General features: G+C 34.9%; 30 protein-coding genes, 6 long non-coding RNA genes and 1 other non-coding gene across 47 annotated transcripts; 26 read left to right on the plus strand and 11 right to left on the minus strand.

Annotated features, from left to right (window-relative positions):
* Positions 1 to 72,516: 72,516 nt before the first annotated feature.
* TRNAE-UUC (transfer RNA glutamic acid (anticodon UUC)) lies at positions 72,517 to 72,588 on the minus strand. The gene has a single exon. It is a non-coding gene; the product is annotated as a tRNA-Glu (tRNA).
* A 726-nt stretch (positions 72,589 to 73,314) lies between these two features.
* Positions 73,315 to 178,966, minus strand: GEFmeso (Guanine nucleotide exchange factor in mesoderm). Of its 2 annotated transcripts, none has more exons than XM_065370711.1 (13): positions 178,677 to 178,966; positions 111,826 to 112,128; positions 110,923 to 111,138; positions 110,552 to 110,718; positions 84,415 to 84,515; positions 83,985 to 84,101; positions 79,647 to 79,797; positions 79,234 to 79,551; positions 79,029 to 79,124; positions 78,809 to 78,938; positions 78,566 to 78,717; positions 78,175 to 78,246; positions 73,315 to 75,437 (listed from the first exon to the last, which is right to left on the minus strand). In XM_065370711.1, exons 1-13 carry the CDS (start codon positions 178,732 to 178,734, stop codon positions 73,734 to 73,736), a joined length of 3,585 nt encoding a protein of 1,194 aa, XP_065226783.1. In that variant the 5' UTR covers positions 178,735 to 178,966; the 3' UTR covers positions 73,315 to 73,733. The 2 variants fall into 2 exon arrangements, with proteins under 2 accessions (XP_065226783.1, XP_065226790.1); XM_065370718.1 differs by lacking the exon at positions 178,677 to 178,966 and adding an exon at positions 141,939 to 142,146.
* A 518-nt stretch (positions 178,967 to 179,484) lies between these two features.
* LOC135850034 (uncharacterized) lies at positions 179,485 to 182,113 on the minus strand. Of its 2 annotated transcripts, none has more exons than XM_065370740.1 (9): positions 181,958 to 182,113; positions 181,570 to 181,687; positions 181,364 to 181,447; positions 181,136 to 181,224; positions 180,852 to 181,034; positions 180,517 to 180,710; positions 180,283 to 180,416; positions 180,043 to 180,170; positions 179,485 to 179,868 (listed from the first exon to the last, which is right to left on the minus strand). In XM_065370740.1, exons 2-9 carry the CDS (start codon positions 181,649 to 181,651, stop codon positions 179,719 to 179,721), a joined length of 1,044 nt encoding a protein of 347 aa, XP_065226812.1. In that variant the 5' UTR covers positions 181,652 to 181,687; positions 181,958 to 182,113; the 3' UTR covers positions 179,485 to 179,718. The 2 variants fall into 2 exon arrangements, with proteins under 2 accessions (XP_065226812.1, XP_065226803.1); XM_065370731.1 differs by lacking the exon at positions 181,958 to 182,113 and adding an exon at positions 181,773 to 181,916.
* Positions 182,114 to 183,491: 1,378 nt separating this feature from the next.
* On the plus strand, positions 183,492 to 186,068 carry LOC135850046 (carboxypeptidase N subunit 2-like). The gene is made up of 2 exons (XM_065370753.1): positions 183,492 to 183,725; positions 184,222 to 186,068. The coding sequence occupies exon 2, from the start codon at positions 184,237 to 184,239 to the stop codon at positions 185,368 to 185,370; it is 1,134 nt and encodes a 377-aa protein (XP_065226825.1). The 5' UTR covers positions 183,492 to 183,725; positions 184,222 to 184,236; the 3' UTR covers positions 185,371 to 186,068.
* A 7,305-nt stretch (positions 186,069 to 193,373) lies between these two features.
* Positions 193,374 to 195,729, minus strand: LOC135850055 (retinaldehyde-binding protein 1-like). The gene is made up of 7 exons (XM_065370764.1): positions 195,471 to 195,729; positions 195,055 to 195,214; positions 194,590 to 194,839; positions 194,160 to 194,270; positions 193,869 to 193,977; positions 193,565 to 193,705; positions 193,374 to 193,491 (listed from the first exon to the last, which is right to left on the minus strand). The coding sequence occupies exons 1-7, from the start codon at positions 195,616 to 195,618 to the stop codon at positions 193,433 to 193,435; spliced, it is 978 nt and encodes a 325-aa protein (XP_065226836.1). The 5' UTR covers positions 195,619 to 195,729; the 3' UTR covers positions 193,374 to 193,432.
* A 5,377-nt stretch (positions 195,730 to 201,106) lies between these two features.
* Positions 201,107 to 207,286, minus strand: LOC135836189 (uncharacterized). The gene is made up of 12 exons (XM_065350854.1): positions 206,936 to 207,286; positions 206,695 to 206,854; positions 206,371 to 206,620; positions 206,164 to 206,274; positions 205,119 to 205,227; positions 204,230 to 204,388; positions 203,235 to 203,414; positions 202,980 to 203,139; positions 202,332 to 202,590; positions 202,123 to 202,233; positions 201,747 to 201,855; positions 201,107 to 201,440 (listed from the first exon to the last, which is right to left on the minus strand). The coding sequence occupies exons 1-12, from the start codon at positions 207,081 to 207,083 to the stop codon at positions 201,277 to 201,279; spliced, it is 1,920 nt and encodes a 639-aa protein (XP_065206926.1). The 5' UTR covers positions 207,084 to 207,286; the 3' UTR covers positions 201,107 to 201,276.
* Positions 207,287 to 209,316: 2,030 nt separating this feature from the next.
* LOC135850063 (alpha-tocopherol transfer protein-like) lies at positions 209,317 to 216,555 on the minus strand. Its single transcript, XM_065370777.1, has 6 exons — positions 216,261 to 216,555; positions 215,050 to 215,209; positions 214,630 to 214,879; positions 214,420 to 214,530; positions 213,364 to 213,472; positions 209,317 to 209,566 (listed from the first exon to the last, which is right to left on the minus strand). The coding sequence occupies exons 1-6, from the start codon at positions 216,406 to 216,408 to the stop codon at positions 209,403 to 209,405; spliced, it is 942 nt and encodes a 313-aa protein (XP_065226849.1). The 5' UTR covers positions 216,409 to 216,555; the 3' UTR covers positions 209,317 to 209,402.
* A 3,585-nt stretch (positions 216,556 to 220,140) lies between these two features.
* LOC135850153 (alpha-tocopherol transfer protein-like) lies at positions 220,141 to 222,408 on the minus strand. Its single transcript, XM_065370913.1, has 6 exons — positions 222,213 to 222,408; positions 221,863 to 222,022; positions 221,361 to 221,604; positions 220,880 to 220,990; positions 220,638 to 220,743; positions 220,141 to 220,441 (listed from the first exon to the last, which is right to left on the minus strand). The coding sequence occupies exons 1-6, from the start codon at positions 222,361 to 222,363 to the stop codon at positions 220,320 to 220,322; spliced, it is 894 nt and encodes a 297-aa protein (XP_065226985.1). The 5' UTR covers positions 222,364 to 222,408; the 3' UTR covers positions 220,141 to 220,319.
* Positions 222,409 to 223,660: 1,252 nt separating this feature from the next.
* Positions 223,661 to 229,490, minus strand: LOC135850141 (uncharacterized). The gene is made up of 6 exons (XM_065370902.1): positions 229,002 to 229,490; positions 225,133 to 225,292; positions 224,783 to 225,032; positions 224,550 to 224,660; positions 224,226 to 224,331; positions 223,661 to 224,049 (listed from the first exon to the last, which is right to left on the minus strand). The coding sequence occupies exons 1-6, from the start codon at positions 229,147 to 229,149 to the stop codon at positions 223,883 to 223,885; spliced, it is 942 nt and encodes a 313-aa protein (XP_065226974.1). The 5' UTR covers positions 229,150 to 229,490; the 3' UTR covers positions 223,661 to 223,882.
* Positions 229,491 to 229,574: 84 nt separating this feature from the next.
* nrm (neuromusculin) lies at positions 229,575 to 823,386 on the minus strand. 6 transcript variants are annotated; one of them, XM_065370847.1, is made up of 24 exons: positions 822,728 to 823,386; positions 417,506 to 417,683; positions 381,886 to 382,040; positions 349,476 to 349,640; positions 342,235 to 342,396; positions 305,112 to 305,290; positions 304,517 to 304,543; positions 290,381 to 290,531; positions 284,427 to 284,538; positions 255,844 to 256,010; positions 252,563 to 252,835; positions 252,158 to 252,454; positions 248,551 to 248,698; positions 248,266 to 248,468; positions 247,920 to 248,180; positions 247,573 to 247,824; positions 247,425 to 247,442; positions 245,508 to 245,654; positions 244,900 to 244,933; positions 244,335 to 244,576; positions 238,081 to 238,211; positions 237,383 to 237,952; positions 236,853 to 237,233; positions 231,143 to 231,283 (listed from the first exon to the last, which is right to left on the minus strand). In XM_065370847.1, exons 1-23 carry the CDS (start codon positions 822,786 to 822,788, stop codon positions 236,856 to 236,858), a joined length of 4,311 nt encoding a protein of 1,436 aa, XP_065226919.1. In that variant the 5' UTR covers positions 822,789 to 823,386; the 3' UTR covers positions 231,143 to 231,283; positions 236,853 to 236,855. The 6 variants fall into 6 exon arrangements, with proteins under 6 accessions (XP_065226963.1, XP_065226919.1, XP_065226939.1 ...); XM_065370867.1 differs by lacking the exon at positions 304,517 to 304,543 and having other exon boundaries at positions 822,728 to 823,385; XM_065370857.1 differs by lacking the exon at positions 247,425 to 247,442 and having other exon boundaries at positions 822,728 to 823,385.
* On the plus strand, positions 313,449 to 689,195 carry LOC135831120 (uncharacterized). 2 transcript variants are annotated; one of them, XR_010556154.1, is made up of 2 exons: positions 313,449 to 313,464; positions 689,156 to 689,195. It is a non-coding gene; the product is annotated as an uncharacterized LOC135831120 (long non-coding RNA). The 2 variants fall into 2 exon arrangements; XR_010556152.1 differs by lacking the exon at positions 313,449 to 313,464 and adding an exon at positions 598,529 to 598,546.
* LOC135850074 (uncharacterized) lies at positions 358,696 to 359,854 on the plus strand. Its single transcript, XR_010559645.1, has 2 exons — positions 358,696 to 359,025; positions 359,651 to 359,854. It is a non-coding gene; the product is annotated as an uncharacterized LOC135850074 (long non-coding RNA).
* Positions 452,821 to 455,636, minus strand: LOC135850078 (uncharacterized). Of its 2 annotated transcripts, XR_010559648.1 has the most exons (4): positions 454,306 to 455,634; positions 454,118 to 454,242; positions 453,813 to 453,887; positions 452,821 to 453,742 (listed from the first exon to the last, which is right to left on the minus strand). It is a non-coding gene; the product is annotated as an uncharacterized LOC135850078 (long non-coding RNA). The 2 variants fall into 2 exon arrangements; XR_010559646.1 differs by having other exon boundaries at positions 453,813 to 454,242; positions 454,306 to 455,636.
* Positions 474,526 to 478,042, plus strand: LOC135850086 (uncharacterized). The gene is made up of 3 exons (XR_010559653.1): positions 474,526 to 474,774; positions 476,752 to 477,021; positions 477,122 to 478,042. It is a non-coding gene; the product is annotated as an uncharacterized LOC135850086 (long non-coding RNA).
* LOC135850089 (uncharacterized) lies at positions 575,077 to 579,528 on the plus strand. Its single transcript, XR_010559654.1, has 5 exons — positions 575,077 to 575,382; positions 575,545 to 575,691; positions 575,798 to 578,453; positions 578,614 to 578,766; positions 578,879 to 579,528. It is a non-coding gene; the product is annotated as an uncharacterized LOC135850089 (long non-coding RNA).
* On the plus strand, positions 665,062 to 682,037 carry LOC135850094 (uncharacterized). The gene is made up of 3 exons (XM_065370822.1): positions 665,062 to 665,672; positions 665,773 to 665,914; positions 672,971 to 682,037. Exons 2-3 carry the CDS (start codon positions 665,847 to 665,849, stop codon positions 675,780 to 675,782), a joined length of 2,880 nt encoding a protein of 959 aa, XP_065226894.1. The 5' UTR covers positions 665,062 to 665,672; positions 665,773 to 665,846; the 3' UTR covers positions 675,783 to 682,037.
* LOC135850103 (uncharacterized) lies at positions 717,897 to 721,067 on the plus strand. The gene is made up of 2 exons (XM_065370835.1): positions 717,897 to 718,047; positions 718,137 to 721,067. Exons 1-2 carry the CDS (start codon positions 717,961 to 717,963, stop codon positions 720,831 to 720,833), a joined length of 2,784 nt encoding a protein of 927 aa, XP_065226907.1. The 5' UTR covers positions 717,897 to 717,960; the 3' UTR covers positions 720,834 to 721,067.
* Positions 823,387 to 833,583: 10,197 nt separating the features above from the next.
* LOC135831127 (uncharacterized) lies at positions 833,584 to 837,417 on the plus strand. The gene is made up of 3 exons (XR_010556156.1): positions 833,584 to 833,989; positions 834,093 to 836,214; positions 836,289 to 837,417. It is a non-coding gene; the product is annotated as an uncharacterized LOC135831127 (long non-coding RNA).
* Positions 837,418 to 841,021: 3,604 nt separating this feature from the next.
* On the minus strand, positions 841,022 to 841,357 carry LOC135836198 (uncharacterized). Its single transcript, XM_065350867.1, has one exon. The coding sequence runs from the start codon at positions 841,355 to 841,357 to the stop codon at positions 841,022 to 841,024; it is 336 nt and encodes a 111-aa protein (XP_065206939.1).
* Positions 841,358 to 871,032: 29,675 nt separating this feature from the next.
* LOC135831313 (uncharacterized) lies at positions 871,033 to 1,066,051 on the plus strand. The gene is made up of 6 exons (XM_065343702.1): positions 871,033 to 871,467; positions 910,854 to 911,216; positions 1,057,826 to 1,057,949; positions 1,063,707 to 1,063,885; positions 1,064,499 to 1,064,576; positions 1,064,731 to 1,066,051. Exons 1-6 carry the CDS (start codon positions 871,368 to 871,370, stop codon positions 1,064,814 to 1,064,816), a joined length of 930 nt encoding a protein of 309 aa, XP_065199774.1. The 5' UTR covers positions 871,033 to 871,367; the 3' UTR covers positions 1,064,817 to 1,066,051.
* On the plus strand, positions 912,195 to 920,858 carry LOC135831197 (transient receptor potential cation channel subfamily A member 1 homolog). The gene is made up of 2 exons (XM_065343505.1): positions 912,195 to 912,948; positions 917,029 to 920,858. Exon 2 carries the CDS (start codon positions 917,053 to 917,055, stop codon positions 920,089 to 920,091), a length of 3,039 nt encoding a protein of 1,012 aa, XP_065199577.1. The 5' UTR covers positions 912,195 to 912,948; positions 917,029 to 917,052; the 3' UTR covers positions 920,092 to 920,858.
* LOC135831163 (transient receptor potential cation channel subfamily A member 1-like) lies at positions 924,611 to 928,838 on the plus strand. The gene has a single exon (XM_065343458.1). It carries the CDS (start codon positions 925,003 to 925,005, stop codon positions 928,330 to 928,332), a length of 3,330 nt encoding a protein of 1,109 aa, XP_065199530.1. The 5' UTR covers positions 924,611 to 925,002; the 3' UTR covers positions 928,333 to 928,838.
* Positions 929,012 to 934,253, plus strand: LOC135831212 (transient receptor potential cation channel protein painless-like). Its single transcript, XM_065343531.1, has 2 exons — positions 929,012 to 929,228; positions 930,926 to 934,253. The coding sequence occupies exon 2, from the start codon at positions 930,999 to 931,001 to the stop codon at positions 933,951 to 933,953; it is 2,955 nt and encodes a 984-aa protein (XP_065199603.1). The 5' UTR covers positions 929,012 to 929,228; positions 930,926 to 930,998; the 3' UTR covers positions 933,954 to 934,253.
* LOC135831178 (transient receptor potential cation channel protein painless-like) lies at positions 937,826 to 941,195 on the plus strand. Its single transcript, XM_065343481.1, has one exon. The coding sequence runs from the start codon at positions 938,099 to 938,101 to the stop codon at positions 941,168 to 941,170; it is 3,072 nt and encodes a 1,023-aa protein (XP_065199553.1). The 5' UTR covers positions 937,826 to 938,098; the 3' UTR covers positions 941,171 to 941,195.
* Positions 943,944 to 946,826, plus strand: LOC135843089 (transient receptor potential cation channel protein painless-like). Its single transcript, XM_065360839.1, has one exon. The coding sequence runs from the start codon at positions 943,944 to 943,946 to the stop codon at positions 946,824 to 946,826; it is 2,883 nt and encodes a 960-aa protein (XP_065216911.1).
* Positions 949,708 to 953,618, plus strand: LOC135831158 (transient receptor potential cation channel subfamily A member 1-like). Its single transcript, XM_065343444.1, has one exon. It carries the CDS (start codon positions 949,711 to 949,713, stop codon positions 953,494 to 953,496), a length of 3,786 nt encoding a protein of 1,261 aa, XP_065199516.1. The 5' UTR covers positions 949,708 to 949,710; the 3' UTR covers positions 953,497 to 953,618.
* Positions 954,780 to 979,513, plus strand: LOC135831218 (transient receptor potential cation channel protein painless-like). Of its 2 annotated transcripts, none has more exons than XM_065343554.1 (2): positions 954,780 to 954,968; positions 976,537 to 979,513. In XM_065343554.1, exon 2 carries the CDS (start codon positions 976,579 to 976,581, stop codon positions 979,402 to 979,404), a length of 2,826 nt encoding a protein of 941 aa, XP_065199626.1. In that variant the 5' UTR covers positions 954,780 to 954,968; positions 976,537 to 976,578; the 3' UTR covers positions 979,405 to 979,513. The 2 variants fall into 2 exon arrangements, with proteins under 2 accessions (XP_065199626.1, XP_065199617.1); XM_065343545.1 differs by lacking the exon at positions 954,780 to 954,968 and adding an exon at positions 974,446 to 974,572.
* On the plus strand, positions 957,213 to 972,033 carry LOC135831133 (serine/threonine-protein phosphatase 6 regulatory ankyrin repeat subunit B-like). Its single transcript, XM_065343405.1, has 2 exons — positions 957,213 to 957,346; positions 966,228 to 972,033. Exon 2 carries the CDS (start codon positions 966,244 to 966,246, stop codon positions 971,689 to 971,691), a length of 5,448 nt encoding a protein of 1,815 aa, XP_065199477.1. The 5' UTR covers positions 957,213 to 957,346; positions 966,228 to 966,243; the 3' UTR covers positions 971,692 to 972,033.
* Positions 990,805 to 995,563, plus strand: LOC135831188 (transient receptor potential cation channel protein painless-like). The gene is made up of 2 exons (XM_065343493.1): positions 990,805 to 991,096; positions 992,069 to 995,563. Exons 1-2 carry the CDS (start codon positions 991,049 to 991,051, stop codon positions 995,060 to 995,062), a joined length of 3,042 nt encoding a protein of 1,013 aa, XP_065199565.1. The 5' UTR covers positions 990,805 to 991,048; the 3' UTR covers positions 995,063 to 995,563.
* On the plus strand, positions 999,684 to 1,002,253 carry LOC135831289 (alpha-latrocrustotoxin-Lt1a-like). The gene has a single exon (XM_065343666.1). The coding sequence runs from the start codon at positions 999,704 to 999,706 to the stop codon at positions 1,001,519 to 1,001,521; it is 1,818 nt and encodes a 605-aa protein (XP_065199738.1). The 5' UTR covers positions 999,684 to 999,703; the 3' UTR covers positions 1,001,522 to 1,002,253.
* On the plus strand, positions 1,004,049 to 1,010,604 carry LOC135831245 (transient receptor potential cation channel protein painless-like). Its single transcript, XM_065343590.1, has 2 exons — positions 1,004,049 to 1,004,360; positions 1,006,898 to 1,010,604. Exon 2 carries the CDS (start codon positions 1,006,941 to 1,006,943, stop codon positions 1,009,251 to 1,009,253), a length of 2,313 nt encoding a protein of 770 aa, XP_065199662.1. The 5' UTR covers positions 1,004,049 to 1,004,360; positions 1,006,898 to 1,006,940; the 3' UTR covers positions 1,009,254 to 1,010,604.
* Positions 1,018,527 to 1,022,210, plus strand: LOC135831227 (uncharacterized). The gene is made up of 2 exons (XM_065343568.1): positions 1,018,527 to 1,018,876; positions 1,019,437 to 1,022,210. Exon 2 carries the CDS (start codon positions 1,019,474 to 1,019,476, stop codon positions 1,021,958 to 1,021,960), a length of 2,487 nt encoding a protein of 828 aa, XP_065199640.1. The 5' UTR covers positions 1,018,527 to 1,018,876; positions 1,019,437 to 1,019,473; the 3' UTR covers positions 1,021,961 to 1,022,210.
* On the plus strand, positions 1,023,001 to 1,027,345 carry LOC135831304 (uncharacterized). Its single transcript, XM_065343691.1, has 2 exons — positions 1,023,001 to 1,023,203; positions 1,026,296 to 1,027,345. Exons 1-2 carry the CDS (start codon positions 1,023,016 to 1,023,018, stop codon positions 1,027,134 to 1,027,136), a joined length of 1,029 nt encoding a protein of 342 aa, XP_065199763.1. The 5' UTR covers positions 1,023,001 to 1,023,015; the 3' UTR covers positions 1,027,137 to 1,027,345.
* Positions 1,039,875 to 1,045,005, plus strand: LOC135831279 (uncharacterized). The gene is made up of 2 exons (XM_065343654.1): positions 1,039,875 to 1,040,201; positions 1,041,957 to 1,045,005. Exon 2 carries the CDS (start codon positions 1,042,004 to 1,042,006, stop codon positions 1,043,963 to 1,043,965), a length of 1,962 nt encoding a protein of 653 aa, XP_065199726.1. The 5' UTR covers positions 1,039,875 to 1,040,201; positions 1,041,957 to 1,042,003; the 3' UTR covers positions 1,043,966 to 1,045,005.
* LOC135831236 (transient receptor potential cation channel protein painless-like) lies at positions 1,048,258 to 1,052,987 on the plus strand. Its single transcript, XM_065343579.1, has one exon. The coding sequence runs from the start codon at positions 1,049,149 to 1,049,151 to the stop codon at positions 1,051,546 to 1,051,548; it is 2,400 nt and encodes a 799-aa protein (XP_065199651.1). The 5' UTR covers positions 1,048,258 to 1,049,148; the 3' UTR covers positions 1,051,549 to 1,052,987.
* Positions 1,066,052 to 1,068,994: 2,943 nt separating the features above from the next.
* LOC135831252 (transient receptor potential cation channel protein painless-like) lies at positions 1,068,995 to 1,072,790 on the plus strand. Its single transcript, XM_065343603.1, has 2 exons — positions 1,068,995 to 1,069,131; positions 1,070,117 to 1,072,790. Exon 2 carries the CDS (start codon positions 1,070,141 to 1,070,143, stop codon positions 1,072,412 to 1,072,414), a length of 2,274 nt encoding a protein of 757 aa, XP_065199675.1. The 5' UTR covers positions 1,068,995 to 1,069,131; positions 1,070,117 to 1,070,140; the 3' UTR covers positions 1,072,415 to 1,072,790.
* Positions 1,072,791 to 1,073,965: 1,175 nt separating this feature from the next.
* Positions 1,073,966 to 1,079,616, plus strand: LOC135831257 (transient receptor potential cation channel protein painless-like). Its single transcript, XM_065343615.1, has 2 exons — positions 1,073,966 to 1,074,142; positions 1,077,079 to 1,079,616. Exon 2 carries the CDS (start codon positions 1,077,103 to 1,077,105, stop codon positions 1,079,353 to 1,079,355), a length of 2,253 nt encoding a protein of 750 aa, XP_065199687.1. The 5' UTR covers positions 1,073,966 to 1,074,142; positions 1,077,079 to 1,077,102; the 3' UTR covers positions 1,079,356 to 1,079,616.
* Positions 1,079,617 to 1,091,587: the final 11,971 nt, after the last annotated feature.

Genomic DNA, 1,091,587 nt, shown 5'->3' on the forward strand with positions numbered 1-1,091,587 from the left:
GAGCATACATGGTCGGAACATATTTAGTGACTAAATTTTTCACGTTCTTGTACTTTGCAGACTTCACTGGCAGGTAATTGGATTATAGAATTTTGTCATCAGTAGGAAACGTAACGGATACTTGTTTTTGGTTTACCATAACTTCAAAGCAATGTTACTAAAGACAGGATTCTCAATGCTGGAACTAACCGAAAACATTCCCACTTCAATGTACCAGAAATAACGCAGTTTTTGTATTTTGAACGACGTTGTAGGGAAATGTTTGAAAGTATTTCCAAAATGCGAACGATAATCCAGAATAATTTTTCAATCAATGTGAACGACATGAAACGAATTTGATGCGTAGCTAATTTTTTCTGCGTACTGCTCTTGAGTATAGATCTCGCATTATTGTAAACATACTAGTTCAACAGTACTGAAAGATGCGTCGCAAGGAAGGAAACTTTGTCCAGGCAAAGGGAAAATGTGAAAAACAGCATTCAATTGTTTAGTTTCCACCATTGTGTCTTCTCTAAAGAAATAGGGCATGTGTGTTCAACAAAAACAGTACAAAGAGTGTTCAATATGTCTTTTTGTAATTCTGGAATGGATCCTTTGTTTTTTCTGAGATGAAAATGAAATAAAAATTTGTACCTAGCATAAATTTTACTTTCATTAAACATTGAAAAAATAAAGAAAACAAAATTTTTAATGTAAGTAGGTAATTAAAAGTTAAGAAAAAAGTAATATTTGAATTTGGCTTTAATAAAAATCAAAAAAAGAACAAAAAATGAAATTCTAAAAATTGAAAAAAAAATAGCAAGAAAACAATTTAAATTAAGCTTTAAGTAACTGTTTTCTAGTTTTAGCTTTGCAAAATTTTGTAATAACATCATCGAATTCAATATTTTTCAATATTGAAGATTCAATGTGTAGGATGGAGAGATGTTGTAGTCTAAGTATCCTTTGAAACAGAGGCTTGAAGATAATTTTTAATTCTGTTCAGGGCAGAGAAACTCCTTCCTACAGAGCAATTCGTTAAGGGTGTGCATAATGCCAGTTGAAATATCACGTCCACATACAGGTACACAATTTACATTTATACCTTCAGCTTCAGGAAGTGTAATATCACCATTGTTTTAGGGAAATATACATATGACATGATTTTTACAAAATAATAATGAAAATGAAATAAGACACACTGTGTACTAATAAATTCTGAATAGTGTTTTCAGGTAATTTCAAATAATAATTAAAATGATATAAAATTTCCAAAAAGATTTTAACACAACTGGAAAATGATTCAAAATCAAACTATTTTGCAAAATGAATTATGCTAGAGGAACAAATCAATATTTTAGGTGAATAAAATTGTTGAAAGGAATTCAACAGAAATGTGAATTTAGAAATTAACTGGTCACTGAAATGACATAAAAATTTACCATGCATTAAATTTTCACATCATTTCATGCAAACCAGTCCTACCAACTGTGCCAAAACTTATTCCTATCAAGTTCCCTTTTAGTCAGGGAGCCCAACCTGAAAAAATGTACGATGGGGGTTGAAATTGGGGACCCGGCCCAAAAGTTACTATATGTAGTACTCTTTCCAGAAATGCCACTCTGGCAATTCGCAGGTGGGGCTTTTAAGCACAGCGAAAGCTCAAAGTTCACAATTTTTATGAACTTTCAACTTGGAAAGTTTTATGGCTGAAACCGGGGGATTCTTATAGGATTTTTCACGCTGAATTCAAATATGCCGGTCTGCCGACCCCTAAGTGTCCCCAAAGGGGTGCCAGACTGCGTTAAAGGGGTAAAAATCGCAAAAAATGCTGTAGTTTTTCAATGATTTTTCGTAAAAATCAAATAGATGACAAAACGTGGCGAATTCTTGAAGAATTTTTCGCGCTGAATCCGAATATGCCAGTCTGCTAACCCCTAAGTGCCTCCAAAGGGGTGCCAGACTACTTTAAAGGGGCGAAAAAGGCAAAATATTGAGGTTTTTCATGTCTTAGGCGCATAAACATAGCATTATTTGGTACCTAATTATTTTATTCGAATGTGGTTTGCGAGCACATTTTTGAAAACAGCATAAAATTCTTGTAGGCATCCATACGCGAGGTGTCCCCCAAAAAAATTTTCAACCCCCTCTCCTCATATTTACCCCTCGAAATGGCGTTTTTCAACTTATTTTATGGGTTTTAACAATGTAGATTTTGCGAGGTACAATTTTAGAAGCACGTTTTTTGGATGTATTTTTGACTCTTGAACATGATATTATACCTATATTTTTTCTTATTCAGTGGGTTCAAATAATGGAGCTCCACTTCAAAACTATATAATAGAAATCGAGGATTACGTTGAGGTTCAGACAGGACTTTTTGATGAGTATAACACAAAATTCAACGTCATTTCGTGTTCAGGAGATTTGGTTTGGATCACAACGATACCGTATGTTGTAAAAGTATGTAGCTTAACTTCAAAAATAGTCGAAATTTAGAAAGGAGCCAAGGCTCCGATTGCGCTGGGTGAAACTAAAACGAATTATGACGTCATCTTTGCGTTCAAGGAGTTCGGTTCATATGAAAACGACGCCAATATTGTAAAAGTAGCTCCATGTTGAAAATAATGGAAATTGAGGAGGGAGATGAAGCTCTGGAGGAGCTGTGTGAATGTAAAACAAAATCTCAAAGTAGGTAACTATTTCAAAAATAGTAAAAATTGAAGCGGGGGGGGGGATGGAATTGAAGGCTCTGGAGGAGATTAGATGCGTGTAAACTAGCCGAAAATCTGAGGTCATATTCGTGCTTCAACAGTATTGAATAATGCGGAAGCGACACCCTATTTACTCAATTATTTTCCCGGAAATTCCTATTTTACGCCTCTACGACTTATTATATCAATTTTTCATCGCGGCCCATCAAAACAAAAATTTTGAAAAAAATATATTCTAGAGTTGAAAATATGTACCTACATCCAAAAAACGTGCTTCTAAAATTGTACCTCGCAAAATCTACATTGTTAAAACCCATAAAATAAGTTGAAAAACGCCATTTCGAGGGGTAAATATGAGGGGAGGGGGTTGAAAATTTTTTTGGGGGACACCTCGCGTATGGATGCCTACAAGAATTTTATGCTGTTTTCAAAAATGTGCTCGCAAACCACATTCGAATAAAATAATTAGGTACCAAATAATGCTATGTTTATGCGCCTAAGACATGAAAAACCTCAATATTTTGCCTTTTTCGCCCCTTTAAAGTAGTCTGGCACCCCTTTGGAGGCACTTAGGGGTTAGCAGACTGGCATATTCGGATTCAGCGCGAAAAATTCTTCAAGAATTCGCCACGTTTTGTCATCTATTTGATTTTTACGAAAAATCATTGAAAAACTACAGCATTTTTTGCGATTTTTACCCCTTTAACGCAGTCTGGCACCCCTTTGGGGACACTTAGGGGTCGGCAGACCGGCATATTTGAATTCAGCGTGAAAAATCCTATAAGAATCCCCCGGTTTCAGCCATAAAACTTTCCAAGTTGAAAGTTCATAAAAATTGTGAACTTTGAGCTTTCGCTGTGCTTAAAAGCCCCACCTGCGAATTGCCAGAGTGGCATTTCTGGAAAGAGTACTACATATAGTAACTTTTGGGCCGGGTCCCCAATTTCAACCCCCATCGTACATTTTTTCAGGTTGGGCTTCCGGACTATTTTGAAATATTGTTGTATTCTCATTTTGTCTCATGTTTATTGTTGGTTCATCATATGAACTTGAAACATATGAAATCACTTTTGTCATTTTTCTCACCATAGAGTGTTTGGAAGCATTCTGGGAATATTTTTTGCATGATTTTATTCTCCTTTTGTCTCATGTTTATTGTTAGTTCATCACTTCATCATTAGTTTTTTGAAACAATGATTTAAATCCTACATGAAAATACAATTCATAGAAATATGTAGTTTCCGGCACACATGGTTATTCATAAAAACGCAGCTATAGGTGTACCTCACGTACTTCATATTCCCCATGTTGGCCTTTTTTTGAAGGCAAGTTCACAGTTATTATGATTCTGAAAAAAAAAATTATTATTAGAATTACCTATTCAAGTTTATATATCTAGGTAGAAAGTATAAAGAATGATATTTTGTAACATACCACCTCCAAAATCCACATGCTTCATCCTTTCAAACGATCAGCCACCTCCAAAACAAAACTACCCATGTCCATGCCGAATCCATCACAATCGCATTGACATTTAAATCATAATGGTAATACGGTTTTAGGACTGGCTTTTTCGATGATTTGTTTGGCAGTGATGGGTTATATTCGTCGATAAATCCGGAGTTTGTTCCCTGGTGCGTTGGTTCATATCCGTTATAAATTGAAGGGTTATTGAACTGCTGTGAAATTAAACCATCGTCAGAAACTTGACTGTTTACTGGCAAAGCATTGTTGGTAGCAGTCACCGTACAACACCAAATGGCTAGGAATTTGGGTTTTCCTCAACCAACCTAACTTCAGTCTTATTAGATGATGATAATTTAAAAAAAAATTAAAATACTATATACTTGTCTTTTAAGTTATACATGTTCAAGAATATACATAAAAATAAAATTGAAAAATAATAATTTTCTGCATGCTCGATTGTTATTAAAAACTCTCCTATTAGAGTTACAATTATATTGGTTTTCTGTCCACATGTAGGATGTGCATGTAGGTACCCAGATTCAATTTTCTGTGAGATTATCCCTGAACAATAGTAAAGTTCTGAAAGTAGAATTGGTGACTGTAATAAGTTGCTACATCAGGTATTTTGGGTAGGGCCAAGTTTTTTGACAATTGTAACAAATCATAAGAGTGTCTTCATCCTGAACTTTCAAAATATTATAAAAAACATTGGCTCGTTTTTTATGTACAAGATATTCAGCACATAACTGTACATCTGTACATAATCATTAAAGCCAAAATAATATCGACATTTTTCATGGCAAAATTTCAACTTCGCATTACCTTCAAGATTTTTACTCTTTCACATTATTCCAATTATTTACAGTTCTTTCGCATGTCACCTCTTGACATGCCTCGTGAACTTTGATTGCAGCTCTCCGCAATATGGGCAGGCAAGCTATTTTGCTGCCATCGAATAAATTGATCAAATTACACAGTCTATCAAATTAAGCAGTAGAGATTTTTAGTCTTTTGCATTATTCCAATTATTCGAGGTTCCTTCGCATGTCGACTCTCAACATGCCTTGTCAACTTTGATTGCAGCTCTCTGCGATACAGGCAGGTGAGCTGTTTTGCTGCCATTGAAGAAATCAATCAAATTACACAGTCTATCAAATTAAGCAGTAGAGATTTAAACTCTTTCACATTACTCCAATTATTTGTGGTTCTTTCGCATGTCGTCTCTCAACATGGCTTGCAAACTTTGATTGCAACTCTCCGCAATACAGGCAGGCAAGCTGTTTCACTGCCATTGAATAAATCAATCAAATTACACAGTCTATCAAATTAAGCAGTAGAGATTTTTAGTCTTTTGCATTATTCCAATTATTCGAGGTTCCTTCGCATGTCGACTCTCAACATGCCTTGTCAACTTTGATTGCAGCTCTCTGCGATACAGGCAGGTGAGCTGTTTTGCTGCCATTGAAGAAATCAATCAAATTACACAGTCTATCAAATTAAGCAGTAGAGATTTAAACTCTTTCACATTACTCCAATTATTTGTGGTTCTTTCGCATGTCGTCTCTCAACATGGCTTGCAAACTTTGATTGCAACTCTCCGCAATACAGGCAGGCAAGCTGTTTCACTGCCATTGAATAAATCAATCAAATTACACAGTCTATCAAATTAAGCAGTAGAGATTTAAACTCTTTCGCATCATTCCAATTATTTGCAGTTCTTTCGCATGTCGTCTCTCAACATGCCTTGCAAACTTTGATTGCAGCTCTCCGCAATACAGGCATGTGAGCTGTTTCACTGCCATCAAATAAATTGATCAAATTAAGCAGTAGAGATTTAAACTCTTTCACATTATTCCAATTATTTGCGGTTCTTTCGCATGTCTTCTCTCAACATGCCTTGTGAACTTTGATTGCAGCTCTCCACAATACAGGCATGCGAGCTGTTTCACTGACATTGAGTAAACTGATCAAATTATGCAGCCTATCAAATTAAGCAGTAGAGATTTAATTTTAGCTAGGTACCGCACTGGTTGCATAATATCATCAACATTAATTTCAAAAAATACACATAAACTGCGTACCATGTTCAATTGATTAGAATATTTTGTAATTTATTCAGTGTCATAATTTAAAAAAATAGATACCAGCTAGAAGTATGGTTCAGACAAAAAAATGGGTACCTCCAAAACAAAGCAATGTGTCTTGTAAAAGTGATAATTTTTGGTGAAATAACTACTAAGTATAAATGAACCCTTGAAATGTAAAACATGCTAAGCGCCCTGGAGTGAATTTTACAGGAGAGCAAAAAGTAGTTTTGCAACGATTTCCTCGCAGCTGCAAATGGTGTACGAGTGTCGGTGATGGTATAATAAGGTACTGTGTTCAATTCTGCATCTTTTGGTATAAAAATTTTTCCAAAAAAACCATTTTGAAGCCCCAATTTTTCGATTCAAAAATAGCCTATTTTTGAGGTAATTTTTTTTTTCAAGTTTGTTTTGGTAAAAAAAATAACAGAGCATCTTTGCAAGTATCCATATGCAATGGTCTAAAAGATAAATTCGGAAAATCTGTTCTCCAGACACTCCAATAAAAACGAAAAGCGATGTCTGATTCGGGATTATCTTGCTTAAAAGCTAAGTATGTACATTCTACTGACATTCAAGTCGTGACTCAGAAATTCCCTCAAAGCATTCTGCGCATGAGATCGAGTGTAATGACTGATATCTCTCGGAAACGAATTTATGTGGCTCTGTACCAAAGCGCGTTTATCTTGATCGTATTTCGAATTAATATTTCCACCGCGTTGTTCAATACAAACAGATTGTCCATTTTTTCTAAGCTTAACGAGCGTACTGGTCTTTTGATGAGTAATACGAAAAGTTTCGAGGAACATTTTCTTACAAACTCGCAAAAATGTACCAGTTGTATCAGGAAGCAGTATAAAATTGTTATTATAGTAGATTATTTGTGAAGGGGTTCCAATTCGTATATTTTAACCAAGAAACGTTGGATGAATTATTTTTCTTCGTAAGTTTTTTCACGTACGTTTGAAATAATTATTTTGTCAAGGTACGAGCTGCTTAATGCATAAATATTGCATATGGCTCCTTCCCCTTTTAGAATTTTCTCTGGGAGAGGAAACCAAATAAAAAATAAAAAATTAAGATAAAGATAATTTAAAGCAAAAATATATCTACTCCTAGTTGATATCCCATTCGCTGTTGGGTTATTTTGTCTCAGCAATTCAGGCATTTCTAGGTTAACCTGGTTGTCTGATGTTGATGCCACAGGCGCATCAATGGGGTGATGATGATGTTCAGAATGTCTCTAATTGAGGGCATACCAGATCAAGGTTGTGGTGTAGTGTCTGTTCATGTTGTTCTTTCTAGGTCTGAACATCAGATGATTGTTATCTTCAATCATGTAGCGGATAGTGCCATTGTAATTTAGCTTGTAAATCCTAGGGGCTCTGGATGGCCTAGGATCTTGCTGTTCAGTCAATGGAGTAGATGTTTTAAAAGGGATATTGGTTTTTGATGATTGTACTCTTCCGAGTTAAGTAGTTGAGGGTGTAAAAATGGGTGGTTGTAGATTTTGTTCAAATAGACCAAATGAGTTGTCAACAGGTTAAGAGTTTTGAACTGGGCCTATTTGCATCTGCTCAGTCAGAAGCTCACCCATTAATTTGTGCCATAACAATTGAGGTTTCTTTATTTTTGTAATCTGGTAAAATTTTATTGTAAAGATGTGGGTAAGCTAAGCTTTAATTGAATCTACATATAATAATTTCGTCACCAGGTGCATCTACTTCTATGTCTTCAAAAAATATAATTGCATCTTCTTCATCCTGTTCTTGATGGAGAGGACTGCTATACTCGGAGTGATCCATAATATTAATATCTACACAATAATTTAAAACGTATGAACAATTATTATTGTTTATTAAATTGAACTAAATCAGTCCTGTACAGCTTATCAACTATCAAGTCACATGTATCAAATTATCAATATTATCAAAACTCATTCTCATTGGCTTATTCTTATGTCTTGACTTGAAAGATGGGAACTTTCACATCAGATGTAAAAGGGATACCTGAAGGTGTTAATGAATAGAGAAAGTCTATCAAGTAACAGTCAATTTCTTCAGAATCATCACTTATTACAGTATCAGCACTGTGATACATCATTTCATTGCTATCTAGAAATTTTAAAATTTCATTGTTCAACTGTAGTGCAGTGCTATTTTTTACACACACGATAATTTCTGATTTAATACATAGCTTTTTTTAGGAAATCATTTTTATTGATATCTGCTACTTTGTTACATACAAAAATTGGTACTCAACTCGAAAACTACATTTTGGTTTCAATTTATAACGGAAAAACATAAGGTACAAAAACAAGTAATTTCAGTCTGCAAGGTACTTAAAAAGTCTTACATTCAATAAGAACCAAAAAAAAAAACAATTAAAAAAATAGTAATTTCTAAATTTTTGTTTTGTATCTTATAGGTAAATAAAAACCATAAGGTACAAAAATAAGTAAAGTAACTTCAGTCGCAAGGTACTTAAAAACCCTTACATTCAGTAACAACTAAGAAAATAGCAATTTCCAAACATTCGTTTTGTATTAGTTTTCTAAAATACTGATGATCTTCCTATAATGAAGATGATAAAGAATTACATTGATCTGTCAGAATTAATCTGAAACTACTGAATAATCGCTCCACAGATACCAACTCGGGATATGTGTATCTTTTCTCCTTCTAATATTTAGTAATATCAGCATCTTCATCCAACTGTTCTTCTTTTGAGAGAAAGTCCAAAAGAGTTGTAGTATAAGACTGGGGCTGACGAATACTGTATCTCCTCATTCAGTCCCATTGCAATCCGCCAGGCAAAGTAGGTCAGAACATAGTTGTTTTTGTTCTGTGCAACACATTTGTCCACGTGAAATTAAACAATTTTTTCATCGAATATGAAATTTGTGAGATAATGATGCAGGAAACTGATGACACCATTAGCGCCTTTCGAAATATCCACTGATTCTGGAATAACATACGTTGCTTGATTTCACAATGTATCGCTGAACCCTCAAATTTGCCTACACCTACCCTACACATCCAGATTAAATTGGTAATCAAGAAGGCAAACTGTTAAATAGATGCCATATGTGCATCTACTGATGCTGGACAGCGCAAAAATAAAAGACAAACAAAAAACAAATTGACGTGTAACTTGATCAGTTTTCATTTATATTTAATGTATTGAATTTCATCTATAACGTTTCTGTTTTCCCCATTCCTGTAAATATGCCCTTCAATTTTTCTTCTCTACATCAATTTTTCAAGTTCTCAGTATAGATTCCTGATTGGTTTTTTCAATTCATCTTTCAGGTAGAAATAATTGTGTGATCTTTTCTTTACTCGAATTACTGGTGAATAATTGAGGGGCTGAGGAAATCCTCCACGTAATTCTTCAATATCACCATATCGATCAAAGTTCTTCTTCGCTAAAGCAAACAATCGATTTTTACCAATTCCTGTGATACGCATAAAAGCTTTTAAACACACCGGAACTCTTTCTTTATAGACTCCAAATACATAATACTTTGTGCGAAAAGGTGACTGATCGTAAATTCCTTTATTTCGGCGACGTTTTACACTATTACTCGTCATATGCTTGATGAGGAATGTATTCTGATAAAGTAACTCGTTTTTTTTTGTACAAAGTTTTATGGAACTTTTCCACATCCTTGAACGTTAGCTCTTCACAATGAAACGCAGTCTTGTTCTTGAAATGCTTACTTACATACAGGTACATTTGGCGGTACAGGCTTATACCTACGAATGATAAGAAAGAAGTAACATTGATAATGATTGTATTGAATAAACTGGATGTATATTGCAGTCACCACTTTTCTGGGTAGGGCTTCTTCAGGCATAACCTACATTCTAGGAACTTTGGCAAACATTGGATAGCACCTAGACATCTTACTGCTTACACCTGCACAGAATAAAATTATTCCTGACATTTTCAAGAAATTCAAAAAACCTACCTTACAATCAACTAACACTCACACTAAATATAATTTTACATTAGATATCTCCATCTCTCCTCATTCTGAGCGCTTTATTTCTAATTGCATCCGCTGTGATCTTGAAATTATGAACTTTGAACATTTCTCTCCTCATTCTGAGCGCTTTATTTCTAATTGCATCCGCTGTGATCTTGAAATTATGCACTTTGAACATTGTTTCTATCTTCTCCACTTTTTCCCTGGTAATGGGGAGCCCCTCTGTGAATTCTTTCTCATAGCCAATTTTCAACAAGTCTACTGTCAAGTTCCTTCACTCCAAAAAAAATTGAGAAAGTAAACTTGACATAAATTTAATCATGCAAAATTAAAATTATAAAATTGTCATCAATAAATAGAAATTCACAACATGCATAAAATTAAATAATCAGTAAAATTAACTTACTACAATTGAGAATTCATTTTTCTTATGGTAAAATATTTTATAACAGGGACAAGGAATTGAATAATAACTGGATCCACACATATTATTAAAATTGAGTACGTAAAAATTGACAACAAAAATATCAATGATTGAGATGAAAATTCCAGTAAAAATTCGGCTTAAAATTGATAAAATATTAAAATGATCGTTATAAAATTCGCGTCAACTTCGGAATTATTGTTCAAGATATTTGATACTTGAATAAAATCTTTAAAATTTCGAATTTTACATTAGATATCTCAAACTCTCTTCATTCTGAGCGCTTTATTTCTAATTGCATCCGCTGTGATCTTAAAATTATGCACTTTGAACATATGTATAAAATTTACAACATGCATAAAATTAAATAATCATTAAAATTAACTTACAACAATTGAGAATTCATTTTTCTTATGGTAAAATATTTTGTAACAGGAAAACACGGAATTGAATAATAACTGGATCCACACAAATTAATGAAATTGAGTAGGTATGTAAAAATTGACAACAAAAATATCAACAATTGAGATGAAAATTCCAGTAAAAATTTGGTTTAAAATTCCGCCCGCATGCCACCTCACACCGTGACACGCGTCGTTCCCGTTCGTGTCCACGTGGAGGAAGGTTACCATTCACAAACACATCGGGAAATGCCCTCAACAACTGGAATTTGTACGCGGCGTTTCTAAAGTCCGCATCCATACATTGAAGGACACTAGGCCATTGGGGGATTGACTGATCTGATCTGATCAAGAGGAATGTGATGCTTGTAAAATAATTTAAGAAGAAGTAAAAAAAGACAAAAATCATCGTTATGGGAACCAGTTTCCTCGCTAAAATTCGCGTCAACTTCGGAATTATTGTTCAAGATATTTGATACTTGAATAAAATCTTAAAAATTTTGAATCGGAATTTATATGGCAAAATCAACAATATTAAAATTTGCGAATCATGTTCAACAAGGCGGATTTGACACTGTGACTGACTGGCAAACTACTGGGTGTTTTCTCTGAGATTTTAAAAGTATTTATAATAAGAATGGTCGAAAAGTGGCAAAAAAAATGTGGTGTCAGTCAGTCGAGGGGTGAAATTGACAAGTTTTGCAATTGATTTTAGATAAATAATAAAGTACTTATTTTTACACGATTCTTACATTTGGTGGCCAGCTGTATTCTAATGGAATAAGATGATAAATTTGAATAACAGCGGGTCACCAAAGGTGTAATAAATTAGAAAAAATATTTAAAAGCTTGAAAAGGCAGTGTATGAGAGGGGACAGAGGTGAGTTATCTCGGCAAATCGCGAATAAAATCCTTATAACAGAAACCCTTATATCTACTAACCTATCTACCACCACTTGGGTGGTCAAAAAGCGTATGTATGTACCCATCATAATATTTAATATAGATGTAGACCCGCGTAAATGGTACATACATAACACCTCCCCCTTAGAATTTTCTCTCTCAGAGAAAAATTTAAAATTGAAATTAGGATAAAAATAAAATTAGTGAAACAAATATAATTATAAGACTACTCCCAATTAATATCCCAATCGTCTGTGGCTGGGACATCCAGTCTGGGTAATTCTGGTGATGTGTCCGAGTTAGTTTGGTCAGAGGTTGATGGCCCTCATTAGCAGTCAATTTTTATGACTTACTCATTAATCTTCTCAATGGAATTTTTAGACTCCAACTCAGGTTCTTCAACAGAATCATTAGATTTCTGATTTTCTTCACCCAACAGAATTCTATAAAATCTAATATATTATATAATATAAATTCAGTTTTTGAAAAGTATTAAAATTTTATGACTTACTAGTAACTATTTGATGGTTCATTTCAGTTTTTCAATTATTATACTTACTTATCATCATTGAAGGGTTCTTGTTCTTGTATATCTAACCTTCTAGCACCCTTGCCAATTTTCCATTGTTGTGATGGATCGCCATACGCATAATACCTATTGGGGGTATCTATGTATATCCTAAGGAGAAAAAAATTAATTAAAATTGAAATTTAGAAGAATTATAATAATAAAACTTACAAAGGATCTGGGACCACTTCAGGAGTAGGATATCTGTGGTTTTTTTCAATTTTCTCATTTGGTGAATTATACTCATCAAATTCCATAGATTTATCGGAAACAGTTTCACTATACAAAAAAGTAAATTCAAATTTGAAAATTTATAAAAATTAAAAAATATCACTTGAGAGGTACTCTAAATAGGTCCCTCAGCCTCTCTGTGACATGCACATGCTGTTCCATTGCAGTCACTACTTTTCTGGGTAGGGCTTCTTCAGGCATAAAATCTTACTGCTTACACCTGCGTCCTGCGCAGATTAAAATTATTCCTGACATTTTCAAGAAATTCAAAAAACCTAGCTGACAATCAACTAATACTCACACTAAATATAAGTTTACATTAGATATCTCAAACTCTCCTCATTCTGAGCGCTTTATTTCTAATTGCATCCGCTGTGATCTTAAAATTATGCACGTTGAAAATTGTTTCTATCTTCTCCACTTTTTCAAACCTGGTAATGGGGAGCCCCTCTGTGAATTCTTTCTCATAGCCAATTTTCAACAAGTCTACTGTTGAGTTCCTTCACTCCAAAAAAATTAAAATAAATTTAATCATGCAAAATTACAATTATAAAATTGTCACCTGTTAATAAAATTTACAACATGCTGTTATATTCCTCAAGTTTGAAATCAATAAAATTGAGAATTAAGGTTTTAAAATTTTAATTTGATAAATTCGAGATATTAATTTACAAAATTTTGGATAAGAAAATTATTTTAAAATCTAATTAAAATGAAAAATCTAAATTTACTGTTTAAAATCGGAAATATTTAAATCTTTATTTACACACACAAAAAAATAGAAATTTAAGTTTAGGCGAAGTAAAAATGCTGAAATAAAATAAATAAATAAAACTCCAAAAGGAGACTTACCAAGAAAGATGAGTAAATTGTAAAATAAAATATACAGTAGACTCCCGATTATCCGACCTAATCGGGGGGGAGGGGGTAAGGTGGGTCGGATACCAAAAAAGTCGGATAATCCGAAATGGATGTTTTTAGCGTAGAAATTAAGTGCATAAGCAGAAAATGAAGTTTTGGCTCAAAGCAGGAACGAAAAATCGAGAAAATGATGAATAAACAAAAATAATGTACTTTTGTACATAAAAGACAATGAAATACTGACTCAAATTATAATTTTTTGAGATAAGTTGGATCAATTTCAAGGAAAATAACACCGTTAGAATACAAAATGCTGCATACTGCATAAAACATTCGTCATACATTGATTAAAGTTGATGATTTTGTAATCTTACCATTATTTTGTTTTAATCAGTCATAAGTTACAACAAATAAAACACTCTAAAATTAAATCTGAGCAAAAAAAAACGAATGAAAATGTTATTCATAAAATATATTTAAACTAAATCACAATAATATTCAAAGGAAAAAAATCATCTTAAATATCCCATAAAAAAAAATCGGAATTGTAGAAAATGTACATTTTGAAAGAAAATAATCAAACATTATTTTTAAAATTAAATGCACACAATTAAAATCGATATTTAAGCAAAAATCAAACAAGAGAAAATTCTAAGAAAATCGCTACAAGTAGTAACAGGACAACACATATTATATTTCAGATGATGGAACAATTGATGAACCATGTATGGATATTTACTTCATTTCTTGCTAAGTTTGGACACATTTCATTGACCAATTCTAGTAGGGTGCGTGGATGTCCGCCTTCTATCATGATTTCCATTACTCTTCCCAACTGACTTACTCCCATTCTGAGAAGTGTTGTGCCGTTCGGAATTCTTTCCATGTTACCTGTGATGGGGTAATGTCAACTTCGGAATTATTGTTCAAGATATTTGATACTTGAATAAAATCTTAAAAATTTCGAATCGGAATTTATATGGCAAAATCAACAATATTAAAATTTGCGAATCATGTTCAACAAGGCGGATTTGACACTGAGACTGACTGGCAAAATACTGGGTGTTTTCTCTGAGATTTTAAAAGTATTTATAATAAAAATGGTCGAAAAGTGGACAAAAAAAATGTGGTGTCAGTCAGTAGAGGGGTGAAATTGACAAGTTTTGCAATTGATTTTAGATAAATAATAAAGTACTTATTTTTACACGATTCTTACATTTGGTGGCCAGCTGTATTCTAATGGAATAAGATGATAAATTTGAATAACAGCGGGTCACCAAAGGTGTAATAAATTAGAAAAAATATTTAAAAGCTTGAAAAGGCAGTGAATGAGAGGGGACAGAGGTGAGTTATCTCTGCAAATCGCGAATAAAATCCTTATAACAGAAACCCTTATATCTACCAACCTATCTACCACCACTTGGGTGGTCAAAAAGCGTATGTATGTACCCATCATAATATTTAATATAGATGTAGACCCGCGTAAATGGTACATACATAACACCTCCCCCCTTAGAATTTTCTCTCTCAGAGAAAAATTTAAAATAATTAGGATAAAAATAAAATTAGTGAAACAAATATAATTATAAGACTACTCCCAATTAATATCCCAATCGTCTGTGGCTGGGACATCCTGTCTGGGTAATTCTGGTGATGTGTCCGAGTTAGTTTGGTCAGAGGTTGATGGCCCTCATTAGCAGCTTCGTGCCATAAACAAACTATAACCTTGGCGCCTTTTCAGGTTGAAAAGAGTGTAATTATGAACATTCAGCTTCGATTTATAAAACATTGCGGATGCGTTATTTTTCAGTGACATCAACACAGCTTGTTTATCCAGTGTAAACACTTGATTCGGACCTGCTTTATCATTCATTTTTTCGTCTCTTGCTCTTTGTTTATCTGCCACATGACGTAAATATTCAGTTTCAGTAATTATCTTCTTCTTATACCTTTCACACACATGGTGCAAGTTTGAAACTTTAATTGGTTTCTTTTCCACATTGTACTAACATACCAAAGCATTCAATGCACATACAAAAATAATACACATGAAATTAGAAAATTTTTGAATGTGTTGAACTAATTTACATTGATAAAATGATAATTTACCTTGTTATGTTCTCGAAAATAATTTTATGCCAATTAGAAATTATTTTACTCAATATACAAACATTCAATTAGATTTTACCTTAATTCCTTAATTGAATTAACTAGTAACTACCTACTACACTTTGATACACTTGGCACTCACGAAAAGCAAAAATTTAATTGATTAAATTATTAACGAAATAAACACAGAAAATATTAACATTGTCTTAAGTTCCTCAGATCCAAATAAATAAATTCGATAAAATTTAGATGGGTTCGTTTTCAGTAATCAAGTAATTTCTTTTAAAGTTCATAAAGAATTTAAACACCGCCCATGTGTAAATTATATTCAAAATATAGTCTTACAGACTTTGACTTTTAGATCTTCAATGTATAAGTGATACACGAATGTAAATGATCTCCTCGATTCCTCTTCAACTATTCTGTCCTACTTGTCTTTTTTTTATCGATTAAATTGCAAACGAACATCTTCTTTTCTGGCCAAGATTGCAGGTCCCAAAATAAAGAATGCAATTTAAACCGGTTCGTTTCAGTAAACATTTTGCAGCCTTCGTTTCTACATGATTTGGGACATCCAGGTTTCAATGTCCGGCTTTCTTTAGGCACATCGTAGGACCATTTCCCTGTTGGAAAATTTATTTTAAAGATGAGCGAATGATTCGTTAGCAATTTCATTTTGAATAAATAAAATAACATACCAGTATCTTTATCTTTTTTAGCACCTTTGTACGAATTGCTGAGCTGCCTGTCATCTGCATTTTTGTTCTTTTTCCATAAATTAGGGTCAACATCACGCCGCTTCCGACGTTTTCTATTTTCCTTATCAAAAATTGGTTCATCATCAATTAAATTGTCTTCTTTTTCTGACTCACTTTGCACTAATGCTTCCAGCACATCGTCTACAACCACTTCTACAACTTGTATATTATTATTTTCACCTTCCATAATTAGAAATCCGAAATGAAAAAAAATTGCAAATTTTTTTTGGTTCAAATTGTCATTGAAATGAAGAAATTCGCGTATTTTTTCGAATTCTTTGATTGTCAAAGTATCTGTGATAATAGGATTGCCTACAGGGTGCCCAGAAATATCGACTACCCCTAAGAAAGTTTTTCATTAAAAATATTGGTTGGCAACGTGAAATAGATGCATATGATTGGTGGAATGTTATCTCTCCAGTCCAACAACCAATCATGTGCTATCATTATTATCATTCACTGTGACCAACCAAAGTATTTTAGTAGAAAACTTTTTTAGGGGTACTCGATATTTCTGGGCACCCTGTATGTTTGCATTCCAGTGCATTCCAAAATTACGACATGGCATCACTGTGTGAAATACTAAAATGCCAAAATATTTCAGTAATTATTGAGCCTTGGTCAATAAGTACATTCAGATCTTTGTCAATTCAATTTCTCTCGCGTTGACTCAGTTGAGATTCCATGTGATTACAGACGAAACCCTTTTTTTCAGGCTAGTTCAATCTTCAAAATTCGTCATTAATTTTCTTTCTGTCCGATTCGGATCGTTTACTGCATTCCAATACAGTTTCTTGAATTGAAAGCTTACAGTTACATCACCCTTTCATTTCCCTTTTGTTTTTAACTACTTTGTAATCCCATTTCCATTTATTTTTTCCTATGAAGTGTATTGTAAAATTTTGAACCTCCAACATTAATAAATTTTCATAGAATTTTTTTCCATTACCTTCCGTATTCAGCTCAATTTTTTTTGTACCCTGATATTCCATTCCTGCAGCTCGTTTTGCTGTATTTTGGAATTTAGCTCTGTTTGTATTGTCATTATTTTTAAAGAAGAAAAATGAATAAGGCAAAAGATAGTGCTTGGGATTGAATATGTACTCCTACATTGGTCATACTTAATTTAAAAAAATATAAAATAAGTAAATAGGTAGTTAGGTACCTAATTGAAAAAGTACCTAAGTAAGTAGTTCTGAAAAGAAATACAGAAATGGAGAAAATTGAAATGAAAATTGAGACAAAAGTAACGCCTTCCCAACAAAAATTATTAAAGTGAGCCCAACTGCTCCACATTTCATGCATTTGGGTACTTATTGTTGGAGCACTCAGTGTTTACGAACATGCCCAATTGCTCCACATTTCATCTACTTTAGATTATACCATCTTCTTTGCATTTCTTCATTAAATTCTTAATAGTGCTCGGGATTGAATATGTACTCGTACATTGGTCATACTTAATTTAAAAAAATATAAACTAAGTAAATAGGTAGTTAGGTACCTAATTGAAAAAGTACCTAAGTAAGTAGTTCTGAAAAGAAATAGAGAAATGGAGAAAATTGAAATGAAAATTGAGAAAAAAAGTAATGCCTTCCCAACAAAAATTATTAAAGTGAAATAAAACAATTAGATTAAAAAGGAAAATAAGTTAACTTTATTGAAAATAGAAAAGAATTTTATACTTAAGTAAGTCAAGAAAAGACAAAAAATATGAGTAGAAAACCTAAGAAAAGTTAGAACAATTGTCGATCGTATGATGGAGATTCTAGGAAAAGTGAACACAATTGTTGATCCTATGGCGGAGATTCTCTTTATCCTCAGCGGTGGTGTTGCCACATGGCATGGATGAAGATTACTATTGTCAGTATTCGTGGCATAGTTATTGGGTTTTCTCCTAAACAAGCAAAAGAACAAAATTTCGTGAGCTAAACTTTAGTTTCCGAAGAAAAAAGGAAGTATTGAATTGAAAAAATTTCTTTTAGTGAATTTGAAATACTTCAAATGCTATCTTACCTTCTACGTCAAAGTTTACACTGGATCCGAAAATCGTGACATTTCCGATTATCCTTAACCGCTGACGTCGGATAATAATCATAAACATCACGTCATCGTTGATATTAGCAATTTCTCTGTCCATTTTGGCACTTTTCAACTTTCGAATTTACTAATAGGAAAATTTCTACTTGAAGCAATACTTTTAAACCACTTTACTCTACGACACAAGGTATTATGGTCAGACTTGGGGAAGGATTTCATCAGAATCGATGCTAAAACCTTATCTAATTTCTCGGAATTTTTGTCTGGAGTCGCCGTCACATTTTATTATCTTTTTGGCGGGTCGAGACATACAAAATAGTGAGATATCGGGTCGAAATATTGCTTACAGAAGCAAGAAAAAGATCTGAAATACGATGCCAACATAACCTAGCATCGACCTGACTAATTATTAGGCACGTTTTTGGTTATTTTATCTTTAATTTTATTACTGTGACTAATTTCGCATAGACTAACGGTTGAAAATCGTAATTTAGAAGTAGTGTCAAATGGGTTGAGTTTTAATTTTTGTAGGCAGAATAAGCACGTGGCTTTGAAACGCGCTATAACGGGGGATTGGAGTGTATATTTTTCTTGTTGTTGGAATACCCAGTTTTTACGAACATGCCCAACTGCTCCACATTTGATGCATTTGGGTACTTACTGTTGGAGCACACAGTGTTTACGAACATGCCCAATTGCTCCACATTTCATCTACTTTAGATTATCCCATCTTCTTTGCATTTCTTCATTAAATTCTTAATCAAACCAATATTTTTCTACACTAAACCAATGAATTACGGAAATTCTAGACTCGAGGTAATCCAATCAATACCCTAGTTTCTTAAAAAGTTTCTTATTTCTGACAAATTAAACGGTGGACCATTATCAGAAATCGTTTTTGGAATTCCTTGTCTACTAAAAATTGCTTACAACATTTTGATGACTGTGTGTATTGTAGGATTTTACATACTCGACTTCGACAAAATTTGAATAATAATTGATAACTACGAGTACATAAGATGAAATTCTTCTACTTAATCAAAATTAAAAGTATCAATTCCAATTTTTACCCTTGGATATGAGCATATTTCAAGAGTTTTCAAAGATAAAAAATTGAAAGAGATCAAAACAAAATTAAAACAAAAATTGAATCAAAAACCATATCTATGTGAGAAATAATACAAAAGTAAAACTGAAAACAAAAAATAAAGAGAAACAAGAAATTAAAAATGTGATAAGTAAGGGAGAATAATAATTATAAAAGTGAAAAAAAAAACAAAGAAAAATAATTGAAAGACACTAAAACAAAATAAAAACAAAAATTGAATCGAAAACCATACCTACACATACGTATGTATGAGAATAAATACAAAAATAAAACTGGAAACAAAAAATGAAAACGTAGATACCCAAGTATATTAAACTGAATCATAATAGAAAACTAAACTTAAATAAAATAATCGAGAATCAAAAGCTTGAAACAAATGTAATGAAAACAAAGTAGAAAAAGAAATATAATAATGTAGGTATTTCATTTTGTACATAAATTACATATCACTCGCTCAACGAATTCTACTGTAACTACATGTTACATTACTTGATGCGAAGTCTCATGTTGTTTTAATCCACAAGGTTTGTGTAATTTATTGCAAAATTTGCAAGGAATTAACAAAGTTTCGGATTTTTCTTGATTTAGCACACAATTCGTTTCGTGGCACTGAAGTTCCTTGGTGGTAAATTTTTTATTGCAAAATTTACAAAAAAATCCTGCCACCACAGCAAGTTTTCCTATAGTGTGCTATATTTTCCAATGTAAAATCCGTTTTACATTGTTCACATCTTATGTATGTTCTTTCATTTTTCAAATGGAAACGCTGGAAATGGCGTAAAAATGAAACTTGTGATGCGATTGCACAGTGCACACACAAAAATAATGCACATGAAATTAGAAAATTATTGAATGTGTTGAACTAATTTACATTGATAAAATGATAATTTACCTTGTTATGTTCTCGAAAATAATTTTATGCCAATTAGAAATTATTTTACTCAATATACATTTTTGGTAATTATGGTCGATTTTAGTCATCAAAAGTGAATTTAAAAAAAAACTTACCTAAGCCTCGATAGCACCATTGACTTTCCTTTTTTTTATATAATTCATTTCCGTCTTTTCGTAGTTTTGCGATTTCTTCTAACGTTCTGTTTTGCTTATTTTCGGTGACATTGATCAATTCTATTTCTAGTAAGATGGTCGCATCTGCAATGAAATAAATCACTTACGATTGTTTTTTTTTAAATATATCATACACTTAACTTTACTGTAACACATGAAGCATAGAAGAAATGCCATTATAACGACAGTTCATGTTCATAATACACTCAGCCATAGCAAAAATCGAATAATGAATTCGTTATTCCTTCGCTATTATAACAACAGTTCATAATAGGGGTCCGTTCTCCTTTTAAAAATAAGGATACTGAATATTCCCATCAGGGTCGATCTTTGTCTCTATGGAAATAGAATTGTATCGTTGCTGAGGAGGGGGACTGACCGGATTTACAGTGTTAATAGGTCGTTGACCTCTCTCAAAACCTCCTAGAGGTCGATTCACCTCAATGGAGTTGTCCAAGTTTAGATTTAAGCCTGGTGCATCCGGAGCCTTAGGTTGTATTGCATGGGCTGCCATCAGGGTTGACCTTTGTCTCTATGGGAGTAAAATTGTATCGTTGCTGAGGAGGGGGAATGACCGGATTTACAGTGTTAATAGGTCGTTGACCTCTCTCAAAACCTTGTAGAGGTTGACTCTCCTCAATGGAGTTGTCCAAGTTTAGATTTAAGCTCGGTGCATCCGGAGCCTTAGGTTGTATTGCATGGGCTACACTGCGACCAAAGTTGCGCCAACTGATTCTGATGCTTGTCTAACAGGGTTGGTCTCAGGCTTCGGCTTTGTTGACTCGATCACGTCGGTCTTTTCCAAGGCTTTGATTTCGAATGAAAGGTAAGCGATGATCTCTTCCACAAGAGGATCGTCTCCTTTTTGAAAAATCTCCGTATTGACTTTGTGGATAATTTCCCTCGGAAATTTACAGAGGATTTTAGTTCTTGATTGGTATCAATTCCTAAGGATGCCAGGTTATTGAAGACCATTTGAATCGTTTCTAAATTCGTAGGTGGTCTTCACAGGTGTCCATTTCCCTAACGGAGTCCAGTTTTGCATAGTAAGCTTCGACGAGAGCACCTTTATTAATTTTAAAATATTTTAATATACATATTAAACGAACAATAATATTAATTGTTCTGCGCAAGAAGTTTTTACTCTAGCGGATTTCTTGTTGTAGTTCTTAACTGTTTACTACAAATATCTGAAGTCAAATGAGGAGATTTCATCATAATTTCAGTGATTAGGACCTTACCTAATTTCTAGGCATTTTTCTGGAGTCCCCCACCGCATTTTATTATCTTTTGACAGTTCGAGGCATAAGAAATATGCAAAAACATCGGCTAAGATATTGCTTACAAAGGCAAGAAAGATCTGGAATACGATGCTAGTATCCTCTCAGAGAAAACTTCTTGACAATTTGATAATCTTATTAATTTGTACCAAAATTGGAATTTTTTAAAATTTTAGCAGAAGATTGTTGTTTTTTAACATGAGTTTTTACAGACGAAGCAGATATATTTTTGGCTCCATCGGTGCTTTTTTTTCAATAGGCATCCTGTAACAAATTTTCCTAAATTAGTTGAGTAGAATAAGACTAAAAAATATGTAATTTGATTTACTTACTTTTGAATTTTTTCAGCAGACCTCCGCCTGTCGTAAAACGGCTTCTTTAAATTCTAAAAAGTCTTGATCATCAGCCGAAGCCCAATCGGTTTCGGCTTCCCGTATATCTTTTTCTGCGTCTTCATATGCAAAAAAAAAACATTAATTTCTTTATCAACATCCAGAAAATTACAGAACAAATGAACAATATTTTTATTTTTGACAAACTTCTCTGCGATTTTACTTCTAAATTTTTTTCATAACCAAAGTCAATTTTTTTTTTCAAAAAAGCAAGACTTGATCAATTTAAAAAAAAAGTGTTTGGAATTTTCTAGCCTACTAAAAAACGACAAATTTGAGTCAATTTTTTAAAGAGCAAAAATTTTTGTCAACTTTTGAAGAAGCGAGAATTTTTACAATTTTTGGCATGAAGCAAAAATGTAGAACTTGGTAATTATTGGTAAAAAAATGATTCCTACTTTTTCTTAATTTTTGCCAAAAAAAAAAAAAAAAAAAACAGAACTATGTATTTTTGCAACTTTTGTTTCACAAAAATAAACGAGACGTTTGGAGGATTTTTGGGGGAAAAGTACGCTTCCTCGGCAATTTTTCTAAAAAGTATGAGATCCATGTCAATTTTTCAAAAAAAAAAAAAAGCGAAACTTGTGGTCAATATAAAAACGACAAATTTTAGCCATTTTTCAGAAAATCAAAAATTTCTGCCAAGTTTTGAAAAACTGAGAATTTTTAACGATTTTAGGCAAAAAGCACGATTTTGACAGTTTTAGCAATAAGTACCTACATACATATTTTTGGAATTAATTGCATAAAAGCAGCGCTTTAGACAAATTCTTGACAAAAAGGTGAGAACTTTTGCAATAACACAGTTGAACAATAAGAAATTACTTATGGGATACACTATACTTACCTCTCTAATTCCAATTTATAGAGGCTGATATTTTTTCGTTGCATCTGCAAGTTTCTTCTTTCTTCCGTAAATTCTTGTAGATTAGAATCAAATTTTCTAATTTGCTCATTAAACTTACACAATATAGAATTAAACTCAATTTTGGGTGAATTCATTGCGAATGTGCAAAACTTGCCAAAGTACTAGGTATCACAAATGGGTTTGTTTGTAGGTAACTGAATAGATAGAGAAGAGAGCGAAGGATTTGGAAGTACAGAAGCGAGTAGAAAGCATAGAGATGAAGGGAGGGACAAGATATGCAGAAAACCAGATCTGAAAGGATGGATAAGAAGGGCGGAGTTACTCATGTTTCCATGAAAATTAGTTCATGGAAAAGAGGTAAGAAGCCGTAATTTAAAATTTTTTATAAAAAATTGAGAGAAGTAGGTAACCTATCGAAATTATCTCATACTTAACTTCTTGAAGACAAAGAAACATTTTCAAAAATCATATGTTTCCATAGAGGGCTAAAACGAAATCAATACTGACAAAATTGTAAAAAAAGTTGAAAAAATCCATCAAAATTGGAAAAACAATGTAAAAAATGAAAAGAATGTTGAAAATAGCTGACAGGCGATCATCTTTAATCAATGATAGTATATGCTAGCCATTTTTAATATTCTTTTCATTTTAACTTTTTTTTTGTTTTTCAATTTTTTTTTTCATTTTTTCTATTTTTTTATTTTTTAAGTGAATTAAACATTTTTTTTCAAATATACAACAAAGATATTTTTAAAAATACATAGGTTAACGATGCATAGTTACTTTTTAGTTTTTGTCCCTCGAGCGGAAATTTTGCGAAAAAATGAACTACTTGAATGTCAGTTTTGCTTTTACTCATTTCAGTTTCAGTTTTCCATCTTTCGCAGCCCAAGGGGGAGGGGGCTTAAAATTAAAAACCCGTACCCAATTTTCAAAATGCTTGGAGCTCAGGCAATTGCGCTGGGATGGCTGCAACTTTTCTGGTCCTGTATGCTGTTATTTTTTCTAGAAAAATTTTCAAAATAGAGAGACATTGGAAATTTTTTTTAAATTCACAATCCGACTATAAAAAGTATACACAAGTTATTTAAAAAGATGAATAATTTAAACTCTAAAGAAGTGATTATACCTGATTCATATATTTGGCCTCCATTTTATTCAGCTCATTTGTTATATACCTAAAAGAAGCCTTGTCCGCATCTGGTAGTTCTTTACAAACGGCTTCCAATTCCAAAACTTGCTCGGATTTCTGAAAAAAAATCTAAAATAAGATTTTTCAAGTTCCTATTTTCATAGGTACGTAATACATATTAAGGTACCTATAATACCTATGTCAAATATGCTGTTGTAAGCGTATAATTTTCAATCCTATAGTTACCTACTTTCAATGATTTTTTCCCCTCAGACTTGAGTTGACGGTTTGGATTTTGGAATTAATGATGAATTGTGGAATTAAATAAATTGTTTTCGAAGTTATTTCTTAACCACTTTTTTTGTTGTATTGCTTGAGCAACATCTTATTATACACAGTACAATGTAACATTTTGTTTACAATTAGGTAACTATACAATATTTCTACTATACTACTTAAACATTGATACTTTGGCGCTCTTGAAAAAATGCTGCTGTCATGAATCATCAAAATTCAGAGCAATGTATGTATATTTCTTAGTTGGTGGGAGTGAGGGTGGTCTAGTGCAGATTTCAAGTCCATAACAATGACAAAAGTAATGTACTTATCCTGCAATTGCGCCAAGCTGCCAAAATGGTGTATTGTTTTCAAAGTTGTTTCTTAACCACTTATTTTATTGTATTGCTTGAACCAAGTCTTATTATACACAGTACAATGTAACATTTTTTTTTACAAGTAGGTAACTATACAATATTTCTACTATACTTAAACATTGATACTTTGGCGCAGAGAGTGACTGAAAATTTGCCAATCAGTAGGAGAAAAAAAATTATGTATAATACTCATCACATTGAAGCTTGAGTGAAAAATCGTTATTTTTTTCTTTTGAATTTATAGAATTTTACAATTCCAGGAATGGATTTTTTTAATTTTAAATTTTGTAAAATAACAGCGAACAAGCCTATGCCTTCCCCAACATTTTAATTAATAAAGTGAAATGAAACGAATTAGATTAAAAAGGAAATGAATGCATAATGATAAATGAAAAAAATTATCAAAAACATAATAATAGAATAAAAAATACCTGTTGCAAATATTTTACTACTTTATTCACTAAATAACACGATTAAAAATTTTGAAAGAGTATATCTGGTACCTTCCATGATCACTTTCTAGTTTTTCTTGTCAGACAACTTCTTTGCATTTCTTCATTAAATTCTTAATTGAACCAATATTTTTCTCGACTAAACCGTTGAATTGCGGAAATTCTGGACTTGCAGTAATCCAATCAATACCCCAGTCTCTTGAAAATTTTCTCATTTCTGACAAATTTAATGGTGGACCATTATCAGAAATGATGGTTTTTGGGATTCCTTGTCTACTAAAAATTGCTTACAACATTTTGATGACTTCGTGTGCATTGTAGGATTTTACATACTCGACTTCGACAAAATTTGAATAATAATCGACAACTAAGACGAAATTCTTGTAATCAAAATTTAAAATATCAATTCCAATTTTTTTCCCATGGATACGAGCATATTTCATGAGTTTTCAACGATAGACAATTGAAAGACATTAAAACAAAATGAAAACAAAAATTGAATCAAAAACCATATCTATGTGAGAAATAATACAAAAATAAAACTGACAACAAAAAATGAAGAGAAACAAGAAATTAAAAATGTGATAAAAAAGTAAGGGAAAATAATAATTATAAAAGTGAAAAAAAAACACAAATAAATTGAAAGACATTGAAACAAAATAAAAACGAAAATCGAATCGAAAACTAATACGCATTTCGTCAAATGACATGAAATACGATGACAAATAACGTGGATCAACTTTAAAATAAGAATAAATTGAATTTTTATTTAAATAAAAAATTCAAAAAAATCATCGAAGTGCTATTTCAAATAGCAAATACGTAAATAATAACAAACGAACGATGTTAACGATTAGAGAACATTCGGAGTAATGAACTCGAAGAATAACAACCGGAAATACAAAATTTTAACTCTTAAATTTATTGCTGGCCGGAGATTTTTCCGTTTACGCAAAACTACGTAATTTTAACTAACTCCTCCTGGCGCAGCCAACAGTATCTAAACATACAAATAGAAAAACGCGACGAATCGAAATTTAAATAAAATTACCCTAGACTAAAATTCTACGAGCGATTTACGTACGACCAACGTACGGTGGTACGATATGTACGTAACATACAAAAACGAAAATCTTAACAAAAACCATACCTATACATATGTATGAGAAAAGATACAAAAATAAAACTGGAAACAAAAAATGAAAACCTTGATACCCAAGTATATTAAACTGAATCATAATAGAAAACTTGAATCGAGTAATTGAGAATCAAAAGCTTGAAACAAATGTGATGAAAACAAAATGGAAAAATAAAAACATATGTAGGTACGGTCCTAAAATTTGAAAAAATATACACGATACAGCACACTCGAATTTGTAGAATTCTTTCAAAAATTCTTAAAAGAGATTAAGTAATCAAATAGATTACGAGTCAAGTAACAAATTGAAACAAAAATAAAGTCCTTACAACATTGTGATGACTTTGTGTGCATTGTAGGATTTTACATACTCGACTTCGACAAAATTATTGCCATGGCGGTAAGGGGTATGACTGTTTTCGTAGGCAATTTTGCTTTTATTGTTGATGGATTTTTCTTTGTTGAGGGGTGTTGAAGGAAAAATTCCCACCACTCTGAATTCGTCTTCTGGTCTCCGTCTGACATCTATTTGATTGAAAAACACAAGAAAATTGGAGGAACAGAGGGAACTAGAATATGTGGTCATCGTATGACGTTTTTTAAATTAAGTGGTTTTATGGTCCCAATACAATTTCTTTTGGTCAAAAATTAATTCGAATTTGGGATGGGTAGTATTATCACGTCTGAGGGGTCACCATAATGAATATTAAATAAACGCAATTCTCATTTTTTACATTTATTCAATATAATTTCGCAAAAATATCACGATTACTTCGTTAATCTACTACAACTTAGCAAAATCTGATGAAATATCTAACTAAACGGTTGACGTCGTATTCGGTGCGTCGCTATTCTCCAGTGTGTTTATCCTACCCCTCCGTTGGTCAGCATCCCCATCTAGATTGGCTGACTCAACCTCAGAACCTACTTGATAATTTTGATGCGAAGTTTGAGGCAGCGCCGTCATTGGTATCGGTACAGGGTGGCTACTCAGAGGTCCGTCACCTTGCTTGGCCCCTGCCTGTATGGGGACCTCCGAGGTGTACCCCTCCCTGATAAGTTCGGATTTTGGTTCTGGCATCTGAGTACAAATCCTGTACGATTTTTTGAATTTTGGGGGGGGGAGTTGGTGGGCTTTAAGACTATCTATAAGATAATCATGGGGGATAGAGCCTTGGAGGAAAGGTGTGAAATACTCGTTTACAGGTAGGTAGGGTACCTATCTGTAGAATTTTTGTTTCAAATGGAAAATACATTTCAGTAGGTAACTTTCGTTTTGTTTTTAGTAATACCTACGAATATTTATTTTGAGTTTTTATGTCAAATTTTGGACTATTACATTTTTTGACGTTTTTTACATAAATTACATATCATTCGCTCAACGAATTCTACTGTAACTACATCTTGCATTACTCAATGTGAAGTCTCGTGTTGTTTTAATCCACGAGGTTTGTATAATTTATTGCAAAATATGCAAGGAATTAACTAAGTTTTGGATTTTTCTTGATTTAGTGCAAAATTTGTTTCTTGTCAATTAAGTCCCTTGGTGGTAAATTTTTTATTGCAAAATTTACAACAAATCCTGCCACCACAGCAAGTTTTCCTATAGCGTGCTATATTTTCTGATGTAAAATCCGAGGTCTTTTGGTAGCCATTTTTATAAAAAGAGGAAATAAGCAAAATACATACAACAATATTTTTTTTGTCCTTGCTGTTGGAAATTTTAATGGCAGTAATTTATGTGGTGTTGGATGTCATTCTGCAACCTTACAGCATTCAGCGCCGCTTTACAGTGGCTGCAATTTGGTCAAGTTTTCTATTTATTTCGCCATTTCTTATCCGATCCCAGTGTGCTTTTGTTCTCTGGTAATTAGTAACATTTTCCCAGCATGAAAAGTCACAATTACATTTGTCTAGCTTTACTTTTTTTGCAGGTATTTCTGAAGTTACTTTTTTAGATTTCGTTGCATTGTCAGACGAACGTTTCAAATACGTAACTTTATGAGCTTCACCAGCTAAAACTTGAGCAGTGAATGTATTTCGAGCCCACATTATTTTTTCATTTCTTTTCCGTAATTCTGGTGGATGGCGGCCATTTAACGGATCAAATTCATAATCCAAATCATCAGACTCAGTTGGAACACCTAAACAGTAAAAACACGAATGTTTGAATAGATTATTTTCAAAAGTTAGAATTATAGGACATTTTGATTGGACTGTAAAAATACCTTCAAGAATAATTTCATGTAATTCTGCTTTGATTACATGTGAATCTTCGTCGTTGTCGAATGAAAGAACATCCGAATTATGCACTTAAAGTTACAAGCACAAGGGTCTTTAATTAACTGGTTGCAATGGCCTGGTGTAGAAAAAAACATGTTCAAAAAAAATTTAAAAAAATATTATTAAATAAATAAAAATTTCCTTTAATTAAAATAAAATTACGATTAAAATATAAAACATATAAAATTCCAATAAAAAAAATATCATTATTGAATGTAAACTATGAAAAATTTTGAAATTGTCGTTTAAAGTATCAATGGGAACATCTGAACAAAAGAAATACAAAATGTTTGAATAATTCATGTTTGAATGATGATAATAAAAGCAATTTATTTTGATCTTCGAATCACTACCTTCAGTTGTAGTTACAACTCATGCGGCTCTTCATCAATTGCTTCTGGTAAGAGAAATTTGCCGACATCAATTACATACTTCAACTAAGTACATCACCATACATTAAATTTTCATTCACACATATGTCTGTAATCGGCTCAACATTTTGCGTCTCTAAATCCATGCCAATGTATCCAGTTTTGGTGAAACCTACAATTGCTAACTGTCTCCAGCGTTTCACGATTTTTCTCTGACGCTTTTCCGGAGGTATAAATGTGTTGTTGTCGAGGCATTATGGGACTTGAGAACGATTCGCAATGGCATAATTTACTGCTCAGTGCATATGATCATCGAGTATCCTCAAAATGTGCGAGTTATTATCGCTGCTAGCCGACATTGGACCAAAGACGTCAGTATGGACCAATAATTGTATAAACAAGTAAATCACTCGTAAATTGGTTGAAGAATATTTTCTGATTCTAACCTCCACTCCAGGAACTTCAGCAAACATCAGATAGCACCTAGAAATCTTACTGCTTACACCTGCACAGAATAAAATAATTATTCCTGACATTTTCAAGGAATTCAAAAAACTTACCTTACAATCAACTAACACTCACACTAAATATAATTTTACATTAGATATATCTCCATCTCTCCTCATTCTGAGAGCTTTGTTTCAAATTGCATCCGCTGTGCTCTTAAAATATGCACTTTGAACATTGTTTCTCTCTGCTCCGCTTTTTCCCTGGTAATGGGAAGCCCCTCTGTGAATTCTTTCTCATAGCCAATTTTCAACAAGTCTACCATTTACAGAAAAACTGTTGTCCTGTATATATGTTGAAACGAAATCTTATTTGTCATTTTAAATATTCAAATACATATTTAAATAAACTATCATTTTAATCTTTGATTTTAATTTTAACACCTTTCGTCATAAATCAAGTTTTACAAACGTCTATATTACAAACTTAAAGCTTAAATTTAATTTCCCCTTTTTTAGGTTTTTTTTATCGAGAGCACACTCTCCGGACATACGTATATTACTTTCATCGATTTTTTCTCCTTTACATTGATAAAATGATAATTTACCTTGTTATGTTCTCGAAAATAATTTTATGCCAATTAGAAATTATTTTACTCAATATACATTTTTGGTAATTATGGTCGATTTTAGTCATCAAAAGTGAATTAAAAAAAAAAACTTACCCCTTGACTTTCCTTTTTTTTATATAATTCATCTTTTTTGCTTATTTTCGGTGACATCAATCAATTCGATTTCTAGTAAGATGGTCGCATCTGCAATGAAATAAATCACTTACGATTGTTTTTTTAAAAATATATCATACACTTAACTTTACTGTAACACATGAAGCATAGAAGAAATGCCATTATAACGATTATTGGTAAAAAAATAATTCCTACTTTTTCTTAATTTTTGCCAAAAAAAAAAAAAAAAAAAACAGAACTATGTATTTTTGCAACTTTTGTTTCACAAAAATAAACGAGACGTTTGGAGGATTTTTGGGGGAAAAGTACGCTTCCTTGGCAATTTTTCTAAAAAGTATGAGATCCATGTCAATTTTTCAAAAAAAAAAAGCGAAACTTGTGGTCAATATAAAAACGACAAATTTTAGCCATTTTTCTGAAAATCAAAAATTTCTGCCAAGTTTTGAAGAACTGAGAATTTTTGACAATTTTTGGCAAAAAGCACGATTTTGACAGTTTTAGCAATAAGTACCTACATACATATTTTTGGAATTAATTGCACAAAAGCAACGCTTTAGGCAAATTCTTGACAAAAAGGTGAGAACTTTTGCAATAACACAGTTGAACAATAAGAAATTACTTACGGGGTACACGATACTTACCTCTCTAATTCCACTTTATAGAGGCTGATATTTTTTCGTTGCATCTGCAAGTTTCTTCTTTCTTCCGTAAATTCTTGTAGATTGGAATCAAATTTTCTGATTTGCTCATTAAACTTACACAATATAGAATTAAACTCAATTTTGCGTGAATTCATTGCGAATGTGCAAAACTTGCCAAGTGATTTGGTAACTTCTGCTCTGCTTAAATACTTACCAAGTTCTATCACATTGTTGTATTGGGCCTTGCTTACTACAGCAAAGGAGTCACTTTGCCCTAAATTGTAGATGGTGACGGCTACAATGGTGTGCTTGCACAGGACTCCGTACATATTGTATATGAATTTCTTGAGAGGTACTTTAAATAGGTCCCTTTGCCTCTCTATGATATGCACTTGCTGTTCCGTTGCAGTCACCACTTCTTTGAGTAGGGCTTCTTCAGGCATAACCTCCACTCCAGGAACTTCAGCAAACATCTGATATAATTTTACATTAGATATCTCCATCTCTCCTCATTCTGAGAGCTTTATTTCAAATTGCATCCGCTGTGCTCTTAAAATTGTGAACTTTGAACATTGTTTCTATCTGCTCTGCTTTTTCCCTGGTAATGGGGAGCCCCTCCATGAATTCTTTCTCATAGCCAATTTTCAACAAGTCTACCATTTCACAAGTCCAATAACCTGAACAGAACAATTATTAACAAAAAAACTATTTACAGAAAAACTCTTGTCTTGTATATATGTATATTACTTTTATTGATTTTTTTCTCTTATCTTGGAAGTTGGTGTTTTTCTTTTCTTCTTTCCAATCCCGAGGTATGTGGTGTTTGTTCTTATCTCCTTCTCATCACCATCATTGTGGTAATTGGCATCACTGTCATCCTCATCACTGAATTCATTGCCTTCTGCTTGAGGAGGTAGCTCTGACAAGGTATTGAAAATGTCTATATTTGCAGCATTTCCCTTTCTTACCATCTCCAATAAGTCAGGCATGTGAAAAACTTTACCTCTTTTGTAATAATATGCTCTTTGTATGCTAGTGTTCAAATCATGCCCTTGTATGCTTGCTATCCTATAAATTGCATTACATTTAGAAAACCTCATTAAATGCAAGAACAAGCAAGATTGAAAATGTGCTTACAATTTTTTGATGTGTGGGACTTTTTCAAAAATGGAGGCTGTTACCATTGTATTACTTACTCAGTGAGCTGATACTCCTGGGTGAATTTCAAGTTCCTCAGACACAAATTGAAACGCTTTGCTAACATTGATAAATGCTCTGTCCAGATAGTCACAGTTGAGTGCAAAAAGGTAATTCGGAAGATGTTCATTTGTCTGATTCCCCATAGGTACTGGTTGTGTCATGAGACAGTTTATTAGTGCCACAATTCGCTTTGGCCATTACCATCAAAGGGGTGAGAACAGCTGTTGCTGATCAGTTTTACCCACCAGTGTCACTACTCGGATTTTTGATGCAAACTTGGAGAGCGCATCTGATGCTCTCCTAGGAGCTGGAATGGCACTCACAAAAGTATTTCATGTATTACTTTGGTTCTACGTTCATTTTTTTCAGTTTATCTTAGATTTACTTACCTACCAAGGCTCTGTTTTTGAATTGCTCAATGCTAACAGATGCAAACGCACCACTTCGCAACATGTTGTAAATGGTTACTACCACAATGGTGTAGTAACAGAGTTGCTTGTATGTATCATATGTAAAATCAAGAGAACAAACATTTCAAAAATAAAAATTGAAAAAATTTATGTAACAAAATTCTATTAAAAACATCTTATTAATAAAAGGGGAATCATCACAATAATGAAACAATAAAATTTTTGCTTCGAGATAACTTCAAATAAAAGAATTTGTAAACATAAAAATATAAAAAGGTTTGAGGTAAAAATGTACACTTAAAAATAAGAAAGAATTGTAAGATGAAATGAATTTCAATAAAATTTATGAAATATGAATTTCAATACCTGTTACTATTTTACATTTTACTCGCGCGTATAATCGCGTATCCGTGTACATTTCCGCTTTTAGGCGTGTTTTGTACACCAAATGACCCCACACGCGAAAAAAAAGACCTACGAAAGCGTTTACCTGAGTTGCTTTAGAAAAAAAGTGCAAAGAGTGTTTACTTACTTGGTATGTATTCGTCTGAGCTATCATCTGAGTTATCATATTCATCAGTATCACTGTTCTCGTCATTGGCAGGCATAAACCTTAATCGCTTTCTTGGTGGCGATGGAGTTAATTCTTTACCTAAAAATTAAGCCTTATTATTATTTTATGAAATATGAATTTCAATAAAACTTGTGAGTATAGTAAAATAATAGGTAAACAAAATACACAATTTTTAATAAAAATTTAAAACTGATCATTAAATGGGAAATAATAAATTGATGATGATAAAAATTACTTATTCCAAAAAAAATTTCAAAGGATGAACATATATATACCTACGTAATTTAAAAATTTATTAAGATTCCATAAAAAGAAAAAGTTCATTCGAACTAATTAAAATTGAAATATTTTTGTCAATACGATCCAATAACGTTGACGTGTTGAAAAATAAGAAAAATTCATTTGTACCTACTAACTGTGATTCAAATTGATTATGTAAATATGTAGTATAGTATTGAACATAAAATAATTATGCTTAATAAAATTAAGATTATATTCACAAAATTAAAGCGTGGATCCTTTCTGTTGGGACAGTATAACCTTAAAATCTCCTCCCATGTCCTTTGGTTTCCTTCCACTGCAATTTCCATCACTCTGCTTCTTTCTGTAACTCCAATTCTGGTGAACCAAGTGCCTTGTAGTATTCGACGCATCGATCCATTAATGGGTCTGAACTCCACTCCTTGAACAATATTTATAAAACTGAGATATTCCCCTAGTTTCTGACTCAGTGGAATTCAGCCATGTGTGGATTTGGGTTTGCTTGGATAAAATATCTCGACAACTTGTACACTGAAAATACCATGCACCTAAACAGAGTGAGCAAATTATCAAAATTATAGGTACTCTTGAATTTAATTCTTATGAAAAATACTTACTCCTCATATTCGCAAATTACGTGATTATTTCCTGTTTGATTATTCAAGGACCTGGATTCCTTAAATTTGTTCAAAACTTTTTCATACCGGTTCTTCACTTTCTGGGTGTCAACGTTATAGCCTTCTTTGACCATTAATTGGGCTAAGATGCCATACATCTGGACCTGGTTTCTAAACTTCTTCCCAATCAGGTTTTCATGTTCCTCATAAAGGTTAAGCAGAAATTTTGTATTTTCAACTGTCCACTTGAATCGATCAGAACTGTTTAGTATGAATTTAGGTAAATTTGAAAATTTTTTGTTGGAGAATATTTACCTTTAGACAATGGTGTCACCCAAAGATATTCCTTGGTCCATTGCAATTTAAATTTTTTGTTCTTTCTTTTGTTTTTTACTCCTACAATCAACATTTGTAGGCTAAGGCTCAGTATCATCACTTTCAAAACTTTCTTCTTCAAAACGTTCTTCATCACTTTTGAGATCACAATACTCATCAGAGACATCAGAGTCAGCTAAACTTTCAGATTCATGATCTGAACTGGAACTATGCCCATTTCTTGACTCAGAGTCAGATGATGATCTGAAAAATTTCATCATTGTACCATCAAAATGAGTGAATAAGAATGAGATGAATTGGTCAAGAGCAAATCAGTGACATCTAAATGGGTAGCTGGATAGTTTTACTCTATTAAATCATTCAAATTTTATTTTTTTATTTTAATTTTATTCATATGAAGAGCTCAATTCAGCTCCTCCGGCTGATACGCTACGCAAGGGAGATTCTTTTTCCAACTGAGAGCTGCTCGATTCAGCTGCTGGAGTGACTAGATTAATTGTAGTTTCTGTGGTAAGATTTTGGTCAGATGCCTGTCTTGTCATCACTCCTATAGTAGCGAGGTTCTCTGTCTGTGCCATTGAAGACCACAATCCTCTTACAGCAGCAACCTCTTGAACAAATCTCCCAATTAGGCGGAGCTAGTTCTGATGGAGGTTCAGTGAGCCAAAAATGCCTTAAATAATCATCTGCATCTTGATTTGCATTGAATTATTTTTGCTGTATATATAAATAAATATTGCACAATGAGTACTCTAGGACAAGAATTAAGTTTTAATGATTATAAATAACTAATAAGTTGGGTACTTACTACTTACACTTCTTCCCATCGTAAAGTGCTCCAATATTTGTATTCAAATCAAGGGCTTGAATTAACTAAAATGAAAATAACAAAATTTATGTGTATAAAGCATGGCCTTTATTGAGATGGTTTTTCATCAAACTCAGCACAGAACTTCCTGTAACCCCAAGCCATTTACAAAATGACGGCCACTTCGTTCCAGAACCCAAATAGATTACAAAATTATGGACATAATCTGTTTCTGACTCCGCAAGTGTAAATATTTTCACGCCAAATTTATGTCTTTTGCCTTCGACATATTGTTTGAACGATAATCCGCCTTTGAATGGTACAATACTGGTAGTAAGCGGCTCACTTTGGGGGTCCTGGATCGGATCTGGCCAAAGTGTCCCGCTTCGTCTATCAATATTTTTATTTTTAAAAAAAGAAAAAAAAATTGAAAAAAAAGTATGTCTGTTTACTTGAACATGATAAAATACTTACATAAAAATAGACAAAAAATAATAAAAAGTAATAAAACTACATATTTTTTTTGAAAATAAATTTTTTTACACAGCCTGCTGTGTAGAAATACATATTATTTGGATACATTTTTTATTTCTTTTTCATTGTTTTTAAAATGAAGAAAATAAGTCAATTAATTCTTCATTTTAAAAATGATGAAAAAGAAATGAAAAATTGGCACTCAAGAAAAGCAAAGAAATGGCAGGTAATACCAAGGAAGGACACATTTGCCCTACTTGTCCATGAATCAATAGTTAAACTCACATTTTACACGATCAGAATAAATTTGCGGAATGACGGTGTTGGATAATCTCCAACGCGATATCATTTTATACCTCGGATCTAGTTCTTGAATTACCATGTTAAAGCCAGTATTTTCAACAATCGAATACGGCTGAAAGTCGATAGCCACCGGTGGGCCATTATCAGAAATTATCGTTTTTGGAATTCCTTGTTTACTAAAAATTGCTTACAACATTTTGATGACTTTGTGTGCATTGTAGGATTTAACATACTCTACTTCGACAAAATTTGACAATTACGTAAGATGAAATTCTTCTGATCAAAATTAAAAATATCAATTCCAATTTTTTCCCATGGATATGAGAAATACAAGTCATACATTTCCTTCACGGCTTTGTAAGCTTCATGGAGCTCTTTGTTACGAGGAAACTGCGACTTGATAATCTTAAAATTATAAAGAATACGATTAAATCGAGTAAATTATAAATCTACACAGATTGTATAAAAGATACGTACTGTTTTAAAATCTTTCCAGGATACGTTAGTATGGCTATTCATTTGTTCTTGGCTGGAATTCGAGGAGTTCAAATCATCTACACAAATGTTAATACCAGAAAATATGGTTTTAAGAGTGTTTTAATAAATTCACACTTTTTAACTTAATTAATTTTTAAAAATTTTACACTTGATTAAAATTTTCATAAATTAGTTCAAAGTACTAATTACTTTTATTGATTTGTCAAAGAGGTGGTTTCTAGTAGAAAAAAAATAGCGAGAAGTAGTAATTTTTAAATTTAAATTTCATTTTCTCAAATAATTTGAAAATTTTATTGAGAAGAAAATTTCCATTTTTGTCCTATTGAATTTTTCAATTGGCAGTTTTTTGCAGATGGAAGTATTATCTCAAACTTAGCATTCTTTGTTCACCAGTTGAACAGTTCTGCAATTCGTTTTACAAAAAAAATTTGTTGTATATATTTTGGTGTTTGTTTTCACTAATGAACATTTTCTTTGGGTGGATTTCTACTTACTTAGGAGTACCCCAATTTGTGAACTTGTGTAAAAAAATAATAATTTTTAACCTTGGTAGTTATAATACCATTTTCATTATGATAAATGTACTTATAAATTGACAATAAACATTTCAATAAAGCAACTTTTTAAAGGTTGACACAAGATTTTAAAATCTTACAGAAGACACAATTTTCAGTAAAAATAAAATCTTATGAATAAAATTGACACTGAATAATAAAAAAAAAACTTCTTGAAATAAATTTTTCAATAAAAGGAAAAAATACATAATTTTCCAAAAATTTAACATCTTAACTAAACAAATGTGAGAAATTTCTTCAAAATGAACGAATATTTCAATAAAACATAATAAAAAACTATTCAATATAGGTATTTGTCACAATTTACCAATAAAAGGTAAAAGAAACGAATTTGTTGTTATGTTCCTCCGAGTCAAAATAAATAAAAATTGGTAAAATTTTAAATAAAATTTAATCATGCAATTTTAGACATAAAAGATGAATAAAAATTTATAATAATACATGCATAAATAATTAAATTAACTTACGACAACATCTGGTTCATTTTAATAAAATAAATAGTAGCTGAATGAAAAAATTAGAATTGAAAAATCGGCAGTTGGAGTGATGGCGTAATTGGAGATGTTATGTTCTTTCCGAAATAACCAAAAGAATCAAAATTTGAATAAGTTTAATCATGCTAACAAAAAATTGAAGAATTTACAACATGCATGATATAAAAAAAAATAGAAATTATTAAAATAAACTTACACGAGTCAAGATTTTGTGAATCACAAGTTTAACAAGCAGATTTACGCGGAGGCTGACTGGCAAGATACTGGACAAGAATTTAGGGATTTCGGGGGTTTATATGTAAAAAGGGTGGAAAAATGGTGGAAAAATGGTGGAAAAATGGCGGAAAAATTGTGGTTCCAGTCAGTCGGCGGGTGATTTTCATCTTTTTAGTATTGATTTGTAATTTAGATATTTTTTACTTAAAATTACAAGGATTTTACATTTGGTGGTCCGCTGTATTCTAATGGAATATGATAATAAATAAGGAATCACAGTGAGTCACCAAAGGTGTAATAAATTAAGAAAGTATAAAAGGTTTTTTAAAGGCGGCAGTGGCTGAGAGGGGAGGAGAGGTAAACATCGGCGATTGTTGAAGTAGGGGACCCGGCCCTAAGATGGCGCAATTTTTTTTCTGAAGCCTGGTGCTCCTAAAGTATCCAACCAAAATGGACAAAAATTTGATGGAAGGTCCCTCAGACTATCTACTACTTACCACCAGAAACGTAAAACTTTTGATTTCAATCTCTTGTCTCAATCAAATGAACTGTGAATCAGTTCAAATGTGCCAACGGCGCAAAACCATTCCTAAGACGGCGCAAATTCAATTAAAATGTAAAACTGTAACTATATCGTTTGAATTCGATTGAAATTATTATTTTAAATGTATTAGGATCCCTAATTTACCCCCAATTTTTTTGTTTGAGGCTGTTAGAAGTTTTTTTAGTGATTTGGCTGACAATCCCACTTTTTTCAATATTTTCGCAAAAATACCTTTTTATGAAATATTTTGAACAGAAACATGTAAGATTAGGCACACTATATACACTACTACAGGATTCACCTAAATCTACCCGTTCTTGTTGCTGAAAAGCGCCTGCTTTTGCGGCTGCGCCATCATAGGACTGGTTATACAAATTGAAATTTCAGTCAATTTATGAATGAACATGAACTCCAATGAAAAAACTGAGTAGCGCATTAGAAAGTAGATGAAATTTCGCACATTATAAGATACTTTCAGTCACTTTTGGAAATGAAACCAATTTGAAAGAGCTTCCACCAAAAATTCGAAATGATCGAATTTTTAAGCAAGAAAAGGAAAATACGTTTTCAAGAACGCGTGGTAATTGTTCAAGCGGATATGACTACAGTAAAAAGTCAAGAATGTGAAGCACAAAGACAGGGTGCAGTTGGTTTTTACATCAGCGCTGCCAGATGCTAGAAATTTGAATTGCGCCGTCTTAGGAACTGCGCCATCATAGGGCAGGGTCCCCTACCCCTTACTGACTAACCTACTGCTAAAATCGATACATAGGTACTTATATTCAAGAGGCTCAGTGTGATAAAAATATACTCAAATAATAATAGAGAAATACTCGAGTACTCGATTAAAATAATTTAATTATTAAAATAAGCTCGAATCAATATAATTAAATAAATAAATAAATAAGCTCGAAGATAAGTAAGTTCAGTGATGCGAGGTGATGTGAGTGAGGTGAGTGAGGCGAGCATAACACCTCCCCCCTAAGAGTATTTGCTCGTAGAGGAAATTACAAAGGCAAAAAGACGTCCGAACCATCCGAATTGGGATCTCCATAGTCTGGAGTAGGTTCTGGGACTTCCGGCGTATGTGTCGGTGTCTCCAGCTGCGGGGGTGCTTGGGATGGCGCTTGTATTGGCACTTGTGGAGCCGCATCGGCATGATGGTGAATTGTCACCGATGGATCTGGCTCCGAATTAAGTAATTGGCGGATTGATGGAAACTTTAACCGAGGAGCTGGATATCAAAACGCCGTAAGTCCATTTTGCAAAATTTTCAGAAATGAGGAAAAACTGTGGGGGAGTCGAAGGGGGTCAAATGTGGTATCAGAGGAAAGGGGAAGTCACCATGACCTCAAAACATGAAAGTGCCCAAATTTTTGAGAACCGGGGGGAACGTGGGAAGGGGGAGAAAAAAAGTTACTGCGTTTTGATCTGAAAAAAGACAGTTACTGCGTTTTGATCTGAAACTTGCTACAAAAATCACGCACATTTTATATCAAAACGCAGTAAATACACCGGCACTCTCTTACTGAAATAAAAACACATGGGTAGAGAACCATTTTAATGATTATTATCTATTAAATAGTAAAAAAAATATTCAAAATTAAAGCGCCGTTTGCCATAGTGACTGAGTCATGACACAAGATTTTGTTTTTTATGTTGAGGCCAAGTGTGATTATGATTGAACAATATGTTGGAAATTTTTTAAAAGTCTGTAGTTTCATTACCAATAGTAACCACCTTCTGAAATCAATGTCTACCAACCTTAAAACACAAAAAACGCTAAAAATAGTGTAGTTACTGCGTTTTGAAGTAAAATTGCTGGTTTTTACTGCGTTTTGAAGTAAATCTCAACTTTGAGTGGGATTTTCGAGGTGAAGCATGGCAGATGGATTTACGAGGATAGCTGCAATCGATTCCCCGTTGAATTTTACATAGGAAAACACTCTTATCTCAATTTTCATAAAAATGGACTTACGGCGTTTTGATATCCAGCTCCTCAACTGCTGTGCCTGTGTCTGTGCTTTGAAATAGTCGAGCGTATTTTGCACTGAGGCAGGGTTTGTATTGATTTTGCGGCGTTGGAACATTGGGTGGTTCGTCTCCGATATCATGTATCAAACTACCCCGTTGTCATTAATTTTATGGCAATAATGTGAAGGCATCTTCGGAATTTTTGCAATAAATTTTGCAACTTTTCTTATTACACGAGGTGAGGTTGTCTTCTGGGGTTCTCTGCCAGTATTTCCATGCTTGCTATCATAATGGTTTGATGTTGGACTCGTTTTTTTGAAAACCCAAATGTGTTGCAAAAAAATTTCTGACACACACGAACTTTTACTCCTTCCGCATTGATCAAGAAGTACTGTACGCTAACTTTTCGGATCTTCTTCGGAGAAGCAACTCGACGTCGTTGAACAGCACCAATATTCATCAAAGAATGAATAAATTCTCTTTGAGAGGAGCGAGTTTCAATTTGATGATACTCATTGAAAAGTTGAGTCTGATGCTCAGGAGAAACATTTTCCCAGCACAAAAATTCACAATCACATTTCTCTACCTTCACTTTTTTGGCGGGTACTCCGGAAGTGACTTTAAATTTCGTTTCATTGTCTGCCGAACGTTTCATATAATATGTAATTTTGTGAGCTTCGCCAGCTAGCACTTGAGCACTCAGTTTATTTCGTGCCCACATTTTCTTATTTATTTTCCGGAATTCTGGTCGATGGCGGCCATTTAATGGATCAAATTCAAGATCCACATGATCCACATCATCAGACTCAGATGGAACAATATCTAAACAGTAATAAAAAAACGCGTGTACCACTTGTTTTTTGTGATGTCAGCATTCATTTGATACACAGATTGTGCAGGTTTTGCGTAGCACAGGGTTACCACTTTGGTCCAACTGGGTATTCACGTATCATGAAAACGCGTTTGGCTGAGTCCAGCGTTGCGTAAGCAAGAATTAAATACGGCGTGTAGGGAATTCGACTTCCCTCGGCACCAAACGACACGAACGATTGAAAAATGCGTTTTCGGATATTTTATTTCTAAATTTTAATTCACATTTCACAGTTTTTATTAATTAAAACGGATCGATTAAAAAATTACTCTCTTCATTCATTCACGACTATATTTGATCCTCTCTAACGGTTCTCCTCTTTCAAAACTCTAAACCTAAACGTACCTGCGAAAACGCAATACCTTAACCTAACTAGAAAATAATGTGTACTACCTAATGATTTATGGAAACTTTAAATAAGTTTTTTATTATAAGATGATAAGTTATCTCTTCGAATAACAACAAACGAATGAATAATAATAATAAAAGAAAAATGAAGTTTAGCATTACATAAACATCAAAATGAAGTAACCAACAGTATTTGAATTTAGAACAGAAACGTTAAAATAACGTAACAATTGAGTTTCTATAAATCAACACCTCCCCTGAAACTCAAGAAATTTAAAAATAAACATCCAAAATAAATGAAATTATGATAACGCGAAAAACGAATGCGATAACAAAATTTGTAATTTCAAATTTTCAATTTCTTTAAAATAATTAATAATTAAATAATAAATATTACACGATAAATAAACGATTCAACCGAATACAGGATTCAAACGAGATTTAGCTTCGACACGAAAAAACGGAATAAGTTTTTACCCAAAGGTTTAGTAAAAATATCCGCAATTTGATTAGTAGTGTCTACATAAGATAATTTCACTACGTTTTGTTCAAGAAGATCTTTAACGAAAAAATATTTTACGTCAATATGTTTACTCCTGTTCTTCCCTCCACCATTTTTAATCAACCTAATACAGCTGAGATTATCTTCGAAAATTTCAATTATATTATTACTTTCCCTCCTACCGAAAAAATTTACCATACGATTTAACCACAATGCAATTTTTATCGACTCAGCTAACGCTATAAACTCTGCTTCAGTTGAAGACAGAGAAACAAGGGATTGTTTCTTACTTCCCCAGCTTATTAGACAACCTTCGAAAAAAATACAATGTCCTGAGACTGATTTACGAGTTGTAGTGCAATTTGCCCAATCCGCATCTACATACATTTTTAGTTCAGTACCGTCGCAAAAAAATTTCAACTTTTTCTCTTTCGTACACAATAAAAATTTCAAAACAGTCATCAAATAACAGAAGTGATTATTAGTCGGATTTGCTTGAAATTGGCTAAAATAGCTTACGCAGAAAGCAATATCAGGTCTCGAACCGAGCATGATGTACATTATACAACCTAATAATTCTTTGTACGGTTTGGTTGTATTATTTTTCGGATCTCCATTAGGACACAGAACCAATTTATTTTCCATTGGAATATTCACACCTCGAACAGAACCGGATTCCAAATTAAACCGCTTAGCAACCTTTTCAATTAACTCTACCTGACTAATAAACAATACACCTTCATTTTCGACAATATTTACATTTCGATTTCTACTTCTATTATCATTCCTAGAATTTGAATTTCCACCTCCACCACCTTGATTTCTAGAGGAACCTCCGGAAAAATTTCCAGAATTCGATGAATTACCACCAGAATTAAACGAATTTCCGTGATTATTAAAATTACCGCGATAATTACCGCGATTAAAATTACCTCGATTATTAAAACCACCACGATTATTATTAAAATTCCCACGACTATTATAATTTCCACGATTCGAATTGTAATTATCATTTTTATTGAAATTTTGAAAATTTCCATCACTATTATTAGAATTATCATTATTAAAATTACCGTTTTGATCATCGAAATTACGATTACTGAAATTATTGGAATAACTTCGACTACCGGTACCTCTGCACTGATTTACACGATGACCATATTTGCCACAATTATAACAATTTCCGTTGAATCTCGAATTTCCAGAATTTGTCATCATAACATGACCATGACCATGTTCTTCTTCATTATTTTTTCGAGAATTGCTTTCAGTTTCAGACTTTTTCAATTTTATTTTATCGAAGAAATTCATTAATTTCTTCTTTGCTTGGCGAATTGTGATCCCCTCAACCGACTGTATTATTTCTGACTGCATATCATAATTTTCAGGTAACGAAAGAAGTAAATAGGAAATTTCATCAATTTCCTCGAAATTTCCTCCTGCTGCACGCAAACATCGAACCAACTCGTCAAATTCGGCAATGTGAGCAGTTAAATTACCATTTGGTGCCATTTTTAAGGCTATAATTTTCCGTCTATAATACATTTGATTATTGATACTCTCACCTCGATAAATTTCGTCGAATCGATTAATTATATCTTGAGAAAATGCAGTATTTCGTGCATAGACCAGTTGACTATCTGCTAAACTTTGATAAATTATCGCTTTACAACGAGCGTTGGCCTGTCGCCAAGACTGATCAGGATTTTCAGGAATATCTTCGAAAACTACGTAATCTAAACCAATAGCCTCTAAAGCTATGAGCAAACGTTCGCGCCATATATCGTATTGAGTTCCATCAAATACCGGGATTCTGGGATGAAACTCGTCGCGTTGATTATTGTTATCTTGTCGACCATTACCATTTCGATTTCCTATATTTCGGCCATTATTATTTCCACCATTGCCACCATTGGCACCATTGGCACCATTACGACAATTTCCATTCTCACCATTCGAATTATCGCCATCACCACGGCCGCCGTCCGTATTACTCCCATTACCAGTTCTGGTCTCAACCATAATTAAACCAATTAAAAAACATACACGCAAAAACATCAGTTGCGGTCCGGAACAGCTGGGCCCATAACCTAATGATTTATGGAAACTTTAAATAAGTTTTTTATTATAAGAATCGAACATTATAACATGATAAGTTATCTCTTCGAATAACAACAAACGAATGAATAATAATAATAAAAGAAAAATGAAGTTTAGCATTACATAAACATCAAAATGAAGTAACCAACAGTATTTGAATTTAGAACAGAAACGTTAAAATAACGTAACAATTGAGTTTCTATAAATCAACACTACCTAGTACATCTTAACCTACTAACTATGGACGCACTACAGTGCATCCGCGAATTTTTCCCACAGGCGTTTCAATTTTAGGCGCATTTTGCGTGATTTTGAAATGTCTTGTGATAAGATTTTATGGGGTAAAAATAAAAAATTTTAAATGATTTATTTTAAAGATGAATATTTGCCAAAAATCAGAAGATTTTGAGGAGAATTGATTCTATAATAAAAACGATCAATTTTAAAGCATTTTTAATGCAGTTTAATTTATTGTACCAATGTACATCGGATGTTCCTCCTTACTCGAGATTTTTTGGATGGCGGAGCTATATTTCTGGAATATTGTTTTCTGCATTAATAATTTGTCCAAAAACCTGTTGTCAATTTTTTGAATAGCAGGAATGTTCACCTGTTGAAAGTTTTTTTTCCGAATGATCGGCACTTTGGCAGTGATTCTAACCCAAGGTAGATTCCACTGTTTAATGTAGAACAGATCAATTTCTATGTTTTCTATGCGCCAGTAACAATTTTCCATCACATTCACTGGCAGTAATCTCGCATAATTACTTAAGGCAATAGGCCTCCACATTATTTAATTTAATTATTCAAAATTTCAAACTAAATTCACATTCACTTCTTTATTATGAGAGAACTTTCAAACTTGGAGGAAAGTTGAAAAATACAGCTACCATGTTAATTGTTCTAGCTCTTGTGTGCCTGGCTCGTTGCTATATAGCCAGCTGAAACCGTTTGCCTCGCCCAACTTAAGATTTACTCTCATATCTAGTTCAACTTGATCAAGCAAGGCGTCATTGAGTGGTTGGTATGCAGGAGCAGGACTTGGCCATACCTCACCAACAGTTTGAGCATCTTTTCCTTCCACTGTGACTGGCACAGTGGAAGGAAACTGCAGTCGACTTCATGCTGTACATAGTACCTTCACTTTTGCTCACAAATGTTTTCCTTTAAAAGCCTTCGGATATAACACTGACCATGATTTGTTCTCTTCTAAAGATTTTTTTCACATTCTATTTATTTTATTTTATTAAATATTTGCATCCATGTACAACTATGTACATGCAGATACAGCAAATAAAATAGACATGAAATAGAATAACTATTAACTACTCAAGTCAAGTACTTAGGTATTACTGATAGATACATGGGTACACTCTTCCCTCTTCCCGTTACACGGGTTCCCGCTAGTATGTAAAAAAAAAAACATGATTACTTACTTTACCTATATTAGCTCTGCATAATGGGCAGGATGTTTGTCTTCTTGTCATAATTAGGATGGCAATACACCTCTGACAAAAGGAGTTATGACCACAGGGCTCCAGTTATATCTGCTCCCCTGTGGCCTCCAGACATATTGAGCAGTCTTCCCTCTCATAGTCTGGCCTATAGCCAGGTACGAATAGATTTTCAGGCTCTTCTTCTGGATACTCCGCAACATTTATCTGTTCATCCTGCCACACTAGAGGTTCTAGAGCTGGCAGTGGCTCTGCCAGCCCATCCTCTCTATGTTGGTGGATTAATCTTTCCAACTCAGCTCGCAGCCTTGGTTGATCCTCCCATGGCACCCTGTCCGGATGGGCAAGGGCCATTAGGATTCTTGAGATCAAAGGTCCGCGAATCCATGGCGGAACAATTTGGCCATTTTCAAAATAACCAAATTGATCGCCATAAATGAAAAAAAGATGTGATTGAAGGAAATTAGTTAGCCAAAAATAATGTAATATTCAACTTCAACAAATGAAACAACAAATAAAGCATAATATGTTCTACATAATTCATATAAATGAAAAAAACAATCAGATCAATGGAAATTATCTATCCAAAAATAATGTATCGTTCTCGCGTTCTTTAAAAAATGTTTCTTCTTCTTGTGTGTTTTCTTAATTCGGCCTTCCCTAGGCCTAACAATTAAAGCTTGAGGTTGATGAGACTGAGGTTTCACATCTGCGAGTAGCAGAACATTTCGGTTACTAATTTTTCACTCATCAGGGTGTGAGACCCAAGAAACGACAATTTATTCTCATACACCAAAATCTGGAATTTAACTCGAAAAATGAACAGATAACAATGGATCACCGATTACGATTATCTTCATTTATAATTTCGGCTGTTTCACACGCAGCTGTGAATGAATAGATCTTTAAATCCCCTATAAGCTGGTACTCTACCAGGTAAAACTAGACTTTAAAGCATTTTTAGTGCAGTTTAATCTAGCAATGTACATTGGATGTACCTCATTACTCGATATTTTTTGGATGGCGGAGCTATATTCCTGGAATATACGTACATAGTTTTCTGCGTTGATAATATTTTGTCTTCGCCAAAAACCTGTTGTCAATTTTTTGAATGGGAGGAATGTTAACCTGCTGTAAGTTTTTTTCCAAATGATCAGCACTGATTCTAACGCAAGGTAGATTCCACTGTTCAATATAGAACGGATCGATTTCTATGTTTTCTATGCGCCAATAATAATTTTCCAAAAATAAGTGCAAAATAATAATGATACGTTGTAATCGTCGAAATAAAATATAAACGGTGCGTCAAGTGATGTCAAATCATATCATACGAGCTCCCACGAATTTAGCGGCGACCTGAAATTTAAAATTGGGTCAGAAACGGCGTTCTGAGTAAGCCTTTTAAAACTACCTATCTAACTATTTTCTATTTCTACCTATTTCCAAATTCCTATCTAAGAGGCACGAATCATAACTTAACAGACAATAAGAAAAGACAAAGTCGAGACGAATATTCAAAAATGCAAAATAAATCCAAACGAACAAGACAACCAAATCGAACGTACGGAATCGAAATCAAAACGAAAAGCAAAAACCAAAATTCAAAATAGGCAAGAAATTTACGAAGCTAAAAAATTGAAATATGCAAGTATACTATTATGAAAGTTGAAAGTTCAAAAGACTTACAGGATCATTCAACAGGTGATCTTCTCCATCATCTCCAACGCTTTCACCTCCTTCTGATTGGTGTGGTGATAAAGGATTCTGTAGATCATCCATCGCGAAATCGGAAGTTCGAACTTTGAATTTTCAATGTAAAAATCTCGGTTCGAAAGAAAGGTACGAACTTAGCGACGATGTACAATATTTAAACTTAACAAGATCGGCTATATCGAAACGAATAAGATGTGTATTTATTTTCCAGAAGATCGAAGATCCAGCTCTCAAAGCTGAGAAAAGGTAGTAGGTATATTTCCCCTCCAATGGACGACTCATAGGGTTCCCCTTTCGATAGCTCAATGGTCATTGGATGATTTGTAATTAAAATGCTCATTTATTTTTTGTCGAATTCGCATTTGTCAACATCCAGCGGACCATGGGCGCGGGGGGAAGGAGGAGGCGTAGTCGCGAAGCGTTCGCGTTCGAATCACCTCATTGATTCAGTCATTCACTCTGTGAGAATCGCAGAGTTGAAAATCGACTATTCAGATTTCTAGATTTTCAACACTGCCAACCACGGGCCAGAGTGAAAACGAGAAATAGAAAGTCAAAAAATGTCGTTTGTTACATTCAAGATGTGTACGGATTCATCTTTAAACTAAAATTTCTCACAATTTTCAGTGAACACATGCATGTTTCAAAGTACCAATGTATTCGGAATTTCATCTCCTTTAAAGTTGTTTTTTACCGAAAGCTCTAGATTCAACCGTTCAAAAGTTCTCGAAGTTAAAAGTTGCGAAAACAAGCTGCAAGCGATTAATATTGAACTTTGAGCTACAATATTAGGTATTCAAAATTTTCAGTGAGCACATAGGTACATATTTTAATCAAGCAAAATGTTTGTAATGTTATCCTCTTTAAATGAAAATATTGCATTTTTTTTCCTTGAAAAATTGTATGCATACACTTACGTTCTGATAACGCTTACTTTTTAAAACTGGATAAAAAATTGCGTATGTCATCACTGCGCAGAAGCATTTATAAAAAAACATCATTCGGAAGGTTGGCTTCAAAAATTAAAATGTTTTAATGGAATAGCTGCCCAGAGGAGAGAAGTAAATTCAGTGCACATTACTCGGCCCGAAGTGCAATTCAAAACCTAAAAATTAAAGTGGCCAAAATTTTTTTTTTCTTCATTCAAAGTTCCTCATTTTTCTTGAAAATACGTTTGCAAAATGCAAAATAATTTTTTTCAATTACTCGAATTCGAATCTTTAGTTGAAAATTTCAATTTGAGTTGGAAAATATTTACAATTAAAAATTCCACGTGAATTTGCGAATAGCCACGTATTTCTTATACTACATACATAATATGAAAGGTTACTCACCAAATTCGTTTTATATCTGACTAGTTGAATCAGATAGTTGTCAGCTTTGACTTCACTTCTAGCTAATCTTTTAATGATTGATTCAGCTGGAATTTTTTCTAACTCGGGCCATAACTGTTGGTACCGTTTATCGACCTTCTGAAATTCAATTCAAATGCAAATGATTATAAGCAAGCAATATACTACATAGTTGAATGATTAACTATAGTGAGGTGAAATCTAAGCAAAATTATGAGATATACTACTTGTAGCATGTGATATAGAACTACTCACATGTAAATGCATGGTAATCATGTTCTCAAAAAAGAAATGAAAATTAGTCTTTGGAATGGAAAAATGTTGATCTTAGAATTACGTATATAATATAAACAGAAGATAAAATATCATCTTACTTTCTCATCATTACTTTTGACTTTTCTAAATGTTAACCTGCAGTTTGATTTCCATACCAATGGACGACATATGCTAAAATTCAAAATACTAGACCACAATCCATACACGAAAAAGTGCTCTAGAAGTTGATTTTGTAATTTTTTTTCGGGAACCAAAAAAAACGCGCTGCCAAAATGAAGGTACCATGTGCCCCATTCAGAAAAGTGCAATTTTGAAATTTTTCGCTTGCACAAATAGGGGGTAGACCCTCAAAAAGGTGATTTTGGGGACATAGTCGGAACCACAAAAACGCGACGGGGTTGTGTTGGGGGACTTCTCCCGATACCAAATATGTGATTTTTTTTTCCGTGACACCCTGCACAACTGCATATTATGGCACTTTGAATGCGATTTTTTTGCATTTTTGGCCAATTTCGACGATAAAACGGCTCTTATGACCAGAGTATGGCCTGGAACCAACGGATTCTTGGGCGTGTGTTAAATGGGGACATTTGAAGCCCAACTGCGCAAAAACGGTGAAAAAATACTTGCACAACGCGATTTTATGGGCACTAATGGGTTTGTCAGCTACCCCCCCCCCCCCCACCACCGGAATTCAACAATGCATTATCTATCCGATAATATCGATGCGACCTATCAAAATGGTATAAAATTTCGCGCTGAACTCTAAAATCGCAGACATTTTTCATTTCCGCCCCCGCATGATGGCGTTTTGCCCCCAAACTGAATCCAACTGTGATATTGAACACATTTTGCACATTTCGCGTTGATGGTGAGGATTCATGTGTACGCAATCAGAATGAATCTCATATTCGTTATTTGGGAATATTTTTGCTTCCAAATTTTTCATTCAATCTGCACCCCCCCCCCCTCCCTTTTCAAGACTATGTTTGAACATGGATTTGAAAACTTGAACATGACCTATCAAAATGGTATAAAATTTCGCGCTGAGCTCGAAAATTGCAATCATTTTTTATTTGCACCCCTCAGTGGATTTTTGCCTCCTCCCTAGTCTAAAACGGAAAAATTTTACAATATAATCGTAATTGTAAAATAACAGAACTAATCATTAAACAAATTTAAATAGAAGTTACAATTATTTATATCTAAAAAACGTAGGAGATTTCTCACATCTGCCTTCTTAGGTTCTGAAATTTCGGCGCGAGGGCCACGTCGAAAAGCGATTCTTTGAATTCTTGCTCTTGGTTTCATAAATGTGTATTCAGTATAAGGTGCCGCTCTAAAATACAAAGATTTCACGCGAATAGATCATGTTCGTTGAATACTGAATTTGAACGTAGTTTTGTATTTTAAATGGAGCCTTCTTTTTTTTAGCCACATCCATCGGCACTTTCTGGAAAACTGGGCTTAATGCAGCATTAAAATCAAAGATGATATCGGAGTCCATGAGTACTTGAAAAGGGTTATCTTTACGACACAAAGCCATTGATTCGATATATTTTTTGGGATGGTATATTGTTATGTTCTCAAATGATTTAACTCGATTTTATAAAGCTCTTTTATTATAATTAAAATTACCTTGGATAAAAATATTACAATTAAATAAATTCACTCGCGATTATTATAATTTAAGTAAATAAAATTTGATTAATTCACAGTTGAAATATTAAATTCGCGAAATAGCACCAATTGAAAGTTGAAGAAAATTACATAAAATGAAGTTCACGAAATATTGTAAAATTATATTAATTATCAAGAAAAATGCAAGAAAAGAATTCGCACAACACACAAAAAATATGATTAGAATAAATAGAAAAGAAATTTATAAAGATTAGTAAGATTTAGAAAAAGATTCGGAAGAGATGTTAAGTTTCACCAGTTTACTATACAAAAATTATAAAAGAGAATAAGCTCGGAGAGCTTTTCTTAAGACAACTGTATGTACAAGAGTTATATGAGAACTGATCAACTGTCATCAGACAAAAATCTCTGGTTATCTTGAGTGAAGTCTCCCTTCACTCTTCAATCATAGACGGCGACAATACTTTCCTCTTTCCCCGGATTAATAATTTAAGGGGAAAAAATGCATGTGAAGGGTAAAGAGAGAAGTAAAATTACAGGGGTGAAAGGAGAGAAAAAGTGGACAGAAGAGATAGGAAAAGGTTAAATCAAAAGTATTGTACCATTTTATAGCCTATAAAATGTACCCGATTTAACTTACTTAAAGAGAAAAAATGTAAACGTATGTGAAAACAGAAAAACTGTGGTTATTAAGGAGATTGACAAGAGAGATATAGATATGCTCGCCATATCTATATTTATATGACAAAGGGGATGATACGTTGGTACGTTTGTATCAATCAATAGTAATGCACTAAAATGCATACGCAACTTAATAGTACGTAGTTGCTATTACGTAGTATTGGCAACTTAACAATATATTAGGTTTTCTTTTAATTGATTTTCAAAACACACCAAAGTTTCTGTCACATTGTGAGAAACTATGACCACGAACTGGAAATATATAAGTGACATCCCTGTTGAAATATTGCGTTAAAAATGACGCAAACATACACATTGTAGTGTTCTTGTTCTGTCCTCCTGCCGCATCACTGAATAAAGAAAACTTTTTTATATCATCCTGCATGGATTTCTTCAAAGCATCAAAAACGAACGAAGCAACAGTATTAGCATTTTTTGGGGAATCTCCTTCCATTAAAAAATACATGAACGATTGTCGGTGATGAACAACAATATAACCATAGGAGTATTTTGTAAAATTGAACACACACGTTCAGTTTTGGCCGAGGCAAATTTTGCGCTTAATTGAATTCAACTACCAACAAACTGGAATCAGTTTCAGCAGCGTCAATGATTCGTTCTTTCAACGTAGTATATTTCTCAAGTGCCAATTTATGCTGGAGATATTCATTAAGACAGGCATCATTCGGATCAATTGCGAGGGCGGCTTCACATTCGGCGCAATAATCACATTGGTCTGATTTTGGTTGATGAAAACCATAGTTTAAATATGATATCTGAAATATTTGTAGTACGTTTCATGGAACATTTCCCATCAAAACTTTCTTCATACCACTCCAAAAAAGATCTGTATAACTTGGTGACGGTCAGATCCGGAAAGAAATTGAGAAGAAAATAATTTTCTTCTCAATTTCTTTTTTCCTGAGATTGATTGTTTCAAAAGTAACAGGCTTCCCAGAATAATTGTAATTCCAAAACTATATTGATAATAGTCAACATTAAATTAAAAATAATTGAAGTCACACTTGATCCACCTCCTGCTCCTCTAGTACCTGCTCTGTAATCCACACTGCGTAATCTTTAACGTAGAATGCTGCATACTCAAAGGGGATGATATTTTTTCATATCAAATCCACCAAATCCCGCTTCTTTGAGGTTGAAATTGGGAGCCGATCAAGGTAAGCATCTTTCGTAAGTGCAGATGGCATTTCTCAAAAAGTTATCGTTGGTTGTCTCTTGCCATGGATGTCCTCTCAGTCGAACAGTTTTCTTGGTCATATTCATTTCATAAAATTTAAAATGAGTAATCGTTGTGTGACGTTTTTTTTCTGTCACACTGACAATATGAATGACCTGAGCCTGGGAAAATCTGTTCGAATGCCAGTATTTATGGGTAGATTGTGTAATGTAGATACCCAGTTATGCTTGTAGCCTACATAATTAATAACTTTAATTCCTCTAAGTGTCTTTCTACATAGGAGGCAACGAGCAACGAGCAACTAGCAACAAGCAACTTGACAAAATTGAAGCAACTTTGTTGTTTTTTTCAAAAAACCTTCCCTACACAATAAAGCAATATGAGACCAGCTCAAAACGCGAATGTTGTGTGCAATGCCAAAAAAAAGTTGAAAATTTGTAAATAAAAACATGAAAAATAGATAACTAAATGAAAATCAAATAGCATTTTTCTGATTTTTCTGTCTTTTAGGTGTTTTTTTCCACTTTAAAATGAATAATTTCATCGATATTAATGACCGCAGTGTTGTCTTTATCTTTCAAACAGTATTGTTCGCAGGTCATATCCCATAGGGTTCGTTCGGCTTGCACAAGAGAGATAAATGAATTTTTGACGTCTTTGTCAACAACTACTTCACTTTCTGTTTGATCCATTTCAGAATCCATTACTCAATTTTTAACAAACAAAATATAACTACAAAAAACTCGATGAAATATCACAATTACCACGAGACAAACAGATAAGGTGGTCTGGTACACAACAGTTGATAAGATGGATTTCATTTCAGGCAACACAGGCAACATAATCAAACTATTTTGATTATGTTGCCTGGTTGCTCAAGTTGCTTGTTGCTGTTGCTTATTGCCTCCTATGTAGATCGCGACTAATAATTTGAGTTGAACAATTTTGAAATTGAAATATTGGTCACCTGATTGTAATAAAATATGATCACATACCTATACATCATATTATATGTTAGACTTCAGGGAAGACTTTATTCTTCCATAAACATATCCACTGTACAGCTAAGTAATCGGCCGGAGTTATATCCATTTTCCGCTCACGGCTCGGATTAATCAACTGGGCATCGTGTCGTTCTCGATTGAACTTAAAAATCATTGGTTAACGCGATATCCACTCTAATTCTGTTTCTGTTCATACTCATAGCAACATTTCTAAAAAAAAAAAAAACGCTCAAAAATATAAAATAAGACCACGTCTTCATGAAAAGAAAATCTTTGTTGCGAAGTTGATCTCTTTTAGCTTTTAGGTAAAAGAGTACACCTAGTAATTGTAAAAACACAATAAGGAAATGAAAAATATTTCAGATTGTATTGAACGTGTAGGGTATGTCAGAAATTGTACCAAAAAACAACATTACCCATTCAGTAACTTACTACTCAGTATATCATCTTTTTCTTTTAAATTTCCTATGCTCACAACATGGATAATTGGATACCTAAATGAAAACAAACACTTTGCTAGCCAAAAATAATGTATTCGACTTGAACAAATAAAACAACGAATAAAGCATATGTTTTTACATAATTCATATAAATGAAAAAAAATATATCAGATCAAAGGAAATTATCTAGCCAAAAATAATGTTTGTATTGTATTCGACTACAACAAATAAAACAACGAATAAAGCATAATACTTGTATGTTCTACATAATTCATATAAATAAAATAATGTATCATATTCGAGTACAACAAAATATAAAACGAGGAATAACCTAGCTGATGTTATTTTTCGGTATCATACAGGGTGTTCCAGAATAACCTTTCACATTTGTTTTTCTTATTACTCTGAGAGAAAAATGTTTACAAAAATTCTTTTACAACCAAAATGAAGTAGAAACATGCCGTTTTTAGACCGTATATTTGAGTTTCCATTAAAAATCAAGTTTTAAAAATTTTTTCATCGAGATATTTTCCATCATTTTTGACACATTCAACCGAACATTTTTTCAAATTATTGAACACTTCTCTTCCTATCAGTCTCGACTCACGATTAAGATTACCTAGAAGATGTTTCAGAGTCCTAGATTCATCCTGATACACTTTTGACTTGAGGTAACTCCATAAAAAAAAATCATAGGCTGAAAAATCAGGGGATCGAGGTGGCCTTTAAATTTCTGTGTTCAACGAAATTATTCAATGTCCAAAGTGCTCACGCGCTAAACATATTGTGTTGGTCTCTGAATGATAGGTAGCTCCAACATGTTGGAACCAAGTAAGTAACTCTATTTTATCTGCCTTTCAGTTCAGGAACAAGAAACTTGTTCAACATTTTGCCTTACCCCTCACCATCACTGTTTCATTAAACACACATGGTCCCACTACACCAACTTTAGCCACGCCCAACCAAACAGTCAACTTGACGGCGTGTAGAGGTTTCTCGAGTATTATCAAAAGATTCTCTGTACACTTGAAGCGCACATTCTGTATATTCACTTCACTCTTTAGATAAAAATGAGCTTCGTTACCGATGAGTAAAGAGTGAAGGGGTCCAGGAGTCTTTATTTTTAAAAAAAGACCTTCACAGTAAACGTACACTGTACAGCCATCTACTTCTCCAGGACAAAAAATAACTATTGAAACATAATTCGGCATGCTTTGGCTACCTAGAACCGCCTTTACCATTCCCCTAGCTCCACTTGAACACAGATCAGTGGTTACCAAAATGTGAAAGGTTATTCTGGAACACCCTGTACTTTGAATAAATCGGCGGTATTGGCGTATCCGCATCACACGGCGAGAAGAGAAATGCTTCGGACTCGTAATTGCATTCAATTCTATCGGATCAGCGGCATTCTCGGTTTCTTCGATGGACTTCGACGCATAAATTATCAATTGAACATTGATAATTCGGTTGATTCTTTCGACTTGCCCATTGGCACATGGGTGTCGAACGGCGACGCGGTGCGGCGTTAACTTTAAAATGAGAACAGGAAGAAAATATGACGTATTTATGCACTATATATTCATATTCCATTGCTCTCAAACTCACCAAACACGACGAAGCTGGTAAATTACTCAACAGCGCATCATTTACAGCTTGAACACTGTACAAAACTTCCTGCGGTTGCAAACATGACAAAGAATTGTCCAAATCGCTCTAAGCAACAACAAAATATCATTATAATGAAAACAGAAAGAAAATATGACGTTCTGCGAGTATTAGCAGAACATGTTGGTACTAATTTTTCACTTATCAGGGTAAAACCAAACACTCTTTTAAAAAAATTGAAAGTACTTCCGGCGCATGTAATAACATAATTAATACAGATAATAACATTAAATACCTAGATAATTTAAAAAAAAATTATTTATATAAAAAGCACTATAAGAAAAACGGCAGGGTTTTCAAAAAAAGTATTTTGCAACATTTCTTCAAAAAGTTTTATTTTCTTCGACAAAATCACTCGAAATAAGTCTAAGTAAACAATTTGTAAACAATAAACAGTATCATGAACAAACTTAAAGTAATTTCAAGTACAAAAAAGTACAACAAGTAGGAATAAACAGAATCACTGCCAAACTTAAAAAATAATATCAAGTACAAAAAAGTACAAAAAGTAGGAATAAACAGTAGCATTACCAAACTTGAAATAATTAGACAAACAGAATCATTACCGAATTCAAAAAAATTAGACAAACAATCATTACCGAAATTTTTTTTTACCTTCGAAAATTTTCATTTTTTTCACAACAAAATGACTTTGGAAACTAAATTAATCAAAAAAAGTAAACAATAAACAACACATTAGGGAGTTCCTCCACACAGACTTAAAAAAATCTGCATGTTGCTCATTCTCTACATACTTAACAAGTTCAAGTTTATTGAAAAGGATTGTCTCTAGCTTCCAGCATTATACATATCAAGATGCTTTTTAAAATTAGTACATAATCGTTGAGTGACGTTTTTTCTGTCACACTGACAATATGAATGACCTGAGCCTGGGAAAATCTGTTCAAATGCCAGTATTCATGGCTAGACTGTGTAATGTAGATACCCAGTTATGCTTGTAGCCTACATAATAACTTTAATCCTTCAAAATAGTGTGCATGAATGCAAATTAAATTGAAAATCAATAAATTTTGAGAAATCTCAAGACTAAACACTCGAATAAAATTAAGTATTAATCAACTTCTGACGATGAAGTTGAAAAGTTGAAAAAATGAGAATTACTTACTGAGTAGAACAATTTTGAAATTAAAATGTTACATAGGAACCCTTGTGTGTTTTCTTTTTAATAATTCGGCCTTCCTTAGGCCTATTGTACAGTGCTTGAGGTTGAGACTGGTTTTGATATTTCACATCTTTTGAGTTATTCCCTCTTAAGTTTGCTTCTGTCAAACGTTTCAGAATCTGTCCTATTGTAGTGAATCTTATTAGGTTAGGTAAACAGGAAACATCATTCCTCTGAAGAATACTTACTCTGCCTATATAGAATTTTTTTCTCCATTTCTTTTTTTCTGAGATAGATTGTTTCGAAAGTAATAGGCCTCCCAGAATTATGCGGGGTTGTCGCATGGATCATAGTTGTTTAAATTGGGTAGTGATCCGTAGTCGTCGTTTATCGTTGGGTGCACTATTGCCATTGGCACTGGAGTATTGAGCCTCAGGCACCCCGGAGCTGACCAAATAACTATGTCGTTAAAGAAATCATCGATTTTTGAGATTTCACATCTTTAGTAGAGTTATTCCCTCTTAAGTTTGCTTCCATCAAACGTTTCAGAATCTGTCCTATTGTAGTGAATCTTATTAGGTTAGGTAAACAGGAAACATCATTCCTCTGAAGAATACTTACTTTGCCTATATAGAATTTTTTTCTCAATTTCTTTTTTTCTGAGATAGATTGTTTCGAAAGTAATAGGCCTCCCAGAATTGTAATTCTAAAACTATAATTTGATAATAATTATGATAATTAAGATTTCTACTTGGCCTATTTTCAATGTTGCCTTCCATCACATCTCAGCAATCAAGCATAGTAATGTAGGTATTGATGATGTTTCTACCATAACTGATTAGAACAATAAAAAAAAAAACAAAGATTTAAAAAAATATAATTTAAATAAATATTTTATTAAAATAATATTTATAAATAATATAATAAATTAAATTCAATTGAAATAATTTAAATCTTTATAATTTATATAATAAACTAATGTATTATCAGTTAATAATAAGTTTAAAAAAATTGTTTCCAATGATGTTATAATGTAGTGGTAGATGTATATAAAGCCTACCTAATCAATATTTTGTTGTTGTTGTTTTTTTGTAATGCTGTAATTCATTGTTTCATGTGTTTATTTGTTTTATTTCTTGGGATGTGAAATGATTAAATATATGTACTTACTGCATTTTCTCGATTTTACTTACTTTATTCATCTGCAACTGTCGGCATGATCACAAAACCAGGTAAGTTGGTGCGAAATAAATTACATACAATTGATGAATGATCAACGGAAGATTCCTTTGAGTATAGCTTGGTAGGTCTACCTACAAATATCAAAGTGAGACAAACGCCACAGGGTTGATTCTGAGCGATTTTTATGGGAATTCTAGGTTTTTGGCCGGAATTTTAATACTTTTTTCGATGGATTTCATGCCACATTTTTAAAAAATCTTGTAATTACAACTACTCGTAATGTGCTATTGTGATACGATGAGATTATTCAAGGTTAATTTATTTTATTTTCGTTTTAGGCAGAATACCAGACAAAAATACATAGGTATATGCAGAACACAGATGGATTACAAATAAACATGTCACCTGGCTGAAAATAATCACAAACGCCATCGAAATATCAAATTTACAACAGCTAATTTGAAAATCGAAAACAAACTCCATAATGCGAGATAAATATTCGCAATGTCGGAAACCCCTTCAAAAATACTCCATATGCAATTTAAATGACCGATCGAGATCAAAACACGACGATTTCATCATTATTAGTAAATTCCCCTGCAAACAACACAGTAGACAACCAAAATCACTCCTATATTGGCCATTTCACTCGAAAATCCAGTTCAGATTTTTCAACAGACATGTAGCGCTATCTATCGGAATAAAATTAAAACTTCATTCTGTTTTTTAAAAATCGAGATCAAAAAAGTGACGAAATGAGAGCTAGATATGCGCGTGGCGCTATCTTTCCAAATATTTCGGAACTACACCAAACAGAACATCGAAAAACCGTTTCTATTGCACTTTCTCAACGTAGTTCCGAGATATTCCGAGAGATAGCGCCACGCGCATATCTAGCTCTCATTTCCTGATTTTATTTACAGAATTTTTAACAACACAGAACAAAGTTTCCGTTTTATTTCGATAGATGGCGCTGCGCAGCAATTTTTTCTTCAAAATTGATGTTCTCACCTCTCAGTAATTTGAGAGGTCGCTAATCACGATTTCGATGTTATTATCATATTTTAATGAGTTTTTATGCTAATTAGAGAGTTCTGATTTCGATTTTGAGGCCATTATGCTGTTTTATTGAGAAGCAAATTATTTAAGGAATGGGCTTTGACGTCGTGTGAGATGTCGAAATACATGTTTTTGAACCGCCGCAGCACGAATTTGACATAATTTTGACCGTAAAATCAAAAGGGGCTTAACAGGGGAGGGTCCTAATTTGAAAAAAGTTCAATTTGCTCACCTTGTATTTTTATTATTTTATTGAAAAGTAGTGCAGATAAGATAATCAATCAATATTTTATTCAAAATCATATTCGTTGAAAAACTCCATGTTTCGAATAATTTTTGCGCCTTGAGAGTCGAGAGTAGGCAACTTTTTCGACGCGATCATTTTCTTCTTCAAATGGCCGAAAAACCCTTTTTGAGCGTTTTTGGCGCCTTGTAAATAGGCAGCCCCTTCGACATTTTCAAATATTCCACGTTATTCTCAATTTCACAGCATTGGGGCTGCAGAGTTCAATTTACTTTGATCAGAGATACCATCAACTTATCAGTTCCAACACTTTTCAGACAATTGCTTAGAATAAAGCCCTTTCTTGATAATATCACTTCTCGAATGCGGTCAAAAGGGTTCAACTTATGCTGCTCCAAAAAGAATACGTTTATGTAAATTAATTTTCCAAATTAATCATAAATCACAGGCTCACAGCTCATGAGTGAATTCACTCTCAGTTATTATTTTCAGCGGATACATATAGTGTATCATTTCAATGAACTATTCAATATTCGATCGTTGATAGGTTGCTGTAAAAACGTAATCAATAAAATCAAACACCACACAATCGATATTCATTAAATTAGCGGCAAAGAACGAAGGAAAAATGTTTGATCGATCTCGGCTAAAAAAAAAAAACACAGTTGGCCGCTCGACGTGAAAAACCGTGATCGATCATTACAAAAACAAGTTGTACGATTAAATTACAGCTTACAATATTTAACACAAAGTACATCACAACAATAATTACACAAAAATGATCGATCATTACAAAAAAGTTGAATGATAAATATAATAATTATAGCTTAAAATATTTGAACACAAAAATACATCAACAATAATAATTACACAACAAAAGTCAAAAAATACGAACTATTTTCTAAAAACAAACATAATAATTCCAACAATTTGTAAAATAAATTCGGTAGGGGGGGGGAGCTGAACGTGGAAGATGATTTATATACTTACAGATTTCTCGAATATTTTCGTTTCAGATTTAGTAATATTACATAACCCAATTCTCTCCAAAGATAGATAAATTTTGAACCTCCATCTTGAAAATCAACTCATCTTGCATCTGTATCATCGCGAATTTATTCAAATTACCGAATTACGTTATTTTCAACGATGTTTTTTCATTTCGAACACGATCAAATACGTCTCCACAGGTCCACAACTTTAACAATTTTCAAATTATTCAGTTCAGCTCGAAAATTTCGACTACATAATTACCCTTTCGTTAACATACGATTTCATCCCAATTTTATACATATTATATTTTTCATTCTAATTTTACAAAACACAAATTCAATTACAACCAGACATCGTACACAGTCCAGATCACCATAGGGTTAAAAAGTACTTTTTTTTTCTTGGCTATATAGTCTAAAGTGGTAACACTACATTCCAGTTGAAGACCGCCGCACCTTTACATTTTCAAAACAGGACTTTCTTATTCGATGCTATATTTCCACTAATTTCACATTAAATAGAACGAAATTTACGTGTGGTGAGTTGTTTTGCATTCTTGCTATCATGTAAATGAAATATTGTTAAAACTTAGTTAAAACTATGAAATAATCGCCGAAGTTCCTGAGTGATAAGAAAAGTCCTGTTTTGAGATGTAAACACCTAAGAGCACAGAAGTGTTACCACTTTTGGAATGTAGTGTTACCATTTTAGACCATATAGCCAAGAAAAAAAAAGTACTTTTTAACCCTATACACACTTACACGCTCCTTCACCTGCCTGGCAAGGTTGACCGAAGCAACATAACCAGGTCAGCCTTTGAAATTTCTCTCATCAAAAAAACAGAACTCACTCTCATATCACGCAAGCAAGTGTTGCAAAACCTAGAGTGCACCACTTACTGCGTGTGGTTGGATGGGAGAGACGAATCTCAGGGGATCCACAAAGGCAGGAATTACAAATACACTCTCCACCTGCGCTACACGTCAACATAACACCCTCGAGAAAAAAACTTGTTGATCCGCAACTGGTATGATATCAGGTTGTAATTAAACTCGCACCTAACTAGCCAAAAATACAACCCCATGACAGACATGTTCTGTCGTAGCGTCTCGTTCAGCGTGCCTTTCTCGCCTGAAAACAGAGACTGCAGAACTCCTGTGTCGCGATGACCTCCGAATTGCCAGGCAGAAGGGACCTAATCGGTAATCGAGCCATCATCACCACCTTTGATTCGTATAAAAACATGATACTTGACAACATCGAAGTCTAAATGTGAAGGTTATTTGCCTGAACGATCACCTGAACTAATTGACAGCACAATACGAGATTAATGTCGGTAATTGGTTCAAATGACCGTCAAGCACCTTCCCTAACAACCAACCAACCAAAATTTTGCGATCATAGGTAATTCAAAACCATAATGTACTCAATTAATTTTAAAAAAACAAAAAAAAAACATCTAAAACCAACTCGATCAAAGTCTAGAAAATTAAACCAAAAAAATCATAATTACAATTTTCGACTTGTCGACGAATATCAAAAAATAAAATACGAAAGGGGAACCGAATTTCATCGAGCACGTATTAATAGCATAGCATAATAATTCCTAAACATTACTTAAAATCTAATGGTAGTATTGTGGGGGATTCGGCGTACTTTCCACTCATCGGATCAATCTGGTAATGTTCGGTTCGAAATTCTACTCCGCTAGCTCTGGGTTCAAAGTCAATCTACAGATGTTGCAATCGAATGTCGGCGACACGTAACAAAATCTGTGAACAAAAAAAAAAGAAAAAAAATGAGTAACAAATAGTTACAAAATACATTACAATTCGCAAAATAAACTTGAAAAATTATTCGAATAGCAAGCATGAAAAAACAGGTAAGAAGTTCGGGTAAGTACTTCTACACAAATTGTTTCATTAAAATAAGAAAACAAAAAAAAACAGATTACTTCAATAAGTAAACATTTAAAAAATCAATTCAAAATCGCTCCCCCCACAACTCGAAAAAAGTCATCAGAAACCAACGAAACATTCGACTTCAACATGTAAAAAATAAATCCGATATCACGACAGAAAAATTGTACACAACATTCAAAGTTGAATTCCCATAACTCCCGCCCTCCTCCTCCTCCTCCTCAACCTCACCGAAATCATTTCAAATAAACATCAAAGATTGCAATTATCTTCCCCCTCACCCAAAAAAATTTTATTCGAAATCATCTTACAAAAAAACAAAAATATTCACTATCACTGCTGAAACATTAATTTGACATCAACGTGAAAAATTCTACACCAAATCAAAAATTGAATTCTAATAATCACCGCCCCCCCCCCTCTCCATACCCAAAAAAAGAGATTCGAAATCAGCACTGTTCATTCATTCGACATCAACGCGAAAAATTCTACACCAAATCAAAAATTGGATTCTTAAAATCTCCTCCCCTCCCCCTCAAAAAAATTGATTCGAAATCATCTTACAAAAAATAAAAACCAACCGAAATCATTATTGAAACATTCACATTCGACATTAACGCAAAAAATTGTACACCAAATCAAAAAAATAAAATTCAAATTTATGACGGTACGAGTAGTGCCCATTCCATTATTCCAAAAATTTGTGGCTACTCATCAGTTAATGTCTACCGATAAGTGTGATAGTAAACGAAAATGCTGAATGTTATTTGTGGAACTTAACTCCTGTAACTGGCTTATCACGCTTACCGAAATAATCATCAAGACAATTCCCAAGCCGAATTTTAAAAAACGAAATTCCAAATCACTAGGCAAAAATTTATTTTAAAAATCGCCAGAAAAATTTATTAAAACGTTGACAAATTCATTCCAAATTGCCACATATAATTCACTTGAAATCAACAGTTTTAAACAGTGTCTGTCCCTACCTGTGGTTTTAAGCAGTGTCTGTCACAAACACAGGTTTTGAACAGAGTCTGTCACTACCACTGGTTTTGAACAGTGTCTGTCACTACCACTGATTTTAAACAATGTCCGTCACTACCACTGGTTTTAAACAGTTTCTGTCACTACCACTGGTTTCAAACAGTGTCTGTCACTACCACTGGTTTTAATAAGTGTCTGTCACTACCACTGGTTCTAATAAGTTAGTGTCTGTCACTACCACTGATTTTAAACAATGTCTGTCACTACCACCAGTTTTAATAAGTGTCTGTCACTACCACTTGATGTCACTATCACCAGTTTTAAACAGTGTCTGTCACTACCACTGGTTTCAAAGGGTGTCTGTCACTACCACTGGTTTTAAACAGTGTCTGTCACTACCACTGGTTTTGAACAGTGTCTGTCACTACCACTGGTTTCAAACAGAGTCTGTCACAAACACTGGTTTGGAACACTGTCTCTCCCTATCATTTGTTTTAAACAGCGTATGTCACTACCACTGGTTTAAAACAGTGTCTGTCACAAACACAGGTTTTGAACAGTGGCTGTGACTACCACTGGTTTTAATAAGTGTCTGTGACTACCACTGGTTTTAAACAATGTCCATGACTACCACTGGTTTTAAACAGTTTCTGTCACTATCACTGATTTCAAACAGTGTCTGTCACTACCACTAGTTTCAAAAAGTGTCTGTCACTACTACTGGTTTTTATAAGTGTCTGTCACTACCACTGGTTTTAATAAGTGTCTGTCACTACCACTGATTTTAAACAATGTCCGTGACTACCACTGGTTTTAAACGGTGTTTGTCGCTACCACTGGTTTTAAACGGTGTTCGTCGCTACCACAGGTTTTAAACAGTGTCTGTCACTGCCACTGGTTTCAAACAGTGTCTGTCACTACCACTGGTTTCAAACAGTGTCCGTCCCAACCACTGGTTTTGAACAGTGTCTGTCACTACCACTGGTTTCAAACAGAGTCTGTCACAAACACTGGTTTGGAACACTGTCTCTCCCTATCATTTGTTTTAAACAGCGTATGTCACTACCACTGGTTTAAAACAGTGTCTGTCACAAACACAGGTTTTGAACAGTGGCTGTCACTACCACTGGTTTTAATAAGTGTCTGTGACTACCACTGGTTTTAATAAGTATCTGTCACTACCACTGATTTTAAACAATGTCCGTGACTACCACTGGTTTTGAACAGTTTCTGTCACTATCACTGGTTTCAAACAGTGTCTGTCACTACTACTGGTTTTTATAAGTGTCTGTCACTACCACTGGTTTTAATAAGTGTCTGTCACTACCACTGATTTTAAACAATGTACGTCACTACCACTGATGTCACTATCACCAGTTTTAAACAGTGTCTGTCACTACCACTGGTTTTAATAAGTGTCTGTCACTGCCACTGGTTTCAAACAGTGTCTGTCACTACCACTGGTTTCAAACAGTGTCTGTCACTACCACTGGTTTTAAACAGTGTCCGTCACAACCACTAGTTTTAAACAATGTCTGTCACTACCACTGGTTTTAAACGGTGTTTGTCGCTACCACTGGTTTTAAACGGTGTTCGTCGCTACCACAGGTTTTAAACAGTGTCTGTCACTGCCACTGGTTTCAAACAGTGTCTGTCACTACCACTGGTTTCAAACAGAGTCCGTCCCAACCACTAGTTTTAAACAATGTCTGTCACTACCACTGGTTTTAAACGGTGTTCGTTGCTACCACAGGTTTTAAACAGTGTCTGTCACTACCACTGGTTTTGAACAGTGTCTGTCACTACCACTGGTTTTAATAAGTGTCTGTCACTACCACCAGTTTTAGTAAGTGTCTGTCACTACCACCAGTTTTAATAAGTGTCTGTCACTACCACTTGATGTCACTATCACCAGTTTTAAACAGTGTCTGTCACTACCACTGGTTTTAATAAGTGTCTGTCACTGCCGTGTCTGTCACTACCACTAGATTTAAACAGTGTCTGTCACTACCACTGGTTTCAAACAGAGTCTGTCTGCCGGCTCTGTCACAAACACTGGTTTGGAACACTGTCTCTCCCTATCATTTGTTTTAAACAGTGTATGTCACTACCACTGGTTTATAACTGTGTCTGTCACTACCACTGGTTTCAAACAGTGTCTGTCACAAACACAGGTTTTGAACAGTGGCTGTCACTACCACTGGTTTTAATAAGTGTCTGTGACTACCACTGGTTTTAATAAGTGTCTGTCACTACCACTGACTTTAAACAATGTCCGTGACTACCACTGGTTTTAAACAGTTTCTGTCAATATCACTGGTTTCAAACAGTGTCTGTCACTACCACCTGTTTTAATAAGTGTCTGTCACTACTACTTGATGTCACTATCACCAGTTTTAAACAGTGTCTGTCACTACCACTGGTTTTAATAAGTGTCTGTCACTGCCACTGGTTTCAAAGGGTGTCTGTCACTACCACTGGTTTTAAACAGTGTCTGTCACTACCACTGGTTTTGAACAGTGTCTGTCACTACCCCTAGTTTCAAAAAGTGTCTGTCACTACCACTGGTTTTAAGCAGTGTCTGTAACAAACACTGGTTTCAAACAGAGTCTGTCACAAACACTGGTTTTGAACACTGTCTCTCCCTATCATTTGTTTTAAACAGTGTATGTCACTACCACTGGTTTATAACTGTGTCTGTCACAAACACTAGTTTTGAAAAGTGTCTATCACTACCACTAGTTTTGAACAGTGTCTGTCACAAACACGGGTTTTAAACACTGTCTGTCCCTACCACTTGTTTTAAACAGTGTCTGTCACCATCACTGGCAGGGCTTGAAAACCAGATAGACATCACTCTCAGTTTTGGTTTTAAACGACTGCTGTTTAACCTCTTGAAAGTTGAAACTAGTTTTGTAAAACTTTTGCCCTTGCTTAAAATCTCAAGAAACCATTGATAAAATTCAGAAAAAATTGAGGTCAGAAAAACCGAATTCTTACATTAAAATTGACGTGGTTCTACTTTTCAAATCACAAATTTTCCAAAACTTTTGCCCTCGCTTCGCTCGTGCCATTCAAGGTACTGCTTTTCAAAATGTTAAGAATATGAAAATTAAACAGAAAAAATCCTCTAAGCAGAAAAATTCCAGAAATACTTACTCATAAGACTCAAAGCGTACGAGAAATGCCAATTTTTCATTTTTTCTGAACAGAACCACTAGATTTTCAACATTTTTTGATACCACAGTGATCTCAGCAAGTTGAAATTATGATTATTGCAGAAAAATTACAATTTTTCGTCATCCCCCCCCTCCTAGAGAAACCCTTAAACCCTTCGCGACGTCACTGAGAGTGGGGGGGGTGAGATATTCTAAACTGGGCCCTTTTGAAGTGTTTTGCGTACTGGGCCCACCCCCCTTAGATCCCCCACTGGGCAAAATAACAATTTTTGCCTGGAAAAGGACGATGCAATCCTCCTCCCAAGTAGCAAACTTGTCTTTTCTCCCCCCCCCGGCCCGGAATTTCTTTGTGCAGCCCTGCATATTTCTTCACAACTTTTGAGTTTGAAATTTAAAGTTTTTGTTGGCAAGTCAAGTAGGAATAGCAAATTAGTTATGAAAATTCATGAAATAAAAGGGGAAAAAATTCATTTCTTTTTGAAGTTTTTGAACCTCAAGAAAAAAATGATGAAAACTGAAACTGAAAATATGGAAAACTGAAAACTTGAACTGAAAAAATCAAAACTGAAAACTGAAACTAAAAACTTGAACTGAAAAAAATAAAACTGAAACTTAAAACTGGAAACTTGAACTGAAAAAAATAAAACTGAAACTAAAAACTAAAAACTTGAACTGAAATATGTAAAAGTTTTGCCATCACTGTTAAGTATGTAGTAGGTAGGTACATACGTTCTCAAATAAAATGATCAACTCATTGCACGCAAGTACTTACATGGGAAAAGTTGAGGAAAAGTAGGAACCAAAATATATCTAATCAACTGATAAATTACTTCACACTTCCCCAGATCCCTACAGAGATTCAAGCTAATCTAATCAGAATCAGATATATCAATACCCAATGAACTAAATGAAGTACCTATTGACTAAATTGTATAAAAACAAACTAAATTAGTACATCTACTTACATACTTACTACTCAGACGTACCATACTTATTGCTCTTCCAAAAACTTCAGTGTTGATTTTTTCTTTGTGAAAGCAGACAAAAAAGCAAAGCAAACCCACTTGACGTAAGCTATACCAATCTGATCATTGTTGACATAGGTAGATACTAAGAACTAGCCCACATGCACATCTTTTCAAAACAGATCAATACCGAACTGAATGAAACCAATGGTAGGTAATAATGAACTTCTAAATCATTACCACTCAATCATCAAAATCTACTATCGAACGACATCCTACTCGGTTACCGAACCAATTCTCCTTCATGCTACTCTATCACCTCGTATCACCCACAATAATATATTTACTACTCAACGTACAAGAATCATCATCAGCATTCCGCCATCTAGCCAACAGTCCGGTATTCGTAGATAAAACACCTCTACTAGGTATATTCTTCGACGACGTCGCCAGCAGCGTACGTCAATACGTAACATGTCCTTCAGGATTCGGTAAAACTACAATATTAGACATGATCGAGTTCTTCAGCAGCGCACAATTCAATTACGACTACACCGTCAAAACACCAAACACCACGAACTCTTTCGACACATTCAACCGGACTAGAATCGCCGCATTTCAGAAATTCATCAACGCTAACTTAGCTCGTTACATTGTGCTAAGATTAGACGCAGATGATCATCCAGAATATTCAACATATAGTCGGGAATTAGCCTACGATTTCGTATACGATATCTTAATCAAATCACTGGAAAAATACTCCGAAATACTAAACAAAGATCGATTAAACAGAAGCGAAAAGATGTTCTTGGAGCAGTTACACGAGAAAACATTCGATGAAAAAGAGATCGCTTACTTGTTAGGATACTTGGTCAAAATGCTCCACGATCATTTCCAATTACCGGTAATATTACTCGTCGATAATTACGACTTACCTATGAAGAGATCCATTCTCGAAGCTGATTCCAATCCACGCGTTGATACATTGTACGATATCTTCAACGAGATGATCTTCTACGCATCCAAGTATCCCAGAGATTACCTATGTAGGGTAGTCGTAATGAGCACGACGAGCATACCTTTCAATTGGTTCACCAACGAAACGAAAAGTTTCCATTTACACGAGTTCGCCGTCAAGAACGCCTACGACGAGTTCCTCGGATTCACCGAAACCGATATGAAAGAAATCATCGCCAAATGGAAACTGACACCGGTTGAGAAGAAAGAACTACGCGAATTCTACATGTTTTCACATATACACCCCAAGTACGATATTTATAATCCGCGTACTATCGTGAATTACCTAAAACACAAAAATCAAATAAAAACTAATCGAACACTTCGTCGTGAAATTTACCGAAACCCTCTAGATGATTTTAAATTCATTATTAAATCTTTTCAAAACACCGAATTCGAACAGAAGTTATTCCTGCTCAGTTCTAATCAATCTATCAAGTTACCTGGCATATGGATCGGCGATAAGCTCACATTATCTGTACTGAAAAACACAACGAACTACAAGGATTTCGTCGATCGAGGATTCGTATGGATTTACATGCTCGAATCAGCCTATGTAACGTATTCCACCGATGGTATCGGATTCCAAGCTGCGAATCAAGAAATCACATATATTTTACGAGAAAGCTTATACGATAATTTCAACAAAACGAGAATACCTTTCGATCGAATAGGTTCGTCTGTAATGGAATTCGTTGACAATGACATCGTACTAAACAACCAATCGATGCAAAACTCCGTTCATAAGTTCCAACAGCATTTAAGCAAAGCTTTTAAAAATGTAAACAGTACACCGGAAGTTCATCCTTGCGAAGCTGTCTTCGCATCGGTCATCTTTGTAGCCACACACGTATCAACTAACGTAGAATCTTCGATGATCGTATCCCAGATAGAAATTCAACCTAATTTGACAGTAGCTTCGGGTCGATACGATGTTTACTGCCAAGATACCGACGGTAAGAAGAAAACAGCGGTGGTTATGCGATTGAAAAGTGATGATTTAATGATGCAGGATACAATGGATCAAGTTTTGACATTCCTGCCTCTGCAACATAGATTTGTCAAGTATTTAACGTACATGGTCATCGATGTGGATCGAGAGAAGAACGTTCGAATTGAATATATTACTCACGATGCTGATTATATTAAAAATTTATCGTCTCAGAAAAAGCAGGTCGATGGTGAATGTTCGGCGAAAGCTGAAGGAGTAGCGACAGTTGGATTTTCATAGGTTACTCCAGGAAAGGTTTCTACGAAGACTGAAGAACGAGTAGCAATAGTTGGATTGTAATGGATTCTTCTGCGAGTTACTCGCCTTGGACATTTACTGTATCCTGTGGAAAGAAAAAGCAAAGAGATTAGGTTGAATTATGAATATTCCAGAGTCATTTTATGGGAACGAAGAGCGAACTGGAGGTTATCAGATGGAACTTTACAGATACGTTTTGTTCTGTATTAGAAATAAAATGCGATAAATAACGATCGTAGATACTTGAAAGTTAATGAAATGACAAAATAAAAATTATCTAATTTAAAGCTTACCAAAATTTGAAGCACTGGTGTCTTGATATTTGAACCTGGGATCATTTTCTAAAATGTGGTGAAGACCTCTTATTTAGTTTGAAAATCCATCAAGTAAAACAAATGGATATTTAATAACGTACCTTCGTTGCATATTTCAGTTGCGAGTAGGAAGAATTTGCTCAATTCTTAGTTTGTGATCGTACGAAACCTGTGAATGAAAATTGATTAGTAATATTTTAGTGTTTGTTCTTGTATTACGAAAATTTTCGACATTTCAGACTCTCACTTTGAAATTTGAATTTTGAATTATTTTCCTATGTTGGCTAAGTTTGATAACAAAACATCAAAATGTAAACAACGTCGTATTTGGTGGAGGGGAGAAGGAGAAGGAGGAGAAGCGAATGATGACACAGGATGTCATTGTCAGATGTCAGATCACTAATCAGGTCAGATCTGAGATCATGCCCTGCCGAGAATTTCAGACTTCAGATCAGAGATCAGACATTCCTTTGATCCAATTTTACTTGGCCAAATGCAAAATCTCATCTTGAAGAATTATGATCGTACCTATTTGATCAGGTCTGAACAGGACCGGATTCAACATATTCGTGCTCCTTGTTTTGGTAAAAAAACATAGATTTTTGGGTAATTTTTTGAAAAAAGTACATTTTTTCCCGTAATGTTCCCAGGCAAAAAACGAGAATTTTTTTGAATTTTCTGGCAAAAAGCAAGAATTTGATAATTCAACCTAGAAGCAGAAGCAGAACTTCCTGGTATCCTGGTAAATTATACAGGGAAAAAATTATACTTCTTTTAAATTTTTGTCAAACAAGCGAGACTTTTGGAAAACTTCGAGTAAAAATTGGGCCTTATTGAAATTTTCTGGAAAAAGGGCAATCTTCCGCCATTCTTCTAAAAAGCGAGACTTTGAGACAATTTTTGGAAGAAAGCAAATTTTTTTGAAGCTTTTTGCAAACGAAAAATTTTAACCATATATTTTCCGAAAAGCGAAAATTTTTGTCAATTTTTGGACTTGCGAGAATTTTCTGACGATTTTTGGCATTTTGGCACAAGGCCATACTCGACAATTCTACAAAATGCGGGACTTTTTGGGCACAATCGGCAAAATAGTGATACTTTTCACAATTTCTGTCAAAGTCAAAGAAGAAGAAGAGAAACGTACTCTGAGTAGCGAACGAATTGGTTCGTTCAAGTGAATCGTTCGCGAACGAATCGATTCATTTACCTGATTTTTGGCGGATCACACACGAACGAATTACATAATTTTTGGTGAATCATTCGCGAACGAATTGATTCGTTCAAGTGAATCGTTTGCGAACGAATCGATTCATTTACCTAATTTTTGGTGAATCACTCACGAACGAATTAATAATTAATCTGTTCAAGTGAATCGTTCGCGAACAAATCGATTCATTTATCGGAGTTTTGGCGAATCATTCACGAACGATTTGAATAATTTTATAATTTTTTGGTGGATCATTCGCGAACGAATCGATTTGTTCAAGTGAATTATTCGCGAACGAATCAATTCATTTACTTAATTTTTGGTGAATCACTCACGAACGAATTAATTTGTTTTGTTCCAGTAAATCGTTCGCGAACGAATCGATTCAATTCATTTCATTTATCGAATTTTTATTTTTTGGCGAATCATTCACGAACGAATTGAATTATTTTTTAATTTTTGGTGGATTATTCGCGAACGAATTGATTCGTTCAAGTGAATCGTTCGCGAACGAATTAATTTGTTCAAGTGAATCGTTCGCGAACGAATTAATTTGTTCAAGTGAATCGTTCGTGAACGAATCGATTCATTTACCTAATTTTTGGTGGATCATTCACGAAGGAATTACGTAATTTTTGGTGAATCATTCGCGAACGAATTGATTCGTTCAAGTAAATCGTTCGTGAACAAATCGATTCATTTATCGAATTTTTGGCGAATCGTTCGCGCACGAATTAAATAATTTTTGGTGGATCATTCGCGAACGAATTGATTCGTTCAAGTGAATCGTTCGCAAACGAATTGATTCGTACAAGTGAATCGTTTGCGAACGAATTAATTTGTTCAAGTGAATCGTTCGTGAACGAATCGATTCATTTACCTAATTTTTGGTGGATAATTCACGAAGGAATTACATAATTTTTGGTGAATCATTCGCGAACGAATTGATTCGTTCAAGTAAATCGTTCGTGAACGAATCAATTCATTTATTTAATTTTTGGTGAATCATTTGCAAACGAATTAATTTGTTTTGTTCCAGTAAATCGTTCGCGAACGAATCGATTCATTTATCGAATTTTTATTTTTTGGCGAATCATTCACGAACACATTGAATTATTTTTTAATTTTTGGTGGATCATTCGCGAACGAATTGATTCGTTCAAGTAAATCGTTCGCGAACGAATTAAATAATTTTTGGTGGATCATTCGCGAATGCGAATTCATTTGTTCAAGTCAATCTTTCGTGAACGAATCGATTCATTTACTCAATTTTTGGCAAATCATTTACGAACGAATTGAATAATAAATGTAATTAATTTTAAAAAATTATATTTTGTCGTGATTTATTTTGGAAAAGCGAGAATTTTTGCAATTTTCTGTGTTAATAAAAAAAATTGAGATTTTCGGGTAAGTTATTGATGTTATGTCGAATGAAAAAAATTTGTTCCCGTGCCGGGAATCGAACCCGGGCCTTCTGGGTGAAAGCCAGATATCCTAGCCACTAGACCACACGGGAGATTAAAAAGTTTCCACTCCGGATCGCAACAAAGCAATTTTCTTATGTTGGGTAATTTTTGACAAAAAAACAGGCAATTTTTAGCAAGAAACGAGGATTTTAGCAAATTTTACAAAAAGCGAGATTTTTTACTATTTTTGAACGAAATCGAGATTTTGACAACTTCTGCAGTGCAGACCATTGGGAAAAAATAAAACATCGTATACCTGCGCAAATTGCTCGCTAGTCACTTTCCAATTCTTGAGGTCAGGTGGTTAAGTGAAAACTTGTGCCTAAACTGGGCAAACCTTTGCACGTCGCTATTTTGAGGGAGGGGAGGGGCAAAATTTGATGCCCTCTAAAATTTGCCAAAATTCTCCGCCCTAGGCACGTGCCTAAGTTGCCCAAATCTGGCTTATAACTTTGATGCGATCAGGTCTGATCAGAGCCAATTATATTCCCTTCTGAGTTCTGATCATCTCACAGTTAAGATCAAAATTAACTGTTCAGAATCCAACATGTGAAAGATGATACCTGTTTAAATGGTTCAGGTCGATTAATCAAATTAGATCCTGTCAATCCTTCGATTCAATTCAATCAGACCTCATATAATATAATCAAATTAGAATATTGATCAGATTGGATCTGTTGAAATCTAATCAAATCCAATCTTTTCCCATGGCGTAAAAGCCAACGACCATAAATCTAAAAATTAATTACTACACATCTTCAAAGAAGAATCAAAAATACTTATAAAATTTGTATTTCAAATCTTACACATCGAATTCACATATTTACACTCAACAATATCAACAAAAAATGATTTCCACGACGAAAAAAAAAATGGAAAAAGTAAACTAATACATAAAAATACACAAAAAAATTGAAAAGAAAAAAAAAAGAAAACGAAAACATCATGGCAAAAATGGCAGTCTTGGGAACATTTTTTGAAAGTATCTAAATCAAAAAGAAAATAATAAAAATAAAAACAAAATTTCGCCAGGAAAAAAACAGAAAAAAAACAATTTACACGCAATACAAACTAGAGAAAAAAAATTCAAAAAAATGGGTAAAATGCAAACAATAAAAGTACAAAAATTTATGTAATTCAACGTCAATTCGTAAGAAGAAGAAAAAAACACTGGAATGTTATCGAAAATACTCTTCTAATCAGCATTCTGGAACCGTTCCACGACATGCTTGACCCATCCGCGAGTCGGTATCGTACATTCTGGCGATGGGATCCCGATTCTGGACTCTTTCGATGGTCCTTCGGCTTTGGCCATTCTATTTCTCAAAGCAGTCGGTTTCAGAGGTACAGGAGGCGGAATTCTGATCGCTTTGTGACGTGAGATATTCACATTTATTTGCGAATATTTCTTGAACGAGTCGCTAATCTCTTGAGCTCTTTCAGCGTTGACTGCGTCGGCTAAAATAGACGTTTCTCTTATGGCGTTCTCAAATTCACTTTCTACCTGTTCGAATTTCCTTTCGTAGAAGCTTTCAGCCGAATCATCGCTGTCTGCTTCTTTATCGTCGATCTTTTTGGAAAATACTTTCTGCGCAGCTTTCGAGTCTCCGTCTCCGCCTTTACCGATGGGTTTCTCATCTAGTTTAGTGGATTCATTCGGGTAAGCTCGAATACCCAATAATGAAGCAGCTTTCTTCGACGGTGTTATCGTAGGAAATAATACTTTCGGATCTGCGTAATCTGGAATCTCTTTACCATGAGCTATTCTAGCACCTAGATCGGAGCTACCCTGTTTGTACGTTGGAATGAGCTCTTTATCTATAGTACTAGTAAAAGTGCACTTTGGTTTGGGTATCTCGTGTTCGATGGTATACGATCTTCGTTCGTTTTTACCTCGTTTCGACAGCAGCTTTAATCCCATACTCTGGACCATACTACGGAACGTCATTCGAGCCACACTAGTTCGATAAAATTTACACTCCGGATGCACATTAGCGGTATTAAGGCTCATCAACGAAGTAGCGATCTCCGTACGTCTATTACGACCCGCCAAGAAACACGTATTGGTCATATCTTCGGTATCGAAAGCCTTAGCCTCTTTCATACGAGTAGGTTTATCACTGGCGATCGTCTTAGGTCGATTTATTCTCCATTCGTCAGCCTCCGAAGGCGTACCTTGAAACCAGGTCCTTGGCAAAGAGTCAGCTTTTTTCTGCGGTGTAGCCAAATGCTCGCTTTGCTGCTTAAGCCAGATATTCGGAGACGTAGGAATTAGCTGACGAAGACTGGCCGATAGACTTTCAGAAGACGTATTCAAAACCTCGGCTGACGTACGACGCCTACGGTTCGATTCTTTGGTATATTTCAGTCTATAATCCCGATCTTCGTCGTCATCTTCGGTTAAATCTGCATCGTCATCTTCTTCTTCAGTCTCTTCACAGGAAACAGACTCCGCCAATTTCTTGGTTTTCTTCACACTCTGTTGATGATCTTTGATAGCCCTTTGGAATTTCTGACTGGCGATCAACAGCTGCCCGATGATCTCCTCGATGAGTTTCTCTTTCTGCTGATAGCTACTCGACGCCGAGTCGTCCAATTCACTCTCGGTACCGACGCAGCTGCTGCTACAACTCCGGTCGAGGTCGTCTCGAGATGAGAAATTTGTCGGCGTCGTGTTGCTACCGCTGCTGATGCTGCTGTTACGACCGGTACCGTCGACGCTGTTGTTGCTGCTGCTGCACGATAATTTTGAGATGTTTTCCAACGTTTGTCGAGTCAGACGGTCCAAACGATGTGAGGCTGAGTCTTTGGTAGGAGTTGAGGTGGGTGTGGTGGTGGTGGTAGGGGTGGTGGTTTTTGATAAGTTCAATAGACTGGAATCGTTGCCATATGATTCGTCCTGCAAAAAAAGAAAACAAAAAATATGGTGAGATAAAATAAGAGCAAAAAAAATGATCAAAAAAGTGCGCCACTTTTACACAAAAATATAAATATCTAAGAAAATGAACTCTCCGATCAATATCAGGGTGTCTACAGGAATTTGTTGACCGAAAATCACTACTTTTTCACCAGTCCTTCACCAAAAAATCACTACCTTCCAAAATATTTTTAATTCCCCTCCATCGATTTTTTCTTCTTTTTTTTTTAGTTTGGATTTGGACTTTGTAATTTTTTACATTGGAGTACATAAACCTCACAAACCAAATCTAACCCCCCCCCCCCTTTACGGGTGTAATAATCTTGTAATTATAAACACCCCCCTCCCCCCCAAAAAAAAACAAATTTAAAATTAATTCAAAGATTATAAAACCATCGCTGCAGTTATTCGAGTTGTTACAATTTCTCACACGTACGTATTAAAAATACAAAATTAAGAAATTCGAAAAATATGTGAAAGATGGAGGATTTTTTTTCATTTGTCACCTTTTCGGCGAAATTGGCAAAAACCACTACTTTTTCACTACTTTTACGACCGACTCTCAAAATCACCACCTTTTCACTACTTTTACTACCTATACATAGACACCTTGAATATGCAACCATCTTTGAATTGAAAACTAAGGTACACCAATACGCGATCGAGGCCCAGCTCAGTAATACCACGAGAAAAATAAAAAATACATTCATAATGCAAACAAAATTACAGAGATTGGCAGAATCGCAAAAAATCTGATTGAATGATGAATCAGAATCATATCATTTGGTTAAAAAATTAATTCAAGAATTTGATTCACTCATGAATCACACTGTAATAATTCGTGTTTTTTTTTTTTTTTTTTTTTTTTAGTTTTCAAGCATTCAAAATCATTAAAATTATTTCAAATGGCAAAAAATTTATGAAATTTTAGTAAAATTTGTCAAAACTTGACAAAAATTGCTTGAAGCATAAATAAAAAACTCATTGAAATTATATCAAAACGCGAAAATCACAATTAAAAATAACGAAAAACTAATAAAATTTTTCCAAAAGTTGGCATTATTCACAAAAAATTAAAGTCATAGAACGTTGCGTCGTTAAAACAAGTCGTAATGGCATGAAAATATTTAAAAATGATTAAAATTAATAAAAAGTAAAAAAAAAAACGAGCAAAATTTCAGGAAAATTTGGCAAAAATCAACGAGAATTCAGAAAGTTGAATAAAACATTGTTAAAACATGCTGAACAGACTATAAAAATACTGAAAACTCTTGAAATTATTAGAAATACTTTTTTTAAAAAATGAATGATTTATTCAAAAATTTATGAATTGGAATCACAATCATATTAAACAGGGTGTCTACAGGAATTTGTTGACCACAAATCACTACTTTTTCACTACTTTTCAAAAAAAAATCATCACTTTCCAAAATATTTCAAACCCCCCCCCCCCCATAAGATCGATTTTTTTTTCATTTTTTTCAGGGTGTCTACAACAAAATCTCAAAATGAAAAAATCAAGACTTCAGCAGGACTTTTAACAAAACAGATGTCAAAAATATAATTTTATTATTTGAATTTTCATTTTATGTTTACCTTTGAGGTTTTTTGCCAAATGTAATGAAATTGAGCGAAAAAAAAACGTTATACAACATAACAAATTTTTAAAAAAATACAAAAAAATTAAATGCAAAATTTGAACAATTTTTAAAAAATAAAACGACGAGTTTTAAAGTAAAATAAGTAAGAGATACGTAAAGTAACAATTTTGTCATTTGAAAGGTATAATTCTGCCTAACATTTATATAACGTATAAAAATTTTGATATCTCCTTTCAAGTCTGGAATTTTTTAATTATGGAAAAGAGAAACAAACTGGCTCTGGCGAAGCGAGAGCAAAAGCTCTGGAAAATCAGTACTTCGAGAGGCATAAAAATTATGTTTTTTTGTGTAATGAGTAATGACTAATGAGTTACTAAGTTCATTATTTTGCTTCAGAATTTTAACATCAAAATAGTGATTTTTTTTGTTGAAAAATTCGAAATTGAAAAAAAAGCAAAGGAGACCGAGTAAAGCGAGGCCAAAAGCTTTCAAAAATTCATGTTTTGATAAATTAAAAAAAAGTTTCTTTATGCAGGGAGGAGTTTACTTTTCTGATTCAAACTTTGAACATTTCTTGAATTTGAACAATAAGTTGTTCATTTCATTGGAAAAAGAAAAGCAAATAGCCAGAGCGAAGCGAGGGCAAAAGCTCTCAAAAATGTGAAATTCAAGTTCTAATTAACAAAGTCGATAAATGAGCCTTTTTTTTACAAAATATTTTTCATGTGTGGAAAATAAGATTTTCCACTTTTTTTCATTTTTCACTACCTTTAAAGCAAAATTGCTGAAAATCACTATTTTCACTTGCTTTCACTACCCTGTGGGCACCCTGTTAAATCGTTGATTCGTAAAAAAAATGTATTCGATTCATGATTGAATCACCATTTAAGTGAATCGTGCCCAACCCTGCCGAAACCAAAACCAAAATATTCTGCAGATAAGTCATTTGGTTTGCATATTGTTTTTTTTGCAGGCAGTATGCACATTTTCTCATATTTCTAGAGCTGTTTGAAAAAAAAAACAAAAAAAAAACTCCCTCAAGATACTTAATGTTCATTACATTGGCAGATTTTTAAAAAAAAATCATCGAAGAATAGATGAGTAGTAAGTATAAGTACCGAATTAGCTGATGTATCTGAAAATATGCTGCCTTCGCTTAGGAACTGGTTTTTCTTCAATTTACTCCGCATCTGAAACAAATAACGAATTCAAAATTTATTTCATTGAATTACGATACAGCAAAAAATTCAAAATTCTTTGACATTTCAATAAAATATATCAAATATTATAAATATATATTTTTAAAAATAATTTCAGCTAAAAAATTTTGTCGTTTGCTCAGTTTTTAAAGAAAATAATATTTCGCATCGAAAATTTCCAAAGAACTTTTAAAAATTTTGCACAAAATCCCCCCTTCCCTTCTCTCCTTAACACATACACAACAACATATTCAATGAAAAAGCTACTTGAATTAAACTACGCACAGCAAACTGTGTAAAAAAAATTCACCTTATTGTTTAGCAGAATATCCGATTTCCTGAACAAAGGCAAAAGTCTCGATTTAATTTTCGTTTTCTTTCCTTTATCTACTTTTCGTCTCTGTAGGTAATCTGGCGTAGAGTGATGTCTTTTCGTGGAAATCTTCTCACCACCTATATCGTCTACGTAATTAAAATACACAAAAAATCGAATTAATTAATTTCACAAAAATCACAGTTTCAAATCAATCAATTCAACGAAGAAAATATTTACCAGTTTGCTGTATTTGTCCAAGTTCCATAACCAATTGTCTGGCGTGGGAGGGAATATCGACATTGTAATTTTCTAAAATGACTCGTTTCAGCTCCAAAGTCCAATGGCGTTTTTCTTCCAAACTTCGAGCCTGTTTAGAAAAAAAAAAAAATCCACACACATTACAGAAAAAATTAACACATGAATAAACCTTTTTTTTCTTCGAATTTTTCCAACTTACATGAACAGTGAACTGCATCCTTGGACTATCGAATGGTATAATTTGAAAACTCAGCAACTCTTTTGGAACACATTCGACCAGCATTAAATTGGAACACTACAAAAACCAAAAAAATACGTACAATTACACATATTTTCCAATCAGGAAACACGAGAGGTCTTCATCCATTTTTGGGGTCATTTGCATTTCCGACACCGAGACTTACCAATATGTGGGTTTTATAGTTCAGTATGCCGCCTTCTTTCTTTTTAGTCACCAGCAGCATGTGCTCGAAGAGGAATACGTGTCTTAAAGCTTTCGCTCCGGATATCCTGAACGATCCTTCGGCATACAGTTCGCCGAATGTGATCAAATCCGGCCCCTGCCATCCGGTCAGCAAGCTTTGTACTTCTTGAACTCGGATCGCGTGCTCGTGGCGACGTTTCATCGTATTTATATGATGAGCTATTCCAGTCATCGTGGACAGAGCGACCGTTATATCGTTATATCCGACCGTATCCGGCGGTGTGTGTTTTACCATATTCTACACGAGCAAACAAAAACAACAACAATGTAGACTTTCCATAAATAGGCAATGCGCTAATTCCATCTCATCATCGATCGTCAATTAAAACTCACCTGCAGTAATAAATGGTATTTTAATATCCTTTGCACCGGTTTCAACAAATACGATCCTAAAGGTAGCGTGTGATGTAACGAGATTTGTCTTTCGCGAAATATATGAGCGGTTTTTTCCTGCCTCATCAATTCGGTCAAAATATTCATCGATCTGTAAAATCAAAAATTAACGAGATGAGTGAATATTTCATTTCAACGATACGCTCAAATAGTTTATTCTTAAAGTAATTCGTTTCCCAAACAATACAACTACACGTTACATCGAAGTAACCTTCGTTAAACAATTATTACGAGTATTAAAGTAAATGAAAAGGTCGCCAGGCCTCCACCGCCTATGCCTGCGTCTGTCTGTTCGATCTTGGCGCCCTTCTTTCTCTGCCTCATTCTCGATGCGACCGTCATCTTATAACATCACGTTCACACTTTGGAACCAATTTTTAATTAGGAATGACAACAATGAAGGCGGTGTTGTCGCCGCGTACCGAGACAATCTTTCAATAAGCCTATGAGTATTGTACACTTCCTGACCCGCGTCAACATCAAAAGTATCTATTAGTACGTGGAATTCAACGAGCTAATAGGTCTATTTGAATATGAACCGTGGATGGTGCGTTAAATTCCATAACCTTTTACTCTCTCACAACGATCTGTTTTCCTTCGTTTCATTATCACCTTCATTGGACTCCATCGAGGACTTCGTCGGTGAGCAGAACAAATTTCAGCAAGGGGATTTTTCGACGGCAAAAATTTCGAAAACATTTTTATTGGTCGATGATTTCTGAATAGTAATTTATTTTCAATCGATTTTTGTTTCAAATTTTCTCGTGATTTTCAGCCCCTCTACACAAAAATTCACACGCATTCAAATTTTTAGTGAAGGTGGAGGGAGAAAAATCCATTTTAAAAGTTGATTCATCGAAAATCAATCAAAAGTTGTATGACGTAATTATTTTGAAATCAACATTCAAATGTGATTTGAAGGGAAGAATCCAAGTGCTTCATTTTCCAACTATTTCAGCCCACATTCCTACTTGAAAAATTGATTTTTGTGCTAGTATCCTATTTTCCTTGATTCTGAACAATTTTTGAAAATTTTTCTTTTAATTTTACATAATAATGTAGTCAACACTTCTTTAATTTTGATGCAATTTACAATGATTTTTTCTTATTTAAACAAATGAGGTGGGAGGGGGGGGGGAGAAAGAGATTTATTCTTTTACCTCTAATAAATCGATCCAGGAAAAGTAAAGCTTGTGTTTTTTCTTTTTCTTTTTTTTTTGTTACTTTAAATCCTGCTTAATTTTCACGAAAATGGAAACTACGCGAAATGAGCAATTAGATTGGAAACGATGTGCTCCAAAATTTAGAAAAAAATCTAAAAATAATTTCTAGCACAAAATTTTTTGGAAATTGCTCGGATAAAATTTCATTGATTTTTTTGTTGTTATCAACATGAATTTTTAATCTACGTGCCAACCTGCATTGACAGGTTGAAGTCTGGTTTTGCAAAAATTTTCAAAATCAGTCCTAAGTACACACACTACTGACGATTTTCATTTCAAAATTTTTTGGAATCGCTCAACAATAAAAAAATTAGTATATTTTTCGTTTTTCCTTGAAAATTTTAACGTAATTTACCTAATCGATTGTGGAAATGATTTTTTCAAAAATTTCAATATCGGTCGAATTTTTTCCTCATAATTATTAGTATGTGCTCAAAAACAAAAAAACAATCGTAATTTTCATTCTTCTTGGGAAATTACTTTTGAAAAAATATTCTTTCGAAAATATCACCGAAAAAATCAATACTTTAGACAGAAGTAAGGGTACGAGGGGGGATGAAAATTTATTGAAAATATAAAATACTCGAAAAATAATATTTTAGAAGCATATTCCTCAAATTTTAAGGATCACAATCACGCTTAAATGAATTTTTCAGCTCGACAAACATTACCTTTTGATTAATCAGAAAAAAGCTTTCAACAGCTCAGTCGAGCAGAATTTTTCATCGTAAAATTGAAAATCTGAGACCCTAGATAGGTATGTACTTCAATTCCAGCATTTGTTGAAATTTTCAGTTGCCTGTATGAATTTCCACGTCATTGATTGAATCTCAAAAACTTCATGGAGACAATGTCAGTCCAGCCGAAGCTTTCAAATCGGCCAAAAATTGTGGAAATTTGGGTTCGATAGATAAAAATTTTACTTGGAAAACGATTTTTAAAATTTTTTTCTCAAAATTAGGCCGACTAAATTTTTAAAACATTAAATTTTGAATGAAAAATACGAGTAGGTACAGTGTGCCCAGAAATATCGAGTACCCATAAGAAAGTTTTTCATTAAAAATATAGGTTGGCAAGTGGCAACGTGAAATAGATGCATATGATTGGTGGAATGTTATCTCTTCAGTCCAACAACCAATCATGTGCTATCATTATTATCAATTATCATTCACTGTGACCAACCGAAGTATTTTAATAGAAAACTTTTTTAGGGGTACTCGATATTTCTGGGCACCCTGTATGTTCCTCAATTTTCAAAATCTTCAAAAATTCGCCAAAAAAAGAATATGAGCAGCTAAAATTTTGGTAACAAAGAATTATGAAATGGGTTTTTCATAAATACATATCACTTTTAAAAATTCCTATTCACTCCCCTCTCTCTCCCTCTGGACCTGGCCTTGACGACACACGACCTCTGCATTCGGTACATAAAATAAAACATTATGGTGGATTTTACATCGATTTTTCATTTTTTTTTACGCTTTCACTACCTAGTAAAGTTGTTGGATTGTATGAGAAAAAGTCCAAAAAAATTGTACTGGAGGCTTCATCCTCTCTCCCACCCTGTTATGAAAAAATATTAAAAAACCCAATTTACTTGAAAGCTTAATTTCATTTCTGCGTCAGAATTTATCGAAATTGTAATTTTTTCCAAAAAAAAACCTCCCCAGGTCCCTCAAATTTTGTTGATCTTCTTGTGTGGAAGCCCTCCTTCCGAGTTGTTCAAAATCAAGAAAAAATAAATAAAACGTATCAAAAGTTGTTGCATACATTTTTTTTTGTTGAAAATTTCCCATCCTGCATCAATATTTTTCTGAATATCCTCCTTTTCAAGGAAAAACCTCTCACGACCCCCGAACTATATATCAATCTTCTTGTATAGAAACCTCTCCCCCTTCTTGTAAAAAATCAAAAAAAAAAAGAATAAATCGAAGGTGATACAAGAAGTTCTGTTTGAAAATTTTCCACTCCTGCGTCAGGATTTTTCGAAATAATCTCCTTTTCGAGAAAAATGTTTCCTGGTTCTTCAAAATGTATGAGATAAAGCCCCCCCCCCCCTCACCAAGGTTGAAAACAATTTTTGAAAAATTGATAAATGAAAATCAGTGAACAAATTTTGAAATTTTTTCAATTCTGGCCAAATCCCTTCTGAAAACTCGACCTTCCATTTCAAAAAAAAAAATCCAATGATGGCATAAATCAAAGTTGTTTTTTTTTTTTGAAAATTCCTCATTGAGCCAGAATTCTTCAGAATCCTCCCCCTTTTTTACAAGTAAGCCCCTTCAAAGGTACTTCTAACAACCATATTTCTCTCATATAGAAACTTCAAAAGTTGAGAAAAATTCAAAGAAGTAAATTTTTTTTCAAAAACCTTCCTGGTCCCCTCAGTCTCCTACCAATGTTAGCCTACTCATATAGGGACCCTCAAAGTTGAAAAAAATCAATAAAATAAAAAGTCAGTAACATTTTTTTTTTATTTTCAATTTCTCATCTGTTGAATTTTTTTTGCACAGCCCAATATATTCAACAGTTTTTGAAATTTAAGGGCCCAAGTTCCACTTCAGATCATCATTCGGAGGGAAAAAGCCAAGGGAGTCCGAACCTTTATATTGAATAATGGTTTTCTGATGAAAAAAAAATGGATCAAATCCCAGAACTGGGGTGTAAAAAAATGAAAAATTTCATTTTTTAGAATTTTGCTCATTTTTTGAGAGAGCTTGAGTTCCATTTTTTTATCTTGAGAATGGGGGGGGGGGGGGTTCAAAACTATTGAATAATGCTTTTCTAGTAAAAATAGGTCAATATCGAGGATTGCAATTCCAAACGCAGTTTTTTCATTTTTGGAAGGCTTTCTGGCAAGACTTGATTTGAAATGGTGGCTAAAATTATCAAGAATCCCCCCCCCCCATGAAATCAATAACTTTGAGGAGGGGGATGGGGAGTTGAAAAACTCCTGAACAACGCGTCTAACGTTTATGAATTAAACCCACCCTAATAAACATACCAACTCCCAAATTACTTAATTACTTCAAAAGCACAAGTTGAATCATCTTACCTAGGATAATGCGTGCAATACGCGGCGTATATGGAAAAATTACAATTATTTTCCACAAAGCTTCCGGCTATTTTCACAGGATCTTGTCCACATTGCTCCAACTCCCACAGGAAGCATCTATACAGCAAGAAACAGGTAAAACACGAGTTAGTTTTTCTTTCCTTGTTCTCTCCCTCGCGAGATCTTATCGTTCAAGATCTCTTCATCGCGCCATTGCAGGAACATTTAAAAGTACGAGTACTTATAAGCATTACAATATTATAGTCTCGCTCGTACGTATGTATTGCAGGCAAATCTACCTCCCTGTCTCATGTCTGAGCGATTCGCGTAATTAAACGCTTAATCTGGTCTACGTGCGAGACATAGGCAGACACACATTACGTACACGAATACCTAGGTATATGAATATCTCCACTCGAGATATACGTACCTGTTAAAATGATATATTTCTTCGATATTACCGAACAGATCGTTGATTTGTTCGCTAGATAAGGCGCAATTACAATCGTTCCTCCATTCATCCAAGTAACCCTGAAACATAGCGAGACGGACATACAGTCACACAACGTGTAATTAAAAAATAACATATTATACCATACATCGTCCCTCTCCAACATCTCCCTCGTCTATCGTTCTTTTAATAATTTTTAATTACATCGGAGAATAGCGAGTGGCTCGCGATTTTTCCGCGTCAACATAAATTCAAGTACTTGCTCGGCGTGCAAGTGCAAAAAAATAGCGTCCTGCGTGCGCCATGCGTCATTCTAACGGGAAAATTTTTTAAAAGTAATTTGAATAATAGCTTTCTCGTATATGGTATGTACTATGGCATACCTTTACCTTTACCTATACTACATTGATTTGAGATGCACAGAGAGAGAGAGAAAGGACGACTTCAGACTCACAAGGGTATGTACACATAATAAAACCTCATCTCACTCGAGCTCTCGAGTACTCATTTCACAGCGTTTACTTTACTTTCCTTCGACACTTCACTCGGTCACCCCCTTTCTCTTATACTATCTTCAAATACACTGAAAATTTAACCAAATACGCTCGCAGGTAACTTACCTACGATGTAGTAATACACTCATAATATAGAAGGTCTGATGCAACAATGTATACGGTAAGTTAAACAACTACGTATAGATGAAGATGATTTTATGACATCTTACCTATACATGTAGGTACTTAGCATTTATGCAGAATATACGTAGATTTAGATTCATACGGTATTTGTACTTTCCCAATCTCACCGATACTCGATTCTCGAGTCATCATCCGCCAGTCGTAAAATATTACTCAATAAATTAATAAACCGTTTTCCTATAGCACCATCGTTCATACTCGTCGTACTTTATGGTCAATATTCCCAACAATACTTAACGGTAAAGAGTAGAAAAATTAATTAGCTCGGGCGATATAATATGTCCATACATGTCATGAACTCTTCTCAGAGGCTATGGCTATCATACGAGTACGTACTGGTACGGTTTTATATGAGGGAAAATAAGAAGTCAGTTGAATCCTACACACGAGCCAGGTTTTTTTTTTTGCCAATGAGGTGAACAGAGGTTATTTTCCTGAAACCGAGAATACCGAGATCAAGACTCCGAGTATTTTTTACGAGCAGTTATAACGAGAGTGATTTACAAATTATGCTGACGAAGGAATAATCGGTTAGAAGTGATGGTTACGAAATAGACCGAAAATTGTACTCAGTCATTGATTTCGTTCATTTTTTAATGGAGCCTTCAACAAAGCTTGCAGTTCACAAACAAATGTCAGTTTCTCAATGGAGTAATAATTGAAGACCTTACAGGGATTTAAATTTTCCAAAATGGTGTAAAAATCACAAAAAATTGGTGAGCATAAAATCAAACCCTGACTTCAACCTAAAGTTGGAATATATAATTCCTATACATTCACTATCTGTAAAATTTCAATCTTTTCTCCAACAAATTGAAGAAAATAACATTAAAGTCACACCAACTCCATCATACTAAAAAGACATTTTCTTCTCCTTCTTGATAAGTATGAAGAATTTAGTCATATATATACTGATGGTTCAAAAACTCAACAATTCACTGGATGTGCAATCATTCATGGCGATGTATCTATCCCCATTGCTCTCCCCTCCCTTTGCACTATCCTTACTGCTGAACTATATGCAATTAAATCTGCAATTTCATATTCCCTTGATTTTTCTTTAAATAATGTCATAATTTTTACTGACTCACTATCTCTTTCATCAATAAACAACTATAGGTCAAAGTATTCCCATCCTATATCACTTGAGATCATTGAACTCCTTCAACTCTTCCAAAATAGTACACCCATACTATGTTGGATACCTTCACACTCCCAGATTCAAGGAAATGAGCTAGCAGATAAAATAGCTGAACAGGCACACCTCCACCTCCCCCTTGCCAACATACCAATCCCTCTATCTGATTTGAAACTCCATTCCAAAACACTAATGCATGAAGTATTTCAATCTTCATGGTCTCAGGTCTCAAGTTCAAATAAACTCAAAAGCATCAAAAACACCACATCTTTATGGAAAACTTCTGAGCAACTTCAACGTAAATCTGAGGTTCTTCTCACCCGACTCAGGACTGGCCACTCCCTTCTCACTCACCAATTCATATTCCTTAAACAGCCTCCACCATTATGCCTAGAATGCAACAACATCCCCCTAAACATTGCTCATTTATTAATTGACTGCCCTTCCTATGAGAATGAACGCTCCAGACACCGAAGTTCTAACCAACTCCAGGTCCTCCTTTCTGACAACCCTTCTCACACAGACGAAGTTATCAAATTTCTAATCTCAACAAAATTAGATAAAAAAATTTAAAATTGTACGTACATACTCAACTTTATTTCCTGTGTAAGTATAACCTAATTTTAAGGTTTTCACTCGTAAATACGAGCCTCTAGCCAATAAGTTGCTATATATGGCTCATTAAATAAAATAAATAAATAAATTCTATTTTCTCATCATTATCTCGAGTGCAAGGTGAAATTTTGATACTAGTCAAAAAAAATATTCTAGGAGTTGAATTCTCAAAAAATTGTATAAAATTTTGAAAAATATGATTGGGCAGCTGGTACTTTGAAAATCTATGATTCGAACCTCTCACTTCCAACACAAGAAGAAAAAAGTACACTTTTTGAAGTTTTCTAAAATTAAATCATACATATCTATTTTTTGTAATTTTACAGGTTTTTTTTGAAAAATTTTAGCCCCCCTGCATCACAAAAAATATCACTTTTTCTTTGGCATAAAAATCCAAACTGAAAACTTGTTTTTTTTTTCATTGAGAATATCGTATTTTTGGGCATTTTGGAAAACTCAAGTCTTCAAGAGATCCTTAATTTTTCTTACGTGTGTCGAGCTATTCAGATCCTGAACCTTTAGTCAAAAATAAGCAAAATTGATGGTCGAGTGACTGTGAGATTCCTATCATCAGTTGGTTGGAGATTTAAAGGGCTACATTTAGACGTATTTTAACTAGAAAATTTCAAAAATAAATTCCTGTCAAGTTTCAGATACGTACAAAAATATTGTTTTTTACCAAAATAATCAATCAGAAAAATTGAAACGAAACAACTAAAAAAAAATCAAGTTTTTAAGAAAACTGTTGGCTGATTTTTTTTTGGATTAGTTCAAAAATAATGGAAATTAGGATAGGATAGGACTGAGGCTGTAGAGGTATTGAATTAGTGTTGCACAAAATCTGACATCATATTCGTGTTCAGGAGGTTCGATTCAGACACTGTTAAAAAACAGTGGTAGTGACAGACACTGTTTGAAACCAGTGGTAGTGACAGACACTGCTTAAAACCAGTGGTAGTGACAGCCACTGTTTAAAACCAGTGGTAGTGAAATACACTATTTGAAACCAGTGTTTGTAACAGATACTGTTTAAAACCAGTGGTAGTGACAGACACTCTTTAAAACCAGTGCTAGTGACAGACATCGTTCGAAACCAGTGGTAGTGACAGACACTGTTTCAAAGCAGTGTTTGAAACAGACACTGTTTAAAAAGCAGTGTTTGAAACAGACACTGTTTAAAAAGCAGTGTTTGAAACGGACACTGTTTAACACGAAGCTGTAACTGTTTATAACCAGTGTTTGCGACAATTGTGACAGACACTGTTTAAAACCAGTGGTAGTGACAGACACTCATTGAAACCAGTGGTAGTGACATACACTCTTTGAAACCAGTGGTAGTGACAGACACTGTTTAAAACCAGTGGTAGTGACAGACACTATTTGAAACCAGTGGTAGTGACAGACACTGTTTAAAAGCAGTGTTTGAAACAGACACGGTTTAAAACGAAGCAGTAACTGTTTATAACTGGTGGTAGTGACAGAAGCTCTTTAAAACCAGTGGTAGTGACAGACACTCATTGAAACCAGTGGTAGTGACATACACTGTTAAAAACAAGTGGTAGTGACAGACACTGTTTAAAAACTGTGGTAGTGACAGACACAGTTTAAAAGCATTGTTTGAAACAGACACTGTTTAAAACGAAGCTGTAACTGTTTATAACCAGTGTTTGTGACAATTGTGACAGACACTGTTTAAAACCAGTGGTAGTGACAGACACTCATTGAAACCAGTGGTAGTGACATACACTCTTTGAAACCAGTGGTAGTGACAGACACTGTTTAAAACCAGTGGTAGTGACAGACACTATTTGAAACCAGTGGTAGTGACAGACACTGTTTAAAAGCAGTGTTTGAAACAGACACGGTTTAAAACGAAGCAGTAACTGTTTATAACTGGTGGTAGTGACAGAAGCTCTTTAAAACCAGTGGTAGTGACAGACACTCATTGAAACCAGTGGTAGTGACATACACTGTTAAAAACAAGTGGTAGTGACAGACACTGTTTAAAAACTGTGGTAGTGACAGACACAGTTTAAAAGCATTGTTTGAAACAGACACTGTTTAAAACGAAGCAGTAACTGTTCACAACCAGTGTTTGTGACAGTTGTGACAGACACTGTTCAAAACCAGTGGTAGTGACAGACACTGTTTAAAACCAGTGGTAGTGACAGACACTCTTTAAAACCAGTGGTAGTGACAGACACTCTTTAAAACCAGTGGTAGTAACATATGCTGTTCAAAACAAGTGGTAGTGACGGACACTGTTCAAAACCAGTGGCAGTGAGAGACACTCTTTAAAACCAGAGGTAGTGACAGACACTGTTTAAAACCAGTGGTAGTGACAGACACTGTTTAAAAGTAGTGTTTGAAACAGACGCAGTTTAAACCGAAGCAGTAACTGTTTATAGCCAGTGCTTGTGACAATTGTGACAGACACTGTTAAAAACCAGTGGTAGTGACAGAAACTGTTTAAACTGTTTAAAACCAGTGGTAGTGACAGACACTGTTAAAAAACAGTGGTAGTGACAGACACTGTTAAAAAACAGTGGTAGTGGCCGACACTGTTTAAAACCAGTGGTAGTGACAGCCACTGTTTAAAAAAATTTTACAAGAAAATACGAGTATATTTTTACCCCCTTCCCCCTCCTCACTACATGTTTCTTTTATTTTTTGAACACGATCTGTCTGAAAAAAATTAATATAATCAATATGTTATTTATAAAGCTCAAAAAAAAATTCAAAAAATACCCTTTTGAGAGGAAAATAGAAAGGGGGAAGGAGAGAGTAAATTTTCATGCTAAGTTGAGAATGCTGATTACAAAAAACACTCTAGAGGGCGTCTTCGGATAAAACGAAAATCGCATTGGAGGCTCCAGAATGACTCATAATTGTACAAGTCGGATTCAGAGAGGGAGGGGGGGTGATTCCAAACGATACAACACAACCATTCTTGCAAATTTCAAGAATTTCCTCTGAACAGAAAAGTTTTGATTTTACAAATCTTTTTTTAAAAAATATTCTGGCCCATCTGAAAATCGGCTAAAAATGTGGATAAACTGAAAACTCTTTTGATAGGTCGAAGATAAGCCAACTCGACTTTTAGCTACTCAATTTTCCTTCTGAAGAAATTTCATAATTCTGGATAAATCAAAAATTGCACCGGAGGCAAAAAACATTACGTAAATCACCAAAAATAGTCAATTTTTGAATTTTTAAAAATTAGCCAAATAAACGAAAATCAATTTGGGTATGCTCAAATGTTGGTTTTAAAAGGTTCAGATCATGCTTTCCAAAAAATAGCTCCTTTAATTTTGAAAGCGACCGTTTCGATGCAAATAATCATTTCCAATATTTTAAAAAATTCATCAAAAATAAAAAAGTCAATTTCGGAAGCTCAAAATTTAGTAAGTAATTTGCTCTTTCAGTATACCAATTTTCAGCTCGATCGAAGTTGACCAATTGACGAAATTTTTCAAAAAATTTGGCTTCACCCAAAGGTCCTCAAAAGTTATTTATTATACAAACACAAAATCACATCACATTTTCATAGAAATATAAAAATCCAAGCCAGACATCATACGAGTATCGAAGTACGTAAATCACACAGAATACGTCTAGTCAACGCAACGTCAACCCCCTTTTCCCCTCCCAGCTTCCTTCCATCAAATCTGAAATAATCTCATCGTAAAATAACGCGCCCTATAAGTGTATTATTTATCTGCCTTTCGAATATACCCATGTCCCATAAACTCCCTTCTCAGTTTCCATCCCATAATCACGTCTTTTATTAGACCACCGCAACAAGTGCAGTCTTCACGAGTCGAATCGAGAAGAAAAGGGTGTAAATATCGGATAATTTTAAAGATAAGGGTATTTTCTCAACCATACCCAGTCATACGAGTAGACGAAATCAAATAGCGCACCCTCTCGTTACACTACGAGATACTCTGCTAGCCTAGTTACGTAGACTCTTTTTACGACATCGTCGTGTAATAAAATTTATACGACTGTGTCTGCCTCTGCAAAGCTTGAGTTTTTTTACGAGAAAGGGTTGATAAAGGGCCACAGGGCGTAAACCGAGCCATTCGCATGTATCTAATCGTCTATCGTATGATAAGTTTATACTTATTGCTTCGAAGCCGAGGCTGCTGCATGCTCACTCATTATCTTTACGATTTTTTTAAACACGTCGTAAATAATTGTGATCTGAAAATTGATTTAAGAAAAAAAACTCGGTCGTACGAGAACTCCGGAAACTTCTCTCGTTAAATAAAAATTCAACCAGGAATGAAAACTGGAATCGATAAAACCCACACATTGAGCGTCGCGAGAATTACAAGTATTCGAATACATAAACGGACAAAAATAATATTTATAATCAACGAATCAACATTCCATTAACGAAATATTCATCCATATGCTTGGAAATACTCGTAATAAATGCTCCGATGGCGATTGTTGGATTAGAACGGATCAAAGGAAAAATGTCTGAAGCTCCAGGGTGAGCGAAAAATTGCACTTGAATCATCGAATACTAATAAGAATAGAAGAGCTGCAATGGAAAAACAAACTCAAGGAATTCGTAGTGTAGTTCACAGTAAAATTTCAGCTCTACTGGTTCAAAATTATTTAAAAGCTCACAAATTCTTCAATCAATAATTTGCTTGCACAGCTGACGACACCTGAAAAAGCTCACTTTCGATGTAAGTTCCTAAAAATATAGTTACATCTGAAGAATAATTTTCTCACCGAAATTCAAAAAATGACTTTGAAAACACAATCCACAGCTCAATTATATTCTTGGAAATTTTTTCAAAAAAATGCCACCAAAATTCAACCTGATTTGAACACATTCTTCATCATTACTTTTTAGTATTTTATTCATTTTTGAGAAAATCAACATGGGAAATTTTCAATTTTCAAGACAATGAATTTTGGCATTCAAAAATAGATCACCAAACCAAATTTTCAATTCTGAACATCATTTTTGAATTTTTGAAAAATTTTATAAAATTCAAATTCGACCCCTTTTTTATGAAAACTTTAAAAATTGATCAAATTGAGGTAGAAAGCAGAAATTTTCTTTACACCTTATTTTCGACCCCCCCCCCCCCCCCCGGGAATCGATCAACAGTAATTCAATGCTTTTTTGGAGCCTCCAGTGGATTTCTGGATCGTCGACTCCTGGATAAATTGCCATTGAAAAGCAGAAAATGAAATCGAGGTCATCTTTGATCTTTGTGATCATATCGATCGATTCAGATATACTTAACTTCTCAAAATTCATTTCTATCGATCCGATTTGTAGCCTCCAGTAAATTTCTGGATTGTCCACTTCTGGCAAAATTTCCATAAAAAAAACACAAAATGAAATCGAGGTCATCTTTGTGATCATATCGACCGACTCAGAGACAAATTCTCAAAAATTCACGTCTACTGATCCAAATCAAAAATTTTCTCCGGCAAATTTCAAAAAAATTTGAAAAAATTAAAAATTAGATTTGCTATTTTATGAACTCATCGGCATAAAAAGCAATAATTTGATCAACATCCCATTTCTGACCTCCAAAATCAATTCATGATTTTTTTCAACCAGTTATTTAAGAGCCTCCAGTGGATTTTTGTATCTTTCAGTTTTGGAAAAATTGCCACAAAAGAAGCCAAAATGAAATCAGGCACCCTAGAACTTGGACTCGCCGTCTTTGAGATTTTTTCGATCGATTCAGGTATATTTTTTCCAGTGATTTTTTAAGATGAAGAATGAAAATTTTGTCGCCCACGAACCCACTAACATATGTAGAAAAGGAAAATTTGATTCAGATTGACAGTTCACTTTTGACCTCCAAGATCTACAATGATTCTTTTAAACTATTCTGGAGCCTCCAGCGGATTTTTGAATCTCCCAGTTCTGAAGAATTGAATCGGTGGGTGCAGAAAGGGAGCAAGTCACATTTTTGGAAATTTTTTTTTTCACCGATATAGGGGTTTCAAAGTACGGCGGATCGACTGGTGATGTCAGATTTCCACAAAACTGTCGGGAAAGTGGTATTTGGGCGCAGAAAAAGGGCGGATCCGCATTTATGACTTTTTTGTAAAATTTTTTAAATTCCTTGAAAAATAACTAACATTTTTGAGAAGACCATTTTTTGAAATTTAAGTTAATCTCTGAACTGAAAAATGATGAAAAAATTAACAACTTCGGCAAAAAGTCTTAGAACAAAAGGGGTTTTGGGTCAATTTAAACGAGATAGCAGTCTAAATGATGTACTTAGATGTAGAATCAAGCCCCATTTGTGCCCGAGCAATTTCAAAAGAAATTTTGTCGATTGGGTGCAGAAAGGGTCTAAGTCCCATTTGTTTAGGCAGCAACAGCGCCGGCGCACGTGAATATTTTTTTTTCTAAACAGTGCTAAAAATTGTGTCTTGGGGGTCCTCTTTCAATGACCTTAAACATGTTTACCAAAAATTTTTGATTTTCAAATAAATCAGTTTTTTGTTATTCCTGAAAAATGCGAAAATGTGACTTAGCCCCTTTCCGTACCCACCGATTCAATTACAGATTACCGTCTTTGTGACCTTTTTGGTCGATTTATAAACAAATTTTCCTGATGCACATCAAACAATTTTTCCAGCAATTATTTGAAAAAAAAATATGAAAAATTCGTCGATCACAAACCCATTAACATAAAAAGTTTAATTTTGGTTCAAATCATATTCTGCCCCCCCCCCCCAAAATTAGGAGTTGGTAGTCGTTTTGAGCTATTCTGGAGTCTTCCAGTGGATTTTTGAATCCTTCACTTCTCAAAATTGGTCTTTGCGAGGCAATTTTTCTAAAACTGAAAAATCCGAAAATTCGTTAGGAGCTCCAAAACGACTTAAAATTACTGTAAATCAATTTGGTAGGTCAAAAATGTGTTTTCAACTCAATTTGATCAAATGATTTTTTTTAAATAGCCAAATTTTAATTTCAATAATTTTTGAAAAATTTAATTCAGTACCAATCATTTGGCTTATTGATTCATTTTTGAATCATCTTTGTATGGAGGTCTCATTTGAGTGCAAAATTTTCATACTTTTCAAGTTATTTTAGAAAAGTTTACATAGAAACCAAAATCACTTGAAACTCAAAATAAGTCCCAGATGGTTCAAACTTCAGAACGAGAAAATTACAGCAAGAAAATATAGAGCAATTACCTTTAGTTTCTTTCTCAAAAAAAAAAGCCTCTACGAAAAATGTCTTCACAATTTTATCAGAATTTTCAAAAACTCGCAAAAAATTGAAAAATGAACTCGAGCACTCAAAAACCTGTACCCAGATATCCGAGTTTACTCTCTCACGTGCTTTTCCTTCGATTCGATCGCCATCGGCCATCGCTCTCTGGAGAAGTCCCCTCATCCAAGTTAGAAAATACTCTCGACTAAATCTCTCTACTCAAAGAGATCTTGACAAGCCACGACCGTCATAAAATTTACACAATGCCGAAAGTACTCATGGTGAGTTTCAACTCGAGATGATTTTTTTTCGGCCTATCGAACTTTCATTTTTATTGACACCGCAACACACTCCGATACGTTGTCGTGACCGGTAAACGGTACCTCTCTGTTAAAAGAGTATATTATAGAGAAAGAGATCTAATTAGATAATGCCGGCTGCTGCGACTGCAGCTTTCGCACACCTTCGACACGAGTTCATCTCTTTATTATTACACTTCACGTATTGTTTACATAATCAATACACGCAGATCAGCAGGGAAGCTCGAATACTAATTAATAAATCCAACATTATACGCCAAAATAAACAATACTCTGTAACCCTATAATACACAACACATTGTATATCTAAGCGAATAACACTATTAGGTATATACATAATTTACAGTGTGTTTGCCTCCCTCGCGATGTACCAGTGTAATCAAGATCGCAGATCGCGATCGGCGTATTTGAAACAATCGTCCAAAAAAGCAAGGACGACCGCATTCCAAACTAGCGCCAATTGTTAACGCGATAATATACAAATAGATAGATAAATAAATAAATGAACTCGATTGTGTGTGTGTGTAACTAAGTGTATCTCTGTATGGAATCTATTCATTGAATTCTTTATTTATATTGTGTATGTGCGGTGCACTGTTCTAATGCGGCCACAGTAGCTGCAGAAAGACCGCAGGATTGTCTCAACTCTTATAAGAAGTGGTATTATACCTGGTGTCCTATCAAAAGTATACTTTATTATAATAGATTTGGGTGTAGCCATAGGAAGAAGAGGCACCTAGCTACCTACCTACTAAACTTTCAAAGGATCTTACCAAAAAATTGTTAAATTTGGACCAAATATCTTCACAGAGATACAGAAATAAGTAATTTAAAAAAAAAGTATTCAGAACCATTCTAAAATTTGAAAAAATTGCAGTGAGGGTATTTTCTTAATTTTTTTGAATCAGTAAACTTAATTTTCAGAATAGGTTATGAACTCTCCAATGGGTATAAGGGCTCTCAATTTTGGCCAAAATTTCGAAAAAATTGATAATCAGCTAGCACATTCCTTCCATACCCCGCCAATGCCCAAAATATAGTCAAACGTTCAGAAAATTAAAAACAACGTGTTCTGAAGTCGTTTAAGGACACCTCGTATACAACACAGACGATGAATTTATCGACTCCATCCTATCTTGACTTTTGGTTGTGCTCTAGCTTACTCATAGTCATATGCATTCATGTGGTGGGTAATCTTTCACTGTATAAGGCATTGTTATTCTAAGATATACGTCGCCATCATACACTTGCACGAATGCTATTGAAGCTTCTAGTTTTACACAAATACACACGCTCATTCGACGAATTGTTTTAGAATACGGAAAACAAGTTCAGCGCCACTTATAAATGCGAAAAAAATACTCGGAAAGTTTTTAATTAGCATCGAGTCGTCGTACTATCCACCGTGTTGTCGAAGAATCTGTGACCAAAATGAGAAGAAAACAGCGTGCACACGAATGCACGTGTATTTACGAGTAACTATACTGGTTGGGCATGCCCTTGAAATTTTCAAGAGTGTTGATCAGATTAAAAATGTCGTTCGAAGCTTTGATGGTAGATTGGAATATATAAGATTTTGAGCTAAAAGATCACAACAATTTCCTCGTTATTTTTATCACGAGAATTATCATCAAAATTGATATTTTTTACCCCTTCCCCTCAACTTTGAAAGCAATGAAAAATGAACAGAAAAATTATTTCATCACTTGGGTATCATCGCCAAAAATGAACGAATTTTTTCGAATAACATTTCGATCGGAAAATTTCACTGATCTTGAGCTGATTTATGACCACTTTCCCTTTCAACCCTTTTCAGAGATACTTAATTTCAATAACCTCGCCTTCACCTCCACCAAGAAAAGGAAATAAAAATTCAAAAATACACCATCAGGCCAGATTTTATTTTCATTTTCAATTTTTGCAAATTCTTAAAAGTTGAAAATTTGATTACTCTTTCAACAAAAAAATCAACATTTTATCAGACTGAAGTAGAATACTGAAAATCAATATATTATCTTGTACTTTATTTTTGATCTCTCGAATCGATTGATGGTGATTTCAAAACATTGTGGAGTCTGCAGAAAATTTTGAGAGTTGAAATTGCTACAAGGAAGGTACCCCAACAGGCAGAAAATTTTTTGAACACAACCAAGTTATACGAAAAAAGCATGCAAGAATACATCACTAACAAAAATTTCAGGAGCCAAAGTGTACTTTGATTTTTGGTGAATTTTTAAGAATGAAAGGGTCAAAAATGGGGAAAAAATCAAAATATTATCACATTTACCTACTTGGAAATTTGAAATGCCGTAGGTACCATATTTTCGAGCCCCCCACCACCTCAAATCAATTGGTACCGGTTTCAAATCGTTTTCAGAAAAATTTTTGTGGTTCAGTTGAATAAGACAGCTTTTTGGAAGTTTTTTTTCGAAAACTGGAATTTTCAAAATATGGCTGGAGGATCTTAAAATTACCTCTCATTAACTCAGCAAAGTGAAATTAAATAAGAAAGTAAAATTTTTTTTGAATTCCATCTCCATGAAGTTAAAGAGGAGGGTGGGGGGAGGGTGGGAAAGCAAAAATAACTTTAGTAACATTTTGATTTAAAAAAAAAAAATTGCCAAAGGCCCAAAAATCTTAAAATCCACTTTAGCATCTCAGTTTTTGGTTGGTAATTTTTTATTTGCTCGATAGATTAATCACAGCTTTTCAACATTTCTTCAACCGATTTAAATTCACATTTTAACACTTTTTTGGAGAGTTGTGGGGGGGGGGGTGACCTGAAGGATTCCAAAATTCCCTAGAGGATCTGAAAAAGCTCTCTCAAAAGCTCCAATAATCGATTTCAGAAATCAAAAATTACATACGTAAAAACCAAAAGGTTTTGTTTACATTTTAAAGGGGTGTGTTTTCAAGACATTTGCCTAAAAATTTTCAGCCCTTTTGATTTAGGGTTAAGAGGGGAAGGGGGAAATAATGCAGAGTGCATAACAAAATTCTATCTCCTCTCCACACCCCTCCCAATAAAGAAAATACTATTTTTACGTATCTGTTGAAAAAGTTGAAAACCCCTTTCCCGCGATCAAATAAACTCCTCACAAAAAAATCAAAATTCGAAAAAATTCAATTTTCAATTCCAAACATCAAAAAAAGTTTAAATTTATTCAGTTGTCTTATTTTGACCTCTTTCTGACGTATTTCATGAAAAAGTTGATAAAAATTACCCTCACAACAAAAAAATAAAAATTCGTTCATTTTTTGAATCTTTTCGAATTTTGATTTTTTTGTGAGGAGTTTATTTCATCGAGTGAAAGGATTTTTTGAACTTTTTCAACAGATACGTAAAAATAGGGGTCAAATGGGTCAACTTCACAAATCAAAACTTTTTTTCATGTTTTAAATCGAAAATTTGCATTTTTTCGCAAACTTTAAATTTTTTTAAATCAACTTTGCGACATGGTACAATCATAATTTTTTAATATGTTGTTCAGCATGAAAAGTTGTCCATAATATATTTTTTTCAGAATTTTTGAGAGTCGGAACGATATAAAAACTACGTTTCGAAACTTTTTGAGAAAATTTTTTGTACGAAAAAAAGTGGCAACACTGATTTTTATGATATCACCATCACCAAAAAGCCTTTCAAAACCCCTAACTATGGGAAAATGTTCCGTTTTAGTAGGTATCGCGGTTATCGAAATGGATGCTATTTTAGGTTCACTGAAAATTTTGACACCCCCTGGCTGCCTTTAAAAATGAGCTAGAGGGCTGCGATTTGCGCCATTGGTCATCCTTTTGGATCGTCTTTCCACAGGAAAAATTTCAAAAAAGTCGCCGAACCCCCCTGCCACTTCTTGTTCCAATTGACGTGGAATGACCCTTGAGATACTTCGTAGTTAGGAAGTTTATTACGTCTATGTACCTACTACCTAACCTACATATTTAAAATCATTTCAGAATAATTCTTTTAAGATTTCCTCAAATTTAAGAAAGTTCACTTTCAGGAGAAGGCTATGTAAAAATGTCGAGACTTCTGGCTGCACAAGGGACTGAGCTAGGGGTCGTCAAAGCATAATCAAATTGATATTTTAAGGAGATTTTGAAAAAAATCCCAACATCGAAATAATCGTTAAAAAGTGTCATAAAATGACTAATAAATCGTAATTTTTCAATTACCTCACATAAAAATTAAGTAGCTGGCAGAGAGCTAAAAGTTGGTGTAAAATTTCGAAGTCAAGTGGTCAGAGATGTTTAGAAACTCCAAGGAACCCAAATCGCACCTGGGTTGGGAGGTTTGACCCACCTGCTCGCAAAATGATTGCGAATGTCTAACCAATCTCCTCTCCCCATTTCATCTTAATTTTTTGGAATCTAAATTGGTTCAAAACTTGACACAAAAGATAGAAAAAATGTCAAAACCAGAATACCTAGGTACAGGTACATACAGTGCAAAAAACAAATCCTCCAACGATCCAATTATAATTTCTCTATTCCCTATCTATGGAGAGCAAGTACACATGACCTGACCATTTGATCTTGAATAAAAACAACTTACACCCATAATTTTTTCAAATTACGAGACGTACGCCATAAAAATATTATATACGAGATTTTCTACTCAGAACTTTGCGGTCGCGGTAAATCGAAATGAGGAAAATCGAGACAATGAGTCAAACGAACGAACAGTAATCTTTAACGATGAGTTAAAAAAAAAGTACATAAAGTTACACTGGCATTTATGTACTTTTCATTGCACATGTCGATAATGAATTTTACGATATTGGTTTTCTTTTTCGCTTTAAAAACACTTCGAGTTTCTTTTTACATACTGGTATAGTCTTGTTTAGCATAAATTTCTTCTTCATTTTTAGATCGTAACTCTTTCGCAGCACTTAGATCTAACAACATACCTGTATCTCTCTAATACAAATCCAACCAATCTTGTCCATTGTCCAGGTACCTACCAAACTTTATGCACCTGGGACTAGAGTACCAACAACGAAACCTCGAAATGCAATCATCCAGAAATCTGCATTCATCGCATCATCTCATTGAAAAGGACGACCCTGTCTTTTTGAAAATCATGCTGACCAATGACCACAGCATCGCAGCTGTTCTCTACACCCACCTTTAATCTTTATACTCAATCGATTGTTTGCCTCGAACTCAATTACATAACACTAGTGAACATTGCCAAAACTGCACACTATTGCCCTGTTACAGTTTTAATTTCGATACGAGCTCCAGCAAGCTCAATGGGAACGTAAGGTACCTCAAATAAAATTAGTTCAACAACGTCTGCTCTTCCTATACAATATGGGCTACATTATCAGTACATTATAAACAATCAAACGTACACGAGAGAAAAGAGCACCTACGGAAGAACAAAAAAAGACGTGTGCATTTCAGTGTACATAGACAAGACATACAAAGTACATAGGCATACAATAAAACGTCAACATTGAATTAGAAAAAAAACATCTACCACGTTCGCTTAATGGCAGAGATTTTCGAAAGGTCAAACGACTCGCCTACGCAAGCTCATCTACACACAGCTCAGTAACTAGTACACGGTGCGTGCATCTGCATGTGTGTATTTCTTTCTCCGGATCTCGATCACGTATAGCACACCATACTCGCGTGGTATTTTGGGCCGCAGCGGCGAACAACCCGACGCCTCTGCTGCTAATGTTGATGCATTCGCGTTAAAAGATTAAATGATGCAATTTCCAATTCATTCATGCGTACGGTACGCGGTCTTTTTTCTCTTCCACCTTCTTGCACTCTTGGTCACTCTTTCTCTCTTTCATATTGTGTTCTACGATTGCTTTGCCACTCTATAAGCCGGAGGAAACTAGTTTGAGAGAACGAGGCGCGATATCGGGCGCCTCTGGTATAATTTCTATACGTAGTCGAATTAGGAGGAAGGAAAAAAAACGTGTGAATTCGTTCACGTAGGTGTTACAACATGCTGCTTTATGGGCGCGTATGCGTAAATTGATGCGACTTCTGCCATTCATGATTTGGAAAATTTTGCTGCGGAAACGAATGTGAGATTTTTAGAAAGAAATGGAGAGCGAGAGAAATGGTAGAGGGTGAGGGTCAGTGAGATGGCTTTTTATGATGTGATGAAGGTAGGGACAATGCAGAATATTATTGAGAGCTATTTAAATGTAACTATATAAGGAATCGAAATGTTGATCAAGAGTATAGCCGCGAGTTGGATTAGAATAGTTAATCAGTTCTCAAGTTATCGTGATTAAACGTGCAAATTTCGGAAAATTTTATAGACTCATTGTTCCAGATTTTCAATAACAAATTGACATTACGCTTTGGAATCTGAAAAAAATTTAAAGAACTCTAATTTTTCTTCAAATGCACAGAAATATTCCCCAACTTGGCCTATTATACTTACAAATTTTAAAAAATTTGACTCAAAATACCTTAAATTCAAAATTACAACAAAAAATACATTTGGCAACGCTGCACGTGCGTGATAGAAGAGGACGAAGGAGCCATAGTTTTCGCCATAAAGTTTTTCAACTCTAAAAGACCAACTTCCAACAGCTGTAGACTGCGAATTCATCATTTCTATACAGCTACGTTCTTTGCAACGTTGCCAATAATGCATTTCACAGCGATAAATCGAAAAGATACACTGCCTTAAAAATGTCATGAAAAATGAGAAAGATGCAAATGTCCAATTTTCAAAGTTTACTGATATACTCGCGAATAAATGGCATCGATCAATCGAAATACTCGGATTGTTAACCAATCTGCTGCGTTGCCAGTAATACATTTTCAGCTGATGAGGGAGCAGTCAAACTCAAAGTAGGTATCACAACCAATTTTTAAAATTCATGTACATACAAAAATTGCAATTAGGTATAGTTAAAGCCATAACTTTCATTACTCCAGTTTCTCAAAATTTCACACCCCACAACTGACAATGGGCTCTCTTCAATTTCAAAATTGGACAAATTTTGGAAAAACTAAAAGAATGAGAGTTTGAAGTCTCCTAGCTTTCGTTCATCCAATCAAAATTGAAACATCAAATTCTCAATTACTTGTAACGTTGCCAATTATACATACTACACTGAAAATTGCATACTGAAAAGAATTAATTTATAAAAAAAATCAACATTTAATCAAGTTGGTAAGATGTATATCTTTTTAAAAATTTTATTGTTTATTAAAAAATTTCAAAATTAAACGTTCAAATCTCAAATTGCAACGTTGCCAATAATACATTTACACTGAAAATGTAGAGTGAACATAATTCATTAATCCAACATTCAACTACGTAAATTGGTACTTGAAGCTTTTGTTCTCACAATAATTCCAAAATTGAAACTTTCAGCTCCCAATTTGCATTGTTGCCAATAATACTCGTACATTCTACATTGAAAATACTTACACCATGAAAAAATTTATTAATCAACATTCAAGCGAATCAGTCGGGGTTTAGTTCACCAAATTACTCACTTAGAATATTCAAATCTCAATTTGCAACGTTGCCAATAATACATTTTACTCTGAAAATTGTACCAAGACAATAATTCGCCTATTAAAATAATCCACCATTCAACTGATTCAGTACAGCTTTTGTCCGTCAAATTATTTCAACACTGAGACATTCAATTTCTAATTTGCAACGTTGCCAATAATACATTCTAGGTCAAAAATTACACCAAGATGACAATTCAATGATCAACATTCCACTAAATCAGCATACCAGTTCTTCTGTTCATCAAATCATTCCAAAATTGCAACGTTGCCAATGATAGGCTACATACTTCATCCATTTTGTGGTTTTCAGTCTAGAATGCATTATTTGCAACGTCGCATTCACATTTAAAATAAATCAAAGACCCTAATGCAATTTTGATTTTTCAAGTCGCTGTTTTAATTTTTTCTAAAATATCAATGCGACGTTGCCAATCATGCATTCTGCACTGAAAACAACACCATGGAAATATGCAAACAATAAAATTAGTTTTTACCAAGTTTTTCCTGTATCCTGTTTTTCAGGCAAATTCCTCCAGATTCATCTGATTTAATTTTGAAAAAAATCTTTCACCTCTGAATGTGAATACTCCTATACCTAATTGAATTTAAAATGTGTGCTTTTTGAGACAAGAAGAAGGTTATCATGGGAGTTCATTAACCTTGAAAAAAAAAGATCCAATTGATGTAATCCACGACTCATGATGATCTACTCTTGAGAGATTGATCCAGTTTCACTCTCTTACCTTTTACATAATTCAACTCAATCCTCCTCCATCTGCCCCCTATGCTTTTTCCAACACTTGAGACCGAGAAATTTTTTGACAATATCTTCTCATATAAGAAACAAATAACGAACGCTAATGTTTACTGCTATAAGAATTCTAATTTTGTACGTAGATATAATAATGTATGTACTAGCAGGCGACAGTGAGATAACGATTCAATGTTCGTCATTCGTATTATTTATTCCCCAAATCAACACGCTGCACATTATTTATTCAAATTGACAATTTTTAGACAAAGTGTGTACAATGTACATAGAACGACGCTATCAATCGACACCTTGGTTCTTTAAATCAATAAGTACATACACTATAAATACTTTGCACGTAATTGTAGGCACGCCACGTCTAGGCAGAGAGTGAGGTGCACTTTTGTACATAATATGTATAAGCTCGTATGCGAAGCAAACGCACATTTATAAAAAAAAACACACAACCCCGTTGAAAAAATTCCGTTCTAGCTTATGTAGCAGTGAATACCAAACCAATCAAGTGCACTGCACAATGTACCGTTGGCATCCTGATGAATCACTCATATTTTTTAATAGCGCGTACCATACGAACGTATACGAGTATTATTAACGTAACTTAATGGATAAATAGAGCGCACTCGATTCCACTTAAAAGTACATACATCCTCTGCAGTACCTATACTTGCCATTTTGAGTTAGAGCGTATATTGGCACGTACATAGGGATAGATTCTTTTACCTCTAGACCCATTTCTTATTTTCTTTATTGTATTTATTTTAACCACAGCGTCCTTCGAAGTATGCGATAAACGGCTACGAAAATAAGTCGAAAATCACGTCATCGATTACACACACTTATAACTACGTCATAGAAGATTATGGCCGATTGTTCAATGAGTAAAAAATCTACCATAATGGTGCTTGAATTTGAGGAAAGACGGAAATAAGTAGAATGAAATCATCCGTGTGGTATTTATAAGTGTATTACATACATGCAGGTTAGGTACACATTAATAAGGACCGTTGTGAGGGTTTTAATGATGGGAAAATATCATAAAACCATAAATGAAATACATACATAGGTAACTAAGTACCTCTCTAATTGTGACATCATATTCGGACTCAATCAACTCGTTTTTTGGTTATGTTGCTATTTATGTGCAGCGGTATCAATTTCTTCAAGGAGTTCTGATATTAATGTATTTGGTGATGCCACCATCTGATCATACATCAGAGTACCGTTTTCCCAGGGAATCGCGATCCATTCGTTTAATTTCCCTCCATATTTATGTTGTATAACATTCACGCCAACAAAGAAAGCTGATTTTGGATGGCAAATTGCATCCAGGAATTTCTCTCGATACTCTTCTAGGTATCTGATAAGTTTCTTGATCGCGTATATCGCCGAAAATTCAATCTTCACTTTCATTACCAGAATTGGTTCCGGGAATATAGTCATTACGTCTATAACACCTCCTTCATTTAAAGTAAAAGAAGGTTCCTCAAATTTCTTCGATTCGTTGCAAGATATACCGGAGCGTCTGATGTGACCAACTAATCGTCTAGTAATATCAAGTTCAATTGTTGGTCCATAAGTATTCAAATCAATCACTCCTTGTTCCAGTGTCTCAGAGTCAATTAAAAACATGCTGCTCAACGTGCCCATTGTACCTTCGATATTACCCATCCATATGTAATAATCAAGCTCAAGCAGGCAAGTGGACTTAGCTAGCTCGTAATCCTGCTTCTTCGGATGGTAGGTTTTCATTTCTTTTTCCAATGCAGTTCTAATTTCCTCATTGGGAAATGCTAAGGTGACGATTTCTTTTTTCTCATAATAAACGTTAATCGTCAAATAACCGTGTAAAAACATCAAAATTTGTATTGGAATTGCTTCGGTGGCTGGATCACGCCTCTGCAGGATATCGTCTCGCGATACATTAAATTGCTCAAATGTTTTCAAAGGTATTTGTGCAAAATACAATCTTCGAGTAATTTCGCTCATAGAGCCAGTAGAGATCCAATAAGGTGCAAGTATTTTCTCGGATAGAAATTTCATGGTAGATACCGGGTTCAAAACGTTTACGGCGGTGCTACTGTTTTGGAATGCAAAATTATAGCCGTCGTACATATCTCTCATCGTTTTAATCAATTCTTCGCGTGATTTTTCATCTTTAAGACCAAACCGACTATCTATTTCCGGATAGAAACTTTGAATGTCAGCCTCGGTGAATCCAAAAGCCCCTGTGAAGCGCTCATCGAAAGTTAGATCAACGTAAACATTCGAGCCGCGGCTGTCCAATTTTTTCATCGACAGTCTCGATATACCTAATACCAAAACTAATCTGAGATACTCACGAGAGGCATTAATACTTCCCAAAACAATATTCATGAATACTCTTATTTCTTTAGCCAATTTAGGATTATTGAAGTGGTACAACGCGTAAGTGTAGGGTGCATCGTATTCGTCGATAAGAACGACCACATTCCACTTAAATTTTAAGTAAAGCTGGAATATTAAACTGTCGATTTCAGGGTCACTGTGTGAGGCGTACTCGAGGTCGTATTTGGCCGCAATATTCGAAAGTTGTTGTTTGTAAAAACTCTTAAACTCTTCTATAGTACTGAAGTGATCACTTTTACTAAAATCCAGAAGAATTACTGGACACTGAATCCATGTCTGATTTTCTGATAGTTTATCTTGTGAGAAAGAACGACTGCTGTAACCCTTGAAAAAGTGTACATTACCTCGGTTGTAAATATGTAAACCTTTGAACGGTTTGTCATAACCATTAAAGAAACATTCCGCCATCCGAAGAAATGTCGATTTTCCGAATCTCCGAGCACGAAGGATGAAGAAAAATATACGATATAACTCGTCGTTTAGCATACGTTCTAGGTAAATGGTTTTGTCAGCGTATATTAAATTCTGCTCTCGTTGTATCCACCAATCTACGCTATCGCCTGGAATATTTCTCAGTTTAGAAACTGCAGAATCTGGGGATATCTTTGCTGAAGTTGACGCTGCGGCCGCGGCAATCGTGGTCCAGCTTAAAAACTCCAAACAAATTACACACACGGTCGTAGAAACCATATTGGCCGAATGAACACAAATCAATCAACTATATGAGCGACATGGCGAAATGAACGAACTGCTTTAAAATGTCGATGGAGTAATTTAACTTCTTCAAAATTTCATTAAAATTTTATCATATAAATTCTGTTTATCTCATAATATATTAATCGTACCATGCGATCGAGAAGATATTTTTCTAATGAAATATTCAATACCTATCCATTATATTTCATTAGCATTAGCTTATCTACTGTTGTATCATAAGGATAAGGCATTGGTATTAAAAATTATTATTAGGTAGCGTAAGTTGAACTTTTGAAAAATTTGCGCAAGAAAAATAATGAGTGGATTAAATCACTGGTTTATTTAAAATTCAGTACCTTCTGAGAAGATTGATGAGAACCTCAGTGAAACTGAATACAGCTTTGTAGCAATAAGCAAAGGAAGGGACCAGAGATGCAATAGCCCTATGAAAAGAGATCATTCAGAGATCACTGAATGCTAACAGGGAAATAATTGCATGTTTTATTGATTATGAAAAGGCATTTGATTGTGTTAACCATGAGTGGATGTTGAAGATCCTAAAAAAGTACAACGTCTACATATGACAAAGACCTGCAAATAATAAGGAATCTGTACTGGGAGCAGCAGAGTGCAAACATCAAAATTGGAAATGTATACTCGGAGAACAGATGTGCTATAAAAAGAGGTGTGAGGCAGGGGTGCACAATATCACCTAGGCTGTCCAACTTTTATTTAGAGTATAGACACTGGACCTGCGTATAAGACAACCAACTGGCAGCCATCTTGGCAAAAAAACCTGAGTAACGCCAATTTATCCCGCTGGGTGATCTTGGCAGCGCTGTACTTCAATTTTGCAGGCAACAGGGAAGAGGGAGGGTTGTGTAGTCCGGAAGGAACTCCTGGCTGCGCGCGCAGTCAGGAGTACCTCGCGGACTACACAACCCTCCCTCTTCCCTGTTGCCTGCAAAATTGAAGTACAGCGCTGCCAAGATCACCCAGCGGGATAAATTGGCGTTACTCAAGATTTCCTTACCGTTTCCGTTCCCCTCGGCCTGCAGTTGGTTGTCTTATACGCAGGTCCAGTGTCTATAATTTAGAGGAAATTATGAGAGAAGCAAGAATTCAGAGAAGGGACTGAAGATCAATGGCAAAAGAATCAATGAGATAAGTTACGCAAATGACAAATTGATTCTTGCTGGAGCTGAAGCTCAAATGCAGTTAATGATCAACCGAATAAACAGCACTGGATTAAAATACAAAATGAAGATAAACGCAGGCAAGACCAAGGTTATGAAATTCACCAAGAAAGAAGATAAGGCGGTGAAAATCAACATTGGAACACAAGAAATTGAAAGCGTAAATCAGTTGAGATACCTTGGAGCGCTGATAAATAATGATGGTAGAGATCAAAAGGAGATCAAATCCAGGATCATAATGGTAAAAAGCGCGTTCAATAATCTCATCAATGGGCTTGGAAATTGAATGATGAAATCTAAGTCTGAGGAAGAGAATTATGTGATGTTACATATGGACCATTCTGAAGTATTCCTGTGAAACATAGACCATGAGCACGGAATATGAAAATGAAATATCCGCTTTCGAGATGTGGTACTAGGACCCTGCCTTAAGACTGCGCACTTTTTTTTTCAAAGCCTGGTACTCCTAAAGTATACTCGGTGGTGTAGTGGGTTGAGCCACGGCTCTCTGAACAAGAGGTCGTGGGTTCAACTTCAAATCCCGCTAGAGACGCAGACGTTAACGTGTAATATATATGTACATTGTAGTGCATTTAACATCTATTACACATTAAGCTCCAAGCACCAGAACAGCAGAGGCAACAGAAATGCATGCAATCTGTTGCTGGTATCAAAAAGCTGTAACTGGTTGAGCAACTATAGGTAGCAGTGATTACAGAACTCAGGGTTGTAAAAACCCGGCTAGTGATGTATGAGCTACTTTATAGATAGTGTAGAAAGTAATGGGAAACTACTACGTGAAAGCTCAAAACAACGTCGATTCCCCAGAATAATCGCAGTGGCATAGGCATTTGCCTCACCCTGTTAGGGTACCACAAAAATGTGATTTCCAATGTCCTGTAAAGGACAAGGAACCACGAGGACACGACGACTCCTAAAGTATCCAACCAAAATGGACAAAAATTTGATGGAAGGTCCCTCAGACTATCTACTACTTACCACCAGAAACGTAAAACTTTTGGTATCAAACTCTTGTCTCAATCAAATGAATTGTAAGTAAAGTCAAATACGCCGATGGGGCAAATTCATTCCCAAGACGGCGCAAATCCAATTTTAAAGTAAAACTGTAACTACTTATATCGTTTGAATTCGATTGAAATTATCATGTTGAATGAATTAGGATCTCTAATTTACCCCATTTTATTCATTCAAAGGCTGTTAGAGTTTTTTTTTAGTGAATTTGGCTGACAATCCCACCTTTCTCAATTTTTTTGCAATAATAAGTATATTTTTATGAAATATTTTGAACAGAAACATGTAACATTAGACACACTGTATACACTACTACACAATTCACCTAAATCTACCCGTTTTTGTGGATGAAAAGCTCCTGCTTTTGCGGCTGCGCCGTCATAGGACTGGTTATACAAATTAAAATTTTAGACAATTTTGAATGAACATAAACACTAATGAAAAAACTGAGTAGCGCATTGAAAAGTAGATGAAATTTCACACATTATAAGATACTTTCACTTTCAGTCACTTTTAGTAATGAAACCAATTTGGAAGAGCTTCCAGCAAAAAATTGCAATGATCGAATTTTTAAGCAAAAAAACAAAAATATGTTCTCAAGAAACCAGGGTAATTGTTCAAACGGGTACAACTACGTTGAAAGGTCGAAGATGTGAAGCACAAAGACAGGGTGCAGTTGGTTTTTACATCAGTGTTGCAAGATGCCAGAAATTTTAATTGTGCCAACTTAGGAACTGTGCTGTCATAGGGCAGGGTCCCCTACTGAAGGCTCCTGAAGATCTCATGGAAGGACTATCACCAATGCAGAAGTGCTAGCAAGAGTAGGGTGAAGAACAGAAAGTACTAGCAGAGGATATCAAAAACAGGAAAATAAAATATACATATATTGCACACAAAATACGAGAATGGTATTTTCATGCTAGCGGTACAGGGAAAAATTCAAGGAAAAACGACAAGAAGGATGAAGACAATCAGAGTTGCTGACAACAAACTCGCCAGCTAACTCTCCCTGCAAACCCCTGAAATGAACTATCAAATATGCTAGAACCAATTGATAATTGATATAAGTACTTAAACAGATAAAATCAAATGTACTCTATCTCCTGTAAATGAGCTGTGACCTATGACCACAACGACGACGAGCTTCTGAGAAGGGATTTTAGACTTGACTGATCACTATTTTAAAAATTTGACCAAAATCATTACAAAGTGAGTGCATTTTAAAACTATTCAATCAGCTGAATATGATTCCCAGTTTTATAACAGTGTTGTGAAAATTGAAAAAAAATTGTTAGAAAGTAAAATTTTAGAAAAACAAAATGAAAACAAAATCTGAAAAGTCCTAAATAAGTAAAAACTATAACCAAAAATGAGCGGGGCTCCCTCAACAAAAAACAAAAACTGAAACCAAAAAATTAAAAAATTTGAAATTAAAACTGAAAATTGTGTTTCAACGACTAGGGTTTTTTTTGGGGGGAGGGAGGGGGCGCAGCATATGACTCCCTCTCCCCTCCCCACACATAATAACGTTTTATTCATCATTTTTATGAAAATGTGAGAATCTGTAGCAGAAAATTAAGCGAAAATTAAATATTTAACCCTTAAAAAATGATATGACAGATAAGACTGGGCAGAATGTCGCAAAAATAAGACTCAAAAAAATCACGAATCACATTCAATCATTGTGAATCATAACATAATATGTAAATCCTCGAGATTTCTTGTGAAATGATTTGAATCACGAATCGACGAGAATAATTTTCATGAATCGATTTGCGAATCACTCATTAGTCATTACGAATCGGTCAAGTAACGGTTTAGAATTTTTTTCACACTTTCACACATGGTATCAAAATTTGTCTCGTCCTTATTTCTCATTCAAAAAAAATCTTTCAATTTTGAAAGTGAGCTCACCCCCTTTTTTGTGCCAGTTTTGCGACACAGAGTTTCAGAAAACTGAAAATTCGAAATAGAAAAAAGTATAAACGCAGGTGTCGAAGGAAGTCGTCACTCCTTCCCTTTCCCCTTCAACAGCACTTCACCCATTAATTTATGAAAAAAAAATGGTGATTTTTCTCACATCTGAGATGAGAATACACAACTAGGGCAACAATTTCAAGTGAAAATGAAAATTTATTAATCAGCAACTATAGTCGAATACACACGGAATGACCTAATTAGATAAATATTTGGCCAGGTATCGACCACCGGGCTAGATCAATGACCGATGACAGCTCAGTTAATGATCAATTAATTATTTACAACTATCAAGATTCAAAGGACACGAGAACGAGAAGTTTGGCTGAATGCAATAGACGGTTTCCATTGATTATAGTAGGACATGCCATTACTATTGACCAATGAAAAATACCAGCAAAAGCTGTAGTTTTAAATTCATAAGGTAGATATTGAGGTAATGTGTTCTCAAAGAAATGCTTTAAATCAAGCCACATCCAGTCTTCAACTCCATACATTCCTACCACTTTTTTAAACTAAGAGCACTTAAACAATGAAAAAAAAATGGTCTAGGATCTACACTCACCGTTATAATCTGATGCAGATCATCAACGTAAGCCAACTCAGTCTCCAGGATCTCGGCGACGACTCGACTGGTATAATTGAAATCTTCGCTATCGTTGCAGAACCACGATCTCTCATGGAGCGACTCGGATCTCATAAAATTACTATATATACCACTATCTTCCGAATCTGTAATCAAATCAACGATGTCGTGAGTCAATTCCGAAGTTGACCAGCAGTACATCACACATATGTATAATTCTACAGACACGTCGCATCGGATAATTCAATCATCTTTACGACCTTATCAATAATATACGCATACCAAGACGTACTCAAACAATACGCCATTAAGTAAGTTATTTACGTAAGCATATACTCGTATCTACTTACATTGAGACGACGTAGCGTAACTAGTTCTAGGTTGAGTATCTGCGATTGCTTTTGTTCGGTTGGCATGTGGTTGAATTTCGACTAGAGAATCTAAAGATTTATCAGTCAGATTGGTGGTTGACGACGAGTTATTTTGGACAGTTCGTTGATCTGGCCGTTCGTTATCCGGATTAACGCTGCTGTTATTCGAACTATTACTACTTCGGCTACTGCTCACTGCGAACGTATAAAAACACGTAGTAGTAGATTGATGAGCGTCGTCATTAAGCTCAAAAAACAACAACAAAAGTCGTTAAAATACCTCCAAGTTGTGAATTTTTATCCCTTTTTGTACTTAACGAGCTAATATTTATGTACGATAGTGAATTTTTTTCCTTCACTTTTACAGTCATAAAGAGTGAAAAGTCAACTACGCGAACCCAACCGAGCCGATCGTGAATTTAAATATCTGTTTAATGCGCTTCACTCTCTCATTCTAATTTTTCTCAGCTGCAGGCTCTGCACCAACAACAACAAGGCGCGCGTTTCATCAAAATGAGAACATGCTGTACCATTCCAAGCCCAGCTCTGGAGCTGGAAACAGCAAACGCGCACCTAAATGCCCCAAAGGTATACGCATGGCTTCGAATACACGCGCCATATATCTCTTTATAAGGTATTCCTCGCAGTGTTTGTGTACTATTCGATATCACCACATCCTCTACTGCCCCCCACACCCCTCTCTCCGTGACAGCTTCTTTTCAAAAACACCAAATACCTCGGGGCTCAACGTACGGTTCTAAATCAGATACACAAACCAACACATAGCGTATTTTGTTTTTATTTTTTTGCCCTCTCAGGAGGTCTCATTTTTCTCTCTTATACACCTTCGCAACGTATCGGAATTGGAAAAAAGATACTTACGAGAAGTACTCGACGACATCGAAGCGACCGAAATAGCTGACTTGGGTCTCAAAGACGATGGACTCGTAAGGCTCTGATAATTATACCAGGATCTCGAAGACGACGTCAATTTTGCACCGTTTGAATCAGCAGCTTCCTTCAGCCTGGCCGAAGGTTCGATTAAGGTATCATTTTCGGTCATTTTTTCCTTCTCGGACGCAATTCGAGTAGATCCGCTGACGCCGCCGGTTAGTTTCCTGGCGGCTGCTATCGAATCGTAGACGTTCAATAAACATGGCAGCAAATCTTCAGAGTTTGACGATCCTGTAAACATGAAATTATACGCGAAATGAAATACGACGCTATACACAGAGTGTGATGTGAATGTATGTTATATGCAATAGTATATTATTGGTACATTGGTGCATTTCCGGTCGTGCTTTATCGTCTTTTTAGCTGCGCTTTCTCGTCTCCTCATTGTCGTCGTCATCATTACCGAGTATTTTTCTCTCTTTCTCTCTCTCTCTTAGACTCTTGAGAACCGTGACCAAGGATGTAGAAAATACTATATACTTTGGATCGTTTAGGATACGTGAACTGCATATCGACATGTACTTATATGCTATACTTTGTAGATATAGCACTTTTACGTATACTCGTATGTTGTATTTTCTCAGAGTAAATCGATAATCCGCGTTTTAATTTAAATATAGGTATCGCTCGTAATAATACCGGTACCTCACAAAGATGCGAGTAAAAATTAAAAGGAATCTACTTATACGTTATGAATTTACTAAACACGAACTCACACACACACGCAACACCTCAAGTCACGATTCATCGCACCGAACTCGCCATGCACCGGCTCATCTTATATTCTAACGCATTTGGTGTGAGATGAATTATTTGTCGATTATCGATATAAAATGGGAAAATTTTTAAGAGTCTGAACTCATGGTACCAAAGTTCAATTCAATGAATAGAAATCAAATTGTTTTGGACGGAGAGACGAGGGAAACAGGAGTCAAAAGGTCATACTTACTCGCAAGGCTCGTACCAATTCAATTCTTTCCAAATTTTCAAAAAAGTAACCAAAAAAGTTACAAAACATGCGCATTTTGAGCAAAACATTATAATTGAGAAAAAAAATATGAAGAAACATAGAACTTTCAATTCGGTTAAATTTAATGTCAATTTTAGTAAGAAGCAGGATTGTCGAAAAGTGAGACTTTTTTTGGCAAAAAAATGAAAATTATGGGCTTTTGAAGAAAAACAAAATTTTTAGCTATTTTTGCCTGAAAGCAAGATTCCGACAATTTCAGCGAAAGGCGGAACTTCGCAGCAATTTTTGGCAAATAAAAGCAAAACTTGTCAACTATTCTCAGAAAAAAAGAACGGAAAACTTTTTGGAAGTTTTTTGTAAGTAAAAAAGAGTGAGCAAATTCGGTAAAAAAAATTAAACGAAGCTTTCTTGACATTTTTTGGACAAGAGTGACAATTTTTAGCAATTTTTGGCGAGAAACGACATTTTTGGCAATTTTGAAAAAAGGCAAGATTTTCTGCTTATTTTTCGCAAAATAGCGAGACCATGACAATTGGGGCGAAAAGCAAGGCTTTGTACCCAAAACGTTCAAAAGGAAGTGTATAGCCAGTGAAAAATAACAAAAAAGTATACCTACTTTTGCAAATTATTTACTTATTGGTACACAATACACATCATCGTCATTATTTTTCCACTTATATTTTTTGGAGGCTCACTGATGTAAGTCAATTATTTTTTTGCAGCCCCCCCCCCGCCCACAACGTCTAAGACGAATTTATTTTCGCCGTATCTGTTTAAAAAGTCCTCTTTTTGTACCAAAATTGCCAAATCAAAAATCTTGTTTTTTTTGCCAAACTTTGCTTATAAGTTTTTTTTGCCAAATTTTCCCAAATCAAAAAGTGTTGATTTTTAGTAAAGCTGTCAGAGTGTCAACTTAAAAAAAAAAAAATCTTCAATTTCTGGCAGAGTAGTCAAGAAGTGTTCATTTTTGACACAATTGTTATAAAATTATTCATTTTTGGCAGGCGATCCTGTTTTGGCTGAAATTGTCGAACAATTTCCGTTTTTTGTAAAATTTTTTGTGAGTTGACGTGAAAAGTTATGTTTTTTCGTCAAAATTTCCAGGAAATAATATTTTGATAAAATGGTAAGATGGTCGTATTTTTTGCTAAAATTGCTAAGAAATTCGAGCTTTTTTTAGCCAAAACGTTCAAAAAATCAAAAAAGTTTTTTTTTTGTTTTAAAGTTGACCTATTACAGGGTGTCTAACAAAATTTCAAAATGAAAAAAAAGGACTTTTAGTAGGACTTTCAGCAGGTCATTTTTCGAGCACTTATGGAATTTTTTGAGGTTGGGGGGGAGGGGGGGGGTCAAAATTTTTTCAATGTGGGAGGTTCAAAATTTTTATTTAAGTTTTTAGCCAAAGGTATTTTAGCAGGACTTTTAACTGGACAGTTTTTGAACACTTGGGATTTTTTTTTGGGGGGGGGGAGTAGGCGAGATTTCTGCTTCAAGTTCGGAATTTATTAATTAATAATTAAGGAAAAGAGAAACAAACTGGCACTGGCAAAGCGAGGGCGAAAGCTCTCAAAAATTAGAAGGTATTTTGGGTAATATGAAAAATTATGTCATCTTGTGTGCTTTTTTTGAGGGGGGGGGGGAGTGTTTATAATGATGAGTTACATACTAAGTAGGTATATCATTTTGCTTCAAAATTTTGCAATTCGAATGATGATGATTTTTTTTTTTGTTGAAAAATTGAAAATGAAAAAAGAAAAGCAAACGAACACGAGGCCACGAGCAATGTGATGGCAAAAGTTTTCGGAAATTAATACTCCGAGAGGCATAAAAACAATGGTATTCGAATGATATTCAAAATTTAAAAAGAAAAATAAATGGGCCCGAGCGAAGCGAGGCAAAAGCTTTCGAAAATCAGCATTTCGAGAGGTACAAAAACAAAGTTTGTTTGTGTGATGAATTACTTATTTATGTTTTGCTTCAAAATTATAAAATTTGAATTATGATTTTTTTGAGAATTTAAAATTGGAGAGAGAAAAGCTAACGGGCCCGAGCGAAGCGAGGGCAAAAGCTTTAGAAATTCAGTATTTTGAGAGGTATGAAAACGATGATTTTTTGTATAAATAAGTTACCTATTATTTTGCTACAAAATCTTGAAATTTAAATGATGATTCAACACCTCAATTCAAAAAAAAAAGAAAAGAAAAAATTCAAACTTGAAAAAGAAAAGCTAACAAACCCGAGTGAAGTAAGGCTAAAAGTTTTCAAAATTCCATGTTTTGCTGAGAAGTAAAGAAAAATGTCTAAGGAAGGAGGACTTTATTTTTCTGATTCAAACTTTGAACATTTTATTGAATTTGAACACTTATTTGGAAAAAGAAAGAGCAAATAGCCCGAGCGAAGCGAGTGCAGAAGCTCACAAAAATGTGTGATTCAAGTTCTAGAAAAGTCGACAAATGAGCCGTTTTCTACAAGTTCAAAATTCCGGGAAAAAAGGGAAAAATTTAAAATTTGAAAAAGTCATTTTGAAAAAAAGGACTTTTGGATAAAATTGTTGAAAAAAAGGACACTAAAAGGACAAAAAGGTGTCATAGGCAAAAAAAAAGGACTTTTGTAGGATAAATAGGATAAATAGGAGTGTTAGACACCCTGTACAAAATTGCTTAAAAGCTTCTTTTTTAAAATCAAATTTCATTTTCCCCAAATTCATTTTTTCCCAGTTTTTTTGGAAATATCGATATTTTTGAAAGTTCCTTTAAAGTCACTCTGGAAGGATGTGCTGAATATTTCAAATCTTTTCTGCTTCGGAATTTAAAGGGGGGAAAAAACAGTTCACTTTCAATTTTTTTCCACTCTCTAGTGCTCAGAAAAGCAAGAAGGGCTGAAAAACTTGAAAAATACTGCATTTTAGTAATTACAAAAATACGTAAGTAAATGATTTACTCAAAACACAGAAATTGGACTTCATTTACTTCAAACTTGAATATTATAATTTTTGAAATGCAAGAAAAAATACCCAAAATGATTTCAAGATAAGATGCCTAACCGAATTTCTCATTTCAACGTTTTGTTTTTCAAATTTTCAAACTTTTGCATAATGGAAGGAAACCTTTGTAATTTTTCATATCATGCTATCAAAATTGGAAATTTTGAGAATTTTACGAATTGATGAGTTTATAATTGAATTTTTTCAAGACTCGACAAAGGGGAAATGCAAACGAATTTCAAAATTTCAAAATTTGTAATTGAAAAAAAAACAGACTGACAATTTCATTTTGGCCTTTTTCATGGAAATTTCTCTAAAACTGGATAATCTAAAAATCCTCTGGGTGCAGCTACGCTCTGGAAGACCTCAAAATCACCACCAATCAATTTGAGAGGTCGAAAATCAGGAATAATACGTACAAATGTGAGCTGTCTACTCCAATGTGATTTTTTTAAAAATTTGACTTCCTAGAAACTCCCCCTGAGGCCCTGAATCCCGAAAAATGGGCTTTTGAAACTTTGCAACGTTCCAGAAATTGCTGTACGCCCGTTGAGAATCCATATTCGTATCGTTATCACGAACTTATGTCAATTTATGACGCTATTTTGACGCTATAGTGCAGTTGGTGCATTACGAAACACTTCGACGCATCTCTTACACCTTGATGCACTTCTGCAGCGGCGCATCAAGTGCTTTATTCAAACGAACCGAGCAGTTATTACGAAATATAGGCTTTCTCGATAAGTAAACACTAAACAGTGTCGGCGACGCGACGATCGTGATCGATTGAAAATCGAAAGTACGTACCTATAAATGCCTCGGATCACGTTTACGAGCACGTTGCTTCGATTCGGTCGTCGGTCGCATACTCTTTGAGCAGATTTTGACTTTCTGCCAAGTACAAATTCGTATAGCTTCGGCGATACGTGTACGTATAGGCAACGAACCATATAATTAGGACTAATTAACGTCATCTTTGGACATTCCGTATATTATTTGTGTATATGTTTACTTATAAATACTAAGAGCTGCGCTGGTGTGGCAATCGTAGTTCGCGGTGTGTGAGATATTTCTTAAATGGTACCGTATTTATGTATCTGCGGTCGTAAAATGGTCGAGAATTATGTACCTACGAGTGGATATAAATATACCAAAAAAAAAAAAAATCACTGTAAAGCTGTTTATATAGATAGAGACGTCCAAATTGCCACTGACCTTGGTTTTTATCTAATTAACCTATCAACTTTGTAGTATAGTAGGAAATGCATAATGTACTCGTATCGTATGTGCCTTTGCCTAAAGTATCTGTATCTCGGTCTGTTAATATTACTCCCCTCTTGTCCCCTCTGGTGGTTGATTTTCCATCGCGAGAAATTACACACCTCGAGCTAAACCCATTATCTTTTTTTTTTTTCGATTGGTATATTATATCCAGTTGTAATGTTATTTTGCATCCATCTCTTTCTACAATATACCTATTGTGCATCTGATATGTGTGTGTGTGAGATGCTACCCTAGCTCTAAATCTCGTTGTGCGTATTTTATCAACAATGTAATCTTCGCGTCATATAGAAAAGAAAAAGAAAGTGTTATCCGATGAATATTTATAAGTATTAATACCACCGTCGTCGCCATCTCGTATCTTCTCTGTTCTTGAACTGCTACACTTCTGTCATTTATCTGCCACAATGAATGAGTAGTTCACGAATATGTAGGTACGTTGTGGAATAATTATCGAGGAAATTCCTACCTTTTTTTTTTCGCTCTTACGTAATGGAAATGCGTGGACTTGAACCGACAAACGAGTAATTTAATCCGAGTCACGGGCTCGTGTTTGTAAATTTTGGCCGAGATTTTTGGATTCTGTTTCCAGCAGTGTCGAAGAATATTAATCGAGATAACTGCGTGTGGTTTTTATCAACTAGTGACGTTTCCGATTCGCCGGAGTTGAATTTAATTACAGGTGTCGGCGCTGTATCTTCGATCTTTACTGTCTGATCTGACAGGTGGGTTTGGGATTCTTTTTTATTGGTGAACTTAATCGGAGGTTATTGCCAACCTGTGCTCGAGGTGGTTTTTTCTGGAGAATTGTTTTTTTTTAAATGTGTTACGATTGTGTATTTTTTTTTCAAGTTTTCGAGTGGAAATAGAGGAAGCTGTGGAAAATGAGTTTTAATTTGAGGTCATTGATTTTTTTTTTATAGGCTTATGATGTTTGTTTAATGTGTAACATCCTGATTGTGATTGGATTTCAGGATGATTTTCGAACAATTATTCGATTTCTGGCAGATTTCTAAGTGATTTTGGTTTCTGAAAAGTTATTCTGAATTTTTTAGAGAGTTGGAAGTCGTGAAGAAATTCATTAAAAATCGTTGAGAACATTCTTACTTATCTGAAAAATTGTTGGAGATATTATTCCTGAATCTGGGAAAACATTTTGAAACACAGTGGTGTCAATTTTTTTGTCATTGACTGCCAATTTCAAAAAATTGAGAAAAATATAGCCAAAAACTTGAAATTTTTTAGAAATTGGCAATAATGGACAAAAAATCGGCACCGCTGCACTCCAAAATATTTTCCCAATGATACCTTTCAATATTTTGGCTTAATTAATACGAAATATTTGCAAAGAAAAAATTTTCAAAACACAAATTTATCCAAAAATGAGCGATTTGAAAATTTTAACCATTTGAATAGTAGGGTTTTGAAAATGGGGGTCTTGAAAATCAGGTTCTCGATGTTTCGAAAAAGATGGCAATCAGTCTCAAAATCAAGGAATTAAAAGGCAGAGTTTTGAGAAGCAGAGGCTTGAACATCGGAAATTCAAAAATTTGGATCTTGAAAATCAGGGTCCCAAAAATCAAGACTTGAAAATCAGGGTCTTGGAAATCAAGATCTTGAAAAAATGAGAATCAATTTCAAAATCAGGTGATCGAAATGCAGAGTTTTGAAGTACATGAAATTTCAAATATCTGAAAATTAGGATCTGGATAATCAAGGTCCCAAAAATCAAGGTTCTTGAAAATCAGGGTCTTGAAAATCGACGTCTTGAAAAAATGAAAATCAGTTTCAAAATCAAGGAATTAAAAGGCAGAGTTTTAAAAACCAGCGGCTTTAAAATCAGAGATTAGAAAATTAGGATTTTGAAAATCAGGGTCCCAAAAATTCAAGACTTGAAAATATCATTCCTGAATCTGGGAAAACATTTTGAAACACAGTGGTGTCAATTTTTTTGTCATTGACTGCCAATTTCAAAAAAATTGAGAAAAGTATAGCCAAAAACTTGAAATTTTTTTGAAATTGGCAATAATGGACAAAAAATCGGCACCGCTGCACTCCAAAATATTTTCCCAATGATACCTTTCAATATTTTGGCTTAATTAATACGAAATATTTGCAAAGAAAAAATTTTCGAAACACAAATTTATCCAAAAATGAGCGATTTGAAAATTTTAACCATTTGAATAGCAGGGTTTTGAAAATTGGGGTCTTGAAAATCAGGTTCTAAATATCGATATTCTTGAAAATCGATGTCTCGAAAAAGATGGCAATCAGTCTCAAAATCAAGGAATTAAAAGGCAGAGTTTTGAAATGCAGAGGCTTGAATATCGGAAATTCAAAAATTTGGATCTTGAAAATCAGGGTCCCAAAAATCAAGACTTAAAAATCAGGGTCTTGGAAATCAAGATCCTGAAAAAATGAGAATCAATCTCAAAATCAGGTGATCGAAATGCAGAGTATTGAAATACATGAAATTTCAAATATTTGAAAATTAGGATCTGGATAATCAAGGTTCTTGAAAATCAGGGTCTTGAAAATCGACGTCTTGAAAAAATGAGAATCAGTCTCAAAATCAGGGGATTAAATTGCAGAGTTTTAAAAACCAGCGGCTTTAAAATCAGAGATTAGAAAATTAGGATCTTTAAAATCAGGGTCCCAAAAATCAAGACTTGAAAATCAGGGTCTTGGAAATCAAGATCTTGAAAAAATGAGAATCAATCTCAAAATCAGGTGATTGAAATGCAGAGTTTTGAAGTACAGAGTTTAAAATTCCAGGGGTTTGAAATTTCAAAGATTTGAAAATTAGGATCTGGATAATCAGGGTCCTAAAAATCAGGACCTTGAAAATCGACGTCTTGAAAAAATGAGAATCAGTCTCAAAATCAAGGAATTAAAATGCAGAGTTTTAAAAACCAACGGCTTTAAAATCAGAGATTAGAAAATTAGGATCTTGAAAATCAGGGTCCCAAAAATCAAGACTTGAAAATCAGGGTCTTGGAAATCAAGATCTTGAAAAAATGAGAATCAATCTCAAAATCAGGTGATTGAAATGCAGAGTTTTGAAGTACAGAGTTTAAAATTCCAGGGGTCTGAAATTTCAAAGATTTGAAAATTAGGATCTGGATAATCAGGGTCCTAAAAATCAGGACCTTGAAAATCGACGTCTCAAAAAAATGAGAATCAGTCTCAAAATCAGGGGATTAAAATGCTGAGTTATAAAAACCAGCGGCTTTAAAATCAGAGATTAGAAAATTAGGATCTTGAAAATCGGGCCACTAAAAATCAGGGTCTTGAATTCTATTGACCTTTGTTCGAACAAACTTTATTGCGGTTTATTTTAATGTTTTAAAAAATTCTTGAAAAATCAAAAAATGAACATGGGGCAGCTGAAATTATACATTCGTCGATTGCAAATCGAAATTTCAGCTGCCCAAATTATTATCCAGTCGGCGTTGCATTGGTCACTCAATACTCGTGTACAAAATTTCTTTTTTCATTTCTCATGTTTGTATCTTTAATTTCTCTGCTCCAATTTCGTACATGCAGAGCCCCAGTTCCAGATGCACAAGTCTCGATTCTCTCTCATTCTCAGAGCCAGCAATTCACGTCACGTGTAAAATAATACGCATCGCAAGCGCAATTCTCGGACATTGTGGCGTCAAAATGCGATGCACAAGTACATACTCTCTCTTACTCTGTGTTTCTTTCTCGGTCTCTCACACACTCGACTCTCGAGCTGCGCGATAATGTAATTACGCCATTTAGATAAACGTAAAAAGCGATATTATTTACGATCGTAGAAAATTACATCACACCGTCGCGGCGTCGTCGCTTTGCCTATACCCGTGCATGGTGTAGTTTTTGGAAGGATTTTTCATTCCTTTTTGGCAACGTGCGTTGATGCTGCGCGGTACTTTCTGTGATCCATGTCAACAACCTAATGCACCAATTTGTTGTTTAGGCCATTTTTATGCTATGGAACGAGTAAGTCTAACGAAGTTGAATGTCGACTTTAGTATACAGTTTACTCTGCTGCATTTTAGTATAAATCACCGGTTCCCTGGGACACACGCTCTGAAGCTCCTATAGCACTTCTCCATCTCATCTACGAGTAGGTAAATTGACATTCGACGATGTCGTTAACTACAAACTTCGAGATTTCGAGACTGTTGCTTTTTGCCGTAGCGGCGTCATATCACGTCACGATACGCAATGCGACGACGACGACGACGTCCCAGCTCACAGACGTGCTTTCGTCGTAAAAAAAATCTTCCTTTTCTGAGTTCACGTATCGTATCGACACATCAGCGGATGGAAACATCGAGTTAATAGATGTAATAAATTCAACCTGTGAAATGGATTAAAACATCGCATGTTACCCTGCCCCCCCCCACCCTAACCATTCGTATTCCTCAAGCTCTTCATTTAGAGTTCGTTTAATCGATTACGAAATCTACGAACATGCAACTGGTTGCAGTGTGTAACTTGAAGGAACGCGTGAAGAACGCCAGAAAAACCATCACGTAAAAGTGTTGCACAGTGATGATGATTTTTTTTGATTTCGGAATAATTTCCAACGAGACAGTTTTCATTAGGGTAAAATTTTTGGATTTTCAAAATGGATTTTTGAATGGTGTCAGATGCAGATTTTTGGTGAATTTGGTATAACTTTGCAATTTTTCTCTAGTTTTGAACCAACTTTCAGGCAATTTTCTGCATTAAAATTTTTCATTTTCTTTGTGTTAGATTCAGATGTAGGTAATTTTTTAATTCAAAATGCATTTTTGGCCTTTTATTACGATTTTTCGATGCAATTTCTCAATAATTTATTTGGATGATTTTCCAAGTTTCCAAAAATTTTTGAACCAAATTAGATATGGGTGTGATTTATCGGCACGACAGAAAAAGGCGTTTTCACGACGAGAAAAGGGCATTTTAACGACAAAAAAGGACATTGCACGGGAAAATAATCATTTCACGACGAAAAAAGTTTTCAAACGACGGTAAATGAATTTGAACGACGATGTAAGATATTGCCCGACAGAATAATTTATTGCACGTCTATATAATATATTCAACGACAAAATGTGCACGACAAAAAAATGTAGAAATGAACGACAAAAAAAATGCAAGTTTATGGGAAAACGAACGACATGAAAAATTATAAACAGCACGTCACAAAAAATTAAAAATAAAAAGTTCGTCTACTAAACCAGCAGTGCTTTTTTCGATTTCGCTGGCCTTCCATGAAGAACGAAGTATGAGCAAGTGTTCAGATCAATCACGTAGAGAACTGTATAGTGTATGTACCTGGGTAATTCTCTAAAAAAAAAGGGTCAATTTTGATATTATGCGGGGTAACATTTCTATGAGAACAGTCAACCAGTGCTGCCACTTACCAGAAAAAAATGTTAGATTGGGAAGCTAGCAAAAATAATTAAAAATTGCTCTAAAATTGGCGCAAAAAGTGTGTGACAGTTTTCAAATGTGAAATGTGAACTTCCTATAGACTTATTGCAATTGCAATTTGCACAATACGAGTAATATACCTTTGTGTTCTATGATAATGAGAATGTGTCAATTTTTTTCCAAAAAAATGAAGTTCATGACACTTAATAACATTTATTTTTAAAAACATGGCGTGTGACAGCCAAGTCCAAGAACATTTGGGGTATAAAATTGAATGTACACCAATGAAAGGAGGAGCTAAAAATCTCAATACCAAATGTGAAATGTGTGGGGAGGATGATCATTCAATGGACCAAAAAAAAGAAAAATTCATGCTAAAATCTCTGAGAAATTTGCCACGTACACGAATTTTACCTTTTTTTGAGAATTACCCACCTATACCTAAATGTACTATCACTTTTACTGATAAGGACGCGACAAGGTGGAAAGTTTCACAAACGTTCTCTACTCTCGTAAATTCATGTTTACAAGTTGTTTTTTTTTTCAAAAAGAGTAAATTTTTCGAATTTTTTTTTTTGGCGGGCAATAATTTATTTTCCCGGGCAATTACTTTTTAGGCGGGCAATAATTTATTTGGATGTGGATTAGATTTCTTTCGCCGTTTGTATGAAATCAAATTGTCGTTCGTATTACCTAACTTGTCGTGCTGAACTGTCGTTAAAAATCGTCGTTGAAATAGCCTATTTTGTCGTTCAAATGGTCTGTCGTTCGAATCACTTTTTCTGTCGTGCCGATATATATTTCCCATTAGATATTAGTCTGAGAGAATCAATTCATCGATCTGAAATCGAATTCCATATAATTTCCAAATAATATGTATCTTATTCCGGATCAGTTTTCCAATGTCGAATGTCGATGGCCCGATGGATTGCTTGACAATGTCCCGATTTTGAGAAGATTTCAAAATGAATCTGTTGAGAGCGCGCGATCGGTGAAGTTTTCTCAGATACACGTTTTTTTTCAAACTTTATTTTTTTGGCCATGTTGCACCCCCCTTTTGGGACCTCGGGAAAATCATATGTTATACCTTAGGGTATGAGCAAGTTTTGAAAAAAAATTCAGCCATGTCACCCCACCCCCCAATTTTTTTCTGCCCCTTCAAAGTTTTCAACCCCCTGAAAAACTAAGAAAATGCTGGGGAAAAATTTCAAAAAATTACTGTGTGTACCCCTACATGATGTACACAATCTGTGAAAATTTCAACATTTTTCGTCAACCCCCTCCGAGAAATAAATCTTTGAATTTTTGATGTTTAGGGGACAGTTTCTCTGAAAGGAGAGGGGGTGGAAGGTCAAAAATTAATATGGAGGGTTTTTACATCAAGGATGACTTTTTGGACCACTTTCGATCCATTATGGATCAAAGGCCATTTCACCCATCTTATAGGGGAGTCCCTTTCATTTTTGAAGGGAAAATTTAAACTTCATAGAACAAAAATCATCAAACTTTTCCTTTAAAAAAATCGTATCTTTTGTGAAAAACTTTCTTGAAAAAAAACTTGTCTACAAAAGAAGAAAACTCTCTCCAAAAATTGTTCGTCGTGAAACAAAATTTATTCTAGACCTCGACTTTCAAAAAAATCTTTGAAGGAAACTTCATTTTTGAGAAATCTTCTCTTCTTTTTGGAAGAATGTTTTCAGAAGAAACTTCCCCAAAAAACATTTTAGTAAAAACGAAAGATTTCTAAAAATGAAGTTTTCTTCAAAGATTTTGAAAACTTCATTTTTGGAAGTTGAGGTCCAGAATAAGTAAATTCAATTTTTGAAAAAAAAAACATTTTTGCTTTAGAGGAGGGATGAAATCTGAAAAATTTTCAGGGGACCCTCATTTTTTGTCCATGGGCCCACATTGGCTCTCGACAGCACTGATAATGAAATTAAAACTCAAAATATTCAAACAATAGAAGTAGGTAGGTAGGTACATACGTTCAGAAAATGTTATTTCGAATTTGTTTACATTTTCCCGCCAAAACTACATTTGACAGATGATCCAATTTTCAGAGTTTAATTTTTATTTTAAAGCCTTTTAAAGTATCCAGGTGCTTGAATTTTGTGATTGAGCTGCTGAAATCCTTACTATGAACTATTCTACGTCTCAACCCGTTGAAAACTCAAGATCAGTGAAAAATGAGACTATCGTTTAAAAGATGTATGGAGAGTCAGAAGATCCCAAAACTTATCAATAGTACATTTTTTAGACCAGTCAAAATATTTAGCCCATGCTTTCTTTTCACAATACATATTACTAAATGGAAAAATAATTCATATTGGGAGGTATAATTTAGAGAAATGATTCCAAAAACGTAAACAATACTATTTTCACATTTCCTAGAACGAATTCCGCTCACTCGTTATCTGCTTCAGGTTTGATTATTTCTGGAAAAAACAAACTCTCTATTCCATTTCCATCTATAGCGACAATTATATACAATAAAATTGTCGTTTAAGGCGAATTCAGGTAGCACCACCAACGAAACCCGACACTAAAGTACCTGATTTTTATAGTAATTGCTAAATAATTGTCAAAACATTTCAAATCCTACTCCTACCTACGAAACAAAGCGAAAAATCCAACGGTAAGATTTCTACTATACCTATAAAAGCGATATTCGTCGTCAGGTTTTAGAAAGGTACCTCTATACTAAGTACACTCACACACAAACGATATTCCACAGAAATGAAAAAAAAATACTCTCTCGACAAAAACCTACTATAAGGTGAAAAAAATATATACAAAAAAAAAAAGAAGGAAACCGCTACAATTATAAATAAAAAAAACGACGACACATTTTCACTAATATACCAAGAATACGTAATAAAGTACACACGAACACGACAACCGTTTCTTTTATGTAACTTATGAGCTGGAAAAAATACTCTTAAGTCTTCTTATGGTGTTTAGCTCGACGAGAAACGAGCCAGCAAAAATATACGAGAAATAGAGGTAAATAAAACGCATGCACGGACACGTTTGTTACCATAACTAACTGAGAGTGAGAAGACCTCCTAGGAGGTGATAATTCGGCAGATTCGACGGTAGGTATTTACTCGCTCTGCGGTTTTTTCTAGCGACGAGATTTAAATTAGAAGTAATTTTTAAAGATTTTCGAATCATGTGTCAAGTTGCAGTGGAATATATCGAGGAATTTATACGTTCGGTGCTGAAATACGACACGGTCATTTAATTTAATTGATTGAAGAGAGGAGGGAGGAGGGTGTAGGGCATTGACAGATATTGCCTTTTTTTTGAAACGAAGAGAATTTCACGAAGGTGTGCGGGCTTCAATGCAAAACAGTTGATGGGCTCGAGGCTCTCAAATGACCCCCCCCCATAGACTGTGGGTACAAATCGAACTGAACTTTCATAATCATTTCTGAGAGGTCCCAAATTGAACAAAATTTCGAACTTTAATGAAAAGTTCACAGAAATTTCGTTCAATATCGTGAATCTCAAAACAGGTTCACTACGAAAGTCCATTCTCGATATTCAACGTCATCATCGAACTTGAGGCACGAACTGTTTGTCGTGGGCGCTTCGAGGAACGAGGATCGTGGATGTTACATTTTCTCATTTCCGACCAACGATTGAAGAGAAAATAGACGATGATTTCAATTAACGGATATAAAAGATAGACGCATGGAAATCGGCATATTAAAAAGGCCCATTCGAAACGACGCCTCGTCGCCTTTCGCCTCATCACCAATGTCCGAGCCTCGAACACGATACGACGATAAAAGAGGTGAAAAAATACGATCGTCATCGTCTCGTAATATAAATTTCATTCGTTTTGAAAGAACCGCGTGCGTGTGCTTATAGGCCTGCTATGCCTGCGTATACGTCAACATCGCAGCAGACGAACCATATCTAGGTCGAAGTCCAAATCTCAACTTGAGAGAAGAAGCTCATAGAAACCCACATCGAATAACAAGAAGTGGCACCGGCGATGGTAATGAGCCGATGACATTGATGCTGTTTGTCTGTTATTGTTACATGATCAACGGTAATATGTACTCGAATCATCTGGATTTCGACTCTGATTATTGTATGACTCTCTGTGAGAGTGATTCTATGAATTGATCGTGGATAAAGAGACAGAAAGATGCTCGCAGACAGAGAAGAAAATAGTAATATCTTTGGTCCTGTTGGGTACATTGATACATAGGTTGGTATGTGTTTATGTAATAATGTTACATGCAATGGTACCCAATGCCAACAGTATTTGTAAAGCTATGTACAACACGAATGATTTTCTTCCAATAATTACTCCTGACGTCCAATTCAATACAACGAATACGAAATTTTGTAACCAAGTTTGCATAAAAATGTCCAATAATGTGGGAAAAATCACTACCGTTCGATTATACGAGTATATACTCGTACCTAGACCTACGAAGCAATAACTCGATACATACATAAATTACTCTCGAGACTTTATCTCATACAGCAACAGTTCATTTTAATTATAGAACGAGAATCGATTACTACACAAATACGTAGGTTGTCTTTTTTCTGCGTTAAACAAACATATCTAACTACACGAGTGAGTACATTGTACATTAGATACCTATATAAACTTATCAATTACCAGCATACAATTTTTTTCATTTATCATAAATTCGAAATATTTACTCCTACATAATTAGTAGCCATAGAGATAGCCAGGCTATTATAAAATATTATACGAGAGATTCGTGGAAATTAGTAAAATATATTCCTAAATAGGTCGTCGTCCTAACGTTGAACTATATACCTAAAACAATCATCATAAAGCACACGATTTGCGCTAACAAATTTACGAAAAAAAAGTAAAATAATGCGAACACAATGTGTAATATTCACGTAGCCAGGTAGGTACCATTATTATACAATGTATATTTGTACACGATTTGGATTCGAGTTTCCATTTAAGGTGAAAATGAGATATGCAAATACTCGCATACAGTAAAATAATTATTACAGTGGGACCGACGCGACGACTTGACAGACGACTGTGCCTATCACAACCATGCAAAATATCGTCGTCGAATTCGTGTCGTCCTCGATACAGACGTAGACCTTATCGCCGAACGTGCGTGTAATCGGTGCAATAATTTCATCAAATATGCAACTATGGTTATCTAATTATAAGAGACTGAAATTTTTGCTCTATACGATTGTGAAAGTGTAACAACGATTGACGTCAATGTTTTTGCGAATTCTTTTCGTAAATTGATCACTAATGCTGTGGATCTCGAACCGAGAGAGAGACACAGGCAGCATCAAAAAAGTATTAGGGTCAAAATAATGAAAATTTGAAATTTTTTGGTCATTTTTTCCTGAAACAAGTTGTGTTGAAAAAATTAAGATTGAAGTGTTTCTTACCAAAGTGTTATTTTTTAGATATATTTTTTTTTTTATCATTCTTAATCTTTTTATTGTACCAGTTGGCCCAATTTTTTGTCAAATCCTCAACTCCAGGCAAATTTTCCAATTTTTGGTTGAAATTTCAAGGAGGAGGAGGGGAGTGCTCTTTTCTTTGTCATGCCATTGAAGCCACCTATCACCTATAATTTCGAGAATATTAAGTACGGATAAGGTTACAAAAAAAAGTTCAGCAAAGTTCAGTTTTCTCATTTTCGCTCAAAATACCTCAAGAATGAACATTTTGAGAAAAAATCTAATCAAACTTTGGGGAGTGAAAGTCTATATTTTATAAACTCATTTCTCGTCTTTTTTGGAAAGAATTTTTAGCACTTGAAATTGATTTTTCGTGATTAAAAAAAAGAAATAAAATCAGAAATCAATTCAAGTAGAATTTTATCATTTTTACTTTTGGTTTCAATTTGAGTATTTCTGGAAGATTTGGGGCTTCGGTTTTGATTTCGAAGCTCAAAGAAAACTGCCCTAAAATGCACTGGCACAACCTGAACCTACTTTTTCAATTTCTCAATAAAAATTTCAGATTTTAGCTGGTAAAAAAATAAATATTTTAAACTGATTTAAATAATGGTAAAGAGTGAAAATTGGAACAGTTAAGACTCGCTGAATCCAATATGACGATGAAAAACAAAATCAAACATCATTTTTTTCAAAAAAAAAGTAACTTTAGTAACCAAAAAATCCTAAAAAAGTTACCAAAAAAGTTAAGGACAAAGCATGGGCAAAATAAAAAGAACAAAACTTCTCGTTTTTGATTAAAATCTAAAAAAAATTGAAATTTTTTGACAATTGAAGCAAAAATTATTCACGCAATTTCTGACAAAAGCAAGATTTTTTGAAAATTTCAGTAAGACACAAAGCTTCTTTTTTTTTTTTTTAGCAATTTTTGACAAAAAAGCGACTCATTAAGCAGACAATTTTGGGAAAATATTGAAATTTTTTGGAGAATCTTTGAAATTTTGACCAAAAAACCACAATTTTTAGAAACTTTTTGGCAATTTAAATCAAAGGTGAGACTTTTTGCTACTTTTAGCAACAACGGAGACTTCGACAGTAATTTTAGTAAAAAGCAAGGCTCGCAACTTTTGGAAAAAAATGGGAAACTTTTCAACAATTTTACTACAAAGTGGGAATTTTTGACAGTACTTAGTTAGGTAAATTAGCAAAATGCAAGATTTTGAAAGTTTTTTGGAAAAGCATGATTTTTCGAGTATTGGAGAAAAAAGCGAAAGTTTGGGTAGTTTTTGGGGGAAAAAAGAAACATGATAGCAATTTTGTTGAAAAGCAAAAATATTTGCTGAAATGTAGACAAAAACTTTGAGAATTTTAGCTATAGCAAGACTGTTTGGCAATTATTGGCAAAAAAGTGATTTTTTCGAAATTTTTCTCGAAGAAATCGCACTACTTAGTAATTTTTTAATAAAAATGGGACACTTCGGTAATTTTTGGACATATAATTTTTGAAAACAAAATCATTTTTTGTCATTTTTCCCCAAAAAGCAGGACATTTTGGCAGTTAGTGACAAATAAGCAATAATTTTGCTAAAAAACGAAAATTTTTATTGAAAAGAAAGACATTGACAATTTTAGCAAAAAGCAGAATTGTTTGGCAATTCTTATGTTAGCAAAGAAGTGATTTTTTTCGCAATTTTTGTCAAAGTTGGACTATTTTGCAACTTTTTGACAAATATAGCACGACATTCTAGTCTTTTTTGGCAAGAAAGAAGCTAAACTTTTGAGGAAAAAGCAATATTTTTCCACTTTTTTAAAAAAAAGTAATACCTACTAACAAAATATTGCAGTTTTTTTCGTTGCGAAAAACCACAATTTTGAGCAAGGAACGAGGCTTTTTGGCAATTTTGGAAAAATGGCGGGATTTGTTATTATTTTTGGAAAAGCAGGGCTGGCAATTTTGGCAAATCATTTTTTTTGCAAATTTTGTCGAAAGACAAATATTTTTTTCATTTTTTCATTTTTGGTCATTTTGATAATTTCTGATAAAAGAAAAAAAAAATTGGAAAAAAATAAGTTTTTGGTTGAGGGGGAGGGGAGGGAAGGAGGAAATCACAATTTTTTTCGCAAAGAAATGTGGCTTTTTGGCAACTTTTTCTTTGAAAATAATCTCCTCTTTAAAGATCTTTCTTGAATGACTTTCAATTATTTAAAATGAGGGTCTTCACCGAATTTGATCAAAATCCTTCCCCTCATGAAAGCTTTTTTTATGGCCACTAATGTTTTTGTAACGTTATCACATCGGTATTGTTATTTTTCTGTTTCTATAGGTTGTTTGCCACATTGTACGACGATCTTGTACGACTCACTGGAATGATTTGACACTAAGAAACCCAGCAATTCGGTCATCTACCTGGAATCTTGGACCTTCTTTGAAGGACTTAGCAAAACATGAGACTGGTCAACAATTCCATCGATCATATAACAAGCCATTCTGGCCACATACGTCGCGTCGCCTACTAAGTACATCAAATATTCATTATCATCCTTCCATCATGAAAATTCGGAAAAGATAACACCGAATTTTATGCAAGATTAAAGTATAAGGCGACGACGAAGGGATCCAAACCATCACTGCCACTCATATCAACATTGACAATTGACAGGTTTTCGATGGTGGCGCCGGATTCGAATTCGAAGTCAATTTCCAACCATGAAGAGTTCTTAGGAACACCATAGGCTCACCATAACGATAACGACTGCAACAGTTAATTGATCGCAGTACGACAGACAGCCCGCAGCCTTGGTTGAAAATTACCAACTAGGTATTGGTTTTTTTTTCTCGCTCGCGTTTTTTTTCTTTTTTTTTGTGGTTAATAAAAATGTCACGCGTTGTCCGCGTAACCCCAGTCGCGGCCCGAACATTCTTAAGCTAATTCTTCTGTTCGGTTGTCCGCTCGAGTGACAATTAAAAGAGAGAATGTGCGTTGAGCTGTACTCGTATGTATTATGGCATGGCGCTCGCTTATTACTAATGCGACCAAGTCGAAGAAGATCTCTCGTGAAATAATTATCATCGCCTGTTTAAACGACTCACACAAGAAAAATACAGTAAGTATACTCGCGCTTACCGAGTATATCTAATTTAAATCTGACCAGCGCGCGACCAGTACTGCGGCGGCGATGATGTCCGAGATATGCGTCGACATATTACACACACAGATAGATAGATAGATAGAGAGAGAGATGGGCTCACAAGACGGCGGGATGCGATGCTAAGTTGCCTGCCGTGTTCTACATCGAAACGTTGACAAGCTGACTTGACGCGCGCGGATTTTTCAATCTTTTCGAAACTCGAAAACTTTCACCGTTCAGCTTGTAGGTATATCGAGCTTATCGCGGACACAACACGAGGATGGGACTTTTTGCAAAGCCAGCACGCATCGCTGAGATTAATTCGATTAGCGGCGCCGCAAAAAGAGAACCGATAATGGGAACGTCTCAATGGCAGCGACGGATGTGAGTAAGAGTATACATACAGGGTGTCCCAGTAATCTTCCGTCAAATGTCAACTGAATAACTGAATACTATGTCCGTTTGAAAAAAATTCTGAATGTTGCAACGAGCGGTCTCATGTCGTAAAATGGCCAAGATTCGAAATCTTCGAATCGAATTTCAACCTCCTCCCTCTCCCCCTCAATCCCAGCTAAAAGCTCAAAACTTCATTTCAAAATTTTAAAATAAGGAAAAAATTGATTAAAGGATAAGCATCACGTGTGAATTTTCTTTTAGATTTATGATCTTCACCAAATCATACAAAATTCTTGGTTATTTTAATCATGACCAAAAAATTGGCACCACTGTAATCCAAAATATTTCCACTGTTTCAAAAATGATATGTATCTTTCGATGTTTTGTCATGATAGATTAATTCAAAATATTTAAAAAGAAAACATTTCAAAACACGAATTTAACCCCCCCCCCTCCACCCACCCAAAAAAGCAATTTGCAAATTTTTCAAACGCTCGGTAGAACCTTAAAAGTGGTCTTGGATTTCGACAACAATGGCTTCTGGATCGACGTGGAATCTCAAATACTATCTTTTGGAACTGATCCATTTTTCCTAAAACAGGTTGGGTCAGGACCATGTCAGGACTAGAGCGAAAAAATGACAATTTTTACAAAAATGTTCTCTCTTTGAGGTTCCATATCTCCCCTCCAAAGGTACCTCCGGAGCTAAAAAATTTTCTAGACGACTTTCAGCTCAAGATGAAGGTTTCAACTGAATTCGGTGGAAATCCTGCGACATTTTTTTTCGCGAACCACCCTTCTTAGTGTACCTAGTCATCTAATACAGTAATATTTTGTACTACAATTCGGAATTCCTGAATTGAAATGAGGTAGAATTCTCTCTGTATGTAAATTATACCTATTGACTCACTTATCATCACTTTTCTTACTCTTTTGACAAAAATTCGAACTCACCTGAAACAAAGAAACACATCAAACTATGGATTAGAGGATTGAAAACAAAATTTGAGAAGAAAAATTTGAAATTTCAAGCATTTTGTCAAAACAATGATAAAATGACCATTTTATTTTAGAATTAATTGGTATAAAAACAAGCCAAACCTTTTCAAAATGTTTATTAATTGAAGAACATTGCGACTTCGAGGAGGAGGGGTGGTGAGGGGAGGGAGGGGGAGTTCAAGAAATGAACTGATACTTCAAGTTAGCATCACCAACCATTCTTTTGTTGAAAAACTTGAGGTTGGAACTTATATCCAAAAAATGAATGGACATTCGAACTCAACACTCTTGAAAACCCAGCAAAGGACGAGCACACGTGATTTTAAATGTTCTGGAATTTGGCCATATTTGGGAAACTGATTGGTGGTGGAGGTAGGGGAAGGAAAAATTGATATTCGACATGGAACTTTTGAATGAGCCCAGTAACAATCGATATGTCACCTCACTAATTTTTTGAAGGGATTTCGATTAAAATTGAGCATCCTTATGGTGTCGAGATCCCATTCTGAATTTTAGTAGATGGGAGAGAGGATAAAACAGTGCCATAATATATGGTGTCATTTTTTCCACCTTTCAAATGGTAGCCTTCAACTTTTGTATTCATCGTAAAAAATTGATCATTCACAGTGAAAGTTCAATTTGAAAAAATTTTCAATTTTAAATTCGTTTATTGATTCAACTGAGATGATTCATGAGTTCATCTCCCAAGATAAAAAACACATCATTTCAGAAATGGTTGAAAATAGTCTGAATTGGCCTTTTGAACTGTCTGCTCGAAAAATACTGGCAACAAAATTGTATCAAAAAACATTTTTAAAAAAATTAAAGGCTATAGGTGGATAAGTATGGCGAATTTGCCCCCGAGAGCTTCAGGGTTGATATTTGCATGGAAGGTGGGTACCCTTGAGCACCTTCCGTCACGAAAGTTTCAGACCCCCAGACCCCCCGTTTTTGAGAAAACCCCCTTTTCTACCTGAAATTACAATAAAAATTAGTATAAATTGAAGTGGGGGCAGAGGCATTGGAGGGGTGTGGATGAGGGTAGAGCTAAATTGGACGTCACATTCGTGTTGGGGGTGTTTGATTCATATGAAAACGACACCAACATTATGAAAATTGCTCAACTTTTAATTTTGTATGTAGTAAAAATTGAGGTGGGGGCAGAGGCACCGGATGGGTGTGAATGAGGGTAGCATAAAATTTGACTTCATATTCGTGTTCGGGGGTTCGATTCATATGGAAACGACACCTCGTTTACCAAAAACAATAATTTACACCAGAATCCATTTTTACCCCTCTGTAAGTTTTTTCAATTTTTGATCACGACCCACCACAAATTTTTTTTTGAAAAAAATATATGTTTTTTAGGGGTCAAAAACACACTTAAAAATGCTATTCCCATTTTTGTGCCGAATCATGGTCATCTCTAAATCAGGCAAACAAAGCTAAAAACCACCATTTTGGGGGGAAAACATGGGGGAGGGGGTGAAAATTTTTGTGAGGATACCTCTTACGGCTCTTTCAACATACCAACAAATTGAAAAAATCTGTTCACATGGGGCTGAGAAAATAATTTTTATTGTATGTAATTTCAGAAAAGGGGGGGGGGGGTTTCACAAAAACGGGGGGGTCTGGGGGTCTGAAACTTTCGTGACGGAAGGTGCTCAAGGGTACCCACCTTCCATACAAATATCAACCCTGAAGCTCTCGGGGGCAAATTCGCCATACTTATCCACCTATAGCCTTTATCCCAAAGAGAGAAGAAATGGGGGGGAGGATACATTTTTTTCGTTAAAATTTCATTACTTTTCAGTAATTTTCAGCGACTTTATTGACTTTCTGAGCGTTTTTACATTATTTTAACACATTTTTATCATTTGGCAAATTAAACCAACCAAGTATTTTTCAGTGACTTAACCCTTAAAGACCCAGGCTAATCCTGAGATGTTGTGTGAAAATGCTTTCAATTTCCTGAATTAGATCATCACAAGCATCACTTTAACCCACAGTTTGCCCCCCCAGCCCCTTAAAGCCGTCTCGTAAAAGCCGTACCGATTTCTTTAATTTTCCTTGAAAACCGAGAAAGCAAAAACCCCAATGAGGTCAATCATGGAACTGAATGATATAGTATCATTAGGTGTACTGAATGAGTGAAAGCATATCCCCAAAGAACACCCCACCCCTTTTTGGGGGGCAAATTTTCAAAAAAGTTGGGATAAAAAAATTGGACCCATGCTCCATTTTTGGATAAACATATTGATGGTAGACCCTTCACAAAATGAAATCATGAAAGGTGTGAAAATGGTGGACCAGAGCGATTTTTTGAAAATTTGATTCGCTTGTCTCGATAAAAACCCGAAAAAACAGAGCATGAATACGCAAAGTACATAATATGGGAAATATTATCAAGTAGGCTTGAAATGACAGAAACAAGAATTGAAAGGAACACAGATGCTTTTAACAGCACATAAGTTCAGATAATCTACAATCCACCCATCAAATCTGTTTATCACTCCGTGGATATTCTTTCTCGATATTTGTCACCAAATAGTTACATCCTACAAAGGTTAGCAGTACGATTGTTTTTCTGCAGAAATATCGAAATAGGTTTATCAACCACTTTGAAAAGCTTTACACAGTCAAATTGCAGCACTCCCTGGCATTTCATAATGTTCAAGCATTCATGAAGAAGTCACTATCCCTTCTCGATCATAGATAATGTAGTTCTACATCATGAAAATTGCAGGAGCAGAAGTCGAGGTTTACAATCATGAGATTGTGTCTAGCTTATGACTACAGGATTCAGGGGATTTGAAATTCAGTAAAAAGCTTTCAACTGTTGTTCAACCACAACTCTGAACTTTTGAATGTTTTGAGAAATTCCTGCTGAAGTTGATATTCTTTCTCGATATTTGTCAACAAATAGTTACATCCCGCAAAAGGTTAGTGGTACGATTGTTTTTCTGCAGAAGTATCGAAATAGGCTTATCTACCACTTTCAAAAGCTTTACAATGTCAAATTGCAGCTGTCTCTGGCATTTCATAATGTTGAAGCATTCATGAAGAAGTCACTATCCCTCCCCAATCATTGATAGTGAAGTTGTACATCTTGAAAATTGCTTGAGCAGAATTCGTTGTTTCCAATCATAATATTTCATGATGTTGAACTACACTATCAATGATCGAGGAGGGATAGTGACTTCTTCATGAATGCTTCAACATTATGAAATGCCAGAGACAGCTGCAATTTGACAGTGTAAAGCTTTTGAAAGTGGTAGATAAGCCTATTTCGATACTTCTGCAGAAAAACAATCGTACCACTAACCTTTTGCGGGATGTAACTATTTGTTGACAAATATCGAGAAAGAATATCAACTTCAGCAGGAATTTCTCAAAACATTCAAAAGTTCAGAGTTGTGGTTGAACAACAGTTGAAAGCTTTTTACTGAATCTCAAATCCCCTGAATCCTGTAGTCATAAGCTAGACACAATCTCATGATTGTAAACCTCGACTTCTGCTCCTGCAATTTTCATGATGTAGAACTACATTATCTATGATCGAGAAGGGATAGTGACTTCTTCATGAATGCTTGAACATTATGAAATGCCAGGGAGTGCTGCAATTTGACTGTGTAAAGCTTTTCAAAGTGGTTGATAAACCTATTTCGATATTTCTGCAGAAAAACAATCGTACTGCTAACCTTTGTAGGATGTAACTATTTGGTGACAAATATCGAGAAAGAATATCCACGGAGTGATAAACAGATTTGATGGGTGGATTGTAGATTATCTGAACTTATGTGCTGTTAAAAGCATCTGTGTTCCTTTCAATTCTTGTTTCTGTCATTTCAAGCCTACTTGATAATATTTCCCATATTATGTACTTTGCGTATTCATGCTCTGTTTTTTCGGGTTTTTATCGAGACAAGCGAATCAAATTTTCAAAAAATCGCTCTGGTCCACCATTTTCACACCTTTCATGATTTCATTTTGTGAAGGGTCTACCATCAATATGTTTATCCAAAAATGGAGCATGGGTCCAATTTTTTTATCCCAACTTTTTTGAAAATTTGCCCCCCAAAAAGGGGTGGGGTGTTCTTTGGGGATATGCTTTCACTCATTCAGTACACCTAATGATACTATATCATTCAGTTCCATGATTGACCTCATTGGGGTTTTTGCTTTCTCTGTTTTCAAGGAAAATTAAAGAAATCGGTACGGCTTTTACGAGACGGCTTTAAGGGGCTGGGGGGCAAACTGTGGGTTAAAGTGATGCTTGTGATGATCTAATTCAGGAAATTGAAAGCACTTTCACACAACATCTCAGGATTAGCCTGGGTCTTTAAGGGTTAAAGGTTTTTTTTCGCAAACTTCATCTATAATTTTTTTTTTTTAGTAATTTACAGCGATTTAAATGCTTTTTCGAGTATTTTCATATGCATCATTTAAACACGTTTTTAATAATTGTCAGAACGAAGATGAATTTTTTAAATGACGATGGAGAATTTAGACAAATTGTTCCTGCGAGACACCCTGTACGTACGAGTATAAACAACTAATCACATTACAGAGCACATTGCTCGGAAAAATATCGTCAAAGAGTTGCAAAACCACCTGCTCAATAATTGCAGCAGTGCGTTTCCAATCAATTAGTTATGATAAGTTGCACAGGTATCGGTAACTCGTCTACGTCTACAGTCTAGTCGTCATGAGCTTTACCTTCTGATTATTGCCTACATCTCTCTTCTACAGGCGCAAAACTTGGCCACGCAGACGACACAGAAGACGCGGTTCAACTGTTTGGAAAAGCACGCGGTTTGTCTGTCGGCCTCTTTTAGATCGTAAAACGAATATTTATTTTATAACTTAACGATAAATACCTATGTACCTCTTTGTATAAGTTTGAAAATGAAAGAAAAAAAAATAACATAACGTTTCCACTTCCACTTTCGGCATTTGTGATGTGCGTGAATTAGATTGAATACAAGCAGCGCCGCCGCGGCCGCGACAATCATACAGAATTTATGTATTATAGTTATAGCGAGAATGAGAAAGGTGCGTGATGCGAAGACCGACGTCGACGCCGCACCAGCACCGCGTTAACTACGCGACAAATAATCGAGAGATGACTATTAAATTAGAGAAAAAATTACTTAAAAACGAGCTCTATACTCGGCAACACAAATATGTCAACGAACGTAAACAATTTAACTTTTACGACTCCAAGTCGAAAGCCCCGACTAATGCTTATTGCTTAAAAGTGCTACGTGTGTTGGTGTTGTAAGCTAAAAGTCGTTTATGTACGAACTAATTTCTTTTGAGTGTTAGAAATAGGTACGCTCGTAAAACGAATCAGTGAACGTTTAATTTTAGAAAACCAAGAAAAATTCTACACATATGTACCAAAGCGAAATTTTTTCCCTGTCGACTACAGAATGTCTCGAAAGTAATGAGATAGACAAACGAGAAGCTGAAAAAATTCGCGAATACGCAAATTAAGGGTGCGAGATTTGCACGTTGTTAGGGGACTCGATAATATCAAAATTATTTCCAAATTTTATGAGCCATCATACCCGTAATCCAACCGTAGATGATGATGACAAGAAACATCCTGCCCTTGCTAAAATGTTATCAAAAGAGCAAAAAAGGCTCGACGATTTCCTCGACTCCGTCACACATCGACTACAGCTGCAGGCTTCTCATTCCTTCAACATGAGTTATTATTTCCTCGTAACTTTTTCCCCGGTAGCAAGTCATAATTTTAAAAGAATTTTCGGCAACTAGTTGATTCGATTACGAAACCGGTTCAAATGTTATCAGGTGCTTTCAATTTTTGTTTAATGACTACATCGAAGTTACTCCAACGATATTAGATTTTTCATGTGGGTGCTCCTATGCGGATGCGCAATGTGGGCGCGAACATCTTTAGCTCATGTACATTGTACAGGTGCCCAAAAAGTCATAAAATGTAAGTACATAATTTTTTTTTCAAAGTTCACAAGATACGGGGAAAATTTACGACTTTCTAACCCTCACTTTCACATCATTTCTGTATCGAAAAAAATAGTAAAATGAAAAAATGTTTGAATTTTGATGATCTTCGATTTATAAGTACATATAATTGGAACTTTTTACTCTCTGGCACAATTTTTTGAGCCCTAGTTTGAATTCAGAAAGCAAAAAGTTCAAAAATAAATTTCAAAAAAATCATTCAATTTTGAATGACAATCCAATATACATTTTTTTTGTTTTCCAACTTTATTTTTTGCAAAATGTGTGATTTTTTTTTTCATTATGAAACACAAAAAAATTGAGAATGATCATCACAATTGTAGAAAAAAAATTTACAGGAGGCTTAAAAGATATAATTATGCACTAATACTGTAATTGCAGGGAAAGGGGAAAGGGAAGCTAAAAATTGAATTTAGCAGTAGATGTTAAATTGATCTTTAAATTTTCTCAAATTCAAAATATGCCAATGGGGAAGTACCTAATTTGATTATGAAACATTGCACAAATTTCCCCCAAAAATGCAAAAACAGCTGTTTTATTAAGCAAAAAATTTCGAAAAAATCGCCAAAGATGGTTAAAAGTCGCCTTTAATAAATCAGAAATAACGAGCATCATTTTTGTTTGAAATCACAGAGTACTTCCCTCTTTCAAATTGTAACTTGTAAGTTTATTTTTAAAAAATCATATTTTTTGCAGTCAACCCAGTTTCAAAAAATTTTGCGAACTTTTTCCAAGTTACGAATTATTGAAAATACCAAAATGGTCAAAAATCTTTAGAAAATATGTAAGTAGATCCCCAACATTTTCTTCTTTCTTTTTTTTTGAAAAATTTCTATAAGTAATTTGAGTATTTACGTATTTTTTTTCCAAAATTCATAAAGATATCAAAATTTTTCGAACCACCCCCTCCCACAGATGCTATAATTTGACTTTTCAGTATAATTACAATTGAAAAGCTACAATATTTCAAAACGTTGGGGGGGGGGGGTAAAGGGGTCCAAATTTTGGTGGGAAAATGTTGACATCAATAGCATTTATAGATTACTTTCGGTTTTGACTACATTTGGGTCAAGGATCATTTTCACCATTTTATGGGATGGGGATATATTTTTTAGCCTTGAAGATTTACTCTCAATAAAACAAAACTTTAAACGATGAGTTTAAATCCAAAAATATTATCAAAAAATAGGCAACGTACCTAATTTGGAAAAAATTCTGACGCAATGGTTTCACTTTTTTCGAAAAACATGTTGAAAAATCATTCATGAAGAAATCCTGCAACGATGAGACCATCAAAAAACGATTTTCCATCTTTTATTCTTTTTTCAGGAGTTGATAATGTAGTTGGAAGTTTTTTGTGGTACATCACATCACAAGACGAAAAATTTTTCGACTAAAATCGACCACTTTAGGCAGGAAAAATTGTGAAAAAATCAGTCGTTCATTTCCGAAGGTTTTCATTTTTCACCCACACAAAAAATTCTAAAAAAAAAAAAAATTATAGCCCATGTTGTACATGTAGGCGAGATTATTTAAAACGTATATTTAATTGCACCTCTGCAAGAACTTGGCAAAAATACCGCTGAAAAATTTTAAATGCGTCAAAATTTTCATAAATGGCCCTTGATAGAGTCAAATATTCTAGCAAGATTGAAAATAAATTCGGTTGGAGGAAACTGCAAAAGAAAAAAAATAATAAAACAAAAATTGCAATTTCACGACTTTTTCAGAGAGAGGTTATGGAAGGAGTGATTTGGTGATCCAAAAATTTCATCATAATGTCGGTTTTTAGATTATGAACAATTGAAAAACAACTAAAATTTAAAATGTAAAAATACTCAAATTCATCAAAAAAAAAAAAAAAAAAAAAAAAAAATGGCATGAAATTTTGAACTTTTACAGACTTTTTATCGTAGTTTGATCAAATCATTTTAAGATTCGCATTCGCTGAAAACGACGCATACCTGCATTAATCGGATCAAAATTTTTGGAACAATCTATCTTACGCAGAATTTTTTTTACATCGTCCTACGCTCCTTACACAACATTTATGTAAACATTCATTAACATTAGGCGTATGAAAAACGTCGCATAAATATTCAAAAGGACAGAGACAAATTTTCATCACCCAGTTTTGTACATGTACTGTAGTCTAGACGTATAATTTTCACCCCTCCCCCTCTTTCTCATCAATTCACTTCGTAACAACTTTCGAAAAAAATGAATAAATAAAATCATATCTCGTAAGCATAATTTTTACAAATTGGATATTTATCAAAAATATCAGCATAATGAATCAAAGGGCACCACAGAACGTTAAATAATCAATGAAAAATCACCGGATACGAGTATGCTTGAAATATCGCAACCAACGAGTTCATTCGTACAAAAAATATTCGCATCCAGTGATCCAGGAGTCTTTTCAATTGGATCACTTCCAACGAAACAGACACAGTTTAGACCACGGTGACACCAGATTGTCTCGTTTGTCCAGTTCCACACCGACTACAACACAATACAACACTCCTAGCATCGCAATCTGAATCATTTATACCAAAGACTACTCGATAAAAGCTCTTTTAATCTCGACTTTTCTCGGTCTATTAATCAGTTTACACGCAGACAGCAAAAATTCCAAAATACTCGAGATAAACCAACCCACATCCAGACTGCAGCATTCATCAGAACAACCACGTGAACCGATTCAATTCGATTGGAAATGGAAAACGACCATCGTCCTCGTCGTATCGTTAATTCAACAAATATGCCGGCGTACTACGTTCAGAGTCCGACTCTCGACAGTTAATTCATAACTCGACAAATAAATACGACACATAAAAACCAACAATATTTAAAAATAATTCGGTCGCGGAGTGACCTTGGTCGATGAAAAAAAAAAATCCAGTTAAGTATAAAGTGGAGTTTTATATTTTTTTCTTAAGTCGGTTCGGTTAGCTCGCGTTTTATAGTATGATATATGAATGTAGTCATCGCTTATGTATGTATTTATACACAGTAACTTCATTATCATACTCATGTGCACTCGGTAGCGCCTCTATAATATAGTATACCTTCACCTATACCCAATTTATAACGTATAAATATCTTATACCATTATATCAGATAACCGTACCCTTATCATTCTTCTCTCAATGGGTCAACAGCTATTCTTTCACATGGTAGATTTTTTGGCTCGAATACAAACCTATCCTATCCTCCAGATAATCATATACGTGTTGATGTTTTTCAAACCACCAACAAATTTTTATATTAGCGAGGTCGTCGAGACCTCCAAAAATCACACAAACCCACTCGAAAATTTTCCTCCTCACACATCTCAAGGTCGAAATGAAGGAACCAAAAATGGTGAAAATTTTCACGTAGGTTTACCTCCTAAAGATAGGTTACACAACAAGACGTACTCACCAGATCCCATCATTTCTTCTCGTACGAATTAATTCGAACGCGCACAAAACCCAAACCCAAAAATCACATCTTACGCGAACAAACCACCAACACTCGAATGAGATGAGATCCAAAGAGCACAGAATCACTGTTCGCGGCCGCACTACACAAAAACTTCTCTTACATGGTCGTATCTTTTGTATGGGCACCGCATTTTCAATACACTGCACCGTGGTGTGTGTGGACTGCGGACGACACCATGACTCACCGATCTATTCTAGCAGACCAACAACAGAACACGATCGGTGGAGGAAAAAAAATACTAAAAGAACACAACGACTAATAAAGAAGAATAGGTAAAAGAAGAAACTGGACACAGGTCAATACAACAGGTACTAGTACAATTACCAACAAAAGATATGCTCTGCTTGCCCTTCAGCCAGCTCCTGCTCCATCTTCCTTTACCTACCCATCTTCCCTGCGAAGCCAATTTCACATCGTGCAGCTTCCCCTCTGGATCTTTTACAGCTTGCAACTCGACCAAGATCACCACTACTGAGCTAAAGGTAGTACCTTATGTATTTCACAGTACTAAATACATATCACACAGTATTATTCTTTTCATCGTGTGTTATATAATTCGACGACACATTATCGTCGCTTCACCACTTGCTTCATTACTTCACACTTCATACTCCATGCGTTTTTTTTTCATTTCTCAATTGACGACTTAATATAGCTTAAACGCATATTTCCTCTATATATTTTTCCATAATATTCCAACGCAGCTAGTTCGAGGAAATTATCATCGTCCAATGAGCAAGCGAGCTGCTCTGCTTCTTAAATCGAAACAATTAACCTGATTTTATATTGTCATCTCGCGAACGATGTAGTTGTCTCGATTCTCCATGTACTCGTATATTTTATATAGCGTGTGTAATAAACTCGAATCGGTGTACGAATGTCGAAGTCGAAGTCGATGACGATAACTCGACCCGACCTGCTAAGACAGATGGTATACTGAACCACGTGCTAATTCAACGACAACGACCCTCACTCACAGATTTTTACGTCTATTCCATGGCCGATTTTATTTTTGTTTAATTTCTGTGTTCTACACATTCAACGACGTCTCGTCCAAGTCGATGCATTTTGAAAGAAAGAAACAAGCAATACATAAATATACGTAGTCTACTCTGTACGACATTTATGCATGTATTTTTGAAATAGTACGCGCTATTTTATTATCGATCGTATACACATTTTTACGTAACATATACAAAACGTTTAAAAAGTTGCAAGAGACATGCATTCATAGTCATACAACCAGGTGAAGGAACTGGTTTTCACAGATTTGTTCGAGCCGCTCAGTTTGGAGTGTTTTATTTTTGGCACCGAGTTCGTATGGTATACAAATAATTATTGTTATATGGTCACACTTCAGACTTCACACCTTTGCTTAGCAGTATATGAACAGGTTTTTTATTTCTTTCTCCATTTCTTAATACGAATTTTAAAATGTAGTGAAAAAAAAACAATTAAGTAACGACTAACGAGCACGAGTTGTTACGATAATGATTATCTCGTTAGCTTAATTTCATTTATGGTTGATTTTCAATTAGTTAATTACCACGAAAATATAATTTTTTTTTCAACACCAAATACAAAATAGTATGGTGAAGCAGAGAAAATTTTGGAACGTGTTGAAATGTGTGCCAAAAATGTTAATTCTAATTAAATCAGAGTAATAATTAAGAGACTAAATTTTCCTAGAATTTTCCAATGAAATTTATCAGTGGTAAAAATATTAATTGAGAGATAATAAAAGGCGAATGTTTCAGGAAGTGGAGATGAATCAAAATCAATTTTTTTGAAAAAATCATTAGTTTTTCACTGCCTTTCTTAAACCAAATTTTTAGAAATCTATCCACTCGACCCCCCTCCCCACACACAAAATTAACAAAATAAATTTTTCATAGCAACATTTTCAAAAAAATTGAAATTTTATGAAAATTTGTAGACAAAGTATTTTTTAATTTCAATCAATTTTTTCAATAATTTGTAGGTTTTTAATGCGCGTTTGAATTTTTTCAGAGCAATTTTTTTAAAATTCTGAAATTTCCAAAATATACCAGAAGGCTCCAAATGGGATAGTAAGTAAATTTCATTTCAACAACTCAATTGGTAAAATTTTGATTTTTTTCAATTTTTGACCCAAGTTTGATTTTTTTTTTAAATTAAATAAAAATCAAAATCGTCTGTGAACTCAAAAATTTGATCTACTGTTTCCAAATTCATAAATTCGAAAAATCAGATCACCTCGATCAATTTAAACCTGATGGACAATTACTTCAGCTGATTTTCAAATTCCATGATTTTAGAATTTTACCTCGATTTGCCATTGAAAATAAAAGGTCACACACAGGTGTAGAGTAGAAGTGATTTACATGACTTTTCTCATAAGAATTATAAAATTACTTACTTATTCTCACAATCAAGTTCATATTCTAGATATCATTTTTGAGAGGAAATTTTGTACTCACCTGAAACAAAGAAAAATTAAGGTGGATTAGTTATAAAATTATTGATTAAATCAACAGATATAAATAAAATAATAATGGTCGAAGGCCAAAGTAAAAATTCTGACCATCTCAACGTTTAATAAAGAGCCAGAAATGAATATTCACAAATGAGGTATCTATCGTAAAAATTGTAAAATTTGTGGAAATCACTCAAAAATATCAAAAATTGATAGACTATCAAAAAACGACCAGAATTTGAGAAAATGTCTCATTTGGGTTAAATTTTGCACAGATAAAATTTGTCAAATTTTTACGACCCCCCCCCCAAATAATTGAAAATTACAACTGTTGAGTATGATATCTATTAGTAACGGATTTTTTTTTGTTGAAAAAATCACAACCTTTTTTCAACCAAAATTTTTAGTAGGCGCTCCACTCGACCCCCCCCCTCGCACACAAATTGTCTAGTAAAATTTTTCATAGGAAATTTTTTAATGCTCAAAAAACATTTTTGTGGAAATATGTGATTTTTTAGCGATATTTTAATCTGTTTTGGTAGGTCTAATTACACTTTCTCGATAATCTCAAAAATCATGACATTCATGGCCCAGTTTTGAGTGAGCTCAAAATTCTTCAAAAATGCTCAAAATATATTTTCGTGAGAATATTTGATTTTTCCGTGAAATTTAAATCTATTTCGATAAGTCGCATTACAATATTTTCAATAATCTCAAAATTATAACTAAATTTTAAACTCAAAATTCTTCAAAAATGATCAAAAATTATTTTTGCATGAATTTGATTTTTCCGTGAAATTTCAATCTATTTTGATAGGTCGCGTTACAATTTTCAATAATCCCAAAAATCATGACTCAATTTTGGGCTCAAAATGCATCAAAAATGCCCAAAAAACATTTTCGTGAAAATATGTATTTGATTTTCTCTCTATATTTTAATCCATTTGGTAGGTGCAATAATTACACTTCAAAAATCTCAAAAATCATGACCCAGTTTTACATAAAATCCACAATTTTCTTAGTACATATTAAACCCATTTTTTTCACTTTTAAAAATAAATTTGAAGAAAAAATAAATGTTCAACAAATTTTTAATGGAAAGTACAGGACTTTCAACTCACTAACAAGAGTTCTAGGATCTCTATGTACACAAAATTTGAAGTTGCTCTCTAAAAGTTGGGGTGTAGAAACAAAATTTCAAAGTCGTTTGTAAAAATGAAGAAAAAAAAAAATATCACGAAAAAATTGGAACCACACATATGATTTATACAAAGAGTTCATTTAAAAATCCCATAAATTGTGAGTACTTGAAATAAGATATTTTTCTTCACGTTTTTACAGATTTGGCGGGAAATCCTCCTACCAAAATACAATACTTCTCTACTGATCACCTGCTCAGATACTACGATTTTATTCAACATTGAAAAATTTCAAGTATTATACCTGCTCAAAATTCAAATCGTCATCATTTGTAATACACTTCACTCCACTCCTCAACCACACATCCACAATTCTTGCTCCAAAAACAAAAACCGTCTAATCGTTCATCTCTCATATCGCGATTGTTTCAAAAAAAAAAAAAACGACCACTTATCGATATATTGTTTCAACACTCCATACAGAACGAAAAAGGTAATCTCGATGACATAAATAGGGCAATAGGGACACGTTAATGAGAACCCATACAGGTGAATTATTATACATTATACTACCATACATCTACTATAGGACTCTAGGTAGTACGAGTAGGTAGGCAGACACCTGAGTCAAATCACATCACTTGCATCGTGTGAACAACAACTTGCCATACAAAGACACAGTACTCGAAATACGAATCGGACCCTTGTTTTAGACAAGTTCTCCACGCTGCTGCCGGTCTTGTCTTAACGCCCTAGACAAATGCGAAGGAGGTTCAAGGTTACCTATTACATTTCGGCGGTAATTTTACGCGATCGTATACATAACTCTCGATCTCTTGCATCTTGCAAATTTAAGGCAAGGCGTACTCCATACTCGTACACTATAAAAACGTACTGTGTAATATACTCATTGTGCGATAACACAAAAATTGGTGCTGGTAATTTAAGAAATGTAGAGTAGGCGTTTGCGGTGGCAGCATCGCATCGACGATGATGAGAGGAAGGTGGACCAAGACGTATAAGACTACGATATTGTCATCGTATACTATATACGATAGATGGATAGATGACGACGACATATGAGTATAATGAAGACGCCTAAAGGGTTCATAGACGTTGTGAAATACGAGTACAGCGAACCGGAAGCGTTTTATTATGTCGTATTATTCAGTTATTGTACAAGGAGAGTATAGACTGTTTGGCAAGATACGCCAAAGATACGTACGAGAAGAGTGATCGCAGATACAGATGGGAGTCCTGATGGCTGATGGCCCTCGCAGAAGCCCTTTATCGCTATAAATACACAATTTTTTCGTATCGGCGAACTCGCAACTCACGATAAATGGATGCGACCTGCAACGTGTGAGGAGGAAATTTTTACAGTGAAATTAATTTTCAAGGCGCCACAAGGCGTACATGTCGGTTAATCGTACCATAATGGTAACAATGGCCAGCCATACGAGAGTACTATTATTTGACCAAAAAGAAGCACATTGTATTTATCGTTGGTCACGGTCTAGGTTATTACGTGTTTATTAAATATAATTTATTAAGAGTGTACTATAGTACAAGTAACGAGATTCTCTTCATAAAATCATATATGTAGTGTGAGAGAGAGAAAGATGAGTCATCGAGGTGATTTCAAGTTCACATTCGATAAATAATTGATATTTTTATTCTCAAAAGCTTTTTAACCGAAGAGTGCGGCAATATAGAAAGAAAACCCATACTCTGATCAATTTTTTAAAAGAAATGACAACCAAGCAGATACAATAAACTTGTGTCAATATTCCATTAAAATAATTGATATTTTAGTCCCAAAATCTCTAATCAAAAGTGGCATGTCGAAAAAACAACCGAAAGCAACAACAGCAGAAATTTCCAAAAGAATTAGTAATAAGGCAAATACCCCAAGGGTAGATATACCAACAAGGGATGTCAAGATGATTTGCCTTTCAATAGGGTACTACTTTCAACACTATAAATTTCGAATCGACCTTCATCCTATTCGATCCATCCTCCTCATCCATATTGAAATCTCTAACATCGATACCGTTTTGTTTGCTCATCGTTGTTAGTTTCTGCAGCTTGTTTGAATGCAGTATTTGGACGATTCGAATACATTATTAGCTTACGCAGGAATACTCTTCATTAGTGATAGAAAAACAACTGCGACGAGGTTATCGAAGCAGCAGGTTTTTTTTAATACCGGGGTTAATCGGAGTGATCTCCTGGGATCTTGGTTGATGTTCGAAGATACATTATTAGACGAAATAACACGACCAGCGACGTCGCATCTTTGACTTTTCTGATATATACGAGAATATACCGGAGAACTAGAGATTGATTAATTTGATATACGTATAGGTTGTTTTCGCCATCGTATCGCAAGAATCGGATGCTTGGAGATGTAATACGGTACCAAAGTCGTGTATATGAATAATGCCGCAGTTATTAATATGGTACAAATAAGCGCCGCATAGGCCGCATATTTGGTCATCGTGTAATATTTTGGATTCGGAATGCGTTCGATTAGCGGTGCGATGCGATCCGAGGAGAAGCAGAGAAGCTATCCTGGTGTGGTTTGCATTCGAATATCGAGACGATAATAAATCGACGAATTTTATTCTACGGGAGATCGATTAGATATTAGGTAAAGATGATTATTGATGGGAAGAAGTAGAGGAGGGGAGAAGCGATCAAACTGTAAACATGCGAGTTGAAAACGTCGAACAGTCGAACTACAAAAAGATCAAAATATGGCTACATTAATAACTCACAAAAACACCGAGTCCGTCATCTAACAATCGGGATATCTGCGCTTTCACCCCTTCCCCCTCCTCTTGGACACATTTTTTCTTCAAGTGAAGATCCTAACAAAACCGAAAATATGTATAAAAATTTGAAAAAATAATCTAAAAAATTGATCAAATATTATAAATTATTGAATTAATTCTGAAACAATTGTACAAATTGCCGTGAAAAGTAGTAAAATTTGCCTAAAAATCACTGAAAACTACTGAAAATTGATGACATTTTAATTACACGGATTAGAATTGAGTGAAAATTGCCTTATAAGTACATAATTGAAATTTGTTAAAATGCAATCGACAAACCATCTCGACTTTCAATTCGAGGTCGAGTTTTGATCGAGTAGAAATCAGCTGGTACCTTTAATCATTTTTTTGACGATTTTGAGAATCAACAAAAAATATCATAAATAATTGACTGTTAGTTTTCCACAATTTTAAACAACATGTAAGATTGATGGAAACTTGCTCCTAAATCTTCCTACATTATAGTAGTTTAATCGGCGACGATTTCATGTTGAAAATTCAAATCGATTTTAGGTCGATTTCTTTGCTCAAGGTCTAAACTTGACTGCAAAATTGTTTGTTGATTTTTCTTTCTCTATAGACATCAATTACACATACAGAAGTTAAAGTCAGTTATAGGTCGATTTTTACCAAGTCATAAAAATTATGTGAAAATTGATTCAAAATTATTCTAAATTTGTGATATCAATATCATCATCATCGTCATCATAGCCGCACTCCTTTACAGGAGATAGCGTATATTTCCATCTATATTAGCCGGTTTCTAGCGTATCTGATAGTTTCTTTCAGGGTCTTACAAGGAGAGTTGGCTGGTGAGTTTGTTGATAACAGCTCCGATCGTTTCCTCCCTCTCATTGATCTTCCTTGGATTTTCCCCTGTTCCGCTAGCATAAAAATACCGTACATTTCAGGTTGCGACATTGATGTTGTTCCACCTTGTTTTGACTTTGCGTATTCTTAGCACCCTATCCGGCTGCCTTAGCGGATGAGAATCAGCCTAACGGAGACTTAGGGCCATTGCTAAATTGATGTCCATACAATTCTAGGGAAATATAATGGTGATGGTTTCCCATTGCCTTCCACCATGATTTTCTGTTGGGGTTTACTCCCTTAGCCGAATTTGCCAGTTTTTAGGCACTAGTATTTACCTTCTCACGCTGAAGCTCTTGTGCTTCCCTGGGGCTGGAGCGAGTGAGTTGTTGGTGTTCTGCAGCTCATATGCATTCTTGTTTGTAATCCGTATTTATGTGGAGGCTTGGCCTTCGACTTGCCACTCCTCCCCGCTGTTCCAATCAACTAGAGAATTCTGCTTTAGCCATGTTTATTGATTCCCAGTCCATCGAACAGCAACATGTTACTACCCCGCACGACGTGGATGCGCAGAATATCCCTGGTGTTGTCTTCGCCTTCTCATCTGTCCTGGGGGACTGGCTCCTCTTGATGATCTGAGCTACTACCTAGAGACTACCTCTAGCGACAACAACCTGTGCCCTCGCGGGGCATCAATATCATAATTGATGCCTTTTTTTCAATTTCAAAGTTTGATCGATTTTTTATCAATTTTTTGCCCAAATGAAAATACATAAATGTCAAAAATCGATTTAAAATTGTAGTAAGGTAAAGTGGGGTAATTCTGATGGCAAAATTCAAAATTTTAGCAATTTCTCATTTTTTGGATTTCCTGTAGATTTTGGGGCAAAAATGATGTAACAACTTTATTCCTGCGTCCTTCAGCTACACAACATTGACTATATTGAAGAGTGATTTGTGTGAAGGCTTCATACATATAATTGAAAAAACATTTTGGAAGGTTGAGTTATCAGAATTACCCTAAAAATGGGGTAATTCCGATAATGAGTTTTATAAGGAAAGGAATTCTCCCAGGGTAATTCCGAGCCAGTAATGTTGAAATATACCATTTATTGCATATTTAGGTTTTTATTTCATGTAAATTGAATCATTAGAACAAAAATTAATTTTTTTTTACAAATATGCATTTTTGAGGCATAATTTTTGAAAACTAGACCAACTAGAGAAAAATGCCCCATTTTGAGGATTTTCTTTGATAATTAATTTCGACCCCCTAAAACTATAATACATCAAAACAGAGAAAAAAACATTGCAGGACAATTTTGCCGGGGCTATCGGAATTACCCCGCAGCATGAAAAATGATTGACATGTTTAATAATTCAATGCCACCAAACAAATAATTATAAAAGCAAAATCAAAAGAGGTACTGACACTTTAACACGTATTCATCAAATATCAGCTTCTAAACAGAATTTTTCAACAAGTTTTGAACGATAAAAACTAGTTTCAAAAGTGCACTGTTTTTTGCGGCAAAGGATTTGGGCATTCAGATTTTGAACACTGCACAGACTTGACAAAACAGAGCAGATGAATCATTTGATCATTAATAGGTGTAGGTTAGCACTAAAACTACCTACTTTCTTCATCATTTGTGCCAAAATATGTTTTGCAACAAAGCTAGGGCTTGCTATCGGAATTACCCCATATCGGAATTACCCCACTTTACCTTAAGTATTATATCTAATTAATGACTTTTTAAATCAGAAACTGAATCTATTTTTCATCAAAATGTTTTGTCAAAATGATAAAACATGAAAACTTGATGTGAAATATTTATCGATTTCACCTTGAAAATAGACATCAATTTACCACATAAAAGTTGAAGTTGATTTTCAGCCGATTATCACTCAGAAATGAAAATGGTGTGGAAATTGATTCAAAATTGATGTATATTATTTGTGCTGTATGTTGTAATCAATAGCTTTTTTGAGTCTAAAAATTTGAATAAATTTTTCATCGATTTTTTGATGAATTGAAAATAGTCAAAACTTGTCACAAAATATTCATCAATTTTTTTCCTAAAAATATAAAATTTTTTCTGCACATTGAAGTTGAAGTTGATTTTGACTAATTTTTGCTGAGAAATGAAAATGGTATGAAAATCGCTTCAAAATTTTATGTTTGATTTATAGCACAGAAGTAGTAAAAGTAGACAAAAATTGTTAGAAAAAAAATAGACATCAATTCTGTACTCCAATGCAAAAAGGATGGAAGTCTATATGACCGGGCATAAGAAAAGGAGGTTAGTGTGTTCAGTGCAGTTTTGAGAAACATGCATTTTAAATTTTGAACTGAAAAGTTTAAAATCCCTGTATCAAACTGCAATAAACACACTAACCTCCTTTTCTTATGCCTGGTCATATGGACTCCTATCCTTTTTGCATTGGAGTACAGAATTATCCATCCATGACATCAATTTACTACTTGCAGATAAAGTGTGCAGCAAAAAGTATGAAAAGAAGTGTTATAACATTTGACTTCATTTCTAAGGGTCATCTAGGCCCAATTTTTGAGTCATGGGAGAGTCGAGGTGCAGGGATTTTCCCATCAAATCATTTTAAATAAATCAATTCACATAAAACATACTTATATTTGCATAAATATGCACTAGAATATGAACTTATGAAGAGTGATTCTCTGAAGATTCAAGATCGTTTTTCATAAGCTGGACACAAGATTGATTAGAAAAAAGTGTAAATAGAAAGTACCCAAAATCATTGACATGGATATTGAGTCGATTTTGCATCAAATCACAAAAAAGTGTTGAAAAATCAACTGATAAACTACACAACTCTTCAAATTATTGACAAAAAATAGGTGACGATGTCTCAACATGAAATATGCTCGACGGTAAATTTGGCTCGATTTTATACGTACCAATAATGTTTGAGAATAGGTAGATTTTATTCTGAAAAAAATGATGAAAACGAAATTTATTGGTTTAAATTCGATTTAAAATTTGAGCCAACTCAACCCTATTTATTTTTCAAGATTGTGTCGAGGTGGTTTGTCGGATTCTCCGTCCAGTAATCGCGCTCAAGATCCCATTCACCCACTGGCCGATCTTTCGATCCATAATTCGATTCGAATCGAATTTCAACGTCACTAATTTAATATTCCCAAGTATAAGTATCCGATGCGAAAAGTAAACAAAAAACACAGATGAAAAAAAACGCAACGAACGGTGCTGTCCATTAAAATGAAAAAAGATAGACCACATATTGTGAAACATAATAAGGCTTCTGTGAAGTGAAGAGATCCCTGCAGGTTGCCAGCAGTTTATTCAATGGGGCAGTAAATAAACGGACAGCTATACCAGAAGTCAGATCGTGATCAAGACCTCGTGTCCAGCTCTCGCAGTCGCAGAAGCCTTCATCATCGTCATCATCATCGCCCAGCCACACGAGGGTACACGATACTACAGGTCCAGGGTACATTACGTGAACTTGCGGGTACTCGTACATACTACAAAAACACGATGTATTTACAACATTGCTCAGCAGACCACTTGTAACAGTACTAAACTATAAACCCTGCAACTTGCGATGCAGTTGGAATTACACATACCGCAGCTTTATAGTAGGTACTCCTATGTTGATGTGTGCTTCTACTTGTACTCGTACTACGAATACCCATCGAGTATGTACTTTGCAAGTGTGTATGTGTGTAATATACTCCATAAATGGTTAAAACCAGATCCACACGAACCTCATTCTCTGATGTGGCAGATGGCTTTGGCGTGGCGATGCGCGAGAAACAATAACACGTCGCCGACGCCGCCCCGCAGTAAAAAGCAGCGACGCGGCTGGCGGTAAAAAAAATCCGCGAACCGAAACATGCTGTACAATAACAACCATTGTTTACATCTCGAATACGAGCACAGAGCACAGCATTCGGAATGGTACATGGTTCGTTGTACATTGAGATATACGTAGACGTAGATGCACGAGTCGAAGTACGAGTATCTCCAGCTCCGTGGTATCGATAAATCTATATGGCCATGTGATGCACGATGGTCATTGCCAACTCGTCTGTGTGATGTTGGCTTGTCCACCCCCGCATAAAGACCTCACATGGCTGATCTGTTTGAGAAGATGTCTGACAAAATCCATCGCAGAGTTCATAAAATTTGCGTCGTCGTCGTGACTTTTGCGCGAGTTTTTTAGTTACATTTGAACCAAAAAATGACTTTTGCACGATTCCTTTCGTTGAACCTTCGAGCTGAAAACATGAACGCATGACCTGGCTCGAACCGTTATAGACACCTTGCTCTTGCGAAAAGGATTGGTGGTCTTTGACGTATGTACCTGCAGTAATGGGGCATTGGAGTTGCCCTTATCTTATACTCCTCCATAGCCTGGAGCGATTTGCAGCACTGCAGATGTGTTCTTTCGACAAATGCAAGAGTATGTGATGATGAGTGAGATGATTGGGAAGAAGCACCGAAGAGAAAAGTTATTCGGTACGAAAATAGACTTAATAATTTATGATTTTTATTACTCTTTGACGAGACTGGTGTTTTTTTGCATTTCCTCTCCTATTCTTTTGGACACACCCTGTCCATTGCCTGTATCCAGACCTGGGTCACATGTTCCGTTATCGTTGTAGGTACAGGTACCTCTTTATACATAGTGCAATTCCTAGATTTACGAATATGTATTATATACGATGCTCATTTTAATCACGCCGCCATCGAACAATTCGGACGAGTTAATTGAAAAAAAAAACGACTTTATGCTGGATGGTTTTTTAATCGATCGTGTTCGATTACGAAATAACGTAACTACGTGTAGAGTACCATTGTTGATATATTGGCGATTTCGAGGTCGATTTAATTATCGTCGGCGAATCGCCAATGCCGTTTTTGTAATCGAGAGTTTTAGATGTAGATTGTGCATAGATACGATATCATCAGCTGCATCCCAGGATAATGATGATGGTACTCGTGTGCATTGCTGACTGTCTGCGAAACTGGTTGTTGCGTATGTACGATCGGATTCTGAAAAATTCGATGGAATGATCGAATCGATAAGTTGAATCTGTGAGCGTTGATTCACGTTCATTAGGTATGTATGTACTTGGTAAACAAAATTAATGATACATCATTTTTAAAAATATATCCGAAGAGTATCCCAAACTTTCAGCAACGAAATGGTGTAGTACGAAAATTTTGAAATTTTTTGTAGTTCAACCATGAAATCCACTATTTAATTTTTTTTAGTGACTTTGGTGACTGAAAAATAGCAAAAAAGTGACCAAAAATTTGAGAAAAAGTCACCAAAATTTTGAGAAATGAGAGCAAAAGTACAATGTGTATATTATAGGTATTATGTTAGTCGGGAAGCCCGCATACGGATCTATTGCACCCCTCCCCCCGGGTCGATCCTCCGGGACAACTTTTTTCTCAAAGGGGGAGTCCTAAGAAACATTTCTAGCCCTTGTCCTAAAAAAAAGTGGCCCTACTTACAAAATGGCGGCCATTTTGATTGACAGGTCTGCCAAAATCGCGTTCCAACATAAGGACTTGCACGACATTTTTTAAATCGTACAAAGGTAGATGGAGAGATCAGGCAAAAATTTCACCTGTCAAAATTTCAAGTGCTAAGTGCCTTTTTCGATTTTTGGTGAATTTTTGAAAATCAAATATGGCCAAAAATGAGGGGAAAAATCAAAATTTTACGAAATTGACCAAGAAAGCTGAAATTTGGTATATACTCTTATTTTCGACACGCCAAATCGATTGGAAACTTTTTCAAGCCGTTTTGAGCAGTTTTGGAGCCTTCAGCAGATTTTTGAAACCCGAAATTTCCCAAAATTTCATCAAATGGAGATGGAAAGCTGAAATTCATTCTGCAAACTAATTTCGATACGCAACGAAGTCGACTGCAGATGGATTTTAAGTCGTTTTGGAGCCTCCAGCGACTTTTTGAAAATTACTGGAGGCTCCAGTAGATTTTTGAAACTTGAAATTTCCCAAAATTATGGAGATGGAAAGCCAAAATTCATTCTGCAAACTAATTTCAATACGCTACGAAATTGACTGCTGCTTCCAGCGACTTTTTGAAAGGTTGTATGGCGTTTTTTGGAAAATTGAAATTTCCAAAAAGTAGCTGGAGGCTTGAAAATCATTTGAAACCACCATGCAGTCGACTTCATATCGTGTTGAAATTAGTTTGCGAAGTAAATTTCAGCTTGCTAACTCCATTTTGATAAAATGTTGTGGAAATTTCAAGTTTCAATAATCTGGTGACTCCAGTAATTTTCAAAAAGTCACTGGAGACTCCAAAACGACTTGAAATCCACCTGCAGTCGACTTCGTAGCGTATTGAAATTAGTTCGTAGAATGAATTTCGGCTTTCCATCTCCATTTGATATGATTTTGGAAAATTTCGAGTTTCAAAAATCTGCTGGAGGCTCCAGAACTGCTCAAAACGGGTTGAAACAGTTTCCAATCGATTTGGTGTGTCGAAAATAGGGTATATCCCAAATTTCAGCTTTCTTGGTCAATTTCGTAAAATTTTTATTTTTCCCTCATTTTTAGCCTACCTATACTATAAATTTGATTTTCAAAAATTCGCCAAAAATCAAAAAAGGCACTTCAGCACTTAAAATTCTGACAGGTGATAAATTTTTGACTGATCTTTCGATCTACTTTTGTACGGTTTAGAAAATATCGGCTCTATCCAATCACATCGTCTTACATTTCTAATGTTGAACAGTTGATTTTTAATTTTTTTTTTAAAATTATGATTCTGAAGGATTTCCATGAAAAATGTTGATAATTTCCTTGGCAATACAAACAGAGCCTCCTTCCACCAAAAAAATGTTCTTTTTTCAAGAACTCTCAGTATTTTTTGTTTGGAATTTTTAAAATCATTATTTAAAATTTTTTGATAAAGAAACTAGTGCAACTTTTAAACTCTAGCAAAAAATTGAAAACTCTCAGAAATACAGAATATCACCGACTCATTTCCCCTTTACCAACTATCAACACATTCCACACGTGATCCATTTTTCAAAACTCTCCATTTCGACTTTCCAGAGATCACACCATCTCAGACAGACAAAAAGTAAACACCACTTCGGTTCCTCGAACAAGAAAATCACCACGTTCAACTTCTTATAACAACGATAAAAGAAATAGTAAACATAGAGCACACGATAATCAGAATAAATCCAGCAACAAGGTAAACTAAAGTAAACCGAACAAAGTCGATGCCTGGATCACGGACCCGTCCACATCTTATAAAAATTTTCAAACCATATCGACCGGTTTGTCTATAAGAACATGAGAATCGCTGCCGTCCATCTTCCCCATAATCATCTGAGAAAAACACACAACCTAAACCAGGTATAGATTCTTGGTATACTCAATACTGGTACTTAGTAAAGGCAGGTATTTCGAAAAATCTACCAAAAGCAAGCTGTATGCTGTATCATTGGCGAACTCTTCGAGTAAAATTTTATTTTTACACAAACCCTCGAGCCTACTATAACACTATAGATAGTATAAAAATACTTTTACATAGAACAGAATAATCCGAGACTGGCTGAGTTGTACCTCTCGCGTATAATTGCGGAATATAATTCTTAGTCACGTTCTTCCCTGTTTTCATCGCGTTCCAGAACACAGAAAAGAAAGAAAAAAACCACCTCGAATATCCAAATATGGAATCCGTTTATACGTAACCGAGTACCATAATTTTTCTGCGCAAAGTCTGGAGTCTGTATATAAGAGGTCGGCGGCGGCAACCTCTTTTTCGAATCATCAAAAATATCGTCTTGGAATTTCTTTTCGAGGTAAAACGAGATTCACAATTCGAATTTCGATGGGAAAATGGAATCCAGCGCATAATTAGAAATCGTAGGTAAGGAATCTGAGACTGACAATGAGAGTGATGTAAATCGATATACGAAATCACTTTCGCCATAGTTTCAAATTGCTTGTAATGAAGTCCGATATGGATTTTACCTACATAACAGAGATTTACCGTCTTCATAATATTAATTTTCATATTATGTAAATAAAAACACACTCCTCTGTACTTCTGTAGACCTTAATCTAGTTCAATTTCGACGACCATCGAGTGGGTAAATGTTATCAATTTTATAATATCCGGTACAACCGGCATCCTCGTCATGCTCCAATCACTTAAGGTTTGAAATAACACTTCGCAATATTCGTTTCTATAACATTCGATAACAGTCTAAGAACAAAATCAATCCGCTGAGTAAACGACTTTTTCTATTCTCTAGGGTTAATTTGATTTGATTGCTCTAATCTGGCCATATGTTGCGCTCGGTTTCGATACAACACTACCAAAGATGCGAAGAATTTTTATCTCGGTCTCACAGTCGGACGACTATTTATATTTACGACATTTCTCTGTTTTCTTTTACCGTCGTTGCGACCTCCTACGTATGTACGTCTACGTACTAAAAATTTGATCGCTTCGATTAGCGATAAGATTAGCCAGTATGGTCACCGCTGAGAGATCTCTACTACCGGATCGAGAAGATCCTGTGGCTAGTACAGTTGGCTATGGCGTGAAATAACATTGTACTGTATTACGTAGGTACGATAGGCTTCTTCTTCGCTCATTTATGTACAAAATAACACCGCCGCCGCATCAGCCACAGTCGTCTGTACTCTTCGGTATACTACATATAAAATATACCAGCAGCGTATCGAATACCTTCGTTTATACGCTTCGAAATCCGTGCGATTGTCGATCATCAAAAAATAGGTACATACGGTGTACAGCCGACCGGGAATTGCGCTTCGGTGGTATTGAAAAATCCATCCGTCAGATGGTTTATCCACCGGTACCGGATATTTTCCGTTTTAATCAATCCGACAAAGTAATCTTCTCCTCTCGATGGAAGATTCGAAATTCGATAAGGGTAAATTATACGATCAAATTTGTATTTATTTTGAACTAAAGGTCGCTATAATCATGGTTGTTTGGATTGCCAACGTTATTACAAAATGTATTAATGAAGAGGGCCACATGAATTACCCTAAATATTGCTGCCAATCGGTGAAATTTCTACAAATCTGAGTTGAAATTTGCTAAATTTGTTGAAATGATATGAAATTGAATTGAAATTATGTAGGCACAAGTAAACTTTATTTTTCTACTTCTTCCAACCACAAAAAATCCTGGAGCATTTCGCAGCAATTTTCAGCATGAAAAATTCTACACATTCAAGTTTTAATAAGCTTCAAGTAAAAATAAAGTCAGATTTTTCAACCCTTTGATTTTTTTAATTTTCTCAATTATTATTAGATATCCTACTTAATAGTGATAAAATGATTCAAAATGACGTAAAAATGATGGAGAAAAAAAAACAAAATTTGTTAAAAATACCAAAAAAAAATTGAAAATATGTACTCGTGCAAATAATATTATCCAAGTAATGTTACAAAAAATCGTTTTTTATGCTTGGATAAATATCTGAAATGCCCTTATGTAAATTAAAATGGTTAAAGTAGAAACAATTTATTTAAAATGTGGTGCAAATCATATGAAATAAACTGACAATTTTTATGACCCATTTGACCCCTATTTTTACGCATCTGTTGAAAAAGTTGAAAAAAACGTGTCACTCGATGAAATAAACTCGTCACAAAAAAATCAAAATTCGAAAAAAATTCAATTTTCAATTTCAAACATCAAAAAAAGTTTAAATTTATTCAGTTGTCTTATTCTGACCTCTTTCTGAGGTATTTCATGAAAAAGTTGACAAAAATTACACTCACAAAAAAAAAAAAAAAATTCGTTCATTTTTTTGAATCTTTTCGAATTTTGATTTTTTTGTGAGGAGTTCATTTCATCGAGTGAAAGGGGTTTTTCAACTTTTTCAACAGATACGTAAAAGTAGGGATCAAATGGGTCAACTTCACCTCTCAAAACTTTTTTCATGTTTTAAATTAAAAAATTGCATTTTTTCGCAAACTTTAACATTTTTAAAATCAACTTTACAACATGGTACCATCCCAATTTATTAATATGTTGTTCAGCATGAAATGTTTTCCATAATAATATTTTTTTCAGAATTTTTGAGAGTCGGAACGATATGAAAACTACGCTTTGAAACTTTTTGAGCTAATTTTTTGTACGAAAAAAAGTGGCAACACTGATTTTTATGATATCACCAAAAAGCCTTTCACAACCCCTAACTATGGGAAAATGTTCCATTTTGGTAGGTACCGCGGTTATCGAGTAATCCACTGCTGAAATGGATGATTTTTTAGGCTCACTGAAAACTTTGACACTCTTTGGCTACCTTTAAAAATGGGCTAGAGGGCTGCGATTTACGCCATTGGACATCCCTTCGAAAGGTCTTTCCATAGGAAAAATTTCACAAAAATCGCCGAACCCCCTACCACTTTTTGGTCAAATTGACGTGGAATGACCCACGACACTTTGTAATTTTAGCAATTTTTTTAACTTTTATGACATTTTGAACAATTTTTGAACCAATTTATAACAAATTTTTGGGACATCAGAACATTACTTGAATAATTTTTCAATAACTTTATACACTATTTCTAACGATTATTTGACCTTTTCGACGGTTTATATGCCATGTAAACCATTGTATATGTTATGAATCTTTTGAACAAATTTTCAAATAATTCAACAACTTCTACCTATTAAGTAGTGTTATCGAGGCAATTTAATAACTTTTTAATCATATTATTTCGAAATTAAACATGCATCTTACCAGCTCATTTCAGTCAACCCCAATAATTTTTTTTTCTTATTCTCACAAATGTGGAATATTTTTTAAACTCACCTGAAACAAAGAAACAAAATCAATTATTAAAAAATTATGCAATAAAATAGAATATCGAGGAAACGAACACGGACATACAGTAAACGATATTGCCTTTACAATTTTTCAAAATAAGATTAAGACTTTTTTAAAAATTCAAACAAAAGGTTTGCAGCAAATATTCAATTCAAGTGAGAGAATGTAAAATGCACAGTCATCTTCATCATAATGAACGATATTTTTCGAACGATTCGCTGAATCAAAAATATGCCATTGAACTGAACATTTTAATAAAGAAAAAAAAATTAAAAACCTTGAAAAAATAATTGAAACAGCCACCGAAATATTCGTAGCATTATTGAAAAAATAGATTCTCCATATGAGGTCGCTATCAGGTGTTGAAATTTACGATTAAATGTTCTTCCAGTCCTCCTCCATCTCATTCATAGAAAAAATGTCAAAAAATAATGAAAATTGTGAAACACGTCGTCAATTTTCATCAATTCGGGGTCGCGCAGTTCGAATCTTAGCTACCCACTTTGAAAAAAAAGAGTGACGATTTACTTGGGTCTCATCTCATTACCCCCGCAGATTCAAATGTGTGACTTGACTCAACTGCAGGTAGGTATTTATAATTTCGATCGTTCGATTTTGGTCAAAAAGTGGAGTAGATTTCTGGTGGGTTTTTGGCGATATTTAGAAAAACTTGATTTAAAACAGGGAAAATGATCTGAGGTAGCTGGGCTACAGATTGAGAACTGTGTCTGACTCAACCGCAGGTACTTACTTGGGTCTGGAAACAACCACTGATAGAAAACGGTGCCTGACTCAACCACAGGTCCTAACTTGGGTCTGAAAACATCCACTGATGGAGACGAAAAGACGAAAAGAAGAAAAAACCGAAGGACCAAAAGATAAAGTTAGGACCTGTGTTTGAAACAGACACCATTTCAATCAGTGGGTGTATTCAACCCAAGATAGGACCACTGTATGAAACAGACACCCCTTTAATCAGTGGGCGTGGTCAAACCTAAGATCAGACCCAAGTTTGGACCAGTGTTTGAAACAGACACCATTCAGTGGGTGTGTTCAGACCCATGTTGGGACCAGTGCTTGAAACAGACACCATCTCAATCAGTGGATGTGTTCAGACCTAAGTTAGGACCAGTGTTTGAAACAGACACTGTTTCAATCAGTGGGTGTGTTCAGACCCATATGTTTGAACTAGTGTTTGTAACAGACCCCGATCAGTGGGTGTGTTCAGACCCATGTTGGGAACAGTGTTTGAAACAGACACTGTTTCAATCAGTAGGTGTATTCAGACCCATGTTTGAACTAGTGTTTGTAACAGACTCCAATCAGTGGGTGTGTTCAGATCCATGTTGGGAACAGTGTTTGAAACAGACACCATTGTCCATTTCAATCAGTGGGTGTGTTCAGACCCAAGATTGGACCAGTGTTTGAAACAGACACCATTCAGTGGATGTGTTCAGACTCAAGTTGGGACCAGTGTTTGAAACAGACACCATTTCAATCAGTGGGTGTGTTACCCATGTTTGAACTAGTGTTTGTAACAGACACCAATCAGTGGGTGTGTTCAGACCCATGTTTGAACTAGTGTTTGTAACAGACCCCAATCATTGGGCGTGTTCAGACCCAAATTGGGACCAGTGTTTGAAACAGACACCATTGTCCATTTCAATCAGTGAGTGTGTTCAGACCCATGTTAGGACCAGTGTTTTAAACAGACACTGTTTCAAACAGTGGGTGTGTTCAGACCCAAGTTTGAACTAGTGTTTGTAACAGACCCCAATCAGTTGGCATGTTCAGACCCAAGTTGGGACCAGTGTTTGAAACAGACACCATTGTCCATTTCAATCAGTGAGTGTGTTCAGAACCATGTTACGTTAGGACCAGTGTTTGAAACAGACACCATTTCAATCAGTGGGTGTGTTCAGACCCAAGTTTGGACCAGTGTTTGAAACAGACACCATTTCAATCAGTGAATGTTTTCAGACCTGAGTTAGGACCCGTGTTTGAAACAGACATCATTCAGTGGGTGTGTTCAGACCCAAGTTAGGACCAGTGTTTGAAAAATTGAAACAGACACCCTTTCAATCAGTGGGTGTGTTCAGACCTAAGTTAGGACCAGTGTTTGAAACAGACAGCACAGGTCCTTACTTTGGGCTGAAAACACCCACTGATGGAAAACTGTGTCTGAATTAACCACAGGTCATTACGTGTGTTGAATTCTGTGTCTTGTCTCAACCACAAGTATCTACTTCAGTCTCATTACACCCACAGATTCAAATGTGTGTCTGATTCAACCACAAGTTTTTATAATTTTGATTGTTTGATTTTTCCCAAAAAGTGGAGTAGATTTCCAGTCAGTTTTTGGCAAAGTATGAAAAAAAAAAATCGGCGAACCTTTGTGCAAAGACTGGTTTGGCATGGAATGACCCCTTGGGCCTTGGTGCAAAAGTCTCATCAAATTTTTTCATAGATCTCCAATCAGAACACACGAAACCGATCCACTAAAATAAATCCTCTCTTCTCTCAGCCCTACTCCCCATTTTCCCTGCAGCCTCCTCCACCTTTCCTTTATATTAACCAGACAATGCGTTTACCATCTTAATACTTATTTCAAAGCACTGTCATTCATCGCAAAAAAACAAAAGTGAATCGAGCAAAGAAGTCAAACCAAAACAATACTACGACTACCGATGATGACAAAGTCATATAGCACCTCGATTCATTTCTGGTCGCGTCGCGACGACAAAAATCACCATAATGCATTTCCTGTTCGCAATAACCTTTTGTCTAAGCTCCGAAAACAATTAAACGCTCGTCTACGATGGTGATTCGTAAGTCGTAATTTATATTCGTATATAGTTCTTTTGTTTCGTTGTTTTCGTTTTCGAAAATGGACGTGTCGAAAGCTATACAGAAGGGTTGGTCGTGTTGTGTTTTTTTCCATCATCATTTTTTTTTTTTGTTTAATGCACATTGCACGTATGCTGCATTTGAATGGCAAACAGATGAGGGGGAATACTTACTCGATAGAAGTAAAATGCATCTTTCGGAATCGTTCTGTTGGTCTTGTTATTTTTTTCGCAACATCGTGCTTCGAGTCGCGTGCCCTTAGCGAAGAATTTATAAATACCTGAGTACATTCGCGTATTTATGTATAGCATCGGCAAAAAAAATACGTACTCGTATGTGGAAATAGTACAGCGGTGTGAGCTATAGCGGCGCGGCGGCGTGAATAATTAATGAAATTTAGTCACGACAGATGCCCGAAGCGCGTGTTCAAAAAATGCACGAGTCGAGAAGTAAGGAGCAAAAGTAACGTTGTTTATAATCTCGATTCAGTGCAAAGAATTATAAAAACTATCCGGTCTCGAGGAATAGTCTGATGCAAAAGAACGCGAACGCCCTCGCCCTTGCCCTCGCTGCAGTCGACTTATTATGATTTTAATATATTTATACGCTCCTCGTATAGTTTTCAAATGAATTGTACATATATATATATGCTATATGCAAGCTAGAATGTATACGACCTGCTCCGCAGCGATAACAATACCGGTAATGAGATAGCTGGATGAGATAATAAAGCCGAAGAGTCGTTATGCCCACGAGACGTACGGGGATCATAGACTCTTATACATTGATCACGTTTTGTTTTTATTTTCGTCGTTGTTATTTTTCATCTGTAGGTATGTAGTAATAGAAATTTTGTACTCTCGAAAAGCTACGGTATACGAGTGAGTATATTTTTAAACCATTAGGAAGTGATAAAGAGACATTGTATCGGGTGCGAATACCACTTATAATCGTATTAGAATTAGATCGATCGAGATAAGAAACGAACGGATTTGGATTTTCACCTATGAGAGTTTCTCTTTATTGAAGATAAGAATCGCCAAGCCAGGCGCGAGCTTTGGACTCCCAAATATAATATTACGATACGCGAACGTGTAGTCTGGCTTTTAGCAACGCTTTGATCTCGATTTCCCTTCTTTTTTTTCCGCGTATCCGTGCCCAGATGAAAGAAAAAGTATTGCCAAGACCCCTATATACGTATTTGCTTTACTTTGTAATACCCAATAAGTCCCAGATGCATAAGTGTAAAAATGACGTCACCGTCAAGACTCCGATAACCCGAGTGCGGATGACTAGACTCGGGAATCACCCTCATATAAAATGAAGCCGACATGACGACTGCAGCATCGACGCTGGCTCTGGCACTGGCAACCCCGATCCGATGCCCGAGTAAATTGAACTTGACCGATAATATGACATAATGCGGATGGTAACAGGCAACAGCTCCTCCCCATTTGGTAATCTATATTGCACCCTGCAGTTCGAATCGCCCGAGTTGGGTCTCTCTTTCGGTATCTTCCTATAGTTTTGTTTTTCCAATGGAGATAACTCGATTTACCCTGAACCAAGGTCAAAGAGATGGAGAATACCGTTGAAATTAATTTTTTATGGGATTTTTTTCACAAATGGATGATTACGTACGAAATGAGGGTGGTCGGGATATGTCGAATGCGCTGTATGTGGGGTGATTTTGTACGTACATATAAAATGTGTTGACAGATGTGTTACAAAGAGAATACAGATAAATATTAGGATGTATTTGTTATCGATAAGATACTGTTATTTTTTTCGATTTGTGTTACGATCGATGAAATTGATTGGGATGTTGTCAATGGAGCCCTTCTTACTGCAAGTTCTGTTTCTGAACTTCGTTCTTGGCCTTTTAGCAGTTGTACTGGAGAAAAATCAAAATTCGCTGGAAATGATGAAATAGCTCTGAAATGGCTTCCAAAGATCTTTTCGGTGGAGCAGGAGACAGAGGGGGTCAGCTAGCTTATTCTATAGAAGCTCGAACGAAAAATAAAAGGTATCCTCTGATTTTATTCGATGTTTCTTCACCTTCTATGCGTGGTTTTGGACCCAAAATGTCGAAAAATGCATTGCATCCTAATTTTAGGACCAACAAGATTTCAGAATTAGTTTCGAAATTTTGAGTCGCAAGCGTCTTTCTGGGTGACTCGATTTTCGATTTGGGGCCAAATTTTGAGCTCCTCACCCCCTTCTCCCAGGTCCCAGATCACTCAACCTTGGTTTTAGGGTCACGTAGGATTCAGAATAAGTTACATTTTAATACTAAAAAACTGTGATAATGTTTTGTGGAATTTTTGAGAAAATAATTTTTAAAGATTGCGAAAAAATACGAAATTGCAATAAAAAATTTTAAAAAATATATTTTTTCTATAATGTTGAAATATGGCATACAACAGATTTGTTTTGTTGAAAAAATCACTACTTTTTCGTTACGTTCTTCAATTAACAAAGTAAAATTTTTCACAGGAAAATTTTAAGAAAATTTAAATTTGAAGAAAATTGACCTGTTTGACGTCACATATTTCAACACTGTTGCCAGTTTCATCGAAAATAGGTCAACTTTTTTTCAATTATTTGAAAGTTTTTGATTGCGCGTTTGAATTTTTTCATTTTTTCACTACCCTTTTGACAAAATTCACTACTTTTTCACTACTTTCACTACCTGTTAGATACTTACTCTGTGAAATAATTTGTCATTTTTTTGATACAGTAGAAAAATAAAAAATTTTTTCTTGCTTGAACAGAAGACAAATTCATCACAAAAAAAATCGCTTTTTGAATATAATTTTTGCATTATTGCACTTGAAAAGTTGGGAAAAAAATCCGATGCCATATCAACTAAAAATGTTGAAAAAATTCATAAAAATTTCATCTTTGCTTGCTTTTTTATGATGGTCGTATAAAATATTAATTTTTGCTCACATTATGAAAAACGTTTGATAAAATTTTGAATTTCTGACGAGTGGTTATTACTCGGATACATTTTGATGAAAGGGTAAGCAAAGATTAATTTTTTACAATTTTAAAACATTTCTTGACGATACGACGTCGGAATTTTTTAAGTGAAAGCCAAAATTATGATCAAAAGCGCATTTTTTTGTTAACAAATTTGCCATATTTTTAGGCAAGAAAGATTTTTTGCGGGGGGGGGGGAGTTCTCCACTCGACCACCGCCCCTTCACACACAAAAAAAAATTAACAGGGTATCCACTATTTTCGGCAAGTCATTTTTCTCGACTTCTAAGTATTCCAGACCTATTTTCCGGATTATTTTTTCCAATTTTCTATGATATAATTTGTACATACATTGAGAGGCATAAAAACCACCCTTTTTTGTAAGAGGATGAGGAGTTTACTTTTTGGCTTTTAAAATTTTAGAACTTAATGATGTTTTATTGAAGAAAGTTGATTTTGAAAAAGAAAACAGAACAGGTCCAAGCGAGGGAGAAAACTCTTGAAAATCTGTATTTCGAGAAATGAAAAAAATTACGAAATTCCCTGACTTTTGTCTGACTTTTCCAGGTTTACTAGGAGAATGGACACCCTGATTAACAAAGTCAAATTTTTCACAGGAAAATTTTCAACAAAATTGAAATGGAAGAAAAATTGTATGCAAAGTATTTTTAATTTCAATCAAAATTATTTTTTAAAAAAACAATACAAATGAATACATTAATGAATTTTTTCATTTTTTCACTACCTTTTTTTGATTAAATTCACTACTTTTACAACTTTCACTGCCCATTTTTAAAATTACTACTTTTTCAGTCTGACCCTCTCCCTGCCTCCCCCTCAAGGAATTCAAGACATAAATCGATTTGTAAACCATATTAATATGTTTGGTGCTTCTTTTGGAACACGATGCCCCTGCAAAGTTTTATTTTGCATTCATTGTTCAGCGACCTGGACATTTATTCGATTCTAAAAATACAATTTTAAACTCACGAAATTGATGTCAATTCTCGTAAATGTTAGTGCAATAATTTCTAAAACTATCACAATCAATTCTACCCATCCAAAAAAAAGATCCAAGTGCACTCTTCTCCTTCATCGTGTCACAAACTTTGATGGACGTTTCATTATCTTTTCCTCACTTACCCCTTGAGTTTGTTTCTAAGACATCAACCCATCCTGTAATATATAATCATTCGGACCACTCGTGTGCTTTTCTCAACCCCATATAATAATTGTAGATGCAAAATGGCCCGAAGGTCGAAGCCCGAAGAATCGAAGAACCCTCCTTTTCATAACAATAGAATATCCACATGTGTCGATCTACAACACGTATAAAAACACCAACACAAATTTCTTGGAAAAAATCGAGCAAAAAAAAAGTAAAGAAAAAACCCTCGGAAGATGGTAGTTGGTAGGCCGTCACGTGTTCGCTTTCACAATCATCGCGGTCATTATCGTTTTGAAAGGTTAATTCCCTTCACGAAATTATATAAAAAAGGTAACTGGAAATCTCAGCAATCGATCACACAATCGTTACAAAAGACTCGAAAGGTCAACCAGCAGGCCATCAGGACGAGCAGGTAAAAGATCGGTGAACGGCTGCAGCGTTTCGTATGCGCCTATTCTTGTATATATTTTTTTTATACCTATTCTACTATATTTTACAACTAGATATACGCGAGAGCGGCGATTTTCTACGCAGAATATCGTAAAATAGCCTACGCTCGGCGTTATGGAGTTTTTTCCCCTTGCCATTTTTCAATGGCCGACAAAGAGTGAAAGCTGTAAAGCTTTTGATGTTTTGATTGAAAGCGCGCTACGCTAATTGAAATAGTCAAGTGTCACATTTCGAACACTAGTGTAATAAATCGTATCAGTATGTAAAACGTGGGTAGGTATATAGGAAGGCATTGCGCGAAACTTCTTTCTTTTTCTGAATACTTACTTACCGTAATAAGGTAATTCTTTCGGTCGTAAATTTACCTATAATACAACTTGCGCACGAATGGTCGTGTGTAATGAAGATGCGGCGGTCTTCGATCTTTGGATCTTCCAGGTTACGCAACACCAAACCATGCCGAGTGTCGACCTTGTCTTCGGACTTGGAATTTGTCTCCGTCGTCTTTGCTGCCAAGATTTTTACATATACGATATTTCAACGTCGACGTCGGTCTTCGATCGTGATGCGTCCGAAAAGGTTCGTTTAAAATCGCAGTTTCGCCCGCTGACTTTGGATCTCCTTTGATAAAACCGCCGCCGAGCCGCAGTCTCACGAGAGCAGCGTAAAGGATTAAAGTATTGATAGAAAAAACGTGACCGTGAACGAAAGTGAAATAAGTACAGCATGTGCTATAGGAGTACGTTTTGACCAGTGACCAATTTTTTTTTACCAGGTGAAGATGCTGTAGTGACACAAATGACGAATTACACGGGTTTGAATTTTTTTTACGAGAAATTGAGAAATGATTCGAGATGCGAAGGGGAAAAGAGGATTCCAATATTTTTATCCATGTGCAATGGTACAAGGTGTTCACAAAACGTGCTCAATCTTGACCAATTCAAATGCATAGGGTTGCTTTTGTTTTTTTTTGTTCATAAAAACACAATGATTATTTCATGAACCATTTTTTGAAACAGGTTCTGAGGTGTACTGCTAATTTATAATCACTTCTTTCAAAACTGAGGCACAGAAAAACTTCGAATTGAAAATTTTTGAACAAATTGCTCTTTCGATTCTATTACTTGGGCAAATTTATAAACAGCGGGGGGCTCAATGTGGTAATATTAATCCCTGCCATATAGAATGAGTAAAGTTTAATTTTAATTGGCACATTCCCTTGTGAGACTTTTGCGATGAATTCATCAGAAATCACTCATGTCATGTCATGTCAATTTCTGAACAGAACATCTCGGTTGAACATTTCCTCCCTAAGTATATACTTACGAGTAATCCAAAGATTAAAGCGATCCGACGCTTATGCGTGTAAATATGCCTCTATAAGCTCTTCCGAACACTTTTATGTCGCGACGATAGACTCGAGAAACCGTAGAAAAACCACTCACAATAATTTTTAAACCCATTTTATACTCGCGAATGTTTCCGGATTCCCTCTCTCTGTGAACGCGATTGTTTTGCTGGGGAAACTTGAGGAACGAGTGGAAATCGACTGTTGATAATATTCCGGTAATCTCTCGACTCAATTAAACGGAATTTTGTGAAAAGTGAGACTTCACGCGGAATATGATCGCAGCTTAGAGAGTGGAACTGGAGGTATCGCATTACACTCGACGATCACGAAGTTTTATGAAAATGTAGAATTGAATTTTTGTTTAGAGAAGACTATAATAAATGTAATGTGTCTTACAAAATTATTCAAAATGAAAAAGCAAGACTGCAGCAGGACATTTTTCAAACACTTCACGATTTCTTCGCGGGGGGGGGGGAGGGACAATAGTTTATCAGTTAATTTTTCGCTTTTCAATGTATTTGGACATTTTAAGATTTCTTGGAGGGAGAAAAGTGTCAAAAATACTTCCAATATTTCAATTTTTCATTGGAGAGGCATTCTGCAAACACTTCACGACTTTTTTTCGAAGAGGAGAATTCCAATATTTTTTCGAAGGGGGGGGGGGAGGGAAGGAGTTGACGATATTTTCTCATCTAAATTTTTCGTTTTTCAAATTTTTCAACTGTTTGAGTGTTTTTAATAAAATTATCATCGTGGGTACTTTTTTTCCCGTAATTGTTAAAAAAAAAATGCAAATAGCTGTAATGAAACAGGGTAACCCTGCCCCTCTATTTTGGGGCCAAATTTGAAAAAAAAATAACTCTCGTATGGTAATGACCAAAGTTTAAAAAAGTAATCAAAAAACTCATAAAACGCGAACAAAACATTTTATTACAAGAAAAAAATCACAAAAAAGCCAGAATATTTTGTTTAAAAAGCTAAAAAAAAGGACTTTTTGACAATTACTGACAAAAAATGACAATTTTTCCACATTTTTTCCATAAAAGTGCATAATTTTGCAACATTTTGGCAATAAAGCAGGATTTTTCGGCAATTTTCAACATGAAATTGAAAAAATGGTTTTCAATTTCTGTCAAGAAAGGAACATTTTTTTGGAAACTTTGGCAAAAAAACGAGACTTTTAAGCAATTTTTGGAAAAAAATTAGGCTTTTTGAGTTTTTTTAGCAAAAAATTGACAATTTTTAATAATTTTTGGCAAAAAATAAAACTTTTCTGTTCAGCATATTTTCACTGAAAAAGTGATTTTTTGACAATTTTTTTGGTGAGAAAAGTATCTGAGATTTTTGAACAATTCCGTAGGGAAAAACTCCAAATTGTTAATTTCTTAAAAAATGAAAAATCCAAACTGAAAGAGCCAAATCCAAAAAAAAAAAAAAAATTTGAGGAAAAAATTGAAAATACCGAAATTTTAATTTTAAAATAATTTTGGTATTGGTTCTGATTGTTTGAGACTTTTACTCACTCTTTTCTATTTTGAAATTGTGGAACAAAAATTTTGAGACTCCCTCTTCTGAAAATGACTTGTTTATTCCAATTAAAAATTAAAAATTTTCCGCATTTATTCTTCTCTAATTTTAAAAATTTGAATTAAAAATTTTCTCTGAAGTAGTGATAAATTTTTAAAAGATCTAAACATCTGAAAACTTTGAATTGAGAAAAAAAATTGAAATGCTTATTGAAGTAGATGAAAAAATTGATAGTAATAATATTGAACCTCTCCCCCTTCCATTCGAATAAAATTTGAGAAATTGCCCTGCTTTTGTCTGTTTTTCTATTTTCTAACTTTGAGACTCTCCCTTCTGAAAAATATTGAGGTATTTTTGCAAAAATGATTTGTTTATTTCATATTTATTTTTAAGTGGTGATAAATTTTCAGGACAAAGATCTGAACACCCGAAAATTTTGAATTGAAAAAAAAACTCGAAATGCTTTCTTGAGTTGTGAAAAAAATTGATAGTAATAATCGAATCTCTTCTCCTTTCCATTCAAATAAAATTTGAGAAGTTGTCTCACTCTTGTCCCGTTTTTTAAAAATGTTTTTCAGTTTGTTGGACAACTTTTCACGCTGAAAATCGCAAATATAAGCAAGTACCTAACGTCCATTTGTGGAATTTGCGCGCAAATGCTCACCTTAAGACATTTTTTCCAGCGATTTAGTTCTTCAACTTCATTGGATAAAATTTTGTGAACATTTTCATTTTCAAGAAATCCTGCTGGAGGCTGCAGAATTGCAGAACAGCTGAATACAGTTCGAAGCTGTTTCCAATTGTTTTGAAGGAAAACACGAAAATAGGGTAAACACCTGCCATATTTCAGCTGTTAGTTCAATTGGCCAAAATTTTGAGTTTTTCTCTAATTTTTACCTCAATCGAGAAAAAAAATCGAAAAATGCACTTTAGCATCTGAAATGGCTTTTGGCTAGATGATGTATTTTTTGCATGTTTTTTCAATTCAGTAAAAGTCTAAAATTAGTACGAAAAAAAAAATGGAAAAAAATAAAATTGTATAGAATAAATTATTGATTTATTTCTGTTCCTGTGAATTTTTTTTTTTTTTTTTGATGTTTCAATTAGCAAGTTCAACTTGAACCATCTGGCCAATGTTATTTCATTTTAATTCTTGCCACAGTTTTCGATACTACGATGTTCCATTCTTCAATCGATTTTACTCTACACAGATTTACCAACTAAATCGCGATAACCCATCGACTCTCGATTCGTGGCTGTTTCATTTCGTAGTTGAACTGAACCCCCATAAGCTCAAACAGTACCTATATACGAGGAGTCATCGACCAAAAAAGAAAAGAATCACTATTTACGGATTGTATAATATATAGAACCAGAAGATCATAAGAGAAAGATAATCACTTAGGAAACGTGCCTTTACACAGTTTACACACAGCACATGTTCTCATGTTGCGATTCAATTACCACGCGAGAAGCGAAGGCGAAAGAAGGAACGATGTCAAAATACCATCGAATATAAGAGAGAAGTATCGTAATAACGGATCTTATGTATATTCACGACTTTTTCCCTATAGCTGCGTATATATGCATATTATGGTTTGGACTTTCGTACTAAATCAAACAACGCCTAACATAGGGCACATAGCACACTCCCTCTCGGCATAGTATACACTATGTACTAAAATGCGCGTGCATTTTTAATGAAAATGCCATCCACGTCCCCCCTCCCCCCCCCCGCTTGAGCCGCCTGCGCCTTCGTTCGACTGCAGCAATCTAACATTCTTCGAATTCGATTATGTATTTTCATATTCCTAATCCGTATTATAGTACGTATACGCACTTTAATTACTTACATCCTGTGTATATGTGTTCGTGTATAGTGTGTACTGTACGTAGCCTATAGTACGATATGTCTACGCGATATTATAAATCTTTTAGACACATACAAATTTACGCCTGGCAATTGAATTAATTGAAAAAAAAAACGCAGAATACCGATGGTTGGCGCGTCCGTGTAATCGCATAATCATCGTTTTTTCCCTCACTCTGCCTCTCTCATCGTACGTGAAAAAAAAATAGGCGCAAAAAACCTATTAATTAATAGCTGTCATGTAGGCAACATGTTGCATTAATTGGCCGTACAGTCGATGCTTGTTTGTGTACTCTGTGGCCTGTCCATATTATACTGTTCCGTATTCTAGGAAACATGTAACGGAATCTAAACGCATCGAAATTCAAACCGCCAATTTATCCATCTCGTGTCCGGCATCCGGCTCCGGAGTCCAGAGTCCGGACGTTTCACTCCAAGTCGAACCCGGTGGCCAGATCAGATCTGCAGTATTCTAGGTAGTCTGCACGTCTGAGGTCTGCAGCGTGTTATCATTCAATTCTACGACTACGATTTCATGGCCACAAAACGAAGGCGCCTGTTTCGTATTACTCGGTCATGCATCGCCCCTTCGCCTCCTCTTCATATACCTGTGTGCAATAATTTGCAATAAACTGTAATGGGCAACCACGTGGAAGTTAGCTGAGCACGTACAAATTCAGGCATCAGCGTCATCTTGTGTGCATAGGTACTCGTACATAATTCCCTTCCACATCGAAGCGTCGCTGGGCAACCTAACTCTAAGACGTGGTCTCTGTTTCTGTTTACGATGGTATGGTTGTAAGTGATTCGCGAAAATCATTTTTTATACGTAAACAAATGGCTTATTTTTATGGTAATGAGTATTGCGCGTGCGAAATGTACGAGTTTGTCGATAACAGGACTGCTCAAATGGACACGAAGAATGGCCCGAGGCATGGCAAAGAGTAGAGGTACTCGAAGCGGTGAATTTAGGTGAACATTTCAAAGTAAAAATGGTACTTATTTTGAGGTATGAATTTGAAATTATGTCGTTTGAGTGACAAATGAAGAAAACTGCTTTGCTAAACTTTTGGAGGTTCTCCAGGTTGCCATGTTGGGGAAACAAATTGCTTTAATGGGTGCAATGGTACTCTGCCCATTGACCAAACACAAAAAAGTTGAACTATTCAAGAAAAATCATTTTTTTGGAAAATGGAAAGTTATGAAAAAGCTCAAATCCGTAGTTTCCAACAAAACAAGTGAATATAAATTGGGAATTTTTTTTCAAAAATAATTCAACAACATGAGTAAAATCATTAGTCAAAAGCACTTTTTGAAAAGATTTTTAAAAAATTAATAAGAAAAAAGAATTGTTATAACGATAGCAAACAAGGTCATCTGGCAATTCTCAAGTTGAGCAAAAATAAAAACTTGGAAAAAAAATGCCTTTGACCAAAAAATGAAAAAAAATCTGGGCAGCAAATAGTGGAATTTTAATCAAGTCATAAAAATCTTGACGGAAATTGGGCCGAAATATGACACAAAATTTGGCGAAATTGCGAGCTTTGTAGGGGGGGGGGGGGGAGACTACGAATAAAAAGCAGTTTTGTTTTGAAGCACGAGAGGTAGCATGGAACTTTCTGTTATTTTGAAAAAAAAGAAGTATTTTATCATATAATTAGATGTTGGAATATGAAGATGAATATTATAGAGACAAATAGCGATAAAAAACACAAATCCATAGAGTAAAAGAAATGACTAACTGAACTCGCAGATGAATTTGTATTTTCTATATATTCATCTTCACACTCCAATACCAATACCTGATTAGGTATGCCGATTTTGTGTTCCTCTAATATGGTCATTAATTTGATTGCTCAGAATATTCAGACAGAAAGCTCATTTTAAAGATGCTAAAGCTAAACGTTTTGATTTCTTTTTCTTTTTTATTACTGTGGCGATATTTCTTTCTGGTGTAATTTCAAAGAGGGGTCATTCCACGTCAATTGGACCAAGAAGTGGTAGGTGGGTTCGCCGATTTTTTTGAAATTTTTCCTGTGGAAAGACCTTCCGAAGGGATGACCAATGGCGCAAATCGCAGCCCTCTAGCCCTTTTTTAACGGCTGCCAGGGGGTGTCAAAGTTTTCAGTGAACCTAAAATATCATCCATTTCAGCAGTGGATTGCTCGATAACCGCGATACCTACAAAAATGGAACTTTTTCCAATAGTTAGGGGTTTTGAAAGGATTTTTGGTAATATCATAAAAATCAGTGTTGCCACTTTTTTTCGTACAAAAAATTAGCTCAAAAAGTTTCAAAACGTAGTTTTCATATCGTTTCGACTCTCAAAAATTCTGAAAAAAAAATATTATGGACAACTGTTCATGCTGAACAACATATTAAAAAATTGGGATGGTAACTTGTAACAAAGTCGATTTTAAAAAATTTAAACTTTGCGAAAAAATGCGATTTTTTGATTTAAAACATGAAAAAAAGTTTTGATTGGTAAAGTTGACCCATTTGACCCCTATTTTTACATATCTTTTGAAAAAGTTGAAAAAACTCCTTTCACTCAATAAAATGAACTCATCACAAAAAAATCAAAATTCGAAAAAATGCAATTTTCAATTTCAAACATCAAAAAAAGTTTAAATTTATTCAGTTGTCTTATTTTGACCACTTTCTGACGTATTTCATGAAAAAGTTGATAAAAATCTCACTCACAGCAAAAAAAATTAAATTTGCTTTTTTTTTGAATTTTGATTTTTTTGTGATGAGTTAATTTCACCGAGTGAAGGGGTTTTTTCAACTTTTTCAACAGATACGTAAAAATAGGGGTCAAATGGGTCAACTTTACCAATCAAAACTTTTTTTCATGTTTTAAATAAAAAAATTGCATTTTTTCGCAAAGTTTAAATTTTTTTAAATCGACTTTGTTACAAGTTACCATCCCAAATTTTTAATATGTTGTTCAGCATGAACAGTTGTCCATAATATATTTTTTTCAGAATTATTGAGAGTCGGAACGATATGAAAACTACGTTTTGAAACTTTTTGAGCTAATTTTTTGTACGAAAAAAAGTGGCAACACTGTTTTTTATGATATCACCAAAAATCCTTTCAAAACCCCTAACTATTGGGAAAAGTTCCATTTTTGTAGGTATCGCGGTTATCGAGCAATCCACTGCTGAAATGGATGATATTTTAGGTTCACTGAAAACTTTGACACCCCCTGGCTGCCGTTAAAAATGGGCTAGAGGGCTGCGATTTGCGGCATAGGTCATCCCTTCGGAAGGTCTTTCCACAAGAAAAATTTCAAAAAAATCGCCGAACCCACCCACCACTTCTTGGTCCAATTGACGTGGAATGACCCAGAGATCTCATTCTGGAAACAAATTGATTCTGATATCATGTTGTAAGAAGGGAGGGGGGGGGGAATCGTGTGTTTGTTATAAGGAAAAAAGCTTACGGTCTCAGAAACAGCTTTCAGCTTCTCACTAAAAAATTTCAACTTGAATTTTTTTTTGCATAGAGGTCAACAAACTGTTGAGAAAATCTCTCAAAATCACTCTACTCACTTACATAATAATATTACTTTGAGAAATATGTAGATTAAAACAAGGAAAAATCGTCGAAGTCTCCAGAAATTTTTTGAAAATGTCCACCTTTTATCGATGAATCGAATTTGATTGGACAATCAAATCTGCCCCTAGAATTGTATTTTATTGATTTTAAAATTCGTTTCAAAACCATTATTTCATGGCCTGAAAAATCATACAAATTCATCTCAAAAACTGATTAAAAATCTAAAAGCACCCTGACATCTTTGAAACTTTAATCAAAATTACTCAGAGGCAAAAATCTTCCCAATATTGTCTATCTGTAAAATGCTCGACATTTTTAGATTTCGAAAAAATGCCATTTTTGAAATTTTGAAGAAAAAAAAATTCCAAAAAACTAAAAATTCTGGAATTTTTGACGGTCAATAAATTTTTTTGTGTTTTTTAGAATTTGAAAAAATTCTATTTCAAGTAAAATAGAGAGTGTAAATTGGAGAAAATAAAAGCGCAAAAGTTTTGAAAATTTGAATTCCATTACCAAATTTACAAAATCAAATTCCAAAAATAAATCGTAAAAGCGGTCAAAAATTTCAATTTATATATTTTCTAAGCAGATTCAGTGGTCTTTTAAAATTATTTTTTTTTTAAATTTTGAAATGCATAGAAAAATCACAAATTTTTGTATTTATGACCAAAATTTCTAAAATTTGTTCACTTTTAACTTTGATACGCAATTTCTATAAATTGGTCCCTATTTTCAGCACACATCAAAGAAATGTCAACATTTCTGGTTCACTTGGCGATGAATATGAATCCAAAGTGGGTTAAGTCATTTTTTAAAAAAGCACGTTTTACGGAGATTTTTACTTCCAAAGTGGGTCAGTCATCGATTTTTCAAAGTGAATTTTTCTACAAGCAATTTGTTCTATGTCCAAAGAAAGGAAAGGTGCACCGACCTTTGGAAACAGAACAAATAGCATAAAAAATTTTAAAGCCATTTTTTGGGAAAAAAATGTCTTAAGCCACTTTGGAATAGAGCTCTTCAATTATTTACATGAAAAACAGCTGGTTAGTATTTGTGGTGTGGTATGAGTATAATTTGGGGAAAATTGCATTCAAAAAATGATTGAAAACCTGTTAGAATTATATTATCAAAACTCAAAAAAAAGTGTTACAATCGATAAAAACTAGAAAAAACTGGTAAAATTTCGATTTCATCAATTTTTTGTTGATTTTTGATGATTTTTATGCCAATCTTATAGTATTGATTTCTCTTAGATTAATTTTTTACGAATTCCAATAAATCTTGCGAATTTGTATTCCAGAGAAAAAAGAGACACATAGATAGCAATTTTTTGGGGCCTTACAAAGATACAAGAATTTATATTTATAAACAATTCCTAGTTTTTTTTTCGCAAATGAAAATTGTTTACCAATCGTTTACCTTGAGAATATTTTCAAAATCTGAACCAAGGGTCAATTCAACCTATTTTTAAAACCACTGCACGAATTTGTTTTCAACTTCCTGGCGATCGAATTTCAAGTGGGATGAATATGAAATACAGCGACCTTTTAATTAACTGACCCTTCTTAGAACAAAATATGGAGATGGGAAGAATTCAATCATTGTAAACAGAGATATATCTTCGCATTAGATTCAGGATTCCGTAAATTAAAGTCTTAAAATCAGGGTTTTTTAATTTTTTTTTTTTTTTTTTTTTTTGAAAAAAAAGGTAAGTATAAAAATGACTAAAATGTGGTAAGATTTTTTTTTCGTTACATTGAAATGTTTCCAGGAGTCTGAAGTTCACTTTCAATACGAATACGTAAAATTAACGTAAAATATGTCAAAATCATCTCATAACATAAGATTGGCATAAAGTTTTTCTACTCTTGGCAACACTGTTTAATGAATTGGAAAAAATGGTTCAACTTCAAAATATCAAAAATGACAATCGTTTTTTCTAATTTCTTCAGTTCTACATCAAAAATGCGTCACTATACAATAGGTCAATTAACGATGAAAAATCAAAATAAAATCGCATAGCACCGTTCGAACGAAATACTTTTAAAAATAACGTCTACTCATCGAAAAACTTGACAATTATTCGTTTACAGTTTACTTAGCACAAGCTACCTAATTCGTAGACAATCGGTATTTATCACTCTCTCTCTCGCTCTTCTGCAACTGCCCTTCAAAACTTTTCCAGAAAACAATAGTGTACTAGAAATTTTCCATTTGCATAATCATAATCAATAAAAATAATAATAAGGATAGATATTGGTAACAGCCAAGAAAATAATCAACCTGGAAGTTACGTTTTACAATTACAAATACATTTCTGGAAAAGCTGACAAGTTCGAACTTGTTCTACGACCGGAAACTTTCGTGCCTTATTTTTCCAAATCTATCCCCAACTTTAGCACCACTGCCTCCAAATCAGACAAATCAAAAACAACAAGACCCATCGAACACAACATCACCGAAGAAAAAAATAGACTCGAATTCGTCTAAGGAAGTGCTTGTCGAGTGTCGAGATGAATTAAATAATTAGAATGATTACTTCCACAGAATCTAATATAATTCTCGAAGAAAAAAAAACTATACCCACGATGATATCTCCAGACACCATATGCGATATTCGTTGTTCACATGACAGCGTAATCGAACACTTGTTAACAAATCAACTACTTACTTCCTCATGAATCATTTCCCCTCAGAACTACCATCATTCATTAAATAAATACATGCTACAAACATCATAAACACTATTACAGGTGACATAATTAATATTCGAGTATTTTGATAATTACTCACCGAAAAATTCTTCCCAATTCAACGAAGATGTATCGGAATTGCAATTTTCGGCAGGCATCGTCGCAGGTGCAGAGTTAACGAATCACGTAGAAGATGACCGATTGCACATGTTCAACGCGAAATGTTTCAACAAACAAAACTCAGAATTTCAATAAAAATGTCGTAAATTTATCACGCATACCGGTGAATCAACAGGCGATTTAATCCTTTAGAATAAAATACGATAACGGAATAACTCAAACCTTCGAACGTCTGCTACGAACCGAACAAACATGTAAACTAACTGCAGTTAGACGCACACGCACCGAACGAACGCAAGACCAAGTTCATGTTGCAAGTTCGTCGCGGCGCCGCAAACAGTGCTACCAACCACCAATGGGATATGGTGCAGCTAAAGTGCAGCTAAAAAGCACTTGAAGGATGACTGAAGTGCAGCTTGCAGGCAAATTTTGCATAATTTCTCTAAATTTATTTCTAGTTGATAACAATTTTGTCGTACTTTTGCATTTGCCTACACCAATTATTTTTATTTTTTATTAGAAACTTTTACGTTCGCCAAGTTCGCTTATTGCCTTATTCCATCTTTGAACCTTTGAACTTTATTTTTGGATTTTCTTTTGATTAGTTAACGCTTATGTGCTATTAAATTACATACTTACGTTAATTGCGATGAAATTGATTTGATTAAAGCTATTTGAGCTTGTTATCAGCTAAGCCTTTCCACCGAATAAAACTAGGCGAGATTCGTGATGAGCTTTGGTATTTTACAACTTAATAACCAAAAATGATTATCTATAGTGAAACAGCACACGATAATAATAATATTTAATTTCAATTTAACTCATTTACAAAAGTAATAACGTTGCATAATTAAGTTGCACAAATATAAAATACGTGACGTAGGTAAGGTACTTAATAAAGTTGCAACCTGCAAGTGTACTTCACAGTTCATTTAATCGAGTTCACACTCAACGAATACAAAATTAATATAATAATACTCTTTCTGAGAATAAACTGCTACTTCGATATGATAATTCTACCTCTACCTAAATTCATCGATGACTTTTTTAATCTTAATAATGGCAGCTTCAACGTCGGATTTTGAATTATTGATGCATAGCACGAGCCTCACCGTTCGATCACCAACTGGCAAAGCTTTTATCATCACTGGATCTTCATCTTGAATTGAAAACTAAAGATCGACATCAACATTAATTTAATTCGCATAATAATTAAGAAAACTAATAAACTAAAATGTAGTTAGTCTCACAAAAGAATTAAAAATTGTCATCTCCTTGAAAAAAGTTTTTTTTTTTTTTTAAATTCTAAAAGCTTTTGCGAAGCAATTGGTAATTTATTCGCTAACCTTATTCAACCGTCCGATAAACTTTTTAGGAGTAAGTTTACTCGTATCGATAGAAATCATGAGAATGTTCGAATGAATATTTTCAGCTTTTGGAACAGTGATGTAAGGATTTCCAGCTTCTCGAATAGCTACAGAAAAATATTACGTTGGTAATTTAAGTAAGTAGGTAATTCAATTTGAAAATGAATAAACATAAACTTATAATTAAACGAGTGAGTACAAAGTATTTCATTCAAATACCTTGAGCGATCATTTGAGTATGTTCATGATCATCTTGCAAATGGTCCAAGTTATCTAACGCATACATCGCTGCAGCAGCCATAAATCCAATCTGACTGCAACCTCCTCCTAAAGCTTTTCTTACTCTTCGAGCTCTACAATAACAACAATTCTTCGTAAATTTACAACATGAAGAAGAGTTTATTAGGATCATTATTCTGCGTTATTGGTACGTCAAGATCAGTGGAATCTTACTTCTTGATAAAATCAGACGAACCTATGACCATTGCACCTATCGGTGCTCCGAGACCTTTACCGAAACTTATCGTTATACTATCGAAATTAGCGGTAATTCTAGAAACACTGACGTTTAATTTTACAGCCGTGTTAAATACTCTGCAACCGTCTAAGTGTGTTTTGAGATTCTTGGATTTGGCGAATTCAATTAACTGTAAAATGCATCGTTAAAATATTAAAAATAGCTGGGTATACCTATAGGTAATTATATGAAGCTACGAGTAGAAGAGAGGTTCGTACACGAATATAAATAGGTATCTTTCTCACAATCAGTATATTCGAGTGCAGCTTACTTTATCAATCCATTCCAGAGGCAAAACTTTACCTCCTAGTACCATATGAGTGTTTTCTACGTTGACTACTTTGGTGGTCGGTTCCATCAGCGGGTCCATTTTTCGTACGAGAGAATTTAACTCGTCTAAATCAAAAGTTCCGTCTTCTTTTTCGCGAATTTCACGTACACTAATGCCTCCAAACTGTAGTAGGTACATACATACTTATTTTATTAATGCCGATTTTTTTTTTTTTTTTTTTTTTAAGAACAATAATTATTGGAATTTATAAAATCATAATTTACTTGAATTGATCCACGTTGTTCAAAACAATTCATATGACTAGATTGACCTGCGATCACTTCGGAAGCTCTCTCATTACAATGAACCATAACTGAAATAAAATTATTTGCTCTGATTAAATTTAGAATTTATTCTAAAGTCATCTGCTTCTTTCTCTCTTTTTTTTTTTGTTAATTTAATTTAATTTAATTTAATTACTGCAGGTTGTCTGTTTCTATATGCACACTTACTACTGATTAGATTAGCCATAGTTCCAGAAGGTACATATAAACCTGCTTCTTTTCCAGTCAGCTTGGCACATCTGGCTTCTAACGCTGTATAATAAAAAGAGTAAGTAGGTAATTATTCGATAATCGTTTGACAAAATGATAAATATGTACACAAATACCCAATTGTTTTATTAGATATAAACATGTACGAAGATAGGAATCATTACCATTTACAGTAGGATCTTCAGCGTAGAGATCATCGCCAACCTGAGCTTCATGAATAGCTTTCCGCATACCTTCTGTTGGCATTGACAAAGTATCACTTCGAAAATCAATTACTCTAACCTAAAAACACAACATAATGCACATGAACGAAACCAAAATATAATATTTCATTAAATAAAATAATGTAATATAAACGTGCACAAACATTTTTCGGAATCATTATAACAGCCGAATTCTTATCAATACTGCTAAGAGCTAGGATGAAAAAGATCACCACACTGTTTCCGATTCGAGTTAGTACTAAAGAATGGATAATTATCCGAAGCATTTTTTTCCCTTTCTAATATGCAGGTACCTATTTAGTTATAAAGATAATTTTAATTGAGTTACCTAAATTATTGCGAAACACCGGAAATTGTTATCGGTTTAGTTGAATGTACGTACATCAGTCATACCTACATTATTGAGAAAAATATGTTTTAAGAACTTCGATAGTTTGAGAAATTTGCAACTCATTATGCAATATGTACCTAACCTAGGTTTATCTATACTACTATTGAGGATGAGAAGTGAACGTGAGACTTGATATGTTATTTGGTAATTAAAATTATACGAACGTGTAAGTGATATAAAAATATTCATCAATCGAAAATCTTCAAAGATGATTGATAAGATACCCAACAGGCCATCAATATAAAAATGTACTTATAACAAAGTAGGTATCTGAATGATATCAAAGTGTGCTTTACTACATATAGGTAATCTAATTCAACGCATAGGATACCTAATTACTTATCGTCTACAATACTATTCACAAAAAATTAACAATCAGAAATGAAAAAGACGAGGAATAATTTTTATACGGATCAATTAAAAAATAATTTCTTTCCATCGGGTTATCAATGTTGAAATTTAAAAAAAAAAAAAAAAAAAAACCGGAAGCTCCCAGGTCGGTATCAATTAATATTGCCTGATATAATGAATATATCAACCCAAACTACGTAATTGTAAGTTAAATCGACGATTCTGAAAATTGAAGGCGAATGCCTAGAGCACTTGGAAAAGTTTAATTATCACATGTGCTTATCTCTTTCAATTTTGACAATAAATAATAATCGTTAATCAACATTGATATCTCGAAAGCTTCACTTCGGAGAAACAGACACGATTTTCAATGACATCTCTCTCCTCTGCCTGCCTGTATCCTTAGCTATGGCATGGCCAGTGCTATTGTAGCTGACTTCAGTCGATATCGGAAATCGGGCTCGGTCTGTACATTTCTTTGGTGGTCTTCCACTCCTCTTTCCGAAGACACTTTGGGAGAGTAAATGAAAAAAAAAAAAAAAAAAGGTAAAATCTCCTCTTCAAGGAGAGTTTTAAATTATGGATGGCTTTTTATGTACCTACGTAAGTTGACTTTATTAATTTAAAATTAAAATAAAAATCTCACAAAATATCAGAAAATCATTTTTGAAGTTTGACATCATTTTTAGCAATTCTATGATTTTTAAAGCTAGTTTTTAAAAATCTGAAATTATGTCAAGAATTTATTTAAAATTTTTTCAAGTTTGTAAAAGCCTAACAAAATGTCACGATGTCTGGATCTCTGTAAGAATTTTACACGTTTTCGAATGAATCAGTTACCATACTTTAAGAAACCATTATCCAGGGCTCCAAAAATGTCACGAACTTGCATGGAATTATTTCAAATATGTACACAACTGAAGTACCTATAAAAAGAAGTATATTTTTAAATCAATTTAAACGTGTAGAGTAACACACACTGCTTCACTATAAACAGCTGAGTTAGGTAGCCTATACCCCAAATTTTTCTAATGCTAACAGCTAATAATCTTTTTAATTCTCTTCCTCTACCCCCACCACACCATAAATAAATATACACCAGATTTCACCTAGTGGCTTACATACTCACACTCCAACACTTCATGCACAGATTATACCTCCTCAACGCGGATAGAAACAAAACACAGACATGTCAAGGGGTGAATCCGGATGCTGCGAGTGCATTATGAAGTTGTGTTTGAGAAACTGTTTCTTCTTTTACGTGAATGTGGCGTCGATTAACTACGTGGTGTAATTATTAGTGCAGTTGGCGAGTGATTTTTTCATCTCTAATGTGATCAATAAGGCATTATTGGTGAGTCAATTTTGAATAATTTAATATTTCTATCAGACATGTGCATTGTTTATTCCTATTTCAATTTTTAATTTATAATTTTTATTAAAGTACCTAAATTTAGGATAGAAATTGACTGTAGGTATGACAATGAGTATAACTCTACTGTAATAATTTAGAATTATTCTGGGTGTAATAATCTTGTAATTATAAACACCAAAAAAAAAAAAAAAAAAAAAAATTAGAATTATGATGCTGTCTGGTATGGAGGCTCCATTTAAAGACATGTTTTCCTAATAGTTTAGTATCCAACTGTCTATTGTATTTTTTAGTTTCAATTATCAACCCTGTGCCCAATTTTACTCAAATTTGTCTAAAGCTTACAGCAAAAAGCACTTCATTTAAACCTTCAGAAATACATTAAAAAAATTATAGTGCTATTTTCAAAAGTGATATGTTTCCACATGTTTTTATCCAAATAATTTTATTAATGTTTTTTTTTTTTTTTTTTTTGCAGAAAATTTTTTCAACTATGATCAGTATTCTTCAAATTTGCCTGTACCAACTTCTAATTTTATCACCATTAACTTCGGCACAACTGAGCGAGCCTTGCTACGGCAATGTATACTGCAACTGCTTCCAATTCAGCGTCAACTATAAGACATATTTTTGCAAAAAACCCAGCACCAGAGGTATGGTAACTTTGGACGTGCGTCATTCAGATGGAATCACACATGCAGAAATCGAGTCATTCGCAACATTCAACCATCCAGATTATCATAAACTATTCATCAAATTAGACGAATGGAGACCATTCCCAGTTAATCTCACAATACTTTACTCGGCTCTTCCAAACGTACCGTTTATCGAAGTATTGGAAAATTTTGATCCCAGAAATACCATCACACACTTGACATTCACCAAAGCTGAACCTCTACCTCACTCAAACGCACCTCCTGCTCTTCAGCCGAACCATTTCACACTATTAAGAGCACTCGTCATATTGAATTTATCAGAAAATAAACTCGAAGATTTACCCGAAGAGCTATTTGCAGACTTAGACAGATTGGAAACACTTTTATTGAATAAAAATAACATACAAAGACTACCTACTAAACTATTCGAGCCTCTGAAAAATCTCAAAATCTTGAATCTTTCTGAAAATCAGCTAACTGTACTGAGTGGAAAAATTTTTCAGAATTTGCTTTCTTTGCAAGTGTTAAATTTAAACGAAAATAAACTAAAAACACTACCTACGCTGATATTTAGCCCGCTGACTCAGCTAAAAGATTTAAAATTGGCTAATAATAATTTGACAGTTTTAAAAACTGGCGTTTTTCGCAAATTAAAGAACTTGATAATGCTGAATTTAAGCGGAAATAAACTCAATAATTTGATGAAATCGGTATTTAGTCCGTTGACTGAGTTGAAATATTTGGAATTGGCGAACAACAATATGACAGTTTTGAAAGACGGTATCTTTGATAATTTGAAAAATCTAAAGACGGTGAATTTGGATGGGAATCAACTAAAACCAAAGTCATGGCTGACCCAGTTAGGATCAAGATTGCAAAAAGCTTTCAAGATGGTTCCTGAGAAGAAGAAAACAGAAGACTTTGTACTTTCTGATCCAGGTGCACTAAGCACATTGCGTCCATGCTTTTAGGCAAAGAAGAATTTCAATTTCATAGAGGTAATAATATTAATTGAAGGATATTTGAACGCTACTCTCACCCATTAGCAAGGAATTGGAAGAATCCTTTCAAAAATTGATTTGGTGCAAAGCTTGCTTTGGTTTAATTAGATAAGGACTAACTGGGTACATATATTTTAAGACATGAAAAATCACAATTTTAACTTGTAAGGTACTTAATGTGGGAAGTTGTTTTGTTTTTTTTTTCTTGCAGCAGCTTGTTTTAATTTCAGCACAGGTGTCCTGCCATGTTTTTATTGAATTTGAATATATTATATGTACCTAATAACTAACATCAATTTTTAATCGGTTCATTTTTCATTAAGAAGGTTTACTCAAGTAATAATATGTACCTACCTATCAATTCAAGATGTATTAATTACCTACTTTTAAATAGGCTATAAAACTTGCAATATTATTGCCTTTGAACAACTTTTTGTATGGATTGGGCATAGATACCTATCTAATACTTACTATCTAGAGTATAAATTTGAAAATTTTTCAATTCTTAATTCTGATTCATTTCATCATTTTGTTACTTTGCAAAATTGCAGAATAAATCAAACAAAGATGTGTTTCTAATTCTACTAATCATCACCAACTTTCAAACTTTCACAGAGTGTATTGTTTACTTACTTTTCACATTTACCTTAATACAAAGTTCATGCATTTATTGTTTTTTCTTTTATACTTGAATGATTGATGCAGTAATTTTTCGATCAAACGTTCTTGGAATAACTTATTACCTTATTATTCAATTTTAGGTTCGAAGTAGCTATTTACAATGAATTAATTTTCTAGGGTAACATATTTAGTAGTCTACAGTCCAAACACCAAAAAGTGCTCTAGAAACCGAAAAGAGTTGGCTTCTTTGAGGGACAAAAAAAAGAGTAGGCTTTTCGTTAGTATATTATTATTTATTAGCATTCAAGAAAATGGACATTTCGGATTTTTTGGCCGGCACAATAGGGAGCTGGAGCCTCAAAACCCCCATTTTTCGAAGTTGGCCGGGGACAAAAAATTTTTTTTTAATTTGGTAGAGGACACTCTCCCGAGTATAGATATATATTTTTTTTGAGTGGGCGCCGGCACAATTGCGTTCCAGAGCTGCACAAAGGCAATTTTTTGCCAATTTTGGCACTTTTTCACATAAAAACGAGTCTGTGGAAACAATACGGCCTTAGGGACAAAAAATACACATCTACATGATTGCATCCACTCCTCCCACGCTGATAGAGACCAACTTTGTGAAAAACGGCCGGCACAATGACCCGCAGTGAATTTTCAAAGTTACGCATCCGGGCCACTTCATTAAAAAAAATGGATGTATGACATTTTGACAACGTGACCGTGCGACCTATCAAAGTGGGTTAAAATTTCGCGAGAAAACCGAAAATCTCAATGAAAATTTTTTTTGAGCATTTTATGAAAATTTTGAGCTAAAAAATTGTATGAATCATTTCTCAAGTAGGTACTTTCAGTCTGTTGTAACATGTGACCTATACAAAAAGGTTAAAATTTTGCGATGAAACCGAAAATTTCAATGAAATTTTTTTTTGAGTGTCTCATGAAAATTTTGAGCTAAAAAAATAGCATGGATCATTTTTCAAGTACATACTATCAGTCTGCTGTAACATGCGACCTATCAAAGACGGTTAAAATTTCGCGAGAAAACCGAAAATCCCAATGAAAATTTTTTTTGAGCATCTCATGAAAATTTTGAGCTAAAAAATTGTATGAATCATTTCTTAAGTGGGTACTTTCAGTCTGTCGTAACGACCTAAGTGTATGAAAGGGTTAAAATTTCGTGTGAAATACAAAAATTTGGATAGTTTTTTTTTTCATTTAAAAAGCACAGCTCAACAATTTTGAACCCCATGAGTCGCATTATGATGATGTCAATGTCATCGACCATTGTGCCGAAGATGATGATGGCATTGAAGAAGAAGGAGAATATGATTAATTTCTATTTATGATTTTCTTTTTTTTGGTAAATTTTTCATTTATTTTTGTAGGTACCTATCATTATTATATAAATAGTGAGAATGATTGTGTCTGTTTTGTGGTGGGTTTACCAAACTGATGCGATCTTGAGGGTATTTCATTGAAAATACTGAACATAATGTATAAGATTCTTGAGACTCAAGAATGTTGTGATAAGCCTTTTATAAAAATCTATCCAAATCTTTACTCATACTTTACCCTAAATTTCAACCCTTTCACATAGGTCGCATGTTACAACAGACTGAAAATACTTGAAAAATGATTCATAGATACAATGTTTTTAGCTCAAAATTTTCATTAACGGTTCAAGAATTTTTTTTACTGAGATTTTTGATTTTCTCGCAAAATTTTAACCCATTTGCATAGCTTGCATGTTACAACAGACTGATAGTATTTATGTACTTGGAAAAATGACCCATGCTAATTTTTTAGCTCAAAATTTTCATGAGATGCTCAAAAAAAATTTTCATTGAAATTTCCGGTTTTCTCGCAAAATTTAAACCATTTTGTATAGGTCACATGTTACGACAGACTGAAAGTACCCACTTAAGAAATGATTCATACAATTTTTTAGCTCAAAATTTTCATGAGACACTCAAAAAAAAATTTCATTGAAATTTTCGGTTTCATCGCAAAATTTTAACCTTTTTGTATAGGTCACATGTTACAACAGACTGAAAGTACCTACTTGAGAAATGATTCATACAATTTTTTAGCTCAAAATTTTCATAAAATGCTCAAAAAAAATTTTCATTGAGATTTTCGGTTTTCTCGCGAAATTTTAACCCACTTTGATAGGTCGCACGGTCACGTTGTCAAAATGTCATACATCCATTTTTTTTAATGAAGTGGCCCGGATGCGTAACTTTGAAAATTCACTGCGGGTCATTGTGCCGGCCGTTTTTCACAAAGTTGGTCTCTATCAGCGTGGGAGGAGTGGATGCAATCATGTAGATGTGTATTTTTTGTCCGTAAGGCCGTATTGTTTCCACAGACTCGTTTTTATGTGAAAAAGTTCCAAAATTGGCAAAAAATTGCCTTTGTGCAGCTCTGGAACGCAATTGTGCCGGCGCCCACTCAAAAAAAATATATATCTATACTCGGGAGAGTGTCCTCTACCAAATTAAAAAAAAATTTTTTTGTCCCCGGCCAACTTCGAAAAATGGGGGTTTTGAGGCTCCAGCTCCCTATTGTGCCGGCCAAAAAATCCGAAATGTCCATTTTCTTGAATGCTAATAATATACTAACGAAAAGCCTACTCTTTTTTTTGTCCCCAAAAACGGCCCACTCAAATGACACTTTTTCGCTCTTGGACTGTAGGCTATAGATAGAGATACATACTCGTACCTGGATACCAATTTTAGTGCAATAATGAATATCTATCTATTCATTGTGAAACTTCACGATTTTAAGGACTACAGGGTGTTCCGAAAATCGTCTGCCGAGATTCAACTGTAGATAGTACTTGAGTAGACGAACAAATTTCCTACCTTTAAAATTGAATGGCAAACTTAATTCAAAATTTCAGATAGGCAAATTGTCATGGCCGTCATGGGGTCATAAATCGGCGGATTTTTGCACGAGGAGGGGGGGGGGTGCTCGTGATTTTTTTCAAAATCAGATTATGTGTAGAGGTCATCAAACGATGGTGAATGACGCACACCGGATATTTTTTCGATTTTTTTTTTTTTGGCGGAGCTGTGAGGCTTTACAGTTTTTCAAAATGGACGAAAATGTAAAATTTCAGTTGCAAACTGCTCCGGTTGTACGTTGTGTGATATATGTAGAATTTTGAACTTTTTTTTTCAAATTGTAGTACTTTGAGAGGGTGATCGACGAATGATGTAAAAATCAGTTTTGCCACTTTCAAAAACCTAAAAAGCTCGATTTAAAAACTTATAATTTAAATGTACTTAACTATGATCTCGACGAGTAAAAATTCTGAACGTCAGTTTTAGTCTTTTTTATGTAGAATAACATATCAGAAAATTGAACTGGAATTTTTTTTTCATATTCAAGAGAAAAAAATTACAAGTTTTATACTTGTTGCAAAAATACCTACCATCAGACAAAAACCTAAAAAATGAAAATTTTTCCATTTTTGAGATATTTTATCAATGTGTGGACAAACGTGTGAAAAAAATCCCCCTCCCCTCCAATTTGTCAACGAATTGACGAGAAAAATCATTTTTTGGGCTATAATTTTAAGAGTGAAACATATTGAAAAAATTTCGCCACCATTTTAAACAAAAGCAGGGACCTAAAAAATTAATATTTTTGCATGTTTGAAATTTTCACCAATGTAGATGGACATGTGAAAAAATCTCCCCTCCTCCCTCCTCCAACCTACCAACATTGAAAATGTTTTTATTTCAAGCAAGCATAAGTTTGCCCCTTCAATCCAAATGATAGGAAGACATAACTAGTTGTGCTCAGCATGTTTTCCATACTTACCCAGTGGAAGCAGGTAGGTCACCTATGAAACACCTTGTATTATAGATGATTGAATTCGTATTCAGTACAGATCTTTTCATTAGTATAGGAAATTTAACGTTGAGGGATTTAGATTTGTTTAGAGTATGTGTGAATCCCATGATACACAATAAATTTTACACAGTTTTAATTGTTTAGTCCAGTCATTTTAGCAAAATTTTTAGTCAAACCTCGGAAAAATTCGGGGAAAGCTGAATTTCGCATTATTTGTTCAGATTACAACCCATCAAAAGTTGCACCCCGCAACTTGACCGCTACCTCCGCAAGAGGTCATTAACCTTTGTCGATACAGGTTTTTCGGGTGTATCGCCGAAATGAAAGGTCCGAGAGGAAAAATGTTCGAACAAAAATTGTTCTACGCAAAATTTCCTATCAGCATGACCAGTTCAGCTTTTCTCAAAATGGCGATTTCACCATTACTAAAGAGGGGGTAAAGTTGTCAATTTTATGAAAATTGTTTTAAAAAATGAAAATCGACAATTTAAAACGTAAATTCGATTCGCAGTAGACTCGAAAATATTTTGACCAAAGTTGCACACCGAACTTGTCTGCAACCCCCGCAAGAGGTCATTAACCTTTGTCAATCTACAATTTTTCGGCTATATCGTCGAAATAAATGGTCGGAGGGGAAAAAGTGCAGATTGAACTAAAATTATTCTACGCCAAATTTCCTATAAGCATGACCAATTCAGTTAAAATATATTTTTCTAAAAATTAAATTCAGGCCAAAAATGAGAAAAAAAATCAAAATTTTACCAAATTGAGCTATAAAGCTGAAATTTGGATATACTCTATTTTCGACCTACCAAATCGATTGGAAACGATTTCAATACGTTTTGAGCAGTTCTGAAGCCTCCAGAACATTTTTGAAACATTTAATTCTCGCCAAATTTCATCAAATGAAGTTTGAAAGCGGAAATACATTCTGTAAACTAATTTTAATACGTTATGAAGTCGATCGACTGTAAGTAGATTTCAAGCCGTTTTGTAGCCTTCAGCGAGTTTTTGGAAATTACTGGAGCCTCCAGTAAATTATTGAAACTTGCAATTTCTACAAAATTTCATCAAATGGAGTTGAAAAGCCAAAAGTTGATTCGGATAGATTTTGTAGCATTTTTTGAAAAAACAGAAATTTCTAAAAATCTGCTGGAGGCTCCAAAACGGATTGAAGCTGCCTGCGATCCACCTCAGAGTAATGTCAAAAATGGTGTGTCTCTGTTTGATGAAATTTTATGAAAATTTCGAGCATTGGAAAATCTGCTGGAGGCTCCAGTAATTTCCAAAAAGTCGCTGGATGCTCCAAAACGACTTGAAATCTACGAGTAGTCGACTTCATAGCATATTGAAATTATATTACAGAGTTTTTAGATTTTCAAATGTTTTGTATGAAATTTTAAAATAATTCTAAAATCTGTTGGAGGCTCTAGGAATTTTCAAAAAGTTGCTGGAGGCTCCAAAATGACTTGAACCAACTTGCAGTGGACTTGATAGCGCATTGAAATTGAAGCACAGAGTGAATTTTGGATTTCCAACTCTGTTTGGTAAATTTTATGGAAAATTCGAGCATTGAAATATCTGCTGGAGGCTCCAGTAATTTCCAAAAAGTTTCTAGAGGCTTCAAAACAACTTGAAATTTACTTGCAGTCGACTCCCTAGCGTATTGAAATTAGTTTACAGAATGAATTTTAGCTTTCCAACTGCTTTTGATAAAATTTTGTGGGAATTTCAAGTTTCAAAAATCTGCTGGAGGCTCCAGAACTGCTTAAAATGGTTTGAAATGGTTTCTAATCGATTTGGCTGGTCGAAAATAGGATATATTCCAAATTTCATCCTTCTAAATCAATTTGGTAACATTTTGATTTTTTTCTCATGTTCGGCCTTTTGATTTTCAAAATGACCAAAAATAGAATAATTCTCTTTTGCACTTGAAATTTCGACTGCTGATGAATTTTTGCATGCTTTTTCGATCTAGCTTCGTCTTTTTCTAAAAATTTCGTCCGAGTTTTACGTTGGAAAGCAAAATCTGCGATTTCGGCGGACATATTAATTAAAATAGCCGCCATTTTGTTAGTAAAGCCACATCAAAGTTTCTGAAATGAATTCTGAGAATGGGAGTGAGGATGATGGTGGTGATACAGATGACATGGAGTCCGTTGCCCAAGTGCTTGAGGTAACTTTTTTTTCGCGCATTTCATTTATATACAATACATATTATACTTTGAATTAAAAATTCACCATCCCCCCCACCCTCCTCTTAAAAGACTGAAATTGCAATTTCGCGAACAACTGAACTGGTCATACTAATAGGAAATTTGGCGTAGAATAATTTTAGTTCAATCTGCACTTTTTTCTCTCCGACCATTCATTTCGAAGATATAGCTGAAAAATTGTAGATTGACAAAGGTTAATCACCTCTTGCGGGGGTTGCAGACAAGTTCGGTGTGCCACTTTGGTCAAAATATTTTCGAGTCTACTGCGAATCGAATTTACGTTTTAAATTGTCAATTTTCATTTTTTAAAACAATTTTCATAACTGAACAAATAATGTGAAATTCAGCTTTCCCCCAATTTTTCCGAGGTTTGACTGAAAATTTTGCAAAAATAACTGTACTATGTTAGGTACCTACCAAAAATTATCTCAAAATGTAAAAAATTAAATTATTTGAAATGTTAATTTGAATCTTTCGTGAAACCCTGTTGTGGATAAATTTGTAAGGTTGGTAGAGGTACCGCGACACGATAATTCATATCTCTATTCACTTAGATAGTTACATTTGATATAAAGATACCTACAGAACTCATAAGCGAGATAGAAGGCACATTTTTAGTGAGATGTAAGTAGTCTTTGGATTGACCGTTTACTAGTTTTTTCAAAATGTTGAGTAAAATGACAAAAATTGCGGCCATGATTTTTGTCAATTTGTTATTTTCGGAATGGACTGGAACCGAAGATATTGATGTCAAAACTGTACCTACTGCACAAGTTATTGGAAGCTGAACGAAGTAATGCGTTAACAGAAAACTAGGTATGTAATTACAATGTACCATTGTACTTACCTATTAATTAGTAGATACGATTATTTTTTTTTTTGGCTAATCACAGATGCACATTTTTATTCTAGAGGGTAGAAAAAGTATTATTTAGTGGATCAGTTTTCTGGAGAACAACCATAGACAAATTTAAAGATAGATTTTTAATTCCCAAGTTACCTACTTAGGAATTGAAAATCCATCTTTGAATTTGTCAATGGTTGTTCTTCACAAAACTGATCCACTATACCTACCATCCTCCCAAGTGATTTATGATGAAGCATCCGAAACAATTCATACGTGCTATGCGGCATTTCGGGCCGCAAAAACTTATGATCAACACCTATAGCGATACAGGATGCTCCTAGTATTGAGCCTCACCCAGAAAAAGTTTTGTCTACCTATGTATAATTGGTAAATTTTTACATGTTGAATCACAAAATCTCAAATTCTTTAAGATGTAATTTATTAAATATAGGTATAGGTATATTTTTTCGACGTCTTCCATTTACTTCAAATTTTTCAATCTGTTGTACGCAAAACTTCTCCAAATCTTTGAGTTCAGACCTAAAAATTATGTAGTAACCTTAATCATACGATTCCTACACAGAATTTTGAGATCAATCTAAGCAGATTTTACGAAATGATCCTGTTGTTCCACAATTGATAGCATCGTTGTTTTCATGTAAATTAGCGACAGGCCTTTTGCTCAAATCTGCTTTATTCTTTTCATCTGAAATGAACCAATCTCGATATTTTTTCACTTCCTCGAACCAAATATCTGAAATAGGCAATGAAAATGACGATCAAGTTAAGAATAGTTACCTATAGGTAGCCACCTAATCGTAATCAGTTTCTAGTGACCAGAAAATCTAATCTTTGATGATATTAAAGTTTAAAATGTTTTATTAATTAATCAACATTTGAAGTAAAATTACCAGTACCTCTCAATTCTTCCATCGTTATTTCCTCGTCTCCTCCGTAAGCTGTGGGCAATACTTCCTTCGGTAGAACAGTGGCTAATTTTTTGGGATCATCTTTCCATATAACAAACTGAGAATAAATTGAATCGTAATTATTTTTCAATAATCATTTCAATTAGGTAGGTACCTCTACCTACCTAATATTAAATTTATAAACAGTACAATAGGTAGGTAAGTATTTTCTCAAAAACGGTTCCAATTATGGTGTTTTTTTAGTTTTTAAATTCAATAATAGTTTTTGACTATACTTACTCTGTCGGTCAGCTTTTTTTTCATAAAAGTTTTAACAAAGCGAATAATAGGTTCCACGCCTGATTTCATATTGAGGATATAAATCTTCTCATAACGACCAGGGTTAGCTTTCTGTAAAATATACCTTATTAGATAAATGAAAAATAATTATTGTATAGTGTGACCAGTTAAGTAGGTAGGTATATATAAGGTTAAACGTTGGAGGAGAGAAATTTTTTTGTTGAACTTTCTACTTATTTTTTATTTGAAAAATATGTTGAGGATTTTGAATAGGTAGAATAATGCGATAGATACTACAACCAAACCTTAACACTTTTAAGCATAAGTTAATAGGTGTGAATCTTTAGGTGGTTTATTTCGAAATAGCTCTTAATAATTAGATAGGTTCCTAGGTAGGTACCTATATAATATATGTAAATAGGTTCTTTACCGCAGTCAAATCATTGTATTTTTTTATGTTAGATAGTATCACACCAACAAAATTCAAAGACAAATTCTGAAAGTCATAAACCAAAATCGTTCCTCGAACTTTGTCCAATTTCAGGCTAATATCAATCGCAATCTGCGAAAGCTTCATGATACCATCTGGATCAACAACACTGTTCTCCAAGATTTCAAATATTTTAAATATTATCACACGGGATCCATCAGGGGTTAATTTCAAAACTGGTAGGTAGCAGCTGAAAAAAATTCAAGTAAATAAAATTTTGGATTTCAACTCTGAAATCATAAATAATTACCTATATGCTGGTAGTTTAATTTAAATCATATAATCAATGCTGAAAAGCTGAAATATTTACCTACCTACTAATCACTCTTTTTACATTTTTTCTACTTTGAATTTAATTAGGTAGGTACGAGTTCTTACAATTTCAAATATAATGAACTCACTTACGCTTGTCGACTCATATTTATCATATATTGAGAGCATGGGTCACGATCTTGAAACATTTCGGGCATCAGGGTTCTTATTGTGTAGTATCCATCAATCTTTTTTTTCGTTATCTCCAGGCTATTTTTATTTCTCAATAAAAGATTGAATAACCATTCATCATCTGCGCAAAAGTTTAAAAAAAAAGTAGAAATAGGTACTAATCGCAGTTAAAGAATTATTTACTTGTCAACAAATACAAATATTTCTTTAGTATTAAAAAAATTACCTCAACATAAATGTTTAGAACTAAAGGCTAAAGGATGACTTTGAAAATGATTTTATTGGTCGCCAGAGAGTGCTAAATATCGAAATATCCTGATTTCAAAGTCACCCCATGTGACGGTAACAATGCAAGGAATCTTTTACAGTTCTCTTACCTTCAATATCCGGCAAATGAGGCTGCTGCTTCATCCATTCTTTCAAATATTGTACACCATCCCTCATGGATTTTTCGGTAGCGTTAAATTCAGCTAGAATTTCTTCTAGTTGAGTTTTCGAGCAATAGTCAAAATGTTTGGAAGACATTACCTATATACTATCAAAAAATTATGAACCCAACTTTAACGGAATTATTATAACTATGGTGTTTGTCGAATTACTAAGTAGGTAGAGGTACACTTTTCAAAGAGAGCAAAAAGCATACATAGTGTATATTTATTCATAAAAGTGGGTATTTACATTCATTACGGTTAATGAAATCCATTCAGCAAGGTTAATGAAAAATGGTAAAATTGAAGATGTTTCCATGAATTAGAGAAGATATACCGATTAAAAATTCAACATTGAAAGTGCTGACGCAAGTAGGTAGTTTATCACAGGAGTGTGGCATGTAGGTAATTAATTTAGATGGCGAAAATTCCCGTCTGAATAATAATTACAAAGTTGTTTGCTATAAAGACATCGTATGTACTTACTTGTACATACTCGTAGGTACATAACAAAACACTCTGATTAAGTCATTGATTTCGCCCATTTTTTGTTACTATTGAATACCACTACGAACCCATAAGGTACCCAACTCCCCAAAAACATTTCACCTGCCCCAACTTAAAATTGAAAGTTCTACGGAGGTTCTGAACTTTCCAAAATGGTTGAAAAATTACATGATCAGATGAAAGAAGTGAATGGTCATGTCATTATAGTGAAAATTCTTGTTTCTAGTCAGGTTTGAACAACAATCACGTTCAAAAGGCAAGATTTTTTGAAAAATTTGTGAAAATTGGATTTTTTAATAGCCCAAATTTCAAAAAAAAAATGCATAAAATATCAAAAAATTCATTTTTTTTTCATTCATGTCAACAGAGCTCTTCAGTACCTACCTACATTTAAACCTAGGAAGAATATTCCTATAGTTCTGCCTGCTCAATCACACATTTTGAGGTTTTGAAGCATTTTTTGGAAAAAATTAGGGCCCAAAAAAAATGAATGAAATTATTTATTTAAGGACGCTTCAGCATCATAGGCTTTTCTGCGTCCACATTACATTTACATTATATGGACCATCAGGCAATAAATTAACAAGGCAAATAAACAAACAAACGAATCAAGCACAAATAACATAACAAGTAAAAAATAAAATAACATTGAAAAAATAAAGTTTTAAATTAAGTCATATAGATTCCAATATGTTTCAAAAAAGTGAAAAATGCCTGACAAATATCTTCATCATCTTTGTAAACATCTTCATAGGTAAGCTCTCCTAGGGTTTGCTCTCTGTCATTCTTATACAGGGGTCGGCATAAGTTAGTATTCGCATTCGAAAACTGATGAGTTTTCTTTAACACCCTGTTGTGTGTAATTAGTAGATAGAGGGTCATGTAAGTAGTGCGTTGTGTTCGTAGAAGTCCCACCAACACCTTGGTAATAATAGTTTCGTTCCCCACTATGTCACTACGGGGAAAAAATTACTTTTTGTGTTAAAAAATTTTTGTTTGTGCAAATCGGAATACTAACTTACGCCGACCCCTGTATAATGTATAGACACTGGAACTACAAGATGAACAACTGGCGGGCACAGACGTTAGGGGATCCGGTAAAAAGTTATTCCATTCCCCTTACCGCGCCAACACCCGCGTCGTCCATTAGGGAAACGACGATCAGCGCCACTAGCGAGTAAACCACTGAAACTATCACTCACAAATACTTCCTCTTGCCACGCCAACACCCGCATTGTCCAGTAGGGAAACGACAATCAGCGCCTCTACAGGGACTGTTTGGAAAAACTTTTCACGAAATTTTACGTGATTCCCCTTGCCGCTGTGACCTGCAGTTGTGCATCTTGTAGTTCCAGTGTCTATACTCCTCATTTGCAACATTGGTTTATTAAGTGCGTGATGGTGATTGGCACTCCACAAGGGTCGCATTGTTCCAGTTGCTGGTTTTTAAAAAGTGGAGAATGAGTGTAAGCTGTATGTCCAATGCGTAATCTGGTTAACACTACTTCTTCTCTCCTACTTTTTCTATATGATGTGATTTTTTTATTAGAACAGAGTTTCATTTGGTGCACTTGATTTTTTATGGAATTTATGTCATTATGATTGATGTGTAGATTAACCAGCAGATCTCTACAATGACAGTCAATGGGGCGATAAGTAGTATAATTTCCTTCCAGTGGAGAATAGAACATTTTGTAGAAGTTAGGATGATTTGGAGAATTTTCAACTTTCAGGTACCACTTTAACATAAGCTGATCTCTTCTCTGTGGTAGAGGGAGTATTCCAGTCTCTTCAAATAGCTTAGTTATTGTATAGGGTAAAGTCGCCAGTAGTTGAACAGATTTTTGATACTTTTTGATAAAAAACAATCTATAGCTCAAGTTGATATTTTTTTGAAAACTTTGGTAAGTACATCTAAAATAACACAGTTTTCCTTACATTTTGATTTGTGTTTCACATTCGTAAGTGAATTTTTGAGATTTTTATGATCATTTCAAAAAGTGTCCAATAAACCCCAGTAATTGACACGGCATTCCAATAATTGACACCCCAGTAGTTGACAAAGTATTTTACAATTTTCATCCAAAAATTTTCAACATTTTGAGGTTGTTATTATACCTACCATTTGAAAGCTAATGCGATACACTTTCTTTCTAACTGCTTTTGATTGAATCAGAATCACATTTTCAAGAATGTGAAAAATTCCAATAATTTACGCCATATAAATAGATGTAATTTCTAATTCACTTTACAGCACTTATAGCTTCTTGAATATTCATCTCGTACTTTAATCAGACTATTTTGAATAAATTGGTAAAATAATGATGAAAAAACATTAGAAAATACATCTTTTTATATGGTGTCAATTATTGGAATTTTTCATTTTTTAGCGCCTGTAATTGACACCCGGCTTATCGAGCATGAAAATGTGATTATGAATCAATCAAAAGTAGTTAGAAAGAAATTGTATCTCATTAGCTTTCAAATGGTATAATAACCATCTCAAAATGTTCAAAATTGTTGGATATAGAAAAATAATTGTAAAACACTTACCATTAAAATTCAGCAAAAAAAATTCGCAAAATTTCCGTGGTGAAAATAAAAGTTGATAAAACGGAAAAAGTATGACTGATAATCATCACCTAACTCACGGCCAATAATAAGCGAGGTATGAATTAATTTTTAGAGCAATCAATGTTTTCAATAATCACACAGGGACACCAAAATGGCGATTTTTGTGACGTAAGTGTCAACTACTGGATCATGTCAACTACTGGTGACTTTACCCTATGTATACACATTTTTTCAATCATTACTGAAAATTGCCCTCAGATATCATGGGTCGTGGAAATATGTAAGATCAGAATAAACATCTCCAAAGTTACAGCTGCCCAATTACAAATTTCAAGATTTTGAGACATTTTTTTTTAAATTGGGGCTCAAAAAAGACACTTTTTCTTATTCATGTCAGAAATGTCCCTCAAAACTCGTCAGTGATTGAAAGCATGGTCTAGAGAGAAAGTTACCACATTTTTGAAAGTTTAATTGCCGCACCTTTCAAGGAGGAATTTTGAAAAAATTTGCATCCAAAAGATATAAATTTCCTTATTTTGTAAAGACATATTTTGCACACCAATGCCTTGAGATTGCATTTGCTCACATACCTTCTTACTTCGAGGTGGTCAGCTGTACCTAGCTTCTAGAGCTTCCTAGGTATCTGGCAACTTACCGCTTCAATACCTATTTTTCGGACACAGAGTTGACACTTATGTAATATGTACATAATAAAAAACATGTAGAATATATTACTTATGAATAAAAACTCATTTTGGTTATTTTCAAGCACTGTTTATTCGTAAATATCACAAGGCTATTAAAAATAACCTACTAATTACGTAAGAATTACTTTGTATAATATGAAAGGGATAACACAGAGTGTTGTAAAGGAGTGTAAGATACACATCACCTTGGGAGGGATCAACAAATGGATGAGGGAAGGTCCATCTGTGATATATACTCAATGAATTGAGACTTTGCAATAAGGACACCATACAGTGTAATGCATATTTACTGATGGGCCTGAGTACATCATTACAAAATCAATCTATACATATAACTGGAACTGTTGTATGTATTACAAAATAGATCACAAGATCACAGGAACATATACATACTTGAACACTGGAACTAGTTCATATTGTCGGAATACTGGAACAGATTTACTCAAACAGATTGATAAATCAATCATGTCTTAGTAAATAATAGAATAGGTACTAGCCAATCTATTCTTGGGAACACAGGTACCTACCTATGCACGGATATGGAGTCATATGATTACTGGTTTCGCATTTGTTTCTCTCTCAACTCGAAGGTTAAAGAGAACTAAAACTGTAGATGTCATAGTTACAGAACTATTTAGTACATTGACTAAAGGCAGAACAAATTTCTTCCACTTAAAGAGGCACTCAATACCTACGCTCCTTTAGTTGAAATTTGACTCAAAATAAAATATTTCCAAAAATGTAGCTCCTTATAATGCACAGTTCAGAATTTTGGGATACATTTTTTAAAAAATTAATGCACATTTTCAAGCTTTTGAGTTGTCCCCCCCATCTCCTCAACGTGAGTTAATTGTTGAAATGGGACCCAGATAATAAGATTCTCAAGTTATAGCTGCCAAATAGGATGTTTTGAAACATTGGTGAATCTTTTTGAGAAAACTTGACCCAAAATGTACACAATTATTTCTTGCATTTGATGAGTCGGCCTGCAAAGTGACCTAATTGCAAAAAATTGATTTCGAGATAAATGAGAAAAACGCGTCCTAGGAAATTGAAGTCACATTTTCGAAATCTGTTTTCGGGAATGGAAAGGGTCAACCTTCACTCACCTAATCACCTTTTCGTTTCTGAAAAATATGTACATGGGTTCGCTGCAGGGTGCAACAAAAATGAAAAATGCTGCAGTTAGGTCACTTTGCAGGCCACACATACGTGTTTTTTTTGTTTTTTAGAGATAGGTATGCAATTTTCTCCGGTTTTTCATGGCGTATGTTATTCTTTATGAAAGCAAAGATTTATTCATTTATTCAAGATTTTTTTATGTACAGGAAGCTGGGTAGCTAAAACTAGAGTTGTGGCTTATTCTCAACTTGCGATTTTACCATTTCGAATCACTCTGGAGCCTCCAGTGCGATTTTCGATGTCTCCAAAATTTTTGAATTTCTTCAAAAGGGGTTAAAATTAATTTTGATTTCAACAAACAGTACCGTATGAAACACGTTTTCGGAAAATCGTAAAAATAAGGTCACTTTGCAGGCCACAGATTTAATTTCATCATTTTCTAGGGGTGGGGAAGAGGTGTTACGAGTGAAACTGGATGAAGGTGATATATTCCTTTTGTAGGGCATGTCCTAGACTATCAGATAGCGTCGCTATCTCAAAAATCATTTTTTTGCAGTTAGGTCACTTAGCAGGCCGACTCCTCATTTTTATGTCAAAAGTAGACAGCCCTCAAAATATTTTGATTGTTGAATATGCCCCAGAAAGAAGATTTCTAGAACTTTCATCGTCCAATCGCTTTCAAATTTTTTTTTTTTTTTTTTTTTTTTTTTTGAAAAAAATTTCAGCTCAAAAAATTGTACTTTGGTATTTTTATACAAAACTCCCTTTATCATTTTGAATTTTTTTGATAGAGACCTTTAAAACCAGTATGTTCTACTATAATAATATTGTACGAAATTTTGGAATCAATCCACACAGATTTTACGAAATGAACCATCTATTCCATAATTACTAATAGCAGCGGTGCTCTCATATAAATCATCTGCAGGTTTTTTGCTCAAATCAGCTTTGTTCTTTTCATCGGAAATGAACCAATCTCGACTTTTTTTCACTTCCTCGAACCAAATATCTGTAATAAAATGAATTGTTGTGTATACAGACATGAAATAGAGCACCAATGGAGCTAAAAATCATAACCAAATTTATAGGGGAACCCCTTAGGTCCGGAATCTAAGCTTGGAATGAGACTTGGATGGGTTAAAAGAGGGTTTAAAAAAAAATTCACTAACTCGAATTGATTTTTCGATTTTTGAGGAATTTTTATGAAATAGGAAAGTATTTGTTTTGCAGGTATAATGCTGCATTATTAAATTATGGTCCTAAATTCAAAAACTCACTTCGGCCAAAATTTGAGTCGTTTTAGAGAGTTACGTACCTCTCAACTCTTCATTAGTAAATTCTTCTTCTCCTCCATACATTGCGGGTAGTACTTCCTTCGGTAGAACAGTGACTAATTTTTTTGGATCATCTTTCCATATTACAATCTATAAATGCAAAATAATAAATCGCTAATAACAACGTAAGGTATTCTTTGATTCTTAGATGAAGTATTTTACTGAAATGAAATACTTCTAAGGCCCTAAGTATATTATTTGTATCAACTTGAGTAGGCAAGTAGGTACCTATTGTTTTAAATTTCAAAAGCAATAAGTAAATCCCAATTCCTTCCTTAATTTGTTCAGGAAGATTAAATAGATTTGGTGTTTTCATTGCTTAACGTCAAAATAATATTTAATTTAGGTCGAACTTACCCTTTCGGTCAACTTTTTTTTCATAATCGTTTTAGCCAAGCTTATAACGGGTTCCAGAGCAGGTTTCACGTTGAGGAAGTAAACCTTTTGAAAACGACCCGGGTTAGCTTTCTGTATATGCAAATAAAAGAATCACCAATGACTATTAATTTTTACTTCAAAATGGTAATTAGATAGTTAATCATGTGTATCAAATAGGTATACTTTACCGTAGTCAAATAAATAAATTTTTTAAAATGAGGCAGCATCGCAGCTACGAAATTCACGGAGGCATTTTGGTAATCATGAATAAAAATCGTTCCACGAATTCTATCTACCTTCAGACTGTGGTCAATCATGATTTGTGCAAGTTTCAAGGAACTATCTGCAATATCTGTATTGTAAAATTTGTCCTTCAAATTTTCGAATATTCGAAATATTACAACACGACATCCATCCGGAGTTAATTTCAAAACTGGTAAGTAGCACCTGAAAAGAAGATCAAAAGGTAACATAGCATCCAGCAGCACCAGGGATTATTTTAATGTGCAACTCTGTACATTTTGTGTAGTTCCCAAAATTTGTTGTGTACTCGTAGTACCAAAAATAGGGGGATAATTTGGAAAAATTTTGATATTGAAAATGATGCTGGTTGTGTAGCTCCAAAAAATCGTTATAATAATCCCTCAGCTGCGGTATAGGGCTTTAGGTAGACACCATCAAACTATGTAAATGGATCTTAATTTTTTATCCTTTACACTTTTTGGTTTCATTGAAAATTTTTATTTGATCAAAATCCTTCCACATTTTTTTCGCAATAGGTAGACCAACATCCTATTTTATACTGTAGGTAACTCTTAACTCGTGTGGGAACTTACCATAGTCGACTTGCAGTCATAATTTCTTCAGAACATGGGTCACGATCTTGGAAAACTTCCGGCATCAACGTTCTCATCGTGTAATATTGCTCGATCTTTTTTTTAGCCATTTCTAAACTGTTTTTGCTTCTTAATAGAAAGTTGAATAACCAGTCATCGTCTACGCAAAGAAAATAATTTGCGAATGAAAAAAAAAAAGGAAAAAAATATACCTAATTGATTTGATAGAATTCAAAATGAGCCTTTGCCCCTTACCTTCGATAACTGGCAAATGAGGTTGTTTTCTCATCCACTCCTTCAGAAATTCTACACCATTCCTGATGGATTCTTCGGTAGCGTCTAATTCAGCCAGAATTTCTGCAAGTTGGCTTTTTGTGCAATACTCATACTGTTTTGAAGACATTTCTGTATAAATGACGATCGAACTTTCGTTAAATTACCAATTATTCGATCACAGATCGAATCACTTTATATAGGTATCTACCTTATAGCAGAAGAACTGTTTAACACAAATGTTTAGGTACCTATTTTAGGTAGGTACCTAGATGCTCAACTCGTAAGGAAATAATTTAAATTATGGGCAACACAGCCCGTGTTTATTCAAACATGTCGAATGTATCGTATTTAATGGCCAATTTAAAGTTGAAGAAGAATGCGAAAAATTCTAAAATAAACCAACCTAGACGGTATAACGATATGTACTCACAATTTAAATTTTGGTAAAATTTCACGCACTTTGCTCAGCGATGCAATTGGCGACTTAAATGAAGGTACATTAAGCAAACGATCACTTTTAGAGTTCATTGCAATGCAAATAAATTTAAAAATCACTGTTACAATGAAAAACAACCATTTTAAAGGAAGTCTTAGGTGTAAGTATAAATTATGACGGCCATTTCGGTAACAACGTGCCATCATCAGACAAGGAACTTACAATTTTTTTTTGACAAATAATTTGCGAAGTGCATAGGTACGTGAAAGGCTTAAAACTAAGTACGTTGAATATTATGGGCATCATCACTGCGTTCTAAAATAAGTATTTTCCCAGCTTCATGAAATGATAAGTAAGTATCTTTCAAAGTTTCGATGTCTTGGAGCAGTTATTAATACGTTACCTATTCGAAGACTAGATGATAGGAAATTCAGAAACATCGAAAATACACACGATTTTTATTGAAATTTGAGCCCAAAAAGACTGTACAACATTTACTTATTTACTAATAATAGGTATTACACAAAATTTTGTAATCAATCCACGCATATTTTACGAAATGAGCCATTTGTTCCGTAATTAATAGCAGCGTCGTTTTCATATAAATCATCAGCAGGTTTTTTGCTCAAATCAGCTCTGTTCTTTTCATCGGAAATGAGCCAATCTCGACATTTTTTCACATCCTCGAACCAAATATCTGTAAAAAAAAAAAAAATGAATTGTGTACTTATTTCGTTTTGTTCCAACCAAAAAGGCAAAAAGTGAGTAAAGTGGACATGTTTTGATTGATTTAAGGATTATAAGGGCTCTCTGCCTTCTCCATTCTCAATAAAATCAAATCAAATTCTATTTCATTTTTTTGACAAAATTCGGTTGAAATTTGCAAAAAACTTGCCATGAAAAGCAAAAAATTGAGAAACAGAAAAACGTTAAAAAATGATTTTAAATTCATTTTGTTTTGTGTTTCGTTTCGGGGGGAAAAATTTTTTCGTTTTGTTTCATATTCACAGCACATGGTAAGGTAAGACATTTCTAATGGTAGGTAATGCACTTCACTTTTCTTGAGATTAGGAATACTGATTGAAAATATGAAAATGTAGTAACCAAACCACAACCTAGCTGACTACAGGCCTGACAATGAGTTTCTCTGAAAAAATTATGAGGTTAAAAAAATCCTGTCTCTGAGAACAGGTGTTGTGAGAACGAACAAAGAATGAGAACAGAAGAACAACAAATTTTGAGAATGATCGAACGAACAAACAAACAAAAAATAAATAAAAATTTAAGAACTGAAAGTGAAAGAATTAATGATAATTTTAAGCTTATTAGATCAGGTTTTAGGTTTGTTTTGTTCTTGTTCTCATTTGGCTTCCACTTCTGGCAGTTCAAGCCAGCCACATCCTTAGCATCTACAGAAATGGAATTACCTCTCAACTCTTCCATGGTTAATTCTAACTCTCCTCCATAAATTGCTGGTAATACTTCTTTTGGTAGAACGGTGGCTAATTTTTTTGGATCATCTTTCCATATGACCAACTATAAACAAAAAAATATTTGTTCACAGAAATGAAATATTTTTGGATCAACTTACAAGGGAGGTATCCCAACTGGCACAGAATTTTTTGAACTGAATAAAGTTTGAACAGAAGAACATGCAAAAATTGTATCACCAGCCTTGAGACCAGAATCAAACTGAAAGCAAAAATCTAAAAGCCATAAAAAGCAGACATTTTCAAGATTTTTGAAAGCATAAAAGAATGCTAAGCTTTATAAATCTGACAGCTTTATAATTTTCATCAGAAGCTAAAAGTGAAAAGCTAAGCTTTATTATTCATGCTTCCAGTGTCTGCATCAGCCAACATTTGAGGTGCTACAGTGCATTTTTCGATTTTTGGAAAATTCTTGAAAATCAATTTGGGTCAAAAATGAGAAAAAATTCAAGTTTCACCAAATCAACCTATAAAGCTTAAATTTAGCACATATATATCCTATTTTTGACCCTTTGAATCAATTGGGAACGGTTTCAAATAGTTTTGAGTGTTCTAAGTATATGTAGAGGCTTCAGCAGATTTTGGAACGTTGAAATTCTCCCAAAATTTTACAAAATAAAATTTGTAAAGGAAAACTACAATTCATTTAATAAGTACCCTGATTTTAACCCGTTGATTAGACTAATGGTGATTTCAAACTGATCTGAAATCTTCAACAACTGTGTAAGAATTCTAGCATACTTTAAGAAATTCACAAAAATCAAAAAATGCTTGTTAGCCCCTAAAATTTTGGCTGGCTCTGTCGAGTTCAAAAATTACTGTGCCAGTTGAGATACCTATCTGAATTGATGATTTCATTTTAATGTCACAATAATTATTCGGTATCATGTTTTTTCAATTTGGGACTTTATTTGATCAGTTTTACAAAACTGATCTGATTAGGTATCTTCATTATTTTTTTAGATGATGAAAATATACTTACTCTTTCGGCCAACTTTTTTTTCATCAACGATTTTGTGAAGCTAAGAAGGGGTTCCAGAGCTGGTTTCATATGAAGCAAGTAAACCTTTTGAAAACGACCCGGGTTAGCTTTCTGTAAATAAATAATGAGATGTACATCAGTAAATATATTTGATAATATTATTATATTTTTTTTAGTGGTAATTTTAGTACTTTTAAGATTGTTTACCGTGGTTAAAGAAACTAGTTTTCTCATTTGAGGCAACACCTTAGCTATGATATTCAAAGAAGCATTTTGTAAATCATGAATCAAAATCGTTCCACGTATTTTATCAACCTTCAGACTATGGTCAGTCGCGATTTGTGCAAGTTTCAGAAGACTTTCTGCATCCGAAAAACTCTTCTCCGAATTGTCATATATTTGAAATATTATAACACGATATCCATCTGGAGTTAATTTCAAAGTTGGAATGTAGCAGCTGAAAAAAAAATGAGAAAGAATAGTCAACTATAATGCAGCATTCAACAGCTGAAGGACTTTAGACTTACTTACCCTTGTCGACTTGCATTCATAATTGCTTCAGAGCACGGGTCACGATCTTGAAAAATTTCCGGCATCAAGGTTCTTATTGTGAAATATTCGTCAATCTTTTTCTTAGCAATTTCTAGACTGTTTTTGCTCCTCAATAAAAAATTAAACAGCCATTCATCATCTATGTAAAGGGAACAGTTCGCGAATATAGAAAACGAAATATCAATTGATTGGATAGAAAATAAGAATACTCAAGTCTCACCTTCTATAACTGGCAAATGAGGTTGTTTTCTCATCCATTCCTTCAGATATTGAATACCATTCTTGATGGATTCTTCGGTAGCGTCTAAATCAGCTAGAATTTCAACTAGTTGTGTTTTTGTGCAGTATTCATATTGTTTTGAAGCCATTTTAAAAACCTAATCAGTGAATGATGATCGAATTTTCATGAATTTTCTTTTTTCAACCGTCGATAGAATGAAGTTAGCACTTAAACGACGTATTTCACATATGTTTATTCTATAGACAGGTACCTACTATGTAAGTAAATATCTACATACGTCACTCGAAAGAAAATAATTCAAATTACAGTACAACACATGTCATATATTTCTTGCCCTTAATGGCCAATTTAATGTTGACAAGAAATGCAAAAAAGTCTAAAATGATATCTATGAATTTAACAGTGTCATTAGATACAATTTAAAATTAAAATTATTCCATTTTGTTGCAGCAATGTATCTAATTGGCGGCTCGAATAAAGCAACATTTAAACCAGTTCAAATCAGAATTATTTACATCAATTAGTGTTTTTCCAAACCATTGCTCTCATATCAAGGAAATATTCTCACTTGAAAACCTTCCGGTTATTCAGTTTTGCAATTTTGCTCATTTTTTTTTTTGTCATAAGTGCTACATAGGATCCATAGGGTATCTCTTAAGCTTGCCCAAAAAATTTCGTTTGTCCATATAAAAAACTGAACGTTCTAAATGGTTCAAAAATTGAGTAAATTGACGAAAAAATCAAATGAGCAGTTATTAATTCGTGAAGACCCGATACGAAAAATCAAGTGGAGTGTTTGAAATTTCCGCAAATGGTCATTCCTCACTCTCACCTAATCATTTCCGAATATTTTGAATCCCTTTGAGTGATTTCCGAGTTTTCCAGAATCTCTCATAGAAGGGTGCAGAACGATCAGCATGGAAAGTATGTTATGTAGTACTCAGATCAATTTGTCTTTTGCTAAGTTTGTTTGTTTGTTTTTTTATACGCTCGATGAGCTAATTTTTTAATACCTACCAATCAAACAATTTTTCAAGGAAATTTCAAGTGAATTTGAATGAAATTTTCATATTTCATCGACTCTAGGATTTAATGACGTAGCCAAGTTCAAGCGATTCTTTGTACTAATGAGTGATTTTGTGGTTAATTAAAACGTAAATTGAGGTACCTACTTGGTATGTTAAAATATTTCACCGATGAATACCTAAGTCACTACCTAAGTCAGAATAACTTATTAAATTAGGCTGGGAGGAATTCAAATTTTACAAATACCTACTATTATACGTAGGGTAAGTGGCTCAGAAAACACATTTCACTGTTCAAAAGTAAGTAGGTACCTATCTACCAATTTACGGGAGAAACAAGAATTTTGTAGAACCGGGTAGAGAGAAAGCAGGAGTTGCGATGAAGCCATTTTTTAGGGCCCAGACAGTTATCGACTCGACAACTCTTAAAAATTTATTTATTTGAAGGAACAAAAGAAGAAAGCGATCTGTTGTAATAAATGTCCCAAACAGGAATTCGTGATTATTCATCCCAAAATAACCATTTTTTGGGCTCCGGAGTCCCCAAAGTTGTGAATAAAAAAATGATTTCAGGTACCACTACCGTGAGTATTATTTTCAAAAACTTGTCTGACGTGAAATATGTGTTTGAGCTTTTTTGGACCAAATTCTGATATTTTACACTTCTAAAAAACGTTAAAATCACGTTATTAAGATTTCAACGAAGTAAAATTTCAGAGTTTGACCCAAAAAAGCTCAATTATGAAAGTTACAACAGAAATAAAATGAAAAATTATCGAGCACTTTCTGGTGTGTTTCAAATGTCAATTCTTCAATTTATTTGAAACAATATGCATAAACACCTTTTTTAGGGTTGCCTAAAGTGGGAGGCTCTAAAAAAAGGGTTAAAAATTACGAATTCACAGGAAGCTTAGTTAAATTTTTTCATCTAAATAATCGAATATATACCTCAAAACGTTACGTTTGACGCAAATCGCAGGTTTCTAGTTTTCCAATGGTGAAATCGAAAAATTGGAAAATTGGATTTTAGAGTACCAGCGTAAAATTTATTGAGCTCAAAATTCGGTAACATGGAGGTCTTTCAGATACTAATAAACTGTAAAAAGCTTTTTAGCGAGGTCTGAAAAGGTAGGTTAAAAATGGTGGTTCCAAAATTTTCCAAAGTTCGCAATTTCGACAGTCTTTCCTGACCACAAAAATAACTCAAGTTGAAAAAACTCACTCTGTTTTTTGTTTTAGGGTCTAAACTATCAATTAAGCCCATTTTCAACCCAAACACACACACAAAAAAAAAATCAAAAAAAGTTGCCTAATAGAATGAAAAATTCAGAAACATTGAAAATACACACGATTTTTATTGAAATTTAGGCCCAAAAAGCCTGTACAAACATTTACCAATAATATTATACCTACTTATGTAATCAATCCACGCAGATTTTACGAAATGAGCCATTTATTCCGTAATTAATAGCAGCTGCGTCGTTTTCATATAAATCATCAGCAGGTTTTTTACTCAAATCAGCTTTGTTCTTTTCATCGGAAATGAACCAATCTCGACATTTTTTCACTTCCTCGAACCAAATATCTGTAAAAAAAATGAATTCATGTACACAGTCATGCAATTCAGCTACAATTAAGCTGAAAATAATATATAACTTGAAGCTAATTTGTTGGCTTAGCAATTACTTAATTTTACAATTTACGAATCTTCAGATTTTATTGGATCAGGATTAGGAACAAAAGAACAAGAACCCCTCTTCCCAGGTTTTTTTTTTTTTAGGTTTGTGCTTGTTTTCACTTGGCTTCCACTTCTGGCAGTTCCAGCCAGCCACATCCGTAATTTTTTTTCAAGGTTTTTAATTTTTTGTACTAAAAAACCCAATAAATTGCACAATTTGGCTCAAAATTGGGAAAAAATTAAGTTGTTTTTTGACTTTGAACGTTGGAAGTGAAGATTGTAATTTGTAACTTTCAAGGTTGTTGACCTTGTTGAGAAAAAATTCTCAGTTTTGAATTTCCAGCGTTTTTTCAATAACTTTTTTTTTTGGAAAACAAGAGACATGGTTTTCAGCAGGCTTCAGCTTTTGTGGTTGCTCCAAAATCAAGGCCATTGTTTGGAACTTTCAAATATGTAGTTCGGTCTGGTCGTTCTGTTCATCCTGACCAGAAATTTTTATCCTGGTCATGGGTCAGCTCAGGACTCCAGGTCCAACAAACAGTCTTCACCCGCATAGCACTGACGAGATCGTCAGTTGCCTCAACAAAAGTATCAACATGATTTTACATGATTGTTGATTGACAAAAGTCGGAACATTATCCACAAAGGGGTTAATCTAACTACGTTTAAGATGATTGATTAAAAATTCCCACTTTTTTCAAAAACTATGATGAAAATGCTGATGCGCGTCATTGCTGTCTAGTGTCTACATTTGTATCTACAGTCAATAGTCATGTGCAAGATTTCGATATATTGTAGATACCTTTGTAGACCCATGATCGATATCGAAATTCAGGTGGTCTTGTCAATCCGAAGTTGATGTCGACTATAAGTTCAACAAAAGCATCTACAAAATTTTGATCTTGTATACTTACCTAGTTACTTTTGTCAATCTAATAATTGCCATCAACTTTGGCATCGGCAAGACGACCTGAATTTTGATGTCGATTATAGGGTCTACAAAAGTATCTACAAAATGTCGTCATTGAGTAGATACTTCTGTAGATCTTGTAATCGACATCAATCATCTGGTCAATATTGATGAGGAAGTTGATGTCGATTACAAGATCTATAAAATATTTTTAGAAATTTTGAAGTGTTGCTGACTCATTTGTGGATGTCTTAAGTCGACAATATAATAAGAAAAATTCCCAAGTCCAGAATAAGATGGACTGAATATTCTTTTAAGGCCTCTTCATTCAACGGGGGCAATGGTCTGGTGGTTATGGTGGTTAGAGAACGTGACAGAAGTGAATGGCAACCTAGGTTCGATCCCTACCCAGGGCAAATTTTTTTCTTTCAAAAAAATTTTTTGGGGTGAAATACTTTTGAGAATAATTTTACTTGAATCAAAAAAAGAGTTTTGGGCACATTTCTCACATTTTTCAATCAAAATTTGCTTCTTTTAGACTCAAAAAAATGACACCAATGTCGAGACCAGATGAGACCTTGTCTAGACAAAAAGTGAAGGGCGACAATAGTCGATTTTGATATCAACTTCTCACTTGTCATTTATCGACAATGGTGTCAACAAGTGTCGTGTCGACAAGTGACTGATTAGAGATCTCGTCTTTTCCATTGACTTTGGCATCGCTTGTGCTACACGGGCATTTATCAGAAAGAAAAAACTTCCAACACATTAGATGAGTTGAAAACTGGGATTTTTGATTTCAGAATATTAAAACTTCAAAAGGAATTGAATCATAATGGAAATTTCATCGAAATACCCACTTGACAATAGATTTGCCACTTTCAGCCAAAACCCCAGACTGGTTTTTGTAAATCTGCTATTTAAAAGGCATGCAAAAATGACAGTAAATTTGCCGCAGAAAAAACGCCGGCTAGAAGCGGCTATCTACTTTTATAAAACCAGGCATTTAAACAGCCACTTTTGACCAGCGAATAGCAACAATTTAAAAGTTTCCGGCTAGAATCGGCTACTTTTATAAAAACCGTAGCTTTTCAGCTGCGTTTTAAGCAGCAGGTTTTTATTTGCTGATTCGCCGATCAAAGTGTCTTCACAACTTTGTTTTTTAAATTAAATGATGGTACAAAGTGCGGTACATGTATACCACTTGAAAACAATGTTCTTTAGGTTGCTGTGATGGCTGAGTGGTTAGAGCTTGGACTTACCATGTGGGAGCTGTGGGTTCGATCCCCACTTGGGTTAGAAATTGTTTTACTCGTAGTTTGGTAGAATTTTCAGTGTTTCAAGCACTTAAACAGCTGGTTTAAACAGCCACTTTTGGCTGGCATTTTTTTTACTGGCAAATTTACTGTCAATTTGGAGCCGGCTTTTTCGCCGGATTTTTCTGTGGCAAATCTACCATATTGACAAAATTATGCTGAAAAGCATGCATAACAGTGTGTGATTTTGGACTGGTGTAAAAGCGTGCATTATCGTGGAAAAATGTACATTTTCACATGCTAAACAGAAGCAATCTAGCAACCAAGTATTTTCTAAAATGCTCCAGTGAGTAAAAATTTTTTTAAGTCCAAAAATTGATAACATTTATGCAAAAATAATCTCTATTCTATTAAGCTGCGAGGTGGCCCAGTGAGTTAAGTGGCCGCACATCGCAGGAACTGGGAATCAATACCCGCACGCGCCAGAAATTTTTAAATTTTTTTTTCAACTTTTTTGAAAAAATTATCTATTAGAATGTCTTAAAATTTACGATTAATCGGTAGATAGTATTTCCAGTGAGTTTGAGCAATTTTTCTGCTAAAATTTCCGCACTTTTTGTACATACTTTTGGTTTACTTTTAAGCATGCTATTCACTGGCTGAATAGCATGCGATTTTTTGAAAAAGTCCAAATTCACGCATGCGTGTGATATGCAAAAAAGCATGCATTTCAGCATGTTGTACGCACAATTTTTGTCAATAGGATATTGCCAAGTGGATAGGCATTTATACTGGCATTAAAGATTTGACAAATTGGATGTAACTGGGGTCCAAACCACAGTCATTGGTCCGATTTTTTAGAAAGGTCTTCAGTCTAGGTCTGTTCCAGGTATTTTTTCTGAAGAGGGTCATCAGTTTGGTTAATATTGATGTAAATTCGTTTCAGAGGGATCAGGTCTGGTTTGGTCCACTCAGTCTTGTGGGCATTTTTGGGTGTGGTTGTGGTTATCAGTCCAGTTTTTTGGTCTGGTCAGACAAGCCTGGTTTTCAGGGAAAGAACGAATCATATAAATCAATGGAAAGAATTAAGGAGAGAAGAACCTTTAGATTCATTTTGGGAACACACAGAAACAGAAAGGAGACCAAAATTTCATCGTTTTCACAACATGTACTTATAGGACAACCTCTGTGTGCTAATTAGGAAAGTACTGTCCTATTAGTACTCATTGGAGTTACTCTCATATTTGCATAATATTTAATAGATAATAATTTTAAAAAAACAACAATGAGAAATTTAAAAGTAAGTAGTAAGTTATGTACCCAAGGCTTCAAAGTTCAGGTGTACATATTTCATCAATTATGATACACAACTCTTGAACTCTATGCTACAGCATCCCAAACATTAACTGCGTAGGTAGCCTACTAATAAGTAGGAAGTCTTATCTAGCTGAAGTAGTTTTTGGGTACATACCTAATTTTCTGTAAGCCTAGTACTAGATACATTGTACTGCATCTAGCATCTATAGAAATGGAATTACCTCTCAACTCTTCCATGGTTAATTCTAACTCTCCTCCATAAATTGCTGGTAATACTTCTTTTGGTAGAACGGTGGCTAATTTTTTTGGATCATCTTTCCATATTACCCACTAGGTATAAACAAAAAAATATTTTTTCACAGAAATATGAAATATTTTTGGATCAACTCTACAAGGGAGGTATCCCAACTAGCACAGATTCACAGAATTTTTTGAACTAGATAAAGTTCGAACAGAAGAGCTTGAAAAAATATATATCACCAGTCCAGAGATCAGAAGTCGAAAATCAAGCTGAATGCAAAAAGCTAAAAGCTGTAAAAAGCCGACATTTTCAATATTTTTGGAGTCTAAAAGAAAGCTAAGCTTTATAAATCCGAAAGCCAAAGCCAGCTGAAAGCTTTATAATTTTCATCACGAAGTTAAAAGTGAAAAGCTAAGCTTTATTTTTCAGCTTCCAGTGTCTGCATCAGCCAACATTTCAGGTGCTATGCATGTTTTAATTTTTAATGAATTTTTGATACCTAATCAAAAGTGATTAACTTGATCAATTATATATGATTTTTCCAAAACCGACGAGTTTTGCAATTTGAAACCATATTTTTGCACGGCGATTTCACAATCAACGATTTGAAAACTTCACTGTTGTCCCCCCCCACTTGACGTGAAAAACTGAAATTTAATTTACATCCTATTTTTCTTATTATTTTGAGGCAATTTAGAGGAAGATTTTTGGTTTCTTACTCTTCATTTCAAACTGGCATCCACTGATTTTGATCAAGTGGGTTACTATATTTTCAAAAATTCACAAAAATCAAAAAAATACTTTTATTTAGCCCCTATAATTTTGGCTGGCTCTGTCCAGTTCAAAAATTGTTGTGCCAGTTGGGATACTTACCTATCTGAATTTAGATGTTTTCATTTTAATGTCACAATAATTATTATCATGTTTTTTAATTTTGGACTTTACTTGATCAGTGTTACAAAGCTGATCTGATTAGTGATTAGGTATCTTCATTATTTTTTTATATGATAAAAATATTTGAACTAGATTTGCTTACTCTTTCGCCTAACTTTTTTTTCATCAACGATTTAGTGAAGCTAATAATGGGTTCCAGAGCTGGTTTCATATGCAGCAAGTAAACCTTTTGAAAACGACCCGGGTTAGCTTTCTGTAAATAAATAATGCGATGTAGGTACTGAACTATATTTGATACTTTTAATATTATACTTTTTTTAGTGGTAATTTTAGTACTTTTAAGATTGTTTACCAAAGTTAAAGAAACTAGATTTCTTATTTGAGGCAGCATCTTAGCTATGACATTTAAAGAAGCATTTTGTAAATCATGAATAAAAATCGTTCCACGAATTTTATCAACCTTCAGACTATGGTCGATCATGATTTGTACAAGTTTCAGAATACTTTCTGCATCCGAAAAACTGTTCTCTGAATTGTCAAATATTTGAAATATTATAACACGATATCCATCCGGAGTTAATTTCAAAGTTGGAATGTAGCACCTGAGAAAAACATGAAAAAGAACAATCAACTATTCTATAATGTAATTATGTGCTTCACATTTTGTACTTTTTTGTAAATCATGAATTGGAAAAAGAAAAAAAATAGAATAAAATTAAGCCAAATTTAATGGTTTTATCTTTACCGAACTCATACGTTTGTACCCCCTTACCCTTGTCGACTTGCATTCATAATTGTTTCAGAGCACGGGTCACGATCTTGAAAAATTTCCGGCATCAAGGTTTTTATTGTGAAATATTCTTCAATCTTTTTCTTAGCAATTTCCAGACTGTTTTTGCTCTTTAATAAAAAATTAAACAGCCATTCATCATCTGTGTAAAGCGAATAATTAACGAATATAAAAAACAAAATATTAATTGATTGGATACGAGAAATTAGAATAAGTACAGGGTGCGGCATCTTTAGGTTATCATTTTGGTAACACTGCTGTGGTTTCTTCCGCGTGTCCGAGAAAAAAAATGAATACATGGTTGGAAAGAGGATAAAATGCCATTTTAAAAAAGTTCATTTGATTTTAAAAATTACATCTGCACAATGTTTACCAGTACCTTTTACAAAAGTTGTCGTTTTTCAATACTTTAAAACATTCTCCAAAATTGGTTTGTCAATTGCGGCATATTCAGCACAGATTCTTTCCTTCAAATCTTCCAAATCATGAACTTTGGTTAAACATACTTTTTTTCTTAAGATGTCACCATAGAAAAAAGCCACAGGCATTGCCAGATCCGGTGATCTCAGTGGCCAAGGAATGGAGCCGTTTTTTGAGATGATTCTGTTCCCAAACATCTTCTCCAAAAGTTGAATTGTCCTTGATCCTTGAACAGGGGTGTGCGGTGGCCACATCTTGTTGAAAATAAGAAGTAGACAATATTCCTTTTCTATGAAGAGCAGATGGGGCCACAGCGCATTCGTTCAAGAATTAAGGACAATTCAACTTTTGGAGAAGATGTTTGGGAACTGAATCATCTCAAAAAACGGCTCCATTCCTTGGCCACTGAGGTCACCGGATCTGGCAATGCCTGTGGCTTTTTTCTATGGTGACATCTTAAGAAAAAAAGTATGTTTAACCAAAGTTCATGATTTGGAAGATTTGAAGGAAAGAATCTGTGCTGAATATGCCGCAATTGACAAACCAATTTTGGAGAATGTTTTAAAGTGTTGAAAAACGACAACTTTTGTAAAAGGTACTGGTAAACATTGTGCAGATGTAATTTTTAAAATCAAATGAACTTTTTTAAAATGGCATTTTATCCTCTTTCCAACCATGTATTCATTTTTTTTCTCGGACACGCGGAAGAGACCACAGCAGTGTTACCAAAATGATAACCTAAAGATGCCGCACCCTGTATAACCAAGTCTCACCTTCTATCACTGGCAAGTGAGGTTGTTTTCTCATCCATTCCTTCAGACATTGAATACCATTCTTGATGGATTCCTCGGTAGCGTCTAAATCAGCCAGAATTTCAACTAGTTGAGTTTTCGTGCAGTATTCATATTGTTTTGAAGCCATTTTAAATAATCAGTAATGTAAATTTTTTTTTCTCAACTCTCGATAGAATGAAATAAGCACTTGAACGACAAATTTCACGTAGGTATGTTTATTGCAGATAGGTATCTACATATGTAAGTAAATATCTACTTACGTCACTCTTAAGAAAATAAATTCAAATTACAGTACAACACATGTCTATATTTCTTGCCCTTAATGACCAATTTAATGCTGACAAGAAATGAGAAAAAGTCTAAAATGTACATACCTAATTGGCAGCTTGAATAATGCAACATTTAAACAGTTCAAATCAAAATTAATTAGGTACATCATGTACTTATTTCACCAAAACACTGCTCTCATACAGTAGAACACACTGCGAGTGAGCTGAAGAATAAACAAGGAAATATTCTCACTTGAGAACTTTTCGGTTACCTACTCAGTTTGCAATTTCGCTCATTTTTTTTTTTTTTTTTTTTTACAAGAACTAAGTAGATATACTCTATAGGGTACCTCTAAAGCTTGTCCAAAAAATTTCGTTCCCCTTCAAATATGAAAAATCAAGGGGAGTGTTTGAAATTTCCGCAAGGCGCAAATGGTCATTCCTCACTCTCACCTGATCATTTCCGGATATTTTGAAGCCTTCGAGTGATTTTCGAGTTTTCCTGCAGAATCTCTAATACTTACCTACATATAGAAGGGTGCAGAACGATCAGCATGGAAATTATGTTATGTGATCAATTTGTCTTTTGCTAAATTTGTTTATTTATTTATTCGTTTGTTTTTTTATACGCTCGATGAACTAATTTTTTAATGACAATCGAATAATTTTCCAAGGAAATTCCAAGTGAATTTGAATGAAATTTTCATATTTCATCGACTCTAGGATTAATGATGTAGGTATAGCCGAGTTCAAGCGATTCTTTGTACTAATGAGTGATTTTGTGGTTAATTAAAACGTGAATTGAGGTACTTGGTATGTTAAAATATCGCACCGATGAATACCTAAGTCACTATACCTACGTCAGAATAACTTATTAAATTATGCTGGGAGAAATACAAATTTTACAAACAAGAATTTTGTAGAGTCGGGCAGAGAGAAATTTAAAAAATTACCAGCGGCAGCTGTTTTTTTGTAATTAGGTAGTAAATACTTATCTCTCTATTTTCCACAAAAAAATACTCAAGAGTTTTTATTTTTGGTTATTTTTGAACATTCAGTTTTCGCCAATTAAAAAAAAAAAAAAGCTGCAAAGCTTCAAGAAACTTCTACGAGTAATCGGAGTATTAGGTATTTTTTCATTTCCATAATTATTTTTTTAGCTGCATTCGAGTAGAAATTTTATTTATACTTGCAGAAAATGATTGGTCGTCGTCGTCGTTTCCTTATAAGCGGTAGGCCTATTGGCCTGTCTGCTGCGGTGTGGAACCTGTTGAGGATGAGCCTGAGGTATCCGTGAGTTTCCTCCTTGGTCTCCCTCTGCTTCTCTTCCCCGTTGGTGTATATTGGAGGACCTGTTTTGGTGATCTTGTTTCCTCCATCCTTTTGACATGATTTCTCCAATCTTTCCTATACTGTTTTATCTTCTTCATGACTGGCTTCACTCCGAGATCTGCTGTTATTTTCTCGGATGGGACTCTGTCTCTGAGAGTCACCCCTGCCGCGTGCCGTTCTCCTCATGAACTTCATCTCTGCTGCCGTTATTCTTCTTTTATCAGATTTCTTCAGTGCCCATACCTCGCTTCCATACGTCATCATTGGTATTGCTAGGGTATTGTACACCTTCAATCTTGTTTCTTTTCGCACCTTACTGCTTCTCAGGGTCCTATTTATCAGTCCTGTGACTCTCAGGAACTTTGCAATCTTTCCACCAACATCTACTTCTCCCTGGTATGATATCGTGTTTCCCAGGTATTTGAAATTGTTGACCTGTTCAATGATTTTTCCATTTATTACAATCTTGCTTCTTACTGGCTCCTTTCCTTTGAAGGCCATTGTTTTTGTTTTCTCTGAAGATATTCTCATATCATACTTTTCTGATGTCTTTGTTAAATTATACATTGATCTCTGTAGGTCATCTTCTGTTTCGGCTAGTACTGCTTGATCATCTGCGAATAATACTGTTGATATTTCTTGCCTTCTGTCTGTCTTGATTCCTTTTGGCTTCATTTTCTGCCATTCTTTTACCATGTGATCCATGTACATGTTGAATAAAACACAAGACAGTGGGCATCCCTGGCGAACTCCTCTGTTTATTTCTGCTTGTTCTGAGAGCTTATTTCCAATTCGTACTCTTATTCTAGTGTTCTTATATATGCTGTTTATCACCTTTCGCATTTTATATGTTATCTCTTCATCTTTTAGGACTTCAAACAGTTTTTTTCTATTAACCCTATCATATGCTTTTTCCAGGTCTATAAAGCACATGTGTGTTTCTAGGTTGTATTCGATCCGTTTTTCCATCAGTAGTTTTACTGTATACTCTCTAAATTTGAAACAGTCAATTTCACTGCTTAGCAGTCACGACATTTTGCCTTTTTAAAGCAGTAGTTTTTTTTACTGCAAAACAGTGAAAAATTACTGAATTGGTCAGTAAAAAATCATTTTGACTGACCAATTCAGTAATTTTTCACTGTTTTGCAGTAAAAAAAAACTACTGCTTTAAAAAGGCAAAATGTCGTGACTGCTAAGCAGTGAAATTGACTGTTTCAAATTTAGAGAGTAACTTGCATCAGTGCATGATCTTCCTTTTCTAAATCCGTTTTGACTTTCTGACAGCTTTACTTCTGCATGCTCTGCCAGTCGTTTTGCCAGTATTTTTGCATATATCTTGTAGCAGGTGTTTAGTAGACTTATTCCTCGGTAGTTTTTCAGGTTTGACATATCGCCTTTCTTGAACAGTGGTATTACAATTGCTGTTTTGAAATCTTCAGGTACCCTTTCTTCTTGGTACATCCTATTTAGGAATTCCAGAAGTCTTCTTTTAAATTCGCCACTTGCATATTTGTACAATTCTGTTGGTATGCCATCTTCTCCTGGAGCTTTTGCATTTTTTGCTGTTCTCAAAGCTTCTTGAAGCTCTTTAATTGAAATTCTGTCTTCTGTTTCTCCAATTCCATCTTCTATCTTTGTATCTTGTGCATTTTCATCACTCCAGAGTTCTTCAAAATATTCCTTTGCATCATTGATTTTAATCTTTGGCAAACCCACTCTATGATTGGATCTGATTAAATTTGATCAGACCTGGATATTCCATCGATCCATTTGGTTTGATCGGATCCGATTTGTTCAGATCTGATTTATCAGAACAGATAATATTCGAACACTCTCCAGATCCAGTCACATTTTATGAGATCTAATTAGATCAGAGTTGTAATTGAATTAGATCGATCGTATCAATTCGCCAGTACCTTATTCTCTGTTTCCAGAATTTTTAGACCAGCTCATAAAATTTGAAATTTCTTTAATTTTTTTTTTTTTTCATGAAGAGAAAGGTTTCCTTATTACCTAAATCAGAATTCTTTATTTTAAAATCTCAGTTTTTAGGAAACATTTTCATCCATCGATTTTTATGATTTATTTTTAGAGGGTGAAATAATGAAATGTTTAGGTACCTAGACTTCCAATTATAGTTTGTTTCTTGATTGAATATTTGTATAGTGGATGACTCTCTAATTGAAATTAAATATTTGCATCTATTTTTTGTAACTTCTTTCCAATGGTCATCAACTTTAAAAAAATTCAAGTACGGATGAGGTACATCATTTATTTATTTGTTTACAATTGTCTTTAAAAATATGCAGGTAGGTAGCTACCTACACGAACCTGTCAATATTTTGAATTAATTAACGAGTTATGGCATGCAAGTAATAGAAAATTGCAATTAAGTAATCTAGACAGATTTATACGAAATGTAACGTCAACTCCAAAATTAGCAGATGATACATTTATTCTTATGTGAGGTATCAACTGGTTTTTTGCTGAAATCAGCTTTATTGGCCTCATCAGAAATGAACCAATCACGATTTTTTTCCATTTCACCGTACCAAATATCTGAAATAAAACAAGATAAAATTAGGTACCTACTTTAGAGGAAATTATGGACATTTTCTCGTCAAGAAATACGGCGACAATTTAAAGTTGAGAATTATACTAGGTAAGTACCTAGGTTTGTTAATGTATTAGAGTATGAGTAGGTAAGTATTTACTGTTCAAATAAAACCGAATGTCCAAAAGAAACAAAATTTACCTCTCATGTCTTCCAGTGATCCTTGATTTCCACCGTAAATTGATGGTAGTACTTCTTTCGGTATCACAGAAATCAAATTTTTAGGATCATCTTTCCACATTTCAATCTGACATAAAGCACACAAGGTACAAATTAAAGCCCTTAAATATCTTTTTTTTTCCAATGTCACGGAACAAGTTTTTTTTTGTAAGATTTTATTCATTTGAAAAATACGCCCGCCCTTGTGTTGAAATTGAACTCACCATATCGCCCATCTTCTTTTTTAAAAAACGTTTGTAGAGTCGAATACCCGGATTCATGGCTGGAATCGAGTTGACGAGGTAAATTTTGTGATGACGAATTGGGATGGTTTTCTGCAAAATAAGAATTAGGTATATGCAGGTAAATATGAAATAATTTTATATTTCTGTAAAGATCATCAGTTTGTTTCAAAATACCCAATGAAAGAATTTCAGCGAATGAGAAAAGGAAAAAAGTTTCTATGAATTATGAACCCCTGAAAAAAGCTATAGGTATACTAGGTCGGTCTACCCAGTGAATTTTCTTCTTTGCTGCCATCTTTTTCGTATCTTTACAAACAGAAAAATTCCCAGATAGGATTTTTCATTTTTTAAAATTAATGTGGACAGATTTTTTTAAAAATTGAGATAATCGAACCTATATTTACTTGAAGGAGATTCACGTTTATGAATAGAATAACAAATACATATATTACATGCCTACCTGCGACAAAACAGCTGATTTTCTCACGATTGAGACCATGTACACGATGATACTCATTGTTACGTTTTGAGCGTCTAAGATATGAATCATCCCTCGAATTCTATCCATTTTTAAACCGAAGTCGAATATCATTAGTGCAAGTTTCATCAAATCATGAAAATCGAAAGTAGTGTTATTGTCAAAAATATGGTACATCATGACACGATATCCATCTGGGGTTAATTTCAAAGAAGGCACGAAAACACTAACAGAAAAAGAAGTGTGGATACGTATAATATCAATAGGTAGATTGTAAAAGTAAGATCAGGCCTCAAGGGAGGTTTTTTTTTGAAGGGGGAGGGGTTCTAGCGACGACACATAATCGAAAGCCATTTAAAAAAAATCAAAATCTGAAAAACAAAAAATTCAGGACATCCTCCAAACGAGCACACTTATCAAATTTTAGCCTCCCAGATCAATTTTGAGGACTAATGAATTTATATTATTTGAGTTAGGTACCTACCATTGTTGCAATAAATGTTCCATTTTATCGAAGCACTGGTCTCGTCCTTGAAAGAATTCCGGCATCACGGTCCTCACTGAGTAATATTCGTCGATCCTTGTTTTTGCCTTTTCTAAACTATTCTTACATCTTAGCAAAAAGTTGGTTAACCATTCATCATCTGAATAAATTCATAAAAATGATGAGATTTCAAATAAATAGAGGGTGTTAATGAAACGTTGGTATCTACAGGCATCGTTGCATCTAAATATAGGTACTTACATGCCTAATTAAATCGCTTACTCGCTAAAAAAATATGTACAAAGTATGTTCTCAGGGTTATATTATTTTGGTAATAGCATTTCTCTTACCTTCTACATTTGGCAAATGTGCTTCTTTTCTTATCCATTCTTTTAGATATTGTACATCATTTTTAACAGATTCTTCTGTTGATGCATTGAATTCTGAAAAAAATTCATAAAGTTGATTTTTCGAACTTACTTCGAAGCACGGTGAACACATGTTGAGGTAATGGTAAAAACAAAAAATTCGTGGGTATGAAATTAATTTTTCAGTTTACTTATGAAGTCATGAATAAAATTACAATATTCAAGACTGAATTTATGGGTAGGTATTTATCTACTAAAGAACAACGAAGCTGCGTTAAAATGCAAATGTACAAATTAATTTTTTTCTCTCATTTTTAAAGCTTTTAGGTATTATTAGGAATTGAACTTCTTGTAGGATAGTTGGTTATTATTTAGCAGGGTCTTAATTGAACATCAACCCAAAAAAACAAAAAAAAAAAAACAACAACAACACTCGCTCGATTAGTGACGGAATCGTTCTTTGTTCATCGCGTAGGTTCGGAAAATTACTCATACTCGACTTTAATTTTTAGGTTAGTGGGGATTTAAATTAGAAAAAAAATTCAAGCCAAGAGAATTTTCTGAAAGCAAAATTTTTTTATTCAACAACCTGCCCCTCTTTCAATTCTAGTAGATGAAAATAGTCAAATGAGCCGAAAAAATCGTTTTTTTCTTTTTTTTTCACAGGATATTTTTATAAATAGGTAAAATCTGATTATAGCACAATATAGCAACATATAAAATCAAAATTAGCGCAATCCAAACAGATTTTACGAAATGAACCTTCAGCTCCTTAATTGATGAAATTATCTCCAATTTCATAACCGGTTTTAAATTATATTTTTTCTGTTTCATTCTCAATTTTAGATTTCACTTTCATTTTCTTGATTTTATTTTTCAGTTTTCGATATAATTATCATAATTATTTTTGATTTTATTTTCGATCGAGTATAACATTTTGTTCTTTAGTTACACGTTTCATTGTTTAGTTCCATTTCGATTTTGAAAGATGGCGTTGGTGGTATGCATTTTGTAGATACTATTCGAAATCGAATTCGAATATTTTTCATTACTACGTAAATCAATTATGTTTTATTGTTTTTTTGAGCCAAATGAGTCGAATATTAAAGGTCGTAATTAGGGGTTTCTGAATCGGCGGGCTCATTTGTGCAATTTTCCCTCAAAGTTCAGGTACTTACTAAATTTTTAAAGTTTTTTTTTTTTTTTTTTTTTTTTTAAGTGCTTTATTGGAACAAAAAGTGTAAGCAATGATTTCTTGAAACTAAAAATTAAACGAAAAACTTATTTTTGCCTCATATTGAATATTTTTTGGAGAAATCATAATTTTAAATCCAAAATAATATTACCTATTCAAAACATTTTCAACGCTGAAAAGAGACCTACAAGCTATAGTTGGAAAGCAGCTTTACGACATTAATAATAAAATCATCAACCACTCGTCTTGGTTTATTAGTAATTACAATAGTTGATTAATTAAATTAGTGACAAACACTAGAAAAATGCACATAAATCTAATAGTTTCTGTTACCTATTTCGTACAAAATTGAAAACATAATATACAGTTAATATTTAATCTCAATCCATGTCAGGATCTTGCATTAATTCTCCGTTTTTCCATGCTTGAACGGGGCATGATTAGGCCAACAAAAAAATTAATCTAAACAAATTTTACGAAATGAACCCTCCATTCCATAATCAGTTGCAGATCCATTTCCAAAGGAACTACTCGTTTCTGCCGATTTCTTGCTGGTACCGGCTTTATTATTTTCATTTAATACGAACCAATCTCGCTTACTTTTCAAATCGTTATGAAAGAGATCTGAAACAAAAAAAATTAAATGTTACCTGCAATTATTTATAAAAAAAACTTTTTACGTAAGTACTATTATTTTTTTCTAACAATAATTTCCAAGTTTACACCTTTCAAAATCCACTTCTCAATTTCAAAGTATGATAAGGTATTAGTGAGTGAGTAATTCATTATAATTAAATTACCTGCTAATTCCTCTATTGGCTTCTCAATGCCTCCGTATATTGCTGGTAATGATTGTTTAGGAAGAACATCGATCAAGTTTTCAGGATTCCCTTTCCATACTACCATCTGAAAGTGAATCGATGACTGAATTAATTAAAATTGAATTTTTAGCAAAATCATTGCTCAATAGTGCAATAACACACCAATAATCATTATCATTACATATTCTTATATTTTAATTTTTATACTTCAATCAAAATCTTTTTCTCTACTCTAAATATGTAGCTTTTTTTCCTCGTAGGTTGCAGTTTTCTGAAATAAAAATAACTAAATTTTGAACTTACTCTATCTGAGATTTCTTTTTTCACCAATGTTTTACCGAACCTTATGATCGGTTCTAATGCTGATATCATGTTTAAAAGGTAAATCTGATGATAACGTAATGGACTACTTTTCTGTAAAATAAATTCAACCATGCAGATACCAAACCCAATCTGATTGATTTATGAACATGATGTACATACATTGTACACATCAATACCTAGTACCTACTTAAGGAGGTACTTATAGTACTTACCACGGTTAAAGTAATGAATTTTTTCACTATTGGGAACATCGTGGTGATCAAATGCAACGTGATGTTTTGAAAATCGTAAATAAAAATCGCTCCTCGGATTTTATCCACTTTCATACTGTAATCGAATAATAATTGCGTTTGTCTAATGAAATCTTCATTACTAGGTTGACCAGTCTTTATGGCGTCCGAAATGCGAAATATGAAAATACGATATCCCTCCGGAGTCAGCTTCGGGAGTGGTATAAAACAGCTGAAATTAATACAAAATTAGATTATATTTTATATTACGTTACGTTACGACTCCTCGGTCTCGATATGATTTCGTTATTAATTTAGGTACCTATACTCACAAATATTGAGAGAACTGTGGGTATTTTTCGATACACGAATCTCTGTCTTGAAAAACTTCAGGCATCGAGGTTCTAGTGGTGTAATATCCGTCGATAATTTTTTTCGTCTTTTCTATACTGTTTTTGCATCTCAATAAAAAGTTGGTTAACCAGTCATCATCTGTGTGGATAAGAAAACATGTTTGAAATTAAAGAGTAAAATATGAGCGATTTACTAATACTAAAATGTTTTCAAAAAAAGATCGAATCTCACCTCTCGGTTTCAGAAAACACATTGACGATTCAAAACCGGTATCAAAGAAGAGATTTTACCTCATTTTTAAACAAAATTCCTGCAAAACTCACCATATGCAACTTGAAATGCAATCCTGCGACTACAGTTGCGGAATTTTTATACCCTAAATCGTCAGATGGTGCTTTAAAATATTGTCTCAGTGTCAGACCAGTTTATCAAAAACAGACCAAAAATGTCGTTTTTCATTTTTTCAAAATTACCACTAAATTAGAATCTATGTATTAAAATCAAAAATGTCAAAACATGACAAAGGAGGAGTTGCGATAAGGCCATTTTTTGACACGAGCTAGTTATCGACTCAAAACCACTTTTAAAATTTTGTAATAAATGTCCCAAATACGAATCCGTGGTTGATCAACCCAAAATGACCATTTTTTGGGCTCCAGGGGTTCCCAAAGTTGCGAATAAAAAAATAATTTTAGGAACCACTGAGTATTATTTTCAAAAACTTTTTTAGCATAAAATATCTGTTTGAGCCAAATAAACGTTATACGAGGTGATTTTCTTACTTTCGACCCTCGGGGGCAAAAATTGGGGGGTTTCAATTTTTTGAAAATTTTGGGACCACCATTTTGGACCTACCCCTTCGAACCCCGCTAAAAAGATTTTTACAGTTTATTAGCATCTGAAAGACCTCCATCCTACCAAATTTTGAGCTCAATAAAAATTTTCACTGGTACTCAAAAATCCAATTTTCCAATTTTTCGTAATTTCGATATTTTGGGAACCCCTGGAAACCTAGAAACCTGCGATTTGCGCCAAACGTAACGTTTTGATGTATATTCGATTACTTAGATGAAAAAGTTGAATTAAGCTCCCTGTACATTCGTAATTTTGAACCCTTTTTTTAGAGCCCCCCCATTTTAAGCACCCCTAAAAAAGACGTTTGTGCATATTTTTTCAAATAAATTGAAGAATTTACATTTGAAACACACTAGCAAGTGCTCGATAATTTTTCATATGATTTTTCCAGTAACTTTCAAAAACGTTTTCATGATTTCAACAAAGTAAAAATGCCATAATTTGACCTAAAATAGCTCAATTATTTTGAAAGTTACAGGAAAAATCAAATGAAAAATTATCGAGCACTTGCTAGTGTGTTTCAAACGTAAATTCTTCAATCATTCATTTGAAAAAATATGCATAAACGCCTTTTTTAGGGGTGCCTAAAGTGGGGGCTCTTTTAAAAAAAGTTCCAAAATTACGAATATCAGGGAGCTTAATTTAACTTTTTCATCCAGATTATAGAATATATACCTCAAAACGTTACGTTTGGCGCAAATCGCAGGTTTATAGTTTTCCAGGGGTTCCCAAAAATTTCGAAATTACGAAAAATTGGAAAATTGGATTTTTGAGTACCAGCGAACATTTTTACTGAGCTCAAAAGTTGGCAGGATGGAGGTCTTTCAGATACTAATAAACTGTAAAAAGCTTTTTAGCGGGGTTCCAATGGGTAGGTCCAAAATGGCGGACTTCCAAAATTTTCAAAAAATTGAAACACCTCATTTCAGCCCCCAAGGGTCGAAAATAGAAAAATCTCCTCGCATAACGTTTATCGGGTTCAAACCGATATTTTACGCTAAAAAAGTTTTTGAAAATAATACTCAGTGGTTCCTAAAATTATTTTTTTATTCGCAACTTTGGGAACCCCTGGAGCCCAAAAAATTGTCATTTTGGGTTAATCAGCCATGGATTCGTATTTGGGACATTTATTACAACTTTTTAAAAGTGGTTGAGTCAATAACTAGCTGGTGCCAAAAAATGGCCTTATCGCAACTCCTCTTTTCAGACTAATTAGCTGCTGATTAAACCAATCAAAAACCTCACGAAATTGCAAAAATTCAAAAATTTGGGGCGTGTTTCGGCTCTTTTGTAATTACCACGTAATTACTGCAATGTCCCTTTCAACAGAAGAAGAAGTTTTATTAGCTGATAATTGATAATTAATTAGAATTACTCAGCATGTCATCAAAATCAAACTCATCAAAAAACCTTCAGAAATTCAATTTGTTTGATCTTTGATCCAAAAATTCAAAGTTTTTCAAATACGTATCGATGTTTTTAAGATGAAGTTTCAATGCTAAAAATGCAATAATTGCAATAAATGCAACCTTAAATCCAAACGACCCACCAAATCCTAATTCTTCAACTTTGAAATTTTTTACAAGCTTTAAGGAAGCTTTTTGGAGCCAAACAAATTATCGTCGAGAAGGTTCCTGACACAGAGAATCAATTTCAGGTGTTAATTTTACCCCAATGTGCAAAGTTTCTCGGATAAAGATATTTCTTATTGGAAAAATTGAACTTTCAAGGATGAAAATGCAATATGGCTTAAAATAATTGGTATACTCGTATTCGTAATCAGCGATGCTCAATTAGTAATAATCGACCCATCGTACACTGTATTAGAGTTTTCTTATTCAACAACTGAACAAGAAAAAATTAAAACAGCTCCAGCGCCATCTATAATACGCGACGTGAAACATCTCGCCAACAGAGAGCACAAAATTTGAAAATTATGAAACAGCGCTTTCGACGGCAAAACGAGGAACTTCTTTTGTACTCGTCATTCGTGCACTGAAAATGGTCATTTTATTCCACTTTTCTGGGGGGCACAAAAGAACTTTCTGCTTTCACCGCCTGAAGCACTGATCCAATATTTTTCCCACGATTCGTTCTCTGTTTAACGGTAGTTTCATATTTCGCATGATAGATCGCGCTGCAAACTGTTCTCAATCTGGATTCTGGATAATTTTTTTCAAACCAATTGAAAATAATTAAATTTCATTAGGTACTTTCAAGTCCAAATTGACCATACAATGAGTTCAAGTGGGTGTTTTATGAATTATGACGTAGGGAATACAATAGTGTAACTATTTTCAACGTAGAGTGTATTCATGGAGCAATAAATATTCTAAATCAGTCATCGATGGTAAGATGGTTTTAGTAAGAGAAATGTTGATTTTTCAATAACACTGATCCTTCAAAATGATCAATATGCAGGTTTCTCGATACCTACTACGGATCTCTTGGTGAAGATATTTTTCACGTAGAATAAATAATTGATCTGGAAAATCGTCATTTTAAATCCTATCTACGATGAAAATACATTTTTTTTTGAGTTAGAAATGCAATTGGAGGCGATTAAATATTATATACTTTTCGTATTTAATTTAATAAATTATGTAGGTGTTTGTTTTCGTTCAGCTGTTTTCTGACTGAATTTTGAATTTTTTAGTGGAGAAAAAAATATCATTTGAATACCTAGTTCAGTTGAAAATTAAAACACATCATTCAATAAAGCACGAATTTTATGATGAGGGTGAAAATAATTTAATCATCATTTTAATCGTGCTCTTATTTTGTAACAAATAAATTAAATATTTTTAATTTTTTTTTTCAATAACTAAGCAAACAAAAAAATTGAAACTAAAAATTCAAGTAGTTCTGAGAAAGAATTCGACAGATAATTTTCTAAACCTCTTCTCGTTTTCTAAAAAAAAAAAATGAATCTACATATACGTAGAGACTAAATATTTACTCAAAATTATCACATCGAATCAACTTCCCTTACCTTCTATATTCGGTAAATGCGACTGTTTCTTCATCCATTCCTTCAACTGGCGAACATCATTTTTCACAGACTCTTCGGTACCATTAAATTCGGCAAAAAATTCATAAAGTTGAGTTTCCGTACAAAGCTGTAAATAATTCGAAGCCATGATGATTCAAATTTTCCAAAAACGATCACCAAACTTTCACGAAACACTAAACTATTATAACCGGCTAACTACGAAAAACTAAACAACATTTTCACGTGTTCAATTCACAATTTACATCGATTCATTTTCCCAAATATAAAACGTAACTGTTTCAATAGGTGATTTAAATTCGGAGTTTTTAATATCTAAAATAAAAATCATCGTATCACCAACCGGCCGACCTTGGTAACAATTCGCATCGCAGCTAATTAACATCTCTTTTACATTCGCGTATCCCAAAATATTGGCGAGTAAAACAAGTCATCTGTATCACTACTACGTATGAGATAACCTACGTTACGTCTGGTCTCGGTCACGTTCAATGTAAACTGAAATTCCTTCCTATTAAATTCTTTCTTACGTTCAAACAAAAACTATACCCCAAATTTAAATAAAAATCTCAACAATTATTTATTAATACAATCAACTTTACAATATTATACAAGAAAACATCACAATGTAAACAGAAATACACACAGTGGTAGATAGAGAGAGAGAGAGGTAAATCATACAAGTAGTTACACGTAATACAAGGTACATAAAAGAAAAAAAAAATTACATAGGATTAGTCGTTGCAATTATTTTTATATTAAAAACACATCGTAGGTAGGTATAATTCTCGAATTTTAACACCGTTCACCATGTCACATCGTGCTCAGGTGTTTCCTAAACATATCCATATGGCATCTAAAAGCTTCGTATTGAGAAACCGTTCGACTATAATACTTTCAATATTGATTTCGATTCGAAATAAATTACGAAAAAAAAATTACAGGGATCTCGTAAAGAAAAAAAAACCACAATATAAAACTAACAAGGCAGTTTCGCGAGTATTTATAAAATTAAGTCTTGTACGAAAGTAAAAGATATGGATAAATGAATCACGAAAAAAAGATATATAAAAATGTAAGTGTTTTCTCACGTATTGAGCTACGAATGTAGACTAGAAAAAAATTCATAAAATGAGAAAAATTTCGATTTTCTTTTTTTTCTTTTTTGTTTTGGTACACAACGGACGATGAAAAATTCTAAAAAAAAAAAAATAAATGAATAAAATAATATTGCATGGCTGATTGTTAATACAAAGGTATTCGAGGAATTAGTAGGGGCATATTTAAATAAATAGACATTATACACAGATAGAAAAAGAAATAGTGGTAAGAGGAGAGGAAGGGGAAGGGGGTACTCGAACTATAACACACTCGTGTATACAAAATATAGAAACGAAATATACATACAGTATAAGTAGCTGTAATTACACATGAGCCAAATTTCAAATTGACTAGAAAAAAATTCGTTTTTCGTAAAAATTAACGCAAATCATTTGGCTTAAATGTAATCGCAGGGGTTTTCCAATACTTTGAAAAAATTACAAATAAATACTAACGTACGAGTACAAAACAATAGAACCTAGTTTTTTAAAAAAAGAAAAAAATTTACCGGTGATTGTCTCATACTACACTAATAAAAAAATTTTCACAATATCGATACCTCCCATTTTTTTTTTTTTTTTTTAAATAAAATTTTCCTTAATTTTGACCGTTTTTTTTTTTTCGTTTAAAAAAAACCACACGTGTACATTCGTCAAATACCACAAAAAATATTGAGTTATACCGTACAAATGATAATACAATAATAAAAATGATAATAATAATAGAAAAAAAAAACATTATTATGACATACACGTAATGAAATAACATTTAAAAAGGTAACAAAATGAAACGATTTTTCGCAAATAAAATGTATATAAAGTGCGCGTTTATAAATTGTACACAGTTATCAAAATTTATGTTATTATAGGTAGGTATAACACTAGACAGTCGATTTATCGATGAACTTTTCAGTTTTCGCACACATTCGCATACATCGGTACAAATACACAATATATCGTAAGTATATAGGCAAACACAGCCGCTCATCTTCTCCGACCTGGATGGATTACATTTCAAAGTAGATAATCTTCTGACTCAGTTTCCGATTCGTTTCGCTGTTTTTGAGCTGCCGCGTAAATCGAAGCCGCTTTGTAATTAATTGGACCGTAAGAGCGATAGTCGACGTCCGCGTAGTTCAAGTCCGAAAATTCTGGCCTGAAAGGCTGTGGAAAATAAACAAGAGCATTAATGAGGTGTTTTTTAAAAATATAATGTGTACATGAGCAAAGTAGAAATGTCGTTTGGTTAAAAAAAAAAAACAAAAATCAAAAACACACGTAAAAACAATTCAGCTTCAGAATGATGTGAAAATAGCTGAAATTACATGTATGAAAGTTGGTTGAAATCCGAATAGATTTCATTGAAATGGAAACAAAGCTATCTTACAGTAGGTACCTAATTCTAGAGTTGAACTTTCGAGAAAAATTACCAAAACAAAAGTTTCCGCATCATCATGCTATGAAGAAAAGAACACCTATGGCAAAAAATTAAAAAATGATGAAAGAAAGCAGCCTCAGAGATGAAAACTCATCTCAATATATTTTCTCCTTCGTACAGAAACTACGTTAGAATTCAGTATTAATGGTAGAATTCAGTCTCAAGGAGACCCAGCAATCAAATGTTTCCACAAAAATGGGTTTCGAGAATTTTTTAAAGAATTTTAAGCCTAAATGAATTGGGTCAGGATTTTTGAAATTTTTAGAAAAATAATAAGTACTGCAACCCATCAAAATATGTTGAAATTTCTTGAGAAAATCAAATATTTCCACGAAAACGTTTTTTGAGCATTTTTGAAGAATTTGAGTTCAAATTTATGTCATGATTTTCGGATTTTCCAAAAAGTATAATATGCGACCAATCAAAATGGGTTAAAATTTCACGAAAAATTCAAATGTTTTTACAAAAACGTTTCTCGTGAAATTTTGAAGAATTTTTAGCCCAAAATTGAACAATGATTTCGGAAATTTCTGAAAAAATTGTCATTCGACCCATCAAAATGGTTCTAAATTTCAGCACAACATCAAAAATTTCTATGAAAATTTTTTTAAGCGCGTTTGAAATTTATTCGATAAGTTATAACAAATTTTAATAAGTCGCAGCAATTTTTTTTAAATTTCAAAACCAATTGTCAAATTAATTTAGGCTTAAAATTCTTCAAGAATGCCCAAAAAACATTTTCGTGCGGAAACAGTTGATTTTTTTCGAGAAATTTTAACCTATCTTGATAAGTTGGAGTGAATTTTTTCAAAATTTCAAAAATTATGCCCCAGTGTTGGACTAAAAATTCTTCAAAAATTCTAAAAAAAAACAATTTTGTGAAAATATTTGATTTTCTCTCGAAATTTTAACCTATTTTGATAGGTCACATTACACTTTTTTAAAAATTTCAAAAATCATGGCCTAATTTTGAGCTCAAAATATTTCAAAAATATTTGAAAAACATTTTCGAAGGAATTTTCGAGTTTCCGGCAAAATTGTAATCCATTTTGATAGGTCACAACATCACTTTCTGGAAAAATTCAAAAATTCTTCAAAATAAAAAAACACGCTGGAGGTTTCAGAAGTTCCCAAAATGATGAAATTCCTAATCGGGCTACATAGATTGATTTTAAATATTAAAAAAACACTCACACTTGTGCACGTATTTAATACTGCTCCACAAACAGAACAATTTTGTTAATTTTTCTTTTTTTTTTGGGCAAAATTTGATTAAATTTCAAAAATTATGTTCCAGTTTTAAGCTAAAAATTCTTCAAAAATTCTCAAAAAACAATTTCACAAAAATATTTGATTTTCTCTCGAAATTTGAACCGTTTTTGATACGTTGCATTACACTTTTTCAAAAATCTCAAAAACCATAACCCAATTTTGGGCTCAAAATTTTTCAAAAATCTTCAAAAAAATTGTTGAGGGAACGTTTTCAAATTTCTGACGAAATTTCAACTTATTTTGATAGGTCGCATTACACATTTTCAAAAATTTCAAAAACCATAACCCAATTTTGGGCTTAAAATTTTTTTAAAATGTTGGAAAAGTTTTTTCGAGGGAATATTCGAATTTCTGGCAAGATTTTAACCTACTTTGATAAGTCACATAACACTTTTTCAAAAATCTCAAAAACCATGACCCAATTTTGGGCTTGAAATTTTACAAAAATGTTCGAAAACAATTTTCGAGGTAATATTTGAATTTTTGCCAAAATTTTAACTGATTTTGATAGGTCGCAACATCACTTTCTGGAAAAATTCGAAAAATCTTCAAAATCAAAAATCATGCTGGAGGCTCCAGAATTTGCCAAAATGATGAAATTTCTTTATTCGGGTCCAGAGGTTAATTTTAAATAATATATATGTGTTTCCAAAACGCACTTAGTCCAAAAAAATATTGATAAGAAAATAGTACAATTTGGAAACGTAAAATGGCCCAAATTGGCTAATTTTTTGATATGTTGTAGCCAAGACCCTTGGGCACAACATATCAAAAAATCAGCCATTTTGGGCCACAACTTTATGCTAGATGGCCTTACAACCTCAGAATCTTTGAAAATGGACTTAGTGCGTTTTGGAAACACATGCTTCATATAAAAAAACACACACACACTCGAGCAGGTTTCTAAAATTGCCCCACAAACAGAACAATTTTGCAATTTTTTCTCTATTTTGAGCCAAATTTGATTTTTAAAATTCCCAAAATTTTTAAAAATGAATTTCAGTTCCTGAAGTTTTGGCTAGCGGGGTATTTCTGCATGCTGTGCAATTTTTACCCCAAAAATTTTTTTACACCAGGGTAAGAACTACTGTCGAAAAATTAAAATGTTGATCATTTTGACCACGAAAAAGGAGGACAAAAAAATACATTATTATACTTCACATATATTTACAGCATTTTTCTCCCCCCTTCCTCTGTATTTTCTGTTTTTTTTTTCTTCAAGAAAATTCGGATTTTTTCAAAATAAAATCGAACTAAGTATAGATCAATTTTGAAATTATTTACGCGAATTCGCCAAAAGTTGAGGCATGTACTCTTCACTCTTCATCATGCTAACAGCTCAATGAGGGTTTATCTCGCCGGCGAGCTAATACCACAGGCCACCAGCTGACTCAGCTAAATACCTGGGAATGCATTTGGACTCCAGATTATCATGGAAGGTCCATGTGAAAATGAAGTCCAACCACATGAAAAAAAAGGAGCGGCAACTTTATTGGCTGATTGGAAGGCACTCGGAGTTGGACGTGAGCTGCAAAGTCCTGGTCTAAAAGCAGATTATTCGACCTATCTGGACATATGGTCTCATGGTCTGGTGCTATGGGGCTGTGCAAAGAGGTCTAATTGCCAGATGATACAGAGAAGGCAAAATGAAATACTGAGAATGATCGTAAATGCATGCAGATTCTCACGCAATGACTATATCCACGCAGACTTAAATATTCCATACGTTGATGAAGTACGAGAATATTACGCGGATGCCCAGGAGAAGTGCCTATGTTACCGTTAAAGTATTTACTCCAGGTAATGTATGAAATAACTAGTTATTTCATACATTAACGAAAAAGTATTTAATGCTAGTAAATTGTTCACAGTTTACCTATTAGGTAATGTATGAATAATCTAGTTATTCCATGAAATAGCTATGTGTGATCAGTTAAATCATGAAATGAGCTGTTGAAAATATTTTTGTGGTGAGTTTTTCATCAAGTGAAGGGGTTTTTTCAACTTTTTCAACGGATATGTAAAAATAGGGAGTCAAATGGGTCAACTTCACCAGTCAACACTTTTTTTCATGTTCTAATAAAAAAAATCACATTTTTCGCAAACTTTCAATTTTTAAAATCGACTTTACGACATAATGCCATCCCAATTTTTTAGTATGTTGCTTAGCATGAAAAGTTGTCCATAATATATTTTTTTCAGCATTTTTGAGAGTTGGAATGATATGAAAACTACGTTTTGAAACTTTTCGAGCTGATTTTTCATACGAAAAAAAAAGGGCAGCACTGATTTTTTATGATATCACCAAAAAAGCCTTTCAAAGCCCTAACTATGGGAAAAAGTTCCATTTTGGTAGGTATCGCGGTTATGGAGTTATCTACTGTTGAAATTGATGATATTTCAAGTTCACTGAAAACTTTGACACCCCCTAGCAGCTTTTAAAAAAGGGCTAGAGGGCTGCAATTTGCGCCATTGATCATCCCTTTGGAAAGTCTTTCCACTGGAAAAATTTAAAAATGATCACCAACCCTTACCATTTCTTGGTCGAATTGAAGTGGATTGACCCTTCATATATGCTGTAGCTTTGAATTAACCTTCATTTCTTACTTTATCGCAGTTCATTCATTGAATTCACACTTCAACTAAACACACCTAGTGTATGTATGAAATAACTAGGTAAAGTGTAGAAGAAAATTTGATTTCACACTTTTTCGTTAATGTATGAAATAACTAGTTATTTCATACATTACCTGGCATTAATGCTTTAACGGTAACACCTACACAGTCACATCAACACTGAAGCAATCCAGCTGCTGCACCCTCATGGGCCTCAGAGGCTATGGAGAAGCAAAGCCTTTGGATTAGAAATTAGAACTAGGGGAGGGTGGTACATAGTGAGACATTTAAAATTGTTTTGGCCAGAATGGACAATTATGCACCAATTTTTTTCGTAAGTGTAGGAACTCGAACACGCTCGTATAACACATACGTTTATTCATGATTATGTACAATGATAGAATAATATACTCGAGTATAAATGGTAAATATGTTGCTACGTACGTAGAGATAACAATCGAATAGGTGGGGGGTATTGACGGATACTACAGTAAGTAAGTAAAAATCATTTGAACGAGCTTTTTTTCTGCATTAAAGAGTATTTTTTTTTTAAAATTTGACTTCAAAATTTTTTTCCATGACCAAAATAAACATTTTCAGAAATGTCTCACTGTGTACTTGGTGTGGTACACACTGAGACGCGAACTTTATTTTTCTTTTCTCATTGTAAAATGATTAAATACATTTGAAAAATATTTATTGTACCCTTAGGTGTCATAATTAGTAAGTACATTAGAAAAATGATTGTATATCTATATCATCAAAATTGAAGGGAAATTGAATGAAACTCTGTAAAAGTGTATACCATATGTGTGAGCTGCTTTCCAGAGACTCAATTCACCTTTTATTACCTTATCTACCATTTCTGACATGACTTTTGCCAAAATAGTGCCAATTTTTCAATTTTTTTCAGGTGTGCTGCATTTAAAAATCCTATTTTTTTTTCATTGTCATCCTAACTCCAAGTATTGGAAAAGTGTTCTCTATGAGTGTGTGCACCTCAAATTCATAATGCCAACTAAGAACAGTCAGAAGCGCAGCTACAGCACAACCAAATAACCCCAAGTCCTCCTATCAAGAAATGGCAGGGGTCTCTTACCTTGACTGCTTGGAAGCAGAAGGCACTACAACAACTGGCTTGTTGAGTAGTGCTGAAAGGCATGAGGCTTTGCGATCAGTGGTCAGAGAAAAACTAGAGTGTTCCCCCTAGGGGGGGGTGTCTGGAACAAGGACCACTGGGACCACATGAGAACAGCCACACGTTAGAAGATTTCAACTAGAGACTTCCAGTGGTGAGGTTGTTCTTTGATCATACAAAAAAGCCAACTCTTAAGGATAATCCGATCAGCCCCCAGTCCATTCTGATATAAAACTTTCTACAATAGGTAATTATTTTGATTTACTTACATATCACACATCGATCTCTCTGCCTACGTCGTGGAATTTAATAACGGCGTATTCCGTATGATAGGGGTAAGTCTGAGTGTTCGAGATAGGCGGATGCCTATGGTGTTTCTTCTTATGCCTACTGACTGTAAGGTCGGCGTACACTAGGCCATTGTTTAGGTGATGCGTGGACGGATACGAGGAATTATGGTGCCTGGGTACGGTAGGCGGACCACCTCGCGGAAACGTTGGCGAAAGCACGTTATTCGCGGTGGCATTTTTGATTGATTTCTTTAAACTTAAATTAGTCGTTATGCTGCCGTTGTACTGTCTGCAATTTTTGTTAGTAGGCGTTAATCTAAAATACTCCATAGGACTAGAATTAGTTAGATGCGACGATGCCTGCGAATTATCCAAACAAAACAAAACAAACAAACAGAGAACAAATGTTAGTTACAGCTGATTCGTTATCACATAAAGATGATATTTTTAAATAGCAAAACACACGATATTTTTACAGCAAACTACCGGTGCAGCGATCTACAACAAACCTTGGCTTTATTATCAGCTCCACGAGTAGGATTCGGGGTACTAGTTTGGTTTTGATTCGCCGTATTTGGCGTTATGGGAATAGGAACATTCTGATACGTGTGCTTGGCACTTGGTTTATTGAAGCTGAAGCCGATCACTTTCCTGGGCGCAGGGACCGGCTTAGGAAGCGTTTTTGGCACTTGTTCGTCGCTGGCGCCGACGTTGTCGTCACCATTGGCACTTTTTGGCTCGACCGGAGACGATTCTTTGATGGGTAACATCGGTATTTTATTTTTCTTAGGAGTTCTCAAAGATCTAAACTGAGGCCAGTTTGGACGCGTACGTTTGGGTCTCAGTGAATTGAATCTCGGATCGTCGCCATCTTTGGGCTCCTGCTCCTGCTGCTGGGAATCCGATCCAGGAGCACTTCCTCCTCCTCCTCCTGTATTTCGACTACGAGTTGAACCGTACCCGGAAGATCCATCGTACTGGCTTTGGGAACTTGGTGGACGAGTGGTGTCCGTTTCTGGGGGAGGAACTGGCGGTGGCGGGGGTATCTGAGGCACCGGATTTTGTGATTTTTGCTCAAGCTGTTAGTACGAGTAATCAGAACACACAACAAAAGCCAACTATCAAGCCAAACGAATCAAGCAACACACATAGCTACTGATGGTACAGTCATAAAAAGTCAATCGATGCGAATCGATTGCGGTATTACCTTGTTTGGAGGATTCTGCATTCCGTGAAATGGTAAATTTTCATAGAACGCTTTATCGTTTTCTGGCTGCAGCAGAGCATCGTTCGCTGAATGAAAACTGTTCTTGTTCTTATTGCTTAAGTCGTTCGAGCCTGCGGAAAACATCGTCAATGTAGAAAAGTCACATATAAAAGGAAAGTTTTTAAGTTACATGGGCTCGTATTTGGATTTGAGACTCTTTTTTTCTGTGCAAACTCGACTTATGGCAACAGTTTCACCTGCCTAAATGGAAATCAGATTCAAGGACAATAAAATTGTTGTTTGGGAAAAATTTGAAGAAAAATTCAATAAAGTAATCATCATTTTGGAAATAATCTTTCAATCAAATTTTTGTAAATTTTCATGCGATTTTTTCAAAAATTATTGAACCTCATAAATCTACATACATTTTTGATTATTTATTCTGATAAATGTCCTTTTAATGCTAAAGGTATCAATCTACGAGTATACCTAATTAAAATTGAAAAAATAATTCGAAAAGTAACTGGGCCAATCAACATTTTCATCCCTTTTCCACAAAAATACCATCACTAAAGGGTCCTAAAATCATTGCAAAACTGAAAAATGGCCAAGAACAACAATTCGAAATTTTTTTTTTGCATTAATTCCTGCAAAATGTCAGAAAAAAAATCTGAATGAAAACTGATTAAGACTTCTAAATTAAATTCTGTTCAAGAGTCTTCAATTTTAATATTATAAAGCTTTCAACCAAAAATTCAAAATTTTGATTTTAAAATTCTCAACTCAGATTATTTCCGATCTTGATTAAAAAAATCAATTTTCATCAAAAGTTTTCAGTTTTTATTACAATATTTGAATCTTTCTTTAAAAGTTTAAAAGTTCCAATTTTGATGAAATTAAGGACTAATCAATTTCAATAGAAAATTCTCATTGATTAAAAATTCTCAACGCTGATAAAAAAGTTGTCTCTTTGATAAAATTCCTCAGATGATTGCAAATTTTGAATTTTTCTCAAAAACTTAATATTTGGACCAAGTTTTTGAATTTGATTAAGTAAATTTTAAAATAATAATTTTGAATGAAAATTCCCAACTCAAATTCAAAATGTTCAATTCTTGTTAAAAATTCTCAATATCAATCAAAATTTCTTAATTTTGAATTTCAAAAAAAAAATTCTGACTTAACAGTTTTGATTTCAATCTTCAATTTTAGTTCAAAAATTGTCAATTTCCACCGAAAAAATCTCAATTTCAACCACGAAAATTGCGGTTTTGAATCTAGAATCACAACTTCAATTAAAAGTTTTAGATTTTGATTGAGAATGAATTTTGATTAAATTACCTACTCATCTAATTTCCATCAAAATTTCTTAATTTTAATAAAAATCCACAATTTTGATTTCAAATAATTTTTATTTAGAAATATTTAACAAAATTTTTCAATTTTGATTAAGAATTTTCAACTTTGATACAAATTTCTCAAATCTGTTGTAAAATTTTCAAATTTTGATTAAAAATTCTCAACATTGATCAAAGTGACTCAATTTTCAATTTTCAAAAAAAGATCTATTCAATTCTGGTTGAATAATATTTTCAATTTTAATTCATAAATTTTTCAATTTCAGTTCGAAAATTGTCAAATCTGATTGAAAACTTCCTGATTTTAACCATGCGATTAGAACTTTCGATTTTGATTCAAGAATCAACAATTTTGGTTTAAAACTTCTCTATTTTGATTTTAAAATCTTCAACTTTGGTTAAAAATTTTCCATTTTGATTAAGAATTTTAGATTTTAACCAAAAAAGTTTCGATGTTGAAAGAAATATTTTAATTTTAATTGAACACTTCAAAAGAGTTGAATTCTCATTTTTGATTGAAAGTTCTCAATTTTACATAATATTTGACATCTTCAAATTTTCTAAAAAAAAGTTTCAATTTTAACTGAATATTTTCAACTTTGACTCACAAATTCCCAAAAAATGACCAATTTTGACCAAAAATCAATTAGTAAATCTTTTAAAGTTGATCCAAGAATTCTCAATTTTGACTAAAAGTTTTCAATTCTGATTCAGAATTATTAATTCTGTTTAAAAAAGTAATTTTCAACGAAAGGTTTTAAATTTAAAATTTCTCATTTTCAATTTTAGAATTCTCATTGGATTATAAACGCTTTCAATTTTTATTTTCATTGAAAAAAAGGTTCCTAATTCTGATTTCAAATTCCAAATTTTCATTTAAAATTCTTTCAATTTTGACCAACAATTTTAATTTCAACCATAAACTTTGAATTTTGATAGTGAAATTCTCATATTTCGATAAAAAAATTCTCAGTTTTGAGTAAGAAATTCTCAGTTTTAAATAATTGATTTAAATATTCTCAATATTGAGCCAAAATTTTCAATTTTTGATTTGAAAATCAATTTTTAATTGAAAAGGTACTCCCCATTTTAATTGAAGCTCTCAATTAAATGTTTTCAACTGTGATTAAATTCTCAAGTAAACATTTTCAATTTTGATTTAAAGCTTAAAATTTTGATTCAAATGCTTAGTTTTGGCCAAAAATTGTCAATTTTGATTTCAAAATTCACAGTTTTAATCAAAATTTTTCAATTATGATTGAAAGCCCTTGCTTATAATTGTGAATTATGTATCAATTTTTATTGAGTAATTAAGAAAGTATTTTCAATTTTCATTAAGAATTCTGAACTTCGAATGAAGCAATAAATCAGTCTGTAAGGTACCCAGAAAATTTTTGATTAATCAGCTTAAGTCGTCACTCAAGACCATTGTTGGGAGGAGGAGAAGAGTACATCCACTAACACGTACACGAGAAAACAGCACTCAAATCCAAGTACACACAATACAATACACATTAAAAAATAGTCAATTACAAAAAAAAATCATCCACTGCCTCGCCTACCTGTTCCAGGTTTTTTCCTTTTCCTGGGATTTGTCGGTACGACACTATTGTCGAATTTTTTGAACGATACGACTACTCGAGTGCAATAAAAAACGATCATCGAGGAAACAAACCAAGCATACAAAAAAAATACGTTAGGTACGAGTTATAATTAATACCAATTCAGGCTACATCTAGCTAACAATATAAATCAACCAATAAGCGTTTTAAAAGCCACGCATACGTGCCTGAAAAAAAGCATCACTCGTTTCAACAAGCAGGCGAGTTAATAAAGCTCGAAAATACTCTAATTACCATCGCAATTAAACTAAATCTACCGATGAATAGTTATGGTAAAACGTAAAAAAAAGTGAAAATAAAAAAATCCACGCGAAGCTAATATTCTCCTTTTTTTTTAATCACTTCGCTCGCAAAAAGGCAAAAGTGTATAATGAAAAATTACCATTTCAAAGATTTCGCTCCATTTTACACCCGTAGAAGCATTCAATCTGCTTCTCTTTAGCTTTATTCACTACCAATATCATCATTATACCGAGACCCCGTTTCTTCGAGGCGACTTTCATCCAGATAATTTTTACCATTCGTATTACAATACCGATCAATTAACCCTTCTTTTTATTTTGCGCCACGAATTAGCAATAAGTTATTCTGGAAACCGCCACGACGCCAACGGTGTCTTGATAAATGGCGAAATGAAACGAAAAAGGAGAAAACTTCCAAAGGGCGAAATACCCTATTGTGGCGGGTAACCCAACCCAGAGTCTTTAAAGCATAACTTTTCATACGCAAATGCATTATAATCTCGAGAATAAACTTTTTTCCTCAGGCTGAAAAAAAAACTGTCGCGGTACGATTTAACTTTTCCCCGGTATACCAGCTAGAGTTTTTCCTTTTCTTATACTTTTTAACCCCCTTTTTAAAACAATTTTTATCCGCAAAACCCCTAATATTTAATTAAGAATGATTTCGTGGGGTTTTATACTTGATAAAATGAGCTTTTATATAAGGCTCAGCTCGGTTTGAGATGATTATTTAATAAACCGTGATTTTTTTTCTCGCTAATTACGAGTATAAAATGCTCGGATGATACACATTTCAGATTTGAATTTGGCATTTCTCAAAAATACAGGCAACGATGTCTAAATAGGTATTTCATTTCATTCTCAACGTAAAAATCATTAAATTGATCCAATTTGAATTAAAATGGTTCAAATATAGGGGATCAAATTTTTTTTGCAAAAATTTAAATCAAAACATGACTGTAACCGTCATAATAGCTTTTAGAAAGTTCCAATAAGAAAATCGACTTCAGATTCGATTCCAGCGCCCTCAAAAACATAGAAAACGATATATCACAAGGCATACATCGAAAAAAATCAACACTCATCCCCACTTCTCTCTGTTTTAACCCCCTCCACGAAATTTTAAAGAAGGCTCCAGTTTAATTGAGACTTCAGAGCCCAATGATTAAGTCAATCTCAAAAAGTAAAAAAAAAAAAAAAATGCGAAGTGTAGGCGAACATGATCAAATTATCAACAGGTGTCCAAGGTGATGGGAGGGGGTGAGGAATGGAGAGGGGAGGAGAGGGCGTTCACTTGAAGAATCATTCGAAAACTGTACATCTTTCAAACGTAGAAGTCAATCATTTGGATCAATAAATCATCTAAATCCAAAAATATCAACGATTGTAAACAACCAGTGAAAACTTTGATAAAGAGGAGGGGGAGGGGGTTGATGCAAAGGGGACGAAGACCTCGATTTCATTCAACTATAGGCATGTGACATATCAATTGTTAGATAATCGAGGTCACTGAACCCGAATCCGAGCTCGATTTCAGCCTTCAGTCACTTCAAGTAATGATTTCTAGTTCCTCATCAACGCAGAAATCATGAAAAATTCCATTTTTGTCCGAATTCAAAGTACAGAATGGCATAAAATGAAGGTAACCAATTTTATGCATACAAACTGATGACGAGGGAGGGTAAAAAAAAAACAAATAGGAAATCCAAATATTCGCTATAATTGAGCAATGAGCAAACGCACAATTAATTACATTGATGGACAATTTTTCATGCCCCTAAACTTCATCTCTTCTAGCCACTTCTCATTGGAATTGATCATTTTCTACCTTCCGACTTTGTAACAGCCTAATTTCACAAATAAGATGGGTCTCTAACCTCCATTCTGGATTTTAGAGTGCTCCAATGAGAAAATCCACTTGAGATTTGAACTTAGTGGGGTCAAAAACATAGAAAACGATATGTCACAAGGCACATGTACTTTCAAAAAAATCAACGTGTATCCCCACTTCTTCCTCCTCAAAATCCCCTCCACTCAAGTTGGAATGAGAATCTTGCAAAGATTATGAATTTGAATGAATTCTGAAAGTTGCACGTTCAAATTGAGGGAATTTCAATTTAAAGAACCGCATTGCCATAATCTTCAAATGAAATAGCATATGAGAGAATGAAAATGGGTGTAAAGGGGAGTGGGGGGGGGGTAACACACAAATGACCAATAATTCTACTAAACGTCGATAATTTTGCAAGGAATTTGATGAGGACAACATCATTACTTACATCATTCTCAATCATTTTGTGCAAGTAAAACAAAAGTTCGACGTTGAACAGGAGAGAGTGGGGATAAAAATGGGAGGGGTTTAACTGAGTCCATCGAGGATGTCCTGACACTTCTGAAGGGTTGAATGAATCTAGTAAATAACAACTCAGATAAAGTAAGGAATTCCAATTCCAAATACATACAAAAAACTTCAGAAATGAGAGTGAATCATCACCAGTTGTCCGATATGACGAAGGGAGGGAGGGGGGAGCAGGTAGTATCCCTACTCCCAAGCAGTATCATTCAATAACTAAGTTCCGACTTCCCTCTCAACTTTGAACTGAAGCCAATCATTTGGTTCAATGAATCAGCCAGATCAAAAAATACCAACGACTGAAAATAGTGGTTAAAAAGTTCATGGAGGGGGTAGGGGCTAGTACTAAGGGGCAGGACACATGAACTTCACCAAACCATAGGCATGTGACCTATCGTTTCCAACATAATCGAGGTCGCTGATTCCGAATCCGAGCTCAATTTCACTCTCAGAACCTCTCCAACCCATTTACCAGTTCCCTAACGACATTAGCTTCGCGTTAAATCCACACACCACAAGCGACCAATTGGTAAATCGCGATTCTTACCTCCAGACTTGCCGTGGAAGACCCCTGGTAACGTATCCGTCTTATATTTGAGTTGTTCGGCGAAAAACATTTGCTTAATGCGTTGCGTTCTAGAACGTTGCGATTCGTTACCGATATTCTTTAAAACCTCACCTCGTTTGGTACGTTTCTCGGTGGCGGTGTAGTATTGATTTTGATGATGATGATTATTATTATTATTAGCATTTGTGGCGTTATTAATGTTGTTTTGCTGATTATTCGGCTGCGTGGTCATAGTACGTCTGGCGTTCAACATGTGGTTGTTATTCACATGTACGAGTACTCCCGGTTTAAGCGGCCATTTTGGCATCATAGGCGCCGGTGTCGTTCCATCCGTTATGTTATTCGCGTCCAAACTACATAAACGTCATGTATGAAGCCGAGTGTTTATATTGGTAGTGTTAATAATTTTAATTTTGCACCCTAGCAACCTCATAATAATCGTATAAAGCACCCTGAAAGCACCTTTCGAGAGCGAATCGAGGTTATTCTGCTGACCTCTCGAGGGGTCGATGACAATTCGCTCTCGATAAAAGAATTCAGCGAGCTTAGCATGTTATTAAAATAAAAAACTTGGAGAGTGTTTTTTGAAAAATTCATTTTAAAGAGTCGAAAGAGGGAGTGGGGGTAATTTTAATAAGTAAATATAAAGCATTAGCGTGTACAATGCGACACTTACTTCTGTCTGCTAGGCAGATCAATGCGGTTATTGTCTAGAAACAAATTAAAAAATGAACCAAAAAATAAATATATCGTAAGGTTAGTCGAGTTAAATAATAAATAACAAAACAGAAAAAAAAAATCAAACGAAAAACTAGTAATAGCAAAAAGAACTATCTATAGTCAAGAAGGAGTATAAGTAAAGCTGGATATCATAATAGGTACTCAAATAGGCAATAAAACGATATAAGAAAAAAAAATCAATCATTAACTGAGCAAATGAGAAAAAAACTCTTCAGCATGCCAAGCATTTTACTCACTACGATTTTTAGTAAAATACGCTGAATTCATTCGCATTTTAATTACACGTACTGAGATATACATAATCGTGCACTTGTCATCGATATAGAAATGAAGAAAGAATTTTTTCTTTATTCGAGAAAAAAATTGCTGGCTTTTTTCATTTCTATTTTTTTTTAATTCTACGAACCTCTACATTTAAGTATACCTAATGCACTCTGTGATCGTCTTGATATTGATTTTTCAGACTCGTGACTTACTCAAGTGGTCAACCAGATTTAATTTACTCGAGATTACGAAAATCATGTGGGAAAAAATGGTACTTACATTTTTCATTGGCTCTTCGTTTTCGGCAAATGAAGATGATTATGGAGCAGATAATTATCACGAAAAATATGATACCGAAGGCGATTGCTAAATAGATAAGGTATTTCGGAGTCTTCAGTAGACGTAATATTAACCAGTCTGTGGATGCTGAAAAAGTAATATTCGGTGATTAATTGAGGTGAAAATTGGTTCAGGGGAAAGTGATGGAATAAAAAAAGTAGATTTTTATCGATGTTGCAGCGTTTAATGTAAAATCCTTTAATTCGTCTCTCAATTACAATTTTCCAATCTCGCATCAAATATTTATTCTTCGTCATACAACGCTACTGAAATTGGACAAGTTGGCATAAATTTGATAATTATTTTCGTCTAGGTTGGGTTAATAAAAAAATTGTTTGACACGAACGATCCCTTAAATCATGATAATTTTACTTCGTAGCTCAAGTCAAAAGACTAAAATGGCAAGTTTGATAAACATCATGTAATTGAATGAAGTAGATAAATGAATAAAAACAATTAAAATCTGATTTAAAATATCAAGAGTAGAGATAAGAACAATGATGTTAGCAAAAAATAACGTTGGGTTAGTGAATAATAATAGAAAAAAAATTCGTCGAGTCTCTTCTACAGAGTCTGATGAATTATTCAATGGGATTATGTATTGTATTAAATGGTAATCTTCACTTTTATGTACAATCATAAAATGTTACTCGAGGATATAAAGATACTTGATTAAAATCATAAAATGCAATATTATAGATCCAATTTTTCCAATTTCCATGGATGGAATGGGATCCAATCAGATCGGAAATCCTCGATTGAAATTGGGTGATACGATTGACTGAAAATAATTATGTTCTTGGGTGGGATCGAATCAGAAATTGTCGATCAAGGTCGAGACCGTCGTTTGACTGAAAATAGTGAAAAGTCATCGATTATAGACAGATCCACTGAGGCCCGCACCTACCTACCTACTACCTGCCTGCTTATCCAACTACCTTCCTAATGAGAAACATTGTTGGTAAAATAATTGAAATTAAATGAAATTTGAGTTTTAGAAGAAGAAAAAAAATATGAATCAGAAATCTCAAATGGTGGCGAAAAAGAAACTGAACCGAGAAGAGACCGCCTCCAGGGTTCGAAAAGAGATGAAAATAGGCATGAAGATGAGGAATACTCGTACATTGAAAATTGCTTGAAAATAATAAAATTTTTGTCAACTAATAATTGACGATGCAAGGATCATTTTTAAAATGTCAAAATCAATTTCAGCTCAAAAAAGCAAAAAAAAAATTCAAAAATTAGATAAAATGTTCAAATTTAAGCTTAAAGTGTAAAAATCTTACATTTTGAGGACACTTCTTCCCACCTAATTCACTCTACATTTTCTCAATGCATTTATTTCTTTTCTCAAATTTCTCACATTTTCTGTCCTTGAACCCCTTTCCTTCCTATGAGAAAATTCATTCAAGTCTTTAATGGCTTGATGGGTCAAAACCAGCTCACGCAAATGCGAACTACACACTTATTTCTTTCAAGTTACTTCGTAATATTAAATCATACAGCATCTCATTTCGCTCTAGCAACAATCCGCGAAGGTTGTAAAGTGCAACACTTGTACTTCTTTGTGCCTCTCATCATGCAATTACGTTGACGATGGAGGCTTTCAAAAGGGCATCAAATCATTACGTAGGTGCGCGGTGAACTCTTCGTCAACATCAAAAGATCAAATTACGTCATTTCGTATTCATAAGGAAGAACACGTAATAATAATCTTTGCACGACTTGGAGAAAAAAAATTCCAACACCATCAAAGATTATTTAAACCGTTTGAAATACTTTCTACGTAGGTATACACTTTGAGAAGCGAGCGCGATAAAAGAAAAAAAAGTAGCGTACTTGTTGCATAAAACTTACTGCTTTTTTCCTGGTACGCTAATGTAAAAAGGAAAGAAAAACTAACATAATAACGTCGTCTTTATGGTATTTCTCATTTATATAGTGATTAAAAAGAAAAAAAAATATAACAGGAAATTGTGATTCACTCATCAGTGGTTCTACGTACCAGGCACATCAATCCAGCAAGGTTCGGAGACTCCGACGGTATTATTGGCCAAACAGAAATACCTCTCGTCGTTGGTCAAAATATCTAAAATTAATTCCGAGCTTCTCTGATCCAGCGTAACATTGGTGGGATCTTCTTTGCTGTTTTTATACCAACTGTAATCGATTTGTGAAGGGTTTCCGATCGCTTTGCAGTACAACGTTTTTCTATCACTATCGTCTGAAGCTGGTTCGACAACGCAGGATGGCTTAACTGTATAATGAACACCAGAATTATCAGATTCCTCGTCGTAATTCCATCAATAATTAACTAGCAAATAGGTATAAAAAATATCATACTATACTAACATTCGAAATCAAAATTCAAAGAGATGATATTTTTCCCATACGAGTTGCTCGCCTCGCAAACGAACGTCGTATCGTTGAACCGATTCAGGCCACGATTCAGACTCAATATGCCCTCGTAAGATTCGGTTTTATTGGTGGCCAAATTGTACCATCTGTACGTAGGCTGCGGTCTAGCTTGGCTGGAGCATATTACTCTCGGTGGTATATGACCTTCGCGAATCGTGCCGTTTATTTTGGATAAATTCATGTTAATTGGTGGAACTAGAAAATAAAATTGAGTTAGTTGTGATCTGAGCATTCTAAGCTCATTAGGGTCGAGTTGATCTCATATTAATAATACACTTACAATGGACCCGGAAATCGATATTCGATTCGACTCCGTTGCCCACATCATTCGCGGTACTGGCACAAGTATATTGAGCATCGTCTCGATTTGGAATCAATTCACCTCCTGGGAATGCTTTAATATTCAGTCTTAGCGTCGAACTTACGCCGGGGAAATCGTTTCTATTTTGATCAGCTGGGATATCTACGTTGAGTATTTCGTATCTATCAAGAAATTAAAAAAAACATGAATTATGACTGTTAAATCAATGTATTCTATTTTGAATTGTCAATTTGGTCAACTTACTCTCCAGTGGTGTTATCGATGAGGGTTCCGTTTCTCCTCCAGATCACTCGACATTCGGGGTAACATTCAAAGTCGCATTTTATATCAGCTACGGTGTCTTTGATCGAAGCGTTGGCGTATTTTATGGTGTTTATGATGCTTGGAGGAGCTGTAAAAAAGCACGAATAATAATTCAAACGACGAAGAGAAAAAATCAATTTTAGGGTTATGAAGTTTAGAAATAATAAATTTATAGTCAAAGTCGAACGATGACTTGAAAATACGGTTGGCCTATTCTCGATTTAATTAAGCCAAAAATTGAACCAATGAGATCAAAATCAAAAATTTAGTAGGTATCTGACAAATGTTTTACTAGTTGAACAACCTATTTAGTTTTAAATCTCTAATTGACTAAAATTTCAGATAATTTTCATTATTTTGAAATAAGATACATATTTTTTAAAGAAATAATTTCAAAAAATTCTAACCAGACACCCTAAATATACTTTTGACCAGACAAGTACCTATCAAATTTTAAAAAACAACAACAATAACAACAAAAAGGAAATTTTAAAAATCTCCAAGTTTGGGTTTCGCTGATTATTTGGAATATTAGGAATTCCCCCCTCCCCCCACAAGTAAATTAGATGTTCCAACCAGGATAACATTTTAAAAATTGAAAACAAAAAATCAAGAGCCTCACGTTATTCCAACATTTTTGCAGTTTCGTATTTTTCTCCAAGTCGTGGAGGGTCAGGGAATCTGAAGGGTCTTATCCACAAAAATCTTGAAAACTTCACAAACGATACACCACATATGATTCAATTTTTTGGTGGGGGGAGGGGGAGATTCTGGCCATGTTTGGGACATTGGTGTAGGATCCAGAGAGGTCATGCAGGTCGAAAAAATGAGAAGACATTTGAATTCAGCACAAGTTTTTTTTTATTTTCATTTTCTACCCCTCAAGGGCCTCAAGAGAATCGAAACCCCATTTTGAAAATCAGTTTCTAAAAATATAGAATAAAAAACTCTCAAAACGTTATAGTTTTTTAAAATTTAAAATTGCAGCTTTGCAATCATTATCAAAAGTTGAAATTTCATAGAGTAAATTCGAATTTGAGTTTTTCAAATTTATATCTACATACCTACTTAATAAATTCCCAAAAATCTGAGAATCAAATTAAAGAAGTTGAAATTTTGATTGAAAGAAAAATGGAGAGGAAGGAAGAAAAAAAGGAAGAGAGAGGAGAAACTGGAACGAAAAAGGAGAGGTAAGAACAGAAAGGAAGAACGGAAGATGAACGAGTGGTTTAGAGTAGCTTTTTTTATACTTGAGAATTTGTTTTTATTAGCAATCCCCCCTCCTGAACTTTTTTTAGTTTGTATGAAAAAAATCCCCAAAAATTTTAGCTAGCCAACTTAAAACTAACCAAAAGTTATAAAAAAATACGAAAAAAAGGAAGAAAAAAACTCAGTTTATTCTAAAAACTTCCCTTTTTTGCGTCAGGATTCCTCTTAGTCCTCTTTTCACCCCCCCCCCGATTCCCCAAGCTAATTTAAAGCTGAAAAAAATTAAAAATCTAAATCATCGAAATTGTCAGAAAATGCCCATTTTTTGTGCCAGAATTTTTCTAAAGAGCTCTCAACACCGAAAAAAACAAAAAAAAAAAAAATTTAAAAAATCCAAGTTGTGACATTTTTTTTGAGAATTTCTCATTTCTTTGCGATAAATCTTCTAACCTAAACAATATTGGTTCTCTTGCATGGAGCTCCCAAAATTGAAAAAAAAATCAAAAATCAAAGACTGTAAAAATTTCTTAAAAATTGTTCATTTTTTTGAAAATTCTTCTAAATTTGACCTTCTTTTATAAAACATTTTTCATCTATTTCCTTAACCTATTTCAAGTTTTATTTTTACCATTTGAGAGGGGGGGCTTCTTTCAAAGGGACCAACACAGTTTTTGGAATCAAGGGAGGTTTATTCTTCAAAATGATTTTTTTTTTCAAACATTCTGACCAGAAATTTAAATATTTCGAAAATTTTGAAAAATGGAAAAAGAAAAGGGGAAGGAGGATGGGGAGAAATGGATGGGGTGGGGGAAGGTAAATGCATCGATATCCCATATTCTCTTTAAAAATTTGTTAAAAGTCGAAAAAAAATCAGACAGTTGAAATTTTGATTGAATGAGAAGACGACGAAGGTAAGGGGTAAAGAATGCAAGGGAGTGGGGTGGACTATGCTTTTAAAAAACTGAACCCTAGCTAAAATCAAAACCGGTTACTTTAGATAATTCCTTTAAATGTAAAAAGGAAAAAATGAATACTTAAGTAGCAATTTTGGTGACCATATTTTTAATTTCGTGTACATTCTAGATAAGCCCCCACTCTCCCCCTCTCACCCCACAAATTCAAAACGTTGATTTCAGCGTGAAATTTCAAATGAAGGATTGCGAGGGCGATGGTACTGATTTTTTGGGTCTACATGCTCTTGACCGTCCCCCAATCAAATCGATTAGTCTCAGTTTCGAATTGTTTTGAGACCTGTAGTGGGTTTTTGAATTTCTCAATTTTCAAAAAAATCCAGACCTTATAATTTCAAGTAGGCCTAAATGGTTCTCTTGGTATCATCTTCTATAGATTCAAGCACAATTTTTCAAAATCTATTTCATGCTCGTTCAAGTTCTTATTTTTTATGGTACCCTATGCCAAAATTCAAAAATTTGCTGGAAACCGTCATTAATGGGTTCCGGGGGGGGGAGAGGGTGGTCAAAAATCTGATACAATTCAATTTCCAGCACTCTATCTCAATTTGATCCAAATTTTGATTTTTTTAAAAGGAAATGGGTCATGTATACTTAAAAATTCATCAAAAATTGAAAAATGAATTCGGTTTCTATTCAATTCCATCTGGTATGAAAAATTTTCGCCTTGCTCGGATACCTTGCCTCAAGAATAAAGCACTTGATAAGGAACTCGTTTACGTAGGACAACTCCAGTTATTTCAATTATAACCCTTTATTCTGGCAACATGGAAATTTTTTCCCTTTAATTTTCATTAAAATTCCAAATTTGTATGTAACATCGAGTATGCTCATTCTGACCCATTTAAATTTTTTCCGACGTCCTTGAGAATAATCACAATCGTATTCGTACATCTAGGTAATTTTCCCTGAAATTGTCCCCAGCAGACAATTTCGTAGGCCTACACCAATTTAAAGCTTCCTTATTACCATCATCTAGATAGTAAAAAAAATCTTGATTAAAACAGTAAAATTGAACCAAAAATAAAAACCACTCACCAACCAACAAAAAAAAACACCGGAAATCATGAGCCAGTTATCTTTTCGCCATATCGAATTCAAATCATGCTACAATATCGTTGGAATTGAACGCAAAACGCGGATGTGGCTGCATCGTCGTCGTCGTCGACTCAGTTTCAAAAATAACCCTAACTGTGGTAGATGGATCGGGACGGGGGTTGGGAAGGGGGATATCTAGCGACGTTTTCAAATACGATGAAAATTTTAATTACCATCGAAACGAGCCTATATAAACGAGAAACCGAATCGCGTACGTTTCCGTAACGTCGCGTCGAGTCGTCTATTGTACAAATAACAACGGTAATTACCATGAACGTCGATTGCGATGGTGGCATTTTCTCCGTATCCAGCCGCGTTGGCCGCATTACACGAATAATTATTGAGCTTTTGTACGATACCGACGCTCGGTATGTGAAACGTGTTGCCGGTAGATGCGCCGAAAATCTCTACGTTTCCTTTGTACCAGTGGTACTGCGTGTTTAATGGCCAGCCTCGTTCTTCGACGTCGCACTGTAGTACTATCGAGCTTCCTTTTACGACGACCGAATTCACCGAGTCGTAGTCGTCTTCGAGATAGTATTTTAATTTCGCTGTGCCAGGTAGACCTTGATATAACAGACAGAGTGAAATTTTAGTCAATTTCAATACCTATTTCAATTGCAATGTTTATCTAAAGATGCATTTTTAGAAATTTGCATAGGTATTATACTCACGTTGCACTATGACCTCGATTACCGGCGACGTTGGTCCCAAGCCAGCGATCGTTTTACCAGCGCAGGAATAATTTCCGTGATTATTGCGTACTCCATCTAGCACCAAAATACTCATGTTCGAGTTTTTCATCAGTTCTCCATTACGAAACCATCGTACTTCGTTTAATTCTCCCGGATTGCCTACTATCACTTTGCAGATTAACGAGATCTCTCGTTTATCAGTCTCGTTCACCGTGGTTGGTGTGTTTGCGTCCACGTACACCGTAGGAGGGTCTGGAAAACAAACAATAGTGAGACAGGCACGAAAAAAGTCACATATGCTCGAATGCTTTGATGAGAGAGACGATATCGAGCTTTTAAAATCAAATTTCATCATTTCCAGATATCATTTAGAGTCTCATCCAGCAAGGTTTAGATTTCCTCAAAAATCAATTTCGAACATTTTACACCAAAATCAAAAATTCGAGGAAACTAAAGTGTTGGTTTTGATTTTCAAAAACGTTTCATCTTTGGTTTCTGATAAAGTGAATAATGTGCCAAAAACGAAAGAACAGGAGCCCCAATTTTGAAAATTTTCATTTTCAAGGGCTCTGATTTTCCCTCGCAATGGAAATATTCATAATCTGCCAACTTTAATTGAGCTAAAATTTGGGAATCTAAAAAAGCATGTCAATCAGTTCAGAGAACCACATTTTGAGGTTCTGAAGGCAATTTTTCGATCATTGGCGAATTTTTGAAAATCTCAAAAAAAATGCTATCAGAAAATTAGCTTATAAAAGCAACACTTCTTGAAATAAAACTTTGAAAACAGGATTTCATACGAAGTCAACCACCTCCTCCCTCCCAATCGTATTGATCACCACCATTTCTAAGTCACTAAGGCCTAGCAAAATTTGACTTTTCTCCAGAACACTGAAATTTCTGTAGAAGGCAATTGCTTGATTTTGATAGCTGTACAAATTTAATTTCCTATTAGGTTGAGTGTTCCTACAGTCAATTAGAGTGAGTAGGTGAAAATAATGCCTACATCACTTCACCTATTTCAGCAGAAAATTACTGGAAGTTCTCCTCTGTATAGTTTGCAAACACTTTGGAGCAAATTAGAAGCTCTCAGCAACAGCAATTTTTTTATGGTGGAAAATTGACAGTTTTTTTTTATTACTTTGGTATAAAATTTTGGATCATTTCCAAAGTCCATATGTTTTTCTTAAAGTTTTGATTTGATAAAGATTGGAAAAATCTTCATAGAAAATACTCAAAATAAATGTCAATAACTTTGTAAGTAAAGCTTTTTTCAATTAGGACATATTTTTATTTTTTTTTCAAGTGTACAAGAAACATTTAAAGTTACGAAAGTAGGTACCCTAAAAAAAAAAGAAAAAAACTGAAAATGGAAATATTTAAAAAAAGTCTACGAAAAAAGTGTTTGATTCGAGTGTTGAAAATTAATTCGGGGTTTCAAAAAAATGTTTTTCAAATTGGGTCAAAATATTTGTAAAGAGATTTATTCGAAATTGGATCCAAAAATTTTTTCGCGGGGTTTCGTAAAAAACTTCACTTCTTAGTTTACGAATGAAAATTCTATTTCATATCACGACGAAAGAAATGTAATCCACGTTCACATAAAATTTTGACCCCCCCCCCTCTGCAGAAAAAAATATTTCCCGGAAAAATGGACGATTCCCCACAAAAAAAATTCCAGAAAAATAACTCATTTTGTGAAAATGAACATATAAATTTTACGAATGGGAAATCCTTCATTTTTTGAAAAAACTCCTTTTCTAAGTAGAATTCGAAAAAGCTTTGCTTTCCAAAAAAAGTTTATTTCTTGCAAAAATTGCTAAAAATTGTGAAAAGTTTTGTTTTTTGGATCAAAATTTTCAAAAATTGTCAAAAAATGTTTTTTTTTCAGAATTACAAAATAAATTTTGTTTTTTACAAATACTACTAAAAATCTTGCTTTTTCCAAAAATTTCTACAAGTTTTCTATTTTTAATAAAAATGTTCTTTTATGTCTTTTAGTGAAATTCTAAAAAAAAAATCGTTAAGAATTTTATAGAAAATTCTATTGTTTTTTTTTGCTAAAATTTTGAACAAGTTTTGCTTTTTTGGTCAAAAACCCACCAAAAAATCTTGCTTCTCATTGAAACTATCAAAAATTCTCGTTTTTTTGCCAAAATAACTGTCAAAAAATCTTACTTTTTGTTAAAACTGCCCAAAAGTGAGTTTAAAGACTCCCTGGTGAAATTTTTGATCTTTCAAATTACTCCAATCTCCTCCTTTTGACCAAGAAAACAAAAAAGTACTACTTTGTGCAGTAAATAAACCGTTTTTTGACATGCTATTTATCAATTTTTGAATGTGTAATCCGTATTTTTCCTCAAATGTGTTCAGCGTTTCTCAAACTGTGGTCAAAAAGATATTTGATTGTCTGAAAAGGTTTTAAAAAAATTTGATCCACATTGTAATGTGAATGAATGACTATGAAATATTGATGAAAATCAGGGTGTCTAACAAAATATGAAAACTAAAACAGAGGACTTTAAAAAGACCTTTTGGAACAATGAACTGATCCCCCTCCCATCCATTTTCACAAAATTTCCAAAAAAAGCTTCAAAAAATTATAATTTTCGAAGGAAACAAAAAATAATCAAAAAAAACTAAATAAATACATCAAACAAATAAACAATGGAAGTAATCAATTGGTTTACATCAAGAAAATATTTCATTTTTTGATACTATTTTGACGTTTAAAAAAGAGAAAAATTCTGAAAAATTGAGTTTTCATTTTTCTCTCGATTTTGATTGAATGACAGAATTATTCGAAAATTCGGAAAAAAGAAAGGCCTTATTCGGGCAAAAAGAAGGACTTTTTACAAGAGAAATAACATGAGCATGAAATGCCCTCAGAAAATATTTGGTTAACATCGTCAAAATATTGGATTTTCAGATTAAATTACTCAGAAGGAGACAAAATTGATTCATGGAAAATATCGAGGAAACCTAAATCTTGATGGATGCTCTAGAATAGCGAACAATCATTTTGATCAAATTGTCCGAATTCGTTTTTTTTGTTTGGATTTTTTTTAAACATCCATTAAAGGAAGTTCAAAAATAGGTACCGAGGTATAAATTTCAAAAATCAAAAAGACAATGAAACCACGAGCATCCTCGTCCTGCTCTCTATGCCACTAAGAGACTCAAAATTTTTCTGGGTTGTCTCCCACTCAAAGTAAACATCTTCATTATATTTTCGTCTCAAATAAATACAAAATACTTACATAATACATTGACTGTAGTCTCCGACGAATTCGACACACCGACTTCGTTCTCCAGACTGCAAAAATAAGACCCCAACGAATTTCTGTCCACTTTCTTCAGTCGTAATTTAGTATCGAAGAAATCGTACAACGTAGCATTTTCGGTAATACGACGTCCATTGAAATACCTGCGTTAGAAATACATATCACAAGAGTGTAAATTAGACGAAAATACACATCATTTTTACTCGAATTTTAATGCCATTATTACCCAACAAAAATAAGCTATCGCAGTTTACGTCGTTTCCGTCTTTCTCTCTTTCTCTCACACTCATTTTTTCCCCCTACATCCATCTCACACAAAAATGAAAATAAACCATCGTAATGTACCAAACAAAGCTCGCACGTACCATAGCGTATGTTTACGTTCGAGTTTTCAAAGACAGGAAGAAGAGAGGATAAGGAGGAGAGTAAATTCTCCTCCATTACTCGGTGTTTCTTTCTTTTTCACAGTTAGTGGTGCTTTGCACAGAGTTCCATTGTTGTTGAATAGGCTACATACGTATACATATACTCGCATACCCTATATGAGCGAGTATATAGCAATAGTAGCTACTATACACTTCTACATACTACATATAGTGTTATACATAATCGCACCACTCTACGGCGAAATTATTAACGACATTTACGCGCAATTAAACCCAAAGAAACGAATCGCGCCGAGAGCGCGTTCGCGTTAACAAAAGTGAAACTTTATTGTGTCGTGTTTCGCAGACGTTTTTCATTATTGCGCTAATTTTAGTAATTCGTAAAACGAGTGAAAAATTACTCAACGTATATATAGTACGTATAGTATATACGAGGTGTCATAACGAACGATAACCCGCCCCTTCTTCGCTTCATCGTGCTGTATTTAAAGTACCTATCCGTAATCCACAATGCTCTATAGGCTATGCAAAAGCTTATGTTAAATACGATGTCGGGATTATCAGGCGCTGAAAACCGTACTGTATATTCGATGTGTTTGCTACGCACCTTTACACAAGCATCTAGCACTTTGGTTTTCTGCTAGGTACCTATTCTATGTCGTTATTTTGTGTTTAGAAGTGAAATGGATAAATTGGATTAGCTTACTGTTCTATTCGTAATTAAAGACTTGCATAGAGATCGAGATTTTGGTAACTTTTTTGAAATTAAGAGGGTGTATTGTGAGGCTCAGGGAGAGGAAGGTGTGCTCGAATCAAAAAAAATAAGTTGAAATTCGAAATCAGCACCTCTGAAAATCCAACAAAGCATGAGTCACACGATTTTTTTCAGTTTTTCAAAATTTGAGGGACGTATTGCAAGACTTGAAGCGCTTTAATCGAAAAAATGAGCTGAGATTCGAAATCAGCGCCCTCAGAAACCTAACAAACCATAGGTCACACGATTTTTTCAATTTTTTCAAATTTCGAGGGGCATATTGTGAGGCTCAGCGTGCTTGAATCAAAAAAAAAAGTTGAGATTCGAAATCAGCACCTTCAAAATCCCAACAAATCATGGGTCACACGATTTTTTCAATTTTTTCAAAATTCGGGGGTCATATTGTGGGGTTTTTGGTGAGTTAATCAAAATATCAAGTTGAGATTCGAAATCAGCACTTTCAAAAACCCAACAAACCATAAGATAGGTCACACGATTTTTTCAATTTTTTCAAAATTCGAGGACAATATTGTGGGGCATAGGGTTCAAGGGTCTTGAATCAAAAAAAAAGCTGAGATTCGAAATCAGCACTCTCAAGACCCCAACAAACCATAGGTCACACGATTTTTTCAATTTTTTCAAAATTCTAGTGGCATGTTGTGGGGCTTAAAGAGCTTGAATCAAAAAAATAAGTCAAGATTCGAAATCAGCACCTTCAAAAACCCAACAAACCATAGGTCACACGTCTTTTTCGATTTTTTCAAAATTTGAGGGCCGTATTGTAGGGGGTGGGACTCACGGAGCTTGAATCAAAAAAATAAGTTGAGATTCGAAATCAGCACCTTCAAAAACCGAACAAATCATGGGTCACACCATTTTTTCAATTTTTTCAAAATTTGAGGGCCATATTGAGGGACTTGGGGTTTAGGGGGCTTGAATCAAAAAACTAAGTTGAGGTTCGAAATCAGCATCTTCATAAACCCAACAAACCATAGGTCACACGATTTTTTTTCAGTTTTTCAAAATTTGAGGGACGTATTGTGGGACTTGAGAAGCTTGATTCAAAAAACTGAGTTGAAATTTGAAATCAGCACCTTTAAAACCCTAACAAACCATATGTCACATGGATTTTTCAATTTTTTTAAAATTGGGACCTGGGAGACTTTTGTGTGATCCTAGGGGACTTTAATTTTACCCAAAAATAAAGAGTCGAAATTCGAAATCAGCGCAATCGAAAACATAATAAACGATATGCCAAATAATTTTCATTTTTCTTCTTTGAAATTTCACCAAAATGTTTGGAGAAATTTGATGCGAGCATGCTGGGGCATATAGAGGGGGAAAAGTCCACAATTTTAACCAAAATCCAAAATGACGAAATATGTCGTGTGACGTATCGTTTGTTTGGGTTATCAAGGTGCCGAGTTCGAATTTCGACTTAGTTTTTCGATCAGACCTTCTCTACTCTTTCCACAGGCACCCTAATACCAAAATTTTGAAAAAAAGGTGAAAAATTTTACGATATAAGGTTTTTAACGTTTTTAGGGGACGCTGAGCTCAAATTTTGAGTCATTTTTTCACCCAGTATCGCTTCTAGACAAACATGGGCACATGAATTCTAAATTGGTTGCCTAGTTCTTTAGTACAAGGAGTCTGCATTGAAAAATTTGAGCTATTTGCAAAATTCCTCTTGATTCATCCACCCTGAATATACCGTAGTACTTCCCCTTTGATTTTCAGGGTCGGCAAACCAATCTGCATTTGTGTAGTTCAAGTTGCAGCATGACTAGGCAAATTATTCGACATCTTTCACAGGACACCCTGTATATTGAAATGTATTTCTCAATCAATTGACCAATTGATGAATTCTTTCAATTAACAAATTATCCATCCAACAACAGGTTCAATTTCAAGCGCTTACTCAACTTAGAATCGAGATTCAGTTCTTCAACTACAATATTACCAGCATTACATTTTCTCAAAATTTGAAAAAAAGTTTCGATCCCATTAAAATTCGTGCTTTTTTTCCTTTTCTCTTCAGCCGAATGCGCAGAAATAGCGCAAATTGGCTCAAAAATAAAAATTCGAGCGTTTATTTAATTTACACTATAATTTCATTTGTTCGTCTACATACTGCATACGTTCATATGATATATTTGCAGGTCGCAGTACCTGTATCACACGAGCAGAAAGGAAATGAAGGCAGCAAACGAGGTATAACACTGCTCGTATTTTAACGACCTAGTTTTCCACATCCTGCGAGTTACTGGTAGACGAACAAGAAGGACGAATTAACATCGAATAAAATGCCAACCTTTTAACTCTATTAAATATATGTATCAACATGAACGTTCGTATGCGAAAGAAACTTTATGTTATTCGTCGTGTGTGGTTGGAATAACGATGATGGGTGGAGGAGCAGAAGGGGAACGGGGAAAAAAAGAAGGAAAACATACGTACAGCACATACTATAGCACATCCTACGTTGTTGAGTACAAGGGGAAGAGTTATGCACCCGAATTTTCAAAGGAGTCAGAAGGAGAATAATACTGTATGTTACACATGAATGAATTAAAGACCAGGAGGAGAAGGATCGAGGACGAAACTTCAAATCATGCCCATATTCCGGCACCAAATCATCCAGCAATTTAAATAGGTACCTGCCCAGTGCCTATACATTTAAAATTCAACTTCAACCGATATATCATCAAAAAATCACACAATCAAGATTCAAAGATACACAATAATGAGTTGGAGATGGAAAAAACACATCCAGAAGTTCCTCAAACCATCATAAAAGAGAACAGAGCCCACCATTACACTAAAATTCGCCGCTCATTACGAATATAGTAAAAACATAAGTTGTTTGTTTATAAAGCAAAATATGGTCGAATTATCCCTATACGATATTCGTCGGTCGTTGAAAATGGATACGAGAGGAGAACCGGGTAAAATTCAACAAACGAAAAGGAAACCAAGAGCTTCGGTCGCCGGAATTCGGAGATGGTCAAGCTATAAAAGTTTTCCCCTTTGTTTGCTTAGGGGATCGGTGCATTAAACGGCAAGTTTTCGAAGGTTATTTTGTGTGTTTTTAGTACACTGACCGACCACGGTAGACCGAATTGGCCACTGTTGAGATTTTTTTCACCCCCTTTCTCCATTCCCTACCTTGGAAAAGTTTGCGAAACCGATTGATGCAAAATGAATATGAAAATTTCCCTATTTCTGTAACAAGAGGCGAAGGCGAGGTAACTTGATCGGTAACGAGAGTTAGGAAAAAGAATGGCTGGTTTAATAGAGAGCTTTAGCAGTCGAGCTTCTGTGCGCTTTTTTTTTTTTTTTTTGATAAATTTTCAAATCTCAAATGTCAAAATAAAAAGAAGAATACGACCGCGTTTTGTAAAGTCTCTCCTTAACATAACGAAAATCATTCTCCCTGAAGAATATAACAGGAAAAAACTTTAAGAAGAAAGTTTTTTTCCCGCGAATTTTTTTAAACGCGACTTAACGAAGTATTTCAAATACATCATTTTGCTGGTAATTTATAATTTTTTCCCGACTTTTTCTCTCTTTTTAGAACACAGGCAGGGGTTACTTTTTTTCCAAGTTTTTAAAACGCCGTGAAATATGGTTAAAGAAGTAAATTTCCGTCGAGTAAAAATGCTGCTTGATACTTCCCCCTCCTCTCCCTTCACCCTAAAGTTACCTTACACAGGGATATACTCGTATACCTACTTCTTATTCGCGGTATTTTTTAACGATATTCGTTCGCTGTGAAGGCGAATTTTCTTCTCTACTTTACCGCATTTCTGCGTTTTCAGTTCAACTTGAAAAAGAATTATTACACTTGTACAGTCAGAATACCATATTACGTACACACACACAAACAGAAGTTACTAGGTATAAGTTAAGGTAACCTGCGAATCTAAACGAAATGCCCTTTGAAGATTACTGCAGTTGGAGAAGTGAGAAGGGGGACAAGAAGAATGGTTATTTTGTTTATTTTAATGGTCCGATGTTGCGGAAATCTGTTGGCTTTAATCGATTTGTGGTCCGAGTTGAGATTAATTAGCGGTGTCGATTCGAATGCAGCTATGCGAGAACGTTACCTAGAGTACGAGTACAATGGTTTTGAGCTAATGAGCCGCGATGAGCGGTCGTTATTTTTAACCTTTTTCTCAGGCTTTTTGTATCGTGAGTCGATTCGATGCGAGGTTGAGGTAATTTAATGGGTTTGAATGAAAAAAGGCCTCGTTTCTGGAATTTTATTTCGAAAGAAATACCTACATTCGGAATATAGAACTTCGTTTCTTTTTGGTTTTCAGGGAATCGGGGAGATTTTTTTCATTGTCAAAATTCTCGAAATTATTTTTGAATTTTGATACATGAGCTAGTGTAAAATGTTACACTTTTTTTTTTCAAAGCATGCATTTTCCAACACTGATTTCTCCTTTTCTCTCACAAACTGACAAGGGAGGTCATTTTTAAACCTTGCGAAAAAGAATTGAAAAAAGTCCCAAAAATACACCATTAAACGCACCTTTCAAATATTGAAATCACTTAGGAGATTTTTGACAATTTTTAAAAATTTTAAATTTGGCTTATTTTTTATAAAAAAAATCAAAATTTTATCAAATCAACGTAAAAGGCTGAAATTTAATTTATACCGTATTGTTGATCGCCTGAGTCAATTTGTGATGGTTTCGAGTAGTTTTGGAGCTTCCAGGATTTACGACTTTGGAGAATGAAAGCAAGGAACACACAAAATTTCAGGTTTTTTTTGTTCACTCGTTTACAAAGAGTGAATTTTTAATCCCCCTCCCCCACCCCAAAAAAAAAAACAGAATCACTGGAGAATATTTTAGATTCGAACCATCACAAATGGATTTTGAAAATATGAGTGTAAATTGATCAAGTGGATTATAAGATGGCAAATCCGAGTTTACTGGAGCTGAATTCAATTTTGACTCCATTTATGAAATTTTTTCGAAAACTGGAGAATTCGAAAAATTCACTGTAGGCTCCAGAACTGCTCGAAATCATCGTCAATTGTCTGGAGAGGTTGAAAAAAAAGGCATAAACCAAATTTCAGCTTTTGACGTGAATTTGTAATTAAATTTTGATTTTTCTTATGGGAAATAGACCAAATTCGAAATGTCAAAAATTCGCCTTCATTCGAAAATTGAAATTCAGCTTGAGGGCCTTTTTTGATTCATTTATGCCAGATTAAAAAAATTTTCTGCTCATTGGAATACCTCTCTTGTGAAGAGTCGGATCCTAAAAATAAAAAGATATTTGAAATCAGCTAATTTGAATTTATGAGAATCGACATGTTACAATATTTTCGCAAATTTTCGAACTTTTTTTTCAAAATTGAGGGCTGGAAGGACATTAAGGCATCGAATCCAAAAAATGTGTTTATATTTCTCCTAAACTGAAAGAAAACGATGTAGGTATCACAATATAGTTTCATAGTATGTACTTATCTTAAATTCATTTTCAAATGGAGAGGGGAGGGGCTGGAGAGGCAATAAGTGGTTAAATTCGAAAAATATTTGATATTTTGACCATTTTTGGGAGCACTGGTTGAATAGAGGAAGAGTATGAGGATTAGAATAAAAAAAAAATAAGGCAATATTCGAACCGAGCACTTTCAAATTGTCAAAGTGTCAAAATTAAGAGTCAAAATGTTCCCCAGGAGTGCTGGCATCTCGGTTTGAAAATTAGTTTGTTGATATGAGGTAAAAAAGGTCTTGGCTATGATGTTTTTTAAGTTTTCAAATAACAGATTTCAAATTTTGTATCAATTATAAAAAGTCAAGCTTCAACATTGAAAAATCATTTTTAGAATTTTTATATTTTAATTTCTGATTTTGAATTTTCTTTCCAATTCATCTTTCATACCTTGCAAGAAAATATACCAGATCAGTTTTGGTACTCCACTTTACCTCATCTTTCTACTGGATCTGATGGCTTTTAGAATAAAAAAAAAACACAGATTTCAATTCTGGAGAATAAGCCCCTCTTTTTTGATAGGCCACATGAAAAGGGCCTTCCCCTATAAGATGGGTGAGACGACCTTTGATCCATAATGGATCGAAAGTGGTCCACAAAGTCACCCTTGATGTAAAAACTCTCCATAAAAATTTTTGACCTCCTACCCCCTCCCCTTTTGGAGAAACTGGCCCCTAAACGTCAAAAATTCAAGGATTTGTTTATCGGAGGGGGGAGGGGGGGGGTTGATGAAAAATTTTGAAATTATTTTTTGAAAATTTCCCCCCACCATTTTCTCAGTTTTTCAAGGGGAGGGGATGAGAGGTCAAAAATTTCTATGGAGAGTTTTTACATCAAGGGTGACTTTTTGGACCACTTTCGATCCATTATGGATCAAAGGCCGTCCCTTCTTATAGGGAAAGGCCCTTTTGAAAACTTTAAGTTTGCCCACCCCCCCCCCCACTACCATCATGAAGCCTTTTTTGTGTTTTCAACGAGAATAACTTCAGATTAGATTTTAGAAAGTATAAAAATCTATTTTTTGATACCTCACACAAAAACGCCAAAAATTTTAAGTTTAGCTCACTTCCCAATATTTTTTTTGGGGAGGGGGGGTAGAGTTGATGAAAAATCTTCAGATGTGAATTCAGGAAGTAAAAAAAAACAACCTTTTTTACATCCCATATAAAAATTTTGAAAATTTCGATTTATTGTTCGCTCCCTCATAAAGTCCATCTAAGATTTCAGACAAAAACAACTTCAGATTAGACTTCAATAAGCACAAAACCATACTTTTTAATAACCCCTGCAGGCCTGCACACAAAAATTCTCTAATTTTTGAGTTTCACCTCTCACTCTTCTTCAGGATCATTGTATTTTCAACAAAAAAAAACTTTGATATCCCACACAAAAATATTAAAAATTTTGAGTTTTGCCTCTCCCTTCAGAAATTAAAAAAAAAATGAATTCTAAAGCATGGAAAAAGATTATATAACGTGACAAAAAATTTCGGCATCCTAGAAATTTAAAGAGCCCACTACCCCCTCAACTCAATTCGTAAGAAGAGTTGGAGCGAAATCAGGCAATTTATTTACGGCGAACAGAGTATGCAATTCTATTAACACCGAAAAATGGAAAAAACAGATCAAAACCTGTAATTATCAAAAATTAAAAAGACTCAACGCTCAAAAACTTCTTTTTGAATGCGAAACAAACTACAGAAATGTATTTTGAAAATTTGGTAAAATGACCATTTTATGAATGAAGACTTTCAATAGGTAGAATGGGGCATCTACTCCAAATTTGAGGCTACATTGAAAAAAAATCAAAATCATGCGATTTATTTTAATGATAATGTTTTCGAAGGCTCTGAATACGAATGTGGCCTCATTTTTTCGATCTGCTCCCTTCCGTACCTCTTAGACCTTCTCTACAGGTGCCAAAAAGGTGAAAAAATATTGATAAAAATCGTCGGATATTTTCTTCATTTAAAACCCCAACTCCTCGGGTAAAGTAATTTCAGCACTATTCAGGCAGTTTTTCGAATTCCCAAATCATCAAAATTTCAATTACAATTCTCCCACCAACTTTAATCTTCATTATTCGTAAAAATAAATAATATATTATTCGAAGCGTACCATTTGTCGGAAATATTTACGTTTTGCCTTCTCCTCCACTCCTTCACCTCTTGAAAAAAAACCAATATTCTAATATCACATAAGACGACGACGACGCGACGTCACCCCGCACTAAAAATGAATTTTTTCATTTTCGAGGGTCCCATTGTTGACATCATGATAATAAAGAATACCACCGGCGAGCCGAACAAAAGCACTCGCAAAAAGATGCGAATTTTCGTCACTCGGGTTATTTTTTTCTCCTCTTCATCAAAATGGCACGTGATCGAGAGCGCGTACCAGGAGACAAGCAACGAGTCGAGAATTGGAGCGAAGAAAAATATTAACGAATAATAGTAATTTTCAATCATAACGAGAAGGTATTTTCGTTTATTTTTTTTCACGCTTTCGATTAGGTATACGAGCGAGGAAAAAAAATGAGGTATTTAGACGAACTATAAGAGTAAGTAGACGAAGGGAGGGGGCGGGGGTGAAAGCCAACAATGCGCATTCATTAAGAAAATGAAGCGTATATAAAGTTTATTTAGAGTAGGGAAAAAAATCGTAGGTACTACCAAGCGATGAAAGAACAGGAAGGAAAAGGCTCATAAGCGAATGACCTTTTCTCTGTTGCACGTACTCTCGTATACAGGTTCCTTTTTTTCCCCCTTTAAATTCACGTTCGCGTGAAGACGACGACGGGGAGGGTAGAACAAAAAAGAGCGAATGTGGTCGAGTGGTACGTATATTTTTTTCTTCAACGAAGACGTCTCACCACCTCCCCCTCCCCCCACCGCACTTATCCTGGCTCGTAATGCAGTAATTTTATAGCATACGACGATCTGGTGGTGTTTGGCGTTGAAAAATAGAAAATCTCGGGCAACGAGGTGAAGAAGAAGGCACGACGAGAGAGGAAACGTTAATAAATTAAAATCTTACTAAGCTTGATAATTGTTGTTTACAAGAAAAAAGATTTTCTTCCGAATTATCTCCGTTTTAGTGAAATTTTTTCCCGCTCGTCTGTCTTGTTTGTATTCTCTTTTTTTATGTAAAAAACAGAGTTTATTTTCTTTTTAAATGGAACTTTAATGGGAGTAGCCGTCGCGCTAAATTAAAAGTCAACTGTCATTTTTTTTCTCTACGTAAAATCTTCCTCATCTCGTCGTCGTCTCTCGTAGCAATTTTCAAAGATCTTTCTTTTTTTCCTTTCTCGTCGTTTTTTTCCTTTCTCGAATTACTTCTCTATCTCCATTCTTTATTTTTTACCCCCTTTTCAGTACAGTGTCGACGGGTATTCATCGTCCAGACACCCTACTCTTTTCCAGACTAATTAATAAATAACGCCCGTGGAAATTCCAAATGAATAGAAAAACGATTACGAGAACGAAGTGAAGGTAGGGTACCACCTCGTTGATGCTTTTCAATCGCAGGTGGCCTATGAAAAAAATATTCCACCGATTAGCGCGAATTGAAAAAAAGAAAATGTCGCAGAAAAGCTGCGCTCATCGTAGAGACGACGAAAAAAAGAAAAAAGCTTCATCTGGGGTACAAAGTAAAAAGTCAAACAGCAATAAAACGGCAAAGGCGAACCGAACGATCTCGTTCGATCGTATTTATATTAAACAAACATGGGAGCCATTTTTCGCGTGGACGAGGTTTATATACATGTAAGATATGTTCGTATTTGGCGACGTTGCCTGCGTTTAATATGAAGCGGAAAAAAAGCAGAAGCAAAAAAAAACACACACACACATACTAGCATTAGGAAAAAAAAGAGCCTTTGGCGAACTTATTACCGTTATTTATTTGTTATTATAATGCGAAAGCCATTGAAAAAGTATATTTTCTGATGACCATAAAATGGCTTTTACGAGTCTGTTTCTCACTCGAAAAAACGGGTCAGCATCTCATTGAAATTTATAGCTTAAAGTTTTATTACCGGTTCAGTTGAAAAAAAAAAGTAAAAAAATTACAACGACAAAGGAAAAAAAAAAGGTAGCTAACATAAGGATAAAGCTAATAATTTATTATGTTTTTTGGGGAAAAAATCTTATACAACGAATGTAAATTGCCAACGTAATCTGATTTAGGTTTTACAATTCTACAAACGCGAACTCTTTCTCGCAGCAGAAGGAAACACAGACTCAGGCAACGAGACCGGGGAAGGGGGACAAGGAGGGGGGTAAAACACCACTAAGACGAACACTATTACGAAAATTCTCTTCGCGCTGGTAATTTTTCCATCCTATGTGTGTTTGTGTATACGAAAGAAGATGGGCTAAGTATCCGGAGCCATGTGATATATGTTATGATTTGCCATAGCATGGGCCAACACAAGAGAGAGAGAGAGACACAGACGCGATGTTCACCGTTCGTTCGTCGTCGTAATTTAATCACGATATAATCATTTTTGGCAAAATTTACCTCCGTCGTTCGTGTCGCAGATTGTATCCGACGATGGGTTTTTATGGCGAAACAGGATTAACGAGATGAGAACTCGTGTAATGTACCTATACCTATCTAAGTGAATAGCAGGACCGAGAGAGAGACAGAGACACAGAGAGAGAGGACCAGAAGGAGATAAAGAGGTGAATGATCCGTTTACACGTTCGCGTACCAACTGCGAAAGTCATTCTCGCAATCTCGCCCTGAAATGCAAGTTGTACTCGTATCTGCGCCTTTGCGGAAATAATACGATGATGGTTTTGTGTTAGGTACATAATCTACGTCGAACAGGGTGTAAATTTTCACGTGAAAAGGAAACACACACACACACAAACACCAAAGAGACGACGATGGAGACGAGAATGAAAAATATAATAATTGAGTTTACGAGCAACGTTGCTCTCGCTCTGCCGTTCATTCGTTCGTCCGATTTCGACGACAACGACAACGACAACGACGATGAAATGAAAGCAACAAGTTTTTTATATACTTTATCACGCTAAATTACCATAATTTCGAGTTTCGCAGTCGTCGCGAAATGATAAATTTATTCCGAAAATTACCTCCATTTTCGACGTGGTCAATTTTATACAAGCTATGGTGTGAAAAAAATACCCCCTCGGGGACAAGTCGATATATTTCGGTAATTACTCGAGCGAATGTGGCTGAAATGAAGGCAGAGGGAATTTATTTTGAAACGCAATGGTGCTAATTTTGAAGTCATTATTGACAATTTCAAAGACCTGAAAATGATAAGTTTTCGGCTATTTTTCTCATTTTTTTTAGAATTGGGAATAATGACTAAAATAATGGCAACACTGAGTTTTAAAATATTTTTCGAGTATCAGAAATGATATCTTTCAGTATTTTTGGCACAATCAATGTCATTTTTTTTAGAAGACAGAATTTCGAAAAAACACGTTTTTATTTTTTGAAAAGTCCGCCTTTTTGAGTATTCATGCCTCCCCCCCCCCCCCCGAGGAGCATCTCCGAAACACTCGAAATAAAGATTTCTACTGAATTCGGTCAAAATCCTGACTTTTTTTTGCGATCTACGAACTCGTGAAGACGATTGTAAAACAAAACCCTTCATCCCCTCTCACACTTTCTCCGAGCGTGCCGAATTCCTTTCAGCGTTGTTATAGTATTCCAAATACAATCGCTTTTTATTTTCCTTTGTATTATTTAGGTGTTAATAGATTTGCATACTCTGTTTGCCGTAAATAAATTAATGGACTATCATATCCACTCGAAGCAAAACCGAAGTCAAGTGCTCTGATTTCGCTCAAATTTTGAATCCCCTTAGACAGTCCTTCCACTCTGAAAAGGCAGATGGGTGAGGGGGGAGGCACAGTATGCTCTGTGAAATTCTAGGAAGCCGAAATTCGAGTCATGTTATGAGTTTATTGCACTACATAAAAATTTTGACTCGAGACTCGAAGAGGATTTCAAAAGCGAGGAAGTGAAAAAAAATCAAAATTTTTGATTGGGGTATGAGAAATTAGGGATTTCTACTTCTTGAATTCGAATGTAAAGTTGTTTTTGTCGAAACCTCAAAGAGGCTTCAGGAGGAAAGTAGGCAAATGTACGAAATTCACAAAATTTTCGAGTAGGGTATCAAAAGGTATTTTTTTCACTCCTGAATTCAGATCTGAGGATTTTTTTCGTTGAAAATCCAAAAAAGCTTTTGTGGAGAGAGGGTGGGGGTTGAGGGAGAAGGAACTCAAAATTTTCACAATTTTTGCAAGAGGTATCAAAAAGCAGATTTTTCAACTTCCTGAATTCAAATCTGAGGTCATTTTTATTGAAATTTTTAGAGCTTCAGGAGGGGAGGGGGTGAATTACAAAATTGAAATTTTCGAGTGAGGTTCCAAAAAAGTTTTTTTTTTCACCTTCTGAATTCAAATCTGAAGACTTTTTTCGTTGAAATCCCAATAAAAGACTTTGTGAAGATAGGGGGAGGTTCAGGGAGAGGGCGGGGGAAGGGGTGGATTCAAAATTTTCAAAATTTTTCCTTGAGGTATGAAAACGTGGATTTTTCAACCTCCTGAATTCAAATCTGAAGTCGATTTTATGGAAAATTTTCAGTGTTTCAGGAGGGGAAGGGGTGAAATACAAAATTGACAAAATTATCATGTGAGGGTTCAAAAAGTTTTTTATTTTTTTTTAAATCTCCTGAATTCAAATCTGAAGTTATTTTCATCGTAAATTTTTAGGGCTGAGAGGAGGAGAAGGAGGAGGAGGGGGGGAGTACATTACAAAATTGACAAAATTTTCATGTGAAGTTTCAAAAAAAAAATTTTAAACCTCCTAAATTCAAATCTGAAGATTTTTTCTTTTAAACCCCTAAAAAGATTTCGTGGAGAGAAAGTGAGGTTGAGGGAGGAGGAACTTGACATTTTGAAAATTTTTGCTTGAGGTATGAAAATGTTGATTTTTCAACCAATCCACAGTTGGCTGAAATCCTTCCTTGAAAATAGGGTACAAATAGTCAAAATCCAAAATGGTGAGACTTACACCTTTTCTGAAGAGAAAATAATAGACAAAGGAGTCCCCCAAGGTTCCATACTTGGACCTTTATTGTTTATTCTCTATGTTAATGATTTGTCATCTTACATCAATGCACTTCTAACACAGTTTGCAGATGATACAACTATGTTTTTAAAAGGTGGTAGCTGGGACACACTGCTTGAAAAAACAGAATATGTTCTCAAAAACTTAATCTGCTGGTTTAATGCAAATTGCATGAGCTTGAACTTGGAAAAGACAGTAACAGTGCCTTTCAATGTAACCCCCAAGGAGACAGACCTGGTAGCAGAAACTCTCTCAACTCTACCTAATGTTTCTCGTGCTGCAAAGTTCTTAGGGGTTGATGTTCAATGCAATTTAAAATGGGATGTATACATCACTAAATTAACCAGTCGTTTGTCATCTATAAACTTTTTACTCTTTCAGCTACGCCAAATTACAAATCAAAAAACTCTCAGACTTGCATATTTTGGACTATTTCACTCCACAATGGCCTATGGGGTAGTTTTTTGGGGAGGTAATGCATCTTATGTCAAGCAAATACTCACACTACAAAAACGTGTGATAAGAACAATTTATAAACTACCTCTAAGACAAACATGCAGACCCACCTTTGTTGATAATAAAATTCTCACTACAATATCACAATATATTCTGGACATATCTCTCATGGTTTATACTGGGGTTATAACCTTTCCAAAAATTACCCATCCATACAGTACCAGATCACGAGGTAACCTCAGAACTCCCCACTACCGCACAAAACTTCTCCAGTATAGTACTGTATCATCTGCTGCAAAAGTATATAATCGGATTCCAGGGAGTGTAAAAAACCAGCCAACTGCAAAAAAATTCAAACATGTCCTCAAAGAATGGCTGATAACTAGGGCTTATTATACCCTGGAAGAATATCTCAGCTCCCCGGTTCAATAAGACTTCAAATTTTTTGAAATAACCTGGAGTAGATTTTATGTACCCATATCTTTAAATCTTCATCTTTTATGTTTTAATCAAGTTTTTTATCCTATATTTTAAAGCTGAAATTTGTATTCTATGTACATGCTTAACTTGATACGATGGCAGCAATGCTGCCGCATGTATCTCAAATAAAGAATTTGAATTTGATTTTATCGAAAATTTTTAGTGTTTCAGGAGGGGAGGGGGTGAAATACAAAATTGACGAAATTACCATGTGAGAGTTCAAAAAAAATGTTTTTTTTTGAATCGCCTGAATTCAAATCTGAAGTTATTTTCATCGTAAATTTTTAGGGCTGGGAGGAGGGGGGGAGATGAATTACAAAATTGACCAAATTTTCATATGAGGTTTCCACAAGGTTTTTTTTTAACCTCCAGAATTCAAATCTGTAGTCTGTTGTTTTTGTTGAAAATCCAAAATATCAATTTTTTACAATTTTCACGTCGTATATCAAATAAGGGAGAGGTAAAACTTGAAATTGATGAAAATGCTCATGCGAGACATCACGAAAAAAAAAGTTTTTACTTCGCGAATTCGAATTGCTGAAGTAAATTCATTCAAAAAACCATTGAAGTCTGCAGAAAAATAAGGATTAGTGACGAATCAAACATTATTTTTTTCTACGAGGGACAGATTAAGTATTGGTTAGGAAGGAAATTCAAAATCAGCATTCCTAATTAAAATTTGAAAATCTTAAAACCTTGAAGGCTACACCTGATCTAAAAACTTGAAAAACTTCGTAATGAAAACTTTTTTTACTCTCTTTTCCACAAACTTATCTTCAGAATGGTATCTCAATATTCATAAGGGAGATTTTGGTGCCCAAAATTGACCCCAGTATTGACCAATTTTACATTTTTTGAAGTCACTCAGTTCGAATATTGACTTATTTTATTGATCAGGATCCTCATGCCCAAACTACTGTTGACATAAGGAGAATCCAGAGAGTACTCCAAATTACACCACAAACGCATCGAAAAACAAACTGAACAAGAGCTACAAATTACTTTTCGAAAATTTTCGACACATTTTCCCACTACAGTCTGATCAAAATTTGAGCCCAGCACCTCTACAGGTTCCCTCGTTATAGCAATACCATACCACACAACTAACGTAGGTATAGTAATATTCCTGCGAGAAAACGTTACTCGGGCGTTAATAAATAATCTATTTGAAGTCCGGTCGACGGTCGTCGTCGTCGTCATCGGCTCACCAGACACGAATAGTTTAAAGCAATACCGACCGGTAACGAAACTGAGCTACGACGTTGTCGTTTCACGTCGGTACTTAATTCCAATTTAAGGGAAGCGCAATGCTACCGGTAAGTAACGTTCGACAAAGGTGTACGTCTTGCTCACCGCTTCCGGGCACAATGTGCCTATACCCGGCATCTGCGACTGCCAGCTAGAAATATATCTCTCTTTCTTCAACGAACAAGTACAATATTGTTCAATTCCTAAAGGAAATTTAAAATGTCGCTTTTCCTTACACAAAATCCATTATTGTAATGAGTACACGACGAGAAGACGAGATACGTAGTTGGCGAATTGTGTAGTAGCTCTAGCTAAAGGTACCTACCTATAGATACTGTATTGCTTCTCTATCGTATACCATTATCATTTCCTATTTCGCGTAGCCAATGTCTTCGTTTTGTTGTAGTGGATATGCAAGATCTTACGATGCTGTGTATTCGTTATATCGACCGTCATTACGATGACATAGTTCATTAAGAGAATTACAATACGATGTCCGAACACTGTATTTTGGAATTTGGGGCAAGCATTGAGGGGGGAAGGATTCGAGAACAGCAGCTTTTGAATAAAGAAATAAGATAGGTGGCTCTTTGTGGTGATATCTCTCATTTTGGGCAGGAATAAAAAATGTCACTTTTTCATATTTTTCAATTTTTTTTTGAATCTTCTTGATTTTATTTACCTACTCGTCTCCCAACTTTGATAAAAACTATTTTCTTGCAATTTTTCAAAATTTTTGTAATTTGAGAAAACTGGTTATTTTCCTTTATTTAAAATAAACATCTTGCATCTCAAGCTTCCACTCATTCATCAGATTTTCCAGGTCAATTTGACGATAGTGGATACTTCGTTGGAATTCTCCTCGAATCGAAATGATTAATCGAAAACGTCACAACTCCGATACCATAAATAATACCACCTCGCATTCGCTCATCGTCTCCAAGCAGGTATTCGTTAAATCAAACCTGCGAGAAAATTCTTCTCGTAAGCGTCGTCGTATTTAGCATTTCGCACGTATCTAGAGATAGAGTAGAGTAGAAATACGAGAAACGAATTGGGTGATAATAATAACGATAGAAATCGAAGCGAGGCTCGGTAGTATAATTAATCAAGCAGCTCATATTAAGTGATTTTCCATTACAAAGGCGCTCACACGAGCGGACGATTCGGTGAGCCGCACCTCCGCGATGGTAAAAGGTACGTAATAATGAAACGGAATTGCTACACGATGGGGCAAGAAACCAGCGCAGGGAACAGTATCGAAGGGAACGATATCGTACACACCAAACGAAAGTACAACTGTACACATACGTATACCATACCTAGCTATAGACGGACAACAGAGCTCACACAGAGGCCGTCCAAGTCTTTTATTTCGTGTGCAAATGACGTCATTAAGTACTATTGTTAAGCTATACTCTAGTTCTCTCTCACTCACATACATACTTATGGATATATGTGTACTTTTCCCTATCACTATGTGCATTTGTGATCGTAATGAACGGCTTACCAAATTAACCCCTTCGTAGCACAGAATAAACCTCTATTTGGCCTTCACTCCTCAGTGATAGCCTTTCCAAAAAGGGATAAATGAACGCTATTAAAACACATACCTATAAACGATACCACGTATAGTGTACTCGACTCGTCAAATGTACAACGTGTTACTTCCCATTAGCCCAGGTAAATAGCAGAAAAAAATGGGCGAACCCAAACATAATTGCAAACAAAGGTTTTTTTGGTGAATATTGTCTAGGGTGGTGTGCTGAATAACATACTAAAAGTCCCCGCCCCTACCCCACGAGCTACCCCCCCAGAAGATCAAAGCCCCCCAAAATCAGTTTTTCATCAAGAACTCCTGAAATATTGAATTTTGAGCAAAATGAGCTCAGTGATCATTTCATCTCCTCCCCAATACCTATCAGATGAGCTATCGACCAACTCCCTAGCCTCAAGGGGGTGGTGCTACGACCCCTTAAAGTGATGTGATTTCAGTAATTTTACATTTTATGATTTGGGACTTGTAACCTGTTCTAATTGATAAAATGAAGTCAAACTTGGGGAATGGGATTCTTTTGGGAGCCAGAGTTGACCTCTGGAGTGGGGAGGGTCAAAGTTGAAAATTACAAAAAGGTCATTTTTTTGGAGGGGCATAACATGACCCCAAATGTATCAAAAGGGTCCAAAATCACACCATCGGACAGTACCTTATCTGTGATCAACATATCCAAATTTCAGCTTCCTAGGTCATCCCCACCCCATTTAAAGCGGAATTAAGCTAAAAATCCCCTTATTTTCCCCTATTTTCGGTTTTTTCCATCTTAAAAGGAGTGGGGATGACCTAGGAAGCTGAAATTTGGACATGTTGATCACAGATAGGGTACTGTCCAATGGTATGATTTTGGACCCTTTTCATCTATTTGGGGTCATGTTATGCCCCTCCAAAAAAATTACCTTTCTGTATTTTTCAACTTTGACCCTCCCCACTCCAGAGGTCAACTCTACCTCCCAAAAGAATCCCATTCCCCAAGTTTGACTTCATTTTATCAATTAGAACAGGTTACAAGTCCCAAATCATAAAATGTAAAATTATTGAACTCACATCACTTTGAGGGGTCGTAGCGCCACCCCCCCTTGAGGCTAGGGAGTTGGTCGATAGCTCATTCGATAGGTATTGGGGAGGAGATGAAATGATCACTGGGCTCATTTTACTCAAAATTCAATATTTCAGGAGTTCTTGATGAAAAACTGATTTTGGGGGGCTTTGATCCACTGTGGGGGGGTTAGCTCGTGGTGTAGGGGCGGGGACTTTAAGTATGTTATTCAGCACACCACCCTAGACAATATTCACTAAAAAAACCTTTGTTTGTAATTATGTTTGGGTCAAATTGCATATTGACTGGGCTACATTTGCACTTGCCAAAGTTGATTATAGTATAATCGTCTCAATAAAACTCTCTCGCTGTATAGCTAATGGTAGGTGCCTTTTCTTTGTCGTTGCAATTTCATCGGGAGAAAAACTTGAAGCGGAAGAGTGCTCCCCTTCCGGGGGCAGGTGCCTGGAGCAAGGGCCATACCACCGGACCATATGAGAACAACCATAAGTTAGAAGATGTCAACTCGAGACTTCTAGTGGTGAGGTCCTTCTTTGATCATACAAACAAGCCAACTCTCAAGGATAATCCAGTCAGCCCCCAGTCCATCCTGGGGAAGTACTTTGTCAATATTGAATATCAAAATGTGGCGTGTAGGAACTGTAGGATAGTTGATAAGGCCACGGAACAGCTTGTTGTATCCAACAACCAGGGACACCCCTACAGCTTGATCTTCACAAACCACATATACACCAACTTGATGAAATATGTATATATATTGTGCTCAGAGCCATAAAGGAGAGATTCTATCACCCAGTGGGGCCAGCATCAGTATCCTCCTTGCCACCATACAGGGAGTACCTGTGCATCAGTGAATGGCATACCGGTGATCTGATCCCCGCTCAGGTGAAGAGTATACTCAAACATACCAAAGAACAACACGAGCTACAGATACAGAAGAGCAACTGGGAACGTACATCCAGTCGGATCAAATGGAGTATTTAAAAAATTACAATAAAAGAAATTGAAGACAACCTAATGCGGCAAATCCCCAAGTACACCTTGGCGCATTTCCTATTGACAAAAATTGTGCGTACAACATGCTGAAATGCATGCTTTTTTGCATATCACACGCATGTGTGAATTTGGACTTTTTCAAAAAATCGCATGCTATTCAGCCAGTGAATAGCATGCTTAAAAGTAAGCCAAAAGTATGTACAAAATGTGCGGAAATTTTAGCAGAAAAATTGCTCAAACTCACTGGCAATACTATCTACCGATTAATTGTGAATTTTAAGACATTTTAATAGATAATTTTTTCAAAAAAGTTGAAAAAAAATTTAAAAATTTGCGGTGTGTGTGGGGATTGATCCCGGGTTCCTGCGATGTGCGGCCACCTCACAGCTTAATAGATGAGAGGTTATTTTTGCATAAATGTTATCCATTTTTGGACTTGGAAAAATTTTTACTCACTGGTGCATTTTAGAAAATTCTTGGTTGCTAGATTGCTTCTGTTTAGCATGCGAAAATGTACATTTTTAATGTGATAATGCCCTATTGACAAAATTATGCATAAAAACAGGCGTGCTGATGCGTAATGAGTGAATTTGGACTTTTCAAAAATGAACATGTGATTCAACCTGCGAATAGCATGCGAAAAAGCAATGTTAAAGCATGTAAAATCAAAGAAAAATTGTAAAAAAATTTCTGCCCTGGATGGGAATCGATCCTAGGACCCGCGGGTTTCAATGTTTCCGCATCACCTAACCCACTAGACCGCTTCGCCTCATGCAAAGAGTGGAGTTATTTCCGCATAAATGTTTGTGCGTTGTGAACTTATTAAATTTTTTAATTTTTCTCCAAAATCCAAAAAGTGCAAACATTTATGGAGAAATAACTCCTCTCTTTGCAAGAAGGAAAGTGGCCGAGTTGGTTAGGTAACGTGGAAAAACAGAAACTGCAGGTCCCAGGTTCGATCCCTACCCAGGGCAAAAATTTTTTAAATTTTTATTCTATTTTACGTGCTTTAACATTACTTTTACGCATGATATTCGCAGGCTAAATCTCATGCTTTTTTTGAAAAAAGTCCAAATTCACACGTGCTTGTGCTATGCATAAAAGCATGCATTTTAGCATGCTATCGCATAATTTTTGTCAATAGGGTGCACACTTTTATACCAGTCCAAAAGCACCCACTATTATGCATGCTTTTCAGCATAATTTTGTCAATAGGGTTGTGTTAGCTAGGACTTTGAGATGAGTAAGGGCATTACAGTCTTATTTAGACGAGCCTTCGGCAATGTTGACACTCTGAAGTCAAGGGGTTCCAAAGTGGGAGATGTGGTGGAGATATGTTTTTTATGCAGTAACCAAAGAAAGATGCAAGGACAAGCCGACAATAGGAGACTTTGTAAGAACAATGAAAGCTCTGGCAACCAACTGCATAGAGCTAAACATCACAAAAATTGCAGTTCTAAGGTTAGGTTGTGGCTTGGACCAACTTGAATGACCACTCATTAAGCAAGCGCTCCTAGAGTGCTTCAAGGGCCTTATGGTAACTCTGAGAGTTTGCACCCCCCCCCCCCCCCCCCACCAGACATGATAGCGTGATTACCAGTACAAAGACTTCTTTTATTTCACCTCTGTACTTCTATTACAATATTTTCTATTACTAGTATTATTATACCCAAAGCCAAACTCAAGACACAAAATACTCAGGACCGAATTTACCTGGATCCGGAGATAATCCTAAAATTTACTATAATACTTTATCTATACTTGTAAATACTAAACTTATAATATAGAAAACAATCATTTTCTTGCGGGCAGTTGGTGAGAAGCCCTAAGCAAGTGCACCAACTGCCCCACAAAAGTCCAAATAAACCTTGTGGCAATAAATAGGGGCCGTAACTTGTTGGGACTACCCCTAGGCGAAATCACTCCCCCTTCAAACTTCACCCTGAGACGGGTTGGGGCCTCAGTCGGGATCGGAACAGGTATGATTGGAAACAAAACCTGGGAAGTGACAACTGGGCCTTAGATAACTGCCTAGGGGTTTGGGTCGCGGTGGGCAATCCGTCTCGCTTCCTCCCTCTCCCCCCTCCCTGTTTAGACTTGGGGTGAAGCTATAATTATATTTAGAGACATATGTTTATTCTTGTAACCCTTAGTCTAAGATTGTTTTTTTCTTTATTAATAAAATACCCCCACCGCCTGGTGCGGATTTGGGAAAAATTAAAAAAAAAAATTCATTGAAACTTCAAAGGATAACTTATTAGCCTATACTAGTGTTCTTAGAAATTCCTGCATTATAATTTTTGTCCTAAGAATATTGCCAGGTTGGATGGGTAAATGGTTCTGTTCTCAAATTCAGAAAAAATGTCAAAAAATCTTTTTTTTTCGCAATATTTTTCACCTACTTTTCCCGGGAATACCCTTTGATTTGTAATCAACCGATTTCATTTTCGTACCAGGACCAAGTTTGAGCGAATTTTATTCAAGTTACATCGACTTGCATTAATTTTTCATTTTCTTGGTATTTTTCTTTTATAGGAATAGAAATATTAGTTCAATCCACAGCTCGCATTTGACGTTCGTTCATCAGAGTATCCCATTTAATTAAATACAATATTTCCTCTTTTAAAATACTTAATTTCTAGTTCGTAAACCATTTTGATACAAAACAACGAAGCCGGAGAGCTGGCGAACTGATTGGTTTATAAATTAGTAAAGATTAAGAGGCGAGAAACGAATCGTTCAAATGGAAATCTCCCAGCGCTATATTGAAAGTTATAAACCGAAAGTAAAGAAATTTATACTTTACGGCTCAATTTTATTATATAGGCCTACATTAGACGTACAGGGCCAGGCATGGGGGGGGGGAGGCAAAACGAGCATTTTTATTAAGACGCGAACGAGGGAGAAGCATTTTCGCGGCGGTAATTTGTACAATGACGCGAATTTCGCGAGGGAGAATAAAACAAATTCGACGCCGGATACGAAGCGAGTGGAGCAGGGAGCTTTATACGTAGATTTAAAGTCAATATTTTTGTATTTCCGTTTCGCTTTTTGAATACTTCGGCTCTGCTCGCAGAGGGCCATGTCTTAACTCTCTCGCTAGCTGCCGGATGGTTGATTGGTTACGAATCCGGCATCGTATAGTACTCGCGTATTCTTAGGCGAAATCATTTTTCAAACACCTTGTAGCGATTTTGTAAAACATGGCGTTTTCGAGTGTATATTGTACATTAAAGCTGCGATAATCTTATTTCCTTAGTCGACTCATTTGTAAATTCTGACACTGAATCATAGTCTGCCATTAATAACGATTTTTATCCGCGATACATCTTCTCCGTGCTCACCCTCACCACCCTCCATCGTTGAGAGTTTTTTCTCCACTCCGATGTTACGAAAAATACACCCCTGCTTCTGGCTCTGACTCCTCCGCTCGTCTCCATTCGTTTAATGTTATTCTCGCGGGAATAAACGCGCCAAATATTTCAAATTTGATGACAATTTACGTCAAAGTTGTTTCTCATTTTTGCCCGACTGCGTTATCGATTGCCTTTTAAATAACACCGCGGTTTGATTTTTCCCCCTCGCCCCGATCCCTTTTATCAACTGTTTGATGGGTGATTATGAAATCGTACACGTATTATACTACAATAAGTTGTCGTTTTACGGTACCTACCTAACCTATGATAAAAGGGAGGCATGTAATGGAGTAGTCGAGGAGCACGGCGGAAAAAAAGCCAGCAGCGTGTTGATTGAGTATACTTTACTCAGGTTGCTCGAGGTGTGAAGAGTCGTCGACGAGACGTCGTTTTCAACAAATTATTTCGCGAGTTTTGCAACAATAGGATTGCAACAAGAGTAGAGTGGTCTTAGATACGGTATTGTTGTCGCTGTCGAGTACCCAGTGTACTTGATAAGATAAGGGGGGACACGACCGCGGCAACGGGTACTTTTTTTCATTTTAATTGCGCCATCGTCATCTCGACTTGGAAAAAATTCTCATGTTCGCGCCTTCCGGCTGCGTGAATATTTTTTTGACCGAGAGAATTTCCATGCTTAAGGGTGCCACAGCACGATTCGTCGGCTGTGAATGGTGCTATTTAGTCGGTCTTCGGTGGTGCTCTACGACGAACGAGCCATTTAATGGTGAACCTGTATAGCCATTGTTGTTCTACGTAGATTAATACATATTATTATATGACGAGCTAGCTCGTTTATTTCGGCGATGCTCGAGCTGGAGGAGTCAGAGGGGGTGGTTTCTTTTGCGTCAAGATGGATGTTCATTTAGCTGCGTCATCATCGAGACAGCCCCGGTAGCAGTCTTATGCTGTATGATGCTTGCAGAGAACGATGACTCGAGTAGCACGTGTCTGGAGCTCGATTCTTACGTTAGAGTACATCGAGTAACTAATGCTGGTCTATATGGAGAAAAAGCAGTCGTGTTGATAATTAGGTGAGTTTTATGTTTTAGGTTGAAAGAAAAGCAAGGGGAAGGAAGGGGTCAGGTGATTATGAAACGTGGCGTAAAAGGTATCTACGTGAGAGTTAATTGCAGCTAACATTTTTGAGAAACAAGATGAAATCCGAGCTGTTAAGGAGTGAAGAAGAAATTACACAGAAAATAATCACAAATTTCAGAACAAAGGCTTTTAAAAACTGGAACAACTGACCAAAATTTTTTGAAAATTTAAAAGAGTTTGGGTTGATGATGTCAATATGAAAGTTGATTGTCCACAAATAAGTCAACACCAATCTCAATCAACTTCCCAAATAAAGGGCGCCTAATATGGACAGGTTTTTTGTTTTTGATTGCCATGGCCGCCGTAATTGAGCTAAAAACTTGGTTGATAGCTCAAAATGTACCTACATCTATCTACTTTCATATTCCAAAGCTTCAACATTTTTGAAAAATTTCAAGTGTGTCAAAGGTATCATTTTCTGAAAAGTGTCAAAAATCAAAAATTGAATTTTGGGTCCTTAATATGGACTGTTTTGAAAAATCAAAAAAAAAAAGTTCTGAAATGTTGTAAAAATACGTTTAATTGCTGAAACACCGTTAAAATATGTTTAATTAAGACAATAAGAGTGAATTCCAAGTGGGCCAAATGAATTTTTTCCTGAAAGTAGTCAAAATTTTAAAAGTCAATTTTGGGTCCCTAATACTTATGGACTACTCGATGGTAGAGATCATAAAGAAATTGAATCATGGATTGGGATGGCAAAAACCGCTTTCAAAGAGATCATAAAGAAAATAAATCACGGATTGGGGTGGCAAAAACTGCTTTCAACAACCTTGCAAATGTGCTGGGAAATCAAACAATGAGTATAGGTCTGAGGAAGAGAATTATGCGATGCTACGTATGGACCATTCTGAAGTATTCCTGCGAAACATGGACCATGAGTGCAGAATGTGAGAAGAAAGTATCCGCTTCCCGCTTTCGAGATGTGGTGCTATCGACACGCACAACAATTGTCGATGTCGACATTTACATCGTTTTTTCAACATAATGATGGAAAAGCGATCAATTAATTATTTTGTAGGAATCTTCTGTCCATAGAAAATCCAGGTAAATGAAAATTTTTGAAATTTTCTCATTATTTCTGATACCTCGACATGCCATCTCGACGTGTAGATGTAAAATTCAATGCTCGAAATTTACATCTACAACTATGTTGACCAATTTTCCAAAATTAAAATTTCTGTTTTAGTGTTTAAAAGTTTAGTAAACATTCAAAGATATGGTCTTGTTCAATGAGGAAAACAAATTTTTTAGGGCATTGATGAAATTATGCACTTTTCCACAGTTTGGAGTTGTAGATGATATGATGTTGATATTGTGGATGTATTTGTTGATGTTAAATTTCACATCAACATTAACATCGACATGTCGACATGAAAAATGGATTAGTTTAGTACTCTTAGATAAAGTATTGCACCATCTTTGATATAAAGAATTTCTGTTCAACTATTTGATTGTACAGACTTTTCGTCTGTACTTCTTCGGAAGTGGACTTGATGTCGATGCTGTTTTCAGCACGAGCAATAGCCACATCAGAGGAAATAATTTTTAGAAAAAAATGTTTCAATTTTCAAACTCAAATTTTATAATGATACGACGCAGGAGGTCGACATAAATTTCGATGTGAATGTCGATCCATCCACATCCGTCACTTTTGGATGCCACATGTTGATGTGAATTTCGACCCTGTGTTGTGCCAATTGTTGACACGAATGCAGGTCAACAGCAGTCAACAATTACATCGACAATTAGCTCGACACAGGATCGAAATTCACATCGACATGTGGCATCCAAAAGTGACGGATGTGGATGGGTCGACATTCACATCAAAATTAGCATGGTCATTGTTGTATGGGGAAGGCCACTTTCGGATCTCATGAAGGACTTCATTACCAACAAGGAAGTATTAGCAAGAATAGGAGAGGAATGGAAAGCCGTAGTAGAAGATATCAAAAACAGAAAGCTAAAGTATTCAGCTCATAAAATATGAGAAAACGGCATTTTCATGCTATATCGATACAGGGGAAAATCCAAGGAAGATCGACGAGAGGGAGGAAACGATCGGAGCTGTTAACAACAAACTCACCAGCCAACTCTCCCTGTGAGACCCTGAAAGAAACAATAAGATATGCTAGAAACCGGCTAATATAGATGGAAATATATGCTATCTCCTGTAAAGGCTGTAAAGGAGTGTGACTACGACGACGATGAACGTGAAATCAACTTAACCCACAAGAAATGTACACCAGTACATATTAGGCTACCATATAACTTTGAACTTAGTATACATACCTTGAATAGTTTCCAGATTGTCTTGATTGATTCAGAAAACTTCACCACTTCTTAATAATAATAATAAAAAGCATTATACAGGGTCCCCGGGAAATTTTTCGAGAAGCCGGGTTTTTGAAACACATGAAAAAAATTTTGAGGTTCTCAATTCCGTTTTCTTCCCTCTAGAATCGCGAGTTTTGACTTTAGGGAGTTGATTTTGGTCTCATTGTGTTTTTCTGTGAAAAATACATCAGATTAAGCAAGTTCCAGCCAGGTAGTGCTGATAACCTCCGAGATTGGGTGTCAGTCTATATTAAGCACCAGTCCATATAGCGCCCTTACCCTTACCTATAGAAAATGAAGTGTCGAATTCTGGTTTCAGTTTTAAGCAATCATCTTGACTCTAGTCTTACCTGGAGGCACCATATTGACCAGAAGAAGACTCAAATCAACCTGAAACTCCGCCAAATGTACTGGTTGATTGGACATCATTCAAAAATGAAGATTGAGAGTAAAAGGCTAATTTATCAAATGATAATTAAACCAGTATGGACATATGGGATACAGTTATGGGGATGTGCCAAACCATCAAATCAAAAAATCATTCAAACAGTTCAAAACAAAACTCTGCGAACAATCACGGGTGCAAGATGGTTTCAGACCAACGAAGCACTACATAAAGATATTAAGATAAAGTGGGTGGATGAAGTCGTTTGAGAATATGCAACAAAGCATGAGAAGCGACTTCATGGGCACATCAACCCAGAAGCTTTTCAACTAACAGATACTAGTATGATGGTTAGGCATCTTAAATGTCAAAAGCCTCATGACCTAGTGATGTAATATAACATGTTATGTATATAGCAGAGTGGTTCACTGGAACAAATCGGCACATGTTACTAAATAAAATTAAAGTTAAATGTATTACTTATTTAAGAAGTATCTTAAGATTGTAATATTAATAAATATGTCAAAAAAAAAGTTTTAAGCAATTTTGATTTTTTTTTTGGGGGGGGGGGTGGTTTACTATCGGTTTTCATTCTGGTTTCATGCCTTGATCATGATCTGAAGAGGCGATCCTCTCGAACGAAGTGAGCTATGCAACTTTTTTCAAAGGTACATGTATCACTTTGAAATAAAATACCTACATAAGTAAACTTGTAGAACTTCATTAATACTTCAAATGCCACAATACTCCGGGTACAGAGTACACACACCGAATTGAAATAATATGTGAAATATCGTCCGCCAACTAGAGCGTGTTTCCGTTCACGTTCATCCTATCTTGGTGATTGCATTTGCGGCGCGGCGACGACGATGGCCGAATCGACATTGGCAGCCTTTTCGCCATACTACACCGTATCGACAATATTTTTGACAAAATCTCTCGTTCAGAAACACCACCATCGTTCGTGCCGCCGATAAAATGTCACACTAAATGCGGATTACTCGCGTACCAGCGTCGCATTAACGTCCATTGAACTTGCCTCAGCTATGGCGGTGCGATATTGTCGCGTATAATAATGATGTATATCGTTAGCACTAGATAGCAACTTATTCGGGTTTACTATATTATTTGCACCATTGTACCATACTATTCGTTTCGTACTCGTACTACACGATTTAGCCGAGTAATCTACGACTCGAAATGTACTCGTTTCGAGGATACTACATAGATAGATATTTATTCGCGATGAAATTGCAACACGAATACCACGATTGAAGCCAATATACTCGTACCTTCTTTTTTTTTCAAAATAAGGGCAGAAATTAGAATCGAAATCGTGGAACATTCAGAAAGGTTGAGAGAAGAGGGATACTCCTCTTGTAATTTGGAGAAAGGATAGAGCACCATTGAGAAGATGACAAAACTACAGGATCAGGATGGCATAAGTTATCTCAATATTGCCACTAACGATCTCAACCCTGAAATTGATATTCTTCGTCGTTTTTTGGAACGAATAATACGGGCAAATTTATTCCAAAATCTTTGATCTCTTCATCGAATAAAATCAACCCTACCTCAAATTATCTTCTCCACTTCTAAACCTCTAAACATACAAAAAAAAAACCTCACTCAATGCACTCAAACGACGTAAAAACACACACCAACCTAAGCCTATAATTACCGTCGAAAAAAAAAATCACAAACACCAAAAACAAAAGCCATACAACTAAAAACAATCGCAAGCTAATAAACTTACCAAACGCCGGGTTTCGTTAGCTTCGGATTGGCCACGTATTCGCAGCTTAATAACACCTCTGTTGTTTCATTAACTGTAATTTCTTCGGGCGAAATGGTGATAATAGGCGGATCTGCAACAAATTACCGGTAATTTTATCCCGTGTACGTTGGTATTTTCCTCTCGTTACTCTCTTTTAGCAGAGAGTTGCGAATTGTCGCAGTCGAATGGTAAATTTAACCCGTTTGAAATGCAAATTTTCCCATTCCCAACCCTTATAGCACTCAATTATTCCGTAAGGGGTACGAAGAAGAAAAAAATCTAAATATTAAAGTATACATAATATTCGGTATCGAGAAAATATTTTAGTCTAAATTAAACGCCATTGCGTTTGTGCGTTTGGTTATATATACATATTAAAGTGTAACAGCCAGATGGAAAGAGAAAAAGAAAGGGAAAAAAAGTCGACAAAAATGATATTAAAATGGTCGCAAAAATTTAATAAAATTTTATTAACTTTTTCAATCCGTTTTATTAATTTTCTCATTCGTATATGCAATCGCGTCCTAACATTATTATACTTCCTTTTTTATACTGTGTCGCGTATCACATACAGTAAGTACTACCTATACTCGTACTCGTACATTTCATTTGCAAACAACAAAATGCGTTTTTCAGTTTTAATACCTATGCGATTTTGTAGCTCTTGTTGATGTCTCTCTTTCGCTCCCTCGACTATCTATCTACACATGCAATTCTGCATGATGGGTACATGTCGTATGTACAAACAAAATGCCAGGTACGAGGTCCTAAAAGCCCGTCGGTTTAACAGCTTTTGCTCTTCCCCTTGCTTTTCAAATTGAAGTGGACGTACGTCATTTTTAATCAACGCCGAAAGCTCGACACCTCATTATGACGAAAAATACCGCAGATTTAGTCCCCATACAAATCTGTTATAGTTTTATCGTCAATGCTAACTAACTGCGTGATTGACGTCGTTTGTATGTATTTCCAATAAATGTAGGCCTATATGTCTGTGTCCTGAGTAGGGAAAGGAAGGGATAGAAAATGAAAATGTCATAGTGACGGATGATTTTAGTTCAACTACGATGGTACTCGTATATAATAATGAAGCTTAAATTTTCTCGATGTTGCTGACCATTTTGAAGCTTTGCTAGATCATGTGAAAATTGATAGCAGATTCTTTGAATTCACACAAGTCGTGATTCTCAGCGAATCTCGTAAAAACCTGAATCCAGTGAGGATTATTTTTTGTCAGCTTCGAATTTGTCTCAATTACGGTCCATTTTGAAAAAATGAATCGCCAGAGTCTTTTTGTTCAAAATATGGGAAATCATTTCAAAAAATTGGCTAATCTTATTTCAAATCAGCAGTTTTAGAAAAACTTCACGAAAGTGAACTTTGACATAAAGAACCATTTTGAATGAACCCCAGATTTTCAAGGGAGAAAATTGCAATTTGGCATCTTTGTCAAATGGAAGGATCAAGCTGAAAGTTGATCTCACTCAACTTTATTTTAATCATTTGAAACAATCGATCTTGATTGTAAAATAAATCACAGAATCAACGGAAATCTTTTCGATTTTCTTGTATTTCCCCCAAAAACGAATTTTTTTAGGAGTCTTGGACAAGCCAAGCTAAAGACAATAAACCTGCTCAGGTGGTAGAAATTTTAAAAAATTCTGGGCAACTATTTCGACGAAAAACAAAAATAATCGAACTAGTAAAAGACAAAATCTTGGATAGTTCCAGCAGAAAGAGTTGAAAAAAATTGTCAAAATTTTGGAAAATCAGGAACAAAAAATGATATTTGCACTTTTCTAATAGGTAGGCAAGTAATACCCAATGAAACTTTGAAAAAACCAGATAAAAATTTTACAATTCGAAAAATATCTCAAAAATTCAAAAATGTATTCATGCAAACGGTTCATAATTCTAAAAATCGTATCAAAATTTTGTTGAAGCTCCGAAATCGACGCCTGTAGGTACTTTTAATTTTTGGTAGTAAAATTTCACTCCTAATAAAGAGATCTCAGTGGGTTTGGGTTTTAATCATTTTTTTAATAACAATGTCAAATCACTCAATAATTTGGCAAAACACTTCGAGCCGTCTTTTAACCCTTTCAAGGGGAAAAGGGAGGGGGTAGACGAGACTTTTAATTCAACAGCTTGTCATGATGCTCAACATTAAATTTCACAGCTCGTTGCGAGGGTATATTTCAAAAATCTCGTCAAATTTCAAATAGTTGAAAGTTGGACTCTCTAAATGAAAGCTCAACTTTAGAATTGGAATCCAAATTCGAAGTTATGATTTCGAATTTGTAAAAATTAAATGTTAGTAACTTTTTACGTCAGTTCAAAACTAAATATCGTAATTTTAAATTTATTTTTAGTGATTTTTTTTTAATACTCCCGTTCTCTGAAAGTTGTTGATTTTTATAATAAAACAATTTGAACCCCCGAACTGAAAATTAAATCGTGCCTGGAGCCAACAAATTTTGAAGAAATTGAAAAATGTTATGAAAACATTCGTATTGAAATTCATTTTCAAGAAAAAAACACTTTTGAGATCTTCCAAACAATATGGTCCCTCTCTACGAAACACTTTTCCCAAGTTGAAAAAAATCAAAAAAATTAACAGAAGAACAAGGGGTGATTTTTTCCGAAAATTTTCTATTTTTACGTTCTAAATGAACTTTCTTTTTAAGAGAAACTCTTCCTCCGTTCCCCAAATCATGTTGATACGCCTGCATTGAACTCCGAAATGTTGAAAAAAATGAATAAATAAATTGGAAAAAATAAGAAAGATAATTTATTGAGTGTGAATTCTTCTAATGTTTTTCAAAATGATCTCCCCTTCTACCAAAAAAGTTCCTCTGACTATACGATTTTGGTCTTTCTGTACTAAGAGAATCCCTTCTAGTGAAGAAAAAAGTGAAAAAGAATAAATTTAAAAAAAAATTTTACTCCAAATAAATTCTGACACAAAGATAGAAAATTCTCAAAAAATTTTCACAGACTTTGAATTCATTTCATTTTTTTGAACTAGATGAGATTCCAAACACAAGAGAAAATCATGACTTGGTGGACTGAAGAAGCTTTTTTCTTTAAAAAAAGGGCTATTTTGAAGAATTTTTGTCACGTGGATTGAAAATTTTAAATTTTTTTCATGCAATAATCTCCTGATTTTATTTTTTTGATTTTCCTGACCAGGGGGGTATATCAAACAAGGAAACCAGACCAAAGGAGAGTTTTTTTTTTTGAAAAGGAGGTCATTTATAAAAATCCTGACGTAAAAAGAAAAAATTACGTTCAATTTTTAGTTTTTTAATTTTTTCCAAGCGTGGGGTGGGGAGGGGGCAACGATTTTTACATGGAATTATATTGGTGGGGGGGGGGGGGCGAAACACGAAAAATCTCGATTTCAAAATAACAACTCAAAACCTGACAATAATTAAAGTGAGATTGAGAGTGGTGATTTTTGAATTTACTATTGCAACTTCACCACATTCTTAAGCTCACAAAAGCATCTAGGTACAGCACTTTCATTTTTTTGTTTTTTTTTTTTGTTTTGTTTTAATAACCAGACAAAAAATTTAATTTTCTCGCGACAATAAATCTAAAGCTCTGAGAAGAAGCTCACAATTATTGTGATTTTGAATTTATTTTTATCAAAATGTTGAAAAAATGGTTTTAAAAAATTTGCAAACATAAAAGACATTTAAAACACACAACCAAACAATTACCTTCAAATGTAGGCATGTGCAGCATGTTTTTACTACAGGACATTCGTTCCACATAAAAACTTAGAATTGGGGAAGGCGAGAAAAAAATGACTAAATTAGATCCCACCACCTACCCCTTTCCCTACCCCGAGATTTTGGAATGAAAAAATTAACTTGTTTTTAACAGATTTGCTACAAAATATATGTTTTCAAATGTTATAAAATTTTATAGGTAATTATATTTTTGAACCTCAAAGGGTTTAAAAGTCACTCATGGGAGGAGAGGGGGGGAGAGAAAGTGAGACACCCTACTGACTTGATGGACTCAAACATCATGCTACGTCTTTTTGAGACCATTCGACGTCATTTTTCTCAATTTCTTCCAAATATTGAATCCAAAATGAGGGTATAGATCCTCAAAATTTGACCTTTTTTTCGATCGAAAACACATATCTACCCCTTTATGTAGTTTCAAGTTTGAACTGAATTGAAACATGAAATTGAAAACTCACAATTGAAACCTATTGCTTTCTTATCCTTCGTAGAGGTAGTGGTCATCGAGGGCACATCCTTAAATTTAGAGCTCAAGAGTAAATTGTCAATTTTGGAGAGAATTTAAAGAGAAGTTTTAAAAGTATCTGGTAATGGGAAGTTTAATTCTTTTTGCTGCAAATTTGGCTGTATACGTTACTTTCAATAAAAAAAATTAGACCTATAATTTATGAACATTTTTAAAAACATTACATGCCAAAAGTTGAATGAATCTGCTGATTATAAAATCATGTACAGCAATCTGCATAGTTGAATTTCCCATCATCAAGATTATAAACAATAATTGCATCAAAACGAGTTCTATTTGGTGACCAAATTCGGCCGATTTCTCTCACATTTTCTCGCCAAATCATCTCAAAAATTAAAATTCCTGCAGAACAAATTTTCAAGGTGAACAACATAATCCAACTTTTTATTTTTCCCCCCTCCTGAATGATTTGGCCAACATTTATTAGAAAAAATCCAAATCACTCAACACAGAACATTATAAGATAAAATCAAACACACCAACCCACTACAAACATCCTTTCCTCCTCCTTTCCCCTTCTTTCCATATAATCTCCCTATAAACACTACAACCCTGCTCGATCCGCAAACTACCGAATAAAATCCCCCTCTTGGTGAAATAATTGGCAACGGATAAAACGTTTTTCTTTAATCTTAGCAATACCTTCTCGAAAGGGTAGGGTAAAAAACGTGAATAATTAAAAAAAGCGATATTTTAAATTTTAATAATTTAGGATAAAGAAAAACTACGAACGAAAAAAAAAAACACACTGCAGGACGCGGCACAGGGTGGGTATAAGCCCATCGTCGTGGGCGCACCAAGAGAAAAAAGTAATTAAAAATATTTTACCGTTTAAGGGTTACTTTTACGTTTAACGATAAAGCGCAGAAAATTAGAGGGAGAAAGAGCTAACCGACGAGGATGCAAGATAGGTGGAAAAGCTTCAACTTAAGCCTGTTCAATTTAAGTTATATACAGATTTCTAAACTTTTCTCACTTCTAAAGATACTACTCGCAGGGAAAAAAAACTTTTCTATAGTTTTTTCCTTCATTTTTTTTTACATTTCTCGCGTGTTAAAAAAAACGAAAAAAAAAAAAAACTCGCGAGAGAAAGAGAGAACTCCAGATAAGTATTCCGGCACTTAAGTCTCATCTATTTCGCAAGTTTTGATTCAGTGCTTCTTAAATCTCTTATTTTAATGTTGATTTACGTTTGTAAAATGATAAGTGTTGGCTTGGCTTTTTATTAAAATGTAGTAAATTTTTCCACCGTCGTAGCAACACGCCGAAACATAGCGAGTAATTTTTACACTTTATGAAATATTCATCGTGCTTTCGGCAACAACGTTTACCTAACGTTTCTGCCAAAAAGTTTTTTAGATGTTTTCACCTCGTCCTCGTCCCTGTCGTCGTCCTACCTATTACCTACACAAGCCAAGTCGTCGAGTAGTTTTTCTACTCTTTCATTCTCTATATAGGTACCTTTATAGATATTCAGGTATATCTACCTACCTTGCATCGTGGCACATGAAACAGCTTCTCTAACTTGGAGAATATTCTTTCCATCTTTCTCTTTCACTTGTGTATAGACTTCTTACGTGAATATTTTGCCAGAAAACTCTTGGCGTTTAAATTAAAAAAGCTGTAAAAGTAGATCTAGAGATACTTACAATGTACTTCTATCGGTAACTCCCTCTCGAACATCGGCTCTTCTTGTTTACTTATGACCGGACTAGTGGCACGACATCTGAAGGCTTTATAGTTTTCGTGTCTGGTCGCGATGAATGTTAATTTGCTTTTGGTATCGATGGTGCCGTCATACTGTAAAAAGCCACAAAACGAACCAATTAAAATTATATACACAAGGACAAAGTTTATCAGTATAGGTAAGACCAAAACAGAGCAGACCATAGCTGATCTTTCATCGTGTATATGGTTCTATTGCGTTTACATTTCTTAATACTTTAAAGAGTATATCTAAAGAACGTCCTCCTCGTCCTCACTCCTCACCCTCTGAATCCACCAAGACTCACACAACAAAGTGTTGCCTGCTCTTCCTCTTACACTTCTGTTAATAAGAAAGTTTTGTGTGCGAAAGCAAACATTGAAAACTTTACGACGGTTGCAAATTAGCTCGTACATTGTTTTAAACTAACAATTACCAGGCCGCTTTCTTCTGTATTAACTTTCTTATTAGACTATCATTCTGCTTTATGGATGAATCTTACGGGTTCCGCCTTCTCGCGGTCGCGCTCGTTAAAACCCAAAAACTTCTACTCGAGGTTGCGAAAGTTGTTCGTTTAAAATGCAGACGAAATTGCAGAGTCTGGGGTAATTTAGTTTATCGTTTGACGCTTGTAAACTCTCAAAATAACATTTTATTCGCGCGTTAAAACGTTCCGTTTCGCGTTTGAATAAACAATGCGCACGTCAAACAAGATGTTTTCGTATTGAAGGAAGGGCTAAGTGAACCGGTTATTGTCTGGCGTCTGGCAATGGCAATCAATTTGTAAGATCTGAAGATGCTGGTCGTGGATTCATGCTCAATTTCTAAGGGAGGTGTTCTGGGTCTAGAGTGATTTGTTATGTGAATACAATAACTTGAGTTATGCAAAACAGTGTGTTGGATTACCAAAACTGGAAGTTGAAGGGGTAATATAATGAATAATCTGGTATTACTCGTAATTTTCCGAAGTTGAATAATTTCCAAGTTTTTGCAGATTACTTGAACTTGAGTAGGGTCGATTACAGAATGTCAACAGAATATTTTACCTACGTTCAAATCCGAACGCGCCAGAAAGCCATGAAAATTTGAATCAAACTTGACCCCTTCAATAATTTTCAAAACATACTTGAACTGAAGAGCGTCATTTTGAGGTTAGTTGTAAATTACTGTAACTTGTTAGGTAATTACAGTTATTTTTTTGGTAAATACAGTAATTCATCAACTAAATACAGTAGTTTATTAGGTAATTACGGTAATTTACTGGTCAATTACAGTAATTTACCAGGTAATCACAGCACTATAGCAGGTAAGTACTTACAGCTATTGGACTATCAACATAATTTACCGAGTAGTTACAGTAATTTAAAGGTCAATTACGGTAATTCACCAGGTAATTACGGTAATTTACCAGGTAATTAAGGTTATTTACAAGGTTAATTACATTAATTTACCAGGTAATTACAGTAATCTACCCGGTACTCAACAAACCATCTCGACTTTCAATTCGAGGTCGAGTTTTAATTGAGTAGAAATCGGCAGATATGTACTTCCAATCATTTTTTTGGCGATTTTGAGAATCGACAAAAAATATCAAAATAATTGACTAATAGTTTCCAACCATCTTCCTACATTATACACATAGTATTTCAATTTGTGATGATTTCATGTTGAAAATTCAAGTAGATTTCAAGTAGATTTCAGGTCGACTACTTGCTCAAGGCGTAAACTTGACTGCAAATGTTTGTTGATTTTTCTTTCTCTATAGATCAATACGGCTACCAAGTGCTTATGTCACAACTTCTGTAGAAGGATTGTTTACATTATTTTAGGGGGATAGAAAGCAAAATTTGCATAGGAAAAATCAGTTTTCAAACTTTTCTCAGAGGCTAAGGGTAAGGGCGCCTAATATGGACTGGTTTTTTGTTTTTGATTGCTGTGACCGCTGTAATTGAGCTAAAAACTTGGTTGATAGCTCAAAATGTACCTACATCTATCTAGTTTCATATTCCAAAGCCTCAACATTTTTGAGAAATTTCAAGTGTGTCAAAAATATCATTTTCTGAAAAGTGTCAAAAATCAAAAATTGAATTTTGGGTTCCTAATATGGACTGTTTTGAAAAAATCAAAAAAAAAAGCGCTGAAATCTCCTAAAAATACGTTCAATAGCTGAAACACCGTTGAAATATGTTTAATTAAGACAATATGAGTAAATTCTAAGTGGGCCAAATAAATTTTTTCCTGAAAGTAGTCAAAATTTTAAAAGTCAATTTGGGGTCCCTAATATGGACTAAGGTAAAGTGGGGTAATTCCGATATGGGGTAATTCCGATAGCAAGCCCTAGCTTTGTTGCAAAACACATTTTGGCACAAATGATAAAGAAAGTAGGTAGTTTTAGTGCTAACCTACACCCATTAATGATCAGATGGTTCATCTGCTCTGTTTTGTCAAGTCAGTGCAGTGTTCAAAATCTGAATGCCCAAATCCTTTGCCGCAAAAAACAGTGCACTTTTGAAACTCGTTTTTATTGTTCAAAACTTGTTGAAAAATTCTGTTTAGAAGCTGATATTTGATGAATACGTGTTAAAGTGTCAGTACCTCTTTTGATTTTGCTTTTATAATTATTTATTTGGTGGCATTGAATTATTAAACATGTCGATCAGTTTTCATGCTGCGGGGTAATTCCGATAGCCCCAGCAAAATTGTCCTGCAATGTTTTTTTCTCTGTTTTGATGTATTATAGTTTTAGGGGGTCGAAATTATCAAAGAAAATCCTCAAAACGGGGCATTTTTCTCTAGTTGGTCTAGTTTTCAAAAATTATGCCTCAAAAATGCATAGGTATTTGTAAAAAAAATTCAATTTTTGTTCTAATGATTCAATTTACATGAAATAAAAACCTAAATATGCAATAAATGGTATATTTCAACATTACTGGCTCGGAATTACCCTGGGAGAATTCCTTTCTTTATAAAACTCATTATCGGAATTACCCCATTTTTAGGGTAATTCTGATAACTCAACCTTCCAAAATGTTTTTTCAATTATATGTACGAAGCCTTTACACAAATCACTCTTCAATATAGTCAATGTGTAGCTGAAGGACGCAGGAATAAAGTTGTTACATCATTTTTGCCCCAAAATGTACAGGAAATCCAAAAAATGAGAAATTGCTAAAATTTTGAATTTTGCCATCGGATTTACCCCACTTTACCTTAATTCATCGTGACATTAACCAAACCCATAACAAATGTACACCAGTCCATATTAGGCTACCCTATAACTCTGAACTTTGAAAAATCATAAGTATATGTACCTTGAATAATTTCTAAATTGTCTTGATTGATTCAGAAAACTTCACCACTTCTTAATAATAATAATAAAAAACATTATAGGGTGTCCCCGGGAAATTTTTCAAGAAGCAGGATTTTCTAAACATATGAAAAAAATGTTGAGGTTTTCAATTTCGTTTTTTCCCTCTAGAATCGCGAGTTTTGACTTTAGGGAGTTGATTTTGGTCTCATTGTGTTTTTCTGTGAAAAATACATCAGATTAAGCTTGTACCTGCCAGGTAGTGCTAATAACCACCGAGATTGGGCGTCAGTCCATATTAGGCACCAGTCCAGCTTCAAATAAACTTTGTCAACTGGCTTATTTCAATGTCTAAAAAAAAACGTTTCATTAATTTTTCATGAAACTCAACTGGTTTTGAAAAAAACGACAAAAAAAGAATTTTCCCCTGTTAATTTCATGTTTGGTCCTATCTAATCGGACTATCTACCTATTTACTTTTATCCCCCCAAATTCAGGATTTCATCTGTGACATCATCGACCTTTTAGTTAACCTAGACGGCTACTCATATGCAAACTAAGGCCACTGGTTATGTCGCCAACTCTGTGGATTTCAAATTAGAAACAAACGCATCTGCGCATGTCTCAGGAATTGATGCTTGTGAACAGTAAACGGAAACACCACCAGCACCCCCACTTCCACCCCTAATACACTGACAACAAAATACACACACACGTTTCCGTAGACATGCGCAGATGCGTTTGTTTCTAATTTGAAATCCACAGAGTTGGCGACATAACCAGTGGGATAAGTTTGCGTATAAGTAGCCGTCTAGGTTAACTAAAAGGTCGATGTGTGACATAGGTATTTGTGAATTTGTGATGTCACACTTGGTAGCCATAATGCATTTGGACCAGGAATTATGTAGAGGGCGCTAGTGAGCTGGCAAATGTTTACATTTTTCAGACTGGACTTCTCTTATCAGCGTTTATAAAAGCATTAATTTTGATTTTTGAGGGTTAAAACTGAAAAAATAATTCAATCCCAGTTGGGTGAAAATCTGCTCTTACCCGACATAAAAACGTGGGCAGGAGATTTAACACTTTATGCCAATGCTTTTTCTGCCCATTAATCGACGCGTATTTTATTTATGCGTAAAAATTTGCCATTGATCAATATTCTTAAAAAAAATTTTGGCACCAACGGTGATCAAACTCGAGTCCCCGGATCTGTGAGCGGAATCCTTGCTACCTACACCACCAGAGCACTTGGTAGAAGTGACTAAAGATTTATATACTAAGCTGAAACACACACGCAAAATACCACATTTACGTGTGTTTTTCAGAAAATATGTGAATAAATACGCTACGAAATATTTGCGTAGCGTATTTTTGTGGCTGGTTTTTTCGACATGCGAAAATACACCACATAATTTAGAAGCGTAGCGGCTTTACACGATAAAAATACGCTACAAAATATTCTTGTGGCATGATCATCAGCAGAAATTTTTTTCTGCTGTGCAGAAAATGTGACATCAGCAGAAATTTTTTTCTGCTGTGCAGAAAATGTGACAACCTAAAAAGTCGCTTCAAATTACGCCCCTGAATTGAAGGGCAATTTTGAAAACTGTAAAATCTGCTGCATGGCAGCAGTTGAAAGTCGCGTTGAAGTATAAAACGCCAATTAAACTGCTCTTTACCGCGTATTTATTGGCAGAAGAGCAGATTTTCACCCAACTGGGATGTACATTGTTTTTATGATTATTATTGCATATTAATCATGACTGAATCATATTTTCATTTTTAACTTGTAAATCCAACCTTTTGGTAAAATACGACTGATAAGAAAGGGTTAAGAAAAAACCCTGTCTGAACTTGAGAACAATGAGCACACTAGCGCCCTCTATGTGAGAGACTGGTCCAAATACAGAAGTTGAAGTCAGTCATAGATCAATTTTCACCAAGTCATAAAAATGATGAGAAAATCAATTCAAAAATTATTCTAAATTTGAGATATCATAATTGATGCCTTTATTTCAATTTCGAAGTTGGATTGATTTTTTATCAATTTTTTGCTCAAATGAAAATATGTCAAAAATTGATTCACAATTGTTGCAAAATTCCTGGAACGGGTGTTGGCGATTTCGTAAAGAAATCCTTGTCTGTTTTATGATGTATGAATGGTTGCGCATGCGCACACTTATTTGAGCATGGCATGTGTCTGTGTGTGAGTCAGTATCCAAAAGCAATATTGATGGCAATAATTTTAGTAAAGGAAATCATTTCAAATAAACTTGTTGGGAAAACGATGTGAATAATACGCTGCACTACTAAGAAAAACCTGTTGCCAACAGTATCATTAACAGTTTTTGGCAATGTTGTTGTAACAGCTAACGCCATCATTCCGGGCTTTGGTAAGTATTATATCTGATCAATAACTTTTTAAATCAGAAGTTGGATGTACTTTTTCATCGATTTTTTGTCAAAATGATGAAACGCAGAAAATTGATGTGAAATATTTATCGATTTTGTCTTGAAAATGGACATTAATTCAGTACATAAGAGTTGAAGTTGATTTTAAGCAAATTATCACTCAGAAATGAAAATGGTGTGAAAATTGATTCAAAATAAACGACGTGTATTTTTGTGATGTAATCAATAGCTTTTTTGAGTTTGATAATTTGAATCAATTTTTCATTGATTTTTTGATGCATATGAAATTCTGAACTGGGCGGTTCAATTTTTTCACAATTCTGCGAATTCATAATAATATCAAGAGTAGATATAAAAATTCGATTTTTCCTCCAGATTCGAAACAGTTCATCAGCAAAGATACATTTAAATTGCTCGTTGACTAGAGCCGTAATGGAAACCAGAGAAAAAACTGCAAAGAAAAGGGACGAGAAGGGAAAATAAGGAAGAAATTTATGAAGATTTCCTTCATCTCGAAACTTTTCCCCTTCTCTACTGGTTTATTCATTAAACGTTCTCTGAAAAAGGTGTGCGCGGCACCGTTGGTGTTGTCGCGGTTTCGAGGTCAATAAGAGGAAAAAAGGCGGAAAATCGTGTGCACCTGACGTAGCCGACGAGCACACCGGTTAACGACGTATTGTGCTCGTAAAAGCCTATATCGTAATCTTGGTTTATGCGCGTTTAAAAAGAACGTTAAATTCGCAATATGAAAGATTTCTAAATGAAATTGTTTCACGGTAAAGCTTTACTGTACACATGGTTTAACATTAGACCGCTCACGCTCCTGATGCCCGCACCATGCCATCGTATAATATTAGGAAAAAGGGTAAAGTTCACAGAGGTGAGATTGTAGTACACAACATAGGTAGGTAGGTAGGTAGGTAGGTAAGTAATGGTACCGTATCAAAAGTTCGTCAAGTGGGAAAATCAACATTTTGAGCGAATTTTCTACTCGAGTGTTTAATTTAGATTTTAATCTGCAGTTGGTTCGTATACGAGGTGTTTTGAAATTGCGATTCAAGAATGGGAGTTGAAATTATCACCTTTAGGGGTTTTACAGATCCTTAAAATGAAGGGTGGTCGATTTTTGGGTCATATTTTCGTATTGTAAGGACATAGAGATCATGTGTAGTCTGTTTACATTTCATTTTTGGTCATATTTTAGCTTTAAAAAATTCCTAGTCTTTTCAAAAGACCTCTTCACATGAACCCGCTCCCTTCTACCTCAAATTACAGTTCATTACTCAAACTCACACACCATTTTCAAAATATAATTACGAAAATACGTCAAATTTTCCAAATATACCCTCGTGCAAATCCATCAGAAGGGGGCAGCTAGGGAGGTGTAAGACATTGGGGGTGGTGCAAGCGTGAAAAACCTTACATAACGAAACATCCGAACAGTCAAATGTCTTGTTAATTCCTTTAAGTGCGTCGCAATCCGCTTTTCAGCTTTTGAACTTTAAAACCGTCTTACAAGATCATAATTTGAAAACTTTCAACTTTACCTCGTCTACTACGTTCGTCTTCGGCGGCGTTATAGAAGCGATTAAGCCCTTATATTGTATATGCGAACTTCACCCTCGCGTACTCTCTCACGCGAGTAAGAATTTGTTTCTAAGAGGCTCGTTAAGCGGAGAAAGTAAAACAGCTTTTTCCCCCGTTACCGGTGAGTTATGTGATACTAATTTCATTTACCTGACTACACCGTTTTCTACCCTTACCTTCGCATTAAAAAAAAACTACCCCATTGCTCCTCGTTGTTCGTCGCCACACAGCAGAAGAAAAAACCCCCGAATTATTATTTTACATAATTCCACAACCTTGTTTAGCTCTTCGGCTTCTCCCCGCAAAGTCCTCTGTTTCCCTGCCTCTCCACTCGACGTCTCTTTTTGGCATAGGTAAAGGTACGACGAGTACCTCGAGACTCGGGTAATTCAATTTTTCAGCGATTACCTACTACGACTACCTATCCCAGATCTGGTGTTGTTTTGGGAAAGGAAACAGCTGCGTCGTAATGTAATATAAAAATTATTATTTTTTTTCGCCTTTATAAATTTTACGTACTAGCGACGACGACGTCATCGTCGTCATACTTAGTTCTTCTCTTGTTGCTTAACGGCAGCTTGGCCTTATCGCCTTGCCTTCTTTCTTTTACATACTTGTTCTTTTTTTAATAATCACTAATGACTCTTTGCCACCGACAAAGTTTACAAGCTTGAAAGGCCCCATCAAGCTGCGCTGCTAAGCTTTATGCATACCCTTACCTACCTGGCGCTTTTTTTTTTTTTATCAACATCATACTGTGTTTCATCATGGGTAAAAAATGCAAATCTTTCAACTTCGTCAGAACCATCATACGTCTTTCAAATGACACTTTTGCATGGTACTTTGGCCTTAAGTATGTAAATACCTTGCACATTAGATTAAACGCATTCCTCGCTTTCAGGTTTTATGGTAAAATTTAAGGGGCAGTTTTGATGCTAATGGGTACTTTTGAACAGGTGAACAGGTATATTGTAGATGGAAAAATACTCGTATAGGAATCGATTAAAAAAGAAATGAACTGGGAGCCAAAAAAAACTGAGGGTAAATTACTTAATATTTCAAATAATTTTGGTTTGATGGATCCTACTTTTTTAATGATATTTTCTTAAGAATAGGTAAATGTAAATTTCTGATTACAAAAAATCCAGCCCCTTTGAAAAAGAGCTAAAAAATTTTGAAAAAATTGAAAGAAACAAAACTGTAGAGCAAAAATGAATTATTATCTATCTGAAAGATATATATGTTAGGTACCAAGTCCGAAATTGTACAATTCGGGGATGGTACAGCCAAATTTGTACCATCTCCGAAGTGTCCGGACCAAGCGTGAATATTACTTTTTCTTCGGACTTTGTTCGTACCATGCCCGGAGGGTCCGGACGAAGTGTTCGACTTGGTACAATTTGTGTTGTGCAAAGTCCGATTTGAAGTTTTATAATGAAGAAATTCGAATTTCATGCCATTATTTAAAAATTCAAACCTTGACATTTTAATCAAGTCAAAAAACGAAGGCATTTTTTTTTTGATTTATAAATTTTCAAAAGCTTTTGCACTCGCATTTGCCTCTTTTTTCATTACAAAACTGAAATTTTTTGAAATTTATTTTTCAAATTTTTAAAATCTTAAAACCAGAAAAATTATCTTTTTGCATCTAAAAATATAGGTACCTATAGGCCAATTATTTGGTTCTTGAATTAGGAATTTTCGAGAGCTTCTGCCCTCGCTTCGCACTAAGGCCAAAGTTTCTTCACTATTCTGACATTTACATTTTTTCTTCAAAGAACAAGACTAAAGAAATGATTTTTTAATCTTAGAATTACAAATTTTAAAATCTTGAAACCAGAAAAATTATATTTTTACGTCTACAAATATACCTAGGCCTTACCTAGGCCTATTATTTAGTTTTTAAATTATGAATTTTTGAGAGCTTCTGTTCCTCATTTCACTCTAGGGCCAGTTTTTTCATTATTCTGAAATTGACATTTTTTCTTCAGGGAGACTAGAAAAATGATATTTAATCCTAGAATTATAAATTTTTGATAGGTTTTGCCCTCACTTCACCTGGGCTAATCGTTTTTCGTTTCAAAATTTTGCATCTCTCAATTTTTGAGAACTTCTCTAGGGCTGGTTGTTTTTCATTTTGAAAATTGAAATTTTTATAGGTAAAATATCAGCTGAAATTAGAAAAATTCCCAAGGCGATCAAGGCCCACAACATTAACTTATTTTATTCTTATTGATGCTATTCAATCTTTTAAATTAATACCAATATAATAAACGCATTTTAAATTTGTGTGGGGGGTCCTTTTCAAGGGCGAGGGAGGGAGGGGTATTGATGATTATTTTTCAACTATAACAATACAACAGTATAGAAAAAGCATAAAATTTAAATTCCTTCATTATAAAACTTTAAATCGGACTTTGCACAACACAAATTGTACCAAGTCGAACACTTTGTCCGGACCCTCCGGGCATGGTACGAACAAAGTCCGATGAAAAAGTAATATTCACGCTTGGTCCGGACACTTCGGAGATGGTACAAAATTGGCTGTACCAACCCCGAATTGTACAATTTCGGACATTGTAGAGCATAAAATTTTCGATCTGAGAAGGACGGTTCATCTGCTCCAGGAGACTTTATTTTTTGAAAGACAATTTTGAGCCGAAATTGAAAAAATTCAACTTCACTAGCTAATTGATTGTTAATGATAATTTTTTCAATTACAAAAAATGATTTTTGAAAAAATCCAAGGTACTCAAGAAAAAAATTAAGAGAATCAAAATTTTAGAGCATGAAATTTTCCATTTAAAAAGGATGATTCGTTTTCTCCAAGAGGGCGTTTTGGAGGCAATTTCAGCTGAAATTGGAAAATTCGACTTCTATTGATTGTTCATGAGGAAAAAATTTGAGCTTTCGTATTTTTCAATACAAAAAAATTGATGTTCAGAAAAAATTACTTAAGGGCTCTCCGGAAAAAATAGAGATTTCCGAAATTGCAAATTATTGAATTTTCCACTCAGAGGACCATGCTTTGTGTTTTGAGATATTTTGAACAGAAACTGGAAATTTTCATTTGAATTGATAGTTCGTGATGAAAAATGTTGATTTCTTTCAGTCTTTTTTTTTCTTTTTTTTTCATCATAAAAAGATTGGTTTTTGAGAGAAACTTAAGGGTCCATAAAAAATCAGAAAAATGAAAATTACAGAGCATAGAATTCCGTTAATTTTAGGAGGATTCTTTTCATGGGAGAAGATACAGTATTTTGAGTTGAGTTGAAGTTGGATGGTTTGACCTGGATCTTGAATTTCAATTTTCTTTATGACAAGAAATCCATTTTAGAGAAATCTGGGGGGGGGGGCAGAGTCTCACAAAAAATTAAGAGGAACGAAATTGTGTGGAGCTTCTGGTTTATCGTTGGAAGATTCAAATTTCATTGATCATTACAGATGAAAAATTGCGTTTTTCCAACTTTTTTGTCACGTAAATTGAGGTTTGAGGAGGGTTTGGGATTCTACAGTAAAAAAATGAAGAGTACCATTTATTGTTGAGCATGAAATTTCCCATTCACAAAAATCTAATCAAAGCTTTTTTTTGCGAGTTATTCAGAGCTGAAGTTTAAAAGTTCAACTTGGTTCGATTACCTGAGGTAACAATTTTCTAACCGCTTTCCTAATCATAAAAAATTGAATTTGAAAAAAACCACGTGCCCAGCTAAAAAAATAGAGGGATCAAAATTATTGTGGAGCTTGAAATTTTTCATCTTTCAGTCTTCGTTTCTGGAATACATTTGAATGAATTTAGAAAATTCAAATTGATCGATGCTGATGAAAAATTCAAATTTGGTCAGTTTTTCATCACAAAAAATTGTATTTTTTCCAAAAACTGAGAGTTTTTCGAAAAAAATGAAGAGAATCAAAATTGAAAAACATAGAATTTTGAATTTTCCATCTTCGGAAATCAATAATAGGTTCATAAGTAGTTTTTTTTTTTAAGAGGGTAGAGGTGGAAATGGATTTCTTGGATATTTTGAATAAAATTTTGAAAAAGCTCAACTTAGTCAACTTGAATTGATTGTGATAAAAATTATTTTTTCATCACACGTGAAATCATTTTTTTGAGAAAAATTGAGAAATCAAGAGAATCAGAATATGTAGGGCATAACATTTTACATCAGTAGAGTGTGATAAGTTTTTTCAGGGTGCCTTTTTCTTGAGATATACTTATCTAGTAAAATTTAGAAAGCTCAATTTTTTTTGAAATCTTTCATGAACACCATTCTGTAAATGAAGAATAACTGAATGCTCCTTTGTGCACTTGGAGAGAACACCCTCCCTCCACCTCTCTCACCACTTCCTAACCCAATATCAACGATTTTCAACGTTTTTCAAATTTCAATATTTGAAGAAACCTGACAAAAATTTTCATGACATGAGTAATCATCTGAAAAGGTTGTAAAAATTCAAGTTCTTCAACTAAATATGCACCTTCCTTCCATTCCCCACCAAGTTCATCATCAACCAAATTTTGTTTGGGGTTCGTTTTTGGGGAAAATCTTACATGCTGATTCCATTTTGGAAGAGGGAGGGGGGTGTGGACAAATAAAACATGAAAACCCGATTATCAATTTTTTTCTTTTTTTTTTATATTCCAAGAACTTACGAAAAAATTTTCTTACAAAAGTTTTTATGCCACAGTTTGAAAAATACACAATGACACTTCCCCCTATATCAAAAATAATAATTGAAAATGAATCGAAAAAAAGAAAGCATCAAAGACTACACAGCAGATTTATTCTATGTTTCATCAAAATCTTGAAAAATTCTAATATTTAAAAAATTTAAAAAAAATTCAAGTTCAGAATGTTTGGAGTTTTGATATTCGGTGAATGAAAGAGATGATGGAGAGAAAGAGAAGAAACGAAAAATTTGATGCAAAAAACTCCACTTTTTACCAATTTTCAGGTTATTTCACGACATTTTCTTATTAGAATTCTTCAAATATTTTTCAAAAAATGGATGAGTCGAAGCATAGATTTCCCCTCCTTCTTTACATATTGAGTCATCTTCTGTAAAACAACTTCGAAGAATGAAGCAGTTGAAAATTAAATTGCAGATCATAAAATTGATATTTTTTACTTTCCTGCTTTCGCAGAGTTGCATCGTCAAATTTTTGAAACTTTGAACTTTTTCAAAAAAAATTCTTAGAATGTAGGTACTTATACCTACTTCTTTGAGACATCTTCAAACGTCTTCTCACCCATTTTTCCATTTTATATTATTTTAAGAAAACTATTCCAATTTTTTTAATTTTCAGATTTCTTAAAAAACTCGAAATTTTGAGATCAGACTAAACGAGGAAAGACGAGGAAAGAAAATGAAATCTGAAACTTTCAATTTTCATTCAGGACCTCACCAAAGACTCCATAAATTCCACCCTCTCACCTCTTCACATTCTGACTTTGACCTTCATACAATCCTATGCCCCAGACTCCACTAATAAAATATCCCAAAACACACTCCAGCTTTCGCCCACACACCAGACCAACATCCCCCGATGTCACCATTTAGCTAGCATCTGGATTTTCCTAACGCAAGACGATATAGCGCGACCGAAGCGTACAATAAACCTAGCGAAACCACACCATATGCTTTTCATTACGACGAGAAAACTTTGCCCAAACAAATAAAATTACACCTCGAGTCGGGGTACACGGTACAATGACTCGGTAAAATCTAGTTTCCGTTATTGATCTCTGGCGTAATATTAAGCGTCTCCTTCGCGTAAGCCTTTATACTCTCGTACACCGACAAAGGCAAACTTTAGCCGGCGAACCAACATCCAAGAGGAAGGCAAATAGAGGGGGGTAAAACGGGGGGGGGGCTCGTATTTTAAAACAATTAAATTTGTTACACTTTCGAGATGTTGACCTTCTTATTGCCTTTCGTAGAGAATTTTGCCAAATGCGAATAACTTCGTGGCAAGATGGCAGGAGAGGAGTGGGTCTCGATTCAAGGACGATATCGAGTCGACCGACGACCGACGTGTCCCTTAGAGCATCGTCCTTGTATATTTAAAATCTACGTTCGGTAACTTTGCAGAAACCCCTCAGTGATTTCACGACGAAGGGGGCAGGGTGGGGAACCAATCGGTCGAGATAACCTTTACCTCGCAGCGTAGTTGGAATAATTTGCTCATTTTGGAAATTCTCGACCATTATAACATTTCATAATTCGGCCATATTTCTCAGACTTTGTCGATTTTCCAAAATCACCCTCACTATACATATATTTTATGTAGATTGAAACTATTTTGATATAACCCATCACCGTATCCCCTTTCTCTCTCTAATTCCCTTCTTCCAACGTCCGGTGATTTTTTTCCATCCCTAGACACTTTCTGGACGCGATGATACCTTTCATTTCTGCCATAGCCAGTTTACAGTGCAGAAAAAAAAACCACCGACACGATGCGTATAATCGACCAGCTAACTTCTAACGACAATTACAAATAGCTTCGACTATTATGATTAATGATTATAGAACGCTTTTTCCTCTATATATAGCTGGCCATTATATACGAGTATCCTAAACTTTGGCTGCGGGTTTTAGGCGCTGTAAATAATCGAAAGATGAATTTTTTCCCCGCTACCACTCTTCTCCTGTTGGCGCAAAACTTCCATCATCGTCGTCAGCAGCTTTTTATACGTATATTATATAATATTTTAGAATGACGTTTCATCATCAATATTATATAATACTAATTACTAAATAACTTACGTTTTTGTAGGATTTCGTCTTCAATATCTATAATTCCAATATACGAGCAGACATGAAAAAAATTACACACAGGATATATTTTTAGTACGTACCACGCGTCAAAAGCACACTTGCGCCTACGATATGAGTTGACTCATTAAAAAAAAAAAAAATCTACGCAAAATTGGTTTTCGAAAAAAGCCAACGAGAGTTAACGAGCTTACACGTTAAAATCAATACTCTCGTCATTAATAAAACAGCCTTCCTTCAGTCTCTCTTCAACTCTGTTTAACACACTGTCGTATTCAAAAATATCCTCTATTTATAAGGTCGTTAATTATACGAACGAGCTGTTTGTACAGATTATGAATATTTACACACCGACATGGTATCAGCATCACCCCATCATCGATGACGATGTGTTTCGACATCTCGATCTTTGACATCCCCCATGTCTCATTTTGACATACAGACTGAGAGGTACCTCTACACCTGGTTTGTTCTCTATCTCTGCTAAGCTCGTTATTTTTGATCAGGTATGTGAGGTGATGCTTAATGCTCTATTGTGATTTGTGAAGTGAAGAAGTATTAAAGTTGTAGAAAAAAGTATACAAACCCTGTTTTGAAAATCCTCTTCTAGTACATGATTGCTATCTCGTTCCAAGGGGGCGCTACCGTTGTACCAGGTCACATTGGCGCCAGGTTTGGCCTGATGCACGTTGCAGATCAGTGTAACCGATGTATTCTGCTTTACTGCTGTTTGAGGACCTTTTAGTTCCATTTTGATTGGCCTCACTGTGGAATTCAAAATAAAGGGGGTTTTTAATTAGTAAAACAAACAATAACACTTCGAACGAATGGTGAAGAGAATTTAAAATTAGAAATGGAGACGAATCGAAGACCTGAAAAATGGAAACTGATAAAAGATGTTTTCAAGACACAAGTGTCGGGAATTACAAATAGGTACTTCAATTAAAAATGTAAAAAAATATTAATTTGCCAGCTATAAGTTGGTTACTTGTAACTTGTAAGTAAAAAATATGTTCTTAGTATTTTTCTGGTAGTTCAAATATGTTGGTGTCAATTACTTTGGTCCTTTGTACGCCAAATGTTGTGGCAATGTAAAAAAAATCTTCGTCATTATTTTCACCTATTCAACTGTCCAAGCCATTCATCTAGAACTTCCTGAAAGTATGTATGAAAGCTATAGATTTTTTAATCATCTTTTGTTGTTTCATTGTGGAGAGAAGCATGCCTAAAAATACCATTTCTGATAATGCTACACAATTTAAAAAATTTAAATGGTTCATTGATCACGTTTGGAGAGAAAATTTAAGAAGGTACGACAAATTTGTTTCCTTGCTGCTTGAAAACAATATCGAATGGAAGTTTATTCTTGATAATGCTCCCTGGATGGGAGGTAGTGGTCTGCACGAGCACGGTAAGCCCAACCATACACAAGATTCTCTGGCAAAAAGTCTGGTCCAGCTCAAAAGCCCAAGACAAGCCTGAGGCCGACCAGACATGAATGCAGTGACACTCAGCATAGTGTTGCATTGGGTAGCGTGGTAGCGTTTAGTGCCATTGTGTATGGAGCCTGTAGAAGGCTCAATCAGCCCAACGAGCCCAGCCTAACCCAACCCATTTTATATCTGGCTCGACCCACAGGCTTTCAACAGACCCCTGTAGGCCACTAGTGTCTACAAACATTTAACGTTATCAGTACAGAAATGTATGCTTGGTGGTGTAGTGGGTTGAGCCACGGCTTTCTGAACAAGAGGTTATGGGTTCAAATCCCACTAGAGATGCAGGCATTAACGTGTAATGTATACATTGTAGTGCATTTAACATCTATTACACGTTAAGCTCCAAGCACCAGAACAGCAGAGGCAACGGAAATGCACGCAATCTGTTGCAGGTATCAAAAAGCTGTAACTAGTTTGAGCAACTATAGGTACCATAGTGATTACTGAACTCAGGGTTATAAAAACCCGGCTAGTGATGAATGAGCTACTTTGTAGATAGCGTAGAAAGCAACAGGAAACTACCACATTAAAGCTCAAAACAGCGTCGATTCCCCAGAATAATTGCTGTGGCATAGGTATTTGCCTCACCCTGTTAGGGTACCACTACAATGTTATTTTCAATGTCCCGTAAAGGACATGGAACCACAACAACGACGACGACAGAAATGTATCAAAAAAACAGTCTCTGGTATGCTCAATTTTGAAAACTTGCAAACAACTTTAAAAGAAATTGAAAATGTATTGAACTCAAGGCTGCTCACATATGTCTGGTGATCGTGAAGATGTCATTACTCCAGCTCATTTCATTTGTAATCAAAGTAACATTTCAGTTGACAATGAATAGGGTGTTGTTAATACAAGATACAAATTATCCAACATTTGGAATTACGTATGCTTATAAAAAATTCTACAGGCGTTTTGGACCATGTGGTATACCTAAAGATTATTAATCGAATTTGTGTAAAAATGACAATTTGCAGACAAATACTATCAACTACTATTACTGGCAACTCCACTTAAAATACATTGAGTGTTTTTGTTGTAACAATAGCGCAATCTGAACGGCCTGGATTGAAACTAACTCTTATCAAAAATGCTCTGATTGGTCGGCTAATAACTGGTTTGAATCAGCAAATCATATGCTTGTGGTAAAATTTAGTTTCACCCCAGGCCGCTAGGAGGATAAAACACCATTTTCCGATGGAGTTGCCAGTGTTGCCAGTTGATAGTATTTGATGCAGTGAAATGAGGTTTGTCATATATTTAGATTTGGTGAAGCTGTATTGATAGAAGACACGGGCATCTGGCGGATTTTCTTTATTTTTTCCCTAGAAAGTTTCATTCCAATGATTTTTTTCACAAAAAACTGCAAATTATGGAATCTAAAATGAGCTTTTAGGCGATGTGGAGGCTGAAAAATTGGTTTTATCACGAAAATGATGAGCTAAAAATTAAATTGTAGGGGATTTTATATTCATGTACATTCTTTTCTTAGAAAGTCTCGTTATCGAGATACATGCCTACTTGCAAAACACAAAATTTCCAAAATTTGTTCATTTTGAGTTCATACCTATACTTACCTAATACCTACCTACATTTTTTTTTCTGGTTCATTTAAAAAGACAACAGAAGTAACTTTTCCTTCAAGTTGTAAATTAAACTACACCAAAACAAATACCCAATGATTAGAAACAATCGTATTGACGAGTCGATAAATGAATAATGTAGGTAGGTATACACCATACTTATATGTATGAGCATTGAGCATTACCTAAGTGTCACATTTTTGAAATCTACCATTAGAAAAATAAACGTGATATTTTGGATCGTACATTATTTTAGTCTAAGTACAACTAAGTATTAAAAAAATAATAATTTACTCCGTTTTTACTGGAATGCACAAAATTGAAAATATGGATTCTTATTCATCAGTTATGTGTAAGACTAGGTACCTACTACCCAATGATCTGAAAAAATGACGACACAGAGAGTTGAAATAGCTAATCAAATATTATATTATCACTAAAGATTCATAATAAACCACATACTTATTAAATAATTCGCAGGATTGCATACATCCCAATACGCTTGCGTTTAACTATTCACTTATTAAAATTAACTAAGTACGAGACATCCAATCGGTCAATTTGCATCACACAACGCATGATCTAGAACCATCAGGATGATATGTACACCGAGGCTGCTCATTACAACGTAGAATATCATTTCCTTGATAATCTTTTTCGGTGTAACATTGAGGCACAGGCATAGCTTGAGTTATCGTCGCGAAAAATTGCAATAAAATCACCAATACGGTAACACCAACGAATAAGAACTTATGAATTTGCATTTTGCACGATTTCTTACCACCGATCAAAAACGAAACGGAAACAATAACACAGCAATTTACCTGTTGAAACGTACTCGTATGTTACCTAGCTGGCAAATTCCTTTTGGTTAGAACACTGCTACGTGTCGATTAGCAATGCCATTCGCCCATTTGTAATCACCTGATGGTGTAATTTTCAAGTATTTTATCAGTGCCTAGTGGCAATTGTGATAATAATTCTGATACGAGGTGCAAACATTTTCTTGAATTTGCCCAACATTTTCAACAGTTCTTAGTCGTAAGTTACATTACTGCAAACTTCGCAACCTAGGTACACAGGCTTTGAGAATTTTTCTAATTTTTTTTTGAGAGATTATAGCACAATTTTTTTGTGATAAGTTGATGAAGGTAAGTATTTTCAATGAGGTGTAGTTCGGTGAAAATTGAAAAAAATCTATTAGTGAAAGTTCTGTGAAAAGTTCAAGTTAACTAGCTGTTTTATGTGAATGCCAAACACAAAAAACACATTAAGTAAGTACATAGTAAATTTGACTAGACCAAAACAAATACTGAATGATAAGAAGCAATCGTTAAAAAATTTGACCAGTGGATATTATGTAAAATTGTAAATAACTACCTTACATGAGCACTATACGTGTTACATTTTTGAAATCTACGATTAGAAATATGAAAGTATAATATCATCAATCATTAGTCTACAACTATTTATTTTTTTTTTTTTGAACATAATTTCTTTCGTTTTACTGGGATATACAAAATTTGGATTCTCATTCATTAGTAAAGTGTTCTACTACCAATAATATAAAAAAATTACGACACAGAGAGTTGAAACAATATTATCATGAAAAATTCATAATGAAACACACATTAAATGATTCGCAGGATTGCATATAAGTACTTATATGTAACTACATTGCAATACGCTCGCGTTTAATATTCACTTATTAAAATTAACTACGAGACATCCAATCGGCGAATCACAACGCATGTTACAGTACCATCAAGATGATTTGTACACTGAGGCATCTCATCATTACAATGTTGAATAGTATTTCCTTCAGCATCTCTTTCGGTGTAACATTCAGGCTCAGGCATAGCTTGAGTCACCGTTGCAAAAAATTGCAATACAATCACCAATACGGTGACACCAACGAATAAGAACTTTTGAATTTGCATTTTTCACGATTTTTCACCACCGATTAAAAACGAAACCGAAATAATAACGAGTCAAGTTACCTGTTGAAACGTATGTTACCTAGCTGATTAATTTATTTTTGTTAGAACACTGCTACGCGTCGGCTAGCAATGCCATTCGCCCATTTGAAATCACCATGATGGTGTAATTTTCGAGTACTTATTTTATCAGTGCCTAGCGACAATTGTGATAATAATTATTCTGATTCGAGGTGCAAACATTTTCTCAAATATGTCCAAAATTTTCAACATTTCTTATTCACGATGTACGTATACTTACTTAATATCAGCGTCGTAAATTACATTATACTCCAAACTTCGCAACGTACACAAACTTTGAGAATTTTTCTAATTTTTCTGAGAAATGATAGCACAGTTTTTCTGTTATAAGTTGTTGAAGGTAAGTATTTCTGAAAAGGCGGTTCATTAAAAATTGAAAAAAAATCAATTTGTGAAAGTTCTGTGGAAAGTTCAAGTTGAACTGTATCATGTAAATACCAAATACCAAATACCAAAAAAAAAAAAAAAAAAAAAAACACACACATTAAGTTGTAAATTGGACTAGACCAAACAAATAGGTAAAGTACTCAAATGATAAGAAGCAATAGTTGAAAAATTTTGACGAGTGCATACAAATACGTATGTATACTTTATATATGAGCACTACGTACCTACCACCCAATGATATAAAAAAATGACGACACTGAGATTTGAAACAACTAAAAAAATACTTTATTATCACTAATGATCCATAATAAAATACACATTAAATAATGCATCGCATTGGATAACTACATAGCAACACGCTCACGTTTAAATATTCACTAATTAAAATCAACTACGAGACATCCAATCGGTCTATTTCCATCATCCAGTGCATACTATAGAACCATCTTTAGTTTTACATTGAGGAGTGTTGTTACAATGTTGTTTACCATTTTTATCCACGTGACATTGAGGCGCAGCTTGAGACATCGATGCGAAAAATTGCAATAAAATCATAATTATGGTCACACCGAGGAATAAAAACTTCTGAATTTGCATTTTGCACGATTTTTCACCACCGATCAAAAACAAAACGAAAACAATAACAAATCGAGTTACTTATTTGTAAGATTGGTTCACTTCTGTGTTGCACAAAATACGAATATGTTGAAAAATCATTGCATCGTTTCCAATTTATACTCTTCAGATAAAATTACGAGGAGGTACTTATCGCTTATCAGTATTTCGAATGAAATCTGCAAAATTCGCAAAATCAACTATCTTTCTAATTTATTTAAAATGATAACAAGGGTTTTCAGTTTAATTTATACAAATTATGTTGCACATACACTGACCCGAAACAAATAATGAGCTCATTAAAACACCCAAGACTTACCTACCCAATTAAAAATGTATCCATGATGCCCTATTGTAAATATATAGCGATCATTTAGCAAGCAGATGAACGTAAATAAATAATACTTTGTTATTCTCAATCAAATTCAAACAGATATTGCCATTGGTATTGACTCGTGACTGATCTTACAAATTTGGTTTTTCTAGCCTTTTTTTTTTCTTTCAAAGCTACGAAACGTCATTTTTTTCAGTTTATGTTCTCTCATAAACAGATACAGGGTTAAAATAATTGGCTACCTACGGTATTGGCTCAATGGGAAAATGCAGTTACAGTTTCTTCAATAGACTCAAAAAGTTTCACAACACCTCGACATCTATTTGAAAGCTTCTCTCCCTCAAACACAGCAGCTTACTCTAAACTCAAAATTAATTGGTACCTACATTGATTTTTCATCTCGAGTCATCACTCATTAGCTACTTAGGTACCTACCATAATTCATGAGCATGGGAATAGATTCATCACAATTTTTTCTCAAATCTTCTTTTAAAATGATCACAATTTTCAAAATGGAACTTTAATAGAAATGATTAAAAATACAATATCTTTTACTAATACCACCCCCTCATCCTTTTCAAAGATTTTTTGCAAAAAAATGTAACTTCAGCAACTAAAACAGCACGAAAGAGTAACCAAAAAAGTACAAAAAAGTAACCAAAAAGTGACCAGAAAAAATTATAAAACGTGTGTAAAACATTTTTAAAGCAAAAAAAATCACAAAAAAACAAGAAACTTTTAAACTCAATTCAATGTTAAAAACAAAACGTTCAAATTAAAATCTGAGAATGAAACACAATCAGAATTTTTCCAATTTCAGCAAAAATCCAAACTTCTCAACATTTTTTCATTTTTTATCAAAGAAGCGGCACAACTTCGTAGCTTTTTGGCAAAAAGTGAGATTTTTTGAAAATTCTTAAAGGAAAAGTCAACGTTTCTGGGAATTTTGCAGAAATAAAACCACAACTTTTTGTAAAAAACGAGACTTTATGATGACAACTGTGATAAAATGACGAGACTTTTTCCCATTTTTGGCTGAACACGAGACTATGATAAGTTTTTGGTTAAATAATAAAACTTTTTAGCAAAGAAGTAACATATTGACAATAGAACAACGTGACAATTTTATCACAATTTCAAGTAGGAATAGGGAGGTAAAAAGCGAAAAATTTTCACATATTTTTGTAAACAAAGGAGGTTTTTACGTAGTTTTTGGCAAAAAAAAGAAAAGTAATAATATAAAAAATGACGAAACTGATAGTTGAAACAACTAAAAAAACATTATATTATCATTAAAGATTCATAATAAAATACACTTTAAATAGGTAATTCACAAGATTGCATTATATTGTGATACGATCGCTCGCGTTTAAATATTCACTGATCCAAATTGGTCAATTTTCATCACACAACGCATGTTTTAGAACCATCAGGACGAGTTGTACACCGAGGCTTGTTATTACAATGTTGTCTACCATTTTTATCCACGTAACACTGAGGCACAGCTTGAGTCATCGTAGCGAAAAATTGCAATAAAATCATCAATACGGTGACACCAACGAATAAGAACTTCTGAATTTGCATTTTGCACGATTTTTCACCACACCGATCAAAAACGAAACGGAAATAATAACGAGTCGAGTTACTTATTTGGAAAACTAGTTCACTTCTGTTACACACAAAATACGAATCTGTTGAAAAATCATTACATCGTCTCCAATTTATATTGCTGGTGAGATAAAATTACGAGTGGTTTGAACAAAAGCTGCAAAATTGGTAAAACCAATTTTTTTCCATTTTATTGAAAATGATAACAGGGTTTTTCTGTTTATAGTCTATGTAAATATGTTGCACATACACTGAACCGAAACAAATGACGAGCTGATAAGAGTAATTGCTTAAAATACCCAAGACATACCTGCCCCATTAAAAATACATCTACGATGTCCAATTCTAAAGTTATATCGATTATTAGCAAGCAGATGAACGAATAAATAATGTAAGTATTGTTGCATCATAAAATAATACCTAACGGCAGGTACGTGACTGATCTCGCAAATTTTGTTTTTCTCGCCTCTTTTTTCTTTCAAATGTTTGAAGTGTACGTTGATTTTCGTCTAGAGTCATGAGGCATTACTCAATTAGCTAGGTACCATAATTCATGAACTTGGAAATTAACATCAATAAAAATAGTTGATCAAAAATGCAATATTTTCCACCCCCCCCCCCCCACCAACACCACCATTACCACAAAGATATTTGAAAATACCGATCTTTCTGCTAAATTTTTTTCCAAAAAGAAAAAAAAGGAAACTTCAATAGCTACATATTTACTTAAACTATCAAAAATCCGAGAAAGATGGCCAAAAAATGACCAAAAAATTTATAAAAAGTGTGCAAACATTTTTAATGCAGAAAAAAATCACAAAAAAACAAAAAAGTTTTCAACTAAAGTCACTATAAAAAACAAAACGTTCAATTTTTTTTGGGGGGGGGGGGGGGGGTGTTTATAATTACAAGATTATTACACCCGTAAAGGGGGGGGGGGTTTAGATTTGGTTTGTGAGGTTGATGTTTTTTATTAGGGAGATGAATTTTTGTATTTCAAATGGTTCATCAGGGATATGCAGGTGGGTTTTCTTCTATCTGTAGTGTAAGCCTGTTTTGTTTTAGTTGAGGACAGTTGAAAAGTATGTGTTGAATGGACGTGGGTTCGTTTCTGCAAAATTGGCATGGGGGTTTTGGTTCTTTCTGGTATAAGTGGTTATGAGTAATTTTTGTGTGGCCTATTCTTAGTCTAGTAATAAGGATTTCTTCTTTTCTGTTCAGGTGGCCTAGATTTTTCCAGGGGAGGGTTGTTTTTTTATGTTGGAAGAGTTTGTTTGAAGTTTGTTGTGACCAAAAGCTCTGCCAGTTGGTAAATGTGTTATGAGTGATTAGAGATTTAATATCATCAGGAGTGAGAGAGGTAAGAGGAGTGGGGGCAGCGGCTGTTTTTGCTAATCTACCAACACTTGGACTATGGGATGGTCAGAAAAAATGTTTTGAATGGATAGCAGTAAACTTAGTGAGTCGTTTTGGATTAAGAATTTTTTATTTTCTGATTGAATGGAAATTATATCTATTAGGCAATGTTTTATGGCAGTGAGTTCAGCAGTAAAAATTGAGGCACAGTTGTGAATTTTGAAACTGAGAACTTTGTCATTAATTGAGTAAGCATAACCAGTATGAATGTTAGAAATTTTTGAACCATCTGTGAAGTATAAGTTATATTCTGTATAGTTCGATAACAGTTTTAAGTAATGACTCTTGATTGATGAAGGGGAGTGATCATGTTTTGGGTAGTTTCTTAAGTAGAATTCCATCTATATAGGTTTGAGAGACCAAGGGGGATAAGATATTGGTTTATGGATAAGGTTTTCTAGGTCAATTTGTAGGTTGTTCATATTTTTGATAAATTCTGGGATTGGACCTGAAGTATGGAGGAAATGCTGAGAGCTGTAGACCTTGAGTGATTTTTGAAGAGGGTGAGATGGATTATTTGCAACAGTTGTTAAGAATTTGTTTGTCATGAGAATTTTCCTAAAATCAGGAGGAAGCTCTGCAGCGTTTTATTTGAGAGGATTGTAAAGCATGGACTTCCATATCCAATTTTACTACGTATCAGAGCTTTGTACAAGTGGAGTAATAGTTGGAGTGATGGGTTATACTTTGGATTTTTAACAATTTTTAGTAAATTTTAAACGTTTGTTAAGTTGAGCTTCAATGTTGAGAAAATGAGGAGTCCAAGTAAGTTTTTTATCAAAAGTAAGTCCGAGGAATTTGGTAGTTGGTTTAAAAACTAAAGGATGTCCTTTGAATTCAAGGATAGGTTCTGAGTAAGTTTTATTTCTCTTAGTAAAAAGTATACAGTGAGTTTTAGATTCAGAAAATGTTAGTCCATTTGATTCAGCCCATTTTTCAATACAATTGAGAGTTTTTTGGATCATTTCTGAGGCTAGTTTGACGTTATTTGAGGGTACTGAAATGTTTATATCATCTGCAAAATTCTTAAGGAAAGAGGTTGAGGAATAATACTACAGATATCATCAATTAGGAGTATAAATAGGATGGTGCTAAGCACAGAGCCTTGAGGGACTCCATTTTCAATATCAAAAAGTTGTGAGTACCTATGTATTTTCAATTCTGACTCTAAAGGTACGATTTGATAAAAAGTTTTGGATAAAGTAAGCTAAATGCCCTCGAATTCCTATAGAATGTATTTTTTGAAGTGTTTTGTATCTCCATGCTTTGTCGAAAGATTTTTCAAGATCAAATAAGACTGAGAGTACAAATTCTTTATTTTGAAAGGCAGTATTGATTTCCTGTGTAAGACTAAAAAGATGGTCCAAAAATCTGAAAATGAAACTTAATCGAGATTTTTACCATTTTAGCAAAACGCAGAACTTTTTGACAAACGAAAGACGAAGTGATTCATTTTTTCAATTTTCATCAAGTGACACTTGCAAAAAAACGAGATTTTATGGAAGTTCCTAAAGGGGAAGTCAACGTTTCTGGATTTTTCTTTGCAGAAAACTGAAAATTTTTAGTAAAATGCGAGACTTTATGACAACTGTGATGAAATTACGAGAGATTTTGCCATTTTTGGCTGTAAAGCGAGACCATGATAAGTACCTAGGTAGGTACTAATAGTTAAATATCGAAAAATTAAAATTTTTCCAATTTTTGACTTTTTGGCAATTTATTGACAGTGTGATGGCTTTTCGCTGTTATTGGCAAAAAAGCGAAAAATGTTTACAACTTTTTGTAAAATAAAGGGATTTCTTATGCAGATTTTGGTTAAAAAAAAGTGGGCATTTTTTGACAAAAGACGAGAATTTTTTTTAGCAATTTTTGGCAAGAAACAAGACTTTTTTGAGAACTGAATAATTTTGAATTTTTTAAAAATTTACGTTTTCAAATAGTAAAAAAAATACATTTTTTGACCATCAGATGTGGCTACTTGAATCTAAAAACATTTACTAAAATTACCCCAATTTCATTACATAATTTTTTCATTCCATTTCTTCTTTTAATTTTTTGGAAAAAATGATAGAAAATTTATATTCTTAATCAACGTATACTTCCTCAACATTTTTCGCTAATAACTTCATACAAAACAAATTTTTGAAAAAAAATCTGTTTATTTATTTTCTGGCGTACTTACATTGCACACTTACACGTTATGGCTATTTTCTCGTTAAAATAACATTATCCTTATCAGCGTTTGATTCGGTCCAATACCTAATTCAACAATTTTTGCAACATGTAAAATAAAATCTCCGTTATCATTAGAAATTAACGAGAAAAGAAGGTGGCTTATCGATAGTACTTTATTATGCATAACTAATTCAAATTAACTTGAAATAACATCTTGTAGTAGGTACACAGATTCTCAAAAGTGAACTACAAGACGTATACTGAATATTTTGACGTGTTGGTGTTTCTGATTTTTAAAATATTTTTTAATCTGTCGTGAAAAATCGCGAAAAATGAAAATCCAAGCGTTTTTATTCGTTGTTGCGGCGACAATGTTGATTTGTTTACAATTTTTTGCGACGATTTCTTTGGCTATGCCAGTGCCTGCCTGCTACGTGTACCCTAATGGTACCCAACATTGTGACACTGTACCTATTTGTACAACTCATGCCGATGGGTCTAAAACATGCGTGCTGGGGTAAAAATCAATCGATTTGCTGAGCTGATGTCTTCATATTTTCGGCATCAATCCATCATAATAAGTATGTTTGTAGTGAATATCAAGGCCAACTTGAAATAATTATTTGTGCAGGTTATTTTTAAAAATTGGTACGTTTAATAATGTAATGAATGAACTGAAAAATTGAAAAAAATAAATGTTTTATTACCAGATATGTATTTTGAGTTTTTTATATTTCAGTAAAATAACTCAGTTGGATTTTTTTTTTCAAAATTTCCCGTCTTTAAATTTTTTTCGAATCGGTTTTGTGATATTTTCTCAAAAATTTTCGAATTTCTCGACATTTCATTTTATTCCGATCTTTTCTCGTATTTTTTGGACTCTTTGCAAATCGAAATGATCAAACATTATCCCATTTGCCTCAAAATTTTTATACGACGAAGTCAGAATAATTTATCAACTTTTTCTGAAACAACACAACGTTTAAAACCCCTCAAATTCTGCCAGGATTCTAGAACGAGAAACCAGGGAAACGGAGTATCGAACCCATACGAGGACGTATAAAAACGAGCGATTGGTGAAAAGCAACACGTTGTTTATGAAAATGAAATCGCCTTCGTGATACGTATCATGTGTATATTTGTGCAACTTTTTTCCTCTCCGATGGAGTTGGTCTTTATCGTACACGATAGCGTGTGCCCCCCCCACACTTAGCCTATTGCAGAATGGCACGTACGAGGTGGAAAAAGAGAGAACGTGAGAGCAATAAGTTTTCGTGCCTCTATTGGATGGCATCGTCGTTGGGTAAAGGAAGCGGGAAAAAGACACATATCGAAGGTGGATAAAATTTAATAAAGGAACGAGTAGACCTTTTTTTTTTAATTTTTCCGGCGCGATGAAAATTACATAAGTTATCGACGAAATGGCGAAAAGTACGTCGATAAAAATTGATTCATATTTGGCGAGTTTTATACGTTTATTCGGACCGAGTTCCAAGTCGACGAAGCAACCTTCTATCGTACTTTTTCGCACGAACATGAACGGAATACGTAAACGATTGCTGGTCTCCACTTACGTCTCTGTGCCTTTATAGAAACAGCAGTTTGCACCTTTGGAAAGAGTGTAGGAGGACTGGTTTCCATCGAATGTACGTATTAATGTAAAGAACATCTCTAATTAGCTGGCTAAGAATGAAAGTGAGGTAGCTGGGGCAGCACATGTGATACTTTGTGTACAATAATGTGCACATATGGTCTTTGTTTCGAGTACCTAGACCTCTCTACCTGTGTACATGTGTGCGATATATATTATGTGTGAGGAAGAGTAAAGGAGAAATTTCCAGTTCCACACAACTTGGTGTGCGGTACGTACGACTAAAGTTTACCTATTGGTACTCGGAGCGTTACACACAGCTCTCGAGGCAAAGTTTTAAGCCAGAAGCAAAGCTGCAAATGGAACGAAGACGAGGCTAGCGTTAAAATAACACGTTAGTTTCAATTTTACTCGAGCTTCGGCGGTATACATATATACTCGTAGCTCGTACAATGGCAAAAGCTAAAATTGCGTATTACCTTTTGCATGTTTGTTGTCTCGGTGTGTATAGTACGAAGTTTATATTCGGTCGAAAAATACCGTTTGAATTATAACGACGAAGACAACGACACAAGATGCCGCTCGTAAAGTGTACCTACCCGCCACCTTATTTTTAGCCCGAGTGTTGGAGCACGAGAGAGGAGAAAATCTGCCATGCCATACAGAAAGCAAACGGAGCGACAATTTGGAAAAGCGAATTCGCTATTGCCATAAATCGCGCCTTCCATTTTCTTAATCCCGTTTCACCCTTGCCTAATGTCTTTCGTCGTGTTTGCGAGCAGATTTTACAACCGTCTGTTTGAATATATTGCTCTGTGCGGAGAAGACGAACAGGCGAGCATGGATGGGAGATGAGATAGGTAGATTTTAAATTAGGAACTGGACAGGAGTATTAAGATGGGTCTTATTTACATAAGCATTTTATAAAATTATTTATGTTGATGATTACTGCTCAAAAAATCGATTTTAATTTGCACTTATTTTTTCCGGATTTTTTTGGGTATACTGAAGTTACATTTTTCGAAAATTTTTGAGGTAGGGGAGGGGGGAGGTTGTTGTTGAAATATTGCATTTTTGATTATTTCTATCGAAGGTCCAATTCCCAAGTTCGTGAATTATGGTACCTAGCTAATGAGTAATTTTTTTCCCTCGTATCCGGTCTACATGTCTAACTTGACATAAAAAAATACCCAATCTGAATCTAAATCTAAATACCCTTCTCCTGCCAGTACTTGAGGAATCTAACTGCGTCATCGTCAAGTGTCCCATTTAATTTTCCAGGATTGATTTTTCCTGATAATTCACACTCAAATAAGTGCTTGTCAGTCTAAACATTGCCGCATTCACACAGATGGTCATCAGCCAACTGCCATCTTACCATCTATGAAGGTTGTACTCAGATCGTGTGACTCCGCTCCTCAATCTGCCAAGTGTTTTCCACAGTCCATATTTCAGATATATTCTCCACTTGGTAGGGCTTCCTGCCTAGTTCTTCCCTCAGCACCTGCATTCCATATGCGACATCCATCTGTGCTGGGGGTATCTCTTAGTTCTTCAACTGTTTTCATGAGACTGTGTCTTGATCTGAGGCAGGTTTCTGCCAGTTTATCATATCCATAGTTCCATACATATGTAGGATGCAGCGGATTTTTTAGCATCTTTGTCTTCTCTGCCATGGATGCAGCTTCACATCTGACTGCTGGTGGGGCAATTCCACTCAACTCATACAGATTATTCAATGGTGTTGGGTGTAAGCACCAAAGCCCAGAACAATGGTGTTATAACAGTTTCAGCATCGTTTAAAACTGTTAACAGTTGGCAATTGGTATTGCCAAATAAAACCCAAACCTGTTAGTTGTTACAATCACTTTTCATAAAACGATTATTTCGGTATCACTTATGCATCGGCAAAGAAATCCTTATCTGTTGTATGAATGCATGAATGGTTGCGCACGCTTATATGAGCACCAGTGTGTCTATGTGTGAGTGAGTATCCAAAAGCGATGGCGATGTCAACAGTTTTATTAACGACATCGTTTCAAATAAACTTGCAAGAAAATGATATGAATAATATGTGACCATTCCGTGATAAAAACCGACCATCCGTCGCAAAAAATTGAAAATTTTTTTTCACGAATTTTTGTTTCCTAAACCATTTAAGGCCCAAAAATAGGCGAAAAAACATTTTCGATTTTTTGCGAAGGATGGTCGGTTTTATCGCGGATGGTCACATATGCTGATAAGAAAAAACGGTTGCCAATGGTGTCATTAACAGTTTTTGGCAATGTCGTTGTAACTACTTACTAATGCCATTGTTCCGGGCTTTAGTAAGCACCCTGTCACCAATCTATGTACATGCTTCGTTTAAGGGTATATCAACTTTACTTGCATGCGCTGAACAGCTCCAAACAGGGCAGGCGTACTCCCCCACTAAATAGCACAGCGTCAGTGCAGATGTTCTCATAACTTGGGAGCGTAGCTTCCCAACTGCTGCCTGCTAGTTTGAGAATTATATTTGTTCTTCCTGCAACTTTCATTTTAGTTGCCTCAAAGTGCCTTTTGTAGGTCAAGTACCTATCTAGGGTTACACCTAGGTATTTGGGGTTATCTACATGTTTCAGATCTGTTCCACTTCATTGAATATTCAATTGTCGCTTTGCTTCACATTTTCTGAGATGAAATGAGCATGTATCTGTCTTTGTTAGATTTGGTTTGAGGTGTGGTTATCTTTATAGTATGTGTCCAGTTCCTCTATAGCGTGGTTTAGTGTGTCCTCCACCTCTGCAGATGTATCATGTTGGGCAGTTAGTGCAAGATCATCTGCATACGAAAAGTAGTTAGTATCTGGCCTGATTGGTTGGTTGTTGGTGTAAATGTTGAAGAGAATTGGTGACAAAACACTGCCGTGAGGCAATCCATTCCCCTGCTGTCTCTAGGTGCCGTTCAATTCAGACCTCCACGTTCCCCAGAGCGCGCTAGCATTATGTGGTATGTGATTGGTCAGTGATATTCTATGCCTTTGTTGTTTACTTTTCAAAACGGGACTTTTTTATCACAAACTTTGGCAATTTCATACTCGTATTAATTTTCAACGATATTTCATTAATTTCGTAAATTTTGTGTTGTTTTTTTAGTGTTTTTGATTAATATATGACTTCTAATATCGTGATACGTTGTGAATAATGAATATTACCACGAGTTACAGTGTTTTAGTGAGCTTGGAAGGATGAAACAAAGTTGCACGATTAAATGAATTTAAAGTTCTTTGCAAGTGTTATTTCAATTTACCACAACATTTACTCGATAGCACGGTCACAAAACAATTCACTACACGTAAATTTAGTTTTATTTAATGTGAATTAATGGAAATATAACATCGAATTTGAAAACGCCAATTTTGTGATAAGAAAAAAAAAGTCCCGTTTTGAGAATAAACACCTAAGAGCACAATCTCACTAGCCAATCACGTACCGCGATGCTAGCGTGCTCTGGGGAACATGGAGGTCCGAATACCATTGAGTGTCACGTAGAATCGTTGGTACACCTTATACTGGAGTAGTCAGTGGCACACTGTGTCAAAAGCTGCTATGAGGTTGACAAACACTACTGTGCAGTGTTAGGTGTAATATCTGGCTAGTGCATGATTTGTCTGGTGTAAATCCAGCCTGCTGTCTGATCAGACCCTCATCTATACAATCAGCCATGCAATTCAGAATTACTCTTTCAAAAATGTTGTATAGGTGACACAGCCTGGAGATAGGCCTCTAACTCTTTGGGTCATTTGCATCTTTGCCTGGTTTCTGTAATGCAATAACATGTGCCTGTTGCTATAGTCTTGGCATTCTTGAAGTTTCTATACAGGCATGACTCTAGATGAAAATCAATGTGCATTTCCAACATTTGAAATAAAAAAGAGACCAGAAAAACAAAATTTGCGAGATCAGTCACGTACCTGCCGTTAGGTATTATTTTTATGATGCAACAAAACATTATTTTCTACACGTTCATCTGCTTGCTAATAATCGATGTAACTGTACAAGTGGCCATCGTAGATATATTTTTAATGGGGCAGGTACGTCTTGGGTATTTTAAACAATTACTCTTATCAGCTCGTTATTTGTTTCGGTTCAGTGTATGAGCAACATAATACATGTATTTGCGGAGTATAAACAGAAAGCCCCTATTATTATTTTCAATAAATTGGAAAAAAATCGGTTTTACCAATTTTGCAGCTTTTGTTCGAACCACTCGTAATTTTATCTCATCTCACCAGTCACCAGTAATATAAATTGGAGACAATGTAATGATTTTTCAACAGAATCGTATTTTGTATGTCATAGAAGTGAACTAGTTTTCCAAATAAGTGACTTGACTTGTTATTATTTTCGTTTCATCGTTTTTGATCGGTGCTGAAAAATCGTGCAAAATGCAAATTCAGAAGTTCTTATTCGTTGGTGTGACCGTATTGACGATTTTATTGCAATTTTTTGCAACGATTACTCAAGCTGTGCCTGTGCCTCAATGTTGGATCGATCGAGACGGTACTCAACATTGTAATACAGTGCCTCGGTGTACAACTCGCCCTGATGGTTCTAAAGAATGCGTTTTATGATGAAAATTAGCCGATTGGATCAGTGAATATTTAAACGCGAGCGAGCGTTTCGCGATATACGCAATCTTGTGAATTATTCAAAGTGTGTTTTATTATGAATCTTTGATGATAATAAATATAATTTTTTTTCAATTGTTTCAACTCTCAGTTTCGTCATTTTTTATATTAGGTAGGTATTACATTTTTTTGCCAAAAACTACCTATGTAAAAACTCCCTTTGTTTACATAAAGTTGTGAAAATTTTTTTGCTTTTTTGTCAGAATATCTGCGAAAAAACATCACTTGTTCGCCAATAATTTCCAAAATATCTTAATTTCCACCAAAACTGAGAAAAATTCTCATTTTTCACCAGAATTTCTACAGTTTCGCTATTTATGTACCTCCCCATCTGGCACCTACTTGAAATTGTGATGAAATTTTTACGTTCTTCTATTGTCAATATCTTACTCCTTTGCTAAAAAGTTTAAATATTCAACCAAAACTTATAATAGTCTCGCGTTCATCCAAAAATGAAAAAAAGTCTCGTCGAAAAAGCTGCGAAATTGTGTCGCTTTTTTGATAAAAAATGTTGAAAAGTTCGGATTTTTGCTAAAATTGGCAAAATTCTGATTGTGTTTCATCCTCAGATTTTAAGAATAAATTTTCTACCATATTTGCCAAAAAATCACTCACTTGGGGATAAAAAAAAAGAAATGAAAAAATTAGGTAATGAAAGCAGCTAAAATTTTGAGTTATCTATTGATAAGTATAGATTTTTAAATCAATTTTTTTATAACGTTCTCATTTATAAATTTCTAGTTCGTAAACTATTCGTTCTGGTGAGACATCTTTTTGTGACTACTTCTTCATGAATATATCTAGTTCACGAACGACTCGTTCTGGTGTGGTATTTATTCATCTGCACTCAACTGAAGTGAAGTTAGTCAGGTGTTCTTGAATGATTCCCTGTTTTAGTTTTTTAAATCTAAATTTCAAGTTCGCGAACGATTCGTTCGGATGAGTAAATCATCATTAAGCAAGCTTTCAATGTGAATTTTTTGAGCTTCGATGATTTTTCTTCATTTCGTTTTGCAAGGGCAGTCGTTTGTGAACGATCTGTTCGAATGAATCAGTCGTTCGATTATAATTCGTTCAGAAGTATTTGTTCGTCAATCGTCTAAAGTCAACAGGAGTTGATTAGTCGTTCTTGAACGATTTTTTTTGCTTTTCTGAAATGAACGTTTAGTTCGCGAACGATTCGCTTGCACGAATGAGTCATTAGTGAACAAGTTTTCAAAATTATTTTTTCATGCTTTAATGCTTTTCTTCATTTTCTCGGCATAGACAGTCGTTCGCGAACGATTCGTTCATATGATTCAATCGTCTATTTACAATTCGTTCAGAGGTATTCGTTTTCTCCATTAATACCCAATAGTTCATTGAAATTGGTCAGTCGTTCTCGAACGATTCACTCTTTTTTTCAACTTATTGCTCAGTTCGCGAACGATTCGTTCAGATGAATGAGATTGCAATGTAAACTTTTCGTTCTTCAATGATTTCATAATTTTTTTTCTGCATGAATGAGCATAGTCATTCGAGAACGATTCGCTCGAGTGAATCAATCGTTCGTTGACAATTCGTTCAAAATGTTCGATTTTTCGCTAATAGTTGGCTCAATTGTAGATATCATTTATTTCCAGGAGAATCAGTCGTTCGCGAACAATTCTTATTTGTGACTCATTTAAATTGTCAGCAAGTTGTTTGAGTGAATTATTCATTCTACTAATGATCCGTTTTGACCAACGCATCAAAAATTCAACTTCAATGTTTTTTCGACAATTTTATAGAGCCCCAATCTTTTCCGATCGAAAATCCGATAACCCAGTCTACCTAACGAATCCTCCTATTCGAAATTAAAACCCAACTCGCCGTTTATTTCTTTTCGTATTTCTTCTTTCACTAAAATGTATAAATCTCAGCGCGATATCGGCGATACAACGAGAGTTCGGATGGAAAGCGAAACGAGGCGAGAAGTCGAGACGGCGTAAAGTTCTCTCTAAACGGAGATAGGAGCTCGTAAACAAATGCTAAGGAATTGCGGTACTTTATTATTTTTTTTCACGTGGCTTGGTACAGGGCGAATATTTAGCGAAGCATGTTAAAGAAAATTACGCGAAAGAAAACGCCAGCATAAAAAACAAGATAGAAAGAGAGCGCATCTACGAGTACAAATGTATGAAGAGGCGATGCGATGAGCTCCTCGTACAAGCACCGAGAGTTTCGTCCTTATCCTTATTCGTCGTCGTATAAGGGTTGAAGTGTACGTATCTGTATACCTACCTAGCACATAGCGTAAGAAAAGGGTCTAAGAAAGTAACACTGACAAAGGGTACAGGAGAAGGGCCGATTTCTCTCCATTGCTTTCTCTTTTTCTCTTTAAAGTACCTCAATTGATCACAAGCTGGAGGGAAAGGCCCGCGCTATACCGAGTGCTGGAAAATCGTCCATTAAACAGATTACCAGCATAGCGTATTCAGATTTCAGTTTATTCTTATCTAGGGTACTATAGTTGTATGCTCTCTGGCGCATGTACTCGTACCTACTCGTACTTCTCGCTGCTCGTACACTTCTTTCATTCTTTCTTTCTTTCTTGCTTTTGTAATGAATAACAATATTTTCTGGGTGTTAAAAATTTACATATTATTTCGATTTGCCGGTAATACGAAAGATTTTCGAGCTCGCGGTGTAATTTAGTAGCTTTACAGAACGGGATTTTCAAAAGACGTCGTCATCGCAGGCAACAAGTCTCCTTTCTTACACAATGATATACGATTCGGTATTTATTAGCGCAAGAATTCTCCCCGAACTTCACTCCCCCTGCCCCGGGCCTGCTTCCTCATTCCTTCGCGCTTGTTAAGGATAAGAAGAAATTTTTCCACCGTGCAGTACCTACTCGTTCTACGCAGCTATTATCTTTATACCTACCCTGCTCCCGTCACTCTTTGCCAAGGATACTTCAGTGATGAAGAAGCTCGTAGCAGGATTTTTACGCGCTCGCGCCATATTCTCTCTTATTCTAGGGGGGTGGATGGTGCGGTCGACCAAACAAGCACCGAAGGGATTTTAATTTAGCGGCCAGTTCGGTTACTCCTTACGCGGTAAATTAAATTCCCCGCTTATTAATTTTAAATTGCGGCCGCGTTTTAATTAATCGTCCGTCGTCTGCGATATTAATACAAGCCGTTTTATCATACTACCTTCGAATAGTCTCTAAAAAGAGATGGATTTTCGTACCCTGCAATACGATGTTATCTCAAGTACGAGTATCAGCAGTTCTCCAAGATGAAGGATAAGGAAAAGTGGAACCGATTAGAATTATTTCAGGTTCGGGACAGGATCGAATGAAAATTCTAATTGAATTAATTTTTGTATAGCTGAAGAGTCCGAGAAGTAATGAGGAGGAATTTTCTTGATGGATTTTAAGAGCTTCCAGACATTTGTGATCAGTTTGCTCGATATCAGCTGTTGAGGGAATTCGCATCCTGATTCAGAAGGTGATTTTGAAACTCCTTTTTCAACGAGATAGCTCAAATGACATAAGCAGATCTCCTAATGAATCATCTGGGAGCCATATTAGGAATGCCCATTGATTGTAAGAGAATTTTCCAGCATTTATTAGACTCCATTCGTTAATTGACCGAAATTTTCAATTTGAAAGTGGAAAGTCCCATCCACCAAGTTACAAATTGCTCGCGATTGTCGAGAATTTTTCCCCTCCAGGCCTCTTTCCTCACTCGAGCTTAATTTTTTCTCACATTTATCGAGAAAAAAATATCTAAAATAAAGAAATGCTCCGTTCGTCGTTGGAAAAATTACGACTTCGAGTTTCAACAAATATTTATTCTTCTCGCCTGATTTCGACAAATTTTCGAACAAATTTACTCGAAAAAATTACCCTCCTCTTTCTTATTCTTCAGAACGTCCGTCCACATCAATTCTGGATTGTTATTAAATTTCCATATTTTTTGGTTGAGGAGGGCGGTGGGAGGAGGGGGAAGTGTGGGTTGTATAAGTAGCTTAGAGCATGAGGAATGTTTCACACCTTCCCTTTCCCCTTCGATATTTCTTCAAAATCGATTGAATTCGTTATACCTGTATTTCGATAATTCGATTCCGTTTCCGTTTTATTTCCGCGTTTGGCCGATGGGGAAAAATAAATGGACACGAAATGGATGGAAAAAACGCACGATTTCGAAAATTTTCCAATCAATGTTCGACAAATGCTTCGTAGAAAGAGGAAAAAACCAATCATTTTGTGAAAGCAGAAAGAAATTAGCGTTTAGAAATAGGGCGAATTATGTCGAAAGTAATTTTTTATGTCGCCTACCTGCATAAGTTGAATATTGTAGAGCTACGAGAATTCATTTTTTCGATAACCGTATGGCTCAAAAAATTGAAAAATTCATGTCGAATTTTTTCTAGGATCTTTTTTTAAAAAAAAATTAACATCGGTGATTTTTTTTTCCAAATTTCTTCGACAGGTTGAAATTTTTTTCATTTTATGCAAAATAGAAGGAATTTTAAGAGATGTTTTGAAATGCGAAGCGTGGTTCGATTTTAAATATTTAAATTTTCGGTGAATTTTTTAAAATTTAAATTTCGTATGGTTGTTTTCTTCGACGAAAACTCAAAATCTGATACCTAAAATTGAATTCACTTCTCGAATCAATTGGTGAAAGTTTCGAACAAAGTGATTAAATGTTGTCTCCTAACTTTTCTGTAGGTATGGTAAAGTACATACAAGATGTAAAAAAAATGTACGAAAAAAAATTCTTATCTAAAATTCCCTCGTCGATGCGAGGTAAGTACATACGACCACATATGTACGTAAAATACTACCGAGGTGAAAATCTTGACAGTGTGAGACAATTCAACATTTATGTAACATAATGCTGTATACTCTTCATCGACGCAGCTTCTCAACTCCCGAGAGATCATTTTATTTATACAGATTCAACGACAAGACGTATTATTTTTTCCAGCATTTTTTTCTCTCAATGGACTGGTAATATGCGTTGCCTTGCCTTACTACTCCTTCAGTACCTATCCTTCGCCCAAAAAAAAAGAACGATTCATTTGAGCGAATCAGTCAGTCGTTTGAAAAAAATCACCTGAATGAATCAGTCATTCATGAACGATTCACCTACATGAATCGAGCCGTTTGTGAATTAATCACCAAAGTGAATCAGTCGTTCACGAATGATTAGCCCGAGTGAATCACTCGTTCGGAAATTATTCATTTGAGGGAATCGCGGAGATTCGTGAACAATTTACTTGAATGAATAAGTCGTTCGCCATCAATTGAGCGAAGTAAATCAGTCGTTCGTGAACGATTCATTTAAACAAATCAGTCGTTTATGAATGATTCATTCAAGTACATCCCTTCGCCGATGGTTGATCAAGGAATCAGTTTGTTTGGATGAATCAGTCGTTCACAAACTATCGAGTGAAGTAAATCGGTCGTTTCAAAACGTTTCATTTCAGCAAATTAAGAGCTCGTAAATGATTCATGTGAATGAATCAGTCGTTCGTGAGTGATTTATTCAAGTGAACCTGTTTCAGAATGGTTGGCCAGAGTGGATCAGTCGTTCACAAACAACAGGGTCAAGTGAATCAGTCGTTCGAGAACGAATCATCTGGATGAATTAGCCATTCATGAACGATGCAACTGAATGAGCTGAATCGTCTATGAATGGATCAACAAAACGAATCAATCGTTCACGAACGATGAACCAAAATGAGTCAGTCATTCAAAAATGATTCATTCGAGCAAATCAGTCGTTGCGTTCATGAACGGTCAACATGAATGATCTAGTCGTTCATGAAGAATTCATTCGAGGGAGTCTGTTAGCGAATGGTTGACCAAAGTGAATCAGTCGTTCGTGAACGATTCACTCGGATGAATCAGTCGTTCGTGAACGATTCACTCGGATGAATCAGTCGTTCGTGAACGATTCACTCGGATGAATCAGTCGTTCGTGAACGATTCACTCGGATGAATCAGTCGTTTGTGAATGATTCACTCGGATGAATCAGTCGTTCGTGAACGATTCACTTCACTCGGATGAATCAGTAGTTCGTGAACGATTCACTTCACTCGGATGAATCAGTCGTCTGTGAATGATTCACTCGGATGAATCAGTCGTTCGTGAACGATTCACTTCACTCGGATGAATCAGTCGTTCGTGAACGATTCACTTCACTCGGATGAATCAGTCGTCTGTGAATGATTCACTCGGATGAATCAGTCGTTCGTGAACGATTCACTCGGATGAATCAGTCGTTCGTGAACCATTTACTTGGATGAATCAGTCGTTCGTGAACCATTTACTTGGATGAATCAGTCGTTCGTGAACGATTCACTCAGATGAATCAGTCGTTTGTGAACGATTCACTCGGATGAATCAGTCGTTCGTGAACGATTCACTCGGATGAATCAGTCGTTCGTGAACGATTCACTCGGATGAATCAGTCGTTCGTGAACGATTCACTCGGATGAATCAGTCGTTCGTGAACGATTCACTCGGATGAATCAGTCGTTTGTGAATGATTCACTCGGATGAATCAGTCGTTCGTGAACGATTCACTTCACTCGGATGAATCAGTAGTTCGTGAACGATTCACTTCACTCGGATGAACCAGTCATTCGCGAATGATTCATTCAAGTGAATCTATTTGCGAAAGGTTGGCCAGAGTGAATCAGTCATATAAGAATGACTCATTTGGAGAAGTTGTTCGTTCGTGAATGATTCATTTGACCGGATCAGTCGTTCGCGAACGATTCATTTACATGAAAAACTAGTTCACAAACGATTGAGTCATGTGAATTAGCCATTCGAGAACAATTCATTTGAACAAATCATTCGTTCGCGAACGATTCACTCGAATGAATCAGTCAGTCATCAAAACAATTAATTTCTGCTACTAAGTACATATACCTCACAACACAAGCTGAAATCACACCTACAGTTGAATTTATACACACACCACCCACCACTCCCCTGCACGAATGAAAAGACTCGAAACTCTTCGAAAGAACGAAAGAAAAAAAACACACACAGTGTGAAAAAAAAGAGCAACGTATTGATGGCCAAGTTGGCAAAGTTTCGCGAAATTTATAATTCATGAATATCTCTCTATCTCTCTCACCATCGTTACGTTATCATTGTATACGCAGTTTTTTATGTCTTTTTATATACTTTCACCGTCCGCATAATTCACCATATTTAATGCTACTTTGAGCTGGTTTCGTTGTTGTGTACTCCTATATATGGAAAAAGAAGTTTTAACTCTTGACGTATATACGTAGTTTAACGCGTATATCTATATACGCCAGTTTATAGTATCGCTGCTGTGTTTTTTTGCTCTCTTACCAGTAGTACTGTATCGTGTATTTCAAGTGTAAAAACTATTCGCATGTATTTACCACTTCCACCAACAACTCCATCGCCAATACGATACGATTCGGTAGCTTGCTGGTAAAAAAAAAGAAACGAAAAAAAACTCCCGAGAAGAAAAAATCCTCAGTATTAAAAGATTTATTCGATACTGGCGTATAAAAGGTTTAGGTGCCAATGCTTTTAGACTCGCAGTACGCATCATTAAAATATGGCGAAAATAAATTTTACGCGCTGTTTTACGACGCGAATCAAATTTAAGCGGCAATATAATTCCCCGCCGACGTTGCAGTGCGTGCCGGCGACGCAATCGTAAAATACGCTTTTTGCCAGGAGGGCGAAGGATTTTATAAAATGTCGCGGCTGTTTGGCATTTTGCGCGATATTTCTCTTTATACTTACGTAAAGCTTTCTCTAGGCTCGATTGATATATTACGTGTGCAGTTTGCCTTAGAATGAGATAGTTTCATGAGTGGGGGGGGGGAGAAGGGGGGAGTAGTCTCGACAGATGAGAGTTTGGTTGAAAGGGGTTCAATTTATAGATTTTTGAATGATTTAAAAAAAAAAATTGCATAAATATTTTGCCCATGTGTAAAATTGAAGGTGCTAGAACGAGTGAAAAAATTATGATTTCAGATAATTTTTCATACTCATCAATTTTTGGTCTCCCTTTCTACCTTCTTTCGGACCTTAAGACCAAAATTTATTATCAGATTTATTTGAAAATCACTCTCGAATTCAATATCCTATCTGAACTTCGATTTTTTTCGAGTCATTCGTTCAATTATTTACTCGTGAGACTTTCATTTCTACAACAAAATTCTAATTTTTCACCAACCTTCCTAAAACCTTTCCAAAAAAAATATCCCTCACTCGATTTAAAACTTTTGGCATCGCTGCGGCTAAAAAACCAACACACGAATATAGAACAATGCCACTCTCGCCTCGAAACCACTTTCTCTAGGGAAGAAAAGAGAGAGCAAAAAAAAGGAGAAAAATGACGGTTAATTTGTTACGACGTAATATAAATATGTACAAATCGTTGCATAAGCGTGTTTCTCGCGGGCGCTGAACGAGCAATTTTCGGCATAAAGCTCGACGTCGTTTTCGCCCTAATGGATTATGACAGGCACGAATTACGATTTGTGTTTTATAAATCGTACCGTGGCAACAACGCAATCGTCGTAACTTGTGCTCTGCTCTGCTTTGCTCTGCAGCGGTGCTGGTAATTTTTCATTAATACATCAACAATGAGAAAATACTCGAGCTAGTAGAGAATTTGGTACCTAAAATTTTCAAGGCGTACAGATTGGCAAACTGGAAATTCTCACTCTCAATGAGAAAAAAAATAAACGCCTCCTGGCGCAGAACCCGCCACCATCGAGCTGGAGAATTTGGGTACCTAAAATTTTCAAGGCGTACAGATTGGCATACTGGAAATTCTCACTCCCTTTACGGTGGGAAAAAATAACGCCTCCTGGCGCAGAACCCGCCACCATCGATATCGTTCATTTACACGTTTCGATTGAATGACCGGCAATCGTAGAGATATTCTCGCATTATACAAGCTCATTTTATTCAATTCGAAATGCCTTATAGAATGAAAAACAAGACACAACATCGTTCGTTATGACAAAAATTCATCGTGTTGGAAATTGCGACGAGTCGTAGGTAGGTATTCAAAATGGGAAGGTATTTCTATTAATCAAACTGTATAAGAGTGTATTTTGTACCTGGCTGTCGTCGTTCCCCTCTCTTCCTCGCCTTACCCTTGTTCTAAATTGAAAACTAAACTAAGCGACGAAAACCTAGTCAGCTTCAACAACAATCATCGGCGAGTTTGAATAATTAGCCTGCATCCATTTCGCGGGAATTTCTTGGCGAACGAATCGAGACTTCAGTAACGAAAGGAGGCAGGGAAAATACCGAAAATTTGAAATTGTTGTCTGTTGTCGCTGCAAAAAGGCAGAGGTATGAAATTATAGGCGTAGTAAAAGAGCTCATTTCGAGGAAATTTCACACAAAGTAGAAGCACGAGAGACGACGACTCGTTTAATAATTTAATCGTAACGGAGAAGATGAGGGAGTCAGTTGCCAATGTTTTGTTCTCATTTTACAACAAATGTCGTTGTCGAAATATTAGGTTAATGCGAAAGGAATAAAACACGACTGTAGGAGACTTTCCTTTATCAGAAACGAGCTACAGAAAGGTAACGAGCTTCGCAGTTTATAGAGGATATGTTAAGGGGAGAGATTTTAATTAAGTACAAAGTGAAAATGCACTCGAAGGTGAGAGAAGATTTGGCGTTATGGTGATGGGGAGGGGGGAAAACTCGGATATTTCATCGGTATCTGCGAAAGAAGCAGTCAGAGATTTGGTAAAAAGCCCATTTTTCGAGATGTAAAAAGATAGCGATCGTATTTACGTAATTCGCCGAATTAGCGAGGGGAGTAAATCGAGAAATAATCGCCAGAAGAATCGGATTGATTTAATTCACGATGTAGGGGGGAGGAAGGGGGAGCGAAAAATTGAGAATGAGTTGCCATTTTATCTTCTCTGTTTTGTCCACAACTGGTTCTCAGCATAAGCAACGAAATTCCTTCCTTAATTGCTTCCTTTTGAACTTCTCGAAGCCATTTGATTTTATAGCTGCTGTGTATCGATATAATCGTACTATTTCGGTCAAGGACACACATATATTTAGTCAAATATGTACATTTTCGTATCATATGTAGGCTTACTGGCTCACAAACACACATACAACTCGAACCCTTCATTTTCCCCTGTATTCCTCCCTCTCCCTCTCCATCATTCATTCGCCCCTTCAATACTCCTCCGGAAAATTGTACGGATAATCGAGAAGGGAAAAAAATAGAGGCCAAAAACTACCTCGTTTAAATACCAAGCACGTCTCCAAGCTGAAAAAAAACCTACTCGCGGCCACGTCCTCGTTTGTAGGCGTTTTTCGCCTCATATACCTCGATCTGTGTACAAACAAGCTGAGTATATGGTGAGATGGCGCGGGCGGCGATGGGGGGGGGGGGTGCAGACGCATGTGTCAGGTAAAGTTCGCACGATAAAGGAATTAAAATATGTCGTTAAATATAACGGATATTTGGTGTAGCAACGCGAAATGAGTTGTGTAAATGAAACTTCTGTATTCAACGTATTCAAATTTAATGGCTTGTAAGATATATATATTCGCATCGCGGCGCCTCCTGCCTCTTTCCCTGCCTCTCCCCTGCTACTCTTGTAGTTTCGCATTCCGTATTATTATTATGTGTACTACGTATAGGCCATATTCGAGTTACGTTGCTGTAGCCCCCTCTCCTTCCATACTCATCTTCCTTCGCATCGAGGATTTGTGTGCTATCTTTACGTCCGTCGTGTTTTAGCAAAAAACCATCTCGATGACAATGCTTTAAATGGTCTTTAATATACATCTGTATTGTACAAGAGTACCTACATTGAAGCTGTACTGCTGGTCCTTTGAAAGTTATATTCGCGTTCTGTGTAGTTCCAAAACCACCTTTGGCACACCGGTCGCTTTCGATGGCGAGGTGAAATGATAATTTTGAGGTCGTCGACGAGAGCCAACTTATGCGAAGGGTTTTTTGCAACTGTGTAGCTGGGGTGTTTTTTCACTTCTTCGATGAATTCTGGTACAAGACGACCATCACATTCATAGCAGACTTTGTGAGAGCGTTTAAAACGGCACCGAAGTCTGAAACTAAATTTATTTTCGGATATAATCTGCATATTCTGGCGAATAATTCTCTTACGAAATTGTTCTTTTCAACCTCCCAGCCATTGTAGCCACGACGTCTCAATCACAGAAAAAAATTGTGCTAACCATAAAATAAGAACGTAGGTATAAATTTTGTATGTATTTGGAATTATTCTCACATTCTGTGCTAAAATACCTACGTTTTCAGCTGACATCTCATTTTCAAAAAAAAAAAAAAAAGTTGCCAACTTTCATAACTAAAAAAAAATCAGAAAAGTAATCAAACTAAACGTGAACAAAACATTAAAATCATAACAGAAATTTGATCAAGACTTCAAAAATTTTAGCAAAAAGCAGGATTTTTGGAAATCATTGATAAAAAAAAGGGTGACATTTCTTCACAATTATGTCAAAAAAAGTTGCATCATTCTGCAACTTTTTGGCGAAAAGTGAGATTTCTTGACTATTTCTAGCAGGAAAGTGAAAATTCTGGGCAATTTTCGACAAAACACAAAACTAACAATATTTTAGCAAAAGGCAGGACTTTTTGCCAATTCTGGTAAAAAAACGAGACTTTTTGTTATTTTGACAGAAATCGAGACGTTGACAATTTCAGCCAAACACATTACTTTTAGCAATTTTTGTGGGCAAAAAAGTGAAAATTTTCTGAAATTTTCAAAAAAAATGGGATTTATTGAAATTTTGTTGTAAAAAAGTGAAAACTTCAGTAATTTTTAATTTTTGGTAAAAAGTGAGACTTCCACAATTTTGTTCTGTACATAGAAAAAACAAAACTTCCTGGGAAAAAAATGACAATTTTTAGCAATTTTTACAAAAAAATTTTTTTTGATAATTTTAGCAAAGAGCAGGCTTTTTGAGAATATTTGTATACTGGAGGGCAGGGGGGGGGGGTCTTGTAGGTGTACATATAAGATGAAGACTTCTACCAGATACATATTGGCGCCCCACGTTGGGCGCCAATATGTAACTTGGAGGATGGTCTTGTATGTACTTGTATAAGATGGAGACATCTACCAGATACATAGGTTGAAGGTAGGAAACCTATCTTTGCCACTCACTTTTACAAGAAGTTAATTAATTGTAGAGTCAATTAAACAACATTTAATTGTAGATTATTAAATAAGATAGAATTAATATTATAAAACAGAGGCTAAATAAATGTACATGGCCGAAGACTAAAATGAGTTTCCTATTGCGAGCAGAATAAATAACTATACATGTGTACCGCTAATATTAATCTGTTAAGATGGCTTCTACTTTGCTCAGTAGTGCCTTGTTGAACTACAGTGAACCTCGATAACTCAAAATCCAAGGGGGAATGGTCATTCATTCAGCTTATAGAGGTTTTCGAGATAATCAGTTTCGAGTTATGCAGGAAAGGTTTTGAGAACATTCGAGTTACAGAGGTCTTACAAAATGAATGAATTGAGAGATATCTAATTGCATAAAAGATAGAAGTATGAATTAAAAACGCCAGGCAAGGGCAACGTACAACTTATAGAGGCTTTCTCACTATTTTTGGCAAAAGTCAAGCTTGGAGTTACAACTGAGGACCATATCACAGGACATTACTTACATATGCTTACAATTTTGCTTGAGACATCGTAGGGCTAAGGAACTAAATACCAGGTATGGAAATATGCCATCGTTGGTTATAGAAAAAAAATTTTAAGGACTTAATTTATTAATAATACCGCCAATTTACGTTATTTTTTTACTTCATATTCATTTTAATACACAAAATAAACATTTTCCCACCATTTTTTTGATTCCATTTCATTATACAACTGAAATGAAAAAATCACATCACCGTCAAAACTACGAAATCTATAACCGAAAATGGTGTATTTCCATACCTGGTATCTAGTTCCTTATGTAGGGCCAGTTTGCAAATGAGCAATAATACAGCCACTTTCCATTTTGTCATTTTGTGTGAAAAATTTAATTCTGTTGGTAAATTTGTGATTTGTTTACATATAAAATTTTATGTGAAGCTTATGAAGGGACCGCTCGAAGTCTTGAGCAAAATTTGAAGCATAAGCAACGTCTTATGATATGGCCCTGCGATATGTAAGTGCATAAAAGATAGAAGTAGGTATGAATTGAAAAAGATTTGAGTTATAGAGGTAAACGCTTGACAACCTACAACCAATAGAGGCTCTCTTGCTATTTTTGGCAAAATTTTAGCTTTGAGTTGTGACTGGTTTGTGTAGTCAATTTTGACTTATCGGAGTAAAGTCAACATTGAGTGTTATGGAGATTTCAAGGGGAATGAAGATTGGTTTGGCTAATAGAGGTTTTCAAGTTAGAGAGTTTCGAGTTATCGAGGTTCCACTGTACTTCAACAGATGGCACTGACTCAGGGCTGTTAAATTACCGTAATTTATTTGCTAGTAAAATATGGAGGTATAATACCAATTTGGACACGAAGAATTATTTGTAGTTTGACTTCGAAGTTCTGAACTTCTATCCTGCCCCAGAAATAAATTTTCATCTGTTAGGTGTTATTAGAGATTATAAGAAATTTTCCATGGAAATTTTTAGTAATCTTAAATGGAAAATTTTTGGTTAAAAAAAAGTGTTCAATTTTGCTTTTTGGTAAATTAGAGTAAAATACGGTAATAAACTTTTGGTAAAATACCGTAAAATATGTACTGCCGTAATTGATCGACATAAATTACCTTACAGCCCTGCACTGGCTTACGGAAGTTTCCATAGACAATCTTCCCTTATGGTGGAAGCTGTGGGCGCATCACCTCCCCATACATACCTATCTTGCAAAACAGTGAAGATTTCATGCAATTTTTGGCTAAAATAGACTTTTTGAAAAATGTTTAGCAAAAAACAAATGTTATTAGAATAAAAAGTGAGATTTTCAAACTTTTTGTTAAAATGAAATTTTTTACAATTTTTTTTTTTCTGAAAAAAAACAACTTTGTTTGGAAACTTTTGGCATTAAAGTGAAAATTTTTGGCAACATTTGCAAAAAGCATACTGCAGTTTTTTAATTGCAATTCTGAAAAAAAAAACTAAAAATGTTGACAATTTTTAGCAAAAAATCAAAAATTTTATGCAGTTTTTAGCTAAAAAAAATTAGAATATCTTGAAATTTTTACAACGACTGCGGAACCTTTTGCTGTCTTTGTCTGAAACTGGAACTTTGTCAATCTCAACAGATGAAGGCAGACCTTTTCAGCAACTTTTACCGAAAAAGCAAACCTTTTCAAAACTTTTACTAAAAAAAAGAGACAAGTTGAAAATGTTTTGTAAAAAGTAAAAATTTTGCCAATTTTTGGCAAAAAGCGAGATTTTTGACAATTTTGACAAAACGCTGCACTTTTTCTGCTCCTATTGGCCCAAAACCATTTTGCTAAAGGTAAGGTTTTGAAACCGTAAAGCTAAAAATACAGCATAACCTAATAAAAATCAGTTTTCCTTTTTTTTTTTTTTAGGAAAAAGACCCATCGCAGCCCGAGTTTGTCAAAAATGGAGAAAATAAAAAATGGGAAATCATTTTCTCACCAGAGGTCACCACTTTGAGACGTTGGGAGCAGAACAAAAATCGCAATTTGTTTTCGGCATGTAGTTAAGGTTCACCCTACGTGTGAACATTTTCAAAAAACGAGTCAAGGGCTGATTCATCTATCCTGTGGTGAGGGGAGGGGGGATTTAAAAGGAGGAAAAACGCAGTTAGGGAAATTTTCGCGTACATTAATTGCTGGAGATTATTCGTTATCAAGTCGTTGCCGGTGGACGTGCAACCTGCGCGCGATAAAATAATTAAAAATAAGAAAACGTTGAAGCTTTTCTCGCACACCGGCTGCTACAACGCGACGACTACGACGTTGGTTTCATTAACATTTTATCCTGGCGAAATGTTTTTCTTTCGTCGAACGGTGCGGTGGTGGCTAAAAGACGACGAGGCCACGAACACCGAATACCGAATAACGAAAGCACGAAGCTTTAAGCGCACCTTTGCACTAGGGGAGGAGGAATTTTGATTATTCGAGATTTTTCAATCGGAAACTGATTATCTATTCTGCGATACGTGCGAAGCTTGGAAATTTCCAACCAGGTACCAGTTGCCAGTTGCTGCGAGGTGTAGAAAAGGCACCGGAGCAGGGTAATTTTCGGGTGCAAGTGTCACAATGAAAAGGTGGCGGAACACGTCATCATGGCGACCGCACCATCGCGTCTGTGGCGTGGCTTTGTGGGGGGGGGGGGTGGAATGGCACTGGTAAGGTAACCTGTGCTAGTAGCAGCGTTTTACACTATAAGAAAGTTTAAAGACAACGAGAAGTTTTATACACGAACGTTGTACGTAGTAGGTATCTGCTCCTTTAGGTCCCTTAGCTATACCATTACCTAGCTCGCAGCAGCGAACGAAGAAAGGAGCCAGCTCGCGCGCCGCAGAAAGCAGGCCGATAAAATATCAAGGGAATTAAAACTATGTAAGCCGGCGGAATCTATGCCGAGATTAATGTTTTCAAAAGGCTCAAATGGATTATACACAACGGTAAAGGATACGAGAGATTGAAGATTTACCGGCGATATCGTTGACATTTTCGTCCTCTCTGCTCTTTCCTCCCCTCTGGATAGAAACTAGGAGTAGATACAGATAGGTATACGAGTAAGTATACGTCGCCTGTCGCTGAAACTGAAGCATTCGTCTCTACTACTCTATTCGCGAGAAAGACGAAATCTACCAGGTGAATAAGATGTGTGCGAGCTTTTTCCATCTCCACACGAAGTAGGTACAAGATGAGTAAATCTTGCCAGCCGAATTACGTACATAAAGTTAATTACTGCCAACTTTTCGCTTACCTAAGACGAGCGTGAATCAAAGAACGAACGAATATATGTTACGTAAGTTCACCGCCTCCGGTCATGTATGTAAAAGTATTCGTATTTCCGAGTACCTCTACTCGCGTTTCTCGCGATTATATCATTTTCTCGTAATACCCCCTCCCTTTCCGTTGTCCTTCGTAATCCTTTGGAAATACGTCTTAGACATATACGCGAAAGTAATTAACTCTACGTTTTCGCTATGCTATTTTAATGCTGATGAAATGAAAATTATTTCAGCCCGGTGTTTCGTTTCTAGATGCTTAATAATGTACATCTTTTCGAGTCTTGAAAATACATACGATTGTATTCAATTTTATGAAGATTATAAATCTGTGAGATTTTATTTGCATATTTATGCATAAATTTTGAGTTGATAAGATTCAGCTGTGAAGTTCATGTTTAGCCCCTCCGGAGTGATTTGAAATTTCTAAAAAAAATCGAAAATTCACTGTAAGCTCATAGTCCGGCATATGACAATAGGAGTAATTGCATCCCCCCGCCAATCCTCCGGGACAACTTTTTTCTTAAATGGGACATCCTAAGGAACATTTTAAAGCAAACTTGCCCAACAAAAAGTTGGTCTTACTTACAAAATGGCGGCCATTTTGATTGACAGGTCAGGCGAAATCGCAGATTTTGCGTTTCAACATAGGACTTGCACGAAATTTTTCAAACTTTACAAAGATAGATCGAAAGATCATGCGAAAATTCATCACCTGCCAAAATTTCAAGTGCTAAAGTGCGTTTTTCCATTTTTTTGAATATCGAATTTAGGCCAAAAATGAAGGAAAAAATCAAAATTTTACCAAATTGACCAAGAAAGCTGAAATTTGGGATATACCCTATTTTCGACATGCCAAATCGATTGGAAACGGTTTCAACCCGTTATGAGCAGTTCTGGAGCCTCCAGCAGATTTTTGAAACTCTAAATGTCCACAAAATCTCATCAAATTGGAGTTGTAAAGCTGAAATTTATTCTAAAAACTAATTTCAATACGTTACGAAGTACTGCAGGTGAATTTCAAGTCGTTTTGGAGCCTCCGGCGACTTTTTGAAAATTCCTGAAGCCTCCAGCAGATTTTTGAAACTCTAAATGTCCACAAAATCTCATCAAATTGGAGTTGTAAGGCTGAAATTTATTCTAAAAACTAATTTCAATACGCTACGAAGTACTGCAGGTGAATTTCAAGTCATTTTAGAGTCTCCAGCAACTTTTTTGAAAATTACTGGAGCTTCCAGTAGATTTTTGAAACTTGAAATTTTCACAAAATCTCATCAAATGGAGGTGAAGAGTCGAAATTCATTCTGCAAACTAATTTTAACACCCTCTGAAGACGACTTCAGGTGAGTTCAAGTCATTTTGGAGCCTCCAGCAACTTTTCGAAAGGTTGTATGGATTTTTTTTGGAAAATTGAAATTTCCTAAAAGTAGCTGGAAGCTTTAAAACCATTTGAAACCACCATGTAGTCTGCGAAGTGAATTTCAGCTATCCAACTCCATTTGATAAATTAATGTTGGGGAAATTTCAAGTTTCAAAAATCTACTGGAGGCTCAGTAATTTTCAAAAAAGTCGCTGGAGGCTCTAAAATTACTTGAACCCACCTGATGTCGTCTTCAGAGGGTGTTAAAATTAGTTTGCAGAATGAATTTCGACTCTTCACCTCCATTTGATGAGATTTTGTGAAAATTTCAAGTTTCAAAAATCTACTGGAGGCTCCAGTAATTTTCAAAAAAGTCGCTGGAGGCTCTAAAATGACTTGAACCCACCAGAAGTCGTCTTCAGAAGGTATTAAAATCGGTTTGCAGAATAAATTTCGACTCTCCATTTTAGTTTGATGAAATTTTGGGGAAATTTCAAGTTTCAAAAATCTACTGGAAGCTCCAGTAATTTTCAAAAAAGTCGCTGGGGACTCTAAAATGACTTGAACCTACCTGAAGTCGTCTTCAGAGGGTGTTAAAATTGGAGTGTAGAGTAAATATTACCTTTCCATCTCCATTTAATGAAATTTTGTGAAAATTTAATGTTTCAAAAATCTGCCGGAGGCTTCAGGAATTTTCAAAAAGTCGCCGGAGACTCCAAAACGACTTGAAATTCACCTGCAGTACTTCGTAACGTATTGAAATTAGTTTTTAGAATAAATTTCAGCTTTACAACTCCAATTTGATGAGATTTTGTGGACATTTAGAGTTTCAAAAATCTGCTGGAGGCTCCAGAACTGCTCATAACGGGTTGAAACCGTTTCCAATCGATTTGGCATGTCGAAAATAGGGTATATCCCAAATTTCAGCTTTCTTGGTCAATTTGGTAAAATTTTGATTTTTTCCTTCATTTTTGGCCTAAATTCGATATTCAAAAAAATGGAAAAACGCACTTTAGCACTTGAAATTTTGGCAGGTGATGAATTTTCGCATGATCTTTCGATCTATCTTTGTAAAGTTTGAAAAATTTCGTGCAAGTCCTATGTTGAAACGCAAAATCTGCGATTTCGCCTGACCTGTCAATCAAAATGGCCGCCATTTTGTAAGTAAGACCAACTTTTTGTTGGGCAAGTTTGCTTTAAAATATTTCTTTAGGATGTCCCAATTAAGGAAAAAGTTGTCCCGGAGGATCGGCGGGGGGGGGGGATGCAATTATTCCTATTGTCATATGCCGGAGTATCGGAATGCCCCAAAAGTGGTGTTGATGTGTGAGAGTCGCATTGAAGAAATTATTCACATAGGTTTCACTATCTGCTCAAAAAATTTACCTACATTTCACGAACAAGCCTGTAAAGCTTTAAAATATGCAGTAAGTACACCAACCTTTACCTTCCACGACCACAATGTGCAACGGTGCACCCTCATTCCTCACTCACGAAGAGTTTTCCACACAAAACTACACATAGAATTTCTCTGGCAACGAATCTGGCCGCGGCAATTTGATTTGGCCCCCTATTTTTTGCTTCTCTCTTTTATTCTGCGGCGGTAATTTTTCACAAATAACAAAATATATCGACGCGGCTGCCACTTCCTCCTCTCTGGCTCCTCTCGTGCTTCTGCTGTGCTTCTTGCAACATTCATTCTGCGATGCCATTACCGTACACAATCGAGAGAAAAACTGTCTTCTATTGTCGACTGCCTAAATCGCCGCTCAGCTCCGCGTACTCGATCGAGCCGCCGGTAAACGAGCGCGACCCGCCCAAACGCCAAAATTTTCTAATTTATTGTAAACGACCGCCGAATACGCTTTATTGCCTATACTCTCTCTCTCGCTCTCGATTCGTTTAATACCGCCAAAAAGCAATTTTATCTAATTTCAAACCTATTCCGTCGATTGTGTGTAATTCGACGATTCTCTTTCTCTCTCACACCTACGCCTACGCCACCATCGCCATATACCCGAGTAACTTTTCCATTCTGTGTATACCATACCTAGCTTGGCTTTTCGCGCGCCAATTTCCTCGTAAGATGTACCTGTTACTCATTTTTTTTTCTCTCTCTGTCTCGCTACCTATTTCTCGTGTGCGTGCTTAGAAGAATCGACAATCGTGAAAATTGCTCACCACAGGTTACTGCTGCCGTGCCGACGACGACGTTAAATAAGTAATTCGATAAAGGTTTTCAACCTATTTTGGACGAGTTCTTCTTTAAGTTTAAACTACCTATTTTTTGTTTTGGATGAATACGACTATTTTGATAAAAAAAAGAATGAGAAAAGAGTCATTTATGGAATCGGTGAAATTATACCGAAGGTTTTCGGAAGTTTGAATTTTTTAATGTAAGTATGTATTCGTCTCCATTTCTATATTTTGAATTGATTTTGTTATGAAAATATGAGAAATAATAAATAAACACTCACCGTTTACTTCGATACTGATGTGAACTGATAACGAGTGGTTCAAACCTTGTACGAATGATTGACAGACGTAAGTTGCTCCTAAGTCGTTCCTCGTGAGTTTGATATCGATTTGGTTTTTAGCACTGCCCATAGCGTTCGTTCCAACATTCGGTGTGTAGTGACCTGCAAAATAATTTTAAAAATATGGTATCAAATAGGTATTATAATGATTGAAAAAAAAAATCGGTTCGTTTGCGTTTGATTGAATTATTCACAAACAAATAGATACCTAAAAGAATTTGAAAAAATTACATATGTATTTCATTTTAATTTTTCAACTCATTAATATTATAACATTTCAGAGATGTTTGAAAAAAAAACGGTCAAATTCATATTTTTTAAACGTGAAGTTTCCTAACAGAGATAGTCGTATAAATTAGGGTAGGTATATTTGAGGCCACTAGAATCAAAAGTGTACTTCTCCATTTTTGAACTTTTTGAGAAAAACGCAAAAAACCTCCCTAGCATTCATTGTAACATAAAATACCGAGGTAATATGTCTAATATTTTCGTACCAACATGCCGATAGTGACCCTCATGTTTGTTTTACCGTACACGTTGCCATAAGAGTTCCTGAGCCGCTTCAAGTTTGGAGAAGTGCAGTTTTGTCTCCAACCTCACACTTAATATATCTTTGTAGCGCATTTCATCAAAATTTTTTTAGCAATACAGTGCTAAACTTTCAGGAAATCTTGTAAAGTTTAAGAAATTGAAATAATACTGCATTTTTAGACCATTCATTTGGAAATTGAAATAATTTTCCTTTTTTTTCAAAGTAAAAAAAATTAATTTTTATTAATAAAAATGAAAGGTGTTTTTTGCGGGAAGGGTCCTCACTTGATGAATTTATTCAATTTCAAGCCTAATTTCAAGGCATAACACTACTCCTTCATTCAATTTCCGCCAGATTGGTTTCAAAACTGCACTTCTCCATTAAAAAAGTGCAGTTTTGATTCCAACACCTAACTTTACACGCTGTTTTACCATACTTCCTGGCACAAAATTCAAATTTTGACATTTTCATCGGATGCGGCACATGTTGTAGTATACCAAACCATACTTAACTCGTTTTCGAAAAAAAGTGGAGAAGTACACTTTTGATTCTAGTGGCCTCAATTTCGTTCATGATAACTGATGAGGAACCGACTCATTTACATGAATCGTTCATGAACAACGATTTCACTCACGACTGATTCACTCCAGATGAATCGATCGTGAACGACTGATTCACTGCAGATGATTCGTTCGCGAACGACTGATTCACTCTAGATGACCCGGTCGCGAACGACCAATTCACTTCAGATGACTCAATCACGAACGACTGAGTCGTTCATTCACGAACTACTGATATATGACACGTCCGCGAACGACTAATTCACTCCAGATGAATCGTTCGTGAACGACTGATTCACTCCAGATTATTCATTCACGAACGACTGATTCATTTCATATGACACGTACGCGAACGACTGATTCACTCCAGATGATTCATTCGCGAACGCCTAAGTCACTCTAGATGACTCGTTCGTGAACGACCAATTCATTTCAGATGATTCATTCACGAGCGACTGATTCACTTCATATGACACGTTCGCGAACGACTGATTCACTCCAGATGAATCGTTCGCGAACGACTAATTCACTCCAGATGATTCATTCGCGAACGACTAATTCACTCCAGATGACTCGTTCGCAAACCACGTACTCACTTCATATGGCACGTTCGCGAACGACTGATTCGCTCTAGATGACTCGTTCGAAAACGACCAATTCACTTCAGATTATTCATTCACGAACGACTGATTCATTCACGAACGACTGATTCATTCACGAACGACTGATTCACTCACAAACGACTGATTCACTTCATATGACACGTTCGCGAATGACTGATTCACTCCAGATGATTCATTCGCGAACGACTAATTCACTCCAGACGACTCGTTCGCGAACCATGTATTCACTTCATATGGCACGTTCGCGAGCGACTGATTCACTCCAGATGAATCGATCGCGAACGACTGATTCACTCTAGATGACTCGTTCGCAAACGACCAATTCACTTCAGATTATTCATTCACGAACGACTGATTCATTCACGAACGACTGATTCACTTTATATGACACGTTCGCGAACGACTAATTCACTCCAGATGAATCGTTCGCGAACGACTGATTCACTTCAGATGATTCATTCGCGAACGACTAATTCACTCCAGATGACTCGTTCGCGAACCATGTATTCACTTCATATGGCACGTTCGCGAACGACTGATTCACTCCAGATGACTCATTCGCGAACGATCAATCTACTACAGATGATTCATTCGCGAACGACTAATAAACTTCAGATAACACGTCCGTAAACGAATGATTCACTCTAGATTACTCGTTCATGAACGACTGATTCACTCAAGAAAAATCCTTTACAAATCGCTCATTTCCAGAACATGATGATTCACTCGGGATGATTTATTCACGAACAAAACATTCACACAAGATAAGTCATTTTCGAACGACTGATTCAGTGGAGACGACTCGTTCACAACCGACTGATTCGTTGATAAATCATTCACGAACGAACAACAAAAACGACTGATTCGCTCAATATGAGTCGTTCCTAAACTACAGTCTCACTCAGCAGAATCGTTTTTAAACAACTGATTTTCTCACTCGGTCATTCCGATTTGTTCTCAGTTCGCGAACGACCGACGACTGAGTTGTTCACAAACGAACAATTCACTCAAGATGAGTCGATAAAGATGAATCCGTCATCCAAGCAATTCAGCAATAATTCGCCCAAGATCAATCATTCACGAGTGACTGATTTGCTGAAGCTCCATGTGAATCTCTCATAGACACAAAGTTCGCTCAAAGTATATTATTATCGTCGAATGACTGATTCATTTGAGTGAATCATTCACGAACGACTGATTCGATCAGATGAATCGTTTGCAAACGAATAAATCGTTTGGACAAATCATTTGCGAACGTTGATGATTGATTGACTGACTCACATGAATTATTCGCGAATGACTGATTCATGTGGATGAATCGTTCACGAAAGACCGAATCGTTCAGACGAATCATTCGTGAACGACTAATGGGGCTGATTCATTCAGATGAATTCTCGAACGACCGATTCACTTGGGCACATCGCTCACGAACGACTGATTCGTTTGGACTAATCGTTCGCGAACGACTGAATCGTTTAGATGAATCGTTCGTGAACGATCCGATATCTGATCCATTTAAATTGTTCACGATGAACCACTGATTTATCAAGATGAATTGTTTTCGAACTCCGAACAACTGAACCACTGAAGATGAATTGGTTTACAGACGAATGATCATGCTAAAGATGAGTCGTTCATGAACGACTTTATCATTTCTGCAAACCGTTTAATTCAATCGTGTGGACTTTTTTCGGGGGGGGGGGGGGTTCCTCCTCAACAATAACCTCAATTCGCCAAATAGATATGAAAGGGCAAACTCGTTCAAATATTCCGAACTCACCAGAAAATAGCGAATAAAAACCTTTTAGCATGCTTCTAAGTAACATTTTTTGATAAATATTCACACATAAACCATTCTCGATAGCGCATATCGGCGACAATTTCATCCAGACAAAATATTCTTTTATCTGTAAACTACAAGTAATCGCCTCCTGAGCTTCAATGACGTCTTGCGAAGCCTTAGTGATTCTGCGTAGGCAACACATACCACGTATGAGGTTTACTCCGTCAAGTACCTTCCAACTTCTTCCATCGGTCGCCTTGCCGAAAGAAAAATGTGTCAACTTTTTCATCCGTAACGAATGTAATTTACGGTACACGTTCGTTGGAGCTTTTACAACATAACATGGAAAAAACTTACGCTGCTTTCAATTTTCCAAACACAATACTTCTCCAAAAAAAGAAAAAAAAACTCAAACGTACTGTAAAATAAAACTAGCAGTTCTCTTTTTCCTCGCCATTTTCCTGATTTATTCAAAATACTCTACTCAATGAGCGCTAAATTTGTGTCTGCTCGTTTCTCAAACACTCTTATACGAGTAGGTACGATGATTTGCTTTCGTTACAACATCCGTCGCTGGCACTTATCGAGACTACACGTAATATTAATTTTTAATCGTCAATATTTCATGTACTTATAGGGATGGTAAAGCATCACCTTTACCACACCACTACGACGAACGGCTTAACCATCTTCATTTATAATTCACGTCGTCTTAAAAACTTTTACCTCGCCTTTCTGCTGGTGGTTTCTATGCGGTAAAACTCCTTGATCAAGTTTTAATCGCATTCCATACCTTCTCGCAGATTAATCCGTATCAGCGCGCGGATCATCGAGCTTAGAGCACTTCAGCGTAAAAACCTCTTCTTAACAAAGACACACCGCATACAAAGATACCCCCTGATATGCCCTTTTGTACCCTAGCAAACGACGACGTCGGATTCAAAAGTATACGTAGCTGCTCCATCTTACCGTACTGAGAGAAGACGTCCTCTCTGTACGGTAAGACGACAGAAAAGACCCACGACAACGACTTTTTCTAATTCTACTCCACTATAGAAGAGAAGCAAAAAACACACCACACAGTCCAAGAAACTAACTATCGCTTCTTACGCGGTATTTTCCACTTTGTAAAGTACTCATCCTTATCCTCGAAGCAGCATCCACACACGCTGGCTCCTCACACCTCTGGTTTTCGACGTCAAGGACGCATTACAGCATCGCGCGTCCGACCAAGTCGTACATTCTGATCCGGAACCGTTGCACGTTATATACGCGCAGCGCGGCGGACATTTAGCTGAGAAAAAGCTCAACCTTAATGGATTACGGCGGAATCTTTTGTTTAAAAGAGCCTTTGTTTTAAAAGTACACGTTTCCTTTTGTTAGCGAACTTTGCCGAGAGAACTTTAAACGTCGCGATTTGAACTTTAAAACGTTATTAATGACTCGAAATTTGGAACGTTTTATAACATTTAGACGCGCGTCGAGGCACGTCCCGCTCCCCTTTCAGAAGCCCCTTTTCCTCTCGATGTAACTATTTCTCTTTGATTAGGTAGTTGAAGAGAAAGACGCGGCGCGAAACCGCGCTGTGAAATTCGCTCTTTTTTTGAGATCTTGTACGCCTCCTTCGCTGACTCCGAGTTGTGATTTTTATTTATTCGCAGTGGCTTTTGCGAAAGAAAGTAATAAAGTATTTTTAAAATAGGCATACGCGCCGAGATAGTGTTTCCTTTTCTTATTGTTTCTTTGTACAACTGCTTGAAAAGAGTTAACATGTTGAGATAGACTTGGGTAGAGCAAAGGCATACCTAATAAATCACCACTAGTGAACGATTCATCTTCATCGAATCAGTAAGTAGTTCATGACAAAATCATCACAGTGAATCAGTAGCCTGAGAAAGATTCGTTCAAATGGATCTGCCATTCATTGACGGTTCATCTAAACGAATCAGTCCTTCGTGAACAACTCTTCTGAATAAATCAAACATTTGTAAAACATTCTTTTGCATGAATCAGTCGTTTATGAACGATTCATCACGCTCAAATCAGTTGTTTGAGAAAGATTCACCTTCAACTTCAGTGAATCAATCATTCGTGAAGAGTTTCATTGAAAATGATTCAGTCGTTCGCAAACGATTCATGCATGCGATTCAGTCGTTCGCGAACGATTCATGTATGCGAATCAGTCGTTCGCGGACGATTCATGTATGTGAATCAGTCGTTCGTGAACGATTCATGTATGTGATTCAGTCGTTCACGAACGATTCATGTATGTAAATCAGTTGTTCATGAACGATTCATGTATGCGAATCAGTCGTCCGTGAACGATTCATGTATGTGATTCAGTCGTTCGCGAACGATTCATGTATGCGAATCAGTCGTTCGCGAACGAGTCATGTATGCGAATCAGTCGTTCGCGAACGAGTCATGTATGTGAATCAGTCGTTCGTGAACGATTCATGTATGTGATTCAGTCGTTCACGAACGATTCATGTATGTAAATCAGTTGTTCATGAACGATTCATGTATGCGAATCAGTCGTTCGTGAACGATTCATGTATGTGATTCAGTCGTTCGCGAACGATTCATGTATGCGAATCAGTCGTTCGCGGACGATTCATGTATGCGAATCAGTCGTTCGCGAACGATTCATGTATGTGAATCAGTCGTTTGTGAACGATTCATGTATGTGATTCAGTCGTTCGCGAACGATCCATGCTTGTGAATCAGTTGTTCGAGAACGATTAATCTGAGCGAATGAGTCATTAGAAAACGACACATCCAGACCGAAGAATTCGTTCGCGAACGATTCATTTAGACTGAATCAGTAGTTTGAGAATCAGCTTTTTGGAAGATTCATTAAATTGAATCAGAGATTTGGGAACGGTTCGTCTAAATGAACCAGTCGTTCATGAATGATTCATCTTGAGCGGAAAATCATTCACGAACGATTCATCTTCATCGAATCAGTCTTTCGGGACAAGATATATGATTCATCACGCACGAATCAGTTGTTTGAGAAAGATTCGCCTTGAGCTTGAGTGAACCAATCGTTCGTGAATGCTTCATTTAAAATGATTCAGTCGTTCGCGAACGATTCATGTAAGTGAATGAGTTTTTTGAGAACAATTCGTTCGAGTGAATCAGTTGTTTGGGAACGACACATCCAGACCTCAGTGGTCGTTCGCGAACGATTCGTTCAGAGTGAATCAGTGGTTTGAAAACCGGATTTTCGGGGAAGATTTATTCAATTGAATCAGCCATTTGGGAACGGTTCATCGAAACGAATCAGTCGTTCATGAAAGATTCAATTCAACTAAATGAATCAGTCGTTCATGAACGATTCAGATAAACGAATTAGTCGTACGTGAACGATTCAACTGACCGAATCAATCGTTTGTGAACGATTCAATTAATCAAATCAGTCGTTCGTGAACGATTCAATCCAACGAATCAATCGTTCGTGAACGATTCAATCAAACTAATCAGTCGTTCGTGAACGATTCATTTTGAGCAAATCAGTTCTTCAAGAAAAATTCTCCCTGAAGTCGAATAAATCAGCCATTCGTGAGTCGGTCATTCATGAACGATTCATGTAAACAAGTGAAAGTATATTTCAGTGGCATTTACGCTATTCCCTGCCTACGTATAAAATCAAAATGAAATAGACTACGACAGACACTCACCAATGGTTTGTTTATTATCCTTGTACCAGTACAACGACGGTATGGGCTTGCCTTCGCTGACTTCGCAAGTAAGACTGACCGTATCTCCCTCATTGTAAGGTCCGATGGTAGATCCATTTTGTATTTCATCTCCGTTCAAGGTAACTTTGATTTCTTTCGGTTCGACTGAAACAATAAAAAGCACATTCACGATATAATACACATTTGTGTTAATTTCACGTTCGTAGAAATACATAGTAGGAGTACAATTCCATAAAGCTTATAACATTATCACACCCTCCCATCACGCCATTCCCATTATTACGTATCAAAGCGAAAAACTCGTATAATTCGCATCACCAAATCCTGCACAGAGTAAGATCTGCAAGATGTTCGAAATACTCGCTAATTATACGAATCCGCGTCCGCGTCCGAATAATACTCGTTTCGTAGAACACGCCTCCTAGTCGTAAAATCTCGCCGACCGCCACGTTACCGCAATTAATACGCTAATTAACGAGAAGAAACCAGCAAAGAGAAAGAAAGAGAGAGTTATATACGAAGAGGAACAGACTACCCTCTTTCATCGTATATATATATTCCGCAACCATTCCCATTCGTTTTCTCTATACTGCTCGACCATTATAACCATCCCCTATCGTCCGTCGTTTCCGGACACATTTCGCACCAATTTCAACGTAATTAATAAAACTTTTAATTCCTTTTTTATTATACTTACGCGTACGAAAGGCGCCCACCAGTCCACCACCCGCCCGGTCCCAAGACAAAGCGAAAGCGAAAATGAAATCAAAAGAAGAAAAAAAGCTCTCCAGCACGAAGCCAAAATCGCAGTAATCGTCCAGAATCGAGGGTGGGTGTACGTATAATTTGCAACTTTAAAGTGGTTGGTTATATCGGTAGACGTACCGGTGCAGCTGTAGCCGCTTTAGCGCGTGTACCGCAGAATGCGCTCGTTAATGGCGTAATTAAGACTAGAATCACATACATAGTTAAACATAAGTCAAAGATATTGGGCGCTTTTCAACTATTACGTACACGTTCCGAACATCTCGGTAATACGCTTTTATTACAAATGTTGTAAAGCGAACGCCGAGCAGGGCAAGGGAGGTGAGAGGGGGGGAGGAATGCGCCAAATGTACGCGATATACTGATTCTCAAATTGTTTCTGCCAAGTAGACCGGAAACGGAAACGATTTAAACGAGGTAAAAAAATATCGAGTTTATGAGCAAATTACCACCAAGTAGCTTATAATCAATTTAAAAACGTGATTTGAAAGTAGTCAATTTTTTTTTTTGCAGAACAAATTCAATTTCTTCGACTTGGAAACATACGTAATTTTGCTAAACGATATCGCGGGTCTCTGGACAGATGTACTTATTGAAATTTACTTGGTTATTGGGGTAGATCGTGAAAATTTTTTTTGGAAGATTTTAACCAAATTCAGTGATTTTTATATTGAGTTGAAATTTTCTCGGAACAAATTTTAGCCCGGAGGGTGCCCTGGAGGAAAACTTATGAGGAGTTTTATATTAAAACGCACCAACGCCATTAAAAAAAAATGAGTTAGATACGGATTCTTATGTCAAATTCAACGGAGGATCGATTGCAACCAACGTTAGAACGAATTAAGCCTTTCTTATACCTTAAAATGTCGCTTGAAGTTTTGTTTTCAGATCAAAACATACTCATCTGTCTCCATTTTAGAACCAAACGCACTAACTCCTCCACTTCACTCTTTGTATTTTTTGTTCTACGTGTGGTAACACTGCATTTCGGTGCTCCGACATTATCCGAATCGACTTCTACACAATTTTTATCATCTACCACTACCAGAATGTTCCCTATCACATTCACGCAGTATGAATGGCTAAAATGATAGTTTGAAAAAGTCAAAAAACCAATAATTTTAACAAATTACGTTACTCGTGAAAATTTAAAATTTGTATGGTTTCATGGGTTTCATTTCAACATCACTTTAAGACTTGAAAAATGAAACTGAAAAACTGTGTGCGAGATATATTTTTCAGATCAAAACGCATTAAATCCTCATTTTTCAGATCAAAACATACTAACATCCAATTTTCAGATCAAAACGCACTAAAATTCTTTTGGTTCCCCCCCCCCCCCGCTTGTTTGGTACTCAGGAGGACTTCCTCTTTCCATTGATACCTCATTTGACCCGCGCCCCCTTTCCTCAATTTCCACTGTTTTTCTCAATTTACAGAAAATTGAAAAAAATGGCATTAGTGAGGTTTGATATAAAACTCCTCATATAAATGTACTACTTCATGTACATCACTCAAGTATTGAATGAATAACTACATCATTCGAACATTGAATGAACAAATGATACAATCAATTAGTCAATCATTCAAGAATTGAATGAATTAGTCAATCATTCAAGAATTGAATGAATTCGTCAATCATTCAAGAATTAAATGAATTGTCCAATCCATCAAGCATTGAACGTATCAATCAATCATTCAAGCCTTGAAAGATGCAATCAATTAGTCAATTGTTCAAGCATTGAACAAATTATTAATCGATCATTCAAGCATTGAAAAAAAAACATCATTTAAGCATTGAATGGCTCGGTCAATCAATCGACATTGAATGAAACAATCGATCATTCAAGCACCAAACTAATTAATCAATCATTCAAGCATTGGCCGAATACATCATTCAAGCCTTGAAAGATGCTAACCACAAATTCAATCATTCAAACATTGAACGTACTAGGTAATTGATCATTCAAGCATTGCATGAATTACTCGATCATTCAAGCATAAAACAAAAACATCATTCAATCGAGCATTGAAGGAATTAATCGATTATCCAAACATTCATTGGATTGACCATTCAAACACCAAATGAATTTATCAATCATTCGAGGATTGAACGAATAAGTGCATCATTCAAGCATTGACCAAATACCATTCAAGCCTTATTAAATGATGCTAACCTCAAATTCCATCATTCAAGCATTGAACGTACTAATAGATCATTCAAGCATTGCGTGAATTACTTGATCATTCAAGCATACAATAAAAACATCATTCAATCCAGCATTGAACGAATTATTCGATTATCCAAGCATTGATTTAATTGATCATTCAATCGCCAAATAAATTTATCAATCATTCAAGCATTGAACGAATAAGTGCATCATTCAAGAATTGAACGAATAAGTGCATCATTCAAGGATTGAACGAATACAGCTTTCAAGCTTTGAATGATAATAACTACAAATTCAATCATTCAAGGATTGAACGAATACATTATCAAGTTTTGAATGATGATAACCACAAATTCAATCATTGAAGCATTGAACGTAGAAATTGATCATTCAATCATTGAACGAATCACTCGATCATCATCATTCAATCGAGTATTGATCGAATTATGCGAGCACCCAAGCATTGAATGAATTGATCAATCACTTACACATTGATCGAATACATCATGCAAGTCTCGAATGACGCAATCAATTTGTCAATCGTTCAAGCAATGCTTAAATTATTCGATCATTCAAGCATCGAATGATGCAATCAATTGTCCAATCATTTGAGCATTGAATGAATTCATCAACGATTCAAGTGTCGAACGAATACATCATTCAAGTATTGAATGGCACAAGTATTCAGAGTAGTATATTGAATGAATAAACTCCTTTAAGTATTGAATGGATTAATTAAACATTCAAGCATTGAACGAATCAATCGTTCAAGCGCATTGAACGCATCAATCATTCGTTCAGGTTTAGAATGAATTAGTCAATCATTCAAACATTGAATGGTTTATTTATTCAATGACAGAATGAATAATTCATTCACTCATTCAATTCTTGAGCGATTTATCCATTCAATACTTGAACGAATCACTTGAATGTTTCTTTTTACTGCATTATTATGATTTAAGTGAAACATAAAACGTGATTCAGAAATAATTCAAATCATTATAGCACTAATGAGTCATGATTTGCGAGAAAAATCATTTTGGTGTGATTTGAATTTTGAAAATGTAGGTAATGATTCTAATCACAATGCTTGAATGATTGATTCATTCAAGGTTTGACTGATGCATTAATACCTAATTCAATTTTTTCGTTAATTTTGGAACCCCACAAATGCAATTTGGTAATTTAAAATTTAAGGTATACAAATTTTGAAATGTCTCTGCGTCTTTAATTTAGTATCTGGACTGAAAAATTAATATGATCAAAATTGTAGACCTTCGAATATTCAACTCGAAAAAAATATTCTAAAAAAATATAATTGTTTTAAATTAAGAATAAGTCAAAGGTTATTATATGTACCTACTCATTTTCATCTCCCATAAAACTTTCACGATTACAGAGACACGTTGCTCATACTATTGTACATCCGTACTCTTATGATTATAATTACTGTAATTTAAATTACATAGTACCCCATTACTCCCAAATCTTCACAATGGCGAACATTTTAACGCAACACTCCTCGTGATTCTTCACTTTCAGCATCAATGGCCACAGGGGTGGTGACAGCCGACCCGTACCGTACTCGAGTGTCCGACCGAGAAAAATGATTACCACAATGTGGAAGAAAAATCGAGCTTCGTGTATTACATTAAGCGACCATGATAACTTTTTCAATTACATTTAAAAAGGGTGCGTAGAGAGAAACAATGCCCAAACGATGGCACCGAGAGAAAAACTATACAACACGACGAATAGCGAGGCTGCAGAGAAGTGGGAAGCAACGAGAGGACACCTTAGACAAATAAAAAGACATATGACACGCGCCTATTAAAAAGAAATATTTCGACGGATTGCGCTCTGCCTTTGCTTTGCCGGACCATCGTAGTATAGGCACTCGTACACTCATTCCATTGAGAAACACATACCGCATGGACGAAGACAGTAGTAGTCGGAAACCTTCTCTCGAGACAGACAGAGACAAAAACATCAGCGACCAGTAGCAAGGAATGAAAAACGCTCGAGTATTAAATAATAGTGATGCTGGCAAAGCGGAGCTTTTGCAGTATTGCCGCGAGCTAGAGAAAGAAACAAGGAAGGAGAGAGTACAGCAGCGTAGAGCATTTAAAGGATAGGTCGTTAAGGAAGATATATGAGGGTAGTTGCGATGACAAGATCAAATACATAAGGGTTATCTCGTTCACGACGAAGGAGTGAAAGTGTACCTACTATACGAAGCACCGAAAGGAGTAAAGGGGGAATAACAACGGAGACACCAGAGACGAAGATATGTATACCTCTCCTATACATCTGGAGAGTGAGAGAGAAAAAAGAAACCTCGTGCATGGGCAAAGGAGGCGTACGTACGTAGAGTAAGAGTATGCAGTCGTGTAAGAAAATTGTACACAGTGTTGTAGATGGGCTACATACATCGAAGAAAGGGAGAGGGTAGCAGCGACCCACTCACACACACACACATGGCAAATATGTGTAATGTAACATGTTACACAGATACGCTAATATAATATGGAACAGAGAGAGAGGATATATAACGTTAACACAAAGTGCTAACGTTTGCTAACCATTACGATTTATCCCTTTTTTTCTCCTTTACCACTCCTCATCTTCCTCGGCTGGGATATTTTTCAACGCTTTAGCGCCACAATGCTCTGGAAAATGACGGCATCTGCGGTACCATCAGCAGCTCCGAGTGTAAAAAAAGCGCGCGAGATTTTTTTACCACCGCGTATTGTATGATTGATGATGATGAATAGCGATATTTTTTCGATGCACGAACGAAAAGCAGCACGCCGCCAGGCCGACAATGTCGAGAACCTACATACTCGTAACTTTCGCCCAGAGTCTTCCGACCAAACCTAATCGATTAGTAAATCGCCCGAAAGCAATCGTAAACCTACGTAGGGTTGTTTATATACGAGTACGCCAACTCAACTCCCATTTCGAGCGAGCAACAACGACCACGAGGTGGAGGTTTTATGTATTTTTTCGCATCCTGTTTCAAGATGACCACATCCGTTAAGTATCGTAAATTGGTAAAATACCTACACCGATACATCGACGGTGAAATATGATCATTTAGGTGGTCGTTTTCTCGTTATAATACATTGTATACAACAAGGGACGAGAAAATCCGCAAAGGGAGAGAGAGAAAGTTTCGTGTTGAGAACGAGGTTCACCTATACGATTTTTAGCATCACGATAACTGCACGTACTCGTCGTATATCCATTTCTACGTAGCGTAGTACGTTTAAGTACGCACGAAAAACAACACTTCAAGTATTGCCAACATATGCTAGCAACAGATAGTTATCGCATGTAATGCGAAAACTTTGTAAAAATTTTTGTCTAGACGTGATTACACCTCGTATAAGTTTGCCAATATGAGTCAATCGTGCGAGAAACGTAATAACACTGCCGAAGTTATGAGCTATAAATGTCCAAGTGAAACGTAAAACGAGATATTTCAACTTCTTTTGTATCACTGTGAGTCTCGAGATCGTGTAATGAGACAATTTTGCAGCTCTGTTCGATATTTATAAGCGAAATTATTCGTTAAAGGCCTAGTTTCTCACGAACCGAGTCTCGAACTCGCTGAAATAGACGTCGGATTTCAATGCGAGGATTTTGAAAATTTAAAGAAATCGTTGATCAACAAAATTTTACAATATTTTATAGCTTTTTCCTTTTTTTGATCCTTCAAGTCAGGAAGAAAAATACAAAAATTTTCAAGCGAGAAATCGGACTTAGAAATTCAGTGACGTAGCCAAGATTTTCTCAAGGAGGGGGCAAAACCAGATTTGTTTGGCTCGAAAAATCGAAATTAGATGTAATTTTCTGAAAACCTTTCGTGATGTAGGATGATTTTATGAAAATAATGATGAAATTATACAGCTCAAACGAATCGAGAGCGAAAATTATTCGAAAAAATGGGTCCTAAAAACGAAGAAACCTCCATTTTTGCGTATTTTATTTCAAATTTTCACCCGCAAGGGGGGGGGAATGGCCTCCTTTCCCTCTGAATTTGAATCATTTCCTGCTTCAGAAATTGAAGACTTTCAAAAATAAGTACCAGGGTTCTCAAAACCACATTTTTGAGAAGCAGATCACGAACACATCGCCCTCAATTCTGATGGGTTTGAAAAGTCATTTTTCCCACGTTTTCTGCTGGGTACTGGATTTAAATTGAAAATGATTCAGTCGTTCTCGGATGATCTATCAATTCTGGGCAAACCAGTTTTGGACGATAGGAATAAAACTGTCAAGTTTCGTTACCTCATCTAATACACAATTAATTTGATGTTTCAGCGATTCATTCGTTCGCGAACGATTATTTTCCTCTCAGCAACCCGTTCCGAACAAATAATTCGCAATTTTCATTAATAGATTGAAGAATATTTTTTGTTTTAACATGTCATTTATCACTTGATTCCATTTCCAGAAGATTCAGTCGTTCTCGAATGACTCATTGTTTCTAAGCGAATCGTTCGCGAACGAATCGACTTCGATTTTCGTTGATAGATTTATACAAGTAGCATTCAAGTCTCAAGTTTCAAGGTCTCAAATTTTTTGTCTTGTCTTATTTATTGGTGATTCATAGAGTTGGGATTTCTGTGTAGAAATAGTTTCATTTTATTGTATGCAAAATTTAGAAAATCAGGGCTGCCAACTACCCACAAAAATTGGGAACTGAAAATCTAAAACTTGATCAATGTTGAAAAAAATCAGTACTTACTGCTAAAATGAGGGAAATGGTATTATATTTCATCTTCGAACAGTGAACATGAATAAAAAAATTTAGAAAATCGAGCTGCCAATCTCCCACAAAAATATAAATTTTGAAATCTCCAATTTGATGAATGTCAAAAACAAAAAATCTGCACAGTTGAAATGAAAGAAATGAAAAATATTTTCACCTCTAAACTTGACAGAACTTGGAAACCCACTGCAGCCAACCACACATGCTAAAATGAGAGAAATGTAAAATTTTGTCTTTAAACATTTTTTAAAAACAACTATAATTGAAAAAAACTAAAATTGGTCGGAAAAAATTAAATTACCAAAAAAAAGGTGCTCGTTGTTTTTTTTGCACCAGTTCGTCCTGCTGTTGTGGCCACTTAATTCGATGTTAAATCGGAGAGAGGAGAAAATAAGGAAATTAAAAAATCTCGAAATTATTAAAGACCAAAAAAACAGTGCTGCCATTTAAAGAAGAGCAAGAGGAAAAAAGAGGGAAAAGAGGGAAATTTCCTTTCCAAATTTCTATGAAAAAGAGAAAATTTGCGCTGGTAAACGCGCTTCCTCAAACTATTGATACGTATTATAAAAAAAGGTATACAATATTTTCTGCAATTATCTCTCCCAAAATATGCAAAAAAAAAAAAAAAATGGAAAAATTTCAGTTTGAGTGACGTATTTTTTGTGAAAAGGATTTTTCAAGCTGAAAAACATGAAAACTGTGAATTTGAAACAAAATGAATCCAGTGATGAAAAAATACATTTTTCTTTTGAAAAAAATAGGCAAGTCAAGTCATTTATAAATTCGAGAAATATTTCGAGAACGAGTTTTCTCGATGACATTTCAGCAGTGTTGCGATTTTTTGAAAAAAACAAGTCTTAAAAATCTCAATTTTTGCAAAACTTTCAATAAAAAATGCAAAAAAAAATATTGGGAAATGCTCAAATATACAAAAATATGCAAATTTTCCCCTGAAACAAGATAAAATATGCTACGTATTGGGTTTGAAATATGCTAAATATGCAAAACAATGTTGGGCTCAGCTAATTAAATTAAAAAATGAAAAATAATGATCATAACATAAATTATAAGTAGGCTAGGTACATATGAATTTCAATAACGTCCTTTGAAAAATTTTAATTTACCTAAATTAAAAACAAATTAATTAACGGAATTCAAATATTGAATTTAATAAAAAAAAAAAAAATCAAAATGAATCAAGATTTGATAAATAAAAAATTTAATGAAAAACCCGTGATAATAATAATTGTAAAAGCAATTGCTTTTTGCTTTTACAATTGAATTTTATTAGATTCCTTCTTTTTATTAATAAAAAGAAGGAATCTAATAAAATTCAATCATAAATTCAATTACCTACTTTCTCAGTCGAATTACTTACTTGGTTTTGATTGATTATCTGCTTTAAAATAATTTAAATTTTCAATATTAGGTACTCGCTGTTTTGTGAGTTGACCCTTCCGCTATCACAAAAATTCTTCTGATACGTAGAAGTATGTAGATAGGAAGGTTTATCACTCAAATCAGTTTATATTACTCGTAATTCATAACCCACTAAAAAAATTTCATTTGGCCACAAAACAATTTCTACAGTCTGAAGGTGCATACATGTACATAGCCTATTTGAATTGCACATCTACAGAAAGGTAGTTTAACAAAGAGTTTGATATTTCTAAGTTCACTAACTAAAAATTTTCTTAAAATGATGAAGTTGAACCCCTTTGTCATCGCAGCAGTATTTAATGCTGTAAAAAGCCGTCCAAGTTTAAAAAGAAAATTCAGGAAAATGGCTTCCCCAAGTTTCAAAAAAAGAAGCAAAGTAAGTACCTAAACATACGAGTACCTATGTATGCGTAAGATTCATGTCCGAATGCTTTTGTATGCGAATATTTATGCTGAAACTGCATTGAAAAAAAAGCACTGCTAAATTCGCTGTGAGTTTTTTGGTTTCTTTTTTTCAAACGCTCATTTTGACTGATTTTATTTTGTGATTAAAAAAAAATGCTCGAAATGCGTTTAAGACGTCAGAACATGAGACGATGCGTGAAAGTTTCAATTCCTGTTAATTTAAAATTAGTTTTCTAGTGTTTCGAGAGATTAAAAATGAATTTTTTATCGTAATTTTCAATACCTATTTTTTTTGCGATTTTCAAAATAGCCTGAATTTTTTCCCAGTGATTTGGAAGATCATTTTTTTATTCGGCTTATAATTTTTTTGCGGTGATTTCAAATCAATTATGTTGTGGTAATTCTAAATTAATTTTTCTACAATGATTTGAAATTTCAAATAAGTTTTTCGGCAGTTGATAGCAAATGAACATATTTTCAATGTTTTCAAATTCCATTTACATTTTTGTTGTTGCGACGATTCAATTTAAAATTAGGACGCGATGTGTTAAGCAGGATAATATCTCACTAAGTATATAATTCTGTATGATTTAAAGGAATAAAAACAGAAATAGGAAGAAACCGTTATGCAGATAAAGAACCACAAATCAAGATCGGCACGATAATAAATCAGATACGTAACAATGGAATGGAAGAAAAACACAAGATAGCTGCCATCTATAGATCGGAAATGAAGAACACAATAACGCACAACATAAAAGCAAAAACGATCTAATCACTGAATAAATAAATAAAAATGGTCCATTAGAAACCAACGAGGTTGCAGCCGAAAAAGATTCCGATTCTGTATGGAAATATTTGGAGTAGATCTCTCCAAAAAAATCAGAAAACGCGTAATCCAAAAGTTGGAGAATCGATAACCATCATAAAAGCTGTGTCAGTAGACTACACGATCACATACAGAAAACAGAAAAGTGCCAGCCCTTTACAGAAAGTAGTATATCGTACCGCAGATTCAAGAGTTGGTTTATTCCTGCAAATTAATGATAAAAAATATGAAGTTTTGGAACAAGCGAGCGATATTTAAATACATGAAAGTTTACAAGACAGCAGAAATGATCAAAATAATTGAATCAAGCTCCATTTACGCACCACGCCGGATAACAAAACAGTCATAACATATTTATTTTAGTTCTGCAGTTTCGTGCAGCAAGTAACTCCAGTGAAGCAATTAAAGTACTTGTAGAATAATGCAAGGCATGCAGATGGTCGAGACAAAACGCTCAATATCTACAGCATTGATAACATCAATGATCTACAGTAACAACAAGGCAACGTTCATGAAATTATAGCCTCCGAGCTTCTTTACCTTATAGAACAAGAAAAACTCTTACACGAAATTAATAATGTTGTGCATTTTTCATATCGTTGGCTGTTACTTACCTATTTATGTTGAAAAAGAGACTCTTTCCAAAATGGCTTCTATATATACCGAAAAAATGTTTCTTAGTATATAGAAGCCATTTTCGAAATAGTTTTTTTTCCAATATAATAGGTAAGTAACAGCCAACAGTACGAACAATGTACAAAGTACCGAAAACCGAATAGGTATGTAGTCTTAATCCAAATAAACATAACGTTTAAAAAACATCCTTAAATATTTTATTTTTACCCCTACATGTTTTTTTCTTTCATTTTATGTTGCCCGAATTTTTTTCACTCACACTTGAAATTAACAACCAGAACGTTCATCTTCAAGGTCCAAAGCAATTGTGAGAAATTTTGTCGATCGCAACCCTTCTCACTCCAGCAAACGAAGTAGAATTGCTGCTTTTAGTGCTTTTGCTTAAAAACCTCTCCTACAAGAAGTCGATTACAAGACAATACACGCCACATACTACCCTTTCGATCACAATCGAGGAAAAAAAATAATAATAACACGCCGACTAAATGCGAATAACTACACGACAAGAAAAAAAACCAGCCCCGATTTATTATCATTCTTTCGTACAAATATCCACAATTCCACATCCCTCTTCGTTGCAGTTTTTTTCCACCCCTTTGTACGAGAGAGAGATCTGATCTGAAGTATTAAGCGTGTGAGTCGGCACATTTCCGCTTTCGCTGCGTGTTTCTTTTTCATATATATGCCAAAAATTACGAGTTATCAATTTCGTCCTCGTCGAATTATTGCTTTTTAGTATAAGCCATAAATCTACGACCGTTTTATACGCATTCGTCTTTTCCTACCCCTTCTCATCCTCCTCCAACGCCATTTCCTCATGTATAGTATACGTATTAAGTAAACGATTTCACCCCTTCCCCATTCCTCCTCATCCTTCTTCACTCTTCAACACCCTTAAATATATGTACCACGTTTTCTCGTTTATTTGATTTCTTATTGCAGGATCCTCGTGTGTGGGGTTCGTTTCGTTTGTTCGCCTCCGCATTCATTTTTTACAAATTTGGAAATGAAAAAAAACAAAAAAAATAAATAAAAAAGAGTTTTTGGTGATATTTGCCGAGTTTTCCAAACGTTTATTCAAATTGCGGAAAGTTTTTCAGCTGCGTTCGTTTAAAACTATACACGACCGTTTGTAGAAGAAAAAAGAAGAAACCATTCTATGTAAACGAAAAAGAAAAACTATCGTATTCGAGACGAAAATAATACTCGAAGACGATATAAAATCATTGGTTTTCAACAAAATATTGTTCGAAGATGAGCAAATGAAAAAAAAAACATGCGACTGAAATGATGAAGGGTGGTGGGAGGGAAACTGGGCAGAAAGGAAAGATATCAAGTACTTGTAATGTACATAGCACAATTTATAATATTCTAGAAACTGACCCAACGCACGCCATTTTATGTTTAAAAGCGCGGATGAAGGAGAAAGGGTTTCAGAAACGCTGGACCGAAAAAATAACTCAATATTTGAACTCAGCGACCCCAAACTGCTGTTTCACATTTGAATTGAAAAAAAAAATAATTGACCAAAATTGGGGAAGGGCTTCGTGACTCTTAGGAGTTTTATAATACAATTTTGAAAATTTTTGAAGAAAAGTAGAATTTTTGACAGATTTTTTTTTCTAAATTTTCAATGAAGGGATAGGGGAGGGGGAGAAACAGGGAAAGATAGGGGAAGAGAGACTTAAAGTTTATTGACGTCAAAATTTTCATTTTTCAAGAGAGAAAAAAATGAAGAGGACAGCTTGATAAATTTCAAAGTTTGATTAAAAAGCACGACTTTCGCAAAAATTCAAAAAAAGGTTTAAATTCGGGGTGAGGGGTCGGGTCAAAATAAATCAACGTCGACAATTTTTCAGAAAACTTCTTTCAGATTCCTTTTCATGTTTTTCTTTCTTCAAAAAAAAATTGACATCAATAAAATTATCACCCCCTCTCACCCTCTATTTCACTCCATTGAAACTTTTGAAGCAAAAAAATGCTGTCAAAAGTCCTATTTTTCCCAAAAAGTTTTCAAAATTGGATCATGACAGTCCTAAGAGTCATAGAGCCCTTCCTCAATTCTGATCAATTTTTTTTTGGTAAAAATTAAATATTTTGGCAGGAAATATTTTCAAGTTTCAATGAGGGGGGGGGGGAGAGAAAGAAAAAATAATTTTTAAAGAACAGTTAAATTTGAGTTGAGCGAGTTGGGTCAAGTTCACGATTTCCAAGACAGAATATTTTTACAATTTTGTTGATGTGGGGCTTTTGAACGTCCCCCCCTCAAATGTTACAATAGACGGAGGAAATGAAAAAGAAGGGAGAGGGTATAATATGAGTTTATTGATATCAAAATTCTCTATTTTCTAAGAGATTTTTTTTTTTTTTTAATCTAAACGAAGAAGAGAACAATTGTAAAATTTTAGAGATCGATTAAACATGCATCAAATTGGAATAAGGGGAGAGGGTCGGATCAACATTAGTTCGAGGCAACATTTTTTCAGAAAAAAAAAACAAAATATATTTACAATGTTGATAAAAAGTGAGACTTTTGGCGGGAAGTTTATTGAAATGTGTCAGTGTAAAGCAAAGTGGGGTATTTTTTGAAGAGTGAAAAAATAACCAAAAAATACTGAAATGGGAGAAAAAACTGAAAAACTGAAAAAATGTTGAAGTGTGGTTAAAAATAATTATTACGAAAAAAAGCAAGACGTTTACATGATTTTTTTCAATGTTTCAATCCGTAGCGAAGGGGGAGGGAGAGAGACGGGGAGGGTGGGGGGTCAAGTCAAAATTCAGTCAGGTCCCAATTTTTCCATTATCATAAAGAACAAAAAACAAAAACAAAAAACAAATCAACAAAAATGTGAAAAAATGCCAAATTACAAATCTTGTTTGAAGAAAATGAAAAAAAAAATCAGACGAAAAACATATAAAATGCAGAGAAAACCGGATAAACTTTCAAACGGTAGCTTTCAAGTTTTGTACTTGTAGCAGCTTTCAACCTGAAAGCTCGGTTTTGAGCTTTTCAAATTTTTCTCAATGAATTTAAATCTCCTTCACGTCGTCTTCAAGCACCTACGCAAACAGATTCGCTTCAAGTTCAAACGGTCTTGAGATATACGCCTTCAAAGTTTGTCAATTTCACCAAATACACAGATGTCGAAAAAATTGCATACTCGGTTTGCCGTAAATACAGCGAAACAAATCCATTGCACACAAACTTAAATATTAAACCTCTGAATGGGCTCATAAAATTACCACCAACAATTCAATTCGGTTTCTTTGAAAGGTTGATGAAACGAGCTAATTTTTAAAAAATGACCTAAATCTCTTCGAGGGGCCCAAAAACCTCAAATTTTGGTCATGAATTCTGAAAAAAAATTCAAATTGAAATATAGCACATCGATTCCTGCTAATATTTCAAGTCGCAGAGTTCAAATATTGTTTTTTTTTTCGATCTGACCTCTCTGAACCTCACTTACCCCCCCCCCATCATACAATCGGGTCAAAGTTTTAAAAAATTTGAAATAACCAGTGACTGGTATGTCAGGTTTTCAAGGGCACTGAGTTTCAATGTTCACTCATTTTTTATATACAATCCCAAGTGCCTATTCAGTCATCTCTTTCTCTTTCCCCATTTTGAAAAACGTCCTCATTTATTGGTCAAGTAGATAGGTACGAGTAAGTTAGATAAGTTACAAGTTAATTGATCGAAAGCTCGATAGTAGAATTGAATCCGATAATTATTCAAAATTTCACCAGATAAGAAATTGGGAAAGCAAGAGTAACGTACGTTTGCATCAGAAATTCGAAAATATTTCAGATTCACAGCACACATAATAATATAATCAGCCCATTTAATTTAAGTTTCACAATTTCAATTTATTTACTCATTTAAGCATGAACTTCTTTCATTTAAACATCGTACAAATAATTATCTCGCAGTACCCAGATCATGATGAAGAATTCTTAAAATTCATTTTTTGATAAAATCTTCTTTCATTCCTTTAATCAATACATTTATAGCTCAAATCAGTTTATCTCGACTCACAATCTTGAAAAGATTTCATCTCGTTACAAAATAATCTCGAAAGATGAATTTCAAAGTACCTACAAATAGTGTAGCACAGGTAGTACATGAAGGCGCATCTCAAGAACCCACCAACTATAGGGCTATAGTGAAGAAAAATATGTTAAGAGGGATGATGAAAGATACAAAAATATCGACGAACAAGTGTACAATTGAAAACGACAAGGTAAGATATTACTTATTTTTTAAACTGAAATAAGTTAGAGAATTGCAAGTGTTAGAGGACTGAACTGAATTGAGAATTTTGACGATTTTTTTCATTACTCAACAAGTATATTGAAGTGACTTTTGATATCTCGAAACGAGTGTAATTTTCCAAACCATGAAATTGAATATTGAAAAAAATCTATTCATGCAAAAAACACCATAAAATTCTATTCCATGAAAATTTTACATCAGCTTTCAATTCTTAATCGTTTAATTAATAGGTTATTTGGGAAACACGTTCGAAATTCCAAGGTATTTTGGAAGCTGAACGAAGATTTTCGTGAGAAAATTGTTTGACGATAAAAATTGGAAATAATCAAATCGAAGATTGTCCATCTTCATTAGTTTTTTTCTCGGAGGGTGGGGGGGGGCACTTTCCAAAATACTCGCAGAATTAACGAAAATTCGCGAATTCTGACATTTAGAAATGAGATGGTCAAAATTTTAAAGGGTTCTGGAAGCTGACCAAAGACTTCCATGACAAAAAAAAATCATTTCAACTAAAGTATCAGAAAATAAAATTTACGAATATTTTCCATTGCATTGTTCGAGACCTCACTTTCGAGCTATGTTTTCAAGAAGCTGCGAATTTTGAAACTTGAAATAAAATTCTCTAAAATCCAAAGCGCTCTGAAGGCTGCATAAAGAATTTTACAAACACAAAAGAAAAGAAAAAAAAGAAATTGAAATTAAAGAGAATTAAATTTCCAAACTTCCTATGAAATTAGGTTTTCTTCATTTTCGAAATGAATCCAATCATACATAAGTATTGTATTTTGGTAACGCATGTTTAATTAATCGAGTAATTTTGTTTCAGGTAAACCAGATCAAGTGGAAATACCCCAATTGTGGCAAAAACTACAGATGACAAACATGATGAATGGATTCGCCACAAAATCCTAATGATAATGCTGACAAAAACTGCAACCATCTAAAGGAAATCTACAGTAATTCGAACATATGAAGTCACGGTTGATACTCAGAATTGCGCATTTTCACATCGTTCCCAAGACTCTTGACTGGCTCAATTTTATAAATAAATGGAAAACAGTAGAAAATAATAGCGTGAAGAAGTAGAGGTGCACTCTCTCAAGAAGTTTACAACACCACAACACCCATGCTCCATCTGACTAGAACAAAGCCTCACGAAAGCACCAGAAATATGAATAGGTATATCGCAAAATTCTCTAAGACGGTGAATCTTGAAGACCAAGAGAGTTCTAAGAAAATATCATTTTCACCATCGCAGAATACAAAAAGAATCATGGTCAATTCGTAATCAGAACAGCCAGTATCACTACTTGTATTTATAAAATTGGATGTATCAACATTGAAATCTGCATTACTCAGTATTCTCAAAATCGCAATCTGAGAACATTCGAATTGCAGTCACTACTCAAAAGTTTCAAAAACCCTCTTTGTATGTGCAATGGAAACTCATGTTACGAATTTGAAGACCGAGTTTGAAACATATAAACATGAAACAACAGCTAAAGGGAAGCTATATAGAAGAACTATTTCAAATTTGTAGTTTTCGTACGTTGCTTGAAAACATTAGGTAAATTCATTTTTAAGAAATAATTGGTTCCTATATTGTTTCAAGAACACAGAGGCAAAAAAGATCATTTATGCCCACGTCCGATTTGTTTCATATGATTTTTTCCTAACACTACCAACACTTGAATGGAAAATAATCTTCTCAGAAAGTCGTGTTATTATTCCCATTAGACAACTATAGTACTCTTGTCACATTGTACGTTTGTATGTATGTAGTAAGTTTTTTTTTATCGATTTCAAATTTTCAATCGATTTTTGAAAATTATTAGGCGTTGTATTTACATAGTTTTTAGAATCTTTCCTGATATTTTTTCAACAAAATAACTATAATTGATACGATTTCGATGATGTTTCGTATTTTTATGTAAATAATTTCTTCAAATTCATGGGCAGATGGTTTTAGTGCTCCGTGCTCCAGATTGACATTATGGGAACAAACCAATAACGTGTATTTTTTTATCTTACATTATAGTGGGATAAAAGTATACGTTATTCGTTCGTTTTCATAATCTGGTCAGTTAAATTCTTCACGATTAATGTTTTGCAATGTTATTTATAAGATTTCCATTAAACCATTTACAATAATTTAAATATTTTTCATCATTTTCTTGCAAACATTTAAGAAATTTCTATAAAGAAAACAGCTAAACAAGTTCTCTGAAGTTTGAAGTCCAATGAATTTCTCCTGAGAAGCAGACATCTTGAGCATATTTTAGAAACTTCAACTTGTAAAAAATCAATTTTTGCATAAAGCCAAATTCCTTGCAGAAAAAAAACACGAAAAGATACAAACTGCGAAACATAAAATTCTCCATCGATCGGTAGAATGTGGTGAGTTTTTTCGAGAATGCTTTCATTTTCGAAATATTGAGCATAAGTTGAATTTTTGATGAAACTGCAGGGAGAAGGAGGGTAGGAAAAAACAAGAGACTTGAAAATATTATCATCGAATTTCACACCGTGGAAACCAATTTACCAACAGATTGATTTCAAAATCTGTGTCGGGAGGGGGGGGGGGAATTCGATTCATCCATCTTGTACTTGTGTACTTACAATGTCTCTTTTTAACGAAAAATTAAAATAAATTAAAAGGGGGAAAAAATGAAAACGAATGTTTCGTGATTCCTTTTGAACCCTCAACATCGAAATTCTCGATTTCAGAAATCAACTCGTTGAAAAAATCAGACAATTACTACTCAATTTAACTAAAATCTGTAAGAATTGTTTGAATAAAATCCACCCTATAATCAAGATCAATTCGAAAAGAAGTTCAGAGCTGAACAGAAGAGGAAAGAAGGGGTAAAAATTTATTGATACCAACATTTTTTATTCTTCAGTGAAAAAAAAAACGTAAGTATAAAAATCTGAAAAAAGAAAAGGATAATTGGGAAATGAAGTTTAATTTTAAAAACGAAAAAGAAGAACTTTTATTGGAAGAAAGTCCTTTCAATATTCCAAATGGAGGGTGGTCGAGTCAAAAATAATCTCAAGACAATATTATTTTTGTTTTCAGAAAAAAATAGATAAAAAGCTTTTTTGCAATTTGGAGGCATTTTTTTCTCGAAAGTTTCTTCAATGTTTCAAATCAGGATGATTGGGGGGGGAGGGAGGGCGTTGACCTATTTTAGGAAATAATTTCTGTCAAGTTTTTGACGCATTTTTGGGGTTGAAATTTTGCGCTGAAACATTTTTGCTCCGTGCATTTTTACGACTTTCAATATTTTTGCCAAAAAAGAACGCAAAGAATGGACAATTAAGGCTATTTCAAGAAGTATTTTGAGAAAACGAGCACGTTGCAGAAATTTTTTTTTATTTAACTCTACGTTGCGTTGGTGGAAAGTATTGATCAAAATACACATTTTGGCGAAAAAATTTTACATGTAGCTTTTTTCAGTTCGGAGCAATGACGATTCAAAGTTTTCTTTTGTCAATTTTACCCCCACCATTGCGAAAGAAAATTATAAAAAAATGATGCTGAAAGGCTCACCCTAAATCCTCTAGAAATTCCGGGAGGTACCAAAATTTTACCTCCAATTCTCATGAGCACAGATTTTTTTCTCGCAACTATATCGGCAAAGGGATTGGAGGTGAGAGGTTCAGGGGGGATTTTAGGGTCAAAGAGCATTTCATCTATCTTACCCGGGAATATAAGCTCTCTGTTGAAATGTTTCAAAGTAGGGATTAAGGCCAAGGAGGGGGGGGTCGAGTCAAAATTTATTGAAATCAAAAATGCTGACTTTTAAAGAAAAAAAAAATCTGAAATAAGAAAATAATTGTAAGATTTATTCTAAGTTTGATTAAAAACATTAAAAACGTGGCGTTTACATGATTTTTTTCAACGTTTCAATTTGTAGGAGGGGAGGGTAGTTAAATTAGATAGATAGATAGATAGATAGATAGATAGATAGATAGACAGACAGATAGAATATCCAATTAGGTACCTAACTAAAAAAGTTTCCATTCTAATAAACAACTGAAAAAAAACGAAAAAATGGTAAATTATAAAGTTAATGGAAAAATCAGTACTATAAGGACAAGAACCAAAAACCACGATTTTTCTCAAAGATGCCTCCTCTTTGAAGCCTCATATCTTCTTTCAGGGACACCTTCTCAGGGGCTAAAATTTTTTGTGGATGGCTTTGAAGTCAGGATGAAGATCTGTGTTGAATATGGTCAAAATCTTCCGACATTTTTTTTGTAAGAAGGAGGAGGAGGGGGGGTGATCCACCTAATTCAAAAATGGAGTACATTACCACAGTACCCCTCTCTGTTTCTTCTGCCAAAAAAATTCTCCAATACTTTCCCCCTCTTATACAGCATTCTAGAGATATTCTTTCTTTCAAAAAGACAAAACGGCAGACGGCTTCACCAAAGTTCCCTAGAGAGATCCGCTTCAAAAAAAAAAAAAAAAAAAAAAAACGACATGTTTCACAATTCACACTACACTAAAACGTTAGAGCATCGAAGGAGAATGATTTTTTATTAGGTATGTACCTTCACACGCTAGTATGTTTCCACAATCCGCACAAAAATGTCAAACAGAGGGCTCCCATGCGAAAAACATTGCCCCAGGTTATGTTCGTCTTCGTACTACGTTATACCACATGGAATGCAAATCATTCTACGTACATCCATATACATATGATCTAGTGAAAAAAAGAGACAACTTTTTTCCCCATACAAAGGCATATTATACTCCTATATGTATTTCCAATCGCTGTACAGCGTACGGTAATGTGTGTAGTAGTTTTTTTCTGCTTTCGTTATGGCTGGCGGAATCGAAGCAAAACGCAATCCGTTAATATTGTGCGAGCTTTTTGCTCTAAGTAAGTATACTGTATACAGTGTACACGCGATCGTCTGCGAGTTTTTATAAATTGTGAAAAATTCATACATACGTGTAACATACATTTTCGCATTTTCACGTCGCCTCGTATATTTACTTTGTGCCATTTTGTACTCGTAGCATGCTTAAGCGAACGTTGAACGGTAATAAGTCATCTTAAGATGGCATATTTTTTGCCTTATGTGTGTGTCTCCCTCACCCTACGAGTCGTTTCCCTTTTGGTGCTGGTATGTGATATTTTACGCGGTCTGACTATGAGGTAGAAGTATAACTTGGTGGTATTGGATGGTGCTTTTTAATATTCGATTCGTGTTCGTGATTTTTTTTCCTTGTTGACCGATTAAGAAAATTGAAAAAGTTGTTCGACGCTGCGGTGCAGTAATAATTGTACGATGAAGGGGGAGGAGGGGTGGAATTTTTTCTGGGAACGATGTTTTAGGGTTGGGAAAATTTTATTGTTTGGATTTTTTTTCTTTAGATGGATCTTCTGTGGTCTGGAACTCTAAAGACGAGTTCAATCAGTGGATACGCCAATATGAAGAAAAAGCAGAGCTCTTTGTAGATCATCTATAATATGATTGTATGCATAGAACATTCCAACCACACAACATTCCATCTACCACAGCACCAACAGAAGATTTAATGCCAAATCTCCAAATAAAACCCGTTACTCCAATGGAAGTTGCCAAAGAAATTGAAAGAAATCTTAATCCGAAGAAATCTGAGGGTGTTGATAAAATCTCACCAAGAATACTAAAGGAGTTACCAAAAAAAGGTATTGTGATGCTAACATACATATTCAATGCATGCTTTTGGCTAGAGTATGTGCGACAGTGCTTCAAAATTGCAAAAATCATCATGCTGAAAAAATCAGACAAGCCTGAAGAAAAAGTGGAATCATATAGACCAATTTCTATATTGCTTGCAATATCAAAATTATTTAAAAAGTTACTTCTGAGCCACCTCAAACCTCTAGCCTAAATGCCAGATCATTAGTTTGGGTTTTGTAATTAACACTCAACAATAAATCAGGGCGGCTATTCCCAAAATATTTTTGCCCCTGCAATCTCTGCAATCGACGTAATGAGCGTTGCACATTATTGGCATTATCTTGAAAAAAAAAGATTTTAATTGTTAATTGGGCTTTATAAACATAATTGTTACTCAAATATTAAAATAATGCACATCATGCCAAACACGGTTGCTTTTTGGCAACGCAAATGACACAATTTTTTACGTTCATTGCGTGTCGATTGCGGAGGCAAAAACATTCTGGGAATAGCTGCCCAGGTACACAGGGTTGCAGCCAGTATTAAAAAGGCATTTGAGGAAAAGAAATATTGTTCTGCAGTATAGACACTGGACCTGCGTATAAGACAACCAACTGCAGGCCGAGGGGAACGGAAATAGTAAAGAAAAGTTGTGTAACGCCAATTTATCCCGCTGGGTGCTCTTTGCATCGCTGTAGTCGATTTTCCCTGTTGCCTGCAAAATCGACTACAGCGATGCAAAGAGCACCCAGCGGGATAAATTGGCGTTACACAGGATATTTTGCCAAGATGGCTGCCAGTTGGTTGTCTTATACGCAGGTCCAGTGTCTATATTCTGCAGCATCTCTTGATGTAGCACAAGCATTTGACTCATCTACTGAAATCCTATGTCATAGAAGAGCATTCAGGGTGTTCCACGGAGATGCCATATCTACTCAACATCCTATTAATGCTGGAGCGCCTCAGGGTAGTGTTCTGGGACCAATCCTGTATTTAATCTACACAGTTGATATACCAACAACAGAAGAAACTGAAACTGCAACTTGTGCTGATTACACTGCCATTTTATCAGTTCATTCATCCCAAGCCCAAGCAACAGTCACATTTGCTAAGAGAAAATGTGATGTTCAATACTCAGTCTACATTAAACAGAGTGAAATTCCAGCTGCCAGCCATGCTAAATATCTGGGTATTCATTTCGACTCTAGTCTTACCTGGAGGCACCATATTGACCAGAAGAAGACTCAAATCAACCTGAAACTCTGCCAAATGTTCTAGTTGATTGGACATCATTCAAAAATGAAGATTGAGAGTAAAAGGCTAATTTATCAAATGATAATTAAACCAGAGTTGTGCAGTAGAATACACCAAGTATTCTACATGGTGTATTCTACGCGTAGAATAGAATGTGTAGAATGCATAGAATGAATGTGCATACAATTTACTTTTCAAAAAACTCTCCTTTTTTCCATCATTTAATTGAAGGGCTAATTGTGAAAGTCGCCTTAGTCATTTTTTTGTTCACACAACTTTAAACATTTTTTTTTCATATTTCATCAATTTTAAAGAGAAAAATGAGTATTGTAAGTAATGCATTCTGGGATAGTTGAAGATGTTTTTTTAATACTTGACCATGAAGTTTTTACATTATCACTGAAGCAGGACAACAACGTTTTCATTGATTTGTACAAAAATCACTGCTGACTAAGTTTGAATACTGAAAAATGTTCATCGGTTCACTTACTTTCTCATAAGTTTATGCGAAAATTATTCTATCATCATTCAATAGAGATAAATTAGACCTACTGCACTTGAAAAATTACACCGCTAGTTTTGCCAGATTTCCTCACCTTGAACGACCAAAAAAATCTCTCTCACTCAACGCGACAAAACATAACCGTAAAAAATGTACGACGATAAATTTCTCCATCAAATTTTATTAAAAGTGTGAATTTCCATTAAATCGTGCAACCAGGCATGAAAAATGAAAAATATCATTACTTACTCGAGTTCTTTACGAAGAAAAAAAAATTTAAAAACCGTATACAGTTGAGAGAAATTTCACGAAAAAAAAATTCCCCGAAGCTAATCGACCATAATACATCGAGATAAAAATACGAAAAAAAGTTTTGCCAAAAAAATTGCCCATTTTGAAAATTGGAGTGGCTTCGAATTCGGAACAACTCTTTTCTTGACGGATGAAAAAAAAGCAAAAATGTTCTCGTGTTTGTGTTTCGGTTTCCAGCTCGCCTTCGCAGTTTGGAATTTATCATCGAAGGGGAAAGGAAAGTGACATTTCGAGGGAAAAGCTCCATCACCGAGTATAAATACCTTATATACCGACGTTGGTTTCATTTGAAAGATTAATTCATCATCAATTTCGATGATTTTTAGCTCGTATAGGAAGGTACGAATCACGAATATAGGTAGAGGTACACCTATCGATATATTTACGAGTCTGGCCAACGCCCCAAAATCTCCGCCACCTTGGCAATTTATAACGAACGGATAAGTGATAATAAAAGATAAAATTTTCTCGCCTCGTAAAAAAATGCTTTCGGCTACCTACGATCGCGTATGGTACTGCAAACATCAATACATTGTAGGATTTTTTCCAGATGAGAAAAAAGCGAACCGAAGTGTTATCTGAGAGGAGAGCAGAGGGAACCAAGCAGCCGGCATTTTTTCGCTTCATATATCAACGGCTTATATAAAATAGATGAGACGTCATACGTTAAACCTGTCAGCGAATACGAACGAAACGTTCAAACATTGAAATTTTGTTGTTTTGTGAAAATAAAAAAATATAAAAAACCACCCCTGCACGGGCGAACAAAGCGGGCGAGACAAAGGAAGAGAGAAAAAATAATATATAAAATCAAAGGTGTGATGAGTTTAGCGAAAACGTTTCGGTTCGTTTTTTTTTTAGCCCGCTGTTTTTATGGCGTTGATGTTGGAAATTCTACTACGATGAAGAAAGAGAAATACACGTTCGATGTGGCGTTTTTGGATTTGGATGAGAGAAAAAGAAAGCGAAATAAAACTACTTTATTCATTGGGTTTTTGAAGGATTTATTCGGCGTCAAATTCGGACGATGGACGTTGCTTTTCGCTTTTATTTTTGGTTTTTGTTAAACTCGTGTTTTAGCTGCTTTTTCCATTCGCTATTTCTCAATTTTTATGGTTTATTGTTGAGGAAAAAAACGATGTAAACGAAATTGAAATTAAAAACAAAGAACTTCAAAGAAGAAATTGAAAAAAAAACCAAAAGCTGAAAAAACACGAAAACTGCAATTTGAAAAACCTCGAGAGGAGTTGGAGGGGGATGGGGGTTGAAAAAATCGAACGTGTTTTTGGCGATGAATTAGCGTTAGGCAACGTGAATTGCAAAAAAAAGTTCGAGCTTCGAAAATCCCTAAAAAATTAATTATATATTTGTGCTTTTGGCGAATGTTCTGACTAATTAATTAAAATTGTTTATGGTTTACAAAAAAAATTAATCAAATATAGAGTCGGGTCTGACCATGCTTTATTATCGTGTGTGAAGTTTGGACGTATCACGAGGATACGAGCACAAAGTCCCTATCACAAGTTACAAACAGCCAAGGAACTATGAAAGGGTAGAAAGTTCGACCGAATCGGTCCATTCTCATGGTGGTTCTGGCTCACGGCGACATAAAAATCGACGCAGCGCTGGCATGGCAATGACATGAGGGGTAAAAAAAATCACTTCGAAGCTTATTGAGCAAGTATTATCTCTTTGTTATGTATCGACTCCAGCTATTAATTATTCAACTCGCCGTAAACTTGGCAATAAAGTAAAACTTTGGACGACAAAAAAAAAAAAAAAACGCTCGCTCGGCCGACAATGAGAAGTTTTGTAAAAGCGTACCATTTTTTTTTCGTTCTACGACGATAAAAAACATTTACGTACTTGCTCTCCGATTATCGCCCTCTTACCCTCACCCCACCAAAGCCCTCGGGCGAAGAGAAAGTAGCGCAGAGAGAGAGAGAGAAAAAAAAGAGAGCAAATTTATCGACGCGATTAAAAAGCATTAAAAAAAACTTTTACTCGAACATATTGTCCGTAGTTACCAGTTAGAGAGATGAATACAGTCGCAGAACGGGTAAAAGGTGTAAGGGTAACGAAATTCTGCGCGCTGACGCTTAATTATAAGCTATTTATTCGATTTATACTATATATAGAGACTGCAGGAAGAAAGATACAGAAAAATAGATGGGGTAAGAGGTGGTTATTTTTTACGAGCCCGGAGACACAACACCAGTTAACCGACAACAAACGACCGAGTTCGTAAATTAATTTAAACTTTTTCCACCAATTCATTGAAAATTTTCCACCGGTTATCCGTACAATCTGTCTTGTTAAAAGTTTACTTTTATAAATTATTCCTCTCGATATCGAATACCTTTACTTAAAAACGCTTCTTTTACTCGTCGATGCGTCGTCGTCCTACTCGTAGATGTTCGCCTCGACTCACCTTGCCCGGATTCGGAACTGTTCTTTTATTTTTTTCGGTAACGTTTTCCTTCTACGTTGCTCTTTTTTCAGTCGATTGCGCCTTGAAGTGCACAAAATCACGTTGGAATATAATTTTGCTACTAGATGCTCTCATTAAAATCACAGTAGGCATGCCTCATGTTGAAAAATTGTTCAGATTTTGGAATTTCATGATACTATATAGTATCTACCAGTTGAATTGCCTCTGGGTTGATGTGCCTATGAAGTTGTTTCTCATGCTTTGTTGCATATTCTCTAAAAACTTCATCCACCCACTTTATCTCAAGATCTTTATGTAGTGCATCATTTGTTTGAAACCATCTTGTACGCTTGATTGTTCGGAGAGTTTTGTTTTGAACAGTTTGGATGATTTTTCGATTTGATGGTTCAGCACATCCCCATAACTGTATCTTCACACAAACAAACTGTTTCGTCTAATAAACATGGTAATCAATTCGTTCGCGAACGATTCCTAAAAAATCATTCAAACGTTCGCGAATGAATGATTCACAAAAGATGATTCAAACGTTTGCGAACGATTCGTAAAATATGATTCAAACGTTCGCGAACGATTCACAAAAGTGATTCAAACGTTCGCGAACGATTCGCAAAAAATGATTCAAACGTTCGAGAACGATTCGAAAAATTGATTCAAATGTTCGCGAACAATTAGCAAAAATGATTCGAAACGATTCACTACGTACCGAGCTCAAATCAGACAATTATTGTGCATTCTCTTTGTAAAAAAAAAACAAGTTTTTGAATAAACATTCTACAAGAGTGTAGTGTAAGAAAACCAAATAAATACTTTAGCGATCCTATAGGTATAAATTCTACCTAATCTATTTTTCAAACAGTCAGCTGTTCTATTATACATACTATTAGCGATCCTATAGGACATTTAATGAAACTATTAATCAACACAATCAGCTGATTTATCAAAATAAACAAACTGTCAGATATTTAATCTACTTAGCGATCCTATGGGAAGTCTACTATAACTAATTTCAATATGCTTGGTCAGCTGTTTTATTTTACCTTTAAGGAGCATACTCAATCAGCTGACAGGTCTTATTTAACCATACATTTTTATGATGTACTCAATCAGCTGAGATACGTCTTAATCAGCTGATACAAATATTAATCAGCTGATACAAATCTCAAACAGCTGATACAGATTCCTCATCAGCTGAGAAGCTAGTGCGCCCACCTTTTTTGGAGTGCCGTCAGGTGGGGTCACTTTGATTTCGCGAGGTGACTTTGATAGAGCTTATTTTTCTGCATGTTTTGATCTGTGGAGCGAGTAAAACGTCGAATTAAATTTTTTTCCCGAGCGAAGTGGTTACACTGATGATTAATTGATACAATAACAGTGTTGAGTTGGTAAATAATTATTTTCATCCCTGCTTTTAATCGAGTTTTTTAAAAGTGGTAATTTTTCAAGATTTTTTATCACTCAACAAAAGTTGATGTTATAGTATTTTCAGATATGTAATAGAACATTGGCTGATAGTCTATCGTAAAGCTACACTCCTTGGGAAATATCTCCAAAAATTTTGAGTTTCTAGGTTGAAGTGCCTCCGATCCCTGGCCCATTGTTCTCAGTGGGGATGTTATCGATTTTTCATTTTTGAGGCTAAAAATTTAAGTTTTGAGACTAAAGTGAAAATCAATGCCATTTTCGAATTCAGGGTGAAATTTCATCCCATTTTGATAGGTCGGAAAGGTATTTTATTGAATATCTAGAAATTTTGTTAAAAAACTGAATTTTATAAAAAATTGAGGAAATACAGGGGCTTTTATCACTTTTTCAATAATATGATGACTTCCTCTCAGCCAAAATTGATGAAATTTTGTATAGTAGGTTTAAAGGTGATGAGAAATCATTTTTTGAAAAAAAAAGTACCCCTATCAAAGTGACCCCATCTCGTGGGTGACTTTGATACGGCCTTTGAGGGCAATTTTGAGGCACAAAAAAAAACAAAAAAACATCTTGCGCAGTTCGCAAGATCAACCGACTTTGCTCTAAATATACCCCAGTAATTTACCAACATTTATATCAGTAATTTACCAGACATTACGTAAAAATTTACCAATTTATCAAAATGCGCGGAAGTACCCAAATTTACCGATTTAATGAATACGAAAAGTCGAAAACATCGACAAAATAAAATAGTCAATCATAAGTAGCCATCATATTACACTTTTATGAAATTGATTTTCAAATAAAAATTAGCGTACTTATGAAGACGTAACCGTCATATTACAAGTGGAATAATGTATCAGGAAAATTGTTGACAAAAAACAAAATTATTACTGAAATTTACCAATTTACCGAAATTTAGCTATTTACCAAAATTTACCAATTTACCTATTTACCAAAATTTACCTATTTACCGAAATTTACCTATTTACTGAAATTTACCTATTTACCAAAATTTACCTATTTACCGAAATTTACCAATTTACCAATTTACCGAAATTTACCAATTTACCAAAATTTACCAATTTACCAAAATTTACCAATTTACCAATATTTACCAATTTACCAAAATTTACCGATTTACCAAAATTTACCGATTTACCAAAATTTACCAATTTACTAAAATTTACGAATTTATCAAAATTTATCAATTTACCAAAATTTACCATTTTACCAATATTTACCAATTTACCAAAATTTACCAATTTACTAAAATTTACCAATTTACCAAAATTTACCAATTTACTAAAGTTTACCAATTTACCAAAATTTACCAATTTACCAAAATTTACCGATTTACCAAAATTTACGAATTTACGAAAATTTACGAATTTACCCAATTTTATCAATTTACCAAAATTTACCACTTTACCAAAATTTACGAATTTACCAAAAATTAACCCAGCAATTTACTAACATTTACCTCAGTAATTTACCAGACATTACCCATTAATTTACCAATTTTCCATTTTACCAAAAATTACCCCAGCAATTTACCAACATTCACCTCAGTAATTTACGAGACATTTCCTCACTAATTTACCAATTTTTTTACCGAATTTTAATTACCCCAGTAATTTACTGTCAAAGGTTTTTACCAATTTACCAAACTTTACCAATTTACCAAAAATTACCCAAGCAATTTATCAAAATTTTCGACCAACTTTAATTACGAGTAATTCACCAAAAATAACTAATCATTTTATTTACTAAAAATTACTATTAATTAACAAAAAAAAAAAATTTATCAAAATTTACTGGCTATTTACCAAAAACTTAATGTTTTTTGTTAAAACAAAAATTACACTAGAAATTTTTGAAAAATTTTGATTTTTTATGGCAAAAAAATTTTGGACGGATAAAATTAACAAAAAAATTAACAAAAAAATCAACAAAAAATTTTCTCCTCTTGACTCGCGCGGGATTCGAACACCCGACCTTCGGCGTACCAATCTGCAACCTACACACCCTAACTACCCCATCTGTTTGTTGGGGGTGAGCCGTTTGCGAGATATAAGGGTTTACACAAATTTCTGCTTATCCATAACGTTGAAACACACTTAAACGTTCATATCTCGTAAACGGCTGAACCGATTTCGACCAAATTAAAAATTTCTCTAGTTCAGTATCAAAGCAATATTTTGCCATCATCAGGTTCGACTTAAAGTTCGGAGCTTTTGAGTTCAGCGTGACACAAATTTATACATAAATTGATATATAAACTTATATATATAAATATTCTAGGGGGTAAACTCGTAACTTTTTTCTAGATTAACCAGCAAACTCATAACGTTTTGACAAACTCGTAACCTTTTTAGGACGTGACTTTTCGATGAGGTGCCATATGAATCTACAAGGTGTGGGGAGTCTACTGGCAAAGTTTGAGCAGGGACGTGAGATTGCCGTTTATACACTTTCTCTTTTGACTCAATTTTCAAATGAGTACATAGGCTAATTACTATGTACAAGGACATGAGGAAAAGGTGTTTATTGCCAAGAATCATTTTTTACGTTTTTTATGTTCTTTTTGGTAATTTTGGTGGTTGAAGATGTCCTCTTTCACATGGCGTGGTCAAAAATCGTCTAAAATAAATTTTTGACTGCTCAATTTTAATTTAGAGTTGATTATACAGGTCCGAATTTTCGTGTTTTTCAATCTAAACATTGATTTTATGGGAAAAGTATGCATCCTAGGGTAAAAATGCTATGAAGGAAATTGTAGAGAATAAAATTTCCTTTCTGCTCAGAGCTGGTTATTTTTCTGTGGGATGCTTTGTTAAAAAGCTATTTGCAAAAAACAGAGACGTATGGGACTTTTGAAAAAAAGCTTTTCTGAAAAATTGATGTTTCGGCAATGAGATACCTCTCCACAGGTCACCCAAAAATCAAGTTAACGAATATAACGCGGCCTAACATGGAGTACTATCAGGCCTATGGGGTGACGCGTGGAGCGTATGCACAGCAACGAAGTTACAGAGGGGTCTTGAGATTGCTGTTTATACAAAACGTTATGAGTTTACCTGTATGCGGCTATATATATATTTGCTTGCGACCAGACATGTCAACTATGCTTGGCATATATGCTGAAAAGTGAACAAAATTTTAAAATTGGTATAATTTCTGTTCTAAATCACTTATTAAAATTTCATTTGCAGATTCAATCTAATATTTAAAAAATCTATGTGTTGAAAAAAGTAATCAGATTTTTAAGCTAAATTTTGAAGAAAAAGTTTGAAAATGGAGTTGAAGAAATTTGAATTTTAAGAAAGTTAAGACACCACAAGAAAGCTTAAACAGCATAAAAATTTTTGATGTTTTTAATTTTTCCATGGGCCAATAAAATACTGAAAAATTTCAGGTCAAATTTGTTGTCGTGTACACTCAGGATCGATGTATTTGCATACATCTCCACCAGCGCATCATGTTCTACTCACTACAAATCGACCATAGACCCTGCGTTCGTCCTCGCGCCTTGATTTCTAAGCCATGCGCGCTCTGCTGGAAGTTTCTGAAAACTCATAGTTGACTTGTATAGTAAAATTAACCCATGACTTGTCAACTATAGTTGACAAGTTGGTCAGTCCACTTGTATAGTAAAATTAACCCATTCATTAGTTGACAAGTCTGGATACTAATACCTATATATATAAACTTATCTCGTTTTGCGCCATATGTCTTATCGTGATCAGCACACTCCAAAACCTCAAGAAAACCCACCCCCACCCAATTCCTCAACCATCATGACAAATACAATACCTTACTTTTCCGTTTCCGGCAAAGTCGGTGAAATCATAAAGGTCATTTTGTGCGTTTTGACGTACTTTACACACTGAGTAGTGCAATTTTTTTGAAAACATCTTTCTACGCCGTACAGAGCAGAAAACATTTTTTTAAAAATCAAAGTGACCCCGCCTGACGGTAAATAAACTCAGCCAACTCGCTGGTAAAATCAGTTCTCTTCTGACTATCGAAGTCTAATCTTCTTTAGCTAGAAGAGCTAGGGAGGCCTACCTTAACATAGGTGTAGAACTTCACTTATGTGTAGGCCGCACTTCATTGATTCTCATTGTGGCTGCTTCAGTACCATTTGAGATCTTTGGTTAGTCTTATAGGGATCTCATTGATTCTCACTATGGATACTTAGTACCATTTGAGATCTTTGGTTTAGCCTTATAGGGATCTCATTGATCCTCCCAGTGGATACCTAGTACCATTGGAGATCTTTGGTTTGTCTGAACGTGCAAAGGTTAAGTTAACACCTAACCTTACCTACATTTGGGACCAGTTCCCTTAGAACTGTTCGCGACTAAGTATAAGCCGTGTAAAGTTCCGTTAAGTATAATTCGCGTATAAACCACATATTTCGTGTTTCAAAATAAAAACATTAATAAAAACTTTAAAACCATTTCGTGTGTTCGTTTTCTTCCACTACAAAGAGTCATTCACCAAAAATTTAAGAAAATTCAAAATTACTCGAATGAATCACGTGATTGAACCGCTTATGTAAAACTGAACAAAGCAGACCAAAACAGTCTCAAACGAACAGCTCAGAAAAATCTTCAGTCATATTCGCGAGCAATTATGAATATGCAAAAAAATCATTTTGATCGAATTTGAATAAATTGATCAATTCCAAATTACTTATCGCTCCTCCCCTCCCCCTCACTTCCCCCTCTCTTCAGATAGGTATTCCATAAATCATTTTTTTCTTCAAGTTGCAAGATGATAATTGTTTCGATTCATCTGGGTTATTTGATGCACTTTTTGTAATCTCAGATGAATTCATTTCAATTCTCACGTATATCAAATCCCTCTTCAATTCTTCTCACTCCTGATTTAGGTATTATTTACCTTATTTTACACGGAAATTCTGACACTTTTCCGAGCATTCAATTCTCTTCGCATGTTTATTTCAACGGTAAATAAAAATACCACACCGATGACGTATATTTATCAACGATATCACCAACAATCGGGCCAGAGGCGCAACTCAAACGGCGAAGCGTTCAAAATAAACTCATTTTTCTCAAGAGTCGTGGTTGCCGATGCCGAATTTGTTGCTTGAATAATTAAGATAACGCGTTTCCACTCGAATCGACAAATCAGATACCATTGTTTACGCCATTTATCAACGAAGCCGTCAAGTTTTACTTCTTCACTGTCATCACCTTGATATACGTGTTCGCCGAGCTAACATCTCATTCTCTCTACGTATAGTATAACCATATCAAGATTAAACGACTTCACTTTCGTAGATATTTCCAAATTCCAATAAGCGTGAAAAAAGGCTCCCCATTACCATCGATAAAAGTCGTTCGTAGACGATGACGAAGACGATGATGATGTGATGTACCTCATCGTATCGTATAGTACCTACTATAACGTAAAAATATCATCTATATTACTTACTCAACGCTGTTAAATTAATAAACTGCACCACGAGGCAACTTTCTATCACGTCGAGATAGGTTATTTCGCATTTATAGACCGCTTCGTCGCCTAAATTCAAATTCTTCACCTCCAAATACGACGTCGTATCGTTCGGATTGTACACCAAGTTGGCTCTGTAAAAAAACAAAAAAAATTCTCCAATCAATAAAACTTCCTGCACGTGTTTTTTCTCCAATTTTTATATAAAAATCGTAGACGATTCCCAAGAGCTCGTTCGTAATATTTTCGCCACGATTTTGCCAAGTGATACTTTACAAAAATCCTACATGCCTGCGATTTTTCACTCGCACGACGACTTCCGCGTCCGGGTCCAAAGGCTCGCAATGGCGACAAATTAGTACATACCGAACAAAGTTTACATAGGTATCTAAATTCTAAACTTGCACGTATATCTCGTGAAAATTTTAATCATAATTTACATAACGGCCATTTTTTCAATATATTCAGCCTTTAGTCAGCTGAAAAATACCTCTCGAGGGAAATCGCATGCATTTTACCGATAATTTTAGTAGGTACATATACGTACTCGCTACCTACCTACCTACAAAAAAAACAAGAGAGAAAAAAATATCTCCCGATAGAACGTCAACCAACAGTGACTCTCATTACAAAAAACTCCAAAGTAAATTTTAGTATTTTTCAAACTATCGTTTTTTTTTCTCATTCGACTCTCCCTCCCCTGCCCCTCGCACCTTAACTCGGCTCGAAATACGCCTCTAAAGCGTTTTTATTATTTTCCCCCTTCTACGTCTCCACACCACTCTACAACACCCGTAAATCGTTTTATTAGATTTACGCGCTCGTTGGGTCTCTCTTTTCTTTTTTTTGTTTTCTTTCTTTATTCTTTCGTGCTTTCTTTCTTTCCAATATTCTAATATCGTTCGATAGTTATTTTTCCAGTTTCAATGAAAAAGAAAAAAAAAACTTTTCGTTAGCAAATTTATCCTTTAGAAAGAGTCAGCTGCGAAGGGGCGAGAAAAAGACATGGATTTCGGTTTCGAGAAATTTACTTACTTACGTATTTTTTATAGCGCGACAAAAAACTGTCGTAGATGGTAATTTTTTTTCTTCTGTTCGAGATAAAGAAAAAAGTGGTATTTGGGAAATTTTTTCGCGCAGATGGGTCGCGAGTTTAGAGATTGTAGAGAAAATTTTCCAATTTTAGAAGGATTTTTTATTCAATGTCAATATTTTCAATTTTTTTCACCTTTTTTTGGTTGAAAAATACATGGTACGTCGGTTAAGGAAACAGAAAAAAAACAATTGCGTTAGGTAATGTTTTTCAGATGAATTTCCTCAATTTGAAGTACAGTAACTTGAAATAAAAAGAAAGGAAATGGATTGAAAAATTAAACTTCCTCCGTCTCAAATGAACCCAGACAACAACAAGAATCACATCAAGAATAGTACATTTGAAGCATCTTTTTATTTTTTCGCTCGAAAATTCTAATTTCAATTTTCTCATGAAAATGGATCAATTCAGATACCAAATGAAGTAACAACCTGAAAAAAGTAGTTTTTTTTAATTTTCTGATTTTTTGAGGGGCTTTAAGGACCATCTTTTCATAATATTGTGGTGTCGGGGGGGGGGGGTTGGTTCAGAAGTATTGAATGGTGATTTTTTTTCAATGAAAGTGGATCAAATTCAAGGATTAGAAGCAACAAACGTGAAAAAGTTTGTATTTTTTGAGCGAAGGCTCCATTATCAGTTTTTCATTGAAGAAGGGGGGAGGGGTACTTTTTTCAACGAAAAAGGACCAAATTTTCTATAATCTTTAATAACACCTAAAACAAATGAAAATTTACTTCAGAGGCAGGTCAGAAGTTCACAACTTTGAAGTCAAACTACAAAAAATAACTCTTCATATCCAAATTAGTAAAATACCATAAATACCGTAAAATACCGTATTTTACCGTATTTTACCAGTGAACAAATTATGGTAATTTAACAGCCCTGCCCATGATGTAAAGATACATGGTAATGTGGGAAATTATAAAGGGTGTGTTAGAGGATGTACTTGAAGGTTACCACGGCTACGCTCCAAAGACTAAGAGTGTGTAAGATCACTTGATTCCAGCTATTTGCAGTGGCAGGAGTCTCATCAGATGATGAAGGTTAGGCATAATTCTATTTATTGGCATTTGGCAGGGATCTATTTTGAGTCACATGTTCTTAGCTACATATTTGCAGTGGCAGGAGTTTCATCAGATGATGAAGGATTAGGCATAATTCTATTTATTGGCATTTGGCAGGGATCTATCTCGAGTCACAAGTTCTTTGTTTTACCCCAATGAAGATTTGGGATCAATGTGTTTTATTAATCATTTTAAGTCGGATTTACCCAACGGGATAATTTGACGTTTGGTTATCTTTTGCAGCCAATTTGGGATGTGCCCGGGCATTTTGAATTGGAGCGTGTTTAATCGGTCCTTGCGTAAGTAAAGCAGCCATCATAGCCACTATTATTGGAGTAGGCAAAGGTTACGGAGATGGTGAGACAGTCAGCAGCAGGTAAGCACAGACTCACATGGTGGTGCCTCCACTGAATTAATTATAGCCTAATCTAGTTAATTGATGAAGTCATTTTATTGCAGGTTGATGACAATGATCTGAGACCTACAAATGTTTAGTCCTTTTAGCATACATTAATTATAGTGAAAATATAGTTGGATAAGATATCAATGTCTGTTAATTGCCATGATCACCCGAGGTCTGTACCACTAAGGGTACCTACCTTATTTATTAAAATGAATTGCATTTGTTACATACTATATATCTAATATATTAGGTATGTATACGATGAATATTGTTGAAACTTTGATAAAATAAACCTTGTACATAGTAAACTGTTATATGTTCATTTGCTATGTATTCTGTGTATGTTAGAGTCTGTTGGATTACCCAATCTTATGCCTATTCAAGCTAGCTTAAGGAGATCATTCGACACAAACTCTCTTACAGACGAGCATTTCCAAGCAGCCCTAACCTGTGTTAGCATCACGCTTTGCGCATGCGCGTGGACTTACCATAATATCCTTATCCTCGTGTATGAGTCTATTTTCGTATTTTTTCATTTTTTTCCCACTTCGATGATAGTTTTTCTGCAAGATGTTTTTAAAATGTAAGTATTTTTTTATTTTTCACAAAAAATCACGTTTTTTTCCAAATTTTTCAGTCAGGGTTTGCTTGTAACGTGTTGTGTAAGTAGGTATTTCGTATTTCAATAATTTTATGGGAAAAAAAATTCAAAGTTTCAATTTCGAACAGAATTCGGATGTTTTAATAAGCGATACTTAAAATTTGAGAGGAAACTTTTAAATAAAACAGAATTGAGTGTTACAAACACCAAAAAGGCAAAAACACGAAATGAGTTTCAACTTTTAAACAATAAAAAAGGTATTCAATTAAAACATAGGTAGAGGTACAAGTCCTGTTAAAATTTTTTTCATTTTTTTCATAAAATTATTGAAATACCTACTTACACAACACGTTACAAGCAAACCCTGTCTGAAAAATTTGAAAAAAACGTGATTTTTTGTGAAAAATAAAAAAATACTTAAGGTCTTTTTATAATGCTACGTTTTATTCTACGGCAAAAATTTCAAAGTGCTTTTTTTACGGCAAAGTAAAATTGTAGCATTATAAAAAGGCCTTAACATTATAGAAACATCTTGCAGAAAAACGATTATCGAAGTGGAAAAAAAAATGAAAATATGAAAATAGACACACATACACGAGGATATAAGGAATAAGGATATTATGGCAAGTCCACGCGCATGCGCAAAGCGCGATGCTAACACAGGTTAGGGCTGCTTGGAAATGCTCGTTCTTACAGTAATCCTTCCCGTTCTCACCTTAATGATAACACATTCAATGTGAAATGTCAAAAATGAAGTATAGTCCAAATTTCACTTTTCCAAGTATATTTCCCTTCATTTTGTTCTATAATAAGGTACCTAGGTACTTTTGTAATTATTTTGCTGACAACATTTTTGATTTCAATCGAATCATCCTAATCCATCAGGAAAATAAATAAAGCAAGATGAAAATAAAAGCTTACTAAGCAACACGTGCATCTATATGACACAATAATAAACATGTATCGGTGAGAAATGTTCGTAATTCAATACCCAATATCTGTTCTTCTGTTGCCTTTTGCCCTCCACCCCCCTCCCTTCTCCGCAGCCATAAACACATTTCATTCTTCGAAAACTGTTTAAGGTACCATCGCACACTTGTTATAGATTAAAGGCGTGATAAGCAATCGTTAAAAATTAAGTACTCGGGGAACTTTGTCGTCTTCGTGTTTTTCTCTTTCTTTTTTTCAACATTACTAAAGGCCAGCTTGGAGATATCTCGAGAAATAGATCCCCTAGTAGTTAGTGGTAGTGGTGTATTGTGTGTGTGTATGGAGAGCTAAATGCTTGGTAACGAGTCTCTAAAGGGGCGTGAATTTAATCAAATCGCGTTAATTTTCTTGTATAGGCTATAAAACGTGTTACGATGGAGCAGAGTAAATTCGACTTTACCTTCTTATCGTGACAAGATGGTGGTTAGTAGCCCTATAGCCTTGTTATGGAAATGGGTGCGTGTGTGTAGTATATTAGGAAAGGTGATCGTCTGGGTGATTGACGAAGAGGTACTTATTGATTTTATCGCGAGTTCATGTGTCTTTATAACAGGAGTGAAATGAGTAGCTAACGAGAGATAAGCTGAGTCAATCAGGGATGCAAGATGAGGAATCTTTGGTTCGATTTCATTCTGAAATCAAACAATATAATATAACCCTCCACATAGTTTCAAATACACGAGTCGTTCGTTGGGTGTTATTTGAATTCTCTCCGGCAAATTAAATTACCCTCGTGCACTCAAAGTTATAGCAAATTATCAGATCGAAGGAGTCGAACGCAACCATTGACACACCCAACAAGCATTGTGAAAACAGGTATGTATTATTCGTTATTTGCAGAAGCCCGAAAACCTGAGCAGGGATAATTACACGAGCGCGAAAGTTGCCGGCACTAATTACAAGCTGTCTAAAGGTCAAGGTTACCGTCTCTCGGTCGCTAATGAGAAATTGCCTCGAAAAAAGAATTAAAAATTCTATACCTACGTACCTATTATCCGAATGGGCAAAATTTTCCCGTAAAATGAACGAGTTAATTTTGAAAATACGAAATGAAGAATGGATCGCGGAGCGAACGCAAATCGGCTATATCTCTCATCTGCGGTATTCGGATGGTTTTAATTTCAGCCTGGGCAAAAAAAAAAGGGAATAAAGGCGATAAATTATTCGTCCGATGCGATGTGAAAATAATCGAAAGCTAATTAAGCTCTGTAACGATAATTTTTTTCTCTATGCCGATTCCATAGTCGCCTACGGCAAGGCGTAGCGGGTTGAAACGTTGTAAAGAATGCGGTAATTTTGCTAGATCTCGATTTTTCTGCGAGTTCAGAGTGTTCAGACGATGCTTTGGAAAAGAAAATGTTACTTATTCAGTCGAAAGCAAACTATGGTCATTGTGGTGAAAACAATTTGAATTTGATTTTTGTTAGCAGAATGAACTCGGCACACAAGAACACACAACCCCCCACGACAAAAAATAAACTGCTACAAAGCACAATAGAAGAAATTAAACCAAAAAGCACGACAAAAAATGGCGAATAATAAAAAAAGCACCTCAAAAATGAAGCACGCAAAAAAAATGTCACGACAAAAAAGGTAAGAACTAAGAAATGATTACTTACAGTCAATTTACTTGTTTGGTACTTATTCAATTTACAGGGTAATTACGGTAATTTACGTGGTGATTACAGCAATTATTAAGATAATATTTATTTACAATAATTAAAGACAATAATTTACTACACTATTGAAGTAACTTATTTCGTAATTACGGTAATTTACTGGGTTATTACAGTCTTTCAACTTGTAATTACAGTAATTTGAGGGCAGTAATTCACAAAGTATTTGTGGTAACTTACAGAGTAATTATGGTAACTTAAGGGGTAATTATGGTAACTCACGGAGTAATTACAGTAATTTACGGGGTAATTTAAGGGGTAATTACGGGGTAATTAAAGTGGTGACTACGGGGTAATTAAAGTGGTTACTACGATGTAATTCAAGTGGTAATTACGGAAATTTACAAGGTAATTACGGTAATTTACAAGATAATTACGGTAATTTACAAGATAATTACGGTAATTTACAAGATAATTACGGTAATTTACAAGAAAATTACGGTAATTCACAAAGTAATTATGGTAATTTACAGGGTAATTACGGTAATTTACAAAGTAATTAGGGTAATTTACCATGTAAATCTGGTAATTTACAATGTAAATCTGGTAATTTACAGGATATTTTGGTAATTTACAGGGTAATTACGGTAATTTACAGAGAAATTTAATAATTACGCATACAGGGTAATGCCAGTAATTTACAGGGTAATTCTGGTAATTCCGGTGATTATGGTAATTTACATGGTAATTCTGGTAATTTACCAGAGCATGAAAACCGGATAAATATCACTCTCCGTTTTAGTTTTGGTTGTATGTTTTTTGAAAAAATAAAGGTTTTGGTTTCGGTTTTTATAAATATTGCTCTCTGGTCCTGGTTTTGGTTGAAGTTTAGATTTCTAAGGAATTGGTTTTGGTTTGGTTTTTCAGTTTTTTTTAAACAAAATTCTCAATTAGGTAATTTGTTTGTAAGCAATAATTATAATGGTGCAAGGGGTCAAAATTGAGGTTTTTTGACATGGAGAATCCAATGGTAAAATTATTTTCACCTGGAATACATGGTTTCTACTTTACTTTTTACTACCCAGTAATCAGGCAAATTACTTTAAAAATTCCAAAACCAATTCAATTTTTAATTAGTTGTAGTTTCGGTTTCAGTTTTGAATTTGAGAAATAACGTCTCCTGGTTTTGGTTTTTGTTGTGGGAAAATAACGCTCCTGGTTTCGGTTTTGAGCAATTTTAATCAGTTTTTGGGGGTTTTGTTTTCGGTTTGCATTCCCTATAATCTACTTGGTAATTGCGGTAATTACAATAATTTACATGGTAATTCCGGTAATTACGGTAATTTACAAAGTAATTCCGGTAATTACGGTAATTTACATGGTACTTTTGGTAATTTACTGGGTGATTACAGTAATTTAAAGAGTAATTACAGTATTCTACGGGGTAATTGCAGTTACCCGGTAATTCTGGCAATTGACTCAGTAATTATGGTAATTTGTGGAGCAATCAGTAATTACGGTAATTTATCAGGTAATTACGATGATTTGCTGTGTAATTACAATGGTTTTCCATATAATTGTAGCAATTCAATGAAATTTCACAAACTTCTTGCTTCATGACCCGAAGTGATTATAAAAAGTAGAATTCCAAATTGTCCAATTTGAGAGGTACCTCGTTCAAACGATCAGTAGTACCAATTTAAATTCACTAATTAACAAAATACTGGGAAACACCGAACACGCATCACTACCAGCACGTAAAGTCCAAAATCTTTTGAAATCCGCATTTCAATTATTAGTCGAAAAAATTGTTGCTCTTGGATTAAAATGCCTTAAACGGACACGTGCATGCATCTTATCCCTTCAACTCCTCTCCACTTATCATCATTATCGGATGTATAGTACAACAGTTAGAGTTTCGTTTCGCGTACTTTCGAGTGCGACGGTTCGGAACCGAAAATGCGAAAGGATAAAGGAAGCGTGAAGATGGAGCAAGCGAAGAAAAAAACAAGGCACCAGTCGAAATACTTACGTAAGAACCCCCTTTGGCACGAAGAATAAGTCGATCCGGAATACAAGTTTCTTAAGTGAGTTCGCAATACATATATCCAAAGACGAAGACGACGCTACCACGCCACTGCATCCAAAAGTACACAGTAAATGTAGAAAGCAGGGGAACCAGAAACGCAGCCAAGACAAAGAGACCCCCAGCAACCGGGGCCAGGGTGAAAAAAAAGTTGATAATTTTACCGACTACGTAGGCCTTTGTTTGGCGACCGAAGAACAAAAAGACAACCTACCAACATAACGGATCCCTCAAGTAGTTCGGGGGTGAGTCGAGTCGAGTCGCCATGGTTAAAATTAGCCAGCCGTGACAAGGGGTAATGTTTCAAGCGTGTATATTCATTTTTCTTTTTTCTTTTCATTCTTTTTTTTCCCACTTTGTGACCCTGGCTGGCTCGCCGTCAGGGCAAAACGATAAAGCTCACCAAGTACAAATCCGACCGCATTACTGGTCTCGTCCTCGTCGTATCCATTTCATCTTTGCTCGACCATCGTCTTTCTTCGCCGCCCACCACATACTACAACAAGGCAGGCTATACGATATCTCTTTAATCTAGTTAATCGAGGAGAAGGAGTCGGGCGTCAAGACTAATTCGAATGCCGAATGCCGCAGAGGAAAAACCGCCTGTGTCGTTTTCTTTTGCTGCATTTTAGTAGTAGGAAAATTTTTTATTACTTTGCAGCGACGACGAAGGCTGTACAAGCAGCGCCGTAAAATACGTAAAATCCGATTTTATAGCTGATAGACGTATTCGATGGTACACTTTGGCGCGAATTTATAAAGATAAAATGCTATGCGACCCACGGTCCTCTATACATACGCAAAAGGGCATACTACCAAAATGGACGACAGGGTGAGAAAAATCACGTCTCGGATTGTCCTAAATACGAACCAAATCGTTTTAGTAGATCAAATCGCACGGCGTACGAAAAGCCACCTCCACCCTAGACCTCATCTAGACTCAGTTCCTTATCGCGAAAGCTGCGTATATATTTTACCAAAGTATAAAATATATTAATATTTGGCCTTTCGCTTTCCTTCTTGGGCGAAATCGAGACAAAAACGACAAAAACTGTAAAAGCGAGTCCTGGTTGGGAGGAAGGGGGTGGGTGAGAGATGCAAGTTTCGGTCACATCTTAAATACACATTTAGTCGAATGGAAAAGTTTTTCCAGCCTCTGGTAAGTTTCTTTATTAGGTACAATGGCGCAGAACGAGAATGACGGCATCAAAATGAGCGCCGGAGGAGGAGAGGAGGTGGCAAGGCGAAAGGTACAGCGACGAGGATACTTTCTAAAGGCGCGATATAAATTTCGAACACGTACGGTGTAAATCGTTTAATTAAAAGGGATACGATTTCGTAGAATTGTAATTTGAACGTGAAACGTACGCAAAGGCGAGAAAATGCTGGCAGTGGGGGAAGGCCGAAGGGTCGACGCTAGCGCCGCCTGTCTCCACTGCAGTAGAATATCGAAAGGGAAAAAGTACTGGAAAAAAATTTTCACGCCGAGAAAGAGAGCTCGGTCTCTCTCGTCTCTGCGTATAGCATAAAGCATTACTATACATATCTGCCGTTATAATATTACCAATCTACGTGAGTGTTGGCATTTTGGCCGCTGCGAGCTCAGATTTACATATAATATTGGGTTTCATTTACATCAAAATCAAGCCTCTATTATTGGCGACAAGCTATACACCATCGTGTGTGGCCATGGATATGTCACACGTCCTCCCTCCTGTATATACCTCCACTGACAAGGTCCGTTTTCGCAACGAAGGCTGTTTAAAAGGGACTGGGACGTTTTGGGGTACAGGGTATGAAGGGAATTGGTGCGGCTAAGTTATATATTGTATATTTATCGTCATTCGATGCGAGTTTCGGATATTATTTCGTCGCTATGCTGAATGCTAAAGCCAATTTTACTCGAATTTCGCTAACCGTATGGAAATTTAACGATAGTAATCTCGTTGCGAAATTTTTACCCCTGCGCCATCGCGCGTCCCAGCTACATAGCGATGGTATATTTAGGTTTTTACCTGTGCAAATGAGATGAGATTATACTTCTGGGTAGAGTTATAGGTGGTCGAATTTACTACGTGAAATTTTACCTATTTTTGGTTTGACTTTTGTACAGAAAAATCATCTGCGATGTGTAGATATATGGATGCTATTATGTGATTTGTATTCAAAAATTCCAGGCACAAAAAATAAAATCGAAAGCAATGTATTTCGCAAAAATATTAATTTCATAATTAATGAATTCGCGTGATAGGATCGTTGCAGTTTTTTGTCGAAATATCAAAACAGTGATCACACTTTTTGATGGTTATTTTGACAAAATCTGTACCATTTCGAAAGATCGGATTTTATCACCTCAAATAGCTTCATTTTAGCTGAAAAAATTAGATTCTAAAAATTTAAGTTCAAAAACTAGATTTTAACCATTGTCTCAACTTCTAAAGGCCTCTCTCCCTTCTCTCATCTTTGGGGATTCTAGTCAGGTCTCAATAGGTCATCCCCTAGCTAATTTTGTCAAAAGCAGTTTTATGATTGATTATTGTTGTACATGTCAATACAAATAAATTGAGCCCAGATGGCTGGTTGTAAGCCAAACACCACTAATTCAATTTCAAATAGAAGAAGTCTCTTTTCTTGACCAACCTATTTATAATTGACCTGTTTTCTAATGCATCTAGCGTATGAAAAATTCGTGCCCAGCCTGGGAATCGAACCCAGGCCCTTCGGATTGCCAGTCCAGCGTGCAATTACAAATAGGTTGGTCAAGAAAAGAGACTTCTTCTATTTGAATTATCTCACCAGCCTAAAAGTAATTCCCTGCAGGTTGTCTATCTGCACTTACTAACACCACTAGGCAAATGATCTACAAAATCAGATTCCAAGAAAATGTCAGATTTTCCAGTTTCCCCATCAGTTGGCTGTTAGTGGGCTGCTGTAAGTCACCAGAGGTACTTCATTCAATATTTCAAATGCAGTTGGCGTATTACAGAGATCCCTGGAAAAACCAACACCTGAAGACATCAGCTGTTTGAAACGTGTGATTTGTTACTTGCAAGGTAAGATCAATTTTAAGTTTGTTTATAAACACGATCCAACTGTCAAACAGCTCAAATGTTATAGTGACTCAGATTACACTGAATGTCCAAATAATATGTGTCATTCCACAGGTAATGGACCCATTTGGTCGATATTGAGTTATGGGTTGGGGGGGGGGGGGGGGTGAAGTAGACCTCCGGAGAAATCATATGAGCTGGATAGAATTCCAAAAAGTGTGAAAAAAACCTCCAAAAAATCCATAATTAAAATTTTGAAAAGCTCAACTTTTGAGAAAATCACCTTCAAAGTTTTTTTTTCTGAAAAAAGCTGAAATTTCATGTAATCCCAAGACCTTCATACCTAAAATTGAAGATTATTGTTTCTAATGTCAAATATTACTACCCAACTGCAATAGCGATTTTTTTTTACTCAATATTTTCATGTTTATGAGCATTTTAAGCCTGAAAAACAATGATTAATAAATTAAAATTTTGAATAAAAATTCATTAATCTGTTCAAAAGCAAAAAAAATTATTAAATTACATTTTCTGTTAAAATTTAACTTATAAAAATAAAAAATTGTAAAAAAAAATTTTTCATAACTTCCCAAGATGCGATTTGATCCCACGCCTCCTGCGCCACAATCCAGTATCAGTGCCACACAGCTAGCGCTGCACCTAGGTAAAACGTGTCTAGGTGCAGTATAATTTGGAGGGTATTTTTTCGAAAGTCTTCGGAAATGAATTTTCTGCGAAAAAAAAAACAAAAACGACCAAATGGGCCCTTCTTAGAAAAACTTTGGTTCCATTTTTCTCCGCTTGGGGCGCACCTGAAGCCTTGATACTTTGACACGCGATAGTCAGATATGTTCTACATCAAAATCCATCAAAACCTCAATTATCAGTTCTTTTGACTTTTTCACTAAAAACACGATTATCTTAATAAATAGAAACGACCAAATGGGCCCATTACCCATGGAATGACACATATGTACATCTCAATTGACAACCGGCATTCTGATTAAATATGCTGATGCGGCGTATCCTGGATCAGTAAACAACAGCAGTTGGAAGCTGACTTGAATTGTAAAGCCAAACTAATTGCTGCTCACAAAGCATTGAAAGAAGCCATTTGGATATCTTGACTGTTTTGAGAGTTGAATCAATTTACAGTAGAAGCTTGATGTAACGCTTCCGGTTATAACGCTAATTTTGTTATAACACTGATTTCTTCTGGTCCCTAGACAGCCCCATTCACTCAAAAACTTTCGCTTATAGTGGGCTTTGGCTTATAACACTCTTTTTTTTTGGTGCCTTAAGAAGTGTTATAACAAATACTATCAACTGACAATACTGGCAACTCCATCGAAAAATGGTGTTTTAGACTCCTATAGCGGCCTAGGTTGAAACTAAATCATTACCACAACTACCCCAAGCATCTGATTTGCTTATTCAAATTTCGCGGACGCGCGAGATTCAAACCAGTTATAAACCAACCAATCAGAGCATTTTTGATAAGAGTTAGTTTTTACCCCGGCCGTTCAGATCGCGCTATTACTGCGACAAAAACGCCCAATGTATTTTAAATGGAGTTGCCAGTATTGTCAGTTGATAGTATTTGGTTATAATAACAAGCTTTTACTGTAATTGAAATTCTAGTTCTTTTAGTGGATAATGAAAACACCATTGAAATTGCCAAAATCGTTGAACTTCACAGTAGAATGAACAGGCTTGTTAACAGGTTTTTAACTATTAACCAGGGTTGGGCATCTACGCGTAGAATAGCCTATTCTACATTTTGGTGTAGAATACGTAAAATTTGATGTAGAATGCGTAGAATGCGTGTAGAATGCGTAGAATGCGTGTAGAATGCGTAGAATGCAGCAAAATCACCCATCTGAAAGCCAAAAAAATTTTTATTTACCAAAAATGCACTTTTGAAAAATGAAAGTTCAACTTTTTTGTTCAGGAAATTAAATTTTAAATATGAATTTGGGGTTTCTTCTTTTTAATTATATAATATGATTATAACATATATTATAATTTTAATTTATGATTGAAAATTTGAGAAAAGAAATTAATACACTTAGGTACGAACTGAAAATTTGTTTTTTTAACCTTACTAGTTACTATTAGGTACCATTTCATTTTTTTACATACCAGCATTGGATTAAATGATGCAAAATATGAAAAAAAGATAAGTAAGTATTTCGAAAAAATAAAAATAATCTGCACGTTTATTCTACAGGTATTCTACGCATTCTACGCATTCTACGCATTCTACACATTCTACATTTTTTTCGGGCTATTCTATACACACGCTATTTTACGCGTAGAATGCCCATGTATTCTACATGGTGTATTCTACGGCACAACCCTGCTATTAACCATAACCGCAAATTAACCGGTAAATTGACCAGATAAAAAATTAACCATAACCAAAAAACCTTTTTTTTTGAAATATCACCAACCATAACCATAACCGTAGCCGTTTTCTGAGATCAAAATGAACCATAACCATAACCTTGACCAAAAAATTTTTAGAAAAAAACTGGTAACAATAAAATTAATTTCTTCTTATCTGAGTTTTTTTTAATGTGATTTTTGTAGTGATTTGAAATTTTAATCAAAAAAATGATCAAAAGATAAAATAAAAAATGTGAATAGAAAGTTCAAAAAATTTGAAACTAGGTATAAGTTGCATCATACTCATTATTCATTAAACTATTAAAGCTCGATCTTAAATGATATTTAATAAAAAGAGATGATAAAGAATTGTCTCTTGAAAAAATTATTAAATTTTGAATTCAAATGTTACCAGTTTTCCAATTTTTTAAACTTCAAAATTTCAAACTCTGAAAGAATTTTTGGAAATTTTCAAATTTTTAACTGTAATTTTAACCATCAAGTAACTGAAATTTTAAGCTCAACTGGAAAAATTAACACCAAAAATTGTAACCTTAACCTTAACCATTAACCGAAAAAAATGGTCATCAATAACTGTAACCTGAACCTTAACCGTAACCTTTAACCAAAATTTTGAATTTCTTGTTAAATTTTCAACTGTAACCTTGAACGGATTTTTTTTTTCAGTTAACAAGCCTGAGAATGAAGCATATCCAGAGGAAGTACTTGTTCATTTGTGACTCAATTTGAGTTAACATGATCAGTGTAAATCATGTTAGAACTGACAATGAGCAGCAATTCGCTGATGTTCTGATGAAGCCTTTACTGTGTCCGAGATTGTCAATTTTATGAGAACAATCTGGACTGATGTCATTGATCTAAGCTTTAGATTAAAGCTTGATAATTCTAAAATCAGGGAAAGTGTTTAAATAAATGTAAAAATTGTGTCATTATAGGTAGGTAATTATTTTTTCATCAAAATTAGTACTTATTTGTTGGTGTATAGGAATTGAATTGAAGGAATCATTCACATTAATTTACTTTGCTCAAAAAAATTAATATTTTATGGAAAAGTTTTATAAAAGCCCTTAAACCCGTTTTTTGATTATTTTTTTTCAAATTTTCAAAAATTCGCTGAAACCAAATCCGATTCCAACCTTACTTTTTCAGTAACACAAATACTCACCAAGATTTCATCGCGATTGCAACCAAATATCGCGCCGGTTTAAGGCATTAGCGATAGATGCTCGACCAACGAGCGAAAATTTCAGGTTGATCAGTTTCTCGTCCCTTTAGTATAGTCGATGTTAATAACCCCCTTTAAAAAGGATTTAGAATCCATCGTTCACTCTTCCTCCTTATACCGAACAGACTTAGCAATATCGAGGAAGATTTTTCGTATACTTTTAACGGCTTAAAGCTCGAGTAACCTGGTACTTAGAAGGAGTTTGTGTATGGTCGATGGAACACGGTCGATGCTGCCGATGCTCGATTTGTAGGTATTTATTAACGGCATCGTAGGTATACTTACGTACCAGAATAAATCCCACCTTCTTTTATCGTTCATCTCTTTTTTACCTCTACTTCATCGAGAATTCACCGAAGCGAGAAATTTTTAAACAATTTTTCCAAGTTTAAGTATAATTTTTAAGGATAAAGGAGAGAATTTGAGGAAACAGGGGCCAGATGAGGACGATGGATTAACAAAAATGAAACTTTTTTTCGCTTTTCGATTTAGTTAGGTACCTCACACTTCTACTTCTGTTCGTGTTTGGAGTAATCGACGACGCCATACAATACGGTATATTTTTCCGCTTCGAGGATGAAAAGCAGCCGAGGAGAGAACGGTGAGAAATAATGAGAGAGAGAAAAAAAAATGGAAAAAATTTCCAAAATCCCAAAAAGGTTTTTTTTTTTTATAATCTCGAAAGTGTCTTTATTTAGCGTAGCAGCTTTAATGGAGATGTTATGTTCGGCTTTGATTGTTTTTTAATGTTATCATATTTTTACGAGCGCCGCAGATGAAAATCAAAAAGACTCGAATGCCTATTTTTTTCCGCCCCGTCAAACGCTCTGTTGATCGAATGAACGAGAGAACTGGAGCGGATTATGACGAAAAGATGGAAAAGCTCGGCAAGAAAAAAGTATTATAACGAGGATTGGAGGCAGGAAAGGGGGCGAAAGTATCAAGAACTCGTTTCACCTAAGAGCACATTGCTCCGGTATCGATGCCCGGATAAGGTATCTGTACCTCGTTTAACGACGTCATTTTGATCCGCTATCTCTATGGCACCTTGTACGCGAAAAAATAGGTAAAAAAGAATAGTGATAGGTACTAAAGTCGTCCAGGCAAAAAGAGAGCAAAAAAAAAAGGGTTAATGAAGTGGTTTGTTGTTTCAGAACGAACGAAACAGAGACTAACGTGTCGCATAAAATAACAAAGCCGGGTAAAATTTTTACGAACTTTTAAGCTGAAATGTAATAAAACCCGAAAGAGTGTAAAAGACGCGTTCACCGTATTACACGACGAGTTACTCGTCCGGACCAAGATTCATTGCCGTAGATCGGCCGGTAATAAAAAATTGTCCCTTTTTTCCAGCGCAGCATCGACTTGACCTAGTCTTACTTTCTTGGTGTTGGTTTTAAGGTGTCGTGTAAATGAAATCAGAGAATGCCTGAAAATTCTAGAAAACCAAGCAAACTTTTATAGAAAAGTTGCAATTTCGGTATTGAAATCAAAACCGGGTTCAGAATCGAAGTAGGTACTTTCGAAAATATAGAACTCGACACATAGCCCAGTCAAATAGCAGAAAAAAATGGGCGAACCCAAACATAATTGCAAACAAAAGTTTTTTTGGTGAATATTGTCTAGGGTGGTGTGCTGAACAACATACTACAAGTCCCCGCCCCTACCCCACGAGCAAAGCCCCCCAAAATCATAACATGACCCCGAATGGATGAAAAGGGTCCAAAATCATACCATCGAACAGTACCCTATCTGTGATCAACATATCCAAATTTCAGCTTCCTAGGTTATCCCCACTCCTTTTAAGGCGGAAAAAACCGAAAATAGAGGCAAAATAAGAGGATTTTTAGCTTAATTCCGCTTTAAATGGGGTGGGGATGACCTAGAAAGCTGAAATTTGGATATGTTGATCACAGATAGGGTACTGTCCGATGGTATGATTTTGGACCCTTTTCATCCATTTGGGGTCATGTTATGCCCCTCCAAAAAAATGGCCTTTCTGTAATTTTCAACTTTGACCCTCCCCACTCCAGAGGTCAACTCTAGCTCCCAAAAGAATCCCATTCCCCAAGTTTGACTTCATCTTATCAATTAGAACAGGTTACAAGTCCCAAATCATAAAATGTAAAATTATTGAAATCACATCACTTTGAGGGGTCGTACCGCCACCCCCCTTGAGGCTAGGGAGTTGGTCGATAGCTCATTTGATAGGTATTGGGAAGGAGATGAAATGATGAAATGTATTATTTTCTATTATTTATGTGTATACTTTTATTCCATTTAAATTTTAATGTTAGCATCATTAGCAGTACTTATCTATATTTATCCTTAACCACATCTATTTGAACTGCTGTACCTGCATTACTTAAACTTAAGATGACTTTTGTAAATGCAGCATAGCTGCCCATTGCACGAATAAACTTGAATTGAATTGAATTGAATCACCAGGCTCATTTTACTTAAAATTCAATATTTCAGGAGTACTTGATGAAAAACTGATTTTGGGGGGCTTTAATCCACTGTGGGGGGGAAGCTCGTGCGGTAGGGGCGGGGACTTTTAGTATGTTGTTCAGCACACCACCCTAGACAATATTCACCAAAAAAACCTTTGTTTGTAATTATATTTGGGTCAAATTGCATATTGACTGGGCTAACATCCGTATCGCAATTTTCGAAATTTGAGGCGCAAGAAGTCCCAGAACCCTCCTAATGTTGATTTGGGTTCTTGGGTCGAACCGGTTTCGGGATTGGAATCAATTTTGTGTAGCAAAATGACAACTTTCGACAAGCACTTTTTTTTGGCAAAAAATACATAAGTCTGGTTTTTGAACAAAAATGGAAGTTTTTGAACAAAAATGGAAGTTTTTGAACAAAAATGGAAGTTTTTGAACAAAAATGGAAGTTTTTGAACAAAAATGGAAGTTTTTGAACAAAAATGGAAGTTTTTGAACAAAAATAGAACTTCATGACAAAAATTATGATCTCTGAAGAGAAATCACTAGGGCTAGGTAGGTCAAAGAACTTTCATTTTACATCGAAAATTTGCCAATTCATGAAACAAATTGAAATTTTATGCTACAATGTTAGAGTAGGAAGTATATGCCTACACTTTATTTATCAACAAGTTGTTTTTTTGACTCAAATTGTCACTTTTTTGCCTCAATTTTGTTTTTTTAATTCAAAATTTTTTTCAACAAAAAATTTCAATTTTCAGTCGAAAAATTCCATTTTTGGCCAGAAATTGTAATCATTTATAAAATTGCAATTTTTTAACAAAGTTTGTCATTTTTCACTCAAAAACTCGTCATTTCTATCAAAAGCTAAAACAACGAGTACTTGTAGAAAATTATCATCTTTCATCACAAATTGTCATTTTTTTTACTCAAAAATTTAATTTTATGTGGCTCAAAATAGTATTTTCTTGGTCCAATTTTTCCCACAAGAATTTTGTCAAGATCTGTCATTTTTGTCAAAAACTGTCGTTAATAATATTGTCGTTTTCAGAAAAAACAAAACAGATTTATTTCTACAAATCACCATTTTTATCAAGAAATATTTTTGGTCAAAAGCTGCCATTTTTATTTCACAAAATTCATTCCAATCCCAAAACCTGTTGGTCCCAAAACCTGTTGGTCCCAAAACCTGTTGGACCCAAAAACCCAAATAAACATTAGGAGGGTTCTGGAGCCATAAATTTCAAAAATTAAGATATGGACATCGAGTTCTACATATATTTTCGAAAATGCCTACTCCGATTCTGAAACCATCTTGATTTCAAAACCGAAATTGAGGCCCCTAGAGATGGCTTGAGGCGGTCTGAAAATTTTCAAAATTCAGTCAACAGAATTTCAGAGGAGGCAATATTGTCTCTCTTTGACAAAAACCATTTTTCTGAGTGGCCTTATGTTGCAGTTTTAGGTAATAAAACGCTGCGAATTTTTTTATTCATTGTTCGATACATTATTTTTGTGAATTACCCACTTACAATTTCTTGACTGATGGCGTTTCAGAATACTTTGAACCCCTCTCTCATCCATCGGAAGGATCTGGTAGACATCCTGGTATCATCAAAAGTATCAAGAAAGTTCACATCGAGACTTCAGCGACGAATTTATAAGAAAAAGTAGGAAGCTGGAAGGTGAAACACGTGCTTGGATCATACTTACACATTAAACTAAACTGTGCAAGGTAACGAACTGACACAGAGAATGTCTACAACTTCGCTTTGTCCAACGAAAGACTTTTTTCACTTTTATGTAGAGCGATGTAGAATCTCACATAGTAGCAGTAGTAAGCTGAGGAAGGCAGATAGGTTGGTGAGAGTGGGCCAGCGTCAGGAATAGCGATAAGAGACCGCACATAGTCTCATTACTTTGACATATCGCTTTGTCTGGACACGAGTATATTCTTTTATCTTTGAGGCCGAGTATGGTGTATAGGGGCCGAGCTTTTTGTATTCTTTAGCGAGACGAATAATGGCTCGGGTCGGTTTTAACGGCGTACTCAATTTTCATGAGCATTTCTCCGGGGACTTTTCCAGTCCGGACTGGCTGATAAGCGAAAGCTCCGCCGGTAATAAAACCAGGTATGGCAGTTTACGTAATCGCGTTGATTTTTAACGTTCGACCGAACGAGGATATACTGCAGAGGGGAGGGGGATGGCAGCGACAAGGAAACAGGACGTGTGTATGGACGACTAGTAAAAGAAGAAGAAGAGGACAATGTAACCTGGGTACCTATTTCTCTATTTAAACGAGCCTTTGGAAAAACGAGCTGCGCTGGAATCTTTTTTTCTCTCTCTCTGTATAGTCGGTCTGGATATATACTCGTATATTGAAAATGTAAATATTTCGATAAAAGTAAGCGGATAGCGAATTCGTGTTCCGGTAATAATGAAAATAATACCGAAACCAGGAAACAATACGCAAAGCCCAGACCAGAAAAAAAAAGTAAAGACTGAGAAGAAATCGTCGTCGTCGTCGAGCATCGTGTTTAGCATTTTTGATACGCAGCAACCCCCCCCCCCCCTGTCCTATCTGCACCACCATAAGCCGATGGTTTTGCTTTTTCAAGTGCTCGGTATACAGAGACAGAGGCTGAGAACGAGATATCTGTATCTTTGCGTCTGTTAGCTCGGCTAATTCGGTCGCAAAATCTTCGTCATACGTCTCGAATCACCTTATCGTTTTCTTTTACTGTACTCGGCCGCGCTTATCTCTATGCCTTTTCTGCGAGATATAAATATTTAATGTTTTCTCCGCATCTCTGCAGGTCGTAGTCGTTGTGGGAATTTTATTTTTGCCTCTCATTTTCTCGGTTTTTGAGTAGGTACCTATAACGATGAGGCGAATTTCGAGAACCGTGTAATTACGAGTATTCGAATTGGTGCATGGGACAGTATGTCCAGCGAGGCTTTCTCGACAAAGTGCTTTTAATTCGAGCTGCGCACAAATTTCGTCGTTACAGTAGGTAATTAGTAAATGAAAACTGGAGAGATTTCGTTGCCACGTGTTGTTTGACAGAAAGCTGACAGAAGAGAAGGGAATTGGGCAGACGATGGAATTACGAAAAATGATATTGTATTTTATCGTGTGTGTAGGTAACTTAACGAGCGATGTATGTATTACGTTAGTTGGAACGAGACACGTGTTTATATTGGATTACTCGATCAGAGCGATGGAAATGTTATTATAGAATTTCAATTTACGAATTAAGCAGGCCGACGACGCGACGTGGGCAACTGTGCATGTGGCGTGTGTCTATTTTTACCTATGCTGGGGTGTCGTGGTCACCGGGATTAATTTTTCAATTATTTGGATGCGTTTGCACCATTTACGATGATTAGTACTTACACAAATTGATGATCAATTTAAAATACTTATTTTTGAAAAAAAAACATACCTACATATTATGAAGGAACTTCAACGGATCAAAATTTTTGAAAACAGAAAATTCACCTGATTCTACAATTTTTTGACAAAAACACTACAAAAGGGAAACCAGGAAATAATATGTACATACTGGAAAGATGGGCGGGTCATTCTTCATCCTTATGCATTTTTTGCCCTCACCACAAAAAATTTTTAGTTTTTATTTGAAAAAAAAAACCTGAAAATTTTGTGTTTTTTTCAACTGAAAATCAAACAAAATTCAACATGTTTTTTTGAAGTCCAGAAAAATGTAAAATAAGTTGATAATAAAATGGAAAATTTCCACGAATGAAACGAGGTAGTGAATTTATGGATTAACTGAAGGTGAATTGACTTCTCTTTCAGATTTTTTCAACTTGGCAAATTTTACCTGAAAATGATAAGCCTACCTGAACAGACGTTGTGAAGAAATTCAAGAATATGCTGACCACAACAAATCAAGCATAGTATTCAAGATGATGAAACAGATCACCAGAGATTTTAAACTGCTATCATGTGAAATCACAGCCAAGGATGGTACAGTCGCATTGGACTCGAATAAGATTCTAGAGAACTGGAGATTGCATTGCAGCAAGCTATATCGGAGTGAACCACCGAACCCAAACAACAATGCAGTACCCAAAATTGAAGTGGACAGAGTAGAAGAGCCAGAAATCTTACTAGATGAAGTAAGAGATGCCATTAAGACGTTGAGAAAACTCAAAGTGTCTGGATGTGACAGTATTGAGACTGAGATATTACAGTCCATGGGTAAGAAAGCAGAGAAGGTGATCTGGAAGATATGTAACAACATATGGTGCAAAAGAGAATGGTCAGAAGATTGGTGCAAATCAGTGTTAATTCCTTGAAATTAAAGTCAGATGAGTGGTTGTTGGTAAAGCTCTCTACATTGGGCAAACTGGCAGAGCATTCAAAATACGCATTAAAGAGCACCTTAGCGCATGGAAAAATAAAAAACCCGGAGTATCTACGTTTGCAGACCATCTACTGACCAACAACCACTCATCTGACTTTAATATCAAAGTCCTCTATGTCGAAAAGAAAGGTAAAAGACTGGATGCTCTGGAGTAGTTTGAAATATTCAAACACGTAGAAAGCAACAACATTGTTCTCAATGAAGTCGTAAAAGCTCCTACCATCATTCATCGCAACATGCTACACAGCTTCTCTACCTACATGACTAATCACCCCCCCCCCTGCCCTAACTCTTAAGCACAATGTATAATTCAATGTAATTCTATCTATTTGTTCTCGTATGTACTTCGCAATTTTATCATTCTTGTTTTATGTCTGATGATGGTATGTTGTACCAAAACGGCCGTTGCATGTTTAAAATGTTCAATACAGTGTTTTTTGTAAAAGCAATTTTTCTTCTATTCAATGTGCCAATTGGACAAAGCTATATGAGATACTACATGAGATGGGAGTTGCAGAGCACCAAATTGAGCTGATCAAATAACTGTATGACAAGAATGAGATGATGGTGAGAGTAGGAGGAGAAGAGTCAAACCCATTTCAGCCAGAATGAGGAGTAAGGCACAGCTGCATACTCTTGACTCAGCTGTTCAAGATATATAGCGAGAACATCGATGCAAAAAGCCTTGGAGAACTGGAAAGGCGGCATCAAGATAGGAGGTAGAAGAATCTCCAATCTCTGTTACACTGATGATACCACCTTAATAGCTGCAAATGAAGAGGATCTGGCAGAACTGATCAGGATGGTCAGTGAGGACATGGGACTCCTCATAAATGTGGGGAAAACCAAGGTCATGGTTGTTGATAGCGCTGGATACCTACCAGAATCCAAAGCCCTGAATAAATTTGAAAAAGTGAACTCATTTATTTATTTGGGTTCACTTGTGGATGCTGATGGAGGATCAGCCAAGGAAATTAGAAGAGCTCTTGGAAAAGCAGCGATGTCTCAGTTGAGAAAAGTCACCACCAACTGGAAAATCTCCATAAAAAGATGAAGAGACTAATCAGGACACTAGTTTTTCCAGTTTTCTTGAATAGAGCGGAGATCTGGACATTGAAGCAACATGATTGAAGAAGAATTGATGCCTTTGAAATGTGGGTATGGCGCAGGATGTTGAAGACACTGCATACTGAACAAATGCATCAATTGTGGAACAACTACAAGAACCAACCAGGCTAAATAAAATATGTGAAACCAGGATGATGAGTTATTTTGGACACGTAGCCAGAAGCGGACCGGAAAACATTGAAAAAGAAATTCTCTTTGGTAAGGTCCCTGCCCCCTGGAACACAAGGGTGAGGAAGATCTCCAACAAGGTGGATCGATGTAGTCTGGAAAATAGTTGGCTCAGTTGCGACAGCATCCACACTAGCTCAAGATAGAGAGGAATGGCGCGATGGCGGTTGTTATTGGGGGCACACTAGTCGCTTGCAACTATGACGTTGATGATGATGATAAGACCTTTTGTGGTTGGAGTGGGGGGGGGGGCTGCCGAATTGAGAAAATGTGTTAATATTTCAACTCAGAGCGTCTTCAAAGCACTAACAATATGATGCGCTATTTTAATTTTATCATTACTTGAAGTTCACTCAAAATTGGGCGGAGGGGGGTTTCTGCCCCAGGGCTGTGGAAATTTCGTTTTGAAAACCACAGTCCATTGAAAATAATAAGGATAAAAAAGAAGTCCTTGTGGTGATTTTTTTCAAATTTTTTAAATGGGTACTGCTCAATTTTCTACGTGGGATGAAAAGTTGAGCTTTCATTTTGACAGTTCGTTTTCGAGCTGGTTAAATTTTGTTTTCTCAATTTAGATTACTGTATCTGGCTACGTAATTCAAGACCTTGTAAACAGATTTTCTCCCAGCCCAATCGAATCGATCTCCCAATATGAGCCTTCAATGTTGGCAGTTGCATAGACAACTCGTAGGTATCGAAAGAATTGCATACTCGGTTCGCCGTGATTGATTCGCTGTATTTACGGCAAACTGAGTATGCAATTTTATTAACACCATAAACCAAACGTATTCCATGAAAGCTCGATAAACACAAAGTGGGTTTATCAATACTTGATTTTTGTTCTCGAATTTGCTTTGAAAGTGTTGGTAAAATAATCTAAAAAATTTTCCTCATAATATAGTCCCCCAAATGAAGGAGCCAAGCTTACTTTTGATTCGAATTTGAATTGGAGTCGCTGAGTTCGAATATTTGCCTATTATTTACATTTGATCACTCTAATCCTTCCTTTTTTGCCTCCGAAGTGCCCCTCAAGAAGGGTGAAAATGCAAAACATGGAAAATTATGTATGACGTACCGTTCATGAGGTTTTTGACAATGCAGAGTTCAAATTTCTGCTTATTTTTTGGATGCGACCTTTCGGTGCCTCTCCAGATACCTACACGAGGTGTGAAACTGTTGATTTATTTTTCATTTGAGGTCTATGTTTTCAAATAGGTATGTATTTTTTAAATTTTTGTTTGGAAAATAGGTCTTTGTCGATGGTATTTTTAGATATTTGCCACAGGTCAAAGAATTACCACCCGGAAATTATTTTTCGGTTCGTAAAAAAGATTAATAATTCTTAAATCGATTACTACCCAGTAAACGTAGCATTTACATCTTCGCCTCGTAAACCACGAAAACTCTTTTTTTTTCAAAGCTGACAAATTTGAAGAAAAAATACGGCGGCCTCGAATGACTTAAAAAAATTGGATAAGAAATCAAATTATTTCACATTTTACCAAAGTTTAAGTTTATACTTATACTACGTAAAAATGATAACTCGTTTTTAAAAGGTATACAAGCTACATGAGAAAATTCAATTCCAAAAACTTTCTTCGGACATTTTTTAATGAGATTGTTTTTCTCGAGTAGACGTCTTTCATTCGTTTATATATATTTTTTTTTCGTATGAAAGTCATCTTGGTTTTTTCTTTCACTCCTTTTTTTTTCTGTTTGACCCAATTTTAATTCTTTTTTTTTTTTAGCACGACAACAATCTATTCGACATTTTTATCCTTTCAAGATGGTCAAATGAAAAAAGAAAGAAAAAAGATAAACCGATCTTCATAACCACTCGAAATGAATCCCAAAAACAACACAATATAAGTCTAAATATAGAACAAAACGAAAATAATAATCATAACGACGAAGACGACGACGTCGACGATGAAAATGCTGCAGGAGAGAAAATCCTCTGTCAAAGGAAGAAAAAGAGAAGGAAGAAAAAAAAACCGAACGAACAAAGTTCGCTTTTATTTGTCATTCTTTTAACACACAGAGTCCCTATGAAGGCAGGGTAAAGGGAACGTTGAAACCATGACGTTGAGACAGATATGTATCGTCGCTCAGTCGTCTTATACGTTAGTTCGTATAGAGGCCGAATCGTATATATTTCTAGTAAACGAACCGAAGGAAGACGAGACTGTTAAGGTAGGGGGGAGGGGGAGGGATACATATACGTATATAGCAGAGCCGAGCACATCAGGTTTAAATTGCGGTAAATTCCGGCGTAAAATTAAGCCGCGATGACCTGTAGTTGATAAATCGTTTGCGACATACAACTACATTAATCATTACTTCTGGCTGTGTTTAGAACAGCGATCAGCTCAGAAATGAGGGGCCAAGGAGGCGACCTCCTCCTCCTCCTCTTCCTCCGCATACAACCAGGGCAACAAATACATCCAACAGTTCTTAGAATAGGGGTGTGGTGATTGGGGTTGGGGGCAGCCAGCGATTACGATGACAACACGCGACGACGATGAAAAGCGAAACGAAGACTATAAAAAATAGTATACGAGTAAAAGTACACGAAGAAGAAGAAGAAGAAGACGAAAACGATGACGATGAAAAAGAAATAGAAAGGGAAAAAAGACTCGAAGAAAAACTACGCCATCGCCACCGTATCGGTGGTGGCGAAAGTTTTTAAAACAATGAAAAATACTCCTTCGTTTATTATACTTTTAATTTGGTGGCTCGCGTCGTGTCTTTAGTCTCTCTCGTCCCTTTCTGAGTTCTTCTTCGGCGAGAGCTCTGTTTCTCGAATACGTTTAATCACACTAAACGTTTCCTTACAAGCGAACGGTTACACTTTGTAATTAATAAAAAATTACAAAAGATTTAACGCGTACTTAATTCTCGCACAGCCCAACAATCTTCGTAGGAACTCTCATCGACTCATCACAATGATGATGGTGACGAACGACGAGGAGGAGAAAAAAATCCTAGCCATAGAAACAGGCTCGCCACGTTCCTCCAAATTTATAAACGTTGATGAAGCAATTTAGTAATACGCGAAAGAAAAGAATAAAAACTCCCAAGAACTACTTCATTTGTCGAGTTTCGAAGAAACTTTTTTTTTTCACGCCATAGTCGTTATTTTTTTAGAAATTTTTCAAGCCGAATAGAGGCGCGATGAGGAGTGCAAGGTGGTAAATCGCTCCGAGAGAAATGTACAAGTACAGTGGGAAGGTTTTATATATTTTTTATAACGAATCTCGTCCTCTTCTCGGTGCCTAAATTAATACGACGACGAAAAAGTTTAGCAGGTATTTAGTCGACTCGACGAATGAAAGTTTTGGAATTTTTTTTTCGCCTCTTCTCGTGTGCCTGGTGAGCATTATTATGCTTATGAAAAAATTTTTCCAACTTTATTAATAAATTTTTCATAGACGAGAGTATCGGTGTGTAGGTCCAACGGTCTCTAAAATACGTCAAACGAGAAACGATTAATTCGAAGAGTATTTAATTATGTACTCGAACAACCAATCGAGGGCAAGCATCTGGCTGCGATGCCAACATCGGAGCAATACATCTGAAAAATTGTTAAAGGTGAGACGATGCAACCAAGGGGCAAAAAATATGAGAGATGGTAAGAAGAGTGGGGGAAAAAAAGGAGCGAAAGTTTTTCACGATAGCTCGGTCGTTTCTTTTAATTGAAGTCATTAAATTGCTTTTCTCGAATGGCGTGTTAGCTGGCAATAAAGACGCTTCAAATTTCTTACGGTTTAGGTAGGTACCTTACCTACGTATTACGTACGGAGCATATACCTCGACAAAAAGGTAAAGGTGGGGAAGGGGCAGCTCTGCGTGCGGTAGGAATAAAGTGTGACAGGCATCGGAGGCTGGAAAATTTGTGGAAAAACAACCGGTGTTCCGGGGTGGAAAATACCTTATTGGTATGCGAACGATGGTTTCCTTTACGAGTGTTTACACGTTCGAACGTTAACCACGCGCTACTTGTTAACCTCCGATGTACTTTTATCTTTCTCTCAGCTCCGCTCGTGCTGCTGAAGCTGGTGCTTTTCAACGCGCTTTTTCTCCAGCACAATTTATCGTTCTCGAGGTTCATTTTTATTCGGCGTGGCGCTGGCGTGGTTTTTATAGGTGGGGTGGGGCAGAGAGCGGAGAAGCGAGAACCGTCGACCGAGCAATTCGATAATGTGTACGAGTGACGAGAGTAGCTTATACAACTATTTTCTATATACTATAGTATGGCTAATTTAGCATCCAACACTGTGTACAAACTATCCGAGTGGTTTTTTTTTCCTCTCACATGGTAGTGAACGGTACCTACTACAATATAAAAGAGAATTGGAGGAATTTTTATGCTATGATTTATAGAGAGAGAGCTGGTGAGTGTGCGATGTGCGGAGAGATATTCGAGTTGTTCGCAGAGTCTCGAGTAACAAACGCACGTTTCCTTAGTGTAAAACGACAATAAAAACTGAAAACTTTAACAATGCTCCAAGTCGGATAATAAATGTTGTCAGTAGATATACAGTCGAGAGAGATGAGCGTGTTGAAAGTGTTGCCTTTTCGATGGAAATGCAAAGTGGAAAGGGAAAGAGGAGGTGAACGTTAAGTGGGGTGCTGAGATGATTGAGTAGAAAGAAAGGGGTCTCTGAGAATTAAACGCAGAGTAACTTCACTGTGTGTATAAAGAGAACAGGGATCAGAAATTCGAAATGGAAATTTTATTCAGCGTGTAATTTACTCGAATACGCGCTGCTTTGGTTTGTAAATGGCTGTATAAATGTTATCAAAAAAAAAAAAAAAAAAAAAACCGAGGAAGGAAAGTGTTTAACGAGATGTGTACGATTGAGATGGAAATAAATTCCGGGTTCGACTTCGAGACGTCTGAGAAGTGTAGTCGTCGAATTGATGACATTTTTGTAAATTTGACAACCACTTATCTATGTTTGAAAATTATGAGAAAAATCACAAATTGACTAAAAAATAAACTCGTTAATTAGTAATTTTTGTAATTTTCAAAAAATTCAAAAACGTTTTTTCAATGACAGTTTTTATAACGTTTTCACGAACTACTTCAATTTAATACTCTAAATTGAAAAACAACCATTTTTAGGGCATTCTGGAGTCTCCGGGAGTTTTCAATTTTCGCTAGAAACTTCAAATTACTCTGGAACGTTTCTTATAAATTTGATTGGTGCTGATTAGGTTGCCATCGATTGTCTTAGGTGGTTATTGCGAAATTCCAGAAGTTCCAGCTCTAAATTGAATGTTGGACCATTTTGTAAACCGAAAATAAGGCCAAAATCTCAAAAAATCAGAAATGACGTTTGATTCATCATTTTTTGATCATATACGGAGCCGGGTATCTAACAGGTTGTGAAAGTAGTGAAAAAGTAGTTAATTTAGTCAAAAAGGTAGTGAAAAAATGTAGGTATGTAAAAATTCAAACGCGCAACAAAAACGTTCAAATTATTGAAAAAAAATATATTCTTGATGAAATTAAAAAATACCAACTTTGTAAGTATATAAATTGTCTTCCAATTTCAATTTTTTTTTAAATTTTCCTGTGAGAAATTTGACTTTTGTTAATTTTTTTGTATTTATGGGGGGGGGGAGCTGAGGGGAGGGCAGGTTGAGTGGAGTGAAGAGCTTTTGGAAAATTTGTATAAAAAAGTAATAATTTTTTTCCAGAAAAAAAACCGTTGGATACAATGTCCTAAATTGTGATTTCTGGTCTTAAATTGTGATGTTTTAGCAGAAACTGCAATTTTTGGTCAATTTGAGTCTATTTATTTCTGGCAAAATTTGTCATTTTCAGCCTAAAACATGTAATTTGAGCCAAGAACTGATACTGTTGATCAATTTCTCCATTATTCAGATAGAAATCTTTTTTTTTGTTTTTTTTTTGGAACTCCACTGCGCAACTGCTCACTATGATATGACGAAGTTATTAAATTAATATATCCCTTTGTACTGAAAGTGCGGTAATGTGGGAAACTATTTATACTTAGATCATCTGTGGCTTATAACTCCAAGGCTCATGCATCAGATCTTTAACCACCAACTTTACTTGGTTTCGACTACTTGCAATGGCTGGTTCTTTATCAACTTATAGCGACACATGAGCATATGTGGAGCTTTTCCCCTTCTGTCCCTCTTTCCTGTCATAGCCCTCTTTCCAAAGTGGATAATTTGTGCTTTTAATGTGATTCTTATTCCAATGATGTTTATTAATTACAGTACATTGGATATTACTCCGATCCTGTGGACCACCGGAAATATTCTCGTCGAAAGGACCTTCTAGTAATACATTTCTGTTGATGTACTTATTATGAGTAGTACCCGTGAAAGAGGCAGAAAATGTGTACAGTGTCTTAGTAAGTAATAATATATCCTCTTCTATTAATATAACGAGCTCGGTGGCGTAGTGGGTTGAGCCATGACTTTCTGAACAAGAGGTTGTGGGTTCAAATCTCGCTAGAGACACAGGCGTTAACATGTAATGTATACATTGTAGTGCATTTAACATCTATTACACATTAAGCTCCGAGTACCAGAACAGCAGAGGCAACAGAAATGCACACAATCTGTTGCCGGTATCAAAAAGCTGTAACTGGTTGAGCAACTATAGGTAGCAGTGATTATGGAATTCGGGGCTGTAAAAACCTGGCTAGTGATGTATGAGCTACTTTGTAGATAGTGTAGAAAGCAATGGGAAACTACTACATGAAAGCTCAAAACAACGCCGATTCCCTAGAATAATCGCAGTGGCAATAGGCATTTGCCTCACCCTGTTAGGGTACCACAAAAATGTGATATGAGGACGATGATTAATGTAACATTACTTCATCACTAATTAATAATTAATAAGCTTATACCTATCATTATTATTAAGATTTTTCTAGTTAGTAAACGTGAGTTGTAAGGTTCAAGCCAGAGCTTGTATCTATTATAAAATAATCTTACAACTGCAGTATGCTCTTGATAACTCAAAATCCAAGGGGAATGGTCATTCATTCGGCTTATAGAGGTTTTTGAGGTAATCAGTTTCGAGTTATGCAGGTTAGATTTTGAGAGTGTTCGAGTTATAGAGGTCTTGCAAAATGAATGAATTGAGAGATATGTAAGTGCATAAAAGATAGAAGTATGAATTAAAATTTTCAAGTTATAGAGGTAAATGCCCGACAACGTACGACTTATAGAGGCTTTCTAGCTATTTTTGGCAAAATTTAGCTTCGAGTTATGAATGGTTTGTGTAGTCAATTTCAACTTATCCAAGTAAAGTTAACATTGAGTGTTACAGAGATTTTGAGGGGAATGTAGGTTGGTTTGGCTAATATAGGTTTTCAAGTTAACGAGTTTCAAGTTATTGAGGGCATACTGTATTTTATATTGACTAACCATAAAAGTGTATTTTTGTAGTTGTTCTTTAATGCTAATAAATCACATGATTAATATTATTCGTCGAATGTGTGTATTTATTTGGTACTTTCAAATAACTTTATGAGTAGAGTTGATGGTATTTATTGAACCTCTCAACGTCTCAACTAATCTGAGCTATCCAGGACAAGGTGATTATCTGAAGACGCTGAGTACGAAAATTAACTCATTCGATGATGATTTTTCAACTCAAACACTCTGAAGCCTTCATCAGATATTGTGAAAATGATCAAGACATCGAAAAATTGAAATCAAGTGTGACGCATCATCTGAGTTCGAAAATGATCCCATCCTTCGGATATAACCCCTTGGTGTACCAATCTAGAGCACATTTTTTCAAAAAAAAAAATCTTGCACAAATTTTACGAAGATTTGGCAAGTTATGACAATTGTAATTAATTCTAGAAGGTAGGTATAGGTTTGAGGGTGATTCAAACTTCGAAGCACGATTCAGATATAAAATGTTGTAATTTGATTTCCAAATCATTTTTAAGCTAATTTGAAACAATTTACTCGAATGGGAGGTAGTGGGCAAAGTTCTGAAAATACATGGTGGGGGTAAACAGTGTAAAAACACGTTATGCATATCGATTTCGAAGTTTTCGCCATCGCTGAACTCGATTCCGACGATAATTTCACGCTGACGTGTACGCTTATATAACGGTTGAACTTACAATTTGGCGTTGAAAAATGGCTGAATTTTGGTACGTGCCATTACGGTTGCGGTGGCTGACGATGAAAAACACTCTAAAAATCGTTTACTTGCCGTTTACCTACCTTTAAAAACGTTAACAGTCGACGACGACGTAGCCAAGCCACGTTGAAAAATAGTCCATCTTTGAGGAGAGAAAAAAAAGAGCGACGGACGGTATCGTTTGCACGAAGTATACGAGTATAGGAACAGTGTAGAGAAATGGGTTCACTGGCGTTATCAATTATTTAAGACAAAGGCGAGATTTTTTTCGCACCTTTGAGAAGAAAAATATCGCATAAGAGGGGAAGCTTTTATCGAGTATATTAAATTTAAGCGAATGAAGTGTCGGTGGTCATTCCTCTGTATGTATATTTAGAGCTCGTGAACGATGAATGTGTATAAGGTAATAAAATTGACGAACGAAGTGGCGAAGGAGAAAAAAAAAAGGTGCTTGCCAAAGGCGACGACATCGACACACGTTTCTCTCGTACAAAACCTCGAGCTGGAGGCGCTGCAATTACGTTTTTATCGATGTACATGTGTGCGAGAGAAGTAGAGGTACCCACATATACTACCATACACGTTGTACGTACTACGAGAAGGCGAGATAGTGTACGTATTTTTTTTCCTCTTCTTCTTTTCGCTATACGATTCGAACAACACGTACAGGCTTAAATAAATTTTCCCTTTTATGACGAAGAGAACACGGTTACTTAATTTTAGAAAAGACGTTTGTACGCGTTCAAAAGGGCCGAATCGCTGCTAAAAGAACACGAAAACACGTTTTTTGCGCTAACGTTTTGTAATCAAGTAAAAAGTAAATGCTTCCAGGCCAAAGAAAAGGTTTAACAAATTGAGTCCATTTAAGCGATACAAAAGAGTAGAGGGAAAACGCGCTGCTATGCCACAGCTACGAGACGAATACGATGGCTGGGCTGTGTTGTGCTTATGCTTGTGCGTGTACTGTATATAGTATATCTATCTAGCGTAGCATACGCGATGCTGTGGCGGGCGCTAGCGCTCTCTTAGATCGTTTAGGTACTGAGTGGTTAATGATTATAGTAAAAGTGCGATGGTAGGTCTAGGTACTGTATAAGGAAGTAGGCACATAGACCTAGCTGTAATGTGTTGAATGTAGGCTTTTGCGAGTGGAGGAAGTCATCCCCTCAACTCAACTCTCCATTAGACCTTTTCAACGTTTAAAACCTCGAGAATAAAAAATTCTACCTGAAGGAAGTTTTTTTTTCAATGGATGTTCAGCTAGCGAATTTCTTCGATATTGTTGACCAGTTCTGTGCATGTGAACCTATCGATTCATATCCACACACGTGTACAAATATGTTTTTCGGAGCAGGAAACCCTTGTGCCGAATTTTCTCTCGCTCCCCCCGCCCTTTCCCTCTTAACAACGTAGCATTTCCTCATACGTTGGTCTCGAACTGGATGCTTTACGATACACATTTATGGTTTATGTAATTTTGGGCGACGCAGTTTTGAAATTAATTCGACGAAATTTATTATCGTTTTGCGAAATTATTTTGATTAAGCACTCACACCCCCCCCCTTTAACCCCCACCACGCGTTGTGGACTTTTTCTCTTGGGCTTATGGCATTTTGAAACGTCTACCATGGGAAGGGTAGTGAAGCAGGGTGAAGTTTTGGTATAGGACGTTCCAGTATGTACATATAATAATTATGCGGGTGTAATTTGTAGAATGTAGTAAAATCTGATATAGAGTCATCGTTGGTAGGCTTTTGACTTGAATTAAGTAAATACTTGGCTCGGTTGTGTGTGTGGAAGTAAAAGTATGGTCAGAAGACGTTAATGTGGATAGAGAGACGTCTCAAGGGTTTATTCTCTTACTTCGAACCTATTTTGACATGATCAATGATTGAAAAATTCGAATTCAGTGATCTCAAATCAGGGTTGGGTGGAATCACAAAAATTATGATTCGAATCACGAATCACTGCTCGAGAAAAAGTGATTAGAATTTGAAAAAAATTAGATGATTTTGATCAAAGTCGATGGTGATCTTCATTTTGGGTTGAAAGTCCCCCAGAAAGAATTTTTGCTTTGGAGGTATCATCTACATATTTGTAGTGGTAGATATGGGTTCTCAAACAGATGAAATTTTCGAAAAAAAAATCAGTTTTCGATGCAGAATTTCAAGTAAGTATACTGTGCTTTGGAACTGCATCATTTTTCCAAAACTGGTTGGGTAGAGGCTAGAGCGAAAAAAACACGACTTTTTCGCTAAATAATATATTATCTTTGAGGGCTCATATCTACCTTTCAGAGATACTTTCAGATCTGGGATCTTGGTCTGGGTAATTTTCAACTATGAACGAAAGTCTCTAGTGAATTTGATCAAAATCCTCCAACTTTTTTCCCCTCGTAATCTATTGCAGTGAATTTTAATCTTTAAGATGTGTCTATTTCTTTCTTACTTACTTCTTAATATTTTAGGCAAATTGCATTTTCTAAATTTAAAAAAAAAAAACGACTTTAAAAACCAGCGAAGAAATGAAAGTTACATAGATAGTTGAAAGATACCAAAAGTGACAAAATTTCAGTGAAATTGAACAAAAATGGGCGAAAATTCCATAAAACAATCTTAAAATTTTTAAAAATGGCGTGAAAAGTAGAAAAATATTCCAGAATATCTTTGGAGAATGATGGAAATTTCACGAAAATTGGAACTGATTCAGACCTCTCGATCATCCTCCTATAAATCTATCGTACTCTTTCGATTGGAAATATCCATTTTTTTTTCTAAAGGTAATTTTGATTAAGTTTTTTACGAAATACGAAAACATGATTAACAAAGACAAATTTTAAATTATCGATCACTTATGATCAAAATCGAATATCACAAAATCAATTTTCCATAAGAAAAACGTCATTTTTGTTGACTTTAGTTCAAGAAGGATAAAATGAAACAATACAAAACAAAATGATAATTTCGAACATGATCGATGAAATTAGTCGATTTTCGGTGATCGCGATCAATCGATTTTCGATCATGACTAATTGTAAGTTTTGATCAGTAGGTCTATTTTCCAGGTAAAATGTATTTCCTAATTCAAATGAGATCGAAAATCGTAAATGAATCGATTTTTGACATTCGATAAGTCGATTTTCGACCGTAATCGATTTTTGATCGGGAGGTGAGCTCAAAATTGATTTCTCATTTCATGATTATTCGATCATAATTGTGATCAAAAATCGCAAATGAATCGATTTTGTAGATTCGATTAATCGGTTTTTTAGATTCGATTAATCGATTTTTTTTAGATTCGATTAGTCAATTTTTTAGATTCGATTAGTCAATTTTTGAAATTCGATTAATTGATATTTGAAAGTCGGTTTATCGATTTTTGATTTTGATAAGACATTTGAAACGAAGGTCCCCTTTTTGAGACAAGAATTGATTTTTATTTCACGTGCCTACCAATGATTTATAGCAGGATTACATATCACGAATAAATCGATTTTTGAGGTTAGATAAATCGATTTTTGATTTGAAGGTCTGAACTGATTCATGCAACTTACAAGTATAATTATGTATAGGCAATAGGCATACAATTTATTTCAGAATTTAAGCAATTAAAAAATTCAACTCAAAAAATGATGGGTTTTGTCTAAAATTTGTATGTACATAAATTAACAATTCAGAAATGCTTACTAATAATACACAAATTATTTTTTCAGGAAAATCCACAAATTAATGTACTCTACAAAGGCAAGTGCTCAAGCCAGCCATAGCCAGAGTAAATTCTCAAGCTGGTTCGATTTCGAGTGATTTTTCACAAGTTTAATGAATTAATTTTCATTTAGGTACCTACTTCCTCCCCTTCACCCCCCCAAAAAAACCGGAAAAATTATTTATTAAATTATGAATCCTTCTTTCAAGTTTCATTGCTGCTCCGGCAGCATTGGCCACACCCCTTCCTACTTTTAACCGAAACATTAGAACAATAGAATGATAGATCTCATCAATTTTGTCTTCAAAAGATCAAATTGTTACTTTCTCCCGCCGAAATTGAACGATTTCTTCATTCTACTTAATTCCAACAGTTTAAGTTGCGCCTCCCACAACATTAGCCACGCCCCTTTCCACTTTGAACTGATAAATAAGATCAATAGAATGATACAAGAATAAAATATTTGTATTGTCGTTAGAAAATTTTGCTTCAAAAATAGAAAATTTCTGCACTATACTTTAATTGAATCTTTTGTCAACAGTTTTCTCAAATTTGCTGTTTGCTCCTCCCACTATACAAGCCACACCCCATTTCTATTCGAACAATAAAAAACTATCTCTTTTACTTTGTATGTATGTAGGTATGTAGTAGATCCCACGTTAATATAGACCACTTCCTTCAAAATTCACAAATTCATTCATTTAACCTCCATCAGAAGCACGTTTGCTCCTCCCACAATATTAGCCACGCCTAACTTCTGATTTGAATAAATTAACAAGACCAATGGGAAGATGAGTCATCTCTCGTTTATTATTTTTCAAATAGTACATAATTATAATGTGCCACGGTGGTCAAAAATTAATCATTCGTATTCAGAGAGAGGGGTAAATGTGGGCGTGGCAACCTATTGAGGGGGTCAAGGGAAGGGGTTACACGATCACATATACCGAGTAACATATCAAATCCAATGTTTTCGACCATCCCGAATCCGAATCTACACTTATTTTTCACCTTTACCGAGTCATATTCGAGATACTCTCTCTTAAAACAAAAATTTCAATCTTACCTCGAGCTATAATCGCCTTCCGGTTTATGAAACTTGATAGCGTCGCTGAACACGTAAATTCTAGACGATCCTCGATACCATTTGATGCTGTGGAGTGTGCCGCACGTCCTCGTGTCGATTTGACATGGCAGTCTTACTTCTTTGCCAAACAATCCGCTCACGTCCACCTGGGTTGAAGCTGCGAAAACAGACGCATAAGAAAAACAAACTCGCCTTTATTACGCTATACCAACATAGATCAGTGTTATAGTACGTAGAACTAGATACACATATAGATAGTCTAACCTAACCCACGATACGCTAACATTTTCTCGTATATTCAAATTACTTATCCGCGAACAAAAAACTTCGCATCGATGCTCGTTGAGCGTACCTATACCGTGAAAACGCCAGCCAGGCCCGGGCGAAAAAAAAAGAAGAGGAAAATTCCTCAAATATTTACAATAGGAAAAAACTTTTAACGAATGCCGAAGCGCAGTAAAGTTTTCTACTTCAATAACAAGCATCGTGTATGTATTTCTCGTCCCTTCATCCTCTCCTATAGGTACGAGTAAGGTACACATCGGTGCAAAAACTCCTCCGTACGTCGCCAAGATGTGCTAATGACATTCACTCATGCGTACCGTACCTCATTCCGGTGTACTGCGTTTACTCGCTGTGCACTTTGCTGCAGACCTTGCTCGCAGTTCGCTGTGTACCTATGTCGTGGTATTATAAAGTTAAAATTTCAATATAAATAAAACCTTTAACTTTTCCAAATGATAATTATCGTCGAGTTGCTCGGCAAATTGGAATTGAATTCGAAATTACCTTTTTGTCTCGTGTACTTAACTCGTACTACACGCCAGCCAGGCCAGCCCGTACAACAAAAAGAACTGCAGATGAACGAGGAGGAGTAACTCGAAAAGAGGGGCAGAGAAGAGGGGCATATGTACGTTGTATGTACCTATGTAGGTATAGTATTCCAGCGTGTGTATGTATTATAGACACGTAAGGGACCCGTTCACCTCTTCGTTTTACTTCGAACGAACGCGATAAAAAACTTTCCGACGTTATTTGCGAAAATAACGATTTACATTTTAACGAACGTTACTCACGATAATTTGTCGTGTTCCAAGTTGTGTTGTTCGAGTTAGTTGTAAACTACTCTCGAGCTCTCCGCTTCTGCTGCTGGCCCGAGCCTACAATCTCCCCTCATATGTACCTACTACTTACAATATACTCGTGCTTGTATGTATTTTCCCTACAGATACAGCATAGTAGTAGACATGAGCGATTAACTTTACACAATTTTTCCTGCTTTAAAATGAAATAAAATTATACATGATCAAAGCATAAATTAAACGTTTATCTATAATGTAAAACTCATACGTATATCGTACCTACTACCTACACGTTAACCACATCCTCTTACCCCCTCCTGGTTCTGCGTAAAACGCCATAGCGAAGAGTAAAATTCCAATTATACTTTCGAGAAAAACGAGTCGCGATAAAGGTATTTCTTAATAGGTCACCCCTTCATCTTCTGAACGTATGTATGTTAAAAGCTCTCTCTCTCTCACCCTTATACCTCATTCTCCTTTGATATTTTAAAGGGTGCTGCAGAAATGAGGCCAAGTAGATGTACGAGGTACCATGTTTACGTACGTTACTGGTACTCTTATATAAGTATATTTCCTTATACGATTTTCTTTTCTCGATGATGCTGCGTAGACCTTATATACTTGTGCCACCTATTTAAGGATTTAAAGTAAGTTACCTAAGTATACGTAGGTAGTCGTCGTTACGGCTCGATGAGAAAATTGAACAAATTTCTCTATCACATTATGACTACCAACCGAGTACTTAATCATTTTTTCTGGCAGCGTTTAATGTAGGTAATTTTGATTTTGAGCTTTGGCTTTGAAAGTTGATGACCGGAAGTTCATGTTGAGAGTTGAAGTGTTTGATTAGCTGAGTCATTTAAACATAAGAAGTGAAAAAAATTGTAGAATTGGTGGCTCAGAATCTAGAAAAGGGGAGTCAGGTGAAGCTGAAATTTTTTATTCGGTTGAAGATTCGTTCAGTTTCAATCCGAAAAAAAATCATTATAATTTTGAACTAATTAAATAACTAAAACCTTTTTTCAACAATTTTCCCTTGAACTAGATTTTTTTAAAAATTATCTGAGTTGAGACAATAGCTCTTTTCATTTTCTCGAACTTGTTAGATCATACAACTTTGCTGGAATTTTTTCATGGGTTCCTCCTGTATGCTACAACCCAACCTCCCAAAGGAAAGGACCCGAAAGTTTTTGGAGTTTTTTTTGCATTTTTTCGAGTATTTTTCAAAAATTGACCCCCCCCCCCCAAGAAAGGTAGAAGGGATTCAAAAAAATTCAAATCATCGAAAAAAGTAGATATGGGTAAATCGAATTATAGGTTTTCAAAAGCCCTAAATCCGGTTCTAAGACCTATTTGAGCCCAAAATTGAAACAGAGTTACTCAGAGAGACACAATTTTTGAACTCATGTTGCATTTTTGAAAATTATCGGGCTTCAAGTCACTTTTGAAAGGTTCAGTTTTGGGTTTGAGAGCAAACCGTCATCAGAACAAGAATCAGCGCCACTCAAAAGTAATTTTCAAAATTTTGGGTTTTAATTCTTTTCATTTTAAAGAACTCAGTTTTGATTTTGGGGTTGAGCGAAGTTCAGAATCAGAATCAGCACCTTCGAAAACCTGTGATTTTAACCCATATCACTTTTTTTCAGCAATTTGAATTTTTTTAATCCGCCCTGTTTTAGGGGGTAGGGACACTTCACCACATTAAAATTTTCTTTGTATAGTTTCTTTTTTGTTTTTCTTTTTTTTTTTCAAAAAAAAAAAAAATGCACCCATTCCATCTGCATTCCAAAATTGAGCCCCTGAGGCAAGCGGATGGAGACAATTTTCAAAAATTTCAATAATTTATTCCAACGTGAGAGTGGACATTTGAGTTTTCGAAGTCGCTGATTTCAATTGTTTCACTTGATTTTACTCCTAACCTCAAACTAATCTCCCAGAAGGGAAGTATAGTTTCCAAATGTTCAAAATTTTGACATGAATGTAGAAATCTGAGTTTTTGAGAACACTGATTTTGAATTCTGATTTCGCCACTGACCTTGAATCAATCAAAATCAGCGACTTCTAAAACCTCAAATTTTCATTCCCATTTCACAATTTATGAAATTTTTAAAGTAAAAAAAAATTATATGGAGGATTCAACTTCAAATTTTTCGAAAAAAATGAGTTGGGTGTCTACATAAGCAAACATACCATTTTAGAAGTGATTAATTCATTTTCGCAATTATTTTGAAATCCATTCGTTTCAATGAAAGGACTACAAAAGGACTTGAAAAATCAAATTTCTCGAAAAAATTGAGCTGAGTGTCCAAAATAAACGTTTTTAGGGGGGCTAAAATCCAATTTTTGGAGTTATTCTCACCCACCTGGTAACCTACTCCTTTTAGTGAAAAATAAAAATGCAAAATACTTTCAAAAAATCAAGTTGAGTTTTGAAATACGGTTTTCAAGTATGCCAAATTCAATTTCAGAGTTATTTTTCACCCCATCTGGTGATTTGGGAAAATGAAAATTCCATATTTTTGAAGAAATTGAGTTAGACGTCTTGTCAATACTTTTTTTGAAAAAAAAATGTAGAATTCATTTCCGAACTTATTTTTGCTGCATAGTTATACATGTTCCCCCTCCATTCAATTTCCGTCAAATTTTAAAAAATGAAGTTGAAAATCGAAGACATATCGTTTGCTGTGTTTTTTATTTCAAGTTTCAATATTAAGGAAAAAATATTCAGTGACCAATGATTTGTTTGGCTTTTAAAAGTAGGAATTAACTTTCAATTCGAGTATTTTTATTTTGGTACTAGTCCCATAATCTCTATAATAACCTTCAAATTTTCGAAAAAAATCACGTGATCCATGGTTTGTTTAGGTTTTAGAGGGGCTGATTCCGAATTTGTACTTCATAAAATAGAATAATAAAATTTTTATATTTCCAAAAATATGAAAATTTCGTAAACGTTAAACATCAGGGAATCGACTTAAAAGGGAGGGGGGGGGGGGTTAACTTCACGTTTGTACATTTTGTTAACAATTTGATATGAGCTCTGAAACTAGAAGAGAGTTCAAGTTCCTCAAAATTCCTGAAAACTATGACAATTTGCCTGATTTTGGAACAATTGATTCATGAATTTGTAACAAATACTCTGATTGGAAGCATGAAAAACTTGGAATTAATTGAAAAAACAAGTTGAAAATCTCCCAAATTTTCACATTTTTCAAAATTCAGCATACTTCAACCCACCATCCTCCTTCCAGTCCTTCCCACTCTTCCTACAAGCCAATTCATTATGGGTTTCAAACGTCCCCACTGTCTTCAAATTTTGCATTACAATTTTCAGTCAAAAAATTGTCTCATCAGACAAATTTTCACAGCTTTTAAAATTTCTGGTCCACACGATTCTCCATATAAGGGGTTCTGTGAGATAAAAATTATTCTTAGAAGTCTTCAATTCATTAGAAAAATCCAAGTTGAAATGATCAGGGTTAAAACTTTCTTACGTAGATACTTCCGGATAATCATTTTCGATCCGGAAACTACTCGAAAAAAAAGTACAAGAAAGAAACAGCAACCCCCAGAGAACCCCGGAATTAAAAGCATCTTCATTTTAGTACAAACCCAAGTTGGTACTTTTTCGCATCGCATCGCATCGCGTAAGTACGTCGTATTTAGAGACCTCGCATCAAGACGATCGTTGTGTTTAAACGAGCGAAAATCACCCTGTACTAACTAATTCATCTATCCCGAAAAACGATCCGCACCATCCATTAATCTCACCTTCGACCACCTACAACAACAGCAACAACAACACCAAAATGGCGTCTAAATACGTTCTCGTTGGCATTTCTACGAACATAGTACGGTTCAGCGATAGCGTACACCTCTACCTACATCTTAAAAAGGAGCCAAGAGGCGAAACACATTAAATAAAATAATTAAGATAGCATCCAATCAAGCCTCAGAATTAATAGGTTTTCGGGTAACAACTCGATTTTCCTTATGGAATACGTTTAATGCATACGTTAGGTAGGTCTATACCCTCTACACTCACATTTCTCCATCTCTGTTTCTCTTCGATACATCGAGGGCTCTTTTTCTCTCTCTCATACACTATACACAGGGCTGGCTGCAGAAACAGAAACGAAGGAGAGAAAAAAAAAGAAAAGAAGAAGAAAAAAACCACTACGGTGAAATTTTCTCTCCTTTCGTTAGAAAAGAAGTAATTAAGGATGCTTTAGAATGAAAAACCCGTTCGGGAAATTGAGTTCAATTCTTTATCGCTTTCTCAATTTCCGGATACCTATGGTTATATAGTACGAGACGAATAAACATAACACCCGAGATGTTGAAATACTTGGGCGTGTTTCTTTCTCTCTTCTTCTCCTCACTCTCTCTCTGTCTCAATCTCGCACACCCGAGTTCCAGAGAAACAAAAAGAAGGCGAGATGAAAGAAAAAACAACTTAGCACCACCGCAAACCGTAATAAAGAACACCTTGATGAACCCCCACCCCTCGCCCATCATCCTTAAAACATGGAACGTAGAAAAAAGCTCAGCCACGTACCTTTTCTTCTCGATGCACATCACTTACACGAGATCTTTTTCATTCCAGTTTCAGCATCAAGATCTTTCTTGGATATCTCTTTTTCCTACCTGATTAAGTAGCTTGGTAGACTACTCCAAATGAGTATCTACTTTTCCAGCATTTCGTTTCACTAAGAATTTCGCGTATTGCTACACATGTCATGCATTCCTAATGTATGTGTCTCTTACACCCTCCCACCCTCCTACCCCTCCAGCACCTTCATCTGCAGAGTACCAATAATATGTTCGAGTCTCCGAGCATATGAAGCAATTAAACATAGTCCTCGAGCACCACATACACACGCGCGTTTCTCTACTCGAATTTATTTTTACAAATTAATTTCGCCTGGTATACACATAAATGTAGCTCTAGCTGTAGGTACTCGTAGGTATAAAGGTTACACAGCATCGAGCTGCTGGCTGCTGCTCTGTGCTCTCGTAGGTGCTTAAGAACAAATGTTACTTTAACACATTTCGCCTCTTTTACAAATGGATACTTGAAGGTAAAACGTAACACGAGTCGACCACATCAGTTAACTTTAATGAGCTAGGTTTTACTTTCCCTTCAAAAAGCATATATTAACCGGATTAAATAACCTGGCCTTTAAATCGCCTAGCTCGCTATATATACCTGATGGTGTGATAGTAGCGAGCAGCCCTCCCAGTAGTTGAGAAAAAAGTGTATTTTTTTTCGTCTCGAGGAGAGATATAGCAGTACATCTACTTCTACATAGCCCCGTAACGATGCCATGCGCCATAATGACTACATAATCCCTGTGGAAAATTAATTTATAAAAATACCAGTCCGTATTCGCCGCGTGTTGTGGAAAAAAGGTCATCCGAAAATATCTAACGAGGGAGCTATCGCAACCTTCATCCAGCCAGAAATTGAACGCTGGTTGAATTTGGTGAAAAACAACGTGTAAAAAAATGCTTCGTACCTGAATTTTCAGCTGTCTGCGTTGATATTTTGATACTTGAAAACTTCAAGCAATAAAAATAGAATGATATTGAACTTTTTTAAATTCAATTAAGGAGTCTTCGAGGTTATAAGATGGTGAAATCGGGGCTCTCTTCAAATTGGATAAAACTCACCTAAGAGGTTAGCCGTCAACTCGGCACCCCTCCCCCATTCTTGACCACAGTATCATGGACCTGTGTTCAAAATATAATACTTTATATCTCTGGAGAAGATGGTCCAAGAGTTTGGAAACATTCACACAAATTGGTCACTATAGGTGCAAAATATAGACCTCTCTTACGAAAAAAATCCACATATTAATTCGATTGGGGGGGGGGGGTCATTCCATGTCAATTCGACCAACGTTTTTGAGTCATGTCTTTCGATTTCGCTCAAATTTTGTTTACAATATCTACCCACCCAATAGATAAGAAATCCGCTATCAGTTTGGTCCCAGTCCCCTCAGGGGGGTGGGTAGGGGAGCTTCCATTATTTTCACATTGTCTCGAGGTACTGATAGATCGAATTGTATGTTTTTGGTAACGCTGAAAACGAATATTTTTGAGTGGTCCCATCCACGGCTCCCAGCACCTCCCCAAGGGGTGTAACCTAAAAAAAAGGTATCGCTGAACACGAATATAGCCGTAGTTTTTCGAATTGACCTCACCCGTGGCTCCTAGAACCTCCCCCAATTGGTAAAAGTCCAAAAAATTGGTCGGAGGCCGCAGATGGGGTCCAATCAAAAATCTAACGTCATATTCGTGTTCAGCGTTACCAAAAACATACAATTCAATATATCACATGCTCCAGATTTTTTTTCGAAAGTTTTGCCCCAAATTGAGGGTGGGGGCGCTCCTCCTCTATTAAGAGATCCCATCTCGAAACTTGAATACTTCGAAAAAGCATCAAAAGGTACATCCATGGAAATTTTTTCAGAATTTTAAACGGTAGCTCCCACTTACAGCGCCATTTTGAAATTTGAACTTTCAAATCTTGAAAGTTTCAAAATGCTTAAAAAGTTCAAAATTCAATACCCTTTCGAACTGTGAAATCAGTTTTTATCAAAGTATCATAGTTTTGGAGGAATGCACTGCTGAAGTTGAGTACCTTTCGAGACAATTAATGTGAAAATAATGGAAGCTCCCCCCCCCTGAGGAGGCTGGGACCAAACTGATTGCGGGTTTCTTATCTACTGGGTGGGTAGATATTGTAAACAAAAATTGAACGAAATCGACAGACATGACTTTCAGAATCGCATTTTTTTGGTCGAATTGACATGGAATAACCCAGAAAATGTCAAAAATTCATAGAAAAATGAGAGAACGTTTCCTCTCTAAGGAAATTTTTGGTATGAAATGGCATTGATAAGGACTCTGCTCATGATTTTTATCAAGTTTTCAAATAATGTATGATAAAATTTCAGGAACTCAGTTTGCAAAAATCTCAAGCATAACTATAGGTATGTCCTTTTTTAGAGTTGGAATTAATTTTACCAACTTGATCAAGTTGGGAAAAATTTCCAACGGAATTGAGAAAAAGTTCTTCTTGAAAAATAGTTATTTTTAAAAAGATTTCGGAAAGGAATGACATTTCAACAAAAAAAATGTCTACTGACTTCAACTTTCAATTTTTGAAGATTTTTGGCAATTTTTTTGGGGGGGGGCGATGTACACAAGAAGGCCAACGTTTTACTTAAAAATATTCTGGAAAGAAAAGAAAAATGTCAACAAAAATGTTTTCAGACTTCAATTCTACATTTTTGATTTTTTTGTCAAATTTATTTACTTATTTAAATTTTTTTAATGGGAGGGGGGAGGTTATCAACACAAGAAATCCTATGTTTTTTGGAGGAGCGAGAAAGCTATTTTCCTTTGAAATGGAGTTACTTAATTTTAGAATTCTGACGCAGAAATAGGAAATTTTAGAATAATTAGGTTCAATCCCAAAAATAGGAAAATATTCGAACTCTGGTGGAGTGTCTGATCAGAATTTTTATAAGAAGTGAAAACATCTGCTACAAGCAGGTATCGAAGAACAACTTAGAACTGAAAAAATTCCTCGCGGGAAGGTTTTTTGAACGAGGAGAGGAAGCACTCAAAAACTAAAAGGAGGGGGGAAGTCAAGGTGTGAGTTCATTTTTTGATTTTGAACAAATTTTATTCCCTGGAATGAGGTCAAATTTCGAGCATTCTTTAGAAAAATTGATAAAACTCAATCCGAAAGCGCTATTTTCAAAATCTAAAAGTTGGGGGAGGGGGGCTTGGATTTAAATTTTTTGATGAAAAAAATGCTCGCATGGTTTCAATTCACAATTTTTGTTTGGAAAATTTTTCAATGGAGGACATAATTATGTAGATACTGAGACAGCAATTTCTTTCGGAAAGGAGGTTGGAAGACCCCTCTAAAAAAATAGGGACCTTGAAAAAAAGAGACAACAACCTCGTTTTTATTTCAATGCATCCTAGATCACGTTGAATATTCAGTCACGAAATCGTTTTTAACCTCCCAATCACACGATACGTCTTTTTCATTTTCCTTTCACAAATTTAATTTTTCAAAGTAATTGATTTATCTTGCTTTTTTGCAGCTTTGGTTGAGGGGCTTCATACAACTTACAAGTGAACCAGAAAAAACTTGGGGTACCGGTTGTGGATTTTTCTTGAAAAGAGGATTAGGTATGGGAGATTCTTTGGAAGAATTCTGCCGCAGAAATGGAAAGTTTTCGGTTAAACTGAATTTTTAAATTATTTTTTGTTTTTTTTTTCAACCAGTATGCAACTTTTTTCGAACTTGGGGAAAAATCAAAAAACAAGGAGCACAACTTCAAGGGGTCGAAACGTAAAAAAAGGTACGTAACTTCAAAATACGAGTAACAGTTACCCTAACACGTCAGCTCTTCGACTGCGAGATAAATATCCTCGGTCTTTTTCGCCCATTCATCGCCTATTCAACTTATCTTCGTCAAACCGCTCATATTAATCAAATTACCGGCTAAAAAATTGTTCTTACGCCGCTATTACAGACCGCCAATATTTCAACTCACTAAAGAATGCACTGCCTATCTCCCTCTTGCGTCTTCCCCCTCGAGTTGAAATTCCATCGCCCTACGAGCTTTTTTCCCGCTCGACTAAAGTACAACCGCGTCATCCATACGCGTAACTCTAACTCGTTAAACTTCATGCATCTGTTCTTGTTGTTAGTGCTGCGACTTGGCGGCAATTTCTTACTTATACCACGCTATGGGGCCTTTTTCACGCAGCACACCCTCAACCCATTAAAAACAACGCAATTATTCGGCTTAACAATCAAATTTGGTCGTAGATTAATGACTCGACGACGACTCGACGTGTCGGGGTTTCGGTCATTAGTTGGCTTTTTATCAGTTTTGCTATGGGCTCGTTTCCGGTCGCCTTATTTGTTCGAGTCTGCTCGTCCGCATATACGTACAACCCTTTTGCATCGTGCTTCTTTGTCACACTCTATCTCGCCATCTCTCTCTCTGCAGTTTGTATAATACATATAAGTGAAAGGGTTACACATACACGCATCGATGATGGAAAAATTATCGAAAACACCCTTCGTGTTTTGTGTATGAAGATACAGAGAGGTGAGGGGGTAGAGGACGAAGTGTTACCTCAGCTAACGTAAATGAAATATTGACATTGCAAATCGCGTCTTCATCGTCGTCGTTTACTCAATGACACGGTGAATCGAAGCGAACAATGAAGGGTTGACGAAGAGAAAGGCAGAGAGGAGAAAAAAACACAACAACACCCACCACGCAAACCATAGATACCGCGGAAAGCTCGCTCGCTCCAATACGTACGATATCGATAAATAAATAAAAGATTATCTTGCAAATCAAAAGTTTTGTTTGAACTTTACCACCGCGTAATGCTTTGCCATTACGACACGTCTCGTCTCATCTCGTCTCGTCCCATCCAACTTATTTCTTTTTCAATCTCGACCACTTTCGCTGGCATGCAAAACTCGCATATATTTTTCTACCATACTCGAAGGGAAAATTTCCTCAAAATATATGCATAAGTAAACACAACTTTCTCTCCTCGCTCTCTCTCCTTGTTTTGCTCTAGACAACTCCTCTCAGACTCCGAGAAGTATGATTACTTAACGTGTGTGTAGTATATGTGCCCAGCATCGACGACGTGCACGTTCGTGAGATTTCAACTTTTACGTACTCCATATACGAGTATAGTATACGATGCTTCTTGAGCTCTTCTTCGCAAAACTGAAACTTCTCAATCGAAAGTTTTTATTTAGTCGGAAAAGATAACGAAACGTTATCTTAAATCTTTTCTCATTCGTCTCATGTTTTTCTCTCTATATGCATATATATGAAGATGATACTTTCCACTCTTATAACTTCTGCGAGTTGAAAAAAAAAATAAACTTTTCACCCTTCTCTTGTCCAAACAACATGAAATACAACGCAAAAGAGTGTAAAAACTTTCATAAAGTGAAACAAGAAAAACCAAAGACTGTACATATGACGAGAGTAAATTATCAGCGTTCAATTCATACGTATCCTTTGACCTGGAAGTAATTCTTGGTTGTTAGTTGAAAGGTATATGTATTGAATCACGTCAGGAGTGCACTGGGACAGTTGTCTAATATTTTGCTTGGTAATGTGTATCAGGGTGAATTGTGACAAAAGTTTTTTGGAGGAATTTGACCAAATTCAGTAGAAGATCTTCATTTTGAGTTGAAAATTGTTCAAAAAACAAATGCCAGCTATGAAGGTACCTCTGGAGGGGAGATATGAGTCCTCAAAGAGGAGACTTTTTGACAAAGTTGTGGTTGTTTCGCCCCAGCCCTTCATGTTTTTGGCTGTTTTTCTCAATGTTTTACAAAAAAGAATTGACACCACTGTATCTCGAAATATTTTTCCAGTTTCAAAAAAAAAAAAAAAAAAAAAATCATCCATCTAAATCACTAAATGTGACAGACCTTCGAATACCTGAAAAGGTCCCCCCTCGTTTGAAAACACTGCAAATTTCAAAAAATATTCTTAATTGAAAATGGTCAAAATTGCTGTTTATTTTTAGCAACCAGCTTTCACATACTTATTACACCTTAATTGCAATTCCATAAAAAATATACTTCTTGTTGGAAAAAACCTAGAAGAAGTTGCGCTAACAAATGCCCTTATCATTTCAAAGAATCTGGTCACCAACGTCGGCAAAACAGAAAAAAAAGTTGTAGGTAGGTTAATTTTACGACCCTCGCGTTAAAAAAATTTACACCATAATTTACATTACTTACAATTCAAATGCTAGTATTTGCAAAGGTATAAATTTTAGTCGAAATACTGCTGTTTAGTTACGGTGTGTGTGGTGTTCTCTACCTATAGTCAGCTACAACCTGCGTAGGTGTGTAGGTTGATTTTACGAGCACACACACATGCATAAGTACATTTCCAGTGTCACGTAATAAGCGCGATATTAGCACATGTCTCGTAACATAATCCTTTTATTTACCTTAAAGGGGTACGGCTTAACTAAATGAATACAATTTGCGCGAAATGATTACGTTATAAAGTTATACGCGAAAGGTTGTTCTCGAGTATTGAGCCGACAAACAACTTTAAATTATACGTCTTTCAAATGATAGAATTCTTTGATATATAAAACGACATCGTGTAAGTCGTACAGTCGTCGACTGTGTAGTGTACCATGATTCGCACACATAGATACGTAGAAAGGTGTACAAGTAAAGTACACTTACACACGTATACCTACGTGAATCTTGCGGCAAGATTTCTCTATTTTACATCCCTCTCTCGGATGCCTGCCTGCCTGCCTGTTCTTTTAGCGTGCGAACGTTTCATTGTAGTACACGAGCTTTTATATTACTTACTCATAGTACAGTGACGCGTATCCATTTCATAATTAAGATACGCTTTTAATTAAGACGTACCTATATATGGAAACGTACATTCGTACAGGGTGCTTAAGAGGGTATTACGAATCGAAATTCCACTCGAAGACCATGTAAGAGTAGTAAAGTGGAGAGGTGAAGATATTCTGCCACGAAGTTTCCTTCACGAGTGCGATGACGGAGCCTGAATGCATATTGAATGGTCTACTGTGTCTGGGGAAAAAGCTCTAGGACTCGAAATTGGCAGATTTTTAGAGGTAGCATGACCAAAAAACACAAATTTTCAGCTGCTCGTTCATCTTTAATCTTTCTCAAAGCACCAGTAGGTAAGGGTGAGACGATGAAATCAACATTTTCATCATCGAATTTAAAAAATATACCTACTCTTAAGGTTGGTTTTGATGTGAAACCATCTCAAATGAATTTTGGATCGATCTCCCCCCCCCAAGTAATATGGCAATAAGTAGGTGCTTTATGAGTTCAAAATTCAATACCTACTTTCCATCTCTTAAGGGCCTAAGAAAAGAAGATGACTGAAAAATGTTAAAACTTTTACAAGCAATTATTTTCTTAAGAAATTAGATTTTAAAAATTAGTAATTTGTAAGATTGTAAAAAAAAGTAGCAACAGGTTATACTCGTACTCATTCATGCACAGTCAAACCCCTCCACAACAAGCAGGATTTGTGAGAGGAAGAGGAACTAGGAAGCAGATCCTCAACCTCACCCTGCTGATTGAGAAAGCATGTGAATACAATGCACATACTGTGCTATGTTTTGTAGATTACAAGAAAGCATTTCTTTGTGTACAATGGCAAAAGCTGTGGAGAATTCTATGTACTTGAGATGGGTGCGCCAATACATCTGGTGTGGCTGATAAAACAATTGTATGAGGGGAGCATAGGCAAATGTATGAATTAACAGAGAAACAATGTCAGCGGAATCTCACCCATAGAGATGAGTACAACAAGGCTGCATTCTATCCCCACTCCTGTTTAATCTATAAAAAGAATATATGAGGAGGTTGGTGACAAAGTTAGACAAACGCCATGTAGTTAGTTTTGAGAAAATTGAGGTGTTTTTATCAAGTACAAAAATACACAGCGCTGAATTTTCTAACTTAGCATAAAGTGTGGATGAAGTCGAGTATGGACTTTTAAAGGATTTTTAACGCTCTTTTCATTGCCGAGGTCCGTTGTACCCTTTTATGAACTATTTTGTAAGTAACGGACCTCGGCAATGAAAAGAGCGTTAAAAACCCTGTAAGAATCAATACCTAACTCAATTTTTTTGGAAATGGCGTTTGTCTAACTTTGTCACTAGCCTCCTCATATAATTCACAATTATCGTGATATCACAGTCCTAACAACTTGCAATCTTTTCCACTAGAATCGCTAAAGTGAATGCGAAAAATCAGACACTGCGCATGTCAAAACTGTGGGTGGAGTTTACTTCCAAAAGTCAACACCTCCCTCCAGTTTTTAGTGTGAATTTCTTGTTGCACACTAGCGATCCTTACAGAAAAGATCACAAGTTGTTGGTATCATGATATCACGATAATCGTGATCATCGTTGTTGTAGTCACGATCCTTTACAGGAGCTAGCGTATACTTCCATCTATATCAGCTGGTTTCTATCATATGTGATAGTTTCTTTCAGGGTCTTACAGGGAGAGTTGGTCGGTGAGTTTGTTGTTAACATCTCCGACCATTTCCTCCCTCTTGTAGTTTTCCTTGAATTTTCCCCTGTACTGCTAGCATGAAAATACCGTTTTCTCATATTTTATGAGCTAAATACTTTGGCTTTCTATTCTTTATATCTTCTACTACAACTTTCCGCTCCTCTCCTATTCTTGCTAATGCTTCCTGGTTGGTAATGAAGTCCTTCCATGAGGTCCGTAGTAGCCTTCGATAGCACCACATCTCAAAAGCAGATATTTTCTTCTCGCATTCTGTACTCATGGTCCATGTTTCACAGGAATACTTTAGAATGGTCCATCCATAGCATCGCATAATTCTCTTTCTCAGAGCTAGACTCATTGTTCGATTTCCCAGCACATTAGCTACAAAGGTTGTCCGGAAACAACTGAGACTGGTGCTCGCGTTTGAACACCCTTCTACCTAGCGACTTCGTTAGTATCTCATTCGAAAGCTCATTAAATTTCCTACAAAATGGTATAACAATTTTTTTCCCAACCTCGCATGAAAAAAAATTACGGCGTTTCCCGCGCGACCAGTTAGGCGCCACCCTCCAACTTTTTTCAATCAGCTGTGATTCACGAACCACGTGGTCTATCGATAAAATTAGAAAACAGTTCGATAGAAAATTCTTTCCTCCACAACATACCAAAATTACAAGGTTCTAGCTGCATTATTCAGGGAGCAACGGCGATGCGCGTTCGGTGTAGCGATAAAAATTGTCAGTTTTTTCAGTGCTTTTTTCAGTTTTGTTAACGCTTGACCGCATACCGTTATTCTCACCTCAAATTTCTTGGGAAAGTTCAAAATAACCGTTATGCCACATCCAGAATATTCACTGGGTTTATCCCCGTGCAATTTTTTGTTGTTTCCAATGCTGAAACATTTCCTTTGAGGTAAACAGTTCAATGAAGATGATAAAGTCGTCAGCGCATGCTAAAAGTTTTTCAAAACGCTCAAACCAACAGATTTTCAAAATTTTTTTGATAAATGGATTACCAGATGAATGCTGTGTATCAATAATAACTGCAACTATTTCGATAAGTTATAAATTATGCGAATAATAAACGTTTTTCGATCATTGTTTTTTTTTACTGATAAAAACTTGGAGGGTGGCGCCCAACTGCTCGCGCGGGAAACGCCGTATTTTTTTTCACGCAAGATGGGAAAAAAATTTTTTATACCATTTTGTAGAGAATTGAATGAGCTTTCGAATGAGATACTGATAAAGTCGCTAAGTCAAAGGGTGTTCGAACGCGAGCACCAGTCTCAGTTGTTTCCGGACAACCTTTGTAGGTTGTTAAAGGCGCTTTTTGCCATTCCAATCCGTGATTTAATTTCTTTATGATCTCTACCATCATTATTTATCAGCGCTCCAAGGTATCTGAATTGATTTACATTTTCAATTTCTTGAGTTCCAATGTTGATTTTGACCTCCTAGGGAAAATTAATCGATTGCTAGCATCGGTGCCATCCCCACAACAATATGACCAGTTTTATGAAATGTCTGGATGTGGTTAGTGCAAAATATGGCTTGCTGATAAATAAAGCGAAGACAAAGATCATGATTGTGAATCCACCTGATAACATCTTGCCTGAAATCCAGGAAATTGAAGGAATCAAAGTGGTGAATCAATTAGTGTACCTGGGATCCATTGTTGATAACAAATAAGGCAGTGAAGCCAAGGTAAGACACAGAGTTCAAATCACACCAAGCGCCATGTCTCGCTTAAAGAAGAAATGGTCAGATGCAGCAGTGAGCAAGGCTCTGAAGGTAAGGCTCATACACGCTCTGGTTTTCTCAATTGTTCTTTAGGTGTCAGAAATCTGGACAATACGCGCGGGAGACAGAAAAAAAATGTATGTGCTTAAGATGTGATGCTGGAGGAGAATGCTTCAGATCCCATGGACAGAGAAGAGGACTAATGTGTCCATCCTGGGGGGGGGGCAGATCAGTGTCCAGAAGAGGTTGTCAGTAGTGGTACTCAGCCGAATCCTCAAAATCTGGGAACATGTCACAAGGGCAGATGTGATGGAGTCCCTGTTAATTCAGGGCAAGGAAGAGGGAACAAGAAGGCGTGGACACTCTCCCACAAGATGGACAGACTCCATGTGGAAGGCCATTGGAAGCAGCTTCCCAGCATGTGTCAGGAGCACCCAAAACAGAGACAGTTGGAGGGAGCTGGTGTATCCCATCACAGAAATGGCTGCCGTTGCATCATAGTCATGATCATAGATATAAAATATTAAACAGAATCAGAAACTCATGTTGCTAAAATTCTTTACCTCTGAAAAATCCGACCAATCAGAGTTTTCACATCCTGGCGGCAACTATGAACTAACCAATCAGAGCCTTCACCCCGAACAAACACGTGCGGTCTACACAATTTGTGATTGGTTGATTTTTTTGCTAAACTTTTTCCTGTACATTTTAAATGGAAGTGTGTGATCCAGTTCAGTATTTATATCTGTGGTCATGATATCCTCTTAGGGGTGAAACGGCACCAAGAAGAAAAACTGGTTGCTGATTTCAGTGATTTCCCTTAGGGGTGAACTAGCACCAAAAAGAAGAAAAAAACTAGGGAAGACTGGTAAATAATTATACAAGTAATTTTTGGTAAATGATCAGTAATTTTTTGGTAAATTGCCAGTAATTTTTAGTAAATTACCAGTAATTTTTGGTAAATTACCAGTAATTCTTGGTAAATTACCAGTAATTTTTGGTAAATTACCACTAATTTTTGGTAAATTACCCACCATTTTTAGTAAATGACCAGTAATTTTTGGTAAATTACCCATAATTTTCAGTAAATGACCAATAATTTCTGGTAAATCACCAGTTATTTTTTTAGTAAGTGACTAGTAATTCTTTGGTAAGTTAACAGTAATTTTTCAGTAAATTACCAGTATTTTTTGGCAAATTAAGGAATCAATAGATAAAACTACTAAAATTGTAGGTTCCCATCAAACGTTCAAAAACGACTTTAAAATATTCAAAATCCATTCCTCAACGTCCCATACATCGAAAAATTATCAAAACGAAGTTCTGCGCCAGGAGTTCTCTCCCCAAGACCAGATGCTTTCGTGCATACCTCTGTACGCGGCCCGAATAACGTAAAAATTCAAATAATTCCGCCGAGATCGTCCATCCTTGTCTCTTTAATACGATTATCGTCAGTATTTTGAAAGTTGCCGATCGCCTTGTTGTTTTTCTCTCAAGGAGACGACGACGACGACGACGAGGCCAGCGACGCAGAAAGGTAAATTTTCCATCGTCGTGGCGAATTTTGACTCGAGATGTTCTTTTTTCTCAATGCAGTACCCTGTACTTCGACTCTTCCCATCTTCTGTATACATCGACGAGTTAAACTTTGGCATAATTTAGCGTCGACTATAGAATGATTTATTCGAAATCTGTTCGCCTCACGACGATGGATGTTGCAGAAGATGGAGTGATTGAGGAGGGAAAGGAAACGTGCATCGATAACACACCGACAGGTGAAATACTGCGAATAAAAGAATTCGAACGTTGATTTAAAATAAACTTCCATCCAGAGCCATCGCAACGGCACGGGGGTTATTTTTTTATTATTCGATGTCTATTTAAAAAAGAGTGAGAGAGAGTTAGAGAGTTTTGCACCAGGTGCAGGTTGGGGTAAGGGAAGGCAATCGAGTATAGCCAGTTTGAATTTTTATTAATCTCGAGTATACTACGTACTACGAAGCTGAATATTTGTTATAATATAATTTTTCATTGCCTCTCTACAAAATCTGCTGGGGGTTTTTCTCCCTAGCGCGTTTCTTTCGTATATTTTTTTTTCTGCCAACATCATCAATGAGGAGCGAATAACGTACCTATGATGGAAAGAAAAACGCAGCGAGAGAGGAACGAAGAGGGATTAGCTACGTTCATAAATTCGACATTTCCTCGCTCCGGCATGACGGCATCGCACAGGCACCGTTTACCATAAATTTCGTTAAAAATTCCTAACACGTTTAAAAAGAAACTAAAAATGAAAAAAAAAAATGCCAACGAGAAAAAAAAATATACAAAAATACATCGTCCCGACACAGTAACAGCATTACCACCAAGCCGTGGAAACGTCAAACAAGAAAGTTTTTCAAAACGTGATTTTCGCTACGCTTTTTAATTAGAAAAATAAAATAAAAAACCCAGCCAGAGCCACGACGACGATGAAAAAATATAGAACAGAAAAAAAAAACAAATGACACGGGTTTTACATTTATATATATTTTACAAGTCGTCCTCGTCCGTGGTCCGTGCAACGGATACTTTTTTTTTATGGTATAAATGAGAGTTGTTATGTCACTCGTTCGTTTTCTCTCTCTGTTTTTTTTTCGTTCCATTTTTTCTCTCCGAATGTTGCGGTGGTGTTGTTGACGGGTGCGAAAAAAAAACCTATATAGATGTTGTAGGTGTCTCCAACATCTCATTTAAAATCTCTGATGGCCTTAGTTGCCACATATAACACGTACCTAGTGCATGTTTTTTTACCATAAAACTTTTATTTGTGACAAGTGCCAAATGTCGAGTATCATTTATGCAAAGGTTATACTACAACGAGAAAGGGCGGGAAAACCGACGTTGTGCAAATAACACGTTGTGTCGGGGTGGTCTGTTGTCGCGCTTGTCGCATTCCTCTACATTTATATCAACTTTTCACCTTTGGACAATTGGCTGAAAAATAATGCAGGAATATCCTAGCTCTTCAACAACGTGGTGTAATAAGTTTAACACCTCGAATTTGCAATGCATGACACAGGTCAACAATTTTTATTATTTTTGTTTATGACTGGGTTGAAAACATGACCCTCTGGGGTATGGAATTTTTATTCGCCAAATTTCAGATTTCAACTTCAATTTGATCCAATTTTGATTTTTTGAAGGGATTGGCCAGATAAAATTTGAAATTCGAAGTTCTCCGAAGACTGAAAACCACAAATTCATCAACTGAAATCTGTTTTAATAGAAAATAGAACATCAATTGTGGAGCCCTCCTGGAAAAATTTAATTTTAATTATTTATTTTAAAGATTACATTGTACAAAGATGATTACCCAATTTACCTCTCAATTTTCCCTTTTTTCAATCGAAAAAAAATCTAACAGGAGTTCTGAGCTCCATAGGTACTTTTCCATTATCGATAACACAAATCTACATATTTTTATAGACGACCCCTATCAGCATAATATTCATTTCTCCCTTTGATACGCATACCTTATACGAATTAATGTTCCAAAAAGAAAGGCTCAACTACCTAATACCTATCAAAGCAATGAATAAAAAAAAATAGAACCGCTCCAAGCCAAATTCCCCCCTCTTTTGTCAAATAAAGGCCTACCCAATCGGCTCACAATAAAACAAAACCAGCGAAACTTGTTGCACGACGATGAAGTTCTGTCGTAAAAGACGTTCGCATGTTTGGGATGGCATGACGGCAGCTTGTATTACCACCAAAATTTACATACACGTATAAATATTTACAGCAACGAGGAATATTTTCAAAGCAATCGTCCACGAAAGCACATACAGTCGAGCAAAGCTGTAAATAGACAGAAAAAGGGGCATGAAAAGTCGACGTCGACGTATGCAAGTTAACCAGAGGGTTGTGGACTATGATCGTAAAAAGTATCGTATCGTAGTAATAAATTTGTTGGAAAATTATCAAATTTAACGCGATAACTGCAATAGGCTATACTCGGAAGTGTCCTCGTAAACCTCCCCAATACCGCTTTGGATAATTTAATTTTCATTTTGAGTTCATCATTATGTGTAACGTATTTTTGTTTCCTATGTTTTTTTTTCGAGCATGAAATAATAGACTACATTTTGATGATTAAAATCAGACAGAAGAGGGACAAGTGGAGTATTTTTCACCTGGAGTCATAAATTCCAACTGAATACAGTTGGCCATATAGTTACACGTTACACACATTATTTTTTTTAAAAATTATATTATATTCTGTACATCGCACGAAGGATTTCATCATTCAAAGTAAAGAATTGACTGTGATGGAGGAAGAAGAGGAAAAAAGCTCTAAAAATTCCAAAAAGAACATATTCATTTACCTTTCATTTCAGTCTTCGCCAAACAAACGAATAGTAAATTAATGACGATGAAAATGTAACGTTCATCAGTTGCAAGACGAAACAAACCCAGAAATATTACCAAAGCAGATTTACTCTACATAATATTGCAATATTTAAACCCCTTCTATACTCGCCCATATATGTATTGTATACCATCTACCATCTGTGTTATACGTAGGCTCACTATTCCAAGGTAGGGCGTCACGTCAATCCATCTACACAAGTATTGACTGCAGGAGCCAGATGAGAATGCGGAGTCGCTGAAAAACAGTTTTATAAAATACCATTTCCTTATCGCTACTATTAGCCATCTACTCTGCTTTAAATCGTTTACATTTCATATACACAACCCTCTGATTTAATTGGCCGACTCGGGCGATAAGTAGCGAGTTCGGCGTCTTTTTCGCGAGGGTTGGAGTTCGCTCCCTTTTGGGTTTCCGAAGCCGATATTATTAATCGGTAATTTAAATAATTAAAAAAAAAAATGTGGGAGTAACTGGTATCGTGACCTAGCTCGTTTGCTAAGGGATTTCTGAGCGTAATACAGTAGGGTGTATTGTATGGTGAAAGTTGACGCAGTGATGGCTGATTTTCGTGATTGAAAAATGGGAACTATTTGTTGACAAAAAGTAATTTTTTGAACTATCTACCAGTTTACAGAATTCATTTTTCAGCTCTTTTAATTCTCATAAATTGGGCAAAAACTCATCTGATCAAATTTTGCTCACCAAATTTTCATCAGTCCTTTTAAAGTTTCCTCCCATCAGAGTTTGTTTACACGCAAATTTTCAATTTGGTTATCCTATTCCTCAGACACCTTATAAGTCCACATAAGGGTCATTATCAAATCAGATCGGTTATTTTTATGCATTAAAAAGACGGAAAACCTCTATCATCAGCTCCCCAGGAGGGTAAGAGTATTTTCTATCCAGTAATTCGAGATTTATCAATCATCATAATACCCAATTCTAAAGAGTGATCGCTTCGAACTGCTCAAAATTGGAGAAAATCTGTTCTCAGCGTTTCAAGATTAATTTAGAGCAGTTCCAAAAACATTTGATAAAAATTTCAAAAGTTCAAAGTTGAGCATTTCTTGAAGCTGAATTTTTAAAAGCTTGTCAAATTTCGGAACTGTGATCAAAAAATTTGAAAAAATTCTAAGAAGCATGCACTTTCATGATAAAAGTATACAACTTTCGTGATTGGATTTGCAGAACCGTAAAAAGAGGGGAGAGGGAACCCCAAAATTTTGCTCAAAATATGAAAAAGTGTAAAATATCATGTGACATATCGTTTCATAGGTTTTCGAAGGCGCTGAATACAATTAATATCGAGTATTTTTTTTTAAAATGAGATTCCTACTTCGCAACATTTTGGCTAAAAAACGAGATTTTTACCTAGCAAATTTTCGGAGGGAGGAATCAAACCATTTAGAGCTACATAGGTATTGCAAAAAAACATCAATTTTTACCAAACTTTTAACAAAAAAAAACGAGACTTTATGGAAATTTTGATAAATTGCGAGAGTTTTTGCTATTTTTGGCTGAATGCGAGGCAATGAAAATTCAAAAAGACCTAATTTTAAGTAAAATTTTGCATTTTTTTGACGAATTCAAAATTGTTAAAAAGTTACAATTGAATCGGTGAGAATAGAAAGGGGCTAAGTCCATTTTCGCAGTTTTCAGGATTAACAAATAACTGATTTATTCGGAAATCTAAAATTTTTGGTAAACATGCTTAGGGTCATTGAAAGAGAACCCCAAGACACAATTTTTAGCACAGTTTCGAAAAAAAATATTCACGTGCGCCGGCGCTGTTGCTGCCTAAACAAATGGGACTTAACCCCTTTCTGCACTCAATCACCAAAATTTCTCTTGAAATTGCTCGGGCACGAATGGAGCTTGATTGTACATCTAAGTACATCACTTAGACTGCTATTTCGTTTAAATTGACCAAAAACCCCTTGAGGTATAAAACTTTTTGCCGAAGTTGATAATTTTTTCGTCTTTTTTCAGTACAGAGATTAACTTGAATTTCAAAAAATGGTCTTCTCGAAAATGTTTGTTATTTTTCAAGGAACTTAAAATTTTTTTTTTTTAAATCATAAATGCAGATCCGCCTTTTTTCTGCGCTCAAATACCAATTTCCCGGCAGTTTTGCGGAAATTTGACATCACCAGTCGATCCGCCGTATTTCAAAACCCACATACCCGTGAAAATTTTTTTTCTGAAATATCCCAGTTGACCACATGCTAGCAAAAAGCTAGCGTTTTATTCGCGTTTTGATAAGTTGCTAGCAATTTACTCGCTTTTTGTGGCCAGCAATAATTATCTCGCTAAAAGTAAGCGATTTTCTTGCAGTTTTTCGCTAGCAAATTCAATTCTAGCAATTTTCGAGCTGTTTTCCAGCGACTCTCAGCTAGCTTTTACTTCACTTTAACTTGCTCGCCTTATGCTAGCGTATTACTGGCGGATACTTGCTCGCAATTCTATGCTAGGACAGTTCAAGCAATATTCTCGCATATCTCAGCTAGCTTTTACTTCACTTCATACATGCTCGCCTGATGCTAGCGTATCACTGATGGATACTTGCTTGCAATTCTATGCCAAGAAAGTTCAAGCAATATTCTCGCATATCTCAGCTAGCTTTTGCCTCACTCTATACCTGCTCGCTTAATGCCAGCGTATCACTGACTAATATGTACCTGCTCACAGTTTTATGATAGGAAACTTCAGGTAATATTCTTGCATCTCTGAGCTAGCATTTACTTAGCCATCTGGCTCTAGAAAAATGTAAGCATATCTCTAGTTTCTGCATCTGGTGACTTGGCGTTTTCTTTGTAGTCAAATGATAGGAACGTGCTACCAGATCTTACGCATTTCTCACCAATAAACCTTTTTCTGCTTTATTTATTGTAGCAAAATGCGAGCAAGTATCTTTTCCATCCCTCAGCGCGCATACAAAAATCATTAAAAATATTCCTGCATATGACAATAAGAGTAATTGCACCCCCCCCCCGCGCCGATCTTCCGGGGCAATTTTTTTCTTAAAGGGGACAACAAAATTTCATCAAATGGACATGGAAAGCTGTAGTTTACTCTACACTCCAATTTTAACACCCTCTGACGACGACTTCAGGTGGGGTGGGTTCAAGTCATTTTAGAGCCTCCAGTAGGCTTTTGAAACTTGAAATTCCCACAACATTAATTTATCAATTGGAGTTGGCAGTTGGCAAGCTGAAATTTACTTCGCAGGTTTCAAATGGTTTTGAAGCTTCCAGCTACTTTCAGGAAATTCCAATTTTCCAAAAAATGGCATACAACCTTCGAAAATTCGCTGGAGGCTCCAAAAGAACTTGAAATCCACAAGCAGTCGACTTCGTAGCCTATTAAAATTAGTTTGCAAAATGAATTTCGACTCTCCATCTCAGTTTGATGAAATTTTGTGAAAATTCAAAGTTTCAAAAATCTGCTGGAGGCTTCAGGAATTTTCAAAGAGTCGCTGGAGGCTACAAAACGACTTGAAATTCACCTAGTTTTCAGAATAAATTTGAGCTTTACAATTTCAATTTGAGTTTCAAAAATCTGCTGGAGGCTCCAGAACTGCTCAAAACAAGTTGAAACCGTTTCCCATCGATTTGGCATGTCGAAAATAGGGTATATCCCAAATTTCAGGTTTCTTGGTCAATTTGGTAAAATTTTGATTTTTTCTCACATTTTGGCCAAAATTTGATTTTTGAAAATTCCCCAAAAATCGAAAAAGGTACTTTACCACTTGAAATTTTGTCAGGTGATGAATTTTTGCATGATCTTTCGATCTACGTTTGTAAGGTTTGAAAAAATTCGTGCATGTCCTATGTTGAAACGCGAAATCTGCGATTTCGGCTGACCTTTCAATCAAAATTGCCGCCATTTTGTAAGTAAGGCCAATTTTTTTTCAGCAAGTTTGCTTTAAAATGTTCCTTAGGATGTCCCCTTTAAGGAAAAAGTTGTCTTGGAGGATCGGCAGGGGGTGCAATTACTCCCATTGCCGTGGACTAAAATGTTGTTCAAATGTTTTTGAAATTTTTCATTTTCATGGTTTGTTTGATACTTCATTTTCAAATTTTAAATTTTGACAATTTTTCTATTTAAAAAAAAACTTCATTTTTTATTTAATAAAGAGATTTTTCAACCTAAGCGCTAGCATAATGCTAGCAAATTGCTAGCGTCGCTCTCTCTCATGGTATAGTTTGCTACTCTTAGATAAAGTGTGTCATCAAGTTGAATATAAGCTCAAGGTGGTATCTTGTTGAAAAGTAAGAAGAGTGACATCACTCTTCTTATACTATCCCAAGATGCTAGCGTTATGCTAGCTCTGAGCTGGGACAGTCGCCTAATTTTTGGAATTTCCTGGAAAACTACCACCTGTTAAAGGTAAACACCCAGAATTTAAAAAAAATTAATTAATAGTAATTACATTACTGATCAAAGTTTTTCTACACTAGCAAAATGCTAGCTTCTTGCTAGCATAATTTGCGCTAGCGTGAATGGTGCCGGAATATGAGACACTTTTTGCAAAAATTGCTAGCAAATCAGTCGCGATTTAGTCGCATGTACTTAGCAGAATGCAGAGCAAAGTGCTAACAAAATGCTAGCTTTTTGCTAGCTTTGTGCCAGCTTTGTGCCAGCTACGTGCTAGCTATTTGTGCGCAATTCTGCTACTCTAATGCGACCTAATCGCAACTGATTTGCTAGCATTTTTTGCAAAAAGTGTCTCAAATTCCGGCACCATTTACGCTAGCACAAAATTTGCTAGCATTTGGTCAACTGGGATAGTTACTTGGTCCCTTTCTGTTCTCACCGATTCAATTTTTGTTAGCATTGCTAAAAAAAGTCTTGTTTTTTGCAAGGTTTGTCAAAATTGTCAAAAAGTTCCATTTTTCCCAAAAAGTGTCAAAAATTTCCATTTTTTCCCCAAAAGTGTCAAAAAGTTCCATTTTTTCCAAAAAATGTCAAAAATTTCCATTTTTCCCCCAAAAGTGTCAAAAAGTTCCATTTTTTCCAAAAAGTGTCACAAACTTCCATTTTTCCCAAAAAGTGTTAGAAAGTTCCATTTTTCCCCAAAAGTGTTGAAAAGTTCCATTTTTCCCAAAAAGTGTCAAAAATTTCCATTTTTCCCCAAAAGTGTCAAAAAGTTCCATTTTTTCCCCAAAAGTGTCAAAAAATGTCAAAAACTTCCATTTTTCCCAAAAAGTGTTAGAAAGTTCCATTTTTCCCAAAAAGTGTTGGAAAGTTCCATTTTTCCCAAAAAGTGTTGGAAAGTTCCATTTTTCCCAAAAAGTGTCAAAAATTTCCATTTTTTCCCCAAAAGTGTCAAAAAGTTCCATTTTTTCCAAAAAGTGTCAAAAACTTCCATTTTTCCCAAAAAGTGTTAAAAAGTTCCATTTTTCCCAAAAAGTGTCAAAAATTTCCATTTTCCCCCAAAATTGTCAAAAATTTCCATTTTCCTCAAAAAGTGTCAAAAATTTCCTTTTGTACCAAAATCTTCCCCAAAATGTACGGTTTTTTTTGCTAAAATTGTCAAATACTTAGTCTTATTTTTTGTCAAAACTTTCAAAATAAATATGCCTTAATTTTTTGTAAAATTTTGTTACATTTTTGGCGAAATTTTTTATCAATTCTGGTAAAAATAAAAAAGGAATGGAATTTTTTTGTTGAAAAAAACAACCATCTTCTTCAATTTTCCGACAAGACACTAGATTTTTTGGTAGGTTTATCAAGGGGCGAGAGTTTGGCAATTTTTGGCTGAAAGCAAGAATTAGACAGCGCAAATTTTTGAGTTTTTTTTGAAAAAGTAATAATTTTAGGAACCAAAATTTGAAATCTTTGGCAGAGCTGAATCAAAAAAATCAAGTTGGTATTCGTTTTCAGCGCTCTCAAAAATCCAATAAATCATATGTACCTAACTTTATTTTTTCCATTTTCAGAAAATTTGAGGGACCAAAGGCCAAGGGGTGTTAGAGGGGCCGAGTCGAAAAATAAATTGAAAACGTATTAAACGACATGTCACATAAATTTGACATTTTTTCAAGTTTTGACAAATTTTTTGGCTTTATACTCCCTTCTTCTCTCTCTCCCTCCCTCCCTCCCTTTCGTTTTTGACAATCCCACCACGAAAAGTTCGTTGTTGCGAATATTGCAAAAATTCATTCTTATTGGATCATTTTTAAATTTTTAAATCACGGCTCCGAAATTATTAAGCAAACATTCAAAAATTATTGAGCTTTTCGTGTGAAAATTTGCAACTTGCAACTTTTGAAACTTTTAAAAAATGTTATTGAAATTACTCTAAATCTGATTCCAAATTTGAGCATTCTGACGATAAATTTCAACTGCTGAAACCCCCCCCCCCACCTGCCTAAGGCGAGCGGAGCAGGGCGATTCAATTCTTTTCACAATATAAAAAACTCACAAAAAAACTGCGAACAAAATCTGAGCACCCAAACCCCAAACCCAGCCTTATTCGACACAGAATGACCCATGTTCTATACCCAGGTGAGAAATAGAACCCTCAAAAATACACGCAGAAAGCCTCGAGAAAAAGAAACACGAAAGATGGAAAATTCTGCAGCATTCATCGTACATGCTTCACTATACACTATACTCGTAGGTACTACACTTCTTCTCTTATTCTTGCAACGCCAAAGAGTTTAAATTTAATTAAAATTTCATCGTGTTACGTGTCTAAATCTTGAAAAGTTTCTTGTTTCGTGTATAAGATTAGCGTCGTTGTTCATCTTATTAGCATCGACGACGTTGTACTATTCATTATAATAACCTTGTAAAATTTCGCCGCGTATCGCCTCCTCTATTCTTTCTCTCTGCATACACACTTCTGTTTTAGTTTACTTGTACATAGACATTCATTTGTCTCACTCATATCGTACTCATATACTTTTGCTGGAAATGTCGAATGCAAAGTTTAAAAGCTTAAAGGCAGACAGATTTGTCCACGTCGTCTGCGGAGTGATAATATACGTAAAACAAGTGTACATGAATATTTCACATACGAATATCATAGAATGAAAAATCTCGTTTAGCAAAACCCAGCGTAAAGGTGAGCATCGTCGTCGCGTGTGTAATTGATGAGAAAATTTTACACCCTTCTCACCCTTTCCTCACCCATCACCCTAGCACGAAAAATGGTCATTTTTTTGCGTTCAATGAGACGTATTCGTTGCTTCATATACCAGTACAAGCTCACGATATGTACAAGAAATGACACAACGACGACATGAGATACGTAGATACGTTGAATGATCGAAATATGGTATATTTTATGACCCAATGGAGACTAGATCGCTGCTGGAGACTGCAGGTGGTTCCCATTTTGTTGTAAAAGTTTAATTTTCGTATGTATCGTGGAGCCACAGAGACCGAAATTTAAATTATGGCGAACGATTCTAGCCTTTAATTCTCGTATAAAACCAAATGATCGAATTTTCTGAGAATAAAATTCACCATATCCAACACCAAACCAAATCTATGAAGCAGACTTGAACAAATTTTGTCAAAATAACTCCTCACAATTCCAACTCCGAGACAGAAATCAACTTACACAAGACCGATAAAACTCGAAATATCAATTTAATATAACGTATTTCCTCTAAAACGACTATTACCCGACGACGTGTGAGAGAAAAGAAAAGAAATCAACGTACGTATAGACGACAACGACGACGAGGCTGTAGATTCGTGTGGAAAAAAATCAAATTTTCATCGTCTCATATTTCACATTGCAAAATAAATATAAGTTTAGCAGAATGACAAAGTAACAGGAAAAAAGTATAAGAATACGCGAACGAGAGAGAGAGACAGAGAGTGAATCAGACCGACGAAGAAAGAGGAAAAAGGCGCAACATGTTATTTAATGATGTTCGAGGGAGAAATTTGAAAAATGAATGGCGTATTTGATTTTTTCATCCAAGAGTGCGGGGGGGGGGAGGATGGGGATTGAGCCGACGAAGACGAAGCAACGATGGTTATATATATAAAAGGCGAATCCATTTTATGGAAGATTATTTAATGACGTTCCAAATACCAACCGGGACAAAATACACGTAGCAAACGACGAAGGCGAAATCTTCTCTCGGCACTAAATTCGTAATATATTTACGTGTTGATATTTCCGTCGTTCGTCGTCGTCGTCGTAAGTATTCCGATGTCTATAGAGAGCTCGCATCGTTTCGCGTGAAATGCTCCGCTATGTCTAATTTTATTGTAATAAACTAGCGCCCGAGAATATACGAGTAATATCTCCCTAAACTTGAAATTGAAAGGTAGGTACCTATATCTCTAAAGCTGGTACGATGCATCAGCATCCCGAACTCTTGCACACCTACGAAGTGAAACGTTCAACTTTATTGGAATCGCGAATATGTTTTCTTCACAAACTAGACTACGACAACGTTCAGAATCGAGATTTGCAAACGATGTGGTTTTTCACCGAGATGAAATTATTTTCTTTTCAGTTTTCATCTCTCGTCGTCGCAGACAATTCAAACGAGCAGATAACTGTGTACAAGATGAGAGAAAACAAGGTGAGATACGTTTATTTACTTACCTAGTTTACCAATTGATAGTAACTCGATTGTGATTGAAGAAAATACCCGGAGAAAAGTGCAAAGTACGAATAAACAATTCGAGTTCGCCTTCGCCTTCGCCTTCGGTATTCGAATGAAAAACAATTCGACGTGTATTTCGTCGATGAACTGCCAATAATGAAAACGAAAAGAAATATGCGCGAAAATATGAATTATTATGCTGCTGCGATGTGCGAAACAACAACCAGTGCAACGTGTCAATAAACGATAAAACACGAGCGAGAAAAATGAATTTCAACGACGGTCTCGAGACAGTGATAACAACATGTCCCTCAGGAATGGGGTATACCTAGTGCGAAAAATTGCACTTGAAGAAAAAGTACGAATAAGAATAAAGCTGGTGAGACAGCATCTCGCATGAATGAGAAATCATGAGTCAGAGGATTGGGGGGGGGCAGAGCTGTAAAGGTAAATAATTCGTTTCGTACTTACTCGTATGTATGAATGTACGTCCTGTAGCGACGGACGAAGTAATTGTTTGAAAAATGTTGAAATTGACGTAAAAATATTAAAATTTTAAATGAAATTCAACATTTAGATCACCAGTTTTATTTTCATAATTCGAGAAAAATAAAAATTGACAGCTTGGGAATAAGATATTTCAAAGTGATATGACACGTGGCAATTTTTCTGCACAGAGAAACCTTGAGAAAATTATCAAAAAATATTAATTTTTCTTTTTTCGAAATTTTCAATATTTATTCAGATCTATTGGAAACTCAAAAAAAAAAAAAAAAAAGAAAAGAAAAAGTAAAAAATTGTTTTCGATGATCTCATCAAATTAAAATGGCAATTCTTCAAATGAGCCACACATTGAAAACAATATTTGGTAAGGGGAATGATTATTTATTGGTGGGGGAGGGGGGGAGAGGATTTCAACAGTTAGTAACGACGGTTTTTCCGTCCTCCTCCCTCCCTCCCCCCGAAAAATAATCGCTGAAAACCTTTTTTGAAATTATATCAGCTGAATGGATTCTAGAAAAAATGTACTTATATCTACTTAAACATGAAAAAAAAAATGAAAAGAAACACGCGGAACAAAACAAATCAAAAAATGAGAAAAAAAATATAAAATCACACAAAATTTTGAAAACAGGGAATCCCAAAAAAATAATGTAAAATCGCAAGACTAAAAAAATTCCTTCAGCAATTTTTTTTGAGTTAAAAAAAAAACACGTAAAAGTACGTTTTTTATGTAACTTCACAAAAAATTATGGAAGCAAAAATAAACCTAAATCTGACAATTCGACTTTTTTGAAGTAATTTGAAACTATCAAATTGAAGATCTCAAAGTAATTTCACTACAATAACAACTTTACATTACCTATACCTACCTACTTACTCTAAATTAAATTTCGAAGTCACGCCATCATGACATTATCAGTAGATTTTGAGAAAATTGAAATTTTTTAACATTTTTGAGGTTAAGAGGAAAAGTAAGCAAGGCATCGAAGGTAGCTTTTAAAAAAATGAACATTTTTAAGTGAAAAGAAACTGTATCAAAAATGCACAGAACAAAGAAAAAAATTGAATATGAAAAATTATGAATGAAATTTCAACGATTTTTTAAAATAAGTAAAAGCATTTGAAATAACAAAAAAAACGAACAACAGTCTAAAATGAGAACATTAAAATAATTAGAAAAAATAATAGTTTGGAATATACAAAACGAATAATCTTCAGCTCTATCACTTTATTTGAACGTCGAAATTTTCGAAAAACAAAAACAAAAACCCTAAAACATGAGAAAAAAGAAATAGGACTTGAAAAAAAAAACAACTGCGACAAAAAATTTAAAAAAGTCATATAGGAAGTGAAAAAATTGAGAGAAGAGAAAAAAGCAGAATTTTCAGTTGAAGACTGAAATAAATTTTCTGGGCATATTAATCTTTTTTATAAAAACCAACAGCTTCAGAAAATGGAAGCAAACAAAAATTGCGAAAAAAATATCACATAGAAACAATAGACGAGTATGAACCCCCCCCCCCTCCACAGAAAACTCTTTGACAACGAATTCAACATTACTGAACGGTATATCGATTTTCGAACATGGAAACCTAGCTCACATCTAATTCGTTCGCGAACGATTCAAAAAGAATCGATTTTTTTTTTTAAAGATAAATTTAAATACTCATTTTACATGAGTAATTTTTCTGACTTGGCAAAATTAAAAGCTCGCTAATTCGTTCGCAAACGATTCATTCGTTCGTTGTAATGAAAGAATCGTTCACGAACGATTCAGTCGTCATACAAAATTGGAAGTTCAACTTGTAAGTAAGTGGTTTGTTTGTAACTGATATCTTCATTTTTTCATCACAAAAATGAACCATACGAGCAATTCGTTCGCGAACGACTCTCCAAATTCGATTCTTTTCTGCCTGAATTAACACTATATTATTCTACAGAAGTGATCTGTCTGAAAATTTTTCTGATTATTCTCACACCGAAACATCATCACTGTTTCGTTCGCGAACGATTCGTTTGTTTTCTTCATAAAAGAATCGTTTGCGAACGATTCAACCATTTTTCCAGGTGATTAAATTAGAAAATGAACTAGTAGTGCAGCAGCTTGTTTTCAACCGATTTAATCATTCTTGAATCACAATTTCAATTCGTTCGCGAACGATGGAATTTGATCCAATTTCTTCACTATTTTTCATGTCTGTGGTTTACTTGATATTTAACCGGTCGTACAAGAGATTTTTAACTCTACTGACTACGTATGATTCGTTCATTCTGAATCACAAACATTTCGTTCACAAAATGATTTGACAGCTCAAAATGAATAACATGCCCAGATCGTTTGCGAACGAATTATTCAGGCCTGATTTTTTCCCATCATTTTTGATAAAGTTTTTTTCGACCGATAAAAGAATCTCACAATCAGCCTACTCTTTTTATGAATAATTCTTTTTTTATGGTGAAAAATTTCGCTGAATTTTGATTTTTTGTTTTAATCCTCTTGGATCTACTATCAGTGAGTTCCTCTGCTGAAAATAATTCAAGATCACATCATATTTTAGATCATTAATTCATTATTTCATTCAAGGGAAGCATTTTTCGCATTCAATTTTTTTTTTTTTTTTTGAGATTTGTTAGAAGCATGTGAAAAATATTTTTGCAAAAACAAACAAAATCCCAAAATATTTCGTACAAGTACCTATTTAGTTAATCCAATCGTCTTTCTCCATTCGTTTCCACATTTTCTCGATTTTAATCAGTCGAAACCAACAAACAATAACGAAATATGTAGTAAGCATTTCCACCACCTACTCGAGTCATCTCTCCAACACTTCCATCGTACCTCTACCTATAGGTACAGCATAGCAAGACTTGATATACTGGCTCAAATCCAATAGTGACGTCATAATGTATTTTTTTTTCCTTCTCGACTGCAGCATTTTAGGTTTTAGGCATCGTGGGGGAGGTAAAGAGACGTAGTCAATTTCAATCCTGTGTGTAAAAATGCGGAAAATCCCTTCGGTGATGCGTTTTTTCCACCTCTTCGCCCCCCTCTGCCTGGTCGTTTCGCTTTTTCTCATTATTTCACATACACGGCGACAGATATTAAATTGGCGATCTACCAAGGCGCAGCCGGAAAGCAAAAAAAAAAAAAAAAAGAAGCAGTGAAAAAATCGATGATACTATCTATACGAATTTCCTTTTTAATGTGCCTTTGCCCCATACCCCTTCCTCTCCAGGTCTTCGTCGCAGTAACGAAAAATCTGCTGAAATAAACTATACTTTTAAAAAGCAAAAAACCCGCCAAGATAGAAAAAAAAACTGATAGGTAAAATGTACCTCAACAAAAAAAAAAAAAAAAAAAAAAAAACAGGAACTTTCTGCTGAAAAAATAATGTGATATCACACTACCGCCAAGCAATCATTGTTTAAAAATCAATTTTTTCTGTCTGTGCTTTGAAAAGTTTTAGGCGTATCAGTTTCAAAGATGTACTTAAAAAATCATATCAAAGTAAAAAGTGCTTGAAAATCATTGTAGGATAGAAACACTCAAATCCATCAGGTATTGAAAATGAATTTGAAAACCGGGCCGAAAAGTTCCCGCCAAGCTTGGCCCGGTTTTCAAATTCATTTTCAATACCTGATGGATTTGAGTGTTTCTATCCTACAATGATTTTCAAGCACTTTTTACTTTGATATGATTTTTTAAGTACATCTTTGAAACTGATACGCCTAAAACTTTTCAAAGCACAGACAGAAAAAATTGATTTTTAAACAATGATTGCTTGGCGGTAGTGTGATATCACATTATTTTTTCAGCAGAAAGTTCCTGTTTTTTTTTTTTTTTTTTTTTTTTTTGTTGAGGTACATTTTACCTATCAGTTTTTTTTTCTATCTTGGCGGGTTTTTTGCTTTTTAAAAGTATTTTTTCAGGGGATATCAGTCTTTTTTTTGTTTTTGTTAAAGTATGTCTTTCTGTCATTTTTTTTTCAAAGACCAACTTTTACAGTTTTTTTTTCTAGCTTGGCGGGTTTTTTGCTTTTTAAAAGTATTTTTTCGTGGGATATCAGTCGTTTTTTTCAAAAATTGTTATTTTCTTATTAATTTGTTATTCAAAGATACGTAAATTTTTTTTGGCTTGATAGGATTTTTGCTTCTAACGCTTCAAAATTGAGAAATGCATTGGGGCATCCTTAAAAGGAAGCATAAATGAAATGAAGTAGGTACATATGATTATTTGCGAACCAATCTTGATATAGGTAAACTGAATGCCACAGAAGAGTCATTAATTTGTGTATAAATATAATGTCTTGCGAAATACGCAATCTATTGTACCAGGCTAAACTGAAATCGAATTGTCCTCATACCTATAACATTTCACACTCCGTTCAAAGACCATCTCTTATGTACAAATATTGAAAACTCGTTCGATAAATAATAGTCTCTTCAAAGCAGTTTAGTAAGTACTTACTTTCAACTCGTACGTAGTATTTACCTACGAGTATTGTATTATTATAGTCTCTTCAAAGCAGTATAGTAAGTACTTACTTTCAACTTGTACGTAGTATGTACGAAACATTTAAATGTTATAGGTATGAAGACAATTTGGTTTCAGTTTAGCCTGTAAATGAAAGAAATTGTACGTTCGCTGAATACTTACATACAAGTTACTGCCGAATATACCTACCTATTCGGTTTCATTTGCAGTTTTGAAATTTCTTTTTCTTTTTAATCAAATTTCAGGTCGAACGAAGCATTATAGGAAAAAAATGAAGAGAACCAAATGAGTAGAGAATTAAATTTCCTTTCTCTGTAAGATAAGACGATCAGATTTTTTCTAGGAAGCTTAGTTTTCTTGATAAGTATTCTGTATTCGATACCAAAGTTCATCAAAATTCCTTCTTCACAAATGAGACAAATGAATGCCAATATTATAAAAACTAAGCTTCCTAGAGAAAATTCGACCGTAATGTTACCGAAAGGAAATTAAATTCTCTACACTTTTGGTTCTATTCATTTTCGTCGCAGGACGCTCCGTTCGCCCAGAAATTTGAATTGAAGAACTTTTTGTGAAAGCAAATTTTACGACTATAACTTCAATGACGAATATTATGAAAATTAAGCTTCCTAGAAAAAATGTTGACTGTAATGTTTCCGAAAGGAAATTCAATTCTCTACAACTTCGGTTCTGCGTAGTTTTTAGAAGCTTTATAGTTTCCATATTATTCGTCATTGAAGTTATAGTCGAAAAATTTGCTTTCACAAGAAGTTCTTCAATTCGAATTTCTGGGAGAACTGCGAACCGAGCGTCCTACGACGAAAATGAATAGAACCAAAAGTGTAGAGAATTTGATTTCCGTTCGGTAACATCGCGGTTGAATTTTCTCTAGGAAGCTTAGTTTTTATAATATTGGCATTTATTTGTCTCATTTGTGTGGAGTGAATTTTGAACTTTAGTATCGAATATCAAGAAAACTAAGCTTCGTAGAAAAAATCTGATCGCTTTACAGGGAAAGTACATTTAATTCTCTACAATTTCGGTTCTATTCATTTTTTTCCTAGGATGCTTCGTTCGACCAGAAATTCGATTTAAAAGAAAAAATAAATTTCAAAACTGCAAATGAAACCTAATATATTCGACAGTAACTGTAAGTTTTCGTCATCAATTCCGTATTTTAATAGTCTACATACTACGTAGGAGTGACTATCTCTTACGAGTTACCTATAGGTATTGAAAACTCATTCGGTAAATAATAGAATAGAATGAGTCTGAAAATGAACTCACCTTATACCTAATTTTAAAAAAAGTAGACGAAAAATTAAAATAAAATTGCGTAAAACCACAACATAAAAATAGGAAATTGAAAAAAAATGTGTATTAAAATTGAAACAATGCGCGTGCAACACTCAGCAATTAGGTACGTGTACCTATTATGACTCGATCAACGATGAAGGTGCGGCTATACTGAATTTAATGGTAACCTTAAACTTGAACCTAGAAGTTAAACAAAGGCAACTTTATGTTAACGTACATTAAGTTCAGTATAAACCAGTCTTATTCTTAAGACAAATCAATACATCACAAATCTAGCTATTCTAACAGGACGCAAATTCGATCCTACGTAATAATACGCAGTTGGATATAAATTACATTGATATTGATAATGAAACTTGCAAAATACTGATTAATTTTTAGAACGATGATATCAATGTGATGGACCATCGCAGCATTTTCTAGGCTTTTCTTTCAGTTTACTTATTTGCTCTTCGGCTTTTTGTACCATGAACCGAGTAAATTCTAAGAATAATTTTTCTATATCACGGTTTAGTTTTGCTGACACAAGATACTGTTTTGCTATACTTTTGCTCCAACTTGTTTAGCGTATCTAGAACAAATACTTAGAATTGAACACATTAGTCAAGTAAAAATGCAGCTAAACATGAACCTGAGGTCTGAAGTTTACTTAATACTGGTCAACTAACTCTAAATTCTATCTTTTTCGAGATAAGTTTTATTGCCAACGATAACTATGCAGATATCTTGGGTCGATTGTTTGTCTCTTTGGTGTCGATTCATCTAATAATGATAATTCACGTTTCCATCTCATCTCTAAAGCAGCTTGATCTTCCCTTCGCATACGTTTATATCTGGACATTTGCTGGTACATTTCTTCTTGCATGCGCTCCTTTTCTTGCTTGGTTACAATTGAGGTGGTTCGTATTGTGGCGAAATTATTAATTTAATACCACCGCTAGGTTCACCCATTCCAACTATACTACTCATCTGTAAACAAAACAGTCGTTTTTATATTCAAGTATCTCTTACCATCATACAGAATAACTAGGATGCGTACCTTATGTTTGCTTCTACTTGGTGTCATACTACTGTTGTTATTCTCCATATAATTGATATTTATACTTTCAAGTACCTACGATTATTAAATGTATTATATTAGGTATTTCAAACAGAATGAATTATACGATACATATTTCAGCCAAAATTAACGGTACCGACAAATCCACACACACACTAGATAAACACAAAATCTCAATCTGAAACGTAGCGATTTACAATGTGATACGATAGAATTACACAGAATACATCCGCGAGGTCAACATAATAAGGTATATTTCTTGGCAATATTTTCACGATGATTACTTTTTAATTGATTGAAAAGAATCTTCATTCGTAATCTTTGTCATCCTCACTTTCTTCGATAGATCACTTTCTTCGAGCACCAAAATTGTTCCCTGATTGAATCCTTGAATTTCGTAGAATTTCGCCTGAAAATCAACAGATGATTAATTTCACTTTTTCAGACTCAAAAATGTTCATTCATCACTCACTTGATTCAGGGCAGCAAACCAGCAATCAAATCACAGTTTCGGAAGTTCGGAGAAAACATGGAATGGACATTTTCTTGATCTTGATTCTTGATCAACTCGATGTCGCCGGTGATATCACGATTCATGAAGGAATATTCTTATCACTACTAGTACTTTCTGTTCGTTGGGGGGGACTTCGTCCCCCCCACACCCCCCCTTGGGCTTCGCCCAAACCGCTTCTCCTCCTTTCTTTACCGATGCCGCCGTAAATCAGTATGCTTGATAGAAATATACCACCGGAACTTTCCGTTGACAAGGCTACAGCCTCTTCAAATGAACTGATTTACTTGAAATTTTGTATAGTGGTAGTGTAAGTCATGTAGATGACCCTTTTTCACACTTCAATTGAAAATTTTCATTTTATTTTTTCTTTTCCACTACTTTCTCATTTCTGTCACTGAAAAATCATGAAGGTAATTTCCGTTGACAAGGCTACAGCTTCTCCTAATGAACCGATTTGCTTGAAATTTTGCACATTGATAGTGAATATGATGTAGATGACCCTTTTCTACGGTACTACGAAAAATTTTCATTTTGGAGGTGTTTTTGGGGGGAGAGAAATTTTCAAATTGAAAAAAAGGGGGTCAAAAATATTTTTTTTTCAAAACTGACGTTGTATTTAAAAATAACTCGTTAATTTACACCAGTGTACGAAATTTGACTTGAATTGGTTCAGTAGTTTTTTGTTGACACGAAAATTTGTGATTTCAAAAATTACCCCAAAATGCTAACTTTGGGTACTTCAATCTACATCATTTTTTACCGTAGAAAGTTTGTAAGTATACCAAATTAAAGCTCTCGTTGATGCCAACAACATATCAAAAAATCAGAATCGTACGTTTTTTTATTCGCGAGAAATTGAACATCGAAAATACGCTTAGTTGTTCAGAGAATTAAGCAGTAAGTGGCCGGACTGTCATCACGTTTGTATTATTATTGTTGTTGTTGTTTTTTTTTGTGTGCGTTTTTTTTTTCTATCTTGGCGGGGCAGTCCGACCGGACTGCTTGATACGTTTTCGAGTTACGTACCTTCACCACGAAATCTGTGGATTAGAAATCTTGGAGGCAGAAAAATGATGAGATTCTACTACAATTTTTTGGGGGGTTAATTTTCTTCGTTTGGAATTGGTTTGATTGAGATTCAATCAACTTTAAGTTGATGAGCCCAATTTACTCTCAAAATTTTTCCAATTCTTCAGTTACTACAGGGGTAAAATAATGCTTATTTCTGACATATTGTATCGATAAGCCTACTCGTCTGAATTAAAACTGCCATACTCGAGTACATATACATATTTCGAAAGAAATGGTAAACGGTGAAATTCGCCAGCCAAGCTGACACGACTTTTTTTCACCAGGCATTTTTTTTAAGTAGCTCTCGTCTGGATTTATACAGATAAAGGGCACAGCTTTTACGTGCTCTCGCGACACGTACAGTATCCGTTGTTGTTGTTGTTAACAAGAGAACATGCCGGTAGCACTGGCGAGAAAAGTAGAGAAGAGAGAGAGGTGAGAAGAGCCCGAGCTGGCGAATTAATTGTCGAGCGACAAAATCGCGCCCCAGAGAAAGCAACTGTGAGGTGTTGGGGGTTGGGGGGCGGGTGTAGAGGTACATTTCGGATTTAATGCTGGCGCTTAAGAACGCGTCGCCTAAATTCACTGTTCAACTCGCCGTGATTTATCAAAAGCCCCCTGCGTATTTGCGTCCTTCGCACAGTGGGCGTCTTTCATATAGCCTCCCCCCTCCCGTTGGTCTGTGCCCCCCCCGTTCGACTGGGTCTTTTTTACCGCACCGCCGGCCGCAAACGAAAAGGGTGTAAATTAATTTTCTTACCTGGTTTCAGTTAATTTATAACAAACGCTACCGGTTATTTATATTCGCAGTCTCCGCTGGGACATTGTATCGTACCTCGTGCGTATAAACGAGTATTAATTTCGCCCGCTCGCCGCGCCTCCTCCTGCACTAACCTCTCACCGGCGTGGTGCTTTGCCACCGAATCCTTTCTACGAGTTTCGTGTGCGAATTCGAATAGAATGGAATGAAATGAGGGGCATGTGGAGAGGTGGAAAAAACCTCTATATATACGAGCAACGAACTCGATTCGGGAATTTTTTTCCCCAGCTCGGTGGTGTACGCGAGGCAAGTGCGTAGGATATTAATTGTTGTATCTTTCGCGAGCGACCACGGCAGACAAAAAAGAAAAGTGCTCGTGTTTATTATCTCGCTGCGAGTAGATATTGTACAACACGAGCATCTACGGTGATATTTATTCGGCCGAAGAGATGGTACCGTACACTACTTTCAAGAAAACAGCGAAACTGACGAAAAAATTACACGTGTATCCTGCGGCCTGCCTGGCTGATTCCTTTGTGGTGCCACAATGATGGGATATCCTCTACGACACGACACCTTTTCTTTTGGAAGAGAAAATCGATTCAGCGACGCGATAAAAATTAACCTTTATTGCCCCCGGGCTTTGGGCTATGAGGCTAGCAGAGATGGGTACTCGATTATGGAAATCGCAACGAGTACTTGATTGACTTTCGCGTCGCCTTCGTCGTCTTTTCTCTGTCTTCGGCGGGCGCGCTCTCTCTCTTTATCTGTGTTCTGTGCCGTGTGCCTTTTTAATGAAATTCTTTCCAGCCCAGCGAATACCCAGCGATGGAATTCTTCTTCGGAATTTAATTACGGCGTTATTTTCGATTAGCGACGAGTACGGGTTAATTTTTTTCATAAGAGATGGTGACGTTTTTAGCCGAATTTTATTCTCTAGAGAGTATTGTAGCATAATTTATGACAGAAAAGAAATTAACAAATACAGGTGGTTGCTTATTTGACGTGTGATGGAATCGAAATTCGCGGGGTTCTTGAAAAATAAATTATCTACGTCGAGTACATATATTTTCTCAGGTCGCGAACGAAAATTCGAAATCAATTTTTTCCAATGTTCAATTTTTATCAATTTACTGACCAATTTCTAAAAATGTAGTCGATATGAGATTTTCGTGAACCTTTTTTTCATTTGAATGACAAAATCGCGACGTTTTAACATTTATTTTCGACAATTGAATATGATTCGTTCGCGAACGATTGGTTCAGAGATGAAAAATCGATCGCGAATAAACGAGTCGTCTATATTAAATCAAATCAAGTAAATTATTATACCTAGCATAAAACTTGACATTAGAAATTTATCACCAAAAATCGAAATCGATTCGTTCGCGAACGATTTCCTTAGAGACGAAAAATCATTCGAGAACGAGTGAATCACTTGAACATCAAATCAGAAAGCATTTGTGATAAGGCAATACAAACCGAAACATTCTTCAATCTGTTGATTAAAACTGGCGAATGATTCGTTCGCGAACGATTTGCTCAAGAACGAAAAATCATTTGAGAGCAACTGAATCACTTGGAGTTGGAAAGTGGAAACCAAATTTGATAGCATTCATGACAAGACAAGACAAGACGAAACAAAACATTCATCAATTCGTTGATAACTCTGGCGAATGATTCGTTCGCGAACGATTTGCTCAGAAACGAAAAATCATTCGAGAACGACTCAATAATTATAGAAAAAACAAATAAAATAATAGGTACACGTACACGATAACACAAAACGAAACTTTCTTCAATCTACCAATAATATACAGATTAAATCATTCGTTCGCGAACGATTTGCTCTAAGAGAAGAAATCGTTCGCGAACGAATGAATCACTGAAAAATCAAATCAGCTATAGAATGACAAAAATTGACACTTTTAGTTCCATCAACAAAATTTGGGCTCAATTCGTTCGCGAACGATTTGCCCAGAATCAATGAATTGATCGAGAACGACTGGATCACTTAAGAACTAAATATGACAATACACTACACCGCAGAAAAAACAAAACATTCCACAATACTTCATCAATAAAAATTCTGAACGATTCGTTCGCAAATGATTTGCTCAAAGAAGAAAAATCGTTCGCGAACTACTGAATCACTGAAAAGTCAACTCGAGACTCGAGTAGTAGTGAAACTTGATTTTTCAAGTTCCTAAATCCCATCAATCATCAAAATCTGGAGTTGATTCGTTCGCGAACGATTCGTTTGGACACAACAATTAATTCTAGAACGACTGAATCACTGGTAAACCAAATCCGATGAAACACGATAAGACAAAACTAGACATTTTTCAATTTCTCAATAAAAACTGTGAAGTGAATCATTCGTTCGCGAACGATTTTCTCAGAAAAGAAAAATTCGTTCGCGATCGCGAACGAATAAATCATTGAAGAATCAAAATTAGGCATAGAATAACGAAAGAAACCTGGCATTTTCAATTCCATTATCTCAAAAACTGCACTCGATTCGTTCGCGAACGATTCGTTTAGACTAGACAAATCGTTCGAAAACGACTGAATCACTATGATAAAATAAAACATAATAGACATTTCTCAATTTCAATTTCTCAATTGAAACTGTGATTGATCGATTCATTCGTGAACAATTGTCTCACACGAGAAAAATCGTTCGCGAACGAATAAACCGTCGAAAAATCTAAATTAAGTATAGAATGACGAAACCTGGCACTTTTAATTTACATCATAAAAAACCGGTATCAACAAAAATTGTAAATGATTCTTTCGCGAACGATTTGCTCGGAGGAAAACAAATCATTCATGAACGAATGAATCACTGAATAATCAATCAATTAGGTACAAAATGAGATGACGAATTCTGGCAATTTAATCCAAAGCATTATCAAAAACTGGAATAAATTCGTTCGCGAACGATTTGCTCATAGGAGTTGAATGATTCGCGAAGGAATGAATCACTAAAAAAAAATCAAAATTAGGCATGGAATAACGAAACTTGGCAGTTTTAATTCTATCATCAAATGGAAATTGTAAATGATTCGTTCGCGAACGATTCGCTCAAAATAATAAAAATCGTTCGCGAACGAATGAATCACTGAATAAATCACTTGAATCGGTATAAAACGACGAATTCCGGCAATTTAATTCTATGTATCATCAAAAACTGGACTCAATTCGTTCGCGAACGATTTGCTCGGAGACTAAAAATGCTTTGAGAACGAATAAATTACTTGGAGATAGAAACGTTTTTACAAAATTTCAAATTCTCTTACTCAAGAATACTTAATTTTGAAAATTATTACAAGTTTTCATTATGGCAAAGTTGTACTTTTCAAATGCTTGTAAATTTTGCTCGAAAGTGACATAGACTTTGTGAAAGTTGTGAAAATAGCGTTGAAATGGTTCAAAATGACAGAAAATGGCTTCAAAATACAAAACGACGGAGACATTTTTCAACACACCTCATCAAAATACGGCTTCACTTTGGTAGAAAATAGATGTGTTAAATATCACCAAAAACGTTACCTCATTTTGAAGAGGAGGTGTCGAAAAGGGTAGGAAATTTCATGCAATTTTGAAAGGAACTCTTAATTCTCATCATAATATTTTACAGCTGTTTTAAAATAGAATCATCATTCCAGCTTCAATATTGCTACAATTTCCTTCTAAATATCCAATACAAAGTTCTGATAGCAGTAAAAATATTCCAATATTCTTTCAAATCATATGATGAAATCTACCACGATTAAGCAATTTTCACGAAAATAACCATTCTTTCCTACATTTTCCAAGATATCACCTCGCTAACCCAGTATCAAGGACATCGAACACCTCAACCGTATAATTTACTTTACATTTACGACTGATTGTGACAGCACATTCGTCTGAAATAGGTCTACCATTTTCACCATTTCGGAAACCTACAGCCCTGAAAATCAATCGAGGCCTATGAATCGATATCAGCTATACACGTCGACTTTGAACCAACCGAGTGAACCACATAAGAAAAAAATCCACCGCCAGGTACCCAACTCTACGTCCAAAAACACCAAACACCACCGACCGCCGTCAACCTTTGCTAACGAATTGCGTGGTTTGCAGAGAACACTCATACTTACTCGTATAGAGGAACGAGCGGTGTGTTTTATTGCGCTAAACCGTAACAAATTGATAGCTACCCTTTCGATTAGCGTGTGTGTATGTGCATAGAAGAGAGAGAGCTTCCGTCCTCTAGGTGTGGACAAGGCAGGGGCAGGGTGCACGCAGCCAAATACTCGAGTTCGAGTGGACATGTTGGAATAGTTGCGGTTATCTCGTTATAAGGCGCGGATTTATTAACAATTAACGCCAACGCTTTATAGCCTTTGTTTGGATATCGTAGCTTGGCATGGCCAAAAGTTCTCTCTCTCTCTGTGTAGTCGTATGTATTTTGCTGACGTTAACGAGAAATTTTCCAAGACTTGGCCAAATTAGGTTCCTGTGTCCTACATACGAGTACGAGGCTCACACTTCTCCCGTATCTTTTCATCGTATCCCAATTTACGTTTTTCTATTCCTCCATGAGAGAAAGGCACGTATACTCTTTTCTTTTACCAACATTCGGAGATTTTCCTATTCCAAATGCCAAATCGTATATTTAATTAATAATACACCTAGAACGAGGCTTTCAATCAATCCATTCCCTTCACTTCAAGTACATACAGTCCAAACTTATATGCAAATCAGACGACGACGACGATAACGTCAACTAGATATGATGCGATACCCCACCTGCATCGACCTCACTCCATCCACTATTTGGATTTACGAGTACGTACAGTAAATCCCATCATGTCAAAGTTCTCAGGCACCCGCCAGCGCTAGCGCCATCGTCATCATCTCACGAACTCCACATGTATAGTAATGAGAGAGTGAATTACCCAACCTCTTTCTCCTCCACATCGTACCTTTTGTCTTCTCATCTTGCACTCGCTTCATTCCAATTACAAATTCTGCCATCATCATCGTTGAATATGCAATACCTAACCTAACAGAGAACTATGGAACTATATATCCGTACAAATACATTAACCAGGAGCGGAGCAGACTATTGCACACAGATAACGAATTATGCCAGCTATGTGACTCGATTAATATGCACTCCATCAATAATTTAAGACGGCCGTTTGTCATTTCTCACGTCGAAATGCAATGCAAATGCAACTACGTACATACCTATACGTTCACTCTGCACATATACGAATATATCTGCATATTGTATAGTTTTGCTGCGTGATAAATCGCGTGCCTACGCGTGCTTTTAATTTACGATAGCGTAGGATAGAATAGGAGAGGATACACCAATTCTGCCAAAATGCGAAACGACGATGAAGCTCCCTCGATACGTTAATTGCGCCTGTCTGTCAATATCTTATGCAGACGAATGCACTAGTACTAGCGTGATACGTGACTTTTGGGTCGAGTCGCCCTTTGCCTTGGGTCGAGTTGATTGCTGTCACGTTCAGATGAAGTTCAGGGTGGGTTAGAATGGGGCTGGAGTTATTTTGGAGATGTTCTCGTTTGAAACGTAGTATTTAAAACGATCAAGCCGAGATAAAAGCTCGACTACCATGATTCGATTTCTTTCATAATGCTTAGATCGCCCCAAAGTGATCGATTTCTTCAGGGAAACAAAAATTGCAAAACCTCAAATTCAATTAAACCAAATTCAGCTCAAGAGACGATCGATGTATCATAAATAGCAACCTGCTTCATTTCATCCATTGAAGTGATATCTTTCCATAAATTGATCGACGACTTACCTACTTACCGTGCTCATTTCCATATCTACGAGTCTATGTACCTTACATCGACACGAATGCTATTACTGTCAGGGAAAAAATCAGCACTCACCTGAAACAAAGGAAAAAAACAATCATGGATTAGTTGATTTTAATCAATAAGCAGATATATGTACTTAGTCCAACTATGGGTAAATTTAAAACTTAAAAAGTATACTGCTCTCTAAATTTGAAACAGTCAAACTTCACTGCTTAGCAGTCACGACATTTTGCCTTTTTAAAAGCAGTAGTTTTTTTACTGCAAAACAGTGAAAAATCTACTGAATTGGCCAGTAAAAAATCATTTTGACTGTCCAACTCAGTAGATGTTCTACTGTTTTGCAGTCAAAAACTACTGCTATTAAAAAAGCAAAATGTCGTGACTGCTAAGCAGTGAAATTTGACTGCTTCAAATTTAAAGAGTGGGCTATACGAAGCTCATTTTTGAAAAATCTTCATGAGATCCTTTTCAATTACCAGAATGTCCAATTTTAATCATGCCTGGTGATTTTTTGAATATTTTTTCCTCAATTTTTTTAAACTGAACTTCGAGTATAAGTAGGTACATCTCTATCAGAGTTGAATTTTCTCAAGAATAATTTAGATCTGATTAATGATTCGATTTCAAGGCTCAAAAAGGATAGATGATTTCGACCCAAAATTCAACAAATTCATACATTATCAAGGATAAATGGGGGAGAGGGGGTTGAAAATGACAAGAAAAGTTTTAAAAGGAACAAATCTAGGAGAAGTTGAAACTTGTAAATAGGTATAAAATATCCAAAAATGAACGTATCGGAGTAATTCGGAGGAAATAAATCAAGTTTTTTTTTTTTTTAATTTCTTTGAAAAGCTTTTGAGTCAATTACCCTTCCCTCCTCTGCATTTTCTTCAAATTCATCGACGAAGGAGAAATTTGGCAGGTTGCATCAAAAGGGTGATCTAAAATCCGTCCTTTGTTTTACCTTTTTTGATTTTAACACATTTTTAAAAAATAAACTACGGACTTTTGTGCATTTTTCGCAAGATTTTCTACCAAAGAGGGACATTATTTTTTCACCAATAGTCATGTAAAAGCACACCAGAAGTAACTCAGAAAAAAATGTAAAAAAAATTAAATGAATAAGTAAAGGTCACAGTAGAGTTAAAAGTCTGAATTTTTCAACCTCTCTCCCCAACCTCTCCCACCCCCTCCCTCATAAAAATCTACTTTAAATTTAAAAACTAAAACGTACGATTTTTGAAGGCATTTTTTAGAATTTTTTTTTCATCTTTGGTAAAACCCTTCACACTTATTCATCTCCATTCCGCCCTACCACCCTAAAAAAACTGAAAAAGGAATAGAATATGATGAATCAATTCTCATGCTTTCAAAATGAAATGAAAAATGAAGAATCCCAAAAAATTCGCAGTCGCGATGCCTTTTCTATTTTTCATATGAGGATCTGAAATATTTTCAGGGTCAATTTACCGTTGCAAAAATTACATTTATGCATCTAAAGATTTCAATTTGTGTCAATTTATGAATTGTTGTTGACTCTTCAAGCCAATGAAGCTTTCTTTGTGATTTCGGAGGAAAGTAACGAAAACGAGAAATATTTTTCCATAAAACGAAAAATTTTACTATACCTAACTTATACACAGGGTGTCCAAAATATAAGCAACTTCGTTGAAAATTCAACAACTTTTGCCTGAGACTAAAATTCAAGGAATTTTTGAAATCTAAACTTGAATTCGTGTTTCTTTTTTCTTTTTTCTTATTATTATTACCTACTTACCTACGTATTCATTCATTAAATCGAAACAAAAATATAATTTTTAATTAAATTTAGGTGAAATCTGTTCAAATTTTGATTAATAGGTAATCTATTTCGTTTTGTGATTTCTCAGACTGTGATCTTTTTTTGTAAATTTTCAGAAATCACAAAAAATTGAAAATCAAAACTGTTTACTGAATCAAGTTCAGCTACCTACTTTTTTTTCGTAGAACTTCAAATTTCTCATAACCAAAAAATTAATTTTTATGAAAAATTCAGCGTTCTACAAAAAACATGATGATAAAGCAATTGATTTTTTTCTTCTACAAACAGATGCCTTTGTTTGACTTCCAGTTTCCAGCAAAAATCAGGAAATTAAAAATTTTTCTTTATTTTCTCATCACAAGAAAACAATTCAAGAAAAAATTATGCAACATAAAATTTCCTCCCTAGCCTGGGATTGGCAGTTAATCTTTCTCTGATTATTGACGTTGTTTTTGAGATATTTAAGCAAAAATTACGAGTAGAAAACTCAACTACATTGAACGATTTTCATTAGTGATTTTTTGAACTGACCACTGACCACTCTGTACTTTCGGATTTCGCAAATCTTCAATTTTCAAGTCAAGCAAAAAATTATTTGAAAGAAATTTGCTCACTCATCAATACGCTATCTACAAAATTCCATAGCCAGTTGTCCAAATGACCACATACCTAATAATTTTTTTGTTTTTTAATTTCGATTGCCTCCTAAATTTTAAAATGATGAAACACGTCCATCTTCTTTTTTTTTTTTTTTTGCATAATATTCAGTTGTATTCATATTTTCAGTCAGATTATTCAATATTTGGACACCCTGTATGAACCTACTCTGAAGTGGATTTCATTTAGAAGTTTCGTTTTTGCCAAACTCCTAAAAAATTTTCATGTTTTGATGAGTTGAAAAAATTATTCCCATAGCCCCTTTGCACCCCCCCCCTCTATCCTTCCTTCCCTCTCAAGTACAAAAAAATCAGAAAAATGAGAAAATTCAAGTTTATCCAAAAATCTATTTTTGTATCAGAATAATGCTCTTCTCAAAAAAAAAAAAAAAAGGAACTTCTCTGTCCCTCAAAGAATGTTGATCCCTTTGTACAAAACCCTCTAGAATTTGAATAAATGAATGAAAAATAAAAAAATGGCAAAAAATCGAAGTCAGTAGGCTAAAAAAGTTGTGAAAATTTTCAATTTCTGATCAAAATCTTTCCATGTAACTAATACCTTACCTACCAATAATTAAAGTTCCCATGATATAAGACCCACTATCTCAGAACCACACAACACACACCTTAATAGATAAGCATTTCCAATTTGAAAATCACGAAAAAAAAAAACGAATAGTTACTTCAGCAACATTTCGTAGTAAAACACTCATCCACACAACGTCAAGAGAAAACGCACCAAAACCAGCAAAACAAACCATGAGGCAACGAAATGATAGGAGATTTCCAAAGGGATGAAATTTTTCGTCGAAATATAATTTAAGGTGGTAGTAACTATCTCGAGGAAAAGTATATCGTAACTGAAGGACGACGAGAGGCAGGAGGCAGAACATAGGATGAAAATACGAGGGAAAATATTCTGAAATACGAGAACCAACAGGATGGGTAGATTGGGAGCAGAGAGTCGAGCATATTTCTAAATTAGCTTTGTTACGAAGTTGGAATGGAATTTTTCGGGCTCTCGGTTTGAAAAAGAGCAGCACGAGCGGGCAGCACTGGTGTGTTTACGAATGTTGAACGATTAAATCTGAAATACGTTTTTTAATTACCTGCGAACTAATTTCGCAGCAGCACGCGAAATTAGACTCGACGACGACGCGATATTGTTCGCCATTCCGAAAGGCTGCAGCAGGCTCAGCACGGCGCAAATATTACTCAAAATATTACGATTATTTTTTTTTCTCAATGTTTCGGCGATGGCGATGGCGACTGCTACGACCTAATTCGAGATTTCGCCGGCGACGAGACACGCTGGTGTTTGTGTGTGAAATGTGCATACGTAAATGTATTAGAAGAAGGCAAAAAAGATACAGGAAATACAACCATATTCAACGTGTAATAATACATATTGTACGAGTATAAAAGCCTCGTACGATTTATATTTGTGTACATACATAAATGTGAAGTATTATACACGATGAAGCGAAATCCAGCGAGCAAAAAAGGCCAAGGTACCGCCATCTTGGTAATATTTAATAAAATAATTGGCGAGTATACGCGAAATGACACTAATTCGAGAGGATTATACTTCGTATTCGAGGGAGGTGTGTAGCATGTTCGAAGTTAATTTCTGTAATACCTTCTATTTTGCAGAAAAGCTTGTTACTTTCGATTCGAGTGAATGAGTCAGGGTCGCGGGGTCTTGGACTATAAGTGAATCTAATTCTCGAGCTTGGAAAAAGAAAACCCGGTCGAGGAAGGAAAAAAAGTGATACCAGTGTTTTTAGTAATTTTATGCAAATATTTGTTCGTACTACTATTTTAAAGGCTTCGGCAAAGCCCTGGTTGTTTCTTTTTTTCACTACACCATTCATTGGAGTAAGCTACAAATACACCCTCTCTACCCTCTATGCCATCTTTACGTTCGCCGAATGAACGTTTCGTATATGTGCAGGAAAAAAGGGGCTGTGTAAATTATGTTTCGCTCGTGTGCATCTTTTCATAGCTCTCACATGTGCTGTTCGAGTCAAAGAATTTTGGAAATTCTGCCATTTTGGTCAAATTGGTGCGATTGCTTTTACACGTTTACGTCAAGGTAGGTAAAGAGAGAGAGAGAGAAAGGGAGCGAGAGCTAAACCAAGCAGCAACCTATTTATCGAAATATTTTCTCGCGTTTCTCATCTTTTAACACGCTACACCGCGCCGTGTGCGAAAACGCTATAATATTTCGATTCGGTAATTTTTTTTCCAGCCGATGGATGTGTTTGTGTGCGTATTCGAGGATTATAGTATGTGGCGGCGGTGTGATTTAATGCTCCACTTGATACACGCGCGCGCTTACAAAAAATAAGTTTTAAAGTGGTGTTGCGAAAAGCGAAAAGGTTCGAATGTAATGCGCCAAATGTACATAAATTGGCCAACTTTTAACATAATGAACGCTCTGATCGAAGTTGTTTTCTGTTTTGTTGTATACATATGTGCAGGTAAATAGCCGAACTAATAGTTTAATGGATGCTGCGAAATATTCGTAGGTTCGGTGAAAAACTTCCGAAGTGAATTGAAAAGAAGAAATGTATCTATTTTTTGCGCGATGGAAAATTTGAAATTCCCGCGGATTTACTCGTCGTTAAAAGTAAATTTTTTGTGGAAAATAACGAGCCTCGCGAAAAAAATGAACAGAAACAAAATCTCAGAATACACTAGGGTGTACCTTATTTTGCAAAGTTGGAATTTTCCACCTACCAACCCCTCAAGTTGTTAACCTAGAGTAAGAAAATAATTCCCTATTTTTCATTTTTACCCCAAACTGCAGAAAAAGCAATGCCAGTAAACCCCTCCCCTCCTTTGAAAAAAAACTGAAAAAAATTAATTCTTCTTCTTTGCATCAGAATTTTTCTGGACGATCCTCGTTTCAAGAAAAAACTGTACCCGTATAAAACATCCCTCCAACGTTGAAAAAAAATCAGAAAAAATTAGAATAAATCAAAATCAGAGAGATATTTCTGGAATTATCAATCTCATTTCCACATTAGAATTTATTCTACATAATCCCCTTTTCAAGAAAAAAATCTTCTCTAGACCTCCAAATGATATTAGCTCTCTTGTATGGAGCCCCCTCCCCCCCCCAAGTGGGGAAAAAGATAAAGAATTGATGTCTATGGAAGTTTCTTGAAAATTTTTTATTTATGAACAGAATCTTTCTAAATACGCACAGTTTCAATAAAAACCTTCCCCCCACATGAAGTTTGGTTCCTTTATAAAGCCCCTCAAAGTTGAAAAAAAATTGATATTATCTATACAAATTTTTTGAAATAATGTTTCATTCAAAATTTCAGAATACACTCTAAGGTGTACATCATTTTGCAAAGTTGGAAGTTTACACCTCCCACCCCCCTCTTCCAAAGTTCTTACCCTAGAATGAGGAAATAATTCCTCATTTTTCATTTTTACCCCTATCTGCGAAAAAAGTGAGGCCATCACCCCTTCTCCTTCGTTGAAATTTTTTTCAAATTCAAAATTGTTTTTTTTTTGCGTCAGTCAAGTAAAAACTTTCCCGACCCTTCAAACCATACAGGCTCCTTAGAAAAAACCCTCCCTATATGTACAAAGTTGAAAAAAATGAGAATACCTAAATCAAAAGCAGTCGAGACATTTTTTTTTGGAAATGTCTCATTTCTACATCAGAATTGTTCTACATAATCTCTCTTTTCTGAGAAATAATCTTCGTTAGACCCTCTAATGATACTGGCTATCTTGTATGGAGCCCCCCCCCCCCAATTTAGGAATAATGAAAAGAGATGAAAAAAATTAAAAATCAGAAAAAATGAGGATACCTAAATCAAAATCAGAGAATTTTTTTGGAAACGTCTCATTTCTACATCAGAATTGTTCTACATAATCCCCTTTTCGAGAATAAACCTTTGTTGGGCCCCCTAACGATGTTGGCTTTCTTATATGGAGCCCCCCCCCCCAATTTAGGAAAAATTAAAAGAAATGAAAAAAATTAAAAACCAGAAAAAATAAGGATAAGTACAAAGTACAGATAGGCAACCTGCGAGAGAATTACTTTTAGGCCGGAGAGCTAAATCAGGCTGGGCACGAATTTTTCGTACGTTAGTTGCATTAAAAAGCAGGTAAATAAATATAGGTCGGTTAAGAAAAAGAGACTTCTTCTTAATTTGATTAAGGATAAGTACCTAAATCAAAATCAGAGACATTTTTTTTGCAAATGTCTCATTTCTACATCAGAATTCTTCTACATAATCTCCTTTTTTTGAGAAAAAAGCCTTCGTTGCCCCCCTGTGATGTTAGCTCTCTTGTATGGAGCCGCCTCCCCCCTCCCAAATTTGGGGGAAATGAAAAAAGATGAAAACAATTTTAAATAGGTAACCACATTTTCAAGAAAAATCCTCTCATGGTCCTCCAAAAGATGTTGGTCCACATGCATATGAAGCTTCCAAAGTTGAAAATAATCAAAAAATATGAAAATTAATGTCTGAAGGTACAAATTATTTGAAAATTTCTCATCTCTGAGCAGAATACTTCCAGATAATTCGTTTTTCAAGAAAAATGTTTCTTCAGTCCCCTCCAATCATATTGCTAACCTACATAAAGACCTCCAAGGTTGAAAAAATAAACAAAAAAAAAATCAATCTCCTTTCAGGGTTCTTTTAAATGACTTCTCTTTGGAAAAAACCCTCCTTACTTGTTGGATGTCAGTGATCAATTACAGGTACTGAAATCCATACCTCAGTCTTCCCCAAGCTATAATCTTGGCTAGTTCAACCTGAACCAGTTAGAATAAAACTTGAATGAAATTAATCTTTCAATAAATCAAATTATACTTTTAAAAACTAAGGAAGGGACAGAGTTCCACTTTTTCATTGTGAAAGTGGGGGGGGGGGGGGAAATCGAAAACATTAAATACGTAGTGCTTTTCTGATGAAGATGGATCAAATCCAAGCATTAAAATAAAAAAAAAATTAAATACACACACATTCATGTTTTTTTTTGGGTACATTTCCCCCTACCCCCCATTTTGGGAGGGGCGGTAAAAAGCACCTAGAAGGATAGTGCTAGGTTAGTGCTGGTTAGTGCACGTATCGCCGACGTTAGTGCACGCCCCCTTCACCCCCATTTTTTAAAAAATATGTGGGGGGGGGTACAGAGAAACGTGGTACCCCCCCATTCGCGGAAGGTGGTTAAAAACCACCTAGAAGGATAGTGCTAGGTTAGTGCTGGATAGTGCACGCATTCCCGACGTTAGTGCACGCCCCCTTCAACCCAATTTTTTACAAAATTTGTGGGGGGGTACGGAGAATTTACAAAAAAAGGGGAAGAACGTTGTTGAAAGGGTTAAAACCCACATAGTTCGATTCAGTTTCGTTAGTGCCGGTTAGTGCACACACTTATACAATTATTCCCCCTCCCCCTCCCTCAATATTAATTAAATGAATAATTTCACACCCTATGGCCCAGTAAAATGAGCATCGAATAGGGAAAATCAAAGTGGCAAGCTGATTTTCAGTATATTGGTCCATTTTGATGTCCTGAAAACGAATCCGAGGAGTCCCCCACTGTACCGAGTGAGCTCCCACCCCCCCCCCCCCATCGGGGGTTTGGCCAAAATCTCGAATAGTACATATTGACTCTAGCGCAAAAATGGTTTTACAAAATGTTCTTCTACTTGTACGTCAAATTTCTCATCAGATGAGCCATTGATCAGTTTTCCAGTCCCAAGGGGGGGTGGACCTACAGCGTTTCGAACATAAGGGGGTTTGGGATAGCTTCATAACGTTGATAGTTAATCATCATTGAACCGATTATATTGTTGTTTTACCAGGCGAATTATTTGACTCCTGTTACGAGATGTATTTTTTAAGTGTTTCAATGACTTTTCAATCCCTCCCCAAGCGGATTTTCACACACTTTTTCGCAAAATGTGATTTTGTGTCTTCGCTGAAGACTCATCTCCTCCCCTCACACTTCCTCAAATTTTTATAAAAGTCCCGATTCTGTAACATTGAACTGAAAATTCCCTTCAGGTACATTTTTTTAAAGGTGTTCCCATGGCAGTTTTGCTAAAAAAATCATTTTCTTCACAATCTTCTAAAAGTTTGGAGGAGAGGAGTGGTATAGGAAATCACTGTAATCCTAATCTGCACACTTCATACTTTTGGTTTTATGTGAAACAAACAAACTTTGGAGACTTTCATTTCTGAAGACTTGTGAACTTGAAGCAAATCTGATTGTGGAATTTTAGAAGAATTACATAAGGGATTCCAAATCAGTGATAAAATTTGAAAACTTCAACTTGAAATTGGACTTTCAGGCAAACATATTGAAGTTGAAATCTGAAACTGAAAAAAAAATATTGCGAATACTTTTTTTTAGATTTTGTGTGTTTATAATTGAATCGGTGGGAACATTATGGGGCTAAGTCCATTTTCGCACTTTTCAGGAATAACAAAAAACTGATTTATTTGAAAAATTTTTGATAAACATGCTTAAGGTCATTGAAAGAGGACCCCAAGACACAATTTTTAGAATTGTTTAGAAAAAAAAAATATTCACGTGCGCCGGCGCTGTTGCTGCCTAAACAAATGGGACTTAGACCATTTCTGCACCCAATTGACAAAATTTCTTTTGAAATTGCTCGGGCACGAATAGGGCTTGATTCTACATCTAAGTACATCATTTAGACTGCTATCTCGTTTAAATTGACCAAAAACCCATTGAGGTATAAGACTTTTTGCCGAAGTTGTTAATTTTTTCATCATTTTTCAGTTCAGAGATTAACTTACATTTCAAAAAATAGTCTTCTCAAAAATGTTAGTTATTTTTCATGGAATTTAAAAATTTTTACAAAAAAGTCATAAATGCAGATCCGCCCTTTTTCTGCGCCCAAATACCACTTTCCCGGCAGTTTTGCGGAAATCTGACATCACCAGTCGATCCGCCGTACTTTGAAACACCTATATCCCTGAAAAAAAAATTTCCAAAAATGTGACTTGGTCCCTTTCTGTTCTCACTGATTCAATTTATAATTACCTAATTTCACAGTTTTGCGCTGCCTATTACGATTGAATTGAAAATTTCATTGTGAGAACGAGAAGGTAGGTAGGTAATAGGTAATCAATGATTTAGGTTCACCCCCCCTTTCAAAGGTGTGAAATATGAAGGAAGGTTCATTTTATGGCAAATTACATGAATTACTCGTAGAACAGAACCATTGCATTTTTCCAATTTGACGTACCCATATTAAAGAAGATGGATAGGAAAAAGTTGCAGGGGGCTTGGGACCCACAAAGGGGGAGAATTCATTACTCTACGTTAAAAAAGGTGTTTGCTGTTTGAAACTGGTATTAACATTCCATTCGACATTTTTACATTTTTTCGTACATTTCAATTCACTTCACGTACGTTATATGGGCAAAAAACTAAATGGTGAGGGGCAGGTGGGAGGGGTGACACTGGTAGTCCGCTCTGTACCTCAAAAAAACAAAGTGAATCACCATCATGCGATTTTTGAATGATTAAAAATATTACGATCAATATTTGACGTACAAGTAGAAGAACATTTTGTAAAACCATTTTTGCGCTAGAGTCAATATGTACTATTCGAGATTTTGGCCAAACCCCCGATGGGGGGGGGGGTGGGAGCTCACTCGGTACAGTGGGGGACTCCTCGGATTCGTTTTCAGGACATCAAAATGGACCAATATACTGAAAATCAGCTTGCCACTTTGATTTTCCCTATTCGATGCTCATTTTACTGGGCCATAGGGTGTGAAATTATTCATTTAATTAATATTGAGGGAGGGGGAGCGAATAATTGTATAAGTGTGTGCACTAACCAGCACTAACGAAACTGAATCGAACTATGTGGGTTTTAACCCTTTCAACAACGTTCTTCCCCTTTTTTTGTAAATCATTTCTCCGTACCCCCCACAAATTTTTTTAAAAAAGGGGTGAAGAAAGTGTGCATTAACGTTGGGGATGCGTGCACTATCCAGCACTAACCTAGCACTATCCTTCTAGGTGGTTTTTAACCTCCTTCCGTGAATGGGGGGGTACAGAATTTCCCTGTACCCCCCCCCCCACAAATTTTGTAAAAAATTGGGTTGAAGGGGGCGTGCACTAACGTCGGGAATGCGTGCACTATCCAGCACTAACCTAGCACTATCCTTCTAGGTGGTTTTTAACCACCTTCCGCGAATGGGGGGTACCACGTTTCTCTGTACCCCCCCCCCCCAACATATTTTTTAAAAAATGGGGGTGAAGGGGGCGTGCACTAACGTCGGCGATACGTGCACTAACCAGCACTAACCTAGCACTATCCTTCTAGGTGCTTTTTACCGCCCCTCCCAAAATGGGGGGGTAGGGGGAAATGTACCCTTTTTTTTTTTTAGAAAGGGGATAATTTCCACTTCCTTTTAAAAAGAATCAAAAATAATATTCAACAATAATTTTAATGAAAATGGGTCAAATCTAAGGATTAGCAAGTAAAAAAAACGTGAAAATGTCAATTTTTCAAATTTTTGATATATTTGGAGAACCTAATGGGGGGGGGCTTCCTGATACTATGTATCTACTTATTTTTGCCAACATGGTTGGAGAAATTTTTCTCATGAAATCCGACAACTTTAGGGCATGATCAACAAATACATTTTTTTCACAAGTACATAGGTATAAATAAGAGCTCTTTCTCTAATCCACAAGTTATCCAAGGGTGGAGATAGGGGGCTAAACTTGGTGTATAAGTCGATTTTACCAAAATAGGGACTTGACTGAGGTAGTGGAACTAGAAAGTTCACAATTTCAACAATTTTGTTTGATACTTCGATTTTTTCGTAGGTACGAGTATTTTGTAAAATGGGGAATATTGGGGTACACTCAAATGAAAATACGAGCAAGAGCAGTTCCTAAATCCAATCCAACTTTACATCATTTACTGCATTTGAACGAGCGTATAAGAAGTACAGGTGCAAACAAAACTGCATCATCAATGCATCGTAAAACGCTTCAACAAAACCCTCTGTCAAACATCGAAGAAGTCAACGAGATGAGTTCATCCTGCTCGTATGTACATTTTGTTGTACAAAATACCGCACGTGAACGCGGTTACGGGCACACGGGTACGGTACGCCGCGACCCAACCGAGAGAATTGCGTCTGTTTATCACCATTAATATGGTAAATAATAAAACGCGCGGCCTGCGAAGTATCTTTGATCCGATTTAATCCGAATGCTAACAACCTAACGCAACGTAATTTTCATCGCCAGAGCCTCGCCGCCGCTCCGATGCCGCCTCGTTCCAACGAGGTACGTAATAGAAGTTCATTAGAGATTTAAAACGGTGACGAATATAAGAGCAGATTAAGCTAATCCTTTTTGGTTGTTGGAAATCGATACCTACTCTGTATACCTACAGTTGGTGCGAGTTCATTTGCATACACCTAACTATTCGTCTAGCTATGGTTTACTCTCTTCTCGCTTGCTCACTCTCTATCTCTCTCTTGTACTTGTATTTTGCTCAGCTCAGTTCAGTTGTTCTCTTTCTCTATTGACAATTGTCAAGTGGCAGCTATGGTCGTTTTGGATTGAATGAAACGTACAGAACAGTTTGTGCTCTTGAGAGAGAGAGATACATACGTGATTTTTTTTTTTACTTTTGAGACGCTGATTACCCATGATCTTTCCCTTTCCTCGATGATTAAATTCGAGATTTCTTGATTAGTTTGATTTTGAAAACTTCATTAAAAAATTATTCAGATAAAACTACATTATAACGTATCGATAATGGTGGGTGGAGTGAATTACATACCAATACATATTGATATTTTTAATCATTGAAGGAATGAGTATCTTCATCAAACAGCTATTAATTGAAATTCTTTAGTTCACTCTTAGCATGATAGAGATGAAAAAAAATCATAAAATGTATCTCAAATGAACAGATAATATTGATAATAATCTTATCGAAATTAATAAAATTACTCAAGATCAAAGATGGTTAGATGTAATTGAAAATCCAAAGCTTGATTGATTCAAAATCAATTTACTGTGAACTATAGTTGTACCATGAAGAAAATATAAAATACAAATATTTGTATGTGAAGTGCGGAATTCTTCGTCTCTCGAAATTTTTAACTATATGATGTTAATGTTAAATCGAATAATGTATAAATATCATAAAGAACTAAAGCTGTACTTCTCCGGAGAATGGATTCCGAGAAGGCTTGAAGATCAAAAAAATGAAGATAGCCGTAATCGACGGACTCATCATGGTAAGTAAAGTAGTCACCTATTCATTGGAGTCATGAAGGCTTTTATTTTAGCTGACAATGATTTTAAACATTTCAAAATAATTTCACACGTGACAAAATATCTCTCGTACCGTAATATCGAAGCTTCAAAAAATAGAACGTGTCAAGTATGTGAAAAGTAAAAAAATGATAAAATATAACATCAAAAGCAAAAAATACAAAAAAAAAGTTTTTTGAAAAGAAAAAATTGAAAAAATTGAAAAATTGATGAACAATTTTATAAATAGGCTATTGTTAATGAAATTGAAAATAAATCCACGTTGGATGAATTAAACAATTTTCACACATTGAACAAAAAATAAAAAAAGCATAATAGAAACACACAAAAATAAATAATTTTTCGACAATAAAAATTGTAGTGATAAGAACGAAAAAAAAAATGGCCAGAAGCTTGAAAAAAAAATTGTATTACCTAAGATAGATGAAAAATTGAAAAAATAATTTCAAGTGATGAAATGATAAAATGTAGGTAGGTATTTGTAACAGTAAAACCAAAAAAAAAAATTTTAAACGATCGACCCCCTTCTCCTTCCCCTCTAAAAAAACTAAGCAAATTTTTTCATTTTTGTTTTCGACGACTTGCTCATTTTTCCCCCGTCAAAACACGAGAAGACCCATCAGATGACTCTAAACCAAAATTTCAGACACTCGAGCGAAGAAGTGAGGGCCCAAACGGTTTCTGAATTTCCCAAATTCGTTGAAAAATGTCATAAACCGATGAATAAAATTGAATGGTCAGTTCTTACTTATTTCAGAAAAATTCATCTCATTCGAACTAAAATCACGTTTCAATTGATTTCACTGATAAATTTTTTCCTTGAAATATTTTACAAATACTTAAATGAATAAGATGAATTTTGAGTAACAGTTGGAAAAATAGTACATACTTTAAAGGCTCTCCTAAAATTATTCAAAAAAAGTTATAAGATATCGAAAAAATCTATTTTCCTCTTTCCTGTCATAAGTGACCTGCGAAACAAAATGTTGGTGGAACATTCTCGAAATTTTCGAGATTTTAGACGATTCAATTTTTTTTTCAAATTAAAGTAAGCCTACATAAATACAGTTTTCTTTACTTGTGGCGAAAAAGACCCTCAACGAAGCATTTCTGTGGTTATAGAAGTCGACTTGGAAAGAGGATTTCCAAAGTTGTATAGCTACTCAATCGTAGATTTCCAGATTTTAGGGATTTTTCCTCAAAAAAATTCTCAGTTCGAAAAGAACCATTCTTTACACACAAATTGAAAATGACCCCCTCATTTCGGAATTTTGAGATATTTTACTGAAAAAAATGTGCCCAAAAATGTAATTTTTTTCAGATTTCAAAAATGACCCCAAAAGACGAATTTATGATCAATAAAAGAAGATTTACAGAAGGTAGTTGTTCAATTTCACACTTTGGATTTTTGAGCCATTTAAAAAACAAAAAAATCGGCCCTAAAAATACCGAATGTCGAAGACAGTCCCCCTCCCCCCTCCTAAAGAACGCGTTTCTAGTTGGAATATGACATGACATAGAGCTGCCCAATCACACACTTCAGAACTTTGGAGCATTTTTTTGATGAAAAAAAAATCGGATCCAAAAAATATCATTTATCTCACTAATGCAACCCCCCCCCTCCCAACGTTCTGTAGTTGAAATGTGACCTGGAAAAAATATAATTCCCAGAATTATAGCAACTCAATCATACTTTTGGACATTTTTGTGGTATTTTTTGGAAAGATCCGGACCCTTTAAAACACATTTATTTAAAAATTGAACTTTTAAACACAATTGTAGATAATTCAAACAGTAATGTTTTTTTTTCTTCAAGTTACTTAATAACGAATCACTTAATTCTTTCATCAATTCGTACTCCGCAAGGCTCCCATTTTCATTCGCTAGCAAAAATAATAAGTAGATACCTATCTAATCACCTGTACTTTATTTCCCCACAGGTTATCCTTTCCTCGCTGAATCTCTACCATTACGCTAGCGAAAAATATACTCTCATTTACACAATCTATAGCTCGAATCGACAAATCCGTATACCACATTCCAGATATTCGATTGGTTTTCGTTGAGATGATAGCCTCGTCTTCCAAATATGCGGCTTCGTACAGCGAAGCGAATAATCAAAACCAAAAACAACAAAACATCTATAGAAAAACACCCAGAGAACATTGAAGAAACAACTAAAAGAATTGATGAGAGATCCAAATAAACTAGTGAGTGTTCGGTCATTTTTCAACTAAAAAATTAAATTAATCGTATTTTTTGATGCGAAAAATTGACCACAAATGATTTTTTTCAAACTTTTCTTCGCAGGCAATTTTTAGTGCCCACGTCGGAAACGATTCAACTTTCAATGAAGAAATAGCCCTTCTGTATTAACATTTCTGCGACTTGCGGGTATATTAGATGCCATAAATGGAAGAAAAACAACAGCGAAAAAAAAAAACGAATATGATAATTTTATATTCAGAGATATGCCAACGTTATCGGATCATAGAAAAACTCATTAAATATCCATATTAAATCGAACTCATGGAGGCAGCTTCTTTGCAGCGACAGTACAATAATAGTGGTCTGATCCAAAGAACTCATTGAAGAATCGGGATCAACGAGTATTTTTTCATGCAACTACCAGACAAGACACGCTCAATATACTCAAATTGGATACAATGTACTGTTGGAGTTTATTGCGACGATGAACTAAAGTTTAGAGCCATTTTCGGGACGCAAAAGAACTCAACACAAAACAATACGAAGCGTTATGAATACGAGATATTTGTGAACTAAAGGGGAGAAATAGTCTTCTACTGCGGAATTTGAAGCCTATATAAGAGCTTCTTTTGAAAATTTATCACCCCATTATGTGTCCGACATAATGATTGACAAAGCACAATGAGCAGCAGTTAGCATCCAGTGCACGAAAATGATCCACTGCTTTTTTATGCAAATAACTAAAGCCAACGAATATTTCCACCTATAGGTATGATTTCATTCGATTATCTCTCATACAAAAAATTTTACTAGGATAGCCTACATGTGTAGTTTTTTCAGGGCGTCATCTGATTTGAAAATTCATGTGCAATTTTTTTAAAGTACAAGACGTCTTAAAAATACTCAACATATAAGTTTAAAGATGAATGATAATGATCGAAGTAATTTTTTAATTAAAATTATATTGCTTACTAGGATAATTACATAGTTAATTACTCAAATAAAATCAAATTCTCATTTCAATATTCCATTTTCTTTATGATTATTTTCTGCTCATTATACGATTACGTAGGTAATCAACTTTTCGTCAATTCAAATAATATTCTGTGCAGACAAACTAATCACAACAGATAAGCTCGAATCTCAAAAAATGAGTATTTCTATTTCTATCTTGAAATTTGAAATGTCCACAACTTTATAAAAAGATAAGCACATTCCTACAAGTAGATCTACAGATACATTGAAATTATCAAAAATTCAGACGAATCCATAACGAAATTGTAAAAGAGAAACATGAAAATCATCCAGCAATGCACAGTAGAATACGTATAAATTCGTCAAAAAAAGGGAGATATTTACCTAAAATATGAACCACGGAAAATGAATTGATTTTTCATTAGCAGCGATATCGCTTTTAGTATAGGTATTGGCTAAACAGAAAGCGAGATTTATGGGTGTGTATTTTTAATGTTTGGCCAAGCCAACGACGACGACGTCAACGATGACTGGGCAATGGCGGTGCGGCGAGAAGAGAAGTTGATTTTACAAAGGTGTTTCGCATTTGTTGTATGTATTAAGGCAGATAGAAATAGATTTCGTTCATTTATTTTGATATCGCGGTTTCCGACTGCGTCGCTGTGCAAATTACAAATATTAAACGGTGTTCGGAATTAATCGAATTGTGGGGCGAGTTTTACTGCGTGGTTGGACGGATTGATTTTTATTTTTTCTATTTTTTAAATGGAATGAGCGATTAGCGATAGGGAGGTTTGATGGATTGTTTGTAGGTATTAAAATGTTACAACGAGCGTTTTGAAAGTTTTCTGGGAATGCATTTCGCTGGATTTGAGGAGAAGAAAAAAATTTCTGAGAGAATCTGGAGGTAGTTTTGTGGATCAATTTCATATATTTTTTCATATGTATATACCTAAGAGGCTCAGACAGTCCATGCAGATAAAATTTTTACTTGGGCGTGCGTCATTTTTCAAGAGTTGCTTTTTCAGGAAGAGGGATCGAAATAACACCAGTTCAACCAATGGGAGGGGGAGGTGGTCAAATCAATCTTCAACTTTCTTCAGACTTCCAATTCGGAGCATGTTAGTCTACATCTATAGAGCGTAAGTATCAAAAAAATTCAATTTTAGTGATAAAAAATGTTCTTAAAAAATCTTCCTTTTTGCAATTCAAAGTTTCAGTTTTTGGTCAAAAATGTTTATTTTTCCACAGAAAATGTTTACGTTTTGCCAACAAAAAATGGTTAGGTACTTTTTGACACCAAAAATAGGTAAAGATATTCATTCTTTTCAGAATCTTTTTGAAGAATCTTCATTATTGTGCACCAAAAGCGTTCATTACTTGCCAAAAATGTAAACGTCTATATTTGGCAAAAAATTTGAAAAAGTAATGTTTTTCGCAACAATTTTTTTAATTTTCAAGCAACAAGTACATTTTTTCAACCAAAATTATCGATTTCTATTGCCAAAAGTGTTAATTTTTCAACACCAAAAATTATCACCATTCATTTTTTTTAAAATTAATGTTTATTTTGCTAGGTACCAAAAATAATTGAATCCAGGAACAGCCATTCCTTCTAATATACTATTTTGTAAATCAATCAGTTCATCAGAAAAACGTGTTCATGTTGAAACTGAAACTCTTAGAAAATGAACTTTTGAAAAATTTGCAAACTAGTTTCATAAAAATCGATCTGGAGGCGAAACGAAGCGTCCTGCGAAAAAATTACGTCGAAGAAAATTGTAGAGAATCAAATTTCCAATCAACATAGTGCCGTTAGTTTTTTTCTAGGATGCTTAGTTTTTGATTTATTTACGAAAAACTAAAACGTGAAAATCGGAATACTGACTTTTGGGCCACTCTGTATGTTTGTTGTATGACATCAAAAATATTCATATTTGGCAAAAATGTTTTACAGAATGATGTAAGTACTTAATTTGACAACAAGAGTGCACTTTTTTGCCAAAAATTAATTTTTTTTTTGACATTTAGGATGTTGATTTTTTGACGCAAAAAATATGTTCATTTCTTGACACCAAAAGAAGAAACGGTGATTGTTTTGACATCGAAAACGTTGATGTTTTTTTTGACATTAGAACTGTTGATTTTTTTGAAATCAGAAGTGTTGATTTTTGGCATTAAAAATGTTGATTCTTAATGTCAAAAATGTTGATTTTTGCTATCAAAATACCAATTTTTGCTATCAAAAAATACCAATTACTGACACAAAAAATGATTGCATTGATTGTTTTAAAATCAAAAATGTTGTTTTTTTGGACATTGAAACGGTTGAGTTTTTGACATCAAAACCGTTAATTTTTTGACATCAAAACCTTTTATTTTAGAACATCAAAACTGTTAATTTTTTTGACATCAAAACCATTGATTTTTTTAAACATCAAAACCGTTGATTTTTTGACATTTAAAAACCGTTGATTTTTTGACATCAGAACCATTGGTTTTTTAACATCAAAAACGGTTGATTTTTTGACATCAATGACGAGGTTTTTCCATCAAAACTGTGCGTATTTTTTGACATCAAAACTGTTGATTTTTTGACATCAAACCCCGTTGATTTTTTGACATCAAAAATCGTTGATTTGTTTTTTGACATCAGAACCATCAATTTTTTGAGATCAAAAACCGTTGATTTTTTTTAAACATCGAAAACCATTGATTTTTTGACATTTAAAAATTGTTGATTTTTTGACATCAATGATGGGGTTTTTCCATCAAACCTGTGTATATTTTTTGACATCAAAAACCGTTGATTTTTTCGACATTTGAACCATTGATTTTATGGCATCAAAAACCGTTGGTTTTCAGACATCAAAAACGGTTGATTTTTTGACATCAATGACGGGGGTTTTTCCATCAAAACTGTGCGTATTTTTTGACATCAAAACTGTTGATTTTTTGACATCAAAAACCGTTGATTTTTTGGCATCCAAAATCGTTGATTTGTTTTTTGATATCAGAACCATCAATTTTTTGACATCAAAAACCGTTGATTTTTTTTTTTTTAAAAAAACACCGAAAACCATTGATTTTTTGACATAAAAAAAATGTTGATTTTTCGACATCAATGACGGGGTTTTTCCATCAAATCTGTGTATATTTTTTGACATCAAAAACCATTGATTTTTTTGACATCCAAAACCATTGATTTGTTTTCGACATCAGAACCATTGATTTTTTGACATCAAAAACCATTGATTTGTTTTTTGACATCAACCATTGATTTTTTGACATCAAAAACCGTTGGTTTTTTTTGAAACATCGAAAACCACTGATTTTTTGACATCAAAAAAAAATATACATATTGTTCGTTTTTTGACATCAAAAAAAAAATATTGTTGATTTCTTGACATATTTTTTTTTATATATTTTATGCAAAAAAAATGCACAAAAACGCTCATGTCTTTTAAAAAGTTCAAAAAATGTCAATTTTTCACGACAAAGGTGTTCATTTTTCGTCAAAAAGCATGTTTTTCTCCCGAAATTCTGATCCTGCAATCCAACAAACGTCCATTTCTGCCACCAAAAATGAAAATTTCTGCGAGCTTGTGCTCAATTTGCCACAATAAAATGTTCATTTTTTTGCTCAAATCAAGTGTTTTAGCAGTTATGATATACAAATATTTCGGTTCGGTACAGCGGTTGTTGTTTCAAAAATTAGGAACCTCTTTAAAAAAAACAACAATACCACTCATGATAAAGCAACAAATTCTTCGATTTTTTTGGCGAGGTGGGAATGAGCATTTCGCTTTGTTGTATACATGTGTCTTTATTCGAGTATAAAACGAATTTAAACGACTGATACATTTGTATATTATTTAAGAGGGAAAAAAATGAAATCTACCCCACTTCCTCCTCCTCCATTTCATTCATGTCATTTCGAACACATCTGTAATGCACTACCATTACACGTGTAAATGTCCGAAAACAATAAACTGTACATCAACACGGTACCTAAATTATTCGATTAATACACGAGCTCGTATTATATTATTCTTGCCAAAGGGTGTTTTTCGATTCGTATTTTGCATTAGGTACGAGTATATTATTTGTTGTAGTGTCATGTCGACCAATGTTAGTATGTACGTTATGTTGTACAGCTGTATACAAATTAAAAGGTACACGCGATTGTGAATAGGGTTCCTCGTCCAGTATGACGAACTTAAATCAAACCAACGAGTAGGTAGAGGTAGCCACTAGCCACGAATAATACATAATTCGTCGGCTCGTCGCAGCACCTATGAAAAAGGAGTAATTTAGCGATAAGGTTTCATCCATTAGGTACACTGTGCGAAAAGTTACGAGGTAGGCTGTTTAAAGCGTTTTAAACATTTTTAAGCGTCTTTTTATGATTAATGAGCCCGGTAAAATGTAATTGATTACGAGAGAGAGCGGTTTTAATTTAACACACCTAGCTACCTAGTACCTACAATATCTTGCGAAATGAGTTTTATTTTCCGACATTTACGACACAGCAGAAAAAAAAATCGTAAGTCTAAGTACATACCTTACCTACCAGAAGCACGACAATGTCATTTATTAAACTCGGTTTCTCTAGGATTGCGCGGCGCGATGAGCGATGTAAAGTTTGGCTGTAAAAGTTATTCAGACGAACAAATCGGAGGATAAAATTCAAATATTATACTCGATCGGTTACATTTGCGTGTATAGATTTCCGGTTCCATTTATATTTATTATCTATACGTGTTTTTGGTAAATATACGGGTACGTTACATCAGGCAGAGAGCGAGTGTGAGTAGGTATTAGTATAAGTGTAACGCAGGTGAACACGTATACCTACCTATATGCGTACATTGGAAGCTGATTTCTCCTCCACCCCTGTGTTTTGGGTTCTCTTCTCTGCCTACATGGTGAATTTTACGTGATATTCGTATATCCTCGGCTCCAGCTCAGCCGAATCTTGGACGAGTATAGGTAAACCTTTTTCGCTAATATTCGCAATTTCCCGCCATAATATATCATCGGCATGCGAAACACTCTCGTATCTGCCCCGCCATACTCGTACTTGTATACGCCTCGAATACGAGTAAAACAAAACTTTTCGTCCGCGTATACATACACGTGGATATGCATCGTATATCGGACGATGGGCTACAATTATTAATAAATGCGTTTGAAATACGCGCCACACCACGTCGCCCCAGTATTTCGGGATCCCATATACGAATCGTTTGCATAAATCAAACGAAATGCTTCGTGTGTATAGATTTTTAAGGGGATGAAGGAAGAGAGCGGAAGCCCTTTTTCAATTTGCATTCGTAGATTTACGAATTTTGATGCACGATAAAAAGTCTAACGTAATGCAGAAATTTTTCACCGTGGTTACAAAATACAGCACGAGTAACTTTTTGCAGATTTCATAGATACGAGCGATGCGAGAGAGGGCAGACGGCGATAGGTGAGGGTGGGGAGACAAGAGGAACTGAATGAGTTGTGTTTTTGGTATATGTATTTTGTTCAAATATTGGAAATGCTATCAGGGTTGGGAAAAATTTCGCTGCTAGAATTTTCAATATTTTGTAATTAACCGAAATTTGCCATAGTGTAAAAGATTCACTGTCGTAGATTGGTTGAAAATTTTATTTTCGATTTGTCAATGTTTCTATTGCGGGCATTTGACAATTCCTCAACATTCAAATCGTAAATTACCAAGGAATTTATGGTAAATTACCATTGCCATTTGGTAAATTACCAGTTATTTTTTTGGCCTTGGGAAATTTCCAGTAATTTTGTTGGGAAATTTCCAGTAATTTTGTTGGGAAATTACCAGTAATTTTGTTGGGAAATTACCAGTAATTTTGTTGGGAAATTAATTACCAGCAATTTTGTTGGGAAATTACCAGTAATTTTGTTGGGAAATTACCAGTAATTTTGTTGGGAAATTACCAGTAATTTTGTTGGGAAATTACCAGTAATTTTTTTTGGGGGAAATTACTAGTCATTTTGTTGGGAATTACTAACAATTTTGTTGGGAAATCACCAGTAATTTTGTTGGGAATTACCAGCAATTTTGTTGGGAAATGACCAGTAATTTTATTGGGAAATACCAGTAATTTTTATGTCCTTGGGAAATTACCAGTAATTTTGTTGGGAAATTGCCAGTAATTTTGTTGGGAAATTACCGGTCATTTTGTTGGGAATTACTAACAATTTTGTTGGGAAATTACCAGTAATTTTGTTGGAAATTACCAGTAATTTTGTTGGGAATTACCAGCAATTTTGTTGGGAAATGACCAGTAATTTTATTGGGAAATACCAGTAATTTTTATGTCCTTGAGAAATTACCAGTCATTTTGTTGGGAAATTACCAGTCATTTTGTTGGGAATTACCAACAATTTTGTTGGGAAATTACCAGTAATTTTGTTGGGAATTACCAGCAATTTTGTTGGGAAATGACCAGTAATTACTTGATATTTGAAATATGGACTGTGGAAAACACTGAACAGATTGAGGTGCGGAGTCACAAGGTCTAGGTAAGTACAACCTTCATAGATGGCAGTTGGCTGATGATGATCTGTGTGAATGCAGCGATGCTCAGACTGACAGACACTTATTTGAGTGTGAATTATCAGGAAAAATCGATCCTGGAAAATTAAATGGGACACTTGATGATGAAGCAGTTAGATTCCTGGAGTACTGGCAGGAGAAGGGCATATAGATTTAGATGTAGATTAAGATTTAGATTGAGTTTTTCATATTAATTTAGGCATGTCGACCGGATACAAGAAAAAAAAATTGGGAAATACCAGTAATTTTTTTGGCCTTGGGAAATTACCAGTAATCCTTCAGGGAAATTTTCAGTAATTTTTCTGGGAAATTACCAGTAATTTTGTTGGGAAATTATCAGCAATTTTGTTGGGAAATAACCAGTAATTTTTTTTGGCGGAAATTACTAGTAATTTTTTTTGGGGGAAATTACTAGTAATTTTTTGGCCTTGGGAAATTACCAGTAATTTTTCGTGGAAATTACCAGTAATTTTTTGGGTAATCATCAGTAATTCTTTGGAAAACTACCAGTCATTTTTGAATAAATTACCGGTAATTTTTCAATGAATCACCAGTTATTTCTGAGTTAATTACCAGAAAGTATTGGTAAATTACCGGCGATTTATAGTGAACATCCATTAGGTAGTTTTTGGTAAATTACCCGTCATTTTTGGTGAATTACTAGCAATTTTTGGTAACTTACCAGTAGTTTTTTTGGTAAATGACCAGTAATTTTTTTGATGAATCACCAGTGAATTTTGGTAAATTACTAATTTTTGGTGGCAAAGCAAAAGGCAAAATTAAGTTAGGCTACCATTTTTTGGTGATAGTGTGAGAATTTTTGACATAGACCATTTTTTATGCAAATTTAACATTCAGGCAAAAATTGAACTATTGGACAGTAACTGAACAATTTAATAGAAGATGAGGTGGGAAAAATGAACATTGAGTATTTAGTTTGAACATTTCAGAAAAACACAAACATTAAAAAAAAACTGCACCATTTTTGATCAACTTCACCATTTATACGACTTTTTGCCCAAAAAATTGTTTTTTTATTTGGAGGGAAGGGGGGGGGGGGTAGGTGTAAGATTTTGATTTTTTTTAAAAACACAATGTAAGCACTGTTTGTGACGAAAATGGTCATGCTGAAACCATTTCTGACAAACGTAAAAATGTGGACCTTTAAATATTTTTTTTTGAGAAAATGATAATTTTTGTTGCTGAAAAATCAACATTTTTGGCTTTGGCAGCAGAAATAAACAATCTTGCAACAAAATTGTACTTTCTGTTTAAAAAAACATTTTTTATGAAAAAAAAATCAAACATTTTTTATGAAAAAAAATCAAACATTTTTTATGAAAAAAAAATCAAACATTTTTGATGGAAAAAAATTTGAACAATCTTGATGTAAAAAAATGTATATTTATTATCAAACATTTTTGATGCCAGAAAAAAATCAAAACTTTTTTTATGTCAAAAAATCAAAAAAAAGTTTATGTCAAAAAATGAAACATTTTTTATGTTAAAAAATGAAACATTTTTTATGTTAAAAAATGAAACATTTTTTATGTTAAAAAATGAAACATTTTTTATGTTAAAAAATCAAACATTTTTTATGTTAAAAAATCAAACATTTTTTATGTTAAAAAATCAAACATTTTTTATGTTGAAAAATCAAACATGTTTTATGTCAAAAAATCATTGTTTTTTTTGGTGTTAAGAAATGACAGAACCCTTGGGGCTCAAAAAAAGGTCATTTTGAGTTAACTAACCAAGGATTCGCATTTGGGATATTTTAAGAGTGGTCCAGTCGACAACTGCCTGGTTCCAAGAAATAGCCTTATTGATACTCCTCCTATATTTTGTCTCTGGTCACTTGAAAGTGTCAAAATGTTGATCTACGATAAAAAATGTAGACCAAAAAAAAATCATTATTATAGATTGTAGAGCCACATTTCCTAAAATGTAAAGATCTACACATTTTCACTCAATTCGCATTCGCATCCCCTTCTGACGAAATATTTTCAAAGAAGCAAGTTTGTATACGAAATTCCATCAGTTGCTTCGTATCTTTTTTTGTACATGTATTAGAAACACTCCTCCCAGCTCTTCTCTATAGCTAATGCCCGATGATAGCGAACGGCAGCAACACCGCAACTGCTCATGAAGTGCTACATGCTGCATAGCAATATGCCCCTCGTATAGAAAAGCACCACCTAGGGTCTATTGAAAAGCTTGAATAAACCTTTCCACAGCGTTTTTTCTTCTTTACGCACATCACACAGCACACGCATATATAAAGAATACAAGAACGGGAAGCCAGAGTAAAAGGTGCCCAATCAGAGCAGATGAGGTAGTGGAGATGTACTGGGAAAAAAAAGTGAGCAGTTCATCGGCAAAATGTATAGATAATCGAATGAAATAAAGGTTGTCGGAGTTCGCTGTAAAAAGCAGATCAATCCGGCCAAGGGCAGAGGCGAGGATTTGAACAGACTGGGAGTTTTTAGCATTAAAATAGAGTCTTGGTACTAAATATACCAAAAACGTTAGGTACCTACCTGCTGCATAAACGAACGTAAGGTTTTTACGAAGTATACACGTAGAAACTGTGTATACGCTTGTTTGATGATAAAGGTCGGCCAAATCCGAACGATGAGAAGAGTTCGCGGAGTGAAAGTACGTTGAAAAGAGTCTAAAATTCTATTGGAAGACGATTTATGCGAATAGGATTTTTTTTCACCAAACGCGTCGGTTGTTATCGGCGATGTTGGTGTGTTTTTTTCCATCGCGAATGCTTTTGCCGAGACGTACAACGAAGGTATACTCGTACGTATAATATGGTGCCGAGTGGGAAGGGGGTGGGGAATGTGTATATGTGTGCGGTGCTTTTGGGAAAAGTAAGTTACAAGGACAGCGTGCGTTAGAGGAAATTTTCCAGGTCAGTGGAATTGAAACGTGCAAATACAGTGCTTCTGTAAATTCGCTACGTCGTCGTCGGCGCGGCGCGGCGGGCGTTGAATTGTTTTCCAGCTCGTAGGGAGGGGCATGGGCAGTATGAGGTAAGTTTTGAGGTTTAAAAAGGTCTCTATGTGCCGGGTTAAGCGCAGTGCACGGTCCAGCACGGCCCAAAAATATCGCATTACTATGTCCAGAGAACTGGCAGCAGGAGCACACGAGGTGTGTGCTTTATTTTCTTATATGTATATATTTTTTGTAGCTATAGCTGTTGTCGACCGTGTTGGCATAAATAACCGCCGAGTCGAGCTGCGAGGATCTTGTAACGTGTGAATTTAAGGATTCGCTGTAAGTGGTAAGGGTAATAAATTTCTCAAAAGTGTATGTATTCCGCAAGATGTCCGGTGTATTCGAAATGTCTCCTTTTTCCGATGCGGTGGTGCGGTTTTCACGTGGAAGCAGTTCTGCGCCAGGAGCAGCGTGAGCAACGTTATACGACCACGTTCGTTGGTGGAATAAAAATGAGACCCTGAGAACTGGAAGTGTTCAATTAAGAAAAGCAACGTGTGTGTCACGTCTCTCTAGTTCGAGTATGGAACGATGGTGTACATTTTTAGGTACATTCCTGAAGCGTAGGTAGAATCGCCCCCGAGACATACATCAGTGAGTAATTTAAGGAAGAAGATACCTAGGCAAATAGGAGCGATGTCGAGCTGAATACGCGAGAATTCGAAAGATATCGATATTCGATTAGTTATAGAAGATAAGATTACCATCTTAGATGGGTAATTAGGCTGGTTACGTGGTCATCTCGACCCTTACCTGTTTCCTTCTAGTGCTATTTGAAAATACACGTCGAAGTGTAAAAATAAGGGCCAGTACTGAACCGAGTTACGGTATCGGTGTCGGTATTATAGCATTTCAATGCACAAAGCGAAGCCATTAGTAGAAGGTAATTACTTCTGAAGACATTCCACCCGTCGTTGTATAGGTTTCTGTTTCGCTCACTCTCACGTGCCTCGCGTCGAAAGTTGAGCTAAGATGGATCGGAGAGGGTTGCAGGACGTTGGAGAGAGAATGTTTTAAATGAACTTTTTTTTTCGCTCTGTAATCAGGGACACACCACGAAACGAAAAGCACCTTCTAACGTTTTGAAAAGGAACTCTTGGTAAAGTTTGAAAAGCTCATCAATTAACGAATTCGTGGAGCACGACCGATGCAGCTGTAAAGTTGAACGTGGCGCTCGTTTTAAATAACGATCTCGTGATTTTAAAGGCGAGGTCAACTGTGTGTATACGAAAGGTAATGAGCAAAAGTTTTCGTCAAGTTTAAGTCAGCAAGCGTTAAATGCATTAACGCAATGCGAACAACCACATTATTCATCTTAAAGCTTCAATTAAAGTTTTTGCGCCGTCGACGACGAGGAGTAGTAGGTAAGAGACGAACACCACCAGAAGAAGATGAAGAAGAAGAAGCAGAAGAAGAAACTTTCCATTACCATCGAAGTGTAGGTAGGTAAGGTATACCGTACGCGTACACAGCGCACCGGTGTGCCGATCTAAAGCTCTACTAGAGGTATGTAAGAACTTAAGCCTTGAAATAGGCTACATGACGAACGACTTGAGGACGAATGGAGAAGGAGAAGAGTAACGCATCGCGGAATTAATTTTCTTCTCGTAATCAATGCGCCGCATACCGCATCACGTCTTCGCTGAGTCGCTGAGTCGTTCGAGTGTGCCGCAGACGCCTGCCAACCTTGCAGATTGTTCCCATGCATCTCTCGTGTACCCAATAGTAGACCGCCCCCACAGTTCGAGGGTGTGTAAGACTGTTAGAGAAGTTTGACGAAATCGAGGAGATGAAGCGAAAATGGATCGCTGAAATGGAGAAGAAGGAACCAAGTTTGCTGCCGACGAACTTACCTAAAACGTAATGTGTCGATCAGCTCGAGTGGAAAATCTTCTCAACAATGCGAGTGTGAAGAATAGAAAGGTGTTTTTCTTTTTGTCAGAAGGATTTGCTTGTGGAGAATTTTGCCAAGTTTGACGTCTATGTATTGTGGAAAGGGTGAAGTCGACATCCGGATTTAGATCGATTAGGTAATTGAACACATATTCGTCAGATGCCCAACTTTCATAAATTATGGCAAATGATCCTTAAAAAATAATAATTAAGACTAAAAGGAAATTTACTAGGTATAAATACCAAATTATCAGTAATTCAATTTACCAAAAGAAAACTTGTAGCGATTCACCATTAAATAGTTTGCAATTTTTCGAAAATTACTGGTAATTACTAAAAAAATTACAGGTAATTTACCAAAAAATTACTGGTAATTTAATGAAAAATTACTGGTAATTTAATGAAAAATTACTGGTAATTTAATGAAAAATTACTGGTGATTTAATGAAAAATTACTGGTAATTTAATGAAAAATTACTGGTAATTTACCAAAAAATTACTGGTAATTACCAAAAAAAGTTACTGGTAATTACCAAAAAATCCAAAAAATTACTGGTAATTTACCAAAAAATTACTGGTAATTTACTTTACCAAAAAATTACTGGTAATTTACCAAAAAATTACTGGTAATTTACCAAAAAATTACTGGTAATTTACCAAAATAAATTTACCGACAAATTACTGGTATTTACCGAAAAAATTACTGGTAATTTACCAAAAAATTACTGGTGTTTTACCAAAAAATTACTGGTAATTTACCAAAAAATTACTGGTAATTTACCAAAAAATGACTGGTAATTTACCAAAAAATGACTGGTAATTTACCAAAAAATCACTGGTAATTTACTGAAAAATTGCTGGCAATTCACAAAAAATCCTGTAATTTTCATATTTGAGATTTTTTGGGTCAAATTCTGAGATTTTATTCTTCAAAAAAAAAAAAACATCTTGCGCAGTTCGCAAGATTAACCGACTTTGCTACACAATTTACCAAAAATAACCCCAGCAATTTATAACATTTACCTCAGTAATTTACCAGACATTACCTCAAAATTAACCAATTTACCAAAATTTACCAATTTACCAATTTACCAATTTACCAAAATTTGCCAAAATTTGCCAATATACCAAAATTTACCAATTCACCAAAATTTACCAATTTACCAAAATTTTCCAATTTACCAAAATTTACCAATTTACCAAAATTTACCAATTTACTAAAATTCACCAATTTACCAATTTACCAAAATTTGCCAAAATTTAGCAATATACCAAAATTTACCAATTTACCAACATTTACCAATTTACAAAAATTTACCAATTTACCAAAAATATGTAACTCCAGCAATTTACCAACATTTACCTCAGTAATTTACCAGACATTACCCACTAATTTACCAATTTTCCAATTTACCAAAAATTACCCCAGCAATTTACCAACATTTACCTCAGTAATTTACCAGACATTTTCTCACTAATTTACCAATTTTTTACTTACCGACTTTTATTTTAATTACCCCAGTAATTCACTGCCAAAGGTTTTTACCAATTTACCAAAAATAACCCCAGCAATTTACCAACATTTACCGCAGTAATTTACCAGGCATTACCCCACTAATTTACCAATTTTTTATTACCCCAGTAAGTTACTTCCAAAGGTTGACACCAATTCAACAAAATAAATTACCCCACTAATTTAACAATACTTACCAAAAATTACCACAGCAATTTACTAAAATTTACCAATTTACCAAAAATTACCCCAGTAATTTACCAACATTTTCAACCAACTTTATTGAAAACCTGAAAATTACCCCAGCAATTTACGAAAATTTACCAATTGGAATACCAATTCACCAAAAATTACGCCATTAATTTACCAAAACAAAAATTACCCAAGCAATTTACCAAAATTTTCGATCAACTTTAATTACAAGTAATTCACCAAAAATAACTGATCATTTTATTTACTAAAAATTACTATCTATTAATTCGCCAAAAAAAATTATCAAAAGTTACTGGCTATTTACCAAAAACTTGATGTTTTTTGTTGAAACAAAAATTACACTAAAATTTTTGAAAAATTTTGATTTTTTATGGCAAAAAAATTTTGGAGGGATAAAATTAGCAAAAAAATTAGCAAAAAAAATCAACAAAAAATTTTCGCCCCTTGACTCGCGCGGGATTCGAACACCCGACCTCCGGCGCACCAATCTGCAACCTACACACCCTAACCACCCCATCTGTTTGTTGGGGGTGAGCCGTTTTCGAGATATAATGGTTTACACAAATTTCAGCTTATCCATAACGTTGAAACACACTTAAACGTTCATATCTCGTAAACGGCTGAATCGATTTCGACCAAATTAAAAATTTCTCTAGTTCAGTATCAAAGCAATATTTTGCCATCATCAGTTTCGACTTAAAGTTCGGAGCTTTTGAGTTCAGCCCGGCACAAATTTATACATAAATTGATATACCTATAAATATATAAATAAATATATATGTATCTATATAAACTTATCTCGTTTTGCGCCATATGTCTTATCGTGATCAGCACACTTCAATTCGTCAAGAAAACCCACCCCCACCCAAATCCTCAACCATCATGACAAATACAATACCTTGACTTTCCGTTTCACGGCAAAGTCGGTAAAAAAACTAGACAGCTAAGCAAAGCTTAGCTGCAAAGTGTGCGTAGCTAGCTGCCTTTTCTACAGCTATAACCGCTATTACTCGTACATATCTAAGTAGTGCATGCATCTAATTTTTCAGAATTCTCATTATCTTCATATATATTACATACAATAATTCATATCATTTTCAAGTTCACATTATCTACAACTTATAGAACTTTTAATCAATTTTTGGAATTCTCAGTGTCTTTAAATGACAAATTTTCATATTTTGTTTAGAATTTCCATTGTCTTCAAATTTATAAAATTTCAAACCAATTTTCAGAATTTGCCATTGATTCTAAAATTATTAAATCATATAAAATATGTTAAGAATTCGCATTGCCTCTAAATTGCACAAAAAAATATGGGTAATTTTTACAAAAAATTTTGGCTACATATTTAGCACAATAACCGGATCCCATTCAAAAATACATAATATAAGTATGATAAAATTTGTTTTGAAAATCAGTAATTTCTAACTGTTCAGTTACAATAATAATTTTTACTGTAATCTTATAGTAAAAATCATCATTTTAATAAATTTTGCTATAACATTAGTAAAAATGATTTTGTTTTAATAATTTTTACTAAAGCATGATAATAAAAATTACATAAACCAAATTGTGTAAAAATTATTCATTTTAAAGTAATTTTTATATCATAAAAAGTAAAAATTACTCATCTTAAGGTAATTTTTACTGTACTTATGGCGCTATAGGTTTAGTAAAAAGTATTTGAATAAATGAAATGAGAATTCATTTAGCAAAATGATATCATCATATTTCATAACTTTGTTTTTATAAATTAAAATAAGGGGGCTACAGGGTTCAAAATTCGTTTTTTTTTGCACCAGCATCATGTACTCACTCCACAGCATTTACCTATCCAATATTTCCAACGAAAAATCCGTCACCTATACCTACCTACCTGATGGGGATTCGAACCTGGGACCCTACAATTCCTATTCCTACCTACATGCCCTAACCATTCGACTACGAGTTCACATGGGGGGTTTGGGCATTAAAAGAATATATTTGTTGGGTAAACGCCCCACCAAACCACTCCCACTTGGAATATACAGCTTGTTGATGAGGGGTGTAACAGGGTACAATGAGACAGCTGATTTGAAAAGCGGAGATGGAATAGACTGGGGGTATAGCAGGGTACAATGAGCGGCAGGTGTTTTGCAAGTCCCCTTTCTCCTTTTTTAGGAATTTATGCATTAAAATAATGAACTAAAATTGCAATTACTCAGCAATTACCCATCCGAATTGAATGAAAAATAATCTATTCCCTCCGCCTTAATGATTCTCAAATGGTGTCCAATAGGTACAAAAAACAGTTGGATAGTTTAAGAGAACATTCATGTATAATGAAATTTCATTTCTCAAAGCGAAACCAATAGTGTGCTACGCACACTAAAAAACAATAAAGTCACGTTTTCACGATTTCAACGAAGCAAAATCTCAGAATTTATTCCAAAAAAGCTCAATTATGAAAGTTACAGGAAAACTCGAATGAAAAATTACCGAGCACTTGTTCGTGTGTTTCAAAATATAAATTCTTCAATTTATATATTTGAAAAAATATATATAAACGTCTTTTTAGGGGTGCCCAAAATGGGGGACTCTAAATATAAGGTTCAAAATTACGATTACACAAGGAGCTGGATTAAACTTTCCATCCAGATAATTGAATATTATATGTACCTCAAAACGTTGCATTTGGCGGAAATCGCAGGTTTCTAGTTTTCCAGGGGTTCCCAAAATATCGAAATTACGAAAAATTGGATTTTGCGTCCAAAAGAGTAGGTCCCTAACTGTTCCAAAGGGTGGTACCAAAATTATCCAAAAATTAACCCCCCCGCCCTCCCCGATTCAGCCCCCAGGGTTGAAAATGGAAAAATCGCCTCGAATGAAAAGTTTTTGAAAATGATACTCAAAGGGTTTCTAAAATTCTTTTTTTATTCACAACTTTGGGAACCCCCGGAGCCCCAGAAAATTGTCATTTTGGGTCAACTAACCACGGATTTGTATTTGAGACATTTATTACATTTTAAGAATGGTTCAGTCGATAACTGTCTGATGCCAAAAAATGATCTTATCAATTCTCCGATCCTTTCGATTAAAAATTGCCAAAATGATTTAAGTAAGTACATGAAAATTGAAAATCATGTGATGACTTACTCGTACGCATACTCGTACTTTCCCACGTAGGCAATACATCCTATCATCATTTTAATGAAAACTCGTACTCACCTGAAACAAATAAAAGTACAACTGTTGGTTAGTAATGTACCTAATTTCAAATTGATCATTTCACAATACATTTAAGAAATCATCAGCACAAAAGCATATTTCTACGACTCATTATAGGTAAGACCCAAAGCAGCCATCTTACGAGCCAGATGAATTTCAAAACGTGTACTAAGTCTTTTTTCGGCCGATTTCTCAAATGAATCGGTAATGAACATCTCTTATCATTCATTGGTGATAACATGTGAAGTCAGTTTCCCTCAAATTGATTCTATACTCATCTCACTATATGTTTTTTCATTACCATTTGTCGCTCGATTTATTTCATGTATTTACATATTTACTGTGCCCTTAATTTGAAGGATTTTAGTTTTCAATGGCTCATTCCTCAGAACGCATTTTTTGTCTGATACATTGCAGTTCCCTTCACGAATTTCGCAAATTCGTCATCGATTATCCATTTCTCCTTAGAGAATTTTCAAGAAAGTTACCACGATTCAGTCGTGATTTGCAACTGCAGCTGCACCTTGGAGTGAAAATATACTTCTATTTTGGGGTTAGCCTGTCTCGACTAACACCGACTTGGAAATCCAAATACTTGGTAGCCTTGGGTAAAGATATAGACGCGACGTGGTGTGAGGCGGTTTTATAACGAGCTCTAGTCTATCGTCTCTCACACAGACACGATGATGAATGAAGACATAGTACCGTCCGTTTCGCCGTGAAGACGTCGTAACTGGAAATTATCTTTTGGCCGTCGTCGTCGTGGTAGGCTACCTAACCTATTCTCCAGTGTTGGGGGTAAATAGGCCCATGGGTTTGGTAACTGCGAGTACAAACCGCCATCGCACTTTGCTCATAGTCTGAGCCGCAAACTTATATAAAACGAGATTCGGTTTCGCGATCGTTCTTTATTAAGGTGTAGCCGGAGCCCCTTTTCGTCGTGACGTACACCAAACGTATCTCTATCTATTAACGATTCGTTCGTTCACTTTCCACATTAGAGTAATAGTAAGAGTAGACCTAGCATATACTAAAGTACATATCGAAGGCCGCTTATCAGCATCCTGTCAGTATAAATCAACCGAGTAATCCGTGCTGTTCGCCTCTCTTGCCTCGAAACTTTTACCTGCTGTGTACTTAGCTACTTACGTAGGCTGTGAGGCACCACACATGAGCCAGGTACATTTCATATATATCGAGTCGAACTTTCAAAGTACACGTGTCTTTTGCCTCCCTGACGCTTCTACATAGCAAGTATAGGTAGGTAAACTTATCGGCCTATAGAGTGGAATATTTTTTTTTCTCCCAGTGTAGCGTTTCGATGCGGTTCTCGTTGTAGTACCAACGTTTCATCCATTAAAATCCGATTACCTGGTGCAGAGTAAAAAAATACGCACTACCGAACGGTGAGCGAATTTTTTCCCCTAGTATTTATGCCTGCGTAGCAGACTAGACGAGGATTACCAACGTGGAAAAATAAAAACAGCTCTCATTCCGTCTGCATAGGCATAATCTTCTTCCCATCCCTTGGTACAGGTTCCTTTCGCACGCGATACAATAATCGAATTATAAACAGATTAAACGAATGTATCATTTTAACGACGCCACGCTGGAATGAGAAATATTTTCATTGTTTAGCTTCTTCTTATCAATTTCTTTGAAGATATGATAATGTTACGGAAAATTGGATTGTATAGTATTAAATTCTAGGAATTGGATCTCAGATCGAATGCTTATAAAGATATGCAGAAATTAATCTCATTACAATAGTATTTCAACCCGTACAAAAATTTCAAACCGGATAAAAAGGGAATGCCAAAATACACTAGCAGGCAAAATTTCACGAAGTGAAATTCATTTTTCGATTTTTGGCAAATTTTTAAATATCCAAATTTAGACTCATAGGCATAATGAAAAAAAATCAAAAAATTAACGAGAATTACCATTAATTCACAAGAAATTGCCACCAGTTTACAGAAATTTGCCAGTAACTCAACAACAATTGCAACCAATTCACCCAAAATTACTGTATTTTACCCAAAGTTACCGTAATTTACCCAGAATTACCGTAATTTACCCAGAATTACCGTAATTTACCCAGAATTACCGTGATTTACCCAGAATTACCTTAATTTACCCAGAATTACCGTAATTTACCCAGAATTACCGTAATTTACCCAAAATTATCGTAATTTACCAAAAATTACCGTAATTTACCAAAAAGTACTGTAATTCACCAAAAATTACCGTAATTTACCAAAACTTATTATTTACCCCAATTTACCAAAATTTACCATAATTTACCAAACATGATTGTAATTTACAAAAAATACCATCATTCACCTAAAATTACCGTAATTTACGTAAAATTACCGTAATTCACCTAAAATTACCGTAATATACCTCAAATATTGTAATTTTGTAGTGGGAGAAAATTACAGCATTCTCTCCCACTTTAGTGGGAGAAAACAATTTTCTTCTGTCACTTAAGCTGGGAGAAGCCTAATTTTATATTTTTCTATCACCTATATACTGGGAGAAATTTATTTCGTCGTATTTCTGTCTACCTACGTGGGAGAAAATAATTCTATCTCTGTATAGAATAAAATTTTCTCCAGTATTTTAGGGCGAATGAATATTTTTCTGTCCCCTTAGTGACGAACATTCGATCATTTTAATGTCCATTTATGACGTCAGTGACCAAATACGACATTTTTACCAACCTAATTAGTGGTGGTGGCGCCAACGACCAATAGCAATCGCGAGATTATCGAATATCGACGATTATACACGATTATAACTTTGTATTTCCAGTGGTGGCGCCAAATTTACCTCCACTTCCGATATATTAACCAATAACAAGCAAGTTTTTTACGATTTTCAGCCGAATATACGCGAATATGACGTAATACAAGCGCCGGTCGCCTACGTTAGCGCCGCTAGACGCGATATACGCGTGCGCCACTTACCCCACCCAGCTACTGCACGATTTTCGACTACCGAAGGTTATAAATACGCCGATCCGAGACGAAATCATTGGTATATTCGCTCCATTAGCGCCATAGCTAGGACGTATATCCGCTAACCGGCACACAAGCGCCATAGCTTCGGTTAGCTATCAATGAGTCGTTCTTCAAGAATCTGTAATGCCAAGTTACAGGTTGTTAGTTGGTAAGTACTACAACTTCCGATGTCGTCATCATCATCTATTTGGATTAATCTGCAGCTTAATCCAAGAGATGAATTAAATTCAGTACAGTTCATGTTCAAGTTAAGTAGGCAATTCGGTCATACGAAACCTATGATACTAAATGGATTAGACATCCACGACTCGGGCATTTTCGTCGCCATAGACGATTTCATGTCCTTAGCACTGTTTCCATTAAGGATAAGTTATCGATTCTCGTCTGTCTCGGATCGGTTACTGACAATTTAGTACAGAGGTAGGCACTTTAGGGCTTTTCTTTTCCTTTTTTCCAAAATTTCCTTTATTCTGATAAGTTATTTTTATAAGTTTATTCTGATAAGTTTTATTCTGATAAGTTTTTCCTTTCCCAATAAAAATCCTTTTATTCTGATAAGTTATTCTGATAAGTTCTCCCTTTCTGTATAAGAATCCCTTTATTCTGATAAGTTATTCTGATAAGTACACAAATCAAAAAGGACAATTTTGTATCAAAATGTCCATCTATTACTCTTGGCATAATTATAATATGTAAGTTATTTCACGAGTTCTTTTCTTATTTATCGACGATTGTCGAATCGTCGAATTATTATTCTTGGTAAATCATTCCATCTACGACAAAAGTAAGTATTTCCACGAATAAAGTAAGTATTTCTACGGTATGAGTAAATATGGTATTTTGGCGTTCGAGACTACAAAGACTCGTACAATACACGAAGTATTTTATGGTGTCCCCACGACAAATATAAATAAATTTAAATATTCCGGTGGGAATTAGGAATAATTCCTCGTCCGCGATTCATACAACCCTAAGATCATTGCACTGAGCTAGAGTACAAATCGTGAGAGATATTAATTATATGCACGACCACATCCATTAAAACCAGGAGAGTGCATAATAGGATATCCAGTACAACTAAGTGGGTATGAGGTTATTAGTTACAATTAAGTTGTGTATCGTCGGCTCTCATATCTTCAAAGAAATCAGAAATTTTCCTTCTGGAAAATTTCTGGGAAATTCCAAAAATCAAAAACCTCAAAACTTCAAACGAAAAATTTTCTTAATTTTTTGTTTTATGGTCGTTTTTGATTGGGTTCCAGTTTTTTCTCCCACCACAATTTACCAAAACACATTTTGTAAATTACGCAAATGACCCGTAATTCCCAAAAATTTACCAAAAGTTACTGTAATATAACAAACAAAAATAATTTACCAAAATTTACCGTCATCTACCAAAAATTATGATTTACTACAATTTACCAAAGATTATTATGATTTATCAAGAATGACCGTAATTTACCCGAAATTACCGTAATTCACTCAAAATTACCGTAATTTACCCAAAATTACCGTAATTTACCCGAAATTACCGTAATTTAACCAAAAAAACAGTATTTACCACAATATTGTAATTTACCAAAAAATATTTGAAAATTACTCAAATGAGCCATAATTCAATTAACAAAAATTTACCAAAAGTTACCGCAATATCACAAAAATTACCAGTATAAATTTACCAAAAGTTACTCTTAAATGATTCAAAAGTGTTGGAAAATTCGAGAAAACAAATCTGGATTCAGGTTTGACTTGACTTTTCCCATCCGGATTTCGCTCAATTTCACTAAACCACGATCGAGTTATCCCCTTTTCCATACAAATAGTATCGATAGGTTCACGCAGATCCAATCAGAGAAACTCTCCCCTTCTTTTCACACCCACTTCCGATACGATTCCGGAAGAAATTTCCGTCAAGCCTTGCAGGCATCGATAGCAAACGTACCCTACAGGCCCCTTTTCTTTTTTCACAACCGATTTCCACTATACTTACGAAGGAATCGGCAAAGCATAATCACTCCGAACCCTTCCCCGCACCTCGCTCACTATCACGTGGTAATCTACGAAATGCCATCTATTTAAAAACGAAGACGACGTAAAAGTAAAAGAAGAAAAAACCAAACAGATAAATGGAAAGTGATTTGCCATTTCCGAGCGCTAGGTATAGAGACGACTATAAGGTTGTATATTCGTCTATACTTACGAGCATCAGCGAAGCAGTTGAGAAATTTAATTTCCTTTCGTAAACGTTAATGGGGGCTGTGTCGATTTTTATCGGTGATTTATGTACGCCCTCTGCCCGCACCCGCACCTCAAACATATGCGAAAGCACGAACGTACAGTAGATACCTACCTTTAAAGCAAAGCACGAGGGCTAACCGAGCGCGAACAAGAGGTGGGGAAATGGCGAATAAAAAAAAACTTGGCATTTTAATTTCTATCCGAATAATATATAAGAACCCTCGAATGGCGCGAGCTGTTGCTTTATGTACGATTAGGTATCGAGTAAATAGGTTTTTCTTTTTTATCTCGCCCTTTCTCTCTCTTTAATCGCAATAAAGGTCGGACGTTTAATCGATATCGATACTTGTTATTGAAAATTATTCCTTAAAAGCTTCCTCCCTGCGTTTTTTCAGACACCAGAACAGAGAGGAATTCGAGTAAAATACCGAAACTGCGAACTTTGACTAATAACTCGGTTTGTTGTATGCGATATATTTTGCTATACGCTGATCGCTAGTGTGGGGTACTCGTATTTCTCGAATGGTGGAATTCGCTGCAGCCGAAGCTGTGTAAAGATGAGGGTGAATAATTCAACGAGAACACTCAAGTTATACACTGGCGAATATCTATCGTAGGTATGTACATAGTTATACCGATGGAAAAAGTAGCCCCCTCCCTTTCTCATCCCTTACTCTATACCTTTGGTTCATATGTATGTATGTACCATGTACGAGCATCGAGGGTGAATAATTCTAACTACCTCGTCTTCACCTTGCCACCCCTTTTGGCTGATTAGTCGGACAAAGTTTGCGTTTTATTTGGTTTAAATTCGCCTTATTCTTCGGTATGGGCGTATAGTTAGGTTGGTTTCTGGTTTCGACGAATGCGTTCTTATCGAGCGAATTGTTCTTTTTTGCGGATCGTTGGATGCGTTTAAACCCTCTATCTTTCTTTCCCTAAAATAGCTTTAACGAGTGTCTTTAAAGTTGTGATACTGAAGATAAAGGGGTGCGAATGCGAATCGGATTTTATTCTAAGAGAAAAGTGCTTTAATTTGGGGTAAATTATCGAGATTCCAAGTACCTATGCTATATTTTTTTGGTCGTTTTTTTTTGGAGTGGAGGGGGGGGGAGAAGAATAAAAGTTGTAGCAATATAAAATGTTGAGAGATGAGGGAAGGAACCGTTCACCAGTTAATATCACAATTTTATTAAATTTTTGCCATAATAATCATCCAAAGCAATTTTGATCTGTTTACAATCGAATCAAATCGAATCATTTTCAAACGATCGGTAATTGAACGAATTGATTCATTTCTAGGTGAATCATTCGCGAAAGAAACAATCAATTTTCATTGGATCATTCCCGAACGAATTGATGAATTGTTGATGAATCATTCGCGAACAAATTGAATAATTTTTGGTGAATCAATTGACGAATTGATTGACTTCTAGGTGAATCATTCGCGAACGAAATAATCAATTTTTAGTGAATCATTCACGGACGAATTGATCAAGTGCTGATGAATCATTCACGAACGAATAGAATAATTGTTGTAGAATCATTCGCGAACGAATAGAATCATTTTTTCGGAGGATCATTTTTTAGAGAATCATTCGCAAACTAATCGAATAATTTTTGGTGAATCATTCGCGAACAAGTTGATTCGTATAAGTGACTCGTTCGCGAACGAATCGATTCATTCAATCGATTTTTGACGAATCATTCACGATCGAATAGAATAATTTTTCGGTGAATCATTTGCAAAAAAATCGAATAATTTTTTTTGATGAATCATTCGCGAACGAATTGATTTGTATAAGTGACTCGTTCGAGAACGAATCGATTCATTTGATTAATTTTTTGTGAATGATTCTCGAACGAATTGAATTGTTTTTTGATGAATCATTCGCGAACAGATTGATTCGTTTAAGTGACTCGTTCGCGAACGAATCGATTCATTTGATCAATTTTTGCTGAATCATTCACGAACGAATGGAATAATTTTTAGTGAATGATTCTCGAACGAATTGAATTATTTTTTGATAAATCATTCACGAACAAATCGATTCGTATAAATGACTCGTTCGCGAACGAATCGATTCATTTGATCAATTTTTGGTGAATCATTCACGAACGAATGGAATAATTTTTAGTGAATGATTCTCGAACGAATTGAATTATTTTTTGATGAATCATTCACGAACAAATCGATTCGTATAAGTGACTCGTTCGCGAACGAATCGATTCATTTGATCAATTTTTGGTGAATCATTCACGAACGAATGGAATAATTTTTTGGTGAATCTTTTGCAAAAAAAAATCGAATAATTTTTGGTGAATCATTCGCGAACAAATTGATTGGTATAAATAACTCGTTCGCGAACGAATCGATTCATTTGATTAATTTTTGGTGAATGATTCTCGAACGAATTGAATAATTTTTGGTGAATCATTCGCGAACGAAATAATATATTTTTAGTGAATCATTCGCAAACAAATTGATTTGTAAAAGTAACTCGTTCGCGAACGAATCGATTCATTTGATTTATTTTTGTCGAATGATTCTCGAACGAATTGAATAATTTTGGGTAAATCATTTGCGAACGAAATAATGTATTTTTAGTGAATCATTCGCAAAAAAATTGATTTGTATAAGTGACTCGTTCGCGAACGAATCTATTCATTTGATTAATTTTTTGGTGAATGATTCTCGAACGAATTGAATAATTTTGGATGAATCATTCGCGAACGAAATGATTAATTTTTAGTGAATCATTCGCGAACAAGTTGATTTGTATAAGTGATTCGTTCGCGAACGAATCGATTCATTTGATTAATTTTTGGTGAATGATTCTCAAACGAATTGAATGATTTTGGGTGAATGATTCGCGAACGAAATAATTCGTATAAGCGACTCGTTCGCGAACAAATCGATTCATTTGATTAATTTTCGATGAATCATTCACGAACGATGCGATTTCAGCCAACATTGTTTCACTAGGCGACTTTTCTCCAACACCAAAAGATCACCATTGACCCCCCCCCCCCCTCATCCATATCCGATTAGAGAGCACAAAGGGAGTGGAAAGTTTTAGGGTAAATCTTGTTGCAGTATCAAAATAGAAATTCACAGCGACTTCATCCAAAAGTTGATGAAAGTTGAGCTTTTTCATGAAAAGCATGACTTTACATACAATTGATACAATTGAAAATCTTCCTGAGCCATCCTCAAAAATCTAAAACAATAAAGCAAATTGTTTTTCAACGAGTATCCATTGATTATTGCTTTTACTTCAGGATCTCAGAACGCCAAAAAGGATAAGATCTCCCCCACTCCCAAATTTTGGGCAAAATAGAAAAATGACAAATAGGTCGTGTAATACATCGTTTGTTACGTTTTCGGGGTCGCCAAGTTCGAATCTCGACTTATTTTTGGTGTATAACCCCTTCACCCCTCCCTATGTCCCCCTGAATTACCATAAAAAACTGAAGAATTGCAAAATCCTGTGACGTATCGTTTGTGATGTTTTCAGTGATGTAGACACCAAAATTCGCTTAATTTTGAGTAAAAGAGGCCTTCAACACTCCTCCCTCTCTTCAAAAATTGTCTCAGTGACTAAATGACACCTCCCTTCACCCAATTTTGACAATTTTTTTAAAAAAAATCATGCGGTAAAAAAACAAAAAAATAAAAAATATCTGCAATTATGAAAGCTCATGTTTTTGTATCACCCACGTGTACACAATTCTCATCATAGAACAAAAAAGTTCCCTAAGAGCTCATCTATTATGCCAATTTAATCTCGTACACGAGGCAGTCCACACAAGCGTTGAGAAATTTTGGCAAAAAAATCATTTCGCGACGTCTGACCGATCACCCAAAGAGTAAAAAAAATTATCGAGTCTAGTCGTCGCAAAATTTCAATATTTAAAATACGCCTGTCGCGTGAACTTTGCAAAAAAAAAGCAGTATTGTAAGTGAAAAAAATTGATTTATATTCCGTACAAACGAAATTGTAAAGAGTAAATAAAATGAAAAATATATAAGCTCAAATCGCGTACAAAGAAGTGGTACCAAAACCTATCGATGGCTTGCAAAAAAAAAATCAGAAGGCGAATTTCAAGCGTTTACGTTCTCTTGCACACGTGCACGAAAAAATTTCATCGACGAAAACTTTTTCTCTGGCTAATAAAAATTTTTTCTTCGGAGGAATAAATTTTGGAACGCACTTGATAACCTCCAAGCTTTTCGAATAAATTCAAGGTTTACTCGTATTTGTACATTTTGTTATGTCTGTTTTTATGCATAGCCCTCGTGCTGGTTCATTTGTTTTCTGGGCAATGGCTAAAAATTTTTTCTGTTTCTCGCACATATTTTCTTGACCGGTGTAACTTAAATTGAATACAATTCGGACCAACAAGGCAAGAGAAAACTCGTAACAAAAAATTTATTAAAGTGGCCATAAACGCAGATTTTAAATTGTTTTTTTGAAAAAAAAAAAAAACAGAGGTGCCTTTATTTTATTTTTTTCGTTACGAAATATAAATTTTTAATTATTTTAAAATGAGTATTTTTTTTTAGTATTTTGGAAAAAAAAGGTTGGATTCCGAAAGTACACTTATTTTTCGTAATGGTTTCCTATCCCTAAATCGTTTATATGTTTTGTGGCATTAATGAATGCTAATAAACAAGGTATTTTAAATACGTGAAACAACTACATATATACTGAAGAGTAAAAAGGGTTGGGATTTTTTTTCTGGCCTTTTGTACGCGTATATGTAAAATAACAAGGTGGTAAAGGAGGCAAAGAGAAGGGGGAATAGAGGATAATTCAACATGGTAGGCATAGTTATACGAGAAAGTAAATGAAAATAGAGTAATAACGTTTACGGGTGTTAATTTTTGTAAAACAAAGGGTTAACGGTTAGTTGAATAGAGTAAGAGGGGAAGGAGACAGGGGCAGGGACATTTTAACCTGAATTGTACGCGCATATGAGATATTTTATACCTACCAAAGTAAGTTATTAGGACCAGTGAGATATAATTATGTTGAGCCTCTGTCAACCTGCGTGTACGTTACCCCCTCTTCCCTCTCACTACCCTTGTGACATTGCATCGTTGTGTTTAATCTGTGTATACTTTTTTTTTACCATTCAAAAAAGGATTATCTTGTTGCCTATATTGTGGCCTGAAATTCGAGGCGGATTGGAGACGCGGAGGGGGATTCGTATGAAAATTTTCACCGCCAGAAACAGAGTCTCGTATAGACGTACGGTGTTTAAAAAGTTGGCTAGTTTGGTAATTGATGGCGAAATTAATGTGGTGTGATGGCCTTTGTGCGACGAGTTGATTTTACGAGCTTTTTTTCCTCCTCCTCCTCCTCCTCCTCATGTAACGGACTGGACCAAGTTTTAAATGTTATGCGAAACGGTTACGAAAATTCTTACAAGTTTTTCGTCCGCATAGACGAATAAATCCGGTGAAAATTTCCTGTCGTCGTTTAAAACCCTACGAGCTGTCTGGCGCTTCTGCGGTATACGAACGGTTTTTGGAGACGAGAATGTAAAAAAATCGACCTCTCGGTGTAAGTTTATCAAAGGTGGGTTGTATCGGGAGTTTCGTGTTGAAAAGTGAAAAAAAAAAATACACGAACGAAGTATGCAAAGTTTGCGCACAAAGTATACAGTAAGTATCAAAAAACAAAAGATTGTGGAATGTGAAAAATAAGGAAAATTTGTATCGTTTTTTTTATCCGACGATCGCTTGAAAAATTCCTCGACTGAGGTAAAAAGTTTTTGAACGATATAAAATTAATCATTTAGAGTTGGTGGAAATTGGATAGAAAATATAACACACAAGCACGGGAGGCTCCTGGCAAATAAGCAATGGAAATTAGCACCTAGACTAGATTCCAAAGAAGATATTGAAATAAATCATGGCTTGTTGGAAAGAGGAGACATTTTTATGCTTGTGAGCCAAATTTTAAGTCGATGGAAAGTTTCGTTGGTCCTTAGCAGAGATCAATGTGAAATGTAATTTTTCATCACTTAGTGAAAATTATTATTGCTGATATTTTCTCTGAAGTAAATACTCACCCCCCCCCCCCCCGTCATAAGCCATAACCCTCATAGAAAATCACTACTAGTGACTTCAAAAAATTACTAGCGTTTCTGAAAAAGTTACTAGTGATACCGAAAACGTTACTAGCGCTTGTACTGACGCTACTAGCGACCAACTTGACACTACTAGCGACCAACTTGTCACTACTAGCGACCAGCTCAACACTACTAGCGACCAGCTCGACGCTACTAGCGACTGACTTGACGCTACTAGCGATCAGCTCAACGCTACTAGCGATCAGTTTGGCGATACTAGCGACTGTCTCAACATTACTAGTGAATGATTTAACACTACTAATGACCGAGCCGACACTAGTAACGAGTGAAAATTAAAGAATTACCAAAAACCATAATTTTGAAAATTTTCCGCTTGGGCCAGATCATTTTCCTTTTTCTTTCTCCGACCAAAATTAGATAGTAGCAAAATTGACTTCTCACATCACAAAATAATGCGATATTTTTAGGATTTTTTCAAAAAAAGATCCTCCGCTGCATTTCAGTCAAACTACCAGAAATCCTCAATCTAAAACTCCCTTTTTTTCGCCGAATATCTGGAAATAATCATTTAACATTTCAATTTTTTGCCAAATTGGTTATTTGTGAAAATATAGAAATTATATCCTGAAAAAAATGAAGAATTGTCAATTGTCAAGAACTTTTGTTGTGGCTTGCTCAGTTGCTCTGGCCCCATTTATATTTTCAATATTCGGAGGGGGAGGGGAGGGGAGAGGAACGGAAAAAAATTCATGAATTTTGCGAATAAAGCCTAAATTCCAGTCGAAAATTTAAAAAAAATCGAGGTACCAGCCCCCTCGGGGGGGGGGGTGAGAGGAGGGGAGAGGAACGGAAAAAAGTCCATTTTTGCGAATAAAGCCGAAATTGCAGTCGAAAAATGAAAAAAAAATTTCGAGGTACCAGCCCCCTCGGAGGGGGGAACGAGGGTAAGGGGACGAGGAAGGGTCCATTTTCGCAAAGAAATATCGAATACGAGTGTATGATATCCATTTAATTTCTATCTAGAAAAATCAACACACCAAAAACTCAGTTTTAATTTTGTAAAAAATCATTCAACTTGAAATTTTTTTAAAGTCCAGAGTGCTAAAAAGTGCATATAAATGTTTCAAACACCTCATCTTCCAACTTCCCCAGTGGCCTAGTTGGTTAGGCAGGTGACCAGAGAGTGAGAGGTTGCAGGTTCGAACCCCACCCCAGGCATGAATTTTTTTTTAATTTTCAAAATTTTTTTGGGGAGAATTCGTTGTTCTAGGAGGGTCTACGAGTAAATAGCTGCCATTAACATGTTTTTGCCATGATTTTCAGTGCAAAATGCGCAAATTTGCGCGTGTCACTACTATTGACAAACGTTACTAGTCATTAGTAACGTCTGTCAGTAGTAGTGACGCTACTTGCCGAAAAAGTTACTAGTGTTTTTTTTTAGTAATGACGCTAGTAGTGATTTTCTATGAGGGAATTCTCTACAGTCCTCACCTCGAAGTCCTCTTCCAAGACCTTATAATTTTTCCTCAGTAAAATTTTCACCTCAGAATGAACTTTTGCTCTGATATTGAGACAGAATTGATGAAGATGAGTGAAAATCCACCTCAAAGAAAAAACCTTCTCCTCTTCTCGAGCTCTCTGAGCAAGTTCGAGGAGGGAAAGGGGGGTTGAAGGCGACGCGACGTTTTTGTTTGGTAGGATGGCGTGACTTTATGAAAACATTATGGGTTAAATCAGATCACCATTTGCGAAATCCTGATTGAGCTGAAAAGCATGTATATATCGAAATAGAGTGAAAATAGACCATACGTAGGTGTTAATAAAATTGCATACCCAGTTCGCCGTAAATACGATGCAGATAATTGACTTCGATTGTCTTTCTTTACTGTAAAGCTGGATTTGTAGGATTTTTATTGATGCAATTATTACACAAATTTCTTGAAATTGTGATAAAAATCATAGTTTTATAATTTCACCCCATCCCTCTTCACCCGAAGGGTCGAGAAAAAGGGCTTCAGAGGGGTGTTGATGGAAGTTCAAAATTATCCACCAGAAATTCTGAAAGTTCAAAGTTGAACTTTTTGTGGAAAAGATTTATATTCGACTGTACGTCAAATTCGAGGACCGAAATTTAAAAATTTGAGAAAAATCCCCTCCCCCCTAATCATTGGTTAAACCATAAAAGTGATCAAAAATCATGTGGCATATCGTTTGTTATGTTTTCAAAGGCTCTGATTTCAAATATCTGTTTTGTTTTTTGGTACGAGCCCCCTGAGCTTCACAATAAGACCTAAGATTTCAACAAAACAGAAAAATTCATGTGACTTATGGTTTGTTGAGTTTTCAGAGCCGCTGATTTCGAATTTCAGATTGTTTTTTTTTTCCTACGAGCTCCCTCAAGCCCCAAAATAAGGCATCAGATTTCAAAAAAAGATGAAAAATTGATGACCTATGATTTTTCAGGTTTCCAGAGGTGCTTATCTTGATTTTTTTTTTGTACATACGAGCCCTCTAAGCTTTACAATAAGACCCCACAGTTTGAAAAAATTGAAAAATCAACGCAACCTATCGTTTGTTAGGTTTTCTGAGGCGATAATTTCGAATTTCAATCTACCTTTTATGACATATAAAAGTGAAAAAATCGTGAAACTGATTCTTCATTGAGGTACCTATCAAAGTTGCATTTTTCAAATTTTCAATTCTTTTTTTATCCAAATATCTTTAATATTATTCCGTAGTTCAACTTGAAAAAGGTTGATGAGATTTTTTCACAAGAACATTCAATTGAATCAACCCTGATGAAATTGAAGATCAATTTCAGGACAAATTTTATGGAAATGGAAGTTTTTTTAAACCCAAGTTACATGATTCAAATCTTGAATTTTCCGAACAATTGGTCGTTTTCAAAATTCTAGTCCTTTTGACTCTGATTAAATTTTCTATATTTACCTAAATTTTCTAAAATAATGAATTAAATTCAAATTTAAATTTTTTTCCAAGCTATTATTTTGATTAATTGCCAACTGATTTAAATATCATTTCGCAATCATTAAAAATGCTCTAGACGAAATTCTAATTTCATCTTGTTCTCTCACCGACTGAAATTCATTGTACTCGTTCAAAGCTGAAAAATAAAACTATTTCAAGGTCATCTCGATTTTTTCATTTCTGAAAACGACAAAATCTCGCCTAATATAATTACCCGAGTGAATTCGATATCTTCTAAACAAGCGAAATTAATATTCGCGACGTTCTTATCTGAAATTTTGTTTGAAAAAATGTCTCAAAGGAGAAATGCTAAATAGCAAAGTTCCGTTGAAAGGCATCCAAATTCACTATGAAACCTGCTCGCGAAGAATTTTTATCATTTTTTCTTACAAAAAATCCCATCATTTTTTTTTAGGTCACCTTGTACTCGTAACTAGCGCATACCACGCCACGCTCTGCGGTTATCACAAACAACGAGACGAATTTTAATCGAGAAAAATTTCTCGTAATTGTTTTCAAACACTACAGTCGAGTCGTGTATCTCATGTCTCATCTCGTATGAAAATTTTCAAATGCTTCTTCATCACACACACACACAGGTCATCTGCGAGTTCATCTGCGTCATTGTCTAGCTCAGTTCACACGGCGGGAAAGGGGAGATAGTGGTATAGAACCTTGTCTGTTTATACATACACAATACACACTCTACACGCGACCAATTTCACCGAGCTCTCTCCCTCGAGTACTTTGCAAAACTGCACAGACGAGAAATTATCGCTGGATTTTCTTAAAAAAAAAAAAATTACAAAAAACATCGCTACTCGAATCGTTTGCCCGGTTGTGTATTTGTAATTCACGTGATTTTATATTTCAAGGGAAACTCTCGCTAGACAGCGAGGGCTGGGGCCGCGCCGTTTAACGACGAAGGAATTTTTATAAAACGAAAATCTTTTACCGACGACGACGACTACGATGACGACTGAAAGCAGCATTTATTTTGCTAAATTGAACTAAACCGAACCGCGTATACTACAAAGATGCAGGAACGTGACTACAAGCTCTTAACATATCTTACGTATTACTACGTACATTGCAATACAAACGTCTTCACTTAATTCCCCTGCATGTCGACTCCCCTCCCCGATGCCCTTCTTTCGCGACGACTCATACGGCTATTTACGCATCCTTTCACAAATTTTCTATCTACGTTCGTGAAATTATATTCGTACGTTAACGGAAAACGTGATCGTGTGAATCGGTAACGAGTACGGCGCTATATGTACCTCGCTTTTCTCACGTATCTGCAGATGAGGTGGGAAGGGGCACAGGGAAGGGTATAGCGTTGTCCGGTAATGTACAATAAATAATGTTCGTGTTAATGGCTCGATTACCGAAAATAATTCAATCGAGTGTACGTATTTTCGATGAGATTACTCGGGGCTGCATGTTCCCTACAAATGTACGAGTAAAAGAGCGAGCTGCGGTCAATCCGACGCCCAAAATTATATCCGTCGTGATTGTCGTAGCGAAAACACACGCGGAAGAGTTTCGAGGACCACTGCATCTAGAACTGGTTTCCGCTTTAATAATGTCGCCCAAATTACGAACGTATTAAAATGCCAGATGAAATTCACGCTCCATTTGACCAGCACGGTCGACAAAGTTGGACTTTCCTTAATACGTACGCCGCGCCAGGAGCAGGAGAGCAGGACTTATCAAAAATCCAGCGAATGTTGTGGCTTGAATGTACTGGAATTGTTTGTTTGGATATCGATGTCGTTGTTTTTGTCTCGTTGAGTAGAGAAATTTTCTATGTAGCAGTACTTTTACGTACGTAATACCTCGTTGCACAGAATGGATTTCGTTTCTGACCATAATTTATTGTGAATTTCTATACGTGTTTCTGTCTTCTTCGACGATCCTGTGGTATGCACTATGCATGCAGTGATCCCCTGCATCTACATTGCTGATGCAAATGACCCACATTTTAATTTATTTGTTCGCGAATGATGAGTTTTACCCAACTAGACCCTTATTGCGAAGAAATTAGATATTCGTTTAAAGTGACCAATGTCGAATACTCCCAAACTTCGTACCTACGTAGATATTTCAACATAACAAAACTTATGGAGAACTGGAGAAGAATTTCTTGAAGATTCTCTGTTCATAGAATAAGTGGGTATTTTTTGGGTAATTACGGTGTTTACTAAGTGTGATTAATGTATTTACCGAGGTCATTACGGTACTTACCGAGGTAATTGTGATATATTTTACCAAAATAATTACAATATTTATCGAGGTTATTACGATATTTACCGAAGTAATTACGGTATTCACAAAGGTAATCATGGTATTTTCCGAGGTAATTACAGTATTACAAAAGTAAGCATGGTATTGATCGAGGTAGTTACGGTATTTTCCGAGATAATTACAGTATTTTCTGAGGTAGTGACGGTATTTACCTGGGTAATTACGGTATTTACCTGGGTGATTACGGTATTTACCTGGGTGATTACGGTATTTACCTGGGTAATTACGGTATTTACCTGGGTAATTACGGTATTTACCTGGGTAATCACAGTATTTACCCGAGTAATTACGGTATTTACTTGGGTAATTACGGTATTTACCCAAAGTAATTACGATGTTTACCAAAGTGATTCCGGTATTTACCAAAGTAATCACGATATTTACCAAAGTAATTACGGTATTTACCTAAGTAATTACAGTATTGTAGGTAATACAATCGAGTTGAAATGTTTATTATTCAAAGCAACATCATAAACTGATAAACGTAAATACATTTGTGTCACTTAACACATGGAATGTTTACCAGCCAGTAATATCTAAATAATCAAACCGCCACAATAGTTCCCCCTTTTTTTTTTTTTTTTTTTTTTTTTAAATACCTAAGCTAAATTAACATTTGAAACAAGCGCGTTTACTTTTAACAGGATTTTCGCGAATACAACTAATAACATTTGAATTTACCACAAACGCTGGTTTTAATCGATCGATACTAACAACTACTGGTTTATTCTTATAATTAATAGTAAAATTTTTCTCAGATTTTGAAATAACAGCAAAAGGACCTTCATAGGGTTGTTCTAATGGAGCTTTAACTCGATCTACCCTGAGAAAGACAAAATCCGATTTTAATAAGTCTTTATTAATGAAGAATTTTTTTGTTGAATGATTTGAAGTAGGAATAGGGCTAAGTTTTTGCATAACATTCCTAATAAACTGATAAACGTAAATACATTTGTGTCACTTAACACATGGAATGTTTACCAGCCAGTAATATCTAAATAATCAAACCGCCACAGTATTTACTGAAGTAATTACGTTATTTACTGAAGTAATTATGGTATTTACTGAAGTAATTATGGTATTTGCTGAAGTAATTATGGTATTTACCAAAGTGGTTACAGTAGTTACCGAGGTAATTATGGTATTATTTTCACAATAATTACCGTATTTTTGATGGTAATTACCATGTTTTGACAGTAATTTTTGGAAGTAGTCTAATGGTAATTATGGGGCTTCCTGATGAAAATTACGGTATTATTAACAGTAATTAAGGTATTTTGACTTTTGTTGGTAATTGCGGTACTGGAGTATTTTTGGTGGTAATTACGGTATTTTTGCAATAATTACCATATTTTCAACAGTAATTATCGTGTTTTTGTCAATAATTTTTGGAAGTAGCTCTGCTGTGGTAATTACAGGTTTTTCTGATGATATTTATGGTATTATAATGGTAATTGAGGTATTTATGATTTTTTTGTTGGTAATTATAGGGCAAAACGCGCATTTCAGGTTGCATACATGCGCCATGTGAATATAGTAGGCTAAACCTTACAAGTCTAGCTGTAAACAATGCTGTTTACTTCTACTTTTCAGCTTGTCAAGTCACTTTTCTCGAGGAAGGCCTTGGCGGATTTCAAAAAATTTAATACCGTTGGACAAGGGACAAAATTCTCTACAATTTAGAGCCATAAAATAATGGGGTCCTCGAGATGGTTTGAAAGTTCTGTCGCCTCAAAGTGCAAAGTGAACAGAACAATTCGTTACCTTAATGCCAAATCCGAGTATGTCCATCAAAAAAAGTACGATTTTTTGAATCACTGATAAGGTTCGGATATGCTCGGACGGGTTCGTTGAGTTCCGATTGAACATCGGTTAGCTTCGTGCATCTTCTGTGGTGCACTTTTACCGCATTCGGGTGAAAATTTTTCAATTCAGGGCATCCCAGAGTCTTATCAGTGACGCAAAAGACGTTTTTTTTTTTTTTCGGATGTACATACTCGGATTCGGCATTAAGGTAATGAATATGTTGAATTGACTACCTTTTTCAGCTCGTTATGTCAATTTCCTCTAGGAAGACTTTCGCGGATTTCAAAAGGTTTAATACTGTTGGACAAGGGACAAAATTCTCTACAATTTAGAGCCATAAAATAATGGGGTCCTCGAGATTCTTTGAAAGTTCTGTCGCCTCAAAGTTCAAAGTGAACAGAACAATATGTTGAATTGGCTACCTTTTTCAGCTTGTTATGTCAATTTCCTCTAGGAAGACTTATGTGGATTTCAAAAAATTTAGTACCGTTGGACAGGGGACAAAATTCTCTACTATTTAGAGCCATAAAATAATGGGGTCCTTGAGATGGTTTGAAAGTTCTGTCGCCTCAAAGTGCAAAGTGAACAGAACAATATGTTGAATTGGCTACCTTTTTCAGATCGTTGAGTGAATTTTCTCAAGGAAGACTTTTGCGGATTTCAAAAAATTTAATACCGTTGGACAGGGGACAAAATTCTCTACAATTTTGACCCATAAAATAATGGGATCCTCGAGATGGTTTGAAAGTTTTGCATATCAAAATGCAAAGTGGACAGAACAATCACTAGCTTGAAGCCTACAGAATGTAAGGGGAATCAAGATCCGCAACCACTTATATGCTGTGTCACGTCAGACGGTCTCAGCGTTTTGCACTCTGGTGGTAATTACAGTATTTTCACACTCGTAATCACCATATTGCCGACAGTATAACTTCTGTGTTTTTGATTGTAATTTTGATATTTTTTGAAAGTGGTTCAGTGGTAATTGCAGCTTTTACTGATGGTAATTACGTTTTTACTGACATTAGGTAATAATTAAGGTATTTTTGATGTGTTGAATTTGCGTTTTGCTTATCAAATTCTTAATATTGAAACGGCAATTTAGGGTAATTTTCTGAGTAATTCTTCCTTATTAAGAGTAATCGTAAGTGTTTCGATTAAATACAGTATTCCTATTAACGTTTGAATTTTTGTAAGTTGTTATAATCATCACTCAATTCATTTATGTTTCATGTTGGAAATTCCATGAGAAGTTGGCAGCTTTCATGTTTGTGCACAATTTATTTATTTATTCATTTTTATTATAACCTCGAAAATGTTGTTTCTCACGGAAACGAACATATGTACTTATTGAAGGAAACGAAATCGCCGCCAAAGTACAATTTTGCAGATAAAGTGATCTTTCTTCTCGATACGTTCTCATCTAACACCTTCAGCTTCACCTACATACGCGTATTTTGCTACGTCTTATTTGCTCTTAATGCAGAATACCGAACACATGTACACGTACTCAGGCTGACATCGGCGGTATTTTCCGTTATCGCGCTGCCGTCGTTCCAGTCGGTCCTTTAAAAAGGTTGCGTACACACTGAAATGTTTCAAAAGCTCTACCGTTATAATCGGATTACGCTAATGCACTGCGAGCAATTTACGCGCTAATTTTTACCACCGCCGACTCCCCCTGCCCTGCTCATCACACCATACGACCAACTTTTAACGTTTAATGCTCCACGTTACGGTACATGGTACGCACCTTGCCTCTGTTTCTCTCTCTGTCGCTCGTTGTGTGAGCTGATGTTTTAATTATTTTCACTCAGCAGATTCGCGTTCGTTCGCGAGAAAAACTCGATAACGACTCGATGATTTTGTAGCGTGTGTACTGTGTAGTGTGTAGTACTCCACGTTACCACTTGAAAATCACTTTCAAACGGAATGGAATTCGTATACCTATACAAATTACTTACACACCTACCTATAGTGTTGTGATATACGTGAATGCATCATATGTCGAGTGTGCTGCGCTGTTTTCGCTACGACGACTCGAGCCCAGGGTATATGTACCGTGTAACCCTCTCCTTGACACCTTACCACCATGCTGAAAACCAAGTCCTCTCAATCTGCTCGCTGCTTCTTCTTCGTAAATCGTTTTAATTTAATTTACCTTATTTCTTCGCTATACCACACATACAAAACGTGCGCCAGTCGTCGCCACGTCCGCGTCCTCCATCATCGCGTCGTCGTCGTATACTTACTTACTCGTAATAAACGTGTAATAAGCTAAACGAAATTACTACCTCTTTAACGCGAAACTCTCCTGTATACTCGTTCGCGTTTCCACCAGAATTTCCGCCAAAAGGCTTTCTCCCCTTCGGTCCCTGGCTCTTGCACATTGAACGTATTACAAATGCCATCAGTGCTCGTAGGTACATACTCTACTGCTGCTGTACCTACTGTACGATGACGCTATAGTAATGTCGAACATTTATCAAACGAGTTAGCTGCTAAATTCACGTGGAGTATTTCATCGTTTTTCTTGCTCTCCTCCTCTCTCTCTGGCATGGCATGGCCTGTTAATTAACAAGACCATTACATTATCGTAGTGCTTGGTAAGGTATCGTTTTATCGCTGTACGAGATGTACATAGGTACTTGTTTTCACCTGCGATGCCCGAGATTGAATATTGAATTCAACATCATTTTGCACCTAAGAGAAGGAAGCTCTTGAGGCGATGTCTCAGTGCCAAGAATCAGTCATGTCTACCTACATTGAATGATAATCGACTTCCAAAAGGGGCAAAATAAGTCCATAATTTTCTATTTTCATTTCGTTCCGCAATTATTATCTACGTAAATACCGTAATTATCGCGATAAATACCGTGATTACTGTGGTAAATACCGTAATTCCCTGGCTAAATACCGTTAGCACCTGGGTAGATACCGTAATTACCTAGTTGAATACCGAAGTACCTTGGTAAATACCGTAATTACATGGGTAAATAACATAATTACTGTGGTAAATACTGTAATTACCTGGGTAAATACCGTAATTACTGTGGTAAATACTGTATTTACCTGGGTAAATACTGTAATTACCTGGGTGAATACCGTAATTACCTGGGTAAATACCGTAATTACCTGGGTAAATACCGTAATTACCTGGGTAAATACCGTAATTACCTGGGTCAATACCGTAATTACCTGGGTAAATACCGTAATTACCTGGGTAAATACCGTAATTACCTGGGTAAATACCGTAATTACCTGGGTAAATACCGTAATTATCTAAGTAAATACCGTAATTACCTGGATAAATACCGTAATTACCGACGTAATACCATAATAAAGTGGATAAATAACCGCAAATTCTTCGGTAAATTGTCACCTAGGTGAATACCGTAATTACCTCAGTAAATACTCTAATATATGTACTTCAATTACTGCTATCAAAATCGTAATTATCTATAAAAAAAAACTGAGATCACCAGTTGACCATTTTCAAAAGCACAGAAAAAATAGCCGTCAAAAATACGGTAATTACCGTAAAAATAACGTGGTTGCTTCCAAAAATACCTTAATAACGTAATTATACCAACCAATAATCAATTAAAAAATACTCTCAATAACCGTTATCAATACCGTAATCAACATCAGGAAGCACCGTAATTACCAATTCAACTACTTACTTTCAAAAATACAAAAATGTCTGTCAAAAACGCGGTAATCACCGTAAAATACCGTAATTACCTTCAGAAACACCTTAAAATTAAAATTATTGACAAACAAAATCAAAAATACCTCGTTACCTCTTGATTATATTCAAAAAAAAAATTTAATACGGTCAAAGCTAAGATAATTACTGTCAGAAATGTGGTAATTAGTTTGATTATTGTGAAAATATAATTTCACGTTTCAGCAAATTCCTTGCATTTTGAGCCATATTTCATTTAGCATAAGTACCTATTTATGCATATTTTGGTAGTTTTCGCATATTTTTACGTCTATGTACTACGTGTGTTTTCCATCCATTTTTTGAAGCATATTTCAACGTACGAGTATTTCACTACTTACATTTACAAAAATATGTCAAAATTTTCATAATTTTTACGATCTTACAATTTTTGACCTTTTTGATTCGCGAAATAAAAATTCATCAGAAGATGATTCCTCTTAAAAAATCAATTTTACACAATTTCTGAATTATTTTGGCGAAATGGCGAACAGATCGCGAAATGTACGTAGATCTAATTTTAAGAGATGATTCTAATCATTTAAAAAAAAAAAAGAATCATGTTAAGAAATTTCTGATCCGGGTATTGTACTTATTTAAGAGCATAATTTAAGCAGCAATCTGTTTTCAAGTTGAGTGAATCGAATCATTCACGAACGATTGATGAATGAACAAATTGATTGATTTCTTGGTGAATCATTCGCAAACGGATTAAGTCAATTAATTTTTAGTAAATCATTCGCAAATGAATTGAATAATTTTTGATGAATCATTCGCGAACGAAGTGATTCATTTAATCAATTTTTAGTAAATCATTCACAACAAATTGATTCATTCTTGTCGAATCATTCGCGATACGTGACTCTTTCACGAACGAATTGATTCATAAGTCAATCAATTGATCAATTCGTTTGAAAATGATTCGCCAAAAATGAATATATTCGTTCGCAAATGATTCTTTTACAAAATGAATCAATTCGTTCGTGAATGATTCCCTTGAATAAATTCATTACACAACTGGACTACGATCCTGACATTACGCCATCGCCATAATTATTATTCTCTAAAAATTCGAAGCTTCCAATTTCAAATTTAATGAGTGACAACATTAATTTTTCAATATTTTTCAATATTGATGCCTAAAAAACATCTAAACCAATTTTGATGAAACTGAAATTTCACAAGGCCACTACCATTCCTATACAACCATCGTTCACGAACGAAAAAATTCGCGGATGATTATTCAGCTCTTTTATTTCGTACGTGAATTTACGGCAAACTGGTTATGCAATTTATTTAACACGTATTCCACATTTTAATTAAATTGCATAACCAGTTCGCCGTGAATTTACACAAGTGATATTCTAAGGTTCAAAATCACACCTTACGGGTCATTTACCCAGCACTGAAATCTCGAAATAATTACACCGGTATAGTTTCGATCCATTCGAGACTAATTGAACTCTATTTTGCTACTCGTATCTCGAAAGTCGTCGAATTTGCTGCATTTCAGAAATCTACGTAGAAATCTAGGTTAGTGAACTCGCGTAATAAACCAAGTAAGTATATCTCCAAGTTACGGTACATAAACCCACTAAACCAACTCACCCTTCATCGCAGCGCATTCTTCTCTTACGAAAAAAAAAGCCAACACCTTTATTTTTTCAAACAGCGTTTCTTCTACTATGTTCCTTTAACTTTATCTTCTCCGTACTTCCGAGTATGTTAAGTACATATACTAACCTGTAACAAGAAAAACAAAAACTTTGATCATTAGTGGGGCTAATGCGGCGCAAATGTTGGCATTTTTGTTTCTAAATTACGTTGTAATAGTTTTACATTGCGAATTTACCCATTTAGCACGAATGCACCAGCTAAAACATCTAGTTCATTTTATATAACTGTAGGTACTCATCTTGCCATTTGTGCCCCGTTATACGAGTATATGTACCTCTCTATAGTTAACATGCAGCTTTTTAAATAACGATGTAAATTTCACTTCACACGCCTCGCTTCGAGGGCTGTCTTTGTAGCGTCGTCGGCGGAGTTTCAATTGCTTTTACTATACAAGCACGTAGTACGTATATGTCGCTATCCAAATTATGTTACACAGACGTGTCAGTTATGGCGTTTAATGCCTCGTGGGCTTAAACATATAGACGTATAGTTGCGAAACGCTGCAAGTTCATTTCTCTCTCTATCACTCTATGTGTGTACGATACACTTGTCGTATGTGTCTAGGTGTTTTACAGCCGCACATACTGCATATACTACTGTCTGTCTGTCGATCTGTCTGTTTCGATTTTGATTATCTCGTGAACGTCGTAAAATTCGCGTATGTTTCACCTTTTCCTCCGATACACAATCGTCTCGATGTCATTCGACTCAGCAACAAGTACTACGAGTACTTTAATACGTACCCATGCAACACTTTATAGCGTACTAGGATTCATCGTCATCGTGCTCGTTGTCGATATTACCGATAAATATTTCACAATTTATCGACAGCATCCTCGTTTCTCTCATTCTGTATGTACATATAATTCAAAACGTCTAGCCACGTACCTACTCATCGTGTCCTTGTTCCACACATGTACCTCTCATCAATCTATACCATTTTGTGCCCACGCAACACTATACACAATATATCCAAATCGACCGTGAATTTTATCCCATAGTAGCTCGTGTCCGAATGTTTGAAACTTTACGTGAAAAATTACTTCAGGGTACGACTACGAATCATCGAACTACGATAGGTAGTCTGCCACACACCTATGTCAAGCTTCAAGCTTTCGCCATACGTCAGCAGGAATTCAAATATTCTAACATCTTACTGTGCCCTTGTGTCTGTCTTCCCTTCGCTGGCACATACACGAATAGGATTCGACCCTTGAAGAAATTTTACCCAGTAATTGACAGCTCGTAAATATCCAGATTATATTATTTTGAAACCGAATCGAATATACATATCTAAATTGAACATCTCATTAACTGCGAAATACATACGAATATATAGTGGCGAGTAAACTTTCATCGCGTACTTGTCAAAATTTCAAGCATCCATCTCAAATATACGTACCTACTCAATTTTCGTACATCTACCGCGTATTCAAATTATACAGGATGTTTCGAAAATAACGATTACAATTTTTGAAATTTTCTACCTACAGTTTTTTTGTTTTTTTCAACGAATTTTACAAGCTGTGATCTGTAAACAAATTACACCCATAAATGCTGAAATCTGACCATAATAAAGTAAGTGGTCCCAAACTTTCAAATTTTATTACGAATACCACAAATTGCATCCCCTGAAAATTGTTTTAAAATATTTTTTGTATAAATTATACAGCAGGTACCTAGGTAGGTATTCAATATTCATTCACAAATCAGGGATGAAAAGCCTTAAAATGAAACTTCAGCTTTTGGATTTTAGCTTGAAATTTCAAAATTGAAACTTTTGGGTTTAGCTTTTGGCTATCTCGATTTGTAAGGCTTGCTTTAGCCAAACTTTCAGCTTCCAATGGCTTTCCCTTATATTTTCAATTTAACAGCTTTCAGCTATATTTCATTAAGCTTTTAGCTTTGAAACTTTTGGCTTTAAGCTTTTGACTTTAAACTTTCAGCTGATACACCATCAATTTACAAAAAAAGGCAATTAAAAATTAAATTAGGTGTATTGATTTCATAATTAGTGACAGTGGAGAAAATTCATTGCTAGAATTATCATTTTTTTCATTTCATTAAATCGCATTAAAATAAAATTGAATGACATTTTTTTAATTTTTTTGTTTCTTCTGAATTTAGAGAATTCAATTCTTCAAAATATCCTTTGAGAAAGCTAAAAAAAAAAATGAAACTTTTGGCTAGCTTTTGGCTCGGAAAAAATAAAACTTGCAAACTTTTAGCTTTTGGCTTACTTTAGTGCGAAAATCCTTTCGGCTTTAAGCTTTCGGCTAGCTTTTCATCCCTGTCATAAATCATTAATTATCAGTGATTCAGTCGTTCACGAACGATTGGCTCAAAAACATGCGCATCGTTCATCAAGAATTTTATCATTTTCTCCCACGTTAGAGTCTTCTAAGTATAACATTTTTGATATGAATTATGTGGAATTCAATGTTCGTTCGCAAATGATTCTCAATCAACCTACCAGTGATTCAATCGTTCGCAAGCTGGATCATTCAACCAAAAATTGCATAATTTTTTTTTCAATAAAAAATTCTCTTTGAACATTTTCCCTTTAATTGGATACATTGCATTCATGAATCGTTCGCGAATGATTCGTAATTAGCGACTCAGTCGTTAACGAATGGTTTGTTCAGTAATACTAGTACGTGATTCATCATTTTTTCACCAAAATTCTCCTAAAATAACATTTTTGAACATGAATTGTGTAGTATTGATTATTTATTCGTAAATGAATCGTATATCAATTCTATGATTCAGTCGGTCGCGAATGATTTGTTCAAAGATGAGCGGATTGTTCACCAATGGTCAGTAATAAGTAATTCATCATTTTTTCGCCGGAAAATTCTCATAAAATAATATTTTTGAACATGAATTGTGTAGAATTCATTATTTATTCGCGAATGAATCGTATATCAATGATTCAGTCGTTCGCGAATGATTTGTTCAAAGATGAGTGGATTGTTCAACAAAAATGGCATCTTTTTTTTTCAATAAAAAATTCTCTTTGAACAATTTTCCTTCAATTAGATACATTGCATTCATGAATCGTTCGCGAATGATTCGTAATCAGCGACTCAGTCGTTCGCGAATGATTTGTTCAATAATAAGTGATTCGTCATTTTTTCGCCGGAAAATTCTTCTAAAATAATATTTTTGAACATGAATCGTGTAGCATTCATTATTTATTCGCGAATGAATCGTATATCAATGATTCAGTCGGTCGCGAATGATTTGTTCAAAGATGAGTGAAATTCGTTCATCAAAAATTGCATCGTTTTTTTTTAAATCAAAAATTCTCTTTGAACATTTTTCCTTCAATTGAATACCTACATTGCATTCATGAATCGTTCGCGAATGATTCGTAATCAGCGACTCAGTCGTTCGCGAATGACTTGTTCAATAATAAGTGATTCGTCATTTTTTCGCCGGAAAATTCTTCTAAAATAATATTTTTGAACATGAATCGTGTAGCATTCATTATTTATTCGCGAATGAATCGTATATCAATGATTCAGTCGTTCGCGAATGATTTGTTCAAAGATGAGTGAATTGTTCATCAAAAATTTCATCGTTTTTTTTTTTAAAATCAAAAATTCTCTTTGAACCTTTTTCCTTCAATTGAATACCTACATTGCATTCATGAATCGTTCGCGAATGATTCGTAATCAGCGACTCAGTCGTTCGCGAATGATTTGTTCAATAATAAGTGATTCGTCATTTTTTCGCCGGAAAATTCTTCTAAAATAATATTTTTGAACATGAATCGTGTAGCATTAATTATTTATTCGCGAATGAATCGTATATCAATGATTCAGTCGGTCGCGAATGATTTGTTCAAAGATGAGTGAAATTCGTTCATCAAAAATTGCATCGTTTTTTTTAAATCAAAAATTCTCTTTGAACATTTTTCCTTCAATTGAATACTTACATTGCATTCATGAATCGTTCGCGAATGATTCGTAATCAGCGACTCAGTCGTTCGCGAATGATTTGTTCAATAATAAGTGATTCGTCATTTTTTCGCCGGAAAATTCTTCTAAAATAATATTTTTGAACCTGAATCGTGTAGCATTCATTATTTATTCGCGAATGAATCGTATATCAATGATTCAGTCGGTCGCGAATGATTCGTTCAAAGATGAGTGGATTGTTCACCAAGAATTCCATCATTTTTTCGCGAACGAATAAATAATGAATGCTGCAGGACTCATACGTATCACATCATTGATCATACTTCGTTGGTGAATAATTCGTGATCATTGATTCAGTCGTTCGCGAACGAGTTGTTAGAAAATAGCTGGATTGTTCATTTAACATTTTTCATTTTTTCTTGGAAAATTGTCCAAAACATTTTTTGTATGAATTACATCTTATGTGAATTCAATATTCGTTCCTAAACGATGTGATTCAGTCGTTCACGAACGATTCGTTCCAAAAAGGAATCGTTCATCCAGAATTTCAACATTTCTTCCCAGAAAAATTTCCTGAAATATTTTTCTATAAATTTGTGTAGGCAGCGCTGGATTTAGGCATGGGCAGAGTGGGCGATAGCCCAGGGCGGCAAATTTCCAATTTTTTCGCTAATTTTTAAATTTGAGATGTAAATATGTATTATGGCGATTGATAAAAAAAAATTATGGTTGTCAGCTGGATAAAAAGTACCTACGTCTTAAATAATTGCTTTACTATTTTAAACAAAGCCAAGCGTGTTCAATGTTACTTGAAAAAAAAAAAAAAAATGAAACCAAAATAATAGGTAAACGTTATTTTTGAAAAATTTAAACTAGATGTTCTTGTTTTAATTTTTTTTCAATTTTCATTTTTTATAAAACCAAAAAATTTGCTTCAAAAATATTTTTCATTTTGGGGTGGGGAGGGCGGCACAAATTTACTCAATTTACGGCCCAGGGGCGGCAAAACCCTAAATCCGCCTCTGTGTGTAGGTAACTAGCACTAATTTTTCCTTCGCTGATGACTCGCAGTCGGTGATTCAATCGTTCGCGAACGATTCGTTCAAAAATAGTGAATTCTTCACCACAACATTATTTCTTTTTTTTTCTCGAAAAATTCGATTGGATCATTTTTTTATTAATTAAGTACATCGCATTCATAATTCGTTCTCTAACGATTCGTTATCACCAATTCGGTCATTCATGAACGACTTTTGAGTTCAGACGAACATCGAAAATTTCGATCCAATTATTACGAAAAATCTCGTCTCGTACGAGTCAAACAACAAATTCCTTTAATCCATTATCATCATTCATTGTGCATAATTATGCCATTACAGTGTTGCTAACTGTTCAATTAACAGCAAAGAAAATGAAAATATCACCACATCTTTGTTTTTTGAACTGTTCAATAATCCATCGAAACTTGAGAAAAGTTGAAAAGTTACCTATCTATACCGATAGAACTGTAAATAATCCCGAAATAAAATCGTTTAACCAAACTATATCTTCATCTATAAAAAGAGCTACCTAATCTCAAGCTAAATAAATATCATCAACTCAACCCGCATCAAATATATCCGTGCAAACATCGTTTATTTCTCAAATACGAATAAGACGTGTTTGAGAGAAAATAAATAGAAATAATATAGAGTGCTAGCGGGGCCGGGTAGCCAGACCTTATACTACCATTTTTATACGACAAACGTTGCCTTATATATCCTTTGTCCGAGTTGTCGTAATGTACACAATATTGTTCTAATTTAATTCGACGACAAAAATGTGTCATTTTGACGGACGTCTACCCTCCCTTTCCACCCAAATTCCAAGAATGAGTTGGGAACATTTCCAGGCAAGGTAAAAGGACCTACATATACTTACGAGTAATCGTCGAATAAAAGAGTAAATATCGTTAAAATTGACATTAAATGGTACAGTGTATGTAGTGGTATATGTGGTAAGTACTTGTATGTAGTAGCCATGGCGAGTGGTTGTATGAAGGGAAAGGAAGGGAAGGGAGTAGAGAAATTACAACTGAAAACACATTATACATATACAATATGAAAGAAAGGTTTAGAGTTTAATAGCTTAGAAGACGTGTTTTTGACATGATATTTACGCGTTACTTTTCGACTTTTCGAGCAGCTTAGACGATTGTTGCGGCGAATTACGAGAAGAAGAAAAAAAAATTATATTTCATAAGGAAAAAATTTCACCATCCGTGAAAGAAGGGGAAAACATACACATGGTGTATGTTGGACGAAGCGATAATGCGGCGATGAACAGGGGGAGGGCAGGGAAGGTAAAATTGGACGCTTTTATAGCGCCGATTTTCGTCGTCGATGATGCCAAAAATGTTGTAACGAATAGAAGAGTTTGGCTTAAAGAAAAAGCAAGCAGAAGTATATATGGATGGAGGAAAAAAAAAAAAGAACCGAAGAAAAGAAAAGAGAAACGTTACTATTTCTTTGGCAAATAGTATCGCCGTGAGTCTTTCTATTGTATGATACAATAAAACACAGTTTTCAGTCTGCAACTGATATCTTTTAGCTCTTTTTCTATAAGAAAAGATTCCAATTTTCCAAACCATTGAGTTATTTTCATACACATACACACCGAGCAGAAAGACTCTTCGGTCCGCGTAATACTATCGCGCCCGTCAAACGACAGAGAGAGAGAGAGGGGCAGAGAGATGTATTATATGTATAAAATAAAATAAAAAAATAAAAGAAAAAGTACCTATACGCGAGACGTTGAGATGAAAAAGAATAGCGAAGAGGTTGGAGTAGGTAAAGAAGAAGAGAAAAAAAAGTTGTAATCCAATCGGTAATTTATCTGCAATAGCGAACGTACTATAAATGTATAGTATAGCAGGTAGAGGTACATACTTTGAAGTTTTTCAGTACCATATTTACGAGCATTTATTCTACGTATTTCACGCCTAAATCTAGTTTTCGTCTCTCGGCTCATTCTTTCTCCATCTTTCTCACCCATCCGTAGCTTTTTTTCTTGGCTGCGAAACGTTGCCTTTCGAATACCGCGCGCGGAATTCTCAAGTAATGTTCATTCTCTTTTCACCGTGTATCTGTAGTGTATACCTTACCTTAGACTTTACCTACTTATAGTTTTTTTCTCGCTCTCGTCAAGTTTTTCTTTCGTAGGTGCTGCTGCTGCTGCTGCTGCGTATAGCTGCAAAAAGTACGTAAAATTCTCTTCTTTTTCTTGTTCTTGTTCTTTTGTAAAAGTTGTCGAGGTGTTTTTCTATCTCGTTCGCTCGTTTAAATTGAATGGTATTGTTTTTGATGATTTTACGCGGCGCGTAGGTATAAAAGTTTTACGTGATTTTGTTTTATTTAAACTGCATAGGTACATACTATAGGTATAGCTCGCTGTGAAAACGATAGCTGATCCGAAGCTAAATAAAGCCTTCTTCGATTTCGTTTTCGAGACGCTTTGAAAGAAAACGTGCCTCCATACGTGAAGAATTTTCCAAGGTTCCTAGGTCAGCGTACGAAGATTAAATTTGCGCCTTGTATCGAATATGTACCTATAGAGAGGCTACGAATTTTATTCCGATCAAGTTTCACGATCTTCTTAACTCTGCAGTTGAAAGAAATGTACATGTAATTTTAAAGGTGCGAGTGATGATGTTGGAAAGAACTGAATTTCATTCAATTGATAGATACGGTACCTATTCAATTAGAATTTTTGATGGGTCTAGCGTTCATTTGTAATATCTCAATGTATTAAAAAAAAAAAACAACCAAATAATTCATCAAAATCGAATTGTAAAATTATCTGAATTACTTAACAATTGGTCATTTTGAACAGTATCGAAAGATGAGTTGGAATATACAAACATTTAATTTTCAAAATAAAAGAAAATTGATAGATAAAAAAACACACAATTTGTGATAATGCGATTCAAAAATTAGAAAAAATTCAAGTATGTTTTTGGGCTAGTGACTGAAGCTGAAACTTAAAAAATATTCACACCAGCAGTAAAGAAAATTCGGAAAAATTCAAGCTATGAAAAGATTGGAAATTCAAAGGAACTGGAAGTTGAAATATAAAAGTTTGGTGGATGGTTTATTATAAAAGCCGAGGGTAACTTGAAGAAACGATGTAATTTGAACTTCAAATTGCTCAAAAATCAAAAAAACATCTTGCGCAGTTCGCAAGATCAACCGACTTTGCTCTAAATATACCCCAGTAATTTACCAACATTTATCTCAGTAATTTACCAGACATTACTTAAAAATTTACCAATTTATCAAAATGCGCGGAAGTACCCAAATTTACCAATTTAATGAATACGAAAAGTCGAAAACATCGACAAAATAAAATAATCAATCATAAGTAGCCATCATATTACACTTTTATGAAATTGATTTTCAAATAAAAATTAGCGTACTTATGAAGACGTAACCGTCATATTACAAGTGGAATAATATATCAGGAAAATTGTTGACAAAAAACAAAATTATTACCGAAATTTACCAATTTACCAAAATTTAGCTATTTACCAAAATTTACCAATTTACCAAAATTTACCAATTTACCTAAATTTACCGATTTACCAAAATTTAGAGGTTTTTAATGGCTTAATTTTTATTCAGAATTGAAATTTAGCTATTTACTGAAATTTACCAATTTACCAAAATTTACCAATTTACCAAAATTCACCAATTTACCAATATTTACCAATTTACCAAAATTTACCAATTTACTAAAATTTACGAATTTATCAAAATTTATCAATTTACCAAAATTTACCATTTTACCAAAATTTACCAATTTACCAAAATTTACCAATTTACCAAAATTTACCAATTTACTAAAATTTACCAATTTACCAAAATTTACCAATTCACCAAAATTTACCGATTTACCAAAATTTACCGATTTACCAAAATTTACGAATTTACCCAAATTTATCAATTTACCAAAATTTACCACTTTACCAAAATTTACGAATTTACCAAAAATTACCCCAGCAATTTACTAACATTTACCTCAGTAATTTACCAGACATTACCCACTAATTTACCAATTTTCCATTTTACCAAAAATTACCCCAGCAATTTACCAACATTCACCTCAGTAATTTACGAGACATTTCCTCACTAATTTACCAATTTTTTACCGAATTTTAATCACCCCAGTAATTTACTGTCAAAGGTTTTTACCAATTTACCATACCAATTTACCAAACTTTACCAATTTACCAAAAATTACCCAAGCAATTTACCAAAATTTTCGACCAACTTTAATTACAAGTAATTCACCAAAAATAACTAATCATTTTATTTACTAAAAATTACTATTAATTAATAAAAAAAAAAAAAAATTATCAAAATTTACTGGCTATTTACCAAAAACTTAATGTTTTTTGTTAAAACAAAAATTACACTAGAAATGTTTGAAAAATTTTCATTTTTTATGGCAAAAAAATTTTGGACGGATAAAATTAAATAAAAAATTAACAAAAAAATCAACAAAAAATTTTCTCCTCTTGACTCGCGTGGGATTCGAACACCCGACCTTCGGCGTACCAATCTGCAACCTACACACCCTAACCACCCCATCTGTTTGTTGGGGGTGAGCCGTTTGCGAGATATAAGGGTTTACACAAATTTCTGCTTATCCATAACGTTGAAACACACTTAAACGTTCATATCTCGTAAACGGCTGAATCGATTTCGACCAAATTAAAAATTTCTCTAGTTCAGTATCAAAGCAATATTTTGCCATCATCAGTTTCGACTTAAAGTTTGGAGCTTTTGAGTTCAGCGTGACACAAATTTATACATAAATTGATATACCTATAAATATATGTATAGCCGCATACAGGTAAACTCATAACGTTTTGTATAAAATACAAACTCACATCCCACCTATAACTTCGTTGCTGTGCATGCGCTCGACGCGTCACCCCATAGGCCTGATAGTACTCGATGTTAGGCCGCGTTATATTCGTTAACTTGATTTTTGGGTGACCTGTGGAGAGGTATCTCATTGCCGAAACATCAATTTTTCAGAAAAGCTTTTTTTTAAAAGTCCCATACATCTCTGTTTTTCGCAAATAGCTTTTTAACAAAGCATCCCACAGAAAAATAACCAGCTCTGAGCAGAAAGAAAATTTTATTCTCTACAATTTCCTTCATAGCATTTTTTTCCTAGGATGCATACTTTTCCCATAAAATCACTGTTTAGACCGAAAAACACGAAAATTCGGACCTGTATAATCAACTCTAAATTAAAATTGAGCAGTCAAAAATTTATTTTAGACGATTTTTGACCACGCCATGTGAAAGAGGACATCTTCAACCACCAAAATCACCAAAAAGAACGTAAAAAACGTAAAAAATGATTCTTGGCAATAAACACCTTTTCCTCATGTCCTTGTACATAATACTTAGGCTATGCACTCATTTGAAAATTGAGTTAAAAGAGAAAGTGTATAAACGGCAATCTCACGTCCCTGCTCAAACTTTGCCAGTAGACTCCCCACACCTTGTAGATTCATATGGCACCTCATCGAAAAGTCATGTCCTAAAAAGGTTACGAGTTTGTCAAAACGTTATGAGTTTGCTGGTTAATCTATAAAAAAGTTACGAGTTTACCCCCTAGAATATTTATAAATAAATAAATATATAAATATATATATAAACTTATCTCGTTTTGCGCCATATGTCTTATCGTGATCAGCACACTCCAATTCGTCAAGAAAACCCACCCCCACCCAAATCCTCAACCATCATGACAAATACAATACCTTACTTTTCCGTTTCACGGCAAAGTCGGTAAAAATTTTGATAAACTTCACTGAGAAACATGCCAAAAAAATTTGACAGCAATCAAATTACTCATAGAGTGAAAAATTCAACTTTTCATAAATCAGGGTTATTAAAAAAAAAGAGCCCCACGAGGGCACAGGTTGTCCCTAGAGGTAGTCTCGAGGTAGTAGCTCGGATCATGAAGAGGAGCCATGTCCCCAGGGCGGCTATTCCCGAAATATTTTTGCCTCCGCAATCTCAGCAATCGACGTAATGAGCGTTGCAAGTTATTGGCATTATCTTGAAAAAAAATAAATTTTAATTGTTGATTGGGCTTTTATTAGTACAGTCATTTTAAATTTTTTATTCGGACTAAATCCTACAAAAGGTTTTTTTGCGGGATACTGTAGTGGAAGGGGTCCTATTTAACATACTAAAAGTCCCACCCCGTACCCCGCGTGCGTCGCGTGCTAGAGCGTGAAAAGTGTCCCGCCGCGGCGTTTTTTGCGATTTTCTCGCGAGGGTTTGATTTTACGTCGAAAATGGCTTTATTTTTGTGTTCTACGTCAAATTTCCGATCTATTGATATATCAACTGCCCTTCTACCCCCAAGGGGGGTGGGACCAGAACCATTCAAATGAGAGGGGTTTTCTAAAAAAAACAAAAAAGCTATCGGCGCATATGGGGGATGAAATGGTCCCGGAGAGTGTTCGAGTTGATACCAGCATGGAAGGTGGGTACCATCGAGAAACTTCCGCGTGGAAAATTTCAGATCCACGCCCCCTCCCCTTTTTGGGGAGCCCCCCTTTTCTGAAATTTCAATAACACTTTTCTCAGCCCCATTTCGACCGATTTTGAAAATTTTTCAGTATGTTATGTATATCCTTAGTAAGTATCCCCACAAAAATTTTCAACCCCCTCCCCTCATATTTACCCCTCAAAATGGCGTTTTTTTATATTTTTTATGCCTATTAACAATCAATATTGCGAGGTAAAATTTTGGAAACACGTTTTTTGGATGTATTTTCGGCCCCCAAACATCATATACTGTTTTAGAAATTTTTGCTTTGGTGCGCCGTGGTGAAAAATTGGATGAATGTGTTTTAGGGGGGTAGGGGGTGAAATGGGAATTTTGAAAAAAATAACTATTAACGAGTAGGGTGTCGTTTTCATATGATTCGATACCGCTGAGAACGAATATGACTTCAGATTTTCTGCTACACTCACCTAGCCCCCTCCAGAGCCCCTCAGCCCCCCTCAATTTTCACTATTTTGGAAATAAAGTTATTTTGATGAAATTGGTGTCGTTTTCATATGATTCGATACCACCGAGCACGAATATGACTTCGAATTTTCTGCTACACTCTCCTAGCCCACTCCAGAGCCCCTCAGCCCCCTCAATTTTCATTATTTTGGAAATAAAGTCATTTTCATATTTTGATTATCTCGCGAAATATCGCGTTTTTCGACAAAGTTGTTATTCAAAAAATGTTCTCATATAATTTCCTATAAGAATGGTTCTTATCATGTTTTTGAAAAAAACGCAATTTAAACATCGAATCATATGAAAACGACACCAAAATAACTTTATTTCCAAAACAGTGAAAATTGAGGGGGCTGAGGGACTCTGTAGTGGGTTAGGAGAGTGTAGCAGAAAATTCGAAGTCATATTCGTGCTCGGTGGTATCGAATCATATGAAAACGACACAAATTTCATCAAAATAACTTTATTTTCAAAATAGTGAAAATTGAGGGGGGCTGGGGGGCTCTGGAGGGGGCTAGGTGAGCGTAGCAGAAAATCTGAAGTCATATTCGTTCTCAGCGGTATCGAATCATATGAAAACGATACCCTACTCGTTAATAGTTATTTTTTTCAAAATTCCCATTTCACCCCCTACCCCCCTAAAACACATTCATCTAATTTTTCACCCCGGCGCACCAAAGCAAAAATTTCTAAAACAGTATATGATGTTTGGGGGCCGAAAATACATCCAAAAAACGTGTTTCCAAAATTTTACCTCGCAATATTGATTGTTAATAGTAAAAAATATAAAAAAACGTCATTTTGAGGGGTAAATATGAGGGGAGGGGGTTGAAAATTTTTGTGGGGATACTTACTAAGGATATACATAACATACTGAAAAATTTTCAAAATCGGTCGAAATGGGGCTGAGAAAAGTGTTATTGAAATTACAGAAAAGGGGGGCTCCCCAAAAAGGGGAGGGGGCGTGGATCTGAAATTTTTCACGCGGAAGTTTCTCGATGGTACCCACCTTCCATGCTGGTATCAACTCGAACACTCTCCGGGACCATTTCATCCCCCATATGCGCCGATAGCTTTTTTGTTTTTTTTTAGAAAACCCCTCTCATTTGAATGGTTCTGGTCCCACCCCCCTTGGGGGTAGAAGGGCAGTTGATATATCAATAGATCGGAAATTTGACGTAGAACACAAAAATAAAGCCACTTTCGACGTAAAATCAAACCCTCGCGAGAAAATCGCAAAAAACGCCGCGGCGGGACACTTTTCACGCTCTAGCACGCGACGCACGCGGGGTACGGGGTGGGACTTTTAGTATGTTAAATAGGACCCCTTCCACTACAGTATCCCGCAAAAAAACCTTTTGTAGGATTTAGTCCGAATAAATCTTCCCATATCATCTAAAATTCCTGTACTATATAGACATAATTGTTACTCAAGTATTAAAATAACGCACATTACGCACAACACGGTTGCTTTCTGGCGACGCAAACGACGCAATCTTGTAATGTTCATTGCGTTTGATTACGTCGCGTCGATTGCGGAGGCAAAAATATTTCGGGAATAGCCGCCCAGGACAGATGAGAATGTGAAGACAACACCAGGTGTATTCTGCGTGTCCACGTCATGCGTGGTGGTAACACGTGTTAAAAATGATGTAAAATTCACGTCATTTGTATTTATTTATTTTGTCGTAAATACGAGTAATTCTTCAAATATCGAGATACATTGTATCGTTTATGTTTCCTAGAAGTCAACAAAAAGTGCCGATGACTTTTGATATTTTTCTATTTGAATATCCGATTTTTAATTCGTTTATTGTTACTTGTATTTAAGGCAAAATAAATGAATACAAATAATGATGCGAATTTTACATTATTTTTAACACTTTCCCTAATTTGAGAATTATCGAACAATGATCTAGACACTCGATGATATCAACCCAGATTGTTCTCACAAGATTGACAATCTCGGACTTGGCAATGGCTTTGTCAGTATATCATCCAATTGCTGCTCAGTTCGAATATGCTGAACATCAATCATGTTTACTCGAATTCAGTCACAGATGAAGAAGTACTTCCTCTGGATATGCTTCATTCTGCTATGGAATTCGACATTCTCGGCTATTTGAATGGCATTTTCGTTATCCACCAATAACACAGGAACATCGGACAGATTGATTAATTCTCAAAACGATCTATGAAATCAGACATCAAGAAAATGTCTAATTTTCCCTACCGATCAGCAGTTAGTGTGCTGCTGTATGTCGCCAGAGGTACCCGATTCGATATTTCATACGCAGTTGGCGTATTATCAAGATCCCTGGAAAATCCATCACCTGAAGATGTTAGCTGTTTGAAGCGTGTTATTCGTTACTTGAATGGTACGATAAACTTCAAGTTGGTGTACAAATTCAATCCAACTGTCAAACAGCTAGAATGTTACAGTGACACAGATTTTGCCAGCTGTCCTACTACATCTTGATCAACAACTGGCATTCTGATCAAGTATGCTGACACGGCGATTTTCTGGATTAGCAAACGACAGCAGTTAGTAGCTGACTAATTGATCACCGCTAATGAAGCATCGAAGGAAACTACCTGGATTTTGAGATTATTTCGAGAATTAATCAATCTGTCTGATGTTCCTGTGTTATTGGTGGATAATGAAAATGCCATTCGAATAGCAGAGAATGTCGAATTCCATAGCAGAACACTAGTGGTACAGGGGAAAATCCAAGGAAGATGGACAAGAGGGAGGAAATGATCAGACCTGTTCACAACAAACTCATCGACCAACTCTCCCTGTAAGACTCTGAAAGAAACAATCAGATATGCTAGAAACCGGCTAATATAGATGGAAATATACATTATCTCCTGTAAAGGAGTGCGACTATGACGACGACGAAAAAAAAGAATTAAACAAATTATGGATTTGCGACCATTTGTGTCGAAAATCGTAAAATTCTCAAAAGTTTTCCAAGTAAAGTGATACTTCAAGGTGTCTCTGTAGAAGGTTCTGCAGTGGTGCTGTTTAGGGATGAAAAAAAAACTGCATTTGAGGTAGTAGTGCTGGAATGTATCTCTAAGTTTGATTCCCGTTCCTCGATTTTTCACTCAAAGTAAAAAAATTCCATCTCGATGCTAGAAAAAGTGTAAAAAATTTTCAAATTGTCGTTTTTCATCTCGAACTAATAGGTTTCGATTTTACTATTTTGATCAATTATCTGGGAAATCTCTGCAAACCATGTTCAATTCAAAAATAATTGATTCCAGAATTACTTTTTCTGTGGCTTTTCGCAAAGATATGTATCTCTATATACTTCAAAGCTCTCAAGATCTCGTATAAAGATATTTTCGTAATTCTTCGAGCTGAAATCGTTTACGAATCACTTCGTGAGATACTCGTATTTCCACCGAACAAAATTTCCATTTACCGATAAAGGAATAAGTAAATGTTATAGCAAACGATGTTTTAATCATTTCCTGCTACCCTGCTCTGCTCCACATTGCTGGTGTTTTCCTCCATCTGGCACCCTCAATACATCCCACACCTCGAGGGAAAAAATAAACAGACGAAGCTCGTTTCAGCTCGACAGCTCGCGGCCATTTCTCGTCGTCGATCGAAAACACCTACGCTGGTTGGTTGGTTGGTAGAAAGTAGAAAATACACGCTAATAGGTGACCTGTTGCTGATTGCGAGTACGAGTAAAATCCTTCGACGCGTAAATCCCTTAATCACTCATCGGAATATTAATGAATTCGCATTAATTTCAAAAACCGGCTTACCTTGGTGGAATAGAAACACAGATAACGTCTCGTCGTCGTTAACAAATTCATACGTAAATCGGCGGGATTCGAAAATGTCAAATATGTCACAACCAAAGCGACGATATTAATGCTACACAAATTTCCCTTCGCAACACCCTTCCCCTCCCCCTTCCTTGTCCATCTCAGCTACCGAAGCCATTCACCTTATATACGTGGCAAGATTTTGCACGAGTGGCCGAAATCTGCAGAAAAGGGTAAGGTTTCCTCGGGCGTGTCTTATCACATTTCTACGGTGAGGCACAGGCTACAGGTATACGAATAGAGGATCGTTTCCTTGTTTGTGTTGTTGTTATTATTATATTTTGTCGCAGTAAATCCATCTGGCAAATGTACGATTTGTTTAAAAGCGAGACTTGCAAAGAATTATTATTACGTGGAAACGCGACCTTTTGATATTCCTCTCTTTCGGTCTATTTATTTTTTTTATTCCGTAGTCATTTTTTTCTCCAACCTATGCCATTTTCCTAGGTTTTTTTTTACATCTCAGTCGGTCTCTCTCACTCGCTCTGTTTCATTTTCATTATACCGAACATATTACTTTTTTAGTACATCGTAGTACACAATGCATAACCATTACCACCACAAAGGCGAAACGCGTGCTAAAGTTGAACTTTACGTACACATAATACTTTGTATGGTACAGATGGCGTTGACTTTGTATGGCAAATTTAATATTATGTATACAATGTCGCCATGCCTCTTATTTCTGTAGGTCGTGCGAGAGAAGAGAGTGTCGCCCGCAATAAATGATGATAATAATATCGTTTACTAACGTCATCGTCGTAGTCGTAGTCATCCAAATAGCAACCAGCGACGACGTTTTAATAAGTTGCATATGCGGTCGCCTCAAATACGACGTAATTTCCACGCGAAGGCGAAGATTTAAAGTACATCGCTTTTAGGCAACTTATTTAACGTTATAATATGCTGCGTTCGCGAAATCCGAAATGAAAAATCGACCCAGGCGTGTGGTTGAATTACCCGATGTAAAAGTATACAAACGTATTTTTTATTCGGTCGAATTTCGATGTGAAATGTGAGAGAAAATCCGAATTGTAATTCGTGCGAAATTTTTCATTTTGTTTATTTGCTCGTGTAATGTGTACCTGGGAAAATGAAGTTTTCGCAATTGAAATTTGCAGCAAATATTGTTTCACGTGGAAAAATAAATAGATATCGAGGTGTAAAACACCTTGTAATACGATATCGTCGTGCAGAATCGTTCGCCAACGGTTTGATCGAGTTTTTGGGAGAAAATTTTTATCGAAAGAGAAGTTTTTAAATTCTAAGAGTAGGTACATTTTTCAATACGAAGGGAAAGAAGTGAAGGTACCTACTGTGAAAATCTGAACGAAATTCCTGTAAAAGTCTCGCATTTTGATTTGGGAGTTTAGTTAGATACATTAAAATGTGAAGAAATTCCTGAATAGGAATGGGTAATTACTAATTAGTTCTTTAAATGAAAGAAAAGCTGAAAATCTGGAACGACGAACTATATCAAGAGAAGTGAAGAAGAAACAAGACCTTTTCCGGAAGTGGATGAGTTCAAAGAATGAACAAGACAAAGGAAGCTACAAAGAACAGTGCTGCAAGACAAAAAAGATGATAAGAGAAACACAACAGGAACAATACGAAAGGTTTGTGGCAAACATGGAGAGGGACACATTCAAACTGAAACCAAAAGTGTACAAAATAATAAAAAGAATATCGGAGGATGAGGTACACAGAGCCAACATTGCCCCACCAGACTGTGAAAAAAATGGTCGAATACTATGCAAACCTATGGAGTGATCCTGACAATGAAATTGAAGTGGCAAACCATGAGGAGAACAAGTATGAGCCATTATCTTGGGAAGAGCTAGATGGAGCCTTGAAAAGCTCCAGAAATGGAAAAGCCCCAGGCAGTGATAAATTACCAACAGACTTATTCAAGAATGCCACAATAACCGTTAAGAAGAGACTGCTAACTTTCTACAATAAAATACGCGTACATACTATCAGGTGCAAACATACCAGAAGACTTCCGCACTGCAATTGTAATACCATCTTCAAAAAAGGAGACCAAAATGACCCAGGAAGCTACTGTGGAATTAGCCTACTAAATGCTGCCTACAAAATACTTGCAAAGATGCTAGCGAGAAGAATCAAGAGCCATGTAGAGCCAATAATATTGGAATGCCAAAATGGATTTTGAAAGGGAAGATCGTGCATAGATGGAGTATATGCAACAAAGCTGCTGATGGAGAAGAGATGAGAATATAACCTAGAGACCCACATATGCTTCGTTGATCTGGAGAAGGCGTATGATCGAGTACGAAGAAAGAAGTTGTTTGAAATCCTGAGGAAAATTGAAGTGAATGAACAAATAGTATGCCTGATTGGAGAAATATGCACAGAGAATGTAATAAGAGTAAGATCTGGAAACATGTCGGAAGCAAAGAAGATAGGAAGAGGAGTAAGACAGGGATGCCCAATGTCAAGTAGTCTGTTCAACATCTACTTTGATGACATGATTAAAGAATGGCTGAAAACCAAGCCAAAAGAGCTAGACATCAACAACACCCATGTCAATACCCTACTGTTTGCTGATGAGCAGGTGGTCTTTGCTGACAACTAAGATGACTTGCAGAGAGCAATGTACAACCTTCAGAAAGTAGCTGATAAGTACATTCAAAATGAGAATCTTGTTGTCAAAAACAAAGGTGATGGCCTTCAAGAGGAAAGAGCTAATACGCAGTAAAATCGTTGCAAATGGACTGCCAGTGGAACAAGTTAAAAGCTTTAAATATCTCAGATGCGAGCTGTCATATGAAGGAGAAGTTGATGCACAACTTAAGATCAGTAAATTCCTGAGAGTAAGCGGAGCTATAAACCGAGCCCTACATCCAAGAAAAGTCAGAGCCAAAACTCTAATAAGAATCTACAATATGCTGGCAAGACCAATGCTGCTGTATGGAAGTGAAACATGGACAATGAGAAAGGATATAAAAAGCAGAGTAACTGCAGCGGAAATGACATTCATGTGAGCCACAGCAGGATATACTAGACAAGATAGGAAAATGAATGAAGACATCCTGAAGGAGCTAGGAGCAGAGCCAATCATTAGATACTGGCAGGAGGAGTAGAGGAAGACCAAAGAAAAGACTTGATGATACATCGGCGAGCAATTCTTCTACATTTTCCCAGACAGGCTGAACAGCTCACCGGGTGAAAGTTCAATGATGATGATAAAATGAAAAATTATCTACTTTTTCAAAAAACTGCATATTTTTTGAACATGTGAAATTCAATTTTCAGCCCTTCTATCCTCACGTCAACAATTTGATTGGTAGTTCCCCCTTCATCCCACCAGTTCTTCATCCCCTCCTACAATCAAAAAACAGTGTCATCAATTTCACCGGTAGTTTCCAGTAAATAACTAACTGGTGATTTTTGGCAAATTGCCGGTAATTATGGTAATTCACTGGTAATTTTGGTAATTCTGGTAATTTTGGTAATTGTCTGGTAATTTTGGTAAATGTCTGGTAATTTTGGTAATTCTCTGGTAATTTCGGTAATTATGTGGTAGTTTTGGTAATTAACTGGTAATTTTGGCAGATTACTGGTAATTTTGACAAATTGCTGGTAAATAGTTTTGGTAAATGCTGGTAAATTACCGGTAATCTTGGTAAATTACTGGTAATTTTGGAAAACTACCGTCAATTGTTGGTAAATTCTTGCAAATGTTTTTTTGTCTTGGCTTTCCATGAATAGTTCATTCTGTATTTTTAGTTTGTGCAATTTCATTTTGATTTGACCAGTTCCTACTGAGCTTTTAATCAATTTTTGAATTTTTGATCATTTTCGGTAGCTTTATCCAATTGGTTATGATATCGAGGTACTTTCTGTGCAAACTTTGCCAAATTAAATTTCATTTCAACTTTCATTATATGTACTTTTTATTAAAATTGCAGTAATTTTTGGCGAGTCTTGCTTAAATTCTGCGACGCTACACTTTGTGTACGAGTACAAGTAAATTTCACCCATGTTTTGCATTCTTGAACGAGTATTATTCGTGAAATGTGTGCACCAAAGTTTGGTTTATTTGGATTTCGTTTTAAGGGATTTATTCCCGTTATAAAACTTACTCCACAAGCATAGTATGTACTTTCAACTTGAAACCCTCGCGTCAACTTTTTCACTGGTAATTCCAGGCTATGTGGGGAATGGGGGGAGGATGTCGCGGACATGGAGTGAAATTCGCCGCAACCGTACAGTTGGGCGGAAATGTTAATCCAGTATGTAAACATCACCTTAAAATCGGTTTATGTAATCGCTCGTCGTCGCTACAAAATGGGCAAAAACGCTGGCGAACAACAACAACGAGCAACGACGACGACAATAATGATGTAAAACAACGAACGACGACGCGAAATTAAACGATGTTTTAATTCCCTCTCGTTCTGCTCTCTTGTTCTACCATGTCGGATTCGGACACGTCTTGCAGGATGTTTATTATTACAAGCGCGGTTTGGAGTAAACGTCGTGTCGCGTCGACCGGAATTTTTAGGCTGATAGATAACGTCGTTTATACATCTGTTATTCGAGAGTATAAGTAAAGATAATGAAATTGAAATGGTGCAGAATTTGGAAAAGAGAAAGGAAACAGGATGAGAGAGAGAGGATGCGAAAGGGCAGAGTAGTGTACGTAAAAACACGCGAGGATTAAGAAGAAGAACTATACGTATACTGGTAGAAAAGCAACGAAGAAGAAAAGTTTTGCGTGTAAAATACTCGTAGTCGTATACTCTTGTGATGGCAACGTGGTTGTTTTCGGTTTACTGGTGGAAATTTTCGCCGGTGCCGGTTTTGTTTTACGTATTCATGAATGTAAATCTCGACAGCGCGAGGTCGGCAGGCGACGAATTGGGGGTAGAGATGGGCTCTCTCGCGAGCAGCACAATAGGAAAAAGCGTAAAGCGCCCGGGACGAAGTGAGGCGGTAAGAAAGCAGGATTAATGATGACAGAATTTTACCGTGTTTTTCGATAGCAGATGGTATTGCTCTCACACAATATTCAAACGATCGGAACAGCACAGGCTTGATATTTTCCAACGTCAATGCCGATGCCATCGCTCGCTCCACCGCCGTCGTCGTATAAGTTTATGCCTAGCATACGCGCGAGCTCATCGCGACAGCTCCTTTTTTATTAGCGGCTGAAAATTACCCGTCAATCGTTGCAAAAAATGAGATGTGCTGAGGTAAACGTCGTATAAATCAAATTCGCCTCCGGTATCGCGTCTGCCATAGTGTAAATGCATTACTCCTCCGAAAATTCACCCCAGCTGAGGCAAAGCTGTGTACATGGGAGATGAAGGTTTAGATAAGGTAATTTGAAGACTCGAATTGTGAGGGAATTGTGAGGGAGAAACCACGATACTAGATATACCGGAAATAGATTCACGATCGTGTGTTACGTTTAAACATGTTTTACATAAATTTATATTCGTCTCCGCGATATCGGTGACCGACGAGACGAGATAGACGTACGAAAAAGATTTCCATGCGAAAAGAAAGAGACGTGTATTGGTGAAAAAATGTGCGTTATAAATGGATAGAAAATCAGCCTGGGAAAGCCTCTAGACGAGCTGCAGTAACGTACAACAGCCGAATTTTCACTTCGTCATCAGAGAAATAAGATGAATAAGTATAGTAAAAACCAAAAAAAAAAATTGAATGGGTTGAAATATTTTTTAGAACACAAATTATTTTGCCAAAATTATTCAAGTTTACTTTCAATGGCAAAATTCTTTGATTTTCAAAAAATCAAAAACTCTGACATAGAAAAATAATTCAAAAGTGTCAAAATTTTGTTCGATTTTTTTTTAATACCCACTTTCAATATTTTTATTCATATTTTTTCTGAAGAGATATGTACTTACACCTGCCTACTTACTTGAATAAAAAACAAAAGTTTTCGAGAAGAATTTTGATCAAGAACATCCAGTATAGTGTAACCCAATAAAACCATCAAAAATTCTTATTTTTCGGCAGTAGGGGCGACAATTTTTCCCATATTCAATAATGTAACCAGAACCACTTTTCAGCCATTTTTTCAAGATTTCAGGTTTTTCAGGCAAATGGAAGAAGTAGTAAAAAAATACTAGTACCAAGTCAATTTTTGATTTTTTTTTTGAAATACGTAGACCTATGATGAAGCTTTTTTTTAGGGACTCCCAGTTCCAACCTTCTGGTGGGTGAGGGAAGTTTATTAAGGAAATGAAATACAAACACAATTCTTACGCTAAGAGTTAAAAAAAAATATCGGTACACAAATCCTCAATATAACTTATCTCGCACCTACAAATAAGTCAAAAAGGGACTTGAACATGGCAATGAATAAAATATTCCCTCCTACAGCTAACCAGGATAACCCAAGTACTTACTCTACGTATTTACCAAAAGAATTATCAGTTATCAAAATCACCAGCAAATAACCAAAATTACCAGTAATTTACCAAAGTTGCCAGTCAGTTACCGTAATTACCCGAAAATTACCAGAACCACCCTCGAGAATTACCAAAATTACCAGTAAATTACCAAAATTACCAGTAAATCACCAAAATTACCAGTAAATTACCAAAATTACCAGTAAATTACCAAAATTACCAGTAAATTACCAAAATTACCAGTAAATTACCAAAATTACCCGTAAATTACCAAAATTACCAGTAAATTACCAAAATTACCAGTAAATTACCAAAATTATCAGTAAATTACCAAAAGATACCACTCATCAGTTAGCTATTTACTACAAAATGACCAGTATTTTTTACTGGAAATGACCGGTAATTCACTGAAAATTACCGGTAATTTGACGAAATTCCTTGAAATGCTCCAGAAGTGCATAAGTATGTATAGTTGAGAATTGATTAAAAACTGGCGAAAAACTAAAAAATGGTGAAAACCGAACAAAATATCACAAAAATGCTCAATCATGAAAAAAACTTGATAATATGCTTCAAAATTCGAGTAAATTTAAAATTTTACAAGTCTCATACACTAAAAAAAAGTCAACAAACCATTTTCAAAATTACATAAAATTTGGTCAAAATTTTAAACAATGGGAATCATACAAATTCTGGCTTATCAAGCATTAAAAATAACCATAAATAATTGATGAAAAATCAGCGCAATTCAAGCAAACCCAGCGAAAATTTTTCATCAACTTTGTTGAAAATTGAAAAATATAAAACAGCTGAGAACTATTGAAAATATCTGCCCAAATACGTACATATAATAAAAATAAGCCTAGGAAAACAATCACAAAAAGTTGAACAATTTAAGAGTAGGAAATTTTTAAAAAAGTATCGAAACTTCAAGTACGAGTAGGTGTCAAAATTTAATGGAATTTTGCAAAATAAGAAAAATTCTTTACAGAAAAACTGTAAAATTGGCACTGAAAATTTCTGAAAAATACCAAACAGTTGATGAAATTTTGACAAATTTAGCAAAAATGGCATAAAACAACCTTAAAATGGCTCAAAAATAGCTAAAAGTGATCAAAAATTGATCAAAAATCTCAGAATTATAAGAAAAATACCTATACGTGAATAATAAATTGAAATACATATCACCAATAAAATTGATCAAATATCATCGAACTGAAATGAAATTAGGTAAAAATTACAAAAATTGGCATAGAAACTGTTAAATGACCCCAAAAATACGTAAGGTACTTAACTGAAAGTTGCCCGAAATTGATGAAATTTTAGCAAAATTGAAATGAACTTGGCTACATTGCTTGTAACATCTTGTAATTTCAAAACTGATAAAGTACATATCTCAAAATGCAAACAAAACGTTACAAGTATCAAAGATAAGGTTGTCTAATGAAGAAAACAAGGACCAAAAAAATGATTCGTAAACAGGATTCACAGCTTCGAAGTTTTATCCCAGATAACCTATCTCAGGAGGCTCCAGTTACCCCACTGACATTTTTAGATCAATATTATGAAGTAAATGTAATTAGTAAAATTAGGAATACCTACACGTGAAATAAGTCCTTTAATGGGGTGAATAGACGCAGAAAGGAAATCATACAGAACCACACGATGTATTCGTTAGATTTAGAAGAACTCTTCATAGCAAATGGACGAATTAAGCGTAAGCAACGGAGACATGTTATAGAAGAGCAGAAACGAAACCATACAGAAAAAAAAGTCGAATAAGTATTAAGGAAAAAAAATTCGACGATTCGAAGGCGTACGAATAAGGAGGGCATCAGGGAAAGGTAGGAATCCGCGAGGGAGCGCGTATTTCTCCGTACGTTATGTCGTGAGGAGTAAGGAAAACAGTACACACACACAGCTACACACAGTGCAAAGGATTGCAAAGTAAATTTCTGGCAGAATCGAGGATACAGCATCGAACCAGGGAGACGCGCGAGAAGGGTGAGTTGGTCAGCCATTAGGTAAGCTACATACAGCTACAGCTACCTACACAGCACACGATCAGCAAAGAATATTTTCATACGATGAGGATACAAGATTCACATATCAAAAGCTGCTACTGCTAGTCCCTGCTGTTCGGCCTTTAGCGAGCAAAATGACCCCGCGTAAGTGCTGCTCGTTATACTACTCGTACCTTTGCGAAGGTTCGCTATTTTTCCCCACCATGAACTACGAACGTTTTTGCTTTTCGCAAACGAGTGGAACGCCAGCGTGGTTTTTAAAATCCGAAGCACGTCAGGAATAAAAACCTTTTGGACTTTCGCGTTAGCTTGGCCGCACCGCCAAGGGACGATTGGAGAAACCATCGTGGCTAGAAAAACCTCAATATGCCAACTATGTCCGCTTCGTCTACGCAGCGTTTATCTGGTATAATATTTAATATTGCTCGCACTGGTACAAATAATGTGTTTTTTTTTCTTTCTTCTTCTTCTTCTTCTTCTTCGACATTTTACTCGTGTGTAGTATTCTGCTTTGATAATGCGACGTTGTTGGTAGCTGGGGTGTCGTTATTTTCGCCGCATGACTGTAGACTTACAAAATGTGGGAGGCTGTGGCATTTTTTTTTTTTACCTGGTAAATAACGAGCCTGGCGTAGAATACGAGTACCAGTACATGAGGGCATAAGCTACACACGTTCGCTTTTGTTGTAAGTGTATTTACTCGTATTTACCATACCACAGCGATAGGATATGGAAAGTGGATTGATAAAACGCTAGCGTTTCGAAGCCTACTTTTTTAACTGTTGCTTGAGTCGTCAGAGATTCGCGAGATGAATAAGAAGTGAATACAGGCTCGATATGGATGAAGTATTTGAGAAATGTGTAGGTTAGGTATGTACTTCGAGTTTCAATGTCCTAATTCCTAATGATACATACATTGATATTTCAGGTGAAAAAAATCATTCGCGAGTATTTTTGATCTCAAGATGAAATTTTGAGCGTTCCTCTAGTTTGTTTTGGCACCGAACTCTCCCCACATCTCATCACCTCTTACTTATTTTAATTTTATCATTATTTTAATCACATTTTATTTGTTTTTGAATTTATTCTAATTTAGGTTTATTCTCGTTTAAGTATTTTTATTTCAACATTTTCCAGTTTTATTTGACTGCAATTCGATTTTATTTCAATTAAAGTTCATTTCAATTTTATTTACCTATTTTAAGTAAGTATGTAGATTTAATTTTAATTTTCTCAACTTAATAAGCAGAGCTAGATTGAAAGAGCACCAGCTGGAATTTCAGGTAATGAAATGCATTTTTCGAATTTTGGCAAATTTTTAAAAATCAAATTTGGACCAAAAATGGAGGTCTAGATCGCTGAAATTTGGTATATAGTATACCTACCCTATCTTAGACTACCAAAATTGATCAGAAAAGATTCCAACCCGTTTTCAGTAGTTTTGGAGCCTCCAGTAGAGTTTTTAAAGTTGGAAATTTCCTCACAATTTTTACTAAACGAATTCTGGAATCTTAAAATTTATTCTGTACACTAATTTCAACATGATGAATCGACTGGAGATAATTTCAAGCTGTTTTGGAACCTCCAGCGACTTTTTCGACCTTTTTTTGGGGGGGGGGAATTCCAGTTCTTCAAAAAAGTCATAAAATCTGTCCGAATCAGCTTTTGAACGTTTGTTCGTAACTGGTGCTTTTTTGTGACCAGATTACCCACCAATTTTCTCAACTGCAAGTGAGTCAGTTCGGAATCAATTTTTGCTTTCCAGTGATTTTTGTAAAAGACTTTTTGGAGTAGTTCTGGAGCCTCCAGTAAGTAGGTTTTAAGTTGACATTTCCACAAAATTTTGCTAAACGAAGCTGGAACCTTGAAATTTACTCGATAATACCCTGATTTCAACATGCTTAGTCGACTGGAGATGATTTAAAGCTGTTTTGGAACCTCCAGCAACTTTTTTTTTGGAAATTCCAGTTTTCAAAAAAACGTCATAAAACTGTCCAAATCAGCTTTTGAACATTTGCTCGCAATTGGTGTTTTTATTGTGACTCACTTGATAGATTACCCGCCAATTTTCTCAAATTAGAACAAGAAAAAAAGTAGATATAAAAAACCAAAAATTCCGCATGGAGGCTCTAGAATGGCTCGAAACCACCCCCAATGACTCAGCATAGTAGAAATTAGGGTACAGAATGAATTACTGCAGCTTTTCAACTTCACTTGGCAAAATTTAGGTAAACTACCAGTTGTGGATAGGTTTTTTCAACAATTTTTTTTGGGCCCAATTTTGAACCTTTTTTCAATCTGATGGTTTGTACGTGTTAAGTGAAGCTTTCTGCACAAAATATATGAAAAACAAATTTTTTTAATCGAAATCTCTATTTTACAGAGCCATTCAAAAAACCCTCAAATTATCCGCAACCGGACTTCAGGCCCGGTTGCGGATAATTCAACCATTTCGTATGAAAAAAATACACGCGTTGAATACACCCCAAACTAACATACTACCTTGTCCGAACAGAAAAAAAATGTTTTGGTTCAAAGTTATTCGAAAAAAAAAAAAAAAATACCAATTGCGGATAGAAAAATCCATTATCCGCAACCGGGCCCCATCTGGAATAAGTTCAAATTTGATACTATTTTGCTAAAAAAAAACGTAATTTATTGTAATTAAGAACAATAAGGCTAAGAAAACTTTAAAAAAAAAAAAAAATCAAGAAAAAATTGTTTTTACAACACTAAAATAAGTGAGTAAATCAGCATTCTCAATGATGAACATCAAATTTCAACTGGCCATATCGCTCAAATGCGTTTATTTTCTCTAAATTAATCAAGAAAATAAAAGTCCGGTTGAGGATAGGTCTGAACTAAAAAATTTGGGTCCCGGTTGCGGATAAGTACCACTTGAGGATAGAAATTTTTTTTTCAAATTTAGAAAAAAATTTACCGGAATATAGTATCTACACCATAAATAAGTAATGTTTAAGCCACACTAGTACTCCAAATTTGAAAACATGCTCAATTATCACACATTTTATACCTCATCAAATAAGCATGTACCAATGTGACTAAACATTCGCGAAAAATTTCAAAACCCTCAAAAACGGATTCTTTGACTTATTTACCATCAGAATAGTCCATCAACCGCACAAAATAACAAATTTATTTACCTTTTTCCATTTTTTCAAAATTTCACAAAATGAAACACTTCGAAAATCACCAAAAAATTTTCACTTTTATTTCAGAATTTTTTTTTAGGGCTTTGAAGTTGAGAATCACGATGTAAAGTTGTACACATGTTAACTAGATGACAAAGAAAAAGATATCATTTTTTTTTTTTTGACCACATAGAGCGCCACAAAATGATTATCCATAACTGGTGTCGATATCCGCAACTGGTAGTTTACCTTTTGTATAAATTTCAATTTTTATAAACCTGCTGGAGGCTTGATAAAACACCATAAAATGGTTCTAACCCGTTTGCCGTTTCTAATCAATTCATTGGGTCCAAGAAAGGGCATTTCACAAACAGATTTCTAGATAAAGTAAGTAAAATTTTGATTTTTCCCTTCATTTTTGGTCCAAATTTTAATTTTAAAAATTCGTCAGAAATCAAAAAAGCGTAAGTATCATTTTTAGCACCTGAAATTTTTACCGGTGATATACTTTTAGACGCTCTTTTTCATCTAGATTTTCTTGGTTTAAATATTCTTGAGCCAGTTGGGATTAATTTCTATTCTATACTTTAATTTTATTTCAATTCAGTTTCATTTCATTCAAGTTCTATTTTGCTTTTAGCTTAATTTAATTTTGTTTTTAATTTCAATTTAATTTAATTCTATTTTAATTTCGCTTCAATTTTTTCAACTTAGTTCTACTATAATTTAGTCTCATTTTAAATCGATTTTTTTTTTCAATTCTAATTTCAATTTTATTTCATTTTATTATTTGCATGATTTGGCTTCATTTTATTTCAGTTTTATTCCATTGCAGCTTTTTCAATTTTCATTCCATTTTATTCCAACTCGATGTGGTTCAATTTAGCTCAGATTTGATTTGATTTCAATTGAAGAGCTCTATTCCAAAGTGGGTTAAGTCATTTTCAAAAAAACCACGTTTTACGGAGATTTTTACTTCAAAAGTTTTTCAAAATACATTTTTCTGCAAGCAATTGTTCTATGTCCAAAGAAAAGAAAGGTGCACCGACTTTTGGAACCAGAACAAATTTCAGCATCAAAAATTTTAATGGAATTTTTTGGGGAAAAAATGACTTAACCCACTTTGGAATAGAGCTCTTCAATTTAATTCAATTTCATAATTTGGATTCAATTTTATTTCAATTTGGTTTTATTTGAATTTGATTTAGTTTCTATTTTTACTTTTATTTTTATTTCATTTCAGATTTACAAATAACATTTTTTTTAAAAATTAAGTAAGTCGAGATGCTTCACAGCCTTTCGATAATTTTAACAATTTTAGACAGTTTCAAGCCAAATTAATGTTCATTTTTTTACTTCCAAACACCTAGGTTTTTCTGACCCCCCCCCCACCCCCCAAAAAAAACTGCACATATTTCGATAATTTTTTAGCAAGTTTTTTTCACGTTCTCGACTGGAAAACAGTAAACTGGAAATTTTTTAGACCTCTTTCAGTAAAATATTGTAAAATTAATAATGTAGGTACCCCAAACATTGAAAGTTGATATAATTTTTTTTCGAATTCCTCGGATTTTTTAACCAATGAGAATAAAATAATACAATTAAAATTGAATAATATTAAAATCAAGTCAAAATGAAACAAAATAAAAAGTACAATACGAAGTATTCGTGTGAAATTTCGTGAAATTAAATTACCCAAAACAAACTAAAAAGTATTGAAACTCTTGTCTGCATTTTGAATGAGGTTTCAAAAAATCAAGGACAAATTTTTGCTACATGAGTACATCATTTACTTCGATACCAGACACTACAAATCACCCATCTATAGTCTTTCAAAATTCGGCATAACATTGAAAAAAAATTCATCTAAATGCGGAACTGCGTTCTGATAATTTTTTTTTTTAAAAACCTCGAAGAAAAAACACACACTAGGATATGGAGAACTTTGTTCAGAAAATTTCACGATGTCGATATAAAATTTTCAAAATATACGAAACTGCGGAAAATATCAAGGGACTCGAGTGGAAGTATAGGAGGATTGGGTTTGAAAAATGGAGAAATGAGGAAAAAGCAACATCCAGACCGGGTCAAAGGTACACGGTGTGTTAAACTCATACATAATATGTCGCCATTTTGCGCGTAAAGGTCACATACTCGTATATAAAACATTCGATAGACGTTTATTTTCGCTCACCTTATATTCGGCTGGCTGCTGTACCATATATACTTTAGTGTGTGCGGCCAGTTGTCAATATCCGAAGGAAAGAGCATAGTGCCGACGACGTCCAAGTTACTCATTCGTGTACGAGTGTGTCAATGAGTGTCCTTGTACTTTTTAAAAGTAAGTATGTCGCCAGTTATAGCGAAAAACTTTTCGATACATACGAGATCGAGTGAAAGGAATCGACCAAAGGAGGGAAGGGGGAGAGGGGGTGCAGACAGAGACGTATTTCGAGAGGAAATACGTTCTATACTACATATACAGCGAAGCAGAGGGGGGAAAAAGAAGAAAAAAAAGAATACGCCAAAGGAATACGTAGAGCTTACAAAATGGCAAATCGCAATCCGGAAAAAAGGGGTAGCAATTTTTCAAGTTTCCATAACTTTTTTAATTTCCTACTTTACTTTCATAACCAGTGTTTGGTCGTTTCTTTTTGATGTAATATTCTGTTTTGGTTTTTGTATACGTACGACTACTACTACTACTACGAAGAAAACGTGGAAACGAGTCGTATAGTCGACTATTTCTCGAAGCGATGCTACTCGGCGTGAAAATCAACTTTTTGAGGTATACGTTTTTCTCCATTTTGCGAGCTACGTCGTCGTCGTCCATCGTACTGTACTATAACGGCCGAGATACACGTACTGTAGTAGGACGATGGGACAGAAGACGGAGACAAGAGTCGAAGCAGAAAAAAGCACGAGGATATTTCAAAAAACCTCTAAAAACTTTTCTATTCGGATTATAAATTTACGAGAGATAGGTTATCCATTTTCGCAGAAAGTTGAAAAATATCGGACGGCCAAAGTTTTACGACGAGGATGAGATTTTTTCACCCTGCTCACCTCGTCTGCTCATCGTACCATCGACTTGTTTCCTTGTTACCTTCTTTATTCTACGTGTACATCGAGTTGGTTCGTTTAAAAGGTGTTCAAATTAATTGGTAAATATTTCCGAAGTATTTGAACGAAAAAAAAAGACCATCTTCATCGTCTTTGTGCTGACGAGGAAAAAAAATAAGAGAGGGAATGAGAAAGACAAAAAAGTGTACGACGATGATGGAAAAAACACCTCGTTCTTTTTAGTTTTCGATTTAGAAAATTATTTCGTAATTTTCTCGGCTCATATAGTACGAAGAAGACGAGCGAACGATGGGGGGGGGGGGAACCGCACAGATCAGGCCATCTTGGTCAAGCCATTTCCGCTCCGGCATCTTGAACCATTTTTCATTTGGCGAAAAACAGAAGTAAAAAAAAAGAAACGCGTAAGAGGGATGAAGAAAAAAAAACAGGCATCGACGACGAGACAACGACAGAGATAGAGCGAGAAAAAAACAAATATTTTTTTGATTTTCTATACAAAGCAGAAAGAGTTAAAACGGACCCGAGACCGAGAGACGAGCGCACGAACGATGAACGAACGAAGAAGAGTAAAACGAAATTATATAGAAAATACGTCTTCGACATCATTAAAATGGGATTTCCAACGTAAAAGACAGGAAATAGAAGAGAAAAAAGTTGCAAAAGGTCCTTCTTTTCGTTTTTTTTTTCGCTTACTTTCTTTCCCTTTTCGTCTTCTCAGAGTCGTCGTCTTCGTCTTCTTTATCCTTTGCCTGTGTGACTTACCGTTCTTTGACACTTGGAGAGACTTTTCATTCTTTATCTATCTTCTTCTATTACGTATTTTCGTCTTTATTGTTAGGTTCGGTGGTTCGCCGAGCTAAACCTATCTCCTCCTGCTCCCTACCCCTTTGCTGAACGCTTTTCCGTACACTTTGCCTGAATCAGGCTCAACTCTCGACAGCGTGTATTTCAAAAAAACAGAAACACACCACAACCAAGATTTGTACCATTAAATTTTTCATTTTTTTTGGCTTTGGCTTTTTGTCTCTCGCCACATTTGATTTTCGAGTTCGACGAAACGATGAAGCGGTTAATTTGCGAAGTATTTCAGTTTCAGATTCTAAAGGGTGTGGGATGTTTTGGAAATGTCGAGGTACATCTCTCAGCGAGGGAAAAAATTCCTCCATCTTCGTTCGTGATTGCTGCACTAGCTTCTGACATCATCGTGTATCGTACCTATATACGTAGGTACGTAGATGGAAAAAGGTAATGGTAAATGGATATTCTTCCATGTAATTTAGCCCGATTTGTAAAATCCGAAGGGAGGCCAAAGGCAAACGACAAGAGAAATCATCACCGATGGCGAAGAAAAGTGGGAAGCTTTAATTTTCTTATTTTTAGCTAATCTATTTGGCGATCTTTCACAATATCCTGGTAAATGGTTGGTACCTATATATATACTGTACATAAATCGCATCTACGTCAAGGTGAACCCTCGCCTCGACTTTTCTCACGCACACACACGTACACGAGGGAGAAGATACTGTGCGAGCTAGTTGAGAGGCTGAAGGAACAGGGAAGGGGCTAATTTTTCGTCATATTTATTCCGATTGACGGGCTGCGAAACTAAATAACCCGCTAAGACGCCCCAAGTGAAAAGATTCGAAGTCAAGATTTCCAACCGAAAAAAGAGAAGAGATTTATTATTCCGGTGTAACTTAGATTTACTCTGTTGGGTGGTTCTTTCGGATTGTGAATTCGATGTACCTATTACCTAACTGTAGGTGATTAAACAAGTCGATTGATAAATTTTCTATTTCTTACGCTTTCTGCGTGTTTATTTTCCTGCCAAAGAGTCACTAATAAGTTTAAATTTGCGATGTGGCGTTGGTTCAAGATAAGGAGACAGATTTGTAGATTTATTCGATTTTTAATTTATTTTGTTTCAATTTGATTTGATTTTAATAAAACTAAGTATACAGATATTCTCATTGATTGAAAAATACTAGGACAATTTCAACAGAAATGGACACTTTTTAACAATTGTGCCAAAAATGGGCACTTCTTGACTACTTTTGTCAAAAATTGATGTCTTTTGATATTCCCACACTTCCTCCCCCCTCCCTGAAAAATTGACACTTTTTGACAACTTATCTCAAAAATTGGCACTTTTTAACAATTTTTTCGAAAACTGACACTTTTTGACAACTTTTTAAAAATTGGCACTTTTTGACAATTTTTTTAAAAACTGAGACTTTTTGACAATTTTTTCAAAAATTGAAATTTTTTGACAACTTTTTCAACAATTTTTACTTTTTAGACAACTTTTTCAACAATTTTCACTTTTTAACGACTTTTTCAAAAATTGACACCTCTATGACAACTTTTTCAAAAATTGGCACTTTTTTACAACTTTATCATAAATTGACACTTTTTGACATTTTTTTCAAAAATTGAAATTTTTTGACACCTTTTTCAAAATTTTTTACTTTTTAACAACTTTTTCAAAAACTGAAACTTTTTGACAACTTTTTCAAAAATTGTCACTTTTTGACAATTTATTTAAAAACTGACACTTTTTGACAATTTATTTAAAAGCTGACACTTTTTGGCAACTTTATCAAAAATTGACACACGTTTTTGACCACTTTTCAAAAATGGCACTTTCAGACAATTTTTTCAAAAATTTGCACTTTTGGACAACTTTTTTAATAAATGGTCATTTTTTGACAATTTTTTCAAAAATTGGCGCTTTCTGACATTTTTTTTTCAAAACCTGATACTTTTGGGCAACTTTTTAAAAATTTGACACTTTATGACAACTTTTTAAAAATTTGGCACTTTTTGACAATTTTTTTCCAAAATTGAAACTTTTGGACAACTTTTTTAAAAAGTGACACTTTTGAAAAAACAGAACTATATAGAATTTGGCAAAAAAAAAAACGGAGCTTTTGTTTGGTAATTTTGGAACAAAAAGAAGACTTTTTGAACGCGAGAATCAATTTTTTTGGATGTTTGGGTCGGAAGGGGGTACAAAAAATTGTGGACTTACAACTTTCGAGAATTGGCGTGCATTCAAAAAATAAGTAGGAGAAATTTGTAGTACCGACGCTTTCTTTTATCAATAAAAAATATATAGTGCCAAAATATATATTTTACTACTGTTTAAAAATTCTGTGCTTACCACCTAAATTGTCGTTCTTGAACCACCTTTTATCGTTTAATTACATATACATTTCCCTATCACACGGTTTTTTCAATTTTCAGAAAATTTGGGGACCAATGGAGGGTGAGTGTTGGAGATATGGAATCAAAAAATTAACATTTTTCTTGTAGATTTGGACCAAAATTTTAATAATTTGTACTCACCCCCACTCCCCTTTTGCTAATCAACCCATCACGAAAAGTTCATTGTTAAAATCTGCTGTAAATTTCTTCGGTTTCAGATACCAAATTGAACATTCAAACTTTCCACACGTACACAGGTTTCGTTTTCACACCTGCCATGCTCGTAAAATAAGAACTATTTTCAAAACACTGCAATATAAAGTGATAGCAACACACGAAAAATGTCAACAGCAATAAACCTCATATGATGAGGTACATATGGCCTATGTACTCGTACGTTGCAGCGTTGTAGGTACCTATATAATATGCACGAGTTCAATTCGAATCTAGACATATCAATACGAAATACGACGACGAATCCATTGTACGATAGGGTTTTTAGTATTTTCTATGTGCTTTAGAGATACCTATAGCTTATATTCTCGTATACTACGTAGTATACCGTAATAGCATATATGCCATAATACGTACGAGTATATCGACTTGAGACGTAAAAAAAATAAACGTAAACTCTACCGACAAGAAATTTTTCACGCGTCAATGCCTTCCAAGTCTCTTCATCTTTGAAGAATTTCCGGATAATCGGTTCGATAGCGTTGATTTTTTTTCATTCGGTGTATCGCTGCTTCTCCGCATGTAGACGCGATGAATTCACTTCGAGTATTTTACATGCTTACCTACGTATTTTTCTTCATTTTTTTCAGCATGTTAACTGAATTTGGATAGTCCGTGACCGATTTGTGTATGTAAATACGGGAGGAGAACGAACACAACAGAATGCTAGGTACTTGATCCAGTCAAGTAGTCTGCAGTTCGATAATGTACTTTGATTTTAAAATAATTTTCATCCACCGGCGGATATTTTCGTTTTAAAAATTATTCTCAAAGCAGCCATTTCAACTGCTGCGTAGCATAAGTTGCCTATATTTTTACATCGTTTGCGAATCTTACAACACAAAATAGTGCCGAATCACTCTGTATGTATAGTACGAAAATATACAATTGTTGAAGCGAGGCTTTCACCCAAGCTTTACTCTTCCTATATCGAATAAATTTAGCGAAAAAAAAATTGAACACTGGAGTTGAACGCTGCTATAAGGTAAATTTGTTCGAGTTCAGTTAACCCTCGCTTCCGCCTCCATTCGTGTTGTTTTCTCTCACCCCTGAATGTGAAACAAATCCGCGCGAATATAATACCTAGGGATTTTTTTCTTCTTTTGGTATTTCGTTCGATTCTACGTATCTACCTACGAGTAGAGTATACTTATATTCGCGTAGTAATTTCAGCGGAAAGTTTTTACGCGTACGTATACCTACGTTCACACGACGATAAGTAAACGGAAAAGGTAAAAGGGGGCACAAGGGGGCTGCATTTCAAGGATTTCAGCTAGAACGTACAACTTGCTATATAGGTAGGTATCTACGCGTATTTCAATATTATTCCCCCAGTTTTGTGTGCGCTTTCACATGCACACGAGATGGAAAAACAGGCTGGCAGGGGGAGAGGAAACATAACTTCGTCGAACTATTACATTTCGATTACATCGAACGATGAAGGAAAATAGAAGAGACGAAAGTAAAGACAGAAAAAAAAACTTCAATATCAATCCACCCTTCTCTCTTATATGGCAGAGCATCATGTACCGTGTATTTGTATAGGATATATCAATAAGTAATAATTCAACGGATCCCTCCTCATACATATATAAGGCTTCGATATATCTTCTTTTTCTTCCTATATGATACTACAAGTATCTTCTCTTTTTCTTATCGAAGCAACAAAATCGTAAAAGATGGAATAATGTACCTATAACATTTTCAAATTTTGTCATTTTTTCCAGTGGCCAAAAATACACATCTGAACCGGCAGACGGCGATTTTCGCGACAACCGCAAAAAATGGTTAAAGGCAACCCACATAGACTCCAAATAAAGTTATTGTGCTAAAGTTGATTTTTAGCCGTTCCACAGCAATTTCAAGTTTTTGGAGAAATTATAAAAAATCTCTGGAGGCTCCAGAATGGCCGAAATGGAGGTTTCACCTATTCGGAACGTCGAAAATAGGTCAGAGCTCGATTTCGGATAGGTAGCATCGCAAAAGACGGAAATATTTAACATTTTCAAATTTTGTCATTTCTTCCGGTGGTCAAAAATACACAATCATCTGAACTGGCAGACACCGATTTTCGCGACAACCTCAAAAAATAGCTAAAGGCGACCCACATAGGCTCCAAATAAATAAAGTTATTTGTGCTAAAGTTGATTTTTAGCCATTCCACAGCAATTGCAAGTTTCTGGAGAAATGATAAAAAATCGCTGAAGGCTCCAGAATGACTGGAATTGAGGTTTTACGAATTTCGATAGTCGTAAATGAGTTAGGGACATCATCTGAGCCACTTCCCGAGAAAATTCCATTTTTCATCAATATTTTCTATTTTTTGGTATTAATTGATAATTTTTAGGATTTTTCGATTTTCAAAAATTCACCAAAAATCGAGAAATCAACTTTAGCACTTGAAATTTTGGATTTGAGGTCCTGAGATGGTCCCCTTTCGATCTAGCTTTGATTCGTTCATTTTCGTTTCTGCCGGTTCAGGTAGTTCCCTTGTCAGTGGTAGCCCTTGGCCCAAGTAGTAGGTACTACACCCCATTAAAATTTTAGTTGCAGTTTTGAGTTTAGCTCCCACGGTGGCAGTGGACATAAAAAATGAAAATATGTGACTTAATGATTCAACGATTTGAAAAGATCTCAAATACCTACCGTCGAAGGTTTTTGATGTGAATTCTTGGAAAATCTTGACTTGGAAGCTTGTTTTTCGAATGAATTATATGACGCATTAACCATTTATTACACACCAGTCGTGATTCTTTACGTAGAATAACTTTTTCAATAGGTAAGGTACATCTCATAAATTAACGAGTTTTTTTTTAGGAAATAATAATAATAATATAATACTCGTAATATCCTTCTGTGATTTTACTCGATTCCTATGTACCCGGTTGGATTGTTTCTTCGGTTTATTTTTTTCTCTTCTTTTTTTTTTGGAAAGTATCGATAAAATTCCAAATTCATAAGAATTTATGATAACATTTTTATGCATAGCATCCTAGGTGGATGTACTTAACAATCACTGTGTTCATTTTCGTTATTTATTTGATCACATGGTCAACAATTCTTCATATTTTTTTCTGGCAGTCATTTGTCTTTGTTCACTTATGTATATTCCAATTGAAGTGTGCAGTTTATGATTTTTGTTTGTTATCTAGTCGTGTGCTTTTTTTTTTCAAATTTCATTTTCACGTAGTGCTCTGCATTTTTGTTTCAAATGAAAATTGCCCTGTATTTGTTTTTCTGAGTCAGATATTCGCGTCAAAACTGAAATTTCATCAGTGTGTGACTTAATTTCTGCTCTTGTTCTACGCTGAAATTTTTGCTGCAACGATATTCACCAATCATTTTCAAGGATTTGGCCGGTCACCTACTTTAACAAAAAGTTTTCCTTTATATGTACCTCCAATAATTCGAGTAACTGGATATTTTCTTTTCAACGAATCCACCACCATCCCAACAGTGATAGCCAACGCCAGGAGGTGGATAGGACCAAGCGAAGTGGTAGTACATAGTATTCAGAAAGATGAAGAAACACCATCTTACTCGTTCTCAAGTTTTTTTAAATTCAATTTTTCACTGTATTTTTTGTGGATTCAATGGATCTAAAAGTACTAGAAAATATGTAATCGATAAACTATACGACCCAACAGGCTGCTATTGCTATTTAGAAATAGGTAGCCGACAGTACGCCTGCCTAGTCGATTCTGGGGCTGAAATTTCATGCGTGAGTAAAAAGTTTTTACAAAAAATCATGCGTAAGAATGGCAGCGATATCGTACAAAAAAAAATCTTCAAGGTGTACTCGGTCAATACGTAGCGCAGATGGGAAAAAAATTGGGAATGTGAATTTTTCGGTCGACTTGAAAGTTTCAATTGAACCAAACAAAAGCATATGGCTTCATTACTATGCGCTCGATGGTTTGACGGAGGACTTAATTATCGGGTCCGATATTATGAAAAGATTTCAAGGGGGTATACTTTGGGATACTTGGCAGTTCTATTTAACAGATCCATGCAAAAAAGATACTCACACGAGTCGGTTACACGATGCGCGATATAGCTGGTTCCTCAGCAATAGATCATGAGGATTCGACTTGTGGCGGTGTATTGTATGCATACCAAGTTTATGCATTTATTATACATATACCTAATTATAATCATTTTACGTAAGTACTAACCTACATAATTATATAGTAGCTTCTAGTCGCTCAAACGCTTAATTTCGATACCTATAGTTAATACAATTACGTACTAGATTTTTAAATTTTGAAAATTCTTTCATGTTGATTATAAAGATATTAGATGCATACTTTTTTTTTTGTTAAATTGAAATAAATTACAATTTTAAAAATTGTGAAACATTCTTTTTTCATTTACTTCAATTAATTGCTTTTTCAAAAATCATAATGTTGAATAAAAAACAGTAACCTACGAAAATTGGAAGTATTGCCCTAAATCACAATTTCTAGCTCAAGAAAAAAAAGTGCACGCAAATCTCTTTCATTTGAGCAAATTTTCGAAAAATTGTTGTAGATTTTGGAGATGAGTAGAGTGAAAATGTCAAAAAATAATGGAAAGTACATTACATGTTGTACATAAATAAATATGAATCGCAATGATCTGGGACTAGGGGACCGAGAGCATTAAAAAAGTCAAGTTGGGGAATGGGGGGGGCAGCAAGAAGCATTAGGGGAAGAAAAAAGTGGCCTGGTCCAGGGCAGCAAAAACCTGGAGCACGTCCCTGACTGAAAATTGAAAACTTTTCGTTTTTTTTTCTATTGCGAAAATATACCAAAATCTGATCGATGATCACTGATGACATCACAAAGATGTACTTACACGAAATTACGATTAGGTCGTTTTCTAGAAAAACCATGATTTTGTCAAATTGAAAAAGTCATATTTTAATACTTAGGTATCTCATAAACTGTGAAAACGGTTTTAAAAACATATTAAATTGCACACGTCATCCGCGATGTAGGTAGAGGTACCCATGTATAACAAGAAAATTATGACGAATAAGACTCTGACTTATAGTTGCTCAATAGCACATCTCGATAAGTTGATATTTTTGGACTAATATCTATTATTGAAAAATAAGATCCAAAAAATACATACTTAGGTATAAATATAAAATTCTTGAAATTTTACCGAATTGGCCCAAAAAGGCAGAAAAGTCCGAGTCAACTTCAACGAATCAGCGCACATAAAATGGGATTTGTGTTTATTGATGATCTACTAGAATAAATTACACAATATTTTGCCGAATCGGTTTCTGCTGTTTCCGGATCGTATATGATTCACTATAGCAGCTTCATTACCGGAGAATTTGAAAAATTCAATATGGATGCTCAATTGCTCAGGTCATTTGACCAAAAAATCAGAAGTTCAGAGTTCAAGGCTCTTTGATATGCTAACTAGACAGGAGATAATTTTCAACCATTTTGGAGCCTCCAGAAAGTTTTTGGAATCTCCAGTTGCTTGAAAAACGCCTTCAAATCTGTCCAATAAAGTTGAAATTCGGTTTATCCGCTACCTATTATTGACATGCTGAGTTGACAAGAGATGATTCAGGTTATTTTTGAGCTTTCAGCAATTTTTTAGAAATTCAAGTACCCCCCCCCCCCAAAAAAATACCATAAAATCTGTCGAAATGAACTTGAGCACCTAAAAATGGGTTCAGTACAAGTAGGTGCCCCACTTAACCACTTGCATATCAATTTTCCAAAACTGATTTCTGCGAATTTAGAAATACATTATTTTTTTAAAATTTGCAATAAATTATGAAATCGCTGGAAAAATACATGATTTCGAACTGGCCGAAACCAATTTCCGAAAAATAGTGATTATATGGTAAGGTGGGTCACTATAAACAACCATCAATCGCGTTTATATATGCTGAAGTCAATTTGGACGATTTTTTAGGACACTTTTTGAAAATCTGGAATTTCCAAAATGTTGCTAGAGGCTCCAGAACGGCTTGAATTCTCTTTCAATCGACTCAACGCGTCGAAATCAGTGTAAAATTGTATTTTAGTGCACCAACTCCATTACACATATGAAATTTTGAGGAAATTTAAATTTTCAGAAATCGTTTTTAATCGATTCATAGGGTAAAAAAAACATGTTACATATCAATTTCAGCGTTCTAGGTCAATTTGTTCAGATTTTGATTCTTGTTTCTTTTTTTGACTCAAAATTAATTTTCAAAAAAGTTTGGCTGATAATATTTTTTTCGTGTTTTTTCGATTTTTTTGTCTGGTTCAAAAAATTTACTGCTATCTGAGATAACTTCTTAAACATATTTTGTACTTCGAAATTTCAGGAAATATTTTTGAACAATTTAGACTCCAAAAATATAATTTTTTTATTCATGCTACAAAAAAAGGGCACAAAGGCTACAAAAATAATGGCAGATAATACACGACGCGATGGCGAGAATGCATTTCAAGAGTTCTAGCTGCTGAGATGCCTTAATATTCTCTATAATGGAAGTTCATTACGCCCTATATGATTGTAATCTTCATCTTACCTATAATAATTTTTTTCTCATAACCAAAGATAACTCGTCTCTTACCTGAAACAAACAAAATGAAATCATCGATTAATACACTGCAAAAAAAAACCAAACAAATCAAAATTCAATTCTAACTCGACTCGCACTCGTAAACCACAAATCGACAAACATGCTGTGGCCACATCGAAATTCTAAATTCACCGACGACGACGACGAAATTATACGCCACTTTTCAGTTAAGCATTTCAGTCTGAAAACTTTTTTCCAACTCGAGTCATAAGAGTAAAGAAAACACACCAGACTTTCTAATGCAATACACGAGACTTCAAGACACACTGAAACATGAAAATCCTTGAAAACCAGGCACCGCAATTTGATTTGTTCAATATCTCCATCTCACAGATTTGAAAAATCCATCTGAAAATTGCTTTTTAAACTCTTTGATGGTGCGAAAGTGTGTTTCGCAACTACCTACGTATAACCCATCCAATGGTCGTATAAATCGTATCACGAGAGCAATTTACGCGTTGCTTTCGTTTTTCGAATATCGTTTTTTTCTCCCCTTTCATCTTTTCACATAAATTATTGAATTTAGACCGTGAAGTTTTCGAGCAGTGTTTTCGAACGCTATAATTCGTCTGGCTGGTAGGCGCAAAAGAGACAAAATAATAGTCCAGACTGCAGAGACTCGCTTGGGCCAAAGTACCAAGATTCAATATACTGTGAGGTAAATTTCGCCTTCATCGCCTTCGCTTTCGCGCCAATTCATGATTTATACATCGCCGAGTAGGTGTCTCGATATTAAAAAAAAATATCTAGCAAATTGACGCTGTATCGTATAGTAGGATGGCGCCCCAGATAAATACGCACCTTCTTCTCTCAACACAACATAGAACGAACAAAGAGAGGAAAAAAAATAATCCTAAAATAAGTCGTAAATCTGACGATTGGCATTTGAAACGGAGCAGCAGACAGAAAAAAAAACACAGCAATGGAACGAAAATGGAAATAAAAGAGTACGAATAAGAAAAGACTGAAGAAGAAAAAAAACGCAGAAATAAAAACAAATAGATCCTATTCGTGGACCAGAGTATATCGTAGAAGATGTTCGACAAAACACACAGCGTAATACACAGCATGGGAAAGGAGGTAGAGAAAGGGGTACGACGAACCATAGACCCACAGAACTGTATACTCGTCGGATAGAGGAATTAATCTTTCAAATAAGAATAATTCGTCTCACTGGTGGGTGAATGCTTATTTGTAGAATGTGTTTTCGCGACGAAGCATAAATCTTCTCCAGTTCTATATATCGTTTTAAAAGCTATACGTACGTACGTCTACGTATCCAGCTATATACCTAACTACCAACATCGTATTGGATCGGCCATCCCTCTTTATACACAAGCTGTAGGTAAAAGAGGTAAAACGGTTCTTATTTCGCGTGTGCCATGTCATTAGTAATCCACGCTCTAGTAAATTACCACCACGATAAAGGAGGATTCTTTATTTAAAGCGCCGTTTTCGCGGACTCTTCTCGTCTCCACCGTCTTCTCCTTCTTGGAACTCTCTCTCTTTCTCAAAATACCGACGTGAAACATCTCAAAGGGGTAGCATCTGGAATATCTGTTCATTCAGACAATACCGAAGTAAAAGCTCTTAGCATTCACATGCTGCGTAGCAACTAGCGAAAAGCGAAATTCACCGGTAAGTAAATTGACTGCTATGGTAGGTACGAAACTCTGGCAGATAGTACGTATTTATTAATAAGTAATTGTCCGAAAGATATGCGAGGTGTCCCCAGCCAGTTCTACTAGTATGAGAGTTGCAGTTCTTCGATGGTGGGTGTGAATTTTAGCAGGAGAATGATAAGTGGTGCACTTGTCTCCACATTCGACAGTTTAAAATATCAATTGAACCATATACTTTTCATGCTGGTAGATCATCTGGAAGTCCCGAGGGTAATTATCGATAATAGAGCAGCAATTTACCCGAAATAGTGCAAAAGACGCAAGAAAATTTATTTGAAATTTATAAAAATGGTCGAAAAAATTATAATGACGAGTGAAAAGAATGTTTCGAGAAGGGAGGGCAGGGGAAGAGTCATGTACGAGATAGTCCGGCATATGACAATAGGAGTAATTGCACCCCCCCCCCGCCGATCCTCCGGGACAACTTTTTTCTTAAAGGGGACATCCTAAGGAACATTTTAAAGCAAACTTGCCAAAAAAAAAGTTGGCCTTACTTACAAAATGGCGGCCATTTTGATTGACAGGTCAGCCGAAATCGCAGATTTTGCGTTTTAACATAGGACTTGCACGAACTTTTTCAAACTTTACAAAGGTAGATCGAAAGATCATGCAAAAATTTATCACCTATCAAAATTTCAAGTGCTAAAGTGCGTTTTTCGATTTTTGGTGAATTTTTGAAAATCGAATACCTAAGGCCAAAAATGAGGGAAAAAATCAAAATTTTACCAAATTGACCAAGAAAGCTGAAATTTGGGATATACCCTATTTTCGACATGCCAAATCGATTGGAAACGGTTTCAACCCGTTTTGAGCAGTTCTGGAGCCTCCAGCAGATTTTTGAAACTCGAAATTCCCACAAAATTCCATCAAATTGGAGTTGTAAAGCTAAAATTTATTCTAAAAACTAATTTCAATACGCTACGAAGTACTGCAGGTGAATTTCAAGTCGTTTTGGCTCCTCCAACGACTTTTTGAAAATTCCTGAAGCCTCCAGCAGATTTTTGAAACTTTAAATTTTCACAAAATTTCATCAAAATGGAGATGGAAAGCTGAAATTTACTCTACACTCCAATTTTAACACCCTCTGAGAACGACTTCTGGTGGATTTCAAGTCATTTTAGAGCCTCCAACGACTTTTTTGAAAAATACTGGAGCCTCCAGTAGATTTTTGAAACTTAACTAAGATGGAGAGTTGAAATTCATTCTGCAAACAAATTTTTCAGTTTTATTTTTAAATTTTCAATATTATTTTAAGCTTTTGTTTTCATTTTAGGAGATTTCGGTCTTATAACTTCAGTTTTCAAATTTCAATTTCAGTTTTTGATCAAGTTCTTTGAATTTTCCATTTTTAGAACATTTTCAATTTTTATTTTTGTGTTTAAATTATTTTTTCAGTTTTTCATTAAATTTTCTGAATTTCCAATTTTCAAATTATACGAGTAATAATTCATTTCCAATTTTTGAATTACTTTCGCAGTTTTAAATTTAACTCTCACAATCAGTTTTTCATTTCATTCTCAATGTTTTTGATTTTATTTTCAGTTTTCATTCAGTTTTCAAAATTTTTACTTTCATTTTCGGTTTTTAATTTTATTTCAGAGTTCTTAGTTTCATTTCCACTTTTCAATTTTATCTCCGGTTTCTGATTTTCTTCTCGAAGTTTTTAATTTCACTTTTCTTTTACATTTTTCTCCCCAGTTTTTGATTTAAGCCTTTGAATTTTCAATTTCATTTCTTGTTTTCGATTTTATTTCGAGTTTTCAAATTTCATTTTCGTGTCTTAATTATTTTTCAATTTTTAGGTTTTGTTTTTCAGTTTTTGATTCTCAAGTTATCATTTCATTTTCAAAGATATCCCCTTTTTTCGCTTTAGGAGTTTCACATTCCACTTTTGGAGTTTTCAATTTTACTTTCAGTTTTTAGTTTCACTTCAATATTAAAGCAATTTTATAAGGTTGGTTTTGCCGGGTAATTATAATTACCCGGCAAAACGTGGCCAACGTGGGTAATTGTTAACACTTTAGCATGATGAATGAGAAATGAGCAAAAATAATTTGGTAATCGGTACCGGAGTTTAAGGTAATAAAAAACAGTCTGGACAATCTGAAAATGTCTTTAAAAATTTCGAAATTCCAAAATTCATCTCGCAGATATAATTTAGGCTTGATTGTAAATGATCAGAATTTTCAGTTTAATCTTCAGTTTTTAATTTCGGGGTCAGTTTTCGATTTCATGTTCAGATTTTTAAAATTTATTCTCTACCTTATTTAACTTTCATATTTCGGTTTCTTCGATTTCATTTTCAGAATTTTCAGTACTTATTTCATTTTATATTTTGCTTTTTAACATAATTTTAAGTTTTCTTCTCAGATATATTTTTTCGATTTTTAATTATACCTACTTTTAGAGTTTCCAGAACTATTCTATCAAGTATTTTTGATTTTGATGATCGAAATTTTCAATTCTATTTTCAGTTTTCAATTAACAATTTCCATAAATCAGTTTTTGACTTATTGTTCAAAGTTTCTAATTTCATTCCTTGTTTCATCATCATTTTTCCAGTTTTATTTTCAGAATTTTCAGTTTCATTTTTAATATTAAATTCAATTGTTGGTTTTCAACTTTATTTTCTAGTTTTCAATTTCTCATTCAACATGTTCAAATGTAGTTTCAGTTTTTGATTTCATTTTCAGACTTTTCAATTTCATTCTATGGTTTTGAGTTCAATGCTCAGAATTTTCAATTTTGTCCAATTATGTCATCGAATTTGATGTTCAGAATTTTCATTTTTATTTTCAGTTTTCAATTTCATCGTCAGTTTTTAATTTTTTTCAATAATTCTATGTTCAGACCTTTCATTTTGAGTTTTTGATTTTACCCAAAATTTTCAATCTGATTTTCAGTTTTTAATTTAATTTCCGAATTTCTAATTTATTTTCAGATTTCAATTCTTTTATCAGAGAATTCGGTTCAGCTTTCATGATGTTATCCTCAAACTTTCAAATTGTATTTCATGTATTCGATTTTTGATTTCGTTTTTACTTTTTTATTTCATTGCTGGATTTTTCGATGTAATTCTCTGTTTGGTTTTCATTTTTCGATTTCATTTTCACTTCTTTATTTCACTCTCAGTATTTGATTTCACTCTCGGTTTTTAAAATTATTTTCAATCTGAAATTTTCTTTCAAGAGTTTTAATTCTATTTTCAACTTTATTTTCAGTTCAAAATCTTATTACTAGTAACAGCTTTTGATTTCTTTTCTAGTTTTTCGATTTAATTTCTGCAGTTTTCAATTTCATTCTCCCTTTCATTTTCAGTTTTTAATTTCACTTCCGATTTTAATTTTATTTTGAGTCCACAATTTTATTGAGGGGGGAGGGGGGATTTCATTTTCAAGAGTTTCCAATTTCATTATCAATTTTATTGAAAAATTTTCATTTCAGTTCGCCAGGAGGTACCTCCCTCAGGCGAGCTCTATTTTAATTAAAATTTAAAAATAAAGTGATACGTTGGTTGTCACTAATTGAAAGGCATGAGTTTTATTTTTCTCGACTCGGACCTTCTGGAGCCTTAAACTAGTACTCCAAATGTGGTTAGAATGACAAAAAATTTAAAATAACGAGTGGAGCAATTAAGTATTTAAGGTACCTACATTTTCGAAGTAGCTGAGTTATTTAATTAGTAGTAAAACGAGTTTGAATTCGTGCCATAAGTATTTTGTTTTGTTTTTGAAAAAATAAGGATTAAATTTGTCTGAAAAATTCATCTTTAGCTTATCATACTCCTCTAATAAATCCGCCCCTTTTCACACTCGTTTTGTTCAACATTAGAAGCTCTATGTATTATAGGTACTTCTTATTTGAATCAGTAAATTCGGCTAAAAAGATTACATCGCAACGTCATGCACACGAGTAATTTTAATTTACTCGTAGTTTTGTCAGTAGACGAATAAACATTATTAAACATTCGCATCGTCATAAAAAAATTCACAGAACGAGATGCTGCGGGCGAAAGAGAATGAAAGAGACTTGTAAAGCACTAAACATCGCTGCCGATTGGACGATGCCCAAAAAAAACACGTACACCGGTACCATCATCATCTCTTACGTACAGAAAAATGCCACTTACTCGTATTCTAAATTCTGCAAATTTTCCTATCGCACATTTCTCATTCTGTCGATTCGTCGATTATCATATCAACGCGAAGGTGATTAAATTCGCTCTATTTTGGTTCGAGAAGTAAGCTGGCGGGGCACTTTCACACATCGACATGGCACCGCGACGTCTCGCCCATTTATCACATGTGTTTGTGATTTGCAAACGCGTCGACGACGACGTGAGCTCGTAAATATTCAATCATCGCCTTCGCCTTCATCGCGAATGAACCAACTAACCAGCCAATCGAGAGAGATTTTAATTAAAGGTTGCGATCGCGGTCGCGATGTGGCTTGACTTCGCTATACTACGTTTACATTGCTTAATCATCTCTTTCACTGCCTGTCTCTCAGTCTCCTCGGTGCGCGAATTTTTCATTCTTATCGAACCGAGAACCTGAGTAGAGAGAGATTCGAGACGATAAATTATAGCCCTATATATCGTACCACAAAAAGGTAAACATTTGGGCTGTCATTTATCGCGCCGTCAATCCGGTCTAAATCTCAGCTCGTGTGTCGTCTCCTCTCTTTGCTCACACATCCTATCGAGGTCTTAATCTTTCCCTTTGCAATCCCTGCAGCTTTCCCAGTCGTCATGCAAAGTATACATCTCTCTCTCTCTCTCTGTTTGTCATGCTGAATACGAGATTTACTCGCGTTCGTTTCTCTGGTTCCCAAAAAACCACAATTAAAACATCCCCTCCCCCGGTACCAAATGCAAGGGTGCTGTTGTTATTTCAAGACACACTCGTGTAAGTATATTCTTCTCATACATCGTACTATAGCAATCGTATAGGCTCACACGAACGTACTCGTACCCTGACGACGACGTCGAATCGAAATTTCGTCGGATGCCTTCACCATTCTTCTCCATGCAGCCCTGCCCCTGTCATCGTTTTATTTTCATCACTGTTCGTACCAGCGAGCAACAAACGCACAACTCTAAACCGGTATAAATTAAAATATTATTGTTTTAACCGTTCAACTTCTCGTCATTCATCATGTACTCGCGTAGCGTGTGTATGTGTCTGTGTACAACCTCCCCCCACCACCCTCTCAGCAATCCTCCGGTAAAGTTTAATTTTCAAACTTTCAAAGTTGTACTTCATTTGAAATGTGATAATTACAAGCCGCCGTCATTCGTAAACGCGACTACGAATTCTCCTCGCCCCCGCCCCCTCCCCTACCCACACAACCATTCCATGTCATTCGAATATATATACTCGTCGACGACGTAAAGTAAAAGTTCGCAGAGCTTTCACGGTTATGATTGAACGTGTATATGCCTTCATCTGTATGTGCCTTGTGCGCCGCCTTCTATAATATAGTCCTTCGACGACTGTACGAATACGTTTTCCGAAGTAAAATTTTCCAACTTTTTGAAATCACGAGCGTATAACAACGGTGAAATGAGTTTATTTTATTTTTATTTTTTTTCTTGGATTTCGAGTGTTGTGGCTGTGGAACGTGGATTGTTCTTTGCGATATTTCACACGCGTTCTTTTATAAGATTTTTGATTCGCGACCTTTCTCGAACTCCCATCTCCTCATCACAGCTTCTACGTACTATGTATGTTAGGTACCAAGTCCGAAATTGTACAATTCGGGGTTGGTACAGCCAATTTTGTACCATCTCCGAAGTGTCCGGACCAAGCGTGAATATTATTTTTTCATCGGACTTGGTTTGTACCATGCCTGGAGGGTCCGGACAAAGTGTTCGACTTGGTACAATTTGTGTTGTGCAAAGTCCGAAATGTAGTCTTATAATGAATTTTTAAAGATTCAAATATTGCTATGCTCATTTCTCAAGAAAAAAAAGTGTATGTATATTATATTGGTATTAATTTAAAAGATTGAATAGCATCAATTAGAATAAAATAAGTTAATGTTGTGGGCCTTGATCGCCTTGGGAATTTTTCTAACTTTAGCTGATATTTTACCTATAAAAATTTCAATTTCCGAAATGAAAAACAATCAGCCCTAGCGAAGCTCTCAAAAATTGAGAGATGCAAAATTTTGAAATGAAAAACGATTAGCCCAGGTAAAGCGAGGGCAAAACCTATCAAAAATTTATAATTCTCAATTTTCTGGGATTAAATATCATTTTTTTAGTCTTGTTCCCTGAAGAAGAAATGTCAATTTCAGAATAATGAAGAAACTGACCCTAGAGTGAAGTGAGGATAGAAGCTCTCAAAAATTCATATGTAATTCAAAATCTAAATAATAGGCCTAGGTATCTTTGTAAATATAATTTTTCTGGTTTCAACATTTTAAAAATTTATAATTCTAAGATTAAAAAACAATTTCTTTAGTCTTGTTCTCTCAAGAAAAAATGTCAACTTCAGAATAGTGAAGAAACTTTGGCCTTAGTGCGAAGCGAGGGCAGAAGCTCTCGAAAATTCCTAATTCAAGAACTAAATAATTGGCTTGTCCCTATAGGTACCTATATTATTTTTAGATGCAAAAAGATAATTTTTCTGGTTTTAAGATTTGAAAAATTTGAAAAAAAAATGTCAAAACATTTCAGTTTTGGAATAAAAAAATAGGTAAATGCGTGTGCAAAAGCTTTTGAAAATTTATAAATCAAAAAATAAAACGCCTTCGTTTTGTACTTGAATAAAATGTCAAGGTTTGAATTTTTAAATAAAGGCATGAAATTCGAATTCCTTCATTATAAAACTTTATATCGGACTTCGCACAACACAAATTGTACTAAGTCGAACACTTTGTCCAGACCCTCCGGGCATGGTACGAACAAAGTCCAATGAAAAAGTAATATTCACGCTTGGTCCGGACACTTCGGAGATGGTACAAAATTGGCTGTACTATCCCCGAATTGTACAATTTCGGACTTGATACCTAACACATACATGGTATCTAACAACATTTTTTTTTGAAAAAAATCACTACTTTTTTCATTAAGTAGGTACCTTTCTTCGACCAAATTTTTAAAAAGCTCACTAGAAACCCCCCTCCCCCTCTCCCTCTCCACCGATGACTACCAAAATTTGATATTCAAAAATCGCGACTTTTCGCGACCTTTTCCTTTTTTTTTGCGATATTTTCCTTTTTTCGCGATCTTTTCCTTTTTTCGCGACATTTTCCTTTTTTTCGCGATCTTTTCCTTTTTTCGCGACATTTTCCTTTTTTTCGCGATCTTTTCCTTTTTTTGAGACCTTTTCCTTTTTTCGCGACTTTTTTAAAAGACTGGGTTTCCAATAAAGTTCACACTTTTTTGGGGAGTATTTGGCCAACTTGCAACAGTTCCCATGTGACATGAAAAAATATATAAAATACATACTCTGTACCTACTAAAGAAAATATAAAAAAATTAAAAACAGTTGTTTTCAAAATGTAAAGTCAGGGCGATTTTTGGCGACTTTTGGTGATTTTTGGTATAAATCGACTTTTGCGACCTGGTACCTACCTGGACACAGTAGACACCCTTCCCCCTCACACATACAAAAAAATTAACAAAATCAAATTTTTCGCAGGAGAATTTTCAAAAAAAAATTGAAATTGGAAGAAAATTAATTTGTATCCAAAATTTTTCTTAATTCCAATCAATTTTTTCAATAATTTGAAGGTTTTTGTTGCTCGTTTGAATTTTTTCATTTTTTCACTACCTGTTTGACTAAATTCACTACCTACTTTTTCACTACTTTCATCAACTGTTAAGATACCCTGTACATATTTAAAAAAAAAAAAATGACGCTGAAGTCAATTTGGACAGTTTTTAGACTACTTTTCACATGAAGCCTGTAAGAAGGCTCCAGAACAGCCGGAAACCATCTCCAATCGACTCAGCTAATTAAAAATAGGGTAGGAGTATTTTGTAAATTTCATTTCAACAACTCAATTGGGTAAAATGATGCAAAAATATCTATTTTCAAAAATCTGCTAAGGGTGCTCCAGAACTACATACTACTCAAAATGGTTTGAAACCATTTCCAATCGATTTGGAGGATCGAAAGTAGGGCACACACCAAATTTCAGCTCTCTTGGTCAATTTGATAAAATGTTGATTTTTTTCCATTTTTGACCAGAGTTCAATTTTTCAAAAATCCATTAAAAATCAAAATCGTTCGGGAACTCGAAAATTCAAATTCATATTAGGAAAATCAGTCACTTCGATTCAAACCTGATGGACAATTATTTCAGCATGATTTTCAAATTCCGTGATTTTAGAATTTTTTTTTTTTTTTGATTTGCCATTGAGAATAAAACGTCACAGGTGTAGAAGTGACTTACGTAACTTTTCTCATAAGGATTACGAAATTACTTACTCATTCTCATACGTGAGTTCATATTCTGTCATTTTTGGAAGGAAATTTGTACTCACCTGAAACAAAGGAAAATTAAGATGGATTAGTTAGTTATAAAATTATTGATTAATCAACAAATTTATGAAATAATAATGGTCGAAGGCCAAAGTATAAAATTCTGACCATCTCGACGTTTATTGAATAGCCAGAAATGATTATTCACAAATAAGTAAAGTATCATAAAAAATGTAAAATTGATTGACCATCAAAAAACGACAAAAATTTGAGAAAATGTCTCATTTGGATAAAATTTTACACAGACTGCTTAGACTATTGAAAAATACGACAAATTTATCGGAAATTATCAAAATTGAATAATGGTTTGTCAAGTGCAGAAAAATTTCAAAAATTTGTCAAATTGACCCCCCCCCCTCCCACGATAAGTGAAAACCACCAGAAGTTGATCATGTTATCTAGTAACGAAATTATTTTTTTATTAAATCACTACTCAATTCACTACTGTTTTTCAACCAAATTTTCAGAAAGCTCTCCACGTGTCCCCTCCCCCTTCTCCTACCACACGCACATACAAAAATTAACGAAGTGAAAAAATTCTCACAGAAAAAAATTGCCAAAAAAATTGAAATTCGAAAAAAATTTGTAGATAAAATAGTTCTTATCCACAATCAAAATTCTTTTAAAAAAAAAACAATAAAAATGAACGAATTAGTGAATTTTTTAATTACACGCCTCACCAACCATGTCAAAATTTTCAAAAATGATCCACAATTACGAATAGGTATTAATTTTCTAGAGTCAATCTCTCAGCCGATCATCTTCACAGCGAGCTCAGCTTAATTTGTAGTTGTTGCCTGTTGGAAGTAGGCAACACTGCCATCGAAAATTCGATTACTTCTTAGTTCTTCAAGTTTTTTGAGTGTGTGGGGTAACATTGAATTTCAACATGATTTTTTTCACTCGAGTTTTTTCACTTTTATATATTTCGTTATGTAATGTTTTCAATAATTAAATTAATGAAAAATCTCTACTTGTGGTGATTTTATTTATATAAAAACAACAATACTTTCAAGACTTTCAATATTCCACTTTTTTCACATCGCTTAAAAGAAAATTCGGCTATATTACGTTATTGCTCTCTGGCCTCAATATCCTCCTCCTCCTCACTCCCTCCCCTTCCCCAACTTCCCAATTTATTTTTGTAATAACAGGAAACGTATAGGTATACAAATACGTACAATACGAATTCGCATACGAAAAAATTAGATACCGGAACAGGGTTGGGAATTAATGGCCATTAGCGGGCGTAAAACAGATGTGTGAATTGAAATTTTTACGAGCAAACGATAAAAATCTACTTCGCGGCTAGGATACCTACAGTACAAATAGGTAAATATTCAATAAAAAAGGCACTCTCTCGTAGAATTTTGATAGCATACGAGTATTATCGTTTAAGTTTCTGATAAAAAGCTACCTAATACCAATAGGTCCGGGTGAAAAAGGGGGAATTAATTTTGATTCGTGATTTCCCATCAATAAATCGAGCTTTTTTCCCCCTCACGTTTAATGAGAAGCTCATACCAAAAATCAATCGCAAAGATTCCCATCACCCGGAGCATGATCCGTTACATCATACTGCGTATCATTTATTTCTCTTTCGCCCACTCATTTTGCCCTCTTATACATACATCAGCGTGTTTAACAACACATGTTTATAGGTTTTAAAACAGACGACGACGATGAACGAGCACAAGCAATGAAAAACTCAACCGAGCTGAAAAAAATACGCGAGGCGCCCTTTTTTTCTTTTGGAGCGAGAGGGCTTGATATTTTCATATATATTTTAGATTGTCATTTCGCAAACATTACCACCACCAGCATCGCGGTACCGCCAAACGACTCGATAAAAACCACACGCACACAGCAAACGCACCGCACACGCTAAAACGAATTTTAATATCGAAAATGAAAATACACCCCCTTCGCCCCTCGCCCCTCGTCTGCAGCAGCAGCCTCTCACCGCGTGTGAACAACCACCATTCCTCATTCGAACAATAAAAAGAAGAAAATGCTGCCTGCGTGAAAAAGAAGTTGAAAAAAAAACTCCGCTATAAGAACCAGCAAACACGTTGTGCAAAGGAGAAAAAACCTTATGCCAAGATAAATGATTAAAATACTCGCAAACGAGAGAGCTTTGCTCCTCTTGCAGGCCTATACACAGCCTGTTTCGGTTTCCTTTTCTTCTTCTTGGTAGTGCTCGTAGTAGTCGTCGTCGTGTGTTATCCTGGTTACCCCCTGTTACAAAATAAACATCAAAGAGAACACAGATCAGAGGTAGGTGGAGGATTATTTCGACCAGCAACGCGAACAAAAATACACGAAAAATTCGACCTCATCGCGATGTCGACGTTTGATCATGTCGTCGTTTTTTCCTCCTTCTATCTCACTTTTTTACAAACACTAAAAGTGGATTTCGGTTTAACGACATATCCTTTTTTTTCTCACCTCCTATCCTTTCTATAGCTGAATTTATGTAGAAGAAAGTCGTATTCTCTCCCGCGATATCCTTCTTGGCCAGGAGTGAGGAGTTACACGTCTCACAAGCCAGAGACCATCAAACACACGTCGTTTTAAATTATATCCGACCAAGCTGAATTTCCAGGTAAACGAATGCGTTGTTTTCTTTTATTTCTTCAACGCCACGCCATCGTCAATTTAATAGACGACGACGACGATGGACGACGTTGACACGTGAAAACGCTACACTAGGCTATGGCAGGACAGGCGAACGTATTTACAAAGCAATTTTCTACTCTTATTCTTGTTTATGTTTTGGAAGCGAAGGAGAAAAGGTGCTAGGTGTTTTATCCCATTTCTCACCTTATTATTTGAGAGAGCTGGGACGTTGCAAAGCTCGTACGTCAATTTCGTTGACCGTAATTGTAGATCAGAGAATAGGGTGGCTAGAAAGAGGAAAAGGTAAACGAATTACTTATCGAATATGTGGAAAATTTTCTATCAAAATAGGTTCAAGATGAGGACTTTAATTAACTAAGTCAAACGTGAATTCAATTTTTTATTGGACACAAAAGTTAAACTAGCTGCAAAGTGTGCGTAGCTGGCTGATAATATTTTCGAAACTCTGATTGCTTCAAAATAATAATTGTTTTTCAGTGTTTTCATATCTTCCAAATTACAATATTTCAGAATAATTTCTAGGCTTGCATTGCTTCTAAATTAAGAAATTTCTAGTTTACAAAATTTTAAATTAATTTCCCAAATTCCCCATTGCTACAATTTCATAAAGTTTTCAAATTTTTCAGAATTCTTATTGTCTTCAAATTACAAAATTTCAAATTCAATTTTCAAGTTCATAATTATTGTCCATAAATTGCAAAACGTTTACTTAATTTTTGGAATTCACATTGGCTCTAATTTTTCAGAATTGTCATTATCTTAATAAGTAAATATTACAATTTACATACAATAACTCATATCATTTTCAAATTCACAATATCTACAACTTACAGAACTTTTAATCAATTTTTGGAATTCTCATTGTTTCTTAATCTAAATGACAAATTTTCATATTATTTTTTTAGAATTTCCATTGTATCCAAATTTATAAAATTTCAAACCAATTTTCAGAATTTGCCTTTGATTTTAAATTATTAAATCTAATAAAATATGTTCAGAATTCGCATTGCCTCTAAATTACACGAAAAAAATATGAGTAATTTTTACAAAAAATTGTAACTACATATTTAGCGCAATAATTGGATCCCATTCAAAAATACATAATATAAGTATGATAAAATTTGTTTTAAAACTCAGTATTTCCAACTGTTCAGTCACAATAATAATTTTTACTGTAATCTTATAGTACAAATTAGGTATCATTCTAATAAATTTTGCTATACCAGTAGTAAAAATCATTTTGTTATAATAATTTTTACTAAAGCATGATAATAAAAATCACATAAACCAGTTGTGTAAAAATTACTCATTTTAAGGTAATTTTTATATTATAAAAAAGTAAAAATTACTCATCTTAAGGTAATTTTTACTATACTTATGGCACTGTAGGTAGTAAAAAGTATTGGAATAAATGAAATTAGGTAAAATTCATTTAGCAAAATAATATCATCATAATTATTTCATAACTTAATTTTTATAAATTAAAATGAGGGGGTTACAGGGTTCAAAATCCGTTTTTGTTTGCACCATCATCATGTACTTACTCCGCAGCATTTACCTATCCAATATTCCCAACGAAAAATCCGTCACCTATACCTACCTACCTCATGGGGATTCAAACCTGGGACCCTACATATCCTATTCCTCACTGAAAGAAATAAACAGTAATAGTTACATTAAAACGATGCACTCAGTGCATTAAAACGCGGTAATTTTGGTATAGGAATGAAACGCATTAATCAGTACACATTTAGAGAAGTAACTATTACACAGAAGTGCAGTAACCATTCCATTGTTTTTATTCAACAGTATTTAAAAAGTGGGGGGGGGGTAGGTATTATCAATTTCAAGTTTCTTCGCACATCTAAATAATCCTCACTGCAAAGAATTTTTCAAGACCTAATTTCCCTACGAAAATTTTCCTACCTAACTGGGATTTGAACCTGTGACCTCTTGTTCTAACTGCCTGCACTTAACGACATGGCCAAGAGTAGAATGTTTGATTCAGGCCCTCGAAGTATTTATAAGTTTTTCACTGTTTGGGAATGTTTACCACTGACGATGTACTCAGTACATAGTTTACTGTATTCAGTAAATCACTACATGGTTCTCAGCCATGTTTAAGGAATGTAATCATTACTTACTATATGATGTAATTATTACCCACCAAATGATGTTCCGAATACCAATAAATCCATCCTGGCGATGTACTCATTCCATTATTTGATGCATTCTCTGATTTGAACTATGTAATCATTACATCAAAATGAGGTAATTTGAAAATTACTGTACTGTGCAGTAACCATTGCATCAATTTCGGGACTGAATACAGCGTTTTGAAAATCATTTCTTTCAGTGTACCTACATGCCCTAACCACTCGGCCATGAGTTCACATGGAGGGTTAGGACATTAATAGTTTCGCCTCACTCCTTAAACTTCGCACTCGTTAATCGCATACTTTCCACTCCTGTCGCGTATAATATTTTAATTTCATATAAGAGGAAAATAAATGCTGAAATTTTAAAAAATTGTTAATTTCAAATTTGTAAACATATGCGGAAAACAGTTACTTTCCCCAACTTGTTTTGATAGATGCGTTAAAGACGTATTTTCGAACCACAAAACTGTCTAGGAAACTACTCATTTTCCAATCATATGAAATTAATAAAATATAATATGTATTGTTTGGTAAACGCCCCACCAAACCACTCCCACTTGAAATACACAGCGGGCAGACTGGGGGTATAGCAGGGTACATGAAACACAGCTGGTGGTGTTGGTATAGGACAGGGGTATAGCAGGGTACAATGAGCGGCAGGTGTTTTGCAAGTCCCCTTTACCATTTTTTAGGAATTTATGCATTAAAATAATGAACTAAAATTGCAATTACTCAGCAATTACCCATCCGAATTGAATGAATAATTCTCAAATGGTGTCCAATAGGTACAAAAAATGGTTGGATAGCTTAAGAGAACATTCAGTTACAATGAAATTTCATTTCTCAAAGCGAAACCAATAGTGTGCTACGCACACTAAAAACGTTTTTGTTTTACAATCCCTCTTAAAAATTTGGAATTCCTTAAGATTCTTGAAGAATTCAACGATATTTGAAAAAAATATCATGCAACCTAAAATCATATTTATGCTTTTTCAAATGTTTTCAACACATTTTAAAAATCAATATTTGAAGCATTTTTCGAAATATTCCATCAGAATTTCGTAATTTCATTCGACATACTTTCAATTTACACCCCTCTCCCCATTTGAAAATGTCTTTACATATTGGCATAGCCAATGAGCTGATAATCAGCGATTTTTTACTATTTGAAAACAGATAAAGCAAAGATAACAACGCATGCCTAGAATTTTCGAGAATGTCTGCTACCCAATTAGGTACTTGAATTCAATTTCTTGTTCAAAATAATTACCTAGATAAGCAGTCGACTAGAACCTCAAAATTAAATACGCCTTATCGACTTCAGATTCCATCTTAGTACATGATAAACAGCAATTGAAAAGCCTTCGAAGTTCGTTTGAAAGTTAGTCTTTCTCTCGAAGTCGTGTGACCATCAACATGGATTCAGTTAGGTGTGCTTAATTACCTATAGTACATAGCAGATCGTTTTTAATTTTTGTGTTTCTCGGTTGTATTTATTCTTCTTTCCACACGAATGTGAAAAAAGAATGAATACAAACGTGATGCACAAAAGTAAAAAAATACATGCAGATTATACAGGTAAGTAAATTCATACCAATTGAAATCTTATATATTTTCAGTGAATTTAATTTTAAAACTGGTAGCATAGCTCAATATAAAATATTTATTGGTAAAATATTAATTATGCACTTGAAAAAAAAACCAACGAAAAAGCATAAATTTCCCCTTGTGATTTTTTAGGAAACAAAAAAATCCAAAAAACTGTCAAACATCTCCTCACAAACATGAAAAGAAAGTACCTCAAGGCGGATATCCTCATTAATGAAGATAAACAGTAAAAGAACTACATTGCCGAACAGACACCACTGCTTGGCTTGGATTCTTCGAGTGAGTAGTACTCAAAATGAATCACAAAAGAGTACACAAACCATCTATCTACAAACCACTAGTGGATTTATTTTGAACAAAATATTGATTAAAAACGTATTTTCAGATTTCTTATGCTGCAAAGAAGAAGGACTTCAAGCATTAGAATCGATAATGATGTCATCAACGTTTCCACGAGTTCCGAAAAGGAAAAAAAAATAACCAGCTCTGAAAGCCAATTTCTTCAGAAAAACCCCAACTGCTTCCCGGATGGAAGAGAAGTAAGAATGCCATCCAGGATTAATTGTATCTGTATAAATATCACCTATAGATTCAAAAATGAAGAGTTTGGTGAAAGTATTTATCGAAAGTGTCAGTCATTATGTGTTTTCAACGAAAAAAATCTCCATAGCTTCAGAAAGATTAGAAAAGTGAAAGAAATCATATACCGCATTCTGCCTATGAACAAACCATCCGTCTTGGAAGACGCTTTCGGTTTATTCGAGACATTTTACCATAACTTATAGCATGCAGAACAGTGGGTCAGAACGCGCGCGGAAACTTCAATCAACAATCGAGAGGACACTGGCTTAGAAATGTGGGAATGTGCAGCTGTGACTGCCATGCTGCTGTTCATCACAGTTACCTATAGTAAATGAAAAGACACCACTGCTGGGATTCTATCGAGGGAGTTGGAGACTATACAAACCATCCAATCCATTTACAGATCACCAGTGAACTTATTTTGAACAGCATATTAAAAATGTATTTTCAGGCTTTCCAAATCAAAGGAAGCGACAAATTCAATCCGGCATTAATTGTTACCTGTATCATCTATAGATTCAAAAATGAAGACAGCAAATTCTGTGGAGTTTCATCGCCAGAATACACCACACATATGATATATTCGCCAACAAAGACAAATTAATGTATAGGTATTCGTTGCAATTGTACAGTTAACAAACCATTAACTGGTAGGGATGTATTTGTAGAGCAGTGGTTCACACACCAACTAAAGATTTGTTGATGAATTTTTGATTTTTTCTGTGCCTTTCACTGTCTCTCTGAAATTAGATAATACCAAAAAAAAATGATAAGTTCAATTATAAATTTTCACAAATATAATACTCTTTCTGGGTTGATGACAACATCCAGAAACAGACTGCGAAAGCTATTTTTGGACGCTGTCATTGATCCAGGTTAGGGCATATTATTTTCATGAAAATGAACCCAGCTTGCAACACTATTTTTGTCATTAATTCCATAAAAATAAAGCTAATAGTTTTTTTAAATAATGAACTTGGCAAATTATTTCATACCTTCCAACTCCAAATACCAACTCACAACAACACATATCATCCACAATACAGTGAAATATACACAAAATGCTCAAATGAGCCAAAAAAACCCTAGCTATAAAATGTGCTATACACTGTGAAGAACTTATCTGTCCATGTATAATCTTCCAAAGTTGCAAAATGAAGCTCAAAATACCTACTCATTCTCCAAAAATACTCCAGAAAAAAATTTGAAATTGAATCAAAAAAAAAAAAATCCAAAAACCATCAGTCAAATGATTTATGGCAAAATGAGTGGGACACAGTATACCAAAACAACAAACTCTATATCATAAAACCTCAGCTCGGTGAATAATTATCTCCCAAGCAGCACAATCGAAGCATCATCGAAATTGGAAATTGACAAAAAAACTGAATTCGATCAATTATAGAGAAACTCGATAAGTAGGTAGTAGGTACATCATCATATGTAATATTGACAATCTATCATTAAACATGTTATATTGACAAAATCCCGAGATATCGATCGAGAAATAATAGATTTAGTTGGGACCTTTTTCTTCAGTTAATTGAATTTGATTTTTAGTCAAAAACTGATCGATGTCATTTCACATCAAAGTGTCAATCTTTTACTATTCATTACTAAACAAAATTATAAATTGAAAATTTGAATTTTTATCAAAAATAATAATATCAAAGATGATCTCTGCTCTGTTTGAGCTGAGAGCAGCATCCACACAGAGACTGTTCATGAGAGGTACGGATGGATTGTCTGTATTAATTCAAAATTGAGCAGTGAAATCCTCAAGATGTACCAGAGTAAGTCAGAACGAGTTTTTCATAATTTCAACTTTGACCAGTCATTACTCTCCTACTAATGAACCAATATGGATCAAATTTATTATGTAGGTTCCCATAAGGGTTCTCTTTACCTACGGTAAGAATTTGAGCGCAATTGTCACAGTAGCTTTCGCTCAGTGGAATAAAAATTGCATTTGAACAAAATTGTAGAAAATTTAATTCTCTATTGGATCATCTATCATCAGATAAACCAGAGATCACAACCCATGCCTAGAATTTTCGAGAAAATAAATAACTAATAGTCAATGTTTGTGAACCAATTATAGGCACTTTAAATTAATTTCTTGTTCAAAATAATCATCCTAGATAAGCAGTCGACTAGAACTTCGAAATCAAATACACCTTATCGACTTCACATTCCATCTAAGTAAGTATGTACATGATAAATGACGATCGAAATGCCTTCGGAATTCGCTTGAAAGCTGTTCTCGTCTTTCTCTCGAAATCGTGTGACCATCATCATGGTTTCAGTTACTTAGGTGTGCTTAGTTACCTATAGTTGCAGATCGTTTTTAATTTTGTGTTTCTCGGTTGTATTTATTCTTCTTTCCACACGAATGTGCAAAAAGAATGAATACAACTGCGATGCACAAAAGTAAAAAAAATTACATGCAGATAATAAAGGTACGTAAATTCATACCTACTAATTTAATTTTTAAAAGTAGTAGCATAGCTCAATATAAGGATTATTAAAATATCTAATATTTATTAGTAAAATATTAATTATTATCTGATTGAAAAAAAAACAACGAAAAAGCATAAATTTCCCCTTGTTATTTTTTAGGAAACATGAACAAAAAAATCCAAAAATCGCCTAGCATCGCCTCGCAAACATGAAAAGAAAGTACCTCAAGGCGGATGTACTAAACCTGAATAATAAAATCAACAGTAGAACTATAATCTCAAAAGACATCACTGCTTGGCTTGGATTATTCGAGTGAGTAGTAGGTACTCAAAATGAATCATAAAATAGTTCACAAACCATCCATCTACAGACCACCAGTGACTTTATTTTGAACAACATAGTGATTAAAAACGTAACCTTTCAGATTTCTCATATGCTTCAAAGGACTTCAAGCATTAGAATCAATAATCGTCTGGTAATGGTTTTTACCTCAACTACAGTTCCCAAATGGAAAGAAAAAACAAATTAACCAGCCCTGAAAGGCGATTCCTCTCGAGAAAACTCAACTCTTTCCGGATCCTAGAGAACGAAAAATTCCATCCAAGAATACTTGTATCATCTATAAATTCAAAAATACAGTGACAACAAATTCTGTGGAGTTTCATCGCCAGAATACAGCACACATAGGATATTATATTCGTCAACGGAAAAAAAAACTAATTTAGTAATTGTACGCTAGACAGGCCATTAACAGGTATGGTATGTATTTATGGAGCAGTGGTTCACACACCAACTAAAGATTTGTTGATGCATTTTTGATTTTTTTCTGTGCCTTTCACTGTCTCTCTGAACTGGATAATACTAAAGTTAAATGATAAGTTCAATTATAAATTTTCACAAATATAATACTCTTTCTGGGTTGATAACAACATCCAGAAACAGACCGCGAAAGCTATTTTTGGACGCTGTTATTGATCCAGGTTAGGGCATATTATATCCATGAAAATGAATCCAGCTTGCAACTATTTTTGTCAATAATTCCATAAAAATAAATGTAATATTTTTTTAAAATAATGAACTTGGAAAATTATTTCATACCTTGCAACTCCGAATACCAACTCACAGCAACACATATCATCAAAAATAATATTTTGAAATATACAAAAAACATTCGAATAACCCAAAACCCCCTCGGTATAAGATGTGCTATACTTACACTGTGAAGAACTCAACTACCTATGTATGTACTAAAATCCTTCAAACTCGAAAAATGAAGCTCAAAATACTCATTCTCCAAAAACACTCAAGAAGACAATTGAAACTGAATCCAAAAAAATAAAGGCATCAGTTAATGATCTGTGGCAAAATGAAAACCTCAACTCAGTCAATGGTTATCTCCCAAGCAGCACAAATTGGTAGATTATCAAAATCAAGAAAATTGAACTCGACCAACCCTAGAGAAAGTTCCTTCCTAAATCAAATACTTCTCAATAGATACATCATTATGATATTGAAAATCTATCGTTAAAGATATTGTATCGATAAAATGTCGAGATATTGGTCGAGAAATTATAGATTCAGTTAGGAACTTTCTCTTCAGTTAATTGAATTCCATTTTTTGTCAAAAACTGATCAATTTCATTTCACATCAAAGTGTCAATCTTCCACTATTCATTACTATCGGCAAAAAAACGATTTTTTTTTAGCAATTTCTGGCAAAAAAAAACAAGAAAATTGAGTGACGTACTCTTGGTAAAAAAAGAATACTTTTTACCAAATTTTGCTAAAATTGAAAATTATCGAAGAAAAGCAAGAGCAGAAAGGGTGCTCAAAAAAGAGAGAATTCTTGGCAAATTGGAGAAAAAAGTAAGACTTTTTGCAATTTTCTGCATAACCTTCGCCATTTTCCTAAAAAAGCAACATTTTTCATCAATTTTTGAAAAAGCGTTAATTTTTGACAATTTTTTGCAAAAAGCAAGACTTTGATAATTTTGGGTAAACAATTATACCTTTTAGCAATTTTTGCCAAAATAGCGAGACTTTTCGGCAATTTCTGGCCAAAGCGATACTTCTGGGTTGGTGATTTTGGGGAAAAAACTTGAGAATTTTCTGCAAAAAAGCAACAATTAGGTATCACCAATTTATAGAAAAAACCGAGATGTTGGAAATTTTTACAGAAAGCGGGTTTTTTCTTTTTATGCTCGGATCTCTGAAATTTTGATCAATTGTTCCCCCTTCAGTTTTGAAATTGCGGGGTAAGATTGAAAATGACCTTGTTTGTATTTCTTTGAATTCTGCAATTTGGCTTAGTTGAGTTCAATCTACCTACAATATTCAAGTAGGTACCTCCACCTATATGCAAGTATTATGCAACATTGAAGAATCAATCATAAAGTACCCAACAGCTCGACACATCACTCGTCGATTCAGAAAATACAAGAGAATAAAATTCTATTTACTCGTATAATGAACCTTATACACCTTATAGTCATTATACAATACGCACTACACATCTACTTACATGTAATAAACAAATGTAATTTACTTTTCTCACTCTCAGTTTAAAAATGGTATTTAGCTTTCGCCTTTGTCGCAAGCAACGGCCGCGCCATCGCCGCTATCGCTAATAGCTCGACATTCGGCTGGAAAATAGGGAGAAATCAAAAGAAAGAAAGCAACCACAAAGGAAGAAAATTCGCTTAGGAAAAAAAAAGAGAGAGAGAAAAAAACCATCATTAACAATATGTTTCCTATTTATTGCGCGCCACAATCGCAGTTGATTCGACGTTTTAAGAAAATGGTTTCGGTATCATACCCTGTAAACTACCCTTGAGCTCTGGAAGCTTTCTTAGCACCCTAACAGATCGCGGGAATACACAAAGTATAGTTGTCCTCCCTTTCGGTAATGGTAATATATTAGGTAATAATAATTTACCTCGAATCCTCTTATAGTAAACGGTTCTTTGGCATTTTAATATTATTAATCCAACTCGAACGTACCAAATATATTACAAAAAGTAGGTACTCGTATTTTGATACATACGAGAGGAGTAAAGAAAAAACACTATAAAGGGTGGAAAAAATCACTTTCAACACGTGGACAAAATGACTCTAATCGACGTGCATGAAATATATGGAAAAACGATTACCTAAATAATATAAAGAGGGGGTTTTTACAAGACGATGAGTAAAAAGAACGGATGCCTTATGGGATTAATACGAGTAACTAGGTACGCGAGGGTACGCTGTGTACTAAAGTGAATGCGATTAAATATACCGGTCTACCTGCAGGAATGAAAATTACTGTAGAAGAACTAAGTAAGTATAATCTTTTTACAGAAGTGGATGCCTTAATTATCAACTTTTTTCAAGACGATGTGCGATATTTAAAAAGGTGTTAGGTTTTATTTTTACAAAAATACTCACGTAGTAGAGCAAGTTGTGCTGAACTCGAGTTCGTTACTCGAGATTGAATTTTTTTATGGCACACTCGTCTAAGTTTATTAAAAAGAACTTGATAAGCGCGAAGAAGAAGGAAACGAAACGATCGTCAAACAACCACGTTAATTTTTTAATTGCTGCAGGTTCTTTGAGATCATAATAATTAATTTCATCGTATCTACAGAGGCGTTCAACTGTACAGATGTAGAAGACCAGGTAGTGGGTATACAAAGGGTGAGAGTAAATGACTTTTACGTGTAAAAAGAGCTGAAAAAAAAACCACGAAGAGGACGAACGATTTCTTCTTTCATTTATATTTTTAGGGTCTACAATATATACGCGATTAAATTTTTATCCATCTGTATTCGAAAGACTAAATTTGGGTTAGTAAGTAGGTAAATGAAAAGCTCGATATTTGCCTCCCATTTTTTATTTTCCTTCTCAAGTAGCATGGGCATTCGGTCAGCAATTAAGTACCCAGAGCACTCACTGAGTACGTATAAAGGTAGTACCTAGACTGATTTTTCATGTTTTGTGATTTTTTTTTTCGTTGCTTTTTGGCGACAAAAGTTTATTTTCTTTTATTTTTGGAATTGAAATGTGGGAGTTGAGGAACGGGGTGATGAGAGCCAGAAACCACAAAGCAGTGGGGGAAGATCTCATACCAGTAGACTTGATTAAACATCTAACACCGGAGTGGGAAAAGGAGCTGTTGAAGATAATAAATGAAATATACGATGAACCCTATTGACAAAAATTGTGCGTACAACATGCTGAAATGCATGCTTTTTTGCATATCACACGCATATGCGTGAATTTGGACTTTTTCAAAAAATTGCATGTTATTCAAGCCAGTGAATAGCATGCTTAAAAGTAAACGAAAAGTATGTGTACAAAAAGTGCGGAAATTTTAGCAGAAAAATTGCTCAAACTCACTGGCAATACTATCTACTGATGAATAATTGTGAATTTTAAGACATTCTAATAGATAATTTTTTCAAAAAAGTTGAAAAAAAATTAAAAAATTTCCGACGTGTGCGGAGATCAATCCCAGGTTCCTGCGATGAATGGCCGCTTAATTCACTCAGCCACCTCACAGCTTATTAGATTAGAGATTATTTTTGCATAAATGTTATCAATTTTTGGACTTAAAAAAATTTTAACTCACTGCTGCATTTTAGAAAATACTTGGTTGCTTGATTGCTTCTGTTTTGCATGCAAAAATGTACATTTTTAACGCGATAATGCACGCTTTTACACCAGTCCAAAATCACACACTGTTATGCATGCTTTTCAGCATAATTTTGTCAATAGGGAAGGTATGCTGCCTAAGAGCTTCAACGTGGTAAATGTACCAATACTAAAAAAGAATAAGTCGCAAAAATGCTCTAAATATAGAACCATCGCATAGTCCGTGCAATTTATTTAGAGGAAGATGGATGAAAATCTAAGCGAAACACAATAAGGCTTTGTAGGGGAAAAAGTGACTAGAGACGCAATCATCCTGCTGAAAGTGATCATTCAAAGAGCACTGAATGCAAATAGGGAAATCATTGCTTGCTTAGTTGATTATGAGAAAGCATTTGATCGTGTTAACCATGAGAGGATGTTGGAGATCCTGAAAAAATACAATATTGATGAGAAAAGACCTGCAAATAATCAAGAACCTGTACTGGTAGCAGAGCGCAAACATCAAGATTGGAACTGAGTACTCAGAGAACGAATTTTGTGAAAAGAGAGGTGTGAGGCCAGGGTGACCCCTCTCACCTAGGTTATTCAACGCCTATGCAGGATAAATAATGAGAGAAGTGCGAATCAAACAAATGGGATTCAAGATCAATGGCAAGAGAATAAATGAAATAAGTTACACAGGCAACAAAGTGATCCTTGCTGGTACAGAAGTGCAGATGCAGAAGATGATTGACCAAATCAACAGTGCTGGATTATAATACTTATGGAATGAAAATAAACACAGGCAAGACCAAGGTGATGAGATTTACAAAATGAGATGATAAAGAGGTCAAAATCAACATCGGAACTCAAGAAATTGAAAATGTAAATCAATTCAGATACCTTGGAGCGCTGATAAACAACGATGGTAGAAATCATAAAGATATTAAATCATGGATTGTAATGGCAAAAAGCGCCTTCAATAACCTAGCCAATGTACTGGGAAATTGAACGATGAGTCTCGGTCTGAGAAAGAGAATTATGCGATGCTATGTATGGACCATTCTGAAGTATTCCTGCAAAACATGGACCATGAGTGCAGAATGTGAGAAGAAAGTATCTGCTTTTGAGATGTGGTCCTATCGAAGGCTACTACGCATCTCATGGAAGAACTTCATATTTTCCAACAAGGAAGTATTAGCAAGAATAGGAGAGGAGAGGAAAGTCGTAGTAGAAGATACCAAGAACAGAAAACTAAAGTATTTAGCTCATAAAATACAAGAAAACAATATTTTTATTCAAGTGGTGCAGGGGAAAATTCAAGGAAGAACGATGAGAGGGAGGATACGATTGGAGATGTTAACAACAAACTCACCGGCCAACTCTCCCTGTAAGACCCTGAAAGAAACTATCAGATATGCTAGAAAAAACTGGCTTCCTGTAAAGGAGTGCGACCACGAAGACAACGACGATTTTTGGAAAAAATTGAGTAAGATCCTGGTGATTGTCAAGTCTTTTGAATTGTAGAAGCTTCCCTGAAAAATTCAATGCAGCTCGATCATCACACAGCTTCAAAGAGATTCGACATTTCTCTTTGGTGATATCTCAAAATCACGATGATTTTTATTAATGACTCACCATTTACTGTGAAATCTTCTTTTCCCCTTTTTGTATTTGCATTTCATCATTAACACCCTGTAGCTCGACATAACAGCAACATTTTTCGATAATTATTTCATGGAAGATGTCAATAAAAACAGTGATCTCTCATATAAAAGGATTATCACCCAATTTGCCTAGCCTTGGAGCTTCACATCTTTGGGACTCGAGTAACCCTTCTGTCCTCCTATCATACCTACGCGAGTATACATTTGCTTCATTTGCAAAATCACCCCACCAACTTCCGTTGCTTCCCTAGGATCCCCCTGTTCACCGAGCAAATATAAATACGTAAAAGTATACAAGATGTAAATTCGGACATCGCGAAATGAGGCGAAATTCGAGCTTCGTTTTACTTTCTCATCGTCTATAGTATGGCTCGTGTACAACATACATATACTACTAGGCTGGAAAATATTCAGTCTTTTAATAAGATTAAAAGAGCAATATGCTAATTCGGCATCGCGTATATACAAATGCTGCCGCGGAAAACACGCTGTAGCTTGTAGTTCTCCGAGGGTGTGTTGTGTGCTTCTTTGTTTTTCAGGGGTACCTACCGGGCATTTATCGAAGGGTAGCTGTAAAGAAAATTCGTATAAGTGAACGAGGAGAGAAGAGGAAACGAAGCCGGACGAGAATCCATCAACAAGCTCGTCGTATTTACAAGCTTTTAAATCAGTTTACATTGCAGACTCTGCGATGTACGCGGACAAGTGTGTCTCTGCGTGAATCATTGTATATTTAAAGCATTAGACTGACTTTAGTCTCTGTGCTTTGAAAGGGTCATTGTATGAAGTGATTTGGAAATGGCGAGTGAAGATTCATTTCGGAATTACTGCACAAAAATCGCCACGAAAAATTTATTCAAAATTACTAGGTATCCAAAAAAATTACATTGAAAAATCCTCTCTTTCGATAAGTGCACTTCTCCTTCCATTTTCATCATCGTAATTTTCTAGAAACTTGTCTCGTTACAAAAATAAAACATTTATATTTCAATTTGTATCCACGCTGTATAAATTTACCTAACCAAAGAACACCAGATGACAAAGTGCACGTCAATTATTTAAGGATAAACGTATGTATCTTTCGTGCTAGAAAATGCATCTGAAAATTAGCAAACATCAACTACACAAACGCTAAACAACACGAACGTGTACAATAAGTACGTTTACGTATGTATACTTGGGATACACGGTGTTTGGAAGGGGGGTTGAAGAATTTGCATAATATGACTGTAGACGTACAGTCGTAGAAATGATGCGTGTCATTTTGAGAAAACGATTGGTTTACCGAGAGTAACGTACCTAACCTACTAGAAAGAACCAGGTGTACGGTAATGAGGAAGTAGAATATTTGTAGAAGTAGGTATCTACAAACATTTGTACAAAATGAGGAAATCGCGTAACGACATCAACTAATAGTGAAGACGAATTTTCGAAGTATATAAATGGGTGCTACGGATAGGGAGAGGTATAGAGTCGATGATGAAGTTTAAGGGAGTGTCGCACTTCGCTACTTATTCATTAATATCTCGTATGGTACTGTCAAAGTTACGTAGCAATTTAAGATGATGGCAGCGTTTTCTCGTTTTCTGCCATGACAATAGGGGTGGATAGGAAGGTACGAGTGTTTCCATTTTACGAATCTACAAATACACATAAGGAATGAAATTCTCGTTCTGTTTCTGTGGACCGTTTTTTTAAATGGTTTATTTAACGTCGCTCGACCTTATATGATCATTTGCGACATTTGTGACAAAAAGTACAGAGTGTACCTAATTTAAATTTGAAGCGTTTATTTTTATTTAACTCGATCCTCAAGCGAGCATCTTGAGGGAGTTTTTTAACCACTGGTTTCAGAAAAATCCATAAATCGATTTTTAGCAGCTCCGGACTAATTTTCATGTCTTCTGGGGAAATCGAAAATCGTGCTGGAGACTCCAGAAGGGCTCAAAATAATGAAATTCGGATACTGAGCGTTGGTTATTTTAAACGAGTCAAAGCAATTCGTGCTAAAAAAACTTCCCTTTGAAGAGAAAATTTTCGATTTTTTGATTTTTATTATCAAAAATCGCGCTGGAGACTCCAGAATGGCCGGAAACGATGTGATTCAAATTCGAGGGATTTGAGAAGTACCTATTAGTTATTTTTCTATTTTATTAAAATATAAAAAACTTAAGAATATGAAGTAAAAGTTAGGTATCCTGTCATATTTGCATCATAATACTTTTACGATTCATTATTTTGAGCATCAAACTTACTGAAACTCACCGCTCATTAAGTACCATGATTAAAATCTTTACTTCACCCAGTATTCTCTTTTTTGTACATGAATATGGATCGTTTTTGACACGTACCTGGAACAAAAAAAAAGAGAGGAAAAAACCAGATTAATACGCTGTAAGAAAATCAAAATTTGACTATAACTTGATTTGTAATAATTCTAAATAGCAAAATTGATTGGCAAACGAACTGGTCAAATTAAAAACCGAATACAACTTGACCTTACATTGAACTTTCCTAAAAAATCTCTCAAACAAAATCATTAGTTCGGAAAAAGTTTTAAAACTGGAATTATAAATTGCGTCGTAGAAAAGAAGACTTAAGAATCAGTTACCACGCAGAAAAAAATTACAAGAAAAGAAAATTTTCAATATTTAAGCAGGAAATAAGTGGGTAATACTCTCAAATGCGTATTTTCGGTAGCTCGGAACGCCTTCTAGATTGAATTTTTTCTTAAACATCTTGCCATCGAAAGAAAAACATCGTGCGTCAGAATTGGCGACAGATGAAGAAATTCCAGACTTTATGGGGGTAAGGGGGTAAGGCACCCAGAAGAGGAATCGTAACGACATTTAAGACTTCAAATATCAATACAAACGCGTCGCTGAAATTCTCAAAATGGGTACCAACGTAAAAATGGCTGCGAGGCGTAGTAAAGGCAATTAATACGGTAGCGAATTTTTGTCGAGGGTGTATCTCAACCGTTTACCTAACTTACTCATCCCACATCGAAACGTTTAAATTTTCCGATCCTGGAGGTCTGTTTTTTTACACTGAGATTTCAGACACGAAGACTTCGAGACGGAAAAAAATATTCCAGAAAGGAAGACAGAGTAAATATACAGAACACAGCTCGATGGAAGCTGCAACGACAATTCCACCGGAGAAATACCGCAGCCTGGGGCCATACAATTAAAGGAGAACGCACTTTAACAAATCATTCGACGAGAGTTATTCGTCGCGCCGGAGATGAGAAAAATAAAGACGAGGAAATTAAATAAATAAACGAACAAGAATGCAGCCTTCTCAACACCTCTGAGCTTTATTCGTGCAACGGAGATGGATTTTTCTTAACGCCTACGCAGCGCAGGCTTTTGAGCAGTCAACGAGAAATGGAAATAGAACGTCAGACGACGATAAATAATTTGTCAGACAGCTACCTTTGCTTATGTTTTTTTTTCTCAATCACCTCGAAGTGTTGTGATTTTTTTCTCTCTCAAGGCAAAAAAACAGAGCAAATGAGAAGAAAAAGCATTCATGGAGGATGTAAGGGTATCGTTGTCGTAGCTTGAGAACAATTAATTCGGTGGAGGGTACAAAGTATACGAGCAGATAAATACAGGGGCAGATCCAGTCACCTGTTAGAATACACTGCTTGTTTTAGCATTATTGGTGGTGTCATAAGGAGTCTTTGAAGCTTTGAAATGACGATGACGACAATTAAACATCACTCGACGAAATGACGAGCATACGAAAGCTGAAGGGGAGACGAAGTGCATTATTCATTGAAATGAAAGACAACCCTAGGACGCGGTGGAAGCGATATTAGTGAAAGTTAATCGGATGTGACGTTTGTTTTAAGTTTCACCACGTCATGTCACGTCACGTTCACACCCCTTTGAAAATTCACCGCTGAGAAATTACTCCTGTAGACCTACACAACAACCCCAGAGTTAGTCTCGATCAAAGGTCAATGTCGCGTAATGTGGGTGGTAATGGAATGTGAAAAACACGTAGGAGTATTTCAAGTAAAAGCTCACACTCTGTAACAATCGAACAAGTACGTCTGTGTTCAAAAGATCAAAAGATGCGACCAACGTGGCGTGCAAATGCCAACAGATCGAGGGCGTTTGACTGTTTGCGAATCGCTTTGTCAAAGTGAAAAATACAAGAAAAGAAAGGTGGCAAAAGTCGGCGTGTGCGGTTTGACGATGTGTTTGGTTGTACGATCCATTTTCATAGGATAAAAGAACCGAATCGTAGGAAATCTAGGAAGGGGAAGACGTATTTGAAGATTTTAATTATACACTTCGGGTGTGTTTTTTTGTTTTTCGGACTCGATTGCGGTGAATGAACATCGCTAGAGAGAGAAAAAGTCATGATGAAAATGGCGCGCGGCGAGAAAAATTAAACGAGCGAGGATTTTTTTTTTCACTTTTCGCGAATAATGCTTATTCGTGTGATGTCGTGATTTTATCCCTTATTTCTGTTCTGTTTTATGGAATTCTTTGCCAGAGATGAGAAAAAAATTGCACATTTATGGTTTTTGTTTTCCAATTGTTGTCATTTTTTATCGAGATGGGAAAATCTAAACTACATACTTTTTGAATATTCTTAATGAATTGTGTCGAAATTCAAATTCAAATTCTTTATTTGAGATACATGCGGCAGCATTGCTGCCATCATATCACGTTAAGCATTACATAGTTGAAACAAAATTATTTGAATAATACTCATTCATCTATAGAATACAAATGTCAGCTTTAAATAGGATGAAAAGACATGATTAAAACATAAAAAGATGAGGATTTAAAATTATAGGTACATAAAATCTACTCCAGGTCATTTAAAAAAAAATTTGAATGCTTATTGATCCGGGGAGCTGAGATATTCTCCCAGGGTATAATAAGCCCTAGTTATATCAGTCATTCTTTGAGGGCATTTTTGAATTTTTTTGCAGTTGGCTGGTTTTTTACACTCCCTGGAATCCAATTATATACTTTTGCAGCAGATGATACAGTACTACACTGGAGACGTTTTGTGTGGTGGTGGGGAGTTCTAAGGTTACCTCGTGATCTGGTACTGTATGGATTGGTAATTTTTGGAAAGGTTATAACCCCATTATAAACCATGAGAGATATGTCCAAAATATATTGTGATATTGTAGTGAGAATTTTATTATCAACAAAGGCGGGCCTGCATATTTGTCTTAGAGGTATTTTATAAATTGTTCTTATCACACGTGTTTATAGTGTGAGAATTTTCTTGACATAAGATGCATTACCTCCCCAAAAAAAACTACCCCATAGGTCATTGTAGAGTGGAATAGTCCAAAATATGCAAGTCTGAGAGTTTTTTGATTTGTAATTTGGCGTAGCTGAAGGAGTAAAAAGTTTATAGATGACAAACGACGGGTTAATTTATTGATGTATCCATCGAATTCCATCCCTATGGAAACTTAGGGGACTCCTTTGTCTATTATTCTCTCTTCAGAAAAGGTGCAAGTCTTGCCATTTTGGATTTTGACTATTTGTAACCTATTTTCAAGGAAGGATTTTAGCCAACTGTGGATTGGACCCCTTATCCCATATTTTTCCAACTTTCCCAGTAGATTCACCCTCTTGGCCAGCTTGGAGAATTTTGTTCGTCGTCGTTGTCATTTCCTTATAAGTGGTAGGCCTGTTGGCCTGTCTGCTGCGGTGTGGAACCTGTTGAGGATGAGCCTGAGGTATCCGTGAGTTTCATCCTTGGTCTCCCTCTGCTTCTCTTCCCTGTTGGTGTATATTGGAGGACCTGTTTTGGTGATCTTGTTTCCTCCATCCTTTTGACATGATTTCTCCAATCTTTCCTATACTGTTTTATCTTATTTCCTTTCGTTAGTGTGTGTTTTTATTTTAACCAGGGGTTCACCTCCGCCTGGGATCCCATAGTTCCATCCGTTTTCTGTTGTTTGTGAGTTTTGAGTAAGGTTGATTTTCGTTTGACTTGGTTACCAGCCATGCCAGATATATCACGGTGATAGGGCTGCTATCTAGGCCTCTGCACTTGCCTGGTCCTCTTCGCCTTTTACAACAGGCAGAGGGTACCATAAGGATATTCTTGACCCATCCCTACATGGGGGGGGGGATTTTGTTCAATAAATTAAATATTGCTTTGGTGGTGTTTTTTCCATGACGGAAGCCAAACTATGTTTCACTTAGAATGCTGTTAGATGATAAGAATCGTATCAGTCGATTATACAACAGACATTCAAAAATCGTTGAGTATACTGATGTTACAGAGATGGGCCTGTAGTTGTTTAAATTTAATTTTTCTCCTTTCTTATGTACAGACTACAGGGATATTTCAAGCTGTCTGGAAATTTTCCCTGATCTATAGAGTCATTAAAAAGTTCAGCAAGTATATGAGATATGTAGCGATCAGCTTGTTTGATAAGGCCTACATCTAAACCATAACTATCCCTTGAGTTAGAATTTTTGAGACCTTGTATGACATCAGAGACTTCAGCTGTAGTAGCTAGTAACACAAACATTGAGGAATCATTAGCTGGAATAAGGGATAATGGGTCCAATGTTTGAGAAGAATTAACTACGTTATTTGAAACAGTTGCAAAATGTTGGCTGAATAACCTAGCCTTGTCAGCTGAGTTGGTATATATGTATTTGGTGTCTTGGAATGTAATATGATCAATGGTTTGTTTGCATGGTTGATATGAGTAGTTTTGCAGATATTATTTTGAGACTGCAACTTTGTGAGAGTTTGATTCTATATTTGTCCAATTGATCAATTTTTTTTATTCCTTTTGAAGGAGCTTGTATTCAATTTTTTCATCTTCAGACCCACCAAATTTCCAATTTGAGTATGATTCTAATAGTCTAGTTTTTAGGGTGCGTATTTGGGTTTGAATACTATGAGGATAATGTAAGTGGTTAGGGTTATGATTTGTGTGAGTTTGAAGTGAGAAAGATAAGTTGTAGTGGTTCAAAAAAATATTTAAAAAATTACAAAATCTTGAATAGATGATTTCAATGAAACGTCACAATTACGTCATTTGAAGGACAGCTGCAATGTGATTGGCTAATGGTATAGAGACAATTGTTTAAAGCGCTTTTGACCATGTTTTTGGCCATAAATTAGCAATACGTTAAACAGGGAATTTAAAATCTATAAAGAAATAAGGAGAAAGATTGTTTGATTTTAGGGTCTTTTTCAACACAGAATCCGAATTCAACCAGCGTTTTCCTTATTTCATTTGTAGATTTTAAATTCCCCATTTAATGTAATGCTAATTTAGGGCCAAATTTGTTTGTTGATAATGAAACCAACCAATCACAGCACAGCTGTCTGTCAAGTGACGTCACTGTGACGTTTCATTGAAATCGTCTATAAATATGTATCACCTATTTTCAGTGTAAATTTTCCATAGTGATTTTTTTTGGTTTTGGTTTCAGGATAGTTGTTCTTCCAAAAGTTTGTTCTTTTAAGCTTCCACCCACTAAACCTATTGAGACTGTTGTTCATTTCATCAATATTTACAGTGGAATGACTTATCTAACCAAAACAATAATTTTAGTCAATTTAGAAAGAAAGGCACAAGCTACAAGTTCAATCATTTGCCCATCCCTCCTTTTCCAGCCTCTATCATTTTTTCTCTTCATACCCTTCAATTGACTATATAAATCAGAAAATTTTTCACTCAATGCAATATTTAATGGTACCAATGGTATTCCAGACAAGATGAAGTGTTAAGGGAGTTGGTTGTGCACCTTGTGTTATGTGCTGTGTGTATTCGGTGGTTTGGCTTGTCAGTTAAAATACCAATTTAATGTCGTTTTAAGAGACGAGCAAAATGAAATAACAACGAACGAGAAAGACTAGGGTAAAATATCATATGGCAGATACGAAAGCAACGACTGTCGTGTCATTTCGACTCTCTTAATGAAGTTTTTCATTCAATTTGCTCATTATTCGCATAATATAAGAAGAAACATATCAGCTTGGTGATGGAAAAAGGAGGTAGTGAGGGAGGAGTAGACGGTATCAATAATTTCACATACCTATACATGCAGTACTTATTAATTGTAATTTTTCCCCTTCATGTAAGTACTAAATGAATACGAAACGGACAGACCGGTGGAGAGTTAGGGGGAGGGGGTCAAAAACACACATTTATCGAACGAAAATTCATAAAAATTGGTCAGAGAGGGAAGAGGTTGGAAGAGATACTTGAGCAGATAACAATGACAAGCAATCCGAAAGAATACCCAGACTTGGAAGAAAAAAAAAGAAGCAAAACTGAACTACTAATCAAAAATGGACGTTTCTGAATGACGACGACGATGTCTCACTCAATTCGAATAGAATAGTATCGTCGAAAATGACGATGACAACGTAGTCGTTAATTATCGACGAGAAGCTTTCAACATTGCGTAATTGATGGCGAAGACGAGAAGAGAAGGGAGTACGACGTCGACACCGAGCCGTTCTTCATTCTGTTGCCCAGTGCTTTTGAATTTTGCGTTGCGTTTGTAAGAGAAGCGCAGGTTTTGTATTCCGAAGACAGAGTAGAGTAGAGCAGATAGAAAGCAAGCAGAAAAGCAGAAAAGAGTGCTACTTCGACGTCTTCAATTTCGTTAATAACGAGGACGACAACGCACAGCGTGGCAAGGGGAGGGGTAGGATTTTTCCACGTGGAAATTATTACCTCTCGGTTGTTGTAGTCTGCAGGTAGAGTAGTAATATTAAGATTAGCCCCATTTTCTCTCTCTCTCTCTCTAGCTATATAGGTATACGATGCTTTTTGACGTACTACGATGGTTCTTACGTCGTGGTAATGAATGGTTTCGTTTTTTTCATTTTTGGTGTTTGGTAGAGGGTCTGAAGGGAAGGAGACCCCTTCAATACGAGAAAATAGTTACGTACAGTGGTACGATTCGAACAATATGAATCGTGAAGATGGTAAACGAAGGTGAGGTGAGAAGAGGTGTGAGGCGAATCGAGCTAATGGCACTTTTCTAAATTAGAATTTTTGCCTTGTTCGTGTAAAGAGATTATCCGCGGTGATGTGAAAGCGAACGTGAGGTAGAAGATGGCAGGGAGCCGGCGAGGTTATTAATTATTGCCTGCGACGGCGATGGCGAGCCGGCCGGTGAGAGGATACAAAGCGAACGCCAACTCAGCAAAATTTCTTATACGAGGTGGTAATTCTAATACGTAGGTAGGTACCCTTGTTATACAGAGCATCTCATCGGATCATAAATCACGGACACCCGATGTGATGTGATGTGTACCTAAGCTAACGATGAAGGATCGAGAATAACGCAATTTACAATGCATTTTTTTTTTTTTTTAGTTTTGGTTTCTTTTATGATGTTGTTTTTCCCCTCTTTTTTTTGACACGTTGCAGGCACAATACACGCGCACTATGATTACTTAATACCATGTACATAGAAGGTGTCAGAGAAGCAGGATATGGGTAGAGAGAAGCTGACGATGATACGTGGAAATTACAGACAAAAGATACATAGGTACCTAGCTACTACGTGATGTCCACAATTACAAAGTACTAAAAGTATACTGCATTCATCGTCAGCTGCTTATTGCGGACTGACTGGATTAACAAAAATACACGAGAATATCCTAAGAAAGAACCCAGAAAATTGAATAAATTCGTAGAAAAGAATAAGACGTTTGAAAATACCTAGTCAGAAAACTATTTATATGTGAGTAGCTGAGTACTCACAGAAACAAACCCAAAAAATACTATCAAAATACAGAAAGCATTGCGCAAATCACTTCGTGTTATTATAGTTAGGTACTCGTATATGTAGCATTTCGTGTGGTTGGTATGAGATATTTGATATTGCGCTATGTTGCATTCCAGCTCCACCATACTCTTGGAATGGAGTTAATAACACTGGAAACGATGGAAAACACGACCCTGGGTAAAGATCGGTAGAGAGTGTTGGAACAGAGCTAAAATTGTGATGGTATTAGTACCTACGAATATAAGGTACTTGGTACGTACCTACGTATGGTGTAAGTTTGCGCGTAAAAACTTTATTCCTAGCTTTGAATTATTCGCGGTATTAACATTATTCTACACACAACACAAGTTTTACACCTAATGGGACATAATTGTTGTGCTATATATATACACATGTAGAGAAGAATAACAGTGCAGCGGTGTTTCGGGGTCAAAGCATCGTCGATGGAGAGGGCTAAAGCTGAGGGGATGTAAAGTCAGTGGCGTGCACTCTAATACTTTACCGGGCAAATGCCCGGTAAAATTTTGGGGGGGTGGTGGTGGTGGTGGTGGTGGCGGCGATGATGGTGGTAGTAGGCAAATATTTAATGAGTTAGTTAGGAAAAAAACAGACAAAAAATCTACTGTGAAATAAATTGTTAAATCAAAGTAGAAATGAAATAATATTAAACTGCTTGATACTGCTATCAAAGTAGTACCCACCGGCCACCTATGTCCTCCTATTATGACTTGAATGAAGAATGGCGATGAAGTGTTGTGTTACGTGATCAGTTGATATGTTTAAAAGCAGGCAATGGCAAATGTCGTTTCACACGAACTTCGAAAAGTGATCAAAAACTAGTGCCGCCATTGAAATGCCATAAATTAACCCTATTATAAATAATATTCAATTCTACTCAACAAAATTCATTTTTTATACCTTAACCTATCAGTACAAGACCAGCGGTAGAAATATGATTTGGGAACATTTCTAGGAACGAAAATATATAGCGGTTTGAGGGGGGGGGGGGGGGGTTGACTGAAAATTTTCCAACTGATGTAGGGAAATAATAACAATTTAGCCGATTGATATCGTATTTATATGAGATTTTCTGTTTTGGATTTTTGAGGACCCAAATGTGAATTTTTTATTTTAAAACAAGAAACAAAGTGGCCTCAGCGAGCAAGGGCAAAAGTTTTTGAAAATTTGTATTTTGAAAAAAGCAAAAAACGACGTTTTTGTGTATGTATGCGAGGAGTTTGTTTCGCTTTTAAATTTTTAGGATTTGAAAGATCTTTTCAGGATGTTAATTTTGGAAAAGAAAAGAAAACAAGTCCGAGCAAAGCGAGGGCAACAGCTTTCGAAAATTTGTGTTTCGAGAATTTAAGGAAATGGTTTTTTTTTCATAGCAGGCCCTTCTTTTGACGGGCTCTCCAGAAAGCGTGGGCTCGAGGCGATCTGCCCCTTTGCACCCTTCTCCCCTCGAACCACCCTGTTTTCAACTCTAAACTATTCCATAATATCGTTGACTTCACTAAACACAGCGAGTTGATAATTGCTGCACACACTCACCATAGAATAGTACCTATAGGTATTAGGTACTTCTCTATACGTACTACATTAAATAAGTTATAACTTGAATGAAAAAAAATAATGGGTAGGTAAATGTCGTATTTCACAAATATTTTGAAACGTTATCAGAAAGTCTGGGGGCGAATTTAAGGGGGTTGAGGAGGTATTATATCCCTCTCATTCATATTTTAAAAATTCGGAATTTATTGGCAAAATCGTTAATTTGCGGACAAAATCACTAATCTATTCTCAAAATTCTCATTTTTTCAGACGCTTTTGCCTTCGCTTTGCTCGGGCTGAATTTGTTATCTTCTATTTCTCAAATTATTCATAATTGTGAGGGGTCCCGAAACAACAAGCGGCCCCCCGCGCCGGGGCCATGTTCAAACCAAAAAAAGATGATATTTGGACTTTCTCCAACGAAAAATTTTGTGAGATTTTTTCTTCAAAAATCTAAATTTTCAATTTTAGTAAATTCAAGTTCTGAAATTGTGTGATCAAAAGAATAAACTCATCAGTCACCACAAAAAACATTGTTTTTTTCCACTCAAAATACAAATTTTTGAAATTTTCTGTCCTCACTTCACTTGGGCCTGTGTGTTTTTTTTTTCAAATTGAGATCGAACTTTTATAAAAATCTATTGAGTAGATAGGTATTCAAATTTCAAGGAATTTTTCAACAAAAAAAAACACTTCTCACCTATAAAAAAACATTGTTTTTCTATTTCTCGAAACTAGATTTTGCTCTCACTCCACTCAGAGCCTGTTTGCTTTTCATTTTCAAATTTGAAATTTTTCAAGTTCTAAAATTTTGTGCTAAAAAAGTGAACAAATTTTTCAAAACCATCGTTTTTTACCTTTTGAAATGAAAATTTCTAAAAGCTTTTGCCCTCGCTTTGCTCGGGTCAATTTCTATCACTTTTCTAAATCGAAAAAAAATACATTTTTTGAAACTTTCATAAATTCAGAAGGGAAATTAGAATTTTTCATTAGCCCAAATATGAATTACATAATATGTATATTGTATATCAATTGACAAAATTGTCAATTTATCTTTTATTTCATTTTTAAAAAGTTCATTTAATTCGGCATACTCGATATTTTTTTCTTATGGCAAATTTCTCCTTCATCCTCGCTCTTCAAAAAAAAAAATCGGTTCTTTTTGCTATTAGGTACCTACTATACCTACATAATAAATATTGAATAAAAAGACAAAAGTAAAAATCAATCGCACAACTTACATTCAAGTATCCAAACCTGAGAAAAAAACAGAACGAGAAAGATTCTTAAGGGGAAGAAAAAAATTTTGGGGGCCTCATTCGGTGCATCCACCAGGGGGCCTAAACCGACCCAGTCCGCCACTGAGTGAGTGATGGAAAAACTAGAATTTCGTATCAAAATTACAGTAGTTTTGCTTCTTCAAACTAAAAATTTTGAAGAGCGTTTGCCCTCGCTTCGCTCGGGCCCTTCATGATGATGCTTTCAAAAATTTTAAGAATAAAACCAAAGTATGAAAATTAACAGAAAAATTCCAGAAATACTCATATTGAACATTTGAAAAATGCAAAATTTTGTGCTGAGCTGGTTAAATTTTAATTATTTAATCATTTCAAAAAAAAAAAAACTGATTTTTCATTCTACCTATACTCAAAATTTTCAAAACACTTTGAATGCTTGATTTGCAAAAAAAAAAACTTCAATAAACTGAAAAGTTTTCAAATTAAAAAATGTTTCCAAGTTGAAAATTTTTAAAAAATAAATCAAATTAAAAATCTGGAAAATTTTTTAAAAAATGAACAAGTAGATACATATAAGATCTTCAGTGACAAGCTGATAATCTACTTCTGGCATGGACGAAATCAATCGCAAGATTTATCATGGGTAAATTAACAAAGAAACCTAATTTTTTGGAACTTGAATAAGACATTTTTGAAAGCTTTTGCCCTCGCTTCGCTCGGGCTAAATAATTTTTATGTTTTTTCATCTTTTGAAGAGCCCAAGATAGAAAAATTTACTTTTTGTTTAAAAAAATACCAAATAATTTACTTCACCCCTCACTTTGTTCGGGTCCGTTCACTTAGTTTTCCTTTTTAAAATTGAATGAATTAAAAAAACATTTATTCAAATTCTAGAATATTTTAAAGCCAAAAAAATGAACTCGTCAATGTTTTTTCACATCTCAAAATACAAATTTTCAAATGCTTTTGCCCTCGCTTCGCTTGGGTCTATTGTTTCTCTTTTCCACAATACAACATTCCATATGAAGCTTCTAATTTTGTTGTTTTTTTTAAAAGATAACTTTCATCAACAGTGATAAATCTGAATTGAATACTACTTCAATCAGCAAAATTCTTAAAATTGACTGTTTTCTTGGTAAAATAAGTATTTTTTCCAAATCAGTTGGAAAATTTCCGCTTGACCCTATCCCTTCCTAAAATAAAACGTATAGTTTCGTCTTTGACTTGAAAAAAATTTTGGCCTGGGGGGGGGGGGGTGGTGGTGGTATCGTCATGAATGAAAAATGCCCGGTAATCTTTCAACTCTGTGCACGCCACTGTGTAAAGTCCGACGTGTACTGTACGGTGCTAAAGTAATACAGCCGGCTGCGAAAGCCATTAAATTAGAACGAGTATTAAATAAATAAAAAAACTAGCGTGGAAAAATACATACAGTGTACGTTCGAGGAACTGAACTTGAGCTACGAGACGTAAAAAAAAAAAAAGTAAAGAATAATAACTTTTCAGGAAGTATTTATTTACGAGCTCGTATTCTTTGGCTTTTTATACTATATTGTACAAGTACAAATTATTAATAGATCCAGAAATAGGAAACAAAGGTGTTTGGGGCTGGATTAGGAAATATTTATGATTATAAAACAAGATGATTGGAGTTGATTCAAATTACCCTTTCCCTCTCTTGACTCTCATGAGCTGTCATTTTATCGATTCATCAAACTGATGGAGAAAAATTCAGAAAGACGACAAGAGGAGGATCAGCTAAGTCATCATCAACTTTCATGGTACATATTTTGGGTATAAACAAAACATGCATGGAAGAGAACAAGAATAAGCGAGCAAACATCGAAATATTTGCGCGCATCCAAATGTATCTAGTTGAGAAACGATGCATCGAAATGGCTGCTTAATATTTAAGTAAGTCGATAGGTATGTAAAATATGTTCAGTTCCTCGTTCACCTCGCTCTCGTTTCAAATTGTTTATAATGTTACCCTGGAGAGGGAGCGCGAGAAATGGACTTACCGGTATCCATTTTTATCAAACGAAAAATCTACCAGGAGTAATATTCGTGAATATTTAAAGAATTATTATGAATTTACGATCGAGTATCGAGAACAAAATATATCGTGAGTTATTGATCGAAAATTACGCAGCAAGGGATTACTTATTGGTTTGGGTATAAAATTATTTGAAAATTTATGACGATCAATACGAAAAGCAAAAAGTCGAGGTTTTGCTCAGAATGACATCCTTGCTTCGAACAGGTGACTTGACTTTTCGACTCTTGTTTCGTGGAAGATACCTAGTTCCAGCCTCATGAGTCAGTTTGGGGGGGTGTCGAGAATTGTGAATATTATAGGTACTTGGGCCTTTCTTTCAAAATTGACTAAAATTACTGTTTTGGTTAGATAAGTCATTCCAATGTAAACATTGAAGAAATGGACAGCTGAATTATAATCATTTACACTATTTGAATTTTTTTTACAGATTTATTCTTATTTGAGGAGGTGGATAGCAGAACGCAATAACTCCAAAATTACGAAAAATGAGTTAGATATCTATCCTTATGTAAAATTCAACGGGGAATCCATTCCCGGTGTCAGATTTTGTCCATCAGTTGAATATCATAGCGCAATCGAGGAAAACAAGTCTGATTTTAGAGCTAAATGCATTAAAAAATGAGATTTTGTTTGCAAAACGCAATAACTCCACTACTTTTTATACATTTCAGTTGCGCAGATGTGGTAACACTGTTTTTTTTCATCGGGTAGATACTGAAATTCATTGGGTAGGAGTTACTAAAAAAAATGTGCTTTCGTTCCCACTCTCTGAATGCTATCAGACAGGAATTGTTTGAATTTTGCATTCCAGCTTTTTATTGAAAATTTTCGATTAAACGAAATTTTATTTATGGCACCCTCCCCTTTCATTTGACACCAATTTTGGAACTCGACCCCCCACCCTTCCCCTCCTGACCATTTTTCCTAATTTCCCAAAAAAAAACAAAAATGGAGTTATTGCGTTCTGCTATCCACCTCCTCATTTTTTCTCAACTGTCTGAGCTATTCATCTTCAACTTGTCGAAAGTATAAAGGCTACAGGTTTTTTAAAATCATTTTTCGTCGTTTTATTGCGAAGAGAAACATGTTGTTAGCAATTTACTAAAAACGCTTACCAGTAATTTGCTTCAAAAAGTGATCAGTACAGAAATTCAATTTGATGCTTATTTAATTCAATTCAACGTACTTCATTTTATTTCGCAATCGATCTTGATTTTAATTCATCTTTCAACTCAGTTCAATTTAGGTATGTAATTCAAATTAATTTAGCTCGCAATAATGAGAGCTCAGAAGGTTGCTATTTTAAAAATGATAAATAGTCTAATGACATTTTTCAAGGTGAGTATCTTTGATATTTTGAAATACATCATAGAAGGGGGAAATGGCCTTCTCCTCCTCCTCCTCCTCCTCAGGGTAAAAATTCTAGAAAAAAATTGGAGCATGTGATATATCTAATCTATTTTTACTGCTGAACTCACTGCCATAAAACATTGCCTAATAGATATAATTTCCATTCAATCAGAAAATAAAAAATTCTTAATCCAAAGCGACTCACTGAGTTCACTGCTATCCATTCAAAACATTTTTTTCTGACCATCCCATAGTCCAAGACATACATAAGTCCCTTTTTAACCTCCAATATTATGATTACTGAATTAGCTTCATGTATGTTCCCAGCCACATAGGTATCACTGGAAACGAAACTGTTGATAGATTAGCAAAAACAGCCGCTGTCCCCTCCCCTCTTACCTCTCTCACTCCTGATGACATTAAATCTCTAATCACTCACAACACATTTACTAACTGGCATAACTTTTGGTCACAACAAACTTCAAACAAACTCTTCCAACAGAAAAAAACTACCCTCCCCTGGAAAAATCTAGGCCACCTGAACAGAAAAGAATAAATCCTGAATAATAGACTAAGAATAGGCCACACAAAAATTACTCATAACCACTTATACCAAAAATAACCAAAACCCTCGTGCCAATTTTGTAGAAACGAACCCACATCCATCCAACAGATACTTTTCAACTGTCCCCAACTAAAACAAAACAGACTTACACTACAGATAAAAGAAAACCCACCTACTATCCCTGACGAACCCTCAGAAATTCAAAAATTCATCTCCCTAATAAAAAACATCAACCTCACAAACCAAATCTAACCCCCCCCCCCTTACGGGTGTAATAATCTTGTAATTATAAACACCTCAAAAAAAAAAGAAAAAAAAATGTACTAACATTCTTCCAAACTTTGATTTTCGTGAACTAAGGGGATTGGCGTAAATTTAGTACTCCCTACTAATGGCTCTTAAATGAGATGGTGGTAGAAATGCAAACCACTACATGGCATACCATATTCAAACGAATTGTTGTCTGTGTTGAATTGCACCACCTCAAAGGTCAGGATATTCAAAAAAAAAAAAAAATCAAGCAAAGTACATAAGTAAGTATTTACATTACATCATCTACATCGCCGATATCATCATTATTTACCTCAAGCAATGAGTATCTAAAAACGAAACCTGTCTTGAGGTACAACTTTCGATGTTACTAAGAGTATTAAGTCGTTTATGAAATTTGATTCCTAAAAAAAAAGAGGAATTGAGCTATAATGAGGCAAGTTGGAAAAAATATTCATTCAACCTTAGCTAACTCATCATTGCACAAAATAGAATCATTGAAGCTCAAATTTTATCATTTTTCTTCGAATCAGGAGGCTTTTATGTACATTTCCATCATTAAGTAGACCTTTGAATATATTTCCGTTTTCACAGTGATTTTTTTTCTAAATCTTGAGTTTCTGTGATTAACCGAAATTTCAAGAGGAAAAAATACCTACCTATGATTTTCGACACTAATTTCTGCTCGATATTTCAATTTCGATACGTCTCAACTACTCTGATAATACCTACATATCTACATATGTACATTAACCCATCTAGTTTTAATTTCACATACTCAATAATTAATTAATTACCTAATTCAAATACCCAAGAATCTATAATATGAATTCCTTTCATTAAAAGTCATACCATCCATAATCATCAAAGATATCATTCCTAATAAGTATCAGTAAATCAATATTAATAAATTCTTGGAATTCATTTTTTTGATACGAGTATGTTCTACAATCACAATTATTTTAATACATTTCAGTAAGGCAGTTGAACATCTAAAGTCAGTTCGTCGTGCACGTTGAGAAGTGATTTTCGTAATAATCCATAGAGATGAACGTTTCTTTACTCCGTTTTACATCACGTATAGCTCACAGAAAACGCGGAAAAGCGGAAGAAAAAACTTAAAAAACCTTCCAAATGAAAGTGAAAAAAATCAAGACCATCAAACCAAACAAACGAAAGTGAAGCGCCAGGAAAAAAAACAAAATAGATAGCAGAAAAGTAATTGGTAAGATGAAACCAGTAAAATATAACAAAATAGAATAGTTTTAGTTGATACATATAAGTAACAAAATCCATGAAGGAATATCCACGTCGAGCTATCGTGCAAGTGCCTCTCTCATCTCTCATTTTTGAGCTAAAAATGAAATTAAAATGCAACCATTCCCTTGAAATGAACCAAAATTAAAATTCTTCAGTAGCTGCTGCAGTTGATTTTTCAAAGGATGACAAATTTTCGAATATTTGAAAAAGTATGGATTTCAGAAAATATATTATAAATTGTAAGAAAATTCGTTTTCAATTGACACATCTTGTCACCAAAAATTAAAAATTTCCAATTGTGGCCACGACGATGGAAAATTTTCGTCCTTTTGCACATAGTGAGATATTGCAAAGGTGTTCTTCGGATAAAATTTCAAGCGAATGGGTTTCACAAGGGTGGTCTTGCTCACAAACCAATTTGAAACTCTTCAAATGTGTTCCTATTACTTATTCACATCACAACCTTCGTTCCTTCATAGATCTTCTTGATCAGAAAACTACCTAATACCTATGATTTAAGAACTCCCACCAGTAACAGGATCTCTCGAAGTGTACCTCACTTTACACAATCAAAGTCTTCTTTCACATTTCATCTTCAAATCGTTCAAAATGGAATAATTCTAAAAACCCTGGTCCAATATTTTAATTATTTTTTCGACCGATTAAAAGTGGAATTTAAATAAATCAAGAACAAATAAAAATTCCACAAACGTACAGTATTTTTCTCTTATCTATATTAATTACCTATCAAATATTCGAACTAAAAATGAAATTTAATTCGGTAGATAATTCTAGTTTAATTAATTATGTGTTATGTTTTCAGGAACTAAGTAATTTTCTCGCATTTTGTTGGACTACATTCATCACAAAAAAGCCTCTTAACAACAACAGATATTTCAATTCAAATTAGCAGATATTACTGTTTTCTATCACAAATAAGTTTTAATATCACCGATCATTAATTGTTTAGAATTAAGTGGCCCAGTCAAGTGGACTTATAATTTACATGCTTATACCATCTATAGCTTTTTAGATTGACGGATTTCATGGACCTTGTTTTTGATAATGTGGAACGTTTCATAATAATTACGGGCTGGCGCAAACAAAGTACATAAATACCAAGGGTGTATATTGAACGTATCATGTACACTCTTGGTATTTTCTACGGCTCTTATCTCTGATACAAGAAACTATCCATAAAACTTCCTTAAGAAAGAATTCCCGTTTATAAAATCAACAAAATGAGCATGATTGATTCACCTAATTTTACAATCCTGATCCGAACAAAATCACAGGAGTGACCTATATACACTTGGAAGGCCAACACAAATTAAATTGATTGTTGGACCGATTTCAGCATTATGTTAACAGAAAATCAAAAACAGGAATTAGAAAATTACAGAATTACAGAAAAATCTACAGCTTAAAGAATGATTAGTCAAGTTGTTCTTGATGTACATGAAATAATTGAAATATGTATTCATTTTATTACCTATAGATTACGTGTGTTTTTCAGTATTAATTTTCAATTACCTAACTACGTATATGTATGAACAAAAATAAAATGAACAAATTTTGTAACGTTTAGATGGAATTAGTTTGTTTTTTTTACTTGCTTTGCAAGTTGAAAATTATTATTAATACATTTTGAACGAAGATTTTAATTTTAAAAAATAATTGGCAAAATGGATAATGGGTTGAAAACTGAATTTCATTATGACAACTTTTTGCCTATAGATGAGCTGAAATTTACAGTTGAGTCATTTCATGTTTTGGGTTTAGGTTCTCCGATTTTGCTCTCTTTTTAGTGTGCGTAGCACACTATTGGTTTCGCTTTGAGAAATTGAAATTTCAATTACAATGAATGTTCTCTTAAGCTATCCAACCGTTTTTCGTACCTATTGGACACCATTTGAGAATCATTAAGGCGGAGGGTATAGATTTATTTTCATTCAATTCGGATGGGTAATTGCTGAGTAATTGCAATTTTAGTTCATTATTTTAATGCATTAAATCCTAAAAAAGGGAAAAGGGGACTTGTAGAACACCTGCCGCTCATTGTACCCTGCTATACCCCCAGTCTATTCCATCACCAGCTGTGTTTCATTGTACCCTGTTACACCCCCGGTCTGTTAGCTGTAAATTCCAAGTGGGAGTGGTTTGGTGGGGCGTTTACCAAACAAATTTATTATTTTAATGCCCTAACCCTCGTAGTGAATTCGTGGCTGAGTGGTTAGGGCATGTAGGTAGGAATAGGAAATTTTAGGGACCCAGGTTCGAATCCCCGTGAGGTAAGTAGGTAGGTGACAGATTTTTCGTAGGAAAATTGGATAGGTAAATGCTTTGGAGTTACCTATGTAGTATGTACATGATAATGGGGCAAAAATAATGCTGAAATTGAGTTATGAATTATGATATCATTTGCTAACTAAAAATTCATTTCATTAATTTTTTGTCTACCTATAGCCATAAGTATAGTAAGAATTACCTTGACATGAATAATTTTTAACTTTTTACTTATAATTTCAAAATTACTTCAAAATGAGTAATTAAACTAATTTTTGTACAATTGAAACATGTAATTTTTATTATCATGATTTAGTAAAAATTATTAAAACAAAATGATTTTTACTATTGGTACCTATAGCAAAATTTATTAAAATGATAATTTTTACTATACGATTACAGTAAAAATTATTGAATGGGATCTGATACTTACTTAATTGTGCTAAATACCAGTATTTAGTTACATTTTTTTGTAAAAATTACTCATTATTTTTTTTTGTGTAATTTAGAGACAATTCAAATTCTTAACATATTTTATAAGATTTAATTCTTAATTCAGAATAAAAAGCAAGTTCTGAAAATTGGTTTGAAAATTTATAAATTTGAAGACAATGGAAATTCTAAAAAAAATAATATGAAAATTTGTATTTAGAGACGCTGAGAATTCCAAAAATTGATTAAAAGTTCTGTAAGTTGCAGATCAAATCAAATCAAATCAAGCTTTATTGTACAATGTAAATTCCAAAAATTGAGTAAACGTTTTACAATTTGTGGACAATATGAACTTGAAAATTGAATTTGAAATTTTTTAATTTAAAGACAATAAGAATTCTGAAAAATTATTCAAAATTTGACTATTTAGAGGCAATGTGAATTCTAAAAATTAATTGCAAATTTCCTAACTCAGCAGCAATGCAAAATTCTGAAAATTTATTGAAAACTTTATGAAATTGTAGCGATGGGGAATTCGGGAAATTGATTTGAAATTTTGTAAATTTTAAAACAATGCAAACGATGAAAAACAACTAGAAATTTCTTAATTTAGAAGCAATACAAGCTTATAAATTATTCTGAAATACCTATTGTAATTTGGAAAATATGAAAACACTGAAAAACAATTATTATTTTGAAGCAGTGAGAGTTTCAAAAATTCTCATTACTGTAACATGGTTGATTCACTTATGCACTACCTAGATGTAATAACGGTTATAGCTGTAGAAAAGGCAGCTAGCTACGCACACTTTGCAGCTAAGCTTTGCTTAGCTGTCTAGTTTTGTAGGTAGGTTTTCTACACTAGGAAAGAATGAAAATCTTGATCATTGACCTCCTCCCTCCCCCGCCAGGAGACGAGGGAACTTATGCCTAATTTCTTCGAGAGGAGCTATATGCAATAAGATAGTCTTTAGTTTCTGGCTGTTTTCTTCAAAATTTATTCAGACCTTGAAAATTGCCTTAACGCAACTCATCCTTTGAACTAAGTATGTATGTACCTTCGTTTGAACGGTTCCAGATTCCACCTAAATAGTTCTCAAAGATCAGCAAAAAAAATAATAATAATAAACCACAACAGACTTCTGCAAAGCTAATGAAAATTAACTCCTGGAACAACAATTCGGATTTATCTGTAAAGTTCTCTCCCAAAGCCGGAATAAGTAGTCGAATATCTAAGCCTGGTTTCTTTTCTTTTCCCCAGAAAAATCAGACTAATGACTCGAACAAATTAATCGTCGTGATTTTCAAAGGTTAACAAGATGAATTCCTTTTTTTTGGTACCCGTGTCCTATTTAATCTCGTATTTTTTGTATAGTAACTTCTTCTTACGAAGACAAACGATCTGAAATTCAGTATGAAATTCTACTTCATCCAATTAAATCTAGTATACGTACCCCGATATCCTCAAGCATCGTACTGCCAAACCGTAGAGGACGTATCCATTACCATAAATAAATACGCTGTACTCTGTAGAGACGATACTCGACTACTCGTACTCGTTTTCCACAACAAGACTAAAAAGCACACCGACGAAATTCTCTCGCAGTACACCACGCCAAGGAGGTGGAATATGAAAAATTCAACGTTAAAACCGTTGATTTATCTTCACTTTTTGGGACGAGCGACGCTATGCTGTACAGTACAAGAAGAAAACGCAGCGAACGAGAGAGAGAGAGACAGAGAAGGCAACTCGGGGTGCAAAAAAAAAGTGCCACATGTAGAAAGAAGCAGCAGAGTAGATACTAGAACGGGTTAAAGACCCTTTTGCTCAATTAATCACGGTAAATCCCACCTATCACGATGCGAACGAGCTCACTTGCTTGTGTAATTTACCCAGTACCCAGTACCCAATACCCCAACTAACTGCCGTAGTACGAGAAGAAATCGCAGGATTCGGAGTAACATGGATGCGAAGAAGAGTTTTTGCGATACGATGGCGACTTTTTATGGCCGCAGTGTGTACGTTATCGTGACATCAGCCGCGCTCAACCGGACGTATTGAAAGATGTTGCGGAAATTGTCACCGAGATGTGTGAGAGGGTGCTGCGTCAATTGGAATGACAAATCTGGGAGCGTTTTTTCGTTTTACTCGAGGTACCGATGGCGAGGGTGAAAAGGGGGTGAGAAAAAATGATACTCGGAAGTATGCAGATATCTTATATTTTGGGGTATCGTGAAATGAGATGAGAAATGAAAATAGGTTTGGGTTAGCGAGCGAGTAAAATATGTTTATTCCGGATCAGCACATTGCTATGCAAGGAACGTGATGAAAATGCATATCAGACTAAGTACATAATTATTATTATTAAAAATATTTGGAAAAAATTCAGAAACGAATCAGCCCTTTGGGCTCGCTATTAAATTTCCTATTTACATCGTCTTGATCTGTTTGACTGATCTCATTTTCAACTGAATTCGTACAAAGTCAAATTCTATTCCCAAACTGTCCAATTTCTAGAAATATCTTTCATTTTTCTACGCTCCATTTGATCGAATTATTTCATTATTACACACTTTGTATCGTCTCACTTCTCAGCAAGCATACATACTATATCTCGTATAGTAACTCCCTTACAACGAATTCTGATCGTTGTCTAATTCGCCACTGCAACTCTATCCCTCTCCCTCCCCTCTTTAATCCAAAACTAATCATCTAATCGACACTAATTCTCACTTCGCTGCTTCGACTGATGTACCTACTACAGTTACCTCTGTTCGGTGTTCACCAAAGGAAATACTGTCACACTGTCAGTATTCGACATTCGCAAATTAAAAGGCCATCTATTCGACAATTAATGGTCGTGTAGAATAGAAACGTGGATATGACGCACGTGCCCGTCATTAGCTCTTTTATCCGAAGAACTCGATGCGATTCTCGATCGAGGCCTGCAACGATGTGGAATTAAACCCGTGAACATGTGTACACATCAGCTAGGATATTTGCTATTGCATCCACTCATTTTAGAAGGGGGTATCTGCCTATTTAACTAAAAGAATATTGATACGGAAAATCGAAAATTCTCAAAACAATTTCATTGACTTTGAAAAGGAAACTAAAATAATTCGGGGAAATGGGAGACTTTTTTTATTACAGTAAGTCCCGTAGAATTGCGGATAATAGAATAATTTGGTTAATGGAATGAAATGTGCTGGGACAGAACGTTGTATCTTCTCACATGCAAATTTTTTCGCTTGAATAGAAAAGAGCAGTTCATTTGGTTAATACAAGTAGAATTGACTGGTCTTCAAAAGTGGGAGAAAATCATGAATTTCAGCAAAATTTAACAAAAATTGGATGAAAAGAAGTTGATAACAAGTTAAAATGACATGAAAACACAAATCAATAAAGATTTAAAATCAATGAAAATTGACAAAAAAAAGATGAAATGGTTGTAAAATTTTATAAAAATAAAACCAATGAATGTCCAAAAACAAATTAAAAAGTGATGAAATATCAACAAAATTTGAAATTTTGTGTTTATTATCCTTCCCGCACAACAATTGTCGACGTCGACATTTGCATCAACCATGTTTTTTTTTTCAATATACTTAATGATAGAAAAGTGATCAATTAGTTATTTAGTAGGAATTTTCTGTCTGAAAATAAGCTAAGCCAGGTTAGTAAACATTTTTGAAATTTACTCAGTATTTCTGATAGGTCGACATGTTGATGTAAAATTTGATGCTAGAAATTTACATTCACAACTATGTCAACCAACCAAAACAAAAAAAACAAAAAAAAAAAAAAATTTCAGAATTAAAATTTTGTTTTAGCGTTTAAAAGTTCAGTAAACATTTTAAAATATCATCTTGTTTGAAGAAAAGAACAAATTCTTGATGGCATTTACAAAATTATTCATTTTCTCATAGTTTGGAGTTGTTGATGATGTTGATGTGAAAGTTGATGGTCCACAAATACATCAGCACCAACCTCGACTAAATCTTCAAAAATTTCTCAAACTTTCAAAATGATGTTGATATTGTGGATGTACTTATTTGTTGATGTCAAATTTCACATTGACATGAACATTGACATGTTGTCACCATGAAAATGTATCAGTTCAGTACTCTTAGATAAAGTATTGCACCGTTTCAATATAAGGAATTTATGTTCAGTTTCTTAATTTGTACAGACTTTTTGTCTGTACCTCTTGGAGGTGGCCTCCGTGTCAATGCTGTTTTCAGCTTGAGCAATGGGCCACCTTTGAGAAAATCATTTTTGAAATTAATTTTTCAACTTTTTTGTAGCATGGTATTGATGATCATGTCAATGCAAATGTTGATCCATCCACATCCATCACATTTGGATCCCACATGTCGATGCAAATTTCAACCCTATGGCAGACCAATTGTGGACATGAATGTTGATCAACATAGGTCAACAATTACATCCACAATTGGGTTGAAATAGGGTCAAAGTTCACATTGATGTGTGGTATCCAAAAGTGATGGATGTGCAATTGTGCATGGATCAACATTTACATCGAAATTAGCATAGTCATTTTTGAACATCATTGTCGTGGTTCCTTGTCCTTTACTGGACATTGGAAATCGCATTTTTGTGGTACCCTAACAGGGTGAGGCAAATGCCTATTGTCACTGCGATTATTCTGGGGAATTGACGTTGTTTTGAGCTTTCACATAGTAGTTTCCTGTTGCATTCTACGCTATCTACAAAGTAGCTCATACATCACTAGCCGGGTTTTTACAACCCTGAGTTCTGTAATCACTGCTACCTATAGTTGCTCAACCAGTTACAGCTTTTTAATACCGGCAACAGATTGCGTGCATTTCTGTTGCCTCTGCTGTTCTGGTGCTCAGAGCTTAACATGTAATAGATGTTAAATGCACTACAATGTATACATTACACGTTAACACCTGCTTCTCTAGGGGGATTTGAACCCACGACCTCTTGTTCAGAAAGCCATGGCTCAACCCACTACACCACAGAGTGTCATGTTTGAATGTGGAATGATTATAATTCAGTTGTTCATTTCATAAATAGAGTTGATAGATGATATGTTGATGAACAAATTTTTACTTGCATTTCAAAATTTTATTGCATTACATCAACATCATCATCATCATCAAATCATACTACATCTTGAGGGAGTATCACGTACCTACAAATCAACACATACTATTATGTAAAACTGGGTATTTGGGCTAACATCCTTTATGTTGATGTTGCGTCTATCACGTTGATTACGTATTTCATGGAAATTTATTTTTGAGCTTTCACTAGTAGTTTTCCACTTGCTTACTAGAGACATCTAGTCATCTACACAAGCACCTTGGAGCAAGTCGGATTGTTCAGACTTCAGAGACCCTGAGCTCCTCAGTGTTGACCTCTATAGATGCTAGAACCAGTTTTAGCTTTTTGATTCTGTTGACAGATGGCGTGCACACTTGGCTAATTACTGGTGGTCCCCAGTATTTGACATGTAATGTGGATAAAGGCATGCAAGAGTGCCTAAATTTGTAATCAGTGATAACACATCCAAGTTTAAAATAATCAAATTGATTTTTTTTTGGAAATCCTTTGAAAAAAATAATTTTAGATACCTAATGACGTGATTAATTTTTGTAAAGGTAATTTTACTGGGTGGGGAGGGCAGAAGATGGGAGTAAGAAAATGAAGAAGAAAAAATTACCCAGTGTTGCTATTCTGTGGGACATTATACAGTATTAATTAAATAAAATTTGCCAACAATTTCACAGAATCAGTGTTGCCAACTCATAAATTTTCCACACTTTTAAAATGTTCTTTCCAAACCAATTTTCTCACTCATGTTATCAAGGTTCTTTCTTCTTTCTCTTTTCAATTTCCTTTCAACAAATTTTATCACATTTCAAACTGTATTTTGAAAAGTACACCTCCTCCCTTCCAAGTAAAATAATTAAAGTTCACGTCAAAAATATAACAAAATCCATTTCATTTTAAAAATGTTTTCTTTTTAGTTTGCCAATATTTTTTCTGGTTACATAGAAAAATGTTTCAAGCCTTGCTTTCACTCTAAAATATTTGTGATGTGAAAGTAGAAACAATTTCTGTCCATTTTGTTTCTTGAGGAACACAACAAAGTTTCTGAAAATTACTGCAGGACATCTGGTTGGTTATAGGTACTTTTTTCAAAATTTTCGCAGCTTTAAAAAATTAACCTCTTCAAATTGACTTGGGAGGCTCAAATTTGACACATGCATTCAGAGGGCACTTTGAATTTAAATTTGGCTTCTAGGAGGTTCAAATTTTCAACCCCGAAATGAAATACGTACATGCTCATCAATTCTCATCGACATTGTCATGCTCCAGCTCAGCCCTCCTCAGTCTTCTTACACGAATAACAGAATAAAAAGCAGAAATCAATCGGAAGCTCGTAGCTGCCCCAAGAATTGCATCAATGATGAATTCGACTTGCATCTACCAGCAGTAATACAGTTACAAATACACCATACATCATTTTATTAAAATCTTGCAACGGGGCTAAAAACCATATCAATGTAATCCGGTCTATGGGTAAACGAAGATGGCAGGGTTGTTGCAAAATGCACCAAAATGCAAATCTCCTCCTATCGGATAAAGCAAGTCGACGCATTACAGAATGGGGACTCGGATTGACTTGACGCGTCTTCGAGTTTATTAAATTATCGCGGCGAGTCCGTCCGCGAACACCGAGGGTTGTTTTTAAAAGCAACCCACCCGATGATTTTTTTTCCACCACGCGCAAATGACGAAGACGAATCGTCAAGAGAGTAGGTACAGGCAGTGGAAAACTTCGAGCTGATTTTGCACAAAAAAGCTATACTTCGAAATACTACGAAGAATCGAACTAGAGGAAAAATTTCCATTTCAAGAGAGAACAGAGCCGGGTCGGCAGAGCAAAGAGGCGACAGGAAAGGCGTAAAATAAAAGAAAGCAAAAACCACCGACGAATCGTTTGTTGAAAGATTTTTTTCGCTCTAATTTAAAAATCAAAAATTTCAATTTGTCGGTTACTCGGAGAGTCGTAGGAAAAAACAGAAGCCGGTAAAGCTACGACTACGACGACGACCGTCTAATATTAAAATTTTATTTATTCCAGCATAGCGCAGGAAAAAGTTTACATAATCAAATTGTAGGTCGTCGAATTGGCCTGCGCGTCTTGCCATTCCACTCCATCCCCTCCCCTTCCCTTTATTAATATGTCTGTTTTTAGTATACAGGAAATGTTTGTATTTTAAAGAGAAAAACAGAGAAGAGTGAGAGGAGGAGGGGGGATTTCGACGGAAAAGGAATCAAACCTCGTAGATTTTTTTCATTTTTCGGAAACGTGAAAGAAAAGAAAATATTGGCTTTTTATGAAATTTAACCAACGAAAGAGGTGCGGAAAAGGGATACTTTTAAACGTTAAATATCGAAGGTTACCGTTCTCTGTGTTTTTTTCCCTCTGCTGCCAATTCTTTAGGCCTACACGACGTTCGCAGGTATCACAAGGATCGTCAGCATACCGCGTGGTAAAATATTCCAGTTATTCGTACATAGCCTACGTTTTTTTGCTCAGTTTCCCTATTCATCTCTGGCTCTTTTTCGACGTCGTCGCCGCCACATCGCATCGCCTGTGTATATGGTAGATTATCGAATATCTCTTAAGTATGTGGAAACGAATATGGAATTTTTCTGCCTGCCTGGCGTCGGCGTAGGTCGTTGGAATTACGTTCGTTGGCGGAATGAAATTGGAAATACCCGTAATGGATGATACGTATGCGTATCTTTTTCGGTTTCGGCGTTTCGCGAGGTATTTTCATATTTTGGTCGTTTCCGCGCTATTTCGCCCCCTAGCAAGGAGATCATTTCGAGGGCGGAATTGTACGCAAACAGGGGATGTCCGAATTGGATTATTGTATTTTGTAACAATACATACAACGACCTCGATGAATTTCATCAAGTTCCCATACTAATAAAGCAAAGACCGACGAAGACGTCAGATTGACGACTGCTGGGCGCGGAGCTTTTTGTAAAATTGAAATGAATGAAAAGGACGTAAGGTTTACCTATTTGGGAAAGGCAATCGGGCTATTTTTGGATGAGCAACTATGTAGTATATCATTTTGAACGTGGAGTTATGCTGCAGCCTGAGAGATGAATAATTTATATCGAGACCATTTAATGGGGGGGGGGGGGGGAGGGAGTTCTAGACTCCGGAAATGTTAAATCGAAGCAGATTTGATTGAATGAATGGAAGAAAGCAGGGAAAATATTGAATCCGGAATGATACTTTGATTCACCACGTTCGCTCATCGAATTACAAGATTTTCTTCAATTTTTAGAAAACATTGAAATATTGAAGTGCCTACTCCTCAAATAATTCAAGGAGCAATAAAAAGTGACTTACTGATTTCCTCATCTACGCTTGGGTACATATTTTACATTTCTTGAAACCAAAATTTCACACTCACCTGAAACAGAGAAAATTAAAATCCAAGGTTAGTTTATCATCATCATTTTACCTACAACTCCATTCAACACCATCATTACACTATAGACTAATAAAGAACATGATATTATACGTAATAATAAAATTCAAAATTAATATGACGAACCGATAAACAAAATTCTTCAAATTTCGCTGAATTTACTATCAATGGAAAATAGATGCGACTTTTTCTACGAATTTTCGAACCATCAACTTCTAAACTCGTTATTTATTCAGCATAATGGCTATGAAAGAGTCCCAATTCTTTTATTTTTCACTGCTGAAGGGAGAAGGACGGAGGTACATTGTGTGGATATGGAGGAGATAAGGGAGAGAGGGTTACCACATTGTGGTCTAAGAATCACACAAACTGTTCTATAAAAGGTTCTGCCATCAAAAAATATAAATTTTCGGGCAATTATTACTCATTTTTATAAAATATCCTCAACGCACTTTATGATTTGAAATGTTCAAATTCGTGAATAATAAAGCAGAAAAACTTAGAAAAGGTCTTCAAAAATCATTTTTGAATGAATGAATGAATGAATGAATGAATGAATGAATGAATGAATGAATGAAAGTTTTATTATTATTCGGTTCAGCACAATTTATTGTTAGCTCTATTCACAAATTTTACAAATAGGATATTTTTAAAAAACTTAAGAAAGAAAAGAGTAAGGGCTAAGAAACCTAAAAGAAATTTTAAGGAAGTTTTGGTTTGAGTCTTGAAGGGCGATTTTGCCCGATATAGATGCAGCAAGCAAGGGTGTTTTCAGATAATTTGTTCAGGTATTTTTCAGTTACAGTTTTCAGAAAGTTGTCAATCGTTTCAATTTTGAGCTCACGTTGTATTTGGGTATTCCGGCAAAACCACGGAGCGTTAGTGGTGATTCGACAAAATTTATTTTGGAATATTTGAAGTTTCTTCTTGTTTGTTTTGGAGGTACTGTACCACACTGGAGCCGCATATGTAAATGTAGGACTAAGAATAGTCTTGTAGATCAGTAATGCTGTTTGGATTTTCAAGTGCGAACTTCTGTTGATTAGAGGGAAAAGTGTTATGAGTTTGAAGTAGGTAGCTTTCATTTTTTGTGAGATGTGGCTTGTGAAAGTAGGTCGTTTATCAAGGAATACTCAAAGATATTTAACGGCATCATCACTCCATTCCATTGTAGTGTTTTCGATATTGATGTTTCTGGTAGGGTTACAGTGGTGTCTCAGCGTGAAGATTTTTGTAAATGTTTTGTTTGGATTGAGTTCAAGTTTCCAGGATTTTAGCCAGGAGTTAGTGGTGATGATACATTGTTTGAGTTAGTCGATTGCACTGGAGAGATTACTACTTTGGGTGCATAAGCAGGTATCATCTGCAAATTGAAGAATTTTAGCATTTGATGAAGTTGTGATGTTGTTGCAGTAGATTTTGAAAAGCGTAGGGCTTAAAACAGCTCCTTGAGGTACACCTCTGAAGATAGGTTTAGGGTCCGAAAGTGAATCAGTAAATCTGGAAGTAACGGTATAATAAGAATGATTTGATAATATCAAATAAGTAACAAGGTACTTGAGTATTCTACAATTTTTGTAGGAGACCGGAATGCCACATAGAGTCGTAAGCTTGTTTAATGTCCAGAAACGCTGTGGCGGTGTACTGTTTATTTTCAAAACCTTGGTGGATAATTTTGGTAAGACGATGGAGTTGATGTGTTGTTGCTGCATGTTTTTGAAAGCCAAACTGAAACTGTGGCAATATATTTTCGTGTCTGTTGGTGTGATCAGTTAAGTGCTTAAAGATGATACGTTCTAGTAATTTGGAAAGTGAAGTCAGTAGGCTGATTGGTCTATAGCTAGCAGGAGAAGTTGGATCAGGACTTTTCTTTGGGATTAAAACGATGATTGCTTTCTTCCATTCTTGTGGGAAAAAATAATTTTTAACTGCAAAATTTTGGAAAAAATGACTAACTAGATGCTCTGCAATGATTTTCATAAACTTTAGTTATGTCCTCCCCCCCCAAAAATGGAAAGAAATTGTCTCTATAATCTCACATCGTTGAACTCTCAGTTCAAGTGTCTTTGCAGCAATTTTTCAAATACTTGAAATTGCAGCCTTCCATTCTATTTTTTGCTTTAAAAAATCGATCTTTAATCATATGTAGAAGCTCAGTTCTGAGGTTTTCAAATTTCAAGTCCTTACGGGTATTTTACTTTCACTGAGACTCTGATACAAAATTTAGCCAGTCTCAGAATGATATAAGCTTTCAAAGATTGGTAGCTTTGAAAAAAAAAAAAAACGAATTAGCGTGAGAATTACAACCTCCTTTCCCCGCCTCATTTTCTCATTTTTCTTCTATCCTTTGAAAAGTCTGGGCAGTCGTAAGGACTTCATTTCCATATTTATGTTGAAATAAAACAGATCTGAAGTTCTTTTTTGGAATTTGAAAATGAACTGAAATAATTGGTCCATCAGATTTGAGTTCACAAATGATTTTGATTTTCAATGAATTTTTGAAAAATCAAAATCGGGTCAAAAATGAAAAAAAAATCAAAATTTCCTTTACCAAATAGACCAAGAAAGCTGAAATTTGTTGTGTGCCTTGTTTTCGACCCTCCAAATATATTGGAAACAGTTTCGAACCATTTTGAGTGATTAGTTCTGGAGCACGCTGGCAGATTTTTGAAAATTGAAAATTCCAAAACATTTTACCCAATTGAGTTGTTGAAATGGAATTTGCGTAGTACCCTATTTTTAATAACTTATGCTGAGTCGATTGGAGGGTGGTTTCAGGCTGTTCTGGAGCCTTCGGGTGTACACTGGAAATTTCAGATTTTCTAAGAAGTGGTGTGGAAACCGTCCAAATGAACTTTACCGTCATTTCTTAGGCAGAGTAGTGAAAAAGTAGTGAATTTAGTCAAAAAGGTAATAAAAAAATTCCAACACCCAACAAAAACCTTCAAATTATTGAAAAAAATTGATTGATATTAAAAAATACTTTGTATACAAATTTTCTTCCAATTCCAAATTTTTTTGAAAACTTTCCTGTGAAAAATTTGATTTTGTTCATTTTTTTGTGGCGTGGGGGGGAGGAGTCGAGTGGAGAGCTTTCTAAAAATTTGGTTCAAGAAAGGGAGTGATAAAAGTAGTGAAAAAGTAGTGATTTTTTTCTAGTGATTTTTTTCAAAAAAAAATCTGTAAGTAAGCTAAATAAGTATGTATAGTTTTTTGCTGAAGCCCTGGAAAGCGGAAAGACCTCCGAAATTTTGAAAAAAAAAACTGTAAAATCATATCAAATATTATTTTCTGGCGCGAGAGTTACAACAAAAATAAAACGATTGGCAGACAAATTCAATCCTGAAACTTGGCCTATTTTCTAATTACCCATTATTCGAAATACTTTATCGGAATATTCCCAAGATCGGCGTTACTTTGCACCTCTCATCGTCAACTCACTACACGAACCAATCTAAGTTGGAAATGTGTATCATATAATAATTCTCAAGTACTCAGGGACCATTATTGTAACTGCATTGGCGTAGCCAGTCGTTCGTAATAGTAATTAGATCGCTACATTGCGGCCGCCTCGCTTTCATAGACCGATAAAAAGGCTATCCGCACAACGATGTCTGTATATACTTATATAATCTGTAGTGTAATATCGAGAAAAGAAACTAAACCCCTGCACCTTACTCCTAATCCATATTAGTTGCCGAGAGTACAGGCGCAGCGGTGCAGATAACTATACATACGTAGTTTGGCGCGAGAATACGTAAAGCTTTGTAGAAAGGGCGAGCTTTATGCTTCATTAAAGCTTGTATATTGTCGAATAATAGTGTTAAAAAGACTATGCAACTATACGATACGAGTACTAGACATAATACAACGGCATCGTTGCGTTATGATGTTTTGGAAGAGATAATACTCATACTAGCACATACTCATGGCACAAAAATACATATACGTACTATCTGCGCCACCAATGTACTACATAACATGCTACACAGTACACATACTTATATCAGTACAATATTATCATTACGTACTTGTACCAAGCTATGGTATATGTCGTCGCAAGGGAGAGGAAAGTAGTACATTACATACGTGTATATTAGGTCGCTCTTGAGCACTGAGCGGGGGCAAGATAGACGAGACGTGGCGTTAGTTTGAACCGACGACGACGGTCTATTTTTATACGATATATTTTAATAGATGGACAGTTGATATAGAACGTCGGAGCGAAACACTGAGATCGAGAGACGAAAAGAGTCGAGCAAAGAGAAGAAGAAAAATACAAGAGTGCAATGGCTACAAGCCAATATATGAGCAATAACAATATAATGTGTCTGCGTGACTACATCGTATTGCTTTAAATTATACTATAAGCACATCATAATACGATTTTATTTGTGTACCGATACGATACGATAATATGGTACCGGATGACAAAGCGAAGAGAAGAGTAAAATATACTGGCAGAGAAGCAGACAAGACGGAGGCTACGATAGGCTTTCTTCGAAACAGATTTCCTGATTTTTTTCGTATAATATTATCGGGTATATAAAAAATTGCTACTGATTTATGGTGGTCGATGGTCTCTTCCGAATATACACAGTATCTACGAGCTAGGCACAGGTGTTACTGGAAGAGAAAGAGAGAGAATTTGCAGAGATACTTACTTATTTGCAGATACGTAGTAATAAGAATAAGTTGTCTGAAACTTGGAGCAGAAGAAAGACCAACGGCGCAATACGCCACCGGCCAGGGAGCGAGTAGAAGAGAAATGGCTGATTATGCGGTATTACAGACATTATGTGGCGATGCTTTGTATAGTTGTAATTACCTTTCTGTTACCTATATATACTCGCCTGGGCCATCAAATCGGTTTCCTTTTAATATCCGATAACAACGATACCCTTGAGAGGACCTATGTAGCTCCGGTATTCACTGGATACTGGAGTAAGTACGTAGTTTCGCTGAAAACGACCAGTTTGGTTTCTTACTCGTTATGGCCATTTGATGACGCAGCTAGAGTATTGTGTAGTGGCTATTTTATAGTAAAAGTCTGGCTCGAAAAGGAGTTGAGTGTAAGGGTTTCTAAAATGTGGAGGTTCTTGAAGGGAAAACTCAGTTGTTCGACACTGTTTTAGTTTTGGTGTTTTGCAACATTTAATTCAACATGATTTAAATTCAATTGAATTCAGAAAGAAAGGCACCAGTGGTCAACAATAACTAAAAGAAAAAACTAAGGATATTTTAACTTACAGGTCACCAAATATAACTGGCCAATCAATATTTTATTTTCATTTTTAATTTATTTACAATTTATGACATTCCCAACGAGAGACAAAATTTACTTCAAATAAGTTCGAAGGATACCTACAGCTATTCAATGGGTCTAGTAGGTAATAATAAGGTTACCTGTTTCAATTCTAACATTGGCTGAACAAATATTCCCATCTTTACTAACATTAAGTTGATCAATAATCACAATTTTCCCCATGAGTCATCTTCTATCATCACTGCTTCACCAACTCTTAAGTATGTGATGAACAGCATTTCTCTGCATCAAATTGTCTTTTTTATGTAAATTGGATAGATAATCTTTACACCATGCATGGTCCAAAATGATTGTAGAACCTTTTTACAAGAATTCCAAATGTTGGATAATTAAGATCAGAGGTACAAGAGAGGAGATCTTGAACATCAGACAAATAATTGAAAAGTTCCGTGAATTCAACATCCCTGCGGTACTATGCTTTGTTGATTATGCAAAGGCCTTTGGCTGTGTCAATTGGACAAAACTATATGAGATACAACGCGAGATGGGATTTCCAAAGCCCCTATTTGAGCTGATCAAATCGCTGTATGACAAGAATGAGATGATGGTGAGAGTAGGTGGAGAAGAGTCGAACCCATTTCAGTCAGAAAGAGGAGTAATGCAGGGATGCATACTCTTGTCTCTGCTGTTCAACATCTATGGCGAGTACATCATGCGGAAAGTCTTGGAGAACTGGGAAGGCGGTATCAAGATAGGAGGAAGAAGAATCTCCAATCTCCGTTACGCTGATGATACCACCTTAATAGCCACAAGTGAAGAGGAAGTGGCAGAACTGATCAAGCGGGTCAGGATGGTCAGAGAGGACATAGGACTCCTCATAAATGTGGAGAAAACCAAGGTCATGCTAGTTGATAGAGCTGGACACTTACCAGAATCTGAAGCCTTGAATGAATTCGAAACAGTGAACTAATTTATTTACTTGCATTCACTTGTGGGTGCTGATGGAGGATCAGCCAATGAAATTAGAAGAAGAATAGCTCTTGGAAAAGCAGCGATGTCTCAGTTGAGAAAAGTAACCACTGACCAGAAAATCACCATAAAAACGAGGAAGAGACTAATCAGGGTGCTAGTTTTTCCAGTTTTCTTGTATGGAGTGGAGGCCTGGACATTGAAGCAAGATGATCAAAGAAGAATTGATGCTTTTGAAATGTGGGTATGGTGCAGGATGTTGAGGATACCATACACTGCGCACCAAACAAATGCATCAATTGTGGAACAACTGCAAGAACCAACCAGGCTAAATAAAATATGTGAAACCAGGATAATGAGTTATTTTGGACATACAGTCGGCCCCACTTATTATGGATCCGCTTAATAAAATCACCCGTTTAATGCAATCAAATGGCTTGGTCCCAATTTTTTGTACCTAATTACACAGAAAATCACTCATTTAATGTAATCAAACTCCCCGCTTAGCAGAATCATTTTGTGAAAATATTGAGGTATTTTTGGGAAAATGGTTTGTTTTTTAGTGTGCGTAGCACACTATTGGTTTCGTTCTGAAAGTGGAAAAATTCTTTGGAACGAATGTTCTCTTAGATGGATGGGCCGATTTTTTTGAAATTTTCATATGTAGATGTGGTCCATCATGAGGCATTCAACGCCGTAATTATAATTGCAATTACTCAATTAGCTTCTTGAGTAATTGCAATTAATTACGAAAATTTGTACCAAAAAAAGAATAAAAAGGGGAAAAGGGCCATATCAAAAGGGAAGCCGACAAAAGCGAAGCCGACTTTGAATTTTCAAAATTGAACAATGAGAACGGTATCAAAAGCCGCGCCAACAGTCAGTTAAATTTCCAAATTTATGTAACACCACATGGGGTTGTAAGAACATTTCCCATTGTTTAATTTCCGAAAAATCACCCCTGTGGTGATACATAAATTTAGAAATTTAACTGACTGTCGGCGCCGCTTTTGATACCTTTCTCATTGTTCAATTTTGAAAATTTAAAGTCGGCTTCGCTTTGGTCGGCTTCCCTTTTGATATGGCCGACACCCTTTGTGTTCACTCATCTGCCGGTTTTTATTGAATTGAGCGAACACAATGGGTGGTGAAAATTTAATTTTGAAGAGCATTTTGGGGCTCCACGTGGAGCTAAACTTTAAATTTTCAAAATTGAACAATGAGAAAGGTGTCAAAGGCGACGCCGACACCAGTTTTAAAATGTAACACAGCAGGTGTCCGAAAATATTCTTATCTACAGTGTTATCTTTCCCATTGTTCAATTTCAAACATTTCAAATTTGGTTCAAAGTGATTTGCCGCCTATTGTCTCGCTTATACCTAAATGTAACACCACAGGGGGTTATAAAATTTTCTCTATTGTTCAATTTTGAGAAAGGTTTTTAGAACACCTGCAGGTGTTTCATTTACACACATTCAGTACCTAGACAATGAAAGCAGGTGGTTACCCTTAGTAGTCAAATCCCACCCGTCATTTGCGCTTTGGCTGTGCTCCAGAGAAGTTCTATCCATGTCGCGTTATACTTTCGAGCTTTCGTATTTGCGTAGTGCTTTTTTAATCGCATTGTGTTTTCGAGCTTTTGAACTTTCAGTATCGCATTGTGCTTTTTTTTCAAAATCGTGTTGTGCTTTTTTTTTCAAAATCGCGTTTTTTTCACGTTTTTTTTTCATAATTGTGTTGTGCTTTTTTTTCAAAATCGCGATGTGCTTTTGTTTTTGAAATTGTGTTGTGCTTTTTTTATTGAAATCGCGTTGTGCTTTTTTTTCTGAATTTGCGTGGTGCTTTTTTTTAAAAATCGTGTGGTGCTTTTTTTTCAAAATTGTGTTGTGCTTTTGTTTTCAAAATCGCGTTTTTTCATGTTTTTTTTTTACAAAATCCTGTTGTGCTTTTTTTTCTGAAATTGTGTGGTGCTTTTTTTTAAAATCGCGTTGTGCTTTTTTTTCAAAATCGCGTTTTTTTCATGTTTTTTTTTCAAAATCGCGTTTTTTGATGTTTTTTTTTTTATAATTGTGTTGTGCTTTTTTTTCGAAATTGCAGTGTGCTTTTGTTTTCGAAATCGCGTCTTGCTTTTTTTTATTGAAATCGCGTTGTACTTTTTTTTCTGAAATCATGTGGTGCTTTTTTTTAAAAATCGCATTGTGCTTTTTTTTTCAAAATCGTGTTGTGCTTTTTTTTTAAATTGTGTTGTGCTTTTTTTCAAAATTGCGTTTTTTTCATGTTTTTTTTCATAATTGCGTTTTTTTCATATTTTTTTATTTCATAATTGTGTTGTGCTTTTTTTCAAAATTCGCGTTGTGCTTTTTTTCGAAGTTCGCGTTGTGCTTTTTTTCTAAAGTTCGTGGTGTTCTCTTTTCTCAAAATCGCCTTGTGCTTTTTTTCCAAAATTCACGTTGTGCTTTTTTTTTTGAAATCGCATTGTGCTTTTTCTTCTAAAACTCGCGTTGTGCTTTTTTTTGAATTTCCAGTTGTGCTTTTTTCCCAAGAATCACGCTATGCTTTTTTTTTCAAAACGGCGTTTTTTTTCCAAAACCGCGTTGTTTTTTTTCTGAAGTTCGTGGTGTTCTTTTTTTCAAAATTGCATTGTGCTTTTTTTCCAAAATTCTGGTTGTGCATTCTTTTTCAAAGTTTGCGTTGTGCTTTTTTTTTCTAAAACTCGCGTTGTGCTTTTTTTGTTGATGTTTGCGTTGTGCCTTTTTTTTCAAAATCGCGTTGTCCTTTTTTTTTGAAATCGCGTTGTGATTATTTTTTCTGAAATCTTGTTTTTTTCCAAAATAGCGTTGTGTTTTTTCATGAAATCGCATTGTGCTTTTTTTCGAAATGATGTGCTTTTTTTCAAAATTCGCGTTGTGCTTTTTTTCGAAGTTCGCGTTGTGCTTTTTTCTAAGGTTTGTGGTGTTTTTTTTTCAAGATCGCGTTGTGCTTTTTTTTAAATTTCTGGTTGTGCTTTTTTTTAAGAATTGCGCTGCGCTTGTTTTTTCCTAAATTCGCGTTGTGCTTTTTTTCTAAAACTTGCATTGTGCTTTTTTTCAAAGTTCTGGTTGTGCTTTTTTTTTCAAAATCACGTTGTGCTTTTTTTTTCAAAATGGCGTTTTTTCCCCAAAATCGCGTTGTGTTTTTTTCTGAAGTTTGTGGTGTTCTTTTTTTCAAAATTGCGTTGTGCTTTTTTTTTCAAAATTCTAGAATCGCGTTGTGCTTTTTTTTCTAAAACTCGCGTTGTGCCTTTTTTTTCAAAATCGCGTTGTCCTTTTTTTTGAAATCACATTGTGCTTATTTTTTCTGAGATCGTGTTGTTTTTTTCCGAAATAGCGTTGTTTTTTTTCATGAAATTGCATTGTGCAAAATCGCGTTGTGCTTTTTTCGAAATCGTGTTGTGCTTTTTTTCAAAATTCGCGTTGTGCTTTTTTTTCAGAGTTCGCGTTGAGCTTTTTTTTCTAAGGTTCATGGTGTTCTTTTTTTCAAAATCGCGTTGTGCTTTTTTCCCAAAATTCCCGTTGTGCTTTCTTTTCAAAGTTTGCGTTGTGCTTTTTTTTCGAAATCGCGTTGTGCTTTTTCTTCTAAAACTCGCGTTGTGCTTTTTTTTCAAATTTCCGGTTGTGCTTTTTTTTAAGAATTGCGCTGTGCTTGTTTTTTCCTAAATTTGCGTTGTGCTTTTTTTTCTAAAACTTGCATTGTGCTTTTTTTTGAAGTTCCGGTTGTGCTTTTTTTTTTCAAAATGGTGTTTTTTTTCTGAAGTTTGTGGTGTTCTTTTTTTCAAAATTGCGTTGTGCTTTTTTTCCAAAATTCTGGTTGTGCTTTTTTTCAAAGTTTGCATTGTGCTTTTTTTTTGGAATCGCGTTGTGCTTTTTTTTCTAAAACTCGCGTTGTGCTTTTTTTCCAAAATCACGTTGTTTTTCTTCTTCATAATCGCGTTGTGCTTTTTTCTTAAAATCATGATTGCGTTCTGCTTTCAAAATCCCAATCACTTTTTTTCAAAGTTGTGTTGTGCTTTTTTTGAAAATTGCGTTGTGCTTTTTTTCCAAAATTGTGTTGTGTTTTTTTTCTGAAATCGCGTTGTGCTTTTTTTTAAAATCATGATTGTGTTCTGCTTTCAAAATCCCAATCGCTTTTTTTCAAAGTTGTGTTGTGTTTTTTTTTGAAAATCGCAATGTGCTTTTTTTTCAAAATTGTATTGCGATTTTTTTTGAAATTTCGTTCTATTTTTGAAATTCGCGTTGTGCTTTTTTTCAAAATTGTGTGTTGCTTTTTTTTCAAAATCGCAATTTGGTTGTGCTTTCCTAACTAAAGAGGCTACGCACACTGTTACAGCTGCGCCAAGCGCAGCTGTCTAGTTCATACTTTAAATCAAAAATTTTAGAATTTTTCACTTATTATCCTCTTATTTTTAAATTTTGATTTCTAACAACTTTCTCTCTAGTGATGATAAAGGGAAAAAGGTCTAAACATTTGAAAATTTGAAAAATAGATATGTTATGTACCTAAATCGCGAATTTGGGAGTACCTATTGTAATTTTAACCCATCTTTTTAGTATGCATGCACATTGTGAAGTTGTAGTAAATTTTTTTATGTGAAAATTGTGTTTTTTCAAAAGTTTGCTTTATAAAATCACCCGCTTAATAAAATCAATTTGCCTCGGACAAATGCGACCATAATAAGCGGGGCCGACTGTATAAGCCAGAAGAGGACCTGAAAACATTGAAAAAGGAATTCTTTTTGGCAAGGTCCCCGGAACACAAGGGAGAGGAAGATCTCCAATGAGGTGGACTGATACAGTCCGGAAAATAGTTGGTTCCATTGCGAATGCGGCCATGCTAGCTCAAGACAGAGAGGAGTGGCAGTTGTTGGGGGCACACTAGTCGCTTGCGACTATGACATTGATGATGATGATTAACAACATACAATTTACTGTTGACTGAAATGTTACTTCAATTACAAATGAAATGAGCTGGACTAATAACTTTGATATTACACTAAATGGATACCCAGCAAGTCAATTTACCCAGTGTCAAAGAACAACAAAGATAGTTCATTGGCTTATCTGGTTATTACTGCAATTTTTACTGTACATGTATCTGATTGGTTAATTTTGATTATGAATTCAAATTTGGTGGCTGCGTGGATCCGTGTACATTTGAAATTAGTCTTGATGGGCATCACTTGCACTGAACAGATGCTCAGTAATAACTTCACCTTTCCCCTGTGCACTTTTTCCATTCTTCATGCAAATTTCCCACCTCCTCTCTACATGCTGTGTATCCATTTTCCATTTAGTGCAATATCAATGAGTAATAATGTCTTTGAGATCACCAGACACACAGAGGCCTTGGGTTCAATACATTTTCAATTTTTTTAAATGTTGTTTTCAAATTTTCAAAATTGAGCATACCAGAGACTGTTTTTTTGATAATTTTTTTCACTGATAAGATAAAATATTTGTAGACACCTCCCATCCAGGGATCATTTTCAGGAATAAACATCCATTTAATATTATTTTTGAGTAGTAAGGAAACAAATTCATTGACCCTTTTTAAATTTTCTCTCCAAATGTGATCAATGAACAATTTAAATTCTTAAAACTATGCAGCATTATCAGAAATGATATTTTTAGGCATGCTTCTCTCTGTAATAAAACGACGAAAAATGATTTAAAAATCTGTACCTTTCATACTTTCTACAAGTTCAGATGAATAGCTCAGATAACTTTTGAGACTTGTTTGGAAGGGAAAAGAGGAAGATCAGGTATAAGAAAAAGACCACCATCAATTCTTCTGCAATAGACACAATAATTCAATACTTTCATGACAGCTTTTGTCTACCGTTCTCTATCCAATATTCATTCATCAATATTTACAGAGGAATGACTTTTCTAACCAAAACAATAATTTGAGTAAGTTTAGAAAGAAAGGCACAAGTGGCTAATAATAATTAAAAGAAAAAAACTAAGAATATTTCAAACCAAATACATAATTATAACCGGCGAATTATTATTTTTGTATTTTTAATAATTTATTATTCACGACAGGGGGCTGAAGAGCCCCAAAATTTTGGAAAAACTTGGAATACTTACAATAAAACAGGTCGTGTAATATATCATTTTCTATGTTTTTAGTGATGCTGAATTCAAATATCAACTCATTTTTGGGGTACAGTCCTCACAACTTCCCTCAAGACGCTCATAAATTTCCAAAAGAATCCAAAAGATACAAAAAAATCGTAGGACTATTGTTTGTAATATTTTCAATAGTACAGAGGTATGCTTTTGATGAAGCTGAACTCAACTTTACATTTAATTTTTAAAGTCCATATCTCTCATTCAAGGGTATCTTCACAGCCAAAAAATTTTCTGAATAACTAGTTTCCAACTCGAAAATAAAAGTTCACATAAAATCTCATAAAAATCCTTCAAATTTCTTCCACAATCCATCCTTTAATTTAGCATATCGTGTAAGGTGATGTTTGTTTCAAAGATTTTGTTTATTCTACAAAGGCAACAAGTCTTTTCATCATTATCAAAGCCAAGCACGCGGTTTTCTAATCGGTGTAATTAATGGAACAAAATACGTGACTAAGGATGCGAATTAATTAGATGTGAGTAAGAGTATGTATATCGCGTGAAATACACAAGACAATTCGTTAAATGATATTTAAATTTGTGTTTGAAGTCAGCAGGTTAGGAAATGAGATGAGCTAACTGAAAATCCATTTTATATATGTAGTATCGTTATTGTGATGAAATGCGTCAATTTATTGCCCTCAAACCGAATTCCTCCTTCGTGTTTCCTCCTCCCAAGCATAGGTTTTTCTACAAGTAAATATGTATTACTAAAACAATTCATCAAACCGTTGTAGACATTGTGCGAAATTTGATATGAAGTCATCAATCAGTGGTTCAAGCGATTTGCTATAATTTTCAACCGCTCAGTAGACCACTTAAATTAGTCTTGGATTTTGATGGCAATGGCTTAGGTCGACGCAGAATCTCAAATGCCTTCTTTTGGGACCGAACTATTTTTCCAAAAGCGAATTGAGTAAGGGCTAGACAAAAAAAGAAATGATTTTACTTCTAAAAAGTGTCTCCGGAGGCACCTCCCGAGCTGAATTGTTATTTTTTCAGCTGACTTTCAACCAAAAATGAAGGTCTCCACTGAATTTGGTCAAAATCCTCCGAATTTCTTTTTTTTTTTCGCTTTCTACCCTAATGCATTCATTTCAATAGGATGATAGGATTGCAAGGGTAAAAGTTGGGTACTAAATAAGTGAATATTTTCACACGTGGACGAAGTATTCTAAACTTTTAATACCTTAAGCGCCAAGAAGGTCGATAATTACCATTCAAATAAGTATAATACGCGATGGTGGCTTTAAACGCCCAAAAGAATCAGCACCATGGTAAAAGAAAATAGAACGAAAAATCATCTCGACTTTCGAAAGAAATAAAACTACAAAAGTTATACGACCAAGCGCGGGGGTATAAAAAATTAAGCGTCGCGTTTAAATAATACACGTTAAAATATACAAAACACTCCGACAAATAAAAAATACGCTCGCAAAACAGTGAAGTATATAGCCAAAAAATAAGAAACCCAAAGAGAGAGAGAGAGCGAGAGGCAAAAAGAGAAAGACAAAGACACAAAAGCTCCGCAGGAAAGGAAAGGGTACGATATGGAAATGTATAAGCAAGCACGAGAAAGAACCGAAATGAGGCTGCAGCGGCACAAGGGGGGAGGAGGAGGAGGAGGAGGAGGAGGAGGTATAAACGAAGACTATAAGTGTTACGCGACTTGGTGGGCTCGGGCAGGAGGCGAGAAAAAGCGGTATTTTTTCATTTTCGAATTGAAGAATTTCGTCGAACTTTTGGCAAAGTTTCGTTTTGAATTTGACAATGAAACGAACTTTTATGGAACCGTATTTTGATTAAAATTCGCTCGTTATTTTGATTTGCTATGGCGTTTCGCCGTAGGGTAAAAATTTTAATATAATATTATACTTTGAAAAATATTTTTTCATTTTCAACGTGGCGTTTTTGTTTCTTTTTTCATTTAATAACTTTTTTCTCTCGTTTAGAGAGCAAGGCAAAAACACCGAGTACGCGAGCGGTCGCACGCGTCTCCCGTATACTGCACCCCCCCCCCCGCTCCTCGATGAGGCGCAATTTTTCATGTGTCGCTGACTTATTCAATTTTACTCTGTGTGAGCTGCTGTGTCATTTGTATACCGGAATGTACGTTTCATATACGTATAGACGATATATATATATGTATGAACGAAAGAATACAGTTCTAGAAGTTATAGTGGGTGAAATAAGGGAAAAGCCGACTCGACTCGAGCTGGGGAAACGTAAAACCACCCAAAATTTGGCTGCTGCCGAAGAAAAATTAATTCTCGTAAAGAGCGAAGCGTGCTGCGCCCAACCCTTTAGGCTGTTTCGATAATCACGTTACTTCTCCTGCCCCCACTGGTGGTAGCCGCTCAGCCCAGAATTTAGTTTACGAGCGGCGATAAACGTGATGCGATTAATTTGACGTTGCTTGGCCACAACAGCAGCACCAGCCACACGAACTGGCAGAAGGTAGTAAATCTGATACGTTTAGGGAGGTTCCCTGAGACCAGATCCGGCTATAAAATGAAATTAAATACAACTGCTCTCTACTTTACCAACGATCTATTCGTTTGGTCAAGCCTTTTTACCAAACGATTTCTCATCGTTGCGAATGGAAATGTACCTGTCGAGGGGGCAAAGTGATGGATTTTGAGAGGTGTCCAAATTCCAAAAGACCAATATACTTTTTCATCGAGTTGGAGCAAAAAATAAACGATTGGAAGATTAAAATACAAATGAAATTACAAACTGACAAAAATTGTCAGGTGGCCAGCATCAATGAGATGATTTTTTCATTCTCGTGTAAATTAAATAGGCAACTTTTTCAACACCGGTGTCGATAAGTAAACGAATATCAATACTCTTCGTTTACTCCCGAAAAAAATGCAACCCAGCCAAACACATCTCAGAGCTCTTACAGATAGCACCATCCCAAGCCAAATTGAGCCATATACATGAACGAGTACCACCTACCTATGGAATTAGTGCTTGATACTTGGATGAGTTCAGTTGGCGTTGGCAATGACAAGGCGCAAGGCGGGCCTTAAATTTAATTATATTTCGTGTTTAATTAACGAAAGGCTGGGCGAGGAATCGAGTATTTACCTATGTCTTCGGTCTTCGGTTTACGTTTAAAGCGATGACAGGGGAAGTCGGCAGGGGGTTTTAAATGGAGATACCGGAGAAAGGTTTGCAAAAGGGATGGTATCGGGAAAGCTTTATGAATTCGGTATTAAGCGCATTGAAAAGCGATTTTGCACGGTGCCGAAATTCTATCCACCTAGTTTGTTCGAGGTGATAGCTTCATGGATATAGGTACCTATATAGCCCAGGCTGAATGTGTCTCTCTCTCGCAGTCTGCTCTGTGTACCCAGGTATCGAACCGAGCGAACGCGCGAGAACGCGCGAGAACGATAAATATGCCCTTTTAATTATGCAAAATAATAACATTTTCGAATCTACCGGTAGGTAGGTATCGGTCGCGTGTAAAGGTTTAATGTCATTTAAAGGGTTAACTTCGCCACGTCGCCGTCGTCGTCATGTTCCAAATGCTGCGTGCGGTGAAAGAGATGAGACAACTCTTTAAAAATGGGATTAAATTCGGGTTTAAGGTATAAGTATACGAGGTAGATGATTTTTTTTTCGTGCTGGAAATTTGATCTGAATTTTTTCTTCGGAAATAGATTGTATTTTAAAAGGGATGAGCATTTTTTGAGGGAGAAATTTCGAACAACACTTCAAAATTTTAACATACTAGGAACAATATTTCCAATTTTTGACCAATTTTGAACAAACTGCTCCACATTTGATATCTAGATTTTTAACAAAATTTTAATTTTTTCGACAAATTTTGAACAAATTTTTCTATTCTTGATTACATTTCCCAAGTTGGTTCCTTACAAATTCCTGAATTTTTGAACCTAATTTTCAATTTTGAACAAAGTTTTCATTTTTTAAGCAAAATGTTCAATGTTTGCACAAAACTCTATTTTGAACCGAATTCTCAATTTTTAAATACCACAGGTTTTTTGGACAAAATTTCAAATTTTGATTCGTTTATTTTGAACAACACAATGAAATACCTAGTTGAAAAAATTGATGCAAAATATGCTGTAAAACCTTTAAAATATTAAAAGCTCACACAAATGCATTTTTTTCTTCTTCTTCTTCTCCTCTTATTTTGACACGCTTTGAACAATGTTCTTCATTCACGCTGAATTTCAAGTCGTTCATCGGTAAATATCTCACCAATTTTAAATACTTGATGAATTTTGAACATAATTTTCAGTTATTGATGAATTTTGAACAGAATTTTCAATTTTTAATTTTTGAACACATTTTCAATACCTATGTAATACGAGATAAATATCTATTATCTACCTATCGAACAACGTTTTCAACTTTTGATAAATTTTGAAAAGAATTTCCCATTTTCTATAATTTTTGAACAAAATATACCGATAATTTTTGATAAATTGAACAAAATTTCAATTTTGATAAATTTTAAACAAAATTTCCAATTTTGATGAACAAAATTTCCAATTTCGATAAATTTTGAACAAAATTTCCAATTTTGATAAATTTTGAACAAAATTTCCAATTTTGATAAATTTTGAACAAAATTTCCAATTTTGATAAATTTTGAACAAAATTTCCAATTCCCGATAAATTTTGAACAAAATTTCCAATTCCCGATAAATTTTGAACAAAATTTCCAAATTCGATAAATTTTGAACAAAATTTTCAATTTTGATAAATTTTGAACAAAATTTCCAATTTTGATAAATTTTGAACAAAATTTAAAACTTTTTGATAAATTGAAAAAAATTAATTTTTGATAAATTGAACTGTAAATTTCCAATTTTTAATGAATTAAACAAAATTTTCAATTTTTGATAAATTTTGAACAGAATTTCCTATTTTGATCTATAATTATTTTTGATCAATTGAACAACATTTCCAATTTTTGATAAAAAATTTCTGATTTTTTATAAATTGAACAACATTTTTAGCTGGTAATAAGTTTTGAACAAAATTTTGCATTTTTGTTCAAAATTCTCAACTTTTTAGTAAAATTTTCGATTTTCTAAAGAAAGTTTCAAATTTGGAACAACTTTTTCATTTTTTGAATAATACTTTCAACTTTTAGACAAAAATTCATAATTTTTGAACACTACATTTTCAATTTTTGAACTGAAAATTCTAAATTTCAAAAACAAAATGTTGTTTGAACATTCTTAATTCTTAAACAAAATTTTCGTGTTTGAGACAAAATTTTAAATTTTTACGCATAATTTCCAATCTTCTATTTTCAAACAAACTAAATTTCAAGCCAAAATTTCCATTTTTTTTTTTAAATTTTAGAAACTTTTGTACCTACTAAAAGAAATATAAATAAATCAACGAACTTTCAGCCACGACTTGGTGAGCATCAATCAAAATTAGAAGTAGAATAGCGTTTATTTTTAGTCCATTCAGAACAATTTAAAATTTTTGTAAAATATTGAAAACTCGCCAAAGGCCTTGGAATGATCTAAAACTGGTAGTTTTTGAATTGAGGAAGGAGAGAGGCTGATTGGAGCAAATTAATCACCAACACTAACAAAAAAACATAAAAAATTTCTTAGCATTCTTTTCAAAAATTTTTAATTATTGAAAATACCTGACTTTTTTTTCTGCAACTAGTCGAATTCTACTCAAGTACCTACTGAGCAACATCTCAACTCTATATTTTAAAATATGGCCACACAAATGGAATGCAAGACTAGCTGTCACCCTACTGCCAAAATTATTATCGGAAACAGGAACCATCCAAAGTCAAATTTGACTTCGTAGGTGGCACAAGCTGCACGGCTCATTTAGTCCGAGAAATTCGATCCACAAAATGAACGTTTTAAATGATCCTTTCCAAAATCAAACTGTACTGCATACAATACCAGGGGTTCTTTTTTTCACAGCTGGCAGGGGTAAGAGCGAGTTGAGAAAGCGAGCCTTGCTGATACTTACGAGTATACCAAAATACCAGCAGAAATATGGGAGGAGGGGGTGGTGCAAAAGAGGTCCAAAAACAGATACCATTCGGCTACGTTGTACATTACGCGTGTAAAAACTGAAGAACTAATGATGCTATGGGTTTCGAAATGAAACAAAAAAAGATAAGTGAGATGAGAAAATGAAAGAAAAAAAAAAGGAAAGCTAAAAGATGGAACAAATTAACCTTTTTTTTTCTCCCTCGTGTTTGCGCCTGCCTTCTTCCAACTTATACTACGATGAACGTACGGTACACATTCGCTATATTTTAGTAAAACGAGCTGTGAGCTGACAGTAATGTGCGTCTTTGAAGCGAAACGACAACTGAACGAGAGGGCTGCGGGTGGCGCAAGGCGTATTAGAGATGAACGAATTTCATTCATCGAGCATTTGTCTTTCAACGAGTACCAGATGCTTCCTAATTAAAATTGTTCGAACGTTATGACATTTCTAGATGTTTGTTTTCGAAAGGAGAAAAAAAAAAAGATTTTGCTCAAAATACGACAAAGACGACGATGACGACGTACCGAGTCTTGAGTGAAATTGTAACGTATGAGAGACGAGATTTGAATCGATCTCAGATGTGCTTTGAACTCATCTACGTTCACTTATTCGAGTATGAGAATTTTTAGTTATTCTTATCCTCGTAAGTTATAATTACTGTTGCGTGAAATGAAAAAGTGTTATAATTATCAACCCGAAGCTGAATTTCGAACCAAATACCTGCTGTAAAATTTCCCTCTTCATTGCAGATACCGAGCAAAAAGCAACCAGGTATACAGAAACAGTTCGAAGCTGGCAAATTGTACTAGGTAGAGGTAAACGTAGATAAAGAAAGAGAGAGACCGAGAACCTCCATCGAGAAGGACATAAGCTCGCGTTAAAGCAGCTTACAAGGCGAAAATAACGGTTCATTTTTACTCCCTTCTGCCCCCCTCCCACCGAGGGATATTTTTTTCCTCTTTCGAAATCCATAGAGAACGCGAAATTACCGAACATAAAATTAAAGCACGGTTTTGGAAAAATTTTTAAGCGTTATTACGACGAGCACCTTTTTTCCTCTACGTTTTTTTTTTCGCGAGCTGATTTCAAATATTACAATCTGAAGTTTCTCTAGGAAAATTACGCGTTAATATATGTATAGTTAGGTCACCCTGCGGCCTCTGCCACGTCCCGGGCTGCGAAAAGGACCCCTATGTGTTTGGAATGGCGTTCGGCAAGGTATACGAGTAGCAGAGGAGCAGACTGCGAGAGAAAAAAAATACCAACACGGTTCGAGAGAGTAATTTTAACCATAAAAACGAACGAATGTAAAGTACGACTACTTTTTGTGTAGTATTTGGGTATGTTTTTGGCGCGGGCGCCCGTAAAAGAGTTAATCCACGTTTTAGTTTATTACTATTTGCTTTTTTCTTTACGCCGGTTGTTCTAGTTTTTAAAATATTTGTCAATAAATTTTCACGGCTAAACGTTTTTCGTAATAACGTCCCACGGGCAACATTATCTAATTTTTCGCCGTACCGAAAATTTATTTATCGCTCAGAAGCTTAGAAAATTATAGCAACGAAGGATAAAGCTGTTGTGGAGCGGAGGGGGGAAACGATGAGCGTGAAAAATCGCCTACTGCTAAGTTGCTCCGAGCGAATATAGGCGTGTTAAGGTAGGATCGTATTTTATGCATCTTTTTTTTCTACACTTTTTTTGGAGGGGGGGGGGGGTAACGCGATGAAATGCTTTGATGAAAGATATAGGGTGAGGGAGGAGATGTTGGAAATTGATTGCTGATTGTGGAGATGGGAGGTGAATTCATTTTTGAGGAAATTTGGATGGAATTATGTACTTTTACTTTTTGATTTCATTTTTAGAATTTTTCCATTTTATTTTCAAATTATGATTCAATTTTTCCAATTTTTCATTGATTTTTCAAAAAATTTTAAATTCATCCTAAAATGTTATTGTTCTTTAAGTCGGTGCATGAGACAAATATTTTAACACATTTTCTTAGCTTCTGAGAGAAAAATCATATCTTCTCCCCATTACTCGTATTTTTACATTCTCCTCCTCCCCTTCATCTCACCACAGCGAGGGAATTAAGATCCCAGCGTAAAAATGTCAACGTAGCTGTCGTTATTTTTGCTTTTGTCAATCAAAACCACTTAAAATCTCTGTTTTGCTTGGCTCTCGTCGTGTCCCTCTTAGGGAAAAAGAAATGAAAATTCTTCAGTTTTTTTCACTGTATACCTACTGCTAAGAGAAAAAATAAAACGAGCTATAGAGCTACAATTGATAGGTAGTTGAGAGTACAAGTCAGAGTGACTCTCTCATGCACGCCTATACAAATCAGCTTACACCTAATTCATATTAAGTCAATCCGCGAGAAAAAAGTAAAGAGGACCAAGACCAGCGAGCAGAGAGTAAATTAAATTTGTAATTTCGCAACGACTACGACTACGAAGACGACGACGACGTATAATAATGTAATTTATGTAAATTTCTCGACGAAACGTAATAAATTTAAATGTAATAGACTAAGAAAACAGCATTTTATATACCTTAAACATCATCGCATCATCGTCGCGCTTCTAGTATCCTATCCGCGTGTACATTGTATACGACATAGTACCTACTTACCCCTCCCACCATGCTGCTCATTTATCAAACACCCTTTTCGTCTGCGAGCCACGAGTCGCGTCGTGCTGTAGTCTTTTTATTCAAAAGTAAATTTAGCCCTTGATCGAGTTAGCTTATACTATAATTTTTGATTACATTAATTTCATTTTCAAACAACACGACGCCATTTACTCTCTCTATCTTTCTCTCTTTCTCTCTTAATTTCACCGTCCGCGACGAACAGCATCGTTTGTCGTGAAAAATGCTGTTGCGAAAGAAGTAGCGATGAGGGAAAAAAATACGAAAAAGAAAAAAATGCTGGAGAACTCGTTAACGTTGCTTTTCTCTCTCTTACCAGTCTTCCCTGTGCACTATAAAGAAGGTATTCTACAACGTAGAGAAGGACCAAAGACACAGATACAGACGCAGTCTAAGATGGAAGGGTGCTCCTCGCGGGCTGGACGTTTTAAAATACAGACCATACTTATCGCAAAGAATGAGAAAGAAGAAATGTATCATTCATTTTTTATACCTTAATGACCCCCCTCACTCCAACACACACGAAATACAGGTCACCGATCTCTCTATATGGCCTATGTTATTTCCCAAGGTGTATTTTGGATGTGTATAATATGTATATGTACAGAGTGCCCAGAAATATCGAGCACCCGAAAAAAGTTTTCTACTAAAATACTTTGGTTGGTCACAGTGAATGATAATAATGATAGCACACGATTGCTTGTTGGACTGGAGAGATAACATTCCACCAATCGTATGCATCTATTTCACGTTGCCAACCTATATTTTTAATGAAAAACTTTCTTAGGGGTGCTCCATATTTTTGGGCATCCTGTAGACGTACAAATAGGTAATATGTACTTGGATATAAGCAAATGAAAATGGTGTCTGGGATGAGTTCAAGTAATTCTCTTTTTATTAGGAACATAGTCTGCATTCCCTATCCTTCCTCTAACCCTCTCAGAAATTGACCTTAAAATTTTTTTATCATTTTAAAAAAAATCAAATTTAGACATGCGACCCATCAACATGGACTGGAATTTTACCATGAAACCATAAATATGGCGTTCAGTTGTCGTTTGCATCTCAAATTTCAGTTTTTTATGTGTGAGTTGCACACCATTACTTTCAGTTTGTACGCTGAAAAATCCTTTGTCTGAAACTTTCTTTCAGGGGAATGGATCAATTCTCTTCAGATTTTCACACATAGGCTCGGCATAATGTGAAGCAGTGCACACCATACAGGGTGCGATGAAATATTGTGAGCTCCTAAAAAAGGTTTTTGCTAACTGTTTTGGTGGATCACAGTGAATGATAATAATGATAGCACATGATTGGTTGTTGAACTGAGGTGATAACATTCCACCAATCATATGCATCTATTTCACATTTCCAACAAATATTTTTAATAAAAAACTTTCTTAGGGGTTCACAATATTTTTGCGCACCCTGTAATTATAATTGCAATTACAGTAAGTCCCGCTTATTAGAATCGATTTGGGACCAGGTATGTTTGATTCTATAAACCGGAGTATTCTATAAAGCATAAGGATAAAAAACGCAAAATCCAAATTTTGTTGAGATTTCATCACTTTTTGATATGTTTTGAAGTCAAATGTAATACTTTTTCGGGGTTTTAGTTAAGTTTTGTCTTTTAATATGCTTGGAACACTTTGTTGTACAATTCTTATACAGTTTTACAAAAATTCCATCCTCTTATACTGTCCTCGTCGTCGTGGTTCCTTGTCCTTTACAGGACATTGGAAATTGAATTTTTGTGGTACCCTAACAGGGTGAGGCGAATGCCAGTTGCCACTGCGATTATTCTGGAGAATTGACGTGGTTTTGAGCTTTCACATAGTAGTTTCCCGTTGCTTTCTATGCTATCTACAAAGTAGCTCATACATCACTAGCTGAGTTTTTACAACCCTGAGTTCCGTAATCACCACTAACTACAGTTGCTCAACCAGTTACAGCTTTTTGATTCCGGCAACAGATTGCGTGCATTTCTGTTGCCTCTGCTGTTCTGGTGCTCGGAGCTTAATGCGTAATAGATGTTAAATGCATTACAATGTATTCATTACACGTTAATGCCTGTGTCTCTAGCGGGATTAGAACCCACGACCTCTTGTTCAGAAAGCCATGGCTCAACCCACTACGCCACTGAGCGCTCATCTTATACCAATTTTCACCAATTTAAAATCTTTGTTTTGTTTGTGATTTTTTTCGAATTTTTGAAGATTTTTCTATTCTATTAACTGAATGAGATGCTCTTTTTATTCCAATAACTGGAAAGATTTGCATGTAAAAAGATACAAATGTTCTGTCCGAGCGCATTTCATTCCATTAACTGAATTATTCTATGTATTATCTGCAATTCCAATAAGCGAGACCTACTGTACTTTAATAGTTTCTTGAGTCACCATCATTATAACATATCACCTTGTGCTGGGGTATTGTGACAATTCCAGTTATGTAAACCTGCAAGTAAGCGCTCACCACTGCTCCTAGTCCTGCACACTTCTCACACATTTGGCAAAGCTGGGGCCTGTTGCTTTACAAATGGAGTCAGTCCACTGGGGTCAATGATCAATGGTCATCATCTGGCTCTGGCTCCTTCTACTCTGCCTTGCACAAATTGTCTCCATGGTATCCGCGCTTTGTGAGCCATCCAAAGTACTTGAGTATTTGTACCTAGTATAATGGCCAAGGACCACCGCAGATACTAATAGTTGTTTGGTCACACCAATTTCACTCAAAGTTGAGGCGTCAGTTCTTCTGGCTGTCCAAGGAACTCTCAGAAGCCACCTCCAGCACCATATTCCCATCACATTGATCCACCATTGATCCCCTTTGTGAATGGTCTAAGTTTCTGATGCATTCAGGAACACTGAGAGGACCAGCATGTTGACCAGTCAAATTTTAAGGGTCCTGCATATTACCAAATCACTTCATGTTTGTTTCAAACAAGTCATCACAGTTTGGGTGAGTTGGCAGTGATAACGGATCTCAGCTTCACATCCGCCACTCTGCCAGGGTTCTAAATGATGGATCCAAGGTAGGAGAATCTCTTCACGACTTTGATTCCATTGACTTCTTAGATCTCCAGCAAGTTGTTAGTTGGCCTGTCAATTATCATCAACTTTGTTTTTGTCCCGTTGATCAGTAGGCTGTATCTTGCATTGACTTCCTTCAGGCACTTGAGCAGCACAGACATGTACTCAACACTTGAGGCCACCAAAGTGGTATCATCAGCATACCAGAGGTTGGTGATCTATATCTGTCACCTATCAGAACACCTCCTTGCCATTCATCAGCTCCATTTGAGTCATCTATGATCTTTTGTAGCGTTTCCACAACCAGTAAGAGTAGATGCTGAATTTTCAAAATTAACAATAGAAAATACTAACTCGAGATGAAAAGTTGGAATTTTTGAAAACAAAAAATTTATTTTAATATTTATATCAAAAATCCAAAATTCCGTGATGCTTTCAGTCAGTTTTCCACCCTCATTTTGTGAGGGATGAAAAGAAAATTTAAAATCATATCTTTCCTCAAGTTTACCAGCCAGTGATTTCTACTTATAGGCATGATAGTATCTCACATATGCCCCTCCAATCTTTAATCCATAGTCAAAATAAGTAATTCACATTATTTGCTCAATTTTATGCTATACTTTCCTTTAGGTTACCTAATTTTTTTGGCCTGCAGTGTTGCTAAATATCTTGATCTTGGTCTAGAGGTTCGGCAATCAAACATTTTTCTGGCCATGTTCGGTAATAAGTTTTCCACTTATTGACAATTTTTTAAACATCATTTTTGAATCAAGAAGGTAAAATGCTGAAATCGTGGATTTTTTCCGAATAAGTTCTGAAAATTTACATTTGGATATTCTGAATTGACACATTTTTCCAAGGTGATGCAGCATAGAAACCCCCCTCTCATGGTCAACAAGAAAATGCACTTGACCAATCACGCAGGACAAAACGGAATATCCTACACCATCTCTAAATTCTCCGATCTCCACTCAATTGGCAATTAGTACCGTACACCGTGGTCCAACATGAGCACTCGATGACATGTGAAAATTGTCATCTCATCGATTTCAGAATGCGATCGGGATCGCGATCAGATGTGTAGGTAGGTATAGGTAAATGTAACCTCGAATAATACAAGACGCGAAGAATAATCGGTCACGATGCTGATGGAAATACCATCGTCCCATATATCGCTATGTTGACATTTACCTTACTCGAGTCGAGTCGAGCGACCAGAATCCGAAGCGGAAAGCAAACCGAGAGAGAAAAAAACATCGCAGAGGTAACCGTTACGAAGCGGAAATGGCGCAAAAGAGCGGCTTCTTGGGTATATGAAGAAGAAGACGGACGACAATGATGATGATGAAGATGAAGGAGGCAGAGGCAGAGCTGCATCAATGATGCGTCGAAGTGTATGTACAATGTTGTTGAATCGATTAAGTCGTCATCGTGTGGAACGTACCGAAAGAGTGTTGAGAGAATTATACCTCGTATACCAGTATCTTATTTTTCAGGCAGCCGTATTTTCCATCGTGTTCAACCGGTTACGGATATTGTAGAAAGAGAGAGCAACACGAGGGGAAAAAATCAATACGTAACCGTAGCCATATTATATATTGACCGTAAAAAAATTCATATTTACGCCGATTCTGATTACGCAATCGACAACCTAACCAATAATTCACGTTCAAAAAAAAAAACAACTCCAAATTAGCCAACCAAATAAAAAACTGCACAGTCCTTCTCACGCCTCGAGCTACATAGCAAAAGTGCGAGAAAAAAATAAGCTCTCTAAATTCGTTTAATTTTGCAATAACTGATTTTCACATGCGAAAACTTGTCAATTTTTGGTAGCTTTGATCAAGGTAATAGGATTTCGTACCCTGCTATTCCCATCCCCAGTTGACCACATGCTAGCAAAAAGCTAGCGTTTTATTCGCGTTTTGATAAGTTGCTAGCAATTTACTCGCTTTTTGTGGCCAGCAATAATTGTCTCGCTAAAAGTAAGCGATTTTCTTGCAGTTTTTCGCTAGCAAATTCAATTCTAGCAATTTTCGAGCTGTTTTCCAGCGACTCTCAGCTAGCTTTTACTTCACTTTAACTTGCTCGCCTTATGCTAGCGTATTACTGGCGGATACTTGCTCGCAATTCTATGCTAGGACAGTTCAAGCAATTTTCTCGCATATCTCAGCTAGCTTTTACTTCACTTCATACATGCTCGCCTGATGCTAGCGTATTACTGATGGATATTTGCTTGCAATTCTATGCCAAGAAAGTTCAAGCAATATTCTCGCATATCTCAGCTAGCTTTTGCCTCACTCTATACCTGCTCGCTTAATGCCAGCGTATCACTGACTAATATGTACCATTGTACCTGCTCACAGATGATAGGAAACTTCAGGTAATATTCTTGCATCTCTGAGCTAGCATTTACTTAGCCATCTGGCTCTAGAAAAATGTAAGCATATCTCTAGTTTCTGCATCTGGTGACTTGGCGTTTTTTTTGTAGTCAAATGATAGGAACGTGCTACCAGATCTTATACGCATTTCTCACCAATAAACCTTTTTCTGCGTTATTTATTGTAGCAAAATGCGAGCAGGTATCTTTTACATCCCTCAGCGCGCATACAAAAATCATTAAAAATATTCCTGCATATGACAATAGGAGTAATTGCACCCCCCCCCCGCCGATCTTCCGGGGCAACTTTTTTCTTAAAGGGGACAACAAAATTTCATCAAATGGACATGGAAAGCTGTAATTTACTCTACACTCCAATTTTAACACCCTCTGAAGACGACTTCAGGTGGGTTCAAGTCATTTTAGAGCCTCCAGTAGGCTTTTGAAACTTTAAATTCCCACAACATTAATTTATCAATTGGAGTTGGCAAGCTGAAATTTACTTCGCAGGTTTCAAATGGTTTTGAAGCTTCCAGCTACTTTAAGGAAATTCCAATTTTCCAAAACACGCCATACAACCTTCGAAAAGTCGCTGGAGGCTCCAAAACGACTTGAAATCCACAAGCAGTCGACTTCGTAGCGTATTAAAATTAGTTTGCAGAATGAATTTCGACTCTCCATCTCAGTTTGATGAAATTTTGTGAAAATTTAAAGTTTCAAAAATCTGCTGGAGGCTTCAGGAATTTTCAAAGAGTCGCTGGAGGCTCTAAAACGACTTGAAATTCACCTGCAGTACTTCGTAGCGTATTGAAATTAGTTTTCAGAATAAATTTGAGCTTTACAACTTCAATTTGAGTTTCAAAAATCTGATGGAGGCTCCAGAACTGCTCAAAACAAGTTGAAACCGTTTCCCATCGATTTGGCATGTCGAAAATAGGGTATATCCCAAATTTCAGGTTTCTTGGTCAATTTGGTAAAATTTTGATTTTTTCTCACATTTTGGCCAAAATTTGATTTTTGAAAATTCACCAAAAATCGAAAAAGGTACTTTACCACTTGAAATTTTGACAGGTGATGAATTTTTGCATGATCTTTCGATCTACGTTTGTGAGGTTTGAAAATTTTCGTGCACGTCCTACGAGTATGTTGAAACGCAAAATCTGCGATTTCGGCTGACCTTTCAATCAAAATGGCCGCCATTTTGTAAGTAAGGCCAATTTTTTTCAGCAAGTTTGCTTTAAAATGTTCCTTAGGATGTCCGCTTTAAGGAAAAAGTTGTCCCGGAGGATCGGCGGGGGTGCAATTACTCCCATTGCCGTGGACTAAAATGTTGTTCAAATGTTTTTGAAATTTTTAATTTTGATGGTTTGTTTGATACTTCATTTTCAAATTTTAAATTTTGACAATTTTTCTATTTCAAAAAAAACGTCATTTTTTATTTAATAAAGAGATTTTTCAACCTAAGCGCTAGCATAATGCTAGCGAATTGCTAGCGTCGATCTCTCTCATGGTATAGTTTGCTACTCTTAGATAAAGTGTGTCATCAAGTTGAATATAAGCTCAAGGTGGTATCTTGTTGAAAAGTAAGAAGAGTGACATCACTCTTCTTATACTGTCCCAAGATGCTAGCGTTATGCTAGCTCTGAGCTGGGACAGTCGCCTAATTTTTGGAATTTCCTGGAAAACTACCACCTGTTAAAGGTAAACACCCAGAATTTTTAAAAATTAACTAATAGTAATTATTTTACTGATCAAAGTTTTTCTACGCTAGCAAAATGCTAGCTTCTTGCTAGCATAATTTGCGCTAGCGTAAATGGTGCCGGAATATGAGACACTTTTTGCAAAAATTGCTAGCAAATCAGTCGCGATTTAGTCGCATGTACGTAGCAGAATGCAGAGCAAAGTGCCAACAAAATGCTAGCTTTTTGCTAGCTTTGTGCCAGCTACGTGCTAGCTATTTGTGCGCAATTCTGCTACTCTAATGTGACCTAATCGCAACTGATTTGCCAGCATTTTTTTAAAAAAGTGTCTCAAATTCCGGCACCATTTACGCTAGCACAAAATTTGCTAGCATTTGGTCAACTGGGTCACCCTTGCCTTAGATTTCCACCAAAGCGCACTCGAATGTCAAAAACACAACCTTTACGTGACTCGGCAGTCGGGCAATGGCGCGTTTAACGTTTCGAATTTATTTTTCGAAAAAATATATATACTCGTACCAGCGTCGCCTACAACAAAGAAACGTAGAAAAAAAATCCACCGTGATGTGGAAAACACCGCCTGCGTTTCACCGCGTGTACTATTTTTTTTTCACCATTTTTATATGTACAAAACCGATCGGCTGCTGGCTACCAATGAGAGACAACTTCAAACAAACAACAAAAAAAAAATACAAAAAATACCAAGTGGAGGTGATTTTGAAAAAAAAAGCTCTGACATGATGCCGTTTCGCGTTTATGAAAAACTCGAGGTTTTTTTCATTATTCTGACGCGAATAATGAATTATGTATATTTTTCTTTTATTTTTCCAACAATTCTATATAAAAATCGCGAAAATATCGACGTACTAATTAAATTATGAACTATGTGCAGTATGTAACTGGGCACCGGAGAACACAGGATGGGGAAGAGAAAACGACAGGGGTACGATTTTAGTGCATATTTTGCGAATATTCCAAGCGAATAGGTACCCTACCTACTATCTACGTCGACATCGCAAGGGGTCAGAGGGCGAAGATGGGGTGGGTGATTTGACGTTGTCGACTGCGATGTGTATAATATGTAGATAGAGATACAGAATTTTGTACGAATATGGAAAACAAGTTGGTTCATCTCGCAAGCGTTATAGCAGAACGCGAAAAATAATCATAATCAGCACATCAGAACGGAGGCTGAATCTAGAAAATTGAATTATCATACGCTGTAGTCTGCTCGTAAATGGAGCAATATTATACGGCGCGCTTTTTGATTAATGTCGCGTTCGCCGAGCTATTCTCATTCCCTTCGTCGTCCTCGTCACCGTATATGTATTTACTCAAATCGATACGTGTAATGTACGAATGGAATTTTTCAATCGTCAAAGTTGATGTGAATTTCAATACGGAAACTTTCCTACTCTTATTTTGCTAGTTTGTTTGATGCAATGCAGGTGTAGATGGCTTTGTATACAATATTGTGGCTGGTAAAAAAATTAATGATAGCTATTTGGAGGAGGGGAGGAGTGGAAATAGGTCTCTCAAGTTCATTCAGATTGCTTTGTTTGCCACAAAATTTCAACCTGAGGTTTTTAAATTTCACTCAGATTTTCTTGAAACAAAACCCACACAACAATCTCAAAAAAAATCTTCAGTGGCCCTAATACTCTTGAAAGGGGAAGGGGAAGGGGTGTTTGTTGTATAGTGTCTTCCCTGATACGAATCAATGAAAAGTAACAACTAAATTTCATTTTTTTAAAAGCAATAATTAAGTGCCTCCTAAATTTTGAAAACTTTTTTTTCTTCAAAAAATTAATTACAAATCCTAAATGATTGAAAAGGCAAGAGAATTCAACAAACCAGTGTACATGTGCTTCATTAACTACGAGAAGGCATTCGTCAATGTGAAGCGGAAGATCCTCTGGCAAAACCTCAAAAAGCTCGTAGTACCAATACACCTTGTGAGCCTCATGGAGAGTCTGTATGAGGACAACGTGGCACAGGTGAGAGTAGAAGAAGAGCTCACCAGTCATTTCCATACAGCATACAGCAATGGGAGTGAGACAGGGGTGCATACTCAGCCCAATTCTCTTCAATGCATACAGAGAATGGGTAATGAGACCTGCCCTAGAAGATTGGGAAAAAGGAGTCAGGATTGGAGGAAAGACATTATCAAACTTACGCAGATGACACAACCCTGCTTGCAGAGACACCTGATGAGATGAAGGGAATGCTCCAGAAAATTGAAGAAGCCAGCAATGAGGTAGGCCTGCGGGTCAACAAAGGAAAAACAAAAATAATGATAATTGATAGGGAGTGAAAGAACAGACCTGAAATCTTGGAGATTGATGGTATAGAGCAGGGTTGGGCATCTACGCGTAGAATAGCCTATTCTACATTTTGGTGTAGAATACGTAAAATTTGATGTAGAATGCGTAAAATGCGTAGAATGCGTAGAATGCGCGTAGAATGTGTAGAATGCGCGTAGAATGCGTAAAATACAGTGCAGAATGCGTAGAATGCAACAAAACCACCCATCTGAAAGCCAAACAAATTGTTTATTTACCAAAAATGCACTTTTGAAAAATGAAAGTTCAACTTTTTTGTTCAGGAAATGAAATTTGAAATATGAATTTGGGTTTTCTTCTTTTGAATTATATAAATTGATTATAACAATTAAGAATTTGATTTGAGAAAAGAAATCAATAGACTTAGGTACGAACTGAACAGAAAAAGTGATAAGACTAGTAATCATAATGCCGAAGCCGAATGAAGCTGTGTTAGGTGAGCTTAATTTCAAAATTATAAAAACTACAGGAAAAGCAGGTGATTTGAAATACGTTGCTGGTTACTATTTTGTTCTTGTTCTTTACCTTATACTGTTACTATTTCGTTTTTTTTTAGCTTGTTGTTCCTCTTATTTTGTTTTTTTAACCTTACTATTACCATTTCATTTTTTTACATACCAGCATTAAAATAAATGATGTAAAAAATGAAAAAAATATAAGTATTTTGAAAAAATAAAAATAATCTGCATGTTTATTCTACGTTGTATTCTACGCATTCTACGCATTCTACGCATTCTACACTTGTTTCAGGCTATTCTACACATGCTATTTTACGCGTAGAATGCCTATGTATTCTACATGGTGTATTCTACGGCACAACCCTGGTATAGAGGTTGTATATGACTTCGTGTACCTTGGTACATTAATATAGAAACAGGGAGGCTCAGCTGAAGAAATCTGGAGATGGTCAGCCATAGCAAAGACAGCAATGGGAAAGCTCAACCGGATATGGAAAAGCCACAACATTAGGAAGGCCACAAAACTGAGAATTGCAGTAAAAACACTAGTCTTCTCCATCTTCCTGTATGTGTCAAAATGCTGGAAAGTACGCAAGGCAGATCAAGATAAAATTGACGCATTCGAAATGTACTGCTACAGATGCATGCTAAGGATATCATGGGTCCAGAAAAAAACAAATGCGTCAATACTTCAACAACTGGGTGTAAAGGAAAGGCTAAGCACAGTCATCAGGTGACTTGAAATTCAAGTGTAGATTTTTGATAAGAGTTGAAATTTAAACAAACTTTATTCAATAAAAATTTTAGCTTGAAATCATCTTGTTCAAAAATAGAAAACTTTTTGTTCTTTGGGAATTCTTTGTTCAGAAAACAGCGAATTTTTTGTTAAAAAGTTTAAAATATTGTTCAAAAAATTGAAAACGTTGGTCAAAATTATTCAAGTTGTGAACTTAGAGCCAGTAGCACAATGCAGGTTTAAATTTTGGTTTAGCTGAACTTAGTTTAAATCTTGAACCAGGTTCAACTTCTGTAGCATTGCACAACGTTGGTTCAGGTTTAGATTAACTAATCCTTCCATTAACATTTAACTCGTCATTCAACCAAATTTTGTTACAATTATTGTTGGCTATGTCCGTGATATCAATGTTTTGGAGTGATTTTTGATTACATATTTTTAATTATTAGAAATTTCTTACAATTGGAAACAAAGTTCTAATTTTTGAATTAATTTTAAAAAAATAAATATTCTTGAACGAATAGTTCACTAGATTCAATTTTTTTGCTGCAGAAAAATTAATGAGGTAAAATGTCTAATTTTGAACAATAGATAGTCATCAAATTTTTCAGTATGGTGGTGATGTTATTCAAGATTTTACATTCAACAATATTATTCTTGTTTTTTTTTCATTCAATGTAAGTAATTATACTTCGTCTTTGTCGAAAGTTGGTATTATTTGAAGTTATTTGGTTACCATTTGCAAAATAATCAGTAATCACACAACTTGAAACAACCTGAACACACGCCAATTTGTTAATCCTAGGTTAACCTCCAAAAATTGTCGAGTTAAATAAAACCTGGTTTAAATTGTAAAAATAGTTTAATCGTCCATTGTGCAACACTGCATTTTAGTTAAACCAGAGTTAATTTACAACTCTGGTTTAAACCTGCATTGTGCTACTGGCCCTTAAAAAGTTACTCAAAATTGATCAAAAATTGAAAATGTTGCTCCTAATTCATCAAAAAATGAAAATGTTTAAAAATGTACGAATATTAAAAATTGAAATTCTTCAAAAAGCCAAAAATCAAGATTGGTTTCATGATTAAAAATTATTCAAAAATTGAAAATTCTGCACAGAAACAGAAAATTCTTGTTAAAAATTGAGACTTTTGAGTACCTAATCGAGTTTGGAAATTTTGCTCAGACTTATTTAATCAATAATCAAAATTCATGCTTAAAATCAAAAAATTGGAAAATGTTGCTGGAAAAGTTGGTTAAAAAGACGATGCATTATTTTTGACAAAAATGAACAGTTCTCCTTCAAAAATATCATGTAAATACCAAAAATAATGGGTGTTTTTCAAGTTTTCAAAAGTCTGACAAAACGTCAGAAAGTTATTTTCGAGATTTTGACATAATTTCAGCAATTCGTGAGTTTGTCTTCAAGTTGTTAAGAATAAAACTTTTTTTGGTTTAAAAATTTAAACTTATGTTCGGAAAATTTAGTTCGAGAATTGTAAAATTTTGTTTAAGAATTGAGGGATTTTGAACCAACTTGAGCAGTTTTGTGCAAAATTTATCAATAGATACTCAATAATTTATCTAGTAGAAAACTTTATTCAAAATTTATCAAAAATTGAACATTTCGTTTAAAAAAGTACCAAAGTTGGATATTGGATGTTTGCTCAAAATTAGCCAAAAATTGACAACGTTGATCAAAGTTCGTCAAAATTCCACAGTAGGTATTTGCTAAAGCCTTCGCTGAAGATGCCGGAGCCTCTGAAGAACAAAAACTTTAAAATTCGTCAAAAATTGAAATTAGAGTTTTTGATATTCTCTTCCATCCTATCAAAATTTCATTCCAATCAGAGATTCCTGAGCCAAGAGCTTCCCTCGTCAGAATACGCAAAAATGAACATTTTTTAAAATTTGTTTTTCGAATCATCTTTTTTAGAAATTTTTTGTTCTCACTTCCCTCTCGTGAAAATCCTATCTTAATTTTCTGAACAATAATTTCAAAACTTCCATTCAGTTAATTTTTTATGATTTCAAATCCAAATTCGTGTATGCACGTACTTGACCTCATTTATAAATCCAACTTCAGTTTTTTAAAATACGTAAGTAAATATATAATTATTATTGGATCCTTCTGAAATCCAATTCCAATAACCTTCTCAGCTATGAAATTGGTTTTGATTCAGATATGATTGTTCAAAAGATATTCACTTAGCTCTGCAATAAACTCCCAAATTTGAAAAAAAAAATTCCAAATTTCATGTGATCCACAGTTTGTTGGACAGTTAGACATGCTAGTGTGAAATTTCGAATCCATTTCTTTATCTGGCTTCCGTCTCGACAAAATATTCACTTCAAATGAATTCAACAAAAAAAAATCAAAACTTGAAGAAATCCACCAAAGTCCAAACAAAAAACAAAAAAATCGATCAATGATCACCCTGCAATTATCACTAATCTAATATGTTCATTCCATACCACCATTTGAAAAACAGGTTGCTATTTTCACATCTTTCTAGCTTCTATGAATAAATCACACTAAACTCGGGTACATTATACTGCACGATGGTCACGATCGCCTCACGGGCGTTTTACAACGTGAACATGATAATTAATCTCACACTTGATAGCAGCAATTGACCAACTTGGATGGTGAATGGACGATGGGTCGTAAGATCAGGTTCCTCCTACTGAACGTTGTACTCGTATACTCTGGGTTCGGCTAGTCGCCATATCACGTGAAGGCAGTCTCAAGATTGGAGTTATATTATTCGATATGTTGAAAAAATTACATGTTCGGTTCTCGAGTTCTATTGGTTAAATTATTATACATTTTTCGAGGTACATACAAGGCATAAATCAAGTAGGAGGGTACTTTTAGCAGAACAATCGAGTCATCAAACTGTCTAGAAGGTACCCCAAAAAATACGTTTAAAAATGAATTTTGACGAGTACCTATAAATATAGTTTTACTCGTGGTAGCAGAAATTACGCCCCCTCACTCCCTTCAAAAATTTTCTCAAAAAATTGCACATTTAGTTTCAAAATGAAATGTTCGACATTTGGAGTAAAAACCAATCTCTAAACTCATAGATTTGAAAAAAAAATCAGAGTTCTCCGAAACTTGAATGATAAATTTTCGATCGTAATAAAAAATGATTTTTTGAAAGATGAGTTTTGAAAAAAACTGAATCAAAATTCACAAAAGCTCGCATCTATTTATTAATTTTTTTTCAAAAATGAATGAAAAGTTTTTACCATTTATACTGGTTGTTAATTCAAGTTTCAAATATGTATTTGATACTTTATGATCTCCCCATCCCCACTCTCATCATTTTTGAGAAACAGGAGGGGAGGAGAGGAATTTTTGTGGACATCAGTTAATTTTTTCATACATTTTGACGAATAATCGAACACCAGTTTCTTTGTTGAGCTCTCACTTCTTCAAAAAAGAATTCTTTCAAATCGATATTTCTTAAAAGGGGTTTCTAAGAGACTTCATTTTTCAAAAAATGGAATTTTGGAAAATTTACAACTTCAGCAACATGGCAATTTGAGCACAACATATTCACTCCAATGAGGCAATGATTGATCAAATTCAAATTATACAGGGTGTCCAATAATCTAATATCCAGATTGCAGAATTTTGACACTTTTCAACCGTAAAATTGAAAGTGAAAAGGATACAAAAGACCATTAAAAAATCCTCTCGCAAGGTTTCCATCAGGAAAATGAATATATAATTTCAAAAGTCAGAAAAAATCTATAAAATTGGAAACGAGAAGCAATTTTTCAAAACAAAAAACAAACGACAATTCGCAAGAGAGAAAAAATGCATCAAATTACGAGGAAAAAAAACAACAAGCAGACGTCGCGCATCGAACACATAGCACATAAAAGTCGCAGATATTTGCTCAATCGCGAAATGCAGTTTTGAATTCGTAATCGACGATAATAATCTACACATACACAACAAGCATCTACACCTACCTCTTCTACCATAGACCTCTATATGTATAGATACATGACAAGAAAGGTGACAGGAAGGGCGATTGGAGGGGTGGCGAGGGTTAAAAACACATCCAGAATAAAAATCGTATTCTAACAAACTGTTCTCGTGCATGGGAAATTTCGCCATTTCCTCGACAATCGACGTTGCACAAATTGGACAAATTTTTTCAACTTTTCTATATTATTCGTGCTACTTGTTCGAGCTGCGCTGGGGTTCTTCAGTCAATTATTATCGCATCGTATCGTATGAAATCCGGGTTCAATCGTATCTAGCGTTATTTCCCTCTCTTCCTGGTCTGCCCTCATGTATAAATCTAGCTGCCTTTAGATAGATATATTCTCATCACCATCGAATTCAATTCGAAACAAAATCATCAATCGAGTACGCGCGATAAATCAGCACACATTTCTCTTTCATCTTGTAAATAATGAAGACTCGCTTCTTATCTTGGAAAAAAGTACCCAAAGAAAGAAAATCGAGCTGTAATTATTCGCGTTTTTTTTTTCGCTCAAAAGATACATCGTCTTTATTTTTTTTTCTCTTCTCAATCTCGTAGTAGGTAGTAAAATGAATGGGAGATGGGAGAACGGAGGATCGTTTACTTTCGACGATGAAGGAGTTAGAGCACAGCTTCCCTTTCGTTTAGTTCGGTATCGAGTTACCTATTCGAGTCGATTTACATTAAACGCGCCGAGCTGCGCCGAAAATATTATAGAAGAAGATAACTCGGCCGTATCAATTTTCATCGTTTATCCGCGACGATTATCTTTGGAAAATAAACTGACGAAGAGTCGACGACGAGGCAATGTTTCGACACTCGATGAAAGATTACTACGTTCAAATTACCATATATTTCGTTACCATCGTCACCTCATCATCATCATCATCTTCTCGTATCTTCCTCATCAACCTTTTCATATTACTCTGTATCGATACCGTACCGTAGCAAAATCCTATATCGAATAAAACAAAGCTCTCTACTCCTCTTCTGCATCTTCACTCTTCAGCGAGACTAAAACAATACTGTGGAAAAAAATCAACATTCGCTTATTACGTCGACTGTCGAGTATCTTACTGCCGAAGAACTCGACAACGGTTTCTTCATCTTATATAGGTACTTTATTTTTACTCGGGTATTTATTTGAACTACCCATCGAGGCAAGTTCGACGATTCCGAGAGAGTAATTTACACGCTACATTATCGATTACCTACACACACAAAAAAAATAAGATGAGTAGAGGACGAGGACGACGCATACTCACGAAGATATAGAGGCAAATACACATAGACATAGAGTATGTACCGTGTATAGGTACAGAAGAAGAGGAAAGAACCGACGCGAATAAAAACGATTACTGATTTTTTTTCATCTCTCTGTGAACAAGCTTATAGGCCAATTAACAGCCGAAAAAAAAGACGACATACCATCTCTCTACTTGTGCGTATTACTTCACTATGCAGTTACCATGGCCAAACAATACGAGATGGCCGGATAGCGCCGCCGCATCCTATATAACGTGGGATCTTTACGTGCTTTTCTGATGGTTCGAAAAATATACGCGAAAACACCGTTAACCATTCTTCCAATCCAATCATTCGCTTACCTGCGCAAATAAAAGCAACAAAAAAATACATAAGTAAATAAATAGTTATGATATATTAGTATACGAAAATAAAATTTAAAGGAAATAAAATCACATGGAAGAAATACACGAGGAGTTATGATTGTTGTATAATGATATTTGTAACGCTTCTTGGGACCATTGTACCGTCATACATTAAATATGAATATGTTCAAGTTCACGTATCGATTTTTCAATCATTCTCTCGTCCATAGGAGGCCCAAGAAACAGCACAAAAATGCTGACAAATCGAAAAATAATTTATGAAAAAATATTTAAAAATAGATGACTAGAGGATTGCAAGAGGGGAGGGGGGGGGGTTCCAGAAGAGCATTTACTCAGGCCACTCGCTTTTTCTGTGGAGTTTTGGTGTGCCAACACGAGTTATTCAGAGGTCCTATATACCAGGGTGTCTGCAACTCCAGATTTGGATATACATACCTGGATAGACTTGAAAAAAACGTCAGATGCACAAGTTGCCTATCTTTGAAATTTAAGGGGCAAACAAAGTTGAGAAAAACGTGTTTTTGACCATGGTAATGAGTACTGCTTTGAAAAATAAACAAATTTTGTCATTATAAATTTTTGTCCTATTTTGAAATTTATTTCACAAAATTACATTTCCAAGTCTCAACTTCTTCCAGATCCACAATTTGGGGGTCTGGGCCCCACGGAAGGGGGAGAGGGGGGACAATGATTTCAATGGTGAAAATAGAGAGTGCTGATCAATATCTAACAGCAGACACTATAATATTGAATTTCAGAACAAAACTCGATTCACAGGAATATTTTCGAAATTGTGAGCTCCACCCCCTCTTTCGAGGGGAGAGCTGAAGTAGCTCCCGGTCTTAAAAACTTCATTTTGGTTCAAAAATTCATCATATCAAAATTCACGCTTCTTTCATCAAATGCCTTTTTTTCCTGAATTTCAGCTGTTTGCCACTTCACTAATTGAAGGGGCTGAAAATTTTTTTAAAGAAACACTCATCCTGACACCCTGTATAGATGGTCAATGAGGATTAAAACAAAATTTTGTTTGATTAGGAGCCCTTCAGGCCTCTTGGAAAATGCTGACTGAAAATTCAGTTCAGAAGCTGAAACGAATTTTTCAATTTTTTGGTAAATTTTTGAAAATCAAAGGGGAAAATTGAAAAAAAAAAGTCAAAATTTCGTCAAATTGACTGAGAAAGTTGAAATTTGTCTCGTCTTGTATTTTCGACCTCCCCGAATTGATTGGAAATGAGTTCGGAGTATTTCGAGCAGTTCTGGAGCCTCCAGCATAGTTTCTCGAATTTTGAAATTTCTCACCAAATTTTACACAATGCAGATCGTAAGCAAAAATTTACTGTATTCCTCAATTTCAACATTCTGAGTCAATTACATGAAGGTGATTTCAAGCCGTTTAGTTCTGGATCCTCTAGTCATATTTTAAAAAGGAAAATATACATTATAATCACACGACAAAAAAGGTGGTTTGAACGACAGCCAGGTTTCACGACAATATTAAGAGGGACATTAGCGACAAATTATAGATAGTAAGAACATGTTTTTGAACGACTAAACAGGTCGTCACCACGTCTATTTTTGTTTATAAAACGCAACAACTTCTCCCGACACAGGAGAAATTCAAATTTTCATGAATAAATATACATAATTATGTACATTGCATTGTAGTTAATAGTTTAACTATTTTCCCAATTATTTCGATTAATTTTAGGAATATTTTAAATAAATTCTTTGCCAGTTTTGCTGCTTTTCTGTTAAATTTTGGAAATTTTTCGATTTTTCAATTTTCTATTATTTTTTACTATTTTGATATTTTTTCAAATTAGCCTCAATTTTCAATAAATTCAGTCATTTTAACGATTTCCTCGGCAATTTTGAGAAATTTAATAAACGATTTGAGCAACTGGTCAACATTCAAAAATTTTAGGACCATTTATTTTCAATTTTTTCAACCTTATTTTCCATGAATTTTCGCCAATTTACTGGTTCATTTCTATTAAATTCAAGTAGTTTCTCGATTTTACATTTTTTAAAACATAGTTTCGATTACTAGGTATTTCAATTTTTTTTCAATTCATAAAAAATGGTGTCATATTTTGTCCTGATTTCGCAGCAATTTTAAAGAATTTTAGCTATCAAGTTTTTGAGCAACTTGTTGATATTTTATAAAAATTTTGGTAAATGTTTTTCGAAGCTAAATCCAAAAATAGGAGTTTGTTAGTGTCCTTTAATTTTCTGGAGGATAAAGCCATGGCCTGTGAAACCTCTTCCAATCGATTGAGCATAAATTGAAATTCAGACGTGAAGTAAATTTTAGATCTCCGAATTCATTTGGTAAAATTTTGTAAAAAATTTCTACTTTCAAAAATTTACTGGGTGCTTTAGAACTCAAAGCCATTTCTAATCAATTCGAGGCACTGAAATTAAAAAACTTCCAAAAATATATTTTTTAATTAGATAACCGTGGAATATGATTATTATTTTGGGGCTCAGAAACTTTGACAGTGACGGCCTTTGCCCCCCCCCCCACCACTCCATAAAAAATATCAGTTGACAACATTTTAAAGAAATGGATATATCGTGTAATATTACCTATCTTTTGCTATGTTTTCGATGATGCCGAGTTCGAATTTCAACTTATTTTTTGCACCGCCGAACCCAAATTTGCAATAATTTCTTTGATTCCAGCTCGGGGGGGGGGATAACACCATACGGGGGGGGTATATTTTTCACAAAAAAATCGACATGTACGTACTTCGAAAATTAAGCTTTCGAGGACCCTGATTTCAAAAATGCTATCGATTTTTCATTAGGGTCATAGCCAAGGGGATATATGTACTGCATTCAAGGGGTGAGGAATAATCTTGAATATGATTTTCCAACTCAAAAATCAAAAAAATGAACAAACCTTCCATATAAAATTTTTTCATTCCAAAGACACTATCTCCATGTGAAATTGTTACCAGGGACCTCTCATAAGAATATGAGAATGAGGTTGAGAAAACTGACCGACGAAAAAGTTGACAAAAAAGATGTTTAAAACTCCCAATGAAGTGAAAAGCACTTTTCAAGAAAAAATAAACATTTTTTTATTTCATTGTGAGGTGTTGATTATCATCAAAATGTAAGGCAGGGTAGATCTTTGTGGTAAGTTTTCGAAGGTAGTTGCTCTAAATCGCCTTTGAATTTGATGCAAATGAATAGTCGATAGCATTTTTGGAATCAGTGACCTCGAAAACCTACATTTCGATACACAGGTCGAGTTTTTATGAAAAATTTAATTCTCCAACCCATCCCCTTCGCTTCGATCAACATGAAAAATCGATAGAATTTTTGATATCAGCGTCACCGAAAACCTATAAATTTTGATTACATATACATGTCGATTTTTTGTGATTTGATGAAAATGAAACTGAGTTGAGTTGAAGACATAAGGTTTCGAGATCAAAATCTTGACCGAATTGGAAATGAAAACGACCTAATACATAATTTGATTTGATGTTTTTTCATGAGAAGGGCCAAGGAGGGATGTGAAAAATGTTCACGATTCATATAGAAAGGTGGTTTAGTTCCTTGGTGAAAATTATCATATTATTCTAATTAAAATTTTTTTTCGAGCATCGATATTTAATTTTTCTCTCCTCTTTTTCCAAATGAGATGAAGCTTTTGTCTGGAATATTTACCTAAACTTGTTTTTTTTTTTTTTGAAATCAAGCCCTTACATAATGTGATTTTCTCATTTTTCAATTGTCACCATTCAACTTCTCTCAATTTTCTGTACCAAAAACCCTCCCTTCCCCTCCTCTCCTCTTCTTCGCGTTCTAAACACAATTCAACACAATCATCCACAATTTTCTGAACCTGGGACGAGTCTTTTCTGCACTTGTGTTTCATCTGAATGAAGTTGACGCCGCCAATTACGAGTACATACAGCTCGTGGCATACTATGTATTTCAGAGACGGTTACTTCATTCATCGAAACTTGAACCGAGCACGATTCAAGTTCATTACCGGAAAAAAGCTATAAGTTATTTTTGCAGCCGCGCAGGGTGCCACCGTCTCGACTGCATCGAGCAGGAGCACACTGTCATGTCAGTGTCAGCATCATCGTTGCCATCGTCAACAGTCGATATGCTCCTCAAGGTTATTTCATAGCTCGAATCAAACATTTGTACGTACACTGTGAAGTAATTTACATCAGTTGACTGTTTGGTGTTTGTATATTTTTGAAACAGTATATAGAGTTGGTTCGGTGATGGAGGTGACTGGGGGGAGGGGGCAATGATGCGTATAAATTGGCGCGAAGTATTGTGTGAAAGTGGTTTAATTAAGAGACTATGTAGAGAATAATATATACGGGACAAACGGAGGCGCGGCAGTGTCCATAGTCGGATGTACGAGATGAGGAGTAAAGAGGGCCGTGTAATTAAAACGTGCGCCGCTGTCTCATCGTCTGCGCTTCGGCACAGTTGTAATTACTCGCAGCGTTGAACACGTGTATGTTTGTGTGCGTGAGACGTGAAAGAGAGAGAAAGAATAAGGTAGAGAGTGAGAAAGATGCGCGAATATGTTGAGATGAATGAATGATTGAGATTGCAGATCGATCACCACGTATCGGATGTACCAGATCATGAGGGGTAATAAATACTGTATAAAATGTCGTATTGTTGCGTCTCAATTCTCAAAATCTTGATCTGTGGAATGGACCTGTAAGATATAACATATTTTATGGAAACAGTGTCACTCAATTTTTTATTTTTTTGGGTGAGATGTTGATAAGAAGATGTTGTTTGATTAGTGCTCTGTTTTTGGTATTCAGAACATCAGAAGACTTCTGGTAACAATGGAAAGATATCCAAATTTCTAATCAATTAGCAAGAAAGAAAGGATCTGGGGTAAATTCTTAAAAAAAATATGTCTTCCATGGTCAGTAAAATGAGTAATGAGTATCCTCAGACTGAATTGAACTCGAATCACAATCGCTTGAAAGTTGAATTCTAAAAAATAAACCCTTCGTACCCTCGTTTATTTTAATTATCAAATTACCTCAATAAATCCATCATATTTTAATCAACACCGAGCAGCTGACATAAAACGTACCCTACGAATCCTCACTCATAAACATATACAGGGGGTTGAACCCTGAAGCAAATAAATCGTACTGCATGGCAATTTACACAGCTCTGTGTCTGTAGTCTGTACAAACGATGTTTGTTCGTATAATTAAAATGTTAGTAAGTACTGTATTTACTCATATACTTACCCTGAGTCCCTGACATGTAAAAAAGCAACAATTTTTAATACGAGAATGGTTTTTACTCGTATAAATGTTGTTAATTTTACCATTGTACGATAGGAGTATAGTTAGGTATACTGCATTTTTCTACGTATACGTGTATTATAAATAGTCTTCCTGTCTTCGTATTTTTTTATTTTTTCCTGCGAGTCGTTGTTTTTGTTTCTTTTTTTTTTGTTTTTCATTTTTTTTTTCTGAACCTTTACTAGTGTAGATAGGTATACATGTGGATTTATATGCATAACCATATTAATGTTAGCTTAAAAACAAACAAACACGCTTCGTTGGTCGTTTGAATGCATATTAGTATAGTACTATGTGAAATAAACGTGTGTAAATGAAAACCAAATAAAAGTAATTTACCAAAAAGCGGCCCTTTACCCCGTATCATTAGCATTCGTTTACTTATTAGCTGGATATGCAGTACCTTTGCTTAGGGAAGGGATTGCACGAGCATGAGTATTGAGTAGCTAACATTACATGCAAACGACAACACACGTAGATAATACATTTATGATGGAGTATTTTTGCTCGGTATGTAGGCCATGGACGAGATGAATTAAAGGGCAGTGGTTTATATAGAGATGTTTGTGCGTCATGGAGTATGGCAACGTGTGTAGGTACAGTGACTTTTAGCGTTTGATGTTTTTTTTTTATAGTTTTGATTTGAAATGGAAAAATAGTTTCGTTTATGATAGCGAAAAACTTTTATATTTATTATGAAAACCAGGCCAAAGTGAGCCGTTTGTAGAATTTCGAAAACAAATCAGAGTTATTGGTAGGACAAATGGCTCGTATCTGTGCATAAATCTACTGTGTATTTCTATATCCTGATACATAAGCCAATACCTAGTAGCACAAAAAGCCTTGACCCATCAAAATAGTAGCTTTTGACTGAAAAAATCGACATTTTAACTTTCGAAATTAGGGTTACCTATAGGTAGAAAAGTCAATAATGCATTTGATTTTTTGCGCCAGTTTTTGGAGATTTTTAAATGTAATAAAATGAACGATAATCCCTGACTCAAAATTTTTTGATTTTTGATCGGTTGGATTGAGGGGTTTTCTTGTTACGAAATTTTGGAAAAAGATTCCTCCTGATTACAGAAGAACAATTTCGAATGTATTTAAACTCTCAAAAATGAGGCAGAAGTCTAGGAAGTAGGTAGGTACTGTTGAAATTATGTAAAACGTCAGAAAAATGACACACGATATTGAAAAGTTGAATCCAAAAAATGAATAGGTATTCGTTTGTAGCAACCTAGTAAAATTGAGATGTTGGAGACATCCGGAAGGGAGTTGGTATTCACAAAATTGGGAAATATTTGAGAAACATGTCTATTCAAAGGTGCTGTGAGAGGGAGGACCAGACCAAGGGTATTAAATTTCAAAAATGGGTCTTGGAATTTTATACATAATCAATTTTCAGCTTCAATTTGGACATTTTTCTTGATAAAGGGGGGGGGGAGCAGGGAGAAAGAATTTGGATTAAACATTGTGGATTCTGTGCCTTGCTTACAAGGGAAGTATCCCAATTCCCAACTACCACAAAATGTTTTGAACTGGACAGATCTAAATCGAAAGAGGACCACAAAACATACCCCTATAACCAAAATTTCAGGTGCTGAAATTCATTTTTCGATTTTTGGCCATTTTTTTGGCGATTATTTAAAAATCCAAATTAATGGGAAAAAATTAGAAAAAAATCAAAATTTCCGCAAAAAACCCTAGAAAGCTTGAAATTTGGTTTATATCCTGTTTTTGAACTACCGAGTCGATTGGTGACGGTTTCGAACCGTTCTGGAGCCTCCAGCAGATTTTCGGTTTCTCCAGTTTTTGAAAAAACGCTGTAAATAGGTTCAAAATGAAATTTAATTTCGGATTTACGAGTACCGTTCTTGCGACCCTTTCGATCGATTTAAGCACATATTATCAAAATATTTTTGGGCCAGTTCAAATCCGAATTTTTTTAAAAGTGATTTATAATAATTTTTGACAAAAAATGCAAAAATAATGGATTGCAAAGGTGTGAACGAAAAAAATTGAAATTTGATTTGTACCGTATTTTCGGCTTGCTGAGTCAATTGGTGACGGGTTTGAACCGGTCTGAAGCCTCCAGGGGATTTTCAGTTTAACCAGTTTTCGAAAAAAACGGTGTAAATACATTGAAAATTAAATTTACCACCTATAAACTCGGATTTACCATCCTTGCGACCCTTTCGACAGATTTATAGGCACTTATTATCAAAATACTTTTGCACCAGTTCAAATCCAAAAATTTTTTAGTGATTATTTTTGAAAAAAATGCAAAAATTGTGGATTGCGAACGCGTGAACGAAAAAAGCTGAAATTTGGTTTGTATTTTATTTTTAATGGTGACGGTTTAGAACCATTCTGGAGCCTCCAGCGGATTTTCGGTTTCTCCAGTTCTCGAAAAAACGCTCTAAATGAATAGAGTGGACATGAAATTCAGCATCAATAAATTTGTAAAATTTAGAATTTGAATGGCCAAAAAAATTTTTAATAATACGTGCTCAAATCGATTGAAAGGGTCGCAAGGATGCCAAATCTGAGTTTACAAGTGCTGAATCAAAACCTGGATAAACCAAAAATCCGCTGGAGGCTCCAGAACGGTTTGAAATCAACATAAATTTGAGTTGGCAGATTAAAAATAGGCTACAAACCAAATTTCAGCTTTCTAGACCTTTTCGCTGAAATTTTGATTTTTTCGAATTTTGGCACTTTGAATTTTTAAATGCTCATCAAAAATCGAAAAATGAATTTCAGCACCCATAATTTTGATTGGTGATATTCATATTTTGAGGTTTTCTTTCGATTCTGCTTCGTCAGGTTCAAAAATTTTTCTGTCGGTCGAGATACCTACTTCTCTTGTCAGTGGCGTTGAGATTCGGGATTCTCGCTGTAGGTAATTTTTTCAAATTTTCACGTCTGTTTTGAGCTTTTAAAAACCACGTGATTTTTTTTTTAAAAAAAAAGGAAATTTCGGAAAAAATGTATTTTTTAATTCCTTCACTCTTTTTCCTTTTCAAATAACATGGAGTTGTTGGATTTCATTTCTTTTTCATTCCTTTTAAATTTTCTATCGTAAAACTTCAGGATGACTCATTCAGAAGGCCATAAAAAAATCGTTCCCTAAAAATGTACTTTCCAAGTTTTGCCAGAAATATTTCAAAAACAAGGTCTTTTATGAAAAACTCAACCCTCTTCCGATGGCAAATTTTATACTCAACAATTTTGTTTCTCTTCCTTTTTTTTTCGTAAGACATTCAATTTTTTTTACTTTTCAATGTGAAGAAATTTTGAAGAATTTCAAATTCTTCACTAAAAAATCAATTTTCAAGAAGAGCAGCTTAAAGATTTTAAGAAAAAAAAATAAAGAAAAACATAATTGAAAGGCGTAAAATTCCACATGAAGAGAGAAATTGATTTCCTTCTAAATATCGTTCTTTTTGATACGTTTCGAATAAGAGTTAGTGTGCTTGTTCACATAAGAAATAATGCTGAATTAGAAGCCAGAGATTAGGTAAAAAGAATATTTCCAAAAAAATGCTACAACATTATTTTTATCAATTTTTTATCTCAAATGATGATTTAAAAAAAAAGAAAAAAAAAGTTCTACGAATAAACAACGCAAATGAAACTAAATTGTGCAGCATAAAATTTTTTATCTGTACAGTTGAAATAATTTTCCTCAAAATGGCTGTACTTTGGATTAAAGCTTAACTTGATTGAAAAATTGTTTTGCAACTTCTTAACAAATGAACTACCCTGTAATGTATTTATGAAAATAAACGTCTGATTTTGACAGAATTTACTCAACTTTTCGCACAAGTCACTTTTATTTCACTTTCCAAGTGAATAGCAATATTGATATTATAACTTTCAAACAGAACAAAAAAGGTCGAAGTAGAAAATATAAAAATTCATTTCAAACTAAAAAAAAAAACAAACACACACACACACAAAATCAGAAGTTTAATTCACAACATCGAACCTTTCAAACAACACAGTTCGAAATAACTTCACTTTTCGTAAATATCCCTTTTTGATCCTAATTAACAACCCATCAAAAGAATACTTCTACGTATCAACCACTTGATTCAAAACATCCACCAAGCACCTCACACATGACTCACGAACCTGTCTAAAAAACACACCACAACTCGAAAAATAAAAAAATATTAATAGAAAATATAAGAAAATAATATTCCACAAAAGGTGTGTTCCGTGCGCGTGATTCCGGTTACCTGGATCCCACGCCACTTCATTTCCACTTTATAATAGACTTAGGTACTATTTCCTCTCTACATAGCTGTACCCTCGTCCTCTCCCTCCAACCATACAGACTCGCACATACGTTCAGGTGCATATGCTGGAGGCGTTCGTCTTGATTGCACATTCGCACGCTCCCATATAATGAATACACACAACACGAGGCATCGAGGCATCGGCAGCCCAAAGACCACACGATGTGAGAAAAAAATAATTTCCCTGCTCTGTCCCCTTGGGTCCAGCCGAGCCAATGTTCGGATATAGCACTGTACTTTTCTTTTTCTCTGCAAACGTATTAAGAAGTTGCGCCTTGATATAGTTCGGGACGAAAACTTTTAACCGATAATTTAATAAAAGCGTATTTGGCCCGATTCCACAGCTCGCCGTGTCTCTTTCTCTCTCTCTCTCTGGTTTCTTCTTCTTCTTCCTTCAACACCCTCATCTTCGCGAGCTTGAAACTTTCAATTAACTATCTCGAATCACCACCACCACCACAACGAACGAACCCGACCGATACGACCGGAATACGCCTAATCAAATCAATCGAAATTTCGTCACCTCACGTCGAATGACGATGCAATGCGCGCTGTGCTGCACAGCAACAGGTTGTTTTTTCTGTTTAGAGCATATTTTTATCCAGGGGGTTATTTTGTACACCGGTGGGATTTTTTTTCTCTTCGGTCCCTTTCTCGCAGTGTTTCTTTCGAATAACAACTGCATACATCCAATATAGCGATTAAATTATTTCGAAGGATGAAACTTTTGTTGTATTGATTCAGCTTTCTAGTTTCTTTTGGTCTTGGCTTATTCGATCTTTTGTCATCGCATCACATTGTCACCGGCCAACTCGTTCAGGGATTTATGTCTTTGTTCAACTCATTTAAATTCGATTCTGTTATACTGATGGGTTGGTGGATGACTCGAGCTGGTTGATTTTTAGGACATTTTTCTTCAAAAGTGTCTCAAATTTTTCAAATATGTGTAACTTCTAACCAGTGAAAAGCCATATTCGAGAATTTTTCACCAAAAAATTAAAGCGAATAGCTCAATTGTATTTTAGACGTATAAGTCGGGAGGGGAGAAGGGGTCGTTGAATCCCACCGATTATTCAATTTTTTAATAAGTTATTTGTAATTAAATTTCAATAACTGGATTCATAAGTAAACCATTCCCAGAATTTGTTCACTCATCATTCAATAAAATTCATTCTTCAACATTCAATATTCCACTGCTGAAAAAAAAACCATACAGATTTCAAAATCGTAAAAAAAGTCCACACAAACGATACACACTAACAAGTAAAACAAGAATAGATATTGACCCGTATTTTCCAAAATAAAAAAAAAGCAGAAGAAAGAATAGAAACACCGAAATCGTTTTTTTTTCGCCGCAATTTCAAAGCATACATTTGGCCTTTTTCACGCTACAATGCAGCTCGACGGCTAGAGCTCACAGTGTTAGCGTTCGCTGCGAGTACCTAAAGAGTAGAGAGCCGTTTTTAAGTGGAAATTTCATCTGACAGGTGGTCGTCGTACTTCGGCGATGTTTTGTTTTATAGTAGTAAGCGTTTTCGTTTACGTGTTACCTCTCCTTACCACTAGCTGCCTCTTCTCTCTCTTGCACAATCCTTTCCAACCCTTCCTTGCTGCCTTTCGTACTTTCTATCTCGCTCTTTTTAGCTCTTATTCTCGTGTCAGACTCGTCCTCGTTCTTGTGCTTGGTATGGTATATAACTCCAGAATTTTTTTCAACCTTTATTTTTTTTTCTTCTGCTTTTTTTTATCGTATGGGTCATTATTCGTGTAGGCTCTACACGTGAGTTTATTAATAACGTCTCTATTTAGCCTCGACTGATGAAGCTCACAGTAGGTAGTTTTTTTTTAAAAATATTTTTATGAAAATTTCTGCTCGTCTTCAAGTATTCACTTCATGTAGAATACGAGTTCGAATACTTTGCAGAACAGTTAAAAAATTTTCTTGTTATTCTCTCATTTAAAGTAAATGTTCGCGCCAATTTTCGTCAAAATCCAGAATATTTGTTTTTTTTTTCAGTCTACTTCAGAGTACATAAATGAGTACATTTAAGTATGTATACAAAAAGGTCACTTTTTGAAGTATTGAGTCAAGATCATATTGAAAGCACTAGGAAGATAAGAATGGTCCAGAGGTGAAACTCAAGTGAGGCGTATGTACTATGTACCCTCCTCTCCGATGAGAATTTTCCCTGAGTTTTGGACCTCAACTCTGAGTGCATGGTTCTTGAGTAAATTCCTCAAAAATTGAAAATAGTTTTTAATTTATTTCTCAGGATTGACTCGGTAAATTTTTTTCAAACTTGAACCAAAGTGTAAGTATGCATAAGGGCTTTTCTCGAAAAAATCAACAGTCCCCTCCCCCCACTTTTTCCCCTCCAAAATTTTGATTCAATTTTGCAGGACTATTGTTAATAATATTGTAATTTCTAAATGAAAATGATGCGTTTGAGAGTCGTTATTCGCAAATTCCAATTCAGAGGCAGTGAAGCTCCCCCTCCCCCCGACCCCAATTTTGGTTCAAAGTGAAATTTTCAATATGGGTGTCGTTTTTACAGGAATCGAACACGCCGAGTCCGAAAATGAGGTTGAATTTTCATTCTGATAGTCATAAGTGCTTCATTCGGGGCAAGTTAAGCTGTAAAAATAGACTTGGAAATGTACTTACAACTTGTACCGAATGCCGATTTTGAACTAGGAATGTTATACGTACTTACGTAAAATGAATTTTCAATGTGATCGGATTTCTTTGATATTTTGAATCGATTTATAGAAAGTTGGACTTATGTATAAAGAATTATCTTAAGCATTAAGTACATTGTTTTCAAGCCAGAAAACATCTGGGATCAGTTTGAGCCTTTGAACAAATATTAAATAAAAAATAACTTACCCACTGATTCTACAACTTGATAGCTAGATAGCTCCGTATTATAACTAATAAGCATCTATCTACACCAAAAATTCGAGCTCACCTGAAACAAAACAAAATACAAGTGCGAATTAGATTAATTCAAGAAATCGCATTAAAGAGTCTTTCAGGGTAAGATAGTGAAATCCGCACTTTCTCCGATTTGGTTGAAAGTCACCCAAAATGTTAGTTTGGATGTAAAACCATCCCAAAAATTTTTTGAGCCGAGCCCCCACCCCCACCCGAGAAATGTGCCCATGAGTGCTCGAAGTTCAAAATTACAGTTCTCCGGAGGGGGTGGTCCAAAAATTTTGAAACTTTCACAGAAAATAGTCACTAGGTATGTGCGTGTGTGGAATTTTTTTTCATAATTAGAGGTTTTTTTTGGGGGGGGGGGGTTCAAAATTTCAAAAATCGGTAGGAAAAAAACGGGGAAGAGGGGTCTCCGCGAAATTTTCTCACAAATTTAGTTACACCCTAAGGTATAACATATCATTTTCCCAAGGCCCCAAAAGGGGGTGCAACATGGTCAAAGAAAAGAAAGTTTGAAAAAAAAAACATGTATCTCCAGTACGCCCGCGCGTTTTGTCAACATTGTTCCACGACACCGCCGTGGGAAAACTTCACCTATCGCGGCACTCTCGAACTTGGATTTTTTTCAAACCCCTATTGAAATACCATAGTTGCCATCAAAGGTTTTTTTGGTGAATATTTTCTAGAGTGATGTGGTGAACAACAGAGCTATAGTTACCTACAAGAATTTTCAACCCCCTCCCTTCGTATTTACCCTTCAAAATTGTGTTTTTCAACTGATTTTGGAAAAAAGAGAATTTTCAGCTGAAATACTACAACAAACCAATCATTTTTTTCTACAAAAAAAAAAAAAAAATGGAAAATATCTTTAAAATGATAACTTTAGTTTAACGTGTAAATAAAAATCACGTTAATTTTATTTATCATTCAAATGATAGATAAATTCAAAAAAAATAAAAATAAGTATGCGAACGTGCTGTATAAAGAATTTTCAAGGGCAGCATTGGCAGCAAATTGGCAACGTAGTTGTATGTACATATGTACCTATGTATAGTTAACGCTAAAATTCCGGTTTTTTTACACTGTTTAACGATTTTCGCCTCAATGCCTCATACACCGCGCGGTAGCATATATGATAAGGTTGACTCTACAATGTAGTCCCTCTCTCTAGATGGCAACGGACTTCGTTCAGAACTTGTAGACAGTGCCATGAGTCTTGGGTAATTACATAATCAAAATTCAACATAACGGATGTGACGATCAACTCGATTAGGCATCTATTAACAAGAAGTTCTTTCATTTTAACGTTTTCATCGCATTATAATTATTGACGTTCGTTATTTCGATTATCATTTCATTCGTGATAATGCTTTCGTTACGATAAGTTCGCGAATAAATTGTATAGTATTCGTCCGAGTTATTTGTGAAATTATACATATTTTTTAAATTAAACTTAGAAGCGTGCGCATAAATCGACCATGTTAACTTACTTATCCAGTGAATAATTCAAAAATACTCGGTAATTCGACTAGATATTTGAATATTCGCAAAGACAGTACCTATGTAGTTTCGAATACAATTTTGATATATAATATATTTTTTTTTATCAACGGCGCGGCGTGTTGCGATGCCTTCGTTCTTGTATGTACCTAACTATTTTTCTACGCACTTGTATAATGACGCGGTACCTTACCTATGCGTTCGAGTTATAGATTGAAGTATTTGTGTAAGTTACTCGTATTTATCTAATTATTAAAATTCGTATTTCTCAACGATAAGCACTTAGTACATAAACTGACCACTTACCCGACCCGTGATCATTTTAGAAATTCAAGACTATTCGAGTAAATTTCCACGGATCAAGTTTGAAAATAGAGTGACAACTTTCGAACACGGTGTGATGGATTCCAAGAAGCCGTCGACGTCATCGGCATCGAAAAAAAGAGGTCCCTCAGCAGCACCTTCCAGGTAATTACATGCATACGTTTCATTTCAAATGAATCAAATTCTCATTTCATTGCCACGCATTTATACCTACTAATGTCTTTATGGATATCTACTTCTGAATCTTAATTAATGTACAAGTACCCATACAATGCGACTGTGTAAAAAAAAGTTTTCGCAGTTTTTTTCTTTTCATCGCCGCGCCGTCGTCCGAAGTAGATACCCTTACTTATGTCTTGATTACATTTTGCTAATTTTTTCATTTCAACTGTTCAATCCTTTGTTTCGTAAGAGAAATTGGAAAAATTTCGCCACAAGTAATGGAGCTAGTAGCCTAAATTTACAAATATTATACCTACGAGTATATAAAAAGGAGAAAAAAAATCAAAATTTGATAATGAAATTTTGGGGAAATTTCAAGTTTCAAAAATCTACTGGAGGCTCCAGTAATTTTCAAACAATGCGCTAGAGGCCCTAAAATGACTTGAACCCACCTGAAGTCGTCTTCAGAGGGTGTCAAAATTGGAGTGTAGAGTAAATTTCAGCTTTCCATCTCCAATTCAAGTTTCTAAAATCTACTGGAGGCTCCAGTAATTTTCAAAAAATGCGCTGGAGGCTCTAAAATGACTTGAAATCCACCAGAAGTCGTTTTCAGAGGGTGTTAAAATTAGAGTGTAGAGTAAATTTCAGCTTTCCATCTCCATTTGATGAAATTTTGTGAAAATTTAAAGTTTCACAAATCTGCTGAAGGCTTTAGGAATTTTCAAAAAGTCGCTGGAGGATCCAAAACGATTTTAAATTCATTTGCAGTACTTCGTAGCGTATTGAAATTAGTTTTTAGAATAAATTTCAGCTTTACAACTCCAATTTGATGGAATTTTGTGGGAATTTCGAGTTTCAAAAATCTACTGGAGGCTCCAGTAATCTTCAAAAAATGCGCTGGAGGCCCTAAAATGACTTGAACCCACCTGAAGTCGTCTTCAGAGAGTGTTAAAATTGGAGTGTAGAGTAAATCTCAGCTTTCCATCTCGATCTTTCGATCTACCTTTGTAAAGTTTGAAAAAGTTCGTGCAAGTCCTATGTTAAAATGCAAAATCTGCGATTTCGGCTGACCTGTCAATCAAAATGGCACGCCATTTTGTCAGTAAGGCCAACTTTTTTTTGGCAAGTTTGCTTTAAAATGTTCCTTAGGATGTCCCCTTTAAGAAAAAAGTTGTCCCGGAGGATCGGCGGGGGGGGGTGCAATTACTCCTATTGTCATATGCCGGACTATAATGATCGTTAATACTAAGTACCTAACGTTTCATATCAAAATGAAGGTTTATTCAAACGCAGTAAGATACGTATCTCCCTTAACTAGTACAAACGAACCAAATAAAAAAAATCAAAAATAAAACTAAAAATTAAAAAAAGAAGAAAAACGAAAAACAGAAAACTAAAACTGTTATTTTTCAGTTTTTCCTTCCTTGTTTTTTCAAATGATTTATTTACATTTTTCTTTTCAAAAATGTGCAAAAAGTTGATGAAGTTTTGTATTTATGGAACTAATTTCTGTAATTTTACCAATTTTTACCCAAAAAAAACGCTAACGACTAAAAAAACGTGATAAATAAGCAAAATTTTTGCCATTTTGGCTAAAAATAAGCATTTTAAAGCATTTACACTCAAAAAAAGCACCATCAACTTTCACCATTCGCCTCAAAATGGAATGAATCGCAAAGAAAATGTATTTATGCCGTAAGGGTGTACCTAGAAAAAAAAAGCACTCATAGGTACATTATTGATTTTTTCAAAAAAAAGAAAACTTATGGCAGTTTTTGAAGAAAAAAACAGGCTTTTGGCAGTTTTGTAAAAAGAAAAATTTATTCGGTAATTCTGGAAAAAAATATTTGAAAATTTTGACCAAAAAAACAAAACGTTTTCATAATATTTAGCAATTTCTATTAAAGCAAAACCTTTTCTTGAAAAAAGGAGGTTTTTTTTCAAAAAATGAAAGACTTCCAATTTGTAAAATTTATTTATGTGTATTTATTTTTACAAACATTTTTTTCAGTACAAAATGAGTTATTTTTCTGGAAACAGTTTTTTGACGGGAAATCATTTATTTTTCCGGGCAATAATTTTTTATGGCGATCAAAATTTTATTTGGACGTGGATTACATTTCTTTCGTCGTTATAAGAAATCGAATTGTCGTTTGGAATACCTAAATTGTTGCGCTGAATCGTCGTTAACAAATTGTCGTTCAAATTACTTTCTCTGTCGTGCCAATATATATTCCCCAAATCATTTTATGCATATCTACAATTATTTTTATTTAAATTACGATACCGTAGATAACTTTTGGTCGAGTTCTTATGGTAATTTTTACCTTCAAAGTGCATATAGAATATCATTTGAGCTCGATGAAAAAATTTCAAAAATATTGCAGATTCTTCAGTTCAAGATTTCATAACTTTATTTGAACTTGAGTCTTACAATCAGGCAAAATGTGGTCATAATAAAATTTGTTCACTTTTGGACGTCTATCTATTCTTTACATAATTTGTTAATTTTTCAAAATCGATTTGTATCGTCTTCAATTTGCAAATTGAGGTTACGCCAAACTTGACTTAGGTGCCTATTTTTCAAACACTGGAGACTTAAAATCTGAAGCGTATATTGCTATTGCTATAATATGTATGTATAGGCCTAATCCAATTTCATAAATCTTAATGATCAAGATTTTACTCCATTTTCCAAAATTCTCATGAATAAATTCCGCAATTTTATTGTTGTAATAAACACCGCCATTTCAACAAAAAAAAAACACGAAATTTTCAATTTATTTTGAGTAGATTTTTGAAATTGTTGAACACATTTTTAGAGACATCTCTAGAAAAGCGGAACGAATAGAGGCGGAGGAGTAAATTTTCCCAACTTGTTGCAAAATTTTAAAAGGGTCACACCAGGGCTCGTACTCAATTCCTCTCCCCAATTGAAAAAAGGTAACATTCAGTAACCAAAAAAGTATGAAAAAATAACCAAAAAAAGTAAAAATGAAATAAAAAAAATACAAACAAAACGCGAACAAAACATTTTCATGCAGAAAAAAATCATAAAAAAACAAAGCTTTGCAAGTTAAACTTCATTTAAAAAAAGTCGTAGCAGTCTGCCGCTACGTAAGAGCCAAATTTTTGTGCCAGAAACATTGAGGGCTCTTGAACTACTCGCACCCTCGCTTCGCTCCTGTGCTTCGCCTGTTTTTGGGGGGGTCGTCCCCCCTGCACCCCCCTTGGGCTTTGCCCACCTACCTCCTGTGCATGCTTTTTTTCATGTTCTGCGCTTCTCTTGAACTACTCACACCATCGCTTCGCTCCTGTGCTTCGCCTGCATGTGGCACCCCCCTTGGGCTTCGCCCAACTCTCTCCTTCCGCTGTTTCCTTCTTATATTCGCGACGTCCCCCCTGCACTCCCCTTGGGCTTCACCCAACTCCCTCCTTCCGCTGTTTCCTTCTTCGGTTTGCGAGGGGACGTTGTCCCCCCTGCACCCCCCTTGGGCTTTGCCCACCTACCTCCTGTCCATGCTTTTTTTCGTGTTCTGCGCTTCTCTTGGACTACTCGCACCCTCGCTTCGCTCCCGTGCTTCGCCTGCATGTGGGGGGACGTTGTCCCCCCTAAACCCTCCTTGGGCTTCGCCCAACTCTCTCCTTATCCTCCCAATGTACTGTGAAAATTTTAACCCTCTAGGTCAATTTGGAGGGGCTGTCGGTGTGGCTAAACGTCAAAAAACATGCAAAAATCCACTTTTTTGACCCTGGAGAGGGGTCAAGTGGGGTAGGAAGGTTGAAACCTGCACAAGGCACTTCCGGTACATTCTCCCAATGCACTGTGAAAATTTGGACTCTCTAGGTCAATTTGGAGGGGCTGTAGGCTTGGCTAAATGTCAAAATTGTCAAAAAACCCGTATAATTGATGAAAAACTCCACTTTTTTGACCCTGGAGAGGGGTCTATTGAGGTTGGAAGGTTGAAACCTGCAAAAGGCACTTCGGGTACATCCTCCCAATGTACTGTGAAAATTTGGACCCTCTAGGTCAATTTGGAGGGGCTGTAGGCTTGGCTAAACGTCAAAAAACACGCAAAAATCCACTTTTTGACCCTGGAGAGGGGTTAAATGGGGTAGGAAGGTTGAAACCTGCACAAAGCACTCAAGGGGCACCCTCTCATTGTATGCTGAAAATTTGGACTCCTACGGTCAATTTTAGGGGTGAGGGGGTCAAAAATAGGGGTCAAATGTGGTTTTTTCCACCTTAATCAGAGTGGGGATGACCTAGGAAACTGAAATGTGGATATGTTGATCACAATAAGAGTACTGATGACCAATGGTATAATTTTGGACTCTTTTCATCTTTTTGGGGTCATATTATGCCCCTCCAAAAAGATGACCTTTCTGTAAAAATGGGGTTGGAAGGTTTAAACATGCAAAAGGCACTTTGGGTACATCCTCCCATTGTACTGTGAAAATTTGGACCCTCTAGGTCAATTTGGAGGGGCTGTAGACTTGGCTAAACGTTGAAATTTTCAAAAAAACACGTTAAATGGATGAAAATATCCACTTTTTTGACCCTGGAGAGGGGTCAAATGGGGTTGGAAGGTTGAAACCTGCAAAAGGCACTTCGGGTACATCCTCCCAATGTACTGTGAAAATTTGGACCCTCTAGGTCAATTTGGAGGGGCTGTAGGCTTGGCTAAACGTCAAAAAACGCGGAAAAATCCACTTTTTTGACCCTGGAGAGAGGTCAAATGGGGTTGGAAGGTTGAAACCTGCAAAAAGCACTCAAGGGGCACCCTCTCATTGTATGCTGAAAATTTGGACTCCTAAGGTCACTTTTAGGGGTGAGGGGGTCAAAACTAGGGGTCAAATGTGGTTTTTCTCACTTAAAATGGGGTGGGGATGACCTAGGAAGCTGAAATTTGGATATGTTGATCACAATGGAGGTATTGACCTATGGTATGATTTTGGACCTTTTTCGTTCATTTGGGGCCATATTATGCCCCTCCAAAAAAATGACCTTTCTGTAATTTTGAACTTTGACCCTCCCCACTGCAGGGGTCAACTCTAGCTCCCAAAATAACCCTATTGTCCAAGTTTTACCCCATTTCATTCATTAGAACGTCTCTTGATTGAAAAAGTTGAAAATTCAAGTTTTGGTGAAACTTCTATATATATAAATAAACCTATATATAAATATTCTAGGGGGTAAACTCGTAACTTTTTTATAGATTAACCAGCAAACTCATAACGTTTTGACAAACTCGTAACCTTTTTAGGACGTGACTTTTCGATGAGGTGCCATATGAATCTACAAGGTGTGGGGAGTCTACTGGCAAAGTTTGAGCAGGGACGTGAGATTGCCGTTTATACACTTTCTCTTTTGACTCAATTTTCAAATGAGTGCATAGCCTAAGTATTATGTACAAGGACATGAGGAAAAGGTGTTTATTGCCAAGAATCATTTTTTACGTTTTTTACGTTCTTTTTGGTGATTTTGGTGGTTGAAGATGTCCTCTTTCACATGGCGTGGTCAAAAATCGTCTAAAATAAATTTTTGACTGCTCAATTTTAATTTAGAGTTGATTATACAGGTCCGAATTTTCGTGTTTTTCAGTCTAAACAGTGATTTTATGGGAAAAGTATGCATCCTAGGAAAAAAATGCAATGAAGGAAATTGTAGAGAATAAAATTTTCTTTCTGCTCAGAGCTGGTTATTTTTCTGTGGGATGCTTTGTTAAAAAGCTATTTGCGAAAAACAGAGACGTATGGGACTTTTAAAAAAAAGCTTTTCTGAAAAATTGATGTTTCGGCAATGAGATACCTCTCCACAGGTCACCCAAAAATCAAGTTAACGAATATAACGCGGCCTAACATCGAGTACTATCAGGCCTATGGGGTGACGCGTCGAGCGTATGCACAGCAACGAAGTTATAGAGGGGTCTTGAGATTGCTGTTTATACAAAACGTTACGAGTTTGCCTGTATGCGGCTATATATAAATATACATATAAAAACTGACACACCGGGAATCCTCTAGTTTGAGCTCAAAACGTCGAGAACTATCAAAATTTTTGACCCCCGACCTTTTTATCCAAAGTTGGGCCTACCGCAATAGCCATCATTTTTTACAAAAATTTGGCTAAAAAAATTACAAAAACGAACATTTCGATTCTTAAATGGAACTTTTGGAAAATTGGCGAAAAAATGAGACGTTTATAGCAATTTGGGGGGGGGGTCAAATTTTTGGAACTTTAAGTAGACTTTATGTCAGCAAAAAACTAGACGTTATGGCACTTTCGAATAATGGCAGGATTTTCTGCTATTTTTCTGGTTAAACGCGAGACTACATAATTATAATAATTTCGGTAAAAAACAAACCTTTTTAGGAATTCTTGGCAAATCAATTTTCAGCAAAAAAGTGAGACTCCGACAATTTATGAAAGAAAATGAAAATTTTTCGCAACTTCAGGTACCTACATAGATAAAATTGACGACATTTTTTTGGTAAGTAAAAATAAGCGAGAATTTTTCCAATTTTTACCTAAACGCAAGGCCTTTTTAGAAATTCTGGACAAACAAAATAATACTTGTCTGCAATTCTTGTAGAAAAAGCGCAGTTTTTTCACAACTTGAAAAAAAAATCGCAAACAGCGAAGTTGGACATGTAGTAATACTGAGACCAATATTTTGAGAAACTATACAACCAAAAGTTGCTTCTAGTACATAGCTTTGAAACTTGGTACTCACTCTCACACGATATCATGTAAGTAGATACTGTATACCGACGCAATTTTTCAATTCGAAAAAAGTGTAGATCCTCAAAATGAGAAAACCGAGTAGAAACTGAAAAACGGACAGAATATCTTGTACAATAATTTATCAATTATTTACTTCAAATTTTATAATATCCATTTCAGTATGGCCACACAACTATGTACTTACGTAACAAGGTGGATATACTCTATACTATGTAATGAAAATCGAAAAATTGCAATGAGGTATTACATAACTTGACTTAATGTAGAATGATTTTTTATTTTTTTCGCAGTGATGAAGCTGAAGAAGCAAAACGAAGAAAAAAAGAATCTAAACCAGAACCACATGAGAGGGGGGGATTGACGAAATCCTTACACGGAAATGTTTATCAACTGAAGCTTTTGATGCTTTATCTTATTGGCGCAGTCACGAAGAAATTGCAATTCCGACTGGAAACAGAACTTACTGAAGCAGGAAAGTTGGATGACTTGTTTTTTGAATGTGAAAATAGCGAAACAGGTATTTTTTTGCAAGCTAAGCATAAGCAGGATAGTGAAAGAACAATTTCTCTAGATGACTTACTAAAACAAGGTGATCAGTCAGGGAATGAATTCAGTCTGCCAAAATATTTCAGTTCGTACAGAAAAATTGTAAATGAAGAGAAATTTAATAGTTGTAAATCGAAAATATTTGTCATTTGTACTAATATTGATTTGAAGGCTGATTTATCAAAACATTTTGAGGACGCACAGGGTGATGATATTTTAAAATCATTTTCTAATAAATGCAAGCGTTTTAAATTCAATGACCCCTCTTCAAAAAACATAAAAAACCAATTGGTCTCAGCAATTAAAACGACTTCAGAATTCCACCAATTGGCAACAAATCTTGCTCGATGCGTGCTTGAGAAAACAGATTTAGATTCAAAAGATAAATTATTTGAACTGTATCATGTTGGTTTAGGGATGAATGTGATTGAGCGAGACGTTAAGGATGGAAAAGCAAAATTTCGTCTCAAGTTTATAAAAAATACACTAAAATCGAATACGAGTATAGCAAATTTTAGAAAAGCTTTTTACAATAATTATTTGGAGTTGAATAGAGATAAGGATTCAATCAATGAGGCTGGGTTTTGGAAAAAGATGAAGAAAGAAAAGTTAACGTTATCGACAGATTTTGGAATAGATTCTACGTTAGATCTCAATCCTGAATTGAAACGCTCAAAAGAATTGGCCAACGCCATTGTAACGAGAATTCAAGATGCTGAAAACAATGTTGTTAAAATTCATAAGCGCACCGATGTCATTAAAAATAACATAAGTAAATTAGCAGGGTATGTGTTTGTGAAGAAAGGTCACGATGAAAAAAAATACCATATTAACTCTGTATTTCTTGACCTAAGTTACACGGAATTACCTAAAGAAATAAGCATGTTCAGATTTTCTTTGATTGAAAAACTTAAAGAAAATAATAAAAACCTTGATTATTTGAATAACTATGAATTTGAAATACCAAGCTACAATAATAAATCGTATGAAGACTATTTTTTACCAGATGACTATTTTGGAGAAGATGAAATTGAGGATTTTTTCAGTAATTTAACCATTGTGGTAACCCTCCATGAGACGGATTTGAACGAAAAAATTGGAAATGATTTGAAGAAAGAGTTCAAATTGACTAATACAAAATTTCAGGAGAGTGCTTTTCTGGATTATATGCTGAATTGGATGAAAAAAAATGAGAGCCAATGGCTAACACATGAAAAAGCTAAAGAATTAATTGATAACATGGCGAAAGATACTTCTCAATTGTTAGTGATTGGTGCTACTCTAGAATACTGCCGCAGGATAGACGATTTTGGAGTGAAGTTTAAGGAAAATACCGAACAAGTGGAAAACGTTTTAAGCTCAAATGATAGGCACATTTTCAATCTAATTAGCCCTGTAGATACCTTGTCTGGCTCATCTGAAGTGTATAGAGCTTTGCAAAGCATACCTGTGTACCAACTGGACGGCAGTTACATTTTCACACGTCTGTCCTCCCTTTCACATAAACGAGAAACACAAAAAAATTTAAGGGAAGCATTCACGTTAGAAACAAGTCTGTTGATAATAGAATGTACGAGTAAAAATGAAAATAATAACATTGAGGAATTATACAAAAACTCTTTATCAACAATTCAGCAGTTACATCATACATTAATAAACGGCGACAATAAAAAAATCATATTCATTACCTTGGAAGGTGAGCCATTGCCAGAGGAATTCAAAACGCCCTTCTCAGAAAATAATGCTAACATGGAAGATGGAAACTGCAATGAAGAGGTCCATAAAAATGAAAATGATGGGAAAAAATACAATTTATACTCGGAGGAAAAAAGTATGAACAACAGTTTAGCTCATCTCACAGAGAATTTTCAAGAGGAACTTCTGAATAAAAAAATTACGTTTCAAGGGCAAGAAGTTGAATTAAATACGGTATTAATTGATGAAGTTTCAAAAACACTATTCAAGGCAGAAGTATTACACAAGTTGATTAATAACAAGAAAATAGAAATAGGAAAAGCGCCTACCGATTTTAAGTATGATGATGCTAAGGATTATTTCATCGATCGTACATTCATTCACCACACAAACTCAGAAGAAAGTTTCGAGGAATTGTGCACCAAATACAAACAATGCAATATTCATTGGCTTGAAGATGATGGAATAAATTTCAAATCGTTACAATCTCGTGGCAATCTGAATGTTTCACAAAAACACAATAAACGCATGGACAAAAAAATAAAGATGATAAAAATTCAACCAACTAAAATAACTGGTATACCTGATAGAATTGTGCTGATTTCTGCTGAAGCTGGCATGGGTAAATCAGTTATACTGTCTCATCTATCAGTGATGTCTATCACATCACCTCTTTGGATTATAAGGAAGAACTTGTCGACTTATTCAACTACATTTAATAAATGGAAAGAAGACACAACATTCACTATGAGCTTAGAAACAGCTTTGAAGTTCCTTTATGGCATTACTGACTTTCAGCTGTTTGAAAATTATACAGGGACAGAAGATCAAAAAATGAAACAAAAAATAATCGCTCAATAAGTTTTAAAAGTGTCTCAGAATGGTGACCTGTATCTGAAAAGCACCATTAATGGAGAAAAGTTGAATAAAAAAGAGCTGTCGTTTTTGGAAATAGATTTGTTTACTCATTTTTATAACCAAGGAAAAGTAGCCTTATTATTTGACGGATTTGATGAGATCTGTCCACATTATAAGAATCAGGTTATAAATTTACTACAGGTCTTGAAAGATAGTAGATTAACAAATATATGGATGACAACTCGTCCATATAATATTCACAATGAACTCGAAAATAAATTTCAGATATCCTCTTACTCATTAATGCCATTTGAAAAAGACGAAATGAAGCAATTATTAAAGAAAGTTTGGGGAAAAAAATTGGAAAATGAAAATTTGAATGAAAATTTGGATGAAAATTTGGATGAAAATTTGGACGAAAAAAAGACAAATATTCTTATAGATGAGTTACTGTCCAAGGTTTCTAAATACACAAATAATTTAATAAAAATGAAGGTATTTACAACGCCATTGTTAATATACATGATCGCCGAGTATTTTATGGACGATTCCAAGACCCCGAGTGATTCAAACTGCATGCGTGAAAAATTTGATCATGATTTTGATTTACTAGCCCTATATGAAAGTTTTATTGAGAAAAAATTTTATGAGGAGGTGAAAAAAGAAGATCCCAAATTATCAACTAAGGATATGTCAAATGTCAAGCTTAAGAATGAAAGTCTGTTTATAATATCACAGGAAATCCATGAGAAATTAGCTGTTCTAACATTGTTTGGAAGAAACAAGAAACTACTGAAAACATTATTCACTCCACAAGAATTGAAAAACATGAAAGTTTTGAAAAATAATGTAAAAGAAGGAAAAGTAAAGGGTGGTCTTGTTAATGGCATTGTCAATGGTAGTCCTGAGTTCATTCACCTTACCTTTGCTGAATATTTTACTGCTAATTGCATTTGGAAAAAAATTAAATCGTTTGATCGTGATGACTTTGAAAATTTTGAAACACTGATTATCGATTTATTAAATGAGCGTTTCTCTATGGTTTCTGCCTTTCTGAATTTATTAGCCAAAAAAAATCCTAATGGAGAAAAAATTTGTCATAAGAAATATAAATTGAGTTACATAATCACAACAATTTTCCATTATGAGAACGAGTTTTCTGGTTCAGTGAAAAATCTATGTGGTGTAATCGAATATTCTTTAACAACTTATGAAGCATGTAACCAAAGAATTCTGAAAAATGCCACAGATCAAAACAAACAGTATAAATTTTTGCACCTATGTGCTGAAATGGGGTACACTAAATGTGCTATTGCTTTGGCACAAATAAATACCATGGGTACAAAATACTTGAAAAACGAACTCGAATCCAATACATGGGAAGCCACTCCAATAAAGACAGCATATGAGGGAGGTCACTTGGATACTATAAAAATACTCATTGAGAAGTTTTCATATGATTTTAGTTGGAAGGGGCGAAGGGGTGATTTTTTGGATGACATTATGGTGTCTTTTCCACATTCAAAACACGTTCTAATGAACTTGTTAAAATCAATAGCGCTACATGGTCATCTTTATAATAATCATGATTTTAAAGAACGATGCATGGTAAAGGTTGAACAGACTTTCGGTAGTCACGGAGTTGGCGATAAATTCGAAGATAGTAATCCTTATTTTCCACACTTGAAAAGTGTTTGTCTTGAGTTCTCTAAAGGACATAATGAAGCTAGGCCTATTAGAGGCAATGTAGATTTAATACGCGCATATGAAGATGCTTTTTCCCCATTTGGACACAGGTTCATTGCGATAGCTGCTCTTGAAGTATTTGGAAAATGGTTTAGTTCAAAGGAATTGAGAGACGATATTTTTGAAAATTATTATTACGTATATCCAACTACATTGGGTAACTTGAGTGAAACTGATGGTCCAACGAAGCTACAACGCAAATGCATCGCAACTGGTCTTTTTAAATTCGAAGAAAGATCTTTAAAATTCAAAAACTGTGCTATTGCTGAATATATAACTGCTAACTGGTTTTTGCCAATATTTTTATCAAATGTAGAAAATTTTAAAAACATGAAAATTTTCTGCAACGTGATAGCAAAATTACTGGAAGAGCCTGATTTATCACAATTTTCTCAATTCTTGTTTTTGCTAGCCGTACAAGGAAGTTATTACCAAAATACTGAAATGTTATATTCATCCACGAAAAGAAAAAAGAGTAATGATGAAGCTCTTGAAAAGTTACAATCATCTACACATCTCCTACTTCGGGAATTTGCTATTAATCCAACTAATCCACTAGGAAAAGAATTCAGTAGAAATCCTCTAGCACCACACAAACTATTACTTGGGATTTTTGAATCTTTTCATAAGTTTTTACCTGAAACCATAAGTTCGGGAATAAATACCAGAGAGGAAGGGACTATGGACTATGTGAATGCAGATAAACTATATAATATGTTACTCATATGTGCTGAAATGGGGTACACTAAATTTACTTATGCTTTATCACTGGCAAATAAACTTGATGCACAATTTTTGCAAGACAAACTTGAAACGTGGTATGACAGTCCAATATGGTTAGCAGCAGAACACGGTTCCATAAACACTATGCGAGTTCTCATAGAAAAATTTTCATATAAAATGACTTGGAAAGACAAAAATGAAAACCGCACACTAATCCAAGCGATCTGTATCAAGTTACCCTCAGCGTTCCATATTCTTGAATCATGTTTAAAATCAGGCGTACTAGATTGTAACCCTTGTATTTTCACTTCCCAAATCAGACTTGAGACTTGAACATTTCACGACAACTACGGCAAGTGTCTTTTCAAATGTTATTAAATGGTTACTAGATTATAAAACGAATTTTGATGCTCTAAAGATATATCTAGATTTGAGTCCGTTGCAATATGTTTATCCCAAGATCTTGAAATGTCTTCCAGATACTGAACAACTGACTCCTTTAATTTCACAAAAAAATACCGATTTCTCTGACTACTATGAAGGAATAAATTTTCTTATTTTGTCCTTCATTGAATTAACATTGAAATATTCTGCGTACAAATTGGAAGGCAATTTCACTCAATTACAATTGAAATATTTGGCGAGCAAAGACCTTTATCGCATCCCAAAAGTTGGGAATTTATTTAGCAAAATTCAGTTTTTATTGAGATGTGGAGTAGGATATAATTATAAATTTAGAAAAACCATCACCGATATATTTTCCTCAGAATGGTTTAGATTCCATCAAGATTCTCAATCTAGAATACCATTTGTTGAGCAAATACATGAATTAACAACATTACAATATGTGAAACAAATATGCGATATCTTTGAGCTTCTCAACAAAGTACTGGAATTACTCCGAGAAGAAAATAACGAAATAAGCACACCTAAAGAATACACAATACTTCAATTGATTATTAATGACATTATTTTGTCTACTGATCCCACATTCAAAGGTTATGAAATTACTGAAAAATCAAACGAGATTACTTCAACGCCCATTCATCAACCAGTAAAACAACATAACTTTAAAGCAATATCTCTTTATTGTACACAGCACTACGCCAGAGCAGATTGTACAAATGAGAACTTGGATGAAATATCAGTGTTTGTAGAAGAAATGAAAAAACTGCAAAAAGATAGGCTTGTACATACAACAGATGATATATTAAAAGCATTGAAAACAAATGTGTATGAACAAGAGTTGAAATCACGTATTAAGGAATGTGGAAGTATTCAATTTCTTCCATATGAAGCCTGGTCAGATATATCTCATTTCCTTAAAGAACCACAAGAAGTACTGAAAGACATATCAATTTTTTATAACGAGTTTCAACAAATTTTCGATTTATTGAAAAATCTTGATGAATCATATAACCATCTCATTGATGCTATCATCAACAAAAACCATGAAGCCATCGAAACTGAATTGCAAAAAAACTCAAACTTTAAAAAAGCAATTATGAATGGCCAAGATGAGAAATATGGCTCACCATTACATTTTGCTGTCTGGAAAAATGACAGCAAAGCCATTAAAATCCTCCTAGAACATGGAGCGAATCCGAATCTTCAATTGAGTGAAACGTGTGAATTATTGTTACTTTGTACAAGAAGATTAGAAAATCAGACTATGAATTGTGAATGCACACACAAAACACCACTGGGAATGGCATGCTCACTTGGCCATGCAACGATTTGCACCCTTTTGTTGGAAAAAGGTGCTACCGCTGCTATTACCAGCGCCTATAAAAATTGCTAAAGAGATAGTAAATATAACTGTTGAAAAAATGTGATACGAAGACTATAAAAAACTTGAAAAAAATTTCGGCAATATTTCTCATTTATTTTCCGCCTAAATACTCGTATGTTCCCGATTTCTTCATGCGCACAATTGTAGACAATTTATATGTAGTTATCCCACACAGGCGCCGCTGAGGTAAAATTTCTGAGGTGGGGGCAACTCTCCAAAAGCTGAGCGTAGAGAGGGGATCGTTTCGTCACTTTTTTTGATAGGTCGTCGTCGTCGTAGTCGCGCTCCTTTACAGGAGATAGCGTAATACCTATAATTATGTCCATCTATATTAGCCGGTATCTAGCGTATCTGATCGTTTCTTTCAGGGTCTTACAGGGAGAGTTGGCCGGTGAGTTTGTTGTTGGTAAGTGTGGCGTATACCTATCAGTGTCATATCTAAGATTTTCTCGAGGGAAAGGCAGAATACGATTATTTTACGCTTAAAAAGGGCGAAATTGGGACCAAATTTTCTGAAAAAACTTCACAATATTTCTTTATAAAAATAAAAATAAAACTATGCTTGAGTGAAAATTTTTCGAAAAAATTAGTTCAAACGATGAAAAAAAAACGCTCATTCTAGTGTGATGTATTAAAGAGATCGTCAGCAAAGAAAGGGGACCGTTTTTTCCCTCTTGGGTATTCGTTTACCTGAATTGGAATTGAAAGCAATGATTCAAAAATAAAGTTATAATTACATGTATGTATTTCTTTTTGGTACAAACTTCAAAAAAGTGCAGGAAAAAGTGTAAAAAATGAGAAAAAAATGAATAGGTAAGTAAAAAAATCCTTGGGATTTTCAAACATGAAACATTAACAAATTATTCTTTTTTACAAGGACACAGATTTTGTCTAGGGGCGGGGGGCTTCCAGTAGTGGCATCTATATGCACTTTTATCAACAGTCATATTAACAAAAAAATGTCTACTATTTTTCTGTTACACCCTGTGTTGCCTTTTGAGCAGGAGTGTTGACAAAATCGATCAGAATTTTATTAAAATGTTTACCAAATTTTTTCTGCATTAGTTCGATATGTATAAATTCTTGTTTTCAAATTTGCGTGTTATGATGAATACCTTCGTGGAAATTGATCGCTAGTCTATTTATATTAATTCTGTGTGTTCTTAATTTATCTTGTCATTTCAAACCTAAGGATCTCAGTTGTGTAGGTTTGATTTCAGTTCACTGGAATAAATTTCGATTTTATTTTCAATTGAAATTGAAATTTATCACTTTCTCACCACAACAGTTTTTCACTTATTGGGATAAAACAAAACTTCACAAAGAAGAATAAAAAAAAACCGCGAAAATTATTTTGTTAAAGTTGAGGAAAAGGAATAAGACAGGGAGCTCAATTTTAATAAACATCAGTTCCAGTATTGGCACGTCAATAGGTACGAAACAGAAACTGATTTCCTAGCATTCAAAATGTATAACTTATTGAAAAGAATTTCATCGATTATTCGAAGAACCAATCAAAAGTATCAAAAATTGAGCACACAGGCCTATCTGTCGACTATTTTTTCGATTGTGCCCGACGCCATCGCATTGTCTTTCTAATGTGTTTGTCTCATTTGCAAGTGAGAGAGCGACAATTATCATAGTTCGAGGTAAATCAAAACTGAAAAACACTTCAAATGATGTGAATAGCGATAGAGCAGGAGATGTACCTACTTGAATAAGATTTTACAAATACATAGGTACATATTTTATGAAAATTGTTCAACTCAATACTTTACTGAACACTTGAATGTTCATATTCCATTCCTAAGTGTACATGTTCGTAGATTAAGTATATGAAATTTTCTTAAAATTATTTATTTTTAGAATGTACCTACTTGTTAATTTATATTTACTTTATAGAAATAAGTTATACTTTACGCTTTATCACTCATGTTTACACTTCTAAAGTGAATTATATGACATGTTGATTGATAGAATAAAAAAAAGAAATTGTTTTTGATTATTTTTCGTTGAAGACACAGATGTACCTAAGTAAGTATTTCATTTTTATCAAAATTAATCGAAAAAAGTCACCAGCAGCAAATTTTTACTCTTTCTTATATTTTTAAAGCACATCTCAAAAATGAATACATAATGGTTTTCAATTTGTGTGCTTATCACTTCACGTACCACTTCCAAAAAAATGATGATGAGAAAAATGGCTTTTAATAATTACAACATGCGGTTGAAGTAATCGAACATTTTTTTTTCAATTTCCTCATTTTTTGAGGTAAGTATAGATAAATAAATGTGCATTGTGAGTAACATTTTTTCTGATGAAATTGAAAAATTAAAATGTTGGCAAAAAGTTGGGTGAGTTGGAGAAATTTCGGAAATTCGAGAAAAGTTGAGAATAAGTTATTTAAGCTAGGAAAATCGAAAAATTACTAAAAAACATGGGATTTTACTTCTTGAATTACAAATTTTCAAAAGCTCTCGCCTTCGCTCCGCTTGGATGGGACAGATAATTTTCTTTTTCCTATCTCTTACTATAAAGTTGGAAAATGGAAAAATTGATTTCTCACGTAAAAAATAATGTTTACTTGTTTACTATGTTATTTTCCAAAAAAAAGGTCTCTCCAACGCATTCCAGTCAAAACAGCCAAAAAGTCTGAATTTTTGCTAATGTATCAAAAAGTGTCCTATTCTTAGCTGAAAATCCGGAAGCAATTTCCAACTTTTTTCATAATTCATTTCGAATCATCAATTTTTTCGATGCTTTTGCCCTCGCAATTCCACGTACAAAACAATTTTCAAAATTTTTCAAAAATGAGAAATCAACTTCAGAAATTTAAAAAACATAACCTATTCAATGCAGGGTTTCATTCCAAAGTACCAAAAAAAAACACGAAATTTTGGTGTTGAAACTTCGTAAATTATAAATGATTTTTTTGTACCTCACAAATCGAAAATTTTCCAAAAATTTTGCCGTCGCTTCACTTGGGCAAAAAAATTTTCAGTCCTCTTTTCAAATCTTATTTTCGAAGACTAAAAGCCTATAAATACATAGGTAGGTACATATCACAAAAAAAGTTCGACTTTTTGATTTTGGATTTCAATATCAACCTTGCAATAGACCAATCCCTTTTTTAGTGTGCGTAGCACACTATTGGTTTCGCTTTGAGAAATTGAAATTTCAATTGCAATGAATGTTCTCTTAAGCTATCCAACCGTTTTTTGTACCTATTGGACACCATTTGAGAATCATTAAGGCGGAGGGTATAGATTTATTTTCATTCAATTCGGATGGGTAATTGCTGAGTAATTGCAATTTTAGTTCATTATTTTAATGCATTAAATCCTAAAAAAGGGAAAAGGGGACTTGTAGAACACCTGCCGCTCATTGTACCCTGCTATACCCCCAGTCTATTCCATCACCAGCTGTGTTTCATTGTACCCTGTTACACCCCCGGTCTGTTAGCTGTGTATTCCGAGTGGGAGTGGTTTGGTGGGGCGTTTACCAAACAAATATATTATTTTAATGCCCTAACCCTCGTCGTGAAGTTATGGCTGAGTGGTTAGGGCATGTAGGTAGGAATAGGAAATTTAGGGACCCAGGTTCGAATCCCCGTGAGGTAAGTAGGTATGTGACAGATTTTTCGTAGGAAAATTGGATAGGTAAATGCCTTGGAGTTACCTATGTAGTACATGATAATGAAATGGTGCAAAAATAATGCTGAAATTGAGTTATGAATTATGATATCATTTGCCAACTAAAAATTCATTTCATTAATTTTTTGTCTACCTACTTATTAGTAAAAATTATTAAAACAAAATGATTTTTACTATTGGTACCTATAGCAAAATTTATTAAAATGATAATTTTTACTATACGATTACAGTAAAAATTATTGAATGGGATCTGGTACTTAATTGTGCTAAATACCAGTATTTAGTTAAATTTTTTTGTAAAAATTACCCATATTTTTTTTCGTGTAATTTAGAGGCAATTCAAATTCTTATGAATTTGAAGACAATGGAAATTCTAAAAAAAAATAATATGAAAATTTGTATTTAGAAACGCTGAGAATTCCAAAAATTGATTAAAAGTTCTGTAAGTTGCAGATAATGTGAACTTGAACATTATATGAAATAAGTATTGTAATATTTATGAGGAAGATGAGAATTCTGAAAAATTGGAGGCAATGTAAATTCCAAAAATTGAGTAAACGTTTTACAATTTGTGGACAATATGAACTTGAAAATTGAATTTGAAATTTTTTAATTTAAAGACAATAAGAATTCTAAAAAATTATTCAAAATTTGACTGTTTAGAGGCAATGTGAATTTTAAAAATTGATTGCAAATTTCCTAACTCAGCAGCAATGCAAAATTCTGAAAATTTATTGAAAACTTTATGAAATTGTAGCGATGGCGAATTCGGGAAATTGATTTGAAATTTTGTAAATTTTAAAACAATGCAAACTATGAAAAACAACTAGAAATTTCTTAATTTAGAAGCAATACAAGCTTATAAATTATTCTGAAATATGTACCTATTGTAATTTGGAAAATACAATGAAAACACTGAAAAACAATTATTATTTTGAAGCAGTGAGAGTTTCAAAAATTCTCATCACTGTGGCATGGTTGATTCACTTATGCACTACCTAGATGTAATAACGGTTACAGCTGTAGAAAAGGCAGCTAGCTACGCACACTTTGCAGCTAAGCTTTGCTTAGCTGTCTAGTTTTAAATTATGAAGCATCGTTTTTGATTGAAAATACATTCTCAACCACATAGTACATAGGTAACTTGATCTTTGAAGCTACAGCAATCGAGTTACTAATAGCAAACCAACTTTGTTCGTCCATTTTTCCATTTTTCTGTAGTCTTGCAATATTCTCGACTGTTCTCATCTTCTCTTCCTCTTATCACCGTGGATAATAGTTCATTCCTCTTCTCCCCCTTTTTATCCTCTTTCTCTACTGGTGTACGTATTTTTCCCTCAAGGGTTCGAGCATTACACCGCGGAGTGATTAGTTCGAGCAAATTAAATACATGAACGATAATTACGCGCTCGATGAATCCGCAACCATTCGCTTGAAAATTCTTAAGTAAGTATTGGGTAGAACTTTTACGTGAGTATTTTCAAATGCTACGATAACGAGTCTGAATTTCATGGTTCGCAATGTGCAAATCCGACATCCATCAAGGTAGGTAGCAGGTACTAGGTATATGCCAAAGTGAGTACATACACCATAGACACATAACATCGAACAACTCCCTCTTGAGGACCTGTTCAAGTTGTCAATTTTTTTCTCCTTTATATTCATACCTGTCCATCTCGATAATTTTATTGTATCATGATGATGATGATAAACGTTTACAGTATACACGTAAATAATATGTATGTACATTGCCAATTCAACGCAACTTTGTGCACGTTTCCGGAACACTTGAGATGAAGCGTATAATTATAGAACATTTTCACATACTACATACATTATATTATAAAATAAAATGTGGTAAGTATATCAAACTACATAATCCTCGTATCTTTCTCTCTCTGTACGTCAGCTCGTTCGCAGACATTGAAATACATAATATTTCTAAAAAAAAAAAAAAGAAAAAAAAAGTAACCACGTAGGAAGGGTCGATCTTCGGTCATGGGGAACGAAACAGAACCACACACATACACTTGTTCAATGATGGTCATTACGAGATGATTTGTGCGAGATCAGTGATACACACGGGAGCTATTTTAAGACGGTCGTGCATATTAGTTGCATATAGCACATATTTCCTCTCCCCCTGCAGTCCCACCTACTCCTCTTTCTACATAGCACGTACTCGACCACAACACAGCATCTTCGTCCACATCCAAACGTACTAAAGGCGAACTTCTCTTATCGAAATTGACGTCGGAGGTTGAAATATTATGTAAAACTACATTTCGAGCAATTTTTTACCCTCGCCGTCCTCGCTCAAACTACGAGTACACAGAGACGGTGATAAATGGACGAGTAAATAGCCAATTCGTGAGCCAATATCGAACAGTTCTCTACGTACCACACGAACCGACCTCTCTTATCTTCCATATACCTTTATTTATATATTGAAACGATTCTTATTATAGCGTATTTTACTTCCTCCCTGCGTACTTTTCTGCATCACCCCTTATAGCAACGTTATCTCAAATTTGACGACCGTATATAAGGATATAGAGCCATTTACCTTGTACTCGGATACTGCAGAGAAGACCCCCCCCCCAAAAAAAAAGAAAAAGAAAAAATACATAAAGGTCGCAGGTGTTTTCCATACGTATCGATGCGTGTTGTCGTCATCCTATTCCACCAAGTCTCCTTCGCGTTTCAATTTTTTCTCCTCCTCTTTCTTGCTCATCACATCGCACGTTTATAAATAACGTTGTCGCGCGATTAATCCGCAGCCTCCTTCGCTCAGTCAGTTTTTTTGGGTTAGTAAGCTACGTCGTGATAAGGAATAATTTTCACGAAGCGTTGGTGGCGTTGGCGGCAACATCGCCTTGATACTGTATTAATTTATTCTCCTCGTGGTTTTTTCTGTTCTTTTTCGCAAACAAATTTCACACCACAGCACGAACCATGTTGTATTCGAAAGGAACACCACCTTCACCTCCTTACCCCTCTTTTTCTACATTTTCTCACGCGACGTTTTTCTCTTATTCTGTCTGAACGTAGCATCGAGCTTCACTCTTCAGCTTCTTCCTCAAACAAATCGAAAAACTCGTACGTGCCAAATTTTTAAAAAGCGAAATATCGATAGGCGAAGCTCGTACAGAACCGTCTAACCCGTCTTATATTGTTATATAATTTTGAGAAAATAGGTAAAGAGCAACGAGGGGAGTCCACAGGGCGAAAAACGCTTCCCATAATACCCCTTTCTTCGCTATACTACTATAAGCACTCCCATTTAGTATGTACTTACTTTTTTTTTTGTCAGCGAACCAATAATACGTGTAGTTACACGTATAAAAACATCAGCAACATATTCGACGTGTTCTTCGAGAGTATAGATGATGGGAAAAGAGATGAAGAAGGGGTAAATAGTTCAATTTACTCGGTCTCTACGACCGATCCATACTAACAAATATTGCAAGTATTACGAGGTACATACAGGATGTCTCATTTGTTTGGAATAGCAACCGTTATCATGGACAGGGTGTCCAGTCTTTCGAAGAAATAATTTTTCCTGATTTTCTCAATTGTTTTTCAGACTAATTTTTGTAATTTTTGAAATCTTTTAAAATATCAACTCATACAAAATGCAAGTTTTTACCCTCGTGTCATTTGAGGTAGTTTTATTTTCTTTTCAAAATGGGGGGGGGGGTAGCTTATTCCATCAAGAAAAATATTGCTTAACCCTTTGAAATGATGATTTTTTGCAGCTTTTGCCCTCGTTTCACTCCGATTGAAATAAATTCTAAATTTTCAGGAATAGGTACAAACAAATTTACTGAAAAAGGTTCTAAAAATATACAGCTACATCAACTAGGAAATAAATTCTACCGTTTTGTAAAGAAAAAAAAATTATTTTTATTAAAATGTTAAAAATTCTTCAACTTTTTTAAATTTCTATTCAGCGATTTTTGTTTTGAAATCTCTCCAACCTCGCCCCTTTCACCTAAAAAAATTGCTCGAATTTTTCACCCAAATTGTTTCCGTTTTCAAGATTTTTTAAATAAAAAATTAAAGATCAGGGTCTCACGACGGACTGTGAGTAACCAGGGGGAGGGGTCATTAACCTTGAAAATTTTTAAAATTAGTATTTCAGCAATTTTTAAACATTATAGCATTGTACCGACGTTTTCGACCTAAAAATAAAAGCTACATATCAGAAAAAATGATTTTTACCTCACGAGACCAATTTAAGAAAATTTATGCAATCCAAAAATTGTCAAAAAAGGTCAAAATTGACTGATTTCGACCATTTTTTCGACTGAAAAATTGAAATGGATAATCTGATGGAGACAGCAGGTTCTTACATTTAGGACTCACAGTCGACTGAGAGGAAGTAGGAGGGGTTTGAAATCTGCCAAAAATTGAAAAATCAGTATTTTTCATTTTCAACGATTTTTTTTTCGCGTTAACTGTCCCAAAAACATTTTAAAAATTTGAAACCTTCAATATCCCCTTCCCTAGCACATTCCAAGAGCAAAAATGCATAACATTTTCTGGACATTTCTCAGTTTTTCAGGTTTTCCAGTGACTGGACTTGGTACATCCTAATGAATAATATAATTTGATGAAAATTTTGCATATTAATCGCATTGAAAGATGCAGAACAATTTCAAAGAGGTTGAAAATCTCGTAATTTGGAGTGAAAATCTTAGAAAATCAGTAAATTTCATAATAAATTATTCTCTTTCTCACACAGATGCGTACGAATCGAAGCGAGCTCTACGAAAAAAAATAAGAGACTCACCAATTCATGATTTTTCTTATTTTCAGTATATGGATTAGAAATTGGAACATACCTGAAACAAAATAAAAAATAAATTTGCCCATTAATTTAATTGACAACAAAATACATACATTTTGTACGAATGCCTTAAAATTAGATACAGGATGAACATGTTGTCTATTTATAAAACTGAAGGAGTAAAAATGCACCTCACATAGGTACGTAATATTTTTTCAAAAAAATACCTGCGTGCTTGGGACACTCGGTATACAACATACATACATGTACATATTATTACAAAAACATGAGATAAATACGAATAATCGTCACGATAATCAAACCAAAACCAATCCAGTTATCACGATTCGTTTTTCGTTTTAGTAAACAAATAGAACTACTCCTGAACGTAATTCACATAATGCATTTTCCCCCACTCACCCTTATTTTCAAACATCGAAAATCACGACCAAAATGCATTCCAGCCAGAAAAAAATAACCTCGTTTACGCCATCAGCACCCTCAAATAAAACCATGCAATCGATATATCTACATAAGTACGTGACAATTTCATACCATTTTTTTCAATTTACACTAACAACTTCCTTCCCCTCCTCCCTTCTGACTCCCTCATTCCATTATTATTCCGAACCGCCTTTACTAGGTACGATCAGTAAAATAGCAACAAAGATAAAAAAAAAAAAAAAAAAAAAAAAAAAAAAAACAGAAAGGAAAGGGTGTTCGAGTCGAAATCGTAGGTATTTTTCTCCTCGAACAATTGTAATTTTTTTTGGTTTATTTACATCGATTTGCAAGTTGACAAAATACGTTTCTTTCGTCAGCACGACGACGGACGGAAAACTGGAAAAGAAAACCGATAAGGGGAGTTTGTATAAATGATTTATGAAAAGAGTAGAGAAAAGGGGTGTGCTGGGAAGGGGGGGGGGGGGTAAAAGAGAAGTCGTCGTGTGTATCCATTATTTGGTTTTTTCAGATTGCGTAGATTACGATAATACAACGATTGCACCATAGTTATTTTCTGGAAAAATTCCTCGTTTTGAAGAAATTTTTTGAGATTAGACCAGGTAAGCGAGAATTCTTTTTACCATTTTTAATTCAAATTCAAATTCTTTATTGTAGTCGACAGCTTTCGCTGTATCACAATGTCAGGGCAGTACAAACAAAAATTTAGGTATTAATAGATACAAATAAACAAAGTACATGCCATTTTGCAAATATGTTACAAGTAAGATTTAGGTAAAAAAATAAAAATAAAAAAAAATACAAAATAAAAAATATAGAAAAACAATACAAAATAAACTTGAAGAACTGCTATCCATCTAGCTGCAGCATTTCTTCAACACTGTAGAACGCATATCTCTGTGACCAATTTTTAAGTTTATTTTTGAAATGTTTCTTTGATGGTATATTTTTTAAATCCTAAGGTATTTTATTATAAATTTTTGAGGCCATAAAATCAACGTTGTTTTGCATGATTTTTCATACCAAATTGAGAATTTCGAATTGAAATCATGAGAATCCGTAGTCAAAGTAAAGAGAATGTTATCTTTTAGAAAGAAATCTTGAAAATTTCTGCAGGAATCGTAAACTTGAAGTTCATTTTAAAAAATTTAAGGATTGCGAATTTTCGAAAATCAAATTGAGCAAAGGAGAGAAAGTTATTTCGAGTCGTTTTGAGCAGTTCTGAGTCTCGCCAGGCAACTTTTTCATGAAATTCAACAAGAAGGAAAAAAATGTGCATGTACTCGTACTGAACTTTTAATGTTCTCTTTGCACTGTCAAATCAAAATTTCAGCTCCTTTACTCAACTATGTGATTTTTTTTGAAAATTGTGATTTTCAAAAAAAATTTCTGCGGGGACCAGAACTGCTGAAAATGGCTCAAAACTGTTGAACGAGACACATACAAATTCTCAAACTTTGCAAGTTTACTTTAAAATGTACAAAAAATGTTGATGTTTGATTGAAAAAAAAAAAAAAAAAAAAATGGAAAGAAAATAAAGATGAAAATTAGGTACACTAAAAAAATTGCAATTTTGTTAAGCAACAGAACTTTTTACAATTATGACAAAAAACAACACTTTTTTGAAATTTTGATAAAAAAACAGTGAGCACTTTTTTGGAATCTGATTTTGAAAAAAGAGCTTTTCAAGTTATTTTCACGAAAACCAAGTCTCTATTTTGACAATTATTACGAAAAACAGAACTACTTTGCAATGTTTTACAAATAAACAACAGGACTTTTTGAAATTTTAACAAAAGCAGAATTTTTTTCCAATAATGACAAAAAAACAGGACTTTTGGCAGTTTTTGCTTAAAAAGGGAAATTTGCAACTTTTTACACATAAACAGGAGAGTTCTTTCCGCAATTTTGACAAAAATCAGAACTTTTTTGTACTTTTTAACCAAAGCACGGCTCTTTTGCAATTTGGTTTAAAAATTTTTTGTTTGCAATTTTAACAAAAAATAAATTTTTTTTGCAATTTCTTCAAAAAACAGCTACTTTTTGGCAATTATGACAAAAACACCAATTTTTATTCCAATTTTTGCAAAAACATAAATTTTTTGCAATTTTGACAAAAAATAACTTTTCACACAGAACTTCTTTACAATTTTTGACAAAAATCAGAACTTTTTTGTAATTCTTACCAAAGCATAACTCTTTTGCAATTTGATTAAAATTTTTTTTTTTTGTAATTTTAACAAAAAACAGAGATTTTCTGCAAATTTTTTCAAAAAACAGCTACTTTTTTGCAATTTTGACAGAAACAACAATTTTTATTCCAATTATTGCAAAAACATGAATTTTTTGTAATTTTGATAAAAAATAACGATTTACAAAAAAACATAACTTTTTTGCCATTTTTGACAAAAATCAGAACTTTTTTGCAATTTTGCCCAAAAAAAAACAGCATTTTTTGCAATATTGTAACAAAAATATTTTCGAAAATTTTATTGGTAATATAAGCTATTTTTCTTCAATTATTTCTGTTTTTTCATGACTTCTTTGCAATATTAGGTCTACTCTACATACGTATAGGTAAAATGGTTTTCAAAAGCCTCTTTTCAAAACGATTAAAAAATTAGTGCCGTTCACAGAACTTGAATACCAACCTTTTTCTGAGAATTTCAAACAAAATTATCAATTTTTGTGACGATCCTGCAGATTTTGCCTATGAAACTCGTTGAATAAATTTCGCACGAGAATATGACACTTTGAATCTTCATACCAACTACCAAGCCATCGCAGCATCTCCTCCCCCTCACCCCCAGCCCTAAACATCACATAGTTCGAAACTGATTGATGCTAATAGTAAGAATTAAGCAAAACGAGACGATTTCAAGTTGAAAGAACGCCGCAGGATGAAAAGCATCTATAACGTTATATAAGACGCTATTTATGCAGACAGCGAGAAACAGGATGATGGGAGGCGGAAAAGACGCCGTAGAAACCGGAGAAAAACGTAAATAAAACACTCACTATACGAGTACGAGCGCGAAAATACTTTCGCTATCAAAATAGTAGACGCACGCTGCGGTATCTGTTACCGTTTTGTAAACGTTACATTTTGGTTTGAAGCGATTAGTCTGCTTGGTTGGTGTGTTTTTGCTGTTGTTTGACTATTTCTATATTATACGATACCTACACGTACACATGTAGACAGACATCAGAGATATACCCCATCTATACTTAAGCACCTATCAGATGAAGAGAAGCGTCACATTAGTCTCGTATTCTGATGGAATGCTGTCTGGAAACCTGAAGCAGTCCTTTAATACCAAATTCGCGACAAATACTTCCTCTTTGGTGGTATTTAGTCGAAGATATTAGCCAAAATTTGACGAAAGAAACCAATAATACAGTAGAACTACCCGCTTACAAACGTAGAAAGCACCTATACGTACTCGAATATGTGAAACGGTATCGACTAAAGTGGCAAATGGCATCGTGTTCCTCGAGTATTAATGATTTATTCGCCCGTTGATGTTTTAGAATTAGAGAATATAAGTAAAATGAGAGAGAAAATCGGGCAAGGCAGACAGGGGAGGAACATAAGCTTGATGAAAACACCATGCATGATGGTAAATCGCGTTATCGTTTTACTTCACTTCGTTTTTAATCTGGTATTACGAGTATGTTAACGTCGAGCTGAATTATCAGCACTGTTGAGTGGATTTTTCGCCGGCGTTTTCCACACACACATGAGGGTCCAAAGCTTTCCAAAACACAAATGTACCCGCATTCCAAGATGGAAAAAAGTAAAACTTCAGTCAGCATCGATTATACCATATAGCCAAGTCTTGGGAATATCTTATCATTTATAGAACGTTAGTTAATGATCCAGTCGAATGGATTTAGTATTAGAACCGATGACATAACCTTTCAAAGCCAACACGAGTATTCAAAGATCCGTTATACGAGGAGTTTAAGAGATGGATGATCTATAATCGATCCAAAACAAATAGAGAATACCGCGAAACTGAAGATCACACAGAACACGACGATTATTTATCAATTTACTTAACCAGCGTAGTTATCTGACTGACATTAGCTGCTAATGATCTAACACGAATGAAAAGCTGATGGGAAATTCGAAGCAGGCTGTTGGATAGACCATGGTGGGGAAGTGCAGAGAGGACGATAAACGCTCATGTTCAGGTCTGTGGCTTCGCTCGGTCAACTCTGGATGGCTGCAAAGCCACGTTGTCTAAGCTTACTGTACCGTGTCCCCGGAACTTCTTCGAGCAACATCTGCCCTTCACCGTGGTCGTTACCAAAGTTAGTGGAGGAATCTACCTAAGACAATTCGACGACTTCGAGTCGAGAATCCAGTGTTTTTCTAATAAATACCTACCCGAAGACCTGCGAGAAAAAGTTGGTAATGGGGGGAGGTGGAGGGAGCAGGGGCAGATAGGTTGGTGGATAAGACGATGGTGTTGACGAAACAATTACCTAGTCGAAAAAAGGAATTTCAAAATGCATAATGAATTTTTTCTGCACTGCCTTTCGACTCGAGTCATTACTGCTCGAGCTTCTAGTTTAATTGATATTTTTTTTTACACCGAGAGAGAGCATTGTGCAGTGCGGAGGGAAGGAAACGAAACGTGTGTTCTTTCTGTAGTAATAATTTTACTGACTAATTAGGTACTCGTAGTTGCTGGCGAAACGACGATCAAAAGTTGATGCGACGTTTATCGTGGGAAAATACATCGAGTGGATCACAATAGAAAATTCACTATGAATGAGGTAGGTATCCCATGAGCTGGCTGGCGTCTAATATACTATTTTTCCACTTTATATGGGACGAATGACTGGTGATGAGTCGACGACGACGACGTTTACTTATTTGCACAGGTTATGAGTCCATATAGAGGTAAGTATAGCCACACATACCAATGTGAAAATTGTGCAGTTTTCAATTCGTTTCATGATTATTGCAATATTACGTACGCCATTCCAGTATGTGTGTTGTGTTTTCTGCTATATAACAAATAACTCACATAAGACGCGACCGCGACGAAGAGTTGGCTGAAATTTCGTAATATGAAGAGCATTGACTGCGGCAGCAGCAGGGTCGCAGAGAGTGGAGAATACGCGGAAATTATCGTGTACTGTGTACTTATTGAACTAGAACATTGCTGCGTCTGGACGTTGTCAGTCGTCGTCGGTCGTTCTTTCGTTTATATATTACTAAGCGGTGTAATATGTGAATGGACAAAAATAGTATAGCTACAGCGTGAAATATTGGTTGATAGCGTAACCTCAGCTGTATTGTACTTAGTCGATGAAATTATCTTGGACAAAGCGAATAATAACAGACAGATGGACTTTGTCCAGTGTCCATAATGTCCTCTTAAAAAGGTATTGATTTTTGTGCTGACCAGATTGGGAATGGGAAGTTGACGGTGGTGATTTGTAACAGTGCTCTGATGAACTCTTTTTCTTTGAATGAATCGAATTGTATCACCAAGATGGAAATTACAGGAGAAAGAAGCTGATTAGAAGAGTGCATAATTTTTAGATTAATCAGCTTCTGTACTGAAAAAGGAACCTTTCCGAGATGAGATGCTAAGATCAAATTTTGACTTGACTGTGATTAATCGAAATTTCGTATTCAAAAAATACCAGAGTAGAGTTTTTAGCCTTAATGATTACCTTTTGATTTTTGATTTTTTTGAATTTTGAACAAACACAGCTCGTATAGGCTACTCAATTTTTTCCAAAAAAAAAGTAAATTCAATAACCAAAAAAACTCGAAGGAATAACCAAAAAGTAACTGAAAATGTGAAAAAACGTGTAAAAAAAGATACTACACAGATAATTTTAGCAAAAAAAAGAAGAATGACTTTCGAACAAATTTTGGAAAAAAGTGAGATTTTTTGCAAAAAAAAAAAAACCAATCAAGTATTGCCAATTTTCTTCAAAAAAGCGTTGTTGCCAATTTTCAAAAAAAGAGAATTTCTGTCAATTTTTGGAAAAAAAGCAATTTTAACAAAAGTTATGCCTTTTGAGCAATATTCGCAAAAAAGTGATTTTTTCACAATTTTTATCAAAACAGCAAATTAAAATTTTTTTCATTTTCAGATTTTTTAAAATAGAAAACAATGACTTTTTGATGAAACTGATAGATTTTTTTTAGCAATTTTCGACACAGCAGCAAGATTTTGGTTAATTTTTGGAAAAATAAACTGAGGCTTTTCGAAATTTTTTCAGAGAAAAACAACAATTTCTAGGAAGATTTTACAATTTTACCAAAAGACAGAATATCCAGTTGAATTACGAGTAGATTTGGGTCCAGTAGGATCAGATCGCATTTTCGATGAATTATTCAGTTTAATGCAATCACACTCTATTTTTTATCATCCAAAAATTGACACGACCCAAAAAGTAACCAAAAAAAACGAGACTTCTCAACAATTTTTGAAAAAAATAAGGCGTCAGAATTTTTTTTTCAAAAAACGACTGTTTTTAGAAATTTGGCTGAAAAGCGAAATTTTTTTACAATTTTAATGGAAAAAGCAGGACTTTGGCAATTTCACCAAAAATCAGAACTTTTTGGGAATTACTGACAAAAAAAGGTGATACGTTTTTTGACAATTTCTGGCAAATACCTAATCAGTAAGGCTTTTGGATAATTTTTAATAAAAATGGTAATAAAAAACAAAAGTTTACAATTTTAGCAAAAATCAGCAATTTTTATGAATTATTGGCAAAAAAAATTCACGTTTTTTAGCAATTTTTTTCGAAAAGTATGATTTTTTCTTTGTAATTTTTGGCAATTATGAGTAAAAAAGTGAGATTTTCCAATCGCTAAAAAGCTAGAATTTTGACAATAAGCAAGACCTTATGAGACAATTTTTGGAAAAAAAGTAGGTACAACTTCTCGGAACTTTTGGCAAAAAACTGAGAATTTTTGACAATTTTTGGCAAAAAGTGGTAGAAAATTTCAGCAAAAAGCACAAATTTTTGGCAATTATTGAAAAAAATGGTACTTTTTCTGCGATATCTGTTGAAAATGGGAGACTTTTTTGATCAATTTTTCGGTCAAGAAGTGAGACTTTGTGGCATTTCTTTCGGGAGTAAACGAAATTTCAACGATTCCGAAGTCACAGGAATATCTATATTAGGTATTTTATGATTAACTCTATGATGATTTTCAACAATTAATTGATCATTGATCAATTTGTATTTTTATTTTATTTCTAGTGAGTTCCATTTAATTTTCATAAAAATCGAGAAAGGAGAATTTTAATGGTAGGTATTGGTGAATTATTTCTTACAATATTTTTGGGTGAAAGTGAAAAATACTTTAATATTTTGGTATCATTTACGAGAACAACTCAAACTTCATGTATATTTAAATGCAAACAAAAAGCTCTTTAAAAATATTTCATTTGACGATCGAGAACTTGGAAATAGACGAGAGATAAAGAAGACAAAGAGGTATTCTAACTGAGAACAAATTACTCTCAATGTGTCATAATTTCGTAGAATCATTATGCATCATCAAATTAAACGAAAAGACGAAAGAAAAAAAATGAGAAAAAATATCTTCATCTAGTGGCCTTTTTATGTTCGGATGCCAACAATACACCAGTGCTCGTGTGACCCTTCTCGTCTCCCTCATTCGTGTGGTTTTCTGCAACATACCGAAATATCCATCAACTCTTACAATTGTTGTCCTGTACACACACATATCAAGCTATAGCCTGGCCATTTCGTATTTAAAACCTCATCCATCATTTTTGGACACGTTGCCCCAGCACACAGCAGTATACATGAAAGGAAGAGGGCGAAGAAGTTACATAGAGATGCTGAACGCGAAAATCATTTGATGTGTAACGAAGAGAGAAAAAAGCACTTATTCATCGTGTCTACTCGCTGCCAAAATATAGTTTATAAGAAGAATTTCATACGTGGACATGATTCACATCGAGGATCGTTTTGTCGAGTTTTGTTTTTTGTGGAAATTGACTTGATCATTTTGGTTGGTTTGATTAGGTACAAAATGAACGAATAACTAGATTTAGGGTAGTTTGGTTCCTCATCCTCAAAGAGATACGTGATGTGTTGTGTTGTCATCTCATATACATATAGCCTATGGTCATCATGATCCTCGGAAGTTGCTTATTAGTGACTATTTGTAGAATGACGTGTAAAAGGGCACTACACTTTCCAGTGTATAAACACTAAACAGTGCTGTGCGAGCACATTCACATAATATTTACTGCAAATACTTACCTAGGACGTTGGAGACCATTACTTATCTATGTTCTATGTGTGTAAGCATTGCACGGATGGTTAAACACGCATCAGTACATACGTAGAAGTTACCTAGAGTATAGGTTCTTCGAGTCGGAACAGCAAACTGCACACTCACACACTGCCTCATCATCCAGTGTCTTTCTGAGGTCTATTCGATAAACGCGCAATAAAATGTTGTCGCAATCTCCATAAGTGTCTCTGGAGGATAATAAAGAATTTAAGTCGTTGTTTTATCGCGTAAAGGTACATCCGATACTTGTACAGAAGGTATAGCTAGGTACCTACGTGAACGAATGACCATTCATACAATGGCCGGCTACATACGCAGGTACGGAGGTTTTGGTGAACTAGAAACCTACAAAAACCCAATTTATAAACTGTCGTCGTCTTTCGTCCTATACGATGTACTGTGCGTATTACCCATAAAAAGTAAACGTAATAAACAACTCATTCGATTACGTTATCTTTCATCGTAGAGTACAACACCTTTTGCGAATTGATTGGTTTTTTCTGCTCTTTTTTTTCCTGCGTACTCCATCTGTCTTTTCATTTTGGAGACCAAGTATACTTAGCTTTTTCGAATATTGAATTTTCGTGCGAGTTTTGAAAGTCGTGAATCGAACTTTGAGATGGAAGGGTTGCATTTGGATGAGGGTGTTTTTGATTTAGTTTAGTCCTACATAATGAAGATTTGAGTTTTTTAGTGAATAGTTTGGAAATGTGACAAAATTGACTCTCAACAGGTTCGCTTCAGTTATTTGATCCTAAAAAAGAAAAAATGAATAAAAATTTCAGAAAATGTAGCAGTATACCAGCTCAAATTGAAGTTAGGTACATACACTGAGCAGGCACCACAAATACAAATATGAAAGCTGAGGAACGCAGTGAAGAGAGCCAGAAACCACAAGGCAGTGGGAGAAGACCTCATACCAGCAGTGTTGTAAGAGTAACTTGCAAAAATGCTCAGAGTACAGAACCATCGCATTAATGAGCCACGCATTAAAGCTGCTACTATAAATGCCAGAATAGAAAAGATTGATGAGAACTACAGTGAAACTCAATATGGCTTTGTAGCAAAGAAAGGGACCAAAGATGCAATAGCCCTACTGAAAGTGATCATTCAGTGATCACTGAATGCTAACAGAGAAATAATTGCATATTTTATCGATTATGAAAAGGCATTTGATCGTGTCAACTATAATGAGAGGATGTTGAAGAACCTCAAGAAGTACAATGTTGATGACAAACACCTGCAAATAATAAGGAATCTGTTCTAGGAACAGTGCAAACATCAAAATTGGAAATGTATACTTGGAGAACGGATGTGCTATAAAAAGATGTATGAGGCAGGGATGCCCATTATCACCTAGGCTGTTCAACTTGTATGCAGAGGAAATTATGAGAGAAGCAAGAATTGAAAGAATGGGACTCAAGATCAATGGCAACAGATTCAATGAAATAAGTTACACAGATGACAAAGTGATTATTGCTGGAAGTGGAACTGAAGCGCAAATGCGGGTACATATAATGATCAACTGGATAAACAGCGCTGGATTAAAATACGGAATGAAGATAAATGCAGGCAAAACCAAGGTTATAAAATTCACAAGAGAGAATAGATAAAGAGGTAAAAATCAACGGGAACACAAGAAATCAAAAATGTAAATCAGTTTAGATACCTTGGAACACTGATAAACAATGATGGTATTATAGATCAAAAGGAGATCAAATCAAGGATTGGAATGACAAAAAGCACATTCAAGAATCAAGGTGCTTGGAAATTGAATGATGAATGTAAGTCTGAGGAAGGGATTGATGCGATGCTACATATGGACCATTCTGAAGTACTCCTGAGAAACATGGACAATGAGTGCGGAATGTGAAAATAAAATATCCGATTTTGAGATGTGACTACCAAACGCTACTGAAGATCTCATGGAAGGACTTGTATCACCAACGCAGAAGCCCTAGCAAGAGTAGGCGAAGAAAGGAAAGTACTAGCAGAGCAGAGGATATCAAAAACAGAAAAATGTGCTTTTTGCCATCCCAATTCTTGATTTGCTCTCCTTTTGATCTCTACCATCATTGTTTATCAGCGTTCCAAGGTAAGGTGCACCGGGGCAAGTCAGAATGATTTTTCGCAATTTCAACTTTGACCAGCTGTTACTCCCCTTCTAATGAACCAATATGGATCAAATTTATTATGTAGGTTCCCATAAGGGTTCTTAACCTATGGTAAACATTTGAGCGCGATTGACACAGTAGCTTTCGCTCAGTGGAATAAAATATAAACTGTTCTGACTTCCCCCAATTGGAGGAAGTCAGAACAGGCTAAACTTTGCAGAGGCGTAGATCACAAACGGAGCGTCCTAGAAAAATTGCACAGTAACAAAATTGTAGAGAATTTAATTCTCTTTGAGATTACTCTCATCAGATTTTCACTAGGACGCACGGTTCGTCCGCTATATGCGAAAAACTAAGAAATGGAAAGTCTGTATTTTAGAACAAATTCAAAACAAGTTCAAAACAACAACAAAATACAATTGAACCAAAGACATCTAAAATGAAACTGAATCGCGAAAATGTTTATGCCGTGATGAAGTAGGGGTAGTACCCTCAAGTCTCCTTTAGTGGCACTTCGCCAGATATAAACCTCTAGACACTAGAGCAAGTTTTCTAACTTACCCGGAATTCCAACTTCCCCCGGTGCACCTTATCTAAACTGATTAACATTTTTGATTTCATGTGTTCCTGTTGATTTTTACCTCTTTTATTTCTCTCTTGGAACGCGACAGGAAATGCAACACTTTCCACCAATACTTTTCTGCTCATTAATCAGCGCACATATTTTATGCGATCAATTCTGCCAATGTCCAATATTCATGAGAATTTTTTTGGCTCTGCCAGGGATCGAACCCGGGTCTCTAAGTTGGAGAGCAACTTTCCCACTTACCTAACCACCGGGATATGTGATGGAATGAATGCAAATATTTCTATACTATGCTAAAACATTTGCATAAAATACCACATTAACACGTGTTATTTAGCAAATACACAAAAGAATATGCCAAAAAACAGGTTAGTGGCATATTTTGTAATTGGTTTCTTCCAGCTCAAAGAAACATACCACATAATTTGAAAGCACTGTGGCTTTACATGAGAAAAATACGCTACAAAATATTCACGTAGCATCGCGCAGCATATTTTTTAGCAGATTTTCTTTGGTGCACCAATCCGCCTTCTGAACAGCGCTTTTTCATGCATATATTCAGAATATGTCAATAAACCAGCCGGTTTTGGCGTCTTTTTCAGCGTATAAGGGCAAGATTTTCCCCCAATGCAATTGGGCTGAAAACAATGTTTTAAAGGTTCTGAGGAACTTATTTTTCTGATTCAAAATTCTGAATACTTCTTCAATCTGAACAATAAGTTTCCCATTTGCTCGGGCAAAAGCTCTCAAAAATGTGTAAGTAATTCAAGTTGTGAAAAAATTGACAAATTCAGCCCTTTCTACAAAATTTGTCCAAACTTTCATAAAAAGGAGAAACAAATTTGAGAATTCAAAGTCTGATTGAAAAAAAGCAGGGCTTTTTTATTAAAAGTGGTAGTAAGGAGGCCAATGCAGGACTTGCAGGGCTCATCAGTAAAAAGCACGGGTCTTGCAGGACTTACAGGACCAGTAGACACCTTGAAATCAAATTTTGTCATGATGGGAAAATTTTTCTTGATGAGCTGCTCAAAAAAAAGGGAAGGTAGTCCCACTCTTATCCTCCTGATTCTCCAGCAAATAATTCTTTCTTTTTTCTTATATTCAATTCATCTACATTCATAACATTTTACCCAATTCGACGTGTATCCACCAAACGTATATTTCTTGAAAACTGCCACAGAGAGAAAAACTTTCGTCCATCGAGTGAAATTTCCACACTACTCGGCCTCTGCAGCAATCTCAACACGGTGAAAAAAATCTTTTCAACAAAATTGAAATTTACTCCAAAGTCGCGATAAAAACTCCACGAGGAAATTTTTTTAATGGATTTTCCGCGCGATTAAATTTAATTCGTGTCATCTCTTCTTTTTTTTCACCTCACCCGGTATACTCTCTCAGCTGAGCCCAGCACGGTCGCGACATCCTACGGCATAAAAACGACAGCACAACTTTTCTCTCTAACTGAATAACCTTTTGTTTGTGTATATACAACTGGAGGGTACGCCATGCCAGGACGACGTGTCAAAAACGCCTCAAAATTTTCAAACCTTTTTGCTCGCAAGTTTGCAAAAAGCCCATTGTAAAAGTATTTCGCCTCGGGCACCTACTCCGCCTCTTGTTTTAATGCTCGAACCGCGTAATTTCGCTCCATCATGGTACACTAAGGTGGCAGAGGAGAAGAGAACATCGAAATTTCTAAATTGTTTACTCTCAGTTGGTCCATTTTATTCTAACATCGTATCGTCGTCTAAAAACCACCATAAAGAGTACCTTATCGAGGATAGCCGCACCCCCTTGTTCCCTTATGAGCAGCCTGCTCTTACGTGTAGCCCATCGTAAAGCTTTGCGTAATAATGAACTTCTTCTAGCTTCTTATTCTTCGACGCTGTATTCTGCAGCACTGTGAGCTGCGCTGCGGCGTTTAACTTTTATTATTATAACAGAGATTCAATTAAAACCAACCAAACAACTTTCTTAGCGATGAATTTTCCTCGTTTGATGACTAAATCCCGCCATCGTATACGTACGAGTATACGTCACACCAACACATAGAGACCGTACAACTACTCGTATATCTACAGATAAGGTCGTCGTTTTCGCGCCTCGCGCAAAAACCAATTACCAACTTTATTAATTCCTCATCGTTTAGCGCCCGAAAGCAGGCCACTTAAACGTGTAGAAAAGCTCATCTCATCGTGTAGCTGAAGTTCTACCGAGCCGTGTATAGCTTTAGTATTTGTATGTACTACGTACGTACATATCACAGTATGATCCAAAATTATTTACGAAATGGGTCAAGATTTTTCGTATGGTTTGGGCTGATTGGGCTCTTTTTGCTTCTCCCTCAAATTGGACTCGAGTGCGATCACCTCGTGAGATCTACATCGAGACACACGTAACTGATACTTTGTCAAATTTCTGAGTAGGTACAGCTGCTCTTCTATACTCTTTTTATTCTACCCCAGTTCTTAGAAACGATCGTGTTTGAAAAAAATACGCCTCCGCTAAATAAATATTTAACTTACGGTTTTCTATTACGCTTTTCGCTAATATTTGGTTTCATTTCATCGACGACGTGCGATACTGTATCGTTCCATGATAACCTACTTCTTACTCCATCATTACAAAAAAAACATAGTATATCTTTTTGCTACAACTACCCTAGTTGACCATAAGATCGAATTTTAATTACATCCTTTTTTCTCACGTCTTTTATCTACCATATTTTTCGAACCATGGTTCGTCATCAAGTATACCAAACTAAAATAAAATACTAAAAAGAGAAAAAAAAACGTCGAAACTCGAGTATAAAAACGAAAATACATTCGCCACCCTTTACACCGAATATCTTTTTATATCCATACATTCATAAAACAAACCCAACCCACCACACATACTCAACCATAGGGTAGCTTATGAAATTCGTATAATATTTATAGTGGCTCTATTCATTAGCACAAACCGTATTAATACCAACATGGAAAATATTGCATGATTGTATAGGTAAGGCACCTACAAAAAATAACACAAGGGTATAGGTAAGAAACCATAATTTACCATACACATTACGTACACACAGACTCTCATTCGTTTATTAAAGTTATTCTCGCTTTTTACTTTCTTCTGCATTTTTATAATAAGCACCACATCGACACGTGAAAATAAATAGGAAAAAAACCGAGGCGAACCCTCGTCGTTATTGTGGAAAATCCGTTCATTCACGATGTGCCATTATTCGCTGCTAATGAAGACAAAAGGCTCGAGACTACAGCTCATATAAGTGCATATTTTTTCACGTCTAGTACATATTTTTCCGTATCCTTAAGGGTATTAAAATCTTTCATTCGTGTGCCTTTTTTTTTTGTTTTTTTTAATACCTACACGTTACACTGTTGATAATAATTTACAAACAACAGCTTGCAATTCAGCGTGAATTCGCGAGTTGGTGAAATACGTACAAATATTAGAACGAAAAATATCAAAATACTCTAAAGGACTGTGAGCATGTCTACTATGGGGATGGATGGGAAACAATCCTGAATTTTGACGACACTACCCAGGAAAATTTTGAAAAGTTTCATTGCCAGGAAATTTCGATGCTACTGAGATTATCTATCAGTCAGATGTCTCCTCTTGGTAGTAAGTATAATTGTACCGTAATGGTACATATGAAATTGGAAGAGCTGATGAGTCGTTAAGTCGTAACGTATGCATATTTGATAAAAATAAATAACAACCGAAAATAATAACAAACGTTTTTGGTAACTGGGTAGTTCTACCAATTTTACACTTTTTGTGTCCGTGTAAAATTTCACTTACAGTATGCACATGAAAAGTAATGGTGAATGGTTTTGTCAATAAAAGTTGTCACCATCTAACATTTCCACGCACTACAATGAATTCAACCCCCTCCCCCTGGGCCACAGACCCCCTTATATGATCAAAAGTTCCATCGTCATGGCTGTCTCACATCTCGTTTTTAAATAGTTACATAGCTGGTTAGCAAAGAGTGGTGATGTTCTGCAATTTTTACATTCGTTTTTTTATTCCTGAAAACTACACGCAAATTACAGTATGAACACAATTCACTTCAGTGACACCTATATGCTGTGGAGTGACCTCAAACCTATGTCTTCGAGTTTTTGTTCCCTCGGCGTGGTTAATTTTCAGTGCATTCCCAACGGCTCACTATTTACAAATTTTGGTGTTTGAAAATGGAAAAACTGTTTAGGCAGTTCACCAAATCTTGTCCACTGATAAAATACTGAATCCGAACACCGCTATGCAGTATGTAAACGAGATTCCATGAAAATATGGTTATTTATCTTTTGGCGCTTCTTTCGTCATGGTTTCTTAGCTCTGCCATACACAAACAGAGAAAAACTGAGAAATGTTGAAAAATTATTATGTGGTGAGTACTGATACTACTTACACTAAGAAATACGAATTTAAACAATTTTACGTTTATATTATCCCTACTTAATGAAGTTTTATCCACCGTCATGGGGAATGACATTTTTTCCTTCGTCATGGAATTTATACTTTTTTGACTAAGCCGGAAAAATTTTCACCTAGAAATCCTTAAAATTGATGGTATATTCTCAATTTAAAAATTATTTGAATTACTGAAACACTTTTCTTAATTTTGTAGGTGATCAGTTTGCTCAAAAAAGACCAGTTTTGATTCGAAATTTGCAGAAAACTCGCACATTTTCAAATGGCTCCCCCCCCTCCCCTGAGAGATATGAATTGGGCACAACACTATCAATGAAGTCTCGAGTGTATATATTAACCATTCCAACCAAAAAAAAATTCTCAAAAAAATTTTTTTTTGGCGAGGAAACATACTGCAAAATTGTGTAAAATTCATAGAACTACCCAACTAGAATGAGCAGCCACGTATTTCTTAGAGGGAGCTGCTACATAACTCCCCCTCCAGCGGAGAAGCCGCGATCTCGAAAACCAATGAGACAGAATGAGTCGATTTTGAATTGGTTGTAGTAGATGACTGATGTTGAAATTTGTTGATTCTGCAGAAAAAATGTTGATTCAGGACGATTGAGGTTGCATCTATGAGAATGTCTGACCAGATTGCAAATTGAGAACTACTGGAGACTGACAGTTGAATCGTTGATATTTGCATTGAGATTGTTGGTTGATTTGTCTGATGAGGCGAGTGAATTTTGACATAGCGTATGGGGCTCACTACTCCACGTCATTTTGGATTCTTGCACCCAGGTTGATCATTTTGTGGATTGAAATTGAAATTATTCTGGCCGAAGTGGCGTCAGTGATTTCGTTGTCGTTGTTGAGAGTGATTGAAATTAAGTTTACTTACGGATGATTTTGTTTGTGATACGCGTTACTGGATTAGGAATGGCGTATTCCATTGCTGTGTTGAGTAGGCGTTCGAACGTTGGGATCACCAATTTGTACCGTAATGGTAAATATGAAATTGGAAGAGCTGATGAGTTGTTGAGTCGTAACGTATGTATCATAGACCGAAAATAATAACAAACTTTTTTGGTAACTAGAATGAGCAGCCACGTATTTCTTAGAGGGAGCTGCTACAATAATTTTATTATACGGAATTGATACTTTTTTAACCCTTAAAAGCCCAAGCAAATTCTGAGATGTTATGAGAAAATGCTTTCAATTTCCTGAATGATATCATCACAAGTATCACTTTTACTCACAGTTCACCTTCCAGCCCCTTGAAGCCACTTTGATAATGATCCGAATCGGGTCGATCTTAGTACTGAATGATATAGTTTCATTAGATGTAATTAATAAGTTTCATGATGTAGAACTACATAGTGACCTCTTCATGAATGCTCGAACATTATGAAATGCCAGAGAGTGCCGCAATTTTACTGTGTAAAGTAAAGCTTTTCATAGTGGTAGATAAACCTATTTCGATATTTCTGCAGAAAAACAATCCTACTGCTAACCTTTGCAGGATGTAACTATTTGTGTCATCATTCCGCAGGTAATGGGCACATTTGGTCGATATTGAGTTATGGGTGGAGGGGGGGGGGGGTGAAGTAGACCTCCGGAGCAATCATATGAGCTGGATAGAAGCCCAAAAAGTGCAAAAAAAACTTCCAAAAAATCCATAATTAAAAATTTGAAAAGCTCAACTTTTGAGAAAATCACCTTCAAAGTTTTTTTTCTGAAAAAAGCTGAAATTTCATGTAATCCCAAAACCTTTATACCTAAAATTGAAGATTATTGTTTCTGATGTCAAATAAGTATTACTACCCACTTGCAATAGCGATTTTTTTTACTCAATCTTTTCACGTTTATAAGTATTTTAAGCTTGAAAAACAATGATTAATAAATAAAAATTTTGCATAAAAAATTCATTACTCTGTTCAAAAGCAAAAAAAATTATTAAATTACATTTTCTGTCAAAATTCAACTTGTAAAAATAAAATTCTTTTTTGAAATTTCTTCCTGATGTGTGATTTGATCCCATACCCCCTGCTCCGCAATCCATTACCAGTGCCACACAGCTAGCGCTGCACCTAGGTAAAATGAGTTTTTGAATGGTATACATGTTGCCACTGGCGACTAGGTGCAGTATAATTTGGAGGGTATTTTTTCGGAAGTCTTCAGAAATAAATTTACCGCGAACAAAACAAAATCGACCAAATGGGCTCTTCTTGGAAAAACTTTAGTTTCATTTTTTTCCGCTTGGGGCGCACCTGCGGCCTTGATACTTTAATGTCTTTAACACGCGATAGTCGGATATGTTCTACATCGAAATCCATCAAAACCTCGATTATTGATTCTCTCGACTTTTTCACTAAAAACACGATTATCTCGATAAATAGAAACGGCCAAATGGGCCCATTACCTACGGAATGACACATTTGGTGACAAATATCGAGAATGAATATCCACAGTTTGATGAACAGATTTAATGGGTGGATTGTAGATTTTCTGAATGTATGTCCCGTTAACAGCATTTGTGATCCTTTCAATTTTTGTTTCTGTCATTTCAAGCCTAATTGAGAATATTTCCGTATTATGAACTCTGCATATTCATGCTCTGTTTTTTCAGGTTTTTTCTGATTCAACAAGTTTATCAAATTTGTAAAAAAAACGCCCTGGTCCATCCTGCACATACTATTCTTGATTTCATTTTGTGATAGCTCAACCATGAATATGTTCATCCAAAAATGGAGCATGGGTCCCTGTATTTTATACCAACTTTTATCAATGTTTGCCCCCCCCCAAAAAAAGGGGTGAGGTATTCTTTGGAATTATGCTTTCACTCATTCATTACATCTAATGAAACTATATCATTCAGTTCTAAGATTGGCCTAATTCGGTTTTTTTGCTTCTTCGATTTTGGAGGATAATCAAAAAATAAATATATCATTATCGAGGTGGCTTCAAGAGGCTGGAAGGTGAACTGTGAGTAAAAGTGATACTTGTGATGATCTTATTCAGGAAATTGAAAGCATTTTCTCATAACATCTCAGGATTTGCTTGGGTCTTTAAGGGTTAAATCAGAAGTTGGATCTATTTTTCATCAATTTTTTGCAAAAATGACAAAACGTGAAAACTTTATGTGAAATATTTATTGATTTTGCCTTGAAAATAGACATTAATTCAGCACATAAAAGTTGAAGTTGATTTTAAGCTGATTATCACTCAAAAAAGAAAATGGTGTGAAAATTGATTCAAAATTGTTATACAATTTGTGCTGTCTGTAATCGATAAGTACATAAATACGTACTTGCTTTTAAAAACACGTCAAAGAAAAAATTTTGATTTCGAAGGCTTGAAATTCGGACAGGTAGTGCCAAAATCGAGACCAATATTTTGAATGGAAAAAGTTCCTTTTTTTAAACAACATTTTAATCGCACCATGAAGATCTTTCCAGCGGAATGGTGATGGAGGAAGATCACTATAGAGCGACCTCGCGTACAAGTATTTTTGAGCGTTTACCATTTTGTTACACGGATTAATTCAACGGTAGGTACTCGTACTCATTTGTTAAGCTAGATACATTAGCTGAAAAAAACCACTCACACAAGAGCACGTAACCCCTTCAGTAAGAAGTCTCTGCAACATCGCATACCTACTTTAAAATATCGCTAGTATGGTACCTACATGGAATATCTATACACCAAGTACATATTTTCTAACAGAGTATGCAACTTGTTGTATAATACATTGTTCTATCGAGAGTGTCTTCGCAGCTACGTTCATAATACCCCTTTTTTTCCTCTGCTCTTTGAGCTTTCACACCTTTCTCCCTTCTTCTTCTTTCTCTTGAACTCGCTTCTCTCGCACATTGTCGTGCATGTGCATTGTGCATTTCACGTGCGAAAATGTAAAACACCGTAGAAAATTAAATACCAGCGTAATTTCTCCGCAACCTCTGTCATTTTCAGCATCGTCATCCATCGCGTGTAAATCCATATACACGCATGCTTGCAGCTTTGTAGCTCGCAGCTTTCGTAAAATGGACATAATGCGCTCGTTTTATTCACTCATCAGCAACAACTGTTGATTCTGTGGGTGTCAATTTTTTTCCTCGTTTGTGTCTCTCTCGTACTATACTGGTGCAAATTTTATATCGTCGAGATCTTTCAGTTTCAGTCGTCCTCAAATTGCATTGTAATCGAAAACCATAATATTTTGCATGTAAAGTATCACAGTTTCACTGGTCAGAGTTTGACCACAACAATGAATCATTTTATCTCTGCTGTCACCGCAGTATAACAAGGCATAAAATAGGAGACACCCTATTCCAAATTATGCAACAAGGCAGCACACGCCCGCACCCTCTCCTTCGATCCGTCCTACATATACTCGTATTTATTTTTATAAAATTCTATTTTCGCGAACAATCATCGTCGGTCATCAAATAAGTCGTAAAATAACACGATGGTCGTATTTTACGATTTTTATGCTGCAATTCGTCGCGTCGCGTCGGGTCGCGACGTTAGTCTCCCTGCAGTTTTCATAGCCCTCCCAAGACTCAGAGTAATAAAAATAGGTAGGTATAGCGCTTCCGCGTATGAGCCATCGTTCTTCCCCCCTATTTTCTGGATCCATTTTGGCCAACAGTTATTACACGTCAGCCCCTCCAATTTGTTTATTGAAAATCTATTTGTTAATCGTTAAAAAATTGTCAAAAATTCAAAAGTGTATTTCAGTAGCTGCAATTATTATTAATTCTAAGATTTTATTTCGATTTGCCAATTTCAATTGAAATAGGCGACGCTTCCCGTTATTTATACATATGATGAAAGTACATTTCAAGTTTCCCATACTTCAATGATGCATTATCATTCAAAAATTATTTATTTTTCAACGTGTTTCAGGAAACCACGCATTTATATTGAAATAATTACATATTATTCGACGTAAAAGTGAAAATGATATCTAATTCGTATAAGATACCGATTACCGAAGTGTTATTATTTTGAAAGCATTTCCTGATTTTATTTTTGCTATCTTATCCAATGTCGGTTAGTGGGAAATTTCCTGCCACGCAAATATCACAATTTCTCACAACACAATAATCGCAACTTTTTACTTAAATAATTATAAAAAAATAAAAAAAGTAATGATTTCAACCTGCATATTTGATAAGAGCTTTCTAAAAGCTACACATTCACAATAAGCTCATAAATTCAATTGCTCACACAGTTTTTTCAATTTTATTCAATATTAGAAGCTCATTGTGGGGTTCAGAAGGCTCATATCAAAAAATTGGATCAAAAATCGAATTTAGCAACATTAAAAACCAAACAAACCATAGGTCGCATCAATTTTCTAATTTTTTAGAAATTTGGAGACCAATTGTGGGCCCCAGGGAGCTTGTATCAAAAAAGTGAGTCAAAATTCGAAATCAGCGATATCGAAAATGTAGTAAACCATATGCTACACGATATCACTTTTTTTTTCAAAATGTACCTCAAATTGGGGGGGGGGGGTGCAAAAATATGAAAAATTGATGTGACCCATGGTTTGTTGGGTTTTAAATGGTATTGATTTCGAATTTCGATCCAATTTTTTCATATGAGCCCTGAGCCTGCTAAACCCTCAGATGAGCCTCTCAAAATCGATAAAATTGAAAAAAACACCATGAGCGATGAAAGTTGAGCATTATTGTGGAGTTTATAGGAAGCTCATATCAGATGAAAGAAAGTTTAAATCACTTTTTCTTGTTTTTTTTTGCTTGTGACGATTGAATAAATTATTTGCAATGATTTCAAATTGATTTTTTTGTTGCAATTTTGATTGTTTTTTTGGAGGTGATTTTTAGTGTTTCAATTATTTTGTATTTAAAATGAGTAAGTGTAGGCACCTACTACCTAATTCTATTGATTTGGGGGGGGGGAGAAGAACGTGATGAATTATTTTTTTATGGTTTTAAAATACCTTTACCTACGTTTCTTGGTGGCCATTTAGAATTCATTTTCTGGTGCTGATTCATCCTGCGTTTTTTTTTTGTGATCACTTGAAATTAATTTTTTGCAGCCAGTTTTGGTAAACTTTTTGGTTATTTTTAAAATGAAATTTTCTTTGTTGATTTAGAATTTTATGCTTGATTTAGCGTAGAATTTTTCTGTGGGCGTATTGAAGGTTTTTTTTACAGGTCAAATAAATGTTTCAGATGGTGATTTTAAATTGGATTTTTTAGTATTGATTTATACTGAATCTTGTTTGATTTTATGAGAGTTTATTTCAGGAAAATGTTTAAAGAGCATTTCCGAATTATGGACCCCCTAAAGGGAGGATGAAAAAATGTCAGAATATCAAATATGGAAATAAAAAATAATAATGAATGAGTAACAAAATACTGGTTTTCGAGAGCATTAATTTCGATTCGTCAATTCTTTCAACATCAACAGCAAAACTGAGCCCCACAGAAGTGGACTTGCGATCAAATAGTAAGCTTTCGAGGGATCTGATTCCAATTCTGAAATTTGCTTTTCCCTAAAATCCGAATTAGCTTTTTGAGGAAGACCTGATTCCCAAAACTTAAAATAAATACAACAAAGACATCGAATCACAGATTTTGAAGTCATTGCGATTCTGATTTCCAAATCCAGCAGACTTCAAAATCAAAATTAAGTGGCTCAGAGTCTCGGTAAGTTTGGGGCCCAAAATTACAAAAAAAAAAGCAATACATGGATATCGAATTAATAGGTTTTCGAGTACACTGATTCTCATTCTTACATTTTACTTGATCCAAAAAACCAAAATTGTGTCCCCATAAAGAGAGCTGGGCCTCCCAAAATTTTGAATATCGCAATATTGATAAAGATCGAATTATAAATTTTCAAAATCGTTGATTCTGATTCCGAAAGCCATTTACAAAAAAAAAAAAAAATCAAAATAAAATCTTCCATAGATCCGGGGGGAGGGCTTGATGATCGATGGATATCGAAACATAAGATTCTGAGGTCACTGATTTTAATTCTGAACCATTGATTATAATCCCAAAACCAAACGTGAGCTTTCAAGAGGAGGTGCTTACGAACTTCAAATTTTATAAAATGCTACCTGAGTATCGAAATAGGGATTTTGAGGGACTCTGATATCGACTTTGAAATTAATTTGACCCCAAAATTGAAATACAATAAACCTCCTAGAGAGAAGCAGGGGCCAGAATTTTCGAAAACTGCACTTTGGCCAATTTTTCTTCATTGAGTTCAAAAGTTGAGTAAACTGATTCAAAAAATTTAAGCTGAATACGAAAAATTTAAACTCGTTGGGTGGGGGGGGGGGTGTCATGAAAGAGAAATAAAGGTAGTTCATTGACCTATCCAGTGCCCAGCACAAAAACCCCAATAAAGAACAATACCAAAAAATTGACCAAATCAACTATCCCAATTTTTACGTAATTTTCACAGCAAGTACTTCTCAAAAAATATCAATATACCACCCCATTAATACCCATTTTACCTCCAAATCACCACCAAATTCACATTCTTCACCATCGAATAACCTACACATCGATATGTCACACGCATTTTTATCATTTCATAAAAAACCACCCCCTATTTCCATCCTAGCAACCCCTACGAGTATTTCCATCCCATACACCGATAATGCATTCCGGAAACGAATCAAAATATAAAAAAATAATTCGACGACCCGAGCTCAAAAAATACAATACACATTACACGAACGAACTGCACCACCAAATCACCAAAGCATCGCTTTCACACCGGTCAGGGCGTGTATCGCAAGGCACACGAAGGGGCAAGCATACGAATGAAAGGGGTTGAAAAAAAACACAACCCGACGACGATAAAAAATCGACATGCATATCGAAATCTAGGTTTTCAAGGGTGAGGAACCCGAATACGGTATTATTTTCACGCTTAAACGACGCGAAATGGGCGTGATCGCGGTATTTCGCCGCTTCACAGACGCGATATGGTATACTCGTAATTATTATCGTCGTGGAACGGAAAACCTCGCGATGAGATCATTTATTTTTAAACTGTACAAATGAGCAAAAATACATATCCATCGCTTTTTCGGTAAGTACATATTTTCGCAAATGATAATCCAGTCCAGGGATCGCCTTGTTAGTGCTAATCAATCACTCATTCGTGGTACAAAAAGGTATACGGTATGGCATATAAGAAAACCACAATAATAAGTAAAAGGTTCGGCTCGAACCGGATAGCATCGAGAATTATCCGAAATGATAAGCATTTTACAACGTGCAATGTGAAACGGATAGTTGGTTGATATCTCCGCTACACGTAAATCAAACTAGGGAAACACACGAGAGGAACTTTGCCTCACCTCGTCTCGTCTCCTCATCATGATGACGATACAGGGGAGGGAAAAAGAGTGTTGTACGCAGCGTGTAAAACGAAAAGAGTAATTATAATAATAAATTAAAGCATTTTGCAATTTCACGTCGGCTTTTTCGGGCATATTTAGCCTTTATCTTTCGTACATCTTCGCTGTGTGCGGCACCACTATACGTGTATCATTTTCAAAATACGACGAAGCAGCGCAGGGTAGCATGAGGCAGGCAGGGATCATCCCTCAGGGTACCAAGTTATACCTACCTATGTGGAATAGTAAAAAAAACTCCATTCGAGGGTGATATACGAATAAAGACGGAGGGCGAGGGGGGCAGGGGGCAAAACAACGCAACGACGATGAGAAATATCTGTCGGAAATTCGCAAAACCCATAACGAAATAGTATTTATTAATTCGGTCTCCGCAGCTCTTCCCCTCTCCCCACCTTGCTGATGCTAATTGCCATACTCGTGTAGTACTATAAGAATATGTATATTATATTTTCACGCGAAATATAGGTACGAAAAACCCAACCCACGTTCACAGCACCATAATAGGTATACCTGGATAATACCTATTAACAACACTCCCCCTTCCCTCCCCTTCCTCCTGTTGAATCCATTTTCGCAATTGCTCTAGGTGTGCGACGATGATGAGAAGAAGCAGCCGGCAAAAAAATACCGAAGAATAATTTTCCGGGCGTGTGGCAATTTGAAAGTATAATTTTTTCGCAGTTGATTTGGTTTTTTTCTCTCTTTCGCCCGCAGCGACAGGACCAGGGGCAGGGGGAGGGGGTGAAGAAAAGGCAAAATGCGAAATTAACGAGACATTCCGGTTTTTTAATAAAAAGCATAATTGTTCGAAGCGTTATTTCTCGAAATTGCTTTCCACCATGGAAATTTTTCTCCCCCTCTCTACCTACCCCCTCCAGTTGTGCAATTTTACCGCGCTTTTCGCGGGGATTTGATAATTATTCTGCGTATTCCTCTCCGGTTTTCAGTTCGGTTTGTTTTTTTATTCGATTTGTTGTTCGGCGCGCGGACCAAGATATTAAATATAACAAATTAATAATTTTCCAAACGCGAAATTTGTACTCGCGAAAACGTTCCACAAAGCGATAAAATATATCGTAGAAAGACAGAGAGAGACAGAGTGAACAAAATGAACAAAACGATAAAGAATTCGCTTCTGTATAAATACACAAAGAGAACCGGCATAAAGTGGGAGGGAAAAAGGTGTTGGTGGAGGCGATGACGGCGATGATTTTTAATATTTTCAAAAAGCGAGAAAGAATACTGAAAAAAATAACTCATCCATCTTTTACCGCAGTCCCTTCTCTTCATCTTACCCGTTTCCTCTTTTTTTTTTTTTTAATAATTAGCGAGAAAATGGCGAAAAATTAACTTACGAAACAGAAAGAAAGACTTATAAACGAAGGAGTGGGTTAGGAGAACTGGGGAAATGATGCAAAAAAGCTTTTCGCACAAGTAATCGGAATGCGCTGAAAAGAAAAACCGATTCGTAGTAGTAAGTAAACGACGAGCGAGGGAATTTCAGATGAAGGAGGGGGAGGAGGAAGAGGGAGGGGGACAGAATTATACAATATTTTTCCTAGCAGATTATTGAAATTTTTCTCGTCCGGTATTTCTACTAGGTGGAAATGGAAATGCTCCCCCTCGCGTTTTGTATTTTATCCTTTCCACGTGCTAATACCGAAATGCCGGAAGTGCTCGCTTAATAAACAAAAGGTATTTTTCAAATTACAAACGTTTTGCGAACGTAAACACCAGAAGAGGTGAGTAACGTAGAATGCTAAATGAGAAATTATTTTTATCGAAAAAATTTCTGTATTTATTATATTTCCGTCTTCAATTAGGTATGCTTTTCAATTCGCCAAAAAATATACGAAAACGGCGGAAAGCATTTCGGGAGAGAATAACAAATCGAGGCGTTTTAATTAGTTTTCATTTATAAATATTCTGACAGATGAGAGATGAAAACATCTTGATGCTCGTAAACATGAAAATTGTGGAGGTTTTTTTTTCAATTTTAGACGATTAAAAAAAATAATGAGGTTTTTCGCTGGTCAAAATGTCTATAATGGAGAAAGTTGGGATGGATTTTGAGTTACATTTTCCATTAATTTTTTCATCTTTAGTAAGGAAATGAGTTTATGATACCTGAAAATAACAAAAATAAATAAATTGTGCCATGCTTCAAATTAAAGAAAAGTTTTTTTTTTTTGGAACCAAAATCTTACAAATTTCTTTTATCAACATTTTTAAACACTCAGATTAATTTTTCAATTTGGACATTTTGAGTAAAACTGAAGCCTGCAGCTCATTCTCTACAGATTTGAATTTTCGAATTTGTTTTCTTTTTCCAGAGGCTCATGATCATGAACAAATGGCAAGACAAAGCATAGCTGCAAACTGCATAGCCCCTCCTGTAATTGTAACCGAAAATGAAATTCAAAAATTGAAAATGGAACCAAAAATTCTAAAAATAAAACAGAAAATGAAATCGGAATCTGGAAATAAATCCAGAAATTCGGAAAAATAGAACTAAAAACCGTAAATGGAACCGAAAACTCTAATAATGAAATTGAGAACTTAAAAAAAAATTGAAAGCATTCAAGATTGTAATCAAAAATGAGAAATGAAATTGAAAATTCGAAATATTACACACAAAACTGAAAATAAAATTAAAAGTCGTGAAAATTAAATAAAAAATTGGAGGTGAGAGGTAAAATTGAAAGCTCTAAAAATAATACATAACTTTAGAAATAAAGAGAAAGTATTTATAGAATTAAAATCTAGTGGGGGAGCCCACATATGAATGTTTTGTACCCCCCCCTTCAATCCTCCGGGCTCCGGTATAACTTTTTTCCTAAAGGGGAGTCCTAAGAAACATTTCGAGCCCTTGTCCTCAAAAAAAGTGCCCCTGCTTACAAAATGGCGGCCATTTTGATTGACTGGTCAGCCGAAATCGCAGAATTTGCGTTCTAACATAGGACTTACACAACATTTTTTAAACCGTACAAATGTAGATCGAAAGATTAGGCAAAACTTTATCACTTGTGAAAATTTCAAGTGCTAAAATGCCTTTTTCGATTTTTGGTGAATTTTTGAAAAATCAAATTTGGGCCAAAGTGAAAAAAAAATCAAAATTTTACCAAATTGACCAAGGAAGCTGAAATTTGGGATATCCTGATCTTCGACATGCCAAAAGGATTGAAAACTGTTTCAAACCGTCTTGAGCAGTTCTGGAGCCTCCAGCAGATTTTTGAAACTCGAAATTCCCACAAAATTACATCAAATGGAGTTGGAAAGCCGAAATATTTATACATTCTGTAAACTGGTTTCAACACGCTACGAAGTCAATTGCAGGTGGATTTTAAGTCGTTTTGGAGCCTCCAGCGGATTTTTGAAAATTACTGGAGCCTCCAGTAGATTTTTGAAACTTGAAATTTCATCAAATAGAGATGGAAAGCCGAAATTCATTCTGAAAACTAATTTCAATACGCTACGAAATCGACTGCAGGTGGATTTCAAGTCGAATTGGAGCCTCCAGCGACTTTTTGAAAATTACTGGAGCCTCCAGTAGATTTTTGAAACTTGAAATTTCATCAAATAGAGATGGAACGCCGAAATTCATGCTGCAAACTAATTTCAACACGCTACAAAGTCAACTGCAGGTGGATTTTGAGTCGTTTTGGAGCCTCCAGCGACTTTTTGAAATGTTGTATGGCGTTTTTTGCAAAATTGAAATTTTCAAATAGTAGCTGGAAGCTTCAAAACCATTTGAAACCATCATGCAGTAGACTTCATCGTATTGAAATTAGTTTGTGAGGTAAATGTCAGCTTGCCAACTTCATTTGATAGAATTTTGTGGGAATTTCAAGTTTCAAAAATCTGGTGAAGACTCCAGTAATTTACAAAAAGTCACTGAAGGCTCCAAAACGACTTGAAATCCACCTGAAGTTGACTTTGTAGCGTATTGAAATTAGTTTGCAGAATGAATTTCGGCTTTCCAACTCCATTTGATGTAATTTTGTGGGAATTTCGAGTTCCAAAAATCTGCTGGAGGCTCCAGAACTGCTCAAAACGGTTTGAAACAGTTTTCAATCCATTTGGCATGTCGAAGATCGGGGATATCCCAAATTTCAGCTTTCTTGGTCAATTTGGTAAAATTTTGATTTTTTCCCTGATTTTTGGCCTAAATGTGATTTTCAAAAATTCACCAAAAATCGAAAAAGGCATTTAAGTTTTTGAAATTTTGACAGGTGATAAAGTTTCGCCTGATATTTCGATCTACTTTTGTACGGTTTAAAAAATTTCGTGCAAGTCCTATGTTGGAACGAAAAATCTGCGATTTCCATCAAAATGGCAGCTACATATTTTGTAAGCAGGGCCACTTTTTTTGAGGACAAGGGCTCGAAATGTTCCTTTTAGGACTCCCCCTTTAAGAAAAAGTTTTCCCGGAGCATCGACGGGGGGGGGGTGCAATAGATCTCCCCGATTAATCAGATATTCATGTCGAAAACTCTGATAGTACCAAATGTGACACTTTGAAAGAAAAAGTTCACGTTCAAATTGCAGCATGTGTTTGCAATTTAGCGAATCCATAGTTCTAATTAATGCACACATACTTTGGTTTCAATTTTGTGGTTCGTTCCAATTGGTTCAATTCCACGAGCAAAAATTAATGAATGCGACTGCAGAAAGTTAGGTACGTACTTCAAACTACATTTTTTCGAGAATATCCGACTTTGACTGACAGCTAGGATTTAAAATGATATCGTATTTCGAACAATGACACATGCTAATCAATGATCAGTCATGATGATCTCGCGATACATAGAAATTTTCAATTATCATTGCATTTGCCACCAGAATATATTAATGGTTGAAGAAAAAATCTATCTCGGCTGCCTGAAAAACTATATAGGCAGGTAGATACTTGTCACGATGTAGTGGTTGGGATGACATTGAAAAAAAATCCCCACTTTGGCCTAACACTTGATTCTCAACCAACGCATATGGTTCATTAGTAGATTCTCTACCATTCGCAGCTTTGCCTCGAAAATGAAAATTTGTCTCTCATAATGAACAAAAAATGTGTTAAATATTGGAATACAGTCGACGTTTTTTTTCAGTTTGAATTTGAAAACCAACGCGCGATTACGTTTCAAAAAAATGTCACAAATTGCATCAAACTCTGTTCGAGACAAACCGACGTCCATTTTAATTTTTACTCTCATAATTCTGAACGTCCCTCTTCTGGTAAGAATGAATATAACATTATTTTCAATAGAAATAAATGAATTCTCAGGCTTATACTCATTGATTTTTTTCTATTTAAAATGTTCCAGACGTCAGGGATACCAACAGATATCCCAGTCGCTTATGAAAATGTCAAACAATTGATACAGCCAGCAGAGTCATCCTCATACTGGGGTTTGGGTGAAATGATTTCATACGGCGTGAAATCCGTTCAAAATGTCATTAAATTCGTGATAGGTGTAAATGACCCGCCTCCACGTGAATTCCTCCTCGTTCGCATCAGAGATAAGAAAAATCCGGCTAAATACAGAGACGTTTGGCGAGAACGTGGACAGGAGGGAAAAGATAACGATATTCCAATCGATGGTGGTAAATTACCCGAGAACTCTTCGGTTGTGAACTCGGAAAACCCTGAGACTGAATTCGAGTCAACTCCAGAATCAACTTCTTCATTGGACCCCTCGACAAGTGCTGCACCTGAGAAAGACGCGCCAGTTGCTGAAAAAAGACCTAAAAACAAAAACAGTGACTCATCGATAAAAGTTACAGATGGTGAAAATAAAGACGATGTTCCTTCTACAAATTCTGCAGGTGAGAAAAATGCAATTGTAAAGCCACCTTCACCTTCTGTTGAAACACAAGTCCCTCCTAAAGGATTGATTGAGAACGATGAATCGGTTCCCATCGTCTCATCTGAAAACACTCCATCGGAACAGGGCCCAAAACACACCAAATCAGAAAAAGTGCCACAAGTTGGTCAAACCGATGATGATCTCAGCATAGATCAAGATCATTCGAAAAAAGGTGCATCATGGAATTCTGATTTCACTCATTCAGAACAGAAAAACGCAGAAATGAAAAACTTGCTAGAGCAGTTACCCAACGTAGGAGAATTATTAACACCTTTGTTGGAAAAAATTGATCATCAGCCATCCGGAACTACGGAATTAAATCCGCCTAAAATTGCCGAACCTTCAGGAGTTCAGACTTCAGAACACGTTGCAGATGATGAATTTCTAGATGAGCACGATGGAGACGAAGGTGACAACCGGAATTCAAAACGTCCACCAAAAAGTGAAGAAATCCCATCCTCATTAGCAGATGGGAAAGATTCAATTATTCCACCTGAATCCAACTCTTCTTCATTTGATCCCAACCAATTAATTTCGATGAATGAATGTGAAGTAGAATTTGAGAGGACCTATTGCGAAGAAAATCCTGCATTTTGTCAGCAATTCCGGTCAGATGAAGAATTTATCGCGTTTGTTAAAGAAAACTCGGGTTGTTCGTCTGAAGAACCACAAATAGCTCATCCACCTGCAAATAATACTGATCACTCAGGTGAACCTTCATCGAGTAATCCCAATGATGCAATCCCAATGAATGAATGTGAGAAAGATTTTAGAGAAAAGCTCTGCGGTCAACATCCAGAGTTTTGTGAGTCACAGCCTGCAGAGGTCACTGATTATATCAAAGCACATTCCGGATGTGCATCTGAAGAACAAGAAATAACTCATCCACCTGCAAATAATGCTGATCATTCAGGCGAATCTTCATCGAATAATCCAGATGATGTAATCCCAATGAATCAATGTGAGAAAGATTTTAAAGAAAAGCTCTGCAGTCAACATCCAGAGTTTTGTGAGTCACAGCCTGCAGAGGTCACTGATTATATCAAAGCACATTCCGGATGTGCATCTGAAGAACCACAAATAACTCATCCACCTGCAGATAACGCTGATCACTCAGGGGAGTCTCCATCGAATAATCCCAATGATGTAATCCCAATGAACGAATGTGAGAAAGATTTTAAAGAAAAGCTCTGCAGTCAACATCCAGAATTTTGCGAGTCACAGCCCAAAGAGGTCATTGATTATATCAAAACACACTCCGGATGTTCACCCGAAAAAGAAATCACTCATCCATCACCTGCACATAATCATGATCACTCAGTAAAATCATCATCAGATGATCTTAGTGATCCTATTTCAATGAATCAATGCGAAAAGATCTTCAAAGAAAACTTTTGCGGAGCAAATCCAGAATTTTGTGACAATTCGCATTCGAAAGAACTCACTGATTTCATCAAAGCATATTCCGGATGTTTACCCGAAAAAGAAATAACTCATCCATCACCTGCACATAATCCTGATCATTCGGCAAAATCACCATCAAACAATCCCAATAACCTCATCTCGATGAACGAATGCGAGGAGGACTTTAAAGTAAAACTCTGCAAATCACATCCAGATTATTGTGAAGATCCACAATCTGAAGATCTCATCGAATACATCAAAACAAATTCCGGATGTTCATCAGAAGAACAACAAATACCTGATCCGGTTGAAGATCATCCAGATCACTCAGCCAAATCATCACCATATAATCCGAATGATCTTATCTCTATGAACGAATGCGAAACAGATTATGAAAAGAGGCTCTGCAGGGAAGACCCTAAATTTTGCAAAGAATTCAAATCAAAAGAAGATTTCATCGAATATGTCAAAATATATTCCGGATGTGCGCCCGAAGGACAGGAAAATGATCCAAATGATGCTGTAGATCATGGTGCAGTAGAGGAGGATATTTCATACAAAGATGATCAGCCACATAATCTAGAATCCTTTGGAAATGTTGATGACACTGATGCAATTAATGATAATCTCAACGATGAATCTTTGAATTTTCATCCTGAACCTACTCCAACAATTACAAAGAAAAAAAGTAATAACAAGAAGAAATCAAAAAGTTCAAAAACCAAGAAACGTTCCACAGAGACCTCTTAAATTTTAAATTACCAGTTTTGAATTTTCATTTTTCAACTTTCAACTTGAACTAAAACTGATTTCGAATAACTTTTAAGGTATTGACTAGAAAAAGCAATCAATTTCTGTGTTTTATTTTTTATTTTTGTAATATTCAAATTATTGTTTATAGTGTAAAAACGAGGACTCTCCTTGATACTTCCAAGGAAGGGATTGCCCAAGTTGTGCACAAGATAAGCTCAGGGTACATATAAAACTCTAATGATGAAGTAAAAGTAACTCCAAAAATGAAATTAAAAATAGAATAAAATCAAAAAATGTGAAAGTCTCCAAAAATGAAATCAAAATTGAAAATGAAGCAGAAAATTCTGAAAATAAATTTGAAGTTCTGTGAGGAAAAAATGAAAATAAAATTTAAAACAGAGAATTGAAACATCAAATCAAAAACATAAAATGAAATTGAAAATTAAAAAAATGAAATCAAAACTGAAAATAAAATCAAAAATCTTGAATTAGAGGTAAAATTGAGAATTTTGAATGCGAAACATGAAACTTTGACAATGAAGTAAAAGTACTTCCAAAAATGAAATTAAAAATAAAATAAAATCAAAAAATGTACAGGTGTCCAAAAATGAAATCAAAAATTAAAAATGAAACTGAAACTTCTGAAAATTAGCTCAAAAACTGAAAATGAAATTAAAAATAAAAGCAAAATATAAAAATTTGAAAATATAGAATCAAAAACTGGAAATAAAATTTGGAGTTCTGTGAGGAAAAAATGAAAATAAAATCGAAAACTGATGATACAGAATTGAAACACTAAATCAAAAACATAAAATAAAATTGAAAATTCCAAAAATTAAATCAAAAACTGAAAATGAGACAGAAAACTCCCAAAATGTGACCGAAAACACTGAAAATGAAATTAAAAAATTGAGACATTATGGTGAAATTGAAAACTCTAAAAATGGAATTGAAAACTGAAAATTTAAAATTTTCCAAACATGATTTTGCTACAAGAGAAGAAAGACAGGGCATAATTTGAAGATTTCAAATTTGTTGCAAGTGGCGCACAGAAGGGAAGGAGAGGAAGATCCTTCTCCATAGAACTCAAATTTTTAGGCGAGTAATTTTCAAATGCAGAAGGAGGCTTATTAAGTAAAATCCTAATAGGAAAAATTTTTTCCAATTCTCAATAGAAAAACCCCCAACAAATTGAAAAAAGTTCCTAAAATTAAATCAAAGCTGAAAAAAAATTCATCAATGTTTGATCAGAAAATAAGTAACTTCTTTTCTGATAAAATTTCAGTGCGTGGAAAACTTCGGAATGTCACAGAAAATCATTTCTGAAAAAAAAACTTGATTTTTTCCTACTCGAGAAATTTCAAAAAATTACCATCTTCGATAAAATTTTGATAGGCTTTTTTAAACTTTGATTTCAATTTGTTCAGCTTTTCTCCAAACTTCACAATCTGGTTTAAGTTGAAAACAGTTCTCAAAATTTAAACAAAATTAAAAAGTTCATCAAAAACCAGTCAGAATTTTTTTTTTTGTAAAATTTCAGGGTCTGTGGAGATAAACTTTGGAAAAATCAGAAAAAATAATTTTCGAAATAAACTGAATTTCCACTGCTGGAAAATTTTGCTTAAAACGCCCTTTCTTGATTGAAATTTGATGATATTTTTTCACCTCTCATCTTGAATTGTGCATCTTTCTTCCATACTTCACCACAGCAATAAAAGTTTAAGGAATTTTGAAAATGAAAGAAAAACAAAGTTATGCTGCAAGAATTTGTTTCTGCAATTTCTTCTTGTACCATCAAAAAAAGGTAAAAATGTACCTATTTCAAATTTTTTTTTAAATTTTCAAATTCCACATTTTTTTCTGGCTTTTCATGGAGAGAAAACTATGTTCGATATTGAATTTAAGAACTCATTATCACATTTTCATCTAAATTTCCTCAAATTTTGCAGAAAAAAGAACATCCTAAAAATTAACAATTCATGTCCAAAATATGGCAATCATCTTCTCGTAGGTAATGGGAAAAAAATCTTCAAGCATCGACAAAGATACGTGAACGATCTGAAGTTAAAGGACGAATAGGGAAGCAAACGTGAAAGTTTTGATAAAATATTGAAAGCTCGATTTGTCGGAACACGGTTTTGTAAAAAATAATACGCTTCGTGTATGGGAAAAAGTGGATGCTATTGCTATATCGCGTCATGATAGGTATCTATAAGTCTGAAAAGAAGAGGTAAACGAGCAGTAAAAAGAGGAAACGACGAAGAGGAATTATTATGGTCGAAACGACATAGTCTATCAGCCAGCGAAAGGACGCAGGGTAGGTACAGGGGAGACGACTCATCATGTTGAACCGACATCGGCAGCATCCACAACAGCAGCTATGGATCGACGACGAATGGGGTAGTGAAATTAAGGTAGGCATTATTAATAGTGCTAGAAGTATTCATGAATTTCAAATGTACTGCGGTGTGCTCAGCTCTTCGCGAGTCGTGACGAAGCGTTTAAAAAGAGCTCGGGGGCGGCAAAAGCTGTGCAAAAAATAAGGTAGATAGGGTGTTTACGCTCGCTCGCCCCCGCCACCTCCGCCCCCGTACGAGATGAAGTACGAATATTATTAAAAGAATTTGCATACTATTCTTAAAATGGATAAACTTTTTACTTCCTGGTCTATATTTTAAAGGCGCGGCTGACGTCGTCGTCGGTGTGGTGTTTTTCTCTCTTATTCTCCTCATCCCCCTCCTTTTTTTCATATCTTAAAGGTATTTTTTTTTCGTTTCTCTTCTCGTGGATTTTTCTTTTTTTTTAGTATTTTATTTATTTTTGACGATTGATTCCGCGTCTTTATTTTATTTTCTTCAGATACTCGTCGGTTTGACGTTAATAGAAATTTTCGAATTTATAAGGTTTTGTAGGGCTACACAGTTGTTGGAGTGCGCCAGAGAACGGGTAAAAGGGATTTTCCCCCTTTTGTTTTTTATAAAAACCGTGCCAGTGGTTTTGATTTTTCAAGTGCCGGAAAACGTCGATTGTTTAGCGATTGTGTAGTGCTATAGTCGAGTGGCGAATTGCGAAATTGCGAGGGTGGAACGAGCCGTAGATTTAAACGAAATGTACGCGGATTATAAATTATTATGTTATTTGAACGACGATGATGGTGATTTACTTCTCCTGTTTTAGTTTATTTTCGGGCTGAAATTTGAAAAACTCTTTGGCTCGAATGTTCTATATTAGAGGAATGGACATTTTTTCCAAAATGTTCACACGTGGGCGAGAAGAGTTGGTTCTGGTTTCAGATGGAATTGGATTTTTGAAAATATTATTCACAACCCTTTTGATCAGAGTTTCGACTACTGTACCTAATTAATTATTCAATTTATTAGGTACGTATTACAGAGTAAAAAAAAAATAATGGAAGCCTTACAAGCCTTGAATCTAAATGGAAATTTACCATTATTTGCAGAGGAATTTCTACAGATTCGAACTTTCAAAGTCAGGTTGAATGGTCATCTGTCTACCAGCCATGTTCAGGAAATAGGTACTCCACAAGGTGCTATAATAAGCCCTCCTCTGTTCCTGGCATCGTTACATGACATACAAGCACAAATCAAAAGACCAGTATACTACTCACTCTTTGCTGATGAGGTGATGACCTAGCTATGTACATTCGGAGCTCATCTCTAGCCTACATTGAAAAACACTTCAAAAAACCATAAATGAGCTTGAAAAGTGGGCCAGTAGCAAATGTTTGCGATTTTCTCCAGATAAAACAATGCTGATAAATTTCCATCGATAGCAGAATACCCCTCCCCATCAACATCACATTATATGGTCAACTAATTCAAAATGTAACAACTCACAAGTTCTTGGGCTGCACTTTGATCAAAAGTTAACTTGGAAAACCCACCTGCAGCATACAAAGAAAGAAAGCACAATTTCTTTGAATTTACTCAAAAAAGTCAGTGGTACAAAATGGGGAGCCGATCGAAAATCCATGCTACATATTTATTCAAGTCATGTGCAATTGTGCAATCTATCTTTGATTATGGATCAATAATATATAAAACTGCATCTATGACTGAATTGAAAAAACTAAACTCAGTGCCAAATCAAGCACTTCGACTCTGCTCAGGAGCTTTTTGTACCAGCCCAATAACCAAGCTATTTGAAGAGACTGGAATATTTCCTTTATCACAGAGGAGAGATTAACTTTTATGTTGAAGTGGTACCTGAAAGTTGAAAATGCTCTAAGCCATCTAAATTTCCGCAAAACGTTTTACTCTCCACCAGAAGAAAAGTATACTACTTATCGCCTGATTAGCTGTAATGTAGAGATCTGCTGATTAATCTACACATAGATCAGGAAGACACAAATGCCATAAAAAATCAAGTGCAGCAAATGAAGCTCTCTTCTGATTCAAGGGTTACACCACACAGGAAAAGTAGGAGAGAAGGAAGTAGTGCTAAACAGATTACAAATTGGGCATACTGCCTATACTCATTCTCCACTTTTCAAAGACAAGCAACTGGAACAATGTGACCCCGTGGAGTGCTAATTACCATCATACACCTGATTAACCACTGTCCCAAATATAAGAAAGACAGAGAGCAAATTCTAAGGGAGCATACTTATGAAGATGTTCAAACAGTCGATGAAGATACGAGGTATAGTCAATATGTAAGTTTCACATAGTTGAAAAATTATAAGCGTGTGGATATTTTTTGACCAAAATTGGAGAAAATATAGTTTAAACCTTCAACCAGATCTGACAACATTTATTTTGCATTTGGGTGCGTTGTTTGTATTTTACGGCGTGATTAGTAAAGTGCTGATAAAAAAATGCCATCCTAAAATTATATTTTGGAAAAAATAAATTTTTCAAGCTAACAAAAGAAAAATTCATTGGAAAATTTATTGAGAACCACTCAAGACATAACATACTAACATAATTTCGATTCAATCAAAATCGAAATGAAGTAGATTGTTCAGTGATAATCTGCTGAATGTCGGCATTGTTGAGAGTCACTCAGCACCAGAAATTTTGCGACCATCACATGAACAATTTACAGCGCCAAATAACGTCTTAACTTGAAATATCATCAGTATGATACATTTTGAATAATTCTTGATGAATTTTAGTCATAATTATTACAACTACAAATTTTTTTTGCCAAATACTGAATTTGGACTGCATTTTTTTTCATTGGCACTTTAACTAATCACGCTATAAAATACAAACAACACACCCAAATGCAAAATCAATTTTGTTAGATCTGGTCGAATGTTTGAACTACATTTCCTCCAATTTTGGTCGAAAAATGTCCGCGTGTTCATAATTTTTCAGCCATGTGAAACTTACATATTGACTACCTATACCTCTTATATGTCAGACATTTTTCACCTTTTTAAAATGCATTGGGATCTACAACCTCATTTAGTGAATCTTAATTTTTTGCTATGTTTGTTATTTTGTGAATTATTTTTTACTTGTTATATTGTCTGTACACTTGGTTCATTTATTTGTTTATAATGTAAATGTATTGGGGATGCAAAAAAGCCGAGATGCTAAAGCGTCCCAAAATGAATAATTTCATTCATTCATTCATTCAAAAAAAGGCAATTTCTAAAAAAAAAATTCCAATTATGCAGAAAAATTGAAGAAAAAAAACTTGTGGAACAAAAACTTTTGAAAATTAAGAGGGAAGGGTGTGGTTTAAAACTGAATTAAAATTTTCAAAATTCTCTCAGCATGAACGTGGATATTTTGCTATAGTTAGAGAGTTTCACGAACGAAATACCCACTACAGGGTATAGATAGACCTACCTCGATTCTTTCTCAAATCCCAGAACAGTGTCAGAATTCCCAATAACACGAAATACAACACAGCACACGTTGATCCCCAGCCATATGTTTGGTTAATGATAAAATACCTAATTTCAATCGAATATGTGCGTAACGGCTTAACCACGTTAATTGGAATACGCGGTTTTTGACGGAAATTTTATCGGTCCTAATGCCAAACTAGGTAGGTACTATTAGGTGAAAAATGAATATATCGAAACGTCATTTCATCTGGACGATGAAATTTCCTATTCCTCCGTACAAGGGAACAAATTAACTCGCATCCATGTGTACCATATACTGTATGGTGAGCTACTGGGATTGGGTAAATGGGTATGCTGCGAGGACGCGTATAGCACGTGCTAAACGCGTGTCCTAATTATATATAGGAGTAAGGCGAGCACGTGGGTCGTGGAGTTGTGGATTCTCCCATCGGATAAATAATATCGCTGGTATATATCAATTAATTTAGAATTCGCAGCGAACTATTACAACGTTAACGAATTCGTCATCGTACTGTAGCGTCGCAGTCGCAGTGGTAGTCGTCTCACATATTCTATCGTACTCGTAGTTACTCGTAAATGGCATTATTTCCATTTTCAATATGATTGCGTGCAATTTTCGCGTTCATCCAAGTGTATTTGTACGTACTATGGTGTACTTATGCAGCGCCTAATATGACTTTTGACGCGAAACCGGAGCGTTAAATTGGCCTCGAGGTGGCTTTGCCTGTTTTTGTAGCGTGTCATTCTCTGTCTGCTGTCGGTGAGAGAAAACTGAAATTTAGTTCAGGATGCGATTGCATCCGCGGTAATAATCACCGTGTTGGGCGAGTGTATCAATTTGACGGGTACTGTATCAGTGTGTCAATTTGACGCGTGTGTCGTGTCGATGATTGTGCCAATTTTACACGTGATCGTGTGTGTGTGTGTGTATTTGACGCATGCGCCAATGTGTACATTTGGTCAGTTTGATACATATGTATCTTGTGAGAATGTTTTTTCTGGCTGATTCAGATCCAAAGCAAGTCCAAAATCAATAACATAATTTTGATTTTGAAGGTTTTTAAACAAAAATGAAAAAAAAAAATTAGGAATATTAAGAGAAGCTGAAAGTATTGCCCAAGTGGTGCGAGGGCGAAAAATTGTTAGAGAAACGCCATTGAAAAATAGTGGTTTTCAACAATTTTAGACACAATTTACCAGAGTTGCCAATTTCTCACTCAAAATTGTCAATTTTTGCCAACTTCAATAATGATAAGGGGGAGGAGTACAACCCCCTCTTCACCCTGGTCACTTTGTCCTTGACAATCAATATCGAAATTCCAATCGAATGTCAAAATAATTTGGCTAGACATACTTACCTACATTAGAGAGATGATGTATTCGAATAATTATTGTTTGATTTCAAGCATCTAATGAAAATTCCAACTCACCTGAAACAAAGAAAAAACAATCACGTATTAATTTATTGCAATTATTAATAGTCCTCAGAATCAAATTTATACTTTTCATTTTTTGACATTAACATTTCGGCATTACACTGCCAATTTTTCATACCTAATTAAAAATGTTTTCGAGTCACATGCTATTTTTAAAACTTTAGAGTCTTTTGTGATTATTTATATCCATTTTTTTTTTTTTTTTTTTTGCTGATTTTACTACACTTTGATGATTTAAAATGTTCTTCTAGAACCTCCTTAAATTTAAATTTCTTTTTTTTTTTCGTTCAAATTGAAGAGTGATATTCCAAAACTCGCTTTGTCCATTTTTATCAAAGTTGGGTTTTCAGTGGTACCTGGTAGATGAAGTATTAACTCACATTCCTACATCATCAACCTACCAAAATGAGCTGTTAAACTCACCTAAATAGCCAATTCACTAAAAATTTAAAAAAAAATAATGTTCCAAAACGCGCTTTGTCCATTTTTATTGAATTTTTTTTCAGCAGTATTTGGTGGATGAAATGTATACCTACACTCCTACATCATAAATCCACCCAAATAAAGTGCTAAACTCACCTAAAAAGCCAATTTACCCGTTTAAAGGGAAACTGTTTTTCCTCTCTCCTGAAAAGTTGTGAAAATGGACAAAGCGAGTTTTGGAATATCACTCTTCAAATACTTTAATCATTTTTAATAAACAAGAGTATCCCAAAAATCCCAAATTTGAAAAAAAAAAAAAAAAACAGTAGAAGTCAAACCACTTTAGAAGAGTCAAATTCTAGTTGCAAGAGTTTTGTGAAGATATATCGTTCCTACAATAACGAAAAATAGTCGAAACATCGAATTTTTCAAAACTAAAAGAGGACAGATAGGATCGAGAAGAATTCAAAATTCTTTGTCAAGTTTCAACAACCTTGTTCATGGTCAATGTTGGAGAAATCTTCAAACCAGTCTAAACGTCAACAAACGCGAAAAATGGCTCAGAAATGAACTTTTTTGATCATGAAAAAGGGTAAAATATAGAGGGAAAAAAGTTGAAACAAGCTAACGGCACAATTGCGGCATCTTTTCCACTGTACGTGCCAAATCCGGACCTCCCACTTCAATTTGGACAGACTGCAGGCTGGTTTGGAGGTCAAAATCGCATAAAATAGTTCAAAAATACACTTTTATGACCCTGGAGAGCGATCGAATGGAGTTGGAAGATCAAAATCAGCAAACAATCTTATGTGTAACATTTACCATTAAGATTTGTTGATCTGCCACTCTTAGTTCAATTTAGAAGGGCTTCAGGCTGGTTTAAAATGGTCAAAAATCATCGAAAATGTATGTACTTTGAAAATCCTGGAGAGGGGTTAAATGGGTTAGAAGATCAAAACCAGCAAAATACTCAAGTTTGGCATCTTCCCATTCAGATTTCCCAACCTGGTACTTTTAGTTCAATTTAGCAGGGATTCAGGCTGGTCTAAGAGTCAATAAACGTCAAAAATTGCTCAAAATGGTTCAAAGTTTGAAAACAAACTTTATTTTAAACTTGGAGAAAGCTCAAATGAGATTTGCGGATCAAAACTTTTAATAAGTTTATTTATGACACTTTCTCAATGTAATAATTTTAATTGATAAAATATTAGTTTTTATTTCATTATTTAGATATAAAATTTTAATTGAAGGTATAGCAATAAATATAAGTAATAATAAATTCAAATAATTTCAATTAAATTTTTTTCAATTAGTATTTTATTGTTAAATTTATTTTAAAAAATGAATGTATTTCTAAACCTGAACCCCCTAGTTCAATTTAGTGAAGCTCTTGGGAGAGATCAAATAGTGTTGGAATATCAAAACCCGCAAAAGGGGTGTACACCTTTTTATTTCACATGCCTAATTTGTACCTTCTAGTACACTTTTTAAGGACAGAATGAGGTCAAAATTGACGAGAAAATCAAATTTTTTTCCTGAAATGGGGAGGGGATGACCTATAAGATGTTGAAATTTGAACATGGTCACAATGAAAGGGCTCATCCATGGTTTTATTTTTGACAATCTATATCAATTAAGTGCCTTATGGCCCTGTTGAAAAAATGAGCTTTCTGTATCTACTTTTCAACATTGGCCTTCCTCACTCCAATGGCCGAATCTAGGTACCAAAACCAGTGCATTCACACGATGTCTAACAAAACTCCCATACAAAAAACCATGGCTTTTTCATGATGTCATGACCTATTTTTCACATTTTCACAAAATAAAAATCCCCCCCCCCTCCTCCAAACTTCAAAAAAAAACAAATATTTTCGAGAAAATTGAACAAAGTTGCCATTTTTACAGCATCAAAAATTAGGTAGGTATTACAGTTTTTCAACTTTTCAATTTTTTAAACAAATTTTTTATTTTTTTTATTTTATCGGTTTTTTAACAAATTTTCAAGTGTTTTTCGAGCAAAATTCCTGACTTTTTCATGACTTTTCCATGACTTTCATGACCGTTAGACACCCTAATTCAATATGCAGTTTTTTTGTTTCCATCCCCCAATAAACACTTATGTTTAAGTATATGAAAAAAAAAAAAATTCCCATAAATTTTAGCCTTCCAATTTAGTTTCCAAAGTTTGAAAAATAATGCAATTTACCCACATGCGTCAGAATTCTCCTGAATTGAGAAACCTTCACCGCCGGTCCCTCAAGCTACATATAGTTTGTTCCTTTTGTATATGTAGAGCTCATTAACAGTTGAAAAATCGAAAAAATGCAATAAATAGAGGTAGGGAATTTTTTTTTGAAAATTCCTATTTCTGAGTCAGATCCGAAATAGGCCGAAGACTGGGGGGAGGGGGAGATTTTTTTCTAGAAAACAGGATTAGGTATTTAGAAGAAAAATGTTGAAATAAATGAGAGTTTTTTTAATTTACCTATTTTATTAATTTTTTTTTAATCAAGCAAACATTTTTTTTTGTACTTGGAAACCATAAAAAATATAAATCAATTAATTTCGGGATGAGTGGGTGAGGGGGTAGAAATATCGACCATTAAAAAAAAAAAAACTGAAAACACTCCAAATTTGTAAGCAAACAGACCGGAACAGTCGGAACACTAAAAATAATTGAAATGACAGAAATCCCAAAATGAAACAACGTGTCTTTTTCAATTACACTTCATTTCATTTATCGTATCGTGATTCGAACATAGCATCAACCCTATTCCGTATCCTCCAAAAGATCTCCTGAAACCACCGTTGAACCTGCATCTTACCCATAAAACAAACCGGTAACTCTACACCGATTTACTTTCAAAGTCACTGATTTCATCAGTCAATGAGGCGAATACTACACGACCAAGTATACGCACACAGGTACAGGTATTTATAGGTAATAAAGGTATACTCGTATAGTACACCTGAACGCGACCATAGACACCGGAAATTTAAACACGAGAGGAACCAGAAATCCAGCAAGATGATTCGGTGCGGGGCGGCGCAGTGCAGCGGTGAGGAGCACATTACGACGAGTATTCAAGCTGACGATCTTTTGTTGGTGTGTATGTCTCGTATATCCTTATAGCCGAAAAAATACGTTCTAATTATGCCACCGCATCCTAATCTCATCGTGTTCCATACTCGAAAAAATAATTACGTCCTTTGGTTTTTATTCTGTTCGCAGCAGCAGAAACAAAAACAACATCACACATACAACAAAAAGACGTATCTACGGTAGCATTTTTGTTATTCCTACAAACAGGAAACCATCTCGTCGAGTTCGTAGAGGAAAAAAAAGTACACTATTGTTTCGTCGCGGCGCTAATCAACATCATGGCGGTTTTTTTTTCAGACTCCGGAATGTGGCGCGTCAAAAAAGACTTAATTTTTTCCAGCAGCACCACTTTCGTAGTTGTAATTCGGTTTACAGTATTCGCGCTTCCTACGGAGATGAAATTAGTTCCATTGAAATATATATCGTTCATTTACATCTGTTCACCTATCTCGGTCCTCAGCAGTCGTAATCCTGCAATCAACTATTGTTATCCAGCGTAACGGAAATATTTCAATTAATACCGACACCCTTATACACTGCAGCGAAGAGCGAAGTGCATTACGATCGCGAAAAAAAATAATAATATTACTTGTAAGCTTAGCTTCGCGACCGACCCACCCTCTATCTCGTCGTTTCCCAAATCCAAAGCTGGGATATTCCTCGCATGATTGGAAATCACTGCTCACAGAGTTTCTTTCCTCAGTCTCGTCTGTGTCCATTTAACTAATCGCCCCCTATTTCATTCATAATACGATGCTATTCATCGAATATCGTGTAAGAAAGTCTCCCTGTCTCCCTTCGTCCTTCTAAACCCGTACCTTTATTTATGCCCTTGTTTGTAGACCGGACACAGAGATGTGCCTATGATCGTTACAATATTGCCCATTAAAATGAACAATGAGTCATGAAATACACTTTGTATACCACAATATACGACTCTTCAGATGTTTTTACTGCATAAAATATCGTTTATGGTCCCCTCTGTGTCTCCATACTTACTTTCACATTCGACTCATTTGATTCGTGAAAAAAGTCGTTCGTCTGGGTGAAAAGCTGAATACTTGAAGAGTGTCGTACTATACTGGAGTAGTTCGTCGGATGGTAGTATTTTGTTTTGTATGCATCTAGCACGATTGTCGCGAACTATACTTCTTATTCCATTTCCTCTCTGCTTCCTCCGATTCCGTTAGCAAGATGAGCTTTTATGTGCAATTTTTCTGCAACGCCGATGTAATAATTTAATGGGCTAAATGGGTTGAAATTATCGCAATACCAAAGGGTAGGTACTCGAAAGTGTATAAAGTTTTTTTTTATTGCTTACCCCCCCGATCTTTACCCATACATGCTAGTATACTCGTATGATATTCTTTTCGTCGCGAACTTACTCTACGTACTCGACTTCGCCGAATTTACTGTCGTAATATAAGTCATACCGAAAATTTTTACTGCATTTTTAAAGTCTCGACTCGGTACTCGGTTTATTCTTTCGCCTTGCGATGAAATGAGCAAATTTCCACGTGAGTATTTGAAAAATGTAAAATTTATAATACGTGTCTGCTTGTGCAAAGTGTATTGAAAATTCAAACCAAAGTAAACAAATACGAGGTATGCGTTGAGAGAGTTGCATATCTAGTCCCGTGTTTGCAATTTGTGAGGGTAAAGGGATGATCGAGCTAGTGTAGCTTTAGAAATAGAAATTTAATCGTGAAAACGAATAAATACTTAAAGCAGAGACGTAACGAAGTGATGTGTCGTTGAAGAGAGGAAGGTGAGACTAACAAGACCCACCCCCCTCTCACCGGTATTTTAAACGATAATTAGCCTTCAAACAAATTTTGGAAGAAAGGAGTTGGGGGAAAACTGAATAATTTTAAATAATTCAAAAACGATGCTTTTGTAATTGACAAAAAAATTGAATCGTTATTGCTGCAAGGGTGGTACTGAAATCTGAACTCAAGAATTCGCAAATTTTTCATGTTTTTTTTGTCTATTGACCTTTGAAAATCACGTTCAAAAAGAGAACAGAATATTGTCGATTTTTCTGGAGCGAAGCGAGGACAAAAGCTTCAGTATAACAATAATTTTGAAAAAATTTATAATAATTTGAAAAAACTGATGCAAAAATTGATTTTCATAGCTTCAGAATTTAAAAATGTTAACACTATAGTTTTCCAAAAATTCCAGTTCTTATTGGGAATGTTTTACGTTTCAGATTTTCTTCTTTTTTTTTCAAAAATTATCCGAATTGCCAAAGCGTTTTTAAAAATAGGAATAAAGATCCGAGCAAAGTGAGGGCAAGAGATTTCGAAAATTGGTAATTTTTCAAGAGTAAAACAACATTATTTTCGATGTGAGAAGCCAATTTTTCAACCCTCCAACTTTGGTCGGAGATAAGAAAAGGAAAATGATTTAGCCCGAGCGAAAACTGTGAAAAATTGATAATTACTCGTAGAAACATAGAACAAACACCATTTTTGCATTTTTTTAATGATGCAAAAGGTTGGTTTTCATGGCTTTAGCATTATTTACAGTTTTCAGGAAATTATGATATTTTTGTAATTTTTTTATGATACTTACCTAATTGTTTTGTAATTCAATTCAATTTTTTTTAGTAATTTCAATAATGTATTTTTTGTGTAGGCCTAGTGATTCTGAATGAATTTTCTTGAGATTATTTTTATTTTAAGTACATTTTTTCACGGTCATTTTGACTACTTTTTTTTGTAGTAATTTTGGTCAGAGTTTTTTGTGGTGATTTTGATGCGTTATTAGAATTTGATTTTCAATTATTTTTTTTTTTAGTGGTTTCAGATTTTCAATAATTCTTTCCAAATTAAAGTAGGTACCTGGTACCTACACACATTGCTGTCTAGTTCAGGATTATTTTCCAAAAATACTGACTTTTCAAGTATACAGTAAGTCCCGCTTCTTATGTGGTGGGACAGAACAATTGTATCTTCTTACATGCAAATTTTATATCTTATTAGAACAGAAAAGAGCGTTTCATTTGGTTAATAGAACTGACTAATCTTTAAAATCGCAAACTTTCAGCAAAATTTAACAAAAATGGGATGAAAAAAATAACGATTTTAATTCAGTGAAAATTAACAACAAAATATGATCGTACAAGCAAGTATTCAAAACATATGAGGTAAAGGACTAAACGTGGCTAAAAAACCAAAAAAATATTAAAATCAACTTCAAAAAACATAAAAAAGTAATGAAATTTCAACAAAATTTGGAATTTCTCTGGAGAAGGCGTACAATTGAGTACAACGGAAGAAGTTGTTTGAAATCCTGAGGAAAATCAAAGTGAATGAACAAATAGTACGCTTAATTAAAGAAATATACACGGATAATGTAATAAGAGTAAGATCTGGAAACATGTCGGAAGCGAAGAAGATAGGAAGAGTAAGACAGGGATGTTGAATGTCGTATAGCCTGTTCAACATCTACTTTGATGACATGATTAAAGAATGGCCAATGGCTGAAAACCAAGCCAAAAGGGCTAGACATTAATGACACCCACGTCAATACTCTGCTATTCGCTGATGATCAGGTGGTCTTTGCTGACAACAAAGATGACTTGCAGAGAGCGATGTACAACCTTCAGAAAGTAGCAGATAAATATGGAATGAGAATCTCATCATCAAAAACAAAGGTGATGGACTGATGGTCTTTGAGGGGAAAGAGCCAATACACAGTAAAATTGTTGTAAATGGACTGCCAGTGGAACAAGTCAGAAGCTTTAGATATTTTGGGTGGGAGCTATCTTATGAAGGAGAGGTCGACACACAACTTAAGATCAACAAATTCTTGAGAGTAAGCAGGGTGATAAACCGAGCCATCCCTCCAAGAAAACTCAGCGCCTGATAAATAAGGTACAGTCTTAATTATTGAGTCGTGAGGTAACGAGAGAGTATTCAGATAGGTGTGATGCTAGCTAGCCACACTAAGTATACAGCAATTGGGATTAGCACAGAGAGCTATATACTTAATGGGTTCCCTAACTCGTAATATTAATCAGCCACTGCTAAATCAATAGTACTTACCCCGGCTAGGTGCGCGAGTAGAGAACCGAATCACGAATATTTATCATAAAAGAAGTTACGAGGAATAAATACGCGGTTATGTACTCGAACTTGTATTACACAAATAAAAGTATGTTCACAATAAAGAAGTATTATAAACGGAAAAAGAACTTAACACAAATAACTTAACCGAAATAATGACCTTGATTAGATATAAAAAACCTTTAACCGAGGGCCTGAGCTCTCCTGTATTTTAGGGTACTTTTAGCTTGTCAATTCGCGACTCTTGTCGTTGTAGAACTGCGACAAGTTTAGGTAGCTAATTTGGCTAGCCAGCCAAATTAACACCTTGACCACGCCTATTGTTACCAGATTGGTAAAGGGTTGACATACGAGTATGCTACTATTGACGAATATATTGGTAGTGGCTTTAAGGCATATACTTCCTACTCTAACACGCCAAAACTCGAATAAGAATCTACAATACGCTGGCAAGACCAATGCTGCTGTATGGAAGCAAAACATGGACGATGAGAAGGGATATAAAAAGCAGAGTAACCTCAGCAGAAATGAGATTCATGCGAGCATGCAAGCGACAGCAGGATATATGAGACGCAATAGGAAAAGGCACGAAGACATCCTGAAAGAGCTAGGAGCAGAGCCAATCATTGGGCGGGTGAAAGATTACAGAAAGAAATTATGAAGAGACGTTGATAGAATGTCTGACAAAGGGTCACCTAGAAAAGTCAAAGAATACACTCCAACTGGCTGGAAGAGCAGAAGAAGACTGAAGAAAAAACTTGATGACATATCGGCAAGCAATTCTTCTACAGTTTCCCAGACAGGCTGAATAGCTCACTGGGTCAAAGTTCAATGATGATGATGATGCATTTTTTCATCTTTCTGCTTTTTAGAATACTCTGGTATACAGACACAAACATACCTAGTCCCAACTTGATTCTAATAAGTGCGACTTACTGTATCAAATTTTTCATAATAGATGCCTTTCCTCCAGCAGAGAAGAACCTTCAACACACCATCAAATCATCTTCATATTATCATCGTGCTGGGTATCGATTAAAAAAATACCTATGCTAGGGGGCATAGAATCAATTCCCAGTTCTAAATTCCACTTGATTCACCCTAGACTGCGTGATTTCTTCAAAATTATCTGCAAAACTCACCCCCTCACGAAGTTGGCATAGTGCAACATCCATTTCCACTTGTAGTAAAATCCAATTAAAAACTTTATGTACCTTCGTATACGTCCATCATTACACCCAGTTGTTTATCTCATTTTAGCCTTACAGGGTGCACATTTGATCTTGGGTACACTTCAGGAGGGAGTCTGTTTAGTTCGGCACACAGATAACGTCTTTCTATTGGTCCAAGTCAGTTATATTGTTGCTATTAAATCTGCGCTTTAATCCTCTCCTCGTATATTATGCTAAACATTCCGCAATTAAAAACCAATCGTGTTTAACGAAACGATGACGAAAAATTACACCAAAAAGTTGGAGGACAAGGATGAGCTGCCTATACTTACTACGAAAAACACTCGAATTCTGCCTGCTTGGTGGAAGCGAGCACCTAAAAACGCCCATATAAAAAGGTGCTTGTACATACATCCCAATTTATAACGAGCGTGAAACTTGGTCCGCTTGTGCTTGTATTGGGGGTGAATACCGAATACTTACGCCACTATGCGCCGCATATTTCACAAATAATTATTCATTTGTTTTTAATTGTCTAATACGTGGTACAGTATAACGCTGCTGCGCCATGTTCCACCATATACACCATACCATAGGATGCGATGCAGCAGTATGAGCAAAAGGGTCGCTTGAAAACCGCAACCCTTTAATAACTTGTGATTCGAACGATATCTCCTTCTTTAAAGGGTTTTAATCCTGTTTATCTTCTCTTCGCCTGGCTCTTTTTTCACTCCACGTAGCTTCATACCGCGTGCCATAAGATGATACTTGGCTGATGATGCTACGTGGTGTCGCGCAATGTCCTCATAGTGTTTTGTACAGTGTGATGAGAAAGTTTTGACGACGGTGTATTCAATTTTACTGTAATTAAAATGAAGAGGAAAGCCATTTCAGGGGGGTTGGATTCAATTTCGACGAGAGTTGATTTTTTTTTAGGGAGGAGTGTTTCTAAATTCATTTGTTTGAATTATTTTGTGATTTTGGCAACTTTTTGGCAATCTAGAGATCATAATTTTTTAGAAACATTATCACTAAAATGAGTACAGAAATGATCTCTGTCAATATTCTGTAATAAAATTTAACCCTTTAATACTCTGGAGAAATTCAACTGACAAATTTCAAGAATATGAAAGAAGTTGGACTGAACATTCAGACTGCGATATTTGAAAAAAAAATCAATTTTGAAAACATTTTATTTCAGAGGACTACTGGACTTGTCTATGTAGGTATACTTAATTTATTTCTGGAACGAGATTTTTTCAAATTTTGTAGGTAATTTCTAAAAATTTCTACATTTGAGATGAAAAACTTGCAAAAAATTCCAATTTTGAACTTCATTTTTTAAATTTGAATTTTCATGTTTTTTAATCAAAGTTTTCGAAATTTTTGGTCAACCAGTCTGATGTGAAAATCATGATTTTTTTTCTCGTTTGAAGCGAGCAGAAGGGAGTGGGCAATTTTTTTCAGTCCCCTATAGAAATATTTTTGAAATTCTAAATCTGAAGTTGAGTGCCCATAATGAAAAATGCCCTTCTCAATTTCAAGTACAGACCTTGAAGCCGACGAATATTTTTATTTTTTTTATTCTCAGCAAATCTACAGACGTTATTTTATTTCCTCAGAATCAAAAGTGATATAACTATACAAGCAACGATCGTCCTCATCTTTACTACCCGATCGTAAAAGTGACGTAATCCGGAGTGGTTTTCGGCTTAATTAATTCACGAGAATACGGTGGTCGGTATAGAGAATTGGGTATTTTGGAAGATTGGTGAGCACTATAGTGTACAGCCTACTACTATGGTTAATGGCTAATACATACGAGCCTATATAGGATGAGATTTCACTACATGGTGAGTTTGGCGAGAGAAGAGGGTGCAGAAGTCACACTGCGTGTACTTAAAAGCACCATTGAGCCAGTCACGATTGCGAAGATTTATTTAATCGCGTATATAGTTTTGACGACGCGACGAGTGACGCAAGCGGAGCGACCAAAAGTGAAACAGACTTTGATTTCCGCTCGAGATGGTCGCAAAATAAGCGCCTCGTAAGTTGGCCAGGGATGCTCAAAGTTGGCCGAACGAGCACCCTCGTAAAATTATTATGGAAGCAGCTATAGCAAGGCGCACTTATGGTGCTTAATCCGAGATGATTTATTCGACGAATACAGATTAATATTTGGGCTCGTTTAGGTGTACACTGTACAGGGATGGAACTACGAGTACGAGAACCATAAGAAGTAATTTTCTGCTGCGAGAAAGCTGACGTAAAAGAAAAAAGTTCGCGGTGGAAGAAAAAAAATATAATTAAACGATTCGTGCTGCTGCACCAGGCGCTAAAATACACTCGTATATGCGGCTTAAGCATAGAGAGCCGGAATCAAAGAGGGTGTGAAGAAAGAAGGAAAAAAATGCTTAAGTAGGAACACTTATTCGAGAACGTTGGTTTTAATTAAAAGCACGTAATAATATCTTCGAACGAGTTGACGGATTATTTATGTACACACGTTTTACGCAGAAATATGTACATATTTCATCCCCCATCCTCGATGTCGTTAACGTTGTGGAGATGTAAAGACGATTATAGAAGGTTGATTTTTGACGACGGTGATGTAGAGGGATGTACCGGGTGATGAGAAAGTTCTAAATGATACCTAGAGCGCTTATTTTACTCAGCTCCGGTGATGAAATGATTTGAACGGTTTGGATGTTTCTTTCCTGGCGATCGCAATGTGAATACAAAAAATTTTCAAAATAATTTTTATAGAAAAATATAAGCATTCCTTGAAACATGTCAAAAGGAAAGGTGGAGTGGGGGTGTCTTACTCCCCTCTCTCCCACCCAACAGAAACATTCTTTATCAATATCAATATTTATTAATTTCTAAAAATACTCGTATTTCAATATTACAAAATATCACCCCCTATGCGCAATTACGCGAGCGAGGGGGCCTCCGTGGTAACATTGTTCATGTGAAAAAATTTAACAGATTGAAGGAGGAGAAAACAAAGAGAAAAAGAAACAAACAAAACAAACCACAAAATAAAAAAATAAATATGTAAATAAGCAAATGAAAGAGTATAAAACAAAACTAAAAGCTAAAAATAATGAACACACAGAAAAGTTTAAAGATAAATTCATTTATGTATCATCCCAGAATAAAAATGAGTGCATTTACAGCGGAATAACAGGACCTCACATACTACTTGTATAAGCAAACAGAAGGCAGACATGTGACGTAATACTATCCAGTAGTCTGTAAGGTGTTTTTGCTCTCCAGTAACCACCTGACTAGTGCCAGCCGAGAGCCCAAACCTCTACTCATCACTGCATTAAACAGCTTCAGCAAACACCGTGGAGCCTGAGCACCAGATCTGTCTCATTGGTACAGCAAGCTCTCGATAACTTGGAAACTCTTTAACTTGAAAACCTGTATTAGCCGAACCAACCTCCATTCCCCTTGAAATCTCCCTAACACTCGATGTTAACTTTACTCAGATAAGTCGAAATTGACTACGCAAACCAGTCGTAACTCGAAGCTAAATTTTGCCAAAAATGGCGAGAAAGCCTCTATAAGTCGTACGATGTTGGGCATTTACCTCTATAACTCAAATATTTCAATTCATATTTCTATCTTGTACTTACACATCTCAGTTGTGACTTGAAGCTAAACTTTTGCAGAAAATAGCGAAGAAGCCTCTATAAGTCGTACGTTGTCTGGCATTTACCTCTATAACTCAAACATTTCACTCCATACTTCTATCTTCTATGAACTTACATGTCTCTCAGTTCATTCATTTCGTAAGACCTCTATAACTCGAACAATCTCAGAATCTTACCTGCATATCTCTAAACTGATTACCTCGAAAACCTCTATAAACTGAATGAATCACCATTCCCCTGGGATTTCGAGTTATTGAGAGTTTACTTTACCTAGGTAGGGGAGCAACAGTGTTATCAATAATTTTCCTCTCCCTCTCATTCACATGAACTCTAAATTTGGACCTATTCCTTTGTGTATAGTCAATTTCCTGGACTTGATAGGGTTTTTGAATAGGCAGAATTTCTAGTTTTTGAAAATTGTTTTTTGTCTTTCCCTCCCTTTTTTTTACCTACAATGCTACTAACTGCCCATTTTTGTAGAATATGGATAGGTTCTAAGTGACAGTCCACTGCCCCCCCCCCCAATGAACAAGCCTTACTGGAGCACAGATTGATAGAGAGCATAATAAATTTTTACTGTGTGTTGAGTGCCAAAATGTTGTGCCAGGAAGCGAATCAAATAGTTTAGTTTTCTAAGTTTAGTATGTAAAAGTATAAACTCTGTTCTTTCCAGATCAATTTGGAATCAATCATGTGTGCAGCCACATGGAGCCCCACAATCCGGGCTTTCATGCATGTAGCACCTAGACCCCAGGTCAGGGGAAACCCTATAACCAAAACTTGACAATTTTGATTTGGACAAATTTGGTTTTAATTTATGTTGCCAGAACCAGCCTCCCAATAATTTCAAATCTTCATTAATAAACTTAATAAGATCATCTTGATTTTTGGCCCTATTTACTGAAATTGTATCGTCTGCAAATCCATATAATGGTCCATTTAATTTTAGTTAGAAAATGTCAATAATGTAAATTAAAAAGAGGATTGGTCCTAGTATGCTGCCCTGTGTGGTACCCCATGCACTACAGGTAAGAAATTCCCAATTTTATTCCCAACTTCAACAGCTTGAGTTCTTCCCTCCAAGTAGGATCTGAACCAGTCATGCTGCACGCCCCTTATCCCACAGTTCCAGAGCTTCTGTAAAAGAATCCCAACATCAACGTGTCAGGCAAAAAATTAAAAATTTTTGGAAAAAATTGGACGAGTTGAAAAAAGTTGAGAAATTTGATAAAGTTGGAAAGAAATTGTGAAAGCAGGGAAAATCAAAGAATTAAAAAAACTATGAGTTTTTATGTCTCGAATTATACATTTTCAAGGCCATAGGTATCACAGAACGTTACTTATGCTTACTTTCGGACTTACATGGCTGCTTAAGCAAATTTTTGTATCATAGATGGATTTTTTCCAACTTGAAAACTATTTTGTAAACAAAAAACTTGAGAGGTCAAATTTGACGTCTTAAGCTCAGCTTGAGCAAAATGTTTACGATTACAATACGTTTTGTAGTTACTTGATCATTTTTCAGGGGTGTTTTTAAAAAAATAAAAAATAAATTAACCCTGTGTAGTGAATTTATTAGGTGAAATCAGTGAAATGTAATGCTGAATTGTTTTCTATGCTTTTTGAAAAAAATTTTACTACAATTTTCTTCGGATATCTGAACTTGACTGACCAATTTGAAGATAATAGATGATACAATCATACGGTAGGAATATATCTCGCGATAATCCAGTGTATATACAAAACAAATACATTATTTGACATTTATTTTCATTTTTTGAGTATTATTTTTCATGATTCGTAATTTCATTATCATTTATCAGCTTATCACTGCAACATTTCTAAATTATTTTTCACTCTTTAGTCTTTATTCATACTCTCTCATTAAGTACCTACCAAACAAGTAACAACGTTTTCTCATCAATTTGAAATTAATCTCTCGTAGGAAATCAGAAACGGAAAAGAAGAAAACATTGTCGAAAACGCTTATAATTCGACTACCCATGACAGTTGTACGTGAGCTACGAGTTGATTACTCGTGTAAACAAAAACAAATGATTTTATTTTTTGGAATTGCCCTCAGATTTTACAAAAATTTTCCATTTATTAGCAATTTGATTGGTTCTTACAGGATCTTGCAGCTTTATTGTTATTGGCAACATAGCATGATATAGAAAACTTACATTTGTTTTATGATACCAGTAAAAGAAAAACTTCAACTTAACTTTTGTTTACTTTTGTTCTATGATAGCAAATTTTACTTATGACTTGGGAAAATCTCATAGTTGAGTCAAGCATAAGTTGTGTTCTGTGATATGGCCCTCAAAGTTTTTGCTATCAATTCAAAGGCATTTTTTGTGATGAAAAATTTACTAGTCGTACCACGTTTAAATAATACTTTCACCCTTCCCTTCCCTTCCCTTCCTCCTCAAAAACCTCCTATACTTCTCGTCACCCACCATCGTCTGGAAATTCGAACGATTCCCTATCCTACTAAATAATCAAACTTATCCGATGAATATTAAATTTCATGACTGTCGATCAATACACGAAGATAATCGGATTTCCATTCACAATGAATAGTGATTTCTCACACATACACATGCAACTTTAGGGTCAATACACGCGTGGATATACAGTACACTATACCTATCTAATATGTATCTGCATATCTGCTCAAATATTCACACACGATACGTAGTTCGAGTACTTATATTGTTTACGTTGATCGCAGAAATATGCAAACAGTTATTCTCTCTGCGAGATAGATGGATAGGTGGGAGGTGTGGGTACGTGCATCATCCGTGGAAATGGAGCGTATTGGAAAAAGAAAACAGAATACGAAAAATTACCCATCACAATACCTACAGATGTGGAAAAATATTCGACGAACGACATTATTACCTATAGAGCAAGGTGCATGCAGTAGGGCAATACTTCCAAGTACGATACTCGTATTATGCTATACGAAGAATTCTTTGCATATAATTTATCCGATATGGAGTATTTTTTCTATCTGATATGTAATTATTTTTCCGATTGTCAATACATTTGACGATTATTATAGGTATACCTGTAGTGTAGTACACGGTTGATAGGAAAGGACGAAGAAAGAGTGGTACGACACGAGTTGGTGTATAGGTGAGATATAATATGCATGATATCTAGGCACACAGGCAACGAGAACTGAATAATTTACATATTGGTTGATTTTTTAAAATATATAACGTTTCTTTCCTTCTTTTTTTTTCTGCTGCCTCTTTTGCTACTGTTCATGTTCGTTATGCTTATACGAAGAGCTGTGGTGTTGCGTTGCATATGACATTAGTACAATGAGCGTGTAGTGTCGTCTATTACACGGTAATTTGAAATAAATATCTATTGGGAAAAAATTTGTCACGCGAAACGTGTGGAGAGTGTTGTAGTATACGACGTGAAGACTTCGTGTGAAGCATGTTTTGATGAACACACAAAATGGCAAGACCGTTTTTATGAATAAAAAAAACGGATTAGTCGATGCCTCGTTGGTGTATTTATTTTGACATTAAAATGTTACGTTACGACGTTTTTTTTTTTTGGGTTCTTTTTTTCTTACGAATGAATTAAGGTAGCCTATTTATTTGATGATTGATTTTTTTGCTGATTCCTTCCCTTGTCTGTCTCTCTTGTACATGTGTTGTTTTTCTTTGCAGAAAAGTAATTTTCAACGTTTCATTGACCTTTTTGGTTCAAAATTTATCATTACCATAGGACAAGGAGGAAATAATTAAAACTGTTTGCTTATACAAAATAAAAGATGTGACAATTAAGTATTGAGACTTTTTTTTATGCCAGGGCCCAGGGTAATCTGATGGCCTGAATTTTGAGGTACCTACTACCCATGTGGGATTTTTATATGAAAATTAGCATTTTTATCATTTTTGCACATTTTGCCTCGTTTTTGATTTTTTTGGACTCCGCCAAAACCAGAGAAATTATGAAAATCGAATCTCAGAGAATGAATTTGATTTCGTTAGGGCTCATTGAGGGTCAACATTTTCGAACACGGTCAGAATCAGAGTGATTAATAAAGGATTCTTCAAAAGAAATTGAAACGCATAATAGCTATAGTTGGGATGTAAAACATCCAAAGTTCATTTTTTGAGACGTTGAGGGGGGACGGGGAAGGAGGAAGTCGAGGAATTGAAAAAGGTCTAAACTTTGAGAATTTTTAAATTTTTGAATTAAAACAAACATGTTTGATTGTATTTTAGGCACAGGGTATGATGCACTTGGAGTAAACTAAGGGTGGGGGGGGGAGGTGAAGGGTTTAGTTGCCACTAGAATTTCGAAAGCCGAAATCTGTAATCCAAACAGATTTTCGCACTAAGCCAAAAGCTAAAAGTTTGCAAGTTTCATTTTTTCCAAGCCAAAAGTTTCATTTTTTTTTTGGCTTTTTCAAAGGATTTTTTGCAGAATTGAATTCTCTAAATTCAGAAGAACAAAAAAAATGAAAAAATTTCATTCAATTTTATTTTAATGCGATTTAACGAAATGAAAAAAAAAAATCTAGCAATGAATATTCTCCACTATCACTAATTATGAAATCAATGTACCTGATGTAATTTTTAATTCCCTTTTTTTGTAAATTGATAGTGTATCAGCTAAAAGTTTAAAGTCAAAAGCTTAAAGCCAAAAGTTTACAGCTAAAAGCTTAATGAAAAATATAGCTGAAAGCTGTTAAATTGAAAATATAAGGGAAAGCCTTTGGAAGCCGAAAGTTTGGCTAAAGTAAGCCTAAAAAATCAAGATAGCCGAAAGCTAAATCCAAAGGTTTCAATTTTGAAATTTAAAGCTAAAAGCCAAAAGCTGAAGTTTCGTTTTAAGGCTTTTCATCCCTGAAAAAAACAAACGCGAACACAGAATGTTTAAAAAATGAATGGAATACCAACTGATCTTTCAAATTTATGAGTGATTTCATACATTACCACCCCCCCCCCCCCCGGTTGGTCCATTTTGCTTCCGCAGAAAAATACTTGCTAATTGAATTTTATTATAGATGAATTTTTCAGTTTTCCTCTGAGAGACAGAAAATTATTGTCCAAAGTAAACTTCTCACACGAGGGCAAAAGAGACAGAAAAATTAAAATTTATAAATACAAATATAATATAATCTCATTTTTTTCCTATTTTGTTTGAAACTCAAAAAATTGGATAAAATCAGAATTTATGAATTAGATGATTTTTAATTTTTCAATTTCAAGCACAATGAAAGAGATATCTAATTTTTCAATAAAAAATTGAACCGATTCAACGATGGGCACGATTAATAGAGCCTCCTCCATCTTCTTTTTATATAAAAAAAATAATCATTCAAACAAGCAAAAAATAATTTGGATAATTAGCAAAAATACTCATTTTCCAATTGATGTTACGATATTGAAGAGTTCCAAAAATTTAAATCATGAAATTCACTTCTATTACGTCCTTTACTTGCCCCTTCCTGTCATTGAAAGTACCTAATTGACTTTGAAATTATTCATTCAAAATTTGTCCAAGTCTTCCTATTTTTTTAATAATTATGTAATACCTACCAAATAATTATTCACTCCACAGATCATTTATGAAAAATACTTACTAACCCTCATGAAGTGTCCCCCATTAACTCCCACAGTAAAATTTTGAATTTACAAATTTTTCAAAAATTGCTTCCCCGACGCTCAGGTTTTTCCCACGGTGTCGTCGTGGGAAAATATTGACCAACGCGCTTGTCCAAGGGGCACGTTTTATTTTCCAGTTCTGCTAAATTTTTCATACTACCTAACTGTATATTTCTCGAAGATTATTCAAATTTCTTATTTTCGATCAAAATTAGAATAATCCTTGAAATATGTAATATGAAGAATTTAGTTAAAAGGGAAAATAGAAGTAGTCATTTGAGGCCACTAGAATCAAATCTCTACTTCTCCATTTTCGAACTTTTTGAGAAAAACGCAAAAAACCTCCCTAGCATTTATCGTAACATAAAATACCGAGGTAATATGTCTAATATTTTTGTACCAACATGACGATAGTGACCCACATGTTTGTTTTACCCTACGCGTTGCCGTAAGAGTTCCTGGGCAGTTTGAAGTTAGGAGAAGTTAAGTTTTGTCTCCAACCGTACACTTTTTACATCGTTTTAGGGCACTTAATCAAAAATTGTTCTAGTAATATGGTGCTAAAAGTTGAAGAAAGCTTGGAAAGTTTGAGAAATTAAAATAATATTGCATTTTTGACCATTCATTTGGAAATTGAAATAATTTTCCTTTTTTTCAAAGTAAAAAAAATTGATTTTTGTTAATAAAAATGAAAGGTGTTTTTGGGGGAAGGGTCCTTACTTGATGAATTTATTCAATTTCAAGCCTAATTTCAAGGCATAACACTAGTCCTTCATTCAATTTCCACCACGTTCGTTTCTAAACTTGACTTCTCCATTAAAAAAGTACACTTTTGATTCTAACCCCTAACTTTACACGCTGTTTAACCATACTTCCTTACACAAAATTGAAATTTTGACATTTTCATCGGATGCGGCACATGTTGTAGTATACCAAACCATGCTTAACTCATTTTTGAAAAAAAGTGGAGAAGTAGACATTTGATTCTAGTGGCCTCATTTGTGCAAGCACGTGGGTCAGAATTTTCCCACGACAACACCGTGGGGAAAAATCTGAGCATCGGGCTGTCGATTTTTTAACATTTTAAAATTCAATCTTGTACTGCGGAAGCTTAACCCTTAACTTCCAAAAAGTCCTGCTTCATAAGTACTACATAAAATTGTCAAAGTCTCAATCAAGCTTCATTTTCTAATTAAAATTTTGGTGGCTTCAATTTTTTTCATTTTTTTTTACATTTTCAGTTTGAAATGTTCTGATTTTTTTGTAGTTCTTTTCGACGTTAAAATGCTTTATGTACACTTCTTGCTCACGTCTTGTAATTTTTCAACTTATACTTTTTAATTACTTTTTTGACTTTTTTTTTGGCTGCTTAAGTTACTTAATCCTTTTTTTGAAGGAAAAAATTGAGTACCTACAAGCTCTGAGTAATTGAACAGTTCTGAAATGCACTTACAATAATTTCTAGATCGATTGTAAAGGGATTTATCGTCGAATTCGATATTTTGTTGATTTTTTTACCCTTCATGCATTTATACGTACAACACTTCATCGGGCCATATTATTTCTTAGGCACATGCAGGCATATCTGAGTACCTATCTCGAGTAGGCCTACCTGTACTTATGCAAAAAGAAGCTTTTCAAGTTAGTGAATGCTAATAAGTTGTGTATTGTTGTTTCGGCATAAGGAAAGTTTCGGTGACGACGACGACGACGACGACGACGACGTAAGGTAAATAGGTAAATTTGCCTTTAATCTTACGTAGGTACACTAAGATCTTGGGTTGGCGTGCGAAGGCATGGCAATCCTTCTCTTCGTCTTCATCTGTGTATGTTTTGTTACGCGTAATCAGTTTATAAGAAAACTGGAGGAGAGATGCTGGGTAAAAGTACATATTATATAAGACTATGAGACGACGTCGTCGTCGTCATCGCTAGACGCGACGTGTATACCCTGAAACATAGAGAACTTTAGCAGCAGGCAAAGATTTCCACAATACTTAACCACTTAACGTAAACAAACTGCTTTTGACTTCATATACAGAGCGGCGGCAATGTACCGTGTATACGTAAACGAAACGTATACCTAGTCATATTCTTTCTATGGTTTCGCGAGCTTTGCTTCTCGTCGTGTCTCGTGCTCTCTTCTCTTTCTATGATAATAATAATAATGCATAATCGCCGAGAAAAGAACTTATATAGGTATACTTAAACGAGGTAGGTATGTGAGAGAAGATGGCGTTGAATTGAAATATTAAGGTAAAATTTAATAATAACTCTCTCGTTGCGTCGGATGTGCGATGCATTGCTCCCTCCTTTCGAGGAGCTTTCTTTTCGAGAGGGCTTTTCCACTTCATGTGTCAGGATGTGCACACGTGTAAGTATAAGGGTACGAAGTAATATGGTATTTTACCTATCTGCCTGAATTCTACCATTTCCATCATCATCATCGTCGTCGTCGTCATCATCATCAACATAGCAATAATACATAAATGACTATAGAGAGTGTTATAAATAATCGGAATTATTCTGTTGTACAGTCACGTGTGATTTTTGAAATTTGATTATTTCGTCTTCCACGTAAGCTGCATGGCGAGGCAGTATTTTAGGCAAAATACATCGTATAGAGGCTTGTGCCTCGTAGAAAATCTTCGTTTTGTTATATCTAAGTGTTTCGGCGATAAAGAAGCGAAAGCAAAAGTATATCATAATGGGCTCTATTGTTCACCGAAAACAGAAAGCTCCTGCACAGCTTTTCAAACAACGACGCCTGTCATATAAGTTGGTATACTACAAAGATTACACGTAAGAAAGTTTTTTATTCTCTGGGATGAGTTTTTAGCTACTCCACACACGAGCGAATGATACTATTACCTACCATACTAGTGTACGTAGCATATGAAGGGGCAAATTGAACGGCGAAATGATTGATCGTAATTGTTCTCGACGTTTATTCGAATTACCTACACCGAGATAAAAAGAGCCGAAGAAAATCCTAATGAAGATGAATGTACCCTATACGTTTGATTTATACGTATACTATGAACATATTCGTATATGCCGCAGTGTATTGTGTATGGATGTAATGTATCGGTCCAAGATTTCATCCGAGTTGATAATGAAAATCAAAAGAGTTCGAATTTTGCAATTGATGAAAACTTAGCAAATTGAGATGAGGTATCGTTGTGTGGAATTATACGACAGAAATTCAGCAAACGTCATATTTCTACGAGTTCAGTTCCTTGGAGATTTTCATCAACTCAAGAGGTTAGACTGTTCACATTTAGTCACGTGACTTCTATTTTTTTTTTTTTTTTTTTTGAGAGGCTTAACCTTGAACAATTTAATGTTGCCAATGATTTCTCATTTTTTTGATTACAATGTTTATTAGATTTCAATAAACGTATGTTCCTTGAATTTTCACTAATAAAAAATACAGAATTTTGATTAATATGGGCTTGGGTCACGTTCTATTTTCAAAATTCAGCCCCAAATTCACTAAAGATACCAAATTATGCCAAAATCAATCAACAAAGAGCTCGGCTAATTGGAATATTCAACTTATTATTGAATTTTATTAGGTACGCCATTTTTTAGGGTTTTTGCTGGGTTTTTGCTGCTAGCAGCATAAACCCTATTGCAATTGATAATTTTCAATTTAGTTTGTAGCCAATCAGTGAACAGTGTTTCGGAGAGACCCATTCTGTGATTTGGATAGGAGAGTGCATAGAGTCTGCGTGACGTCATTGCCGCGTATAGGCGACGTTTTGACGAAATGTGAAAATGTGTGATGTTCTTTGTTGTTTTGCTAATTAATTACGCTAATTATCACTGAATGACTGAATTTACATAATAGGGATGGAAAGCAGAAAGCTAGCCCTAGCTGAAAACTGAAAGCTGAGGGAGTGGGGGGGGGGTTTGAAAGCTAAAGCAACTTTTAAAAAAGCTAGCCAAAGCCAGAAGCTTTATAGTTTATTTATTCAGTTTTCTTTAATTTTTTTTTGCAAATTCATTAGGTACCTGCTCTGTAAATTTCTTCTTGCTTTTGGCTGTGATCAAATTTACGAAAAAAAAAAAAAACAAAAAGCAAAAACCCTTTTGCAATCAGCGAATAGCTGATGGCTTGTTTTTTATTGAATTCATTGATAATTTGAATATTCAGAAAAACCGATGGAGGCTCCAGAACGACTTGAAAACCCCAGCAATTCATTTTGAAAATCCAAAACACAACGCATTCGAATCTAATTTAATCTTTCTGGGTACCTCTCAATTAGGTTACTCGTATCAAATTTTGACATTTTTATAGCCAAAATTATTTTTTTTTAAATTATCAAAATTTTGACATTTTTTAAACGTTTTGCTCGAGAAGATACTTGATGAGGAGTAAAAATAAGAAATCAATGTAAAAAAAACTTACCACTTGAAGAATTCTTTCTTATTTTGTTAACGATAAGTGAAAATTTGAAACATACCTGAAACACACAGAAAAAAAATCGATTAAGTAATTTGTTATTCTAATCACATTATAAACAAAAATGGTACGATAAAGTTGACTATAATTTTAAAAAAATTAGCAGGGAGTCGAAAATTTCATTTTTTCGATTTTAAGTGGCGTAGAAAAATGTCCATTGTGGAGAGCTGACGTCAAAAATACGCAGTAAAAACCTGTAATTTTGATCAGATCCCCACTCCTCTCCTTTTTCTCCTCCCTTCTCTTTCCAAGAATGGCCTAATGCTTTAAAATTGTGAATTTCTGGCGAAATTATATTTTTAAAAAATTGAAAAGTTTTCATCAAGAAATATTTTTGATTCATTTTTACTCCCAAGTAAATGAAAAGAAATATTTCAAGGCGTTATTTTTCACTTTGTGGCAGCAGAAAAAAAATATCGAGGGGGGAGGAGGGGACACATCTTACAAAGGAATCTTATGAACGTGAACTCAACGATTTGAACTAAATCAAGCTATGTAAATCGAAAAAGCATTTCTTAAAACCCCTATTACTGAAATTTCAAGCACCAGAGTTTATTTTTGGATTTTTAGCGAATTTTTGAAAGAATTAAAAATTCAGAAAAGGATTTTTAGGACACTTTTCAAATTTGATCACGAAGTATAAATTGTGTTAAGCAAAGTGAACCAATGTGAATAAGTTCTTCGATTAAACTCTTACACACCAACAATTATACTAGTTTTGGGTCATTCTGGAATTTGGAGCCTCGTGCGATTTTAAATTAATTTTCTTCAGAAATTTCAAAGAACTTTAAAAAGGCAAAAAATGAACTCTGACATCTATAATTTTGGTTGGGGTCTTATTGGGTATTCTTTCGATTATTTTGGGTAGTTACCGCCAAATTTCAGGAGTGTCAGTTCAAAAGTAGAGTTTTGGCCAATTTGTGAATTCAAGAAAAAGTGAAAAAATTAAACTTTCACCAAAAATTTTGGGGTCACCAAACCACCTGGAGCGGTTGAAAGGGTGTCCAATAAGCACCGATCAACGTTATAGGTGTCACTGGTGTCTGAGTTCATTTTTGGCCTTTCTTGAGTGGTTTAAAGTTTCTGGAGAAAATTGAAAAATCTCACGAGGCTCCAGAATGACCCAAAACTAGTACAGGTTGTTGATATGTGAGAGTCTAATCGAATGAACCATTCACATAAATTGGTTCACTTTGCAAAATAAAAAATTATTTGCATATAAAAATGCTGAAAATCGTCCCCCTGAAACATTTTTTTTCAATTTTTTAAATTTTCGAAAATTGATTGAAAATCTAAAATAAACTTTGACATCTGAAGTCTTGAAAATGCTAAAAAAATTAAATAATTACACGCATTCACCTGCACAGCGCTCATAATTAGAGCTGGGATCTTCATGCATTGCATAAGTACTTTTCTATGGACTTGAAAAAGTGCATTTATTTGATCAGATCTCCACAAATCATGAAATTTCCTGACGAATGAACTCGAAACATTTGCATATTTTGCATATTTTAGCATAATATTTTAGAGAGAAAACCTGCATATTTTTTATATATTTGAGCATTATCTGGTATTTTTTTTTGCATATTAACAAAAATGTTGAAAAAATTGAGATATTTAAGACTTTTTTTGTTCAAAAAAATCGCAACACTGCTCAAATGTCATCAAGAAAATTTTTTCCCAGAATAATTTATGAATTTATAAATGACTTTGTTTCGCCTATTTTTTTAAAATAAAAATGTATTTTTTGATCACTATGTTCATTTTGTTTTAAATTTAAAGTTTTCATGTTTTTCAGTTTGAAAAATCCATTTCAGGAATACGTTACTCAAACTGAAATTTTTGCATATTATGAGTAAAAAAATTGCATAAAATATTGCATATTTTCATAATATTTCTGCATAAAAATCCTAGCTCTACTCATAATATGAAAATTTTGACATTTTTGACCCCCCCCCCCACCTTCTAAACTAGAAAATAATCAAATTATGAGCTTTTACACCCTTCTAATTCGAGTTGAAGTGAGGGTAGAAATTCTAAAAAAAAAATTGAGATCGTTTTACATTATTACCAATTTGATTAGCACACTGTCAGGGGTGCCCAAAAAATTATATTTCCCCAATTTTTTGACCAATTTATAATTCAAGTTTTTTTTTCTCATCCTAGTTCCAACCAACGTTTGATAGGACACCCTGTATAATTCTGCGGTATATATCACTACTTCGTCGATATACGTAATTACACTTTACAACAAACCACAGCCAACACCAAAGCAGAAAAAAAAACCTGTTATCAAAAAGTTTAAGAAGAGAAGACGACCGACGAAGAGAAAAAACCTCAATACCAAGAGTATAAGTACTCGACAATTCCGTCGGATTATTTCGTTTATCAGTAATTGACCGAACGTGCCAGCATTTTACCCCGCACAAAATAATCCCACAATCACAATGGCACGTTCTCTCTGGCCAAATACTCCGTATATATAGTACTCGTTTCAGTAGCATTTATTCCTCTTTTAAATACCTACACCAATAATAGTGGCCATTTAGCCAGCTCTCTCGTATATATGAGAAATATACAGTGGTTCTTAAAACCTCGCCACCGCCGATGCCGGTGCCTTTACAAAAAAAGGTCGTCTGCTATCCGTTTATTCTCGTTGGGTTGAAAATTTTCCATTTCCAAAACACACATACGTTTTCTCCTCGCTGCCTTCTGTATACTTAGATGGTTTTGCTTTCGTTTTCTTCAACCAGCGCAGCAGTGGTGGCGGTGGGGCTCGCTTATTATGTGTACTCTAGTAATACATATCCATTCGGAAATGTTTCTTTAGCTCGGGTTATTCGCATTGAAAGAATATTTCCGTATAGTATTCCATCTCTCCCCCCTGCCCACCCTTGTGTCTCCACCCAACCATGCCAACTCTTTTATTTAGGTTTTATGGAAATGACGAAAATATGTAAATTTTTACAGCTGCCACACAAACGGAGAGAAAAAGTATATACAGCCGAAAGAGCCACAGTACTAAGGAGGCGAATGGGCGATAAAACAGCAACAAGGACGAATAGTGGTAGAATGATTCTCCTAAGCATTCGCCGAATTACGATTTATCTAGCGAAAATGCTTTACCACGTCATACGATGTATGGTCGTACTACATACATATAGTATGGTGAAATGTTACAGTGGGGGGGGGGGCTGAAGAAGGCATAAGGGCAGCTTTCTTTTAACTTTCATTCAACGTATAGCGTATTTTTGAGTCTTTTTTTTTCTCTTTTTCTCGATTGTACTTTACCTTCCTGTTGCAGCATATAGGAAAGTTACTTCTTTCTCGTATCGTATAAGTCACAATTCACTAAAGAGACTTCATATCGTACGTAGAACGAAACTCGGCTCGACACAGGTGGAAGCATACTCGATCAATTCACGGCGACGTGTTGAAAGCTCGCTTCGCTCTGCCACATTAAAACTAAAAGTAATAATTTACTCTTTACACAGGCGTCAATTAGCTGCGAAAAAAGCTATACTTAACCCTCCCCTCGCCCTGCCTCAGCCTTATTCTTTATCGCAGGCACCTTACATTATCGCTAATAGGCTTATCGAATCTAGTATCTCTATATAATAGGCATTTCAACCACTTGACCAAATAAAGCTCATATCGAAGTACTCGATAATGGTCATTTTTAGCACCCCCCCCCCTTCCAGTGCGTTTTTCTTTCGAGTGACGATGAAGGAAAGAATAAAAAGCAGGAAAAGAAAAAAAACCATTCTGAGTGCAGATCGCTAATCTCATTCTTCATCCATCGTGCCACCACTGATTACACTTTTCAATGCTCTTTGCACCCTCCTCCCTCCTTGGCCCGAGTATTTTAGCGTTTCGACGAAAGCTCCATTATCTGCTCGCCTACTACAAGTTCTTATCAATTTCCATTATAACGATATTGCCGAGTGGAAAAATTAAAATTATTACGACCAGAGTCGTCGAGGCTCGTGTGTAAAATAGTACCCCTTTGCCCCCACTCCACTTTCTCGTGTAATCTGGTATGCGATTGCCGTCTTTCGGGTGACGGTGGTTACGACTGCATCGTTACGAATTCATTTTTATCTCATTTACATACTCGCGTACAGTACTACAAACCTCCCTCTGCTGGCTTCATTGTTTCTATGGTGAAAAAGGGGCTATTACTCGAGCACACCGCGAGCATAACTACAGGAGACGGTGGCGGCGGTGAAGTATAAATCCATTTCTAGCATATTTTCTAATCAATCTGATTCGATCCCGAGAGACCGAGTTAAAATCATTTACTGTTTCTTTTACACGTACACAACCAATATACGAATACTCGATCGAGATTGTAAAGAGTGAGAGCGAAATAGGTAGGTATCCGCGAGAGGTTGGATTATAAAACGCTGAACGATTCCCGAAATCAAGAAGGGAGATGAACGAATTTCGAGCTGGTGGTTGCGGTGGACGGTGGAGGGTGGCGTGCGAAGGCGAAAGGAATCAGATATTTAATTAGGGGTAGCGAGAACTACCCAATTTCCATTATTTCCGGCCAGCCGAGCCAATTTCTCTCCTGCTTCGTCGCTAACTCTACCATCTTTCCATCCCTCGATTTTACTGGTGTATTTTATTCGGTCTTTTTCTCCGAAACGTGTGATTTTGCTGGGTTGGCTTCTAGTCTCGGGCTTCGGTGTCGGCGAATGCATGTCGTAAATTACCCAGGTCTTTCCTTGCACACCTACACTTGGTAGATTTGTCTGAATTGGCAGCATCCTGTACTTGAACGATTGCAGGTTTTTTTTCTCTCGGTGTGTTTTGGCGTTTTAGGGTAATTGAGCACCACGCATCTTTAGATGTAGTCGTAAATTAGGGAGACATTTGGACAATTGAATTGAAACCACTTGTCGTACTCTTCAATGGGATCTGAAATGCCCACAAAAAATTTCAGCTCTGGAAAATCCTTGCAAGGGAGATATGATCCCTTAAAAAAAAAAAAAAAAATAGAAAAAAATCGTCTTTTCGCTTTAGCCCTTACCCAACCTGTTTTTTGGAGAAAAATGTGCCAATTTCAAAAGACAGTATTCGCGATTCTACATAAGGCAAGGCTACAATTTCGACTCCTACAAAGGACCAAAATTACTGTCAAAACTTTCGCTCATCGAACTTGTCGTCCTAACAAGACCTCCCCAAAGACTATCACGCCAATTTCACCATATTCCTTTCCTTATATTCGACGAATCCTACTCGTACTTCTTCAAAACGTCATCATCGTCATCGCACATCCCTCGACGAATTTCAACTCATCGTACTACGTAGATATCCGTAAAACTACCCTCTTTTTCCGCAAAACTGGTCAACATCAAAGAAAACACTCGTCGCGATGAATACCGAGAAACGAGAAAAGATAATACGATCGTAAAAGTCAATTACGAAGACGTATTTGGCCGATTAGACGAAGACCATTAGTGTCCAAAAATACAGAATACGCCCTCTCGTCGTCCCCTTTTCTGATATCTATGAATGCCAAGACGAGAAAGAGAAAAAGAAGAAGAAGATGAAACATACAGTGCGACGAATTATATCAAATGAGAGGGGTGCAAGATCAACCGAGGCGAGATAGAAATAATGAATGAGGAATTCAAAAAGCCACCAGAGCCCATCAAAAGAAACTCAAAAGCAAGTACTATACGATAGACCAAGTTTAAGAAATACGAGTGTACGACTATCCAAAGTATAAGATATTCTCTAGTAGGTATCTGCACAAATGCAATAGTATTCTGTGTAGTGTGTAATCAAAAGAGTAATTCACAAAGTAACGAACAACATGTGCAAGGGGCAAGAAGAAGAGAGAAAAAGAGGCAGGAGAATAAAACAGGGTCATAAAATAATTAAAGCAGGTAACAGAATGAGAAAAAAAAAGTGAAAAAAGACGAATTAGTCGAGAAAGGGGGTCAAATTTTTCATTGGCAGAAAAAGAGGGAAGGGGCCGAGGAAAGGCTGTTGCTGGTTTTTTATATGTATAAATATTGTGATTTGGATTCAGGTTTCTGATTATTTTGAAGTTCAAGAGGCTCGCAAGAACTCGCAAAAATGACCTAATAAATGCATGAAAATGGTGATCAAGGTGTTCAATCCCCCCCCCCTCCATCCCCCATCTCCATCCAAAGAACCGAAATAGGACGACGAGGAGACTGAAACTGTCCATTATAGTCTTATAGAAAGTTCTCCTATCACGAGATCTTTTCGTATGGAAAATTTTCGATCACCAGATTTTTTCGTTAGGATAATTTTTAGTGTCAACGTTTTTCGGACTTGATATTTTTTCATTTCAAAACTTTTAGGGCCAAAGATTTTATTTTCTGGAGATATTTTTCTCGTAATTTTTTGGTCTTGAGAATTTTTTGTCTGAAGATTTCTCACCCTATTTTTATTATTATTTGTTTTTTTTGTCAAAATCACCAGAAAAAGTCTAGGTTTTTTTGGCCAAAATCCAACGAAGGCTTGTCTCAAACAACCAAAAATCGTTCAGTTTAAAAGAAAAAAAAATGAAAGGGCATCCAAAAAGACGCCATCAGGTCAACTTCAGCAGCTGCTAAGTTCTATTTTTAGATTTTTGTCCAATTTTTTAAAAATTTAAAAGTTCAAGTTCTACAAAAAAATTAATAATTTAAAATGAAAATTGTCAAAAAAGTTGCAAAAACTTCCCTTTTTTCAAAGTAAAAATTAAAAAAATTCCTACTTTTTGATAAAAATTGTAAAAAGGACTCGTGTTATGTCAAATTGCAAAAAAACTTAAAAAAAATAAAAATTAGATATAAAAAAGTTTTGTTTCCTTGTCAAAATCGTGAGAAAAATTTTTTGGGTCGAGATTTCTTCATCTCCAGATTTTTGTGAGAAAATTTTTCTGCTTCCAAAATTTCTATAGACTCGAAACTTTTTCGCAACGAGATTTTTTTAGCTCGTAATTTTTTGGTGTCTGGATTTTTTCCCTCAAAATTTTTTGGTCTAGAGACTTTGTAAGTATGAAGTATCAAAATTTTTAATCCCAAAGATTTTTCGATTTCTGGATTTTTTTTCTGAAAGTTTCTCAGCCTCGAGATTTTCTTGTCTGCAAATTTTCACCTCATCTTAAGATTTTTGAGCCTCAGGATTTTGTTGTCTGATGACTTTTCGGTCGCTCTTTACAGATTTTCTCGTCAGGAAAATAAGATTTGCAGGTTCGAAATTTTTGTTTTCAGATTTTTTGTAGTAAAATTTTCATAGATTTTTTTGTGTGGTGATTTTATTCAAGTCTTCAGATTTTTCGACTCAAAATTTTACAGTTCTGAGATTTTGTGGAATGCAGATTTTCACATCCCCATGTTTGTTGGGTTCAGGATTAGGTATATTTTCTCCTGCAGATTTTTCAGTGTATTGATTTTTTTGTCTCAAGATTTCTCAGCATCAAGATTTATTGTCTGGAAATTTTTCCATCCACAGATCTTTATCTCATCCCATCGTAAGATTTTTGAGCCTCGAGGTCTTATTGTCTGATGATTTCTCAGTCCGTAGATTTTTTTCATCTGAAGAATTTTCGTTATCGAGATTTTTTCGTCTTGAGATTTTACAGTCTTCATCAAAGTATTTCTCTCAAAATTTTCAGGTCTCTATACTCGTATTCTCTTTTTCCAAGATTTTTCAGTTTGAAGATTTTTCCGTCTCCAGATTTTTTGTTGTAAAAATTTTCATGTCTCTAGATTTTCTGGACTCAAGATTTTTCACACCCAAGATTTTTTATGTGGTGATTCAACAAGTCTTCGGATTCTCTTCCTACATACAAAAAATGTAAATAAGTGTAAACTTCATCTCAAAACACTTGATTTTTTTCATCAAAAAATTGTGGAGGGAGGAGAGTACTAAAAAAAGTCTCGAAAGAGTTCGCTTCGACACCCCATCTGAAAAAATTTTAGAATGTCCAAAGACATTTAAAAAAAAAACAAACAAATAATTGATGTGTAAAATATTGACACCCCCCCCCCCAAGAAGTTGTCAAGTGTTTGAGGTGCTTCAACTTGTCTATCGATAATAAACCATACTCAAGATAACCTCATCTTCGCCTAAATTTTTATTCTACCTACTTTGTTCGACGAAACAATCCTGAAATCCTATCTCAATTAAAACACCTCGCAACAAACATCGTAATTTCCTGCCAAACTATATAAACCCTTCTATCAAAGATTTCACCAACACGAGACAATAGTTACACCTATTTTACTTCATCTTCTCTTATCTATACCGTTCAACGATGCGAATTCCAATCTCAATAATTTGCCTCGACGAAGCCATTATCGTCGACCAATTCCGCATCATCTTCTCTCGATTCTAATTAAATATTTTTCCAAAAGGTACTTCGTCTTTCATCGCAGCATCATCGTTCTACGTTATACGACGAAAAGTGACCACTTTGGCCATACCTTTAATACCTTCATAAACACAGAAACCCAATTCGACCGCACGATAAATCGAGTCGTACGAAAGGTCCACCATCATAACGTCCTTCGTCGCAGTAAAATTAATCCCAATTGTACTTTTCCAACGCCTACCATCTCCTTTCTCTTATGCATCGTAATCTATAGCCTCGACTTGGAAATTTCTTCGTTCATTTATTCAGATATACTCGTACCTTGTACTACAGTTCAACTTCTAATTCGATTTCCCCACGTCTCATTCCTTGTACGAGTATATCGTAAGATATACCTACCTACGAGTAAAATAAGCCCTCCCTTGCAAAGTGGAATTCTTCGTAGAAAATTCGCGCAAAATACTAACCACTTTACACCTATAGTACGCGAACACCTGACGAATACGAAATTCACCACAAAAGCTGATTTTCTCGTAGTACAACTACGTCGAAAAAACTCCCCAAATTTTGTGGTTAACTTGAAAAGAAAATGATTAAAAAATACACAAAAATCGACGCTTTTGTACCATCAACACACGTTGCTACCTATAGGTACATTTTTCTTCACACCATCGCCGGCGAAGAATGAGAGAAAAGTAAAAATTGTTTATTAGAAAAAGATAGCGTCTTTTCAAAAGCTTAAATCTTATCGCTTTTGTTCGTCGGAAATTTTCTCCAACTTTGGTATGTTTCGTGTTCGGGCGCCGAGCCCTGCTCCTCCTTCACCTCTCTCTCTCGAAAAAAAAGAATACACGCGTTAAAAAATCCATCATCGCTTCACCGAAAGAAGAAATTTCGAGATTCAGCACTTTTTTCGCCCGAAAAAGAGTGCCTGCTTTTTTTCCCTCTTTCTTCATAAACATATTTACAAAGCGCATAAAAGCAGGTCACTATTATTCATTCTCACATATACGCACATCCTGCGATCCTCATCTACTTCCACTCTACTATACTCGCACACACCTTGTTATATTCTAGTGATTTCCTCGTTCTCTCGAAAATCGGGTCGAGCTACCTTTTTTTTTTACGTGTATTAAATCTCGATTAACTCGTCTCCTTTCAGTCGAGCTCGCTACACGCTTTTTATCGGCTGAGCTTAAAAAGTTACCAATTTTTCCTCTTCTATTTTTTTTTTTTGTTGCCAACAAATCCTAAAATTTAAAATGCGTACGCGATTCTCTCGTCTTGGTGTATTTTTTTCCCAACACATATAGCGAGCTAGTAAAAGCGAGCTCGATGAAGCAGCCATTATTACGCAGCTTCGGATGGCTCTACACGTAATAGATAACTGTATCGAGAATACGCGAGTATAAGGTTTATACTTAAACAAGAATATTAAAGACGATGATGTAAATTACTCCGGCAAAGATGACAAAAAAAAGCAAAAAAGCAAACGAGAAAAAAAAACACACCAGCTCGTCTGAAAAAATCTGAACCAAGTCTCTCGCTAACAGATAGATACACACAGTGAGCGAGAGAGAGTGGAAGAGCGACAGAGAAAGACTTGGCAAATACGTGACGTATCTAAGCAACCGTTAATGGAGAGTGAAAAAAATTCTCATGGATTGTAAATCGTTCCCAATGAAGTGCAATACGACGATAACTTTATATAATACTGAGCTTTACCTACGAATTGACAATCTTTCACCCCTTTCACCGCCTTACCCAACACTGTTCCCATCCTCGACGCGTTATTCGACCTTTCTGTGTATAAAGAAGAGTAATCGCAGAATATACTATATACACGATACAGCGAAAAAAAGAAAAGCTCCGAGGATATCTTCGCGTAAGAATAATGCTATTCGACTAAAATGAAGAAAAGGTTTGTTTTTTCTGTTTATAATAAATGATTAGGAAACGGGGTAATTCGATTTAATTTATGTAATGTATTCAAAATATCCCATCTCTTACGTATAATGTTGAGAAATTTCTGGCGAAAGCTGATGAATTAAATTTACCTACTGTGAGTTGGAAAAATTACCTTTTCAAATTTTTTCCGAAGATGAAAAAATCTGGTGACCGAAAAGTCACCGGACAGTGAGACAAAACTTCTATTCTACTCAAGAAAATCTTCAGTCGATCTCAGGAACAAAAATTCCGAGGCCGATTTTTCTGAACACCAATAGTCCGGCATATGACAATAGGAGTAATTGCACCCCCCCCCCACCGATCCTCCAGGACAACTTTTTTCTTAAAGGGGACATCCTAAGGAACATTTTAAAGCAAACTTGCCCAAAAAAAGTTGGCCTTACTTACAAAATGGCGGCCATTTTGATTGACAGGTCAGCCGAAATCGCAGACTTTTGCGTTTCAACATAGGACTTGCCCGAAATTTTTTGAACCACACAAAAGTAGATCGAAAGATCATGCAAAAATATATCACCTGTCAAAATTTCAAGTGCTAAAGTGCCTTTTTCGATTTTAGGTGAATTTTTGAAAATCGAATTTTGGCCAAAAATGAGGTGAAAAATCAAAATTTTACCACCGAATTGACCCAGAAAGCTGAAATTTGGGATATACCTTATTTTCGACATCCTAAATCGATTAGAACCAATTTCAACCCGTTTTGAGCAGTTCTGGAGCCTCCAGCAGATTTTTGAAACTCGAAATTCCCACAAAATTTCATCAAATTGGAGTTGTAAAGATGAAATTTATTCTACAAACCAATTTCAATACGCTACGAAGTACTGCAGGTGACTTTCAAGTCGTTTTGGAGCCTCCGGCGATTTTTTTGAAAATTCCTAAAGCCTCCAGCAGATTTTCGAAACTTTAAATTTTCACAAAATTTCATCAAATGGAGATGGAAAGCTAAAATTTACTCTATATTCCAATTTTAACACCCTCTGAAGACGACTTTTGGTGGGTTCAAGTCATTTTAGAGCCTCCTGCGACTTTTTTGAAAATTACTGGAGCCTCCAGCAGATTTTTGAAACTCGAAATTCCCACAAAATTCCATCAAATTGGAGAAATTTATTCTAAAAACTAATTTAAATACGCTACGAAGTACTGCAGGTGAATTTCAAGTCGTTTTGGAGTCTCCGGCGTGTCCCTAAAATTTCATCAAACTGAAATGGATAGCCGAAATTCATTCTGCAAACTAATTTCAATACGCTACGGAGTTGACTGCTGGTGGATTTTAAAGTCGTTTTGGAGCCTCGAGCGACTTTTTGAAAGGTTGTATGACGTTTTTTTAGAAAATTGAAATTTCATAAAAGTAGATGAAAGCTTCAAATCCATTTGAAACCACCATGTAGTCTGCAAAGTAAATTTCAACTTGCCAACTCCATTTGATAAATTAATGTTGGGGAAATTTCAAGTTTCAAAAATCTACTGGAGGCTCAAGTAATTTTTAAAAAAGTCGCAGGAGGCTCTAAAATGACTTGAACCCACCAAAAGTCGTCTTCAGAGGGTGTTAAAATTGGAATATAGAGTAAATTTTAGCTTTCCATCTCCATTTGATGAAATTTTGTGAAAATTTAAAATTTCGAAAATCTGCTGGAGGCTTTAGGAATTTTCAAAAAAATCGCCGGAGGCTCCAAAACGACTTGAAAGTCACCTGCAGTACTTCGTAGCGTATTGAAATTGGTTTGTAGAATAAATTTCATCTTTACAACTCCAATTTGATGAAATTTTGTGGGAATTTCGAGTTTCAAAAATCTGCCGGAGGCTCCAGAACTGCTCAAAACGGTTTGAAACCGGTTCCAATCGATTTGGGATGTCGAAAATAGGGTATATCCCAAATTTCAGCTTTCTGGGTCAATTTGGTAAAATTTTGATTTTTTACCTCCTTTTTGGCCTAAATTTGATTTTCAAAAATTCGCCAAAAATCGAAAAAAGCACTTTAGCACTTGAAATTTTGACAGGTGATAAATTTTTGCATGATCTTTCGATCTACCTTTGTACGGTTCAAAAAATTTCGGGCAAGTCCTATGTTGAAACGCAAAATCTGCGATTGACCCTGTTTTCAATAAAAAGCATCCCTCGGCCTTCCAATAATGTTGATCTTCTGTTATAGAACTCTCCACAATTTCAAAGAAATAGCAAAAAATCAAGTCTGGGAATTTTTTTTGAAAATTTACCATTTTTGGTGACCACTTTTTCTACGAAAATTACTCCCTTTTGAAGAAAACTCCCAATGTTGCAACCCCCCCCCCCAACGATGTTTCTCCACTGATGCATGGAGCACCTCAAAGTTAAAAAAATAATTTAAAAAAACATTGTTTGGGAGACCGAGAGGGATGTTACTTGGAAGGATTTTGACCCGATTGTAAAAAATTTCAAAAATTCTCCCCTTGAATACAAATTTTGAATTTTTTTATTTCTTCAAGTTTTTTATTTTTTGGTGAGGGATTTTGATTACATACTTATACTTGAATGAAAAAATTTTCAAAGAATTGTTCTCACATCAAATTTTAATTTTCAATTTTTGAGAGAGAAAATGTTTGACCCATACCAGAGGACCAAGACTGTTCAGTGGGCGAGGAGATATTTAAGTTATATATTGTATGTACATTTAAAAAATTCCCATAAAACAGTTTTTTTGAATTTTTCAAATTCTCAAAATTCTTCAAATAAGTATTAGAAAATGAACTTCAGCATTCACCTAAAATATTGGTCATGGAGGTTTTTGGACATATTCTTCCAATCATATGTACTAAATTCCTTAAGAGAGTCGAATAAATGAGAAAGAGACTGAGCTTTATGCTTCATAACAGAGGAAAAAAATCATAATAATACCTTGAGTGATTGATTTCGTAGGTTTCTGCTTATTTTGAAGCACTGTTTTGCATTTTTTTTTCTTAAAAATTTCGAATCAATCAGAAAATTAATACGAACGTCTACATTTATAACAACCAATTTCAATCGCACTCCTCGCTGATAAGATTGGAAACAATCTCACCTTCAAAATCCACACTCTCCATCTCCGCAATCCAGCACTAAATCGCAAACCAACCGCACCAAAAAAATCTGCACATCGTATTTCCATCAATATTCATCTTTATCTCACCCTAAAAACCTCGAAACGGCCTCTAAATCATCCACACAAACTATACACGTACGAGTACTACATACAAACTGCATCCCAGCAATCTTTTCAACATCGCTGAAAACACGCAGACCCCTTCAAACACGCGAATCGATTACATTACATACGCGTCACTAAACCGAAGACTTACTGCAGGGGTCGTTCATTTAAATCACCGCGTACCAAATCTTCGCATATTATAATATAAAAGGCAATACACATCTATATCGACAACATCTTGCCGCTACATAATTCACTCTTATAATGTAATTTTAACCCGCCGCGCCGATCAGAATAATATAGAGACGTTGACTAATACACTATAGTCGAGTCGTCATTCGAAGCAACCAAAACCAAAAGAAAGAAAAAAAAGGTCTCTCTGTATCTCTTATATTCCAAAATTAACGCAGCAACGCACGTGAGCACAAATTAGCCCTTATAGATGGGAAAAGGGGGTAAGAAGGTTCGGGGCTCGCAAAAAAAATGAAAGCGAAAAAGTGCACTAGGTCACGCAACCACACCTTTCTACAAAGGGTAGGAAAAAAAACCTGCTCGTAATGCGTTCCTGTGTGCAAACGATAAATAATTCTTTTAGTGCATTTGAAAAAAAAACACTAGAGTGAGAAAAAAAGAGGAAGAGGGCACATTTACACAACTACACAACATACACGGTACACGTGTACTAGCGTAATCGTACATTAATACTGGTGAACACGAGTAGTACAAGGCGTCTGTATCTACCACCCCTTGGTCTTGGCTGTGCCATCCCTTTAGCTCTTCATCATCCCTTCTCGTCTGTCTCTATCGAGTGCACTATCATGTAAACCGTACATATACCACGGTTCGCGTACACCACCGTACACACAAATGTGACAAGGCTCGTGGGAACGATATTTAAGCACGTTGGGGATTTTCAAATTAACATTAGAAGGAAAAAAAACACGAAAAACGAAAACGAATTCGAGTACGAGAGAGAAAAACTTCGCATTTATACTGCTGCGAACTGTGTGCACCGCGACTGCAACTCTCTCTCGTTCGCCAAGTACGAGGATGGGGGCGTTTTAGATGGCTCGAACCGTCAGCATTTTGTGAAATTATTACGTCGCTTGTATACGAACACATATTCGCGGGTTAATTTCTCGAAAGCTCAGGTACGTACTCGTCATCTGCGCCAAGTGCACTGTACACTGATCCTGCCATAAGTCTATCTATATCTCTCATACCTACCTATGTACATGTACACGCTAATATGACGAGCCCTACTTATACATAGGTACGTATCTCGACGGAATATTTAAATTACTGTACACGATAGTGTTTGCGAGTAGGAAAAAAAGAGAGCTGAGCACATACGAGATATCGCTCGTAATACGTATGTACATGTATTTTTCCTGTATTCAGTTTTTTTTTGCAACTAAATTCTCATTTTGAAAAAAGCAAGGAGTATAGGTATTGCTGGCATGTCGACAACCTGCTCAAATTGATTACAAAAATGGTCCAATAACAAGTTTCAAGAATAATGTGAATGTGGCTGTGCTTGTTCATTTGTAAAACAGGCTAATTTTATGAAAAAATTTTCACATCATCATAAATTCTGGTCAAAAGTCAAAAAAGTATTTTTTGATGTGCCTTCCTGAAAATCGTCACCCCAATTATGGATGAGCTCCTTAAACAAGTTGAAAATGAAATTGAAAACAAAGAAACCAGAAGTCGATTTTCAGTTGCTCAAATTGATTTCCCTGTCTTATGGAGGAATTTTAAATTATGGGGGTTATAATCATGCTATTACAAACAACACCAAAAAAAAATTTCCGATTTTTGGTGTGTTTTTTTTTCAAAGTCGGAATTTTGTCCATTTTCCACGAAACGGTCAAAATTTGATAGAATGGAAGTAAAGAGTAGAAATTTGGTCCACAATGTCTTCTTTCCTATCTCCTGAATCGATGAAGACGGTTTCAAATTCTTCTGAAATCTCGAGTAGATTTTCAATTTCCCAATTTTAAACCGAAATTGTTCAATTTTGTTTTCAAAATAACACTTTGAAAAAATTTTGAGTTTTTTTCGTTTCTCAGACGTGTACCTAGTCGGACGTGTTTTGCTGCGTTAACTGTTACATTAGTTGAGCTCGTTTTCGTCTATTGTAATTAATTTTGAGGATGACCAGTATCGAATATTTTTCAATGATTCTAAAATAAAATGCTTCATATGTCATGAGTTAGGTCACTCATCAAAGCAATGTACATACAACCATGATAACCAAGGCACTCCTCAAATTTCCAAACCACCAGCCACAGATGGAGTCATTGACCTTACCAAAAATTCTTCAGCCAGCAAACCAGTTGCTATACCTTTACCTACCCAAACTGAAGTACCAGAGCAACCAATTGCAACAATTTCCAATCTAGTTGTAGAAAGTGACATTTTCTCAGAGATCTTTTCTCCAGACACCTCTCCAAAGAAAAGGCCACTTCCCTCCAATTCAGACATCAGCAGCATCACTAGTGAGACATCTAATCTCCAACATCACAAGAATGATAGCCGCAGCTCAAAGAAGAAAACTACCATATTGACCAAAAGAACCCAAAAAGTCCAACACCCAAAAAAATCAAAAATGGAATTCGTGCTGATGCAGGTTCATGTGGCAAAATAATTTGAAAGGGTGACGATAACAGTTAATTCGAATTTACAGGAGCCGAATTTACAGGAGCCAAATCCTATACTTACTCGGTCCTCTTCATGGCAATTTCTCAAAAAAAAAACTTATTTCAACTTTTTGCCTCATTTTAATCATATTTTCATATTTTCATGAAAATTGATGAGTAGGTACAATTTAATTTTTTAACATTTCGTTTAAAAAAAAAAAAATTGAAATTCTCGTTAAAAATATTAGAAAAAAATCTTCGTTAAAAATTTTTTAAAAAGTTGTAAAAATAAAAATGCAATTCAGCATTTAAAATTTAGTCTGGCATGGCATGTTTTTGTATGCCTTTCTAATTTTTTCTGCCCAACCAGGGAAATTTTTTATAGGTTTTGAGATACTTTTGATACCTAATTAAAAAAGTTTTTCGCACAAAAAATTCGTTTTTGTGCCAAAATTTTACCATTTTTTTTTTTTTGTAAGAAAAGTGTCACGGGAAAGAGGAGGGGTCTTGCTAAAAGTAGACCTACTACATAAGTGCTGAGTTGAAAAATTTGTACCACAATCATAACCACACAGATTTTCTCAACAAAGTTTTCCTTGTCATTTAAAAAAAAAACCACATTTTTTTACAATTTTTATTCATCCCCTCTCCTTTTTCAAAAAAGAAAACAATTGGGAAAGAATCAAAACAAAATTGGGAAAAAGTACAGGAATACCTCAGTTTCTATTCAAGCTCACCTTAACGATATTTTTTCTAAATTTTGAAATATTCTGACATCTACTTCGAGGTTCTGAAGAGGAAAGGAAGGGAGGGGGAAGGGAAACGATCAAAAAGTTGAAATTTTCACCCAATTTTTTGATGTAATTTCAAAACAGTTCTTCAGCCTGGCTTCGTCAAATTTCGAAGGGCAGTTGAAAATCTATTCATGCATATACGAATCTAAGGACTTTTTTCAATAGTTCAGCTGCTTATAGTTTTGGAGAAATAATTCTGACTCTGCTATTTGGTAAATTTCCAGTCTCTATTTTGTTCCAGCAATTTTCTTATGTACTCTGAAATTTTTTCCAATAAAGACCCACAAAGAATAATCACCAATCATCGAACGTCCTTCCAAATTCAATACAATCACTCTGATCATAATCTTCACGCATTCAAATGATTTCTAATCCGCTGCATTTCTCTCACATCAGTAACAGTACCTTCATCATAAGCTTTACCTACACGTCTCAATTCAATCGACTCGTTGCAAAGAAAATAACACTATACAAAATGCATTAAAAAACACCGCAAACAAATCGATCATTAGATCAAATAAATCAACCATAAGAGATCGAAGCGGCGCGACGCCTTCGCCAACAATACGTTCTAGGAAGATGAATCAATTCATCGTCGTCTTCTCTTTCTTGTACTACTCGTATTTTCCCGTGTCGTTTTTATCATCTCTTCAGTACCTACAACTACTTACACTCTTGATAATAAAATTTCAGCATTCGATACGCCAATTATGTCGTCATTCGTCGATTATTCAATCAATCGGAGCCGATGAGAAGTTAGTAATACGTATAACTCCGTTACAATAAAGATGATTAATCGATCAATCGGAGATTAGTTCGATAAATCGAGCCATAGAAGCGACGAAAAGATAGAGCTTCTTCAACTGTATATCTCTGAAAATCCACTTGCTACCGTTAGTTTTGTGTCAACAGTCGAAATGGCGATATATTTTTTGTCGATGACCCATCTATAGAGATCATTTTGTACTCGTATAATCCTGTTATCTTCATCTTCGATCTAGACATAACTAATATGACGATTCTCTAACTAAAAAATATTGAATCATTACCGCTTTGAACTTGTAATGTTGTCTAATTTGATACTCGTTCTCACAATATCTGCGCACCTACGTACAATTTGAACCCAGCACGTTTCATCGTTCCAGGGTTCATCTCCGATTCCAAACCACGTCCCAGAGCAAAAAAATTCGTACCCAAAATCAAGCATTATTTACCTGCGAACAAACAAGAGAAAAAACAAATTCGCTATTATAATCTCGTCCAACGATAAAGTATAAAATTCGCATTCGCGTTTAAATTATCCCCCTCCTTCACCTCCCTCGCTGTCCGCCACCGATCCCTCAGTGGCCCATGTGCCGAGACGTTGTCGTCGCGTCATTTACCCAGGTAAACACAACAGAATAGTTAAACACATATTATAAGCGACCAAAATAAATATTATACGCTCGTATATCTATATACAACAACGACTAGTTCGCATGTACTGTTATAAAATAAAATACACGTAACTCGACGTGTGCATGTGTGCGGTGAGTACCACAACGTTCAACGTTAGTATATTCAATTTAATTAAACTCCGCATATCGCGCCGCAAGAAAAAGATGAAAATCACCGCAGCGTTTCGAAATCACGCTCTTCAGTCTTCGCCTCGGCACTCGAAACTTGCTTAGTTTTATCCTCCCTTCACCCCCCTTCAATTCTATAACGATAGCTTATACAGACCTACTGTACTGTAATGTACAAAAAGTACACATAAATGTGCTGCGAACACTCGCGAACCCGGTGCCAAAAAATATGTTGTCATTTGTCAAATTAACTTGGTTTTTTTACAAACGCCTACCTTCGTCCGTGACCGAATAATTCCATCGTAGCGTTTTTTTAGACGGATTTTCCGTTCCGTACTGAGTTGAAATCTGGTCGCGAATGATGCCAGAGTCGTGGAACGATTAAATTTCAATGCTAAGGTCCAAAAGCACTGAAAACTGGAAGAAAAATGGGTTCGAGGGTACTGAAGCCAAATTTGAGCTATCGATAGATAGCATTTTTCTCAACAAAAAAAAAAATCATCTAATTTTTGAATTTTGACCCAATTTGCAATTCAAGTTCTCTTCAGTTGGAACTCTCTTCATTTAAAATTTGATATCATTAGCTCGTAAGATAACTTGAGCTAAGAACGAAAAAATATTTTCTATGCTCACGTCAGACATGACTTGAGAAAGTTCAAAATATTAATCTACTCCAAGTCAGCCAAATTTTGCAAGATGGGCCATTGATTTTTATTATTTCCTGGCTCTTGTACTTTTCAGAAGTCTTAAAAATGCAGTTTTGGGCCATTATAGAGGTGATTTCATGATTTTGAAACAAACACTTTGGGTAATTTTTCAAAGGTTCCATGATTTTGAATGAGATTTGATGATATTTTCACAATGAACAGTATTTTGAATCATACCAGAGTGTCTACAGGAATTTGTTGACCAAAAATTACTATATTTTCTCCAAGTATGTAGGTAGTAGGTACCTACGTTTTCACTACCTTCCAAAATATGTATCTTTAACCCCCCCCCCCCCTCCCCTACCATAGATCATTTTTTCACTTTTTTAATTATTTTTTGGGGGTTTTTTTGGTTTGGATTTTACAGTTTTTTACGTTGAAGTTACATACCTACGTTTTCATCAATTTGAAATCAATCCAATGATTATAAAACCATCGCTACATTTATTCAAGTTGTTACAATTTCTCACATACTTACTTATGCATAAGCACGTATTAAAAATACAAAATGAACGAATTTGAAAAATAAACAAATGAAAAAAATAGAACAATTTCAATTTTTTCAAATACTCACATATGAAAGATGCGGGGGGGGGAGATTTTCCATTTTTTTTTTCATTTTTCACTACCTTCCAAGCGAAATCGCTAAAAATCACTACTTTTTCAATACTTTTACTACTTGTAGACACCCTGTATACGGTTTTGAACAAATTTCCTCACACAAATTGTCTAATTTAGAAAAAAAAATAAGTTTTGATATGTTTACAAGTCTTTTTGATCGTTTAAATCATCGACGAATTTGTTCATCATCTTTTCATGGTCATTTTTTTGTGAGGCAAGAAGTTGGAAAAATTATGTGGAAGAATCGAAAACTTGAAAATTTATGCATCAAAAGTGCGTAATTTATGATACATCTATTTGTATCCCCTCCCAGCTTCTTCGCCACCCCAGTCTCCCCCAAGAAAATTCGTGATAATGTTTAGATTTAATTCCTAACCATTGATTTTAAAAAATATCAAACTTCCTTTGCTTTGTTACTTAAGACAATTAGAAGATTCAAAACATACAATGCAAATTATTCGTACATGAAAAAGACCTATTAAAAGTCGTGAAAATAGTGAAAAATAACCTTCAATAACATTAATGATACCTACAAGAAACCTGATTTTTTTTCAAATTTAGCAATTCCTCAATTCAAATTCTTACATTGAAATGAGAAAGAACTTACATCTCAATTTATTCTTCAAGAAATACCAAAATGAAATTTCAAACAATTTTGAAAATTTTTGCACAAAATTATATTTTATTCGAAGAAGAAATTTTTTTGAATTCAAAAATATAAAAAATCTGTCAATTCTCAAAAATGTGTCAAAATTTTTAATTTTTATCAATTTTTTTTTTAATTGAAATTTTGAAATAGGGCTAAAATTTGATCAAAGTTTTAATTGCGATGGAAAAATTTTTCCTGGTGAGTTCTCGAAGTCGTTGAAAAAAATATTGAAATTTTGTGGTTTAGAGCGTCAAATTTTTTCTTCGAAGGTTTTATAGAAAACTTGAGAAAAATGTAGGGGTATGTGTGATCTTGTCGGACAAGCATGAGCCTTTTGTGTTACATTTGACTCCACCTAATGGAACTCCAGGTATCTGGAAGCAGTTCTCGCAAGTCCGAGGCATTCCACATCCACCGTCATATTGTACAGTGATACATATGCATTTCAAACTCGCTCTTTTTATAGATGTATCACAATGTACGAGTAATACTGTAGGGTAGAACACTCTAAACTAAACCTTTATTCTTATACAGTTTTCTGCAATGTGATTAGTTTAACCATCTACATTACAAAACAACGTTATCGAAAAAGGTTTCAGGCTAGCTTCTTCCCTATTGGTCTATAGAAATAAGGGTTTTTATATAAATATAAGCTGTATCCAGTTTAGAAACGAGTCTATGTTAGAAACTTGGTGGAATAAACTTCACTGTTATAGTACTCTCGTTTCTTTCGCGACTCAGTCTCACTTGTCAGCCATTTAGTTGACCATTACAAATTACAAGGAAGTCTGTAAGACCATTCAGTTGGTCACCGTGGAAGATAGGCATTAAGCAACCTGTGTTTGGTCATTCAGTTGGCCACCACACAGAAGTCTGTACGGCCATTTAGTTGGCCACCACACAGAAGTCTGTACGGCCATTTAGTTGGCCACAACAGAGATAGGACCGCAGCCTGCATACAGCCATTGAGTTAGCCACAACGCGGAAGCCTGTACAGCTCTTCAGTGAGCCACCACAGGGACAGGGTTACATACTCATCATCACGACCGCGAATCAATATAATTTGCAACTAAATAGGTGCACAAGAAGGTCTACCTCGCTCTCCCCTCCGCGACCTCGTACCAAACCTACAAAAATGATCTGATAAATTTTCATCTGATGAAATTCTACAGCAAATTCGTATCAACTTGGCCTTTTCTCTCATCTGCTTCTGATAAATTTGGCTTTGGGAATCAACATAATGTTTTGGAGAAAATTTAGGAAAATCCTCAGGTTCCAAAATGTGTGATCACTCAAATTCATTTGATTGTTCAGTCCAACTTCTCTCAGGAAAATTCTTGAAATTTATTGGTTGGACTTCCTTTTAGGCGTTATAGGGTTGATAAAAAATCAGGTTACAAAACTAACCAAAATATATAATGAGTGATTTTTTTTTTCAAATATTTTATCAAGTGAATCGTTCATGAAGGAGTAAAACTTTTTTTTGATTTTTCAAAATTTGAATCAATAAGTATAGCGAACGTTTAAAACCAGTTGTGGATGATAGCATAATATTATTTGCTTTTCAAATTGTAATTATCAAATCACTTCAAAAGTTGAAATTTGGTTTATAGGTACTTAGGCACTCTATTATCAACCTCTCGAGTTGTATTGTGATTGTTTCAAGCTGTTTTGGAGCAGAATTTTCAATATTTTTCAAAAATAATCGCTGGAGAATGTTTTGAATTTAAACTAGAATCAACATAATATTATTTTGAAAATATGCTCCTGAATAGATCGAAATGGTTTCGAAGACGCTTTAATCTGAGTTTTTCTACCCGCTGCGGTGGACAAATCGATTTCCTTGTATGACGACATCGATTCCGACGATTTGCTCAATGCAGCAAATTGAGACGATGATTCTCAGCAAGGCAAAACCGAAGGGTCTGTCGAAAAAGTTGCTTGTTGGAGTGACGAGGTAGAGGAAGCTCTCCTCAACGGACAAGAAGGCCAGAACGCCTGAAAAAACCTTCGATGAGAGTGATCGAGTAGTATAATGCGAATAAGTCGTCCATTTGCGACGCAGGACTCTATTAATAATTTTTTTTTCAAAAACTGGAAGATCCGAAAATCAGCCAGATGCTCCAGAATGATTCGAAACTACCATCGTCCAACCTAAAAATAGTAAGCCAAATTTGAATTTTTAAAAATTTTAAAAATCAAAAAATGAATTTCAGCACTTGAAATTAATAAGTTCTATTTCAATTACATACTTCTTAGTCCATACCAAAAATTACCAACCCAGTTGAAATATCTCCATTTCAATTTCGAACAAATCCTTCTTCATCTTTCCCCATCCTCTCACATCGACTTGAAAATCGCACAAAAGACGTAAAAGCCACGCGCTAGCATTGAAAATTGCCCACGTTCCCAATATCACTCACCGTCACTTCGATATTATTAAATTATATTACGAAAAACACCATAGAGCCTACCTATAAATAAACGTATACGCTACACTTTAATATCGACGTTTAAATCTAAATAATACACCTCTCCTTGGTGATTTTTCTCGCCATTAGCTCGCCACGATACTCTACAAATTTCCCACTCTCAATTCGAACGGGTACCTATATAATACACTTACGCAGTAACAAAAGCGCTTATTATTACTTATAACTTTAATAACAGCCCATACTGCAACCTACCAATTAGCGCATTTTTTCATTCCTACTTTTTCGATCACTCTTCAGTAGTAGTCGTCGTCGTCGTCGGTGTATTTTTCTTTATTATTTTTCTCCATTCTGTATTATTCCTAATATTGTACTTGGCAAATAGGTACTCGTCGTACATCGGACCGGGGTCCGGATTGCGTGTGTATACGCGTTCCGATTTTTTTAATACAATTTTACCCAGAATAAAGAGTATAGAGAAGGTAAGGTAGCTCTGCGGCTCTGAGAAAGTATACGGAACTCGCGGAGAACGCGTGAGAATTGCATTGTTTGTAAGAGCTACATGGCGAGCAAACGAGCGACGATTATTATTATTCTATTTGGCCTGTCTCTTTGCTCTCCTCGACTACCCTGTTCTATGTAGTATGCTTAATAACGCCGTGTTCATTTAACGTAATTCTATTTTGGACGACGATGACCGAGTCTACGATGAACACGATGACCAAGACCCGAAATATCCGTTCTTCGGTTATATGTAGTTATTAAGAAACATTCGCGGAAAATCGTACCATCTCTGCCCTCTCTAGTCTGATGAAAAAAAAGTCCACACTCGAGCAGCTCGTCAATTATATTCGTATTATTGTGCATCGTACCTAGAGTATTTTTTATTTTCTTACAACGAGAGTATAAATTAATTATCTAAACTCGACGTTACAACTTCATTGTACTTTGGCACCGGGGAAATATGTCGGTATGTAGGTTAGAACTCGGGTAAAGGGTCAGAGGGGGGTACTACCGCGAAGAAATGACATTTTACCTTAAATACCGCGTCGAGACTGCGACTTTTTAAATATTCATCGCAAAACGTCGTCTTCGTCGCCGCCGCTGACATTCGAATTGAAACTTAATCGCGTCTTCAAGTTGTGGTTAAATTTCGACGAAGAAATAAAATTCAATTTTGCAAGACCCCTAACCCGGCCCCCGAACGAAGAAAACTTCTGTGGCGGTGTCTCGGTCTCGAACTCGATTTTGGCTTGAAGAGATTCGCGTGTGCTTATACAGCTGAAGAAAAAGATCAAAGCTAATACGCATTCATATATGAGGGTACCTTTAGTATATGAGTTTAATTTGGCTTAACGAGGTGTTACGTGATATTGTTCGTAGCCGCAAGTATCTACTTTCGTTTATTATTATACATACTTATAGATATAGTACCTACAGCAGCAGACAAAGCCACCTCAATGTGTACGCACGTGTAGGCTTTTATATGTACATAAATACAAAGAGTATGGTACCTCTACCTACCTATATGTACTACGAGTAAATCCACGATGACGATAACGACGACGACGCGACCGACGCCTTCGTATGTGCTCGTAATATGTACACGTTCGGTGTTTTTAGGTGTATCTGAGGTAGCGAGATATACGCGTAAATGAAAAATTACCTCGGTTAAGTGCCTTCGAAAAGACCGCCATCAATCGTCGAAATACTCGTACTTATTCGAATAATTTTTCAGTCGTTTTCGATGTCTTACAAGACGTCTATGTAGCTATACTTGTGCACCGAATAACGTGCGTGGAGTTTTTACTCGTAGGTAGGTACGAACGTCTTTTGATCATATTCGTAGAAGAATATGAACTCTACTTCTCACATACTCTCTCTTTCCGAGATTTCCTTTTCCTTCTGTGTAATATTCGTGCATGTATTTTATTAATGAGCGTCATATTTCTTTGATCTTTCGAGTTGCCACTTCAGGAGAAAATTTCTTTAATCGAATTCGATATCTTTTAATTAAACCGTGTAAGTAAGGGTTTTTGATGCTTTTAGAGAGGTGAAAAAAATTGAGGAAGATTGTTCTTATGAAAACTAAAGTAGCGACAGGGCAAGAAAAATCTTCAAATTTTTCGTTAAATGGTGGTCTTTTGAATGTATCTTTGTTGGTAGAATGAGACCCCTCATGGCGTAGCCAAAGGGGGGGAGGGGTGAAGGGGAGCCATCACCCTCCCCCCAGGCAAGCGAAAAATTGAAAAACTTGCAAAAAAGATCGGCTTTTCGTTTTTTGGACCCATTTTTTCAACAAATTTTCTCTCTCAGTTCGCTCGAGCAGTATGCTAATTTTACCTTCATTTTCATTATAATCATTTTCATCGCACGTTACGAAAGGTTTTCGGAAAATTTACCTCTGAATTTATCTGATTTTGCCTCCTCCTTGAAAAAATTCTGGCTACGCCACTGAGACCCCCTCCCCCCGAACTTAATTTCATCAAATTACTTGCATAATCAATGAGTGTAAAATTTTCATGAGGCACTTCTATCGATTTGGTAGAAAATAAGTTGAACTTCTTCCCAGAAATGTTTGAAAATTTAAAAACGAAGTCCACGAAATATATCCATTCTAGATACATGTCTAAAAACTTCATAAAATTTTGAAAAACGTGCGAAAAATTTCAGTGCAAAAATTCGCTCAAACTTGAATAAAATTGATCGAAAATTTTCAGAAATACGTGCGATGAAGTAAAACCAACCCAAAATTGATCAAAACTATATTATTGAAAATAGAAAAATTGTCTCAAAATTGTTCAGAGTTCAATATTAAAAAAATAATATGATTTGTTGATCTCTCAAACATCTGAAAATCTTCTGAGAATAATTTGAAAATTGAATTCGGAGTGTCCATTATTTTTGGCAAGTCATTTTTCTTGGCTTTTTTAGGTTTTCCAGATCAATTTTCTAGATTATTTTTTCCAATTTTTCATACGTACTTACACCATCCTTTTATTTTTAAAAAAAAAGTAGCCGAAGGGGGGGGGGTAATTTTTTCATACGTTTCCTTCAAAAGTGATACTTTTTCTTTGATTAATAACTTTTTTGATTCAAAAAAAAAAACAACATGCAAGAAACTATGATTCATTCACAAAGAAACAAAAAAAAAACAATATTGATGCATTAAACTAGAAGATAATAATTAAAACAAATTACAAATATAAAAAAACCTCAAAGACTTCGACTTTGGTACTTTTCTTTGGGAACATAAAAAAAGAACGAACGATTCACGTATTCAACTTCGAAATGACCTAAAATTAGAGTAAGTTACGAAATCGTCGAAGATTACTTTACTAAATAAACTTCTCAATTTCTAAATCTAAATTTCTGATCTCATTATTACGAAGTACGCGTTTGGAAGAAATCGTTCAAATGAAGCAAAACTTTAAAATTAGGAAGTGATCGTTTTTTCAAAATCCCAAGGATTTTGTATTAAAATTACGAAATTCTCTAAATTTTCCAGATTTGCGAAATTCCCCGACTTCTTCTGGTTCTTCAGATTTTCCAGAGAATGGATACTCTGGAATTTAAGTAGTTTTCCACAATTCATTGAAATCACTTGTAAATCGAATGAAAATGAACGTGTCATTCAATCCAAAAATCATCTGGATTCGTTTCCATAATTTCCTAAAGCTGAATAATACAATCATTCAGAATACAGGCTGCTTGAAAATGTGCATTGTTATTTGCTTTTTGACATGGAAATAGTTTCTTCGGTGAGGGGAGGGGGGAGAGGGTCTATAAAAAATTACAAGATGCTCAAAAATCATCTGGATTCGTTTCCATAATTTCCTAAAGCTGAATAATACAATCATTCAGAATACAGGCTGCTTGAAAATGTGCATTGTTATTTGCTTTTTGACATGGAAATAGTTTCTTCGGTGAGGGGAGGGGGGAGAGGGTCTATAAAAAATTACAAGATGCTGATCATGACACTCGCTTTTGAAATCTGGAAGCATATTACAAAATTCTTCATAATACCTCAGAATTTTGAATTTTTTTAAAAAAGAAAATATCAATTTTTAGTATTTACTCGAAACTTTACAATATTTCGTCTGGTAATTTTTGATAAATCACTGGTAATTTCTGGTAAAGTATTCGTAATTTTGTTGGTAGATTACTGGCTGTGTTTAAAATTCCTCCAATAATTAAAAATCGCTCTGGAAGTGCAACAATTCATGTTGAAAAAACTGCTTGAATCTTCTTTGAAAATTTGATTTCTTCACCTTTTCTTTTTTTGGATTTTTCAATTCGGTCAAAATTTTACTTTTGAACTCCCCCTCCCCTACGATTTGAAATGATCGAGAAGGAGTCCAAGCACCGACTAAAGTTATACTTAGGTGCTGAAGATCATTTTTCGACCCTTCCAAAGCGATCGATTTGAAATTTTTCTGGAGAAAATTAAAAAATTGCTGGAGGCTGCAGAATAGCTCAAAACTAGCAATTGTTGATGCATAAGGAATTAAATTGAAGAAATTATTCAAATTAGTTCTCATTCCTCAATGTCTTAGGTAAAAAAAGATATTTCATAAAAAAAGTTTGAAAATTGCCCTTGAAAAAGCTTTTGAAATTTTTTCAAAATTCGCAAAAAATTGAAAAAAAACGGTTTTAAGATCTGAAATTTTGGTCACGATGATTTTAGGGTACGCTCTTTCGATTTAGCTCGGTGAAGTCCAATTCGAAGAATGCGAGTTCAAAAGGCCTCCTTGCGAGAAATAATTGAGTCATATTCCAAAAGTGGATTTAATCATTCTCGAACGATTCAGATTCAGATTCAGATTTTGATCAGTCATTCACGAACAGTAAGTTTTGACGAATCTTTGAAAAATGAAAAAATCGTTCGCGAATGATTCATCTAATAAAGATCTGAAAATTCTTCAATAGTTGAGAAATTAGACTATTCGTTTGGTTGAAATGAGAGAAATGATCCAATTCCTCGCAAAAAGGATTGACATTCTAAAAATCCTTTAGAAACCTTCGCACAATTTTTTCCACCGATTCGCCAACATTTTTGTCATTACTCATTTCCCTATTCTGCATCCCACAGCATAGCTTTGCATGCCCTTTCATAACACAGCGTTTTATAGCGATGTCGTTTCACTTGGTACACTACCGAGGAGGCGGTGGTGCAGAGGCTCAGTTCGCCATCAGATATGTACTAGTAGGGAAAAGTTTAAAAACCCCGCCGACCTTTTGATTCCCAAGAGACGTTGCGACCTTTGCGGTACGGTATTATTACGGCTTTTCTGAGACCTGCTAACCTACTGCTATTGATTTATCTTATAAGTATTCACATGGCACAGACAGAGATACGTAGAGAAAGCGGGGTTGAGCTGTTTGTACACATATATATGTACTTTAGGTATACCTACGAGTATACCTGATAGTTTTCAGCATGGTATAGCATAGTGTGGCATATTACACATGAATAAATACCACTGTCGCCATTCTCTCGACTCGGCCCTTGGTACCCGGTCTTGCTGCCCTCTACGCTATTGTCGTCGGCATACGCTGGGCCTAGCTTTTACATACGTACAGGGATTTATCTTCGGGTCCGGAGCAGTCTTTGGTGGACGGCGATGCGGCGACCTATGTTTAATCCTGCCGCGCCGCGCTACGCCGCTAATAAGGTGGTAACATCTGTTTTCAATTCCCATTGCCTTTGCTGCCGCCAACAACACCTCCACTGGCACCTTCACCTTGTATACTTTCGTGTGCGTGCGGTACCGGCACCGGCTACCATAAAGTTTAAAATACAGCCATCCTATGCCACCACTGTCACGGTAGCCGCCTACGTCAACAGTTTTCCACCTTCCATCTCTACGTATCTCTCTCTTCATCGTTCTGTACGATTTCTCCGCGTGCTGTTCTTCTTCGAGAAGAACACGCTATTACACGAGTATCGAGAGTGTATTTCGAATTCGATGCTACCGAGTATCCTACGTATAGTTAGTTTCACCCACAGGCTTTTCAACCCTCTCTCTACATACAAGTCTCCGTGGACATCCACGTCGCGCTGCTGCGTTTAATTACCTAAGCCTGTACAACATACACGTACTTTGGTATCTACGTATAAAAGCTCTCTTTCTTCGCCACTCGGACCATCATTTGCAAAACTTTTCCGTTACAGGGCTCATAGGGAATGTGTCCAGCCTTGGCCGAATGTTCAGTCGCGAAAATTTTTATCTTAATGCCTCCAGCTGTTTTGCAACGAGATAGGGAAGTTTACGAGGACGCTCTGCTTCATTCGATACGGTTATTTTTCGATAGTTTTTACATCTGTTGCTTCGGTGATGAGTTCTCTAAATGATGTAGGTGGAGATGAGAAGGAAATTCGTTAGAAATCAGACCTTCGAAACTAAATTTCCAAAAAGTTCGTCAGTAAAGATGCTCTAAATTAATCAATAGGGTGAGTCAGGTTGCATTTTTTTTGAAATGTTGAAGTCTTACCCGCTTAAAATGTTCATTTTTGGTTCAAATGGAACCCCTTAAATTTTTGTTGAAAAATATTAATATTTAGTGGTGGCGCAAACGTGTTGAATGTTGAGAGATACGAGCGCGCGCAAGCACAATACTTCCCACGATGGCGCTGCGGGAAACGCAACGAAGCTTGACGGGGTTCATTCGGCGCAACTATAAATGAGAGTGGCATCCCCACTACAACTCATCAAGTGATTCCAATCTTTCTTGGATTTTTAAATCAACCACAACAAAGTATTGATTATGATTTTTCGGCTTTAGAATTCATTTGAACCCAAATTGTGGAATTCAGAAATCAAAACATTCCATTTTCACTAATTAACAGCTTTAAAATGAATAATAGTTATAAAACATAAACTCAAAGTGCTGAATCTTGATATAAAACAGTCATCTTTCAATGTAAATTCATCCTATATCTACATTACACACATTTTTTCCTACAGTTGCTGAGTAGAATAGAATATTACAGCCTCAAATTCATACTTTTTTTTTTTACTTTTCAAATTTTTCATATTTTCACCTTAAATCAGCTTTGTAATTGAAAAATTGTTATTGAATCTCCATTAATAACATCTTAAGAACCCCACCAAGGACTAGACTTACTTATCATGCATCGTAGAGGGGGTAACGTTTTGTAAGACTGCTTCAATCCAGCGAGGGAACGCAACGCTACATTCCCGGGCGCGCAACCGTGGGAAGTTTTCGCTCGACGCGCTCCTAACTTCTCAACATTCAACTCATCTGCGCCACCAGTAAATATTATTTTTTTTTGCTGAAATTTTATATGATGTCTTTTTAGACATAAATGAACGTTTTTAGGGGGTAAGACTTCGAAAAAGTGGAAAAAAATTTTTCCCACGTAAAGCTGACTCACCCTATTAATCAAATATCAATTTGTGTTCAATTTACCATCGAAATTCTCAAAAAAAAAACAAAAAAACTAGAGTGCAGCCTGCAGCTGTACATAAATGTGCACATGTATGCCTTACTACTCTTACTAAATCATCATCGAATAATTTATTCTAAATCACCATAAAAAATGCGCTTGAGATCATGAAGAAATTCATTACAATTCAACACTAAAAAATCAATTTGAAATCACCATGAAAAGTTTTAAGCTGAATTTTTAAAAATGAAACGTCATGTAATTACATTTATAAATTACAACCGTGAAATATCTCATCTAAGGCCTCTTCCTCATCACTGGTTGGATTCAACATGTCACTTCAAAAGAAACAGCTGGAATCATCGACTCTGTGATCAAAACCAAGAAAGCGCCTGGTACGTGCCACAGATGTTGAAAGAATTACCCAAAAAGGGTATTCTTCTGCTAACCTATTTATTCAATGCTGTTTTGAGACTAGAGTATTTTCCAATGCAGTGGAAGGTAGCCAAGATCATTATGATTTTGAAACCAGGGAAACCTGAGGAGGCTCCAGGGTCTTATCGACTTATTTCTCTCCTACCAATTATGTCAAAGATGATGGAATCCATACTTCTCAAGCGTATGTTGGAATTTATTCAAGATAAAGTATCATTCCAAGTCACCAGTTTGGATTTCAGAAAAAACATGCTGCAGTTAACCAGGTGCATCACATTGTGAATCAAATTGAGAAAGCTCTGGAAAAAAGCAGTTCTGTGTGGCCATATTCTTGGATGTCAGCCAAGCATTTGACAGGGTCTGGCATAACAGACTTCTCCACAAACTAGGTTTGATACTTCCAGCACAACTGTGCAACATTTTTGCATCATATCTAAAAAATCAAAAATTTGCTGTCCAATACAATGATGCTACATCATATGAGCAAGAAATTGAGTCTGGGGTACTTCAAGGCAGCAAAACTGGTCTGATATTACATGTAATTTACCCCGCTGATTTTTCTTGTGATCCAGATATCATCAACGCCACATTCGCTGATGACACAGCTCAGCTGGCGATACACAAAAATCATAAATCAGCAGTCAACAAACTACAGACAATGTCAATCAAAGTTGAAAAATGGGCAAAATGATGGAATATTAGAATCAACGACAACAAATCAGCAGTGGTTACATTTTCAAATCACAAATATGGGTATCAACCAATTATCTTCAATGGCAGGATCATCCAGCAGACAGATAAAGTCAAATACCTAGGTATGATCTTGGACTCAAAGCTAAGCTGGAGTGAGCATGTAAAAAAGAAAAGAAAGTAACTGAGCCTACACATTAGAGACATGTATTGGTTAATCGGAAGAAATTCTAACAAAAAGCTCATCTACTCATCAGTACTACATCCAGTATGGACATATGGCACGCAGCTCTGGGGATGCGCAAAAAAGTCTAACTGGGATATAATCCAGAGACTCAAAAATAAAGCACTGGGCCTAATGGCAAACGCCCCATGGTATGATAGAAATAAAACATTACACACAGATTGGAATTTACCATATGTGGATGAAGTTATCAGTCACGTGGTAAAAGATCACATCCAAAGACTCCATCAGCATCCAAATATCAAAGCCATGCAGCTCTTGGATACCACCACCATCACAAGACAGCTAAATAGAGATAAACCTACTGACCTAGTCGGGTAATTAAAGATCATCATGAATGGAGTGAGATGTTGGTCAACCTCACCTCTGTAACACCTGTATTTGTAGTAGATAACTAGTATATGTAGATAAGTTAAGCAATTAATGCCAGTAGGCAGTTCTGTATTCTTTATATTAACAAAAAATTAAGGCCTCACCTATGTATGAAAATTTCAAAGAAACATCGCTCCATTAGTCTGAGAGAACATTAGAGCCAATGAATTTTTCAACTTTCAGCCCAAAAGAAACTGCAAAATAGTAGAAAGGGAATCATTTCAATCTCTAAAGCATCCTACTCCAACGTCTAATAATTTTTTCAAAAGCCTATTTATCTAATTTTTTATCCCGAAGAGAATAAAAATCAAATTCCCCATTCTCATTTTCATTTCTCAGCTTCTCTGTCGTGTACTAAGCGATTCTAAAGACGAGTACACTTCTATAGTCGTCTCAAGTCGTTCAACTATGCAAACATATTAATCGTGAAAGCATGTCAGTGCCATTACAGAATTACGTTAAGATGTCTGCGTTAGCTCGTGTCGCTTCTTCTCGTTATCACTATAAACTGAGAGACATCGTCATCGTGAAAATTTAATACTCGCATATTCGAAAATACGATTTAAAAGTCGAATAACAAAGTTTTTCCATAATTAACACGGTTTGTATTTTCGATACGAAATCACTTTGGAAAGATGTTGAAAAAGTCACAGCTTTCTATTTCTAGCGAGGATTTCTCTGATAAAAATCCATATAGTCGGCTTATGGACAGTTGGACACGTGTCCATCTCTCTCTCTACGTATTTTTTTTTACACAAGAGACACAGCGTTGCAAAAAAAAAAAAATCCAACGCAGAGACTTACAGGTCACCCTTTCAGCTCCTCCTCGACGATAATCGCTTATGAAATATTTAATAAACAGCAACGGCGTTAACGAGCTTTACACAAAAAAGCAACCTATACAGAGCAATAGGCAGCAGGAAACGTACGCAGAAAGAGAAGGGCAATATTCGCTAAACCCGTTTAAATTAAATCTACGACTATGGAATTTCCAACTTCTAAACATTCGGCTACCACGCGATATCGCTATAAATTTAAAAAAAAAAACTTCAACCCCCTCCCTCTCTTCTCTTGGCCCCCTCGACTGCTTTAAAGTTTTTCCAAAACGAAGCTCACGTAAAATCGTCGCATCGCCCATACCCTAATCAAGTAGCTGTGTGGGAGGAGTGGAGGGAGGTTGGCTGCGGGATGACGACGATTATTTTTATTAATATTTTTTCATGCGCGGCTGTATTTTTATTGTTTTTGAGTTAATGTTCGCTTTATATTTTTACAGAAATTTCATAATGCGAGAGAGATACGGGGTGCTCTAAATTGAAAAAAAAAAAAACTTCTCTGGTATGATATTATTTTGAACTTTGGTACTTCTCAAAGAAACTGAATATCGTTCTTTTTCAGCTTCGTTAATTTCAGTGCTACAAATTGAGTTCTCATTTAACTTTTGGCATTCATATTTTGAATAATTTTTTGAATGAACCGGCCATTCGCGATCAAACACTAAATAGATTATTAGTTTTGAATTCAAATAATGTAAATTATTATTCACAAACAAAGGGTTCAATTTTTAAGCCCCCCCCCCCCCAAAAAAAAATACATTCATTATTAATATTCAGAATTTTTTACGAGTTTTCTCAATGAATCATTCGTGAAAACGAATGAATCTTTTTTCATCTTCCGTAATTTTGATTCGTCGAAAACTGAAGTTTCTTTTAAACTTAAAATCATAAGATTATGATTGAGTAATTTTCCTCATTCATACCGAGTGAATAGTTCGTGAACGAAAATCATATTTTCCAACCAAAATTGAGTAGCTAACTGCTAAATATTTGTCAAACCAATATTACTCTTTTTGATTATTTTTTTAAAATTCGATTTAAAAAGCGACTGAATCCAATTCAATGTTAACTCTGAATCAAAAATCAGGCTTTACAAATTTGACCAAATGAATCGTTCGGGACAACTGAAAAATTCTTCAAACTCTCAAAATATCTCATTTATTTATAAATCTTACAAATGGTTCAGAATGAATTGATTTTTAAAATTTTACATACAATTAGGTAAAATTCTGTAATGGTGATCTGAAGGGGGGGGGGGGGTAGTGAAAAATCGTTGTGAAAAACCCACAAGATGTGAATATTTTTCATCTATTTTTTTTTCAATCATTTTTACTCCTCAAAGCCTTACTCTTGAAAGATGTCTGAAAAATTGAATCAATTTTTTGTGATTCTAATGACTCAAAACTATTCAAATCATCTTCACATCTCAGTTGCATAACAAATTTTCAAACAATTGAATCATTTTCAGACCAAATCAAATGAATCATTCGCGAACGACTTTTTCACTTCAATTTTCATAAAATGGAATAATTTCTGAACGATTGATTCATTTTTTTCAAAATTTTGTTGGATGAATCGTTTCACGAACGACTGGACCTATATTCCTGAACTTTCACAACGTGAATCATTCGCGAACGATGGGACCAAATGTGTATTGAGATATAATTTTCTTCAAATTTGTACTAAAATGATTATTTCAAGGAAGGATCAAACCTTTTTTCAAGTTTTTTTCCAAATGATTCTAGAACAAAATGTCTTCCAATTTATTACTTGGAAATCGTTCCTGAATGATTTATTTTTCAAATTGGGCGAGGTGAATCGTTCATGAACGACTGGAACATTTGTCAGATTTTCTTCATCCATAAATCATTAGCAAACAACAAAATTATTTTCTATTTCACCGGATGAATGAATTTTGACAAACTACATACATCATTTTCAGATCTCGATAAAATGAATCATTCACGAACGACTAATTTATTTCTCAGACTTCCATAAAATTAAATCAAACCAATAACGAACCACAGACTCATATTATCAAATTTTGCACAATTAATTATTCATACCTGACTGAAACTTTTCTCGAACTTGAAAAATATGAATCATTTGCGAACGACTAAACTTCATAGCATAGCGAAAGATGACATTAATTTTTTCAAATTATTTCCCATTTAATCATTTTTTTTCATTGAGTTCTGCCAAACGATTCTCAATCTCAATCTTTGTCTTTCATTTTCCTTTCTGTGAACCGTTCACGAACGATTAAATCACATTTCAGACTAATGCAACTCACACGAATCATTTCTAAACAAATAGAATATTTTTTCGAATCGAATTATACGTTAAAGATTGAATTATTTTTCAATCCAGATGAGGTGAATCGTTCACGACCGATTGAATCATTCTTGATCGTTCGTGAACGATTAATTTCTTTACAAGTTTTCGTTAAAAAAATATTTCATGAATGATTAAATAATTTTTTAGAATTTTAATCGGATGAATCATTCATAAAACCACAGTCAATTGAATAATTTTCGAAACTCTTCACTAGAATCATTCACGAACGACTTTCTTTCTGAACACAAGGACTACTTTTAAAAATTGAATCACATTCGAGCGATTAAATTATTACTTTACTGACCTCCAACCATGTGGTCATTTGAAGACGATTGAATCATTTTTCAACTTTGATCAAGTGAATCGTTCACGAACGAATGTCTTCAAAATTTACATTCCTGAGCATTCAAACTCAATTATTCTTTTCGAACTCTTATCAGATCCTCAGACAAAGCCTTCACAAAATCACAATCAATTGCTGAATCATTTTTTAAACTCTTGACGAGAATCATTCGCGAACGAATTTATGTCTGAACAGATGAACCATGTTTTAGAATCGAATTTTAATCAAACGACTAAGCAAGTGAATCACCTTTCTGGTCCCAAGCGAAGTTCGGCATTTGCGAACGACTGAATCTTTTTTAAAAATTGATGAAATTATAGTGAATCGTTCACGAACGATTGATATATTTCTCGAAAATTACATACCTGATTACCTATTCGCAAACGATTTTTTACTCAAACTTTCTTTTCCAATTCCTAGAGCAATTTTTCAAATCTGAATCAAACAAATAATTTTCAAAACTCATGATATGAATCATTCGCGAACGAGTACACATAATTTTTTTCTTCTATTATGTATGAAAAGAAGAGCTAAATATTGAAGAGCAAAAACTGAAATTTCACCCTAAGGTTACCAAAAAAGGCACCCTATCTTGAAAAGAATCCACAGGATATCTCCAAAAAAAAAACACTCCTCGCTGCACATTTTTCGCTTAATTTTCTCCCTGATTCTTCACACTCTCGTCACTTCCACATAATAAGTATTTTCTCACAACAACATAACAGTACCAAAACCCCCCCTGCTGGCTCCTATCCTCCTCTCTCATTGGCTTCATTCGTCAAAAAAAAAACCATACTAATTTTACAACCCTTATCGTGTTCAGCATTAGGTACACCTTTGTCTTACCATACACGTCTGCACAATTCACGCATATCACGAACAATTCGACACGGTACGCGGTTTAATTTATAAACACACGTTTTCTCGATACGGTATTCATTGCAATTGACGTTTTACTTCATAGTACGTATATACGTATAGTTCGTACAATACATAAGTGTACACACCAGCAGGTTATTTCGCTACCCTTATATACTCGTATTGCGGCAGCTAAAGTTCAGTTCACCACTCTCTCTGCTTGCCCCGACAGCTTGGCTGCTCGTCGTTCGCTTCTTGCACGCACCAGGGAAACCCTACGAGCACTTACGTAACACGAGGTAGTACAAGGAGTAAATCTGTCCTCCTCTTTCGCCTCCACTCCGGCAGCCAGCGCATTTATTCTTAATTGAAAACCAAACTCGTCAATTTTAATAAGCGCTTAACGAGTTGTTTTCATTTCTATAGAGTACGACAACACAACGCAATCGTAACCCGCACTAAAGTACATACGACATGAAACTTACCTTACCATATGTACACATCGAAATACACCCTCGCAAATACACATACCAACTATACAAGTACATTTATAGAATGTTATAATACCTATCATACGTACGTACGTAGGTCTGTCGTACATTTAATACATACACGCACACGTCCGAAATAAACATCGTAAAAAGCCATATCGCCGTCGTCGTTGGTAGATTTTTTTACGACATAATTCAAACGCTACCAGCCACACAGTCAAGTCCTCCAATTTCCATCTCACGTTAGTATCGAACCCTTCAACTTGACCCCTTTTTTTTCTCAACTGTCCATCGTACCCTACATAATACAAGAGAGCAGCGACGAGACGCGACGCGAGTCCAAATCTCTTCAACGCACTCGAGCAGACCAGACGCGTGTCCGAGACTCTATCTGCCTTCTTTCAGGTACAATCGAGCGTATAACCCCATCTAGATGCACTTTTTTATTGCGCGCTAGTTTTCAAAAAAAAAAGAGAGGAAATTTCCATCCGTAATATTGGATAAGGTCTCATCCACAATAATATGGGAGATGGGAGCAGAGACGTAAAAACTTGACTCAAGAACACCCTAAGGATATAAGATGATTAAACGCGGATGGGTTACGTTAACGCGTAAACAAAATACACGTCCATACTATTTTTCGTGTCGTATACCCCTAAGGTCCTCCCCCTCTCCCTCTCCCCTTCCAGCACATGATTCTGGACAATCGAGCGAAAAAAACCCAACCTCGTGTATAGAAATTAAAAAAGAATTATTGCGTAATACTCCACCCAACAAGCTTTTTATTCCCTTCTTCGCCCTTATATGTACAAAATAAACGACATAGGTACCTTCGTCTGGTATTTTTTTTCCACGCATACTTTCACCCCTTCCGGCAAAAGCTGTACACTTTTCCGATATAAATAGCGTAGAGCGAGCAGCATTTCCTCATATCGATGCAACGACGACGACGACGACGACGACGACAACAACGACCATTTTATCATGGGGTGTGTACCTTGTCCTATGGTTCAACGTAGTACACATAGATTCGCCAACAATACAGAGCGTATATAGGTAGGAATTATATCTACAAAGGAGGCTATCAATACTTTATCACGACCTTGGCACACCTCGTATACATCGTTTGCCATTAAATACCTATATGCCGCCAAACTTTTCCGTTCATCGTGCCGGAAAATTATCGAACCGTGCTCCATTCCAAAGCACAGACAACGTGAACGACAGAAAAAAGAGCCTTTTTTCTCCGAATATTACGAGCTTATATACCTCGAATGGTGGAATGCGAAACAATGAGAAGAATTCTTTCCGGGTTCCGAAACCGCTAATCCCTTCGATTTGATACTTTTTTAGCTTATTTTTTCGACTGAGCTGCGATTGTCGAGAGATCGAATCATTTTAATGCAAAAGTAACCCCGGAATCGAGATCAGCGTCGTCGAAAACCTAGAAATCGATATGCTGGATGATTTTTTTCACCAATTTTTCAACCCTTTAGATTACATTTCAACCCCTCCCCTTTCCCCCAAAATGTTTCACCAAAACACCGAATTATTCGAGTGCAAAAATAACCCCGGAATCGGATTCATCATCGTCGAAAAGCTAGCAGTCGATATGAGGGATGATTTTTTTTATCAATTTTACAATCCCTTTCCCCTTATTTCCCCCACCCATCACCCGATAAAATGCATTACCCAAGAGAAAGAATAGTTTGAATGAAAAAGTAAACTCAAAATTTGAATCAACCAAGTCTTAAACGTAGTAATTGATACACTCCTTGAAGATTTTTCATCAACTGGACAACCCCTTGCTCTAATTTTCCCCCACCTAAAATCCATTACCGGAAGAACAAACCGTTTGAACGTAAAAATGACCTCAGAATAGAAATCAGCGAGCTTGAAAACCTAGTAATCGATATACGACAAGATTATTTATCAATTTTCAACCCTTGACCCTTATTTCACATCCTCTCCTTTTCATCCAAGTGTGCTACCAAAAGAACGAATCATCTGAATGCAAAAATAACCCCAGAATCTAGATCAGCGTCGTCGAAAACCTAGCCATCGATATGACGGATGACTTTTTATCAATTTTACAACCCCTTTCCCCTTATTTCCCCCAACCCTCGCTCGATAAAATGCATTACCCAAGTGAAAGAGTAAGTAGAATGAAAGTAAACTCAAAATTGGAATCAGCAAGGTCTAAAACGTAGTAATTGATATACTTGAAGATTTTTCATAAACTAAGAAACCCTTGGCTCTAATCCCCCACCACCTCAAATCCATTACCAGAGGAACAAACCGTTTGAACGTGGAAATGACCTCAGAATCGGTATCAGCGAGCTTGAAAACCTAGTAATCGATATACGACAAGATAATTTATCAATTTTCAACCCTTAACCCTTATTTCACCCCCTCTCCTTCCCTTCCGAGCGTGCTATCGAAAGAACGAATCACCTGAACGCAGAAATAACCCCAGAATCGGGATCAGCGTCGTCGAAAACCTAGGAATGGATACGTGGCATCATTTTTTATCAATTTTACAACCCCTCCCCCTTATCCCCCTCCCCACCTAACCCAAAAAATGCTTTAAACAAAAGAAAGAGTAATTTGAATGAAAAAGTAAATTCGAAAATTGAAATCAGCAAATTCTAAAACGAGATAATCATTACACTTACGTCATAATTTTATATCAACTTGACAACCCTTGGCCCCAATCCTCCTCCTCTCCCCACTCCAATCCCATTATCGAGAGAACGAACCGCTGGAAAGCAAAAATAACCTCAGAGATGGATTCAGAGAGGTCGAAAACTTAGAAATCTATATACAGGATAATTTTTTTTATCAATTTTTCAACCTCAACCCGTATTTTACCCCCTCTCCATTTTCTTCCAAACATGTTACCAAAAGAACGAATCGTCTGAATGCAAAAATCTCTTCAAAATCGGGATCAGCATCGCCAAAAACCTAGTAATCGATATGTTGGAAGATTTTTAATCATTTTAACAACCCTTCCCTTTCACCCCTCCCTGGTCCCCCACCACCGTGAAACGTATTATCGAGAGAACAACTCATTTGAACGAAAGCATGATTTCGAAATTGGAACCAGCGACAACATCGAAAATAACTGAAGATGAAAAACAGAGAAACTTGGACTGGAAAAATTTCACCCCCTGTGGAAGGGTGGAAAAAGGAGGATGAAAGTAAACCAGTGATAAAAACCCTTGCGACATATCGATTGCTTGGATATCGAGTACGTTCGATTCGAATTCGAGGTCGTTTTCGATCACCACAGAGCGAATTTTTTCCTACACTCGCGTTAGATTTTTTATAAATTCCACGAAGACGCGATTTGGTTAGTTAAGCCTTCTGTAATGGACGTATTTAGGTACCCTTTTAAATTCGCATTTTTCGTAGCATAACGACTTCGGAACTACATAAACGTATCCGCCAAATCCTTATACTGCGGCAATAAAATAACCTTTTTATAATATCCATCCCCCCTCCTCCCCCCTCTCCATAAACGTTCTGTACGAAACCCAAAAGCGATAAAAAAAATTGGCAAATTATCGACAATTATAGCGTCGAATATTGGTAGGAATTTTAGACGGTCATCGTTTTCGCATGTTTATTACAAATTGCCTGGTCGTTAAGGGGGTGGTAATTAGGTACTATTACTTGAAGTAATCCATACATGACCGCTATACACGGACAAAGGTGAGGTGTAGGCACACCCCCCCCCCCCATTGAACGATGGTTTTCGACAACAGTCGTTCATGCATCGAAGTACTTAATTTTCGTGGTTTGGAGTATCATTAACGCGACTTAGTCGGCTCTCAAGTCGACAATGGGTATAATATTTTTATCGCCTAAATCGAGTCAATTAATCCGCCATTAGTAGTTAGCCTTTGTGTGGGCGAAAACTATGGCGTGTCGGGTTGATAAGATGATTATCGATTAGTATTAAAGGCAATGCGGATGGGATGGTTGGATTGACCACGGCCAATAGTATTTTGCAGCGATCGAAGTCGGTTGAACTTTTACGAGGTTGAAAAAATTCTAATTTTGGGCTAGAACTAATTTCATATCTAATAATAGGGAAAAATTATGTTTTTTTTCGACTCTAGTTTAAGATTCAGAGATGGACCCAGGACAAATCCATCAAATCTGATTTTCTCACTTCCAAACAAATTCTCCAAACATCAAAAAGTTTAAAAATTGGTTCCTTTATACTATCCTCATTTTTATTAGCTTCGTACACACTGAAAAAAAAATACCATCAAACACAACGACCCCTCCCCTCTACCACCCAGATACACTCATTTATCTACCACTGCACCGTGCAGTAGTGACGCAAAACGTCATAAATTTCACGCTTCTGTTATCTTGTATCTTTTCATCGATGGTACATCGGTGTCCTCGAGCCAGCATCGGTAACGTGGAAAAAAAATTTATACACGAGGACTTGGCAATATTTTTGTAACTTTTTACGATAAATCAATCGTTCGCCTCATCCCTTCCGCGCTCATTGCGGAGGTAATAATTAATGATGGAAATTAATTTCTCTTTTTTACCACCCCGACTTCGCTCTTCGCAGCATCTGGTCTCTTCTTCGAGCGAGAAATTATCGCGCCAGTGACGCAGGCCGGCGTCTAAACCATCGTATCCGTCAATCGATGAAATATTGCGGAGAATTTTTCGCCTCCTAGTTTAACAACGTGCCGAGCTCCTGGCGCAAACCTCTTCTGATCGTTCGAGTCGATCATTTTTCGAATTCTTCTCGCATATTGCACATTTTCATATGTACTTCGTAGGTCTAGGTACTCGTTTAAAATACGATTTTGGCATCGGACCAGTCTGCCTCTTCGCTGTATGCAGCACGTTGCAATTGCGTGAAATTACGAAAATGCAGCATCGATCTAAATTTGAAATCTCGTCGTAGAGTTGCATAACTTTTCGCATTCGCATGTTTCTCCGGGGGCGAAACATCGTATTCTTCGCGGTTTTGGGGCGAACTCGAGCTCGAGCACACAGCTTTTCAACGTCACTCGTCATCCTCATCGCGTCGTTCAAATATCCGTTTATTTTTAAGCCTGTCACGAGACGTGTATTCGTCTCTGGCATATACGAGTATATGAACGACGACGAGATACACATATAAGCGCATATGGAACGCGCTACGCCATCCACGTATGTACCTTGTATATCGTATGATTTGATAAATGGAATCTTAATTCGTTTAATTAAACCGATTCATTCGTTACGTATAAGGAAAAAGTCAACGTGCAGCGAGTTCGCAGGAGTCTTTCTCAACGAGTCGACAAGAAGGCACGTTGTCGTCGTTATTGTCACTGTACAATATAAACCCAACGTATATCCGAAGATGTTATACAGGGTGTCCCATGGAACTACTGGAATATTTCAAATTTTAGGACAGCTGAGAAACTACTTTCCCTCATTTTTTTTTTCAAAATTTTGAGGCCACGAATTCCAGCCTCTCCTCACCAGAAAATGTTCAGTTGGTTCGGTTGGTTTTTTGACTCAAAATAAATTAGGCTTTCGCGTGATGAAATTGATTTTTGAGTGTATTTGAAAGATTTTGAGCCCAGAATTCGGTGATGATTTTTGGAATTTTTGAGAACGACCAAATCAAGCTGGTTTTTTATTGGATGCCCAAAAAAGTTGTGACGAAAATTTAGGATTTTCTGCCGGAATTTTGAGACATTTTCAAAGGTCAAGTGACACGTTTTTCAAAAACTTCGAAAATTATGGACCAATTTTGGACTTGAAATTTTACAAAAGTGCTCAGTAAAAGTTCTGATGGAAAATTTCAAGTTTGAGCCAAAATTTTAAGCTATTCTGATAAGTCACATGACACCTTTTTCAAAAATTTCAAAAATCATGGCCCAATTTTGGGCTCAAAATTCTACAGAAATGTTCAAAAAACATTTCTGTTGAAATATTTGAGCTTCTTACAAAATTTCAACTCATTTAAATACTTATGTAGTTTACATGACACTTTTTCGAAAATCAAAAAAATCATGACATAATTTTGGGCCAAAATTTTAACTTTTGTTATATTTTTAAAAAAACCTCATGCGAGTCCTAAAAATGAGTTGAAATTTCAAGAAAAAATCAAAAATTCATCTCGAAACTTTTTTCAGGTATTTTTTGAAAAATTTTGAACCCAAACTCAGGTCATAATTTTTGGGATTATTGAAAAAGTGTCGATTAAATCGGGTTACACTTTCAAAAGAAAATCAAAAATTCTTCCCATCAAAGCTTTTTTTCAGCTTTTTGGAAGAACTGCAGCTTTTTCTTTAGTCTTTTATGAATATCTCAAAAATCATGACCTAATAAATTTGCGCTCAAATCCTTCAAAAATGATCAAAAAAAGTTCTGATCGAAAATTTCGACTCTCAGCCAAAGTTTTAACCCATTTTGATGAGTCATATAACCCCTTTTTCAAAAAATCCTAAAAATGATTTTGGGCTAAAAGTTACGTTTTTGGGGGTTTTTTGAAAAAATGCCATGAGACCAATCAAAATGGGTCACAATTTCAAGAGAAAATCAAAAATTCTTCTCATCAGAACTTTTTTGAGCATTTTTGAAAAATTACAACTTCAAATATTTTGATCTTTTCAAAAAATCCCATGAAAAATGATCAAATTTTGAACCCAAGGACTTCAAAAATGCTCAAAAAATATTTTCATCAAAATACTTGAATTTCTCGTTCCATCCCTCTCTTTTTTGTGCAACTCTAAAAATTCCAAAAAAAAACCTTTTTTTCGCATTTTGGACTCTCATATTTATCTACCAAAAAACAACTGTTTTTTCACTCTGTAAAAATGCTGTTCAAATTCGATTTGTAGAACATTTTTTGGCAGTAGAACTGTGGACGAATACTTAGAGGTTCCTGTATGAAATTTTTCGCTCGTTCATTTGAATTCATTCAGCCACCACTAAAACTCCTACTTCTTACTTTTGAGAAGAGACCAAAGCTGAATCAAAAAACAGTTTTAATAGAAATTTTTGATTTCTTGCCAAGTTTTTAAATCAATTTGCATAGGTCGAGTGACACCTTTTTCAAACACCCCGAAAATCATGACCCAAATTTGGCTCAACATTCTTCAAAAATTCTCTCATTGAAAATTTTCACTTTCAGTCAAAATTTTAAACCATTTTGATATAAGTGAGTCTCAATAAACCTTCATCAAAAACCCCAAAAATTATGACCTTATTTGATCTCAAAATTCTTCAAAAATTGCCAAAAATTATTTTCGTCAAAAGTTTTGAGTTTTTCGTGAAATTTCAACTTATTTTGATAGATCACGTGACACTTTTTCGAAAATCCAAGAAATCACGACTTAATTTTGGCTCAAAATTCTGATTTTTAGAATTCATGAAAAGTACGTCACACGACTAATTAAAATAGGTTACAATTTCAAGAGAAATTCAAAAATTCTTCCCACTATACCTTTTGTAGCATTTTTTCAAAAAAGCAGCTTCGAAGTTTTGAAAATCCTGAAAATCATGAACTAATTCTGAGCTTAAATCCTTCGAAAATGCCCGAAAAACATTTTCTCGAAATATTAAACATTTCTCACGGCACCTCCTACCTTTTGTGCAACTGTGAAAATCCAAAATACTTTTTTTTTCACATTTTTAATTCCACATTCATACAAAAAGCAAACGGAATTTTTTGCTCCTCAAAAACCCCATCCAAATTCGATTTCTAAGTCACTTTTTGCCAATTGAACCACAGACTAATATATATTCCTGTCTCAAATTTTCGACTTGTATATATTTGGACCCATTTAGCCATCACTGAGGCAACCACTTCTCCAAAATCTTGAGAAAAAAAACATCCAAAAACAACTCACCTCAGCTAGTAAGCATTTTTATCAAATTTTCGATACGACACCCTGTATAAAACACACCGAATGCGCAGCATAGGTACCCTGTATACGAGTATTCATAAATCTTTCTTATACGACGATGGATACGATATTTTTCATATACGAATTTAATCAATGCGCGTTGACTCGTGTATGTATACGTAATGTCGTAATGTACGACTCTAATATGGGTAGGCAGAGGTATGGCATACACTAGGTAAGGCATCGTCAAGTTTACAAAGAAATGTATCTCTCCCAAGTCCCATGTACTACGTTACAATCCACTCGTATAGTCATACGCATAGGCGCGAGCCTGATCCCGACATCGCCACCGCCCCACAGCCGGACAATAAATCACGGTTGACGAGCCAAAGTATAAGAACTCGCAATCTCTTTCGTTCGTTCTCTCTCTCATACTTCTTATATAGGTACAAGTTCCAAATACGGTACATCTACATGGGCAGTTTTTATATCTATATCCTCGGTTCCGTTCCGTTTTATAAGACTACTAACTATAAGTGTATTTATACAAATACTATTCGAAAGTGTATAGCGACTAGCGAGGTACGACAATATGTTACGAATTAAGTAGCATAGAAGCATAGCATGCATGTATAATAAATTGCAGAACACGCAGACTTGTATGTCTTTGATCATCGTACGAGTAGTTAAAGTAATAAAGAACCATCGGAGGTACCTCGCTACCTCCAAAGTCCTATACACCGACAACACCTACGCGTGTTTACCATAAATATTATAAGCATTAGGTACTTATACATTGTAGTACATTTCGTCCTCGTTGACGTATTAATTTCGGTCGCACGAGGGCGCCTTTATGCATGTACCTGCGGTGTTTACTAGTCTGAAGCACATAGGTATTATAATTTATAAGTTATTGAACCGACGAGTTGAGGTTATGAATAAGGCTTCTGTGTGTGGTTGTCACATTTCATCAACATTTTTATCAATGTTTTTTGGAATAAAATTCTTCGAAAATATTACGTAAGTTGGATTTTCTGTACAACTAATTTAATGGTTGCTTAGTGCTTACTGCTTACCCATGTATCAATTTTCGCTCAGGTACGAACATTTGTAAGGAAAAAATCAACACTCACCTGAAACAAGAAAACAAAATACATGGTAAATTTTAGTACACACAATTGCTAATCATCTAAAAATTCATGAAAATTAAAAAAAAAGGTGAAAAAATTATGGCACGACGGGTGTCTGAAATGTTTCAATTTGTAGGAGAGGGGAGGAGGAGTTTACATCAGAAATTTTAAGGGCTCAAATATTTCCCAAAGAGGGCCACAAAAAATGGAAAAAAATTATATTTAAAATTGAGCAAAAAAAAATAAATGGGGTACAAAGTTGAACCAGAGCTTTATCAGCAATTTTGGCAAAACAAAAAAAATGAGGCCTTTTAGACTTCTTATTCCAGTGTAAGACAGAAAACGGGACTTCTTAACGAGAAATTTCAGAACAAATAGGATTTTTTCGATATTTAAAGAAGAAATCAATACTTTTTGGATGCGATTGGCACAAAGAACTGAGATTTCTCAAGAATTTTGGCAAAAATAAGGACATTTTTTTGACAACTTTGGTTTTAAAAAAAATGGGTCTTTTTGACAATTTCGACCGAAAAACAGGACCTTTTTCAGCAGGCTTAGGCTTCTTCGGCAATTTTGAAGAAAAAAAGATTTCGATAATTTTTAACAAAAAGTGAGGCTTTTGTGAGAAATTCAAACATTTTGACGAAAATGTTTTTTCAAAATGGGTTATGATTTTTGGGATTTTTGAAAAAGCTGTTATATGACTCATTAAAATGAGTTACAAAGTCAAACTTCTCTGTAAAATCTTTTTTTGAGCATTTTTGAAGGATTTGGGTGGAAGTTCTAGTTCGTAATTTTTGAGATTTGAAAAAAAAAAAACAAATAAAAAGCTGCAATTCTTTAAAAAAGCTTTCTGATGGGAAGAATTATTATTCATTAAAATTCGTCAAAAAAATGCCCGAATAAAGTTTTGAGGTAAATTTATGATTTTCTCTCGCAATTTTAATACATATTTATAAGTTGCATGAGGTTTTTCAAAAAATTCCAAAAAACGAAATTTTAGTCCAAAATTATGCCATCACATTTTTGGATTTTTGAAAAAGTGTCTAAAATTTCGCAGAAAATTCAAATATTTCAATAAAAATATTTGTTGAGCGCTTTTGAAGAATTTTGAACTTACAATTGGCTCATCATTTTTGGAGTTTTTGAAAAACGTGTCACGTGACTTTTGAAACTTTTTCAAAATTTTGACAGAAAATCAAAAATTCTCGTCACAATATTTTTTTTGGCCATTAAAAAAAATCGGCTTCAAATTTGATCATCTTCAAAAATTCTAAAAATTATATAACCGAATTCTGGGCTCAAAATCTTTCAAACACGCTCAAAAAACATTTCAATCGAAAAATTTCAATTTCTCGACCACGAAAATATAATTTATTTTGAGTGGTTGCAAAATCATATTTAAATTGGAGAGCTGAACGACAAAATTTTTACAAATTTAGGCAAAATATAGGATTTTGCCCCCCTCCCCCCCAAAAAAAGAAAAAAACAAGACTGCATTCTAAGACAGTTTAGTCAAGAATCAATATTTTTCGGATGTTTTGGCAAAAAATCAAGAATTTCTCAGAAATTTTGTTGAAAAAAAATGGAATTTTCTGACAACTTTTTCAAAAAAAAACAACAACAACATTTTTGGTAATAGGTAATGAAACTTTGACACAATTTTACCAAAATTAAAACATTTCCACAATTTTGGCAAGGAATGTGACGTATTCAAAGTTGAAAAAAGGAGCACTGATTGACAATTTCAGCAAAAACAGAGGCTTTCTGATAATTTTGGCAAAAATGGACTTTCTCACATTTTGACACAAAAATGGGCCTTATTTTGACAATATTTCCAACAAAACTTTTCATTTTGGTGAAATACAGAAATTTTTTTGGCATTTTCATTAGAAAAATGGGGGGTTTTTCCAAGCAATTTTGATCAAAACTCATCTTCTACCGAATGTATTGGCAAAAAATCATGACTTTCTTAGAGCTTCGAGATAACCACCTCTTCCGCCACATAAATTTTTGATGGCGCTGAATTCAAATTAACATTCAGTTTTCAGATTCGAACCTTCTGTTGAAAAATTGATTTAAGCAAATGCAAAAAGGCGTTGACCAAAATTATTTCTCGCTATCGTGATCGAATATGCCCACCCTTACACACAAACATTTCACAATACCTGCTGCAAGAAAATGAAAATTGAAAGCTTCCGGTTTCAATTTCACTTCGAGAATAGAGTAACAACACCTCCACATTCGTCGTCTGCTCTACATAAATAGGTAAATCAAACGCGCGAAATTTTCAAAGAAGCAAATTGTATACCTGGTTGATTCGAGAAGGGCACCGTAGGTACAACAGAGAATGGATGATTGTTGCTTTACATGTAGACGTGTTTTAGGTCGACGAAGCAAAGGCTATGGCGAGGTTGTAAATTGTGAAAATTTAATTTACATATCGTTTGACGGGTGTCCAGCTTCATGCTGTGAGAATATGGGAGCTAACACGAAGATCGCTACATAAAGAGAGCACGAAACGAGGCTGAGGGGGTGACGGGCAGTCGAGCAGTCGGGCACAGGGCACATTAAGCTCGTGTTGTAAAATCTACTCTCCGTGGAAAGGTTGACTTTTGATCAGAGTAAATAAGGGGTGTGTATGTGCACTGTGTAGGTATAAAAGGTACCAACGTACATATTATAGTCGTAAATGAGACAACGACTGCTACACGATGACAACGCGACAACGATGCCTTTATACATTTTTTTTCTCTACGTGTGTGTGTCTTTTCCTTTTCAATTAAAAATCGAGTCGGGAAATTTGGCGAGAGCTCGTTAAAGAGAAGAGAGAAGAGCAAGATATAGGTACCTATGGTAACAGAGTAATATAAGAGCAAAAGAGACACATTTCGGTGCGGAATCGTCCTGCTCCGCGTACGCCTTTTAGGGTGTTTTTCCGCGTGTATGGGTATGGGACGTTTTTACCTTTTACGTCTACTCTACTACGAGGACGAGCATAGAGAAGAAAAAGGGGTGAATGCTGGATGAAGTTTTCAGTAATGATTAAAATTCTGCCAGAGTAACGCGCAATTAAAACAATGAAAGATTGTAAACGATATAATTCCGAGGCTGCTTTTCAGTCAACAATTTAAATTCGTAACCCTTAAAATTGGTTCGGTCTTTCGTCACTCGTGCTGCTTTGCTTTCGTTTGCTGCCCTGCCTCGTCTCTTATAGTATATCTTGTCGCAAATGCTGCTGCGAGCGAAGAGAAGAGAACTGAATTATCTTCTCACTGTCTCTGCTGTGTACGAAACTTGTTTCGCATTCTACAGCGCTATAGTCTTGATTACAGAATGGCAGTGTGTTTCTTCTTCGCCCGTTTTTGTACGACTATATTTTTGCCACTCGTTCTCGGAATTGTCTTTCAATTATATCGTCACACTTGGTGTAGCGAGCTCGTTGTTTTTCGAAAAACAAAAAATAAACCAACGATGACGTTTAATTTAGATGAAATGAAAAGCGAAGATTTCCTCGTCGCGTACAAACTCATATACCTTAAGCTGTGCCTCATTTATATGTATATGATGGAAAACTTTTTTTCTTTTTCAGTCCACCCCCAAAAGTTGTTACCGAGGATGAGAAAACCAGGCCATAAAATTGTCAGCCCCCTTGGTGAAAAATAAAGTAGTGTCGGTGAGCCCCCCCCCCTATAATTGAACTATACATAAATTAGGAAAAAATCGAAGTATCGGACAAAACTTTAAAAATTGTAAGCTTCGCAATTCCAACACCTCAGCAGTCATGTCTCTACTTGTGTAAAATACACTTATAAGACGTATTAAGTATACCAATTTTAGCTCCATATCTCCCACCATGACTGACCTGTGGATTAGAGGGGAGAGCTTTTTGCCAAATATCAGTCGTCAAAAAGTCCTATTTTTTGTCAAAATCGCTGAAACAATTGGTGGTTTGAATCGCTGAATGGGGCGGAAAATTCTTTTTCACAGATTTTTTTTACAAGTTGATTTTTGATAAAAAATGTAATTTAATTAATTTTTTTCCATTTGAACATGATTTTTTCTCATCATTATTCTAATTTTGATTTTTTAAAACTTTTTTTGTAATGAAATTTTCGTTTGGAGTGAAATATTTTTTGAAATGAGTGATTGTCTTCATCAGCATCGTATTCAGCGTGAAATTTCCTTTCAAATGAGACCTCTCCGACCTCTGTAGGTGGTCACAAAAAAATTGGTAAACAAAAACTTCCAAAAACTTTCAAAAGTGTTTTTTTCAAAAACTACTTTTTTAAACTCCGGACTTTTGAAAAGCCCTAAATTGGTCAAAAATGGACCAAATGAGCTGGTTGTGGTCTCATTCTAACCGGAATTTAATTCTCTATAAGAATCGGGTCTCAAGTCCATTTTGCTAATGTGGGCCCTTTCACCTTAAATTGACAAAATTTCAAATACCTGGGAAACACAATACACTAGGGAGAAGTAGATGTTGGTGGAAAGATTGCAAAGTTCCTGAGAGTCACTGGACGGATAAATAGGACCCTGAGAAGCAGTAAGGTGCGAAAAGAAACAATATTGAAGGTGTACAAAACCCTTGTAATACCGATGATGACTTGGGCGCTGAAGAAATCTGATAAAAGAAGAATAACAGCAGCGGAGATGAAATTCATGAGGAGAACGGCAGGGATGGCTCTCAGAGACAGAGTCCCATCCGAGAAAATTACAGCAGATCTCGGAGTGAAACCAGTCATGAAGAAGATAAAAAAAACTATAGGAAAGAGATTGAAGAAATCATGTCGAAAGGATGGAGGAAACAAGATCGCCAAAACAGGTTCTCCAATATACACCAAGGGGGAAAAGATGCAGAGGAAGACCAAGGAAGAAACTCACTGATACCTCAGGCTCATCCTCAGCAAGTTCCACACCATAGCAGACAGGTCAACAGGCCTACCGCTTATAAGGCAACGACAACAAAGACGTCTTAAAAGTGTGAATTTTTGCATAGCTGCTTAAAAAGACCTGCTTTTTGAAATTGTTGCATAAACATCCTGTTTTTTGCTTGTTTTGGCTATTTTTTTTTGGTCAAAATGTCGGAAAGTTCCATTTTGACCAAAATTATCAGGAAGTCTCAATTTTTGCTGAAATACATTTTTTTTTTGCCAAAAAATCTGGAAAAAATGATTTTTGGCCAAACCTCATTTTTCTGACAAAACTACAAGAAATTCTGTATTTTTCCCAATAAAAAGTTTTGTTTTTTGGCAACATTATCTAAAAGGCCCATTTTTGTGTTAAAATACTAGAAAGTCCATTTTTGCCAAAATTGTCAAAAAGTCTAAATTTTTTCCAAAGCTGTGAAAAAGTTACTTACCTATGCTTTTCTGAAGGACCAAGGGAGCGTTTTCCTTGAAAATCTAATTATTTAAAAGTACTCTGCCAAGAAATGAAATGTTTTCAAAAAATTTGTACAGATATCAATTTTGCAATTTTTGTAGAATTTTTTCGACTCCAAGGGGCTTTATACGAGTACTTACATAAAAGAGAACAAAAATCATTTGGGAGGCCAAGAGTGTACCGGTAGGTCGTGCGCCCGCAGCTACCACCATAAGTGGAAGTTGTGAGCCCATATACGTAGCACCGCGCAGCTCCATTAGCGGCGCGATCTAGCGGTGTAGTTCGTAGAAGCTTCACCGATCGGATGCTGTGAAAGCAGTATCAGTATGTTTTTCGTTAGCTTTGCTACACAACGTTGAGACTGAATACCTGCTATGCAGATGAGTAAGCTCAACTTAGGAACTTGTTTTTATTCTGTAGTAATCGTGTCTTTACTCATTCGCTTGTATATTTCGTGTAGTCGTAAATATGTTCTTAAAGAGCAGCGTAACATTGTGAAGCTGTCTCTGACTCACGTAATAAAGCGTCTTAAAGTACCTAAGGTATCAACTTATTTGTGTCGCGTTCGTTCTACGATCTCAGCAGCTGTACCTCAGCCTTGGCCTAGTAAAAGAGTGTTTCCCGACATTCTTCCCCCATCGGAGATAGCTACCCTTAATTTGTAACACCAAGTAGCATCTTCGATACATGTAGCAGTTAGTCCACCCTAGTGGATAGTGCGGTAACACCCCACACTACTACAAGAGAAAGATTTTTTCTTGAAACTGTGCTCATATAGAAAAATGCTGTCTATAAATGAAAAAATGTCAAAAAATTTCCACAGACACAAATTTTTCTTTATTTTTTTTATTTTTCTCCAAATGGGGGGGGGGGGAGCTCCATATACAAGAGAGCCAACATCATTCTGAGAGTGTAACGAAGGATTTTTCTGAATAGGGGTTTATGCAGAACATTTTTTATATTATGAACACATGAGGTAAGTATTTCCAAAAAATTCGCTCTGATTTTGATATATTCTTAAGGCTCCTTTCTAGAGGGTCAATATGGCTTGAAGAGCCGAAAAAAGTTTTTTTTTTTTTTTTTTGAAAAAGGCAATGTTCAGAAAAATTCTGATGCCAAAGCAAAGAATTTAAAGAAATTGAATTAAATTTTTTGTCAATTTTTTTCATCTTGCGGGGGAGGGGAGCTACCGGTGCCACTTTTTTGTAAATATGGGAAAAATCAAAAATGTCTCATCTGAGGTAACAAATTGAAGGGAGGGGTTGGAGATGGAAAATTCACACTTTGCAAAACAAGGCACGCCCCTACCTTACCAGTAACCACCTAACATCCTGCTCGTCAAAGGAACGAAAACCATTAAGCTTTTGTATTCGCCATTTAAAGTACCTGTGTTTTATCTTTCTAACTCATCAAACGCAGGTACAGATTGCAGAGGGTGCGTGATTTGCGTAGATTTACGAGCGCACACAGCAGAAAAAAAAGAAAGAAAGAAAAAAATAATACCTAAAAATATCCCATACCTCGACTCGTCGATATAGGCTCGTCGAATGCAATCCAGGTAGGGAAAATAAAACAAGAGAAAAACTAGTGGAAATTAAATAACTCGCGGATATGTATTTTTGTAGTAGGTAGTTTTTTTTCGTGTGTTTTTCTAAATCTGTCCGAATCACGCACATTAAAAGGTAATTTTTGTTTAATGAAGTTACTCTGTGTAGCCTGCCACGCCGCCGCCAGCTTTCCAGCAGGAAAACTTTTTCGTACGATATACCTGCTGTGTAGTAAATGATGGTGAAAAATATGTGTATTGTGTTATAAGGGTGACGAGAAATCGACGTGACTTCGTAGTTCGTATATAGCAACTTTTCCTACGTTCGTTTTGTGAAAAGTGTCCCTTATTGGCTTGTTTTGTTTCGTTGTTGAAAAGTTGCATCAAAGTGATAGGAAGTAAAGGTATACTACTATTCGATTGTTCGTAGGCGTTTTGTTTTGCTGGAAATTGAACCGTGAATTCGATTCGTATCGATTTTATAGCCAACTTTCAGGGTCGAAGCCTTTTGAAGTTGCTGCAGATATTACGGATTAATAATTTTCAGCGAATTGTGTCGCCCGGGCCCGGGTTTTTGTCGTTTTATCAGCTATCTATTTGATTATAATTGGGAAAGCATCGAACCGAGAGGATGAGCTGAAATGAGATTTTGCACCTGAAATGGAGATTTATTTGTGTTTTGCGTATAGTTGGATTTTTGTGTGAGCCGTTTGAATGATCAGATCATTAAAACTTTTACTAGAAATTTCATCTAGCCAGCTTCCGAGTACACGCTACGAGTAAACGAACGAAACCCTCTCAACATATCACGAAACAAGAAGCCATTATCAATTAAAAAAGAATCATCATTATACCGTATACAGCATGTACACTATTTTATAATTATAGTGCACGTAGTATACTCTCTCATCTCTCGCAGCCGTAAATGAAGATAAGAAAACCTCCACCACATCCACACCAATATTGGTGAGGTAGGAAAACGACCATATAGTTTGAAAACTCATTCCCATAGTGAGCTCTTCTCATCGCAGAAGTCAGAATTTATAAGAGGATGGTGCGATGGTGAACTAGGTCAAAATTTACGAGCACCGGAGAGTCGGTTGATTCGATGTCGAGAGCCGAGCACGAGCGAGAGAAAGATGGAAAAATGTCTAGTATAATAAAAAAAACACGCTCGACTGTATTAAAGCTGAGAGGAGGTTTTAAAAAAATAACGAAATTCATGGTCCGTATTAAAAACCCGAAGAGCGAACGACGACAACAACAACTTCCGAGCTTATAATAAGTGGAAATGAAACAGAGATATTTATGTTGTAGTTACTAGTGCACAGTGAGACCTGGAAACGGGTCGTCGGGTGTCATTGCGTCGTGGTGCAAAAAAATTACTAATACAGCAATAAACTCGTAAAAAATTCACGGCTATATTATTACGAAAATAATAAAAAATTATCGCAACGGAAAATTGCATTATTATTATTAAAATTGAAAGATGATACCGACGACGTGCGGTTTAACTCGCGACGCGGCCAGACAGAGAGAACGAATAAGATGGAAAACGAGAGAGATGACGCGATAGATGCGACAGGAAAATATAAAAAATTTTCCGCCGCAATAAAAGTTGGTATAGACCGTCGTGCATGCGGAAATAACGACACGAGAATTTTCCTTGTGCATGGCTATGGATTTCGAATGCATTGCGAGCATTTCTCATCAGCGTCAGTTGGACCAGTTTTAAGGTTTAGAGGTGGCTGGATTTTTTTGATTAGAAGATTTTAACGAGATTTTTCAGTAGGAGTAAAAAAGGGGACGCTGAAAGGGGAAGTGGAATGATTTTTCTGTTATGAAAATTCGTTATTGACGATTCGTTTCTTTGAATGAAGCATTCGAGCAAATCGTTCGCGAACGAATGAATCATTCGAGCAAATCGTTCACGAACGAATGAATCATTCGAGCAAATCGTTCACGAACGAATGAATCATTCGAGCAAATCGTTCGCGAACGAATGAATCTTTCGAGCAAATCACTCACAAACGACTGAATCATTCGATCAAATCGTTCGCGAACGAATGAATCATTCGAGCAAATCGTTCGCGAACGAATTATTCATTCGTTCACGCATGAATCAAATGGTTTGTTCGTAAGAACGAATCTCGAACGATTCACTGAATAGATCAATTTTTAAAATCGAATCGTTCACAAGCTATAATTCATAAACGATTCGTTTCTTTAAGTGAAATGAATCAGTTGAGAATTAAATCAATCGAGCAAATCGTTCGTGAACGAATTGATCACCCGTACAGAATGAATCAGTGGTTTGTTCGAATGAACAGCTTCTGAAGGATTCACTTTAAGGGATCAATTTTTGAAATCAAATCATCAGAATGATCTAATTGTTCATAACAGACGATTCATTTTATCAAATTATTCGTGAACGTTTATCAGAAACAATCATTTGGGAATAATTGAATCATTCGAGCGAATCGTTCGCGAACGACTTCATCACTGTTCACGTATGAATCAGCGTTTTGTTCGAACGAACGGTTCCTAAACGACTCATTCGAACGGGTCGATTCTTGAAATCGAATCATCAGAATGATCTAATTGTACACAAACGATGATTCATTTTATCAAATCATTCGCGAACGATTCGTTCATCAAAATGAATCATTCGAGCAAATCGTTCGCGAACGACTTGATCACTCATTCACGTAAGAATCAGTGATTTGTCCGAAGGAACGAATGGTTCCTAAACGACTCACTCGAACGAATCGATTTTTGAAATCGAATAATCAGAAGCAGAATCATCCAATATTATTCACAAACGGTGGTTCATTTTATCGGATCGTTCGCGAACGATTTGTTCATCAGAATGAATCATTCAAGCAAATCGTTCGCGAACGACTTAATCACTCGTTCACGTACGAGTCAGTGATTTGTTCGAACGAACGGTTCCCAGACGACTCACTCGAACGAATCGATTGTTGAAATCGAATCATCAGAATCAGAATGATCTAATTGTTAACAAACGATGATTCATTTCGAACGATTCTTTCATCAGAATGAATCACTTGAGCAAATCGTTCGCGAACGACTTAATCACTCCATTACTTGTTCACGTATGAATCAGTGATTTATTCGAACGAACGGTTCCCAGACGACTCACTCGAACGAATCGATTTTTGAAATCGAATCATCAGAATCAGAATGATCCAATCGTTCACAAACGATGATTCATTTTATCGAATCATCAGAATGAATCATTCGAGCAAATCGTTCACGAACGAATTAATCACTCGTTCACACATGAATCAATGATTTACTCTAACGAACAGTTCCCGAACGACTCACTCAAACAGATTTATAGTTATTAAAATGACCGAATTGTTAACAAACGACGATTCATTTCAATGAATCAATTCATTACCATAGAGACTAGTACTGTACAAAAATCAATGACTTTTCCAAATGAACCGTTCGTGAACGATTCACTTGAATGTATATTTATCGACTCTTCAAAAATCAATGTTATCAAATTATTTATGAACGATTTGATAATTCGAATAATTAGTTTCCGGAGGAGTGGGTCGTTCGCGAACGAACTGGCCAGATTTCGTTCAACTTATAGTTTACGACCAACAGATTCAGTTCAATCAAGTGAACTGTTCGTGAGCTTCTCTTCCGTTTGAATGAATAATATGAAAATAATTGATTCATTTACTCGTATTCGAAGAAGTCGTTCTCAAAATGAATCAGTCTTGTTTGAATGAAATGAATAGATAATCTGAAAATTATTTGTTCAACTTATTTGAAGAAGTCGTTCACAAAATGAACTAATCATTGGTTTGTCAATAAATCACAAAAATTTCCAGACTTGAAAACTGCAATGTTTGAAGAAAATCTCAGGGACCCCTCTTCAGTTTTTTCCAAAACTTGAAAATGATAATTTTCAATTTTTGTACTCATTTTGAAAAGTGGAACCTCCATTCAAAACAGTGTAAATTCAAATCTGATTTTCCCGAATTTCAATTTTAAATTTTGAGTCCATTTTTCATTTCTTTTACAATTTTTCGAACCAATGTGTTCCAATTTCAGTTAATATTAAGATACAATCCTTCCAAGTTGATTAGTGAACTTCATTTGTCATTTTTTGACAAATTTTTTGAAATTCTTTGGCTCGGATTCCAAATTAATTTTGTGGTGATTTTGAAGCATTTCGAGGTTTTTGGTAGATTTTCGGATTTTCTGATTCATAAAAAGTTCCACGGAAAAAACCCAAATAGAATTCAGAACCAAAAACTTGACCAAAATTCACAAAATTCGCATCTGCTTGAAACGGTACTTTTCAAAAGGTGAGTACCTGAATATTTGATGGACACAAAACGACTCAAAACCATCACCAGTGGATTTGGGAAGCCCAAAAAAGGACCATAAGCCACATTTGAGTGCCATTTTAATTTGAGAAAAATTTTAATGCTTCAGGAGGAATCGGCCAAGTTGGAATTTTCAAAAATTTCTCAAAAATTAAAACATGAAATTCCTCTTTATTTCAACAACTTATGTATTTGATTTTTCTCCCAGACAAAAATTTTTCCACTCATTCAAAAATTTCTCTATTCCTTCAGACCCATTACACCAAAAAATAAGCAAAATTCACCTCAAATAATCCAAAAATCAAACCCACAGCAATACAATTCAACTCCAAACTGCCACCCTGACCACCTTGCATTTTCTTCGTCCACGATAATCGAACAAGTTACGAGTAAATCGACCGACGATACGGTCGCTAATTAACGTGTGTCAATTAAAAAGCAAACCTCCAAATCGCAGCTCGCAGCACAGTTCGATACCAATATCGAGTCCGTACTCATTGAAGCGTGAAAAAATTCCAACACCAGAGGTAATTAGAAGAGAATACGAATCGACTTGGCTGGCGTAGTGTCCTGAAGAGCGGAAGAACGGAATCCTGTGTATACGTATTTTTTTTCAGCATGTAACGTTGTATAAATTGTTAATGAAGAGTATACTATACGAAAGAAGAATCGAAAGTCTTAACTAATTTAAATATTTCCCAGTTGGTTTTTTCCTTTATTTTTCGTTTCCATTTCGCGATACTAATTGAAATAGTGGAATAACGACGCGTACCTATACGTATACGTATTCAATATGTATAGCTTGTGTACTGTGTATTTCACAATATGGTAGGTAGTATAGGTAAAAACTCCTATAGTTATTAGGGTTATCGCATGTTTAAACGTTTTTAAAACGGGGAAAATTCGTTAAAGTTTAGTTTTTTTTCTCCATCCTATGCTAAAACGAAGAGTTTTTTTTTCCTCGTTCGCTTTTTATTTCTTTATTTTCGTGAATAATGAATTTATTAGAATCTAATTTACTTCTCGTACATTAAGTTTTCCAAGTTACGAGTAATTGAGGCCATTTACCAAACGACGACGGAACGATCGGCGCTAAGTTTCGTGTTCGATTCGAATTTCGGTGGTAATTTTTGCAATATTACTTCCACTATACGACCGGTATTACTTTATATCGAGTACCGACCGAGACCTAAGCTCAAGAGGTAGTGCAGGGATGACGGAGGAGAATCATTAACACGAAGAGTGTTCTAATAGTACATGGATAGGTGTTGTGTAGGAATGGGTATAAGGTGGAGAGATACGAGCAATATGGGTCGTGAAAGGTCGACGAACGAAGAGAAGTTTGCAATAAATGAGAAAAAGCATCCGCGGTTAAAGGCTAAGAAGATAGAGAAGAAGGGATCGGTGGGAGTAATTTTTCAAAAAAAAATAAGATGGTGTGAAATTAGGCAGAAATTGAAGTATGAATTTTCAGATTGTCGGGTGCTTCGGGCAATTTAAATTATTGAGACTGATTTCAAGCTGAAAAAAATTTACGAAAATTTTTTAAAAATTTTCATATTTTTTTTAGTTGTTTTTCGTTTATTATCCCATCTCACTTCACCATCACACATACGTACGAATTATCCGCATCAATTACAATAATGATCTTGATTCGAACCTGGAAATCATATATTTCTCCAACTTGACATATCAAAACGCCCAATCCATTCTCAGCAAACAAACCATACCTAACTCAACCAGCGTAAACTTGACCGCACAGCACTTGCACATATTCTCTCTTTCAGTATATTATTCTCATACTCATACGCTGCTTTGCTTGAAAAGATACGGTGTATTTTTTTTCTTTTCTCAATGGAATCACTGCATACACAGAGTCTTTCCCCTTTTTTTTCACCACATCTTCGTCTATCTCGTACAAAGGATGGATGTGGAGATATAGTAGAACGGAAGGACGAAGATTTATGGCCATCTCTTGACGAGCAAACCACGTCGGTATTCCACAGTACACATCGAGAGACGTTAACTACTTCCCTACTTTACTAACGTAGAGGTAGGCACATTTGCGTTTTAAGCAGATCTCCTTCTAGTTCTAGTGTGTCTGGATTTAGAAAATGGTTATTCAGTTATATGTTGTAACCCTTCTTCTCAGTATTCTAACTCTTCCAGCAATCAAGACATCGTCTTTTTTCAAGAGGAATATCGAGCAAAAGGGGCAAAAAATTCACTTGATGAAAAATATGCCATTAATGGCAATTATTGTGTTCATTATTAGGTGAATTGAAAATTCAAAAAAAAAAAAAAATCAGAAAAATAATCCTCTTAAAAATTATCTAAGATTCGCAGGGGTGAAAGTTCATTTTTCGATTTTTTGGTGAATTTTGAAAAATCCATCTCAAAATGAAAAAATCAAAATTTTACCTAATTGAGAAAAAAAGCTGAAATTTGGCACGTGGCTTATTTTAGACCCTTCGAGTAAATTGGAAACGGTTCCGAGCTATTTTGAGCACTTCAGGAGCCCCCAGCAGATTAAAAAAAAATTAAACTTTCATTTTCATCAAATAACTCAAAAAAAAAAAAAAATGAAAACCAAAACATCACATGAAATAATATTTTCCATCATGAACCAGTCGCTTTAAATTATTCGCAAATTTCTAGCATTCCAGTCCACTTTTCCCCTCCACCACCGGTTTCCTTCACCACCCGCATTCATCAACCTTGTGATACCGATATGAACTTCCGAATGAGAAAAACCGCGAAAACCAACCCACCACACCTCCATTCAAAACAACAATTATTACATACAACACCTGCACCGGCACCTGCTCCTGCTCGTCTCTTGTTCGCAAACGAAGAAAAAAAACGCATCAACCATCACGACGAGCTGAAGACTTAATCGAAATTGCAAGCCACAAAAACCATCTCGTACATTTTCAATCCGGTTATATATAAGCTATATTATGAACTCATATCTTTTATACAGTTTACATTGTGCACTCGACAGTCGACAGTCGACAATCCACACACTCGAAAAACAAGTTCCCAGCTGTAGAACATTAGACTTTAATCATACCTACGTTGACAAACTTTTTCTACGAGTATGTAGTTCAGTACGAGTGTATGTACTCGTATATGGACGGCAGCATGGGCAGGAGCACATATACATATAAGATGTACACTGGGCAAATGTGTGTGAACGGCCGAAAGCCGGTATATCTAATTATAGTTCAAGTACGTCAACTCTTAATGATATTCTCATAAATAGCGGCGCGATTCGATGAATAGGAGGGGAGACGAGGGATCGCGAGACGATCCCGATCCCGGTGTGCTTTTTCTGGGTATGATGGACAATCCTAGTTCTAATAGTTTGTCCTTATGTTTTCATAAGGTATTTGAGAATATGTACATAAATGAGGTTCGTTTTATACTGAACACGTTCGCATTATTATCTTAATACCAGTAGATAATGGGATAGGTACTTTTATAAATAAAAAATGATGTAAGCATACCTACTAACAAAATGAAGGAGAAATTGAGCAAAAATTACAAATTAAAAGAATCAGCCTTCAAAAGTTAAATATAGTGAAATCTGTACTCTCGCCAACCATAATCCCTGGAAAATGTTTGATCGACCCCTCCCCCCCCCCCTTCATCCCTCATCACCGGCGACACAAATAAGAAAGCCATACATATTCAATATTCAATGTTCTCCATTTATGGAGGTACATGATTTACAAAGAAAATTACACCTAAAAAAGCCACCAGGGTAGGTATAATGTGTAAACAAAATTTCAAAAACATTTGCATATTCAATTTTTTGATGGGGACAGGGTCAGAAAATTTTAAAAATTTGTAGAAAAAAAATAAGCGAATATCCACGAATCCATTTGAAAAAATTAGCTATACCCCAAAGTACCTTCCACAAAATATTTTTCTAAGCTCGAAAGTCATGCGACATGCTAAAAAGACTTGAAGTACACAAAAAAAGAATTTTTTTTTTATTTTCAAGAGTGAAAATTTTTATAAGACCGTACATACTATTTTTCAATTAACTTTTTAGCAACGTAGGCACGTCGTCAACGTCTAAAGGCGAAAAAATGTCAAAACTCTTCCATCAAAATTTTGAATTTCTGATCCATCGGTTAAGGAATTATACTTTCTTGTGCACTGAAAAATCAAAAGTAATATCCCTGGAGGGGTGCTCGAAAAATTCTTGAAATGTTCATATGTAGATTTCCAATTTTATATTGGTAAGTAACTAGTAAGTATTTTCCAGAGTTTTTCCCATTTCAAAATTTCAAAAAAAAAGTTTTAAAATACATTGAGGCAGTGATATGTTTCGATTTCACCCTTTAAGATTCTTTTAGCAAGAAGCATTCTCGTGCTGAGATTATCATCTTGTTTTCATGAGATGGAGGAAATGAGGGGAAGAGTCGAGTAGAATGGATGGATGAGGGGGAGGGGCGCGTTTCAATTTTTTCAAGTTCAGTGTTTTTTAAACTTTTAATGCACTTTTATATGCAATAAAATCCAAAAAATAGATTTTGAAAAAATAAAAATTGAAAAAAAATTTGCAAAAAAAAAACTCAGAAACAGACGAAACAAAATAATGTAAGTAAATAGTGCTAAGAAAAATGGAACAACTAAGTATGCCTAAGCAAAATAAAACAATTTTACCTACTAAAACGCGAAAAAATTAAGAAAATATTATTCAATAGTGATTACAAAAACAAAAAAACTGGAATAATTTTTGAAAAATCAAAAAAATTGATAAAATCCGGAAAAAGAGAATTTCTAGAAAATACATACATATTGAGTCTTTAAAAAGAATTCTAGGCAGCATAGTTAAAAAGATTGAAAATCCCCCCCTCCCACCACATCAAAAAAAAGATAGAAAAAAACTTGAAAATTTTCTAAATGATGAAAAAATAAAAAATCACTACTTTTCGATAATAAGTATCTAAAATGAAGAAAATATTGCAAAAAATGCCAAAAGAAATCGAAATTTTGTTTGTGCGAAATTTTTTTCATGACGATTTTTCTAGAAAATGATAAGATTCGTGAAAATTGAACGAACGATTTCTTAAATAGCGAATAACAGTGTTGCCATCTCGAAATAGGCAGTAGGTATGTATTTAATTTTTGCAAAATTTTCAAAGGTATTTTGATCGTCTTATGTTGGTTTTATAGAAATTTTAGACTGTATGAAAAAAATTTGAGCTTTTTTCGTTCATTTAATAATGAGCTAAATTACGTCAAATTCTCCATTGAACTATTCTAAAAATGTATGCCAAATTTGTTTTGCATTGTTTTTTCAAGATTCTTAGGTATGCAAGTCCAAGTAAGTACCTACATCAAGAAAAAGTGGTTGAATCTTATCAATTTGACATGCTATTGAATTTTTATCCAGTTTTTCAATATTTTAAGAAAACAATGGATTATAAATTCATCTTACACACTCTTTAATGCCGACAGACAGTAATGAGAATCTCCTAAAAAAAATTCACCCCCCCCCCTCCCACCTCTAAAGTAAGTTGCTTAGTAATTTTTCCCGCAAAAATTGAGGTCAAAAATGAGCAGGTTTCAAAACAGAATTTTCCCACGAGTTTTCCCTCCCAAAAATTGATAATTTTGTTTTCAAAAGAAACGCTTATATTGGAAAAGTTTTTCTAAACAAGTTTTTTCAGAAAGAAGTTTTCTCAAATTTCGTTTTTGAAAGCTTAAGTCAAGAACAAATTTTTTTTGCGACAAACAATTTTTGGAGAGAAGTTCTCTCTCTTTTAGAGAAATTTTTTCCAACAATTTTTTCACAAAAGACAATTTTTTGAAAGCAACGCTTAACAGCTTCTGTTCCATGAAATTTTTGCTATCCCTTCACAAATGGAGTTTTAATTTTTTTTTCTTTAAAAATTGAAGATTGCTTATTTTTAAAAAATCAAGTCTTTTTAGAAATAAAGTATATGCATACTTGCATAAGCATACTCCATTCAAAAACAAAATGACATTTTCATTTTCTATTCAAAAATGAAATTTTAATTTCAATTTCAAAAATGACGTTTGCATTTCCTTTCTAAAAATGAAGTTCACAAACTTTTTTCTAAAACGTGAACTGTCCAGAAAGCTCAGGTCTGTGGCAAATTGGGAAATTTGCCTCCCCTCCCTTTGCCCATGGTACTGCTTCAATTTTGGTAATATTTTTTCAGTGAAAATAAGTATGTCTCCTTGCATCACCTTCTAAAAACAATAAATTTCAAATTCCCAAATTTTGGCCCAATAAAAATCCACCCACTCACTCCACACCATCATCCCATAAAATACGCAAACCTCCAAACGATTATCATAAAACACTCCTCCTTCCTCAACTATCCCAACACTTCCACAAAGTCCTCCACGACCAAAATCTTCCACGCAAAAATAAACCCCTTACGAAGCTGCAAAAAAAAAAAAGAAAAAACCTAATTAGCGTTAAATATATCGCCTTTATCCGTTGAATTTTTCATTTCATCGAGGTGCAGCGCGATTTGTGGGCATAAAACTCGAGACAAGAGGCTTACTCGACTCGTATACTTTAGTATATATCGACAGGAAATCAATTTTTATTTAAGAGGAGAGGGTTTTCAGCGAGACGTAAACTCGACACTGTAGCCTTAGCTGTAGAGAAGCGACTAAAGAGGCGCAAACCGAGTAAAAGTATACAGCCGAGTACGTTCTATAGTATACTATATAAGCAGCGTAAGACGCGCGAAGAGGACGACGATGAAGAAGAGAAAAAAAATGTATAATAATAAATCCGCTACTTCATTACATCGACAGGAAACTCATTATACGTACCCTCGATAATACAGAAGTGCGGGCTTTTTCTTATTTATATGGGAGCTTCTTCATTTCCTGTCCTCTCTTCATCTATCGGTCGCTCAATTCTCGTCCTATTTATTTTTACTATAGTTTTTTTTTTCTTCATTATCTTCGTCTTCTCGATACAGGTTTTTCGGTAAAACGCGTCCGAAGACGCGAGGAGAGAAGGCTTTCGCGCAGATTTTTCTTTCACGAGTTTATTCTCGAGCCAAAGAATAGTACGAGACCAACGAGGAACTCTATCATTATTTTTCGCGCTAAGACGAAGGGATAGGATAGTGAACGAGAAATCATTGTATAAACACCGATAAGAGAACGACGACGTCGATGTCGAAAAAGACACCACATCGACAGCTTCGTCGCCTCCGCAATTTGCCAAAGAGGAGTAAATTTTTTTGCTCATCGTCCTGCCTTTGCCGAAGGAACCCCCAAAAGATGAGACTTCATTACTGCTACGTTTTAGTGTCCTGTCCGCTCCTGGAGCAGGATTTTTTTCTGCTTTATAATTTTTTTCAATTTACGTCTCGTTTTTCCCCTCCTCTTCTATCACTCGAAGATTTCTCTGTCTTCGTTGTACGTAGTTGTTGGTTTTTATTATAACGTCTCTCTATTTTTTTTCTTCGCAGCAATCGTCGTCATCGTCTTTATTGTTGTTGGCGTTCAAGTCGCGACGACGAGCGCGAATAAAGCGCGAAAAATAATACTTTTTTCCTCTCAGCAGTGTTTTGTGTACGCGTTGTGTACTATAAATCGAAAATAAACGTTTCAATTTGTATATAAACGTTAATTTTTTTTCACTCTCTCTGTCTTTTTCCTTTTTTTTTCGCAGTAAAACGACGCGACGCGACGGACGCGAACTCGCGAGAATTTTTTCACTTTGTCGCGAAAGCTTTCAAAGGCTTTTTCCTTCTTTTTCTCCCCCTTCAATCCCTGCTTATGGTTCGTGTTTTGATGTACTTTATCGGCTATTTGTTCGTCATATACGACGAAAACAGACGAGAATTTTTTTACTATCGTAGCTTTTTCCCTCCCTGACCTTTTGCCTTCTTTTTTTTTTACGGGAAGGATAAGGCTTCGGATACGATAAATATTGCCAGATAGAAGGAAAAATATTCAAATATCGATAGAGTTGGCGTTCTGTGTAGACAGAAGACCACAATAACAATATTGTTTTTTCTTTTGGTTCGTCGTGGAAAATTTTTCTTCGTAATAAAAACAGAGTAACGTTTACTTAAATTTTTCTCTTTTTTGTCGAGAAACCTGCTAAAGCTTTGAAGGTTTATATTTCGAGCAATTTTTTAAACTTTTTTTCATCGCTGTCTTTGATCAACCTGTACTTATGGGAAAAAATGTTGATCAAAATGATCGAGATCGAATTGATCGTCGAGAAGACGATTCCATTTGGTAACGTGGATGGCGAATTGTTACGTACAAATTATAATCACATTAGACCATTTTTTCCGCACAATTAACGCGATAGTTTCTCGGTCACACTGATTTATAGTATGAGATCTGTAAAAACAAGCTACCAACCAGCTTGGTAAGAAAACATACTATAATCTAGTTGGTCTTTTTAGACACAAATCAACGATACTAGTTGTAGTACCTATCTGGATATCTCTTTCTTTCTCACTTATCAGAGAGACGTCTCTGTCTATGGCAGGAAGTCTCATTCAACCTGTTAATATAATATATTATTTTTTCTTACTTTTTTTTTCGTATAAATACTGACCTATTTGATGAGATAATAAAATAGTTGTATTTATCCCAAGATTTTAGGTAAACGATGCGACCTTCGAATAGTTATTCAATTTATTTAATTATTTTTTTCGTTTCTCGTAATTCGTTTGGGAAATAGGAAGGAACGCGAGAATTTGTGCGATAAGTTATCCAGTTGACAAATTCTTGATTTCGCGCGGTACTTTTACCGAATTCTAGTTTTACGAGGTCAACGATCCTTGTAATTACTTACTTGGAGATTTGTACAATTTCGATTTCGAGAATTGCAGTTTTTAAACTCGGTTTACAAGGGGAGGTTCTGGTCATTCTGCGATCAATTTTACTCATTTTTTTAATTGGATCATATTAGGAACTCTATAGTAACATTAATAAAAAAAATTGAGCAACCAACCAAATAATTCAGAGACCTGCAGAGGTTTAAATTGTTTCCCTAAAATGGGGTAAAAATTTTAGAAAATTGATGAAAAAATCAAATAAGTGATTATTATTTTGGAAAACGTCATTTCTGGTCACATTCTAACAATAATCGCGTTTCGAGACCAATCTCCAACACGAGAAAGAATATTGCATTTTTAGAGTCCAATTATTTCAGTAAGTAAAAGAAAAAAAAACACAAAAAAAAACAAAAAAAATTTAAAAAGTGAAGTTAAACATTTGCAATTTGGGGAGCAATTTTTTTTGACCATTCTGAGGCTCCCTTTTAACATGAATGAAAAAACGTAAATTTTTATAAGGTAAAATTGAAAAAAAAAAAAAACATAAAATCTGAAAATGTGTAACCGGGTGGCTGCAACTTGTAAAACTATTCGATTTGGTCAAATTTCAACAGCCAACCCCATTTTGGAGCTCATTTTCAACATGGGTAAGAAAAAGTACAAGTATATTTTGGGGGGCTGAACTTGTAAAAAAAAAAAGGAATTTTTCTCACCTATGTGGAATATCACCTCCAAACACAATAACCAAATTACAAAATTTCCCAATTGAAGCTACCCAACCACACTCTCCGAAAAATTATACATTTTTTTCGAAAAATTGGAGCCCAAAATATATATTTTTTGATACTCAATTTAAATAGAAACCTCAAACGATGATGCAATGGTTGATGATGATGAAACATAAAAAACAAATTTTACTGTCTTTTGAAAAATTTGGCCCCCAAAAATACTTTTTTCCTCATTGGCCTCAAAAATGAGGATTGAAGAAGTTTCTGTGTCGTTGAAATAAGAAAATAAATAACGTTTCTTGGTTCAATTTTAGAAAATTCAACTTTTGAAGGTTCCTTAATTTTTTGATTCGGCTGCAGAAGTTATTCTATGGACTTCATGGTAAGTACAATAAAAAAATAAGAGAATAATTTAATTGATCGTGTTTGAGAAGTTCTCTCATCGTGAAAAATTGAAGATAATTTCTCGCAACGCAATGGAAAGGGAAGGATAAGATCAAGTGAAATAGAAACAAACCAAAAAAAAATATATTTTAATGTGACCTATTCATGCAGGTATTTCTTTTCTTTTTTTTTTCAATTCTGTCAAAATCAATAATTATGAGAAAGGGAATCAATACGACTAAAGAGAGATTCATCAAAAAAACAAAAAAAAAAAAAATGATGAAAATCCTCACCAATTTTGATTTTTTTAAAGAAACCTTAAAATAAGTATTCAAAGTGGCGTCCAATTGGCGCTTTCGATCATTCTAGAACTATTTTAAGAAGAGGAATCATCAAAGGGATCTCAGACGATAAAACATGATTAAATTTCAAGAAAATTTTTGCTTTTGGACCATTCAATTTATAACACATTGTTCGAAAAACTCCTATTAAAAAGGGACAAAATCATTCAAAAATGAACAAAAGGAAAATTTTTCACGACCTATTATGCTTTTGTTACAATTTTATTGTACTTTATTCCAAAAAAAAAAAAAAAAAAACAAGAAATCACACAAGAACAGATAATAGACATTATTTTGAAAAAAAAACCTCTTACAATCATCTTTTAACTCTTGACTATTTCAGTTCCATAAAAAAAAAAATGATTTTCCCTCATGATCTGGCTGCAAGGATCACTCAAGTGTAGGAAAAAAAGCGTTCAATCTTACCCCTCTCCCACCAGACTTCAATCTCACTCCAATTTACGACAGTTAACTTATAGATTTCAACATTTTACTCTCATGCAGAATCCAATTTTTACCAATTTTTGGAAGGGAGAACTACCCTTGAGTTGAAGAAATTTTCTCTCAAAACTTGAAATAATTATTCGATAGCTTTTTTGAGGACCATTTTAGCCCTTCACTTTTCATATTCAACCATATTATTTTAATGCAAAGGTACCAAAATTATATCTTGGAAATATTTTTTCAAAATCAGAAACAAAATTAAAAACACACTTGGAAATTTTAAATGTGGTGTGATTAAATTTGTGAATCCTAATCATGTCTCAAAAGAAATATTTAGCACTCGACAAATTGATAGTTTCAAGTTTGCAGTTACTTCCTTAATCATTTCAGTGGTACTGAAATCAATTTGAAGGAAAAATAGAAAATATATACTCGTAAGAATTCATTTGAAAATTTCATCTCAGAATTTTCTATCCAATTTATTGAATGTTTGCAAATTCTTGCCTAAAATTGTTCGTTTTTTGCACACTCATCATTCAAAAAACTGAAGGTGTTCATCAAAATTTCATGAAAGTTGAAATTTAATTCCCCCTCTTTCCACAGCCCATTTCGTATTAATAAAACATTTATTATGAGAAAAATTTAACCTTAATTAAAATTGTACGTATCTAGTAATTAATACAGGTACAAGTTACAAAAAAATCACTTCATCTCAAGAAACCTTCATTTTCTTCCAATTATTTCTATTTTTTAAATTTTTTTCAACAAAAAAAAGGTCAGTAGGTGAGTAAAATAAACTCCTATTCTCTTCCCTTCGCAAACCTTCTTCGCGAAAATGAAATAAAAAATTTAAAGGAACATAAAATACGATGAATTGTAGAAAACATATATATAAGTACTTGCATAAAAACAACAAAAATTTAATTAAATATCACAACTCGACGACAAATTCTTTCATAGCGCGAGAAAACACGACTAAATTTAATAATAATGGACTGTAAAATTACGCTAGCTTTCGAGATATTCGAAAACTTTCGAATAAAATTTTCCAAAGCGAGCATTTTTCGTGACATAATTTCTCCAGCATTTAAATTTTTTTTCAACTTTTACGATATCTTTGCTCTCGAAGAAAGAAAAAAAACGACGGTTTCGTCGGAATAATATTCTAACCGTACACGTTTATGTAGCATTTTACTATACCGAACAGAAAAGAACAGATTTTGATCAAAAGCAACAAATAAGCTTATAGAGAATAAAACGCAGACCCACATCAACAGAATTATCGGTAATTCGACATTTGTATATCAACCCTTTAGACAACTTTGTTATCTTTTGATAATTTCTCGGTTCAAAGGCTCGATGGAAGGCGTCCTAATGATAAGAAAAAAGAGAAGATAAAACAATGCCAGAATCTGAGAAGACTTTAGTGCATCGTTAACTTGATCAGAAAAATTACATCTGGGTAGCTATTCCTCAAATTTCGGTAAGCGTGATAAGCCAGTTATGATGGTTAAGTTCCGCAAATAACGTGCGGTATTTTTTTTTACTATCACCGTACTATCACGCGTAACGTTGGACATTAACTGATGAGTAGCCACAAGTTTTCGGAATAATGGAATGGGCACTACTCGCACCGTCATAAACTATTTTCATATTTTTAAATTGAACTAACATTTTTAATCCGTATTTTGTATTTTCATCATTTGCTAATACTTTAGGTGCCATAGCAAAATTACATTTTAATCAAAATAGTTGAAAACTCGCAATTAAAACAAAATGAAGCAATAATGAAACTTCATTTACCTACATCTCCAAGACTGCAACCATTAGTTTTTTGTCTGTTTTTTAGCTTAACTTTGGAGTTAACGTAAGTAAGTTACCGACATGTTACCGATCCGTAACTGTGGTTAACTGCGTTTGTTAACCGTTTTGAAACTCTTATAACTCGCTTATCACGCATACCGAAATTTCAGGAATAGCTACCCTGTTAGTAATTAGTAAATGCTTACAAATCGTTCGGTTCGGGTAATAATAAATGACAATAATCACCTAATCACCTTGACACAAAACGACCCCTTTTAAGGAAACGCCTTCTTTATCTATACCCGAGTGATTATAACTAACCTACGAAATAAAAAGCAACGAAAAAAAAAAAAAAAAACACACACGACGTCGAATAAATAACCATAAAACGGCCGGCCGAATCGAGCGAAATAAACTAAGTACATAAATACATAGTAAATACAAATATTTGCAGCAATTCGAAAAACCAATCAATATAGGAGGTCGAAAAACGATAAAAAATAAATACAAACGCAGGTAGAGAGAAGACTAGAAGAACGTTTTTTCGTTCTTTTCGCGACTGATATCTACGTTTGTCGTTTAAACGTGTCCTCAATTTCAAAATAAAATCGAAATTTGACACGTGATAAATTTTTTAGAACGGATAAAGACTAGAAAAAGAGACAGTTCAAATGCTTCGACTCGATTTTTTTGATCAATTGGTATATTTTGGCCTCGAGTAGAAAAAAATTTATCTGCCAACCTACATATTTTCAAGATCATACTTGAATTAAATATTCAGTATTAGGAAGTTTGTTCGACAAAACACTTATCAAATTTCCCCTTAACACGAAACAGAATTGAAAATGAGTCGGATGTATTGAAAAAACACACGAAGAAGCCACAAAATTGAATTTTATCACTCGCAAATGTTTTATCATTTTTACAAGTAAATTTTAGTAAAAACAAATTCATAAATTGCAATAACGAAAATCTTCGTTTTTCAAAAGGGATGCATTTCAAGGTAAACATGTAAAAATTCTGTTACAAGCTGATTTTATCGTCTGAAAACGTTTTCAGTTAATTCTCCCAGCAAATTCTAATAATTTTATAGCAAATAAACATGCACTTTGCAAACTAAAAAATAGCCAGAAGCTAGGACCCTTGGCAAATTTTTCAAAACATTTGAAATCTGATAATGGAAATTTTTTCAAAGTCGACCAAAGAACTAAAATTAAAATTCAGGCAAAAGACTGCAAAACGTCTAGAGATCGTTATCAGTTGGCAAGGTGAGTCAAAATCGAGCAGAAAAAATCACGTTTTCCTACATTTGTCTGAAAAAATCGGTCATTTCCGAAATTCCAAGTTCCTTCAAAATTGTGAAAAATTTCGAATTTTTGATTTTTGAAAATCTCAAGAAAAAAATTTCAAAAATTGAGGCAAAAGCTGATCTCATTTCTTACAAGTAGATAGATAACAATTTCCAGATTCTCAAAAGCTTCTGAGAAAATTTCCATAATTTTTCAGCAAATTATTCAATTTTATTAGAGCAATAGACCATACTGAATCAATTTTTCAGAAAATTCAAGACCTCAAAAAATTTAGCAATTATAATCGACCCCCCCTCCCCCCTCCCCATAAAATTCTATGCAACATCTCGACAAAAATAAAATTTCCGAATCGTCTGAAAAACGACGAGTACAACGAATCAAAACTGATGAAAGAATTTATGATTTTAAACCACTGATTTGAAAATGTACCAAATTCTCAAAATTTTTCAAGTTCATAATTTTCAATTTTTTTCATTTTGGGAATTTCCAGGATTAAAAAACCGATTAAAAGTTGAAACCTTGAAAAAAATTTCCAAAGTTGCAAGATTTCATGAGAAATTTTCATAGTTCCTCAGCAAACTGCACTAATTTCAGAGCAAAGGACCCTACTGTGCAATTTAATCCATTTTTCAGGAGATCGAAAAGTTTCAGCTTGAAATTTGACAATCGTTTCTCCACCCCTCCCCCCTCCCTTCAGAGACAAAATCAAAATTATTACTGAAATTCTATGATGATTCTATTTTGGCAGTTTGTAGAGTGTTGAATATATTTTCACTTACTCAGATATTTTGTAAAATTGACCAGAGGTCATTGAACTCGCTGGTTGCAGGCTAAAGACCCTTTTCAAAAAAATTCACCAACCCTTAGAAAAATTCCTGCAACTTGAAAATTTGAAATTAGACATTCGTGGACATGAACCATCAGTTCTTCTAATTCAACCTTTAAAAATTCACATTGCACGTGTCATTTTCTCCAAAATACCCTCAACGTCGAAAAACTTTCAATTTTTGGGAAATTTTTACTCGATTAAATCGAATTTCAAATACCTTTAACTGATGACAATGCCACAGACGCAGCTACCATCAAAGCCAATACTCCTATGGCCATCTTGAAGCTGAGGATCCAGTCGTATGGTCACAAGTTGTCGTGCACCGATGATAGAATTGCAAGAACACCACAGCGGGGTTGAAAATAAAGCACCATTAAAAAATATCAAACATCAGGTATTGGAAAAAAAATTACTACAGGTTGATTCGGTATAATATTGAACTTCGCGTCACATCAGATCACAAATTCTTTATACAAAAAAATCACACATTGCCATCGCAAATGGCCATATTTTCTACGTTATCCGACACCATGAAAATTATTTCCGAACAATTTCCGCGAAAAAATCGAAAAAAAAGAAAACTCGAACCGCGAAAACTCGATAAAAAAATTTAAAAATTATTCAACACCAAAATTAATTTACACGAAGGAGATTTTTTTTATTACAAAATTCGTCTAGAAAATGAATCTTTAATCGTGAAAAATACGAAGCACATTTCACTCGTGAATTTTTTCTAATTTTTTTCGAGACGAAAACACGCCGGTAAAACGGGTAAATAACGAACGCACGCCAACTACATCATACGAACACTGGAATCGCGCGCGAACTCGTATCCCATCTTCGTCTTGTAGGGAAAAGTGTGTTTAAACAAACCGACACATAAAACAACGACGAGCGCCTTTTTCCACAAGAATCATGCGCCGAAAATTGGTCTAGTTGGGCCGGCGACCGCCTAGCAGAGCCACCGTACCGGTCGCCGGTCACCGTATCCGATCCACTCTACTCCTCCGGTCTAACCCTTTCGAGTCAAAGAGCATCGTTCACATTGCATTGCGAAGAGACTCATTGCATTGCATAATAATCGTACCTGCTCCAGTCAATGTGTACATGTACAATGTACCGTACATATGAAATAAAAACATCATGTACTTGGAAGTCTCCCTGACAAGACATCACAGCCGCTGTTTGCCCCTGCTCTACTTTCCCTTCGCAGTGCGCCACCAGCCACCCTCTTACGTCTGTCTAGATGTGCCTACAACAGCAACAACAACAACGATGCTCTAATACGCGAGACACGTTTATCATCATTATATGGATACATTTTACCGTTTTTATCGTCTTATTTCATTGTTTACGAGCGCGTTTAAAACAATGTACCGCGCTTCACACCCCCAACAACTCATGACCGTTCTTTCTTTAATACCCTGATACACTTGTCTTGCACCGTTCGCGTTCCTTCAACCCTCCTGTCGTCAGCTGTTCCGTTTGGCCAAACGCTGCACGAAAAATTATCGCTGCTCGTCAAAATGTTTGCATTTGTCGATATTTTTATTATTCGATAGGATTGCGCGTATTGTGTATAAAACAGAATGATTTTGATGATATCATAGCTTACGTTAGTAACTTTCTCAAGACTGAGGTCTTCGTGCGTCTGTATAAACGTTGATCTATTTTTAGCACCACATAATGCGAATGTTAGATAATGAACTTCTTCTAGCAGGAATGTTGCCATCATTCATTCATAATCCATTCATATTGAAGTCGTTATTCCCCCCTTTCTCTCCTGCACTGGTAATTTTATTTTCGTCAAACGAACTGAATCGCCCACAGACATTAAGATAAGGATGAATCACAAATTCATTATCGAACGTCATTGCTTATCAGAGAAAAAAAGAAAGGCACGAATACAGGGTGCCTGATAAATATAAATGGTCATGTACATACAATCGCAAGATTTACACGTAATACGCACACGACCAGATTTCATTCCGAAAAAAAATCAGCTGAATATGTTGTCTACTTTGAGAATTGAAGGAGTCAACAAATCGTATAAAGCTACCAGTAATAATTCATATATCTAACTATCGTAAAAACACATTTTTCTTGGAAAAATTGAAAACCAAAAAATTTTTTGATCATTCAGATGTTGGTTAATGGTTAAACTTGTGTGGTTTTTCAGGGTGCCTAAATAAAACTTCCAAACAAAAAATCATGACTTTTTCTTGACCTATTTTTCACATTTTTACAGCATGAAAATCCCCCCGCCCCCCCCAAAATTGAATAACTTGAAACTTCGAAACTTCGAGGAAATTTAACAGGGTTGCCATTTTTTACAGGATCAAAAATTAGGTATATATTTTAGTTTTTTCATTTTTCTGATTTTTTAAACAAATACTTAATTTGATTTTTTTTTTCATTTGACGGTTTTTAAAAAAATTTTACGTTTGTTTCGAGCAAAATTCAGTTCAATTTTTCAATCAATGTTCATGGTTCAGAATACTTTTAAAAATATGATGCCAAATTCAGTCGATTTTCTTTTAAACATTTTCAAAAAGTGTCTTTTGATTTTAAGGATTGAACGCGCGCATGATTTCCATCAACATGAGTTCGTGAGTATACATTGCTGAATTCTACACACTCTGTTCTATAAAATGAGCTAATTATTTTTTATCAGAAGTGTTTAGTAAACATTTTAAGAGGGGTACAAAAATATGGAACTATTCAAGTTCAATTTTCTACTTTTTTTACCTGGGTAAAAAAATCGAAAACCGGCCGTCATAATTTTCATTCTCTCATTTTTGTACCCTCCCCCCCATTTTCAGAATTTTAGCACGCTGCGACCCTTTGAAAGTGTGATATCAATTTTAGCGAATTTTTGTAAAATAATATGTAATAATATTGTCCACAAAACACGTCTTGCTACAGTTGATATGATACACATCATTGTAACCAATCGTCCAAATAAATTGAATAAGTGATTGATACCCCTCAAATATAAATTTTCTATGAAAGTAAACCAAAAAAAAAACAACAAAAAAAACAGGAACAAAATTGATGAATTAAATACCTACTTACTTATTTAGGAATAGCAGCATCAAAATTCTTTGTTTCTGAGTCAGAATTTTTCTAAATAATTTCCCTTTCAACAAAAAACTTTCTCCGGCCCTTCGTCAAACCACATGCCCCCCCCCCAATTAAAAAACCCCACAAATATGAAAAAATCACAAAAAATGAGAATAGTAAATCAAAATCAGAAAAAGTTGTTGGAAAATATCCCATTTTCACGTTAGAACTGTTCTATGTATATGTACATACATACTTACCTACATACGTACAACCTCCTTTTCAAGAAAAGACTTTTGTTAGACCCCCAAATGATGTTGGCCCTCCAAATTTGGAAAAATTGAAAAAAAAAACCAGAAAATTGACGTTTATAGAACTATTTTGAAAATTTTTCAATGGGTAGAATCTTTATAAATAAGCAAGCACTTTTTCAAGAAAACCCCTCCTTTTTGGTCCTTCAAATGATGTTGGTCCTCTCTTAAAAAGTCCTTAAATAGGAAAATATCAAAAAATATGTAAAATTGATGTAGTCCTCTATTAGTTCCAAAAGTTTGTTTTTTTTCAAACTTGCTTGTAAGGTTCTGACTAGATTTTCACCAAATTTGTCCCAGTCAAAAAGCGTCAATTTTTGGGGAAATAGTCAAGAAGTGCCCATTTTTGTCAAGAAGTGTTCATTTTTGTCAAAATTGTCAAAAAGTGTCCATTTCTGTCAAGAAGTGTTCATTTTTGTCAAAATGGAGAAAAAGTGTCCATTTCTGAAAAAATAGTCAAGAAGTGTCCATTTTTTGTCAAAATTGCCAAAAAGTGTCCTTTTTTGTCAAAATTGTCAAAAAGTGTCCATTTCAGTCAAATTTGTCAGTGTCCATTTTTGTCAAAATTGCCAAAGTGTCCTTTTTTGTCAAAATTGTCAGTGTCTATTTTTGTCAAAATCGTCAAAAAGGGTCCATTTTTGTCAAAATTGTCAAAAAGTGTAAAAATTGTCAAAATTGTCAAAAAGTGTCCATTTTTGTCAAATTGGTCAAAAAATGTCCATTTTTGTCATGATTGTCAAAGTGTCCGTTTTTGTCAAAATTGCCAAAAAGTGTCCTTTTTTGTCAAAAAATTAGAGGAGAAGGTACAATTATGGACCCAGGTACACATATGGACCCCCCATGGTTTAGTGTACAACCACTAGCGCTACGGTCATGCTGGGTACTAAAAATTATACTAGTAGTGTAGTATCGATGATCCATGTACTTATTTCGGATCCATGAAAACTTGGGTGTCTCTCATCAGCAATTGTTTTTTTTGCGCATTATTTTCTTCCCAATGGAAAATTTTACAAGTTTTTCATTCGGTAATTCATCAACTTCAAATAAAGTTTGGAAAAAAAATTATTAGCGAAGTAAGGTAAAGTACCAGTTGTGGTTATACTTTTTTCAACATGCTCTGAGAAAGCCAAATTTCAACTTTTTTCAAATTTTTTTTATTTTGTTGTGTAGTGTGACTGTTGAACTACGTAATACTTGGGAGGAAAAAAAAAATCAAGAATATTTCATTTCTTAGTAGAGAATCTCAAAAACTTCCAATTATCCGCTAACCGGGCCCCCTGGCCCGGTTGCGGACAAAGACTGCTCTAAATAGTACTAGATGAAATCAAAAATTCTCAAAAATATGCAGAGGTGGTTATTTCATCTTATTACTATCCAAAAACTTCCGCAGTTATGAAAAATTACATATTTGACTCACTTTTCTCCATTATTGAAATTTTCCTTCCAAAAAATTTTAAATTCTCAATTTTTATCATTTTGGAACTTCAATGCTTTTGTACATAGACTTCATGGGTGAATTTTCATGTTGTCATGAATGCAACGAAATGATTAAATGTTACAGAAAAAGATACATGTGATAATTTTTTTTTTTAGCCCATAGGAACGATTATCCACAACTGGGACCCCTATCCACAACTGGTACTTTACCTTAAGTAGCTTACAATGTGTACTTTCAAAATATACTTTCATATTTGTCTGTACTTCAACTGATTTTCATAATTTTTTTCATTTTTCATAAACTGTGCCGATTTTTTTCATGGGCCCCAAAATTTTTTACCTAATTTTGATTCAATATTTTTTAGAATACCGAGAAAAGTGTTATTAATAAAGAAGACAAGTCCAAAGCATCGAAAAACATCTTTAAATAAATTTTTGTTCAATTTTCTGACATTTTTATTCATTTTTTAAAGGGGGTCCATATTTGTACCATTTTATGTCACTTTTCTAAATTTCAAATTTCTCCGTGAGTTTTCAACAAAAAAAATAAATTTTTTTACACAATATACGAGAGTCTTTGGCCTTTCGAATGGTATACTCGAAAAAAATTTTTGATAATTTTTTCTACCCTTTAAAGCCAAAAAGCTAGAGGGGGTCCATATTTGTACCGTCTCCTCTACCAACACCATACTTACATAAAATAAGGTATGTTCACCCTAATTTTTTCAATTATCCACAGACTACAGCCAAAAATTCAAAATCAATACAATCTCAGCATTATGCTGATTATTAAAATCTGCCAATCCCATTTTCTTCAATCGATAACACAAAAATATTTCACTTTTAAGGTAGGTAAGTGCAATTTATATTTCCACTCTCTTATTGTATCTACTTAATTCTACCAAACGAAAATTTTATCGCATACTGCACGAGTCACAACGCCTACACAATTTGTCAACTCTTTCGTCAAGCTGTAATATATTTCTAAAAACGAATCATTATAGTGGTAATAGATAAACTTTATCGAGGCAGGTTTTTCCACGAACAGTTCACAAAGACACACGCTCGCACATACGCTAAGTAGAAATTTCTAAATAAATATTTATTTTTGAAACATCGTCTGGTACATGCCACCACATTGGACAACAATGTCACCCCCGTGAAATACGTAATTTTTAACGCGCCTTTACTTAAATAACACACACACGCTTTCGATTTGACCACTTAAATATTTAATTCCATTCCCATTTTTATCGCATAGTTCCTAATACCTTCTTCCTCTTCCCCAATATAGCTTTTCCGAATATTTTCACGTACTAGTATAGCATACCACACTCACACGCCCACCGTTTGACATGTGCTTTCCATTTCCACGCTCTTATATAGCCTCGCTCGCGAATATGATTCGAGTCTCGAATACTTTTACTTTGTTGATATCACGACGAAAAAAATTTAGATTTACGATAAATCACCAATAATAACGACGGCAGCACGAAAGCGAACCTGAAAAAAAAATGAAATTAAAATACAAAAATAATACGTTCTTTTAGTAGTATACAGTTATAATTTTAGCACAATGGTTTATTACCCTTGAAGGTAGAGCCCTCTCCAGCCCCCGTGGAACTCGAATGCCCACGTTTTATTATATATTATACAATAAATTGCACCGCACCGTATCGCATCGCTTCATGCACGAAAGTAAAACGTATTTGAAAACAGAGACGGAGAGAACGTGAGGGGGTAAACTTTTCGAAAGTTTACCGAGGTGAATTTCCACAATACTATAAAGCTTTTATGTATACCCACCATAACAGTCCAAAAATAAAGTAAATTAAGTATTTAAGTATAATTTAGCAACTTCATATTGTATGTATATAATTTTCTTCAATATTTCTCTTTTGTTTTACTAGGAAGTAGGTGCCTACCAACTACTTTTTCTTTCAGTTTTTTTGTTTTTCCGTTTTGTGTACTCGTACAAGTAAGTTACGAAGATATTATTTATTAAACTAACATTTCCGATACACACGTACGAGTGAATTTTTCAAAAGCTCTAAAGCATTGATGTAATCTCTTCGACTTACTCATGTTACGTAGGTCTAGGTACATTGTGTAGGAGAAATCCAGCCAATAATAACTTAGATAGAAAGGAGTATAAGAAAAAAACGAAAGAAAATAGGTACACGACGAATCCTTTTTTTTTTACACGACATTGGCGACGAATCTAGAGCATCATGATGTTGAGATCAATTAAGGGGGGAGCTGTTCTGAAAACTACCAAAACTAGTATTTCAGTGAAGTTTGCATTTGGGATAGAAAATCAATGACTGTACCTAGTTCTCTTTTCATTTAAGCCTCCTCTTGGGATTTTTGTCGAAAAAAGAAAATAGATTGATACAATTTTGAATACAAAAAACAATACCTCACAATTTTACTTGCTATAAATTTACATTATTGGTAATGGTAAGCAATTTTGAAACAAAACAAATCCATAAACATGAATATGAACCAGCTAAAATTTCACAATAATTTTACATCTGGTAAATATGAACAAACCCCATATCCTCATCGTTTCAACAAACATTCACTCAAATTCTAAACACCACATAACACATCACACCCAATACCCAGGTAAAATTTCAAAATACTCGTACCTGTACCTTTCTATCCGATCAAAACCCATATCTCAGCCGTCTTCCAACCAACACTCACGATGAGTTAACACCATCGTACGGATTATTCTCATTTTCAACGCCGTTCTCTCCACCCTGAATCATCGCGCATCGATATCTCACCACCAGAGCGCCAGTTATTTTCAATTTGCATGTTAGCTGCTATAAAACCCTAGAAACGCTAATCGAATTATTCGATATTTCGAAGAAGCTATGAGATTTCGCCTTCGGTACACCGAGCAGGTAGGTGTACTCGATTTGAAAATATTTTTAATCCAATTTTCAAACGGACCATAAATCTTCATTTGTTGGCTGGTAACAGAGCGAAGTCTCTCGATTACGCCAAAGTATAGGTTAGGTATTAGGTGCTTGGGATCGGGCACGAGGAAAGCGAGATAGAAAACGCGCGAGCCAATTAAAAACACCAGCTTGACCGACGAATAACGCTTTTATCCATTTATCCTTATTAAAAACAATATCTGCTCGGTAATTATCGGTAAAATTTCCGCGTTTTTGTGAAAAAAATAAAATAAAATAGGTGTAGGTACACTGTGCACGCTATTCTAGGTAGGTAGATACTCGTATTTCTAATGGCGAATCTTCGTTTTTCTCAATCACACTCGACTTCTTTGCTTCTCTTGAGGTATGAAATAATAAATTATCGAAGGGTGGAGGAAGTTGATAGACGTTTAATTCATCTTGGGATCTGGTAAGTGGCTCATTTTCAACGCCTTCAATTATAAACGTTCGGCAACTAGACTAACAATCAGATACATGTACGTTGTATAAGTTGCCTAATCAAGAGTGCATCCTATGCAGGATTCCTCATAAGGGAAGTAGTGTTTGAAAATTCAAAACTAACTTTTGTAAAAATTATGGAAATCAGTCCTGAAAATAATATATGTAATATAAACTCCCTCAAACAAAATGTCACTATTTCTGGTCATTCTGGACCTGCAGCGCAATTTTCGATTACGTGCTTACTCTAGAATTTCAAAGTTTCTCCAGAAAGCGTGGAAATCAATTTGGGCACCTGAAAATTGAGCTGGGCTGACATTCTCGATTGTTTTTTTTTCAAAATTCGAATATCACTTATGGGGAAAAACTACGCAAAAATAAAAACATCTTGCGCAGTTCGCAAGATCAACCGACTTTGCTCTAAATAACCCCCAGCAATTTACCAACATTTACCTCAGTAATTTACCAGACATTACCTCAAAATTTACAAATTTACCCAAATTTACCAATTTACCAAAATTTACCAATTTACCCAAATTTACCAAAATTTACCAATTTACCAAAATTTATCAATTTTCCAAAATTTACCAATTTTCCAAAATTTACCAATTTTCCAAAATTTACCAATTTTCCAAAAATTACCCCAGCAATTTACCAACATTTACCTCAGTAATTTACCAGACATTACCCCACTAATTCACCAATTTTTTATTACCCCAGTAATTTACTTCCAAAGGTTGACACAAATTCAACAAAATAAATTACCCCACTAATTTAACAATACCAAAAATTACCACAGCAATTTACTAAAATTTACCAATTCACCAAAAATTACCCCAGTAATTTACCAACATTTTCAACCAACTTTATTGAAAAACTGAAAATTACCCCAGCAATTTACGAAAATTTAACAATTGGAATACCAATTTACCAAAAATTACGCCATTAATTTACCAAAACAAAAATTACCCAAGCAATTTACCAAAATTTTCGACCAACTTTAATTACGAGTAATTCACAAAAAATAACTAATCATTTTATATTTTACTAAAAATTAATATTAATTCACCAAAAAAAATTATCAAAAGTTACTGGCTATTTACCAAAAACTTAATGTTTTTTGTTGAAACAAAAATTACACTAGAAATTTTTGAAAAATTTTGATTTTTTGTGGCAAAAAAATTTTGGACGAATAAAATCAACAAAAAAATTAACAAAAAAATCGACAAAAAAACTTTGCCTCTTGACTCGCGCGGGATTCGAACTCCCGACCTCCGGCGCACCACTCCGCAACCTACACACCCTGACCACCCCGTCTGTTTATTGGGGGTGAGCCGTTTGCGAGATATAAGGGTTTACACAAATTTCAGCTTATCCATAACGTTGAAACACACTTAAACGTTCATATCTCGTAAACGGCTGAATCGATTTCGACCAAATTAAAAATTTCTCTAGTTCAGTATCAAAGCAATATTTTGCCATCATCAGTTTCGACTTAAAGTTCGGAGCTTTTGAGTTCAGCGTGACACAAATTTATACATAAATTGATATATAAATAAATATATATTAATAGTCGTTCGACGGTATTCTGGCATCCAGAGTATATACAGGAGACTGGCATCTTCACATTCAAAAATATTTTTCAGCATGTAATAATACAGCTGCACTACTCCGCACGTGCTCATGACGTAGGAGCACTAAAGTGCTTCGCGTATGCGTGGGTAGCGTGAGTGTACGGTTATAGTGAAGCAGAGCCGCGCCGAGCCAAGCAAAGTCACTAACGTTGAAACATGGATAAAAAGGTTGACGAGACCTTTCACCAACGCATAGCTACGGTTTCAAGAATGGCAATCGCTATTCTTTACAGCGCGGCTCTGCTAGGCTCTTCCTTCCACCTTTTTTCGGTGTTTCTAGCTTGGTGACTTTGCTTGGCTCTGCGCGGCTCTGCTTCACTATAACCGTACACTGAGGAGAGCACTACAACACAGCGCGCTCTGCGCGCTACGTTGTGAAACATGCTAGATGCCACTTTACCACATATACATATTGAACCTGAGGGGTGTGGGCGGTTGTATATCCGGTAAAGTGGCATCACCAAACTAACCCTATTTTTGGAATGTACAGACCTGTAGGATATCAAATAACAGCAATGTTAACGTGGCATCCGCAAAATGATGCCACTTTGTAAAAAAGATGCCAGTTTACCATTCAACAACAAAAAAAGATGCCACTTGGGCCCTTAACAAATGTATATATATATATAAACTTATCTCGTTTTGCGTCATACGTCTTATCGTGATCAGCACACTTCAATTCGTCAAGAAAACCCACCCCCACCCAAATCCTCAACCATCATGACAAATACAATACCTTACTTTTCCGTTTCACGGCAAAGTCGGTAAAACGTTTCTCTTTGTGCGGAAATTTTTTAAAATTCGCACGAATGGCTGTATTTCATCAAAAAAGAACCCTCCCCCATCCAAACATTGCAATTTCCAGCCATTCTGAGGCCTCCAGCGCAATTTTTGATTTCTTCAGAGGCCGCGGAAACAAATTTGAACACCTAAAATCGAATTACGGCTTATTTTCAACTTGTTCAAACAAAAAAAGTCCTATTTTGAGGACGCCTGGCTCAACCTCCCGTCTCCCGTACGGCTGAATGTCTTAAACAGTTAAACTTTATTGGAGTAGCCTCTCACTCAAAGCAAACTTCCTCACAAATTTTGAATGTCTTTTTTCGCTGTGTCCCAAAGCTGACATCAAACCATAAATAATTTCAATAGGTACAGCAAACACTGCTCTGGCGGTTTTATCATAACATTTCGAGATTGCAAATTGATACAGAGTGACATGAATGCATGAATAGTTAATATCGCTTCTAAGTACTCGTATTTATCAAAATACATTTCAAATCGCGATGAGAAATAATTATTTCCCGAGTGAAGTACACTCACTTCCGCCCCTCTTTGATAGAGTATGATTACCAAGAGATACAACGAAAAATGAAATAAAATTTCCACATAAAATTATTCAGTATATTATTGTGCACTTATTGCTGAAATTTAGGTAAGTTTGTTGCACATTATATTTATGACTCATATACATATATATCATTCACTAATGGTGTATTTCTAAGATAAATGCGTTATGATAAGTACCTAAGTATCTAATGAAAAATCGCATGTTGAATAAGTCCGGACCAATTCTCAGATTTTAGTAGGTAGCACTAAAAGGCACTGCATGAATTTCACACTATAACCAGTAAGTGAATAGATTTATAGATTCAATACAAATTTTCATTTTTTTCTCCTCTTCCATAGAACGAAGGTATGCAATAGGCTATAATTTGTTCATGTTTTCTTAGGTTTTGAATATCAGTTAGGAGTACCCATGGAAGAATTCACTACGATGTACTTGAACCGTACAACAGATGAATTCGCTACAATCAACAACCATACTGAAGAACTCTATGTAATAGTAGTAACCGACAGGGCGGATAATGGGGAACGCGAACTCCTCATGCTATCAGCTCTTTTGCTCCAGATGTTTCAGAGATGTGCACATTTGACATCAACCATAACATTACTTATCCATTTTTACAAGTTTTTTCAAAGTACGTCACCTCAAAGTTTAGCTACTAAAAATCTCACTGTGTACAGTTTTATTTTATTCTTGAACTACGCTTTGCCATTCGTACAACTCATCTCCTACACGTTGAATATTTCACGGTCATTCAGTGATATTTACTATTTCGCATATAAATATTTATACTTAACGACAGCATTTTTCAAATTAATTATGGCTGTAGACTTATGCTCGACATTTCGTAAAATTGCTTTATATTTACAATCGCCTCTTGCATGTGAAGCCCGCAAAAAATGTTTTATTCATGGTATTTTAGGTATGAGTATTCCTTTGGTCTACATGATAATAGTTACAGTATATCCATCACTATATCGTAGCCTCATTAATTTCACATATTATCGAGGTGAAACAGGTGAGGTAATTATCATTCATATTTTGCGTTTATTTCCGATTATTGGAGCATTTTGGTACATAGGAACAGCCAGTATGAATAAATCTGAATTATGTACAAAATTTTCTTTGCATGCACGACTTCTAGTGATGCTAGGTGGATTAACAGTGGCGCATCTATTTACACTTATATTCGTATTTACTGATGTAAATGATCCACTTTTGTATTTGCATGTTTCTGAAAATCCAATTATGTATATAGAACTTGTAAAAACGTACGGTATTTATTTTGAAGGTATTGCTATTGCTAAATATTTCACGTTCAATAAACAAACATTTAAACCTTTGAATACATGCAACTAAAATGCAGATAGTAAATTTGGACATTTATTTACTACACGGAAAAATTTTTTAATAAAAATTACTATTTCAGTGTAGTAACCGGATCCCATTCAAAAATAATAGTGATTTTTACTCAGCCAAAAAATACATTTTACCTAGAAATTAGGTAAAATTTATTACTCTCATAGTAAAATTTACTAATCTCAAAGTAAAAATCACAATATTTTTGAATGGGATCCGGTTACTGTGTGAAATAGTAAAAATTATCCATAATTTTTTTTTCGTGTAGTATTATACAGACTAAGATCTATGCCGCCACGCACGCCACAGCCGCGTGAAAACTTTGTTACTTCAGGGTGCACATTTATTCTATATAGGTAGGTAGTGGTACGTACGTACTTCGTGACTATATGTTCGTTTGTTTGTTTGTTTGTTTTTTTTTTGATTTTTCAAATAATGAAGAATATAATTTTATTTCACACTTCTTAGTTATTTTTCGTTATGATGAGAGAGAGTATCTGCTTCACAATCTCTGGCTTGCTGATAGCTCGGTAGTAAGTAGAGGTACGTAGCAAGTAAGCTAGGTATGAACAATGTACAGGGTGCACAAAAATATCGTGAACCCCAAAAAAAGTTTTTCATTAAAAATATAGGTTGGCAACGTGAAACAGATGCATATGATTGGTGGAATGCTAACCGGTGACTGACGTTCGCTTGACACATCTTTTGTCGTCATTAGAGGAAAAAATGACGTTCACAAATTTTCAGTGCTGATAATCGATTTGCAACAACAAAGAGATAGAAATAACCATATATGGGCATACGTAGTGATACAATATCCAGTTTCACGCTAGTGATTTTCGCCTCGCCCTCCTTTGAAAAAAACGTGAATAGATTAATTAAGTATCACCCGAGTTTTTGGAAAATGAAACATTTAGTTCGTGCATAAATGATAATAGTGATTTCCCAGATATACTTTATCTAACGTGTGCAAAACTGGAAAGTTGGGAAAGTTGTTGCATTTGTATTCGTTGTAGTTTCAATACGTAAATATAGACCTACATAACTACGAGTATTTACACAACAAGATAATCTCACGATTCGACGAAAATTTGAACACAGAAAATATCATTACAGAAATTGGGAAAATTTGAATTCAATCAGATGGGGTAAGTGGCCTTCTTATAATTTTTTTTCTTCTCACCAATCTTTTGACTTATGGTAGATATGTGCTTTTCTTCAGGATTTCTGATTCAAACACTTACTGATAGACTTATACATACAAAAATCATTCGAGATCAGTTTTCGTACTGCGTAAGTAACAACATTGCTGCAACCAAATAACCATGCAATCACTAATGCAAGTATTGTGTTTACTCTTTGCCACAATCATATATGGACTTTCAACCAGCTGTGTAGTTATTCATTTATATAAATTCTTTCACAATGCAATACGCACATACAGTTTGCCGACTAAAACCCTCACTTTCTATTGTTTTTTATTACTGATATTCTATTTTTTCTCGCTGCTGACGTTTTTTGCAGTATATTTCCTAGCATATAACTGCTTACCAATTTTAGCACATGTTCTTGGATATACTATGTTGGTAATGGCATTTTTCAAATTAATTATCACGATAGATATATGCTTCGACTGCATAAAAGTCGTTTTCAACCAGCAACCCGATTTATCAGATCCTAAAAATGGAAAGTTCTTGTGTTATTGTCTCATAAGTATGGGAATTTCGTTGCTATATTATTATTTTTGGTTTGTATTTAAAACAGAAAATATTTCAGAATTCCGATTTCATTCTTATTATCCATCCACTTGGACTCTTCGAGTGTTATGTTTGCCGCCAATCGTTGGTACATTTTGCATTTTAAAATTTGCGAAAATTGATGAGGCTGAATTTCGAGCAATGTTTTCCGAGCACATACGTGTTCTTCTTATGTTGGTGGGATTTTGTGGAATCTTGTGTGCTGCAGAATTTTGTGAAACTGTTGATATTGTATTTAGGAATGTTTCGCCACAGAAAGTACAATTCATTACCAGTTTTCTGAAAGGTCTCATTATAGGAATATGTTTTACATTTAATAAAGATCAATTTCACGTGATTGATACTTCTGATGTTGATTGAAAATCTTTTCAATTTGTCTTTCGAATGATGATCGGGTTAGGTAGTAATCATGTGAAAATGAATGAATGCGATCCGTTACATTAAGACATAAGCCTAAAAGTTGAAAATACAAATAAGTTTTGCAGTCAATGTCACTGATTTTAAATAGATAATAAGAATGTTATACATGTAAATACACAGCCACTTTTGTATTCATTAATTCAAATACACATAAATAAACTTTTCGAATTTTAAGCCTATGTCATCATTTGTTCAAGGTACCTACTGTCTATGTTTATGGTAAAGTGCCCAAATGTGGCCATATATCCTGAACAAGTCACTTCGACGTCCAAATGGAAAAAGTAAATGGCCAAATCAGAATTTTGATAAGTTTGATAATTTATGAGGGAAGATTCAACATTAATACCCTCTTATCGCAATTTGTTGTAACATGAAATTTTTTAAGCATAATTTTTTTCCGAAAAAAAAAGTTTTTTCGCTATTGTGAGAAATGCAGGGATGGGGAGGGGGAAATTTTTTAGCTCCAACATTTTTTTAAAAGGTACTTAACAATGTTTGATCAAAATTTCAAAAATCCGAGGACATGGGCATTACACCTATTTTACCCGGGAATACACTTTTATTTATTTTTTGAAAATAAGGTTTTCAAAAGATGCCAATAAATTGTCTCTACTTTCGATTGATGAGATTTTGAAACCAGCAATTTTTCAGAATTTCATACACTAATATGCACGTATAAATTCCAGATCCACGCATAGTCGCATACTTGGCGAAATATTCCCAGAACGCCTAAAAATTTCGATAATACAACCGTAACTACAGCTATATATTCTATTATAAAATGAAGGTTTAGGTACAATATCACTTGTATACAAACCAAGTAAACCTATACCTAACCTATACCTATGTGCCAACAATATTCGTATTAATTAAATTCGTTGGTCGCTAACATCAAACACCTTGTCTATATCATGCATGCTTGAACGAAGTAGTCGTAGGAGGTGGTACAATTTGTACTTTGTGAGCGATTTTTTTCCGCATCGGTACATCTGCTCGAGACATTGAACCATCTGCTCGAGTTATCAACACATCATACATGTTTTTACTCTCTCCGGAGTCAGACTAACATAGTAAATGGGCAAATATAAGGTATGAACTCGTAGTACTTATAACGTTTCTTTTTTCTTTTTTTTTCTAGTACCCGTATCAATTTCAATAGCAAGGTAAATAAGTACACCTACTGGCAAAGTTGAGAGTAGGTGCCCCTTGGTTCCTGCAATTCTTTCACAAAAGGAGATCAACTTACACCCTGAGATTTCCGATTTTCTAAAGCACTACACAACCAACTTAATTACCTAACCCTATATAAAATGGTACAAAAAAAGCTCCTCAGCAATGGCAAATAAACTCTGCATATTATAGATTACAGTTTTATCCATCGTTGAGTCGTCGCTGGTTGCATTAGAACGATACGTACTCGTAGAATACGTAGGTATATTTGTATACGACACTCAGGTAAATTATATCAATAAATAATTGCCTCCAGTACCGTTCGGCCATTGTTTTCTGAATAGGACATTCTTCTTACCGGAAACGCCCTTTGTGTAAGATACTGTAGTTTGGAAATGACTGCGAAACGCACCACTCTCGATAATAATTTCGACAAGTTATTTCGTAACGGTCGAATATTCAAAGGAGGTAGTAAAAGCAGGTTTTCAGGTTCAAAAAAAAAAAAAAAAGAAAAAAAGATAAGAACTAACAATAACCATTCTCTTGATTCTCTTGCTCCAAAGTGAACAAAGGGGGAGAAAACTTTACCCTGGCTAGAAAAAATGATGATTTTTCCTGTTTTTAGAAAAAATAAATTTTCCTATTTTCACAACAAAAAAAATGAAAAATAGGCACAGAAAACAGAAATTGAGAAACTTTTCATAGAAAAATTTCAAAAAGCTGTTAATAAAAATTCAAATGCTAATTAAAACTTACGAAGGGATACAAAATTTGCTTGAAAATCAGTCAAGGAAGAAAAATTCCAATGAAAGTAGAGGAATGTGCCCAACAACAACATTTTCATTCAGTATGCTTGAATTGAAGAAAATATAAATAACTTTTTCAATCACAGAACTACGAGATTCCAGGAATTTCTTTCAGCTCATTCGCGTCCCTTGATTGGCATTGTTAATAGGGAGAAAACGGTCCATTGTCTCCTCTCGCGAATAAAAGTTTGATTCGACACGTTTTTTTCCTTTTTGAACTAAGTAATTTTATAAAAGAATTTTCGTCTTCTGCATTCGTTTCGAAAAATCTACGACATCATTAAAATTTTCAAAATGGATATTTTTACACCGTTTTAAAAATAACAAATTCGACTAGTTTTTTTGGTCATATTTTTCTTTTTTCAAGGTTTTCCCTGACTGCTCACAGTTTTTTTGATCTAGCAAAACAAAACACACAAATTTAAATACATACAATTCGTATATTTTTAAACGCAAAAGTCTCAATATGAACTGCTCAATTTTTTTTTGAAAATTTCTCACTTCTGACAACTTTTATACAATGAAAAAAAAGTTAGTTTCATTCTCACAGATAATTTCATAAGTCTCAAACATAATTTCCTTTAAAATTATCACTACTCAAATCAATTTTTTTCCACAACTTCCTCTCCCCATCCTCACTCCTCTTCTCCCCGACTTATTATTAACAGCAATAGACCAACTTGAACGATAAAATAAACTCGAATTCCTACCACGAACAGAATAACAACAATCACTAGCAAGCCCTCCATTACGTACTTCTAAAGGTAGCAACACTTCGAATTTTCGTTAACAAAAGAATTTTTTCAATTCCGTACTGCGATTGTTTTGTATTATATAAATAATACTTGTAATTCCGGAAAGTGGAATATCTCCAGGAAAGGCTTGTTTCTAATTTGGAATTTCAAATTTCACAACGTTAGGTAAACAGTTAAACACGCCTGCTTTTCTCCTCTCCTCACACCTTTCGAACCTACACTTACGTTAGACCTACTCTACTATGTACGTATACACAATATCTACGCGTAGCAGTTGAAAAGGGATTCACTACTTTTAAAATTATTTTCTCCAATTTGTTGTCTACAAATTGTACTCACATCGTACCTGTAAATCGCGTCTTTCATCCCTTTTCTCTTCCACTTTTTAATACTCGTGCCTTTCGCTATTTTTCTCTCTCGTTCGTTTTTGTTTTCGTACATAATTTTGTCGTTAGTTTGTTTTTTCGCCTGGATTATGCTCTATAATTATCCACTTTTTAAGCTTCAGAATGACTAGGTTTTAATGCTGCATTTTTCGCATCCTTTTTTATAGCACTTGAAAGGTTGGAAAACGCATGTAAAGAGATATTGAATAATTGATGGAGCAGGTAATTATTTCTAATGGCTCATAGAGAAGTATTGGATTGAAATTTTCGTAGTACGTATCTGCAGTTATAACGTTGAATAAATACGAGTACAATTCGACACTGCATTCGACACAGTTCTCAAGCTTGGGATATACATACCTGTATTATAAAGTGCATTGCATAGATATAATTAAATAAAACAAACTTGTTCAAAATTGGCAAATGTTTGTAATTATTTGATGTACAATACATAATATAAATCATGAATATTAATACGAAGTATTATATTGACCACAGAAATGCTTAAATTTTTTTCCATTACGTAAATTTGAAATGACCAAACCAAAAAAAATTAAAAGAAAAAAAACAACAAAACGTTGCCAATTACTGTCTCTTTTAACCGAGCAGAAAGAATCGTAACATTTACGGCAGCTTTTATTGAATACATTTTCGCCATTCGTTACTTGCCGTACCCCATACCTCCAGCTCCAGGCATACCACTAAATCCGTTGCCTGCTGAATAGCTGCCGCTGCTGCTGGTTTTTAATCCAAAATCGATGCCGCTTCCCACAGAACTTCCCATGCCGCTTCCTATGCCGCCAGGCATGTAACCACCGTTTCTTCCACCCATCATACTGCCAGGCCCCATTCCTCCACCGGAAGGGTAGCCCATGCCCATCTGAGGTCTAGGTGCACGGGGACCACGGGGACCTCCAGGAGGAAGACCTCGGTGATGATGAGCTTGCACCGACGATGACTCGAACAACAATACGATTGACGCAAAAATCAAGCACATTGAAATAAAAGCTTTCATGTTGAAATTTATAAAAATTCAACCAAGTAGGTATGCACGTTACAAGTACTACGAATGGAATACGTTATTTTTGACGATCGTCAACTACGAATAAATCGCGAAAATACAAACACAACCGCGTTTCATCAAAACTGACAACTCCTTCTAAGGGTTCTTCACTTATATGTACTTGTATCTGCGAAGAAGGAAGAGAAAAAAAAACAATTCGGCAATAATTTTCGAACCTTGATATTGTCGTGTTGCGTAAATCCGGCTAATTAAGGTAACATTATCCTCTTTTTATCTGGTATCCTCATCAAATGTTGAATTTTCGACCACTTTTCTTCCAATTTTATATTAAATGTGGCGACGTGCGTATTCGCCACTACCGGTCTTCTTTTCATAAAGAAGCAATTACTTTTACTAGACATGATATGCCTATAACCTTAAATGTCATCGCCATCATTCATCTACATAGAATTGTACAATTATTCACGTGTTGAGATTATGGTTTATTTTTCTTGAAAAAATCTTTTATCGGGGCTAAAAAATTTTGCAGGTAGTTGGACGAATACATCTTACAATTGACACGATATTTTAACACATAATTACAATGCTGGTAATTGAGATACGCGAAATAAAAAACATCCAATTTATAGAGAGTATGTTTACATTTATATGTACATACCTATTTAATATGTGTGAAATGTGTTTATTTTGAATACCGCCAGTTCACAAATACCTATAATTATGATAGGAAATCTCTAGTTAATTCTGCAAAGTGTGAAAAAAATTTACCGCAAATTTACTCCGATAGTTGATGTGTTATTTTTCACGCTATTTTACGCCAAAAATTACCTTAGTTGATTTTATAATCGAGTATTTTTCTTAGAATTACTTATTAGAAGTGAGTGAGGAAGCCACTCGAGGTGTGCATCTTCGATTTGAACGGGAATGCGAATTTTCAACAGAGTAAGGACTGACCCTCCCCCCCTCCAATAGATTTTCTCATTTTTTTAGATAATTTTGGAAAACTTATAAATGACGATTTTCGGAAAATCATTTGGCCTCAATGTGGTGAGGATATAAAAAATAATTCATTCAACAGCCCAACAGGTCGAAATAAGCTAGAACTCGATTTTAAGCGGTTCCAGTCGATTTCTGCAAATCCTACAGGAAGCGAAAATTTATTGAAAAATTTAAAATTACACTAGTGACCTTAAAATTGCCGAAAAAGGTGAAATTCGGGTCCGGGGTGGTTTTACGCAAAAGATGATATTTTGTACAAGTTTTAAAAATAATTCAAAAATGCTGGAAAAATTGAAAATTGCAAAAAATTCTGACATATTTAATTATCTTACGTCAGAAATGCAACTGGATTCTTTTTCCAATCCATGTTAATAAAATTGAATAACCAGAAAATGACATTGAAAATTGATGATAAAATTGAAAACTTGAACAAAAAAATCGAGAATCAAAAACAATAAATAGGCTGAAATTGTCAAAAACTGAAAATGAAATTACGAACTGGAAATGAAATTAAAAATGCTGACCATCAAATCAAAAACACGAATTTATTTGAACATGAAACTGAAAACTGAAAGTAAGATAGAAAATAGAAAATGAAAACTAAATTGAAAATTCTGAACATAAAATTGAAAAAATTAAAAATGGAATTGAAAACTGAAAGTGAAGCCGACAACTCTGAAAGTAATGTAGAATTAGAAATCGAAAATATAATGGAAAATAATCCTGAACATGAAATCTAAAAGCATAAAATAAAATTGAAAACATTATTTTAAAATTTAAGACAAAACTGAAAATTCCAACGATAAAATTACAAAATGAAAATGAAAAATAAAATCGAAAACTCTGAGAATGTAAACAAAGACTGAAATCAAAAATTGCAAAGGAAATTAAGAATTCAGAAAATTTGATAAAAACTAGGGATAAATTTTATAATTTAGAACACAGTAATCAGCATTTTACTCCTTCACTCTGACAACTTTGAAACTTCAAAAGAAAAAAATTCGAACACCAAGGCAAAATTGGAACTGGCCTAAAATTTGAATGAGATTTTGAAGGAAGTCATGGATTTTGATAAAATTTCACGGTGGTTTGTTGAATGAATCTCGACCTCAAATGTTGAATAAAGCGCAGAATTTTTCAAATTTCTCAAATTTTCTTACTTACTTACTAGAAGTTTGAGGTCAAAAGCACAAAAACCTGTATCATTAAAATTGAGTAAATGAATCGATTCGTTCGCGAATGAGTCACTTATACGAATCAATTCGTTCGCGAATGATTCATCAAAAATTGAGTAAAAGTAGATAAATGAATCGATTTGTTCACGAACGAGTCACTTACACGAATCAATGGAAAATTCCAGCATAAAAATTTGTCAAACAAAAGAAATTGTCATTTTGGAAAAAAATCAGACTTATATTTCAAGGTATTTTCAAACTTTATTTTTAAAAAATGTGTGAAAATTTTCGCCCTAAAATAAAATGTTAGCTCTCATGAATTTTTCTCTGGAAATTGAATTAGTTCACTTTTTCTGTTGTAAACATTACTCATTTGTCATTTGACCAGCTATAATGAAATTCCTCAAAATTCATCAGTTGAATTTGCTTCCAGTAAGATGCTATAACGGTTACTCTTATTGGCCAAATTCCTTCAGATTAGAGTGAAAAAAATATGAGGGGGAGGGTTGTGGTGAACCTGATTTTATGCTCGTTGAAAAAAAATTGCAGAATTTTGTGTGAACATCGAAGTCAATTGAACAAGTGATGGAATGTCACGTGATGAGTTTAAAGCTGAAGTTACTTACTGGGATCATCAAAAAGGAGCATGGAACTTGGGAGTTTAGAAAAACGTTTTTCTTTCAGAAGTTAAATTCAAGAAAAATGGAAACCAAGGTGTGAAAAATGTAGTTTTTGAAATTTTTAACATTTCGGTCTCAGTTTTGAACCGTAAAATAGATAAGAAGAGAGGAGGAGGGGTGCATTATTGCATTTTTATCACGACACTCAGTCATTCATAAAAATTAAAATGTTATGTAAGTATGTATATCGTTAATAACAGTTACACAATTTTTTTCTAATATGAATCGCACTGTCCTTCCATTTGGAAAACATTACCCTGCAATGATCATTCGAGTACATACATATAATGCATAATACAGGTGTTGGGCACGTAGAGCTACGCACTACGTAAGTCTAGGTAAATGGGTATATCGAAAAAATTCGACTAGTAATATGACAGAAAAAAATTTACGACGTGATGATCATATTTGAACAGATTTTTGAAACACATTCGTGCCATGTTCTCAAGGGAATAGAATTGAAATAACGTCATAATTTCAAAACTTCGCACAAAATTTAGCACAAGAAATTAGATTTCTTTTAGTTTTTCGTGATATGTACTTGAACTTGGATGTCTTGAAACAATGTCAGTTCGAGCTGTAATGATCTTTTGCATTATTTTTTGCGTGTATTTGGAATCATCGAGAGTTTCTTCTCTACTTGCAACGGTTTTTGAGAGGGACAAATTGTAAGATTTTTTATATTTTGTACATCGTAAAATCTCGATGATAATTATTTTTAAAAGCAATTTTCACATTTTTGACTTCCATTAATGAATTTATTACGTCTCAAAAATAAATATAAAATTAATGGAATGATTGCCTATCTTGATAATCCAAAAAAATACACTTAAACATATGGTCGTTATTTTTTCAGTAATAGAATCTGTCAGACTGAAACCAAAGCATCGTACGATCTGAACGATATTTGTCGCCAAATTGCCAAAATACAAGAAGTCAAACAGAAAGGCGTCTTTAAAACTGAAGAAGAAATAACCGGTGACTGCAAAAAGATGAATATTGTGCTGTCGCCTAAACACGAAGATCATGAAATCGGACTTTGCATACTAGGAACAGATCAGCGAAGATGTGTGAGTGCAGCCAAAGAAGAGAATTATGTTATGCAATATAAGCACGAAATCATAGGCACAGTTGAACGGTGTACTCTCATTCCGAATAGTAACTTTAAATTTCGTTAATAATAACATTTTTCTTTTACTTGATGAACTAAATCAAGAATGGAGATGAAACTGAGTCTGAACCGTTCAGTTAATAAATCGTTCACATTGACTAAAACGATTCGATTATAAAAATTATTTACATGAAAACATGTCGCTCTCGAAAGACTAAGATTATTTATTTTAATATCATCCCAAAAGTTGGTCATCGAGGAAAGAGTTTTTTTGAACGATTTATTCGTAATTTCATTGAATGAATCATTCCGAAACGGCAAATATAAGTATGGAAGTTGATATTGAAAAAAATGAGCCGTTTTCAAACGGTTGGATGAACAAATCGTTTGCGAACGACTAAAATGAGTCAATTTTACATCATTTCAGAAAGTAGCCTACCTAATTATAAAAAAATTAGTCGTTCTCGAAAGATTCATTTACGAGTTAAATGAATGAATCGTTCATGAACGACGAAGATGATTCGATAGTCTATCAATGTGAAAATAATTAGTTGTTCTCAAACAGCCGGATGAACAAATCGTTCACGAACGAACAACTGATTCAATTTTACGTCATTTTAAGAACGATTATCACAAAAGTGAGTCGTTCTTGAACGATTCATTCAAGACCTAACGTTTTTATGAATGAATCGTTCACGAACGATTTTGACGAATGCCTAAATCTTTTGATGAATGGATCATTCACAAACAACTATACCTACTATAATCAAAAAAATAAGTCGTTCTCGAACGATTCATTCAAGACTGAATCGTGTGATAAACGTTCACGAAATAAATTTCATCTCTCTTGAAAAATGTGATGAATACTAGATTAGATCGTTCCAAAACGATTCATTCACGAATTTGGTGACTTTGATGGAATCTTCTGATTGGATTTGACTGCATTTTAGAATAAAAAACTGATATCGAAAAAAAAAAAGAATCGTTCTCAAACACTTCTATGAACAAATCGTTCACGAACGACTAAACTGATTCGATCTTACATCATTTGGAAAGTGATCAATGATCATCAAAAAATGAGTGTTTTTGGACATGTCATTCATGACCGAATCGTTTTATGAAGTCGTTCTCAAACGATATACATACAAGATTTGATTATTTGATGAACGAATCGCTCATAAACGACTAAGAAGATTTGATTTCATTTAATCTCGGAAGGCAATAACTAACTTGAAAAAAAGTCGTTCTCGAACGATTCACACACGAGTTCGATGAACAATGAATCTTTCTAAGAATGAATCGTTCACAAACGATCCAGAAGATTCGATTTCATTTAATCTCTGAAGGCAATTACCAAAAAAAAAGTCGTTCTCGAACGATTCACATACGACAGGGTGTCTAACAAAAATTCTCCGAAGAAATGCAGTACTTTTACAGTACCTTTTGCAGTACCTTATATTTTTTTTAAATCCAGCTTACACCGACCCCCCCCCCAAGAAAAAAAATTATATTTTTGAACCAGTGGGAATTTGTCGATAAAATTATAAGTATTTCAATCGAAACAAATTGAAATTACAGAAGAAAAAGTGTCACCACGCCTATAAAAAAAATACAAGTGTTGCCATCTTCAGGGTGTCCACGTGTCCACTCATTTCTGGAAATGATTTTCCCTGACTTTTCCCGGTTTTCCAGGTTTTCCAGGCCAATTTTTCCATTTTTCCAGACCATTTTTTTCAATTTTCTATGCTTACGCCATACTTTGGTTCAAGAAAAAAATTTTTTTGGGAGGGTGTATTTTTTTTTATAAGCTTCTCTTCGAACTGGATACTTCTTCGGATATAAAAAACAGCTCAACTTTAATTATCAACTTTTTAAATTAAAAATGAATAAATAAATGAATAAACGTGCATCAAGTTTGGCCAATTTATTACAATATTCATAATAACTTTTGAAAATGTTTCTTTTCTTTTATGGTTTTTTGGAGGCATCAAAATGTGAAATTTGTTCATCTTAAAATTGAGAAACAAATTGGCCCGAGCGAAGCGAGAACTTTTGAAAATGTTCATTTCTAGATGCCTAAAAACGAGTTTTTTTTTTAAATGAGAAGAGTTTATTTTTTGATTTTTCAAATTTTAATATTGGAATGATGTTTTTTTGAAGGAAGTTAACTACTTCTTAAAAAAAAGTGAACAAGGTCGAGCAAAGCGAGGGCGAAAGCTTCTGAAAATTTGCATTTCGAAAGGCATAAAAACGAGGTTTTTTTAGTGAGAGCGAGTAGTTTTTTTGGCTTTTAAAATTTTAGAATTTGAATAATGCTTTTTTAAAGGAAGTTGATTTTGAAAAAGAAAACAGAACAGGCCCAAGTGAGGACGAAAGCTCTTGTAAATTTGTATTTCGAGATGCATAAAAACGATGTTTTTTTTCGTGAGTTCATTTTTTGGCTTTAAAACTTTGATTTTTATTATCTAGAAATGTTCATCTGGCCCTTTAAAAAGAAAATGAAACAAGCCCGAGCGAAGCGAGGGCAAAAGCTTTTGAAAATTTGTGGTTCGAGATGTAAAAAATAATGTTTTCCTTTCATAACAGGTCCTTATCTGAAATTTGCAATTGATTGTTTTTTCAAAATTCCAGGGATTTTGCGTGAAAATTACGAAATTCCCTGACTTTTCCAGGCCGACCAAATTCCCTGACTTTTCCAGGTTTTCCAGGCTTGTGGACACCCTGCATCTTTTGAGGTACAAAATGAACATTTTTTTTTTAAATTTTCACCAATTAATTCATTTTGAGGTTTTTAAAAAAATTTTAAATCAATGATTTTGAGAAAAAATGCAGTACTTTTCAGGCAAAATGCAGTACTTTACAGTACTTGCAGTACCGAGGATTTCAATGCAGTACTTTTACAGTACTTGCAGTACCTGCAGTACCTGTTAGACACCCTGTACGAGATCGATGAAAAATGAATCTTTCTATGAATGAATCGTTCATAAACGACTAAGAAGATTTGATTTCATTTAATCTCTGAAGGCAATTACCAAAAAAAAAGTCGTTCTCGAACGATTCACATACGAGATCGATGAAAAATGACTCTTTCTAGGAATGAATCGTTCATAAACGACTAAGAAGATTTGATTTCATTCAATCTCGAAAGACAATTACCAAAAAAAAAGTCGTTCTCGAACGATTTACACACGAGTTCGACGAACAATGAATCTTTCTATGAATGAATCGTTCACAAACGACTAAGAAGATTCGACTTTATTTAATCTCGAAAGACAAATGAGTCGTTCTCGATCGATTAATTTAAAACTGAATCAATTGATTGACAAATCATTCGCGAACGTTTAAAATGACTTTATTTTATGGCATTCTGAAAAGTAAGCGTCAAGAAATGGGTCGTTCGTCCTTGAATGATTTACTCGCGACCTTGATGAATGACTGAATCTTATGAACAAATCGTCAAGAACGATTAAGATAATTCAATTTTCCGTCGTTATTAAAAGAAAACATTGAAAAAACTCAGTCATTCTCGAATGATTCATTCATGACTTTTATGAATGACCGAATCATGGTCTAGTAACCAAAAATTGACGAATCAAAACAATACTAGCATCCAATGATTTTCTGATAAATTGGTCTATGATCCTTTTTTAAACTATTTTTTCGTTCAAAAATTGATTTCAATAGTAAAATGATCTCGTAAAACAAAGAAACAAAACCCTGAAAATTCACCAAATGAAAATTTCTCTTCGATACAATAATTCGATCCGAACTTCTAATTAGAATACCTTCAGTACTCGAGAGACATTCCATCATCGAATATAAAGATATTCGCTCTAGCAAAAGATTAGCATTTAAATATCGTACCTTCTAATACCCGCCGAATCACAGTCGAAAATAGATAGTACGAGAGATAATAAGTAATTTCTATTGTCGCGAGACGAACTTGGCTAAAATCTGGTAGAAGACAAGAAAAGTCTGAAGTTGTGTACTCGTAGACGACGACATCATCGAGCTATAGGAAGGAAGGTACAAGTAAAATTAACTAGAAGAGATTAAACACGCGATAACGAGACATAGTAAGTAGGTAAATTTTCTCACACAGTAAGTAAAGTACATATACTCGTAGTAAGAAGTTATACAACGTTAAATCTCTCGAGAAGCGACGAGCGCCGCCGAGAATAGATACCCTAGTTCAAAAAGCATACCAAGCACCATCGCATCGTTCGCTACAAAAAGAACGCGAATAAGTTAATCAGCTTAAAAAGAGAGAAAATTCCTTATACCGTAGTTACCTTTACTGATACGAAAGAGAATATAAAATAATTACATTAAACAGAGGGGAATTTCGAGTCACGACGATGACGACGATGACGATACCAAAGTATAGCTTTTATTTTTACCAAAATACTCTGTGAGTACCAGAATCTGGTATTCGATAAAGCGATTGCAAGTTTTGCCAAAAATAACATCTATATACCAAGTATCAGGGTGTAGGCTGTAGAAATATTGTAGAATATGCGTAGGCTGAAAGAGTGTAGGTTTGGTACTTTCATCTACGAGTAAATGTGGTATTGAGGTTGAGAAGAGCAGGAAGCTCAAGGAGACGAAACGATGAGAAGAAAAAACTTTCCAAATCCCTGTAGACATTCGGTGCTGTAACGTTGATTAACACCTCGAGCTTTTTACCTATTCTTTTTCCTAGTTCGAAAAACTATCCTGGATTGGGAGAGGCAGGTAGCTTATTGCAAGTACCCTTACGTTAATTATCATCTCGCGTGTGTGAAGTTTTTAAAGGTGAGGAAGTTTCGGCATGAAATTGAGAGTATAATTACACGAGGCTTGAATGATGAACGAAGTTTCGTGACAATTATCTCTACAAGTGAAAAAGATGATGCCATTGGCATAGTGTTCGTTGCAGCACGTGAGAAGATCGCGAGTTGGATTTTAATGTAATTTGGTGTGATGCCTTCACTGTGGAAGACTAGGCAGGCAGAGTAACACAGGGATTGAAGGTGTTGCAGTTAGGAATGGTGCAGGCAAACGACCGTTACACTCGTACGATGAGTAGACCGATACGTACAATGGAACTGGCAGAGACTGAAGTCAGAGGTGAAGTGAATTATAGGCCGAAAACGAGCTTAATTAATAATTCTAAGAATTCTAAAATCGTTCTCATCTTTTGGAGAAAAAAATACGCCGAAATTTCGAGCAATATTATCGTATATACCAAGTTGAATTACGAATTTGTCACCTCAAGGTTTCAATTCGCCGGTCACGAGAGCAAATTGAACTCAATTACAATGACGCATCTACACATGTGATAAGTATAAGCAGACTACACGAAGCCAGGTTATAGCAGGGAAGCAATTTAAACTGTCATTTCAGGCAACGCGTAAAATTTATACAACTCGACACAACACGAAGATTGAAAATTTCACGATAAGGAATATTAAATAGGCTTAAGTAAACCCCATACAGCCATACTTGCGGTTTTTGGTTTCAATTTTGAACCCACGCTAAATTTCGGTGTAAGGAATTTACCAACGAGGTAAACATTATTCCATATTGAAATATTCATCAATATGGTAGGCGTCCGATAATAATGTCAAAAGACCAAAGGATGAGAATGAGACTATAGGCATAAAGGAAAACAGATGAAACTAAGAGAAAGAAAAATATGAAAATGCTACCTACGACGAAGCTGAAATTCTCAAGGGAAGCTTTTGATATTTTTCGTGGGCGTAATCAAAATCATAGTCGATAAATTTTCTTCACCCAGTGAGTTTCAATCAAAGGAAAAATTTTAATATTTCCTGAACAGATTTTCAAGTTAGATAAAAGTAGTACACAATAAAGAATGTATACTGAGTGGAAAAAATTATGGCTAGGATTACTCTGAGAAAGAAATTATGCATAAAACTTTTGAGCCCATATCATCATCATCATTGAACGTTGACCTGGTAGGATGTTATTCAGGTTGCAGCTACAAATAAGAAGGTGCTGTGAGCACTGGTTTTTATAGAGAAGCTATTTTTGAAAGAATGAAGTTTTTTTCATCAACTTTCCCCCTCTCTCCTTCCACTCACGAACTAAAGTACCTTCATTTTGAAACCATTTTCAGTGTTCAATTAAACGATAAACAGCTATTATAAATAATGAAAATGTCAATTTTTTGTATTTTAACAAATTTTTCGCTTAGAGAATTCGTGTTCAGGAAATCAAATTTTGCGGTTGCACTGTTTTTAGTTGTTTTTACATTTATTTCAAATTTTAGGAAAGTGAAGATCTCGCAATGGCCACAAAATGAGCTTCAAACAACGTGCAGAAAATTTCAACTTTCAGTGTCGCAAGAATACACTGTTTCAAAATTTTAAAAAATTGGTCATTTTTAGTCCATCGTGTTTTTTTTTTAATTTTTTTGAAACATATGATGGATGATGCCGAAGATCGAGACGGTCGTGGCTACGAGAGAGAGATATTTGATAAGTAGTACTTTGAATAGAACCCTCCTTTTGGCTCTCAAAAAAATAAAAAGTTCCAAAAACCTTTGAATGACGAAATCTTAAAATTTTAAGTATTTGTGTAAATCATTCGAGTAGGTACATTTTTGGAACAATTTAAATGCAGGTTCTTGCAGTTTTAGGGCTCTATTTATTTTTCTATGGGGACTGGAGAATCGTTTTTATTCACCTTGAACTGAAATACAATTTGAAAATTGAACTAAAAAAAATCCGAAATGGCATTAAAAATAACCTACGTATTTTCCGATTTCAAAGCTTCCGATCCTAGCTCACTTAAGAATTGGGGATCTGAAATTTGCAGGATGTTAAAGACGTCTTATGCTACATAATACTTAATTTAATATTTCTAGTTTAATTCAAAAAAATTTTAAAATTGTAATTTTTAAACTTTTCTTAAGGCTTTAGAATTTATCAAAAAGATTCAAAACTGCTCCAAATCGATTTAGAACTTACAATCAGAACAGAGGAGGAGGAAGAAATAAAGAGAATGCATATCCTATTTTAGCTCAACTACATAGTTCAATGTGACGGTTTCTTTTCATTTTCAGTCAAGATTCGATTAGGTACTTGATAAAGATTCCCTAAAATTCAAGAAATGGACTCAAGACCGGAACCGATTATTCAACGTTAGATTCTGGGGGTGGGGGGAGGGGGTAAACAATTCTTAAACTTTTGCCATTAATCAAGAAAACATCAGAAACATTTTCTTGAAATCAAAACTTTTGAAAATTTTTTCTCCACTTTATCGTAATATTTGAAAACTCAAATTTCAAAAAAACAAAGAGAAAATAGAAAATTTTAAAGTGTGATTAATTTGCCGGTATTTTCAAAAAAGCGAAGAGGGGGCTCAAAATTTCTTATTGACTGCTTTTCCTTAATATTCTACATCACAACATCATCAAAAATCACGCAAGAAAGATACGTAAAATGAACAGAGAATTCCCAAGTTTAATTACAGAATGTGCTTGAGTTTTTCTTCTTTAAATTCCACATCACTTAAGAAAAATATTTTCGAAAGTCTAAATTATAAAAAGAGATAGTAAATATAAAATTTTTACGATTGAAAAATGAGAAAAAGAATCAGGTGTCACATAAGCAAAGCAATGATATGAAAAATGGGGAAAAACAGGTTTTATGAAGGATTTTTCTATGTTTGAGGAAAAGAGAGAGTGTGTCTCCATTTTTACAGAAAACATTCATTTTTTAAAGCTGAAATATTTCAATTTCTAATAAGGGAAGAACAAAATATGAAAATTTCAAAGTTCAATTCAAAAATGGTAAAAAGCAAGACTTTTGGATAATTTTTTCAAAAAAAAAAACTGTGCTGTGATCCCGTTCTAATCAAACGTACGATTTTTCAAAAAAATTTCTCCCAAGTTTTCAATTCTCAATAATTATTGTGACACCAATTTTTCGTCAGCTTAAAAAAAATTAAGAAAAACTGCATATTTGAATAAAATTAAAAAATTAAATACTTAGGTAAGTCTTAAACCGTTGACAATTTTTTTTCAAAAATACCGTTGTAAAATACTTGGCTGATCTGAAATTGAGAAACTGCAGAATTACTCCACAATAAAAGATCTCCCAGACTCTTCCACGACTCAAAGCCAAAATTTCCATAAAAAGTCAATATGATTTTTAAATACAAGCTTGAAAAATGATGTAGGTAGAGGTACAAATAAAAAGTAGTTTCAAGAGTACTTATCAAGTTATCAATATTCAATACTTTATCATGAATTGTGAAATTACTCACTTTTTACACATGGATCTATTTCTTTAGGGATTCTATTTCCCCAACAGTCAAAATTTGTACTCACCTGAAACAAAAGATACAATTGTATATGTATAGATTACTTCAAGTACATATAATAATTATTTTGTCTTGCAACTCAAAACCTATCATTACCTACTCTGAATTTGTTTTATTGTTTCAGTCAAAATTAGAAACCCCATAAACACACCTAAACATACACACAAATTATTCCCACATTTAAAGGTCAGGATCAAAGGTCATGAAAATTAATTACGAGGTCGGTTATTTCATGTAAAATCAGATCAGCACTTTTTTAGGTTCAGGTACTATATTTCGATTTTGCTCAATTTCTTTTTTTTGAAGGTTTTCACATTGAGTAAAATGAAAAATCGCTATCGTTGGTTCCCCAAACCCCCTCCTTGGGGCAGAAAAAGTAGAGGGTTTTCAGCAATATGAAATTTTTGTCATAATGCCCAACACTGGAGTTTAATTGCTTGAGACTGTTGTTTTGGAGATCTGTTTGTAGCCTTTTAAAGGTGATTTCATTAGAGAAATTTAGAAAATATTTAGCAAAAACTTTGAAAATTCAAAGTAGCGCTTTCTTTTTTTGAAAGCTCAATTTCCAAAAACTGTTAAAATTTTGGAGCCATAATTCAAAAAAAAAAGCAAGCATACGTTTTCATAATTTACAAGAATGAATTTTTCGCAATGATATTTGAAAAACCAGAATATCGACTAATTTTTTTAGTTCAACTCCACCAACGTCCCCTTTGCCCCCCCCCCATTTCCTGAAAATTTGAAAAATCATGTGACATACGGTTTAGTTATTAAGTTTTTGTTGGGAGTACTGAATACGAATATGAACTCATTGTTTTGATTCGGCTCCTCCAATGCTGCCATCAACTTCAAAACTTTTTGAAAATTGAAAAAATTATGCAACATTCGATTCATTGCCAACGAGTTAAAATTTATTTTTTCAATTTCAATGGAAGCCAATCCAGTGACTCACATACTCATTTTTGAAACTCAACTGACACGTCTCATAGACAAGATCCAGGATAGATCCTTACACAATCCACTTTTTCTACCCCCCTCCCCCAGGAAAAAAATCTCAAAAAACGTTCAACCCACCCTCAAACATTTAAACCATCACATCAAATCTTTTAAACCCCCAAATCCCATCATAAACCTTATCGACACGAAACTAATTTCATAATTCAAGTTCACTACTCCAACTTTACTTTCCATGTTCGTTTTACCAACGAAGGAAAAAAATATAATAATGAATAACCCTCACAGTTCGGTAAAATTTCCTCAGCACAGCTGCCTTCTCGATTCAAAAAAGATTAAGCTTCTGTAACAGCAATTCTCCACACCGCCAACACAAATCATCCGCAACTGCGAAATTTTTCATTAACTTCCGCCAACAACTCGTTTAAACGTAGAAAAACTCCGACCCAAACCAGCAACGATGAAAAAGGAGCAATGCACAGATAGATAGAGAGAGAACGGAAAAAAAGGGCACAGACTCCGTTTCGCTATAAAAAAAGAGAGACCCGGTAAAAAGAACAAAATTGTGTACACTCGAATGGGGCTAGAGGAAGGAACGAAGTGACAAAGCATCGTACAGCAGGCGGGCAATACCGATATAATTTTCGAACAAGGAGCACATTTATATACAAAATGCAGTTTCGCGGCGTGCTCTTTACCTAAAGCAGAAAAAAAATATAGCAGCATCAAGTACCTACCATTGCCACGCTGCATGAAAAAAAAACACAACAAATAGGTACCTACCTACGAGTACGTAACGAATGAGAAACGTCGTAAAGGAAATTAAACTCTGGAAATATAATTTGAAAAATATACAGAAAAAAAGAAGAAAAAGCTTCGTTTCCCGGTGTGCGCGTGTTTTTTGACTCGCTCTTAAACTTTCCTTTCTACTATATGGGGAAGGTTTTCCCTCACTATTCAAAAAAATTGCAACCGGCAATGTCTCCGACATTCAATCCAATTACATTGCAAATACGCTCTCCACACGCCATTGAAACTCGATGACAACTTATTAAAACACCGAGTCGAGGTTTTTTTTACCTTTGCTTTTGTTTTTGTTTGTTTGTATGTTTATTTTTTTTTTCATAAACAGTGCAATTTTAGTATCCTATTTCCGGACTTTTACTCTCCCCTTTGCATGGTTTTTTATTTATCTTGTTTACACGCAATTTACCTACTTTAATACGTAGGTAAAGGTAGGTAAGGTACTCCGTTAGCTAACTAAGTATTTTCTCCCTCGTCGTCTCTTTTTCAACGTCGCCTTGCGTCGAGTCGAGTCGCGGATAAAATTCTAAACGATATAACATTTCGGGCTCGCAGCAGGAAATTAGATTTCGAGAATTTATTTTACGACCATTCGTACAATACTAAAACCTCGATTGAAAAATAAGATCAAAATCTTCGTCCGAAATTCGCTCGTTTCTGCTCCTCCAATCTATAGTATACGGGTAAGTCTAGGTATATACGATACGTAGTAGGTTAGGTATACTTCAGTACACGTCCGGCTGTGTGCTGAACACAGACGACTCGTAAACGTTTCTCTCTATATTATTTGGGCCGAAAAATACGAGTAGATATATCCGGCATCGGGTTTACCTTTCGGGTACTCTGCGTGTGTACGTATCCGATACATATATGCGGTAATTTAATAGCCTTTACGTTTTTCCTCATCTCTATACTCCGGCTATCGCCCTTCATCCTCTAAGCTATGATATTGGTATAAATAAACCTAATCGCCTAAATACCAGAGCCCGAAGTTGTTCCTTTTTTTCCTTCTTATTTTTCTACAATAATGTTTCATATTTTTTCAATCGAATACGCCGGAAAAATAAAAACGATACAATAAATACGTCGAAAAACTACGAGAAGATGAAAACAGTACGCAGGTATTTGATCCTAATTCCGCCCAAAAGTCGAAGAAAATGCTGTACGAGTGAAATAAGTAAATATTGGAAAATCTATTTTATGAAAATTTTCTCATTATTTGACAATTTTCAACCCTTATTGAAGAGACTCTCGATTTTACTTGATTGTTCTCATTTATCCAAAATTTTTGAAAATCAACTACACACAGAAACGTGACGAAGTGATCCGAAATTTCCAGACCCCCCTCCCCCTCCAATATTTTTCATGCCAATTAGCCAGCTGTGATTCGAACAAATTATGGAAGCGGGAGGGTTGGAAACAAAAATGTTGAATAATTTTAAATGTTCAAAAACGATGCTTTTATACTTGACAAAAAATTCAAATTGTTCTATTGCAAAGTTGGTGTTCGTACTGAAATTCATAATCAAAAATTCACAACTTTTTTTGTGTTTTTTTTTAGCCTTTTGAACTTTGAAAATCAAATTCAAAAATAGAACAGGACATTTTCGATTTTGCACGATCGAAGCGAGAGCGAAAGATTCAGAAAATTTACAACTTGTGAGGTATAAAAAAATAATTTTCAATGTCAGAAGTTTCAAAGCCAACATTTTGTGATTTTTGATATTTTTTAATGAAATTGTACATCCTTTTGTTATTTTGCACTTTTTTGTGCGGTTACCAACCTGTGGGTAAGTATTGTTTTGGTTATGTTTCTTAAATTTCTGAAGTTGATTTTTTATTCTTGACAAATTTTTGAAAAATTGCACAGTAGAATAATTTCAAATCTGCACTAACGAAGCGAGAGCAAAAACTTTGAAAAAATTAATATTTCAAAAAATAAAACAACTTATGCAAAAAGATGATTTTTACAGCTTCAGCATCATTAAAAATGTAAACAATGGTTTTCAGAAAATTATACCCAGTATGTAGTCCCAAAAATAAAAAGTTAAAATAAAGGCCCGAGTGAACCGATGACAAAAGCTTTTTCCGGTGTGAGGTCAATGGCAGGGTATCTAACGGATTTTTTTTTGAAAAAATCACTACTTTTTCACTACTTTTTTCACTACCTTTTTTCAACCAAATTTTCAGAATGCCATTCACTCGACCCCCCCCCCTAAAAAAATTAACAAAGTCAAATTTTTCACATACAATTTTTTTTAAAATTGAAACTGGGAGAAAATTTGCAATTTCCATCAAAATTATTGAAAAAAAAACAATACAAAACGAGCTTATTACATTCGCTATAACTTTATAAGACAATGTGTCAAACAAAATTTCAAAATAAAAAATCAGGACTTTAGCAGGACATTTTTTAAACACTAGAGATTTTATTTTAAAAAAGTAGCCGGGGGGAGGCGAAATTTTACATTAGAATTTTTCGCTTTTAGTTTTCCAATGTCTTCAACATCCCAAGATTTTTTTCAAGCAAGCGGATGTCGAAAATACAATTTAATCATTTCAATTTTTGTTTTTTTTTTCATGTTAAAGGTTCTTGCTCATGTAATGAAATTGGGCGAATAAAAAACTTTTTTTTTTTAACAAACCAAATTTTTAATTTCGAGAGGGAGGTACATAAACATAAATGTGAAAAACGATGATTTTTAGAGTGATGAATTGGTTAATTATAAAAACTTTATTACTTACTTTGCTTCAAAATTTTGAAATTCAAATGATTTTTTTTTGAAAAATTCAAAATTGAAAAAAGCAAACGAGCCCGAGCAAAGCGAGGGCAGAAGCTTTCAAAAATTCATGTTTTGAGACGTGAAAAAAAAATTTTCATGCAGGGAGGAGTTTATTTTTCTGATTCAAACTGAACATTTCTTGAATTTGAACAGTAGTTTTTCATGGGGAGAAAGAGTAAACAGCCCGAGCGAAGCGAGGGCAAAAGCTCTCAAAAATGTGTAATTCAAGCTCTAAAAAAGTCGACAAATGAGCTCTTTTCTACGGAATAAAGATCGAGAAAAAGGAACGAATTTGAATTTTTTCATTTTTCACTACCTTTTTAACAAAATTCACTACTTTTTCACTACTTTCACTACCCATTTTAAAAATCACTACTTTTTCACTACTTTCACTACTTGCACTACCTGTTAGATACCCTGAATGGTCATTCCATGTCAACTCAACCAAAAAAAGGCGATTTTGAAAGTCATGTCTTTCGATTTTGCTCAAATTTTTTTTACAATATCTACCCACCCAGTAAGTAAGAAAGCCGCAATCAGTTTGGTACCAGCCCCCTCAGGGGGCGGGTAGAGGGGCTTCCATTATTTTCACATTGTCTCGAGGTACTCAACTTCAGCCGCCCATTCCTCCAAAACTATGATACTTTGATCAAAACTGATTTCACAGTTCGAAAGGGCATTAAATTTTGAATTTTTCAAGTAATCTGAATTTTTCAAAAAATGAAAGTTGAACTTTCAATTTCAAAATGGCGCTGTAAGTGGGAGCTACCATTTAAAATTTTGAAAAAATTTCCATAGATGTACATTTTGATACTTTTTCAAAATATTTAGGTTTCGAGATGGGACTTTTGACGGAGGGGGAGCACCCCAACCCCCAATTTTGGGTGAAACTTTCGAAAGAAAATCTGGGGCATGTGATATATCGAATTGTATGTTTTCGGCGACGTTGAACACGAATATGACGTTAGATTTTTGATAGGACCCCATCCACAGCCCCAGCACCTCCCCAAAGGGGGTAAAAGTTCAAAAAAGTGTTTTGTTCGTGCGACACATGGAATACCTAATATGTTTTTGGTGACGCTGAACACGAATATGACGTCAGATTTTTGATTGGACCTCATCCACGGCCCCCAACAATTTTTTTGGAGTTTTACCTATTGGGGAGGTTCTGGGGGCCATGGGTGAGGTCGATTTAAAAAACTATGGCTATATTCGTGTTCAGTGATATCGAAAACATACTATTTCATGTGTCACACGAATGTTACAATTTTTTTGGGGTTACCCTCTTTGGTGAGGTGCAGGGGGCTGTGGACGGGTGCAATCAAAAATCTGACATCATATTCGTGTTCAGCGTCACCAAAAACATATTATTCCATGTGTCGCACGAACAAAACACTTTTTTGAACTTTTACCTCCTTTGGGGAGGTGCTGGGGCCGTGGATGGGGTCGTATCAAAAATCTAACGTCATATTCGTGTTCAGCGTCGCCGAAAACATACAATTCGATATATCACATGCCCCAGATTTTCTTTCGAAAGTTTCACCCAAAATTGGGGGTGGGGGTGCTCCCCCTCCGTCAAGATTCCCATCTTGAAACTTAAATATTTCAAAAAAGTATCAAAATGTACATCTATGGAAATTTTTTCAAAATTTCAAATGGTAGCTCCCACTTACAGCGCCGTTTTGAAATTTGAACTTTCAAATTGAAAGTTCAACTTTCACTTTTTGAAAATTTCAGATTACTTGAAAAATTCAAAATTTAATGCCCTTTCGAACTGTGAAATCAGTTTTGATCAAAGTATCATAGTTTTGGAGAAATGTGCTGCTGAATTTGAGTACCTCGAGACAATGTGAAAATAATGGAAGCCCCCTACCCGCCCCCTGAGGGGGCTGGGACCAAACTGATTGCGGCTTTCTTACCTACTGGGTGGGTAGATATTGTAAAAAAAATTTGAGCGAAATCGAAGGACATGACCCAAAAACGTTGGTTGAGTTGACATGGAATGACCCAAATTTTTTTTTCAACTCTTCAATCTTGGTTCAGATGAGAAGAGAAAAGGAAAAATATCTGGCGCGAGCGAAGTGAGGGCGAGAACTGTTGAAAATTTGTAATTTAAAAAATAAAAATCCATGGTTTCTGGTAATTCTTTGATTTTCCCTGTTCACAGAATTTCTTCTCAGCTTTGGGATGACACATTTCCCCTTCCGTTCAGCACGCCTCTGACTACACATAAAATAGCAAAATGGAGAGAGATAGAAGGGGCCAAAATGCCATCAAGTGTCGAATTTCATGATCCGTAAACTCTTGCCGATAAAGATTTGGAGTTAGGGTTGCTCTTATTTTGAATCGGATTTCAAGAAGTTTTTGATTTAAAAAAAAATCAAATGAAGTATTCCATTTCAACTCAGGGCATCATATCTTGAGAGGAACCAGAGGAAGGAAAGTTATAAGTACATCCCTGAAAACTTGGAACAATTTTTTTCAACGAAAATATTCAAATGAATAATGTAGAGAGCTAGAGACAGTATAAGAATAAGTATTTGATACTCACGGAGAGTCTGATGAAGAGGGAAGGGAGGGTTGAAATAAGGTTCTAAAATGCGAAAAAACACTGTATTAATTCATTTTCAAACATTTTATCAAGGGGCGTCGACTTTTTCAACTCCAAAAGGATTATGAAACGCTCCAAAAATGCTGAAAAAATTTGGGAGCGTTTTAAATCATCTTTTCTAATTCATTCCAAGTTTCTCATGTTCCAAGTCGGAAGTATTTACGAGTACATATTTTGAAAATTCATATCAAAAATTTTTAAATCAATGAAATTTTTGTAATTTTGGAAAATTCTGAGACATAAAACTTTCTATGCAGGTTTAGAGCAAAAAAAGTTGACAAAATGTTCAACAATAATTTGGTTTCAACATTTTGGACATTCAACCCCATCTTCTCACTTTTGGAAATCATTTCTCAAACAATTTTTGGGCTAAAGCTTGAAAGAATTTTATTTTGAGCAGGTGGTTTTTATTGATGGTGGGGCAGGTGTATAAGAAAGCACTTTGTTTGCAAAAAGGGGGGAAAAGATTGAGTACTAAGTAAAAATATGTATTATCTCAACTCTGATGATTTTTGGGCAGATTCCTCGACTTTGGGATGATTTTTTTTTTGTGCTTCTAAATATAAAATTAATTTATTGATCTACATACCTAGAAATAAAAAACAAAAAAAACATAAAAAGCTCCAGAGGATTCAACTTTCATTATGGATCAAAATTACACCACGAAGTAATCCCTGCAGAGATGGAAAAAACGTGCATTTTGATGCAAATTTTCCTCACTCAAAGCCCTCTTTTCTCTCTTGAAGTCTCTATACTTAGATTAACTCAAGACAATTAAGTATGTCAAAAATGAACTTCGGAGGAAGTCAAAATTGGGACTGTCGCTGTAAAAACAACCAATCAGTGGTCAATACTTGAGTTTTTTTCAACAAAAATACAATAAACTGAAGCTTTTGATATTTTCTTGATCCCTCCTATACATACTTATTCAATTCAAAATTATTCACAATTTCGAGCCAATTCTCTTTCCCTCGAGTAGATATGAATGACATTTTAAAGCTTGAAATGGTTTTCTTGAGATTGAAGCTTGATCAAAATGTTGAATAAAATCAAAAACAATGCCCAAAATCATTCTACTGCACTTGAGATTCTGAAGAGTGAGGTTTCTATAAAAAAGATGTGTAGATATCATCGACTCGCACGATCAATTATAAATTAGGTAATTGAAGAGCTGAGTCAATATCAATCATTACTTGTGATTCTGAACGATTTATTCTGCAATTTATCGAATCATTAACGTTAGGTACGAGATGATACACTTGTTGATAAATAATATGTGTTTGTAATATGATATAAGGTATTGTATACACAAGTAAGACTTTCGTTGAAGCTTCACAAAAACTGATCTCTAACGAGGAAGGATCAAACTAACTGCAACTTTGGTTTCAAATATTATCTAGTCACTGAATGATCAATAAACAGTCAACTTACCTTAATTTAATTGTCTGTAATACTCCAAATACAAGGAACAATAACTGGCGATGATTGAATCATTCATCTCGGAAAATTAAAGTTGATACGAAGATTCTCCCTCAAGTAACCGGTAACACTGAATACGTATAACAATGAACTGACGTTGTGATTGTGAAATTGTGATGCCGAAACGTGCAAAAAAGAAGAAATAATCGAATAATATGGTAAGTATTACGACATTTTCACATTTATAACAACCTAGCAAACATTCATAAGATCCATAAAGTGTTTGTCAACAATCCTATGGCCAAGCAAACATGAACAAACACTATGAGCTCGCACTCATAACCGATCGAAGACACAACCCGCAGATCTATGATTCGAGATGCCTCATTAAACTTGAGTATTAATTGAGCAAAAACACAAACACTACACTACGAATTCGCACTTTAAGTATATCAATCGAACTTCGAAAAAATCGCGATGATGCAGATGACACGAACGATAAAAAGTGAACAATAAAGACTATCCCAAAGTGATCATGGCCACCGCGAAATTGATAAGACAATTATGCAGTGTTGCAAAAGTAGAAATTTTTTGTCTTCCCGCAGGTGGAAGGGATGCATGCACTGGTTCTTTCTAGTGCAATGTGATTTTTCATATTTTTTGTTTATTAATTATTATTTTCAGTTTTCACCTCAATTTTTCAACTACGACCGTCGACCGTATATAATGGACGAATAATTCAAATGGCAGGAAATGACGCCCACATTTTGGATGCAGAATCCTGGAAACGTTCTGCACATGCGCCAAACATGATGCTTACGGCGCTGGCGGAGAGAGAGACGGTTCCCTGGTTCAACCCACGTTCAACCAGTAAACCGTCTCTCTCTGCACCAGCACCGTAAACGTCATGTTTGGCGCATGAGCAGAAGATTTCCAGGATTCTGCATCCAAAATCTAGGCTTCACATTTTGTCATTTTTTCACCGTTGAATTATTCGTCCATTATATACGGTCGACGACTACGACGTAGTAAAGTTGAAGATGAACATTTATTTACAGATCATAAAATCAGAACCAGAACAAAACCAGAAGCGTTACTTCTGACAACCCATGAACCCACAACCAAACTGAAGTCTGAAACCAAAACTGGGAGCGTTATTTCCTTATTTCATTTTATTTTCATTTCTCAAATTCAAATTTTCAAAACCCAAACCAAACTATAACCATTCAAAATTGAAACTGAAACTATACATATAAAACTGTAACCGATATTTATCAGGTTTCAATGCCCTGAAATTTTGAATGAATTTTTTCAATTGAGGAGCTCATTGCAAAAATAGCCCTTGTCACTTTGAAAAAAAATTGGGGAGGTTCTTTTCTCCACTGCAATGCATGGATGCATCAGTATGAGTTTATCTGAGAGTAACAGGAATTACTCAAGTTGATAAAAAAAAATCACTTATCAGGACATTACAGTATTTTTTTCAGGGCTGGTGAATGAAACGATTGTAGTGGTCTGTTCTGTTCTGTTCATGAACAAAAACTTTTTGTAGTATTCTGTTCAATTCTGTTCTGGTTTTTGTTCAAGTTAATTTGTATTCATTTGTTCTGCTCTGGTTTTGTTCAGGTTGATTTAGGTTCTATTTTGTTTTGTTCTGTTCTCACTTTTGCAGTCATTTTTTCTTCACTTACACGATGAATTCTCATAATAGATAGCTTTTTGCCTTGAATATGAATCCTTTTACTGCCCTTGAAAGACAAAACAAAACTAAAAAGGAAGTCTTAAACATGAAAAATAGTGAATAATTTGAATAAAATTGAAAGATATTGTTCTGTTCTGGTTATCGTTTTTTGTTCAAAACGTTCAATAATTTTGTTCAGTTAGCGTTCATTTGTTCGGGGCATTAAGATCATTCTGTTCGGGTAACGTTCAGAAAATTTGACAATAATTTTTGTGTTTATCGTTCCGTTCATAGTGTTCTGTTCTGTTCTGTTCTGTTCACCAGCCCTGGGTTTTTTGTCTTGCTTGGTTTTTATTTTCATTTTGGACAAGGGCTACTTTTGCAATGAGCGCCTCAATTTTTAAGTTCAAAGTTCTCAACACTGAATTTTTCGAATACCTATGTACATTTTCGTCTGTTTTTTACTATTAATCAACTTTCGACTATTCTTTTGTTTACTTTTTTTTTTTTTTTTTTTTTAATTTTCGCTATTACGAGGTATTTATTATTCAACTAGGTGCCTACCACACTTAATTTGTTTCTTTTCTTTCTTTTACATACATATAAAAGTGAATAAACGTTAAAACTAGCGGCTGAATAATAATTTTGATAAACAAGTACAAACGAAAATGATCGAATTAACAAAATTCAATGCTGAGATCTTTGAACAGAAGAATATTTTGAAAGTGCCGTTAGAAAATTTTTTCACAACAACACATTGCAGATTAGTTGTCTGAGCCTCTGAAGTAGGTACCTCTGAAAAAATTTGGAATGAATGCAAAAAAAAAAATCAAAAACTTCGCTATTTATCAAAAAATATTATAAAAAATCGTTGAAAATTATTCTGTAGATAAGTACCTATGTATTTAACATTATAAAATTAACGTTTTTTTGGTTTTACCAGGGGTGCAGGGGAGGTTCTACCCACTCTGGGCGTTATGGAAATAGGCAATTTAGCAATTTTGGGAGTATTCAGTGATGAATTGACAACATTTTTCAAATGTTATTTCTAAAAAAAATTTCTCCAGTGAAGTGAGTGCAATATTTCCATCTTCTCTTCGTATTTTTCGAAAAATTCGGCAATTTGATCACGGTACCTACACTCGCATTTTACGTGCAATAGAATAACCCCATCCAAATCTCAACCTTTCATTTTTCTAAGATCAAAAGTTCGATTTTAGTTTATTTTAAAGCTCTTTTTAAACATTTTAGGGGCCTAAACTTACTTCGCAATCAACTCAGTAAATTTTGGAATTGATACATATTTTTTAATTTAAAAAAAATAAATAATTTCTCCTTCGATTCATTTTTGTAAAAATCAAATACTTAAAAATTAAATAAGTAAATTACTCGAGCATTTAAATTTTATCACCATCACGAATAGTTTGATTTATTTTTTACCTTTCTAACAATCATTTTAGTTGCAATATTGCTAACTTACGACACAACAAGTACATACTTTACACATAGACTTAACTAAATCCTAGTTGCGGACACAAACGGCGGTCTATCTTTCGGATCTGTTTTGACGTGCTTAAAGTATACTTTAACGCCTTGCGGCCGTCGATTATACAGGAAACGAAATCTACTACCTAAAGTTGGCCTTACTGTTATCCTAGGTTCGCGAAATAAATTAGGCGGTATGAATCCTAAACTACGTTTGGAGCTCTCTTCTGTAACCGAATCGTCTTCCTCGATGGGCATCATTCGACTAAAGTTCATCCTCCTCGTATTACAGCTTTTTCTTAAATCGTAAGTTCTGTTCATCCTGAAACGAGCGTCGTGTTTTATCGAAGCTTGACGTATCGATAACACATCGTCCTTATCAGGCATATCGTCTAGTTCACCGATTCCAAACATGTACTCTTTGAATAAATCCTGCTTGGTTTTTTTCACACGATGTTTTCTCGTAGTCGTACTAGAGGATGGAATAGCTGTTGAAGACGAAGACGCAATCAAAGATGCTGCAGTTGTTATGCTGGGACGAATATCTTCAGGCAATGCTGTGGTATTTTCTGCTTCTTCGGGCAATGCTGTCGTACTTTCTGCTTCTTCAGGCAAGGCTGTAGTTTGCTGCGGATTCTCTGGTGCTGCTTCTGGTTCTATAATTATGTCAGTAGTGCCTTCTGTCAAGGAATCGTAGTCTTCAGCCGTTGGTTGATCTTTACCAGCCGCTCGAGAGTCGGCTCCTGGAGCTTGAGGCGTCTGTTTTTCTTGAGGAATACTTGAGGTCTGAAGTTGTTCGGGGACTGGAGCGGTATTCGGATTGGTTTCCTGTACCGTATCTTTATCTAGAGTCAAATGTTCTACTTGAACGGGTGCTTGGTGTCGAGCTTTTCGGGTGGAAACACGTCGACTAGGTAGACGTTTGGACATTTTATACAAGAATTTTGTCGCGTAAGAATTTTTCTGTACACGGATGATCTCGAGATGATGGTATTCGTAACGTTTGTTTGGGTCTTCTCGTTGCAAGAGGCGTTTTAGAAAACGAAGGGTTGTTTTAATTAAGACAATGCTTGGCAATTTGGTTTATTAACGTGGGACACTGAGATGAGATTTTGTTACTTTGTCGTGTTTTGGTAGTTTTCCAATGCTGATGTGTGAGAATCAAAACATACTTAGAAGAACTTCTGATGAAGTAGTAGTAAGAAAATTAACGATAGGTAAATGTTGATAAAGTTTCTTTATAAAGCGAGAAAAAATTGAAGTATTATCGAAATGGAATGAAACTGTGCAAAAATTACATAAACCGCCATAAATCCTATAAAATTATTATAAAAATCACTTGAAAACTAAATACCAAAAACTGACAAAATTTTAATGAAATTGAGTGAAATATCGATGAAACTTATTAAAATGTCACTGAAACATCTAAAAATGACTAAAATTTGGTGAAATGTTGTGATATTTGAGTGAAATCATTCAAAAATTACCCAGATTATTTATTAAAAATTCATTAAATGCTCTCAAAATTGCATGAAAATTTATCACAAAATTATTGAAAATATCATAAAAATCAAACTGATTTCTCAGTAATCAAAAATCATCTTACTTTAATGAAAAATTAGCACAATTGCGCAAACTTTTTGAAAACTGCTTGAAAATTGATGTAAAGTTGTGAATGAAGTAAAAAATAAGTAGGTAAAATTTGATTAAATAAGTACCTGGGTAACTTAGAATTTGGGAGAATATATCACAAAAAGTGATCCAATATCAAGCAAATGTACTTATGGGTAGAAAATTTCAAAAAATAGATCAAAATCATTAAAATTGAACGAACATTTAAAAAAAAAAAAAAATGAAATCAGTATGTAAGATGGGTGCTGAAAATTTCCAAAAAAATCGAATATCATTCAAAGTTATTATACAGGAGGTAGACCTAACTTAAATGAATCACGAATTGCATTTAAAAAAATTATTCCCCTCGTTGTATCAATTTTATCTCTTCCGTTATTAGGTAATTGATATCTATGTAGGCTGAAAAAATGTCTAAAAATGCTATAAGTTGTAAAATGAACGAAAACATTTTCAGAATAATTATGTAGGTCTAAAATTTCACTACTCATCCTGTAAAAATTGCATAAAATGTTGGCAAAAATGCCCTTGAATCTTGCAAAAAATCAGCAAAATTAGAATAAAAATTTTAAAAACTAAGGAATATCAACAAAAATGTATGAAAATATACAGAATTTATAAAAATATGAACACGAAGTCAATGTCTCAGAAAATGATGAAAAAAACTGTTGAAATTATTTTACTCATACCATTGGGGTAGATTTCAAAAAAAAAAAAAATTTCAAAGGATTTTGTCCCAATTTAGTGGAGATCTCCATTTTGAGTTAAAAAGTACTCAGAAAAATGTTCAGCTCTGGAGATGCCCTTGAAGGGGAGATACGGGTCCTCAAAGAGAGGGAATTTTCGAAAAAAATCGTGGTTTCTTTGCTCTATAATATAGCTCCTATACCTCTTACTTGTTTCGGGAAAAATGCAAATGGTCCAGTCCTCCAGTTCCAAGAGATAGTATCTGAGATTCTGCGTTGACTTGAGCAATTTTCATCGAAATTTAAGAACACCTGTAAGGGTTTTACTGGGCGATTGAAAATTTTGAAAAGGCTTATTTCTGGATAAATTCGTATATTGATAATTCTATCTTCCTGAATATTTCGCATTAATTATGCCAAAACATTAAATGATATCATTTCTGAAACTGGTTAGAATACAGTGGTGCCAATTTTTGTTCATTATTGCCAACTTTTAAAAAAAATTAATAAGTTTTTGACTATTTTTGTAGATAATAATAATCAAAAAATTGGCACCACTTTGTTTCAAAACATTTGAGGGACTTTTTGGAAAAAAGGCCTTAGTCAATTTTTTTCCACTGATTTTCAGAAGTTCAAAATAGACTTAAAATTTTTTTCTACAAGCAAACATTCTCCAATTCGTTTTTTTTTCATGGAAGAACACTTCAATGGTGGAATTAATAAAGAAAATAATGTTAAATATATTCAGAATTGTAAAAATCAGAATAACAAAAAAAAATTTACTAAGACCCCTTTTCCATGGAACCCCTCATTTCTCTAGTTCCAGAAATTATTAAGTAGGCTACATAATTATATCTTTTGATGTTTTAGCATTTTTAATGTAAAATATTTGAGAAGAAAAAATTTTCAAACACGAATTTACCGAAAAACAGATACCCAAATGGTTTGAAATTTTCAACCACTCTGAAGAACCCTAAAACTGGTCTTGGATTTTTCTGACAATGACCGCCGTTGACCGGAAAACAAGTTGGGTAGGAGCTAGAGCGCCTGGAGCAATAAAAACACGATTTTTTTTTCGAAAATTCGCCCTCTTTTAAGATTATGTATATCTTTTTTTTCAAAAGAATTTGAATTAAGTAGGTAAATAAATGCAATCAATTTTTTTGAAAAAACAAGATTTGCAGACAATCTGAATTTCCATAAAAATCGTCGAAAATGATGAAAAACATACTTTATCACCAAAATTTTTCAATTCAGTTCTGATAGAACAAAAATTGTAAAAACCGCACAAAGTTTCAACTTTAGACGATGAAAGTTGTTAAACATGACCTAAAACTCAGTCAAACATCTCCAAATTTGGATACCTAATTTAGCAAACAATACTCAAACCTTCATTAAATAAATTGTTCAAGGTTCGGAAAATGCATAGCTTTAGCTATATACAGTTAAGTTGACTAGTTGACATGAAAATTGATTCACTGCATCAATCATTTAAAATGGACTTCTTCATTTCAGTTTTCAAATTAGATTTCTCGAATGCCTGTTTTTGCACTATAAATTATCGCCTATTCATCTTCTTTAGAGCAGGGTAAGGTTAACTTCTATATGGATGTATGTACTTATGTAATTCGAGGGAAAATTTTCCATTCTCCTATTCCTAATCAGTTCTGAGAATGACTGTTATCAAAATAATTGGTATCATTTTATGCTACCCTTTTTTCAACTCAACCCACAAGTAAAATATCATGCTGCACGATAAAAATTTAAAATTTCCTTTGAAATAATAAATTGATGAACGAAAAAACATCTTGAAAATTTTAATTTCAGAAGTCACTGAGCATCGTGAAATTCATGTACAAAAATATTCACATGTAGCGTTTTTTCCAAAAACGTAAGATTTTCGTAAGAAGTAGAAAGGAGAATTTTTTGCGAATTGCATCACACAAATATCTGTCGTTCGGATATTACCTAATCATCATAGGTAGGAGAAGTTTTACAGATAAGAGATAATGATAAATATTCGCACACGCAGATCTTTTCGGGGAGTTGTAAAATTCTAATAGGTAGGTAGTTGAAATTGAAAAGAGATAAGGCTTTATATTATGTAGATAAGAGATTATACATCCATGTGCCTTTCTTTCAATAATGAGTCATCATGTTTCTTCAACCGAAATGTTTCGCCTGTTACGAATAAGATAAGGAAGGGCAAATTTGGCAATGTGATGCCGCGTATAGTGTGTTATCGAAAAATGAAGAACGTATACCCATTGTGTCGAAAATGTCCTTACTACTCAGTGTTCAAAAACCTCTTCGATATAGTTGTAAATTATATAATTTCATATTTTTTAAAAGCGCTTCAATTTTTATTTGGTCAAATTCCAGACCTATTTTGTTGGTGATGAGATGGGAGGGGGGGGGGTTAAATTTGAAAATAAAATTGAGGCGAGGATTCGTGGTGCGTTTGATTTTGGTTCAAATGTTTAAATCGTTTCATTCGCAAAAGTTAATCATGCTTGGTTTTTTTTCTAGAGAGAGAGGGGGGGAATCAAGATTCAAGAATTGAATAAGAAGCACAACACAGTTTCATGTTTTCATCATTATGGACCCTTGAACAAATACCCATGCACTCCGATCTCCTACCGATTTGATCGGCACACTACCCTCAATACGTGTCAAATCACTCATCAATCAAACCGTTAAAAAGACGTATCGACGCACTCAACCTACAGGTACCTACTAAAATTTTAAAATCAATAACGTAGGTAATAAAGAACCTAACGGAATCGGTGTTTTTTTCCTCTCGGCTAACTCATCCCGCAAAACAAATATTATTAAATTAGGCATACGTGCGTTTCAAAACGATCTTCTCCAGCATCCCATGCCATCTCATCTCGCTCTAGCATCTCTATAGCCATCTGTAATATCCGTGTACGCGGATAATAAGCCATCAGAGAGACGCTGACGACAAAAAAAAATGCATCCACGTCTATCTACATAAACAGTAATTCGGCTGCTCGAGGCTCGATGAAGAATGCTTTTCGTCACGTACCCGCGAACCCGTCCACCGTTCTTTGCCCAGTAATATTGCATCTTCTTGTACGAGTACATACAAGTAGACTATATCTACAAGTGAAGGGGACAGATGAGGAAGGGAAAAAGTAAAAGACCCAGCTACAGGAAAAGCCTTCTGCTGCCTTCGCGTGATAGTTCGAACAGATTCCGTTACTAGCGCATCGTAGCGCCGCATGCTTCTAGGAGAGGTCGAGGATGAGGGAGTTTATGGTTTACGTCTCGTGATAACGTACTTTTTAAGTGAACCTTCAGTGGTTATTTGTCTTCGTCGAGAGTAGACTGCCGGTTCGCCTGTTCTATTTGCGAATTACCACGTGCTTTTTCGTGCGTCTGTCTATCGCAACGTGTCGCCAATTACGAGCCGAGTAAACATCGAATTCACGAGATATCGATTTCGTCTCCGTACAGCTCAATGTGAAGTTTTCGGAGTGATTAGAAGTTGTGTCATTTTCCAAAGAAGGGGCATTTATTGATAATAATGGTGTTTTAGTGGCCGATTGCGTTCAATTTCGGGTAGTTTTTTCGATTTTTTCTACTTTTTTGGTGTTTAGTTGAATAGAATCATGTTCGGGGTGAAATATAAGTGTGTTGGTGGTACGAGATCTACTTCTTCCAATTTGATGGTTATCCACGTCGTTATTTTGGTCTTCTGCATGTGCGGAGGTAAAGATAAATTTCGAATTGTTGATATTTTATGCTAAGAGTTTAGTTTATTCGATTTCGATGAGGATCTATATGATTTGAATGATGAAGGAGGAGACGATTGAATCATTATTGTATTTGTTCTGATGCTTCAAAACATAACCACAGTATTAGAATTTGAAGATTTTTATTCAATAGAAGTATGATCAATATAGGTACCTACTCTAAGTTATTCTCAAGTTAGATAATCTTCCAGATTTCTTCTAAATATCAGCTCAATGATGGTACTTGAAACGTTTGAGGTCAACATTTTTCTTCCAAAAGTTTCATTTTTCATGCTGAATGAAGATGATTCTCACCTAAAACTGATCATTAACATTTTCTTATCCCATATTTTGAATCGATGTCGATGAATTAAGAAAGGGAGTGAAACGAGCATGGAAAGATCTTGTCTTTTTGGCTGAATATCCCAGAGTTTTAAACCCCCCCCCTCCCGAATATCACGAAACAAATTGGAAAAATAAAAACAATCGAGGTATTTTCACGAGATAAAACACAAAGACTGGCGTGGTTAAATGTAACTTTGAGCTAATCTACCTAAGATAACTTTTTCATACTAGTTAGTTTTGAAAACCTTCCAACTCGAGCATCACTTCGTCCACTTATTCTTTATTTTGTGCACTTTTTTTTGTAATTGCATATTTTTCTAAATGTTTAGCATAAGTACATACTTGGTTCAGGCCCTCCCCATTCTCTTCATCCATCCCATTTGTGCAGACTATTTGGACATGCATCAGAATACTTGATAATACATCCTTCTCTTTCAAGTATTATGGTATTCTTCATTTACACTCCCTCCTCCCCCCTCCCTAACCCAAGGGAACTCGCATATTAAATTTCCATTCACTTGCATTTCCTTTAGGTGAAGATTTTATCAGAAATATTAAAAAAGGAATGAGTATGAGTAATTGGGAGGGGAAAGGGGTGCACTGCAATAAATATCGTATAGTGAATGGAAATTTTTTAGACTTGATAAATCATGTGTGAACTTTGAAAAAAAGTCATCAAATGGCAAATAATGAAAATATCAAAAGTAAACGTTCATTTTTGTCTGATTGAAATGACAATTTTTCCAATTTTCTCCACTCTACGTGGCTATACTTTGTCATATTTTTCTGAAAAAGGGACATCATTTCTGAAAATTTCTAATATAAGGATTTTATTTGTCAACTAAGGTGGAGAGAAAGGGAAGAGAGATGTCGCTTCTCCCCTCGTTCTTTCTAGCTCGATCTGACCTTGAAAATTTTTTTTAGTTAGGTATTGCAGAATTGATAGTAGTTAATTGATAATACACCGGAATTAATGTTGGGTAATTTTTTATGTAATTTCAAAATTCTTCGTATGAATGCTCATTTGACCCCCTAAAATTCTTTAGCGTACTCGGACTTAAAAATACATATTTCAACTTTTGCGGGGAGGGGGGGAGATATTGGACGCCTTTTTGAGGTTAAGTATTATCCTACTTTTTTAATGATGGACTTATTATTTTCGAGCTTGAAATAGGATATGTTGGAATATATTTTTTTAGCATTTTAGAGTAACTTGAGAGACCACTGGAATGGATTCTGGAGCCCTTAAAATTCTTCAACTTATTTCAATGTGGAAATGTTTCAATGTTTGGAAGGGAAGGGAACGGAAGGAAAGAGGGTGTTAGAATTGTTTTATGAATTTCTGGTCATAATAATCATTGAAAACTTGATATATTGCACTACATAGAATATCAACCTTAAAATGAATAAATTTTCAGAGAACTTGAGAAGTTACTGAAATTGTAAACAAAAGATTCAGAAAATTGGAATTCTTCAACATACGAGTATTATTTGGATGTGGAAATGATTTTAATTTCCAAGATAGGGGCGGGGATGGGGGGGGGGGTGCGAGAATATTTTAAGAATTTGAACATACCTAGGTATTTTTGAGCATGGGAACTTGATAGCACAACAGAATTGAGTTTCTTGCCATTTTTGGAGAAACTGAGGGGCAGGGATGGGGGGGGGGTGCGAGAATATTTTAAGAATTTGAACATACCTAGGTATTTTTGAGCATGGGAACTTGATAGCACAACAGAATTGAGTTTCTTGCCATTTTTGGAGAAACTGAACTGTGTACCTTGAGAAGGCACCGAAAGCCTTTCACATGTTATAGATGTGGAAATTATTCAAGTTTTGAGAGGGAAGGGAAGAGGAAGGGGATGCTAGAACATTTTCTGAATTTTTTAATGAATAATTATATTTTTGAGATGAAAAATTTACATTTTCAGGCATTGCATTGGAAGTAATTTTGATCCTTTTTTAATTGAAATTCCTGGAGTGGACACTGTCGCCGCTAGAATTCTTCAGCATATTTAGACGTGGAAACATTTCAATTTTTGGAGGGAGGGGAGAAGAACGCAAGAAATTTTCTGGATTATTAATGAACCTATTTCTTGGCTGAAAATCAGCAGTTCTTTGACGCTTTTCGTCGATTTTGAGGGTTCTAAATAAGCAGGGATTTGAGGATATTATGCCCAGGTCAATAGTTCCTGAAAAATTTATGAATTAAGTCCTCTGATCTTTCCTCGAAGTATCAAAAAAGCAAACTTTTGAACCTATAATTTTGGTCAGTTCTTATTGGGCAGCTTCTCGATCGTTTTAGGAAAAGTCAAAAGTGTATTTTTGTTGCAAGTTGAAAAATCTCAAAAAGAAACAAATATCGTCAATTTTGCAACAAATTTTTCAAAGCCTCTTCTACCTTCTAAAAAGTCGACCTATAGGTAACCCCACAATCATGACATGACTCAAAGTCACATTTTTACAGGATCAAAGAAATGAACATCGAGTGAATGGAGTTATCCTGTCGTTTTTGGGGCAGTTAAGTGAGCGATTTGAAATTGCTGGAGGAATGTGAACTTTTGCTGAAGGCTCGAGATCAGTATTAAAGTTTGGGAGGAGGGGAGGAGGGAGGACTGTGGAAGGTAGACGACGTTTTGAGAAATTTGGTGCAAAATTGGGGATTTTGGAACTTTTCATAAAATTTGGGATTTTTTGAATTGTAAAAAAATACACTATTCAACTCCTCACCTCGGATTTGCGATTCATCCGCCTTAATCGATTTGAAATGTCGAAGTTACGATATAGGATTAAATTTTCAGTTGCCAAAGTTGATTACAACCCCTTTCTGGAGCAATTTAAAATTGCTGGAGATGGACAAATTTCGCTGGAGGCTCCAGAACGGCTGGAAAACGGTGACATTCGACTCGGGAAGTAGACGTTAGTACATAAACCGAGTTTCAGATATTTATCTCCATGTTTGCTTTTTTTGTAGATATGTAATCTAATTGATACCAATTTTGAGTCATTTCCGTCATTTTTCAAAAATTCGCCAAAAATCCAAAAATCAACTCTAATAGGTGACATGTTTTTTTAGTGAGCCAAATTTCAGCTGGATCAGAATCGACAAAATGTAAAAGGTTCCCTTGTAAATTCTATCCTAGGACTCTTTTGGGAGGAGGGGGGCAGTGGAAAAGTTGAAATTTTTTGATTTTTTTATCATAAAAATTGTTTTTAGGGAAGCATTGGGTATTTCAGAAAATGAAATTAATAAGAAACAAAAGTGTAAAATAAAATTTACAAAATTTTGAGAGCGGTTGATGTTTTTTTTCGTAACAGTTCTGTTTCGGAAATATGAAGGAAATTTTGATAAATGTGGATAAAACATTATTAAAAGTTTTTAGGATCAAAATTTCAGCTTTCGTGGTTCATTGGATCCTCTTTCAAAAAAAAAAAAAAACAGACTTTTATGACTGGAGGTTGAGATTTCGCTTAGTGTTCACGAATAATTCAATAATGCAAAATTGAAAAATTCTCGCAGGAATGAGACAAAATTTTGTTTTACGAATTTTCTTTCACACCTATTTTCAAAATTTTTGCTAAAATTCAAAAATGAACCAGTCACTTTAGTATTTTGTAAATGTGCTAGTGGTGGAGGGAGGAAGAGAGGGCCGGGGGGGGGGGTTGTTTATTCAAATCTGACACAAATTGGCCAGCAGATAAACTGATTAGTCTCCGATTCAATCAACAAATTACTTAACAATATTGCCATATTTTTCTTTACTTGTGCTAATTTTTATATGAATTATACAGGAAAAATTACGTAATTAATATCACCAGATCATCGATTGATACCAATGTTTAATTTCTTCTAACAAATCCTTATCAGTTATCACCATCAGTCTCTACACTCCTCGTAGCCCTTGTCCACTTCCTCGCAGACCATATTCCCCTTCAACATCATCCAAGGCTCCCAATTTGAATCCCATTGTACTCGAATTGGAAAATTTTCAAAACCACCAGTCATAGGTAGAGGTACCTTCGACGCAAACTCATTCAGCTTGCAACCCCGTCACGCTCGCCATCCGACCCGAATTACTAATTTCCTGGAATTGTCGATGTCGTATCCTGGACACGGACCGATTGCCGCATATAGCATACTCTTCGTCCATCCGTTTGCTTAAGTCATTACAGTCGAGTGGAAAAATAAAAGAACACGGATGAGGAGGAGGAGATGAGTTGGCGCGCGCCATTACATCACGAAAACAATACCAGCCACGTGGTCCGATTTACTGAGCCAAAAATACATCCGGGAGGTCGAGCAGACAGTCATCATAATCGAGATGCAATATACGAGTACATAAGACAACATAGTAGGCATTATACCTATATTTTGCATTTCCTATGTACCTCTCTCTGTCTCTATGTCTTACCAACAGGGAGAAAAATAAACCAGTAATTCTCTTTCTCATTGCTATACGCATAGTAAAACTGTAAAAGACACACGTAGAAATGGAAATTGGAATTCACGCGCCAAACTCCATAGAAAACACGAGGCAGGTGTGATTGCCTACTTATACATCAAAAACAATAAACAATCATGGTGGTAATTAAATGACGGCGGTGCGAAGGAAACGTTAAAACGGTCACCGATAGACAAGCCGAGGTAAGAGACTCGTGCTATGCAAACGCATTCCAAATACCTACCAGTTTTTTTAAATTTTGCGCCAACGCCATTTCCGGCCATCTCTCAGGGTATTTTTTTATTTTCTTCCGATAATCGTGTACTCTGCTGAGAAATTCGGATAACATTTTCCTCGATCGAATCCTATACCTGTACCTTAATTCATTCGACTGTATATATCGAACAATAGAGAAAAGCTCGAATAATTATTATAATTTCTAGCATTTGTTCAATACAACGGATTATTCTGCTATCTCACTGGATGCAAATCGATTCCATTTCTTCGACATTCCTCTCTTACCCTTCTTCATCATCAGTTATCCTCTCGTATTTTACCTCTTATACTTATATCATAGTTTATACGCCTAGCTTTGTTTTAATTATATCGTTTAGGTATATTAATACTTGTGATAGGAATAATAAACTTGGGTTTGGACGAATTATATATCTCATTCAGTAGGGTAACCTAAAATTTCAATGGGTACGATTGTTCGATTAAGTAAGCCTTCTGTTATATTCTTTTGGAAAATTTACCGACTGCTGCCTATACGAGAGTTTTATTCCAATGACCGAATGCTCCAGTTTTCTTGATGCTTCTCTCATAATGTAAAATATGATAATTGCGCTTTGCTAAGTTTCGAGTGTTTTGAAGGACTTTCAAATCAATTTAGAATTTCCGGGTGGACAATTTCTTTACTTTAATGATGGTTTTCAATTATCTTGGCTGACAAGGCAACCCTTCAGTCTATCGATCTGGAATTTGAAAAAAATCTTAGATATTTGAAAACAGAAAGTCAACTTTTGTGAAAAAACAATTCCTGCCCAAGTTGATTTCTCGAATTTTGGCGAATTTTGTAACATGTCAAAGCCACTCAAAAATTGATTTTAAAAAAATGCCAATAGTTCGCCCGAATTTGTATGGCATTTTCAAGATTTCCAATTTAAGTTCTTGTTTCAATAGAAATGGTGCATCTGTTAAGAGAATCACAAGTATTATATTTTTTAACCCCTAGAAGTTGATAAAATAAATATTTACCTAAATTGCCAAAATCAGTTTCCTGGAAAAAAAATTGTTTAAGACCCCATTGAAAATAAAAATATTGTCTTAAAATCACCTGAAATATCATTTGGAATCAAATTACCTATCACAAAAATATCTAAAAATCCACCAAGTCCACTCAATATTCTAAAAATCTATAAAAATTGAAATACATATGGACTATTCTAAAATTATTCAAAAACTCCATCAATTCCTGATAGAAGTATCATTTCAAGTCTGGTGATTGATTATAGAAAAAGTATAGTTTACTGGGTGAAATTGGCGTTAAAATCGAAAAAAATTATAAATAATATATTGGAGATTATTGTTCAGAAATTAAGTAGGTAAACTTATTTATTAATCCGGTCAACCGATTCAAAAATGATGTACCTAACCAAAAATATATTATTTCAAATTTGTACACAAATAACAAAAATTGTACAAGTAGGTAGGTGGGTAAGAAAATTAAAAATTTTCATTTTTGGTAATTTTTGGTGGATTACTGGTGGTTTTTGGTAAATTACTGGTGATTTTTGGTAAATTACTGGTAATTTCTGGTAAATTACTGGTAATTTCTGGTAAATTACTGGTAATTTCTGGTAAATTACTGGTAATTTCTGGTAAATTACTGGTAATTTCTGGTAAATTACTGATAATTTTTCTCACATAAATTACTGACAATTTTCCTCACGTAAATTACTGGCATATTTCTCTCTGATAAATCACAGTTAATTTCTTTCTTATAAATTACGGGTAATTTTTCTCTGGCAAATTACTTGTAATTTCTGGTAAATTACTTGTAATTTCTAGTAAATTACTTGTAATTTCTGACAAATTACTGGTAATTTCTGGTAAATGACTGGTAATTTCTGGTAAATGACTGGTAATTTCTGGTAAATGACTGGTAATTTCTGGTAAATTACTGGTAATTTCTGGTAAATTACTGGTAATTTTTGGTAAATTACTGGTAATTTCTGGTAATTTCTGGTAAATTACTGGTAATTTCTGGTAAATTACTGGTAATTTCTGGTAAATTACTTGTAATTTCTCTCTGATAAATTACAGGTAATTTTTCTCTGATAAATTACAGGTTATTTTTCTCTGATAAATTACGGTTAATTTCTCTCTGGTAAATTACGGGTAACGAATAATTTCTGGCAAATTACGAACAATTTGTAGTGTATTACTACTGGTAATCCCTGGTAAATTTCTGGTAAATTCTGGTAAATTATTGGTAATTGCTGGTAAATTATCAGTTGTTTTGGGTAATGTACAAACAATTTCTGATAAATTTTCTATTGGTAATTTACTAATTTTTGGTAAAATTCAAAATAATTTGTGGTATATTATGGTAAATTTTGGTAAGATTTAGTAACGGGCAAATTCTTGTAATTTTTGGATAAAACTTGGTCATTTCTGGTAAGAAATGATGGGTTGTTGTTAGTAAATTACTAGAATTTTCTAGTAATTTTCTGATAGTTTACCTACTGGCAAGTAGAAAGTTATCAGACATTTTTACCTGTGCCTCACCAATTTTCGAAGTAAAGTTATCGGCAAAATATTTTAAAAATCATATCAAAAAGGTGAGTTTTTTTTTGAATTTTTTCAAGTTTGCTCAAATTCTATGTCGAACAATGGCCCAAATTTCGAAACGCAGCCAACTAATTAATTCACCGGTGAAACTTTTCAACTGCTAAAAAAAAGTACGTAAAGTAGGAAATTATCGTTCTAAATTTTGAAAAATTTCTCAAAATCTTGAAGTTTCCTTGCAATTTATGATCACACAGAATTTTCAATACCATTATAATTATCATTTCATGAAACAATTTCGTTCCCATATTCTTCAAATTTTCTAAGCATTTTTCACTCGTTGCTGAATTGGTTACTTCTCTATACATTTGCACTGTAGAAAGAAAATTCACAAAACCGTATCGCACACGTAAACCAAGGTCATTTCTCATTTGGTATTCAGACAACGACGTCCAAAATCAACAGGTGTAACTAATACCACCTCCAACTCGGTCGTCTCGTTCTTCTTCGGTGATTTCTCTCGCAGGTCAACTAAACTAAAGCAGAGAATTACTAAATTTAAAAAGGCGAAATTGAGCGAAAATTCCCATTTGCCTACGAAACGACAGTAATTTCACCAAATATAATATACGTACTAAAATTCGAAGAAAACCTGATCAACTCGCGATCATCTATCAAATAAGTGAACTTCGCATAGGTAGCGATGATGAAGAAAAAAAAAGCGAATATTAAACAATTTCTGGCGAATACGCTTATCATCTTTAATAATTTTTTGACACCTTTAATATACGACAACGATGGGCGATAGCATCACAGCTCACAGCTCGCGATCTGGGGCCATTCACCACGCATCATAAATTATTATACGCCCGCTATAGACCTACTGTATTACCTTATACAAAAATAAAAGAAAGAGGAAAAAAACAGAAACGATCACGCTGCTGTCGACGCGTTCGCTAAAATTTTTAAATAGCTTGAACGACGCGATGATTTTACGCCATCGACTGACGATGAGGACGAGGAAAGAGGAAGATTTTCCTGTACCTGGGCTTTTTTTTCTCTCGTATTCTTTTTATGAATTAGGAAAAACGTGTCGTCTTCGTGCCTCGAACGCGAACCATGTTTGCATAACTGGTTACGCTCGAATAGGGAGATGGTCGGATTGGGTACAATATAAATTGGAAGCGCAGCAGCCATTTTACACGGCTTTACCACAGAGATGTGTAGAAGAATGAAAGAATGAAGAAAAACTCCAATGCCAGGGGAGTGAGAGACGATTCAGTTGAAAGGTAAATAACGCGTACGTACGCTTCATAATGCCATATAATAATGGTCTAGCTATATAGTACTTTGTATACAAAAAATAATAAACCAGCTATAGATATGTTTTACCAGAGAAGAGTTTTCTAGATGAATGACTCGAGACGACTACAGAGCGTGCAACGACCAACGACGAATCTATTGATAAGTTTTACATAGATGATTTTTTTTCTTATTCTTCACCGTGGCAATTTCCTTCCGGCTGTTTTGTAATTGTTGTCAATTGTCACCCGTGATCTACGCTGCGGTGGTCTTTTCTTATAGTCGTTTTATTGTCAAAAGATGAATATTCCGGTGGCTTTGGATGGGACGAGAAGCAACGATCATTCTTCGTTGTAAGATGCTCTTTATACCAATGATTGTTTTCTCGTTGATGGAGCTTGACTTCAAAATCTGCGATTGGAACGATAGTTGAAGAGGTCGAACGAGGGTCTCAAAAAACTCCCGTTTCCCAATTTCTAGCTGCTGAAATTGATTTTTCAATTTTTGGCAAATTTTTGAAGATTTTGTCTTATAAATGATGCATGTCTTATGAGATTAGTGAATTCTCAAAAATTGAAAAATCAACTTCAGCTGCTGAAAATGGTAGAGATGGGTGTTTTTTAAGGTCCTCTTTCGACCTATATTCTAATTGAGCTTCAATTAGAGATTTCAAGTAGGTATGTATTATTGAAAAATTCATACTCATACAAGACCACCCCGAACTGATTTGCAACATTTGAGGAAGCTCAAGGAACCATGCCATCGACTCGAAACAGAAGCACAGTACAAAAGATCATCGCCAAGTTCTTCAACTGGTTATGGAAATGACAGAATACGTAAATATTGTGTACAAACACGTACCTAGAACAATGGAATGACTACTGGAACGGTTTCGCTGATGCTAAGAGAAGAATTAGACCATAACTGAGAAGGTATACCTACCAACGTACGCGACGGCCGAGTTCGTAATTAATATCGAAGAATCGTCTAATATACGCAGTACAACTACCTAGTTGCATACATATACGATATTCAACTCTAGTTAAAAAGAAAAGAAATTCTAACGATGGTGCCATCGTCATCGTCCATCTACTATAACGTTGTAAAAGTGAAATTCCATATACGAGGTCTTCCGAAAATATAAAAAAACAAACAACAATCACATTATTGTAAATGATACCTATCCAAGCATATGTAACTCGTACACTGCTGTTTTGAAATTGGCTCACTGCAGCTATAGGCTACCTAATACTGGAACAACCTTATAGGTAGGTACTAAGCTGGCGAAAGTATCCAAAAAATTAAAGAAACCTGGGTCATTGCTCTAAAGAGCAGAGCGCAGCAACGATGCAAATTGTATAATTTTCTGCGTCATGAGTCTATGACCGAAAACATATCGTTGATGTCCATTTTTTTACTCGCTGGTTGTAGGTATACCATAACGTGATTATTTAGCGATTACGCAGATTAGCCTGGTTCCACAGGCTGTCCAAAGTATACCTAAAGTGAAGTATTTAGTCGATGGATTGATCGTAATTTTATTAGCTTATTGATGGGTAAATTGATGGAAACAGTTAGATTGAGAGCGGTTTGAGTAATTGCTGGAGTAGCTAAACTACCTACTTAATTGCGAATTTAGACGAATTACACTGGTTCTTATTATTCTTTTGTGGCCTGAAAATACCTACGTATTATTATTTGCTTGATCATCTGAGCCTTCCTACTACAAAAATTAGGTTCTGTTTCTGGAAAAATGCAGGCAGAATTTTCGAAATTTTTCACAAATAGTTTTAGACCTTAAACTTATAGAAATCTCTTACCCATTGAACTTTACTCTCAAAATTCAGGAGCTTTGAAAATAGAGCTACCTAAGCTCAGAACAATGGAGAGATGTTGATTTCCATGTTTCATAAGAATTGGCCGATTAGGTTTTGAAAGGAAGATTTATAGGTAGGTTAGCCTTTTTTGACTGAATTGAACTTACTCAAGGACATGATACTCAAAATACTTTTACTTCAGAGGTTTGAAACTTTTGAGAATGAAATTTTGGGTACAATTTCTCATTATAATCTCAAATTTTAAATCTGTCCTCTAAACTTTGAAAAGTTACCAAAATTCAAAAAAAAATTCAGAAACGTTCTGTTTAAAAAATTGCGATGCTTACAAATTTTCACATATATGGGCTACCTTATTAAATAATAAAATTTCAAACTTTTTTGGATTTTTAAAGCAGTGAAAAAAGCAAATGATGCAGAAATTTGAAATTTTACAGTCGCAGATGAACTGTTTCAAATTTCACTGAATTTTGCTCACATTTTCAGATACGTGATCGATTTAGAAGGTATAGTCATTTTCAAATTGTTTTTATGTTATTTCAACAAATTTTAAAATTATTGTGTTATGCAATTTTTTCCACATTTTATTCAATTTTACTGAAATTTCTTCGCGTTTTGATAGGTAATGTTCAAAAATTTAAACACAATTTAAAAACATTTTATGCAATTTTTGACAAATTCGAGCAAATTTCACCAGTTTTTGATAATTTTTTACCTGTTGATTTTTATGTTTGCATCATTTTGACAAATTTTTCTGAAATTTTATCAGTTTTTTGGTACTTTTAGACGTTTTAATCGATTTTTTAGTGTTTTTCTCTCATTTTAATAGGTTTTTAACCATGTTTTATACAGTTTATGCTGAATTTTGAAAAAAAATTCTTGAATTTCATTAATTTGTTAAGTAAGAAAGTGGTTTTAGTAATTTTAACATTTTTTTTTTTGTTACATATTTTATAAAAACATATTAAAAAATTTTGTTATGCAATTTGTGTTGAATTTAGTTGAATTTCATTAATTATTGATAATCTTAATCATTTTAATGCTGTTTTAAAACAATTTTATGTCTTTTTTTTATAAGTTTTCACAATGTTTTATGCAAATTTTTGTGGCTTTTTCCTAAAATTTTAACAAGTTTATTGATTTTGGATGATTTCTGTGCTTTTTTGCTGCTCTAATGTCATTTCAATACGTTTCAATATGTAAGTAATGCTCTGTGTAGTTTTAGCTTTTTCAAGTTTTTTCGCGATTTTGTTTCTTTTAAGCATTTTTTTTTATCATTTTCAACGTGTTTTAACTACGTTTTATGAGATTTTTGTTGAATTTTTACAAATTTCCTGCAATTTTAGCAATTTTTGAATATTTTAATTTCGTTTTTATTACGTTTCGACGATGATCTTCGTAACTTTTTAAAAGTTATTTAATCATTGAATCGTGAAAATGAGTTCAACAACTTTGTTTGAGCATGTGATTTGTAATCAGCTATTCGAATACTTCATATTTTTCGTAATTTTACCCAATTCAACTATCAACAATGTATTTGAGAGGTTTAAAAATGACGTAAAAATCAAATTTCAGCGGATTTCAGCGTTATCTCAGTTTTATGAAATTTTAATTTTTTTACGTGGAAAATATAGCAGATTTTAAGTTTTTAAAATTGATTTTGAACAGCCAAAAGGCTAAAAAATTCACGAAAAATGACACCATAAAAATGTGAATTTTTTGTTTTTTCATTTCATTACCAACTAGCAATCTTGCCATTGAACAAGGATTTCTAACGGTCATGAAAGTCATAAAAAGGTCATGAAAATGTAATGAATTTTGCTCGAAACACACTTAAAGTTTTTTTAAAAAGCCCATAAAATGAAAAAAAAAATTGTTCAAAAAATCAGAAAAATGAAGAAACTGAAATACTTATTTGCCTACAAAAAATCATGATTTTTTTTTAAAGTATAGAAGCATCGTTATTGAACATTGTAAGATTAATCATGTATTTTTGTTTGCAATCCCCCCTTATCTGAAATTTGTTCGAACCATATCTGGCTAATTAGCATGAAAAATACTGGAGAGGGGGAGGAGATCTGAAAAAGTTTGGAAAATCTCATTCAGAATATTCAGAAGCGAAGGTATTGCTTCAAAATTACTGTCGACTGATAACACGTCTTTTTATTCAACTCCAATGTTGCCAGTTCTGAAAAAAAAATTAAGTATTCAGACGCAGGGAAGTCTCAATGCTTTATGCACTGGCGCAGAAAAAAATTCAAGGAAATGAGCCAATTTTCTGCAGCTTATTCAACTACACAAAATATCAATACATTCAGATACGAGTACATATTGCATACAACCCTTCCGGTATTTTCGCTGTATATACTGTTTCTATCAGAGGAAGTTCATATCCCACACGCTGTTAAATACAATAAGAGTAGGTGCAATTTGAATTGTTACTCGATTGCATATTTCCCCCCTTTTTTTTGCATCGTGATACACTTACTTACACATTTATAAACGTATTCGCTTTCAATTGGGAATTGAAAAAAAAAAACTGCAGAAAAATCGTTGAACGAGTGAAATCAAAAGACATGTTGTTTGGTGGGAGGGGGGAGGGACACATCCAGTTGAGTACTACAAATGATACCGTATATGTACAATAAACGGTTGACACAGGTATATTTAGGTGCTTTTCAGTACACTACGATCAGATCATCAGATGTGACATGATATATAGATCAGGGGTAGGTAGGAGTCGAGTATCAATACACCATAGACACACGTTTTCGATGCATATTGTACACATTACCGATAAATAACACCGGAAGGGAAATTTGAAGCATCGTTTATGTATCCCGTATGGTACGTATCTGGTGGATGGATGGCACCAGCAAAGGGAGATATACACATAAAAATATAAACTAGACAGTAGACAATCACTGGGCTGGGTAGGCAGTAGGTGAGTAGATTGGTTGGTGGTAAATGCATGTTTAATATAAAAGGTACAGTAGTACACTAGGTAGTGGATACGGTATCTATATTACGAGCCATGCTGCGGGTACAAGTATAGCTCTCTCGATCAATGGAGCGTAAACTGTACCTACCGCTTACATACGAGTACAGGCCTACACAACCTGCACTACCAATTACAGGAGGCAGGAGTATACTCTCCTGATGGCAACGTTGAACGTCATTCAGTAACAGCAACGAGCAACCTACCTATGTAATTAGACAGTTTGATCTTTTAGCCCAAGGTTGGTCACGCTTCCAATCTAGTAAAAGGTAAACCTCGCAGGGGCAGGCGAATTTCCCTCAAATGACAATTAAACGACGCAGGTGTAAATTGCACAATACATAGATAAAGTACCTAGTACCTATAGAGAGACAAAGACCTCTGCTAGTTGTAATTATACGTATTCGTACCGTACAAGCTGTCGGCCAAGTTAAGTTTTCCCTCTGTTGAATCGAGATCATGATGAGGTGAAAAACTTATACTTACTCAGCTTTGTCAAGACCTTCTAGCGATGGTAATGACCAAAGTTTTCGGTAAAGGTTCTTGTGCTACAAAATAGTAATGAACAACGAGACGTGTCCGAGGCAAAAGTAGCCCTTGAGCGATGAAGGGTGGGTTAGGTTTTTTTCTAAAATGAAGCGCTCCCAAATCTTTAATTGCTTCCAAGTACGTGTGTGCCCTTTGAATGTACCTAACTGCAGTATCTTCGGCGAGTTTTCTTCCCCCCTCCCCTCTCACCACACATTTTGAGATTCTGAAAAAAAATTACGAAAAAAAACCTAAATTTGACGGCTGAAATTGAGAAGAAATAATTTCAAAAATGAAAAATAAAAAAATTGCATTAAAAAAAATTTAGAAAAACATTCAAGAAAATCTACCTTCCCCTATAATGACGTTTTATATCTAGGAAAAACTTTGCTTGATTTTTTATTGGTTCCTAATTATTAGGTAGGACTTAGCCATAGAGGTAAATATTTAACATCTGAAGGGTTCAAATGTAAATACGATATAACCACATTTATAATGGATTCGATACATTTCACCACATTGCTGTAGGGTTGAAGTTGGAGTTTATGATGATGACGCTGCGGTGTGTCGGAAAATCATCATCAAGCAGCTAGTGTAACCGTTTAGGTCTATTCGGTCTTTTGTTTGTTATACCTACTCGTACTCCTATCAGCCAAGCTAGATTGCTGCTATATGCTATAGTTTTATATAAAATGGTTCGTACAACGTGAATAATGATACGAAAAAGTGGCATTGTTGTTGTCGACGTTGTTTTCGTCGGTGTTACCGGAATTGTAACAACTATCACGTCGTCGGAGCGTAATAATGGGTAAATACGCGCGCTTTAAAAGCACGTTAACAATGTTAAGACCATTTGAGCGATGGAACGCGAACGTGAACCGGTTTATTTACGGTTTTTTAGTGTGCCTTTTTTGTTTTTTTTTTCTCTCTCATTTTACTATAATATACGTTGTTAACGAGCGAAATGTGTGGGTATTTGATAGATACATATGAGTAGGTAAATAGGAAGATGGGAGAGGAGGGATGGAATGAGGATGATGATGTGGAGAACGAATGGATTCGAAATTTGAGAGTACCTACGTTGAAATCAAGAAAATTTAGGAGAAATTGCAAAAAAATGGGGAAATATTATGATATGAAAAAAATTAAATGCCGAATTGGCTACATTTTTTTTAGTGCTAGATTTCCAATTTTTTAAATAAAAATTGGATAAAATGGTCAAATATGTATTGAAAAAATTTCAAAATTGGGAAACGATTAATCTCCATCTCTGTATTTCGGATTCTGCATTTCTTTCAAAATCTTCTATACTCCTCAAACTCAAAATAGGAGTGAATAAAAAAAATAGGAAAAATGCAAAAGATAAAGAAGGCGAAGAGGTATGGTAAGTAGTGAAAATTAAAATTGAGAGAACAAAAACAGTAATTGGTCAAATTTTGATTTTTTTAAAAAAATGATTATTCCATTGTTTACTATGATTTTTTTTTCATTTCATTTCAGATACTAAGATAAAATTTACCTACAATGTTTTAAAGCTTGGATATTTGGAAACTTTGAAATGAAACCTCATATGGTATACTTTTCGCACTTTTCATTGAAATTCAGTTCTTTCATTTTAGGTACTAAAATCATTTTTTGAATAAATGCACATCTCAACTTCTGTGCACCTAGTTTTCAAAAATTCTACTCTTTCTCGTTCTTCAGGAAGCAATGTGCAAATTTATCGATTCTGAAAGAAAAATGCCTCATGACCTGTGTGAGGAGACTTAGAAGGATAAAAAAGTGAGTTTCATTGTGTCCAGAGCAGGCAAAAAAAGGTTAGGGAGACTCTTATCTAAAATAAAGTCAGTCTATATGTATAAATATTTTCACTTTAAAAAAAAATTGAGCAAATAAAAAATTTCCAAAACGACCGTCTTTTAAAATATTTCCAATTTGAGATACAAGGACTTTGAAATGGACTGGAGGAGTGGAAGAGAGGGTTAAGTGACAGACACTGTTTAAAGCCAGTGGTAGTGACAAACACTGCTCAAAACCAGTGTTTGTGACAGACACTGTTTGAAACCAGTGGTAGTGACAGACACTGTTTGAAACCAGTGGTAGTGACAGACATTGTTTAAAACCAGTGGTAGTGACAAACACTGTTTAAAATCAGTGTAAGTGAAAGACACTGTTTAAAACCAGTGGTAGTGACAGACACTGTTTAAAACCAGTGTTTGTGACAGACACTGTTTAAAACCAGTGGTAGTGACAGACACTGCTCAAAACCAGTGGTACTAACAAACACTGCTCAAAACCCGTGTTTGTGACAGACACTGTTCAAAACCAGTGGTAGTAACAGACACTGTTTGAAACCAGTGGTAGTGACAGACACTGTTTTTAAACCAGTGGTAGTGACAGACACTGCTCAAAACCAGTGTTTGTGACAGATACTGTTTAAAACCAGTGGTAGTGACAAACACTGCTCAAAACCAGTGTTTGTGACAGACACTGTTTGAAACCAGTGGTAGTGACAGACACTGTTTGAAACCAGTGGTAGTGACAAACACTGTTTAAAATCAGTGTAAGTGAAAGACACTGTTTAAAACCAGTGGTAGTGACAGACACTGTTTAAAACCAGTGTTTGTGAGAGACACTGTTTAAAACCAGTGGTAGTGACAGACACTGCTCAAAACCAGTGGTAGTAACAAACACTGCTCAAAACCAGTGTTTGTGACAGACACTGTTCAAAACCAGTGGTAGTAACAGACACTGTTTGAAACCAGTGGTAGTGACAGACACTGTTTGAAACCAGTGGTAGTGACAGACACTGTTTAAAACCAGTGTTTGTGACAGACACTGTTTAAAACCAGTGTTTGTGACAGACACTGTTTAAAACCAGTGGTAGTGACAGACACTGCTCAAAACCAGTGTTTGTGACAGACACTGTTTAAAACCAGTGGTAGTGACAGCCACTGTTTAAAACCAGTGTCTGTGACAGACACTGTTTAAAACCAGTGGTAGTGACACACACTGTTCAAAACCAGTGGTAGTGACAAACACTGCTCAAAACCAGTGTTTGTGACAGACACTGTTTGAAACCAGTGGTAGTGACAGACACTGTTTGAAACCAGTGGTAGTGACAGACATTGTTTAAAACCAGTGGTAGTGACAAACACTGTTTAAAATCAGTGTAAGTGAAAGACACTGTTTAAAACCAGTGGTAGTGACAGACACTGTTTAAAACCAGTGTTTGTGACAGACACTGTTTAAAACCAGTGGTAGTGACAGACACTGCTCAAAACCAGTGGTACTAACAAACACTGCTCAAAACCCGTGTTTGTGACAGACACTGTTCAAAACCAGTGGTAGTAACAGACACTGTTTGAAACCAGTGGTAGTGACAGACACTGTTTTTAAACCAGTGGTAGTGACAGACACTGCTCAAAACCAGTGTTTGTGACAGATACTGTTTAAAACCAGTGGTAGTGACAAACACTGCTCAAAACCAGTGTTTGTGACAGACACTGTTTGAAACCAGTGGTAGTGACAGACACTGTTTGAAACCAGTGGTAGTGACAAACACTGTTTAAAATCAGTGTAAGTGAAAGACACTGTTTAAAACCAGTGGTAGTGACAGACACTGTTTAAAACCAGTGTTTGTGAGAGACACTGTTTAAAACCAGTGGTAGTGACAGACACTGCTCAAAACCAGTGGTAGTAACAAACACTGCTCAAAACCAGTGTTTGTGACAGACACTGTTCAAAACCAGTGGTAGTAACAGACACTGTTTGAAACCAGTGGTAGTGACAGACACTGTTTGAAACCAGTGGTAGTGACAGACACTGTTTAAAACCAGTGTTTGTGACAGACACTGTTTAAAACCAGTGTTTGTGACAGACACTGTTTAAAACCAGTGGTAGTGACAGACACTGCTCAAAACCAGTGTTTGTGACAGACACTGTTTAAAACCAGTGGTAGTGACAGCCACTGTTTAAAACCAGTGTCTGTGACAGACACTGTTTAAAACCAGTGGTAGTGACACACACTGTTCAAAACCAGTGGTAGTGACAAACACTGCTCAAAACCAGTGTTTGTGACAGACACTGTTTAAAGCCAGTGGTAGTGACAAACACTGCTCAAAACCAGTGTTTGTGACAGACACTGTTTGAAACCAGTGGTAGTGACAGACACTGTTTGAAACCAGTGGTAGTGACAGACATTGTTTAAAACCAGTGGTAGTGACAAACACTGTTTAAAATCAGTGTAAGTGAAAGACACTGTTTAAAACCAGTGGTAGTGACAGACACTGTTTAAAACCAGTGTTTGTGACAGACACTGTTTAAAACCAGTGGTAGTGACAGACACTGCTCAAAACCAGTGGTACTAACAAACACTGCTCAAAACCCGTGTTTGTGACAGACACTGTTCAAAACCAGTGGTAGTAACAGACACTGTTTGAAACCAGTGGTAGTGACAGACACTGTTTGAAACCAGTGGTAGTGACAGACACTGTTTAAAACCAGTGGTAGTGACAGCCACTGTTTAAAACCAGTGTCTGTGACTTAAAAAATACAAATTTTTTTCACATAATATCATGGCATCGAGTTTTTTGGCTTTAAAATCAGAAAATTACTTAGAAAAGAACCCGAAAAAATAATTTTGACCTTATAGAAAACAATGAAAATTTATTCTATTACAGAATTTTTCAGCTAAAAAACTGAAATGAAAACGTCGATCATGTTTTAGGCATAAAAATCTCGAAGTTGACTGAGAGTCCTCCTTCCACTCAAAAAAATTGAAAATCCGAATTTCTTCTCATTTTTAAACATTTTTCTTGACAAGCTAAATTTTTCAGATCCAAAACTAAAGTTCTGAATCGCGAAGAAGTGAATCTCTAAAAATAATTTATAATCGGAGGATCTGATTAAACTCAAACGTGTTGATATCTGAATTTCGTGTATCAAAAATATGAACTGAAATCAATGTTGTAATATCGATAAATTTAGGTTCCCAGTTACCTACATTGATATCTCATGAATCAGAGAAATATCGACAAAATATTGGTGCATAATCGATCCAAAATCTGAAACATTGATTTTGATCTAAGGAGAGGCTGTAAAAAGGTAGGTAGGGAATTGTGTCTCAAAATTTTTGACAACTAAGAAAATTCATCTGATTCAATTGACTCTTCGGAATTTTTGAGTTGAAATGAATACTCTGATTTTATTTCGGACCTGTGTTCAAATTTTTCCATAAAATTGATCTTTTACTTTTCGGTTATTTTGCCTAATTGCAAGTGCTTGTATTTTGTAAAATTCAATTTTGTCAACTTGATAAAAATAAATATGTACTTGCATTTTTTGAACAGGGACGGGAAGAGAGGGTAAGATTTGAGAAGTACGTAAGTACCCATTGTGATTAGGGTTTTACAGAAATCTTGAAAAGATTCTTGAACGAAACAAAACTAAAAAATCTAAAGAACATAATTCTAAAACTTCGGTTTCCAGAGTTTCAGGTACCAACGTTCAAATTTTTGGATTTCAGTAAATTTTTTAAAATACAAAAAAATAACAAAAATAATGTTTTCATGAGGATTTTTCAACTTTTTCTAAATATTTAGGTATGAATTTTAGCACTTTTAAGGCTTTAAAAGTGGTACAATTAAGTACTTATGATTGTTTTTAAATCGAACGGTCTTGAAGACACATCAGACGATATTTTAACGAAAAAATCGCTCCGTCATTGAAAATATCAGCACCAACCATAGTTGTACTCAAAGGTGCTGAAAAACTCATTTGTGCCCCTTTCCAGAGCAATGTGAAATTTCTGAAAAAAATTGTTGAAAACTTCCTGGAGACTTGAGAATGACATAAAACTGGTAGTTTTTGACATGAAAGGAGAAGAAACGATTGAAGTAAAGTAATATTCACATTAGCTCATTTTGTCAAAAAAAAATGCTACCTACTCATCACCTTTTAAAAAATTTGAAAAATCATCATAAAAGTAACTTTTTTAAATTTTGAAAAATTTACCAAAAATTCAAAAATGAATCTTGGCGTCAAAAATTTTTGTTTGCGGGGTTAAATGACGTGCTCTTTCAATCTAGCTCGGTTTTATTCAAATCGGTGTCTGTGAGTTCAAAACTCAAAAGGGTGAAGCTGTCACCTGATTGGCGCAGGAAACTTGGTTTACCTACTAGAATTTTGCATTGATCCCGAACTCAGAATATTGAAAAGATAGAAAAGTTTTCCTGATAAAATTTGTGATAATTAGTTGATGTTTCTTGTGCTGATTTTAGACTGTCGTTCATAATATGTATTAGTTAGGTATAATTTAAATCATTCTGAAAACCAATGATGTCGTACACTTGAACGTGTCTCATTTCTCACAGACACCGAATTCCAATTTTTGAAAAACTTGCAAGTTTATTGCAAATTGATCCATATCTTGGAAAAAAATTGAAAAAACATTCACTCTCTTTCTAATAATAAAACCATCACACGACAGAATAATCACCCCTCAAAATAATTTCAATGACGATATGCTCAAGTTCTACTTAACGCCTTTCTCTAACGTTATTCCTCTTCTCCATCACCTCATTTTCGCATCCTTTTGGGTTTCCGTGCCTCGTAAATAGTCGTACTCGAGTGTGTTAGATCGAATTGCATTTCTAATTGAATCCCTACCATCTCCGGCAATCACCCCCGCCCACCTATCCAATTTAGCGCATTTCCAAAAACCTCACCCTGCTAAATATTCACCTGTGCATTCTCCATTTTGGAATCTACCCCTTGCTTTGCTCTTGCAATCCTGGAACACAACCGACAAGATTATCATTAATTCGACTCAGCTCTTTTCTTCAGAACATAACAAAATCCACGAAAACCAACCATCTTCTCCACACAATACACTGTATGCTAATCCAATCCTCTTACTTTAGACCTTGCCTATACTCAAATGTACCTCTATACAAATACAAACCTCCCAACATGTAATTTATCGCCCATTGCAAAACTAGATACCTATTCTCGTCGTTATATAAGGTAAGAGATAGGTATCCTAAACCCCGGTGAGAATTAACATCGAACAAGATCCGATGCCAAGTTCAGGCTTACAAGCAACTTTATAGAGGTATAGTTTATTGGCTTTACCTTTGGAAATCTCGGCGGCGCGACAGCGGTAACGGTAGCACATCGTTATCGTATATACGCCGGCTAACTATAAACCCAGCAGATAACACCAAAAAGGAAGGGTATATGCACTGTACACTGTACAGTTTAAAAGGGTGCGTCGAGACGTCACATCGATGGTAAAGGGGGTGCCATAGACACCTTCTAAAAACCACGCGAATTAAGCACGATGTCCATTAAAGCTGCCATTTCCCAAAATCGTCTTCGTCGTATAGTAGGTATTCAAAGACTTAATTTCTCGGAGATGGAAGATGGGCTTTTCGCAGCTTAATGGAACCTACGTAGTACATACTTTCAGGCAGGTATCAATACGTGGAAATTTTTTTCCTGTGACATTTTCTGTTTCTGGTTCAATTTACTTGGTGAGTTAATTCGACGACGAGGACGATCTTTTTCATCGAGCACGTATCGAAGATTATATTGTCGAACGATTTTAATTAATTTTCTTCATCGTCCGAAAAACCGACCTGATATTGCTTCCATTCACCTCTCCTCCTCTGATGCACGTATGTCGTATCTGCATCGATTTTTATACCAGTCGAGGTTTTTTCCCATTTCCAATTCTTTTTTTCCTATCTATTCGTTTGTTGAAAGTAATTAAACGTTCATTTCCGACCATCCTCGGCGCACAAAAGACCATATAATTTGCCCAAATGAAATTTACCCTGAAATTTATCTCGAATACCTACACATCGTGGAAGACTCGACCACGATTAACTACCCCCCCCCCTTCTTCGTACTATATTGCTTAACAGTGATGCTCATCGTCGTTTATCGTTCACGCTCGAGTATTTATAGCCTTCATCGTATCTTTTTTCCATTCTAGAGTAATTTCAATGTACGTAGACATACTGCATATGCCATATGTATATATGACGTTGTCATAAAATATGTATAAACTATGCTGACGAGCCATGACCATGCTCTAGTGTGGGCCCGGATAGTGTGCTAAATATAAAATCAAAACGTCTCTTGATCTTTTTCGTAACCTCCTCTCTGTCTTCGACGCGTTTTTTTTTTCGATTAACGAGGTGTATGGAAAAAATTACTCTGTGATGATTAAGATGTTTGTAAACACCATAGCTGAATTTCGTATTTTTTTTTTTTTTTTAATTCAAATTGAATAACGAGTGATTTTATATTGATGAAAATACAATTATCATGTCCTGTTTACCTAAAATGGGATTTTAAAATTCAAAGAAAAGTGGACATAAAGGAATCCTGTAAGAGTAAATTCATGGAACTAAATTAAGAAAGTATTTTATGTAATTATGCCACAGCTCGAAAAGAAATTGGAAGCACTTTTTTCTTATTACAAAGAAACTAAATAATTTTCAAACAAATTGGATAATCGGACAGAACAATTTCAACTCAAGATGTACAAGTGTATTTCTCAAGGTGGCTTCCGCATATTATGTATCTGATTTTTAAACATTTTGAATTTTATCTCAACCGTTTCCACCCGATTCGTTTGACCTTCCACCCCCTTCCAAAAAATTAAAAATTGAATAAGTAATGAATCAACTCCTTTAAAAAAAACTCAAAAATTGGTCAAATAGAAATTAAAGTTGAAAGTTTGTTTATTAAGATGTTATTTACTTTGGACTTTCAATTTTTTCATGCTTCTACTCTCAAAATGATTGGTCCTTATGATGATTCCCTACTTTTTTTTATGAACTATCCTCCACACTGAGAAAAAAAAGTATATTAGAAATTACTATATTTTATATGGCAAGTGTTCCCCATGTTTTTATTGTAAAAAATAACACAAATTATAGCAATAATTATCATTTATAGTGAAATTCACAATAATATGTAATATTTTTTTACTATATTTTGTAGCAATTGTTACAATTTCTTTCAATATTGCCACTTGGGAGACACTTCGAATATAAAATATTGTAATTTATGATATATTTTTCTCTCAGTGCATGCCTAAAACAATGTAATGTTGAGAGCCAGGGGCCTGAGACGCCAAAAAGTCCCTGGGCTTCCATATAGTCTTGTTGAGGTTTTTCTTATGTTTCATACTTGAATGCAAATTGCAAATTAATTAATCTCAACTTTTTTTTCTGCTCTAAATTTGACAAAAATGAGTCAACTTGAGCACTGAGGGCCCTAAAAAGTTTCAAATGTTAATACTGTGTTACGATCTCCAAAACCACTGAAAAAATACAATCTTACAACACTGTAAATTCAAATGGAATCAAACAAATAACCATCTAGCATCACTCAAAACAGCCACAACGTACCTTAAAACTGTTTGTATATGAGACATCAGAGAAAACAAAATCATCAATGTAGTGATTAAGAGAGTGTTAATCGGACATACTAGAGTGACATAGGAGCACATCCCAAAGAAGACACCAAGACCTCAGACATGTCCCTTTTGTCTATAGAATGGATTTGATGTCAAACACAAGATTCTATACACTTTACCAACTTCGATAGTGAAAGAAGGAAATATAAATTGTAAAACAAATCTTTCTCTAAGAAATATTTCATATCTGGCACATTATCTTTTAGACACAAAATTGTATTAAATCTATAGTTTAAACAGTAAAACCAGGGGTAGTGACAGACACTGTTTGAAACCAGTGGTAGTGACAGACACTGTTCCAAACCAGTGGTAGTGACTGACACTGATTAAAACCAGTGTTTGTGACAGACACTGTTTGAAACCAGTGGTAGTGACAGACATTGTTTAAAACCAGTGGTAGTGACAAACACTGTTTAAAATCAGTGTAAGTGAAAGACACTGTTCAAAACCAGTGGTAGTGACAAACACTTGTGACAGAGTTTGTGTAAAACAAGTATTTTTCACAGACTCTTTAAAAACCAGTGGTAGTGACAGACACTGCTCAAAACCAGTGGTAGTAACAGACACTGTTTAAAACCAGTGGTAGTGACAAACACTGCTCAAAACCAGTGGTAGTGACAGACACTGTTTAAAACCAGTGGTAGTGACAAACACTGCTCAAAACCAGTGTTTGTGACAGACACTGTTTAAAACCAGTGGTAGTGACAAACACTGCTCAAAGACAGTGTTTGTGACAGACACTGTTTAAAACCAGTGGTAGTGACAGACACAGTTTAAAACCAGTGTTTGTGACAGACACTGTTTAAAACCAGTGGTAGAGTGGTAGTAACAGACACTGTTTGAAACCAGTGGTAGTCACAGACACTGTTTGAAACCAGTGGTAGTGACAGACACTGTTTAAAACCAGTGTTTGTGACAGACACTGTTTTTAAACCAGTGGTAGTGACAGACACTGCTCAAAACCAGTGTTTGTGACAGACACTGTTTAAAACCAGTGGTAGTGACAGACACTGCTCAAAACCAGTGTTTGTGACGGACACTGTTTAAAACCAGTGGTAGTGACAGACACAGTTTAAAACCAGTGTTTGTGACAGACACTGTTTAAAACCAGTGGTAGTGACAGACACTGCTCAAAACCAGTGTTTGTGACAGACACTGTTTAAAACCAGTGGTAGTGACAGACACAGTTTAAAACCAGTGTTTGTGACAGACACTGTTTAAAACCAGTGGTAGTGACAGACACTGCTCAAAACCAGTGGTAGTAACAAACACTGCTCAAAACAAGTGTTTGTGACGGACACTGTTCAAAACCAGTGGTAGTAACAGACACTGTTTGAAACCAGTGGTAGTCACAGACACTGTTTGAAACCAGTGGTAGTGACATACACTGTTTAAATCCAGTGTTTGTGACAGACACTGTTTTTAAACCAGTGGTAGTGACAGACACTGCTCAAAACCAGTGTTTGTGACAGATACTGTTTAAAACCAGTGGTAGTGACAAACACTGCTCAAAACCAGTGTTTGTGACAGACACTGTTTGAAACCAGTGGTAGTGACAGACACTGTTTGAAACCAGTGGTAGTGACAAACACTGTTTAAAATCAGTGTAAGTGAAAGACACTGTTTAAAACCAGTGGTAGTGACAGACACTGTTTAAAACCAGTGTTTGTGAGAGACACTGTTTAAAACCAGTGGTAGTGACAGACACTGCTCAAAACCAGTGGTAGTAACAAACACTGCTCAAAACCAGTGTTTGTGACAGACACTGTTCAAAACCAGTGGTAGTAACAGACACTGTTTGAAACCAGTGGTAGTGACAGACACTGTTTGAAACCAGTGGTAGTGACAGACACTGTTTAAAACCAGTGTTTGTGACAGACACTGTTTAAAACCAGTGTTTGTGACAGACACTGTTTAAAACCAGTGGTAGTGACAGACACTGCTCAAAACCAGTGTTTGTGACAGACACTGTTTAAAACCAGTGGTAGTGACAGCCACTGTTTAAAACCAGTGTCTGTGACAGACACTGTTTAAAACCAGTGGTAGTGACACACACTGTTCAAAACCAGTGGTAGTGACAAACACTGCTCAAAACCAACACTGTTTAAAACCAGTGGTAGTGACAAACACTGCTCAAAACCAGTGTTTGTGACAGACACTGTTTAAAATCAGTGTAAGTGAAAGACACTGTTTAAAACCAGTGGTAGTGACAGACACTGTTTAAAACCAGTGTTTGTGACAGACACTGTTTTAAACCAGTGGTAGTGACAGACACTGCTCAAAACCAGTGTTTGTGACAGACACTGTTTAAAACCAGTGGTAGTGACAAACACTGCTCAAAACCAGTGTTTGTGACAGACACTGTTTGAAACCAGTGGTAGTGACAGACACTGTTTGAAACCAGTGGTAGTGACAGACATTGTTTAAAACCAGTGGTAGTGACAAACACTGTTTAAAATCAGTGTAAGTGAAAGACACTGTTTAAAACCAGTGGTAGTGACAGACACTGTTTAAAACCAGTGTTTGTGACAGACACTGTTTAAAACCAGTGGTAGTGACAGACACTGCTCAAAACCAGTGGTACTAACAAACACTGCTCAAAACCAGTGTTTGTGACAGACACTATTCAAAACCAGTGGTAGTAACAGACACTGTTTGAAACCAGTGGTAGTGACAGACACTGTTTGAAACCAGTGGTAGTGACAGACACTGTTTAAAACCAGTGGTAGTGACAGACACTGCTCAAAACCAGTGTTTGTGACAGACACTGTTTGAAACCAGTGGTAGTGACAGACATTGTTTAAAACCAGTGGTAGTGACAAACACTGTTTAAAATCAGTGTAAGTGAAAGACACTGTTTAAAACCAGTGGTAGTGACAGACACTGTTTAAAACCAGTGTTTGTGACAGACACTGTTTAAAACCAGTGGTAGTGACAGACACTGCTCAAAACCAGTGGTACTAACAAACACTGCTCAAAACCAGTGTTTGTGACAGACACTATTCAAAACCAGTGGTAGTAACAGACACTGTTTGAAACCAGTGGTAGTGACAGACACTGTTTGAAACCAGTGGTAGTGACAGACACTGTTTAAAACCAGTGGTAGTGACAGACACTGCTCAAAACCAGTGTTTGTGACAGACACTGTTTAAAACCAGTGGTAGTGACAGCCACTGTTTAAAACCAGTGTCTGTGACAGACACTGTTTAAAACCAGTGGTAGTGACAGACACTGTTTAAAACCAGTGGTAGTGACAAACACTGCTCAAAACCAGCGTTTGTGACAGACACTGTTTAAAACCAGTGGTAGTGACAAACACTGCTCAAAACCAGTGTTTGTGACAGACACTGTTTGAAACCAGTGGTAGTGACAGACACTGTTTGAAACCAGTGGTAGTGACAGACATTGTTTAAAACCAGTGGTAGTGACAAACACTGTTTAAAATCAGTGTAAGTGAAAGACACTGTTTAAAACCAGTGGTAGTGACAGACACTGTTTAAAACCAGTGTTTGTGACAGACACTGTTTTAAACCAGTGGTAGTGACAGGCACTGCTCAAAACCAGTGGTAGTAACAAACACTGCTCAAAACCAGTGTTTGTGACAGACACTGTTCAAAACCAGTGGTAGTAACAGACACTGTTTGAAACCAGTGGTAGTGACAGACACTGTTTTTAAACCAGTGGTAGTGACAGACACTGTTTAAAACCAGTGGTAGTGACAGACACTGCTCAAAACCAGTGTTTGTGACAGACACTGTTTAAAACCAGTGGTACCCTCTTGAAAATGACAAAAAAAAAAGAGGAAGAAATGAAGAACATTGGTTGAAAGTTTTTTAAGAATGTTCAATTAATATCACGTCAGAATTTCGATCAGATAAGTAATCCCTTTTTCAAAAACTCCTTTAAAAATTTGTTTCTTTTGCTTTTAATTCTTATGCTTTTTTTGAACTTTAAGGAGCACTGTTCAGAAAGAGCAAAATTACTTGAAGGACAGAGGTAAAGCTTTTCTTGAAAAAAAGAGCCGTTTGTCGAAGTTCTGACGAAGAGAAAAGTTCTCTTTTATTTGACTTTTTTATGTATTTTTTTGGTTGGCTTCCTATGGGAAGACCAAAATTGCTCAGATGAACTGGACAAGAAGGGGAGGCGGTTCTTTGTTTGATTTCTGTCATTTTTGAGGGCTCCTGCTACCACTTAAATTTCATTAAAGGGTTAAAACGTTTAGTTTTTGTTTAAAATTTTTTTCAAATAATTTTTTTTAATTCATGCATAGGGCAATGTATTTGTATGACTAAAAACTTTGGGGCATGGAAGAAGAAAGGCGTAAGATTTGTGTGTAAAAAGGACCACTGAAATTCAAGTTACAATGTATCTACTCTACTTTTGCCTCCTAAATTGATTAGATAGTGACGATCTCGAGCCATTTTGGAGCGTTCGATGGAATTTTTAAATCTCTAGTTTTTGAAAATTTGCTCTCAAAGGGGCCGAAACAAATCAAAAATATGCTTCAGCATTTTTTAAAACCGATTTGTGGTCCTTTTGAGCAGTTGGGAGCGTCCAACTGATCTTTTAATTTCATATTTCTCAAGATCAAAAAATTTACAGAGGACTCCAGAACAGCTCGAAATCAACAAATGTGGACCAAAATAGGGTCTGAATCAAACAGCTTTTTACGTTGAATTTTTTACATTATTCAGAAATCATTAAAATGTTTTATAAAACTGAAAAACAAAACATTTTTGTAGATCTTTTTCTTAAATTGCGCAAATAGGATTACTCTATAATGCAAAACTGTCAACGTTTCCATGTGAAAAAAAACTGCATAAATTTCTCAAAAAACAATCAAGATCTAAAAGATGATTCGAAACACACAAATCAAAAAAAAAAAATTGTACGTACATTTCAAACTTACAAAATTCATTATCTGACCACCAAACCAATTCGCTTCCGTATCCGTCTAGTTTCTAAAATAAAACAACCTCGCTTCGTATATACTTACTGGAGAGCTGTTTCGGTGTCACCCATATTGAGGTAATTACATTATGCATTTACGAGCGACAAATTCATCGCTAGCAAATTAAAGCGTTGTTTTTTCGGTGAAATTCACGCTTCGCTTTTACCATCGTAAACATCTGCATGCCGCGTATACGACATAAAATAATTATGCCAGCGGTAAGTATATTATTGTGGTACACAAAGTCGATGAGTCGTTGACGACGCGTCGAGGACGACACTGAAATGATGAATAAATATGGCTAATCGTTGCCAAAAAAAATAATAAAATGAAAATTACTCTTACAGCAATTTTGAGTCACCATAAAGAAAAAAGAAGAGGCCGAAGTGACGACACATTCGATGCAATTGAAACAAAAAAATAATATAATTTCGCCGCGAAAGTTGCAAACAAGGTATTCAGATTTATTGACACTTTCGATGTAGGTAGGTACCTAATCTTCCTTCCTTTCCCTTTCTGATGCATCCCAGTTTGCGAAAGGAATTCTTATTTGTTTGACTCGTCTGGGAGATTTATTGGGTGTGTAAAGCCTATGATCTTTAGCTTTGGGCTTTTAACACAGAAAATTATATTTGGCGTGAAATAAAGTTTCAAATGGGCGAAAAATAATCGTTTGATCTGACGACTTTACACGTGATGATGATATGCCGATTTCGGTAACGTTTTGGTAACGTAGATAAATCTTATCATAGGCGTTAAATTATGATCATATGTTGCCATAAATGCCAATGACCCGTGATCATGATTAATGGGTTCAATTTTAAATACATCAGACGTACGAAAAAAAAAATTGAAAATTGATAGCTCCAAAGCAGCTTGGCAATTGGCATTTAGATTAGATTAAAAAAAGATAGGTCACTCGAACGAGATCTGAACACGATGATGAATAAGTGGCAAAAATAAGATAAGCAATTGAATTATTCAACTATGTTTACATAAATATCTTATCATCGAAAGATATGTTATCAAAACAAAACGTCTTTCTGGCCATGATACAGGACAGAGGGGCACCAACGACGGCGATCCATTTTGGATGAAAAAATATAAAAAATTACACGTGTTATTATTAGATGGTTCGTCTGCATCGATGGCGTCGTATATGTAATTGAGAAACGCCTGCTTTAAGCGTGAATTTTTGGACTAAATTCAAGTTTCGTACACTAAAATATTCCTCGCCAATCCTCTCTATACTCGTATACTTACTCTTCGTAGATTTCAGATTACAATAAGAACGCCGCCGTATACGATGAAGGGTGGGGAGAAAAAAAGGCGAAAACAGAAATGCAATTCGAAATAAAAGAAACGAGTTACTTTTGCGGACAGTTTTTATTCGTTTTATACACATTTTCTCGTCTAGGCTGCCATCTCCTACCCTCTTGCTTCTGCTATCCGTGCTCTTGATGCTTTTAATGTAATACTCAAGTGCCAACTTCCGCGTAATTTCACTCACCAGTCAGTCGTGGAGAAGTGTGCGAAAATTTTTCTTATATGTGTGAAACCAGCACCATACTGAATTATACTGAACAACGTTTAGTGGTTGCTAAAGTGCTCCGAAATGAAAAAATTACCAAATTACTAAATTTTTTGGCAGTCTCGGGATGCACCTCATCATCTTATATTTTAAAATAGCAGGGAGGAGCGAAGCGATGTTTTTTCGCTTCGTTTATTTACGCGGTTGCTAATTAGAGATTTTTTTAGAGGTCGCGTCAAGACTTCAAGTACCTACTTTCTGGCGGATTAGGATGACAATTAATCGGATCGCGGTTTTTGTGGGCGTTTGGTCGAATTTTCTTGTCGAAATATAGAGAGAAAAAAGGAGATCTGTAACTGGATGCATTTTTCTAAAGAGAAGAAAGAGTAGGAGAAATAGGGAGATATTAATTTTTTGGGCAATTAAAATCATATCTATTAGAACGCTCGATTCAATTTTTTGTTTGGTATTTTTCAATTTTTGACTTGCATATCAAAATTATTATGAAGTGTGCTAACAGTGTATCTAACAGGTAATGAAAAAATATAAAAATTCAAACGCGCAACAAAAACCTTCAAAGCATTGAAAAAAAATTTTTTTATGAAATTAAAAAATACCTACTTTGTATAAAAATTCTCTTAGAATAAAATTTCAATTTTTTGTTGAAAATTTCCTCCTAAAGAATCGTTAATTTTTTGTTTGTGGGGGGGGGGGAGGTTCGAGTGGAGAGCTTTCTGAAAATTAGGTTGAAAAAAGTAGTGATTATTTCAACAAAAAAAATCGTTAGATATCAAGAAGTGTAATTTTTTCTGTTTTCAAATAAGTAGAACTTGAAAAACACGAATGAAAATCAAAACTCAGAAGAAAAAAAATCGCGGAAATGAATTGATTTGAGAGAAATAGAAACAAGACGAGCTTTTTTTCCAGGTTTCATAAAAAAAATCAAGACTTTTTGGAAATGTTGACAAATAATCAAGACAGAAGTACAAAAACCAGGATGCACGAGAGGGTATTTAGCATGCCTAAAAGTCCTGCGTATTGTTTTTCCTGCATCTCTATACCTACATTTGTGTTGATTTTTTTTCATATCCCTGAATCTTGTTTTTTTCAAAAAAATGTCTGTTTCAGTATGGAACTTTGAAAGAATTTCTTTTCAAAAGCCCTGATTTTTTGCCAAAATTGCAAAAAATCTTGCTTATTTCGGTTTTTGTCCTTCAAATTCAAACTTGAATAAATTAGAAAAAATAACTCTTGCTTCTCTGAGAAGCAAAAGTTATTTTTTCTAATTTAACAACTTCTCGCTAAAAGGTTCCTTTTTACCTTTGAATAAATTGTTAACCCCCTCCACCCCTCTCCCCGGGGACTCATGAAAACATTTTGAAAATTTTTCAGCTAAAAATGTAACCTGCTGCCAAACTTACAGAAAAAAGTTTTGCTTTTTTCCATTTTTTTAATCCAACTTTGACATTTTCTCTATTTTTATTCGGTTTGCTTTTCACGATTTTGATTTTTGATGTAGTTTTTCTTGTTTTCTTTTCAAAATAAAAAAAATTGTGACCAGACAAAAATTGGCCTGGAAGAAATTCTGATCTGATCCCTCTCATCCCCTCTTCTCTCCTTACCACAATTGAATCAGCTAAAAAGATTTCGGCTAATAATTCTGCTTCTCTGACTTGTTGTGTTAATTATATAGTAATAGTTCTTTTTCGCTGGAAACATTGGGAAAAAATAGCTTACAATTTTTTCTTATGTTCAAAGTTTTTTTTCTTTTTTTTTTGAATTTTCGCGTGTTTTTGGGAGGGGTTATTAATGATTAATTGACAGTCGTGACTCGTGAGTCAGTTTCAGTGTAGTGAAAGTATTGAAAAAGTAATGAATTTAGTCAAAAAGGTAGTGAAAAAATGAAAAAATTCAGTAATGCGTTCATTCGTATTTTTTTTTTAATACGAGTAATTCGATTGAAATTGAAAAATACTTTGCATACAAATTTTCTTCCAATTTCTGAACATTTTCCTGTGAAAATTTGACTTTGTTAATTTTTGGCGTTTGTGGGGAATTGGGGGGGGGGTCTAGTGGGACCTGCATCTCTATACCTACATTTGTGTTGATTTTTTTTCACAAATTGACGAAAAGTTCCTGCTTTATTACCTCACTTTTTCTGGTTCTCTATAAAAATTAAGAAAAAAATCAACTTTGATAAATTTTAATTCCATTTAAGTACATATTTGTTTTGTCTCCTTGAATCTTGTTTTTTCAAAAATTTTTCTCTGTTTCAATATCGAACTTTGAAAGAATTTAATCAATTTATTTTCAAAAGTCCATGCTTTTTTGCCAAAATTGCAAAAAACCTTGCTTATTTCCGTTTTTGTCCTTCAAATTCAAACTTGAATAAATTTTTGACCTCCTACTCCCCTCCCTCCCCGTTGTACATCTTGAAAATTGCTTGAGCAGAATTCGTTGTTTCCAATCATGATATTTCATGATGTTGAACTACACTATCAATGATCGAGGAGGGATAGTGACCTCTTCATGAATGCTTCAACATCATGAAATGCCAGAGACAGCTGCAATTTGACAGTGTAAAGTTTTTCTATGTGGTAGATAAGCCTATTTCGATACTTCTGCAGAAAAACAATTGTACCACTAACCTTTTGCGGGATGTAACTATTTGTTGACAAATATCGAGAAAGAATATCAACTTCAGCAGGAATTTCTCAAAACATTCAAAAGTTCAGAGTTGTGGTTGAACAACAGTTGAAAGCTTTTTACTGAATCTCAAATCCCCTGAATCCTGTAGTCATAAGCTAGACACAATCTCATGATTATAAACGACGACTTCTGCTCGTGCAATTTTCATGATGTAGAACTACATTATCTATGATCGAGGAGGGATAGTGACTTCTTCATGAATGCTTGAACATTATGAAATGCCAGGGAGTGTTGCAATTTGACTGTGTAAAGCTTTTCAAAGTGGTAGATAAACCTATTTCGATATTTCTGCAGAAGAACAATCGTACTGCTAACCTTTGTAGGATGTAACTATTTGGTGACAAATATCGAGAAAGAATATCCGCAGAGTGATAAACAGATTTGATGGGTGGATTGTAGATTATCTGAACTTATGTGCTGTTAAAAGCATCTATGTTCCTTTCAATTCTTGTTTCTGTCATTTCAAGCCTACTTGATGATATTTCCCATATTATGTACTTTGCGTATTCATGCTGTGTTTTTTCGGGTTTTTATCGAGACAAGCGAATCAAATTTTCAAAAAATCGCTCTGGTCCACCATTTTCACACCTTTCATGATTTCATTTTGTGAAGGGTCTACCATCAATATGTTTATCCAAAAAAGGAGCATGGGTCCAATTTTTTTATCCCAACTTTTTTGAAAATTTGCCCCCCAAAAAGGGGTGGGGTGTTCTTTGGGGATATGCTTTCACTCATTCAGTACACCTAATGATACTATATCATTCAGTTCCATGATTGACCTCATTGGGGTTTTTGCTTTCTCGGTTTTCAAGGAAAATTAAATAAATCGGTACGGCTTTTACGAGACGGCTTTAAGGGGCTGGGGGGCAAACTGTGGGTTAAAGTGATGCTTGTGATGATCTAATTCAGGAAATTGAAAGCATTTTCACACAACATCTCAGGATTAGCCTGGGTCTTTAAGGGTTAATTTGTTTTCAAAATAGAAAAATTATGACCAGACAAAAATTGGGCTGGAAGAAGTTCTGATCTGATCCTACTCATTCCCTCTTCTTTCCTAACCACAATTGAATCAGCTAAGAAAAATTTCGGCTAATAATACTGCTTCTCTGACTTGTTCTGTTAATTATCAAGTGGGTAGCAGTTCTTTTTCACTGGAAAAATTGGGAAAAAATTGCTCTCATTTTCAACGTTTTTGTTTATTTTGAGTTTTTGTGTGTTTTTGGGAGAGGTTATTGAAAGTCGTGAATCAGTTTCAGTGTAGTGAAAGTATTGAAGTCAAAAAGGTAGTGAAAAAATGAGAAAATTCGATGCGTTCATTTGAATTTTTTTTATAATTTCGATTGAAATTGAAACATACTTTGCATACTTACAAATTTGTTTCCAATTTCAATTTTTTTTCGAAAATTTTCCTGTGAAAATTTGACTTTGTTAGTTTTTGGTGTTTGGAGGGGGGAGAGAGTTCTAGTGGGAAGCTCTCTGAAAATTTAGTTGAAAAAAGTAATGAAAAAAGAAGTGAAAAAGTAGTGATTTTTTTCAAAAAATATTCCGTTAGATACCATGAGTCTCATCGTGAGATCCAATAATGAATCTCGAAGTGTTTTCAGGGGGGAGGAGAGTGGGATGTACCAACAAAAGAATTTCTGGATTATTCAGTCACCGATTTTGGTCAAGGATAATCTCAAAAATTATGTTTTCGAACCGGTAATTTTTTTCCAAAACAAGTTATAGTTTTGGAATAAAAAACCCACGATTCTTTCGAAAATGCTTCATTGAGAACCCAATGTGCTCTCCACGGGTTCTTGCAAAGCTGGAATTTCTTTTGAACGATTTACAACTCAAAATGAAGATCTCTATGAAATTTAGTCAAAATTCTCCCATTTTTCTCGCGATCTATTTTTCAAAATTAACGTAAAAGTACACTCAACTTGCAATTTACGATTCCAAATCTTTAGAATGTCAGAAAAAAAATCAACTCAGCTCATTCTGTATGCTGCGTCCTCCAACACAGTGCTTTAAATAGTAAAATGATCGAAAACAGAACGCTAATTTGAAAACCCAGAGCGTCAGACTTCATGTCGTATGTGTTGCATAATTCTTTCACTCTGGGAATTATATATTTTCATGTCATACAAATTCAGTAAAAAATCGAAATGAGGATATTAAATTTAACTCGCCCTTTCGATTCCCCCTCTTTTTTGTCTTTCTTTTATACCTACTCGTGAAAATTGAATATATCCAACATTAAATTCGTGATGGTGATTTCAATGCAAGACACCTACATTTTGTGTGAAGAGTACATATACGCGATATTAAGAAAAATTAACGCATCAGCTCGCAGCTTGCTACATTACCAAGTCAATGGGCAATACAATAGTACGTCAGATGACTCCCTGTAGTCAGTGGGTGGAGGGCAAGAGTAGGGAAGAACGGAAATAACGACGTACTCGTACCCGAAGGGTCTTCGTCTTCTGTTCATGTACCTATCTGCTGTTGAGTACGGTGACTTCAGCGCAAGTTACACTATAAAATTACCACCTGTACTCTGGTTGTACGCGGAACTACACTGCAGTGGTTACATTCTTGGTGTTTTGTTTATCTTGGTATTGGTGAATGTGTGTGCGTGTGTGTGTGAGGGCAATACTACGTTTTATGTGTCGTATTGGGTACATATACGTGTGCAACTGCACACATAGATCGTCATCGTATAGTAATACGAGCACCGAACATATTCTTTACCCCCTTAATTCGAATCAACGGAGCATAACGTTAGTTGTTGAGTGGTTTATAATGAACTACGATAAACTGGTATCAACAGAATGCCGGCACGCGTATCGATATACTTACCTCTAGCTCTACATCTTTTTCAAAGATGCAGAAGTATAGAGGTAGAGAGGTACGTATCGTATGAAGTCAATTGCTGCGGTATGTCTATGTACCAGACGATCGTAAAACTGCAAACAGCTTGAAAATGTCAGAAATATCATTTGTGGGGCTAAAAAAGACCATCTGGGAAGAGAGGTTTAAGGAGAGAATGGAGTAGTGGGAAATTAGGAGATTGTCATTTGTCTATTTACGAAATTTATTCTTGATTGAATTTTTTAAAATTTCAGATTTTTGCAGTCTTCCCTCAAGAGCCTGATTTAGGGTCGAGGGTGAAAACAGATCTAAAAATTGAAATTGACCCGATAAAAATTGTCATGTGTCACAAAATTCTTAAAATTAAAATCTTCATCAGCTGAAAACTGTCTACTGACTTACGCACGATCTACGATTTTTTTCAAGACATCTTCCAGCATTGCATTTTAAACATGCACTTTCAACTTGAATGCAAAAATGAACGAAAAAACTTTCCAACCCTAAGACAAAAAAAAGCTCGAAAAAATCGTCACGACCAAAATTTCGACAATTTTTTCACGTAGCACGTAATTCTGTAAACGTTCGTCGTTACTCGTATATTGTTTCTAAAAATTGACTAACGTCCTCATCGTACATCTCTACGCACATAATCATCCAGCACGTAGAATAAAATCACCTCTCCCCTGGAGCCAATTCTCTTATATAAACAGACTCACCCAGCCTACAGGCACGGAAAACTTTACCGTTAAAATCTTGGTTAGTTTTTAGTTAAAAGTTGCCAAAAATATAGACATTTACGTCGTTGTCGTCGTCCTCGTGCTCGTCCTCGTGACAACACAAACAAACTGCAGTCGTCGTAGCCACAACCGGAGGGATGGAAAAACCTCGAAAAAACTTTTCAAATGAAGTGACAATTGAACTTTTCAAAAGGCTGCAAAAACTTTCTCCGCAACTTCCTCTAATGTTTCTCTCTCTACCTCTTACCCCCCAATTCGTCTTGCTCTTAATTCTTGTCGATTCGTAACGCCTTCGCGTTGTCTTCGTATTGTACCATTGTATTACGATGTACAACAAAACAAAGAAGAAATCGAAAAAGCTAATTTAAACTGGGAACTTTTCTCTCTTTTAGTATTCGTTTTAATCGAATCAACTCTATAAAAGTGTATACACAACGACGCGTATTTACTTTAATGTACGCGCGTTTTATTTACCCCTTATATCGTATTTCGTTTTTTGGTTATGTTTTTGTTCATTTTTTTTTGTGAAATTATTTTTAAAAGTTCAGAGAACTTTTTAAAGATTGGAGAACTGTAAAGTGAAGATTTGCATGAGTACATTTGGGTGGATTGCCCCCCCCCACAAAAAAACTCAGCAGATATTTGACCAAATTCTGCAGAGATGTTTATCGAACAATTTTTTAGCTTTGGAGGTTCGCCTTAAGGGGAAAAGTGGGCTCTCAAAGAAGAGGCATTTTCGAAAAAGTCGTGGTTATATCGCTCCTGAACCTGTTTTGGGAAAAATAGTCTAGTGCCAAAATGAAAGTACATAATATTTGAGATTCTGCGTCAATCTACATTATTGCCGTCAAAATCCAAGACCACTTATAGGGTTCTCTGGATGGTTGAAAAATTGCAAATCGCTTATTTTTGGATAAATTCGTGTTTTGAACATTTTTTCTTGGTCAACATTTCGCATTAATTTAGCCACAATATTGAAAAATATCGTTTTTGAAACTGAGGGAAAATTTTGGAACGCGGTGGTGCCAATTTTTTGGTCATTATTGCCAACTTGAAAAATTGAAATTTTTTAAAAAGTTTTTGCCCCCTTTTCTGTTTTTTTAAATTGGCAGTAATGACCAAAAAATTGACATCTCTGCGTTTCAAAATTTTTCCCCAGTTTCAGAAACGGTATTTTTTCAATATTGTGGCTTAATTAATTCAAAATATTTGGCAAGAAAAGTTTTCAAAACACGAATTCATACAAAAATAAGCGATTCGGAATTTTCATTATTTGTGGCTTAATTAATTCAAAATATTTGGCAAGAAAAGTTTTCAAAACACGAATTCATACAAAAATAAGCGATTTGAAATTTTCATTTGTTTGATTTCCTCTGATGTGGTTATTGCTCGTGCTGAAAACAGCATCAATGCAAAGTCCACTTCCACAGAAGTACAGACGAAAAGTCTGTATAATCAAGAAATTGAACAGAAATTCCTTATATCAAAGATGGTGCAATACTTTATCTAAGAGTACTAAACTAATCCATTATCATGTCGACATGTCAATGTTAATGTTGATGTGAAATTTGACATCAAAAAATATGTACATCCACAATATCAACATCATATCATCTACAACTCCAAACTGTGGAAAAGTGAATAATTTCATCAATGCCCTAAAAAATTTGTTTTCCTTATTGAACAAGATCAAATTTTTGAATGTTTACTAAACTTTTAATCAATAAAACAGAAATTTTAATTCTGAAAAATTGGTCGGCATAGTTGTAGATGTAAATTTTGAGCATTGAATTTTACTTCTACATGTCGAGCTGGCATGTTGAGGTATCAGAAATAATGAGAAAAATTTTGAAAATTTTCATTTACCTGGCTTTTGTAGGGACAGAAGATTCCTATTAAATAATTAATTTATCACTTTTCCATCATTATGTTGGAAAAAAATGTAGTCGATGTAAATGTCAACGTTGACAAGTGTTGTGTGGGTAGAGACTGTACACATACCACAATAACAATGATGAGAAGGAATCCTTGTTCGCAGTAGACCTTTCAAAATAGTAACATATATCACAACAATTTGAGGGCTTGACGTAAAAAACATAATATATTGTAACATTTTAATAGAATCACATATCACAACATAACACACACAAAGGGCTCAAGTATTGATCAGGTACCCGAGATTACCATCTTTGGTCACCTATAGTGCAAGGACATACATAAGCATAACAGACTGAATTCTCCACTACTTATGCAGTGATGAGAGAAAGTTCCAGTTTGATGCATGAAGCCTCAAACTGTTCCAGTTACTTTGAGGTTAGGCTTAAATGGGAGTTAACACATAGACCAAGGAGGAGAATAATACAGTCACTATCATAGTATCACATACTGGCATGGCATGGATGCTACCTCACAAGATTGATCATGAACTTGAAATATTTGGATTTTGGTCTAAAAATTTTCCAACATTGTGCACCTTTTTTTTTTTTTGAAGGTGACTTTCTGTCTATGATATCAACTGATTTACTTTGTGAACAAAATTTTGATTTTTAAGGGACTATTGAAAGTTTCTGAAAATACTTCACTCAATCTTTGAACTGAGGTCAAGTAGAGTGAAGTTGGGGTGAAGTGATTGAAAAATAATTAGCTACTTGAAAAGACACTTCAGACAACCTCTTTCTTCCCAACCCCACTTGCTGTGGAAAAATAAGTTTGAAATCTTTCAAGTTTTTAATCAACGACTGTCGACTTTTGACAAAATTATTGATACATGTATACCATTGTACATTATACTTGGGTAATATATCCACGACTATAACTAATCCAAACCTCTGAATTTTCTGTTCCAGTGGTCACGTCGGTACAAATTAGACATTTTTTCACGCCTGATAAGGCAAACTTGAAATCACCCGATCCAATGAAGCTGGAATGTGATCTAGAGTACAACACGACTGAAAAACGACAGATAATCGTACAATGGTTCCTGAATGATACCTTGCTATACCAATGGACCGAAAATCGTACCACGGGACCTTTCATAAATAAACATTACTTGGACCCTTCCGCGAGTAAGATCCGAGTGCAGAATTCGGCCATATATGCCCCTATCGTGATCACCAATAAAACCATACATCACACCGGATGGTACAAATGTGTCGCTAACAGCGACGTCACCAACGACGAAACTTGGCGAGATTTCATCCAAATGTATGGTGAGTGAAATCAAATCCATTATAATGATTTTTCTTCTTTTTTTTCTGCTTTCAACAAGCGAAGCAGCAGGGCAAATGTGACAATATGTATATTTTGCTGTTTCAGTATTTTTTTTCTATGTTTAATACGTGTTTGAAACTTTACGTATACCCGGAGTATAATAATCTTCGTTTTTGAGATTCTCGATTTTCCTTCCTGTAGCATATCCCTCGTATCAATAATATTTCTTCTTTCTTTTTTTTTTTTCATTATTTTATCTACGAATATTTTCCATATAGCTACATGGTTATCTTATGGAGAAAAAAAGGGCCATTCGCGTAGGTATGTTTTTTTCAAATCCCCTTACAGTTGGAAATCTGCAGTGCATGTGCATAAAATGACGACGATATGTCGATTCTACGACTTTAGATACTTGTATGTTATTTTTTTACTGTTATAATAGACGACATATTCAGAGGAAAAAAGTTACGAAAGAGTTTTGAATAAATATTCACATTCGAGCAATCCCTCTTTTGTGGGTATTCTTTCATCGAGCAGATTCGAGCAAGAACTTGACCCTGTAATAAATAACTCGTAATACTTGGTAAAATATATTTCTAATGTACAGCTTGTCGATGAAAAGTATCATGCCATGTTGGCTTGACCAAACCCTTCGTATAATGCAGAAATCATCGAATCTTCGACAATATGGCAATGGCACGAGTTTTTCATTTTATAAGTGCTTTTTTTGTGATGTTTGATATTTTTTATTTTTGAATTCGATTTTGGAATCGTTTGTGTAGAAAGTTGTTTATCGTTTGATTAAAATGTTGGTGATTTTTTTCATACAATGTTTTTTTAATGGTAGACGAAATTATTGCTCTGCATCTCAAAGTACAAACGTGCGAGTTGATTTGCCACTTCTGATATTTGAAGGGGTAAATATTACACCCTTATCCCGAAGAATATGTTCATCCATTGTTTTTATTTTGTATGTATTATTTAAAGAGTTTTCCGCGATGATTAAGACTGTTGTCCTTGTTATTGACAAAGCTTCACAATAATTTTTCAAACTTGAAAATGAAACGATAACATTTAAAAACTGAGGTTATGGCAACATGGCATTGACCATCGTCGTTCGAAAATTCAGCATTGTCGCGTGTCGCAGTTCTCTTTTAACCATTAACAAAGATAAAAATGACCAGAAAGAAACCAACTCAGTAATAGCTCACACATTACTAGTTAGTTGTTACGAGCAATATCGAAGGTTCACGCGATAAACCCTTTGATAAAAATATTCTCCTTTTTAGTACATCGTCATACAACATTTTCTTGCTATGTTTTTACAAAAGTTGTACTTCGTTTTACACCTCTTGTGACAAATACACGTATACTACAAGTGTTATTTTTCGCGTTCGTACGTTTTCGATGCACTAACTTGAAAAGTACCTACCTAGTACCTACCTAAGTACCTTTGTAATAATTAGTAACGTAAAAGACGAAATTCTAATGAGCTGTTTGAATACCTCGTACCTGTATTATTATTATTTTTTTACTGTGAATTTTGAACAATAAAATCCTGAGCTTATGTGTGCTCTGAAAATATTATGTGGATCTGATAAATTATTAATTCCTAAAATCAGTGTGTTTCTAGTCACGTGTTACTTTCGTGCAAATATACTTTGCTTATCTTATTATTTATACGTGTATCGGTGAAATAACATACGTAACGATTCCTCAACGTAATTGAAAGTAAGTGCCAATGTAATTTAAATGCGAGTAGGGGAATTTATTATGAAGGAATTTCCTTGCGAAAGTGTTGGTCTTCAATTTGATTCGAATGATTGTGGAGGAGTTCAAGCTAATTCACTCTGATCCCTTCAGCGATTATTTGCGTATCTCCCCCCCCCCTTCATTAGATTTTTTCCAGATTTAGTTTTTTTTGCCTATGAATCAGTTTACCAATTTTTTATCGATTTTTATACTTATTATTTGCAATAAATAATTTCAATGTATGCTTCGTAATCTCAAATCGTTGATTGTAGTTTACTCCTTACCCCTCCCCACCCATCGCCATTTTTCTGAAGTATATAAGTATTTTATGGATAACTTACATGAAAGGTCATTTGAAATATGTACATACTTAACCAAAACGAGTTTAACGTTTTGATTTCCACAGAATATGAATAGATAGGTATTAATATTTCTCAGCAGAGTAGATAAAGATATTTAATTTTTTTTTGAAGGATAGGATCGTAGAAACAAATTTGAAGCATAAGGTATTCTTTTATTATTTTTTTTTTTTCAGTCAATTCTTCAACGTCCCAGAAAAATTCAGCCGATAGATTTTAAAAATATTCTTGCGAAGGATTGGATTAAAAATTGGCTAGAAAATTGTTTAATCTGAAAATTTTTCCAATTTCCTTTTAACATTTTGTTTTAGGACTTATGAAGAAATTTGAAAATTTTGGCAGATTGCGAGGAAAATTTTTTATATTACGTCAAAATGGGGGAGGAAGGAGGGGGTATTTTCAATGTCGAAAGATGCCATTTTGGAAAAAAGGAGGAGTTGCGATAAGACCATTTTTTGGGCCTAGACAGTTATCGACTCGACCACTCTTACAATGTTATGATAGGTAAATGTCCCAAATACGAATCCGTGGTTAGTTATCCTAAAATTAACATTTTTTTTAGGCTCCAGGGGTTCCAAAACTTGCGAATAAAACAGTAATTTTAAGAGCCATGCACTGAGAATTAATTTCCAAAACTTTTTTAGCGTGAAATATCTGTTTGAATCCGGTAAACGTTATGCGAGGTGATTTTCCGATTCTATTTTCGACTATCGGGAACAGAAATGGGGGGGGGGGGAGGGTTAATTTTTGGAAAGTTTTGGAACCACTATTTTGAACCTACCCCCTGTGTTTTACAGTTTATTAATATCTAAAAGACATCCATCATACCAAACTTTCAGCTCAATTTTTCGTAATTTTGATATTTTGAGAACCCCTGGAAAACTAGAAACCTGCGGTTCGCACCGAACGTAACATTTTAAGGTATATGTTCGATTATCTAGATGAAAAAGTTTAATTAAGCTCCCTGTATATTCGTAATTTTGAACCCTGTTTTTAGAGCCCCCACTTTAGGCACCCCTAAAAAAGACGTTTATGCATATTTTTTCAAATAAATCGAAGAATTTACATTTGAAACACACTAGCAAGTGCTCGATAATTTTCATTTGATTTTTCTAATAGGTAACCTTCATTATTGAGCTTTTTTGGACCAGTGAAATTTAGACGTTTTTAACTAATTGATCAGCGTTTTAATGTTTTTGGATTTGAAAAAATCCATATCCATTTTGGGTAAAATGAAAATTAGTGTAGAGAGCAAGATTGCAATTTTGATAATTTTTTGAAATTTAATTTTGGAATTTCAAGTGGGAAAATGAGATCTAGGCAAGCATTTTATTTCGATTAAAAATTTATAGGCCAAAAAATTTTCAAAATGAATTTCTAAAAAATAGATATGTAGGTAGACCGAAAATTCCAACAAAAATTTATCTACATAAAATTTTTTCTTTATGAGCTACCGAAGTTGTCAAAAAACGCAATGAAATGGATGTGTTTAAATTTTTCCTTTCAGGTTCTATATAGGTAATAACAATAATTGAGGAAAAAAGAACTGGATAAATTTTCAAGCGATAAAATTTTGTAGCAAATTTTCATCTATTTGACCTGTTTGTTTACATCAGCATCTTTGAGTTTGACTTGGAAAATCCGCATATCGTACTCAATGCGAGAAAATCCTCAATTTTAAAGAATTAAATGAGCAAAATGACAAGGGAAGTGAAAAAAAAACAAAAACGATAGGTAGGTATACTTACGAGCACTTATTGTGAAAAAATTATAAAATTATAAACAGAAAAAAAAATGTGAAAAATAAATCAAAAATTGGAAATAAATAATTAATTTAGAGAAAAATAGAAGAAAAGATCGAGAAGTCGAAAAATACTGATTTTTGGAAGGAAGGAGGGGGGGGGGGTGTTTAGCGGACTTACACGAGAAAAACAAGCCAATTCTAGAGTACAGAAAAAAGTTACACCAAGTTTCCACAACTTTTTATAATTTCTTTCAAAAATGGAGATGGCTTGAAGAATTGGAGGAATGAAGTGATTAAAACTGATTACTCTTGAGAACCCAACAAATGACCCATTAGATGTTCTTATTAAATTTTCTGGCAAGTATTTTGAACAAGTTTGAGACCATAAGTGGGAGAGAAAATTTCAAAGAGGTCTAATTGAAAAAAATAAACCAATATTAGAACTCAGTGACCTCGAATTAATAAGAATCGAAAAATTAAACCAGGTTTTCATAATTTTTGGATATTTCTTTTAAAAAATAGAGGGGGCTGTAAGTGCCCTGGAATTGCAATACATATTCAAAAAACTTCCTAGAGGATTTTCTTATCAAGTGTCTTGGAAAACACAACAAATGATTCATTACAAATTACGTATGTTCTTATTGAATTTTTTGGTTATTGTTTTGGCCGAATTTGAGAGCGTTGGAAGGAAAGGGCAGGGGAGTTCAGAAGTGTAGACTTGAAATCATTAGTCAACATTCTGAAGGGAAGGCCTGGAATTATTGTGAATTGACGAGTCACATGACGTTTTCATAATGTTTGGAACATGTTTGAGAATTGGGAGCTATGAGGGGCACTGACTGAGGGGGAAGATCCCTTTCCAAAATCAGTTTATTAAAAATATACTTCACAAGAAAGGAGTCTTTGCAGTAATTTTTCACATTTTTGAATGATAAACTTCAAATTTCACCTTGTGTAGGTATGTATTTAATAATCTTGAAAATTTCAGTACTTGTCCTCAAATTTCAATTTTACGTTCTCAAATTTTAATTACTCTTTTGAATCTGTAATGTGAGCATTCTCTTCGAAACCTCATGAGCAGATTCACTCTCCTTTCATTTGCCTATGATACGTATTATGAAATATGAGCTTTCAAGGCTCGACTGTTTCGCTATGAAAATTACAAAGCTCATCCCTCAACGTCTGTGTTACAAAATCATCAGAGGAAACGCGTAAAAAAAATTATTTTTAAAAAACCGAAAACAAAATAGAAAATTCAAAGAAGTGTTCATAAAATTGGATAATTATCTGTGGTTCGACAAAGTGTTTACGAGTACATAGATATTGAAGGCACCAGATAAATATTTTGAGCTAAAAAAACAAAACAAAATTGACAAAATAATATGGCCTTGTTATGAGAATGTGACGCTTTAATATTCTGTCAGATTGTCAACAAAATTGATGTTTTTTTTTTTTAGAACAAAAAAATAAAATGTAAAATATTTTTCAGATGTTAAAGTACCTATCTTGAATAACTTGATGATTTTTAGAAATAAAAACTCAACAAAAGATTGAAAAAAATAAACTGTAAAAAATTTGAAAAATCAATCCTAAAATGTTTAAAACGTTAGAGAAGTAATGATCCAACTATGTCTTTAATAAAATATTCTTCTACATAATAACCTGTTCACATTCTTTTAGAAAATTTTTAAAGATAGGTAGCCTACTCAATTTCCAAAAACTCTTCGTCACCAACACTTCAAATAGTCGACAAACACCAAGGCAAATTCCTTCGCCCACATTTATATTGTAAGTCCAAGTACACACCTATAGTTACAATGTAAAACGTACAAGTAAAAAACCTTCTCATTATCACTAACCCAAGAATAAACCCAAACGATAATACACGACCTTGAATATCCACACAATGAAAAACTTTCATAAACACCGAATTGACTCGTGTAAACATTTCCACAGGTCTATGCACTCGTGTATCTAATAATGCCAAGAATTGAATTAGACGATTTAGAAGCAAATTCTTATCCACATTCTCTCCAATCAACTCTACTCTTTCTGCTCAAGAACAACAGTATCGATCAGTTCATCGATGTGATAAACAATGACTCTTCTACCGTGAACCATTTCTACCTAGAAGACTCAGAAAACGGTACCCTACTCGATTTAGCTTGCCGAACGCCCGGAAACAGTCAATTTGTAGACATCCTTCTGCAACGAGGAGCGAATCAGAACGTGATCAATAGTCTAACTGGTAAAGCTCCGATACACGAGGCTGTCCAAAATTCAGACGCTGAAACCCTTCGTGTTCTGTTAGAGGACCCGAATTGTAACATTAGTTTCCCAGATTCAAACGGAACTACTGCTTTGCAATACGCTGCACTGCACAATAAGGTCGACTTGATAGATGTTTTAATCCAGCAGGGTGCTAATAAGGCTGAAATAGAGAACTGGCCCGAGACTAGGGCAGCATCTGCGAGTATACCGATTTCGGTAACGTTACAGAAACGTAACAGCGCTTTGAACGCGTTTCGTAAATTGAAAACGTTATCGAGTTTGGACAACGATAGCGAGATGTATATCAAAGGTGACTCCATCGGAGAGTTTATCAAAAAACAATACCCCAAACATGCGAAAGAAATGCAGAAAAGCTCCGCTCTTTACACACCGATAATGAAAGCAGCCAGGTACGGACATTATAAGACTTTCGAGAGGTTATGGAAATACGAAGGCGTTTCCATCGAACCAATTGCTGGTAAAACAATCCTGCACGCGGTCCTCGATGGTATAATTGCAGCCAAGTACAAAGATTGCCCTGCTAGGGTGTTCATGGAGAACTTGGTGGCTGGTAAAAGGAAACGTGACTCTGTAAACGACGCTTATTTCCCTCCAGAGCCGTATTCGCTGTACCAGGATGAGAAACAGGATTATTATCGATTAATCGAGTATATTTTGAAAAACATCCCGTCCAATAAATTAGATATAAATTTTTCCGACGAAAGTGGCAATACAGCTTTGCATTACGCTGTTGCTTGGAAAGAGACCAAGGTGACCAAAGTTCTTTTACACGCTGGAGCTTACACTTGTAAGCCTAATAAAAATGGTACAATACCTTTACGATCAATCAGTGCTGAGATGTTGGAGCAGTATTTGGATAGCTGCATCACGTCCAATGATTACCCTCCTGAGCATAGCGATTTCAAGTTGACCTTCAACTACAAGATGTTCTTGTCACCTATCAAACAATTTTCGCAGAAAAGCGACAAACACAATATCGAAGCTGGTCCTAGAAAGGTGCAATATCAGACTGTACGCGAATCCGAACCTATTCTGGTGATGAATAAGATATCGAGATTGAGAAAACTGCTCATACATCCGCTCATAAGGAGTTATTTGAATCTAAAGTGGCGTATTATAAAGAAATATTTCTATTATAACTTCATTTTGTACTTTATTTATTGGTCTTTGCTCAGCTCGTATTTGTTTTACGTTTTCTATCCCCCTGAACCTTTGGATTCTGATTCGTCTCCGAACAGTACTAGCCCCAGCGATAATCTATCCAATATCACTAATTTCACCATAAATTTCCAGCCAGTTCTCCGGCAGTATTCCCAACCAGTTTCAAATCATTCTCGAAATTATTCTCAACCAGTCTCGAAGCATTCCCAAAACCGTACCCAACCAGTGGTCTCGAATGGCACTGAAATCACTGGCAATTTCACCAATCCTGATGTAAATATAACCATATCAGAATACGACCCTTACCAATCCATGATAGATGTACCTTGGCGAGTAATGATCTTGGTATCTTGCATTTTGCTCATCCTAAGGGAGGGTTTTCAAGCCTACGTGCTCCCCAGATCATACCTGAAATCGGCTGAAAACTGGTTGGAAATGAGTTTGTTTGTTTTGACCTTCGTTTTGATCACGTTTTATATAAATTCACCCTGGAGATCTCCTCTGTCAGCCACGGTGATCTTGGGATCTTGGATGGAGCTTATTTTATTAATGGGTCGACATCCATTTTTCTCAACTCACGTCGAAATGTTTAAAACGGTATCGTTGAATTTCTTGAAATTCCTGCTCCTCTATTCCATCATGATCATAGCTTTCGCATTCAGCTTCTATATTCTGTTCAAAGATAAGAAGGATCCTGATACTAATAATCCTACCGTATTTCAGTATTTTTCTGTCTCTGTTTTCAAAACTCTGATCATGCTGACTGGCGAATACGATGCGTCGACTATTCCACTGGGTGATTCGTTCAATGTAGCTCATATAGTCTTCGTTCTGTTTCTTTTCCTAATAGCTATCGTATTATTCAACCTGCTCAGCGGGTTGGCCGTAGGGGATACGCAGAAAATCAGAAACGATGCTGAAATCGTAGGTATAGTTTCTAGGATAAAATTCATAGCCTATGTAGAAACCATGGCTGTGGGTGATCCTATACAATGCCTGGATTTCGTTGATAAACTGTTGCTGTGTTTTTGCTGCTGTTTTTTCTGGCCTCGTGAGAAGAAGCTGAATGTGAGTTTGGAAAAAGTAGACGATAGTACGGCTATTGCTTACAGTAATAGGAAATCTTTGGAAACCTTTCACAAAAGGATTAGTTTATCGTATAGATTACGTAATAGTAGAATTGAAACCTTTCCTAATCGTAGCCATTTTACGTGGAAGAGCTTCGATCCTCAGATTATCGAAGATGCGGTGACTATTTTGAGGAAAGGTAAGCAAATGGAAGAGATGAGTAATGATTCAGAGTGCTCGAGGCAGGTAACTGAGTATAAAGTGAAGCTGCGTAAAATGGAAAACTTAATGTATTGTAAGCAAATAACCGAGCTTAATTTGTTACGTACGTTGACGAAAAAATTTGCACGTAGTGGTGGCAGAAAGGTTCGAAAAAGGAAACGTACTAGGAGTGGGAGAAGAGGTAGTACAAAGTCGATTATTTTCGCACCAAGATCGAAAGATCATTTGACTCCGATGAGGAAAGTGAGCAGAGTAAGCTATTCGGATTTTTACTGAGTATTGAGTGATTTTATTTTGGCGAATCAGTAACAATTGAGTAGGTATTTATAGAATGGGTAAGATTCACAGTCAGTTGATCTATTCCATCAAGTGATCGGTGATCACTGATCAGATGGTCGTCTTAGACCAGCATTCAGATTGCATAATTATGAGGAGCAGGGCCCAGCCATTCTACCGGAAAATTTAATGCTGGAGAGGAATAAAATACCAGCTTTTCCCCCTCCCTTATTTCCAAAAGGAAAATTCCACTTTGAAAGGATGGACATTTTTTTGTCGTTTTTGTTTCAAGAGTTTCCTCATTAACCTTACTCATATGATTTGTATTACCAACACAGGCAGGTACATATTTGAGCTGAGAAAAAATAAATAAATAAAGCGTTATACTTAATTATTTTAGGCGATTGTTAAAAACTAAACGAGTGAGGTTAGGAGGATTCGCTGGGTGATGTACTTGAATTTTAGAAAATCGAGTATAGATATTCGAGCATGATTTTTAAAAAGACCATGTCAATTGGTTATGTGTTCGAAAGCTGATCAATTTTTAAATGTAAATAATTATTATATCTACTTATCTCGCTCCTTCTCTAAACTAATTTCTTTTCTACTTTTTTTTTATTTTCACCGCCATGCCGGATGAACTGAATCAAGTATACGATTAGATTCTAGAGACATTTTTTTTAGGAATATTTTTTATAAGTTTTATTCACCTATGTACAAATTACTTTATACCTGAATAGGTACCTTAATAAAATTATAGATTAAAATTGCGATTTTTTTCTTTTCTGAAAATTAACGACTAAGTAGAGAGTCTAATAACTTGAAAGCCATTTCAGATTCCTTTCCATAATTTAAACGGAAATGCGATTTTTGGAAAAAAGCATGATCTGAAATCCCCAAAACCGAAATTCCATCTGCTTAAAGTGAAAATATTTCCAATGTACGTACGTAAAACCAGCTGTATAAAAATTTCAAGCTAATTTTAGTGATAATGCGGTAGCAGCTATGATGGTGAACGAGTATGCTCCAATTCTGTGAAACAATCTAAGCATTTAATAAATGTACAAAAAAACCTTAATTTTTCTAAAAATTTGAACAGCGATATCGCATTAAATTCAGTTCAACATTAGGAAATGACTTTACATCAGTTATACATTTTTTCATGATAAAATTACATTTTATAACGGGGATTCCTCCTGTGCTTTTTAAAAAAAATTTATTGTGGACATTTAATCTGAAGCGATCGTTCAAATTGGTGTAAATTTTAATTTAATTTTTCCACGTCACAAGTACATAAGTACATATCGCGTCAATTTTTTTTCCAAAATAACAACAAATTCTTCAACATAATACATCTGTAAAGTAAGTTGAGCAATGTACTGTACAATACATATTTATTTGCTAGGTACTCATACTTGTAGATACCTACCTATTTATTTGACAAGCAAAACTTTTGAGGTCTTCCCGCCTCGATTTGAATGGGACTGAGATTTTTGAATGGGTTCGCAGGATGTCTAACCGTTGAAAGTAGGTTGCAAAAGTCGCGATTTTTACCAGAAATCACCAAATTAAATCGCTAAAAATCGTCCCGACTTCAATTCAATTTTTTTATTTAAGTAGGTATGTAGGTACAGGGTGCCCAGAAATATCGAGCACTCCAAAGAAAATTTTTCATTAAAAATATACTTAGGTTGGCAACGTGAAATAGATGCATATGATTGGTGGAATGTTATCTCTCCAGTCCAACAACCAATCATGTGCTATCATTATTATCATTCACGGTGACCAACCAAAGTATTTTAGTACAGGGGGGGGCAAAAGTCAGGTGGCAAATTTGCAAAATTTGAAATTTTTTTTCCAAAATTCAACTTTTATTCAATTATAACGTGAAAACGTTTAGTGTAAGTGCTCGAAATGGTCACCACTGACCCTAATACACTTAAAATAATGTTTTTCGATGGATTTGACAATATGAGTGAGTATCATGTGGTCTTCATATCAAAATGAAACACTACAGAAAAATTGAATTCACGCATTTCATGAAATTTTAGTTTTTTGAGAAAAACTCGAAAACTAAGCATTTTAGAAAAAAACTAACGACATTGTGTCGATTGGAAATTTAATTCTCTACAATTTTCCTCGACTTCATTTTTTCGTAGATTGCTTTTTCCGCCTCCAGATCACTTTTAATGAAACCAAACAACTCAAAATTTTTTCCAAACATTGAAATTTTTCCTTTTAAGAACTCATTTTTCCTTTTAAGAACTCATTTTTCCAAGAAATCTCATTTAAACACGAAAAACGCAACAAAAAGCACCGATATTACAATAAACATATTCCCAACCAGTCGCGTTGCTAGGCAACGTGCTGTTAAACGAAGCCACAGCAGTAAAACTGACGCATGCGCAGTTTGTATCGCCGCCACCTGACTTTGCCCCCCCCCCTGTAGAAAACTTTTTTAGGGGTGCTCGATATTTCTGGGCACCCTGTAGTATGTACCTACTTCCTATTATTACCTAATATTCAGTTCATTGAATTATAAATGAAGTTTTCAATATTGTTTTCATATTTCTTTGGTACAAAGTATTTTTGTATTTCATAATTACATTTTTTTTTATGTCACATGGGAACTATTGAAAGTTGGTCGAAAACTCCCTTAAAAAAGTGTTAAATTTATTGGAAACCTCTTTAAAAAAAAAAACAAAAAAAAACTGAGGAGTACTGAAAAATGGTCGCAAAAAGTCGCGATTTTTGAATATCAAATTTTGGTAGACACTTGCGCTTTCCGATGGTAACACTTGTAATAACATTTGTACTCGCTCATGTTGAGAGGGAAATCATTGTTTGCACTTCCCATTGTTATCAGCAGAAGCGCAAACGATTGAAAAAAATACATCATGTGTCATTCTGCAGGTAATGGGCCCATTTGGTCGATATTAAGTTATTGGGGGGGGGGGGGGTGAATTAGACCTCCGGAGCAATCATATGAGCTGGATAGAAGCCCAAAAAGTGCAAAAAAACCTCCAAAAAAATCCATAATTAAAAATTTGAAAAGCTCAACTTTTGAGAAAATCGCCTTCAAAGTTTTTTTTTTCTGAAAAAAACTGAAATTTCATGTAATCCCAAAACCTTCATACCTAAAATTGAAAATTATTGTTTCTGATGTCAAATATTACTACCCACCTGCAATAGCTGAATAGCGATTTTTTTACTCAATATTTTCATGTTATGAACATTTTAAGCCTGAAAAACAATGATTTAATGAAATAAAATTTTGCATAAAAATTCATTACTCTGTTCTAAAGCAGAAAAAAATGATTAAATTACATTTTCTGTCAAAATTCAACTTGTAAAAATAAAAATTGTAAAAAAAATTCTCAAAATGTCTTCCCGAGGCGCGAATTGAACCCATACCTCCAGTTCAGTAATCCACAACTAATGGCACGCTGCTACCGCTGCAGCTAGCAAAATTGTGTTTTTGAGTGGTATACATGTTGCCACTGCCTACTAGGTGCAGTATAATTTGGAGGACATTTTTTTGGAAGCGAATTTACCGCGAAAAAAACAAAATCAACCAAAAGGGATTTGACAAGACAACTATCGCCCTCTAGGAAATTGTAGTAAAAAACATTGGAACTAACGAAAGGTCCCGTTGTTATCAGCGATTTTCAATAATTTTCCTTCAATTTTCACAACAATACATTCCAATGTTTATTCGGGGACCTTTCATCAGCCAATCAGAACCAAGGTGACACTAGCGCGGCGCACCTCTGTCAAGTTCCTAATGGGCCCTTCTTAGAAAAACTTTAGTTCCGTTTTTCTCCGCTTGGGGCGGCACCTGCAGCCGTGATACTTTAACATGCGATGGTTGGATATGATCTACATTGAAATCCATCAAAACCTTGATTATCGATTCTCTCGACTTTTTCACTAAAAACACGATTATCTAGGGAATGACACGTATGCGCTTTGGACTAAAATTTTGTCATTGTAGCAGGGGTTCCCAAAACAGCATTAAAATGTTAATCAATTTAAAAAATGCAACAAACACAACTAGTAAAAGTAATCCATTAAAAACGTGGAATGTGAGAATTGAAAAAAAATGAGAATATAAAAAAGAGCGAATCAAAATTTGATCAAAAACATGAAACTTCAATATACCTACCTCGTACCTACCTATACCTACAAAAAATAAAAAATAATTTTAAAACAATGAGAATGTGTATTTTAAAAAAACGAATCAAAATTTGATTGAAAACCAATGACCTTGTAGGTAACAAAATTTACTTGATATCAGTATAGTCCTGTTCAGGTAACCAACACTTTTCATAAATTTGAGATGAGAAATTAGATTTACTTGGTACATTGAAAATATATTCAAAATTTTGTCAATTTTTTTTCTGTCTCTTGTTGCCATTTGTATAATTTCATCATTCGATAGTATAATATGGTAATTCAATTTGAGTCTCTCTATTTGGATTTCTTTTAAAATCAGATTTGCTGACCAAATAGGGGGGGGGCGGTCATTTGTGATAAAATGAGTCAGTACCTAGGTATTTGTAAAACATTGTTGAAGAAGTAAAGAATACTTCCACATGAATCTGTATACCTTCCAGGAGGTGTCTAGATATTACTAACAAGTTTGGGAAGCCCTGCTTTCCAAAAGCGCAGTCAATGTATAAAAACGCAAGCAATGAAAAGCGTAAACAGTTAACAGCCTGTTGAGAACATTCTCATAACATTACTAGTGCCTTTACGCTAAACTTTCAGTAAAATAACATTTATGAAGTTTCGTTCTCATTTCATCAAAATACATATACATACATACGTTATGAAATTAGCTACATTACAATAAGTAAATGAATCATTTAACAGTAAATTACAATTTGTCACAGATTGGAAGAGTCAGCCATGTTCGATAATTCGGATTTACTTCACTTACTTGAAAACCGAGCGTTGAAAGAATTCGAAGAAGCATTGCGAAATGGCATCCAGTCTGGACAAGTGGATATCAATGTTTGCTACTACAAAAGCCCTGACCATGTCACTCTACTGCATATTGCTTGTAAATCAAAGGGTTGTCACGAATTCGTTCCAGTCCTACTGCAGAATGGCGCAGATATCAACAAACCAAGCAAGGATAAATTTTGCAGATCAGCGATTCATTTTGCTGTGGAAAACAGTAATTTGGAAACGTTGAAAATTTTATTAAACAATGCCAATTGCAATGTAAACACTTTATCAATGCAAGGATACTCGGCTTTGCATTATGCAGTCATGAACGACGACGCCGATTCCATAAAGCTTCTTCTGCACCATCCAGGCATAGATGTGAATGTATGTAGTCGCACAGATCAAACACCTTTGCATTTGGCATTGAATAGTTATCGAAGGAATGCCATTCACGAGTTATTAAATCATCCACAAGTTGACTTGGATGCGCGCAGAGACTTCAGTGGTCAAACGTGTCGTGAGCTGATTGAAGCTAAATATTCGAAGTTTGCTTTCAAAATATCCAGAATTAGTTTTTCAGCAAATGAAAGTGATAATACTTTATTTTCATTGCTATATAAAGGTGACATACAAAAATTCTGCGAACAAGTCTTGATAACCAAACCCAATTCGACAGATCATGATGGTAGAAACACATATTTGCAGTATGCTTGTCATAATGGTTTAGTACAAGCCGTAGAGATTCTATTGAGAGCCGGAGTTGATCCTAATCAGTGTTGTCCAAATAATCAAATTAAACCAATAATGATAGCAGCTAAACGAGGCCACCATACCATCTTGAACATTCTATTGCAAAACTCCAGAGTATCATTAGAACCAGATGCCATGAATACGGTAATAAATATGCTATTAATTGAGATATTAATAGCCAAGGAAAATGAACCATTGAGAAGGAATTATCTTAAATGTGTAAAAAGTTTTTTGACCAGTAGATTTTTCTGGGAATTTGGTATCAACCACCCAATTAAGGAAGGAAACTCTCTACTACATTATGCTATCAAACTGAACGATGAAAACATCGTAGAAGATCTTTTACAAGATGGGATGAACCTTAAATTGGATATCAATCAACAAAACAATGAAGGTGACACTCCGCTTCATTGCGCTGTAAAAGCAAACAATGAAAAGATTCTAAAAGCCCTTTTAGTCTTTGGAGCCGAATTCGAATCGAATGAAGCAAACTTCAAATTAGATATCAATCTGAGGAACACTGTAGGAAACACTCCGCTACATTGTGCTATCATACTGAATGATGAAAAAATGGTAAAAGATCTTTTACAAGTTGGGTTGAACTTTAAATTGGATATCAATCAACAAAACAATGAAGGTGACACTCCACTTCATTATGCTGTAAAAGTGAGCAATGAAAAAATTCTGAAAGCCCTTTTAGGCTTTGGAGCCAAATTCAAATGGAATGGAGCAAACTTCAGATTTGATATCAATCAGAGGAACAAAGAAGGAAACACTCCACTCCATTGTGCTGTGGAACTGAACATTGATAAAATTGTAAAAGATTTTTTACACAGTGGGATCAACTGCAAAGTAGGTGTAAGTAGCCCAATTCAGGAAGATCAGGAAGAAAGCACTAGAATTCAACCAGTTCTGAAAGCTGCAGATGAAGAAATCATAAAAGACCTTTTATGCGCTGGGGCTTACGTTGGTCGAAAGAATTATTTGCAGAAAGTGCCTTTGAACTCCATACCAGCTTCTGTACTCGAGGAATACTTGGATAGCTGTATTTCCACTAATGGAAAGCATACCAGAGACAAAAACTTCGAGATAGTACTTGACTACAGCATGATGATTGGGTCCAATCCTAAACTAGAGGAATCTGCAGAAGACGAAGTTGATGATGATTTGACCGAAATGGAAATTTTGCTAACCATGGTCAATACTACAGAGCTGAGGAAACTCATTAAGCATCCGGTGTTGATGAGTTTCTTGAATTTGAAATGGTACTCTATTTCTAAATATTTTTATATTAATTTAATTTTTCACGTTATTTTCTGCTTATTACATACTGCCTATATTTTCCACATTAATGGGTGTTGGAGAGACCGCAATGATACTCAAATGCTTAATACTTCGGTTAATTTTTCTCAAGGTCAGGATAGCTCTCAACAGTTGCTTGAAGATATGAATATCCATCACGTTTCAATAATTGTTATTTGTTTGCGGTATATGTTGATTGTCTCATGTGTTATGCTATTTCTCTGGGAACTATATCAATGCTACAAACATCCTTGGAGATATGTTACTTCACTGGAGAACTGGCTGGAGTTGAGTTTGATCTGCATACTACTCGCTTTGCTAATACTCAACATGGACTTTGAACAAAGACGCCAGCTCTCTTCTGCAGCAATTATGCTCTCCTGGATAAATCTAATGTTTATAATTGGCCGGCATCCATTATCATCCACCAATGTTGAAATGTTCAAAACTGTCAGCATCAGCTTTCTTAAATTTCTAGCTTGGTATTCAGTTTTAATTTTAGCTTTCACTTTGAGCTTCTACATCTTATTCAAAGATGATCTCCAAGACAACAGTAAATTCTTCAAACATCCTGCTCTGGCCATTATAAAATCCATCATAATGTTGACTGGGGAATTTGAAGCCGGTTCCTTTCCATTATTTCCATTTGATCTGAAATATGGCGCTAACTATGTCTTATTCATTCTGTTTGTCTTCTTCATAGCCATAGTACTGTTCAACTTGCTGAATGGGTTAGCCATCAGTGATACTCAGGCTATCAGATCTGATGCCGAATTGTTGGGAATAGTTTCCTTAGTGAAAATGATTTTGTATGCCGAAGACATTGCCACGTCGGACTTTTTCAAACCTCTCAGTTTTCTGCACAGGAGTCAATCTCCAAATCCAGATTCGGATAATAAAATCTTGTACGTTCTACCCAACATAAATAACTTCGCGTTTATGAAAAAAGAACGCGTTTCAACGTTTTATGAGAGACTCCGACTCGATCCACGCATAGTGGAAAAACCTCTTTCAATGTATCATAATAAACTACAAATTGATCCACACATAGTGAAAGATGCTGTGAAAATACTAGAAAAAAGGAACCAACAAAACATGGGAGTCGAAGAGCGCATTTCTGAAAAAATTTCCAAGTGTTTCTCAAGGATGGAAAATGTCGAGAAATTGATTAATATCAAGTTGGAAACTGTTGATGAATCATTGAAAAAGGTGATGGAAATTTTGGAATCGAAATAGGCTCGAGGATGACTTGATAGGTGAATATCATATTTTGCTCAAATAGTTAGTGAAAAAATAGAACTATTAACATGCATACCTAAGTCATCCAGAAATTGTTTATTTGTAAATTTAACGTATTTATATTATTTATTTCCCTACTCCTCTAAACCTATTTTTTTTCACTTTCACCGTCATATGTATGACTTTTTTAAGAAATTTAATATTTTTATGTGTTTAATTAATCGTTATTTATACATGTACAAGTTACTTTATACCTACGTGAATAAAATGTTGATGCTTACGTGCCTTTGCTTATTATTTTTAATAAATTGATCAATTCAACCAACTAGCTTACTAGATACTAAGACTTACCTACCTATATCCAATTAATAAAAAATCATTGCTTCTTAAAATATTACCTACTTCCGCAAAATTCATTAGTTCTGAAACTTTTGACATAAACGCAAAGCAGCCAAATTTTATTAATTATTCCAACTTGGTATCTTAAAAAAAATTTTCAATTGTTCTTTCTCTTCTCCTTTTCTTTCCTACTTTATTTTGATCAAATTTAATTACAAGGTAGCCCTAGGCATCGTCAAACTAGTCGAAAAATTTCAAACTAACCTCAAGGTCAGTTTAGTCATACCAGATAGGTAGTGGATTACGAAATAAATAGTTGTTCTCATATCATGATACGTATGCATGTCGTTGGTACTGGCAACTGGAACAGTATTTATCATCAGTGGAATTTTTTGCATTAATGTTACTTTGTAGTTTTTCTTCATTTTTAATAAGTAGATTTTTTATCCTGACCATTGATAAGGTTACACTTATACCTATAAGTATGTAGTGCAAAGTGCGAAAGAAAAATCAACGCAGTTGGCTTTAAACCATTACGAGTATAATCAAATTAGGTGAGTTATTGAACCATAGACGTAGTTATTAAATTAGTCATATGCCTGTCTCTTCAAAAATTATTTATTGTCTTGGGGCGTTTAGAGCAATAAACTATTTTTTTTCTTTCAGGGCTCTGAACAAAATTTACAAATATGTACTCGTATTTTCATATTGGGTGTTGTTCCTGATTTTATTTACAATACATTAATGAAAGCTTTGAAATTTTATATAATTTTTGAGTTATTCCAACTCTTCCATGCTGAGGAAAATCTAATGGATGGATTTGTGGGTTTAATGTGATTACAGGGCGAAATTATTTTTTATAAAATCTGTTGCAATGCTTTTAAGAATATATTAAGGATCAGCCCGACTCGAGTCAGTTATTCAAAATTTTTCTTGAGTCATCATTTTACAGCAGCAATTGCATCACTCTCGGGAGGAGTGACGTCAAAATATATAATTCTTATAATTTTAGCTCGATCTTGGGAACTTTTAAAGTGAGTGAAGAGGTAAATGGCGAAACGTGTAACACCTTTTTTATTTGAACTAAGTTTTGGAAAAATACAAAAACTATGGGGTAGCTTTTCAAGCTGGGAAGCAGGTGCATTCAGTGTTCGAGACATTTTTACTATTCGGGCGGAGGGGGAGGGGGAAATTGGAAGGTGCGAAATTGAAATTTTTACAGTGGCTTCACAAAAAAAAACAAATAAAAATTTGGTATCGTATTTTTTAAAATTTATCTGATTTTTTGAAAACTACGTGGTTTTTTTGACTTTTAAAAATAGATTTAGAAATTTTAAAAAATAACTACCACTTCGCCAGGCAAAAGTTAACAATTTTTTTTTGAATTATTTTGAATCAAACTCCCTCATTTTTTACCCAAAAACTCGATTTATAAATTTTGGATTCGTATCCATCGAGTTGGACCCCTCTAAGGAATCAAATACTTTTTTCTGAGATAATTTTTTGATTTTTTTTCTCTCAAGAAACTGTGAATTTCAGGATGAAAAAATGGATTTTCAAAAATTCAGCAGAACTAGTACAAAAGAAGGGAAAATTCAGTATTAATCCAAATAAGCCGAAGATGAAAAATTGAGCCATCATTATGACTAAAAATGAAAAATGCTGTGAACCCGTAACTGGTGATTTGAGGGGGTATTTCAAAAATTTGGAAATCGTTACTGGATGTCATATAAAAGCTAAATTGAAAATTTCAGAAAATTCCTTTATTGATATTTGCACAAAGAACCTCGATTCACGTGCCAGATTTTATACCCTTTGACCAAAAAATGTTCCAGGTTGTGCTAAAAAAAAGTGCAAAATCTTATTTTTTGGGCAATATTGCTCAAAAAGGTGATACCACTGCGGGCACTGCATTGCAAATTTTTTTTTCAATTTCACTCTGATATGCTTTAATAAAAATTAATCTAAAATAAACGATTTACAAGTTTCCTAGCTTATGGTACATACAACCCTAAGTGGTCGTGCGGTTTTGGCGAAAATGACTCGAGTCGACGTTGAGGCAGAAAATTTTGTAGAAATAGAGCAAAAAAATCATAATTTTTTCAAAAATTTCCTCTTTTTTTAAGGTTGAATCTTTTCCTTAGCCATACTTTTGGTACTAATATTTTTGAAAAGATCTAAAATTTAGACGTCTTCTGAAATTTGTTTCTCTCATCTAATTAATATTTCAAAAAAACTCAATATTTTACAGACTGGCAGTATTGAATTCGACGAGGCAGTCCTATCCACCGCCAATAAGTACAAACACCAATGCCATATTCAAAATGCAAAACTTGTCAAATTACAATTCATTGTCAATTCAAAATAGACTCCTGTTTTCACTCAAGGAGCAACATTTGAGCGAATTCAAGCAAATCATCGAATCAAACTCAAATTCTAAATTCCTCAACGTGAATTTTTTCTACGAATTCGATGGGAATAACGGTACATTATTAGATATCGCTTGCCGGAGCTCTGGTAACAGTGAATTTGTGCGAATCCTATTATCTAATTTCTCTAATGTCAACGTCATAAACCCAATCACTGGAAAAGCCCCAATTCACGAAGCAGTCGAGAAATCAGACACTGATACCGTGAATGTATTAATAAAAAAATACTGGTACAGTCATTGTAATATCAACTTGCCAGATAAAGAAGGGGATACAGCTTTGCACATCGTCATAAAATTAAACAAAATTAATTTCATGAAAATCCTGTTACAAAATCCCAATCGAATTGATATCAACATAAGTACTCGTCAGAATCCAACTCCATTGCATTTAGCTCTTCTCCAAGGTAATTTAGAAGCTGCCAGTTTATTGCTAAAGTACTCCAACATCGACTTAGATTTTCAACAAGATGCTGAAGGTCGCACTTGTCGTCAAATAATACAGCAACAATATCAGCAACAATTCGGACAGCGACTCAGCACCATTCGATCCACTTGCGATATCGGTTCCATTTTATTCTCACTTCTGAAACGTCGCGAAACGCAATTATTCGAAAATCTAGCCAGTCAAGTCGACGTTAGGTTTTTAAATGAGAATCACAACGGTTGTCAAACCTACTTACAATGTGCTTGCGACTTGGGTTTAGTCAGCACTGTGAATATGCTTTTGAGCAAAGGAGTCAATCCTAACAAGACAGTGAGAAAAGAATCCCTTACTCCTGCTATGATAGCTGCTCATAATGGCTTCAACAGTGTACTCCAATCACTCATAACCAGCCCCAATATCAGGCTACAAATCGTAGAACTGGGTTCAGTGTTGCATTCGGTGATCGAGGGAATGTTCAATGTGACAGCAGATCAAAGAGAAGGCTATCGTAAATGCCTCCAGTTAATTCTGAACGAAGCAACACCTTATGGTGGGCTAGATTTGAATTTCGAAGACCATGACGGATTCACTTCGCTGTTCCAGGCAATGATGTTGAACGATGATCAAGTCATCAAATCTTTGATCTATGCTGGGGCTCGATTCTATCAAATAAATTACAAAGGGGAAATTTATTTGATGATTAACTCGTCCTCACTTTCAGGGTACTTGGACAGCTGCATCAGCTCCAGGAACGAGTCACCTTTTGTGATCGATCCTGAAATCATTATCGATTACAAAGCATTGATTCAGCCGAATGAAAATTTTGCTGGGAGGATCGTTTACGAGATGGAAATTTTCACTGTACTAGAAAGTTCCCTCGAGCTGAGAAAACTGCTCAAGCACCCTGTTTTGGTGAGCTTTCTTTACATGAAATGGCATCTTGTGAAGAGATATTATTTCATCAATTTCGCCATCTATTTGTGCTTCTGCTTGAGCCTGAGTTTATATATTTCTTACATTTATCACGATTCTCCGTCCCCTATGTTGTCTTCAAACTGGAATTCTGAGGAATCGTGTTTGAAAATCTTCCTTTCTAAATTAATCGACAACGATCGAATGAAACGATATATTAACGATGCCTTGTCCAATATTACGACTTCGCAAATCGACGATAATTTTCAGCATCCGTCTTTGACCCCTCTGACATCTTCAATTTTTATATCTTGGTGCACGACTCAAATTTTCTATGGGATTCTCATCTTTAGAGAACTCTTCCAGTTTTTTGTATCGCCAAAATTTTATTTAAAATCACCAGAAAACTGGTTAGAAATGACGGTTATCTTCATCTCCGCTGCATTACTCTACCATCCCAGGCCACATCAGCTATCTCCATTCACTGCTGTGGTTATTTTAGCCTCTTGGATCGAGCTCGTCTTCTTGCTCGGTAGACACCCCTCGTTTGCAACAGAAATACAAATGTTTAAAACAGTAATGTGGAATTTTCTGAAATTCATGACTTTATATTCCAGTATGATTTTAGCTTTCGCTTTCAGTTTCTATATTTTAATGAAACCAGACCCTGCCGACGACTCAAGCAGCCGATCTGATTTCAGCGATCCGGCCATGTCGATTTTTAAATCAATCATCATGTTGACTGGGGAATTCAACTTGGAATCTATTCCTTTAGGATCACCAGTCTTAAACTTTAATCACCTGGTGTTCATTTTATTCGTTTTCTTCATAAGCATCGTGTTGTATAACTTGCTCAATGGTTTAGCCATCAGTGATACCCAGGCTATCAGAGAGGATGCCGAATTGGTCGGCATTGTGTCCCAAATTAAGCTCATCTCGTATTTAGAGCTTCTATCGAATCGTAACCCTTTTCATCACGTTCGTGGTTTATCTAGGTACACTTGTTGTGGTTCTTTGAAGACGTCGTTGATTCGAATCGAACTCAAATGGTTGTCGTTTTATCGTCGAATGTATCGAGATAAGATTTCGTTGTGGCCTCAGTTCGTTGCAGGTACTCATATTCGAGTACTGTCGCATAGAAAGAATACTGTGCTTTTTCCAGACGCTTATGACTGGAAAAAAGGCACATACAGGTATTCTAAAAGGTATAATTGGGAAATCCACCCCAGTATAGTGAAACGTGCCAAGGAAATACTGGAGAAACGTAATGAGTCCAATGAAACTGACACTGGCAGTCAGAAATTACCACCGATAGACCATTATCAATCGAAATTTGATTCCATTGAAAAAAATGTTCAATTCATTGCCACTGAAGTTCTCAACTTGAAATCGGAAGTCGGTCTATTTCAAAAAAATATCTTATCTGGGCAAGAGGGTCTGCAAGATGTCATGACTGAGATACGTGATTTAAAAAATAAAATTGACCAATTGAAAAATCAACCGGTATTCTGAGAAAATGAATTAATATGAGGGTTCTGAATGAGCAATTTTTCTTGTGCTTGTGCCTGATACACATTATTGACATTATCATAAATTTTGACTCAATTTTTAATCAATTTTTACAACTTTTTACCGACTTCTGTTTATTCTATTGGAAAATGTTTCTTTTGTTTTGATATTTTGCAACGTGTAAGGTGTTGCATTTTTTTAAAAGCAATTTCATATTTTATGACTACCTATTCATAATAATTTTAAAATAATTTTTGTAAAATTTTGTAATTTCTTAGAATAAATTTAGATTTTTTTGAGTGCCTCTGTGTCGATAATCGAATTGAAACCTATCTAGGTTGATCTGTTCAGAGTTGATGAGATTCAATATAGGTCAATAAAATTTCGCTCTTTGGGTGGGAAAAATTCCCACATGATGAGGGATGCCTGATCGAATCTGATCAGGTCAGATTTTAGACATTCATTTTTGATCTATCTAATCAAATTTAACCGAATCTTATCAAATTTAACAGATCAAAGTTTTGGTGGGATTATGAGAAGGGAGATGGTGATTAGATCTAATCAAATCCGGAAAAATCCTCTGATTATATTGAACTTTTAACAAACAAAAAAAAAAAAAAATCGTTAAAATAGAGTTCATATTAGAGAGGAATTTCCTCAAAAACAATTTTTTTTTTTACTTTAAACCATGTGATTCATCCTATTCATTTGACGTATTTATAATTAGCAGCTATTTTGACATAAATTCCAATTCTATGAAAAATTATCATCTATGCACGACAACAAAATCCGCTCTGTATGAAAAATTCAGATTAATTTTAGTGACACTACTGTAACAGTTATAATGGTGTATATTCCAATTCTATGAAACAATGTGGGCTATATCTCCCTACCTGACGTGTGAAAAAACTCCTAAATAAAATTTCAAAATAATACTGGAGGAAATTCCAATGGTCATAATTATATCTGCATGTACTTAGGTATATAAAATCGAATTACTTACCATGGTTTACATAATTATGTGTATCTTTGGTATTGGAATGGTGTTTATTATCATCGAACAAGTTCGGTATTGAAATAACTTTTTTGTTTTTTTTTGTTTTTCATTCAAAGCAAAATCAACGTAGCTGAACTAATATCATCAAATTAACTACTTAAAGGTAAGTTCATAAAGAAAACGTCCACCATATCTGGAATTAAATTATTGAAATTAGTCATTCTCATTACTCTTGCCATGCAACTTCTCTCATTTTTGTTTTTGAATTTTTAAACTAATTTTTTTCCACTTTTACTGCCCACCGTTTTTTTTGTTTTTTTTTGAAAGCATGAATTTTTTCGAAAGTTTGTCGAGGTTTTTGAAAGTTGAAGTTTTAGTGACTTGAAGGTAAAGTCTGGACGAAAACGCACCTCTTGATAACACATTTTTCTACTAAAAAAAAACAAAAAAACAAAAACGCAATAAAATCAATTCTAAAATAAAAATAATGTCTAATTTCTCCTTCACCGCCTTACATAAATTATGTCGCACCTCGTTTAATTCGATTGACTCACCCCTACGGGGTTCACCTTTCTATCCGAAATATATTCATAAGAATCGCCCCCCACTGCGTTTCAGGATAGCTCACCCCTTTGAAGCTCGCCCCCACCGAAATCGGTAGGTAGGTATAATAATTTGGCAAAAATCCACCATCAAATTTTTTTTCCAAGTTTAAGGAATGTTTGTTTTTAACCGCATTTTCCCTGTATTTTTTGGCGGGAGAGGGGGGGACAAGTACCCTCACACCTTTCTTTTTAGCTTCACTCACAGAAAGATTCCTTTTCTTTCATTACTTTGGTACTTTAGTTCTTTGCAGCTGTAATGAGGGGGGGGGGCTGAAAAGTTGAGACCTTTAAAAATTACATCTAGGACACCTGTGAATGTATAATTATCCAGAGTTTTGCACGTTACCAACCTAAATTTTCAAAAACCCTAGTTTCGGAGAAAAAATTCCGGCTTTTACTAAAAATCCCTAATTTTTTTTACACGTTTTAAATTCTTAGGACCATACTCACAGACGTTATTTAGGGATCGCTTGGATAAATGGTGAATATTGATTCAGTTTTTCCAGAGGTGATTGGATTTTTGAAAAATTAATCAGATAATTATTAATAATTTTTTCAAAAATCCAATTATGTTTGGGAAAATTGCTTCAGAACTCATCACTTGTCCAAGTGATCTGTAAGTAACGTCTATGAATACGGCCCTAAAATACACGTGAGAGGTGAAAATATCTGGCCATCCTGGGCATCCCCTTCCCCTTAGAGATTTTGGTTCGGAAAATCGCCTTCACACGTTGGAGTTGAATAATAACTCAAAAATTTCGCAACAAATGAAGAGAAAATTTATTTTTGAATATGAGAAAATACGAATCATACGAATGCCTCGTCTTCTCGAACTAGCAGTGAAACAATATCTGAACTTCTCTAAGATAAAACTCGAAACTTTTAATTTACATATATGTAGTTTGGATTGAAAATTTCGTATAAAAAATAAAACTGTAATAAAATACATTTTTATCTCTGAAAATGGCAAAAAATCCCTGCAAAAAATCATGAAATCTCTGAAAAAAAATCCCCGAATTTTCTAAACTGTTGAAAAATTACACATTCCAGGGATTAATCTCTGAGGTTGGCAACGCGGTTATCTATGAATATGAATCATCATAGCCACGTAGTTGGTTAACCATGTCGGTCGGTGGGTTAATTTATCATGCACAGATAATGTAACTTCACCATGGCATGATCATTCCGAATAGTACATATTATGTAGTTGGCATAACCACAAATTTCTGAAAATCCGAAATCTTATTGTATGAGCCTGAGGTACATATTTGGTGTATTATTAGGTAAAAGAAATGTTTCAAAATTGATTTCGGCTCACTATAAAATTAATTTTTGTACCAAAAATCCTATTTTTAAAAGATTCACGTTCTCGCTGAAAATTCATTTAAATTAATTTCAATAGATATATCGACTTGAATGTTTGCCAGCGTTTAGAATAATACTTTTCAAAATTGAAAATTTTCTCTCAAACGCCCAAAAATTTGTCAACTTTGAGCATTCGCGCGATAGAAAAAATGGTTGGTCAATGAACCAAAAATTTGACATTTTCCTACATCTACATGAAATCATTTGATCGTAATTTTTTATTGAGCTTCATCAATTTCAAAACAAAAACTAATTTTTCTTGTCCTAACAGTTGAATATACGCGAATTTTGAGTCAAGGTCATCAAAATTCGTTCAGCTAAGATGATTTTATATTTAATCGTGCAAAAAAATTTCAGACATGCGGAAAATTGATGGATATGGGCTCCTGGGGTCCAAAACCATTACTTTTTGTTTTTTTTTTTCTAGGGAAAATCAGGCTAAAAACACCCAAAAAGTGATGAAAGGACACTCTCTGGTAAAATAGGTGAAATGTCCCTGTTCCCAAATCTGAAAAATTATTATAGATCATTGTTGGGTACCTCTAAAAAAATTTTAGAGTCGAAATTTTGCCCCCATCTTACCCCCTTGGGTCATATTATCGAAAAAACGCGTTTTTCATAGAGAAAAATCTGTAGGTATCTGTGAGTTTGGGAGGTAAGATTTCGGTACTTACCATTGAGAATGTGTGGAATAAAGGTGAGCCTTCCGACCACGAATTTTTTAGAATTTTTTATAGCAGTGGTGAGGGGTAAAATTGACAAAAGAAAACTTTGAACCGCTATAGCTTCAAACTGAAGAGGTGAGCACAAAAACTGTTTCCTCGGCTAAAATGTGTATTTTCAATAGTAGGTACTTTCTTCCAACATGCTGGCAAACGTTAAAATTTGTCTATAACATGGCTCAGTTTTCCTATAAAAATAATATAGGTTTTTTCAGTGTTGTTGTTGTTTTTTTTATGCATAATTACGCGAAATAGAAATTTATTGACCAAAAAGTTGAGTAAAAAAAATATAGCGCGAAGGCATGCCTGTCTCTTCATGAAATTGTTTTAAAAAACCTGAATGTGTTACAGGACAAAAAACTACCCGAATTCGAATGGATCCCAACTAAAGCTCCCAAGGGAACGAGACATTCAGAATTCATCAATCAACGCGAACCCTACACTTGGGAATAATTCAAAATGAACTACTTGCCAGAAAGAACTCCATCGTCAATCTTCAATCAGCTCCTTTTTACTCTCAAGAATTCAAACTTGGACGAATTTAAACAAATCATAGCCTACAACTCAGATGCCAATTTCTTCGACGTGAACTATTTCTTCGACGAATTTGTCGAATACAACGACAGTGGAACATTATTAGATATCGCTTGCCGAAGCACTGGTAAAAGCGAATTCGTACAAATCTTATTATCCAATTTCGCCAACGTCAACGTCATAAACAAACGCACTGGGAAAGCCCCCATTCACGAAGCTGTTGAGAAATCCGATATCGACACCGTGAAAGTTCTCATTAAAAAATATTGGTACAGCGAATGCGACGTTAATTTGCCAGATCAAAATGGTAATACTGCCTTACACCTCGTCATCAAGCTGAACAAAATGGATTTTATGAAAACCCTGCTACAAAACTGCAATCGAATCGATATCAACGTAGGAACTTGGCAAAATGCGACTCCATTGCATTTAGCTCTACGCAAAGGTAATCTAGATGCTGCCAAATTATTATTAGAGCATCCTCATGTTGACTTAAATTTTCAAAAAGATTCCGAAGGTCGCACCTGTCGTCAAATAATCCAAGATCAATACCCTCAACAATTTCTGCAATCATTTTCATTTCGCAACATTCGATCACCTTATAATATCGGCTCCATTTTATTCTCGCTACTGAAACGTCAAGAAACCGAATTATTTGAAAATCTTGCTAGTGAAGTCGACGTTGGGTTCTTAAATGAGACCCACAATGGTTGTCAAACCTATTTACAATGTGCTTGCGACTTAGGTTTGGTCAGTACTGTGAATATGCTTTTGAGTAAAGGAGTGAATCCTAACAAGATGGCAGAAACTCGTCAAAATAAGACGGTTATTCGTAAATGTAGATCTCTTACCCCAGCAATGCTAGCTGCTCGTAACGGTTTCGATCAAGTACTCGAACTACTGATCGAGAATTCCGAAATTCAGCTACAAATTTCAGAACTGGGTTCGGTGCTGCATTCAGTCATGGAAGGTATGTTCAATAAGTCTACAGATCAAAGATCAGGCCACCATAAATGCCTCCAATTGATTCTGAATAAAGCTAAATCTCGAGATGGGTTGGACTTGAATTTCGAAGACCACGACGGATACACTGTGCTATTCATGGCAACTATATTAAACGACGATCAAGTTATTAAATCTCTGATTTATGCGGGGGCTCGATTCTATCAAAAAAACCACCCAGGGGATACGTATTACCTGATGATCAATTCCTCGATGCTCTCAGAGTATTTGGACAGCTGCATTAGTTCTAAAAACGAGTCGCCATTCATGATTGATTGTGACATCATCATTGATTACAAGACCTTGGTTAGTTCGAGTAAAAATCTCGGAAGCGAAGATGTTAATGAAACGGAAGCTTCCTCCGAACTAGAAGAAGTCATCGTGAGAGATCTTGACAGTAGAGAAGTGTATGAAATGCAGTCTTCTGGAATGTTGGAATGTTCCTCTAAAAAAAATCGTGCTGATTCAGATGTAAATGAGATGGAGATTTTCACGGTACTGAATGATTCTGCTGAGCTGAGGGAGCATCTTAAGCATCCAGTTTTAGTGAGTTTTCTCTACATGAAATGGCATCAGGTGGAGAAATATTACAAGATTAATTTTTTTTTGTATTTGTTATTTTGCTGGAGTCTAAGTTTATACGTTTGGTTTATTTATGAAGTTTTCCCATCACTAGCAACTTTACAAATCAATTTGATTTCATTACTGTGGTGGGCAACTCAAATCTTCTACATACCTCTCATTCCGAGAGTAGTATTACAGTTTTTCCTATCACCTCAGTTTAATTGGAACTCACTAGAAGACTGGTTTGAAAGAATAGTTTTTACTATCGCAGGTTACTTGCTGTACTTTTCCAGGCCAGATCAGTGCTGTCTACTTACTGCTGTTGTTATTTTAGTCTCGTGGATCGAACTGGTTTTTTTGCTCGGTAAACATCCCTCGTTCGCAACTGAAATAGCAATGTTTAAAAAAGTTGCGTGGAATTTCATGAGATTCTTGTTCTTATATTCGGGCATGATTTTGGCATTCGCTTTCAGTTTCTACATACTAATGAGACAGAATCCGCTGAAACAGGATCCGCTGAACGACAAGGGTAATACGAGTAACTCGAAAGACGTCACTTCTGCTTTCAACAATCCAATTACATCGATTTTCAAATCGTTCATCATGCTGACCGGCGAATTCGACATGGAATCCGTACCTCTAGGATCCTCCCCGTTCAACTCTAATCATCTGGTGTTCATTTTATTTGTATTCCTCATAGGCATCGTATTGTACAACTTGCTCAATGGTTTAGCCATCAATGACACTCGAGACATCCGAGAAGATGCTGAATTGGTCGGAATAGCATCTGAAATTAAACTTATTTCCGATCTAGAACTCATAGCCAATCGAAACCTATTCCATTGCATTTTCAACTTGCTTTCAAGGTATTGCCCTGATCGCTTCAAACGGTACTTCCCTGTAGTGGAACGTAAATTGGTATCGTTTTATCGTCGATTGTTTCCCTCGTTTTGCCCTCGACGGTTCACGGATAAGATCTCTTTGTGGCCTAAATTCCCGGCAGGAAGTCATATTCGGGTATCACAACGTAGAAATAACGCTGTGAGCTTTCCTAGTAGTTATGACCAGAAACAAGGCACGTTCAAATATTCGAAAGGATGCGACTGGAAAATGCACCCAGATGTAATAAAACGCGCCAAAGAAATCCTGCAAAAACGTAAGGACAGCATGAAAACTGGCGATTACAATCAGCAATTATCATCTATGAATCACAATCAATTCAAGTTCGATGCTATTGAAAAGTGTGTGCAACTTATTGCCAATGAAGTTATTGAATTGAAATCGCAAATAAATCGTGCAAAAGTTTCCCCTGAAGCAGAGTGTCTGCAAGATTCTGTAACTGAGATACGTGATTTAAAACACAAAATTGGCCAATTGAGAACTCATCCAGACTTTTACAACTCTTTATCGACCCCTGTTTCTTTTGTTTGAAAATGTTTCTTTTGGTCTGATATTTTGCAACGTGTATTGTATTGTTTTTTTTTTTTTTTGATTTTTTAAAACGTTATTTCATATTTTTTGACTACCTACATATTTACATAATATAATAATTTTTAAATGATTTTTGTAAAATTTTGTGATTTTCTTTAGTAATGTTAGAATTTCTGAATGCCTCTGTATCGATAATTGAATTTGAAACTTACCTACGAGTAATAGAAAATTATGAAATCAGTTCAAGTTCGGATATTCTGCGGATCGTATTTGATCTAATTAGATTTGATCAAATCTGATCATATCAAAGTTTTGATCAAAGTGGATCTGTTCAGACCTAATGAGATTTAATTTCTCTGAATAAAATCTCGTTCTTTGGGTGGAAAAATTTCCTATATGATAAGGGAGACATGATTGGATCTGATCAGGTCAGATGTGGACATTCATTTTTAATCTGATCTTTGGCCGGATCTTATCACATTTGAACAGATCAAAGTTTGGGTAGGATTATAAGAAGGGAGATGGGGATTAGATCTGATCAGATCCGGACATCTCCTAATTTTTGTACATTGAACAAAGAAGTCTCTAAAAGAGTGTATTTCAGAGAGGCATTTCCTCAAAAACCGTTTTTTTGCTCTGAACCTTGCCTCACAATCAGCATGTGAGTTGTCCTATTCAGAAAAATATTTAGGTACTGTGCTCTTATCACGTATTTATAATTGGCAGTTGTCTTACCATAAATTCCAATTCTACGAAAATTAATTATCTAGGCACATAAATGTACGGGAGCGAAATCCGCTGTATGAAAAATTTAAACTAATTTTACTGATAATGTGGTAGCAGTTATGACAACGTATATTCCAATTCTATAAACTGAAAAAATTCTAAAAAAAAAATCATATCAGAGGAAATTCCAATAGTCATATTATATCTGCACGTATATAAAATCAAATTATCTACCATTGGTTTACTTTCACATAGTTTGTGTATCTTTGGTATTGGAATGACGCGATTATCATCGAAAAAGTTCTGTATCAAAATTGCTTTTTCTTTTTGTTTTTATTCAAATCGTTCTGTAATCTGATCATATACTTATGTATTGATGTGCCTTCAGTACGAGATCGAGATCAACGCAGCTCAATTAACTTGAAGGTAAGTTACCTGATAAAGAAATTGTGCACCATATCTGGGTATCTCTGTGGAAATTAAATTTGAAAGCATGAATTTTTTGAAAGTTGAAGTTTTGATGAAATTACTTAAAACATATTTTTACTGAAAAAAATACAAACGAAAAATGCATTAAAGTCAATTTAAAAATGAAATGAAAATATCGCGAGTATCGCAAAGCATGCTAGCCTAATTTTCCCACCTCAACCTTACATATGTCGCGGTCGTTTCTCGCTTAATTCGGATGACTCACGCTTATGGGATTCACCATTGCATCCAAAATGCACCCTGCAGATGTACATGCCAGATTTCAGACTCCTAGGTCAATTTGGAAAGATGGAGAGCGTGACAGAAGATTTTTCAAGTTCAAAAATGAAAAGAAAAAATGAAAAATATTACTATAATTATGTGACCCGCTGAGAGATACCATACATACTATATGTTGGAAAATTTCTTTTCGTTTTTTTGTCTCATCAAAATCTGTTTTTCTTGAGCTTTTGAATAGTGAAAACAGATTGAAAAAATGTTTTAAACTGACGGAGAGTTTTCTCCCCTCTAAATTGCCTTATGCGAGGCTGATCTGATTTTTGGAAATATTGTACAAAACTTTTCATTTCCTGTCGATTGGTTTTTAGTTTGACTTTTTTCACGTTTTCCACCCCTCTCCACTCGTCTCAAAAAATTGAACATCCGAGTATTTTGAGTCAAGGTCATCGTCCTACACAAATGCTTTGATTTGTATGCTGAATCAAGCCTAAATACCGAATTTTGTTGAAATACCTTTGGCTGAGAAGATTTTGTAGTCGGGAAACAAGAAAAATCCAGACACGCGAAAAATTGTTGAATATGGACTACTGGGGCCCAGAATCATATTTTTGGTTTCTTCTAAGGAAAATCGGCCTAAAAACACCAAAAAAGTAATGAAAGGATACTCTCTGGTAAGATATGTGAAATGCTCCAGTTCCCACATTACAGGAAATTATGATAGATTTTTGCTGAGCACCTCTAAAAAATTTTTTTGAGTCGAAATACGCCTCTATTACACCGCCTTGGTCAGTATTATCGAAAAAAACGTGTGTTTCACGGAGAAAAATTTCTATTTGTGACTTTTGGTGTTACGATTTTGGTACCATACCATACGGAATGTGTGGAGGAAGGGTGCACCTTCCGACACGATTTTTTTCTGAATTTTCTATCGTAGTGGAAGGAGGGAGGGGGGATTGACAATATGAAATTTTGAACCGCGCGCGCTATAGCTCCAACCTGAAGGGGTGAGCACAAAAACTGTTTCCGCCAAAATATGTGTTTTTAAGAGCACCTAGCAACATGCCCGCAAACATTGAAATTTGTCTTAAATTTTTTTAAAATGAAAATACGTGGAATATTCAATAAAATTTACTGACCAGAAAGGCGGGTAAAAAAATATTGCAGGGAGGTATATCTGTCTGTTCATGAAATTGTTTTAAGAAACATGAATATGTTACAGGACGAGAAACTACCCAAATGCGAATGAGATATAATATAACCACTTACTAAAGCTCTCAAGGGAACGAGACATTCAGAATCCATCAATCAACGCAAACCCCACTCTTAGGAATAATTCAAAATGAACTACTTGCGGCTTCTTTTTACTCTCAAGAATTCAAACTTGGATGAATTCAAACAAATCATAGAGTACTACTCGGATGCCAATGTCTTCAACGTGAACTATTTCTTCGACGAATTCTGCGAATACAACGACAGTGGAACATTATTAGATATCGCTTGCCGAAGCCCTGGTAACAGCGAGTTCGTACAAATCCTATTATCCAATTTCGCCAACATCAACGTCATAAACAAACGCACTGGGAAAGCCCCCATTCACGAAGCTGTTGAGAAATCAGATATTGATACCGTGAAAGTTCTCGTAAAAAAATACTGGTACAGCGAATGCGACGTTAATCTGCTGGATCAAGATGGTAATGCTGCCTTACACATCGCCATCAAGCTGAACAAAATGGATTTTATGAAAACTCTGTTACAAAATCCCAATCGAATCGATATCAACGTAGGAACTCGGCAAAATGCAACTCCATTGCATTTAGCTCTACTCAAAGGCAATCTAGATGCTGCCAGATTATTATTAGAGCACCCTCATGTTGACTTGAACGTTCAAAAAGATTCTCAAGGTCGCACCTGTCATCAAATAATCCAGCAACAATACCCTCAACAATTTCTGCAATCATTTCGTACCGTTCGATCAGCCTATAATATCGGTTCAATTTTATTTTTGCTACTGAAACGTCAAGAAACCGAATTATTTGAAAATCTTGCAAGTCAAGTCGACGTAGAGTTTTTAAATGAGAACCACAATGGTTGTCAAACCTATTTACAATGTGCTTGCGACTTGGGTTTGATCAGTACTGTGAGTATGCTTTTGAGTAAAGGAGTAAATCCTAACAAGATGGCAGAAACTCGTCAAAATAAGACGGTTATTCGTAAATGTAGATCTCTTACCCCAGCAATGCTAGCTGCTCGTAACGGTTTCGATCAAGTACTCGAACTACTGATCGAGAATTCCGAAATTCAGCTACAAATTTCAGAACTGGGTTCGGTGCTGCATTCAGTCATGGAAGGTATGTTCAATAAGACAACAGATCAAAGAGAAGGCCACCATAAGTGCCTCCAAGTGATTCTGAATAAAGGTAGATCTCGAGGTGAGTTGGACTTGAATTTCGAGGACCAAGACGGATACACTGTGCTATTCATGGCAACTATATTAAACGACGATCAAGTTATTAAATCTCTGATTTATGCGGGGGCTCGATTTTATCAAAAAAGTCACCTAGGGGAGACGTATTACATGATGATCAAACCCTCGATGCTCTCAGAGTATTTGGACAGCTGCATTAGTTTTAAAAATGAGTCGCCATTCATGATCGATTGCGACATCATAATTGATTACAAGAGCTTGGTTATTTCAAGTAAAAATCTCGAAAGCGAAGATGTTAATAAAATGGAAACTTCCTCTGAACTAGAAGTCATCGTGATGCAGTGTTCCAGAATGTTAAGAAATTCTTTAGAAAAAAACACTGCTAATGCAGACGTAAATGAGATGGAGATTTTCACGGTGCTAAATGAATGTGTTGAGCTGAGGGAGCATCTCAAGCATCCAGTTTTAAAGAGTTTTCTCTACATGAAATGGCATCTGGTGAAGGGATATTATTACATCAATTTTGCAATGTATTTGCTATTTTGCTTGAGTCTTAGTTCGTATGTTTGGTTGATTTATGAAAGTTTACCGTCGCCTACAACTTCACAAACCAGTTGGATTTTCTTACTATGGTGCTCAACTCAAATCTTGTATATACTTCTCATTCTGAGAGATGTATTACATTTTTTCTTATCACTTCAGTGTAATAGGAAATCACCGGGAGACTGGCTTGAAAGAGTGGTTTTTACCATCGCAGGTTACCTGCTGTACTTTTCCAGACCAGATCAGTGTACTCAACTTACTTCTGTGGTTATTTTAGCCTTGTGGATCGAACTAGTTTTCTTGCTCAGTAGACATCCTTGGTTCGCAACTGAAATTGCAATGTTTAAAAAAGTCGCGTCTGATTATGTGAAATTCGTGTTCTTATATTCTGGCATGATTTTGGCATTCGCTTTCAGTTTATACGTACTAATGAGACAGGATCCACTGGACAACAAGGGTAACTCAAAAAACGTCACTTCTGCTTTTAACAATCCAATCACGTCGATTTTCAAATCGTTCACCATGCTGACTGGCGAATTTGACATGGAATCCGTACCGCTAGGATCCTATCAATTCTTCATAGGCATAGTAGTTTTCAAGTTGCTCAATGGGTTAACCATCAGTGACACTCAAGCCATCCGAGAAAATGCTGAAATGGTTGGTATAGTATCTGCAATTAAACTTATTTCCTATCTCGAAGATACATACAATCAAAAGCCATTCCATCGCATTGTCAACTTGCTATCAAGGTTTTGCCCTAATTGCTTGTTGTCGTTTTATCGTCGATTGTTTCCCTCATTTTTTCGTCGATGGTTTAGGTATAAGATCTCTTTGTGGCCTAAATTCGCTGCAGGAAGCCATATTCGGGTATCACAGCGTAGAAATAACGCCGTGAGTTTTCCTTGTAGTTATGACCAGAAACAAGACACTTTCAGATATTCAAAAAGATGCGACTGGAAAATGCCCCCAGATATAATGAAACGCGTCAAAGAAATCCTGCTAAAACGCAAAGACAGCCTGAAAACTGGCGATTACAATCGGCAAGTATCAATGTGTCACAATCAATTCAAATTCGATGATATTGAAAAGAATATTCAACTTATTACCGATAAAGTTCTTGATTTGAAATCGCCAATTTATCGTGCGAGAGTTTCCTCTGCAGAGTGTCTGCAAGATATTGTAACTGAGATGCGTAATTTAAAACACAAAATTTACCAATTGAAAACTCATTCGGACACATTTTTGCCAGTTTGAAAACAAATCAGGAATGTTTTTAAAAGATTTTTATGAAATTAATAGTCCGGCGTAGGATATTTTTGTGCGGATCATGTTGGAAAACAAATTGTGTGATCGTGGCGACCTGTCAATCAAAATGGCCGCCATTTTGTTAGCAAGGCCAGCCTTTTGTTTTGAAAAGTTTGCTAGTTTCTCATGATGTCCTTTTTAAGAAAAAATGTGTATGCAATTACTCCATGTGTGATTTGTTGGACTGTTATCTATCCATATTTGAAACTTTTGTTTCAGCATTTTTTATTAATATAGTAACAATACACTATTGTACCTGATATGATTTTCCTACATACCTAAGTAACTATTTCTAGTTGTACTACCTACTATTTCTGTCATGTTTCAAAAATTTGTGATTTTTAAAATTATTTTTAGCCGGTATTTTGTAAAATTTATATGACGTAGGTATGGGTTTAGTTTTTATGTTAGGTATTTCAGAGAGGTAATTTTTATGAGAATGTAATGATTTTTATGGTAGGTAGATGTTTGACGCTTTCACTGTGTGTTTTTGTAAAATTCAAAAAAAAAATGTCTTTTGGAAACCTATTTTGTTTTTTTGTTTTTAAATTTTTTGAAAAAGGCCTCCCAAGTGAGCTTGAATAGGTAATTGAAATGAGTATAATAATTAAGGTTGACCATCTGCAACAGCCCTATCAAATTTACTATCATTTTTTTTTTCAATTTAGCTGAAGTTCAAATTATGAGATTTTGTGAGCAGAGGTGCGAACATCCTTTTAAGTGTTTCAAAAAGGACATTCGGGTATTCTTTCTGAAAATTTGTCCAATAAATCAGAACATTTTGAATAATTATAAAAGTGAAAATGCATTGGCATATTATCTTTCCAAAATAAGTAACTGAAGGGTACAAGGAAAGAACGGTGTAAGTTGTATTTTGCAAATTTTTCAGAACAGCTTTTTAAAGATTGAAATATTTCTCATTTGAAAGTAATTATTATTTGGTGTGAGATTTATTTCAGATGTATTCCTGAAGTCTAATAGAACAATTCTGAGCATGAAAAATATATCATTCAGAAGTTATCAGAGTACCCGTAGATCAATTTTATACTAACACGCAAGCAACGTTTTGCTCCAAAAACCACTACTTATGCCGTTCTTTTCCTGTACGCGGTCGCGACCCAGTTATATCGTTCTTTCCCTGTATAGTATTTGCGTTTTATGCGATTTTCAAGTCGTTATGTTCTGAGTGAAATAGAACAAATGTGCATTGTTCACAACAACTGAACGGAAGTGCTCAGCTCAATAAACTACCACCGGGAAAGAAAAAATAAAAAATTTCTGTCATCATTTTTTTTTGCTTCAAACTTTCAATTTTTTACCCCTTAGAATTTGTTGTTTTTTGAGTAAAATGGTTCCGGTAAAAGTGCTTTTAACATAAACTACATAAACTACATGAAAGAGCATTCATCAATAAACAAAATTATAGCAAAAAAAAATAAAAATAAAAATTGAAAAAAAATCAAGAAACACCATTCTTTCCATGTGCCCTTCAACTGTTTTTTACGAGTACTTTAAAAACCTGCAACGAGAAATCACGTCGGTGTAGTACATAGGTCTAGTTAGGTACAATCTATCATAGAAATATCACTGATCTCTGAGCGTTGACATAAACCTATTCACTTTAACGTTTATTCAAATAGGTAAGGTAACGCTTTAAAATAGGTATGTATTTGCACTTTTTTTGAAAATTCACCCACTGCGTCGCTTTCAACGCGAAAATTTAATTTATAAAATACCAAATCATTTATGGTTCCTACGAACATCAGGTAATATGTTTGCGTCAGTGATAACATTTTTCACGATAAAATTACCTACCAAGTATATGGAGACTCCACCTATTATTTTATATTCGCTGTTCACGATTGCCTTAAAACAGTCACTTGAATTTTTGAATTTAAGTAAATTGTGTTTTCGTCTTCTGCTTCATAAGTGCATCACGTCAATGTTTTCCAAAATAACGATAAATTCTACAACTATAACATACGAGTATTTATTCCTATAAAGTAAGTTGAACAATGTACCGGCTATGTTTTTATAGTTACCTAGATACTACTATTTATGAAGGTTCGTAAGTTCGTATTTTTCGCAATTCAGCCATATGTAAATTGTTTTCTGACATCATGCTTTCCTTTTCAAAGCAAAGTAAATTCCATCTTTTGGTCTTGAGTGAACTTTTTTTTGCTGCTGTTATGGGAGGAACGAAATTTTTTTTAGCACTAATCAACATTCGAGATATCCAAACAAGCTGAGTAGTGGGAAAATGTTTGTACATAAATCAAAAATCATATTCTAAAAAAAAAACATGCAAAAAACCACCCATAAACTCATCTTTAGGTGCTGAATTTCATTTTTTAAATTTTTGGCAGATTTCCATGTCGCTTTCAAATGATGAAATTTTCATTCAATATTTCGAATTCATATAGGTATTGCCTCTAAACGATAAAATTTTGAAACTTTTTAAAAATTTCCATTGCTTTTAAATTACAAAATTTCAAAATAATTTTGATTTTCAGAATTTTTTAGTACGTACCTCCCAAGTTACTAATTTTAAATTTAATTTTGAGAACTATCACGTTCACTTTATTGTCGGTTTGATTTGATATTAAATCTTGATGCAAAATTGCAGAGAAAATGTAATCAAGATTTTATATGTCCCCGCATAGAAGGAAGTAAAAAATATTCAAAATTTTTGCATTCGAGGAAAATTTACATCGGAATTTTTTAATTTTACATAAAAACATTCGGGAAATTGGTAATTTGAGATTTTTGGGTTGTGATAGGTTACCTGAAAATAATTCTAAAAATTACAATTTTTCCCAGATTCAAGTCAATCATGGCTGGTTATTGGACACTAAAATCCTTACTCAAACAACAAAACTTTGAAAAATTTGCCAAAGAATTAGAAAAAAACCTACAGTTTGGACAACTAGATATTAATTACCCAAACGAATGTCCTGCTCTTGTTGCTCTACTCCATATTGCTTGTCAATCAAAAGGATGCCATAAATTCGTCGAAATCTTGCTTCAGAAGGGTGCGGATATCAATCATCCCAGTGATGAAGAATTTTCCAGAGCAGCGATTCACTTTGCAGTGGAAAACGGAGATGTAGAAACGCTAAAAATTTTATTGAATGATCCTAATTGCAATGTGAATACTCTGTCGAAGCACGGGTACTCAGCCTTGCATTATGCAGTTGAACGTGATGACGTTGATTGCATAATGCTTCTTCTGCAGCATTCGGGCATTGATATTAACATAGTCGGGGATGCTAATCAAACACCTTTACATTTGGCACTGAACAATAATTGCAGGAAAGCCATCTATGAGCTATTAGAACACCGAGAAATTGACTTAGATAGACTTGGAGATAACTCTGGTCACACCTGTCGTCAGCTAATCAACTCTAAATACCCGGAGTTTGCCTTGAAGTTGTCCCAAATAGGTTCTTTGAAAGATGAAAGTGATAGCTTATTTTCATTATTATATAAACGTGAAATAGACAAATTTCGAGAGCAGGTCATGATCTGTGCACCCAATTCAAATGATCACAATGGTGAATACACATATCTGCAGTATGCTTGTCATTATGGATTGGTGGAAGTGGTGGAGATACTCTTGAATGCAGAAGTTGACCCTAATCAATACTGCCCTAATAATCCCATTACACCCATAATGATAACAATTGAAAGAGGCTATCATTCCATTTTGAAATTGCTATTGGAAGAGCCAATGCTCTCTTTTGAACCAGTTGCACAGAAGAATGTGTTCCATATTCTAATTGATGGGATGCATGCAGTAAAAAATTCACCAGTGAATGAGAATCTGGAATCTGATCATATTAAATGTTTGCAGTATCTTCTGAACAGTAAATTTTGTTCCCAATGGGATATTAATCATCCAAACGAGGAAGGGTACTCTCCACTTCACCGTGCCATCAAACTGAATGATAAAGAACTTATAAATGTCCTTTTGCATGCAGATGTGCAATTCAATTTGGATATAAATCTCCCAGACAATGAAGGAAACACTCCACTTCATTATGCTGTTATATTGCGAAATGAAGAAATAATAAGAGCCCTTGTAGGTGCTGGGTCCATTTTGAATTTAGACCTTAATCATCCTGACAGTAAAGGATGCATCCCACTTCATTCTGCTATTAGAATGGGATATGAAGAGATTACAAAAGCCCTCTTAGATGCGGGGTCCAACTTTAATTTGGATATCAATTGGCCAAACAGTAATGGAGACACTCCGCTTCATTATGCGGTTTATTGGCAAAATGAAGATATCATAAAAGTCCTTCTGGATGCAGGACCCAACTTCAATTTAGATATCAATTTGGCAAACAATTATGGAGACACTCCGCTTCAGTACGCTATTCATGGGCAACATGAAGAAATTGTAAAAATCCTTTTAGATGCAGGGTCCAACTTTGGTTTGGATATCAATCACCAAAACAATGAAGGATTCGCAGCGTTTCATTGTGCTGTTAGTTTGGGGAATAAAGAAATCATTAAAAGCATTTTAGATGCAGGGTCCAACTTCAACTTGGATATTAATCTACAAAGCAACAAAGGAAACACACCGCTTCATCATGCTATTCATGGGCAAAATGAAGAAAACATAGAAGTCCTTTTAGATGCAGGGTCCAACTTCAATTTGAATATCAATCAGCCAAATGATAATGGATATACTCCACTTCATTATGCCATCTGTTGTGAGAATGAAGAAATAGTAAAGGTTCTTCTAGCCAGCCGGGATAAGTACGGTTTGGATATTAGTTACCCAAATAATGATGGATACACTCCACTTTATTGTGCTGTGATTTATGGAAATGAAGGAATCATAAACGCTCTTTTACATGCTGGTGCACATGTTGTTCAAAGGGCACATCATGGCATAACACTTTTGCAGTTGACTCCAGGTTCTGTACTCAAAGAGTATTTGGATAAATGTATTTCCACCAGTAAAAATGCCCCCACACTTTTACAACATGAAATCATATTTGACTACAGCATGATTACTCATCCTAAACGGGAATCTTCAGCCGCAGGAAGCATTAGCTATGTTACTGAGATGGAAGCTTTGCAGATCATGGCCAGAACTGCAGAATTGAGGGATGTTCTCAAGCATCCGGTGTTACTGAGTTTCTTGAGTTTGAGGTGGTACACTATTGCTAAATATTTTTATATTTACTTAATTTTTCACATTATTTATTTTATATTACTTACTACTTACATTTGCTGCACCAATTGTTCTTCAAGTGGCCATTACAATACCGTATCCCATAACTTCTTCAATTGTTCTGAGTACCTCAATAGTGCTCAATTGCTGAATGATACTTCCGTTAATTGTTCTGATTACCCAAATAGTATTCGATTGCCAAATGATACTTCCAATAATGCTGACAATTTCGTGACCGGTGGCGATCATATTTCACAAGTTGATGTTTGTCTCTGGTATGTTATGATGGTCTTATGTATCATATTTGCTTTCAAGGAACTGTATCAGTTTCATGTCTCTCCTCGTAAATACCTCAGGTCAGCTGAGAACTGGCTAGAAATATGTTTAATATGCCTAACATTAGTTTTGCTATTGCGCCAGATAAATTTTGAATGCCAACATAAGCTCTCTTCTATAGTAATCATAGTTGCAGGGATGGACCTAATGCTTCTAATTGGTCGGCATCCGTTATCCTCCTCGTATATTGAAATGTTCAAAGCTGTCAGCATCAGCTTTCTAAAACTCTTGGCTTGTTATTTGATTCTAATTATATCGTTTGCGCTAAGTTTCTACATGCTGTTCAAAGATGAGCCTCAAAACAACGACCTCTTCAAAGAACCTGCTTTGTCCTTCTTAAAATCCATTGTCATGTTGACGGGAGAATTAGGTACAGATGACATCCCTTTACGTACATTCGACCTCAACTCTAGTATAGGATATTTTTTATTCATTTTGTTCATCTTCCTCATAGCCATTGTGTTGTACAACCTGCTGAATGGATTGGCTGTCAGTGACACTCAAGCTATCAAATCTGATGCAGAATTGGTAGTAACAGTTTCGAAAGTAAAATTGATATCGTATGTGGAAGGTATAGTGATACCACACTTTTTCAAGTGTCTTAATTTTATATGTAGGATAACAAAGTTTTGTACCTCTGCATTTTGTGGAGAAAACGGATGCAGACACAACAGATACATAGTTTACAAAAGTATCAATTCATTGCGGTATACGTTTCCGGAGAATAAAATATACGTTAGACCCAATATGGATAACATTGTGCGTTTACCAAAGCATAATTCAACAGATGAGATAAGTCGAATCGCAATCGATTCGCATATAGTTAAACAAGCTAAGAAAATACTAGAAAAAAATAAGCAACTAGAAAAAGATGCAGAAGAGCGCAATTCTCAGAAACGCGAGTACAACTCCAAAATGGAAAATATTGAGAAACTGTTGCAAGAACATAATAATAAATTGAAAGCTGTTGAGAAATTATCGTTAGAATATAATAATAAATTGGAAACTGTTGAGAAATTATCGCTAGAATATAATAATAAATTGGAAACTGTTGACAAATCACTGAAAGAGATTATGAAAATTTTGAAACCAAAATAAACAATAAGTGATTCAAAGTGGATAATTTTATTAATTTAATGTCATTTGATAGGTAGATCTGGGTAACCACTAAAAAAATTGATTCACAGCCAATAATATGAAAATTTCGTTGAAAAAATTTCACACACGCACGTCCTTACCTAGAGACCATTTTCTATGAAACTTTTTGGACTCCCCCCCCCCTCCCGAGCATGTTTCCCGCTTCTTCCGCGGAACCGATTTCAACGAATTTTAAAAAAAAAATATTCCTTCATTTTTTCTCTCATTTTTGGTTCACATCACACACCGAAAATGAGAAATTTCATGCTATGTACCTATACAATTCTGTTTCTTTTGATGGTTTCAAAGACCTTTACTTTTTCGAAGAAATCAAATTTTTAGGGTGAAAAAAGTCGAAAAAAGTTACACTTTTAACGACAACTACTAGTGAATAAAACCCACAAAATACGAATTTTTCGTCAATTGGGAAACATTATGCCGTGTAATTTTGATTTTTAATTTTTTTTCTCATGAGTAGATAGATAGGTACCTATTTTTTCTCGAAAGTTGATTTCGTGCCTTAAAGGACCTCTCAGCGTATCTTTATTTTTTTTCCATCTCAAAAACAGGGAAAAGTCACTTTCAAGAAAATTGTATAAATAATTCAATTTATTCGATTTTATCAGATCTACTATTCGTTTATGAAATGACTCAGAATGCACGCGTCAATTGACAAGAAAATAAGTGAACAGCAGTTCTCATTAGGTTCGTTAATTTCTGTACTTGTATGTATTAGGTGTAGTATGATCGTGTATTAACTTACACCTAGGTAGTAGATACAGAACACCTCTCCTTTCATTTAAATCCTCCATAAAATAGTTTCAAACCGGTTCACACATATCCGCAAATACTAGACAAGCGACGAGTTGGCTAAAAAAAAAAAAAAAATACAATGATTCACACCATTATCAGTGAGGTCATAGAAGTATAATATTCTTTCGTTAAATTAATTCGTTCAAAATGTAAGCTCTCGTTCCGAAAGATTTTCAAAAATAGGTCTCAAAAGAGACACTCTCCGTGATCATTTTTCTACATTTAGATAGGGATGCATTTCACCCATTTTTTTAAAAAAAATGTTGCCTCTATTTCTATTAAATATTACGTGAACATCTCAAAAATAGGTACCACTTTTGCATTCGAGAAAAATTAAAATATTGTGAACTTCAAGGTTAATCCAAATTACTTACGTTATTATCGTAAGCACGTTCTACTTATTGTATGTATTAGTAGTGTGATATCTTTCACGATAGGTTGATGCTAAAAATTCATTGTAGTGTTTCAAAAATGTAATTTTTTTCGTATTATGTTGATTAAAATGTGCATGCACCTTCTTCGGTCATTACTGGATGCATGAGTAGGTAAATTATGCAGTTCTTCAAGACTAATTATGAGTCAAACTGGTGCGATTAAGTCATCAAAGTTATCACTTCGAGGTAAGCAAAGAAAATAAATAGTTCATTATTAGCACCTTATTCAGCACTTCTAGATACCTATCTACTATTTTTCCAAGAGGGAAGGATTTAACACAAACTCTGCATTCTCAACTTGATGGGAATTTTTCGTTGTTGCTTTAATTTCTTTGACCGGACAAGATATGTACAGTGTACACGTAGGTATACTTATTTAACACTTAATTCGCTTTTTCAATAAATACGTACAGACCTATGTATATTTCCTATTTTTTTTCTTCAATTTGATTTCCAGTCTGTTTTGAATGAGTAAGTATAGGTACCTACCAAATTTAATATGAAAAACTACCCCTTCAACATCTCATAAAATAGATCAGTCGGATTTATTCACGTTCTTAATTAAGTAAAGGAATATATTAATGACGTCTCATTTTCGTTACAGTAAATGCTTATTTAAAAACTTAGGTATGTTAGATAAATTATGTACCTACCTAAATCGATTTGTGTACAGGATCACGTTTCAGCCAAAAAATTACAATTTGTCGCAGATTCGAGGACTCCATCATGGTCAGGAATTTATATCCAAACATAACTAAACGTGGGAATTCCTCAAGGTCTTCATCATTAGTCATTACGAACCAAATTATTAGGTATTTTTACTCAAAGAACAAAACGTCGAAAAATTCGTCGAAAAATTGTAAAACGACCTATGCATCTACTTACAATCCGGGAAAGTAGAAATGTTAAATTACCATTACAAGAACCTTGGCCATGGAACTCTACTCCATATCGCTTGTCAATCAAAAGGATTTCATGAATTTGTCAAGGTTTTACTCCAAAATGGCGCTAATATTGATTATACATAATTCAAAGCTAGGGCATGCAGCTATTCATTTCGCAGTGGAGGTTTAAAAACATTGAAAATTCTTCAAACGATCCCGTATGTAACGTGAATCGCTTAAAATTTTGAGGAAATTCGGCTTTGCATTATGAATCTGAACATGACCACATGGAATCCGTAAAGTTCCTTTGGAAGCATCCTGCCATAGATGTGAATATATGGCAACTGCACTATGATAGAGCACCTTTACACTTGGAATTGAATCAAAATTGAAGGAATGCCATTTAAGAGCTCCTGGAACACCCGTAACACCCAGAAGTTGACTTAAATTCACATAGAGACATCCATGGTGACAAATGTCATCAGTTGATCGGATCTGTAGGTTCCCGGAGCTTGATTTTAAGGTATCCCAAGTGAGTCCTTTGGGGGATACCAACGACTGCTTGGTCTTACTGCTGCATAAAGGCAATTTGGACAAATTCGGGAACTAATCAGCATCTCTGAACTTAATTGAATGGATCATGATGGTTAATGCAGATAATTATTTGCAGTGTGCTTGTGATTATGGGTTGGTGGAAGCTGTGAAGTCGTGGAGATACTTTTGATGGCAGGAGTTGACCCAAATTATTGATATCGCCCGAATAATTCAAGTATACAGCGTAGAGTACAGAGTTCCCCATTTGATGGAATGCTCGCCATCAAAAATCAACTAGTGAGGATTAAACCGGAATGTGATCATTTTAAATGTATAGAATTACTCTTGATTAGAAAATTTTGCTCCAAACAAAACTATACTGGCAAAGACGGAAACACTCCACTTCACTATGTGGGTACTTATTAATTTCACGGTTTTTCACATTCTTAAAAAAAAATGCAAAAAAATCCTATCGGCTCAATTGATGTAGGTACACCGGCAAATCGGTTTACTTTCAGTCAAAAATGTTTTAAATCCCGTCTCCAGCAAGGACTTCAGTGGGACGAAGGGGAGGGAGTTTGCATTGTTTTTCCAAAATAATTAACTGATTTTATGTACGTTAAAAACCTGCAACGAAAAATCACTTACATAGGTACCTAATACATATACGAGTAATTTAATGTAGAAACATCGCTGATGTCGGAGTGTCCTCGTAATCCTATTCATTTCGCGTTTATTCAAGTACCTACTACCTAGGTATGGTATAATGTTATAAAATATTTGCACTCTTTTCAAAAATTCATCAACGACATCGCTTTTAACGCGAAAATTTAATTTAAAAAAATTGCCACGTCACTTATGGTGATCGTGGATTCTTCTTATCAGCTCCAGTATACCAGATGCACCGGACGTGTCTACTAAGCTCAGGAAATACGTTAGCATCAGTGATGCATTTTTTCATGATAAAATTACCGTATAAATATAAAAAAAACTCCACGTATTTTTCAAAAATTATTGTTCACGTTTGCCTTAAAGGAGTCGTTTGAATTTGAGTAAATTGAGTTTTTGTTTTCACCTTCATAAGTGCATCACGTCAACTTTTTTCCTACTCAACAACAACTGCTAACATATCTACCTACATATAAAGTAAGTTGAACAATACAATGACTATATTTTCATAGTTACCTGGGTATGTACTTATTTATAATAATGTTTGTAAGTACTTTTTGTGAATTTATCAGCTCAAAATTGTTTTCTGACATCATACTTTCCTCTTTAAAACAAAGTAAATTCCATTTTTCGGTGTTGAGTGAATTTTTTTTGCTACTGTTATGGAAAGAACGCGATTTTTAGCACTCATCAACATTGGAGGCATCCCAACAATCAAAGGACGAGTCGAATAATTTTTGGATCAAAAAAACAAATTCTAAAAAACATTAAAAAACCACCAAACTCAGTTTCAGGAGCTGAATTTCATTTTTTTTTAATCGTCGGTTCGTTCTGGCCTGTTCGCTTATTTTAAAACTTGGAATTTTTAAACAAATCATCATTCAAATTCTATAACTTCAGAACCGAAAAAAATAATTTGTTCCTCTTTTACAAATGGGTCATTCCACGCCAAATCAGCGGATTTTTGCACGAGGGGTCTTCGACTTTTTTCAAAATCAGATCATGTTAAGAGGTCATCAAACGATGACGAATGACGCAAACCGGACATTTTTTCGTGTTTTTTTTTGGTGGTGCTGTGGGGCTTCAAAGTTCTCCAAAATGGCCGAAAATGGAAAATTTCAGTTGCAAATTGCTCCGGTTGTAGGTGTAGAATTTTGAACTTTTTTCTCAAATTGTAGCACCTACTTTGAAAACCCAATCGACGAATGATGTCAAAATCAATGTTGCCACTTTCAAAAACCTATAAAAAAACCTGTTTAAAAACTTATAATTTAAATATAACCATAATCCCCGCAAGTGAAAATTATGAAAAATTTCTCAAAAATTTTTCTCCCTCGCAATTTGTCAACGAATTGACGAAAAATACAATTTTTCGGGCAATAATTTTAAGGATGAAATGAAACAGCTGTTTTAAAAAAACGCAGAAACCTAAAAAATGAATATTTTAAAAATATTTCACCAATATGTAGACGGACAAGTGAAAAATCCCCCCTCCCCCTTAATTTTTCAGTGAATTTACCAGAAATATCTATCGTTCTTCTGGCTATGATTTTGCAAGTGATACATATTGGAAAAATGTTGCCACCGCTTTAAACAAATGAAAAGGACATCATAAATTATTCATAAAACTTTTTACTGATTTTTACTTGACTGAAAATTGTGAATACCTGTTTCAACTTTGAGACCCTGCAAATATTTTGTTGTGTAGTCTCAGTCTCATCCTTTCGCTATAAAATGACTCCTCATTTTTCAAATTTGGTCCAAAAACTTGGGATCCATAATTTTTTTTCTGAACTTTTTCCGTTCCACTTGACCCGATGATGTATTCAAGTGGAACAGACAGCCACGTCAAGTGGAACGAAGAGTATCTCATAAGAAAATAATAGAAAATTAACGTTTTATTCTGAATTTTTACTAAAAGTATGTTCTTCCAGTCAACGATGAGAGCTTTAATTATATATTTTTACAAGCTTTCCACGGTGAAATTTTTTGAAATCACAAATGCTTGTGTCAAGAGAAAACTGTTGAACCGATGTGAGTCCAATTTTGTGCAGTGATGTCATTAGCGTGTTATTTCAAAATACATAAATAATGCCATTTTTCAAAAAGAATCATTTTTGACCTCGTTTTTCTTAATTTGAAAATTACTTTCATCCTTAAAACCCCCCAAAATAGAAATTTGTCGTTGTATGTACCACAGAAAAGGGTCATTTACATCATAATTGCTATTACGTAGTACTGTGCAAAATCTCAAGCAAATCGGTTCATTAGGAGAGAGGCTGTAGCAGCGTAGCCTTGTCAACGGAAATTTCTGCATGAAAATTAATCGTCAATTCGTTGACAAATTGCGAGGGAGGGAATTTTTTTTCAAATATTCATCTATTTTCTACACATTGGTAAAATATTTCAAAAATACAACAATTTTCATTTTTTAGGTTTCTAATGGTATTTTTGCAATAAGTGCCAATGTTAGATTTTTTTTCTCGCCCGCAGTCCAATTTTTTGATAAGTACATACATATGAGTACCTTAGAGTCAAACCCAGAATTCTCCACTTTTCACTATTTTGAGAAAAACGCAAAAAACTTATGGAAGGTGGGTATCAGTAGTAGCAGGTTTCTGATCTCGCCTATATGTAGTGCTTCGGATAACAATCGAATTGACAAAACAAATTTTTTTTCAAGTCTTTCCATAGCAGTAATTCACGATACCATTTTGGAGAATTCTGGTTTTGACTCCAAGTCTGTAAAAAATATCGAAAATACACGAAAATGCATGATAAAATGAGGGATAATTCTAGATTCAAGTCTGTTGAAAGTATCTCAAGGTTGTTTACAGTCGACTGGAATGAAAAAAAAAATTGTGAAGTATTTTTTTCAAAGTTTGACTTGAATCCGGTACTTTGGACCACCTAACCATCATGATATAGGATGGGGTAAAATGTAGAATGGCAATTGATGCGTACCTAGTACCTACTAACTGTACCCAAAACGACCATAATCTCATTTTTGAAAATTTTGGACATTTTTCGAAGTTTGACCCGGACTTGGTACTTTGAACCCCCCTGACTGCGTCATTGTGTCAGATAGGTAAAAACGGAGATTGGCAATCGATGCGTACCTACTAACTGTACCCAAATCAGTCATAACCTCATTTTTGAAAAATTTGGAGAATTCTGGGTTTGACTCTAAGGTACTCATATGTTATTCTACATAAAAAGGAATAAAACTGAGAATTTTTTCAGAATTTTTACTCGCGGACATCGTGTAGAGCAGGCAAATAGCGGTTTTAAAAAGGAAAAAATTGGCACATTAATTTTTTCTTCGAGAATGTGTTTAGATGAACCTCCTGAACTACCAAAAAAAAACCGACCCTCCTAACCCTGGAGCTAATTTTTTTAGGGGGGTAAAACCGGTTTCGATTCACGTTTTTTGCGATTTACTCCGAAAATATTAGGTTTACGATAAAAACCACCATGAGTAAAAATGAAGAGCTCTATTCCAAAGTGGGTTAAGTCAAATTTTTTCATTTTTCATAAAACGCATTTGAAATTTTTGATGTAGAATTTGTTCTGTTCCTGAAGTGGCACCAATTGTAGAAGGTTGATACATCCTTCCTCTCTTTGGACAAAAAAAATCGATCGTAGAAAAAGTAATTTTTTCGACCATTTTGCACCACTGAAGTTGAAAAATCAATGACTTAACCCACTTTGGAAATAAGAATCGCCGTAAGAATGGAATCTGCCGTTTTGAACCGTACAAACTGCACATTTCGTGTTTTTTTCTTCTGAAATTGGTTAAGTCTTCCTTTCACAACTTTGGACTGTCAAATATGAAGTTGAAACATCAATGACTTAACCCACTTTGGAAATAAGAATCGCCGTAAGAATGAAATCCGCCGTTTTGAACCCTACAAACTGCACATTTCGTGTTTTTTTCTTCTGAAATTGGTCAAGTCTTCCTTTCACAACTTTGGACTGTCAAATATGAAGTTGAAACATCAATGACTTAACCCACTTTGGAAATAAGAATCGCCGCACAGTGGGCCACAGACCCCCAAAAACGGCGATAATTCGGTTTCAACCCTCATTGATGTGATACGTCGAATAATACATTTTCGAGGTCGTAGAATTCGAATCTGCACTTATTTTTTTTGTAGGGGTGGGGGGTGAGGCGTGGGGAGCGGAAAAATTTGAAATGTTGCTTATATTATCGTATAATATATCGATTAATATGTTTTCGAGGTCGTAGAGTTCGAATATGGAGTTATTTTTTTGGTAGGGGTGGGGGGTGAGGCGCGGGGAGGAAGGAATTTCAAATTTTGCTTATATTATTGTGTAATATGTCGATTGATATGTTTTCGAAGTCGTAGAACTTGAATCTGCACTTATTTTGTTTGTAGGGGTGAGGGGTGAGGCGTGGGGGAGTGAAAAATTCCAAATTTACTTTTTGATGTTTTCTTATACCACTGATTTTTAAAGTTTGCAGTTTTTTACACAAAATCAGAACACATTTTGGAACAAAACTCATATAATCGCGCAATATCGTGTGTTCTCTTCTGCATAGTGATGTGTATTTAGGAGTAGTGTATAAGTATTATGTTTTAGCGATTTTTTGCCCGAAATTGCCCCATTGCTTTGCAGGTTCCTTTTTCTAATAAAAATACATCAATTTTCTTCAGAATTGCGGATATACCTATCGCAATTTTAAGATCGAAACATGATATACTCGATTCAATTTTGATTGAAATACATTATTTGAGTTATAAAATGATTTTTTCAAATCAACAATGAAAAAAACCTCAAAAACATGACAAACGGCATATTAAACGACACAATGAGCAAAATTCACCTCTCCACGCCTCACTTTTAATCCCTACCAAAAAAACAACTCCATATTCGAACGCTACGACCTCGAAAACATATTAATCGATATATTACACAATAATATAAGCAAAATTTGAAATTTTCTTGCTCCCCACGCCTCACCCCCTACCCCTACAAAAAAAGTAAGTGCAGATTCGAATTCTACGACCTCGAAAACATATCAATCGACATACACAGTACAGTCAGAAAGTTCCCGAAAAAAATCCGGAACTCAAAAAGTATAAGAGATAACTTCAAAATTTTTTTTTTGATTTTCAATATGATCTCCATTTATATCAATACATGCTCTAGAACGAGTAAGAAAGTCATTAAACACTTTCTGGAACGCTGATTGTGGTTTGCACTTGAGCTGCCTCGTCGGCGCTTCTTGGACCACCGGAATCAATTGAAATTTTTCACCTTTCATGATTAATTTGAGCATCGGAAGTAAAAAGTAGTCTGTAGGGGCCAGTACCAATCAAATTTTAAAAATCTGAATCGCTTTCGGCCAGCTCAATGAAGTCTTTCGAAGCTGAAACGTGCTGAAATTTTTGATCTTCAGTTAAGGAATGTGGAACGAATCTGGTGCAAACTTTTCTCTTACCCAAATGTTCGGTCAAAATTTTGTGAACACTGCCGTGAGACATGTTTAATTCATCAGCTATCATGTCAATTGTAATTCGACAAGTTCTCTGTAAAACGAACCGCACAGCTTCAATTTTTTCCTCACAAGTTGCCGTTTTTGGTCTGCCTTCTCTGGGATCATCTTCAATTGATTCGCGTACTTCCTCAAATCGATTGTACCACTTGTATAAACATAATGTCGATATATTGGCTTCTCCGTAAGCTTGGTGAACCAATTTGAGTGTTTGTGCACAAGTTTTTCCAAGTTTGTAGCAAAATTCAACTTTGAAGAATCAGACATTTTTTTTACTAATAAATTTCGGCGACGAGACAAAAAAAGCTTCTCTTTGTAAATTTGTTATCATTTTATCACTAATGTGTCGATCTTGTTGAAACCTCATACCTGAATAGAGGAAACTTCAAGGAATTCAGAACTATTTTTATCCGAACGGTAGGGCTAGTAGATTTCGAGTTCCGGATTTTTTTCGGGAACTTTCTGACTGTACTGTGTATTACACAATAATATAAGCAAAATTTGAAATTCCTTCCTCCCCTCGCCTCACCCCCCACCCCTACCAAAAAAATAACTCCATATTCGAACTCTACGACCTCGAAAACATATTAATCGATATATCACACGATAATATAAGCAACATTTCAAATTTTTCCGCTCCCCACGCCTCACCCCCCACCCCTACAAAAAAAATAAGTGCAGATTCGAATTCTACGACCTCGAAAATGTATTATTCGACGTATTGCACATCAATGAGGGTTGAATCCGAATTAGCTGAATCTCACACAGTGTTGACTTAACCCATTTTGGAAACCAAAAGTAATTTGACTTAACCCACTTTGGAAAAATGTGAATTTTTAAAGGGCTGGCAACACTGATATGAGGTAGGTATGAAAGTTCTGATACCTATGTTTTGTAAGTACCTCTCTGAACTCTGAACTATTAGATGGCGGTGCTAACTCAATTTTTTTTTAATTTGACTTAACCCACTTTGGAATAGAGCTCTTCAAATGTTCCCCTTCAAACTCTCGACAATTTGATACTACGCTCGATACCCATCCCTCAAAAGGTGTGTCTAAAAATAGGGTTGGAAAAAGTAGGTGTTTCAAAAAAAATTCAGTCCAATAAATTGATCAAAATTACCACTTAATATCATTCGTTTTTACCCAATTTTTTTTTTACAAAGTCTACTTACCCAACTATTAATCACACCACCATTGTTTGGTCTTCAACCCTCCCAAGAGGTTGGCGGGGGATGGTGGATTTTTCAAGTAACACACAACTGAATCATGTATTTGAAAAACGAATCTGGACATATGCGATATATCGAATAGTATGTTATTGAGGTCGCTGAATACGAATATCAACTTATTTTCTGGGTCCAACTCCTCAAAGCCCCTCTGTGCCCCAAAAAGGGGGTTGAAATTTTGAAAAATCGTGAAAAGTCGAGTGATATATCGAATGGTATGTTTTCGATGTCGCTGAGTACGAATATGAACTTATTTTTTGTGTCCCCCTTCCCAATGTCCCTCTGTGCCCCAACAAGGGGGCCAAAATTTCAAAAAATCATCAAAAAGTCGAGTGACGATATATTAAATGGAATGTTTTTGAGATCGCCAAGCACAAATATGAACTTATTTTTTGGGTCCCACCCCACAATGTCCCTCTGTGCCCCAAAGAAGAGGTCAAATTTCGAAACATCGTAAAATGTCGAGTGATATATCGAATGGTATGTTTTTGAGGTTGCTGAATACGAATATGAACTTAATTTCTGGGTCCGACCCCTCAAAGCGCCTTTGTGCTCCAAAAAGGGGGTCAACATTTTGAAAAATCGTGAAAAGTCGAGTGATATATCGAATGGTATGTTTTTGAGTTCACTGAGTACGAATATGAACCTAATTTTTGAATTCAACCCCTCAATGTCTCGCGGTGCCCCAAGAAGTGGGCCAAAATTTCGAAAAATCACGAAAAAGTCGAGTGATATATCGAATGTTATGTTTTTGAGGTCGCTGCATGAATACGAATGTGAACTTATTTTTTGAACCCAACCCCCGAACAAACATTATAAATAGGTAGGTAGGTAATTAAGTTTTTGGAAATTGTTGAAAGACTAAGTTTTTTTCTCAAGTGATTTCTTGCTTAGTAGGTAAGTGATGAGTATCTTTTACTAGTACTTGAGACTTTTATTTTTTTTTTTTCGGAAAAGAGATAAGTCTTATAAAAAAATGATGTATCTCTGAAAAAATAATTCCAGTGGCACAGTACTTGGGCAACATTTAAAAATGTAATCATTTTGATGGTTGTACTGTACGTCTTATTTCGATGAAATTCAACAAAACGGCAAAAATTCTACTTCCATTTCATTAAAAAAAAAATAAATCAAAAACTGATAGGTGAATGAGCGTTTAAAAAAATATTGAGATGCAAAATATTGTGTTTTTTTTTTGCGAAATAAGCGTTCAAACTTTTTGAATAGCGATTCCGATAAATTTTTCAAAATTTTGGCCCCCTTTTTGGGGCACCGCAAGACATTGAGGGATTGAATTCAAAAATTAGGTTCATATTCGTACTCAGTGACCTCAAAAACATACCATTCGATATACCACTCGACTTTTCACGATTTTTCAAAATGTTGACCCCTTTTTTGGAGCACAGAGGGGCTTTGAGGGGTCGGACCCAGAAAGTAAGTTCATATTCGTATTCAGCAACCTCAAAAACATACTATTCGATATATCGCATGTCCAGATTCGTTTTTCAAATACATGATTCAGTTGTGTGTTACTTGAAAAATCCACCATCCCCCACCAACCCCTTGGGAGGGTTGAAGACCAAACAATGGTGGTGTGATTAATAGTTGGGTAAGTAGACTTTGTAAAAAAAAAAATTGAGTAAAAACGAATGATATTAAGTAGTAACTTTGATTAATTTATTGGACTGACCTTTTTTGAAACACCTACTCTTTCCACCGCCTTTTTTAGACACACCCCTTGAGAGATGGATATCGAGCATAGCATTAAATTATTGAGAATTTTAAGGGGAACAGTTTTCGTCCGGTATTTTTTCTCAAAAACTTAATATTAACGGTGTAAAACGCAAAAAACGTGAATCGGATCCGGTTTTAGCCACTTAAAAATTTTTCTACGGGGCTATAGGAGAGTCGGTTTTTTTCTGGTAGTTCAGAGGGTCTATCCGAACACATTCCCGAAGAAAAAATTGATGTGCCAATTTTTTCCTTTTTGCCCCTGCTTTTTTACGTTATTTTCCCGCTCTATGAAGGTTATTTTTGAAAAAAAAAAGCGTGTGGTACCTAGACCTACGTAAGTAATACGAGTAATGAGTAACTTGTTGTTCACGGATGCATTTATGTGAAAAGATAAACACGGTTCACATTCATGGGAAATCGGGTAACTACCTATTTCAAATTTTGTTTTTAGATGAAAATTATTTCGCGCTGAAAGTTATGAAAGCACCGGAAATTATGATGAACAGATAGTTATAAGTTGATATTCTATTGCAATTAACAACTAGCTGGCCGTTTCAAATTTCACTACAACACAAATTTATAAACCTCAATATTTTTCATTTCATGTATGGCTAGAATTTAAAAAAGTCAGATTGCTTAAAATCTGAAAAATAGGAATGTCGACATTTTTAAAACAAGGTCTACGTGACATAAACAGACTTCAGTTTAATGTGGACTAGTCCATTTACTTATTTCTCATTTATTCGAATAGTTAAATTATTCATGATGTTTCATTCTTCTTTCATTAAATACACATAACTGGATAGACTATTTTCAATATATCATTAGGTAGTGCTCAGGATCACTTTTAAGTTGAAAATTACAATTTTTCACAGATTCGAGGAGTCAATCATGGTTGGTTATTGGACACTGACATCCTTACTCCAACAACAAAACTTTGAAAAATTTGCCAAAGAATTGAAAAACGACCTACAGTTTGGACAACTGGATGTTAATTACCCATACGACTGTCCTGTTCTTGTTGCTCTACTCCATATCGCTTGTCAATCAAAGGGATGCCATAAATTCGTTGAAATCTTGCTTCAGCAGGGTGCGGATATCAATCATCCCAGCGAGGGAGAATTTTCCAGAACAGCGATTCATTTTGCGGTAGAAAACGGAGATTTAGAAACGCTAAAACTTATATTGAATGATCCCAATTGCAATGTGAATATTCTGTCGAAACACGGGTACTCAGCCTTGCATTATGCAGTCGAACGTAATGACATTGAGTGCATAAAGCTTCTCCTACAGCATTCACGTATTGATATTAACATAGTCGGTTATGCTGACCAAACACCTTTACATCTGGCTTTAAACAATAATCGCAAGAAAGCAATCTATGGGCTATTAGAACACCCAGAAATTGACTTGGATACACTTAAAGATAGCTGCAGTCACACCTGTCGTCAGTTAATCAACTCAAAATACCCAGAATTTGTTTTTAAATTGTCCCAAATAGGTTCCTGGAAAGATGAAAGTGAATACTTATTTTCATTATTGTATAACCTTAACATAGACAAATTTCGAGAGCGCGTCATGATTTCTAAACCCAATTCAAATGATCATGATGGTAAATACACGTACCTGCAGTATGCTTGTCATCACGGATTGTTGGAAGTGGTGGAGATACTCTTGATGGCAGGAGTTGACCCTAACCAACACTGTCCTAATTATAACATTACACCAATTATGATAACAATAAAAAGAGGCTATCATGCTATTTTGAAAGTGCTATTAGAAGACCCAATGGTCTCACATGAACCAGTTGCTCAGAAGACAGTGTTCCATATTCTGATTGATGGGATGATTGCTGTAAAAAATCTACCAGTGAATGACAATCCGGAATCTGATCATATTAAATGTTTCCAATATCTTTTAAACAGTAAATTTTCTTCTCAATGGAATATTAACTATCCAAAGAAGGAGGGATACACTGCACTTCACTATGCCATTCGACTGAATGATGAAAAAATTATAAATGCCCTTTTACGTGCTGATGTGCAATTCAATTTGGATATGAATCTCCCAGATGATGAAGGAAACACTCCACTTCATTATGCTGTTATATTGCAAAATGAAGAAATCATAAAAATCCTTTTAGATGCAGGGTCCAACTTCAAATTGGATATCAATCTACCGACCAATAATGGAAATGCTTCGCTTCATTTAGCTATCCCAGAGAAGAAGGAAAAAATAGTAGACTCCCGTACAGCTACCAGAGACGAATTTAGATTGGATATTAATCGCCAAAACAAAGAAGGTATCGCCCCACTTCATTATGCTGTTCAATCACAAAAGGAACAAATCCTAAAAGTCCTTCTGGATGCAGGGTCCAACTTTAGTTTGGATATCAACCTCCGAAACAAAGAAGGATTAACCCCACTTCATTATGCTGTTTATTCTGAAAATGAAAAAATCCTTAAAGTCCTTTTCGATGCAGGGTCCAGCTCAAATTTGGATATCAATCTCCAAAACAATGAAGGATTAACTCCACTTCATTATGCTGTTTATTCACAAAATGAAAAAATCCTAAAAGCCCTTTTAGACGTAGGGAGTAACTTCAAATTGGACATTAATCGGCAAACCAATGAAGGAAACACTCCGCTTCATTTAGCTATCCAAGAAAAGAAGGAACAAACAGTAAAAGCTCTTCTAGCTACCAGAGTCAACTCTAGTTTAGATATCGATCTCCAAAACAATGAAGGATACACCGCACTTCATTATGCTGTTCAATCACAAAATGAAAGAATCCTAAGAGACCTTTTGGACGCAGGGTCCAACTTAAATCTGAATATCAATCACCAAAACAATGAAGGAGTCGCCGCACTTCATTATGCTGTTCAATCACAAAATGAAAAAATTCTGAACATTCTTTTGGATGCGTGGTTCAACTTTAGGTTAGATATCAACCTCCCAAACAAAGAAGGATTAACCCCACTTCATTATGCTGTTTATTCACAAAATGAAAAAATCCTAAAACTTCTTTTGGATGCAGGGTCCTACTCAAATTTGGATATCAATCACCAAAACAATGGAGGATTAACCCCACTTCATTATGCTGTTTATTCACAAAATGGAAGAATCCTAAACGCCCTTTTAGATGAAGAGAGCAACTTCAAATTGGAGATCAATAGCCAAACCAAGGAAGGAAATACTCCGCTTCATTTAGCTATCCGAGAGAGGAAGGAAGAAGTAGTAAAAGCTCTCCTTGCTAAAAGAACCTACTTTAGTTTGGATATCAATCTCCCTAACAATGAAGGATTCACCCCACTACATTATGCTGTTCAATCACAGAATGTAAAAATCCTGAAAGCTCTTTTGTATGCAGGGTCCAACTCAAATTTGAATATCAATCACCAAAACAATGAAGGATTAACCCCACTTCATTACGCTGTTTATTCACAAAATGAAAACCTCCTAAAAGCTTTTTTATATAAAGGGTACAAGAACTACAATTTGGATATCAATTGTCTAACCAAAAATGGAAATACTCCGCTTCATATAGCTATTCAAGAGAAGAAGGAAGAAATAGTAAAAGCTCTTCTACTCGTAGCTACCAGAGCCAACCTTAGTTTGGATATCAATCTCCAAAACAAAGAAGGATGCACCCCACTTCATTATGCTGTTCAATCACAAAATGAAAAAATTCTAATAGTCTTTCTGGATGCAGGATTTACCTTCAATTTGGATATCAACCTCTCAAACAATGAAGGACTAACCCCACTTCATTATGCTGTTTACTCACAAAATGAAAAAATCCTAAAAGTTCTTTTAGATGTAGGGTGCTACCTCAATTTGGATATCAATTGGCCAACTGATAAAGGAAATACTCCGCTTCATTTAGCTATCCAAGAGGAGAAGGAAGAAATAGTAAAAGCTCTTCTAGCTACCCGAGCCAACTCAAATTTAAATATCAATCACCAAAACAATGAAGGATTAACCCCACTTCATTATGCGGTTCAATCAGGAAATGAAAAAATCCTAGCAGCCCTTTTAGATGTAGGGTGCATCTTCAATTTGGATATCAATCTGAGTACCAATAAAAGAAATACTCCACTTCATTTAGCTATCCGAGAGAAGAAGGAAGAAATGGTGATAGCTCTTCTTGCTACCAGAGCCACCTTCAGATTGGATATCAATCACCAAAACAATGAAGGATGCACCCCACTACATTATGCTGTCCAATCACAAAATCAAAAAATCCTGAAAGATTTTTTGGATGCAGGATCCAACTCAAATTTGAATATCAACTTCCGAAACAATGAAAGATTAACCCCACTTCATTATGCTGTTAATTCACAAAATGAAAACATCCTAAAAATTCTTTTGGATGCGGGGTCCAACTTTAGTTTGGATATCAACCTCCCAAACGAAGAAGGATTAACCCCACTTCATTATGCTGTTAAATCACAAAATGAAAAAATCCTAAAAGTCCTTTTGGATGGAGGATCCGCCTTCGATTTGGATATCAATCGGCAAAACAATGAAGGAAATACTCCGCTTCATTTAGCTTTTGGAGAGAAGAAGGAAGAAATAGTAAAAGCTCTTCTAGCTGCTAGAGCTAACTTTCCTTTGGATATCAATATCCAAAACAATGAAGGATGCACCCCACTTTATGGTGCCATGTCTTCTGGAAATGAAGGAATCATAAAAGCTCTTCTAGATGCTGGTGCGCATGTTGTTCAAAAGACTCATCATGGCAAAACACCTTTGCATTTAGCTGCAGGTTCTGTACTTAATGAGTACTTGGACAAATGTATAACTACTAGTGAAAATGCTCCCACACTTCCGCAACATGAAATCATATTTGACTACAGTATAATTACTCATCCTAAACAGGTATCTTCAGTCACAGGAAGCGTATTAAGCTATGTCACTGAGATGGAAGCTTTGCAGATTATGGCTGATACTACAGAATTGAGGGAAGTTCTCAAGCATCCGGTGTTGCTGAGTTTCTTGAGTTTGAGGTGGTACTCTGTTGCTATATACTTTTATATTTGCTTAATTTTTCACTCGATTTATTTTATATTTCTCACTACTTATATTTGCTGCATCAATTGTTCTTCAAGTGACCATAACACTATCATATCACATATCTCCATCAATTGTTCTGAATACCTCAATAGTACTCGATTGACAAATGATACTTCCATTAATTGTTCTGAATACCTAAATAATATGGACAATTTCATGACTAACGATCATATTTCACTAGTTGATGTTTGTCTCTGGTATGTAATGACGGTCTTATGTATCATATTTGCTTTCATGGAACTGTATCAATTTTATGTCTCTCCTCGGAAATATCTCAGGTCAGCTGAGAACTGGCTAGAAATATGTTTAATATGCTTAACATTGGTTCTGCTACTGCTCCAGATAAATTTTGAGTGCCAACACAAGCTCTCCTCAATTGTCGTCATGTTTGCAGGGATGGATCTAATGCTTTTAACCGGCCGGCATCCGTTATGCTCCTCTTATATTGAAATGTTCAAATCTGTCTGCAAGAGCTTTCTAAAACTCCTAGCTTGTTATTTGATTTTGATTTTATCGTTTGCACTAAGTTTCTACTCGCTATTCAAAGATGCGCCTCACAACGACCATTTCAGAGAACCTGCTGTGGCCATTATAAAATCTATTGTCATGTTGACGGGAGAATTCGGTACAGAGGACATCCCTTTACGTACATTCGACCTCAATTCTAGTATAGGATATTTTTTATTCATCTTGTTCATCTTCCTAATAGCCATTGTGTTGTACAACCTGCTGAATGGATTGGCTGTCAGTGACACTCAAGCTATCAAATCTGATGCAGAATCGGTAGCAATTGTCTCAAAAATTAAATTGATATCATACATTGAAGGTATAGTCATACCAGACTTTTTCAAGTGTCTTAATTTTATATGTAGTATGACAAAGTTATGTGAAAGATGTAGACGCAACAGAGATACAAATTCATTTCAGTATACATTTCCGGACGGTAAAATATATGTTAGACCCAATATGAACAACACTGTGCGTTTACGAAAGCATGATTCAACAGATGACACGAGTCAAATCATAATCGATTCGCATATAGTGAAACATGCTAAGAAAATACTAGAAAAAAATAAGCAACAGGAAAAAGAGGCTGAAGAACGCAGTTCTCAGAAACGTGAGTACAACTTGAAGCTGGAAAATATTGAGAAACTATTCCAAGAACATAGTAATAAATTGAAAGTTGTTGAGAAATTATCGCTAGAATATAGTTCTAATTTGGAAACTCTGAAGGAGATGATGGAAATTTTGAAATCAAAATAAACAATAAGTGATATGTAGGTACCTACTTAGACAGTCTTATTCGTTTAGTGACCTAATGTTACTTGATACCTACTAAAAAAATTATTCACAAGATTCATTTTCAACAGATTATTCAATTCGATTTTTTTGCGAGTAGTTGTAGTTACCTAATGCCTAACTGAGATGTTGGAATACGGAGTTTAACGCGCTCTTTTGTACAATTTTGTAATCTAAAATTTTCCCTATTTAGACGTTGACTGCTTCTCCGGTCACGTTTTTGTTACTTTTAGTTTCTAGTTGTTTCTGTACAATGTACATAGTAAGTATGTTTATAGTTCGTTGTTGAATAAAGTTGGAAAATGGTTCGAGCATTTTATTTGATTATAATAACATGGGAAACTATGGTACCTAGACCTACCTAGGTACGGCAATGTGTTGGTGACTACGTATTAGGTATATTCAGAGCTATTACAATCATTTAAAAAAATGTTGAGCTCACTTACTCTTTTCTCCTCTCATACATGCGACTCGAAGTTTTTCAATTTCATATTTATTTTTTTTGGGTGGGGGGGGGGGGGGTTGAAAATTTCAAAAATTTGTAGAAAAAACGGGGAGGGGGCACACTGCGAAATTTTCTCAAAAATTTAGTTACACCTTAAGGTATAACATATAATTTTCCCAGGGTCCCAAAAGGGGTGCAACATGGTCAAAAAAAGAAAGTTTGAAAAAAAAACACGAATCACCTGTACTACCGCGAGTTTTGTCAACACTGTTCCACGGCACCACCGTGAGAAAACTTCACCTATCGCGCGCTCTCAGACTTGGGATTTTTTTTTTTGAGAACCCTATTGAATTACCGTAACTGCCATCGAAGGTTTTTTTGGTGAATATTTTCTAGGGTGGTGTGGTGAACAACAAAGGTAACCTACAAGAATTTTCATCCCCCTCTCCCTTCATATTTACCACTCAAAATTTCGTTTTTCAACTTATTTTATGTTTTTATTTACCAACAATGAAAATTGCGAGGTACAATGTGTTGTTTCCGTTTCCGCATGATTCGATACCGCTGAGCACGAATATGACGTCAGGTTTTCCGCTAATTTAGCCCCTCCAAAGCCTTCAGCCCTCCCCCCACCACAAACAATGTTTACTACATTGAAATAAATTACTTTGATGATATTGGTGTCGTTTTGGTTCAAACCTCTCGAGCACAAATACTGCGTCTGATTTTATTTTACACTCACCCGGCTCCTCCATAGCCTCAGCTCCCTTCTCAATTTCCACTATTTTTGAAATGGAGCTACTTTCACAAGATTGGCGTCATTTACAAGAGACCTAAACGTAAATACAGACATCTAATTTCGTTTTACTCATACCCAGCCTCTCCGTAGGGGGCTAACGCTCTGGAGGACATGGGTAAGCGTAAAACAAAATCAGAGTCTTTGTACTTATGCTTAGATCACTTGGAAACGACACCAATATTTCAAAAATATGTAGTAAAAATTGAAATGGGGGGCAGAAGGCTCTGGAGGGGCTAGATTGGTGTAGCAGAAAATCTGACGTCATATTCGTGCTCAGCGGTATTGAATCATGAGGAAATGACACCACATTTATTGATACCTATTTGATTCTCCCAAAATTCTCATTTTACCCCCGCTATGGCACCTTTTTTCAATTTTTCACCATATGACGAACCAAACAAAAATTTCGAAAAAAAATATGATACTTAGGGGTCAAAAATAGGTACATCTAAAAAACGTATTTAAAATGCTGTGCCGCGCAATTTCATTGTTGGTAAAAAACATGAAAAAGGTTGAAAAACGCAATTTTGAGTGGTAAATATGAAGGGAGAGGGGCTTGTAGCTATACCCCTGTTGTTTACTACATCACCCTAGAAAATATTGACCAAAAAAAACGTTCGATGGCAATCACGGTAATTCAATAGAGTTCTCAAAAAAAATCCCAAGTTTGAGAGCGTGCAATAGGTGAAGTTCTCTCACGGTGGTGCCGTGGAACAGTGTTGACAAAACGCGCGGTAGTACAGGTGATTCGTGTTTTTTTTCAAACTTTCTTTTTTTTGACCATGTTGCACCCCATAATGTAATATTTAGAGTGTAACTAAACTTTTGAGAAAATTTCGCAGTGTGCCCCCTCCCCGTTTTTTTCTACGAATTTTTGAAATTTCAACCCCCCTCCCCCACCCAAAAAACCCCTAATATGACATTTTTTTTTTGAAAAAAATTTCACACACGCGCCTATTTAGTGACTATTTTCTATGAAAGTTTCTAAATTTTTGGACCACCCCCTCCGGAGAACGAGAATTTTGAATTTTGAGCACGCATGGGCTCATTTCTCGGGTTGAGGTGGGGGGTTGACTCGCAAAATTTTTTGGGATGGTTTTACACCTAAACGAACATTGTGGGTGAGTTTCATCAAAATCGAAGAAAGTGCGAATTTCACTATCTTATCCTAAAAGGCTCTTTTTGATCCATGTTTTTGGTTACAATATTGATTTTAGAGTAGGTACCTAACATGTAATTTTCTCGCTTTCTTTTTTGGGTGAGAGCATTCTAGGCAACCCACAAAAAAACTGCATGAGCGATGCTTGTGATATTTTTTTGTAATTTAATCATCGGTGGTTCTTATCAGTTTGAACACACTAGACAAACCATGTACTACGGAAATGACTTTACATTGATAATGGTTTTTTTTAAAAAAATGATAAATTCCACGATTTATAACGGAGACGTCATTAATTTTTCCTCTCTGGATTGTCCACATTTACCTACGTACTTTGATGCGGTCATTTGAATGTGTTTTAATTTGCCTCATTTACAAATCATGTCAAATTAATATTCTAAATAACGAAAAATTCGTCATTAAGTTCCTGCACCTAATTAAGGTAAGTCGAACAGTGCACTGACTACATTATTTATCACTTAGTTGCTTCTTGTTTTCAAATTGATACATCAAAATTTGTTTTCTGATAACTTACTTCTACCCCAGATTAAGTACTCTATCTAGCCGGTTTCAAATTTGGACAATATTAGTGTCGAAAAACTGAATTTATTTTCATCAAAATACCACAGTATTCTTCATTCTTTTTGAAAATTCAAAAGTTGCAATTTGCAACGTTTCTTCCGAAAAAATGTGATTGACTCCCCAAAACTACGTAAAGTTTGCCATTTCTGACAGATCATTCAGAAAGCCTCCAGAGAAATTTTGCCCGTTTGGTACCACCAAGTAAGTTTTGAAAAAGTGAGAAACAATTTCAGTTTTTCGAACTTTTGATTTTTTAAATAGATAGCGCTGTTGGTGTTTTTCAATATACGAGTATGTACCAGGGACTGAAAGCTTCAAAATGAAACTTAACTTTCGGCTTCTGACTTCCTTGGCTTTAGCTTTCGGCTTTAGCGATTAATTCGGCTAGCTTTTGGCTAGCTTTCGGCTTTTCTAAAATTCAGCTAAAGCTGAAATTTTGAATGAAAAATAACTAAGCGCCATATTCATGGATGATAAATTTGTTACTTATGGATCACTTGTCTAAAATGGTGAATTTTGATTCAATTTTTCCCATAGACGAATGAAAATTTCATATTTTCAGAATGATAAATCGATACTTTGGAGCCAATTTCTCAATTTTTCAACTAAAAAAATTTCAAAAAATTCAATCAAAACTATTAAAAAAAGTTTGGTAAAAAGCCGTATGAAATGAAACTTCTAGCTGGCTTTCGACTTTTTCAAAATGAAACTTGGCTAGCTTTTAACTTCCAAAATTTGGTGAAAAATATGAAACTTTCGGCTTTTTTCGGCTTTTGGCTTTCAGCTTTCGGCTAGCTTTCAGTCCCTGGTATGTACCCATTTTATTTATTGGAATTATGATTTATGAATAAAACGTAAAAAAAACAACAGCATTAGAAAGTAGGCAGGTACCTACCTCTTTTCATTTTTAGAATTTCCAACAGATCTCGTATCTACAGTGTTTAATTGCTCATTCAATGGTGCCTAAAATTGGTAGATACTTACGAGGTTTGCATTTTTTACCACGTGCATTCGAGCTCATTTGGGCATTGATTTTTCAAAATTTGAATGAAAAAAATCGTACATGTGAGCATGACCACTCATGATTTTTTCAAAGTTAAACTCCAAAAAGGGCAGAGAATTCTGAAAAAAAGTGGATAGGTTTAGGTATAGGTACCTACTATATACAGGGTGGCCCAGTTAGGAGTGTGCTCATTTTTTTAATTTTTTTTTTATTATTATTTTAATTTTGAGATCAATTTGGAGGCGAAATGGAGCGTTCTACGAGAAAAATACATCAACCAAAATTGTAGAGAATTGAATTTCCAACAACCTATCAGAGATTCATTTTTCTCCAAAATGCATATTTTTTCCGTTTTTGCTCAAAATAAGAAAGTTTTACGAATATCATCGTAAGATTTTTGTTTTTTGAGAAAAACGGAAAAAATATGCATTTAGGAGAAAAATGATTTTCTTGTAGGTTGTTGGAAATTCAATTCTCTACAATTTTGGTCGACGTATTTTTCTCGTAGAACGCTCCATTTCGCCTCCAAATTGATCTCAAAATTAAAAAAATTAAAAAAATTAAAAAAATGAGCACACTCCTAACTGGGCTACCCTGTATATAACTATATAATATATATATATTTTTTTTTAAATCAAAATTTTCAAAAATTGTTTCAAAGTCTTCTGAAAGTTAGTTTTCCACACATAAAAGTCTTAAATGGAAACTCACGATTCCATTTTCAAATGGCAGATTGTTACCTTATTATTTTGACTTGCAAAAATATGCACGCAAATTTTTAAAAAATATACTTGCATAAAAATTGTAATTTCTATTTTCAGGGGAATACGTCAACTCCTAACACGAATTTCAAAACATGAAAAATGCAATTTTCACTGACCCAGCGCACCACTTACTCACCCAATTCCACAATAAATCATATCCAGGACTCAAGCAATCCATCATCAGATCAATTAAATATACTGGTAGCATTAAAGCAGCAAAAACTCGATGATTTTACCGCACTCATTAAATCCAGAGACATCGACGTAAACTACTTCTACAGCGATCCAGAAAATGGAACTTTACTCGACATTGCCTGTCGATCCAGTGGCAATAGCAAATTCGTACAGGTCCTTTTACGACACAAAGTCAACCTGAACGTCATTAACAAAGTCACAGGATTGGCAGCAATCCACGAGGCGGTCGCTAATACCGACGAGGACACATTGAAAGTGCTAATCGAGTCGACAACCCCTGAAGGCTTCATTTGCTCCCTAAATACGCCAGATAAATCCGGCAATACAGCTTTACACATGGTTGTAAAGCAGAACAAGGTGAAATTCATGACAATATTGCTTCAAAAATGCTGCCTAAGAATCGATATCAATCAATCCACACGACAGAATCCGACACCTTTGCATTTGGCTTTGCTCGAGGGTAATATCGAGGCAGCCAGTGTATTACTCGAATACCCAGAGATCGATTTGGATTTCCAGAAAGATTCTCAAGGTAGGACATGTCGTCAAATTATACAAGAAGAATATCCGCAATTGGCTGATAAATTATCCAGTTTGAGATCCAGTTGCAAAGTCGAGTCGATTTTATTCTCGTTGATAATTCGTCGAGAAACTAAACCATTCATCGAGCTCGCTTCTCAAGTAGACGTGGAACTCTTGGATGAGAACTACGATCATCAAACCTTCTTGCATTACGCTTGTCAATACGGATGCGCCGACGTGGTCGATATGCTGCTGGAAAAACAAGTCGACATCAATAAGAAATCCATCGCTGGGCATACCCCAATAATGCTCGCTGCCAAGCATGGCCATTACGACATTTTTATGAGGTTATTGACCCATCCAGAGATCCGTTTACAAGTCGAAGGAATCGAATCAGTGTTGCATACCGTGATTCTGGATATGTTCTCTCATAGTTACAATTCCAGGCGGGAGCACTACAGGTATTTGGAGCTATTGCTCAACGAAGCTATACCTCGAGGCAAATTGGATATAAATTTTGTCGATCGAGATGGTTGGACACCTCTTCATTACGCTGTATGGTTAAATGATCAACGAGCAGTAGACCTGCTGATTCGAGCAGGTGCCAACTTATGCCAGAGAAATCCCAAAGGAGAAGTACCTTTGACATCTATCAAAGCTGCAGCTCTGACCGACCTACTGGACTCTTGTATCTCATCCAGTAACGAGTCAGCATTCGCCGGAGACTACGAGATCACATTCGATTATAAAATCCTGACTCAACGAAGCAGCAATGATAAAACTGCGGATGAACGAGAGATGGCATTTTTTTCCATTCTTAAAAGTGCTCCAGAATTGAGGAAACTTCTCATACATCCAATTTTGAAAAGCTTTCTGCACATGAAATGGTATCTCGTGAAGAAATACTACATTATCCATTTCTTCTTCTTTTTAACATTTTCCTCGATGCTGAGCTGGTATATCATAATTCTCAACACTAATGATGTCTCAAAACAGCCAAGCCCAAGTTACACAATTTTTGTATTTTCTGTGTTACTCATCCTGTACTTCATGCTAGTCTTGAGAGAAGTACTCAAGCTGTGTATTTCTTTCGCGTTTTTCATAAAATCTCCTGAAAACTGGATGAGGATAGTTTTGATCTTCACGACTTTTCAAATAGTTACCATTGAAAATCCACAACTCGGATGGAGAGTATCTGCTGCTATTGCGATGTTAACCTCGTGGATGCACATGATGCTTTTAATAGGCAAACATCCTGATTTCTCCACTCATATAGAAATGTTCAAAAGGGTCGCTTTGAACTTCTTCAGATACCTGCTTCCATTTTCCATTCTAATTTTAGCGTTTGCATTCAGCTTCCATGTGTTATTGGCAGATGATGAGAATCCTCAGGGTGCTAATACCGAAGTATTCAACGATCTTTTCCTGAAACTTTTCAAAATGATCATAATGTTGACGGGTGAAATAGATTCTCAATTCGTTTCACCCAAAGCCGATACAAATACGAGTATCATCACAGACTCTATGAATATCACGAGCTGTGCAGACCAATCACCTCCCACCTCACAAAAAATCACCATCAAACATCTCTTCTTCGTTTTGTTCATCTTTCTCATCAGCATTGTACTCTACAATCTTCTGAATGGTTTAGCCGTCAGTGATACCAAAGCCATCAGAGAAGACGCCGAATTAATCGGTATCGTATCCCAAATTGAATTCATCTCATTCTTGGAACTTTTCCTCACCATTCGAAATCGTAACCCGTTCGAAATGCTGAATCGTTTCATTCCCAATTGTGGAGGACCTGCGACGTTTTGCCAAAAAATGCGTTTACTTTACTCCTACGTTGGATTATATCGTCACGATATAACTTTATTTCCTGAGTCGTCGTCAGATACGTGTGTTCGAGTTCTTCCTTATCGTAGTAATGCGGTTGTGTTTCCAGAAGATGACAATAGCATGTGTAACAGGGCTTTGAAATCACATCGTTGGAAAATGGATCCTTCGATTATAAGACAAGCGGTGGAAATATTGGAAAAACGTGATAATCTCAATCAAACGGATCATCTTGGTCAATGTTTGCAGCTGATACAGAAACAACAGACGAAATTTCAAGATATTGAAAAAGCCATTCAACAAGTTTCCTCTCAGTTGAATAATTTGAAAAGTGAAATCGATGAACGATTTGCAAGGCTTGGTAATCAATGAAAAATTTTCTCGAATGTACTTATTTTGAATTAAAAATGTCAAGTTAGATACCAATGTACTTACCTGTGAATTTTCTAATATTTAAAATTAAAAGTTGTTATTATTGAGGGTACCTATAATTATTGTTAATTCATACCTAGATAAATGGAAATTCGGGTCAATATTCTGCTCCCTACAAGCAAATTTTCAATACTTTCAATAAGCTACACTTGAAGTAGGTGGACTTGGAAAATGAAATTCATGAAGGAAAAATTTTTAAATCTAACTGGATCCACATCAGTTTAGGTTTTACAAAATGATAGGTAAAATGTTATAGATACTAGGTAATTTCCATTTTTTTAAAAGCAAAATTTTCCACTCTAGGTAAGTGTAGGATAAAAGATATTCAACATGTTCATACACTGGGTGTTCCAAAACGAATATCGAATAACTCGTCTGATAATCTGCAACCAAAATCACACACATGAAAACAGTTTTGACAGTTCTGGGAATTGAAGGGGTTGGTTTTTGGGACGCTTCATGTTGATTTTCAACACTTTGAATAAGATTGTGGCCATACTACAGAATTTTAATTAGGGCTTAAAGAAGAATCTTTCCAATTTAAATTCATCTTCAAAATTTGAAATGCGATGATTGAAGATATTTAATGTGCTGTAGTCCAGCCTATAACGTTTCACGAATAAAGATTATTTTCATATTTCTCCTGTCTGCAAAGCTAAAGGTACTCTACCTATTGACGTATATATTCTGAAAAAATTTGTAATATTGAAAGTTCAGCAATCTTATCTAATTTTTTATCATTTTTTAGGAGAGGATGTTATAAAATAAAAAGCTCTTATCGTGCTCGATTTTGACAATTATTATAAATTATTTGAAAATAATGGACAATCTATCTGCACAGGAAGATGACAAATAAAATTAAATCAACGTGGAACCCCACGACTGTAGGAAACAGAAACTTATTATCGCATGAAAATGCTCATTCTAATTCAGATAAGGAGATACCTACGTATGTAGGAACCTATTTTGAAAAAAAAAATTGGAATATTCAAATTTTCATAAGTAGGTATATCTATGAATACACCAATGTGAAATATTCGCGATAAAAATTTATAAAGTCGATTTTATCTCACAAATGGTTCAACAGTTGGATTCACACGTTCGTTTTATTTTTTCACATATACCTAATATAGGCACCTATCAACTGAGTTTTTTGTGAACGGCATAATAAGATTGAATTTGTCAACAAGACATATTACATAAATCTACAAAATAATAGGCGCAAATATCTATTAGTTCAACATCGAAGATCGTTCACCTGCGTATCCAACCATAAAAGACGATGGGCATCTGTTTGAGTGGTTCAAAAAATAAGAGAAAAACGAAGGTAAGTTTGAAATTAATTCGTATTATACTAGCAATGCTTTCAAATCGATCAAAAACCACTTAATCAGCGATTTTTCAAGATCAAATTCAAATGTTGAAATTTCTCGCCGATCCAGAGTTGACTCTTGATTCTTTTTTTTAAAAAGTGTTTACCTTACTAAAAATCTGAATTTCAGAACATATCAGCTGGGCGTTTTTATAGCAATATATAATGAGATATTCATTATTTTCTACTCGACCTTTGTCATTTTTTTAAATCAAGTGGTATGAAATTTAGCTTGTATAACTTAAAGGTTCTCACAGAGTATTTGGATTACCTACCATTTCATATCCGATTTTGGTTTTTATGCTACCTATTTCTCGTTTAATGCTACCAAATAATGTTTTTTGAACGCACAAACGGGTTCCAATCTGTATCCGAGGGGGGGGGGTGTACCCCAAAAAAACAGTTTTCGAGGGGCTTTTACGCTGTCTTCGGATATTTGTACTAATTTATTTGAAACTTAGTGTAATGGTCAAGATACTTGAGGGTACTGACCTTGAATTTTTTCAATTTTTCACCCCTACAATGACCCTAAAATCCAATTTGAAACCTTCAAATCAATGCAGAGGGAAAGTTCAAAACCTGAAAAAAAAAAACAAAAAAGTATTTTTTATATTTTTCAGGGTAACTATTTTCTGCCATTGGCAATTTTTTTCAAGTGGTGGATGCTGCTCTATGCCTTTAATTCTTTGGAGGTTCTCTAGGCTCCCAAGTTGTGGAAACAGATTGCTTTAATGGGTGTGATAGGGTACCCTGCCCAATTGACCAAATCACAAAAAAATTGAGCTTTCAAAGAAAAATCATGTTGGATAATACAAGTTTTGAAAATGTTCAAATCCTTCATTTCCAACAAAACAAACTGATATAAATTGGGAATTTTTTTCAAAAATAATCCAAAAACATGAGTAAAAAACATTATCTAAAAGCACTTCTTGAAAATATTTTAAAAGAATTAATAAGGAAAAAAATCGTGATACCTAATGATAGTAAAAAAGGTCGTCTAGCAGTTCACAATAGCATAGAATTTTCTTTCATTTTGAAAAAAAAAAAATAGTATCTTACCAGTTAATCAGTTGTTTGAAAATGAGGATGAACATGAAGAGAAATAGTAAAAAAAAAAAGAAAACAAAAATACAAATTCATCTGCGATTCTGTGGAGATAGATTTTTCACATCTCAATGTGTACACATCTCAAAGTGCAATACTCGTCACTGATGCTAGCTACCTACTTGAGGTCTACAGGGTGCCCAGAAATATCGAGCACCTCTAAGAAAGTTTTTCATTAATAATATAGGTTGGCAACGTGAAATAGATGCATATGAAGCTTCTACAGGGTGCCCAGAAATATCGAGTACCCCTAAAAAAGTTTTCTACTAAAATACTTTGGTTGGTCACAGTGAATGATAATAATGATAGCCCATGATTGGTTGTTGGGCTGGAGAGATAACATTTCACCAAGCATTTATGCATCTATTTCACATTGCCAACCTATATTTTTAATGAAAAACTTTCTTAGGGGTACTCAATATTTCTGGGCACCCTGTAAGAGCTTTGTAGGTACCTGGTGACTTACCGCCTTGTTACCTATTTTTCGGACACTGAATTGTAGTCTATGTAATACACATCACAGACATTTACCTTATGAAATAAGAAAATTCTTCAGATATATGTACTTTGCATTGTTTATTGTTCATAAATCAAGTATGTACAGAGTAGTAACTTACTCAAGCTAATTATACTGGCCTGTACAGTATTACAGAAGGAGAGAAATTACATCCAAGATGTCTCAGAGGAGTGCTAAAGCACATCACCACGGGGGAGGGAACAATAAACGAATGTTGGAAGGTCCATCTACGTTACTCTTTCGAAAGAGATTTTAAATAAGGATCATCAGTAGTTTTACATAATAACTCCTGCACTCGAGTCTATCTGGTCAACTCAATCAGCATAACAGGAACTCAATCTATTTCAAAATAGATCACTTGATCATTACTTTACCAGTTCATATTTCGGAATACGACTGGACTTACTCAATTAGTTTGGATAACTACGAGTAGATTTACACAAATATGAGAATAGGTACAAGCCTATCTCATCTCCAGAACACCGATATATCAATGTTATTTCATTGGGAGTCGCCAAATGACTGGTTTCTCTAGCGTTTCTCTTTCAACAAGAGTTCTAAGAGAATTAATCCGCTAGAGGTCATATTACGGAACTATTTAGTATGTTGACTATTGGCAGAACGAATTTCTATCGCTTATGCGACTGAAAATACAGCACAATCTGTCTCTACAATTCTTTAATTCTTTTCTCCCAAAATGAAAGAAAATTCTATGCTACATACCGTGATTCAAAGCAAAAATGTTTTTATTATTGGTTGACCCTACAACAAAGCTAGCAATTTTGCCATTTTGTGTGACTTGATAAAAAATCCTCTCTTAGCGACATGGATTTTTGTTTTTTTTTCATTTTTTGGTAAAAGGCATTTCAGTTACCAATTTTTTTATTTTGCTCAATTTGTGAACTGCTAGACAACCTTTGTTACTATTGTTATTACGATTTTATCCCTTACTAATTCTGTAAAAATATTTTCAAAAAGTGCTTTTTGTATGTAGTTTGTTTTGTTGAAAATAAAGGATTTGAGCATTTTCAAAACTTTCATTTTCTAACATGATTTTTCTTTGAAAGCTCAACTTTTTTATGATTTGGTCAATTGGGCAGGGTACCCTTTACATCCATTAAAGTAATTAGTTTCCCCAACATGGGAACCTAGAGAACCTCCAAAGGGTTAAAACCATTTGGAAATTTGACTTTTCTTACCTAAAGTGGTCAATTCTGAGTTGATATTAGTCCAGACATAAATTTTAGGCATAAATAAATCACCTGGTAGGAGTAGTGTCAAGGGTTCCCAAAATTATGCTATTCAATTTTGAAAATAAAAATATTGTAAAACATCAAAATTGACTAATTTGGTCCAAATTCAAGTACTAGGGGTATGAAAACATATCGAAAAATATAAAAATAATTTTTTGAAGTTTTCCCAGATTTCGAGCTTTTCTTTACATTGAGTTAATGTTTTCAAAGTGGATTTCAATGTCGTTTTTGGGGTCAAAAAAAAATTGAAAAAATTAAGTGTTAATATTTTTAATTTTTGTGTCTCGAATTTGATTTGTAAAATTTCACAAAAATTCGAGAAATTTACTTCAGCTTGTGAAATTTTATCTGATGAGATATTTTTGCATGCTGTTTCGATTCAGCTTTGACTGCATGGTTCAGAAATTTTTCTTCTGGTTGGGACTCCGCATTTATATCTACGAATGAAATGATTTCAGACCCAGACCAGATGGCCACTTTTGGATAAAGCAGAAAAATGTATGCTAAATTTAGCCATCAAATTCATTTGGTCTATTTACAAAAATTTATGTAATGTACGTGCATTATCTGAAGATTTCTAAAAACTTCATCTTTCAACAATATTCTTGAGAAAATGAAAATTTTTTCATTCAGAATTCAACATGGCAGAAAATTTAGTTCCTTGAAAATTTTTGGAAAGCAATTATTTTCGATATCAAATTTACCAAAATCCCTACTTGGCTCTTAATTTTTTCAGTCGAACATCAAAATGGTCACTTTATGGTAGGTGGCCTCATTTGAGAATTCCAACTTGCCTTTCCCTTCTTGAAATGAATAGGTATTAATTATCCTCAAATTCATCTTCAATCCCATCTCCACCAAAAAGACTCATGTTTTCAAGAAATTATTATTAGATAAAATTTTTGTAAGACTGCTGAAATCGAGGTGACAAAAGTTTGGGATCACACTCTTAAAAAACATGGTTTTTAAAGCAGTTTGTCCCACAGTGTAAAATATCAACGTATTTGAAGTGATAGAATAATACAAGTGAATATGAATGAACTGCTTTCAGGTCACAGCCATTTGCAATTCGTCTACAGTTCATGAACGTTTACTCATCCGAATGGACGACTGTTCGAAAAAGGCCAAGCATTTGGCCCGATCACAAACTCGAGAAACCCTACTGGTGTTGATCCAACAACAAGAATTCGACGAGCTCGAACAACTTTTAAATTTAAGAGACGATTTCAAAGATTTCATTCACATTTACCCTCATCCATATAACGGAACTTTACTAGACATCGCCTGCAAATCCACCGGAAATAGCAGAATTCTACACTTCCTTTTGAACAAATCAGTCAACCCGAACGTTTTAAATGAAACTACTGGAAAAGCTCCGATCCACGAAGTGGTCCAAAACGCCGACGCAGACATGCTGGAGATCTTGACAAAGCACGATAATTTCGAATCAGCTAATATCGTTGATAAAGATGGAAATACACCGTTACACATCGCTGTGAAACACAATCATATCCGATGTATGCAAATATTACTCGAAAATTGCCAAAAAGGTCATTCTCCTATCGACATAAACATGAGTACGCGAGAGAATCCGTCTCCTTTACAGTTAGCTTTGCTTCTGGGAAACATGCAAGCTGCTCGTGTATTGTTTCAGTGTCCGGGTATTGATTTAGACTTCCAGAAAGATTTTCAAGGACGTACTTGTCGCCAAATAGTACATCAGCAGCATCCTTCCCTGGTCGAAAATCTTTCAACTGACCCACTCCAAAATCCAAGCACTATTTTACACTCGTTTTTGAACCGAGGTCTGACCAAGTTATTCGTCAGACTAGCTTCTGAAATTGACCCGAAATGTTTGAAAAATGGCGATTTTTGGGACAATGGGGGCTACTTGCACCGTGCCTGCGATCACGGGTATACAGACGTTGTCGAGTTCCTAATCAACAAAAAAGTCAATCCGAATAAGATCTGCAAGAGCAGAATACCTATAATGATAGCTGCTCGTAAAGGGTACTATGGTATTTTTGAGAAATTATTCCACTATCCGAAAACTGCGCTGCAAATTGAAGGATATGGATCGGTGCTACATTACATAATACGTGGTATGTTATTTTGTGGCCAAGTTGAAGGAAGACGCGATCATCGAAAATGCCTAGAACTCGTTCTGAACGAAATTTTCCCTCCGAATAAATCAGGTACAGATGAACATTCACCTCTGCGTAGACTGGATATTGATTTCGTCGATCATATGGGAAATACCCCTCTTCATTTGGCTGTTCTGGTTAACGACAAAGAGATACACAAGTCACTTATCTATGCTGGAGCTCATTTGTATCAGAAAAATAACTCTGGAGAAGTTCCATTGACTTTGATTAAAACAGCGGTACTTGCAGACTACATGGATGATTGCATCTCGGTGAAAAATAAATCAAACTTCGAAACCGATCGTGAAATCAATTTCGATTATAAGATATTCGTAAAATCTGATAGAAATGCCATCTGTCGAGGAAACGAAATGGAATTTTTCTCCATAATTGAACGTGTGCCAGAGTTGAGAAAGCTCCTCAAGCATCCATTAGCGGAAAGCTTTCTTCACATCAAGTGGAACTTTGTAAAGAAGTATTATTACGTCAATTTGATATTCTATTTGGCATTTTGCGTTGTATTGAGTTTACATATATATCAAGTATACGAAAGGAGGTCGTCATCATTCATTGACGTCAATCCTGCAATCAGTCCTTTGTTAGAGTGGAATGTCGTGATAAGTTGTAGAATAATTGTACTGATACTCTACGTTTTATTAGTTTTGAAAGAATTGGGGCAATTGTTCATTTCACCCAAGTCTTACTTCAAATCATCCGAGAATTGGTTGGAAATTGTGATAATTTCTATAGCAGGGGCTTCGTTTGTAACAGAAGCGTTGCACTTGAACCATAAATCTTACGAAGCTGGTATTATTTTAGCATCTTGGATCGACTTGATGTTTTTGATTGGTAAACTTCCATTGTGCGCAACCAACATAGAAATATTCAAAACAGTGACGGTGAATTTTTTGAAATTTTTTGCCCTGTATTCGATCATGATCGTGTCGTTTGCTTTCAGCTTTTATCTGTTATTTAAAGAAAAAGCGATGCGTGCTAATAATGCTACAACATCCAAAACAAATCACACCGGCAATCCGTATTTGAACTTAGATTCGATAAATTTCTGGCAAGATCCTGTGCTGTCGTTTTTTAAAACCATTGCCATGATGACTGGCGAATTTAGCACCGATTCTATTCCATTTTATTCCACTTTTGGAAGCGGGCATTTATTTTTCATTTTATTCATCTTTTTCGTCACCATCGTGCTTTACAACTTGCTGATCGGGTTGGCCGTCAACGATACGAAAATAATCAAGGAAAATGTCGAATTGGTGGCTCTGGGTTCGCGAGTCAGATTAATTGCGCAATTGGAACGTGTAGTTGGATGCAATCTATTTTGGTGTTTTCGGTATCTTTCGTCAAAACGTTTTTAATACGCGAGATCTCCGTTTTATCTTGGTATATCTACCAACACGACCAAAGAAGTGAAACTTTTCGAAAACGATAAGAAACTTAAAGATTACGAATGTGGCGACTCGAATGGTACGTTTAGTACTTTGAAAATGCCAACGTTTATTGTGAAAGAAGCTCAAAAAGTGTTGGAAAATCAGATGGAATTCGACAGGTCTCATTTATGTAGCCAACATTTGCATGTAAATGCTGTGAGAGAACATCCTCTTAAATTTAATCAATCCATCGATAAACTCGGCCAATATTTCGATACACAAATACGTGACCTGGAATCTAAAATCAATGAGACGACTGCCATTGCTAAACGTGACGAGAAATTGTTGCATGACGTTTCCACTCTGATCTGCGATTTTGAGTCGAAAATTGATGGTCGAATTGAAACATTACTCGAGTCTGTGGTCGCCAAACAGATCGAGAAGTCACTTAAACCGATAATGTGGCAATATTTCGACACCAATATACGCGACTTGGAATCCAAAATCAACGAGACGACTGCTATTGCTGCTGCTCAACGTGATGAGAAATTGCTGCATAAAGTTTCTGCTCTAATCGGCGATTTTGAGTCGAAAATAGATGGTCGGATTGAAACATTACTCGAGTCTGTGGTCGCCAAACAGATCGAGAAGTCACTTGAACCGATTGTAAACTGTGCTTCAGAAACTTGATACTTGAAAGATTAATTTGCATGCACAGGCAAGTCCAGAGGCGAACTGGTTCGAAATCATCCCCTGATATAATGAGCGTTAATCGTGGGGGGGGGGGGATGTATTTCAACCAAATTCAATGGAGACCTATTGAAAGTCGTGTAGAAAATATGTTAGCTCTGGAGATGTTCCTGGAAGAGAGATGGATTTTCAAAGAGAGGATATTTTCGAAAAAACCGTACTTTTTTCGCTGTGGATTTTGCCCAACCTATTTTGGAAAAAATGACCCAGTTCCAGAAGACAGTAGGTACCTATTGAGATTCTGCGTAAGTCATCTTCATCAAAATCCAGGACTGCTTGTAGAGCCCCAAGTACTGCGTCGAGTGGTTGAAAACTAAAAACTTGCAAATATCGCTTATTCTTGAGTGAATTCGTGTTTTGAATATGTTTGCTCATGAAATATTTCACATTAACTAAGCTAAACCATCGAAAGATATCGTTTCTGAAACTGTAGAAATGTTTGGAATGCAATGGTGCCCATTTTTTGATCATTATTGCAAATTTCAAAGAACCAAAAAAATTTGATTATTACTCAAGTAACTTTTTGGCTATACTTATTTTTCTCGATTTTTTAAAATTTGCAATTAATGGCCCAAAAATTGGCAACATTGCATTCCAAAATACTTCCCTGATTTCAGAAATAATATTATTTTATATTTTGGCTTCTTCAATGTAAAATATTTCGGAGGGAAAAATTTTCAAAATACGAACTTATTCAAAAATACGTAAGAGTGATTTAAATTTTCAACAACTCAGTAGATCCCTGAAAGTGGTCTCGGATTTTGATGGAAATGGCTTAAGTACGCAGAATCTCAAAATACTTTTTTTTCGATCTGAGTTACTTTTTCCAAAATGGATTGGACAAGAGGCTAGAGCGAAAAAACTCTTTGAGGATTCATGTCTCTCCTTCACGAGTATTTCTGGTGCTGAAATTTTTTCTGATGTACTATCAACTGAAAATGAAAGCCTTCGCTGAACTCAATCAGACCTCCCCAACATTTTTCTTTCGCGATCCACTCTTATAAATATGTATGTAATTCTACCTAAACCTACTACCTATTGGGAAGAATTTTTATGCAAAAAATATTTAGAATTTTGTAGGTATGAAAATGTTTCATCACTTTCACTGATTTATTTCAACTTTGAGAAACTTGTACTCGTAAAAAAGTAAAGCAAAAATGGATATTTTTAAAAAATCGGATTTGTATGTTTTTGATTAGTTTTAGACCTAAATTAGGAAAAGGTCCATTGCTTGACTTATGTTTTTTTATATCTATTATTTTTTTTAAATTGAATGCGTATTTAATAATAAATAAGTAGGTCTTCATGTTAAATGTACAAAAGTGTAATTATTTTATACCTGTGATTGTTTTATAAGTGCCTAATTCGAGTTCACTTTTTGTTCACATTTCATTCAAATAAAAAATTGTACATAATTATGTTAATATGAGTGTCCATTTTTCATGTCCACAACTTATGCTTTCACTATACTACAGGTTGAAATTTCACTTCAGATATCGTTCGAAGATTTCAAGTTTTGACAAAAATATTTTTCTCTTAGTCCAAAGAAGAAATTTCACTGGAAAAATGCAAACCACTCGACCTCACTTACATAGGTATGTGGGCTGTTACAACTCCTCTGAAATTGGATTTTTACAAAATATAAACTTACCGAAGATCGTGTACTTACGCTTTGACTGATGAACTGAGAACTTTTTTTTCCTTCAATTTTTTGAACTCATCTCACCTATGCGAAATCGCATTGAACGTATAAATGATGAGTGGATAATTTAAATAGACGCAATACCACCACTCTCGCATCATCCACAGGATTCAATCAAAACCATAATAAATTTTTCCTGGAATTTCGCTGACGATATTAAAATTAAAGCAACATATTTTGGTACGATTTCAATTCAAAACTCAAACCAATTGCATAAAATTCATCTATTCAAACGCGCGTATAAGTTTATGTCTCCGATATTTTTGTAATGAATTTGTCGAATTCGGAGCAATTTAGTAGTTACCTATTTTCCTAGGAGGAAGACATTTTTTACTAATCGTGTACGTTTCTGTTTTGTTTTAGGTGAGTACCTGTCAGAATTTATTGCATGGTTGGAATTATTTCATCAGTTGCTATGAAGCTAAATCCGTAGTATACACTTGAGAAATTTTAGAATAAATATAAGAGTACCTAAAGTAGGTAAGTAATTTTACAATTTTTTCAACCAGAATACGAATACCTACAAGAGTACGATCCAAGAACAACAATTGTCTTTGGAAAACATTACTACTTACTCGTAATCGACTTGAGAGTTCGAAAATAGAGTGTAAACCGTTAATTTTTTCGGTAATTTGATCAAATCTTGATTTTTCTTTTAATGAAAAATTGGCCAAATTTTAAATTTTAAAAATTCGCCAAGTATAGAGATGTTGGTACCTACCTATTAACTGTATCGAGCGTAGGTATTAATTAAATGTGAAGACGAATGAAAAATCCGTAGGTACAGGTAGGTACTAAAGTATTTAAAAATTATCTTATCACACTCAATTTTAAATTTTTTTAAAACTGAAACTGGCAAATACCTAGATAAATATTATAATTGATGCTGCATGGACCATTTATCTACCTAGGAAAACGGCTGATAAAGGCCGAATCACCTTGAAACCTCACTTAATTACCGCATGGAAGTGCTCTTTTTATTAACCGACGACCGTGGGCATCTACCATCGAAAGCACTATTTGCAATTAGATTAAAATACAAACACACATTTATTGCTACTGATATGAGTAAAGTACCTATTTATTTGAAATAATCGCGAGGAAAGAAGCACATTAATTTCGCGAATAATTCAACAAAACCGGTATGGTTTTACGCGTTCCTTTTTTTTCAAGACTTGAGTATGGTACATGGTTAATTAAAAGGCTTTTTTGTATGCAGAAAGTGTATACCCAACTAATATCTAGTGAATTTATCATCTATTAATATTGTGAATATTTCTCCGATAAGTATCGAAGGCTGTTTAGCTCTTTAATTTGTTTATTCGTGAATGTGTCGGCAAATATAAACATAAAGCACATGGGGATTCGTACGAGTAAACCTGCAGCAAGCAAAAGAAACATGACGGTGAGTTTGGAATTTGATTAGTTTTGAATACGTAGGCTTATAGTTCCCTTATATCGATCAAAGTAGTAAATTATTATGATTGATTCACTATTGAAACGTATGGAAAAAATTAGTTATTACCTATACAGCCTATCGTATTTCTTTCTTTAAGAATTTTTTTTTTTGGGGGGGTGTTAACTTTTTAATAGTGCTAGAAAAATGAAAATTCTTGAGAAAGTATAGACAAAATATTTAAACCTTAAAGTAGCTACTGAAAGGTCCACATTGATCGAGAATTGTGATAAAGTTGAAGTTTTTTCAATCCTCATTTATTGGGCTAGGTAGTTCATTTTATTAGATATTTTCATTTCAGCTCCTTCAATTTCAAAGATAGGCAATTTCATTAATAATAATGTTTTTTCTTGTCTTTAAAAATTAAAACCATGATCTTTGTTCAAATTCAAAAAAAAAATTATAGTTTCAGAAATTTTGTAGAACTTGTGTTTAAAAGCTCACTTTTTCAGCTCGAAAGGTTGTGCTAAGAATTATGATCAACTATGCACCCTTCTGACTGTTCCTGGTTGGACTACTATGATTACTTATAGGTATGGAAATACGCCATTTTCGGTTATAGATTTCGTAGTTTTGAGGGTGATGTGATTTTTTCATTTCAGTCGTATAATAAAATGGAATCGAAAAAATGGTGGGAAAATGTCTATTTTGTGTATTAAAATGAATATGAGGTAAAAAATTGTGATGAGCGGATATGCCCTGACCGCCTACGCGTTGCTTAATGTAATTTCCCCTCAACGCAGTTTTATGATCTTGCCGGCCTTAGGCAAGATTATGCGAATCTTACTGTAGGGGCGTGTTCAAAAAATTGCAGCTCTCATCAGATCTACACAGCCATTCTTTTAATCTGATTAGACCCAATGTTTTTCTTTCGGGTATAATTCCTAAAAATATGTTCAATGTGAGATAAACCTGTTTCAGGTAACATCATCTTGCAATTCATCCACCTCAAATAAGAGTTTGCTCATAGAGATGGATAATAACTCGAAAAACACCCAGTCTTCGGCCAACTCACCAGACCGAGAAATTCTGCCGCTGATGCTCGAGGAAAAGAAATTTGACGAATTTGAAGAACTAGTGAAAAAAAGAAACAACTACGATGATATCATTCACTTCTATCCAGATCCTTACAACGGAACGTTACTAGATATCGCTTGCAGATCTGTTGGGAACTGCAGTATTGTGCGATTCTTACTGGGTAAGTTGGCTAACCCAAACCTAGTGAACAAAATTACTGGTAAAGCTCCAATACACGAAGTTGTCGAGAGTGGCGATGCTGACATGCTAGACGAGCTAACAAAACACTTCAATTTCGATTCGGTAAATGTCATAGATCGTCAAGGTTATACACCATTGCACATAGCTGCTAAAAAAAATCACACCAGATCTATTCGAATCCTGCTCGAGTGTCGTGGTGAACCAATCGATATCAACATTAGTACCAAAGAGCACCCGTCTCCTTTACATTTGGCTTTGAAAGAAGGCAACAAGCAAGTTGCTTGCGTATTGCTTCAGTGTCCTGGTATTGACTTGGATTTTCAAAAAGATTCTGAAGGACGTACTTGTCGTGAAATTATTCAGAAAGAGTATCCTAATTTGCAGGAGAAACTACTCTCAACTGATCCAATTCTTGATCCAGGGTTCATTTTACGCTCATTATTGACTCGAGGCATGACCGAATCATTCATCAAACTTGCCTCTGAAGTTGAATCACGATATTTAAACGATGGTCACGATGATTGTTCGTATTTACACTTCGCCTGCCATCATGGATACACAGATGTAGTCGAATTACTGTTGAACAAAGACGTCGATCCTAATAAGATCTGTGAAAGCGAGATACCGATTATAATTGCTTCTCGAAACGGTTACTACGAAATCTTTGAAAAATTATTCCACCAACCTAAAATTGAACTGCAAGTTGAGGGGCATGGATCAGTGCTACATTACATAATAAGGGGTATGTTATACAATGGCCAAGTTGCAGAAAGACGTAATCCTTATAAATGCCTGGAATTAGTGCTGAACGAAATCTTCCCCACTAGTCATTCGAAATCAAATAAAGATAAAACCAAGTTAGATATTGATTTTGTGGATTATTGGGGAAACACAGCTCTTCATTTGGCGGTTCTTTTCAGCGACGAACAAATCCAGAAATCGCTCATTTACGCTGGTGCTCACCTGTATAAAAAAAATCACTCGGGAGAAGTTGCCTTGAATTTGATTAGACCAGAAGTACTCTCAGATTACTTGGACGATTGTATCACCGAAGGCGAAAAATCCGTCAGGGAAACAGATCGTGAAATCAACTTCGAGTACAAGCTGTTTGTAAATCCGAGTGAAAATTCTGCCTGTCGAGAAAACGAGATGGAATTTTTTACGATAATCGAACGTGTGCCAGAATTGAGGATATTCCTCAAGCATCCGGTAGCAAAAAGCTTCCTTTACATCAAGTGGAATTTCGTCAAGAAGTATTATTTCACGAATTTGCTATTTTATTTACTATTTTGCGTTTTTCTGAGTATTTACATATTCCTAAAACAGCAGTATGGGGCATTTGAGTTCGATCCTTCGGATCCATGGTGCATATTAAGACTACTTTGTAGAACTTTAACGCAGTTGTTTTACGCTGTATTAGTTTTGAGAGAAGTTTGTCAGTTGATTATTTCACCTAAGTCTTATTTAACATCCGCAGAGAATTGGCTTGAAATCATATTGATTTCCACTGTAGGGATTGTTTTTATACACGCTGCTACGAGCACAAGTTTACCACCTATTTGCGCAGCTTGTGCGATTCTAGCATCGTTGATGGAGTTGGTGTTTTTAATCGGTAAACATCCCCTTTTCGCGACCAATATTGAAATATTCAAGACGGTGGCGTTCAATTTCTCGAAAATTTTCGGCTTGTATTCGATTATGATCGTATCGTTTGCCCTCAGTTTTTACCTCTTGTTTCATGAAGAAAGTTCCAATACTGGTGTTGGTAAAGCAAATTGTAGCAATGTTACTGCTGAAGAAAATAGTCATAATGATCCTCTTATGGCAAAAAATTGCACCAATAATCAAACAGAATCGATCAACCCGGATGTAAAGTTCTGGCGAAGCATCCCTCTATCTGTTTTCAAAACGATTATCATGCTTACAGGCGAATTCAGCGCCGACTCGAGTGTTCCACTTGGGGACGATTTCAGCCCCAAGCACGTGTTTTTCATCTTATTCGTCTTTTGCATCGGCATCATACTTTACAACCTACTGAATGGTTTGGCCGTCAGTGATACTCAAGCAATCAGAGAAAATGCAGAAATAGTTGCTTTGGCATCTCGAGTCAGACTAATCTCGCAATTGGAACATCTTGTCGAAAGTAAACCATTCCAGTTTTTTGAAAATTACTTATCGAGATGTTTTCCTTGTGCGAAAGAGTTATTAGAAATCCGATTTCATCGAGGAATATGTTCTGAAACTCGTGCTTCGATCAGACTTCACAAAAATAATATGATATACGTAAAAAGCAATTATAGAAACGAAGAAGCGAAGTCATTGTTGAAAATGCGCACATCTATCGTGAAAAAAGCTCGAAAGGTGTTGGAAAATCGAAGCGAAGTTGATAGAATTGAGAAGAGTGTTCAACACTTGCGAGTACACGGTGTGAAGAAACCTCCTCCCAAGTTTCAATCCATGGATAGATTAGGGCAATACTTTACCACTCACTTGCATGATTTGGAATCCAAAATTCACGAGACAAATGCCGAACGTGATGAAAAACTAGTCCAAAATGTTAAAACTCTAATTAGTGATTCGGAGTCGAGAATGTATAAACGAATGGAAACATTGATCGAAAGCACAATCAATCAACAAATGGAAACGTTACTCGATTCTGTTATTACGGAGCTTCAGAATCAAAGAAATGATGTGTAATTTACTTTTTTTTTTTTTGGTTTTTGAAAGTTACTTCTTTAATGAAAAATGATTGAAATATGGGTAAGTTCTGAAGCAAAATTCATTCTCAGATTGCATTCCTACATTTTATACAAGTATGTCGCCTACAGTACGATTTCCCATCGTAGGCAGCTGGAATTTTGGTCATGAGGATTTCAGATCATGCTCGTTCAAAAATCACATTCCTTTACAAGTCCGAGGCGAATAATTTGAGTAGGTCATTTGTTGAATTCTGTTTGTTTTATTTTTTTCATCTCGACGTGAAAGCTTTTTAGACGTAAAATCTACAGGAAAATGCAGTGTATATTTACTAATATTAGCATTTAGCACTCGTACTTTGAGAATCAAAAGTTCCAATTTTAATTTAGAAAAATGAATCTTTGTAATCTATTACCGGGTTATTTATACTGAGCTACCTATGCATGTATTTGTTGATTTGTAGATATTACTCGTAGGTACCTAGTTATCATGTAATAAAGCCATGTGAAATTATTTATACTTCGTTCATTTTTTTGCTGAAGAGACAATCGCCGTTTATACGGTTCAATTTTCACCTAATCACGGCTGAAAAGACATTGAAAGAAATCTCCCTTTCAATTCATAATTTCAAAGATTTAAAATTACCAACGAATTGAAATACTACATACTTATATACAATGTCCATGATTGATTCGCTACCATGCGCATGAATTCGAACAGGAGACTTACTTTATACCAATTTAATTTTCAATGAATACTTATTTTGCAGGAAAAATATAGCGAAGGTCAAATTTTGAAAATGCAAAAATATTCATTTTTTAGGTTTCTGCTTTTGTTTAAATCGGCGGCGAAATTTTTTCAATATTATATGTTTCACTCATAAAATTATTGCACGAAAAATGGTAAGTATTTCTCTTCAATTCATTAACAAAATTGGAGGGGAAGGGGAGATTATTTCCATATTTCCCATTTCCCCTAAACTAAAGGTACGAGTAGGTAGGTAGATAAAGTACTTATTGAGGTACCTATTCTAAACATTTTGGTTAATTTATTGTTCAGCTATTTTATTCCATTTTCAAACATTTTCTGGAAAAGAATATGTGATAAAATATACAGTTCTTTTTATCATATTCGATTTAGAAAATTATAAATCATTTAAAAGTTATGTGCATTTATCTGCACAGGAAGATGGCTGATGAGGATTAAATCAGCGTGGAACTACCCGACTGCATACAAAACAGGATATGTATCGGGTATCGCACGGAAGTGTTTATCCTGAATCAGATAAGAAGATGTAGATACCTATCCAAAAAAAAATTACGTGACAAATAATATAGATGTACCCATCATATATTTTTATGGAAATTTGGAGCATTCACGATGAAAATTCAGTCAATGTTATCTCATCGAAAGGTTCAACAATTGAAATTACGTGTTCATTTTTTTCATGTACTTACCTAACCTACTTATGATACAAAAAATGACTTTTTTGTGATCGGAAGCAGAATTTGCATTCATCAACGGCGAATATCACTAATAGATGTCTATTAGTTCAACATCAGAAATTGTTCATCTGTAGTATAATCAGAGTATCCAAGCATAAAAGACCACGAGCAGTAGTTTGAGTGATTCAGAAAACGAGAGCAAAACAAGGGTGAGTTTGAAATTAAATAATAATGCTCTGATATGTTTTAGGGTAATATGTACTTACCCGGTTATTTCATGATCTTTTAATCAGTTTTTGCAAGTTCTGGACAATTTTAAAAAATTACAAAATACGAAGGGATTTGAATAAGGCTCTATGACAGGGTGAGGATCGAACTAACCAATTTCACCAGGGGGAGGGGAGATCTTGAAAATGCCAACTACGAAATCGCAAATTTTCCAACAACTTCACTAGTTACTACCTATTACTAGTATTTTAAGATAAACCCTGCATTTTTTCATACGTACCTTCCAAACATGATAATATGTACTTCAAAGGCATGAAAATGTTTGTTGAATGTATCTTTCTTACTTTTTACTAAGAATTTGAAGAATAGTGGTTTTAAACACAATTTACAAATTTCAGAGTTGTCAGTTCATCATTGAACACTCAAAATTCATAACTTTTGCCAACTTCTAAAATGGCCTGTGGGTAGAGCAGAGGACACCCCCGCCCTCCTGGTGGCTTCGTCCCTGCCCTAGGGTATGAGCTCCCATGCTTTCGTACAAGAAAAAAATCACGACAACTCGTCAACTCAAATCCAGCTGAAATCTGACTCACTGAAATATGCCCGGGAACCTGAAAGGATTCTGGTACAATCCTCCGAATCCATTATCCCGACTGGACATTTCCACGAACTTTTGTTTCCCCGAACACTCATTTCTCCAAATTCCATCAAAAAAATCTGATTGGTTCTTGGTTTGTTTATACGTAGGTAGTTAGGTACCTAATTTTCCGATTTGAAATCGAGTATACCCGATTTCGATGGTCGATGGCCAAAGTGAACGCAGCCCAGGGCTATGAGAGAAAAATTTTGATCAGAATTTCAAATTTTCTATGATTTTTTCACCTCTTGAATTAAAAACCAAAGAAAGAGGGCTGACCGCTGGGTTGCGATTTCAGAAATTTTTGAATTTTTTTACATCCTGACATCAACGCGTAACTTTTTAAAATCTCCTTTCCCCTTGTTCCTGTCATTCTGAAAAAAAGTGACTCAGATCAAGAAATTGGCCGTATCCAGAGAAATTAAATCACAAGTTTGATCGGACTAGATCTGACTAGATCACATCACATCCAATTATGCTTCCCTGGAATATTATTTTTAAAAAGTTTAGAAATTGTTTATTAAATTTTGTGAATTCGAGGAAATTGGATTCAGGGATTTTTGGGTAATCGGGAAAATGATTTGGAGAATTTTGTAAATTCGGGAAAATGGGATTCAGGAAAACGAGATTCGGGTGATGGGTACTTATTCGGGAAAATGTCCGTTCGGGATATTGAATTCGTGCGAATGTCCGGGAATCCCTTGGGGTGGGGGCATAGACAAAGTTTTGCGTAATTTGTTTCAAAAATTGACAATTTTGGATTTTTTTTAGATTTCGAGGTTTTTCAATTTTTGAAAAATTCTTTTTTCAACTCGTCTGTTCTTATTTGCGATCCACCCGCCGCCTTAAGAGGGTGCTCTACGTATTGTGTTTTTTAAATAATTATAGCATACCTATAACCAAAACATGCAAGGCAGAGTACTGATTAGAAGCGATGCATTTTTCAATCGCATATAAATCGAATAATTGTGTATTTAACGACATTTTTTTGAACAATATTTTATTTCGAAGTTTGTTTTAGCGAATGAAATCATTCAACACCTCAAACAAACATTACTATCGAAGTATTTGCCATTTTAGAAAGTTATTGAAATTACGCTAGTTGATGTCGCTGACAAAGGATTGCTCCAACAGTACTCAATGAAATTCGCTGAAATTAGGATATGTTATACTTGAAAGTATTCCTAACAAGTTGACGTTACCCATTTTTCGATTTTTTCCTTTTGAGTGAAAATATAACCATTGAAAAATACCCTCAAACAATTCTAATTTCGCAATGACGGTAAAATTGATAGGTAATACGAAAAAAATCGAAAAATGGGCAACGTCAAGTTGTTAGGAATACGTACTTTCAAGTATAGCATATTCAAATTTCAGCGAATTTCATACAGTACTGTTGGAGCAATCCTGTGTCAACGACATCAACTCGCGTAATTTCGATAACTTTCTAAAATGGCAAATACTTCGATAATAATGTTTGTTTGAGGTGTTGAATGGTTTCATTCGCTAAAACAAACTTCAAATTAAAATATTGTCCAAAAAAATTTCGTTAAATGCGCAATTATTTGATTTATAGGTACGCGATTGAAAAATGCATCGCCTCTAATCAGTACTCTGCCTTGCATGTTTTGGTTATGTTATATTTAAAAACGCAATACGTAGAGCACTCTCTTAATCGATTTGAAGAATCGAACTTATGACAGGATTAAATTTCCAGTTGGCAAAAATGATTAGAAACCCCTTCTGGAGTGATTTGAAAATGTGGAAGAAAACCTTATTTTGTTTGGAAGCTCCAGATCGGTTGAAAATTGGAAAGTGGATGGCAATGGACTCGCGAGGGGGTTCAACTTTAGAAGGATAAACGTTTGTTTCAGATGTTCATCTCACAGGCTTGTTCTTTTTGTAGAAAATTATTATACTTATCAGTGAGTATCTCTAAGCTCTTCCATCAGTCATTTTAAAAAATTCATCAAAAATCAAAAAATCAACTTTAGCGCCGCTAAAAATTTGGTTTTGAGATCTAAGTGACATGCTCTTTCAGTAAGCCGAATTTCAGCTCGATTAGGAGTTGACGAGTTGTAAAGGTTTTCTTGTAAGTGACAGAATGTTTCTTCTTTTAGTAGGTATCGTACCTATAGAAACAACCGTGTGAAATGATTCTGTCTACTAGACCAGGCCACACTCAATCAGATGTACATGTTGATACATATGATCACATCCTGCTCTATCTAATCAGAACTAATCATTTTCACATGGGCACTTAATGTTTAGAAGTATTTTCAATGTACGACAAATCTGTTTCAGGTTATAACATATAGCAGTTCATTCAGAATGGGTTCATCTTCTGTGTGCGTACCAAACGCAGAACTCCTGTTACAGACATTTGAAGAAAACGATTGTGAGAGATTTGAATACCATATAAATGATCCGCCTTTCTCCTTGGAAGATCACTTTTACTTCTTTCCAGATCCGTACAACGGAACGTTACTAGACATTGCTTGCAGATCTGCTGGGAATCACAAATTTGTGCGATGCCTTTTGAAAAATGGCCTCGACCCAAACCTTGTGAATAAAATTACTGGTAAAGCTCCAATACACGAGGCTGTCGAGACAGGCGATGCTGAAATGGTAAACGAATTGACAAAATTTCGCTCTTTTCAATCAGCAAATGTGATAGATCGTAAAGGTTATACACCATTGCACATCGCTGTTAAAAAAAATCACCCTAGATGTATTAAAATCTTAATTGATAATTGTCGGCGTTGTGATGAACCAATTGATATCAACATTAATACCAGAGAGCTAGCGTCTCCTTTACATTTGGCTTTGAAAGAAGGCAACAAGGAAGCTGCTTGCATGTTGCTTCAATGTCCAGGTATCGACCCAAACCTTGTGAATGAAGTTACTGGTAAAGCTCCAATACACGAGGCTGTTGAGACAGGCGATGCTGAAATGGTGAACGAATTGACAAAATCCCCCTTTTTTCAATCAGCAAATGTGATAGATCGTAAAGGTTGTACACCATTGCACATCGCTGTTGAAAAAAATAACCCTAGATGTATTAAAATCTTAATTGATAATTGTCGGCGTTGTGATGAACCAATTGATATCAACATTAATACCAGAGCGCTAGCGTCTCCTTTACATTTGGCTTTGAAAAAAGGCAACAAGGAAGCTGCTTGCGTTTTGCTTCAATGTCCAGGTATCGACTTGGATTTTCAAAAAGATTTTCGTGGATTTTCTTGTCGTCAAATTGTTCTGCTAAAATACTCTGATTTGGCAAAGAAATTTTCAACTGATCCACTTTCAGATCCACTAAACATTATGTACTCGTTAAGCGTAAGAAGCGGTCTGGAAAAATCAGGTATTAAATTTATGGCTGACCTACTAAAAGATGAGTCATTATTACATTTAGCCTGTGATTATGGATACACTGCCACCGTTAGATATTTATTGGAAATGAATGTTGATCCTAATGCAATCTACGAGAGCAGGATACCAATTATGATTGCTGCTCAAAACGGTTACTGCGACATATTTGAAGAATTATTTCGTCACCGGGAAATTATACTGCAAGTAAAGGAATATGGATCGGTGCTGCATTACATCATAAAGGGTATGTTATACAATCTACAAGTTGGCGAAAAACGCAATCATTATAAATGCCTGGAATTGGTGCTGAACGAAATCTTCCCTGCGAATCATTCAAAATCGAATAACGATAAACCCAAATTGGATATTAATTTTGTGAACAATACGGGAAGCACTGCTCTTCATTTGGCGGTTCTTTTCCACGACGAACAAGTACAGAAATCCATCATCAATTGTGGTGCTCATCTGTACCAAAAAAATTACTCAGGAGAAGTTCCTTTGGTTTTGATTAAAGCTGAAGTACTCTCAGACTACTTGGACGGTTGCATTACTGAAGCTGATAAATCCACAATGGAAAAAAGAGATCTAAAAATCGATTTCGAGTACAAGCTATTTGTAAATCCGAGTAGCAAATATTCTGTTCTTCGAGGATACGAAATGGAATTCTTTACAATAATCGAACGTGTGCCAGAATTGAAAAAATTCCTCAAGCATCCAGCAGCAGAAAGTTTTTATTTACATCAAATGGAACTTTGTCAAGAAATATTATTACGCTAATTTCATATTTTATTTGCTGTTTTGCGTTTTTCTGAGTATTTACATGTTTCTAAAACAGGAGTACGGGGCTTTTTCTTTCGATCTTTCGGATTTATGGTGCATTCTAGGATTAGTTTGTAGAACTCTGACGCAGCTGCTTTACGTTTTATTAGTTTCAAGAGAAATAGGCCTGCAGTTGATTATTTTACGCAGGTCGTACCTCACATCCGCAGAGAATTGGCTTGAAATCATATTGATTTCTGTTGTAGGTGTTTTTTTTATACACGCTGCGATCAACACAAGTTTACCACCTATTTACGCAGCTTGTGCCATTCTAGCGTCCTGGACGGAGTTGATGTTTTTGATCGGTAAACATCCCTATTTCGCGACCAATATTGAAATGTTTAAGACAGTAGCATGGAATTTCTTCAAAATTTTCGGCTTGTATTCGATTATGATTTTATCATTCGCTCTCAGCTTTTACCTCTTGTTTCATGAAGGAAATAGTAACAATGATGGTGTATCTATAAAAAATGACACCAACAGTAAGACAGAGATGGACAAAGATGATGCAACCAAGTTCTGGCAAAGTGTCCCCCTATCTCTTTTCAGAACGAGTATCATGTTGACGGGCGAATTCAGTGCCGACTCGACTATTCCACTTGGCTCCAATTTCAGCATTGAACACGTGTTTTTCACCTTATTTGTATTTTGCATCAGCATCATACTGTACAACCTGCTCAATGGTTTGGCCGTTGGCGACACACAAGCAATCAGGGAAAATGCAGAAATAGTTGCTGTGGCATCTCAAGTAAAATTAATCGCGCAATTCGAACATCTTGCCAAAAGCAAACTATTCCAGTTTTTTCGATATTATTTATCAAATTGTTCCACTTGTACCGATGGGGTATCAAAAATCCAATTTTATCGAGGAGTATATTTTTACGAAACTCATGTCGTGGTCAGACCTCACCAAAATAATATGATATACTGTATAAAAGTTGATATTTATGGAATGAAAACAGAAGGAAAGTTGTTTGAAATGCGCTCAACTATTGTAAAAAGAGCTCAGAAGGTGCTGGACAATCGAAGCGAAGTTGGCGGGACTGATGAAAGTGTCGAGAACTTGCGAGTACACGTTGTGAAGAAACCTTCTCCGAAGTTTCAATCCATTGATCAATTTGGAAAATATATTACGACCCACTTGCATGAAACAAATGCCAAACGCGATAAAAAACTTCTCGAAAATGTTGGAACTCTAATTGATGAAAAATTACTCCAAAATGTTAAAACTCAAATTGAAGATTCAGAGTCCAGGATTTGTGAACGAATGGAAACATTTATCGAAAGAAAAATTTCTCAAATCATTAAAGCAGGCCTGCGCAGAGAGGTGGTGGGAGAGGAGAGTGTCCCCCCGGGACCCAGCTTTTTTGAGGTCCCGCCGAGGGCCGGTGAAAAATAATTGAATTTTATTGAAACCTCTTAATTTGCCGACAAAAGTACCAATCTATTCTCAAAATTCTCATTTGTTTCAAATAATTCCCTTCTTTCCACTTAGAATAATTAAAAAAAAAAAAAAAAAAAAACATTGATGAAATTTAGAAAAAGTTGAAATCAGAAAACCCGAATTATTACATTAAGATTGATGTTGTTCTATTTTTTGATGCACCAGTGCTCAGCACATTAAAATTTTGATTATTGCGGCAAAATTACAATTTTTTGTCGGCAAAAGAACGATATACAGACCTTTGAAACCAATTTTTTGCTGCCAAAGTTGCTTTTTTGAATTTTGGAAAATTTATGAGAATGGCAAAAAATGCATTTCGAGATTACCTTTGAAAAGTGTATTCTTTTTCACTCGTACAACAAAGTTGGAAATCAAAAAAAAAATTCCAAAATTGTCAATTTTTGAACTTTGGTAGGTACATACATATATGTATGGTGCGAATTTCAGATTTTCATCGTCATATTATTCATTTTTTTGTAGAAAATTATTAGAATCAATAGGCCATTTTCACTATTTTTAAAAATTCGCCAAAAATCGAAAAATGAGCATGACATGACTTTTCAGTAAACCTTTACATTGGGAACCAAGTTTCAATTTTTATTTTAAGAGAAATGTACATAAGTATGATATAATTTTGTAATTAAGCTAATTAAAATCCTACTTATATGGGTAGGTATTCATTTGTTGGTTTGTGGGTTATTTAAGTAATTATTATTTCATTAAATCAAATAAGAAATAATTTGCTGCGTTTATTTTTCGCTGAAGAGACAATCCTCCCTCGGTGTTTATATTTAATTTTTCACCACGATTAAAAACATTGAATGAAATTTTCATTTTAATCCAAAATTTCAAGGTGTAAAATTATTAATACCTAATGAATATTGAATCATTACTCAGCTTATAAGCTTACAAGTGCCGAAAACTGATCAAGACAAAAGGTTACGTCTTCGTGATGACATTAAAAATTAAATTTATAATTAATAACAGTGCTACCATGCGGATAAATTCGAATAGGCAGCTTCATGCCAACTTTAATTTGGAGCGGGTCCATACTTTGTTACATAAGTCACAATAGTTTTGGTGATGTAGAAGAGGCGGCTGATAAATTTGTTTGCATGTGTTTTCACATTTTGCATAATACGAGTATAATGGTCGATGTGCGAATTTTTTAAATTTTCATTCTGCATCATAATTACCGTGCTATAAAATCATTTTGTTCTAAGAAGTGAATTTCGAGTGAAAACTCATAAAATTTTTTATTTGCATTCAAGTGCAGTGCTACCACGTTTTTACCTGCTTCTGCTTGAAATGGCGTTGACAAGGCATATTGTGTTTCTTATCAAATCGATGAAGGTAAGTCGGAAGTCAATAATATTTAATTATAAAGTTTCATACGTAGTTAAAGAACATGTGGCATTCCGCTAGCAAAGTACCCATATGGTCGAAACTGAGTCATTATGCCATGGGATAGAAAACTGTGGGAAATCTACTAGAAGTGATTTAAGCACAACAGATGCAGAAATCGCTGAAAAAATTAATTTTCAATTTCAAAAATGCAGTTGATTTTCACAAACTTTAAGAAAAATAAATTTAATGTTTTTGAAGCTAAACATTTTAAATTTGAGTATCTTTTCGGTATAATTTATGAATTTGTTGGCCACAAAATTTGAATTATGGATTCTTTAGGTATGGTGATTTCATCCATTTTGCAGTGATTGGAATTTTTTTCTTGTTTTCGGGGATGAAGTAAAGTAGATATAGTTTAAAGACGTCCACGGTCAAAAATGCTGATAGAATTATTCCAAGTATGTACCTGCAACCTTTTTATGCTGAGTAACATATCAACAGACTACGGTGGTGTTTTTACGTAGGTATTCTCGATTTTTAAAATTCCACATATTACCAGAAAACATAATTTTCCTTCCTTGAGAAATCGATCAATCCGGGAGGAATGGGAAATGATTGGATCTGATTAGGTCTCATCTGGTCTAAACAAAGTATGATCTTCAAAATCACATGTAATGTAAATTTAATATTTCGGGAGGATTAAAAAAAATGCATACATATCAACAAATAATTTACAAACAATCAACTTGAAACTTGGTTAAAATTGTAATTTTTGGTACCTAATTTTTAATAAAAATTGTCATTTTTGATAAAGATTGTCATTTTTTGTAATTTCTGATAAAAATGAAAACTTTTGGTTATTTTTGGTAAAAATGGTAATTTTTGGTGAAAAATGGTAATTTTTGGTAAAGATGGTAACTTCTTGGTAAAAATTGTCAGTTTTGGTAGATAATTTTTGGTAAGTTTTGGTAAGTTTTGGTAGTTCTGGTAAAAATGGTCATTTTTGGTAATTTCTGACAAAAAAAAGTCATTTTTGGTAATTTATGGCAAAAAAAGTCATTTTTGGAAATGTTTGGTAATTTCTGGCAAAAATCGTCATTTTTGATAATTTTTGGCAAAAATAGTCATTTTTGATAAATGTTGGCAAAAAAAGTCATTTTTGGTAATTTTTGGCAAAAATGGTATCTACTTTTTGGTAATTTTTGCCAAAAAAGGTCAGTTTTGGTCATTTGTGGTCATTTTTGGTTATTTTTGGTATCTAGTTTTGGTAAAAATGGTCATTTTTGGGAAATGTTGGCAAAAAAGGTCATTTTTGGAAATTTTTGGTAATTTTTGGTAATTTTTGGTAGTTCTAGTAAAAATTGTCATCTTTGGTAATTTTTGACAAAAATGGTCATTTTTGGTAGTTTTTGGTAAAAATGGTCATTCTTGGTAATTTTTGGCAAAAATGGTACTTTTGGGTAATTTTTGCCAAAAAAAGGTCAATTTTGGTCATTTGTGGTCATTTGTGGTCATTTTTGATATCTAGTTTTGGTAAAAATGGTCATTTTTGGGAAATGTTGGCAAAAAAAGTCATTTTTGGACATTTTTGGAAATTTCTGGCAAAATGGTAATTTTTGGTAATTTTTAGTAGTTATGATAAAAATTGTCATTTTTGGTAATTTTTGGTAAAAATGGTCATTTTTAGTGGTTTTTTTTTTTCAATAAAAATACCTACTAGTTATTTCTGGATAAAAATTGCAATTTTTGATAAAAGTTGTATTTTTGGTAAAAGTGATAATTTTTGGTAAAGATGGTACCCAATTTTTTTACAAAAAAAAAAAAAAAAAAAAATGACTAGGTAAGGATGGTAGGTATCTAATTTTTGGTAAATATTGTAATTTTTTGTAAAAATGGTAATTTTGGTGAAATATGTTAATTTTTTGTAAAAACGGTTGTTTTGGGTAAAATTGTAATTTTTGGTATAAAAAGGTTTGGTTGGATTCAACCAGGTCCTCTCTAATTTAATCTGATCAGAACTATGATCTCACTGGCCAGAAAAAATTGGATCCTTTGAATGTCCGGATCTGATCAGATCTTATAATTTTTTACTTGAATAGTCATACCAAAACGGATCTGGTTTGATATAAGCTGATCTAATCAGATCGAATCATATGAATATGCAATGGGGAAGTGATCAGACTGATCTGGACATTGTCTGGATCCAATTACACATAGGTCTGTTGAGACCTGTTCAGACCCAATAAGGAAGAACTGATTGGATCTAACCAGATCTGATTATACGGATTCAAATTCATTCATTTTCCCCCAGGCTGACTAGATCTGAGCAGATCCAATCGTTTTCCTTTGTGATATCAGTTATACATATACTTAAATTCCTTGAATCTTATTTGATCAAAATTTTGATCAGATAACATCTGTTCAGACCTGATCAAATCCATAAATTTTCTCCTGCGATCAACTTCACATATCTATTTGTACTACTTATTGACTTTCTGCATCCCATAATCGCAATAATACCTACCTACATTTTATCATCACAGGTGTAACACTTGCATGCCCACCTGAAGAGATCAAGGAGTCAAAATGGAGACAAATTCCGATCCATCGTCATTCGCAGATCAAAACGTGTGGAAAACAAAACTCAACATTCTAATTGAACAAACGAAGCTGCCCAACATTGCAGATAATGGCAAATCTGAACCTAGCTTGACCACAGACATTTTGGACGAATTCAGAAAACAAATCAGCTCCGAAATGGCGCAAGAACTTAAGAAAGTATCAAACATGCAGTCAACATCAGCAATGAAAGCTGCCAGATACGGTAACTACTCAACCATGCAGAAGCAAATAACAGTAGGACGTGTTTCAATCGAACCAGTATGTGGAAAAACCATATTACACATGGTAATCGATGGCATCTGCGCATTTAAATATAAAAATAACCCTGCTAAGATATGCATGGAGAATATAATCGCCGGAAAAGAACTATGCGAATCGATAATATGCGCTTATTTTCCACCAGATAATTTCTCTCTGTTCCCCAAAGAGAAACCAGATCACTATAAATGCTTAGAGTTCATATTGAAAAACATTCCTCCTGAAAAACTAGATATAAATTTTCTCGATAGTAATGGAAATTCAGCTTTGCATTACGCTGTCACTTGGTCACAAACAAAGGCTGTAAAAGTTCTCTTGCAGGCAGGTGCTTACACTTGTGAAGCAAATAATAAAGGAGTGGTACCATTGAAGATGATCAGCCCTTCAGTACTGGAAGAATATTTAGACAGCTGTATCTTATCCAATGAGTACCCTTTTGGACACGATGATTTTCAAATTTACTTTAATTATAAAATGTTTGTACCTCCAAAAAAACCAACACCAATGAAACAAGATGGAGTTGAAGCAGGTATCAGGGAAGTATGCTACGAGGGTAGACGCGAATCTGAGCCAATTTTTGTGATGAGAGATACACCCGATTTAAATAAACTTCTGGTTCATCCAGTGATCAGGAATTACTTGTGTTTGAAATGGCTCATCATTCAGAAATATTCGTTCATCGAGGATATCTTCTTTTCAATTTTTTTCGCATCGCTTCCTCTGTACTTTATATACATATCTTACCAACGTATTTTCTATTATTGTCCAATTTTGAGTGAAAATGACTACAGATGTATTGAAAATCGTCCTATCGGAATACAGGATGATAGATTTCTGCTGCTATTTATTCTGCCTTTGCGTGCTGTGCTTCTTTTATGCATCGTATATCGAACCTATTTCTCACCCAAATCATCCATCTTGAAATCTCCCAGAGTTTGGTTGCAATTGGTTTGGTTCGTTTTGATATTCAATCGAGAACCGATAGTTAGTAAATTGCAAGGCGTATTCGATTATAACTTCTCATCCACTGCGATGATAATCTTGTTTTGGATCGAGCTTGTCGCTGTAATCGGTCGAATTCCAGCATGTTCTATCAGCATCGAGATGTTGAAAGTATTTCTCATCAATTCTTACAAATATCTAATACCGTATTACATTTTGATGATTATTTTGGCAAACAACTTCGTGATTTTTTTCAACCAACTGAATCCGAGTAAAATAAACAACACTGCTACCACTGACCAGCAATTAAATAGCACTAAGGGCAAGGGTGAATTTGTCCCACCGCTCAACCTTTTCTTTTGGCAAACCTTCCTGACCATGTTGAAAGACAACATCAGTATAAAAACTTACTTGCCACAACATAGCACAACCGCAAGTCAATTGATATTCTTCGCGTTTTGTTTTTTTACGATTTTAGTTTTTCAAAATCTGGTGCTCGTGGTACCATTGACTTACGCTACAAAGGTCATGAACGAGACGAAAACTGTCGTAATGAATTCGTTTCTACATTTTGTCGCCTATGTTGAAACTACAGCTACACGAGATCCTACTCAATTACTTGATGTCTTCAATAAATTATTACTCTGGTTGGTATTTTGTATTCGTTGGTGTCTGTGCTGTAGTACTCGAAACCCTCCTGAAACCTTTTGCAAAAGGATTAGCGTAACGTATCCAATGAAAAACTGTGAAAAGGAACCTTTCGATATTCATAATAAACAAATTCTAAAACGTTTGCGATTAGATCCAGAAATTTTCGAAGATGCAGTGACCATTTTGAAGAGAACTAAACAGCCGGAAGAAATGAAAACTCAAATGAACGAATTTGAATCCAGGCTCGAAAATATCGAAGCAATTGTGCAAAATATTCAACGTATAGTGCAAGATAGTGAGGTGCAGTTACGAAAGAATTTAAAGTCTAACTCTAAACGAGTAATAGCTGAGTTGAAAATGTTGAGGAAGTCTGAGAGAAGACATCGGATTGGTGCTGTTGGAAGGTGTAATCAGAATAATGAGTAATGAGGATCATGAACATTAGTGTAGATTTTCAGAAAATGTATGGAGGAGTTTTTTTTTCGAGATTTTTGGGATATGATGTTTGTTGATCAACAACTTCATTGATTATCTGGCTGTAATCGAATTGATTTCCACCTTATTCTTACAAGCAGTTGAATTAATTCCCGTGGCGGAGAAGGGGAGGTGGAGAGTGAATTAGTTCTGGTCAAAAATCAACATTTCACTTCATTTTTAAACAAACTGGAAACAAATTGTGAAAATTCCAAATTTCATAATACAAATAAATGCAAGTACCTGACATTTAAAATTTTTTTAAAGAAATGGAAAATGGAGGCATTTCTTTTCCATTTTAGCAGAAAAAAATAACTGCAAGCAGAAATTGTTTTCCAGTGTTGTTAGGGGGAAAGGAGGGGGTCGAAATTGATTCAAGTCGAAGTTTCAAATTTGAAGTTAGCAAGATAAAATGAAGAACAAAATTCAGAATTCTGAATGAAAAAGAGATTGAACCGAACACTTCAAAGTTTGATTTTAAAAAATGAAAAGAAAGATTTTTTGAAATTTTGTCAAAAAACAGATAGCAAAAAAGCTGACTTTTTATGAGAATTTTATCCATATTACCTACGTATAGGTACCATGAAAATTCGTTATTATTTTAAAAGATTATGTGGCTGTTTTTATCTTTGTTCGTTTCTTTGGTCAAAAACTTGAGCTGGGAATCAATTCGACTATGTAGCAAAAGAAGCTGATGGGAGTCAATTCAATTATTTTTCAAAAATTAGGAATTAATAATTTGAGAACTCTCGATTGTCTGCGTGAAAAATCCAAGATCCAAGACAAAACATTCTAGTATTTAGGGCCCCAAAGTACAAATTCTCCATCTATTTTGGTTCTTATAGTGACCAACCCCTTCGAATTTCAGGACAGGCAAACATAAGTACACGCTTGAGTTCAGTTTGGATTATCTACATTCTTCTGTTTAAGGGAGGGTCATTTATTGCGGAACATCCTGTACTTATTTTTAAGATTTATTTTCCTCTTTTAGTGAGTCTGTGCCATCCTTTAGAGTTGAGTTGGAGACTGGAGGATTTTGAATCTCAAAGAATACCTAGTGTGTTTTTAAAAAAAGTTTGCGTTTGATAATGTAAAACATTTTTTATTTGCTATAATTAAGAATGAATACCTACCTATGCTCACCTACGGTTTTGTATTATTTTTGTGATCAGTTAATTTAGACATTATTTGAGATTTTAAGTTTTAACCTGTACTAATGTATTAAACACATAACTTTTGCGCTCGTATTTAATAGCTAGGTATATATATGATCGAAAAATACAATACAATACTTTGATGATGATTTCCATGTGTTTCTTTTCTATAGTTACTTGCCCCCTATGAATACTGTACGTATTCATTAGGATAAAAAATATACCTATATATCGCCGGATTCTGATCAAATTCAACGAGGCCTTCATTTTCAAGTTCAAAGTCACTTGTGAAAATTTTGATATAGCCCAGTCAAAATGCAATTTGACCCAAACATAATTGGGATCAAAAGTTTTTTTGTTGAATATTGTCTAGGGTGGTATGCTAAACAACATACTAAAAGTCCCCGCCCCCACCCCACGAGTTACTCCCCCCCCCAACAGTGGATCAAAGCCCCCCAAAATCAATTTTTCGTCAAGACCTCCTGAAATATTGAATTTTGAGTAAAATGAGCTCAGTGATCATTTCATCTCCTCTCCAATACCTATCAAGTGAGCTATCGGCCAACTCCCTAGCTTCAAGGGAGGTGGCGCTGCGACCCCTCAAAGTGATGTGATTTTAATAATTTTACATTTTATGACTTGGGTGTTGTAACCTGTCCTAATTGATAAAATGAAGTCAAACTTGGGGAATGGGATTCTTTTGCAAGCTAGAGTTGACCTCTGGAGTGGGGAGGGTCAAAGTTGAAAATTACAGAAAGGTCATTTTTTTGGAGGGGCATAGCATGACCCCAAATGGATGAAAAGGGTCCAAAATCATACCATCGGACAGTACCCTATCTGTGATCAACATATCCAAATTTCAGCTTCCTAGGTCATCCCCACCCCATTTAAAGCGGGAGTAAGGTGAAAATCCCCTTTATTTTGCCTCTATTTTCGTTTTTTTTCATCTTAAAAGGAGTGGGGATGACCTAGGAATCTGAAATTTGGATATGCTGATCACAATGGGAATACTGTCTGGTGGTATGATTTTGGACCCTTTTCATCCATTTGGGGTCATGTTATGCCCCTCCAAAAAATGACCTTTCTGTAATTTTCAACTTTGACCCTCCCCACTCCAGAGGTCAACTCTAGCTCCATTCCCCAAGTTTGACTTCATTTTATCAATTAGAACAGGTTACAAGTCCCAAGTCATAAAATGTAAAATTATTAAAATCACGTCACTTTGAAGGGTCGTAGCGCCACCTCCTTTGAAGCTAGGAAGTTGGTCGATAGCTCATTTGATAGGTATTGGAGAGGAGATGAAATGATCACTGAGCTCATTTTACTCAAAATTCAATATTTTAGGAGTTCTTGAGGAAAAATTGATTTTGGGGGGCTTTAATCCACTGTGGGGGGTTAGCTCGCGGGGTGGGGGCGGGGACTTTTAGTATGTTGTTCAGCATACCACCCTAGACAATATTCACCGAAACGACCTTTGATCGCAATAATGTTTGGGTTCACCTATTTTTTTCTGCTATTTGACTGAGCTAATAGCTCTGGAAGTGCACTAGTTATAGAAAGGAGAAAGTGGGTCCTCAAAAAGAGGTCATACATCGAAATATGTGTTTTATAAGATTAGAGAAATATTTTCGAAAACAATCGGTCAATTTTTTGCTCATTATTGCCAATCTTAAAAATCAAGAAAATTTCATAGGCCAACTTTTGTGGACAAATTTTAGCTACTTACCCAAACTGATTTTTTGATTTTTGGCGAATTTTTGGAAATCCTAAATTCATTACTTTTTGTGGGTAGTTTATGTTTTTTCTTTCTTTCTTATTATCAACTCCCTTCACCCGAATTTATCTGCATTTTTGACGATTTCCAAGTAGAAATCTTGAACGTGTTTCTTTGTACGAAATATTTATCGTCGTTTTTTTTTTGCTTTATTTGTTTCAGGTAAGTACCTGATATCTATTACAGTTTCATTTCATTGGTAAGGTATAACTCAAATAGGCTGTATGGGTTTTCAAAGAGTGCATACCTAAGGATGTAGGATAGAACAACATCCATAATGAAAGTATATAGCCAGACATGGTAAGTGTACATGACTATTTATACTACCTATACAAGAACGAATAGGTCAATTATTGGTTGGTGAACAGTTTTCCTAGGACCAATAGGTAATGATCACTTCAATAATAACCATGTAGATGCCAACCTACATTTTTTTTACAACTAGGTACAGCAAATGAATAGACAATCGAGTTGACATTTCAAGTTTTATTTAGGTGATCAATAAGTGCAATAAAATCGTGCTATGGTTTTGCGTTTGAGGTATTGATAGGTATTCAAAAGTGCATAAGTGAAAGTATAAAGGTGTCAACGATAGATAACATTAATCATATCAACGCGAGTGCATCTTTTGCTGGAGAGTACGAAGTATTTGCATATTCGAATAGATATTATTCATCATGTGTGGAAATATCGTCAGATTTATAGGGTGTATTTTAAAGGCGACGATTGTTAGAGGTCGTTGAACGATGGTGAGAAATGTGAGAATAACTTGACGGTTTTTCGGCTCGAGGTGATACCATGGACTGCAGTAAATTTCCATCGCGATGATTTCGTTCTGAAAAATTAAACCACTGTATAATTATACCTAATTAAATAATGAGAAAATCTAGTTTCTTTTTTTCTAGTCTGATTTTCCCACATTGACAATTAGCTATTATGATACATCTGCAATTTCCAATAAAAACTTATGATTTAAAAAATTCAAATTTTGGAATTTTTTTTTGTTGGTCAACTTCTATTTTGAGTTGAAAATTAGCCAGAAAAAAAGCTGTTGGCTCAGAGAGTGGTGTTGTTTCATTTATGTAGGTAGGTACCCTAATCGTAGTTTTGAACCCATGTTTCGGACAAATCCGCTTACAAATGAAGTTTTCTTACCATCAATGTTAATCTACATAGATTAAGTAGGTATTAACTATGATAATTTACCATGTCGAAAAACACTTCTCCCATTAAGCAAAACATCTGCCAACACAACGCCATTTCGCTCAACATGAATATAAGAACCAGAAAAGTGCGGTGCAAGTATCCGGTTTCAGTGATCTGTCAGTTACAAAACATCAATCAGTATACTTAATTTCAATGAGCGCATGCCTACTCACACTTCACAATTTAACTTACCGAACTGACAAAAAATTCGAAAATTACTCCCAAAGAACTCATTTGTAAATAAACGGCGGAAAAGATGGAATTCATTTTCTCGCCAAATAGTTTTGCAATGCTACAACAAATAAGATAGGTACGAGTAAAACACATTGATCAAATAAGGAATGAGATCAACTGATCATTACCTACGAACAATTAAAATTAAGTGACTCACAGGTACAGTTTTTGATGTCGTTTAATGACGAGAGTCGTGTTTGAGAGAAATTTATCCAATGCAAGAGCTTTTTTAGTTTTCATTTCGTCAATTTTTGATAAAACTGCTCCGTACACGTCCTTCATCCATGGCCAATTCCAAATTGTAGGTTTCGTCGATGCTTCGAAAAACCGAGTACGACGTTTCGCGTAAAAACAAACCCAGCAGCTCAAATCTGTTATACATATGGGTGGTAATAATGCAAATCAAGAATGGAAAAGACAAGCAGCTGATTCCTTCGGGCAAGAGAGTGATAAATTGTATCATTCGAGTGATGATGCGTAATGCAAACGTCTTATGGCAAGGAATGTACATCGGGTAGAATGAAACGAAGTAGTGATCGAAGTTGGCATAGTTTTCAAGGTTTTGCGTCGTAGAAACAATTACCAGGAAACAGCACACTGACACGATGATTTTGATTTCATTTTTCTTCAAGAAGTCAACGAAGAATGAAGCGTAGTTTCCTCTTATACTCGCTGTTGGCTCGGGCTGAACTGATTCGTAATCTTCGTCATTGAAAAAATCCAATATTTTCGAGAACAAATTTCTCATAAAGAATGTCCAGAGGCAGTAACAATATTTCGCTGATATTCCTATTGTAGCAGGTGCTGACACAAATAAACCATAGTAATCAGTTATCGGTGCGGTGGATAAGTAAAATAAACACGAAGAGATCACGAAAATATCTTTGAGGGTGTTGAAAAAGATCCAGAATTTTCTGAAGCTCGGTCGCACATCGTGATGGAAATAAAATCCTCCGCAAAAGCAATACAATATGAAAATCAGCTTGGTCGTTGCATTTTTGTACCTCTGGTCGAATTCGTCGATGAAAATAAGATCTTTGAGTTTACTCCCAATGAGGGAGAAAAATGCTTTCATTTTTTGAAAAACGCACCAAGTACGCGAGACTTATACTTAAATTTAATTTGGAACATTCATTCTTCGAAGAGAGCTTCAACACTACTGCGGAGTAGTTGTTGGAAATGTAGATGAGTATATTACCTACATCATTAGGAATCTACGTACTTACTCTACATAATGATCCGAGTAAAATTTGTCTAATTCCAGAATTTGAAATTTTATCATTAGTCATTAATATAAAATGAAGTAATTTACCCAAGAAGGTAGGTAAACCTAAATAGGTAGACATATGTTTGACATTAAGCATTAAGACATCGTCTATTTAATAAGTGAACCATCAAGTAATGATCGATTTTTCAATTTCAACTGAATACATTTATTCACCTTGGCCGTATCTAAGGGCCAGGTATACCTACTCATCAACAGATTATGAAAGTTTTTTTTTTACCCTGAGTCCTTTGCGCCATCTACTGTAATATAGGTAGGCATAAGCTTCATAAGAATATGAAGTCGTTTGGAAAAAAAGGTTTACAATGCGATCAACCAGAATCCATTACTTACTCGTAATTTATCTTCTCTTGAATAATTTGTGATGACAAAATACACGAAATCAAGGAGAAACTAAGGGGAAATGGAAATCAGTAAGTATATAAGAAGCAGAAGATGAGCTGAACGATCAAATGAATTATTTTAACGTTGTTGCGAGCTTAATATCTTATTGAAACGGTCATTAACTTTAGGGAAAATTCCAAAATGTCCTTGAAAAAAATCAATGAGAAATAACAAGAAAATGAATTATCCGGCCCAAATAACTACATAGAAAGAATTGCTATATGCAATGTCACATTGAAATTGATTGGCCAAATTGTTTTTTTTTTAAAGGGTGTGGTACTCAACGGCCAAGTGAATGGATCCCTTTCAGTTCTTGCAGATTCACATATAACTTTGAAAAAATTTGGTTTACTGTCTAGCATTGTTTGTATCAGACTTGAAACTTTGAAAAGATCTGGTTGACTTTCTGACGTCATATTAGACTTCTGAAAAATTGGAGAAAAGTCATGTTGATTTTTTGACATTATATTGGAATTAGGGGGTGGGGGCCGGGGGGGGGAGAGAGAAATAAATTATTTCTGATATTTTTTCAGGCTTCTTATATTTGGTACTGTATTTTTTCAATATGGTATAATCGACTTTTCACCCGTTATGTGCCATTCGAACCGTTATTCGTAAATAATGTATGTATAATTTTCATAAGAATATGAAATCGTTTGGAAGAAAAGCTTGACAATGCGATTAACTAGAATCCATGACGTAGGTAGGTACTCGTAATGTATCTACTCCTGAAAAATTTGTGATGACAGAAGGCACGAAAATAAGGGGAAATGAGTGAGAAGCAGAAGATGAACTGAACGATCAAAATTAATTATTTCAACGTTGGTGAGAGCTTAATTTATTTAAAAAGCCCATTATCTCGTGAAAAAATTCCAAAATGCCCTTGATAGCAGCTAGGAATCAATAAGAAATGACAAGCAAAGAATCAACATGTTTGTTTCACTTGCTAGAAAAAACGTTATGCGATGTTTTATACCCATCATTGAAATTAATAATTTTCAGCTACGGAGGCGTCCTTGAAGGTGAGAAATCGGGTCTCAAAGAGAGGTCGTAATTACATCGAAAGATATGTTTTTTACGATCCGGGAAATATTTTGGAAAACATTGGTGTCAATTTTCTGTTCATTATTTTATTGTGAATTTCAAAAACCAAGAAAATTGCATAGGCTGAATTTTTAGCTATTTTTCTCAATTTTTTGAAATTGGCAACATGATCGAAAATGGGAACCACTGTGTTCCAAAGTATTTTACCAGTTTCAGAAACAAAATCTTTCGATATTTTGGCTTGATTGATGCGGAATATGAAAAAACCCTTTCACTCGATGCAATGAACTCCTCACAAAAAAATCAAAATTCGTAAAGATTCAAAAAATGAACGAATTTTCATTATTTTTTGTTGTGAGTGTAATTTTCATCAACTTTTTCCTCGTACGTCAGAAAGAGGTCAAAATAAGACAACTGGATTTTAAACTTTTTTTGATGTTTGAAATTGAAAATTGAATTTTTTCGAATTTTGATTTTTTGTGAGCAGTTCATTTCATCGAGTGAAAGGGGGTTTTCAACTTTTTCAACAGATACGTAAAAATAGGAGTCAAATGGGTCAACTTCATCTATCTAAACTTTTTTTCATGTTTTAAATTAAAAAATCGAATTTTTTCGCAAACTTTCAATTCTTTTAAATGAACTTTGCAACTCGAGCTAACTTTTCGTACGAAAAAAAGTGTCAATACTGATTTTTATGATATCGCCAAAAAGCCTTTCAAAACCTCTAACTATTGGAAAACGTTTCATTTTGGTAGGTACCGTGTGGTTATCGAGTAATCTACTGTTGAAATGGATGATATTTCAAGTTCACTGAAAGCTTTGACACCCCCTAGCAGCCTTTAAAGAAGGGCTAGAGGGCTACGATTTGCGCCATTGGTCATCCCTTCAAAAAGGTCTTTTCGCAGGAAAAATTTCAAAAAAATTTCCGATCCCTCTTACCACTTCTTGGTTGAATTGACGTGGAATAACCCTTATTCAAAAACCAGAAAATTCTGTGAAACGCACTCTTTGGCCTCTGAACGAGGACCCTAAGATACCTGATTTCTAATATTTTTTTAGACTTTTAAAATGGCGATTTTTTTTAACATGAATATATAATCGATTTTTCGCCCATTATGAGCCATTATAACCGTTATTGGTGACTTTCTAGACTAACTATCTATCCATATAATAACAATAGGTATAATTTTCATAAAAATAAGAAGTCCTTTGGCAGAAAAACCTTGACAATACGATCGACTAGAATCCATTACTTACTCGTAATTCATCTATTCTTGAAAAATTTGTGCCTTTTAATGTTCGAATGACATAAGGCACGAAATTAGGCAGAAATGATAAGAAGCAGAAGATGAACTGAACGATCGAATGAATTATTTCAACGTTGTTGCGATGAGTTTAATTTATTCAAAAGACCATTATTTTGTGGAAAAATTCCAAAATGTTCTTGAAAAGAATCAATAAGAAATGACAAGAAAAAAATCAATCGGTCCTACTAACTAGGAGAAATGTTATGCAATGTTATCTATCGTTGAAATTGAACAACCAAATATGTAGCTTTTATCCATTTTTTACCACAAAGCTTTAGGTATGACTGTTCAAGTAGGTAGGTAGGTAGGTAGGTAGGTACTTATGTATAACTTGAAAATTCACCGTAGGTATTAAACAACCTTAGTACCTACTCGTACAATTCTTCGAGAAATTTTTTCCAACGTAGGAGATAATTATTGATGGTATTCAAATTATTCTTAGAAGGGATCGATATCGATCGATTTTGTTATTATTTTAATTTCGTTTCAGAAATAAACACTCCATCACATAGACAATAATGATGATCTGATTTCTATTGCAATGTAATAAGTTCTGTATCTCCCAATTTAATATTAGACAGGTATTATTCAGTAATTAGCTTACATATTACCCATACCAAATCTCTATTTCGATAGGTGATTCATAAAAAAAATACCCAATTAATTAAATTAAATTATCGCATCCCTAATTATTTCAAATAGGTACCATTTCGCGTATTGTTTGAGACGTGTGAATAATAAAAAAAATATGATGATAATAAACTATGATTCGTGGAATCTTCACGCAAATAGATAGATTAATCAGTCTTTGTTAAAGGAATATATAGCTATATTGAATCCAACTGCTTTAAATTCGATTATGTTTTCGGAACATAAGCTGTCAGTAATCGAGTTTATCTATTCTAAAGGGCAATTAATAAACTCGCGATTATAAACATGTATCGAACGTCGAATATGTAACGTTTTGGCAGAATATTTCTTCGATAGTGTAGCAGTTTTTTGTCTTCATTTTACTCTGTAGCTTGAATAATATGTTGTGCTCTAGTTGTATTTTTCGCTTAGTTTTTATTATTCGATAGTGGAAAGATATCGTTCATCAAAGAAGAAAACAGAAACTATAGGCTAATACTTATAGATGCGTCGGAGTTGAAAAGACAATTTCATCCTGGAGCGAATACTCTAAACAGGTAAATTATTTCAATGCCTACTTATCTAATCTTTTATCAAATAAGTACCTATCAAGTGATGTCAGTCGTCTTGTTCTCTCTGCTTCTGAAACTATTTTCAAGAACTCAAATCGTAATAATTTAATCATGTTATATGCTCACAAGAGTTTGATATTTGAAATATTTCTGCAGTTCTTATTCGCTGCTTCAAAAATTTTTTAGCAATGGAAAAATAGGTACCTATTTTTCAATTTGTTGCTTCAAAATTTCGTAATTTCCCTTCCGCAGACAGTCGTAATTTTCAGTAAGTTGCTTGTAATTTTTGATAAATTTTTGGTAGGTACATATTTTGATCAATTTTGTGACTTTAGGAAAACTTGAAAAATTGAGACCAATTTCTGACATTTTGAGAAACACCAACGTCAAAAAAGATTTTGCTAAAATGAAAATTGAAAAAATGGGAAGAAGACAGCTTCAGAGAGCACTCTGAAAAATACTTTATCACATTTATGCATTGATATTTCATAATCCTACGAATTCAGATTGTTGTAAAATTACCTGAACATTCTGTGTCTTTACAGATACCCCTACTTTGGTCTCCACTCCAGTCCAAGCAATATGGAAATGAAAAGATTCAATAACAACTCCCACCAATCCTCACTTTCCGATCAAACTCCATGGAAATCGAAACTGAGAGCCTTAATCCAGCCAGAAATACACTTCAGAGTCACACCTGATGGCAAACACCATTCTAGCTGGGACATCGAAACCTTGGACATGATCAGAAAAAGAATCAGCCAGGACATGGCAGAAGGACTGCAAAAAGAATCAAATAAGCTTACAACTCCCATAATGAAAGCAGCCAGATATGGTAATTACTCCACCATTGAGCAACTATTAACAGTTCAATTTACTCCAATCAATCCAGTGGGTGGTAAAAGCATATTACACTTGGTACTCGAGGGTATAATTTCCTTGAAATATGAGGATGATCCAGTTAAAATCTGCATGGAGAATATAATCGCTGGAAAAGACATATGTGATTCGATAATAGACACTTATTTTCCACCAGATGACTTCACCATGTTCCCTGAAGAGACCCCAGATCATTACAAATGCTTAGACCTCATTTTGCAAAATATTTCACCCGAAAAACTGGATATAAATTTTTGTGACAGTGCTGGAAATTCAGCTTTGCATTATGCAGCAGCTTGGTCAGAAACAGCAGCCATAAAAGCTCTCTTGCAAGCTGGTGCTTACTCCTGTACACCGAATAAGAATGGTATGATACCATTAAAAATCATCAGCCCACAGGTACTGGAAGAATATCTGGATAGCTGCGTCCTGACCAATGATTATCCACTGGGGCATGATGATTTTCAAATTTATTTCAATTATCAACTCTTCTTACCACCAGAAAAACAAACACGTGGTGGAAAAGATGTAATTGAAGATGGTTGCAAAGAAATGAAATGCGAAAATGGTCGTGAATCTGAACCACTTTTTGTGCTAAATGAAAGACCAGATTTGAGGAAATTTCTGACTCATCCGGTAATCAGAAATTACTTTTGCTTGAAATGGCTCGTTGTAAAAAAATACTCGTATTTCGAGAACATTCTCTTTATATGGTTTTTCTTATTATTTGCTCTTTTTTTATTCATAAATTCTATTCATATTTACACTCCTTCATTGAAGTGTCCTTTGAACGATGATGATGCATTAGACATCAGCCACAAATATTACAATTGCTGTGATGCTTTCATCAGTAACATAGATGTTGAAAGGAAATTTAACATCAATATTTTTCCCATGAACTTAACTTTTGCAAAAGCATTGATTATTTTACGTGGTTTACTGCTTGTTTTCATAGTCCATCGACACTATTTTTCACCGAAATCTTTTATGTTGAAATCTATAAGAATGTGGTTACAAATGATTTGGGTCATAATCATACTTTTATTTGTATCTCTACACGGTAGTAAATACTATTATCCATATTTAGCCATAATGATCATAGCATTATCAATTGAGTTTGTATTTGTACTGGGTCGATCTCCAGAATATTCCATGGGTATCCAGATGGTTAAAGTATTTGTGATAAATGTCTGTAAATATCTATCAGAATTTTTCGTTGTAATCCTGTTCTTGGCGATTAGCTTTGTAGTTTTCTTCAATACAGGTTTTAGTTCCATCATCAAAACTAAAAACACCACATTCGTCAATGAAACATGTCCTAATGCATATCATACTTGGATGACTCCAGATTCATATAACAATGATACTCCCAAATTCTTGAAATCTGATCGCTCCTTTGCTTTATACATCCTCGAAACCTTCATCACCATGTTGAGAGGTGACCCCCAAGTGAAAACTTTTATGCCATTTGATAACATACCTTTCAGTCATGCTCTCTTCTTGGCCTACTGTTTCCTCGCAGTATACACAATTAATAACTTGATGATTGTAGTGCCCATGACGTATGCTAATCAAGTTGTCAACGAAGCCAAAAGCGTTGTTATGGTTTCCTTCTTGAAATTTGTGTGGTATGTTGAAACTGCGGCTGCTCAAGATCCTACACAACTATTGGATTTGTTGAATAAGTTATCGCTTTGGTCTTCTTTCTGCTTTCATTGGTGTCTGCGCAGGAATCCAATACCTCCAGAATCTTTTCGTGATAGGATTAATGTGACGCATGCTATGACTAACTCTAGAAAGGAGCCATTCTATATTCATAATGAAAAAACACTCAATTATTTGAGTTATGGTTCGGAGATTTTCGATAACGCGGTGAATATATTGAAGAGAACCAAACAGCATGATGAGATGGAGAAGAAACTAAGCGAATCAGAATCGAGGCTGGAAAACATGGAGAATGTATTGCAGGATACTCAACTTAGTGTGCTGGAAAATCAACGTGCTGTGCAAGAAAATCAACGTATCGTGCAGGAAAATCAACGTACAATGCAGGAAAATGAGGAGAAACTGCGAAGAGATTTATTAAATAGTTACAATGAAGTGATTGCGAGGTTGGAATCGCTACAAACGTCTATGGGTATAGATTATAGCAGCAGTGCAAAAAAACTTCACAGAAGAGATACACAGTGATTACAAACCTTTTGCTCGGCAGTTTTTTCTATCAAGAAGTCACCTTCACCAACCTGAATAATGTCCAAAACTGCGTTCGTCTTAGAACAACAAGAAAAACAGGAAATCCAAGTTTTTAGTTTTTATGAAGACCTTAAATCAAATGGAAGTAAAGAAATTGTATTTTTTTAAGAGATTAAGTAATACTAAGATTACGAGTCGATTTTCATCAGTCATTTTTAAGCAGAAATAAAACATCTTCACTAAAGAATTATTTTTTTTCATCTTTTAAAATTTTTTTATTCCTTTGGGGAGGGGGAGAGAGGAGTTGTTCTGAAAGTGGTATTTTTCAGTAAGTACTTCATCTGTTACCTACTCGTATTAGAATAATGGTAGGTTGGTCAAGTTTTTCTTCCCACTAGAACCAATGATCGGTGGAATCTTTACGCAGATAGATGGATTGGATATGTTACGTTTCGGCAGGATATTTCTTCGATAGCGAAGCTTTTTTTTCTGGCTGAAAAAATTCTCATTGATAGATGAATTCTGACTTCCAGAACTCAGGAAAAATAATGAAAGAAATCCTACTCCTCAAATACGTCCCTCAGGGGTTTCGAAAATTTCCATTCAAATGGAATGGTCATGCATCACAGACTTACAAAATAATCTGTCAAACTTTCGATAATCTTATCATCTTTTCCACTCAAATATACATAATCTTGAAATTGACATATAGTACTTATCAAGATAAAATTTCTGTCAAAAAGTCGTTACCTCAATGCATGACCATCCAGTTGGCATGATTTTTCGAAGCACGCAAGCAAAGTAATACTAATTAATTTGAATGGTCACAACTTAGGGCCAATTAAACGTGTTGTTTAATAAGTTTTGAAAAATACGAAAATGATTTATTTTTCACTCTCCGACAAAACAAACACATTTCATCAAATTATGAAGTTGCCTTTTATCATGAAATTTATAGCCACACGTTTAGAGGTACCTATAGAACACATCATCAATCCGTTTGGCACAATAATTGTGTATTTCTATGAGATTTTAAAAATAGGCCGTACCAAATGGCTTACTCATGCGTGGTAGGGTTGCTTGAATATATTGCACGAGATAGTTGGTTGAATTTTTCGCGTAGTTTTCTTCATTCGAAGTTGAGAAGAGATCGTTCTAAAAGAAGAAAACAGCATAGCATAACTTACGTATATATCGAAGTTGAGAAGACACTCATCCATGGAGCGAATACTATAAACAGGTAATTTATTTCGATACTTATTTTATAACAATTTATGACGAGTTATTGTACTTACCATGGATTTGATATTTGAAATTTTTTTCGCCACCTCAATTCACCAATTCAAAAATTTTTTAGAAATGAAAACATAAATTTATTTCCAATTTAATGCTTCAATCAGCAAAAATCATTATAAATCAATACTAAAAAATCTCGTTCAAAGTCACCACCAAAACATTCATTGATAGATGGTTTGATACTAAAAAAAAAATTCTATGCCAAATCAAACATAAAACAGAACTCTAAAATCACTATAAAAGAGTGAAATTTATTCGAAATCTCCTATTTGAAATCACCTCGAAAAATGTGTTTAAATCTTGTTATTAACATTCATTTGGAATTAAGTACCCACTTACCTATGAAAAAAAAGAACAAAAAACAAAACAAAACTGGATTAAAACTGCCAAAATTCGAAACAACTATGTACTTGAGTAGAATTTCTAAATTCTTCAAAAAAAAATTTCACATCAGGAAAAAATATCCAGGTTATTGAATCGCTACCAAAAAATACACCTATAGTAGGTACCTAATTCTAAATCACCACGAAGAAAAGTAAGCACTTGAAATCATGAAATAAATTCTTAAGTCACCCCCTTCCTCCCCCTGCCACAAAAAAAACAGAAACAATTAAATTGATCACTTATAATCGAGGAAAATTTATTTAAAATTAGTTATAACGCTAAAATCCATTAAAAATAAACAAGAGCAATAAGTGTTTGGAATTTACCAACGATTACTGGTAATTTACCAGAATCTACAAAGAATTTGTTAAATATTACCAGCAATTTATAAAAAATTACCTACCAGTAATTTACAAAAAATTATCCTTCAGTGATTCAAATAAACATCACCTTTATCTTAATAAAGTTGAAATAAGATTTAGAGACTTGGGGAAATTTGCGATAAATTCTTGGCATTAACCTATTTCAATAAAATTAACAATATTTATGATTTCGCTCAGTTTAAACTGTGTATTATAAAAGTCTGACTTTCAGTAAAACGACCTCCGCGCGCGTTTTAAAAAAAATTGCCTGAAAATCCATGGCCCGTTTGCACACACTTGTCAAAAATTATATCCCTTGATTTCAATACCCCCTTTACGCGTGTTTGGGCTAGGGGTTCCCAAAGTAGTACGTTCATACGTTGGATACCTATGAAATGAATTAGACGTCAAAAGGACTTCACCAACCTTTATTGAATGGACTTGAATTGTTTTTTTTTTACATACGTTCTCACTTAGATTTCGGAAGGACCGCATATTAGTATTTTTCCGCTCAGGGTGCCCTTTTTTCAGCTACCCCCCCCCCACAAAAACATCCCAAAATGCAAACGGTTTTCGGATCTAACAAAACGAAGTTACAAAAATGTACAAAAATACACCACCAGGCCAACGAATTTGAGAAAATTCAAAATTGTCCAAATTTGGAGGAGGGGTTTTCGAAAAAACGCCAAAGGTGCATCTATGGAAATTTTTTCAGAATTTTAAATAGTTGCTCCCATTTACAGCGCCATTTTGAAATTAAAACTTTCAACTTGAAAGTTCAACTTTCAACTTTTACAAATTTCAAAATGCTTAAAAAGTTCAAAATGCAATGCTCTTTCGAACTGTGAAATCAGTTTTGATCAAAGTATCATAGCTTCGGAGGCATGCGCTGCTGAAGTTGAGTACTTCGAGACAATGTGAAAATAATTGAAGCCCCCCCCCCCGAGGAGGCAGAGATCAAACTGATTGTGGGTTTCTTATTTTTTGGGTGGGTAGACATTGTAAAAAAATTTGAGCGAAATCGAAAGACATGACTTTCAAAATAGTAGTTTTTTGGTCGAATTGATATGAAATGACCCATATGTCAAACTTTCAGAAGTCATGTGAACACTTGGAGAACCTTCTGTTTCAAGGAGACTTTCGCCCCCCCCCCTGTGTAAAATCAAAAGCCATCTCTTGTAATTTGGTAATATGTATGTAGCTTAAGGAGTAGGTACGAGTGCATTATTGCATTATTGGTAATGTTTGGAGAATTACTGGCTACTTCTTGAAAACTATAGGCAAATTTTCTATAAATATTTTGGCGAATTACTAGTTTTATAGTAAATTATTGGAATTTTTTGATACATAAATTGCCAATTTAGTAAACTACTGGCGATTTTTCATAAATTGATGGTAATTATCTCCGAATTATTTTAAATTTCTTTAATAAATTACAGGTGTTTTTTAATGGTAAATTACAATTTTTGATAATTTGGTCATGCCAAAAAAAAAAAAATTATAATAAAGTGGGGAAGGCAGCTTCAAAGAGCAGTCTGAGGAAATAGGTATCACATTTGAGTACCTTAGAGTCAAACCCAGAATTCTCCAAATTTTTCAAAAATGAGGTTATGATCGTTTTGGGTACAGTTAGTAGGTACGCATCGATTGCCATTCTCCGTTTTTACCTATCTGACACAATGACGCTGTCAGGGGGGGTCCAAAGTACTGGGTCAGAGTCAAATTCCGAAAAATGTCCAAAATTTTCAAAAATGAGATTATGGTCGTTTTGGGTACAGTTAGTAGGTACGCATCAATTGCCATTCAACATTTTACCCCATTCGATACCATGATGGTTAGGGGATCCAAAGAACCGGGTTCGAGTCAAACTTTGAAAAAAATTCTTCAAAAAAAATTTTTTTTTTATTCTAGTCGACTATAAACAACCTTGAGATACTTTCAACAGACTTGAATCTAGAATTATCCCTCATTGTATCATGCATTTTCGTGTATTTTCGATATTTTTTACAGACTTGGAGTCAAAACCAGAATTCTCCAAAATGGTATCGTAAATTACTGCTATGGAAAGACTTGAAACAATTTTTTTTTTGTCAATTCGATTGTTACCCGAAGCACTATATATAGGCGAGATCAGAAACCTGCTACTACTGATTCCCACCTTTCATCAGTTTTTTGCGTTTTTCTCAAAATGGTGAAAAGTGGAGAATTCTGGGTTTGACTCTAAGGTACTCATTTATGTTTCAATTTCATAATCCTTTCAAAATTACCTGAACATTCTCTGTCTTTACAGGTACTCCTACTTTGATCTACACTCCGGTCCAAGCAATATAGAAATGAAAGGATTCAAAAACAACTCCCCTCAATCCTCACTTTCCGATCAAAGCCCATGGAAATCGGAACTGAGAGCTTTAATTGAGCCAGAAATACACTTCAAAGACACACATCATGGTAAACACCAACCAAGCTGGGATATTGAAACCTTGGGAAAAATCAGAATAAAAATAAGCCAGGATATGGCAGAAGTACTGCAGAAAAAATCAAACAAGTCTGCAACTCCTATAATGAGAGCAGCTAGATATGGCCATTACTCCACCATTGAGCAGCTATTAACAGTTCCATTTACTTCAATCGAACCAGTGGGTGGTAAAACCATATTACACATGGTACTCGAGGGTATAATTTCCTTAACATATAAGGATGATCCAGTTGAAATCTGCATGAAGAATATAATCGCTGGAAAAGACATTTGTGATTCGATAGTAGACGCTTATTTTCCACCAGATGACTTCAATATGATCCATGGAGAGAACCCAGATCATTACAAATGCTTGGACTTTATTTTGAAAACTATTTCACCCGATAAGTTGGATATAAATTTTTGTGACGATGCTGGAAATTCAGCTTTGCATTATGCAGTCGCTTGGTCAGAAACAACAGCCATAAAAGCTCTCTTACAAGCTGGTGCATATACCTGTAAACCAAACAAGAATGGGACGAAACCTTTAAACATCATCAGCCCACAGGTATTGGAAGAATATCTGGATAGCTGCGTCCTCTCCAATGATTACCCATTGGGGCACAATGATTTTCAAATTTATTTCAATTATCAACTCTTTGTACTGCCAAAATAACAAGCACATAGGGGAAAAGATGGAATTGAAGCTGCTTGCAAAGAATTAAAGTATGAAGGTAGCTGTGAATCTGAACCACTTTTTGTGTTGAACGATAGATCAGATTTGAGGAAATTTTTGAATCATCCTGTAATCAGAAATTACTTCTGTTTGAAATGGCTTGTTGTAAAAAAATACTCGTATATCGAAAACATTTTCTTTTTATTGTTTTTCTCATTATTTTTCATTAATTTATTCTTTAGTGTTTTTCTTATTTATACTCCTTCTTGGAAGTGTCCTTTGAGCGATGATGATACATTAAGCATCAACCACCCACATTATTATAATTGCTGTGATGCTTACCTCAAAAACATAGATCATGAAAGGAAATTCAACACCGATACCTTTCCCTTGGGCTCAATTTCTGGAGGTACTATGCTTATTTTACGTGCTCTAATGCTTATTTTCAATGTCCATCGACACCAGTTTTCACCAAAATCTCTTATATTGAAATCTAGAGGAATGTGGTCACAAACAATTTGGTGGTTGGTCACACTTTCTTTTGCGTGCCTACACTACTTGTATTATGCGCATTACTATACGTATTTAGCTATAATGATTGTAGCATTATCAATTGAGTTTGTATTTGTACTGGGTCGATCTCCAGAACATTCCATGGGTATCCAGTTGGTTAAAGTATTTGTTATAAACGTATGGAAATACCTGTCAGAATTTTTTTTTGTAATCCTTTTATTGGCAGTTAGCTTTGTAGCTTTCTTCAACACAGGTTTTAATACCATCATCAAAAGTAACAAAAAAATTATACCCATTAATTATACATGTCCGAGTAAGTTTTGGATGATTGATCCAGAAAAACATACTCCCAAATTCTTGAAATATGATCGCCCTTTTTGGTTATACATTATGGAAACCTTCATCACCATGCTGAAAGGCGATCCTCAAGTGAAAACCTTTATGCCATTTGATAACATACCTCTTAGTCACGCTCTCTTCTTGGCCTACTGTTTCCTCGCAGTACACACCATTAACAACTTAATAACAATAGTCCCCATGGCATATGCCTCTGAAGTAGCCAAGGAAGCCAAAAGTATAGTTATGATTTCCTTCTTGAAATTCGTCTGGTATGTTGAAACTGCAGCAGTTCAAGATCCCACACAATTACTTGATTTATCGCATCGATTAGTACTTTGGTCAGTTTTCTGCTTTCGTTGGTATCTATGCAGAAATCCAAAACCTCCAGCACCTTTTTGTGAAAGGATTTGTGTGACAAATGCTATGGCTGATTATAAAAAGGAGCCATTTTGCATTCATGATGAAAAAACACTCAATTATTTGAGTTATGGGTCGGAGATTTTTGATAACGCGGTGAATATATTGAAGAGAACTAAGCAGCGTGACGAGATGGAAAAAAAACTAAGCGAATCCGAATCTAGGCTGGAAAAAATGGAGAATGCATTGCAACAAACAATGCAGGAGAATGAGGAGAAACTGCGAAGAGATTTATCAAATAGTTTCAAAGAAGTGATTGCGCGGTTGGAATCGTTACAAACGTCTATCTCTATGGGTATAGATTACAGCAGCAGTGCAAAAAAACTTCAGGGAAGAGATACAGAATGAATGGGAAACTTTGTTCAAAATAATCAAATGGATAAAGGAGCAACTTTTACACATTGAAACATCATGCTCAAGACTCTCTTCACTGACCTATCATGCCTGAATATCTCCACACACCTGGGAGTGGATTTCAAAAAATAATGAAGAAAATCAAACTTTTCCACTGATCTCAGATCGAATGAGAGAAAAAAAATAGTTTTGATATGAACTTGTTAACACTATAAGATTAGGAGTTCCTTTTCATCTGTAATTTTTAGTCAGAAATGCCTATTACATTTTCACATCGATTCATTTTTTTCATTTTTTTTCCTCCAAATGTAAGGAGGAAAGTTGCTGAGAAAGTGTAATTTTTTAATATTTTTTTCATCAATTATAGAAATACGTACATAATTGTGGATGGCCGGGTAATGTTTTTTTTTGTAAAATACTCAATCGATACTTATGATTACCTACTTATTGGTTGTTTTGATGAGTTGTGAAATTCGGCTGGTAAGAGATATCAGTTTCCAGACTAATTTCCATAATTTTTGCAAAAATAAGTATTAAAAATCGAAAAGAAAGTAGGTATTGTTTGACAGGAAATTATGTAAATTTTTCCTCAAAGCAAACGCGAGGTTTCGTCACTGTTTAAAAAAGTGATAGTAATAAACTATGATTCGCGGAATCTTTTCGCAGATGAATAGATATGTTACGTTTCGGCAGGATATTTCTTCGATCGTGAGGCATTTTTTTGTCAGGCTGAAAAAATTTTCATTGATAGATAAATTCTGACTTCCAGAACTCAGGAAAAATAATGAATAAAATCCTACTTCTCAAATACGCCCCTCAGGGGTTTCGAAAATTTCCATCCAAATGGAATGGTCGTGCATCACAGACCTACAAAATAATCTTCCAAACTTTCGAAAACCTTATCATCTTTGCCACTCAAATATTATATAAAATCTTGAAAATGAATGATACCCTCAATGCATGACCATCCAGTTGACATGGTTTTTCGAAGCACGCGATCGAATAATATGTACTAATTAATTTAAATTAACAACTTTGGCCAATTAAACGTGTTATTTAACATGAAAAAAAAATAATTTATCGAACACTCTCCGGCAAAACAAATAGGTACTTTTCATCAAATTATGAAGTTGGCTTTTTTCATGAAAGTTTAGCCACACGTTTGGAGGTGTAGAACACATGTGTATTTCTAGGAAATTTTAAAAATATGCCGTGCCAAATGGCTTATTCATGCGTGATAGGGTTGTTTGAATATATTGCACGAGATAGTTGGTTTTATCATTCGAAGTTGAAAAGACATCGTTCTAAAACGAAGAAAATAGTATAGCCTAACTTACATATATCGAAGTTGAGAAGACACTCACCCACGGAGCGAGTACTGTAAACAGGTAATTTATTTCAATACTTATTTTATCGTTCATCAAATATAATCATGTGCCTATAAGGTCAGTCCTCTGATTCTCTGCTTCTAAAATGACACCTATTCAAAAATTCAAATCACAATATAATAATGTTATTGTAGTACTACTCACCGTGAATTTGATATTTGAAATTTTTTTCGCAGCCTCAATTGAGGAACGCCGTAAGTCCATTTTGCAAAATTTTCAGAAATGAGGAAAAACTGCGGGGGGGGGAGTCGAAGGGGGTCAAATGTGGTATCAGAGGAAAGAGGAAGTCAGCATGACCTCAAAACATGAAAGTGCCCAAATTTTTGAGAACAGGGGGAACATGGGAAGGGGGAGAAAAATTTATACTGCGTTTTGATCTGAAAAAAGACGTGTTACGTAATGTAGTTACTGCGTTTTGAAGCAAAACTTCTGGTTTTTACTGCGTTTTGATGCAAATCTCAACTTTAACTCGGATTTTCGAGGTGAAGCAAGGCAGATGGATTTACGACGATGGTTTCAATCGATTCCCTGTTGAATTTTACATAGGAAAACATTCTTATCTCATTTTTCATAGAAATGGACTTACGGCGTTTTGATATACAGCTCCTCAATTCACTGTTTCAAAAATTTTTTAGCAATGAAAACATGAATTTCTTTCCAATTTAATACTTCAAAATTTTATGATTTCCCTTCCACGGAAAGTCTTGCACCATGGATTTGTTTTTTGATCGAAACATCAATCATGAATAACATTAAACTCTAAAATCACTATAAAAGAGTGAAATTTATTCGAAATCTCCTACCTTAAATCACCTCGAAAAATTCATTCAAATCTTGTTAGTAAAATTCGTTTGGAATTAAGTACCCACTTACCTATCAAAAAAAAAAAAAAAAACTGGATTAAAACTATCAAAATTGGAAACAACTACTTCAGTAAAATTCTAAATTCTACAAAAAATTTTTCACACCATCAGAAAAAAATATCCAGGTTATTGAATCGCTACCAAAAAACACGCCTGCCTAATTCTAAATCACCACGATGAAAAGTACCTACCTAATTCTAAATTACCACGAAAAAAGTATGTGTGTACTTGAAATCATTTTAAAAATTCTTAATCACCCCCTCTGTCACAAAAAAAAACAGATACAATTAAATTGATCACTTATGAATTATAATCGAAGAGAATTTATTTAAAATTAGTTACAACGTTAAATTCATTAAAAATAAACAAGAGCAATAAGTGTTTGGATTTCACCAACGATTACTGGTGATTTACAAGAACCTACAAAGAATTTGTCAAACATTACCAGCAATTTACAAAAAATTACCTAACAGTAATTTATGAAAAATTATCCATCAGTGATTCATAAAAAAGTCACCTTTAGCTTAATAAAGTTAAAAAATATTTTAGAAACTTGAGATGCGATAAATTTTTGGCATTAACATAAATGTCAATAAAATTAACAAAATGATTGCTCAGTTTAAATTATGTTTTACCAAAGTCTATGACTTTCAGTAAAAGGACGTTTGCGCACGTTTTAAAAAAATTGACTGAAAATTCATAGACCGTTTGCACACACTTGTCAAAAATTATATCCCTTGATTTTAATACCACGTTTGTGCGTGTTTGGGCTAGTATGAAATGAATTAGACGTCAAAAGAGCTTCACCAACCTTTATTGAACGGACCTTAGTTGTTAACATTTCACAAATGGACTAAAACTGAGAATTTTTTCAGAATTTTTACTGGGGTAGATCAAGGTTATATTTAAATTACAAGTTTTTGAATCGATTTTTTTAGGTTTTCGAAAGAGGCAACACTGATTTTGACATCATTCGTCGATTACCCTCTCAAAGTACTACAATTTGAAAAAAAGTTGAAAATTCTATACCACGTACAACCGGAGCAATTTGCAACTGAAATTTTCCATTTTCGGCCATTTTGGAGAACTTGGAAGCGTCACAGCTGCGTCAAAAAAAATCGATGATGACCTCTACAAATGATCTGATTTTGAAAAAAAATCGAAGACCTCTCGTGCAAAAATCCGCCGATTTGGCATGGAATGACCCTAGTAACTTTTTTCTAGTAAATCGCTGGTAATTTATTTTTAATTCTTTTAGTAAAGTGATGGTAATTTTTAATAGGCAAATTATGAACTGCAACATTTAATCAATTCCTGGTAATACGGAGTAAACTAGTATACATACTTGTCTTTTTTGTAAATTGTGGATAATTTTCTAAAAGTTTTGATAAATTTCTGGTAATTTGGTCATTATTAGTAACTTTCCGAAACCTTAGGACATTCACATAAATTTCTGTCATTCTAAGGGTCATTCCATGTCAACTCAACCAAAAAAAGGAGATTTTGAAAGTCATGTCTTCCAATTTCGCTCAAATTTTGGTCCAAATGACCAAAAAAAAAAAATCTCTGAAATTGTTGTAGGAACTTCCGAGTTCCTACAACAATAATTTCAGAGAATTTTTTTTTTTGTCATTTGGACCCTTTCCGTATGCGCCCTCACATATACCCACCCAGTAAGTAGGAACCCCGCAATTAGTTTGGTCCCAGCTCCCTCAGGGGGCAGGTGGGGGGGGGCTTCCATTATTTTCACATTGTCTCGAGGTACTCAACTTCAGCAGCCCATTCCTCCAAAACTATGATATGTACTTACTTTGATCAAAACTGTGTAATAGTGAGAGTGAGAGAGACTGCGATAAAGAGGGAGAATGATATTGACTGTATATGAGAGAAATTCCTATAATTTTGTGTTAGGCTAATTCTAAGAAATATTCGTTAAGAGGGAAATATTTCTTAGAGGCCTGCTTAGCTCAAGATGGAGAGACTTTAGTCAATCAAACTACACTATTCACTTAGAACAATCCTTTTGTTACCTTTTAGATTACGAAATGATAATGCAAGAAGCATTTATGTACAATTATTTTAATCAAGAAATATATACATAGATGATCATATTATATCAAATAATTTACAAAGGGTCAAAACGTAAATTATTCTGTGTTGCCATGAGATTCGATGGTGTCAGCCTAACCGGCCAAGATTAGGTGGCAAGATTACAACACATGCGAGCTAGGCTCGGAAGATTCGGGCCGAGCACCGTTATGGTGCTACAGTTTGCGTCCTCGTACCACACACTGATAAGATAAGGCAAGCGGGAGACGCGTAAAATATTTACATTGCTTCTTATGGAACATTACCGTTTCTGTTCGATTTTTAATAAAATGCTGAAAACTGTTAGTTTTTCAGCCAATTTGAGTAGAAGTTTTGTATTCCTCGTGAAATTTAGTATCAGAATATGTACTTACTTCTTTGCTTTGTTTGTTATGTGATGCGTAATCGTTAATTATCACTCGTGATTCCTGATATATTAGACTTTTACCACCATTTTTTCATCACATTTATGATCAAAGAAACATTCAGAGCCCATTAAATTACAATTACAATACGTCATTTTAAAGGTAATTTCACGAGGAAAACAAAAATTCGGATGATTTTCTTCCGAAAATCAACACGTTTGAAGATTTTATCGAAAAATGTATGAAAACTGAGCTCCTTCCATAAGAAGCAATGTTAAAATTTTACGCGTCTCCCGCTTGCCTTATCTTATCAGTGTTGGTGCGAGGACGCAAACTGTAGCATCATAACAGTGCTCGGCCCGAATTGGTTAAGGGGGATAAATTAAAGTACATATAAAAGCGAAGTAAAACAGCTTCTTAGGTATAATAGATCAATTGATAGATAATTAACACATCATTATCTACCAATTAATACAATTACGTAAGATATATTATTAACGTAATTAGATAAATTAAGGGTACACGTAACCCTGAATAAAAGGATACACGATTACCTAGGTTAGTCTAAGTACACTTCTGTTTTGAATGTTCACATTGCCTGCCTCTCCCTGGCGACCCCAATAATAGTCGCTTTGGCAGGTCTGGTCGGAGTTCCATTTTTGTAGAGACAAAGGCTCAGATTTCCGGATAAATCTGGCCAGCGACTAAAAAAGTACCACGATCTTACGCAGGAAATTAACGAAGATCGCGTTATATAAAATAGTACCATGTCCATATGCAGGAAATTAACGACGAGACACGTTATAAGTATGAAAATTACCATCTACGGATGGGTACATCGAATGTGTGGTTTCCAGAGAGCCGAGGCAGGGCTCCCAGGTCACCTATTTAGCTGGTTAGAGGCTTAAGAGAAACTACCGCGGACTAAGTACTCGAAAGACTGATTAAGGTCGGCAAGATCATAAAACTACGTTGCGGAGGTCAAAATTTTGAAAAAACGTACATAGATGTACCTTTTGATGTTTTTTTGAAATATTTAAGTTTCGAGATGGGATCTCTTAATGGAGGGGAAGCACTCCCACCCCCAATATTGGGCGAAACTTTCAAAAGTAAATCTGGGGCATGTGATAGTATATCGAATTCTATGTTTTTGGTGATGCTAAACAAAAATATGATGTCAGATTTTCGATAGGACCCCATCCATGGCCCCCGGCACCTCCCCAAAGGGGGTAAAAGTTCAAAAAAGTGATTTGTTTGTGCAACACATGGAATAGCATGTTTTTGATGACACTGAACACGAATATGACGTCAGATTTTTGATTGGAACCCATCCACGGCCCCCAACACTGGACTTTTACATATTGGGAGAGGTTCTGGGGGTCATGGGTGAGGTCGGTTTAAGAAACTATGGCTATATTCGTGTTTAGCGATATTGAAAACATACTATTTGATGTGTCACACGAATGCAATCCTTCTTTTTGGGGGTCACCTCCTTTGGAGAGGTGCTGGGGACTGTGGGGTCCAATCAAAAATCTGATGCCATATTCGTGTTCAGCGTTACCAAAAACATACCATTCCATGTGTTGCACGAACAAATCACTTTTTTGAACTTTTACCCCCTTTGGGGAGGTGCTGGGGGCCATGGATGGGGTCCTATCGAAAATCTGACGTCATATTTTTGTTTAGCATCACCAATAACATAGAATTCGATATATCACATGCCCTAGATTTACTTTTGAAAGTTTCGCCCAAAATTAGGGGTGGGAGTGCTTCCCCTCCATTAAGAGATCTCATCTCGAAACTTGAATATTTCAAAAAAACATCAAAAGGTACATCTATGGAAATTTTTTCAAAATTTTGAATGGTAGCTCCCACTCGCAGCGCCATTTTGAAATTTAAACTTTCAATTTGAAAATTCAACTTTCAAATTTTGAAAATTTCAAAATGCTTAAAAAGTTCAAAATGCAATGCCCTTTTGACCTGTGAAATCAATTTTGATCAAAGTATCATAGTTTTGGAGGAATGGGCTGCTGAAGTTGAGTACCTCCAGACAATGTAAAAATAATGGAAGTCCCCCCTCACCCGTCCCTTGAGGGGGCTGAGACTAAACTAATTGCGGGGTTCTTACTTACCGGATGGGTATACATTGTAAAAAAAATTTGAGTGAAATCGAAAGACATGACTCAAAAACGTTGGTTAAGTTGACATGGAATGACCCCTAAGAAACATCAAAAATGACCTAGCAAAATAAAAGGGGATGAAGGCAGCTACAAAGAGCAGTCTGAGAAAATATCACATTTAGGTATGTTTCAATTTCTTTCCCAAGAATTTATATTGTTGTAAAATTTATCTGAACATTCTCGGTCTTTACAGGAACCCCTACTTTGGTCTCCACTCCCGTCCGAGCAATATGGAAATGAAAGGATTCAAAAACAACTCTCTCCAATCCTCAGTTTCTGATCAAACTCAATGGAAATCAGAACTGAGAGCTTTAATCCAGCCAGAAATACACTTCAGAGTCACACCTGATGGCAAACGCCATTCTAGCTGGGACATCAAAACCTTGGGCATGATCAGAAAAAGAATCAGCCAGGACATGGCAGAAGGACTGCAAAAAGAATCGAACAAGCTTACAACTCCCATAATGAAAGCAGCCAGATATGGTTATTACTCCACCATTGAGCAACTATTAACAGTTCAATTTACTCCGATAGAACCTGTAGGTTGTAAAACCTTATTACACATGGTACTCGAGGGTATAATTTCCTTAAAATATGAAGACCATCCAGTTAAAATCTGCATGGAGAATATAATCGCTGGAAAAAACACTTGTGATTCGATAGTAGACGCTTATTTTCCACCAGATGACTTCACCATGTTCCCTGAAGAAACCCCAGATCATTACAAATGCTTAGACTTCATTTTAAAAAACACCTCACCCGAAAAACTGGATATAAATTTTTGTGACAACGCTGGAAATTCAGCTTTGCATTATGCAGCAGCTTGGTCAGAAACGGCAGCCATAAAAGCTCTCTTGCAAGCTGGCGCCTACTCCTGTAAACCGAATAAGAATGGTATGATACCATTAAAAATCATCAGCCCGCAGGTACTGGAAGAATATTTGGATAGCTGCGTCCTGTCCAATGATTATCCATTGGGACATGATGATTTTCAAATTTATTTCAATTATCAACTCTTTGTACGACCAAAAAAACAGGCACGTGGTGGAAAAAATGGAATTGAAGCTGGTTATGAAAAACTGAATTACGAAGGTAGTCATGAATCTGAACCACTTTTTGTGCTAAATGAAAGACCAGATTTGAGAAAATTTCTGGCTCATCCGGTAGTCAGAAATTATTTTTGTTTGAAATGGCTCGTTGTAAAAAAATACTCGTATTTCGAGAGCATTCTCTTTATATGGTTTTTCTTATTATTTGCTCTTTTTTTATTTATAAATTCTGTTCATATTTACACTCCTTCATTAAAGTGTCCTTTGAGTTCCGATGATACATTAGACATCAACCATTCAGAATATAAATGCTGTGATGCTCTCATCAATAACATAGATGTTGAAAGGAAATTCAACACTAAAATGTTTCCCATGAGTTCAACTTTTGCAGAAGCATTGATTATTTTACGTGTTTTACTGCTTGTTTTCATAGTCCATCGACACTACTTTTCACCAAAATCTTTTATGTTGAAATCTATAAGAATGTGGTTACAACTGATTTGGGTCTTAGTCATACTTTTATTTGTATCTCTACACTATAGTGAATACTACTATCCATATTTAGCCATAATGATCATAGTGTTATCAATTGAGTTTGTATTTGTATTGGGTCGATCCCCAGGACATTCCATGGGTATCCAGATGGTTAAAGTATTTGTTATAAATGTATTTAAATACCTGTCAGAATTTTTCGTTGTAATCCTTTTATTGGCAATTAGCTTTGTAGTTTTCTTCAATACAGGTTTTAATTCCATCATCAAAAATAAAAAAATTATACCCATTAATAGTACATCATGTCCCAGAAAATTTTGGACGAGTGATCCAGAAAAACATACTTCCAAATTCTTGAAATACGATCGCCCTTTTTGGTTATACATTATGGAAACCTTCATCACTATGCTGAGAGGTGATCCCCAAGTAAAAACCTTTATGCCATTTGATAACATCCCTCCTGGCCACTTTCTCTTATTGGCGTACTGTTTCCTTGCAGTATACACAATTAACAACTTGATGACAGTAGTACCCATGGCATATGCTAATGAAGTAGCCAAGGAAGCCAAAAGTGTCGTTATGCTTTCCTTCTTGAAATTCGTCCGGTATGTTGAAACTGCAGCAGCACAAGATCCCACACAACTACTTGATTTATCGCATCGATTATTACTTTGGTCTGTTTTCTGCTTTCGTTGGTGTCTATGCAAGAATCTAAAACCTCCCAAGCCCTTTTGTGAAAGGATTTGCGTGACAAATGCTATGACTGATTGTAAAAAGGAGCTATTTTGCATTCATGATGAAAAAACACTGAAATATTTGAGTTATGGGTCGGAGATTTTTGATAACGCGGTGAATATATTGAAGAGAACTAAACAGCAAGACGAGATGGAAAAGAAACTAAGCGAATCCGAATCTAGGCTTGAAAACATGGAGAATGTGTTGCAGGATACTCAACTTAGTTTGCTAGAAAATCAGCGTACAATACAGGAAAATGAGGAGAAACTGCGAAGAGATTTATCAAATAGTTTCAAAGAGGTGATTACGCGGTTGGAATCGCTACAAACGTCTATGGGTATAGATTATGGCAGCAGTGCAAAAAAACTTCAGAGAAGATATACAGAATGATTGGAAAACTTTACTCAAAATAATCAAATGGATAAAGGGGCAACTTCTACATTGAAACATCTTGCTCAAGACTCTCTTCCCTGATCTATCATGCCTGAATATCTTCACACACCTGGGAGTGGATTTCAAAAAATAATGAAGAAAATCAAAATTTTGCGACAGACCTCAGATCGAATGAGAAAAAAAAATAGTTTTGATATGAAATTACATATTGACATAATATGTATTAGGAGTTACTTTTCATCTGTCATTTTTAATCAGAGATACATATGTACCTATTACATTTTCACATCGATTCATTTTTTTATTTTTTTTTCTCCAGATGTAAGGAGGAAGTTGCTGAGAAAGTGTAATTTTTTAATATTTTTTCATCAATTATAGAAATACATACTTAATGGTAGATGGGTAATTTTTTTTTTTTGTAAAATACTCAATCGATACTTATGATTACTTATTGGCTGTTTTGATGAGACGTTTAAAATAAATAAATAACTAATCTGAGAGAAGAAAAGAATAATCCGGATTTCTTTCTGTATCTAAGTATAAATCTCATTCATGTCGAATTTTGATACTTTCTAGACCAATTTTAATCCACAAACATTTGATTGGGTGAGAGAAATTAAAATCAGTACCTTTCAGAACATATTTTTCAAATTTTTTTGTAGGTGGTACAACTGTAGGACCTAGCTGGAATACTGAATAAGTGGGTGGTTTCTAAATTCTTTCTTGAGATTTAATATAGCCTAGCAAATGTTGTTGGCCAAACAAGCTCAACAAGATGTTGAAAAACTTTCAAATTATTATAATTATTAAACCTCGCCGGCTAGAACTCAAGGTTGAATTCACAGGCTATGTTTCAACTTACGTTTCTGGTCCAAGTGATTTTTTCGATGTCCACTATGAAGTATAAAATGTAAGTACATAAATTAGTTGTTCAATATAAATTAATCACGATTTCAAAGAGATACCTTATCACAATATCATCATATTTCGAAGGAAAGCATTATGTAGTTATACTATGTATTTTGAGAATAGATAAACTTGGCGAAAACAAACTCTGAAATTTTCTAACGGTTTCAATCTGTTTATGTGGAAGTACCAACAATAAGTACCTATATCTAAATGGACATCAAAAGACTCTTCTTACGTAGCATATGCAAATATGGTAGGAATCGATATGTATCGATTTTTTTATCATCATCATTTCGTTTCAGAAATAAAAACTTCATAATTATTATGATAGGCAATTATAATGATTTGATTTTTATTGTATGTGTGAGGCATTAACATCTTCTAATTCGCTATTACATATGTAATCATTCAGTAATTCGCTGGGATACCTAAATAACCATAGTCTCAATTTCGATACCTAATATTAATTAAAAAATATCCAATTAATGAAATAATCGAAACCCTAATTATTTCAAATAGGTAATGTTTGCATATTTATTGAAACGTGAGATCAGAAAAAAATTATGAGTACCTAGGTAATAATAAACTGTGATACGCGGAATCTTTACGTAAGTAGATACGAATGGATAGATTAATCAGTCGTTCAAAGAATATGTAGAACATAAGTTGCAGTAATGAGTTTATCTTTTCTAAAAGCTAATTAATAAACTCGCGATTATTAAAATGTATCGAATGTCGAATAGGTAGGTATGTAGGTAACGTTTCGGCAGAATATTTTTTCGATAATGAGGTAGTCTTCTTTGTCTTAATTTCACTCTTAAGCTTGAATATCGCACAAAGATAGTTGAATTTTTCGCGTAGATTTTATCATTAGAAGTTATTGGAAAGAGATCATTCGAAAAGAAGAAATCAGCACAGTGTTACTTACATGTGTCGGAGTTGAGAAGACATTTTCACCCTGGAGCGAATACTATAAACAGGTAAATTATTTCAATACTTACTTATTTTATCGTTCATCAAATGAAATCATGTTGATAATGTCTGTCTTCTGGTTCTCTGCTTCTAAACATTGATACCTATTCAAGAATTAAAATCACATGATGTTATTGTACTCACCGTGGATTTGATATTTGAATTTTTTTTCGCAGTCTCGATTCGCTGATTCAAAAACTTTTTAGCAATGAAAACGTATTTCTTTCCAATTAAATGCTTCAAAATTTTATGATTTATTCTCTTCCATAAAAGTCTTCAACCATGGATATGTTTTTTGATCGAAACATTGATCATGAAATGGAACGGATAGGAACTCTACACGTCATTTCCCCTAATTTTCAAAGGCTTATGATAGTGTCATAAAATCATTTTCCATAATATGTTTGACATAATTTTAGCAATTTCATCGATTACCCCCAAATTTCTCAAAATTCGGACTTTGTATCTGAAAGTTTACTTCAGTGTTATTCAAAAAGTCAGGAATTAGTAATTTTTTTCATGAAAAGATAAATGTTTGAATTTTCGAATGTCACCAAAATTTTTATTTTTCATCAATTTCTCTTCATTTGGAAAGAGTTTCAATCTTGTGTACACCCCATAATACCTACCTACATTTACCCTAAATATGTGAGACTTTTAAAAAATTAAATAAAATATGACATTTTCTGCCATTTTGAGTAACACTGAAACGGATTTTTAAATCTTGAATTCTACTTTCAAGAACTTGAAAAAAAAAAAAAACATGAAGTGCTAAAATTAAATAGGCATGTCAAACTTTCGAAAGTCGCATGAACACGTGGAGAAAATCATGTACATACGTAGATAGTGTGTCTGTCAATGACATTTTCTTCATTTCCAAGTTTTTAAGCAAAAAAAAATCATGTTTGAAACCCTCTGTTCTAAGGTGACTTTTGTAAAATTAAAGGTCAAGTCTTGTAATTTAAGTAGGTATACCTAATAACTTAAGGGGTAAATTACTGGTAATTTTGGTAAATTACTGGTAATTTTGGTAAATTACTGGTAATTTTGGTAAATTACTGGTAATTTTGGTAAATTACTGGCTACTTTTTGGAAACCATGGGAAAATTTTTAATAGGTAATTTTTTTTAGTGAATTTGTGGCAAATCAACTATTGGTATTCTTGGACAAATTACCAATCTGAGAATTCTTGATAAAAATTTTTGGATAAAAACGCACTAAAATTCATTTCTCACATCAAAACGCACTAAGAACTTTTTTTTCTTCGTCCTCCCCTCACCCCCTCCAAATGCATAAAAAAGTGAACAACTGCACTTTTCACACTCGTATGAATTTTCTCGTTCCATCGAGGTCTCGTTTGATGACCCCCTTTCCCTTTCTCCCACCATTCTGAGGTTTTTTCTCAAAATAAATAGGTACACCATTAAAAAACAAAAATTATTCAAAGCCCAAAAATTAAACCATTATATTCTTTGTTGAATATAACACCAATCATTGACATTGTATCAAACTAATACCTGAAAAATACATATTTCCACATGAAAATTCAAACTAAAAACTAGCGCTTTTAACAACACACATTTACAAATTAAACTCTCAACGTTAGATAGAACGTACCTAACTTCATTTCTCACTGTAACATCGACCAATCCCATACATGTATCTCATACTCGTATGCTAGATACTCCAAATTTTACATCATTTGGGGAACTACATACAACTACCTACCTGACAAATATTAACTACACATTCTGTTTTCACAGGTACCTACCCTTACTTTGGTCTATAGTGCAGTACAAGCAATTAGGAAATGGAAGGATCCAATAACAACTCCCATCAATCCTCACTTTCCGAAAAAACTCCATGGAAATCGAAACTGAGAGATTCGCTTAAGCCAAAAATGCACATCTTCAAAGTAACACCCAAAAGCAAACGCAAACCCAACTGGGATACTTACACCTTGGTTCAAATCAGAAACGATATCAAACAGGACATGAAAGAAGGACTGCAGACAGAATCAAATGAGAAAGCAACTAATATAATGAAAGCAGCTAGATATGGTAATTACTCCACCATTGAGCAACTATTACCAGTTCAACCTACTCCAATCGATTCAGTGAAGGGTAAAACCATACTACACATGGTACTTGAGGGTATAACTGCCTTGAAATATGAGAATGATCCAGTTAAAATCTGCATGGAGAATCTAATTGCCGGAAAAGACATATGTGATTCAATAATAGACGCTTATTTTCCACCAGCTGACTTCAATATGTTCCCTGAAGAGAAACCAGATCATTATAAATGCTTGGACTTTATTTTGAAAACCATTTCACCCGAAAAACTGGATATAAATTCTTGTGACGATGCTGGAAACTCAGCTCTGCATTACGCGGTTGCTTGGTCAGAAACAACAGCTACAAAAGCTCTCTTACAAGCTGGTGCATACACCTGTAAACCAAACAAGAATGGGACGAAACCCTTAAACATCATCAGCCCACAGGTATTGGAAGAATATCTGGATGGCTGCGTCCTGTCCAATGATTACCCATTGGGGCATGATGATTTTCAAATTTATTTCAATTATCAACTCTTTGTACGACCAAAAAAACAGGCATGTGGGGGAAACGGTGGAATTGAAGCTGCTTGCAAAGAATTAAAATATGAAGGTAGTTGCGAGTCTGAACCACTGTTCGTGTTAAATGATAGACCAGATTTGAAGAAATTTCTGACTCATCCAGTAATCAGAAATTACCTCTGTTTGAAATGGCTCATTGTAAAAAAATACGCCTATATCGAAAACCTTCTCTTTTTTTTGTTTTTCTCGTCATTTTGTATTTATTTATGCTTCAGTGTTATTCATATTTATACGCCTTCGATGAGGTGTCCTTTGGATAATGACACGTTAAGCACCGACCATTCAGAATATGGATGCTGTGATGCCTACATCAAAAACATAGATCATGAAAGGAAATTCAACACCTTTATCTTTCCTATGGAATCAATTTTTGGACGTACTTTGATTATTTTACGTGTTCTAATGCTTGTTTGCAATGTCCATCGCCATTATTTTTCACCAAAATCTTTTATATTGAAATCTAAAAGAATGTGGTCACAAATAATTTGGGCCTTGGTCACACTTTCATTTGTGTGTTTACACTATCGACAAGATTACCATACATATTTAGCCATAATGATCATAGCAGTATCAATTGAGTTTGTATTTGTACTAGGTCGATCCCCGGAGCATTCCCTGGTTATCCAGATGGCTAAAGTGTTCGTGGTGAATGTCTGTAGACATCTAAAAGTATTTTTTCTTGTAATCGTTTTCTTGGCGATTAGCTTTGTAGTTTTCTTCAACACAGGTTTTAGTGCCATCATCAAACCCAAAAACATCACATCCGTCAATGGTACATGCCATGATGAATATTGGATGACTGATTTGTATAACAATACTTCCGAATTCTTGAACGCTGATCGCTTCTTTAAAAACATCACATGCGTAAATGGTACATGTCCTGATCAATATTCTGGCATGACTGATTCGATTAACAATGCTACTTCCGAACTCTTGAAATTGTATCGCTCCTTTAAAAACATCACATGTATCGGTACATGTCCTGATAAATATACTTGGATGATTGAGTCGAACAACAATGATACCTACTTCCAAATTCTTGAAATCAGATCGCTCCTCTTTTTTATACATCGTCGAAACCTTCATCGCCATGCTGAAAGGCGATCCTCAAGTGAAAACCTTTATGCCATTTGATAACATCCCTCTCGGCCACTTTCTCTTGTTGGTGTTCTGTTTCCTTGCAGTATACACAATTACCAACTTGATGACAGTAGTGCCCATGGCATATGCTAATGAAGTAGCCATGGAAGCCAAAAGTGTCGTTATGATTTCCTTCTTGAAATTTGTCTGGTATGTTGAAAATGCAGCCACACAAGATCCCACACAATTACTTGATTTATCTCATCGATTAGTACTTTGGTCTGTTTTCTGCTTTCGTTGGTGTCTATGCAGACATCCAAAACCTCCAGCACCCTTTTGTGAAAGGATTTGCGTGACAAATGCTATGACTGATTGTAAAAAGGAGCTATTTTGCATTCATGATGAAAAAACACTCAATTATTTGAGTTATGGGTCGGAGATTTTCGATAATGCAGTGAGTATACTGAAGAGAACTAAACAGCATGACGAGATGGAAAAGAAACTAAGTGAATCCGAATCAAGGCTGGAAAAAACGGAAAATATATTGCAGAATACTCAACTTGGTGTGCTAGAAAATAAACGTGTTCTACAAGAAATTCAATGTGCTGTGCAAGAAATTCGACGTGCTGTGAATGAAAATCAACTCACCGAGCAGAAAAATCAACTTAAAATGCAGGAAAATGAGGAGAAACTACGTAGAGATTTATTAAATAGTTACAAAGAAGTGATTGCTCAGTTAGAATCGCTACAAATATCTACGAGAATAGATTGCAGCAGCAGTGCAAAAAAATTTGAGAGAAGAAATACGGAATGATTAGGAAAATTTTGCTCAAAATCATCTAATTGAATTGTCACATTTGTGACTTGAGGCTCTCTTTGATGATAACTTATGATACGAACAAAAATGTCTCTACACACCTAATAGTGAATTTCAAAAAGTAGGTACATATAATGAAGAAAATCGACGTTTTGCTACAAACCTCGGATCAAAGGGAAATTAAAAAATTTAACTTATGTAGTTTTAATATTAAGATAAGTAAGTAGCTGATTTTCATCTGTCATTTTCAAGCAGAAATAGTACATTTTTACCTCAAGATTTCTTTCTTTCATTTTTTATCTTTAGAAGGAAGGAGGAAAGTTACCTGGAAAGTGTTTATGACCAAACAAGCTCAACAAGGTGTTGAAAAACTTTTAAATTTTTATGTAACTAAATCTGTTGGCTAGAGCTCAATGTCGAATTCATAGGCTATGTTTCAATTTCTTTCGATTTTCTTCTGGTTCAGGTGATTTTTTGATGCCTACTATCAAGTACATAGGTATAAAATGTAACTGGGTAAATTCGTTGTTGAATGTAAATTATACAATTTTAAAGAGATACCTACCTAATCACAAAGTCGTCATATTTTGAAGGAAAGCATTATCCAGGTACTATAATACGTACGTACTTACATTAATTGAGCAAAAACGAATTCTGAAATTTTTCAATGGTTTTAATTTGATGATGTGGAAGTACTAAGTACGTACATGTATCTAAATGGACATCAAAAGGCTACATGAAGCCAAAAATTTCAACATTGAAAATTTATTTAAATTTTCAAACCTTGGGTTCTGGCCTGGAATATTGAAAATTCGACCAAAGAATCTGAAGCTTTCCCTGCGGATTTGTTAGAATCATTTGGACATCATTTTTTTTTTTTTTTCAATTAAAAAACAATTTATCCTTCTGCGATACTTTAAAACTGTATGATTTTTCAAAGAAGTATCTAATCCAACATAATTTATCTTAAAATTTGCTCTTTTTTCGATTTCAAGGCTACATTTGGTATATTTTACTGACGCGTGTATCACCCATTTATCTATTATTCATAACCAAACTGTGCTAAACGTTTTGAAAATTTAAGCAAAACTGATAATAAACAGTTCCTGCGATTTTATTAGAATCACCAATGTAATCGCACCAATCTGCGCTGGACAGCATTTTTAATGACAATTTCAAACATCGAATTATTTGCTATTGGTATACGTGGCTGTAGGTTGTCTAAACTAAATTTACCTACATTCGACGGGTTTTCACCTACCTACGTTGTTCTTTTCGTCATGTTCGTTGTTGGAAAATCATTTTACATGATTTAATCGTGAGTGAAAATCTAGAGTGTTCAAATGAGATGTAAAAAACAACGATTGAAGTTCTCTATTGAGGGTAAGTTGTAAAATTACAAAATAAGTTATATACCATACTTACTGTTAGTCTGTACAAATAACTTTTAGGCCTGATTTTCTAAATATTCCTCCCACAAAAAAGATAGGCTTTGCTACCGATTAAATGGAAACACTTATGCAAAAAAGATGAAGGGGGGTTGCACATGTAATAGATGCATATGCATATTTACCTGTATGAATATTTCACTTTTGCTAGCTTCGCACCATGTAGAATTTTATGTGTCTGGCTTAACTCCCTCCCTCCTTCCCACTTGTGCTGCGTACATTCTGCACTAATTTTGCTTTAATTCGCTTCTTCATGGGGAATTTGAAAAGACCTTGATCGCGGAACTGAAAACAGAAGCCCTGGCCATACCCACTCGTAAAGGGTAGAGAGTTTGATATGTAATACTCAGTGCCATGTCTGAGAAAAATGACAACTACCTAAGTACAGCTTATTATGTAGAATATCGTTTGAGCTTGGATTTAAAAAAAAAAAATATTATTCGACAGCATTTTTCAACCCAGGCATGGACCCTTTTCAATTGATAGATTAATTCACGAAATAAGTATCCTTCTCGTTGGAATCAGTCCAACAGGAAACATGATAATAAATTGGAAATCAGTACCTAACGTTAAAATTTCCACACATAATCGTCATGATAATTATTTTATTAGTCAACTACAGTGGCTTATTATTAAATACCAACTAAGGGGGAAAATTATATTTTTGTCGAATTTTGAGAATTTTGGGAAAAATGAGTACATAGGTAATCACTCTAAATTGTTGGAAATCGTTCATTTTACAAGTTGATGACAATTTTTAGTATAATTTGAAAAAACCAAGCGTGAATTAACAAAAATTTCAGTTAGACTAGAACGAAGTGAATCAGATCCTTCTTTTCTCCTTGCTGTGTAATTTTATGGCGAGTTTTTAAAAACTTGAAAAATTCCAAAAAGCTGTTCAAAAGGTAATTTTTAAATATTTTCATGAAGCGTGTTTTTTTTTTTTTTTGAAAACTGTGAACCAATGTGAATATTTGTTCAATTCAACTCTCACAGATAAACTACTATAGATATCTACTAATTTTGGGCTATTTTAAGTTCTTCAGGGATTTGTTAATCTTCTCCTGAAATTTCAAATCGCTGTAGAGGTGTCAAAAATGGACTTGGATGGTGCTTATTGGACACATTTTCGATCAGTTTAGGTGCTCGTTGGCAAAATTCTAGAAGTGCTTTTAGAAGTGAATTTTTGACTAATAATGTAGAAAAAGTGAAAAAACAAATCAAATTTTCAAAAAAGATTATAGTATAACGAGTAGGTATTTTGACTCGAAAAAGATCTCAATTCAACTTTTTTTAAAGCCTCGGTTGTTCATGTGTAGAAAATGCATTGAAGGAATTATTCACATTGGTTCACTTTTCTTTTTAAAAAAAAGTCCAAGTACTCATGAAACAGTTTACTTATCACAAAAAAATAGCCCTAAAATATCTTTTTTGAATTTTTCTAGTTTTTAAAAATTTTTAAAATATCTAAAAATGAACTTTGAATCAGAACTTTGAAAATGAATCACACTCTTCAGTCGATCTAACTCATTTTGAAATGAGTTCCAATTCAACTATTTTAAAATTCTTTCGAATCAAACTCTAAATCGATGACTTTTTAAAGAACTCGTATTTTCAACTCTTTTGCTCAATTTCTAAACAAACAGCAATGCCATTGACCTCGCACTTTTGAAGCACCATAAAAAAAAGAGTTCGAATTCTAAGATCGTTTAACACTGTGAAGAAGTTCGGAGGACTTGGAAAAGAAAATTTACTACCCTTTACGCCTCAAAAAAAATTTCACATTCTGATAAAATTGCAAAAAAACAAAGTCAAATGTCGTGGGTTTCTTGATTTTGAAAAATTTTCATTCCGATACGTTTTTTTAGAATTTAAAATTTTTTGACAGAAACACATTTTCATTTTAGAAGACTACAAGAGTTGTATGGAAAATGGATACATTTAAATAAGATTGTTTCATTTATTCATTTTTGGAATTTAATTTTGAGAATTTGGTAATTTTTGGATTTCAATAGGTATAGGTATATGACATGAGATGTTTGCGATTAAATTTCCTAATTCAAAAACATACTCAAAGTCTTTTTTTTTTGAAAGTTTTAAAATTTCACTAAACTTTTTTTGAATTTTGAAATTTTGAAATGAAAATGGTGTGAAATCAAAAACCTTTTATGCTCGTCCCCATCTCACGTGCCATTCCAATTTTGTAGTAATTTAAAAATATTTTCTTGTGAGTTATCAAAGTTGTCAAAACCAAGAGATAGAATGTTTCAAATGTTTCGTTTGAATTTTTCCTCTGAAAATGCCAAAAAATTAAGTAGAAGTAGATAAATTAGAAACATTTTTCAGGTGATGAAATTTCATGGTGAATTTCCACCAACTTGAACTTTTATTTTTGTCTCCATACTTGAATTTGTCTACGGAAATCAACTTAAATTATCGTGTTGAGGAAATCCTTATTTTTCAAAGTGAGCGATGACTTGAATTCAATTTTTTTTTCAAATATCACAATCTAATGTTTCAGCCCAACTTCTCTCTTGAACATTTTTGAAATCTTTTCGCTGAATTAACTACTACGAGGCGTTGAAATTCAATATCTCATGTTTGCAATTATCACATGCTCAAAATATGATTATCGAAAAGTAGTTTAAAGGAGTTGAGATGAGTTTGACCAAATTCTTTGAGAAAAAGACCGTGATTCAAAGGTATTATCAACTCATTTTTTAATGTATCAAACCAAGAGTTGATTCAAAGTTGATTCAGAGGCAACACTGATTGTGAGTTTGAGTTGAAGAAAAGAACTCTTTGCCCATTGCTTCAGGTCGACAGGTCGATCTACTTTGGGTTAACTCGATTGAGGGGAGAGGGGGGTGGAGTACTGCAGTATAAAAGATTACCTTGTTAGCAATGTTCACACACCAACCATTAGCCATAGTAATATATGAATTTTCTCTCAGGTTTGCACGCTCGGAACAATGGATTCGGAAAGCATTGAACTTTTGGATTTAAGATCCAACGAAGAAAACAAGATAATGCTTGAAATTGAGGAACACGTTGACCATATCTTCAATAGGATGAAAGACGAAGGGATATCATATGACGATTGTGACGCGCCTGAAAATCCTCTGTTGACAAGACTGATAGAACAGCTGCAAGAGCAGAGATCTAAAAGGGCAAGTACTACTTGCAGCAGTGACGAAATGTTTTTTGAAGGTAATTGGGTTGGCGATATCGTAAGGAAGTTTTGCCCTCACGAAGCCGAGCAACTACAGCAAGAATCTGATCAGTCTACAACACCAATAATGAAAGCAGTCAGATATGGTAATTTTTCAGCTTTAGAGAAACTGATGAATGAAAGAGAGAACAATCTGGATGTGGTTCCAAGAAAGACTATACTGCTCTCAATACTTGATGGTATAATTGCATGCAAATATAGTCAACATCCAGGTAGGGTACTTGTGGAGAATTTAATCGCTGGAAAAGGGAAGCGAGAATCTATCAGAGATGCGTATTTCCCACCAACAGAAAGTGTTCCTTCTGATTGCCCACCAGATCATTATAAATGCCTGGAGTATGTTTTTAAAAACATCCCACTCGACGAGCTGGATATAAATTTTGAAGACGAGAGTGGAAATACTGCTTTGCATTATGCAGTAGCTTGGAAGGAGACCGAAGCTATAATGATGCTTTTGCAAGCCGGAGCTTACGCGTGTAAAGAAAATAAAAACGAAATGATACCTTTGAAATCAATCAACAGTCAAGTACTGGAACAATATTTGGATAACTGTATCTCATCCAATAATTACCCTTCTGAGCACACAGATTATCAAATAACTATTGATTATACACTGTTCATGCCACCAAAGCAGAACTCCTCTGCAGAACAAAACAAGAAGGTTGTACGCGAATCCGAACCCATTCAAATTATGCACGACTCATCTAGATTAAAAAAACTCCTCAGCCATCCAGTTATAAGGAGTTATTTGTATTTGAAATGGCGCATAGTTCAGAAATACTTCTACTGCAATTTAATCGTGTACTTTATTTATTGGTTTTTACTCAATTCACATCTATATTGCATTTTCTATCAGCCATTTGATGCAAACAAAACAAATGAAACTCATCATCGTGATAATGTTAGCAACTCGGAAATGGCCATTAACCATTTTACAAATATGGTTTGTGAATTATCAACTGCTATTTATTGGAAAATTTCAATCGCTGTTGTTTGCATAGTTCTCATCTTTAGAGAAGTGTATCAATTTTTCGTTCTACCTAAAGCGTATTCCAAATCACTGGAAGATTGGTTTGAATTATTCTTGTTTGGATCGACGATCTATATTCTATTTTTTGCACCTACTTGTCCGACATTGGCTTCCGGAATGGTATTGGTTTCATGGATGGAACTGGTGCTTTTGATAGGTCGACATCCTCGGCTATCTACTCACATTGAAATGTTCAAAACAGTGGCTTTGAATTTCTTCAAATTTTTGCTTCTCTATTCCATCATGATCGTAGCTTTCGCATTCAGCTTCTACATTCTATTCAAAGATAAAAAAGAAGTCGATGGTAAACCAAACATTTTTCGATACTTAATTTCATCCATCTTCAAAACCCTGCTCATGTTGACTGGTGAATTTGATGATTCATCGGTTCCATTGGAAGATAAAATGAGCACAGGGCATCTGGTCTTAATTTTGTTCACTTTTCTTATCGCTATTGTACTTCTCAACCTCTTAAGTGGATTGGCAGTCGGAGACACGCAGAAGATTCGAAACGAAGCCGAACTTGTGGGAGTAGTGTCTCGTATAAATTTCATAGCCCATATTGAAAGTATGGCTGTCCATGATCCTTTGCAATGTTTGAATTTCATTGACAAACTACTATGTCAGAACTTTTGTTGTTGTTTTTCACACCGTCCTAAGAGAAAACCAGAACATTTGGAAACGACCTGTGTTATGGAACCTTCCACTACAACAACTTCTTCTCAAAGGACTAAGGTTTCTTCTTCCTTTATTGCGAGAAACTTCCATGAAAGGATTAGTCTGACTCATACCTTGCAGAATGGTAAAGTGAAAATCTTCCCGAATCGTGGACATCTGAAACAAAAAAAAATCGATCCTGAGATTATTAAAGAAGCTGTTAACGTTTTGAAGAGAAGGAAACCCTGTGTAGCAACTGAAATCGACGAATGCTGTAAGCAAATACTGCAAAACCTCAAAACAAAACTGAGTTCATACGATTGTGCTTTTCTTGAGAGGGCTCTAAAGTTCTCTGACTACAACTTTATGTGTGCAGGTCCTACTTCAACCCAAACTTTAGATGCTTTGAGAAAGAGAAGAAAAAAATCGTTGGATTCGGGTCTTTTACTTTGAAATGCATTATTGCACCTCATCAGGCGTGATTTTCTGCCATCATGCCTGTCCCTGGAAATTAAAATTCTTGGAAATTGCAAAGGTAAACGAATTTTGTTGGTGATATTGATAGTTGAAATAATAATTAATATCGATATAATTATAATGAGATTTTTTCAAATAAGTACATCAATATCTTTAAAATTGTACAAAAAGTATCCATTTTCCTCATTTTTGTACTCATCATTTGCGTTTTGTTGCGAAGTAAGAACGACTGCAAGAACCATTAATTAGTATATCAGAAATTTCAATTTTTATCCATATTTCTGATCATTTTCACCCATTTTTTCTCAATCTTTGATGATTCAATAATTGTATTATTGTTGATTGGTACCTATTGATTTTATATTGATATTTATTATTTCAGATATCAATAACTACATATCAACATCACTATTTTGTGGCAACATAGCACTTTTCTCAGTGCATTATATTACATTGTAGGCATTTACTTGATTTTTTATAATTTTCATTTTTGCTTGAATGTAGACGCATACATATAACAAGGAAGGTACCTATTAAAAAGTGCAAACCTACCTATTTTTATTTTGTTGTTTTTTAAAGATTGAATTTGCATTAGGAATTGGGTATTTTTTGAAATCTTTTCAACAATATTATTTTTACCCATAAGTCTATGCTTGTATTGGTAAGAATGTTAAGCTATGTAGTTCATTTTTATGCTAGCTATCTACCTGTATAGGTAACTTAAGTAGATATTTATTTTTAATGTTGAAAATTTATGATTTTTGTATTTTTACCGCACCTTTTTGAAGAAAGTTGATGAACAAATTTTGCCAAGCTTCTTCAAACTGGAAAAAGTTGGAAATGCAATTTATTTTTATAACTTAGGTAACTATCACTTATTATTACTCTATTATTCATGTTGGTTTTTTTTTTTCAAATTTAATTAAATGCTAAAATATTATGGGTAAGCTTATTTTTATGTGAATGTTTATTGAGATATTAAATGGTTTTTACTTTTCCAGTTAAAATCAAATTGTTATTTTTCTTTTACGTTATAATATTAAATAGAACGATTTTCAAACTTGTAAATGTCTAATCAACTTTTTTGATATTTTTTAAAACGTGAATTGACGTCAATAATATTCTTGTGATTTGAAGCAATGAGGTTATCGAAAAATGGCAGAAAATTTTCAATGGCGCTTCTTAAAAATTCTTGAATTTTCAAAATACATATGTAGGTACATTAAAAGCTCATTATAACGCTTTTGGTTATAATGCTGATATCCTCTGGTCCCTAGACAACCCCATGTAAAAGTGATTATAATTTGCGTTTCAACGTTCTAAAATTCAGAAAAAATCACATTTTTAAAAAATGATTTTGACAACAAACCATTTTTTTGCGACAAAAAAGCAAGACTTTCTGAAAATTTTGGCTGCAACAACAGTTTTTTTTTGCAATTTTTGCAGTTTTGATTTTCAAAAAAGTAAAAAAAAAAACAATTTTTTGGCAAAACTTGGCCAAAATATCAGTTTTTTAACTTTCAACACTTTCAGTTCATACAAACAAGTATGTACTTACATGAAATTATTTTCAATTTTTGGCAAAAAAAAGTAAGATTTTTTGATATAAAACTTTAATAGAAGCTTGATTACAATTCTTACAAAAAAGGCAGATATCCACAGTTTTTACAAAAGAGTAGAGTTCTAGATTTTTTGCCATAATCTTGAGAAGAAAACTGAGAAGTAAAATTTTTAATAATTTTGGTAAGCAACTGATTACTTTTTGGAAAATTTGGAACCAAAAAAGCAAAGCTTTCTGAAAATGTTGACCTCCCGCACAACAATTGTCGATGTCGACATTTACATCCACTACGTTTCTTTTCAACATAATGATGGAAAAGTGATTAATTAAAATGAAAATTTTCGAAATGTTCTCATCATTTCTGATACCTCTACATGCCAGATCGACGTGTAGATGTAAAATTCGATGCTCGAAATTTACATCTACAGCTATGTCAACCAATTTTTCAGAATTAAAATTTCTGTTTTAGTGTTTAAAAGTTTAGTAAACATTCAAAAATATGATTTGTTCAATGAGGAGAACAAACTTTTTAGGGCATTGATGAAATTATTCACTTTTCCACTATTTTGAGTAGTAGATGATATGATGTTGATATTGTGGATGTATTTGCTGATGTCGAATTTCACATCAACATTAACATCAACATGTCAACATGAAAATGGATTAGTTTAGTACTCTTAGATAAAGTATCGCACCATCTATGATATAAGAAATTTATGTTCAACTTTTTGATTACACAGACTTTTTGTCTGTACTTCTTTGGAAGTGCACTTTGCATCAATGCTGTTTTCAGCACGAGCAATAGCCACATCAGAGGAAATCTTTTTTGGAAAAAAAAAATTTCAATTTTTAAACTCAAATTTTATAAATTTACAAAGTCGGAGGTCAACATAAATTTTGATGTGAATGTCAAGCCATCCACATCCGTCACTTTTGGATGCCACATGTCGATGTGAATTTTGACCCTGTGTCGAGCTAATTGTCAATGTAATTGTCGACTAATGTTCATCTGCATTCGTGTCGACAATTACATCGACAATTAGCTCGACACAGGGTCAGAATTCACATCGACATGTGGCATCCAAAAGTGACGGATGTGGATGGGTCGACATTCACATCAAAATTAGCATGGTCATTGTTGTACTGGCTAAGAAAACAGTTTGGTAGAACTAACAAAATTTGTATTATTATAGCAGATGTCAAAATCAAAGTAAAAGTTCAATTTTATTCTTTTAATTTCCAACTGAAACAGTTGTTCAAATTCAAAATAAAGTTCACGTTTCCACTTCTTTTATTATGCTCTCTTTGATTTTAAACAAGAATTCACGGTATTACGCTCACCAGTGTTAAAACGAGACGTTTTGCTTATAACGTGTTTTGGCTTATAACACTCTTTTTTTCAGTCCCTTGAAAAGCATTAAAATAGTTTAAACCGTAGCCCTACATAAATATTGCAAAATCAGCAAACAGGCGGACAGACAACCTTAGGAGGCTGGACAAGTAGTCAGTGACCTTGAGAGTCTAAAAACTCAGGTCAATGATCTTAAGAGGCCAGACAGACATACGACCTTGAGAATCTATATGATTACATCTGTGACTGTGAGAGGCCAGATAGACAAGTCAATGACCTTATGTGGCTAGACGGATGGGTAGACAGACACAGACAGACAGACAAACAGACAACCTAGAGATGCTAAACATCTTGTTATGTGGTGAGGGGTGAAATGGAAGTGCTCCAATGTCTAGACCAGTGATGCAATATAGTAGGATCCTGCTTTGATTTGATTTTTGCAATGTCAAGTTGTTGATATCGTTCTTTGCTCTTCTTCTGGCTCTTCATGACTATCTGACATTTTGCAGCCAGTAGCTTATGGTTAGTTTCTTCACTGTGTTCTTGAATCCTTCTTTTACAAGTATATAGTCTATCTGGTTTCTGACTTGTCTCCAGGACTGACCCACGTGTAAAATCTTCTTGCATGCTGTTTGAACCAGAATTTTTTTTCACAAAATCAAGTTTTTACCAGCTGTTAGGTAGGTACTGGTATTTTCTTTTTTTTCTTAATCCCCCCTCCCAATTACCAGCCATTAGCAGCAATGAATATTTATTTATTTATTTTGAAATTGAAAATTAAAATATAATAGGTAGGTAGATAAATATTATGTGCATGCAATTGAAAATATTTACCCAATTATTTTTATTAAAAGCAGCTGTGAATTTGGAAAAAAAGGGGTAAGAGTTTTTAGTTCTAACATGAAATTTGTGGAAAAATGGGAGGATTTTTGGTATGACGTGTGGGGGAAAAAATGAGAAATTTCGAGCTAACGTGTGGGAAGAAACGACATTTTAATATTCCATCACTGGTCTAGACTGACAGTGAGTATGTACTCTAAACGGCTCTATCGATGCTACATCCTTAGGCTGCATTATTAGAGCTAAAGTTTTCACCACCCCTACCAGAAAATTTCTTTAAAGTGGGGTTGGAGGAAGGCCTTACCAAAGGGTCTCTTCTCCCCTCCTGAAACTCGTAAGGCCGGCGAAATCCATCTGTACACACCCTTGATCGGTATACGTATTTACATTCGACAATCTGCTGTAACCAATTACCTGGAGCTTGTAGCTTACCTATTCGAAGGCATCGACTCGAGATACTTCCAGCCACACAGTCATTATTTCATCTACATACAATATGAGAATCCGCGTTCACACCGTGCGAACCTCTCGATAATCGATTAATTTACACGCTATAAGGTTATTAATCTACTACATGCATACACCAGCACATTCCATCATGCTCTCTCCTCCAACTCTTCTATCATGATTTACATTTTCATACTCGCTCGTTAACTCAACAAACATCACCACCGTTCCGTACCATACTTATGGCACAATGTTGGAAAATAACTCGAGAAAATTATCCAGGCGAGCGAATACACGACAGGACAAGATAGGCGAGGCGAGGTAACCTCGTCAAAAATCTTCTCAACTGTGAAACTCTTCTCGCCACAGACTTAGCCGAAAGTACTCGTAGTTGATTGTTAATATGACTCACAATATTATACCTCCAAAGTCTTCCAGAAAAAAAGTCTTTCCATTTTATTTCTTTTTTTCAATGAGTCAGATTTCATCATTTTTACTGAATAAATATTGAATTAAAAAAAAAAAACATGTCTCCAAAAATGATCAGTAATTTTGAATTGAAAAAAAAAGAGTTATGCCCAAAGTCAAAAAATCAGCTAGGCCAGCTGTGTTGCTCCTTCCTGAGATCGTGGTCCTGTTCAAATCTCAGCTCGTTAATACTTTCTTAACAACGTGAAGATTGAATTGTTGAATCTTTGTTTCCGGCACGAGTGAGTATTTAGCTCCAATTTATATCAATATTAACCTTTTTTCACCTTACATCAAATCCAGATAACATTAAAATCGTTTAGTACACGAAATTGCTAATTACTTACCAATATTATCTACGAACCTATACATTTAAAATGAAGCAGCTGCTCTACTTTCAGCGCCTTTTAATCATCATTTTTATCACTTGATTTAATATATAATTTGTAATCTGTGCAAAATCGACGTACGAGTAGGTACATAGACCTACCTGTTCAAAATTATGTTTACACACTTGGTTCAAAATAATATGTACATTATTGATTTTCATTTCATCGATATAAATAAATTTGAAATGAATAAATAAATGCCTAAGTAATAAAATTCATAAAGCAACGATATAATATCTACGCATATTTTAATAACTCTTCCTTTAATGATCCGATACCAGCAACGAAACGCGATTATGGTCTACTGCATTAAATAATAAGACCACGAGAGTTCATTTGTTGGTATTTAAAATTCATGGCTCGATGAATTTCTTTACCTATAGTGATGGATTCGGTACATGAGGTTATTCGTCTTAAATACTCATACCTTTACCTACCTACGCCGAGTAATTATTTCTTTCTACGGAGTCCTTTCTCTACCTCGCCTTATCCCCTCATTGCCCTTCACATCTATTTTATTTACCGATACATATTTTTTTTTTACTTCTTCCATTTACCATATCCGCTCTAAATACAAATCATGTATATTTTTTTAATCTATTTAACGGTTCAAAATAATCATAAATGGGTTAAAGTCGAATTTAAAGTGAACCTATAAACTTTAACTATGTATATGATGGCTGATATTTTTATACACTATCAGCGAGGCCAAGTTTTTTAATGTTAAGGTTATACTTGTACATATGATGTACTGTGCTATGCTTTATGAGTAGCAGTACAATGTATTTTATCATTTATCAAAATAGAGTGAACGTGGCGCTAGCTTGCGTAGGTCGTAACACAGCATCGTATCTTCGCGATTTTTTTTTTTTTTCATTTTAAAAATAAAAATGCTCGTCGGATGTTCTGTGTTGTGTTATCCATGCCACGTCAAATTGTCCTATAATCCCCAGTGATACATCTATTGTGAACACAAAAATTTGCAACATGTTTTACTCGAAGTAGTAGTACCTCTACCTATGTGGAGTGTTTATGACGTTTTGTTCGTATAGATGATATATGTACATTTTTTTAAAAAAAATTTCTGATATCTATACTCGTCAAATTTGATATAATTATTATTATGTATTATAAAATATATCATCGATAACAATATCAATTTAACACGGACGTGTGTCTTTTTTTTATTTTTTGCAGTTCCTGTCGATAATATAACGCTGGATCAAGTGTTCGACAACAATACAAACGAACTGAATGTCACTTGTGGTACCGAAGACGTGTACCCGGAACCTCAAATCAAGCTTGTTATCAACGGTCAAGAGTAAGATGATATTCTATGCACTAATACATAATATAATATATGTATACTTACCTACTTAATACCCATGAGTGTTTCATTACCTACTTATTGTACTCGCTGGAAGAATCCTTAAAATCGAATCGCCAATATATTGAGCAAAATTAAGTATATAGGGGAATGAATACGATAATTAAACTCGTATTAGACCACACACGAGCTCGTAATTATGTATTTTTGCATAAGCCAAAACAGTCTCAAGTTGAACTTCTTAACCCTTCCAGAGTGATTTGGAAATTCTGGAGAAAATTCAAACATCGGTGGAGGCTTCGAAATGTACCTACCAAAACCAGTAAATGTGATTTGTGGAAGATGAATTAAAGGAATTTGTATTCACGTTGGTCTACTTGACTCGATAAATTTATGCTTCGATGAAAAAATTGAAAAATTGCACTTAATATACTTAGGTAACCCAACGAAACACAGTTTTTTAAAAATTTTGTAGGTACCTATGTTTTCAAAAATTCGTCAAAAGTCCAAAATCAAGTTTTAGCATTTAAATTTTGATTCTAAGGGTTCCTGTTTTTTTGATATTGCTTGGTTTTGTTCAAAATGGAAAATTGTCAGTTTATTTGAATGGTTTCCTTATTAGAGGAAATGTTAAACCTTGGAAAAAATCACAATCACGAATTTTTGGCATTTTGAATAGGTGCATACTGCATACTCAACAGTGAATTCGGCTTTCGATAATTATTTTCATTAGTCTGACTTTAGAATACTCAAATTTTTTACAAACAACTTGTAATATTTTATCAGGCTTTTGAAGACTCAAAAAAAATTCTACAGAGTTTTCAACATTTCATTAAAGGTTTTTTATCCCTGTTCTTCCATTGCAATGGTAGGTATAATTCGAAAATAATAGGTTCTGATATCGCACCTCGGGAGTAATAAGGTGACATCTCAAAAAAAATTGATTTTGATGTTTTTGCATTTTTGGGGCTTGTATGACCCCCCTCAACCAAAAATAACACGTCTTTGAGTTGGGTACATTATCTAGATCATGTAAAAAACCCAAATGGCCTAACTCAAAATCCCAACAACATTGCAAGTTGTTTGGAGTTACTTAGTATAAGGTGACATCTCAAAAAACTCCACCTTTTTTGAGCAAATTTCGTACATACAAAGTGTTAACAAACAGTTTTGATTGTTTTGAATGTTTGTCAGTTAGAAATAGTCACAAGGAGTGCATTTTTTATTGGTTTGTGCCAAACGGGAATTTTTTTTTAAATTGATCACTTTTCAGAAAAATTAATTTGCACATATAATGAAATTTTAGTTTTTTGAGAAAAACTCAAAAACTAAGCACTCTAGAAAAAAACTAACGACATTATGTCGATTGGAAATTTAATTCTCTACAACTTTGATAACATGGAATTATTTTTGGACGCTTCCTTTCGCCTCCACATCAACTTTAATGAAAGGTTCTAACTCAAAATGTTTTCCAAACATTGAAATATTTCCTCTTTAAGATTTTATTTTTCAAAGTGTTCTTATGCTAAATGAAGGTAGGATACCAGATCTTTAAAATGAGGTGCTATTCATTCCTCACAATTAATTATAAGTTGATAAAAATAATGAATCAAGTTTTTTAAAAAAAGAAAATCACTCTCCTGTAAAATTTCACTTTTTTGAGATGTCACCTTATTGCTCCCAAGGTGCGATATGACGATTTAATGAATCTTTCCAATTGCAATTTTTTTCAAAATGTATAGGTATAAATAGCACCATTAGTTTAAAAAGTCATTCAGTGATCTTATTTCTCAATTTTCAAAAAAAAAAAAATTGATTTTTAATTTTTAAAAAGTAGGTATTCGTCTCTTCAGTTTTTAAAGTATGCTGGCTACAGCTGGTGGTATTAGATTATCTAAAATGTTTAATGAGATTCGAACATAACCTAATGAAATTCGAACATATCATTATTAATAAGATGCACAATTCGAAATAAAACACGATGTATTTAACATATTTACAAACAAACAAAATGTACAGTAAAATAAACGGATAGAAAATCGCCATAATGCGAACGTTAGCGAGAAAACGGTAGTAAATTAATCGAATGAAATGAATTTGCGGTATTCGAATAGAAAAATCTAAAAGTCACGATCGATGTTTGTTGACTTTACACATACCTTGTATCTCGATAATACGACAAATTACGTGTAATTACAAAGTAAATAAACGCTTACAATATTGACGCGATTTTTTACATTATTTTCAACAATGTTGACATTCATTCAACGGACACCCTGTAAAAATGTTTTGAAATGCACAAACAGAAAGAGAGCTTATTCATGTGGCCAAAAAATAACTTTGAAATTAAAATTTTGAGACTATTTCAAGAATGAATGAAAATTTTCAGAAATCTACAAAATGATAAATTTTTTATTCCTGTGCCAGAATTCTTTTAAACAGTTGATCCATTTTTCAAAAAAATTTACCTTACAACCCAGCAAACTATTTTTATTCCATTGTATGAATATTTTCAATTTTTGTGTCAGAATTCTTCTGAATAACCCCTCCTTTTTTTTTTAAAGAAAAATTGGTTGGTTCTTTAACATAAAGCATCCCAAAAGTGAAAACAATTTTTTGAAAATTTTTCATCAAAAGTTGTCTCAAGATTGTTAGACTGTATACAAGCACAAATGCGATATGGTGGAAGGATGAGAATAATTCCCTAATGAGTGAAAGATTAGAAATATCCTTATACGAATATTTCTAATATCAAGAAGAAACTATTTACTTACCCCTTGCTAGCTCAGCTTATACCACATAAATGTTTCGTGTACGTCAACAAAATAAACAGATCGATGCATTAATTACGCTCACAGATTTGTTTCACCAAAATGTAATTGTTGTATTCAAATCACATTAAGTAAGTCTCTTGAATATAAGGTTTTTCGAAATATACACATTCACCGCTATAAACTAGATTAGGAGAATGGGCTATGTATGATTACCTAATCACGTGCCAAAATCACATTAACTATTCCTGCAAAGGAGATTGAATTTGTCTTAAAACTATAGAAGTACCTACACATTTACTCTCCTTAGCCGCTATATACTAAGGCAGAGGACTAATTGCTCAGACCAATGATTCATAGATGGCTTAGGATCATTCTGACTCACGTATCTACCTCAGAGGACGAACAAGAAGTGATCTCAAGATCGAATCTAGCTAAAGTTATACGTGCAGTTTTGGGTCAATCTCGAGAGATTATAAGCTAGCGCCACTTTATCCAAATATGGGAAATGAAAAAATGTTAAGAATCCGAACCCTTGCCAGTTCTCCGGATACACTCTTTGAATTTACGAGTACATACCATCTTCTTACCTTAATAAATCACACGATCCCAAAGTTGTCAAGACCCGATTAGCGCTGATGGCAAATTATTTTGCCATTGCCAAAAAGTGTACTAATGGCAAAAAAATGGTTAGCGTATGGCAAAGCTCCAGCCAATGAGCGTGCAGCATTACAGCTTTGCCATTATGGCAAAAGGTTGGTATTTGACATTGAATGGCAAAGTAATGGCAGTTTTTTGGCATTATTATTTTTACCATTTGGTGGCAATTTTTTGGCGATTATATTTCAGAACTCAATTTCAAAAATTAAAATGAGGGGGTTGGAAGGTGCAATTCTGATTTTTGTTTTGCGATATGTCATGTATACATTTCAAAGTATTTTTTCAGCTCAACTCTTCCTACGAAAAATCCCTGATCTATTTTACCTACCTAACGGGGATTCGAACCTGGGTCCCTACGATTCCTAACCAGATGCCCTAACCACTAGACTATGCCTACACTAGTAGAATATGGGCGTTAAAAGAATATATTTGTTTGTCATCGCGTTGTAATGTTTTAAATTTTCATTTAAGGGTACTACTGGGTGAACTAAGTGATATGCCCTGCCCTCGGATTTTTGAAATTTTGATGAAACATTGTTGGGTACCTTTAAAAACAATGTTGGACCCAAAAAAATTTCCCTCGTCCCCCACGATGGCAAAAAAACAATTTTTTAAAAGAAAAAATCATTCTTTCAACAAGTTTTGATCAACGAATTTTCAATTCATTGGGAAGGGAAGGGATTGCCCAAAAATTGAATTTTTTTGTGAAAATGCTTCATTATAGCGTATTTATTCCATGCAACCTTTCCGATCAAGGCGTAAATAGCGCTACAATGAAGCATTTTTCACGAAAAATTCAATTTTTGAGCAACCTCCTTCCTCAATGTGGCCCTTAGGAAAGTCAACTGCAAATCTAACTTCATATTCGTAATCAGCGGGTTCGATTCATGTGATAACCATACCCATATTGTTAATCTACTTTCGCCCAAAATTGGGGGAGGGGCCAGAGGGGGTGTCTATTGGCTCAAATTGAGGTACCTATTCAAGAAGTTGTTTGATATTGTACTACTTTTAGAGGCCTTCACGCGAAATTTCAAAGCTACATCACATCACTGGCAGTACATTTCGCTTTTTTTGAAGGTGTCACGACACACAAAACACATTTTTGAGTGTTTTTCAAGTTCTTAAAGATTACCCACTTAGAGAAAAAATTTGAAAAAAATTTCAATTTCAAATTTATATGTAGGTAGTACCTAGACCTACTCATGCACGTATATTCTTGGAAAAAAAATTTCGTGTGCTTGAATCAAGTTTGGAGACGTGGGGGTTTAAAATTTTCTTTTGTCAATATCTCTCCACTGCGAGGTCTTTTTTTTTCTGAAAAAATCGTTTTTTTTCCACGGTTTTGTCAATGTTGGCAAATTTTTGTCAAAACTAGCATAAATAGAGTGTCATCTGTTCTGCAGCGATTCTCAAAAGTGCCATTGTTGGCAATTTTGTCATGTTTTCCATTTTAATCCAAGTTTTACCACTCTTTTGCCAATAATGTCAAAATATTGGCAAAAGCTAGGCAAAAGTATTGGCAAAATTATTCCATTTTCATTTTGCCAACCATTTGCCAAAAAAGTGACAAATGGCAATTTTAGAATTGCCATTGCGCTAATCGGGGACCTAAAGGATCGAATTATCGAACCCTATAGGATCTCACCAACTTAAAGAATCATTATATAATGCACTGCCAAGACAGTGAGGCCATAATGTCACCTTCCAAGATTTTTAACAGAAATGAAACATTTTCAAAAAAAATTAAAGACTTAATTTTTTTATTTTTCCACCTGATTTTAGACAATATTAAGGGTATGGACTCCCCCATGCAGGAAACGAAGAATATTTTCTCTCAAAAAGGGTGCTAATTTAGAACAGTTCTGACACAAAAATTGAAAATTTTCAATAATTTTGATTTTGAATTATTTAGGTACGAGTGCATCACATATTCAATTTTTTGGATTTTTCCAACTTGCGGAAGAAGGCTCCACTAAATAGAACCTACCAAAATAGCTTGAGGAACCAAAGGAGATTTTTTTGCAAAATGGGATTGTTTAGTTTGTGGAAGAATTCTGACGTGGAAATTGGAAATTTTTGGATGAATTAGATTTTTTCATTCTTGTAATTTTCATCAAAATCGTGATCTTTGAATCACATATCCAAATTATGTGCCTTATTTTTTGCTAGATACTTACTTCGAAAAACTTAAAACTTGCATAAATTGAAAAAAATAGAAATAAAATACATACAAACTCGATGAAACAACATTATGTTTCAACTCCTTCAAAACACCACACCGGCAACTTATTCAATTTCTCTGTTTTTCTCGTTACAGTAACATGACCATCGAACCGATACTCGACGTGCGAATAAAAGAAAATCAACTATTCGACATCACGGCTACCTACAAGCTACCAATCAACGATTTGTCTGCTAGTTCCAAGATTAATTGTTCTATAATTTTACCAGACGTCCATATAACCAGTAGTCGATTAATGCAGTATAACAAATCAGGTAAGCTTTTAATATTTGAATCTAAAAAATAAATAAAATAATATAACGGGAAAAATTTTAATATCCAGCTATAATTATTTGAATCAAGTAATTTGTTGATTTTTGGAGAATTTTTTGAAACTTGAGTTTTTTTTGGACCTGCCTGAAATTATTTGAATTCTTTTAAAATAAACATGGAAAGAGGGGGGAGGGTGTCAAAAATATTCGGAAATCTAAAATATTGTTCATAGTCAAGAAGAGCTCTACATTAGGTATTTGAAAAAATCATTTTCACTTATCAACTTTCAATTGGTTCTCATTTGAAATTTTATAAATTTTGGACTTGGCCAAAATTCATCAAAAACATAAAAATTGACTCGTGGGCCAAAAATTTAGGATCCAAAAATTTCATTGGATATGAAGATTTGGAAAGATCTCTTGGCCTCATTTGTCTCTTTGCCATTTTTAATGAATAGGTAGGAACTCATTTTTCACAAAAATTGGAATATTTACGAGTCTAATTACTTACCATATCGCTTTTCGCCAATATTTTTGTATTTCTGCACACAAAAAACAACACTGTATAAATAATTTCATTTTCACCGCTTCTCAAACTCCACTTTTTTTGGTGCAGGGTACGTTGATGATGATATCATCACCGATGGTAATGTCACAACTGACGAAATCAGCACGCAAGATCCGAATGCACAAGGTAATAATCATTACAAGCACGAATTATCATCGTTTACCTATTATGCTTTTCTGATATCTACTTTAGAATGCATGCAAAACTGTTTCAAATTCCATCCATTTCCATAAGTATAGAATTTCGATCTAATTGCGTCAATTTTTTGCTCTTTTTACAGGTGGTTCGATACAAAATCTGATAAATTCTTATCTGATATCGATGTCTGTATTTGTTATCCTGACACTGGCTCGTGAATTTTTCTAGAAATCTGAAATGATGTAAAACAAACGTAACGAGATGAATGATTAATAAAATTATCAAAAAGTATCGCGTTGCGATGAGCTGAATCATTTTAAATGATTCTAAACTCTGAAAACGGTACAATCAATACGAAGATGCATTTTTGTAACATGCTCCTTTACCATGTGGGCCTATCTAATGTATACTTTGTATTTACCTGCGTGTTGCCTATTTTATCCGAAATATCGACATTTTATGAAAATGTACAGTTCTCAAATTTCGTAGCTTATATTTCACATTTCATCGTTACACAAATGATTATTGATACATTTAGTGATATATTTTGTTTTCAAGTCTTTGTTATTAAAAAATGAAACTAATGCTTTTGTGATATGTAATCAATTATGTTTATAAATATTCCTATCTTTAGCTTTTTTTTTCAAAGTAAAATTCCAAAGAAACATTGGCGAAGTGAATCGACTTTATACGAAGAGAAGAGGTGCAGTTTGCATTTTATTTTGAATTTCAGTCAATTTTTCAAGCAAAAGTAAACTTCTAAAATTTATTATCAACTCATTGGCTGTATTTTTATTCAAATTCAAAATGTGATTTTCTAAATTTTTTCATAATTGCCTATTTATTTTTGGAACAGTTTTGTGAACTTTCTTCCTAAGTATTAAGGACCTCACATTTTTAATATTTAAAAAAAATAAAATGTGAGTTTACGAAAAACGACGCCAAAGTTATATTTTTTATTTACTGATAATTGTTTTTTTCTAGTCGTATATTGTATTTATTTTATGATGTAGGTATAGTCTGTTGATTTATCACAGAAAAAATATCATAGGGTGATGAATAAGGGAGACTAAATCAATTTGATAATTGGAATCGCAGATCTCTCAATGATCGGAATCCTTGTAGCAATCAATTCGATCAAACGCTACCGATTTTTCATTTCATTTTTGAAAAAAAATGAATTTTACTACGTATTTAATGAATACCTACTACCTAGGTACCTACCTATTATGTACCCATGTAAATATCTAGCTAAATTATTTATGTATACTACTCATCATAATCTTGATATACTTTTTACCTACCTAAATGATATTCCTATGTATATCTAAAGTTCGTTGGTTGTCAATAACAAATTATGTAAATTTTATGTTTAATTCACATTATTTTTTTCCTTTGTGATTCGTTTAACGAATTTTGTTTGTTTGTACGCAAAATATTTATTAAAATTGTTGTTGTATTAACCTGTTTTTACCTGTTTTTCAGTTCATTTATGAGTCATTCCGTTTCAAATCGTTGAGCTTTTTGCACTTTGGGGTCGCAGATTTAGACAAATACTTTTTAATTAGATTGACTAGGGTGGGAGACGACGAATCGCGCATACACTAGTTTTGAAAACTGGCCATATAGTCCGGCATATGACAATAGGAGTAATTGCACCCCCCCCCCGCCGATCCTCCGCGACAACCTTTTTCTTAAAGGGGACATCCTAAGGAACATTTTAAAGCAAATTTGCCAACAAAAAAAAATTGGCCTTACTTACAAAATGGCGGCAATTTTGATTGACAGGTCAGCCGAAATCGCAGATTTTGCGTTTTAAGATAGGACTTGCACGAACTTTTTCAAACTTTACAAAGGTAGACCGAAAGATCATGCAAAAATTTATCACCTGTCAAAATTTCAAGTGCTAAAGTGCGTTTTTCGATTTTTGGTGAATTTTTGAAAATCGAATTTAGGCCAAAAATGAGGGAAAAATCAAAATTTTACCAAATTGACCAAGAAAGCTAAAATTTAGGATATACCCTATTTTCGACATGCCAAATCGATTGGAAACGGTTTCAACCCGTTTTGAGCAGTTCTGGAGCCTCCAGCAGATTTTTGAAACTCGAAATTCCCACAAAATTCCATCAAATTGGAGTTGTAAAGCTAAAATTTATTCTAAAAACTAATTTCAATACGCTGCGAAGTAGTGGAGGTAAATTTCAAGTCGTTTTGGATCCTCCAGCGACTTTTTGAAAATTCCTGAAGCCTCCAGCAGATTTTTGAAACTTTAAATTTTCACAAAATTTCATCAAATGGAGATGGAAAGCTGAAATTTACTCTACACTCTGATTTTAACACCCTCTAAAAACGACTTCTGGTGAATTTTAAGTCATCTTAGGGCCTCCAGTGACTTTTTTGAAAATTACTGGAGCCTCCAGCACATTTTTGAAACTTAAAATTTCATCAAATGGAGATGGAAAGCTGAAATTTACTCTACACTCCAATTTTAACACCCTCTGAAAACGACTTCTGGTGGATTTCAAGTCATTTTAGAGCCTTCAACGACTCTTTTGAAAATTACTGGAGCCTCCAGTAGATTTTTGAAACTTGAAATTTCCCCAAAATTTCATCAAACTAAGATGGAGAGTCGAAATTCATTCTGCAAACTAATTTCAATATGCTACGAAGTTGACTGCTGGTGTATTTCAAGTCGTTTTGGAGCCTCCAGCAACTTTTTGAAAGGTTGTATGACGTTTTTTTGGAAAATTTAAATTTCCTAAAAGTAGTTGGAAGCTTTAAAACCATTTGAAACCACCATGTAGTCTGCGAAGTAAATTTCAGCGTGCCAACTCTATTTGATAAATTGATGTTGGGGAAATTTCAAGTTTCAAAAATCCACTGGAGGCTCCAGTAATTTTCAAAAAAGTCGCTGAAGGCCCTAAAATGACTTGAACTCACCTGAAGTCGTCTCCAGAGGGTGTTAAAATTGGAGTGTAGAGTAAATTTCAGCTTTCCATCTCCATTTGATGAAATTTTGTGAAAATTTAAAGTTTCAAAAATCTGCTGGAGGCTCCAGTAATTTTCATAAAAAGTCGCTGGAGGGCCTAAAATTACTTGAACTCACTTGAAGTCGTCTTCATAGGGTGTTAAAATTGGAGTGTACAGTAAATTTCAGCTTTCCATCTACATTTGATGAAATTTTGTGAAAATTTGAAGTCTCAAAAATCTGCTGGAGGCTTCAGAAATTTTCAAAAAGTCGCTGGAGGATCCAAAACGACTTGAAATTTACCTGCACTACTTCACAGCGTATTGAAATTAGTTTTTAGAATAAATTTTAGCTTTACAACTCCAATTTGATGAAATTTTGTGGGAATTTCCAGTTTCAAAAATCTGCTGGAGGCTTTAGAACTGCTCAAAACGGGTTGAAACCGTTTCCAATCGATTTGGCATGTCGAAAATAGGGTATATCCTAAATTTCAGCTTTCTTGGTCAATTTGGTAAAATTTTGATTTTTTCCCTCATTTTTGGCCTAAATTCGATTTTCAAAAATTCACCAAAAATCGAAAAACGCACTTCAGCACTTGAAATTTTGACAGGTGATAAATTTTTCCATGATCTTTCGGTCTACCTTTGTAAAGTTTTAAAAAGTTCCTGCAAGTCCTATCTTAAAACGCAAAATCTGCGATTTCGGCTGACCTGTCAATCAAAATTTCCCGCCATTTTGTAAGTAAGGGCAACTTTTTTTTTGGCAACTTTGCTTTAAAATGTTCCTTAGGATGCCCCCTTTAAGAAAAAGGTTGTCGCGGAGGATCGGCCGGGGGGGGGGGTGTGCAATTACTCCTATTGTCGTATGCCGGACTAATAGTTTTGAGGAAAATACAGGATATCGTGAAGTTTAAGCAGGGTCTCAACTTGAAAACTATAAATGGTACTTTGGAATTCTAGTCATGGAAGCGCTATTCGGAAAAGTATTTTCCCTTTTTCAAGAATTGGCTGGAAAAATTTAAATACTATGTACGATTCTTCTCCATCGCTTTCATGCTAAAAAAATTCTGAATAAATCACCTTCAATACAACTTTTTATGCTGTTAAACATAAATTAAAAAAATTGAATGACATTTTTTCGCGTTCCGATTTTATAAATTCCATAAATTCTGAGAAAATACAATTTCTTTTTCTTATGTTTTGGTGCATCATATCTCTCGCCATTTTGAATAAGAAAACAAAAATTACGTAACAACAAACTAATTAGGTACATGATACTAAACGTTGTTTTTTTTTCACATGAATTGAATCACAGAATTACCCGGTTATAAGAAAATGACATTACTCCACGGAAACCATTAGGTAAATACTTACATAGAATTGTTCTTATTGACTAGAGGAAGTTTCGATTCATCCATTGGTGCAATAAACCATTCGCGAGCATTATTTCTAATGGTCGATTACTTAATAATAATTAGCATCAAGCAATGTAATCGTGAGAGTTTCGATGTGATGTTATGATCAGTGCATTAAATTTTGGAAACCTGTGAATATAATACCTACATTTGATTTCAAGGTACGTATTTTTGTTTGAAGATTAAAATTGAATTTTTATTCTTCATTTACACAAATAATAATCAAGTTTTCATTTTCTGTTCAAAATTATAAAAACTGAAAAAAAAATGTGAAAGAATTTGGAAGTTGGGGAAAAGAAATTTGACGAGAAAAGAAGCTGTTTGAGCAATTTTGTAAGAAACAGGACTGCAGTTTTGGTAAAAAATATAATCATTTGACTATTTTATCGTAAAACTAATTCATGAGAATTGGCGGGAAAAAAGAACTTCTCGTCCACTCATAAAAAATTGACACTCTCGAGAGTGTCTGTTTTGGGAATTTTTCGACAATTTTGGCAGGTACAAGATTTTCTGTGCAATCTTGGCAAGAACAGAACTGTTTGACAATTTTGGGCAAAAATAGGCATTCTTTGACAATTTCTCACAAAATTTACACTTTTGACAATATTGACTAAAATAGGCACTCTTTGACAACTATGCCAAAACTGGACACTTCTTTACTACTTATGTATGTATTTTTCCAAAAATTGACGCTTTTTGCACCCCCCCCCCCCCCAAATCAAACTGACGACTTCTCCAAAAACTTAAACCATTTGATTCGGTTCCATTTGGCCAAAAATAACCATAACTTTACCTTAGGCAAGTTTGGCAAACAAACTTTATATTGGCTTTTCTTAGAACAAAAACAGGACTTATCGAACAAAAAGGTAAAAATCAATTTTTTTTGGATGTTTATGGATTTAAAACTTTTAAAATTAGCGTACGTTTAAAAAAAAAAACGATCGGAACACTTTTTAGCAAACGTTGGTAATAGTTGTTTTTTAAGCCTCAGATTTACATATGTACTTACTTTTTTGACACCTTCCTCACATTTTTCACATTTTTTCAAATGATAGAACTTTTTGCAGTACAATTTTTTCAACATGGAAATGTTTTTAGCACCAGGGATCTGATCCGTCTATCACAATTTTACAATTTGTTTTCCAGGTTATCCCTCTTGCATATCGTAAAATGGATCGAGTGGTCACGAAAGCGATGTATTCAACAGTCGAAGACGAAGTGGAAATAATGTCCGAGATCGAAGAACACATTAATCACATTGTAGAAAAGATGAAAGATGATGAAATATCTCTCGACGATTGTGACATCATCGAAAGCGATCGATTAATGATACTGATAAAACAGCTGAAACTTCAAGGAGATACAACAATTGGCACATGCAGCAGGCCTGGAAAGGTTTTCAAACACGACTGGATTCGTGAAATCATCACTAACTTCTGCCCCAAAACAGCAAAACAACTGCAGAAAGAATCGGATGAATCTACTACGTCCATAATGAGAGCTGCCAGACATGGTAATTTCCTACATTTGCAGACATTATTAAAAAATGAGAGGAAAAAACAACTGAATGCAGCTGCGGGGAAAACTATACTGCTTGCTTTACTCGATGGTATAATTGCCTATAAATATAAAAAATATCCAGGCAGAGTACTTTTGGAAAATTTAATAGCAGACAAAGGAGTACGTGAATCCATAAGAGACTCATTTTTTCCACCAACAGAAACATCCGAGTTTCCAGGACAAACACCAGATCATTATCAATGCCTAGAACATATTCTGAAAAAGGTTCCAATCAACCAACTGGATATAAATTTCGAAGACGTTCATGGAAATACAGCTTTGCATTACGCAGTCGCTTGGCAAGAGGCAAAAGCTATAGGGCTACTTTTGCAAAATGGCGCTTACATGTGCACAGAAAATAAAAACGGTATGATTCCTTTGAAATCAATCAACCCAGAAATACTGCAACAATACTTAGATAGCTGCATCTCATCCAATAATTACCCTCCAGAACACACAGATTATCAGATTACCATAGATTTCAAACTGTTTATGCCACAACAACAACAGCTTGGGGGAGAAAAACAGGAAAACATTTGCGAATCCAAACCTGTGCTGATATTGCACGAAGATTCCAGATTTAATAAACTACTCTGTCATCCGGTTATAACGAGTTATCTGTGCTTGAAATGGCACAAAGTTAAAATATTCTTCTACTTGAACTTGATGTGGTACTTCATATACTGGTTTTTACTTAATTCCTATGTGTTTTGCATTTCTCATCAGGCATCTAATTGTACTCGTAACAACACAGATGACTTCCATGAAACCATTAATTCCGCGTTTGGCAATGTTTGTAAATTACCGGTTTCTCACTGCTGGAAAATCTTGATCATTATTTCATGCTCAACACTTATCTACAGGGAATTGAATCAGATCTGGAATCTACCAACGAGTTATTTCAAATTTAAGGAAAACTGGATGGAAATGTGTTTGTTCGCATCAACTTTCTATTTCTTGCGTGTTGAGCAGAACAGTCAAATAAGTACTGTATTGGCTGCTGCGATCGTATTGGTTTCGTGGTTAGAACTGGTGTTATTGATAGGTCGACATCCTCTTCTTTCCACTCATATTGAAATGTTTAAAAACGTATCGGAGAATTTCTTCAAACATCTATTTCTGTATTCTATCATGGTTATTGCATTCGCTTTCAGCTTCTATATCCTATTCAAAGATGCAAAAGCTGATGGTAAATCGCCCAGCATATTCCAATTTCCCACCGCGTCCATCTTCAAGACATTCCTCATGAGCATAAGTGGATTCGAAACTTCGACAATCACATTGAGTAAAGCTACTATTTGGTCTCAAGTATTCTTGTTGATATTCACCTTTATCGTATCTATCGTCCTTCTCAATTTGTTGAACGGGTTGGCTTTTGGTGATACTCTGAAAACCCAAGACGCATCTGAACTTATAGGAATAACATCTCGAATTAATTTCATAGCCCAAGTTGAAAGTATGACAGCTCTACCCTTTTTCAAGTTCATTGATAAACTTTGTCAATGGTTTTGTTGCTGTTCCTTTGGTAAAAAAAGTCGGAAAGGTTCTGAACGAGTCAGTATTGAGGAGCCTTCCTCCACCACGTCGACTTTTGTTAAGCAAAACTCGGCTTTGTTCTTCACTAAAACTATTTATAGCTGTATTTGCCTGAGTTATACTTTGAAGGATTGTAAAATCAAAATATTTCCAAATCGTAAACTTCTGAGTCAAATAAGATGTGATCGCAAGATAATCGAAAAGGCTGTTGATATTTTGAAAAATAAACAAAGCAGCAAGACTCAAGAGATGGCTGAATTTTGTAAGCAAATACTTCAAGAAATTAAAATGAACTCTGGCCTTTATTACCCTCCTTGTGAGGTCTGTGCAGCTAAAGGGTCAAATTAAATACCTTAGGTATACCTACCTAAAATGATAGAATTCCCTGTGTAGATAAATTATACTCTTATGTAACTATAAAAACATAATTTTAAGGCTGTGGTTGTAATTACCTACCTGTAATTTTACGAATTCTTCGAACTATCGAGATCGTATTTATCCGTGAAATCAAAAAATTTTACTCGTGATCTCCAATGTATTTTAAGTTTTTTATGTACGTATTCATACTTACTCGCTAACGTTCGTTGTAATTCGGTTTTTTATCTTTTTACTTTCTTGTACATACGTATTTCGTTTTCGTGTAAATATTATGTTTAAATTACATCCAATTATGTATTTCATTGCGCAGTTTTAATTTCTTCAGAAATAAAATATTTCTATATTGCGTTGATGCTCAAAAATTCTGAAAAAATTACCTCAATAAGTACCTACTTGTACTTACTATTCTTTATGCTGCTCGATATGAGTAATACATATACTTAGGATCCTACGTAAGTAAGTACGTATATAAAAAATTGGTATGAAATTTATTCGTGTTATCGATTTTAAAAAATCCGAATATCACGAGGAAATGCATCACATCTCTCATCAATGTTGAAGAATAATACGATAATTAAGTACTTACGTCACAACAAACTAATGACAAACATGATACGATTAGGTACCGAACGTCGTTTTCCAAGTTTGTAGAATGAACTGAATCACAGAACTTGGTACCTGATTAAAAAAATGAGATTTTTCACGGAAACAGCTGTTATACAAATACTTTGATACTTGAAATTTGTCTCATTGACTCAAGGAAATTTTGATTCATGTCATCGGTTCTGCGTGTATTATTTCTAATGGTAGGTACCTATTTATACTAATTGGCATCAAGCAACGTACTCGTGAAAGTTTTGATGTGATATTAAGTAACCCTACACCTTGGATTTTTTGGACTTTTCCAACTTGTAGAATGAAGAGAACCTACCAAAATACATACAATCTTAAGGAACCGAAGGAGATTTTTTTTTCTCGAAAAACAGGATTATTTAGAAGAATTCTTAATGACGTAGAAATTGGAAATTTTTGGATGAATTAGATTTTTTCATTTTTTGTGACTTTCGTTAAAATCGTGATCTTTTATTTTTTGCTAGATACTTCGATAAACTTGCATAAAATGGGACAAAATAAAAACAAAAATTCTATGGAACAACAATATGTTTCAACTCCTTCAGAACACCACACCTGCAACTTATTCTATTTCTCTGATTTTGTCGTTACAGTATATGCCAGTATTCAGTAACCTAACCATCGAACCGATACTCGACGTGCGAATTTTTTTCTTTCTTAAAACTGATTAGTGTTTTGGTGCATCACATCTCTTACTACAATGTTGAATAAGAAGACGGAAATTGCGTACTTAACAAACCAATTACAAACATGATACTAAACGTTGAATTCATGTTTTTATATGAATTAAATGGCAGAATTACGTGCTTATAAGAAAATTAGATTTTTCCACGGAAACTGATTAGATAAATACGAGTACTTACATGGAATTGTTCTTATTAACTCGAGGAAATTTCGATTCATCCATCGGTTCAATCAAACCATTTGCGAGCATTATTTCTAATGGTCGATTACTTACAAATTAGCATCAAGCAATTTACTCGTGAAAGTTTCGATGTGATACTCGTATTGAGATCAGTGCATTAAATTTTGAGAACTTGTGAATAGAATACATTTAATTTCAAGGTACGTATTTTCGTTTGAGGATTAAAATCGAATTTTTATTCTTTATTTCCATAAATACCAATGCATACGAATAATGTCAATTTTGTCGAGAGCCAATGTGAACCCGGGGCAAAAAAATTACACCTCTTGCACGTCTTTCACATTCCCTCCCTCTTCTGAAGCAAACATTTCCTTTTTAAATTGACCGAAAATGAATTGTTTACGAAACAGAATTTTTCAAACGTTTTCTTCTCCCACCTCAAAAATAAATAAATACCAATAATTTCATTTTCAAAAAAAAAAATTTATGTACCCTACCTATCAGAGAATTTTCTCCTGAAAAAGTTTTTTCGAAAAGAAGTTTTCGCAAACGGCAAATAAAAAGTTTTCTGTGATATTTTTATTTTTGAAATATTGAGGTAAAAAACAAATTTTGTTTCGCGATAAGCAATTTTTTTTCGAGAAAATTTTTCTCACGAGACTTTTTTGTAAAATAACAGTTTACATAGAAGTTTCCATTTTCCATTCAAAACTGAAGTTTTCTGGTTTTCATCAAAAAGTTAAGATTGTGTGTGCCTATTTTTGATTCAAAAATGAAGTTTTCATTTATTTCTTCGAACACGAAGTCCGCCATTCTTTTATCAAAACGAAGTTATTAGCATATGGGTCATTCCATGTTAATTCGACCAACGTTTTTGAGTGATGTTTTTCGATTTCGCTCAATTTTTTTTTACAATATCTACCCACCCAGGAATTGAGAAACCCGCAATCAGTTTGGTCCCAGCCCCTTGGGGGGGGGGGCGTAGGGGCTTTCATTATTTTCACATTGTCTCGAGGTACTCAACTTCAGCAGCGCATTCCTCCAAAACTATGATACTTTAATCAAAACTGATTTCACAGTTCGAAGGGGTATTGAATTTTAAACTTTTTAAGTATTTTGAAATTTTCAAAATTGGAAAGTTGAGCTTTCAAATTGAAAGATTAAATTTCAAAATGGCGCTGTAAGTGGGAGCTACCATTTAAAATTCTGAAAAAATTTCCATAGATGTACCTTTTTATGCTTTTTTGAAATATTTAAGTTTCGAGATGGGATCTATTAATGGAAGGGGAAGCACCCTCACCCCCAGTTTAGGGAAAAACTTTTGAAAAAAAATCTGCGGCATGTGATATATCGAATTGTATGTTTTTGGTAACGCTGAACACGAATATGACGTTAGAATTTTGATTGGATCCCATCCACGTCCCCCAGCATCTCCCCAAATGGAGTAAAAGTTCAAAATAGGGGTTTTTCGTGCGACACATCCAGTAGTATGTTTTTGGTGATGCTGAATACGAATATGATGTCAGATTTTTGATTGGACTCATCCACGGCCCCCAGCACCTCCCCCAATTGGGGTCACCTAAAAAAAAATTGTTTCAATCGTGTGACACAAGAAATAATATGTTTTCGACATCGCTGAACACGAATACAGCAGTAATTTTTCAAATTGACCTCACCCATGGCTTCCAGAACCTCCCCCAATTGGTTAAAGTCCAAAAAATCTGTTGGAGGCCGTAGATGAGGTCCAACCAAAAATCTGACATCATATTTGTGTTCAGCGTCACCAAAAACATACTATTTGACGCGTTTGCACGAAAAAAACCCTATATTGAACTTTTACTCCATTTGGGGAGGTGATGGGGGACGTGGATGGGGTCCAATCAAAAATCTAACGTCATATTCGTGTTCAGCGTTACCAAAAACATACAATTCGATATATCACATGCCCCAGATTTTTTTTCGAAAGTCTTTCCCTAAATTGGGGGTGAGGGTGCTTCCCCTTCCATTAAGAGATCCCATCTCGAAACTTGAATATTTCAAAAAAGCATCAAAAGGTACATCTATGGAAATTTTTTCAGAATTTCAAATGGTAGCTCCCACTTACAGCGCCATTTTGAAATTAAATCTTTCAACTTGAAAGCTCAACTTTCAAATTTTGAAAATTTCAAAATACTTGAAAATTTCAAAATTTAATACCCTTTCGAACTGTGAAATCAGTTTTGATTAAAGTATCATAGTTTTGGAGGAATGCGCTGCTGAAGTTGAGTACCTCGAGACAATGTGAAAATAATGAAAGCCTCCAACCCCTCCCCCCTGAAGGGGCTGGGACCAAACTGATTGCGGGTTTCTCACTTCCTGAGTGGATAGATATTGTAAAAAAAAATTGAGCGAAATTGAAAGATATGACTTTCAAAATCGCCTTTTTTGGTTGAATTGACATGGAATGACCCATATTCTATATTTTAAAAAAAGTTTACATAGGTAACTTTATTAAAAATAAAAAATTTTCATTTTCTGTTCAAAAGTATAAAAGGTTGGGGGAATGAAATTTGACGAAAAAAGAAACCGTTTGAGCAATTTTGTAAGAAACAGGACCAGTGGTCATAGGACTTTTTTTTTACAAACATTGTAACAGAAAGCGATCTTTTTAGGTACCTACCTAGGTAATGGAAAAATCAAAGCGCAATTTTGGTAAAAATTACAATCATTTGATCATTTTCTCGAAAAACTAATTCCTGAGAATTGGCGGGAAAAAGAACTTTTCGTCCAATCATCAAAAATTGACACTCTCGAGAGTGTCTATTTGAAAACAATTTTTGGCAGATATAACAAGATTTTCGGTGCAATCTTGACAAGAACAGAACTGTTCGACACTTTAGGGCAAAAATAGGCATTCTTTGACAATCTTTCAAAAAATTTACACTTTTGACAATTTCGACAAAATTGAACACTCATTGGCAACTGTGCCAACACTGGACACTTCTTGACCAACTTATGTATGTTTTTTCCCCCAAAAAATTAACGCTTTTTGGACACCAACACCCGCTCCCACAAATCAAACAGACGACTTTTCCAAAAATTTAATTCATTCGCGTCACACTGGTCCGTTTATCACAATTTTACATTTTTTTTTCAGATTATCCCTCTTGCATATCGTAAAATGGATCGAGTAATCATGAAAGCGATGGATTCAACAGTCGACGACGAAGCAGAAATAATGTGTGAGATCGAAAAACACATTAATCACATTGTAGAGAAGATGGAAGATGAGGAAATATCTCTAGACGATTATGACGCCCTCGACAGCCCTCAATTAATAAGACTGATAAAACATCTGAGACATGAAGAAGAAACAACAATTGGCATATGCAGCGGGCCTGGAAAGGTTTTCAAACACGACTGGATTCGTGAAATCATCACAAACTTCTGCCCCCAAACAGCGAATCAACTGCAGAAAGAATCGGATGAATCTACCACGTCCATAATGAGAGCTGCCAGACATGGTAATTTCCTACATTTGCAGACATTATTAAAGAGTGAGAGGAAAGAACAATTGAATGCTGCTCCAGGGAAAACCATATTAATTGCTTTACTCGATGGTATAATTGCCTATAAATATAAACATAATCCAGGCAGAGTACTTTTGGAAAATTTAATAGCAGACAAGGGAGTACTTGAATCCATAAGAGATTCGTTTTTTCCACCAAAAGAAACATCCGAGTTTCCAGGACAAACACCAGATCATTATCAATGCCTAGAATATATTCTGAAAAATGTTCCAATCAACCAACTGGATATAAATTTCGAAGACGTTAATGGAAATACAGCTTTGCATTACGCAGTTGCTTGGCAAGAGGCAAAAGCTATAGGGCTACTTTTGCAAAATGGGGCTTACATGTGCACAGAGAATAAAAACGGTATGATTCCTTTGAAATCAATCAACCCAGAAATCCTGCAACAGTACCTAGATAGCTGCATCTCATCCAATAATTACCCTCCAGAGCACGCAGATTATCAGATTACCATAGATTTCAAACTGTTTATGCCACAACAACAACAGCTTGGGGGAGAAAAACAGGAAAACATTTGCGAATCCAAACCTGTGCTGATATTGCACGAAGATTCCACATTCAATAAACTGCTCAGTCATCCAGTTATAACGAGTTATCTGTGCTTGAAATGGCACAAAGTTAGAATATTCTTCTACTTGAACTTGATGTGGTACTTCATTTACTGGTTTCTACTTAATTCCCATCTGTTTTGCATTTCTTATCAGGCATCTCGTAAAAACAACACAGATGACTCCGATGGAACCACGAGCTTATCGCTTGATAATATTTGTGAATTACCGGTTTCTCACAGCTGGCAAATCTTGATCATTATTTCTTGCTCAACACTTATCTACAGGGAATTGAATCAGATCTGGAATCTACCAATGACGTATTTCAAATTTAAAGAAAACTGGATGGAACTATGTTTGTTCGCATCAACTTTCTATTTCCTGTTTGTTGTGCACAACAGTCCAATATTGGCTTCTGCGATGGTATTGGTTTCGTGGTTAGAACTGGTGTTATTGATAGGTCGACATCCTCTACTTTCCACTCATATTGAAATGTTCAAAACAGTATCGGTGAACTTCTTCAAATATCTGTTTCTGTATTCTATCATGGTGATTGCCTTCGCTTTCAGCTTCTATATCTTATTTAGTGATGCAGAAGAGCCCAGCAAATTCCAATTAATCACCTCGTCCATCTTCAAGACATTTTTCATGAGCAAAAGTGGATTCGACACTTCGACTATTCCATTAAGTGAATTTACTATTTGGGCTCAAGTATGCTCAATCATATTCACCTTTACCATATCTATCGTACTTCTGAATTTGTTGAACGGGTTGGCTTTTGGCGATACTCTGAAAACCCGAGACGCATCTGAACTTATAGGGATATCATCCCGAATTAATTTCATAGCCCAAGTTGAAAGTATGACAGTGCTACACATTTTAAATTTCATTGATAAACTTTGTCAATGGTTTTGTTGCTGTTCCTTTGGGAAAAAAAGTCGGAAAGGTTCTGAACGAGTCAGTATTGAGGACCCTTCCTCCACCACGTCGACTTCTGGTAAACAAAACTCGGCTTCGTTTTTCACTAAAACTATCTATAACCGTATTTGCCTGAGTTATACTTTGAAGGATGGTAAAATCAAAATTTTTCCAAATCGTAAACTTCTGAGTCAAATAAGATGTGATCGCAAGATAATGGAGAAGGCTGTTGATATTTTGAAAAGTAAACAAAGCAGCAAGACCCAAGAGATGGCTGAAGTCTGTAAGCAAATACTTCAAGAAATTAAAACAGAAATCAGCGCTAGCCTTTATTACCCTCCTCGTGAGGGCTGTGCAGCTAAAGGGTCAAATTAATTTCCTAAGATACCTACCTCAAATGGTTGAATTCTCTGTGTAGATAAATTATATCTACTTATGTAAAAACATAATTTTAAGGCTGTAGTTCAGTTATGTTAATCTCTTCTGTGAATTCAACTACTGTTAACTCTTTTGCAGTTAGATGCCCAGAATGCAAATTTTATAAAATTAGAATTATCATACTACAGATTTTATCAATTTTTTGCATTAAAAATCATTAATCATCGACCTCACTAAAATATACCCATTTCTTCTTTCTTTCATTTTTTTTTTTTTCAAAATAAGTTACAGAATACCTAATTGAGAAAAAACAGATTGAGAAATGAAAAGAATTCCACTCTCTCCTATGAAAAAAACAAACATAAATCACACTTGGCAACAATTATGAACTTTTTTCTACCTTTGGGTTGGAATTGCATTTAATCGATACCTACGTCAAAACAAAAAACAGAGTGAGTTTTTTGAGGCATGTATTTACTTATAAGGGGGATATAAGAGACGCTCATATTTTGGAGGAAAATTGGAATATCGTCAAGTTAAAACAGGGCCAACTTGAAACTATAAATATGTAGTACAAATTTGTAACTTTGGCCAGTTTGTGGGTCCGTTGAGGCGCAAATCAGTGCTTTCACCTTTTCAAGCAGGCACCAAAAATCAGCCGGTATAGTTGAAATACCATATTTCCCCATCACGTTCACGCTCAAAAATTCTAAAAAAATCATCTCAAATACCTTCAACCTGTTGTTCAACTTGTCAAAAAATTGGTATTACATTTTTTCATGTTCTTGATTTAAAAAATTACAGAAATTACGAGAAAAGGCAGTTTTGTCTCTAAAAGTAGATACGTTTCAGTGCATAACATCACTCAACATGTTATAGAAGACGAAAATTACGTACAATTTCTCGAAAATTTCGAAGTTCAAGCGCATTTGCCCAATTTTTCTTTTTAATGTTTGAAACATGAAACATTTTTTTGACCTTCAATTTTTAGTCCAAGAGCTATACCACTGCGATTGGGCCGAAATAACTGAAAGCTGGAGATGGTCTCAAAAGTTAGTATGCATACCCCTATTTTGAAAGCACTTGGTCTGCCGATCCGCAGCTGCTGCTTTAAAGCTCAGTGAAAGCTCGAAAGTTCAAAATTTTTCTGAATTTTCAGCTGAGGAATCTGATGGCTAAAATTGGTTCCTAATCATAGCATTTTTCGCGCTGAATCCTAATATATCGGTCTGCCGATCCGTAAGTGCCGCCAAAGCCCCGCCAGACGGGGTCAAAAGGGGAGCAACTTTGACAAATTTCATGTTTTTGGACTAAATTCTCATAAAAAGCTACAAAATCGGGTTAAGAATTATTTTCAAGCAGTTTAATGGAATGCTCTATGGCTAAGATGATTTTTAGGCACAGAAATTTTACAAAATTTTCATTTTTTGGGGGGTGGGGCGTGAGGGGAGTAATAATGATTCAGCAAATATGGCCTTGTGATACATCAAAATAAATGTTTTTTGGGTCGTAGAATTCAATTATGGTAATATTTTTCACATATTCATTAATACTCCCCTCACGCCCCACCAACCCCAAAAATTGAAAATTTCGAAAAATTTCTGTGCCTAATGTTGGCTGCATTAATTGCAAATTGTTTACAAATGATTCAGTGCTCTGAAATTGAAAAAAAAAACAAATCACCGAGCTTTTTGCACTTAGAGTCGAAGATTTAAAAAAATGTTTTTTTATTAGATAGACTTTGATTAAAGATAACGAAATGCGTTAATAGTCTACAATCCACGGTAGTACGTTAGAAATCGAATTTTACTGAAATTCTTTTCTTACCAAAAAAGTTATCCGGCAAAACGAAGAAGGGAACCATGAAAAATTTGTCAAACTACACTTTAAGGCGGGGAGGGGGCACAGACGGGTCGAAATTCCAAAGTAATGATATATTCGGATTTTACGCGAAATTTTAATACATTTTGATAGGTCGCACGGGTACTTTGAGGGAAAAATTGTCAAACTTAATTTTGGAGTCAGGGTATAACCTCTCAGGTATTTTTCAGCCGTTTTTTTTCAGTTCGGTTGGTACCAATAATTAGCTGGTGTAGTTGAAGTACGATATTTCTCCGTAGTGGATTGACCTATAACCGACGCCCTGATCAAAAGAAAAGGCAATTTTTTTTAATGGAAACGATGAATCGGTACTTACTGACGTGAATGATTGCAGGAAAATTGATCCATACGTCAGTTCTCTATATGTTTCTTCTAAGAGTAAATAGAGGTACCTGCCTATATACTGATTAGCATCGAACAATACACTCGTGAAAGTTTCATTGTTATATCCAGTACATATGCAGATATCGGTTTTGTTCGACGTTCTAATTCAATCAGTGCATTAAATTTTGCAAGCTTCCAATAGTGTAAATCTAATTTCAAAGTACGTACTAATATTTTGTCTGAAAATTAAAATTGAATTTGTATTCTTTATTTACACAAATAATAATGCAGAAGAGACGGTGCTTCCGAGAGCTAATGTTTGATGATATCGATGATTGATGGAATGATGATGAAGTGAGTCCCAACACTTTTCAATTATGGTAATGTACATTTGCTGAATTCAAAGATTTTTTTGACTGAAAAATTTAAGCGAATCTTTAAATCATATCTTAAATACGGAAATTTCGACCCTAGGAGACTCTTGGGGGGGGGGGAAGCTGTCATGTGCCTCAATTTTTTTTCAATTATCACAATTATTTTCCTGATTCGAGGATTTCTTGGCTGTAGGTATTTAAAGAAATACCTTCTCGGATTGTACATATTACGTATTTGAGATACGAAACACTCAAGAAGGACTATTGCGTGGGAGACGAAGAGGCGTTAAATGCTGCAAAATGTCGAAAATGGTAATTTTTGTGATTTTAGTACGTTCACGTTATTGCGGCTATAAAAACATACAAAAAATTACATATTCAACCAAATTTTAGAAATTTTGGGGCATTGAGCCCTCCTTCAGTCTCGACTAGGTATTTCATATCTCAAATACAATTCGAGTATTTATTTGAATTCAATCAAAATATTCTCGAATCAGGAAAATTGTGATAATTGAAAAAAAATTTGGGCAAATGACATGACACCCCCCTCGCCCAGGAGTCTCTTAGGGTCGAAATTTTTCTGTAATGTTCACCCCAGATGGGTTTTTCAGTTTTATGATAAAAATTCAACATGACCAAAATTTACTCATGATCGAATTTTTTCCGGTTTTAACCTCAATTTTGGTGGCCTTGTTCCCCCTTTGTCCTAAACTCTTAGGGGTCCAAAATGCATCGTAAGTAAGCAAGTACACATACCTACTATACGTATTTTGAGATTTTTCAAGAGAAAACTTTTTTTTCGAATTGAGTACTTACTTACCTATATTTAAGTAATGCTGAAAAGAAAATTCATCGTGTTTTTCTATGCTAATTTCCTTCGAAAAGCGAGGGCCGTTGAACGCGAATCAAAATAAAAATTTTGAGCTGAAATTGTCAGGATTTCATTTTTTGGAGATTACGAATCAATCTAGCTACTTACTGGGAGCGATGAAATTCGAAAAAAATTAATTGTGTACATAAATAAAAACCACTTTAGAAGAGGAAGGTATTTTACCTCCGCTCTTTCGCTCTGCAAGTACATACGTCTCGGGTGTTTAGTATCTCAGATATAATTAAAAGATTCGACTATATTTTTCAGTCAAAAAAATTTTTGAATTCAGCAAATATTCATTACCTAAGTATTTGAAAAGTTTTGGGACTCAACTATGTACTTACCACCCCCCTCCTCCCACGATGTTCACCTCACACAAATGTTGGAGTTTTATGGTCAGAATTGAAGCATAAATCATTTTTTTCATTTTGCCTTCAGCTTTGGAGACTTGCAGCTCGCTTTTCCTATCCCCCCCCCCACACACACTTCAGAAAGATATTTTTGGGCACAAAATGCATGGTAACGCAGCGGATACATGTATGTTGTAGCTAGGCTTTTAAAATGAAAACAATCTTGTGAGAACTATACCTAATGCTGAAAGAGAGAGAAAAAACTGATTTTTACCATGCTCATTTTCTGAGTTGATTTCCATAAGAAAAAGGATGGTACCTACGGGTTAAATCCATTTTTTGAGTTGAAATTTTAACGATCTCATTAATTAGCTGTTGAAAGCAATTAAATTCGAAAAAAAATAAAAAAAAAACGACAAGTTAGTACCTACATATAAAAGAGGCAACCTAACCCTGATGAATGGTGAAAACTGAAAAGCCCTGTTACAGAGAGGGAAGGGGTTAGAGGATTACAAGTGACAGCACAAACCAGCAGAGAGACCCATTTTTCTCTTTTCAAACTTTCGTCTAACTCTTTTTTTAAAATTCATTTCCACGCCCCCCCCAAATAACCCCTCGATACCACAGGAAGGGTTGCAGAACAAACCAACGTAAACGTAGCACAAACGATTGACACTACTTTGAACCCTCCAGGTGAAAGTGGGGAGGGGGGACATTTCTACAGCTTCCCCAAGTGTTCTCAAGTACATATAAAACTTTCCTCAAATATGTATATCTCTAAATCTAAATCAGTCATTTTTGTAACTACTTTACTCAGCAATTCCAAAAATTTGAATAATGTTTCAGTCAATCCTGGAAATTGGACTATTTCAATTTGTACTTCTTAAGATTACTGGTTCAACAACGATTCATTAGAAGAAGATGACTGAGAAAAATCGTAGGAATGCTGCGTGACTCACATTTTCAACCAGCTGTGTTTGTCAGAACCTCGAGTAGGTACTATCGGTAATTATTTTTAGAAAAAGGCTGTATGTATCTAATGTTTGAGTAATACTAGTGTTGTGAAGTGTTTAATCGGCATTCGCTTTGGTTTTTATATTATTAATCGTTTGAAATTATTCGAGTATACGCTCACGTTGATAAGGTCAATCAGTTAGCAGTTACTTTTTTACTACCTACCTAGTGGTTTATTAAATTAGCTGGAATAACGAATAAAAATTAGTTCGGTTGATCGCGATTTTTTCTCATCAAAATTTTCCTGAAAATAAGTATCAGTTTAAGTTAACGTTACTCGTATGCACTATGCGTGGAAAAATATACATAGTTCAATAATTTTTTAATTTTTTTCTATTATGTACAAAATCTTTGCATTTTTTGACATTTTTGCCTAAAACGGACACGTTTTGACAACTGTGCCAAAAATGGACACTCCTTGACTATTTCGCCAAAAATTGACGCTATTTGAAATTTTTATTTTTCCCTCAAAAATTCACACTTTTTAACAACGTTTCTAAAAATTAAAATTTTTTAACTCCGGTAAATTTGAGAGAAAAACACAAAACCTTGTAGTACCTGTGTACTTATAAGAAAGTTTGACAAAAGACATGAATTTTCATTGGTAATTACAAATTTGAAACAAAAAGGCGATGCCAATCAAGAATGCAAAATTTTTGGAGCTGCAATGAGTACCTACCAATCACTCAATAGAAGCTTGGCCCTTGTGGATGGTACTTTTTGAGGTTTTATGGGGTAACAAGTTTACCTACTATATTGCCAGCGCAACGAATTCACGTCTTCATATAGGTAAGTAGAAATACATCGGTACAACAATCAGCTAAAAGGGTCCAAAATTCAGTTGCTGTTATGACTGTTCATGAATTCGCAAAAATAAGTTGTAAAATGGTTTAGAGGTTTTTTAGAGTTGAGATTTCATCGCAATTAACCCCCGAAAATCCCATGTAAACGGTCAAATATGGCAAACCATGTAAAATGATTGCCATGATTTCGAATCAGCACCCTAAAATTAGTTCGAAAATGCCTTCGTTTCAAGTCAACCTTGAATGCATACAATGACCACAGTTTTACGAATTTTTTTCAGGTTCTCGTATATTGAAAAATGGACCCAGTGGACATGAAAACGATGGATTCAAGCGTCGAAGACGAGGAAGAAACAATGTTTGAAATCGAAAAACACATCAATCATATCGTAGAAAAAATGAAAAATGATGGCATATCTTTCGACGGTTGTGACACTCCCGAAAGCCCTCGATTAACGAAATTAATAGCTCGATTGCAACATCAAACAGATATAACGATTAGCATATGCAGCAGGCCTGAAATGGTTTTCAAACACGACTGGATTCGTGAAATCATCACAAACTTCTGTCCCCAAACAGCGAAACAACTGCAGAGAGAATCGGATGAATCTACCACGTCCACAATGAAAGCTGCCAGACATGGTAATTTCCTGGATCTGCAGACACTGCTAAAGAATGAACGGAAAGAACAATTAAATGCAGATATTGCAGCTCCACGGAAAACTATACTGCTTGCTTTACTCGATGGTATGATTGCTTATAAATATGAACAATATCCAGGCAGAGTACTTTTGGAAAATATAATAGCAGGAAAGGGAGTACGTGAATCCATAAGAGACTTGTTTTTTCCACCAGAAGAAACCTTCGAGTTTCCAGGACAAACACCAGATCATTATCAATGCCTAGAATATATTCTGAAAAAGGTTCCAATGAACCAACTAGATATAAATTTCGAAGACGTCAATGGGAACACAGCTTTGCATTACGCAGTCGCTTGGCAAGAGGCAAAAGCTATAGGGCTGCTTCTGCAAAATGGGGCTTACATGTGCAAAGCAAACAAAAATGGTATGATTCCTTTGAAATCAATCAAACCACAAATACTGCAACAATACCTGGATAGCTGTGTCTCATCAAATAATTTGCATCCTGAGCTTATAGATTATCAGATCACTATAGATTTCAAATTGTTTATGCCACCAAAAAAACAGCATGGGGGCGAAAAACAGGAAAACGTGCGAGAATCCGAACCTTTGCTGATCATTCTGAAAAATTCCAGATTTAATAAACTGCTCAGTCATCCAGTTATAACGAGTTATCTCTATTTAAAATGGCACAAAGTTAAAATATTCTTTTATTTAAACTTGATGTGGTACTTCCTATATTGGTTTTTACTCAATTCTCATCTTCTTTGCATTTCTCATCAGGCGTCGCTTAGAATGTACAACACAGATGACTTCCATGGAGCCATTAGCTCATCGCTTGATAATTTTTGTGAATTGCCTGCTTCTGGCTGGTGGCAAATCTCGATCATTATTTCTGTCTCAACACTCATCTTCAGGGAATTGAATCAGATCTGGAATCTACCAATGACGTATTTAAAATGCAAGGAAAACTGGATGGAATTATGTTTGTTCGCATCAACTTTCTATTTCTTGTGTGTTGAGCACAAAGGCCCAATATTGGCTTCTGCGATGGTATTGGTTTCGTGGTTAGAACTGGTGCTATTGATAGGTCGACATCCTCTACTTTCCACTCATATTGAAATGTTCAAAACAGTATCGGCGAATTTCTTCAAATATATATTTCTGTATTCCATCATGATTACAGCCTTCGCTTTCAGCTTCTATATTCTATTCAAAGATGCAAAAGCTGCCAAAGATCAGTCCATAGATTTCCGATCTATCACCTCCTCCATCTTCAAGACATTCCTCATGAGTATAAATGGATTTGACACTTCGACAATCCCATCCACTGTATGTACTATTTGGGCTCAAGTATACGCGTTGATATTCACGTTTGTCATATCTATCATCCTTCTGAATTTGTTGAACGGGTTGGCTTTTGGTGATACTCTGAAAATCCAAGACGCATCTGAACTTATAGGGATAACATCCCGAATTAATTTCATAGCACAAGTTGAAAGTATGACAGTGCTACCCTTTTTCAAATTCATTGATAAACTTTGTCATTGGTTTTGTCGCTGTTTTTCCTGCTGTGGTGAAGTAAGTTGGAAGTATTCCGAACGACTCAGTATTGAGGAACCTTACTCCATGTCGGTTTCTGGAAAACAAAATTCGGCTTCGTTTTTCACTAAAACTATCGATAAACGTATTTGCCTGAGGTATAGCTTACAGGATGGTAAACTCAAAATCTTCTCAAATCGTAGTGAAATTCTGGCACAGAGTGAATGTGATCCCAAAATAATCGAAGATGCTTTTAATATTTTGAATAGGTAACCAATAAACAAAGCAGTACCTAAGACTCAGATGAAAGAACTTCGAGAGGAAATACATAGGTAGGTACTTCGAGAAATCAAAACAAAAAATTGAGCTCCAGATTTTATTGCCCTCCTCACATCTGTGCAGCTAATAAATGGTCAAATTGAATTCTCAAGGTTCCTGCTTACCTCAAATGATGGAATTCTTAGGGAAGATGAATTATTATTTATGTAAGTTTAAAAACGTAATTTTAAGATTGTAGTCCAGTTTTTCATAATTTCTTCTGTGCTACTGTTGAATTTTTTGTTTCCGTAATGGTATTTTTTAAAATTAGAATTAGGTACTGTTGTACTATCTACAGATTTTACCATTTTTTGCATTAATAATCAATAAACATTGACCCCCTTTTATGATATTCATAATGCCCATTCCTTCTTTCTTTATATTATTTCTTTTGGCAAAATACGAGTACATAAATTACAGAATTGAAAAAAAAAAACAGTTTTAGAAACGAAAAGAATGCCGCTCTCTTTAATGAAAAAAACAAACATGAATAACACTGGGCATAAATTTTAAACTTTTTTTTGTGTCTTTGGTTGGAAATGCAATTACAGTAGACTCCCGATTATCCGCCATTCGATTATCCGCCCTTCGGCTTATCCGACCCAATTACGTCCGCCCTTCCCCCCGGGTTATCCGACCTACTGAGGGCGGATGCATACATATTTGCATATTTTGGCTGTTTTTAGCGCATATTTCAGCATATTTTGCTCTTTTTTCTTGTATCAATGCATATTTTTCTCATTTCTGCTCATTTTCTCAAATTTTTTCTAAAAAATCACGTTTTTTTCGTATTTTAGCTGGAAAATTTTTTCAAAAATTTCACCCAAACAAAACGAATTTCCATGAAAACATTATTTTGGATTATCCGCCATTTTCGTTATCCGCCAGACCTTCAGCCCCAATTAGGGCGGATAATCGGGAGTCTACTGTAATGGATAGTTTAGACACTAAAACAAAAAACAGAGTGAGTTTTTTAAATTTGAGTTGTTTTTGTAGTTTGAAGAGGCGTCAAAGCGGCGAAAATAGCCGTTTTCGCTCAATTTCAAAAATTCATAGTGACATCTGTATTGTTTTGCAAAAAAAAATCATTGTCATTTTCTCATCCAACTATTTTGCCCGATTTTCGAGGTTTCAAGCGCATATGCCTAATTTTTTTTCTTAATATTTAAAATATGAAAAATTCAATTTTACTATCAATTTTATTCATGTTGGCTGGTGGCTGCATTGATTGCACTGTTAGAGTAGGAAGTATATGCCTTAAAGCCACTACCAATATATTCGTCAAGATAAGTATACTCGTATGTCAACCCTTTACCAATCTGGTAACAATAGGCGTGGTCAAGGTATTAGCTACCTAAACTCGTCGCAGTTCTACAACGACAAGAGTCGCGAATTGACAAGTTAATATTCCCTTAAAATACAGGAGAGCTCAGGCCCTCGGTTAAAGGTTTTTTATAGTAGTTTATTTCATTATTTCAATTAAGTTATTATTTGTGTTAAGTCTTTTCCACTTGTAATACTCGTGATTGCAATTGTATTTTATTTGTGTAATACAAGTTCGAGTAATAATTGCGTATTTATTCCTTGCACTTATTCATGATAAATAATCGTGGTAAAATCCCTATTCGCGCACCTAGCCGGGGTAAGTATTGTTAATCTAGCATGTGGCTGATAGCATTACGTGATTAGGGAACACATTAAGTACATAACTCTCTGTGTCAATCCCAATTGTTGTGTACTTAGTGTGGCTAGCTAGCATCACACCATACAGAGAATACTCAATCGTTATCTTACGACCAAAGTTCTCTGTATCGACCTTATTTACCAACACTATGTTTACGAATAATTCAGAGCTCTGAAATTGAAAAAAACAAAAAACAAAAAACAAAAAAGAATAAATAAATCGCCGAAGTTTTGCACTTTGAGTCGAAGATTTACAAAAATGTTTTTTTTTATGAGATAGACTTTGATTAAAGATGACGAAATGCGCAAACATTAGTTTGTGAAGTGTATTTACAAGGAAAATAGTTACCTGGATGCGCTCAAATTTTTCTAGGAAAATTGTGATATCGTAATCTTCAAGCAGATTCAATTTGAAAATATAAATTGTACAAGTTTGTAATTTTAACTAGTTTGTGAGTCCGTGGGGGGCACTATTCGAAGAGGGGAGGCTGAACATCAATGCTGTCAGCTTTTCAAGCACCAAAAATTAGCTGGTATAGTTGAAATACGATATTTCTCCATTCATGCTCAAAAATTCTGAAAAAAATTACTTTCTCAAAAAAAAGCTAAATTTTAATATGCATTATTTTGAAAAACCAAAATCATTTTGTTGAAAAATTTCAAGTAGTGATCATTTGTATAGGTGCCTCAGATGCCTTTTCTAGTGTTGGCCTCAATTCAATCCCCTCACACACGGTTGGCAAATTGGGTAGTCATTATTTTTCAATCTGATCGGTGATAGGTATGACTACAGAAAGCTCAATAGCCACGCATTTTTACACTTTTTACAGTTACTGAACAAATCTGACGATTAACCAGAACTAATGTTACTGCAGTCATGACTGGGGATATGACAACTGTTATTATTGGCGAATTGGTCCAATTTTGGGTTCCAAATAGTGCATATTTGAGGCAACACCGAAAACCGATATCCACTGCTCATAAAAAGTGGACTTTGAATATTTATTTACCATTTTATAAAAATTCACGAAAAAGTAGTCAGAAAAAGCAAAACTGAGTGGTGATATGACTGGTCTTACTTTTAGTAGTGTTCTAAAGAGGAAGTAGCCATATTGTATTTTATTGCTTTGTGATTTGTTGGTCATTTCTGACGACCAAACGGAACTAATGTAACTGGGGTTATAAGTGGGAAAATGACAGTCATATTTTTCAAATTTTTGCCAATCGGCTAAAACGGCGATAATAAGAATTCGACCCAAAATTTAAAATTTTCTCCCTGTTTTGTTTTTAGCTAAGTCCACGGGAAAAATGAGCACTGCATAAGTCGAAGGACAATCTCAACGTTTTTTCTTTTCTAGCCTTACTTACCTACTGACATTATTAGATTTCCAACGCATAATAAATGTGTACTTATACCATTTAGAATAACTTCCCGTTCCTAGTTATTGTTTTTGGGGGTTCATTCGCTTAAATAGCTACACAAGTTTTACGCAGGGTTGGAAACCGTTTGGAACAACAACTGTTTGGAGTCGCCAAAACCGCTTTTTTTGGTCAGCCGAAATGGGAACCAGAACCATCAGAACCGTTTCAAAATTTGAAAAAGAAAATTCTCAAACAAACAACCATATAAACTGATTTTCAAAAAAATTAGAACCGTTTAGAACCAATTGAACTTTTGAAGAAAAGAACAGCCATTACAAGAACCAGAACCAGATTCCAAATAAGAAGAACCATCAGAACTCTTTTCACGAATCAGTTTTTTTTTGTTCCCTCCCTTAAATGAACGGTTAATGGAAACTTTCACTGCCCCCGTTTTCCCCGATACTTATTCCCTTCTTGAAATGAAAGGTTTCCATTAACCTTTCATTTCAAGAAGGGAATCAGTATTGGAGAAAACGGGGACAGTAAAGGTTTCCATCAACCTATCATTTCAGGAAGGGAATCAAAGCATTAATTGAATCGATGAGAACAGAAAAAGGCTAAGTCCATTTTCGCACTTTTTAGGAATAACAAAAAACTGATTTATTTGAAAATCAAAAATTTTTGGTAAACATGCTCAAGGTCATTGAAAGAGGACCCCAAGACACAATTTTTAGCACTGTTCAGAAAAAAAAAATATTCACGTGTGCCGGCGCTGTTGCTGCCTAAACAAATGGGACTTGGACCCTTTCTGCACTCAATCGCCAAAATTTCTCTTGAAATTGCTCGGGCACGAATGGGGCTCCATTTTACATCTAAGTACATCACTTAGACCTGCTATCTCGTTCAAATTGACCAAAAACCCCTTGAGGTATACGATTTTTTGCCGAAGTTGTTAATTTTTTCGTCTTTTTTCAGTACAGAGATGAACTTGAATTTCAAAAAATGGTCTCAAAAACGTTAGTTATTTTTCAAGGAATTCAAAAAATTTTTACAAAAAAGTCATAAA

The sequence above is a fragment of the Planococcus citri genome, chromosome 1, assembly GCF_950023065.1.
Source record: "Planococcus citri chromosome 1, ihPlaCitr1.1, whole genome shotgun sequence".
NCBI lineage: Eukaryota > Metazoa > Arthropoda > Insecta > Hemiptera > Pseudococcidae > Planococcus > Planococcus citri.

Coding starts and splice junctions, on each gene's coding strand:
- GEFmeso (XM_065370711.1), bottom strand. CDS start 178,734: ATGCCTGCCGAAAATTGCAATTCCGATACATCTTCGTTGAATTGGGAA. Junction 78,247..78,565: donor ATATTCTGCTAAACAATAAG/GTGAATTTTTTT, acceptor TATTTGTTTCAG/ATGCGGAGTAAATTGAAGAA. Junction 75,438..78,174: donor CAGATACATCAGCTAATTCG/GTACTTATACTT, acceptor CTTTTTTTGCAG/GACGAATCATATGGCAACGA.
- LOC135850034 (XM_065370731.1), bottom strand. CDS start 181,895: ATGCTTCGGATAATTATCCATTCTTTAGTACTAACTCGAATCGGAAAC. Junction 180,711..180,851: donor CTCTGGAATGGATTGATAAA/GTAAGCTGCACT, acceptor TGCATTTTACAG/TTAATTGAATTCGCCAAATC. Junction 179,869..180,042: donor TTATCGGACGGTTGAATAAG/GTTAGCGAATAA, acceptor GTCGATCTTTAG/TTTTCAATTCAAGATGAAGA.
- LOC135850046 (XM_065370753.1), top strand. CDS start 184,237: ATGATCAGTATTCTTCAAATTTGCCTGTACCAACTTCTAATTTTATCA.
- LOC135850055 (XM_065370764.1), bottom strand. CDS start 195,618: ATGTCTTCCAAACATTTTGACTATTGCTCGAAAACTCAACTAGAAGAA. Junction 194,840..195,054: donor ATAAATATGAGTCGACAAGC/GTAAGTGAGTTC, acceptor AATTTTTTTCAG/CTGCTACCTACCAGTTTTGA. Junction 193,492..193,564: donor TGGAACAACAGGATCATTTC/GTAAAATCTGCT, acceptor CATAATTTTTAG/GTCTGAACTCAAAGATTTGG.
- LOC135836189 (XM_065350854.1), bottom strand. CDS start 207,083: ATGGCTTCAAAACAATATGAATACTGCACAAAAACACAACTAGTTGAA. Junction 202,591..202,979: donor ATGACTGCAAGTCGACTATG/GTAAGTTCCCAC, acceptor TCTTCTTTTCAG/GTGCTACTTACCAGTTTTGA. Junction 201,441..201,746: donor TACTAATGAAGAGTTGAGAG/GTACGTAACTCT, acceptor ATTTTATTACAG/ATATTTGGTTCGAGGAAGTG.
- LOC135850063 (XM_065370777.1), bottom strand. CDS start 216,408: ATGGCTTCAAAACAATATGAATACTGCACGAAAACTCAACTAGTTGAA. Junction 214,531..214,629: donor ATCTAGTTTCTTTAACTTTG/GTAAACAATCTT, acceptor ATTTATTTACAG/AAAGCTAACCCGGGTCGTTT. Junction 209,567..213,363: donor AACCATGGAAGAGTTGAGAG/GTAATTCCATTT, acceptor TTTTTTTTACAG/ATATTTGGTTCGAGGAAGTG.
- LOC135850153 (XM_065370913.1), bottom strand. CDS start 222,363: ATGTGTTCACCGTGCTTCGAAGTAAGTTCGAAAAATCAACTTTATGAA. Junction 221,605..221,862: donor GAACATTTATTGCAACAATG/GTAGGTACCTAA, acceptor TTTTTCTGTTAG/TGTTTTCGTGCCTTCTTTGA. Junction 220,744..220,879: donor AAAAGAAGATGGGCGATATG/GTGAGTTCAATT, acceptor GCTTTATGTCAG/ATTGAAATGTGGAAAGATGA.
- LOC135850141 (XM_065370902.1), bottom strand. CDS start 229,149: ATGGCTTCGAATTATTTACAGCTTTGTACGGAAACTCAACTTTATGAA. Junction 225,293..229,001: donor GCATTTACCGAATATAGAAG/GTAAGGGAAGTT, acceptor TTATCCACACAG/ATGATGACTGGTTAACCAAC. Junction 224,661..224,782: donor AATTCATTACTTTAACCGTG/GTAAGTACTATA, acceptor TTTATTTTACAG/AAAAGTAGTCCATTACGTTA.
- LOC135850094 (XM_065370822.1), top strand. CDS start 665,847: ATGGATTCCAAGAAGCCGTCGACGTCATCGGCATCGAAAAAAAGAGGT. Junction 665,915..672,970: donor CCCTCAGCAGCACCTTCCAG/GTAATTACATGC, acceptor TTTTTTTCGCAG/TGATGAAGCTGAAGAAGCAA.
- LOC135850103 (XM_065370835.1), top strand. CDS start 717,961: ATGTCACAAATTGCATCAAACTCTGTTCGAGACAAACCGACGTCCATT. Junction 718,048..718,136: donor TTCTGAACGTCCCTCTTCTG/GTAAGAATGAAT, acceptor AAAATGTTCCAG/ACGTCAGGGATACCAACAGA.
- nrm (XM_065370847.1), bottom strand. CDS start 822,788: ATGGCCATAGGAGTATTGGCTTTGATGGTAGCTGCGTCTGTGGCATTG. Junction 290,532..304,516: donor AGACGAAATCCTACAAAAAC/GTAAGTTATTTA, acceptor GGCTTTTTACAG/TATGACGGCACCATCGATAC. Junction 248,469..248,550: donor ATCGATAACACCACTGGAGA/GTAAGTTGACCA, acceptor ATTTCTTGATAG/ATACGAAATACTCAACGTAG.
- LOC135836198 (XM_065350867.1), bottom strand. CDS start 841,357: ATGTGCTTGATTTTTGCGTCAATCGTATTGTTGTTCGAGTCATCGTCG.
- LOC135831313 (XM_065343702.1), top strand. CDS start 871,368: ATGTTCGGGGTGAAATATAAGTGTGTTGGTGGTACGAGATCTACTTCT. Junction 911,217..1,057,825: donor AGATTTCATCCAAATGTATG/GTGAGTGAAATC, acceptor TATTTTTTGCAG/TTCCTGTCGATAATATAACG. Junction 1,057,950..1,063,706: donor CTTGTTATCAACGGTCAAGA/GTAAGATGATAT, acceptor TTCTCGTTACAG/TAACATGACCATCGAACCGA.
- LOC135831197 (XM_065343505.1), top strand. CDS start 917,053: ATGCCAAGAATTGAATTAGACGATTTAGAAGCAAATTCTTATCCACAT.
- LOC135831163 (XM_065343458.1), top strand. CDS start 925,003: ATGTTCGATAATTCGGATTTACTTCACTTACTTGAAAACCGAGCGTTG.
- LOC135831212 (XM_065343531.1), top strand. CDS start 930,999: ATGCAAAACTTGTCAAATTACAATTCATTGTCAATTCAAAATAGACTC.
- LOC135831178 (XM_065343481.1), top strand. CDS start 938,099: ATGAACTACTTGCCAGAAAGAACTCCATCGTCAATCTTCAATCAGCTC.
- LOC135843089 (XM_065360839.1), top strand. CDS start 943,944: ATGAACTACTTGCGGCTTCTTTTTACTCTCAAGAATTCAAACTTGGAT.
- LOC135831158 (XM_065343444.1), top strand. CDS start 949,711: ATGGCTGGTTATTGGACACTAAAATCCTTACTCAAACAACAAAACTTT.
- LOC135831133 (XM_065343405.1), top strand. CDS start 966,244: ATGGTTGGTTATTGGACACTGACATCCTTACTCCAACAACAAAACTTT.
- LOC135831218 (XM_065343554.1), top strand. CDS start 976,579: ATGCAATTTTCACTGACCCAGCGCACCACTTACTCACCCAATTCCACA.
- LOC135831188 (XM_065343493.1), top strand. CDS start 991,049: ATGGGGATTCGTACGAGTAAACCTGCAGCAAGCAAAAGAAACATGACG. Junction 991,097..992,068: donor CAAGCAAAAGAAACATGACG/GTGAGTTTGGAA, acceptor AACCTGTTTCAG/GTAACATCATCTTGCAATTC.
- LOC135831289 (XM_065343666.1), top strand. CDS start 999,704: ATGGGTTCATCTTCTGTGTGCGTACCAAACGCAGAACTCCTGTTACAG.
- LOC135831245 (XM_065343590.1), top strand. CDS start 1,006,941: ATGGAGACAAATTCCGATCCATCGTCATTCGCAGATCAAAACGTGTGG.
- LOC135831227 (XM_065343568.1), top strand. CDS start 1,019,474: ATGGAAATGAAAAGATTCAATAACAACTCCCACCAATCCTCACTTTCC.
- LOC135831304 (XM_065343691.1), top strand. CDS start 1,023,016: ATGGCTTACTCATGCGTGGTAGGGTTGCTTGAATATATTGCACGAGAT. Junction 1,023,204..1,026,295: donor GGAGCGAATACTATAAACAG/GTAATTTATTTC, acceptor CTGTCTTTACAG/GTACTCCTACTTTGATCTAC.
- LOC135831279 (XM_065343654.1), top strand. CDS start 1,042,004: ATGGAAGGATCCAATAACAACTCCCATCAATCCTCACTTTCCGAAAAA.
- LOC135831236 (XM_065343579.1), top strand. CDS start 1,049,149: ATGGATTCGGAAAGCATTGAACTTTTGGATTTAAGATCCAACGAAGAA.
- LOC135831252 (XM_065343603.1), top strand. CDS start 1,070,141: ATGGATCGAGTGGTCACGAAAGCGATGTATTCAACAGTCGAAGACGAA.
- LOC135831257 (XM_065343615.1), top strand. CDS start 1,077,103: ATGGATCGAGTAATCATGAAAGCGATGGATTCAACAGTCGACGACGAA.